Source organism: Syngnathus scovelli, chromosome 16 (genome assembly GCF_024217435.2).
Source record: "Syngnathus scovelli strain Florida chromosome 16, RoL_Ssco_1.2, whole genome shotgun sequence".
NCBI lineage: Eukaryota > Metazoa > Chordata > Actinopteri > Syngnathiformes > Syngnathidae > Syngnathus > Syngnathus scovelli.
Genome location: NC_090862.1, coordinates 7,696,315 through 8,585,000, shown reverse-complemented (window position 1 = coordinate 8,585,000; position 888,686 = coordinate 7,696,315). Strand labels below are relative to the sequence as shown.

At 47.3% G+C, this 888,686-nt stretch overlaps 86 protein-coding genes, 6 long non-coding RNA genes, 6 other non-coding genes and 1 pseudogene across 154 annotated transcripts in view; 54 read left to right on the top strand and 45 right to left on the bottom strand.

The window, feature by feature from the left end:
- LOC125984241 (retinoic acid-induced protein 1) overlaps positions 1-10,162 on the bottom strand; it is a 33,238-nt gene extending 23,076 nt beyond the window's left edge. For both annotated transcript variants that reach the window (XM_049746230.2, XM_049746232.2), the window contains exon 1: positions 9,990-10,162. The gene's annotated coding sequence lies outside the window, so the exon portion shown is untranslated. The remainder of the gene's footprint in view (positions 1-9,989) is intronic.
- Positions 10,163-18,753: 8,591 nt separating this feature from the next.
- Positions 18,754-28,745, bottom strand: fam20ca (FAM20C golgi associated secretory pathway kinase a). The gene is made up of 10 exons (XM_049744962.2): positions 27,593-28,745; positions 26,632-26,816; positions 25,432-25,510; positions 21,410-21,502; positions 21,082-21,197; positions 20,610-20,790; positions 20,429-20,538; positions 20,243-20,324; positions 20,000-20,059; positions 18,754-19,910 (listed from the first exon to the last, which is right to left on the bottom strand). The coding sequence occupies exons 1-10, from the start codon at positions 28,189-28,191 to the stop codon at positions 19,658-19,660; spliced, it is 1,758 nt and encodes a 585-aa protein (XP_049600919.1). The 5' UTR covers positions 28,192-28,745; the 3' UTR covers positions 18,754-19,657.
- Positions 28,746-30,065: 1,320 nt separating this feature from the next.
- Positions 30,066-35,470, top strand: LOC125983582 (uncharacterized). Its single transcript, XM_049744953.1, has 9 exons — positions 30,066-30,226; positions 32,351-32,530; positions 32,652-33,740; positions 33,816-33,910; positions 33,994-34,038; positions 34,470-34,694; positions 34,756-34,933; positions 34,993-35,166; positions 35,238-35,470. The coding sequence occupies exons 2-9, from the start codon at positions 32,476-32,478 to the stop codon at positions 35,327-35,329; spliced, it is 1,953 nt and encodes a 650-aa protein (XP_049600910.1). The 5' UTR covers positions 30,066-30,226; positions 32,351-32,475; the 3' UTR covers positions 35,330-35,470.
- Positions 35,471-35,556: 86 nt separating this feature from the next.
- LOC125983584 (uncharacterized) lies at positions 35,557-37,068 on the bottom strand. The gene is made up of 3 exons (XR_011088410.1): positions 36,909-37,068; positions 36,218-36,273; positions 35,557-35,995 (listed from the first exon to the last, which is right to left on the bottom strand). It is a non-coding gene; the product is annotated as an uncharacterized lncRNA (long non-coding RNA).
- Positions 37,069-73,105: 36,037 nt separating this feature from the next.
- nptx2a (neuronal pentraxin 2a) lies at positions 73,106-81,260 on the top strand. Of its 2 annotated transcripts, none has more exons than XM_049744955.2 (5): positions 73,106-73,898; positions 75,795-76,038; positions 76,187-76,431; positions 77,663-77,842; positions 78,362-81,260. In XM_049744955.2, the coding sequence occupies exons 1-5, from the start codon at positions 73,428-73,430 to the stop codon at positions 78,587-78,589; spliced, it is 1,368 nt and encodes a 455-aa protein (XP_049600912.1). In that variant the 5' UTR covers positions 73,106-73,427; the 3' UTR covers positions 78,590-81,260. The 2 variants fall into 2 exon arrangements, with proteins under 2 accessions (XP_049600912.1, XP_049600911.1); XM_049744954.2 differs by having other exon boundaries at positions 73,107-73,898; positions 75,792-76,038.
- Positions 81,261-89,006: 7,746 nt separating this feature from the next.
- On the top strand, positions 89,007-99,864 carry baiap2l1b (BAR/IMD domain containing adaptor protein 2 like 1b). Of its 2 annotated transcripts, XM_049744927.2 has the most exons (15): positions 89,007-89,236; positions 89,305-89,365; positions 90,510-90,585; positions 90,658-90,744; positions 92,265-92,326; positions 93,167-93,238; positions 93,867-94,001; positions 94,971-95,123; positions 95,200-95,355; positions 95,440-95,557; positions 95,635-95,854; positions 97,024-97,086; positions 97,418-97,637; positions 99,396-99,442; positions 99,644-99,864. In XM_049744927.2, exons 2-15 carry the CDS (start codon positions 89,315-89,317, stop codon positions 99,714-99,716), a joined length of 1,533 nt encoding a protein of 510 aa, XP_049600884.1. In that variant the 5' UTR covers positions 89,007-89,236; positions 89,305-89,314; the 3' UTR covers positions 99,717-99,864. The 2 variants fall into 2 exon arrangements, with proteins under 2 accessions (XP_049600884.1, XP_049600883.1); XM_049744926.2 differs by having other exon boundaries at positions 89,007-89,365.
- A 5,899-nt stretch (positions 99,865-105,763) lies between these two features.
- On the bottom strand, positions 105,764-115,067 carry si:dkey-119f1.1 (Structural maintenance of chromosomes protein 6-like). The gene is made up of 27 exons (XM_049743816.1): positions 114,921-115,067; positions 114,537-114,726; positions 114,158-114,293; positions 113,896-114,001; positions 113,576-113,712; positions 113,304-113,365; positions 113,150-113,230; positions 112,977-113,078; positions 110,775-110,894; positions 110,592-110,690; positions 110,378-110,524; positions 110,217-110,305; positions 109,981-110,145; positions 108,887-109,065; positions 108,603-108,810; positions 108,409-108,523; positions 108,182-108,342; positions 107,971-108,106; positions 107,779-107,859; positions 107,532-107,702; positions 107,271-107,408; positions 107,065-107,210; positions 106,800-106,925; positions 106,616-106,721; positions 106,389-106,540; positions 106,221-106,319; positions 105,764-106,072 (listed from the first exon to the last, which is right to left on the bottom strand). Exons 2-27 carry the CDS (start codon positions 114,660-114,662, stop codon positions 105,988-105,990), a joined length of 3,273 nt encoding a protein of 1,090 aa, XP_049599773.1. The 5' UTR covers positions 114,663-114,726; positions 114,921-115,067; the 3' UTR covers positions 105,764-105,987.
- Positions 115,068-115,524: 457 nt separating this feature from the next.
- On the bottom strand, positions 115,525-118,936 carry bri3 (brain protein I3). Its single transcript, XM_049743818.2, has 3 exons — positions 118,377-118,936; positions 117,071-117,167; positions 115,525-116,585 (listed from the first exon to the last, which is right to left on the bottom strand). The coding sequence occupies exons 1-3, from the start codon at positions 118,540-118,542 to the stop codon at positions 116,453-116,455; spliced, it is 396 nt and encodes a 131-aa protein (XP_049599775.1). The 5' UTR covers positions 118,543-118,936; the 3' UTR covers positions 115,525-116,452.
- Positions 118,937-119,675: 739 nt separating this feature from the next.
- tecpr1b (tectonin beta-propeller repeat containing 1b) lies at positions 119,676-128,077 on the top strand. The gene is made up of 26 exons (XM_049743815.2): positions 119,676-119,826; positions 119,923-120,011; positions 120,811-121,061; positions 121,135-121,317; positions 121,414-121,536; positions 121,605-121,727; positions 122,140-122,314; positions 122,395-122,495; positions 122,574-122,675; positions 122,904-123,031; positions 123,205-123,764; positions 124,267-124,370; positions 124,453-124,608; positions 124,681-124,830; positions 124,898-125,055; positions 125,158-125,285; positions 125,379-125,472; positions 125,551-125,647; positions 125,745-125,824; positions 126,148-126,204; positions 126,288-126,462; positions 126,686-126,821; positions 126,912-127,004; positions 127,080-127,186; positions 127,263-127,382; positions 127,465-128,077. The coding sequence occupies exons 3-26, from the start codon at positions 120,837-120,839 to the stop codon at positions 127,597-127,599; spliced, it is 3,510 nt and encodes a 1,169-aa protein (XP_049599772.1). The 5' UTR covers positions 119,676-119,826; positions 119,923-120,011; positions 120,811-120,836; the 3' UTR covers positions 127,600-128,077.
- Positions 128,078-129,175: 1,098 nt separating this feature from the next.
- Positions 129,176-140,552, bottom strand: lmtk2 (lemur tyrosine kinase 2). The gene is made up of 14 exons (XM_049743814.2): positions 140,076-140,552; positions 138,906-139,027; positions 138,677-138,830; positions 138,491-138,567; positions 138,294-138,412; positions 138,093-138,180; positions 136,679-136,809; positions 135,050-135,134; positions 134,586-134,707; positions 133,803-133,952; positions 130,864-133,723; positions 130,635-130,767; positions 130,342-130,572; positions 129,176-130,125 (listed from the first exon to the last, which is right to left on the bottom strand). The coding sequence occupies exons 1-14, from the start codon at positions 140,176-140,178 to the stop codon at positions 130,097-130,099; spliced, it is 4,404 nt and encodes a 1,467-aa protein (XP_049599771.1). The 5' UTR covers positions 140,179-140,552; the 3' UTR covers positions 129,176-130,096.
- A 482-nt stretch (positions 140,553-141,034) lies between these two features.
- Positions 141,035-144,154, bottom strand: LOC125983008 (uncharacterized). Its single transcript, XR_007486609.2, has 2 exons — positions 143,575-144,154; positions 141,035-141,309 (listed from the first exon to the last, which is right to left on the bottom strand). It is a non-coding gene; the product is annotated as an uncharacterized lncRNA (long non-coding RNA).
- On the top strand, positions 141,388-143,397 carry LOC125983007 (parvalbumin beta-like). Its single transcript, XM_049743820.1, has 5 exons — positions 141,388-141,489; positions 141,903-141,973; positions 142,426-142,558; positions 142,842-142,951; positions 143,146-143,397. Exons 2-5 carry the CDS (start codon positions 141,913-141,915, stop codon positions 143,169-143,171), a joined length of 330 nt encoding a protein of 109 aa, XP_049599777.1. The 5' UTR covers positions 141,388-141,489; positions 141,903-141,912; the 3' UTR covers positions 143,172-143,397.
- A 22-nt stretch (positions 144,155-144,176) lies between the features above and the next one.
- On the top strand, positions 144,177-146,080 carry LOC125983586 (parvalbumin beta). 2 transcript variants are annotated; one of them, XM_049744958.2, is made up of 5 exons: positions 144,177-144,335; positions 144,897-144,966; positions 145,117-145,249; positions 145,399-145,508; positions 145,587-146,080. In XM_049744958.2, exons 2-5 carry the CDS (start codon positions 144,906-144,908, stop codon positions 145,610-145,612), a joined length of 330 nt encoding a protein of 109 aa, XP_049600915.1. In that variant the 5' UTR covers positions 144,177-144,335; positions 144,897-144,905; the 3' UTR covers positions 145,613-146,080. The 2 variants fall into 2 exon arrangements, with proteins under 2 accessions (XP_049600915.1, XP_049600916.1); XM_049744959.2 differs by having other exon boundaries at positions 144,201-144,335; positions 144,900-144,966.
- Positions 146,081-146,230: 150 nt separating this feature from the next.
- On the top strand, positions 146,231-149,557 carry pvalb8 (parvalbumin 8). 2 transcript variants are annotated; one of them, XM_049744960.1, is made up of 6 exons: positions 146,231-146,760; positions 148,056-148,177; positions 148,326-148,395; positions 148,919-149,051; positions 149,128-149,237; positions 149,355-149,557. In XM_049744960.1, the coding sequence occupies exons 3-6, from the start codon at positions 148,335-148,337 to the stop codon at positions 149,378-149,380; spliced, it is 330 nt and encodes a 109-aa protein (XP_049600917.1). In that variant the 5' UTR covers positions 146,231-146,760; positions 148,056-148,177; positions 148,326-148,334; the 3' UTR covers positions 149,381-149,557. The 2 variants fall into 2 exon arrangements, with proteins under 2 accessions (XP_049600917.1, XP_049600918.1); XM_049744961.2 differs by lacking the exon at positions 146,231-146,760 and having other exon boundaries at positions 147,968-148,177.
- Positions 149,558-151,497: 1,940 nt separating this feature from the next.
- On the top strand, positions 151,498-154,236 carry aimp2 (aminoacyl tRNA synthetase complex interacting multifunctional protein 2). 2 transcript variants are annotated; one of them, XM_049744198.1, is made up of 4 exons: positions 151,498-151,633; positions 152,437-152,655; positions 153,295-153,529; positions 153,637-154,236. In XM_049744198.1, exons 1-4 carry the CDS (start codon positions 151,625-151,627, stop codon positions 154,023-154,025), a joined length of 852 nt encoding a protein of 283 aa, XP_049600155.1. In that variant the 5' UTR covers positions 151,498-151,624; the 3' UTR covers positions 154,026-154,236. The 2 variants fall into 2 exon arrangements, with proteins under 2 accessions (XP_049600155.1, XP_049600154.1); XM_049744197.1 differs by having other exon boundaries at positions 151,498-151,747.
- Positions 154,237-154,424: 188 nt separating this feature from the next.
- On the bottom strand, positions 154,425-157,637 carry zbedx (zinc finger BED-type containing X). 2 transcript variants are annotated; one of them, XM_049744189.1, is made up of 2 exons: positions 157,446-157,637; positions 154,425-156,614 (listed from the first exon to the last, which is right to left on the bottom strand). In XM_049744189.1, exons 1-2 carry the CDS (start codon positions 157,635-157,637, stop codon positions 154,902-154,904), a joined length of 1,905 nt encoding a protein of 634 aa, XP_049600146.1. In that variant the 3' UTR covers positions 154,425-154,901. The 2 variants fall into 2 exon arrangements, with proteins under 2 accessions (XP_049600146.1, XP_049600147.1); XM_049744190.2 differs by lacking the exon at positions 157,446-157,637 and adding an exon at positions 157,186-157,306.
- A 202-nt stretch (positions 157,638-157,839) lies between these two features.
- Positions 157,840-163,320, top strand: cacng4b (calcium channel, voltage-dependent, gamma subunit 4b). Its single transcript, XM_049744196.1, has 4 exons — positions 157,840-158,984; positions 161,188-161,271; positions 161,549-161,689; positions 161,807-163,320. Exons 1-4 carry the CDS (start codon positions 158,756-158,758, stop codon positions 162,337-162,339), a joined length of 987 nt encoding a protein of 328 aa, XP_049600153.1. The 5' UTR covers positions 157,840-158,755; the 3' UTR covers positions 162,340-163,320.
- A 1,290-nt stretch (positions 163,321-164,610) lies between these two features.
- On the top strand, positions 164,611-168,584 carry cacng1b (calcium channel, voltage-dependent, gamma subunit 1b). Of its 2 annotated transcripts, none has more exons than XM_049744200.2 (4): positions 164,611-165,181; positions 167,084-167,158; positions 167,499-167,654; positions 167,766-168,584. In XM_049744200.2, the coding sequence occupies exons 1-4, from the start codon at positions 164,941-164,943 to the stop codon at positions 167,996-167,998; spliced, it is 705 nt and encodes a 234-aa protein (XP_049600157.1). In that variant the 5' UTR covers positions 164,611-164,940; the 3' UTR covers positions 167,999-168,584. The 2 variants fall into 2 exon arrangements, with proteins under 2 accessions (XP_049600157.1, XP_049600158.1); XM_049744201.2 differs by having other exon boundaries at positions 164,615-165,181; positions 167,517-167,654.
- Positions 168,585-176,620: 8,036 nt separating this feature from the next.
- On the top strand, positions 176,621-198,997 carry pitpnc1a (phosphatidylinositol transfer protein cytoplasmic 1a). Its single transcript, XM_049744192.2, has 9 exons — positions 176,621-177,027; positions 192,078-192,226; positions 192,720-192,808; positions 193,239-193,246; positions 194,539-194,610; positions 195,977-196,072; positions 196,791-196,946; positions 197,117-197,180; positions 197,249-198,997. Exons 1-9 carry the CDS (start codon positions 176,980-176,982, stop codon positions 197,560-197,562), a joined length of 996 nt encoding a protein of 331 aa, XP_049600149.1. The 5' UTR covers positions 176,621-176,979; the 3' UTR covers positions 197,563-198,997.
- LOC125983203 (uncharacterized) lies at positions 193,252-196,021 on the bottom strand. Of its 2 annotated transcripts, none has more exons than XR_007486655.1 (3): positions 195,652-196,021; positions 195,507-195,571; positions 193,252-193,950 (listed from the first exon to the last, which is right to left on the bottom strand). It is a non-coding gene; the product is annotated as an uncharacterized lncRNA (long non-coding RNA). The 2 variants fall into 2 exon arrangements; XR_007486656.1 differs by having other exon boundaries at positions 193,252-193,466.
- A 199-nt stretch (positions 198,998-199,196) lies between the features above and the next one.
- On the bottom strand, positions 199,197-202,085 carry slc25a19 (solute carrier family 25 member 19). Of its 2 annotated transcripts, none has more exons than XM_049744194.2 (7): positions 201,937-202,085; positions 201,351-201,502; positions 201,129-201,284; positions 200,661-200,831; positions 200,409-200,589; positions 200,142-200,272; positions 199,197-199,916 (listed from the first exon to the last, which is right to left on the bottom strand). In XM_049744194.2, exons 2-7 carry the CDS (start codon positions 201,480-201,482, stop codon positions 199,701-199,703), a joined length of 987 nt encoding a protein of 328 aa, XP_049600151.1. In that variant the 5' UTR covers positions 201,483-201,502; positions 201,937-202,085; the 3' UTR covers positions 199,197-199,700. The 2 variants fall into 2 exon arrangements, with proteins under 2 accessions (XP_049600151.1, XP_049600152.1); XM_049744195.2 differs by having other exon boundaries at positions 201,917-202,065.
- Positions 202,086-202,287: 202 nt separating this feature from the next.
- Positions 202,288-204,829, top strand: mif4gdb (MIF4G domain containing b). 2 transcript variants are annotated; one of them, XM_049745839.2, is made up of 7 exons: positions 202,289-202,511; positions 202,794-202,858; positions 202,997-203,077; positions 203,138-203,247; positions 203,480-203,635; positions 203,831-203,923; positions 204,166-204,829. In XM_049745839.2, exons 3-7 carry the CDS (start codon positions 202,999-203,001, stop codon positions 204,391-204,393), a joined length of 666 nt encoding a protein of 221 aa, XP_049601796.1. In that variant the 5' UTR covers positions 202,289-202,511; positions 202,794-202,858; positions 202,997-202,998; the 3' UTR covers positions 204,394-204,829. The 2 variants fall into 2 exon arrangements, with proteins under 2 accessions (XP_049601797.1, XP_049601796.1); XM_049745840.2 differs by lacking the exon at positions 202,794-202,858 and having other exon boundaries at positions 202,288-202,511.
- Positions 204,501-206,633, bottom strand: mrps7 (mitochondrial ribosomal protein S7). 2 transcript variants are annotated; one of them, XM_049745838.1, is made up of 5 exons: positions 206,477-206,633; positions 205,897-206,088; positions 205,635-205,698; positions 205,376-205,543; positions 204,501-205,297 (listed from the first exon to the last, which is right to left on the bottom strand). In XM_049745838.1, exons 1-5 carry the CDS (start codon positions 206,518-206,520, stop codon positions 205,076-205,078), a joined length of 690 nt encoding a protein of 229 aa, XP_049601795.1. In that variant the 5' UTR covers positions 206,521-206,633; the 3' UTR covers positions 204,501-205,075. The 2 variants fall into 2 exon arrangements, with proteins under 2 accessions (XP_049601795.1, XP_049601794.1); XM_049745837.2 differs by lacking the exon at positions 206,477-206,633 and adding an exon at positions 206,312-206,468.
- A 112-nt stretch (positions 206,634-206,745) lies between these two features.
- gga3b (golgi associated, gamma adaptin ear containing, ARF binding protein 3b) lies at positions 206,746-213,399 on the top strand. The gene is made up of 17 exons (XM_049745825.1): positions 206,746-206,824; positions 207,110-207,194; positions 207,274-207,349; positions 207,420-207,518; positions 207,623-207,746; positions 207,822-207,925; positions 208,114-208,194; positions 208,348-208,485; positions 208,556-208,637; positions 208,717-208,827; positions 210,295-210,552; positions 211,055-211,140; positions 211,240-211,373; positions 211,470-211,744; positions 211,852-212,021; positions 212,223-212,333; positions 212,445-213,399. The coding sequence occupies exons 1-17, from the start codon at positions 206,785-206,787 to the stop codon at positions 212,553-212,555; spliced, it is 2,085 nt and encodes a 694-aa protein (XP_049601782.1). The 5' UTR covers positions 206,746-206,784; the 3' UTR covers positions 212,556-213,399.
- A 31-nt stretch (positions 213,400-213,430) lies between these two features.
- On the bottom strand, positions 213,431-218,057 carry nup85 (nucleoporin 85). 3 transcript variants are annotated; one of them, XM_049745826.2, is made up of 19 exons: positions 217,621-218,057; positions 217,349-217,439; positions 217,005-217,161; positions 216,863-216,933; positions 216,730-216,773; positions 216,518-216,581; positions 216,309-216,430; positions 216,110-216,244; positions 215,849-215,971; positions 215,614-215,745; positions 215,424-215,530; positions 215,255-215,338; positions 215,112-215,177; positions 214,876-215,027; positions 214,661-214,778; positions 214,440-214,579; positions 214,209-214,360; positions 213,914-214,018; positions 213,431-213,591 (listed from the first exon to the last, which is right to left on the bottom strand). In XM_049745826.2, exons 1-19 carry the CDS (start codon positions 217,651-217,653, stop codon positions 213,493-213,495), a joined length of 1,995 nt encoding a protein of 664 aa, XP_049601783.1. In that variant the 5' UTR covers positions 217,654-218,057; the 3' UTR covers positions 213,431-213,492. The 3 variants fall into 3 exon arrangements, with proteins under 3 accessions (XP_049601783.1, XP_049601786.1, XP_049601784.1); XM_049745829.2 differs by having other exon boundaries at positions 214,479-214,579; XM_049745827.2 differs by having other exon boundaries at positions 216,309-216,427.
- A 142-nt stretch (positions 218,058-218,199) lies between these two features.
- Positions 218,200-221,277, top strand: LOC125984051 (small ubiquitin-related modifier 2). Its single transcript, XM_049745849.1, has 4 exons — positions 218,200-218,367; positions 219,372-219,503; positions 219,760-219,831; positions 220,552-221,277. Exons 1-4 carry the CDS (start codon positions 218,347-218,349, stop codon positions 220,612-220,614), a joined length of 288 nt encoding a protein of 95 aa, XP_049601806.1. The 5' UTR covers positions 218,200-218,346; the 3' UTR covers positions 220,615-221,277.
- A 421-nt stretch (positions 221,278-221,698) lies between these two features.
- Positions 221,699-226,676, top strand: jpt1b (Jupiter microtubule associated homolog 1b). The gene is made up of 5 exons (XM_049745846.2): positions 221,699-221,906; positions 223,676-223,818; positions 225,240-225,394; positions 225,891-225,921; positions 226,173-226,676. The coding sequence occupies exons 1-5, from the start codon at positions 221,851-221,853 to the stop codon at positions 226,307-226,309; spliced, it is 522 nt and encodes a 173-aa protein (XP_049601803.1). The 5' UTR covers positions 221,699-221,850; the 3' UTR covers positions 226,310-226,676.
- A 1,786-nt stretch (positions 226,677-228,462) lies between these two features.
- On the bottom strand, positions 228,463-229,970 carry si:dkey-66i24.7 (uncharacterized). 2 transcript variants are annotated; one of them, XM_049745845.1, is made up of 2 exons: positions 229,832-229,970; positions 228,463-229,127 (listed from the first exon to the last, which is right to left on the bottom strand). In XM_049745845.1, exon 2 carries the CDS (start codon positions 229,072-229,074, stop codon positions 228,553-228,555), a length of 522 nt encoding a protein of 173 aa, XP_049601802.1. In that variant the 5' UTR covers positions 229,075-229,127; positions 229,832-229,970; the 3' UTR covers positions 228,463-228,552. The 2 variants fall into 2 exon arrangements, with proteins under 2 accessions (XP_049601802.1, XP_049601801.1); XM_049745844.2 differs by lacking the exon at positions 229,832-229,970 and adding an exon at positions 229,522-229,737.
- A 15-nt stretch (positions 229,971-229,985) lies between these two features.
- On the top strand, positions 229,986-235,454 carry armc5 (armadillo repeat containing 5). The gene is made up of 7 exons (XM_049745824.2): positions 229,986-230,854; positions 231,045-231,075; positions 231,188-231,298; positions 231,448-232,324; positions 232,452-233,131; positions 233,315-233,447; positions 233,623-235,454. Exons 1-7 carry the CDS (start codon positions 230,495-230,497, stop codon positions 234,881-234,883), a joined length of 3,453 nt encoding a protein of 1,150 aa, XP_049601781.1. The 5' UTR covers positions 229,986-230,494; the 3' UTR covers positions 234,884-235,454.
- Positions 235,455-236,811: 1,357 nt separating this feature from the next.
- cox6a2 (cytochrome c oxidase subunit 6A2) lies at positions 236,812-238,050 on the bottom strand. 2 transcript variants are annotated; one of them, XM_049745848.2, is made up of 4 exons: positions 237,894-238,050; positions 237,630-237,693; positions 237,071-237,213; positions 236,812-236,961 (listed from the first exon to the last, which is right to left on the bottom strand). In XM_049745848.2, exons 2-4 carry the CDS (start codon positions 237,691-237,693, stop codon positions 236,872-236,874), a joined length of 297 nt encoding a protein of 98 aa, XP_049601805.1. In that variant the 5' UTR covers positions 237,894-238,050; the 3' UTR covers positions 236,812-236,871. The 2 variants fall into 2 exon arrangements, with proteins under 2 accessions (XP_049601805.1, XP_049601804.1); XM_049745847.1 differs by having other exon boundaries at positions 237,838-238,003.
- On the top strand, positions 237,386-249,970 carry LOC125984040 (spidroin-2). Of its 3 annotated transcripts, XR_011088390.1 has the most exons (25): positions 237,386-237,722; positions 239,269-239,487; positions 240,021-240,068; positions 240,331-240,354; positions 240,428-240,487; positions 240,603-240,638; positions 240,818-240,889; positions 240,954-241,031; positions 241,136-241,159; positions 241,238-241,282; positions 241,504-242,235; positions 242,798-242,860; positions 242,945-242,983; positions 243,054-243,110; positions 243,195-243,248; positions 243,319-243,354; positions 243,418-243,462; positions 243,542-243,583; positions 243,662-243,733; positions 243,808-243,882; positions 243,956-243,982; positions 244,109-244,150; positions 244,444-244,500; positions 244,973-246,869; positions 248,249-249,970. XR_011088390.1 is itself a non-coding variant. In XM_049745832.1 (23 exons), exons 1-23 carry the CDS (start codon positions 239,421-239,423, stop codon positions 244,720-244,722), a joined length of 1,800 nt encoding a protein of 599 aa, XP_049601789.1. In that variant the 5' UTR covers positions 238,112-239,420; the 3' UTR covers positions 244,723-244,901. The 3 variants fall into 3 exon arrangements, 1 of the variants encoding a protein (XP_049601789.1); XR_011088391.1 differs by lacking the exons at positions 237,386-237,722; positions 241,504-242,235 and having other exon boundaries at positions 238,112-239,487; XM_049745832.1 differs by lacking the exons at positions 237,386-237,722; positions 244,973-246,869; positions 248,249-249,970 and adding an exon at positions 244,718-244,901 and having other exon boundaries at positions 238,112-239,487.
- On the bottom strand, positions 245,065-248,267 carry LOC125984041 (perforin-1-like). Its single transcript, XM_049745834.2, has 4 exons — positions 247,126-248,267; positions 246,916-247,054; positions 246,640-246,851; positions 245,065-246,360 (listed from the first exon to the last, which is right to left on the bottom strand). The coding sequence occupies exons 1-4, from the start codon at positions 247,650-247,652 to the stop codon at positions 245,466-245,468; spliced, it is 1,773 nt and encodes a 590-aa protein (XP_049601791.1). The 5' UTR covers positions 247,653-248,267; the 3' UTR covers positions 245,065-245,465.
- A 144-nt stretch (positions 249,971-250,114) lies between the features above and the next one.
- Positions 250,115-253,485, top strand: paqr4a (progestin and adipoQ receptor family member IVa). Its single transcript, XM_049745836.2, has 3 exons — positions 250,115-250,634; positions 250,961-251,179; positions 251,302-253,485. Exons 1-3 carry the CDS (start codon positions 250,361-250,363, stop codon positions 251,733-251,735), a joined length of 927 nt encoding a protein of 308 aa, XP_049601793.1. The 5' UTR covers positions 250,115-250,360; the 3' UTR covers positions 251,736-253,485.
- A 280-nt stretch (positions 253,486-253,765) lies between these two features.
- On the top strand, positions 253,766-258,779 carry coro1a (coronin, actin binding protein, 1A). The gene is made up of 11 exons (XM_049745835.1): positions 253,766-253,932; positions 254,596-254,802; positions 256,116-256,238; positions 256,348-256,477; positions 256,725-256,906; positions 256,972-257,091; positions 257,361-257,465; positions 257,802-257,947; positions 258,021-258,078; positions 258,177-258,407; positions 258,532-258,779. Exons 2-11 carry the CDS (start codon positions 254,605-254,607, stop codon positions 258,622-258,624), a joined length of 1,386 nt encoding a protein of 461 aa, XP_049601792.1. The 5' UTR covers positions 253,766-253,932; positions 254,596-254,604; the 3' UTR covers positions 258,625-258,779.
- Positions 258,712-260,990, bottom strand: cldni (claudin i). The gene is made up of 3 exons (XM_049745843.2): positions 260,833-260,990; positions 259,619-259,751; positions 258,712-259,499 (listed from the first exon to the last, which is right to left on the bottom strand). The coding sequence occupies exons 2-3, from the start codon at positions 259,748-259,750 to the stop codon at positions 258,996-258,998; spliced, it is 636 nt and encodes a 211-aa protein (XP_049601800.1). The 5' UTR covers position 259,751; positions 260,833-260,990; the 3' UTR covers positions 258,712-258,995.
- A 1,501-nt stretch (positions 260,991-262,491) lies between these two features.
- On the top strand, positions 262,492-268,770 carry ppp1caa (protein phosphatase 1, catalytic subunit, alpha isozyme a). 3 transcript variants are annotated; one of them, XM_049745361.2, is made up of 8 exons: positions 262,492-262,690; positions 262,934-263,032; positions 265,301-265,432; positions 265,534-265,764; positions 265,836-265,940; positions 266,125-266,348; positions 266,528-266,662; positions 266,739-268,770. In XM_049745361.2, exons 2-8 carry the CDS (start codon positions 262,978-262,980, stop codon positions 266,853-266,855), a joined length of 999 nt encoding a protein of 332 aa, XP_049601318.1. In that variant the 5' UTR covers positions 262,492-262,690; positions 262,934-262,977; the 3' UTR covers positions 266,856-268,770. The 3 variants fall into 3 exon arrangements, with proteins under 3 accessions (XP_049601318.1, XP_049601319.1, XP_049601320.1); XM_049745362.2 differs by lacking the exon at positions 262,492-262,690 and adding an exon at positions 262,776-262,795; XM_049745363.2 differs by lacking the exon at positions 262,492-262,690 and adding an exon at positions 262,810-262,832.
- Positions 268,771-269,373: 603 nt separating this feature from the next.
- kmt5c (lysine methyltransferase 5C) lies at positions 269,374-280,004 on the top strand. Its single transcript, XM_049745349.2, has 9 exons — positions 269,374-269,736; positions 270,737-270,869; positions 271,159-271,324; positions 271,648-271,757; positions 271,848-272,011; positions 272,341-272,360; positions 272,522-272,658; positions 272,735-272,895; positions 274,225-280,004. The coding sequence occupies exons 2-9, from the start codon at positions 270,757-270,759 to the stop codon at positions 278,871-278,873; spliced, it is 5,520 nt and encodes a 1,839-aa protein (XP_049601306.1). The 5' UTR covers positions 269,374-269,736; positions 270,737-270,756; the 3' UTR covers positions 278,874-280,004.
- An 832-nt stretch (positions 280,005-280,836) lies between these two features.
- shank1 (SH3 and multiple ankyrin repeat domains 1) lies at positions 280,837-308,127 on the top strand. Of its 4 annotated transcripts, none has more exons than XM_049745346.2 (27): positions 280,837-281,189; positions 287,754-288,230; positions 291,484-291,687; positions 291,808-291,879; positions 291,957-292,065; positions 292,401-292,555; positions 292,958-293,125; positions 293,374-293,490; positions 293,585-293,662; positions 293,741-293,807; positions 293,902-294,071; positions 294,143-294,267; positions 294,366-294,529; positions 294,649-294,762; positions 294,848-294,923; positions 298,581-298,663; positions 298,750-298,874; positions 298,975-299,110; positions 299,191-299,271; positions 299,511-299,519; positions 299,738-299,764; positions 299,845-299,901; positions 300,076-300,191; positions 300,360-300,453; positions 301,021-304,429; positions 304,745-305,623; positions 305,947-308,127. In XM_049745346.2, the coding sequence occupies exons 2-27, from the start codon at positions 287,799-287,801 to the stop codon at positions 306,023-306,025; spliced, it is 7,146 nt and encodes a 2,381-aa protein (XP_049601303.1). In that variant the 5' UTR covers positions 280,837-281,189; positions 287,754-287,798; the 3' UTR covers positions 306,026-308,127. The 4 variants fall into 4 exon arrangements, with proteins under 4 accessions (XP_049601303.1, XP_049601301.1, XP_049601304.1 ...); XM_049745344.2 differs by having other exon boundaries at positions 280,838-281,189; positions 300,360-300,477; XM_049745347.2 differs by lacking the exon at positions 299,511-299,519 and having other exon boundaries at positions 280,839-281,189; positions 300,100-300,191; positions 300,360-300,477.
- Positions 308,128-309,116: 989 nt separating this feature from the next.
- On the bottom strand, positions 309,117-310,544 carry LOC137841067 (uncharacterized). Its single transcript, XR_011088415.1, has 3 exons — positions 310,410-310,544; positions 309,763-309,872; positions 309,117-309,569 (listed from the first exon to the last, which is right to left on the bottom strand). It is a non-coding gene; the product is annotated as an uncharacterized lncRNA (long non-coding RNA).
- Positions 309,638-309,726, bottom strand: LOC125984276 (small nucleolar RNA SNORD88). Its single transcript, XR_007486900.1, has one exon. It is a non-coding gene; the product is annotated as a small nucleolar RNA SNORD88 (small nucleolar RNA).
- LOC125984275 (small nucleolar RNA SNORD88) lies at positions 309,942-310,032 on the bottom strand. The gene has a single exon (XR_007486899.1). It is a non-coding gene; the product is annotated as a small nucleolar RNA SNORD88 (small nucleolar RNA).
- Positions 310,545-311,438: 894 nt separating the features above from the next.
- si:ch211-51c14.1 (protein kinase C and casein kinase II substrate protein 3) lies at positions 311,439-318,358 on the top strand. The gene is made up of 10 exons (XM_049745358.2): positions 311,439-312,117; positions 313,555-313,619; positions 315,151-315,307; positions 315,487-315,722; positions 315,826-315,981; positions 316,202-316,377; positions 316,830-316,950; positions 317,202-317,272; positions 317,349-317,428; positions 317,501-318,358. The coding sequence occupies exons 2-10, from the start codon at positions 313,563-313,565 to the stop codon at positions 317,608-317,610; spliced, it is 1,164 nt and encodes a 387-aa protein (XP_049601315.1). The 5' UTR covers positions 311,439-312,117; positions 313,555-313,562; the 3' UTR covers positions 317,611-318,358.
- Positions 318,359-319,505: 1,147 nt separating this feature from the next.
- On the top strand, positions 319,506-342,294 carry syt3 (synaptotagmin III). 3 transcript variants are annotated; one of them, XM_049745355.2, is made up of 13 exons: positions 319,506-321,215; positions 331,428-331,552; positions 331,715-332,017; positions 333,486-333,881; positions 334,292-334,400; positions 334,725-334,901; positions 336,596-336,722; positions 337,863-338,081; positions 338,938-339,058; positions 339,413-339,584; positions 339,667-339,796; positions 339,880-339,976; positions 340,335-342,294. In XM_049745355.2, exons 3-12 carry the CDS (start codon positions 331,867-331,869, stop codon positions 339,970-339,972), a joined length of 1,695 nt encoding a protein of 564 aa, XP_049601312.1. In that variant the 5' UTR covers positions 319,506-321,215; positions 331,428-331,552; positions 331,715-331,866; the 3' UTR covers positions 339,973-339,976; positions 340,335-342,294. The 3 variants fall into 3 exon arrangements, with proteins under 3 accessions (XP_049601312.1, XP_049601313.1, XP_049601311.1); XM_049745356.2 differs by lacking the exon at positions 319,506-321,215 and adding an exon at positions 327,462-327,773 and having other exon boundaries at positions 341,911-342,294; XM_049745354.2 differs by lacking the exon at positions 319,506-321,215 and adding an exon at positions 327,463-327,773.
- A 1,975-nt stretch (positions 342,295-344,269) lies between these two features.
- On the top strand, positions 344,270-351,517 carry med25 (mediator complex subunit 25). Of its 2 annotated transcripts, XM_049745351.1 has the most exons (20): positions 344,270-344,467; positions 344,779-344,919; positions 344,999-345,044; positions 345,157-345,281; positions 345,359-345,457; positions 345,577-345,697; positions 345,766-345,913; positions 346,022-346,146; positions 346,255-346,330; positions 346,439-346,698; positions 346,783-346,884; positions 347,199-347,284; positions 347,351-347,408; positions 347,484-347,591; positions 347,740-347,916; positions 349,850-349,960; positions 350,164-350,235; positions 350,746-350,916; positions 350,987-351,107; positions 351,199-351,517. In XM_049745351.1, the coding sequence occupies exons 2-20, from the start codon at positions 344,783-344,785 to the stop codon at positions 351,300-351,302; spliced, it is 2,247 nt and encodes a 748-aa protein (XP_049601308.1). In that variant the 5' UTR covers positions 344,270-344,467; positions 344,779-344,782; the 3' UTR covers positions 351,303-351,517. The 2 variants fall into 2 exon arrangements, with proteins under 2 accessions (XP_049601308.1, XP_049601309.1); XM_049745352.1 differs by lacking the exon at positions 350,164-350,235.
- A 1,312-nt stretch (positions 351,518-352,829) lies between these two features.
- Positions 352,830-368,230, top strand: lrrc4ba (leucine rich repeat containing 4Ba). The gene is made up of 4 exons (XM_049745350.2): positions 352,830-353,104; positions 353,694-353,946; positions 362,948-363,435; positions 365,171-368,230. Exons 1-4 carry the CDS (start codon positions 353,099-353,101, stop codon positions 367,085-367,087), a joined length of 2,664 nt encoding a protein of 887 aa, XP_049601307.1. The 5' UTR covers positions 352,830-353,098; the 3' UTR covers positions 367,088-368,230.
- An 8,684-nt stretch (positions 368,231-376,914) lies between these two features.
- Positions 376,915-395,132, bottom strand: mybpc2a (myosin binding protein Ca). The gene is made up of 28 exons (XM_068653495.1): positions 393,495-395,132; positions 388,750-388,788; positions 386,227-386,310; positions 385,974-386,122; positions 385,795-385,912; positions 385,664-385,712; positions 384,116-384,172; positions 383,888-384,060; positions 383,695-383,827; positions 383,415-383,539; positions 382,747-382,852; positions 382,513-382,682; positions 381,618-381,783; positions 381,127-381,233; positions 381,027-381,056; positions 380,567-380,706; positions 380,336-380,495; positions 380,125-380,229; positions 379,870-380,058; positions 379,624-379,758; positions 379,222-379,389; positions 379,062-379,150; positions 378,405-378,600; positions 377,985-378,124; positions 377,710-377,869; positions 377,500-377,636; positions 377,230-377,416; positions 376,915-377,033 (listed from the first exon to the last, which is right to left on the bottom strand). Exons 1-28 carry the CDS (start codon positions 393,580-393,582, stop codon positions 377,002-377,004), a joined length of 3,432 nt encoding a protein of 1,143 aa, XP_068509596.1. The 5' UTR covers positions 393,583-395,132; the 3' UTR covers positions 376,915-377,001.
- A 93-nt stretch (positions 395,133-395,225) lies between these two features.
- Positions 395,226-398,356, top strand: emc10 (ER membrane protein complex subunit 10). 2 transcript variants are annotated; one of them, XM_049745365.1, is made up of 8 exons: positions 395,226-395,393; positions 395,509-395,572; positions 395,914-396,026; positions 396,187-396,300; positions 396,879-397,063; positions 397,181-397,274; positions 397,525-397,639; positions 398,140-398,356. In XM_049745365.1, exons 1-7 carry the CDS (start codon positions 395,304-395,306, stop codon positions 397,609-397,611), a joined length of 747 nt encoding a protein of 248 aa, XP_049601322.1. In that variant the 5' UTR covers positions 395,226-395,303; the 3' UTR covers positions 397,612-397,639; positions 398,140-398,356. The 2 variants fall into 2 exon arrangements, with proteins under 2 accessions (XP_049601322.1, XP_049601321.1); XM_049745364.1 differs by lacking the exon at positions 397,525-397,639.
- A 5,893-nt stretch (positions 398,357-404,249) lies between these two features.
- Positions 404,250-408,045, top strand: zgc:195001 (uncharacterized protein LOC567531 homolog). Its single transcript, XM_049745367.2, has 5 exons — positions 404,250-404,388; positions 406,084-406,110; positions 406,192-406,254; positions 406,429-406,568; positions 406,649-408,045. Exons 1-5 carry the CDS (start codon positions 404,367-404,369, stop codon positions 407,045-407,047), a joined length of 651 nt encoding a protein of 216 aa, XP_049601324.1. The 5' UTR covers positions 404,250-404,366; the 3' UTR covers positions 407,048-408,045.
- akt1s1 (AKT1 substrate 1 (proline-rich)) lies at positions 407,353-410,809 on the bottom strand. Of its 2 annotated transcripts, none has more exons than XM_049745360.2 (6): positions 410,588-410,809; positions 409,511-410,108; positions 409,190-409,451; positions 408,969-409,052; positions 408,720-408,898; positions 407,353-408,557 (listed from the first exon to the last, which is right to left on the bottom strand). In XM_049745360.2, the coding sequence occupies exons 2-6, from the start codon at positions 409,883-409,885 to the stop codon at positions 408,420-408,422; spliced, it is 1,038 nt and encodes a 345-aa protein (XP_049601317.1). In that variant the 5' UTR covers positions 409,886-410,108; positions 410,588-410,809; the 3' UTR covers positions 407,353-408,419. The 2 variants fall into 2 exon arrangements, with proteins under 2 accessions (XP_049601317.1, XP_049601316.1); XM_049745359.2 differs by having other exon boundaries at positions 410,592-410,802.
- A 394-nt stretch (positions 410,810-411,203) lies between these two features.
- Positions 411,204-415,747, top strand: tbc1d17 (TBC1 domain family, member 17). The gene is made up of 17 exons (XM_049745353.1): positions 411,204-411,360; positions 411,947-412,042; positions 412,112-412,189; positions 412,257-412,371; positions 412,563-412,746; positions 412,817-412,928; positions 413,066-413,224; positions 413,320-413,445; positions 413,533-413,636; positions 413,744-413,838; positions 413,932-414,048; positions 414,149-414,249; positions 414,373-414,472; positions 414,553-414,650; positions 414,844-414,960; positions 415,024-415,110; positions 415,234-415,747. Exons 1-17 carry the CDS (start codon positions 411,319-411,321, stop codon positions 415,384-415,386), a joined length of 1,884 nt encoding a protein of 627 aa, XP_049601310.1. The 5' UTR covers positions 411,204-411,318; the 3' UTR covers positions 415,387-415,747.
- A 2,345-nt stretch (positions 415,748-418,092) lies between these two features.
- Positions 418,093-419,936, top strand: ccndx (cyclin Dx). The gene is made up of 4 exons (XM_068653433.1): positions 418,093-418,485; positions 418,638-418,853; positions 419,038-419,340; positions 419,449-419,936. The coding sequence occupies exons 1-4, from the start codon at positions 418,234-418,236 to the stop codon at positions 419,584-419,586; spliced, it is 909 nt and encodes a 302-aa protein (XP_068509534.1). The 5' UTR covers positions 418,093-418,233; the 3' UTR covers positions 419,587-419,936.
- Positions 419,937-420,118: 182 nt separating this feature from the next.
- Positions 420,119-424,309, top strand: nucb1 (nucleobindin 1). 2 transcript variants are annotated; one of them, XM_049744969.1, is made up of 12 exons: positions 420,119-420,266; positions 420,902-421,025; positions 421,085-421,325; positions 421,483-421,586; positions 421,721-421,906; positions 421,983-422,073; positions 422,140-422,198; positions 422,438-422,530; positions 422,609-422,698; positions 422,764-422,934; positions 423,010-423,121; positions 423,589-424,309. In XM_049744969.1, exons 1-12 carry the CDS (start codon positions 420,166-420,168, stop codon positions 423,678-423,680), a joined length of 1,464 nt encoding a protein of 487 aa, XP_049600926.1. In that variant the 5' UTR covers positions 420,119-420,165; the 3' UTR covers positions 423,681-424,309. The 2 variants fall into 2 exon arrangements, with proteins under 2 accessions (XP_049600926.1, XP_049600924.1); XM_049744967.1 differs by having other exon boundaries at positions 423,586-424,309.
- Positions 424,310-425,540: 1,231 nt separating this feature from the next.
- ppfia3 (PTPRF interacting protein alpha 3) lies at positions 425,541-438,646 on the top strand. The gene is made up of 31 exons (XM_049743980.2): positions 425,541-425,720; positions 426,558-427,030; positions 427,615-427,716; positions 427,846-428,085; positions 428,158-428,211; positions 428,309-428,437; positions 428,518-428,610; positions 428,737-428,789; positions 428,857-428,950; positions 429,019-429,153; positions 429,536-429,619; positions 429,798-429,929; positions 430,238-430,300; positions 430,388-430,467; positions 430,643-430,805; positions 430,917-431,110; positions 431,185-431,425; positions 431,504-431,637; positions 431,714-431,868; positions 431,955-432,054; positions 432,130-432,211; positions 432,289-432,489; positions 432,831-432,896; positions 433,388-433,414; positions 433,573-433,748; positions 433,925-434,022; positions 435,131-435,306; positions 435,485-435,553; positions 435,714-435,876; positions 436,418-436,483; positions 437,061-438,646. The coding sequence occupies exons 2-30, from the start codon at positions 426,695-426,697 to the stop codon at positions 436,468-436,470; spliced, it is 3,693 nt and encodes a 1,230-aa protein (XP_049599937.1). The 5' UTR covers positions 425,541-425,720; positions 426,558-426,694; the 3' UTR covers positions 436,471-436,483; positions 437,061-438,646.
- A 256-nt stretch (positions 438,647-438,902) lies between these two features.
- LOC125983101 (uncharacterized) lies at positions 438,903-445,386 on the bottom strand. 2 transcript variants are annotated; one of them, XM_049743990.2, is made up of 2 exons: positions 444,817-445,386; positions 438,903-440,765 (listed from the first exon to the last, which is right to left on the bottom strand). In XM_049743990.2, the coding sequence occupies exon 2, from the start codon at positions 440,744-440,746 to the stop codon at positions 439,562-439,564; it is 1,185 nt and encodes a 394-aa protein (XP_049599947.1). In that variant the 5' UTR covers positions 440,747-440,765; positions 444,817-445,386; the 3' UTR covers positions 438,903-439,561. The 2 variants fall into 2 exon arrangements, with proteins under 2 accessions (XP_049599947.1, XP_049599948.1); XM_049743991.2 differs by lacking the exon at positions 444,817-445,386 and adding an exon at positions 441,437-441,590.
- On the top strand, positions 442,074-468,120 carry LOC125983098 (excitatory amino acid transporter 2). 6 transcript variants are annotated; one of them, XM_049743982.2, is made up of 18 exons: positions 442,074-442,215; positions 442,298-442,395; positions 450,344-450,443; positions 450,524-450,559; positions 450,699-450,803; positions 454,781-454,939; positions 455,064-455,216; positions 455,291-455,731; positions 455,798-455,924; positions 457,149-457,382; positions 458,884-459,078; positions 460,370-460,504; positions 460,710-461,145; positions 461,454-464,468; positions 464,544-465,102; positions 466,577-466,856; positions 467,434-467,594; positions 467,713-468,120. In XM_049743982.2, exons 3-14 carry the CDS (start codon positions 450,419-450,421, stop codon positions 461,622-461,624), a joined length of 2,217 nt encoding a protein of 738 aa, XP_049599939.1. In that variant the 5' UTR covers positions 442,074-442,215; positions 442,298-442,395; positions 450,344-450,418; the 3' UTR covers positions 461,625-464,468; positions 464,544-465,102; positions 466,577-466,856; positions 467,434-467,594; positions 467,713-468,120. The 6 variants fall into 6 exon arrangements, with proteins under 6 accessions (XP_049599939.1, XP_049599938.1, XP_068509428.1 ...); XM_049743981.2 differs by lacking the exons at positions 442,074-442,215; positions 442,298-442,395 and adding exons at positions 445,502-445,669; positions 445,823-445,908; XM_049743983.2 differs by lacking the exons at positions 442,074-442,215; positions 442,298-442,395 and adding an exon at positions 445,555-445,908 and having other exon boundaries at positions 455,291-455,547; positions 455,626-455,731.
- Positions 463,808-467,588, bottom strand: kcna7 (potassium voltage-gated channel, shaker-related subfamily, member 7). 2 transcript variants are annotated; one of them, XM_049743988.2, is made up of 3 exons: positions 467,448-467,588; positions 466,545-467,331; positions 463,808-465,076 (listed from the first exon to the last, which is right to left on the bottom strand). In XM_049743988.2, exons 2-3 carry the CDS (start codon positions 467,220-467,222, stop codon positions 464,216-464,218), a joined length of 1,539 nt encoding a protein of 512 aa, XP_049599945.1. In that variant the 5' UTR covers positions 467,223-467,331; positions 467,448-467,588; the 3' UTR covers positions 463,808-464,215. The 2 variants fall into 2 exon arrangements, with proteins under 2 accessions (XP_049599945.1, XP_049599946.1); XM_049743989.2 differs by having other exon boundaries at positions 466,545-467,230; positions 467,448-467,586.
- A 586-nt stretch (positions 468,121-468,706) lies between the features above and the next one.
- On the top strand, positions 468,707-473,280 carry bcat2 (branched chain amino-acid transaminase 2, mitochondrial). The gene is made up of 11 exons (XM_049743992.2): positions 468,707-468,930; positions 470,093-470,164; positions 470,610-470,810; positions 471,140-471,250; positions 471,331-471,450; positions 471,527-471,690; positions 471,832-471,974; positions 472,081-472,166; positions 472,234-472,374; positions 472,460-472,534; positions 472,652-473,280. Exons 1-11 carry the CDS (start codon positions 468,913-468,915, stop codon positions 472,691-472,693), a joined length of 1,173 nt encoding a protein of 390 aa, XP_049599949.1. The 5' UTR covers positions 468,707-468,912; the 3' UTR covers positions 472,694-473,280.
- Positions 473,281-473,674: 394 nt separating this feature from the next.
- Positions 473,675-475,356, bottom strand: rpl27 (ribosomal protein L27). The gene is made up of 5 exons (XM_049743993.2): positions 475,197-475,356; positions 474,634-474,716; positions 474,038-474,207; positions 473,844-473,954; positions 473,675-473,762 (listed from the first exon to the last, which is right to left on the bottom strand). The coding sequence occupies exons 2-5, from the start codon at positions 474,712-474,714 to the stop codon at positions 473,714-473,716; spliced, it is 411 nt and encodes a 136-aa protein (XP_049599950.1). The 5' UTR covers positions 474,715-474,716; positions 475,197-475,356; the 3' UTR covers positions 473,675-473,713.
- Positions 475,357-478,145: 2,789 nt separating this feature from the next.
- Positions 478,146-482,416, bottom strand: LOC125983251 (uncharacterized). Its single transcript, XR_007486662.1, has 2 exons — positions 482,309-482,416; positions 478,146-478,499 (listed from the first exon to the last, which is right to left on the bottom strand). It is a non-coding gene; the product is annotated as an uncharacterized lncRNA (long non-coding RNA).
- Positions 482,417-484,916: 2,500 nt separating this feature from the next.
- Positions 484,917-489,450, bottom strand: rundc1 (RUN domain containing 1). Its single transcript, XM_049744966.2, has 5 exons — positions 488,861-489,450; positions 487,790-487,948; positions 487,344-487,542; positions 487,170-487,271; positions 484,917-487,087 (listed from the first exon to the last, which is right to left on the bottom strand). Exons 1-5 carry the CDS (start codon positions 489,251-489,253, stop codon positions 486,222-486,224), a joined length of 1,719 nt encoding a protein of 572 aa, XP_049600923.1. The 5' UTR covers positions 489,254-489,450; the 3' UTR covers positions 484,917-486,221.
- Positions 489,451-491,092: 1,642 nt separating this feature from the next.
- Positions 491,093-494,463, bottom strand: grna (granulin a). The gene is made up of 9 exons (XM_049744578.1): positions 494,318-494,463; positions 494,087-494,206; positions 493,541-493,622; positions 493,357-493,457; positions 493,140-493,293; positions 492,566-492,663; positions 492,251-492,481; positions 491,707-491,970; positions 491,093-491,373 (listed from the first exon to the last, which is right to left on the bottom strand). The coding sequence occupies exons 2-9, from the start codon at positions 494,204-494,206 to the stop codon at positions 491,230-491,232; spliced, it is 1,194 nt and encodes a 397-aa protein (XP_049600535.1). The 5' UTR covers positions 494,318-494,463; the 3' UTR covers positions 491,093-491,229.
- Positions 494,464-495,096: 633 nt separating this feature from the next.
- On the top strand, positions 495,097-500,505 carry slc25a39 (solute carrier family 25 member 39). 2 transcript variants are annotated; one of them, XM_049744580.2, is made up of 12 exons: positions 495,099-495,329; positions 496,761-496,874; positions 497,208-497,267; positions 497,401-497,451; positions 497,742-497,851; positions 497,995-498,062; positions 498,129-498,253; positions 498,712-498,885; positions 499,002-499,111; positions 499,256-499,337; positions 499,420-499,500; positions 499,572-500,505. In XM_049744580.2, exons 2-12 carry the CDS (start codon positions 496,778-496,780, stop codon positions 499,688-499,690), a joined length of 1,077 nt encoding a protein of 358 aa, XP_049600537.1. In that variant the 5' UTR covers positions 495,099-495,329; positions 496,761-496,777; the 3' UTR covers positions 499,691-500,505. The 2 variants fall into 2 exon arrangements, with proteins under 2 accessions (XP_049600538.1, XP_049600537.1); XM_049744581.2 differs by lacking the exon at positions 497,401-497,451 and having other exon boundaries at positions 495,097-495,329.
- Positions 500,506-501,402: 897 nt separating this feature from the next.
- On the top strand, positions 501,403-505,464 carry rpl3 (ribosomal protein L3). Its single transcript, XM_049743841.1, has 10 exons — positions 501,403-501,560; positions 501,974-502,166; positions 502,343-502,511; positions 503,094-503,229; positions 503,568-503,754; positions 504,323-504,483; positions 504,549-504,650; positions 504,732-504,827; positions 504,974-505,093; positions 505,351-505,464. Exons 1-10 carry the CDS (start codon positions 501,558-501,560, stop codon positions 505,393-505,395), a joined length of 1,212 nt encoding a protein of 403 aa, XP_049599798.1. The 5' UTR covers positions 501,403-501,557; the 3' UTR covers positions 505,396-505,464.
- LOC125984272 (small nucleolar RNA U83B) lies at positions 503,395-503,490 on the top strand. The gene has a single exon (XR_007486896.1). It is a non-coding gene; the product is annotated as a small nucleolar RNA U83B (small nucleolar RNA).
- On the top strand, positions 505,138-505,269 carry LOC125984271 (small nucleolar RNA SNORA54). Its single transcript, XR_007486895.1, has one exon. It is a non-coding gene; the product is annotated as a small nucleolar RNA SNORA54 (small nucleolar RNA).
- Positions 505,465-507,223: 1,759 nt separating the features above from the next.
- Positions 507,224-524,456, bottom strand: cacng2a (calcium channel, voltage-dependent, gamma subunit 2a). The gene is made up of 4 exons (XM_049743843.2): positions 523,127-524,456; positions 516,021-516,104; positions 511,215-511,355; positions 507,224-508,342 (listed from the first exon to the last, which is right to left on the bottom strand). The coding sequence occupies exons 1-4, from the start codon at positions 523,350-523,352 to the stop codon at positions 507,798-507,800; spliced, it is 996 nt and encodes a 331-aa protein (XP_049599800.1). The 5' UTR covers positions 523,353-524,456; the 3' UTR covers positions 507,224-507,797.
- A 42-nt stretch (positions 524,457-524,498) lies between these two features.
- apol (apolipoprotein L) lies at positions 524,499-527,804 on the top strand. The gene is made up of 4 exons (XM_049743838.2): positions 524,499-525,467; positions 525,753-526,298; positions 526,369-526,491; positions 526,579-527,804. The coding sequence occupies exons 1-4, from the start codon at positions 525,403-525,405 to the stop codon at positions 527,519-527,521; spliced, it is 1,677 nt and encodes a 558-aa protein (XP_049599795.1). The 5' UTR covers positions 524,499-525,402; the 3' UTR covers positions 527,522-527,804.
- Positions 527,805-527,988: 184 nt separating this feature from the next.
- Positions 527,989-532,139, bottom strand: eif3d (eukaryotic translation initiation factor 3, subunit D). 2 transcript variants are annotated; one of them, XM_049743839.2, is made up of 15 exons: positions 531,985-532,139; positions 531,180-531,305; positions 531,051-531,096; positions 530,811-530,947; positions 530,649-530,734; positions 530,495-530,567; positions 529,831-529,952; positions 529,634-529,766; positions 529,380-529,527; positions 529,175-529,305; positions 528,885-529,100; positions 528,679-528,821; positions 528,345-528,537; positions 528,179-528,272; positions 527,989-528,096 (listed from the first exon to the last, which is right to left on the bottom strand). In XM_049743839.2, the coding sequence occupies exons 2-15, from the start codon at positions 531,300-531,302 to the stop codon at positions 528,083-528,085; spliced, it is 1,659 nt and encodes a 552-aa protein (XP_049599796.1). In that variant the 5' UTR covers positions 531,303-531,305; positions 531,985-532,139; the 3' UTR covers positions 527,989-528,082. The 2 variants fall into 2 exon arrangements, with proteins under 2 accessions (XP_049599796.1, XP_049599797.1); XM_049743840.2 differs by having other exon boundaries at positions 529,831-529,946.
- Positions 532,140-532,479: 340 nt separating this feature from the next.
- On the bottom strand, positions 532,480-538,813 carry rab40c (RAB40c, member RAS oncogene family). Its single transcript, XM_049743844.2, has 7 exons — positions 538,501-538,813; positions 537,511-537,672; positions 536,324-536,384; positions 536,121-536,181; positions 535,980-536,057; positions 535,581-535,803; positions 532,480-535,452 (listed from the first exon to the last, which is right to left on the bottom strand). The coding sequence occupies exons 2-7, from the start codon at positions 537,650-537,652 to the stop codon at positions 535,178-535,180; spliced, it is 840 nt and encodes a 279-aa protein (XP_049599801.1). The 5' UTR covers positions 537,653-537,672; positions 538,501-538,813; the 3' UTR covers positions 532,480-535,177.
- A 788-nt stretch (positions 538,814-539,601) lies between these two features.
- Positions 539,602-545,196, bottom strand: pigq (phosphatidylinositol glycan anchor biosynthesis, class Q). Of its 2 annotated transcripts, none has more exons than XM_049744430.2 (13): positions 544,942-545,196; positions 543,892-544,083; positions 542,963-543,322; positions 542,568-542,764; positions 542,352-542,483; positions 542,142-542,262; positions 541,813-541,939; positions 541,571-541,724; positions 541,183-541,294; positions 541,013-541,093; positions 540,830-540,944; positions 540,666-540,727; positions 539,602-540,558 (listed from the first exon to the last, which is right to left on the bottom strand). In XM_049744430.2, the coding sequence occupies exons 2-13, from the start codon at positions 544,042-544,044 to the stop codon at positions 540,391-540,393; spliced, it is 1,782 nt and encodes a 593-aa protein (XP_049600387.1). In that variant the 5' UTR covers positions 544,045-544,083; positions 544,942-545,196; the 3' UTR covers positions 539,602-540,390. The 2 variants fall into 2 exon arrangements, with proteins under 2 accessions (XP_049600387.1, XP_049600388.1); XM_049744431.2 differs by lacking the exon at positions 544,942-545,196 and adding an exon at positions 544,573-544,663.
- Positions 545,197-545,259: 63 nt separating this feature from the next.
- On the top strand, positions 545,260-546,914 carry eef2kmt (eukaryotic elongation factor 2 lysine methyltransferase). Its single transcript, XM_049744434.2, has 8 exons — positions 545,260-545,440; positions 545,556-545,618; positions 545,688-545,768; positions 545,844-545,945; positions 546,035-546,168; positions 546,230-546,480; positions 546,571-546,720; positions 546,787-546,914. Exons 1-8 carry the CDS (start codon positions 545,318-545,320, stop codon positions 546,891-546,893), a joined length of 1,011 nt encoding a protein of 336 aa, XP_049600391.1. The 5' UTR covers positions 545,260-545,317; the 3' UTR covers positions 546,894-546,914.
- On the bottom strand, positions 546,868-549,906 carry alg1 (ALG1 chitobiosyldiphosphodolichol beta-mannosyltransferase). Its single transcript, XM_049744432.1, has 13 exons — positions 549,490-549,906; positions 549,344-549,421; positions 548,971-549,074; positions 548,746-548,894; positions 548,582-548,671; positions 548,397-548,510; positions 548,157-548,281; positions 547,976-548,014; positions 547,847-547,906; positions 547,669-547,779; positions 547,407-547,521; positions 547,198-547,273; positions 546,868-547,112 (listed from the first exon to the last, which is right to left on the bottom strand). The coding sequence occupies exons 1-13, from the start codon at positions 549,782-549,784 to the stop codon at positions 546,963-546,965; spliced, it is 1,506 nt and encodes a 501-aa protein (XP_049600389.1). The 5' UTR covers positions 549,785-549,906; the 3' UTR covers positions 546,868-546,962.
- A 132-nt stretch (positions 549,907-550,038) lies between these two features.
- On the top strand, positions 550,039-553,021 carry c16h16orf89 (chromosome 16 C16orf89 homolog). The gene is made up of 8 exons (XM_049744433.2): positions 550,039-550,304; positions 550,633-550,785; positions 551,192-551,342; positions 551,510-551,627; positions 551,689-551,851; positions 551,935-552,039; positions 552,147-552,236; positions 552,542-553,021. Exons 1-8 carry the CDS (start codon positions 550,115-550,117, stop codon positions 552,643-552,645), a joined length of 1,074 nt encoding a protein of 357 aa, XP_049600390.1. The 5' UTR covers positions 550,039-550,114; the 3' UTR covers positions 552,646-553,021.
- ift70 (intraflagellar transport 70) lies at positions 552,364-558,998 on the bottom strand. Its single transcript, XM_049744428.1, has 19 exons — positions 558,816-558,998; positions 558,450-558,515; positions 558,084-558,293; positions 557,912-557,968; positions 557,690-557,825; positions 557,504-557,608; positions 555,553-555,681; positions 555,400-555,449; positions 555,188-555,340; positions 555,054-555,119; positions 554,927-554,980; positions 554,779-554,844; positions 554,554-554,630; positions 554,259-554,466; positions 553,874-553,945; positions 553,699-553,802; positions 553,546-553,624; positions 553,350-553,479; positions 552,364-553,189 (listed from the first exon to the last, which is right to left on the bottom strand). Exons 1-19 carry the CDS (start codon positions 558,861-558,863, stop codon positions 553,053-553,055), a joined length of 1,947 nt encoding a protein of 648 aa, XP_049600385.1. The 5' UTR covers positions 558,864-558,998; the 3' UTR covers positions 552,364-553,052.
- Positions 558,999-559,615: 617 nt separating this feature from the next.
- si:ch211-76l23.4 (uncharacterized) lies at positions 559,616-562,264 on the top strand. Of its 2 annotated transcripts, none has more exons than XM_049745020.1 (4): positions 559,616-559,774; positions 560,406-560,562; positions 560,792-560,921; positions 561,685-562,264. In XM_049745020.1, the coding sequence occupies exons 2-4, from the start codon at positions 560,421-560,423 to the stop codon at positions 561,929-561,931; spliced, it is 519 nt and encodes a 172-aa protein (XP_049600977.1). In that variant the 5' UTR covers positions 559,616-559,774; positions 560,406-560,420; the 3' UTR covers positions 561,932-562,264. The 2 variants fall into 2 exon arrangements, with proteins under 2 accessions (XP_049600977.1, XP_049600978.1); XM_049745021.1 differs by having other exon boundaries at positions 559,627-559,774; positions 560,353-560,562.
- Positions 562,265-565,547: 3,283 nt separating this feature from the next.
- On the top strand, positions 565,548-570,207 carry gsg1l (gsg1-like). Of its 2 annotated transcripts, XM_049745022.2 has the most exons (5): positions 565,550-566,092; positions 567,439-567,486; positions 568,202-568,354; positions 569,347-569,458; positions 569,672-570,207. In XM_049745022.2, exons 1-5 carry the CDS (start codon positions 565,804-565,806, stop codon positions 570,006-570,008), a joined length of 939 nt encoding a protein of 312 aa, XP_049600979.1. In that variant the 5' UTR covers positions 565,550-565,803; the 3' UTR covers positions 570,009-570,207. The 2 variants fall into 2 exon arrangements, with proteins under 2 accessions (XP_049600980.1, XP_049600979.1); XM_049745023.2 differs by lacking the exon at positions 568,202-568,354 and having other exon boundaries at positions 565,548-566,092.
- trnar-ccg (transfer RNA arginine (anticodon CCG)) lies at positions 569,490-569,562 on the bottom strand. Its single transcript has one exon. It is a non-coding gene; the product is annotated as a tRNA-Arg (tRNA).
- A 3,079-nt stretch (positions 570,208-573,286) lies between the features above and the next one.
- Positions 573,287-574,012, bottom strand: hoatz (HOATZ cilia and flagella associated protein). Its single transcript, XM_049744483.1, has one exon. It carries the CDS (start codon positions 573,966-573,968, stop codon positions 573,519-573,521), a length of 450 nt encoding a protein of 149 aa, XP_049600440.1. The 5' UTR covers positions 573,969-574,012; the 3' UTR covers positions 573,287-573,518.
- Positions 574,013-577,336: 3,324 nt separating this feature from the next.
- On the top strand, positions 577,337-588,439 carry LOC125983580 (myosin-11-like). Its single transcript, XM_049744948.2, has 41 exons — positions 577,337-577,577; positions 577,815-577,985; positions 578,119-578,275; positions 578,414-578,441; positions 578,561-578,681; positions 578,885-578,977; positions 579,077-579,140; positions 579,234-579,332; positions 579,430-579,573; positions 579,767-579,862; positions 579,929-580,047; positions 580,141-580,293; positions 580,477-580,650; positions 580,731-580,904; positions 581,039-581,153; positions 581,245-581,438; positions 581,500-581,621; positions 581,710-581,779; positions 581,855-582,015; positions 582,105-582,213; positions 582,320-582,451; positions 582,518-582,724; positions 582,805-582,942; positions 583,006-583,129; positions 583,198-583,369; positions 583,488-583,700; positions 583,782-583,926; positions 584,007-584,213; positions 584,305-584,409; positions 584,530-584,682; positions 584,778-585,026; positions 585,182-585,394; positions 585,469-585,681; positions 585,914-586,075; positions 586,156-586,284; positions 586,501-586,589; positions 586,706-586,829; positions 586,927-587,135; positions 587,205-587,313; positions 587,377-587,549; positions 587,673-588,439. The coding sequence occupies exons 1-41, from the start codon at positions 577,410-577,412 to the stop codon at positions 587,935-587,937; spliced, it is 6,063 nt and encodes a 2,020-aa protein (XP_049600905.1). The 5' UTR covers positions 577,337-577,409; the 3' UTR covers positions 587,938-588,439.
- A 68-nt stretch (positions 588,440-588,507) lies between these two features.
- Positions 588,508-594,457, bottom strand: LOC125983579 (nuclear distribution protein nudE homolog 1-B). 2 transcript variants are annotated; one of them, XM_049744947.2, is made up of 9 exons: positions 594,193-594,457; positions 593,083-593,234; positions 592,510-592,663; positions 590,982-591,130; positions 590,758-590,894; positions 590,323-590,538; positions 590,071-590,159; positions 589,732-589,844; positions 588,508-589,662 (listed from the first exon to the last, which is right to left on the bottom strand). In XM_049744947.2, exons 2-9 carry the CDS (start codon positions 593,172-593,174, stop codon positions 589,614-589,616), a joined length of 999 nt encoding a protein of 332 aa, XP_049600904.1. In that variant the 5' UTR covers positions 593,175-593,234; positions 594,193-594,457; the 3' UTR covers positions 588,508-589,613. The 2 variants fall into 2 exon arrangements, with proteins under 2 accessions (XP_049600904.1, XP_049600903.1); XM_049744946.2 differs by having other exon boundaries at positions 593,942-594,456.
- A 451-nt stretch (positions 594,458-594,908) lies between these two features.
- On the bottom strand, positions 594,909-598,774 carry LOC125983108 (mpv17-like protein). Of its 2 annotated transcripts, none has more exons than XM_049744000.2 (4): positions 597,370-598,774; positions 596,906-596,976; positions 596,250-596,279; positions 594,909-595,903 (listed from the first exon to the last, which is right to left on the bottom strand). In XM_049744000.2, the coding sequence occupies exons 1-4, from the start codon at positions 597,674-597,676 to the stop codon at positions 595,781-595,783; spliced, it is 531 nt and encodes a 176-aa protein (XP_049599957.1). In that variant the 5' UTR covers positions 597,677-598,774; the 3' UTR covers positions 594,909-595,780. The 2 variants fall into 2 exon arrangements, with proteins under 2 accessions (XP_049599957.1, XP_049599956.1); XM_049743999.2 differs by having other exon boundaries at positions 594,909-595,999; positions 597,370-598,770.
- A 67-nt stretch (positions 598,775-598,841) lies between these two features.
- On the top strand, positions 598,842-604,585 carry crlf3 (cytokine receptor-like factor 3). 2 transcript variants are annotated; one of them, XM_049743998.2, is made up of 9 exons: positions 598,842-599,007; positions 600,801-600,941; positions 601,732-601,939; positions 602,012-602,099; positions 602,170-602,347; positions 602,476-602,704; positions 602,793-602,931; positions 602,996-603,108; positions 603,256-604,585. In XM_049743998.2, the coding sequence occupies exons 2-9, from the start codon at positions 600,825-600,827 to the stop codon at positions 603,525-603,527; spliced, it is 1,344 nt and encodes a 447-aa protein (XP_049599955.1). In that variant the 5' UTR covers positions 598,842-599,007; positions 600,801-600,824; the 3' UTR covers positions 603,528-604,585. The 2 variants fall into 2 exon arrangements, with proteins under 2 accessions (XP_049599955.1, XP_049599954.1); XM_049743997.2 differs by having other exon boundaries at positions 598,851-599,007; positions 600,797-600,941.
- LOC125983105 (polycomb protein suz12-B) lies at positions 604,580-609,733 on the bottom strand. The gene is made up of 16 exons (XM_049743995.2): positions 609,562-609,733; positions 609,120-609,166; positions 608,963-609,027; positions 608,499-608,567; positions 608,339-608,388; positions 608,177-608,262; positions 607,783-608,035; positions 607,520-607,622; positions 607,329-607,437; positions 607,085-607,268; positions 606,917-607,011; positions 606,711-606,854; positions 606,476-606,633; positions 606,162-606,360; positions 605,951-606,030; positions 604,580-605,879 (listed from the first exon to the last, which is right to left on the bottom strand). Exons 1-16 carry the CDS (start codon positions 609,731-609,733, stop codon positions 605,555-605,557), a joined length of 2,139 nt encoding a protein of 712 aa, XP_049599952.1. The 3' UTR covers positions 604,580-605,554.
- A 2,338-nt stretch (positions 609,734-612,071) lies between these two features.
- On the top strand, positions 612,072-621,720 carry tsen54 (TSEN54 tRNA splicing endonuclease subunit). Of its 3 annotated transcripts, XM_049743996.1 has the most exons (13): positions 612,072-612,178; positions 614,632-614,798; positions 618,686-618,844; positions 618,920-618,983; positions 619,062-619,145; positions 619,212-619,310; positions 619,562-619,614; positions 619,686-619,772; positions 619,942-620,365; positions 620,450-620,585; positions 620,672-620,732; positions 620,835-620,948; positions 621,154-621,720. In XM_049743996.1, exons 2-13 carry the CDS (start codon positions 614,743-614,745, stop codon positions 621,302-621,304), a joined length of 1,488 nt encoding a protein of 495 aa, XP_049599953.1. In that variant the 5' UTR covers positions 612,072-612,178; positions 614,632-614,742; the 3' UTR covers positions 621,305-621,720. The 3 variants fall into 3 exon arrangements, with proteins under 3 accessions (XP_049599953.1, XP_068509432.1, XP_068509433.1); XM_068653331.1 differs by lacking the exons at positions 612,072-612,178; positions 614,632-614,798 and adding an exon at positions 615,409-615,533; XM_068653332.1 differs by lacking the exons at positions 612,072-612,178; positions 614,632-614,798 and adding an exon at positions 615,477-615,498.
- trnat-cgu (transfer RNA threonine (anticodon CGU)) lies at positions 612,405-612,476 on the top strand. Its single transcript has one exon. It is a non-coding gene; the product is annotated as a tRNA-Thr (tRNA).
- A 2,573-nt stretch (positions 621,721-624,293) lies between the features above and the next one.
- Positions 624,294-627,263, top strand: LOC125984204 (5-hydroxytryptamine receptor 3A). The gene is made up of 9 exons (XM_049746161.1): positions 624,294-624,439; positions 624,504-624,664; positions 625,154-625,198; positions 625,276-625,385; positions 625,845-626,017; positions 626,090-626,249; positions 626,347-626,552; positions 626,620-626,772; positions 626,843-627,263. The coding sequence occupies exons 1-9, from the start codon at positions 624,400-624,402 to the stop codon at positions 627,100-627,102; spliced, it is 1,308 nt and encodes a 435-aa protein (XP_049602118.1). The 5' UTR covers positions 624,294-624,399; the 3' UTR covers positions 627,103-627,263.
- On the bottom strand, positions 625,107-626,972 carry LOC125984206 (uncharacterized). The gene is made up of 2 exons (XR_007486862.1): positions 626,829-626,972; positions 625,107-626,751 (listed from the first exon to the last, which is right to left on the bottom strand). It is a non-coding gene; the product is annotated as an uncharacterized lncRNA (long non-coding RNA).
- A 250-nt stretch (positions 627,264-627,513) lies between the features above and the next one.
- On the top strand, positions 627,514-640,292 carry tmem104 (transmembrane protein 104). Of its 4 annotated transcripts, none has more exons than XM_049746158.2 (11): positions 627,514-627,765; positions 628,511-628,710; positions 628,795-628,861; positions 629,140-629,261; positions 629,361-629,442; positions 629,513-629,606; positions 629,725-629,808; positions 632,645-632,744; positions 633,305-633,401; positions 636,713-636,806; positions 638,832-640,292. In XM_049746158.2, exons 3-11 carry the CDS (start codon positions 628,817-628,819, stop codon positions 639,593-639,595), a joined length of 1,482 nt encoding a protein of 493 aa, XP_049602115.1. In that variant the 5' UTR covers positions 627,514-627,765; positions 628,511-628,710; positions 628,795-628,816; the 3' UTR covers positions 639,596-640,292. The 4 variants fall into 4 exon arrangements, with proteins under 4 accessions (XP_049602115.1, XP_049602114.1, XP_049602113.1 ...); XM_049746157.2 differs by having other exon boundaries at positions 628,505-628,710; XM_049746156.2 differs by lacking the exon at positions 628,511-628,710 and having other exon boundaries at positions 627,515-627,765.
- Positions 640,293-643,428: 3,136 nt separating this feature from the next.
- grin2ca (glutamate receptor, ionotropic, N-methyl D-aspartate 2Ca) lies at positions 643,429-665,342 on the bottom strand. The gene is made up of 13 exons (XM_049746155.2): positions 664,340-665,342; positions 656,625-657,072; positions 651,460-652,061; positions 649,898-650,012; positions 649,049-649,260; positions 647,998-648,166; positions 647,592-647,745; positions 647,395-647,520; positions 646,923-647,152; positions 646,686-646,846; positions 646,420-646,607; positions 646,128-646,360; positions 643,429-645,578 (listed from the first exon to the last, which is right to left on the bottom strand). The coding sequence occupies exons 2-13, from the start codon at positions 657,054-657,056 to the stop codon at positions 644,031-644,033; spliced, it is 4,170 nt and encodes a 1,389-aa protein (XP_049602112.1). The 5' UTR covers positions 657,057-657,072; positions 664,340-665,342; the 3' UTR covers positions 643,429-644,030.
- A 5,437-nt stretch (positions 665,343-670,779) lies between these two features.
- On the bottom strand, positions 670,780-787,235 carry LOC125984205 (RNA binding protein fox-1 homolog 3). Of its 2 annotated transcripts, XM_049746163.1 has the most exons (15): positions 787,088-787,235; positions 762,768-762,870; positions 740,577-740,686; positions 697,078-697,332; positions 690,382-690,510; positions 689,203-689,256; positions 687,249-687,341; positions 686,771-686,831; positions 686,569-686,622; positions 682,440-682,572; positions 681,792-681,831; positions 679,958-680,016; positions 678,436-678,514; positions 675,384-676,789; positions 670,780-675,071 (listed from the first exon to the last, which is right to left on the bottom strand). In XM_049746163.1, the coding sequence occupies exons 1-14, from the start codon at positions 787,106-787,108 to the stop codon at positions 676,745-676,747; spliced, it is 1,236 nt and encodes a 411-aa protein (XP_049602120.1). In that variant the 5' UTR covers positions 787,109-787,235; the 3' UTR covers positions 670,780-675,071; positions 675,384-676,744. The 2 variants fall into 2 exon arrangements, with proteins under 2 accessions (XP_049602120.1, XP_049602119.1); XM_049746162.1 differs by lacking the exon at positions 675,384-676,789 and having other exon boundaries at positions 697,027-697,332.
- A 50,541-nt stretch (positions 787,236-837,776) lies between these two features.
- On the top strand, positions 837,777-841,133 carry LOC125983611 (ectonucleotide pyrophosphatase/phosphodiesterase family member 7-like). Its single transcript, XM_049744990.2, has 6 exons — positions 837,777-838,956; positions 839,026-839,171; positions 839,278-839,907; positions 840,278-840,515; positions 840,780-840,906; positions 840,992-841,133. The coding sequence occupies exons 1-6, from the start codon at positions 838,590-838,592 to the stop codon at positions 841,041-841,043; spliced, it is 1,560 nt and encodes a 519-aa protein (XP_049600947.1). The 5' UTR covers positions 837,777-838,589; the 3' UTR covers positions 841,044-841,133.
- Positions 841,134-843,038: 1,905 nt separating this feature from the next.
- cbx2 (chromobox homolog 2 (Drosophila Pc class)) lies at positions 843,039-847,792 on the top strand. Of its 2 annotated transcripts, none has more exons than XM_049744992.2 (5): positions 843,039-843,182; positions 843,282-843,325; positions 845,005-845,070; positions 845,135-845,204; positions 845,277-847,792. In XM_049744992.2, the coding sequence occupies exons 1-5, from the start codon at positions 843,111-843,113 to the stop codon at positions 846,417-846,419; spliced, it is 1,395 nt and encodes a 464-aa protein (XP_049600949.1). In that variant the 5' UTR covers positions 843,039-843,110; the 3' UTR covers positions 846,420-847,792. The 2 variants fall into 2 exon arrangements, with proteins under 2 accessions (XP_049600949.1, XP_049600948.1); XM_049744991.2 differs by having other exon boundaries at positions 845,274-847,792.
- Positions 847,793-848,036: 244 nt separating this feature from the next.
- LOC125983615 (dehydrogenase/reductase SDR family member 7C-B) lies at positions 848,037-851,514 on the top strand. 5 transcript variants are annotated; one of them, XM_049744997.2, is made up of 9 exons: positions 848,038-848,179; positions 848,773-848,968; positions 849,148-849,213; positions 849,818-850,007; positions 850,110-850,222; positions 850,404-850,614; positions 850,666-850,773; positions 850,847-851,005; positions 851,049-851,514. In XM_049744997.2, exons 3-9 carry the CDS (start codon positions 849,178-849,180, stop codon positions 851,267-851,269), a joined length of 1,038 nt encoding a protein of 345 aa, XP_049600954.1. In that variant the 5' UTR covers positions 848,038-848,179; positions 848,773-848,968; positions 849,148-849,177; the 3' UTR covers positions 851,270-851,514. The 5 variants fall into 5 exon arrangements, with proteins under 5 accessions (XP_049600958.1, XP_049600954.1, XP_049600955.1 ...); XM_049744998.2 differs by having other exon boundaries at positions 848,039-848,179; positions 850,681-850,773; XM_049744999.2 differs by having other exon boundaries at positions 848,040-848,179; positions 851,067-851,514.
- Positions 851,515-851,532: 18 nt separating this feature from the next.
- LOC125983626 (protein NATD1) lies at positions 851,533-852,660 on the top strand. The gene is made up of 3 exons (XM_049745014.1): positions 851,533-851,761; positions 852,126-852,244; positions 852,334-852,660. The coding sequence occupies exons 1-3, from the start codon at positions 851,620-851,622 to the stop codon at positions 852,448-852,450; spliced, it is 378 nt and encodes a 125-aa protein (XP_049600971.1). The 5' UTR covers positions 851,533-851,619; the 3' UTR covers positions 852,451-852,660.
- Positions 852,661-852,893: 233 nt separating this feature from the next.
- LOC125983618 (germ cell-specific gene 1-like protein) lies at positions 852,894-856,124 on the bottom strand. The gene is made up of 5 exons (XM_049745005.2): positions 855,394-856,124; positions 854,726-854,773; positions 854,467-854,619; positions 853,632-853,743; positions 852,894-853,246 (listed from the first exon to the last, which is right to left on the bottom strand). Exons 1-5 carry the CDS (start codon positions 855,695-855,697, stop codon positions 852,946-852,948), a joined length of 918 nt encoding a protein of 305 aa, XP_049600962.1. The 5' UTR covers positions 855,698-856,124; the 3' UTR covers positions 852,894-852,945.
- Positions 856,125-856,787: 663 nt separating this feature from the next.
- On the top strand, positions 856,788-857,634 carry rcvrna (recoverin a). The gene is made up of 3 exons (XM_049745013.2): positions 856,788-857,168; positions 857,306-857,417; positions 857,486-857,634. Exons 1-3 carry the CDS (start codon positions 856,788-856,790, stop codon positions 857,602-857,604), a joined length of 612 nt encoding a protein of 203 aa, XP_049600970.1. The 3' UTR covers positions 857,605-857,634.
- A 901-nt stretch (positions 857,635-858,535) lies between these two features.
- Positions 858,536-864,134, bottom strand: gas7a (growth arrest-specific 7a). 2 transcript variants are annotated; one of them, XM_049745004.2, is made up of 11 exons: positions 864,000-864,134; positions 863,161-863,223; positions 861,142-861,231; positions 860,920-861,035; positions 860,769-860,843; positions 860,528-860,606; positions 860,207-860,338; positions 860,012-860,135; positions 859,813-859,892; positions 859,610-859,708; positions 858,536-859,436 (listed from the first exon to the last, which is right to left on the bottom strand). In XM_049745004.2, exons 1-11 carry the CDS (start codon positions 864,015-864,017, stop codon positions 859,323-859,325), a joined length of 990 nt encoding a protein of 329 aa, XP_049600961.1. In that variant the 5' UTR covers positions 864,018-864,134; the 3' UTR covers positions 858,536-859,322. The 2 variants fall into 2 exon arrangements, with proteins under 2 accessions (XP_049600961.1, XP_049600960.1); XM_049745003.2 differs by lacking the exon at positions 864,000-864,134 and having other exon boundaries at positions 863,161-863,426.
- Positions 864,135-864,964: 830 nt separating this feature from the next.
- On the bottom strand, positions 864,965-875,421 carry LOC125983605 (myosin heavy chain, fast skeletal muscle-like). The gene is made up of 40 exons (XM_049744980.2): positions 875,347-875,421; positions 875,023-875,234; positions 874,689-874,832; positions 874,451-874,607; positions 874,348-874,375; positions 874,160-874,274; positions 874,002-874,094; positions 873,870-873,933; positions 873,695-873,793; positions 873,516-873,619; positions 873,300-873,438; positions 873,103-873,221; positions 872,871-873,020; positions 872,630-872,800; positions 872,255-872,564; positions 872,104-872,183; positions 871,939-872,026; positions 871,757-871,874; positions 871,560-871,683; positions 871,356-871,492; positions 871,019-871,274; positions 870,690-870,932; positions 870,437-870,613; positions 870,224-870,369; positions 870,066-870,156; positions 869,608-869,997; positions 869,419-869,545; positions 869,234-869,352; positions 868,939-869,135; positions 868,687-868,870; positions 868,440-868,605; positions 868,247-868,371; positions 867,866-868,174; positions 867,600-867,803; positions 867,390-867,515; positions 867,101-867,271; positions 866,906-867,010; positions 866,733-866,828; positions 866,445-866,579; positions 864,965-865,927 (listed from the first exon to the last, which is right to left on the bottom strand). The coding sequence occupies exons 2-40, from the start codon at positions 875,224-875,226 to the stop codon at positions 865,904-865,906; spliced, it is 5,835 nt and encodes a 1,944-aa protein (XP_049600937.1). The 5' UTR covers positions 875,227-875,234; positions 875,347-875,421; the 3' UTR covers positions 864,965-865,903.
- Positions 875,422-876,727: 1,306 nt separating this feature from the next.
- On the bottom strand, positions 876,728-888,271 carry LOC125983604 (myosin-2-like; annotated as a pseudogene).
- Between the last annotated feature and the right edge of the window lie 415 nt (positions 888,272-888,686).

Here is an 888,686-nt window from a genome sequence, read left to right as displayed (position 1 = left end):
CGAGTCTAAGGAAATCCTACTATTTAGCAAACATGGTGAAGCGGGATTTAGCTGTTATGCTGTGCCAGAGGTAACTCTGAACCGATGACATCATCAGTGTCACGCCACTCCCGTTGGCTCGAGTGGAAGTAAGATGGGATTTGTTTAGGTTTGTTTACAAAGAAAGCGGTCAGAGGCATCACTTTATGAGCTCTGCTGTTTTGGTGCATGAAGTCATCAAAACACACACACGCACACTCGCACGCACGCACACACACACGCACACGCACGTGCACGCATGCACACACATCTGCTCAGCAAGAAGGCCTGCCACGCACACGCTCGCTCCCTCGGCCAAGAGATAAACAAGAGCGCACGCATCTCCCGGGAAGTAACCATGGAAACCATCTCGCCCTCTCTCTGTCATGCTCTCGCGCTCACCGGCTCTCTGACGGAGCCGCAGCCTGGCAGTCCTGGAGGCAAGACAATAGCAGGTTTCAAGGCCAATGTCACTTCTTCCCACAGCCCCTCCCCTCTTCCCCTCCATCACTACCTCCCCCCCCCCCCCTCCACACACACACCTCTCCTCCAATTCGTAAACAAGGAGGGAGAGAGAAGCTTGCTGTGTTGATCAACGGTGATGTCACATCTCGGGCGGCATTCACGCAGAGCACCGTCCGAAATTAGAATAGAGTGCAAGGAGATTTGGCTCACGCACACGGACACACACACGCACGCACACACACACACACACACGGACACACACACGCACACACACACACACACACACACACACACACACGCACGCACACACACACACACACACACACACACACACACACGCACACACACACACACACACACACACACACACACATACACATACTGATTGGCACATCTCCACACAGTGTGTCCACACAGTGTCTCCACACACGCACACATTTGCCTCTTTGTATAATGTGGCCAATTGCTGTCTTTGCTTTATAGGGCGCTCGAGGGAGGGAAGGGATTTCATGCAGACGAAGGCAGCCTCTAATCCCCCGCTTCGTGCCGCTCTTGCTGGCTTTCTCTTTGTAGATAGAGCTCTGCATCTATGCCTCTCCCTCGTGCTATTTACGTGTCTTCGTACCTGGCTGCGGTGACGGATAATCATAGAATTAAGTAATATAATTAAGTGCCTAACTGCCCCACTGCTACCCCCACACACCGCAAAGGGTAACTACAGGTACAAAGATGCCATCACGTGCAGAAATTAGCACATTATAATTGCTAGGCATGTTTCTTAAGCCCAAAACGAAAGTGCCTGGTGTTTATTCAAAGCAGAGATTTTTATTTTTGGGACGTTGGTGTGACGGTTGAGCAGACTGCTGATTGGTGTCTTTTTGCACCCTTAAATGGGTGGCGACCAGTCCGGGGTGTACCTCACCTCTAGCTCAGAGGCAGCTGGGCCAGACTCCAGCATCCTGCGTGTTTTTATTTCCCGAGGGAGAGGCATTTATTCCTTCAAGTGGACAATACGGCGACTAATTGAGAGCAGAGACCTCGATTTGGAGGATTTACCGTAAGCCAGCCTGTGCTAAAGCAAGGCCCGGCGTGATAAATGTGAGATGGCATCAAGCTTCTCAATGGTGAGAGAGTCCTTTGCTTCGTCAGTGTCTGTGTCACTCTCTTTTTTTTTTTTTTTGTAAAATACCTGTTCTGAATGACTGCAGAAGCTTCAGCCAATCTGTCTGTCTCTGCCGAGAGAGAGAAGGAGGGAGAGGTGGGGGAGCTGTCAGCTGCTCAGGCTAAGCGTCTAATAGCTTGCCATGCTGAAGTGACATTTCTAGTATATGGATGCATTAGTCCTGAAATGGAAAAGAGGGATGAGTGTGAAAGAGAGAGAACGAGGTGAATAGATATGCAGCAAGAATGCTGTGGAGTCGACAGAGCTTATCAATGCATCTGTCCAGAACACTCCTTCCTCCCTCTCAAGAAGAAAAGTCAAGGTGGAGGAGGGTGTGAGTGAGCATCACGGAAGACGACGTGGAGGCGGAAAACAAGGACAAGAGCCGAGCTTGGAGAACAGCCGTGGAATTTTTGGCCCTCTTTCCAGGCCACGTGTGATGGAACGACCAAGTGCTCCAACTTCTGCAACGGCAATCAGCGGAGGTCACCTCCGCATCGTCAAATGGTGAGCTGCACCTGCAAGCCACCAATCTGATGGATTTCTTTTTTTTTTAAAGCTCACTGTTTGCTCTGATGAGAGCCAACCTGAATTTGTGTTTGAGTGTGTGTGTGTGTTGTGTGAGTGGGTGCATCTGGCGCTGTGGCAAACTTTGTGTTGACAGAGCAGAGTCGGCGCACGTGCGTGCGAGCGTGCAAAGGCGATAAGCACCTGTGCCTGGAGGCGGCCTTGTGATTTCCCCTCACGTCCTTGGCAAAATCAGCCCAATCATCTGGCCGCCACCAGAAAGAGGCCTGCCGCCGTGCCATGCGTACTGACAAGCTCTGACTATTGCTCTTATGCGCTAACATTTCTGCACGAGTTCACGCACCGAGGCCTTCAAAGACAGCGAGGGAGAATCCCACCTCAATTGCACACAAGTGGCATTGTTGATGGTGGCAATGGCGCCCCCTGGCGTATGAAGTCTCTTGACTGGCTAGCTAGCTAAAAGCACATTGCCATGAAATGTAAAAACACACTTTCAAGTTACTTGGCCGTCCTACATCCGGCTTGTCAACAATTAGTACCAAACATGCATCATTAATTTTCAAATCAGTTTTCACTTCATTGGGTATTTCATAAATTCATGAGTGGAAATTGGACAGTTTAGAAGCCTTCTGAAGGTCAAAATGCTTCTACAAACCCAAAAACTGGCATCACAAATAACAAACGCGCGCGCGCGCGCGCGCGCACACACACACACACGCACACACGCACACACACGCACGCACACACACACGCACTCACACACACACACACACACACACACACACACACACACACACACACACACACACACACACACACGGTGTGACATCCCCCTGACCTAAAAATGTCCCCTAAGTAGCATCCGGCGAGAGAGTGGTGATGCTCGTGTTGATGAGCCACAGTAAAGTGGAGGGAAGATGTGTGTGCGGGCGAGTGCCAAAGAAGGAAGAAAACTTGCAGAGCGTATGAATTCTGCATGTGCTTGTATTCTGTGTGCGTTTGCGTGCACGCATGGTGGCAGAGTGCTGTTCTCCTGTCAGTGTGATTAGAGGGCGGCAGAAACATGGACGGAGGGGGGACGAGAGAGAGAGAGAGAGAGAGAGAGAGAGAGAGAGAGAGAGAGAGAGAGAGAGAGAGAGAGAGAGCGAGAGAGAGAGAGAGAGAGAGAGAGAGAGCGGGGAGAAGAGGTAGAGACTGTGTGTGTGTGTGTGTGTGTGTGTGTGTGTGTGTGTGTGTGTGTGTGTGTGTGTGTGTGTGTGTGTGTGTGTGCGTGTGCGTGTTTGCGTGTGCGTGTGTGCGTGTGCGTGTGTGCGTGTGTGTGTGTGTGTGTGTGCATGTGTGTGTGTGTGTGCATGTGTGTGTGTGAGTGTCTGTGCGTTTGTGTGTGTGCACCTGTATGTGTGTGTGCGATGAGGGAGTCTTTGAAGGCGGTGGACGCATAGTGTATTTTCTCCCCCTCCACACACACATTCACCCAAGGGCACTGCGAGGTCATTTCAGTCCTTGCCTCTTTCAGTCAGTTTTACACACACACACACACACACACACACACACACACACACACACACACACACACACACACGCACACGCACACGCACACACACACACACACACACATGCGCACACATGCGCACACACTCGCACACACACGCACACCAAAGAGACGCTGACGTGTGTGAAAGAGCAAGTGAGTGAGCACGTCCTCCCTATGTGTGTATGTTTGCTGAAAGGTTTCCATGGCAACAGCGACACCGGAACTGCCCCCTTCATTTGCATATTCAAGTGCAACAGCGGCGTACAGTTAAATTACAGGCTTACACTGAATGGCTTAATCAATAGAGTGGTTGGAAAGGGAGGGGGTGAGGTTCAGGGGGGGGTGGCGGTAGGATGCGTAATGCACAGAAGCAAGTGGAGCGGGCGGGTGGGGGAGTGACAAAGACGATTGCAGGTGATGTAATGGGAATGAGGTAATGGTTTTTGGGGCAGTCAGTGATTGAGACGTTCATGGTTTACTTCCCGACAATTGTGGTGGATTTTCTCAGGAATGTGTTCATTTCTTATTCTGGCAGAATTTGGCCTGTTTGAATGCTACTTGTCTTCTCAGCATGGCTCTCAGTCCACTTGAGATGCCATCTTGAGCTGCTCTTACTTTTAGCTCAGCACCTTCCTATTGTGATTGACCTTAGGTAGCTTCCATCCTGAATCACAAGATTATTCTTTTGGTGAAGAGCTCGATGGGTTCTTGGGCATTCTCTGCATGGGCTCCTCTAGCAGGATCTGAGATGTTTTAGGATTTCATGCACTCACATTTGATCTCACACCCTGCCTGACATCCTGACTGACTGAGCCACATTTTGGCATTTTTGACAAGAAGAACAACAACAAGTAGCTCAGGCAGACTTTGTGCTACGCATACTCACACGCTGGTGCTCTTGCCTCTCAGTGCCCGCCCGTGAAGGTAAAAAAAAAAAGTCTTCCTGCTTTGCATCAACATGCCACCGGGAAGAAGAACCAATCGCGCTTTTATTATGATGAGTGACTCTGTGGAAGGTGCGTGTCGCACGGCGCAAATTGCTTTTGCATAATGAGAGCAAGCTGCAAAAGGCTTACGGTGCAGGAGGAGGTCGGCCGCAGCAAGACCGAGGAGAGGCTCAGCTTGCTGACTGGGCTTTCTGCTCTTTTGGGATTAACAGCATGTTGCGATACAAACACTTGGCGTGCGTAGACGTGAGTGTGTGCGTGCGCGTGTGCTTGTCTCCGCCACGAGTGTCGGCGTTTGGTGCAGTGGCGTGACAGAACGGCGAACCCGAAACTGTTTTGCTGTGACAATGAAGGCCCAGTGGTCACAGGAGGGATGGAGGAGGATGTGTGAGGAGGGAGGAGTCTGCCGGAGAAATCGGTGATGGGGAAAATGGATGTAAGGAGGAAGGGGGGTGGGGGGTCACTAATGGCCCGAAGACACAGCTGGCTGCAGACACCCAAGGACAGACAGACAGACAGAATGTGTGTGTGTGTGTGTGTGTGTGTGTGTGTGTGTGTGTTGCATGAATGCGAAGACGATAAAAATAGAGGGAGAGGACGCAAAAGAGGCGTCTCGCCAAGGCGAGTGACAAGACGAGGGAGGGAGGGAAGGTGATTTTCTTGTTATACCTTTCACGCCGTGCCAGGACAGACAGACAGACAGACAGACAGACAGACAGACAGACAGACAGACAGACAGACAGACAGACAGACAGACAGACAGACACAAACAGGCATGGCTGCCCGGCACATCAATCAAATATCGCATTATTCAACACAATGCTAAAAACATTCATTCATGACTTGTGTACTAAAAGTGCGAAAAGTGAGGATAAAGAATATATGCTTGTTCACTGTCTTTCATCGTGTGTTCAAAGCTTCATAACACCATCACATAAATGTAATTCATTACATTTACATTTACATTACATGCCCATCTATGGCATTTTGCGAACTGGTTAAGTTGTTCCTAAGCTTCACACTAACAAGAAAAAAGAACCTCACAGCATTACCCACAAGCCGAAGCATTCTTGCACCATTAGCGCCTCACTCAGCTGTTAACCTTGCCGATGACATCATGCATGTTGAATATTGGAGGAGCGGAGGAAGTGTGTGTGTGTGTGTTTGTGTGTGTGTGTGTGTGTGTGTGTGTGTGTTTGTGAGCGCACGCATGTGAATCAATGCATGAGGATAGGAGCGTTTGAATGAGACGGGAATTCGCCATCGTGTGTCATCCTTCATGCGAGCCAGAGCGGGGAGATACGCCATTAAAAAAAAGAAGACCAGAGCCACTAATGAAGTGCAAGGGATGCAAAAACGGGGGAAACGAACAGATGTGGGTTGAAGATGGGGCAAGTGGGGGAGGGACGCAGCATGGGATGGATGCCGGGATGAGGTGCCCAAGACAAAAAGAAGAGGAGCAAAGTGGAGATGATAGGTGGGCACGGACTAGCTCACACAGGGTTTGATGACTGCTCGGCTGTTTCAAAGCTGGTGACTCATGCGCATACACAAGCTAACATGCTAACAGCTGCACTGGGTCAACATCGATGGCTTTGCGTTTTGCTGCTGAGTGCTCCAAGTAAAAAACAAAAAGAAGCCATGAATTGGTGATCGTTTAGAGGCGCTAGATGAGGTGAGGTATGAAAGATCCCAGTGTTCTGGAAGGCAGCGCTAACCCGAGGCCGAGCTTGGAATTTTCTTTCACATGATGCTTGACTCGCAGAGATCTCATTACTGATCTTCCTGACGTTCCAAAACCTCGTCAGCCCCACCTACTCCTCCTCCCCCTCCTCTCTCCATCCATCCATCCATCCATCCATCCATCCATCCATCCATCCATCCATCCATCCATCCATCCATCCATCCATCCATCCATCCATCCATCCATCCATCCATCCATCCATCCATCCATCCATCCATCCATCCATCCATCCATCCATCCATCCATCTCTCCCTTCCTCAGCCATCTAGTTGGTATGCATTGCCGCGTAGCTCCTGGCTGCAGGTGAGACCCGATGATTATGCATGAGTCGCCTCCGAGTGGATGCGCGCACGCGCACGTGTGCATGCACTTTAGTTGTCACGGATTAGCAAACATACGTGGGCGAAGAGTGCGTCCGCATGGAAAATGGAGATTGCACGGTAAGGAGGAATTGCTACAACTTGACCTGCAATGCGCAAGCGGGAACAAATTGGAAAGCGTCAACATGCAGGTTGCAAGAATCCGCTCCTTCTGCTGTGCACGCTTTGGCCACGAGGAGCAGTATAACGTCAGCATATAGACACAAATGAAGACGAGTTTCACAACTAATCTGCGTTCATATCAGTAAATATCTTTCTGCTTAAGCGCTGCAAGCTGTGAAGTGAATCGAGTTCAAATCTCAAATCCCTAAAAAAAGTCTGGCTACTTGTCGGTCTGGGTGTGAGGGACACCAAGTGAAAGGCAGTCGGCAGACGGCAGCGACTTCACAGGGAAGTCAAATGACAGCCGATCCAAAAAGCAAAATGTGAGCCGACGCTTCGAAGTTGAGCAAGTCAATGCCCCGGGCCACAGTTTGCACAACCGCGCCTTGCAGAAAAGGAAAAAAAAAAGTTTGCTTTCTGCCGTCAACGCTTACGCACCCCCCGCCCTCCCCAACCCACAAACATGAAAGCATCGACTCGCCCTGCAGCTCCGTAATTGACGAGATCAAATTGGAATTGGATTAAGAAATAATGCTTCTCCTTTCTGAGCCTCAGGTGAGCACTTGCGTGTGTTCCCATGCTGGCAGGACACTCTGAGGAGCTCGGTAGGCCGATAGACATCAGACAGGTCATTAGCACCTCCGCCTTGTTTTCCAGGCACGAGAAGAGTAGCAATTAGCCGCGTCGCGACAGCTGTGTGAAAGTGGCGCACGCTCCAGAGCGCCAGCCAACACGGAGGCCCTCTCCAACGCCTTTGCCGCCGCTGCTTGTTTGTGTTTTTGCTTCCTGCGCCGCAAAGGCTTTGCTTAATTCAGAACCCACTCAGCATGAGATGCACGCCTGGCTTTGTACTCTGTGTGTGTGTGTTGGGGGGGGCATGCTAATATAGGTCAGCCAAGCAAAAATAAAGCAAAAGTCAGAAATGCAGGCACAAAACTGAAGGACTGGGGGCCAGATGAGGCCTGCCACATCAATTTAAAATGTCTAAATTCAAATGCTCCATTCGGCTTTTTGACCTTGTCTGGCAACACCCAGACCACCTGACGTGACCAGCACGCTGACCCATTGTTGAAGCACGTCGGAATGTCGGCGTGCCCACGCTGGCACAAGTTGGCATCTGGCCCGCGCCCACTTTGCTTCCCGTCCCTTCCCTCGGCTGCGCGGCGCGGTTGCTATGAAAGCTAATTTGCAGGCGGCGGCGAGCTGACTTTGCGTCGCTTGCACGGAGGCAGTGGAGCGCAACGTTTGCGCGCACGCACGCTTCCGCGCGGGCGGGCACACACACGTGCTGCAAGCACACAGCCTAGTAACAGCGTCGCCGAATATGGGATGGCGCTCATATGCTTCAAAAGGAAGCGCGACATTTGGCACATCCGAGCAAACAACACGGAGGGAGGGGGGCGATCGGCCTGTCAAGCTTTGGTAGGCGTCCGTTACTGTCCCTCAAGGTCAGTTAACATGAAAAGACCTCAGCCGAGTCATTTTTGGTCTCCAAAGTCCAGTGTCAAGGGTACAGCAAGAAATCTACTATTTTGAGAGCATCTTTTTGGAGATGCGACATGTTTTTCTTTTTTTGATGCAAGAAGAGTAAGGCCCGTTTTGCAACAACGTTTTTCTTGTCTCAGACTGTTTGTTGCTGTCGTGTTCCTTCGTTCTGTCTGCTCCTCATGTTACCGCTTGTGTTGCGTCACGTCAGCAGGTGTTTGAAGACGCGGGCGGACGGGCAGACGGCGAGGAGCTTGGTGGCTACAAAACTTTTTTTTCTTTTAATAGTGCCCCGATTAGAAGACAGGCGAAGCTGCTCTGGGCTGATATTTGTGTAAATGAACAAACTGCAGGGATCTATAGTTAGAAAAAAAAAAAAAGTCAAGACGACACTTAATTGAGAGCAATCACGGATAGCGGGTGAAAAAGGAAGATGGATGATGGCGAGGCTTTGGTAATTATTCAGCGCCTCTCCTTTCTGTGACGGGAAGGTGAGGAAAGTTAAACAAGGGAAGCGCGGCCGGCAAATGCCAATTTTGGGTGCCCTTTACTGATCATTACACACACACGCATGCGCACACACGCGGCAATGGGAAAAGCTGTCCCGTGCTGAAAACATTTTTTGCCCCCACCCTCGCGGCGCAAGATGTGACTGAAATCATCAAGTGGCAAAAAGCAGAGCTGCTCCCCTCGTCCGAGCATTTCCATGCTAATCATGCAGCTCGCTTTCATCGCGTTGCATCATGCGGGAAAGCCACTTTTAGACACAAGAGGGACCAAAAGAAAAACTTCGGAGAGAATCTTCACGCGTGCACAAAAGAAAGAAGCGTCGAGTCAGCACTAAAAATGGAAAAACATCAGCAGCACAAGTGCCATTGAGATGCTTGACGGCAATGTTTGTCTCATCTGCCATTCATATATTCGTCTCCCCTTCACCTCTTCCTCAGCCTCTCGTGCGCCATCACACTTGAAGCCTCGCATTGTCATCAAGCGTGCGCACACACACGCGCGCGCACACACACGCGCACGCACACACACGCAGCCCTCCCTCTCTCAATGTCCTCAGGGTGAGCGAGGATGTCGGTAGCATCCGTTTAAGTCAGCGGTGACACTGCAGTCTTCCATTTAACGGCACAACTGAAGCCACGCGCGCGCGCGCCACACACACACGTACACACACTACAGAACTAATGGGCATCCATAACACAGCATGACCCCAAAAAATGCAGTTGACAGAAAATATGCGTTTCCAGAGATGTTGAACCTCAAAAACAAAAAATTCTGGTCACAGGAACAGACAAGTCACAGGGGCAACTTCATCTTCCTCGCATTCAGATGTGTGTGTTTGCATTCGTGCGCGTGCGTGCGAGCGTGTCCTCTTACGCAATAGGAAACGTAAACAGCGTGCTCCGAGAAATTTGTTATTTTGGCTCGGAGGGGTCTGAAAGGCAAAAGTTGAAGGAAGGAGTGAAGGCAGCAGTGACGTGTCGTGACGTGACGGAGCCCGGCTGTCCTCGAATACGCACGCACGCACGCACGAACGGACACGAGATTCCTTCCACCTGTGTGGTCCACAAGCTGACGATGAGGAACAAGAAGAAGGAGGAAGAAGAGTGTGCAGTACCTGTTAGCGGCGAGCCGTTCTCGCGGGTGCAGGGAGGCGGTGCGCGTCCTTCCGTGTCCGCTCGTCCTCTAGCGAGGCTGCGGTTAGCTGAGCCGAGCGTTGAGCGGCCGAGCGAGGCTCCCTTCGCCTTCCACTGCCGAGGCTGCAAATGGCAACTGCGCTCGCAAGCGGCGACAGCAGCCTCACTCGCCAACGCCAGCTCTCTCTCTCTCTCTCTCTCTCTCTCTCTCTCTCTCTCTCTCTCTCTCTCTCTCTCTCTCTCTCTCTCTCTCTCTCTCTCTCTCTCTCTCGCCCTCTCTCTCCCTCTCGCTCTCGCTCTCGCTCTCAGGGCGTGAGGGCGGGCTGAACGGAAGGAGTGGGAGAGGGGCTGGGGGTGCAAACTGTGGTGGTCGGGGAGAGTGATGGGGACTCAGGGGGATAAGAAAGCAATTAGAAGACAGCTCCTCTTCCTTCCAGTCGGGAATGTATAATGGAATTAGCTCGGAGGAGGTATGAGGGGTGAGAGTGGTGGGAGGGAGATTGGGGGGGGGGGGGGGGGGGCACTCTAGGTGTTCAGGGAGGAGGAGGCAGCGGCGGCCGGGGGGAGCTTGTCAGCTGGGACCCTTTTGGACACTTGCCTGCATGCAGAGAGAGCGAAAGATGAGCAATGTCATTTTGATTTTCAAATCAACTTTATTAGTAAGTTTTCCAAATTAACTTGCCAAATAAATTACCTTTAAGAAGGTCAATTAAGCATCAAATAAAGCATTACATGTGACGCAACACCGAAGATTTCTATAAACGAGCCCTGCACGTCACCTGCATCTTTATTCGAGTAGTAATCTGGATTTTATCTGTCTTTTTCTTCGAGCGAGACGCTGGAGGGAGGAGTTGTGAGACCACCTGCAACATTCTACTTATATTGCTTTGGCCTGAGCACAAAAAAGAGTGACAGCAAATTCCAATCAATATCTTCCCAGAAAAAGTGTCTTCACGCTATTTTAAAAACAGACGCCACGCAGGCCACATTTTGCATAGCGCCGCTCGATATGATGTGAGCGACTGAGGCGGCTTTTGCATGAAGGCGATAGGCGATTGTGCTGTGAATGAAAATAAACGAGGAGGAGGAAGAGGAGGAGGCATTGATTCTCCTCCCATTCAACCTGCTCCTGCTTGACTGACAGCTGAACAGCCAGGCTTTTATAATAATGAAAATAATGATGGCATGAACGCATGCGCACTGACGGCCAGTACGTACACCTGCTTTCAGTCGCTTCGCAAGTGCGCATTTGGCAGCCAAGATGACGCGCATGCGCACGGGTTGGGGGGGGGGGGGCAATTGATTTGGCGTTTAATTTCCCTCCCAGGCGCTCTTGACAGAGGCGCCCTCGTCCGACCTTGAAGACGCGCGCCAGAGGTCATGTCTCGCGCAATCACATCACCCCCCACCCCCCATGCGCTTCTCTTCCTCAAACGACCGCTTTCCATCTGCCTGCTAATTATAGACAAAATGCGGCGCTTCCTAATTTTAGCTGCGGCTGCGAAATAGTGCGCCGTCCGTGAATAATTCATGAGCTGAGACACGGAGCCCGCCCGTTCCCGCCCGCTCCCGCTGGCACGTTTATTGCCGCCGTGTTGCACGGCGCACTCACATCAGGCCTAGTACAAGAGATTCAAAATAAAAGAAAGGAGCAATAAATAGTGAGTTTATGCCAAATCTGAAATCACCAACATGGAGATGAGATGCGTGACGTGAGCGCTCGGTTTGCCTCAGTGGGACGCGTTTGTTTTGATGCAAAAATTGCCGGCAGGCAGCTCTGACACGAACCAAGCGAGGTTGATGCGGTCGGGCCGCGAGGGAAGGCAGTATGCCTTTGAACGCTCCTCATCTCATCTCATCTTGCCTCTGGACGGGCCCACGACGTAAGACAACATGACTGGTGACGTCACGCTGATTGACTTTCAAACTGGTCTCATTTCAAAACGTTTTCTTCTCCTTAAAGAAATATTGTCAAGGGAATTCTCATAAAACGCTTGGAACCTGCACGGGCCATGTTTTCTCCAATTTTGACCTTCTCAACTGTCGTGCAAGTTTGGAAATACACAAACGTCTTGAGATACCAGAGACCATGCTGACATTTTACTAGCTGTTGATGTTTTTGTCAGTTTGCTTGCTTGAGAACAAGTGTTCTACTATCACAATTTTCATGCATGCTACTTTTTCACGTGGCTGCTAATTGGCGCGTTCTGTATTCAGCGCAGGTATACTGACTGATGTGCGTCGGCGTCGTCCAAGTTCACCGAAGGGCCACGTAGCCTTTGAGATGGCCGGGGACATGCACGCTTGCGTGCGTGCGTGGGTAAGGGTCGTGGAGAAACTAAACTCACACGCGCACGCACTCTACCTCGGATCAATGGAAGGCAAGGGAGGGGTCTATGTGTGGGTGGGAGGGATGGGGTGCTGTTGCCATAGCGACGAGGGGGACAGTGATGTTACCAGGCAGGAAAGGCTCTCTTTTATTAACGCGGATGGTCAAAAGTGCAATAGGCTACTTCCTTCTCATTATCATTGCAATATAACGATTAGCCTGAGATTACCATCGTTAAAGGACGTGTATGACGTCACAGGAAACGAAATAAAGTCATGCTGAGAAACATGAGGAAATCAGCACAACGCACAAATAAATAATCAACGTCAGTTGTGGGTTGTACTTGGAAAAGCTTGAAGCAGGACAATACGTACTCTCACTTAGCGACGTTTTTTAGCTAAGAATTTTTTAATGCCCCGTTTCCATAAGGAACAATGATGTACAAGCGCTCTCTGCTGGTGAATATTGACAGTACACGCAGCTGCTTTGGTTCAGGACCACGGACAGCAGCAGTCAAGCTCTTCAGCGGGCAGCGCCCACCTAAATATCAACATTTTAAATGACTTCTTGCAAGTTGGGAGTTTGTGTGACATAACGTTTAATAAAATACATATCAGAAATTTTAAAGCATGTAGTAAAAGACATTTTGATATAATGGGTGGGGGGGGGGGGAAAGAAAAAAAACACATTTGGGAAAGAATTGGACAACAAAGACCGCATTCTGTCACGGAACAGAGACAGGGCGACAAAGTGCAGCACGATCCTTGATTGAAAAAAAAGGGGAAAAGCGGAAGTGGAACGCTGGACTTGCGGTCTGGCTGGCGTGGCTGAGCAGCAGAGCACAGCGCGTAGTCGTAGTCAGGCAGGTGGCAATCAAAGTGTGGTCGGTCAGTTTGCGGAAGCAGTTGGCAACAGCGATCGTTCAGGGGACAAAAAGGCAGTGGTGACACGGGCAGGGTAAGCAGACGAACTGACAACCACTGGCAGAATACACAGAGGCTAAGTAGGGGACCTAACAAGCTGTAGCAGGTGCTGGCAATTCCTTGATTGGGGCTTGGCTGGAAGTCAGGTGACGCAGGCAACCGCTCCCAAACGGATCCCTGCTAGGCGGGTGCTCTTAGCACTCATTTGGCAAGAGGCCACCCAGTGACCCTCACCCCCGCAGTATAGGCAAAGCCTATCTCTGAGGCGTCTACTACGCTCCTTTGCCGGGAGAGAGGTGCGTCCCATCTCCATCGGTTCTGGCCAGCTGGGCTGGGTGGGAGGAGTAGTAAAGGCATGGTGGCTTACGCGGACGGGGTCCCTGGCGGACGACAGGTCAGACGGGGTAACAGGTGCCCTCCCTGACACCCGAGGTGTCGGGCTGGTGTCACGGCGAGGGGGGGGGGGGGGGCGGAGTTGCCTTCCTCTTCTCGCGTCGTCTTGACTGGATCCGCCGATCTACCCGTGCAGCCAGGTCCATGGCATCTTAAAGGGTCTGAGGGCGCTCGTAGGTCACCATCTCATCCTTAATATACTCCGCGAGTCCGTGGAGGAAGGTGCCGACGAGAGCCCGGGTGTTCCAGTCGCTCCGACGCGCCACCGTCTGGAACTTGATGGAATACTGGGCGACGGATCTGCTGCCTTGGTGCAGCGTGATGAGTTCCTCGGAGGCGTCTTTCGAGGCTGAGCCCAAGTCCAACACGCACAGGATCTCAGCTGCGAAGGCGTCGAACGACGAGCAGGCGGGTCCCTGCCGCTCATATTCTGCCGTTCCCCACAGCCATGCCTCGCCCGTAAGGTGAGAGTACAAAACCCACCTTGGCTGGTTCTATGGCGAACGTGACGAGCTGGAGGTCAAACAAGACGCAGCAGTTTGTCAAATAGGCTCGGACGTACTTGGGATCACCGTCGAATCTCTCGAGGTTGCTGAGTCTGGGCTCTGGGATGTCCATGAGCTGCCTGGGCTCCGGGGCAGAACGGGGTGTGGGCGTAATGGTGGGCTGATCGGTGGGGCTGAGTGGAACAGTCGTGGACAGGGCTCGTGCAGATCAAGTCAAGTCAAGTCAAGTTTATTTGTATAGCCCTAAATCACAAACAGTCTCAAAGGGCTTCACATAGCCAAAATTGACAATTATTCTCAAAGCATCCCCTGATCTTAAGCTCCCAAAAGGGCAAGGAAAAACTCAAAAGACCACTGCCAGGGGAAAATGAGAAACCTTGAGAAGGGACCACAGATGGAAGGATCCCCCTTTCAGGATCACCAGGTTGTAATGGATGCAGAGAGGACACAAGTAATACATAATAAGAAAATCAAATGAAAAAATGGATGTCGGAGGTGCCCTCGATTGTCCTGGCAGTGTCTTCAAGGAGGTTGAGCTGCAGTTTCTTCATCTTGAATTGGTCCCCGAGAATCCAGCTAGCCGCTATCAGCTTTTGAGCCACCTAACCCCCTCCCCCAGCCAGGGAGGGGGTGGGCAGAGAGAACAAAACAAACTCTGGCCAAATCGGCCACTACAAGTTAGTTAAAGGCCATCTCATAGAAATGTGTCTTTAAACGTGTCTTAAATGTTTCTACTGAGGTAGTAGTTCTAATATCCATTGGTAGGGTATTCCAAAACTCTGGAGCCCGAATAGAGAATGACCCTGCAGACATTTTTTTGGCCCTCGGTGTAACTAAAAGACTAGCGTTTTGCGAACAAAGGTTACGAGACGGAACATAAGGAACGACTAGGTCGACGAGATATGAAGGCGCTAAGCCATGCAGTGATTTATAGGTAAGTAGATGTACCTTGAAGTCACATCTTAAATGGACCGGGAGCCAATGTAATTTGGCTAATATTGGGGTAATGTGATCAAATTTTTTTGACCGTGAGAGCAGCCTCGCAGCGGCATTTTGCACTAACTGTAGACTTTTGATACTGGACTTAGGAAGACCAGAGAATAATACATTACAGTAGTCCAGGCGCGACGTGACGAACGCATGTATAATAGTTTCCGCATCCCCGGTCGAGAGGATAGGACGAATCTTAGCAATATTACGAAGGTGAAAAAACGCAATCCTGGTTATATTCTTAATGTGTTTTTGAAAGGAGAGCGTTTGGTCAAATATTACCCTGAGATTAGTTACCGTATCACTCTGAGTGATAGTACGGTTATCTATAGTTATAGTGGTTTCCTTAAATAAGTGTTGATAACGAGTAGGACCAATTATCAACATCTCAGTTTTATCTGGGTTAAGGAAGTTGAGAGACACCCATTGCTTGATCTCCGCAAGACACGCCTCGAGATTACAACAGTCCCGCGGATCTGTCATCGATAACGGCATATATAATTGGATGTCATCCGCGTAGCATTGAAAACTAATATTATATTTACGTATTATGTCCCCAAGCGGAATCATATAAATATTAAATAAAATTGGTCCGAGTACCGTAACATTATAGAGCTCAGAGGACGTATTGCGATGGACCACTCGGTGCGTCCTGTCTGATAGATAGGATTTGAACCAGCTGAGTGCTGACCCTGAGATACCAACACAACTTTTAAGACGCCCTAATAAAATATCGAAGTCTACAGTGTCAAAGGCAGCACTAAGATCGAGTAGTAACAATACAGTCGACGTATTTCAATCCATAGCTACGAGGAGATCATTAGTCACTTTAGCAAGTGCTGTCTCTGTGGAATGATTAGCTCTAAAACCAGACTGAAAAAAGTCATATCGATTATTAGCGACCATGTAATCAATAAGCTGCTGCGCTACTACTTTTTCAAGAAGTTTTGCTATGAATGGGAGGTTTGAAACTGGCCTATAATTACTGAGACAGTCCGGGTCAAGATTTGCTCACTTAAGTAGCGGTTTAATAATAGCGGTTTTAAAGGCTGTTGGCACTATCCCAGAGGAAACAGACAGATTGATTATATTTAAGACGGACGGTCCTAAAATTGGAAGTAATTCTTTAAGTAGTTTGGCTGGAAGCGGGTCGAGTAAACATGTTGTTTGTTTAGCCGCACTAACCAATTTTGTAAGCATTTCAAGGGACACGCTTTTAAAATTTGAGAGGGTTATTGCATGATCCCCAGCGCTAGTAACCGGCGGAGCGATTGGAATGGTATTCTTGATCTCGTCCCTAATGGACTCAATCTTTTGAGCAAAAAATTTCATAAACTCGTCAGCTGAGTGGAAGGAGCTATCGGGGATTGGCTGGCGCAGAGTTAGCTTTGCCACTGTATCAAATAGGTATTTAGGATTGTTTTTATTGAGATTAATGACTTGCGAAAAATAACGAGTTTTTGCTAAAATAAACGCATCTTTATATTTCAGGAGGCTGTCCTTCCATGCCTGATGGAAACCTCAAGTTTGGTTAAACGCCATCTGCGCTCATGCTTTCTACATAATTGCTTAAGCGTACGTGTTTCATCTGTGAACCACGGAGTTGGCCATCTACGGCGAGTTTTCAGACGTAGCGGTGCCACAGAGTCGATGGGTTTTAATAATGTCGCATTGAATTCATTTGTAAGATTATCAATAGAGCCGCTGTATGCGGGAAACATGGCGGTTGCCGGCGACAGTAACTCAGATAGCGCAGTTGCAGTCATGGAGTTAAAATTACGGCTGCTATAATTCTGATTGCTCTCTTGTCTTTGACAAGGAACTAAAATTTCAAATTTTATTAGGAAATGATCAGACAGAACAGTAGTGTATGGCAGTACTGCTATATTTGAGGTTGCTGATCCCCGGGATAATACCAGATCTAAGGTATTTCCTTTCTTATGCGTTGCTGCCTGTACGGCTTGCGTAAAACCAAACGTATCGATTAAAGTTTGAAATGCCGAAGTCAGTGGTTCTGACGGTGAATTCATGTGGATGTTGAAATCACCCATGATAACTATATTATCTGCAATTGTCACTAGATCAGCCACAAATTCTGAAAATTCATCCAGGAAGCCAGAGTAAGCCCCGGGTGGACGGTAAATAACAGCAAGATAGAATGACGGTAAAGCAGTGGATCGCACAATGAGAACTTCAAATGTTTTAAATACGTGAATTGAGCGAGGCCTAAATCTAAGCTCAGAATTTGAGATGAGGGCGACACCCTCACCCTTTTTTCGAGGACGTGCCACATGTGAGCTCACAAAATTTGGGGGCGAGGCCTCGTTAAGTGGCAGCAGTTCATTAGGTTTTAACCAGGTCTCGCAAAGACCAAAAACGTTTAGATTATGTTCCGTGATAAGGTCATTAACGAGAACTGCTTTCGTATGAAGCGATCTAATATTCATAAAACCGAGTTTAAGTGTAATCGGTCGATCAGGGTGCGTATCTATCGAAGGATTTTTAAACGGGATGCAAGTAAAATTGTGTTCTCTAGGCCTAACATCACCTCTCAAAAGTTTATTAGCGCGGTGGGATGAAACGACCGTGGGAATTTGATGATGAATATTTGTTACACATGTTACAGATTGGGTGGCATCAGCCAGAGGAGCCAGGTCTTTAAGGGCCTTGAGAGCTTCCACAAGTTCTTGGTGGAGCTGATGGTGCTGCAGGAGCTGCTGCCAGACGATCTTCGTTAATGTCACCATCTCCTCTGCGATCTTGCTAATGTCCCACTCTGCGTGGGTCAGGCGGTCCAAGGCTTAGGGACCGTGCGCTGGTCATATTGGTCAGTTCGTTCTGTCACGGAACAGAGACAGGGCGGCCAAGTGCAGCACGATCCTTTATTGAAAAAGGGGAAAAGGAGAAGTGGAACGCTGGACTTGCGGTCTGGCTGGCGTGGCTGAGCAGCAGAGCACAGCGCGTAGTCGTAGTCAGAGGCAGGTAGGTGGTCGAGGCAGGCGGCGATCAACGCATGGTCGGTCAATTTACGGAAGCAGTTGGCAACAGCGCTCGTTCAGGGGACAAAAAGGTAGTGGTGTCACGGGCAGGGTAAGCAGACGAACTGACAACCACTGGCAGAATACACAGAGGTTAAGTAGGGGACCTAACGAGCTGTAGCAGGTGCTGGCAATTCCTTGATTGGGGCTTGGCTGGAAGTCAGGTGACGCAGGAACGTGACACATTCACCTCCTGGAGAAGACATTTTGAAAGCGGGATCTTGGAAAAGTTCTGCATTTGCTCGCAACAGTTTAATTTTGTCATTTTTGGGTCTCTGTGATTTTCTAATGTTCAAATACACACATTTGAAATAGGTTTTGGGGCGGCATTTTGAATATAATACAGTACGCTTCAGCCTGATTAACAATGTAGATTTCTAATAATTCATAGTTGTACATTTAAATCACTGTTTTCGACGTTTGAGGAAATTTCAGGATTAATTTAAAGTGTATTCTCTACAAGTCAACTTAATTTGAACTAACAATAAATTTATGACGTGATTGCGCACTTCCATGAACTTACCTGCAAACCCCCCCCCCCCCCCCCCCCCCCAAATGCCACTGGGTGGTTTCTCTTTTTTATTTGGATTGCACACTTGAGTAAACAGATCGTCACAGTAACAATGCAATTGCAGAAAACAAGCCAATGACTGCGCAGCGATGCTTGTTAGCGCAACAAAGAAAGTTTTTGTATATACAATGGGGGGTGTTGTGGATTAAACCCTCAAAAGCGCAGCCCCCCATTATCATCACCCTTTTAGCATTATGACGCTAACACGGCTAAGCGATGACCTCACCAAGAAATACTCCTTTGCACTCTTCACGTAACTGGCACACAAACTGCAACTTTTTTTGGTATCAAATAATTTCATGAGGAAGTCTCAGTTTTGCATGTGAAAATCGGATTTGAAGTGCAAATTAAAAAAATAATTGGAATTCTTACTGCACAAGTGGTTGAAGGTGAATCAATGTTACATTTGATTGTAATCCTGCAAAATAAGACAGCAAATACAATCTTGTTCACTCGAGACTTTCTGGGCCACCATCGTTGTCAGCATATACACTTGAATCTTTCTCAAATATCTTTTTTCCCCTTACGTGTTAATTATACACATGTTTGGCTACTTGTGGGTGGGGCCGACCCCCTGCGAATAGTGGTGATGGACAACACGGTAAATAAGCAAGCAGTTTAAATAGATTGATCCTTCTTGTGATCGGAATGGCAATCGGTTATTGTGTTTTGTTCTCCAAATTCACCGATTGGTGATCGTCTCCAAAATCTTGATCGTAAAACATAACAGATACGGGCCGAGGGATCTCGGGCGTGATCAAAACAAATGTTTGTCAAGTCTGTTGGCGTATCCGTAAGCTCCGTCTCTTGCACAAACAACAAAGGCATCGAGGAATTCACTGAATTCAGCCTGCTACGAAAAGTGTAATTGGTCCCGCATCTGGCGCCGATGGCCCTCACTACCTGTGAGCGGCGTGCGCGCCCGACCGGACGTCCACGTCTTCCTCCACCACATTGCCGTAGCCTTCCTTTTCCACGCAGTCCGCCAGCGCCCGCAGCACCAGGCCCAGCCGACGGTCGAGGGCCTCCAGGTGAGGCCGGATGAGGAGCGGGGACAGGCGGTCTCGGAGGAGGGACTCCTCCATCACTGCGCTCAGCCGGTACTCTTCCTTGGCCAGCAGCTGGAGACGGAGGAAGGTGGACTTTTTCACCCTGCAAAGAAAGGAGCACTTGTTTGCAAGTTTCCCTTCATTCTTCCCATTTTCCCCATCAGCAGAGAAATAAAGCTCTTGTCTTCTGACCTGCAGCATTGACTGAGAGGGACCAGGATGGACATCTCATCATGGTAGTGCTTCCCAAACCTGAAAGGTCAAATTTTAAAAGACAACATGACAACTGCTTGCAAATCTATTGGAACTCAGCCAATCCAGAATTCAGAAACTGAGCGTAAATGTTGAGAAAGCAACAAATGAGCACAAATGGAAAGAAATTTGAAGGAAGTGTCTGAAAATGCAGCAAAGAACTTTTGCAAGTGTCCACGTTACCCTCTTCCATTGTCCAGGTGAATAATGAAAGTGTCGTTTCCAAACTTCTCAAAGGTTTCGTAATGATGGCGATCCATGTTACCTGCAGAGCAAAAGCGACATGAAACTTGGGGAATGCTGCCCTCGTGTGGTCGCCGTAGACAACTTGCGTTTGAAATGAGATCTATTTTGTTGGCGTTGTCTTACCCATCAGGAAGTCAAAGATAGTCATGTCCATGACATCCAGGAGTCGAGTGCCGCGGTCGTATGGAGGCGTCTGCTTCACCTCGTCACAGTAATCGGGATCCACCTCCCACCTGAGCACGTCAAGGAAGAATTAAAGGAAGAAAAATAAAATAGTGGCCAAAGCGAGGAGGTGGCGACTGACTCAGCCTTCTTGCGTTTGTGGTACGAGCGTCGCCAGGGGTTCCGCCAGGTCTTACGCTTGGCCAGGCTGAGGTCGGGCAGGAAGGCAGCCAGGGAGCCTTCCATCTCATCCGGTTTGCCACACAGCGCATGCTCCGTCGAGCAGTAGTATGAGCACTCGCCGTAGAAGCACACGTTGTTGGCTGCCACAAAACACACGCCTTTACAAAAACAGCCAGCCGTCCGTCCGTCCGTCTATCTTCCTATCAGTACTTTTTAATTTGACCTCTTTCCCTTTTTGAATATCAGCACTTCTACAGAAAATGCCACTTGTGGCTATTTATTTATTTAAAGTTGTCACAACCTGTCTCAAGGTCTATTAAAAAATTGGAGTCCTCTTTTCAAAATAGTCTATGCGAGACTAATAGCTTCAGCGCCACCCTGTGGTTAAATGACTCCCTCTCCCTTCTACTGCTGCTTTGCAATGTTTCTACCTGGCGAGATGAAGAAAGTCTTCCAAAGCTTTTTGTCCCGGGTGACGTCCCGGATCTCTCGTGTCATGTTGACCAGCCGCCCGGCCACTGGGGGGACTCTCCGGAAGTCCAGGATCCTGAAAGCAAATGGAAAGATCGGGAGCGGCTCAACTTGATGATTGCCGGTCTGGAGTGGACATTTGAGTCAAATTCAATCATTTAAGTCCAAGAAGGCCAAGAAGTCACGCTAGCTCGGTTTTACGCTGCCTGCTTGACAACACACGCTGGAAATAGTCCTTATTTATACTTGTCACTCCAGAAGTACCGGCAAGCGAAGCAACGTGCTGACCTGTCCAAGTGGAAGGCGGCCACCTCGGCATTGTGCCTCTCAAAGTCGGAGAAGTAAAAGAAGTCCGGAGGGGTTTGCTGCTCACGTGTCTGCCTGAGGGCGAAACACAAAGGCGACGTCAACATGAGCACCATAAAAAAATAATTCTGTAATGTGATTTGTCAAAGAAATTGTCAGTTGCAGTTCTCGGCCGTCTGGAGTTGGCAAGGTAACAGCACCGGAGCCCCTTCACATATGACTAATAAATGGAGAGCTGGAGTCCTGATCGAGAGTCAGCGAGAGAAAGCGGGGGCGTCATCCGGCCAGATGGCTCGGAGTCGCCGTCGAGCATTGGCCGTGGCTTCAAAGCCTCGCCGCTGTCGAGCCGCACACAAAACGAGATTGGCGATCGACGTGATAGAGGGTGTCGACTTGCATCTCGGTGATGGAACACCCCGGTGAGGATTAGCGCATAACCGGTGATGAACGGGCGGCTCAAAGGGATTGCGCAAGACGAGCATTTTGGATCGAGCCCTTGAATCGAATCTTGTCGGTTTGCCGTCCTCTGAAAGGAGGACTTGGATTTTATTGGAGCCTGGAAGCAAAATTGGAGTTCCAGCTCCAATTTGTTTTTTGGAGTGTGCTAAGCGTTTTGGAGTTCCATCATGAAGCTCGACTTCAAGGCCCGAAAACACACTTAGGTGCCGACATTGCCAATTTTTCCAATGTCTGTGAACCGCTCGTCAGTTTCGTTATTGTTTAGCAATCAACAAATTGTGAACTTGCAAAGTAAGACTGAGGCAAGAGAACGCATTCGATGAGTCGAAGCGTTAGCGGCATTGCTAATCGCCAAAGAGGATTAGCTGCTTTTGAAATGCGAGAATAACAAGACGCGTTTTGAGGTTCCTCGCTGACTTTTGACAACAAGCAAAAGGAATATTGCTTCCTCGCCAACGAGCGTGAGCGTTGCATCTCCATCCCCGGAGGATTATGCCTTTTCAATAGCAGCCAGGAAAGCCTTGGCATTTTCTCCGGCGGGCGGCTTTGGTTGCCGCAACACGGAAGCTGTTCTTGGGTCAGCATGTCAAAAAGCAGCCGTGGGGGTAGGGGGGCTTTTGCAACAAGCAAGCCCAGCGCGCTTATATCTTAGCTTTTTGCACACAGCAAATCAAAGTCAACTCAAAGTCCATATGCTGCTTTTCGTAATCTAACGTGAGACAAAGTGAGAAAGCCCGACTTGGCAAAATGAGCCAAGTTTCCACTGGGGAAAAACAACAACACAAGTGGAGTTTCCCGGACTAAAAAAGTTGCATGATTCATCCTGCGTTTGTCGTGGGGTAGCCCCGTGCATTCAAAGATTTGCCGCAATTTCCTCTTGGCTCAAGGTTGAGCCGTTTCACGCACAATGACGATTGCCAGCCTGTTAGCACATCGTACGTGCAATCCATCCGGTCGGTGTTGTGGCTGCCGACGGAGGCCAAGGCGTTTTGGAGCTGTCAAGCCTCCTCGCTGGCCATTTGGAAATAGAAACCATCTATCAGCGGCTTAGTGGCGGTTGAGAGATGGAATGAGGAAGTGGTAAAAACCCAGCAAAGGGGGGGAAAAAAAGCTTCCATTTATGTTGAAGATAAATTCAATTCATTTGACAGGCGAGTCACTTTGCGGGCGATCTCCGCCGAGGCTCAACACAATAAATGCCGAGTCGTGCATGAAACCAACAACAGGGAAAACAACAATGCTGCTTTGTCAAATACAAAGTTGACATCCTGCAGTCAGCGAGCCACAAACAAAAGTCGGTTGTTTGAAAAGGCGAGGCGACGATGAGTCACGCCCGTTTCAATGTGATCATTCTTTTTCTGCCTTCAATTCTTTCGCTAGCCTTTAACTGATCCCGCAAGCAGCACAAAAGAAGCTCTTGCGTTAGTCTCACCCCGTCCCATAAATCACAGAAAGCCCGCCTTGCTTTGCTTTTGCTCCCGTCTAAAAAAAGAGACGGTCAATTTGGACGTTTCAACTTCACCTCCCAGAGGCGCGCATTTGCGGCATTCCAGAGCAATACATTCCTTGTGGCGAGCCCGGGAATGCACCCGCCGCGCATTTTGGGCTATTTTAATGACACGGCGGGATGGAACGGGCACGCTCAGGCACCTCAAGCAGAAAAGCCCACCGGCATGACAAAAACATGAACATTAAAGACGCACTAAGCATAAACTCACTCAAAATAGAAAGCAAAATATGATGATGTACCTTTTCTATATGACCAAAAGTGACAGCGACTCAACGTTTGTGTTTGACTCTACTTTGATGCTCGTGGTTGACGGAATTTTCCAAGCCTCCAGAAAATAAAACAAATTTGCATGGTTGAGTGATTTCAAGGAACGGTCTTGCTTACGATGGGGGACGAGTCCATTTCATGACAAGATTTAAAACGCTGAAGCACCAAAGTTGACTTTTTGGCCCCAGCTAGAAAAATCTTGCAAGCTGCAGCGTAAAGAACGATGGCAGCAATTAAAAGCACAACCGGGGGCAAGTCCGAGTCGATGGCCAGCTAATGAACGGACAGACGGATGGACGCTTCGCTGGACATGCTCTCGCCTGCAGCCGCCGGAGGCTTTTTGACGTCGCCGTTAAAGGACGGCTCATTTGAATCAAAGTCACGGCAGCCCGAGCCCACTCACCGCCTTGAACTGTGATTTGAACGGCGATCCAAAGGCGATCGTGGCTGACAATAAAAATGGTCACGCTCGAGTCATACAGCTTCCAGTATTTTGAGCGGAGCCATATGAAGCCGACGTGGTGGAAGGAAAACTGGACATAAAGCGAGAGAGCGATAAAAAAGGGAAGGACGGGAAAAAAAAAGCCTCAACATCCTGACCTAGTAAAACATTCATGAGCGATGTCGCCAAGTACGGAAGAGGACTTGAAAGCGGATGATTCTAAAATAAGAACGGCGCTCAGTGCGTGTCGTTCTCTCTCCCCCCCCCCCCCCCCCCCCCCACCGCCCCACCCTTTCTTTCTTGTCTGAGTTGGCAGTTTGCCTGTCAGAAAGGAATCATCAGAGAGTTGAGATGACGGACGGACAGACGCCTTCGTTAAACTGTCGACCCTCCCGAATGGAGGACACGCTTGGAGCCAAGCAAACGATGAAGCAGAGACAACGGCTGCACTGATTTTGACAGACGGCAAATTTTGGAGAACAGAAGGATAGATGGGAGGAAGAAACAGAAGAAAAATGGCAAAAGCAACTATGAAAATAGCATGTTCAAACTTGTGCCCCTCACAGCAATCCAATCTCAAGATTCTTCACAAAGTAGCTGCGGTCGAAGAACGGCAAACCATATTGCGCAATTCTTCCCAATTTATCATCCCTGGAAAGAAGGAAGAACCCATTGAGATGGCAAGTACTGCGAAAAACACAAACAATGACAGGACCTTTGACAAAAAGCTATGGCCGGCGTCCTTTGCAAACAAAGAAGTAGAAATCCAACGGCCTACATCCCAGCGCGCCAGAAATAAAGCAGCACTTACGGCTTTGCTGCCGGGCCATTGCGGACACGCCACACAAGTTCTCCGAATGCTTGCGGGACAGCCACGCGCGGCCCGGCACCAAAACAACAAGCCCTGTGTGATGACATCACGCATCACAACAGAGACTTCTTCTGTTTTATTCTTAAATCAATGTTGTATGGGTTATTCTGCTCCCTGGTGGCTAAGGCGTGCACACCAGAGTGGGCAACCTGATGCCCATTGAAGTATCAAGGCACAAAAATGGTTTCATTCATTACATTCGTTTAAATTACGATCAGTTCAATCCTGCAGAGACATCAAAGCGGGATTGTGAGCAATTACTTCTGAGCACAGCCCAGTCGGCCCGGACGCTGTTCAGCCGCAGCGGCAGGGGAATTCAACAAAGAGAGAGCGAGGACAGCGATTTCTTTTTCATTTCGGCACGACAGCCCCGCGCTCGTGGTAATTAACGCGTGAGCCTGTTGATGTTTGTTAAAAGCGTAATGATTTTGACGCTGTCTTTGCGATTGACTTACTTCATGGGCTTGAAGAGAGCTTGGCCGTAGTTGTGGAAGGTCATGATCAGTTTGAGCTGGGTGCCTCCGGATTTCATGGCTGCAAGGGAGACAAAAAGGGAAAACTCAGCCGTGCCCATGCGCGCATGTTTTTGGTGGCTGTCAAATTGGAAAAGCAATTTGGCATGAAAGCAATCATGTCCGCTGGCCACAATGAGCAATCAGAGTGGAATCGTGTGAACAAGTGGCAGAAAAATAATCCATAGCCGCAAGTGGACTGAATGATTGAAGGGGAGGGGGGGGGGGGGGGCGATTTTGAAAAGAACCATAATTCACAGGTAGGCAGGGGAAAAACTTTTTTGTTTTTAGAAGGCCCAACGTCAAATAGATGCCACTTGGTTGTCCTCCTGCTCTGTTGTTTTGACACAACATAAGAATAAACAAATCCCAAAAGCACAAAAGCGACCAATCCCAAACGCACCTCCTGAAAAACATTTGCAAAATGTCTTTTTGTTTCTATTTCCATTCCATTTCAGTCTGAAGATAAAACAACGCTACAATTTAACGATGGCACCTTGAGTCGCAATTGGAAGCCAAAATAATCGTCAAATTGACCTCAATTCTTCGTGCGGCGCTGCTTGCTTTTTGTTGTTTCATTGAAAGCTACACACAAAAAAAAAAACGTAATCCCCTCCAAAGATGAGCTTATGCGACTGTATTGTTTGTGGGCTGACATGCGACGTCCTGTCCTGTCACGTCATGTCCTGTCCTGTCACGACAACATCCACAACCGCGTGCTCCTGCCGAGCCGCGTGCGTCTAAACATGAATCATCTTGTGCAACACGTCGCCGTTGTCTGGCCTTTCGCAAAGCTGCCGGCGTGGCCCCTCCGCCACAATCACATTCGCATCGCAATGATAAATCCGCTGTGCTTCCACCTGCGTCTGATTAATGAGCCAGAATACGAGGATGACGGCGAAGGGGGGACAGATAAAGCAACATCAGCCATTGTGCTCTCTTTGCTTTGCGGCGTCGCCCGGACAGAAAAGTCTAGCTCTGTCTGGGGGTAAAATTTTCAGTTGTAGCACACGGGGTGCTTTTCCCCAAAATGCGGGTTTCTGACCAGAAAGCAGAGCAAAAGCGAGCTTTGCTAACAAACACTTCACTGGCGTTGACGGGAACATTGATTGCTTTTCTGACAATGGCTTGCGTCAGACTCACCCACACTGGTGACCTTCTGGGTCAGCAGGTCCTGCAGCAGAGCCTCCAGAACTGGGTTGTGTCGGGCGTACAGCTCGTAGCGGTTGATGCCCACGTGGAAGCGCAGCCAGTTGGGGTACAACTCGGACGTCGCCTCCACCTCGCGGGCGCTCACCTCGTCGCGCGTGTTGCCGTCCTTGCCGTGCCTGGACCAAAAAAAAAAAAGAAAAAAAAGAATCAGGTGATGAGAATGGTGACACAATGGCAACAGAAAAAAAAATGAACATACACAAGCAAGTTACAAAACTGGTCACACTTTCCTATTGTGACAACATCATACTTGTGAAGTCTTGAAAGGAGATGACAATTATTGCCACGTGACCTGGCTAAAGGAGGTGAATCCAAGAAAAACTTCGGAAAGTAATTGGAAGTTGGTCACGTTGGCTCATTTAGAGAACGCAAAACGACAACTGCATCAAAATGTCAAGTTGAGTGGTGTGCATTCTTCGTAAAGGCGACAATTTGATGTTTTTATATCAATATTCGTTGGGTTCTGCCTCAAACAAAACAATGTCTCAGAAAAAAGGTTCTTGCCACGTACATTCTACATCCGCCATCGCTTTTGTGTCAGTTCAAAACTGAGCAAAATTAAGCAGGAAGACATCACTCAGTCAGGGATGGATGATTTAAAGGAAGACAAGGAAGAAAGGCTGACATCTACAAGGATAATGTAGGATGAATGGATGGATGATTAGAGAAATAAATGGATGAATGATGAATAGACATGGATAGATGAGTGCATGGATATGTGGCTAAAGAAAGAAAGAAAGAACGATGAATGGATGAACAAAGATACACAAATTGATGAATGGATGGATGGTTAAGTGGACAAACCCAGAGAGAGAGACAGTCAGAGGAAGGAAGGCAGGCAGTCAGAGAGAGACAGAGACACAGAGCCATTCCAATCATTCAAGTAAATTACCATCCTTGTTCCTCAGTGGCTTTGGGATAAAATCTGATATCCGTGTTGACGTTAAACAAAGTGTCCTGCTCCGTGAGGGACGGAGGTGCAACCTTGTACAAAGGATGCTCAAAGAGCGCCGCGAGTCGCGATGCGCTGGCACCACGACCAGGACCGGCTCTGGGTCGTGTCGCCGTCCGACCCCCGCTCGCCTCGCCCGCCGCGCCGATGAGCGGCTTGTGCTCGTTCGCCTTTCGCCGGTCGGCCCCTGCGCTCTTCTCCCGGGACTGCAAGGTGCTGTGGTTGGAGTTGGGCTCGCTGCTGAAATCCTGCAGGATTCGCAGCGCGTGCTTGTCGGGCCAGGCGCCGGCAGCGGCCGCCGACCCGACACGCTGCTGCTGCTGCTGCTGCTGCTGCTGCTGCAGCTGCAGCTCCTCCTGCTTGGCCCAGCTCGGTGACTCGGCGCCGCCGTGGTGGGTGCACTGGCAGCCGCCGTCGCCGCCGTCGTCCGCTCCCGACGTCTTCTCCAGTTTGGGCAGCAAGTCGATCATAATGTGCACCGTGCACGCCACGAGGAACACGGTGAGCAGCAGGACTCGGAATTTACGAAACATGATCATCTTTTGTTGCTTGGCTCCACTCTACGCAAGTCGAGCTTCACGCGCACCTGCCACTGGCGTTCCTTGCTCGGATTAAAAAGAAAAGTCCATCATGTTTTTCGATATAGAGCAGTCCAAGTAGTTTGGGCGAATGGTCCGAGACATCATGACGCCTGCGCGGCCACATCTGTGATCTTAATCCACGGCACGAGTAAAGTCTTCATGTGCCATCACACAAACGTAGATACAGTCCACGAAACAAAGTAATCCCGTGAAAAAAAAAAAAAAAAAAAGGAGGGTGATATTCCGAGTAAGTGAGAGCCAATCCGCACGGAATGCTGAGCTTCGCTGAATTCAGCGAGGCGTCGAGCGGCCGACAGGTGCGAGCAGAAGCATCCCCGCCAGCGTTGGAGGTCCTCCCACTGCCTTGTCTCTCTTCCAAGTGTGCATCCTCCCTGGATGTGTGCAAAAACGCGACCGGAACCCCGCGGAGGAGTCCAGCCTCGGTGGCGTCATGAGGAAGCGATTGGCTGCACATGCAAGCGGCGCCTGCGTGTGACACGCACGTCTTGCTCCCACAAAGGCCGCAAGACCGTCAGCTGCCACTAGAGGACGCTGAAACGCCCCATCCACGACATTGATTTATTGATTACAGTACACACACATTCTTTATTTATAGTATAGCAAAGTGCACGCACTTAAACGAATGCCACCGTATCTCTGTGTAATGACCACAAACAGGTTTTAAAGTAACTTGGGAGAGAAACTCGGCCAATGTCTGCCATGCCCTAACTGCTGTGAAAATACGAGTGAGACTCAAAAGAATCTTGGGTGATTTAATTTGGCCTGTCTAATAATAGCTCTATCAATTTCCATCGATCCATCCATCTTCTTCCGCTTATCCGAGGTCGGGTCGCGGGGGCAGCAGCTTTAGGAGGGACTCCCAGACTTCCCTCTCCCCAGCCACTTCATCCAGCTCATCCCGGGGGATCCCAAGGCGTTCCCAGGCCAGCCGAGAGACATAGTCTCTCCAGCGCGTCCTGGGTCGTCCCCGGGGTCTTCTACCAGTGGGACATGCCCGGAACACCTCCCCAGGGAGGCGTCCAGGAGGCATCCTGATTAGATGCCCGAGCCACCTCATCTGGCTCCTCTCAACGTGGAGGAGTAGCGACTCTACTTCGCGTCTCTCAAGATACTTGAACTCCTCCACTCTATCAATTTTAATTTTTCAATTATCCAGTCCTCGTGTCGCAATGGTTCGGATTTTTATTCAAATATGGACACAGACTGACTTGCAAGTAACGACACCAGACCGCTTACGGCAGAGTAAAATAAAATAAAACAAAAATGAAATTAAATTGTGACTTAATTTGATTTAATTCAGTGATTATTTCACGCACCACTAGAGGGAGCCTTTGTACCCCGAGTGGTATTGCTACCACACTTTGAGAATCAGCCCGGGCGCACGCTGCGAATTAAATTTAAAAGTAAAATAGACTTGATTACATTTTTTAGTTTCAATTACTGGCTGGCGGGATTTGAAATTGTAACGTGCCCACTACATTAACATTGCAGCCCAAAGTCTTCTTCACACACGAGATGAATTTTCAATAGCAAAGCGTCAGACAAGGTGTCTCGGTGTTTGACTTTGCCAATTGCAGCGAGACGCAGTTTTGGAATAATGAGACGGGTTAGTTGCGATGCGGTGCGACAGCCCCGCTGCGTTGATCGCATTATCTCAAAGGCGAAATTGAGCTTTTCAATGAGGTGCAAGCGGAGGGTGACCTTCAAAGCTGAGACCGCCCAGACATCCCGCAAGCGCACTTTTTGGCACCACTTCAGTTGGTTTTAATGACCTGCAAGACACGGAAGTTGTCCGCAATTGGGGGCGATCACATCCAAGGGCGAATGACCGCGTTGTGCAAATGTGCAACAACAAGCTCCGAGCAGCGAGAGGGGCGACATGCAATAAACACGGTTGTCGGTGAGCCGGCCCGGCCGCGCTACTCTACTGTCACATTAGCGGCGTAGATGTCCGAGAGGGAAGCCTCGGGAGGTGAGATGCGGCTCGAGACCCCGAAAGTAACGCGCACGAGGGAATGAGCCAAAAGTCTCCCACGAGTCACTTTCAATATCGCGTCGTTTGGATATTCCTAAAAACAGTTGCCGCATTGGTCTTGTTTTTCAAATCCAACGAGGACACGCAGAAGCGAGCTTTCTCTTCACATTGATGACAAAACCTTTGCCAAAAGCTGACCTCAATCTGGCGTGGCAAATTTTCGTACTATAAAAACAAAATTGAATCTAGTTAAGGGTTAGCATCGTCAGCTGTAAATGACAACATATAATGAAATTCACATTTCATTGAATGTTTAGAGGTCAAACTTTATAGCAAAATAGGCAAATAACTCCAAAAGTCGATTTGCTAGAGAAATGAAAACATTAAAAAAAAACATGAGGCCAGCTCACATAAGAAAATGACTGTTGTGATCTTGCCGTGATGGCCTGTGGCCACATTGCTTTGCTGTTGTGGCTTCAGTCCACCATTTTGAAAGTGAGCCTTGCCAACAGTCAGCAAATACGTCTTCAGCCATCCCACACTGCGGCAACACAGAGGTGACAATGTCCCTGCTTGGTTGTGATGACCCGGCGGCCTCGCGTGGCAGGTTAGCGTGACACATGAAAGCAAACGGCACAATCATGCCGTGGAAACTACAAAAAAAAAAGCTGACCAGCCTTCAAAATTGGGGAGAGCAAAGGTTTAATTATAGCCGCCACTTCCCCCGCTGAAACATTTCCTCTGCTGAGACAAAATGATCATTATTGATTATAGCGGCAAAAGAGTCCCGTTTATTTGAAGTGGAATCGCTGGCAAAGCCGCTTGCTTCTTCTCACAATGCGGCTTCGGTAGTCACGGCTGCCATCGACAAGCTTGTGTTGTGCAAAATGTTTAGCACTTGAAATGACGGCTCATCGTCAAATTTCAAAGAGCGAGTGACCCGCTCAGCTCAGCTCAGCTCGCGTAAGCATCACTTGAAGTCGACTTTGCTCTCCACCCGGGAGAAACAACAAGCAACCTCTTGCTCCTGCAATATGTACACTTTGCTGACTGGGCTCTTTCTTTCAAATTTCACATTCAACACTTCACTTCAACAATTCCTATATCATAACGCCAGGATGAAAAATATAAAGACTAAAGAAAACAAAAACAAAATGTGAATCTGATGTAACAGTCAAGGTTGCATTTGTTTTAGTTTGGTTTTGAGTGAGTGACCCCGCACAGCCTTCAAGTTATGCAACGGCCGGCGGTCACAGGGCAGACGAGGCTACAGAAAGTTATGCTGCCCTCATGTCACTGGGGTCATCATTTTGTCAACATTCCTTTTTTTTTTTTTTTTTTTTTTTTTTTTTTTGGTCAGAGGGTAACTCAGGACAACAGTCACAAGGGAATGTGTTTCCACCACCGCTGTATTGTTTGTTTTGCTGCTGTGCAGACTTCAACGCTTGAATGAGGTCGTCTCCTACTCTCAGCTGGGAGGGAAATCACACATGAGTTTTGAGCTACACTTTTGTAGATTAGGTGCATTAAAAAATATTTTGCAAATATTTTGCATTAACGGTTGTATTAACATAAAACATAACATAAAGCTAAACATAAAACAAACATGTTTTAATTTAAGACGGCCATGTTATATTGACTTCAGCTAACTTCATGCTAACAGACAATGCAAAACATCATAGTCAGCAGGTAATTGAACACAAAAGGTGCGTCAACACATGTGGACAGACAATCTCCTAATAATATTTACAGGCATATATTCTTTATCCTCTGCAACAAAGACAATGATTGAAGATATTGAGTCGTTGTGAGACTCATTTGTATCCACACGACTGCATTGTAGTGCATAGTGCATTTTTTGGGTAAATCACAAAATCCACCCACCCTGTTTAGAAATGATGTAACCCCTTATTAATATTTTTATTTGTTCAAACCATTGTGCAGGTGTCAGTGATAACGGGTTCCAAATACGGCTTCTGACTGAATCTCATGTAACTGGCTCATCATTCTTTATGTTGTCATCATCGGGTTTAAGCCAGGGCAATTAGCACATGACTTTATTTGCCTTTGATGACATCACCCTGGACTTGGCGTGACACTGATGCCATTGTTTTGACGCAGAAGAATGGAAGCCGTCGACTTCTACCATTACTGCACCTTCTTCTTATTGGACACAACATTTTGCAAACTGATGACATTGCTGCCACTTCAACGTTATCCTCTCCTTGCCTGTGCCATGAAACAACATGGATGATGACAGTCTACAACATTTCGAGGCTGCATCCTCCGACGGCCGTTCGGGTGAGTTGTTACATCTTGTGAGTCTTCAGGAAAACCTCTTCTAAAAGTTGTTTATCTTCCACTGACAATTGTGCACAGGAAATTTCCATGAATCAAATCCATGATTTTGTGTCCATTCTAGAAAAGGGAGAAAAGATCTCCTTTGCGGAAGATTGTGCTGTGTCAACTCTAAAAAGAAAGGCCAGCAATGATGGCGCCCAAGCCCCAAAGAGGCGCCGTGACATGAGGCCAAGCACCAGTGAACAGAAAGAGCTCGCATGGCACAGCCTTCACGTGTCCGTCGATGGTGCTTCAACGAGTGGCACCGGGACAAAGTTGAACCCCGAAGGAGAGGTCGAACAACCCGATGCGTCTGCGATGGGTAGACCGACCAAGGTGAGCACCAGAAAGTCCAACACGAGATCAGTGACTCTCAAGAACAAGTCTGAGAGCTCCAAGAAGGCCAACGTGAAAAGGCAAAACGTTGAAGTAGATTCCAGTCAGAAGAATCAGAGCAGCAAACCATCTGAAGGAAGCTTGAAGAGCAGAGCAAAGTCCGCCAAAGAAACGGACACACTGATAATGAAGCAGAAAGGAAAACCGATCCAGGCCAGGCTGACTAAAGGGAGCAGGAGAACCAGGTTCAGCAGAAAAACTGAGACTTCCACAAAGAAAGTGAGGGCCAAACCAACTGGAGAGTCATTAAAACCGGCACCGTCCAAAGGGAACGGGAGAAAGTCAAACACAAAACCACAGAAGAAGAAGGATAAATATGACGAGAGCTTCGAGAAGGCTGTGCCACGAAGGACAAGGAGGAAATCGGAACCGAAAGCCTTTGGAAAAAAGCCAAGGAAACCGAGTGAAGGCCAAGTGAGAAGTACCTCGCCCAAAGCCACCAAGAGAAAGCCCAGCACAAAACCCAAGAAAACCGAAGAAGGCGCACTGGTTAAAAGGACAAAAAAAAGATCGGGTCAACCGAGACACACCTTGGCAAAAAAGTCGAGGCATAAACCAACTGCGAAAAACACACCGGCCGTGGAAACCGATGGAAAGTCCGACTCAGTGCTAGCGAGCCTCTCCAAGCAGGTGAGTAAAATCCCCAGTCAACTGTCTGTGGTCTTTTTCGGAGAGCCCAAGAAGGAGGCCAGTCCAGAGCCCGTGACCTCCATGGAGAGCAGCGGCGACGTACCACCGGGCTCCACCGCCTCCCAACAGGCTGCGACCAATCGAGGTAACCTCCCATTTGCATTTTGCCGATCCACGTTCAAAGCGAAGCTATGTCAGCCCTCGTGTCTCATCTCGGCAGCCTCGTTTGCACGCAAATATCAGCAAGTCAACAAACTCGGCGAAGGAGGCTTCGGATCCGTTTATGCTGGTTACAGGAAAAGCGACTGCTTGCCGGTGAGTCTCGATAACTCACCCAAAAAAAAAAAAAAAAGCAGCACTTGGCGCGATCACCCACTAACGACGCTCCGATCCCTCAGGTGGCGATCAAATACATCCCCAAAGAGGTCAAACGGGTCCCGTTGGTGAGTACTTTGCCTGACTCCACCAACACGGACATTCATTTGAACTTGGACACAAAAACTGAGGTCCACAGGAATCTAATCTGGAAAAAGAAATGATTTGTAGATTAGAAAAAATAAAAGGACAGTTGGCTGTGTGGGATTGTCTGGGATTAGAATCCGGTCAAAGACTGGCAGTGTCACTAATCTAATCTTGCAAGAAAGACAATCTGACTTGTTTGGACATCTGGCCAGGGACCAGTTGGGTGGGGCAGGTTTAGATTCTTACAGAGAGGAATTACACAGTTGAGTGGATTGAGGTCAAAGAAGTCAAGACGTTCCTGAAAGTTGCCTTCCAGATTGAGTTAAAGTCCTACAGGTTGTCACGGCCATCATAAAAAAATGGATAGAACCGAATTCTAACAGAAACCTTTTTTTCTTTTTTAATCGGCCAGAACATCAACGGGTTGAAGAAGGACATCCCCATCGAAGCGTTGCTCATGCTGCAAGCATCAATCAAGAAGAACTCGGATGGGACGTCCGCCGTCGTGTCGCTGTTGAACAAATATGATTTGGAGCACCAGATTGTCCTGGTCATGGAGAGGCCCGTCCCGTCCGTAGACCTATTCACTTACATCACCAGATGTCGGATCGGAGCTCTGCCCGAGTGCGAGGCAAAGGTACGCAAGAGACGCGCAATGCGGTTGCCGTCACGACTCCATATTCGTGTCCGCCGGACAGAACATCATGAAGCAGCTGGTGGCGGCGGCCATCGACATGCACGCGGTGGACGTGTTCCATCGAGACCTGAAGCAAGAAAATATCCTCCTGGAGGCCACGTCCGGCGTCCCTCGTGTGCGAATCATTGATTTCGGCTGCAGCTGCTTCGCCAGCAACGAGCCTTACCGGGACTACAATGGTAGGACGCCCCACTCTTGCGTCTCCTTGGCTTCAGAAGTTCATCTGGGTTCCTCACAGGCACCTTGTGCTACGCTCCTCCGGAGTATGTTCTGAGACGGACGTACAGCGCCGGTCCGACCACCGTGTGGCATCTGGGCGCGCTTCTCTTTGAGCTGATGGCCGGAACCAAGCGCTTTGACACCGTCATGTTCCTTTCCCAGATGCTGAGGCTGAATCGGGTTCTGTCTGAAGGTAGGATCCCGCCATTCTCGTTTCTTCCTCGCAAACAACCGTCGCTTGAATTTTGGTGGGTCTTTGAACAGAATGTGAAGATTTCTTGTGGAAATGCTTGAATTTGGATCCGGAGAAGCGGGCCACCCTGGAGCAGATGCAGCAGCACCCGTGGCTCGTATGAGAGCGACACCCGCTCCCGTTTACATGACCCGGTTGGGTCATTCGGCAGGGAAAAAAGTTGATCCGATGGAAAAGCTGCAGAATAGCAAAGTAGAAAGCGCCAGCTGGCTCTGCCCATCCTGAATAAATCCAGTTTAATCGCTTTGCTCGCAGGTTTGTTCACAACTGGAGCCACGAGGAAGCGGAGTAAAAAAAAGGGTTTTGATGGTGAGAGCCTCTCGTGACAAAGCTTCTTGTAAGCGACACTTCAGGCCTGTAGTTACATAAAGATGTCTTCTTAATTTGGGCCTCATTTGGGCTTTGATGGCAGCTACAAAATTTTACCAAAATAAAATTCCATCCATCCATCCATCCATCCATCCATCCATCCATCCATCCATCCATCCATCCATCCATCCATCCATCCATCCATCCATCCATCCATCCATCCATCCATCCATCCATCCATCCATCCATCCATCCATCCATCCATCCATCCATCCATCCATCCATCCATCCATCTTCTTCCACTTATCTGGGGTTGGGTCGCGGGGGCAGCAGCTTTAGGAGGGACTCCCAGACTTCCCTCTCCATCCACTTCATCCAGTTCATCCCAAGGCATTCCCAGGCCAGCTGAGAGACTATGACGTAGTCTCTCCAGCGTGTCCTGGGTCGTCCCCAGGGTCTCCTAAATTATTTTTGAAAATTATATTTTGAAAGATTTATATAGCTACGCTGTTTAAAATGTGTTTACTGTATTTATATTTTATTTTGTGCCGTAAATGCAATGATTGATTAAAACAATTTAATAAGGGCCCATCCGTCTTTCTGTGGTCACGTGTGCCCTCGTTTCCGACCTCGCTTCCCACCCCTCCCACCGCAGATAATGACCACATTAATATGTACATACCTGCTTGGGTTTCCCAATCCTGTCCGACTTGAGCCAGCAAAGGCGGTGGTTTCTCTCTGTTGGACGACAAAGGAAAAATAGAGTTGTGAATTATTGAGCAGAGACGCGAGTGACAGGCCACCTGATGAAAGTGAAAGAGAAGAAAAATTGAGCAAGTGACGTTGACAGATGATGATGGCAACTTTAGGCAAGTGGCTGATGCTGAAGAACTCTGACACAAATGTACACGAGAACGCACATGAGGACATACACGAGCGTTGGACTCAATTGGTCAAATTGCTCTGGTGTTGTCTGTAGTGAGAAGATAAGACGTCGATTGAGGATGGATTTTCTCACCACGTATCGTAAGGTCCTTAGTAACGTTTTCCGAATGTGGACAAAAGTAACGAGACACCGCTTTCAGTTCTTCAAACAAGCCGCAATAGCAGTCCGGAGCTGGCACGGCGCCTCGGGTCAGAACGTTTTCAGTTGCATATCGAACAAATTACGATTTACTGTTTCACGCACGACGCTCGTTTCATGTTTGTGAAAGTCAGACAAAGTTCTTGTTTAAGAAGTATCAGCTTTGTTGGCTTGCCGCTGACATGCCGCGAGCCGGTTTCAAGCCGAGTCGTCTTTCAACGAAGCAAGAATCAAAAGAAGCGTGGGAACAAAGCGGTGGCGTTTAGTGAAACGGGTATGCGGCTCTGACCTTTGCACAAGGCTCCAATCCTGCAGACCCTTTTTACACTTCAAAGTCAGCAGTTGAATTATTCCAATTAGTCCTGCGGCGCCGCCCAGGCCAGAGCCACCTGCTGATGATAGAAGCCACCTCAAAACAATTCCACATCCGTGTCACATTTGGAAATGATGGATTGCAAAGCAGGCCGCTTCCGCATAATTGGATGCTGGAAGGGCTTTCTTTTTATTTTAATTTTCTTATATTAACTCTCCACTGAGAGACGTCATATGACTCCACCTCTTTTTCAAGTTCAAACATGTCCGAGACCAGCACGTGACCTGCCACCTTCCAATATGAGGGCGTGAGCACGACTCTGCCCTCTCAAGCGAGCGGCGAGTGAGCACTCCCGTCTCAAAGGAAAAGTCAGACCGGCTTCAAGGCAGCCCACGCCGCTTGCGCTAACGACAGAGGGGAACTCCAGCACGTAGCACAGCTCAACTTAACGCACACCCACACGTCTGAATTCCTCCCTCCTCCATTTCTGCTCCGCACGCAGACTAACATAAACATTCAGTGCGGCGAGCGGTCTCTCACACGAGCCAAAACACGGGCAAAACAGGTTGAGTGCCTACAAAGCCACACTTTTGAGTTCCCGCTTGGCTGAGGCTGAACCAGCATGTGGATGAGCCAACATTGATTCTGATGGAGGAGAACTAACACAGATTCTTTTATGGTTATTGTCGAATTGTTTGCTCTTCAAGTCTTGAAGCGCGTGAAGGCCTCGAACGATACGGTGACAAGGGCAGAAAAGTCTCAGTTGTCAAACTACTGGGGTGGCCAGAAAAATCACAAGGGCAGGCCACCGTGTAGCTCCGCCCCTGGATGAAGGTTGAAAGCTTCTGTCAAATACAAAACATTGCTTTCACTCACAATGCAACTTGAACGGCTTTTTGTTCCTAAGCTTGTGAGCACATTGACTTCCGAGTACCCTCACACAGAAGAACAAGCGTCCACTTTGGATTGCTTTGCGTCCTCACTTGCAGCGACTAATGATCGGCACGAGATGAGCACGCTTGACGGCCTTGGCTCTGCGCCTTAGATGATTTCATGTGCATGAGTCAACCTTTTCAGGATCTTCAGGTGATTGACAGCGTGGGTGCGGCTCTGACAAAAAACAATGGCAGCTGCTGTGAGCAGAGCCGCCACGCTGCTATCTGTCCTTTGTCATCACCCCTCTACCCCCCATGTCCCCCTTGAGGGCCCCTCAAGAGGCATGGTAATTGGTTCTATTTGTGCAACACAAGCTAATTTTCAATCAACTCAAGCTTGGCTCCAAGTGGTATGGCAAGCGTGCAGAGGCGTGTTGGTTTTCTGGCAGCCACGCAAATTGGACTCACTAGCAAAATTGGCTAGATGGGCTCAAAAACGAAAATACATTTGGGTTCTTTTCTAGATAATTACTTCCTTAAAAACAAAAACTGGCATGGTTGCTGCCACTTGAGCCATGTTGAGCGCTTCTGGCATGGCAGTAAAAGCACTTTTACTGTCGTGCTAAACTAGGGTGACCTGATTTGGGTTTCTGACAAAGAGGACACTTTTTTGGGAGGGGGGCGTGGTCGTATTTGTTTTTTTTTAATTTTGAGGGGGGAGGGGGTGGGCATTTGTGTCATATGTGGCATAACACAAATGACATGGTGTCTGTATAGCAATTGCATTTATTGGCCCGAATAACACAAAACAACATATATACAATAGCAAAAACATATTTACGCTAACAAAATCATGTGTACACTGACATCTTTTAGTTTTATAGCCGTACACTAAGTAAAAATAGACATAAGATATACGGCCATCAGTGCAGCATTTGAAGAAAAAAAAGGGCTCCTCTTCAGTCCTCCTCTTGCGGGGTGCGTTGGCACCTTTATTTGCCACGGACACTCGCATGTCAAGCACTCAGCTTCGTAAGGATCACGACCCTGGCGGAAGCACGGGAATTTTTTTATTCAACTCCTCCGTGAACGTGCATTTTCGTTTCTGCATTACTTGTAAACACTGGAACTGAGTGAAATGCAATGGAGTGGCAATTCAATTAAGTTTCTGGCAGTTCGACAAAATCCCGGACAATTTTTTAAATTCCCCACGGACATTTTTTTAGGGCTCAAAAGTAGGACATGTCTGGGAAAAAGAGGATGTCTGGTCACCCCAGCTAAACGTTAGCAAGCAGCGGATTTTTGTGATGTCAGACATCGGTTCTCCGCTTTCAACTTTTCAACGCGAGCCATTTTGTGAGCGACGGTGCTTGGCCAAGCATTATCACAGCTTTGATGTGCGATCAAGCCATGCGTCTATTCGGGCGAGAGCGACTTCATGGAGCAGGCACACATCTGAGGAGCCAATTGTTTGAGGATCATCGGTTCAGGGCTCGGACGTCGACTCCAGCCTCCGGGCGAGCTTTTAAACACATCTCCTGCTGGTCCCCGGCAACGTGTAATGGCAAGTCAGCATATCGTCCCATAAAATACAAATCTTGATGGCGTGGGTGAGCGTTATCGCCCTCCGGTGGCCACTAAACGTGTTGTCTTCCCTTTATGCCTCGCTGCGGGGGTTTATGGAACATTTCGCTTGGGGGCACAAAGCACACGTTTGCGGTCTGGGTGTGTTTTTTGAGCTTAAAAAACCCTTTGTAGCAAAATGGAATAGGGGCGCGCACCCATAATTGGGGGTCACAAGCACTTCCCAACAGTTTGACGACGTGCTGCGCTCATCTTTCCGTGTGGGATGACGTTACCCTGATCTCGAGAAACGAAGTCTGAGCAATGAGCAGGCGTAACGTGCTAAGCTTCGGTGGAAGCCGCCGACTTTCCGAGCCGTGAATCTGTGAACTGTGAATGGAGCTCAACAAAGAAGCGCACTGACTGACAAACGAGAAAATCAAACAAAATGCATCCAACAGCTCCAAAACAACACCTGGTCGTGCTCGGTTGTCATGGCGACAGTAGCAATGGGGCATGCGTGTCGACGATGTGCGAGTCCTGAGAAAAAAAAAACATGTGACTCATGGTCTCTGGTTTTGATTGTCCATCCATCCATCCATCCATCCATTTTCTGAACCGCTTAGTCCCCACGGGGGTCGCGGGCGTGCTGGAGCCTATCCCAGCCGTCATCGGGCAGTAGGCGGGGGACACCCTGAACTGGTTGCCAGCCAATCGCAGTCCACACAGAGACAGACAACCAATCACACTCACACTCACACCTAGGGACAATTTGGAGTCTTCAATCGGCCTACCAAGCATGTTTTTGGAATGTGGGAGGAAACCGGAGTGCCCGGAGAAAACCCACGCGGGCCCGGGGAGAACATGCAAACTCCACACAGGGAGGGCCGGAGGTGGACTCGAACCCGTACCCTCCTAACTGTGAGGCGGACGTGCTACCCAGTGCTCCACCGAGCCGTCAGTGGTTTTGATTGTGTTAAAAAAAAAAAAAGTGCCACAATTGTGTGAGAAGCACAAGTCCAATAGAACACGCTTGAAGCGTCGGTCCAAACCTCGTCCGTCAAATGGTCCACCCGCGTGCACTCAAGGCCAAATGCAAAAAAAAAAAAAAAAAAAGGTATTTTCAGTTCAATGCGTGAGTGACAAACAACAGAGTGCTGGTGAATGTTGAACTCCCAGTACGTTCATCTCAACTCCAGATTTTTTTTTCTGGCCTGCTCTCAAAGCCACGAAGCCTTTTTCGAAAGATTCATTCGAAATTGCGTTTGCACGCTCGTCCTTTGAGGCACAAGGGAGAATCGTTGCTTTTTTTGTTTTCCTCGATGCATTAAGCACTTTAGCCTGAGAAGCCGGCAGCCATGTTGGGCTTCTGTTTCATTTTCATAAGTGCATGCCGGAGGTTTACGCCACCTGCGCATGCACTCTCGGCCTTTTCTTCATTCAATCACCTTAACAGCCTGGCCTGCAATATTGATGGTGACTCATCCATCAAATCAGATGAATTCCAAAACAACATTTGCATACAACGGATTTTCCTTGTCCTATTTTATATTAAAATGAAAAACATATTTGATGTGAGAATGCACAGTTATTCTTCAAGTAATAATGATGCTCTCCCATGAGGCATTTCTAAATAAAGTGTGAAATGTGCCCTGAAACTGCAAAGGCATTCCTCCCCAGTCAAGATTTCAGAATTCCCCGGCTGAAATGAGGAACAATGGAAATAATTGGCGCTTGGCATAGCGCCGCCCTCTCCGCGGGAGCAAACTTGAGGCTCCCTCCGTCCAGCCGCTGTCAAAAGATTTAAAGATGCTGTGGAAGCTTACGATCATAAAAGTTTGCTCGACAAGCAAGTGCAGAGTTGCAAACTTCAATCCTGCTCGACTTTTCGCGTCTGTCAAGCTCGAGCGCTCAGACTGAGTTGACAGAGGCAGGATTCGCTTAGGTGGCCCGAGATTGCTTCTTTAGAAAGTCCAGAAGAATCCAACAAACGCTGCTCAGTCTGCTTGTCGGGACTTTGACAAACATTTCAAAGAGGAGCAAATTGGGCCACTGCGAGGATAAAGGAGTCATCAGGGAGCACGGCCGGGTGGCCAGCGGAAACACGCTAGCGGACAACACCACGAGCCTTTAGAAGCGGCTCCAAACCTCAAAGGAAAATCTATTAAGAGCGCAAGTTAGTGGGCGCCCATGTTCCTTTGGGCCCTTGCATTCAACGCTCGCCATTGCCCTTGATGATGCAACGCTTGCCCGTGTGCGTGATGGTGTGGAAATATTGCGCAACATTGCGCGTCCTCTGATTTTGAACCTGCGTTGGATGTGCCGTGTTTTTGTTTTGTTTTTTCTTTGAGAATGCTCCGGAGCATCCCAGATAAAGTTTCTCATTTCGCGAGTGGCTGCACTTTGTGTGGCCCACTAATGGCTAATGGAGTAAATAATTATAAAGTTAGCCTGCGATGAATCTGATCGTTTTCTCCGAAGGGAGTCGGCGGCCGCTTTACGAGCGAGCGAGCGCCGCGTCAACTCCCGCTTAATGCTAATCCATAGGCTGCTTTCCATTTATTCTCGCAGCAAGAGTAAACACAGAGGCTGGAGGTCATCCTCAAAGTCGGTCGGCAAAGTGCCACATTAAAGGCTTGCTGTGATCAAGTTAGCCACTTCAATACAAACACTCAAATACGCAAAAAATGCAATTAATCAATGACAAAACTGTTCAGCTAAAATAAGTATGCTACTGAAATGGTTCCATCCATCTGTCCTCCTTTGCCATGAAAGACGCAAACGGCACTGACGGCATCGACTTAGCAAAGTAAATCGGCGCCCATCTTTCAAAGGCTAACAAGGCCTTTCTCCTCCCCAAAGATCTGCCAGCCATCCGTCAGCACTTTTTTGGAGAAGCGGCGCTCGACTTGCCTGTCTGATGTAGCCCAAGTTTGTCTGCTTGCCTGAGGGTGGTCGGGAAAGAAGGCCGTGTTTGAGAAGGGATCACAACGCATGAAAGCATCAGAGAAGTTTGCGAGAAACAACAAAAGCAGGCCGAGAAGACTGCGGCCTAACTTTGCTCGCCCTCTGGCAAAAGAATAAAGCAAAGCGGCGGGGGAGCCATTTTGAAAGGGTTTATCACCTTCCGAGCGAGGGTGGCCGTCTGTAAAGTGGCCTAAAGTCGTCACTAGTTGACTTGCGACACAGAAAAGAAAATGCTCACTTGAAACAAGTCTTTTTGAGCACGGCTCAAACATAAATGGCACGTTACGTAAGGATTGGAGACCAAAATACCACCCCAAGATGAAACAAGTTCCAAGTGTGCTCGTATTGATACAAAATGAGCTCAATAGGAGCCATTCTTAACATTTTTAAACCATTCAAGCACTTTGACCAGATGGGAAATGGATTTAAGCACAGTAATTTAAAGAGAGGCTTAAAAAAGACAAAAAATTGGAACCAAGTAGGGGGCTCCAAAGGCAAAAGCCGCACGAGAGCTTATTGGAATCATCCATCACCAGAAAGTAGACGCCTCGCTAATAACGAATCGAATGAGCCACTCAAGTGGCAAAGCAAGTCCACAGCCAAAAATCGATCGGTACCCATCGTCACTTTGCTTGGGAAATGAACGCCCGCGTTATTTGATGAGCGGGGTGCCACGGAGGGACATGACGGCCACGAGTGGGACAGCATAAAAATGTGCGAGACTCAAAGCAAGCAAATTGGCTCGATTCGGACTCAAAATGTGTCAGCACAAACATCTTTTGCAGTTCAGTGTCTGACAAAAAAAATATGATGACAGACCTAAAATTGGGTAATAAAAAAATGTGGAGACGCAATTGTCTAAGGTGTAATAAAAGTTGCTAAAAATGACTAGTGTGATGACACGCGGACTCCCGATGGGGAGAAAAGCGGAGGCATCAATCGTGTTCTATTCCCACAGCAACTTTTAGCCTGTTCAGCACAAAGCGTAGATCGATGGCGCCTCATAGCCTAATCCCCGGCCCGCACCAAGCGCTTCGCATAGGATCAAAGTATCGTGGATTTGCTACGAATCGCTAATTAGCCACGCACGTTCGCAACCTTGGCCAATTAGTACACCTGAAAAGTTTACATCTCCCCAAATTGAACGTGAACCAATATTTCAACAAGAGTTCAGTTCATAGTCATAAATGAAGCAAAGCAATACAGTTTTGTTTACAGAGTGAAACAATCTAATGACGTGTAAACAAAATTTTGCAGAACTGTTTCCAAAAACTGAGAACAAGAAAAACAAAACACATTCTAAAAGAAACAATAAGCTGCTATAGCTAGCTGGCTAGCAGCTGAATAAATCTCATGTCCGCATCGATAGCTAATGCTAGCAGTATAATTTTGATGGTCAAAATGGTTCAGTACCACAAAGGCAGGCCGACATGCGAATTCTCATTTCTTTTGTCAGACGCACAAAGAAATCCTCCAATAATAAAAGAAAACAATATATCGATAGATTTAATCGGACGAAAGCAAGTCCAATTGAGACAGCTAGGCGACAGCGAAAGCCCTCAGAATTGAAAGTAAACACCGCTCGGCCAATTGTGTAAACACGACCACGTTTTCTCAGTCGTCTCTACTCATGACATCAATGTCCCAATTTGCAGCTTTTCAAAGAACGAGCGGCCCATTTTGAAGTCCAAATGATCCACGACGCAAACGCTCATCACCCTGTTTGCTTTCATCGGATTACATTTTGCTGGCTCAGAACAAGCAAAGCGGTGCCGCAATTCCCTCGTCATATTTCTCAATCCAAACAATCAATGGCTTCTTCTCAGACGGCAAATTTGTTGCAGACACGTGCGCAACTCTCAAGGGGCGGGGGGGTTGGGCGGGTGCAATCGGGAAAAAAACAGCAAAATGATTACCTATGCCGCATCATTTCCTCAACGCAAACCTTGGACCTGCAGTCAAATGGGAAAAAAGCGAAAAATAAATTAAACTACATTTTATCTAATTTTCTAACCCAAAAAATTCTTCCTACAACATTGAAAAAGATTCATTTCAGCTGCAGTGAGGTAGTGTTGGCAAAGTTGGGGAACATCCATGGAACATTTTCAAAGCTGTAGAGCATGCTTACTCATTCCTACATTCAGAAAGATTTTCTTCCAACAAAACTCCATAAATAGGCCAAGCAAGGTGGTAGACGCTTTATGTGACATTTTGTCCCTCTGTCTTTCATTCCAACTCTTTCCCTGCCCGATGTTCACAATTGTGCAGTCTGCTCCAAATGATTTTGAATCTCAGCCTGACTTCCTTTTTTGCTTTCATCAATTCCTGCTTGGGGCCAATTTGAAACTTTTGAGCTAAACTCCTGTCATGCAACTTTTGTGTGGAGCACATTGAAAGTGCGCATCAAGTCACAGCGGCCGACAATTAATATTTTGGGATTAAAACCCTTTTTTAATGAACGATTGGGCTCACTTAGTTGTTGTATTTGAATGTTGGCCGTGACGGTGCAACTGGAGAGCTTTTTTTTCTTTTTTACAACTTGAGATCGCAGTTACCTCTGTGAATCATTTTTTTCAGCCGTGTCTTGTTAGCGTGGAGAGCAAAGTGGTTAAAATTCCACGCGCACACTTCACCAAAGCGCTGATGCCTGCAGGTGACTCGTTTTTTTTTTTAATCGCAAATTTCTCCTTCTTATCATTCTATGAAGTAAATGAAGGCGAGCGAGGTGAGCGCGCTTTGACGTTGGAATACAAACGAGGCCGGCCGTTCGTTCATTCCAACGCAAATTTGAATAAAGAAGTGCAGCTGTCAAAGGTCTGGTGAAGACATTGCGCTGTGGACGATCATAAGAATGAGAGCAAGATTTGAATGTCTGTGAACGCATAAAACAGCTTTCGGGATTAGCGCACGATGCCTACAGCGCGAGAATCTTTGTTGAGTAGAGGCATACGCAAGTTAGACGGAATCGGCGAGGCGTGCTGTTGTCACATGAGCTTGAGCAATCCTACATGGCATTTGAATAGCGTCGTTTGTCACCCGATTCCATCGCAATCAAAGATCAAATTGTGACTCATCCACGATGGCTTTTTCACATCAGAAAGCCGTTTTATGAAGGCGTGGGGCATAAATGCGGCCGGATGAGCTGATGTCCAAGTACGGAGCCTTGTTCTTTATGAAAATGTACCTGTGCAAGTTGAGAAGATAACGCAAATGTCAGCCACGCACGGCTTGCGCTGCGCTCGCGATGTCGACAGCGAGCGTGCGTGACTCACGTCGCTGGGTCACGCTGTGGACGGGAGGAGGGCCTTTAGCCGGTAACGAGATCGCCAGCTGAGGTGCAGCCGAGGACGGAAAAAAAAAGGAGGCATGGCATGGCGACACGAAAATAAACAGTGCTGTCACTCAGTGCTCCCGAGTGTTCCTTGAAGATGGAGCGACGTTGTTTTAAAAATGTACTTTTCTCTTCGGCTGTCTACATGTATCCTCTTGTGACGTGCGCCTCGCAAAATCAATGGTGAAGGGCCGTCATGAACATTGTGTACTCACAAGCTGGCGATCCAGAAGCAGCACCGATTTGACGCGACGGCGGAATTGAGAGCAAGGTGTCATGGCCGCTTAAGTGGACAGCGGTGGGCAGTTGGAGAGCACAAGCCAAGCGGACTCACTCGACAGACACTTTACGAGTTGGGTGTGGCCTCAATGGATTCTTACCTTTCATTTGCGACTCTGGCAAAAGGTGAAGCGACCCGTGTGTCCAAAGTGGCCCATCAAAAACGATGAGCAGGATCGTTCTGATCTGAAATGAATAGTTCATGACATAAAAAGTCGACTTCTGCTTTGGTGTGCAGAGCGAAGATGTTGAAAGGAGCCAGAACCGGCCCGAGTGCTCGTGGCTTTAATCAGTGTTCGGAGTTTTTTTTCAATGAGTGGCAGCGCTTCTTGCCCACTGAGTGATGGATATTCAAAGGACTAAATGAGGTGTGCTGGAGCCGGTACCACGCGTTGTCTGCACAGAATTCTGCCGGAGCCATCTTAACGGTCCAACCCAAAAGCAGACTGTTAACATTTCTTTGTTTTGGTCTTCCATTTCTGTCCGTGTTGTGTTTTGTCATTTCAAACAGAGTCGTAAAGCTGAATCTGGTTTCACAGAAGGGTTTGGATGTGTGAGCAGGCTTCCCACACGAAGCCGGGGAGGAATAAGACGCCGCTCGGTATCGTCCCGTGTGTGTGAAAGACGCAGCGAGATGATGGCAGGCCGGTGCTGGTGAGGAGAAGGTCTCGTGACTGGCGCTTGGCCCGGTGGCGCCTTAATGATGTGCGCTCAGTTGACTCCGTCTCAACTCATCACTTTGCCTAGTTTTGTTTGTCCTTCTCCCTCTGGCTTGAATTCCTCCTTCGCTCCTCCACTGTGGGCAGGGAGACCGCGCCCACTTTTTGATTTTATTCTTCTTTCCCTTCTCGGTCTCTTCCAATACCATTTTTTCTATTTGACAGCACTTCCGATTTTGTTTCTTTGATCTTATTATGATTAATGGGCAAATAATCAGAACAAAAGTATGCGCTATCCCGAAAAGGCTTTTGTTCCCATTGCGCCGTCAAAAGAAATTTCTCGACACGACGTGATGGCGGACGAGGACTCACATTGCTTGCGTGTGACGGTGAGCCATGTCGACAAGGGTTGCTCCTCAGTCGTGGCAACACAAGTTGCGAGGTCGCCCAACTCGTGTGCGAGAGGACGTGCGCGAGTGCCAAGCGGGCTCTCTCGTGTCGCTTGCGATCTGCTTTCCCCGCAAGGGGTCTCGTTGCCCTCTGACATTTGGAGGACGGCGCCACCGTGGCCCGTAGGCTTGCTCCATGAGTCCTTCAACGGGTCCCTCCTCTTGTTTTGGTCTCCGCAGATTTGGATCGTGGACGTCGCCGTTGTCTCTTCGGTTCCATTTGAACTTTCCGCCTCCGTTGCCCCTTCCATGAGTAAACGTCATCCGTCTTGCGCTCACATTAGGGCCTCCCTCCAATCTCTCATCTTATTTTTGTTCTTTTCCGCTGGCTGACTCTCTGCCCGCAGCGGCCGGCCGACAAAGGGAGAGAAGGAAAAGGGAGGGAAAGACAAGACACGTCCGTGGGAGCCAAACTGACCCCCTTTCGTCTCCCTTCTGGGCGACTGTGCAGTCGGTGGCACAGAGGGAGCAGCGAGGGGTCAAACGCTCCGAGCCGCTGACGCAAACGGCCGTGATGCGAGGTGACGGATGTTGGGACATCCATTTTGTGTTCATTGGAGCTTTTGTACATCATCGTGAGAATGTCGGACCTCGGCAAGTGCTTGTACTAAAGATTACTTGCACACTGGGATTTGACCTGCCAGTTGAATTTCTTCTATGGCCAAAATTACTAGTGCACAGTTTGTGCTTGCTTTGTTACATGAAATATTTTCTAAATTAAAAATTCAGTAGCTATGTTCATTGTTTGATGAAAAGAAACACAGCACGCTCGCCCTTTTAGCGCCTCCCGCAAGGGCGGTGGAAAGTTTCAAGCGGCATTTCCCCCCAATTAGCTTGTCAGGCTTGGCACCGAATCTCGGTGACTGTGTTTGCCAATTTGCTGCAGCCTCAATTAGATTTTCTCCCAGGTAAGTAATAGGGGGGGGGGGGGGGGGGGGCGAGGAGGAGCAAAAGTAATTACAGCTTTTGGGGAGGCGTGCAGCTGTTGCACGCCACCACCCTGCCACCCCTGTCAGATTTCATCATGTGGATTGGATTTCATCGAGAGCCCGCCACCGTACCCGCTAAGAAAGCCCATTAGACACCAATGGAGGTAAGTGACAAATACTTGGGGACGCGTATTATTGGGCGCTTTCTCCTGAGCATGCAGTGAGAGGACGGAGAGTGAGACTAGGGATGACGGTACTCGAGCAGGAGTCAGTCTTAGTGTGTGAACGCTCCGAAAAAAGACCAAGGAAAAAAAAGACGGGTTGACAAACTATGAGGACACGCATATTTCAACACCAAAAATGCAGCAACACATGCAGATAGACAATATCACAAAAGCGGGTATGAGTGTGTGTGCATGTGTGTGTTTGTGTATTGGGGGTTACGTAGATGTATAAAAGTGGCAAAAAATACATATTTTTAATATAAATTTCCTTGTTCTGTCCAGAGGCAACACGTAAAAGTAACATAATGAAGTGCAACATGCAAGTTTTGATGATGTGGTAAATGTGGCTCCATTTTAATTGCTGTATAAATCAGAAATACACCCAAAGCATCATAAGCTTTTCATTATAAGAGATTCCCGTGCGTCTATTTATTTATTATAATTGGATGATTGGATGATACTTTTTAGTTGGCCTCAAGCAGGCTGGCGAGGCCCTGGAGGAGGACACTGAATATTCATGAGCGACGTATCTGTGGCTGCAGAAAGCGGCTCGCAAGTCTGGAGCCACCTCGCTTGCCCACAAGAGGTTCCTGCAACTCCCATCTTGGGTCAAAGGTCACCCAGCCCGGCAGGTGGGAGCCAAAGCACAATTCAATTCATTCCGCATGGCCAGGGAAGGGTTTAAAGGTTATTTTTCCTCCAGGTTAAGTTAGGTTGTCCTCAGAGTAGAAGCTATACATTGCTAGTAATGACTGTGGGGTGCAGCTCCTCACAGCATCCCCAAACCAACCCTTAATGCTGAGTGTCAAGCAGGGAGGCATCGGGTTCCATTTTAGAGTCTTTTGGTATGACTCGGTCGTCACCTTATCGTGGTGGAGGGGTTTGCGTGCCCCTATGATCCTAGGAGCCATGTTGTCGGGGGCTTCATGCCCCTGGTAGGGTCACCCATGGCAAACGGGTCCTAGGTGAGGGGCCAGACAAAGCACGGCTCACAAGCCCCTTATGATGAGTAATATAAATGGACTTAGTTTTCCCTCGCCCGGACGCGGGTCACCGGGGCCTCCCTCTGGAGCCAGGCCTGGAGGCGGGGCTCGAAGGCGAGCGTCTGGTGGCCGGGCCTTCGCCCATGGGGCCCGGCCGGGCATAGCCCGAAATGGAAACGTGGGTCCCCCTTCCCATGGGCTCACCACCTGTGGGAGGGGCCGAAGGGGTCGGGTGCAATGTGAGCTGGGCGGCAGCCAAAGGCGGGGACCTTGGCGGTCTGATCCCCGGCTGCAGAAGCTGGCTCTTGGGACATGGAATGTCACCTCTCTGGCTGGAAAGGAGCCCGAGCTGGTGTGCGAGGCAGAAAGATTCCGACTAGATATAGTCGGACTAGCCTCCACACACAGTTTGGGTTCCGGTACAAGCCCTCTCGAGAGGGGCTGGACTCTCTTCCACTCTGGAGTTGCCCACGGTGAGAGGCGTCGAGCAGGTGTGGGTATACTTATTGCCCCCCGGCTGGGCGCCTGCACATTGGGGTTCACCCCGGTGAACGAGAGGGTAGCCTCCCTCCGCCTTCGGGTGGGGGGACGGGTCCTGACTGTTGTTTGTGTCTATGCACCAAACAGCAGCTCAGAGTACCCACCCTTCTTGGGGTCCCTGGAGGAAGTGCTGGAGAGCGCTCCTTCTGGGGACTCTATCGTTCTACTGGGTGACTTCAATGCTCACGTGGGCAATGACAGTGAGACCTGGAAGGGCGTGATTGGGAGGAACGGCCCCCCTGATCTGAACCCGAGCGGTGTTCTATTGTTGGACTTCTGTGCTCGACACGGATTTTCAATAATGAACACCATGTTCAAGCATAAGGGTGTCCATGTGTGCACTTGGCACCAGGACACCCTAGGCCGCAGTTCGATGATCGACTTTGTAGTCGTGTCATCGGATTTGCGGCCGCATGTTTTGGACACTCGGGTGAAGAGAGGGGCGGAGCTGTCAACTGATCACCACCTGGTGGTGGGTTGGCTCCGATGGTGGGGGAAGATGCCGGTCCGACCTGGCAGACCCAAACGCTCTGTGAGGGTCTGCTGGGAACGTCTGGCAGAATCTCCTGTCAGGAAGAGCTTCAACTCCCACCTCCGGCAGAGCTTTTCCCACGTCCCGGGGGAGGCGGGGTACATTGAGTCTGAGTGGACCATGTTCCGCGCCTCCATTGTTGAGGCGGCCGACCGGAGCTGTGGCCGTAAGGTCGTTGGTGCCTGTCGTGGCGGCAACCCCCGAACCCGCTGGTGGACACCGGCGGTAAGGGATGCCGTCAAGCTGAAGAAGGAGTCCTATCGGGCCGTTTTGGCCTGCGGGACTCCGGAGGCAGCTGACAGGTACCGGATGGCCAAGCGGAACGCGGCTTCGGCGGTTGCTGAGGCAAAAACCCGGGCGTGGGAGGAGTTCGGTGAGGCCATGGAGAATGACTTTCGGACGGCTTCGAGGAAATTCTGGTCCACCATCCGGCGTCTCAGGAGGGGGAAGCAGTGCAACGTCAACACTGTTTACAGTGGGGATGGCGTGCTGCTGACCTCGACTCGGGACGTCGTGAGTCGGTGGGGGGAATACTTCGAAGACCTCCTCAATTCCACCTACACGCCTTCCATTGAGGAAGCAGGGCCTAGAGACTCTGAGGCGGATTCTCCAATCTCTGGGGTCGAAGTCACTGAGGTAGTTATAAAACTCCTCGGTGGCAAGGCCCCGGGGGTGGATGAGATCCGCCCAGAGTTCTTAAAGGCTCTGGATGTTGTGGGGCTGTCATGGCTGACACGCCTCTACAACGTTGCGTGGACATCGGGGACAGTGCCTCTGGATTGGCAGACTGGGGTGGTGGTTCCCCTCTTTAAGAAGGGGGACCGGAGGGTGTGTTCCAATTACAGGGGAATCACACTCCTCAGCCTCCCTGGTAAGGTCTATTCAGGGGTGCTGGAGAGGAGGGTCCGTCGGGAGGTCGAACCTCGGATTCAGGAGGAGCAGTGTGGCTTTCGTCCTGGCCGTGGAACAGTGGACCAGCTCTACACCCTCGGCAGGATCCTCGAGGGTGCATGGGAGTTTGCCCAACCAGTCCACATGTGTTTTGTGGACTTGGAGAAGGCGTTCGACCGTGTCCCTCGGGAGGTTCTGTGGAGGGTGCTTCGGGAGTACGGGGTGCCGAGCCAACTGATAAGGGCGGTTCGGTCCCTGTATCACCGATGCCAGAGTCTGGTCCGCATTTCCGGCAGTAAGTCGGATTCGTTCCCAGTGAGGGTTGGACTCCGCCAAGGCTGCCCTTTGTCACCGATTCTGTTCATAATTTTTATGGACAGAATTTCTAGGCGCAGCCGAGGCGTTGAGGGGGTCCGGTTTGGGGACCTCAGCATCGCGTCTCTGCTTTTTGCAGATGACGTGGTGCTGTTGGCTTCTTCAGGCCGTGATCTCCAGCTCTCGCTGGAACGGTTCGCAGCCGAGTGCGAAGCGGTCGGGATGAGGGTCAGCACCTCCAAATCCGAGTCCATGGTCCTCGATCGGAAAAGGGTGGAATGCCCTCTCCGGATCGGGGATGAGATCCTGCCCCAAGTGGAGGAGTTCAAGTATCTTGGAGTCTTGTTCACGAGTGAGGGGAGGATGGAGCGTGAGATCGACAGGCGGATCGGTGCAGCGTCGGCAGTAATGCGGACCCTGTACCGGTCCGTTGTGGTTGAGCTCTCAATTTACCGGTCGATTTACGCTCCTACCCTCACCTATGGTCACGAGCTATGGGTCGTGACCGAAAGAACGAGATCTCGGATACAAGCGGCCGAAATGAGTTTTCTCCGCAGGATGTCCGGGCTCTCCCTTAGAGATAGGGTGAGAAGCTCGGTCATCCGGGAGAGACTCGGAGTAGAGTCGCTACTCCTCCACGTTGAGAGGAGCCAGATGAGGTGGCTCGGGCATCTTATCAGGATGCCTCCTGGACGCCTCCCTGGGGAGGTGTTCCGGGCATGTCCCACCGGTAGGAGACCCCGGGGACGACCCAGGACGCGCTGGAGAGACTATGTCTCTCAGCTGGCCTGGGAACGCCTTGGGATCCCCCGGGATGAGCTGGATGAAGTGGCTGGGGAGAGGGAAGTCTGGGAGTCCCTCCTGAAGCTGTTGCCCCCGCGACCCGACCCCGGATAAGCGGAAGAAGATGGATGGATGGATGGATGGATGGTATGACTCGGCCGGGGATCGAACCCACGACCACCCAGTCTCAGGGCGGACAATCATACCACAAGGCCACTGAGCTGGTATTCATTAAGTCAGTCCTCACTTGCGCCATATCTTGATTTATGAGAAAAAAAAAAGTATCCAATGTGGTCAATTTTTTTGCTTGTAATGATGAGCAAGCCTCCGCTCCTCCCCTCCAAAATCTTTTAAAACGGCTGGCAATGTAATTTGCGGATTCCTATCATGCCGCTACTTTTGAGCCACGGACTTTGGAGCTCCAAGCGTGTTTTGCTACACAGATGGACACCATTTGAGGCTTCTGGAGACAGACTGAGCCGAGCCTGGGAGCTGTCTTAATATGCTTTGATCCCTTGAGAAGCCGAGCGACTGCTGAGCGTTTGCTTGTCGAAAATGAGTTTGAGCCAACAGAAGCTTCCCTAATCTGCGCTTTCTATTCCGTCAACGTCAAGACAACAGACCAATTGGTGCATTAAAGGAGCGTGGAACTTGAAAACAGAAAAGTCGGGGAGCTTGCATCTGGATTAGAAGCCCGATTAGACAAGAGGGAGACTGATCATGGGGTGTGTGTGTGTGTGTGTGTGTGTGTGTGGGGGGGGGGGGGGGGGGGATGTCAACAAGACGCAGCTTGTCAGCAGGCTTGGAAACGTATTTCATGTTGTTCAAGTCTGAGGCGGGATGAAGCGGTCGGAAATGCGCTCACATCAGACCCGACACCATGAAAGATTACACCAAGCTTCGTTACACTCGAGTCCACTTGGCACCTCAGTCCAGCTGGCAAACGCCATTACAAAGCCCAGCCTAGTTTCTCCTCTCAGCATCCTCGTTGTCGCCTCGAGGCCTATATATAAATGTTCCGTTCCTTCCATTTTGGATTCCTGCTGTGTCATGTTAACTTGATGCTAACAGGCAATGAAAAACACCATTCGGCTGAATCTCTGGCTTACTTGTGTGGACAAAGCATGACCTGACCTGGGTGAGCTAGGTTCGCCAAGAACGCCGGTTTCACAACTTGGCCAGTTTGAGGACTTTGTGGCAGCTGCGAGGCTCTTTCCTCGCCCGCAACAGCTGGGAAGCACGCCGACAGTCCGCACTCGGAAAGATGAAAGAGAAATCGACATGGAGGGTAGGAAGGAGTCCATCTGTCAACTATCTGCGCAGAGCCACGACGCTGGCTAACCCCGACGCTGGCTACCCCCAACGCTGGCTCCAGTTGTATTCATCTAAGCTGATCAGTCAGAGGAGCCGGAGATTTCATGAGCTGCTTTGACTTTGCAAGAGTTTCCCTAATAATAGGTTCACACCCAGGTGAAAGCGGAAGAGAGAAATCATGTAAATTGGAGAACCAAACTTTGGGCAACCTAAGCATTATGAAAGCAACTGTCAGACAAAAAAAAAAAAAGTTTCTCCAGCATCACCTCCCACCAGAGTGCTCATTAGGCAGAAAGCAAACACGGAGCCACTTGCAATGTATAGCCTGGCTGACTTTGTACTTTGGCTACACAAGGAATTGCAAATGCTCGAGATTTAATCAGCACATTCGCTGCAATGTCAAAAATACCAATGAGCGACAGCACTCCAGTTTGTGATTGCATGGGAGTGGATGGCTGTGGGCAGAGTAAATGAATGAATGAATGAATGAATGAATGAATGAATGAATGAATGAATGAATGAATGAAGTTAATTAATAATGGCTTTTAGGCTGTATGGGCTCAGTGTCTAATGTCGTGATTCTCTAAAGAAGAAAGAAGGTCAGCACCATTCGGTTATATTTAACTTTGATATTCTATTTGCATTTCAACTGTTTTACCCAGTATCGGATGGGAAAGGAAATTGAGGACCAGTAATTAGCACAGGCTCATTAAGCTTCATTGTGGAAGCCTCGCTTTTTAAAATAATGTCTTTTTTTTTTTTTTTTTAGCAAGGACGCATGACGCGTGGCATTAATACGAGGCAGCAATGCCGACTCATTCGGTTTCATTTGGAGCCACAACGCATAAGCGCGTCTAATCAATCAATGGAAAAATACACAGGCGGCTATCTGCATGTCTACTCACAGCCTAGCAACAAATTAAACCATTGATTGCGCTCCATGTTCCTCCACTGCTACTGATCCGTCTCAGACGTCTGAATAACCTCCAGCCTGCGTACGCACAATATAAAAAAAAAGAAAAAAAAAAGAAAAAAAAAGACACAAGGCAACAATGGGATCTGTCAGTCAGTCTGTCAGTCAGTGAGTCAGTCAGTCCCACGCGGCTGTACGTGCCATCGATCTGCCTGCAAGCAACGCCGCACGCTCGGAAAAGAACGGCAGTGGAATCTAATTGAGAGACTAAATGAAAACGGAGAGGTAATTTAGGGAGCCAATGGAACATCAGCTTTTTTAGGAAACGGAGTCCTTCGTGTGCGGGGATGCTTGTGGTGTGTTCTCCTTCCGAGCAAAAGGACAAGGGGATCGCACTTCCCAACCTTTCAGCCCTTCACTTTACACAGAAGCATGAGCAAAACAATCGCCACAATATGCTAGGACCACAAATACATATATTTTTTAAAATATAGTTTTATAAGAAGACATGGGCATGGTTCTTCAAAGAAGTGGCACATTTTAACTCCAGATACAATTGCCACCTACATTTTGACCATCAAATTGACCTTTTTGTTTGTAAGTCTTCGCACATCCAACCACAGATAAAAATCACCTTTCTACGCTGCAATTGTATAGCTGTAATTAGTATAAATGACACTCACTAGTTATTTGTTTAGTTAATTGCTTGATTTAAAAGCAGACCTTTATTATTTTTGGTTTATTTTCAACGTTTTTTTGTTGTGGACACTTGGGGGCAGTATTGGGGGAACGGGGGGAATAAATATTTAGGTTCTGATTGCTTATGTGGAATAAAAACAAGTAATGTCATTTTGTACAGCCTGTAAGAAAAACCAAATGTACCAATGTAAAATGTAATGTCCAACAATTTACTTGATTGCTTAGAGCAGGGGTGTCAAACTCAATTTTTTCGCGTGCCGCATTGTAGTCATAGCTTCTTTCGGAGGGCCATTATGACTGTCAACCCAAATAAATGTATGAGCACCTCATATTATACACAGTAAATCAGACGAGTAAAAACTGGTCAAATATTTTAAAAAAACATATATTATTAAAAGTGAAGACAATTTGCAATTCTAGTAATGACACACGAATTTGATGCACAGTTTGTCTTCGCGGGCCACATAAAATGATGTGGCGGGCCATATCTGGCCCCCAGGCCTTGAGTTTGACACCGGTGGCTTAGAGTGTGGTGGCTGGTGTGTGCTTTGCTTGTGCTTCTGCTGCTTGCTGCTCTTTGTTGGGTTTGATTTTGATGTTTTTTAGACTTGGCGTCTAATGCAGTATTACCTTCATATTTGAGGAGAATCTTTACTGGGCACAGGGAGCAGCTAGCATAAAATGGATTGCCTGGGCATGGTCTTAGCCACATAGGGCATTTCTCCTGTTTTCATTGTTAAAACATGTCGAGCGTTTATATTTTTTCTTTACTAGCCTGTCATCACCTCCTGTAGCACCATCGTCATCAGTTTCTCCACCCATTTTTACGATATAATTTCACTCTTTTTAGTCACTGGATCCTTTCCTTTCTGTCTCTCCTTATCCTCCACACTCTCCGTTTCCACCTCACCATTCCGAATACGACGCCACTACCCACCACAAATGAGTATGCCACGTCATTTTTCTAGAGCCAATAAGGACGTGCGTAAGTTTATGGATGTAGGCAGGCTACAATTAAACTGAAATACAGATTTTGCATAACGTGTCCGGGACATCTCAGTGTCACGGACTTTTTATTTTTTTATACCTGGACAGACCATGAAAATGTGGGACAATCAGGACAATCCGAGACAGGTGGCAACACTAACTCCAGATGAAGTTCACAGGAAAACTGAAAAGGTGGAGAAATGTGAAAAGAGTTTGAGATTGAAAAAGCTCACATAATTCTTGTGAGCATTTTTGTGTTTCCCTGTGTCTGCTCACAAAGTGACATTTGCCAGTAAATGCTTTTGTCAATGAATCAAATGTCAGCGCAAGAGAAGTAAATGGCAAATGTTTAGCTGATTAAAAAGAGTTTGGTGGGAACAAAAAGGGCTTTGACAATTCGTGTGTCCATCACAAAAAAAAAATGAAACAAGATCCCATCAACAACTTGAGCTTTAATCAAAACAAAAGCATTGTTTGTTTGTTTTTGCTACTAGATCGCATTATAGTGTGTACCTAATCGTTTGGCCAGTTTGTGAATACAAATTGATCTAAAAAGTCTACACACCTTTCACATGTAGTTGACCCCCCGAAACCCAAATTGAGTTTCATGCAAAAGGTCACAATGACTAGGTCACAAAAAATACGCAACTCACAACCTTGCTCTCATTTCTTTATCATTCACGTGGCATTTGAAATGGGGTGTGTAAACTTTTTATATCCACTGCATAATGTACTATAACGAAACCAGCACGTGCAGCTCCTGCATTTTCTGCTCATGGAAAATCTATCAGCGCCCTCTAATGTTTGAAACAGCAACACCAAAAAGAATCGGCATAAATTTGAAAAAAGGCTGAGCGCAGCGAGGTGTCATCTGCAGAAAGACACACACGCACGCGCACGCACACACACGCACACACACGCACACACGCGTACCCCGTACACACAGTCACCACGTAAGCGCACGCGCCAACTAATTGCTCTGATTTAATGAACGATGAAATGATCTTTTGGCTGACCTCAGCAATTTGGCCTCAGCACGCCCTTCCACTTTACACATCATTACATCAATTAATTAAGCACGTTGGGGTCAGGCCTGTCGAGCTCCCCGTGCACCTTGAGCGCCAAAGGAGACTGACTCTGTCAGTTTCTTCCATTTGGACATCCTGCAGTTTTTTTTTTTTTTTTTTTTTTTTTTGCAGGTGTACCTAATATTGTGGCGAAAGCCTGCTCACACGACGTCCAGTCAAGTGTCGTCCAGAGTTCTAAACAACAGGGCCATGCCTGCAAATGCTGCAATTCCAACAATCTGCCAAAAGGAGTCGCTGTAAGATAACAATACATCCGCCTCAGACGCCTTCATTTACCGAACCCTTTCTTAGTGAACTATACGATTTGAAGATTTCAAATGTATTTGAATGAATGAGCTGCTTCACATAAAAGGCAAGAAAAGAAAATGAAAAGAAAAGAAGATTTCTAAAGTCCACATCCTTGAGTTGCTGAAGCAAAGGCATGTCCTTCTGTTTTGTTCCTATGAATGGCAAATCAACGTGATGAATAATTGTGGAGGGAAAAACAGCCCTGTCAACATGTGAGCAACACGCAAGCATGAACTGAACCTAAAATTTTCATCATGTGTTGCCCCACCCACGCCAACTGACTTCTAATCTCTTAATCTCTCCAGTCAGTCAGGAGCGTTGTCCTAACGTTGGTGTGTGTGTGCGTGTGCGTGTGCGTGTGTGTATGTTTCTGCAATGTCCTTTTCAACAAAAAAGCTCTTTTTTTCCCATCATGAATGTGTACCTTCTGTACAGAAAATAAGACAGAACGAATGAATGGTTGCACGTCTCTATGTCTCCTTTGATTGACAGGTGACCAGTCCTCAAAGAAGATTTGAAAACAAAACATATGTAGACAGCAGTCTGGCATATATTCTTTATCCTCGACTGATACTTCATCTTATCGAGTTGTTTCACACACGCAAAAAAAAAGCAGAAAATGCTCCACTTGACAAAGAGATGTTTGATTTCGTGAGAATTGTCGGTAGCGATAAACCCGGATTTCAAGTAGGACTGCTGCTTCGCCTCATTCTCTTTCATCATTTGGCTTTTTTCACTTTCAAGATTCTCTTCAAAGATCTTTTTTTTTTTTACTATTTCTTTTTGCTATCAGCTGTCTTAGCCGTTCATTTTAGTGGTGAGAAAAATTGTGTCACGAGTGGATGTATAAAAGCAAGGGGGGCTACTTTCCTTAACAAAAAGGAGAAACTTATTCGGGGAGGCTGGAACGGATTAATGGCATCTCCATTCATTTCAGTAGGGAAAGATGATTTGCGATGAGTGTCAAGCGTGTGGATACGGATGCTACTATAATTGGGCTGCTTTTATTGTTATGCTCTTTCAGTCATCGGGAGCAGCTACAATTAGAGGCAGCTCTTAATGAAGCAAATGTTGTGCCGTTAAGCAGACAAATCAAGTGTCATGCCTTCTCTCCTTGTTGTTAAAGCCGAGCGTCACAGATGCAAACATTTTCACCACCTCATGTAACATGCAAATCTGATTCAACTGATTCCCACGTGTCAATGAACGGACAGAGTTATTGTGCAGCCAGTCGAGCATGTCTTGCAAAATATCCGCGAGATCATAAACAAGAAGTGAGCGGGGGAAAATGTGTTGTAATTTGCTTTTCAAAAACAAACAAATGTAACAACAAATGAAGCGACGCCAGCGAGAGTTTGCACTCCGAGCAAACAGAAATCAAAAAGGTCCTTGAGGCGCTGCGATGAGACCTTGGGTTCTTTTAGCCAGAGACGACAGTGTTGCCATGGAAACGCCTGTTGAACAGAGCTTTTATGAATCTTTCAGCCCAGCCCTTTTTTGGAAAATGATAAATGATTATTTTTCATTATACGATCCTTCCCCAATCTTCGTCACGTACGGGACCTACTTTCCATGACGGGCGCCGTGTCCCGTACTCGCCAAACGGGTCAGCGTGCCGCACCGACTTAGATCTAAGTGCCTCAGTCTCTTCAGCACCGTCATGCATGTAAACACACACACAATGAAAACTAGCTCAGTGGCCTAGTAGTCGAGTGTCTGCCCTGAGACTGGAAGGTTGTGGGTTCAAACCCCGGCCGGGTCATACCAAAGACTATAAAAATGGGACCCATTGCCTCCCTGCTTGGCACTCAGCATTAAGGGTTGGAATTGGGGGGTTAGATCACCAAATGATTCCCAAGCGCGGCACCGCTGCTGCTCACTGCTCCCCTCTCCCCCAGGGGATGAATCAAAATCACATGGGGATGGGTTAAATGCAGAGGACAAATTTCACCACACCCAGATGTGTGTGTGACGATGATCATTGGGACTTTAACTTTAACACACACACATATACACACACATATATATACATATATATATATACATATAAATACACACACGCACGCACATGCACACAAATGCACGCATACGCAGGCACGTTAGGCATTTGAGCAAACACGGCGCATGCGACAAAGATGTTTGAGACACAAGAATGTAACTCAGCCTGGCTTTGTTTTTACGATCGCAGGCAAACGTGCATCGAGTTCATGGTGACACAATAAACAACATTCAGTAGCTTCGATTTGATGTTGTCACGGATCGGATTGGAGTAGGGCGACCAAATGCAGCTTGGACCAGGGTTTATTGGAGAAAACAAAGTAACAGACTCAGCAAACTGACATGACTTAACAAAACAATAACTAGACTGACTGACTGGAACGTGAGACAAGAAAACAACAGGACATGAAGACATCAAGACACGGCCACGGCCACGGCCACGGCGACGACGACGGCGACGGCGACGGCGACGGCGACGGCGACGGCGACGACGACGACGACGACACAATGATCCGACGGGGCGTGAGGGGCAGACAGGACTTACCGTATTTGCCGGTGTATTGGTCGACCTTTTTCGATCCAAAATCGACCGAAAAAAATCGACCTCGACTTATACACCGAGTCATAAAATTTAACTTCGTATTCATCGCTTCAAATGTGATGGTAACCAAGGCCGTTTCTCATGCATCTCATTGTGCGTTGCACTTAGAAAATTTGAACCGGGCGGCGTGCGCGAGTGCGCGGCCCGCTGGAAGTCCAATGAGGCGCCGCGATCTCCTGCCCGGTGCTTATAAAGTGCCGATCCGCTCGGCTTGGAGCTATTTCCGACCTCCCGTTGGTGCCGGGCGGCGTGCGCGAGCTCGCCGGCCGCGATCTCCTGCGCGGTGCTTATAAAGTGCCGATCCGCTCGGCTTGGAGCTATTTCCGACCTCCCGTTGGTGCCGGGCGGCGTGCGCGAGCTCGCCGGCCGCGATCTCCTGCGCGGTGCTTATAAAGTGCCGATCCGCTCGGCTTGGAGCTATTTCCGACCTCCCGTTGGTGCCGGGCGGCGTGCGCGAGCTCGCCGGCCGCGATCTCCTGCGCGGTGCTTATAAAGTGCCGATCCGCTCGGCTTGGAGCTATTTCCGACCTCCCGTTGGTGCCGGGCGGCGTGCGCGAGCTCGCCGGCCGCGATCTCCTGCGCGGTGCTTATAAAGTGCCGATCCGCTCGGCTTGGAGCTATTTCCGGCCTCCCGTTGGTGCCGGGCGGCGTGCGCGAGCTCGCCGGCCGCGATCTCCTGCGCGGTGCTTATAAAGTGCCGATCCGCTCGGCTTGGAGCTATTTCCGGCCTCCCGTTGGTGCCGGGCGGCGTGCGCGAGCTCGCCGGCCGCAATCTCCTCCGCGGTGCTTATAAACAGCCGCATGCGCACGGCCTCCCGGAATTTGAACACATTTCGTCAATAAATTTCGCATATTGAATTTTGAAGTTTAATATAATGCAACAATTGAGCTCGACTTATACAAAGGATATATCATAAAATCGTAAATTTCCGTCGAATTTTAGGGGGTCGACTTATACACCGAGACGACCTGTACACCGGCAAATACGGTATATATATGACAGGTAACAAGAGGCAGGTGAGAATAATCAAACTAATCATGGGCACACAGGAAGGGAGGGGCGACGCGAACAGAGACTATGGCAACCTAGACACATAGCAAAACTGGGGACGAGACGTGACAGGTGTCCTTGTGCCTGCCACAAAATTAAGCGAGACCAAAGAGTTGAGCTACAAACTGCAATTTGAGAGCGAGTCGGAAAAGCCAGGGGAAAAAAAGGAAAAAGCAATCATGAGCCGCACCTAGCCGCATCTACTTGGACTAAGTTTGAGTGCGCGAGGCTTCAGTCCTGGACGATTCCAAACGTTTTGACGGCGTTTGGGGCCACACCGATGCCTTTCAACTTAGGATTCTTGTTTATTTGCAGCTTGTCTCTGCTTGTCTCCCAAACACAAGGGAGAAGGTCGATAAGTTATTATTGTCGCCATGACACATATGAGTGCTCCTGACATCACCCACAGTAGTTCAAGTGCCACAAAATAAAGGTTAGGTGCACTGTGAGGAACAGTTGTCATGGTTACTATGTGGAGAAGAACTAAAAACAAAAAGCAATAACCTGCTTGAGGTAGGTTCAACACTTGGGTTAACACTCCGCGGACTGTTTTTTTTTATGTTCCTTATAGATTCAGAAAAGTCCTAATTGAGAAGCAATGATGCTAAAACTGAATAAACAAAATAATGCAATATCTTTAATACATTGGGTTATAGTACAAGAGAGATGTTCTTGTCTTTTGAGTCCAAATTGGTTCATTTGAAAATATTGATTTACTGGCTTGGATTAAAAAAACATTTAATTATGTCAACAGCGTGTGCTTTTATAAGGTATATATTTTTGAGTGCCATTTTCCTTATAAAATAGATGACAAAGGTTTGGGGGTCTTTTAGGGGGGGAAGCTGGAACACAATGGCATTTCTTCTCATGTCAATGGGCAAAGACGATTCCAGGTACGTTTTGCGTTTCCAACTACAACAACGAGGGTGTGGTTTGTCTTCAAGAGGCAAACTCCTTATCAAATGAAAAGATTCCTCCAAAGTGAAGCTCTCCTCTTATGTGGTCTTAAGGCAGAGAGAGGGAAAAAAGCAGGCTGGACGGATGGACGCATGGAGTCGGAGTCTCCTGAGTAGAAGTTGAGCCTAAGCGGCAATCAGCGTGGGTGATGAACGCATTTGCCTAATTGAAGCCAACGTGAGCATGACGAGCCGCCGCTCGGGAGAACGTGAGGAGCTATTATCCCCACCTCAGCGGACAGGTGAGAATGTGAAAAAGGCCAATTCCGAGAGTCACTTGAGGATGTGACTCTATAGGCCTGTAGAAGCTCCTTTCATGCAAATTAAAATGAATGCTTTATGTCGGCATATTGAAGGAGACATATGGCTTTAAAAGTTTGTTTGCTCGGCTAATTAACGTCTTCTTGTTTCCTCTCTCAGCATCAAACGTGTGCGCTTATGTTTGGAGACAAGTTGACAACAAAGCTTGAGTCTGCTTTCATGACTTTTGAGGCAGTGTGAAAGCACAACAGGAGCGAGCTGCCTTCAATGCAAGCACTCGCACCAAACATGCAAAACAAATGGAAGTTTTGCACATTCAAACCAATGGCATGCAATGAGCTGAACATAGCTATCGGATTTCGTGGCCGTTACTGCATCATGCGAGCTTATTTGAAAAAATACGAGGTGGGGTTTGTTGATGATTTATTCAAGCAGAGTTGTCACTACACTGCAGAAAGTAATTCTCACTAGTGTATGTTCCATTCTCAACGGCACGTATGCAATGTTTCTCATTTATTAATGTTCATCACGCGTGCTGTGCACAGTTGAGCATTTATTTATTCATGTACGGACACCACATACTCTGCCGGCGCAGTTGATTAGCACTCGCCTAACCAACAGATATGAAAAGTAGCTGTTTATAGAAGTGAGAACATCTGAAAATAATTGATAAAATTAGTACAGTATAGTCATGCGCTCAAAGAAGAGTTTCACCGCTACTGTGAGTGTCTCAATTTGTTGCTTTTCGTAGATGATATTTGTTAGCCTGTTCGTGGCATTTTGCATTGTTAGCATTAAGCTAGCGGACAAAATGATTCCATGCAGGGGGGAAGCACCTGGGTTATACAAGGCGTTCTACACGCAACCCCTCCAGTTTGTTTGTCATCAGCTGCGCCGCGGACTCGACAAGCTCTTCAGATCAAGAGAGTGAAAAGCCACAAATTGAAATTGAGCCTCAAGGGTCCAAACCTGAAGAGTCGTGCGCAGCGAGAAGGCAAAGACCGCAGGCGATGCCGAGGCGGAGCAAAGCTGCAGGGATTCCACCGCTGGCATTGACTTTTAATGCGGCTTCGGGCTTTTTTGGGGGGGGTTACGTGCTGCTTTTCATCAATTTAGGACACACTCCCGACCACTGCGCCGAGAGACCAGAGCACTGCAGTCTGGAAAGCCTGCAAGGGTCTGCTATCAGCGGCCATGACATTAGGTACACTCCAAATCAAACTAATGTTGAGACAAAGGCATTTACACATTGTGGATTTACACCGGGAAACAAGTTCTAATTAAAGGGCCCGCTAGCTTAATGCTAGTCAATGACATGCTAAGTATTAGCAACATCTCTTTGGGTGAGACTTGATTTGGAAAATACATGAGACGCACCTTTAGAACGCACTTTTATACAAAACGCAACATCATGTTTGTATTTACAATCGTTTCTTAGCTGTGTCTACCTTTCTCAAATTGCAGCATTTGGACAAAATGATGCTCACCGACGCCCCATCACAATACCAGCACTTTAGGGTCTCCTTTGAGTGCTTCTCCATTTCGACTCTGGCGTGAGGTATAACGCTGCACTCGCCATGCGATCGGCAGCAATAAAACTTGCCCGGCCCGCCGAGCATCTCCACGCGCAGAGGCGTTAAGAGGGATTGAGGAAACGTTATTTTTATCATGATTGAAAATGCAACTCGATACTGCCCCCGTGGGAAATAAAGGCGAATGGGCTTTGACGGTTATTGTTTGCGCCCGACGTGGATAAAGATGGGGAGGTAAGCGCCGAGGTGGGACGCAAAGTGGGTCAGAGAACAAAAGCTCAGGTGCAAATGGGCCTCATTAGCTCCACAGCAGCCACGCTCGCTTGCTCGCTCATAGACAATGATCACGCACGTGCACCCTGAAAATAATCAACAAAAACATCTCCAGCATTTTCCTTTCCGTCCGCACAACGTTTCTTGCAAGTGTGCCAGAAGAAGACAAACTTCTAACGCGGGCATGGAAGAGCCGATGTGAAAAGTTCAGGTGGAAGCTGCGAGACAGTTTGTTGAGCAAAGCGCTCGAGGTTTGTGAATAATTTAACTCTGAGCGAGAGCGTTGTGCACAAAATTGACGACTCGCGCGCAACGCAATTTTTTTTCACCCGCTCTCTCTTTGCTTCTCATTTATTTTTCTTGGGTTTTGTTGTTGTTATTTTTTTCATTTTGATTACGGTCCAGTTCTGATGCACGTCTTAATGATCCTACCCTTACTTTTCAAAAGTCATTTTTTGTTGGGTAGTTGTGTTTGCAGCATCTGTTGAGTTGCGAACGTGCGCACTCGAGTGGGCGGAATACATTTCATTCGCTGTGTGGGCACTTTTCCACTCCTTTTTCTTTTCCATTCCGCATGCAGGTATCAGGAAGCGTCGGCTCCGAGATCTCATTATGAGCCACAGACGTATGGCAAGCTCGTTATGCATTTTCTTCCGACGCTTCCAAACGTCAACCTGTGCCCGAGTGGTGTCGCCAGGGTTTTGGGCCCCGCAACCGCTCTTCTCATTCATTCGTTCATTCGTTCGTTCGTTCGTTCGTTTGTTCATTCATTCATTCGAGGGCCCCATTCAGTCATTACTAAATCCATCTGACAAGTGGTCTTTTTTTTCATTGGTCAGTTATGAATGGCTAATGAATTCTGAATGGCAACTGATGGCTGATGATTTATGATTGAGCCATCTAATCAGTGCCTGGGGACAAAATACGCAACTTTGTCAGTGGCTAATGTAACAGTTAGGGTATAATTGAGGCCAATGAAACAGCAAACGGTGATTAGCCCCATTGACCTACAGTTCGGATCTGAACCCGTGCCCGGGAACAAGCAGTCAATTTGTTTGCAGCGCCCACAGGGCAATTACGATTGAGTCGTTTAGTCTCCGTCTATTAGCAAAGCGCGCCCGTGCAAACAAGTGCGGCACATTGGGCTGAATTTACGTATTTATTTTTTAGCTCAAAATGATGCATTGTTGCTCGTCTCTCTATGCTGCTGACATAGTATATTGATAGGCAGAACAGTTAAATGCCCTTCCACTAGATGGCAGTAGGCACAATAATGCGCTGGCTGGATGAAGGTTTGGAAGGACCATACGAGTTGATTCAAATGTTACTTCTGTTGAAAAGTTTCATAATTGGTTACAAGGTTGTACCAGTGTGCTTCATATCACTTTAGTTAGAAATGAAATTAGAATTGCAAAAACGCAGTACGAGAAAGGAGAGTTGTTACCCGGCCGAGGATGTAGCCAGCCATTTTTCCGTTCATATAAAAACGCCAGCGAGTGTGACAGCGGCTGTTATTTTGCCAGCCAAAAAAACACTACACTGAAATGACCACATATTGGCAATTGAAAAAATCTTGATAAATATTCAGTTACTGTCATCTATTTTAATTGCCTGCATGCAACTTTAATCTTTTCAATTTCATGTATAATTTGGCGGCGTGCTGCAAATCCCTTTAAAGAATGGCTTTTATCTGCCGCCTCTCCTTTGCCGGGGAAGGAACCACTTCTAAATTCATCCTCAACATTAATGCCTTGTCAAAACACACTGCGAGGCTCAGCCCCCCGCCCCACCTCCACACACTTACCCCCGCCCCCTCCCTGGCTTGTCGGCACACAAACCAAGGCTTTGACAATGACAGCTGTCCGTCCGGTGTTCCACACACTGAGCCCAAACATCCATCACGCGTGTGACCACCACGCGGCAACTTGTGGCTCAAATTAGCAATGAGAGCAAGCCAGTGTGGGTCAACGTTGTCTTGGCAGCTCTCTCTGGCTCCCGCATACGCTCAGGGAGGGGCGGGAGGGCGGAGGGCGGGGATAATAAAGAATCCGTGATGAGGATGTGTGAGGCCGAGAGGCCCAAAAGAATCCAATAGCAGTGGGGGGGAGCAGCAAGTAGCGCACGCTCCATTTGCAAACACAAACATTTGGTTCTTCTACGTGTGAAAAAGGTGAAGCAGCTTGCGGTTCATGAAACCAATCGTTCCTTTTTGTTATTGTTCAATAAAAGCCTTGCTTCGGGTTCCGTCGGGTTAACCCGTACAAAAATTGCTCCTGGATGAATGTAACGATCGCCGTACTGGAAAGTAGCTGCGGTTTCCTTATTTGTCTGCTCTGATTTATTGAGACTTGCCGATGCCCGTCCGCCGATCACGAAAGGCAAACATGTCTTGCGGAGTGAAACGCAAACAAAGCCAGTGTGAAAATCTCTCTGAGTCGCCTGGATTAGGTGGGATTAAATGTTCATAACGCACGTGGGCGCAAGAGTTAGGTGACCTTCAGTAGTCAATACGAAAAACTGAAATCTCTTTCAGAAGTTTAGCAAGTGAGAAGCACTCTCAGCATTGTTTCCCATTGACAAAAATCTTTCATCCTTCAAGCCTCAAACGTCACAAAGTAAAACGAGTCGACTTTGTGCGACACAATCACACAGGCCTTGGGCTGCACCTTCACTTTTAGTAAAAAGAAAAAAAAGATGGCAGGATGGAAGACGTTTCTATTCCTTCAAGCAAGTTCCCCATTGACGCCAGCTGTTATGACGCCGCCCGCCGTCATGGCCACCGGCAAACATTTCCAGAGTGGCGGGAGGCCGATTTGCTGTCGTCGTGAGAAGTCAAAGCGATGGGCAATAAGAGCGAGGCGGAGGATGGCCGCGGACGGAGCGGCGGACCGGCGCGCATTTCTCAGTGGGTCACCTTCTGGCACCGGCGGGCATTAGCTACGGCACGTCACACAGAGCGCGGAAGTTTTTGTTTTGATTGATCAATTTTATTTTGAGCTTAAAAATAGAAAAAGATAGCAGTAAAATACAAAAGGAAAAAGAAAAGGAAAAAGAAAACGGGACAATATCAAAATGTCCCAAGCAAGTCGTAAATAACTTAAACAACAACAATTAGGACAGCTCAAAAAGGAGTAGGAAGAAGTTAAAGAACTAAAGCAGTGGTTCCCAAACTTTTTCAGGCTAGCGCCCCCTTGGCTCCCCAGTGAATTCCTAGCGCCCTTCGCGGTACCGCCCACTTTGGGAATCACTGAACTAAACAAATCCTACTCCCTATCTCTTTTATCTGTTCATAACACAGATTTTTCTATACCTATGTACTTATATACCATAATTATATACCACACGCATTACTACACTTATGTAATAATGCACAATAATCAGAACAATAATACCATCTGCTAATATGCAATAATCAGTATTTTATATACGGTAATCAATAATAATCAATGATATAATCATCAATACATTATGATCAATACCATAGTTTTTGGAAACCATAAAAAACCATAGAGGTTTGGAAAAGATGGATTTGGCAACCATGGAAACTGTCATCGGAAAGACACGCTTCCATCAGTCAGAAGAAGAAGAAGAAGGGGAGACGACGAGCAGGACAGCTTGACGCGGCCGAGACTTCAACAAGGGCTTGAGGAGCCAAACGGGCGTCACGTGCGTCACTGCATGATGACCTTGGCGTTCCATTTAACTCAATGAGGCTTTTCAGCACAAAGATGGATTCAAGTGATGAAATGTTGACTCATGTTCTCCTCAATTACTGCAAGAGATGATTTTGCTGTCATCAACCTCAATAAAACTCTGAAGGGCTTTATCGGAGAAGTTACACTTTTTGAAAATCTTTGCAGTTCCCAGATGGGAACGGGGTTTGCTTGGGGCTCAAAATATGCCAGACATGGTTTTCAATTTGAATTTTGAGTGCGACTCCAGACTTCCCAGAATGAGCAATTTAGCCTCCCATTGGTCATGTTATATTAGGAATTGAGTCACGTAACGTTCAATGCTATACAATTATTAGTGTGGCCTTAAATCTTCTTTTCCGAGGCTTAATTCCAAATACCGTGCATCGCCGTGTGCACGTTTTCTTTCAATGCAAGTCTGAATGGGAGACAAGTCTCAAAAATGCGTCTCGCCAGAATAATCTCCTGCAGGATTGAACAAAAACTTGCAAACACTATTTATTATTCTCAACTCGCAAATGCGAAGGTTATTTTTTCTGCGAGTGGCTCCGACTTGAAGTTTTTGTACGAAGCTTATTTTGAGAGTAGAGCGAGGTCATGCCCACAGTGCTTGCTTGCTGACTGACGCAAGTGTACTCTTTCTTTTTTTTTACTCAAGGGTTGCGAGGCTGCTGACGCCAAAAACGTGTGCAAATTTCGGCCCGGCCCATCTGCCTGAAACCTCGGCAGGTGTTGTTTGCGTTCATCCGAGCAACGCGGCTGCGCACGCACACTCAAGCCGGGGGCGGCACGGCCAGCATATGTGCGACGGGCGACGCTTAATTCAGAGGGGCGCCAAAATGCCCCCATGTGCTTGCTTGAGCTGCCTGCCATGCATATGCACGGACAAGAAGAAAAAACGGCATCTTTTCCACCAGAATTGTTTGAAGTCCAGTCACAGTTAGCTTAGCGGCGGCGGCGGCAGCGGCAGCCTGGCTGCTGCGTGAGGAGAAAACTAACGCGCGCTGCACTCCGGTGAAGACATCTTGCTTTCATTTTGAGACACAATTCACTGATGACGAGCATCCTGCGTACGTGGCCGGACTTGAGCGCTTGTTTTTCTCCCGAACATTGTTTTGACGGTCGCTTGGGAGGGGCAGATTACGACACCAGCAATTTGATGTCAAATGTATCAAGCTCCGCAATTGACAGGCCCTTGTCGCACAAGTCTTGAAAAAGACAAACGTGCCGCCCCGTCTCTGGCCCTCGACAAGGCTGCTGCTTTGCAACAGGTCCGGATGACATTTGGCTTTTTTATTTTTTTTCAATCCGCAGGTGTGGACGCTACCAAGGCAGTAGCGCCGCCCCCTGTCTCACCTCGGGGTCGGGCCAACCGTTGCTGAGCGCAGCTGGCCTACTTTTAGTCAAAAATCGGCTCCTTTGCTGACTTTGGTGTGCTTTCAAAGGACTTCTTCTACTCGAATTGATGTGCTTTTAAAAAGCAACAATTTGTTTGCTCACAAGGAAGCACTCCTAATGAAGAAGGCGCAAAACAGTGATTCACTCACACGGCCGAGCGCGGATGGCGCAAGTGGGCGGCGCGTCCCTGCGGCAGCATGCAAATTACGTAACGTCAACCTCGTTTGTTGTCCGTTGCAGACGAGTCATTAGGAGCTGTGCGGCACCGCAGCCAAAGGAAAATTTCGACCAGCCAGCTCAAAGATCTTGTTCAGCTTTGAGGAGAGGCGGTACCGGGACCTTCAGTGGCGATTTAGGAACAGGGGTGTGTAAGACTTTGGATATCTAATGCAGTGCAGATATTGGCAACGCATAACTTGACATACTTGGCTGTTTGATGGTAGCTAAAACCAAACTTCAACACATTTATCAAGTAAGCATCTGTGTCACTCTAAACATGACAAAATGCATCGTAGCTTCTTTTTTTTCCCATTCCTTCAATGCTAAGTTACAGGCAGACATGACCTTGAAACAGAATTAGATCCGCATTCACTCGCCAACGATAATGCAACTCACTGGCCACTACATTAGGAACACCTATACAAAATCTCAAGCTTGAATAAAAGGACCCATTTCAAAAATTGGCCCTTTATAAGGCTCGTTTTTAATCCAACGCTTTCATACTTTCAGTAATATTTTGATTTTCTAACCAGATGAGGAGCGGCGTGCGAACCAAATGGCCACTCCAAACGGGCAAGCCAGGACGACAATCGCACGGCGCTAATGACTTCTCACGCAAATTTGTGAGAAACATGTTCCAGCAAGCAGGAGGACATCAAAAGCCATACGTTGCCAATGAAAGCTGAAGCAGTTTGATACCAAGGCGGGAGAGGAGTGCATTTCAAACACGATTGCTCGGTGGTCCTGGACAAACGTTGGCAGCAAAGCCTTCACGTCAAACGCGTTCAAGCGCGTCAGTGGCGGAGCCAAAGTCTATTGATTCCAAATGCTAATTTTCTTCGACCGCCTTAAGGTAGCCAAAGTCAAGGTTCAATTTGTTCAAACTGATGTTTTCAGCTACCTTCAAATTTGATTTCATTCAAGTCTAACAAGGAACGGAGATGTAATCGTCTGGTTTAGAGACGGGCTGACATCAGCCAAAGTGCTTCACAATATTGAAAACATTCAGTGGAGCAAAAGAAGAAGTACGTCAATAATAAATGAATCACATGCTTCACTGAAAAATCAATTTCTAATAATAAAGTGTCTCAGCACTTTTGGCTCTTTGTCCTTTTTTTTTTTTACACGTTTCCATACTCTCCTTTTTTTGATGCCATTCAGCAGTCACACACGTGTGACTGCAGCTCATCATGCAACGGCACCGTATGAGTCAGCAGCAGGATTTCATATGCCGGTCACGTTTTGTGGACGATGTGTATTGGCGCAATCTTCCAAATGCCCCCTGACATGAACGAAGTAAGCGAAATGAATGTAATACGCATCTTCATAACAGCCTGAAATGATCTTGTTGACTCAATCAGTTCTGCCCATCTGCACCAAATAATATACACCAGCGGATGAATATTAAGGATCCATTTAGGCTTTCCAGGAAATATCACACCTAACTAAAAAAACGGACTTGCATGGTGTTACTTCTACAAGTGCAGAAAACAGGAGATCTTTGCCTTAAAGGGATATTTGATTAGAACAGTAGATAAAATTCAAAGCCTGGGGGCAGATACGATTCTAATTCAACAGCCGCCTTGCTTAATTAAAAAGATTCACCGTTGAGCTGTAGGGAGATGGAAATCAAAAATGCTCATTTACGTCAGGGACATTTGATATAACCGACAAATAAGAAGGGGCCCAAAGCAGAAGCTTGTGGCACTCCTTTATGTAAATTGAACGGGTACTGAAGCTAATCCTGGGGTCATTTGAAAACATGTGCTCTGACGCATTGACAAATGCGTTTGACAAACCGACAAAAGGAGAAGCACGGTGTGGAAGAGTGCCACAAGAAACCATCGATGCTCCTTTTGTAATTTGCACAAGCCGAGTAAATCTCCCTCTCGCTAAAGCAGTCCTGGGCTGAAGTGTTTTACGTTTGCCGGCAAAGTCAAGCGAGGAGAAGCTTTGGATGGTGGCCTATTTGCTAACCCCTCCGCGATTCAAGAGGATTAGAGAGGGAGCAGGAACTCGGCCGACGCTCACCAGTCGCCAGCATAAAAGGGAAATAACTCCGCCCCGTCAACTTTCAAGTCAGCCATGTCATCTCTCCTCTCAGGGGTCCTCAAGTTGAAGACGGTGAGAGAAAAGGTTGCCATGGAGATATATCTCGTCCGTCCTGGTCTCTCGGGGGACTTTCCATTCTGTTCCTTCGACGGGTTTTTCTTGGCCTTTTGAACCCTGGCGACATCCGGCAATTCTTTGTGCCTGACATTTAGCCTGCGCTTTCTTGCCGGGAGATACGAGACGGCGACCGCAAAGTTTTTCCGACCAAATCTTTAGGAAGCCGAGACCACATTTGACGATCTGCGTCCTGATGTGATATTCTTCACAGCAAGACAAACGAGTGAAACGAGTCCCCCAACCAGTACCACACGAGTGCAAAATGCTGTTCTCATGCTCCAAGTCGGATTAAAACAAACGCCAAAGATTACGTTTACCACTACAAGTGCTCTGGTGGCCTCGAAACGATCCTTCTTCTCAATCCAATTTATTTTATAAAGCACATTTAAAGAAAGTTGTTCCGTACGCCAATAAAAAGGTAAAATAGAGCATAACATGAAACCGCCAGCAGGAAATAAAGGCTGTTTATGAGAAGGCAACAGAATTTGTAGAAACATAGAAGCAGAAAGTGCCAACGCTAAGAAAAACAAATTGTTTTCTAAAAGAGATTCAAACGCAATGTTAGATAGGTTCTTAAAAGCAATGCAAAACAAGCCAACGTTCTCGGGCCCGTATCAGATTGTCGCAAATTCACGGAATTGCCGTAGCACATTTCAAGCTGTAAAACAAATTATTTTTGGTTTTGAATTTCTTTCTTTTTTTTTTTTTTTTTTTTACAGTATAAGGTTTCCCATTAAGGTTGACATTCAGTCAACCCTCCTAAGTCCAACACAATCTGTGATGCTGTTTGAGTGCCAAAACAATTTATCCCATCGGAAATCATATTTAGCAAATTAATTAGTTCCAGACTCAAAGTGTCACAAATTTGTTAATTAAAAGTAGGATTTTCTTCCTTAATTATCATAGGTCACCACTTTGTATAAAATATATAATATATATATATATGTATATAATATATAAAACAGAATCAGGTGAAACAACTCACCTTTATAAAATGATGCGAGAGCATGTCGCTGTGGTGACATTTGATAGCAAAGTGGTGCCTTGCATACTGACAACACATTTTAGGCTATCGCTGCCGCTCGTGCCTGCAGAAAAAACAAAACACAAAGAAAACACGCAGTTGTCAAAAAACCCATGTCTTGTCATAATTGCGCACATTTGTTTGAATTTTTGGATGGATTTTGCTGATTGATTAGATTGAGAATTCCTGTTAGAGAGATGAGTGTGCTTCATTCGTGGTACTTAACATTAAAAAGTGAATGAAAGCAACCCTGAGCATGCGGATGCATTCCACTAAGAGACTCGACGATGGCGCACAGGCTGCCGCGTGGAGCTCGTGCGCTCACTCACGCACCTCGCCATCATCCTCATCGTCATCCTCGTCATCATAATCCTCCTGCCTGCCTGCCTGCCTGCCTGCCTGCCTGCGCAGTTCAGTTGCGTGTCGGGGAGCACTCGCTGGGTGATGCCGGAGCGAGCAGGCACGCTGGCAACTTCTCTGCAACCATTTCTGGATCTTTTGGGTTTTTTCCCCCCAGTGAAGGAAATATCAGCTGAGATGGTCATATTTAACCAAGCACGCGGATGTGTGATTTGTCATCGCTGCACTTTTGTTTTGAGCTCAGCAAACACTTGAATGGGCAAGGGTAAAAGTTGTTTGTAGCAGGAGTACACCACCCCCCACCCCACCCGCAGCCCGCCCGCCCCGATCCAGCCAACTTTCACGCGGCAGAATGCTGTCCGAAGCGGTGGTGCTGCTCTGCCTGCTTGGCGTGGTGGCGGCAGCGAGCGCGCAGGACACGGCAGCCGCAGCCACAGGTGGCCGCTTCGTGTGCAACGCCATCCCCCCGGGTGCTGAGCCCGGCTGCGGCTACGCGGCGATGGGCAACCGCCTGCAGGTGAGCGGCCCCGTGGAGGACGAGCTGCGCAACACCATCATCCGGCTGCGCGAGACCATCCTGCAGCAGAAGGAGACCATTGTCAGCCAGCAGGGAACCATCAAGGAGCTCAACTCCAAGCTGGCGCGCTGTGAGGCAGCAGCCGACGATTCGGTGCCGCCGGCGGGCAAGTCGCGAGGTCACGGCTCCAGGAGGAAAGAGCTGGGCAAGAATACCATGGGGGACCTGCCGCGTGACCCCGGCGAGACCATAAACCAGCTTGGGAAGACTATGCAAAGCCTGAAAGGGCGCTTGGAGAGCTTGGAGGTAAGACACGTGTGGCTGCATAAATGTGATTGAGCAGCCAAAGACAGGGCAATGTGTCCCCCACCACACCATTTTTGCTCATGCCCCTAAACAGGACATCAGCATTTGGCGGAGAGACAGCATACACCTGGGACTGGTCGCCAGCCAATCACGCAAAAACAAACAACCATTCATTCTTCATCTTTCTTTGGATGAAGCTAACATGCTTGTTGTTGCAATATTGGCAGCTAGCACTTGAACGTATATTGAGTCACTGTAAGGTTTTCTGCGGGAATAAAGCATGCAGAGATTGGCGAGCGTACATCACGTGAGCCAATTCACTCTCGTGAGAGTGAAAGGACCTTAAAATGGCGGCCCCCATACGCAAGTAGATGCAATGTCTTAAACACATTTGTTAGATAAATGGCTCACAGATTTAAGGAAGTGATGTCAAAAGGTAAATGGTTTATCGAAGGTTGTCGTTTGTCAAATTATTGTTTATCAAATTATTGTTCAGCCGCACGTGCCTGGACCTTTGCCGGCCAATTGCTTTGTCATTAATATGGTCCAGCATTTGCCATCTCCCGGGTCCTGAGGCAATTACTGGCGTTGACTGCTGCGCCTGCGATGGTCACACCTGCAATTCATTTTACAGCATCACACTCGCACGCACGTCGGCTAACAAGCGGGCAATGACGTCAAAGAGGGCCCCACTGGATTCGAGCTCGGAAACAAAGCCAGCTTCGTGTGATTCAGAAGGTTGTCACGCATTCAGGCATAAGACCAGACGGGCCTTGGATCACACGAGTATCAAAAAGTGTTTCCAATCAATGTCAGGAAGCGACTTTGGAGGTCCCACGGTCGTCTTTTTGCGCTCGATTCAAGTCTGTCGCTCGACAGGTCACTGAAAAGTCAAGCGCTGGCCAAGGTAGAAATATAACTCGGCTTTATGGGCGAGTGAAAAGGCATCTTTCACCATCTGCTACACACTCGCCATCCTGCTTGATTCAGTTCCGTGTTGAAAATGCTGCAACGACTAAAACGTCACTTTTTTTCCCCCTCCCTTATCGTTGCCTCTTCATCTTTGCTCGATTGGAAGCTTTATTGCCCAGATCGACCGCCGATCCAATTGAAGAGGCGGACCGTATTTCATTACGGTTACGCATCTATCGATTCATATCTGCTAGATTTCATGACGGATGAGAGCACGAGGCTCCTGTCGCCAATCGAAGCTCATCGATGAAAATGCAAAATTGGATGCGAAGCTTCAAGACAGGACTTTCGACAATCTTGCGGGAATCGAATTAATCTCGTAAGATTCCAGCAAATTTTGTTTAATGTCAGCATGTCATGTTTCTCCTAACAATTGTGTGAGCATGAAGAATATTGAAATGTTCCTTCATAATCCTCTTTGCTGTGAATGGAAGCTTTGTGTGGAAATTTGGAGTCTGCAATGGATTACGGGGAAGCTTTTAATTGAACAAACTGGAGGCCGTCCAGCACTGGAGCGTCCGCCATGTTGATTGACACAAAATAATCAACAATTGTGCGGATGATGATGATGCTCACATGCGGCTCACTCTCTCGGTGCATTTAATTTTTAATGCTTTACTTTCAGGAAAATCAGATTTGTCAGGAAAGATTAATCAAACTCGGTGAACGGGAAGGATCCAGATGGGCGGGGTCAACCAAAATATGACACATTTGTATCAGAGCTCGGGCATGGGCAGTTTTTGTCCTATTTTCAAAAATCCGTCTGTTATTAGGCCTGGTGTGAAGTCTGGGTCAGGTCACACACAGCTTTTTTTTTTAAACTCATTCCAGCCGTGGGTGTTTGCTGGGTCAGCAAGCAAACACAGGTGCACGCCGACTCTCGACATGCATTAATTGTTTTTTTCCTATTCTGCCCTCCAGCAGCAGAGTTTGCAACTCCCCGGCGCGAACGCGTCAGCCGGAGGTGTTCCGGCACTGAGCCCTTTGCCGCCGCACCTGCGGGAGCTCCTCGGCCAACGTCTGGGCCTCCTGGAGATGCAGTTGCTACGAAAGGTGGCCGAGCTGGAGGAGGAGAAGAGCCGGCTCTACAACGAGACGGCGGCTCATCGCCAACGCACCGACAATGCGCTCAATTCGCTTCTGGAAAGGATCGCTGAGCTAGAGAAAAGTAAGCGCTGCAGACGGAGCTGTAAATTCTTGTATTTGTTTTCCTGGATAACAACTCAAAATACATTTGGAAAACAAGTGTTGCACTGAGCAGTTGGGAATGAAAGAATTGAAGTTGTATTTTGTAATTGGATCCAATTTGTGGTCAGACAACAACGCCTTCAAGTCACCTGAGGACTTCAAGGTGTCCCTGTCGCTGCGCACCAACTACCTGTACGGTCGCATCAAGAAGAGCCTCCCTGAGATGTACGCCTTCACCGTCTGCATGTGGCTCAAGTCCGGCGCCAGCCCCGGCATCGGAACGCCCTTCTCGTATGGCGTGCCGGGCCAGGCCAATGAGATCGTGCTGATCGAGTGGGGGAACAACCCCATCGAACTGCTGGTCAACGACAAGGTAACTTTGTTGTCTATTCTTCTGTCCTTATTCTTTGAAGCCCTCCGGCACGAGCGGCATCACGGCTCATTAAAAGTGCCTCGGTGCGCTTGTCCTATAGCGCCATGCGTACCTTTGAGCGTCTCTGACCTTCAGCGGTAATTATTTAATGAGCATCTTCAGAACGTTTCATCCAAGTGACCCACATTCCACATTGGCTCGGCAATAACAGCAATTCATTAGAGATTTGCTGTGCTGATTTGAGGCCATCTTGTTTTTTCCTCCCGCTTCCTGTAAATGCTAAAATGGCAGCTGCAGTCATGTAAGCGTCCCAGTAATCGTTGAGAGTTGCTTACGCACAGGTGACACGAATGCTCAGAAGTTCTCTGCTCCCTGATTGGCTGATGCTGCAGGTGTACAATTTGCTGTTTTGATTTTGTTTTGTGATCTGGCACATCTCCGAAAGCAAACTTAATTTGGCTGTTTGGCTTTCTTTTGCATTTTATGGAAGGTTCCCTATACCGGCGAGAAAGAAAAGTGTTCTTCCCCCACTGGTTTACTTACATTGGAGGAGTGGGGGGCAAAGCTGAGGCGCAGTCAGTCAGCTCTCCTCACTGCTTTTCCTCTGTCATGCATTATACATGCGCTCAAGTCAAACAGATGAGAGGAAGACGGTGCGAGGAAGGCTGGTGAATACGAGACCCCCTAAAAAGGAAAACTACATTCCAGGTCTGCAGAGACTTGGAGAGGGGAAGAGCATGTAGAGAAGATGAGGAAACTATGACAGAAACTATGACAGATCAGACGGATAGATGAAGGCCAGCGAATATGACGACGGCGGTCATGTGTCCGTTCCACGAGGTCAGGTTGGTTATGAAATTGTGCTATCGAAAAAAGCACCTCAAAAGTCCAGACAGCTGTCTGGTTGTTTTCGTTCTGCAACTCTGGAGCACAGCAAAGATCTCAAACAAAGAAAAATACTTTCTCGTATGGATTTAAAAATGAAGAACCGACTGCAACACGCATTACATAGATGGACTAATGGATGGCCGTAGCGCTTGTGATGCTGGGAAAGCTCCTCAGCCTCTTTGCTGCGAGCGTCGCATCACCTGGGTCATGTATATTTTACTCGGCCGGAAAATTTGTCGTTTGAAGCCGCCCTAGCCGCTGCTTTTAATTGGCGTCCTCGTTAGCAGCAGTGCAGCACTTTCGGGCACGTCTCATCTCGACTCTGGTTCTCTCCTGCGTCCAGGTGGCGCAGCTTCCTCTTTCAGTGAGTGACGGGCGTTGGCACCACATCTGCATCACCTGGACGACCAGAGACGGCTTCTGGGAGGCTTACCAGGACGGCGAGCGGCTCGGCACCGGGGACAACCTGGCCCCGTGGCACCCAATTAAATCTGGTGGGGTGATCGTGCTGGGTCAGGAGCAGGTGAGCGCTTGAGATGGCCCGGGGGGGTGTTGTTGATGTATTAGTGCAAGGAATTTTCCAGCCCCCGAGGCAGAGTGCAGAGGGGTGAAGTGACTCTTCTCACGCTATGATGTTCCTTTTAAGTATGACCTAATTCATCTGCTGCAAGGACAAAGCATGATGTCATTTCATTAGCCGGTAAACTGGATGACTAATTTGCTTTCATAATCTTCAGCGAGACCTTCATTCATATTGGATGATGTTTGGCTTTAAAGCGCATTCAAAGGGAGATGGCTGCAAAGATTGTGCTCAATGATATCAAAGACAAGAAGAGTCATAGTCAACTGAGCTCCTTATTTATTTAACTAATTCTCGAAACGTGTTAATACGCTACAAAATCACATCTTCAAGCCAACAAATAAAACAAACGAGGGTGTGATATTTTCCCAGGAATATCGCAAACTTAAAATTTGGTTCATTACTAAGAATTGAAGTCAGACGATGTTTTCTAAAGCTTGCATCATCTGATTGTGTGCCAAGGACATCGTCGGAGGTCGCTTTGATGCCACGCAGGCCTTCGTGGGCGAGTTGAGCCAGTTCAACATGTGGGACCGAGTTCTGCGGCCAGCCGACATCGCAGGCCTGGCCAACTGCTCGGCATACATGCCCGGCAACGTGGTCCCTTGGATAGACGCCAACGTGGAGGTCTTTGGCGGGGCCACCAAAGCGCCACTGGAGATCTGCGAGGACCGCGCCTTTGAGTCCTAGTGCCAGGAGAGCTCGCAATTGAAAAAAAAAAAAAATAAAACCCAAAAAATAAAAAGCCAAGTATTCAAGATCATCGCAACGACACTGATGTCAAATACAAACCCATGTTGGCTTCAGTGTGTGTCATTCCACGCTTAACCAGACCATGGAGGAAAACTTGAGGAAAAGATGGCATGTTGACATTCTGGGCTGCTCACCAAACAGATGAGAGTGCAAGCTGAGAATCGGCTATGCCAAGCTTCCATGTTTGAAAAGTTAGAAGGAAAAGGATCACGACATTCTATCCGTGCATTCCAATTGTGGACCTTCTGAATGCCGACTCGGAGCGAGAAGGAGTCAGCGAGAAGATCGTTGCAATCTGTTTCCATGAACAAGTTTAGGATTGTCGTCAATCAGGCCAAGTGTCTTTTCTCTTCTTTCATTTGAGTCAACATGCTGTGCGTTTGTGCTGCGTTCGGGCCGCCTTTCATGTTGTGTGGAAACATTCTTCCTGTGTCGAGCAAAAGGTTGCACGTCCGCGCTTTGAAGAACGCACCATCGAGGGGAAGGCGTTCAAGAGTCGGCGGCATTATTGTTGTCAAGCAGCGGCCATATTTAATGCATGAGCCCCGGCCGACGGTGTTTGGCAAAGACAGCGCATGCCTTCTTTTAGTGCGCACGCACGTGTACGTTCCAAACAAGCAAGCGTGTGGACATTACGTAAGACAATGTCTTGCGTGTTTAAAAAAAAACAGATTAGCAGGGAGGGAGGACATTTTGATTCTTGTCAATCTCCGCTTAATACCTCTCTGGCCCTTGAGCGGCTGCCATTTCCCAAACAGCTTTACATGAATGCCGGCGACAAGCCCACAGCTGCCCAGAACCAGCTGAAAGCTGGCACCCGACGCCCGCCGTCATGCCAGAGGGATTGAGTGGGAAGGACAAGCCGTAATTCCGCCATCATCAAGTGCGCTTGCGAGTTTAGGTCCTGGTGTTTAGTTCCACGCTCACAACGATTCCAAATAAACGCTTCCCATTGAAATGGATGGAAATGGCGTTAATCCATTCCAGACCCCCCCAAAAATCTTTCAATGACTACTCAAAGTGGAATGTAACGCATTAAAAACAATTTGCAATATGAGTTCATACTTGAACAGACAAAGATTTCGGTTCTTTGAGAGTTTCTAATCGCCTGTCAATGATGTTTAATATGCGTTGAACTAGCAAACTGTCATAAGATGTGTTTTGGTGAAATACACCAGGTGTCATTATTAGTATTGTTTTGTGTTTTGTTTTAAAGTAAATGTAAACAGCAAGTGGCAAGCGACACAACGGTTAATTGTACCGGCTCAAAGTCAAACTTTTGCTTACAAGACAAAGCAAAAATTGGCTTGTAAGTCAATGTACCACTGAGTGCTTGTGGATGTTTTTTCTTGTTCAATGTTGGAACGAATCATCATCAATTCAATCTGTGTTTGAATATGAGCAGCAGTCTGGACATTATGAATGTTGAATAACAATCATGCTATTATTTGGGGGGGATACAGAGATTTTAGCACCAGTTTGTGCATAAATGAAGTACAGTGGCAGCCCGCATATTTGTATTTCTGTTTTTGTGCTCCAGCCAAAGCCATGTCTAACACAGTATAAAATGTTGCTTTGGAGCTCTCGTGGCATTACAAATCTTTGCGAGACGATTCTTGCTGCTTGCCAATAATGGCTGCCCACTGTCCTTGTGCAGCTTCATTTGTGTTTGTAATTTTGTTTTTGCTCAAACTTGGCTCACAAAATCTTCAAGGTTGATCTGAGGCAAGAACAAGATAAAAAGCAAGAAGCTTTCATAAAATAGAAATGTCAGCAATGGGCTTTTTAATCCCTGTGTGCAATTCATTCATGCTTGTATCCACATTTGTGTGGTTGAGTATTACACGTTGAAAAGGAAAATAATTAAAAATAAAATTATAGAATAAAATTGTAATTGAAATATCAAATACAGAATAGTAATTGAATTACATTACATTTGAAGAAAAAAAAAAGAAAATAATTCATGCTAGAGACTTTTACTAGAAATATCCTGCAGGATTGCGAGGGTAAAGGCTTTTTTTCATGAATATTAGCAATTCCCGACCAGAACTGAAAATTATATTTTGCATGACGTTCTTCTCATGAAATTACAACTTGATTGTCGGTGCACATCCATTTTTCTTTTAAGTGCAGGATTTGATGCAGTAACCTTCAAGACAGCGCAGAATGTCATTGTCGTGCTTTGGAAATCATGAAAGATTGTTTTGGTTTTTGTTGTCTTGTTTACAGAGCAAATTGTCCTGCTCATTTCTGCTTGATTTTTGCTCATTAGCAGGACAAAAATGACAAATGGCCTCTTTTGAAACAGCTTTTGTTTTTGCAAGAGGAAAACAAAAGAAGACATTTGATGTTGTTTGATTAGGTGTATTGTTGAGGTATTCAACCAAGCATTTGCAATCATTAAAAAAAGATATCTTAAAAAAAATATTTCAGTGAAGAACATTTTTCAATTTTTTTTTTTTTAATCTGTACATTAATCTGTAATTCCGATGAACAAAGACCAAAGTGCTCAGTCAGTTTTCATCACACAACCTCATCGTGTATGCGTGTGTCATGCACCTCACCGGTGAGAGCAACCACAAGAATAAACCAAACCAAAAAAATTGTCCATGGTTTGTTGTTAGCCTTGTTTAAAAAAAAAAGAACAAGAAAAAAAACTGACGCAACTCTCTGTGGCCTCTCATACCCCAACCCTGATACAAGAAGTGTGTGTGCGTGTGCGTGTGCGTGTGCGTGTGCGCGTGCGTGCGTGCGTGTGTGCGTGTGCGTGTGCGTGTGTGTGTGTGTGTGCGTGTGCGTGCGTGCGTGCGTGCGTGCGTGTGTGTGTGTGTGCATGCATGTGCGTGTGTGTGCGTGTGTGTGCGTGTGTAGGTGTGCGTGTGGGTGTGTGGGTGTGTTTGTGTGTGCGTTTGATTGGATTTTCCGCACATGCTGATGTTTGCAAATGTCAGCTGTAGGACAACCAATAAACAAAACATTCCAAACCTGCACCTGAGATTCATGCAGTGTCTTTTTTTTAAAATTATTTTTAGATTTACAAATGTGATGCAGACAAGTTGCGTCAAACTTGGATTTGGCAAACTGTAATATTCTCTTTGCAAGCCAAAGTGTTTTTTGTGGTGTCATAACAAGATTGATTGGTGTTGTCATTGCAGACAAGATGGCCGCCGTGTGGTTGTGCCGGATACACTTTTGTGCCATACATGCTTTTGTGCTTTGCTTTCAGGTGTCGTTTGAAACATTGCAGCCACAAAACAAAAGTTAACAGAGATCAATCCAATTTATAGTTTCATTCTTGCACTTTACTTGAGATGTCTTGGTTTTTACACCACTCCATTTTTTCCTACACTTGCCGGTTTTTCACAGCTAGATAAAAGAAGCAAGAAAAGGGGATTTTTTTTTTTTTTCCATCTTGACAGCCAGTGTGCAGAGCAGCACTTGGCTCTGGCGCTGCCACTTTGGAGTACCTCGTTGTCACAGCAGGAAAAAGCCCAGTGAGAGACATTGTGGCTACACGAGGCTTTTTCAAGATATTTTTTTCATGGCTCAACATCAAACACCTTTCCAATTCATGGCAGTGATATTTGATTGACAGTTGAGCGGGGCCTCATTTCAGTCCAATCACCACAGGGACTTTAGTTACTTATTTTATTTTAAACACCAACCAAGGTTTTTGTTTTAATAACGTGGCTCAGGAATAAGCTCTAAGAGAGATGTTACTCAATTTGTTGTTTTCTTGCGCCATGGCGCATGTTTTAAACATTGTTTACCAAGTGAAATATTCAACGGAGGCCCTTTGGCAGCGCATTTCCATCCAAGCACATGTCGGGAGAGCGAATATGCTAGAACATTCTGCAGTGTTGCCCAAGGCGAGGCAGGGTCAGAAAGTGCGAGCGGCCCAAATTCAAACGAGAATGCAGGTGCCGCCGAACCAAAGCGACATCACCGAGAAGGAACCACAAGTTGAGCGACTCTGTTCTCCAAGCTGCTAATTAAAGCCCATCAAGAAGTCACTTCCAGGCATTGGATTATTTTTATTTTTTTTTGTTCAGGATGTTACATACGAAGCCTTCAGCCTGTATCGCTTCTCTCGGGAAAAGAATATTCTGTTCCTATCGTCATTTTTGTCTCGCAGCTACTTTTAAATGAGTCACACGCGTGCCTTCACGTGTTGGCGGGCAAAACTTTGTTGCCAAGCAGCTCCCGCAACACAATTATGAAGAACAATCCTGTTCGAAAGAGTCGTACTTTTTGAAGGCAAGCCAGCAAGCGCACATTTGCTCCACCAAGCAAATTGCTCACAGGCGGCAGATGCCGCCGACACAATCAAAAAACTCACACCGAGACGAGCGACCGATGCGTCGTTTGAATGATGAAACCTCGCCAACGTGCTCATGTGTTGACAGAAAAATCACTGGCCATTCACGAGCGGAATATCAAATGCCGTTGGATCAATTTGTATTGATTGGCAGCTGAGGAGTGCAAGATATTAGTCGGAAGCCATGAAATGAGTTTGAAAATTGCAACCAGCTAAATAAAAGTGCCAAACAAATCAGAATCTCTGTTTATGATGTGGGATTGCCCGTCTAAATATATATATTAAAAAAACAACAATCATGAGTTGATTGAGCTCATTTGAGTATCGAGTGCAAGAAAAGAGTGGGCCGCCATTTTGTGAGTCCAGCGGGGGATAATGTGGCACTTGCTCCACTCCCACCAGCGCCGCAAGCAAAGAAAAAGTTGTTATGAAAGTGGACCAAGTGAGTCAGACGAGAGAACTTAAGTTTACCGCAAATCGGCGCCACATTCAAACGTGGTTTATTATCAGGTGTCAATTCAGGAGGACCCCCCCCCCCTACACACACACACACACGCACACACACACACACACACACACACACACACACACACACACACACACACACACACACACACACACACACACACACGTGTGATTGGCTGTGGTGCTTTTATCTGTGCAATCTAATGTGATGATATAGTAGCCCCCCTCCCCCACAGGGGCTGCGCCAAGTCTATTATCTAGTTCATCCAGCGCTGCTAACAAAATCATCAACAGCCCGAGAGAGGAAGCCGCCCTCCCATCGACCCACTCTCCGGCAAACACGCACACGCCACTGTGATTAAGTCCTGCTTCTCTGCTGCCACCAGCAGATCACGTGACCCCCATCCGGAAACGGACCTCGAGATATAAAGCTGTTTTGTTTAATCCCTTCCCTGTCTATTTATAGCACCTCTGTGGCCGCTTACTATTTACGCTTCTGGACTTCCTGTTGCCGCTGAGTCCATCCGTCTTTAGTTCAGGCAACAAAACATGTCGTTTATGACTTCTGCTGAAGATGCACAGCAGGTGGCCTGGTTGGAGTCGGTGATTGGTCCAAACTCAAATGAGCATTTGTTGCAAAGGGAGCACAAGAGGAAGTGACAGATGGGCAAATAAGCATCTGTCCTTTTGAGCGAGGGGGGGGCGTACGAGAGGAGCGCTTTGGATACGAGCAGAGCAAAATGAGCCCGGATCGACAGCGCCGCCGCTCATGCAAAATACCCAGCAAATGTCTCATTTTGCTAAAGGCTTTCGACTTTGAATGATAATTGTCACAGACATTGTTAAGAGCATGATGAAAATCTCCTATCTCATCGCTCCATTCAAAAGTAGGCAAAGTTCTACCTGTGTCCAATTTTGTAATCCTTTCGTCCCTTGAAGCAGGGAAGACATCAAAGTGCAACAGGAAAACGAGGCCCGCCGAGCGGTAGATAATTTATTCCACAAAGCGGCAGAACAATTTCCCCAGCGTCTCCTATAAGAGTTTGCGTTAGGGCGCTCAAAACACGGCACAAGTTTGGTGCGAGCCTGATTGTGGGATGTACTCATCTTGAAGATCCTAATTATTTTGCTTCCCCCTGATTTATCTACCAAAGTTTCTTTTTATAAACGCCCGCCCTTTGATGCCTCCTGCTCAGACTCTGGGAACGTTTTCTGACTGTGACTGTTCACAAGATGACCACAGAATGGGAAATGAAAAGTGCCTTTTAACTCATTCAGTGCCAGCATAGTTAAAAAAAGATGTCTGACGTCTAGAGTCGTCAATGGCAGTGAATGAAAACCTTGGCCACAAATCTGTTCTACCCACCCATCGAGAAGAAGACAGTCATTCCATCCGAATCCTACCGTTTGCCTCACGAGATCTTCTGAATGTCTGAATTTGGGCAAAGCACCTGAGCTATGGTTGCCACGATTGAGTACCGACAGCATTTGAAGCAGGGCCACCGCCGTCGCCGGCTTCGCGAGACTTTCAAGGCTGCTCACATAAGAAGCTGTAAATTTGTGCGGTGTGAGGGAGCCGTAGCTCAGCCGAGAGCTACGACGAGCTTGCAAACAGTCTTGTCAGCTTGTTGAGGGTGTGAACTTGACTTGTTTGTGCAACAAACTTTTTATTTTATTTATTTATTTGTTTATTTTACACGCATGCTGCTTGAGATGTAAGCACTGTTCAGCGAGGCCAAGTTCAAAAGTCTTTCTCTGCAACACTCGTCACTTATGAAGCGTACTAAACGGTCGCTCATTGCGTTTGCATTTAGCGCCGGTACAAACAGAACGCATCGGATGACGGAGGCGTCATTGTCACAAACATACACGTGGAATATCGAGACAGCTCGCGAATTTGTACGCGCATGTTTGCGAGGCCTTTTCACGCAGGCGTCAAGGTTCTTGGGCTGCTTCAAAATGACAGCTGGCGGGCACAAAGGAACGCGGCGACGTGGCGTGTTTATGGCGAGCGACGTTCACGCTAGGAACACTCAACTGAACACTTTGCGTAAATAAAGAATTTGAATGGAACAACAAGGCCACCAGAAGCGCTCACAGGACGAATATTCGTGCTTTTAAACACTCTCCATAAATACAGTGACACCGTTTTATTGAAATAGAGGAGAAAAAAAAGGAACCAAAAAAAAAAATCTAACTTGTTTACCATTCACTTTACTTTTGGAATGAGAAGAAGAACGTTTGTCATTTTGTCTTCATACATCCACGAAGGCATTCAGAGCCAAACAACCAGCTGCTGTTTCATTTTTGTTTTACTATTCCTAATTTCTCAAATGATCTGCTTTGGGCCCACGCGGTATGATGCAAAGACCAGCTGTGGCCCTTTTAATTGGGGAAATTTTTTACAAAACACATTAGGTAAAGTAGAACAAACGGCATTCAATCAACAAACAAAAATGTTCCCTAATTAAATTAAAAGTTCTTCGCACAGCTGTTTACATTTCATTAAATAGCAGACAACGTCAGTACAGTAATCCCTCATTTATCGAGGATAATTGGTTCCAAAACCCATCCACGATAAGTGAAATCCGCGAAGTACGGTCACCAACAAGAAGTACTAGGCAGGCTAACGAGTTAGCGGAAAGATCCTAATTCACAATCTTGCTAACACGCGAAAACGGACTTATAAAGGAATGTAAACGAACATTTGGAGCAATACTACATTTTCCTAAAGGTTAGACACGTTTCCTCAATTTAGAAGTTTTATGTTGACTTTTAAAATTTTTTTTTATTTGGAAAAAAATCTGCGATGTAGTGAAGCCGCGATAAACGAAATGCGAAGTAGCGAGGGATCACTGTGTATGTGTATATATATATATATATATATATATATCCATCCATCCATCCATTTTCTGAACCGCTTAGTCCCCACGGGGGTCGCGGGCGTGCTGGAGCCTATCCCAGCCGTCATCGGGCAGTAGGCGGGGGACACCCTGAACTGGTTGCCAGCCAATCGCAGGGCACACAGAGACAGACAACCAATCGCACTCACACTCACACCTAGGGACAATTTGGAGTCTTCAATCGGCCTACCAAGCATGTTTTTGGAATGTGGGAGGAAACCGGAGTGCCCGGAGAAAACCCACGCGGGCCCGGGGAGAACATGCAAACTCCACACAGGGAGGGCCGGAGGTGGAATCGAACCCGCACCCTCCTAACTGTGAGGCGGACGTGCTACCCAGTGCGCCACCGAGCCGCCCATATATATATATATATATATATATATATATATATATATATATATATATATATATATATATATATATATATATATATATATATATATATATATATAATTTATTTATTTATTTTTTATTGCCACTCTTGCAAAACACAGTCTGAATGTTGGATAAAAAGAATGCGTGAAAAACTTTTTGAATAGGAAGCATTTGCCAAATGTCCTTGCACCCGGCTCAACGAGATGCCACAACAAACTTTTCCAGGCTGAAGAGAAACATTCTCGAGTGAGCTTTGTTGCCTGAGAATATGCCGAAAAGCAGAGCGGCCTTTGCTTGTCCTCTCGCTCGTTGTGATGCAACATGCAAGGGCTCACAAATAGCACATCTCGCTCGCCACAAAACGAAATGTTTCAAGCTTGACATTGTTGTATCACTTCAAAATCAAAAAGAGCTAATAAATGTACCTGGTGAACATAAGTGTTGCTAATTGCTGACGTCTTTGTCAAGTCAAGTTTATTTGTATAGCCCTGAATCACAAGCAGTCTCAAAGGGCTTTACATGTACAAATTTTTTTTGACAATTATTCTCAAAGCATCCCCTGGTCTTAAGCTTTGCTCGGCTTCTGAAAAGAACACATGAGCAGGACATAAGACCTCCTCATCTTCCTTTTATTTCAACTTTCAAACAGATCCCACGTGTCTTCTGTCCAAATATCCTGATCATTGGCAATTGTAGGACGTTACACCCTAGATTTTGTCTATCGAGGAAAATGCACTCTCTTTCTCTTTAGTTGCAAATTCGACTAGTAGGTAGCGTTAAGTGTAAGCAAAGGTTCCCATAAATATGCATGCCTTTGCAGATGAGGCACACTTTGCTCATATCTCATGTGCGCGGGCTTTCACTTTTTTTTGTAGTGTCGCTTCTCAGCAGGGAGCGCTCCTAAAGGTGGAAAACATCAAATGGCGCTTACGAGGCTGACTGGATGATATTTGCAGAACGGCTCTCTCATCCACATTCGACAGTAAACATTCTAAAGAGGCGAGCTTGTATTCAATATTCAAAACACACGAGTCACGTTTATAAAACAGGACTTATTAAAAAATGGGTCGGACTTGATCCTCTCAGTCTCTGTGAAAAACCAGTTGACTCTTGTGACACCTAGCGGTCGGTTAGGCTCAAGCGCAATACTGCGGTGCTGCTCAAACTTTGAATGAGCAATGCTCAAATTAATATTACAAACGCAAAATTTAATGAACTAATGCCACAATTGTACCTCTAATCTCCAGCACTTGATAAGCGTTTTATTTATGGAGGTTGTGTACTATTTCTATTCCCAGAGGGCTGATGAGTATCTTCTCTTGGCTGCCGCATTGCATCACATCATCCGTATTCATGCCTGCCTGGTGCGTTCCAACTTCGCAAATAACATGTTTTTCTGGACTTTAAACTCCCCTTTTAGTGTGAGTGTGGTAATGATTGGTTGCCTCCAGGGAGCGCGACTTTCCATTTTTACCCTCGTTGTTCGCTTTCCAGGTTGTACACCTGCGTTGCAGTTTGTGTCAAGTTACATAAGGATCCACTACAGACGACAAAAGTAGTGCTTTCAAAATAAAACAGGCCGCTGGTGATCCATTTCAATGTTTTTTTTTTTGTTGTTTTTTTTTTTTGTTGTTGTTGTTTTTTTAATTTAATGGGAACCCCCCACTTACTTGAATAAAGAGAAAAATATTCAAAATATATACTTCGGTGAGGATGGCACGGTAGAACACTGTTTAGCACGTCGGCCTCACAGTTCAGAGGGTGCGGGTTTGATTCCATCTCCGGCCCTCCCTGTGTTTATAGTTTTCTTCCCGTGTCTGTATGAGTTTTCCTCGGGAAGTCTGGTTTCCACCCACATCTCAAAAACATGCTTGATAGGCTGATTGAGCACTCCAAATTGCCCATAGGTGTGAGTGCGAGCGCGGATGGTTGTCCGTCTCTGTGTTCCCTGCGATTGGTTGGCAACCAGTTCACAGTACTTAAGTGCAAGTACAGATATGTGACGAGAAAAACTCGGGTAAAAGCAAAGATATTGATTTAATTGGAAATACTCTGCAATAAAATGAAGCATTTTTTTTAAATCATTTTATACAGAACATGGAACAATGAAAGGCACCAAGACATGACAGATATTTCCAAAATAATTATCAAAGTAAAATAGAGAATTGGTAAAAATGAACTTAAATATGCAGGACCAAAGTATTTTTACTTAGTTCGTATTTGTTTTAATTTGAAACCGATAAGCGGAAAAGGTTGGGTGCACTAAAAGAGCTTCATCTGAGCCTGCCCCCTTCCCTCGCGCGAACTTGCCAACCCGCAACAAGTTTGACAGCAGTTTAGTTTACCTGCTTGGCAACCTAACGCAGCCGGGACTTCCCTCATCTTTTTAAAAAAACAAAACAAAAACATTTTAATCGATGTTGCTTTATGAGCCCGTTTCGCTTCTCTTCTCGGCAATGACGACTTTTCTGCGACCGTAGTTTTTTGGGCCACCCTCCCAATTCTCTTTGTTGTCGACCGAAGGTGGACATCTTCAACCGTCGCGTTGGAGTTGTATTTTTGTATCTCAATTTTTTTTTTTTTTCCGAAAGGGATTTAAACATGTCGAGGAGCGCGGAGGAGGTGAACAAGCTGACTGAAAGTACATACAAGGTGGGTCGATCGGATCCTGTGGGAACACAACAGGTGTGCCCACAGAAGCGCGCAAAGGAGGAACACAAGCCGGAAAGCGCTCGCGTCTTCTAAAGCGTAGATAGACACGTTGCAGTTTTGCGTCAGTTATCATCATGCTTAACACCTTGCTTTTAATTACCTTTATCCTATTAGTACATTTTTCAGCAAACAAAAACAAAGCAAGAATCCTGAGCATAGCTTGTTTGTGGACTTCCATATGACTGTCAAGAAATTGCAGTTTTTGACGGTTGCTATTTTTTGACGTAATAGTGCTGCTATAACAACACAATTTCAATCACGGGATGAATAGACTACCAATACTAGAAATCATGTACTGAACAGTATTTGCTTTCTGACAACTTTTTTAATTTTATTCCTCCAATAATTGAAAAACAGATTTCTGTACGATAAGGCTTTCTTTGTTATAACAGACTTGTTGCTTTTTTCAATCTCATCAGATGACAATATGATGCAACAACAATCAAAAATGTGCAACAGGTGACATCAAAATAATAATAATCATCATCAATCATAATAAGGGAAAAATGAAACAGCAATAATTCGTAAAACTGTCCGCTATTATCAGTAATAGTAATAATAATAATAGTAATACTAATAATAGTTTCAACCACAAATTGTTTTCTATCTTGCTGTCACAGCATCTTGGTGGGAACACAGAAACGGCTGCTGATTTAATTATTCATGGCTGTTGTTTGAGAAGCTTATACAGCAAGAGCACCTAATCATTTCCATCCAACGAGCGCTATCTATAGTGTCTCCACTTCACACGTCATTCATTGGCAAAAGTTGCTAAAGGCGGCGGAAATGTTTGGCTTTCATCATTTCCTGCATTCTGAGTTTGGGTGTGAGTGAGCCGGACATGGATATGCACACAAAAGGAAAGGATAAGCACAGCTCAACGTAAGCAACACAATTCTTCCTGCAACTGGATCACACATTGGTGATTTTAAAAAAAAAAGGAAAATCAGCTTGGGCATTTGACAACATTCCAAGTTCCTGAGATGTAGACTTAGTGATGCGCTAAGTTTGGGAAAGCTCACGCTATCCCCAACAGCGTGCGATTGTCATTCCGTTTAACCAAAGTCTCTTTCTTTGCACGTAGAATGTGATGGACCAGTTCAACCCGGGTCTGAGGAACCTGGTCAACCTGGGAAAGAACTATGAGAAATCTGTGGCGGGTGAGCATTTTGCCGCCGCCCCCGTCTGGGAGCACTTTGAAGACTTTATGTCTTTTCTAATTTTCTCCCCAGCAATGACCTTGGCAGGAAGGTTGTACTTTGACGCCATGGCTAAAATTGGCGAGAGTGCCGTTGTGTCTCCCGTCTCCAGAGAATTAGGTGAGTGCATTAGATGACTTTGTAAGCAGTCGCTGGATGTTTGCCAACGGCCTTGTGGCTGCTAATTAAATGAAGCGGCCCAATGGGAGCTGGCGCCCGGTTGCTCTCCCGTCACACGTTGTTGTCGTTGAGCGCTCAACATGAATGCAGCCGCGACGTCAAAGACCGCCAAACTCCAAAGGGGTGTCGCTCACGAGGCCGCTCAAGACCTGAAACCCGAGCTTCAGTGACGCGTCGCAGGCCAGAAACGGGACACCCTTGAGAGATATCGGAGGACCGCTGCGCCTTGTCCTCTTGCTGCCTTCCTTGAATTCCTTCGGCCTTCCTTTTGCTCCTGGTCATCCTCCTCGACCGCAAGAGGTCAAAGGTTGCCACTTCTTTCCTTCCAACACTCGCGCAATCCCTAAGTGTTGACGCAGCTGAAATGCCAAGGGGAAAGCCGCCGATGTGCTTTGGCTCGCCGACTTCCTTTCCTGTTTGCATGCTGCGTCACGTGGTGCTCACCTTGCCAGCATTATTTGGACCACAAAAGACAAAGTGTGGAAGGACTGTGGGCTGCTTTGCATGGTGCCAGCAAAATGCTGCTTGGAAGGGCAGCACTCGGAGAGCTCTCCTCCCGAACAACGATGGACCCTGAGATTGTGACAACTCTATCACAAATTTACCTTTATCATCCGAGTTTAGGTCCTTTGCTATGACCTCGGTTGCTATGGCAACGGCCAATGAAACGAGGCTGTCCGCTCACAGTGGCACAAGCGACAGAAAATGAAATAATGCGTCTTTCCTTTAGTCTTCTATTTGTCGCCACCTTTTGGGACACTTCTGTGCTTTCCATGAGAAACACTAAGTCATGTGTGATGCGTTGTCAAGTGCGCAAGTCGCCAAATGTAGTGGCGGCGCCGTACACATGCAGCATGTTCGAAAGCAGACGGAAGTGAGCCGGTACGCTCGAGCCGCATATTGATTTTTGGTCCTCTTCAATGTCAACCTGTTTCATTGTTTCCAAAGGTTTCCTTACATGTTGCTTTTATGTTTCAATCTCAACTATGGCGCTTTCAACATCAAACGCCGCCCTCCTGAAAGTAGGCCAAGCGCACCAGTGGTCAAAGGGAGGTTTTTTCTTTTTTAAGCTCAGTTTTGGGTTTGCACACGTCCTAATCCTGAATTGATGATTTTGGCGAGGTGCACACAGAGACATCAAATGGCCTGCCCGCCCGCCTGCCATCTAATCTCTTTCTGATTAGCCCAACACTTGCCGGTCCAGTTTTTCTGGTTGCGACGCACGCCTTTTCATTTCCTTTTTCTTTCTTTGAGCAAAATCTTTTGTAAAATCATCCAAAACCGATGACGGTTGACGGGTCCGAGCTTGAGGGTCAAAGAATCATTTTGTGATATGTGATGTCGCAGTTGGCTCGCTTAGCAAAAAAGAGCAAGCAAACGTGCTGGCTTCTTGCTTATCTGCAGTTCATCAAGCATTGCATTCCATTCATACTTGAACTTTTTTCTTCTTTCCTGGGCAGGAATGGTGCTAATGGGAATCTCTGAAGTCCACAGGAAAGTTTTTTTTGAGTGGGAGGACAATGTGAGTACACGTTATGTTGTTGGCTGAGTTGACTGTCTGGTTAGTCATTGCCCCAACGGGGCTCTGCCCCCTCCCCCCCCAAGCAAAAGTTGACTAGCCGGGTGAGGAGGGGAAACTAAACATTTACAATACAAGAGGACCTGACTGTCTGTAAAAGTCACGTCGTTTTTGTTTTTTTACAGTGAGCCAAATTTAACCTGCACAAGCTACTACTTGTCTGTCATTGAAGGGCAAAAACAAAACAGGGCATAGCCCAGTTTGATACTGTGGAAAAAAACGTGCGCGGAAGCACAAGTGGCGACAAAGTTGCGACAAAGTTGCGAGCCGCTCCTCCGAAATGGTTTTTCTCAGAGTATGAGCACAGTATGAGTGGGCGGGCTTGGGCTGGCTTGTGGATGGACAGTGAGTCACGGCATGAATCCACGTCAGAGGAATTGATGGGAGGGGCACAAGCGGCGGTCATTAATAGCGGCACGGCGTGTGGTTAATAGAAGGGTGATTTGGGCTTGCTCTATAGTGCTCCGTGCGGACGCCGCATGCAAGCCGGGCCGCAGGCTTGGCCGCAGGCTTGGCCACCCTCGCACCAATGAGCCAGAGTCACAGCTGAAGAGGAAGCGGGATGAGTCTGTGGGCATTCCCACGCTTGCTTTCTGACTCACTCACAAGGGCAACCTTGAATCCAGCCAGCCAGCCAGCCAGCCAGCTAGCGCCCGCCCGCACACATGCACCAAAACCAATGCACCAATCTCAATGCTCTTTCTCTTATTTAACACGCTTTTCCTCATCCACGTTTCTAATTGTCTTCTCTCCTCTTTTATCAACCCTGGTGGCTACCTGAAGTTCAAGAGGTTCCACAGGGAAATCATAAGTGAGCTGGAGCGAAAGACCGACATGGATGTGAAATACATGACTGTGAGTAAATGTAATTTAAAAAAAAAAAGGTTTTGTGGAGGGGTTGGAAATCCTTCACCGAGATGAAAAATTATGACATCACAGGTCAATGTAAAGCAAGAGACAAAGTAAAGTTTGTCAGAACAGATTTGACAGTTTGACTCGACTGCAAGCGGATTGATTTGGAGAAATGTCCCTACATGCTGCCCATCCTGAACTTGTCTAAGGGGGCCTACCCAAAACACAAGCAGAACTGTGGGGCAGGTGCAACAACATTTGCTCAGCAAACAACTTACGTTCGGGTCATTTTTGTGCCACTTGCGAGCAGACACCACAACGCCACTGAAGCCAATTAGGCTCATTTGTATTTCGAGCGACTCACCCCGAGTGTCTTTGTTCTGACTATTTGGCAGCGCCAGTTGACATTGGAGTCATTATGTCATTACTTCTTTTAATTGCGGTTCTTAATGTAAGCTGGCTGTAACTGCTTTGGCGTCAAACAAATTGAGGAGTTGAAGTTGTGGTTGCCGCCAGCTGATGTGTTTAAATCCAAAAAGACACGTGCTGCAGAAGTCGCAATAAAGCAACACTGTCCAGAATGTAAAAAAAAAAAAAAGAGCTGTGCATGACGACATTGTGCCGTTTGCAGGCCACGTTTAAGCGGTACCAGATGGAGCACAAGATGAAGCAGGACTCGGTGGAGAAATCGCAGGCCGACCTGAAGAAGCTCAGGAGAAAGAGCCAAGGCAAAAATGCCAACAAGTACGAGAACAAGGAGAGCGAGGTGAGACGGATGCCGACGCACCGCCAGACACCTTGCACACACGCAAAGGGCCGATATTAGCCAAGATGTAATTACGCCGCGTCGGTGGTTTTGAGGGAGACCCCGGTTGGGCAAACGATCTCTCGTTGAGGAGCGCCAACATTACGGATCACCGAGTTGACTTCTCCGAGGATAGTAGACAGCGCTCGGCTTCCGTAAAATACAGGTTGCCCGTAGCAACAGGCATGGTCGGGCGCCCACGGGTGAAAAGTGAAAAGCTTTGTTTGTCTTTGTCGATGTCCACCGGAGCCATCTCGAAACATTTGCATGCCTCGTTTTGGTTTTCTTGCCTCTTTGAATTGTTAGTGGGAAAGATGCCAGCTGGCCACCTTCCACGCTTGCTTTGTTTTCCGAGCTCTGCCCGAGCACTTGCTTTCAAAATGTCAGTCTTGGCAAAAAATGACTCGCTTCTACAAAACCTTTTCTAACGATTAGATTATTTTCATTCATTACACAGTCCCAGTCACGACATTGTTTTCTTTATTTTAATTGCCTCTCCTTTTAATTGACAAACAATAGCCCAAAGCTTGCAAGTGAATGACACCTGATTTATGACACAAAACAATGATTTGGTGCATAATGAAGAATATCCGCCAGTGGGTGAGCGATTCCCGAAGGGGGTGAAGCAAAGCTCTCAAGGAATCATCAATCGATGCAGCCTGCAGACACGCACGCCTCTGCTTTTTGGAGATAACGCACTGGACGCGTCCTGCCCCCTGTTTTTTGTCCATCCTTTTACGAGACCTTTTTGTCCAAACCCACGACCCGCTGCCCGGGTGCGATTACAAAGTGGAAAAATGGAATCGCTTCATCTTGAGAAGCGAGTCTTTAGCGGTCTAGCATATGGACGGCAAGATAACGCCACGTAAGGTTGCCTTCCCGCAAGCTTGAGACAGACCGGAAAGCGATTTTGTGTGCGTGTGTGGTCAGTGCGTGGAGACGCTGACGAGCCGCCAAATGGACATGCAGCTGTTTATCGCCGACGGCTGCAAAGAGGCTCTGCTGGAGGAGAAGAGGCGCTTCTGCTTCCTGGTGGACAAACACTGCATGTTCTCCTATCAGATCGCATCGTTTCATGACAAGGTGACACACGCGACACGACACAGCTGACAGTTTGCACGGCAGCCCTCTGCAAACATTGTTTTGTTTTTCTGGCCAGGCAAGAGAGATCCTGATGTCCAAGCTGAGCAGTTGGCAGGACCAGTGCAACGACGCCACGGACATGCCCGAAAGTGTCACGAGCATGATCGAGGGACTGCGTACGCCCATCTCAATAACGCCGCTGCCCTCCCCCACCCCCTCGCGACACAGTCTGGTACGTGGATCTACCCCCCCCAAAAAAAGTCAACAGGCATCGCAAGTGCTCCTTTGCAAGCTAACATGCTCACAACGCTGACAGAACATCTCAGCTCCGCCCGCTCCATCTCAGAAGGCGCACGTCAGCCCTCTCGTCAACATGTTCTCTCCAGACAGCAAACAAAGTTCCGGTGTCACGAGCAGCACCACCACCACCACAGGTAGCGCGCTGGCTTTCTCAGGTGACCCCCCAGCACCCCACTCCAGCCGCGCCCTTCCAATTTTTTTCCGCCGGCAGATCACGAGAGCAACGGCGAGAGCAATCTGGCCAGGTCGGTGTCGGTGGCCACGGGTCTCAACAATGTGGCGAGCAAAAGGCCGCGAGTGCGCACCATCTTCCCCCACACGGCTGGCAACAACAACACCCTGCTCAGCTTCGACGAGGGCGACGTCATTATCCTGCTCATACCCGAAGAGAAGGACGGCTGGATGTACGGCGAAATGGAGAAGAACGGAAAGTAAGTGTCGTGTCGGTTGCTCCTTTTGCTCGATGTGACGAGAAAGTCCGAGTGGCCAAGCGCAAAAACTATCCTAGTTCTCTTAACCAAGTCTCACAAGCGACTCACGAAATACGGTGTAAAGAATTTGACTGGTTTTCGCCACCGCCACATTCTTACCTCCATCTACGGAACCTTGTGCTGCTCCTTCTGGTTTCCTACTTAGCCACTACATGCATCCGGACTTTGTACAAACATCGAAAGGAGCTTGTCAAAACTCCTCAGAAAGCATGACAAAACATGACACGACATTGGTCGTTCTTTGCAGAGGCGAAAGAAGATATGCCTTAGGTCTTGTGATCATCTACATGTTTTCCTTCACCGGTTGTGGTCAAGCAAGTGCTGTTTGTTAGCCCATCAGAGGCGCTTTGCCTTTGTTAGCGTTAAGATGACCAGACTTTTATTCATTAAAGACAACATTTATATTTGCAAATTCTGGTAAACAGGATCCCTCATCTTTCAAGGCAGCTTTTTACTTGCGAGAGAATATGACAAAAATATGCATCTCTAAATAGCCAAATCATAGAAACAGAAAAGTCTGATCTGTTGGTGGGGGAGGATCAAGGTCTGAGATAAATCACGGCTCAAAAATTCAAAAAAAGTTGACAAAAAAGAGAAAGAGGAAGGTCTCATGGTGCTTATCAGCGTTGGACCTTGTGAGCAGGCTACATTGTGATTGCTTGCTTGCTTGCTTTTTGTCTCCAGCTCTGATAATGTAACTGGGCAACTCACCCACGCAAACACAAGTGAGGAAAAGAAAAAAACATCTTCACACTCACGCTGAATTTGAAACAGATGGAGCGTTAATTTTTTTTTTTTTTCTGGCAACTGTTTTATGGCGGCGCCGCTCAGGTCCCAATTGTGCCGGACGCTACGAGTCGGCTGTCGAGGAGTCAGCACGGGCGACCGTGTATTTTTATCTTGTGTGCAAATATTGACACGCACGGAGAGAGGGGTGCGGTGGCATTCACTGTCAATGCCTCGATAGAAACAAAAGCGGAAGCGCAGCAAAATATGAATCTGCTCAAGCAAAATAAAAGTTGCCGAGTGCCATCTGACACGCTCCCAATTTGAAATATTTCCCAGAAAATGTTAAGCTGATTCATCGTGTGTCTTTTTCTTACTTGCAGGAGGGGCTGGTTCCCCTCATCATACTGCCGTGCGTTCTCGGAGCCGCTCGTGAACAACAACAGGTAAGGAGACTCCAACCAACACACACACACGCACACACACACACATGCACAGGTCTCACATTGCAAGCAGCCGCATTGTCAGCCCCGCTTCCTTTAGTTTCCCCTCTTGGAGCGATAAGCTATGGAACCCTTACGGGGTCACCCCTCGCTCAACATTTGCTTCTCATTGTCACCCCAAGCCCCCTCCCACAGGTCAACCCTTCTTTTCCATTGAGTGTGCTGTGAACAAAGCAAACTTTTTCAGCTTCCTAAAGTGACTGTGGGGGGGGGGGAAGCTATTTAATGTCCATTTTGCTCATCATGACCACATGTGCTTTCAAATGTGCTGCAGTGCGTCGGCAACGACGCCATTCCGCAGCCGCAGTGTGGTCAACCTGCACCACCAGGACACGGAAACAGACGAGGCCACCATGATCCTCCCACCGGAGGACTACGGCGACGGCCCCCGCCGCGCCGCCATCAAGACTCGCCAGCCCTTCGCCGCCAACAATCACGGGCACCACTCGCCCACACCCTCCGCCGTCTCCTCCTCCTCATTTGATCATCACACGGTCAGTCGCGAGCTCACGTGGTGCTCATTCTTTTGTTCTCAAGTCGGTAGACAAACCGTGACTGTATGATACTTCACCTGACACTCTCTAAACGCTACCCGCCCCTCCGCAACTTGAGGAAATCAAAACAGTTGATACACGAGGAATTAACTCCCTTGCAACAATACCAACGGAGGCCGCTCCCAATTGTTGTACAATAAATGTGCAAAATGACACTTTGAGCCCATAGAGGGTCTTTGTTGCCATTCTAAAATACAGTTCCACCATTAAGTGTGACATCAAACTTCAGACTTGAACCGTTCACAATTGCCTCCACCCCTTTTCCAAATTCCGGAATGTTGCGCTCCAGTTTTATCTCGTGCTATTCGAGGTCATCGTGTTTCTTTTTCTTTGACGCATTTGTACTTTAAATTAGTCTGGTTGGATGAACACACTCGCACAAGGCAGTCATCGTTTAGTGTCGTGTGCGCAACGGCCGCCGGCGATATTATGTCCTCCGTTGCCCAGTTACAGAGAAAAACACCTGCGACTCCTTGACAAAGATTTTCTGCTTTCGCGCTTGCACACCAACTGCCACACAGACGCAACCTCCATTTGGCCAAATAAAAAAACTGCTCGTCTTAATGTAGCGGCAACCAGGTTTTGACTTAGGTCGGTTTCAGTCAAGTGGGGAACCTTTCCAACAAGGGGCATTTGAATTTTTCCAAAACCCTACCGAAGGCCACAATGAATTTAGTATTTCAAGAATTCCACAATAGATGAAAGAAATGCTAATATTTGCAGGCTGTGGACATTTGACGATTAGATGTATGGGAGAGTATTTAGAAAATCCTTAACGGAAATTTTTTTAGTGTCCAACGGATTTTGTCCAATCGCTATGATCAAAGCCTCAAATTTGACAATTTCACCTACAGCAGAACAGCGAGCGAAGCCTTCACAATCAGTAGCCCGCAAAGTACGCCCGAAGGCTTTGTTGAAAATTGAAGAGAATCGAATCAAACTAACAGAATAGGAGAAAGGCGGGCTGGGAGAGGGGTGTGGTTTCTCTGGAATGCATTGACACCAGGACCCAAAAAAATGCAACCTCACTGGTTTGCTGTTGAAAACGACTTGCACCAAACGGAAAGAAATAGGTCAATAAAGTGTGCCCCCCCCCCCCCGGGGGGCGGGGGGTTCATCACCTCACATTGTTGGACGGGAAATGTGTTATATTTTTAATGACACGTATGACGGTAGGAAAATAATTGAGTGGGACGTGCAAGTCTACCGAAATGGTTTCTATTTTTGTTTGAGGCATAAACCAAAATGCTGACGTTTTTCTGTGCTCGCCTGCTCTCTTGTGGCCACTGCGGAAAACTGCAGGTTGCATTGAAAGAGACAATGTCCAAACAACCTCATGCAAATTCAGACTTCCCAATAAGAATACCACACGAAGTAACGCAAAAGGAACTATTTTTAAAAGTTACTTTTTATTTTGTGACGAGATTTTTTAAACCCTTTAAACTGTGGCTGTTGAGTAGATTGTGCAATGCGTATATAAATTCAGCTCAATTAACAGTATCATAACGAGAATATAGTAAAGACGACTTGTGGTCCCGACTGGCACTTCCAGACAATCAAGATTTCGCACGCTGCCTTGTGTTGTCTTTCGCTCCACAGAAACATGTTCAGTGTTTTTTTTATGAATGTTCCACGAAAGGTATTTGCTAACATGTCATGTGACTAAAGAGAATTTCTTTTTTTTTATTTCCAACACAGACGAACCAGATCAACGGCACTTCCAGACCTCCACCGGCTTACCTGGCGTAAGTCGGTCACTGTTGTTCAAAATCATTTACTTTTTTCCTAATCACTGTCAAGACAGTTCTATAAAGAGGACCCATATGTCCAAAAAAAGAGAAAAACTAACGTTATCGATTGACCGGCGCTGGTCCTCATTTTGTCTTCTGCTATGATCTATTGCTCGACCCATCTGTTAACGCACTGCTCCTTCCTGTGTTCTCCAGGGGTGGCAACCCGTTTTCCACCGTGCGACTACGTCCGACAGTCACCAACGACCGCTCGGCCCCGGTCATTTGACCTCGGGTCAACTTTTACTTCTACAGGACTGATTTCAGGATTTCAACACAAAATGTCTCTTTGGGGTGGTGATACTCGGAAACAGACACACGCCGACCGTGCACGAGGAGCCAGGAGAAATAAATGTACACATACTTTCACATCTACAGTTGTCAGGATGATTGTTGTTTTGTTGTTGCCATTGGGAATGGAGGAGCAGCTCACCCATCCATGTAGGCGCTAGGCCCAGCTAGTTACGCACTACTTGTCTTCAAGTCTGGAAAGTTTATTCAAGTTGTAGTTTTACAAGAAAGTCATTTTCCCAGCATAAAGTTTCAGTTTTACTAGATCACCCCAGTTCTTAAAGAATAAAGACTAACCAGTGTAAAAATGTGCATAATACAAGAAAGAGTTGTTTTTTTCTGGAGTAAATAAGAAGCATGTCTCCCAGCTGCTATTCAGCCATACAATCGTTCATACTGAACACAGAACCAACTGAAAATACTACTACATTTTCAAACCAAGTGTATGTACAGAATCTAGCCATGCCAACGACATAACCCGAACCACTAGATTGCACAAGACAAATACAGTAATCCCTCGTTTATCGCGGATAATTGGTTCTAAAAAGCACCCGCGATAAGTGAAATCCGCGAAGTACGGTCACCAACAAGAAGTACCGGGCAGGCTAACAAGTTAGCAGAAAGATACTAATTCGCGAAAACGGAATGTAAACGAACATTTGGAGCAATACTACATTGTCCTAAAGGATGGACATCCATCCATCCATCCATCCATCCATCCATCCATCTTCTTCCGCTTATCCGGGGTCGGGTCACGGGGGCAGCAGCTTTAGGAGGGACTCCCAGACTTCCCTCTCCCCAGCCACTTCATCCAGCTCATCCCGGGGGATCCCAAGGCGTTCCCAGGCCAGCTGAGAGACATACTCTCTCCAGCGCATCCTGGGTCGTCCCCGGGGTCTCCTACCGGTGGGACATGCCTGGAACACCTCCCCAGGGAGGCGTCCAGGAGGCATCCTGATAAGATGCCCGAGCCACCTCATCTGGCTCCTCTCAACGTGGAGGAGTAGCGACTCTACTCCAAGTCTCTCCCGGATGACCGAGCTTCTCACCCTATCTCTAAGGGAGAGCCCGGACATCCTGCGGAGAAAACTCATTTCGGCCGCTTGTATCCGGTATCTCGTTCTTTTGGTCACGACCCATAGCTCGTGACCATAGGTGAGGGTAGTAGCGTAAATCGACCGGTAAATTGAGAGCTTTGCCTTTTGGCTCAGCTCTCTCTTCACCACGACGGACCGGTACAGAGTCTGCATTACTGCCGACGCTGCATCGATCCGCCTGTCGATCTCGCGCTCCATCCTCCCCTCACTCATGAACAAGACTCCAAAATACTTGAACTCCTCCACTTGGGGCAGGATCTCATCCCCGATCCGGAGAGGGCATTCCACCCTTTTCCGATCGAGGACCATGGACTCGGATTTGGAGGTGCTGACCCTCATCCCGACCGCTTTACACTCGGCTGCGAACCGTTCCAGAGAGCTGGAGATCACGGCCTGAAGAAGCCAACAGCACCACGTCATCTGCAAAAAGCAGAGACGCGATGCTGAGGTCCCCAAACCGGACCCCCTCAATGCCTTGGCTGCGCCTAGAAATTCTGTCCATAGAAATTATGAACAGAATCGGTGACAAAGGGCAGCCTTGACGGAGTCCAACCCTCACTGGGAACGAATCCGACTTACTGCTGGAAATGCGGACCAGACTCTGGCATCGGTGATACAGGGACCGAACCGCCCTTATCAGTTGGCTCGGCACCCCGTACTCCCGAAGCACCCTCCACCGAACCTCCCGAGTGACACGGTCGAACGCCTTCTCCAAATCCACAAAACACATGTGGACTGGTTGGGCGAACTCCCATGCACCCTCGAGGATCCTGCCGAGGGTGTAGAGCTGGTCCACTGTTCCACGGCCAGGACGAAAGCCACACTGCTCCTCCTGAATCCGAGGTTCGACCTCCCGACGGACCCTCCTCTCCAGCACCCCTGAATAGACCTTACCAGGGAGGCTGAGGAGTGTGATTCCCCTGTAATTGGAACACACCCTCCGGTCCCCCTTCTTAAAGAGGGGAACCACCACCCCAGTCTGCCAATCCAGAGGCACTGTCCCCGATGTCCACGCAACGTTATAGAAGCGTGTCAGCCATGACAGCCCCACAACATCCAGAGCCTTTAAGAACTCGGGGCGGATCTCATCCACCCCCAGGGCCTTGCCACCGAGGAGTTTTTTAACTACCTCAGTGACTTTGACCCCAGAGATTGGAGAATCCGCCTCAGAGTCTCCAGGCCCTGCTTCCTCAATGGAAGGCGTGAAGGTGGAATTGAGGAGGTCTTTGAAGTATTCTCCCCACCGACTCACGACGTCCCGAGTCGAGGTCAGCAGCACGCCATCCCCACTGTAAACAGTGTTGACGTTGCACTGCTTCCCCCTCCTGAGACGCCGGATGGTGGACCAGAATTTCCTCGAAGCCGTCCGAAAGTCATTCTCCATGGCCTCACCAAACTCCTCCCACGCCCGGGTATTTGCCTCAGCAACCGCCGAAGCCGCGTTCCGCTTGGCCATCTGGTACCTGTTAGAGATTTGCTCACTCCAACGTATTTTGCAAGAACCACACGGGAGACAGGCAAGTTCTTTTAGACACCTGCAGGTGGAGAGTTCACTCGCTACAGGAATGAAGTCTGCCCTCCTTCCTGCAAGTGGATATTTATTAAGAGAAACAGAGTGGGGGTAAGAGTAGACTGAATAGGAAGCCCTTGTGCTCTAGTCAAAACATATCAGGGGATGTTTTACGACCTTGTGTAGGATGAGACAAGGTAGGTTATTTATTACCGGTTGCATTCCAACATAATCATACGATAAGGATAATTTGAAAAACCCTAACAGTACCTGTCAGCTGCCTCCGGAGTCCCGCAGGCCAAAACGGCCCGATAGGACTCCTTCTTCAGCTTGACGGCATCCCTTACCGCCGGTGTCCACCAGCGGGTTCGGGGATTGCCGCCACGACAGGCACCAACGACCTTACGGCCACAGCTCCGGTCGGCCGCCTCAACAAAGAGGCGCGGAACATGGTCCACTCAGACTCAATGTCCGCCGCCTCCCCCGGGACATGGGAAAAGCTCTGCCGGAGGTGGGAGTTGAAGCTCTTCCTGACAGGAGATTCTGCCAGACGTTCCCAGCAGACCCTCACAGAGCGTTTGGGTCTGCCAGGTCGGACCGGCATCTTCCCCCACCATCGGAGCCAACCCACCACCAGGTGGTGATCAGTTGACAGCTCTGCCCCTCTTTTCACCCGAGTGTCCAAAACATGCGGCCGCAAAGCCGATGACACGACTACAAAGTCGATCATCGAACTGCGGCCTAGGGTGTCCTGGTGCCAAGTGCACACATGGACACCCTTATGCTTGAACATGGTGTTCATTATTGAAAATCCGTGTCGAGCACAGAAGTCCAACAATAGAACACCGCTCGGGTTCAGATATGGGGGGCCGTTCCTCCCAATCACGCCCTTCCAGGTCTCACTGTCATTGCCCACGTGAGCATTGAAGTCACCCAGAACGATGGAGTCCCCAGAAGGAGCGCTCTCCAGCACTTCCTCCAGGGACCCCAAGAAGGGTGGGTACTCTGAGCTGCCATTTGGTGCATAGACACAAACAACAGTCAGGACCCGTCCCCCCACCCGAAGGCGGAGGGAGGCTACCCTCTCGTTCACCGAGGTGAACCCCAATGTGCAGGCGCCCAGCCGGGGGGCAATAAGTATACCCACACCTGCTTGACGCCTCTCACCGTGGGCAACTCCAGAGTGGAAGAGAGTCCAGCCCCTCTCAAGAGGGCTTGTACCGGAGCCCAAACTGTGCGTGGAGGCTAGTCCGACTATATCTAGTCGGAATTTTTCTGCCTCGCACACCAGCTCGGGCTCCTTTCCAGCCAGAGAGGTGACATTCCATGTCCCAAGAGCCAGCTTCTGCAGCCGGGGATCAGACCGCCAAGGTCCCTGCCTTTGGCTGCCGCCCAGCTCACCCGACCCCTTCGGCCCCTCCCACAGGTGGTGAGCCCATGGGAAGGGGGACCCACGTTTCCTTTTCGGGCTATGCCCGGCCGGGCCCCATGGGCGAAGGCCCGGCCACCAGATGCTCGCCTTCGAGCCCCGCCTCCAGGCCTGGCTCCAGAGGGAGGCCCCGGTGACCCGCGTCCGGGCGAGGGAAAACTAAGTCCATTTATATCACTCATCATAAGGGGCTTCTGTGAGCCGTGGTTTGTCTGGCCCCTCACCTAGGACCCGTTTGCCATGGGTGACCCTACCAGGGGCATGAAGCTCTCGACAACATGGCTCCTAGGATCATAGGGGCACACAAACCCCTCCACCACGATAAGGTGACGACTCACTCATGGACACGTTTCCTCAATTTGGAAGTTTTATTTTGACTTTTAATTTTTTTTTAATTTGAAAAAAAAAAATCCACAATGTAGTGAAGCCACGATAAACGAAATGCGAGGAATCACTGTATATCCAATTTGTTTTCACTTTTCGAAAATATCGTCGTAAACTTCCAAAACTAGTGTCCTAAGTCAAGTAAAAAAAACACGAACAACGGAACCAAATGTTGATTATATGCATTCACAAACCCGCCTTCGAGGTGAGACATGTAACAACTGTTGAGGAAAAAAAACAACACGACTGACATAAAAACGAGTGTACCGTTAATGAGAAATACAACTCACGATAAGGGCGAATCAGTCGGACGAACTTTGACGATCTCGCTTTACTTTGTTGTGGTGACCCTAATTGCGTCCCTCTTTCATGATCACGTCTTTTCTCTAAAAACAACGAAAGATTTAAAGTCCATCTTTTAATCAGGGGTGCTTGTTGTCCAAGTGCCGAAGCAGTTTTGCAGGCTTCATTTGCTCGTTTGCAGCCTTAATTGGTTGAGTCACCTGTTGCTGCATTCAAGCAGCGTTTCAAGTCTAAGGACTTCTATTATTATTTGTTAAAAGAAATACTTGTTCTTGGAGGTAGTAGGCTTCTCAGTTGGCATTTTCCCGTTGAGAAAAAGTATCGAAGACTGATTCTCACTAGTTTGCGTGCTTTTTTTTGGGGGGGTACTCAGCTTCCCGAGACTAGCGTCAATACATAATCAAGGCGCACCGGTAACCTTACGTCGGAAAAAATCCGGTTGTTTTTCCAAAATAATACATCTTTTCAATTCATGCACTACAACAGAAATTTAAAAATGTCTATTTTGGTGTGGCCCAATTAACAAAGATGAAGATGGTAAGGTCATTCGAAATCTGCTTACTTAATATGACGTTTGTTTTTTTGTTGCTTGGGACTAGAAGGCGTTTAAGATTAAGCCCAATGAATTTTTCCTCGCAACTGAAAATTGTGGTTAGTATACGACACATTCCATTGGTGAACGGAGCACTTCTGATTGAAATAAACTTTTGGTTTTGACTTTATGGGGCATTGATGAAAATGAAACATGTCATGTATCCTTGCTAAGCTACGCGGCGTTGTACCGTGACTCGAAGAAAGAGTGCGTTGGAGACAAATACTTATTTTGGGCTCTTAGCCACCTTATTTGGAACTATGTACACATGCACTTGTTGCTTCATCGGTTAGAATGGAGAGAAAAGAAAAGACTTAACCGCTCGACATATCCCTTTTCAGGTGGACATGACCTTAAGACCATAAATGAAAGTTCCTCAACTTCTATTATGTACACTTGCGCCCCCTCGTGTCATAACTGCATTAGAACACTGCATTAGAACATCAGTATTATATCGGTCTCAGCGTCCGAGTACACAAACACAATTAGGCTTTATCTTAACAACCTTGTGACAAAAATGCCAAGAGATATGTTAAGAACTACAGTGGCCCTCCGAGACCAAATTGAATCACTCTGAACTCTTGTCAAGGCACACTCCCATTACATTCTGGAAAATACTTTGTGTTCTAATAAAGACGTTTATGAGCAACTGAGACAAGCATCACTTCAATTCAAGGTGCAAAATAGTTTATTGTGTTCAAAAACAAATAAAAAATATATATTTTTGTGCTCAACATACTTAGAAAACAAATACTTGAGGGCGGGGGGGGGGGGGGGGGGTGAATGGAGACAAACAACCACAAACGCCCCTCCACAATGTGAAAAATGCAAACCTTTCAAATCTATGCAGGAACATTTTTTTGTTCAACATAAGATGCAAATCTCACATGCGCATTAGGATTGCTCATCTTGGTTTTCTTGGCCTCGTTGCGGATCCTTAAGACGGAGGATGTTGATGAGATCGGTTTCCGGGAGAGAACTTAAAAGAGAAGGAAGATGTAAAAAAATGTTTTATAAGAATCAATTAAAACAAAGTCACGGTAGGTGACTGGTTATTTTGGGATGCGCTTTGTTGGTCTGATTGTTACTTTGTGAGACGAAAGAAGAAAATATTTGACATTCTTTACCTCATGCTCTGTGGCGTGAGGAAGATAAACTGCCGGTAGCGCTGGCTCTCAGCTACCTGCAAGATCATGTCCATGGAGATCCTGCGGTTCACCATGTCCTAAAGTCGACATCAAAGTACACGTCAAGACGCGCACGTTTGCGAGCGTTGCCATCAAACTCGACTTTCCATGTAAACGTCAAATTCGTCCAGGCAGCGGAAGGGCGCCTCCGTGATGGCCCAGAGCGAGAGAACGAAGCAGACGGTGGAGAAGGAGCGCTCGCCCCCCGAAAGTGAGCGCATGTTCACCAAGTCGCCTTCGCTTCCTCTTCCGGGCTGCACCTGCAGGGACCAGATAAGACCACCTTGAAGATGCGGTCGCTGCAAAACTATCCGGGTAGGGGGGGGTCTCCTCACCGAGATGACGAGGGTCTCGTTCTTGTGGTCGAAGTTCATGGTTCCCGTGTAGCCCCTCTGCGACAGCATGACACTGAAGTAATATATACAGCGCGCCGACAGAAAACTGAAAACAACGTGTGGAGACTTTTCAAGTTCGGACGCACTGCACAGGGAAAGAAGCTTGGCGGCTTTCCCGGCCTACCTCCTCAGGTCACCAAAAACTTTAAGTCTTTGATTCATCACCCTGTCCAGGCTTTTGATGAACATGTTGAGGTTCTTCATCTGCCGCGCCGTGTTCTTGTACTTTTCCAGAGCGTCACGGTATTCTCTGCGTGTTGTGAGGGAAAAAGAAACACATTGCAGGGTCCGCCATTGACTGTGGCCACCATGAGTTCCACCCCCCCCCCCCCCCCACCACCACCACACCCCCCCCTTTTTTTTTTACAATTCTACGTGTGTGTGTGTACCTGATGATCTCGTGGCGGTCGCCCTCCTGCTCCTGCTGGGTGGCAAGCTTCACCTTGAGTCGGCTGATCTCCGTGTCCAAGCTCTTGGCGGTGCGCTTCACTTGGAGGCGCTCAGGCCAAATCTGCGTGGCTTTGAGCACGTTGACCTGGCACAGAAGGAGCGTCCTGGTAAATCCTTGCCCAACGTGCACAGCGGACGCTCCTACCTGTACTTCCTGCTCTTTGTTGCGCAAGGTGTCCTCTAGCTCCTGGATGCTTTGGAGATGGCCACCGCGTTTGTCGTCGTAGTACTTCTTGTGATGTTTGCACTTCATCACCTCCTGGTCCACTTTGATCAGCTCCTCCTTGGTGCGCACAAGTGTGGTGCGGTGAACACGTTTACGGAGGTTCTCCAATAGCAGGCTTCAAGCTTGATGGAATTACTGCTACGCTGATGCTAAGTGAGTGACAACACGAGAGCCGCCTACCTTGATGGCGTCGGCCTTCTCAACGATGGTGTTGATGCGCTCCTTGTGCAGGTTGTATTCCTGCTCCGCTTTCTGGTAGTTCTCCTTGAGCTCAGACCTCTGGGCTCTCGCCTCGTCGCACTTTTGGTTCTCTTCCGCTATCTTGGTGACAATCTCCTGAAGATCCTCCTCCTGTAAAGTTTACAGTTGAGCCGACCGGAGGAAGCGTGCTCCGACTCATGCATGGCGCGCTTGGCGACCAACCAACCAGCGGCTTGAGGTCCTCCAGCTGAGGCTCTTCCAAGTTCTGCAGGTCCGACAGCTCCAGTCGATACTTTGTGGCTTTGTCCTGCAATAAATGCGCACCTCTGAGGAGTTCCGCACTCAGGTCATACAATGTGGTTACAAACAATTTGTTCAACAACATTTGACAACAAACTCAACGAAAGTGAAGCAATACAATGGCAGTCTTCATTTCTGCTTGGGCTTCCATCTCCAGTCTCTCATTTTGTTTGATGTCCTCTTCCAGCTTGCTCATTTGGCGCTGCAGGGTCGACGCCTGAGATTTTTGAGTCTCTACCTCTCTTTGCAGGTGTCTGCCAAACAGGAAAGAGCAGCACCGGTTATGACTCCCGTCTGGCGGCGCCAACACCTGGCCTGCAACCTTTTACCTGATCTCCTCCTCCACGTCTCCTGACAGGTAGTTGGCTCGCGTCTGCTCGGCAGCGTAGCAGCGGTCGGCAAAAACCTGGTCGCCGTCTTTGGAGAAAGCCTGGTAGCAGTTGGGGGGCGGCTTTCTGGAAATCATCACGTCACAAGCCTCGGCCCGATTCTGCGGGGAAGCGCGCGTGAAGTCAACCGAGCCCGAGTGGCATTTTTTTGTTTTTTGATATCACACCTTGATGAGTAAAATGCTCTCAATGCCCCTTTGATCGATCAGACAATTGGTCACCACCGGGTCATCAATTTCTAGAGTCTGAAGCACTGATGGGTAGTCCGGATGGTTCACAGCCCTAAATGAGACAAAGCAGGCCAAGTTCAACCCTGGATATGCGTGTGAACGTGTTCAGTTCCAGCCGGAGCCTCCCTGACCTCCTCCTGGTGTCGTGGACGTTTGGGAGAAACTTGCAGGTGATGATGGGAGGCCGGCGGCCCGACTGCGGCCCAAAGACTCTGCCCATGAGTCCCTTCAGCACTTTCTCGTCGTCGTAGTTGTCGCAAGTGAAGGCCTGCAGTAGACTTTGCAAGCAAACCTCGATGGCGAGAGCCTGCTCCGGGTCCTTCAGTCTGATCAGGTAACCTGCGGCGCACAAGTTGACGCACGTCCACACCACAGACTTGTTGGAGCTGCGCGGAATTCTCGGGCCGAATATTACCCAGGGGTCCTCGTGGCTTGTGCTTGAAGAACCCCTGCTTGTGCGCATCCTGGATGGCGTAGAGCAGCGCTGGCATGTGTTCGCCAAAGCGCCGCAGCCGATTGGATCGACTGCCTTCCATCGCCCGCAAGTTCCTCGCGTGGGCTTCAGTGGACTTCTTCAGTGCATCGTGCTCTCGTCTGAGGGCACGTCAAATCAAAAAAGAAAAAGAAAAAAAAAGACAGAGCGAGAGCACGTGTGAGAGAGAGAGAGAGAGAGAGAGAGAGAGAGAGAGAGAGAGAGAGAGAGAGAGAGAGAGAGATTTTGGCCAAGTCTTTGGTGAACTCAAACACAATTTTGTCTATACAGCGGAGCCTCGGTTTTCGAACACAATCCGTTCCAGAAGGCTGTTCGAGAAGTGAAATGTTCGAATTCTGAATCATATTTTCCCATTATAAATAATGGAAAAAAAACAATCCGTTCCAAGCAAAAAAAAAAAAACACCTTTTTTTAAGCATTTTTTCATTTCCGCATTTTTGTCCAATTGCGCAACCGTAGCGCGTCGTCGACCACGCAGCTGCACCGCGCTGGTCGCATTATTGTGACAGAGCCGTCGCTGAAATTTAGAAAATATTTTTGAAGTCCTGTTGTACTTTCCAAAATTTAAGTGGACATCAGTGGGCAGGGAGCTTAATTTTGTCCGATCGCGCAACTGCAGCGCACCGCCGAATGCGCAACCGTTGCGCACCGCCGACCTTGCAACTGCACCGTGCTGGTCGCATTATTGTGACTGAGCGGTCGCTAAAATTTGGACCTCAGTGCGCAGGGAGCTTAATTTGGTCCGATCGCGCAACCGCAGCGCGCCGGGCGCTCAGTGTCGCATTGCTTTAGGAGCGTCTTTGTGTTTTAGGATGGCTTTACTGCCACTACTTAGAGTTGATGCAATCCTCAGAGTAACGAGAACGTAATAACGAACGGAGTCAGTTGGCATGCGGGTCCTCTCAGCTCATCTCGCGAGGTTCGACAACCGAATTTCGTCCGACATCCGAAGCAAAAAAATCTCGAATTTTTTGTTTGAATACCAATTTGTTCGAGAACCGGGGCGTTTTTTTTACCGTATCTTGGCATGTTCCTCCTTGGCCCGGGCGCAGGCGTGCTGATACTGGCTAATCTGCTGGCCCAGCGTTTCCGTCTGGTGATGGAGATCCTCCAGGTGGCGGTTGATGCGCTGCATGCTCTCAACCCTGGCCTGCCTGGCACAGCCCGTCGCCCGGTTGATGCTGGAATGATGTGCCGAGTGAGAACGCGTGAGAGGGCGAGCACGCTGCACGTGAGCGTTTGCATGTGGCACCTGAGCTGCAGATCGTTGATCTTGGAAGACAGGTGAGCCTTGTCCCGCTCCAGGTCCCTCAGGCTGACCTGGCATCTGTGGACCGCGACCTGGAGACGAGCGAGCCATTGCTATGGATGCATCCGATTTTTGTTGGAACGGAAGATGCTAACAAGGCAAACCTCGCTGGACTTGAAAAGGGCGTCGCGGTTCTGCGCCTCTGCCTTGAGCTCGGCACATTTGGGCTGCAGTTCCTGCACCTGCTGTGTGATGCTCTCCAGCTGTTCTTGGATCAGTTTGTACTTCTGTTCGGCCTCCTTAACCTTGTTCTGGAAGCAGAGGCGGGCATGCTCTTCATGTGGACGAAAACACTCGAGGCCGCTGCGGCGTTATTACCTTCCATTCGTTCACTTTCTCATCGTATTTCTCCGTAGATTGTTTATTGGCCTGCAGTTTCTCTTTCAAAGGCTCCAGTCCCTTCTCTATCTCCATCACCTGCCAAAATTTGCCAGGTCCAGCCCAAAATCATTTCATATAAAGTCTCTTTGACCTGCTTCATGATTCAAGCAAAGATCGAACCAGAGCCCAGGCCATTTGCTTCTGTAACTCCTCCAGCTTGGTCTGCATCTCATCCACGGACGACAGGCTCTTGTAGCGATCCTCTTTCTCCAGGTACTTTCGCCTCAGCTCCTTCAAGTACTGCGACACATTCAAACAAAAGTCCAAGATGAACTCAAACCGTTCTCAGACCTCAGATGGCTGGCAAGAGGACATCGTGTTTAATAAGTTCACCACCATAAGAAGAAAATAAGAAAATAGTTTTGTTGTTGCGTTACCTCGCCACGACACCCTAGGCCGCAGTTCGATGATCGCGTCTCAGGAGGGGGAAGCAGTGCAATGTCAACACTGTTTACAGTGGAGATGGCGTGCTGTTGACCTCGACTCGGGACGTCGTGAATCGGTGGGTAGAATACTTCGAAGACCTCCTCAATTCCACCTACACGCCTTCCATTGTGGAAGCAAGGCCTGGAGACTCTGAGGCGGACTCTCCAATCTCTGGGGTCGAAGTCACTGAGGTAGTTAAAAAACTCCTCGGTGGCAAGGCCCCGAGGGTGGATGAGATCCGCCCGGAGTTCTTAAAGGCTCTGGATTTTGTGGGGCTGTCATGGCTGACACGCCTCTACAACATTGCGTGGACATCGGAGACAGTGCCTCTGGATTGGCAGACTGGGGTAGTGGTTCCCCTCTTTAAGAAGGGGGACCAGAGGGTGTGTTCCAATTACAGGGGACTCACACTCCTCAGCCTCCCTGGTAAGGTCTATTCATGGGTGCTGGAGAGGAGCGTCCGTCGGGAGGTCGAACCTCGGATTCAGGAGGAGCAGTGTGGCTTTCGTCCTGGCCGTGGAACAGTGGAACAGCTCTACACCCTCGGCAGGATCCTCGAGGGTGCATGGGAGTTCGCCCAACCAGTCCACATATGTTTTGTGGACTTGGAGAAGGCGTTCGACCGTGTCCCTCGGGAGGTTCTGTGGAGGGTGCTTCGGGAGTAGGGGTGCTGAGCCAACTGATAAGGGCAGTTCGGTCCCTGTATCACCGATGCCAGAGTTTGGTCCTTATTTCCGGCAGTAATTCGGATTCGTTCCCAGTGAGGGTTGGACTCCGCCAAGGCTGCCCTTTGTCACTGATTCTGTTCATAATTTTTATGGACAGAATTTCTAGGCGCAGCCGAGGCGTTGAGGGGGTCCGGTTTGGGGACTTCAGCATCGTGTCTCTGCTTTTTGCAGACGACGTGGTGCTGTTGGCTTCTTCAGGCCGTGATCTCCAGCTGTCACTGGAGCGGTTCACAGCCGAGTGTGAAGCGGTCGGGATGAGGGTCAGCACCTCCAAATCCGAGTCCATGGTCCTCGGTCGGAAAAAGGTGGAATGCCCTCTCCGGATCGGGGATGAGATCCTGCCCCAAGTGGAGGAGTTCAAGTATCTTGGGGTCTTGTTCACGAATGAGGGGAGGTTGGAGCGCGAGATCGACAGGCGGATCGATGCAGTGTCGGCAGTAATGCAGACTCTGTACCGGTCCGTCGTGGTGAAGAGAGAGCTGAGCCAAAAGGCAAAGCTCTCAATTTACCGGTCGATTTACGCTACTACCCTCACCTATGGTCACGAGCTATGGGTCGTGACCAAAAGAACGAGATACCGGATACAAGCGGCCGAAATGAGTTTTCTCCGCAGGATTTCCGGGCTCTCCCTTAGAGATAGGGTGAGAAGCTCGGTCATCGGGGAGAGACTCGGAGTAGAGTCGCTGCTCCTCCACGTTGAGAGGAGCCAGATGAGGTTGCTCGGGCATTTCATCAGGATGCCTTCTGGACGCCTCCCTGGGGAGGCGTTCCGGCCATGTCCCACCGGTAGGAGACACCGGGGACGACCCAGGACGCGCTGGAGAGACTGTCTCTCAGCTGGCCTGGAAACGCCCTAGGATCCCCCGGGATGAACTGGATGAAGTGGCCGGGGAGAGGGAAGTCTGGGAGGCCCTCCTAAAGCTGCTGCCCCCGCGACCCGACCCCGGATAAGCGGAAGAAGATGGATGGATGGATGGATGGATGGATGGATGGATGGATGGATGGATGGATGGATGGATGGATGGATGGATGGATGGATGGATGGATGGATGGATGGATGGATGGATGGATGGATGGATGGATGGATGGATGGATGGATGGATGGATGGATGGATGGATGGATGGATGGACGGACGGACGGACGGACGGACAGACGGACCGATGTTACCTCGCCATGTTGCGCCACTTTATCTTCGGTCATATTCTTGGTGGCTTTAATGTGGATAAAGTCCTCTTTCATCTGTTCCAGTTGCGTGGCCTTCATGAAAAACTGAGCAAAAAGAGCGAGACGAAAATCTGTTTTGAGCGCAGAAAACACAACCGTCGAGTCAATCAACAAACCTTGTACTTGTCTGCCTCTCCTTTGGAATGCAGGAAGTTCTTACTCATCTCTTGGTTGAGAACTGACACAGGATTGTGGACCTAGGCAAGCAAAAGGACACTTGATCGTTCGGCGCTCTCATCAGCAACACAAAGAATCTCCATCCTCTCCAACCTGAATATTAAAATTGTCCAGAATCGACGCAAGCTCCTCCTTTTTGGTCGAGATTGTTTGCCCTACAAAGAAAAAGAAAGAATTACACTTTTGTTTGGACAGTAGAAGACATACAAGAGGGCGTAAGAGCTGCTGTCGAGCCCAGCTCACGCTCACACGTGCTCTCGCTGACGTCACCCGCCACCCAGCGGGCCCCGCTTTTACATCGTGTTCATTTTAGTACAATCTTCAACATCCCTTCGTGTTGCGTTTGAGTATTGAGCCAGGTTTACCGTTTTGACTCTTTAGCTTGTAGGTTCTCACGCCATCGTGGCTGAGCCTCACGTCAATGATGATGGAAGCGCCGTACAGCTCAGGTTTGTAGGCGTCCTTGCCTCGGTTGCGCAAGGTGACGGACACGTCGGCCGAGCTGTGACAACAGAGAGGCAAAAATGAGCATCATGAATTGAGATGATGGCACTGTGGGGAGTCGACAGAAATGCACCACTTGCAAAAATACATGAAAGGAGCTGAAAAATGGCACAAAGGCATAACATCAAAATTTGAGCCTTCGGTCATCTGATGCAGGACAACTTTGGGGTAAAAGCTTTACCTTTCACCTTCCTTGACAAAACTCTTGAGGGACGACCCCCTGCTTGTGGCCTGCGCGTTCCCACCTAAAGAGACAATGAGCGCTGTCAGGATGGCGCTCTTTCCACCTGCACATAAAAAGAGCACATGTGAAGCTTAATTACTAAACAGAAGCAGCATGCCGTCACAATTAGGGCTGGGCGACTTCAAATGAAGTTATTTTTATCATCCTGACAAGAATCGATTAATTGCCCAGCCAGGGTACAACTGACACAATAACTGACTTCCATTACGGCCGACGACAATGTTAACGTTGGATCCAAAGTTGATGGGGCCAAGGAAAGAGTGGCACATGAAGTTCTTCAGCGTGATGCTCTCCACAATGCCGGCGTCACTCGCCACCTCAGCCACAATTTGCTCCTGAACAAGACAGGTAGTTACTTAATACATTTATATTTCATAAAAGAACGTTTTGTTCTTTAACTTCCCTTTTTGTGAAATTAGCGTTCCTGGAAAATGAAAGTTACCAGAAAATCCCTCTTGATATTCAAGTACAGATACTTATTACTTTGCAGAGTGACTTTTAAGCTCCACCAGGGTTTCTGTTATGATTCTTGCAGTTACACTCTTTGTACAAACTTCCACTGATCAGCCCATGTTTACCTGTGTGCAAAGTTGGTCTTGGTCTTCAGCTTGGTCTTGATCTTCTTCTTCGTTGTCGTCATGCTGCACCGATGTCAGTCGTTTGTGGGGAGTTGATTTCACAGGACTGCCTTTCCTTTTGGACATTTTGCGCTCTTTCTTCTAAGCAAGATGAAGGAGAAGGGCACGCTGCCGGCCGCTCACTGCCAGGCTGTGAAATGAACATTGTCATTCGTTCTATTCTGAACCGTACATCACAAAGTAACCCAACAACACCGCAGCGACGAAGCGTTAGCATTAGCTTGCTATCGAACGATGACAGCAAAATGCGAGCAGTCGTTTTGATAGCCGCTGAGACTTTTCACTAGGTCTTGAGGACTTTGAAACTTTATGGAGGCAGAATACCTTGCGTTCGAACGACGGGATAGACGAAGATGTGCCAGAAAGCGGTGCAGAAGTAACAACCTGCTAGATTTGGAAATCGAAATTCCGCCGCCAAGCAGTCCAATGAACATCTCGCGAGAACACACGAGATCGCGTTCAACATACACCGCTTTAAAAATTACATCATGATCGTCTATTCTCTTTGCGATCAAAGTACTTGAAAATGTTTTTAGAACCCGCTCCAAAATAGTATTGCATTTTTTTTTTGCATTATTGCATTTGTATTGCATATTCTCCCACAAGCCTTGACTGTGTTCTTATCAGCCCACACTGACATTTTGTTTATATTTGTGTTGCATTTCTCTATGCCCTCGCTCGCGCTGCAGACACTTAGTAGCATTAACGATTGCAAAATTCCACTGACACTCGAACAGGAATCAAGAAAATTGGTCCATGGCAGGGATGGGCAACTGGCGGTCAGTTTGAAGTTGGAATAACAGTGTTCACCACTAATTGACAGACATTGCTTACTAGCTCCCTCTATCAAGTGATGAAGCAAAGAACAAAAGCATACCAGAGAAAGGTGTCATGCAAACAAGTGTCCAGAAAACAATGGGTCCACAACTTGGGTAGCATGTTTTTAATATCATAAACTAGCATAACAGTATATAAAAAAAAAAAAGCACAATAATAGGAACGAGCATGCGTAGTGTTTGTTTCCAAAAGCAAATACGTTTTTTTCCAAAAGACATTTTTCTTTTTCTTTAGAAGATGACACCTTTGCTGGGATGGAAGACAACGACGACATGTTTTGATTGTCTTGCCGAAGAAGGGGCCACTGAGACAAATCCAGCTGTTTCATTTTTCTGAATAATTTCTGCACTCTCAACATGAAGAGTCCACTTTTCAAACAGTGATGAAGGTGAAAGTACCTGAGGTCGGTGTTTTTGGCCCTGAAGAAGATGCAACAGGGAAACAAAAGCAAAAGCGAGCAGAATCATCAACCATCAGTGCAAATATGGCCCCCAGAAACAAATTTAGGAAAAAATACTCTGTGGGCAGCTGTCCATTTTCTTTACATCCTTCCTTCCTGGTTGTCCTTACAAAAATATGGGCTTGGTCAGCAGCACTGAGCTCAACCTGAACTAAAAAAAAAAGTATTGCGTCAGTTCATGATTGATAAAGAAATTACTGGTTCTAAAATATAATGATCCAAGTCTACATTTTTGCATGTTTTGTGTCAGCAATAGCATTGTGTGTTGGGGGGGAAAGGTAGAAAACAAAAAAGGCAGAAAAATACTGAATTTTTGTCATGTACACTGGTCACAAAAAGTTAAGGATGTTGAGCTTTGGGCTGAAATGAAAGAATGGACCTAAAATGCGATTGTAGGCAGAACCTCGGCCCTGGCGTGGGCTTTTTAGAGCGCCTCGTTGTTGCGAGGGTGAAAAGGTCACGTCGCATTTTAGCTTCCTCCTAAAATTTCACCTCAAAGCCTAAGTGGCACTCTTTTAGTGCCTTGTGCTTGAGTGCCTGACACATTTGTTGGCTTGATCTATCCAAAGGTGGCGCCACAGTTGGGACATCGCCTCTGCCGCAGGGCGAAGCAGAAGAGGATGCCCAGTGGAAAGAAGAAGATGGCACACAGTATTCCCAGGCAGGTGAAATCGTCTTCCAGAACGCCAACTCTGTCAAATCAAGTGGGGAGAGAGGAAAGAAAAAGCAATTATTAAGCTACCTGTAGAGGAGTGTTGAGGCTGAAATTACAGGATTTGGACAGGTGAAACAATGGCTGTTTTGAAAATTCAAGCGGCGATCTGCCGTTCTGCTCGTGAATTAGCAATTCACCTTTCGCCACGTATGGCTCGACATGTGACTAACAGGATGCTGGCTGACGCGCACTTAAAAAAAACAAATGTGTGAAAGTCATATCCGCTCACAAGACCCAAGATATGCAAGTGTGTGCATCATTGCTCAACCTTACATTAACCAATGACAACGGTGGTTGCGGCAGTAAAAGAATACAAGAAGGCTTAAAGGCTTCGTCACGCCGGCCAAGTGACACTCACATTGCTCAATTTGTCCATAAAGTTTTTTTTTTTTTTTTTTTTTTTATTACATGTGGCGACATCATCTTAACGTGCCAGTTTAAATGAGATTTGTGTGTCTTTACCTGCAGGCTGGGCATCCTCCTACCACCACGACGGAGGGTTGAATAACCGTATAGGTTCCGGCGTAGGGCTGATGGGACACGGCCGCTCCCAACTGGCCTGTGTTTGACAAGAAACATGCACATGATTGCACACTGAGCTGAAAAAACAGGAAGTTTCACATTTTCCCAAAGCAATCTATCAACGTCAACCTGATTAAATGCTCTGAAATGTGGCCTCTTAATTGTGACACAATGGAAATGACTGAGGTGTTAAAATATTCCCGTGACCATACTAACATTATGGGGAAAAAAAATCTATCATTTAAAGATAGGTGAGTAGCTCTCAGACAATATTGACAAACTTGAGAGCCGCTTATCTGAACTTTGATACAAAGATAGCACGTGAGAGCAGAAACACGTGTTTGGGGGAATGTGAATCAGCCTTTAATTCACTGTACATGCTGTAACCATTAACAAGTCGAACAAGGTTATGTTTCTTGTCACATTGGATAGCTCCAACAGGTGCAGACCATGCTGGGACTCCCCCTTAGCACCCTATTGTAGCCTACAAAGTTGCGTTTTTTTGTGCTGTTCGAAAATGTAGTGTAATGATTCTCAAAGTACAATATTAGAACCACTTGTGTGGTATGTGGCCTGACTTTAGCATTTCTTTAGGAACAGCTTCTCAGCTTTTAATACTACCCGGTTCAACAGTTGTCATGGTATTTGGAAACTTGAATACGCAGTGTTTTAAATACAGATTGTGATTTTAGTAAGGTTTAACGGGAGTACAAAAAAATAGTTTGTTTGGCTGATGCATATAACTAAAATAGTCCATGATACAAAAATTCCTTTAAACTTTATAATATAAAGTGATTTCGGACGAAAGAATAAGTAACTGAGCAGGCAATGGTTAATGTGTTTATCCTGGGTATTACCAAAACCGCCAGTCTAAAAAAATAAAATAAACCCACAATTTTACTTCCGTGATATAATCACGACTTCCGCCTATAAAATCACCCGAAAATTAACAAGTTGGACCTCCATAAACGAGCATACTACTCGTTAACGCCCAAATAAGTGTGCTCCGTGTAGTATATACATGACAACAGGTATACATATGTATGATAACAAGTATAAATATCGTGGACGCTTAAGTTTTCGGCACATTTTAGTCCCTTTTAAGTGACGCTAGAAGCAAAAGAAAAGATGCAGTAACGACTGCGGAAATGCGTGCCGGTGACTCATCTTCTAATAAAGTCGAGTTTCGTTTAATGTGAAATGCACAATGCGACACAACACACAGAAAATCCTTGCGCGTACCCACCATGGCCGCCGGGTGGGTACTGGTAGGGCGGCGGCGCTACGGCGGGGATAGCCCCGTAGCCGTGCGGCGGCTGTTGCTGCTGCTGCTGCGGGCCATACTCGTAAGCCCCAGGGACAGTGTTGTAGGCGGGAGGTCTGTCCTGAAGAATGGGTTTGTTGTCCACCATGTCAGCCAGAGTTGTCCGGCGTGCCACCTAACTTTAAGGGAAGGACGCCGAGACGCGTTCACGACTTCACCAGTTTGCTGTCGGCCTCCGCAAAAAACCCCCAAAAAAGTAAAGAAAAAACGACACGACACTGGTTTACAAAAAACGACGTTGCGTCAAAAACGAAAGTTGGTCGCGCTCCATGCCCCAACTTTGTCTCTCGCGACACATCAAAGCCCAGTTTACAACATTAACGTCGACACAGGAATGCTCAGACAGCTAACTGAGTTCCATCGTTGCTTCTTGGGCGATACAACAACAATCAGCTGTCACCAAAGCGCATTGTAACTCTGCTCAACTCAGGCAGGCTTCCCCCCTCATCTGTCGATTGTCACAAGAGAGGAATCATGTGATGAGCGGTTAGTGCTCCCCTGCAAGCGCCCAGGCCTCTTTAAAGAGACAGTGCAGCAAAACAAACGTCCCGCTTCCATTTTTGTCACCATTTGCACGTCTTTTGGAGTAGTCGATGTGTTATACTGTACTTCTTGGGCAACAAAGCGTGTGTAAAACAGAAAAGTTTGTTTTAAATAATAAATTGTATACATGTTTTATTTTTATTGTTTTGAAAACATCTGGGACAGGCTAATAAGCAAGGTTGCTGTTTATAACAGACAAGAATACGTAATAGTAATAAGGACAATACTCATGGCTTGCTGATTTCATTCCGTATACAAACGTAGTGTCACCGTGAAAAACTCTTGTACAACACATGATAGTGACGCCTCGATGTGGATGGGGCTACTTGACCCCCCTAATTGTAGTTATTTACGTTTTTATTCTTATTATCCATTGATACAAGTTGAAATATTCAGTTGCTTCGTTTTAAGATCAGCAAACAAGTTTACACTGTACTGAATTGCGTTTTTAAAGACAAAGTGTATTCAAATATTAAGTCTCGATGATAATAATTGTGGACACGTAAGAGGCGTCAAGCTGTTATATGACGAGAAGAAACCTTAGTCTTAAATAATTAAAAACGCTCACTCTTGGTATAAATTATTGAAATATTGCACGTCAATCAGACACGCGCTTCCGGATTGGACCAATGAGTAAGGCCACAAGCCCCGCCCTCTTTGCGCTCTCTTAACCAATCGGAGCGCAGCTACCTCCATTTCCTGAGTTGTAAAACCAGCATTCCGCTACTCTCTAATTTAAAACGCCGTTGTGGGAAAATGTTGGCGTGACTTCACTGGCTGGGACTCTGAGTGGGTCGCTTAATGGAATTGCGGAGCCACATGTAACTAAGTAAGTGTTGTGGGTTAAATGAAAAATGTTCAGATATGCAGTGAATATGCAAACAGCTTATAGACTACTTTGCGGTAAACGGGTCCACTGGCGTAGGTGTCCACCTTCCGCAATGTTCCAAAGGTATGCTTTGACACCTTCCTCCACATTCCCATGACAACCGCGTATCGGATACCAACATTCAGGTAGGCTACCTGCCACTGCACGCTCCCAAAACAATTAATTAATGTTATCAGTGAATTCTGCATAGCTCCGCGTAGTCTAACGCATGCTTTTAAAACTGTTCTTCTTTCAATAGCAATAGACAAAAAAAAAAAAACAATGACAACACGAAAAAAGAGCTGAAGGGCCTGTTTGGAATCAGGCGTCAGCTTTGGTATCAGGCAACATAGCGGATTAGTATCCGTCTACAAGTCAAAGTTCCGGTCTGGTGTTTCAAAGTAAAACTAATGAGCAGGGCTGTTCGAAATCACCTTTTTAAATATACTGTCAACCTAACGAGCAAGAATAGCAGCTCCTTCCGCAGCAGACTATTACACCCACGGTGTAGGAAGGAGAGGTTCCACAGGTGCTTCATTCCCACTGCTGTCAGACTCTACAACATGGCACCTGATCATGTGTTGGTTTCCTTCCGTTTCGTCTCTACCGCTACTAGTGGCATTTGTCTTTGTCCTTGTTTGTCTCTTATTATTCAATTTTTACATTTGGTACTTATTTCGTGTATTCTTGCGCTCTTGTACGCTGTTGTGACAAGAAAATGTCCCCACTGTGAGATAAAGTTCAATCAATCAATCAATCAATCAATCAATCAATCAATCAATCAATCAATCAATTTCCATGAATAACTACCGTTTAACAAGAACTGATCTCAAAGAAGTGCTTTTGGACATGAGAAAAGCTCACTATGAGGGTTAATATTAGCATCATCATAAATCATCATAGTCTTATGGTCATGTATGATGCAGTCACCTCTCTTTCTGCCAGTCCGCCCTGTTTGGTTTAGAACCACCATGTCGATCACGCTGCTGTGGGCCGTAGACGTGTACGGGCGGGTGTACAGCGTCTCCACCGCCGGCCGGCGCTGGGTCCGTGCCGACGACGCACTACTGGAGCTCAAGCGCGTCAGTGCCGGGAAAGATCGCTGCTGGGGCATCGGCTGTGACCACCACGTGTACCTCAACATGATCCCTCATGAAACACCCATCCGCTACAAAGAGGAGACCTATGAAAACCAGGTCAGGATTAGACGGGACACTCAGGGGTCCCATCCATCTATTTCTTATTCTGAGTTGTTGATGTTGATTTCAGAGGTGGAATCCCGTGGACGGGTTCACGGACACGCTACTGCCCACCGACCGCTGGCCATGGAGCGACGTGACTGGGATGAATCCTCAACCATTTGACAGCTTTCGGTTGCCGTCCCGCAGCTGGGAGTGGGAGGGGGACTGGTATGTGGACCACAGCTGTGGGGGCGAACCCAGTCAGAGCGGGGTGAGAACACGCGTGCGCCCGATTTTGACTGGCTCACGAGAACGTGCGATGAGTAGTGAACCAATCGAGGAGCTTCAAAGCCTCTTTATGCTGCAGGGTTGGGAATATGCTGTCGACTTCCCTGCGAACTTCTCCCCCGACAAGAAATGGAACTCTTGCGTGCGTCGTCGGCGTTGGATCCGCTACAGAAGATACACGGCGCAAGGCACCTGGGCCAAGGTTTGGACTCCGGCTTGTCTTTAATCTCTAGTCGCGTGCTACAATTGGATGGAAAATTCTGCTCGCAGATCCCCTCGGCGCATCCCGGGAAGCCTCCGCTACCTCTCTGTGACATCAGTTGCGGCGGCTGGGAGATGAGTGACGAGTCTGGGAGGTACCCTCACCTTTGGGCTGTGTCCCAACAAGGACAGGTCAGAAGGGTTTCCCATTTCTTGTCAATAGATCACCTTCATTCGAATTGTCTTCCAAATCAAAGCTTATTCTGTGGAATAGGATTCACTTTAGCTAATCATTTGAAATAAATTCATGTATTGTGCATAAGTCTTCAATTTTTTTGTTCACTACTTTAAAATAAATACAGCATGTCTTCACTTTACATGTAAACGGTTACAAATCTGCTTATAATAGAGCAAAATCTTATTATTTTTGGTGATGATTGGTATAAAATTTATTAGAGTCGTCAATTGGGTGAAACTCTGCAAAAGAGCATCACGGGCTGCTGCGGCATTTGGCCTCAAGGGGGCAGCATGACTTCAAATATTTGTCAGGCAGTTTCTGTAGGTGGCCTTTGGAGAGCTGCAATAGTCACCTGATGTCTTGCAGGTGTGGTTCAGGGACGGCATCCACCCTCGAGTCCCTGAGGGCACCGGCTGGGAAGAAGTGGAGGTGCCCAAGGAGGTGTCCCAGCTGGCGTTGGGTCCCAGAGACCTGCTGTGGGCTGCGCTATGGGATGGCAACCTGCTGGTCCGCGCAGGCCTCAGCCTGGACAGTCCCACCGGTCGGCGCAAGCTCACTTCCTGACCACGACAGTCAAACTTCCATGATGGTATTGAAAGACTCGTTTTGGTGCTCCTCCAGGCACGTCGTGGCTGGAGGTGGAGTCACCCCAGAAGGAGGTGGAGACTCTCCATGTGTCTGTAGGGGTCAGCGTTGTGTGGGTGATCACTAAAGACTACAAGGTGAGCCGCATTGATGGCGATGATGATGATGTCGTCAGTTCTACACGTGCTCATACGGCTCAATGATGTCCGCGGCAGGTGTGGTTCAGGCGGGGCGTCAATTCCCACAATCCCTGCGGCTCGGGATGGATCGGCATTGTCGGCGAGATGATGATGCTCGATGTGGGGCTCAACGACCAGGTCACGCGCTCGTCTGTTCCTTTAAGTCCATGTTAATCACGCTTTACAAACTCGCACTCACTGCTAACAATTTCATCTGCACGATTTAAAAAGTTGAGACGATCCCAAAACAGCTTTGACGTGTTGCAAAATATTTGCGTGTGGCTTTTTGTCTCGATGTCAAGATGACTGCCGCGAGGCAGGTCATTAAAAGTAGCGGTGAGCCAAAACATTTTTTTTCGCTGCCAGGTTTGGGCGGTTGGTGAGGACCGCGGTCTGTATTTCCGAATTGGGGTGACCCCATCCGAACCGAGCGGCAACGGCTGGATCCCCGTATCCGCCGAGTGGGGCAGCGCTCGAGACACCGTCCCACTCAGGTCTGTGCGCATTTTTAACCGAGACAGTGAACACGGTCCGATAAGTACTACTTTGACTAACATCAAATAATAAGTGGATAGGTGGAAGAAAATGGATGGATGGAGCAAAAACTCCACCTAGCAATGTAGCCTAGTGGTCGTTTCCCTCTCTAACTTTAATTATGTTCTCAAAGGGACGGCTGTGAGCTGAGTAGGCAGCCGGCAGAAGCCTTCCAAGGCTCAGCGCTGAACTGCACCAACTCGGACTCCGAGTTAGGCCCGACGGAGCCGGTGAACAGCACAAGTAACACTCCAGTCCTGGAAGCGGCAGACCCTTCAGTGGTCCCCTTAGGAGGAGTCCCCGTCGCCTCTCAAGAGACAAACGATGCACCTGCAGCACCTCAAACTTTAATCCCCGCAAGCGATAGCTTCATTAACAGCCTGGTTTCGGACCGCGACAAAAGCTCCTCAAACCAACAGTCAAGCATCCCACTTGAGGAGGAAGGGCAGTTCTCCCCGGCACAAATCGCCCTGAGCCCAAACGCCTTCGGGCCCGGCGCCCCTTGGAGCAATGTGGACTTGGAAGGCGCCGAGGCGGCTCGAAGCACGCTAGCAGGAGGACGCTTGAGCGACGGACTGAGTCTGGACGGTGCACAAGGTGTTGGGGAGGAGGAGGGTCCCGTGTGGGCTTGGATTTCGGGAGGGGGCTGCAATGTGGACGCCGCTTCCCAAGTCAGCTGGCTCAGCGCTACAGGTACAAGGACAACTGCGATGGCTTGATGTACAAGAGCCCTGACGTAAATTTTGTTAGGCAGTCTACATTTTTCTGTGACTGTTTGTATGCCTTTACTACACTGCCTCCAAGTGGCCATAGTGTGCACACCCAAAGGAGCTGCACAATGTCCATTCAAATGGTCCAAAAATCATCAGTCATTTCTTTAAACAGGTCATTTTATATGATTTAATGAAGTTAAGTTAAATAATTTAATAACACTACATTGAAATCAACAATTAATAATTGTCCAGTCCTGCTAAGAGCGTAGTCATAGTGTAGAATGAACGGAACCCGAATCTCAAGGCACCACTGACGTAACTTTTCAGACATCCCACACATACAATGATCAAAACACATTTCATGTGTGTTCATGTCCATTTTGTGGGTTGTGTGTCTGTTGTGCAGCTTGTGCTCACATGTGCTGTGCCCTATTTGTGGTTGTCTGCATGTTTGTCTGACTTTCCGTGTGTGTGTGTCTTAGGCCCACTTGTTAGCTCTTGGTCACTGACCCCCGTGCAGTCTTCAGCCTGGAGCAATCAGGAGCCCAGGGAGGAGATCAGCAAGAAACCTCTGGAAAGAAGCAATGTAGGACTCGTCTTGTGGGTGGGTGGGGTTGAGGTGGGGGTCATTACTCATTTGTTACTATGCGTGTGTATACCTCGCATAGTCCGTCTGGGTGCGTAAAGGCACGCTACGTTGGTGGAGAGACTGGAAGCCACAGCGCTGGCTGGACGTAGCTGCGGCTCTGGAACAGTCTACCAAGTCGGACGGGAGGAAGGACAGCATCTTCTTCATTTACTACACGCAATATGATGAGAAAAAGGTACGGAGGTCAAGTCCCGCCCCCGTATCGAGTCCTCGACTGACTCCAGTGTTGACTTGCTGAATCTTGCAGTACATTCACATCTTCATCAATGAGATAACCGCGCTGGTTCCAGTGGCACGGGACTGCCACTACGCGTTTGCCGTCTACACAGGCTACAGGACCAGACAGAGGAGTCCCCTGGTCCTAGCGGCCCAAACAGAAAAGGATATGAATGACTGGGTAAGTCTTCAGATGATGGGGGGCGGAGACCTCGGCATCATCCCGATGTGTCATTGCTGTCCTCCAGCTGAGCTTGTTGTCAGACGTTTGCTGCGAGTGCCGGGGAATCGTCACTCCACCGTCCAGGCAGGCCCTGTGGTCCACAACCTCCAAAGGGGACATTTTTGCCCACGAGCCCTCCTTTTCCCTGGAGGCGGCCATGCACACGCAGTCTTGTGACCTCATGTGAGAGCAACACCGGCACGGCAGTGCATTCTGCATTCATTCATGCCAACGGATTTTTATGTTTCTGTCTTCCGGTCTCGCTGCTCCAACGCGGTGCTGCAGGTTCTGGCGCCAGGTCCCCGGACACATGCGCTGTGTCGAGGCCAACAGTCTGGGGCTGGTGTGGGGCATTGGGTGGGATGGCACGGCCTGGGTGTACAGCGGGCACCCCGGGCGGCAGGCCAACCTGGGTAAAAATCTTCACTGCGATTAGCATTGCGCTTTAAAGAGCAGCCAAGCTCTGGCCCGGTCAAAAAAAAAATTTCTGTCTGCTTTGGTGGTAGATGATGCAGGTCACGTGCACCAACAGATTGACATCAGGAGCATGCACGTGTATGAGAATCAAAGATGGAACCCCATGACTGGCTACACTGACAGGTAGCGCCATGACCGGCCCAGCAACTGTGGGACAATTGTGGTTTTGGCCTGACTGTTGTTTTGGTGTCTTTGTGCCAGAGGACTTCCCACCGACCGCCCCATGTGGAGCGACGAGAGTGGACTGCGGGAGTGCACCAAAGGAAACACCCAGCCACCCTCCCCCCAGTGGGCATGGGTGGGTGGCCATTCCGTCTGGTTTCAATTTAATATGGCACAGTCATTCACTCCGAGTTGTTTCGATCTGGGCCGCAGCACTTTGTTCTGCGTTCCAGGTGTCTGAGTGGGCCGTGGACCACAATGTTCCCGGTGGGACGGACAAGGAAGGATGGCAGTATGCTGCCGACTTTCCCGTGTACGTATCATCGATTGCATCAATTTCCAGAAGTGCTTCCCGTTAGTCAGATAATCAGCCAGGTTACTCGCCAAATTTTGCCACCGATCTGGATTGAGACGTAGATCCAGGCACTTTTGTGCTGTTACAGTCTGCTTACAATGGGCTGCAAGTGAGGCGGTGACCCACTCACCATGTCTGGTCGATGGAAGTGAAAGACAGAAAGGTCATGTTGCAGTCAGCAGCCACTTTGTGATGTGAATCCCGCCACCTACGGGACTGGAATGGAACAGTCACACTATAATTTCTCAAATGGATTGAAAGGTTTTGCATGTTTCTTGTAGAACATTTCATGGCCACAAAACGCTGAAGGATTTTGTCAGGCGAAGACGTTGGACAAGGTAAGCGTGCTCAGCTTCACATTCACAAACACATTGGCGCTTTCCAAATTCGCAATGACGACTTTTGTGTGCCGTGTGTCCAGGAAGTGCCAGATCACTCTGAGCGGCCCGTGGCGGCCGGTCCTGCCCATCCCCCTGAGCGACGTCTCCCTGATGCCCTGCCTTGCCCACAGCAGCATGGAGCAGGTCCCCCTGTGGGCCCTCAGCGACAAGGGGGACGTGCTGTGCCGGCTGGGCGTCACCCCACAAAACCCGGCAGTAAGGTCATCGTTTGTTGTCTCAGGGGAGAAGGACAGAGCCCTGCCTAGAATAATTGATGTTTCCCCTCAAAAGGGTTCCAATTGCTAAGCGAGAGCAACAAAACATGGCACGAAGCTTCTCAACTAGCTTCAATATAGGTGCTTAGCACCGAAATGGTGTCCAGAGATTGAGTGATTTTCTTCTTCTTTTTAAATTTATTGGTGCATTTGACCTATTCCAGGGAAGCTCCTGGCTTCATGTTGGCACAGACCAGCCCTTCAAGTCCATCGCCATTGGTGGCGCCAATCAGGTGTGGGCCATCGCCAAGGACGGAGCAGTCTTCTACAGAGGCTCTGTCTCCCCGCAAAACCCTGCAGGTAAACCTCCAAAAATGACAAAAGCTAATGCTAATTAAAAAAAACAAAAAATCACACAAAAAAATCCAATTTGTTGGGGTGCCCCCACAGGAGAATGCTGGTATCACATTCCCTCTCCATCCCGCCAGACCTTGAGACAATTGTCTGTGGGGCGGACGTCCGTCTTTGCCGTGGATGAAAACGGTGCGTCCCAACTTGAATAATAATTGTGCTTTCAAGCCTCCAAATAACAACCTCCCTTCCCCGCCTCTCCCTCAGGCAACCTGTGGTACAGACAAGGCCTGACCCCGAGCTACCCTCAAGGTTCGGCTTGGGAGCTCATTTCCAACAACGTCACCAAAGTCTCGGTGGGGCCGCTGGACCAGGCCAGTACCACCCCACTGCCCATTCTTACTGTGCGTGTGTGCGCACCACGCCCTGAACTGAATGTTTTGTTTTTAGGTGTGGATGATCGCAGATGCAATGGCGGGCTTCCCCGCAGAGGCACCGGGAGCTGTTTGCCACAGGCTGGGTGTCGGACCCATGCAGCCCAAAGGTCAACGGTGGGACTACGGCATAGGGGTGAGTCTTAGAGAACAGTCACTGTGTCCCAACACTTTTATCCCTCCGATTCATGACCTGGTTTTTGCCTCTGGCTCCCAAGGGAGGATGGGAGCACATCAGCGTGCGGGCCAACTCGGTGGAGGCCCCCCGCACGCAGCAGGCGCTTGCCGCCGGACCTCCGTCGCCCCGCAGCCCGCTCCCCTCGCGAGTCAACGGGGCCGCCGCGAGCGTGTAACGTGAGCACCGCAATTGGAAATGCGCAATCATCATCACGCGGGTTGTGTGGGGAATCGCTCAGTGAGTGAAGAATTCCAAACACAGGCCCAATGACATTTTCTGTACTTGGACAACCAGCTGACAAAAAAGGGAATATTATGAAATCTTGTGCATGTGTGCATCCTTTTCTGCTATTCAAATGCAAAATATCCGATCAACACTGATTAAGGGCTAAAAGTCTCAAATCATCCTAAATGGTCTTCGATTGATTGTTTTGGGGTCTTGTTGTTTATTGTGCATGTTATTTATGTCATTATTTATGTCTTGTGCTTGTCTGATGTACTTTTTGGGCCTGTTTGCACCCCGCCCCCAAAGACACAAACGAGATATAACAAAACTGTACATACAGAGAAAAAATGGGATGGACACTTCCTGGACTCTGCAATAATAATTCTAATAATAAAAATAAAGAGATCTTCCTGTTAGCATCAAATGCATCAATGATGTCAATGTGACTTGTGTGGGGCATTTTCACGTTAACAATAATTCGGGGTACCCATCCGTCACCTCTAGCCAAATGTTCCACACACAAATTTCCCATATCCTACACTTGTTTGCTACTAAACTGTTAACTACGCTACCTTCCGCCGTTTTAATTTCCAAGACGCCAAAAAGTTCTGTTTTGCTGACCAAACTCCCATATTGCATCATTGCCCAAGGTACAATCGTGAAGTTGCAAAACACCATATGCACTTAAAGAACGAAAATGTGTATATTGCATCTGTGTCATATTGACACGTTTATATGTATTTACACTTTTAAATATTAGCCTTGCATAGTGCTCAAATATAAATTGACATTTCAGAGTCACACTTTGTAGTTCATTTGTATTTATTTTCATATTAAACAGTGTAATTATAAACATCTCATTCAATGACATTAACACATGATCAATGTGACGTAAAAATATCACCACTTTTAAAATGGACACGTCTAAACAAAAGCATGATTCCATCTCCATCATCATCTTGATTGGCTTGGACTGCGACTAAGATATGTTCACACAACCAAACCTCGTCCCCGCAATGATCAACATTTATATACATCAGTACAGTTTTTTTTGTCAGTTACATTTTGTGTCAAATGTGCAAGTTGAAGCAAACGTCGTCGACGACGTTTGTCCACTCAAAGTCCTTAAATAAACCTTCAAGTTTGGATGAGGAGGTGCACGAACCGCAACTTTAAAAATAAAAAGGTCAGGGGATGCGGACGAGGGGAGTGGTGTCAGCTACGCAAAACTCCCATCTGAGGTTCTTTGGGTACGACCATAAAAATAAACACAAATTTGAATGGCGAAAAACAAAATCAAACAAAACAACAAAAGGAATAACAACTAAGACAAATCAAGGCAAAGCAGTAATAAAATAATCTCTATGGAATCATAATAAAAAGGAAATCAAATGTCCGAAAAATAAAGGCAAGGAAGAGCAGAGTGTCGTGTCGATTGCGGTTCTGCTCCTTCCCCCTCAATTGAGCTCACCCATTTCACACCAGTCAGTAGAAAGTCATTGCACGTTGTTTTTTGTTCGCATTAGTTTTTCCTTTTCTTTTTTTTTTTTTTTTTTTTTTTTTAAACAAACATCTGCATTGGCTCATTCAAAAATCAAATTTGGTAGCGCTGCAAACCGACGTGAGCGGTCTTCTTTATTTTCCTCAATTACAAAACTTAGTGTTTGTCACAAGTGACTTCAAGTGAGTCGACGTCAGCAATTGCAAAGGGCATTATTTAAAAAAAATATATACTTAGTGTTAAGCGACGGCTCAAGTGGTCCTACGAGTGCACCGTAGCGTGTAGGCGCGCTTGAGGTGAAGGATAGCAAATACATTGTGCAGTTTGGCCCGGCTTGGAGCATCCTACTGCTGTGCCAAAGCTTTCTTGCTAGTGAGAACAAAGTGCATCCTTTTCTTTAAAGTCGCTTAAGCCTTCATCCGTTTTCTCGATATTAACGCTAACACTGGTTGCTTCTATGTGGCCTTGAAACATACACATATTCTCCTGCAAAGAGATGTGGTGACTCGTGAACATGAATGCAAAAGCACCAAAAAGCAAGATCACAAATGGAGAATGACCAATGGCAGTGACGATGGAAGAACAACACTTGAAAGAACCAGGTCCAGGTGGATTCCAAGAGAAGATTCCTACTTGGCTCTTGTGCCACATTTCATCCCCCCAATTTTTTCTTGTACAGTTTTTGGAAGGGGTGGAAGGGGGGGCAGTGGAGTTGTGGAAGAAAGCAGGAAGCCACCAGACGTTCATTAGGAGCACCTGCCATGACGTCCCTGCTTCGGCCCGTTCGTCACCCCCCCCAAGCGGATTTGTACATCCGTGGAGGGCTTGCTCATCAACCGGGTGGGTTCTTGTCTTGACCCCTCCGCTGCGTTCTCCAGGCCCCGCAAAAAAAGTGCAAGTGGTTGTTAGTGTGATGACAACTAGTGGAGTGCCTTGAACTCGAAGGCTAGTCTTTTTCGCCATCCTCACTGCTTCCTAAAAAGGCACAACAAATTAAAAAAATCAGTGTGAACACCATGCAAAGGCACTCTATTGAAGAGGGACAAAAAAGAACAAACAGAAGAACTGGTCTGCCGTCTCGAGTCTGGTGGATAAAGAATAAGTCGGAATGCATGCAATGTTAGCTACTTTAAGGTGATACTACACTGGCTTGCTATAATAAAAAGCAAAGTAAGAAAAGAGAAGCACAACCTCCTTGTTCGATGTCAGAATCGGTGAGGTGCGTCAGGGAAAAGCTGGCGATGCTGGCCGGCGAGATGGAGAAGCGCGAGTAGTTGGAGGAGTTTCCCCAGCTGGCAACGGCTGGGGATGAGATGCGGGTTGCCGCTGCCGCTAAGCTCTTTGCCGGCGCTGCGTCTTTGTGTGTCTTGGAGGGGAAGGCGGGCGCCGACGGGAAGTCGTCGTCCCACTCGAAGCCGCCACCTGAAAGAGGAGCAAAAGGCTGCTGAGCGCACGGAGTGTCACGCTTACGCGCAAACATTTACCTTCTTCGTCCGTGGAGCTCTCAGAGTTGGTGAAGCGGTTCAGGTAGCCGGTGCTTGGCGCCGGGTCACTAAACTGCGGCGTGTGCAAATTGGAGCCCGCTGAGTGGTCGCCCAGCTCCTTGGTTGGGGTGTCCTGAATCACAATGCAGAAGTTAGGACGAGGTCCAAAAGTAGCATTTTGGTTGATCTAAACCCATCCACATCTAAGAACGAAAGAGACTAAGCGGACCTGGTCAAAGAGGTAGACGGTGACATCGTCAAAGAAGGACACGGCTCTCCTGGTGGTCGTCGATGGAGCGCCGGTGTTGAAGGTCGCCGACTTCAACAAGCTCCTCAGGTTCTTGGCGCCACTGTCGTCCGAGACGATGAGCGGCGCCACGCGTGTGCCTTCTTCCTCGCTGTCCGAGCTAGAGCTGCGCAGCTGGTAGGCGTGAATGTCCTCGTCCGAGTCGTCGCTGTTTTCATTCTCCTCGTCAGCGTCCATGTCGTCCTCCGGGCCGTCCAGTCGGGCCAGGTAGCGGCCCTCCACTTCGGGCTCTTTCATCTTGTGGGCCTCTCCAGCGTAGGTCCTAGTCAGCTTAGCATGAATGGCGTCCTCCCCTGAAGGGAGCGGACTCATGAGGGAGGACTGCTCTGGCTCGGGAGACTCGGGTAGGTCGCTGAAAAAGTCCGCTCTGTCTCCGTCATGATTGGGCCAAGTTTGAGGTTCTGTTTCTTTCCTTTTTGAGTCTAAATGCATCTCTGGAGCTCGATCTGGTTCTCTTCTGACATCGCCCTGAGCTTCTGGGGCAGAGGCACCTTCTTTCTCTGGTATTAAAGACTCCACAGGACTTTCCCGTACTGAGACTGGAATGTCTGTCGAGTTCTGCAATGACGTGATTTCAAAAGTACCTGCCACTTTTGTTTCTTCACATTTCTTCTCTGGCTCGGATTCATTGTCTGAGAAGTAGGCGGAGTCTCTATAATTACCGCAGATTGGCGCTTCTTCGAGAGGAACGATGTCAAGGCAATCCCCGGCAAGAGCGTCTGGCGAGGCCTCAGGTTCAGAGATGACAATTTCCGGAGGAACCAGATTGGTTGGAGCTCTCATTTCTTCGGGATGGTTTTCCTTTTGAGCTCCGCACCCAGGCGAGAGGTCTTTGTCATCGGGCTGAGAGTTCCACTCGGGAGACTCCAGGTTCTCTGTCTCATAGCCACTGTCAGCTATCTTGTACGGCGGCTGCAACTTGTGCTGGTCTCCGAGCCGCTGAATGTCCAGCGAGTCCAAAGAGTCGGGCGTTTCGGCCGAGTGCTCTGCGGTAGGGAGAGTGGTGGACGTGCTGTCCTCCAACAAGCTGTCTTGGCTGAGCTGATCCAACGAAGGCCCGGTGACCAATAGAGAGGATCTCTCAAGAGGTTGGCCGTTGGCATCCAGAACGAATTCGTCGTGAGCGAACAGATTTGTTTCCATTTCCAAATCTGCATCGTCATTGAGTTCACTCAACAGATCGGCACTCGTCATATCATCAACATGTCCGCTGTTGAAAGCCGAGGCTCCGATAGGCGCTTTCTCAGAGATTTGCCTTTCTACGACTTCTTGAGCACTGCTCTTTGAGATATTGATGTCAAGCTCAAGGCTGGAGAGATTGGCAGCGGTGCAGGACACCTCTGTTGTGGCACTTTGAGAGAAGACGGGAATCTGATCATCACTCTGACTCAGGAGGATGTCCAACCTGTCCGAGGTAGAATGGAAATCAGAGTCTTGGCCTCCGTCTGATGGTTGGAGCAGAGTGAGGTCCTCAGTAGAAGAACGGTTACTGTCTGGCAGCCGGTTGCTTATTTCGTCTTCTGAGAAAACAGCAATGGAAGGCACCAGTGTTTCATTTTGTCGCCGAAAAGGATTATGTTCCCCAAAGTTGGTGTGCGACGAGTCCAAAATTTCCTGACTTGAGGATGCGCTACTCCATACAGGTCTTGAATCAAAATCTGTTGTCTTTAAGATGCCGGAAGGGTCCAGGTTGTCCCAGGAAGCCATTTTGAAGTTTTCTTCAGGTTCATGGACAACGCCAGGTGAGAGAAAATTTTGCTGTGGATTGTGTTGAAACATTGTGTCTTCTTTCAACAGGTTCTGCTCTTTAAGAAATCGGAAGTTCTCTGCTAGTTTGTCACTGTTGAGCAGCCTCATTCTCTCAGCGTTGGCTTCCTCCAGAGTCTGGCGAGCGGCTTCGGAACAATCGCCTAAAAAAGAATCCTGTGCATTCACCTCTTGTCCATGCAAAGGAGTATTTGCACAAAAAGGGTTCCCGCTGCGATCGGGAAGCTCCATAAAATCTCGTCTCCAAGATACAGAGTCCTCCTGCGTGGACTCTCCCTCAGTGAAAATGTTGGTGTGGCATGGACTGTCATTTTCCAGAGATGACCAGATGTGACTGTCTGGTAAATACGAATCCTTGGAGTCGATACTATGGTGGAAGAAGTCGCCCTCCGTGCTCGATTCATCCAAGCGAACATCTTGAAGAACCACAAAGTCCTGCCGGCCGGAATCCAAGCCTGTTCTTTGAGCGCCGTCTTGTCCCTCAAGTTGTACGTAACAGCCAGCTGCCCCATTAGCTGGCTTCTGGGCGTGGAACACAGGCAACATTCCGGGCATTCCGGACGGAGCATTCCCACCACCGGTGGTTGCCGATCTGGTGACGGGATTCGGGAAATGAGCCTGGATGTCTTCCGTGGAAACGGGAAAGAACATGCTGTGGTAGTTGACCGTCGCATCCGAGCTCCGGTGCGCGTGGCCGCCGTCATAGTGGTCCTGCTTGGCCGCCTCCCAAACGTATTCGAAACTCAGACCTTTGCTGGTTTCGGTGACGGTCAGCACCTCATCCATGTCCTGCTGCAGGCCATCGTCGGCAAATTGCTCCAGGATGGGGAAGGAGGAGGGGCCGATGGTCGTCTGTCGCACCGAGACACTCGGCTTGAGAGCGTCCCAGCGCTGCTCAAAGTCTTCTTCGATGTCTCTTTGGCCTTGCATGCGCAGGTAGATGAGCAAACGATGGACTTCCTCGGCTGTGGCGCGCTTGTCGGGGGAGAGCCAGCAGAACTGCAAAACCTCGTACCTGAAAGTAAAAACAAAAGAATAAAGGTGAAGGCTCTTTTGCATTTGTGAAGAAACAAACAAAGATGAAAAGAACTCACCATCTGTCCGAATAAGGAAGCTCGAGTTGCGGCTTGAAGAGTTTGACTTGTTGCTCCTTGATCACGTGATTGAGAACCTCCCGGTCAGACAGATGAGGATACGGTTGAGCGGCATTCTCAAAAAGCTCCCACAGAGTCACCCCCAAGGACCTAGCGGCAATCAAGGAAAAAAACAAAAGGAGAGCAACCGATTAGCATTTGCTTTTTGTGACGTCATCCACAACATGAATCGCGTTTGGACGGGGCACAGTTGGCACAGAGCAAACAGTCTCCCGTCAAAGTGGGAAACCGATCCTTGATTCCAGCTGGCAAACATCGACATGAAACACGATGCTTCACCAAGTTGGCTAAAAGGCGCTGCGTGATTGACATGGCAAGTCCGATAGCAGGTGGCAAACTTAAACCATTACCTAATGAAGAGCAAAGTAGCTCTTAACAGGGGAGGACATTTTGACTTTCAACGCGTCTTTATTCAGAAGGTCACCCGGTTCTTGAAATTGCGTAACGGAGTTTACGAGCGGCAAACATTTGGCCAAGCGACGGCGCAGCCGGTCGACTCATTCGAGCAACTCGCACGCGGTCGTGCCTCGTTAGCAGCAGACGGCACAGGCGGACTCGACTGGGATTTGCAGGCTCGCGTCGCCCATCCCATTACAAGCAGATGTGAGCGTCTGCTAACTGGCACGCGATAGCCCTGCCGCTATTCAGTCTGCAACTTTGGTTCTGCTCGTCAACTCTGTTACGTCAAAGTTCCTGAAGTGAGAGTTTCTTTTCGATACGTACCAAACATTGCTGGATTTGGTATGCTCCAGAGTGATCACACCCCCATGGCGCTCGCCGACCAATTCGGGAGCCAACCAGCGAAGGGGCGCGAATACATCGTCCTCTGTGATGATGTAATCCTCCTGATGACAAAAAAAGATCAGAGGACAATCTTACTAACTAGGTTGCACTCGAAAGGGGAAGAGGGGTGGGGGAGGGGAACAAGTGTGACAACAAAAGCTTTTATTGTTTGGGGTCTGCAAAAGTGATTGATGCTCTGATGCAGGCAGGCGGGCAGCGCACGCTCACTTGGACTCACCAAGCGCTCCAGAAATAGCACCAGTGGGTGACCTTATCTTATGAGTATTAAATTCAAAGTGACAGATCAGCAGAATTTGAAGACGGCCGCAGACAGGAGGACCTCGGCGCGCTCCGTTAGCGCGACTTGGCACCTCGGAAGACAATTATGCAGTATACGTGCTCACTTTATATGCATAGGGCCCAATTCCGTAGTCTCCGACTTTGACCGTAAGATCCGCTGTCAGGTAGCAGTTCCTCAGAGCTAAGTCACTGGAAAGCAAATATCACATGAGTGAGTTTCACAATTTGTCATCATTGCTGAGTCAGGTGATCAAACTAAACAAAACTCGCTGCCACCATTGCTGCCATTTTATTTGGAACTTTCTTTACTCTCAAAAGATACTGTGGCAAAACACAACGTGCTTTTTGTTCCGGAATGTCTGTTTAGTTTGCACATTTGCTTTTCAGGCCCCAGAGCAGGAGAGGCTTAAAGCTCCAAAGGCTCAGTCAGTGGTTCGCCCTGCAACAAGACCTGCGCAACTTCTATTCCTGACTGCATACAGAAGCCGGATATTCTTTCTTGAGGGAAATGCAGCCCGCGCAAACGGTTATTTGTGTAGTTGCCAGGAGATGGCGCTTGGTGAACGGGCTTCTCCAAATTCAAATTAAATCACATTAACTAACAGTCAGACATTCACGTTAGTCGCTTTCCGCTTTACTATTTTCTTTCGCAGAGATGAAAACAGGGCAGCCGCTGCTGACACAAGCGCTTTGGCGCGACCGTGGCCGGGCTCGCCCGTGTCAAAGCCAGCAAAACCTCTGGAAGACAAATGGTGATTTATTTTAAAACTTTTTGTCCGCGCCGGTCTCCAGTTGGCTACATGCCCGAAAGCGGGAAACGCAGCAGGAAAAGAGGAGGGGGGGGGGGGGGGGGTCCTACGACGCGACCCTACAAGGCTTACCGTCACGCTCGGATCGCATATCGGCTCGCCTTTGCGCATATTAACGCCACATGGGTGTTCCATGTATACGATTTTAGCGCCGTCTTTTGGATGGCCAATCTCAAAACTGGCTAAAGTCTTGAGAAGAGCACACGAGGACGCTAAACGCTCGCCGATGTGTCAACGTTTTCAGGATTGCCGAGCGGAATCGCCGGGGATCCTCCGAGTTGTAACTAGGATTGAAAAGACGTCTTCCCAAGCAGGGCTCTCCTTTTACACGCAAAGAGCAGACTCATCATATGCCGCGGACAGCTGACACTGCAGCAACGCCTGGGAGCCGTGTAATCAGAGGCCCGGCAGCTTATTCCGAGCATGCAAATAGAGCTGACGAGCCGGGTGGCCGACATTCGCCTCAGCCGCACTTTGACGGCAACCCTCCCAACCTATGGGGGGAGAACGGAAATGAAACGCCGCCTCTCCTGCTTGCAAACCTTTTTTGGAAAACGCCTGGGAGTGGGTTAACATGGGGCAGTCCAGCGGTTTAATGTTAAGCTCCTTAACGCAGTCGTATCGGTTACCTCATGGAGTCACAATCATGAAGCGCTACCAGAATGCTGTAAGCAGAAATTCAGATGTCTGTACAAGCGTAAATATGAAGACTCCAAAGAATATATTATGGAGCTCTCCAGATTCATCATTAAAAGGCAAAGCCATTGTGGGAAATGTAAAGTTTGGCTTCTTTTGTGGTCGAAATGTTGAAGGATAGAAAGGAAGCGTGCCTCGAGGCCGCAATCAAAATGTTGTTTGAAATAGAGGCTGCACGGCAAGGTGGGCTGAGGCAGGCACAAAGCAGACTCATTTGGCAAGTGCTACCTGTGCACAAAGTTGTATTTGTGAAGGTGAGTGAGGCCGGCAGCGATTTCGCAGGCCATCCTTTGCAGCTGCAGCATCTCTGCGCTTCTGAACGTCCAGTCCTGCTGAGACAGATAGCCTCGCAAGTCCCCCTGCAAACACACACAGTCAACACACAAAGCAAAGCCTTCCAAAAATTAAAGCCAGAGAGTTCATACTCCCAGTGAGTTGGACAAGTCACATGGAGACGTTTTCAAAATGGGTTGTAAACGTCGTCTCTTTTGGATCCCCACGTGGGGACATTCCAAGCACGCAAACATTTAGAAAGCAAACGGCCACGACTATCGTCTCACGCATACTTGTAAGTGATATTACTTAAAACGTTGTAAATGGATTGCATGCTTTGCATGCCTCTTTTGTTATTTTTAACACTCTGTTCGACAGTAAATTGGTTCTGCTATTTATGTAACTGTCAGCCTGCCGTTTGCAAAGTGTACGTTGAATCCTCAAGAAAATAATCTCAATATGATTTCCACGCAACTATATGACCAAAAACAAAAGTATGGATTTTGCTTGTATAGGAAAAGTTACAAATGTGTCTTGTAAATCTTTGGGTGGGAATGGTAGTGTATTAAAAAAAAAAAAAGCTTGCAGGAGGAAAAACAAACAAACATTAACCTGATGTATATGAAGTGAAACCAAACTAAGGGCAGGTGTTAGTACATGCAGCGGGAGTACATGCGGACATGCAGTGTGCCGAAACCGTCACATGGGGCGGTCATTTACGCAATTGCTGTCTTCTCGCGTTTCTCACGAGTGTCCTGAACTATTTATTCAGTGCGGTCCGCTGGTTTTAAGGGCTTAAGTGTGAGAAAGAAGATAATGAGGTAGCCCCAGCCCGCACAACAAACACACACTAGATAATAAGCGGCTCTTGTGTTGCATTTGTCTTGTGCTGCTCAGCAGATGGCCCCTCACCAGAGTTTTTGAAAAGTTGATCCGCACCAGGCACTCCGCGTACACTACCTCCGTTGAGATCAAAGGATTACGCGGGTCTTTGTGCTTGGACCAGTTCCGGGGGGACTTGGTGTGCACTGACAGCTTACAAAGCGCGGCTTGCGAATGTCGCCGGCACCTGTGCCGATCATTCAGCAATGTGGAATTGATGGTTTTCACTTTCTTTCTTGACTTTGGAAAGATCTATTATGGCTCCCAATCAGCCCACCCAAAATAAATCACGAGAAAGAGGAACGCAATCAGATGCCGTGACGTCGCCTCAACTTGTCGCAATAGAAAGCCGAATTGAAGCTTGAGCCGGTGGGCCTCGAATACTAAACGTCAATCAGTAACTGAGAAAAGCAGCGGAATCCACTGTGCGTGTCGTTGCGGATGGTGTCGAAGCTTTCAATCGCAAAAAAACGTTATGGCTACTTACCATTTGACAGTACTCGAAAACAAGCAGGAAAGGAATGGCTTCCACACACTGGCCAAGGCACTGAAGGATGTTTGGGTGCTGCAAGACTCTGGCAGGATGAAAGGATAAGACAGAAGGCAAAGCGTTTGCGTTTAGACTCGTGTGCGTGTGGCGAGAGACAGCAAGTCAGCCCGGCTCGCCCTGGGCAGGCCGTCCGTTCACCTGTAAGGGTCGCCCTGCTGCAGGAAGTCATTCTGCTCGTTGGCATTTGCGTTGGCTTTCAACTCCTTGACGATGACTCTGGTGCCGCCGGCGTCAGTGAAGATTTCGCTCAGGATCGCCTGTCAGCCAACATTCAGCCAGTTGAGAACAGATCCCAACAAGACTTCGGGCTACTCTCAACGGGAAAAAAATCTTACCTGGCCAAACCATCCGTTGCCGATCTCCTGAATGTAACTCAGACTATGGCGGGCGATCTGCGAGCCTGCCGAGCCCTCTGGGAATCCCAAAACACAGACAACACGTTTGCCATTTGACATGTCATAAAATGAAATCCAATGCATGTCGCCGAATAACAGCCCAAGGAGGGCGTGCCTGTTTCCGACCTGCGCTCGGTGCAGGTGGTTGGAGATGCAAGGGTCCAGGCAAGGCCACGGGGGAGACGGCCAACGTGTACACCTCGGCCGACGAGCGCATAGACGGCGTGTCCTCGGCCGGCGGTGTGAAGTCAATCTCGTGGTCAAAGTGGTCTTCAAATTCCTGCGTCGACAAACATCCAGAATGTCAGCCGCTAAGAATACATAAAGACGACATCAGTCGGCTTAAGCGTCTCACCTTGAAGTTGATCTCCCTTTCCTTGCAGCAGGTCACACAGTTCCCCAGCAGCACCAGTAGGGCCGCCAGGGCCGCCAGCGCCAAGGAGGCAGACACATAGGATGGGTGGCCCGGGCCGTCGTCTACAACAGAGCACAAGGCCAAGTCGGGTGTTCACCACTTGACACGTCCCCGTTATGTCGGAATTCGAAACACAAATATGATGGCTTCTCTGTATCCAAAGACAAGTGAAAATCAATTTTCCCCGTTGCAACGCCATTAAACCATTTCAGTTGCACAGAAAACAGATGTTTGGGTTATGTGTTTTGAATTCCTTAATTGGCAACAGGCCTTTTTCAAAGTTGCTACATATTTTGTCTGCCCGGCTTCCTTCCGATTCGGTTCGTGTTTTAGTAAGGCGGTCACACAGAGGCGCAATTAACCCACATTGGTGAATTCCTCCCACCGATAGTAACAGCAGTACAATGTTGAAGAAAAACTAGCCCTTGCATTGCATTCCAATACGTCCATGTGATTGGGATTTTAAGACGGGGCAAAGGACAGGTCATCGCTGCAATGTCTTAAAAATCATTACAACATGGCATCAACATTTCGTTTCTGTGTGCTGTCTTATGATTGAGGACACAACACCAATGATTGACCAGAGATAATAAACTTGGAATGTGTGACGCGGTTATAAATTAGCAGCTTCACAACAAAATCTTCACTGAATCTTGGCAAGGGACCATGACAAACCTACACATCTGATACCTTTTTAATACCAATGACCTAAGATTGAAATGAGTGAGTCATAAGATCTGACCGTGTTGTGCGACACATGTCAACAACCAACTGAACCCTGTATAAAGGTGACTGACCTCTCTGTGCAATGCCACTGAAGCTTCAAAAGAAATAAAAAATGAAATTTGGCTGGTTGGTGCAACAGTATTGATTCTGAAGGCCCTGGGCAGATTAGAGTGGCATGGCAACGCGGAAGCTGAAAGGTTTTTAAATCAGTTATTATCAGATATTTAAATCAGTGCAGCAGAAAAAGGCTACGAGATTAAAAGAGGAGATTCGTTCTTTTATTTTTCCCCAAGTGTTAGCTCTCGGCGAGGAAATCATTACGAGGTTGTTTAAAATTTTGAAGTGGAAGGGTTAAAGCAACCAGCAATTCCTCCAAAGCTTTACCTGCGCTGTGGTGGGACTGAAGAGGAGCACCTTGAACCGACCAGCATGCCCACAGCAAGATCGCGTAGAGCAGCAGCAAAACATATCCATGACAGCTCCTCATCCTCCACGCTTAGCTCCAAAACAAGCTGCTCGATGGTCGCAATTGTCGTCGTCAGCAACGGAGAAGTCGTTTTTCAGTCATTAGTTAACGATGGAACGTTGATGGCGGTGGCACACACAAGCATTCTGTCGCTCTTTAGCCACTTAGCTTCGGCTAGCATGCCAATTGGAACAGTCCTAGCTAGCAAGTACAAAACGCCCGTTACCGGTGTCCATTCGGACAAAAGGGGCTAACAAGCTCGTTGCCGAGTCATATTTGGTAAGTGCCGCTTGGCGTTACTCAAGAAAACGCTAACTGGGCGGAATAAATCAAACCGGACTGTAATGAAACTCATAACAGCCGAAGCGCCATATTCCTCATATAACGTCACGAAATGGGGCGGGCGATGTCACGTGATCGAGGCCTCATCCTAGCCAATCCTGGCTTGGAATACTGTGGCACAACAAACAGCCAATCGGCAACACTTGTTATTTGTCATGGAAACAAAACGCATTTCATAAAGGTTGTGGAAAGTTTAAAACAACGTAGCCAGAGGTGGAAAAAGCAACCCCCCCCCCGTATTTTCTTAAGAACATTTCAAAAGAAAAAAGGCATCTAAAAACTGAAATGTTTTCCTTGTACTTCCAAAATCAAAATCTAACCTTGTTTAATATTCAACCCTGTTTTTATGTGACCAAACAGAAGTGGGAAAACGTGTAGGCCCCCCACCTCTGGCAAAATGTTTGAGGAAAACAAGTTAACGCTTGATTGAATTTTGCAACATTGTTGCAAGGGGAAGGTCAGAATTGTACTCTTCATTATTATGTTTCAGTTACAGTTAATATTGTGAAGAAAAAATAAAGAAGGCTAAACAGACTTCATAAATCCAAGACATTTATTATATTTTAATTTGACTATAATGGCAGCTGCAATAATTCGACCAAAAGTGAATTATTTACTCTTGCTCTGAGCATTCTCATACACTTGCAAAAAAAAAAAACAAAAAAAAAAACAATATGAGTAAGAGAATTATGTGTTCCGGTTAACTGATGAAGGAGGAGGAGGATCCCTGCTATGATGAGGTGATGAAACTCTTTCTCGGGCCCTCTCGGCTGGCTGACGCACACATGGAAGCATCCCTCATTTGTAGCCCTAAAAATAGATGGGACTAGTTGACACATTTTTTTTGCATCTTGGCATCCGATACCATGCAGAGCCCAAAGCTCTGTAAATGGTGTTGCTGGAGAATATATAAGAGGCGAGCTTGGCGCCCTTGGGACATTCGCTCAGAATCCACCTTGGTCTTTTCACTCGCCTCAACGCAGCGCAAAGGTGAGTGTGCACCCCCCCACCCCTCCACAGCACCCCAAAACTGAGGATTCTGCACACAATCTTGAGATTTGTTACGCCCCGGCCTGGACTATAATGACGATAATGAGGAGGCGACGGTGCCACCAGATCAGAGGACTCTGCAGGACTTGTGGATGATGAACATTTGTGCAAAGGGATGTGTCATCCAATGCTATGTGCCACTATTTTGGGGTTGGGGGGGCAGTGACAACATGTTTGTCGTCGATCTTATCGGGAAGACTTGCCAACATAGCAGCGTAAACATGTTTGGCTCAAACTCAGTCATGCTCATTAGCAATCTGTCAACTTGAAGCCACACTGATATTTTCAATCTTACCAAATATGGCCATTTTTAAAAAATATATTTCTGATGGTCGTTGTTTCTCCCTTTGTAGCTAAGCAAAAATGGCCTTTGCTGGTGTTCTCAATGATGCCGACGTGAAAGCAGCTCTGGATGGCTGTGCAGGTACCCGAAATTTAGCGCCTCAAACATGTCCATCTTGTCATTTCATTTAATGATTGCAACAAAGCGAGTTTGGAAGCATAGAATTAGCAACAAGGTGAAATGTAGCAACACAGCCTATATAAAAGCACATTGCCATGATTCACTAAAGGTTGGATTTAAAAAATTAATTCAGAGAGTGATTTTGGGAGCAGGACTGAGCCAAGATTGTTGGATAGTTGTGACGAAGAGAATCACAAATTTGTGGAAAATAGATCATTTCTTCAGATTACTACTTACTGTTCAGCCTACAGCTATCCATCACTAAGCTAGCTGGTTAAGCTAGTTAAGTTATCTAGATGGCGAGTTTACCTCGATAGTTTAACAAATGATTCTAGTTCCTCTTATCTAATCTTTTTTATCTACTTTGCTTGTATTGTACATATTTCGATCATATTTGAATGTTTGCTTTGCAGGTGCCAACACGTTTGACTTCAAAGCTTTCTTCGCGGCGTGCGGTCTGGCCAGCAAGTCTGCCGCCGATGTGAAGAAAGCCTTCAGTATCATCGACCAGGACAACAGCGGCTTCATTGAGGAGGATGAGCTCAAGTATGGCGTCCAACTCAAGCAAAACGTACATTTCAGTCGCCCAATAGCGAACTTGCCTTAGGTCACACTAGCAGAAAACAACACAACAAAGCAGTCCAGCTTTAGCAACCTTTTTACAAATTTGAAATAAATGCAAATGGATGCAACAAGCATACAAAGGCATTTAAATTTGTATGTGTCATTTTATAAATGACGTTTCGAATCATTTAGTTTTTTTGCATTAAAAGTGAACACATTTTTGTTCCTGAATAATGCTGACTCATCGTGTTTTTCCACTTTGTAGGCTGTTCCTGCAGAACTTCTCAGCCTCTGCCAGGGAGCTCACCGACAAGGAGACCAAAGTCTTCCTCGCCGCCGGTGACACCGATGGGGATGGCAAGATCGGAATTGAGGGTGAGACGTCTTTTGATGCTTAACAAAGGTCAAAGGTCGAGGCCAAATAAAGAATAATAAAAATTGGAATCAGCATTAACATTCATGTCATTTGGAAATCTAAAAAAATATCAACAATATCAAAAAGTGATGTCATTTATCGTCCAAAATTCAAGAGCCAAAAACAAACCATCATTTGCTTTCTCCTCCTATAGAATTTACAGTCCTCGTCAAGGCCTAAATTCCCCCTGACCAAGATCGTCTTGATGTCTTCGCCGGATCCGGTAATCATCAGCTGAAAGAATATTTTTTATAGCTTATTTATAAGTTGCCTGCGGACTATTTCTCAACAACTTTCACCGCTATGCGTGAATGTTCGGAAACTTGTGCAAGTTGAAACTCATCTGTACTTTTGAGGCGGAGTGAAAAAAAAACGGGAATAAAAACTCCTTTGGTGTAAAATTCAACTCTCTTGCAGCCCGCTTGTTTGCGCATCGTCTGACAATCCACGCTCACACGCACGCACACACGCAGACAGTGATGATGTCACCGCAAGGGGCTCGGGAATTTGGGGGGTGGGGGGAACGGCAACCGCGCCTGCCAGGCTTTTTGAATACGAGAGCTTAATCGCACAAGTGACCTACCTGCACTTAATTGCTTTGTGCCGGCACACATTCTAGACACAGTTGCAATGGCATACGAAGATTTCTGCTGGGGCTCGCTGGGGACCTTTCCAATTCGAATGGTTTGACTCCAATCGTGTGATTGCAGGGTTGCAACCTTGCACAAAAACAATCTTGGACAGCCGAGACGCTCTCCAATTGAGACTCTCTTCGTGGCTTGGTAGCGTGAAAGGTGACTGCTGACCCCCAACATCATGGGATTGTAGTGCCACCTAGATGCGAAAAATCATCTGCAATGTCAAGTCCGGTCTGACTTTCCGTTTATTTTAGCTGTGGTGCAAAAAACAGTCCAGTTGACATTCGGCTCAAATCTTTCGAGTTGTTGCCATTTCCAATTTATCGCTGGACTTTCATTCAAATTGAAATCTGTACTGGCACCCAGCGCCACTTGCAATTTGTCCCCCCGCTGGTCGCACTATTCTTAGCAAGGGGGGTGGGGGCGGGGGGGAGAGCACAGACGTCTTCAAACGCACCTTTTTAAGCGTCTTCGTTTGTGAAACTTTAAAAATAGAGCGCTCCCTGGCTATGGCACAAAATGTTCGCCCCCCACCTCTTCTACACCCCCCCCTCCCCCATTTGAGCGGTGTCAATTATCCAGTGCCTCAGATTTCGATGGGGTGAACCTATAAAAGGTCAGCGGTGACACGGGGGCGAGCACTGCAGTCGACTTCCCGACCTGTCCCGCATCATCCGTAGCGTCCAAACAGCGAGCCCCCTCAGAGGTGAGTTCCATTCAACGTTATATATCAAAGGACATAAAAAGGAGAAATATATAAACTTTTTGATAGCATAAGATGACGTTTGGGAGAGGCAGCAGCTGCTTGAAGAAGACATGTGGCTCTTGAAACCTATTGAATTACAAACTCACATGGGACCTGTCATTCACAACTGTATCCAATTGACGAAAATAGATTTTTTTTTTAAATGACTGCATGGATAGAATTGGAGAATTCTAATTTGGCTTTTTAAGAAGTCCCGCGATCTGTTTCTTTTATATCACTCCTACTGGAAAATTGCATGGCGGGCTGAGTACATTGATGCAGTAGTCTGCTGTTGGGGATCTGACTCGAATCAATCCGACTATTCAGACTATTAACCCTTGGACATTCCACGTAACTGTTTATTTTCTTCATTTATTCACTGCTATGGTTATATAAAGTGTCCGATATGCTTTTGTTTAACAGAACATCCATGTCAATTTGCTTAAAGTGGAACACTGATGACTTAACTATGTCTAATTTGCTATACATGTTCCTGTTGACACATTTTCTCTGTGAAAACAGCAGATCACAATGGCCCTGCACAAAATGCTGAATGATGCTGCGATCACTGCAGCCCTGGATGGATGCAAAGGTGGCTAGCAAATTCATCTTTGCACACATACACCCCCCCCCCCCCCCCCCACACACACACACACACACACACACACACACACAAACACACTGCTTGCACACTGAGGGTTTTTAATTTTCTTAATGGTGACATCCCCGCTTGAAAATTCAGACGCCGGAACGTTTGAGCACAAGAAGTTCTTCCATGCATGCGGCCTGGCCAGCAAGTCCGTGGCCGACTTGAAGGAGGCTTTTAACATCATTGACCAGGACAAGAGTGGTTACATTGAGGAGGAAGAGCTCAAGTAAGAGAAGGGCCACAAAATACACATTTCATTTTATTGCTCTCTTCTGCTGTTTACTTGACTCACCAAAGGCTGAAATAATGTATTTCAAATCCTCATTTGCAACCAATAATGTATGATAAAATACTCAACAATAAGATCCTTGGCAGGCTGTTCCTGACGAACTTCAAGCAGGGTGCGCGCTCCCTGAACGACGCCGAGACCAAGGCCTTCCTCAAAGCCGGTGACACCGACGCCGACGGCAAGATTGGCGTTGATGGTACGAGCACCACCGGTAAAAAGTGTGTGCACAATCAAAGCAAATGATGCTGACTCTGCCTTGTGCCCCACCCCGCAGAGTTCACCACCTTGGTTCACGCGTAAAGAGTCACATGACCAACAGCACCCGCTCTCATGGAACAACAATGCCCACCTCCCCCCTTTCATCTGAAAAATCATTTTTATACATCTGCTTAAGAGACGTTTCCTCCTACGCAACACAAACACACACACACACACACACACACACACACACACACACACACACACACACACACACACACACACACACATTCATGCAAACACACACGCACACAAGCACACGCACACACACACTCTGTCCAACAAAGATGATGATTATCGTGATTATCGTTCGGCTGTGTTCATGTCTTAAATATGAAGTTTGCATCGTGTCAAGTCTATGCACTTTCCAGGAATCGACGGTAGGAAAGAAGAAATGTTCTTTTGCTGCGGTCGCTCGGTCTTATCGGAGGTTCATCAAGTGTCTTTTCAAGTATGTGACAATGTGACTGAAAATAAAGCACCGAATAAACTTGTGGACAGGAAAACCGATGTATGTTAAGTGCCATTTCATCACGTGACAGGAGAACAATGTTGCGCTGTGTCCTTTACGTCAACGCAGACGACTTTACACTTAGCCACTAGATGGCGCCATCCATGGTGAATTGAAAGGGATGTGCTCGAAACCGGGCATTCTGGCCGGCATTTAGTCTTTTTTTTTTTACATGAACCTCTTTATGATAATAACTAAATAAACAAATTAGGGCAATTTATATATATTTTTTTTAGGATTGACAAAGTTGTAATATACAAACATTATGCACATTGTGCATGAAAACAATTCTTAAAATGAAATATCGATTGGGATACAAGCTCAATTTCTAAAGGCATTATGCACAAACCATTAACACTCAACGTTTGTATTATTAGTAGTGATTAATTGATGACTGAGCCTGGTTTTAAGTCTTGACATATTAGCAGAAAATAGCGAGCTGACAGTCCCAAAAGCCAGGAAGCAGGGGGTCATGGGGGGACATTAGTGAACGAAAATGAATAAATGATCATCAGTAACAGAATAGTGTGCAAAGGTATCGCCTTGGCACATGACATCATGCAACGACTGCGTTGTGGTAGCTTGAGTCCCGCTGTCTATCCGATGTCCGACCTGCTGTCCAGCCCGCTGTCCGGCCCTTTTCTGGCAGCCACAAGAATGAAGACTGTGTGTTAGAGCGGTATGCCCTTTTAAACACTTGCAAGTGGAGAGTTATTCGCTGCTGTGCATACAGCGATGATCGAATGAGGTCTTTAGATTCTTGCAAGAGAGTATTTTATCATAAAAAAAAAAAAAAAGTATTTATTGAGAAAGAGTATTTATTGAGAGAAGGCAGGGTGGGGGTGACATTGGACATGTTTGGTGGTCACCTCAGCAACTGGTTAATCAGTGCAGAGGGTCCCAGCTCATTGTTTTACAAGGTCGTGGAAACAGAAACAAACGGAGCATTTTAGATGACTAACTAAGCAAGAATGTTTCCACACCATTTGAAAAGTTTCAACAACTGAATGGTTAAACTTTTCAGAGTCAAGGAAAGGTAAAAGGTTTAAACAAAGTTAATAATTCTAGTCTACATTCCAACATAATCATACGATCAAGATAATCTGTAAACCCTAACACTGTGTGCTTATTTTTAGAAATACACTTCCCCTTATGTTTTCCAATTAGAATGAAGTTAGATGGTGACAATCCTCCAATAAGGCCCCCCCCCCCCCCCCCCCCAAAAACAGCAAAAATGCTTTTTGAGGCTCACAGGCCTTTAATTAACATTTAGTGCAATGTAATGACAGCTCAGGTTGCTGATGTCCCCGGCTACTGGCCAGCCGCTATCAGCATGACGGGCGTCCGTGCAAAAGAGTCAAGTAGTCAAGCATCTTTAAATTCTTTCTGCAACGCCACAATAAACTGTAACTGTATCTCTTTCTCATTATATACAAACAGGGATGTGTTGACTTAAATCTACGAGAGCTCTCCTACACCTACTTGGTAAATGCTGAAGTTGCATTATTGACTGTCAGTCGGGTTCACAGAAATGAATACATAAGTGAAACAAGCTCTTGTTTTTGTTATATGGATAATTTAGTTGAGTTTGAAGCACCTGCCAATCAAAGTGAATTTTGAAGCACAGTTACACTTAGCATGGTCATTCTGTGTTTAATTCATTCTTGTAATGCGTTCGGTAAAAGGATACATCCATGAAGTGATAGGTGGGGGTGAGATAAAAGAATGCCAAAAAAGCTCATTTCTCACGTTGTGTACAAGCAAGAAGGTTGGGAGTGTCGCAGCGGTAGTGGAGGATCCTTTGGAAGTGAATTTGCTTTTGACAAGGGCGTTCCACGGGTCCCAGCTCTTTGGCCGTGGGCGTTTATAAATAGTAAAGGTTAATTAGGTAGCTGGGAAACTGGATCGGGGCGGCCAGTTTGAATTTGATCCCCGGACAGGTAACTCAAGTGAAGCCCATTGTCGGTGCTGCAGGGCCTATATAAGCCACCTGGGCGGACGGCAGCCACCACTCGGCCCAACCTCCTCGCCCTGCTGCTCTGCTGCTGCTGCTGCTGCTGCTGCATTGACAACCGGCCCGCCCGACTCCTCACCAGGTGAGTTTATCTTGCATCACACATGAAAGGCAAGAAGAGCTTCTTGATTTGATTGTCATCCATGAGGAAATTCTCCAAAGCTGTCGGAGTTTTTGTCCCGGCCTTCGGCAAAATCCCATAACCGTTGGACGTTTGCGTGCACCCGTAGGTAAAGAACATGTCGCTGTCATCGATCCTTTCTGCCGACGCCATCGCCAGTGCGATCAAGGACTGTCAAGGTATTGTCTTGCACTTCTTTGTCATTTGCGTGCATCTGTGTCACTCGCTGTTTGTGTCGCTTTCTTTGGGACGGTCATCAGGCCTGATTCCAAAAGGAAAAAGAGAGGAAAATCTTAAAGCATGTTTCTCCTCCTGGCGTGTCAAAATGTACATTTCCCATTTTTGCTGTTGCACACATCATGTAAATTTGACAGGATGGAAGAAGGCAGTCAGAGTACATATCCTGGAGGAAGGCAAACACACAAGGCACGCTGTTAGCTGATCAGCTCGCTCGACCATATGAAGCAGCACTGTGCACGAACGTGTTGGGGGTTCCCGTCATAAAAACATGCTCATTGGCAGCAGGGATCGTCTAAAAACTAAAGGATTGGGGATTTCCTATTAGATGTTGGTCCAGGACTCCCACAATGCTCCTTGATTGACTTGGTACCAAGATGACGCCAAAGATCCCAAATGACAAAACGATGCAGACTCCGCAGATGATGTCGCTAACGCGTCCCGCTCTGTCGTTGATCTGCTTAGCGCCAGAGTCCTTCTGCCCAAAGAAGTTCTTTCAGGTGTGCGGCCTGGCCAAGAAGAGCCCCCAAGATGTGAAGAAGGTCTTCGGCATCCTGGACAATGACGGGAGCGGCTACATCGAGGAAGAGGAGCTCAAGTGTGTGCGGCCGACGGCTAGCGAAATTCAGCCCGTCCGGCTGCCATTTGCTTTTCTGGACTTGTGCTCTTTGCAGGTTTTTCCTCCAGAGGTTTTCTCCCGCCGCCCGGGTCTTGACGGAGAAGGAGACCAAGTCTTTCCTGAGCGCCGCCGATGACGACAACGACGGCCGTATTGGAGTCGATGGTACCAGAGTGTCCATTTTTCAGAATTCTTTCCAGAACAATGGAAGATCTCGTTGGCTTTCTATTGTCAATAAGAATCCCGACAGAATCCTGACAACTATTTTGTTTTTCTCCACAGAGTTCCAAGCGATGGTCCTGTCCTAAACACGAGGAGCCCTTTTCTCAGCTATCCTTCATTTTACACGGCGTCAAGAATTTCCTTCATTTAGCACCATCATCGTTTTTTTCCTTCGCTTTTGCCGTCATGATATAAATAATGCCCAAATAAATGTCAAGGTCATCTCATACGCCCATAAAAATAAACATGTGAAAAACACATAAGTTGGCTTATTCTTATTTATCCCAGTGTGCATTTTGTTTTGTAAAATTCATGAGCTCATACTGTAAGCATGAGCAGAGGAGGTGACCTTGGTCAGAGTGGGAGTCCTGCTTTGGCAAGATCAAATGTCGCCAGAGCTCAGCTTTGTCAAAGAAACCCCATCCAACCTGCGGCGCACGTGCAAGGCCACGAAAGCAGCGGCGGCGACGTAAACACGCGACAAACAAACACCTCAAAGCGGGATCTGGAGGAACCCCAGGTGGGAGAGACAGCTCCCCTCAAGGATTGCGTGCGTATCAGAGTGAGAAGGTCCGAATAGGACGCATGAGGGGAGGCCTGATTATCTGCCAAGGTTGTCAATTATTCATTCTCTCATTGCATTGTCTTTGAAAAAAAAGTCTTATCAAGAAAGGTGTGTGGGGCTCATCTTACTCATTGAGGCCACTTAAAAGTTTAATGTGTGTCCCATCTTCAAGTCAGATCAAACAAAGCGCGCTTGCCCAACTTGGACAATAAGCAACAACATCAACATCATGACTAGCATATCCCCCTCGTCTTGCCTTTCTGTGACTCTTTTAGTCTTTCCGGCGCAACCAAACAATCAAAATTACGGTGTTCTTGTAACATGTACATCAAACAATTTTGTATCGAGTGACGCAAAACTATTGACCTCATTCCGCAAATAAATTTAACAGTTACGTAATCAAACAAATGAATAGTTCAGGTAGTTATCTACTTATTGCACTGTTCTTTCATCAATATTTATTTTCAACAATTCCATCTGCTCTTGGCCACTATCAACAGGAGTTGACTGTATTTACAAGTGTTTCTCCTTGTCTGCCCACACTAAACATTTACGATTGTTGTAAGAGTTTGACGAGCTTCGGGCTCCGGTGGCATACGTACCAGTACCAGTTCAACCAGTCTTGTGTTTTATTCATCAATAATCGCACATGCTCGTTTTTGCGACGGCAAAACAAATACACATTTACCAGAATCGACATGACATCACATGGCGCATGACATCGGCGACTTTACAAGGCTATCGTCGCCTCAATCGTGTGACCTGGCCAGCGGCCTTCAAAAAGTCTGTATCCCTTCTTCGTGCATCATTTAAAGCTCCGGCCCGTCACTGTCGGGTTTCAGCAATCGTCAGGTTTCATGTGCAAGCATTATGTGGCGGAGAGCGGATGTGGCTCAGGTGTAAAGCGGTGACAGGAGCCCACCGCGGGGGGACACGTCAATGTAGACGATTCGGCCAAGTCCAGACCTCTTGAGTTGCTTCCTGCTGCGGGATTGTGTTGCCGTGTCCGATCGGGTCAAAAGACCACTCGTGATTGAAAGGCTTGGCTGGCGCAGACTTGCTTTTTGATTCTGAAACTGCTTTTTGCAACTTATAGTTTAATATTTGTTCTTTGAAATTAGAGTATTCATTCCCAATTGTCTACTGTATTCATTTGGTTGCATTTCTCTCAGCTGAACTGCTTGGAGTATAAGAATGCAATAAAGGATTAATTTTACCCAATCAGATTTTGCCATCATGCGTTGCCACGTCAATCTAATCTGTCCAGGACCTTCGCACTCAGTAGTTCTGGCGCATGTGCCTCCAACTATATTAGCAAAGAATATATTTCAAATTTATTGAGTTCAAGTTCAGAATTGCGGGTACTTTTGCCACCTCTGGAAATTCATCAGCTCATCAGCATCAGACTTTATCTTTACGTGAACGGCTGCTCGAGTAAATCAGACAAAATGCTCGTGCGCCCTCTGGCGTATCTATACCAGATCCGGTAGTTTCTTATTATTATTTTTTAAATTCTCTCACTGTAAATCAAAATAAACCGATATGAAAAAAGGACCTTTTTGAAGACGTACTAAGTTGAAATCATTTAATTTAAAAATAAAAATAAAATAAAGGTTTTGTGGATGGCAGACTGACGTCAGGTGGTGTTTCCTGTCTCTTCTGTTGACTGCTGACTTTCACTTTGCTTCCATTCCCGAATCACTTTTTTTCCATTTGCTTATTTGCTTGTTTTTTAGCCGAGTGAAAAACACTTGCGCCCTCCAGCATGTACCAGGTAAAGCCGATCTGCGGGGGGGACATCAAGGTTGATTTGCCCACCTGCATGTACAAGCTCGCAAATATCCACGCGCAGCCGGCGAACAGCTGCACCCACGAGCACGCGCTGCAGGTAAACGACAAGCCATTTATTTGGCAACGAGATGATTTCCACTTTCGCCTTGCTCTCCTACACGTCGCCTCGTGTGTTATACGTACGTAGTAAACGTATAGCCCGCGACTTAGTAGCGGTGTCATTTCTTTTTGGAAACTGGTGAGCTAGCTAGCTAGCCCGGTGGAGCTAAAATAGCTTTCAGGCTGCTGATGCAACTCAAACGCAGTATACGCTTGCCGCAACCTTGAAATGGTTTTGATACTGTTATAACATGTAATAATGATTAAAAGGAAACTTCTCACTTTGTTGCAACCGTCTGAAATAGACACACAAAAAAAAAGATGTTAATGGTAACGTCTCGACTCAGATTTATCTTGAAATATTTGATCTACAGGTTTAATTCATCCCGTGACCTATTTCAATTCAATTCGTATTGAAAATAATTTAAAGTCCATAATTTCCATAAAACATTGCTTTTAATTATAAAAACGTAATTGAAGAGAATGGAAAGGAATTAACCGTTGTCACTGCGCATACTGTAGAATTGGCGTGTTGGACGTTTGTCTTTAAGGGGCGTGGCTTATTGAGTGACAACTAAAGCTGGGGCTGGTGACCCCTGCTACACATCTGAGATTGGATGGTGACCAGTCCAGGGTTTACCCTACCTCTGCCAAATTTAGCTTGCTGGAATTATTTCCTGTACGCAGAATGGCGAGGTGGACCCGTCCGTCAGAGCCCTGGAGGCTCGTCAGGACGAGATCATGCGCAAATTGTACGAGCTGAAGGCGGCCGTGGAGGGCCTGGCCAAAACGGTGAACACGCCCGACGCCGACATGGACCTAACGGTCAGCGGCAGCCTCTCGTCCCAGAGCTCCAGCTCTGCCGCCTTCCGGGGCGCGGCTGACCTGGACACACTACTAGGGAAGGTAGGACGCAATTGGAATTATCGTCAGTGCTATACATTTAAAGGGCCGTTTGATGTCATTGCATAAAGTTCAGATGTTCTAGTAGGTAACCACACTCCAAAAGTGGTACAAGTCAAAGGAGGTCAATCACCAATTTTGTTTAAGGGGGGCTGATATGGACAACAACTATACTCTGGGCACCCCACTACTGTATCTAAACACTATCTGGGTGAAATGTTGCACGTACAGGAAGTTCTACTGTTGGCGGAGCATTGAATGAGTGCATTTTGGGTGCGCGGGGCCAAGGCTCGCCTATTCCACATGCTTCGATTTACATTGAGTCTTTGACCTCCGCATCTTAAGAAAATTTGACACACGCACTCCACCACTGGAGTTCCGCTCCTCTAATGATTTTGTAAGTGAAAAAAAAAAGGTCAACTGTTGAACTTCTCATATTTAGCATTACTGCCATCTGGAGGTACAGCACAGCACTCATCAAGACTACAATAGTCTTTAAACATTTTATGTTTGTAATTTTTTCTTGTTCAAATATGTTGAAATATTTTCAGTGTGCAGAGGAGTTAGAAAATGTTCTCTATATTGATGAAGAATGTTGAAACAAAAATCGTGTCTTGACGTCCCTTCCTCCGGTATCCCAAGGACCTCGGTGCTCTCCGCGACATCGTCATCAACGCTAACCCGGCGCGGCCACCCATCACTCTCCTAGTTCTTCACAAGATGCTGTGCCAGCGCTACCGGGTGCTGTCTACCGTCCATGTCCACTCTTCGGTCAGCAGCGTGCCACCTCAGCTCCTCTCCTGCCTCGGCCCACGCCATCCCGACAGTTACGCCCGACATCTCTTCCAGCTCGGCTTCACCCTCATATGGAAAGATGGTAAGGCGCCGTTGGAACGTCTCAGGTCTATTTTAGCTAAACATGCACCTTGTGATGGATGACAACTGAATTTGACAGTAAGCAGCAGTTGGCTTTTGCCTCCTCAGTACCCAAACTGCAGATGAAGTTCAGCGTTCAGAACATGTGCCCCGTGGAAGGTGAGGCCAACGCGGCACGCTTCCTCTTTAAGCTGCTGGCGCGGTACCCGTCCGATGCTGCGTTGGCTACCCTGGTGGACAGCTGGGTGGACGCGGCCTTCTTCCAACTGGCCGAGGGCGGCGCCAAGGAGCGGGCCGCCGTTCTGCGTGCTCTCAACACAGCCCTGGGCCGCGGGCCTTGGCTGGCTGGCCGCGACGTCTCCCTGGCTGATGTGGCGTGCTACTGCTGCCTGCTGCCGGCCGGCTCCGCCTCCTCGATCCCCGCCAATGTCCAACGCTGGCTGGAGTCCTGCGAGAACCTGGGCCACTTTGGCCCCGCCAAGGTGCTCCTACAGTGACCTCTGAGGTCAAAGTGAGAGGAAGACGGGCTGACCGTGGGGGAAACGCCTTCTCGCGATTTCCGCACACGTGGGCTCGCTTTCTGCCTTGCTGCTTTTTTAGAAGTTTTGAAAGAGGGAGGAAGCACGAAAGGAGTGTGAGGACAACGGTGCGCTGACATCTTTCACCCACTTTGTGCCTACCAAAATAAATGACACTTGGCAAAAGGTCTGTGCTCGTGTGTTCTTAGCAGTTGGTCTTCAAAGAGTCACATGAGATGGAGCAAAATCATTTTGGGATGAACAAGAGGCAGGCAAGCGAACGGGCATTGTTTTCTCACAAAGACTCAAGCAATAATGATTGAAACGTCTTAGTTCTAAAATCAAATGAGCAAAGAAATAGAAATCCCACTACACTGCTTTTTCATCTCATAGTACAGTATTTTATAAAACATACATGATGTTCTCATTCAACAGCTGTAGAAAAAACATGAATGACCAACATTGCACCGGAAACCGACCTTGTGAAATCATAATTCTATTGCAGCGTGGTCACTGTTCGGGCGATTGTCAATCGAATCGTTCCGTACACATGAAGCGAAGGGCTGATGATTAAAAAAGGCCTCGTTTACGTTTGGACATTTTCGGCACTAACTCCATTTGAAGAAAATAAAATGTCGCGTTTTTAAATAAAGGGATGGAAATTATGTTTGTTGATTAATAGAACAAATAATTGCCAGACAAATTCATTATTGACACAATAATGAACCGCAGCCCCCAAAACGGCGCAAAGGCCTCCCAAGAGCGACAACATTGGAGGAGATCAACGGACACCACGTGAGGAATTGTGCCATGCGTGGAGACGCAGCTCGGTCTGGAACGCGGCCCGAGGCGAGCTCAGCTGTTGAGCACGGAGCACACGTTGATGTTGTATCGCAGCAGCTGAATGCGTTCAAAGTATTCGTCGGTCAGGAAGTTTCTGTGCGAGGCAGCCAAGTTCCCTTTCTGGCTGAAGAGCCTCTGGATGGGCGCCGTGGACGGCAAGGTGGTGTTGTACTTGAGGAACAGCTGCCTGACCCTGGGGAAGTCCTGCAAGGACTCCAGGCTCTTGCCCGTGCCCTCCACGTACTTGCGGATCTCCTCGGCGACGCCGCGCTCCTGGATGTGAGCTGTCAGCTTGGGCGAGCCGTAGCTGAAGAAGTCGTCCTCGGATTTGATGGTGGAGACGTTGCGGGTAGCGCCCACCTCGATCACGTCGCACGGGTCCACTTGGGAGGCCTCGCCGGCCAGCAGGGAGCACATCTCCTCCCGTTCGGAGTCGGGCAGCCACCATAAGCGGAACTGGGGCGTGGTGGCCGTGGCCAACTTGGCCTCGTCGCTGGCAAACAACTCACGGAAGCGCGTGTCGATGCCACTTGCCACCGAGACAATGACGTCGCCAAAGTACTTGGCGGAATCCTTGTGCTCGTTCAACTTGTTCTTCAGACTGAGGACCGTGGGGATGACCAGGCCCAGGTAGCACTTCTGCTCGGCCTGGAAAAGCTCCAGCGCGAACGCCAGCGGGTGGAAGACGGCCACGTATTCTCGGAGGAAGTCCATCTCCTCGGGCTGCAGGCGCGCCACGTCCAGGCGGGCCGAGAGCTCTGTCAGCTCCCGTTCCGTGAGCGAGACGATCTTCTGCAGCGCGCAGTACTCCACGTTCCAGCGAATGACGGCCGGGACCAGCAGGGCCATTTTGCGGATAGCCTCGGCCGCTTCCATGCCCACCTGCAGGTGGTGGCACTTGCTCCAAATGGAGAAGACCTTGGACATGGTGCTATAATACAGCTGGCACATGGGTCCCTGCGACACAGCCCGCCAGAAGTCCTCGGCGACGATCAGCTCCAAGGTGTGCGAGGCACACCGCTGGATGGTGGGCAGGAACAGGAGCATGTCCTGTTCCGGCTCGCCCTCCAGCACGGCACCCACGTTCTCGTGAATGCCGACGTCGTCATTGACATCGGTGCCATCCGGGGCAAACTCTTTGAATACGGCGACAAAGGGGCTGGCGTTGTCTGTGACGGTGGTCTGGACTTTGCTCTCGATGCCGTACGCTGCGTGCACGTCGCGGATCCTACCGGCCACCGAGTCGTACGTGAGCCGGCTCTGCATCCTGGCGAAACCCAGAGCCGCTGACTTGCGCTCCAGCGAGTCACCGTCAATCCAGTGGCAAGTCACGCCGAAGAAGCTGCCACCACCGGCGCTCCACACGTCGGCCGTGGTGCACACGTACTGCACACTGGCCAGCTTGGTCGTTAGCTCCTCGCGCATCCTCAAAAAACTGTGGTCCACCTTAGCAAAGAGGGTCACCCTGTCCATGGGGTGGAGACCCTTGGTCAAGCCTGCAATCAGCTTGTTGAAGCCGGGCTGTTCCAGTACATGAAAGGGCTGACAGTCCTCCACGATAAATCGGAAGACGAGGTCGTCGATCTTTTCTTGCGTCGTGCATTTGGAGAGGATCTCCGCTTTGATCTTCTTCAGTTGACAGTAGCTGCTTTCCTCACCGTTGTAGTCCTCCTTCTTCCTCCCGCGCTTGGCATCGGGCCTGGCATCGCATCCGAGATGTGTTCTCTGAAAGATATGACGTTCGAATACTCCTCATTAACAGTATTTGCTACAGACGATCAAGGTTCACTTCAGAGCTGATCTGATACATGTTTGTAGGCTTGACGATATCAAAACATGTTCTGTTTGCTGCAAATGTGATTGTTTAAGATTTCTCTCTTTGCTGTTGAGGGAATCCGAGTTGTCATTCATTCGATCAATCGTCTTCTCTAGCTAAAGAGTTTTATGAACAAATTGAGTTAAAATAATACATAATTAGTATTCACTTCATGTATTATGAGGAAAAATACTTGACATGCATGTCGTTATCAAGATATAAAATAAGATACATTGAAACTGAAAATTCTGTCGATACTGCAGAGCGCTAATTGGCTGTAACACTGCGAACTAATCAGATGTGGAAAAACGATGACTTCATTGTCGGATTGGTTAGACAAACAGTCTCCTTGCTAATTTAGTTGAAAGGTTTTCGGCCAGCACTTCTGATTGTGAAGGCCATAGAAATAATGTGCATTTACATGCCAACATTTACAGGCAGCAATGTAAAAGGACAAGAAAATTGAACCTGAACACTCACGTCCAGGAAGTCAGGCAATGGAAGGCGTTAACATAATTGCATGAGCCAAAGATTAGAAATGTCATTGCTAATGTCGGTGCTAATGCTCAGGCCAGTCGAGCAGCCAGGCCCGGTTGAACCTGACCGCCCACCGCCGGTCTTAGCGTGCAACAACACTGACGTGATGACTAAAATGAACAATCACTGTTTATTTTCCAACATTGACCTGGCGACGACTGACAGCGACGGCTCAAAAAGTTCATGAGGGACTCGCAACTTACGTCCAAGTGCTTCTTTAGATTGGACGTGGATGTCTTGGACGTGGACAGCAGGTTTACCCTGGGAAGGCACAGATTACATTGCACGATGATATTTTTTCCTTGATCTGCCTTGTAGGTGAAATGGTGGCGATAACGCCAAGAATGGATGGCCGACTTGGTCTCGCCGCAGCCTTCATTGAACTCCGCGTCCATTTGGGAACCCGCGTGTGAGTGCCAAAAGCACTTGAAACGCAATCGAAGTGTCGTAATCCGATTTAGTAATCGTGATTACACGTAAAAGTAACGATGGGCGGCGGAGAAATCCTCATAGAGGAAAAAAAGGGGGCAGGTCTTTGTTTAGACGGAACCAGGCAGGAGTGGACAACGAGATAGTTCCACCAATGGCGGCTCGGTGAGGTCACGTGCATGCGCGGAGCGAGTCGAGTGACGCTTGCCACCAAGTAGGAAATGCGCTTGCGCAACTTTCCCCCACCACACGGCAAGCTAGCGCCACTGTGTGGAAATCAAATCTATGGCAATTTTATTTATTGTACACAATGGCTGTTTCCGTGATGCCTTGTGGCAACAACAACAAAAATGTTATGCCTGTATGTTTTAGATATGTCATTCCGAGCCGACAGGGAAAGAGGACAACGACTTTGTTAATTTGTTTTCAAGATTCAAGAGTTTTTATTCGCCATGTTTGAGCGTGCCAAACAAGGAATTTGATTTCGGTAAATCACAGCCTCTGTTCAACATTTAGGCGACTAACAACACTCAGGACATGTGGAAAATGGCAAATATTCTCAAACAACCCCTGATCTTCCGTTGATCCAAAGTGGGTAAAAGTTGACAGTGGCAATTCATTTTGATTTTAATACTTGGGTACATTTCAGTTTATTTTTTTAATCAAGCAATTAAATCAGCGCTACTACTTCTACAAGAGAATTTTTAATGGCAAGCATCCATAGATCTACTTACTTCGAGCATGTCAATACTAGAACCACCTCTGACGATCACCGATTGCTTACCGCGTTCCCCCTTCAGTCGCGCTCCTCCATTGGTTGCATTTACATGAGGGTGGGCTCTCTTTTCAAAGATTTTGACGTACACACTGGAGCCGAGAGATGACTGGAAAGTTTTTTTCAGCACGACTTTCTGCGTTGTTTTCCCGAGCTTTGGCCACTATTGTTGCAAAAGTGAGCGCTCGCCTCAACAAGTAGGCGCATGGCCCCCGCGCACTGACGCACTCTGGTGCGCGCGCGCTCGCCTCGGTGCCCGGACCGTGGCGTATCCCGACGTATACCGTCGCGTGTCTAGCATGAGGAAGCATGGCTTGGTGTGAGCGCGGGGTTCAGACGCTGTTGGCCACGGTGGGGGCTTTCGCCGCCTTCAGCCTCATGAGCATCGCCATCGGCACGGACTACTGGCTTTACTCGCGGGCGTACATCTGTAACGGAACCAATGCCACCGCCGACGAGACCCAGCCGCCGCCGCCGCCCAGGAGCAGGAAGGGGGACCTCACGCACTCGGGACTCTGGAGGATCTGCTGCATTGAGGGTGAGTCTGGAATACTGGCATTTGTAACAACTCATTTTACGCACGCAAAATGGTTTTGTTGTACTTTAAGGGGCGTCGTTGCTTAGGTGGGAAAAGTGGTCGTCTCCCTTTCGAGATATTCTGGGTTCGATCCTCAGCACTTGTGACCATGCTGAAGTCTCTTTGAGCAACGTGTTTAACCGCCAGTTGCTCCTGACACCGAGTAGAAACCGTTAAAGCAGCGTCTTGAATGTATGAGCGCGTTTTGGAGCTAGTTTTAACGTGTCACAATGGGAGGTGAAATAATAATTTATGGTTGGCATATGTGCCTCAGTGTTCTACGACTGGAGGTTTGAATCCCAGTTCCACCTTTGCTGTGTGGAGATTACGAGTTCTCTGCGTGCTTGCATTGGTTTCTCTAGTTTCCTCCCACATTCCCAATTCATGCATGTTCGATTCACTGAAGACTCAAAATGTCCCATATTGAGAGTTTTGTTGTCAGCTGGGGTGCCAATGACGAAAAGGACAAGTATAAAGACACAAAAGAAAAAAAGCATGCATGGCATGACATGACATACATGACACTTGAGCCCAATGGAGAGACCTGTGGTGAATTCTACCTGGGCTGACCATAATGGTCTCCTCCTCTCACAGCACAGTGTAGCCTAAAAGTTGCTTGCAGTTGTCTTTGAGACATTTTTGAAACAGCATGACTTGCAAATGGAGGCAAAACAGCAGACGGCGTGAATGGGAGACGTGCTGCTGTGAAAAGTTCAATTGGCCATCGAGGAACAGATGAAAGAGAAAGAAACACATTGCTTCCAAGCTGCTCTGTCTCCCCGTGCAAAACTTGGTGCGCACAATAGCAGTTAAAGGATTCTCGTCAACACTGCGAGGGGGGGCGGGGGGTAGGGGGGCGATAACGAAAGTAGCGAGTCCATTCACTGCGAGCAAAGTGCTGTTATCGTCGACTTTCATTCACGTCTTTCGTGATGCTGTTGCTTGGCAACTTCCCTGGAATCGCTATGGAAACATGCCCGCTGATTTAAAAATAGATGACTGGGAGGCTTGTCATGTCCGAGCACAGAGGTGAAAGTAAATATATTTTTTAAAATGTGTCAAGCTACTGCTACACACGCTAGTGCGCTGGAGGTGACGTCTCATTTTAGATGCAGGCAGACGCTCATTCATTGACCGGTCTGAGCTTTCCTCTCTCCCGACACATAGGTTCATTTGTAGCCGCTGCCGCCGTGGCTGCCTCGATCAACATAATGACAACGTTGCTGGCGACGGCATCTCGTTGTTAACGGGAACACAGCCGCTTCCAACACGGATGTGTCCATGTGGGTTTTCGTCCCTCACCGTAGTAAAACGTGTCACGTCCACGTGTCTAAAAAACAGTAACACACAAAAGATGATGTCAGGAGCATCTCGTTGTCATGTAATTAACTAAGGGGCGTCGCCATGGCAAAGGAGGCGCGGATGCTGGGTCAGGAGGCTTTAATAATCTCTTTGCCTTTTTGCTCATGTTCAACGTTAAAGCTAAAACAAAACACTGATTATTTGGCGTCCTGCAGCAAAAAGACAAAAACACACTTCTTTATCATTGTCCACTTGTTGCTAGGCAGAGTTTATAGATTGCTATTCGGCGGAGCCCACTATTTGAAGAAGTATCATAATTGTTGGCTTTTAAAATATTGACGGGAAGATCTCTGAATGTTCTGAACTCCCTTTTCCATTTTAGCTTAGTATCAATGACGGACAAAAGTATTTGGACACTTTTTTTTTTTTAAATATTTTTCACACCACATCTTAAACTAGAGCACAGCCCCATTTTCCATCTGCGACCAGACACAGAAACTTGTGCTCCATTTCTGCTATGGCACTAATTAATTTGCATGTCCCCCATTTGACAGCGGACCTATTTCATTGCCGCTGAACCATTTCAACAGTGACAAGGTGGCTCAGCATCTCGTACTTTGTACGGATGCACTTTGCGTTTGCTGTGTCGACCCACTGTTAGCATTTGAAGCTTCTGACACGTGAGCCTTTATATTGTATGTTCCTTCAGCCACGACGCAGTCATGGTCACGGCATTGCATAGATTGAGAGTGCGACATTAAAATAAAAAAGCTTGCTAGCTTTGATGTCATTTTAAGATTATTAAACCGTCATATCTTCTCACAGAATGCTGAAAGTCTTTGTTTACGTCTTTGCCATGCAGGCATAAATCAAGGCAGCTGTTACCGAATCAACCACTTCCCTGATGACAACGACTACGACACGGACAGCTCGGAGTACCTGCTACGTACGTACCATGATTATAACACCTTATTGCATTTTTTATTTTATTTTATTTTTTTCAGATTTTGTGGGGGTCACAAACAGATATTCAGCCTCATGCAACCTGATTCAGCCAGGGAGCCATTTAATTTCATGTTGTTAATATTTTAATTGCAAAACAATGCAACTTGTCTTTTAATGGAAAAACAGAAATGTAAAAAAAAAAAATCTTTGTGAAAATTAGCACGATCAAACGCTTTGTTGTTTGACTGGACTATATGACTATTGTGTGTGCGTGGTAGGCATCGTGCGAGCCTCCAGTGTGTTCCCCATCCTCAGCACAGTGCTGCTCATGCTGGGCGGCCTGTGTGTCGGCGTTGGCCGAGTCTACGGCAAGACCAACAACATCCTCCTCGGCGCGGGGATTCTCTTTGTGGCCGCAGGTGAGGCAGAGGTCCAAAAATGTTTCCCTGTCATCGATCAGCCATCCTCCCCCTACGAGTAGTGTCACATCTAATGTGCTTCGTGCCCCCTCTCGTTGTTTGTGCTCCGTCGAGCAGGTCTGAGCAACATCATCGGCATCATCGTTTACATCTCGAGCAACGCGGGCGACCCCAATGACAAACGGGACGACGACAAGAAGTACACGTACTCCTATGGTTGGTCCTTCTACTTTGGTGCCCTGTCCTTCATCGTGGCCGAAACGGTGGCCGTCCTGGCTGTCAACATCTACATCGAGACGAACAAGGAGGTGCGCTGGCGGGCGCGGCGGGAATTCATCCGCTCCCTTTCGTCCTCGTCGCCGTACTCCCGCATCCCCAGCTTCCGCTACCGCCGGCGGACGTCTCGGGCCAGCTCCCGCTCCACCGAGGCGTCGCGGGAGAACTCGCCTGTGGCGGGCCCCAAGGGGGCCGGGGGGACGTCCCCCGGTGGGCCCCTGGATGAGCTGTCCATGTACACCCTGGCGCGGGACAGCGTGACGGACAACGCGTACAGCCCCGAGCACGAGGTGGCTGCCGACTTCCTGCAGGTGCACAACTGTTTCCCCAACGATTTGAAGGACAGCGTGAATCGCAGGACCACGCCCGTGTGAGACGCGCAAAATGAGGACAAGCCGGCAGGACCGAATGACTTGCGTGCTCAACAAGTGAAAAAAGTACTCACACTCTGTGCTCTGGTAGAACTCATAATAGTACTGAAGAATATTGATCCAACTCCTGGACTTGAGTACAAGTACAGACTGAAATGTCCCCAAGTGATTGTTTCCTGTCTAGTTTGGCAATTTACACAATGAAACAACGTCCGACAGCAAATTTTAATCCACGACGGCTTTATGTGTCCCTTGAAGTACTTTTGATCCTGACTTCAAAATAGCAGATCGAGTCGGTGAGCTATCTTCATAATTCTGTTTTTCAGTTCGACCTGTAAAAACTTGCAGCAGTTGCTGAACCTGAGCCTTAATTCATTCAATTCAATTCAACTTACTAAGTGGGGACTGCTACGTGGAGCCTAACAGGACGTGGACTCAATGCTCCAAAGGAGCGCAACTTGTGTAATCTTCATCATCATCATCATCATCCAAGTGCATTCAGACTACTAAAGGCCTCCCCTCAACCAAGCACCTTAGCCTTCATTATCGAGGAGCGCCTCATCGTCTGTCCACTGGAGCCTTGCGAGGTTGACACACAGCATACAAAATGGCCGCCTCACTATGAAGCCATACAGCCACATTAGCCACATTAGACATTTCATATCATTCCAAATGTATTATACAAATAGCGGATTTAAATATAAGGAGACAGATAAATGACAACGAAATGTGTGTTTCTGAGTTTGTATGTATTTTAGCGCCCTACAAAGACTTTCAAAAATATGAACAGGGCATCATTTGATTTCCTAATTTTATTTTATTTTATAGCTATATGATTGTAATGAATATGTTTAATAGAGATTCAACTTTGTCTGAAAGCCATGTGTACGTATTTCCTTGACAATTCAAATGTGTGGGAGGGAATGTAAAGTTCTGGCTTACAATTACAATCAAAGTTGCAGAAATAAATGTTGGGGGGAAAGAGTTGTGAGCATCATTGAAAAGAGAAAAAAATAACACTTTCGTTTAGTAGAAGTCAGGGGTTGGGTTTCCCGACTCGCAGCGCTCGGCACTCCAACGCAGATTAATGGAGCAAAACGGGTCAAAGGCGTGAGGACGGCACTGGCAAAACAAACAAGCAGCGTGCCGACGAGTGTTGCCTGTCACTGGTCAACAAAATTCTTCTCAAGGCAGAGCAATCTATTTTGCTACGCAGAAAATTAGCCACCAATTAAAAGTGTTTTTCACGCCCACTACAGAAAAAAAAATCTTCACAGGGCGGCTGGCAGCTGTAATTGAAGTTAATCACAGCGACGCTTCGTGGCGTTAGTCACGGATGCTCATTTTTGTCACTTCAGTCATAATAAAAAAAATAAAAAAAAACCTCAGGAAATCAGGGATGGTGGTGATGCGTCGCCATGGCGGCCTTGTTGCCTGGAGACCAGGCTAATGTCGACTTTGCCTCCCAGCCTTGCTCAGAAAGAAAAGGAAGGAAGAAAGAAAGAGTTCAAAAGGGTCACGAGGCCAAAGGCAGTGGCAAAACACTTTTGAATGAGGGTTTCTGTGATTGCAACTTGATAGTGGTTCTTTCAAAAAGGTGGAATAAATCTGTTTGTTGACGGGGTCACGGGGCCAAACGGTGCCATGATGACACACTCGGCAGCCTCAGGCTCTGAGTCACTGTTGGGCTGCAAAGGCGTCCAGGTGGAATGCGATAATGAAACAAGCGCCTTTCCTCTGCCTGCTTCCTCCTCCTTAAAAGCCAGCCGACCATCAATTTCCTGCTCGGCTAAGCTGGCGATGGTGTTTAGAGAGAGCGCTGGCTCTTTTAAATAGCGTGACACGTCAGAATCGAAAAGCGCAGCTGGGGAAACGCGGCCAGTGGCCGCTTGTGCGTTACACCCGCAAAGTGTAAATGGAAGAAAACAGACGCGGTCCCACAGCGGCCACTCGGACGGGAAAACTGCCCACCAAAATGTGGAAGAAAGTTGTTGCTCTTCCCAGTTAAACAGATTTTCCCCTGGACCGCAACGGCATGGCTGGTCAATATTTTTTATTCAATATTTTAAAAAATATATTTTTATTGTGCCACGCAGCATTCTATGAAAAATGTTTTTTTTTTAGCGTGTCTCTAAATGTGGATCATCTGCATGCCTTCAGGTGGGACCCACTTGTGAATCCTGATTGGTTGAGGAAGTGGATCAGCTCATCTGACAACTAATAAAGGAAATCTCCCCCTGGGAGTCCCATGACACGCAAAAGATTTTCAAAGCTACTCAGAAGATGACACCGTTCCACATCAACTGCAATTTTGTTTTGGAGGCCCGAGATGTGCTAAAATGCGAGTGGGGGAGCAGCGAGGGAAACACAATAAGTGACCGAAAGTTTACTTTAGTAGGTCTTTGTCATTTAGCGTGAGGCCTCCACTCGCCAAATAGAAAGCGGTGAGGGAGAGCAAGAGCGGAGGGCTAGAAAGTAGGGCGCCGTTTTCAGGTCCCCCTTTTATTTTCAGCAGGCGTAAGGCAGAGCGCAAGAAAGACCAGAAAGGAAGAGTCACTCGTGCCGACGGGACCAGAGGACAGCGAGCGACAAGAACCACAGAGCATGTTGGAGGAGCAGGCCACCAAGGTGAAGATGACATGGGTGGTGATCGTTGCGGGCATGTCAGCCATGCTGGCCGCCGTGGCCACGGACCACTGGGCCGTGCTCAGCCCCCGAGTGGAAAAGCTCAACGCCACCTGCCAGGCCGTTCACTTTGGCCTCTGGAGGCTGTGCAAGAAAAACATCTTCATGGTGGAGGAGGACCCGCAGGGCAAAGGCTGCGGCCCCATCGGCCTGCCCGGAGGTACGATCACTGACGCTAACATAACAAAGGGGAGAGAAGCGAGCAAGTAGCGTCCGTTTGGCAGGTCGGCACTAAGCGTCTGAAAAATTGCTACTTTACTTTGAAGTTCCCAACTTGACCGAGTCATTTTTTTAAATCCCTCTATCTGTGCTTAAGTCGAGAGTGTGAGGACTTTCCCACTTCTGACTCTTTGAATGTAGCCAGCAGCGCTGGGACGAGTCGTTTTTTTTAGCCGCCGGCATTGCGCGCGGGCTTGGACGCTTCAGGCTTGGACACTTCAGGCTTGGACGCTTCAGGCTCGGACGCTTCAGGCTTGCGATTTCTTTCATTGACTTTTAGCCCGGCAACTCCTCATCGGGACCGACCTTAATATAGTGAGTCTCCGCGCTCCATCCCAGAGCTTAAAAGCACAGCTGGGAGACTTGAGTTGAGGGGGGCGGGGTTGACGGGGTGAATAAGGCAATAAGGTTGAATGTTAACGCTGAATGTCGAATTTGCTGTCAAAGCACCTACACGCCCAACCAGTTTGGTCCAATTTTGCCTGAGAAAAACATCCACATTAAGCAAACGCATCTGTCCAGCTCTGATAAAAACTGCCACCACGGCAAAATCTTTTTTAACAGTCTCTTTCGCATAAAGTTCAGCAAAGAACAGCTGAGACTTTTTGGAAGGCCACACAACTCTCCGAAGGCTTTTGTTGCGTCCGGCTGTAGCTGAGCTCCTCGTGCCATCCCCCAGAATGAAGCGGTCAAAGAAGGCCGACGACACCGAGACACAAAGCAGATTGATTGGCGAGCGGCGAGTGAAGTGAATTTTAAAAATCTCTTTGAATGACAGCTGGGGAGGAAGGAAGGACAAGCACGTACCCGGAACAAAAACATTTCAATGCCTTTGTCCGCAAGGTCGATGATGTGGCCCGGTGTGCTCCGATCGGTTCCGCCCTCGTTCGGGTAATGAACGCCACATTTCATAAGAGACGCGCTCGACGGCGACCGCCAAGATAACATGCCGAAGCAATCTTGCGACTTTTATTGCATTATCGGTAAGTCGGCTAGCGCGCTCGTAACGGACATTCTTGCCAAATGCTTTGCTAACACAAAATAAATCAGTAACCCTGCGAAGACGAACCTCAGACGCGATTGCCTCTTGGGCGCCTATTTAAAAAAGAATCAGAAGGGCCGTTGCTATTAGCAACGAATCAAGGCAGTCGTGTTCACGCCCACAACGACGCTCACCACCCATTTCAAACCGCTGCGAAGATACCAAAACAAAGTCAAGTCTACCCCAGGGCGTGGTTCCACAACTTGCGCGTGTCATGAAAACGGAACCCTCAAGAGGCAGGGAAAATAACTTTGCATCCCGGACTGGAAGCAACGCAGCTCAATCAAAAGTAGCGCTAGCAGCCTCTAATGGATGATTTGGTTTGCTTTGTATCAAACACGCACATACCCATGGTCCCCTTGCTATGCCTTAACATGTGGATGAATTGGACTGGCCAGCACTGGCAGCAGCCTGTTGCTAGGTAACCTCTTTAGTCATTCGTTCTCATCCCGGGTAACAAACGGCTCCTTTGTTGCCTGCTGTACACATATACACACAAAGATAGATGGGAGGGATTATTATTTTTTTATTTTTTTTGCTTCTTTGATTTGTCGTGAACATGAAAAGGAGTTGTGCCAGCCTCGGAATTGTGACATTTGCATCCCTGTGCTGTGCTCGAATCAACTTGGATTATTACGACCGCTTTTTGCAAAGTGGTGCATACTACAGATGCACTCAAAAGAAAAAACACAGTTCAAATAACACTAAATGAATTCGGGGTGCTGACTTTTTTCTAGCAGATGAGGTTTGTGAAATGTTGCGCAATACCGATTTGTGTTTTTCCTGTGTGTTCCGCCGCAGCCAAGAACTGCTCCTACTTCAAACACTTCACATCAGGAGAAGAGGCAGAAGTTTTTGAAGTCAAGACCCAGAAAGGTAAAAGTTGCAACGGCGTTTGCGTTTATGAAACAAATTTTGTGCCCATGAGGAGGAACAGGAAAAAGCCTTGCTGTACATCGCAGTGGTAATATACTCATCGCCTCTGGCTAGACTTTTATTCCCACCTTAATTTATCGCAAGACTCACGGGATCTGAAACAATTTTTTATCATGATGCGATTTAATATATAGAGCAACGTGTTTATTCGTGTGCTTTTGAGCTTGGCACAACAATATTTGGATGCCGTTTGCCTTGATTCAGCGACTAAATGGAAACAATCGACACGTCATCAAGTCGTAATTAATGACAGTGGCCACGCTGAGTGGCTCAGCTGCAGACCACATTTTGTTGGCAGAGTACAACATCTCGGCGGCGGCCATCGCCATTTTCAGCCTATTCTTCATGATCCTGGGGACCTTGTGCGTCATCTGCTCCTTCGGGAAGGCCCGTGACTACCTGCTGAGGCCTGCCGGCATGTTCTTCGCCTTTGCAGGTGCATTTTCATGTTTTATCTGTTTCCAAATGTAAAGTCATCAGAACGGTGGTGGCAGACGACCGGACACGAGTAGGGTGACAAGGTATAGGTGACGTTACCTGCCCGCAGGCCTGTGCATCGTCATCTCGGTGGAAGTCATGCGTCAGTCGGTCAAGCGGATGATCGCCAGTGACGAGACCATCTGGATCGAGTACTACTACTCGTGGTCATTTGTGTGCGCTTGCGCCTCCTTCACCCTCCTCATCCTTAGTGGCGTGGCCCTGCTCCTCATCTCCATGCCCCAAATGCCCCGAAACCCCTGGGAGACCTGCATGGACGCTGAGCCCGACACCTTGGATTAGCTTCACGCCCGCTCGCACGCACTGCAAGCTACAGTAGAGCTTCGAGAGAAAGATCTATTTATTTAGTTTTATTTTATTTTGTTATTGGGTCTGGAACATATTGAGCGCTAGTTTCAGTCCCTATCCATGTGGCTTAAAAATGTCTTTAGACAAAAAAAAGTGTCCTTGCTCGCAAGCTAAAAATACTTTGTAAATGAGACAGTTGTTTTTGTGTGATTGGTTGTCACGGCCCACCAGTCTTTTCTCTTCTCAAGACTTTTTCCAATAAATGGGAGGCCAAAGAAAGAAGCAACACTGAGCTGGTTGTCGCGGCCGAACAAAGAGGTGACGTGACGCGATGTGACGCTCGTCCTATTGTGCGCTTCTAAAAAGGCTAAAAATCAATTTGTTCAAATCTTCTGACTTGTAATGTTTTTACTGCCAGTGAAGCATTTGCACCTATGAGACAACAGCAGCCATTTGCTTTTGTGACGGACTGAAGGCTTGTCTTATTCTGGTTGCTGACCGATTCTACCATTTTAATTGATGCCAGCATAGCAAATTGGTAGCTTTTTGGTGTGTCTATTAAACTGGCAATTGAACAAAATTTTGTGGTGTCTTTTTTTGTGTTGATATTGATGTGTAGCTATATGGAAGCAATCCAAGGTATAGTTCCAAGCGATATTCCGATTGATTATATTCACACATACAGTCACCTAAAGCCCCCACCCTCCGGTTTCTTTGATGAACCCGTGCCAAACACTCTCTGTGTCATTGTCCACACACTTGTCAAGAAAGAAAATCCTTGTTGAAGGAAAAAGAAACAAGACAAATTCTCCAGAGACAAGAGAGTCTGCTGGAGCGAAAGCGTGCAAGAAGCCGCCCGCATTAATCTTTCATGAGACCTTTACCTTCAGCCTGTGTCTTCTTTACTCACTGTCATGTTTCATTTCTGGGATTCGCGCACGCAGTGGCATTCCCGCCGCTCGTGTTCAATAATCAACTTTGCATGCATGAGTATTAGCGTGTCAGTTTCAAAAGTCCCGCGCAGCTGCGTAAACAATCGGAATGATCTGCACTACACGTTTGTTGATTATTCTGCTGTAGAGTGCCAAAGGTCAAGATTGCTTTGCTGAGGAAAGCTCTTTCCCACCTGGGTCTTTCTTTTTTGGTTGTTCAAGCAGCCACTCGACCGTTGGGCTGAGACAGACATGTAATGAGGCAATCCAAGCGTGTGCTGCGCCGGGACTTGATGTGGACGTACGTCGCAAAATGCACTCTAGCCCGGAAGATGACAAGCCTCGAGGACACATGCCAAGATAACACGAGTGTGCTTGACTAAATCTGCCATGACCGCTGACAGATAAAGAGAGGGGCTGTGATTTTTATTTTTCGAGAGAGGTAAGCGTGTCTAACTTACAGGTGAAGCACTTGTTGATGATAGAAGACAATGTCAAGTACGGATTCAGTTTCCACAAGGGGCAGATATAAAAGTGGTTAGATATTGAAAGCCTCAACTGAAAAAGCAAGTGCAATCTGCCAAGTTTTAGGATGGCAGAAAATCCATACAAATACTACTCACAAAAAAAAATAAGGATCAACAGTAAAAGTTAACATAACCAAAACCTTAAGTCAGTGATTTCATTTTGTTGAAACGGCTTCAAAAGCAAAACGCAAAGGTTGACTCACGCCGCTGCCAGGGGCAACCAGACAAGTGCAAATGTCGTAAATTACAAACGCGAGACTGTTTTCAAAAGGTCAGGAAATCATTGCAAATAAACACACAGACACAAGAGAAACGATTGTTTAGAATGACGGGCGCCAAGGTGTTCAGTTGCTCCACTCTTGTGGAAAATGGCTTTTAGCTGCACCATTACAGGTTTGTAAATGAACAACATATTTCATAACGGCAAAGAACGGATGACGGAATGTAGAAGAACAGGAGAGGGCCAAGAATGGATCTCTGGGGAGCACCACACGGAAAGATCGCGTGAAATGAGTTACAGAAAAACATTATTTTGCCATAGGGACCTATGTGTTTCTAATTTGTTTTCCTTTCTTTGTGGGTACAAATGAGATCAGACGAGCTGAAAAAGCACAAAAAGTGTTTTTGCAGTCAGCTTGGACGAGCAAATAGAAAACGAAAACTGATTCTAATTACACTTTTAACGTGACGCCATTGAAATGTTTTCTCACTTGCCAGCTGACTAAAATGCGGGCCTTTTGTGACTCATTCACGGGCAAAACGTGGGAGGAAAGAACATCATAAAAGTGCAGACAAAGTTTGCACAATCTTCACTTAAAAACATCATCTCGAAACACGGAAAAGGAGCTTATTCTTTTTCAGTCGCCATGGTGACGGCGCAGGAGCGAGACCCGATGATAGCCGAAGAAGAGCCAGGGTGAGAAGGTCACACTGGCTGGGTGACTTCTGGCGTACGATTCTCCGCTCTGCATTTTGAAGATTTACTTGCCGCTGTGGTGTCAAATTGAACGATTCAAAATTGTTTGCAAAGTACCAGTGGTGCAACATTCCAAACATGAACGAATGAATTTATTGAATTGCGAGCAAAGCAAGCGTGGATCTAGGCAGCCCATTTTCCTCGAGAGGCTTCAAGGTGGACAAGTGATGTCAGAGTCCAAATAGTGGCAGACATCTCATCAGAAGGAGACAAATTTGATTAACTCTCTATCACAATTCCATTCTGCTCTTTTAATTTACTTGGTCCCCGAGTCACAGGCGTGAGCGGAATAGCCGCTCTCCGCCAAGATTTCATTAATTGAGTTTGGGAGAGGCCACTTCATCACACATTCACTACAAACGTGATATTTTGCACGTAAACTTTGGGAATGGAAGATCATAAATGTTTGTTTGACATTTTCAAAGAACGAATGACAACTTTCCAAACCAGACGAGACTTCCTGCATGAAACGAGACGGTGCCTGCTGCAGGTGAACGAGTTTGCCTGTGGAATGCCGAGACGGAAGCGATCGGCACGCACACGCACGCAGTATCGCCGCCGCAGCCCACCTGCCGACATTCTGCATGACAACTCGGCACATGCAAATGTAATTTGAATTGCAATGCGGAAAGTCAGCGGCTCGCGTCGCTACACACACAATATTTCCTGCCGCTGTTATTTGGGAGAACGTCGATGACTACTTTACGGGATCACAATTGGTCACTGTACAAAAAGATTTAATTGAATCAGAATTTTTATTTGTTATGACTTTCTCTTCCTTTTTTTTTGCTTTACGCCCCAATTAGCACATTGCAAAGTTCATCCATTTCTCTCGTTCAACTCGAAAGGTCAGACTTGCAAAAGCACAAGCGGTGACGAGCAATTGGAACTTTTTCACTTCTGCAGAACAAAAAAAAAGGTCCGTTTCAGCCTGCTGGGCTTTCTCTGCATTTGCACTCAGCTCGACTAACATTAGAAGAAAGGAAATTTCCCTTTTGTCAAAGCAAAATCCAAGTGCAGTCCATTAGCAGCGAATGCAGAATATATGTGCACAAGTATTGTTATATTGCCTGTTTACATGTGTTGCTCCACTGTTTGTGCTCAATTAAACACTCCTTGGAGGGTCCTAAGAGTGCTACCGCTGCTTTTGATAGCTCATCTATAGCCAGGGGTCTCAAACTCCAGTCCTCGGGGGCCGCATTCCTACATGTTTTCCAAGTTTCCCTCGTTAAACACACCTGATTCAAATGATCAGTTCATCCTCACGTTCTGCAGGAACCTGATAATTGAATCAGGTGTGTTTAATGAGGGAAACTTGGAAAACATGTAGGCATGCGGCCCCCAAGGACTGGAGTTTGAGACCCCTGTCTATAGCTTTTCCCTTAGCATTAGCATTCAACTAGCAGACTTGAAGGCTATGCTAAGTGGTTGCTTTCAATACACAAGGCAGCAAATTTCACCTCTTTTGGAAGAATTGCTCACAAATTCGATGCTGCTCGTCATGAAGCGTATAGCAACCGCTGTCGCCATAGTGACGGGAAGGCGGCAGTTTAGAGGGGCGTGGAACGTGGGGAGATGAGAAGTGCACCCAAAATGTGTTATGACCACTGTGATGCTCTGTGTTAGACACACACACACATTCCCCTCTCTTCCGTGCAACAAATATCACACCCTCACACACTGGTGTTGCTGAGTGGTTGTCATTTAATCTGCAAGTGGAAATGCAAGCTGAGTTGAAAAAAACAAAACAATCACTCTGTACTGATAAAATCCATTATGCAAGAGACAATCTTGCTTGGTCCGATACCTAGCCGGACGGCCAAACGAGGCGCTTCCAAACTCATCTGTTCAACTTGACTTCCTGCATGTTAGATTGTAAGCAAATCAGAGAGGTGGCTCACATCGCCATGGCAACGGCGCGGGTGGCTAGGCGTCACTTTGCTGAAGGAGAAGGATGCAAAACTCACATCAGAGCTTGCTGCTTGAATTTCTTGGCTAGCTGTTTATAAAATATTGATCTTGCAGATTTAGGCCGGAAAGCGCAATTTGCAAAGTGAGCTTGTGAGAAGGAGCGCTGGCTGGCAGCTTAGTGATGCCCGTTGGTGGCCTCGTGTTTTGCCAGCGCTTCATCATCTACTTCAACACGGTGTTTTTTTTTTTTTTTTTTTGGTGAGTGTGAAAGTTTCTTGGTATGAGTGAGAAATATTGCGAGAAGTTTTATGGCGCTGATTTTTGGTGTGAGTTATTTTTTAGGGTGAGTGTGTGAGGTTTTGTGATGTGTAAATTGAGAGTGTTTTTTTTTTTGTAAGATGCGTACAAGTGTTTTTGGGGTGTGAGTTTTCTTAAATATAGATTTCAAAGTGGAACAATTCGCTTTGCTTTGATGCAAATGATTTTTTGTTTTTTGCTACAGCCTTAATGATACCCCCCCCCCACACACACACACACACACGCACGCGCGCGCACACCCGCGCGCACGCACGCACTTCACACGCCTGGACGCCATCATTCAGATGCTCGGCCACAGCTCACCCCCCTCTCCCCGCCACCCCTTGCGACCGATGCTTCCGATAAGGTCGCTTATTAATTTTGTCCCCGCTGCTATGGAACGTGCTGAGAAAAGAGGCGCTTCCCGCGCGGCCGTGGGGAACGGACGGACGCTAAAGGCCAGCTAAATGATGTGGAGAGGCAAGGCGGAAAGCAGGTCTCTTAGCAACCGCTTCTCCTCGCCGCCGCCAACTCTGACAAACGCGTTGTTTGTTTGATTGTTTGGGTGTGTGTGTGCGCGAGCGCGGCTGCGTGACAGCAGATCAGAAGGCGCCGGCCAAACCGTAACAAGTACCATCGAAGCGCCGGGGGCAGGAATCAGCAATTGGAGATATTGCCTCGTACCAACTGAGTGAGGAAATCTTGCAACATTTCTATTTGCTGTGTGTGGGAGAGCGATGATCAAAAGTATCAATTACATGTGCTGAAGCGATTAGCTTAATTGCGTTTTTCGCAACATGCTCACACACCTGCATAATCATCAGAAGCGCTAAATACAGCACTTTGATTTTTTTTTTAATTCAGACAGTGTGTGTCTGATTCAATTTCACCCCCCCCCCTCATTATAAATATAAAAATTAATGAGTGCAAATATCGTGGGGGTTTGCTGTCCAACTACACATAGAACAAATTTTGTGTCTTGAAAACAAACACAAGATTGCCTTGCGCGAGCCTAATGCTAACACATTAAGGTCCCGGTGGTATAGGAGGTTTAAAGAGAAGCAGCATTTGAACACAAACACTACACAGTTGTATATTTTTTATCCTGTGCAAAAAACGACCAACGTTACTTTACTGCAGGGGTCTCAAACTCCAGTCCTCGGGGGCTGCATTCCTACATGTTTTCCAAGTTTCCCTCGTTAAACACACCTGATTCAGATGATCAGTTCATCCTCACGTTCTGCAGGAGCCTGATAATTGAATCAGGTGTGTTTAACGAGGGAAACTTGGAAAACATGTAGGAATACGGCCCCCGAGGACTGGAGTTTGAGACCCCTGCTTTACTGGCTTGCTTACAATAATTGGCGAGTGAGACACTTTTTCATTTGTTTTAACGTCTCATACTGCTCTCTGGTGGCCAAGTGAGATACCAGAGGGCAGTTGTCAATCCAGCCATCCATTTTCTGTAATGCTTGTCCCCACGGGGGTCGCGGGCGTGCTGCAGCCTTTCCCAGCAGTCTTCGGACAGTAGGCAGGGGACACAATTGGCTGGCAACCGGAGCCAATTGCAGACTCGCACTCACACCTACGAGTAATTTGGAGTGCTCAATCAGCCTACCATTCATGTTTTTGGGAAGTGGGGGGAAACCGGAGTGCCCGGAGGAAACCCACGCAGGCGAGGAGAACATGTAAACTCCACGCAAGGAACCCGCACCCTCTGAACTGTGAGGCGGACGTGCTAACCAGTGCTCCACCGTGCCACATACCTCAACATGTCTCAGTGAATTAATCATAATGCACTCTGTAATAATAGTGTGTAGTGTATAATGCAATCTGTTTCATCTTAACACTATATTTGTCACTGTTTTTATAAACTTTATAAACATATATATTTATAAACATATTTTACAAACATATTTCCATTCATTTCAATAGGGAAAGATCAAATAACAATTAAACTTGGATCTCAAGGTACCATAGTAGAAGGAGTCACAGAAAATGAGTTGAGCAATTATTACTCTTATTTCTAATAGTTTTATTTAAAAAAAAAAAAAAAAAATACAAAGCAGTTGCACATTTGAGAGCATGGCGCCCTCATGTGTTCAAATCGCCAAAATGTCATTTACATCCCCCATTCGCATGCTTGTGTTTACTGGACTGCATGTACAGAACGCAGTCGTGTGTATAGAAGAGAATCAAACTCCCCCTAATAAGGATGGTTGAATTCTTCTAATCAAAGTGCAAATTTAATCATCTGGATTCGCATTTACGAGGCGACCGAAGCGTTCTGTTGGCTGCACGGGTAACCTTAGCAACGGATCGTTTTGGACAAGCTGCAGCTTGAATTCTGTCCAAAGGCCAACAAAGCAGAACACAAAGTCCAAAGCTGGAATGGATCGATTGACGATAACAAAAAGAGCCAGCCGGCCATAATGTGTCGTTTGTTTGAGGAAAACTGAAAGATCACAACATCCACCTACTCTGAGAGTGATAAACACCAGAAGCATATTTATCACATTGTCAGCTTAATAGCGTGATTGGCTTAACTACTTTTCAACATTTTCCAGTTGCATCAATCCACGCTTGATGGGTTACCATGACCTGGATGGCTGACAAGGGGGTGGGCTGTTTTTAGCAAGCGTATTGATTCTTATATTTTATTGACACTGTGACATGTGTTAAAAGGGAACTACTAGTCTGATAATGGTAATGATATTTACACAATTCAACAACACAACTTACTCTTACTTTCTTCACCGCCAAACTCAACCATTAGTCTCACTTCAATTTATCGTCTGTTTTTTTTTTTTTTTTTTTTTTAATCTGATGCTACGCATGTCATTTTATCTCGTGCTTAATAGCAAACAAACAAAATAAGGGGACACACGTTTTGAAAGTGTCCATTCAATTGAAGAACAGTTCTGGAGTGACATCTGCGATTGTAAAGGAGAAGTACAAACAATATTTTAAAAGGGCTAATGTGAATTTCGATGTTTACATTTAGAGGGCAATGTCAGAATTAATATTTAATCATATTTAATCATAACAAGCATATGCAGTAGTTGTTTCCAGAATTGTGCGTAATTGCACATAGATTGAGTTTGTTTTAAATTCCCCCCTGTTGTGTTGGGCTATTATGGAAAAACAACCCTGGCGTCCAACCTTCCATTTAGTACAAATGAGATTTTCGACCTTCAGTATAAGAGCGAAGGAACATGTGGAATTTGATTAATATTTAGATTGATGTGAACTCTTGAAGGTTAGTGCGTTCTGTCATTTCAGATGAGTTCTTACTTTAATGGTTAACACACAGTATATACTAGCAATTTATTTGAAAATGCATTACGTCTTTCCTTTTTTTATAAATGTAAATCTAATTGGTAATTATGGCTACATTTCAGGACCAAGGTCAGCTCCCATTAGTTACGTTTCACACAAACGATGTCACAGCTGTTGAGAAGAATCATTGTTGTCATGTACATTCATTTAATCATTATTAGCAATGCGTGTTTTGAAGAACAGTACCGAGAAAAACAAAATTATGTAACATTATTTCTTTTATTTTTTTAAGGATTAAGGTTCAGGTAGCGTGTGATGTGATTTAATCCTCCTCAGAATGTATTGAATTTGTTTAAGTTGTGTTTTCAATTCAGAATCGTTTTTGTGGCTTTTAAATCAGAGGTCATAAAGCCTTATCTGCGCTACTGTTTGGTGAAAAATAAACACTATCCAATTTTCCTGTCTCCAATTCCAAAATGAAACCTCATTGACTGTCACATACACCCTCCACTAAGATATAGCCACAAATTTAGACGTGTGTGGCTTAAACCACCATATGAAGGAAACCGCTACTCTAAAACGAGTTAAAATGTCTTAGCTGGCGTTTAAAAGCGCTAGGAAATTTTTATTTGTAAATGCCCACTTTCCTACTTCCTGTTCCGCCTCCTCACTATCTCCAACTTGACTGCGTCGCTTCAATTCAGACCGCCGTGTTCTTTGACTGCACGGAGCTGCGCGGACCCAACGGACTAGCGGAGTTCTTGCGAGTCGCCGTTGGCTTCTGCGATTGCTCGCTTCTTCTTCGCTGCTTACTGGCCTCACTTTGAAACTTGCCAATTCCACTCCGACGGATCCCAAGCGAGAGAACCACAAAAGTGATTAAATAATCAAGGTGGCATCGGTGAACTTTGCAGCATCTTTGGAGGAGGGCAAGCAAACGGCTGTCATGTCTCTCGATTAATGATTTGAACGCAAAGACTAGCTGGAAGCTCCACGCGTGACACGCAAGTGTGCTTTTAAACGAGAGAAAGAGCATTTGGGGTCGTCAAGACTATGCTGATGAAGGAGTACCGCATCTGCATGCCCCTCACCATGGAGGAGGTAAGGCACATTTATTTGGAATTAGCCACAAACCAGTCACCTTGACTTTTTTCATTCTATTCATATAAACTAATCCTATCCAGCACTACCAAACAACAAAAAATGTCATGGGTTTTTTCCCATTAGAAAAATGGCACTGAAAAGGCTGATTTTATTTACTTCATAGAAACGTACTGTAATGACACAATTAAACTCCAATATGAAGAATTAAACAGTTTGTGTATAGTGATTTACTGCTTCATTTCATCGTGGTGGTTCTGGTGATGTTGCCAGTCTTGGCCATCAGGGGGCAGTATTATAAAGTATCCCATAGGATAAAGAATATATGAATCCTATTTCAGCTCAAATATGCATCACCTAAAGCAGTGGTTCTTAACCTTTTTGGAGGTACCGAACCCCATCAGGTTCATATGTGCATTCACCGAACCCGTCTTGGGGGGGGGGGGGGGGGGGGGGGGGGGGGCGGGAGGGATGTTCGGCCATCCGCTGACGGAGGGGGGGTGGGGGGGTAGGGTGCTACCGGTGTGTTCGGCCATCCGCGGACGGAGGGGGGGGGGCGGTGCTACCGGTGTGTTCGGCCATCCGCGGACAGGGGGCGGGGCGGGGGGCGGGGTAATGACATACCAGCTCTGCCGAACCCCTGAAGCCGACTCACCGAACCCCTAGGGTTAAGAACCACTGACCTAAAGGTTGAGAACACTGCAACTGTCGATGCCGGCTTTTTCCATTATGTGTTAGCATTTAAGCTAGTGGGGGCGTTTCCATGGCATATTCGTTTGAAATACACAAAGTTGTATTTTTTTAATTTTTAGTTTAGCAGTGTTGGAATCATTCGGTTTGATATTAGCTTGAAAAGCATCTGGGCTGACTGCACCGTGCTTATGTGACTTTTCCTCAGCTGGGTTGCACTTGTTTTACTTCGGATCTAAGGACTTTTTTTACTGCACAATCTAAAAATCTTCAATGTCGTGGTTAGCTAGTGTCGAATGGGAGAACGACAGCTGCTTTGGGAATCAATCAGTTGTTCCCTATTCCCTAACAATCACCATGACCACAATGATGACAAATTTCACTGTCACCTAAAAGTCAGCCTATGGTTTCCTCTACCAGGACATAAATATGGCCGCCATGTGACCGGACCACCAGTAGAAATTTCCTAAACAAATATGATGTGCCGCGATTTATCATTGTGAATTTCCCTAAGTATTGTTTAAAATGTGGTCCAGTGCCAGTTGTGGCAGAACCGCCCCAACTTGGCTCATCGGGCCACCAGCCCAAAAGGCTTGACGAGCGCAGCGCTGGCCAAAGGTTTGAACAGTTTATGGCGCGAGCTAACCTTCCACCTTATGGAATCATTGCAACTATAAATAAGCGTGTTGCCATAGCGGCTCGCGGAATAGCTTGAAAGTGCGCCGTTAGCGGGCCTGTTTACTTTGCTTGATTGTCTTTGCATTGGCTGCAGTTTGAAATTTAACATCCATACGTCCTGGCCTCTCCCTGAAGTCTATTGATCCTAATCTTGCTTGATGGCGACATTTTAAAGCTTTAAGTGGTTTCTCAGAGTCCGGCTGTAGATTTGTAATTAACGGCGTGCTACTTTATCACAGCTCGACTTGAAGCAAGAACGGCCAGATAGATAACAGCTGTGCTCGGAGCAGCTGAAGGCAGCCAAGATTAAAGAAGACAGTTTTTCATTTACAGTTTTGATGGCAACACAGAGAGTGAAATATGATTGGATGGGGAAAAAAATAGAAATCACATTCACATATTGGAAGAAATCTAACAGAGAGAAATGCTTCTAAATGAAGAAAACATGTTGAGAATAAATTAATATAATTTCCAGGAACAAATACTAGCTTTTGGCTTGTAAATGTACAGTGGATATAAAAAGTCTACACACACCCTGTTCAAATGGCAGTTTATAGTCAAAATAAAATGGTACAAAGACCATTAATATGCCTTGGCACTGGCTGCTAATTTGAATGTTTTTTTTCTGACTTTAAAGTGTATTTGCTGTTTATTTTTGTGGCCGCGATGACATTATTCATTTTGCAATGTTGTGCAACAGCAGGTGACATTATCTTGTCGTGTTAGATCAGTTTTGTTTTTCGCTCGCGTGTGCACAAATGTAGATGCTCCGTGTCTGGGCCGCGACCCAAAAGGTTGCGTTACCGTCTCCCGCTGTCTTTTGGCTCTACAGCCTGACTAATGTGACTTCTGCTCCCTTATTGTTCTCACAGGAGGTCACGTAGCTCGTGACTTTGCTCTCTCGCGCACACGCACGCACACACACACACACACACACACACACACACACACACACACACACACACACACACACACACACACACACACACACAAACCAGATGGTTTCAATGTTGATAGGCCAGATGTCAGCGGATGAGGCATTGGGGAGTCCACACGTGTACGATGCTGGCTGACTTAGTCAGCAAAATTTGCCTGCCTTTTGGTAGAAGAGCATTTCCAAACAGCCGCTCGTCAAAGAGCATTTGTTGAGAGTTTTCTATCACTGCTACCAGGCGAGGAAAGGAGCTGTGAGTTAAGAGCAAAAGATGCTGAGGTCAGCATCATGCTTTATTATTGGAAGCACGACGGGAGCAAAAAGGAAGTTTGCAGATGAATGGCTTTAGTTTATCTCAAGGTACCACTTCTTAGCGACAGAGCGCGAGTGCTCAAGTTCGGCAGCGGGGCAGACATGTCGGCGCTACTACAGCAACACAAAGGGTCAAAGCGGCTTCTATTAATATCACGGAGCTGACTAAAGTTAAAGCCGGGACATTTCTGCTCAGGTGACTGAATCAAAAGTTTTAACGAGGACGCAGAATAAGCTCAGTTTTTCGTCAGCGAGTCATAGAAGAAATGAGAATGGCAGTCTGAAGGAAATGAACGTTCCCTGCCGCCATTTACTTGAAAGAATGGCTTTAATAAACATAAATTGAGTTGTGACAATCTGTCCGAGCACAATGTTTGTCTCTCTTGAATTAAAATCATGAATCAATAAGGCCACAGGGCTGGTCATCACAAATGAAGGCGACCGTCCTGAGCCTTCAGGCCTCGAAAGTTGCCACTACTTGTTATTGCTCTGCCCTGCTTTTTATCAGCTTCCCGATGTTGCAACATTCACAGCAGATACTTTCACCTTAGTTGTGCAGGCATGATAGAAAGGGGGCAATGGGTTGGGGGGGGCAATTCACTCACGGAATTTGTGCCCATGCAGCCGTGAAGACAACGCTGCGCACGCACGCACGCACGCACACACGAAGCCGGAATAAATAATTCCTGCTGTGATCTCAAAGATCTCAGGATTCACTTGAAATCTGCCATCTGCTGCCCGGCCCACAAACTGCATTTCCCTTGACAAGGCTTTGTGTAACATTTGCTATCAATGTTGCAGTGTTCTGTTATCTTGCTCTCATTTCCCATTTTTTCTGTCCGAGCAGCGCAAAAGCAAGGAATAAAGACGAGATTCCTTTGGAGGCTGTGCAACAGCATGTCATGATTCGCTAAAGCTCACCTCCATCATCTCATCACATCCACGCCTGAGGAAACAAGCAATTTGACGCATTGCTTCGGTGTAGGGTTAACCCTGTCACTAGATTTCGCATCGGGTGGCTAGCAGCTAGCCGTTAAGCAAAACAACTTTTTATAGGCACTTTCATACCCCAAAAACCTGCCTGGCACGGTTGCTGTTCATAACAATGATTTTTTTTAACCGACCCGCCTGACTCAAATCTCGCTCGGGTGGCTTTGACATCACAAGACACGACGGAGGAGACGCAGGTGGCGCGGCAGTCAGCAACAGGAAGTCAAAGCGACAACATGCGACAGGAAACTCTTGGTGATCCATCGTCACATCAAGCCGCACTTTGCGCCGCCTAAACAAGACGCCGCTGAGAATAGAAGCGGGGCGGCCAGACTTAACGGGACAGCTGGTGGGGGGCGTGGGAGGGGAGCAGCTGGCCGCGTCGCAGAGAGCGCTCAACACAATGTATCAGCACGCATTGTGCGCTCGCTCTGACTAGGCACAAGTCAACACGCTCATAAACGTGTTCCCAAGTGGCCGTCATCACGTCTCATCTCTTTGGATGCGTCTTATTTTTGTCGCCCGCAACTGCACTAATCGGCTTTTGTGCCGCTTATGTGAATACAAATCAACAACGGTATCAAATGGCTGGCAACAGTAAAAAGCAAGTCAAGCAAATAGTTTCATGCACTAAACATGAACAATACTTGTCCGCTTTAAATTCTGAATTACAAAGAAGCCATTATGGATGTGTTCCAAAGTTTTGTCAGAAAGAAATAATGTTGATCTAATTCTTTACTTCGAGCTTCCTACTGTGGAAAAGTATTTGGAATATTTGACTATGATGCCATCCTGGCGATGCTTTTAATTTGTTGCGGATCAAAGCACCCATCTAAATGTTACCTGTAGAAAATCAAAGCACGAGATTTGACTTAAGCGACAGCGGTGCGTGCGCCGGTGAAACTCTGCCATTGAAATTGTAATGAAGCCCCTTCCATGTGCCGATGACGCACCAGCGAGGAGGGACTATTTTGGGCCCCCAGCGTTAAATTAAAAATACAAATTTCTAGAGTCATTATAAATAATTATAATGACTGTTAGCGGTGTGGCCGCAGAATCAATGTACAGTACGTTTCCCCGTCTACTGCAGTTTCCAGGTTGCTATGGTAACATCCCACAACTGATGAAGAGACCTCCTTGAAGATGAAGTGTTCTTGCGTGTGCCGCACACCTTGTATGCAAAACGGAAGGTCAATGACCCACGCGTGAGTGTCGCTCCAGTTAGTTAGCCTGCCTTACACATTTAAATGAAGATTTAAAAGAAGAGCAGTACGTGAATGCGTGGATGTATGTAACCTTGACTTGGGTAATGTTGCTGACAACATTGCTGTGCTTGTAAATGTGCGTCAGATCTATTTTCATCAGCTGAAAATATTCACGATAGCTAATTAGTGAGACTGAACGACAACTTGGATTGATAATGAACAAAAGTTTTGCGCTCTGGTTATTGAGACTTGGACAGACTACTTGACTAGTTGACTTTTACAACTCGCAAATGAATGCGTCACCTTAAGTGATTGAAATTGTGTTTGTGATATAATAATAATAATGTGCGAGAAAATCTGCCAAGTTGCCTTTGGCTCTTCCAATCGCTGTCCAACACGTTACACTCGACACCGGCTCGAGCGAGTGCTTGCATCAATTTTTCATGCGTCTCTGAAAGTAAAATGCAAACACTTTGACCGCTTGACTAAGTCTGTTCAAAGGCACAGATGGATTCACGTCATCTTCATTTCAATTTGTCAAATCTTGTCAATGGTACTGCTGGACTTGTGTACGTGTGAAAGTTGTTTCCATGGCCAGCGCCAGACTGATCTATAAAATGTTGTGTAATACCATATGTGTGGCTTTTACGAGTCCTCACACGCCTCCGACTGATATGAAAGCTAGCTAGCACGCTTGCGTTTGCGCCTTCTCCCCTCTGTTCTTCTGCATCTCTCGGCTTTGCCTCATCGCTTTTCGTCCGAGCAGGAGACGCGAGATGTTGGCCGTGCGCTCCAAATGCATAATCAATGAGATGGACTCCCTCGAGCAAGTGGGTTGAAATTCAACTTTAAGCAAAACAGCCTCGAGTGGGACCGAGGCTTATGTAACCAGTTGCGAGTCTTGTTTATCAAGACGCTGTAAGGGAACGGACAGTACAGCCAAGTGCGTAGCGACGGACTTTATTGGAGAAGGGGATGATGGGAACAGCGGGCGCTGGAGCGGCGATCGGGCTGGAGAGGACAAACGATTCTGCGGGGGTTCCAAGTAGTCAAGCGGGTCCGTAGCTTCGGGACTGATGAGCAAGGCAGCATCAAGGGACAGACTGACACTCAGGTCTGCGCTGGCGGCGCTGATATAGTGCTGTCCATGAGCCCGTGGCAGGTGACGGCGATTCCATTGACAGGGGGGCGTGGTCCTGTCGCCGGTGGCACCAGCACGTGACAGAACCCCCCCCACAAGGGACGGCTCCCGACGTCCCCAGGAACCAAAAACAAAACAAAAAAAAAAAACAAAAAAAGGAAGGCAATTCCCCGGGCGACCAGGTGGGGGGGTCAGCACACCGCCGAAACGTCCGACACCTCGCCAGACGCAGGATCGACGGACGCGGGAGCAGAAGACCCCGGTACCGGCGGGCAAGACCTCCCCTCATCCCTCCTCGGGCGCCCGCGCCGAGGACCCGGTTGGTCCGGATGGCAGCGATGGAACTCCGTGATGAGCGAACGGTCGAGTATCCAGCGGCTCGGAACCCAGGAGCGGTGCGCGTCGTCATAACCCTCCCAGTCCACGAGGTATTGGAGACCACGACCGCGCCGCCGCGATCGGAGCAGGGAGCGGACAGCGTAAGTCGGGCCCCCCTCAACGAGCTGGGGCGGCGGCGGCGGAACGGGCGCCGGCGCCAACGCGCTCTCATGGATGGGCCGCACACGGGACACGTGGAACGTGGGGTGAACCTTCATGGACTCTGGAAGGAGAAGACGGACTGCGGCCGGGCCAATCACCTTCTGAATAGGGAACGGTCCAACAAAGCGGGGCGCCAGTTTGCGGGATCCTGCTCGCAGCGGCAAATCCCGCGTCGAGAGCCACACACGCTGCCCCACTCTGTACTCCGGAGCCGGTGTCCGGTGCTTGTTCGCCTGGCGGGCGTAGCCTGAAACAGAGCGGAGAAGAGTGACCCGGGCCCTCGCCCAGGCGCGATGACAACGGCGGACACAAGCCTGGGCCGACGGGCACGCCGCACCACGCTCCTGGTGGGCGAACAAGGGTGGCTGGTACCCGAAGACGCAGTGGAAAGGCGAAAGTCCAGTAGCCGAGCTGGGGAGGGAATTGTGAGCGTACTCTACCCAGGGAAGCTGTTGGACCCACCCGCGCTGGTCCCCGGCGGCCATGCATCGGAGAGACCTGCCCAGTTCCTGGTTCAGGCGCTCCGCTTGACCGTTGGACTGAGGGTGAAACCCCGAGGAGAGGCTGGCCGTGGCGCCGAGGAGTCGGCAGAACTCCGTCCAGAAGGTGGAAGGGAATTGAGGTCCTCGGTCTGACACGATGTCCTGTGGGAGACCGTGGTGGCGAAACACCTCCCGCACCATGATGGACGCCGTCTGCTTCGCAGATGGGAGCTTAGGCAGAGGGATGAAATGCGTCATTTTGCTAAAACGGTCCACCACCGTGAGGACCACCGTGTTTCCCTCAGAGGGGGGGAGGCCCGTGACAAAGTCGATCGACAGGTGAGACCAGGGACGCTGGGGAACCGGCAAGGGTTGAAGCAGCCCGGCCGGAGGACGAGTAGACGTCTTGTAGCGGTTACAAATTGAGCAGGCTCTGACGTAATCGCTGGTGTCCACTTGCCAGGTGGGCCACCAGAAACGCTCTGCCACCACGTACCTCGTGCGTGCCGCGCCGGGATGACAGGCCAGGCGTGAGTCGTGCGCCCATTGCAGCACGGACGACCGCAGACCCTCAGGGACGAACAGGCGACCCTCCGGGCAGTTGCTGGGGCCGGGTTGATCGCGTGATGCGGCTTCCACTTGGCGTTCGATCTCCCATGTAAGAGCCGCCACCCGAACTGAGCTCGGGAGGATAGTGGGAGGCGGACCCTGTCCCTCCTCCCCCCCAGGAAACAAACGCGACAGGGCGTCCGCCTTCGCGTTACGGGAACCCGGTCTATAGGAAAGAGAGAACTCAAACCGGTCAAAGAACAGAGCCCACCGTGCTTGTCTTGCGTTCAGCCTCTTGGCCGATCGCAGATACTCCAAGTTGCGGTGGTCGGTCCAGACGATGAACGGAGTGGTGGCGCCCTCCAGCCAATGCCGCCACTCCTCCAAGGCCAACTTGACGGCGAGGAGCTCCCGATTCCCGATGTCATAGTTTCGTTCCGAGGCCGACAGACGGCGAGAAAAGAAGGCGCACGGGTGGAGGCGATCGTCTTGGTGGCTACGTTGAGACAGCACCGCCCCGACACCCACGTTCGAGGCGTCCACCTCTACCACGAACTGTCTGTCGGGATCGGGAACCCTGAGGATGGGAGCGGATGTGAACCTCCTCTTAAGCTCCTGAAATGCCCGTTATGCCCGTTCCGTCCATTTGTACGGGGAGGCGGGGCTGGTAAGGGAGGTGAGGGGCGCGGCCACTGTGCTGTATCCACGGATAAAACGGCGATAAAAGTTCGCGAACCCTAAGAACTGTTGCAGTCGCTTGCGTGTTTCGGGAACAGGCCATGACGTGACCGCTTGCACCTTCCCAGGGTCCATCTCGATGGATCCCTCACGCACCACATAGCCGAGGAATTTGACAGAGGAGGCGTGGAACTCGCACTTCTCCGCCTTCACGTAGAGCGAATTCTCAAGGAGACGGCGCAGCACCGCCCGTACATGCTTGATGTGCTCAGGGAGCGAGCGTGAGAAAATGAGGATGTCGTCTAAATAAACGAACACAAATTTGTCCAGCATGTCTCGTAGCACGTCATTAATCAGTGACTGGAAAACCGCTGGGGCGTAGTGTCCGCTCGGGGGTGTTGAAAGCCGTCTTCCACTCGTCTCCCTCCCGGATGCGGATTAGGTGGTAGGCGTTGCGAAGATCCAGCTTGGTGAAAATGGTGGCTCCCTGAAGGCTCTCGAAGGCGGAAGACAGAAGAGGCAGAGGGTATCGGTTCTTCACAGTGATCTCGTTTAGTCCCCGGTAGTCGATACACGGGCGTAGCGTGCCCTCCTTCTTCTTCACGAAGAAGAACCCCGCTCCCGCAGGTGAAGAGGACGGTCGTATGATACCGGCTGCCAGGGACTCCCGGATGTATTCCTCCATAGCCCGGCGCTCAGGAGCGGACAGGGAGTAGACGCGTCCTTTGGGAGGGAAGGTGCCGGGTAACAGCTCGATAGCGCAGTCGTAGGACCGGTGTGGAGGAAGAGAAGTGGCCCTGGCTTTACTAAAAACCTCCTTGAGCTCGTGATAAAACGCTGGGACATTGGGGATGTCGGGACTGTACCTCGGCGGGGCTCTGCTGAGTGGGCTGGTGGCCGCCTTCAGGCACGCCTGATGGCAGCGTTCGCTCCACTGCCGAACAACCCCCACCTCCCAGTCCAGCACCGGGTTGTGCTGCCGCAACCAAGGGTGCCCCAGTATGAGCTGCTGTCCTGGGAGGGAGAGAAGAAAAAACTGGATGGTCTCGTGGTGATTGCCCGAGAGCAGTAACTTAATTGGTTCCGTCACGAAAGCCACCTCGCCGATCAGACGGCCATCAATGGCACGTGCGGGAATAGACGGGCTCAGAGGGAGGAAGCCGACACCCCACTTGCGTGCCAGGCTAATGTCCATGATGTTCCCCTCCGCGCCGGAATCCACCAAGGCCGCCACGTTCTGGTCGCCCGCCGCGAGCTGGACGCGTGCCTGTAGCGTGAGCGTGCTGGGGCTGGGAGAGCCGGTGCTGGTCGAGCTCACGCGGATCCCCCGACGCCGCGTGAGCTCCGGCCTCTTTAACGGGCACCCCGCTACCCGATGGCCCCCCTCCCCACAGTAAAAACACAAGCCCAGTGAGGGGCGTCGACGGTGCTCCTCCGAGGGAACCCGAGCCCCTCCCAGATCCATGGGCTCGGCGGGTGGTGTGGTTGGCGGGTCCCCAGCAGACGGAGGAATGTGACCACACGGGTCTCGCGGGGACCTCCTCTCCCGATCGCGCCGCCGCGTCTGGATCCGCCGGTCTACTCGGGCCGCCAAGTCCATCGCGCCCCTCAGGGTTCGCGGGCGATCGTACGCAACCAGTCCATCTTTCATGTACTCAGCGAGTCCGTTTAGGAAGGTGCTAACGAGCGCCGGCGTGTTCCATCCGCTGCTGCCGGCCAACGTCTGGAACTTAAGGGCGTACCCTGCGACCGATCGGCTACCTTGACGCAGCGTCGCCAGTTCTTCGGCGGCGTCCTCGGCGGCGGATCCCAGGTCGAACAGGCGGAGCAATTCCTCCGCGAAGGCGTCGAAGGAATCGCAAGCCGGGGCCATCCTTTCATATTCGGCCAGGCCCCACAGCCGCGCCTCGCCCGTGAGGTGGGTTAGGACGAACCCGACCTTGGCTGATTCCGACGAAAACGTGATTGGCTGGAGGCTGAACATTATGCGGCAGTTCGTCACGAATGCCCTCACGTGCTTGGGATCGCCGTTAAACTTCTCGATGTTGCCAAGGCGGGGCTCCGGGACGTCCACGAGCGTCCTGGCCTCGGCAGACGAGCGGTGCGGGGGTACCGTGACAGCCGGGGACGCAGCCACCGACAGTCTCTGGAGGGCTTGGGCCATCTCCTGCTGCTGTAGCGGTTGCTGCTGACCAACCTTGATCAGGTGCCGGATGTCGGCAGACAGGCTGCTGACGGCGGTCTCGGCTCGCTCCAGTCGACTCAATGCCGTCTCGTCGTTCGCTGGCTGCATAGCGTTGGTCAGTCTGTACTGTAAGGGAACGGACAGTACAGCCAAGTGCGTAGCGACGGACTTTATTGGAGAAGGGGATGATGGGAACAGCGGGCGCTGGAGCGGCGATCGGGCTGGAGAGGACAAACGATTCTGCGGGGGTTCCAAGTAGTCAAGCGGGTCCGTAGCTTCGGGACTGATGAGCAAGGCAGCATCAAGGGACAGACTGACACTCAGGTCTGCGCTGGCGGCGCTGATATAGTGCTGTCCATGAGCCCGTGGCAGGTGACGGCGATTCCATTGACAGGGGGGCGTGGTCCTGTCGCCGGTGGCACCAGCACGTGACAGACGCTCAATGAGCCTCACGAAGACGAACGGAGTCACCTGCTTGGTGGCCGCAGGAAGTGAAAATGAGAAATGAGACACACAACAGAAATATGCAGTCTCACCATCGCTTACACCAACACGTCTTTGTACTAACAAAGTACGTGCCATCTTTCTCAGCGTGCTACTGGAAGACAAAAAAAAAGAAGATTGTGAGAAATTGGTGGGAAGTGTGGATGTGAGCAAGGACACGGAAAATCGTTCTTCCCTTTTTGATGGATTGCGCAATTCTACCCCTCCACCATTCGTAAAGAAATGAGCCAAGGCAGGTAAGGAAGACTGACGACGTGTCTTTTGCCATACTGGAAGAGACGGAGAAAGTCATATCACCTTATGTAATAGCTCCCCAATCTGCCTGTTCCCTCCGCAGCGCTTTACCTTTTGCTACGCTTCTCACAGTCCTTCTGATCTTCTCAACCTCAACCCCCTCCCGTTCCGCCTTTCAAGCGAGCCACCCAGTGTGCCGCGAGGCGGGGAATTAAAAAAAAAAAAAAAAAAAAAGAGGGATGTGAGGATCCGTAGTGAGTGATTTTGACGTTATGCAATGGGCGGTTGAGTGACCTCAGACACTGCAGAGATGCAGGGTGAAAACACGAGAGGAAGGACGAAGAGTACAAAGATCTACGTACCTTGTGGGGTGAAAAAAAATAAGACATCGTATTGTACCCCATAAACACCTAGAATCTCAATAAATAGAATAAAAAAAAAACAACTGGATACCATTGAGACATCTCAACTCCTCTCAGCTCATCAATACGGCACTAATATGAGTCATTCTCGGCAGAGGATAACAAATATATGATTGTGAATACATGGTGTGAATCTCTCTTCTCTGAAAATAATTTTCTTTCCATCAATCATCTTCTGCTTTGCCACCAGAATGACTTCGTTGAGATGCTTTTGAGAAGTGTTTTAATTCAAGTGATCATCCACGAGTCAGAGCTTCCTGTTTGCGCACGACTAAAACGGCCTTGCGTATGTTTTGACAGCTTCGTTCCTCTTGGATTGAGCTTCTAATTGAGTGCTTGAACGAAAAAGAGAAAAGGCAGCTTGTCTCCTTGCTGCCAGAGCACCACCGCCCCCTCCCGACATCCCCCTCCCTCTCCAATGCGCATGCGGCCCAATCCGATAGGATCAAACTATTCCAGGGAGCTCTGCTTTTTTGCTGAATGGTACAAACTCAGTCGGCCGTGCCCTGGCTCTCAACAGCGGCGACATTTGGGCTTGTGCTGATCCAGCAAAGGAGACACACGGAAGCTCCTTGGGGAGAGAAGGTCCCGCGCTTCGGAGTGATGTGTAATGAAGCTGCCTCACCGAGTCTTACGACGGTCCACAAATAGCCAAGGGCATGTTCTTGTTGTGCTTGATGCTAGCAGGCTAATGTGGTGCTTTACTTGGCCTGGCCTGCCAAGCAAGTTTTGTTTCCCTCAGGGAGGGAACCATGTGGAAAATTATTTCATTTTTGTCAATAACAAACAGAAAGGTCACAAGTCCACTTTCATGTGTTTGGGACTGCGCAACAACAACAACAAACTGGTTAACCAATTTGCGCTTTTGGCCTCGACTGTGCTCTCTTAACGCTCTTGCTGTTGTATTTCAAAGCTTCTCTCCAAAGATTTTCCTCAATGAAGCCCAGAATATCTTTCGTGTCACTCACAAGGTTGCACACTTGACTTGGTTCCTGTTATGAGCCCAGCTCAGATATTTTTTTTTTTGGGGATGCATCCTCCTGTTTACACATTTATTTATGGCAGCGGCGCCCCGTTGGAACCTCGAATCTCTCAAGCCGCCTGGAGCACAATGTCGTTTATTACAGAGTGAACCGACTCGGCTCTGCATGATGGCTGATAGGGAACATTATTTAAGCGAGGACTGTTTTCATGTTTGCAGTTCTTCGTGATGCTAGCTGCTTTCGTTACACACAACAAAAGGGACGTGCGTTGGTCTGTTTTTTTTTTGGTGCCGAGTCAAGCGGTGATTCAAGAGCAGCCATTTGATATCTGACGAAGTTACAGACGATTGAACTCGCCTACCTGCAACATGACCCAAAGGGGAATAACCAAGCATTTTGTACGAGACACCTCTACAATTTGCACATAACGTTACGCATCTCTCACTTCTCGAAGAGTACGACCTGCTCAAACCAGCAATTACGCTGAATTTTAATTCCATTTTAGCACGGTGCCCACGACTGCCTTTGTACAGGAGGTGTGTGTGCGCTGACACTAACGCACTCCTTGGCTGCGGCACAATGACCAGCACGTCGTCCCCATCTCCTCAGCCTGCCTCAGTGGCAGAAAAGACGAGGCTTTGATCCCATAAATAGGCTCGGCGTCTTTGTCTTGCCATCGTCTTTGAGTGCGTTTTGCCACGGCAGCGGCGCCGCAACACGCCAGCCGATCCGTTTGATGTTCCCACGACGGTTCACCTTGCATTTGAATTGAAAAATACATGGCTTCCCACAGAGTGCCACATTTGACCGTTACCATAGCGACCATCACACAGGCCAATCATTTTAATTATCACATTGTCACCGGGGTTGTTTACGGACCTCATCTGCATTTTCGCTCACCATTTCTGCGAGGTGAGGCCTATCGATCATGGCGCGCGCACAACAAAAATTCAGCCAAGCGTAACGGTCCGCTTGGTGCTGAGACACTAAAAACTCGGCTGCATTTCCTCTCACAACGGCGCAAACGCCCCATCTACATACATCAAGCATTATGTACAAAGAGAAGTACGTCTTGCGACAAGAAAGCCGAAATGACGCGAGTGTATTTTGCTTTAGTGTGTCAGAGCAACATCTTGACTCGTTTGCGTCATATTGAAATCCTGCCAAAGGGCCTCTTGTATCTTCCCAGAGAAGGTGAGAGTGATGATAACAACATGTTGTGTGCTCCAAACACAGCCACTTCTTCATCCAATTATGTAGAGAGAGGAAGGAGCCCAGATAACAAATGTGCACATTAATTCTGTACAACAAATGAAACCAAAGGGAAAACGATCTGAAAATGTTTCTTCATGTCGTCACCTACATGGATGCTTTCCACTGCTTGTCTTGCCATTGCGGCTATGCTAATGCTAACGCGTACTAGAGTGACTGCAAACAAGCTTTTTTTAATCACGCCTTCTATGTCATCCCCAGTGAAAAATGACGCGGCGCACCAACAGCTGCTCGGTGAGAAACGAAGCCCCTTCCAAATTCCCGCTTCCCTTTCCTCACCTGACAGTCAGACGGAAAATTGCGACGGCATTGTGACATACAAACTTGCGCCCCAGGGCTCCTTGGCCGGATTGATTTTCCGTCACGCAATAACACGTTCCCGGCTTGTTGTCGTTGTGCAGTCACAAGCTAACTTCACAGCCACCCTCCTCGCGGGGAGGGGGTCCCGTACTTTACTGCAAGTCTTTTTTCCATGAGCTTAACAAAGCAATTCCTCCGTTGGCGCTCGAAATGTGCCTGCATATAAGCCCCTGCACATTCCCGCTGAGTGTCAGAAGTCAACGCAAGCACCGTATCCATTTCTCAGACCTGGAAATAGGCGTACGACAAATCCGAATTCTCCCTCTCGCCGCAACACTCGCGCCAAATGTATGGAAAATAGTTGTTGCCTGCCTCGGTGTTCCGACCTGCCGAGAGTTCCCGTACGAATCTGTCACGGGGCCAAGTGGGTCGGTTGAGTGATGAATGAAAGGCGAGAGGGCTCGTCCAAATCAATCTTACAATTGAGGAGTCTGGTCCTAATTCGGGATTGGCCACTTTGTCATCACGCTGCAGACAGCTGCTAATCTGCACGGCTTTGCTTTGCTTTGCTCCGCTGTGTTGGCCCCGGTGGCAGCAGGTTCAAATGGTTCCACCACTGTCGCTTCACGACTGCTCTAAAATTACTGCCATACCTCGACAAACAACTTTTGGGGGGCACATTTGCTCATCACTTTCACGAGTTGAATGAACAGGACAAAAAGTCAAACACAAAAATGAGAATCCTCTCAAGGAACAGCTGTAGGCCACAGCTCACATCCAGATGCTCACGCGGAACTAGCCGGCCCATCCGACTCCAGTCTAAGCCTGGCTACTAAGCTAACACTGTATTGGACAAGAACTTTTTGCTTCGTTTCAGTTTGAATCAGACGTAATTCGCTCATATCACAAGGAAGACCTTCATTGCGTAACTGTGATTATCCTGTCTTGCAGTACCGCATCGGGCAACTGTACATGATCAGTAAGCACAGCCACGAACAGAGCGAACGCGGCGAAGGGGTGGAGGTGGTGCAGAATGAGCCCTTCGAGGACCCCGAGCATGGCTCTGGCCAGTTCACCGAGAAACGCATCTACCTCAACAAGTGAGGCCCCTTCCTCTCCTATTGATTTTGTTTGTTGTATGTATTTGCCAACGACCGCACAATCGCACACTTACCTTCATATTCGCTTCCACTTGTGCTATCCTCGAGACTTTAAAGTGCCAGGTGTATTGTTAACCCACAAACAACACGCTGCGGTCATTTCCTCGCTGAACAGCCAACCAATCAGAGGACAGTCAGCGTACGTCATCGAGGGAAGGCACTTTGGCTCTGTCAAGGCAAATTTGAAAGCTGATTGGTCAAAGAAAAAACGTCCTTTTGCTAATGTAGTGGAAGTTGTTGGGCCATCAAAAGGGATTCTGAAGGCTCAGGGCAGAGTCGGTTGGCATGGCAACACATGGAGGCCCAAAAACATACAACAGCCACGTCGCCTTACTAGAAGCAGTGCAGCCAAGATTCATTTTGTTCCAACAGAAAAATAAAATGGACACCTGCTGAAATGTTTCCTTCCCCGTTGACGTTTTGTGTCTTGCAGCAAGCTGCCGAGCTGGGCCCGAGCAGTGGTGCCCAAGATTTTCTACGTGACAGAGAAGGCTTGGAACTACTACCCGTACACCATCACCGGTAAGCTCTGGTGATTTGCCATCAAAACAAAAAGAAAAAAAATTGCACTCGTGTCTTTTTCGGCCCTGCATAGTATGAATAAAATGGTGCAATCAGTCCAATCCCAAATCCCATCAAAGTAGTCTTGTATGCTTCAAGGATTGAAATGTCAGCCTGCAAAAATACAGTTGACTTGGCACACCGTAAAAGGTGAACTTTGATTAGCCGCACGCGGATGCGAGTGTGGCCTCGCGTGCGGCTGCCATAAAATTGCTTCCGTGCGCTCCGCACACCAAATCCACGTTTTTTTTAATTAATTTTGACCAAATGCTGTTTTTCTCTATCATCCACGCTGATTTTATTTATTCCTTTGTTCTCTTCCTCCTGCCTGACCCCCCACTTCGCACATTCTGTCCATTACACCGACGACCACTGCTGGGAATTTGATCAGAGTACACAGTGAGTACTTTTACACATAACTGCACACATAGAAATGTCCGTGTTGCTTTTAATGACGCTTCTAGTGCATGACATCAAACAGCAACAGTGGTGGCAAGTCAACAAGTACACATACATATTCCAGATTCCGATGATGGCACATGATGTGCAGACGTCGCATTTCTCAATGCATCTGAATTAAAGATGGCTGAAGAGCCAACTCAACACCAAGTGCAAAAACCTTGGGAGCAAAAATAAATTCATTCTTCATGTTTTCGGGGGCCCAAATCTGCACTCAGCACCAATGAAGTGCATTTCACAGTCAAGACATTCCAGCCGTCAGCCCCTCTCAGCGAACTTGTTAATTGATTGGAGCTGAGATGAAGCGCTAATGACTTCAGATGGCCCATTGAAGGCAGTCCAAACACATCAATAGGGAGAAAAAAAAATCACAAGTTGAGCTTTTTACTGATTGGTTTACACCAGAATCCATGGGAATTATATCCAGGAGACTCGTGAATGGTGGAAGTGGAGACATACGCTCACTGTTTACACTTTGCTACAAAGACTCAATGCAAAAAAAAAAAAACCTAAATGTTGTAATTAAAGTTGGTGTTGGCAGAGGTCTGCCGTGTCCGCCGAGGGCTCCTGATGGATTAGTCAAGTGTTTTAGGGCTGCTCATTAAAGCTTGAGTGGCTTGGGTTGATGTGAAGAATGCTTGAGTCTGTATCATCAAATACAAGTTGTCATGCAATTATTTGTTTTCCATTGGACGGGTTTATGAAAAAGCTTTTCAGCAAGAAACCGAGAAATACATGCAAATTTGCTCTTTGTCACGTTTTTGATGAGTTCTTAGGCCAACTATACCTTATGCCACATGTGTCAAACTCAAGGCCCGGGGGCCAGATACGGCCCGCCACATCATTTTATGTGGCCCGCGAAGACAAATTGCGCATCAAATTCGTGTGTCATTAATAGAATTGCAAATTGTCTTCACTTTTAATAATACATATATTTTTTTAAATATCTGACCAGTTTTTACTCGTCTGATTTGAAAACGAGTTATTTGTCAGTTTGTTTTGTAGCTTTTACTGTTTATAATATGAGGTGCTCATTCATTTATTTGGGTTGACAGTCATATTGGCCCTCCGAAAGAAGCTATGACTACAATGCGGCCCGCGAAAAAAATGAGTTTGACACCCCTGCCTTATGCATTTGAATGTAGGTCGTGATGGCGTTACTTGAGGAGCTACTTGATTTTTTTAGGTGTGACTTGGTGGCGTTCAAATTTTAATTGTTTGTGTGTGGCTAGTGCTCCTTCCTGCCCAAGTTCTCCATCCACATAGTGAGCAAATACGAGGACAACAAGGGGAACAACGATAACGTGAGTAGAAAGCTGCGCAACGCTTGCGTGATCTTGCTCATTGTTCCACCATTGTGCCTTTTCTCCTCATATTGGCTGCTATCTTATTCCGTAAAAGCAGCTTCGTGAGGACTTTATTCGGTGCGAAGTGCATTAGCGAGAGCAGGCAGTGATGGCCTGGCAGAACAAGTGGGGGAGAGCGGCTTGAAATTGGAGTGCCAACTTGAGCTGGTTGAGTGTCTGAAGGTGAACGTGAAATGGACCATGATGTGAACGGCAGGACGGGAACACTAATTTAATCATAAATGGGGATTGGAAAAGTGGAGAAAATGAGTGGCAGCTCTCGCATGTGCCAACCTTTCATTTCTGTCGGGATTTGACAAGTACACCATTGTGTTTTAATCATTTACGCACCCGGCAAAAAAATAAAAAATAAAATAAAATAAATAATCAGTTTTCGTTTTTCATAGTCTTGTAAGTAACTAAGTACAAATACTTCATTCACAGTACATTTTATAAGTACAATATTTCTACGTGTTCTGGAGTCTAGCAAGTATCTGCACTTCAACTTAAGTAATGAGTACGTGAGTACTTTAGTCACTTTTCACTCGATTACGAAGTATAAGATGCTTTTGTTGTGTCTAGTGTTATTTTAAGGGCACATTATTACGGAATTCTGAGCCTAAGTTGTAATAAGAGGCTACAGCACCACCCAGTGGGCAACACTGGGCATTGCAGTCTCACCAATCAGTCGACAGTTCACTTGAGCGTGAGCGAGAGTTCTAGTTTGAGCACCTCAGCCCAATTCTCAAGTTTGGCAGTCTGAATTCAAACGGTTTCACGTGACAATGTAATTTAACAAGCACTGTGTGAAACCACTATGTCAAAAGTGAGAGAGAAAAAAATGTCTTACTTACCGCACTATATTGGCTGCTCCATTTGTCTACTACGTTGCTAGCATGGCTTCTTTCTGCAAGGAGTACTGGTGGCAAAAACGAAAGTTGGTTGTTGCATTAGTTTGTAATGTACGTTCAATTAAAACACGAGAGGAAAACAACTTACCCGGCCGATAAGCCGACGCTGTCAACCTGGCTGGCGCCACGTGAATGCAGATGTGCAGAATGCAGCTGTGCAGAATGTAGCCGTGCATGTTCAAACAACAACTTAGACAAGTCGAGCACTTTCCAATTCTTGTTTTTTCACTCGCATTATTGACCGGGATTCAATAACCGCCCAAGAAACTCAAAAAGTCGCCTTTACGACAGCTCCTCTGAGCTGCAATGAGCAAATTATTGAGGATTCCACGGCCCCGCCTTCTTTGTCTGCCGTCTGATTGCTTCCGTCATGATCAATTAAGAACTTGTTTGAGTTGTGCCTTCCTATGCAGATATTTTGCAGCGAGCCCCGGGATGAGGAAACGGAGGTGTGTTTCCTGGACATCGCCTATGATGAGGTTCCGGAACGTCACTACAAGGATTCAGAGGTGATCATGCTACCTTTTGTCGCCTAACGTTCTGTCCAAAATAAAAAAGAGCGAATTGTGAGGTCTTGGGGGAAATGAAGTAACTAAAATAAAAATAAATATATGGGGAAAAGGTGACGAGGTAAAGTTGCATTATTTACTGTTTGTGCTCGTTCTGAAGCACCCACAAGATGGCGCCAAAGCACAACTTCTCTATTAGTGACACGAGATTTGTGTCAAGCCAACAATTTTCTTGAATTTAGTCAGTATCCGACGCTGTGCTCTATCTTTACAACCCCTGGGAGTGGTTAAGCAACTATCAGACTTCTCAAGATTGGCGAAGTCAAAACTGCCGTGTTTTTCAGAGGACAGGGCAGCTTTAACCAACGTAGCCAATATCACTTGGCCTTCAGCAAATCGGCACTTAGCGTCCGCGGCAGGCCTGACATGCGCTACATGCCACAGCTGGCGTTCCCCGTGGGGACGGAGCAGAGCCCGAGACAAATGAGCGCAACAACATAATCAGTCCAGAGGGAACGCTCATTAATGCACGTCAACTTCGTAATGAGGGCCCGCCCGTCGAGCATGTTGGCCTTTTACACGCACAGGTAGTCCTGCTTTCCAGAGATACTATATTACGAACCAGGGCTTTGGCGCCATCTTGTGGCACTTTAGAGAATGTTGCTATTTAATGAAGAATGAATGGATGTGTGCTTTTTTTTGTCCGCGTCTCACGTAGGATTTGCGCTATTTCAAGTCCAAGAAGACGGAGCGTGGCCTCCTGCAGAATGGCTGGATGGACACGCAGGAGCCCATCATGTGCTCCTACAAGCTGGTCAGCGTCAAATTTGAAGTGTGGGGCCTGCAGACACGTGTGGAGCAATTTGTACATAAGGTCGGCCTGACAACATTTTCAAGAAAAAAAAAATACTCTCCCCACAAAAGCTTCCAGATATTGGACTCATGAATCATCGTACCTCTCGAAATGTTTTGGATGTCAAGTACTTTGAAAGTGTAATGAGTCATACATAGGAAGGGCCGCTTAACTGTCTTGTTTGTGCTCAGGTCATACGAGACGTTCTGCTGTTGGGACACAAGCAGGCCTTTGCCTGGGTGGACGAGTGGATCGGTGAGTGGCAAAGCTTTCACTCGAGAAATGACACAACGTGCCCAATTGTTACGTGTCCCCGCCGGCAGACATGAGCATGGAGGAGGTGCGTGAGTACGAGCGCGCCACGCAGGAAGCCACGAACCTGAAGCTGGGCACCTTCCCGCCGGCCATCGCCATTAGCGAGACGCCGCTGCCGTCCAGTGCCCGCGGTGGGCCCAACAGCGCCCCATCCACACCTCTGTCCACCGAGGCACCTGAGTTTCTCGCTGTGCCCAAGGACCGCCCCCGCAAGAAGTCAGCTCCAGAGACCCTGACCCTGCCCGACCCGCACAGCCGGCGCGATTCCCTTTTCAAACTTCCCAGCTTCTTCTCTTGGAACTCAAGCCCGCAGCCCGAATGAAGAACCGCCGCCCAGCGGACCCCGCCAGAGCCCCTCGACGGGCTGAAGGTGGGCTGAAGGCGTGTTTTGGCGTGACGGCGGTCTTAGCTCCCGCACCCGCCGCAAAACCTGACGGCACAACCCGGAGGTTCCCGAGACAGAGACACAAAAGCCAGAATGCACCGCTCGGCACACTTGGCCCTGTTAAGTGTAGCATACATTCCTTACACACACACACACACACGCACACAAAATTAAATTACAGATAAAAAGGCTCACAGAGACAAGCTCAGGGTATGGATGCTCACGTATGTTGTGATGGAGTCACATGATGCATATACTATGGTGGAGACTTGTGTTGCTGATGAAGTGGCGTCATCTGTGTCACTTGACTTTGGAGGGTAAAAAAAATAGTTGTAAATACCGAGAACGACTCGCTATTCACAAAGAAGTCGGGACCGAACAGAAGTGTGCAAAACCTCCTAAAAAACTTATAGAACCTTTCAAATCACTATAGCTAGCTAGCAAGGTTTCTCTGCACCAAGATGTTACCAGATGCCTGCAAAGCACTACTTCTTTCAAGCCTCTCATCTCACCTCAACGTAGTTTCTCAACACCAAGCAAAGCGCCACACTTTTGTAGAAATAAAGCTCACTTGAACATATTTGTTCGGAATCAAGCATTACCTTTGTCTAAATGAACCTTTGCAACTCACATTAGCGTAGTTCCTCAGCAACCAGGTACCACAAGACAAAGCACTACTTTTATTGCCAGGGATATGTGCCGGACAGACCTCACAAATTCTGTGATAAATTTAAAAAAAAATAATAATAATAAAAAAGAATGATGGTACTACTTCCGTACACTTGAACATTTTAAACACATTGTAAATATAACACACACTCATGCACACACACAAATGACTGCTGGTCTAAAATTCATAAAAAAAATACTGTACATATTGTAGCGTCTGTGTCCATGCACGTGCCTTTAAGAGGTGGGGCCGTCTGGGGTCACGCATAACATCAGCGAGTCAGTGTGAGCATCTGACCGTGAGCTGTGGTCACCAGCAGATTGTGTACGGGAGTGCTCACTACATTTTAATGGACTGCTGACATTCGATCAACAGCTGAAAAGCTCACGACTGAGCGCGGTTCACCTTTCCGACACGCGAGGGCATCGCAGTCTAAACAAGACACGATGTCACCCGGTGCCGTCACCCTAACCGACTGTTGTGCACGAGCTGCCTGTTTAGTGCGCGTGCTCATAACGTTAAGCCACAGTGTGCTTCGCTTGCATGACTTTCGAATTTGGGCAAATTGTTAGATGTTTTTCCCCACGTGATGTGATGCCAACTTTTCGGTGTACTTTTACTACTTTAATCCTTTTGAATCACGTTCGACTCGTTCTGTTCTATTGTGTAAAGTCAAAGAAATAAAATCGTGTTGCATTCAAATGAATGACTTGTTATTCGTAATACATTTTTGATGCGCTAATACAACAAAAACAATAAATCAGTGTTGGGAATAAATGAAGACTAGTTCACTGAATAGATTATAGAATTTTAGTTGTAAATTGCAAGTCGGTGATTTGCTCATGACTCGCTTCCCTCCTGCGCAAAATATTTTTTTGAGAAACTGGCCCTTTTCACATGCTAAATAAAACAATGTAGCTTTTTTATTTTGCATTTGAGTACAGTACACAGCATATAACAGGACAGAGGTCCCTTGACTCCAAGTTTGATCCGTTCTGCATATAAGAAACCAACTTTTGGAAACAGAGGACATCATCTGCTTCTCTGGCTTTCTTAGAACCCGTGTTGACAAAAAAAGCAACAAACACCTGTACGGTCAGTGTGAGCACGCCAAGAAATGGTCGCCAGGTGAACTTCAATGCTGCCGTCGAGAGCGTCCGAAGCTCACTCGGGAGTAAACACAAACCCAAAAAGACAACAACACATGAACGAAGGCGTAACAAAATGGTTAAAAATGTGCAAAGCTGGGTATCATATTTAGAAAAAAATAAAACTTTTGGAGACATGATAATAGATAATAATAATAGAATACTTTCATAAATAAATGTTTTCAGTGTACAAAAGTAGCGTACTGTACATTGTGCCAAGTCAACGGCAAGTGGCCGTGATTCCATTTCCGCTTTGGCTATCTTGCCGCTGCACGACTGTCGAGGTGGCCGTTATTTGCCGGCACTTTGAGGTCTCGGAGCACCTTGAGGAACAATTCGTAGCAGAAGAAGGTGAAGCCGGTAGACAGGGCCGCCTTGAGCAAGCTGGGAGAGAGGCCTTTGAAGAAGCCTGGCATGCCCTCCTCTTTGGCAATCTGCGCCACGCAGTCTGCTAAACCTCGGTAGCGGCGCACCTATTTTGAGAGGGGGGGTGTCACTTGTGTGCTTTGACTCAATCTCAAATCATCCATATCTCCCCTGAACTGAATGGAACTGACAATGCGTTCCAGCCACCCAAATTACGTTTTTTTAATAGGAGACAAAATGACACTTTGTAGTATTATATATGACAGAAACAGAGTAATGATCGAATATTTGCCAGAGAGTATTGTTGTATGCTAAGTGAGGGCTCAGCTGACCTGTCCAAAGTGAACTCTGGCCTCCTCAAAGCCTGCAACTTGTAGTCTCTTCTTGAACAGGTCTAACGGATAGGTGACAGTTTTGCTAATCATTCCAGCTCCACTGCCACACAGCAGAGTTCTGAGATTTTCTTCAACGCACACAAAAATAAAACACACACACAAACACGTGAATAATCAAGAGACGAAAAGAAGAAAAAAACCCTGAAAAAACCCCCCACAGTAACTGATATTAAAAGCATGACAACATGACCTAAGTGCACTGACCTCCGGATTTGCCAGCAGAAGGTGGCGGGGCCAGCAGCCTTTTGAAGACGTTGTAGAAGAAGAACTGCAGGCCGGCATACGGAAACACGCCAATGAGCATCGGTGAGAGGCCACGGTAGAACGTCAGCGCGCCCCCAGAGTGCCACATGGTGCGCACGCCATCCGTCAGGTTCCTGTACAACTGCAAATGCACAAAACAATTCAGCCCAAAGTATCACTCCGGTTGGCCTGGTTTGAGTGGCCTCTTCCCACCTTGGGCTCGCCCTGTGCGGCAAAGCGTGTCCTGAGCGTGTCCAGAGGCTGACACGCCACCGTGGCCGAGCAAGCAGCAAAGCCTCCGCAAAAGAAATGCACCCCGGACGTCTGGCTGTTGAACGGCGTCGTGTCGTGGACCGCCTTGGTCAGAAACTCAAAAGCGGCAAACTGCAACAGAAATCCTACATATTTTAATATCAGCTTTTACACACACAGAGGCCTTCATTAACTTCATCGCACCACTGCTGTTTTTTTATCGTTTTTTACAGTATACAGAGTTTGTTTGACGGGTACTAAAATACTTGAATCACAGTTTTGAACTCTATTTTGCTTTAAGTGTCATTTTTATTGTCTTTAAAGTGCGTGGGAGGGTCATTGTATGGTCTCTCTCGATCAGCTTCACCAATCACGAGTGACTCTTTAAAGTATTCTACGTCGATAGTCGGCGGGTCGATTGTACAGCACCTGCACTGCTCCATAGCAGATGGAGAGCAGCTGTGCGGGGACGTGCCCCTTCCAAAAAGCAGGAAGGCCCTCTTCTCTGCGAATGCAACGTGCCGCCTGAAACAATCCCCAGTACTTCCCTCCTGCTCTTCGAGAGGAAAGACTCTCAATCTGAAGCTGGAAGGAAAAGAGATAATAATATCAAGAACGCAATACTCGTGTCCACCAGCTTTGTCACGCTACCTGAAATCGAATTTTAATGACATCCAAAGGGCTGATGAGGGCTCGGGTGACCATGCCAGCGGCCGACCCCGCCAGAGCGGCCTCCCAGGCACCGAGCAGTGACCCCTGCGCCGCAGGGTCATAGCCCACCATGTCACTTAGGGCTCTGCTACCTTTTCAAACAGACAAATAAGGATTCATTGTGACTTTTGTGCTCCCGTTGTCATCAAACAATGACAGATGTGGATAAATTGATTTTGGTCTTCCAGAAAATAACTACAATTTTAGAATATACAGGCGTAAACTTGCGCTTGGTAATTCATCTAAAATCAAGCAGCAGTCGATTCCTTCCATTTTCCAAGCACACTTAAACGCGAGAGGAAAATGGAAAATTTGAAGATTCAACCTCTCTTTTGTATTCATAAAATGGAGCGATAAATTAAGACAAAATGGTGAAACCACTTAAAGATGAGTAGTAATGTGAGAATCATTGTAAACAAACCCAGTAGAGGGCATGTTATAGGACTTGGTAAAAAGCTAAGCAAACAACGACATTTCGTGAAGAGGAATACAAAGGTCATAATAACCTGTGCAATCAATAACCTACTTGGATAACTTTTTCGGCCTTGATGAAAAAATATGCCCTATATCCTTCACGAAGACTTGGAAAATCTAACATGAGCAAGTCAAACGACTGCAGCTTCCACCATTGACTGTTACTACTTCCAGGTGATGAGCCAACGCGGTTGAAAAATATAAAAGTACAATACCGCCACCCATTGATGGCGTAGACAACTACATTAAATGATTAAACCACTTCTTGGACCATTCATTATAAATGTGCTTAGTAAAGTACAATTCAACACTCTAGTAGATTTTTTTTTAACAATTAACATGTGATACTTACAAAATATATCTCGAATTTTAAATAATTTGAAGGCAGGGGGCTCTCACCGCAAGGCGGCAACCGAGAGTTTGTCTCGTTGCAACGACCTAGCTTTGGTAAACGATCTTGTGCTAATATTGTATCTTTGAAATACTAAATTTACCTACGCGTGTGGATACAAGATTTATCTTGTAATGATATTTCATCTTTGAACGCATCCAGTACGCCATACCTATGCGAGTGAAGACGCGAAAAATCTTCAATTAACTTTCCATTTTGCGTAAGATTTTGCAAACGTAAGTAATAAAATCTAAACCAGATGTTTTTGTAACTCGACATTAAACTCTTCTTACGTTAAACTTAACTCCTACTTGTTGATTACGAGTAAACAAGCTAGCTTGGTAGCATCACGTTCGATTTAAAAACAACCAAAACAAAACATTTTTTACACAACTGCTCGTAACTGATATCATGAATAACCAAAAGTGTTTGGGGGTGTTGTTAGTAACTTGCTCATTTATCGCACTGCGACTTGAATGTGACCCGAGTTTGCTCATGTTAATCCTTGCTCTCTTTAGTCTGCAGCCAACTTGATGACACCACAGGATTTCGGAGCTATTGTTGTCGCTGCTAAATAGTTTAGGTGGGAGTTAAAATTCTAAGTTTTTTTATGGACTGCTCATTTCAAGTGATTTCTATTGTGAAATATAAAACAAAAATCCCAATACGCTATGCATTTCGAAATAATGTTTGTCATTGCATTCGTTGGTGTTCTCTGCAGCTATGGAAAACTCTCCTGAGGACTACAGAATCCAATCGTTTGACCTAGAAACGCAAATGTTGCTCAAAACAGCCTTGAAAGGTGCGTTCAACATACGAATAATCCCCAAAGGTGTCAGCGTACTCTAACATCATCTTCCAGATCCAGGGTCAGTGAATCTGGAGAAGGTGTCCAACATCATCGTGGATCAGTCGCTGAAGGACCAAGTGTTCAGCAAGGAGGCAGGACGTATCTGCTACACAATTGCACAGGTGCTTGCAATGTCAAGAGATGCCCTACATGTAATGGAGTGCAGTTCCGCATAAGTGGCCAGGGGTGCGTTTATTTACGCAATTGCAGCAAGTATCTATATTTGAATTTATACCAGGAGTAAGACTTTAAGTGCAAAAACAGAGGCCATTATTGTTAAAAATGAAGTTTTATGGTAAAATCGGTGAAAGGTTTTCACAAAATGATGTTGTGAAAATCTACTGTGCGGAACAGGCGGAGGCCAAGCAGAACAACGGCAGCGTGTTCAGGAGGAACTTACTGAACAGGCTCCAGCAGGAGTTCAAGGAACGCGAGGGGATCCGAGCTCGTTCCCTGCAGGAGTGGATCTGCTTCGTCACCTTCATCTGCAACATCTACGACTACCTCAAAGTGAGTGTGCAACCACCGACACCATCTGATTTTCACTGTTCATTGCATTGAATGAGAACGCCTCACATAACTGAGATTATGCAGTTGCACACGTGTGCACACCCTCGTATGGGATGTGACTGTTCTCAGAATCAACCAATCACATGCATGTTTAAAATGATTCGGTTTGGTTCTAACTTTTGCGATGTCCACCAGGTGAACAACATGCCCATGGTGGCACTGGTCAACCCCGTTTACGACTGTCTGACGAGGCTGGCGCAACCCGACGCTTTGACGAATGAAGAAGAGGTGAGAAAGAGTGCACACTTTTTTTTTTTTCAATGAGGTCTCTTATGAATGTGGTTTTTGTGTCTACTGAATCGTCATTTATGTTATATTGCTTCACAATTGCGTATGGACTAGATGTATAGTGTTGACACGTTACAATCCTGTTTTAGTTGCTTTTCTGCCTTCTTGTGGCATCACAAGGACAAACCAGGAGAATTATTCGTAGCACTGTACTCACCTCCAGCTTTGGTGCATCCTCTCAGGTGGACTGTCTGGTGCTGCAGCTCCATCGCATCGGGGAGCAGCTGGAAAAGGCCAATAGCCAGCGCATGGACGAACTTTTCTACCTGCTGCGCGACGGCTTCCTGCTCCAGGAGGGCCTCGCCTCCATGGCCCGCTTGCTGTTGCTGGAGATCCTGGAATTTAGGGCGGGGGGCTGGGTGCTCAGTGGCACGGCGCACAGATACTACTACAGCGAAATTGCAGACTGAAGGTGGCACAGAGGGACATTGGGGATGGAATGCAGCAGCAATTTTCATGATGGATATCAAGACTGTGCAATAGAGCCTCGGAGTTCAATTCCTGCGGTTCAGTCACATTAGTTATTCTTGTATTTATTCATTGTAGTTTTATACATTTTCAAAGAATTCCTTTCCATGAGAAAACATTTAAAGGTTAAAGTTGTGGTATTCCTGATAAGATATAAGCTGGTTTGACACTTTTTCTGATGTGTGACAATAGGCAAAGAAGTAGGAATATCAGGTGAAGTTTTGAGAAATATTTTCTTTCTAAAGATTTGCATTGCAGTTCCGCATTCAAGGTTTACAAGGTGTGAATGTTGTGGTTTTATTTTGGCAGACTGGTTTGTCAATGCTATTTTGTATTTGTTCCAATACATTTTAGATTGAAATAAAAATACAGCCTGAATTGTGCCCTTTTATTCAGCCGCATCAACTAATTTGTATATTGTATAAAATGTAATTTATGTTTGTTATACCTGTAAAAGAAGTTCCTCCACTACTCACACAAACACGAGTGAAATGAATTCCGACGTTACAATTCTGATGTCTTGAGCCATCCCTGTCGCTCCAAATTCTTCAGCCCTCCAGTCCATTATTTACATGACACCATTCAATGTCAAGAAGACGACTGCCCCCCCAGTCCAGTGCACTTCTACCACCAACGGTAATGCGCGTACGCTCTGTTGGCTTCGGCCATCTTATGCAGTTCAATCTTCTTCTTGAAGACATTTCCTTCCTTCACAGAGGCCGCCATCAGCTCCTGGGAGAGTTTTTCGTACATGTGTGTGCGCCGGTGCTTGTTCTCCCTGCACTCTGTGATCATCCATTTCATGGCAAGGAAGCGTCGCCTGTTCTCAGTTAGCGGAACTGGCACCTGAGTGACGAAAGGGTGTTGTGTTTTAAAATTTTATTTGTTACTTGCAATATTAAGTTTTATGAAATCAAAACTGACCTGGTAATATTTTCCACCTTTCTGGATGTTGGAAAGACCAACAACAGGCTTACAGTTGTCTAACGCTTGATGGAAGATGGCATAAGGGTTGCACTCAATCTCTTCTCTCTTTCCTTCTGGAGCTTTGTGGTACTTCTCCACCTGTTTCCTTTTAATTTGTTCCAATGTCTGAGAAAGGAGCACACACATTTTGAACTGACGATATCACACTCTTTAATTCACTCTCTGAAGATGTGAGGACATACAAGTGTGTTTGTACCTCTGTCATGATCTCCCTTGCCAAAACTTTGTTTCCATGCTTCATCATCATGTTGATGAACTTACTGGAAAACCCAAAATAAAACGATCAGCAATCAAATCAAATCTTCAGGTATCTGTACTCCAGTGTTTACTTTTGTGACAGCTCTAAACTTTTACTCTCCAACAACTCAACCAAAAAACACATTATCTGTATTTCTACTTAAGCACAGGGTGAGTAAAAGTTTTGCTATTTTGGCTCATTAAAGATGTATGAGAGGTACCTGATGACAGGATCATGGTAAACAGAGCTGGTGACGCTGTTTTCAGCTGCCTTGATGGGCCTGAGAGTCTTCAGTGCCTGCTCTTCCTTCTCCTCTTCGGTGAGTTCTGTCTCTGGTTTGTCATAGACCTCCTTCCTCACCTCTGGCTCCAGGTAGTATGGATTGTATCTGCTCCATCGCATCGCCAACACCCTCCATACACAAAACATTCAGCATATCAGGCCATCATAATAATTTGTAACACATTTCAGTTAGAAGAATGCTGTTGGCACCATAATCAGTATAACAATGCTGTACATTCCTATGTGCAATGATGGGAGGGGATGAATCTATCAACACAAGCCTCATTGAACCAACAAAACAAGATATTATTGAAATTAATATCTAGTGATGATATTCAAACATATATGCAAACCTATGTGCATGCATAAAGTCCAGTCGGACTGTACTGATCATCATGAAACATGGCAGCAACATTTCTCGACTGTCTATTTAACTTTCCTTGAAAAAAATGCGATAGAGTAAAATTACATTAAATTTAATGCTAGAGTAACATTACAGATTTGCAACGCAACATTACCTGGGCGTCCAAGGTTTTAAAAACCCACTAATGGAAGTGGCCATGTTGAAAATGTCAGTTCGTCTATTAGGACCCAGACACACAGTTTAGTAGCCCGTAACGATGCCTTCCAAAAATACAAATATTGTATGAATGTATTATGTTGTTTGAAATACAAACAACAATAAAATTCTAATTGTACTGTGGTTGAATTTATGTTTTACTATATGCAATTTTTTGTTCCTACAATGTATTATATTTAGCCAAGAATGCCATTATACGCAACTCTCGTTTATACGCTCGTAACATCTCGCGATGCCTTGATTGCTATGGCGTATCAGGAAGGGGAGTCGCTTGAATCCTGGCTCAGTGAGTGATTATTGCTATTTTATCAATCAAAACATACCTGCTATCATGCAGATTCCAATGCCAGGGTCACAATACAGTAAATTATTTTATACAGTAGATGTCAGCACTGCTTTCAAGCACTTTCGGCGCCATTATGGTCGTCACTGGTCTATGTGTGCATCATGTCAGTCATCAGGGTGGAGATCTGTTTTTAAATATGTCTGTTGACTTGACACGAGTTATGAATTGTATGATTGGACTAATAATCAAATCATATGGACGCGCGCGCGCGTGTGTGTGTCTCAGATAAAGCCACCCATCCAACTAACAGACAAGAGGACTGGGAGTACATCATTGGCTTCTGTGACCAAGTCAACAAAGAACTTGAAGGGTTTGTTTTATATTCACAAAACGTTTGTCATTTTCCTCCCCTGGGAAAAATATATATTATTTGAACTTTCTTCCTGCAGCCCCCAAATTGCAATACCATTACTAGTCCACAAAATCCACTCACCACAAGAATGGGAAGCTCTTCAGGCTCTTACAGTAAGAAGAACAATCTTCTGTGCAGCATAAGCAAGCTTGATTGATTTAAATATCTTGATTGTGTGCGCAGGTGTTAGAGGCGTGCATGAAAAACTGCGGGAGGAGGTTTCATAATGAAGTTGGAAAATATCGATTTTTAAACGAGTTGATTAAAGTCGTGTCTCCAAAGGTGAGTTCTCTTATTTGCTGTACAACGGACCCCCATCTATCTCAGGGGATCCACCCCGGTCCTCAAAATGTTTGGCCAAACCTGATAATTTCACTGATTTCCAGTACATGGGCGACAGCGCACCCGAGAAGGCAAAGACAAAGATTGTAGAAATGCTGTACAGCTGGACCGTGGCATTCCCTAATGAGCCCAAGATAAACGAAGCCTACCAAACACTGAGAAGACAAGGTATGCTTTGACACAATTTGGAGCAGCCTTCTTTTCCTCTCCCTTTCTCTGTTCATGACAACTCTCTTCCCAAAGGGCTGGTGACCCGGGACCCAGAATTGCCGCTGGACCGGACTTTGATTCCCTCTCCGCCCACACGGCCCAAACACCCTGTGTTTGACAACGAAGACATGGGGAAGGTCTGCAAGCTTTTGTTATGATATTTGATAAACAGATTGCAAACTGCTCCAGATGATTACTCAGTTACTTGCGCTTGTTTTGTCGGCAATGTTTCTATGTTGGTGTGTGTGTGTGTGTGTGTGTGTGTGTGCGCGCGTGCGTGTGTGCGTGCGTGCGTGCGTGCGTGTGTGTGTGTGTGTGTCCACAGCTCCTTACTGAGCTTCTCCGGAGCAAAAATCCTGAAGACCTCCAGGAGGCCAACAGGTTAATCAAAAATATGGTTAAGGAGGTGAGACACTTCAACAATCATGTCGTGTTTTAAAATCTAAACGAAATTATCTTCAAATATTTCATACAATTATTTTGTTTAGTATTTACGAACTTTGTCGTCATGGTAACCGCCAGAGCTGATTTTGCGATTACATCGTCTGTCATTCCCCAGGATGAGGTGCGGGTGCAGAAGGCATCAAAACGCTGCAACACGCTGGAGGAGGTAAACATCAACGTCAAGCTCTTGTCCGAGATGCTGTCCCACTACGACAAAGATTCCTCGTCAGAGTCTGACAAGGAGATTATGAAGGTTTGCCTTTTAAAAAAAGGTCACGTCACATCAAAGCCTTACTTGACAACCTTGCTCTTTGCTGCCTTAGGAACTGTATGACCGCTGTGATAAGCTGAGGCGGGCCGCTTTCAAAATGGCCACAGAGGCTGAGGACAACGACACCAGTTTAGGTTTGCCAAGTTCTTCCACCCGATCAGTTAAGGAAAATTGATGAACTCTTAACGAGGGATGAATGGTTACTCTGCTCAGGTGACATCCTGCAGGCCAGCGATGACCTCTCCAGAGTCATCAACGCCTACAAGAAAATTGTTGAGGGCTTGCCCATCAATGGAGACAGCCTGGAGCCTCGTGGACATAATGGTTAGACGATTATATGAGCCCACACATTGACACACAAGAGAAAATGCACACACACACACACGCACACACACACACACACACACACACACACACACACACACACACACACACGCACACACACACACACACACACACACACACACACACAGTCAAACCTCGGTTTTCAACCATAATCCGTTCCAGAAGGCAGTACGAGAAGTGAATCGATCAAATTCCGAGTCTGTTTTTCCCATTACAAATTAAGAGAAAAAATGTAATCCATTCCAAGACTAAAAAAAACGCCTTATTTAAGCATTTTTTCATTTGTGCATTTTTGTCCATCACGCAACTGTAGCGCACTGCCGACCGCGCAACTGCACCGCGCTGGTCGCATTATTGTGACAGAGCCGTCGCTGAAATTTAGAAAATATTTTTAAAGTCCTGATGTACTTTCCAAAATTTAAGTAGACCTCAGTGCGCAGGGAGCTTCATTTGGTCCGATCATGCAACCGCAGCGTGCCGGGCGCTCACTGTCGCATTGCTTTAATAGCGTCTTTGTGTTTTCAAAGTCAAAGTCTGCTTTATTGTCAATTTCTTCACATGCCAAGACACACAAAGAAATCGAAATTACGTTCCCACTATCCCACAGTGACAAGACATAGTACACAATATACATACAAGTAAACAACACACAAAAAAAACAAGAAGGCACAAACAATGAATAAATAAGAGTGATGAATAAATAATAAATAAATAACACAATAAATAATAAGAGCAAAAATGGAGCAAGTGTGCATACAGCAGACGGTCAGAAGATAGCGCAAAAGTACAGGATGCTATGCAGAAGGGGGAAGAGAGTTCAGGATCCTAACAGCCCAGAGAATGAAGCTGTTTGTGAGTCTGGTGGTGCGGGAGCGCAGGCTCCTGTACCTCTTCCCAGAGGGCAGAAGATCAAACAAAGAGTGAGCGGGGTGACTCACATCACTCACAATCGTGGCAACCTTGCGGGTGAGATGGGAGGTGTAAATGTCCTTCAGGGAGGGGAGTGACGCACCAATAATCTTACCAGCCGTGTTCACTATGTGCTGCAGGGCCTTCATGTCGTATTCAGTGCAGCTACCACCCCAGACAGCGATACAACTGGAGAGGACGCTCTCAATGGTCCCACGGCAGAATGTAGTCATTACGGCCGGAGGAGCACTCGCTCGCCTGAGTTTCCGCAGGAAGTACAGGCGGCGCTGAGCTTTCTTTGCCAGGAGAGGTCCTCACCGATGTGCACCCCCAGAAATCTGGTGCTGCTCACTCTCTCCACCACAGCACCGTCGACAACCGAAACAAAGAAATCTCGAATTTTCCGTTCGAATTCCGATTTGTTTGAGAACCGGGACATTTGAAAAGCGAGGTTTGACAGTATATAGAAATGACACACGCACTCATGAGCCATCTTTTCATCCGGCGCGTCACAATCTTGCCGCGTTTACCTTCCAGACTCACCAGAGACGACGGACACACTCGTGGACCTGGCCGGCGGCGCTGACCCGCCGAGCCCTCCTCAACCCGCAGTCCCCGCGCTGCTCTCCGGCGATCTGTCAGACATCTTGGGAGACTCATCCTTCCCCGCCCTGCCGCCGCCTCCTAAACAGCCGACGGGCTCTCCGGCCCGTCAGGGCAGCGGTCCGGCTCACCCTCCGCCTGACTTCGCCTCCGACGCGCTCTCGCTTCTTGATCAGGAGCTGCTGTCGTTAGGTGCTCGCACAACTCCTTGACTTATAAGCAAAAACAGTTGAAAAGTCTAAGTGTGTATTCAGACCAGGGTTCGATTTTAACACTGGTCCGGACGCTTTATGCAGGTGTGAATACACACAAATGAATCCTGGTGCGGATTAAAGAACCAGACTGAGACCCACTTTTTAAAGTGGTCTCGGTTCGCTTCAGGTGTGAATACAAACAGTGTACATCCGAACCAACAGCACAAATATGCAGAGCAGGAACGCAGCACGTAGGACTTGCATTTTTCCTCTATTTCCGGGTCTGTGCTCTGTGAGCCACCCTGGTCATTGCTCTCCAATGGGAGCACAGATCGTCACAAGCGTGGATGTGTTGACAAAATATATTTCACTTGCAAAATAGGAATAGGAACCGCACCAAACGAAAACAATTAAGTCTGATTTTGGCCCGGACCACACAAGCGAACTAAAGGACTTTTCTGATCTGAATACACCCTAAATGAATTTTGTATCTCTTGCAGGACTAAAAGATGAGGACCCCGCATTAGCAGGCAACCAACCCAAACCAAAGGTGAACGAAGCGACCAATCAATGGAGTTCTTTGCAGGTATTTTCCACTGCGAGTTCCACGTTGTCCCTTCTAGTACACACATAAAAAGGAAAAGGTACACAGAACAAATGCTCAAAAGGCTTTCCGTGCCTTCAGGCCCCTGCATCGTGTACAGATTTGTTTGGGAGCGCTCTATGCCCGGCTCCACTCTTACCCCCGGCAGAACCTGACTTGACCTCACTCAAGAATCTTCAAGACTTGGCTATGATGGGCTTCCCCGATCACAAAAGGTATGTTTTTTTTCTACTTTGTTATATTAGTCACAATTTGTATGTTATCTCTAATAGCTGTGATGAATAAAACATGTGACTTTGCACATTTCCCAGTCATATGATGATGGGAAGCAATTTCAGGGCGCCGCCAGTCGTTCCTCCCCCTGCGGGCGTGTCGAACTCCCCCTCTCCAGCATCTCTCCTTCAAACCGTTCTGCCCAGCTCGCCTGCTCTGACCCACACCAAGGTCCAGAACCTAGCCTCCGTCCCGGGCAGCCCGCTGTTCCACCCGGTCTCCCCAGCCCACGCCGCCGCTCAGGGAAGCCCTGCCAGAGCGGCGCAGATATCCCTGAGCAATGTTCACGTTCCTCTGGAGGCCATCAGACCCAGTAAGACCGACTAACGGATTACACTCAAATAGATTTGGCTAATTGGCTGGGTGTCATGTCTGCTGGCTTCCGATCGACTAGCCGCTAACCCGTTCTTCCCGCTGTAGGTAAAGTGCTGCCGGTCACCGCCTACGACAAGGACGGCGTTCGAGTTCTGTTCAACTTTGCCTCCGACTCTCCCCCCGGCAGGCTCGACGTGTTAGTCATGGTGGTGTCCATGCTCAACACGGCACCACTCCCTGTGCACGGGGTGGTACTGCAAGCTGCTGTACCAAAGGTAAGAAGTTGTGCTTTTTCTGAAACATCCAAAGAAGCCACAAGATGGCGCCAAAGCCCCTTCTAACAAAAGCAATGCTTTGGCACCATCTTGTGGTATCTTGGCACTAGCTTTAATTTTTAACAAAGCCAAGCCTGACTAATGTAAAAGTAGTGATTTGTCATCATCTAATGTCATCACTATACAATTATCCTATTCTAGTCAATGAAGGTGAAGCTGCAGCCTCCTTCGGGAACAGAACTGGCCGCGTTCAACCCCATCCTGCCCCCGGCCTCCATCACACAGATCATGCTGCTGGCCAATCCAATGAAGGTGAGTCACACCCACACACGCAAATGTCACATTACTCTCAATACGGATCAGCTGACGTCACCTCACGTTTTGCTAACTCGCAGTCATTGTTTGTTGTTTGCATGTTTTCAGGAGAAGGTTCGCCTGCGTTACAAACTGGCATTCACACTTGGGGGTGTAATGTGCAACGAGGTGGGGGAAGTGGACCAGTTCCCCCCGCCCGAGGCATGGGGACACCTATAAACACAAAACTCCAGACAACTATCATCACTCCGTTAATACAGTTGAAACGACTTAACATTTTAGTTTTTTTTCTTCTTACTAAAACAAAAATGTCATATGTTTCCTCTGACAGGAATAGCTAATGTTTACACCCGTAATGACAAAAATCATGATAAATTAAATCTTAATGGGGATAAACCTATGCGTACATTTTCAGAATTTGTAACTAGAAAATCCATCTGGCAAATGTGTCAGATCCCCAGTATTTTAGCATTTATTTGTATTTATTCACTGTTCATACAGTGTCACCATTATAGTACTTTTTTTTTTAACAAAGATTTTGCGATGTCACTGTAGAAGGATTACTTTCTAATAACCAAAAGACTTGAGTGTAGCGCAGCTTCTATTTCATTTGACGTTATTCATTGATTATCATTTTTCTTCAACTAGTATCGGGGAGGACAAAACCAGCCGCAACATATTCAGATCGACATTATCATTTGAAAGGAGTTGATGAGCTTGGTCTGGCAAAAGTTGTGCTTTGTTGCCATCTATGAGCAATTCTAAGCCTTCACTTTAGCAGGCGTCCACGATATTTGCTGTATGTTTATCTGTCAGTTAACATCGAACCTTGACAATGTGAAATAAGATATATGGACATAAACGAAAGTAAATATTCGGCAGTGGAATTGCGTCATGGTGACGACTCCGCAAAGCCTCGTTTGCATCTGAGATGTGCAGAAGCGTGTGTTAAATGTACATAAATCAAATCTACTGTATTGTCATTTGTGAATATGTGACATGTTTTACATTTGTACATTCAGTTTGTTTGCAGCATGAAATAAATATTTGTGTGTGAGTGGAAGCTGGTGTGTTATGAAAGAAGCCTCACCGGGTTGGTTATCAAACAGGATTTTAATTGGAAATGAATAGAAACGGTAGAAAAAGAGCCGAGTGTTCACATTTGCACTGTGCCTTCGTTGATGATGGCCCTGGCCAAGTTGCGGGCCAGGGCCAGTCTGAGGAGCTCCACTTTGGTCACCTCTAAGTCTTCCTCCTGGAACAGCAAAGACACCCACATGAAGAATAAATGTCCAAATATGGTCAATTTCATTTTTCCCCCACAACTCAATACTATTGGTCTGTCCCCACTTTGGCAGTTATTTGTAAACATGAATAAATTTGAAAAGAATTGGAAATAGCTCAAGAACTCTATTGCATCTTCCTCACAATGTGGAGCCATGCTGCATTATGTCCATTTTAGTCCAAATCTGGGTGCTTTTTAGTCAATAACAATTGAAAATAAGATACATTCGAGTGAGCGTGTTTTGTAAAAGATGAATTTGTGTCGCGCTTTGACACACCGAGGAGACGTGTACCTGCATGGGGGCGTCGGTCGTGGAAGCAGCGGTGGTGGAGTTTGAGGAGGTGAGTTCCTCCAAACAGAAGATAAGCTCATAGGTTTGCTCTGCAGTGAAAATGACCTGAAATTCAGCAGCACAAACCAATGGCATCAATGGATTGAGTTCCCTTTGTGCACATTTTCATAGCCCGAGCGATACGTGAGATGCTGGGGCACAGTTGGTGCCGGCATCTAGCATCTTCGATAGCGGTGAGGTTTCTGAAGACAGCGGTGATATGTTGTAAGCCAGCTAAACGTTTTGCCTTACTGACCTCTTTTTGCTCAAGCAGCGGCAGGGCGTCTGTCAGTAGAGTCATCCAGAAGCTTCTGGGGGCGATCTTGGCAGTCATCAAGGAAAGGAGAAGCTTGGCCGCCTCCCTGAAGTGCTTCTCGCCGTAAAACTTGTGGAACTCACGGTACTTCCCTAAAACAAAGTAAAAAGAAAGGAAAAAACATGTAAAGAAAATTCAAGCGCATACCAGAGCAACATGACACACTCTTACTGGGGTTCGGCCTCCCAGAATGCTTGAGGAAAATCATACCAAGGAATGTAAGCCTGTCACTGAGCAGCATTGCCGAACCTAAATTGTCGATGAGGTCCAGATCGGAAAAGGTCCCTCTGGCAGAGTAATCCTGTAAAAACCTGAGGACGCATGCAGAGGTTCATTAGATGGGTTGAGGTTTTCTGAGAGTGGGGTGGGGTCATCCTGGGGCACAAACAAACCTTTCTGAAATCAAGGTGGCGAAGGCGGCGTCTTTGGCTCTGATGCTCCAGGAGAGAGCGGAACCGAGTCTGTTGTTTCTCAGAGCACGCATGGCCATGATCTTACAAATACTGCGCACTGGGTAAAATAGACACACAAAAATCAGTTCATACTCCAAAGTAATGTTGACATAAGCCACAGTTTGAACATTTCATTCAGTGATTAGCTGCGCTACCTTGCTCCGACATTTGCCGTTGCTCACAGATCCTGAGCACCTTGAGGGCTTTGCGCTCCGTGTCTAAGGGTATGCGCTCCATCTGCAGCTCCAGGTAAACGCGGCCAAACTCGGGGCAGTGGTCAAAGTAGTCCACGGCCAACTGCCACAGACTGAACACAAGAATGACATGTTGAAGAATTCGCTCACTCTGCTAGGATGGCCGACGATGTGGTTGATCATGACGGAGCCTCTACCTATGGTGAGTGAAGAGACCAGATGCGTACTCCAACAGCAGAAACTCTCTCAAATTGGAGCCAAAGCTAAAAAGACAACCAAAAAAAGATTTGATGCAGCTCTGTGATGTGACAACGCCTCTGGTCACTCGTACGGTCCTTACTGCAGATTGTGGGACTGGAGGAGCTGGCAGTGATCAAGTAGATCTGTCAGGTGGGCTACGAACCACCAATTGTTCAGGGCAATGCTGAGGGGACACACAAGGGAGGATTTAATAAAAACATTGAGGCAACAATTTAAAAAAAAAAAGGCACAGTAAATTGAATCACTACCTGCAGTCCTTGATGACCTGATGGATGTCAAACTCAAAAGCAGCTAATAAAATGCTGTCCAAGGCTTCTGGCACGCTCCTGGGGTCTAGAAACATGGTCATGCAGGACTGCAAAGAGCGCACAAACATGTTAGACAGCTGAGATTAAGAAGCGCCATGAATGGCAAATGGTGCCGCTGTCGCGACCGTACCTGTGCGTAGAAATGCAGCTCTGTGGATTTGACTGTGGGGTGGCAGTAGAGCAACCTTGTGACCAGAAAGTGGTACCAGGTGCCAACAAGTTCTTTATGTTCCAGGAAAGTGTCTTTATCTCCTACTAAAATCTGGAATAAAAACATTACAGGGAATTAAATGCCTTTAAGGCACACAGTCAAGACACGAATACTATAGTAGTTACACTTTGTGAAAGGCTGAGGGTGCTCTGACCTTGCATACGAGTTCCAGGTGTGGGTTGCTGGCAAAAGAGTTGTCCTGGAGGCAGCGGTCTACTTCCTCGTGCCAGTGTCGCCACTTGATGTCAAACTCTGTTGACGTCTGGGTGCCACCGGGCTGAAGGAACGTTCAACAAGAGTGGGGATTCTTTCAGTGGTGTTTGAGCATTACAGCCTGGTGGCCAGAAGTGGCCTTCCACAAAACAACGTCCATATAGCCTAAATAAATCAAAAATGAATTTGAGCAAGGTCTTACATGATAGAAGGGCATCTTGCTGAGCAGGTTGTCCATAAGCTTGAACATGCTCCTGGCAGCGGGCTGGAGGTTGGCCTGCTTCAGCAGCAACTGTCTGACTTCCTCCAAACGGCCCTGCAGCACGTAGCCCACCACCTGTGCCACAAAATGCCGTCATAAATCTTTGTGAATTCACAGGCGCATTGCGCACATCACCTACCACGTCCCAGTAGTCACGGTGTTCAGCGGGACTCTCGCTTCGCAGCACGTGCATGGCCTTCTCGTCCACATCGGCCTTGTGCAGCCTCACCCAGTTTAGCAGGTGAAGCAACAGAGGGCCTGCTAAGGAAACAGGCAGAATCGAGAGAAAGGTTGGCTGTAAACATAGAAAAAAGGAGGGGAAAAAAACCTGTTCATAGTGACACTGACCAGCGTCAATGAAGAGCACTTCACAGAGATTCCAGATCAGTTCAATGGCCAACAGGATTGACACCTAATTAAACAGAACAAAAGATTGGGTGGGATTAAAATGCAGTACAAACAGAAATTATATTTTAGAAATCCACTTTATTCATTCTGGGCTTTTTTTTCCAATTATAAAAGAATATTCAGAATGATGCTTGATGAAAAAAAGCACACACCTGATTTCCATATTGTTTGCACACCGCTGAGTCACTGGTATTAACTAATAAAAGGAAGACATTAAAAGAAACCATATATTATCATTGAATAGTTGGTGCTAACAATCCATAACTGTAGTAAGAAAATGCAAACCTGCAACTTGTTGAAGCTCTTCTATACATGCTCGGATTACAGATCTATAATTTTTACTAATGCTGACAAATCTAAGGAGGAAAAAAACATGTTTGACACCATGATTGCAGATGAACAGGATAAGTCACGAGTTGGGACTTACTGGGACTTCTTGTTCTTGCTGGGGATCTCCTCTCGAATTGTTTGGAGGCCAACAAAGATGTGGTGTGACTCATTGAAGAGTTTGCGTAAAATGGGAGAGTAAATGTCTTCGTCCTTCCTGACGTCGTGGATGGAGGAGCTGCATGACCCCAAACCGCCTGCCAACGGAGGTCAGAAGCAAGTAGGCATTGGATAGGATACAACTGACAGAGGCAAAGTATGGCAACGCTGAGCATTTATATTATCAAGAGTCCCAGAATATTTGTTAAATTAATGTATCAGTAATTACCAAATGCCACTCAACATGGGTTTGAATGTAGGTGTGGAGGCTTTTGATATACACACCCGGTTGTTTGTAAAGGGTCTCATACACAAGGATATTTCCGGGACCCCAAGTAAAACCCAAATGTTTCCCATGTCTGGATGTTGGAATATTCTGCAAGGGAAAATAACAGACATGGCATGAACACAACAGAAACAGACATTTGTCATATCTTAACTTGAACTTGTACTCAAGAAACCACATTTTGAGCTGTGTGTAGTTTAAATGGTTTTGCTGGACGTTTACGTCTGACATATCTGAGAGAAGATAAAATGAGAAAAATTAGGTTTCTTACTGTAATTATCGGGTCAACGTCGACCTCCTCCATCCGGGAATAATTTCACCAGTACAATACAATGTGAAATAGTATAGAGAGAGTGAGAAATACACAGATCAAGTACAAATGGAATGGTTTAGCGCGCGCCTGCCATACATCGAAAGGGCCCCGTGATGTCGCCTGATGACGTCAGGACATGGCTGCCCATTCCCATGCCTGATTTTCCATACCCTTTCTGTTCGTAAGCAATCCGAATTTATAAAGCACCGAAATTACACTACGAAACTATTGTCTAGCAAGAACCACACCCGCAGTCTTCAGTTTTATATGAAAGGAAAGGATTTAGGAACACAAAAGTGACGAACATACAATGGCCGTTTTTACGTAGGCGGTAAACAAAGACTGCATTTCATGGAGACACCCGTTGGAATATAGTCGGTCTTGTGTAGTTGGTGCTTTGATTCGGTACATTTACCGCAATCTAAACGCCAACAAAGGAAAAAAACGACATGCGCGTTCACGCGGGGCCAAGAATCTCTGTAACGAGCATCTTGCCTCTCCCGCCCACGCCCGGGCTGGCGTTCACCCTTGTGACTGCCGGTGGCCAATCGGGGCTCACTGTGTCGTGCGCGCACCGTCTCGGGGCCGCGCACGCAGGGTTTGGAAACTTTTAGCGGGAACGAGCACGTGCGCGCACCCGTGTTCTTTGTGTGGCAGCAAAGCGAAAGCGCCAAAAGAGCGACCATGGCTGATGAGAAACCGAAGGTGAGTGCAACTACATCACGCCGCTATCAAATCCGACTTGAATCCACAACGTGGGAGGCGTAGCGGCTCATTTGAAGCGGGAATTTCCACGTGAATTGGTCTCATCTTGTCTAAGTTTTCAAGCGACAACTGAAGTCGTTGAACCGACTTGGATAGACCGGAAGGCTTGTGCACGCGCATCGAGGGGCGCGCGTCCGGCATTTTGTGCTTGAGCACACGGTTTAGCCAACCAGCTGGTGGCACCCGCAGTTCGTGTCTCCATATAACGTTTGCATCCTTTGAGTTGTCGGATCATTGGAAAGGGGAGAAATACTCCCGTGATGGCTACTGGTGTGAAGTAACAAGTACAAATACTCTATTACTGTTTAGGGATTTTTCAGTATTCTGTATTTGTGCAACGAAGTACGAATTCTCCGTAACGGAAAAATACTCCCGTGATGTCCACCGGTGGGAACAAGAACAAATACTCTTATTACTGTATTTAGATTTTTCAGTTTTCTGTATTTGAGCAACGAAGTACTAATTCTCCATTACTGTACTTAACTATATTTTTAATCCATCTCCTTGCATAATGTAGAATGAATATTTTGTTCCTGTTTGTACTTGGGTATATCTTTCAGGTGTATGTACTCTGAATAATGCTAATACTTTGTTACTGTGCTTGGGTATATTTTTCAGGTTTGCTACTGCACTGTGATATTGCAGGCTGTAATTTAGTTGAGTATTTATTTTCTGGTTGAGTTTTTATTTTTCCTTTCTCCATTGAGATCTGTACTTCCTGTACCTTATGTTGGTGGATATTCTTGTTCATCTGGCATGTTTAGGACTGACCAGCCTACTTCTTACTTTGTCAATATGGGCTTGCCACATTGTGACGTAGGAGATTTGGCCGGCCAGACGCCAGCGATGTGCAGGCCAACGGAGAAAGCCTTGCTGGCTGTGAACGCCCACCACTGCAACATAAAAACATCAGTTTTGTGTTTTTTCATGTTTGTGTTCCATAGGAAGGTGTGAAGACAGAAGGTAGTGAACACATCAACCTGAAGGTGGCGGGCCAGGATGGATCCGTCGTGCAGTTCAAGATCAAAAGACACACGGCCCTCAACAAGCTCATGAGGGCCTACTGCGAGAGACAGGTGAGCAGTAATTTATCTGTTAAACGGTTATGATTGTAGGACAATTGGACATCTTTGCATTTTATAATGAGCATAATCTTTTTATACCATTTATTTATATGATCACCCTCCACCGTATGTGAATAAGAAGAATATTTCTGGACACTTCAATAATGTTCCACTTTATACATATATGAGTAATTGCGACATCATTCATCATTTGCTACCATCTAACAACCGTATAAGATTGAAGGTTGACAATGTGTGTGTTTTCCAGGGACTTGCTATGAGGCAAATCCGGTTCAGATTTGATGGACAGCCAATAAACGAGAATGACACCCCATCACAAGTAAGTTTAAGATATTTTAAAAACCAATATGTCATTCAAAGAGGATCTGATGAAGTTCACCCTTGTGCTCCTGGAATCGACTCCACGTGATTTGTTGTTGATGCGTTTGAAGCTTTCATGTCAAGTCTTGGATGAGGGTTGTCCAAAATTTCATGCATTCTTTGCCCGGTTCCCTCAGAGCGGGGAGGGAGGGTCAACTGAGTGTCTCTCCAAGACTCATAATTTGCAAACATGCAGAATCCAAGATATTCTTAAATGGACAAAAGCATTTCTGTGGGCAAGTAGGCCATGTGACAAGAGGAAGGCTTGTAATTATAGTGCAGATCAAGACTTTAGCTTGACCTTTTTCTTCAAACAGCATGTTTGCTCAACATCTTGGTGAATAATGAAAATATACCATATCTGCTTCCGATCACACAACTACATTTCGGATCATTGCGGTTATTACCTTGGCTTATTGGGAGTAATGCACTTAAGGCCTTTATATTTGCATTTGTTTCTAGATTGTCTTTCGTGCAGTGATGGATGATTGTTGTGCCATGCTTGTTTACAGTATATAGAAATGTGTTTCAAGTGTGTGGGAGGGGGTAAACGTGTTTTTTTTTTTTTATGGTCTTATCTTTTATTTTCAAACTTTAGACACCAAACTGAAGCGTTTTTGCAGGTTTCTGCCAAGTTAAAACAAATTAAATTAATGGTTTTATTTGTTCTCGTTCACAGTTGGAAATGGAAGATGAAGACACGATTGACGTGTTCCAACAACAGACAGGAGGAGTGATTTAATCAACCGCCCCCATGTGTCATCTTTCCTCATTTAAAAGAACCGCAGCCTGGCATAAACATCATTCACATCTTGTCCTATCAAAGTTTCAATGACTGCTGTACAGTATTTTCAGTCTTGGCCCTCTTACTTCTGTACTTTTTGTACATAAACCAATCCACTTCGATCTTTAGGATTCAGCCTGTTAAATTGGACTCATTCTCGAATAATAAATATTCCAATCGCCAGGCTCGGTTTGGAGTTTTGCTAGTAAATTGGTTCTAAAGGTGAGTTAAATTGATACTCTCTGCGGTTTTCACATTACTTAAAGAATGTGGTCACAAGGGGCCAAACCACCTGCAAAATTGATTTGTGTTATCAGGTCACCGTGCGTGTTGCCCACTTGAGAGCTGGCCACTCAGAACACGTCAATAAGCGTCTGGGCTTTATCACGCTGTGCAAACAGGCCCAAAATCTCATTTGGTGACCATATGAAAACTAATTGGATTTTTAACTTTATATGGTGGTGAATATGTGGACAATTGCTTTGATTAATCCGTTAACCAGACCAAACGTCATTTTTTTGGGGGGGTAGGGGGAGGAGGATATTTTTTGCTGTCATGCAAACAATCTGTATTGTCTGTTAAGATACCTGTTGAAATAAAGCTATTGTTGTTTTTCCAAAACTCTTATTTTATGATGATCTTTGGTATGAGTAGAAAACTATAACTCAGAGGATATTAGGATATTAATCATATTTGTGAGTTTCCGGTGCCCCGTTGATGATGTGTTATGTTAAATAAACCCTTAAATTATGGGTAATTCTCAGGAAAAGGCTAAAAAAGTGAACTGTGTGTTTGTTTGTTTTTATAAATAAAGATATGCAAACTCGAGAACTCAACTCAACCCCTCTAACCTTAGAACTGTGAGACAATTTTAGAGCTTAAGTTTTGTAACAATGAAATTGCTATAAGAAAATGGCCCTTATCGCTCATGCTGCCATCAAGAGAGGTGAGTTCCGTGTTTTTCATCCAATGACAGATGAGTGACACGAAGTTCCGTCCAATCAGAGCCAGCAGAATAACAGTGGGAGAGGCTATGCTTTGCCGTTACCGAAGCAGCTCTTCTCATCGCACGGGCGGCGTCAGGCTTTCCACATCGTCGGGTGGAGACCACCGCATTTGATCCCCCCTGGCCGTTGCCTCCCCCCAACCCCTTCGCTATTTGTCGCTTCGAATTCACTGAAATAGCCAACGAAGATGACCACCACCACCAACTTCCAAGGAATGGAGCCCGGTGCCAAAAGCAGTTCCAGGTAAATGGCAGCTTTGAATCTATTCGGTAACGGCAAACAAAAGGAGCGGATGCGGCTAACAAAACCGCCTCCTTTTTCTTCCCGAGAAGCTAAGACGCTAACCGCCGCTAGCCTGCTGCTGCTGGGAGATTCTTGTGCCTTGAGCTCATCTGTCACACAATCTTGCTAATTAAGTTAATCTGATGCGCCGTTTGGACTTTAGCTGCACCGCATGGGGGTCATTCTGTCTGGGCTTTGTTCGATGATTAGGTGGCTGAGTTTAAGAGAGGCAATAAGTTGAGAAAAAAAATGAAAATATTCACGTTTTCTTATATAAGTGACGCTTAAGTGAAGAGGCCTAGTAACTTTGTAACCCCTCTCATGTGACTGCAACAGTTACTTCCCAATATAATTGTAGCTTTAATAGTGCTGAGAAAACGGGATTATTCTTCTGGATCTGTAAATGTTGATAATGTAGAAGTAATTCATTGACCATTTCAAGTGAAAGACAAGTGAGTGCGTTTAAAAGTTCAATTTGTGAGTAAGCCCCACTGCAGTCTGCTGCGCTATTCATCGGAAAGGTATGCAGTCCTATCATAGCTGGAAGTCATGAATCTCGCCTTCTCGCCTCCCACTTGGCCCACAAAACAATGTAAAGAAAATGTGCTGTCTCGGTGCATGGACAAGGCGGGGCTGGGGGGCTATGAATCGGACATTTTAATCAGATTTTGGGAGAGGTGAGCAAATGTGTGTCAGTCATCAAGCGTTTTTGATCAGGCATGTGTCGAAGGGTGTGTGTGTGTGGGGGGGGGGGGTGCTTAGGCGGGGAAGGATGTGGGCGGCGGGTTAACTAAGCCTCCTAAATCTCCCCTTCAAATCTTTGCTCTCGCTCCTCGAAAGTTTAATTATTCACTGCTCATCTTTGCAACTGATGGGTCTGAAGGGTCTCCTTCCAGACGCAATCAGGCAACCTGAGCGAGGCTCACGTCTCACCCGGACCCCAAAATCAAGCAGCCAGCCGCCTTATCGAGCTAGCCGTCCATGGCCCCGCAAACGTCCTTTTAGCCCTCACTTGTTAAAGCCGCTTCACATCTGTGTCATTTGCGACGTGATTCTAGGGTGGGGTCGGCTGCCAGGCCGCTTAAAGCCTCCCCCTCGCTCTCGCTCGCTTGCTCTGTGTGTGTGCGTGGAAAGCATGAGCTCATCCCCTGGCCGGCTAGGTGAGTTCCACTTTAGCTTTTCCCACACAAGCCAAGCGGGACAGACGCTTGATCGACAACGCACATTTGCCCTCGTTCCATATTGGCCGGCGGAGCCTTGGACAGCTGCTCAGTGTGTCAGCTGGTGGAGGAGAGAGCAAAGAAAAAAAAAAAAAAAAGAGGGAGGGGTCCAGTCGGCCTTTTTGTCCTTTGCCACAACTAGAAAAAAGCCTTCTTCCTTATTATCGTCTTCCTTTTGTTCAACTTGTGGTGCAAAGATACTTTGCTTACCAAGTCTATTCATCCGGTGACATACATAACGTCGACTTTTGACCTGAGTTGAGTCACGTTAACCCACAAGAGAACATTGCATTCAATGCAGCCATTCAATAATGAAGATAACCGCCCTCGCGTGTCTCAGAGAAAAAAAAAAAATCTGTGTGTGTGGGGGGAGTGTCACATCCACATGTACTTGAAGCATTTGCTACAAAGTAAAGAGAATTATTTGACTGTTGGGAATTAAATTGATACAATTTGACCTAAAAAGTCAGATGGCTGCATTAAAAGTGAGATGGTCCGGCTCTTTCCTAGGGTGCTCCGACCGCCAGGCGGCGCCTCCAACTTCTCCTTTGGCACGGACGAAAACACCACTCCGCAGCGCAAGAACAAGATGGCCTCCAGCATCTTTGCAGAACCTGACGACCCGCATGCCCACCGGAGGAACAACCCACCCAGTCAGTTCCTTTTTGGTGTCCTCTTTTCACGTTTCGATGTGCTGCGCTTTCAGTGTTGGAAAAATGACAAAAGGATTTTCCATCCAAGTAGTCAGAACATTCCACTGCTCTAATAGCAGAAGTGCAATTCTGCAATTTTTGAGTAATTTGACCCGTGGCTTTGTTATTGGGGGATTAGATCAGGCCCGAATGGAAAGAAACGGTTCTGTTCAAGTTTGGGCCTTGTCGAGACCTGAGCCAGACTTCAACGACAAAAGGCCACGTCAGCTCGTGGTGGTCTGTTTGCTTCCAAGAAAGCAGGTAAAATGTTTTGCGTGACCTTTTGGTGGCACGCTGTTGTTTTTCCAGTTTTGCCGTGTTTATCTGTCAGCTAGAGTCACATGTTTTCACTCCCAACTTATTTGCAGACGTCGCGTCTGCTCGTTTGCTGTGGCGTTACCTTGACTTCGGATGCAAACACGTTTGGGCTTTTTTTTTTTTTTTTTTTTTTTTTTTTTTTTTTTTTAACTGTCCAGATTTTCAGTCATGAGCTGACATCGTGCGACACAACTCCTGCAGAGAGAGGGAATATTTATATTGAAGACGTTTGCAGCACTTGACATCGCTTGGTCATGCGTAAAAATAAGAGACGAGGTGGGGTCAGACCAAGAGTATCAATTTGTAGAATATCTTAAATTGACTATATTTGGCCGACATGCTGGCCCCTTCTTGGGAACGGAACGGACCTTCCTCCTGCTGGCTTTGTTGGACGAGGGTGAAGGCCAAGTGGAGGCCAGCCTTCCTGTGTTACTTCCGATCGACCGGCGCAAGTGCTAGATGTTTATTTGTATGAATGCATTTGCGTTGACTTTCCCCCGTTTGTCAAACGGTTGGACAAACGTTGCTTGTCGTGAGCCCGCCGTGTGCCGAACAGCTTGACTCGGTCCACGCGGCTTACATTTTGCCAGACTTGGAGACACTTTTTTGTTTTTCCTGAATAACACTGAGCGATTGTAGTCAGCCTCTTAATTTCCAGCACAGTGTGTACGATGTGACGCGTTACCAAAATAAACGCTCGAGAGGCGCCCCCGGCTCCCGAGCACTTGAACGCTGATGCCGATGCACGACGTGTTCAGCCGCTGCTGAGTTGTGCGTGACGGTTGCTAACTTTAGAGCAGCTGTTGGACCAGCTGCTCAACTGAAGCAAATATCTTCAGGACGAAACATTCTCACAACCTTCATCAGACTCCATCGACAGTATTTGTCGAGTCACAGCTCACGATGGGCTGAAACGGATCACTGTCCTTTCACAGGGTCAATTTCAACGCTGTAATTTGTTTGTCTTCCACTAACACTTTCAAGTCCATCGCTCGCAACATGCTTTTGTGCTTCCCCAAATACTCCGGCTTTTTGTCTGATGACTTTTCGGTTCCCTCGGCCAGGTGCCGCCGACGCTGCGGCAGGCACCCTGTGCGGGGAGCACTCGGCCCCACTGAGACGGTGCCAGCAGCCTATTCTGTTCCCCAAGAACCCTCAGCCGGAGCTCACCACCATCCACAACTCTGGAGCCGCTTTGGTGTGGAACCAAAGACAAGAGGTTAGTTAATGCGCCACCGATAGTTAATGTGCCACGAGACCAACGCTGTTAAAAATTAGTTTCACGACAGGCCACATTGTCACCAAGCCCTTACGTCATGTTTACAAAAGGTTTAGAATTGTCAAACGATGGCACAAAGTGTTTGCAAAGCACTACTTGTGTCCAAATGATGCTTGCTTGGACATAGTTGCAGATCTGCCAACCGTTGAACAATTGGCCCCATTTTGCACTGACGAGATGACGAGAAGCCGCTGAAATGCAAGTTGACAGTCAGAGGCGACTTGTGTGTACATGTCGAGTTTTGCCTCAAGGCGGTTGAGCCTCTCTTTTTTTTTTCCCCTTTCCCGTGCTGAAAGGCCAGCGCTTCAGCTGTCCTGCTAATTATGTCACATGATGACAGGGTGTTGTCCCGAGTCTGGATCAACAGGCCGCAGTTAAACGGGTCGCTTTGCTTTATGTTTGCCGCCGTTCATGTTTTCTCGTGTTTTTGTGACAGGAGGAGGACGGCCAAGAAGCAGCAAACAATGGTGAGTGAGCATCTTGACGTTGGCAACACGTCTACGCATGAAAATGTATCTGCCGGCATGTCAGCATTTTGTGCACTTCCGTTTTATGGTTGCTTTGTTCTTGTTTTTCTGTTTTTAAAAGGCAAGCATAGGCTCAAATCAAACAGCTCGATGTTGATGATGATGATGATATAGAGAAGGGCTTCAGATGATCAAAGAAGTGGCATGGCAAGTGTTTGGTTGTGAGCGCATTGCCGTCCGTCTCTTGACAGAGTGTCCCGACAACGAGGAGGCGGAGCAGGAGCAACAGCGGGCGCCACAACCGGCCGCCCCATCGGGAAGTGCCAACTCCTCTGCGGGCAGCCGAAGAAACCCACCCGGTGGCAAGTCCAGCCTCATCCTGGGTTGAGAGACCCCCATCCTCTTCTTTCATTATTTTTTTTTTATTTTTGAAAGATGAATCCCCCCTGTCACTCTCTTCCTCGCCATCGAGCTGTCCCTTCTGTGCCGCTCATGTCCACCTCGGCTCTAACTTCAACTTGTCCTTTTCCTCCTTTTTTCTATTAAAGAACTGTCGATAAAAGCACTTTACGTATCTCTGTGCCCTCCTTCCTGTCCGTTGGAGCCCGTCCCATAGAGGGCATTGCGCCTGACGGGGAAGGGAAGACATTTAGCTCGTACCCCGTCCCGTTTGTCCATGTTGTAAATGCTAAAAAAAAAGAAAACAAAACTGAAATGTTACGTGAATTTCTAAATACAATAAAGATTGATATGAATTTGCTCTTATTTACTTCTTTATTCCTACTAAATTTGAAAAAAATTCCATTCAAATACACTTATCTTGCAGTCGCGTCTCGTGTCCGAAGACATGCGACAGACTTGTGGCCCTCCTTGTGGCCCTCCTTGACATGATTGCTGTTCTGGGAGTGTGTGTTTTATTGCGGCACTGCTGCGGTTTGTACGACATGCAAGGAAAACGCAGCTCTCTTGGAGGCTTTGCTTTATTTGGAAGCCAAGCACTCGCTCGCCTTGGCCTCGATCCTTTGGCTTCTTTAGCACCGTTAGCATCCACAACAGTGGTGACGATTTTTGTGACATTACATCTCATCCAGCTTACTCTACTTTTGTTTGTTTTGTTCTTTACACTCGAGATTTACATTCAACAGTGTTCATTATAGATTCAAAATTGACCTTTAATCTTTGCACAACAGCCATCTTAAAGATTTTAACGGGCATTTTTCCACCAAATGTCTGAGCTCGCTCAGGTAAAAGGTCTGATTGTGTGACTGCTCTAGTCCGTGACTAAAAATGGTGATTTACTGGATTGTTAATTTGAAGTTGGGTAATCTCCTTTTAGGGATAAAAAGAAGGAATCATCACAGTGGGATGATATCTTTGAAGATAAGACGGTAAGCTTTCCATCATGGAATTAGACATTTGGCCAAGTTAGATGGATCTTCCCTCCCAACCTGGAATTACAATTACAATGGTTGGAGGCTGAGCTGGCTGCGCTTACAGCCTGAGAGGCACGCGGGGGTCACTCGGGATCAACAAAAGCACTTCCTGTCCTGGAGACGTGCCGGCATAACTCCGAGCCGAGGCAATGGATGAGTTTCAGTCAGTCGGAACCCACATGGGAAAGTCTGACTTTTTTAAAAATATATTTTTATCGTACAAAGATTGCTGTTTTTCTTCTGGAGGCTTACACATTATAGTAACAAAATGAGATTTATACTTGATTACTTTCCATCAATGCCAATCAATATCCTCCCCGAGTCATAACGGCACTGACTCAGCAAACTGACCTCTCACTGGGCGGAAGCTGAAAACAGGATGTGATGATGGCTAAATGGACGGGCAGCTGCGGTTCTTTTGCGAGACGGCCAGGGGAAAGGCACCAGTCTGCTCCCACAGGAAGCAGGAAGTAATGCCGCTTTAATTGCTCTCAAAAGAGTCGTAACTCAAAGAGGAAATGTGTTTATGCCAGTGGCAGGCCTCGCATTTGGTGCCTGGGCCCGCAAGGCCTTTCTATTTGTAGTCACTTTGGTGACAAACAGAACTCGAATCATCACTGTTGCCACACTCATCTTGAAAAAGTAAGTGTTACCTCCTTAATTGAAACTAGTGACTCAACGCTTTGTCATGTTTTTGTCATTGTTGTAGTGTAATATTGTGAGCTGCGATTTTCTGTGTCATTTGCTCTGTCGTCTATAGAAGGCGCTGTTGCTTCGAATTGTATTTTACGATTGCACAATATGTATATATATGTGTGTGTGTGTGTATGTATGTATGTATATGTATGTATATATATATATATACATATATAAGTATGTATGCGTGTATATATATATATATATATATGTATTATTGCATGTATTTCATACAAAGAGTACAACACTATAATTTACATAATAGTAGGAAGCACCTACGACTGATAGTTTTGTATCAAAACTCACAGGAAACATTCCTAAATGTTTGAACAGAATCTGAAGAGGATTAAGTTGCATGATTAATAGAGTTCAGAGGGGAAAAAGTTGTATTTTTGAGTAAAAGTCTTAACAGTTGCGATAAAATCCTACTTTTTATTCAAGGAAAAATAAAGTATAGTAATTTTGTGTGCAGTGTCATCTCCACATGAGTCGATCTGTTTCTTTATGAGCTTTCTTTGTCTTTCTGGGCCAGGCTGGCGATGGCGTGGGCCAGGTTGTTGATGGCTTCAATCTTCCTCTCTTCGAGTGCTTTCTGCTGGGCCCACATCCTCAACTTCCTCTCCTGCAGCTCCATGTACAGCTGCAGGACGTCCTGCGGCGGCCTCGGACCACATGGTGTTGAGGAAATCGCAGTGGGAGGCAACGGCAGAATGGGCGTGAATCTCTTGCTGCTTGCCTTGGTCTTGTCCATCTTGGAACCCCGTCCAGCCGGTGCGTCTTTCCCCAGGACTCGGTGCATGGGCCCAAAAAACTCCCAATGGACGGCAGCCTGCCCCAGCCTCTTGGCCCGCTCGGCATTCTTTCTGTAGGTGGTCAGCATGTTCCTCCATTTCAGGTCGCACTCGTGGGCCTTGACATCCACGTTGGCTGCTCCCTTCTCCCTCAGGCGGGCATTGACACCCTCGGCCACCGTCTCCCAAAGTTTCTTCTTCTTGCACACGGGCTGTTCAAAAGCCTGGTCCATTTCCAGACGGGTGTTGACCAGATGCCACGTCGCCTGGAGGGTCCATATGAACTCTAAAAGGGGCAAGAAAATTTGAAATTATTTTGACTTCCCTCGCCCCTGCCACTTCATCTAGCTGTTCCAGTGGGGTCCCAAAGCATTCTCAGGCCCCAGGAGAAATGTTAAAAACCTTTTCTTTGTATTATATTTGGGTATCCTGAACATAACTTATTTTGAATAATGTAGTGAATTTTTAAATGAGTTTTTTAATTAGAATAAATCAATCAATCAGCCCTAATATTTAATTTTTAGAAAGTTTTAATAGTTTCATAATTTGTTTAATAGTTTCATAATTTGTACTGTTGTGAAATCTAATATCAGTCATATCCAGTGATTTTGTTTTTCGCTTGCCCACTCCTCCTCCTCATCGATGCTTCGATGAAATAAAAACTTCAACAAGATACCAACCCGCTTTGGTTTCTTCGGCGTCCACCATGGACACTGCCGCTTCCTTCTCCTCCATTGTCTACCTTTGAATAACAATTGTTTCGGTTGTCTCCGTATTGTTGCAAAATCACAAGCATTTCGGTGAATGCGATGTCTCCATCGTGGAGATTAACAACCCCTTGGTTATAATGTCCTTCTTGCATTGGACAATCCGGGTTTACGACAAAACACTTGGCAGCTCAGGGAAATGTAGTCTATTTTATTCCACACACAGTCGAACTGAATGGTGTTATTGACATGAATAAAACTACAATCCCGAGAGGCCACGTACCGTATAATGTTAGCGTTGCAACTCGGTTTGTAGTTTCGTCAAGCTGTAAACGTACAATAGAAAGCGACTCGGCGTGATGGTTGGACTACAACTCCCAGCATTTATTAAACCGAGTCCTCCTCCGCGCTCCCTGCTTCTTTCCCAGAGCGCCCCTGTTTTCTTGTTTGGCTAAAGATGGCGTTAGCGGCTAACACAGGCGATTGCATTTTGTGTCACACAAACTATTTGGACAGTTGCGGCACAGCAGCTAGTAATCATAGCTTTGCCTCGTCACTCGGTGTGTGAAAATATGTTACATTGGACAGACACGCGTCAGGGTGCCTGGAAAACGATTGGCTGGCCTTCGACACGACATAGGCCTGTTTTGCGGGGAGCGGAGGGGAAGCGATCGGAACTCTATTTCCCATCAGCAACCGCGGCATCAGGTGGTACAAGTTTTTTTTCCTCTACAGCAATATGTAGTTTTCCAGGCATGTGAGCGTCTTTTATTTTGTTTTTTGTTTTTTAAAATAATCTATGACCTCAGTCGAAGCATCAATGGACCTAAAAATGTAATGAAATGCTCTTAAAAGCCTCCAAACGGTGGTATGTGTCGTATAAATGAAATCTTAAACAAAAGTGACGCACAAAATTAAGCCGAGAGGCTACCTGGTAAAAAGAACCATGACTGCTTTACCTATGCAATGTGGCCGTAAGGCTTCTCGAGCACCTTCCAGCAGGGAAGGTTCTCTGTCAGCGCCAGAGTCCTCCTTGACCTGGTGCTTGACCCACCTGAGCAAGCCCCCACCTGACTTTCAAAGTGAACTGGAAAAAAGGTTCAGATTCTCCCAGTGGCGAGCTTTGGTGGCCATCCGAACACAGCACATAAAGGGGGACAAGGCCGGCATCACCCGCTTTCGGACTCAGGGGGGACTGCGGCCCTTGCTGGACCTACTCGGCCACCCGGGGTGCTCCAGGAAGACTTTGGACCTGACCCTCAGCATCCTGGCCAACTGCTGCACTGAGCTGGAAACACGCATTGAGGTGAGAGAAAGGAACCACTCACACTGCAATTATTTGTACAGTTGCAAGAAAATGTTTTTGAACCCTCTGGTGTCACAGAGGAAGATGCTAATTTGTGCAGGAATTCAAGTCATCCCAAAGGGTTCCCATACATTTTCTTTTAACTGTATCTTTCTTTCAAACAATGAATCTTTATGAATTTCCAATGTAGGTTCGCAAGCTTGACGGAATAAATATTATTGGTGAGTTTCCTTTTTAGATATTTTAATGAAATGTTTTTGTGGCGTAAATCAGCACCTGTGCGTGTACTGTACACACTTCACGGCATCTTGACAAATGTCCTTGTTGCCTCAGTGGACGTGATGAAGAAGAACGTGGCCCAGGAGACCATCCAGAACCGAGCCGCACGGGCTTTGGGGAACCTGGCCATGGATTCTGAGAGTTCGGCGCTCATTCACTCAGCCAGTGAGTCCCCGAGTCTGCACGTTAGATATTGATGTCACATTAAGATGAAATCAGACATGTCAGGTATTGCGATGCAATTGCCACATTGATGCTAGTGTCAGTAGCCTGTCTATGGCGTTTTACATAATGTTGTCCTTTTTGGCGCTCAGGTGGCGTTCCTCTCCTCCTCATGTGCTTGTCTCTGTCATCCGCCCCATCGTCGCCCACCGCTGCGCCGCCCAAAGAGGCCTGCCCCAAACTGGAGTGCGCCCAGTCGGCCTCGCGGGCGCTCCTCTACCTCTCGGACACGCCCGCCAACCGCCTGTCTCTGCTCACTCAGGGCGCCCTCTCGGCCCTTGCCCCTCTCATCGCTCCGGAGTACCCTCAAAACCTGCGCCGAGCAGCCCTCAGGACCCTCCACGAGCTCACCCGAGGCTGCGGCCCCGAATGCGCCAGGGAGGTGTCCCGCTCGGGAGTCTTGGCGCAGCTGGGCGTCATTGTGTCCGGAGAAGCCGGGAAGCCCTTGGAGGAGCTGGCTCTGAAGACTTTGGCCAACTTGTGCTCCCAAGGATGCCTTCGTCCCTTGGTGGGCTCCCTGGGGGTAATCCCCAAGTTCACGGCGGAGGCGAAGAAGGACCCCCTCAAGTCGGGAGTCTTCCTCAAGGCGCTGTGCCTCTGCTGCAAGGAGGCGGTCAATCGCGTCAAGGTGAAAGAGAGTGGCGGGCTGGAAGCGCTGGTGGGCTTTCTGGCGGCACACCCGGGTCACCCCCTAGCCCGGCTCGCCATTCTGGCCTGTGTGGACTTTGTCTTCGACGAGTCGGCCGTGGAACAGCTGCAGGAGTTGGGGCTGGTCCCCCTGCTGGTGGCCCGGCTGGAGGAGCTCAACACGGGTGAGGAGACGGACTCAGCCGGCGCCTCGTCGTGTTCGTCTCATGGCGAGCTCCTGTCGTCATCGTGTTTGGACTCATTCGACTTTGCGCCTTTCGAGGACTGCAAGAAGGAGGAGGTCAACAGGGAACAAGGCTCCTCAAGCTTTTTGAGTCTCAGGTGCGACACATCCCAGCACAGCATGTTTTTACACCAACACGGGTCCTCTAACATTTTTTTTTTACATTCATTACGCAATTTACACAAATTGGTCCATACTTTTTTTACACATTGTTTTTGCATCCAGGTCGTGGCTGCTATCCGAGGGTATGATCTCCTCCGAAGAAGACTTGCTGGATTCTTCGAGCAGCGCAGATGGCGACTGGGCGGCATCGCCCCCCCAAAGCTCACCAAACCCCGAGAGCCCCGCCCCGCTTAAAACCTGCTCCTCTTTCAACGCCGCTACCTCAAAGAACGATGCTCCTAACTCCTCGTCGTCGCCGATGAAAGCCAGTGATCCGCCCCCCCGGACCCCCCCTGTCGTCTCGCCCTCCTCAAAAGCCGCCCACCCAGCCTCCCCTCCCAAGTTCTCTTCACCCCACAGAAGGCGGCAGCGGGCGTGCTTGACACTTTCCCCCACGGCGAAGCTCGCCATCGACACGCCGCCATCGGTGCCTCGGCGCTTCGCTTACCAGCACCCGTACCACCCTGAACCCTGGACACCCGAGTCGCCCGTGCTTCTGCTGCTGTCGCGTTTCTCCCATGGCGCCGACCCCAGCCCCGCCCTGGTCACCTCTGGCGCCGTGCGGGGCCTGCTGCGATACCTCGGTCAGCACCGGGACCGCAGCAGCCGCTGCTTCCGCCTACTGTGTCGCCTCACCTGCAACCCCAGCTGCCTCCAGGCGCTCCTCCGCACCGGAGCGGTGGCGCTCATCCACCACCACCTCTGCCAGAGGGACAGCGTGAAAGCCAAGGTTAAACAGCTCGGTAAGATATAGGTTGTGGAGCCAGCCATGTTGGATGTTATGTCAAACTTTGTGGGCACGGTCCATACAACGTTGGGTAGTCCCCTGGAACACAACATTACTGGCTGACCCTATGCCAATCTTGTCGGGAACACCGGGTTTGGTTGAACACAAGCAGTTTGCAACGTTGTGCTCTTTTGCGCAGGCGGGACTCTCCTCAACAATCTGCACATCCAATGCGAGTCGGCGTTTGGCGCAGGGGTTCTCGCACACGTCATGCTATCGGGCTCCGAGTCAGACCGAGTCAACTGCGCGCTGTCTCTGCCTTTAATTAGCAGGTGAGTCGGTCCTCTTTGAACTGCCAAAATGGCCGCTCCCAGGTTTGGCTTTCAGACATAAAATTTCAAAATTAAATCAGTCAATTATTCGGTTAGCATGACTTTTTATTTTTTACGTTCGGCCTTGGAATAAATTAAGACCCCCACAGTAATGGTAATTTCCTTTTTCTGTTAGCAACAAGCCCCTGTTGCGGAAACTCCTCCTGGACTCCGGCAGCCTTCTCTTGGCCCTGCAGCCTCTCAGTTGCTGCGACGATACGGACACCCACACCGCCGATTGTAGACGTCTGCTTTCCACCTGGCCGGACGCCTCGCTCCACTCGCTCTACTCCTCCCTCCTGATTGGCTGCCTGTCTTCCCTGGTGTCCAGCGTCCAACTGCTCCCTGATGCCGGACGCTTGATGAAACTCCGTCAAAGTGAATCAGCGGCACCCCCTCCCTCTAAGAAGCGCCGTCACGTTCGCGTCTGCCCGTACATCACTTCCGACTTTGACCTCCTGCTGATTCTGGATGACGGGGCCGAGGTCCCGGCCAACAGGGAGGCTGTGGCCGGGTCTGGCTCTGAGTACTTCAGGGCTCTGCTGAAAGGCGGTTTCGGCGAAGCCAATTCCAGACAAGCCATCCGCATTAAAGACGTGACCGAAGGCATGCTGGTACCGGTGCTGCACCACCTGCATGGGTGCCGGACGGCGGCATCGAGCCAGGCGGAGGAGTGCCAGTTTTTGGACTCGTTGATACTCGAGGGGCTGGCTCGCTGCCAGTCGGAGGATTTGTCCTTCCAGAAATCTCCATTAGGTGAGACCTTGATGGGAGCGTGTCGATTCATGGCCACGGAGCTTCAAAGAGAAATGGAGGAGCTCTGTGTGGTTTGTCTTCTGTTGACCATGGTCGAGGATCATGCGGCAGGAGGAGAACAGGACAGCACTGAGGAGCACCTAGCCACCAGGACGTCGGAGTTGGACCTGACTTGCGTTCAACTGCAAATCGAGACTCTTTTAGAAAAGAACATGAAGACAACGACTTTCTTGAACAAAAAAGAGAGCAAAAACATCCCAGCAAGGAAAGTTGAGGCTATTTGTCAAATTCAAAGTTTGAAAACCTGCTCAGAAAAAGAGAAGTCAGAGTTGGAAAGCTCAGCTCGGAAAGCAGAACTTACGGACTCCCTTCAACCGACGGAGAAAGAACCAGAAAGGGGTACGCGAGGGGTCCCGTCTGCACTTTTGCCGCAGGTGTACTGCTTGGCGCAGCGCTACAATTACCCGACGCTGCGTCGAGCCTGCCTGGCGTTGCTGCTGGGCTGTCGGGACGTGGGTCGGCAACCACACTTCTCAGCAGACGAGGCTGCCGACTGCCTGCGAGAGACCGCCAGGCAGGCCGACTGCGTTGACACGCTCAAGCAGGATCTTCGCGGTCTGGCCGCAGATGCGCTAAGCTGAGAACCCAAGAAAGATTGTATGCGTGTTTTTGTTTTCTTTTGGAGGGGACTGCATTCTTTTTTTTCTTCCACTTTCTTCTGCCACCTCATCAAGGGTCACTGAAGATTCTTTGGGATATTGTGTGAAGTTTGGAAATCTGTAAGGATTTTAATGCTACCTCTTCACTCAATTCTTGGACATAATTTTGTGAGACATTAATAATTTCATACGTCATACTTCAGGACAGATTTTCTTTCATCAAAGGATAATTGTGTATTTATATTATTTAGGATTAGTTATACCTTAAAATACGAGTAATGGGCAGTTAAAATTGTAAGTAAATTTTATGGGGACACCTTGATGAATTGGCGATGACATACAGTACTTCCGTTAGTTTTGGGATTTTCTTTTAATGAGGTAAAGGTCTGTCTATGTTGCTTTTGTTTCAACTTGTTTTGCTGGAAGTACGAGGACAATCAACCTCATGTCTTCTTTATTTTGTACATAGTGATCAAACGGAGATGGAGGTGCAGATTTCACCTGCACGATATCAACTCCGTGCCACTGAAATATAAAGATTTACGACACTTGCTATGCTGTGTTCTGTGTTTTATTTACTAAATATAACCTTTTGTTGTTTGTCTTTCTTATCGATAAAACTGATAATACTTAAATTATTTTTTTTTAAATCCTGTTTTGAGGAAGCAATTTTAACACGTCAATGTAAATCAGAACATTTGCGCTCGATTTGTTTGACTTGATCAGGTTGATCTCATCTCTGCACCACCTACAGTAGCTCAGTAACAAAATGAATGCCACTCTATATTATCAACAAGACGAACTAATTGGCATTTTAAGAGTGTGTGGCGTATGTTTATGATTTAAGAATCCGTAGGCAATGTTCTGAAATAAGGTAATTTCATAAGCGGGCAACACGGCGGCATCTTGGTAGAGGAATTCAACGTCATCTTCGGCGCCATCCTCCTCACCTGTCTGAATGGGAAGGCGTTCGTTCTTAAAAAGCTCATTAATAAAAAAATATAAAATAAAAAAAGCTTATTATTCGTCCCGTTAGCTCAGTGTCAGTAATTTGAGTAGTTCCAAACTTTTGACAACGTTCAATGACGTGTCGTCGGGACGACCGAGGCAACTTTCAGGCCTGTAGCTAACCAGCTTTAGCCGAGTTGATAATGTTAGCATAATGTTGTGAACATGACCCCAATATTATTTTTTAAACCTTAATCCTGCTTTAAAAAAGCTGATTTACATATCGTTTTTATTTCTTGAAGTCACAATATAGTTGGTAACTTGGTAGGATAAGTAATTATGCTGAGCAGCAGGTTACTTGGTGTACAACACAAGTGTCAAACTCAAGGCCCGGGGGCCAGATACGGCCCGCCACATCATTTTATGTGGCCCGTGAAGACAAATTGTGCATCAAATTCGTGTGTCATTACTAGAATTTCAAATTGTGTTCACTTTTAATCATATCTGTTTTTTTAAATATTTGACAAGTTTTTACTCGCCTGATATGAAAACGAGTTGTCAGTTTGTTTTGTAGCTTTTACTGTATATAATATGAGCTGCTCATACATTTATTTGGGTTGACAGTCATAATGGCCCTCCGAAAGAAGCTATGACTACAATGCAGCCTGTGAAAAAAATGAGTTTGACACCCCTGGTGTACAATGTTCAAGGAGTGTGTGCAGTGTTTAAAACAAATCATTTCCTCAAGAAAAATCTGAGAAATTTGAAATTAAACACATTTAAGCTGTGTTGTATGTTTATTTTTGCACCAGCATGGTAATTTTTAGTAAGTCTCAAAAATGTTTGATATGATTGCCTAAGATAGTGTTAAAAATACACCAACTATAGGTGTTTTTTTTCAGTCTTTGTTAGAGTGCTCTATCTTGGTACTGCTGCCATGAAGAAATGATCTGACGCTTGAATTGGTGCATAAGATGATGTTTATTTCAGAGCAAGACATCACTGCATGGCTGGAAGGCCCCTCAGTGATGGGAGCTCTCATAACCGTCGGGCAGAGGGTTGGCATGAGAATTGTGAAACAGCGAGTGGTTGCCATCGCCCCATGGGAATTTCTGTCGGGAGACAACGGTGAGTGATGTCTGAGTATTGCCATAAATCTCGACCCGGGCGCACAGCGATGCAATACAAATAATGCCGAGGGAGTGTCAAGGGGCCACTCACCTTGGTGCGGATGCGGAGGTGTTGGTAGGGCACAAATTCTGGCTGCTCGTGCGAGTGGGCCTGCATCTTCATGTAGGCGTTGGCCATGCACACGGCCACGCCGGGCAAGGCCAGCACGAAGGTCAGGATCTTCCAGGTCCTCGCTGTGGAAAGGTCGGCAGCATGAATGAAATCTTTTTACAGTGGTCCATGATGAATTCCATTTGAATGCCTGCCAGGGAGCAAGGACGTGTGTGCTGGCTGCCAGCTTTAAAGTTCCTTATTAGCTACAAGCTGCATTTCAGCATGAATGTGACTGTAAGTGGGGCTATCTATTGCTAGCGGCAGGTGAGTCACAATTCAAATGTGCCACAGATATTTTTTAACATTCTTTGACAGCAAGTGTCAACGTGCATAAATACTGAACTTCCTGTATTTATGCTTCCCATTGTTGAAGGTGCGTCGGATATTGGGAAAAAAAACAAAGCCAAGGAACCCGCTGAGGCTTTGGTGAGGACATGGTTGTGTTCAAATTCTGATTTGGCGGCCTTTGTTTTTGTGAGTGTAAAGACGTTCTGACCTCCTCCCTCATGACTCGAATGCGACGCGGCGGCAAGCACCCGCCGAGCAGCCGACAACGACATCTGTGGACAGACAGACCGCAGTTTGCAGGGTAGGACATGACAACAGCTTTGTTTACTTCTGGGTCATGCAGACTCAGGAACAACAATATTGTTCTCATTTCAAATATGCAGATGAGTAAGAGTTTTTTTTTTTGCTAAACTTACTGCTGATGTGTCAATAGTCTTTATTTGCCTCACAGCGCGCCTGTTGCTGGCTTTACCTTTCGTCTCCTTCCTGCTTGTTTCGTCCTTCAGTCTGTCCTGAGCTGAACTCACTGCGGCAGGCTCCTCCCTACTCTCACTCTGTCGCCGTGCCAGGGAACTTTGAGTTTATATTAAACCCAGTGCAGCGGGCCCACCGCTCCAGTATGTGCCCGAGAAGCAATGCAGGAGGCGTGTCTCTGCCTCAGGCCGCTTCATAAAAAGATCCACACGGGTTTTTTAAATCTCACATGACTGCAAATCCTCGGCGAGATGCAAAGTCAGGCGTGTAGGTGAGAAAGTAAGTTTGTGGAAAAACGTTTAGTTACACTTGTGACACCTTCACTAGAATTTCATCACCTGGCCAAGTGCCCAATTGTCATTGCCAATCCAAGAAAAAGAAAATCAGCAGCATACAAGTCCACAGATCCAAGTTGAAACTGCTTCATGTGTGACATGTGCCCGTTCGCTTGAGGACAGTATAAAGACAGATGGCAGGAGTTTCCTGTCTGCATTTCAGTGTTGACGCTTTGCTTTTGTTGCCTGCACCTGGTCGCTTGCAAGAGCGCCTGATGTCATGCAAACAGTCAGTCCGCGGTGTTATTGTGGGAAGCAACGTAGCGGCCATCTCGGCACAGGCCCACCTTTCCGTGCGCTCCGACCGAAGGCAGCCGGCCTTTTATTGCCAAGCAAAGGTGGACAGACAGACAAATGTTTAGAGTGGAACCGGCGGACGGTGAGTCAGACGGGGGTGATGTTTGGATCTCGTGTTCGCTACCTCCAAGGAAGACGATGCGGTGGTCCAAAGTCAGCTGGCCCCAAAAAAAAACTAGGGTGCGCTCTTTTTTTGGCAGAACCGGCCTATACGATGTAAATGCTAGATAAAGAATGAAATAAATGCCATCACGGGCCTATGCTTCGTGTTCCTAGTCTCAACACTTGATCGCCACAACCTCCTGTTGCTATGGAAACTCTTACTATATGCTTTTTGGATAGATTTTCTTGGCATGGTCCTGCTCCCATCTTGTACACTGATGTGAGCCCACTGCCAAAACTTTTGCAACTCACTTTTCATGCACTTCTGTGGAAGCAGGTTGAAGGTCGGGTTCGTTTTGGGGCTATCTTTTGTCGCCGTTTACTACCTCGCGTATGAATCGAGCCAGATGTACAACTTCAGAAAGTCAGCTGTCTTAATGCTAACACACGACGCAAAAGCTAACAAAGCCAGCATCGATGGTTTAGCCCTTTACTGTCCATGTAGTGGTATGGCCTTTATCCTCAGCGTGTAGATGACAACCGGTGGACAGTGACGGTCAACCCATACGCAACATATCCAACCTGCAGTACCTTTGTTGTGAAATATAAAGCCAAAGACTCAATGTATTTCAATGTAAGCGTTGCCATGGAGACGGTGCTCGCCCAGCCAGGATGTGGCCTGACCGTGCCAGCGCCGAGGGCGGGTAGCACTCGGAGGGAGGAGAAGGAGCGCAAATATAAAAGACGGCAGGAGATGCTCCATCCAGTCATCGATTCAACCCTCCTCCGTCATGTGGTGGCCGACTCTTCTTCACGCTTCGCTGCTCGCCTGCCTCGCCAGGCAAACTCTGCAAAGGGGTAAGCAAAAACTCATGAAATCTCACTGAAACTTTTGCAAAAATATTCATACGTCTATATTTGATATTTTTTCATGGCCCTTGATATGGCTCCTCTTGATATTGTTAATAGATTTTTTTTTTTTTATCTCACTGGGTCTTTTTCCTAGATGAATAAAGCTTAACAATATTTAAAAAAAAAATACTAAGATTCAACTGCACTTAACAATTCTCTATTACCCAAGTAAATAGTGGGATGATTTAGCTTCCAAAGCTGCCATGAATCGGCGCCTTCAGTGGCTGCTTCTCACCCACCTGTTAAAAGTCGCTCCACCCTACTGCACTTTGAATCATTTAATATTGCTGCGATCAAAGCGTTGAGGAATAAAATTTGACGGCCGCATGTGAGAAGGGGCTGCGGGCGCACACAGTCGCCTCTTGTAGTATTTTTTTTTTTTTAATAGTGATCGTCAATGAAGGCATCTTTGGTTGTGATGATTCAGTATTTAAGGTTGAGTGTAAAGTGTTTGATGTGGTAATGTCTTCCCATTTCAGGGCTTAAAGCTCAGGGCATGTCTTGGAGGAGGATCATGCCAGCCAGAGGTGCGGGCAATCTTTAATTCTGTCTTTCTGTGTCTGTTTACTCAGAAAGAAGAAGAAGGGAGCAGTGTTTTTTTTTTATTTGAGACCTGACGCTTTATTTGGTGCTGCTCTTTTATTCGGAGCAGAGTTCAGCAATTGTTTATCAAGCGGGATAAATAGTTAGGCATCTACCTCTGTTTAATGGATGAAGCAACATCTGGGGACTAAATACAAAAATCTTGTTTAAATGGCACTGTGTTAAACACTCGCATCTGCTCTTCAGGTGTTGGCATCGGAACCAAAGGCGGTGAGTGCTTTCTTGTGAGCAAACAATCATCCGTACACAATACGAATTGTCATATTTTGATATTTTGTTGTAGTGAATGGGCCCCACGGAGCACTGGGGGGCAGATATGTCAACAAACCATTGAAAGCTGGAAGTAGGTCTTGTTGTCTTTGTGATTGAAGATGCTTTCTCCTTTAAGAATGTGCTTATCTGAGTGTTGGGCTTGCAAAAATGGTCAAACTCATGTTTGAATGCTCTTCTCTATTCAGTTGGGCATTATCCCGTTCACAGTTCACTGGGTGTTGGTAAGTTGTTGTTTTATGTTGAACTAAAGTTCAAATAGAATGTCAATATTTTTTTCTGTTTTCCAGGTTGAAGAATGACATTTAGTTGTAATGAAATTGTTTTGGGGAAAAATGGTTCACAATCCTTTGACACGTCATCATCTACCTTGTATGGCTCAAACAAGTTCTTCTTTTCTTAGGGGGCTACCAACCTCTTGGACGAGGGCTTGCACCTGGCCGAGTTCCTGCCTACGGAAACCACGGACTCTATGGTATGAAAGCAGATCATTAGCAGAGCTCCTCGCCTCTCCTGCTGACGGCAGATCTTTCTCGCAGGTGGCAATCATGGTGCGGGCTTGCCAATGGGGCTGGCACCCTCGAACGGCCTGGGCTTGGGTCACGGAGGCAAACACGGTAAGACGAGCCTTGGTGGAGGTCTCGCAGCGATCTCCCGAGCGTCATCTATGGGCAAATGATGCGAAATGTAAAACATAAACAATGTTTGTGTGTTTTTACAGCTTATGGTGTCGGTCCTGTTCCGGGTAAGCCGTTTTGATCACTTTTTTTTTTTCCTTTTTAAAATTCATGCCCAACTGTTAATATTTTAACATTATTTCCAGGATTTGCTCCTTACGCCGGTATGGGCTACCCCGCCGTCCGACCAGGTACTAGAACCTCTTTGTTCAAACTCTGCTATGTTTTGTAAGATTTCTTGAGGTTTGGTGCAGAGTGATGGTTTAACATAGCAACATGGAACATAAACATAGTTTCTCCAAAAGCTCTTTGGCAACGTGGATGCCGGCGGCTGCAAGGTGCATGTGATGCCCGGTGTTGTTTTGACGCCGTGGGATGAACACGTGTTGCATGATGGTATGTCCCCTGTCAGGTGTTTCTGCGCCACAATTGGGAGGGTTGGAGGAGGCCACCCATGGCCGAGCCGCCCAGGATCACAAGAGAGCAAAAACTGGAGAACTTGCCGTCTTGTTTGGAGGACCGGAAGAAGCTGCCAGGGCTAACATGGGGACTGGAAGTGCCAAGAGTTTTGGACCTGAAGTGGTTTCAACTGGAAGTGGAGTCCAAATCCTAGACCCCAATACAAAGGTGTCGAACCTCGGACCCACCACAAGGGATTTTAGTCAGGCCGCCGGAGGCGCTCTTGATCCTCCGGTCCTCAATCACGGAGCCAGCCACCCACAGGCTGTTGGTAAAGACAAACTCCAAAAAGCAGCTTCTGCGGCTTCTCCGGCACAGAACGCCAGAGGCCACGGTTCTTCTCGTCCACAACGTCGGAAAAACAAAAACTGTGGCTCCCCATTTTTACCAAGCAATCACCGTGAGCCATCCGGTTCTGGCATGACGCAGAGATTAGCGCCTAATCTTGCTCCTCAAGTTCCAAGACCCGATCAGTATCAGCTTCTATCGTCCCGAGACGGTCGCTTGCAAGCTCCCACATCCAGACTTGTTGTAACTCCCCAACAGAAGAGTCCAGATGGGGCAAATGGACAAATCAATGGCACTTTGGGCCAGCCAGTGTCAAATCCTCAAGCACAGGAAGTGCAGACAAATATACCTTTGTCTCCAGAGACACGTTTAAGTCTTGCCCGGCCAGAGGAAGAAGGTAAAAAAAAAAACTTTCCATAATTCGGCGTGTCAGAAGGATTGATCTCCCCAGGCCCTCGACTTAATTGTCCTGCTTTCAAAGGTCTTCACAATTCTAGTCAGCAAGCAATATTAAAGTATATTTTCTTTTGGGAAACGTCTGAAGTATTTCAAAAGTATTACTGCCATGTTACTTCAAATTTAGTGTTTCAGGCACCACATGAAGCTTGTCACCTCAATCCAGCACAGTCCCTGGGCAATGGGCTGCCACAAGGGGGCGCCAAAGTGACACTTGAGGGTGTGCTTATTGAATTTGTACTTGGTTGCTACAAGGGAGCGCCAAAGTGACACTTGCTGCTGTGCTTAAAGTTCATACAGTTTTTAATCCAATTCCAAATTAACTGACTTGACGTCCATGTGCAATATAAGGTTGAGATTGTGTCATCTACTTCTTTTGCTCTGATTTAGTTCATGGGAGGCCTTCATTTCTCTCAAAGTTGATGTGTTATTTCCACACATGCTTTGTCCATCTTTTGTGGTGTGCTCTTGTGTTCAGCTCGTTTTGTTCTATTCTTGCGCAGGTTATATTGGTGGTGCGGGCAACTATCATGGAGGAAACCTGGCCCCGGGGGCTTACGGACCCGGTAATGCTGACCTACTAACACGGACAGGAACGTTAATTCCTTCTAAAGCAGCGAGAAGTAAGTGATGTCATGTTTATGCTTTAGGACAGGGAGGATACGTGGGAGCAGCTGGGAAACTTGGAGGTAAACCCGTCATCCTAAACCTGATGAGCCGTCATCAAATAACCCCAAATTTGTCTTCCATTTGTGTCAGTTCCGGCTGCTCTTGGCCAGGGAGGATACACAAAAGGCCCTGCGGGTGTATCGACAGGTCAGGATTTGCTTTGTTGTGAATGTATTTTGTGATTTATTTCTCTCTGCATAGCAAATGTCGTGAGATTATGTTGAATCGCAGGTTATGCCAATGGTGCAGGAAGATACGCGGGTACTCCGGCCGGCAACGGCTTGGGTAAGAAACCAACAAATCATGGATGGACGTGCAAATGTGTGCTGCTATTATTTGCCACATCTTTTGACAGGTTATGGAAACGGTTACGCCAACCCGTATGGTGATGGTGAGTACAGAACAAGTTTTGGTCAGCTGATGGGGGGGAATTTCAATATGCTCAATGTTGCAGCTCTGGGCACTGGAAGCTATGCCGGCCAGCCGCAGGTACCGTATGGTAAGACATGAAGCGGTCTGTCCCGCTGTGCAAGTATGAAGGCATGGACAGTACGTTAAAACCTTCTGTGCGTTTCCAGGAGGACTAGACGCCGGACTGGACCCAGCTGCCGGCAAATATGGTGAGAGTACTCCACTTGTTACTGTCACTGCGCCTCGTAATGAAAATGCCAACGCAAGTTTTTTTTCTTGTCCTGCAGGGGGCGCACCACCGGCAGCAGCATCTCAGGGCGCTTACGGCGGTGCTCCGGTTTCCCCCAGCAGACATGAAGGTCTGTTCGTTTTACTTTTGAACTCTTTTGTTACTTTGACACAATTATTACCACGAACACGTCGACCCCTTTAGGAGATGGCGGCTACCCGTACGCCGCCCAGCCCATCGGCCTCAGCGGCGATGGCAGCAAAAGTGCCGGCAAACACGGTGAGAACGAGTGATGGTCTCCTGGTGTGAAAAAAGAAAATTTTGACCAGGGTGATGTTTTGTGCGCTTTCAGGTTCCGCATTTGGAGCTCCACAAGCAGGTGACTTTTCTCACTTTTCTCTCACCCCAGCACACCAGGCCACTTGTTCTACATCTTGAACGCTGTAGTTTATATCAACGATATCACCAAGTGCTCTTCTTTTTTTTTTTTTTTTTTTTTATCAAGGTTACCTCCCACAGCAGCTAGGCCCGAGTCAAGATGCGCTGGGTAAGTGAGACACCAGTCCGACTTCCTCCTTCACAAGGAACTTCCTGCTTTTCTTGCAAAATGCCACAAGGCGCTCCTCAATGCGCCGTTAGTGTTGAAACTTTGTGAAGAGTAACCGATACGAAATATCATTCAAATGTTGATGATTTATATGCTTTTTCTTTTTTAAACGCATCATTGTGGGCTTATTGAGTTGTTGTGAAGCGCCCCCAATACTTTTGTTTTTGTTTTATATTTTTAATTTTTTTTTTTTTTTTACCTTTTCCAAACAATGTAAATTGGCCTTTTCACAGGTGCAAAAGCAGCCAAGTACGGTGCAGGAACTGGACCACTTGGAGGTGGATACAAAGGTGAGAATGAAGGTCCTTTGAAAATAAGACTAAAACCTCAATACAGGCGGCAAAAGTAAAAAATTAAGGGGGCCCACAATTTTTCATTAGACCTACTGGGTGGCTACATAGAGCGCAAAATCTCAAAAGGATATTTAAAGAAGAAAGCCCCCCCCCCAAAAAAAAGTCAAAATCTGCTCTCATAGTATAATTAATTGTCCTATTTGTGTCTTTTTAGGTTAACTGATGAAATGACCTGATGGCTTTCAAGTTGATTGTTTCTCATTCACTGATTTGTATTTTTTTTTTTTTATGTTCCTTATATTTTTGTAATCTTTATATCTAACAGACCTTAAGGCTTGAAAGTGAAAACGCTGCAATGAGTGGGATGATGTATTTTAAAATAAATATGGAAAACAGAACACATTGACTTTGTATTGATTCCAGCCGAGAGTGAATAAGGTTTCACAGTACGCCGCTCATTTGTTCACAGGAAATATCACCACTTCCTCTCTCATGATGGAAGATGTTAGAGTTTCGCTCATTCCAACTTATTTTGCAAGAACCACACGGGAGACAAGTAAGTCCGTTTAGACAGCTGCAGGTGGAGAGTCCATTCATGTGTACAGCGATGATCGAATGGAGGTCTGACTTTCGCCTCCTGCAAGAGCATTTTTATTAAGAGAAACAGGGTGGGGGTAAGAGTGGACTGGATAGGGTTGAACCCCTTGACCTCTAGTCAAAGCATATCAGGGGGTGTTTTACGACGTTGTGTAGGATGGGACAAGCTAGATTATTTATTACAGGTTGCATTCCAACATAAGCATAAAACTAATCTAGCTAGGTTATTTATCACAGGTTGCATTCCAACATAATCATACGATAAAGATAATCTGGAAAACCCTGACAGAAGACATGAAGATGTCTTTTCCAAAGAACTCACTGCAGTCAATTAGCCAGTGACAAGTTGGGCAAATCGGTGAAACTCACTTTGACTTTCTTGGTTTCTCTAACTTGGTTGTAGGAAGCACATCAGCCTGACTCCGGTTTGTGGTTGGGCTCTGACTGTTCACGTAGACGCCCATCTTTTGCAGGATGGCTCGTGGAAGAGGGTGAGCGTGGCGGGATACATACGAGCTCATCAAACTTTGGCTTATGGGTGTGGCCTTGTAGTCGGTGCACCGGGTGCCACCCAGGCTGGGTGCACATTCCACTTCCCACTTGTAGAAAAAGCGTCCATGGTACATGGCGCACACGTCCGTCTTCAAGCCCGGCGTCAGTACTTGCTCACATTTTCCCAGAAGGTCGTCGTCCCAGCCGCTATCTTCATCCCAAACCTCAAATTGGACTTTTGGGGCCGCCGACAAGTCCTGAGTGCCCAGGTCCACGACGCTGTCCCAATGGGGGTTGTTGTTGTTGTAAATGACGCGCGAACGCTGCTCCTGCTTGTTGAAAATCACCTTGACGAAGCCGTCAGTGGCCGTGGTGTGATCGCCCCAAAGACCCTCGGCCCGTTGGACAGTGATGATGACCCGGGCCGTGCCCCTTTGGGTCGGGCAGCAGTCTGGGTTGACACCGCGTTCGTTATGGCACTGGCAGACGCAGGGGTCCTGCGAATTGCTTTTGACGCCGACCTGGCAGCTCCCGCTGCAGTTCCTCAGCAGAGCCCGCTCCAGGATGTAGTGGCTTATGGCCAAGCGCAGGTTCTTCCGAACGTCAGTGTTAGTCGGCAGCAGCTCGTGCAGAGACTCCAGCGAATACGATATAATGTCCGGATAGCGAGGCAGCGTCTCGAGCCATTGCTTGTAGGCGGATGGATCTTTGTCGGCAGAAAAGAGAAGGTCCATCTCCGTGGTGTGACCCCCCGTTATGTGTGTCATCCTGTCGGGAGAATCAATGTATCACATGAGCGGGGTCGGGCTTTTCTTAGGGCTGCATATACATGCAAAGTCGACGTCTGTTTAGGAAAATAAAGGTTACGTGACGAGACTTCATTGGGCAGCCAAGATCGCACCTGTCATTAGTTTTACTGTCTTTCCAGCACCCAAACGTGCTTTTCGTACAAATATTGATTTTACTCCTGCAGTCAGTAATCAGTTGTGATGCGTCAAGACTTGTGTAAGGAGCTACAGAATCTCTTTGTGGAGGAAAAACTCTGACCTGTCGTTAAAGAGGCTGGAGAAGGCTGCCTTGCTCTCCGTATTGCGCATGTCATTCTTGCAGTGTTTGTTTTGAGTGTTTAAGGTGGCTTTAACGGTGACCGAAGCTTCGGCCTCCAGGCACATGTTGACCTCGTCCACGTCGAGGCCCTGCAGGCTGGCCTGGCACTGCTTGATGCTGGTCACAGACTGGACCGAGCCTCCCAGTTTCACCTGGATTCAAAGAAAAAGGTTTGACTCTTCTGTTTTTAGCCATCACGTTCCACTGAGTTGCTACCTTTGTGATGTAATGGGTGCCAAATTTGTCGATCAGTCTGTAAAAACGTTGCTTGTATTGAGGGCTGAAGGTCTTTGGCAGTGCCTTCAACGCTTTTCGAAAGTCACTGTGCAGTCGAGGCTTACTGGACACCCGGTAGCTTTGAATGCAAAGAAAGAATCGTCTCAAAATATTGATTTAGGAAAACATCTGAACGAGTCTTGACTTTACCTGTAGTACTCGCAGGAGACTTGTTGGCTGGTGAAGCTGTACCTGTCACTCTTTGATTTCTCCATTGAATGCTTGGCCAGTTTGGACTCGGTGCCGGCCAGCATGAATTTTGCCCCGTGCTCCTTAACACTCAAGTCCAGACCGAACTGCCAGTTGTTTTCCACGAGAGAGCTGACGGAGTTGACGAGAGCCTCGCTGGAGCGGTAAACGGTGCTGGCCACCTTGATGTTGCAGGACTGCTTTGACCTCCAGTCCACCACAGACAGCGGAAGTTTCTGCTTTACCTTTTCCAAGAACAGGTTGCTACACAGGGTGCAGCTTTTGTCTTTGCGTTTCCACGAATTCATGTCCAGAACAAAGGCTCCCTTGCGCCTCAACTCGGTTATATCGAAGCCTTCCCCGGCCAGATTGGTACCTGGAGCCATGTCCGCCTGCAGACACTCCTTTGGGGAGCCCGCTGTGCAGAACTGGTGTGTGCGCTGAGGCAGGAACAGCGCGATGACAGTGCAAATATACAACAGAATCATGTTGAGCTTGCCTCACCTTTGTTGTTTTGTGCTGCTACAACTTCGAGCTGTATAGAAAATGAATGATGCATCAAACTGTGTAATAGCGGGGGGTGTGATAGTGGTCTAGAAACAGGTTTTTGGTTTGACACCTTTTGATGGTGTGCAGGGGGCTGGCGTTCCCGTCAACACAGTAAAAAAAAATGTTGATCATTGTTTTACAAAGTAAATGTCAATCTTGTCAAATGGATTTCTTTTAATGAAACAAATAAAATACAAATTACACAATATTTACTTTCAAAAGGATGAAATCAGTACTTGGACCATATCAAGTTAAACAACCCTAATCAATTAATTGATCATCAAAATAGTTGATTAATTTGTCAATGACTTTCGCTTTATGCTCGTCAAAGATATTCCCCAGGTTTCTGTCTTTAGTCCCCAGGTACTTCTGTCTTCATCATCTCGTCATGGTTTGAATAGATGCAAAATTCATTTTGATGTCTTTTTCAGACCATCAGCATTCCGCGGCACCCTTCTGTGGTCATGTGGTCTTGTTACTCAGAATGAGAATGTTCTTTTAATCTTGTTTCATTTTTATTTTTTTCCGACCGCAGCCTGTGGGTAACTCAGATGACACCCCTTCATTCTCACACAAGCAAACGTCCTTCATCCGGCTCAGGTCGGTTATGTGTGATGAGAAAACAGCAGAGTGGGGTGAGAGGTGGAGTGATACATCCGCAACCTCAGAGCTGCTCTACCATTAGAGGATTACACTGCGTCACCCGCCCGTGCTGCCTCAGAGGCCCTCTCACTTTGCAAGCATCAATATAAATCATGCAGTATTATATTTGGATAATAAATATAATGCAATCATTGGGAAAGTGGGTTTCCCTATTGGCTAATTACAGTGGTACCTCTACTTACGAACTAAATTGGATAGAAGCAAAGTTTTCCCTAGGAATCAGTGTAAGAGCAAATAATGTGTGCTGGACTATCCCAAAGGTCACACTTTTTCCCCCCTATTACTTTGTGTAAAACACACAGAAAACCAAAACAACAGTTTTATTTTTGCTTTTTCAAACCTTTATAACGAAAACTAAATGCCACTTTATTCTTGACCTCCTGACTTTGCTTAGGGAAGTTGAAATATGTTCTTATTTTCTACACTTGCTAAAATAATACCCCCGAGAAGACAGAAAAAGTCAGACTAATAAATTATTGTATGCTTCCACGCACTCCCTGCAATATGCACGCTCACGTACTCTACATTTTGGTGAAATTAGTGTTTTCCGACTGTGTGAGTGGTCATTGAACGCACCTCACGCAAAACGCAGGTGAAAACTTAAAAAAAAAGCAACCGAGCTTCTAAAGATGAAAATTGACAAATACAAAAGTGTATACTTAATGTTTTTTTTTTAATCAAAGACAAGCGAGTACAGTCTGCCGCACGGCAACAGTTTCCGCCTTTCACTGAGCGCGTGCCGCGCTCCTGCAGCAGGGGATACCAACTTTGGCACGAGACTGGCCATACTCGTCGTGAGCTCGACAATACACATGCGTTCGCCATGCTCCTTTATGATTTCGCGTTTCATATCAATCGTCTTAGGAGACATACTCAACTACACTTCCTGTTTTTACAGTACTGTACTGATTCCAATTAGTTTTTTTTTAAGTCGGAAGGTTACTTCAAGGCAGAGCTCATTTTCATCCTTGGAATGTCCTTTGTTGTGTTTGCGTGCATTTGTTGATGTTTTGTGTCATTCACAAGCGCCGCTGTTACAAAGGGGCAACAAGGACTCTTCAATAATGAGGTAATGTAGAGTAGGAGGCGAACGGAATTGTCAAGACGGTTGTATTAATCCACGATAGACCGGAATGTGTGAAACGCGGCCTCCAAAGTAAAGTTTATGTTATTGCTTTGCTTAACGTATCCTGGTCAGATTTATACGCAGTCGTTTTCGCAGATTATATGACATTCTATCGTAGAATTTCTGTGCGTTTTGAAGTGATTGATTCACGATTGTGTTGCCTTTACTTCAACGGGTATGTTTTTATTTTGGAATATAAGACACAAGTCGTTTGAGCTCGACGGCGTTTGACCTTTTATGCCGAAACGTTGCAGCGGATTCAAGGCCGCTTTGCGGGACACTCCACAGCCTCCCCATTCAAATAAAAAAAGAAAGAGAAGAAATAAAAAGGCAAGAAAAGCTTCTATCAACATGATGGATATCTTCCGAGTAGAGAACGGGAGATGCAGCGTCAGGACGGCGGCAGCCCGCCCGCCGGCATAGCCCGGCCGGCCGGCGTTGCTAGCTCTAATTTCAGCTACCAGATTCGCTCGTATTTCCCGGTCAGATTTTCGAGGCAGCACCGGGGCGGAGCAGCCAAGCGTCTCCATACAGTCGGCATGCTAACGCCGTGAGCGGGGCTGCGGATCGAGCCCAGACGGCATCACACCCCGGAGCCGCATGGACGTGCGCCCGCAGCATCTGTGCCCGTGACGCGGCCGGGATGCTAGCAACGAGGAAGTGTCTGTGACATGAAGGCTGTTGACTAATGTCATATGGGTGCGACGCTGACTTTGTCCCCATGACTGGCTGTGCGGCGCCCCAGTCCGGCGGATGACACTCAGCCAGGTAGCGGCGGGCCCGGCTCGGGGCTGCCTTCCCCGGCTGCGCGAGTAGACAGACTGAAAGTGGAGCAGAAGCCAGCGAGCACGTTTGGAAATGGTGTCCCACAAGGTTCTCGTGGCCGTCCTCTTGCTCAACGTCTACATCGGCGTGCAGTCCGTCCCGTGCTTGTTCGGTGGCGCGCTGCTGTTGGTGGTCTTCGCCTTGGCCTTCTTAAATGGACCGCGGCTGCTGGACTGGGCGAGCTCGCCCCCGCACCTGCAGTTCAACAAGTATGTTCTGACCGGGTACCGGCCCGTCTCCTCGGTGCAAGACTGCATCAGGAGTCTCTTCTACCTGCACAACGAGCTAGGAAACATCTACACTCATGGTGAGCGCACAAGCACACACGCACTCATTGACAGACTTTCGGTTTGCAAAGAGGTACAGTACTGTACAGTACTTTCCCGGTAAATTCCCATGGCAAGATAAGAGAAGTGGGGGTGGAAGTTTTCCAAATTAGAAACTTTAATTTTGGTAAAACTACAAACTATTTTTGCACAATTGTTGTATCTGATTTGCTGACTTCTGTTCGTGAACGCGTAAAAGACCGCAAGATGGTGCTGTTTGTAATACTCTTTACATTTGGGAACTTGAGCTGGTGGAAGGTTTCGCGCCTAACCGATTTGTTTGCATGTTCCTCCCCGGTGACTTCAGGCATTCCTCTGGTGTGCTTCCTGGTGCTGCTCCCACTCAACATCCCCTGGTCGCAGATCAGCGTGACGTGGCTGGGCGTGGTGCACTTCCTGGCCTGCCTGTCACCCCAACTGGGTTCGGTGCTCTACCACCTCTTTATGAACCACGAAGGCGGCGAGCCCGTCTACCACACTCTCCTCAAACTGGACGTGTGCGGCATTTGCATGATCAACACGCTGGGTAGGCAACGCTGCACACAAGCCAAACCGCACCCAAAACAAATCTTCAAATGGCAGCCCTGTCCTGGCAAGTTTAATCGATGCGTCAGCTCGAAATTTAACTGTGCGCGGTTGCCGTTTCAGGGGCGCTGCCGATCCTGTACAGCACCCTGCTGTGCTACCCGCTGATCCGCACGGCGGCGTTGTCTGTCTACATCTTGCTCTCCAGCTACAGCATCTACTGCGCGGTGACGGCGCGCAGCAGCGTGCGGCGCCTGCGCTCCTTCGCCTGGCAGGCACTCTTCCGCTTCTCCTTCTTCGTGCTTCGCTGGGCGGGCGTGGGTGGTGGCAGCCCTACCTCGCTGCGCCACTTCCTCACCATGGACGCACTGGCCGTGCTGGGCGGTGTCATCAACATTGCCCGCATCCCCGAGCGCTTCCGCCCGGGCCTCTTTGACTACTGGTGTAACAGCCACCAGATCATGCATGTGCTGGTGGTGGGCTCCATCCTCTACCTGCACTGGGGTGTCTTGGACGACCTGCTGTGGATCAACAGCTACAACTGTCCCTCTGACTGAGGCCAACGTCACAAATGTTGTCGCCCCTTTTACATAAGCGTGCATATCAGTGACATCACTGCACGCACTTTGATTTTAACGTTAGCGCGTTGAAAGAATACACACAGCACAGTGACGTCACATCGTTGCGTTTACAACGACTACAGTACTTGACGTCTCCAAATGGGACAAAATGCAACTTCCCATCTTCCCCACTAAGTGGCGCCACTACAGCGGCACTGGTGCAAAGTCCAGTTCGGGCGCTGCGTCTGACTTTCCTGAGTGGAGTTGAAGTTTACCACTGTTAAATAGTGACAAAAAAAAAAAAATAGTACCAATTTGCAAATGCGATTGGTGGCGTTGCTTAAAGCAGCAGATTAGGATTTTCATCCTTTTCTATATCTTTTTTTTTAACGTTCTTGACTGTCAAGTGTAAAAAAATTATTAAGTGTACCGCTGTTAAATAGTTCAAAAGAAGAAAACACTCCCAATTTGGAGGATTCCTGTCACCAATGCAATTGAAGCTGTTAAAAGTAACTTAGAAAAACGGCAAATAAGGGTTTTCATACTTTTCAGTATTTTAGCTTTTTTTTATTTAAACACTTTTGATTGTCAGATAAGTGTTAAAAATCAGCTCCAACTTGGGGAATATTTGGGAATATATGCCTGATTTTTAAAGTCACTTTTACAAGTTTAGAAATGCGTCAACTGGAGAAATTTGTCAAAATGCGGATCAGGTTGCTCCTTTAGGAATGATTGTGACCAAAATTAAAAGAAAAAGGCAAAATAAGTGTCTCAAATAAAACATTCCGCGCTTTAGTCCGGATAAAGATCCACAACCTCGCTGAAAAATGCAGCATAGAGCAGAATGTTTTTTTTTTTTTTGTACTGGTCTTGCTAGTGTTGCATGTTGTTTGGGTTGTAGTGACATCGGCAAAACCAGTACCAAAACACAACAAAACCTTGTTGCCCTGTGCTGTTTTATATAGGGATGGAAGATACAAAATGATTTTAATGTTGTTTGGTTTTAGTGCACTGTTTGTTACACTGGAGCCACTTCCCTGCACTTTTGTTTTGGGATGTACGTAGAGTACATACTCGCCAAAAAAAGCCACCTTTCGTTTTTGTATGACACGTCTCACTTTGCCAAATTAGCACGCAAACGTTAACGTTTGATTTGGCGCCACTGCATGAGAGTCGTAGCAAGTTAGCTAGCGGTTAGCCTCGACATTCATTTCTTTGCTCTCAAAGGGCTCAGAGTCCATAGACCTAAAGGAAGTATATCATGTATCTAGATTATGTATACATCTGAGCGAGCAGTCCCACTTTTAGAGAGAAAATGGACGCTTGTGCGAGTAAATCTATGCATAAGTCAATAACAGGGAACATGGACGCACGCTCTGTTCTGTCCCACCTCTCAGGGTGCCGTAACGGTAGCGGAAGGCCATGCCGAGGCATCTGTCTGGTGAAATCATTGACTCTTGTGCCATGTTGTTTGGCAAAGCGGAACCCGTCCACGAAATGCCCTTCGGACGGCACCGCGGCCCAACTGAGTTGTGCTTTTTAAAGATATAATCGGAATATATCACAGGTGTCGACTAGCCTGTTAGTTTCTCAAAGGAAATGCTCTGTAGTGATCCGAGTCTGGACATGATGGACTACAGAGGAGCTCAAGGTTGTGCCGTTTCGTGGTCTGAGGGGAGCGTCACACCTACAAACTGTCTCTGCTCCAGTCTCGATTGTGCAATAAACGGAAGTTTATATTTGTAAATATTTGCTGATGTCTTCTATTCAGAGACTCCTGTTTCTTTCATCAGTGTGAAATGTCCAGGTGGCAAGAAAACAAACCCCGCTCTAGCTTTTGAATCCAGGATGGCGGAGATAAAGCTCAGGTCCTGAAGGACCAGCATCCTGCATGTTTTAGATGTGTCCTTCCTCCAAAACACCTTATTCAAATCATCAGCTCATCATGATTTCTTCTTCTTCTTCGTGTTAGTTTTGACACCCTCTCTTTACTGACATCCTGGTCGGGGGGGCCGCGTGATCCCGCCTACTTCCTGCCGCACTTCTGACTATGGCTGGCCTTTTTTGGCGGCGTCCTTCAACGTCCTTCTTCTCTTCTTCTTCCTCTCGCTGCTCATTCTAGTGACTGCTCCGCGGCAACAGCCAACAGCAGCCAACAGCAGCCACCCCCCTCGCCACCAGCACTGACCATCAGGTAGGCTTTCATCATCATCACTGTCATGCACCTGCCATTTCAATGTGCATACACTTTCATGTAATGTTTTCAATATGAGTGAGTGCAGGGTTCATTTTAAGACTTAGAATGACCGTATGGAATCTGTAAAAATATTTGAAGAAATTTTAGGGCTATGAGTGTTTGTGTGGAGGAGGAAGTGGGCCGGTTAACTGAGAGCACCTCGCATATCAGCAACACAAACAATAGTCTGCAAAAGAAGAAAAATCTGATGTCTTAGAATGAGATGGTGCACGCTCTCCCAAGGTTGCCCGACTCTCGTTTAAAGCAATTGAGCTGCCGTTTTGTGAGGGTGTGCGTGGACATTTTTTAACCTTTGTGTGGGAATTTGGCAATACATGTGCATGAGGAAGTGTTGTGGTTAAACTGACAACACAGTTGCAACTTGCGAGGCCTTCACACGTCATCATTTGCATCGTTTTTGTGTCGTTTAACCTCTCAGAGCGTCCATTTTCCCCTGTGTGTGCATTTTAATTGCATTTTTTAAACAGACTCACAGGCGGAAAAAAAGAAGCGGAAGTAGTTGTGAAAGCTCGCCCCACTTCCTCTTTCACGTCCCTCATAAATGGCTTCATCGCTGCTGAAAAAAGTCACAGTAAAGACGCTTTTGTTGTTTGCCGCTAGGCCACCACCATGTCCCGGCAGGTGGTGCGTAGCAGCAAGTTCCGCCACGTCTTCGGCCAGGCGGCCAAGGCCGATCGCTGCTACGATGACATCCGCATCTCACAGATGACCTGGGACAGCAACTTCTGCTCCGTCAACCCCAAATTTGTGGCCATGATCGTCGACGCCAGTGGCGGCGGGTCCTTCATGGTGCTGCCCCTCAGCAAGGTGCCGCCAAACTCTTATTTGACCAATTAATGGCCACCGTAGTTCCTGCCACATCAAATGAGCCAACTAACTTGAATGTCATCGTATCGAACCATTAAAACTTTAGTTATAACAACTATTTTTTAATTTATTCTTCATTAATATATGATTGCTAATCCACAAACTTTTTGTTTAGCATTTACTACATTTGTCGCTTTTTGGCCATGATAGTTTCTGCAGTATTGAGGTACCAAACAAGCTTGCTTCCATGACTATTTGTACTAACACAATTTAGAGAACATATATTTCAAGGGAAAAAAACGAAAACGTCAACTTCAGCAGAATTAGTTACACTATTGTTTTTCATTCAGGGTTTTTCAGTATTTAAAACATGTTCACACTTTGAGGTGAATGAGGAAGTTTGGTGTCAACTTGGAGTTTTTTTTTTTTCTCTTGTAAAGATGTTTTTGCCATATTTGGAGGTCGACTCTGTTCAGTCTGGGCCGGATGTGGCCTCCCCATGCCTCGCTTTTCTTGAAAACGACATGCACGTGGTGAAACCCTTAGTGCACTTTCTGAAAGTAGCTCATGCTCTTTGGTGCTACAAAGCCAATCATTTGCCATCCATCCATCCATCCATCCATCCATCCATCCATCCATCCATCCATCCATCCATCCATCCATCCATCCATCCATCCATCCATCCATCCATCCATCCATCCATCCATCCATCCATCCATCCATCCATCCATCCATCCATCCATCCATCCATCCATCCATCCATCCATCCATCCATCCATCCATCCATCCATCCATCCATCCATCCATCCATCCATCCATCCATCTTCTATACCACTTGTCCCCACGGGGGTCGCAGGCGTGCTGGAGCCTATCCCAGCAGTCATCGAGCAGTTGGCGAGGGACACCCTGAACCAGTTGCCAGCCAATCGCAGGGCACACAGAGACGAACAACCATCCACACTCACACCTAGAGGCAATTTAGAGTGCTCAATCGGCCTACCATGCATGCTTTTGCGATGGGGGAAACTGGAGTGCCCGGAGAAAACCCACGCAGGCATGGGGAGAACATGCAAACTCTGCACAGGGAGGCCCGGAGGTGGAAACAAACCCACACCCTCTGAACTGTGAGGCGGACGTGCTAATTAGTGCACCACCGTGCCGTCATTTAACAATCAAAGCAAAATACAACAAAAGGGACCATTTGTTGCTAGGCAGAGTTCTTCTGGCCCAAATATATTTGGTTCATATTTCAAAGTGGAACGTGAAGCAAAAAACAATGTGCGGGCTCCTCTAACCATCTTGCGTGTGTGCAGACTGGCCGCATCGACATGTCCTACCCTACAGTATGCGGCCACACGGGTCCCGTGCTGGACATCGAGTTTTGCCCCCACAATGACAACATCATCGCCAGCAGCTCTGAGGACTGCAGCGTCATGGTGAGTCCGGCAGTGGTGGTTTGTGGTTGTCCTCCACCCATGACAGCAAATCTCCATCTGCTCACGCCAAAAAAATCTCCTTTGAGCTTCTTGTCGTCTTGCTGGGCAGATTTGGGAGATCCCGGACTCTGGGCTGAGTTTGCCGCTCACGCAGCCGGTGGTGAAGCTGGAGGGCCACTCCAAGCGTGTGGGCATCCTCAGTTGGCATCCCACCGCCCACAACGTCCTCATGAGTGCAGGTGAGCACAAGCACGGATATACTGGAGTCCTTTAAGGGCTCGATCAAGTGCTTGTGTAAAAGCTTTAAATCCACCACAAAAATACAATGAACAAGAGCCCATGGGCTACCAGTTACCCATTCATAGATGATAAAGAGCCAGAGCCCCAAAAAAATCATCAAGTAAGAAAAACAACCCTCGTCAGCTGAAAGTAGAGGGGCACTGCCCTATCAGGGAGTAACGCCAAGCTCTCCTGCTACTCGATCAGGCTGCGACAACGTGGTGATCCTGTGGAACGTTGCCCGCGGCCAGGCGGCCGTCAGGATTGATGACGTTCACTCGGACCTGATCTACAGCGCCTGCTGGAACCGCGACGGCTCCAAGATCCTGACCTCCTGCAAGGACAAGATGTTGCGGGTTCTGGACCCTCGCAAGGGCACCGTCCTCATCGTACGTTCGCTCGCCATTGCCAACGCGACCGCCTCCACCGAGGTCCGACTGTTCCTTTTTCACAGGAGAAGGAGAAACCTCATGAGGGCTCCAGGCCAGTCCGGGCTGTGTGGGTGTCAGACAGGAGGATCCTCACAACCGGCTTCAGTCGCATGAGCGAGAGGCAGGTGGCACTGTGGGACCCGGTGAGTCCATGTGGACCTCCTTTTAAAGGCGTAGTCAGACTTGCCACTCTTTTTAATTCAGTGGTGCCTTGACGTCTGAGTGAAGTCACTCGAACTTTTCCCACTAATGAATGGAATCATAATTAGCTGGTTCGATCCCACGCAAAAAACTACGTAAAAATGTTCTAATGTATTTTTTTTTAAAGCGAAATACGATATTCTTGAGTACAGTATAAAAATATGCAGAGTAGGTCTCTGGCTGTTTTTAATCCCTCAAGTTCTTATTTCAGGAGGACTTTGGCTCACCACTGACCCTACAGGAACTGGATACCAGCAGCGGCGTCCTCCTGCCCTTCTATGATCCGGACACCGGCGTGGTCTACCTCTGCGGCAAGGTCACAATCCCACCCTCTGCAGTTGGACATGTTTCAAAATTGTCTTTGCTCCGTGCCTGGGCTCGGAACCCAGTTGGATCAATATTTTCTAATCTACGTTACAGCCCCCCCTCCAAATAAAAAAACCCCTATTTTTGTGAAGAATTTGTGAACATTTTATAAGGTGCCTTTGTCTAAATGCCAGGCCCCAACTAAGATCAATTTAGTTCCTTGGCACCGAGATGCCACAAGATGGCGCCAAGTAATGCTTCAGCCTGGGCACGAAAGCAACAACAGCTGAATTTTTCTGAAGTTCGCTCATAATGAAAATTTTGACTTGCAACACAACACCTCCAGGGCGACAGCAGCATCCGCTACTTTGAGGTGACGGAGGAGGCGCCCTATGTGCACTACCTGTCCATGTACAGTAGCAAGGAGAGCCAGAAGGGCATGGGCTACATGCCCAAAAGGGGCCTAGAGGTCAACAAGTGTGAGATTGCCAGGTAGCCTCATTTTAGCATGTTAGCATCACAATCCAGGAAATCTTCTCCCAACATCACTCTTTGCCGCCGGCAGGTTCTACAAACTCCACGAGAGGAAATGCGAGCCCATTGTCATGACGGTACCTAGAAAGGTGAACATAAAATATTATCGTGTGTTGCATCATTGGGTGGGTCTACTCTAGGTATTACTATCATGATGGCTTGATATGATTTTCTTCCTCCCGCGTAGTCGGACCTGTTCCAGGAGGACCTGTACCCCGACACCATCGGTCCGGAACCTTCCGCAGAAGCCGACGAATGGTTTGGGGGCAAAGATGCGCTGCCCGTGCTTATCTCACTCAAAGATGGCTTTGTGGCCACCACCAAGGCCAAAGAGTTCAAAGTTCACAAGAGCCTCCTCAAGACCACCGTGTCCTCGGCTGGTGCCACTCAAGTTGACGGCGGCGCAGGGGTGAAAGAAGTAGGCCTTATTTTTCACAATCTTCTCTGATGTCATTTTCCAAATATTTGCATTGTTTGTTTGATTTCAATATATGCTTTATTTGTGTTTACTTTATGCTCTATTTATTCACTTTTATTTTCAGGACGTGTCGGCTTTGTTGCAGGAGTTGAAGGCTTTGAAAGCATCACTGGAGGAGCTCAGCAATCGTGTGAGCATGCTGGAGAGCAAACATTAAACCACCTTTGTTTACGCAATATAAAAATGGAAAGAAAAGAGAAGATATATTTTCCCTTAGAAAGATAAAGAGAAACCCACTCCAGGCTTAATTTGTTGCTCCAATTTTTTTAATATATGCCACTTGTTTGAAATAAAATCAATATTTTCCAAGCATTTGTGTTTTTTGAACTCTTTCATTGTTGAATACAAAATCATAACAGTATTGTTTATAAAAAACAACTTGATTGCAACAAAATGGAAGCTAAATGTACATTTTCATCCCCGCACCACACAAAGAAACATTACATGTCAGTTGTTGACTATTTACAGAGGATCTAAGCTAACGTGGTTAACAGACCTCCGGCCAGAATAGGGTTGATTGTTTCCGGCTCACACGTAGTTCTTGTTGGGTGCGGAGGCGCTGTTGCTGTAGTACTTGGCCGTGCCCCCGGAGCCGCCCGACTTGGGCCTACTGAAGCAGCACAGGAGCCCCCCGCCCAGGAGGAGCAGGACCCCGGCCCCCCAGCCCACGTAGATGCAGGCTCCCAGCTCGCGTTTCTGCGAGCCGGCCACCAGGGGGTTGTTGAAGTCCTGGACCACCTGGTGGGCCGACCAGCTGACGGGTATGATGAGGACGATGCCGGCCAGTAGCAAGCCTACGCCGGCCACCAAGCTGATCTTGGGCTTGGTGTCCTCGTTGTCCACACAGGTGGTGAAGTCGGCCCCGCAGAACAAGATCAGGAGACTGATGCCGGCCAGCATGCAGCTGATGATGGTCATGGCGCGGGCCGCCTGCAGGTCCGCGGCCAGGACCAGCAGAGAGTCGTAGTTCTTGCACTGCTGCTGGCCCGTACTCTGCACGGCGCACGACTTCCACAGGCCCTCCTCGTGGCTCTGAACGTACACAAAAATCAAACGTCTCCAGTCAGTCTGTTATTCGGAGCTACTATGCATGCTGTCGCTCACTGTCTTGTAACACTATTGAAAGTAAGCATGAGTGAAAAAGCGCTCACCTGGGCAGTGACGATGTTGGAGCCGGTGAAGGAGGAAACCTTCCAGCGGGGTACGGCGCAGCACACAATAGCACCGATCAGGCCCAGGATCCCCAGGGCCACGCACGTGATCTGAACGCCCACCGATGCCATCCTGAAAAAGAGGTCAAAGGTCAGCTTCTGCAAGCTCAAACGCGCGCACACACACACACACACACACACACACACACAGCCACAGACGCGCGCGCACACATTCTGTAAATCTCGAGCCTAATGGTAAAAGTCTGTTCTGATGCTGGAAGCTCATTCTAATGTTTTTCATCCCTGGATTAAAATGGAATGTAAATGGTGGCGCCACTCGTAGAGAGAAAGACAAGAACACATACACACACGCACACACGCACGCACGCACACGCACGTTGTGTGTCTTGTATCTTTGGGCTAACATTTAAAATAAGCGCAAGTCTGAACAGGTCCGCTACTTGTTGCTTCTCCACCCAGTAGAAGGGCCAAAAACGTTCCCCAGCACCGAAAAGTCCAAAAACAAAAGAGACACAAAATGTTTCCAACAGATTCCTGATACGGTTATGCCTCACATCCTTTTTTGACAAAAACATTCTGAAATCATTGTGAAAATGTGACGATAGAAGATGAAGCCAGCATGTTTGTGCTTCACTTGGATTTAGAGCTCAACTAACTCCAAGAACTTCTTCGTTTTTTTTTTTAGTTCCTTTGTGTGTTTTGTATTCACTACCTTCAATGGAATTTTTTTCATCCTTTTTATTTTTTCAATAGTTTTGTTTTATCATTTGATTTAAAAACAAATTTTTGAAAATTATTATTCATTAATTTGGTTTCTTTTCCTGTTTGTCTAGTTTTAGTTTTCACGCCCCAGTTTATTTCATCTTCGATAACTGAGTCTTTTTTTGTCCATTTTTAGTTTAATTTTGTAATCAAATTTCTCGAGTTTTTTTACATATTTTATAGTTTTTATTTAGTAGTTTTAATTACAAATGTTATGTTGTTGTTGTTTTTCATTTTTATGGGCCAAAGGAAACGAAATATGATACCCGCCTGGGGTGCAAACAATTTTCCTAAAACGCAAGCCAAAAAAAGTCCACACTTGATCTACTTCGTAGCAAACAAGCATATGCAGTTAGCCCAAAATAAATACTAGTAAAACATCCTCCTAAAATAAATTTACATTCATTATAGGGGCAAAGAAATTGATTTACCTTGGTTGTGAATGTGAGTCAAAAGATTTATTTCTTGGCTTTTTCTTTGGTGTTGTTGGTCGGCGTCCTGCAGGGGTTGTGTGCAGATGCTGGGACAAGATGGTGTATTTGTAGAGGAATGTAATGCATAGGGTGGGGCTAGGCCCACCACGTATCTACAGACCAGAATGGACTTGTCCTCCTCTTGTCTTTTTCTTCGTCTTTTCTTTTTGACTCCACAAAAAAAAAAAAAAAAAAAAAGAAAACACTCTTGGCTCCTGACAAATTTGAATGTCCAAAAACGTCACAGTTTTTCTTCTTCAATGTGCATTTGTGGTGTCAACTAACCAGCATAAAATATTTGGGTCTCATGATGCTCATGATTTTGTTTGACTCATCTTGTTTTTCATACAGAAAAACGACAAATGTGACCCAAGATGCTGGTTGTGTATCTGAACAAAATAAGTTATCACATACACATTCACACACACACACACACACACACACACACACACACACACACACACACACACACACACACACACACACACACACACACACACACACACACACACACACACACACACACACACACACGCACGCACACACACACACACACACACACACACACACACGCACGCACGCACGCACGCACGCACACACACACACACACACACACACACACACACACCCACACACTCACACATACACACGTACCACCGCCCTCAGTCGAAACCGATGACAAATAAAAGATTGTGATGTCATAGTTTAGTGGTGATTGTGGGAAAGACAGTGTGGGTTAGTGGAAGAGTCGAGATTGTGAAAGCTCACATTAGATACGCCAGCTCATGTAATCCAATTATTAAGGCGTCATAGAGAGTATTAATTCATAAGTTTTCATGTCATTGCTTAATTTTTTTCATGATGACATTACATGACAGACAATACAAACATACACAAGTAGGTGAATACAAATGTAAAATACATGGGGTAATTCTTACCAAGGCCCACCCAAAAAAAACAAACAACCGAAAAAAAAAACCTGGCGCTCCATTTAAACCAATAGCATACATAGTTAGCTTATTCATGAAAAACTAGGCATTAAATAAAAACGACATAAATGTTTAAAAGTGAATAGTTGACTAAATGTAAATGTATTACACGTAAAAGTAAAACTGATCTGAACAAATGTACTTTAAAGGTGCAATGTTACAATGTTGTAATGTTTAATTGTTTAAAAAAAAAACACTATTTATTTCAATAATATGCCAAAAAATCAACATCAACGTAGATTTTATATACAATCGTGAGTCCAGATGGGTCACGCCTCACTGTACAGATAGGATACAGATCTTCACTTGATGTTGTCACAATGTCTCATTTCTAAACCATTTACGTTGCCTTCAGCAGTGGCCTTTTGCGTCACTTTAGCGTCATCCTACGTCACAAGTGTCTACTTTGAAGTCAAACGCAAATTTGATCCTTGTGCAATTCGGTTTGTACGCGCAAGATGGCGCCCTTCGAGTTTCACATCCGGCTCCACTACGTTGACGTTCTCTCTAGGGGGCGGGCATTTTCTGACACCAACACGCGCTGACACCAATCATATTCCAGGTGTAAATGCCTTTGACCAATCAGCTTTTAAAGCATGTGACGTTATCAAGTTTGACTCCGGCCCTCTACGACAACAGCCAGCCGACCGGAGACACTCCGAGTCCGAGCGGCAGCTAGCCCGTAACGGCCTGCTGTTAAAGTTCCCACAGGAAGAGGCAAGGGGGAACCAGAGCCGCGGCCGAGCTCAGGGCTTTTTTTTTTTTTTTTTTTTTAACAAGTTTTTGTATTTTTACTAACACACTGGGAGACCTGTTATTCCGATAAGGTACGACAATGCAAGCTAAGTTGACTGTCGCTTGTTTGGCTATGTGACCAGCCTGGCTAAAGTGCTAACTAGTTAGCATGAGCTCAGAGTGAATGGAATGAGGCTGTGAGTAATGTGAGACACTCCTTATCTATTCTTAACGGTGTGTAATGTCACGATTCCAAGTGCTTTGGATTAATGCATAACCATGTAACTTCCAACTAATACTGTGTTTTGTGTTTTGGTGGGTAAATGGAATTGAAGGTGCCAAACGGGAATCGGGAAGCTCGTGTGAGAATCAACAGAAAATGGCGGAACCGGAAAAATTAAACATCGACTCGATCATTCAGCGTCTTTTGGAAGGTGAGACGACCAATAACGACAGCAAATTGTTTCGTGCGAATAAGATATGTGTTTTATGCAGTCGGTGCGGAGATAGATGTGTATCACAGCGGAGCGAATGACACCATCACTACATAATAATAAGCACTAACACTAAATAGGTGCTTCAATTATCCCTATTTTAAAATTGTTCTTTACTTGATTAGGTACTAAACAGAAGTCATGTGTTTTTGTTTGTTAGTACTTTGGTAGTCGACCACTTGATTGTGTAACAGAGACAAGAAAAAGCCCGAGGACACTAAACACAAGTGAAAATCTTATCAAGTGTTGAGTTCATCCGAAGAACACAAATACACACTTGTGTTCAAGTTCATCCGAAGAACACCAATACACACTTGTGTGTGCAAAGCAGTTTTTGCATTTTGTTTTCCTGCTTAAATTCCTTCTGTTGTATGTGCCTTGAGCACGAGGAGGCACCATCATTTTGACACTTAGATTTGATGGCGTAACACAAAACTGCACTCGTGTTTTTATAGTCATTTTTATGCAGAGGATAAAGAATATATGCCAGTGAGCATTATAATTGTCTATGTATTTATTTTTGAAGATGCATTGCTTAGAGACTTAACTACTGCAGTATTGATGCTAGTTTGTTTGCTAGCACATATTTATGGTGAGTTTTACAATCACTCTAAAATGAGAGCGTGACTGAGCAAGTCATTTTCTTTCAACTTGTTCATTGTCTGCCAAATTGCTGCTTGTTGGGAAGTTCTCTGTCTACATCTCGTTACTCAATTTTTTAACTCAAATTTTCTGGCCTGTTGTATGGTCCTCTTTAGGTTAAATGAATGTAGGTGGTATGTTGGCTTCATGGAGTTGATCTGCAGGAGGTGACTTGGATTATTTACCACAAAAAAACGCAAGCACAGCAGCCATATTAGCTGCTGTTGACTTTGACTGCGGACCAGCTGCTGCTTGTGTGTGTGTGTGTGTGTGCACGCAAACAAGGCAGATACTGGCAGTATTTATATACGCTTATGTAACCCTGCTGACCTTCCATGTGTCGCTCTCTTTTTTTATGGTCGACCATAACAAGCAATCACCTGTTTCTGTTGTGCTGTGCTAAAGTGTAACGGCACTTTCTTGCCCTTGTGTTTTGCAAACGTTCAATGAATGAATGATTGATTGTGCTCTGCCGTGTGTCTATCCACTTTCTCCGGTGTGTGTGTGTGTCAACAACAAGCCAATTAAACGTGTTGGGCGAACTACCAACTCAAGTCAATTAACACCCTCAAATAACTCAAGTTGCACTGTGTGACTGCGTGTGTCTGTTAGTGTGATTTTTTTTTTTTTATTTTATTTTGTGTGTGTGCAAGAGGGTGATGTTAAACTGATGTAACACAGTGCATGAAGTTGACTTTTTCCCAGTGCAGACATCCAGACGCTGCTATGTGTGTGTTTTTTGGTCCAAGTCTTTGTTTAGACTCGGCACATTCAGTGCAGTGTGTGTGTGTCTACTGATAAGCTCGCCTTTTCCTGCTAGCGGCACGGTCAATTCCGAAGTTAGCTGTGTTGCGGTTAAGCTGGCTTTAATCCTGCTTTAGGGGGCACTAGCAGTAGCACCGCTCGTATTTAGGCCCTCTTTCACTATTTCGGGCAGGCCTCCATTTTAAGTAGCTGCTCCACTCTACTCTGACCTCCATTGACTAGTCTCATTTATAGCAGCAGCTTCACGTCCTCGGACAGATTGAAGACGATGTGGTGGCATCATTGATCAGTGTATTGTTCAACATTTTAGCAGTTACTTCTCAAAAGACAGAAAGCAGAGTGGTAGTATGTCCAACACACACGACATGACGGATATGCAGTACAAGTGTGGTGTGCATGTGGGAGGAGTGTGATGTCAGACAGTGCATCACGGCGGCCCTCTGCTGTACCATCAAGCGCCATGTATGCCTGTGTGGGTGTGTGATTGAGGCAAGCCTTCTTACAAAAAAAAAAAAAAAAAAAACGTCCCTAAAACCTTCATTCTGTTTTGTCCTCGTCCAAAAATGCATTCATTGTTGTGTGTTCCTCTAAGGTAGCACGTTTGTTGTTATTTGTTCCTCATGATGCCTGTGAGCGCGTGTGCTTGTCGGGCTGACACACCTGTCAACGGAACTGCGAGCTTGACTGATGAGCGGTCGTCGTCATTTCATTTGGGTTTCATTCTGTAGCGCTTCTTGCGTGGGAAGCCTTCTGGCCTCATACGTGTTGATTATTCATCCGGGCTTCCTTCTTGCCTTGCAGTCAAGGGCTCTCGGCCTGGCAAGAACGTGCAGCTGACGGAGAGCGAGATCCGTGGGCTGTGCCTGAAATCTCGTGAGATCTTCCTGAGCCAGCCCATCCTGCTGGAGCTGGAGGCTCCCCTTAAAATCTGTGGTGAGCTCAACACACATGCACAAGCAACTGTTTCCCAAAAGCGCTTTGCCGTATAGTCGTGAAAATTATTTACCCGAACTGCTCTCCGGCTCCCCTCGCAGGTGACGTCCACGGCCAGTACTATGACCTCCTGCGGCTGTTTGAGTACGGCGGATTCCCACCGGAAAGCAACTATCTGTTCCTGGGCGACTACGTGGACCGAGGCAAGCAGTCCCTGGAGACCATCTGCCTGCTGCTGGCCTACAAAATCAAGTACCCGGAGAACTTCTTCCTGCTGCGCGGCAACCACGAGTGTGCCTCCATCAACCGAATCTACGGCTTCTACGATGAGTGTGAGCGGCATGGAACGCAAATTGATCGAGTCACTGAGTTTTTTTTCTGAAGAATGTTTTGTGTGTTTCAGGCAAGCGGAGGTATAACATCAAACTGTGGAAAACCTTCACGGACTGCTTCAACTGTTTACCGGTGGCTGCCATTGTCGATGAGAAGATCTTCTGCTGCCATGGAGGTAGGGACACCTTCCACAGACAGGCAGCTTGCCATAATTTTTCAATTTCTTCTACTACTACCGCTATTATTCCTGGTAGTCTGGATGCCTTGCTCCATGCTGCCCCCCTCGTACCTTGGGATTGTATAGCGCATTCCTAACAAAGTGACCTGGGCGTGTTTATTGACTGACATGACCTCGCCAGGCCTGTCGCCCGACCTGCAATCCATGGAGCAGATCCGCAGAGTCATGCGGCCCACCGACGTGCCCGACCAGGGTCTGCTGTGCGACCTGCTGTGGGCTGACCCTGACAAGGACGTGCTGGGCTGGGGGGAGAACGATCGTGGCGTCTCCTTCACGTTTGGCGCCGATGTGGTAGCGAAGTTTCTACACAAGCACGACATGGACCTCATATGCAGGGCGCATCAGGTGAGCCCGCCGACATTTGCCCCAACTCGTACGCATGTTTAAAATCTCCTCGTTGAACTGTTGGGCCCTTCTGTCAAGTCCTGTGTGCACCTCAAAATGTACATGTGAATGCTTGTGATGACTCGTAATGATCTGCGTGTCTCATATTTAATGATTTGTTCCTCATTCCTCTGGTGCAGGTGGTGGAGGACGGCTACGAGTTCTTTGCCAAGAGGCAGCTGGTCACTCTCTTCTCAGCCCCCAATTACTGTGGAGAGTTTGACAACGCCGGCGCCATGATGAGCGTCGATGAAACGCTCATGTGCTCCTTCCAGGTACGTTTTACCGAAGCTGTCATCACCAGGAAACTGTCCAAAGTTTTTCGCCAAACGTCCCGTTTGTGTGTCTCAGATCCTGAAGCCGGCGGATAAGAAGTTGTATCCTTATGGCGGCGGCGCCGGGATGGGTTCGGGGAGGCCTGTCACCCCGCCACGGAATTCCGCCAAAGCCGCCAAGGCTAAGAAATAACACCCACTGCTGGCTCCTCTCCCTCCTTTTCTCCACACTCAAGTCCGCCTGATGCTCTCATTGTTCATTTTCTCCTTTCTACCTCCCAATTGTCTTTTTCTCCCAGAGACATTGCATTCATTCATTTTCCCATCTGTGTGTGTGTAATCACACAGTTTGTTTTCCTCTCATTATATTTCGCTGCTCAAAAAGTAAGCTCTTTCCATCTTTGAGGTGTACCCACTGCATTTTGTACACCATCTTTTCCTAATGGTGGTTATCCGGTTAAGCTGGGGGGTGGGGGGGCTTGCAGAGCCCATGCTGGCTGTATGGGTGCACAGGCGGCACTCATTCAAAAAGATGCGATTTAAGATGTGAAATACTTTTTTGTTTTGTAGATATTTGAAAGTGATGTGTCCTTTGGAAGCTGAATCAAGAATAAGCTTGAACTGGCACGTTTCCCACATTGCAAAAACCACCTTGTGATTGTGGCACTTAGCTTGTTGCGAAATGAGGTGCAGGTGCGGCTGGTAATAAAAATAATAATGTTCAACTGCCACGTCACTCGGTGGTGTTCAGGCCACGTTCATGCTTGAGGCTTAACTTATGGACCGCTGTACAAATGGCAGCAAAAAGCTGACTTCTAAGCTTTTTGCTGGTCAAAACGGTCAAGATCAGCATCCCTGTATGGGAGTGCTCTCTAAAATGCAACTCAGTATAATTTCCTGACATTTCAGCTGGTTTAAAAAAAAAAAAAAAAAACTGCAAAAATTTAAAACCAACTGATGTATGTAAGAGAACAAATACCATTTTTTTGTATAAAAAGATCTTTGGGCACAGGACCTCAGATGTGGTCCAGTCGGGTTGGGACTCCATATTCTTTTCATTCCTTAAAATGGGTTAGTGTAAATGCGATGCAAAGTGGACCTTTTTGTTTTTTAAAATTTATCATAAAGGTGTTGCTAACTTATGGCATTCTTGGCTGGCAAGTCAACTATCACGTGGTTCAGGCTTTGCTGCAGTACTGACCCACAAGTGTGAACGTGGCCTAAAATGGGGAATACTACTGGGGTGGGTGGTTACCGTGACAACTAACCAAAAGAGATGAGAAAAATAAGCGGCTGGGTTTTAATTGACACGTCTTTTGCCTCTGCTTGTTTTTTTTGATGGGATAACAAGAGCCATAGAAATTGTTAACATCACGTGTATAATAAGTGTAGTACATGCAAACAGTAGAAATCTTAAACATTTGGCAAACAGGGTGTCACCACAAGCAAACATCGCTTCTGTAGTCTTTCAGGGTTTCTTACACTTTTTTGGCCCTCTCTTCTCCGGTCTCTGTTGCCACGTTAGTCCTCATCCTCCATTTGAGTCTCGTTTTTGTTAGCGCCCATCCACTGAGATCAACTCAGGAAGTGATCAGAAAAATCCAAATCATATGTATGCAGACACGACACCAAAACCTTCCAGGATAAAAAGTGTCACTGAGTAGACTAGAGAAAGTCTAGGAAGAACTCCAATTAACTGATTAATCTCATTTAAAAAAAAAAAATGAAAAAAGGTCCAAGATGGCCACATAAGGCTCCTTCCATACTTTTCACAATAGCTGTACAGACATGTGCTTTTTTTTTTTTTTTTTTTAAACGATACAAAACATTAATCACCTTTTTGGTTCATTATTTTTACTGACAAATGTGTATCTCTGATGTAGGAGTTTTTGTTTTTCAAGGAACGGATCAGGGATGTTTTGCATCATGTCCTTTCACTGGATGTGTTAGCGCAGCATCAGATCATTCCCATGGTAAAAATAAATAGAAATAAGTGAAACTAATAACATGGAAATTTTATTTGTTTATTAATTTCACCAGTAATTCTCATCCCATTGCAATTTGTCTGTTAAAGGCATAGAAATTAAAATATATACCGAGAATTTGTATATTGGCGTCTTGTGGCTTTTTGTGGGTTTGCGGATTTTTACAGGACTACAATGCAAAAATATATATATTTATAATCTTTTAAATAAAATGTTATTGTATTTAAAAAAGAGGCCCGCCGTCATTACAATACATCACAACGGCATAAGTAAAACATTCTTTTACAATTTTGTATATTTTTATTTGACTCTTTATTTGACGCTCATGTTATGTGTCTGTAAGCGCTGCACTACAACTGAAATGGAAGCGAGGAGGAGGAGATTGACTGTTAAAAATATTTTTGTGTTTTCAATGAGATTACTGTACTCCTTTTCACCATGAATCGACTCACCAGTAACCCCGCCTTCACGCAAACGTCGTCAAATCACGAGCCTTAAATCCAACCGGGCGCGAGTGATTCGCCAAAGAGACGCCGAACCGGACCAATGGCATTGATGAAACTCCGTCCAGTTGTGCTCTGCTTCCGTGGAAGACCAACTCATAATAACACCCGCCCCCCTCTCCAAACCGACCAATCACACGAGACTACTTCCAGAGGAGCGCGTTTTATTTGCCTAATTGACCTTGAACCCAACAAATGGGAGCTTCGGGTAGGCGTGTCTTCAAGGTGCAGAGGTTTGGTTGCACTCCAACGTACCAACTTTTACTACCTTAAATGAAGCTTTTAAAATTATTTATATTAATATAATTTGACGAAGCTTTTTTTTTTTTTTACAGACACGAAACTAAGCAAATTACACACAATTAACTGCGTGCATTTGCAGCATGCATTGCGGAAGTTTGCACACCGGGTTTTAATTACATTACAAAAGTGTTCTCGTAATCTGGGGTGGAAAGCTAGCCAGCTAGCCAGCTAGCCCACTAGCTAGCATGTTGCTAGGCTAGCTTTCCCGGCGAAGAGCTGCTTTTTGGGATCTTACTTCTCCATTCTCACGCTCCTACTTTCGCTGACCAGAAAAGACTCCCAGGTGGGTTTTGCGCGGCAGTGTCTAGGCTATGCTTTGAATCTATGGCCGATGTATATATATATGTATAAGTATATATATAAATGTGTGTGATGCGGGGATGTTAGCTCGCCGACCCTCTACACACTACACACTTCTCTCCAGCAGTTGATGACTGCTACATGATAAGCTAAGGCGCTAAGTCCATTCAATAATGAACTCGTCGACACTTGCTAGCTCCGAGTTGAAGGAACGTTGTGACACGATTTTGACGAGAGACCCCATTGTAGCTTGATATCAATAACAGGCCGGTGTGTGTATTACTATACTGAACATTGAGGGGATGTCAAAGTTGTTTTTCTCGCGGTTCACATCATGGTTCGCGTTAAAACGGTGAAAACGCATTAATGTGCAGGGTAGGCGTACACAGTTTGAATTAACTTTAATTAACTTTCAGGAACCGTGAATAATGAGAAATCATTTGACTCCAGAATAAAGGAAGTGTAACGAAGGCAGTAAAGCAGAAGGAGAGATGCAAAATAAAAAAGCGGGTCTGAAAGAAAGCAGAAAGGAAGGAAAGAAGAAAAGTGGATCTGAGGAGGAAAGCAGAAAAACAGGTTTAGGTATAGGGAAGAAAGCATGAAATTAAGATGAAGCAAATGAAGGATCATGTGATGCATAAATAAAAAGCAGGTCTCAAGAAAGGAAGCCAAGAAGGAAGGGATGAGGGCAGAACGAAAAAGAATCCCCAAATCCAGGTTGGGTACGTACCTTGGTTTTAAGGTGCATTGAGTGATGCTTATCTTCTGTGGAAAGCATTCACTGACATTAAAACTGAAACATCAGCAGTCTGATTCTTATTCGTAAATTGCAACGTCAATACTTTAAGTTGTCTTCTGTGAAGTAAACGAAGAACGCAGACAAATAGAACAGTAACACTCTACACTATGAGTTATCATGCTATAAAAAGATTAATGTTCTTTTTTTTTTTTACTCTGATGGTACATATGCAACCTTTTTCCAGCATGCTGATGGTGGGAGGCGATGGACTGCGGCACTAGAATGAGTGTGAAGGAGCTGTGTGAGACGGATGACCTGGCCACCAGCCTGGTGCTGGACCCGCTCCTGGGCTTTACCACCCATAAAATGAAGATCAGGTAATTAATTAGCTTGTCGTGACCCTGCATGCTTAATTGACATGAGTAGAAATAGTCCAAAATAATCTTTGAGCCACTCAGTCATGCACAAGCATACATGACGTTTGGTCACAGAACACGTTCAATGGCAGATTTTAATCACAGGTGGCTTTATGCGTCTAAACCTACTTTTGACGATGACCAGCCATTATTACTGATTAAAAATGACAATAAATGCAGAAGCGTCCAAATTTTCAGTTTGCACTTTCTTGCACACATTTTGGCATATCATTAAAAGCATTCTTTTCAGCCCAGCACCAGAGGTTCGTCGCTGGGGCAACTTGAAAGAGACGCTGCTGCGGTTCCAACGCACACACGACTTTAACGCCACCTTTGAGGCGCTGACGGTGGGCGGGCTGGCGGGTGACTGCTTCAACGCTTTGGGAAGCCACCGGCAGGAGCTCCTGAGGCAGCACGTGTGTACTCGTACATTTTCATCGACATCAGTTTCATTAGCATGCTCTTGGAGTGTTGCCTCCTCTGGGATGTCCCCCACAGCAGTGACTTGAAATGAGGTGTAAAGGTTCCAAGAAGACAGACAGAAAACCTTGAATGTACAAAATGATCCCTTAGCTTACTGTATATTTTTTTGTCTCTGAATACTTCTCAAACACATCAGTGATCATAAGATAAAAGACATGACTTGTGGAAAAACAATCCGCCGTGCAAAAAAGTCCGCGACACGTTCTTTCTCATGCGTGTGCGCACAGTGGTCTGAAGTCGCCCATCTTATCCACAGGTGAACCGCTACCTCAATGCCTTTCTTTTGGATAGCGGCATCCAGATCGAGTCATGTGACCGCTACTCCTCGGAGACCAACGGAGCCAAGATTTCCTCCACCAGACACTGGTGCGTCCGTACACCACTCCGTGGCGCTTACAAACACGAAAAGGTCACTTGACAAGAGATTATGGTGTAACGTTTGTCACTGGCGGACAGGTTTGCGGGCGAGCGCGTGGAGGTCCTTCTGGGTTGCATCGCCGAGCTGAGTCCAACCGACAGCGCCGTGCTGCGGGCCGGCGTAAACGACTTCAGTGTCATGTACTCCACACGCAAACGCTGCGCCCAACTCTGGCTCGGACCGGCTGCCTTCATTAACCATGGTCAGTTTGGCAAGTTCAGTTTTAGAGTTGTGAATGTCGCCCTCTGCTGCCATTCGGCCTGCATTGCGTCAAGATATTGATTTACGATTGTGGCAGAAGATGAGTTCCAACAGTGTTATGCAGTATATGCATTGGAAACACAACTTAAAGTGATCATTGAAAAACTTCTCATTCACATCTAGAAATATATTGAGATACTTTTTAATGTCCGCTGTTGCACAATACAGAACATTTTAAGTGTTTAGGAATTTAGTGCTATGAAGATGCTTTCAGTGGTTTACACCATTTGACTTGAGTGTTTCCTTTCTTTCTTTTCCTTATGCTGGAAGACTGCAAACCAAACTGCAAGGTGAGCAAACATCCATTTGTCAGACAAAACAAAGTGATCCCTAACCTGGACAATTATTCTTATTAGCATCAGATTTTATTTTGACAGCCATCTGTTTATTTGTGCGTCTCTCGGGGACTCGAGTCGAGCAACCTTTTGTCTTTCTGCAACCCCACGCCCAGTTTGTCCCCGGTGAGAAGAATGGTGCTTGCGTGGAGGTGATTCGACCCATCTCACCTGGGGAGGAGATCACGTGTTACTACGGCGCCAGCTTCTTCGGCGAGGGCAACGAGATGTGCGAGTGCTGCACCTGTGAGAAGTGCGTGGATACTCTTTGCCATTTCTGACCTGTTGTGACTCGTGTGTGTGACACACTCACGTGGACTCTCCTTTAGGAAAGGGGAAGGTCACTTTAAACACAGAGGGAAGCAGCCGCAATGCGAGGAAACAAAAGACTCCGGTGACCAGAAGTACCGCCTCCGAGAGCGCTACCGTCGCCACCAGCGAGAGAAGGGACGCTTAAGCCCCAAGCCCATCCTTCCGGGATTACATTCAGGTATTCTTCCAGGGTTTTTCTCTTCACTTTGGCTTGTAACAACTGCAGGAATATCCAATCTCGCTGTACCTCGATTCACGAGTACCGTAATTTTCAGACTAAAAGTCGCTCCGGAATATAGGTCGCATTAGCCATAAAATGCACAATAACGTGAAAAAAAAATAAGTCGCATTTTGGGGGAAATTTATTTGACAAAATCCAGCACCAAGAACAGACATGTACGAGCAACAACAGGCTAAACGATAGGTATGCTAACGTGACAAACACAAACAAAGAGCTGAGAACGGGCCTGACGTAACATTCAGAGTTATTCAAATAACTATTACATAAATAACACGTTTATAAAACCATCTGTGTCACTCCAATTCATTAAATCCATCGATCGTCCTTTATGGAAACGATGCTCCGTATGTGCCGCGCCGCTGACGTCTAAATATTCTAAATATTCCACAGACCCATATAACGATATATAAAGTATATATCAAAGAACTATCACATAAACAACAATATAATCAAACCATCTGTGTCACTCCAAACAATTAAATCCATCGATCAAATTCCTCGTCCTTTGTCAACAACGTTGCGCGTGCACCCTGATGTCAGCCTCGTCGTTATTCCACAGATCTAGTATTTAACTATATTATAGCGTTAACAAAGTACAAGGAAAGACGTGGGTTTGGCAAACGTCTCTTTATTTAACAAAACAAGAGTTCAATGAGCCAACAAGTACTGAACTGTAACGATAAAAACATGTACAAGTTGCTATACGAAATAAAATATATCAAATAACTATAACATAAATAGTTCACCGCAACATGGCCACAAGCACCGGCATTGACTTCCAGGCGTGTGGTGGCGTGGACTTCCAGGTGGCACTTCCAGCCACGGAGGTGGAAGAGAGCTCCATAGAATAGGACCGGGTGTGCATAAAAAGCCATGTCCGAGCCCCATCCACCGTCCCCGGACAGCCACCCGGCTGAGCGCCGGCCCACAACTTCCATCCACGGAGGTGAAAGAGAGCTTTCATCCCCCCCACCTAAACTATGAAAAAAACGCGACTTATAGTCCAAAAATTACGGTGCTCTGTATTTTTGGTTGGTAGTACTTTGTGTTGCACGTCAAATTCAAGTGAGCCTCAGATACACTGTATCAAAAATATTCATTCTTTTTTTTAATGGTTTTATACAATGCAGTGCTATTTTTTTTCTTAATTAAAAAAAAAGATTTTACAGGGGCTGTAATTTGTGGTATTTCAATTGGTCAATGTAACGACTTTACTTTTCTATCTGGAAGCTTCCATTGTGACTTGACCTTGTCTTTCCCTTCTAGCAATCCCCTCGAGGAATTCCTTCACCCATCAGATGCGGAAGAATGCCCTTAAAAACCGAAAGTGGAAGCAGACAAATAAGTGGAGGCGACAGAACCACAGGCTCACAAGACCGGGTGAATTGGCTGAGCCCAGGAAAGAGCAACGAACGCTGCCGCTCCTGTCACAGTGCCTGATCCGGGACCTGAGGATTAGGGTGCGGCGCCACTCGCTGGACTTTCTGCTGATCTGCAAGGATCCCAAAAGCAAAGAGAGGGCCCTCCTGCAGCAGCTGGAGCTGGTGAAGCCGAGGACAACCCCCAACGTGAAGCGTATCTCACGAGGTCTGCTTCAGAAGAACAAAGAGCGGGTTGGTGTTCCCTTGAGGAGCTCATCCAGATCCAAAAGCACGGCCAGGCTCGCCTCAGACAAAACCTCAAGCACGATAAAACAGGACAAGACGGAGCAAAAAAACTTGAAGTCCAGGGTTGGTCAGAATCTTCCGGAACCTTGTAAGAAAGATTCAGAGAAGCCGCTACTATCGTCACTCAAGCAATACCTGACGGTCCGACTCACAAGAATCTCAGCGCCTTGCAGGGAGGCACAGGAAACAAGTCTTGACGACCGGCACGTAAGGGAGGAGCTGAGAGGGAAGATGAGGCAGATTCAGGGCCTCAGACCACTGACTGCACATAAATCCCAACAGAAGCAGGGACCACCCGCCCCAGTTGCCCCAGCCCCAATTGCCCCGGCCCCAATTGCTCCAGGCCCTTGCACCGCTGAAGCTTCGAAAGGAGCGGGGGAAATGTTCTCCAAGGCTATAGATGAGCGACCATTACGGAAGCGACATGCCTCAAAGAGGGCTGGGGGGGACTCTTCCCATCTAGTGGAAGGTGGAAAAAACAAGATTATCGAAATCCAGACAGTCGTGGAAGAAAAAACGCCAACAGAAAAGGACAAACCCGAAGAGCACAAAGAGAAGCGAAAGCTTCGTACAAATACATCGAGGACAGTGACAACCAGACAGAATAACTCGCATGGGGTTAAATCTCCAAATCCAGGTGCTGTTGACAGTTTGGAACAGGTAACGCCAAGCAAACCAGTACCCAACCTAAGCAATGACATCGTCCTAAAACAGGCCAGGGTCCTCCTTTGTGATTTTTTGAAGAAAAGTAAAGCCTCAGCCGACAAGCAACCGGAGGGCGATGGTTGTTCCTCGGATCAGAGAGAAGTCCAAGAGGGCAACGTTGTGGCGACGAAACGAAATGTCAGTCGGCTGCAGAAAAGCCACAGACGAGTGAAGACGAAAGCCGAGCTGAAGTCCAACAGCAGAGAAAGCAGTTTACTTCCCTCAGCTCAGAATCCCGACCAGCTCGACACACCGGCAGCTGCCGACCTCAACCCGCTACCTCTCCAGCTGCATGTTTCGGCCAACACCAGCCAGACCGCTCAGAACCTTGATGCCGTGCAGTCGAACATACCTCTGAAGAAGCGAACGTTTCGCAGTGCTGCCGAATCGGAACAAAGTGCAACGGCTGCTTCTGTCACGACGCCCAAAGAGGTTCCCGGCACGTCCTCAAGGCGGGAATCGAGTCGTCGGCCCAAAAAGATGATCAAACGTGCCAGAAAACGCAAAGTGACGCGAGCAAAAGTGCGGAGGGTGAGCTCTGCAAGGGTCTCGAGGCAAAACTACACGGGGAGGGAGCTTCGGCATCGAGTTACCGAAGCTCCTCACGGTTGCCTTAGTAAAGTTCACAAGTTAAAATCCGAGAGGGGAGATGAAGACGACAACCACAACTCTGTTGAGCAGGATGGGAACAATCAGAGGAAGAATGAACAGGAGAAAGACTCACAGGTGGAGATATCAGCCTTGGAACAAAGTGACGCTGAGGAGACGAAGCCAGAACTTAACTTCAGGATCCGATTCAAGAGGAGAAGAGGCAAACTGTGGGAGATGCAGAGCAACGATTTGGACGGTCCAATCAAAACAGAAAACAGGAAGGAAGTGGACAGTGATCCCTTTAAAGCCATCATGCATTCCGTGTCTGCGTTGAGCATGGAAATGCAGGCCGCTCAGGCCCATGTGCAAGCCTGTAAGAAGTCCAAGAGCAGACTCCTTCGCTTGAAAAAACGGGGCGAGAGGAAGAATGCGTTCACAATGTTGAAGCTGCCCAGAGAAGATTTAGGGCCAAGCCGGCAATTGGACGAAACTCAAAGCGATACGTCGTCTGCTGTCCAAGGAACAAAAACTGAAGATAGGTTCACGAGAAGCTGTTGCCTTTTTGAAAGTGAGTCAAAGCAGAAACTGGAGTCCAACTTAGATTTGAATGGTGTTCTTCTGCCGGTTCTGAAATTGCGCAGAAAGGTGGAGGACATCTGGGAGGTGGATGACATGGATGAGATGCAGAACCAGCTCCAAGATAAAATGGAGACATCGGTCAAGAGAGAACTTCGAGGTCCCGTGTTAGCCAAGCAAATCCCGGGACTGCTGGACTTGAGCAAGGTCAGAGAGGAGCCGTTGACTCCCAAGTTGAACAATAACGCGTCACTCCTGAAAACGGACGAGACGGACAAGCCGGAGTTGTCTTTGTCGCTGTCACCGCTTTCCCTGTATTGCCCTCATGACGAGGACGCAGAGAGTGCGGTCGTGGCCAACTTGATCGCTGAGAGACCGGAAGCCAGCAGCATTAATGGCCGGAAGCAGCGTCACAAAATGGCGTCCGAGTGTGACACGCCCACCAACTGCCTCAGTCAGTCCCTCCAACAGATCGACAACAGCCTCTCCAAACTCTCCGAGGGTCTTTGCTCATCACAAATTTTGGAAAAGACAGCCGTTTTGTCCGGAATTCCCAGTTCCATCATTCAGCCCCCGTCATCCCAGTCTCCGCCCTTCCCAACTGCGGATAACATTCTCCCGGGCGAGCCCAATTTTGCGAACTGCTGTGATGATATCCTGGACTTCCAGTATCTCAACTTTGAAGGCTACGATCAGCCGCAGAACATCCTCAACTCATCGCCCTCCGATCTGTGTTCGCTGGACCCCCCTACGGATCCCTTTAGTAGCCCCCTCTCACACAGCCCCTCGGACACGTGGACCACTGAGACGCCCTACATTGGCGCCCCAAGTCCCGACAACAACTTCACCAGTGACGATCTCCAGTTCTTCCCCGCTCTGCTCCCGTCCAAGAATGATTCAGTCTCTCTGGACTGTGAGACAAAGAGTGCCTCTGGCAGAATCCCACCCCCAGCAGGTCTGAGTTTTTCAGCGCTCGCCAATCCCGAACTGGCGGGAAAGGATCGACTCCTCAGCAAGAATCCTGGAATGAGGCTGTCCAGAGAGGACTTAAAAGCTCCTTTGTCGTCGGCGGTGGTGAGCATACCTCGCCTATTTGGCACTCCTGCTGCAGTGTCTCAGAATGCTCCTCCTTTAGTACCGCCCGCCTCAAACGTCAAACCAAGCAGCAGCCAATCAAAAGTCACATCCAACCTGAAAACACACGGACCCTTCCACCGCATGAGCATTCCCAAACAGCCCCAGACATTTGCCAACTGCCAGCCGAGTGCGCACCGAGGCGCCCCCCAAACGAGGTCCGTCCTGCCGTCTGCAATGGCCAGCAAGTTCCTCCATCCTCAACTCTTGACGGGAAGTAATCCAAACCACCCAGATAATCTCTTCAACTCCCAGGAAAAGTCCTCCACTGTGATCCACAGGGTTATGAAGCTTCAGGGCGGGAACCCGAGCCAGAACTTGTACAGCGCTCCCCCCAGAGACCATGTGGCTGCTGGCGGCCACACCACGTCCAAAACATTTGCTAGCAAATTCAATGAAAACCTTCAGCACAAAGGCAATGTTCCTGTTCAAAACGCCAGCTACTTCGCACCCTCAGCCAACCCTAGCAGGTCCAGCGTCCATTTCAACAAACACAGCTCATCCTTCCACCAAACCTTCAGCCAAAGTAAAACGGCCTCTGAAAAGCAGGACGATGCTACTGCGACGTACAAAAACTTCTCCAACCTGCCAAGACCTTTCTTCTTCCCCACTAAAGACACTTATTCTTACCCACAGGAGACATCCAAACACGACAAGTCCACTCTGCCGGGCTCTGACAAGGACCAGACTTGTTATCCTCAGCAGGATCCATTTGATTTCAGCTTCGCTTCGTCGCTTTCTCCAATGTCGCATCACAGCGGTCCTCAAATGAACCACAGTACGCCACCCGAGACACTGGCCTCGGCAAGTCGGACCCACCCGGCAGCGTCCTTCTCGTACGGCCCACAGGGACCTCCTTACGTACTCAACTTCAGTGGCGACCACTCGTTGACGCTGGGCCTCAGGGACTCGCCCGAAGGTTACCCGGGTCTCGGACCCGCAAACTACACCTACCATTGCTTGATGGAACCTTCGGGCACTCAAGGGCGGCTGGTTCTGGAGCCCTGCGGTTCCCAGCCATCCAACCCGCCCTCGTTTTGCATGGGTAGCTTCTCAGGACATAAAGCGGGTCCGGACGAACACTTGAAGAAGGATGCGCACCACCAAAACCAGCCGGGCGACCACCAGGACATACCGCACTATGGGCCGACGTCTCACTCCATGGGTTCTACCAAACCCAAGCGGGTCAGGCTGGTGGTGACGGACGGAACTGTGGACCTGGACCTCCAATACTCTGACTGATCCACAATGTATGTTTTTGCAAAATTGCCCGTCAGACTTTGATTAGATGACCAAATAGCTGATGACCAGTCTTTGGAAGTCCGAGACTGTGACTTCTTAGCCGCTCTGTGGCGTCCGGGCCGTGCTCTTGGTGTGTGTGTTTTTTTATGGGCAGCTTTATGCCTCCGGTTTTCCTATCAGCCTTTTTGAACACTTCCTATTTTGATAGTCACAAGAATCTCCTTTCTCACAGTTTGTACGCGTGCAAGTGTGTTTTCAGTTGTTGAGCGATCGCCATTGCCTACTGGGTGTGGAACTTCAGAGCTTCTTTTTTTTTTTTTTTTTTTTTTTTTTTTTTTTTTTTTTGTCTGAATGCTACCTAAAATTTCATGTCTAATCCGGTCAAAAATTGCCAACTATGTAGTAGCCGCATCTGTATCAAGATATCTGAATTATTTCCATAACAGCATTCTGTCCTTGTCTAACTTGTCGTGACACTTAAATGATGATTAACTATGTGTCTAATCAGCATTTTTGGCAAAGGTATGAAATTGAATGAGCTTTTGAGGGTCCGCGGTCATCCATAGTAAAGCAAATAATTTATGTTGTGAGGAACCACCAGTGACAATCTTTCCACTGTTTTTGTGTCGACGTCATTGTTGCGTTTCCATGGCAGCCTTCCATGCCGCTGTACCGTTGTGTATTTATTTGAAACCTGTTGGCCTACTTGCGGTTTTGCTTTTAAAACAAAATGGTGCTTGAACCTAATTTATACTTCACCTTGATTGTTGATAGGAGTAAATGTTTTACGGTTATTTAATGGAACAAACCTTATTGAGCTGAATATGGAGATGACATATATATACATATATACAAATGTATATATATGTATGTGTGTATATATATATATATATATATATATATATATATACATATATATATATATTATATTATATATATGTGTGTGTGTATACATGTATATATATGACTTGTAACGAATTTCTCATCCGCTGTTGTAAAACTTTATTTTGGGTCCCCTCAAGCCGTGTCCCTGAAAGTGTTAGTCTTACTAAAAAGGAAAAAGTTTGCTGTAGAAATGTACAAAATGTTGCTTGTACACAATTAAAGACTCTCACTCCTTTTCAGATTTTACCTTCTGGTCATGTTCTTATTTGTTTCAAAATCCAGACATCGTGGCTGCTTCATCAATACACTCAGAGCCGTGACTTCAGTGCCTTCCCGCACGCACCGTTGCTCAACGCTGTGGATGCTCAGTATTTAAAGTCTCCCATTCTCTGTCCCGCCCTCTCCCCAATTCTGTCTTTGGTTAATTTGTATTCCTCTCCATTCCAGTCCATTTTTGCACCTTTCCAAAGGTTCCTCCACCTGCTCCCTGCTTTCATTGCAGATCGCCAGCAGTCTTGCTTGCTAAGAGGAAGGGGCTCAGAGCGGATCCCTGAGGCCATCCCACCACCACCTTGAACTCTCCTGTTTCATCCACAACACAGCATGTCTTGGTAAAAGGAAATCATTTTAACTAAATATTTTTCGTGTCAATTTTCTAATGTGACTCAATGTGTCATGATTTTAGGCGGGGCCCCGCCCCTTTCCACATGTGGACGTCCACAGTACTGATGTAAGGTAAACATCACGTTGCACCCAAAAGTGCCTATGAAGCTGGTAGCCCTTCATTCACATTTAGCAGCAGCTCTCACTTTCACAAAGGTTCATGACCAGGTAGCTGAATTCGATCATACAGAAATCAGGATAGACAGAGTCTTCATCGCGGTGGACTTTGATGTCTTCTTGCTCCCCCCCCCCCCCCCCCCCCCCCTTCACAAGAAGCATTGCGGCAATGGCTTCCCCCATTATTGGAAATTGCTCGCTCATGTCGAGAATTGCCGCTAATCTGCTCCACATCTCCCTTTCATTGCCTCATCGCTCTCGTTTTGGCTCTGTCCAAACATCAAAGACGGGGAGGGGACGAAAGCGAAAGCAAAGCAAAGGGGGTATGCCCAGGATGGAGCTGCAGAAGGGGAGGGAGGGAGTGGGAGGGATGGGGCGAGCGAGCTAGGGAGCAGCGAGTGAGTGTCACTCCGGGAGGAGGACAGGATAAACGTTCCTCCATCCCGTCGAGGAGGAGGAGGAGAGAAGAGAGGGGAGGCAACCTGGTTACCACGACGCCCGCTCTTCTCATTCTTCTGTCTTTCACTTTTTTTTCCTTTTTTTCGCACTCTGCTCTCTCTCCTCCCCAACAGCAGCATCTTGGCTCGTCGCCTCCTCCGGACTTCTCTTCTTCACATTCGCCATCATCATCAAGAGGAGCTCGACAAGACAGTAAGAACCTCTTCAATGTTGGTACTACTATGCGTGATTGTGTGTTGTGCGAGCGAGTGTCGGGGGTGCCCTGGAGCAAGGCAGCCCAGATGCTGCATAACAGCCGAATGCTAGCGTAGCGCTGAGTGGTGTGTGTGTGTGAGTGTGTATATAAGTGGAGCAGCTGCTGCTTCATGTCACATCTTTGAAGTCCCGCCCACATACAGTATGGATGTATGTTAAAGGGGGGGGGGTCGTGAAAAAAAGGCCAACTGGAAAAAAAGGCCAACTGGTGCATAAAATAACACCTAAGCAGTGTGGGAACAATGTGGTTGTTCGTTGTTCATTGTGTGTTGAATCTTAAAAGCTACAGTGGGAAGCCCCAAAATGTGCTGCACACATGAATGTCGATGCTTGAGACTTTGGCTGAGTGAGCATCTGCAAGGATCTGCTCTGACGCGATTTTGGAGTGCATCTGTAGAAAATGGCTTGTAAAATTGTACTTGTGGAAACAGTGTGGCAACAGTGTAGTTGTTTGCCGTCTTGCGTGTGATGTGTAGATTTGCATGTTTCACAAGATACTCACCAAAAGATGGAAAAATGAGCCTGAAAGATCAAGCGAAATTGTCGATAAAATCTCAAGAGACATCCGCAAATCTTGAGAGACTTTGGCTCATGATTAATGCTGAGCAATTTTTGTTTGGTTTAGGCCAACCGGTGCAGGAAAATTCCTCTTGATTACTGCATAGAACCAATTTGGTTCACAGTTGTGTAGTTGTGCGTTCTGTGTTTCTCGTGCTAAAGATATGCCTGGAAAAAATCAGTGGAGGCCCCAGGAGTTGTGTGCAAATCTCACGAGAGTCCCATGGAAGTGAACGTACACATATGAGATAGAGATACTTCCATACAGGACGAGCAGTATTAAAAAAAAAATAGATGGATGGTTAGAAAATCATCTGGCATAATTTTGAACCTTTGCCTGTAACGTTAATAAATCAATCAATCAATAAAATCAAAGCTTTGCAACGCCTCCATCCTGGCCGCATTGTCCCGAGTGACGTTCAAGAGCGTTTGTCACCTACGCTGGCTCGCTATTGTTCCACCACAGCCGGATGAGTCAGTCGCTCGCGCCAGTCAAAGTTCACATCGGCTGATGATGTCATTGCCAGGCCCGGCTGGCGAGAGCACCAGACTCCACCGTCCGCCTTGCAGATTGAGCAAAGTGACGACGCATTCATTAGCGTTCCTTGACAACTTTTTGGGAGCACAACAGCAATCTGGTGACAGACAAAAAGAAAACATCGAGTTGATCTTTTTTGCCTTCCGCAAGTCCCTTTTCACAGCTGTTTTTTCTTCTTCCCTGAATTCCATTTCACACCAATTTAGTTCTTCACAGAACTGGATTTTCCTGACCGGGGGGGGGGGGGGGAATCTTGTAACCCCCTTTCACACCGCTGCCATGTGCCCTCGTTCTGATACAACCTGGGGAAATTGGACAGCGTCCTGGCTGGAGATGAAAGCTGATTAATTAGCATAAATTGGCTGATTTGCTGAGGAATGCAATAGCGTCGGGGCATGGGAAGTACAAGAAACACAGGGACGGTTTTATCGACAGCTCGTCAATGAGCTCTCAGGCTTTCCTCTCGGCTTCTTCCGCTTTTATTTGTCGGAGTGCGTCTCGGCTTTCTTTGCAATATTTGCTTGGCTGCTCGGGGGGGGGGGGTGCTTCATAACTCCAGATTTAGCCAGCGCCTTCCCTCGTGCTCTCGCTCTTCCCTTTTCCCGCCGTCAGTTAACGACCGATCTGGGACAGGAAGCCTCCCCAGCGCTCTGTCCTACTTCGGTGCTGCTGCTCAGGCTCATTCGACTGATTTAGCGCCGTCCGCATGGCCTCGACGTTTGGCGTCGATCAGGTGATGGCCAGGGCTTATTTGGGACAGTTTCACTCTGGTGGTTGAATGCCGTTTCTTAAGGTTCCATTTCCCTTTCACACAGATACCATCCCGCCTCTGATATGACCTCTGAGCCCAGGTCACACACATTGTCCATGTTGCTACCATTCACACAGATTTGTGATGAGCGAGTCGTTGGTGTTAAACTTCACTGGTCTCGATTGCCCCCGTTCACGCAGCTGCCATCTGGCTTCTCTTATTATTCTGCTACTACGTCTGACACAAGTCGGGCAATTGCTTCCAACCCCCCCAGGTTGGTACAAGTGAGTGATGGTTGTAACACCTTTTATATCAAGTTCCTCTACCTCCTTTCACGCGGCTTCCACCGTCCTGCCTCTGATATCAGCTCATAAACTGGGAAATTCCCACTCCTTGCCGTGCCGGTGCACACACACACACACACACGCACGCACGCACGCACACACACACACACACACACACACGCGCGCAATGAAGTCACTCTCAGTTTATTGGGGCTAATGACTCTATTGAGCTGTGAGGGGGAGGTTGCCAAGGGTTAGGGGGGCCGCGGGGGTTGTATCCCACCACCGCGGCATCATCAAATTGGCGCTTCTATATTTAGCTGCAGCGGACGGGCCGGGAGAAGCACGTTTGCGTGTGTGTCATGGTTTTGGTTGCAGATTTTCTCGTTGCATTCAAGTCCAGCGGGTGACACACGCTCATTTCTCCGCCGTAATGCTGCGAACGGAGGAATTAGCTGCCATGCTGGGAGGAGTTTCTCGCACTCACTGCAGTGCTTCATCTTTGCTGCCGTATGCGTGTCAAACGCTGCATAAAGGATCAAAGAAAATCTCCGTATGGATTATTTCATTTTTTTCCACAAGGCTTTAAATATATCAGCAAACCAGCTGGAAAGCTTGTGTTGTGTAGTATGCCTGTGTAAAAGGTGGCGATAAAAAACACATTGAGAAAGGTTTACTTGCATCAGTGTATAATAATCACGATGCATTCACTTGACAACGTCTTTCAATGAACCTGTATCGCGTTTTTGAATCTTACAGTCTTTCCTCTGGGAAAAGCCGTCCGTTGAACTTCTGTTTGGAGGCTTTTTTTTCCCCCTTTGTCAGCAAAGTCCGCATAATGGGCCAAATCGATGGTCTCTCCTCCCAGCATTCACTGATCCGACATGGAGAGGAGTTATTTTTGCCTCCTCCTCCAGTGCGCTTGTCACGCGTTTGTCTTCTTGTGCCAGCAGCAGTGGGCACCTGTGGGTGTTTATTTATTTAGTCAGAACTTTATGATGACGAAGCAGCAGGAAAAGCGTTTGGCATTCTCGCTGCGGTGATAAACGACACTTTTAATGTGGTTAAATTGGTGAGCAGACTTGGAAATGTACAATTTAGAGCCCCAGCATGAATGATGAGCTTCTACTTCGATACAAGTATTTGTACCGATACATGAAACTTCAAATCAACTTCAATTCGGTCCTGCTAAGTTTCTCTCGGCAACTCTTTCCGACAGGAAACAAATATAGAAAACTTCCCGTTTGTCCTGTTTTCGTTAGCACCCGGTGTTAATATTTCACAGCGCTTCATATGTTCAGGCAGCCTCATGGCTCGCGGCTACACCCTCCGCCGTTCACTTATGGATGAGCTCGGCCCCCCCTGCGGGCCGCCGGCGGGTACGGCCGGCCGGCGAGTCTCAGTGAGCGTGCGTTCCGTGCGAGCAGCCAAGCGCTCCCGCGGAGACCGAGCGCAGCTAATGAATTACGAGGCTATTTGCGAGGGATCGCAGCTCTCGGCGGACCACAGCACCGTCGTGGCTTCTCCAGAGGATAGGAAGACTTTCACACACCGCTTGGAGGATGGCAGTCGAGCAAAAGCTGCCACGGGGGCTGCTAGTTTGTTTGACGAGGTCAAAGGTCCATTTTCGTGTCTTTCAGTGAAGCTGGCGTCAGGCACTTTTCAGGGACTCTCCTAACAAAATGCGCCCAAATTGGACAACTTCGTGTTCAATTCTGGGCTTGGTTTCTTCAATGCGTTCTGTTGTATAAATACACCAAATTTCAAGTCTGTAAATGAAATTGGGGTTTCTTTCAAAGATCATGACTGACTGAAGGAATTTGCCCAATATAACAACTTGAACTCAATATGCTCAACATACCGTTCAATTCCAAACGCGGACTTGAGACTTTTTCACGCATCCCGTTGAACGTATCTTCCCAGTTTCACTTTGAGAGCCACAAGATGACAAGATCCGATTGCAGTTGCCATCGTTCAGACAACTGAAGTCACGTCAAGAACAACTTTGTGTTCAATTACCTTATTTTCCAGACTGTACGTCGCAATTTTTTTCATAGTTTGGCTGGAGCTGCGATATACTCAGGAGCGACTTGTATGTGAAATTATCAACACATTATTACTTGATCATTAACACATTACTTCCTTACTAGTAAATCACTTCACGTGTTATTTTCACACTAAACCGCATGAGGGCGCTCTAGGCCTGTGTAATAATTGGAACTGCAACTGACGAGGAGTCTGACGTCAGCGACGTACAAGAGGACGCGCCGCATCTACTTCCGGAGTCAGGGGAGTTGTTTATACGTGACACAGAGGATGAAAATTTCGATGGATTTAATGATTTGGAGTGACACGGATGGTTCGAGAAACTTACTTATGTTGTAGTTATTTGAATAACTCTTAATATGTTACGTCAGGCACGTTCTCAGTTCCTCGTTTGTGCAACGTTAGCATACCGTACCATTCAGCCTATTGTTGGGTATTCATGTCTGATCTTGGTGTTGTATTTTGTCAAATAAATTTCCCCCCAAAAATGCGACTTATACTCCGGTGCGGCTTGTTTTTTTTCTTCTTTATTATCCATTTTATGGCTGGTGCAACTTGTACTCCGGAACAACTTATAGTCCGGAAAATAGGGTAAATGAGATTTCACGCTCAGGAAGTAAAAGTAAATTCATGCACCATCGTCATTATTTCAGTATATGTTGAAAATACCTTTTTATGACATTTCTGTTCGGAAGTGTGCCATGAGCTTTTTCTAATGTCTGATTATAGTATATTTAGTAGGTGTCCTGATAGCTGCATGTCTATATTTTAATGAATTGTCTTGATGAGACTGCGTCTTGGCTCACATACCTGCCATGGTTAATTGACAGGGAACCTTTTGTCCGCTGTCTTGTGATAATAAATGTTGCACCCGCCGAGTTCATTAATAACAACACTGTGCAGCTGACAGCTTCCGTTTATGACATCTATGAATTGAAAAAGTCCTCTGTGGCACCTTTGTGTGCTTTGCGTTTGTGCCGCCCTCTCAGAGACTCTCTGGTTTTGGCGTGGGGGGACTCCAGGCGACTCTGATGGGACGTGGCGACGCTCAGGCATCAGAGGCGCTGACGTCTTGTGGCTTTATTGTTGGGATGCTTCAGATGAGTCAGGGTCCGCCGAGAGGTGCTTGTGGGACGCCGGGCGGCACTGACTGACGCTGATGCTCACAATTTCAAATTTCCATATTGCCATTATAGTGAACAGAAGGATTGCGGTTATCAGCATGAGCGCCGTGTCAGAAAGTTACCCAGACTTGTTCCAGCGAAACCAGAGAGTCAAAGGCAATTATGCACATCCGAAATAAAACGTATTGAACAATACAAAAAGAAATGTGGAAATGTGCTGAAAAAATGCCTTCCGCTGCATTTGAGAGAAGTGTAGCGCAAGCGTCCGACCTCACCCTCTTTGAGGTCTTCTACGGTTTGTTCAGTAGAGGCCGTCGCCACTCGTCCCTCGAGTAGAACTGTTGCGTCACGAGCCGGGTAAAAGAAGGCCATGTGTGACTTTGTTGGTCCCTGCGGAACCAGGCGGATGATTATGTGATGTCCTTGGTGACCTGAAGGTCTCACGGGTGACAACTTAAGTATGTCCTGGATGTCACACGTGTACGCACCAGTGTAGCGCACACCCAATCACACAAACTGACCTTGTTTTTTTTTTTTGTTTTTTTTGTGCGACCGTGTCAAACAAGCAGTCAGGCAAATTGGCCGCTCCACTTTTTCACAGGCAGAAAGTGGGCCGATGTGTTCTTTGGAAGTTTGTCCTGGGGACCGAGAGAAGGAGAAGCTCTATCTATACAAGTGTCCTAGATAGACGTGAGGGCAGAGCGAGCATGACGAAGATGCCTTTGAGTGCCACGCAAAGAAAAAGTCAACCTCGCTCATCTACTCCCATTTTTTGGACACCCTCTTCTTGTACTAATCTACTATTACATATTAATGAGTGTTATTTTTTTTTGCATTTAAAAATTAGCGTACCTTATGCTGGCCCCCGCCTGGCACTATCACCGAAGGGTTAGCGGGGCTAATACGCTTTTTAAAATGCCGCTGAGATGAGTTTGACCCCGCAGTGGAAACGGGTCTCGGAGGAGCGTCGGTAGAAGGATGGATGGCTGACGGACAGATTATCACGCCCAGAAGTAGCATGGCTACTTTGATCTTGTCATTGCTTTATTTTTTCTTGTTGGAAAATGGCTATGAACTGATGCTAACCTGTTAGCATTAGGCATAGCATAAGTTGTACGGGTTTTCATTTGGGGGGGCGGGGCTGCTATAGTTTTATTGCCCATTCACGTAGTCCCTGGAAATGTTGTCCTTCCTGTGCAGGATCAGCCCAAGAATGATGGCGTCGGGGCCGCCTTTGCTGTCGCCATGACGATGCCCTTCAGCCCGCTGACCAGCGACGAGGAGCACCAGAGGATGCTGGGAAACAGCAGACACCCGTACCCGGGGGCGGAGGACGAAGAGGAAGAAGAGGAGGAGGAGGAAGAAGAGGAGATGGAGGAAGACGAGCGCGACGAGGATGGTGAGGAGGAGAACGGCGAACTGGAGGACGAGGTCGAGGTCCGGCGAGGTGGCGGCAGGGGCGAAGGGCCCAGGCAGTCGGGGAAAGGCGCCGGACGAGCTGGGAACCTGGGTCATGCATCCAATCCCTACTCAGCCAATCCCCCGCATCAGCAGCTGGCCAATCAGCAGCAGCGGAGGCAGAAGGAGCGCACGTCCGGCTCTGGGCCGCCGCCCCCCGAAGACGCCCACATTGCCATGATGGTCTTCCGCATCGGCATTCCGGACATCAAACAAACGGTGAGTGGACGCTGAGGAGCCTGAAAATAAGAAACGCCAACGCGGCCGCCACAACGCGTTTTGGCAAGCGCCAGCCTCTCTTTGTGTCACCATGGCAACAACACTACTTTTTTAGCCAACATTTTGCACGTTCATCAGTGTAGCTTCTACCGATCCTTTCTTCCATCTATTATATTGTTAGCCTAATCTACCTCTAGCTTCTTGTTGAATCATCTACCAAACAAAATTTCCATCTCGCTGACCTACAACCTATCTTATCTTCTACGTTTAATTTGGTTTGATTCATTAGCATGGTAGCTAGCTTTCGTTTGAGGAGAGGTTCACTCTATCAAGTGAAACTGTGCTTGAGCTCAAGAGCCAGACAGACGTTCAAGGTGACCTCAGACCAAAAAAAAGTGCTGAAGTGCCATCACAGTGGTTGTCACCAAGTGGAGTTCAAAAGCACTCTATGTTGGAAAAGCATTTGGAGAGGCAAAGTAGAAAGCAACAAGAGGTCCTAAATGGTGCCATACAACCAGAAAAGACTTTTTTTAAAGAGGGCTTGTCGTCAGTCTGAATGGATCGATGAGCTGTCACGTTCCATCCCTTTGAATGTGGCTTGTGGCAGTGTGAAGAGGCAATTGAGTCAAGTGGCAGGCATTTTTTTGGTTATTGTGTCAACATACAAGAACATACTGCCAAAATACATTGTTTTTTTGTTGCAAGTATATTTCCAAATTTACATGTCAATCATCTTAATGTTAATTTCAATCTCTGCGAAAATTGAATGGGCAAAGCAGCTGTTTTGGATTGTAGGAAGGCTTTAGAAAAAGAGAACTACTCGTAGACAAACATTTTTGTGCAAATTTTTACACGTGAAAAACAAACAGACATAAGCAATCACATCCAGAACTGAAAGTCTGTAGCTAACAGTGGCTATAAATGCCTGTACCTCCTCTCTCTCTTCCTCTCTGGCTGACGTGTGTGATGTATTATTGATCCACCGCATTTTTCTCCATTTTTAAATAAATTCCTGCATGAATAATTCACGTTGGCGCACTTGTTTATTCGGACAAATGGGAAGGATGGCTAACTGGAAGACAAAAAAGATGGCCATTTGGGAATTGAGAAAGAGAGAGAGAGTGAGAGAGAGTTACAGGCGCAATAAAAGAAAGCGGCAGTGGAGGTAAAATGGAGACGGACAGAGGTGAAGTGAGGTTGGCAGGCGCTAGCTGGCGTGATTAGAGAAGACGCACATGGAAGAGGATGTCGTAAAAGGCACCATAAAAGTGATTATTTCTCTTCAACTTGACCTCATTTTGAGTCAATTAAGCTTTATAAATATATTGTCATCATCAACGCTAATAATATCAGTCAGTCTTCAAGGCATCTAGCGAACTAGCTTGTCCCAAATGTAGCGTATCTATTCAAGCTAGCACATAGCCAAGCTTTAGATTGCTCCTTCCCCTAAACTTCCCCTGGTTTCATCTCTTTTTACGTTCCACTTAGCCTAGCTTCCTTCTAGCCTCGTATTCAACTCATCAATTGTCATCAAGTTTATTGCGTCAATATTGGCCACTTCTGCTGACACACGTGTTCTCACCTTCACCCCTTGGAAGGTCCTTGGTCGTGTGGCAGCTACGTTCAACGTGTCGGCTAATTCACCCTCAGTAAACCTGGATGGCTCATTAATTTGCACCGTAATGAGACCAGGGAGCGACCGCTTTGAGCCAGGAGTGAGTGCAAAAGTATTGGGACGCTTACAGGAACTGCAGAATGTCATTCTACTGGAGGAATAAGAATAAGAGTGACTCGGTTTGCCTCATGTTCTTCAGCAAGCCTTACTGCAGTGGCTGCATGTCGTGCGCAGTTTTGCTTTAGTTTTTTTGTGGGGACTTGTCATGTGGCTACAAAGTGAAACGAAACAAGTCATTTTTTTTTTTTTTTGGATGATGTGACATCATTGTTGTGCGCTCTGCTGGACATGACGTGCCAGCAGCATATCATCCACTGTCTTGCTTTGGTAATTGCTTTGCTACCTGTCTGTTTCTCAAGACGTCCTCAACACAAAGAGCAGATCAGTGCGGGGGAACTCTTTTGCTAAGAATGTTTACATAACCCGTCTGCAAACGGGCAGGCAGGCGTCCTTGTTGAGGAGGTGGAGGAGGAGCTGGCCTGGCGTCTTTGTGATGGGCCCTAATTGGCGGAACGGGTGGAGCCGTCTAATTCCTGGAGGGAGTGCCGCTCGATATGCCGGTCGAAACGTTTTCTGCAGCTTAACAATTAACATTTTCAAAGTTTTTGCCCCCCCCCCTTCAGACATCAGCACAATTTGTATATGGGTGGATGTCTGTGTGTTTTTTGCAGGTGCATGTACGTGAAACTAAGCCACACTGATCATCACCGTTTCTTCTCTCAATCGTTTGCCCTCCATTCTAACCCCCACCCCCTTTAGGCACACACACACACACACACACACACACACACACACACACACACACACACACACACACACACACACACACACACACACACACAAACTACCCCATCTCCACGGGAAGTCTCTATGGCAACAAGCAGCTTGCTCGGCTAATGAACCGGTTGCCTTGGAAACCGTGCTGGCTGTGCGAGACAGTGAATAAAACCGAGGGAGGACGAATGTGATGCATACACAAATTTGTGTGTGTGTGTGTGTGTGTGTGTGAGCGTGTGCGTGTGTGTGCGTACGTACGTACGTACGTGCGCGCGCGCCTATGTGTGTATACACGTGTATATATGTGTGTGTATATATGCGTGTGTATGTGTGTGTGTGTGTGCGCGACAGTGAGCAATAACGTGTGTATCCTGAGTGAGGGCCAATCACGGCGCGACTGTGCGGCGTCGCCGTGACAACGGTCCTCCTCCCTTTTTTGTGTTGCGACTTCTTCAGTTTGCTGACAGTGTCTCTTTGTGTGTGTGTGTGTGTGTGTGTGTGTGTGTGTTTGTGTTTGTGTGCGCGCGCGCGCGTGTGTTTGTGTGTGCGTGCGTGTGTGTGTACTGTACAGCCATTCATATTCTGTGCACCTTCCTCACTGGGATTGACCTAGTTTGCTGTGCCACTGTCTCCCCCTGCTGCACGGGAGGTCCACTGCGACTCCTGTTCTCTCATTCCTTCAAATATCTACTATAAAATACAGTTGACGAGTTGGTTTAGTATATATGCAAGAGACATGATTAGACTTTTTCTCCTGTATAATTATTCGCCAATTTGAACATGAAATGCGCCCCCTGGCAGAAATGCCTGCGCTTCAACCCAGACGCGACGGTGTGGAAGGCCAAGCAGCAGGTGCTGTGCTCGCTCACTGAGTCACTGCGAGACGTCCTCAACTACGGCCTCTTCCAGCCGGCCACCGACGGCCATGACGCCAAATTCCTAGAGGAGGAGCGACTGCTCAAGGAGTACCCGCAGTCCTTCGAGAAGGGTGTGCCCTATTTGGAGGTACGCATGTGCACCTTCTTGCTTTCTCATTTTCCTGACGATCCTGCACGATCATCAATTTAGTTTGGCCTAAAAGACAAAGAATGTGTCATGAGCTTTCTCTTAACTCTCGACTCTTAGTTCCGATACAAGACTCGAGTGTACAAGCAGACTAACTTGGATGAGAAGCAGCTGGCCAAACTGCACACCAAGGTGAACAACCTCGGGGGGAAAAAAGGAGGCGGAGGATGTCAGTGCAAGCTTCCACTTGTGCGTCTGTCGTCACGCAGGCCAGTCTGAAGAAATTCATGGACTACATCCAAACCAATGGTGTGGACAAGATGAGCAAGTTCTTGGACAAAGGCCTCGATCCCAACTACCAGGACACTGACACCGGCGGTAAGCGCAACATGAAAAAAAACATGTCAGAAAATGAAATCACACGACGATATATGACATTTGTGTCGCCAGTAAAGTGTGATTCATTTTCTTGAGCTTGTGATGTGGAAAGTGGCAGAGTGTGAGGAAGGCAAGCCTTGGATGCCCGCGTGTCACTTTGCTCTTGGCGCCTCCTGCCGGTGTCTACCGACTTGGGTGTGTTGACGCTCGCTTCGCAGGCTGAGTGTCGCCCAGGGAGCGAGTGGCAATGCGCTTAACGCCTCCTGTCAACAGCGGGGGACGGGAAGGGTATGTTTGTGTTCATTCGTGTGGCTGTGTTTGTGTCTACCCTGCAGAGACGCCGCTGTCGCTGGCGGTTCAGTGCGAGCCGGGCGGCGGCGAGCCCATCCGGGTGTTGGTGGACGGGGGCGCCCACATCGACTTCCGTGCCAAAGATGGCCTCACGCCGCTCCACAAGGCCGTCCGAGGCCACCGCCATATTGCCCTGCTGGTACAAACGCTGCCACGCGACTTTTGCAAAATGTTTTCTTTTTTCTTTTCTTTTCATCCTGGCAAGAGCGTTTCAAGTAAATTCACACTCACCCACGTTGTCCCCCACACACACGCACGACGTTACTTATTATATTCCAGCATTAAGCTCTACGATCTGCTTCTACGCAATAAGGCGGTTTGGTGGTATACTGTTTAACATGTCCGCCTCAGAGTTAGGAGGGTGCAAACTCCACACAGGGAGGGCCAGAGGTAGAATCAAACCCGCAGCCTCTGAACTGTGAGGAAGACGTGCTCACCAGTGTGCCACCGTGCTGCCTAGCACAATCTTTATCAAAAGTAAACTGATGGACCATACAAATCAATAAATACCTGTCCCCCTGTAATTTGTTATTGGGCGCAGGTCCTGCTATCTCTGGGCGCCTCCCCGGACTACAAGGACCGTCGAGGTCTGACGCCGCTATACCACACTGTGCTGACAGGGGGCGACACCTCGTGCTGTGAAACGCTGCTCTACCACCACGCCAAGTTGGGCATCAGGGACGAGAACGGCTGGGACGAAACGCACCAGGTCTGCTCGGCTGCCGCTACCGTCCTCTTCATCTTCATCCTCTGTGTGTATCTGTCCACCATGTCACCATCAGGTAGTTTCATCCTCATCATCATCAGGGAAGGAACAAATGAAGCCATTGTCATTGTACAAATGGTGCTGAGTGTGTGTGTGCCCTGTATGTGTGTGTGTGTGTGTGTGTGTGTGTGTGTGTGTGTGTGTGTGTGCTGTCCCCCCCCCCCCACACACACACACACACACACCCTCAGGCGTGTCAGAACGGCAATTCTCAACACCTGGAGCACCTCCTCTTCTACGGGGCAGACTCCACCTCCCAGAATGCATCTGGAAACACTGCCTTGCACTTATGTGCTTTATATAACAAGGTACAAAATTTGTGTGAAAATACTGAAGACATTTACCATGTCTTAAACACTACAGCTGATGAACATGTGTTCATTTATTTGTTATCTTTTTTAGGAAAGCTGTGCACGAATTCTGCTGTACCGAGGAGCCAACAAAGAAACCAAGAACAACAGCGGCCAAACACCCTTCCAGGTCATACTTGGCAACAAATGTTGCGAGAGAAACGACTTGCTTGCTTGCCTGCATACGACTTGTGATGTCATCAAACAGGTGGCCGTCATGTCGGGTCATTTCGAGTTGGGGGAGATCATCAAAAACCACCGGGACGCCGATGTAGGTCAGTCCTGGAATGTGCTCTTGAGCAGAAAACAACCTCAACCTTCCCACTGAAGGCCGACTGCCTTAACCTCCCACTAACCGTCACCCACCAGTTCCCTTCGTGGAGTCTCCAAAGTACGCCCCCCAAAGGCGCGAGAGCACACACACCCTGACGCTGCCTCACCCTCACCCGTTCCTGCGCGCCAACAGTGACAACAGCATGAACTTGCCCGAGTGGATGGCCGTGCCCAACTCGCTGAGCACCAACATCGTCTCTGTGCAGGTACCGATGCAAAAAGGTTTTGCTCCTCGGACCTCAAATGCAAGATGTCCCTTGCCATCTTCCCTTTTTAGGGATTCAAACACACAGGAACCATTCGCAGCTCCAGCAGTCCCCGCGGGGCCAGGACGCGGTCTCCGTCCCGAGGCAGGATGGGGGACAAGGACGACCGCAGCCGGCAGCAGAGTCGCAAACAAGGGTGAGCGGAGAACCACTGCTTTTCATTTCATTTCAATCGTAACCTCCAAGGGCTGTCACGAGTCAGCCCACTTTGCATTGTGTATCAAATTCCGTCAGGCCCGCCACTGCCCCAGCCGCCACCGGCACAGCCAGCACGCAGACGGCGGGCCAGCGTCGGCGCTTATACAGCGCTGTGCCAGGACGCGTCTTTGTGGCCACGCGGGCGCACTCGGCCCAGGGCGAGCGGGAAATCAGCTTTGGCAAGGGCGACAGGGTCAAAGGTGAGCAAAGAGGCCCGACCCGTCGGCACTGAGATGGTGTATGTGTGTGTGTGTGTGTGTGTGTGTGTGCGTGTGTGTGTGTGTGTGTGTGACGTGCGGCTCTTGTGTGTGTTGGCTAGTGTTGAGCGTGGGCGAAGGAGGCTACTGGGAGGGGACGGTCCGCGGTCGCACCGGCTGGTTCCCCTCCGACTGTGTGGAGGAAGTCTTGCTCCGAAGTCAAGAAGGCAAATCTGGTCAGTTTTTTTTTTTGTTTGAATAATTTTCTATAGCTTCACATGTAAAGTCCAGAAGCCTGATTTTTAATGATTGTGATTCCAGAGAGCCGCGGGGAGCGCGCCAAGCGTTTGTTCCGTCACTACACGGTGGGCTCCTACGACAGCTTTGACGCTCCCAGGTAAGAAAACGTCTCCACTGTGCCACCTACAGTTTCATTCACAGCTACGCTTTCTCGTCGAGCATGCGTGTTGGTGTGTTTGGACGTAGCACATGCTGAGTCACTCTGCCTCGGTCTTTGTTGTGACTGCGATGTGTTGTGACCGCGAGACACAGTTTCCCTGGAGGAGGACCAGTGTGATGGGGCGGGGGTTGTGTGTGAGGGGGCGGGGGGGTTACAGCATGCCAGCTGTTCACTTCATTTCAGGTGACTCATACATCTGCACACTCATTTTGAAGTGGAACACTTCAGGTGCTGCTTAATTGTCCCCTAAAATGACCCATTAGACGCTAACTGATGCTAAGCTACTGCAAATATTGTAGCATTTTTTTATTGATACTTTGACTGGAGGGCAAGATGTAAAATGTGCCAGCCTGCAATCCTGTCATATGTTAGCAGAAATCTCTATTTATGATCTCCAACTCTTCTTTCAATCTGTGACTCTTCCTCTTCTCTGGCCAAGCGTGTTCGTCTCTGGCGACATCATATTTTATGGATTTTAAAATGCTTTTCGTCACGGTGGCTAATTCAAGCGGTGGCTTTTAGTCGGGCACGCCACACGGGTCAAATCCCCCAGTGACGCTTCTGTCATCCGTGACCGTCGCAGCATCCCGCCGTTGTTTTTTAATTTAGCCGAGCAACCCCCCTTGCCCCCCTCACATTCGCTTTTTAATTGTCCAGCCATCAGTCGCTCTGTCTCCCCTGTGGTGTCTCCATCTGGAGGCCACACGCTGAAGGGCAACCAAGGGGATAGTAGATTTTTTTCAATGTAAATGTACCACGAAGCCCACTAGGAAAGACTAGTCTGATTCATTTTTTTCCCCAGTTTTTCTCTCATGTGAAGTTAAACCAATACTGACAGACAGGACGTATTGGACAACAGTCACGTCTTTGGCCTGCAGTTCAGGCTTTTATTGTTGGGAGTGGAAAGAAACCAAGAAAGCCTATTTTTCAAAATAGGTTATCTGCATTGTATTCTGCCAAATATCGGAGTCGGCATCGGGCTCAGAAAATCAAAATCCTACATCCAAGATCCAAATATATTCCCAGTTAATAATCACCAGTGAGCTGCAAATGAGCAATTCAATGTGTATTGTTGTTGACCATTCCCCGAAGAGTCCTTCGTGCCATCCCCCAACGAGCAAATGTTGTAAAGCAGCCGGAGCGCTGATGCGTCCTCGTCTGACCTGCCGCCGGGCCTCCAATGATGTCATGCGGAGGAGATGAACAGACGGCATGTCTTCATGCGTATAAGGGCTCGCTCTTCATCGCCAAACAGAATCACCGGCCACCATGTTTGTTTGCATGTTTTGGAGAAAGTCACGCACTCATGTTTTTGTTTTCAAAAGGTGAGCTTAAGTGCTAATGTTTGGACAAAACTGGGAATTTGCATCCTCCGACGAGGAAGGTTGTCTCCAGTTGGTCGGCTCACACCAAACAGCCGTCGGCCTTTACGACTTTGCTTTCTAGCGCTTGAAGACGATCTGGACGGACAGCTGTGTGAGGCCCAGGGGCGGGGTGAGGGTGGGGTGAGGGGGGAGGCCATCTGGCGAGCCGGGCACTTGCCCAACGTGCCCCACAGACCACTGGGCGTGTTTCAGTGCTCAACAACCGCCGAGTGAACCAATCTCACGATTGACCCTCTTGTCATCGCCACCGAGGTCGGACACTTTTTGGTTTTGACTTGCATGCGAAAATATGAAAAAAAATGAATGGAACAGTGGAGCTCCACTCATTTGCAGGGGGCAGGCGGGCGGGGGTTGGCCTAGCCAGCAAATCGTGAAAATCCACGCACAATCAAAGCATTTTTTTTTCAAATGCTTCAAAAGATGCTAATGAAGCGACAAGATGCCTTTCCCACTAAAAACGGAGGTTGGCCGGTAGCACAAGGCTCCAATATTGGTGCTGCATCCCAATTTATCCCGAGTGCCGGATTCGTTCCAAATTAGCCTTCAAAGATTTCCGCCGTCGTGCTGAGAGGGACGAAGAGACGTGTGCAGATGGAGCTTTGATATGACTTCATAGTCTAATTGTCATACCGCAGAGTCCTTGACGCTTGGAAGGAAACTGGCCAAGCACGTGTGTGTGCGTGTGTGTATGTGTGTGTGTGTGTGTTTTGTATGAAAACCTCGTTGAAAATGTGGTATGGGCCACAATACGGCCAGTGAACTGACCTCACTGTCTTTGAGCCAATCACGTCTCCGGATTTGGTGGTGTTGCATCATTGATGACTGACAGCTGTCACTCACTTGGCCTGCGTGGTGCAAAGTATTTTATGAATGGGACTTGATGAGAGAAGTGATTTTGGATGCATGTGCGCCTTTGCCAGTAGGCCCCGCCCCTTTACTTGAAGAAAGCCACTCAGCTCTCTCCAAACATCTCCCTCCCCGTCCTTCCTTCCGCCGCCTCCCTCCATCCCTGTCGCATCCAACGCAGCTCCCGCTCGCCTCCCGTCTTTTTAAGCATGAAGGGGCTGGGGGAGTGCGGCCCTCTCCCACTCCCGTCCTCCTCCTCCTCTTCTTCCTCCTTTCCTCCTCCTCCTCCTCCTTGCCGTTCGCCTCTCGCCACTGTCGAGAAGGAGAGGGAGGGGAGGAAATGGCGGCGGGGGCATGCGGCGAGGAGGATCTCTCCCGCTCCCTCTCCCTCTCCTCCTCCTGGCCGATGCTGGGCCCGATGAATCGGAGCATCTGGTTCATTTACAGGTATCTGGCCAGCCTTTTCCTTTTTTTTTTTCTTTGCGAGCACCACCTGCAGCCGCCTCCTCCCCATCCTTCCATCGCCATGGTAGCCGGAGGCGGGAGTCGTATGCCTCGGCGTTATGGCAGGCAGGATCGATTGGAACAGATGTTGCGCCGCCCGCATGTGTTTTGCTTGCGTGTGTGTGTGTGGGGGCATGTGTGCTCGCGTTTCACAGAGTGAACGTGTGTGTGAGCAGCACGTGCGCTCTGGCGGTGTGTGGATTGATGGCATGTTGTGTGCGGCGGCGTTGTTGTCAGCGATGCGGTCAAAAGCGATCTGTCGGAGCTCCGCCTTCCGTTTGTGCCCGTGTTCGTCGGCTTCAATCCAGCGATTTTTGTAAGCTTGAACGTAAAAAGTCACATTTTGGGAGGTCATCTTATCTTAAAATTGATATTTTGACTTCTGAGCTTTGTACAGTCACTCGGCATCAATTTCCTTTGCTTCTGGATAATGTGTATGAAAAGTTAGCGCTGGTGTGTAATAATAACTCCTGCTTTGAGGTGTTTCTTGGAAAAAAAAAGCAGCAAATCGGATGAAAATCCGCAGAGAGTAGACTTTGTGTAACTCAACCGCGCTGATAAAAGAAAGCAAAGCCTTCAAACGTGTTTGACAAGGCACGCATTTCGCTCCCTGGTTACTCGTGATTTCGGGGTTTTTTTTTGGGGTGACATAAAAAGCCCATTTTTGCAAGCCCAAAGATGACAGCACCATCAAAGGGTCTCATCAGATGCTTTGACGAGATTTTTTTACCAGCTCACTGTGGTGCTGTGAGTCCGGCAACCGAGCCGTTTGAAGTCTCGCCTGGCCCCTTTCTGTTTACTTGCTATTGTGACCCCAAAAGTTGTAGCTTCCATTGCAACTAAACATCTCACCTGCCAGCGACTACATCATCAAGGAGAAGACGGTGCTTCTGCAGAAGAAAGACAGCGAGGGCTTCGGCTTTGTGCTGAGAGGTGCCAAAGGTGAGAGAGAGAGAGAGAGAGAGAGAGAGATGAGCGCAAGGCGACGTCAACAAGCGGGACCGCGTTGATTTCTTGTCATCTTCCAGCTCAGACCCCCATCGAGGAGTTCACCCCGACGCCCGCCTTCCCCGCCCTGCAGTACCTGGAGTCAGTGGATGAGGGCGGTGTCGCCTGGCGGGCCGGCCTTAGAATGGGCGACTTCCTCATCGAGGTAACCTCCTCGTCGCGCCTTTTTTCAGTTTTTTTCATTCAGCCCAGGGCTTTTTAAGTCATCCATACAGGAGCGTTATAGGAATGTTCTTGTGTTGCAGGTCAATGGTCAGAACGTGGTGAAGGTGGGTCACCGGCAGGTGGTCAACATGATCCGGCAGGGCGGGAACAGCCTGATGGTCAAGGTGGTCATGGTGACCCGCAACCCCGACATGGAGGAGGGCGCCCGCAAGAAAAGTAAGGAAGGGAATGTGAGTGCGAGATGACAGGAGCCTCGTGAGTGACCTCTTGTGGCCGCCGGCGTGCTTGCCTTGCAGTCCCGCAGCAAAGCAAGAGGCTGAGCACACCCGCCATCGCGCTGCGATCCAAGTCCATGACGTCCGAGCTGGAGGAGATGGGTGAGGCTAGGCAAATTTTACTTTGTCATGTTGTGCTACATTCTGCATCATAAAAAACATTCTGGGCTCAAATCAAAGTCAAAATATTGAAAATTTCAAAAGCAAGAATGTTGTAGATGTTTTGCCCTTCCAGTCCTACATGGGGCAGTAATATTTATTGCGTAACAGTTTTCAAACGAATTAAAGAAGTTTGACAATTTCTTTTTCTTTTTATGTACCCTCACGGTGCCATCGGAAAGTGGAAAGAGGTGCAAGTTTTTATTTGATTGTTCTGACTTTGTGATTTTGTTTCTTTTGAAGTTTTGCATGCAAACTGAAAAGTGTCTCGGGATAACTTTTGTTGTCCTGTGCAAGATATCTTTGCACCCAAGTGCATGTCCCGCTGCAGGGAACGTTATTAGTATTCTGCATAACAATGCTGTCATGCTCCCGCCAAAGACGAGTGTCCTTTTTGTCCTCCTCGCAGCTGCCACCCCGTGGAAGAAAAAGTCAGGTAATCTCTGCCATCCACTCTTTGGTTGCTTTCATCCTGCGCTTGTGTGCGCTCACTGCTCGCCTTTTTACTCCTTTCAGAACTGGAATCGTCCCAAGTGACTGAGAAGAAGCGGACCGTCTATCAGATGGCTCTGAGTAAGGACGCCTCGTCATGGCCATCTTCTTCCGTCTTCCTCGTCCCGTCCTTTTTCCCCGTTTTGCCATTTTGTGTGGCTGTTGTCCCCTTTTTTCCTGTTTCATTATGGTGTGTGTTGCCTCCTCTTCCATCCTTCCTTTCTTTCCCTCCTCTTTCCCCGCTCTTACTCTCAGATAAATTAGATGAAATTCTTGCAGCGGCTCAGCAGACAATCAGCACCAACGAGGCGGCGGGGACGCGGGGACAGGGGCCCAAACGGGACAGAGGGCGGACTTTCTATAGCAACGAGGTGCGTGTGTATGTCCTTCCTTCTTTGGTACCGGTCCAACACTGCTTTAGATTTCACTTTTTTGTTCTTCAATCAAGGTACCTGTCATTTTCAAAACCTACGTTTGACCCTGTGTGTTTAAGCTACATACGCTACTTTGTGTAATGAAATGACTGTCTACTGTTTCAGCCAAACTACGCGGACCAGGCCAGCCCCGCATCATCCGGCCTGGTCCTGGCCTACGAGCGAGGCCACTACGCCTCGCCTCACGGCCCCCCGCATGGTATGCTGCGGCAGAAATCCATTGGTGAGGTGGTTTGTTTCTTCTACCCGTCCGTCCGTCCGTCCTTTAAGTGCGTCCGCCTATCTGTCTGTCCTCCAGACCCGCTGCGCTGTGCTGGTCTGTGTGTCCGTGGCCCTTCCGTGTGTGTGTGTGGAGGCCACTGTTGTGTCGCTCTCATGTGCCTGTGCTGTAAACATTCTAATTGTGATTATGAAGGTGTGCCTACTCTCACTTGAGCAATAACAACAAATGTTGTTGAGTTGCCGGGTGTAATTTATTCTTGCAAATATAAATTAGTCATTAGAATGAGTAACATTACAATTTCAAGATAGGTATGTGGTCACTTGTTCAATGATTTATTTCCACTAAAGGAGTCACAAAGTTTCAGTCTTTTTATTTTTGCTACATTTCTCCCTCTACCGGTGACTCGTTAACTAACTGGCTTGAGGACAGACTTGGCGGCGGGTAGACGGGCAGGTAGCTAGAGACAGACATCCTCAGCTTTCCTGTGCTTTCTTGTCACCAGTCAAATTCAACTTTTGGTTGTGTCCTCCTTTGTGCTTCCAGGAGTGCCCGAGGAGGAGAAGCAGTTCCTGCATCCCCCGGCTATGAAGTTTGCCCGAAGTCTGTCAGTGCCTGGCCCGGATGAAATCCCGCCACCCCCAACCACTGCACCACCGGACCCTCCCTATTCCTCCGCGCCGCCCTTTGGTTGGAGAGGCAAGGCCTCCCAGCAGCCCTCGGTCTCCGTGTCGCAGTCCATGGTGGCTTCCTCGTACTACCAGCCCTACTCGCAGGCAGTACACTTAACCCAACTGGGCAGGGAGAGGACAGGCGGCACAGCAGTGGACTACTCAACTTTCTATTCCCATGTGGGCACACACACTGCCCAAAGCAGGACTGCTACACGTAAGGTTGCTAATACGGGAGAGCCTCTCGGTGGTGGTGGTGGCGTCAAAGCGGCTGGTCTTCGGAGGGGCTACAGCAGCGCCATCCCCCCATCCAGCATTGCGACTGTCATGCCGCAGCAACAGCAGACGGGTCAACCGCAACGGCTAGAGCGTAGCGCAACAGGAGCAGGGGGTCCTAAAGGCGGCGCTCGGAGAGGCAAGGGTCCCCTGGTGAAACAATCCAAGGTGGAGGACCTGCGCGCAGCCCAGGGCACACTCGCGGGCAAAGTCGAAAAGAGCTCCATCCCCATCCCCACTATCATCGTCAAGGCCCCGTCCACCAGCAGCAGCGGGCGTAGCAGCCAGGGCAGCAGCGTGGAGGCCGACACACCCGCTCCTGGGGAGGCGGATGAATCCAAAGCTCATCATGGTCCTCCTTCTCGTACCCCTGCCTCACAGCCCCCTGCGCCGCCCTCCATTCCAGCGCCGCCACCGCCATCGCCGCCGTCCATGCGAGCCCAGGATGGGCTGGACTTTACCAGCCAGTTTGGGGCAGCCGTCGTTGGTGCGGCTCGTCGGGACCGTGAGCGCTTTCACGAAGCCCGCAGGAAGAGCGCCTCCCTATTCATGTCCGCAGACGAAGACATGAGTCTGGGTAGTGACAGCATGGGAGGACTAACGCGGGCTCACCTGTCGCAGCAGCAGCTCAACACACAAACTGAAAGTTCAAACTCCAAGCTTCGGCCTTCAAAGTCCATCGACGAGGGCATGTTCTCTGGGGACACCTTCATCCACCACACCCGCAGCATGCCTCCAGCCTTTGGACTACCGGAATACTCTTCGCCCGCCCTGGACTATCAGCCCAAGTCTGTTCCTGCCGACCTGTACACCGCTGCAGGCAGACAGCCCACCCCGTCTTCCACTTTCATTCACCCGCTGACAGGAAAAGCTCTGGATCCCACGTCGCCTCTCGGGCTCGCCCTGGCAGCCAGAGAGCGCGCCCTACGAGACGACAGTCGGTTGAGAAGGGGCCCGGAGCGCCCCTTCATCCGCCAGATGTCCAGCGTAGTCTTCCCTTCGTCTACTGTCACCTCGCAGCCAGTCTCGTCCTCCGCCCAGTCCTCCAGCTCCTACTTGGTTACTTCCTCTTCGCTGGCTGCCACCACCCCTTCCGTTGGACGTCCACCCTCACCGAGAATCCTCAGAGGGGGCGTGTGGGCCGAGGAGGGGGGCGGAGGGGTTGAAAGAGAACGGGAAGGGGGCGGCACTCGCGAGGGGCTCAGAGTTCGCTTCTCGGAGGACAAAACGGTCCACACACACCCGTACCAGTCCCAAGGGTATCAGCCCAGCTTCAAGGAGAGAGAGCGGGAGCGGTCGAGGGAGCGAGAGAGGGAGGCCTCTCGGGAACAACAGCGGGAGAAAGAGCAGGAAGTCTACATGAGGAGGGCGGAACAGGCCGCTAATGAGCAGGCATCCCAGCAGCCTCGGCGGCCCTCATTCCTCAGGATGGAGAGTCAAGCCGACGCTTACATCTTGTCCCGCACCACGACCTCCACTTTACCAACCAGTACTCCGCAGATGACCGGTTCTTCTGGGAACACCGGGTCTGGCCTGATGGTTCTTCCGCCGCCCGCCCCTTCGGTGGATGCGGATGATGAATTTGTCTACGCAGACCCCCTCCCACCGCCATTAGAGTTTGCCAACAGCTTCGATAGGGGATACTCGCAACGCCGGCTTCTCCCCAACATAAGCCAACAGAAGGCACCGCCTCCTCCACCTCCCCCACCACCGCCACCACCTCCACCTGTCCAAAAAGAACTATTTGGAAGTGCATTTCCCACTCACACGCCCCTGCCGTCGCCCCAGGCGGGCGACTCCACCGCCTCTAGCCTCACGTCTTATGACAGCGAGGTAGCTAATCTGACCCAATCGGCTCACTCCCCCTCTCAGACATCGCCCAACCCACCACCTCGCCACTCACCTTCGATCCTGCAGCCCACGTCAACCAGCGGACCGCCACCTCCGCCCGCCGTGTCGCCACCCCCGCCCCCAGGCGCCTATCACAGACCCTTATCCGTGTCCCATCCTCACCACCTATACAACAGCACCCATGCTCCGGGACGCTCCTCGCCCACTCCCCCGCTCACCGTAACGCCGCCCCCCGCCTACCGGGGCCCCCCAGCCCTTTCCTCCACAGCTGCCACCTCCGCCCCTCTGCGGGGCACCACTTCATTTGCCACGACCACAAGCTGTGCCACCACAACTGCCGCTGCTGCCACCACAACAAGCACCTCCACACAGCTCTACCATGAGCGAACGCATGCCACATACACCACCCCCATTCAGAGCACTCACCACAGGACAGGGGAGTGCCACCGTCCGCCCCCTGCCGCCAAAAAGGGAGAATCCCAGGAAACAGTGGTCGACTCTGGGATAGAAGAGCTGGACAGCCGCAGTAGTAGCGACCACCACTTGGACAGCATCCTGGCTAACGTTCGGGCTGACAGGTTGGAGCGAGGGGAAAGGGTGGGCAGTCGGTTATCAGGCGGGACAGCAGAATCGGGGGAACGTGGAGATTTTCTCGAGTCATACATGAGCTACTTGGATGGCCAAACTTTTGAGATGCAGAATGCCACAGCAGCAGCGTCAACCTACCCGAAAAGCAGCCGGTTCAGAGAGGGAAGTCGAGGGGGTGAGCTCCACAGACAGACCAGCACCGCCCCTGCATCCTTCCACTCCCGAAGGCGAAGAGACGAACATGAACGGGAAGAGCAGGAGGGTGAGGAGGGCGCCACGATGGAAGATGAAAGCGGCCAGGATGGCTACGCCATGAGGGACATGCAGAACTTAGGGCGTCCCAGCTCACCTTACTTTGAACGCCCGCGCACTCCCGAAATGAAGCCTCTCTGGGGTGAAGGACAGATGGGCGGTGAGACCGGGGGGCAGTTCGGGGCACTCTTGGAGGGGAAGAAGATTTACCCTCCGGCATCAAGTATGAAGCCAAACATGATCAATGAGCTGAACAGCAAACTGCAGCAGAGAACTAAGGACAATTGGAGCAACCAGAGACCCCTGAGCAGACACAGGTACACATGCCTTCAAGGTTGTCAACTTAAAAGTAAAACACAGAACAACGATGACACCTCACGTCTTTATAAAACCCACAAATAACGGGAAGCTACAGTATGTTATTTGCTCATTGGTAGCATAGCAGGTCAAACTTGGATTTAGCAGGGACTTGACTTGACTCAAGATATCCAAAGTAACCTGTGATTTGCTTGAAGGTTAAAAGTTAAAACTTGAGACTTATGCAGTTTGACTTTCATGCACAGTAGGTGCCTTACTCCCTTCAAAAACTCAGTCCAAACCTCTTGACTTGACTTTCTCTTTTTCTTCCTCAGATTCTCAGAAGATTCGGTCTCAGCTCTGAGTCCTCCGTCGGCTCGCTCGCAGTCCCCGTCGCCAATCTCTTTATCGCAACCTTCCCTTTGCCAGTCCCCGACCCCCACCTCCCAGTACCCCGACTGGGGGCGATCGCCATCCCCTCAGCCCCCCGCCCCCTCGCAGCCTCCCCGCTCACATTCCCCGCTGTCCCCGACGTCATATTCCCCTTATCCGACTTCCCCCAAGCACAGACCCGTCTACCGGACCAAAGCGCTTGAGTTCCAGTTCATTCCAAACCGTGAGTCCCGCAAGGACCCTCACATGCTCCAGCGCAGGCGGGCACCCAGTCCTCTAATCTCCCCATCAGAGAGGCCCAAATTGGGGCCGCCCCGTCCCTCGTCCCTCCCTCTGCTCCCGACTTCTCCCCTGTACAGTGCCATGTATGATCTACGGGGCTCAATCACCCCACCCTCGCCCGGCAACACTCTCGGAGACCCCTACTTCTCTCCCTCACCACTCCTTTTTGCACCTTCCGGGGCCCCTCCTCCTCCAAACTCTACCTTGGTTGTTTCCCGCTCTCTTTCTCCCACTCACTTCCTGTCTGGGACATCCTCTCCTCCCCTGCACCCGCCCACCTGTCTGAGCTACCCCCACCTGCCTCCCCCGTCCCCGACCAAGCCCTTCGCCTCCAAGCCGCTGCCCTACTGGACCAAGTACGACGTGGCCGACTGGCTGGGCTACCTGAATCTGGCCGAGCACCGTGAGCGCTTCCTGGACAATGAGATCGACGGCACCCACCTGCCCTCGCTCACCAAGGACGACTACCTGGATTTGGGTGTTACCCGCGTGGGCCATCGTATGAACATTGAACGGGCCCTGAGATCGGTGATAGACAGGTATGACAATAGTATCTATGGTATTGTCAGTTTGTGTCCTTATGTTCTTTCAGACAATATTTAGTGTATTGGTAACTGGTCTGCACTTACTACCTTAGCATGTTTTTTTGCATGTGGGAGTAGCAGAGATTCAAACCCAGATGCTCTGGCTGTGAGGCATGCACGCTTATCACATTCCAATTCTTGTGATCAAATTTGTCTGTGCTAAACAAAGCAAAAAATTCGGACTTTTGTGTGTGTGTGTGTGTGTGTGTGTGTGTGTGCGTGTGTGTGTGTGTGTGTGTGTGCATGTGTGCGTGTGTCTGTCTGTCTGTGTACTCCAGGCTTTCCAGCAGCCACTTCCCCATGTCAGTCCTCTCTCCTCGGGATGAGGGAAGAATGGATGATGGGAATCACAGTTGAGGTGGCGGTTGGTGGATTGCCCCAAAAATGATCATGTGGTGTCCCAAAATGGAATCATCGGGATATGTCGGGACTAACCAAGGGCTCCCCTCCCCGTATGCGACCCGCTCATCTCGAAAGGACATCACAATACCAGGACTGACCAATGCAACGGTAGGAATTCCAAATCGGGAGCTGGAAAAGCTTTTTGGTTGACGCTGGAGAATATATCCAGGCTTACCTCAGCGCTGTGATCCGACGTCACTTTTAATGACAAATGTACAGACTGATGGTCACTGTATTACGTTGTTGTAGCATAAACAAGTGCCCAGACCCACAATATCAAAAATGTTGCACACACTAAGGAAAGCCCTTTGAGTGTTGAGTCCATATCATACTAGTGCAATGGTCCTCGCTATTAAGACAATTCAGCACACTAGCAGAACAATTGTCTAACTAGTGATGTGTCTTCCACTCGCGACTTCTACTCCTGTGACATTTTTTGCGCACGAGTAGAACAAGTACAAGGTCACTAGCGTTCTACCAGTGCAAAGATATGTCACACAATACTGGAAGGCAGAGATAGAAAAATGTCATTCTGAAGACAGCCATTCTACTTTTGCACCGTTATTGTTTTACTAGTGTGCTGAATTGCACTATTAGAGGGTGCAAATAGGGTAGTAGTGCACAGACCATTCAGGGCACTAGTAGGATACCTAACTAAACCCAAACGGTTTACACATATAAACAGACTTAAATGCAAACACAGAAAAAAAACACTTTACGGGACACATACAGGTATATAGAGTATATATATATAGAGCTATATCATAAGTATTTGGATAATAAATAGAGAAGATTGAGGACTTTCTGTGAGGCAAAACAACTTCCTGGATACAAACTGCCATGTTCCTCTCTTTCTTCCCATCCAAGAGGACTCCTTTTACTACTCGGATTCTTCGTACAGGTTTTTACCAGGCCGGCCGACGGACGTCGTTAGCGGGGAGATTTTATTTCGCCGTTGTCGTCCTTACTGTTATTCCCACGTACGCTTTGAGTACTAGACAAAGTATTTTTGCATTCAAGCACATTTCAAAGTCCTTTTTTGTTTGTTCCTCTCCCACTTTCACGCTTGAATCCTATTTTGGAAGTAAAGCACTGAGACGTTGAAATTCTAACGACATAGCGCAAGTTGAAATGGAGTTAAACGTTTTAAAAAAAAAAAAAGGGCTCTCTCTATCTCGCACTCTTTTGCATCCGTGTTAAATTTTGCGTTTTTGCGGTGATATTGGCGTAATTTGCTGTGATTGGTCACCGAGGGATGTTTGCGAATAACAATAAGGACGCGTGAAACTAATGTGGTTTTAAGCTCTATACAGAATCTCTTGTCTTCCAAATGAAAACATATATTATTTGTTTTGTTTTTTTAAAGGATTATCATTAACGCCTCTGCTTTCTATCCAAGTTGAGCCCCCGTATTTTATTTTTTGTTGATCAGCATGTTTTGGAGCAAAAACACCCTGCTTCCGTCAGTGGAGAAGAGTTGCGGGAACATTATACTCGCTTCGGACATTCTTCCTCTGACAAATCACAAAGACTCCGTTTGTAAACATTTGGCTCAACTGCATAGAAAGCAACATTTATTTTGCTTTGTTCTGTTAAGAGATCTTTAAAAAGAAAAAAAGAGAGATTGTGAACTGTGGAAAGGTAATTTACTACATATAAATATATATGTATGTATATATATATATATATATATATATATATATATATATATATATACATCATAATATACATATAAATATATATATATATATATATACGTATAGTATGTATATATACGTATAGTATGTATATGTGACATGCATATACACATTCCTATAAATATATGAATATAAAGTGTTTTAAGAGACAAATTGTTAGGAATATAATAAAGATGAAAAGGTTTTAATACATGGGCTTGGATTTCAGTCATGAAAGCAATTTTTCTTGCACATGCACACTGTTACCTATAAATTGAATTTTTGAAAAATGTATATTTAGGGAAATATCAATAGTGAGTGCTTGGAAAAGAAAGTTAATCTTCATAAAGTGTATTATAATACACTGTTAATTGTTCTAAATTTGCATTTGCAGGTTTCTCTTGTTTAAAAACACAGCAGGGTCCATTGAGTCTTGACCATTTTAGATGTCAACAAAAATGGGAGGTCAAGTTTATTTGTATAGCCCTAAATCACAAACAGTCTCAAAGGGCTTCACATAGACAAAAATTGACAATTATTCTCAAAGCATCCCCTGATCTTAAGCTCAGGCTGAATATTTAAAGTCTCACCCGTTGTATTAATGACCAATTGACTTTCAAATACAAATTAAGCCCTATCATTCATTCATACACTGGCACGTTTTTGCTGTAAACTTCTGCGTTACATTTTAAGCCAAACAGGGTTTAAGAATTTGGAACTGAATTATAGCCTCAAGTACTTCCTTTTATTGCCTTGCGTGCCCCATCAAAATTATTTTCAAATGTGTATAGAGGCAAATTTTAATTTGAAATAGTACTAGAGCAAATGTTTCACTTGAAACCCCTCCCCAAAAATGCATTTACAATAAGATTCTAAAATAGTTGAATTGAAATGATTCAAAATGGTAACAATTATTGCATTTGCTTAATTTTCATTTATTCCGCTACACAGTTCATTTAGGACGTGTCAAACTCAAGGCCCGGGGGCGAGATACGGCCCACCACACCATTTTATGTGGCCCGCGAAGACAAATTGTGCATCAAATTCATATGTCAATATTAAAATTACTAATTGATTTCACTTTTAAAAAAATAGCTCTATTGCTGGAAATTTTTATTACCATTCATATTTTTTAAATATGTTAACAGTTTTTCTTAGTCTCTGTTTTGAAAACTAGTCATTCATATAGTCATTCACTAGTTTGTTGAGTACTGTACACTATATATAATTTGAGACATTCAGACATTTGGGTTGGCCATTCAAAGGAAACCATGACTATGATGTGGCCCGCGACAAAAATAAGTTTAACACCCCTGATTTAGGACATATGTAGATGAATTTATGTGCAGAGAAAAGGAAAGGAGATTCCATTTAGACAGTGAATTAATTTTATTACCAACTTAAATAGGAAGTATAAAAAAACATTTAATTCAATAACTTAAATGTCAAAACTAACATTAAAATAATTTAATTAATTAAAAAAAATAATTAAAAAAATTAACTACAATAAAATCATGCCCATCCTACACAAGATGAGGGGGACTGCGTCCATTTCCACTAGTGGGAAGGTGTTGGCTAATCATTTGTGCTGCTTGCATCCGCCATCTTATCCTCGCAATGTCCAGCACCCAGCCCATGTAGTACCCATCACGTGGGCCTGACCACTAGCAACTTGTCCGACCACCAGACCTGCATCTGCAGTAGGGGGGGGCGGGACGTGTGCACCGCAGTAGGGGGGTCGTGGCGTGTGCACGCCAGTGGGCAGGTTCTGGTCCACAAGAATGTTCCAAAATCATTCTTAGTCTGACCAATCACCTGTGAACCTGTGAACAAAATAAAATATCTTTCAGGGAGATCACCCACTTAAAATAAAAATTAAAAATAATTTCACGTATCCTCAGACTCTGCCATGTCAAGAGCAGAGCAGCACTTTAATCAACAGGAAATTTCTGAGCCCAGTGCAATCCATCACAGAAGTAATGTATTAAAAAAACATAAATCATTATTTTATATCACCTCCATTTCTTGACGACCAACTTTGGGAAGCCCCGAGAGGCCACCGAGATGCCCAACTCTGGTGGGTCCACACATGGATGATGCCATAAGGATCTCAAGTGGTGATCTATCTACATAGACAAGAAAGAACAAAAGTTAAAATGAGGTTGTGGTCATAAAATAGCTAACTTTAGCCATTTAATCTCCTCAGAAACTCTGGCTTGTCAGGGCCAAAGTTGCACAGAATCTCCATGTGGTCTCAGAGCCCAGTGCATGTCATCCCAGGAGCATTTTTAATGTGCAAAATCAAAGAAAACTACCGACATTTGCGGAACAGTTGAGTTAGCTCGTAGCTACTTAGGCATCTGGAAGGCTAACCACGTGTTCAGGAGGCCTACTGGAACGAGACTAAATTGAACAAATGCGCCAATTTAACATTTTCTCGCCGATTAATCCATGACGGGCATTGGCATTGGAGTGCTTTAGCTGTAAAAGAGTAGTAACGCAAGTGTAATTGTAATTTGGCTGAAATGGTAGCACAGAGCGTGAAAGTAGTGCAGGAAAAAATGGCACTTAAAATTTAAAACGACGCGCAAAATCACTGCAGCCATGCATAAAATATATCAGACAGTTCAGTTTATAATTTGAGATTAAAAAATGAGTACTACCTCGTACGTCCGTGAGTCGAATGAAAATGGACGCATCATCTTCGGCAAGTCGGTTTTATGTTCGTTTACTGGCTTCCGGTCACATTCTTATTTTGCACTGCCATCGCGTGGACGGAGAGCATACTGCAACTGCAAAGCGGTTGAACAAAACCCCATTTCACTAATTTGCCAGTTCATTTCAGCACTGCCTCGTCGATTAGCTGATGACATGAGACGCTCACTACTATTATTACAATGTTAATGAATAGTGGCAACTTGGTTTTGATTAACTGACAACACGAGTAATTAATATAATGAATATAAAGAATATGTTTCAAGTACTGCCAGCCGGCGCGGTTCTTTTTCATTCTGCATTATGTTTGATGCAATGATCAACTTTTCCCTCATTTAACAGTCCACTTGAAAGGCGGCGTCTCCTGTCTTCATGTCTGCTAACATGCTAACCACAGGACATCCCAGTGTGTCCTGTCTTGTTGGAGGCTTTTGATGGCAGGATGACTAACGGCTGCATTAGTGTCTGTTGACTGTTGCTTCCAGCCGGCGGCATTACAACGCAACAGCTGCATCAGCCGGCTTACTACAAGGCAAGTTGGAACACGGTCAGACTGCACGAGCGCTACATAACATGAGGTAATACCAGACACAAACATGAGTTCCAGGAACTATCAGTCTCTTACTCGTACTTCCCTGAACTAAAAGTTGCCAATCAGATATGTTTCTATGCTGACCCTAACACCCAAAGGGTCAGGTTCTGGAACCCCTAAAAAGTACTGCCCATTGTGTCCAAAGTACTATCCCTCTAGCATGATCTTCTTTTAGCCGTGGACAATCAGATACTCAGGCTCCCACAGAAAAGTTCCTGGACCTCTTAAAAGTACGCCAATTCAAATAGTCTTCTTTTGACCCTGACCTTTGACACACAATGAATCATTTTGCTCCTTTAAAAGTTTGTCGTAAAGTTTCTGTTGCCAAAAAGTGCCTGTACTTGTTCTGGAGGGGGTCCTGACGCGCAATCACACATACATACACACACACACACACACACACACACACACACACACACACACACACACACACACACACACACACACACACACACACACACACACACACACACACACGCACACACACACACACACACACACACACACACATGCACGCACACACGTACACACACACACGCCGGATGTGTCTTCCAGCTGTGCTTGCAGGGGAATGCTGAGGGGGTAAAGAGGAAAATGTGCTGCTTTTAGATTTTTTTTTGTGAGGCAATAAAGTTAGTAATGACACACGCATCCATGCACACACGCACACATGCGCACACACAGTGTAACTAAAGACTGTGGATGAAGTTGAATACGGCGAGCTCACAGGCGGCATGAATCGAGATACAAAGAACAAGAGAGTCCTGCAGCTGTTTAGGGAGGTAAAAGAGAGAAGCAGGGTCTAAGTGAAGAAAGAAAAAAGGAGGTAGAGGACAGAGGGAGGAGGAGCGAGGCGGCTTGTGGGGGGAGCAGGAAAAGGAGGCCAACTCATCTGACACAAGCGCAAAAGAGCCAAAGGGAAGGGAGACGATCGGGAGCGGCACCGTGCAACCGCCGCTTGGAAAAATCCAGAAGACAAGAGCAGGATTTAAAAAAAAAAAAAAAAGGTCAAAGATTGCATGGGAAGTGACCACGTTGACAAATAGAAGAAGAAAACTTGCAAAGTAAGTATCAGTTTTTTTCCATGTGTGTGCGTGTGCTGAGTTATGTCTGACAGATGAAAACGGGGGCAGAGGGGGGAGGGTGGGGGGTGTTAACGTGACGCCCGCTTGGCTGCGGGATTCAAGCTCGCTCGGTTGCCGGGAAGCAACACAGGAACTTTTTTTCAAGTACTCCAAAAGTTCAGAATTCAATTCAGGAATCTTACCCTACTTTTGTCTCATTTGGGGCCTCTGTAATCATCTGCAAAAAATGAACTTGGCATGGATTGAGAAAAAAAAGTTCAAGTTGAGGCCTCTGGACGTGAAAACCAAAGCTGATTAGTGCCGCTTTGCTTTGTGTGTCGAAGCCTATTTGAACTGCAACAAGACCGCTTTTAAAAATTCAACAATTTAGCCTTGGATGTCTGATGACAAGCTGGCGATATAAGGACGATGACATTCATGAGCCGTTTCATGCAGCTTGGTGTCTAACGCATGAATGCCAAATCAGATTCCAATTTGGGACTTTTTACATACTAGTTCACTTCCAAAACGAGTCAACTGAAAAGAGTCAAGTGATGACACGTTGCAGAAATGTTACAATGTTTCCAGGTAAGTAGCAAAACACTTCGCTGGTTAATTTTCATAATTTTGTTAACTGTTGGTCTGTAAATCAAGTTGAACCAACTCTAACAAGAGTCCATTTTAAAAAACCACAGTTTGCTGTTGGATTGCTGACAGTGATGACACAAATAATTTGTATAAAGATGATGCTACGAGCTGTAACAACCCACTTTTGTGTTTAATCCGGCCTGATACAGTATCCCATCGACTTAATATATACAGGTGACTTAAAACCTGCAACAGTGACATCTAAAAGTTGTACTCCATTCCCGCCTTGTCGATACAACACAGGAAGTGGAGGTCAGGGTTCAGATGCACAACAATTCATGACCTCCGTTGGGGTTATCTCTCTCTCTCACCAGAGAACGTGAGCGAGACAAACGGGGCGAGGCGCAGAGCATGTGATGATGCGGGGAAAGAGCCTTGGTCCTCTGTCTGGGAAGATGGACGCTATGTTAGCATTAGCAAGCGTGGGAATCAAGTTGAATTTGGACAGGAAGTCGCTACTCGCATGTTCCCACCGGTTCTATTTTCAGCCTCACTGAGTTGAAAATTGCTAGATTTGAATACAACAAAACCTGATTTATCTACGTGGCCATGACAGGCTGCTTAGCGGCTAGCAAAGTTAACGTCATGGGATGATTGTGCTTGGGGTCACTGGAGTGATGTGATTTGGTGATTTTTTTTTTTTTACTTGTTTGTTTGTTCAAATTAAGCTTGTTAAAAGCAGTTGACACATTGAGCAATGTATCTTTAGTGGCATTTATAGACATCAGATTTGATTAGCTAGCTAGCTATAGGTGACATGACACTAATGAAACACTGCTTCCTCTACAGGCACCAAAATGTCGACGCTGCCAGCCAACAACCGTGAGGATGTGAACAATCGCAGCTTCTGGATGGTAAGATGATGTTGAGTACTGTTTTCCAAAGTAAAATCAGATGTGTGTAAATGTGTGTGCGTGTGTGTTTATAATGGAGTTTAAACACATGACAAGTGTCGTCTGCCTCAGAGGCTGCAGCACTCTTTTAGCTAACAAGGTGTTCTTTGTTGAAACGTAAGTGGAAGTCCGCCATTATGACTCAGAAGCTTGAACCAGGATTTGCTCCTGATTGTGTTTCATGTGACACAAATGTTGAATCAAAATCATATTAGAATCAAACTACTTCCTGCTCTTTCAGTTTTCATGTGGGATGAGAAAATAGTTTGGCTTTTGGCAACGTGACATTCATTAGAGAGGCCACCCCCCTCCCCCTTCTTTGTTTCCAGTTAGCATGCTACGCTACACTAATTGGATGCAGCTCACAGTTGAGACACAAGAAGCACTGTGCCTCTAAGTCATCGCCTGTTCCCTGAGTGTGCAGCCATTCCCTTAATGCACACTCCATTTCATTTTAGATACCAACTGTTACCAAGTTAGCATTTTATTAATCCTCATTCTTAGTTATTGATTATTGTTTATTTTTATTTATTATTAGTAATATATATTTCAAAATATTTTTGTATTTTTTTTAAGTGCAACATAATTCTGCTATATGTTAGCATTCTTACCACTAGCATGTTATCATTTGTTAATCACTACAGTCATGCAAATCATGTATAGCTTGTATTAGTGATGTTGCCAAGCATTATTGTGGAGCACAAAGAGAGCCCAAAACACGCACACAAACACACACACACACCATAATATGTCTATTAGCATTGGACTAGTCAGGGTAGCCTTCCAGACTTCCCAGAATCCCTTGCAAGCACAATGTAGAACCTCTGCTGCTGCTAGCTTGCTAGCATCTGCCAACTGGGCTGTGTTGTTTCCGTTGGCCCGTCGGCAGATTCCTCAGCTGGTTCTGTTTAGGGAAGACACATTCGCATGCACACGCACTCGCGTGCGCACACACACACACACACACACACACACACACGCACACACGCACACACGCACACACACACACACACACACACACACACACACACACACACACACACACACACACACACACGTACACTGTGAAGCCCTTACTAAAACAGACTACGAGAAGAAAATCTAGCATTCAAATAGACAAACCGATGGCAATGACACTGGGATTGCCACATTGTATCTTACATTTGAAAGACTCTGAAGGACTTTCTCAATCCTATGAGAATTTCCTGTCATGTCATGAAAAGGTGACTGAAGGAAGAGTCGAAGTATGCCAGGAAACTTTGGACTGTGACGTCCAAGCTCCACATCCACAATCTGGCCTCACTTGCTCTCTTCTTGAGCTTTGTGACTTTTGGCGTCCTCTGGTGGCTGCACTAGTAACGGCAGACCCAGACACCACATGAAAGAAATGTCTTAACATTGAATGGCATCCCACAGAACTCTGACCTTTTCATTCGCAGCCAAGATGAGGAGCGCTATTGATTTTAAAGGTCTGGTCTCTTTGTCTTTGTAGCCTGGCAACTACCAGCGCACGGTGCGACGCACGGAGGACACCTTCCAGGCGTGCGGTGACCTGGCAACATGCATCCAGGAGCGAGCCCGAGTGGAGCGTCAGTACGCGATGCAGCTAAGCGAGTGGAGCAACAAGTGGAAGCCTCACGTGGACTCCAGTGAGTCTCTCACCACTCAAACTGTCTCTTGTCACTAAAACTTGCTCTCAAGACCAGCACCTTCACTTTGAATGAGAACCTACCCTCTGGCTAAAATCTTTCCTTAGGCCTAGGATATTTTCTTGAAACCTAAACTTTGTAAAGACTAAAATTTAGGATTTGACCTTCTTCTTCCTCAGGTCCCCTGTATGGGTCCCTGCTGAAGGCCTGGCAGTGTTTTCTGTCTTCAACTGACCGTCTGGCGTCTCTGCACGCATCCATCTGCCGCTCCCTGGTGACCGAGGATGCCGAGAGGCTGAGGACCTGGCAGAAGGATGCTTTCACCAAGAAGATCTTTGGGGGTTTCAAGGAGGCCCAGGACGCCGAGACCGGCTATGCCAGAACACAGAAGCCTTGGACCAAACGCCTCAAAAAGGTTTAGCAGAAGTCACAATATTCAAAGTTAAAAAAAAAAATAAAAAGAGTGGAAAATTACAAAGGTTAAGAAAAGCTTTTGATTTAGATTTTTGTTTTATCAGTTGGACAAAGCCAGGCGGGCGTACCACAAGGCGAGCCGCAAGGAACACGTCGCACGGGAGCGCGAGTCGCAGGCACGAGTCAATCAGAACATGGCGGCGGACAAGCAGAAGAAGATTCAGGAAGACCGAGAGATGGTGCAGCAGGAGACACACAAGGTAAGGCCATAAAATAATTGTCCGTTGTCATTTTTTAATTTTGCTGGTTGTTAATCAAATTGATCTGATGAAATAATTGCTTAATTGATTTATCGTAAATAATTAAAAATGGTTAAACGATAGAACAGAGCATTTTGGATGTAGACCATGGTGTCCCCACCCCTGCTATGGTGCACCCCAAGTCCTTTTTAAGGGCGTGGCACTTCCATGTGTATGTCAGGTGCGAGCCCGCTATGAGAAAGTACTGGAGGAGACCAATCGCTACGCCCCTCGCTACATGGAGGAGATGGAGGCCATCTTTGAGCAGTCACAGGAGGAGGAGCGCAAGAGGATCGTCTTCCTCAAGCAAGCCCTCCTCTCTTTCGACAAGCACCTCGACGTCACCGCCAACGACAGGTAGCCCGCCACACCCGGTCCGTTCAAATCAACTTCCTGAGTGTTGTTCATTCAAAAGACCTTCGCGCAACTTCAGAAGACAGCACTGTATTCCAAGGCAACTACCCCAAATTCAAAAGTAGCTGACATTAAATGTCATTCATTTAAATGAACTTCCAAGGTACTGCTGTATATCTTAAATGAATCTCTGCACTGCTTATTCAAATGAACTTCAAGGGTACCACTACATATCTTCAAGATCTTCACTCAAAAGCACCACTGTGTATGTAAATAAATGCAGCATTTATAACCGGCTTGCTCTCCCAACTTCGCACCTGTGTCGAGCTAACAGGAAAATAAAATTCCTCCCTGCTCATAAATACATGCCAGTCAGCACTTAATGAAATTAATAATTCATCATCTCCACGTTGATCAACAACATCAATCACTCTCGTGTTTTTGTCATTGCGCAGCGCAAAGGAAGTTTACAGCCAGCTACGCGAGACGGTGGCAGCCATCGACGAGCACGAGGACCTCCGCTGGTGGAAGAACACGCATGGGCCCGGCATGCCCACCGATTGGCCGCACTTCCAGGTGCTTCTCGAGGCTAAATGCTAAGCCTTTAAATGCTAAGCTAATTAGCTCAGCATTTAAAAAGGAACCACGCGCACTAAACTATTGACAGGCATGAGCTGGTTAATTAGCCTCCACGAGCAATTAAACACTTAGCCATAAAGTCAATGCATGTTCTAGGGTTTGGCAGAACATGCTAGTTGTGAGCTAACATTTACTTATGCTAACATGCTAATCATGTTGTTGTTTTTTGTTATTGAATTGATGTTCAGGAATGGATTCCTGAGAAAAAAAACAAAAAAGGGAAGGAGGTGGTTGGAGAGAAAGCAACATTAGAGAAGAGGTAAAGAAATTGAACGCAAAAGTCGTAGACATTAAGATGATGATTAAGAAATGTTCAATAACAAATTTTTCTTTAGCGCAAAGATTATCGGTGTGAGAGTGAGAGCCTTGTACGACTACGTCGGCCAGGAAACGGATGAACTCTCCTTCAAAGCTGGTAAACATCATTGCCAACTTAGTTTTTTGCATTTGTGCTTGACAAACAAAAACGTGACAATCATTTTTGTAGGCGAAGAGTTCTTGAAGACAGAGGAAGAGGACGACCAAGGATGGTGTAGGGGGGTGAAGGACGGTGGCGTGGAGGGACTTTATCCCGCTAATTACGTGGAGGTGGTTTAGTGGGAAAAATCATATTTAATTGAGTTGACAATTTGTCTCCTGTGGATGTTTGGTTTGTAAAAACAAATGCTGTACAAAAAAGTAGCTGTTAGCCAAAGATCTGTGAACATTGTAACATGCAGAGATTAAGATGTGTTTTCTAGAAGATTAACCATAGCGATCGCAAATTTTTCCTTTCAAGAGGAAATTCCTTTCCAAAGTTCTATTCCGAAGTTAGGTTTTGTTACAAATGTTGAGTGTGTGTTATGAAGTTACATTACAAAGTTTCACCACAAAATCACGTCAAAAACGGTGCGTGACGAAGGTATGTTGCAAATATGTTACGAATCTATATTTTGGGCGCATGTTACAAAGGTACATTATGAAGTAACGTTTTGAAGCTGCAGTAGAAAATTGTTTCGAATGGACGCTTCAAATGTACATCATTGAATTCACATTACTACAGTACGTTATGAAGGTACATTATTTCAAGCACATTTGTGATGCTCACGAGACGCATGCCGAGTGCCAAGCTGTAAGTAATTGTCGCTTTAAACAAGTCACTTCCTTGGAGCTATGTTTCAATTAGCAAGGAATACCACTTTTGGAAAAACGTGTTCCTTTAAATATATATCTATAAATCGTATCTGTTACTTTATGAATGTCTATGTATAAGAAAGTTGCATTCCGTTTTGGTCTTAACCACTAGGCTATGTGTGTGTAAACCCCAAACTATTTGTTTTTTAAGGAAATAAACGTTTGAAACGCTCGTGTGTGAGTCATGGCGCCGTCACAATTGGGAGTCTCCACTCGTGCATGCAAACGCACCCAGAGACACTCAGGGAGACCACGCGGGTGACAGCAGGTCAAACGTTGCTCTTTATCCGGGCATCACTAGTCGACTCACGAGTGCCTCTGACGTCCACATTTGGCCGCCAGCCTTGCATCAGCGATGACGAATCGGCTTGCTCCAACACACACACACACACACACACACACACACACACACACACACACACACACACACACACACACACACACACACACACACACACACACACACACACACGCACGCACGCACGCACGCACGCACACACACGCACGCACGCACGCACACACACGCACACGCACACAACTGTAGATGCTTTTACTGCCTCACAGCAAAAAACGTCCACTCAAGGTTGCAAATGTGATTTGTTTCCCCTTTCTAAATGCGGATTTAATTTATGCTAATGATCATCCCGAAATAGTCTTCCGTGATCTTATGTACAGCATTTTGCAACAATTGCACTTGTGTTTTTAAAGTGCCCTATAAATAAAGTTGAGTCTTTGAGTCGCCTCACTCTTGATAATAAAGCCTCCGTGCCTGTCAGGTTGAGTGCTTCCTGGATGCGAGCTGCACTCAAGGAGCTGTGATGATGAAGCGTCCTAGTGAACAAAATGAATAAAAGGTCTTGTGACACCTTGAAAACAATTGTTTAAGTGCACCGTTTCATGGCAGCCAAGTGGCGAGTGGATGAAGACGTCACCTCAATTATTTTGTTTGCGGGAACGTTCACGAGGCCTGACAAGCATAGTTGACGACCGGAGTGCGTGTTTTTCTTTTTGTCTGCCAGCAACGACTTTGCTGGCCTCTTGGCCTCCGTCCACTGAAGCCTTTATATTGTATTAATGTCAATGTCTTTACTTTTTGTCTATGCTATACTCTTTTAGAAAGACCTACGGACAGGTTGCTTCTCTAATGGAGGGGCACAGTATAGCATTGGGGGGAAAAAAAGGCTGTGTTTTGTTGCGTTGCTTACTACGACAGAAATTACCGTATGGTGGTCCTGATGGGACAAACTCAAGTAAGCATCATCCAGCAGAGGGCGCTATGAGATCAACAGCCTCAGTGAGGCGGCGAGCCGGCATCTTGCCGACGGGGCGGCAGGCTGCCTGACGGCCTAATGGGAAAATGTCTTTATTCCCTCATCTCTCACGCACCGACTGCACGGAACTTTGCGTCGTCATGGCGACGGTGAGCTACCGAGGCGGCGCCGTAATTAAGAGAGCAGCAGAGCTCGCTGGGGTGACTCCTTACATTCGCAGTAAGTCAATGAAGGTGTGTGTGTGTGTTTTGTGTGTGTGCGTGTGTGTGAATGCTGCATGTAACATATATGATGATGCGCCTATAATGTGTGTGTGTGTGTAGGGGATATTAGTCCTCTTTTGAGTTATGAAAGACTGCAACTTTTATACTGCTACATGTCACATGTAGGTAATTACACACACTGAGACACAAACCTGCATAAACACAAAAACACACACGTGCACACTATCATACTGTGACGATCCAACACACACACACACGCGCACACACACACACACACACACACACACACACGCACGCACGCACGCATGCACATACCATTGTTAGTGTAAGCCTGCTGCCCTTTTGTTAATATGACTAATTAACTTACAATTTGGCATTTGTGGCACCCACCCACACACCTTGGTCCTCTGGGGTGGGTTGTGCTGCACCCTTGTGACACTCGCTCTTTGTGCCTTATTTGTGGTCGTCCGCAGGGATCTGTCCCTGGTTGCGGTGCATTCAAGTGAAGGAAATTTGTGTGGGATATTTTTGTGTTCAGCAGGTGGACATGTGGTAGCAATCTTTTTTTTTTTTCTGGACAGCTTTCTTGTTCCTGGTTGTTGATGTTGTTCTCATTGCAGTTTGCCGCTTTTCTTGTTCTTGTCAACCTGACTCGTGCCCTCGCTGCTCCTCTGGGGTTCACATTGGTGATGGTAGTGTTGTTCTCCGGCCCGCTGGACTTTTTCTTGCCTCGGGTGTGAATTTCCACAGAGATGACGTTCAAGAGTCCCATTCTGGAGCCAGGCAATGTGCCCATACCTCAGCAAGGTGGCGGGATGTTGGGGAACTCTTTAGTGTGACAAGTCTGTGTGTGCGCGTGTTTGTGTGTGTGTGTATATGTATACTGTATATTGTTGGAGAATCTGTTTGTGTCTGTTAGCGTTAGAGTGTGAACGTGTTTGTGTGGGTGTTTGCGTAGGAGTCTGTGTATGCGTGTATGGTGTGTAGGTTTGTGTGCCTGTAGAAATGTGTGTGTGTGTTGAGGTAAAAGAGTGCAAGTGTGTGTGTTAAAATGTTAGTGTGTGTGTGTGTGTGTGTGTGTGTGTGCGCGTGTGTGTGTGTGTGTGTGTGTGTAGGATAGGTAGCTAGATGTCTGCACGCGTGTGTGTTTGCATTCTCCAATACAGCTCTCAAGGGGTTCAGCAGTCAAGCAGGACAAATTAACCCTTTGTTGTTGTTTTCACTGCCACAGCCTGAGGTGCACATACAAGCACGCTCACACACACACACACACACACACACGCACACACACACACACACACACACACACACACACACACACACACACACACACGCGTTGTGGCCAGGTTGGGACCCGGCGGGCCGCTGAAGCGCACCGGGATGCGTGATGACTGCGGCGTTCCAGGTGAGGGAACGTGTTTGCTGCTCTGCTGTCAAGCACAGGAAACATCACAGCTCAAGAAAACAAACAGGCACAATGCAAGTGGTGCGCAAAGCTCCAGCAAGGCCAAGCGGATACGATTACTTCGTGCAGGTAACGCACCAACTGCACACGTCTCATTTTAAAAGTCCTCTGTTAGTGTCTTCAATCATGAAAAACGAATTTAGCATTGTGAACAAGTCAAAATGTAGAAATTAGAATATTATGATGATGGGGAAAGGGAGGGGAGGTGGCTACTGGCAGCGAGAAGGTTAACCGACACTTGAGCATCCGGCAGCCAGATGGTCGTGCAGCGCGCCTATTAGAGCAACACACACACACACACTCACACACTTACACACACACACACACACACACAACACTTACACACACACACACACAAAGCGTTGCTACATCAGCATGGCGTCGTGTTAACAACGCTGAGCACCATTCCCAAGTCGTTTACATCCTTTTCATTTCCTGGTCTCAGTCTGATGCTCACAGCTAACTGGCTGCCATTGTATGGCGCCTCGTTAGCCGCACCCAACCAATCGTGTGACACCTTGCCGTCATGTTTGCGGCAGGGACATATGTCCAAAAAGCGTTCAAGATGTACAATAACACAGCCCCCTCCCCCCCCATCCGTTTTTTCATGAGCCGGGCCTTCTTGGAGCCCCCCAATACCCCCTGAAACTTCCCCACAACCTCCCATCTCAATTTAATGTGTTTGGGAAAACCTTAAATGCTCCCTCAAGGCAAAGTGCTTTGCTGGCGTGGCCCAATGATTCAAACGCCAGAAAAGTGCAGCCGGCTTTTCCAAAGCGCTCGTTTGACCGTGTCACTGCATGATGACAACAACAAGCAGATGAATTACAGCAATAACACCAAGCAGTAACAAGCGCACCAGGAAAAAGAACAGGAACAAGAAGATGAGAGACAGAAGTAGGTAAATCAGCAGCAGCAATAACAACATCAGAAAAAGGAAAAAGAACATCAGACACCAGAACCCCAGGAACACGAACAACAGGAAGACAACAGTCACAAACAAGAACGTCACCAACAAAGAGTAGAAGAACAATAACGGGAAGTTGGACAGTAGTGAATGCAACAAGCACAAGAACAGCAGCAAAAGCTACTTAAACAAGAGAAACACATGCAACTGGAACAAGAACACTGAAAGCAACAGCAAGAACATGAGCACCGACGTCAAGAAAGGCAGCCAAAAGGAGTAGCAGGCGGCAGCTACCGGAAGAACAATAACACAGAAGCAGTCACAGGCACGTGATTTACACATGAGGAACAGGCCCCGCGGGATGAGATTGGTCTCCCGGCTCGCACAGAGACAAACGATGACACGAGGCCAACGCGTGAAAAATATTGCGTCACGGAAGGCAAACGTGTGCGTATAAAGTAGCCGCTAACTCGCTAACGCTAAATCTTTCACGACCCCTTCTAAGCCCAAAAAAAGGTCTTCCGACCTCGCGTTATAAAACAAAGCATTTGGATGGCAGATGCTGGTGAAGTTGTCTTGGTGAAGCAGCATGTGGCTCAACAAACAAAAGTGTTTGTTGTCATGTTGGATAAATATTTTCCCTTGACTGTTTTACCGTCCAAAAATATTGCATTCTGTAGATCTGCGTTCTGCTTTCTTTCAAGGAATACATTCGAAAGACCCCCCCACTCCCCCGGCAGACATAAGTGGGGAGTAAAAAGAAATAAAAAGTGAGTGACGGGTGACGGGGGAGTCGCGACAGACGCGCTGAAGCGAACGGAAGCAGTGGGCGATCAGAGAGAGGGATGGTTGTCACGGCAACGGGCGATCACGAGCAAAAAAAGACGTACGGGAGAGGCGGCGGCAGACATGACGTGCTGACGCCAGAAAAGGGGATCGTGTCAGGTGGGAGGGTGGAGGTTGCGGTGGGGGAGAGGCGGGGCCGGGCCGGGGGGGGGGCTCTTAAGAGACGAGAGACCTCGGCCAGCCAAGTGTACTTAAAGCCTTTTGCTGGCTCAGGAGTTCTTCACTGTCAGGGATCCATAAAAGTGGAAGGCAGGCAGCAAGGGGTTAGTCAAGGTCAAAACCAGTTCAAAAGATGAACAAGACAAACAAAAGGATTGGTCGCAGTCACAGTGCTACTTGCCAGACTGTGAGACGAGACATTCGGTTTATTGATATCATGGTATTGTTGTGCTGATATGTGTGTCATAATATGAGCGGTATCGTGATGCTAAGCATTTTGTGATATTCATGGTAACATGCATGAAGTTGCGAACTATGTTGTAATATCAGAATGTAGTTGATTTGCTAAATGATTGAGGGTTTGACTCTGAACCGTGCGTGATGAACTTGTTTTTACACTTGTCTGTCTGTTTGTTTATTTGGTAAAAGCGTCACGATGGAACGGATTATTTCGACAAGGCTGGTTAGCCATGGTGGCTATTAATCATTTGGAGACCTTTAGCGTGCTGACGCTACCTAAGCGCTAACAGTTGTTATAAAGGTCAACAGTCTTTTACTTTTAACTGGTGTTGCCATGGTGACAGATGGTCTACAGTTGCTGTCCAATATGTTTACCTGCGACTAACTTCCCTGTTTGAGTGACACTTGCGGCATCATATGACTGTACTCGTCATTGTGCAATATTACCGGTATCGTGATACAAGGTGGGCCGCACGCTAGCTATGTTGTAATACTAGCTGTGTAATTGCTAGCCATTAGCATTATCCTAACATATACTGACAAGAGCAGGCGGAGCAGACGGATGGACATGGTTATTGATGATGATGATGATGTTGTCATCCATCTGTCTGGGAGTGACAGACCGACGGCACGCTATTATGTCAATGCTGGCTGCTAATTGACTTTCGGAACGACTCCTGAAGTTGATGTACTTCCATTATCTCACATGAACAGCAGCGGCTTCCACTTCTTACAGCATTGTTTTTTTGCATTTTTGGTGGGGGGGTGTGGGGCGTATAATTACCCACCGGTGGAAAGTTTGCAGAGAGAAGATGAAGTAGACCTAATAACAGACTTAATAACTTTCTATGCATGCCTCCTCTTCCTGCATCTTGTATTACCATGTTGGCATGAATATAAGACGACCCTGATTATAAGACGACCCCCTCTTTTTCAAGACTCAAGTTTGAAAAAAGACTTTTTGAACACCAAATTTAATTTTTATTCAGAAAATAATTACAGTACATCTGAAACAAATGATTATAACAATATTTTTTTGAGAAAAAGCATGTTATTTTGCCTCATTCAAATCATGCAAAAACTGTCTATCACATCTTAATATCTGAACATTTAAATATGTAAACTAAAGTGAAATCACATTTGTAAATGAATGGCTTCTGGTTTTTGAAATGTAAATAAACCAATCTACTGTGATAAAATGACAAAATTGCAATAACTGCATTAACCATCAAAGTGAAGTCTAACTGTAACTGCAGTCTTGAAACAAATCTGAATAAGGAAGAACATTGCAATAAAATAATGCCAACTGGTTTAAACTTGAGAGTAGCTGAGCTGTCTCTCTTTTTTCCTCGTGACATGGGTTGTCTTTGGCCTGGGGAGTTAAGTTCAGCATTCACTTTAAAGATATCTGGTGCCATCTATTGTTGTGAATGGGTATAATGTCTAGACCCCGAATGTATGACGACTCACACTTTTTCAGTCTTATTTCAGCGCAAAAAACACCATCTTATATTCGGACCAATACGGTAATAGTAAAGTTTTCCCAAAAGAGTGGAGCCTGTTAAAGCAACAAATGTAACCATTCTCTGATACGAGCTGCTCTGTAATATTAGCGCTATCACGATACTTGGTGTTTCGTGATACTCACAATATGACATGGGATTGCAAGACTATTGTTATTTAGCTTTACTTTTTTAGAGCAGATTAGTTTTTCTTGAAGTGCTGGTACCCCGGCAGTTGTTTGCAAAAGAGTACAAACGAGGCTCCTAGGTTGGTTGTTGCCTCTTCCCCCCCCCCCCCTCTTTCTATGCTCACAATTCCATTATCTGACTCCCCGTGGTCTTCATCATCAGCAGTCTCCTCTTCCTCTCCTGCTGTCTCTGTTGAGTTTCTCAGTGTGTGTTGTGACAAGTGGTGTAGGTCACCGTTTAGCCACAATTAGCACACAATCATGGCCCTACACTTCAGTGGTGCAAAAACAGCATAAGGCAAAAAAAAAAAAATACGAACATGATTGATAAATTCCTATGTCTTTTTTGAGACATTTTGCGGCTCTGCAGGATGCTACCGAGTCAAATCGGTTGCCAGCGCCGCCGGTGCTCACTGGCAACCCACGCTCTGGTACTGCTGGGCTGGCTGCAACCACCACTTCCTCTTTATGTCGTGACTGACGGGTCGCCGAGTCTACCTGACAGCTCGTTAGCGAGGAGGTGGACGTCAGTCATCAGGCCCAAAAAAATGAAAGGCGATGCTGAGACGATAGCCATTCTCAGTGGTTGCTTTATTAGCCTGCACGTGTTACGATAGTTTTCCCTTTTGCTTGTCAGAAACAGAGCAGGTGTACCTAATCCAGTGTCCATCGCGTGCAGTGAGGAGTTGTCCGTGTTCAACACGCATTGTCGCCATCATGGCATGTCGCATGCATGCAAGGATGGCGGCAGAGGGGCGTCTTGAGGGGGCAAACGTGCCACTTTTCTGCCGCTTACATAACCACAGAGCAGGCTGGCGCCGGGCCCAAACCCTTCGGGTAGACTTCGGGTCCCCTCTCTGCAGGGACGCTGCCCCCTCCCCCCAACCGTCTAATCACTTTGTCTGATAACTCTGATGAGATTTCTCCTGATGGATGCCGTATGTTACGGAGACGGACATCTCGCTGACATTCCAATTACATTTTCCTCACAGCCTGATCAACAAATCAAATCAGATTCTCTCCAGGAAAACAGACGCAACGGCGCCGTGCGAGGGCAACGCCGTTTTGGAAAACAAACGCGCTGGCCGAGCCTCGTTAGCCTCGGTGAGATGTTAGCAGCTTCAATGAAATAAGCAACGACAACCTGTGCAGCTTTTTCATTTTGGCTTCACTTTTTCGTGATCAACATGTGTGCTGGATTCGGAAACATTTGGTGAGGTTTCCAGTCTAAACAGTATCGTGATACCAGTTGTATCGTGAAACTCCCAATATATCAATGTCATAGTGCGTGCATATTGGTTCCAATTGTATTGTGATACTGGCTATATCATGATAGTAGCTGTGTCGTAATACTTGGCATAACGTTGTTCTATACAGGCTAGGAATATTCATATTGATTGCATCAGGGTACGAGCAGCATCGTCACCCTACTTGTATCGTAATACTCGTCGTATTGTGTCACTAGCACGTAGCATTGACGAATGAAGTGTACCTTTATATAGCTGTATCATGAATCTGGCTGTATTATAGTACTGGCGGTATCATAATACTTGGTATTTCATGCTACCAGCTATACAGTGAACTTGTATCATGATACTTGTTGTATTGTGATATTAGTAAGTATAGTTGTATACTGGGGTATCATAGTCTTAATTGTATTGTGATGCCATAGGTTTCCCGAGACCAGCTGTATCCTGTTACCCGTGTATCATGGTACTAGTTGTATTGTCATACTAGCTATATCGTGCTACAAAAAGCTTGAAAGTGGGCAGTTTATCGAGCAATTTACCGGCACAACTGCATTATGATGATACAGCTGTATCGACCTAACAGTGTCGTGACACCAGCTGCATAGTGGCACTTGTAATTCCAGTAACTATACTGGAACCACACACACACGCGCGCGCACACACACACACACACACAAACACACACACACACACATACGCACACACACACACACACACACACACACACACACACACACACACAGCCCTCCACATCGCCGCCGCCACCACCATCAGCACATCTCCAGGGACCCATCCAGCAGCAGCAGCAGTAGCAGCAGCACTATTGTTACTATAATTATGACCTAATCACAGCTGTAATAGCACAGATATCATGCTATACGTAGGTAACGCATACACACACACGCGCACACACACACACGCGCGCGCGCACACACACACACGCACACACACGCACGCACACACACACACACACACACACACGCTCACACGTCCCCTCTGGGCTGCAAGGGGCCATTACCCTCCATACACACGCACACACAGGCGCACACACACATGCACACACAGTAACACCTCTCATACATCAGTGTGTCTTTAGTAGAGAGAGTGAGAGAGAGAGAGAGAGAGAGAGAGAGAGAGAGAGAGAGAGAGTATGAGAGAGAAAGAGAGAGAGAGAGAGAGAGAGAGAGAGAGAGAGAGAGAGAGAGAGAGAGAGAGAGAGAGAGAGAGGCAGGGAATTAGTATTCCGAGCACAGGGCGGGAAGCTGGGAGCGAGCATCCAGCAAGGAAGGAGGAGGACGAGGAGGAGGAGGGTTAGGAATATTAGAGCGAACAGGAGGGTTGCCATCATTTGCTCCATTTCTCTCCGACGTCGTCAGCGCATCCCGGCGCGTCCGCGAGAGGAAGAGGAAGAAAGGGAAAGAGGTGGGAGGGGGAAAAAACACGCTGGGAATGCTTGCATTTGTCGCTGTCCCCCTCCACTTGCGTTTTTACCTGACGTGACGGCAGCAAGTGGCGAGATTCGTGCACGTTCCACGGTAGGCAAGCGCGCACTCTCACACGCCTATATCCCGTGACGTGCGCGCGCACATCAATGTCTTATGTGTAGCGCGCACGGCGTTCATGTTGCTTTTTTTAGCGGGGGTGCGGGGGTGGGGCATGTACTGTAGACGCTATAACTTTGTATTTGAAAAAAAGGGCCGGCAGCAGCAGACGTTCTCGGATGACGCGCGCGCACGATAACCTGGTGTGTGTGTGTGCGCCCGCGCGTCCGTCAAGCATCTCCTCTCCCTTGCTTGCAGTTCTCGCGGGGCCACGCCCCTTTACCTTGACCACCGAATGTGATTCATGCAAATTGCAGGCGTGGTGCATGCGTGAGCGCGTCCACCGAGGCTGCAAAAAAAAGGGTTTCTGTTCCAGCAGAACATGGCAGCGTGTGTGTGTAGCATCTACCCTCAACGTGTTTACTGTACGTACAAAGAGATACAGGACCTAGAGCAGGCTGCTAGGTCTCAGCTAATCTCACCGTAAATCCCGCCCATCATGGCACAAAAACGGCGTCCAGACCGTAAGACGGCAGGTGATGTCAAAGTCGTGACCTCTAGTTCTGATTGTGAAATCGGCCCATTTGTGAACCAGGAAAAAAAAAGCACAGAAGGAAGGCGGAGCAGACAGGAGCAATCGAAAGCAGAAACATCTCATTAGGCATAACCGATGGATTAGCGGGGGAGATAAATGAGCCAAAGTGTGCTCGTTAAGTCGCCTGAGTCCTTAAAAATAAATAATTGAAGTGGTCCGCGCTTTGTCAATAAAGTCGTGTGGTGAAGCTTTGTAAACAAGAAGCTGTACGTATGGCGTATCGTTGTCAACAAAGAGGCCGCGAAGGTGATTGAAGGCAGACGCTATTGATCCATATCATTCCTCGCTGGAACAACATGGTTTTTTTCAGTGTGCATGCCATCGCCGCTTTGTTTGGCTCTAATGTCTCGCACTGTCCCAATGTCAGCATTCCCAAACCAAACCGTCTCCATTCCGCTCAGCTGTGGGATATGTTTGAAATGTGTGGCGCTCAGAGTTCAAAGCAAACATGGCGCGTCGTCATTTTGCTGTTCTGCTGCCAACGGAACTGAAGTGAAATGCTTTTTGAATCCAGGTTGTTTTGTGAAGCACATTGAGTTACCTTGTGTATAAAATGCACTACGTAAATAAAGCCGCTGAGGCTTTGCTTTATCTTCACTCTGAAAAATAATCCCTGCTAAATGTTTTGCTTGCCTTAAATTTTGTATTCATCTTGATCGGAATCGACAAGTAAGGGAATGCTGTCGTCCCTTTTGTCACCCTCACTCCTAATTCTTCAATTGTACTGCTTATCTGAAAAGGGGATTCCAAAATCCCTCATAAACATGCTTGGATTGGGATTTTTGGTAAATCTGAAACTGACTACCCAAGTAAGGATTAAGCAAGAATTCCATGACCTTTATTTTCCCTCTCGCCCTTTTCCCACCATTCAAAGTCAAAGTCAAAGTCAGCTTTATTGTCAATTTCTTCACATGCCAAAGACACACAAAGAAACCGAAATTTCGTTCCCCCCTATCCCACGGTGACAAGACATGGCTCACAACAGACAAACAAGTAACAAGTATAACAAAAGCGTGCTGAATAAATAATGAATAAATAACACAACAATAAATAAATAAATAAGATTTATTCCCACATTCCCAAATGTGATTCAATGACTCCGTCACTCTCAAAATAATCCCTATCTAAATTTGCTGCTAGGGTTGGGATTTCTTATTTGTCATCACTCTCAAAAGAAATCCCGGAGTCAGGAATTCCAGCATACTTGTCTTTTCTCCTGTCAGACGTGCTCTTAATCCAGTCATTTTCAAATCCAGTCAAGGTGTAAAGAAAGACACAGTAGCAATAATCCCACATCTCAAAGCGAGGGGATTCCGTCGTTTTCCCTTTTCCCAAATAATGCCAAGGTGCGTTATTCACACCGGATTAAAATATTTGACATGGCCACCGTTTTGCAAATAATCCCTCACAAACCTTCGACGTGGGTCGAGATTTGTTTTTGGTCTTTCTCTGAGTCTCTGTGCAAGGGAAACCTACCTTTCCCAGCCCTTTTCAAATCCACCCAACAGCGATTCTAAAATCCCGTTGCTCGGTTAATAATCCCTCTTCAACCTCGCAATGTGTTGTTTATCGGGATCTCCGAGCAACGGAATCCCCTCGTCTACATCATCAATCCCAACAGCTGTACTCTTAATCCAGTTATTCCAAAACACAGTCAGGCTATACAAAGGAATATTATATATTGGTGTTTTTGTTGTTGTTTCACTTGTTTGCTTGTTTGCAATTTACAGCTCAAGTAGTTTGGGAAATTTTACTTAGCAAAGAGAAGTGAAGCGAGCCGGAGCGTAATCTGAAATTTAGGTCGTTCTCTCTGCACTTTGCGCTCCATTGATGTCAAAGTAGCTTTTATGGACTTCTCCGCCCAGCTGTGTTGTGGGAATTCCAGTCCACTGCTGGGAATGGTGCAACATAAACAGCTCATCGCTTTTACGGCCTCTCGAATTGACAAAGTAATGGCAGACGTTCAAAAAAAAAACCGAGCCGCAGCTCGTTAATGATTAATTGGAAGTTGTCGGTTGAATTTTTAGCTCGGCCGCCTTCCTTTCCGTCCGTTGTCTTTTAATCTGACCGCCTATCATCCCCCGCCACTTTCCTGTCGTGCTCCATAATGAGAAGCCGACCTTGTCTGGTGGCACAGCGGCGACAGGGCGGCCCGCTGAGAATATCGATCCTGAGCGGCTCGCCAGTCACTGGAGCGTCTGCGGGAGGTTTTGTGTTGCCGCGAGTACTCAAAAGGCTCCGTTATCGCACAGTCAGGGAAACGTTGCGCTTTCATGACTTAGTTGCCTAGCCCTTTTAGCGATAACTGGACCTTTACAAACTCAGAGCGTACCAAACTTGCAAGATGACATCTTTGGATGTCAACAATGTCTTTGGCCGCTTGCCGTCCACCCCCAGGCCGTCGGCCTCTTGGCTGCCAGACAGCCATTGCTCATCGTGAGACGTCCTCGTTTAAAAGTCACTCAGACAGATTTACTGGAGCGGGGCTGCATGTTAGCAATATTGGATCTGCTTGTTGTTCCCCCAATTTTGGATTCCAGCGCACGCTGTCACGGCCAGATAAATAGACTTAAGTGCTTCTCCCTGAAATGGACAGACTATCGTGACGCGACAGTCTGCGACCATTCGAAGCTGGCGAGACCGGGTTCATCCGCTTCATTCTCGCCAAGTGCGGCTGATTGATAGATTGACTGGCGCATTGATGAGGACTCTGGCCGCCAGCTGCCGCTCAAAATGATAAACTACCCCCCCAAAACGGCATCTGGCAACGCAGGGATCGATAATCCCGGTTCGCTCGAATGCGCTTGGAGAAGTCGCTCCTCAAGATGACCTCCCGCCGCTTTTTGCCTTTGATTCATTCGTGTGCCTAGTAACGAGTCTTCGGTTATCCCCGGAGGCCTTCAGACTGTGAGAGTTTTATGCTCTGACCTGCTTTTTTGACAGAACAAGTTCAAAAACCAAAGTTTTCCAGGAGCTAATTAGCATGCTTCTTAATGTGCTGGCATTGGAAACTTTGAGACTTTGATTGGTTTCTTTTATTGGTGCGCTTTCAGGTGATGTCAGGCAGCTTGGAGAGTACTTCCAGGAAGTCGGTGCTGATTGGCTGATTGGTTTCAGCCCAAGGACTAAGAAGCAAGCCGCTTGTTTCGCTCTTTAGCAACGTGACAACATGCTAAAGGTTACACGCACGCACGCACACACAAACACACACACACACACACACACACACACACACACACACACACACACACACACACACACACACACACGCACACACACACACCATTAACACACATAACCAGACATTCCGGTGCCTTTGCTGTCAAATTGTTTTTTCCAGTCCAAGTGAGTCGGCGGGCTCGGTCACTCCTTGATGGGTCCGTCATTCTGGTCCGCGTGATCCGGCCCCGACGTTCTTGGGCCGAGCCTCGTCTCTCGGGTGCTGCGCTGTGACTGGCCGAGTGCGGGCCGGAGTGCAATGCGGATTGGAGGATGTCGGGCGACTGGGATGAAGACTTGTGCAAGAAAGCGCTGATGCTGGTGGAGGAGCTTTGCTTCAACTCGCCTCATGGGCACAGCCAGAGCGAACTTTGCCAGGAGTTCAGCTACCTGATCAGTGGACGCAACAGACAGCAGGACGCAGGTAACGAATCTGGACCCAAACATACTATTTGAAATATTCATGGGTTTTACGGGCCCCCGAAGAGTCTCACTACGAGAGCTCTGACTGTTAGTGCCGATGGACTCGTCGCCAAACGCTCTGATGTTGATTAGCGCTGCCGCTGCTGTGTAGATTAGCCCGGATCGGTCTCCGCCTCGGGAGATTTGCAGAGAAAATGTCACAGCGCGACCTGAGGCCGTTTTGTGTCTGTGAGGTGGCAAAAAGGATTTGTAAGCAGAGCGGCAAGCTTGGTTTTTGACTTTTTGTCATGGCTAATTATTTTTGTCTTGTGACTGGCTGATTGTGAGACAATTTAAAGCGCTTCAGCTTGGTTTTTGACTTTTTGTTATCGCTAATTGTTTTTGTCTTGTGAGTGCTTATTGTGAGACAATTTAAAGCGCTTCGGTGCATCCATTTACCATTTGATTTGTTTGTTACTTTTGTCTTTGGTTTTGTTTGTTATTTTCTTGTCATATTTGTCTTGAATGATATTTTGCCTTCTTTTTAAGGCAAATGCCTTTGAATTTTTTAAATTATGTTTTTGTTATTTTGGACTTTGATTTTTTTTCTCTTTGGTGAATCCTCTCAATATTTTTGTTCGTGGCCATTGATTTTATGATTGCTTTTGTCTGAGATTTCATTCTAGATTCTTGTTTTGGTTCTCACTATGTTGCCATTTCCATACAGGTTATTTGTGCTGGTGTCTTTTTTTTCTCCTTAAATGTAGCATCAAAGCGTTACCAACACTTCTCGGCTTCTACTTCCCTTTTGCTTTTTTTTTTTTTTAATACCCGCTCTCTTCTTCCTCTCTTTTTCCCTCCCCCAATCAATACTTGAACCTTTCTCATCGTCCTCGCCGGGCTCGGCCGTAAATCACCGCCGGCTTGTTTTCTCCCGCCTCTCCTTCACACGTGCTCGTTTTCATCGACTTCCTCGGGACAAATAAAAAGCAGGAGCAGGAGCGGACGCGTTGGGGTGAAACCGTCTCCGTCCGTCTATTATTGTCCCCAGAGGCTTTCTGAATATTTCCCCCGATCTAAACAAGGCTAGTCCAATATGAAAAAGCCTCCCCCCCCCCCCCCCCCCCGTCTTCTCAGTAATATTGCTGAGGAACAAGTGCTGATTAATGACATACACAGACTGATGAATAATTCACACGAGGCAGGCAGGCAGGCAGAGGGCATCATGGGAAAAGCGCCAGCAAGCAGCCAGTGTTTTCCAGATGCTTTTCACAATTCCGCTGCTGAGTGATTGAACGTCTTGGCCCAAGAAACGATGACCTTGAGAAAGGAACACTTTTTATTTGATAACTTCAGGCCAGAATTGTGTGGTATTGTTTTTTTTGCGACGGGGGCCTCAGTAAATGTGGAGGGAATTATAAAGCCTGCCAAAGCTACATGTTGTTTGTTTTCTAGCTAGCTATCAGTTTGTCAATGGTTTGCGTTTGCAGAGATTTCGGTGAGCCTGCTGTCGGTGATTGTGACGTTCTGCGGCATCGTGCTGCTGTCGGTGTCGCTCTTTGTGTCGTGGAAGCTGTGCTGGCTGCCATGGCGGGACAAGGAGGGCGGCGGCCTGAGCCTGACCTCGGGGCTTCTGCCGGGGAGCGCCGGGGTGGGCGGCGCCCCCGGTTCCTCTTTCCTGCCGCCGCTGCTGCAGCGCAAGGAGGGCCAGTCGTCGTCGTCGCTCTACCCCTCGCTCGGCCAGCAGGGGCAGCACCACCCGCACTTCTCTGACCTAGTGGGGCTGGAGAGAGGCGATGGTGGCGGCGGCGGCGGCCTGGTGGGCGGCCCTCATGAGACACAGGAGCACTCCTACCTGGACATGGACTCCTACCCCAACAACGCCGGTGAGACCTGCTTTTAATTACACAAACGGTATTCACATTCATCCGTCGATCATCTGAGAAAATATATTTTTTAGGGTTTCTATATTTTTGCAAAAAAATGCAAAGAAAAAGCAAAACAGCCTTGTATGTTGAGTGAGCAGTTCCTAATGAATTGCCCTGCGAGTGTATGGTACACTGCTATATAAAGTGCGTGTGCGTATGTGCTATAAATAGCCTGCACTGCACTTCCGTCTCCAGTCTTGCAAGGGGGGGCGGGCGATGCCTGCTTGGGCTGGCCCCCCATAGAATATGACCGATTGGAACATTTTGGTGTCTCCATGGCGACGGCTCCTGTTTATCATTTTGTGTCCTTTACAAAATCTGCATGTAAAGCAGCTTTTCTTCTTGTTTTGTTTTATTATTGGGTTCAGGGACGCTGAAGCTGAGCCAAACGTCTCCGGACGTGCCCAACTCGGAAGGTGGTGCACACCCCCATAAAGATCTGCCCAACGCCGTCTCCCAGCAGCAGGTCAACGCCCGGTCAGTTCGCCTCCACTTTCCCCCCATAACCCGAAAAAAATGACCAACTCTGTTTTAATGAAATATGTTTTTGTTGTTGGAAATAAATATGACTTTATTCTTGCAGAATTACAAAGTTCCTCTTGGGGGGGAAAATATGAAGGTGTTGAGTTGAATCATCAAATTAATTTGCTCGCCTTTTAAAAGCCTGACGGCACTTAAACACATATTTAGTTTTTATTAGAGCAGGCTTGAGAAATACTTTACAATTAGGCCGAATTGTTAAAAAAGGTCACACTAATCATCACTTGATACTCAGTTGTGTGCGTGTGTGCGTGCGTTCAGGCCCAAGCCAATGACTCACCAGCTGTCCAGTCCCGACTTCCACGGCGAGGAGAAGGAGCAGGTGACCAGCATCGGCCAGATCAAACCCGAGCTGTACCGGCCCAAAGGTGACCAGGGTGACGGCAAGCAGGGCGAAGCCTGCGGCAAGATCAGCTTCCTGCTGCGTTACGCCTTCAAGTGAGTTCGCACACACACACACCATCGAAGTTGGTGGGAAGCTGCTGAGTCAGCGTCTGCACTGAGCCTTATTGACTTCGCTGGCCGCCACCTTCAAAACTGCCTGAAATCCTCCCAAAACGTCTCCAATGTTATTTTCACCTCCAGCAACCTTTTTGCAGCTCACAATGCTGCTGTACTCTCACTGGAAGTGACATTAGGGACACTTAACCTGTACAATCTAAGTGCTGTCTAATTTTCTTGTTAGAACTGAATTCAATGAAAGGGTGAGGGTCTGTGATTCTTCAGTGACTGATCAGCTTTCTTGACAATATTTTTAAAGCTTGAAAAACAAATACATTGCTCCAGTGGCGAGGGCACCACTTGGCGTTCCTCCCTGACAAGCTATCGGCTTTTCCCGCATGGCCCATGTGTCGGGTTTTAATGGGCTTGCCGATTGAATCTTTGTTCCCGTAGGAACACGAGGAAGATTGACTCTGTTGTTGTGATGCCGACAGGGTCTGTCGGTGTTATCGCGCGTTAGCAACATGCTATCACACAAACGCACGCGCGTGCCGCTTTGGCTGCTGTAATGAGCCTCCAGAGTGTGGAGCATTATATCATAAATCATCCTGCACTGGCCCTCCTAAATGGGCCATATGAATGCTTTTCATCATGTGGCCATCCCGCTGCCTGGCTAATTCCCGCCATGCGTGTTTGCGTTGCTATGTGTGTGCGTGTGTTGTTGCGCTTTCATGCGTCTCAGCATTTATAATTCATGTGCCGCCTTTTAGTTTTCTGACCATCAGCAGTTTGCAGCGCCGTCGCAATGCTTCAACGTGTCGCCGTCGCCGCCAGCTAGCTAGCGCTGCGAAAAAAAACAAAACGTCAAGAATGCGAGCTCGTTTTTAAAAAACGCCCACTTTGTCAGTGGCAGTGCATTACGCTGAGAAGACTTTTCAGTAGCTTGCGGGCTCTCCTCCAGTGTGGAAGTTCTCCAAAATATGAGTCACGGCTTTGTCACAGTGTGCTATAAAACTATAATAAATATTTATTTATAGGTCTTGGCTTGTTTTCCTAACCCACTCAGCGGATACCTGTGGTTTTCGAGATGATTGGCTTTCTCTACCCAAGGTTGGGTTAATTATGTTGACCCAGGAGAAGATTGGATTTGGCTGTGCGGAAAAACCGAAACCAGACGCCATTTTGGACAGCCATCTCCTGTCGATTCAATAAAATGAAATGAAACTGCAACAATGATGTGGAGCCTGGAGGTAGACAATCAAATGTGTCCAGGCTTTATTGACGCCATGGCCGTCATCTCCCTCTACGTTCGCGTGTAATTGCCTTAATGGAGGTGAACACGTGCGCATAACCCATTGGCCACTCGGTCGCCTTGTCGACCAGCTCGTGCAGCGCATTTGCGCCCGAAAGTTCACGTCGAGCGACTAATGAAGTGGCGACACGCCGACTAATAAGCGGAGGCGTCATTTAACGAGGTCTGATTAGTGTCCGCCTGCTAATTAAATACACCTCGTAGTGACACACATGCACGCATATGCGAGTTGTTGTGCTATTCTGGTCCAGCATTGCTCCAGAGACATCCGACCTCCCACCTTGTTTTTTGTGTACGCTGCCAGTCCAGGTGTGTGTGGGCCGAGCATGTCTGGCGCGTTGGCTTAAACAGGCACGTTTGTGTTCTGCATGTGTGTCAGCACTGAGCAGCTGGTGGTGAAGATCCTCAAGGCCTTGGATTTGCCCGCCAAGGATGCCAACGGCTTTTCCGACCCTTACGTCAAGATCTACCTGCTGCCTGACCGCAAGAAGAAGTTCCAGACTAAGGTAGGCTCACCCCGCCAAGGTTTGCTGCCTCAATGAGTGAAACAGGAGTGTTATGTCAACAAAGGTTGTCTCGTGTTGTCGCCCACTTGAGGTGAGGGAGGGTAATGGATTCAAAACAGGCAACTTTGTGATTTGAAATGTCGGTTATGTGTTGAAGCAACAGCGGAATGTGGGCCTCATTCAGCTCGCTGTCTCATTGCCGTCCGCTCCATCCGCTTCCTGTTAGCTCGCGCCACTAACAGGAGATGATGGGGCGTTAATAATAAGCGGGAGTGACAGATCCTCTCAGGTTGGATTTGAACGACTGAGCGAACATCGGAAACCGACGCATCCTTGTCGTCTGCGTTCATTCCGTCAATCGCTTCAATTCCCGCGCCGAATCCGAACACTGCACAAAAGGAGCGAGTCGATCCACTCGTTTTAGCAAACAGGAAATATGGCATTTTTAACCAAGGTTAATTGGATTCTCTGTCTCTGTCGGAAAACGGTAGAAAGTTAATTTGGTGCTTAAAGGTTACTCATCATTCTCAAGGACGTGCCAGTGAGAACGATTCCGCTATTAATCACGGGGCGCGCTGATCGTGTGAGGCCCTTTTTGTTCTCGACGCCTCCTGAAAAGTGCCCGTTGGTGGTCCGGAAATGGGGGAATGAAACGTGCGAAGCGTTAAGCGACCATGACGGGATAACAGCGGGAGAGGCGGCCAGATAAGAAACGAGAATCACTGAAGGTGTCACAGGAATTAATAGCTTCTCTAGAAACCAGGCAATTGTGCCAGTCCCCTGTGTGCGTGTGTGTGCGTGTGTGTGCTTGTGTGTGCGCGTGTGTACATGTGTTTGTGCGCGCGTGTGTGTGCGTGCTTGCATGCATGCGTGCGCACGTGTATACTATTTTTCATGCCTGAGGAGAGATAGTACACGGTTTAAGAGGGAGCAGACAGAGATGAAAGAGAGAACAATATGAGCAAAGACAACAACAACAGCATCAGCGACAGCTGCTGGTACCCGGTTGCGGGGAGAAACGAGAGCAGAAAAAAAGGACAAGAACACTTGTTGGAAAATGGTTGAGCAGCCAGGTGATAACGAACCTGAATAAGCGACGACAATAAACGAGTCTGTCGTGATTTACGTCTCTGGCTGCAGGTGCACCGAAAGACGCTGAACCCCGTCTTCAACGAGACGTTCCAGTTCGGTGTGCCTTTGAACGAGCTCCACTCCCGCAAGCTTCACTTCTCCGTCTACGACTTTGACCGCTTCTCCCGCCACGACCTGATTGGGCAGGTGGTGGTGGACAACCTGCTGGACTTCAGCGAGGGCAGCGGGGACAAACCCGTGTGGAGGGACATTGTGGAAGGCACGGCGGTGAGTTGCCACCACGAGTTACGTTTGAATCAACTCGGATCAAAAGGCAAGCAGACGAAACCCGATTCAATTGCTTTACGTAAACCTCATAATGTGGATCCGACTGGTCTTATTGACTGAACATAATCCTAAAAGAACTAACAAAGCCCTTAAAAACGTCCAAGATTTAAAAGGCCCTGCCTGACCACTTTGCGTTCACATTGAAACTAGAGTGAGACCGGATCCAACAACCAGTTCAGGTCCAAGCGCTGCTGACTCAAAGCGGCCTGATCAATAAAATCCCTTCATCAACAGCTCATCTTTTACATTCCGTCTTCTTGCTTCTTTTAAAAAGGCACATTTCACGTTCATGTATTGAGTATTGATCCGCGGTTGACGTGAAGTCGTTGAGCCCTCCGCCGTTCCCTGTAAAGTTATTTTGTATGAGCGGCGCGCATGCCGTCGTGCATCTGATTGGTCGACTGATCAACGACAGAAACGCGCAGCCTGCAAATGAAGAAAAGGACGGCCGAAGTCCATTACAAATGAAATATTCATCCGAGACGAATCACGGGCGTCTGATTTATGAAATAAGCGAAGTCTGGCGGAGGAAGTATCGATCCGAAAGGGATGCGAAGCGTGAAAAACACAAAAGAGCCGTCGCCTCTGGTTGGCAGCAACAGATTGGCATATGATTTATTTAGAGTGACACATCAGCCGCCTTCCTCCCAGCCTGGCAATCGTCGAGGAAAAAGTCTTTGGCGGAATGGCCGTCCCCACCAGACCCAATGGCTGGTACTGCATCGGACCTGGCTTGCCAGGCCACCTTGTCCACTGCTGCGGTCCTTTTGAGCTCCATTTTTCTCTGACTCCACAGGAGAAGGCTGACCTCGGGGAGCTCAACTTCTCGCTATGCTACCTGCCCACGGCCGGCCGACTCACGGCCACCGTCATCAAGGCCACCAACCTGAAGGCCATGGACCTGACTGGTTTCTCGGGTAAAAGAACTCATGTGAACCTGAACAAACGTGTTTTTGTCAAGCTAAAGGCCACTGTCGTTGATTGACAGCTGCTTTATTGTTGGTCACTCTGGGAGCAGCGACAGTGGCGGCGGCAGTAGTGTTAATATTATCAGCGTCGCCCTCCCGGAAGATGGCAACTGTTAGTGTCGGCGCGATTCCGAAACAGACGCTCGGGAAACATAGTGTGAAAAAATAGATGGCCGCGTGTGCGTTTCCCAGGATGCATAACAAAGCGCATCAACCTGCTGCTATTTATTCGCCGCTGCTCCCAGGGTGAGCTGGCATCAAGCGGTAATCTGGACTTATTCAAGGAATTGCTCTTCTCGCTAGACCCTTACGTGAAGGCATCCCTGATCTGCGACGGTCGTCGGTTGAAAAAGAGGAAGACGTCCATCAAGAAGAACACACTGAATCCGACCTACAATGAGGCGCTGGTCTTTGACATTCCCAACGAGAACATCGAGAGCGTGTCCATCGTCATCGCCGTGATGGACTACGACTGGTGAGCTCAGCTCGAAGCTGCCGGATATGCTCGGCACGAATATTCGTGACGGCTGTTTTTTGTTTGTTTGTGGTCTCGTCAGCATCGGTCACAATGAGGTGATCGGAATGTGCCGTGTCGGCAGCGATGCCGATGGCCCGGGGAGAGAGCATTGGACCGCCATGTTGGCCAATCCACGCAAGCCAATAGAGCACTGGCATCAGCTTGTGGAGGTAACATGCACATGTTTGGAGCTAAATGCTTCGCATGAACCCTCGCTGACTTTGGAATATTTTTTTTTTCCACATCTGGGCAGGAAAAAGCAATCGGTACGTTTGTGTCGACGAAGGGCGAAGCGTCCCCCTCCTCCAAGCCGCACATTGTGGTGGACAGTCCTCACTCCGATTAAGCAGGTCAGTTGTTTATTCATCTCTATTCTGTCTTTGTTTAAAGACTCGCCTCCTTTGTTGGCTTATTAGTTACGCAAGTCTGTACGACAAGTTTTCCTCAGGCTGCCTGTCGTCAGGCGGAATGCAAGAAGAAAAATGGGTCAAGTGTGTTAAAGCTGGAGTGTCGGTGAGGAGGTTGTCATGTTTGGGCTGTTTCAGGCGGAGGCATCTTGGGTGATAGAGTCCAAGTTTGTGTTGGGTTTTGGATCAGGACATTGACTCGAGTTCTCATTGAGCGCCTCAAAGCTTTTCCTCTCCACCACCCGAAACAACTGCCTGCTATCGGCGGCCTAATCCCTCTTCATTTCCTCTTTTTTCTCAGGCCACCGCCGTGTCTCCACCTCCAGACTTTTCCTTTTTCTCTCCTCTCATCTGTGAATACATCTTTTTCCATCAAAGAGAGACTCACAGATACACTCGACGTTTTGGCGCTTCCGCTCAATCTGTCGACGGGAAAAAGAAACACGATAACCACGCAGCAGCGGAGACAAACACACCAACTCACTGTCGGTTTGCCGTAGTTGATGTATCGTATTTGATCTCGGGAGGCGTGTGATGTGAAAAACTCTTGAAAAAAAATCATGAAAAATTCAAGCCATCTTCAAGGTCCTTGGAGCGGGACCAAAGCTCGTGTACAGACTCTGAGAGAAGAAGATTGACTGTCTCCCACAAGGTAGCGGCACCTGCCGGATTTACCGACGCTGACCCCTAGAAGAAGGAGGACCAAACACGGTCTTCAGTGATGTCAGAGGAGCCAGGACAGGACGGAGCGTAGCCTGAGCATGTTACCTTGTGTTCGTTGTCTTCACGCTTCCAGTCGTCCTTGTGGCTTGTTCTTTGACCATTCCCGGGACGGAGCGTCGTAATGTTTTGTACCAGGGATGTAAGGGACGTCCCCCCCCAAAAAACGCTCAGACTTTTCCTTGGCGGATGCATCCCAGAGAGAAAAGGACTTTTCTTTTGAGCTTTGGAATCATCTAGTCACACGTGGGACATGTCCATGTTGCGTTTATCCGTGTGTGTTTCCGTGTTTGTGGGTTTTGCATCTGTGTGTGAGTGTGTGTACGTATGCTTGTGTGTCCTAGTGACCTTCTGTGATCATTACCTCGTCCTCCTCCGACTCGGCCGCCTAAAAGTCCCGTCTTACATCATCATACGGAGCCATGTGGTTGTGCGAACACTCGCCGGAGGGCAAGACGCGGACGTTTACTCGGACATGACCAAAATCGGCTTTGAGTGTAGGTTAAAGCCAGAATTGGCCTCGGCTTTAGGTTGGGTTTGAAATAGGTCTGGCGGGGTGACATTTTCCCACATCAATTTTTGATAGGTTTGGGTGAGGGCTTCTGTGGACACTCAGAGTTTAGCTCTGTGTCCATCTGTCAGGAAAGGAGTCCTCCAAGGGGACGACGGGCACAGAGTGCTGGAGTGTTTTTCAGCAACAGGTCTTGAGGGATACTGTCAGAGTAAAAAGAAAGTATTGGGACACAGCTGTTAATGAAGTAGACCAGCCTGAAACTAAAATTCTTCTGCGTATTGGCGCTCTTTTCTCACCACATTGTCAAAGCCATGTGGCCTCGCACCCTCTTGCTCCTCCCGGTGTCGTGTAACGCTGTCGTGCTTCGCTGTTTAGTGTGCTGTGCGAAAACCCGGCTGACGGAAAAAAAAAAAAGTTTGGTTTTTGATTCATCTGGGACATGGAATGGATGTGAGTGTGAGTCATGAGTCGTTACGGATCATCGATCTGGCGGTCCCAAGGCTCCATGACGCGCCCCCTCTCGTTTCCTCTCGTCAGCTCATTTTGAGTCCACCTAACCGCCATGCTGCCACCTGATTTTTAACCGCCACCGCCTTCCTTGTCTGTCTTTTTCATGACTCATGTTTCCCTGTCCTCCATCTAGGTCCCCACCCTGGCTGTCTTGTGGTGATGTGAATGGTCGCGATGGAGGTCTGCATGCTTCTCAATTAACACAAATGATGTCAACTCGATGCAAAATGACATAAGCAACGCTCGGAGCTACAAAAAAAAAAAAAATTCAAATAAAATGATGAACTCATTACTAATACAACTAACGACCACGATGATGATACGCGGGGCAAATGTGTTTTTTCTCTGTGTCGGAATTAAGATGCGTATTTATTAATTGGGGTTATTTTTTAAATAAAAAAGGGTTTATTCATAATTATGTTTTTTTTGTTTGTTTTGTTTTTAAGCCGGGGCGCGATTGTTTCAGTCCGGGAAGAGTGAAGCGATGCTGTTGGAAATAAAAGCTATGTATCATGTAGACCGCTGGCGTCTATGGCTTCTTTCAACGCACATGTGCAATGTGATAACAAAGATTAAGAAACTATCAAACATGTCAAAAAGTGAAGAACATATTTTTATTGCATTTTTCCTCTTTGTTTTATGGTATTTTTATCTTATTTTCTGTAATTTCTGTGACTTTTAAAAAATATTTTTGTATGTTATATAAAATGCTTTTGTATAATGTTTAGACAGACTTTTTCTCAGTATTTATTTTTTTGTAGTTGTGTCTTCTCACATATTCGAGTTTTTTTTTTTAATCAAGTACATTTTGCATCTTGCAATGATATTGCGATATTTTTGTTCTTCACTAATTGCACCTTTTTTGCATAATGTTTGAGGATTTCCTTTTCCCAGCGTCGCCGTGCACGTCTCAGGATTTTTTCAACACACATCGAGTATACGATGTGTAGGATGCTGAAGAGGAACTCTGACGCATCTATATTTGTCCACCTGGACTGACCTACTGTGCTCCGCATTAAGTCAGTGGTCTGGAATTATTCAGCCACTTTGCCATGAATTCTTTATCGTAGCCGTTTTCATTTTGGCCAAATGCAAAATGGAGCACAACTTGGGATCTTCCCCTCCATCTCAACCTCTCATAAGATCCAATCAAGTGGTCGTTTTTCCTCGAGCTGGAGATGCCCATGCGGAAGAAAAACAATCTGGGATGAGGGAAGAAGACGACGATTCAAGAGGGGATGGGTGTTGTGTGTGTGAGTGTGTGGGACAGCGCTACAGACAGGCTCACAAACACACATACGTACACACACATAATGATGCACCAGTCCAAGAAGAAATATGAGGGGAGGGGTGAGAGGGTTAGCGTCTCCATGGCAACGTTCTCACCGTCAAGGACAAGGAAAAAATATAATTTCTTCAGACATTTGAGTATGTGCATTTTAAAAAAATATATTTTTGATTATTTCTGCCAATATTTTTTTCTTAAATATTTTTGACAATTTCCCTCAATATTTATTTTTTAACAACAATGTCAACCGGTGGTCCGCGGTCTTCTTGTGATCCGTGGCAGTATTGCAGGTGGTCCGCGAAATTGGAAATGGAAAAGAATTGCAATTTTTTTTTAATAAAACGGATTCATTATTTGGACTTCATTTATTTGCCAGCTAATTTTGTGAATCATTTACCCATCCAAATTATGTCAAATATGGCTAAGATTCCCAAAACAGACATACAGATGCAAATAAATAGCCTGTATAAAATAATATTCCAAAGCAGTGGTCCACGAGTTGCTTCTTGGTTATAATCGTGGTCCCTTGGACAAAACCAGTTGAAAGCCCCTGAACTACAGTAATGCGCATTTTTGCATATAGTTGTCGTATGGTTCGTGTGGGACAGCTGTGTAAGTAGACCCATTTATCTCTCAAATACGACGACAACGCACTAGCACCAGAAAGGTGTGTGTGTGGGGAGGGGGAGTGGAGTTAGCATCTCCATGGCAACGTTCCCACCGTGCAGAAGAGGAAAAAAAATATCATTTAGTGGGAAAGACATTTGGCTCAGTTCAGTGAGCTGAGAGAAGACAGCGCGCGAGGGTATGGAGGAGGAGAGCGTGTGTGTGTGTGTGTGTGGGGGGGGGGGATTGAGGTGTTTCTACAACACACTGCATAGAGCCTCTTGACAAGCCTGGGATTAGCCGCCAATGCTCATGTGCTACTACCGTACTGATATATAGCAGCCTTATGCGAGCTTCATGTCTGTTTGTTCCTATTTACGGACTTTTAACTCTCTGGTGGAGGTAAAAAAGAGTAGCTGAACTTAAAGCCTCTTGTTCCATTGTGGATCTACTGCAGATATTTGCTGACATCTATTGGAAGACGCGGCTCACTGTAAAAGAGAGAAAAGGGTGCGGAAACTAAAATGTCCGCTAGATAGCAGCAGAGTTAGAATACCGCATCTTAATAGTGGATGAAGAAGACGGCTCCATACGTCACTTCACGTTTGTCCTCCGCCACTTCCGGTGAAAATACAACAAAACGCTCATACTAGCCATGCTGTGACAAGTCCGATTCACACGTTTGGAATATTTACTTCACTTTTTAGCTCACCAGAAGCTTCATCTGAAACTGGGTGTATGTGGCGGAACGTTGCCATGTTGTGACGGGACGGACGGACATTTTGGTTCGACTCGCGTGAGTTTATAAACAACGGCGCCTGGCTAATGATGGCTGCTGTCAGTCAAGAAATTTCATTGTGGTTCTTGCTGTAGTTTCGCTTTCTATTTGTCCTTCTTTGTCACTGTTTTATAGAAAAAAAGTAATATTAAAGAACAGCTTATGAGCCCCTTCGCCTGCCATAACAGTTGACAGCGAGAGCTAACGTTGCCAAAGTTTTTGTTGACGTGACGTCACTGTTGATTCCCAGCGTTTCCTTCAGATTTTTAAAGTACAATCATTACTGTGAATGGAATTGTAATGTATAATGTGGTGTGTCTTGTGTGTAGGTCCATGGTGTCCCTCATGGAGGCTTCCACCAAGCCAGGCAGCAACCAGGTGGCTGATGTGGTCTTTGTTATTGAGGGCACAGCCAATTTGGGGCCTTACTTTGAATCCCTCAGGAAGAATTACGTACTTCCAGCTATTGAGTAAGGCCAGCGTTAATGTCATTTTCCAGAGCCTCGTGTATAGAAGCGGATAGTTCATGTGATGCATGCGTTACTGCAGGTATTTCAATGGAGGACCCCCAGCGGAAACAGACTTTGGAGGCGATGTGAGAACGACTGTATTATCTGTTCACATTTAGCAGCTTGCTTTGCAACATTACCACGACAGTGTTGATTCCTCTGCTTTTTTTTTTCTTCATCATCTGCGACCTCCTCTAGTATGGGGGGACTCAGTACGGCCTGGTGGTGTTCAACACGGTGGACTGTGCCCCCGAATCGTACGTCCAGTGTCACGCTCCCACCAGTTCGGCTTTCGAGTTTGTCTCCTGGATCGACAGCATCCAGTGAGTGCACCTTTTGGTTACGCACGTGCTGTGTTTCAAGTGGGGAATCTCAAGTGTTCACCTACTTTTCCACCCAGATTCATGGGGGGCGGAGCAGAGAGTTGTAGTCTTATTGCGGAAGGGCTCTCAGTAGCCTTGCAGCTCTTTGACGACTTCAAGAAGATGCGGGAACAAATGTGAGATTCTTCACACACAGTCCGGTTACATATAGGCGGCCACATGAAATTAATGCAATGTATAAATGAAACAGAAACACTTCCCTGCTGCCATGTCACTTTTCTCCTCCCATCACCAGAGGTCAGACACACAAAGTGTGCGTCCTGCTGTGTAACTCTCCACCGTATCTGCTTCCGGCCGTGGAGAGCGTCAGCTACACAGGCTGCACTGCCGACAACCTGGTCAAGATCATCAGAGACGTGAGTTCTCCCGAGCCCTTGTGATGTTTGCGAGCCAGATGATGTTCTCATCGATGTCTTCTTTCCAGAGAGGAATCCACTTCTCGGTGGTGGCCCCCAGGAAGCTGCCTGCCCTGAGAGCTCTGTTTGAACGGGCGTCTCCAGTAGGGGGCGTTGTGGAGCCTCATCCAGACTATAGCCCAGACATGGTGTTGGTCAGGGGCATTTCACTGCCTGGTAAGTCACACTCGTGACTGGGATCCTTCTTTTTTCCTCATCACCACTACACTTTCGCCAAAAAAGTGATGTGATCAACATGCAAAAACATTTTTCCATGTTGCGCAGTGTCATCGGCCGGAGGTCCCGGGCCTATGAAGCCTGTCTTGCCGCCTCAGCCGCTGACTGTCAATCAGCCTATGGTCGGGGGCCCACAAGCTCCTCCCCCCATGAGCGCTGCACATCCTTACCAGGTGCCTGGCCAGCGTCGACCGTCTTAACTCACGCCGATTTGCGTCTGGCTGCCGTGGCTAAAATATTTGACGTTGCTTTGTCTTCCATTTGAATTTGCCTGCCGATAGAATCCGCCAACCATGACTGCTGCTCAGGTGGCTGCACAGATGGTTGTGGAGGCAGCTAAAGGCCAGAAGAACCGATGTGAGTTGCCCACTGACTGTGTCTGCGTGTGTGCGTATGTGCACAAGGGAAAAAGTAACTGCACGGCAAACATGATTACCGCCGACGTATCCCACCTCTCTCCTCCAGTCGTAGAGATGGTCAACGCGGGGCCGCCGTTCGCCGGCCAGCCGTCCATTCCGTCGCTATCGGGGGTGAAGCTCAACCAGCCCAACATCTCCACCGTCACCACAGCCGCTCAGTCCATGATGCCGCAGCCGCCAGGCGCCCCCAACCAGCAGCAAGCGGCGGTGCCGCCCGGCCAGCCACCGCCAAATCAGCCACCTCAGCCCACTCAGCAGCAGCAGGCACCTAACCAGCCTGTGCCACCTGCAGGACAGCCCAACATGGTTCGACCTTTAAGCAGCTGTGCCGAGCCCCGTGTACTCAGTGATGGAGTTATATTTAGATCTGTGTTGTTGTTTTTTTTTAAGTCGGGTGTGCAGGCACCACAAGGGAATCCCAATCCGATGGGCCAGCAACAGGGCATGGCCAACAAGATTGTGGCATGGAGTGGCGTGCTTGAGTGGCAGGAGGTAATTCATTCTAACGACGACACCGCCATCACAGTTAGGATGCAAATTATGTCTTTCTCTGAGTTTTATAAATAGTGGAAGTCATCTTCAAGTCATCAACGACTTAGAGAATAATTATTGTGTATTGACTCGTCCTAAAAATGAGCAGACTTCTCACCTTGACTCAAAATAGAAGGTGTCGGCAATGCACCTCGTCGAATTATCTCGTGAAATCTTTCACCTCGAGACTTGGCAGATTCCGATCTGCGGGTGTTGGAAGAAAAAACTGTGTTGGAGTTGTACTGCGGGCTGATCACGTTTGCGTCCTCTTGCAGAAGCCCAAAGCCGCCTCCTTGGATCCCACCACCAATCTGACACGCTCCCTACCGTGTCAAGTGCAAGTTAACCAGGGCGAGAACCTGTGAGTGGTCTTAGCCGTGGGTCTTTTGCCACTTTTGCTTTGTCGCTGATGCCTTTGTCTCCACAGCAACACGGACCAGTGGCCACAGAAGCTCATCATGCAGCTGATCCCACAGCAGCTTTTGGTCAGCCACTTTCAGCTACTTCTCATTGTCACGCCAGCGCCGCCTTTGTGCTCACACTTGGCTTTCTCTCTGCAGACGACGTTGGGGCCGCTCTTCAGGAACTCTCGAATGGTTCAATTTCTCTTCACCAATAAAGACATGGAGTCGCTCAAAGGCCTTTACCGCATTATGGCCAATGGTTTTGTAAGTCTCAAGCTGTGCTGCCAAATATATTTTCGGGTGTAGAGAAGACAACAATCTTTTTTCTGGTTTAGCATCATAAAATAGAATCAAATAACTTTTTTCTCCCCCAGACATCCAAGCTGCTAAGCTTTTCTTCTTGTGCTTTCAGGCCGGCTGCGTCCATTTCCCGCACACCACATCGCCATGCGAGGTGCGGGTCCTCATGTTGCTCTACTCGTCCAAAAAGCGCATCTTCATGGGCCTCATCCCCAATGACCAGAGTGGATTTGTCAACGGCATCCGTCAGGTCATCACCAACCACAAGCAGATCCAGAGTCATCGCGCGGTGAGTGCTCACGGGGGGCGTGGGGGCGGCATGTTCGTCCGCTGGAGCAGAAAGACAAAGGTGATGAGGAGTTGACGTCAAGGAGCACCGGGGGAGTTGACTGGTGTTTAAGCTGCATGGCTATTGGCGTTTCCTTCGACGCGGGCACTCCGCTGAATCCCCGCAAGAGGCTAATGGCACTCGTGTTAGCGCAGCCACACAAGCTCCCAACATCAACCTCTCCGGCTATTTGTGCGCACTTTTGGTTTTCACAGTTCAAATGGAGGCAAAAGAAAGATACATAATAAAGTGGCATCAATCTATCTGTATCATATTAACACTTTTTGATTGACAGTTGAGAGGGTCTGGCTTCGGCACATTCAGGGGACTCATCTCGGTTACGTTCTGTTTTTAGGAGCCCTGGACTGAACCAAAATGGTCAACGTCTTCCTTTTCAGGCAAGGTCTGAGGGCCTAATAAACGGTCACGTGTGAAGCCCAATCCTGGAGTTGAGCAATGTTGAAAATGATAAGATTAGACAAAGCTAAAGTTGGACTGCCATGAATAATAGAGCGCGGCTAGCGGAGATGTCACATATATTACATGAGACCTGCCGCGCACACAGTGTGCCAATCTGCAGGGACGCGAGCAGAGCCGCCTTCATCAGCCACCCCCACAGCTCACTGATGGAGGCAAAAACACTTTTTCTGCTGCCTCTCTTTGGATGCAGTCGTCTCGCCGGAAAGTCAAGCCAGTTTTGCTTGGCAACTTGAAGTCTGGCAGGCATCCCTATCGTGGGTAGATAGATCCACAACAAAGTGTGAAGAGACTATGCCTGAAAAGGCAAAGGAAGTCTGCCATTTTGCTTTTGCACAATGAGCCTCTGAGAATTGTTATTGTGTTGCTCCACCATTTGTGTTTGCTAGAAGGGTGAAAACACCACCAAAATGGGCCGTGCGACGGCTCGTATCTTGAAAAAGTTGGATCGCTCGTGTCTCTAGGCACAAATGTAATCTTACCTTGGCCTGTTTACTGCTCTATGCTGTACGGCAAAATAACTCCCCCTATAATATTACCCTAATTCTATTTGCATTGCTTGTTGGCGATGCTTGTTGTTTAGTCATCCTGCTAATTTTACATCCGGACAAAGTGCGTGTGCGTCTTGAGCATTTAGAGGCAGCAGAATGCATGAAACAATAATGATGATTTTTTTTCCCTCCCACCCTCTCTCTCCCGCCACCTCTTGTGTATCATCACATATTCAGTGTTGCATCGCTAATAAAGGGCGCCACAGCAGCAGCAATCTTGAGGCGTAATTAAAATTTCAATTTACACCAAGTCGCCGGGATGAGCTTGACGGGGCCACGTGCCCCTCTTAATGCGCGATGCTTTTGCCTAGAAAGTGCGTCTGATGTCCCGGGGCCGCCACTTGAAGGATTGCTATGTCTGCTCACATGTTTGCGTCATACCGCCGTGATTTGTGACGCTCGAGCGATTTCAGTTAGTTGAAACGATGACACTTTTAGGACTACTAACTGATAGATTGTGGAATAACTTGCATAAATGTGCTACTTCCTCCCACATTACCTTTTAATGTCAGAATGTAAAAGGTTTAATTACGAATTCAGACTGGTTGAATTTTGCCTTGGAAACTGCAGCTAAAGGCTTCGACTTCCACACCAGCAGGTGGCAGTGTGTCATGCTATTGTCATGAAAAAAAAAACATGCTTGACAACCACAGACGTAAAAAAAAAAACCCAACTAATTTTTAAATGTTTTCATGCATTTGTCATTTTCCTGAGCCCATTTTAGTCAAATTCCTCATTTTCAGTCGTCCGTGTCATTAAAACATTGTTTTTGTGTGTTAAAAGTGTAAACAGTCATCAGTATGTGATGAAGTGTCTTGAAGACAATGACTTTACTCATACTTTTGCTGCTGTTGTTCTTCTGGCAGTTGGGCGGCGGTGGTGGTCCGATGCAGCCCGGTCAAGTTCCGCCCAACCAGAACTTCCTCAATCGACCCCCTGGCCCCATCCCTGTTTCCCATGGCAACGTGCAGCAGCAGGTCCATTACAACAACAACAACACGCACTCACACATGCGCACAGACAGACACACACACGCTATGCCTGGTGCTTCTGACTTGTGTGCATGTATCCCTACTCGCTTCTCATAATGAACTCTGGTTCTTCTCCAAAACACCACCAACACCCTCCTCCTCCTTCTGCCACTTCTTCTCCTCTTCCTCCTCCTCTTGCTCCTTTCCAGTCGGTGGTGGTGGGCATGCCCCCTGTTAGTCAGGTTAATATGATGGAGGAGCAGCAGAGACAGAACAACATGGTGAGAGAATCTTACATGGACTCCATGTATGATGTTGCACAAACCAGAAGAACACAATTTCATTCTTTACATTCCAATTAATTATCTCATTACTTCATTTAAGCTCATGGCATTTTTTATGGGTTTGGCTGGAACAGATAGAAAGCATTTCCATTTGTTCAATGGGTAATTAAGATTTGAGATACGATTTGAGATACAATCATGATCATACATTTTCACATAATTATCACACATAGGTATTCATACATTCACGCTGAAATGAACATACTCACACAATCGTACCATAACATGTCTAACGTGTACATATTAGCATGTTTTATGCATGTTAACAGTGGTTGAGCCTTTGAGTTCCATTCTTATTTTGCTCTGCAGCTGCATGCCAACACGCTATAACCACATGAATGTATTCCTAGCAAACGTTTTCATGGCACGCGTGACGTATTCATAGTGCGCGCGAGGGTGAAAACCTAGCCGGCGGGCGAAACTAACGGATGTGAACTTTGACCTCAGATGAGCATGAGAGCCGCCGGGCCCAACAGCCAGCAGCCGCCAGTCAGCGGGGCGCCGCCCAACCAGGTGACGCAAGGCGGCCAGGCTCCGCCCCAGGGCCCCATCCTGCGCTTGGCCAACCCAGGGGCCAACCCGCAACTGCGCAGCCTCCTCCTCAGCCAGCAGCAGCCGGTAAGAACGCAGCCCGACGTACAGCGCCTTCGCCTGGTGGAGGTTCAACTGTGTCACCTCGCCATGACAGCAGGGGGCCGTGTCCCACATGCCCGGGATGATGTCGCACCAGGGACTCGGCCAGCAGATGGTTCACTCGACGCCAGGGGCGGGCCCTCAAATGCAGGCGCAGTGGAGGCAGCCCATGCCAGGTTAGCCTCGTTCAGTAATTCGCTGCTTAGATTCTTTTTATGCTTGTGAGATGTCAGCTTGCCTCATGCGTGTCCTTGTGTGTGCGCACAGGTCAAATGCTGATGTCCGGAGCTCAGCGGGGGGCCGTACCCCAACCCGGGATGCCCCAAGTCTCCAGCGTTATGGAGGACGAAATCCTCATGGATCTCGTTTGAGGGTCAAATCTTGGACTTACTTTGGCGCTTTTGGGACTCTTTTGTATTTGTATTTTGCTTTTTTTTGCAAACCTTGGACATAATTACAACATGGGTGATGAGCGGGACAGTGTGTGTGAAGCTAACATGGGTTTGGTTTGCTCTCACACACAGGTAGTAGCGAGGCTTCAGTAATCATGTCGAGGTGTTGAACAATTAAAATTTCATAAAATAAACGCAGTCGGCTGTGTGCTTTTTTGTCTTTGCAGCCAAACAGTGTCAGCATGTTAATTTTAACCGCTCCAATATGTTGCCCCCTCCCGCCACGCATAGCCGAGCCAAGTAGTCCTACCAGATGGTGTCGCTCGGCCGCCAATCGGGCCGATCAGGAAGTGACGTCGCTGCCCGTCACCCTGGAGATGGTTACTAGGATACGGCGACAGTGGGCTCTTGTTTTGCTGACCATGGTGCCCCCCCTCACCCTCTTTTCTTCTTTTAGATGGACACCAGCCCCCCTCACTGGGCTCCCTCACTTCGGACCCATTTACTAGAACCCCCTCACAAGTTCCCCTTACTGAGGTTCCATCACTCGGGTCCTCTCGCTCGTTCCCCGTTTTAGAGCCCTCTCACAACACCACTTTCACTTGGCTCACCTCACTAAGTACCCCTAACTAGGCCCCCCTCACAAGGTGTCCTCATTGGTCTGTTGCTCATGCCTTAAACAGTCCCTCGGAGTCCGACACGGCATCACCCCCCCCCCCCCCCCCCATCTTCCTGCCCCCATCGCTATTAGCGGCCGCGCGTGCACTCCTACGCTTTGCAGCGGCACCAGACATTGTTATCTGAGGCCCCTTTTGTGCAGCACAAACAGTGAAAAACAGGTACAGTGCGCTTTCCAGTTTCAGGTTCCCAGCCAAGTTTGAATGGGGCTGAATGCTGTATGGATGCGTGAAAGGTAAAGCTGGGATGGGGGTGTGACACTTAGCCCCGGGGACTCTCTTCTCCTGCCCTGTAATTTCTACGTCACAGAAACTTTTTTGTCCAACCTAATGATCTGCTTTCCAGATATTGCTGTGTGAAAACCGCCCCTCCTTGACCGCCGTCTGTGTGAAAGGCAAAGGCTTTAAAATGCGCCCCGAGGCGCTTCCAGCTAAACACCGGCGGCCATCTTTATCCAGTCCCATGCGTTGTGTGTGAGTGCGTGTTTGTGCGTTAAAAGGGCTCTGCAGCACAAACAGCAAGAGGAGGAGATGTGGGTGAAGGTGTGTGTGTGTGCTTATTTAAATAATGAGGCATGAAGGGAGGGGTGTCGAGCCAGGGTTGGAGGAAGAGTGACAAGAGAGGAGGGAGACATCCGGAATGACCATAATACACACAGTGAAGTAGGGAGAGGAGAGTGTGTGTGAAAGGCAGGGGGTGGGGGCGACGGAGAGGGGAGGGATCTCCACTGCACTGTTGTGTGACTGGAAATTTAATAGCAGCCACACTGAGGGAGCCACTAAACAAGCTGCAGCTGTGTGTGAGGCGTCATAACGACGGAGCTTCACTGCAGACGGCGTGTAAGGGGAGTGGCGGTGTCGTCGTGGTGGGGCGGGGGGCTCGACTAATGAGCAATTACATTGTGCTCGTTAAGTGCACAAGGGACTTGTGCGGCAGCGGTCACGTGTTCCAACGGGAGAACAGGTTGCTCGTCCTGTTGCTCGTACTGGGCGAATTCCGAGACACTTCGGAAGCTCGGTGAACTGCGGAACCGGTCGGCCGCTTTCCCACCACGCGATCAGGAACTTGCACTTGGTGGACGTAGCAACACAGATGTGATGCAGGTGCACAGCAGAGCAAAGTCCTAAAGCTTCTTTTGTCGTCGATATTCAATCACTGTTTTTAGTTGCTGGAAGGTTCTGACCTATCTCAAAGCTTACCTATCTCAAGGCACACGTGCAATACACAGTTGAGCTGTTTTGAACTGCTTCACATCTGTGTTGCGCAACAGTCCACCAATCTATGACACCCGTCAACTGCTATTTATCAACTTTGGGCACCGGTGAGCTCTAGCCCCGTCGGACATAATAAATGGGCGGTAGTTTCAAGGTCCCGGCCTGGAATCGCAGTTCGCAGGTTCATTCCATATGCAACACAGATGTGAAGTCCATCAAGCCGCCACCTGTGTGAAGGTGTGAGCGCGTCCGCGTGAGCGTGCGTGAGCGCGTCCGTGTGAGCCCGAGTGTGCGTGCGCGGCGCGACGAGTGCGCGTGGGCGTTGCCACGGCAACCGCTCCGGTAAGCGACGTGACGCAACCCGCAGAACGCGTGCGTGGGAATCGCGCACGCGCCGCCCGGAACACTTTCACGCCGTCATTAATCACCGTCATCGTTCCTAACCACCACTTGCTCGTCTTGTCTTTGAGGTGCTCAGGGAGCTCACGTGCATTCCAGAGTCCTCATCCGCGAGAGAGAGAGAGAGAGAGAGAGAGAGAGCGAGAGAGAGAGAGCGAGAGAGAGAGAGAGAGCGAGAGAGAGAGAGAGCGAAGGAGGTGGAGGAAGACGGCGGGCACTCTGCAGAGAAGCACGTCCCCGCTGCCGCTGCTGCCGTGAGAGCGCTGCATGGGTGCAGGATGCGTCTTTCCCCGCCGGCGCCGTCATCATCGTTCGCCTCTTTTCCCGCCAAGGTGAGACGCTTTTGTCTGTCCGTCCTGTCCTCAAAGTCCATCATTCCTTGCGAGGATGGATGGCGTCCGCGCAGAAATACTTGTCAATGCAATTATCCGCATCCCGCGCCGTCCCGGCTCGGAAATCCAGGAATGATGTTGCGTGCGTTCGCGTGTGTATTGGTATGTGTGTGTATGTGAGAATGAGTGGGTGTGTGTGACAGGGAGAATGAGTGTGTGTATGCTGGTGTGTTGTTCTGTGTGCGTGCGTGTGTGTTTTTTGAAGTGTTTGTATCATGCGTGTGTGTATTTGTCAGTGAGAGCATGTGTGTGTTTGTTGATGAGTGTGTTGTTTTGTGTGAGAATATATGTCAGTGTGTGAGTGCATTTGTTAGGGTGTTTGTATCATGCGTGTGTGTGTTTGTGTGCATGTGAACATGTGTTTATTAGTTTTTGGTTTGTCTAGTTAGCGGATGTGTGTGAGCGCGTGTTTTTTATTAGTGTTTGGTTGGCGTAGTTATTGTGTGTGTGTTGTACAGTTCCTAGGTGTACGTGTGAGGAGTCATTTGATTTGCATACTCGGAATTCAACAGATTCCCCCCCCTTCAATGTAGTTGTGATGGGCGCACCTTGAGCCTCCAGGAGCCCCCCCCACACACACACACACACACACACACACACACACTTTCCCCTTTCCTCGCTCCTACCTACCCCTCCTCTTTCTGCCGTCGTTCATTAATCGCACTTGTTTGCGCAGATAATCAGTTTCCCGGCTCGCCTCCGCCGTGATGATCGCAGGAAATTGCGCAGGCACCTTGCGGGGCCGCTGCGTGTGTGCCGGCTTAAGCATGTGAGTCAGTCGGAGACCCCCCACCTCCCCCGCCTCCGCCGGTCTTGAAGACCCCCCCCCAGTGGGGAACAAGGAGCAGATAGATGAGGGCTTACGAAGGAATACTGTGTCTTAATGGGGGGCGTCAGGGAGGTTGTAACAGGGCACTGGGGCAATATTAGAGGGGGGGGTATGCCAGGTGGGGGGTGCAGAGGTGAGGTGTGTAGAGGTGACTTGTTTGTAGGTGAAGGTGTTTGATTTGCATTGATGGCAACGTGTTGCATCACGTGCAGATGTCGTGCAATCGTACACGAGTTGTTCTGTTGGAAGAGCAGCAACACGAAATGGTGGAGTTAAAGTTGCCCGCTTACCAGAGAGCCCCTTCACATGGCAATTCAGTTCCCCTTTTTTCTTGTGACTGTGTGAAAGGCATAGAATGGCGGAGGTGTTCAATTCCGCCCGCTTCAGAGGTTCTGCATGAAAGGTACTGACGGGAACTGGGGAGTTGTCAAAGTCGACGCCTGAATTTTCACATTTGCCCTTTCCCGCTATGGATGTGTTGCTTCTTGGAGTGGAGTTGGAGGTAGGCCACATGACGTGCAAGGGACATCGCCGCTGCTGTATTAAGATGCAAACCGAGTGACACTTGCCCTAAATTTGTTATGTGGGAAAGTGCGTGCGTTTGTGCGCATATACAATGTGTGCTGCTCCAGACAGCAGCAAAGGAGCCAACATTATGGATGGCAGAAAAAGTAGCTGCCGTAATCAGGGCGGCCGAGTGAACCAGAGAGAGGCGCTGACGTCTTCGTCGCTTTGACTGATGCCGCTGACGGATGACAAGACTTTGTCTTTCTAGATTATTTCTTACAAAATGAAAACTGCTTTTGATTTTAAAAGGCCTCCAATTGAGTCAGAACTTGAGTGGGCCATTTTTGGTCATTTTGCAGGAGAGTCATTTTACGTCACTTCTTCTGCATCGTTGTCTTAGCACACATTGTGCACACAATTTTTGAACCATATTTAATATCGTGTTATTTTTGGGGGGGGGTTTCTTTCCCCAAATAAAAAATTTGTTATCAGGCTGGCCCTCAAACACCAGCATCCATTGCAGCTCTGCTTTGGCCCACCAGACCACCTTTGGCGCTCATTGTTTTCAGGGTCAGTGACGCCATAAGAGCCCCAGCGGCCCCGGCGACCCCGGCGGTCCCGACGGTCCCGCTACCAGCGCTTAGCATGTAAACACTGACGCCTTGATGGCAAGAAGCCGAGCGCTCTTGCGTTACTTGTGAGTCAACCTGCTCGCTTTCCTAGGCGCCCCAGGCGCAGCACGGGGGCACTGTCGCACCAGATAAGGCCTAATCTGGGTGCTGATGTCACGAGGGGGGGGGGGGGGGGGATGTTGGGGGGGCACACTTTAGACCATTTGTTGCTCGAGACCTAAGATGCGTCCTCATAGCGTCGACTCATTTTATTTACACGGTTTTGCCCCATTTGCACATTTTCCCGGTTGCGGAAGTTGAAGCCACTTTCATGTGCGCGGCCATCTTGGGAATGGGCCCAGTGTTGCTTTGACAAATCAGCAGAACTGCTGCCCCTCACATGTCAAAATTGGAACTTAACCTTGGCTAGCAAAAAAAAATAAAATAATAATCTGTGCCTCATTTTAGAGCAGGAATGATGGCGCCGCAAGATGGCGAGTCGTTACCGTGGCAACCCCGAGAGCTTCCATGTTGCACATGGTGTGTGTAGCGAGGAGATACAAAAGCGGCCTCCACGCCTCCGCCTCGAGGAAGGGAGGAGCGTCTCTCCCGACGTCTCCCTTATCTCGCCTTTTGATGTGTGTGCCGCGTCGCCGTGGCGACGTCCATCATCTGGTGGCCCCGGGGGCTGCGTCCTCGTACAGGGTCGCTGTTGATCCGGTCGCACATTAGTCAGCCCATCAATCATCTTGGGAGAGGTCGCTGAAGAGTGACATGTTGGCGACCGGACGCCATTTGTTGCTCGTTGGGGGGGGGGGAGGTATTTACCTTTCTACTTTTTTTTTTTTTTTACTTTTTCAAAGTGCTTTCCGCCGATCTTGTTTCTTTCAACCGCTGCGTCTTTTATGGTAATGCAGGCAATGTATGTGGTGTGTGTGAATATTGATGTGGTGGTGTGTCCTGCATTCTAAATGCGGGCACGTGTAAACTGCTGCTTGCTTCTCAAATTACTTCTCATCTGTACATTTGCATACTCTCTTCTTCTCGCAATATCAAAGTGTTTTTGTTTGCACTTGACCTTGACGCGGACTTTGACATTGAGCCACTTGCAACCGGCGCGGTTTGTTTGAGTGTCTTTTTTTTTCCCCGCACGTGCTCGCCGTAGGCCTGCGTGCATCTTTTCAGCAACTTTTGAATATTTCATGTGTGGAAAACAACAAAGATTGCACACGCATATTTTCATGAGCGTTTGTGTGAATGGTTTTGATGTTTGGCTCGTTTTCCTTGTTTTGGTCATCTTTAACCTCTTCATCATCTTTATCTTTCATTTTCTGCCTTCCGCATCGTTATCTTCTTTGTCCTCAACTTTTTCACCATCTCAGTCTTGTCCCTCATCACCTCTGTCCTCATCTTTTCCCGCCACCTCTTCATTTAATTCGTCATCTTTATTAGTTTTTTCGTCCTCTTCTCCGTCTGTGCTCATTCTTGCCTAAAGTCAGAGCGCCTGCGAGTTGCCCCCATTTTCATCTTTCAACCCCCCCCCAAGTCAATTCTGCCTAGCGGTTAGTGAAAGGTTTGAAATGTTTATAAGCAACCACGACCAGCATGAACTGCGATAGACTAGCCCCACGAGGAGGCCCGCCAATGTTCTGCCGTGTACCATTTTGCACATCCAAAGCTAAAAGATGGCGGTGAAATTGTAGCTTCAAGAGATCTGGCACGACACACCGCTGCGTAATCAATCTCGTCATTGGATTGAACTGTAGCCTGCTTAAGAAAATCGCATCGTATTGTAATTGGAGTGCACCGCAATAACTTTGGAGTGAGCGGAATTATCACACTGAATGTGTGTATTGGAATCTTATTGGAATCGGAGTGAATCGTGTCAACGGAGGGTAGCATAATTGAAGTGTATTGAGTCGGAATCGGAATCCAGCTCAGAATTGGTGTGGACTCTGCCGAACGATGTTGGGATTGGAGTAAATTGTATCATATCGTATCATTATTTGGAATCAAAATGGATCACTTTATAAATATTCTAATATTAAGTGTATCATATTTCATTGGAACACATCCTATTCTATTTGGAGCGTGACGTATCATAATTGGAGTGCATGGTCTTTAATTTCAACAAGTCACTTCACGTTTCCATGAAGCTAGTTTGCACCACATGAAATCAATCAAAATGATTAACAACGTATCATCGATTAGTTATTTTCCAGTTCACGGACAAAGGCAACTCCCCGAGGGCCGCCTCGTTTCCACGTTTCAGCCTGTCAATAACGTCCTGGCGAGCCTGAGAAAAGACGGCGCGGTGCAGATGGCGTGCAACGCGAAGCGAGGCGAGTCCCGACCGCCGCCCCACGGGGACGGCGAGACGGAATCGGACTTGAGCGGACGACGTTTCCCTCGATATATGTCACAATCTTTTGCATTATGTCAAAACATGTGTCAGTACGGTGAGACTCATTCCGATTATGATGAATACGATTCGATTTACTTCTCTGACGCTACAACTCTTACGCCGATGGAAAAAATATTCATACCACTTTGATTATAATGGGATGTGATACCCTTCACTCCAATTTTATGTGGCATAATTCATTCCAATCAGGATAATCCTCTCCTCAATATCGATGATAGGATTCTCTTTAATTACGATTCGATGATTACAGAATTATTCTTGCCAACTTTACTTTTGATTCACTTCAAATTCTGGTGGTGTTCCAACAGAATTCACTTCAATTACAATATGATTCTCTCCAATTACGAGATGATTCTCTTCCATTCAGAGCCAAGCCACAAAGTGCGGCAGTCCATCACAATCGGAGGCAATGTGTCACAAGATATGACATGATGTCACATCACGTGGCACATTGTAGCATAGCTGCCAGCCGCTGATTGAATCCATCCACTCCATCCATTAACGTTTTATTAAAATGCGTTTAGCGGCGCACTCGCTCTGACATGATGGATTCCATCACGTCGTTTTAATCAATACCACCATTGATTCACCACACACACAACACACACACGCACGCACGCACACACACACGCACGCACGCACGCACGCACGCACGCACGCACGCACGCACACACACACACACACACACACACACACACAGGAAGTGGCTTTCAACTCGCACTTAATGGAGACTTTTAGTACGTCACAGATTATAACTGCTAATGCGTGGAAGACACAAGGCTACGGCAGCTAACGGGCCTAGCCAAACATTGCCTTTTGGTGCACGCTTGAGTCTGTGTGGCAAAGGGCTGGTGTTGGGGTGAAGTCGATTCTGTCTAATCTATCACCTCTGCCTCCACGTAGCGCCTCGCTGCACGATGGTTCCCGGGGGATCATCCAGGTATTCCCGCCTTATCCGAGCGCGGCTGACGGATTTGGGTCCTCATTCACGCTCGACTGGACGCAGCAAAGAAAGGGGGGAGGGGGGGGGCAAACGTTTAACCCGCAAAGCGGTCTGACAAGCGGAGTGTCTCGCTTGCCGTGTTTCTGGTGATTCACACGTCCGGTAGACAAAGCGGTAACACTGCAACGTTTATCATCATTTGGCCAACGTGACGATAACGCTTTTCACATTTCACATCCACGCACGCACTAAAAATCTAGAAATATGACCCATTCCAATTTTTATATGATTCATTCCAAATGTGATTTGATACAACACAATTCATTCCAATTCTGGTGTGAAGCACTTCATTGATAACACAATATGATTACGATTCTCTCCGATTGTGATGTAGTATCATACACTTCAATATAATTTGATTCATTCCGATTTTGATGCAACACCATGTGATTCACTCCAATTGATACAATTCAATTCTCTTCACTTATGATGCAATGTGACACAAGTGACTGCCATTACAAGGCGACTGCAAGTAGAATACGACCGATTCCAATTACAATGCAAGTGGTAATGTGTAATCTTGTCTACTTTAGCGGCGCATTTGCTCTTTAGGAAGTCAAATCCCGGAGCCGGGACGTGGCCCGGGATCAAACACGTGCAGACATCTTTTAACCTCCTCCAGCCGACACATCGGCCATTAAACATTTAGCTTGTGTGCGATTAGGAATTCCTGTCATGCATCCAAAGATATGAAATATGTCAGCGTGCATTACGGCCCGCATGCTAAACGCACTAAAGCATGAGCACAACGTCTGGAATATTTCACTGAGATTTAAAGAGGGGGGGGGAGTGCGAGCAAGAGAGAAAGAGAGGCCAAAAAGGCGAGTGAGCGAGCGGAATGTCTGCAGGCCAGGGGGTGTGTTGGGAATAACGGGAAGTGAAGTGCCTACATTTCTCCGCTCACAACACACAAACATCAAATCCGCTGTGTCATCCACGCGCTTGCTGGATGCTATGCTAAATGTCACATTTTTACATGTTGTCCTCAAACGCACCGTAAGCACTAAATATGATGTTAGCTGCAGCATGACATCGATGCCACCCACAATTTGGGCCCTCGTAAAAACATTGACCGCAATCTCTTGTAATGAGCTTGCAATGTTGTCTGCGTAGCGTCCACTTGTCGCGCTAGCAAACGGCAACGTTGTCATCTGCGGTCGCGGCGGCAGTGTGACGATGTTCAGGCCGTGTCGTTTGTACAAGCATGTGTTTGGGCTGCTAATGAGCTGGCTGGTGGGGGGGGGGGGGGCAGTGGATACAGCTGGATGGAGGCTGAATAGGGTTACCATGGTAACTGTTGGCGAACATTTGAATGCTCAGTGAGCCGGAGGAAAGCTGGGAGAGGAAGCTGGGCTGCGCCGTGCGTGCGTGTGTGTGTGTCAAAGGGTTAATGTGTGACATGTTAGCGGGTTAAAGTCTCATCAAAATGCGAGGTCACTGTAATGTCTACTCGCCAGCCACTGGAGATCGCCTGGGGGGTTGCTCTGGCTTATGGTGGTCTCAGATGCAGTGTATCAATACCCAAAAATGTGCATCGATACCTAAAAACATGAATCGATACTATTAACATATAGGTTGATATGGATGTTTTACTGTTGATGATCAAACTTGTCATAGTATCGATATCTGACGTGATTGCACCGATACCGAACAAAGGGGCAGCATCGATATTGATGCGTTGTCAGAACAACGAGAAAAATACTGATCTTAAAATTTCATTAAAAATTATTATCGATCACATCGAAGCTCCCTCGAACCGCCTTCGCCTCTCAACCATTTCTCACTTTCTCGTTGTCCCCCCTTCTGCTTATTAATATCCCAAAATGTTCCCTTTCCTTTTTTTGAATTTCTCTCTCTATTTATACCACCTCTTCATCCCCGATCATCCTTTCACTCCCGCTTCATGTTCGCCCCCCTCTTCGTCTTCCTCCTCTGCAGCTGCTCAGTATTCATCCATTACGCCGTTGATAATTCCCTCTTTTTCCACCTCCTTCTTTTCCTCCATCCATCAGATTAATCATCCTTCGCTCTTTCCTCACCTGGCAATGTCCAAGTGGCATCATTAAAGTCGTCGTTTATAACAAATGTCAAATAAAACGCGTCAGCGCCTGTTGTGCAGTGTGGCGGGGCGGGCCAGGCGAGGCGAGGCAGGCCACCTGCCTGCATTTCCATCCAGGGTGCTAACGCTGTTAGCTTAGCTATCAAGCAGACTGCGGCAGGCAAGCAGGCAGGCTAGCGTCTTCCCTTAGGCTAACAATTAGCATTTGAGCTTTCTTTTGTGCTTGTGTTTTTTTTGCCAGTGTCATCGCTTCGGGCTGGGAAGGATGACATGATTAAGAAAGGGGAGAAGGTGTTTTTATTGGAAATGTGTTTGTTTAGAAGAAATGTGCTTTATTTGGTTCTCTTTTTTGCTTCACAGTCCACTTCTTGTTGTGTTCAGTTAATGGCCATCTGTAAAACTGTGATCTGCGTGGTGATCTGCACTTGAGTTGAATTCAATTTTGCACATTGCCATTCCATTTGTATGTTTCAGCATTTCCAGGAAAAAGTGTATGAGCCTTCCCCATTCAATCAAACCAGTCCAACTTTGGGATTGTTAGTCTGCCAAGAACAATTACGTCTGTTTGACACAATAGCTCCGAAAGATCTTTGTCTTTGATACGCTCTAAATGTCTGCATTGTTGATGGTGAGAAAGGAAAGGCCTTTGATTCGCTCTCTTCTTCCTCATTCTTTTCATCTTTGTTGTTCCTCCTCGCCGACTCCTCGCCGGGCTTTATGTTCCCAAACAAGCGTTGGGAAGAAAGGGAATCGCGTCTGCTTATTTGCGTCGCTGTGTGCTACCCTGGAAAATCCTTGCAATTTAACATCAGGGCCTGACGAGTATAACGTCTTCCGACAGGGTCTCGCTTGGACGCATTCCCTCGTTGAATTTTGTCCAAAATGGCAACGGGACATTGGTCATTGAGACTTTTTTGTCTGTCTTGTTGTGATAGAAATGGCAGATGAATTCCTTGCCATGAGACTTTTTGGTGTATTCTGTCATTTTTGATTGGTCCAGTCGATCTCATGTCCATCCCCGAATTTGGTGTCAGGTGCAATTTCTTTTGAGCATTTGTCTGAAATGGCTGCAACATCAGACTTGCTGCACGGGTCCTTAAGACGTTTACTTCTTGTGTACGTTGTGTCTTGACAAACTAGCATAACCAACCTCATGTTGATCTGTTAAGCTTTCCAGAGGCATCGCACGAACATGTCGCTTCAAATCACAATGGCTGGCTGACTTGTTCAGTTTCGGTCACGGGTCTTTGAGACTTTTTTGTGCATCTTGGCATGACGGACATGTCCGCCCAATTTCACGTCCGCTGATGAAACTGGTGTCGGCAGCTCATTGTCATTTTTTGCTTTACAGGAAGCACATCTGAAAGAATTCAAAATGGCTGACTTCCTGTACGTTTTCTTGAATGGGTCAGAGAAGAGACTCGCGTGCGTCGGTGAAACAATATTTTTTTTTTCCCCAAATACGTATGTCAATTTTCCTCTTCTTGTCTTTGTTGTTTATCCTCAGTGACACCCGGCTTTGCGTCCTCCCCAAACGAGCGTGGGCAGAAAGGGAATAACATCTGCTTATCTGCGTCGCTCTATGTTCCCACGGCACACCAGAGCAGAAGCGCAGAGATCGGCAGCGGCGCCAAAGCGGCAGAGGCGCCATGCGGGATTAAACGGTGGCGCATTGGGATTAAGGATCCCCCGAGGCTTTTCCGGACACGTGGGCCGCACCTTTGGATCGCAGCGCCGGGTCATGACCCAGTTGCCATGCGCATCGCCACGCTGACCTGCCTTCCCGGCCCTTCCTCCCCCTTCCTCTTTGCGCTGCTCTACTTCCTGTCGGCGCTGGCGGCGGTGGTGCTCGCCTCGTCGTCCTCGTGCCCGGACCGCTGCTCCTGCTCCAACCAAGCCAGCCGAGTCATCTGCACCCGCCAGAGCCTGGACGACGTGCCGGACAGCATCTCCGTCAACACCAGATACCTCAACCTGCAGGAGAACGCCATCCAGGTGAGGTGGTGCTCTCAGGGACATGCCCAAATCATAGCGCCCTTGACGCCGCTGTGTATCTTCAGGGACAGTCGGAAACGCAGAATTCCTGGCATGAATGTTCTCAACTCTACTGTCTGTCTATTTAATCAATGATCTCATTCAGTCAGATGTTTTCTTCAGGGACAATCTTAAATCCTGAACTTTCTCACTGAACTGATTGTGTGATTGGTCCAAATTTCGTGGCAGCCCGCTGTCACATAAATGCGACACACTCTGAGTTTATGAAAGATTCTTTTAGTTCTCCGGCAGGCTTAAAGAGCTTTCATCCATTATTCCAGCTTTACTTTTCCGTTTGTTCGCCCGTCTCTAGTGCAGTTGGAAGAAGTGAACATTGACAAGTTAATCCAAAAATCCCAAACAGGCGTTTAAAAGGCTTTTTTATTATTTATTTTTTTATTTTTTATTGTGGTGTATCGCCGTGTGTTATGTTTACGGTCGCGCACATAAAAATGCTCCCCGGGAGAAATATGCGTGCCACTTATTGACTGGCGACGATAAACAACAACGTCAGACATGTTCCAATTAAGAGTTTATATATTACATATCGACTCACAAACGGCTCACTTTTGCCCGCGTGCTTGATTGCAAAACACGCAGATGATTTCAATTAAAAACCAACTCGGCTTTACGAGAGAAGTAATTACAAACACGTCGGTGGGGAGGAAAAAAAAAAGATTGTGATTTATGACGATAGCTGGTCGCTTGGCATTGTAATACCACCTTCTTCCTCGGGAGGCAGCAGTGAGCGCTGACATTCTTACTCGCTCACCAAAATGTGGGAGAATATGTCCAAAATTTTATGTAAGTGTAACAAAAAAGCTGTATGATGCTGGCCAAAATGAAATCCAGTGAGTTTGATTTGATTCTGTTTCAACTTTAAGGCAAATGTAACAAAATTTCCATCAAAATCCACACGATTAGACTTTTTGGGGGTTCTGACATAGATGTCCCTTTTCCATACGTTAAAATCTCTTCTGGGACTTGAAACAAGCTGCCGCACACAAGAAACAAAATTTCCAATATTAGTTTTCCTTTGGAGCGGATACATTCCGATTTGCTCGCACGTATCCCGGAGCGCCTCTTGAAATGATTAAAAAATCTAAAAATGTTTTAACACCTGAAGGCATCCTAGATTCTCCGGCTTATTTTTTCCTTTGCTCGGCTAAGGACCCTTGCGGTGAAGCCTTGACAGCTCCCACCAGCCCCCAACACCTCCCTCCCACTTCCTGCTCTACATTTGGAGGCGGAGGTGGCTCAATTCCAGGAGTGTGTGTGTGTGTGTGTGTTTCACAGAAAGATTAGGCAAGACACACACACACACACACACACACTGCAACCCCCAAAGTGGAACACAATCCGTTCTGTAACGCTGGTTTATGGCAAATCCTTGAAATGATCATCCAACTTTGATGCCTCGTTGTGCCTACATAAGGTAGCAGGGCCAAAAAAAACCTTGAAAATTTCAGTCACAGTCTTGAAATTCACCTACGATGGCTGCTTAAAAGCCAAACGGCCCACTTCCTGCGCCGTTTTGGCCAGTATGTCAGCATCAATGGCAATTTCAACGGGCCGGCCTTTATTCCGCCGCCTGTTGTTTTTTTAACTAAATGTTCAAAGTATAAAGCAAAACTCAGTCGCAGAGTTCCACTGCCAAAGATCGTCAGTGTTGTAACTTTGCGTGGTCACCCCGCAGGTCATCAAGTCGGACACCTTCAAGCACCTGCGGCACCTGGAGATCCTGCAGCTCTCCAAGAACCAGATCCGTCAGATCGAAGTGGGCGCCTTCAATGGCCTCCCCAACCTCAACACGCTGGAGCTGTTTGACAACCGCCTCACGCTGGTGCCCTCGCACGCCTTCGAGTACCTCAGCAAGCTGCGTGAGCTGTGGCTGCGTAACAACCCCATCGAGACACTGCCGGGCTACGCCTTCCACCGCGTGCCCTCGCTGCGCCGGCTGGACCTGGGCGAACTCAAGAAGCTGGACTTTATCTCTGATGCCGCCTTTGTGGGTCTGGTCAACCTGCGGTACCTGAACTTGGGCATGTGCGGACTCAAGGACATACCCAAGTTGACGGCCCTGGTGCGGCTGGAGGAGCTGGAGCTATCGGGGAACCGGTTGGAGATCATCCGCCCCGGGTCCTTCCAGGGTTTGGCTTCGCTGCGGAAGCTGTGGCTGATGCACTCGCAGGTGTCGGTGATTGAACGCAACGCCTTTGATGACTTGAAGAACCTGGAGGAGCTCAACCTGTCCCACAATTCCTTACACTCGCTGCCGCATGATCTCTTCACGCCGCTGCACCAGCTGGAACGGGTGCACCTGAACCACAACCCTTGGGTGTGCACCTGCGACGTGCTTTGGCTCAGCTGGTGGCTAAAGGAGACGGTGCCCAGCAACACAACCTGCTGCGCCCGCTGCCACGCGCCGCCCTTCCTCAAGGGTAAATACATTGGCGAGCTGGACCAGAGTCACTTCACCTGCTACGCACCCGTCATCGTGGAACCGCCCACCGACCTCAACGTCACCGAAGGCATGGCGGCCGAGCTCAAGTGCCGCACCAGCACCTCCACCACCTCGGTCAACTGGATCACTCCCAACGGGACGCTGATGACCCATGGCTCGTACCGGGTGCGGATCTCAGTGCTGCACGACGGCACACTCAACTTCACCAATGTCACCCTGCGCGATACAGGCCAGTACACCTGCATGGTCACCAACGCAGCCGGGAACACCACAGCCACCGCCGTGCTCAACGTCACTGCCGCCGACGTCAGCGTCAACTACACCTACTTCACCACGGTGACGGTGGAAAGTGTGGAAACGACAGGAGAAGAGGAGTCCGCTCTGGTGGCGATCAACGAGACCTTCATCCGAGTCCTCCCGGTACCAACGCCCTCGGGGAATCTGTGGCCAGACAGCATCCCGACTACAGCCTCCTCACTGTCTGTCGACTGGTCCTCGCCCCGCGCCACCCGGCCCACCTTCACCGTACCCATCACCGAGCCGGGTTTCTCCGGCCTTGACGACGTGATGAAGACCACCAAGATTATCATTGGCTGCTTTGTGGCCATCACCTTCATGGCAGCGGTGATGTTGGTGGTCTTCTACAAGCTGAGGAAGCAGCACCAGCTCCACAAGCACCATGGCCCCGCCCGGGCCATTGAGATCATCAATGTGGAAGACGAGTTGGGCGGTGGGGCCGGTGGCCGGGGTGCCGGCGGCGGCATCGCAGGGGGCTGCGCCTTGACGCAAAGCAGCGGAATCGGGGGCGGCCAGAGCCTGAGGCGGCACCACTCAGACGCCGTCACCCTGCCGCACCTGACTCGCTCGGAGCACCTCAACTACTACAAGACACACCACTTGGGCAACAACATGGTGGGACTTGGCGTCAACAACAACAACAACCCACTGCCTTGCTCCCAGAACATGAGCATGTCCTGCTCCCAAGTACCCAGCTCCTTGACCGGCGGCCTGGGGACCCTGCCCACCCCGGTCCCGCTGCCCCAGCTGAGCCTGCACAGCTCCCTCAAGGGCCTCATGGCCAAAGGGCAGAACGAGCCTCTGCTCTTTAAGAGCGGTTCCAAGGAGAATGTACAAGAGACTCAGATCTGAGGGAACCCATGAAGCCCCCCTGTAGCCCCACGTCGCCCCGTCGAGCACACGCTCCTACCCGCATTCAGGTGACAAGCAGCTCTAGTTTTTGCCAAAGTCCCAAGTCAAGCCAACTAAATGGATGTCGCATCTTTTGTGGATTATTTCTACGGACCGGCTGGGTGGACGGAATAACAGGATGCGTCTCCACGTGGCTTTGTGGACAAACCAGAGCTATAAAAAAAGATAAGAAAAAAGAACATAAAGTACTTGATATTATTATATATGAACGGTAAATATATTTTCACTGGGAGAAATAAATTATAAAGAATCTTTATGAAGCCGCCGACGTAGAAAGTGTGAAGAATATATTTAAACAATCTTGGAAAAAAAATCGTTGTCCTTGTGGTCCGCCTTTCAAAATGGCCGCTGGATGAATCTATTTTCTTTTTTCTAGTCAGGCCCGTGTTTTTTTTGTTTGTTTTTTAGGGGTGGGGGGCAGTGCTCACACCAACAGGGTCAGCGGCGGCGTGCTGTGTAGCATCAACAACAACAATAATAATAATAATGACAACGACAATGACAATAATAAGAAGTGGCATAAGCTCACGGTGTACATAGTCCCAAAAGGCTGCTCGCTAATCACCATCTTTGGATTCACATGTTAGCGTTAGCATTAGCATTGTTATTATCACGCCGTTCGCTCTTCTTTTTTTGTACACTTGAGGGTCTTTTTCTAACGGACACAAAATGGCGGCTGGAGAAAAACGTCAGGATTTGAAGATTATGGAAGGATGACTTCACTCGATGACGGAGGTTTTCGAAGGTAAGCGCCATTTGTCGGTGGGACAGAAAAAAAAAAAAAGACTTTTTTATTCACCCCCAAAAAAGGACAAATCAATGAAAAAATATATAAACATATAGATCTCTTTTAAAAGAAAAAATATGATGATGATTGATTGAGTGTTTTTATTTTTGCATTTTGCTTTTCTTGTTTTTTTTTCTTGTTTTTTTAAAGTGTTCTCTTTCTTCTTGTACTCTTCTTGTTCTTGTTCTTCTAATTAGATGATTCCACGGGTTCTAATTATGCCGACAATATTCTGTTATAGCCCAGGTCACTTTGGAAATTAAAAAAAACTGGCACACAAAATGGCAGCAGCTGGATTCTCGTGGCTGTTTTCTTGATTGTTTTGGTTTTACTTTTGTGTGAGCTATTTTTTTTATTGTCAAGCGGCCGATGGCTGAATCCAAAAAGCTTGACTATTTAGCTCAGCTCGAGCATACCTGCTTCCGATCCAGTTTTGTTAAATGTCGGGCATGAATGTCCACTACTTCTTTATGGCAAACTTGGGCTGTGGTTTCCTTGATTTTTGAATGTCAGCATCTCGTTGCCATGATGACACCCTAATAAATGCCACTGTATCAACTTCAACAGTCGCCCATCCCCCCTCCCGAATCCTCCTCTTCCACCCCATTATCATCATCATCAGGTCTCCATGGCAACAGTTGCCGCTGCGACAGTCCTCATCAAGGTGTCGCCGTTCGCTCCATAAACTCTGCAAATGACTCGTAAGCCCCGACCCCCAACCACTTGTGTGTGTCTCTGAGAAAGACAATTTGTACCTTCAATGCGTCAGGATGGCCCGTGTGTTCGTAATTGATATTTTTATTTGATAGTCAATGTAAGTCAAAATAATTCAACTCAATTTTATTAAAATTTAGTTTAGTGTATTCACTTTAATTTGTAAATTAACAGAAAAACAAAAGAAAAAAAATTGAATGTTTTTTTTATTCAAAACATGAACCAAAAAATCTGGGTTTGTTTTTCTGACAGCAAATAAGTTTGATTATGTGCTCCATGACATAATGACACCTGTTGTGAATTATTGTGTGCCAGTGGGTCAATGAGCATCGTCGTCATGGTCACATTTGATGCTTCTGGATGTTTCTTTTCAATAATGACGCTCAGCTGACTGACACTAGTCTTCATCATTGCACACAAAGCTCCTGCTTGATTGAATCATGACGATGTGGGGGCGCGCCTACGAGAGGGCGTGCCAAGGTGTCCTCCATTCGGGAACGGCCAACACCTTGGCACCAGGCTTAGCTAGCCGTCGTCTTGGTTACTGGGCGCCCCTGGCAACCACATGTCTGTGCCGGTCGTCTTGCCAGCTAGGAGGTGGCTGGTGTGTGTGTGTGTGTGTGTGTGTGTGTGTGCGTGTGTGTGTGCGTGTGCGCGCGCGTGTGTGTGTGCGCGTGCGTGCGGGCGTGTGTGTGGTCAATTGTTGCTTAGCAGATTAGGTTGATATAAATGGGCATATGTCAATCATACTCAGCAAAGGCAAAACCCTGAAAATGTTGCTCCAAACGTCTGCTTTTAACCAAAATGGGCGACACTTCCAAGCATGGGTCCTTGAGACGTTATCATGCGTGTTATGATAGACATATCCTCCCAATTTTGTGTTCATTAGCCAAAGCGGTGTTTGGAGCTAATTTTTGTTTTTCAAACTTTTCAGGCAGCATGACTTCAGAAATTCGTGGCTGCTTCGAAACCAAAGCGGCTGACTTCCATTTCCATTCTGGGCACGAGTGGTACACTAGTAAAAAAAGACAAAAGAAATACGGCCATCGGTGCAGCATTTAAAAAAAAAAAAAAAAAAAAATTCAGCTGCTAAACTATTCAGTCCTCCTCTTGCGGGCTGCGTTGGCACCTCTATTTGCCACAGACAAGTAAGTGCCTGCCTTACATGTCAAGCACTCCGCTTCTTAATGGGAGCTTAAGATCAGGGGATGCTTTGAGAATAATTGTCAATTTTTGTCTATGTGAAGCCCTTTGAGACTGTTTGTGATTTAGGGCTATACAAATAAACTTGACTTGACTTGACTTAAGGATCACGACCCTAGCGAAAGCATGGGAATTTTTTTTTATTCAACTCCTCCATGAAGGTGCATTTTCGTTTCGGCATTGCTTATAAACACTAGCTGTAGACTGGCCAGCCCACCCAACTTCGTAGCAAAGTGACTAGATTTGAGGAGAAGGGCGTGACTTATTTGCGAATGATACAGAAAAACCTGGAATTGAGTGAAATGGAACGGAGTGGCAATTCTATTGACAATGTACTGTACATGTCTTATGTTTGAGGCAGTCCAACAAAATCCCGGACGATTTTGAAATTCCCCCGAAAAAAGTAGGACATGTCCGGGAAAAAGAGGACGTCTGATCACCCTAGCTAACGCTATGAAAATGAGTGCATGGACACACAATAATATGAAAGGAAAATACGGTTTATTTTTTTTGTGTCATTTCAAGCTTGCCGCTTTACTGTGTCCATCGTTTCCATAGATTGAAGGAACTGAACCATCAACAAAATGAAGTCTTTCAGTGAATCCTTCTCTATACTGACAAAAGATTTCTGAAACACTCGTCCTTGAACAAGCAGGACTTTGCCCACAAACATGGGAACACTGCTTGAAAAATTTAATTTGACCAGGCACTTCTTTGAGGTTCTGATGCTGGGGGACGGTGCAATGAATTGCGCGGATTGATGCATCCAACAATGGAACATTTTGATCTCTCCACTTCGGCATCCTTGAGTTGTTTGGACTACAAAAGTCTCACCGAGTAATAAAGATGGCGGATTTGCGAAACCGTTTGGGCCACACACATTACCTTGTTTGGTAGTCCTGCCCCAACGGATGTGATGTAATAGATAGAAATATGTCATAAAAATGGAAAAAACTGAACGGAGTGAAAAAATATCCCCCAAACAGATCATAAAAGTATCTCTGCACCACCTGGAAGGATTTTTACAATCTTGGAGACTCAGAGTACGCAATATGTCAATATGAAAGCAAAAAAAGTGTATTTTCCATGATACGACTTTTTCATGCAGTTATGTCCAGCCAATTTGATATTGTTCGGTGAAACCGGGGTCAGAGGCTAAGTTTTTGAAAACGTCCCAGGAAATTAGCCCGCAGCACCTGCCGTGCGTTTGCTAATTCTGAAGTTATCAGGAAGCGGTGTGGCCACGAAGCTCTCGGGGCCTTCTACAGAAGTCCGACGTGGGCGATGAAAGGTTTTCCCTGGAAATGGCTGCCGCCCCCGCCGCCGTTGCCGCTTTGGGACGTCACGCTCAAATGTGGAAAAGTGGAGCTTTTGTGGGCGGGAATGTGGGGAAGACTCCGTGACTGCTTTGGAATGTGCTGAGCCAGCCGCTCCAGAAAAGCCGTTTTGGTCTTTTCCGCTTTATGCTCTCGGCGGCCACCTCGGCTTGGCTTCCCGTCGGGATGAAGCCGGGCAGGAACGCCGGCGCCGCCTTTTCGGCCTTTGAAGTGTAAATGGTGATGCAGCGGAAGCCTGGATGTAAGCCGCCGTTGTGATAATTGAGCCGTCTGCTGAGGCTGAGGTCGCGCGTGCTCAAAAAGGCCAAAAGGATCCTTTCAAGCCCGCCGCACGCACGTTCACTCCTGGCTGTTGAACTTTTGCTTTTTTAAGAAAGAAAGCATTTGTAAAGCGTCATCAAGATGAAATCAACTTTGACAGCCCGTATTGATTTTTTTTTTTTTTTAAACGCTTTATGTGTACACCCCCGCGTCAGTCACTGCAGAAAAATGAACTGAAAACACCAAGAACAAATGTCATGAAATGAGGAATATGTTGACTTGTTTACTTCAAACAAGTCTACATAGTGAGCTGTATATGTATGTCAAGTGTATGTATTTTACCAACACCTTAATTTCTATAAAAACAAGAGCAAATTTCTGTTCTCGATTTGACACAAAGAATAAACCATGACAGAGAAGGACCTGTGGTGAGATATCTCGTCTTTGCACCCTGTAGCCTACTACTCATGTATGCACAGACCAGATTGGGCCCTTTGTTTGTGTGTGTGTGTGTGAATGTGAGATCTTTGTGTGTGACTCAAATGTGTGTGTGTGTGTGTGTGTGTGTGTGTGTGTGTGTGTGTGTGTGTGTGTGTGTGTGTACGTGTGTGTGTGTGTGTGTCTGTGCGTGTGTGTGTGTGCATGCGTGCGCACGTGCGTGTGTGTGTGTGTGTGTGTGTGCGCGCGAAGGAGAAAGTCCGCCGCCTCGCTTATATGTCACCCAGCGCCGCAGGACCAATGACTCTTCTCCATGCCCCCACCGAGGGGGCGGGGCGAAAGGGCGGCAGGGGGTGAGGCAGGGTAATGGCGGAAAAGGGGGGCAACTTTTCTCACCCACTCCCTCTTTCCTTGAATCACACGTCCGCATGCTCGTTGGCCTTCTCCCTCTTTCTTGTTTGCCATTTTCCGGCCACCTGCAGCATCGCGTAAGATCTCGATCGTGTTCTCATGCAAAACATGCTTCATAGCTCACTTCCTGTTGTCTTTGCTGTTCCACTCCAGTGCTGTATGTGGTAGTCATGAGCATCAAAGTCTCTTTCTGGTCCCCCATTGCAAGCAGAATTAACAGCCAACCTTCACAGAAATCTTGTTGTAGCAGACGTCTCCACCCAATGATGACCTCGAGGAGTGATCATCATTACTTCAAAACAATTCCACCAATGCCCTTCTGGCTCCTTTGTCAATCTCCTCCCTCCTTGATGGACTTTCTGGTGGGAGGTGTTAGCATGTAAAGTGAGGAGCGAGAACCATGCAAGTAGAAGAATGAGATGAGGCCAGTAAAGTTCTGAGCTGGGTGGGGCACTGGTCTCAATGCAAATTAACCAGTGAGGCTGAGTGTTCCATTCAAAGTGAGTTCAATGGTGATGTCGGTTGTCCCACAGCTGCATTTAACTTGACCACGCGTGATTGGCCAGCAGCGGTGATGGAAATGTCAGTCGTCGCACATGGTTGGAATCAAAGTGATATCTCACATTGTGGAGGAGGTAGAGGACGAGCAAGAGGCGGTGGCCAGCGTCGTCTGGAGGTCAAGGTTGCCGTCGAGAGTATTTGACGGCCATCAAGGGTGGCCCCCATCTTGCCCCACATGCACGCACACATCCATCCATTCATGCATCCATCCTCATCTTCTTCTTGTCCTTTTAGTGTAGCTGCTCAATGATCTTTCCCGGTCGTCTTTGCACGACCGCTGGAAGGACGCTTGTTTTCCTGCGGGGAATGTGCGGGGGGACGTTGAGAGATGAGTTATTGATTCGACAGCAGGACGACGACGTGGAATGGCATTCAAGACATTTCATTAGGCACACTTGCGCACAAAAAACAACATGCTAGGACAAAAAACTGACATGAGCCATGGAGACTGCATCCCTTATAATCTTAAATAAAAACTGTTTTCAGAATAATTTGTCTTGAAAATGTATGTTTATGATTAGTATAGTATGGATATAGTTTCAAATTAAGGTTTTAATCTCAATTTAGGATTTCAAACTAGGGTTAGTGTTTCAAATTAAGGTTACTGCTTGAAACTGGAGTCAAAAACGAGGGTTAGGGTTTCAAATTAGGGTTAGCGCTTCAAACTGGTGTCAAAAACTGGAGTTAGTGTTTCAAATTAGTGTTAGTGCTACAAACTGGGGTCAAAAACTAGGCTTAGATAGATGGATGGATGGATGGATGGATGGATGGATGGATGGATGGATGGATGGATGGATGGATGGATGGATGGATGGATGGATGGATGGATGGATGGATGGATGGATGGATTAGATAGATAGATAGATAGATAGATAGATAGATAGATAGATAGATAGATAGATAGATAGATAGATAGATAGATAGATAGATAGATAGATAGATAGATAGATAGATAGATAGATAGATAGATAGATAGATAGATAGATAGATAGATAGATAGATAGATAGATAGATAGATAGATAGATAGATAGATAGATAGATTATGTACAATGATTAGTTCAACTAAGTAAGTATTAAGTATTCCGAAGTATGTATATACTATACTCGGCACATGTGTAATCCTTAGACACCAGAAAATACATGTTGCTCAATAGGTCTGTTCAATAGGCAAGATGTTTTGAAAGTGAATTGTGTGTTTCTGAAGCATGCATGAAAAGTGTTATTCTGAAGCATGGAGAATGGAAAATGTGGTAAAGAACTTTGGCATGGTAAATGATGACGACATTAGCAACAAAACATTAGCAAGGGTTAATATTGTATATAGTTCATCGTTGGACAAGAGAGTTCACCAAGACCAAGGAGATGAAGAAATGAGACTGTTTTAACGAACTGCAAAAATTCAAGAGCTGCAAAAGATTGGACGACATGTAGCAGGCCATCTGTGTGTGTGTTGTTTTATGGGGCACGGTTCTTCTATGTCTTGGGGGAGAACGCCCGGCGCCGTAGTTTCCTGAACGCAGACTTAAGATAATCGGCTGAAATTGAACTAACCTGGTGTGAGTTTGATTTATCTGAATATTTTTGTCATTAGAAGAAAACGAACACGCGTTGAATAGGTTGGACACAGGTGATGGTTGATATGAGGCGGATGGCAATTGGGGTGCCCTTGCCTCCCATATGATAAAATTTTCCAACAATACTTTAGTGATTCCAGGGGGAAAATTCAGTTTTCCAGCAGCATTCATACCGCAGGGTGGATATGTAAAAGATATACCGATGACATGAGCACTAGCTTAATAACTGAGAAAAGAACAAAAAGAAAGAGAAAGAAGGAAATGAAGAGAAAAAGGGAGAATAGAGAGAACACTGCTGTGAGGCTGCCACTCACGATGGCGCTATCAGAAAAAAATATGGGGTTAGTGTTTCAAACTAGGGTTAGAGTTAACAGCAAGGTTCATGGGGGGTGCTTTGATGAGTGAAGTGGCATTAGTATTGTTCACACGGGCCCAGACTACCCCCCACCCCAGCCCTTGCATCTCCTGCAGCAATTGCTCACTGCAGTGTTGCCGTGGTGACGCAGAAATGCGGGAACATTTCCGTCCTTCAGAGACGACAGGCCACGGATGGAAGGAGTGGGACCGAGGGAAGAAAGGATAGAAGGCTGCAACGCCGAGAAAATCTTCTGAGAGGTTGATTAACAGGCTCCTATGGATTGACCTGCTGCATTGCCATGGTGACCATCTCACTTGTTTACTCCCATTTACTGCCCACCCCCCATCTCACCATCCTGCCAACCTGCCGCAAAGATCCGCCGCCGCCACTTGCTTGCTCTCTCTCTCTCTCTCTCTCTCTCTCTCTCGCATTCATTTTATTGGCAGGCAGCATTTCCATGGAAACATCCGGAAACCATAGCAACCATTTGAATCAAGCCAAAGGCTCTCGCACAAGTGCCACACTCCACTTGAAGCCTCGCTCGCCGTCTCCACCCTCGTTGGCGGAGGCCGCCGACACGTGACAACATCATCAAGTTGCTGCAACACCGACGGAACGTTGCGGACGCATGGGTGCACTCAAAGGAAAAAAATACAATTACACTAGAAAGAGGGAAGGGGAGAAATATTTGAAGAACATCAACACACGCTACATACATGCAAGGTGGACGAAACGTGTGTGCGTGTGTGTGCGTGTGTGTGCGTGTGCGTGTGCGTGTGTGTGTGTGTGTGTGTGAGAAGCTCAGGTGGTAACATGCTGTTCTTCTCCTGAAGCCCCACATGGTGCGTGTATACACACACACTTTGATGTGTCAATCATCCCAAGAACATGCCTCCCGCTGGCTTTCAGGTGAACGGGAAAAAAACAAACACAAACCCATTTGCGGCGTTGTGCTGCACTGCAAGTCTCCTGTGACCGTTCAACAACATTTAGTTTGCTCTTTGTCATTTCAGCATCATACAAATGGCCGACATACATACAATGTACCTGAGCAAATTTTGTGTAATTTTTTTTTCTTTTTCATAGAAATAACACAATTCATGTAAATAATGTTGATATTTTATCCTGAAAAGTTTGAATTTAAAAATAAAAACTTAGTTTGGAAAGTGCAATGTACGAAATATTTGTTCAAAAATAAATCATTTGAATTGAAAATGTACTAAATTTGAGATAAAAAAAACATTTGAATAATATTTAGAAGTAAAATTTGGGAACCATCATGTTCATTTTAAGATGAATGCAATGCAGTTGACATCTCAAATGATCGGAAATTTCAGTTTATTGTTGTTTTGTTTTTGTTTTTTGCTAGCGATGATTCAACATGGTCTGGCTGTTTTGGTTGGCGCGGTCACGTCTGCGAGGGTTTCGCCGTCCTCCCTCATGGCTGCGTCGTGTTTGTTTTGCGGCCGCACGAATTAGCGCTAATTGGTTTGCTTAGCAGTGACGCGGGAAAGCGCGGCAAAGAGAGAGAACCCGAGCCAGCGAGCCGAAGAACGAGAGAGAGCTAATTAGGCCGCTGTTGTCGGGGTGCCTTAATGAGCCACTCGTGTTCCGTGCTAATGAGACCCTGAAACCTGCTGCTTGCACCAATGGGTCAACACTCAACAAACGTGTGTGCGTGTGTGAGCGTGTGTGAGTGTGAGTGAGAGAGAGTGAGAGAGAGAGAGAGAGAGAGAGAGAGAGAGAGAGAGAGAGAGAGAGAGAGAGAGAGAGAGAGAGAGAGAGAGAGAACGAACGAACGAACGAACAAACGAGAGAGCGAGAGAACAACTCCAGTGCTCCCTTGACTTCAAAATCAGAGCATGGAGGATCAATGTTGCATATTTAAGCAAACTACATAACCGTCTTGCAAAAGTCCACTAGCTTAATGCTAACACACAGTGCAAAAGGGCATAGGAAACTAAGGAAACTAGCATCAATGTTTTGGTGTCGCAGCCCTAAGTAAGCGGTATTTGTACATAATCAGTGACTTGCTGTCAATCAATCCTGGCTGAATCGTGATCGCATCGGAAGCGCCGGCGGTTTTGGAAATGACGACAGACTCAGTGAAGACGTCAGCAGATGTACTTGAAGGACTTTATACGCACACAAATATGTGACAGCACATGAAATTATATTTACTCATCTGGTCATCCAATCGGGTCCCTTCTCATTTCTTTATTTCTTCTTTCTCCTTGACCACTGCAGGAGAAAACCGATAACCGTGATGATGATGTCATGGCAAAGGTACAACTAACACTCAAGATATCATTAGCATCATTACTAAAACGATGACAACACATTTGAAGGCAATACCCCATAAGGTTGAGTCTAAGTCTATATAAATGACTGATAAAATTCTCAAAAGTAGCAGACGGGCACTTGGAGTCCTACGTACCTCGGACCTCCAACTTGCACTCCACCTCATCCTCGCCGAGCGCGTTGACGGCCTTGCAAGTGTAGCGCCCGCCGTCGTACAGGCTGGGCTTGCGGATGTTCAGTGTCAGCACGCCTTGGTTGTTCTGCATCAGGAACTTGGGGTCCTCACCAATGATCATCTTGTTCTTCATCCAGATGATCTTGGGCTAGGGTGGGAAGACAAGCGAGTCTCCCTCGCGACTAGAGCGGATGCTAACGTGCGGCGCGAACAGGGCGCGCGCGAGCACACCTTTGGGTGGCCACGGACGGCGCAGCTGATGGCCGCACTGTAGCCCGCCACCACAGTCCGGTCCACCAGGGGCGCCGTGAATTTGGGGGAAGCGCTCTGGTCCATCTCTTTGAAGGGCGGAGGCTTGTAGTCCAAACCTGGAGGAAGTCAAATACTTCATTTGTGTTGCCTTTTTATTTGGAGCCTTTTTCAATGCGGCCTTGGACGTACCCGTCTTGCAGATGAGTGCCGTGTTGCCACTGATGCCGGGCTGCTCGCTCAGGCCACAGACGTTCTCACTGAAGACTCGGAAGGAGTACTCATTGCCCATGACCAGGTCGGACACGGTGCAGTTAGGCCGCCGGTTGTGCTCGTACACGGTGAACCAATCCTGAACCAGATCAGTCGAGGGTTGAGCTTCGAGTTAGGTTGCTGTTAGTTAGCTTAGGCTGAAAAATACAAACACAAAACATTGAAGCCTGTTCAAGATAGAGGCCGCGGCCCACCTTGGTCTTCATGTCGGCCTTCTGAATGGTGTAACCGATGATCTCGGCATTGCCGTCATCTTTGGGCGGCTTCCACTCCAGTGAAGCGTTGAAGCCCCAAATGTCAATGACGCGTACCTCCAAGGGGGGGCCCGGCTTTTCTACCTCGAGAAACACATCACAGCCATGTACTTTCTGGAAGACGAGTTCATCCTCTCATTAGCTCAACCTTCTCAAGCATCAAGTATGAATTTAATCCCGCTCGACACACAAATAATCCCGTGGCGTAATCCCGCTGACCTGTGAAGAGATGAGCGATGAGCCGGCGCTCAGGATTAGCACGCAGCTTTGATGACTTTGGCAAGTCGCGAATGAGGACTCGCGATGGCGCCTTTGAAGAGATTTGCGTTCGCCCGCAACGTTTCCAAAGCGACGACTCACCCACCACCTGGATGCAGATGTCGGCGCGGTCCTCCATGTTCTCGATCTGCACGGCCAGCGTGTACGTGCCCGAGTGGAGCCTCTCAGCCGAGCGGATGAAGAGGATGGAGTCCACCTCGCTGGAGCGCGTACCCACGCTTCGGTCCTCTAGGACTTTGCCGTCTTTGAGCCAGGTGGCCACTGGGCGAGGTTTACCCTGCAAACATACAAGACCCCAAAGAATTGACAAAATTCTCCACTTTTGTTTTGCATTCCTGCAATGTCAACATTTCTTAACCCAAAAGCCAAAAGCATCACCTGGGCTGAAACCTGAAGGGTCCTGAGTGCATTTAGCACATTCACACACACAAAAAAAAACAGGGAATCAAATATTAAAATGGGCAAGTCAGCGGTTCTAAATGTGCCAGTCGTTCCTTCGCCGCCACTTGACCTACTTTGTGCCGATGCACTAATTTATTTTTTTAGGGATATTTTTGGCTATTTGAGTCTACAGCTAACATTGTTTGGGGGTGTCAACTACAAAAGATTACTAGAAAAGACCACATTTTTTATTTATTTACGTATTTATTTATTTATTTATTTATTTATTTATTTATTTATTTATTTATTTATTTAATGCTTATTTATATATATTTATTTGCGATTTGCAACACTAACCTGGAAGGGGATGACCAAGTTGACTTTCTCTCCGACCACTTTCACCAGTCGGGTTCTAAGGTGGCGCGGCAAGCGGATCTTAGGATGTTCTGTAGAAAAGAGAGAACTTTCTTATTTCCATCTGACTTGAGTGCACCAGCTGGCCGGTCTCTGGTCTGACCCATGATCTCTCTGATAGTGACGGCCTGGGAGAGCGTGGCGGGGGGGCTGCGCCCGGCAATGTTGATGGCCACCACCCTGAACAGCATCTTCTCACCCACTGGCAGATCTTTCACCCGGTACTGGTTCTTCTGCACCGGTTCCTTGTTGGCCTCCACCCACTCGTCACCTGAAGGCGATCGAGAGGCTGCTTCGTGCCTTATTCAACTTGAGGAACTCATCATGACCATTAATTATTATCGAAGTACATTTCCTCACTTTATTAGGACAGTTTTCATTTTTTATTCCCCTCAGTAAAGCTTCATGTTGAGAATTACGGCTTCATTTAGCATTAAATGGCTGTCTTGTGCTTTTTTTTTTTTTCCTTTCAGGGTCAGCAATGGCCAGCTTGCATGCAACTTACTTCCTTCTTTGCAGTACTCGATGATGTAACCGTCAATGCCGCCCGGTCCCACTTTCTCAGGAGGAAGCCACCGGAGAGCGCAGGTGGAGTCAGTCACATCCTCCACTGAGAGGCGAGTGGGCTCGCTGGTGGGGGCTGGTGGGAGACGAGAGATGCTTCAATACCTCGTGGAGACATGTTAGGGATGAGTTGTCTCTGCAGTGTGATCGTGACATGAAGGAACGAAGGAAAGGAGTGTGTGCGCACCAATGGGCATGAAGGGCTTGGAGTTGAAGCTGGGCTGCGAGATGCCAATACCGTTGACGGCAAAGACCCTCATCTCGTAAAGCACACCCTCGATCATCTTCTTGGCCTCATATGTGGTGGATTCGTACACGTCAAAGTTGAGTTTGGTCCACCTGGAAGAGCCGATCTTCTTCCTCTCCATCAGGTAACCTAGAGACAAGACGTTATTCAGTGTTGGAAGTGAAGATTTTTTTTGAGGGGGGGGGCGCAGGTCACCTTTAATGGGCACGCCGCCATCAAAGGCGGGAGGGTCCCAGATGATGGTGGCGCAGTTCTCGCCCACCCATGTGCATTTCACGTTCTCAGGAGGGTTGGGCACGTCTGGCGTGCACACGCAGAAGGCGGGTTCACGTGAAAAAGCAAATCCCAAAGATAGCCAAATGCTAATCAGTGTAGCGACATAGGAAACAGGCTACGCCCAACTGACCCACGACCTTGACGAAGAGCTCGGCCTTGTCCTCTCCGGCGGGGTTGGTGACGGTGAGCGAGTAGAATCCTTCGTCTTCCTTCTCCGCCCCCTGGATGACGAAGCTGCTCAGGGTCTTCCTGGTCTCCACGCGGACCCTCCCTTCCGCCTCGCTCACCGTCTACGTCACCGTCCGGAAAACAGCCGGTGAGTCATGTGAAAGTGGACAACACTCATTGCCTCCTCGCTCACCTTGTCGCCTTTCATCCAGCACACGATTGGAGGCGGATCGCCCGAGATCTCCACGTCAAAGCGAAGTTTGTTCCCGGCCACCACCGTGATGGTGTTCTTGCTCCCCGTCCCGCTGGTGTCCAAGTGGATCTTGGGCGGGTCTGTCACATGACATGAAGTACTGCAGCAGTATCTACCGAATACTACTCCAATAATCCTGCTTGATTACTGATTGCTTGGTTTAGGATGCAATTCCATCCAGACAATGTATCAAGGAATGAAAACCATAATTATTTGATGTATAAAGGTAGCGATGTATAAATGCTTCATAATTCTGTAATTGTACCTTTCCGCATACTACTATAAACATAAGAGTACAAATTAAGTTAAGAACAACAATCTCATTATTACTGATTAACAGATGTGTAAATAATATAGTAATAACAACCGGATGCTCAAGGAATAAGAGCTTGGGACTTACCTTGCCTGGGAACATAGTCAATCTTGATTTCTGCAAGAAAAGAACGGATGAGTCAGCGCAAGTTTGTCCCAAATAACAAGATGCTAATTTCGCGGCTCACCCAGGAAGTTGAGCTTGGCCGACAGGGAGAGCGCGTAGCCATCGGGCACGAAGGTATAATCTCCCACGTCGGAGGGCTTCACGTCGTTGATCGTCAGCTTGTGTGTCCTGGAGACATGGCGGGGTTGCCATGGAGACCACAGTCACTGCTCCAGCGGCAATTAAGTGACAGAGGAGTCGTTCTTGCGCTTCTTTTCCCCGGCAACAAAATTGTCCCAAATGGCTTTCACCTTGTGTGACCGCTGTCGCCTTGCCGTGTTTGTGATGGAGGGATTACGCAGAGAAGTCGACAACCCTCGGGGGGGTGCATGTGTGCTTATCTGTGTGTGTTAAGAGGCTGCCCTTTTGCAAATTGTTGCCTATTCCAAAAAAATGGGTCAAATGAATCATGTGGTCTTGATTGGATGTTGTTTGCGTCAATGATTGGCGTGGCCACCAGACTGACATTGTCACAAGTTCACTTAGCTCGGATTATTCCCAGTGTGACGCTACCTTCCGATGTGAGTCATCTTGATGCGCTCGCTGGGCTGCACCTCCACGCCGTCCTTGAACCACTTGCCCGTCACATGCTCGTCGGACACCTCGCACTTGAACACGGCTTGTTCACTGGCCTTCACCGTCAGGTCGGCAATGCTCTGCAGGACTTGCAGTTCTTTATCTGTACACGAGAAAAAATTGCTGTTAGCTTAGCTGTTAGCAGCCGCTTCCGAGCCAAATAGCAGATTTTTTCTGTTTCCTCTCAAACTTTGGTCCACATTCTTGGCATTTTTGAAGCAACGTTGAAGGAACAAACACTCCAGAGATTTGACAGTGTAGCGAGGAAGTGGAAGCCGCGACCCCGTCATCAGTTTCGGACGTGTAGAGCAAATTAGCCTGACTGATAGCGTCACGATAGACACGCTCGCAGAAAAATTGAGCAATATTAATTACGGCACAAGCTAATTGATGAGTTTCCACGCTTGTCCGAATGGAAAACATCAACACGTAGCGATGGCTAAGCTAATTGAAATACCTGTCAGCACCCCACCAACACTGACGACCAATTAGTTTGCGTCTCGGCCCCCTGTCGGCTTTCACATTGGTTTCACGGACGATTTGATGCGTTATCTTCGTTTAATGTTGAGTACCGCCACACGTTGTCAGCCTGATTTCCACATTTGGTGTGAGTAAGTCACAAAGTGAGAGTTATAAATAAGACCCAAGCGTTAAACTTCAAAGTCCAAGGTGAGTTGAGCAATCGAACTGGACAACTGCAGAAAAGAAAGATAACTATTTATCTTCTGGTGAGCTGCAAATGAAAAATTGTGACTCTGCATCGGGCTTTGAGTCTCTACATACACAATAGTTTACTCGGTCATACAAATAAGGCAACCAGCCACGCGGGTACCTTCTACTTCTAGCTCAGCCTTGGACTCTCCGCCGTTGGTCATGGCAAAATAGGTGCCGATGTCCTCCTTGGTTACGTCGTTGATGATCAAAAGGTGCTTCTTGCCATCCTTCTTGAATCTGTACTTGGAAGCTGCGCTCTCTTTGGTCAGCTCCACGCCGTCTTTCATCCTAAAGACCGACGAGCACTTGTTCACCTCCGTCGCCATACAAAACGGCAAAAGGTGTCGCTGACCATTTGACGTGTGCCCCTTCCTCTGAGACCTCCACCTCAAACTCCACCTTCTCGCCCACCACCGTGTGGACGTCATCCAGAAGCTTGGTGATGGTCACTGGGGGCTCTAAAGGACAACAGAATCAATTTTAAATTCGTGGCCGTTGGTGGATTTAAGAATAAAAAAAAAAAAAAATTCCATGTATTTTTGAATGTCATACTTGAGTTGTTCAGTCCTTAATGTGGCCTTCAGAGGCCACCTTCAAACGATGACGCATTCACACACTCAAAACCATCAATGGGCTTTAGAGTTTAGGCATAAAAACACAAACTTTTTTTTGTGTACACAAACTTCTTATAGTGCTTTTTGTTTATATTATGTCATTGTGTATTTCATATCGATGACATTTGTATCTTGTATTTATTTAAATTGCATTTAATTCTATTTTATTATATAACTAATTGAAATGAATACATACCATTTATAAAGCATTCGTAACCGCATCATGTTATTTCTAGTTCATATTTATATTGTTTTAAGTTGACTAATTGTATTTCATTTCATTCCATTCCATTTGTATTTGAAATCATATGACTGTATTGTCGATTGTATTTTTTTTGTACTGGCCTTGAGTTGTTTTCATTGCAGATGAGGAAGTGTTTGAGAAGACAACAGGTGAGTCAGCTACCTTTGACGAAGACCTCGGTGAAGCATTTGTCTTCGCCCACCACGCACTCGTAGGCGGCGTCATCCGACAGGTTGCACTTGTTGATGGTAAGCGTGCGCCGGTTGCCCACACACTCAAACACGTACCTGAAGCACAAAGAGACGTCACGGGGAATACAGTCGCGCGGTGACGCAAGCTCAACAATTGTTTGGGACTTCCAGCCTCCGCGCAGCAAGGGAAAGGGAAAATAAAATGTGATTCAATTTTGATTGCACGACATCGATCACATATATGCACTCACTTGGCCGAGGGTTTGATCTCCTGCCCATTTTTGAGCCACTTGATGGGGGCGTTGGGGTCGGCCACTTCCACGCTCAGCTGGATCCTGCGGCCCTTGTCCACCGAGTAGGCAGACTCCAGCTTCTTGAGGAAGGCTGCGAGCGCAACGTGGACTTAGGCCGCCGCCCACCTGGCCTCCACCCATCCCACCTCACCGTCGCTCTTCTTGGGCTCCACCGTCTTCATCTTCTTCAGCCTCTTGAGCATGCCGCGTAGGTCGGTGATGCCGTACTCGAAGGCGATCTTCTCGTAGTCGCAGGGCTTGGCCGCCTTCAGGATCTCCCACACGTCCACCTCCTCGCGGGGGGCCTGCTGCTGCTTCTTCTCCCTGACGGTGGAGCATCATGGCGAGCGGGCACAAAAAAGGGAATCGCTGGCCATACCTTTTTTTGAGCAGAGCGCTGAAGTCCAGGTCGCCGGCGTCTTCGCCTGCATCGCCCCTATGCGGGAAGAACATTCATGATGAACTTCTACACTCGCTCATCCGTACCGCACAGCTTTACTATTTGTGCTTAACTTTTTTCTTTTTTTACAGCCACCCACTTGCTCCACTTGCAACGCGATTGACGAGCTGATTACGAGTCACCTTCTTGTACGGTTACAAGTGCATACAGTTGAATGTTTTGTTTCGTTAAACGGTGTTTGTTTTACTGCCGTCAGAGCCCCCCCCCCCCTCAACGCCGATATAAATTCTGAGTGTCTCTTGTGCCTGCACGGCTGAGCGCTCCACTCAAGGATAACGTGCGCGCTTGATAGTGGTGGTATAATCCCGGAAGGAGGGCAAACCCTCCCCGGGGAGCGATAATAACCTCGTCGACGGGACGCGGCAGCTCGGCGCTCGGCTGAGCGTGAAAACGTCGGCGTGGCCTCTTACTGTACATGAAGGCCTGTGGGAGCCTCGGATGACCTTCGTGCCAAGATGAGGGCAGAGCGAGCGGGCGGGCGCTTGACTAAGCTGAGGATGGCAAGCAATTAAAAGTATTTCGTCAACTTATTAGCCACATTACTGGACGCCAGGGTGATATTTTGGGCATTGTGCTTACTAACCCATGAGCCTTTGCTCTTTTTAAGCCTGCGGCAATGTACAGACTGACCCTCGTGCCTGGATCAAGACTCTCATAAAAGCTCCTCAGTTTGTTTTTGTGGGGGGCCTTTACTTTCACTTACTTTGTGACAAGTATTGCAAAATTGGAGCATCTATAAGCTATTATAATTAATACTACGGAGGCTAAAATCGTTAACTATAAAAAGAGTTTCACTTCTTGAATTGATCTACTTGATTTATTTAATTTTTACCAAAATTCACCATTTTTTAAAGATGCACCTGTTTTTCTATTTGAAAGTTGTGTCTGGAAAAGACTTCAACGGTGGTCAGAAAGATTCTTTGAGCATCATCACTCACGTTTAACCTTGCAGCCTAAGAAATCTGACTTCCAAGCAACCTTTTGCTTTCCATTTCCTCCTCCTCCTTCTCCTCCTGGCGTTTGCAATATCAGCCCTGTACAAATAACCTCTCCGCGGCAGCTCAATATCGCGCTGTCGCATCGTATGCTGCGCTGCTCGTCTTCACTGGGGCACGCTAACGAGGACGGGAAATGATGCTTTCACGTGAAGATTACTGATACCGGGACGCCTGCTGAAGGTGGACGCTGATTTTGCATTGAGTCACAAACGCAACCATAGAGTAATTCACAAACACAGTGGTGCCTTGACAAGTCATAGTTAATTAATAGTAAATCAAATATCGCCGTCCGGATCTTGTTCCCGAGCCCCGAATTTGACACCTGTGCATTAATATAATCATGTGACATGTCTACGATTGCACGTGTGCCTCAGCAATCCTGCTGGGATGTAGCCTCCCTCATCCGAGAGGACTGAAAGGTTACCCAACATGAGACAGACAGACAAACAGAATGACATTGGACACTCACGATCGCTTAAAGGCCTCCAAAATGTTGTCATCCTGTCGCTCTTCTAAAGCTGAAAGCAAAGTAGAATAGCGCTGAGGTTCCTTCATCTTCATGCCAATAAGAGCCGATTATAACGCGATTAAACGACGCACCCTGCACGGAGACTTCAAAGGTGCAGCTGTCACACTTATCCTTGGAGGTCACCTCGCAACGGTAGCCGCCCGCATCGCCGTCCACCACTTTGACAATACGCATCTCGTACGTGTAGATCTGCAATAAGAAACAAGTTCCGAGTCAGCACTCTGATCCCGGTCAAAGCCAAGAAGCCTACCTTGGTGTTCCTGTCGTAGGTCTCCTTGAATTGCAGGTGCTTGCCGGCTTTGCTGCCCAGGTCGAGCCACTTGCCCTTAAGCCACTTCATGGTGGGCTTCCTCATCAGGGTGGACGAGTCCACTTTGGCCAAAAACGTCACATCTTGACCTGCTCACACAAACACACACAAGTTGCTTTTTTAAAGCTGCCATTCCTTTTCTTTCACTCTTGTGCAAGCAAGACGAGAGCAGAGGAGCTTGTGTGGTGGTGACCTTTAACGGCGGTGGCGCTCTCCGGCTTGAGCACAAACAGGCCGGTCAGCTGGGACAGCTGAGGGTCCTCACCCGGGACGACCTCTGCCAGGGTGACACGTGTTACGTCACCATCAACACAAACACACATTGACTTTTGCTTACTTCCTGCAGCTATGCATCTTTAAAACTTTTTGGGGTACTTTCAAACCAACAGTGCACTTGACTCTGGTTTGCCCTGCTTTGCAAACCTTGGTTAAGTTTGTGCTGACACAGTAACAATCCAAGCGCACCAAAACCGCAGTCACTCTCTTCTCTCACGAAAAGGAAGGCAGGTGTGTTCACACTCACATAAAGAAAAAACCAGCATTGTACATTTCAGGGTACAATGTCTTGTAAGTGATACCCCTCGAACGTTTTTCCTTTCTACCCTGACACCCAAAGATTAGTCCTATGGGCTACATTCAGTCGGTGGAGAATGTGTCATAAAAACTCAGCGACCTCAAATTTGTGCTACATGCAGTCAATATGATTAATTAAAACGGTCCTTTGAGGAGGACCAGAGTGAGGGACGACACAAATCAGAAAAAGGTACACCAATGAATCAATCAAGCCATGTCTATTTCCCGATTCCAGTAGATAGACAGATCCTCGGCAAGTCTTACCATCAGGAGGCAACTCTGCGTGTTGGTGGGAGAGAGAAAGTATGTCAGTCTGGATAAAAGCATATTTCTGTTTTGGGGTCAGAAGGCAAGCAACACTCGTTCAGAACTACGCAGTTATGGAAAAGGTTTCCAAAAGAATCCCATGTGGAAATGCAGAAAGCTATGCGGCAGTTGCATAGTTTTTTTCGAGTCAGTCAAAATCAACTATATGTCCAGCTGCATGGTCATAATAATAAATAACACAAAATTCACCACTAGGTTTCTACTTGCTTTCTCTGTAATATAAAAATATGATTTTGTTAGCGCCAAACGCTACCTTCATGCTGCTAACGTACCTGAGTTAACATCCATTGCTGAATGTTGCTAAAAGGTTCCTTTCTGATTTTTCACACACACACACACACACACACACACACACACACACACACACACACACACACACACACACACACACACACACACACACTCATGTTGACTGCCACACAACAAACATAAGCAGACCAACAGCAAGCGGGGGTGTTGGGTGAGGGTGTTTCATGGTTGGCAGGCACCTTCTTACCATCGCTTGGCTCAGAGTTTGCTGAGTGAGAGGAAACATGGATGCCAGGAAAGCGTGGAGGCAGCAAAGCGGCAGCGGGAGGAAGACATTTGGTGACAAACATAAACACGCTGAAGCAAGCAAGCAAGCTCACCTGAGGTAGACTGGACATCTTCTGATGGACGACAAGCAAAAGCGAAAGCTGCATCACATTTTGTCGGCCCCTTTTTGATACGAGCGTCACAATATTAATAAAAAAAGCAAGACGCTTTGCTCAAATTTTACCAACAGGTAAAAAGGTAACGACCCTTAACGATCCTTGATCCTTTTCGTTCAGCATGTGACACATAAACACATTCACACGCCATTTCATCACAAGTGACTCAAGTTTTACTATGATCCAAAGTCAAACAATTCTCATGCAGAACACATTTGCAAGGAAAATACACACACACAAAAATCACACAAAATGAAACACAGTAATGTGTCACAAATGCAAATGATATATAAAAAAAAGAACATTTATGGAGTGTGTGTGTGTGCGTGTGTGTTTTCCTAATGGTGCAGGCCAAGCAGATGAATGTTTCATGCGTCCTTCAGCTACCTTTGTGCAAGTTTGCAGTCCCGGCCTTTGATCACTTTGGTACTGAACTTAAAAAGATCTGGAGGGGAATTTTGGTTTAAAGGAAAGTATTTCTGGAAATATTTGTTTCATTCCCCTTCTCACCCTTTCGCCACCGAAATGTTTTATTCCTGGCGTCTGACAGTAGCAGTTGGGTGCGTGTGAGAGATGCTGGAGGTAGAAGGAAGGCTCCTCAAAGATCTTTGGAGATGTTTGCCTCTCCGGGCAGGAAGCAGCTAATCGCTAACGAGCCCCGCGAGAGTCACAAACACCTTTTGTGTGCTCACCTTGTCGGATTAAGCAACGCTCGTGTTCGCCAGGCAAAGTCTGATGGAGGATGAGTGTGTGTGTGCGTGTGCGTGTGCGTGTGCGTGTGCGTGCGTGTGTGTGTGTGTGTGTGTGTGTGTGTGTGTGTGTGTGTGTGTGTGTGTGTGTGTGTGTGTCAAGCCAGATGAATTAGTGCATGAGCAGCTGCAACGATAAGGAAGAATGGTGACTTAGATGAGTGCTCACAACCAGATTTGTCTCTTGAAAGACTCACTCTGTGCGTGTGTGTGCAAATGATTGCCGGGATTTTGCAAGAGTGTATGCCCACATCAGGTTGGGCGCTCACATTCTCACCTTTGGTGTCTGAAACAGAAACACAGAAAAGAACATTTCAGAATTGAATGAATAAACATTTATTGTGACGCAATGACCATGATATTCTCTTCACTTACCAGCAGGGGACGCTGCTGCAGCTTGATCACCGTCACCGGCTACAATTTTACAACAGAGAAGAGTTTAAAACAAGTCTTTACATTATTGGCTTGATGCAAAATATATAAAACAAACATGAACCATGAAATGTGACCCTAAGCAATTATTGAATTAAAGCAATAATTAAACCGTGAAGAACACAAAATGGAGGCTCGGGGACTTTGATGAAAGATATTTGCAAGCATACAAAACAACTAAAGCAGTGGTTCTTAACCTGGGTTCGATCGAACCCTAGGGGTTCGATGAGTCGGTCTCAGGGGTTCGACAGAGCCTCCACTGAGGAGGTCCGAACAAACCTGATTTAATGTGTAAATTCTGATTTACCAGTTAAGTTAAAGTCCCAATGATCATCACACACACATCTGGGTGTGGTGAAAATTGTTCTCTGCATTTAACCCATCCCCATGTGATTTTGATACATACCCTGGGGGAGAGGGGAGCAGTGAGCAGCAGCGGTGCCGCCCTCGGGAATCATTTGGTGATCTAACCCCCCAATTCCAACCCTTAATGCTGAGTGCCAAGCAGGGAGGCAATGGGTCCCATTTTTATAGTCTTTGGTATGACCCAGCCGGGGTTTGAACCCATAACCTTTCAGTCTCAGGGCGGACACTCTACCACTAGGCCACTGAGCTTTGTAATGTGTTGTGAATTCATGCATTGTGTTGGTTTTGTTCTTTGAACAAGGTGATGTTCATGCATGGTTCATTTTGTGCACCAGTAAAAAACATCTATGTCTAGAATTAAAAAATAAAAAAATAATTCGGTGAATGGGCATATAAAACTGGTGGGGTTCGGTACCTCCAACAAGGTTAAGAACCACTGATCTAAAGGAATCCAGTGGCTAAAATGAGGATTAGAACTTGTTTAGTTCAACACCCAAATCACGCTACCAATTTCACGGCTTTCGAATGGCTGTCCATTGTAGAGACGGATGCACAAAGTGCACACACAAAAAAACATTTCTGGATCTCACCATGGTGGAACAACTAAGACAGGCATGAGAAGAAAAAAAAAACGTCCTGCTTGGCCATCTCTCCGGAATGTTAGTCCCTAATCTCTGCTGACATTTGGCGTCTCATCCAAGTCCAACATTTGATCATGCATGTGCAGTATGTCACGAAACTGCAGCCAGAGAAACACACACCTGTTTCCTGTGTGCACGTACATGATGTCACCTGAGCCGTCCAAATCTCCGCTAACCAGAAGCAGTCGGCGGTGGCCGAGCTCCAGAGCATTTGGTGCTATCGCATGGCCTCCGCCTGCACTCCTAAAGCAGCCTAGTGGCCTTTTGCGTTCATTACTGAGCCGAAACAAAAGTTTAAAGACAATTCGTCAGAAGCTCTGCAATTTCTAAAACTTGTAATGAGTGAAAATTTGAAAATTCAGTGCCCAAATTAAGTTTCGCAAGCAACATGGAATTTGGTAGGCATGTCCATAAATAACACTCTAATTGTGCCATTTCATTTTAAAGCGGACTTTTTGGGGTCTTGGTGGCTGCCTCAAAAGTCATCCCGAAACTAGTTTCACCTCAAAACATGCCATTCAATAGCTATGTCTTTGGAGAGAGAGTTTATCTCCACTAAACGTCATCTTCTCTCCTTCCATACGCTCATTGTTGTGGCCTGGCAGATGGACACTTCCATTTTGGCGCAGGCTCACTTCCTGTCATTGCGGTATAGCGTTACCACATTCCGAGCCGTCATCTCGTTCCCGTGAGTATGCGGCGGCCACTTGATGGATGGAGGGGCAGATGTAGAATCATAAGACGGACAAAAAGAGATGACAAGAAAACTGATGGATGGAGAGTCCTCAAAGGTTCCTCAGGGATTGGAGACAATCCAAAGGAGCTTTTTGGTTTCCAGCATTCATTTGTTTTAGAGGAACTCCAATTATCAGTTTACAGTCTGGCCGTAAAATATAATCTTCACTTCACAACCTTTTTATCCCACAAGCCTTACAACCACGTCCCCTTGATTCTCTCATAAATCCTCACAGGAAGCCGTCCCAGCCGAAATCCAAACAAGCCATAATTCCTGTCGTTGCAGCCAAACATCCCGTCCTTGGCGCTCCAAAATGGATCGCATACCTGACCGAGATGGAATGTCAAACTTAGCGAGCGCTTCCAAGACCGTTAGCGCCTGCTAGCTTGGCAGGAACAACATTTGTAGCAAGACAAACAACAACTTTGGAGCTTTACAGAATCGGCAGTTGTGATTGGGAAACTCCACGCAGGATTTTTAGCTCTCGGTGGGAAGTTGCTGCTCATTAGTGAATTCAACTTTCATCTTCCGATCCAATTGTCACATTTCAGAGTTCACAGAAAATAAATGTCTCAATTGATTAGTCTGACTTCCTTTTCTCATTCCTTCTCTTATAAAACAACATTATATAATCATGAATGACTTTAAAAACTTTTTGGGCCTCAGGGAACAAAATTTGAAAAGTAGGTCATTCTTTTTGTTCCATGCTGGTCAACATTGCCTAAAAATGTTGAAGTTTTCTTGAAATGAAAGCAATCTTGCTTGAATCTGCTACGGTTTTTATCAACAGCGACTGCTGACAGGACAGGTGTCCTCATCCGTGACTCGGAGTCCCAGGATCTCTTTGGTGACCATTTGCACTGATGGGGAGAATGTCAAGCTAACTCGTGTGTCAAGCGACGTGATAATAATGGCGCTCACCCTCCCGTCACCAAATGATGGCCACCATCCAAGCGCCCTTAATGCCAATGAAACCAGCCGTCATTCGCAGATTTAAAAATAGATCCTTCTCAAAGCAAATCATGTTTTTTTTACCGCCCTATCAGGCCAGGAATAAAAAGCACCATGGTGCGACAAGCGAGGTACAAGACACGCTTCCGAAGTGATTGCGTGGCTAAATGAGGTTGGTTTGGAATTTTAGCCACTTAAAAGCAGAGGCCGCCTTAAATCTCAGCGGACTCGCAGCTCTGCAAGCAGAGGCTAAAAATAGACTCCAATTAGCCTACTGCGCTAACATCCTTCATTTGACAACAACTGTATTATTGTCGTACTCGTTCGCAGCTGTGTAGATTTGGAACAGTTGCATTTTTGGTGCAGCGTACATCTACAGTGCATTATTACTTTTGGGTGGATACTCTGATGATGGATGTAATTTTTAAATTTTAAACTTCAAAGTAGAACATTCTATATAGCTGATTCACACCAAAACAGCAGACGTCGTGTGTCATTCTGGGCGGGGCATCTTGAGAAATTTTTTGCGGGTCTCCCTCATGATGCATAAAAACTGGTTCTGGGGGCCATATTTTGAAAATATTACAGCGATTGTGACAGAATCTTTAGACATATGTTGAGGGGTTTTTTTGAGTTTGCAAACATCCTCAAATTGTCATCTTATTTGGTTTGGGCGGGGTCACTGCAACTAAAGGTCTTCGCCTCGCACCCCCGCAAGCATCAACAGGCCCCCATACTGGGCAAATGACTCCATCCTCGAGGCCCTTGGCACCTGTCGCGAGGCAGGATGATGATGGCCTGCCTGATTGGAGAGGTGACGCCATTGAACAAGCACAGCCTCCAGCCATCTCCTCACACAACCCTCAACTATTCTGGTGGCTGTTTATTGGGCTTCCAGAGGTGCTAAGAAATACTTTCAAGGAGGTATTTTAACACATTTAAATGTGCTCAAATGACTCACAGGTAGGTCTGGACTGCATCCATGCAATAAATGAGATTTGTTTGAGTTACTGTAGCTCAGAGGACTGCTCGGTGGAATGAACAGCCAAATTACATAAGACTGGGGGAGAAAGGACGAGGTGGTGGCACCTGCCTTGGCAGAGGCCTCCCCATCCATCCTCTCTCCTCCTGCACTGGCGTCTCGGGTTTCGAGCTGTGATTTACCCGCCAGCTGACAAAAGGCGGCGACAGCGCATATTTTTGTCTCCATGACAGCGCCAACATACGTTACAGCCCCCGCGGCATGATATCACGACACGCCAGGTTATTCTTGAAAGCGGCACCTTGCGCTTTATGACCGCAAAGACGAACAAACTCGACAGATTTAATTTACTGCAACACGACACGTCTGGGACTTGCCATTGGGAGCGGGACAAGTCAAAACATTTGGTACGACAGCACAAGCCAACCACAAGCAAAGGAGTAATGCGTCAACTATGACAAAATAGAGACGAATACGCCACTGTATTGGACTAATAAATGTAGATTATGATATTGGGTGGGAAAAAAAAACACTAAAATAGCAGACGACAAACACGGGGAAATAATAAAAATATAGAATAGAGTTTTTAAAAAAATACAATATTAAAATGGAGGACAAAAATACAGGCAAAAAATAACACTATTTGAAACATAATATAAAAAAGACAAAATTCTAAAATTAAAAAATCATTTTAACAAATGATGAATAATTCTTAATTCAAGAAATGCTAAACACCTTTGATGTTTGGTCTCCAAAACTCAAGAGTTCAACCACGGGTGAGAGCAGTCATCATCTGCTTTCATTCAAATACATTTAACGTCAACTTTTCAAAGCCATCGGAATCCGTGTTTTAAAGTATCGAATACAACATACAATTTCAATCCTCTCTCAAGCTGAGCGCTTCCCGGTAGGCCTGTCGGGAGTCGAGTGGTGGAAGGTGATTGACAGGCTACGTTAGCGGTTAGCTGTTCCTTTGTGTCGACATGCCGGCAGCTTTGGTGCGACATCTTACCAGGCTCCTGGAGCTCAGGCATGTCTGTCACAGTCACTTCCAAAGCGTCTTCGTCGTCTCGGGGATCTGCCTTCGCTTCCTGCTCCATCCCTTTTTATCACCTCACCTCGCCGCCTCCTCCTTCCTCCTCCTCCTGCTAACGCTGCCAGTCATCTCATCTTCTTGGATTGACAGAGCACTTGTCACCTAAAACCTTGGCAGCAGCACGGAGACCAGAAGATCAGGGCCGCCGGGAGACGCCGAGCGCCCCCGAGGAACTCCTCATTCCTGGTGTTAACGACCGCCACGCTAATCAATCAACGGGCTGACGGAGCCCTCGGGGCCTTGCGTGCATTTCTGTGGTCTAAAATGAAAAGAGAGAAATGCAGAAAAGGAGATCACAGACCTGCGCTCAGACAATGACATTTGTCCGAGCTGTCAGCAGTAAAGAGATCCATAAGGTCAAGGATCTCATGTGTTCTTTAGGAGGTGCCCTGTACAGTCCCCGTGACCCCGACAAAGACATGCCTGCGGATACTTTTAGAGCTGATGTAAATATAAGCTCAGCAGACACAATATTGGTCACACCCAACGCAGAAGCAATCTGATGGCACAACTGACCCGTAAAGGGCCACTTCATACCAAAATAGCGGACTACTTACTATGTCCTTTGAAGCATGGCTTCTTGAGACTTTTTTGTGGGTCAACATTTCATAGACATGTCTACCAAATTCCAAGTTGCTGAGTGAAATTACCTCTAGGGGCTGAATTTTCTAAATATCTTTGAATATCTTTGCATCACCTTATGAAATGGCCCTAAAATGTCCACTTTAAACCATGTCTCTTTACAGATATTCAGACATTTCACACAGCCTTCTACGGTCTCCTTTTTCACAACACGTTATTTGAACATGTGACAAAGTGAGAGGATTTATATAAAATCTACATTTACATTCAGACTAAGAATAGCACAGCTGTTCAAGGTGTTAAAGAGAGGCATAACAGCTCATCGGTGACCAGATACTTCGTCTCAAGTTCTAGATAACTGAGTCAGCTACTTATATATAATCTCTTTCCTTATTAGACTCTTTATTGCACTTTAAGACATGACATCATCCTGCTTCCCAGCTGTTTTACACCCAATAAAGTGGTTTTAGAGCTCTATAGCAACAAGATTTGCTTATGGGATGAACATAAATACATGTTTTTCATCCATTTATTTTTAATTTTCTTCTGTGATATTAAATCTGTTTCTTTTACCAATACTTTACGACATTTATTTCAGTGCTATTTTGGAAAATGTAGGAACAAAGTGTTGTTTACATTGTTTTTGGACATTTAGCGCCCTCTGTCGTCCAATAAGGAGAGGTACAGCATGTAATATGATCACAAAAGAGTTAAGCGTGTAGTTAGTTCGCACTAAAACATGAATTAAAGACTTTAAAACAATTTACTATTATCTCAGTTATTTGATGAATGAAAATACAAAAACGCATACGTCGTCGTTGATTAGGGAGAGTTCTTATAATAGCATACCGGAAGCGCTCAACGTTGTGCTGCTTTCTGTTTTTCCCAATCGGCAGCTTGCATTCCTTCAACGTTTAATATTATACGCCAGTATATGTTAATTACTCGACGTAAAATACATGGGTTTGGAATAATTCCTCAATTGCAATGACCACTGAATTTAATAATTCACCGGGAGAAAATACGGGTCGTCGTTTATGCGGTATACTCTTATTGCGAAAGAGACTTGCGGAAGCACTAAACGGCGTTCTGTGAACACTACGTCGCCTTTACTTGCTTGAACCTTTACGGTCAAATACAAATATGAAGCCTTTATCATCACTCAGAAAGGCATTTGTTTCTTTTGTGTCACTTCTATGCATTCAGGTCGCCTGGTGCAATAATGGCAGGAGGGTACGTGTGAGTCGTCTTAAAATCGTTGCACTGCATTTAGTCTTGGATGAAGGCGTTTAGCGATGTATGCTAGAAGGCTAACGGTAGCTTGGGTGGCTTTTTTCTCCATTTCCAGGTTGACGTCCAAGATGCGGAATTCAGTGATTTCTCAGTGCCTATAGAACATTCCTTTGAAGTTGGTGAGGAAGTTTTACTGTCGTAGTGCAAATTTGTTGTGTTTGTTAGTATTCTAACGAAGCAACTTTAGTGCTACTTTGAGGGGGGGTACTTCGCGACCAGATGCCGTTCGAAAGTATTAAACATTACAATGAAGTCGTCTGAAATTAATTTACTGGGTTTGCCAGACTATTCTTGGCGTTATATTCTGAAACTCTACAGTCTGATCTTCAATTCGGCGTATGTCAGTTGTTAATCCACGTCACTGTGGGTATCTCAAATCGCTCCCACAGGATTGAACTGTCGCTGCCATTTGAAACTGCAGGTGCATTTAACCGGGAATTGTCGCGCTATCTCTGTCCAGATGACGTAGTAAAGTTCCGGGTGCGTGGAGCGCTGCTCCTCAAAGGAGGCAGGGATCCGGGAGTGACCCTGAGTCAGAACCATCTAACGCAGGACGACAGAGTCAAGCTCAAAGTGAGTAAAAGCAGTTATAAACCACACCAGTAATAATAAAAAAAAAAAAAAAAAGTGCAAAAATTCTACCTTTTTTATAACCTCATCTACAATTGACCTAGCCCATGGGCACAAAAATGTACTGTTGAAAGCAATATATTAATTTATTAAAACCTGACAGGAAGTGGCAGCAGTGGACGGTCTGTACCGGATCCGGGTGCCTCGGGTTTCTCTGCAGGCTGACAGACAGACGGAGCGACAAATGGACGGATACCTCACTGCCTTTGTCAGAGCTGTAAGTCCTTTCAACAAAAATATCTATAAAACTGTGACCAAACAAGCAAACATTATTTTTTTAATTTTCATTATCCTATTGTTTTGTTATGTAATTCATACTAAATTGGATGATAAACAAGGGCGTCTCGGTGTAGCACTGGTTAGCACGACCGCCTCACAGTTAGGAGGGTGCGGATTTGATTCCACCTCCGGCCCTCCCTGTGTGGAGATTGCATGTTCTCCCCGGGCCCGCGTGGATTTTCTAGGTGTGAGTGCGAGTGCGATTGGCTGGCAACCATTTCAGGGTGTCCCCCGCCTACTGCCCGATGACTGCTGGTATAGACTCCAGCACGCCCGCGACCCCCGTGGGGACAAGCAGTACAGATAATGGATGGATGGATGATAAACAAAAGTTATTTGCGCAACCCCAAAATTCCACCAGTTAGCGCCAAAGTAATACTAAAACATAATTTTTCAGGTTCAACTTGGAGGGTGAGTGTTTTTAGATGGTACTTTTGACTAGCATTACTCTTATATATGATTAACATGAATTACAACAATAATAATCCTCATGATCGCCACGTTCCATCTGTTCAGTGTGCCATGGTGGAGTCTCACCTGAGCGACGTGATCACACTGCACACGGACGTGTCGGGAACGCTGATCGGCATCTCCATCGTCACGCTGCCAGGCGCTTGCGTGGGGATGGACGTGGAGGACGAGGTGGACCTGGAGCTCTTCAACACCACGCTCAGCGTCATGGCCCCCGTCAACGCGCCCGGGTCCGTTACACCAAACGCTGATTACTTCTCGTCCTTTCTACTTGTTGGCGAGAGGAGCGATGGCAGCGATGGTTTTTATTCTCTTTGATGTCTAATTGCCACAAAATGCCCTCGCAGGCCTGAGACGGCTCTGTTCCTGGAGCGCATGGAGCAGGAGTTGGAGAAGAAAGGCAAAAATCCCCAGGAGCAAAAGTCTTTCTTCGCTAAATACGTAAGTGGACTGGACTTCCCCCTCCCCTTCCACGGCTCCCCACTTCACCCATAGTGTTGCCCTCATACCTGCTCACCACACTTGCATCTTTTTTGCTTGCGCGAACTCGCCAAGGTGGATGTTTACCAAAGGGCTTCTGAAATTATGTCAGTTTTAATGCCACACCTTCGCCTGAAGGTGACGCCGTGTGTCTGCCCACGCAGCTCCTCCCTGACTGTTGTGTGCTGCTTGCTGTGCTGTTGTGTTGCAGTGGTATTTGATACTGGGAGGCGCAATCTTCCTCATGGCCTCCAATTCGGCACAGCCCCCAGCAGGGGGAGGCAGAGAGCAGAGCTGAAAAGCCCCCCCAGACTCACTCGCTGGAAGTAAACATGAGAATGCTTCATTGTGGCTCTTCCTCCTCATCTTCATCTGCTCATTTCCTCACACAGCGGCCACCAATGTTGCTGTTGTACTCAGCTGCCGAGAGATGAGGCGACTTTAGCGCATAAGAAGGAAATTGTTAAACACTGAGCAACCGCATGTCAAGTCGTGCCTTTGTAAGTGTTGCTGTTTTGGTTAGCGACAGAGACAATGACACTTGGTGGGATCACTGGCCATCAGTCAATGCATCCCTGTCACGGTCATTTGGGGCCAGTTGATTCATTAATGGAGACGCGGCGTCTACCAGAGCAGGGGCCGTTATCTGAGGAAATACAGCACTTTTTAACGATACGAAGATAGTCAATTTCTAACTGGGAATAATTGCGTGAAGGACTTGCGTTAATCGTGTTCCACTTAACCACTAACAACATTCTTTTCCTATTCTTGTCTTGAAGCCAATCTGGAATAAATCAACAAATAGATTTTATAATTTGTGTTGCAGTGGATGTACATCGTGCCCCTGGTTCTCTTCCTGATGATGTCAGGCGCTCAGGACCAATCAGGGGGCGGGGCTGGGGGCGGCGGAGCAGCTAATGGCGGCGGACGATGATCTTTTTTTGTTTTCAAATTCTCTTGTCAGCTGCTGTACATGAGCGTAAATGTGATGGTTTAAATTTTTTAATACCACTGTGAAGATAATAAACGTATTTATGACCCCATCGGATTAAAGCGGTTTGAGCCGAAGCAGCAACGCTGTTAATTTTAGATTTCGACAACAACAACTAAATATAGTTTGTAACTGCATCTGCGTCATATAGAGCGCCATAGCATACTTGCAGAGGTATGACATCATGTGATATGACTCAAGTTAGGACAGGTTGTAACATAAGTACAATAGCTCACAAACAGCACATTTGCATTTCTGAAATGCAAAAGATCATACATAAGAGCATACAAGCACATGAAGGAATATTAAGTCTAGAAATGAGAATTTTGCATGGAAAGCTGACGATGTGTATTCATTGTGATGTTTATAAGATTGTCTGAAAAGCTCAACATATGCGCTCCATCCCTCCGGACGGCCTTTTTTTAGTTTGGCCACTTATTTCGAGCGCCACTTCAACGCCTTGCTGACCTGTTGCCCCGCCGACCGATCGCATCAGGCCCCAACTTGCAGTGGCCTGTTGCATCATGGGAGGACCTCTCAGCGTGGCCACTGATGGATGTGCTTGTACCGGGAAGCGCGGGGACACTGCAACATGTCATCTGTGTGCGTAGATACAAAAACTTCTCACACGCACATGTACAACGTTGCATGACAAACATTATGCTTGCGTAAAACCATCAAGAACCGTTTCATGAATATTGTTTACAGCGAGTATTATAAGGAGTCCCAAATAAAGTGTATCAGAAAAGTTCCAGGACGGGTGTCTTACGAACTTCATGTTTAGGCAGTAGCATGCAGGGAGCACCCAGGATTTGGCAGCCCAGCCAGGAAAACATGGCGGGGCGGCTTTAAGGGGGGTTACGTCCATGACAGGCCCCTAAATCATCGGGGCCATACGGTCGTGCCAGCGCTATGATTGAAGATCCAACGGCAAGGTTTGTGTTGCGCAAAAAGGTGTGGGGGTTGTTGGTTTTAGCCAGTCACTAAATCTGAGCACCTTAAGCTTGGAGGCTTTTCTTCCAGGAATATGTTCCCATTTTGGATTTGTTAGATGGCATCGAGTATTTGTCAGACGGCATCGAGTATTTGTCTCTGGCCCCCTGCCTGGAAGAGGCACTGATGAGAGGTTTAGTAGATTAGTCGCCCTTAATCGATGGATGGCTGGGTTCTGTAAAAAGCAGGGACTATATTTTATAGATAACTGGTCCTCCTTCTGGGGCCGCCCCGACCTGCTGAGGAAGGACGGCCTTCACCCTAACCGTGAAGGCGCCTTCACTCTTTCTAGGAATATAGATTCCTGTTTGAGCCACTCATGACAGGTCACTTTAGAGCAGGCCAGGGCACAGGTGATAGACCACCTGTGAGGATGGGTTTGGAGTCTGTTAAGTTAAAGTTAACTAGCGCTAGGCTAGACTTTCAACATGCACATAGCTCCTTGTGTAGACTAGAGCGCGACAGTTTGAATAGTGCTACAGTACACATAAACGCACTTTCTACTGGGGTAGTAGACAAATCCAATCACTCCACCCCGACCGGTCTTGCTGATGAAACGGTGCCTGTTTCAGATAACTTCACATGTGTAACAAATATTCACCATCAAATTCCCACGGTCGTTTCGTCCCACCGCGCTAATAAACTTTTGAGAGGTGACTTCAGGCCTAGAGAACACAATCTTACTCGCATCCCGTTTAAAAATCCTTAGATAGATACGCACCCTAATCGACCGATTACACTTAAACTTGGTTTTATGAATATTAGATCGCTTCATACGAAAGCAGTTCTCGTTAATGACCTTATCACGGAACATAATCTAAACGTTTTTGGTCTTTGCGGGACCTGGTTAAAACCTAATGAACTGCTGCCGCTTAACGAGGCCTCGCCTCCAAATTTTGTGAGCGCGCATGTGGCGCGTCCTCGAAAAAAGGGTGGGGGTGTCGCCCTCATCTCAAATTCTGACCTTAGATTTAGCCCTCGTTTAATTAACGTATTTAAAACATTTGAAGTTCTCATTGTCCGATCCACCGCTTTATTGTCATTTTATCTTGCTGTTATTTACCGTCCACCCGGGGCTTACTCTGGCTTCCTGGATGAATTTTCAGAATTTGTGGCTGATCTAGTGACAAATGCAGATAATATAATTATCATGGGTGATTTCAACATCCACATGAATTTACCGTCAGAACCACTGACTTCGGCGTTTCAGACTTTAATCGATAAATTTGGTTTTACGCAAGCCGTACAGGCAGCAACGCATAAGAATGGAAATACCTTAGATCTGGTATTATCCCGGGGACTAGCAACCTAAAAATAATTAAATAATTTTAGTTCCTTGTCAAAGACAAGAGAGCAATCAGAATTATAGCAGCCGTAATTTTAACTCCATGACTGCAACCGCGCTATCTGAGTTACTGTCGCCGGCAACCACCATATTTCCCGCATACATTGGCTCTATTGATAATCTTACAAATGAATTCAATGCGACATTATTAAAAGCCATCGACTCTGTGGCGCCGCTACGTCTGAAAACTCGCCGTAGATGGCCAACTCCGTGGTTCACAGATGAAACACGTACGCTTAAGCAATTATGTAGAAAGCATGAGCGCAGATGGCGTTTAACCAAACTTGAGGTTTTCCATCATGCATGGAAGGACAGCCTCCTGAAATATAAAGATGCGCTTATCTTAGCAAAAACTCGTTATGTTTCGCAAGTCATTAATCTCAATAAAAACAATCCTGAATACCTATTTGATACAGTGGCAAAGCTAACTCTACACCAGCCGACCCCCGATCGCTCCTTCCACTCAGCTGACGAGTTTATGAAATTTTTTGCTCAAAAGATTGAGTCCATTAGGGACGAGATCAAGAATACCATTCCAATCGCTCCGCCGGTTACTAGCGCTGGGTATCATGCAATAACCTTCTCAAATTTTAAAAGCGTGTCCCTTGAAATGCTTACACAATTGGTTAGTGCGGCTAAACAAACAACATGTTTACTCGACCCGCTTCCAGCCAAACTACTTAAAGAATTATTTCCAATTTTAGGACCATCCGTCTTAAATATAATCAATCTGTCTGTCTCCTCTGGGATAGTGCCAACAGCCTTTAAAACGGCTATTATTAAACAGTTACTTAAGTGAGCAAATCTTGACCCCGACTGTCTCAGTAATTATAGGCCAGTTTCAAACCTCCCATTCATAGCAAAACGTCTTGAAAAAGTAGTAGCGCAGCAGCTTATTGATTACATGGTCGCTAATAATCGATATGACTCTTTTCAGTCTGGTTTTAGAACTAATCATTCCACAGAGACAGCACTTGCTAAAGTGACTAATGATCTCCTCATAGCTATGGATTCAAATACATCGTCTGTATTGTTACTACTCGATCTTAGTGCTGCCTTTGACACTGTAGACTTCGATATTTTATTAGGGCGTCTTAAAAGTTGTGTTGGTATTTCAGGGTCAGCACTAGGCTGGTTCTATTCCTATCTGTCAGACAGGACGCGCCGAGTGGTGCATGGTAATACGTCCTCTGAGCTCTATAATGTTACGTGTGGTGTCCCACAGGGATCGGTACTCGGACCGATTCTATTTAATATTTATATGATTACGCTTGGGGATATAATACGTAAATATAATATTAGTTTTCAATGCTACGCGGATGACACCCAATTATATATGCCGTTATCGATGACAGATCCGCGGGACTGTTGTAATCTTGAGGCGTGCCTTGCGGAGATCAAGCAATGGATGTCTCCCAACTTCCTTCATCTTAACCCAGATAAAACTGAGATGTTGATAATTGGTCCTGTTTGTTATCAACACTTATTTAAGGAAACCACTATAACTATAGATAACCGTACTATCACTCAGAGTGATACTGTAACTAATCTCGGGGTAATATTTGACCAAACGCTCTCCTTTCAAAAACACATTAAGAATATAACCAGAATTGCATTTTTTCACCTTCGTAATATTGCTAAGATTCGTCCGATCCTATCGACCGGGGATGCGGAAACTATTATACATGCGTTCGTCACGTCGCGCCTGGACTACTGTAATGTATTATTCTCTGGTCTTCCTAAGTCCTTCATCAAAAGTCTACAGTTAGTACAAAATGCTGTGGCGAGGCTGCTCTCACGGTCAAGAAAATTTGATCACATCACCCCAATATTAGCCAACTTAGATTGGCTCCCGGTCCATTTAAGATGTGACATCAAGGTTCTTCTACTAACCTATAAATCACTGCATGGCTTAGCGCCTTCATATCTCGTCGACCTAGTCGTTCCTTATGTTCCGTCTCGTAACCTTCGTTCGCAAAACGCTAGTCTTTTAGTTACACCGAGGGCCAAGAAAATGTCTGCAGGTTCTAGAGCATTCTCTATTCGGGCTCCAGAGCTTTGGAATGCACTACCAATGGATATTAGAACTGCTACCTCAGTAGAAACATTTAAGACACGTTTAAAAACACATTTCTATGAGATGGCCTTTAACTAACTTGTAGTGGCCGATTCGGCCGGAGTTTGTTTTTGTTCTCTCTCCCCACCCCCCTCCCTGGCTGGGGAGGGGGTTAGGTGGCGCAAAAGCTGATAGCAGCTAGCTGGGTTCTCGGGGACCAATTCAAGATGAGGAAACTGCAGCTCAACCTCCTTGAAGACACTTCCAGGACAATCGTGGGCACCTCCGACATCCATTTTTTCATTGATTTTCATATTATGTATTACTTGTGCCCTCTCTGCATCCATTACAACCTGGTGATCTTGAAAGGGGGATCCTTCCATCTGTGATCCCTTCTCAAGGTTTCTCATTTTCCCCTGGTAGGGGTTTTTGAGTTTTTCCTTGCCCTTTTGGGAGCTTAAGATCAGGGGATGCTTTGAGAATAATTGTCAATTTTTGTCTATGTGAAGCCCTTTGAGACTGTGATTTAGGGCTATACAAATAAACTTGACTTGACTTGACTAATGCTAGCGCTAATGAGGCAAATTTTTTTAAAGCTTTTTTTGTTCAGAAATAAAATCTTCATCTTAGGAGAAAGTCGATATTTCTCTTCCAAAAATCCCAGTCTAATATTAACAATATTTCCAGAAGAGTCTTACTTTAACAAGGAAGATCAATTAAGCTAATGGTGAGGCCTGTGTTTAATCTTAAACTACACTCCAAACATTAGCAATTGTTGGGAGACACTGAAAGCAGTCCAGGATAAACGCGGCCGAGCGCACGTGGCCAGGCCGATCGAGAAGTGAGCCGCAGGCCCGCCAGCTGCTGGCCGCCATCAATCAAGCGCGAAACATCCGCGCCGATTATCACGCTCTCTATTTCCCCCATAGCGCCGCTGTGTAAGCATGTAATCGGACATCACGAGAGGGATGCTAACACTGGCCGCTGCTTGTAAACAGAGGTCAAAGGTCAGCGGCGGGATCTCGCGCGCCGCTCTCGTGTAGCGCGCCGCACCTCATTAAGATGTCTCGGCTCCCCTAAAGAGCTAAAGAGCGACGAGGTATTTGTATTAACTCAACAGAACATATTTTAAAACAAGCATGATGAGATGCTTGCAGGACACACTTGAGTTTTGCAATTACAGCGCCAGAAGGGTTAGGGTTTTAAATGTGTGTTAGGGTTTCAAGTCAGGGTTACAGAAGGGTTTCAAGACAGGGTTTTGAATTCACTAAATTTCAAATTAGGATTGTAAATGTAAGTCAAGGTTTTAAGCAAGGGTTGGGCTTTGAAGGCAGTGTGATGTCAGGTTGCATCATCTCGCGTCATGCTCTATTTGGAACTAACAACTTTTTGATTGGGTTTTCCAGCACATGCAGCCTCCACGTGTGTGAAAATGAGCTAAGAATGAGCTGACCCCCCCACCACACACGCACTCACACACACGCACGCACACACACACACCTCCGCCTACCCACACAGCGGTATGTCATCATCTGACACCTCAACATGTGTTCAGTGTGCCCCCTCCCATCCCAACCATCTGGTAGGTAATAAGAGGGCTCCCCCAAAGGACAGTGTCACTACACCGACCGGCGCTCCACCTAAAACCACAAAAGCCAAGCAAGCAAGATGCCCGTACCCAAGAAAGCAGGTAGGACGAAAAAGGACTATAAAGGAGGTTTGTTTCATCAACGTAATTAGTTTTTTTTTTTTTTTTGCCTCAGAAAAGAAAAATAAATCTATCTACCAGAATGTTTTTCAAAAGCCATACTGAATTCTAACAATTTCAACCAAGAATTTGGCAATAACCTTTTACAATGGCAAGAAAAACAGTCAAATTTTACTGACAAAATTTAACAACACACCGGCAAAATTGAGCAGTGTAATACTAACAATACCATAACACTATGCTCAGCACTAACTTAAACGTTGCTAAACGTGCGCTGCACTGTCACTGGTCTCTAGGTGTATTTTAGCCATATTTTGCGGACTAAAAAAACATATATCAATCTTCAGATAAGAAAGTTGTTCTATCTATTATATATTACAATAAAAACTATTTTTGATTACAAAAACGTAATAGTGTAAAAAAAAAAAAAAAAGTATTTAGACATACCGCTGGCTGGGCAAGGTCACGCAGTGGACAGGCTTGCCGATTATTTGTGTTTTAGCCGTGTCGTATTGCCTAGCTGATCCCTCGAGCTGGAGGCGATAAGTTATTCTGTCAAGGCTCTCCTTTCATCTTGGGAGGAGAAAGACGGAAGAGGCCCACATTCACCGGAGCTGACCTCTGTTGTCAAATGTCTTCATCACACGTGTGGAAGGCGCCCAAACCGTCATGGCGATCCCATAATCCTCGCTGGTCTTTCACGCGTTCTTCTGCTCCTTTCATCAAAGGTTGCGACTCTTAATAGTAGTCATCATGAATTAATTTATATATTTATATAGACCCAACAAGAATTCAGATTGTTTTGAAAAAATGGCGAAATCATTTAATTCAAAGGTCATAATTTCATACTAAAAGAATAGTCATATTACTTCATGAAAAACATTGAAGTCTAAATTTCCTTGAGAGAAAAAAAAATTGTAAAGTCTTAACAGCAAACAGCAAGAATTAAGTTGTGATTTCACATGTTTTTTTTACAGAAATTTATTCTACGGTATCTGAAGCTGGCTCAAAACTCAAATTATGGCTTGCAAAAATTGACCAAGTGGGCGAAACTCCCAAATTGGGCCACTCGTAGTTGAAGTACTGGCATTGCAGTAATAACTTTGACTTATGTAATGCGAGCGAGGTGTCCTGCTTTAAACGTTTAATCGCTGTGATAAATGACGAGATTATCCGTGGGTCTTGGATCTTGGCCGGAATGCCAGGATCTTGCCAAGGGGTCCTGGAATCAAAAGACCGCTCATTAAACGCTCTCACGCTATTTCGAGGAAAGACACCATGATCCTTACAGCCTCCCCCCCGCACATTTACTGATTGTAGATCTTAAAGCGGTTTGACAGGTTAAGGTTTCAACAGTCACTTTAGGAATTGCTCGCTAGGATCATTTAGTGCACTTTAGCAGCTCGGATTACAGTCAACTTTAACTTGGTCATAAAGATCTTTTAATACAACGAAAAAAATGTTTTTGTTGTATTTTGAATGTGGGGAACTACAAGTGAGCTCAGAGTGTAAAAATATTCTGCTGTGAAAAAGGATTTAAAGATGGAACTTGCAAATTCAAGTTTGGGAAAGGTTTTATTTTTTTACCATTCAGACACTGACATAATTTTTGAAGGAGTTTTTCAAGAGAATTAATTTGTGTTGGTTGTTCTGACTAATTTCTTTGTCCTTTTACAGGAAGAAAGAACAACGGGGCAGCAGAAGGTAATCAATATATAAATGTATATGTAAATGTAAAATAACAGTCCATGACAATAATAACCAAACGTTTTTGTGTCCTTTCAGAGAAGCTGCCGCTGTATGAACCCAACATCCCCGAACCAACCACCAGGGCAGACTTTCTCAAATGTCAGTCAGCAAATACAAAAAAGGCAAAGTAGCTCTAAGGTTGATTGCCAAACCAATATTGCGCAAACTTGGTCTACGCTAAAACGCAAAAGTCCGAGCAATGACTGTTTAATCCACCTGCACTTGACTCCTTTTAGGTGACTCGGCTAATTGTATTTTTGCCTTCCTATCCAGACTGGATGCCATTGACTTTGGATGACAAAACAGCACAGAAGCTGCTGTGGATCTCGGAAAATGGAACTAAGGTGGCGCGCACATCCGATGCCGTCTGTCCTTATCCCAACAGACCGGAGAGATACGAGCACTCCCCACAGGTGAGCGAGTCAGACATTTTGCTTTCCAGGGGACGTTTGCTTTTTATAATAAGTGTATCTGACCTGCTGCTGGCGTTCAGGTGCTGTGCAAGGAGGGCCTCTTGGGCTCGCGCGGCTACTGGGAGGTTGACTTTGAGGGCTGGGTGGTGATCGGTGCGGTGGCGGAGAGCGCCCCCCGCAAGGATGGTCCCTGTGGCCTGGGCGAGAACGCCGGCTCCTGGGGCGCGGGCTGGGCGGGCTCCTGCTACCAGGTGTGGCACAACGGCGAGAACGTGGACGTGGACTTGCCCCTGTGCAAAACGCTGGGCGTGTACGTGGACCAGCCGGCCGGCATCATCAAGTTCCTGCTGGTGGAAGGCGAGGGCGACAAGGAGGTGCGGTTGGTGCACAAGTTCAAGATCAGCATGCAGGAGAAGCTTCTGCCTGCCATGTGGGTGGGCACAAACTCCTCCTGCCTCATTCAGAAAAAGGAGCAGTGAATCATGAGGCTGGAGGCTGAAATGAGTGGACCTTTACGGTGGAACAAGCGCTTGAGGAGTCCAAGGCGGAAGGAGCGAGCGGGCCTGTTTTGATGCCTAATTCTTTTATTATACTGTGTATTTTCCTTTTCTTTTTTAGAGTTAGACAAAGGTTTCTTTGCATCTTTCCATGTGTGCTCCACAGCTTGCATATTTTAGTGTGCCAAATAAAATGAACTTCTGGGTATAAAAAAAATAAAACTCGCTAATTTAATTGTAAGCTTGGCTTGAGGTGTCGCAGCGCAGTGCAATATGACGAGCCCGCGTTCTCTCACTTGGTGTTGCTCCTTTATTTGAAACACAAAAGAAGAACATCCCGCCAACTGTCGCTTGGACATTTCACGTTAACTTCAGTCCAAACCTTTTGCATTTCACTCACTTCTGTCATTCTCAGTCATTCGTTCACTTCAAGAAATAACAAAAAACATTTGAAGTACAATCATTGGACGAGTCAGTCACCGGTTTGCAAAGTACAAAGAGGCAAATATGAATGAATTACGGGAGGTGCTGCTGGTGTGCCAACATTTTCAACATTAGCATTTCACATTTTTATCTTCAAGGAGAACAAATGCTTTCGAAGCGAGGGCCTGATGACGCACCGGGAACTATTATTGTAGTTGTTACCATGCGATGTCATCCGTCCTAACATGCTAGCACACGCTAACCGCAGCAACAATGACAGATGCACTTGTGTGTTACAAAAGATGAATATTTTAAATCATTTTTGTGTGCGTGCACGGTACAATTGTAAAAAAAAAATAATAATAAAAAAAACACTAACATGGCTAAAGCGAAAATTTGGCTACGTTCACCCTGCAGCACTTAATGATCAATTTGGATTTTCAGATGAAATCTGATTTTTTTTTCTGTGTAAACATTCAGATTACTTATTAAAGTGACCCAGACTTGTGCATTCAGACGTGCCCCTCCAAAAAAATCAAATCAAATCAAATGCAGGGCACATAAGGGAAAAAAGAATTGGAATTTAGCTGTGGTGTGAACATAGCCTTAGTGTTTTCATTGTAATTATTTAAAACTTGAAACAGTTCTACTCACTTGTGTGCACTCCCAAAAACCTTTAGCATGTAGCATTAACGCGGTACACACGTGTGACGAATCAAGACCAAAAACGAACACAAGCAGTCATTGCGCCCCTCATTGTGGCTACGGCCCATGAGCATAGCATTTCCAAACTCTCCAGGTGCGACGTCAGCTATTTTTTTTTTATTTTAGTGTTGCATTACCTCCTTGAATTAGCGAGCGATGAATGGAGGTGCATTTTTTTCACGCAGTTTTCACACAGCATATGACTCTCGCTCCTCCGCGCTCGCATTCAGTGCTTGAGCGAGAAGTCACCCGTGTTGACGCGAGGTCGTGGCAGGGCCCCAAACATTTCTGTCCCGTCGGTGGCCCCGGGGGCCAGAAGGGCCTTCATGCTGGCGGCGATGTGCTCCAAGTCAGCGCACCCCACCTGAAGGAACACATACGGAAAGGTTGTTCGGGGGGAGGCGTTGTTTCAACAGGAGGAATTTTAAAAATTTGAAAGACTTAAGACACGCCAAAGAAATTTCTCAAGAAGCCATGCCTAAAATGACTGCCAGTTTTTTACTTGAAATGAAAAGTTGACGTTTACCCGTTCTCCGCTATTGCCTTCCCCGGGTGCCGCCCGACCCCCCTTACACCCCCACACGGGTACAGAGACAGGCAGTGAGCGGGCCAGCGCCATGGGGTGGGCGTTGCGCGAGGCGTGCATGCCGCGATGGCCTACGGCCATGCCGCGCGAAGGCGGCGGAGCCTCCTCACTCAACGAGCCTGCGGGACAAATGCAAACACATGAGTGATCAATGATGAGTGGTGAGTGAGAGGGTACAGGCGAACTGACCATCTGTGCTCTCCTCTTCGCCGTCAGACTCAAAGAAGGGCTCGCAGTCACGGGATAGCGAGTCCTCGTCCATGGAGAACACGCCTGAGGCACAACGTGGATGTCAGTGTTTACTTTATGGATCATGTCTCGTCTTTCTTGCTATTGTGCACGGTGCCGTGGACTTTTTTTTACACTCTGTGGGTTACATCCATGGTCTTTTTTGTATGTGCATTATTTACCTGCGCTCTCGCTACCAAAGGGTCTCTTTCCTTCCATGTCCTCCTCTTCCTCGTCGTCCTCGTCTTCTTCGCACTCTTCCTCAAGGTCAACGATGCCCGAGCGTTGCCCGCCCTGTTGGGTGGCCTCTGGGGCGTTCTTGTCACGCTCGCCGTTGTTGGCCTGGCCCGGGACGCCTTCTGAGCTGTAGATGGATGGGTAGTTCTGCGAGTAGAGTCTGCCGTTGGGGCTGACGCTGCCCGGCACGCCGTCACCGCTCAGATGCTACAAACGGTAACAAGAATGAGGCCGGGCGAGAAGAAGCATGTACGCGGCTGACTCACCACCCTGGGCTCAGCCTCTGACGTGAGTTGGGCGGCAGCGTGGCGTGTGTGCCTCTGTGCCGTCAGCAGGGTGGTGGAGTGCAGCACGCCAATGTCGTCCACGTAGCGCCGCGCCGACTCGGCCAGGAAGCCCTGACCCCAAACACTGTACGAGAACTGGCAGTCCCTGGGAAAGCCGCCGCCGCTTTCCCACTTCTTCTTCTTGGCGGCGTCCGTTTCCGGCACCGAGGAGCGGAACTTCTTGCAGGCCGTGAGGATGGCCAGCTCGCAGCCCGATTTTTGGCAGTACGCGTCGGCGGCAGCCAGGAGCGCAACCCAGCTGTCCCTGTGGTTGTCCGCGATCTCCGGCTCGGACAACTTGGTGATGGAGGCCATGGTGGTGTCAGGTAGAGTGTGTGTGCGAGCGTGCGGAGTGGCCTAATGAATGGGGAAGCTGCTTACTTGCTGGTGTGTTTTGGTTGTTTTTGCCCTGGTGATGATGGAAAGGGAGTTTTTGTATGAGGCACTGGGTGATTTAATGATATGATGACTGGAATTATATTTTAGCACAAAGGCGAGCCAGGGGAGAGAATAGATGATGCCAAGTTGCTGGTGATATCTGCAGAATGGATAAAAACAACACGTAAGTCAACTAACAAGCTGATAAGACAGTGCTAGATCATGTTTATCCTACATTACTTTGACAGATGAATATTAGATATCTTTACAAAGGACAGCCGTGAGCTGTTTTAAAAATTAACCATTGCGCACTTACTCCTTCGGGGCCACTATGACAACACTCGATGCTAACTGGCAACTGGAGCTAAACTAGCTTTGAAATCGCTGCCAGTCCGATGTAATGCCACGCTGTGCTTTGTTTTCACACGTTTGTACTCTTTTGCATTTCAACTAGGCTTGCGGTGGCTGCTGCAGCTGTCGTTGTTGCTGCTTATTTGTGAGCCACTGTTGTTTTTGTTGTTGTTGTTGTTGTTTTTGTGCAGACTCCTCATGATGGACGCCCCATGCACCATTTTTTCAGACTCTTGCACGCAGCCAAGACGCATATTGCTAACGAGCAAAAACATGTCAAATGCTCACCTACCCGTTCGCTTTCCTTCCTTCGAGTTGCCACTTAATCGTCGAGGTTAAACTTGACTTTGCTGCGTCAAACGTGCTGTGCCTTCTTCAAGCGATCCTCTCCCCTAGCTAGGCTCGTCACCAGCGGGAAGTGTGCGAAGACGAATGTTGGAGGTTCCTGTCAAAAGCTTCAAAGTAAAACAAATGACGTTTAATCTCTTAATCACTTTGCGTCTCTTGCGAATCTGGAGGTTCCAGGGAAAGGAGGCGTGCCAATTTTGGAGGCTCACCTTTGACCTCACATGCAAATTGAGAACGTTTGTTTTGTGGCAGAAGAAGCACATCTTTAATCTCTAAGTAAATGCAGACGTACGTGAATAACGAGCAAAGACAATACTACGCAACAAAGTCGTATTGTATTGTTGTTTTTAAAAGTTCGAGCAAAGTCACCTGCGCTATGACGAACATGAAAGCGAATAATAAAGAAAAAACTGTCAGGAAATAAAATAACGTACTCATAAGATAAAATAATAATAACAAATAAAAGTGAACTTCATAAAATAAGATATAAACAATAATAATGAATACAATGAACACGTTGGATTGTTTTGAGGTAGCGGTGACGAGTCACAAGGCTCGGATTGGCTCATGTTGATGATGCTATTACGAGTGGGCGGGCTTGGTGGAAACAGGAAGCGTGACGCAACATTTGTTTTGGGAAAACCGTCGCAGAAGTCTAGACTAGTAACACGATGAGCGATTCAAGAATGGAGCAAAACGGTGATGATTACAAGGTAGTAGCACGACTTTTTCTCGTCTTTTTCTAACGCTCCGAAGGTTGGGAAAAAAGTCGTTGTTAAGCGTGGGCGCTAGTTGCGTGTTAGCTCATTTTGTAGATCTGTAGCTAGCAAACGCTGGTAATTTAATTTTAGAAAAGAAAATAGGCGCTGTTTAAAACGTAACCCCCCACACAATTGACTCGACTTGGCGGCTGTCTTTGAGATTCACTTTGACACATAAAGCTAATTCGTCACGAGACATACTGTGACGTAACTTGTCAGACCTGCCGCGAGCCGATCACGTGATACGTTTACGTGACCAAACCCTTGTCGTAAATGATGGCCCCCGCCCATTGTTATTTACCTTTTGGAAATTGTACAAAATGTCATTAGAAACAGCTCTCAATAAATAGTAGAATATGTCAACATTAGAAACCACTCTCAATTTGATTCACTTGCAACATTATTGCCTACAACCACAATAATCAGTCCAAACTCAGCTTTATTGGTGTTTGGTACTGCTCTGTATGGGATCTTATTTAGTGTACCTAATGTAGTGAGTGGTGCGTATATACTTGAAGCGTTTGTCTTGTTTCCTCAGCTGATATTTGAGAAGGAGGGTGTCTACCTACATACTAACGCCAAGAGGAGCAACCAGGACACCAGTATCCCGGGTTTCATACGCATTGTGGAGCGGGTAAGGAAATCTGTTGTTGCCCTGACAAGATGCAGTAGAAGATCTGAAGTATTATTCTATTTTTTTCAGGCTGGCTTGCCAGCCTTAGAGTGGAGTCCTCTGGAGGATGCGGGCCGCAGCGCTCCGGCTGTGCTTTACTCCAAAAAGGTGGGTTTCTTAGGAACATGACAACATCCAAATGATATGATTGAACAGCATGAATCTTGCCAATCAGGATGGCGAAGGAGGAGGCGAGGAGGACACCAAGTTTGATCCCGGCTACGAGCCAGACTGGGCTGTTATCAGCACGGTGAAAAAAGATCGGGAGCATGTCCCCGTCCGAGAGACAGGTGCTGCTTCAAGAGCTTACAGGCCACTTTTTTGTTTTGTTTTAACTGCATTCAGAAATTTCTGTGCCACGTGTATATTACTGTAATCACTTGAAAGTGGCTCTGGATCTTCCCCCGCCTAGCTATCGAGTCATGAGAAACTCGCCATAGTTGCGGAACTATGTTTTTGAGATGACCCATTTCTGGTGCAGGTCAGTGGTCATTCTCGCTGCCTCTGTCGGAGCTCTACTCACTGCGCAGGGCCCGCTTCTCTCTGGGCCGCAACTTCCTGGTGCTAACCAGCAGGGGGGGGCACCCGCTGCCTCCCTTGCACTTCCACCGAGGGGGCAGTCGTGAGCTGCTGCGCGCCCTCTGCCACTATGTCGTCCTAGACCAGTAAGCGTGATGAACTCGCTCACTACATATACGTACGATCACGTTTTTTTTCTTTGGGTGATATCATCAGGTCCCCGGTGGACGGACGTCTTTTTCTGGCGTACCCACAAGACCCAGGCGCGCTTTCGCAGTCCTTTGACAAGCTGCACCTCTTTGATGACGGAGGCGCTGATCTCGTGTCGGTAAGATATGATTTCTTTTGCTGAACTTTTTGCGTTATATCAAATAGCTAACTGACTAAAAAGTGGCTATACTTATTACTTATCTGCAGAGTATGTCATTCATTATTGGTTGTAAATAAATGATTTATCTTCCCCAGCGATTCATCCATGACCCCTATGCAACGACCTTTGGCGGCTTCTCCAAGGTCACCAACTTCTTCAGGGATGCCCTGCGGCCGCCTGAGCCACGTGACGCCCGCAGTCCAAGATTGGCCCCGCAGCTGGACGAGGAGCCCGGCTTTGAGCTCATCACATGTGTAAGACGCACAGCTTCTATCCAAGCCGCCATCTCGCGAACGGGAAACAAATCGCGATCCTTTCGGAATGCCGATGTTGGGTTTGCCCACCGCAGGGGGTGGAACTCGGGCCCAAGCCGGTGGTCAGCAGGGGGCGCCCTCTGGATGAGTGGGAGGTCTTTCTGGATCATGAGGGGCGCGTCAAGGACCCCGAGCGTGTCAAAGAACTGGTCTTCAGGGGGGTGAGCGAACGCGATGATCACCACAATAAAATAATTCAGCATTATTTTTCTTCTTTCATAACATGAGCTGAGCTTTTTTTGTTATAGGGTATCACACCGACGCTCAGGAAAGAAGTGTGGAAGTTCCTGCTGGGCTTTTACCCATGGAGCAGCACCCACAGCCAACGGGAGGAGATCCTACGTCTCAAGACGTCAGTTCTTGAAGAGTCTTTGGATTTTTTTTTTTGCCTTGGCGAAGGTCCAGTTTGTACCACTTTTCAGATCATATAGGTGGTCAACTTGTGTTGTGTGTACGCAGGGACGAGTACTTTCGGATGAAGATGCAGTGGAAGTCGGTCAGCGAGGAACAGGAGATGAGGAATTCGCTTCTCAGGGGCTACCGCAACCTGATTGGTTAGTAGACTTGGTGGAGCAGCATGTGGCTCACCAGTCAAGGTTATTTTCAACAGGTGTTGTAAATGAAAAGTGCTTATTGATTGTCGGCAGAGCGCGATGTGAACAGGACAGACCGACACAACACGTTTTTCTCTGGCAACGACAACCCCGGCCTGGCGCTGCTCCACGACGTGCTGATGACCTACTGCATGTACAACTTTGACCTTGGTGACTAAACAGAACAAGCACCGTCGTTAGCCGTTGGCTTTCAAATTGATGATGATGATATATGATTCTAATGATCGTGTTGTTGCTTTTTTGTGCGCAGGCTACGTGCAGGGGATGAGCGACCTGCTGTCTCCTCTGCTGTTTGTCACGCAGAACGAAGTGGAGTCCTTCTGGTGCCTAACTGGATTCATGGAGATGGTGGTCAGGATGCTTAAATGACACCTTCTCATCCTTCCACTCCTCTCTTTGCTCCTCTTTCTTCACCTTCCGCTCCCTCTTTAAACATTGCAAAAGTAATTGTGAGTTTTGCTGTGTGCTCCTCAGCACCACAACTTCGAGGAGTCGCAGGAGGCCATGAAGCAGCAGCTCCTTCAGCTCAGCGTCCTGCTGAAAGCTCTAGACCCGGAGCTCTGCGACTTCCTGGGTGAGACCAACTAGATCAGGGCTGGAACCACCAAAACATAAAACCAACAGGTTTTTTTTTTCCCCCCCTTTGTCGGTCAGACTCCCAGGACAGCGGCTCGCTTTGCTTCTGTTTCCGGTGGCTGCTCATCTGGTTCAAGAGGGAGTTCTCCTTTGAGGACATTCTCATATTGTGGGAGGTGAGCGTTCAATATTGTGGGAGGTGAGCGTTCAAGTCGCTACACAAGATTGTTTTGGCTCATGAGTGCACGTCAGCTAAATTTGCCAGTCGCCACACAAAATTTATTGAAAGAGTTCATCTTAGAAGGAACCCTGAAAATGTCTGAATCGACTCCCCAAAATGCCAACAATTTGCGGTGTGTTGTTCCTCAGGTCCTGTGGACTCGCCTTCCCTGCCCAAACTTCCACCTTCTGATTGCTTGCGCCATCCTGCAGTCGCAGAGAGGCGAGCTGATTGGCTCAGATCACGACTTCAACACTATTCTCAAGGTGGGTGCGTTTGTGTGTGATGGTGAATGGCTGTATCCTGATCCTTGTCTTCGTAACGCACAGCACATTAATGAGCTGACAATGAGGTTGGACCTGCAGAGCACTCTGCGAGATGCAGAGGCCATCTACCTACAGCTGCTCCAGTGCAAGGTGAGTATTTTCGTACATTTCACAAACTCACACACACTCACACGTGTTCTTGAATGGAACCTGAGTCCAGCTCCTTTGTAATCCATCTCCTTGGCATTTGCGCCCCCCGCCACTGGATTCCAGGATTTGCCCCTGAAGGTCCAGGAGGTTTTAGGTGCATACGTGCCATCCAGCTCCTCGTCCGACGACGACAGCCCAGACTTTGAGTGCGGCGATACACGGCATTCCCCCGGCCAGTCACAAGCCGGCGCGGCGTCACGTGACACCACCCCCTAAGAAAGCCCAACCAGCTGACATGAAGATATTTATATGAGTTGTGTATTAACTGTAAGCGCGAGAGGACGCTGTAATACAATGTGTTGGCAGCAAGGGGCGACGTGAAGGCCGTCACTGCGCCCATCTTCCTCCTCTTCTTCCTCCTTTTGTTTGATGCTGCTCTCTTTTTACATTTTACACTAAATTGTTTTTCACCTGCTGCAGCCACCCGACTAAAAAAAGGGAAGAAAATGAAGGGTGTTTTTTGTCGAGTGTGTTAGGTCGCCCTCCCTGACAGGCAGCCCTATGCAACATGGTCTCCTTTTAACCTTTGTACTGGTTCCATCTGCTCATTAGTACCAAATAAAAGGATAATGAAGAACTATGTTGATTTTTTTAATATGTCAACAAACGTCAGTTTAGGAAATAATACATTATTAGCAAAAATATGATATATACAATATTCCTAAAATAACTCACAATTTAAGATGCCAAGTGCGCATGATTGTGTTTTAACGTCTCTTACTTGATGGATTATGATGTGCGACAGGCAAGGACTTAAATTGTACGTAATAAAACGTAAATTGTGAACAAAGTGAAAGACAAAATGAATTGAGCGTGTAATCCCATCAGTGTCATCAGAACAAAATTGAGGCTTACTGTGGACAAGGCTGCGGCCTTTAAAGCACTTTCAAAGCAGATTGAGTTTGAATGAGGCGGCTGCTCAGCACCAGTCAAGTGGGGTCACGCCGGAGGGGTGGTGGGGGGGGGGGGGGGTCGCCCAGGGGAAACCCAGTAACAGATCGCCAACCTGTTTAAGCGAGCTCCTAAATTCATACGTGGCAGCTGTATTCAAAACGGGCTGAGGGCCCAAAGGGGAGCGGCGATGGGTCCTGAGAAGGGGGCGCGGCACCCCGCCCCTCATTTTCCAGCTCATTTCCCGCGACACCAGAGAACAGACATCCCTTTTTCACTGCCGCCATTCATCTCGCACACAGACACCTGCTGCTACTGCTGGTGTGTGTGTACGTGTGTGTGCGTTTCTGTGTGTGTGCGTGCGTGTGTGTGTGTCAAGAGGGGAAGGTCAAAGTTTAACCAGTCCCCAAGTTAAGACAACACAAACCGTAACGTCCAGCACAAAAGTTTCTGGGTTGTTTTACCGAGCAGGTTCCATTAGGTTTTCATGTGTCCTGCCAGGACAGACATGTCCACCAAATTTCATGTCCATCAGAGGAACTGTGCAGAACTGTTTTCTGGTTTTCTAGGGGGCACAGCTAAAGTAATTTGCCCAATGTGGCTGCTTCAAATCAAAATGGCTGACTTCCAGTTCAAATACAGGCATGGGACCTTTTGATTTTTTTCGTCGAGTTTTAAACATGACTAACTTGCCCATTGCTCTTGTTTTGTTGTTTGAGCACACTTGAGTACGATTCCAGTCAAAGCGGCGGCGGCGGCGGCCTCGCAGACTGATGGGAATCATCGACGAGGACGACTGAATTATTGATGAGCATCTCCAATCAAGTCAGGCTGGTCCCGTTTAAAAGGTGAGCATGGCCGCTGTGTGCCACCTGTAGCCAGGGTGTCAAATACAAGCTGCACACCTCCATTGTGTGAGCGAGCCCCTCTGGGATCTCGGGGGAACGTGTGACGGGCGCACGACAAGCACGTGTCCATGCGCTGCGAGCGTGTGAGGTAGAAGGCAGAAGGCCAAGCCTGGTGTCTGACACTGATTTGTAAACGTAGACAATACGGCTCATCGACCCCAGGCTCCACTGTCTGTTGCACATACCTCCAATCGCGGCTCTTTAAACAGCAGCAGATTGCCACAAGCCTCCATCGGAGAGGGGGCATATGGTGGGGGTCTATGGGTTGGGGGGGTGGGTCGGAGAGACGCTGCTTTGACAATGAGGCCAACTTTGATGGAAATGTCCCTTTAAATGTCATCCAAGGGCTTTTATTAGACCCAATGGGACGTAGCATTTTCAATTATGATCAGTATCAGTTCTTTTCTAAATCTTGTTTATTTTCACATGTGCTTAGGCAAGCGTTCGTGCCATTAATTCATTCATGGGTTAAATGGAGCTAATTGTGGCAACCACCCCTCAACCCTTTTGAACTGTATGCATTGATCTGTGTGCTTTTATCAAAAATCAATTCAGATAACACATTACTTTATTTAGGAAGAGAAAATGTGAAATGCATATATATGAAATATACAAATTAAATTTATTGAGAATAAAACTACCTGCACTTTTCTGTAACAATAACATAATAATAACAGGAAATCGACTAATATCTTTCAAAAAAGTTGAGTTGAGTAGACTTTCATTGTGAGTCAAACGTGAGCATGACCTCTCCTCATCTTACCTAATGACGTGGCCCAGAGCTTTGCTTCCCATTTGGTGAAGTTAAAACCGAAATGTGTCATATTCTAAGTTGTGGGGGTCTTTAACTAGTAAAATGCCATGTGGGTGACCCCCTCCCTGGTCCACGTTGGCGTTGTAAACAAACACCGTCCTGCTATTATCATCCATTCCCATTGTCAGAGTGTGGAGATGACCTTTCTCTTCTCCCTTTTCACCGTCGATCCCAAGCTGTCACCCCGCCACTCCTTCTCTTGTCTGCGCCGTCGGCCGTGCTCCGCCCCACCTCGCTCCGCCCCCCTTCGCCGCCGCCCCCAACTCGCCGGCCCACCTGTTGAAGCGATTGTCCTCTTCACAGTTTATGTCACCGGCCAGGGGTGCCGCCCTCTTTCAGACTCTCTTTCTTTCTCGTGCGTATAAAAGCGAGCCAAGAGTTTTCTCCCGCTTCACTCATACTACGACCCATACACTCGTATAAGCCAGCGCTTTGTTTGGTCTCGCCATCATGCAGACGGACGACAGAGGTGTGTCGCTGTGGTGCGAGGAAACAGATGAGGACTACCGAGATCAGGCCGCCCTGGGGACGGGTGCCCCCGGGGGTCAGCTGCGAGCTGCCTGGGACCCGTCAGTGTCGGGGAGGCGTGTGATCCAGAGGCTGCTTCACGTGGAGGAACGATACGCGCCCTCACCGCTCTATGTGGGCCTCATTCAGCAGGAGCCCCAAAGACGGGAGGAGCTGGCCAAGTGGACGCTGGAGGTACGCAGACACGCTATTAGTCTGTCCACAACAGGTCATCTGTGATGTTGACACTTTATTGACGGTCTCCTCCCTTACACACGGGAGCCGTCCAGCATTATGTCGCCTCATGCCTCGCGTCGCTCATCTCACACGCTTTTCACCACGATCAGGTGTGTTGCGATTGCGGTTGTGATGAGGCCGTGTTCCCGCTGTCCGTCTCCCTGATGGACAGATTCCTGTCGGTCACGTTGTCCACGCCCGTGTTGCCGTATTGCCTGGCGGCAGCCTGTGTGCTCATCGCCTCCAAGCTGAGCGAGTGTGACAACATCACCTCGAATGCGCTCTGCGCTGCCGCAGAGTACAACTTCCTGCCCGCCAACCTGCGGGTGAGGCACCTCACTTCCCTCTAATTAACTTTGACCAGTCATGCTAGTATTGCAGCGCTATTTACAGTATTGCCAATTTAAATTTCATAATTTAAGCAATGTAATGTTTTAAGTCTGAAATAAAATACACCTCAAATGGACCCAAACACCCAAATACTCTTGTCCCGCCCCCCATGCCTAACAGGAAATGGAGCGCGTGGTATTGGCCACCCTGCGCTGGGATACGGCGGCCGTGACACCTCAGGACTTCCTGCCACACTTCCTGGCCTCCCTTGGGGAGAGGAACGAAGAGGACAGCACCACCTTGAGGCGACACAGCGACACTCTGGCAACCTTGTGCGCATGCGACTCGCGCTTCCTGGGGGCTTCGCCCTCCCTAGTGGCCGCCGCCTCACTCAACTGCGCTTTTCGGGGCCTGGGCAACAGGGAGCACTCTCGGCTCCACCCGCTCAGCTCGACGCTGGCTGACCTGTGCCAGGCTGACCCGGTAAGTGGCGTCCGGGCCTATGATTGGCTCACAAGACTTTCGAAGCTTGGGGTTAAAGGCCTCCAACCTCAGTTTGAGAACCTCTGTTCTGATGTACTACAATGCCAGGTGGTGCTGCAGTACTACAGCGAGATGATTGAGCACGCCCTCCGGCAGCGCCTCAGCAACAGGCCGGCAGACAAAGGCGATGAATTTGAGGACGAAAGAGCCGGCACGCCCACTGACATGAGAGAAATCGATTTCTAAAGCCCTGTCAACAGCCAAACTGCAACTGCAGACCAATCAAATTTGTCATTATCAGTCAAACTGATATAAATTATGACCTCCACAAAGAATACTTTTATATACTGAAGAGATGAAGTAATTATGCAGTTAATTTATTTTTTTCCATTATTTATTTACCAGACATTTTTAATGTGTTCTTTGTGCCATAGTGTGTCTACGTATCTCTGTTATTTTATTGCAGGCTAGTTATGCATATTTTGCATATCTATATCTTTAATTTATTTATCTTGTGCAATTCTTGATTTTGAATGTTAATTTATTCAATATGCCATACTTATAAGTTGTTTTTAGTGTACTACATGAACTAATTGAATGAGAAATCTATTTTTGGAAACGATTAAACATTTGAACGCACTTTGCATCCATAATTTACTGTGGGGCTTATGTTGTCTTGCTTTGTTACTAGTAGGTGGGTAGATACTTTATTGTTCTCGTTGGAATTATGCACCTTGAGTTAACGTGAGTTGTTGTCAAAGCACCGATCGTAAAAGTTCCTACTTTTTCAGTGGGTCATTGATTATACCACACGATCTCGGTCGCATGTTTATGACGTTTCGCATCTGCCACCAACCGGACGCTGGTTTTTGCTTCCTGGAGCTCGGCCAAAAGGCTATAAATGCACCTGCGATAAGGAAAAAAAGGTATCTACACCATTTTAATCTTTATGTGCTCACGATTTTGTGATTTAAATGATAAGGTATAGACATATAAGTAACAGTAGAGCGCGTATGTAGCCCTTCGCATGGCTTCTCGCTTGTTCACAAGAGCTAGCTGGCTACTTAGTTGCTTCTGTTCGGTACACTATATGAAAAGATACGACAGTCACACTTTTAGCTGTCTTTTAAATTAGATAGCGCACTACATACAAACACTGCTACTTGTGCTTCGCAATTTGGTCTACTCTACGCTGTTCTTATCTGAGAGGAAGCACGACGTGTTCTGAAAATAAACAAACGACGTTGCGCCAAACTCCAATGGTGAAATCCGATATAAGCAGTGTGTTTCGTTCCTAAATTGCCATACTTAAGAAATACAGAGATTTTTTGACTCATTGATACTAAACATTCCCTTTTTTGGAATTCGTCGTTTAATATGATCACCAGCCACCAAGCATTTGGTTAATTCCTGTGTACGCTTGTTTAGGGACCATAGAGTGACTGGAGTGCGTTTATTTGAATGTGCGCTTATGCACTACAACTCAACCGTTTGGACATAATTCCTCATTCAAAACTACTGAAAATTACCTTTAATTGAACATCTTTCCCCACGATTGAAGCAGGAGGATGAAGTTGGAAGGTGCCTGGACGCTGCTGCTTTTTGCCGTCTCTGCGTGGTCAGTGCCAATTGACCGTAAAGAGGTCCACCAGGAAGTCAAAGATGAAGAACAAGTGGAGAGCATGGTATGGATTTTTTAGATCTAAGATTTGCCTCTTGTTTGACACACTTTTTTTTTTAACAGGACACGGGTCTGTACTACGACCGATACCTCCGAGAGGTGATTGAGGTCTTGGAGACGGACCCTCACTTCCGGGAGAAGCTGCAAACAGCCAACACGGAGGACATCAAGAATGGCCGCTTGAGCAAAGAGTTGGACTTGGTCAGCCACAACGTTAGGACGCGTCTGGACGAGCTGAAGCGGCAGGAGGTGTCGCGGCTCAGAATGCTGCTCAAGGCCAAGCTAGATAGCACCAACACGCAGAGTGAGTCCAACCATGTCAGGGCAGCAGCAAAGATATTCAAATAAATTGAAATGCATCAAAAACGTTCGATACCTTAGAGATGTAAAAGAACAATTTATCTTTCTATACGTTTTATGGTGTGTGAAACACACTGAAGTGCTGCTTTTCTGCTTTTCAGGTCTGCAGATGGACCACACCTCCCTGCTCAAGCAGTTTGAACATCTGGACCCGCACAACCAGAATGCCTTTGAGGCCAAAGACCTGGAGCTGCTCATCTCCACGGTGAGAGTGGTGACAGCCATGTTTGTAGTGGATAAGCCCAACAGCAAATTGTTAATTTTAGTAAATGTTGAGCCGTTGCTGATTTCAGTGGTTCTGATTCTGTGTTCAGTCAGTTCTTATGATTTTTGCCTTAGGCCACCAAAGACCTGGAGAACTACGACGCAGAGCGGCATGAGGAGTTCAAGCGCTACGAGATGCTGAAGGAGCATGAGAGGCGCGAGTACCTGAAGGGTCTGGACCAGGAGAAGCGGGAGAAGGAGGAGCAGCGCTTGCAGGAGCTCAAGGACAAACATCGACAGCACCCCAAAGTCAACGCTCCCGTAGGCGATGGCTTCACCCATTTGTTCCTTTTCAAGCAGGAAGCTCTTCATCTCTCTGTTTCCTGTTCCTCCTCAGGGCAGCGTAGCTCAGCTGAGGGAAGTTTGGGAGGAGACTGACAGACTGGACCCCAAAGAGTTCAACCCCAAGACCTTCTTCAAGCTGCACGGTGAGTGAGAACTGGGCGTCTCTCTGCCTGACTTCACCGCGTCATTCTTGCTTTTGAGTTTGTTAGACACAAACGAGGACGGCGTACTAGACGAACAGGAGCTGGAGGCGCTTTTCACTAAAGAGGTAGGACAGCCTGTACCTATTCACGCGGAACTCAGAAAAGCCGGATATTGCCGAGCCTTGATATATTTTCCTATGGCCACCTTTTTTCACCCGTACAACTCTACGTGAGATAGATAGATAGATAGATAGATAGATAGATAGATAGATAGATAGATAGATAGATAGATAGATAGATAGATAGATAGATAGATAGATAGATAGATAGATAGATAGATAAAAATAAGACTTGTTTCTCCCAGCTGGAGAAAGTGTACGACCCCAAGAACGAGGAGGACGACATGATGGAGATGGAGGAGGAGCGGCTGAGGATGAGGGAGCACGTCATGAAGAACGTGAGTCTCCTCTGTAGGCAGGCTATCAAATGCCACTGCGTCGTTCTATCATCCCTCTGCTGTTGTGTTTCCCTCAAGGTGGACACCAACAAAGATCGACTGGTCAGCCTGGCCGAGTTCCTCAAGTCAACTGAGAAGAAAGATTTCAACTCCCCCAAAGAATGGGAGGTAAATGCAGCAGCGAGGCATAAGAAGGTACATTGTCCAATATGTCTCCCTTTTTCCATCTCCAGACTCTGGACGCCAAGCCGGCGTACACCGAGGAGGAACTGCAGCGCTTTGAGGCGGAGCTCCGTGACAAGGAGGAGGAGCTAAAAAGGAGGGCAGACATGCTACAGCAGGAGCAAGAGCTGCTGAAGGAGCGAGGAAAAGCCCTGGAGGCCCAGAGGAGGGAGTACCAGCAGGTACCTTCTCTGCCGCGACGTCCACCAGCTTTCCCTTAAATCCTCCCCGGCGTGACTGGCATGTTGCCGTTGCAGGCCGTACTGGAGATGTCACAAAGGCACAAGGAGCAGCCGGGGGATGATGGACAGCCGCCGACCAGCCCTCGGGGAGAACTTCAGTTCCAGCCTCCGCAACATGAAGATCAAGGTGAGTACACTGCATGACATTGATACATAGTACGTACATATAGATAAGAATTATATTAAAATAAATGTAATGCAAATAAATGATAAATGCAGTGGTGATGCGTCTGTTCGGAAGTTGAAAATTGGTTCGTAGGAGGATGCAAAAAGATCGTTCCTATCACGAAAAGTTTGTAATTATAGGCGTTGTACTAAATAAAGAATGCACAAAAGGTACCTGAATATATCACTCATAATATAAAAATAAAATAGTATTGGAACTATTGTTTTCAGAATTCTCTTCTCAAAAATAACGAGAAAGTGATATAAAAAAAAAGAAAATCAATACTGTATACAAATATTAAGATATTTTTTTCCACCCCACAATTTCACCTCAGTAATTATGATTCTTATTGACATTGTGAAAAAGTCTTAGGGATTTTTTTTAATGTCCCACTAAAGTTGTTGAGTAAGTCTCTTTTGGCTCAGCAGGAAAAGTTGCTGTCGTGGAAAACCTTGAAGATGCCCTAGTGCGGAATAATCTGCCCGCTGAACCGCCGCAGAACCTGCCCGCACACACTTGAGCAGCACACACACATACACACACACACACACACACACACGCACACGCACACACACACACACACACACACACACACACACACACACACACACACACACTCTTTGACTTGCACTGACATCAGGGGTTGCACAGACAAGTCGAAGTGACTTCTCCACAATGACGTTTCGAGCGTGTTGTCAACTAATCACGTGTGTTTGGCTTGAGGAGGCGTGGATTCGCTCGCTGCAACAGGTGAGTGCATTGTGTCTGATGTCACTTATGCAGAGTGCCCCAAAAGTTACTGTACACTTTTATTTCGATTGAGGCATTACATTTTGTAAACTTATCCCCTCACTAATTAACCTGAGCCGGATCCTCTTTTCAGAAATTTGACATGGTGAAAATAGATTATTACAAAGTGTTCCCATCTCTTGGCTTTAAAAAAATAATAATACTGTACAGAACCTATCAACAGCATCTGCGACTTTCGACTCGACTTTTATCATGTTGGTGTCTACAGTCGTGCAACCCCTGCAACATGAAGAATTGAACTGAAACTATCGTTAAGTGTTCTTTTGCTGTGGTGAGATTCAAAACTGTTTTATTCTTGGGTCCTGTGATATCAAATAAACTCGTAATTTATGTCCAGAATCTGCTTACTTGGTTTTATTGAAGCATTTTTTTTAAACCCCAATTGAGTGTAGAGGTTAGAATCTGAGCCATTCGAAACATAATGATTGTTGTTGTCTAGTAACACCCACTGCCACTCCACCCGGTGTCCACGTAGCTGCCTGCCTCCTGTCTGTCAAATAAAAATGTCACCGCGATATCAGAAGTGCGTGTCCGTGTAAAATGTTATGTATAAAAATAAACATTCAAATGTCACAGAGCAAGGACGTGGGGTCACGTAAAGTATAAAAAAAATGATGCAGCTACTAAATGTTTATTTTTTGAAGGCTTTCTCTTTGTGAGTAATATATAACATTACAATTTATTTTAATCCATCCTCAATGCTGCATTTTGCTTAAACATAATACAAATTTATGATGCTTTGTCAGTTTAAATTTTCTTGTATCTTAAAACGTATAAGATCGTTAGCCGTTTTCATTGTTTAACACCAATAATGTAAATTTAAATCGTTGGGAAGGTTTTGCTATAAGAGAACATGACGTAAATCCCTACTTTCCTCATGGAGAAAAGTCCCGCCTTCGCTCGACTCTAATTGGCTGACGGCTCATGCTTGTCAATATGTGTTACTTTGAAATACAGGGCAAATGCATTAATTTATGTGTGTATTAGGGTATTTTTTAAAAGTAAATTGAAAGTAAAAGTTGAAAAGAAGCATTAGCTTGTTGACTTCATCTTCTAGGACCTAGAATCTAGGTGATGGAGCTGCGAGAAGGAACGTGACAGGAAGTGGTCAGGTGCACGGGGACGTCGGGCTGACTGGCGGAAAATGTTGAGCTCAGGCTTCAAAACAAGAGTTAACCCTTTTAGTTGTAGACTAATTTAGGATAGAGAATCATTCTAATTCTTAAAGCTCTTTTCATTGATATGTAAAATATGTTAAAAATAAAGTTACGCCATTAAAAAGTAATTTATTCATCATTTAAGAATTTATAAAGTTTAAAATAGCTGCATGAGAACTCAAAAGTAGTAAAGAATTGAATTTCAAAGTGCTGCACTTTATAATAATACTTAGAACTTAAAATACAATTGCTAGTGATTGTTCAATACCTTCTGCATGACTTCAGAATGTAAAACGCGGATTTGTAGCCATAAAACAAAATTATTGGACAACCGAAGTTTGTCATTTATCCCAAGTATCGGAAGCTCTTATTGTGACAATCCCCGGATGTTGCTTGTTCGCAGAGCGTTCTGCTTGACACCTCCCGGGGTACTGTCGCTCCCATCTCGGAGGGAGGAGATGTGGATGTGGTGCGGGCTGCTAAGTAACCCCACCGGCCTGGAACCGAGGGCCGCCGGCTGCTACTCTGCCACCTGCCGAGACTGAGGCGGGAGGGCCTCCTTTTCTCCCCGTCCTCGTTGGACCATGACACGGGTAAGAACGAAAAGCCACCGCGGCGGCTCCAGCGGGCCCCGGAAATCCTCCATCATTTCACCACCATCATCAGCATCATCGGCGGCGCCCGTTCCACCACCAGCTGTTTTTATGGGAGGGAGGGGCGGGCGAGGGGCGAAACAGACGTCGGCATATTTAGCCCAAACAACCATTTCCCACCATCTTGTAATGTCACCCGTGTCTTAATTAGGCCTCGTCTTGGCGACAGGATGATTGACACCTCCCAGGGTTTTTACGCCACGTCTGGGACCGTTCAACGAGCCGCCCCCCTTCACTCCCCCCTTACTCCCTGACAACAAGAACACTCTCACAGCTGCATTTTCTTACAAAATGTCGTCTCTTGGGGGCTTACGAAGGCCGCCGTACGAGACATTTTTCGCGCGCACGCACAAGCCCCATCATGACAGCGCAAGCCCCCCCCCACCCCACCCCCCATCACATCCTCCATTTCGCGCTCTCGGAAGACTTATCGCGAGATTTCACGTTCAGTGAGGACTTTTGCTTGAGTTTAAAAAAAACACGTTAAACACGGGTGAGCTCTAATTAAAATTCTGCTCGGTGGACTTCCTGTATGTGTTCAGTGAAACCCTGCATAGAACCTGTTAGGAATACACTCATTTGCAAAATTTTTTGGAAGCCTCTCTTCTGCTTTTGACAAACTCACCTATTTGTTGTTGTGTTCAAGTCAAAGCAAGAGAAGTACTACTTTGGCGCCATCTGGTGTACAATTTTTTTCTCCATAATTTTCAATGCAATTCTTTACAACATAAAACAGCATAGGGAACATTGTGTATGCGTGTGTTCCTGTCCTTGCAGGTTTCTCTGTGGTCCTGCTGAAGAACCTGGACTGGGGGTACGAGGTCCTCCTCCTACCCAACCTTACCCCTTACCCTCCTGGACCGCCTCTCCCCTTCCGCCCCCCCTCCTCAAGAAAACTCTAGACTGGCCTCAAGATGATGTGCGAGGTGATGCCCACCATCTCGGAGGACGGGCGCGGCGGGGGCGGCGGTGGCTCGTCCTCGCCGGCGGGATCCGGCAGCGGCCTCGGTGGAGGTATTGGAGGTGGCATGGGCGGCTATGGCAGCCGGGACCCCCGTGGCGGTGGGGATGAAGGGGGCAGTACGGGCAACCTGGAGTCGTTGATGGTCAACATGCTGACGGAGCGAGAGAGGCTGTTGGAGAGTCTGAGGGAGACCCAGGACAGCCTGGGAACGGCCCACCTGCGACTACGAGAGCTCGGGCATGAGAAGGAGTCGCTACAAAGGCAGCTGTCCATCGCGTTGCCGCAGGTGGGAACAAACGTCAGGTCGATTCAAGTGATGCGTGTGTGCGTGGCATATCGCGCTTGTTCTTCTTTGTTGACACATCGCCATGGTTACCAGCCAGTCACACCAAATGCAATTACACATAATTGCACAATTAGACAACAATTCAGTCAGTCAGTCAGGGTGCTGGCCCCTTTCCTGTCACCTCCGGGCACTTCATTTTCATGCTGAACACACACACAGATCCTGGATTATTGTGCAATGAAAAGAATTTCATGCTCAACAGGTTGCTTCCTGTTGACAAATAGTTTCATATTTCAAATTGTAATTTTTATAATTTATAATCACATCACATTTTTATTTGACATTTGTTTTTAACAGAACAAAATGTCAAAATGTGAAGTCATCTCACTTTGTGTTATTATTTAATATAAATATTTTTGTGGTTCGTGTGATTATTTTATGATACAGATAAAAATAAATAAAAGGAAGGTACCTGTTTTTGCTAATTCTACTGAATCGCTAAATCCAGTGCATTAAAAAAAAAAAAAATATATATATATATATATATATACTTGTAAATACTACCCTCTTGTGGCCCCCTGTAGGAATTTGCGGTGCTGACCAAAGAGCTGAACCTGTGTCGCGAGCAGCTTCTGGAACGGGAAGAGGAGATCGCAGAGCTCAAAGCCGAGCGCAACAACACACGAGTTTGTACAACTCTTATTGTATATGGTGTGCACATTAAATACGTCATTCAATAGGGTGACTTGGCTCATTTTCACATAGTTTCATTTGACTTCATTTGGTGTAACGGAGGCATTGTGTGCTTGTGCTAGTTGCTTCTGGAGCACCTGGAGTGTTTGGTGTCACGTCACGAGCGCAGCTTGAGGATGACGGTCGTGAAGCGTCAGGCGCAGTCGCCTGCGGGGGTCTCCAGCGAGGTGGAGGTGCTCAAGGCCCTCAAGTCCCTGTTCGAGCACCACAAGGCCCTGGACGAGAAGGTCCGCGAGAGGCTGCGCGTGGCCCTGGAGCGGGTGGCCACGCTGGAGGACGAGCTGCAGTCGTCCTCGCAGGAAGTCGGTCCCGCCTCGTGCCTGCTGTACTCTAACCGGACTCTTGCAGGCGCTCATGACATGTTGTTGTTGTAGGTGGTCTCTCTACGCGAGCAAATCAAACGACGACAGCAGGGACTCGATAAAGAGGTTCGTTCAGTAACACAGGAAAAAAAGCTTGAAACCCAAACTTTGAGTTGAAACCTCTCTTTGTGGCGAACATGTGAACTATTTCCTGTGATGCCAGCGGCTTCCCAACGGGCCGTCGTCCATCTTGGATGACAGCGAGGTGGACCGGCAGCGCGAAAGTGAGATCGAAAGACAGCGATCTGAGTTGGGGCAGCTCAAGGAGAGGCTGGCGCTCATGTGCAGACAGGTGCCGCACACGCCATACTCCAACTAATACTGAATGTACGATCATACTGTAGTGATGTAATCTTTGTGTCTTTTTGGCAGGTTGGCGAGATCGAGGAGCAGCTGACGTCTGCCAGGAGAGAACTGACGCGATCGGAGGAAGCCAACCACAAACTGCAACGAGACGTTAAGGAGGTCACGTCACACTTTGCCAAATCCTTCCAGATGCACTTTGGTCGAACAACAAATACTGGACCGCTTTTTGAAATGCTGACTTTTCTGTAATGTGGCATGACATTGTTTGTCTTTTGAACCTCTCAGGCCCTGTGTCAGCGAGAAGACATGGAGGAGCGAATCACCACACTGGAGCGCAGGTACATTATCTGTATTTGAAGCGCCTCGTCGTCTCTATCCTCGATGACGTCCTCCTGCTGCCTGCAGGTACCTGAGTGCCCAGCGGGAGGCGACATCTCTCCACGATATCAAAGACAAGCTGGAGAACGAGCTGGCCAGCAAAGAGTCTCTCCACCGTCAGGTAGGCAAAGACAAAGCAAGGCTGCACGCCTGTTCTACACGCTCATGCTACACGCTAATGCTGTGTAGAGCGAGGAGAAGAACCGTCAGCTTCAGGAGCGGCTGGACGACGCCAAGCAGAAGCTGCAGCAAACCTTGCAGAGGGCCGAGACACTGCCCGAGATCGAAGCGCAGCTGGCGCAGAGGGTGGCCGCCCTCAACAAGGTACCAAAGCAACAACATCACAAATACAGCCATCAAATTAAACGTCAGGGATGATGTCAGAGAAACACAAGAAAACCATATTTCTTTTTTAAAGAGGCGTTAACACGGGGCCCGGCATGAACAGTTTATTTACGAGTGATGCCATTGGACACATCATCAAAGAAGCTCCAGCGGTTCCTGTAAACTTTTCTTGTCTCTTAGAGGGCTGCTGGAAAGAAACGAGCCACGCTGCCAAACAGCTTCAGCGCAAACAATTAACCTGATGCGTGTCCTGGCAAAATGGACGCCGCATGGCAGCGTGCTCATGTCTTCCCTTTTCTACCTCTTCCCTCCTTCTCCTGTTCCTTCTCGTCCTCCTCATCTTCCTCCTCCTCCTCTCCAGGCCGAGGAGCGCCACGGCAACTTTGAGGAGCGACTACGGCAGATGGAGGCGCAACTGGAGGAGAAGAACCAAGAGCTGCAGAGGGTGAGTCACGCTTGGCTCACGGCCGCCATCTTGACCGTCTTGCCACACAAAGGTGCTCTAATTTTCTAAAGCCAAAGATGGCAATCTCATGTGGAACGCAAGGCTTGTTGTGAATGCTTTTGCTCCCAACGCGTGTATTACACACCTTTTTCTTCGTTTCCTTTCCCGCGCCCTGAAGGCCAGGCAGCGTGAGAGGATGAACGACGAGCACAACAAACGTCTCTCGGACACAGTTGATAAGCTGCTGTCCGAGTCCAACGAGAGGCTACAGCTGCACCTCAAAGAGAGGATGGCCGCGCTGGAGGAGAAGGTCAAACTTGACGATACCGATTCCATTCTAGATACTGCTCATCGATTCGATTCCCTCACCAATTTTAATTGGGCGGAGGAACAATACCGCTCATCAAAATAATGACATAAACAGCCTCCGTCAAAGCCCAGACAAAGTGAAACTGTGCTAGCCTTTCGCCTTTTTAATTTCTGCATTTTCTCAGTTGTTTTTACTTCCCCTCTCCAATATTTCAATTTTTTGAATGTATTTGTGTTTTTGTGACGATAACATGCAGCGTGTTGTCCATGTTTGGCAATCAAATCTGTGCTCTCCCCTTCTTCTCGCAGAACGCTCTTTCTGAGGAGCTGTCCAACATGAAGAAGATTCAGGATGATCTTCTGGCAAACAAGGTGAGGGTTCGTCTGTCTTCAGAATTCGCCTTCAGACTTTTACGCTGACTCTATTTACTGCCCGGCTGTGTGTCTTCTGTCTATCAGGACCAGCTCATTGCAGAGCTGGAACGCCTTCAGCTTGAACTCGATCAACTGAGAGCCAGGCCCGGAGGCTCTTATTCCAGGTGGGAAAAAAATATCCAAATGTTTCCTACCAGTTTGTCATGCTATACGACTTATATTCTTTTGTTGACATATGTTGTCTTTACATCGCATGACTTCATTCCTGGCTGCGGTCCAATATAACGAAACCTTTCATCCGCTCTCTTATCTGGGATCTCATCTTTCCGTCGCTCTCAGTCGTTCTTTGCCTGGCAGCGCTCTGGAGCTGAGGTACTCCCACGGGGGTGGCTCCCTCCCCATGGGCTCCACCACTCACCTGGATACCTTCGGAAACACATCCTTGGTCGGCAGGCGAAGCCTCCGAGCCCGATGGAGCTCCGCCAGGGAGGACTCCACCAAGGTGGGGTGGGAAAATGGAATCTGGCTTTGATTTACACATACATTTATAAAACAACAATATGAGTGAATGCCGGTGTAATGGTACCATATTTGTATACGCGTGCATTCTTAGTACACAGACTGGGAGACGGGGGCGCTGCTGGGGTCCGGCTACGACCACGGTGTGGACGTGGTGTGCTCAGACGATGAGGACGACGGAGACCATCGCTTCGGGTCCGAGCTGCTGTCACCCAGCGGACAGACAGATGTACAGACGCTGGCCATCATGTTGCAGGAACAGCTAGAGGCTATCAATAAGGAGATCAAGTAAGATGGAAGCCTTGTTGGATTGCAGATTCCAGGCTGCATGCTAAGCAACGCTAATGAAACTTGTTCCACAGACTGATCCAGGAGGAGAAGGAGAACACGGAGCTGCGGGCCGAGGAGATCGAGAGCCGCGTCAGCAGCGTGGCCTTGGACAGTCCACCTATCCCGCCCTCCTCACTGGGCAGGGACGGTGCCGGGCGAGGCTTCATCCCGTCCTCCATCACCTCTTCCACCCTGGCCTCGCCATCGCCACCCAGTTCGGGGCACTCTACCCCACGCCTTCCCCACTCGCCGGCCCGCGAGAACGACAGACAGGTGAGCTGCTAGTCTAAGCGTTAAATTGCATTGATTATGTCGAGTGGGCTGCTATTGTGGTACTGTTTATCATTTCAGAACAACAAAGACGACGAGCGCACTCTGGCCCTCCTCGACTCCACGCCGCCACCCACGCCGCGGGCCCTACGCCTGGACAGGATGACCCTCACCCACCCGGGGGCCCTGCTGGATGACCCTCGTGAGTTCCGCAGGTGAGACACAGCGATGGCCGTTTCCGCTTTTCCATTTGGGTTTAAATGTCTACTGACCTGGTCACGCTGCCTCCAGCCTGTCAGCAGATGGCAGTAGCTCCAACAGTAGCCAGGACTCCCTGCACAAGGCCAGCAAGAAGAAGAGCATCAAGTCTTCCATTGGACGACTTTTTGGCAAGAAGGAAAAGGGCAGGATGGGACAGCCTGGAAGAGACGGCTCAGCCTCACTCGGTAACTTGATGTAGTTGAACGTTCAGCAGTGACTCATGAAAAAATGTTACATCAACAAGCCGCTTTGAACGCTTTGCCTCCGGTAGCCTCGACGCCTTCTGAAGACCTGGCTGCCGGAGACCCCATGGGCATGAACAAGACCGGGACTTTGGGACCGGCGGACAAAGACCGGCGCAGCAAGAAAAAGTGAGTGAGCAAAGTGAGCAAGAGAAACAGAGTGTTCTACTTCTCATACTTTATATTTCATATACATATGCTTAGGCACGAGCTTTTAGAAGAAGCGTGTCGCCAAGGTTTGCCTTTCGCATCCTGGGACGGTCCCACCGTGGTGTCATGGCTGGAGGTAACGCGTTTTTATTTGAGTCCATCTTCCTAAGTCCTCTTTGTCCTCAACCTGCTGCCAACATTGATTCTTTCCAGCTGTGGGTGGGCATGCCTGCCTGGTACGTGGCAGCCTGCCGGGCCAACGTGAAGAGCGGCGCCATCATGGCCAACCTGTCGGACACGGAGATCCAGCGTGAGATCGGCATCAGCAACCCGCTGCACCGCCTCAAGCTGAGGCTCGCCATCCAGGAGATGGTGTCTCTCACCAGCCCCTCGGCCCCCGCCAGCACACGCTCGGTGAGCCTCCGTAACTGCTATGCATACTTTCTTACATTCTGTGGGTAATTACATACCTTGTCCACATTTAGGTTAGTTCGAAGCTGTGTGCACGTACCTTCGTGGCTTGCCAGCTTCTCAAAGAATTGGAGTGATCCATTTAAATGTACCCCACCTAACTACTTTTAATCTTGAGGCCACGTAATACTGCGAAGGTCCCTCGAGTCAGGGAAGAGGCAAAGTCTTCCACGCTAGTCTTACTGTCCCTGAAGGCAACATGTGATGGCATGCAGTCAGCAGATGGCTCGACCGTTTTGTGTTGTCATCTGACCGCGTCGCTTTTGTCTCCCCTCGAACCGCAGTCGACCAGTAACGTCTGGATGACCCATGCCGAGATGGAGTCCTTGAACGCAGCAATCAAGCCGCCGGTTAGTTCATGTCAACCTTTATTTGTTCATAGTAAATATCTACCACGTATTGTTTACATCGATTTTTTAAGTATTACTACTACAATACTATTATACTGAATTGTTTGTGTTTATTAGTATGTATAGTTGTTTATGTAGTGTTTATACTTCTAGCAGATTAGTTTGGAATATTTTTTGTTGATTTAAAAAAAAAAAAAAAAATTCGATCCATGTTGATGAGTCTCCTTCCTCCTCCTCCTTTTCTTCTTCTTCTGTGGTTGTGTCTCGTAGTGTCGAGCTTCTTCTTCTTGTCCCTCTGGTTGCTGTTTCACTGTGAAGCGCTTCCAGCTAATTGCCCGATCACTAACACACTCTTCCTCCCTTTGTCCTCCTCTTCCCTCGGCTGCTCCTCTGCTTTGCTTTCACCCGTTCCTCCTCCTCGCCACCTCCTTCACCGCCACCTCCTCGCTCTCTCTCTATTCGCCCCCTCTCTTCTCCTTCTGGCCTTTTAGGAGCTGAAGGAGTTCAGCTGGGATCAGGTGAGGAAAAACTCACTTTCGTTCATGAATATCATACTTACCGTTCATCCATACTGGAACAGATGCTGGTTTCTTCCATTGTAAATGCTCATTGGGCAAACTTTGCCCAGGTGTGATCCAGCGAGACAATGGTTCAAGGTCTTTTTGTCCCCGTTTAGATCCTTGCTTATGGCGATATGAATCACGAGTGGGTGGGCAATGACTGGCTGCCCAGTCTGGGCCTGCCGCAGTACCGCAGCTACTTTATGGAGTCGCTGGTGGACGCCCGTATGCTGGACCACCTCACCAAGAAGGAGCTGAGAGGGCAGCTCAAGATGGTGGACAGCTTCCACAGGTGAGACCCGCAGACCGCTACTGATCGAACAGGGAATTGGGGTGGCGGGGGCATCCGTTGAATCGCTCTCCCACAAAAATTGGGCGGCAGAAGTTAATTGCCACCGCCCCCCCTCCCCCTGCACACACACACACACACACACACACCCCTCTCAACTTTTCCCTCTTTTCCGGCAGGGTGAGTTTGCATTACGGCATCATGTGCCTCAAGCGCCTCAACTACGACCGCAAGGAGCTGGAGAGGCGGCGGGAAGACAGTGCGCACCACAACAAAGGTAAGACCATCTCCCCCAATTCCAAGCCTTACACCCATCAGTCAGCCTCCATGCAGACCTCGTTTTTTTTCTTCATGCTGCGTCATTGTCTCGTTGGAGCAAATTAGCGACCCCCTTTCGCACGCGGTGTGATGGAAAGTCAGCGAAGCAAGCTGCTACATGTCTGTGGTGAAGCAGCGTGTGGCTCATTAGCCAAGCTTATTTTCAACGTCCTGTTCCGAGTAAACATTTGTGATTACCAGATGGCTCCAGTTAGTAAAAGCGCTAGTCAGAAGCTCTTGTTCAGGTGTGTCTTGAGGTATGAGTAACTCCACATAAAGCCATTCAGTTGATTTTTTTTTTTTTCTTCAGTTCAAGGTACGGGCGCTTTATGGGGGCAGTGAACTTGACTAACAAGCAGCATCGTGAACAAATCCTCCAAAAACTTTCAGTCAAACTCAACATAACAAAGAAATGTTGTGTATTTAAAACAACAAACTACTTTGTATGCTAGTTTAATGCTAACACATAACTGGAAACGCCCCAGACGGGCATAACATGTACCATCTTTGCTTCCCAAACATACTGAGAGGATCTTCAGAGAAGACTCCCCAGTCAACTTCACAAGTTCTCCCATGGAATCTGATAATTTCCGTGCACGTCGAGGCAGGACCTCAATTATGTCAGAGGATGTCAATGTATGCATGCGTTGCCCGCAGAGGATTGCGCATATCGTCGTCGTTGAACTCCAACCAACTTATTAATGTCGCTACTTCGAAAATGGCTTCCAGGCATTCTGGAATAATCGCAAGTCTTTGGTTTGTCGCTGCTTTTACTGCCTTTAATTGCTGTCATCATTTTACAATCAAACCAATTATCAAGTAAGACCAGGGCATTGGAAAAAAAGCACACACGCACACCACACACACACACACACACACACACACACACACGCACACACACACACACACACACACGCACGCACACACAGACAAAAGATACATGTCTGATTATTTGCTGAGTTCATTTCACTCTTACCCCTTTCATACAAAATCCAGAAACAGGATTTCACACAGAGTCCCGGCTTAGCCTTACCTTTCCTTTTTGGCAATTTCCCCCTTTTTTGCAGATGTGATGGTTTGGTCAAACGAGCGCGTGATGTGCTGGGTGCAGACGTTGGGCCTGAAGGAATACGCCGACAACCTTCGCGAGAGCGGCGTCCACGGCGCCCTGCTGGCCCTCGACGACACCTTCGACTACACCGATCTGGCGCTGCTGCTGCAGATACCCAATCAGAACACACAGGTAGATGCAGGCCTTGGTTAATAGGATTGATTCATTATAATTTGCTTACTGTATATTTGGACTATGTGTTGATTTTGTTTTTCATTTAGAATTCATATGTAGGCTATTTGTTATGGAGTCTTTGTAACATACAACACTTTTGACTCATCTTGCTGCTGCCATTGCTAATGTTCTGCAGGCCCGCCAACTCTTGGAGCAAGAGTACAACTCGCTCATCTCCATGGGAACCGAGAGACGGCCTGATGAAGTCAGTCAAACACACACACAAGACGACACATACACAACCAAAGACATGCACACAGTAGCCTCAAAGAAACAAACAAACAAACAGACATGCATAACTCTCAAACACACAATAACCACACAAGGACGCACACACACACACTGAGCGTGTATTTTGTTTGAAGGACGGCACCAAGACGTTCACGCGCTCTCCATCGTGGCGCAAAATGTTCCGCGAGAAGGACCTGCGGGGCGTCACCTCGGACTCGGCCGAGACCCTGCCTGCTAATTTCCGTGCCTCCGCCATTGCCACGCCCTCCGTCACCCTCAGGAAGGTCCAGAGCGACGGTGAGCGGCTGTCACCCGCCCGTCTCGCGGACCTCGCCCCCAATTTGCAGAGCTTTGAGCCGCCGCCGTGTGGGATGTCACTCATCAACACGGAATGACAGGAATCAAGCCTCGGGACCCTCCGGGAGCTCCCTGCAAACTGTGATTAGGAATTATTTGGATTAGCATGATTTTCTTTCAACAACGACAAAGTCCATGAGCTAAAAATCTGTTGAGGCATCAAATGTGAAGTGGCTGGTTTTGCACACTGATGAAAATAATGTCATTTAGTGTGCAATTCCCCTGAAAGAGCGGATTTCATGTCACTTTTTTGGGCACAATTTTTTTTAAGGACACCCTACGTGTCAGTGCTTTCTATGCTAGTGTGCCATTGTCTCAGCTGTAGAATTCCCGTTTCCTTTCTTAGAGGAAGCGATGATGACAAGGAGCTGGCAGTCTATAAAATACACAGGAGGACTTTTTATCTGTCATTCCGGGTCTTAATGGGAATGCCTGTGGCTGGATCAGTGGTGTTTAAATGTAATGTGTGTGTTGTCCACAGCCAGCTCCAGTGCCCGGGGTGAATCTGCCTCCGTGAGGACGTACTCGTGTTGAAGGGACTACTTAGGTGAGGCCCGTACGCCTGTTAAAGCACAGAGAGCCCGTTCGTTAGCGTGGCGAGACGAGAGATGGTTTGCACATGTGTTTGTGTTGTTGTTGTGGTTTCAAGTTTTGCCCACTACTACTTGCAGACCTATAAAAAATTCTGAAGAACCCATGCCTGAAAACACACAAAAAAACAGACATTTTACTTTCATCATTTTGGGACCACTTCTAAGGGTTCTTTAAACATAAAGTTCCCCTACTGGAACCTTTTTAAAATTCAGCCTTCAAAGCCAGTTTGACTAAGCAATGTGGAATTTGGTGGGCATGTCTATTATGAGTAGAACCATAAAAAAAACATCAAGAAGACATGCCTGAAAAGACACAGGAAGTCTGTGATTGTGCTTAGAAGTGAACATTTTAGGTTCAATTTGGCTCTTTTTCCAGATAGCCTTCAAAGGTCTTGTCTTAGAGATTTAATTGGATGACGACCATATTTGTATACCAAAAAAGAGGGGGCAATGTAGTGCAAATAATCCCAAATACATCAAACCATTACAGCCAAATCTTGACCAAACAACTCATGCTGTTTGTGTCCTCAGGAGGCATCGATCACACTGGGTACCTCTGACTCACTGAAGAATGACTCTAAGGAAGACAAAGAAGAAGAAAGACTCCCACACAAACCACTCAACTTCAGGACAGTTGTGCTCCGAGCATTCTGCAATAACTTGAACGGGACGAAGGTGACCCGATGATTTCCGCAATGTTTTTCTCAGCACAGGAAGTCCAAATTCTCTCTCTGTGGCCGCTCTTTGTTTGAATATTTGTTACACAAAGCGACTTGCGATGCCTTTGTTGCCGGGGGAGGGGGGGCTCTGAGCATCCCCAATTGATGTGGGTAGTAAAACATGTCCAGCATTGAGCGGCAGACCACATCACAGCCACGCCGCTCTTCTGCGTCCTTTTGTCTCGAGCACCTTGAAAGCCGATCCGACTTCCAAGGCATCCCATAATAATAGAGTTGAAAGGCTCTGAGTGAGTGAGGGGGGCCAGTCACACAGGCATCGGGTTCGACTGTTTCCTGACAATTTCATGCAGAGCCCCCAATGTAGAGCCGGAATTTATCAACCTGTGCCTTTAACACAAAACCTAGCGTAGTGCAATACAGTCGCCAGCTTTTGCAGGGCGTGGCCTTGTCAGACTGGGTTTTTCAGAATTTGGTTCAAAGAGGGACTCTTTAGCTGTGGGACGAATTCGAACAGACACTATGTGGACAATCGGTCAATTAATCCATAAACTGGTCTTAATTGTTCTTGTAATTGAGACATTTTGGACAATTGGAAGTGTGCAAATTTATGGGCTATTCAATGAAAAGTGTTTGGGATTTTGGGCAAGTTGTTGAAAGCGCACTCCTTCGTTGGGATCTTTTGGTGAAAGATGAATGACGGGAGGGGCCACAGAGACAAAACAGATTAAAAGAAAATGGACTGACAAAAAGAAAGGGACAGACTCAAGCCGCTCATTTTACACACACTCAGACAAGCCATAAGAGAACTCTCTGGAAGGGGGTGAGTAAAGGGGTGAGTAGGAAGCCCAGGATACAAAACCTTTAGCCTCCGTGTTTACGATGCATGTCTTAAAACAGAAAAAACAACAAGGGGAAAAAAATCCAAGACGATGAGATATTTTGGTTTTTGCCCTCAATAGCGAAGACAACATGTTGTGGTTCAAAATAACAAACAAAAGATTTTAAAAAACAACAACATATATGTATGATACATCTACAATGGGGGGGGGGGGTCAATTTGTAAAATGTGTGTAATTTTTTTCAGTTGTATTTTTTATTTTTTACGACGACTATTTATTTTTCTTTGAGGTATGTATTGGATAAATGTAAGTACATGTATGTCCTTGTTCCCACTCTCTCATGAACACTCATTCATTTTGGAGCTAGGCCGAACGGTTGCACTTCCCATCGGAAGGCGGCCGTTCCGCTCGCTAGCGCTGCCGTTAACGTGTCCATTCTGACGACAGGTCGTGCAGTGATTGCAGATTTCCATGATTAAAAAGTGATCGTAATACAAAACTCAAGTTATCCTATATGGAAAATGAAAAAATGATGAAAATGGTGATGTAAAAAACAAACAAATAAAGCAATCCCTATGGATCTGCTCATCATACAAAAGTGGCTCTCGGTTCTTGCGTTATTAAGTATGAAAAAAAAAATAGCAGCCCCCTACATTGATGACGGTGCGACCGTTTATTGAAAAGATGCTCCCCCATCTGGTACAACATTCATACAAAGCCTCGGTAGGGGGCGCTGCTTCCTCCGTGGAAAAGCCAGCATACTGCCGCCCCTCCTCTATCAGCTCCATCCTTACATACAAACGCACGGCAGACATATGTACAGTGCTTAACAAATGGATGCAAACAAATGGAGGTTCAAGCCGAGCTGCCTGAAATCAAGTGCATTTTATTTCTTGATCATGTGAAATCATTTATCTCTTCAACTCCTGGACAAAAAGCGATGTAACATGACTTGATTGTCATAGAATTTTGACTTTTCTTTTTCTAATATAGCTTATAGAATTGCAACCTTGCTCCTGGCCATCTTACATCATCTCATCCTAGTAGAAAAACATATTTAGTATGTGTAAAAAAAAAAAGTTTTCAGAAAAAGTTCTGTTTTACACTAATTTACGTTTAGTCTGTTAAATTCCAACAATGACTTTAAAGAGATTGAATTCAACAGAAATATTTTTTGCTCTTGCTTATTCTGCGCAAAATGATGACATTTTGACCTTTTTTCTTCTAAATTTTCCAAAAGATTGCAATATCCTTCTATTCTGGAACGTGAAAAATATGCTTACATTTCTGACTCTGGAACGTGAAAAATATGCTTACATTTCTGACTGACAGCTATTCTAATCGTGCGTTTGTTAAGCACTGTACGTACGCTTAGACTGGTGAAGGAATATATTAATATCAAAGTCATACACATGCTTACGTACTAATAACTTAGGATATGAAAGATGAATCGTAGAAAATCGTCTTTCTATACTATGTTTCGGTTGTGAGGTCTTTGAGTTGTGTGGTACGGTTATCCCCGCCCCCGTCGGGCCAGCACCTCTCGAGCCAGGACTTGATTGGCTCTGGAGAGCAGCACGCAAACGCAGGACGAATCGATGCGGATCCACCTCCACCCCATCCGGTTGTTGGCATCCTTGGTGAGGGCGCGCACGTACGACTTTTTGGCCTTGCACTCACTCACCCACTGCTTCTTATCTACGCCCAGGCAGCCGGCGCCCGCCACTCCGGTGGGCTGCGACTGCGGCACCCCCCTGCCGGCCGGCCCTTGGCCCTTCTGTAGCTCGGCCTGGCGGCAGCGAGTCTCGTAAAAGTACTGCTTGAGCGGTCCCGTCTGGGTCTGAATGTCCTGCAAGACGGTGACCTCCTGGCCCCGCGAGTCCACGGCCGTCTTCTTGTCTGTCACCCAGACGCTCTCGGCCTCACATACTGACTTCTCGCCCCGCCGGCGGTCCATCAAATGCGAGCGCTTGTCCCTCTTGAGGGGGCGGCCAACATCGGACGCGAATCCTGACGTGTTGCCCCAACCGAGGCCCCGATCGCCGTGACCCTCCACGTAGGCGTCGTCGAGTTCCACCGCGTCGTCCTCCATGAGCCCGCCCTCGAGCATGAGCAGGAGGGGCGGGTGCTCAGGGGGCGACGGCGACGAAGAGAACAGGACCCGCGGGTGGGCGTCGAGAAACATCTCGTCCCCTTTTAGGAGGCCCTCCAGGATCCCCAACCCCACCTCCCGGGTGGCGTTGACTGCGCCGCTCGCAGGGGTGGGTGCCGCACCCCTTGGCATGGCCCCCCTCCTTGACACGTTCCTGAGCTGCTCCGCGGAAACGGTCGTCGCGAATCCTCTTGGAGTTCTTGGCCCGGCGGATGCAGGACTTTGGATGATCTGAGTTTCCACCTCCGAGACTTGCGTGGGTCCATTTGCAGAGTCCAGAAAACCGCCTTCCAGCCTGCTGTGGTCTGGTCGACTGCGGTTCTCTCCCCTATGAACGGCACTCCTTTCCGCCGAGGTCTGGGTGTGGTTCCCCAGGGTGTCGGCGTTGTAGTCCATTTGCGAGGCATTTCCCTGGGAGTTGTAGTCCACGGTGAGGCGACGCCGCTCGTCGTCCACGCTAGCGGCGGAGGCGATCCTGGACATGGGCTTGTGAGGGAAGGGCAGGGCCGAGGCGATCACCATGGCAACCAGGGGAAGCCAGTGCATCACTCCCAAGACGTATCAGCTGGGCGGGCAGGCGAGAGAGAGAGCGAGAGAGAGAGTTACTTGAGGAATGTGCTTGATGCCATTACGCTAAGTGGCTCAATTAAGACGTAAACCGGGCAGATTTTACGGGGGGCACGCAACTTTATGAGCTCAAGCAAGCAGAAGTCTTCCAATCTTGGCACAACCTGTGGAAAAAAGAATTCACATAATAGTCCCGCCTGGTCGTCCTCCGCTTCCTTCACATAGTCATCCTACACACGCTTGTGCACACAAACGCACGCACTCACTATGACACGTACGTTCTCACATAGACACACACACACACTCAGAGAGGTTGACCTTGGAAGGCGAGCCAGTTTGGAATGTGCGCAGGTTCAAAACTTTCCACATGAAAGCCACCAAGGAAGCACACACGCACCTCCATTCTAAAGCTTTGAACGTCACTCATTCATAAAACCTTTTAAAAGTCATTGACACTCAAGATCACTTTTTAAGCACAGAACATTATTGTTCCTATTTTCTTCTTTTTTTTATGTAAGCACTTGTACTAAAAAGTAAGACGTATAGATTAGAGCTGAGAATGCTTGTTCAAACACTAAACAAATGTAATTATTGTAATCAAATGTAGTGTCACCATAAATCCGTAGCTCAATCTGCACCACCTGAAAAGCAGAGGTGGCATCTACAAACCTGATGTGGTTTGAGTGCCGCTGCTATCTGGCCAAGTGTCGATCTCGCCAACTCCAGCTCACTTTTACAATATTCCAAACGGGTTGCTGATACAACCTGGACACGATTAGTCCAGTGATGAGCAGGACAAGTCAAATAAGACACTCCCTCCCTTCAAGTACCTTTGACACGTGACATCACAAAGATAAGTCATGAGTCAAGATGACAGCGTGAGCGCGCGTGTGTGACTCAGCGAGAAAGCACGACTGGGATGCCACCGCTGCTTGCTAGCGAGGGGAGGCCAGCTTATGGAAAAGTTAAAAAAAAAAAAGGCGGAATGACGGGAATGCCAGTGATGCAGAGCTGTTGACGAGGCTCCATTTAGGTCACATTAAGGTCAAGACGTGTATCTTGAGGAGAAGCACACAAATGTTTTGTCAGTCGGCAAACGCGTGACAGAACAAAAGTCGGTGTGTTGACAGGCCTTCTAAAGTCATGCGTCAACCCCGCCCTGCTGATGAAAAGCTGCATCAACTTCCCGTGTTGAGGCCAGGCGTGGGCACGCCAGGAAAGCTCCGTCTTTGCTGATGACTATCAGCGTTTTGTTCCTTCTTCATCTGACATCATTGCTAGCATGCAGTTTACGGAAATCTAGTTAGGGTAGCCTGGATACCTCCCTGCTGGAGCAGAACGGGCAGGGACTATGTCTCTCGGCTGGGCTCTTGATTCACCGGGATGAAGTGGTTGGAGGGAGAGGGAAGTCTGGGCCACCCTGCTGAAGCTGCTTCCCCCTGACTCCGGTAGGTAAAGTTTGCAATAATAATAAACACTTGTTGGTATACATAGATGTTCAAAGTAACCTGACAGTGCTCTTCTCCAAAGGATCTTTTGGAAAAATCATCCCTCTCTGGTTCAATCGGCTGCATACAAACGGCTTCAACCGCAGGCGCAGACGTGAGCGTTTGCCATCTTGTCATCAGGTAAGCGGATCGCCTCCCTTTTGTTTGGAATTAATTGTACATTCCAAAAAATACGACACCCAATCGATAACATTTCGTTTTTGGCAATTTTCCATCACTAACTGTGTGCGTGTTGTCATCAGGTGCGTTCAGTGCAATGACGCCATCGTCAAAGGCAAATCCCGGCAGTTAACACGCCCCTCACACACACGGGGCAATTATACCTCTGACACAATGTGTATTAGTGTGCGTGTGTGTCACACTAAGTGTTTTTGTGTCTCTTGCTCAACACTTGATGATCAGTGCGCTCCATTTGCTCCCGTCACACGCTTGGCTGGTGCACGCCTCAACAAAGACCCTCCACCGTGTGTGTGTGCTAATGCTAACAAATGGAAGGGAAACAAACACGGGGCGTAGCAGCAAACGCCCCCAGCCCACAAGTCATGTAAAAAAACATCATGCTTGAGTGAAGGACCCGGTTGAAACAAAAGCATCCTCACAGAAGCCCGGTCACTTTTTACTGCGGAACCACTGGCACCCAGTAAAAAGTAGCCAGCGGAAACGTCAATGCGGCCTTCAAAGGCTTGCAATTTTGCGCTCTGAATGTGACAGGAAAAGGTTCCCACCTTCCGACGCAGGAAGGCCCGAAGCTGATCCACACCTGGCAACTCATCGTGTACTATTAGCCTGTTAGCCCGCTAATCCAAAATGACGGCTGTTGAGCTCCATTGTCCAACAGTAGTCCGCACACTTTCATCTTAAAAAAATAAATAAATAGCAGGCACAGGGAAAACATGCAAGTAATGGAAATATCCACTGGCGTTTTCTGCCATGCGTAATAATTGAGGCCACACACAGCAGGATTTTGAATCGTGAAACAGTTTTCACTCAGTATCATGAATTACGTCGATCGGCGTTAATTTGAGGAATTTGCGCTTTCTTGTGGAGTCGTCGAAGAGATCCGGGAGGAAAATTTAAACCGTGGGCCGTCACGGTGGCCATGTTTTAAGGCCTGCGTTGATGTCAAATTAGCTAAATGAAACATTTGCGCTTTATGTTGCCTGTTCAAGCGTGCGTGACATTTATGAAATATAGTGGCAAAAACTCTATAGGAAACCTATGACACATTTCAAATTACGCCATAATACAGTCATGTACTTCATGAACTGAAATACAAGTTGTGAAAAAAAGTAGACGAAGTAAAAAAACAAAAAACAGTCAAAGCTTAACTTTGCCAACAAGTGACGACACGGCTGGCAATGGACGCTAAACCACAAAAAGCCAACGAAAGAGCAAAACATCATTCTCTCATTGTTTCACTGTCGGATGTCAGGCAGAGTTCCGCTTTCAGCTCTTCACAGCAGCTCCTTTTGCAGTAATTGGCACCAAAAAGTTTCAAGTGACTTTAGAGGCGGATTACTCCTGACAATCTGGCTCAAACTCGCACATTTCAGACTTCACTTGACATAACTTGTGTCACCAAAGAAGAAGAGAATCATTTGACGTCATACAAACGTTTGAGACTTTAGAGTCGGACTTTCCAATGGCTATCTCTCAAAAACTGGAACTTGAACTTTTCCGGCCGTACTTAGGGCAGTTCAAGCAAATTCTAAATATGTACTCCTGACAGTTATCAATGTGAAATTGAGTGCATTGACATGTTCAATAAATAAGACACAAGAAAAGGTTTCAAATAACCAATGCTTGAAAATGAACAGGAAGTCAGCCATTTTTATCCGAAGTTGCCATTTTTAAGACGATTTGGCGATTCAAGCGAAAAAAAATCCCACCTTTGCAACGACAGATGACAGGCGATGACGTCACAGCATCATCAGCACACTCACTAACCGTAATTAAGCAATGCAATAAAGTTTAATAAAAAGGTCCAAACACGTGACACCTCGCCAGAAATAAGTCATCTGCCATGTAATTAAGTACTTGAATACACATTTGCGTGCGGCAACACCGAAAAACACGCCAGGAATTTGAGTGTTGAACCCAAAATGTCACCACCTTCTCCTACAAACAAAAACAACCCAAATTTCACCCAAGCACAGTCGGAAACAGAGTGTACCAGAAATAACACAATAAAAGTGTAATGACATGTCATTTCTCGCACTTTGCCACATACAGTAGTTGGGCTTTTACAGAACGTTTTGGCTTTTTTTTTTTTTTTTAACCACAAATGCTTTTGATCTGTGGTCAAAGTTTCACAATAAACTTACTCTTGGCATTGAAACTTTAGCAATAATTAAATAAAAGTTCCCTAAAGCGGCTATATATTAACATATTTTACCATTTTATTTACATTTTCTATGCTTGCCAAGGTAGTCGTTCAAATAAGACTTTGATTCCATGATGTCGAACGTTCATTTTCTTTGCAGAGCACGCGCATTAACTTTTAATCTCCAAAGAAAAGCTTAGACGTTTAACCATCCATACCGTTGAGGTGAGATCCGGACCCCGCGTCCTTCCAGCTGACACCGCATTGATTCCCAAGTCCTGTCCTCGGTCAGGCGCTCAACTAATTTCAGGAGGAAAAAAAGTCAAAAGACATTCGCTAAACACGCGCGCACATGTCTGTGTTCTTTTAGAAAGCCCATGACATATGATGAGAATCCCCACAACAAAAATGAGTCACGAAGAAAAAAAACAATCCAATGTGGTGTAGGGGGAAAAAAGAGTTATTAAAAAAAAAAAAAAAAATCCGCCTGTCGTCCTTGGGAGCGCACCCTGACAAAGTGTCAAAGACAAAGTGCTCAATTAGCCCTGAAAAGCAGGCGAAGCCAACGCGGCGTGAAAGATTTCCGGCGCCTTGATGCCTCTCCAAAGAAGGCCAAAGATGAAAACATTCCTCGCTTCAAAGTATGCGCGGTGGCGAGCTGAACAAGTTCGCCAAAATGTTGGAAGAAGCTCCGCAACTCCGCCTGGCTGCAAGCGACGCGCAAAAAGTCAAGTCGTGTTTCAGCAAGCTCGCGCTTGCCGAACATCCATCATCCGGCTATTGCTTTCAACGTAAAAGTACGTTCACGACTAGGGTTTAAGGTTACTCCGTTAAATTGTATTTTGCGTCAATCCTGATTTTTGAGTCGAACAGTTTAACGTAAAACAACACAATATAATCCACTATATAATAATTTGATGTCTTTTATTTTACTCTTTTCTGTCGTGCACTGAGCAGCTTCTCTAACTTGACGTCACATAACTACCGACTGCTTGGTTTAGTGCTGTTTATTAAAAGTTGTTCTTTTCAAGACGTTACCTGTTGAAAAACGCACGGGACGAAGCTCAACAGGTGAAATATAGCGTGTAGACTTTTGTTTTCGGACGTATTTCCCTTTAATTAATAGGAAGCTAGTCGCCCGCCATTTTGTTTGCAGTGAAGTTTTGACAAGCACACAATTGCGTGACTCAAAATAGTTTACCCTTTTTTTCAACTCCCCCTTAGGCCGCGGAGTAGATTTCCTCTCCGCCCACATTTTTATTAGAAAACAATTAACTTAAATAGCAGCAGCAACGTTGGCCTAGGTCCAGGTGAGTTTCTTTTTACCTTTTTTTTTTTTTTTCTACAACTGGGTAGTAAGGCAAATTGTTCCAAACAAGGTGTTGAGTTTTGGATTTGCAACGCTAAGTCATAAAGTTTTCAAATAACTTGGACGTCTGAGTGACTAATCTCCTCCGACTGGAGGCCAGACAGCCGGCCGGCCGTCACAAAGCAACTTGTTGGTTTTTGAGGAATGTAGCGTCGTCGGGAAGACAAATGCGTTTCCAAGAAGGAAGATTTACATTCTGCGTGTGCGTGTGACGATGGCGTTAGATTTTGGTCGTTGTCGTAGCAATGATGCTGGCTTGACTCCATGCCGCCACAGGCGCAGCGCAAAACAAGGCATTGATCTCCTTCCTGGGCTGCTTCTTGTCATGTTGCATCATTGCATCGGGATATTCAATTTGATACCATGGAAATGATTTTGTGGCGTGTTAGTTGTGCACACAAACATTCATAAACGTCTTGTAGTGTTCAAGATTTTGCAGTGATCCAAGAAGCCAAGGCATGTGTTGTCTTCCCAACGTAAGGTCAACCTTGTCTTGACTTGCCCTGCTTGCGCACGTGTGCCATGGAATCTTTACCTTCATAAAGCATTTTACTTTTCTGCCACAAAAATCTGTGTGTGTGTGGGGGGGGGGGGGGGTGCGCGTGACTTTGCATGTGTGTGTGCGTGTGTGTGCGTGCGTGTGTGCGTGTGCGTGTGTGTGTGTGTGTGTGTGTATCATTTATCTGAGGTGAGGACCCCGAGAACAGTCTGGGCGTTGAACATCGTGTCACACACACACACACGCACACACACACACACACACACACACACACACACACACACACACACACATATGGGAGAGGGACTGGGCGGGGGAACGTAAGGTTCAGCACTTTTGACTACTGGGCCTCCCCAACCTTGAATGGCCTTGTTGAAAGGCACAGCCATAAATTGCGGGATGAGCCTCAAACCTTCCCCACCATCACAGACTCCAACACCCCCCACGCCCATCCCCTTCTCTCGTCCGCCGATACCCCCCCCCTCCCGTACAGCGAGCGGTGGTTTCCATCTCGGCTAGTCTCTCGCTCTTGAAAGAGATGAAAGGATAAGCAGAAGAATGGGCACAAAAGGCGGCCGGGCTCGCGTTACCGGGACGGCCCTCGGAGAGCGCCCATGAAAGGCTTTCGGGGATGGGAGAAGACACGGACACCGACAGCGAGACGTTCCGTCCTCAAAAGACGTTTGTCACGACCGGCCCGCTGACGCTAAAACAGATCACTTGCCTCTGCCCTCAAAATCAAAACGTGCTCTTAAAGCTGCCGCGCGAAATGTCACAATAATGTCAGGAGCCTCCGATTGCCACCTGTGAGTTGTCATGCGGTGGATATAAAAAGTCCACCCACCCCTGTTCAAAATGGCTACATGTCAGCGAGGCAAAAATTGCGTGTCTAATTGTGTTGTCACTAATTTGACTTGGTTGGGGATAATCTGGCCAAAGCACGTTCCAGACATGTCATTAAGATAGCTCGGAAGAGGTTTGACATTGCCAAAGAAAATGTCTCAGATTTATCCGATTTGCAGGTTGCAACCTTGTTCTGACAGCTTCAATCTTTCATCTGTCATAACCAACCGGCAAGCGAAACGATTATTAACAACCGTCTTGATGTTATTTGCCTTCTTTAATTGTCTGGGAGGAATTTGGGACTTTTCGTTGACTTTGTAACACAGTGTAGCTTTTCTTGCGTTGCTCGTTCTCTAAAATGGCGGCCCAATATCAACAGCGTGACGGAAGATTCCCTGGTGGTAAACATGCCATAATACATACATAAGATTATTTGCACCGTTTTGGCATTTACGTGGAACGGGGGCTGGTTTCCTTGCAAAGAGCGCCAGTTCACAGCACTTGAGGCCCGCTTGAAGGATGCACAGTAGCACCACTAAAATTAGAGTTTGCAGATTCCTGAGTGGGATCTTCGCCATCAACACGCGCACTCCCACTCTGGTCAGTGTCTCCCTTGCGGCATTCCTCTTGCTCCCTGCCGTTTACTGTCACTCACTCCAAATCCTCCAGAAGTCTTCCGCCGCTTTGCCCGGACTCGCCCTGCGTGCTGGCAGATATTTGCTGCCCGGGGGGCTCATGTCAGCGAGAGTTTGCAGAGCGAAAGTTGTGAGCGCAGACGAACAAAGGTGCCGAGCCAAAATCCCCCCCGCCGCTACTCGCCCCGGTGTCGTCACCTCGGGACGTTTACCCGGTTTACTGTCAACGCCCACGCCACTATTTTTAAAAACATTTTTGTTCTCGGCACCGGGGTCAATTACTGCATTCAGGGAACAAAGTCAAAGATGTTTGCAAATTATTCATTTGCAGGAGGAACAAAATTAAAAGCAATTGAAAAAATAAAGCAATGCTAAATTGGAAAATATAAAATTGTTTTCATTTTCATTCTTTCACCCTCAAACCTGATCTGATTCACGCTGCCACGCTCCTCCCCCCTTCTACGTGAATGTTACGTAAGCTTTGACACCGGCTGGCAGGCCCGCCCAGCAATGCGCCATTCGGGACCGCGGTCCCCCGGCCTGAGTCCCTCTCATGTTCAGATGTCACTCAAACACGCCTGTATCATGACATAATTACACTTGTCCACTGTTACTTGTGCGATGTCCTCCTTGGGTGGAAACAAGCTATTATGGCAATTATGGCAAATGACCGAGCTGTCAGGACGCCCAAAGCGTGTCAGACGCGTTCCTCCATCGTGCTCTGTACAGCACCCCCCACACACCCCCATAATGGAGCCTGGATATTGCGGGGTCGGAAAGAATACCCCCCTCCCCCATCATGCCATCCTCGTCCAGTCTGAGTTGTTGGCCGTTTTTCCACTTCTGACATCCTTTCTTCAATCAATGGACCTTGCCAATGAACCCTTACCTCACACACACGCACGCACGCACACACACACACACACACGGAAAGTGATGTCAAGCCCCACATGGTTCCAATTTCAGGGGTAAATGCGGCGCTCCTTGCAATCTGACCCAATTTGCCCGAGTCGGCTGGAAATGTCCCAGCTCGACGCGGTGGCAAAGAGGTAAAGGTTCAAAGGTGAGGCCCAAGTTCTCAGGTGGGGGGGTGCCCGACGTCTGGCAGCAATCCGCAAACCTGCTTGTGACGCTCTGGGCACTAGTGCAATAGCGACACGGAAGTGTCCGCTATTGAGATTAGCTTCGTGTGTTTATCATAATCAATATGTAATACCCTTGATTCCCATATTGAACGGTTTTATAACAAGATTTCACTTACAATGCTGTATGGATATACATAGCTCAATTATTTCCATCATACCTTTGCTATGTCTTGGTAAATGATAGTGTTTTGTATCACACTTGGTTGTCTGCCAAAACATTAACGCATTTAGCTGTATCGTTGGCAGCGGTGTGCTGCTAATGTCTGTGAGCTTGACAGCTTTGTAAAAGGTCAATGAGAAGAACAATACACACACACACACACACACACACACACACACACACACAAACACACACAGACTCTGACAAACAAACACCACATGCGGCTACAAGTCTGTCCTATGGAAAACTGAAATTAGCGCCTGGAATGTTCTTGCGGCCCGACCCAGCGGAGGCCTCTTTAGGCGCGACTCAGGCTTTGCTAATTGGCTTAATGAGAAGCAGGCGTTGCTCGGAAGCAAACTGGCAAGGGCCACCGGGCGCCATCGAAGGCCGCCACGGGCCACACGCCGGTGGTGCTTTGAGGCCATCTCGCCTTACAGGCCACCTCGCCAGCGCCGCCAGTCCGGGTGTCTCATTGCAGGACACCGTCCATCCATGACGCCTTTCACTGCGACATGTCCGTACTTAATCATCTCGTTGCAAGCTTCACACCTCCATGCGGTGTGACACGACGCCCCCTCCCCTTGCCCGCCGCTTCGGCCTCTCGTCTCGCCAGAGGCAAAATGTTACAGGTTGTCCGCTTTACTCACCATACATCGCACGGACGGATCGCATTTCGCTCGCAGACTTTGTGTTAGGAGGGCTCGGGCAATTAGCCGCAGATTGATTTTCAGAGCGACAATGGACTCGCTGCAGCCCGCTTATTCGTGTTCCCGCCGTCTCCATCTGTCACTCCGGTGGGACTCCGGCCCCCTTTTGCGCATTTGGCATTATGTCGCTTTTTAAATGGACCTAAATGGCACAGACACTCAGATAAATGCCTGTCCTGTGATGTCATGCACGAGAGATGTGGGTGGAGCTCACCAACGAATAACTTTGAATGTCTTATTAATTCCTAAGGATAGAGCCAAGATGGGGAACCGCCTTTGACTATTAACTGTTCTTAACTTCTATTTCCACTAGTGAGATGTTACTTTTACAAGTAAGAATGTTACAATGAGATTATTTCCACTGGGGACAAATGTCTCTGGCAGAACCCGGGATGAAAAACTATCAAGGCCATCGTGAAAGAAGCTGACAAAACGAAGCCGTCGCTACTTTGCAGAGTCATGATGCCCCCCAGTGGACGGGAGGGTGAGTCTGCTTGTCATGTCCTAAAATGTCTTTTGTTTTCTGCACGCACGAATCCTAAATGAAATTTTTTTCTTCATCAGCATCCAGGACAGGAAGTGACCTGTGGTGGCGAGGAGGTGAGTGACGCTTGAGGGGGGGGGGGGGGGGGGGGGGGGGGGGGTTGCAGTGGCGCGCCATGAGGCAGGCGGGAGGGGATTGGTGCTCGCTGATGGGCTTTACAAGCTGTCGTCGCGTATAATCTGCAAATTTCCTCAGATGACGCAAAGACTTTGACTTTGCCTCTCCCGTCATCGTCGCATCCGACCTCTTCATCTCCCGATGCCTCGTACTTGTCGGTCGGGAGACAGCGACGCTCAGCAGGTAAGCTAACAGGCTCCGCCTCCGCCTCACCTGCTCGCCACACCTCCTCCTATTTTCAACCGTTTTTTTTCTTTTCATTTTATTCATGAATGAGTCAGTCTTTGAATGTAAATTGCTGTTTTTTTTCCTGATGAAACGTTTTGAAGTGGTTAGAAAGTTTACTAGTTGTGAACCTGGAAGAATGGTTGCATATACTAACATCTTACCTGGTAGAAAAGATGGTTCCAAGTGTTTGAAGGTGGAGTTTGATTGCCTTACAAAGTACAAGGTGAAGTTTACTTGTTTACCCAGCAGATGGGAACTTGCCCGAAGAGCCGCTTTGTAAATAGCCGATGTAGCCAGGGTGACGAGCAGATGTGATTGTCGGACTGTGCTTAAGGAGTTCAAACAACAGATTAATACACACAGATTATCATCTCCGAGAGGCAAGCCCACACACACACGTCAAGAAGGCGTGTCACGATACTCAGGATGCCAACATTTGCTGTGTGTTGTATTTTCATGATTTTGTGTAGCTTTCTAGTCAGGTAATGGGTTGACTTGTCGCCATAATCTCCTCACCCAGGCAACCGCAGGAATGTGCAGAAACTACAAGTTAAAATTCCATAAATAAGAAAAGTAGAAAAAGTTCTCTTTTTCTATAAAGAATATATATTTATCGATATTTTGATTTGCATGATGTTGTGATGTTTTTGGATGTTTAAAGGAACCGGGTGGCATTGACCCATGAACTTGAGTGCTTTGCTCGCTATGCTTAATGTTGTGGCCCGTCATTGTGAAAACGTGTGACACACAGTTCTGCTTTTTGTGGAGCGATGGGTTTAATATCGACTGGGACGTCCAAGCGGTGTTTAGTGTTACATCTTCCTCTGGCTGGTGTGTGTGTGTGCGTGTGTGTGTGTGTGTGTGTGTGTGTGTGTTTGGGGGGGGGGATTGGATTATATATCCTTCCCTTTGCAAAGCTCACACCAAACAATCAACTGTTGCAAGTAATCCCCTGGGACACACACACACACACACACACACACACACACACACACACACACACACACAAACATACACGCACACACACACAAGCGTAGTCCAATATGTATTTACACAATCCTCATTTGTTGTTCCATTCAGGTGTGGCGCAGTCCCCTGACATGAACTTCTGACTTCTGACATGAACTTCTGACATGAACTTCTGACTTTCGCATAGCAGTGTTCCATTGATGATTATCGTGTGACATCATCAGCCTGTCACCTAAATGCAAATGAGAATATATTTGGAAAAAAAGATACAATAATATACAATGAAGTCAATTGTTTGCATTAAGAGTTACATACAACCCATTCTGAGAAACGTTCATTTACCAGCGGGTTGCCCCACAGAAGTCGAAATTCACTACAATAGTATTTGACCTAGCAGTAGGCAAACTTTTGAAGCTGAAGTTTGCTGATGGTCAACCCACTACAAGGTTAAGTTGACCATTTGCGTCGCCAGTGGCGTCACTCTCTGACGTCATCGGCGGCTCGAGCTCGATTACAGTAATCAAAGGGCGCTGCGGAGCGGGATTATCCTGCGCTGTCATGGCCCGTTGTCGTGGAAACGTTGGCGATTAATAAGTTGTGTCCTAAGTACAACGCCCGCCACTACAGATTGGGATTGTGACCGTTGTCACGCGTGTTCGTCCCACTTGTCGCCTCTCTCGCCGTGGTCACGCACATTAAAAAAAATTGTACATAGAAGGTTGCGATCTTAGGGGAAGTTTCCTACAACTTTTTGGGTCTACCTCGTTATCCAGGTGCGTTAGCTCGACCCCGACCACTCGGATTTGCTCCGATCCGCCAGACGCTGTTTACATCTTAAAAGTTCACTTCCAGTCGAAGCCGTTTAATAATGCCACGTACAAGTTGGGGTTCTTACGTCTTCACTCTGCTATGATCTCGTTTCACATTTCATTGTCCCGGAGCTCTCACCGCCAACGTCTCTTAAGGGATTTCCCGGCGGGCCACCTGGCAGCTGAGGACGACCACCTGCGCCATCTCGGCAGCGTTGTTATCCATCTGAGCATTGCAGCTCCTGTTTTTTACTAGCCGTGCTAGGCGGTGGCGTGACGCACCGAGCCCAGAGCTCTGGCGGGTCAGGCCTGGTTCTTCGGTTACGCTCATCCTCTGATCAGCATCTGTTTCCCGTGCTCCCATAAAGTGTAATGAAGTACTTTTCAGGCAAAAAAGAAAAATAGGGGGAGGCTGGAGGCTTTCAGGGTTCCTTGGAGGCCGGTGAAGCTTCACCTTAAAACTGCTCTGACATTTCCTGGAGCAGCAAATAATCTGCCATAAAAGTTAGCATTTTATGTTGGGACCCACCCAAAATGTGTTTTATGTTGACGATGATGAAAATGACATTATGGCGCTATCAGGCGGAACCCACACATTCCGTCCACGTCAAATCCTGCTCATTTAAATACTCAACAATATTCAATACTTTCTTTAGTTCCCACACGCAGTTTTGTCTGGAAAGCCGACAGCAGGTCCGATCAAATCTGATCTTCCTCCCGCGCCACCTCTTTGTAACCCTGCCGCTGTCCGCCAAACAATATCGCAGCAAAGAATGACATAAGGACTGAAAAGAGGATTTATGAGGACGACAACAGCCAGAGGACCCCCCCCCCCCCCACAACCCCCCCGTACACACGCACACACTCACACTCTTGGAGGATTACAAGCTCGCCGTCCGAGGTAGCCGGGATGTTGTCCATCTCTGGACATCTCGTCGAGGGGTGTCGGAGGATGAGCGTTTGAGGCCGACAGGTAACAAACAGTATTTTCGTGTCTGTGGGATTATAATCCGTTTGCAAGGAGGGACAGTCGGCAGTCTGACGTGGACTTGGCCGGCGGCGGCGCTCTCCAGATGTGTTTACATGAACTGGTGGGAGTCTGAAATACAGACAGAGGATGCGTTCAAAATCAAAGCTTTTGTTGCGTTGGAGGCCGTGAGAATGTCGGCAGGGAAACGTCTTGTGTAACAATCCTGTGTTGAACCACGGGAATTCAAATAGAAATGCTTGCAGATGACAAATTCAATTGTCTACCATGCCGTATTGGGAGGCGTGGCATTTGGAGAGGAACACGCAATGCGAGATTCCCATATTTACCAATGACAAAACATATTGGCATAAAAACACATTGTGTGTTTATTGCACAAGCATTGAGGCAGATGCTTGCACAAGTTACTTCCTTTTTTATTATTGATACTGCCCCGGGATATTTACCCAGTTTGTTGGGTTTTTGTCGTTTTTTTAATTTTTTTTTTATTGTGCTTCTTTTGCCTAAAAACATAACTGAATAGGTGGCTTGCTGGGTAGGTTCTCGTTGAGTTCGACTGGTTCACTCAGTCTGTCTGTGATTGCTTTTCCAAGGAGGAGACAGCCAAATGGTTTTTGTGCAGTTTTAGTGAACCCCGCCAGTGTCGAGTAAGATGTTTTTTTGCATGTCTGCCTTTCCTTTTTTTTTTTTTTTGGTGGTGGGTTTTGAGGATCGAAAGGTTGCGTCACAATGGAGTGGCTTGGATGCTATGTGCTTGTGTGTACAAGAGGGTACTTGTCACGGATACCTGCGGGGTGAGCTAGGCGGTCGCTGAGGTCGCCTGGTGGCAGGTGGAGGGCGAGGGCCTGAGCGAACTTGAAATACAGAATTGCGATTTATTGATTGATTGCTCTCTCTAATTATTTAGCAGGATGGTCTTCATTTACAAGAACAATATTGACATCTTATGTTGACTTACAGTGCTGTGTCGCAGAATATGCACAAGGGCTCGGGAGTAAATTGAGATGTAACAAAAGTTAGTCAAGTCAGAAAAAAAATCCTAATGTGAAATATCACAAGTGTCTGTCTACAAGGTGGCAAGCATTTTGATGCATGCCCCACCCACTGATGCCAAGGTACGCTATAAATGGCCGCACTCTTCAGCTGAAATGCCTTTGTGTTGACAGGTAGGATGACCAACCAGGCCGCAGTCAACCAGTCCAACGCCAACAAGGCCAAGGCAGGAGATGAAAGTCAGCAGAATGACGGCGCGGAGGTGGGCTACAAAGACGCCGGCCACTGCAGCCGCAACACTCACAGCCTCCTACTGGGCCTCACCGTCATGGGTACGCGCCGACTGCAGGGCGTCAAGCAACAAAGCTGCGATCTGCCACAGTGGCATTGACGTGTGACGTGCATGAGATCATGATAAAAATGATAATGAAGGGTGTTGTTGTGACACTGTGTCAGGTGTGGTGATGGGAGCCGTTCTGGGCATGTTGCTGCGCTACATGAAGGTGACGGACAGCTCGGCCCTCACCATGGTCTCCTTCCCCGGCGAGATCCTCATGAGGATGCTCAAGATGCTCATCCTGCCCCTCATCATCTCCAGCCTCATCACAGGTCAGCTCACCTTCTGCTCAAAATTAGCATTTAAAAAGACAAATAGTCTTGAAATGTCCGCCGGTGCCTTTCAGGTCTGGCCGGACTGGACGCTCGCTCCAGTGGCAGAATGGGCAGCAGAGCCATGGTGTACTACATGAGCACCACCATCATCGCTGCCATCCTGGGCGTCATTCTGGTGATCAGCATCCACCCCGGCAACCCCAAGCTCAGGGGGGGCTCCGCCGTCTCAGCCCCTCCGAAGAACCAGGAAGTCAGCAGTCTGGATGCCTTCCTGGACCTCATCCGCAACCTCTTCCCAGAGAACTTGGTGCAGGCGTGCTTCCAGCAGGTGATTTGGCAGACTCCGTCTGTTTGCTCACATTCTGCCGATGACGCTTGTAACCGATGTCAAACTTTGCGACCGAAGGTCCAGACGGTGTTGAAACAGGCGGCGGTGACGGCCGCAAACCAAACGGAACCAATTGTCGTCAGCAGAAAAAAACTGGAGTATAAATGGGGCATGAACGTCCTCGGTGAGACCGCTGCTAACGCTAACGCAATAAACCTCTATAACGACGACTACTGATGTATTGCTTCAGGCTTGATCGGCTTCTTCATCACCTTCGGCATCTGCATGGGCCGGATGGGCGAGCGGGGCAAAGTCATGTGCGACTTCTTCAACGTCCTCAATGAGATCATCATGACCATGGTGTCCATGATCATGTGGTGAGTGGCGTGTCTTGCGTTCACTCTCTCTCAGGTCGAACCATGGCTTGCATTTGCGATATTTTTGGTCTGAGAGGTCACCTCGGAAGCCAACTTTGAAATCCAATGTTAGAAGCTACCGGTAGAGGCTAATGCTAAAGCTAAGTTTAAATTAATGTCGGATGGTAACTGGTCTTTCTGAGCTATAAATCAGCAAATTGCACTTAAGCAGCTTCACTAATCTCACTGTTTCATCAAAACCCCAGTAAAATATTCTTTTGGGGGGGACTCACATAGCCAAGATTAGGTTTGTGTTTCAGCAAATAGTTTGTATTCCATTCTACAGTAAAAATGTCAAGTTTTGGGAAGATCAAAATCTCAATGAGAATCTTTTCCCACATTCTTCCTCTTGACGCCACTTTAGCAAAACATTTCTGCTTTTGCTCACTTGGGTCGGCGTCTGCGTTATTTTGACATGCCGGAGATAGCGTGCATGATGGCTGCTGACACTGACGGAGAAGGCAAGGGAAGAACTCGCACCCTGAATGCACTGTGGAAACCCGGCATCGGGGTGTGTGTGTGTGGGGGGGGTCGAGCAAAAGCGTGTCGGTGTGAAGGACGTGGACAGATGGGATCCTGGACTCTGTGGTATGCACACATGCTCGGGGAGAAGGAAAAATGTTGACTTCTCCCACGGGGGACGACGTGGAACATCTCTGCAATGTAATGAACCAGCAGAGGTGGCAAAAGTACTCACACCCTGTACTTAAGTACGATTACTGATAGACCAATGTCTTTAAGCAAAAAAAAAAGTACAGGCATTTCTATGAAAAGTCTACTGCTTTGTATTCAAATACCAGGTAAAAAAAAAAAACAAGGCGACATCCAAGCAACAAAAAGAAGACGACGAACGCGGAAAGATGGAGCGGCTCAACTGCGGTGGGCGCAGAAAGACAAAAAAAAAAAATGTCTATGTGCAGCTGCTCGGCAGAGGAAGTGTGCGCGTTCGCATCACTCGCGCTGTGTAAACACATTAGCCGGCAGCTAAACACAGAGGCCAGTGTATACAAGAAGGCGCATCGGACGAGGAAGACATCCATCAGCGTGCACGCGGCACGCTTCGCAAAGGCAAACTGATCTGGCAACTGGACGGCAATGGGAGATCCACGTGGCAAATCTGCTGGGAAATTGGCCCACTTGGTCACAAAGCACGTCAAAAGTCAAAGTGGCAAATCTTTTTTGCAGGTATTCCCCGGTGGGCATCGCCTCGCTGATTGCGGGTAAGATTGCAGCCATCGGCAACCTGGAGGTGGTGGCACGGCAGTTAGGCATGTACATGGTGACCGTCGTGGTGGGCCTGCTCATACACGGTGGCCTTATCCTGCCCGCCATCTTCTTCGCCATCACCCGCAAGAGTCCCTTCACCTTCTACTCAGGCATCTTCCAGGCCTGGATCACTGCACTGGGCACGGCCAGCAGGTAACACAGCTGCAATAATGAGCTAAAAAAAAAAAAAAAAAACTTTTTTAGTTCCAGCTATTTTCATTATCAGAAATGAAATGCCTATTTAACAAAAGACAGTACCCCACATACAAATTGGTGGTAAAGACCCAGTAAGTCCAATTGCTTGTTTTTCATTTACAAAATGAAATAAATATATGCAAATTAAAGTACAGAGTACTATTAAAATGCATTTATTTTAATGATAAAAGAATAATTCATTCCCATTTTTCCCACCCAAAAAAAAACTCTTGAATTTTTTTGTACAATCATCAATCTATATAGAACTAAAAAATACAATTCCTGGAGAAATTTCGTGTGAAGGCGAAGAAGCTGAAAAAATCTTGGAGAATGATTTTTGCGTTAAGCAGGAAAAATGAAAAACGCGAAAGATGGTAAGTGTGAAATACGGTAAGCGTGAAAATGATAAGCGCAAAAAATGTTAAGCGAGAAAACAAGAAGCGTAAAACGGTTAGCACGAAAAACGGTAAGCGCGAAAAACGGTAAGTGAGAACACGGTAAGTGAGAAAAACGATAAGCGGGAAAGCAATAAGCGCAAAAAAGGATAAGTGTGAAAAACGATAAGCGGGAAAGCAGTTAGCACGAAAAAGGTTAAGCGCGAAAAACGGTAAGCGCAAAAAACGGTAAGTGCGAAAAACTGTAAGCAAGAAAGTGGTTGGTGCGAGGAACGGTAAGCGGGAAAATCGGTACACGAGAAAACAGTAAGCGCGAGAAAAGGTAAGCGTGGAAAACGGTAAGCGCAAAAAAACGGTAAGCGAGAAAACGATAAGCGCGGAAAACGGTAAGCGCGAAAAACTAAGCGGGAAAAATGTTTCGCATGAAAACGGTAAGCGCGAAAAACGGTAAGCGAGAAAACGGTTAGTGCACAAAATGGTGAGCGCAAAGAACGATAAGCGAGTAAACGGTAAGCGCGAAAAACATTAAGCGAAAAAACGGTAAGCGCAGCAAACGGTAAGCGGGAAAGCAATAAGCGCGAAAAAGGATAAGCGCAAAAAACGCTAAGCGGGAAAACAATGAGCTAGAAAATGGATAACCGTGTAAAACGGTATGTGAGAAAACGATATGCGCAAAAACGGTAAGCATGACAAATGGTAAGCACAAAAAACGGTAAGCGTAAAACGATAAGCGAGAAAACAAAAAGTGCGGAAAAACGGTAAATGTTTAATGTGCCATTAAGAATGAATGAGGAGATTTTCGCTGCAAATATACGAATTTTGCGAAAACGGTAAATTTTTTGAACGAAAAAAATATACGCAAACGTCGTGTGAATATTGCGTGAAAGTTGGAACTATGTGGAAGTAGTTATCGCCTTCACACAATAAATACATTATTTGATCAAATAACTAAAATCTTGATAATTTGTAAAATTTTATATTTTACTGTTTATTTTATTTATCAAATTTTGTCAATTTATTACTCTGGCACGTCACTACCTAATTTATGTCATGTGGACATTCAGCGCCGGGACCTTGCCGGTCACGTTTCGCTGCCTGGAGGAGAACCTGAAGATCGATAAGCGCGTGACCCGATTCGTGCTGCCCATCGGTGCCACCATCAACATGGATGGCACGGCGCTCTACGAGGCCGTGGCGGCCATCTTCATCGCACAGATGAACGACATCACGCTGGACGGCGGCCAGATCATCACAGTCAGGTTAGCCTCAAAAACACTCACTTGGCGTTATTTTAATGAGTGATTCATCTGTCATTGATTTTGTTTTTTATTAATCAATGAATACGATTTAAAAATACATATAATTTCTTTATTATATAAAAGGACATTATTTCAAATTGACAGTGTAGAAAATGTAGAAAGATTTGCTTAATGGCTTTTTAAAAGATTTGTAATACGTTAAATTGTAACGCAATTAAAATAAATAAAATATTTAATTTAAGTAACATGAATTCAGTTGATGACTTTTATAATTCTCTTCTGGTTAAAAACATAAGGGCACATTTTTGATGAGAGGGTTTGACTATGATGTTATATTACAATATATGATAACAAAAGGCCACAAGAGTATACAAGGGTTTGATCATTTATGTGTTGTGTGGCACATCAATCAATGCTGTCACGTAAAATCTAATTTCTATTCAAAATGTTTTCTAAAACAAGGTTATGGCAGTCACGATATACCGTCACCTCCTTGGCACATTTCAAGCACTGTCGAAATGTGGCAAATTCAATTAGCCAAAGTTGCTCTTGTTGTTTTCCTTGGGATCGGAGCAGCACAGTTTGGATGCCGTGCGCTTGTGTGTGTGTGTGTGTTTCTCATTTGCATATAATCGATTCCCGGCGGAGGGTTTTGGTCGTTCCAGCAGACTTGCACTCACAGCCGAGCATTTCTTCTCTATGCGCGCTTTGTTGTCTGTGGTTCGTCGGCCTCGCGTGGTGTAATAAGACCAACATTTTGCCGCATCTGTCTGCAGTTAAGTGGATTTCTCAAAGCGGCCCGCTTTCATGTCGCTCGAGTTCAAATCCCCATCGTGGCGGTAGGTCACAAACATTCTGAGTTCTCTAGGAAAAGCACAAAGAGCTTTGCCTTGTTCATTCCTCGTTGGGGCAGCAAACATTCGTCGAGGGGCGGCGCACTCGCGGTCGTCCCGACAAACCATTCCCAGTGTGTGTTCAAGTATTTAATCAATGTCAGCTTGACCGCCAACCTCTAAATACTGTATTGTCTGTCATGACACATTGCTGACTATTGTCTTCACACATGTGGCATGCCGTTGTCTGCAAATGTGTCAGCAAACAGACAAGAAAGAAAAACAGAGCCTTCAAAATGGTGAAAATCAAGCCGCTCGCTCTGCTTTTGAATGACCAGGTAGCTTCAACTTGAAGATGCTTCCTAAACTTGGCTCAAAGACAACAAAATGACCCAAAGACTAGTCGCTGGTGGTGCTCTGTGTCCTGGCGTTGATGTGCTTGTCCTCCCTCACGCCAGCATGACGGCCACCCTGGCCAGCGTGGGAGCGGCCAGCATTCCGAGTGCCGGATTGGTCACCATGCTGCTGATCCTGACGGCTGTGGGCCTCCCCACGCAGGACATCAGTCTGCTCATCGCCGTCGACTGGCTGCTGTGAGTCAAAAGGGATTTGGCGGCTTGCCGGCATTCGTGCGGGGGAAACAGTTTGTCCGCTCAGCAGCGGCGGGGGCACTCGAGTGGACTTGACTTCTAACCCAGCCATAACTTGAGTGTAAAAATGTCATTTTTTGCCGCAGTAAATTGGGACTAGCCTGTCCCAGTTAAGACTCAAATATGACTCACTCCCTCTGCCGCTCAGCGACCGGATGCGCACCTCCATCAACGTTGTGGGCGACTCGTTTGGGGCCGGCATCGTGGACTACTTGTCCAAAGCTGAGCTTCAGGAAATAGACGCGGCCGAAATGCAAATTCTCGCGGTGGAGGAGGAACTGGATTTCATCCCGCCGCCGCCCATCCTGACCGAGATGGACCCACTCAAGCCGCCTGAGCTGCCCCCCCGCTCGCCCCGCCCTCCCAAGCAGAACCACCACAGCCACGTCCTGTCCCAGTCCCACTCGCTCACCTACTCGCCGTCCCGTTCTATCCGCTCCCCGTCGCCACGTTCTATCCGTTCGCCCTCCCCGCGTTCCGTGTGCTCCCACTCCCACTCCCCTCGGCCTTTCCGCGCCCACTCGCCTCGCCTTCTCTGCAGGACGGAGCCGGGCTACTGTGCCCTGCCCAGCCACGACACCCAGGTACGATCATGCTCTGGTGCAGTGGTTTGGTTTACCTTCCTTGGAACTTGTCAGTTCAAAGTAAATTAGGCCTGATAAGATATTAGGTCAGTACTGGGATTGTTGGCTTGATATGTCAATAGATGGTCAACTCGACAGGTGGATGGGGATGTTGGTAGGTATTTTAGTTGATGAAGAGGTAGAGAGGTGCCAGTTATGGAGGCAGATTAAGTACGGCGCTAGCTAGCAAGAAAACATGATCTAAAAGTGTGATGTTAGCATCGGACAGTTAGCATTGTCATTGGCCTGGCGTGTTTGTGGTCCCTTAGCTACCCACCTTGCCCCGGTGCTACCGCGACCGACTGCACAGAGAGAGCGAGACGGAGGAGGAGGAAGAGCGAGAACGGGAACGCGTCCTGGGCGAGCCCAGCGACGGTGAAGAGAGCGACGACACCGCCTACGACCGGCGACACGCCATCCTACCGTGTGACCTACCGTGACAACAGCCAACGTCCACGTGTTTCAATTTGTGTTACAGTCAAAGCAATTGTCATTTGATGTTCAAATTATTAAATTCATTCATCTCTCACTGTCTTGGATTCATTATTTTCTAACCCAAACGCTACCTCGTGAAAGCCATGTTTCCACCAGGCGGCGGTTTTTGGTCCCGTTTGGGGCAAGGTTGTGTCGCGTTACGTATTCTGTGGCAAAAGGTTATCCATCTATGCTCTACCAGTTTGTGTTGCCTTAAGTTGACATAGTGACCTGGCGGAGCCAGACCGTGTCCCCCATTTTGCGTCACCTTCAATTGATCTTGAATGCTAGGCGCGTCCTCCTTCCATTTTGTCAGCTCTTTGCTATTTCTCTTTATGTTTTTCTTAAATTTCATGACTCATTGTTGCTGAAAAGCGTACAAGCGTTGCTGTGCTTTGTTGTTGTTTTGTGTTTTGACTTTTTCGTCTGATTTTATCTTGTGGATCAGGAACGTAACCTCCCACGTCACGACTCCGCTTGAATGCCTTTTTTTTTTCAACGTGGCAGGTCTTTTGCGTGCGCGTGCATGCGCAATAAAAGCCCCTCCAAGAGTTCCTTTAAGAGCAGTGTTTTCTTTTTACCTTCTGTGGGAGGATTTTGCGTCGTGCAAAAGGGGGTCACACGTCACAGTTTAAGATGCACAAAAAAAAAAAAAACACAAAGACATTACTGGACACACACTGGCACACACACACCATTGATGAGACAAAGATGTACATATCGACACACTTAATCCTCTCAAAGAAGATGGAGGGATGGTAGATAGGGAGCAGCAGATGGCCAGAAAGAAGTCAATCCTTCTCATTCTTCCCAGACGGCATACGAGCGCTGGATGATTGCATTGCAGGCCTGATGTTTGCTTGTGTTTGTTTGCGTGTGTCCTCAAGTGAGGCCTAAGGGGAAGTTTGATGATGTTCTGATGCACTAATCTGGCAGGTAGCACGTCACCGTTGATGAGATGCAACCGAAAATGACACAAAGTGGGGGTTGTGTGTGTTTACAGGATGTAAAAAAGACGGTAGAGGGAGAAACAAGGTGGAAATATTTGTACGGGTACAGATGGAAACAGATGGGAGTGTCATTAGATGGTAGACAGCTGCTATGGGAATGGTACTTTTTAGGTCGGTTAGATACATGTAGATGGATAGGTCGGATGGTTAGGGTCAAATATGACATATATTAAGCATATACGTCATGTATAACTTCATTCTCTTTTTACTCGTCAGTACTGTACATTGTTGATGCTGCGCAACAGCGACCTCTGCTGCCGCTCATGCTAATTACGCCACTTCACACCATGAAAACGATTTCATTTATCTATAGAGCTGTTTTCTGTCAGTGCCTTGCAGTTGGTCTAGTTCAACGTAGGCAAACATATTTGATTTATACGACAACTAAAACATTATAAATAGTACTTGAATCTGTTTGACACAATTGTATACACCCCAATTTTTGGTTTTTGAGAACATCAAAGCCAATTTGAGTCCCCGCAAATGTTGGCAGCGTTTCATACTCTGTGACATTCCAGAACTAAACGCTCTCTTCTGGTTGCAATTGACTTAAAACAACACACATGTACGGAGAGATGAATTATTCAACAATTATAAACGTGTGTGGGGATATGAAATACAGGATTAATTTAAGGAAATCCAATATTCATATTTGTGCCTCTCCAGCTGCTAATTAAGGTTACCAGAAGATGACACACAGCTGGTGTTTTACAATCACAAGAAGAAAGCGATTTTTAAATGAGCGTCAATCAAAAGTGAGCAATTCATCGTGTGTACCTAATGAGTTTTCTTTAATGGAAGTTTTGGCCCAGAAACGCCAATCGTGACTTTCGGCGTCAAAACAAAGCAAATCAAAGAAGCATGTGGCGCCCATTAGCATGATGATCATTTCAAGAAGGATTTTTGATGTTTGTTGATGTCACTGCCTTGTAAATGAAAAGCAGCAGCCGGACCAGCCTGGTCCACTGCATGTGAGCCCTCGAGGTGGAATGGCAGCACTTGAGCTTCAAGTAGTGATGTCTCTTTTTATTTGAACCTCTGTAAAACGTAACCTTCAAAATTCTGCTATAAAAGTATTCATATGTACGCAAATACGTGGTGTGGCACATTCTGTTCAACTCGCAAAGTCATCAGGCATATTTGAGCCAAAGATATTTATTGACACTGAGGATTATGCAAATGTTTGCACTTGTTTGTTTGTTCATTTAAATGCCGCCAATTACTTTTGTGGTTCTAGCTAGACAGGCTGGCCGGCCAACAGATTTTACCTTTGAGCAGATGAGAATTTTAACGGATTCTAATGTTCATATAGCTTTAGCCAGGGCCTACATTTATTTGGGTTGAATTTTGCTGAATAGCACGTGCCACACATGCAGCTAGCCCAAGAATGTCGCTTGACTGCAATGACTATTTCAAACAGCATAAATTTGTTGCAAACTTAAAAATTGTAAAATATGTCAGTCTTTATGTGGTTGTTTGCAGGTGCCCACTATCCGTGTTTCCCTTTGATTTTCCATCCTGCTGCTATTGCTGCTTCTGTGGTTCCTTCACACCTGCGTGACCAGAGGTTCTCTGAAAAGAATGTTCGCCCCGCCAACATCTCCATCTGACTTGCTGTTCCTTCCGTAAAGTGGTACACTCTCCCATGTGTCCTCAGGCGCCTCGTCCATCTCGTCGTCGTCGTCGCCCTCCCAGAGAGAGGTGGACACGTGTTGGTACTCCGTGGTGTCGTCCCGCTCCATCTCGCGGTGATAGAAATAGCTGAAGTTGGACACGATGACGGGCACAGGCAGGGAAATGGTGAGCACGCCGGCGATGGCGCACATGGAGCCCACCAGTTTACCGCCCACCGTCTCTGGGTACATGTCGCCGTAGCCCACCGTCGTCATGGACACCACGGCCCACCAGAAAGCCTCGGGGATACTGGTGAAGGACGTGTCCGGGCGGTCCACCTCGGCAAAGTAGACGGCGCTAGAGAAGAGGATGACGCCGATGAAGAGGAAGAAGATGAGCAGGGCCAGTTCTCGCAGGCTGGCCTTCAGCGTCTGGCCCAGGATCTGAAGACCTTTGGAGTGTCGAGACAACTTGAAGATCCTGAAGACCCTCACAAGCCGGATGACCCGGATGAGGGCTAGTGACACCGAGGGCTGCGCCCCCTTGTCCCTGGCCAGCTCCGTGCCCAGCGTGACAAAGTAGGGAATGATGGCGAAGAAGTCGATGGTGTTCATGACGTCCTTGAAGAAGTGCATCTTGCTGGGTGAGCAGCTGAAGCGCATAACCAGCTCGAAAGAGAACCAGCAGATGCAAATGGTCTCCACGATGAAGAAGGGGTCCTGGAAGGGGGTGAAGACCGCCGAGGTGGAGAGCGTCTCGTTGCCGACGGCCGTGTGAAGAACACTGCTGAACCTCTGAAAGACAACGACCGGTTTCAGAGGTAGGGTCGAGTCCTAAGCGAGTCTCAATCTGTAACCGTCCGAGTTTCAAGCAATTCGCAAATTATCGAAGCGATCGCATAAGACAAACCAAAAGTGGACGTGTTTACTTTGCACTTTAGGCCAATTCGACGTTGACGTGTAGCGCTCCTCCGCTTTCACTTGTTGCGGGTTCATTTTTAATTTCTAGGTCTATATTTAAAAAGTTGGACTTGAGTTTCGCACCAACACTAGCTCATTTTCTGGGAAGTGGGCGACTTGACTGGGCTTGGCTCTAACGAGATGAATCAAGTTACCTTTGCAGTTTTGTGGTTAGCGTCACAGTGCTCAATTTGTGGCTTAGCCGGTCCTGACTGTCTGGCCTTCATTTTCTTTTTATCCACATGCATCTTCACGTTTGACACTGGGATAATGTCAACATTCCGGCTTGGCCTGGCCTGGCCTTTTACACGTGCGATTTAATCAGACTTGGCTGTACCACGACATGCCGTGCGGTTGCTCGTTGCTCATCGTCATCTCACCGAAACCATAGACAGAGTAGAGAGAGTCCAATCCTGCCCCCTTGTGACTGTGAGCTATTTCATATGGTTTAAGTGCAAGCTGGTTGAACATTAATGGCACGGAGTTCATCTCTATCTTGCAAACTCCAGACCTGATTTAAACCCTAACCAAAACCCAAATCCTAGTCAAATCCTGAATTCTTAAATTTATGATCCAAAAACCTAATCCGAACCAAATTATGACCCTAAAACCAAGCCCTAACCCTGAACACCAATCTTATTTATCTAACTCAAATTCTTCACCCATAGCCCAAATATGACCCTAATCCAAATCAAAATCCCCTTTGCCCTAGCCTGGTTTGCTTTGGTGACCATCATGTCATCGTCATGCTGTTTTCAAGTTTATTAATAAACAGAATCATATCTGGATGGCTTATCCTTCATCTATATTTGGAGCTCTATATCTCTGAGAGGTAACCCGAGAGCACCTCATCTGCTTTCCTCGACTCGATGCACTTGGCTCTACCTCAACTTCTGGAATATCGTCTCCATCTAAATGTGCTCTCCCATCCTGACTGCTATCAGGGCTTGTTTAGTCTGCTTCTTGGATACTCAAGGGAAGATCTTTCCCTCATTTTCCTTTCCCTCTCTCTCTTCTCGGAATCGAGTTCAACAATGTTACCAACAATGCCGAGTCTTTCACATGAACCAAACTTAGACAATTTTGGACAATGGGTCAAAGGCTACCACAACAAGAAGCAATATTAGGAGATCCAAAGATGAATGTATTCATGATGAATGATGATGTATTGAGGGATAATGTTACTCGATACAATCGGGACATCTACCTTTTGCATTTTAGTTAACAAAGCATGAGCTGAGCAAGTTCATCCGAGAACAGTTTGGGAGAATTGAGGAACTTGAATTGTGAATGCCACGCGTACCTCCCTCTGCTCTCTCTCGTTCTTGAACTCAGGCAGCGTTTCCAGACAGAAGATGAGGATGGAGATGATGATGACCAGGACGCTAACGATGGCGATGATGCGGGCCGCGCTGGATGACTCGGGGTACTCGAAGAGCATCCAAAGGCGGCGGCGCAGATCCCCGCTGGGCAGAGCTCGCTCCTCCTCCTTGGGGAAGCCCTCATCCTCCTTAAAACGGTCCAGGATGTCTTCGCCCAGCTGGTAGAAGCGCAGCTCCTCGAGGAACACGTCCAGTGGCACGTTGGCCGGCCGCCGCAGTCTGCCGCCCGACTGGTAAAAGTACAGTATGGCCTCAAAGCACACCCGACTGCGGTCGAGGAAGAGCTCGTTTCGCACAGGGTCAAAGTAGCGCAGCCGCTTACGGGGGTCACCCAGTAGGGACTTGGGGAACTGGGCCACAGTGCGCAGCTGGGTCTCATAACGCATGCCCGACACGTTGATGGCCAAACGCTCGGTTAGGCCCCAGCCGCTCCTGCACGCTGGACGCCGCTTGTCCCGCTTGGTGTCACCACCAGGGGACACCACCACTGCCTTTCCGCTCGCCTTCTCCTGCTGGTTGTGCTCATCTTTGACCCGCTTGTCCTCACCCTCAGAGGAAGGGCTGTCTTTGCTTCTGTCGTCTTTGTCTGGGCTCGCCATGTCTCAACCTTGAACCATGACAAGGGTACTTTGAAAGACTCAAAATCCAACTATTTGATCCTCTAAGACAAGGGTGTCGCATGTCAGACTCATTCTTGTCACCAGGCCACTGTAAAATGACACGACATCATTTATGGCTAATTATTTTGTGGATCCAAACTGTGACTCACCCTGGAAACCCTCGTTTGAGAATTGTTTCTCTAAATTTCAGGAAATGAGTCTTACCTTGGTGATTCCTGTGGGTTCAATCAGCGAGCGTCGCCCCTATGAGCGTCGCCGCCCACTCAGGCTCACCCGTCCGTCTTCGGGGGGGTCCAGCATCCCCTCAAATATGCTGATGGTGTCCACTCTGCTCCTCTTTGTAGTCCTCTGGTGAGTATGGTGGCGCGAGGTCGGAGGTGCCACAATCTTTCGGTGTATGTGTGGGCCACTTGACGGGGACGCCCTCACTCACCCGCTCACTTTCTCTCCCCCCCCCCGCGCTTGTCAGGAAATGCTGTAAGGCCGAAATTTAATCTTCCAGCTTCTCCAAAGGCCACCACCGCCGCTGGCCCTTCGCCTCTTTTGCCCCTGGAGACCCCCTCACCCCCAAAATTAACCCCTAAAACATGACCTTAAACACACTGCAAATGATAACACACAAAGTGATTCAAATATGACTAATGATTCAGAATGCAACATAATTATTTTAAATAACTTTCATTATTGTCTTTTCTGTATAAATTCTGTTAATTGAGACCCCCCAAATTACCAGCTTGTTCAACCATCAACATTGCATCGTGAAAGACACCAGGACGTTTTCAATTACCACACTTGGTAAAAATAACACCCACACACTGATGTGAGCGTGAAAAGTAACATTTATATTAAAGTTTTGTCAGCTCTTCCTGTTTGCAAATTTTGAAAACATGATGTGTATCAGTTTGTCAGTTGAAACCTGTTTCACTTCTTTCAACAAATTTGTGTTTGAGTGCAAGTGTCCCGCCCAATATTGTTTGAGCTTGCTAATGCTAATGTTGTCGCTTTTGCATGCAAGCAGAAATGTTGCCGGTGTCTGCGCCATAATTCTGAACTGCTTAGTCCCCAAGCGGTTCAGAAAATGGATGGATGGATGGACAATAATACACGATTTCACTTGACAAACCACCTTACACATTTGAAGCTTAAACTTTACACTCGATGGGATTGAGCACATTTTAACATAAAAAATAAAAAAAACACGGTTTCAAACTTTTTGCAGCAGTTAACAATAGATGAAATTTCAACTTTACAAATTATCAATAAAATGCTTTCAGTCAGTAATATTTTTAAATAAAACGTTAAATTTTGGAGGGGGACACAAATGGAGGTCTTTTTATGTGGCACTCAGCACCCCGCCCCTCCATTAGCCAATCAGCTACCAGTTCTCAGGCAGGCTACAGCCAATCAAAAGTGACACTCGAGTCACTCCTTCGCGGTTCAGCAATGGAATTTGTGTCGTTGGCCCAAAACATACACCGCAAATCTAATTTCACCCTACAAGTGTTTCGTTTCGTTTCGTAGCCAAGCTTGAGAGGATAATAATCGAATTATATTATAAAGTGTTTGTTTAGTGAAATAATGTCCCTGAAGGTGTGACACTGAAAAACGGAACTTATAGGCGTTTGTTTCCACACGAGTAAATAATCAGTGAGCACACAGCAGAGCAGCAATGGCAGCTTTCCGATCGGTGAGTCCAAAGGCGAGCAATGTCGTTATCTGTTGACCTTCTTGGGTTAATGCTTTACTCCAAGCGCACCGATAGCGAGCAAATGAAGATAACCAAGATGAAAGGCGATAAAAAGGCGTTCCAATTGCCTCACTGGAGCTACTGTGTCCGCCGACCTATAAAACAAAAAGGGACATCGGACGGAATCCCACTTGTAAACATGGGAATTTTCGCGTTTCTGTCCAAAAGCTCAAAAAAGAAGACTCGATGACATTAACAAAAGATCGTGCACGAATAGTCACGGTTCATTGTTTGATTCGGCGTGCCATGACGTCATTGCCCACAGTAATAGGCAACGCTAATAAAAAGTTGCATCATACACCGACAGACTGCGGTTGGGAACAAGTCTGACACATTTATAGATTACATAAAATGCTCTATTGCGCGTATTAATATTGCATATAAATTTTATGTATGAACCGTAGATGTGATTAATTCAAATTGTTGATAAACGCAATTGTTATGTTTTGATTTTGAAGCGTGAATAAAATTGACGGCCAACTTCCAAAATAGAAACATATAACACTTTGGTCACTGAAAAAACTTGCACATTTGTATTTTTTTAATCGATATTGTAGTACAATTGTGCTACAATTAAACTATTTAAATTTCTTTTTATCTGGGAAAACTACAATTTTTTTTCTCGCAAAATTACATATTATAGCCACAAAATTCCTCTTTGTTGTAAAAATTCATTTTTTTTTCCTTTAAAAATTGCTCTATTCTTATAACAGTACAACTCTTTTTCTCCAAAGAAATGTGAATTTGTAGAGGAAATGTTGTGTTGGAGTAAAATGTAGTCTGTGCTATTAAAAAATAGTTTTACAATATTTCACAAAAACAAACACGTTTTCATCAAAATTGTAATGCAGAAATTCATGAGCAAGTATCAAGACTCAAAATACTTAAATGCAAGTAATTGGGCTCATACTCTTTATTTCTATTCAAGCAAACAAGTCAAGTCAGGTGATCACTCACTCCATCCACTGGGAAGTGTGCCAGGTTTCTATTTATAGCGCGGTGGCACGCCGCGATCGGATTGGTCAAGAGCAGCGCACACCTACCAGTTAGATGAGCACGCAACAAGCTGCCTCACCTCTGCTGACCTTTATGTGTCGCTCAGGTGGTCCACGGGAGATTGTGTCTGACGCTTCCTGTGGCCTTGACGTCGCGCCGCCTCGCCAGCTCCTTTAAGGTAACGGGCCGCAAAGCATCATTGGAACCTTTCACGTGTCTCCCCTTTTAATCCGATGTTCTGCTTTTCTTTATGCCCTCTCCTCTCTTGTTTAATTCGTGCTAATTGATGCTCGTCTTTGAAATGGCTAAAATGGTAGAAGGGCCACATGGGGGGGGGGGGGGGGAGAAACAAACGTAAAGGTGGAATCAGTGATCATAAAGTTGGATGTTTTAAGGAAAAAAAAATCTTTCCAGATTTGTTTTAATTCTTGGACAAAAGCAACCTTTTATGTAAAAGAAAGTATTGCATTTTTTTGCTACTTGGATGTGGTTGCATTTGGAGCGTGTCCCTTCTACTTGTCTCGCTCATGCAACGTAATTGTGGCAAATCAAATGAAGCGAGCATGGCCATGTCGCAATCAATCACTGTGCTTGTGGTCTGGGCCACGGCGGTGCCGCCGCAGGCCGCTGACCTGATCGTGGAGCGCAACACCAAAGGCGCGGCCAAGCCCGACCCGTCCACGTTGGTGTTCGGGAAGCAGTTCTCGGACCACATGCTGACCGTCTCATGGTCGGCTAACAGCGGCTGGGATGCGCCTCGCATCAAGCCCTTCCAGAACCTTTCGCTGCATCCAGCCAGCTCCGCTCTGCACTACTCCATTGAGGTCAGTTGTGTTATTACATGTAGCTAAAGCATTTTTTTTTCATCCATCCATCAATCCATTTTCTGAACCGCTTAGTCCCCACGGGGGTCGCGGGCGTGCTGGAGCCTATCCCAGCCGTCATCGGGCAGTAGGCGGGGGACACCCTGAATTGGTTGCCAGCCAATCGCAGGCATTTTTTTTAATACAATTAAAAAGACCACCTCAAGAGTACGCTTGAAAAAAAGGTTACATTATCAAAACAATGTACAAATAGATATGAAATTGACCCTAAATGTAATGTGTTGCATTTATTTACATTCTTGTGTCGTTGTGGTGGCGCTGCTTGTCAGCTGTTCGAAGGCATGAAGGCGTTTCGTGGCGTGGACAACCGCGTGCGCCTCTTCCGACCGATGCTCAACATGGAGCGCATGCACCGCAGCGCCCAGCGCAGCTGCCTGCCCGTGAGTTCCGAGCCGGCGCCAAAGCGCTCCTTTGGTCGTCGCCATCGATATTTTTTGATGCCGCTTGTTTTGTTTTGCAGACGTTTGACAAAGGTGAACTGCTGGAGTGCATCAAGAAGCTGGTGGAGTTGGACCAGGAGTGGGTTCCCTACTCTCAGGATGCCAGCCTCTACATCCGGCCCACCTTCATTGGCACAGAGGTGAGGCACATCTCATCTCGCGTCTATTTTTGCATGTGTCGGGATCTAACATTTTCACTGCCGGTCCATCTGTCAGCCGTCGTTGGGCGTGACTCGAGCCAGCCAGGCGCTGCTGTTTGTGATCGTGGGCCCGGTGGGGCCGTACTTCGCCACGGGTTCCTTCAACCCCGTCTCGCTGCTGGCTGACCCGTCCTTCGTGCGCGCCTGGCAGGGCGGAGTCGGCGCCTACAAGATGGGAGGGTGAGTCGCCTCGACGGAAAAGCTCTAAACGACAGTATAGTGGGACCCCACTTCATCCGGAGTGGGTTCCAGAATCTTAATAATAAGTCGACATCCAACCATGATGGGGTTTTTTTCATGCCACCGACGCGTCTCTCGCAGAAACTACGGCCCGACCATCGCGGTCCAGAATGAGGCAGTTGAGCGCGGCTGCCAGCAAGTTTTGTGGCTGTACGGCGACAACGAGGAGATCACCGAGGTCGGGACCATGAACCTTTTCATCTACTGGAATGATCACAATGGAGGTACAATGAGCCAATGGCAATATTTCAAAGCGTTGACACAAGCCATGTCACATAAACTCGATTCAGTTCCTTCTGGACCGATCCGTCGAGATTTTCTGTATTGTAGAGAAAGAGTTAGTGACTCCGCCCCTGGACGGCATCATCCTTCCTGGAGTCACCAGGCAGTCTCTGCTGGACCTGGCCAGAAACTGGGTCAGTTTTTCCTCATATTGCTTCCTTCAAATGTTTTGGTTGGAAAAATTGTTGAGTTTGTGCGTAGGGTGAGTTCAAAGTGACGGAGCGCACAATGGGCATGAAGGAGCTGCTGGACGCGCTGGACGCTGGCCGTGTCCTGGAGGTGTTTGGCGCCGGCACCGCCTGCGTAGTGTGTCCAGTCGGCAGCCTCCTCTACAAGGGCCAGGTGTGCTTGTTTGATTTTTGGTGGTGGTTGTGAGCTCCCCCTTGTGTCCAAAACAAATCCATGACTCTCCTTCCTCTCTTCTCAGACATACCAGATCCCAACCATGCAGAACGGACCCGACCTGGCTCAGAGGTTCTACAAAGAGCTCACCGATATTCAGGTGAGTGCCACGGTACAAGCGTGACCTCGCTGGTGTGCTTACATGAACAATATGGCTGCCAAGTCTAAGTTGTTTTAATGACAATTATGAGATGAAATCCTTTGCTTTTTTTCACAGTACGGACGCAAGTGCAGCGACTGGGCACCTTTGGTCTCTTAAATGGTTTGCACAAGGTCGTAGCATCAGCAGTTTGGACCACTCCCCCCCCCCCCTTCTCTCTTTCCTCCCATCTCTCAAACCACTAATGCACTCCCGCCACTCAGTAGAGATGAGACTTAGGAGCAATAAGAACAAGATGCAACACCACGGTTCCACTTTCTAAATAGACTAATACAACCATAGCACAAAGTTGCAGCTCTTCTGGACGCGAGTGCTGGGCTGCATTGCTTTGAAACGGTTGCTGTGGACGAAAGTGGCCACTTTGCACTCCCAGTCGGCTGGGACGACGAGCCGCTGTGCACAAAAAGGCCCAAAATGGAGATTGGTGTGAACAGATGTTGGCCGTCTGCACTGTTTTGTGTTGTTTGTTTTTTTTTTTAGATGTTTTTAAATGATCAATTTTCTGTCCGCACAATTCAGTGTCATTAGTTTAGTCTGTCTTCCACGTACTCTCGTCAAGTGCCTGCTGACTGCCGTTTGGCAGGTCAGCGCGTCTTCCGCTCAGTAATCAGCCCTTTCGCTGTTCTTTTGATGTGCTCTTTATGTTTAGTCTGCGTTATTTTTACATTAAAGCGCATTCAAGTCCAGCCAGTCTGCTCTTACTTTGAAAATGGACCAACAAGCCATTATTTGTGTAATGCAAGTTATTTGCAAAACAACCAGCCAGTCTGCTCTTACTTTGAAAATGGACCAACAAGCCATTATTTGTGTAATGCAAGTTATTTGCAAAACAACTTATTACTGTAAAACAAAATGTTAAACATGTAAAATGATTGACCTTTTAATATACTTGAGAGTTTTTTTTTAATTATTCAGTACAATTACCAGTTTAAAATTTTACAATTGTGGCTTAAATATCAAACAAAATCAAATTGTGATGGAATTGAAATGACTTAAAACTAAAAGTATAATAAAAAAAAAATACTTCTACTGAAGTTGTGGAAAATATTACTCTTGGTTGATCACAAAAGGCTTAGCACATACTTTTTTTAACAGTTTTATTAGTGAATTGACAGAATTTTAGAACCTGAGCTTCTGGAAAAACCACTTGTTCTTGCCTGTCTTGTACCTGCAAAAGAGCAGTGGACCCAATCAAGATGACACCAAGGTGAACTTAACAGGTTAGAACTTTTCGGAAAAGGAAGCTCACCTCTCTTCAAACTTCATTTTTGCTTCTCGTCTGGCTTTGCGCTTTAGCCCAGGATCCCTGAAGACGTCCTTATTGACGACAGTTTTGTCCAGGGGGATGTCCACGGAGTATCTATGCAACAAAAACATTTTAAACCTCCAAATGCAAAGTGTTTTCCCAAGTAGGCTGACCAAAGGTGCAGCCAGAGCACCAACCTGGTGGGCATGAGGTGGTTATAATTGAAGACTTTAACGAAAGCCTTGATCTTGGACCTCTTAGCCAGCTTCTTCTTGCCCATAGTGGCAGTCACCTTGCGGGGATAGCGGTCAATGCCGGCCACCAGGGCATGGCTGTAAGGCCGGTCGGCCGTGCCGTCGTCGATATTCTGATTCACACAAGATGGAGACGCGCTTCATGTAAGAAACTTTTCAAATTTCAAATTACATTTTGTGCCTTGCGATAAAAGTTTGTTATGGTGTGCACCTCTGCCACATGGCGGCAATACGAGACAAATGCTCACAGAGAAGAGTTCCACAACTTTGTAAGATGCAGTGCTGCAAGTCATTATATACAAAGCAAAAAGAATATGCCTATTTGAATTTTAAAACCAATGTACGTCAGCACAATGCCGAAACATTTCTGCAATGTTGTGGCTCAATTAACATCTTTCTGCTACTAATTCAAATGGTAAGTTGTCTTTATTTCAGTTGTTTTACGGCAGCTACGTTGAGCAATCTACAACGAGCTTCTTCCTTGACATAAATCTAATGCTTAAGTTGGTGGTCGTTTTAGAACTTGTGTGTGTGTTTACCTTAACAATGACAGCTTTGCGGCCGGCGTAGCGTCCAGCCAGGACCATGACCACCTTCCCAGGTTTCATGAACTTGCCCATTTCTGTACGGTGGACAATAAGCCATCAGCGAGGCATCGCCGCATCATTATAACACGTAATCGAGTAGAAGGAAGGAAGAAGGAACTGCGCGTAAAATATACGTCGCTTATGGCTAAATTGGTGCTAGCTATCGTGTGGCTAACAAGTACAAACATGAGACCCGTGCGACGTTAACTTCATAGAAATGAGAATAACACGTTTTCGATCTGGTACAAGTCAAAAGATATATATTTATTGGCAAGCAAGCAGTGTCAAGTAGCATAAATGTGGTAACAGGAAGGCTGCCATGATGGAATCAACGCCGCTGAATCTAAGCGCAGTCGTAAACGCTCATTGGAACGAAAAAACAGACGTGTATTTGCGAACATATCAATCGTGTTAGGTGCAGTAGAGTGTCTACTTAATGTCCAGTACGATGAAATATTTTAATGTGCCAAACGGGATGCGATGTTTAAAGATTGTCCCCAAGAAAACAGACTCACTGAAAGCGTTTCGACGGCCTCCGCTGGTAGGAAAGGAAGTGGTGGAGTTTTTTACGAACCTTGACCCGCACGTGGAAACGTCACTTCCGGAAATAAATTAGTTGCTTTTTCCGTGGCCAGTTGTAAGACGTTTTAGCTGTATTTTATTAAATTGATCCGATTGTATGTTATGCGATTATGTATCGTTCTATTTATATATGTAACTGTCGTATGTGACCTTCGGTCCCGGTACGAGGGGTGACGTCACTGCCGTAAAGCAGTTGGTTTGTCGGAAAACAGTGTGCTGACAGTTAACAGTTGTGTTTTCCAAGTTCAAACTTTTATTCAAGCACAAACACATTAGGTATAATAACATCAACAACCACAAGCAGAAAAAAAATGAGACATCCACAATACCAGAAAACAACAACAACAAACAAAAAAACACATTACAGGGCGACTCCATCTTATATCCAAAGAATATACAACCAGAGCAAACATCTTACAGAAACAGCATTTCAATAAATGAGGTCAGTTTTACAGTATTGTTGGTGTTAATGAGTTTTAAGGAATTGACGTAGGATTTCAGATCACTCTCCCAATGAAGAATGTTTGTTTTTATTTTAAAGAAGTGACATTTATGTATACAGTGGAGCCTCGGGTTTTTACCACAATCCGTTCCAGAAGGCGGTTTAAGAAGCAAATTGGTCGAATTCCAAACCATTTTTTCTCATTAGAAATAATGGAAAAGTGTTTAATCCGTTCCAGGACAAAAAAAAAAAAAAAAACGCCTTTTTTAAGCATTTTTTCATTTGCGCATTTTTGTCCGATCGCGCAACTGCAGCGCGCCGCCGAACGCGCAACCGTAGCGCGTTGCCGACTGTGCGACTGTACTGCGCTGGTCGCATTATTGTGACAGAGCCGTCGCTGAAATTTAGAAAATATTTTTAAAGTCCTGATGTACTTTTCAAAATTTAAGTGGACCTAAGTGCGCAGGGAGCTTAATTTTGTCCGATTGCGCAACTGCAGCGCACCGCCGAACGCGCAACCATAGCGCGCCGCCGACCGCAGAACTGCACCACGCTGGTCGCATTATTGTGACAGATCCGTCGCTGTAATTTAGAAAATATTTTTAAAGTCCTGATGTACTTTCCAAAATTTAAGTGGACCTAAGTGCGCAGGGAGCTCAAGTTGGTCCGATTGCGCAACAGCGGCGCGCCGGGCGCTCATTGTCGCATTGTTTCAAGAGCGTCTTTGTGTTTTAGGATGGCTTTACTGCACTCACTTGCTTTCTTTGGAGGCAGGATTAGGGCTTAATACAATCCTCAAAGTAACGAAAATACAATAACAACGGAGTCAGTCGGCATCCGTGTGTGTGTGTGCCTGTGTGTGTGTGTGTGTTCATACAGTTATGTGTGTTGTATTCGTATTCTGATTGAGCAGTTATGTTTATATAAACTAATAAAAAGAATTGTACAGATATGAGCATCAAAACGTACATGAGATGTCTAACCCTAACAGAACATGTACACATTGCTGTTGCTCTCTCTTCACATGTAATTGCACACCCCCATATTTATGTTAAAAAAGACATGTAATTGCACACCCCCATATTGCATAGTTAAAATGTGCCGTTTTATAATATAGCCATGTAAAAGTAACATGTAGATGACAGCGGTTCTTCTGCTCACCGCTGTGTTTCAGCTCGTTAAAGCAGATGATCTTTTTTTTTAGCAGCATTTAGTGTGACAACTGCAGTACGGTAAAAGCTGTTAGCAAATCTGCTGGTCCTTGATTTAATTGATCTGCAGCGTCTGCCAGATGGCAACAGTTTGAAAAGGGAGTGGCCAGGGTGGGAAGTGTCCTTTATAATGTTCTGTTTTTTTGAGACAGCGGGTTTTGTGTAGCCAACGATCTTCTGTGCTGTGTTGATGACCCCTTGGAGCTTTTTCCTCTGAGCTGCAGTGCAGCTGGTGTACCAAACACATATACAGTATGTGAAAATGCTCTCTATGGAGCACCGATAGAAGGACACCAGCAGTCTCTGTGTGATGCTGTGTAAAAGAAAAGATGGTCTAAATCTTCAATTTCACCTTCACAAAAAACAGTTCCATTTTAAATTTTGTCTTCAAACGTGTCTTAGTTGGGTCAATATCATTGATCATTTTAAATTGAAGTTCCTTTCTTTTTGATGGGACCGGAAATTTCAAACACTTGCATCTGATGATCACTTTTATATCGCCTATGCTTAAGCCTTTCAAAATATGACCACGTTTCAAAGAACCAGAAAAACAGTTTTCTAAAAAAAAAAAATAGCCTCCAATAAACTTACATTTGTCATCACAAAACTAAACTTGAGTTATCATTGAATGAATTTGGTCTTGTTTAACCATGTTAATCAGGGATCTTGGGAATGTTTTCACCATGTATTTGAATTTATTTTGAGTACAAGAAATTTGACACCATCACACAAATCCGCATATTGCAAATTTCCTCTCAACTGGTCTGGAAGTTGGAGAAGACGGCGGAGTGGATGGCTTTGGACACGGGGACTAGAGGCATTACTTGGATAAGTAGGAACACTGTGGCTTCCTTTTTGTTTCACACTGCAGTCAGTTTGCACTCAAGGCGCGTGTTCTATCGTGTCCGTTTGGCGGTGGGCTCGGATGGTTGAATCTACGAAGGCCGGCCGGGCTTGGCTCGGCAACGTGACTTTGGCGAAATTGCTCAACAGCCAGGTTGTGCGACGTCCGGTCGTCAGAGGTCGGCCATCCATCCGGGGTCAGCTTCAGCTCGCCTGCGGCGCTGCGCGTGAGGGAAAAGCGCTCGGGAAGGGGTGGGGGAAGATTCAAAAAATTTTATTCACCATGTTTGAGCGTGCCAAACAAGGAATTTGGACCAAGACCATGCACGTGGCGGTTTGATTATTTTATTCGACTGCGTAGGAAAAAAAAAAAAAAAACATGCACGTGGTGGTTTGAGTATTTTATTAGACTGAAGTGCAAAAAGAAGCACACCCAATGACAGCTAGCCAATCGAGTTCAATCAAAAGAGCAATTCACAAAGGAAGTTGCAAATGTTATATTAGTTTTACATGTCTACTTCATGTAGTAATGTGTCACGAGGCCGGCTATGCTTTTTGTGGGCTCACCCGCTCGCCGCGCCTGCTCGCTGTCTTCTAGTTGGCCAGCTGAAGCAGCAGTTGGTCCAAGGTGACAGTCACCAGCAGAGCAGGTGAGTATGACAGGGCCCTGCCGCCGCTTCTCTCGTCTTTCTTGTCTTTGCCGATGGAGGCTGTGGGGTTCTTGTCAGCGCCGGTGGTCACTTGGGAGAAGCAAACCAAACACGTCAGCTTTGAACTTGCCGCACACTTTTGCACCTGGTCAAGTGCTCATGTTACGCCAATTTTGTGGGGAATAGAGTAGAGGCGGCCGCCAAAGAAGGCCCTAACATGCAGTGCTTAAGCAGACGTGAGCCTGAGTGCAGTTCCTAAAAAATAAGTGCTCAACGGGCCAATTCATGCCCCCACCCACACTGCCAATTAAATCAACACAGATGAACGAAAAAAACAAATTTTGTTGCACGACAAAAGTCACGAGTGAGTTAATTTTCCTGCAACATCAGAGTGTCACGTCTCGTCCCCAACTGCTCCACTATGTGTCTGTTGCCATGGGCTTGCAGCCGCCATCGGACTTCGCTCCCGCGACGCCGGACCCGCGGCCGCCATCGGAGTTCCTCCCGGCACCATCGCCTCTGCGACTGTCATCGGACTTCGCTGCCGCGACGCCGGACCCGCGGCCGCTATCGGAGTGCCCCCCGGTGCCATCGGACTCGCGGCCACCACCGGGCTCCATCCCAGCGTTGCAGGACCTGCGGGCGTCACCAGATTTCTTGCCAGCAACGCCGGACCCGCGGTTGTCGCCGGACTTTGAGCCAGCTGCACCTGGCTCCACTCCCACTGCTGCGCGCGTGATGGCTCCTGCCGCTACGCACAGCCACGCCTTCTGAAATGCCGCCAATCGCGGTACGGACTGTCAGAGTTGCTGCCGATCGAGGTACAGACTTCCAGAGTCGCCGCCAATTGCTGTACGGACTTCCAGAGTCGCCATCCGAGTGCATTTTATGTTTGGGTTGCCGCCCGAGTGCGGTTCAGGTTAGGGTTGCTGCCACAGTGCGGTTCAGGTTAGGGTTGCCGCCAGAGTGCGGTTCAGGTTAGGGTTGCCGCCAGAGTGCGGTTCAGGTTAGGGTTGCCGCCAGAGTGCGGTTCATGTTAGGGTTGCCGCCAGAGTGCGGTTCATGTTAGGGTTGCCGCCAGAGTGCGGTTCATGTTAGGGTTGCCGCCAGAGTGCGGTTCATGTTAGGGTTGCCGCCAGAGTGCGGTTCAGGTTCCCCAAGTACCCGCCAGAATGCGGTTCGCCGCCCGAGTGCGGTTCGGTTCCCCAAGTCGCCGCCCGAGTGCGGTTGGGTTCCCCAAGTCGCCGCCCGAGTGCGGTTGGGTTCCCCAAGTCGCCGCCCGAGTGCGGTTCTGTCCCCGAAGTCGCCGCCCGAGTGCGGTTCTGTCCCCGAAGTCGCCGCCCGAGCGCGGTTCGGTTCCCCAAGTCGCCGCCCGAGCGCGGTTCGGTTCCCCAAGTCGCCGCCCGAGCGCGGTTCGGTTCCCCAAGTCGCCGCCCGAGCGCGTTTCGGTTCCCCAAGTCGCCGCCCGAGCGCGGTTCGGTTCCCCAAGTCGCCGCCCGAGCGCGGTTCGGTTCCCCAAGTCGCCGCCCGAGCGCGGTTCGGTTCCCCAAGTCGCCGCCCGAGCGCGGTTCGGTTCCCCAAGTCGCCGCCCGAGCGCGCTTCGGTTCCCCAAGTCGCCGCCCGAGCGCGCTTCGGTTCCCCAAGTCGCCGCCCGAGCGCGCTTCGGTTCCCCAAGTCGCCGCCCGAGCGCGCTTCGGTTCCCCAAGTCGCCGCCCGAGCGCGGTTCGGTTCCCCAAGTCGCCGCCCGAGTGCGGTTCTGTCTCCCCAAGTCGCCGCCCGAGTGCGGTTCTGTCTCCCCAAGTCGCCGCCCGAGTGCGGTTCTGTCTCCTCAAGTCGCCGCCCGAGTGCGGTTCTGTCTCCCCAAGTCGCCGCCCGAGTGCGGTTCTGTCTCCCAGGTCGCCGCCCGAGTGCGGTTTTGTCTCCCAGGTCGCTCGCCCCTCCCCTCCTGTGTGCCCATGATCAGTGTGATTATTCCCACCTGCCTCTCGTTACCTGTCATGTATATAAGTCCTGTCTGCCCCTCACTTCCTGTCGGATCATTGGTTGCTGTCGTTCGGTGTTGTCGTACTGTCTTGATGCCGTCATGTCCTGCTGTCTTCTTGTTTCACGTCCCGGTCAGTCAAGTTATTGTTTAAGTCATGTCAGTTTGCCTTTTGAGTTGCTTCAATAAACCCTGGTCCAAGCTGCACTTGGTCGTCCTGCTCCATGATACACCAGACCGTGACACAGAGGTTAATATTCGCTCGAGTGTTTTGGATGCCGACTGAATTGGTATTTGGGAATGCTTTAGGGTCATATCTTGCCAACCTTTCTCTGGAATGCATTAGTTGACATTTGATTGGCTTGCGTGATTGTGCCTTCTGTCTGCATGTGCCCTGTGGGAGAGAAATGGTGCGCACAAAGGTTTTATGTGGCCAGCGGCCTTTCGGACAACATCACACCTTGGACTTTGAACACTTGTGGTGTTGCTATGCCAGTGGCCTTGGCCTTGTACGTTCCCTTGGAGTCCTCCTTCAGGATCAGGATCTTCAGGTTGTCCTTGTTACTTCGTTTTCTTGTACTCATTGTTGTCGTCAATTAGGCCATCATCCTTCGTCCAGGTGACAGTTTCGGTCGCGCCGCTGGCTTTCAGCTTGAGCGCTCCTCCCAGAGGGCCCTCGCACGTCGCAGCTGTTGTGCCGCCAAAGCAGTCTGCCACTGCCAGCACAAGAAAAGCAGGATTGGCCAAAGTCTCACACACTTTCCGTGCAAAGTACAAGGACACATACTAGGAAAGACACTAAGTAGCAACTCATAGATGCTGAGATTTTGCTATTTTGGACAAAAGCCAAGTCAATGTTTGCTCAAGTGTTTTTGGAAGCCAACTGAATTGGAGTTTTTGGAGCGCTTTTGGGGCATAACTTGCCAACTTTTCACCCGAACTGCATTTGTTGACATTTAATTGGTGTGCGTGATTGTGCGTTCTGTCTGCCTGTGGGAAAGAAATGGTGCACACAAAGGTTTCTTTCATGTGGCCAGCGGCTTTTCCGCAAACATCAAACCTCGGACTTTGAAGTCTTGCTTTGTCATGCCAGTGGCCTCAGCCGTATGTTCCCTCGGAGCCGTCCTTCAGGTTCAGGATCTTCAGAGTGTCCTCGTTACTTCCACTTTTCAGGTACTCGCCAGGGGTGTTTTGGATAGCTGGGCCACCATCCTTCTTCCAGGTGACAGTGCTGCTAGCGCCAGTGGCTTTTAACACGAGTTCTCCTGCCGGCTTGCCTTTGCACGTCACCTCCTGGCCATTAGCTTGGCCTGTGCACGGTGAAGCTTCTTCTGCCAGTACAAAAACAGCAATAGTGGCCATCACTCACTCACTCACTGAAAGAAAATTATTCATCTCCACTTGTTCCTATCTTATTTTTTCTCGTTTTGTTTGAGCTAAACATCCCTCCATGTCTTCTCTTGTTTCGAACGAGAAGTGTACGTACATTGTAATGCTTAGCAAAAAATTTTGATGTGACCCTCGATCAAATTGATTTTGAATCAGTTTTGGGGTTGCCCGCCCCCTCCCTTTCTCTGAAAAAAAAACCCCAACCCACTTAAACTTTCATTATTTTCACCCCTGCAACGTCATGTTTCCTTTGTAAACGCAAAAATGTCATTCGCTTTACTATTTTAGTATGTTCAAAAAATCGGAATGTATTCTCTTTGTTCAGCTAAATGTATCAGAAATGAGGCAGGAAATTGATTACGCGGAAAGAGCACATAATAGAATAGATAAGGTACGCGACTGACAAAATCATGACATAAAACCGTTTACAAAACCATTAAAATATATCAATAAAAAAAAAAAAAAACATTCCACTTGTGCACATGGTGGGTGGTTTACAACACGTTGAGTCCACAGTTAGCGGCCGTACCTTGCACACTTTGCTTAAGGCAGAGGACGAGGGCCAAGCACAGGAGCTTGAGGTCCAGTTTCATTGTCGCTCTCGAAGACGGATCGGAAGTCAGCTGTCTGTCTGTCTTGTCTTGTCTTGTCTTGTCTTGTCTTGTCTTGTCTTGTCTTGTCTTCTCCTGTCTTGTCTTGTCTTCTCCTGTCTTGTCTTGTCTTCTCCTGTCTTGTCTTGTCTTCTCCTGTCTTGTCTTGTCTTCTCCTGTCTTGTCTTGTCTTCTCCTGTCTTGTCTTGTCTTGTCTTCTCCTGTCTTGTCTTGTCTTGTCTTCTCCTGTCTTGTCTTGTCTTGTCTTCTCCTGTCTTGTCTTGTCTTCTCCTGTCTTGTCTTGTCTTCTCCTGTCTTGTCTTGTCTTCTCCTGTCTTGTCTTGTCTTCTCCTGTCTTGTCTTGTCTTCTCCTGTCTTGTCTTGTCTTCTCCTGTCTTGTCTTGTCTTCTCCTGTCTTGTCTTGTCTTCTCCTGTCTTGTCTTGTCTTCTCCTGTCTTGTCTTGTCTTCTCCTGTCTTGTCTTGTCTTCTCCTGTCTTGTCTTGTCTTCTCCTGTCTTGTCCTGTCTTCTCCTGTCTTGTCCTGTCTTGTCCTGTCCGTCGGGGAGCTGGACGTGTGAAGAGATGCGAGCGCGCCAGCTAAACAACGTAAATAAAGACAATCCGCCAGTCAGCCCGAGAACAGCACAAGGGTAGCAAAGGAACGTCATCGGCCTCGTCGTAGTCAACAAAGTCGTGCTTTGAAAGTCTACATATTTGTCGCTTGTTGCTTGGCTGGATTCGGGCTCTTTATTTCGATCACGTAAGAAGCTTCGAAAAATACACAAAAGCGGCCGTCAAAGTTAAAGAATCCCTATGATCTTATTCAATATACTTATAAACAAGACCAACGCGGTGTTGCGCACAATTTATTGATCCAGTAACGGAAATGCGTGCTAGTTCAACAAAAAGGACACACACGCACACAAAAAAATGGTGCAGATGTAATGAATATGATTAAATTATGCTTTTAATTGTATGTAAATACAATGTGAATATGCTTAAATTATGCTTTTAATTGTATGTGAAGGGTGTACAGTTTATTGTTGGAAGTATTTTGGGTTTAGGAAGTAAAAGACACAGAAAAGAAGCAAGAAAACCCAGAAGCTGTCACGTCTTGTCCCCAACTGCTCCACTATGTGTCGTCTTGGTTTCTGTCTGTGTGCTCGCCCCTCCCCTCCTGTGTGCCCATGATCAGTGTGATTATTCCCACTTGCCTCTCGTTACCTGTCGTGTATATAACTCCTGTCTGCCCCTCACTCCCTGTTGGATCATTGGTTGTGGTTGTTCGGTGTTGGCTTTATGTTGTGTGTTCATGTCATGATGTCTTTTTGGTTCCTGTCATTGGTAATGTCACCCTGTCTTTTTGTTTCACGTCTTTTTGGTCAGTCACGTTGTTAATAAAGGGAAATGTGCTTTCGGCAGTTTGCAAACATATTTTTAAGTGTTAAACTTATAATTATATCATATTAATATCTAGTATTGGAGTGCTCGTGTGGATTGGTGGGTGGCGAAGAATGTGCAGGCAAACTGCATGAACTTGTTTTCGTTGAAGTGTTGTGGATAGGCCCACGTCTGTCACGTCTTGTCCCCAACTGCTCCACTATGTGTCTGTCTTGGTTTCTGTCTGTGTGCTCGCCCCTCCCCTCCTGTGTGCCCATGATCGGTGTGATTATTCCCACCTGCCTCTCGTTACCTGTCGTGTATATAAGTCCTGTCTGCCCCTCACTCCCTGTCGGATCATTGGTTGTGGTTGTTCGGTGTTGGATTTATGTTGTGTGTTCATGTTATGATATCTTTTTGGTTCCTGTTCCTGTCATTGGTAATGTCACCCTGTCTTTTTGTTTCACGTCTTTTTGGTCAGTCACGTTGTTAGGTTTTGTTAAGTCATGTCAGTTGCCGAGTCTGTTAGTTTGCGTTCTTCAATAAACCCTGGTCCAAGCTGCACTTGGTCGTCCTGCTCCATTTCCACTTCGATCCTGACAGAAGCAGCTGAGGAGTTGATCACATTTCATCTGTTTACATGTCAATGTATTTGTGTTTAGAATTTTTATTTTATTTTTTTTAAAATGAAAAGAACACAAGGGCAGCTCGGTGACGCACTGGGTAGCTCGCCCGCCTCACAGTTAGGAGGATCTGGGTTCGATTCCACCTCCGGCCCTCCCTGTGTGGAGTTTGTATGTTCTCCCCGGGCCCGCGTGGGTTTTCTCCGGGCACTCCTGTTTCCTCCCACATCCCAAAAACATGCTTGGTAGGCCGATTGAAGACTCCACATTGTCCCTAGGTGTGAGTGCAAGTGCAAATGGTTGTTTGTCTCTGTGTGCCCTGCGATTGGCTGGCAACCGGTTCAGGGTGTCCCCCGCCTACTGCCCGATGACGGCTGGGATAGGCTCCAGCACACCCGCGACCCCCGTGGGGACTAGGCGGTTCAGAAAATGGATGGATGGATGGATGGAAAAGAACATAAATAGCTAAATTTTCACAATTCAGGCCTGGCAGCAGTTGAGTGTTGTTTGAGATGTCCTTTGTTGAGGAAGGAAAACAAAGATGTGGAGTAACAGTTGGTTCTTTATTGGCAAGATTTTGGGTTGTTTAATGGCGGCCAGTACGCGAGGCACGGCAGCAGATGATACAACAACTCCCATTCTCCAGGTCAGAAGGTTTTATACTGTCCGCCGGAAAAGCGTCACCGGACCATTTGGTATCAATGTGCATTTGGGAAGTAACCCCCCTGTGTGTGTGTGTGTGTGTGTGTGTATGCGCGCGTGTGTGCGTTTGCACGTGTTGTGTCCGCGCTTTTGATTGAGCAGTCATGTTTATATAAAATAAGAAGAGGATTTACACATTTGAACATGAAAATGTATACAAGTTTGTCTAAACCACAGGTGTCAAACTCAAGGCCCGAGGGCCAGATACGGCCTGCCACATCATTTTATGTGGCCCGTGAAGACAAATTGTGCATCAAATTCATGTCATTACTAGAATTGCAAATTGTCTTCACTTTTAATATGTTTTTTTTAAATATTTGACCAGTTTTTACTCATCTGATTTGAAAATTATTTGTCAGTTTATTTTGTAGCTTTTACTCTATATTATATGAGCTGCTCATACATTTATTTGGGTTAACAGTCATAATGGCCCTCCAAAAGAAGCTATGACTACAATGCAGCGCGTGAAAAAAATGAGTTTGACACCCCTGCTCTAAACTAACAGAATATGTACACATTTCTGTTTCTCCCATTTCACAGCTGCTTTTACAAGTATGCTGATATGGTCCAATAAACGAATACATCTCTATGCATAAGTAACAATATAGAATATATAATAACAATAATATAACACAACATTTTCTACTTTTCTGGTCTGACTTGTTGCTCGTGTCCTTGTTAGCACTTTAAAACATACGACACGTGTGTAGGTAGCACTTTAATAGCAACGACGGTGTTTACATTCAAGGAGAAGATAGACTTGACACAACCAATATGGTATACCTACAGTCATATCACATCAAATATTTTTCAATGAAACAAGAAAAGCAGCAAAGTCAGTCACTGTGCAAGTGCCTCCTCATTTGTGGATTGTCAGCCATGAGGGTCGAGATACTTTTGTACTCTGTCAGTAGCAGAATGTTGAGGATAATCAGAAAGCTGTCACTGGGTGGGTGCTCGAGGGCCGCGTTTGATTTTCAGACAGGAAAGATTGACTGGCTCAATTAGAGATACGTTTCAAAACGAGTTAATGTAAGTACAGAACCTAAGATCCCTCATTTTAATCCCTCATTTTAATCACATAATACTTGATAATTGTTTGAATTGTGATTTGGCCTTCTCCATTGATAGCGGCGGTCAGGCGTGCTCAGAAAGCATCCTTGATGTTCTTGAGCTGCCGCACGGCCAGGTCGACGGGCAGGTCAAACTTGAGGTGGCTGATGCGGCCCAGGATGCGCAGGGCGCCCTCGAAGCCGGTCTGCGCCATGTAGCTCCAGGCCAGGTAGTGTGGGTGCACCAGCGTGCCCGCCTTGCACAGCAGGTTGAGCCACGAAACCAGCCGCTGCTCGTTGAGCGCCATGCACACCAGTGCCTTGAACTCCGTGTCGGGGCCTCGCTTGTAGCGCCCGTGCTCCTTCAGAACTGTGTGGATGGCCCACAGCAGGGACTGTTTGGGGGTGACGGTCACCGGACCATCCCCTACCGGCAGGCTGAAGGACTGCGAGAGCTGGCGGGCAGGCGACTCTGCGAAGGCCTTGCCGTTTTTGGCGTGGTAGTACTTGACAAAGAGCTCCCAGGGGTGTATGGTTTGGGGGCCGGCAGTCCGGTGGGGCAGAAAGCAGGAGATGGGCGCCAGGACGAGGCTGACGGTCTGCGACGGCGACACCAGACCGTGAGCCAGCAAGTCTTTGAGAACCAAGGCCAGGTCCTTGCGTACGCACGTGGTCAGCTCGTCGCGTGGTCCCAGAGCGGAGTTCCCGGTGTAGTTGACCACGTGGTCCGTGCCGGGCTGGTGGCGCGAGCCCAGCACACGGACCTTGTCCACAGCGGCCTCCAGACGGCGGAGCAGAGGACCGTAGTCACGTTGCGCAGAGTCCTGCGGCCACACGCCCGATGGAGCCTGGCCGGCGGAGCAGCCGAATTGGCTGACGGCGAAGATCTGGAGCACTGCCAGAGCCTTCTGGATCAGCTGCAGGCCCGTCTCACGCATCCTCCGTGCCTGCTCCGGGTCCGCTGGTGAAGACAAGCGGACAATATCAATCCGTTAATGGAAAATAACAGAACCAGAAAAGCCTGGAGTACCAGTCAGACTCACCAGTCCTCTTTCCTCTGGGGGTTCTGGACTTGGCCGAGGCAGCTAGAGGCTGCTGACCGCATGTGTTATCGTCGCCGCCCAGTAGAGGGTTGCCCACCTCATCTGGGAAGAGAGCAACGCGCTTAGTCCCTCAAACCTCCACAATGTTGTGCGGAATACGAGGCTGCTGCTTACCCTGAATGAAGTTGATGAACATCTCCAAGTCTCTAATCTGCGTCTTGAGCTGCTCCACCAGCTGCTCCTTCACCCGCGCTGGGTTAACGATCTGCGCGATGGCGGTGTCCACTCTCCGCCGCAGCTCCTCGGGCGACAGGTTGCCGATGTCCTCATTCAGGTTGACGTCCAATTTCTTGATCAGCTCGTCGATGATGACCTAACCATCATAGCGGCGGGTTACAAACAATTAGGAGAGTAATAGTGTACATTGTGATAGGTGAACGCAGGTTCGATGATCGCAAAATTGCCTCGTCTGAGGTTACCATTTCGATACTAAAATACTTCAGCTCCAATAGGGTGTCGTCAATATACTTGTTTTTTTTCCCCCGACCATTCTCGGCAGGGCTCGTCATTCTCCCCGCAGGACTACTGCAGGAAGCGAAAGTGGCCATCGGCGTTCTTACCTTCTGCCGCTCCATGACAACCGATTGCGGCAGCGAGTCGTAGCTGCCCTCCTGGTAGGCAAAGCGCTCCAGGTCATCCAGCTGCGTCTTGAGCTGGACGATGAGATCTTTTTGCTTCTCCCGTTGAGCCTCCAGACGCTCTCGCTTCTCCCGTTCGCTCTGGAACGCAAACCACAGGCATTTAAACACAAATAGTGCCGCAGCGCATATAGACAGACAATGACAACAGTCACAGGCAGATCAGTCGGGTGTGAAACTCTTCTTTGTGTGGGTCCATTTATTGGTAGTATACTGCCCCCTGGTAGTCAGTCAAGTTAAGGTTCCTATGGGAACAGCTCTCAGTATGTATGATGCAGTGCAGTTACTTCTGGCACCATGCTTAATAAATTAATACAGAGTCAAAAATGAGCATTACTACCTTTGAAAAGGGAGATTTTTAAAAAAAAGCAGCAACAACCTTGTTGCAAGCGTGAAAATATTTTGAGCGTATTTGTACATAGAAAATATACAAAAATGAATGACGGGAAATTTCAAATGAAAATGGAGACAAACGTGTAGTACAACTCACCAGGTCCTCCTGCTGGTGAAGCATGTGTGAAGGTAGCAAAGACATGAAGTACAGGAAGTAAACACTGGCTGAGTACACAACAGCCTTCATCAAATAAGAAACCATCTGCATATTTTCTTTTACTGACATTCAGACTTCCTGATGGTGCTCTCAGGCAAGGTAAGACTGAAAACCACAAGATGAGATACAGTGATAGAAGAAGAGAAAAAGAAGGCATGCGACGCAGAAAGCCGCTTAAGTCTGACGTTATTTATTGCCATGTGACGTCATGCTGACACGGACATGGACGCCCTTCGCTCAAAAGTCTCATTTATTCATTTATCCGTTTTTTGATTGTATTGCCAGCATTGGTTTATCTTAGGAGACGAAATCGAACATGTTTTGTATGTATAAATTAATTGTAGTACATGACTTAAAGGCGTGTCTAAAGCCGAAGAAAGTAAACACAAGAAGCTAAAGTCTCGCATGACAACAAATGAAATGTTGCGTTTTCCCCCGCTCACCGTGTTGTGGAGGTGCTGGGGGTCCCGGGGCCCGCAGCCGAGCACATGTGGGCATCCCCGGAAGGCGAACTCCTCCAACTCCGTGAGCATCTTTTCCTTCTCGTCGCTCTGCGCGTGGACGATCTGCTTGAGTCGGAACTGCACCTGGGCAAAGTGCGACGTGAGCGCAAGCAGCGACGAATTGAGTAACTCCTGCTCCTCCTCCAGCTTCCTCAGCCGCCCTGCCATTTCGTCGTCGACGTCGCCTCCGCCGACCGAGGTTGTCCGCCGAGGCTGACCGCCACTCGCGCGCTCCTCTTCGGGGTTGGCCACCGCGCCCACCGGCGCCCAGCGCTCGCCGGCGCCGGCCAGCGCGGCCTCGCTATCCGACGCTGAAAGCTCCTCCGTAGACATGGTGAACGGAGGCGCCCTCTAATAATAATTCTCTCTCGGTTTAGAACGTGATAATGAACTAAATCACGAAAAAATAGAGCCGATCACCGTTATAGAGACAGGTGTATCGCCATTTTGATGCAGACTGACTCATACGTCAGTGTGAGACGCGTTGGCCAATCACAGGTTATCCGAAAGTAACAAATAACCTACGTCACAGCAGAAGCGTTTTATCCAATCACAGAATACCCGGAAATCTAGCGGTTTATGTGCGTAGGATGTGCATTCCAGTTCTTTTAGGTGAAATGAATCTTTAGAATCAGTTCACTCAAAAGATTTGTTAAAACGAATCGTTCAATGAATCCCCCCTAAAACACACACACACGCACTCACACACACACTTATACGTTTTTTTGTTTTTTTTGTTTTTTTTTACATCCAGTGGAAACAACCCATACACATCAAACAATACAACTACACAACCCCCCCCCCACCCCTCCAAATTATTATATATTATAATAATTGGCTCGGGTAACACATTTCTTTCTATAATACAACACTTACACACTGATCCGTTGACAACAGTCTCTCACCCGGTCGTGAACTGATTCGTTCATGAACGGAAAATTACGTCACTAACTCGTAAAGTCCCTCCTCCATCTAACGCTCGCTGGCGCTGCTGATTGGTCTTCAGGAGTGAGTGAGTGAGTGACAGACAGCATTGCTATGCTATTGCCAGCCGACACACGTTATGCCGACATTGATATTTTAATTTTGTATTTGTTGGCCAGTAGTTGATGGTGTTATTATACCGAATGTGTTTCTGTTTATGTTTGAATAAAAGGTTGAAAAAAAAAAACGTTATGCATAATTTTGGGGACACCAACTCATATAACAACGTAAAACACATACATATTGTCATATAAAACAGTTAACCAAATGTCTGGTTTTTATGTTTTGAATGGCGAATATAAAAACAAGGAATAAAACACCAGACAAGTTATAACAAATGTTTATAATAATAATAATAATAATAATAATAATAATAATAATAATAATAATAATAATAATAATAATGAAAGTACATTTCAAACCAGCAATCAAATGTGGAACTGCAGTCGATATCGTGGATAACAACATTTAAGCATATATAGGCATACACGTTATTTAAAACCTACCATAAGTAAATCTACATTCTGGCTTCCATAGTTCACGCTATGAGACGCAACATATTCACTGACTGATCCGTTGATGCACAAGAAGGCATTTCACTCATTGACTCGTTCGCGAACGGGAAAGCCAGGATTCGTTCCCTCACTGATCGGTTCTCATGGTGAACTGGAAATGCGAATCACTCAGTGAGTGATTCACTCACTGAGTGATTCGTTCACTCACAGATTCGTTCGTTGGTGAACGGGAAATGCAATTCCCGACTCGTTCGTGAACGGGAAGTTACGTCACTGACTCGTAAAGTCCCTCCTCCATCTAACGCTCGCTGGCGCTGCTGATTGGCTGATTTTCTTCTTCGTTTTGTTTTACGGCGAGGTAGCACCAGCTTCAATGGGCATTACTGACATTTACTGGTTGAAGTTATATATGAAAGGAAAAAAAAGAACGAATCACTTTAGGAAGTGATTGGTTCACTCTCGTTCACTGAAAAGATTCGCTCTTTTTGAACGGATCGTTCACTCACGAGCCAACACTAATCCTGCGTCCTCCGAACGTGGGAAATGAAAACGATCCCACTCGGATTATTGCATTTCCGACCTCAAAAGAAGACAGTATCTTCAACAAAGATGCTTGAGTCCGATGAATTGTTTGTTCTTAACACATTTAAAGCCAATTCAAACAGTAGGCCAGTTTGAGCTTCAAATCACGTTAAATCTTTAATGTATTGTTGAGACTACAATCAGAACATCTACCACAATATATCAGTGAACAGGATTTTTACATTGGTATGTTTTATGTAGTACAAAAGGAAACAAAAGGGCAGCGTTTCACACCTCATCAAACCGTTGCTTTTTGTTGGTGTTAGAGGGCAACATGAGCCAGGGAAGGTCGCCGTTCAAGATGCACTGGCCTCTCGCCGTGCACCTGTAGCCGGCCTTACAGCAGTGCTTCATGTCACTGCAACACACCGCCTGCATGTGAGGAAAAAGAGAAAGTTATTTCCAAATTTGCTCTCATGAAAGCTTCAACCAGGGCTGGTTATCATATTTTAATATTACTTGTACTTATAATCAACCATTGGTTGATTTACAGGTAGAAATATGCATTTTACTCCTTTTTTACATTATTATATTCACATTAATTATTATATATTATTTATATTCACCAATTATTTAATGTACTAATATTTAAGCTGTAGTTTTTTAATGTAATGTATTTTAAAATAAAATACGTTGAATCATATGTAGACTAAAATGTATTATATTTTAACCCCACCCACGGTTCTGGAAAGCTAAGGACCGTACATTAGCAAAAGGGCAGCATCCCCATTCCGTGGGCGAAATCTTGCAGCAGGTCTGCCCGTCGTTGCACAGGCTCCCATCGTCGCACTTTACAAATCCCAGCTTTACGGCGGTGACGAGGGTCCGGAGCGGGACCATAGAAGGGATGCTTGCCGGAAGTTGAGGGTACCACGGGAGCGCCACGTTCCCTTTGACGCATTTGCTGCGCATCTCGTCGCACGTGTAGTCAGTGGGACAGCAGTGGTGGCCGTCAGGACAGCACACGGCCTGTCATAGAGGTAGTGAAACTGAAGTTGAGCGTAACTCTCGCTTCTGCTTTCACAAGCAGTCATGCTTAGTTCCTCATTGCTTTGTTATTACTGATAGCTGGTGGGTCACTTAGTTGGTGTATATATTTGTTGTTTGAGGGGGTACCTAAATGGTGGCGGAAGAGAGAAACAATGTAGTGATTGGTTGCGAGAATAAACTTTTAAACAAACTGGACATTTGGTTAATAACGTGACTTGAGTCAAGCGCAAGTAAGAGATGTGTACTGTCAATTATTCACCTGAGGGAGAGGGCAGCATCCCCATGCTCCAGTTTGGGTCTTGCAGCAGGTGGAGCTCTCAGCGCAAGTGTATGTGGCGTCGCATCTCACTTCCATTTCCTGCTGCCTGGGCGTGGCAGGCTCTTTCTCCAACCAGGGCACCGAGCGCCATTCCAGATCGCACGTCTGAGCGGCTATGTTGCACCTGTGACCTTTAGGGCAGCAGTGGAGGTAATCACTGCAGCAAACCGCCTGGGAAGAGAATCCACAAAGCAGAGAAAAAAAAAGTCATCATGCAACAGTTAAAAAAATTTCAATTTGCAGACACCATGTTACCTCTGGTAGAGGACAGCAGGACCATTGACCTTGTGTGTTTTTACAACAAGTGGTGCCATCTCTGCAGTGGATTTTGTCGTCACAGGGGACGACATTGGCTGCAAAAAGAGCACAAAGGATTGAATTGAAAAACACGTTCACCAAAAAAAACCTATGACCCGTAAGACCAGAATGACAACAAGCAATGTGTGGCAACATGCCTTGACACACCCGCCTCAATGGGACGCATCTTTTTGTTTTGACATTAAGTCTGGATGTGGTTCACTGCATTAGAATGCGCACCAAATCAACATAAACATTTCATATTCACCACAGAGGATCTTCAGAGGTTTCAGAGCTTTTTGCGGGTCAAAGCACAAAACATGCCTCGACTTTCAATTAAACTCCCTAATCTGCACGCGACGACAAAACTTGGCACTACGTGCGCGATGCTATCACTTCAACGTCTCATCACCACACTTCCCCTTTAAGCTTTTAATCACACGCGAGCATTGTCAACGGTTGCTCCACGCTGACACAATTGCTCTTCTGAATGTGGAAGTCCCCTCGGGGTGTGTGTGAAGGGGTTACTGACCTCGCCGGTTCTCCCAGTCGGCTCTCCTCCTGGCAGGAAGCTTGTCCCACATTGGCGTATCCTCGCCGTCCTCAGGGGAGACGCAGACGGAGCGTTGCACGTCACACAAGCTGCCCGCCGGGCAACAGTGCACTTTGTCTTCACAGCACACGGCCTGTTTGGACAGCATGAACGCACACTCAGGACACGGACAACCCCCCCCTTCAACTTTTTGTACCTTTGACAGGGGGCAGCATCCCCAAGTGCCTTGCAGGTTCTCGCAACAAGTGCTGCCGTTGGGGCACTCGGAAGCCTTGTCGCTGCACAGCACCACCGACTCTGTGCAAGAAACAACATCAAGATGAAGTAAACTTTCAGCAATGTTTGTGTGTTAAAAGTCAAGAGGAGTAATAAAAAAGAACCCGGTATGAAGCACCACAGGCTGTCGGCACTGCAGCGGTGACCCTCCCGACAACAATGCTTCCCATCAGCGCAGGCCAGTTCCTGTTGGAAGAATCCGGTTTACTCAGATCCTTGATCAAAATGGGACTATACTGCAATTGGATTTGAGTAATTCCACGCTTATACAATTTAACTGTATTGAATGTATTATAATTCATCATCTTACTGTATATGATCAGGATTGAGCAGTTTCATGCTAAATTGAAGTTTTCTTTGACAAATGTGAGAAGTGAGAAATGTTTCAAACATAACATTTCAACAACTGAAACTTTCAACCACTACCATAAGTGTATTTCACTTTATCTTTGGAGCAGAAGCCTTGTTCACATTTCCAACCTTCAACTTTCAGTCTCCATTTCTCCTAATGTCAGCATGTCCTCACTCCGACATGAAGAAACTTTGCAGGTTATTTAACATTAGTGACACTCAACCTTTGAGCACATTTGGTTTCTTTTGACTGCGGGCGGGCTTTGCTTTGCGTGGTAACTGGTAACGTGTGCTATCACCTGGACAGAGGGGCTGCACTGAAAGCTGCTGGTGGGTTGGTGACCATCCTGACACATCCCACCAAGCGGACCCTCAAGCAGAAGCAGCATGGCCCAGCACAACACAGCCAGGCTCGGCATCTGAAATCGTGTTACATAATCACAGTAATCACATATCAATAAAATCATATTCACTCCAGGCAAGTGCTCAGGCCTGGGGTTTGAAAAAAAGTCAATGAATGCAGCTCTCACCTTGACGTTGAACTATAAATGGCTTGCGAGTGAAGCAGCGTAGCGTCAGAGTGCTTCTGACTGTACAAAGTGCTGATTTAAACACGCCCATTGACTGTAATAGCACATGCCCATGTGGTTTCCTTTTTTCTTTAGCTGCGAAACAGAAACTTCAACTGTATCAGGCTGCTTTTTTCTTTAAATTACAGATTTTTGAGTGGGAGGCATGCTTGCATGTGGTTACAAGTATTGTGTATTTAAAAAAATTAATAAATCAAAACTATTTATAGAAACATAACTCATAAAAAATACAAATATAATTGTGTTTAAACTGTTTAAACATTTGCAATCCATCCATTTTCTAAACCGATTGTTTTGGAAAATTTGATAAAAATTATATACAACAAATGCTGCTATACTTGACTTTTATTTGTACATTGTATGTCTACATGCTTTCGACATTAAAGGTGAAAAGGCGTATAAATAATGTGCTGTAGTTTCCTCTGTAAAACAAAATGTACACATGCACTACATGTCTTTGTTATTCAGTATTTTTAAACAATTTGGTAGCGTGACATTGTTATATTTGACTAACTCTTCCAATAGGTCAGTCAGTGAAATTCCAGTAGCTTCAAATGTTTTGGTTTCAACGCTCCAACATTTGTTTTTCTGGTCTCGACAATGAGCTTCACCTTGACTTGTTTACATGCTGCAACTTGCAGTGCGTCCTTCCTCCTTTCAGAGGCGACAGAGCAACGTGGAGAATGCGGCCATTTTAGCGCTGACGTTTATATTACATGGACCGACCGGCTTCCTCCTCACGTAAACCGACTACTCGCGCACGTCACTTTGTATATCTGCGAAGCTGACATTCACTGCATTGATGAACGCCCCTCGCCAAATACACGTTTGAATGTCTTAACACTATGGACGAAGACAGTTAACGATAGTCGTGCGGGACTGCTGAAAACATCTTCAGGAGCATGGGGGAAGCTGTTTGGCGAAGTGTCATAAATCTAAATTTACAGTAAAGGTGAGTAGAAACAACGTGGATGCTAACTGGCTAGCTGGCTAGCTTACAACGCATGAGAGTTGCTGAGTGACATGCTAGCTCGAAATGCTGTTCATTCAGAATATTCGGTTGCCTGTGTTTATCGTAAGACTATGCAGTTACACCTACCTACTTGTAATAACATTTTTAAAAGAAACCTAGGGTTTCACGTGATAATGAGCAAGCCACGATGACAGCACACTGAAGAGTACATAATGTTCGCTTTGCAACCTCATCCAAACGCCTATGTTGCCCTCTTTGGACTTCCATCCAAGTAATCTCCCATGCCACACTTTTCCCTTTAAAATTAAATGTGATCTAAATGACGTCAGTATTGTCATGGAGTTTAATATGAGACGCGGTGCATTGTGTCATAATGGGTGAAAGTGACCATGCATTCGACTTCTACCAATGGGAGCCTTTTGCGTTTTTTAATAACATTAACGTTTTGCAAGAAAGGTATTTATTTACTTCGTACTTTGTTCCCCCTAACGCAGATGCCTGATCAACCAAGACTAGACAATATGGTATTAAAATAAATATTACTTTTTGGTCTGCTGTCCCATTTGCTTGTCTGGTTAACAAATAATAATGGCATCATTGAAAACAATGTTTACTTTTTTGCATTAAGTTGCATCGGCGTTTAAAGACATGATATGGGTAAGTGACCAAAAAAAAAAAAAAAAAAAAACTCTTGAAATATCTTCTTGGGAACATGTACCCGGTCCTCCTGTTTTTCGCGACCTCGAATGCTACTTTTTCACGTTAGTTTTATCTGTGAGTCAACGCAACCAAAGAAAAACAATCCTGGCTTGAAAGGACATAATTTGGGTCCTATATTTGTTACAAAAATAGATGTTTGCTATTGCAAAAAGAAAGAAAAAAAAGAGTAGCAGATAAATGAATGCATTTAGAATAATTGATAAATTTGATTAACCCCCCTTGTTTTTACCCCCCCAAAAAAGAGTAGCATCTAAATGAATGAATTTAGGATAATTGATACATTTGATTAATGACCCCTGACTCGCCTGCTCTAATGTGACGCCAGTTGAAATGGTGTGCCCTTTGCAAGCCTGGCTGTGGCTGCGTAACGATATTTGACTTATGCAACGCATTGATAAGCTATCGCCAGAGGCCCAATTAGCAACTCCGCCTATCAACACGCTTTTGTGTGTGCTTGACTCACATTTTCTTGCATTAACGTGAAACATAACTACCATGTCTTTAGCCTAATAAGCCAATATTTGATGGGACGTTATTAACGTAACAATAATATTTAAAAAAACAACAACAACACAAGCCACTGCACGGCTTCACTCGCACAACTAGCAGGCGTGGAGGCACGCGGTCACGCCGGCGCCTGGCGGAGAGGGTCAGTAAACGCCTCCGTGGCGTTCACTGTTCTGTGTTTAGGGCAACAGGTGGGCACGATGGCGGAACGGGCCACCGGTGGCGCGTCGGCCGCCATCTCTCCAGTGCAGCAGATGCTGGCCTCTGGCACTGGAGCCCTCCTCACGTCCGTTTTGGGTGAGAGATTTGAGAGAGAGAGAGAAACTTGGAGATTTTTACCTTGACTTACGAGTGCCCCCAAACTTCGGTTTATATCTTTTTGTAGTTACAAACAAATACTTTTAGGCTTTGACCACAACAACAGTGATTATAAGAGTTTTTCACCAAGTAATAGAGCATGGGTCGCCCCCAAAATCTAATGAATCGATCAAGCCGAATCTCACATTATAAATTGCGTCACGAGCTTGGTATTGGAATGACCAAAACTCGTAAGTCAAGGTAACACTGGCCGAATTTGGGTGACGGATGACCATTGGAGGTTCGTTGCTCATTCTTTCAAACCGTTTGCAGTCACGCCTCTGGATGTGGTGAAGATCAGGCTGCAGGCCCAGCAGAGTCCCCTCCATCAAGGTAGCCCACTTCCCGACTTCTTCCGTGGTGTTGATGTGGTCACGCTCACATAACAAGCTGCCGGCCAGGCGGATGACGTTTGAGCAATTTTTAACATCCAGACGCTTCTTTTGCTTCTGCTTTCTTTCCAAAGCTTTAACTCGCGATGCTGCTTCCTGGGCTGCTGTCACCCACCCCTCCAAGTGTGAGTACTGGACCCTCACCCGCTGCACGCATACACCTCTCTACATTTGTACTCTTCTCAGTGTGGCCTTGCTCCCATCATAACACGTGCGTGTGTGTGTGTTTAAACAACCCCCCTCACCCCCCGTTGTTGGCACGCGAGTGTTTGTGCGGTGGTTGCTCTGGTCACAATCACGTCTGACCTGTGAAAAGTGCTCCATAACAAATGATGAGCTTCAGGCTATTTTTTTCTAGACGTCCTTCCAAGGTCAAAGGTCATGACGCTCTGTTTTTCTCTCTCTCTTGGCCCAGGGAGATGCTTCCTCTATTGCAACGGCTTGATGGACCACATCTACGTGTGTCAGAACAGAAGCAACTGCACCAGCTGGTACAAGCCGCAAACGCATTTCAGCGGAACCCTGGTGAGTTCATGGCAGATAGGAAAACGGTGACAAATGGCCGCTGAGCCCCGCCGCAAAAAAGCTGCAGCCTTTCCCAAAAGCGGTGTATAAGAACCGAAAGCAAAACGTTTGTGAGTAACTCATCCTGTGTCTTTGCGGGGCAGGATGCTTTTGTGAAAATCTCCCGACATGAAGGACTCAAATCGTTGTGGAGCGGCCTCCCACCCACACTGTCAGTAATTTGCCTCGCAGTCTTGCCAAAACAACACAAACGTGTCTAAAAGGCGTATGATTGTAGCATCATGGCCGTGCCTGCCACCGTCATCTACTTCACCTGCTACGATCAGCTGCGGGACTTCCTGCGTGTTCGCATGGGTTTCCACGGCGAACACATTCCACTCCTGGCTGGGGGTCTTGCCCGATGTAAGACTGCAAAAACACATATGGATAAAAATTAGATGCAGCGTGACTAAGTCTGTTGTGTTTGAAGCATAAGCAATCTTATCTTTAGTTTTATTAGTGGGGGTTATATATTGGACGTAGTCGCGACAGGAAAAAGTCTGTGATATAAATTTAATTTTTTTAGTTAAAAGGTATAGTTGAGTCTCTAGTTTCTCAAAGTGTCCGGTCGGCTAGCGCCCTCCTGTGGCCTGGCAAAGAATCACTGCTTCAGCGATTCAGTTGTGCAGTGGTACCTTGAGATGAAGCGACCTGACTTTTCTTAAAACGTCCACGTAGCTTTGCTCCTGATTATCTCTAGCTAACAAACAGTCCAAAAAGCCATAGACGGGCTAATGAATAGCATCTATGCTGGATCAACACAAGTAGGGAGTGGGGGCACCTCTCCATCGGAGGCCTAAATCTCTCCATGTGTCTTACAGTGGGTGCCGTGACGGTCATCAGTCCTCTGGAGTTGATCCGCACCAAGATGCAGTCCCGCCGCCTGACGTACAGCGAGCTGTGCGTTTGCATGCGCAGCTCTGTGGCGCAGGGGGGCCTCATGTCACTGTGGCGCGGCTGGGGGCCCACTGTTCTCAGAGACGTCCCCTTCTCTGGTGTGAACCACTACCATGTTTGTTCCGACTCAGCGGTGGTTTGATATCATCGTAATGTCGTTTTGACATGTTTGTGTGTCTGCTGTGTCCAATTTCTCCTCTTTGTGGATGCGCAGCAATTTACTGGTTCAACTACGAGCTGATGAAAGCGCGTCTGTGTCAACGATCGCAAATCGCTCAGGCCAACTTCACCATCAGCTTCACCGCCGGCGCCGCCTCGGGAACGGTTTGTATCAAACTCACACAAACTCACCTTCTGTTTGGAAAACAAAGTTATGTTCAACTTGGGCCCAGTTAGACAAGGAAGGCTGCTGCTACAACACTGCTGTCAATGACATCCAACTGCTGTATCTCTTGTCCCAAATGTCAGATCGCCGCCATCTTGACGCTGCCTTTTGATGTAGTGAAGACTCGCAGACAGATCCAACTAGGAGAGATGGACACACTCGCAGGTGCGTAGACCGCCGCGGGAATTTACGAGAAACGACAAAGTCGTCATTGCTGTCGTCTCATTACTCTCGCTGGTCCTCGTAGCCCCGTCCAATAAAACGGTGTCCACGTGGCGCATCATGAGGGACATCTGGAGCGAGGTGGGCTATCGGGGGCTCTTTGCAGGTACACATCGTCGTCTCGCTCACACATAATGTGTAAAATAAATAAAAAAAACATGGACACTTTGTTTTCAGGTTTCTTGCCCAGAGTGATCAAAGTGGCGCCGGCCTGCGCTGTCATGATCAGCACCTACGAGTTTGGGAAGGCCTTTTTTCAGAATGTCAACCAGGATCAACAGCCCCTGCCGTCATAAAGTGACGGAGCGACTCTCGAATAGTTTTTTACCTTTGTAATTTCCTCACTAGGTTTAGGATCAAACTTTAGCCGGCACCAATTCAAGTTTTTAGCATGTCCTAATCGAGTTCAATGTCGGGGTGAGTTCCAAACCACATTCCGCTAATTAGGATCCATTTTTGCATTTCCGAACAAGGGTTAGGCTGATGTACCGAATCGACAATATCCACAATTCATTTTAATAACGGTCAAGAAGCTGCTGTCACAATGCCTCATGGGAAATCCATGAAGAGAGGACTGCATGAGCACAGACGCATGATCAAGCTGCTGAAGCTGCATGGACGCTCATTCAGTCAGTCAGTTATTAATCATTCATTCTTTCAGTCAGTCAGTGAGGGCTTCACAGAAACACTTTGGACTTGTATTTTGAATTTCGGCATTGACCCAGAACAGCAATTGTATTTTGAATTTCGGCATTGACCCAGAACAGCACTTATATATGAATGCCCTCATACGTAAACGGCTCCACTTCAACTCAGTAAGCTGTCAACTACTTCTCCTTCCTCACATGTGGAACAAAGCCATAGGACAAGATGGGATCCAAACAAATAAGAAAATGGAAATTTGCTGTACATTCTGACGCAAGCATGACACATCCTCACAGCTTGAAAGACAACTTTCAAATAATGAAGTCCCGATGATGGCTGTTGAATCAATGGGAATTTACATAGAAGATATGAAGAATTTCTTACAGCACTGTCATGAAATATAATTGTTGCCTTAAGGTGAAATGTTTCTGTTTTTTCAGTTAAATAAATGGTATTTTGAGTTTCATTTTATTTTTGAGAAATTACGCACATTGTTGTTAGGCTTTTTTCACGGGATAGGGGCCGGCTACTATCGGGAATAGCCTCCATAGCAGACCTAGGCAAATTACGGCCTGCGGGCCACATCCGGTCCTGTGTGCGTCCCTGTCCGGCCCGCATGAGGCCAATCGTAAATTATATTTGATTACTACTTAATTAAAAATATATATATATAGTGTCGTGCGTGCAATACAACTGTTTTGCTTTTATTTTGAAAGGCGTCGCACTTCCGTGTAGCGTACGTGTAAGTGAGCTGTGAGCGAAGGTGAACAGTGCGAAGTAATGCTGCCCGAGAAATGTGTGCTGACACAGAAAAGAAAAGTTGACAAGGAGCGCTGTGTTTTCAATAAGACATGGACTGCCAAGTATTTCTTTACAGAAATAAAAGGTAAAGCCGTGTGCCTGATTTGTGGTGCACAGGTCGCTGTGTTTAAAGAATATAATTTGAGTCGCCACTACACGACCAAGCATGAAAAAAAATACATGATAAACAGGGCGCATCAGAGGCTGATGCATTGCTAGTAAAACTACAAGCCCAACAAGGAGGTTTTTATCAAACTTAACACCCAGAGATGCAGCGGCTTTGTCATTTGAGGAAAAGTTAAAGAAGTTAAGAATAAATTGTACTGATTAATGATTGGTTTTTTTATTTGACCTATACACCACAATTTCACATAGCCTAATATAAATATAAACAGAATAATTATATTCTTCTAATTAGCAGTGCCAACTATTTAAAATAAATAATTTAGTGCACTTCACAATGTAAGAAAATTGAGCAGGTTTAAGTTATCGTAGGTGTGGCCCTCTGACACAACTCAGGTTTTTCATGTGGCCCCTTGTAAAAACTAGTTGCCCACCCCTGCTCCATAGTGACTCGACGTGGCCACTGTATGTAAATACACTGCCGAAGGCGGGACTTGTGACGCCAACGACGCGTCGTGTCTCGCGATAGTTGCGCCGCCTTATAACTGATCGTAAGCGCCAGGCTAGGTCTCTTTCAATCGGATCGGACACAGAATGGTGAGTAAGCCACTCTGACTGTCTTCACGAAGGCTGGGCAATCCGTCCGCTATCGTTGCCATCCGAGCCTTTAGTTTCTTTCCAGAGCTTAGAACAAATCGTAATCCATTTGAACTGTTATGCTAGGATGAATTTCCTGGCCCTTCGAGAATTATAACTTAGAAAAGAAAAAACTCATGCGAAACGCAAATCATCGTGGCCTAAAATGGCCGCCTTCACTCCATGCTTTACGTTTATAAGAATCACATGTTTGTTAATGAATATAGCTGCAAAATACTTTTATATTTTGCTGTTGTCATTTTGTCAATTGAATGTAGTTACATCCTCACATGCTTACATCGTGGTCCGCCGGTAGCCTGTTAGCCACTCTTGCTTACTGTACAAATAAAGTGACGGTATCTGCTATCTCGTAGTCCCATCGCAAGTTTTCGGCTCCGCGCCATGGCTCCTTGGGCTTCTTACCTCGTAAGAGGAGTCGCCGTCACCGGGGTAAGGCCAAGAGCTTCCCCAAGGACGACCCGAGTAAACCCGTCCATTTGACTGCCTTCCTGGGCTATAAGGCCGGCATGACTCACATCGTCCGTGAGGTGGACAGACCAGGATCAAGTGAGTTCTCTATCATTTTATATAGAATTTTCTTTTGTCAATGATGAAACCAACGACGGGCGGACAGAATGGGCTCAAAGTCCCTTGCTGATTGTCGAGTACTGAGCACATTGTTTAGATGAACTGATTAAATAGTTATATTTTGTGGTGTTTAACTCATGTCAATTTCTTTGCAGAGGTGAACAAGAAAGAAGTGGTAGAAGCGGTCACCATTGTGGAGACTCCTCCCATGATTGTAGTCGGCGTGGTGGGCTATGTGAGCACCCCCCGCGGCCTGCGCTCCTTCAAGACCGTCTTTGCCGAGCACATGAGTGACGAGTGCAAGAGGCGCTTTTACAAAAACTGGTGAGATGTGGCGGTGTGACTTCAGAGCAGTGCTTCTCAATCTTTCTATTGTTTGCTAAGCAGTACAAAACACTTTTATAGGTTTTTTTTTTGCCAGAATTTTATTTGCAATAGCCTATTTTAGCATAAAATTAAGATAATGCTCATGCAAGTAGTTGTCGTCCAGCCGACAAAATGGCCTTTCCCCCAAATTGTAACTTATAATAATCATTTCAACTGCTGTTGTACAACTCACTTTTGGTCCTGCTTTAATACTTGAGAAGCACTGCCTGTGAAATATCAAAGCAGACGTTAGTAGCCCAGTGGAAACCATTTTTTTTTTCCCGTTTTCACTGAGCGATTCTAACAGTTACGGTGCCCCCTGGTGGCAGCTCCGCTCAGGTGCCCCGCGCCCTGATGAGCTCCGGGCTCCTCTGGCCGGTGGAAACTTCTGCTTAGAAGCCGTGCCATGAGCCGAAATCCCCTACTCGGCTGGTTCCGCCCAACTCCTCGATCAGGGCGACCAGTCCGGCGCTGTGTTCTTCCTCTGTCCCGCTGCGGTCATGAAGGGCCAGTCGCCAACCTTGTTGTGCCCGCTGGCAGGTACAAGTCCAAAAAGAAGGCCTTCACCAAGTACAGCAAGAAGTGGCAAGATGAGGAAGGCAAGAAGCAGCTGGAGAAGGACTTTGCCTCCATGAAGAAGTACTGCCAGATCATTCGCATTATCGCTCACACGCAGGTGAGTTTGGAAATGGGCTGAACGACGGCTCGCCTGTTTTTTTTTTTTTAAAGAGATGCTGCCTTGCTTGCCAACAAGCTTGTGATTATATCAAAAAAGGCCACTTGAGTGAGAAACATGGTTACCTGCCACGTTTGAACAAGTGTTGGCAAGTAAGCCAGCGTCTGCAGTCTGTGACGAGACCATAGAACTCCTGCGTCAGGCATGGCGCCTGATGATTCCAGTGAGGATATTTTCTACTGCCTTCCTTCTGAGACTCCGCCTCTCACAAGCAGCTGCTGCTTGCGCTCTCAGGCGGCCAACCTCGCTGATCAGCCTCCTTTTTTATTTGTGGCCAGATGCGTCTGCTGCCCCTGAAGCAGAAGAAGTCTCACCTGATGGAGGTGCAGCTTAACGGCGGTTCCATTGCAGACAAGGTGGACTGGGCCCGCGAGAAGCTGGAGCAGGCTGTTCCCATCGCCAACGTCTTTACCCAGGACGAGATGATCGATGTCATCGGTGTTACCAAGGGACACGGATACAAAGGTGTGTAATCTATCCCTCCAGGTGCTGCAGAGATACTTTAAAGATCTATTTGCAGGCTGTCTTTTACACCTTTCAGTGTTCTCCATTCTATATTGCGTATTTTTTTATCTATTAAATCACATCTGTTGGTGTGGGACAAACCAAACAAGGTAATGGGTGTTGACAAACGGTTTCGCAAATCCGCTGTCTTTATTACTCGGGAGAGACTTTTGTAATCCAAAAAACTCAAGGATGCCGAAGGAGAGAGATCACAATGTTCCGTCCACACAACTCATTGCATCATCCGCCAACATCAGAACCTCAAAGAAGAGCCTAGCAAAATTTCATTTTTCAAGCAGTGTTCCCACGTCTGTGGGCAAAGTCCTGCTTGTTCAAGGATGAGTGTTTCATAAATCTTTTTTTAGTATCGAGAAAGATTGTCCGAAAGACTTCATAGAATATAATGTTAATATAAAAGCAAAAAAGGGGAATTTTTGAATATATGTCTCTTGTAATTGTATGCGGAATGGTCCCCTCTCGCTTGTTGCTAGATGCTCTTTCAACTAACGTTACCTCTGTCTGCATCCAGGAGTGACTAGCCGCTGGCACACCAAGAAGCTGCCCCGCAAGACCCATCGTGGTTTGCGCAAGGTGGCCTGCATTGGTGCCTGGCATCCTGCTCGCGTGGCCTTCTCTGTGGCTCGTGCCGGTCAGAAGGGATACCACCATCGTACCGAGATCAACAAGAAGGTACGTCAGCCTCAAGCTGCACCATTACGATGTCGATGTGCGCTGACTGTTCTGTTGTTGTCAAGATCTACAAGATCGGTCAGGGCTACCACCAGAAGGATGGCAAGCTGGTGAAGAACAACGCCTCCACTGACTATGACCTGTCCAACAAGAGCATCAACCCTCTGGTAAGCACTGACACGTCTTGCAATTCGCGTACATGTCCACAGAAATGTCTCGTGAACATAATCTTGCTCTCCTTCAAACAGGGTGGTTTTGTTCACTATGGAGAAGTCACAAATGACTTTGTTATGATCAAAGGATGTGTGGTTGGAACCAAGAAGAGAGTTCTCACCCTTCGCAAGGTCAGAATGCCATCACTCGCTTTACACATGTAGTTGATGCGCATGTAGAAGTTTATTCTGGAATTTCACTCCAATGGATTTAACCTTTGGGGGATTAGTGAAGATAACATCTACAAACATTAAGGTGGTTTTATTTGTTCTTGTAGTCTCTGCTGGTCCAGACAAGCCGTCGTGCTTTGGAGAAGATCGACCTGAAGTTCATTGACACCACCTCCAAGTTTGGTCACGGCCGCTTCCAGACGGTGGAGGAGAAGAAGGCCTTTATGGTCAGTTGTCGTTTCATGTTTTTCTTGATTCATGTTTGTTGCCCTTGCACTGTTCGTTACCTGGTTCAGCTGTCAGTTTGAGCTCGGGCTCCATTACAGTGCTACATTAACCTCCAATTAGGCAGGGGAGTCGTGGCCTTCTATGCTCACTCCCTGTTCACTTTCTGGAAACACACCCACTGAAATTGTGGACATAATCTTCACTCCAAACTTGTCCTCCTTGACGTCAACCAAGCATGTTTGTCTCTTGTCTGCAGGGACCCCTCAAGAAGGATCGCCTCATCAAGGAGGAGACAGCCTAAAGTCTGCCAGATCTCTGTCTTTCAAGTCTGCAGAATTTAATAATAAAACCAGATGTACTCAAAAACTAACTTGTGGAATTGATTGAAAGGGTGATTAGGAAAAAGTGTCCAGCTTGAAAGAGTCAACTTGGAGTGATTAAATGGTCATTTAAAACTAGACAATTAATTTAGGTTCCAAGAACAAATATAAATAGTTGAAAGATTTAAGTTGAAAATGAATTGGTCACTAAAACAATTTAACAACTTGGAGTGATTAAATGGTCATTTAAAACTAGACAATTAATTTAGGTTCCAAGAACAAATATAAATAGTTGAAAGATTTAAGTTGAAAATGAATTGGTCACTAAAACAACTTAACACAGAGCATAGTGTCTAAAGATGCAAATGTCATTGTGGTGCATTGTGCGTCTCATTGTCACTGCAGATATTTGCAGGCCTGAACTGTGCCATCTGTATTCCAAGCCTGTGCGTGGACACTGCAACCTCCTGTGAGATACCACAAGCCCCCCCCATACACACACACACCATAACCTTCCCAACTAACTCGCACTATTTTTACACTTCGTACCAGCAGTGGGCAGTACTATGCACCAGCAGCTTCATAGCACATTTAGATGTATTACTGTATTGGATGTAATATTGGAAAATTGTCAATGTTTTCATTCACTTGTTGATAAAGGGACTTAGTCAAGTCTCACCAGATTGGAGGAGTCTCGCCCCAATTTTTGAATGCTAGAAAAAGGGCTTTATGTGTGCTGCACATGTAAAGTGTGCACCACTGACCTTTTCGTCGTTCAACTCCAGCTGACCCAACGATGACAAGAACCTGGGGTGAGAGAACAGACAGCAACTGCTTGATGGTCAGCATAAACATCCCACGTGCACACACACGCACGTTTAAATGTTCGAGCCTGCACAATAATGCAAAAACACAAATGCGGCGTAACCACCACCCGCCTGCATTTTATGTGACAATGGTCCTGTGGGGGTGACGTCGCCCTCCGCAAGCTCTCATGAGTCCTCAACCACATGTCCAACAAAGTCACAAAAAGGTCATTGGGCAGTTTCACACTAAGCACAAATGTTTTGATGTCTTTGTGTGCTTCATTGTAGACATCCCTACCCTACACAAGGAAGAGGTCGTCCTTGCGAGTCGCCCAACTCAAAAAGGTACCAACCCACCTGTCAGCATCCTGCTGTTTGTGTTACAAGTCTGCACTCCGCGCCGCTTGCTCCGTGAAGCTTTTAGCACAACCGGGTGGAAACTAAAAGGTGTTTCTTGTTCTTTCTCCTTTTGCCAGCGGCTGCTGCCATTTGTATCATCGCAAGCATGCAGGTCTACTCCACAGCGTTGTTGTTAAGGTGAGTGGTAGTACTACTTGTTGTCTTGGACACTGTCAAAAACTGCTCATTCATGAATCCTGTATGACTGTTTTATGATGTTATGCAAGCCAACCAATTGGCGGGACCCCACGTGGCACCTCACACTGTCACAGAATGGTTAACTTGTTATAGGCTTGTTTCATTTGCTGGAAAATTCTGCCATAGCGCACCCTAGACGAGGCCTGCAATGTGGTAGCATGTAGCATGTTAGCATGAAGGAACCAAAGCCAATAAGCATTCATCATGAGAAACACGCTGTTGATTGATTACCTCCCCCCCCCCCCACTGGGATTGGTGTTTATTCCAAGTTGAAGGATCGTTCGCTTTTGGCACCTTTTTAAAGAGTTTCCAGTTGAAGCTTACAAATCAAAAAGATAAACAAAACATGGCAAAGGCTGTGAGGTTTTTTTAGTTTTGTTTTTTTAAAGAAAGGACATTACGTGTGTATGTGTGCATATATTTATATAGTCATCAAACTAATGTTTAAAAAAAAAATCATTTTTTTGTTTGGTTTGGCTCACAAAAGCATAAAAGAAAAAAAATACAAAAAATACACACAAAATCATAAATAGCTTTTTCCCTTTTGGGATGATTAAAACTCAACTTTGCTGCAATTTTAATAGCATGCACTTTGTTTCGGACTCTCTGGTACGCGTTCACATTTTCAAGTTTTTTTTCTATTAAAAAAATCACAATAGTTTATTATTCTAAGCTTCTAAAAGAGTCACCAACAGCACTTAACTCCTAGTTGTCTTTTTTGCTTCAGTAAAGTAGTCGGTATCTCTTGATTATTCTTATGAATCTTTATAAAAGTAACGTATATTTATATTAATAGTAGCTTTACTAGAAGTTACAGGCCAGGCTGTAACAATTCACAGTTTGAATGCAAAACAATGAGTCCAAAAATAAAGGAGGCGTTTGTCTGGGTGGCTCTGACCTCTTCCGAGCTTCTGGAAGCTTCCGGAGTAGTCATGCAGAAAACATTATGTGTCCTATAGGCGGGGCGGGGTGGTACCCCCTCATACGGGGGTGGTGCGCCGGTTGGCGGCCGCGTTCCCGTGCGCTGAGTCTTTGGCGTCCTTCTGGATGCAGTTGTGCACCTGCAGGAAGTTGTGGTCCCGCTCCGAGTTGTAAGCGGCGTTAGCAGACGGTGCCCCTCCAGACTTGAGGGTGTCGCGCGGCAGCGTGTACATGGAGATCTCGGTGGAGGGCAGCGCGCCGAAGGCCTTGAGGCCCAACGGGGAGGCATCGCGCGAATGCGCCGGGTCCGTGGAGCGCGATGAGGAACGTGAGCGGCGCCGGTAGCGGTAGCGGTAGCTTGGGACCCGGGACACCGCCGAGCCCTGGAGGTAGTCGGTGCCGCGTGTCCCGATCCGGAGCTGCCGGTGGCGGTCGATGAACATGTGCACGGCCAGGACGCCCACCATCTCCGCCATGATGAAGGACAACGCCCCAAAGTAGAAAGACCAGCCGTATGAGTACGAATTCTTTTTGGAGTCGCTCTTGGACGGGTCGCCCGCGTTGGCTGATATGTACACGATGATTCCGATGATGTTGCTCAGGCCTGCGCAAAGCAGAGAACAGAATTCACCAAACAGACTCAGCATGTGGCTTGGAGGTTTTTCTCACAAAGTGATCTGCCCACGGTGAGAGGCGTCGAGCAGGTGTGGGTATACTTATTGCCCCCCGGCTGGGCGCCTGCACATTGGGGTTCACCCCGGTGAACGAGAGGGTAGCCTCCCTCCGCCTTCGGGTGGGGGGACGGGTCCTGACTGTTGTTTGTGTCTATGCACCAAACGGCAGCTCAGAGTACCCACCCTTCTTGGAGTCCCTGGAGGAAGTGCTGGAGAGCGCTCCTTCTGGGGACTCCATCGTTCTACTGGGTGACTTCAATGCTCACGTGGGCAATGACAGTGAGACCTGGAGGGGCGTGATTGGGAGGAACGGCCCCCCGATCTGAACCCGAGCGGTATTCTATTATTGGACTTCTGTGCTCGACACGGATTTTCAATGATGAACACCATGTTCAAACATAAGGGTGCACTTGGCACCAGGACACCCTAGGCCGCAGTTCGATGATCGACTTTGTAGTCGTGTCATCGGATTTGCGACCGCATGTTTTGGACACTCGGGTGAAGAGAGGGGCGGAGCTGTCAACTGATCACCACCTGGTGGTGGATTGGCTCCGATGGTGGGGGAAGATGCCGGTCCGACCTGGCCCACCCAAATGCTCTGCGAGGGTCTGCTGGGAACGTCTGGCAGAATCTCCTGACGCAAAACCCGGGCGTGGGAGGAGTTTGGTGAGGCCATGGAGAATGACTTCCTGACGGCTTCGAGGAAATTCTGGTCCACCATCCGGCGTCTCAGGAGGGGGAAGCAGTGCAACGTCAACACTGTTTACAGTGGGGATGGCGTGCTGCTGACCTCGACTCGGGACGTCGTGAGTCGGTGGGGAGAATACTTCGAAGACCTCCTCAATTCCACCTACACGCCTTCCATTGAGGAAGCAGGGCCTGGAGACTCTGAGGCGGATTCTCCAATCTCTGGGGTCGAAGTCACTGAGGTAGTTAAAAAACTCCTCGGTGGCAAGGCCCCGGGGGTGGATGAGATCCGCCCGGAGTTCTTAAAGGCTCTGGATGTTGTGGGGCTGTCATGGCTGACACGCCTCTACAACATTGCGTGGACATCGGGGACAGTGCCTCTGGATTGGCAGACTGGGGTGGTGGTTCCCCTCTTTAAGAAGGGGGACCGGAGGGTGTGTTCCAATTACAGGAGAATCACACTCCTCAGCCTCCCCGGTAAGGTCTATTCAGGGGTGCTGGAGAGGAGGGTCCGTCGGGAGGTCGAACCTCGGATTCAGGAGGAGCAGTGTGGCTTTCGTGCTGGCCGTGGAACAGTGGACCAGCTCTACACCCTCGGCAGGATCCTCGAGGGTGCATGGGAGTTCGCCCAACCAGTCCACATGTGTTTTGTGGATTTGGAGAAGGCGTTCGACCGTGTCCCTCGGGAGGTTCTGTGGAGGGTGCTTTGGGAGTACAGGGTGCCGAGCCAACTGATAAGGGTGGTTCGGTCCCTGTATCACCGATGCCAGAGTCTGGTCCGCATTTCCGGCAGTAAGTCGGATTCGTTCCCAGTGAGGGTTGGACTCCGCCAAGACTGCCCTTTGTCACCGATTCTGTTCATAATTTTTATGGACAGAATTTCTAGACGCAGCCGAGGCGTTGAGGGGGTCCGGTTTGGGGACCTCAGCATCACGTCTCTGCTTTTTGCAGATGACGTGGTGCTGTTGGCTTCTTCAGGCCGTGATCTCCAGCTCTCGCTGGAACAGTTCGCAGCCGAGTATGAAGCAGTCAGGATGAGGGTCAGCACCTCCAAATCCGAGTCCATGGTCCTCGATCGGAAAAGGGTGGAATGCCCTCTCCGGATCGGGGATGAGATCCTGCCCCAAGTGGAGGAGTTCAAGTATCTTGGAGTCTTGTTCACAAGTGAGGGGAGGATGGAGCGCGAGATCGACAGGCGGATCGGTGCAGCGTCGGCAGTAATGCGGACCCTGTACCGGTCCGTTGTGGTGAAGAGAGAGCTGAGCCAAAAGGCAAAGCTCTCAATTTACCGGTCGATTTACGCTCCTACCCTCACCTATGGTCACGAGCTATGGGTCGTGGCCAAAAGAACGAGATCCCGGATCCAAGCGGCCGAAATGAGTTTTCTCCGCAGGATGTCCGGGCTCTCCCTTAGAGATAGGGTGAGAAGCTCGGTCATCCGGGAGAGACTTGGAGTAGAGTCGCTACTCCTCCACGTTATCAGGATGCCTCCTGGACGCCTCCCTGGGGAGGTGTTCCGGGCATGTTCCACCGGTAGGAGACCCCAGGGACGACCCAGGACGTGCTGGAGAGACTATGTCTCTCAGCTGGCCTGGGAACGCCTTGGGATCCCCCGGGATGAGCTGGATGAAGTGGCAGGGGAGAGGGAAGTCTTGGAGTCCCTCCTAAAGCTACTGCCCCCGCGACCCAACCCCGGATAAGCGGAAAAAGATGGATGGATGGATGGATGATCTGTTCTACCTGTGAAGTTCAAATTGTTTGTAAAGGTTTTGGTCACAATTTAAGATCAAATCTGCCGAGCGATGGCTTTAAAAATGTCTATACCACCGTGAATAGCGCTGAGGCAAGATATTTCAAGATGTATCGTTATTGCTCATGTAATCAATAGTTGCGAGCAAGATGACCAGTTTATGTATTTCATGTTCCTGCAACCTCCGGCCAGTTGGTGGCGCCAATGCACCAATAAACCCAAAAGAAGAAGTATCTTTTAACTCAAGCAAATAGCTTGCGGTGCTTAAACTGCTTTTCCCAGCTGGCAACAGAAGCTGGAATATGATGAGGTTGAGCTTTAGAGTGCGATTGAGTGTGTTTTGGGCTCAAAGTTTGAGAACGGACCTGCAGACACAAAGAAGATCCCCGCGCTGAGGATGATGTTGTGTCTGGACTTGTAGAACTCACTGGCAGCTATGCACAGACCTCCCATAAAGAGCAGGATGACGCTGAGGATGGGGAAGATGCTAGACGCTCTCACTGCGCCTGCAAACAAATACAAGACACAAACAACTTGACCTCCTGAGACTAGGAACCACTCGTGTCTAAATTCAGTTCCAGCTGGTATCGCAGACCCTTTTGAAGGTGCTTCTGAGACTTTGTGCTCATGTTGATACTTATAATGGATTGGGTTGTTCAATAAAACTGATTTCTTAGAGTTCCTCGACACAGAAGGTCCAGGAAGAACTTCCTGGAACTTTTGGTGTAAATATACGTACTCAAGGTAGAAGGAGGAGGGAGAAGTAAAAAAACAAAAGCAGATTAGTATCCATCTCGGCATGTGTGTGCGCACACCCCAATCAACTCCCCGTCAGGGCTGTGAAATACTCCATCAACACAAGGACGTATACTTTGTGTATGAGGACATTATGTAATGGCACTTCTGGGTACGCAGCAGCGTTGATGGTGGGCGGGCGGGCTGGCGGCCGGACGCCGCGGGGCTCTGGCACGTATTGTATGCCCGGCGGGCCGCGGCGCAGGAGCCACCGCGTCCTTCAAACGTCATCCGACATCATCATTAGCGCAGCGGCTAATCGCTAACGCGAGTAAAATGGTGACGTTGGGGTCAAAAGAGTCGCTGAGCTAACTTGGCAGCCATAAAACGGAATCGAATATCAAGGGGCCTGTTTTGGGAGCCAAGCGCACGTGTGCTCGGTGTCACTTTGCCTTCATTTGATTCATAATTGCATCCCAGCGCCAAAAAGAGTTGGACACAGTACAGTGCTGCAAATTTATGTTTGATCCTTGCTTCTTTTTTAACACACATGGTGGAATAAGCCAAACGTAAGCTGACAGATAATTCCAAGTGATCTTAAAACAGCACAAAGTGGAATGAAGCCCGAATGTCATTCAAAAAGTTCTAAACCTTACCCAGAAAAAAAGACCTACATTGCTGACAGTGCTATCAGTTGTCTCACTTTTGCACTGTGTAAAGAAAACATTTCTGAGAAAATAAGAAAAATATTTGAAGATATTTAAAAATATAAGTCAGCAGCTGAAATTCAAGGAATGAGTCGAGCTACTGAAGAAAACTGCCCTTGCTTGATTGGCAGGTGGCTACTTAATTTCTTTCTCCTGCTGAGACAACGAAGCCCACCAGACGGGAGGATTTCCCGTGCCCGCCCCGCCGCAAAACAAACACGGCATCCCGTTCCCGTTTGCCTCTTCAGATGAGGTGCGTCGTTGACTCGGTGACCCACATTTCGTAAGACGATGATAGGGGAGATTCAGAGTGAGTCACTGACTAACGCATGCGTGCACATAGTAAGCCCCCCCCCCCCACACTGGACGGTTACCGCCAGCTGCGTATTGATCCACGCAACTAATGACAAACATGGCGACCCGTGGGCTCATATTGTGTGACACTGGCATGGTGCGACACCTGTGTTACTTATTGTTGACAGAAAAGGATACATTATGGTTTCAAACTAGGGTTTCAAACAAAGGTTAGCGTTTCGAATTAGTTAGTGCTTCAAACCTGGGTCAAACACTAGGGTTAGTGTTTCAAATTAGGGTTAGCGCTTCAAAGTGGGGTCAAAAACTAGGGTTAGTCTTTCAAATTAGGATTAGCGTTTCAAAATGGGGTAAAAAACTAAGGTTAGTGTTTCAAATAGGGTTAATGTTTGAAATTAGGGTAAAAAACTAAGGTAAGTGTATTAAATTAGGGTTAGCGCTTCAAACTGGGGTCAAAAACTAGGGTTTGCGTTCCAAATCAGGGTCAAGGGGTTTAAAAACTAGGGTTAGCTTTCCAAATTGGGGTCAACAGGTTCAAAAACTAGGGTTAGCGTTCCAAATCGGGGTCAAGGGGTTAAAAAACTAGGGTTAGAGTTCCAAATCAGGGTCAAAGGGTTTAAAAACTAGGGTTAGAGTTCAAAATCGGGGTGAAAGGGTTCAAAAATTAGGGTTAGTGTTTCAAATTAGGGTTAGTGCTTCAAAGTGGGGTCAAAAACTAGGGTTAGCGTTTCAAATTAGGGTTAGCGCTTCAAACCGGGGTAAAAAACTAGGGTTTTGGCAGTTAGAGTTTCAAACTCGGGTTAAGGTTTCAAAGTAGGGTTGGTGCTTGCAGTTGATCAGAGACTATCCGCCAGTATTGATGAGTTGTTGCATTGCCATCACCCTGCGGCCCCAAAGCAGACTGGACGCTGGCCTCAGCTGGCCTGATAAAATTGACGGGTCTGGGCCTGACACGCAGGAACTGCTCGGGTTGCCTGCGTGAAATCTATGATATGCTGATGCCACCTTGTCTCCTAGGCAACAGATGGCCCACAGTCACTGGGCAATAAATTAAAACACATTTTCTCTTCCTGTTTGACCTTAAAGTTGACATGCCTAAAACTTGCATGCCTTATAAAATGCATCTGAAGTTAAGTGGGAAATCATACGCTCTCTTGTTTTTAACATTGCTCTAAGTTCTACTGGGTTTTACTTTTACCAGTCTAGTTAAAATGAAAACATTTCATACAATTTCTGCAGAAAGTTTACATTTTCTAGTTTTTCAAATAAAAGACGAACACTTTTGCAAACTTTATTTTCTTAGCATGACCAAGTATTGCGCAAGACAGCAGCACTTCTCTCCCTATGATGGGCGTCTTCGCTTTTGTGAAGAGACTTCTTACATAACGGGGCGTTTCTTTTTGCCTCCTCCTTGTCTTTCTCATCTTCCTCTTCATCGTCGTCGTCGTCCTCGCCCGGCGGAGTAGTGCATGATGGGATCTCACACACGCCATCATCTAAAAAGCCACTGGCGCTTCGGTGCGCCTCAGCTGCCTTACATAAGCCCGGCTGGAGCGGCAAAGGGCCACGCGACAAGCACGCACGCAAAGACACACACGCGCACATGCGCCGACACACACCCGGGCTCTTTGTAGCGTGTGCATGAGTGTCAGACTCCTTTTATGAAATGTCGTATCCTGAGACATGTGACATCATTATTTTGCATATAGTGTGATTTCATTTTTTAAATGACATGATGTATGATGTGACACCATGTTTAGTGTGTGACATTGGTAGCAGGATTTATGTATAGTATGATTTGTTTTTCATGACATGATGGGCACCATGTGAGTGAAATTTTCCCCATTTTGATTCCATTTTCAAAAGCGAGACAGAGGAAAGCTGTAAGCGTGTGTCTTGTGTGTGTGTGTGTGTGTGTGTGTGTGTGTGTGTGTGTGTGTGTGTGTGTGTGTGTGTGTGTGTGTGTGTGTGTGTGTGTGTGTGTGTGTGTGTGTGTGTGTGTGTGTGTGTGTGTGTGTGTGGGCAGATCAGCGTTTGGTTGGTGCCTATTTTGACTCCTCGCCACGAAATGTGGCGACATCGGCGGTGCGCCCCCCCTCCATTTTTGGCCATGTGTGATGTCACTTCCGGGCGGGCCTTCACCTGGAGTGACATGCCGAGCGTTGCGTAATGGCAGAGGAGGAAAAAGAGGAGGAGGATAATGAAGAGGAGGAGGCCACCTTGCTGGTCATTGTGTAAATGATTATCATATGATTTTCTTCACAACATTGACACGTAGAACTAAAATGTCATTTTTTTGACATGATGTCATGACCTCCTTTTTAATTTGACATGATTGCATGAGTTTTAATGTGGCATGATGTTTAAGCTCGGCTGCACTGATGTTTAGCATAGCATGATTTGAATGACAAGATATATATGACTGCATTTTTAATGACGTTATGGATGGATGGACTCTGTGTGTGTTGTGCGATGACACTCGCCGGCGTCCTGACATGAAAGTGATGGCAGCCTGACCCACATAAAGAAGGAGGCTGAAATATTTATGGATGCCAGTGTCCTAATTGGCCAGCCACTGGGAGCTCTCTCGTCCAATCAGGGTGCGGTCGGAGGGGTTAAGGTCCGCTGTCATCGGCGCCGCTGCCGCCGCTGTTCTTAGCATCATTAGCGCCGCTGTTAGCCTACTCTGGCGTATCCAGATGGGCAGCCAGCGCTCAGAGCACAAAGTCAAACCGTCTAATTGGCGGCGCTTCAGCTAGCAAATTTGCACGCACAGCTACCAACCACAATTTGCAAGGACTGTCATTTTTTAAATGTTTTCAGACAACAAACAAACAAAATTGAGACCACTTCAAAGTTTGTTGCTAAACTATCAGGTCCCTATTTTCATGCCAAGCGCAAGTCTAGCACAGTGGTGCAAGCAAAGCACATTGATGCAACTGCCACTTGAAGATGACGGCCTTTGACCTCTGATCATGCGTGAAACAAACCCCTAATTAGCAGTGACGCAGCATTGGAAAGATGGGGAACGAGAAAAAAGCGGGGGACCAAGCACGGCAAAAGGCAGGCTACCGATCCTACACCTTTCAAAACAGACCCCGTCGCCATGGTAACAAACACCCGAGCCGCATGGGGACGGTAACCACGGTGACAAGCTCCTGAGTTGCGCAAAGCCGCCCGCCGCGAAGCCGTTAAGAAGTCTGCGCGAAAGGGGCCGCTGTCTTGTTTGCACACGGCGCAGTAATCAATGGACACAGTGTTGACTGACTGGAGTGTAACACACACGCCAGCGAGCGAGCAAGCGGCGGCCAAGCGCCAACCTGGCATCCAACGCCGGTCGCAAACACAGCCAACAAGCGCCGCACTTTCCGGTAAAAGTCAAGCTAAGTGTGTTCGCGCGTGCGCGTGCATACTCACGCAGGAAGTACTCGGACGGGTCGGCCTCGTAATCCGTGTCCTCGGGGAAGTGATCGATCTGTTTGCACATGCCCTTGAAGTTTCCTGGGAAGGCAAAAATGGGAAAGACGTCAACAACAACAAGTGCTGATGAGCTTTTTCTTGATACCACTTGTTCTTATCGTTTTATTTTCCTGATTGGCTGAAACGGCCTTATTGTGTACGGCACTTTTCGCACAACACACTTGTGGGCAGGAGGTGGCGACGTGTAAACAGTGGCGAGCTGGAGTGCCGCCAAACGGACGCTGATCTCGTTTGGCCGACACCTCCGCTAGTGGCATCCGATGCCGACTTTGTTCTGTACAAATCCCGATGAGGTCAGTGAAGGCAACACGCTACACGGTTTGTTCTCAGTTTCTGCCGATGAAATTTTGGAATTCACTTCACAGGCTTGTTACGAAAATAATTCAAATAAAACATAAGAAATATTGATTTTCGCAGTTTGTGCACGTACATCTTGGCCAAAGGGTGAACTCGTCCGCTGATTAAGAGGGCAGATTTTGATTGCCATGGCAACAGGATTGTGTGGGGAGGGGGACCCCCATGGTGATGAGCACATGGACATTAGAGGGGGAAATCCATGGCTGTGATGGCCACCTGGCAACCATCTCCTCCATGGTTGGAGACAGGATTTTTTTAAGCCAACTTCACACACACTATAAAAATCATTGTAGTGCAGCCCACAATTTAAAAAGGTTTCCATCCACAGGTAGTGTTGCGACCGAGAGAAGAGCGAGAGGAGAGGCCTGGATTCTTTTTGAAGGGCAGAGCTGGACAAGCCTGCAGCTTTGAAGCACATCCTCCAAAACGCTGCACTCTCACTTGCATGTTCAAGTGGACGCAATCTGAGCCATTTGCGACGCTTTGAGCACCAAAAAACACAATTTGGACTTTGTTTTTGGCTCCATTCGCTTTCATGGGGGGGAATCCGTGGCTGTGATTGCGATTTTTTTTGTCTACTAAAACAAATGGAAGAAATCATCCATCCATCCAAAGTCATAAGCATGTTCTGTGAGACGACTGAGTGGTCACACCACCTCATCCTCAGACATTCGCTTCCACTCAAGTGTGGGATAAATTCAAAGCCACCCCCCCTAAAACGTTGCGTGAATGAACTATGTGCTAACCCTATGCCCTCATGTCCACTCTTGTCCATGCAGCCATAAAACTCTCCACCAGCAGCACAGAAGTGGAGGGGGAGCAGTGGTGGTGAAGCATGTGGAGTTTGGCCAAAAGTATTGAAACACAGCACTGACACAAGCTGTGTCCCAATACTTTTGCCCATAGAACAAAAGTTCTCTTTCTTTCTACCGCCAACCAGTTACCTCCAAACACGACGGGTAACCTCTGGGACGTGGCTAAGCGTTATGCAAGTGAGCCACGGGAGACATGACCAATCTGTATTCGACCATCGCATCGTCAGAAGGAGCACATTGAAAAAGTCAAGTGAGAGTTGCAGGAGGCGGAGAAACGCTGCCTTCCTGTTTATCTCACAGCTTCCGAGCAGGTGGGATGAAAAACAAGTCCTGCGAGACAACCGGGCCTGCCGCTGTCATCAAACATCAGCCAGACAAAAAGCTTGATGAGACACCAACAGATGCATGATGGGAAAGGTAAATGGAGGGGGAGGGAGGTCACTGAGTGGGAGGAGAGGAAATGTCGGAGAGATTCAGGGCCACTTCACTTTAGTGATTCCGGTGGGTGGAATTCTCACAAACTTTCCAGGCGGACGCTGAATGCGTCACCGGCCAGATAGACCCCCACACCCACCACCACAACTACCCTGCGCTCCCTACGGCAGCTGTTGCCATGTGGACATCACTTTGGTTACCATGGTAACAGCTTGCGAGGAGGTGGGGATCACATGGTGCATCTGTACCCAGGGGTCTGATAACTAGCCACAACACACACACACGCACATATATTCACACGAACAAGACACACACGCACGTTCTAATGGCGTTCACGCGTGTCCCATGTTGCCCCCCTCCCGCCCCTTTTTATCGGGCAATGAAGCTCCCCTAATGGGCGTATTCATCTTGATAATCACAGCGTATTCATTGGTCTAATCACCGCATTCATCTTGATAACGTCCCGTCCAGGCAGCGAGGAATGACCCCCCCCCCGACGTACCACTATCAGTCTATGCGTAACGAGGCCACGCTTCAGCAGGGGGCCAGTGAAAACACGCCATTGCCATGGGTTTGCAGTCGAGGAAGCAAACAACGCAACGTTACCATTTGAGCTAACTGTTAGCATGTTTGTTAGCCACCGAAAGAGTCCACGGGCAAAAGTATGGGGATGTAATTCTGCCCAAGAGAATTGGAAGGTGATAAAAATTGGACTCTCTCTTTATCTTCCGCCCTCTTGCCGGGTCATAGGTCAATCATTTAATGAGTGACATGATGGGGTGACTTGTTCTTCATACACTAATATTTGGTGACTTTTTATTGGTGAGTGGACACATCAATGAGATCAGTACTTCCGAAGGTGGATTGTTGCCAGGTCACCTTGGCTCCCGCATTCTGTCAAAAGTGTCCGAAAAAAAAGGGGGGGGGGGATGCTTTGCTGTCAGCGTAAAAGGCGGCTTAGCGTGGCTTTCAAGCTGACGCAGCGTGACTGCAACACATTGAAGGTGTCTTTGCCGCACGCCGCTTGTGAATTAAACATTAGGGAGCTAACGACAAAGCAAGGCCCGGCGGCCGCCGGGTCAACCGTCCTTTCAAAGGGATGACCAGCAGACCACCTGTGTCCCCTCCCCCCCAATCAGCAGCAGAAGTCACTTTGAGCCAGAAGTCAATTAAGAAGTAATGTCAATGTAAATGAAGATGAGTTAAAGAGCCAGAGAGAACAAAATGGTGGCCTTTCACACTTGGCGGACACGCTCTGATCACATGACAAACAGATTCAGCCTGCCGTTATGCTTTCAAAAAAGTGTAGTAATTCCACTAACGAAGATTTTCATCGAGTGAGATGTGGAGCACCATTTTTGCCTGCGCTCACACTTTTCCTTATCTTTGAAAAAGGCCTCAAAGTAAAGTTTGAAAAGATTCCGCCGCCGTGCCCTACGCGCTTGTTCCTGAAAAGTGCCAAGCTCAGCACAGGCACAGGCGTGGCTGATAAGCTCATTGGCCGAGATAACAAAAGTCTTTGCACAAAGACGAATGCGGACCCCGCGAAAGGCAAACCGCCGATGGTTTAGCGTTAAAACTCCCAGCATGCACTTCTCGTCCTCCCATTGGCTGGTGCCCAACGCCACGTTGTCCGGAGAACGAACACACGAGCAACTTTGCAGCCTTGCTCAGAGGGTATCTCGTCTTTTTTTTTTCTGCCTCCCATTTAAAAAAGAGCAGATAAGAGCCATGCTGTCAAAGTCACCTTCCTCCATCTTTGCCAATTACCGCACCTTCGCTGAGGTGCAAAAAAACTGCAGCCAAAGCCCAAAGACAGTGGTGCAAAAAGTTGACGCTGCGGCTTCACCGCTGTGGATTACGAGTTGTGACATTGACTTGTACGCCGCGAGGCTCTTTTTACGCTTTCATGTGATGACCAGTCAAACCCTGGCAAAGACGTTAGCATTAGCGATTAGCACTCAACGCTGCACTATTTGGATCCACGCTTCAATTGCTTTCAGACACTCGCTACACAGCGGCAAGTGAGTGTTCACAGAAGCTAACCTTTAGCCAATTAACGGCCTGTCGCTAACGACCAACAGCTAACGCTACACTCGCATTCTGACCCAGCCTCTTAAAGCCACACACGCATTCAAAGTGGTGGCCCGCCACACACAAACACACATTTTAACAAACTCTACAAGCTCCTCATCCTTCCACGGAAGAACTAATTTGTGGTTATTGATCTCCGGTGAGCAGGAGAAGGAGGAGAAGTGGCGTGAGCGAGGGTCAAAAAGGTGTGCGAGTGTGTTAGGGGGACACATCCAGTATTCAGTGTGGCGCTTCGCTGCGGTTCTTTTTTTTTCTTCTTGCTAATCTTTAATGTAGGAAGAAAACGCCGATGGTTGCAGTGTGGCTGCGTCAAAGCGCAGTCCCCCCCCACCACCACCACCACTGTGGCAATTGTCAATTCAGTGAGTGTCCACATGTCATCTCCTCTTTGCTTATAAACAAAGACAAGAAGATACTAGGCATGGCACGATACTCGGGTTTGGTACAATGCGCCGTTATGGAGGACAGCTTTTCAAGTGCATTGGGTGTGTGATGGCATGCATGCCTGTTGTGTGTTCTACCACTCACCAAAAATGTCAACTCACTAAAAGTAGGCCATCAAGGCCACAATAAGAATAAAAGACAAGAACACACACGTTCTAATGGACTAGCCAAAATGTCCACACAAAAAGAAAAGAACATAAACACACACGTCTATAAAGTTAATGAGCAAAGTGGTGTGTGTGCGTGAGTGTGTGCGTGCGTGTAAGTGTGTGAGCGACCTTGCGGCATGTGACAGTTGAGTGAAGGCGTGCGCTGCGGCTCCTTCAAAATGTGTCGTCCCACTCAACTAACGACCGATGATCAATTATGGTGAGCCATAATGCCAGAAAACGAGACTTGCTGATGATGTCATCGCCACGGAATTATGAGGCAAACGCTCAAATGTGGAGAAGAGCGACACATTACAGTTAGCTTACATTCTAGAAAGCATTGGGACACCCACAGAAAGCTATAAGTGAAGAGGAGGGCAAATGTATTGGGGCAGAGTTTGGAATAAAAGCCAGTGCAATTAAAATAATAAAGGTATTAAGATACCTACAGACAGTGAAAAAGTATCGAGACATTTTCAGGCAGTGAAAGTGAGGAAAACAAGTTTTATAATTAAAAGAATTGGGACACCTTCAACAAGTATTGGAACACCAAATGGGATGGAAAGGGCTGTCCTGATACTTTTGACCGGGTACGTTGCTGCTTGTGTCATCCTCGTGGTGATGATGACGGTGATGATGTAACCCTATGACACATGAGAGGCGCACACGCTGACTCCACACCAGCGCCGGGCGGGAGAAAATGTCACAGCAACAATACAGTCACATCCAGTTACATGCACACACGCACACACCCGGTCATTTCCAGGTGAAAAATGCTCCCTGTTGCCGCCTCACACTGCTGTTTCTGCTGCGATCATGAGCGCCTTGTCGTCCTGGAAAGCGATCTGAGCCAGCCACGCTGCTACTCATTAAAAATTCATCCTCTACCCCAGCACCACTACGCTGGCATGGCGTGCCCACACACACACGCACGCACACACACACACACATGCACACTCACACACACATACACGGAGAGGGCGTGAACAGTCACACTGGACTGGAAATGACATCATCCAACAAATTCCCGGACTGGCCCACATTCCATCTCACGGTGAGCGCCAGTCTTTCCCAGAACTGCGCAACTTCCCGTACACATCCCGCTTATGAAACGCTCGCACTGTGACAGCGAAAACAATGACGCAAATCAGCGAGCTTAGTGCTAACCCACAATGCAAAACGGCATCGAGCCACTAAGGAGAGTAGCATCCATGTTGAACCATTAAACAGCAGAGGGAACAGCCAAACATTTGCTAATCTATTCTTTATCCTCAGCAGAGAACGACTAACGTTATGGCAGCTAACTGAGCAGAAGTGACCGCCTTCTTTGTGAATGTACAAACTGTCTAAGCAATTGTCTGTTTTTACATTTTGTGTTTTTTTTTAATGCTCTCATGTAATTATCGTGCCATGAAGACTTCTCTTGCTAGCAAATGTTGACGTGCTCAGAAAAGACGGCGAGTTGAAGTGCACTGGAGGGCCTCTACTCCGCGGTGATGCCACTCTGTGATTACATACAACCAAGTGGTCGCCACAATGGACACATAATTACCGGCGGGCTCGTCTCCGATCGTGGCGCGGCGGCGTTGCACTTCAGCCGAGGAAACCCGGCAATCACATGCAAACGCCGGAGATGCTTTGCACTGAGGGAAAGGAAAGTCATAATCGGGGGGCTGTTAACAGATGGAGGCCAGAGTGAGGTCGACTTATTCACTAACTCTGACGATGAGGGTGATACGCTCTAGTTGGCTCAGGAGTGTTTTTTGCACTGTGCTGTTATTTGACCGTCAAGTTAACTTTAGCATACACATGATTTAGCTCACAATACCGTCTCAACCATACTAATATCACCATACGCCCAAGATATGATAATCGCTATGTTAGTTGCTACACTGGAGACTATTCACTATGCTAATCACTAGTTGCTAAGCTACTTGCCAGTTACTTTACTAATTGGAACACTCGTTGTTAGTGTAGTCGCTACACTGATGGAAGCGTTTATGCGAGTCACTATGTTAGTCACTAGTTGTTACTGTAGTTGCCACACAAGTGCTTCACTATGCAAATGGGGTCCCGAGTGGCTATGCTAGTCACTGCAGTAGTTGCCACAGTGGCTAGTCCCTGTTGGTTTGTGGCCAGTGGCGTTTGGCTGCGCGCTCACACAAGGCAGCAGCATTGTGTCCCCATTGATTTGTTCTGTGCACACAACAACACAACTGGTGGGAATCAAACACGCAGCCTCGGGTCACAGGATTACACCACTCACACTTCTCACAAAAAGTCTGTCAAGAACAGAATTGATTTTGACTTGAGTCCAACACAAGCAGGTTTGTTTGACCCCAGAACTTTTAACAATCGGCCCTTTGGCCCAAAAGACAAAGGTCCTCTGCATCCAAATTCCTGCCGTTTAGATCGTTTTTCCCACCCCCAAAGTTTTCTACAAATGTTAGCAGTCCTTAGCAAGGCTGTTGTGAACGAGAGTGGGCCGATTCCACTTGGATCGTTTTCAAGTGGATCCGGTTTAGGAAACTGGAGATGATAAAAGTACCATTACTGCAGCCGTATCAAACTTTTAGCCACTCTCCTGCAAAACGAATAGACTTGGGGCTTTGATAAATGACCCCAAAAGTCAATTTCCCACCTAAAGTTCAGGAGGTTCTTTCAATAACACTCCCCTCCAAACGTTGCTCGTTGTGGTGCTTGGTTTTGACTTGGGGTCAGCCTATGGACGTGCCGGCCAGGGACTTACCTTCCAGGCAGCAGGTCCTCCAGAGCCCCGAGTGCGTCATGACCTCCTCGTTCTTCTTGCTGGTTTCGTTGTCGTTGCCGCTTTTGCTCCTGCAGACCCCTCGCGAGTAGAGCCAGTAGTCGGTGCCCACCGCAATGGTCATGAGGCTGAAGGCCGCGAAGGCGCCCACCGTGGTCAGCAGCATCTGCACTCCGCGGTCGAACAGGCCCATGTTTCCGCATTCCATGAAAGGGGGACCCCCTTTCCGCTTGATGTACAAGAAGTAAATATTTGACGGCGTGCGGGACTTCAGCCAGGCGGAAAACGAGGAGGACAGGGACGAGGGACGAGGACGAAGAGGAGGAGGAAGAGGACGACGATGAGGCGCCAGGAGCCTTATGGTTGCGTTTGGATGAGGACCAGCCAGCAGAGAAAAAAAACGACGAGCAGGATGGGGAAAAGATGGAAATCCTCTCTCTCTCTCTCTCCTCTTTATCGGCCTTTTCCAAAATAAGAATAAAAAAAGAAGCAGCGCAAACTGAGCTTGTGCAGCCAACCTGTTTGTCCGCTTACACGCACGTCAAAGCCGGCCAATAAATCACCGTTGAAATGCTGCACCTGTCAAGCCCTCGCGACGTATAAAGCAGGCCAATCGAAGCAAAAATGCATTCATTGCATAAGGAAAAAAACGCTTGATTCGTTTCCTCTTTTCCTCTCAAGTCCTCTCAGGCCCGAATTCAACGTAAAAAATGCATTCATTGCATTGGGCAAAAATAATCAGGAAGAAAACAAAAATCTAATTTCAATCAAACGATTGGCCTTTTTCCTAAAATTCTGGTCCTCCGTTTCCATATGGAGCCCTAGAGCCGGGTCGAGGCTTCTTTCCGCCGGGAGTGGGGGTCTGCGCTCACCACGCGGGGATCCGGGGGCAGCGGGGGGGCGTCCGGCCAGCCAAGCCGACCATCACTCGACATGCGGCGGGCGGGAGGTGGGCGACGAGTCGGCGATATGAGCGCGGCTTCTCCTTGATCCTGCTCCGGCCGGATGATGATCCGGTCGGCCACCCAGGACGAGCCGCTAGGCGTCAAAAGCCTCCTACTGCGTGTTGGGGAAGTGCATGCATGCCTCCTTTCCTCTCTTCCTCCTTCTCTTCCTCCTCCTCCTCTTCTTCTTCTTCTCCTTCTTGCTTGGAAGATGTCACGATGTTGAACACATGGAGCTCGTCGATGTGCAGCCTGAGCTCCTCCGCTGCTTTAAAGAGGCCCACGGTTGTGCGTGCGTGCGTGCGCGCTGCAGCAGCAATGGCTGGCTCGGCGAAGATGTTACGCCAACATTTTTAATTGGCATTGCGTGGGGGGGGGGGGGGGGGGGGTCGCTCGGTCTCGTGCGCGCTCTCTCTCCACTTCGCTCCTCCCACAGTTGAGATTGTGCATAATCTAACTGTGCTACTTTCGATTTAGCTTCAGGTTCGAAGAGACTACCGGGTCGATGTTTTCGACTATCCAATGGAAAGCGAGCTGGAAAAAAAAGAGCCAACAAATTTGGTCATGTTGGATGTGATTATGTCACAGAAAAAAAAAAGGTAACTACTGGAGAGGGGAAGAAAATTATTCAGTTTGGTGCTGAAAGGACAGTGACGTCTTTAGTTACGCTCTGGCGTCATCTGGTGGACAAAATACTCATAACAAGAGCGCTACTTTGCAGTTTGTGGTGGCGTCAGCGGGGATTTGTTTGTGCATTTGCTGCTGATGACGAGAGACGTGATCGTCATGGACGCGGTGCTGGCGCGCCTGCGGGCCACGAGTGTGCTGCTGACTGACTGTTAGTTTGTTCAGACGCAGCAGCAGCAGCAGCGGCGGCGGAAGCCAGTGTGTTTGCCTGTTACGTGAACACGCTTGCAAGAAAAAAGCGAGGCAGAGCGCTCGTGTTGTGCTGTCGTGTTTTGAAAAGTGCTTTCACTGTTCAAAAACTGCTTGTAACAACAATAAAGTGACGAGTGAAGTAAAGACACACACTTTTGATTGGTAGCGGAGGTTTTCGTTGTTTCCATGGAAACGAGCCATCCAGTTGATCTCCATTCAGTGTCTTCAGGTAAAAAGAGGACAACTGAGTAACAATGAATATGAATAAACATCTTTTAGATTCATTTGGGGGGGCTGCATGAGAAGAGACCACAACTTGGATTTGGATAGAAAACCGTTGCAAGCGGTTGTAAGTGGGCGTGGCCTCACCTGCCAGTCAGGCTCATCAAACAAAAGGTACATGTTTGCTAAACTTGTGTGAGCAGATGATCCAGAATGACTCCCCTAAAACATTCACACACTTTGGATCCACTTCATGACGGGAACATGCACGAGTCCAGGTATAGTTATTTTTGAACTCGTTAGAATGCTTTATTTCCCCTCAATACTTTCTCAAAACATCTTTAGTTTGGTTTTTATGGCTTGACTGTGGTCACTTCTGCACCATCACTTCCGCTATATTTGCCTGTGGTACTCCCCTGACAAACGAAAGCACACTTCATCTAGGGTAGTAACAGAAGCAAACCCAAGAGGATCCATTACACTACCGTTGTCCTCCCTGACAGCCCTGAAAAATGGAATACATATTCAAATTTTCCACTTTAAAAGTTGTGATATTTGTCCAGGGATGCCCTGAAGGAGATCTTGATCTGCTACGCCTCGGCCACCCAGCTTGACATGTCTACCGTGAGCCGCTTCTGCAAAGATATGTCCGAGTGGAGGACGCAACGCGAGAAGGAGATCGACACCATAAGAGACATCGGCAACAGAGCAGAGCTGAAGTTGGGCAAGAATCTCCTGGTGTACGTGAAGAGCAAGATGGCTGCGGAGAACAGGCGAACCGCGCTGGAAGCGGCGCTTGCCTGTGTGCTTAAGGACGTCTTGCTCGGCTTGGAGGAACTGGATGTCTTCGTGGAGGCGCTGGAGAGGCTGGCTACTACCTCACTGCTCGTTTTCCGTGGAGGGGTGGTGAAACTTGCACAAGGGGTTGGCTGCTGCGATGTGGCATTTGCCGTGGCTGCGGCACGCCGGGCCTGCCCCCTTGCTGCCGAGTTGAAGCAAGATGCTAAAGTCTTCTTCTTGCCCAGACTGGACAACACAGCCGTGCTGGCCTATCTTCTCGACAAATATGTGCAGACCGCGCAACAAATATGCCTTCTCCTAGACAAAAGGTAAACCACTGGAACGGACAACAAAACTGCCTTAGCCATTAATCATTCTGACTCCATGCTCTTCATCTAGCAAGTTCTGCCTCAACTTGGTCTCCAAAGCTGGCACAGAACTCCGTGTAGATCTCCCTGAGGAATTATCTTCAGACGACACGTACAGGATGTTTCGTCACATTCAAAAGTGTAGCCACATCAGGTGATGCCGGATTCAAACCCAGAATCTCTTGACTGTGAGGCAGATCTAGACCACCCTGAACTTTTTCCACATCGCTGTCTTCTCCAGGAATGACGCAGATTTCCGGTTGGTGTTCCGGCTACAGGAGCACGCGTGTCACCGCTTCCTTGCCGAGTTCAGCCAGCGTCGGGCCAGAATGCTGGAGCTTCTGGATCAGTTGGACCAGAACATAGAGGGGCTGGTCAGGAACAACAAAGGGGTGAAGCTCTCCAATGTGGCGAGCAGCACATTGGGCCTGGTGAGTGGTGCGCTGTCAATTGCTGGCCTGGCGCTCGTTCCCATCACAGCTGGCACCTCGCTGGTTCTTAGTATGACCGGACTGGGTCTCGGTCTTGCCAGTTGGGCTAACTGCGCAGTCACCTCCGTTGTGGACTACAAACTGAAACAGAAGTGCATGAAGAAAGTCTGCGAGGTGATAGAGAACTTCATTGAGGACGCTGAGTGTCTGGATGACATCAGCAGCGAGACTCGGCTACTCGACGCAGCAGTCACTGAAGTTCTCTGCGAGGAGACTACGAGGAGGAGCGTGGGCTTGGTCGCAGACGTCAGCTCTACTGTGAAGACACCACGCAACCAGGAGGTGGCCACAAAGGTGGGGAAGGTGGTCATCGTTGGTGGGAAAGCGCTACGAAATGTCCACCGGGCCGTGGCCGACGCCCGCAACGTGGGCAGCGCAGCCCTCAGAGGATCCGTGGCGGTGTCCCACGCGGCCAGAGCTGGACTCATTCCGCTTAACGGAATCTTCATTGGTATCGATATTGTTATCATCTGCGTGAGCGGCGTCGCTCTGGCCAAAGGATGCGAGACCCGAATGTCGCACTTTCTCCGAGCCAGGAGTGCTCTCTGGCGGGCGGAGATGGAATCCTGGCAAAGGATGTACGACTCACTGGTGCGGGGACTGGAAACTTTTGGCGAGAACCAGGCTGTCCTAGAGGCAGCGTTTTACCTTGATAACAAACGGGGACACAAGCAACGTTGCAGCATTCAGTAGCACCCAGAAAGTCCTGGCGAGCCACCACAGATGAAAGTCTTGATGACATTAGTTCAACTGAAATTGTACAAAACTTGTCAAAGCCAAGCAAACACACCTGGACGATGTGCTGTAAATATAAATAAAAAAACAATCATCCTGAGACATTTCACTCTGTAAAGTGACACTATCATGTTTTCATTCGTTGAACTGCAAGAATAAATTTTCAAAATGATAAATTCATATGTTCAATTCCTGCAGTATGTAATATTTCTAAAAATTAAAGTTGTGACTTGCTACTGGGTACTTTGTGATGCATGTCAACCTGCAAGGAGAATTTCCTGTTTCTTTGAATGTTTAAACATGAAGAAATAATGTTGACTCTTTTACACTTAGGCGATATTTAAATCGCACAGTTGATTTTCTCGTTATGGTGGTACACCTGCAAGCTCCCGGATGACATTTATTGAGGAGGGGGGGGGGAACAGTTTGAGCCAAATGGATTTTATTGTTTGGGAAGTTAAATGCGTGTGTGTGTGTGTGTGTGTTTGGCAGGTTGTTTTGGTCACCGGGCACCGTGTTTCAGTTCTCTTCGTCTGGAATTGTAAGAAAATATTTTACCGTTAGTCTCCACGGCAGTGGGTCAGCTGATTAACTTGAGCGTCTTCACCGTCTCACCTTCTTCCTCCTCATCTTCTTCCTCCTCCTCTTCATCCTCCTCTTCGTCGGAGCTGAATGTTCCGTCAGGCAGGCTGTAGACGCGGATGACTTGCTGCGGGGGCAAGCGGCGAGCCAATCAGAAGGCAGTGCCCTCGTCTGAGGGATGGTCGGGGGGTCTGCTTACCTTGTTGGGGTCCTTGAGAATCAGGTACTTGCCCTCGTCCAGCTTGCGGCAGATGTCGATGACGCAGCGTAGGATGCCCCAAGCGTTCTCCATGCTCAGGTTGATCTGGCTGGCAAACTCGTTGGGCTTGAACTGCTGGGTGCCCAGAACCACGTGACGGGCAGAATCCTTCACGTGGTAGCGGGACACGTAGCTGCACCCGGACATTATTACAAATTGCATTCAGAATAATTGCAACATGTTAGAAATGGGGAAAAAAACTTGTCAATGATTTTGAGCTTTTTGAAACACATTGCCATTTTTGTGAAGTAAAGTGTACTGGCTTCAAACTGACCCCAGCTTGAGGTACTCGGAGCCGGCCAGCATAGCGCAGCAGGTCCAGCGAGCCAACTTGTAGCTGTTGTTCTTGAGCTCGGTGGCCAAGACGGCACCTCGCTGAGAGTCCAGTTTCTGGCGCCAGTCAACGCCGTTGCAATGCTGCCAGGGAAAGACGCAACCGTCACGATCAGATCGTCTAAAAAGTCAACTATGTGATCTTACCCTCGAGTCCCACTCGTTGAGGGTCTTGATGTTTATGAAGGACACTTCCCCATTGGCGCCCGTCATCACTCCGTCGTGCTCGCAGCGGACAATCAGGTCAATGTCTTCGCCCAGCTTCCAGTGGCGGTACCTGTAGGCAACAGAGGCCACCTCGCTCTTGTCCATGTCCTCCTCCACAAAGGGGTTGTTGGCAGGAAACTTGTAGCGCTCTCCGCCCTGAAGTTCATACAAACCCTCGTATAAAATCTCGTCTTGGCAGACAACACTCACTCGCTTGTTCTCTCTCTCACCATGCGCAAGCACTGCTGGCTGAAGTTGTGGTTGATGTAGGTGGCCTCCATGGCCAGGTTCCGCGGGGAGTTGAAGGAGTTGCCCTCGTCCTGCGGCGGCTCGTTGGCCGTCTCGCTCACAGTCAGCAGATCTTGACGGGCGCCGCACACGTGTCAAGTCGCCGCACACGCAATAAAAAGGAGAGGCGGCGATGCGACTGCTCACCAAAGTCGGAGTTGTCGCGCTTGTCGAAGAACAGCTTGTTACCCACTCGTTGCACGATGATGTCCCAGGAGTTGACTGAACGCGTGCAGCACATCAGGGTGGCCAAGATGGCGTCCGTGGCAAACACATTGCCTTGGGTCTTGGCCAGCTTAATAGAGATAGAGCAATAACAATGCTTTTATTGTGCTCATATTTTTTTCTCTCTTTGTTTTGAAAAAAAAATCATACGGGAATATCAAACCTCAAGACCGTACCTTGCGGATGACGGGGTCGTCGGTGGTGGTGACGGTGTGGAAGATCCTCTTGATGCTCTTCAGCGACTTCTCGTTGCGAGTGGTGACGCGGTCGAAGGCTTTGTCGTAGTACTCCAAGGCGCCGCAGCACTCGCTGTGCAGGATGCCGGCGGCGTTAAGCGGGTAGATGCAAGACACGGCTTCCAAGGCGGCCTTACATGTCCACGGGGTCGGCCACCTCCATGTAGCGCATCTTCATGAGTCTCGGGAAGTCCATCTCCTCCTTCACCTCCCAGTCGCTGCGCACCTCCACCGAAGAATCTCTGGGCTTCAGCTGAGCCTTGGCACAAAAATTAAATTAACAATGGGTGCTCTTTTGTGGAGCAAGTAAATGGAGCCTATCTAAAAGCTTCAGAGACTAACAGAAGGGACAATGTGTTAACCAAGCATGTGACATCCATCCATTTTCTGAACCGCTTAGTCCCCACGGGGGTCGCGGGCGTGCTGGAGCCTATCCCAGCCGTCATCGGGCAGTAGGCGGGGGACACCCTGAACCGGTTGCCAGCCAATCGCAGGGCACACAGAGACAGACAACCATTCGCACTCACACTCACACTCACACCTTGGGACAATTTGGAGTCTTCAATCGGCCTACCAAGCATGTTTTTGGAATGTGGGAGGAAACCGGGGTGCCCGGAGAAAACCCACGCGGGCCCAGGGAGAACATGCAAACTCCACACAGGGAGGGCCGGAGGTGGAATCGAACCGGCACCCTCCTAACTGTGAGGCGGACGTGCTACCCAGTGCCCCACCGAGCCGCCCGCATGTGACATCCTCAAGCATAAAAAAAAAGTATGAAATCTAACTCAAATGTGGCTGTACCTGAGACCTCTGGTCCCACTTTTGACGAACGCCAAATTGCTTCTGGAACTTCTTCTGCAGCCGCATTCGATCCCTGCAAAGACAAAAAGTGGAGGGAATGAATACACACTGCTGACTGGCTACATTTTTTTTCTATGACTAATCATCATCGGACCTCTCCTTTTGCTTGGCGCTCTTGGGCAGTAACTGCATGTTGAACGGTGTCAGGTTCCTTCGGTCCTTGTCCCTGCGCAAGTTCCTCTGTCGGAGCAAAATGCAAAAATTCAACCGGATGACACGGTCGAGGGTTTTCTCACTGCGAGTGCTGAGTGGTTACCTGAGCAAACCTCATGCGGTTCCTCTGATAGGCCGTCTTTGGCATCTTGGCCGTGTCCACCAGTTGGAAGCTGGTCTCGTCCTCCTCGTGGAAGTAGGCGTACTGACTGCCGCCTCCAAACTGAGACGAGTACTTGTCTGTGCGTAGAAACACATGGAGATCCAAATGTTGGTTATTCCATCGATCATTCGAGTAATGTTCTCACATTTTGGAGGCTTCAAACTTCAAAGTCCAACTCACTGGTGTATCTTTTGTCCTGATAAGTTGCCCCGGTCCAGTCGGCGACCTGACAACAACAAGACAACGACAACATAGTGAGTGGAGGTAGCCCAAATGAGTGACAAACCGTCCCGAAAGATTGGAGCAGACCTTCCCTAGGCGGTCTCCTTTACTGAACGGCTGGTAAGGCATGTCCTTGAACTTCTCTGGCACGGCACAGGGACCCCATCCCGACGGGTTGTCCTGAATCACGGGTGCGTTGAACTTGGCCATGACCTGCCCATGGGATTTCATGAGTTCAAGTATTGCATTTTGGTAAGTTGGCAGCATTTAGGCCAGTTTAGCCATGTTCCATAGGGTCTCAGGGTTTAATCAGCACAGTTGTCTCCAGCAGGGCACTCCAAAAAGGGAGGCACTGCTCAGATTGCGCAGTGGGCTAGTCATCACGGACCCTTCGACATATTTCACTATTTACAGCAAGTAGGGACTCCTAGGTAAATTGTTAACAGAACTATAGGCATTTTTACACCAGAATTCCCTATCTGTGGGATTGATTGTCAGTTATCTACCCATTGAAGACAATCGAAGGTTATCTGGAAAAACGAGTAAAAGTGTCTGACGTCTGCACACACTTGTCTTATTGTTAACCAGGCGATAATATAACACCTCCACGGGAAAACTGCGAAGAAAAAAAATATAAACTTTGTAAGTGACGTATATTAGTCAAAGGTTATATCACAAGACAAATGTTCAAATTTGATCAGAGAGAAGCTCAATCCGCCACCGTGGGCTACTGCTGCTAACGCTACAAGGCCAGTCATCACGCTGGCTGCTTCGGCTAAGCTAACCAGCTAGCAAAGTAGTTACTCGCACGAACCTTAATTTGGTTCTTATACGACACAGCGCACAAGAAAGTCATTTGCGCTTATCTTTGCGCTGGTCATCGTGTTCTTACCGTATCCAACGTGACAGATTATAAGTGGCTTAAATGGGACCGGTGTTGTTTGGAGGAAAAGTCTCCGGAAAGGGAGCCGGCGTGAAAGGAAGTGGCTAACTGCCGTGAAGCTGAATAGTGCTGATGTCGTAAAGCGTCGCAAACTACACAATCATTTCGATTACGTAAACGCTAACTGTCGTACTGTATTTTCTTCAAGATGATTTGGCCGTACAAGACTGATGTTGAAAAAGTTCAAAATACAGACAAAGTTTATAAAAATATGTAATTATATTCATACTTTTTCTTTCCGTCGTACAAGAGTGTTGAAATGTTGAAAAAGTTCAAAATACTAGTTGCAAGGTTGATAAAAATATTTAATTATATACTTTTTCAGGGGTCACCACAGCAGATCAATTGTTTCCATCTCACTGTCCTCTGTATCTTCCACTGTGAAAACTATTTTGTTTACAGTTGCATGAAGATATTCAAACAACAAGAAATACTTAGTCCACATTTCAACTTTAACATTCAATTGTTTATTTGTGAAAAAGTCTCTTCAAACCCTCACAGCGTTGAAACTGTACAATCAATAATTTAAAAAAAGAAAATGTTTCAGTTTGTCACTCACACAACACACACGCGCGCGCACACACACACACACGCATTAATATCTCAGATTCAGCAGCTTTCAGCCCCAAAATAGTGTTTAAATCCATTTTACAACACTGTTTCTTGACACAAAGCCAATCAGAGGGCATCCCCTGAAGCGGTTCCATCGTGCACCCTTTTCTCAAGTCATTTAGAATCTCAGGGAAAGAGGTCGTGCATACACACAAAGATTTAAAAAAACAAAAATCCTTTTTAGTCCATTAGTCAGCAACAACAATGCTTCTTTCTTTTCCTGCATATAAACAGAGAGAAACACTCTTCTAGAATTCTTGGCAACGTCACTGAGCCCAATTCGAAAAACTCAAGTGGCACAAAAACATTTGTTCCATTTGCTGCTAGTCTATCTTACACTTCATCCAGAGTCGGGAACTCAGGGCATATAAAACAACACAACGCAAAAAAAAAAAAAAAAAAAAAAGAATAGTGGTTGTTTTATGTCACAGGTAGAAAATAAAGTCGTACATGAATTATCTGAAGATATGTTTTTTTTTTTCCCTCTCATTTTGTGCATGTTGTGCCGCCGGTGGAAAAGCGGTAGCAAGGGCTGGCAGGAAGGAAGGAAACACATTCCCAACATCAGGAGTGCCACTCCAAACACAAAAATCCACCACACACTTGTGCCTGGAACATTTTCAGTGTGGGATTACAACCTCAGGCTGCTTCACCAAAGCCGACTGATGTTACATTCATCCATCCAAATTTTCATTTTGTTGTACTAAAATTTGCATTTTCCATCAACATTTCCTACCAAAAGGAGAACAAATGAATTTAGCAAATGACATGCATTAGATACACTTGATTTGCTTTAGTGGGGCCCAAAAAAAAAACCAGATCTGGGCCTGGGATCTTGAATTTGATATGAGGCCTAAATGGACAAGAGCCACGCTGAAAAAAACCCTCAAAATACAAGTGATAAAACACTGACATGATCTGCTAACGCTGGAGGAGGAGGTGGCGTTGCTGTTGGATAAAATGGTGGCAAGACAGTGAGTGAATTGAGGAAGGAGGAAGATGAAAGCGTAGCGAGAAGCTGCAGCAAGAGCACCAACGACAACGGCGACGAAGACGCCCTCCTGAGATGCAAGCAAGGAGCATCCATTATTCAGCAGCAATGAATCACGGGATGGCGCCAGGCCGACATCAAAAGACTCGGGCTGCGTTTGGAATCATGTGCTCGTTTGCCTTCTTGCTAATCACTACGCAGCAAAAGGGTCACGCTTGCCAGTTTTCTCACCTGAATTATTCCCAGTGCTCCCGTCTTAAAATAGAACGCCACAAGCAACCAAATTGGTCGATCGGGCCTCACAAACTCTTGCTGAAAATAGTCCTAGTTCTGAACTTGTGCTTAGTGGAACTGTAACCGTTCCATATGAGCAGAGAGTCAATTGAATTATGGGGGACACTGTCGTATAATAATTTAAAATACACGTTATGACACATGGCAACACGCTTCTGAGTGAATCGCCTCCACGGTGAGATTTAAAAAGAAAAAGAAAAACTGCCATGATAAAAATTTAATGGGGGCTGAACGGCGCATTTGCGCAACGTACCTCAAATCCATCACACTAGGACGACTCCCTGTCTCTAAAAAAAACCTTTCCCAACCCCAACATGAGATAATTTTAGCCAGATTTGGAGGAAGGGAGGCAGGTGTAGTGGTCTAAAAAGGGGCGAAGCGCAAGTCGCAGCAGTCGCAGTAGGCAAGTCAAGTTAACAAAATAAAGGGGAAATCAACGGGAGTCCATCTCTTGTGTCACGTTCGAAACAACCGTGAGGGACCCGAAAAAGTCACAAGCTGCACAAGAGTAAGAAAATGGAAGCTTGGTGCAGCCAATTGTTCCCATTTCAGACGCGCTAACAAGCCTGCTCGTCACAGGTCGGGACCGGGAACAAGTCAGGACTCGTTTGCTCCAATCGCATTACATGCGAAGGCTGCTACGACGAGGCGCTCCAAGTGTCTGAGGCGACGACGCAAGTGTGTACAGGTTTGTGTGTGTGAAGGTGACTACATGTGAGTAAATGACTGTGTGTAAAGACAGTCTAAATGTGAGAGGAGAATATGACGTGTGAGTGCGAGCGAGAGAGTGTGTGACATGTACAGTATATGAAAATTGTTCTCAGGACGTGTACGCAAAAGAGTGTGTCACCAGTCTCAAGCGTGCGTGAAAGTGCTTGTGTGGAAGCGGGCGTGCGACACGCATGAGGCCAAAGAGCTTTTCCGCATGTGCTTGTGTGTGAGGCCGTTTCCCAAAGTGGAACGACTTGTAGCTTATTTCCAAAGCAGATAAGAAGACGTATGAAGAAAGGAGAAAAAACAAAACAAAACAGAGACACTCGATGAGCGCGCGTCTGTCTGTACAAGCGGAGAAAACTCCTTTTGTCTCTCACGTGACTGGCGGCGGGCCGGAGCAGCGGGACTCTCGGACACGTCTGACTCGTTCTCCCGTCAAAGCTTGGTGCCAAAGGCTTGGCGGCCCGGCCCGGCCCAGCCTGGCACTAGCCCACCGTCGCTGCCGTCAGGTTGGAGAAGGGATAGCGGCAGTTAGGAGATCTTGCAGTTGCTGCGCGTGCAGTTCTGCGGGGGACTTTGCGGGGGCCGGATGGACTTGGAGCGCTTGAGGCTGTTGCCCTTGGAGCCGCCGGCCGGGTTGGCCAGTGAGTAGGAGCGTCCGTGCATCATGACGGCGTTCATGCCGTTGGCCATGGAGAAGGACTTGAGGTGCGACTTGATGGCCACGGGCAACGGCAGCTTGTCAATGAGGTGGACCGGTGTGCACGACACGATGGCCCGGCAGCACAGGTCCTGCAGGCTGAAGACTACCGGAGACATGGAAAGGATTAAACTCATGCCTCAAGCCACCACTTTGCTTAGCATGGCAAGTATATTATTATTGTTGCAAGTGTGGCACGATGCAAGTCCCACGGCAAAGAAATTGGGGACCCACCTCGGTTAGGTTTCCAGAACTTCTCCATGCCGTGGCGCATGAGCACGATGCGCGACAGCTCAGTGAAGGACTCGATGACGTTGAAGTTGCACAGCGGGCTGACCTCGAAGAAGGTCATGCCGTTCTTCTCGGCATAGGCTCGCGCCTGCTCGGTGGGCACCTGCCGCTTGAAGGCCAGGTGCAGCCGGTTGCCCACCAGGATGCGCGGAACGCCCGGCGCATGCTGAAGAAACACAAAGAAATACATGCAGGGACATTACGGAAAATAGTATCAAGCAATCGAGATACATAAATTCCCCAAATAGATTTAATGGAATTCAATTGACTAAACGAAAGACGAACAGAGTCCGTGTGGTGCGTAATTTAAGCAGATGGCAGCGAGATCAATAACTCAGGAACCTCGTCAATCTCTCGGATCCACCTGTCGATGCCGTCGAAGGACCAGCGGTTGGTGATGTCATACACCAGTAGGATGCCCTGCACAAGAAGGAGAAATTAAACGCCATCCAGGAGAACGGCGCCAGAGGTGCGACGTCTCACCTGAGCGCCGCGCGAGTACGAGCGGAAAATGGTGCAGAATCGTCCTTGTCCTGACGTGTCCCTGAAAACCAGAAGGAAACAAGAATTCAGGACAAGTGGAAGGCACCAAAGTGCGATACTCCAAAGGTTGGAACTGCTCCATCGGCATGCAACATACCTTTGAAATACGTTTTATCTTAGTGAGGTTGCTTGGTCGTACTCACCAAAGCTCCAGCTTCACCCTCCTGCCATCCAGAAGAATAGTGGTGGTCTTGTAGTCGATGCCTGCAAGAAGAAACAGACGAAGATTGCAATTGTCACTTCTCCCACAATGCAGCACTGCAGCGAAGGTGAGGATGGACTTGCCGCGGTCATCAGTCAGTGCAGCATTGTAATTTTTCAAGTTTGTTTAACAGCCGGAAAGGAAAACCAGTCCGACTGCACCTGCCGCTTCATGTCCGGACATGCTCCCCTGTTGGATCTTCTCAACCGGTCCCTGCGGTTTTTCTTGCGTGAAAAGACCTGAGGCCAAACACCTGAATCACAGGCTGACGACTGTTTTCCCGCTTTTTGTTTTACTGTCAGCGGAAGCCAACAAAATGTGAGCTCGGTCCAACAATTTGATTGATGCCACTTAAGCATAGGAACGTAAGACACACTAGTAATTTGGACTCCACGTCAATTAGCGGCCACTTGCTAACATCACCACTATCAATATCCTGCGAGCTTGAGTGCAGAGCTAATTCCATTGCGCAGTTGCAGAGAGCGCATCCTGGGATGATCAATGGTTCTTGTGATGTGTACGCTCGATGCTTCTATTCTGGGAGATGAGAGAGGACGACTCCTTCAAAGAGACGACGATGGCGACCATGTGGAAGAAGACACCCGTGGCGTGTATGAAACTAGCCTCGCGGGTAGATGACGCATTGACGCATTGATTATGGGAAAAAGGTCTCAACCTCACGGCTCCTAACAAATGCTGCCTGTAGTTGAGCAAACAAATGCTTCCAGCCGCCATACGAGGAGGGACATCCTAGCAACTCTTTCATCACACAGATGAAGTAACTGTGACACTGGTCCATCTGACACACTAAGAACACCAACACAACACGCACGTGCGCACAACACAACCCCACTTGTGGGCTTCTTGCCTGAAAAACAACAACAAAAAAAGCCCAAAGGACATTTTGACCCAATCACAAGCTTCTGCTTCTTCTGTCCTGATTTCCTGCCGATTAAATATTTACTGCGGTTGCACAATGCTATTTCTTGCTTTTAGACAGATGGCGTCGGACTAACTGTTGACTTTTCCTCACATTTGGACTTCAGCTCTGAAATTGTATGTATCAAAAGCACAAGTGGTACCTATCCGTGAACCATTTCAGCTCTACGTCCAGAAAAAACGACTCACCGCTGCTGTAGGCGTAGGGCGACTCGGCTGAGCCGTCTTGCAGGCTGTCCAGGATCTCGCCCTTGCCCACGTCGCTGTCGCCCACCAGCAGGAACTTGAGCAGGTAGTCATAGCTTTTCACCGGGCTGCCCTGGCTGCCCATGACCTCCTCTCACATGAGCCCTGGTGAGCAAATCCATGATGAGAGCATCGTAACAAACATGTTCACGGTGGCCGGAACGTGCTGACTTCACACCTATGTGTCATCTGTAAATAAACGCGGCACTGGGCTGACAACAATTCACCAATGGGATGTGGGCTTGAGGCAAACAATAAATATAATTGTCTAACACTATCGAATGGCAAAAGACACCGTCTGTGATCCAGTGCAGACAGATGAAGGTGAATTTAGGAGGCTAATATCACATTCACTGTCTGAACTATATATACACCATAAAGTGTTTTTATGTTGTTTGTTTTTAGAAAGCTATTGTCTTATCCCTTGGAGAAACTTTACTTTCTGGCTTTTTTCAGGCTGATTGGTAACCTTTTGTAATAGTTTAATGAATGTGGGTTTTGTGACATTTGTTTTACATCTTCATTGAAGAGATAATGTCATAAATTGTGTGGTTCTTGAGAATGCATATTGCACGGCACAAGTACATTTGATTTAATTTATTCGAATTAACAAGTTCACTTTTATGAACCTTGAATTGAACTCGTATTATGCTGATTGGAGTGTTTCACCCTTAAAAACGGTTAGTGGGAAGCTATTTACAAATTATTAACGAGAACAACAAGCTACACCTCCGCCGCATAAGCTAACACGCTAACATCCTTCCCACATCTGACTGCCGCTAACGTCATCGAGTATGCGCCACAAAATATATATTTTTAAATTCTATTCCAGGACACCCACACCGGTCACATTCACGCCGACTTACGCGAGTGAGTCAACTGTTGCAAATAAACATACACACCGGTGTTAGCAGAGAGCTAGGTGATGCTAACCTGATGGGCTCCACTTCCAGCGACGTCTGCTTGACTTCAGGCCGCCTCGTCGTCTTCTGGTCCGGCTACGAAGATTACTGGAATGCCCCGCCGTCACATCCAGGGAACGGCGTTATACGTGAGGGCAAGAGAGAACAGCGCCGCGGCGGGGATTTTTATACTTCCACTCCGAATTTGTGGTCGTCCTTCGCGTCAATCCGTGGCGTCCATGTTTCTCCATTCTTCCGAGCCATGGGTAAAGACAAGCCGAATGACTGTGAGGGATCTGCGGATAGCTGACAGATTGCGGTTGGGCAACTCGCTCCAGCTTTGAGCGCCCACCTCCTCCTTAGCATGATTGGTTGCTTTCCTCATAGAGGTGGACACCATTGGTTGGAGGATGCTGCCATTCAAACACCCTTGTCAACAACACGCAAAATAATGTAAAAACAGCCAAATTTATCAAAATTTCACACACTAAATACAAACACAGAATCATGATACTTATTTAAAAAAATACATACATATATATATATATATATATATATATATATATATATATATATATATATATATATATATATATATATATATATATATTTTACATTCCGACAGCTGCAAGACTCCGCCCACCTTCCAGTAAGTCCCGCCTTTATGTTCGCATGATTGGTTGTTACGTTCCTACAACGTGGAAGGAGAGACCATCATTGGTCAAAGAGAGTTGTCAATCAAATTCAACAATAACAACAACACGCAGAGGTAAGAGGAAACCAGCAAATAGTTTCACTAAGGCTTAAACAGAGACAGACTCAGTAACTATGACAAGAATTATAAAATATCTTTTGTTTTTGTGATGATATAGAAATATATAACTGTTTTCAATTCCTCAGTGGTTGTACTATCAGGTTATATGTAAATCTCTTTGTTACAGCGGCACATTTTGTGAAATGCACAATACGAATAAAGTTCAAGCTCCAAATTTTCCTTAAAAAGCATCAGTTGTTTTGTGAGAGATACAGGCATAAAAATACACTAATGATTGATGAGATGGGAATATCACTCTTGTCAGTTTATGGCCAGACTGAAGACATTTGAAGGGAATAAAGTTTGGAAACTATCAGATTCTTGGGAGGAGTGTTTAATGGCAAAGGCTCGACATGAGAGCATTATGGAAAAGTCAATAAAAATGAGTACAAATCAGTCACAAATAAGACAACTCCTCCATTCCAGTACACTAAAAATAACATTAGAGGCACAATATGAATAACACTTAGAAATTATAATTATAATAGAATTATAAAAAAATTGCATAAAATCACAGCTTGTCTACTTCACATCATTTGGTCTAAATTAAGACTTCAATTAATTCGATTTAAAACATAAAAATCAAATTCTCACACAAAAATTAGAGCTTGACCTGGTGTGAGCATTTTTTGTGGTGGCTAAAATGACCATCCAATTCATATTTTTTACACACAAGTACATCTGCAAAAATTTTTATTTTTTTAGTATAATTGCTATTTTTTATTTTATTTTATACACAATAGTACTTCTGCAGCTCAATACACAGTAAGGAGTAAGTACCTGGATGACAATTTCAGCATTAAAAATATCAATAGTTAAATAAATAAGATAAGAAAAGGGTTTGAGAAATGGTACACCTGTAACTTCATCACAGGGTGGTAGACATTTTTAACATAAAATATTTGAGTGTTAGGAAGTCAGTGTGGGGTGTTTATGCCCTCATATCTCATTTGAAGTGAAATATCACAAAACTGGTGCCTTTCTAAGTCAGAACTGGTCGCTGTAGTGATCAGAGCAGCTACCACTTTAGTTTCCATTTCCTCTCTTGCCTGCGTCCATCTGTTTCCATTTCATGACTTATTCATTTTGTGCTGCTTAGTCAGTCAGTTAGTCAGTCTTGGCGGCGTGGCTCTTGGTGCTGGTGTGCCTCCATGGGTAGATGAGCTCCCCGACAAACAGCTTCTTGGCCAGGGCGCCCCATGAGTCCTTGGGGTAACAGCTGTAAGTGGGCGTGCGGTACGTGTCAACCACAGCGCTGCTCTTCAGCGGGTTAATCTGACAACAAAAAGCAACGAAATCAAAATTCACCGGAAATAATCGTGTGGAGGTTAAAAAAATGCTATATTTTATGCTCTAAAGAAATTAAAATAATAAAAACTGACCTCCATGAGCAGGTGAAGAGCAGTTCCGGGCTCCTCACTTAGCACCCTGAACCTCACACCCTCTGAATGGCAGGTGGGGCCCATCACACACGAGAAATAACAACAACAGAATTATTACGTTGTTCTTGTGTTCATTACGTGAACAATGTGGGACGACAGTATACCTGCGAGTCTGTACGGACGACACACGCGAAGGCCGATGGCAAAGAGCGGGAAGGAGTTGATGAAATCCACACTCAGGTGGATGACGCCCTGGAACAGTATAATCACCAGACGCAACTGGACAACACATGCACACTCATGATGCACAAGCCTGCCAAATATCATTTATTTATTTATTTTCTTACCAGTGCAAAGACCAAGTAGTAGAGGGCTGTGGTGGGCAGCAGGAAGAGTAGGATGGTAAACAGCAGCGTACCAAGGAATAGCTACAACGACACAAATAACGTTCATACTGTATTGTCCCTGTAAATTATTAGTAGGTAGTGTGTCCAAAGTAATATGCGTGCGCCACTACCTGATCCAGGTCGTAGGAGCAGGAGTCGACCCTTTGCCTCAGAACGTTCCACTTCTTGCCCCTGAAGAGCCGCCATAGCGAAGATAGGCCGTAGATCTTCAGGCAATACAGCCTGTCACATTCAGACAACATGTTACAACATTGAGACTTAAAGCTAATAAATATGCAATTATATTTCATCATGCAGCACTGCCCCGGGCTATCTTTGGCGCAGATGCATTATTCACTGCAGCCTCTTTTCGGCCTCACAATCCATTATTAGCAGCCGGACTCAAACTTAAACGAGGAGCCAGGCACTTGAATGAGAACCAGAACTATGACTGGAACTTTGAAGAGCAACAGAAGGTAGAAGTGAGAAAAGCCCGCCCCCTGCAGGTGAATTATTGACCTGGCTCCGTAGACGTAGAAGCAGTAGATGTGGAAGGTGAGCAGCGCCACCATGTCGGACAGCAGAGAGAGGGCAAAGGTCAAACCCAGGCACGCCGACAGGCCGCCGTACCACAGGATGGACTCCATGAACGGAGACAACAGTTGCACGTAATCTGAGACATCAGACAACAGTTTTGTTACAACAAAGACAAAAAACATGTATATGGTGTGTGTGTGTGTGTATGTGTGTTGTACACTCACTGATCCACAGGTGAATGTGATAGAGGAAGAAGCGGCCCAGCACCTGGTCCAGGGCCCGGTTCATCTTTAGCCCAGCCGGGGCGCCCATTAGCCACTGCAGCAGATCCTGTAGCTCCTTAGCAACATGCTAACCAGAGAGAAAAAGATGGTTTTACGTACCTGTGATAAAAAAGCAAAACTGGAACTACAACTAAAATTGGCATCCAAACTCCAAGTAGAAGTCCATGTGGAAAAAGTATTAGTGCAGTCACTCGTACAAGATCCGGAACCTTGACTGCCTATTAGTGTTGAGTGCATGTTCAAAAAAACAAGCCTGGAGTGTGTCTTACGTCTGCAGTGGGAACGAGCATGTTAGATATCATGCTAATATGGTCATCTCTGTAGAGCCAGGAGGCCAGCAACAGACCCAGACCCACATCCATCAGGATGGAAACAAACATGTTGGCCTTTCTGCACGCACACAGAGAAGTAGGACAAATTCAAAGTACAACTGGCTGGAATTAATTGGACAGGGAAACGAAGGGCAGCAGTGGTGAAACCTGATGAACTGTGTGTGATTCTCGGACGATTTTGGTGAGCTGAGAGTCTTGAGGTGTTGGGTCCTGTAGCTGAGCTGTACACAGGACGAAAACTTGGACCACAGAAAGGGTAGCGGGAAAACTTCAAAGACCCTGCAGAGGACCACAACGACACACAACACATATCACGCTAAGGCAAGTTAGTATAGCAAAGCTTAGCATGTCCCTTCTTCTGACCGCATGCTGCAGATCCAAGTCCACACGGCCAGTATTCGGCTGAGGAGCACGCAGAGCGGCACAGAGGCCTGTTTCAGAAGCTCCACAATGATGCTTCCCTCTCGACCGTCAGACTGCCAATGGGTGGACTTCAGTGGACCATCGTCATACTTGTCCAAGAAAAATAGGGGGCCACTGCTAGACACCGTGTAGAATACCTCAACATAGAACACAACAAACATTACTTATGGAAGTACTAGAAGTAAAGTACAAGAAATAAAATTGGAACTGGGAGAGCAACAAGAACAGCAACTACAACTGGGACTGCAACTAAGATTAGAACAATAGCTCAAAGTGGAACTTGAACATGAATTGGACTGAATTTAGTGTAACCTAGGGTCAAACCGTGTCTGTACCTGTCTCAACTCGGACGGCAAAGCAGCTTTGGATTCGGGGACACCATTCTGGACGGGATGAAGCTGTGACAACATCACCTTCCTCTGCTCGTAGTGGACAAAGATCACCTTCTCCTCCTCTTCTTCGCTCTCCTCTTCCGCTTCCTCCTCAGTCTTCTTCACCTTTTTTGGTGGTGGAGTGCGTCCGAGGAGGTGGCAGGTGAAGCCTTTCTGGCCCATGCGGCGGCTGATTTGGAGCCAGCGTTGCTGGGGGAACATGGTGCTCAGGTCCTTCAGGAAGCTATCCATGCCCTCCTCGCCTTCCTGAGGTAAACTCCACGAGCCCAACACAGACAGTTCCACGTGGCTCTCGGCTGCCATCTAGCACACAGAAAAACACGACAGGGATTAATACCAAAACTGTGATTCAAGATTCAAGATTCAAGATTCAAGAGTTTTTTATTCGCCATGTTTGAGCGTGCCAAACAAGGAATTTGACTTCGGTAAATCACAGCCTCTGTTCAACATTTAGGTGACTAACAACAACACTCAGGACATGTGAAGAACGAAAGATATTCTCAAACACCCCCTGATCTTAAACTCCCAAGAGGGCAAGGAAAAACTCAAAACTCCAGCTAGGGGAAATGAGAAACCTTGAGAAGAGACCACAGATGGGAGGGTCCCTCTTCTAGGATGACCAGGCTGCAATGGATGCAGAGAGGACACATAGTACAAACAGTGTAGACAAAAAAGGTGTGGCAAGCGGGATGTTATTGCACAGTAATGACTCTTAAAACTAGAACTAGTACACGTGGTAGACCTAGCCTTAAAGTAAAATCAGAACTAAGTATTGAAATTGGAACCAACAATTGCACTAGGATTGGGACTAAAATCATATTAGTTGTTGATGGTGCATTGTGTGTTTCGCCAGTAGGCTACTTGTAGCCTACCTGCTGTATGTAGCGTTTGACGTGGCTGGGAATGAACGGGTAGTGGATGACGGCCAGCACCACGGCAGAGTCGTGCTCCGGAATCCAGCGGCCCACCAGCAGACCGCTGGCTGCGCGGTTGCAGCATTGAGGGAAGAACACCTTCAGAACCATCACTGATTCACCTTCTTTCGTCTACACCTGCTGTTTTACCTGCAAAAGCAGCCAAGAAATTAAATGATATCATCATTGCCCACGTGGTGGTACCACAATCACCATCATAAACGATACAGAACCTATTTAACAGACCAAATGAAAATGGCAGTGTTTTTAGAATAATACTGGGGCGTGTGTATGTAATAACATCATCGACTGTCCTCGTTATTGTCCTTCGTGAAGGGCACAGGACCCGAGGCACACGTTTCATTGATTTCCTGCCCACTAAACAGTACTAAAGCTCAAAAACACTAATATGTGAAAAAATAAAGAACGAGGCGTGCCGTATAGATTTAGTTTCCATAACTGTAGCACTTCAACGGTACGGGATATAAAGTCAAGTTCATTATCATTGTGAGATTTTGCACCCGTAGATCAAAATGTGACAGTTAAACGGGAATTCGGTGTCACTATAAAATGGTTTAAATGTGTAGTGGAGTTACGATCACGCCAGTAAATATATTTGTCTTCTTTTTATTTTTTTACCTTATTGTCAAGCGTAAAAGTTTCGCCTTCCGTTCGAGGAACACAATTTGTTAGGCGGCCATTTTGTTTGTTGACAGTCCTACACGTTAAAAGTTCCGACGAGGAAAACACTCCGGAGTTTGGTGTTCATTTTTTTTTTTTCCACAAGAATTTTTTTCATACAGCACTCAAAAGAGAATGTAAATAGTCTCCGTATTAAAATTAAACCATTCAAATAAAATATTTTTGTTTTTAATATTTACCTTTTTTAAAAAAAATAATAATAATAATAATAATCCGTTGCTATGTAGTCTTTCTGGAACAATGAAATATCACAACGCTTCCGAGTCTTTAGTAGAAACTGATAGTAATTTATATATTCATACTCACAGTGAATGAGTGCAAGTGAGTGCTGCTGCTTCTGCTGTCAGCAAATAAGGAGTCACCCAACCGTTAAGTGACTTATCTCCTTTCGCAGTGACACAGCAACAAAAAGGCGGGATAACATTATCGCAACAATTTTGTTTTAAAATTATGCGCTTTAATTTATTTGTAATGTCTCAAACTATATGGCAAATAGTTTGTGAGTTGTGCAAGATTCAATCATGACAAGCCCGTTTCCCCAATCCCCCGATGGTTCTGACTTGTGGCTATAAAACACTAAGAACGCCAGAGAAAAGTTGTTAATCAAGAACGCATAAACTCTCGCGTAGAACTCTCGCGATACATTTTCCGATTGAAACGGAAGTAAACAAGGGACACGTGAATGATGGAGCGGGCTGAGTTAAATAAAGACGTTCCCTCAAGAAAACAAAACAGAGCTGACATTGTTAAACAATTCCAGTCGCGGTTTTTCGCCACCAATCGCCTCGTATTATTCCCCTGGATGGTGAGTGAAAGCTTTTATTATGTACATTATCGTGTTGTTTGCCAGCGTAGTCATGAGAAAGCCACGTGCCACTGTTTTTATCAAATATCTAAATGATAGTTCCTTTATTTTACAGTTTTTACAAAATGAATTGGAACGCAGCAAATCATCTGACCTCATTTTAGAGATTCTCAAACAGGTAAACGGTGTACACACCTATTTGACAAATATTTAGGTATGAAAAGTCACAAAATTGAGTTTGTGTCAGACATGTCTTCACGCACTGTGCCGGAAGTTCCCGCCGTCGCCACGATACAGGAAATGCTTTCTCTCCGAGCTCATAAGACGGGTGATTATTTTCTTCCCCTCGTCCCGCCCGTTACGGTAACGTGGATGCTATCGTCACGGTGATGGTCATCTTCAGGTGGAGACAGCAGGATGCGAACCTCTAGATGAGCTCTACGATGCTCTGGCGGAGATAGTGGCGGCCCAAGAGGTGGCCGAGGGATACCGGACCTACATATTGGTACCAAAGTGACCCCATCAAGGATACAGAAGCTTTTTAATGGTACCAAACTTACATCACACACTCAATTGGGTCCATGTTTTCTTTAGCCGTGCGGGGACCCTGTCAGCTTGTTGGAGAATGTGGCTTTAATCTCAGAGGGGACGACGGGTCTGGTTACATGGGAGGCGGCCCTTTACATGGCCGAGTGGGCCTTGGATCACCCGCAGATCTTTGCTGGAAGGTACCACAATCTACACGAAAATCACCTCTAAACTTGATGAACCAGAAATTCTCCGCTGCAGGAATGTTCTGGAGCTGGGCAGCGGTGTGGGTCTGACCGGCGTTGCCGTGTGTCGCTCGTGTGGTCCTTCCTCGTACGTCTTCACCGACTGTCACCAAAGTGTCCTCCAGAGACTCAGAGAAAACTTGAGCATCAACGGACTCAACAAAACTAGCACCAGCAGGACCCGAGTCAGCGTTCAAGAGCTGGACTGGACGAAGGTGACGGAGGAATGCTTGAATGACATCAGCGCAGACGTGGTCATAGCGGCAGGTCTGACCTTCAGCAATACTGCAAAATGTTCCAGGATGCTACAGAAAATGTCCTTTGCCAAGTGTGTTGTTTCCTTTATGCGTGTTGCAGATGTGGTGTACGATCCTGACGTGGTTGTGGTTCTGGTCCAGCTTCTGTCCAAGATTTTAAAGCACGGTGGTGGTCAGGTTCCCACTGAGGTTCTCATCTGCTCCACTGTGAGGAATCCGCAGACTTACGCCGGCTTCAAGCGCAGTCTAAGTAAGATGACGCAGTCTCTCACACTGATTGGCCAATTGTGTCCTGGACATGACATTTGATTGACAGGTGTTGCTGGGATCGGCCACCGGGTGATGAGCGGCGCTGTCAATCACATCTTTGAGTACAACAGAGAGTCTGAAATAGAGCTTGTTCAATTGTTTGCGTGTCAATAAAGTTTTTTATTATTTACAAAAGTGGAATGTTCAGTTACAATTCAACATGGCCTCAGCTGTACAGTACATTCACCTAGAAGAAGAAGATGACAATGAGGACAAGAGCGGAAGGACGTTTTGGTCCCAGTTGTCGTCCCAGCGCTGCCCCCTGCTGGCACGGAGGTTCCTTCTGAACGTGCCCAGTTTGCTGTCAGAGCTGGGAAAGTCTGACAGGAGACTCTGGAAATGCAAAGATAAGGATACTTGTAGATGATTTTATTTATTGTCTTTAATTGAGCAAGTCATCACTTCATTAAGATGTCACCTTGAGCTGCTGGGCTAACTGCGGGCTGTTGGAGAAGATCAGACCGTTCAACTCGTGCTTCACCAGCTCCTCTAGGCTGTGTGGGAACCAAGAGATGCTTTTTAAAGAAAATAATTGATTAAGAATAAACCAAATGAAAGTAGGAGCCTTCCTTTTTTTCTAATTACCTTACTTTTTGGTTGAACTGTACTTTACGGTGGCAAACTCACCACTGGAAGTGGATGGCACACACGGGCAGGCAGCATCCAAACATGTCCACCACCTTCATGGGCAGGTCCAGACCGCTGGAAGACTTGTGCAGACATACGCCAAGGTCAGCACAACCTAAAACCAAACAAACCATTTAACAAAAAAAAGCTTTGAGGTGCTCTTTTATTCAGTGGATTGGTAGAAAGCACACCAGCGGCTGCAGGCCATATTGATGCCACCAAACCCCAACGTTAAAAAGTGCTACGTGTATTTCAACCTCACCTAACAAGACAGGATAGTCTTCCGCCTCCAGCCAGGGCGTGCAGATCTTCACATGCTCCAAATGTAGACCGTCAATCATCTTCACATAGTGCTCCTTCTGAGGACCTTTTCCTTCACGCGCAAATAAAAACGGACAAGTCGATCACGGCTCACCATTAAACGTCAACGCCGATCGTACCCGTGATGACGCAGATGAGCGGCGGCAGAGTCTCCCCCGCTAATATGAACTCTTCGTATTCTGTCAGGAACAAGGAGGAGAAACTCAAACAATTAACTTGATTGTAGTGAAGAAGAGTTGTTACAGTACCTTGAAGAGCCTGCAGGAGGACGGAGAAGTCTTCATCCTCTGCGGAGGGACAACAACGTAATGAATGGACGAGTGTCCCAAACCACCCATAAAAAGCATTATTTTTATTTCTCTACTTGTGTATAATGCAGTAGCCCGATTTGCTCGTATCCTTTAAGATCAGTGAATATGTGTTTGGCACCTGTCCAGCTGGTACTGCTGATGAGCAACACGGGGCGATCTGGCTTCAAGGTTATCGTGTCCTTGTCAAGGTCTCGCACAGAGAAGACGGTCTTCTCTTTCTTCTCCCTAACATCATCATCATCACTGATGGAAAGAAAACACAAAACAAATATTAGTTTGTGGTGAAGTAGCATGCGGCTAATAGACAATAGACGTTCCAAAATAATGTGACAATGTTTGTTTGAACGGCAGCGCTTGCCTACTGTGCCGAAAGGCGGGATATGCGCGCGAAAGCCTCACAAAAAGTTGGTGCCGCTTCTCCAGCGGCGTTTCTCTGAAGATGTCTGCGGGTCTGTCGTAGAGAGTGGTCGCGCTGCAAAGACGAATCATAGTATATATTCAACGGTTAGCATGCGGCTAAGATTCATGAGTGCCAATTCCTACTTGATGCCCCAGTTCCTGTGCAGGTCTTCCTTCATGGCTTTGGTCACACACAAGTGCTGGGACGCCAGAGGACCAAACACATGCTCGTACCTGCGGGAAAACAACATCAACTTTGAGCTACGTTTTTGATTTATGTGACCATTTTACAGAAAACTGACACACACCACTTTGCGAGGCGCACAAGGGGGTGTGCGTGGCCGTGGCTGAGCGCCATGATGGTGTAGCCGTAGTTGTGCCAGTCGACCAGCAAGCGGCTGCCTCGGAGGACGCACGTTAGCCACGCCGAGGCCATGCCCGGCAAACCTGGAGGGTTCTGGGAAAAGAAAATGTAAATCAGCACTTGAGATCACCTCAAGTCGGGATTGGCTGTCGGGAGTCAGGTGACTCACCTGCATGAGTATGTGAGCATGTGGTTTCAGCATCAGTAGAACCACCAGAACTTGTGCAAACTGAATGGCCACTTTGGTCACGTAGGTCAAAATCTTTGGACCACCTGAAATATTTTGAATATTAAAAAACACGGCCCCTTCACACACCATTTACCAATTGCCTCTGTAACTCAAATTAGGGGGGGGGGGGGGGGGACAAAGTGCCTCTGATTCTTCTGATTAACGTGAAATAAAGTTCGAGTGTTCTAGGAGGCTTTTGTGATATTTTTGTCAGCCCATCTTACAGCACAGTTCATGGTTCCAGAGCATGACCTATTTGTGTGTTTTTTGTTTGTATATGCCTTGATAGGAATTAGGACAGGCAGTCGCTTACCTCTGATGCCTTTGACTTCTGCAATAGGGACGATTTGAATCCTGTCGTCCCTCAACACGTCTCGGTGAGGTAGGCTGTCTAAACGTAAAGCAATCATGAACATAAATCAGATGCACATCGAAGGTGTATAAATGCCCGTATTTTACCTAAATATCCCACAAGAGCGACTTGAAATCCATGTTTACTGAGCGACAGCGAGTGATACTGCATGCGGGGACTACGACCGATGTCCCCAAGCACCAGCACGCACACCCGCCGCTCGCTGTCACCGTCCCGCCGCCTCAATAGGCAGCAAAGCATAATCGTGAGGCCCATGACCGTCACCGACACCAGCGGCCAAAAGATGCCCGAACCGGTGAAGCAGAACACCGCCATCAGAAGTGAAAAAAGCGCAAAAATAATTAGAATGGGGAGAGGAATGCTGGAAGAGGGCCGCGCCATATTTGTTTGGGATTTGAGATGACGTGGAGTGTTGGAGGTGGAGCTACTGATTTAAAGGCACAGCAGAGGTTTGAGCGACATCGCGTTGGATTTTTTTTTTTTTGCAATTTAATTGCTCGGTTCGTCTCGATTATATCAAATTTTTGATCAACCTAATTTTAGCAGAAAGTGGCATTTATGTAGATATAGCTCTACATAACTCATTTGGGTTCGCAAACCAATGTGAATCAAAACAAGAGCACGCACGTCAGACATCATGACGTCACTGACCCGCCACGCTCTCTGCAGGCTTATACAGGCGTTTAAGTGTCCTGGGATCGAGTTCTAAGCATGCGGACGCCCAGGCTGCGGCTGGCCGCTTTGGCGGCGCTTTTTGCGGCCATGTGCTGCTGCTGCTGCCGCTCTCGGGCTGAGGTGATCGACGACGTGCTCGGGAGCCTCTCCAACGGCGCCGCCTTCCTGGAGCGCCAGCACCAGCACATCAACCTGGACGGCGTGGTGGGCTTCCTCATGCTGCAGGGTGGGCGGCCCGTCTTTCTGCTTTGTGGCGCAGTGTCCGTCCGCCTGGAGACAGGCAGACTGATAAAAAGAGAAATTGAATTACATTTGTTTGGAATTCATGAACCGAGGAGCAGTTTTCTGACAGTGTGTCCCAAATTTGATTCCTGTAAAATTACAACTTGTTTAGTTTTCTTGTAAAATTGCTTTTTCCTCCCCTACCACTGCCATCTTCTCTTGTATAAATACAACATAAAATGTTGACAGGTTTTTCCAGCATACTATCACAACTTCTTGAATTGTAAATTGCAACTTTTTCTTGGTGTGTGTTTTTCTTGCGTGTTTGTTAGCTGAGCTGAAGGAGGCTGTCCGGACGTGGCCTCACTCGGATCCGGTCAGCTGGGCTCAGAGGACGGTGGCCGTGGGTCTGGTCCAGCGTCTGGACCGCAGCTTTGACAACGCCGTCGCCGCTCTGCGTCAAAACGACCCCAAGTACTACCAAGGTAGCCGCGCTAAAATTTGAATTCAATGTGAATCACACGTGTATTGTAAAATGAGTTTCAAACCTATGGAGGTAGATTGGGGTCAAAAGTTTTGTACTTGAAAAAATAAAACTTGAAAGTGGAAATAAATGTGTTGAGCTTGAAACTTGAAAATTAAAAACATTCAAAATAAAAATACATGCATGGAAAGTTTTTTCGAGTTGACAATAGTTTTGCTTCGGTACATTTTTTGAATAAACTATTTATTTTGTTGTTCCATGTAGTCTTTTTCCCCTTTTCACGACTCTAGTGGTATGCCAATTAAACATTGAAGGTATGAGATGTTTGTAGGAATGAAGGGTAGCGCAGGTTCCCTGCTGTCCTGTCATAATACATAAATTGCACCTGCACGCGTTGCCATCCGCAGAGTTCGAGCCTCTTCTGTCGTGGAAGTTCTGGCAGGTTCCTCAGGAACGCAGTAACACTGACGCCAGCCTGGTGTACGCCGCCACCACCGCTAGCGAGTGCTACGACGAGCAGCTCAGCGACAAGTGCCTCACACTGCTCCTTGGAACCTGGTGGGTGCTGATTCTCAAGTCAACTCGAGTATTTCTGGGGGGAGAAAGTACAAATTCAATTAGTTCAGTTAGAGGACAAGAGCACTAACTGAAGACTTTCATCTGCTCTAACATTACAAAATTGACAAATGTGTTCTTGGAAAATTACTTTTTTTCTTCCCTGGTAGGAAACAGAAGGGGACGCCGTGCATCGTGACCAAGCCGTGCCGCGATACCATGACCCAGTTTGGTTGTCCGCATTACTCGCTGTCCCACCAGCTGCTCTACTTTATGATCGGGAAGATGGTGAGGAGCGCGGCGGCAAGCTCGCCGTCAACAAGGGGCTAACGTCCGCTTTGTGTGTCAGAAAGGGTGCTCCAACCTGCTGAAGGGCGATACGCGGGCGTCCCGTGCCAACATGACGGAACGCAGCTACCAGAAGATCTTCTGCTCCAACATGATGAAAACCAACCAGGACATTGTCGCCGAGGGCCTCAGCCAGCAGACGGCGGACATCTTCATCGAGAACAGTCAGTGAACGATTGTGTTATGTAAGCTGTTTTGGGACATCTGTGACTTCTGACCCTTAACCTCCTATGTTGGTGCCTCACAGTCCTCATTTGTGGCTTGGCCGGCTTCTCCGACTTCTACAAACCCGATTGGCTGCAGCACATCCTCCGGCTGCAGGATGTCGAGCTCGGCTGCTTCGGACGCGACCGTAAGTCTGTGACCGATCGCGTCGCTCATCAAGCGGCAATTGCGGAAGGGGCAGTGAGTGTATACGTACGGACGTGCACCTAAGCTGTCCTCTGCTGTCGCACTCAGCCAGCGTCATCTCGCAGATGATCGGAGACGAGCTGCTGGAGCAACTGCAGCCTCATCACCGTGTCAAGAGGAGGGAGAAGATCCTTCCCGGTGGGTTCACACCTCATGACCAATGATCCTTCGTCACTGGCAAACACATTGGCGGGGAGATGTTAGTCTCAGGTCCCAATGGGAGGTGTGGTGTGTGGGGGGGTCCTGGTCAAATCAAACAAAACTGTTTTTGACTGTCAACAGTTTTATTATAAAAAACAAACACCACCACAATGGATAACCACAACTGATCCAGAGTGACAGCTCGGCATTTCCAAGTGTTACTGTAAAGAAAAACAGCACACACACACACAGCAAGAAACAATGTCCTGTTAACATGCATCTTCTATCTTTGCTGTTTCAAGATGGCTGCTCCAGTCACATGACGGCGGTGGCGGTGGGCGCCCTGGGAGGATATTTAAACTTCTATCTAACGGAGCAGGACATAACCAAGAGGCCCCTTTGCTGATTGTCCAAATTCCCACCTGGCTGCTTTTTGGTGTTTTGAAAATGTTGGATATCAAATCCAAAAGGACAACAGCAGATTTCTTTGGGTACAACAACGTCTTGGGCTCGTCACTTGGGTCAAAGCAATAACAAATGACATTAGGAGTGTTTTTATAGCATACTTGTCTATCTACTTTCCAAAAAAGTAAAGATTGGAGCTGTTTCAGTTCGAATGTCATATAGCATGAGAAGCTGCCTGTATTATTTCCTTGTGAATTATTATGAAGTCTTCTTCAATATATTGAAGTATTTAAGACTTTTTTTTGTCTGCATGAAGTATTAAATGTACGTAGAAGAAAACAACTCCATCCCAAATAAAAGCAAGTGGGGCACTTCAAGAGTGTGTTGTTGTCTTTTCTTGCGTCACGGTCACTCATTCCAGCTTGTGACTTTGTAGAAGAGGGCCTTGAGGAGTCGGGCCTCATACGTCACAGTGTTCTTGCCCATTTGGACCCCGGACTCCTCCAGTGGCTGTTCGATGATGGCGGGCACCTCCCTTCCATACTCTGAAACAAAAACAAACATTGTGTAAAGTAATTGTGAAAATGATGCTTTGGTGTAATTTTAGAGCATCTTGGTGGGAATATCACTTGGTTCTTGATTTAATTTTTTTTTTTTTATTCTTGACTAAAGCTAAGAGTGGACTATGCTGCGATTGTGCGTCACCTTCACAGTTCTCCAAGAACTGAATGCACTCCTGGACCACCACCCCCTTCAGCGTGATGATGTGCTTTGACATGTTCTCCAGCAGGGACAGGAAACAGCGTTTGGCGTAGAACCACGTGTCCGTCCCCAACTACGCGACACGCACACACGTGGTACAAAGTTGCAAGTACAATATGTGCGACTCATGAGCAATCACCTTCTTGTTGTAAGGTTCCAAGCTCTTGATGACACGAGAGATGCCAAAATCGTAGTTGCCCTTGGCACAGTACAATGTGCTAAAGAAACACAAACATGTCCATAAACAACTAATTGCAATCTTGTAATCTTCCTTGTGAAGCGTCCAAGTCACCCGATGACCAGGTTGACGATGCATAGGTGGAAGACTTTCTTGTCGGGGTCGTCGTAGGAGATCTGCTCTTCCTCCTTTTCAATCTTCCTCATCAGCTCCTCAGCCTGGAAGTCATTTGGAGTCTGCATGAGGCGTCGCACCGTTGACACAATTCCACTATGCCGACTTGCGTTACCTCTTCATTCTGGCTGGTCATGATGTAGGACACGCACAAGTTGGCCAGGACCACAGCGCTCACATTCAAGATCTGCAGCAACGCAGGTTTGATCTTCATTTCAAAGCTTTTTGAACATGTTCAATCATAACTAATTTTAGCAATTTGATGTTGTCATTTTGGACGTTGCCCACAAAGCAACACTGCAAACAAAAACACACCAAAAACGAAAAGTTTCACGCATGGGGGAAAAAAAACAAAGTCACCGCAAAGTTCTATTTTTACCGGTGCTTTGACCGTGCACGGGCAATCCCGCACGCTACACTGTTCCACCTGTGCACAAAGGTCAATGGTCAGCTGACCCGGTCGGGCTTTCCCAAGGGCAAGGAAGCTAGGCGTCACTCACGTTGTTGTAGTGCTTCTTAACGATGGGCTCGTAGAAGCTGATGGCCTCCTTGTACTTGTTCTGCATGAAGAGCACGTGTGCCACGTTCAGCTTCCACGTGTCGTCCTCGTTGCACACCTCCATAGACTTGTGGAAGATCTTCTCCACCATGGCAAAGTTCTCGCGGTTCCAGTAGATTTTAGCCTGGGCCATCAGGACCACGATGTACCTGCGCACAGGAAGAACACGAGGAAGGGCACCTTTAGCGCAAGAGCGCCTCGATGTTATGGATGAGAATTTCTGAGTGTATTCTCACTTCTCCTGCATGGTGTCGTACTCCTGGAGGGCTTTCTTCTGCCCGTCGTCGTCTCGGACCGTCTTGGCCTCCTGCAGCTGCAAACACGATCGAGCAGACTTTGTAAGTGTTATGACTAAATTGCAGATGTTTTTACCCGACAACAGTGATGAAGACAAAACGGAGGCAGGGAAGGTGTTTGAATTGGATGGGATGGCATGAAAAACAAAAAAATTGGTGGAAAACCTGCTTGGCCAGTTTGCGCAGCTTCTCCGTCATTTTGCCGATCATGTCGTCAAACTTTCTGAAGGCCTAAAAGTGCACCGACACAGATACACCTTTTGATGATGTCACAATGTCAAGAAAGACAAAATATGCCTGACTGTCGTCATACCTCCTCCGGCGCCGTCTGGCAGGTCAGCAAGGCATCGAGAAACTCGTACTCGTACTGAGAAGGAGCAAAAAAAAGCACTGAGGGACAATCAAAGCAAAAAAGACCAAACAAGTCAAGTGCAACTCACCGGTGTGAGCAACTTGTAGGTGAGGTGTGCGTTTTCTGCTAGGACGTCGGCAGCCAGATCGAAATACTGCCGAGGAAGCGGGACAAAATTGTTGGTGGCGGGAATCGTGTGGCACGCCGCGTGACGGCCGGTACCTCGTGCTTGCAGTAGAGCAGTAGCAGGTTGCCGAATGTGACGGGTGGGAAGGAAGGCTGCTGCAGTAGGAAGGCCAACTTCTCGAAGCCTTGTGAGGGCTTGCTGTCCATGTTGAGCAGAGCCTGGTTGTGCAGAGTCACCGTGTCCAGCTCCTGCAGTGTGCCCACATTTGAGTTTGTGGTTTCCATCATCGTTACACACACCGGCTTACCTCCTCGGTTCTCGGCGGCATGTCCGTCAAAGCCTCCTGAGCTCCTTTCACTGCAAACAAATATTTCAAATATCAGTCCATCCATTGCAAGATGGAAGTGAATGGCTGTTGTGGATGCAAGATGGCATCCATCCGCGCTTAGTCGCGTCTTACGGTTCTTCAGCTGGTACTCGATGGCAGCCTTGAGGTTGAAGGCCTCCACCAGGGCGGTCTGATGCAGCACCAGCGTGTTGCCCACGCTGCGCACCTCGATGCCCTCCGTGGTCAGGCCCACGCTCAGCTCTGCGGCGGGGGGGGGGAGACAGTGAAGGAATGGGGTCGAAATACAAAAAGTCCTGCCTAGCTACAAAAACAAATATGCTCAAACCTCATTGAATAAAGCACATAAGCAGACAAGTATTTTCACATATTAAATCAATAAAAGAAACATTTTAAGCATATAATTATACCTACACACCAAATCAATAAAGGAGACATAACTAGATAATTTTTGCTATATGGTAAGGACAAAGGTTTTTATAACTTCATGATCTGATATGTATTTCTGTGCACTTTGAAATAACAAATATTTTTTGATATATTGAATAGCATAATGACCCGTAAGGAACTATTTAATGCATGCCTGATCTTATTTTAAATCACGGACACTACTCAAGGTGTCTAAGAATCTTCAGTACTTGATTAAAATCTTATGTTTTGATTAATGCTCGATGTGATGTCGTTTTTTGCCTAATGGTAGACGCCAGCCTTGGATTACTATTGAATGTTCTGGACAGAAGGAAAATGTTTTGAGTAACAATGAAAGGATATGGTCGGAAGCATGATTAAACTAAGAATGTGACGAAGTAAGCAAGTACATAGAGTGTCAAAAGAGCAAACAAACAAATGCATGGTAAGTGGTGAGTAAGAAGTTTGCATAGTCAGGGAACATTAACGAATTGATGATGTCAAACTCCAAAATTTCACATAATTACGTACAAAATGACAAAAGTTGAAGGATGATGAATGGACGAGGTGCGACAGTGTATGTGCAATAATGGAGGAAAATGTTTACACTTGGAGATAAAACCAGCAGAGGTGCCTGAGGGAGAACGCCAGGCGGAAAACAGCCAAGAACCCGGCCAAAGGTGATCGCCAAGGCCGAAGGATGGAAAAATACAGCCCCCACATACATCGCCCATAATCAGCCCCCAACCCCACGGAACCAGCTCTCACCGAACCAGCATCCACTCCCATGGAATCAAACTCTCCTGCGAACTTGCCCGACCCCCATAGACTCATCACCCATCAAACCCGGCCCACACCGGCATGTGCAATTGAATAAAAGTTGACCAAAGAACCTTGAACGTTGCCATATTCTGAATGGAGACTTTCTGCTCTTGAGCATGGTCGCACAAAAGGCCCAGCGCTGTATTGTATTTTTCCTGAAAACAGTGCTTTCTTAACAAGAATTGTGATTGAACTCAACCAACCTGTGTAAGTCTAATTTTGTTTTGGTGTCTTAGTCTTTTCTTAAAACTAATGAAAGAAAACTGGGCGGCTCGGTGGCGCACTGGGTAGCACGTCCGCCTCACAGTTAGGAGGGTGCGGGTTCGATTCCACCTCCGGCCCTCCCTGTGTGGAGTTTGCATGTTCTCCCCGGGCCCGCGTGGGTTTTCTCCGGGCACTCCGGTTTCCTCCCACATTCCAAAAACATGCTTGGTAGGCCGATTGAAGACTCCAAATTGTCCCTAGGTGTGAGTGTGAGTGCGATTGGTTGTCTGTCTCTGTGTGCCCTGCGATTGGCTGGCAACCAGTTCAGGGTGTCCCCCGCCTACTGCCCGATGACGGCTGGGATAGGCTCCAGCACGCCCGCGACCCCCGTGGGGACTAAGCGGTTCAGAAAATGGATGGATGGATAATGAAAGAAAACGAGCACGCAGTGAGTGAATTGGATAACAGGTGATTGGCTATGGCTTTTGCCGTGAAGCACGGATAGCGCACTTCCCAAATTGTGGACCAAATCCAACAACAGTTAGAATAGCGTTTTGGTTGATAAAAAAAAAAAAAAAAAAAAAAGAAAAAGGAAAGATTTGACGGTGCCGTTGGAATCAGATCTCCTTACCCGGATGTTCCCGTATGCCACGCTCGATGATCTCGCCGATGTATTTGAGGGCCTGCGCATAGTTGCTGAGCCTGTAGTAGCACAGAGCGATGTTGTACGACAGCGCTGGCACACGCAACGACATAGGTCCTATTAGAATCTGTGTCTTTTTGTTACATTTGCTTGGTGATGTGTTTGTGCACTTACCAGGAACATATCCCAGCACCTGCATGGCCGACGTGAACTTCTTGCAGGCGTCCTCGTATTTGGCATCCTGGTAGAGCAGGCAGCCCATGTTGTACACGTAATCGGCGTCCTCCGGGGGAAGTTGCTCCACCAGAGACTGCACACACCGCAGTTGGCAATGACATCTATCAGTCAGAAATACGATCAGACAGCAGGAATAACAATCACAGAGCTTCAGCTTACCTTAGCAGCTGAGTAATTCTCCTCAAAATATTTGATGGAGGCTTGCAGTTTGATCATCTGTTGAGAAGGAAGACCATTTGAAATGTCAGCTGTGTTGTTTTTTTTTTTTTTTTCAAATATTATGTGTTTATTCGACACCACGTTTTGAGGATTGTCGTGGAAATGAGCGAACCTTGGTGTGGCTGCTGGGCGTGTCCAGGGCGAAGGATGCCTTGGTGGCCTCGGCGTAGGCGCCTGCCTTGTACAGGCTCTGGGCGTAGTACACCCGGTACTCCTCCACCTCGGGGTGCAGCTGCGTGAGCTGCTCGTAGCACTCGGCCGCACCGCTGAAGTCCTGGACGTGGTAGTAGCAGAAGCCCAGCAGGGACAGTGCTGCCCGAGACTGAGGAAAAAATATAAACACAGAAACGATGACTAATTGTGTACACTCAGGACTACAGTACAAATGATGAACCTGACATGCATGTCTGTTTTTTTTGTTTTTTTTTTTATCAGTATTTGAAGCTGTGGGAAACAGGATGATGAGATATCCACTTACTCTCGTGTGCTTCTGAAGTTGGCTGTTAAGGATGTGAATGGCCTCAACATACTGGCTGTCTTTAATCTGCAAGACAAATCAACATTGTCACTCCTCGACGCTACACAGACGAAAACATTTTTATTATTATTTTTATTATTACCAAGTGGTCTTGAGGTGACCGACAAAGTTCACATTGTATATTAAACTGGTCTTTTCTTCATGTATTCATGAGCAAGGTTAGTAGTGTATTGATGATACAAATAAAGAAATAGCCACATAATTAATAAAAATTTTCAGTAGTTTTAACTAATGTCTTATGTCAAGTTAGCAAGCTAAGCTAAACACAGACCCGAGTACTCCGTCACAAAAGCTTCGCATTCTTACCAGTTTATAGATTGTAGCAGTGTACTCCCCGTCTTTTATTGTCATCATGATGCCAAACGTGTAATTTTCACAGCTCTAAATTTGAAAATATTCGGCTAAATTCAGGAAAAACAAGCAACGCAAACTACCAAGTTAGCTAGCAGCCGTACTCCGCAGAGCAAGCGGAGTTGTGTTGCCTGGCAACCTCCCATACCGGAAGTCAGCGTTTTGACAGACTTGTACGACTGCCAATCAATTTGCTGAATGCCGAAACTGCTGTTTTAATCATCTGTTCTTCAATATTTCTAGAGATCTATTCAAACGGGTTGTCAATAATGAAAACAATAAAAATACTAGGTTGAAATAAACCAACACAGGGGTGTGCATGCGTTCGCCTCACAGTTCAGAGGGTGCAGGTTTGATTCCACATCCGGCCCTCTCTGTGTAGAGTTTGCATGTTCTCCCTGTGCCTGTCTGCGATAGGTAAAATGGATGGATAAACAAACACAGCCACTAACTTTTTGTTTTTTGCTTTTTATTATCAGTTTGTTATAAGTGGAGGTTTACGCCGCATTTAGTTCTGATTAAATATGGTTATTAATAAAACACAGCTGAAAAGTGATAATTAAGTACCATTTTATTATTATTTGTTTTTTTAGACCAACAAATTTAGCACCCTTCAATGTCTGCTTAACACCCGTTAGCACAACTACATCCAAGATGAAAAAACAAAAAAGCAAGCCAGGCGTGCTGGAGCCTCCACTCTAAGCCAACCCACATTGTGGGCCTCAAAAATAGTGGCCAGAACGTGACCGCAGTATGCGTGCGTGCTTGTGTGTGTGTGTGTTTTACATTAAGTCTGCAGAAGGGTGTGTTCTTGCTTTCTTTTGCTGAGCGCTGCCTGGTGTCATTGTCAGACGTGTCAAGAAGACGACGACAAACCGACGGTCCTCAGGTTAAGTGACACGATTGTGCAGCAGGTAAGTGCGCGCGCACACATAAATGAGTGATTTAATTAATGAGGCTTTATTCAGCAGCAGACATTTAACTCGATCTTTGTATGGAAACATTGTGTGCTTGCATGCTGGCCCTTGCGCAACTAAAAAACAGCTTTTGCTTTTAATATATTGTCATCTCAAACAGTTAGCATCTTTTAATGCTCATTTTAAAACTCAAGATTACGAAATGTCTAAAAAATGGTGTCATTAGTACTAATGTCTTAAACAGAAGTGTGCCTCTTACACAGAAGCATTCCAGGCCAACTGGACCTGACCGACAGCAGTTGGGATTTAGATGTTAAACGGTGACAATCAATCAATCAATCAATCAATCAATCAATCAATCAATCGATCGATCGATCGATCGATCAATCAATCAATCAATCAATCAATCAATCAATCATCAATCAATCAATCAATCAATCAATCAATCAATCAATCAATCAATCAATCAATCAATCGATCAAATTTAATCAATCAATCAATCAATCAATCAATCAATCAATCAATCAATCAATCAATCAATCAATCAATCAATCAATCAATCCTCGCTTCTCAAGCGTGTGACGTCGCAGCATCCAGCAGAGGGCGTCCTTACAGAGTGTTTGTGCAGGTTGCGGTGTGGACGATGGCTCAAAAAGTGAGGTTGGCGGTGCTGGTGTTGCTGGCCGTCGCTGTGGCAACCGTGACGGCGCAGAGGCGACGCACGCAGACGGCCAACGCGCAAACGCAGACGGCCAACGCGGATGAGTGGAACTACAGGGATGGCTGTGAGCACACAGATTTGCCTCTCTTCTGTTTACTGCACATCAGAGGGATGACGGGGGAAAGGTAGAGGTGACGACAAACATTGACGAGAACACAAAATGTGTGCAAATGCAGAAGGGAATGTGAGCAGCAGCATTTCAGAACCGAATAAACAGTCTCGGTTGGACATCTCTATACTGATGCTAATGTGTAGTTTCCAGTCGTGATCATTTCTCATTGGTCCGGTCCCAGCCGACAGGGTCAGCATGAGGGGCGTGGCCAACCTGACTGAGATCCTGGACAACTGGCGTTTCGACATTGTCAGCCAGATGAAGGGACTCCTGCAAAACGACCACCAGTCCCTGCTGCCCGACTACGCCAGGTACCACCGCAACCCGACCCAACGGTATCAATGTCCAAGAGCCCACCCAATAAAGCGCAACACTGCCTACCAGCCAAAGAGTCCACGCAGGAATGCATGCAATTTGAAAATTGGAAATAAGAGGTTATGAAATAAATAAAAGGAAGTCTGGCGTTTCCTGCTTCCTGCCGCAGTTTGGTTTGGAAGGCAGTCCAGTAGTTAAAATTACATGTTGCTGTTTCCTCCTTTAATGTTTTTATTCAGCCAAATTGCTACTCCAGCTTCTTTTCTTCTTGCCCTCACGTAAAGCTCAACATTCATTTGGGTTGTCTTTCAAAACAAAATGTTCCATTGCGGTCAATCCTGTTTGGAAGGATAGTTAGCAGCTAGCGTGAGAATTTATTCAGCCAAATTGCGACTCCAGCTTAATTTCTTCTTTCCCTCACATAAAGCTCAACATTCATTTGGGTTGTCTTTCAAAACAAAATGTTCCATTGAGGTCAATCCTGTTTGGAAGGATAGTTAGCTGCTAGCGTGAGAATTTATTCAGCCAAATTGCTTCTCCAGCTTCTTTTCTTCTTGCCTACACATGAAGCTCAACATTCATTTGGGTTGTCTTTCAAAACAAAGTGTTCCATTGAGGTCAATCCTGTTTGGAAGGATAGTTAGCAGCTAGCGCGAGAAGCTAACATGACGACATTGTCACTCCTTTGAGTCAAGCAGAACGAGCACCAAAGTTGTTTGCTCACAAAATGTTAGTTTGACGTGTCTCACCTCCGTCCAGGATCCAACCTCTGTCGGAGGCTCTGGGTGATCTCTACAAGGAGTTCAACGCCCTCAAAGCTCACCTGGGCGAGCTAATGGAAAAGTTCACCGCCATGGAGACCTTCATGGATGAGGTGAAGGCCAGCAGGGGAAGCGGCCAGGCCCAGGCTCAGACCCAGACCCAGGCTTCTTCAGCCCCCGTGCCCAGGCAGACAGGCAGGCGGGTGATGAAGAAGAAGACCACCCCCGCGGCCACCACCTCCTAAGGATGACCGTGACCATGTATTTATGCTTTATCTGCTTTTTTGCATTTTTTCCCAGAGTGTTGAAAAGTTAATTTGTTCCTTCTACAAATATGTGCTAAGACGCTAAAGCTATCGAGTTACCGGGTGGCTTTGTTGCTCTCTGGAAACATTCGGGTCGGCACACTTTGAGGGATTTGGTATTGCCGCTGGAGTTCAGCCCAACACGTTGAACGGCATCCAAGTCAGATTGTTTGGATGGGCTTGCTTCCCCTTTGGGTTTTGTTCCCTGCTACATCACGTAGGCACAAACACACGCACACACGCAGTTAACCAATAAAGGCAATTTTTGCAGCACAGGCACGGCAACGTTGCTTCATTATAAACACGATCGATTTGAGATGATTGACGCAGATGTCAACGTTCAGTCGGACTGGCTCTACAAGTCCTTTGCGGACCCTCGCTGCTCATCTCCTGTACGGAGTGAGATTGAGAGCAAGTGCAGCTTACAAACTGTGACAGTGCGTTCTGAGTGTCAATAGGATTACTCATGTCCCCCACCTCCCATGACTCTGATGTCACACCAAGTGGGTCACAGCTCAAAACCAAAAATAGCTTCGATGAAAATATTTGGACCTTGAAAGGATGCAAAAAGTAGAGATAAACGGAACTTGGTGCACTGATCTGGACTTTGTCTCATGTCCTCAAACTTGAAGACGATTAGGACTTGAGACCAAGTTCCAAACAAGACCCATATTTTAATTTTGGAAAGCTGGACTTGTGTGTGAGTCGGGCTGAGCCAATCTGAGAATCTCTCACGTGAACAGAGGAGCGTGTCAGGTGTGCAAGTCAAGGCAAATGGCCTCCCGTGATTCACGGGCCTGCAGCGGCAGCGCCGACCGCTCACATCTCACACATTTCAGTGTCAACGGGGTCGCAGGATCGATAATGAATTTCATGCCTTCACGCCCCACCCCTGCTCACCAAATATCCTCGCCGTCTTTCTTCTTGATGTGGGACTTGACGCTGCTTCTGTCAGCTGTGGCCTGGTTTTCCTTAGAAATGAACGCAGGTGCTGGAGATCAAATGTGACCCGTCAGGGGTCTTGGACCCGCGTCACACTTTCAGCTAAGCGCCACTTTAATGAAACACCTCGGCCGAAGGAATGGTGACATACTCACACGTTATTTAGGAGCTCAGCACCAGAGGTAGCAAAAGTAGATTTCAAGCGAGACATTCGAGGCAGGTTTGGGATTACAAGACAAAAGTTTAAGAAAATAGGACTGGTTAGTGGTTTCAAACCTGGGTTAGGGTTTAAAACCAGGGTTTCAATTTGGAGTGAGGGTTTGTTTCAAAGTATGGTTTCAAGACAGGGTCAGATGATTCAAACCTGTGTTTACGTTTCAAAAGCTGATGAAATTTTGTTGCGTTTCCTAACGGAACTTTCCGGATCTCTGAGGACCTTTTTATCCTTGACATCTTGAGCTCCATCAGTTTGTCCTTCCTGTTGACAGACGGCTCGCGAGCCATCGTCGCCATCGCCGAGGCGTCTGTGAACGCGTCTGTTAAATGTCAGCGGGACAGGGAACACCGCCGGCGCCACACTAATGAGCCACCTTATTGTTTGTCTCGACTTCACGCTGACGTCCCGTCATCTTGTCCTTCGGCCATTTTAGCGCCGCCGCACGATTTTGCCGTTTTCCCCGCCGATCTATGAAGGGAGCGGCAGCGTAAGGTTGGAAGGTGACCTCAGTATGCTGTCGTTGACGATATATATTTTTGCCACGTTGAGGTGATTGCATCATTTCTCCCGGTTTCATTTTCTGCCTCGGGAACGAGTCAGCACGCTTCCATCAGACCCGTGGCCAGCCAACACTGGAAAAAAAAAAAGGTTGACACACGAGGGGACGGCCTTCAGCTTTGCGTATATCACAGTCAGCAAGAATCTAAAATAAAAATATGCTTGCTGTCCCGAAAGACGATGACAGCTCGGGTTGTTGGGGGACGGAAGACTGGCACCTTTGGGGAACTGTCCGTTTAGCCGTTTGAATGCAGCACACGTGGGATGATTTGGACGATTCGAATCAGTCTTAGAATCACAACTCGATTCACACAGCGTTTCAAATTGGATTCAGATACAGATAGAGTTGTGACAGTGCGAATAGGAAGCAGCTAAACAGAAGTTGCAACGGAGAGTCAGTCAAGTCTCGTTCGTGGGGAGCTCATCAATGTCGTCTTTTGGATTCTGTCAACACTTCATCAAGCAACTCGTGTGTCTGTGTGTTTGTTTAGTTGTGTGTGTGTGTGTGTGTGAGTGTGTGTGTCATTGATCTAAAGCACATCGCTGTCCTAATTTGATGAATTCTGCCCCCGCTGGCCTTGGGCGGACTAATTTGAAACAAGGTGAGTGGAGGAAGAGAAGAGGAAGAGGAGGAAGAGGAGGACATGCTTGCCCTCCTCAAGGACGCCAAAAGCGTGGCAACGTTCCCGCCTTCTTTTCTACACACACACACACACAAAAATCCCGTCCTCAAGAGATGACCAAAATGCCGGGAAAACGCAAACATTCATTTAGTTTGCATAAGTATTAAGACACCCTCTCGAAAGGAAACATGGTGAAAACATGGGCGTTTGGGGAAAAATATTGGGACACGTATACTGTGTGCAAAAACTAAATATGTTTCCGTGTGTGTGCGTGCGCTCGTGTGTGGGTCCACTCAGTGGTTCAACGTGAAGCTATTGACCAAATGTCACTGAAATAAAGTACACACCAATACAATCCACTAAAACTAAATTACTTTATTTACTTAATTATCCACCTATAGGCTGCTCATTAGGCCCTTTAATTAATATTTCAACATACTCGGAATAGCACAATGTATCACTTTAAGATGCGCTTCGAGCATTTTGGGAGGCATGGCATACAGCAGACTTCTTGCATCTGACTTATTTTTTTATGTGCTCTTCGGAGATGTGTCTACCAAATTTAATTTTGCGGAATGTTTTGTTATTTGACATGCTAGTAGTTAATATCATTTAGCATGTGTTTAGAATTATGTCTGTATGTCAACCGGTGGTCCGCGGCCCTCTAGTGGTCTGTGGATGTATTGCAGGTGGACGGCGAAATTGGAAACGGAAAATAATTGCAAGAGTTTTTAAAAATAAAATTGATTTATTATTTAGACTTGATTTATTTTCCAGCTAATTTTGCGAATCATTACCCATTCAAATTATGTCAAATGTAGCTGAGATTCGCAAAATAAACATACAGATGCAAATAAATAGCCATCCTCCTTTGGTGCAAAACAAAATAATATTCTGCTAAAGCAGTAGTCCCCGAGTTGCTTCGTGGTAATAATGATGGTCCATTGGACAAAACCAGTTGAAAACCCCTGGCGTATGTGAACTCACATGCACGCGCACGCACGCACACATTCAAGAGGCCTTGGATGGGCTATGGGGGGGAGCAGTAAAATGTCAGCTGATGGATTTTCATTTGGGAGGGGGTGTCAAGGCCTCGTCACCTGTGACTTCCACTCCCACCAGCCCACCTCTACGAGCTGATGATCGAGCACCAGCTTTTGCAGAGAGACAGGGTGAGAGAGGGAGGGGGGGTAGAGGGAGGAGGGGGGGGGGGGGGGAGAGAGAGAGACGCCAGTGCGCGTGACTGAGGCGCGCCAAAAAGTCCGCTCACAAGCTGCGGAGACGTGCATGGAGGAAACAAGTCCTATCTTCACTCCTCAGTCTTCACCTGCGCGGAGCGGAGCGGACACTGGGGGCCTAAAGAAGACAGGTGGCGTCAACTAAGCGAAGGAGCGCGCGGTTCCCTGCCCCGTGCGCCATGCCGCCTGCACTCCCCGCCGCCTGACGCGCCCTCAGCCGCCGCGGCCGCGACCATGAAGACGACGCGCAAGTGTCGCGCTCTTCTGTCGGTGGGCCTGAACCTGGTCGCGCTGCTGTTCTCCACCACGGCCTTCATCACCACGTACTGGTGCGAGGGCACACAGCGGGTACCCAAGCCCAACTGCAGCGCGCAGCGGCGCCACAACTGCATCGACTACGGCGTCAACGAGACGGACCAGAGCAAGGTGCATTACAGCTGGGAGACCGGTGACGACCGCTTCCTCTTCAGACGCTTCCACACCGGAATCTGGTACTCGTGCGAGGAGAACATCCACGAGGCAGGTGGGTAGGTGCGGGGCAGCGCATAAGAGTCGCGAAAGTTTGCGCGTGCGCGTTGTCAGCAATTACAAACTTTAGCGTGTGACGTCATCTCAGTTAAACTTATCACGACTCTGATGCGTTCAATGAGCCTGGGAGGTGCGGCAAAAAAAGTTCTATCTCGTATTCACCAGACTCTTTTCGACAGGAAAATCATAGTTAAGTGACTCAACGGCGCCTCTGCTGCAATAACTGCGCTGCCTTTCGTCTGGCCACCCTTTTCATTGAAATTCAACTGTTGTGCTTTTGTCAGTCGTAACGGAGCATCTGCGCGAGCCCTCGGCTATAACTCGTCTCAAAAGTGCTGACTGAAGAAAGATTTCCGCTTACATCCAATCAACTTTCCTTTTTTTCTTTATTTGAAAGCATTAAAATTGACATTTTGTCATCCGCTATAAAAAGCATGTGATTGTTTTTTTATTTTTATTTTTTATGTCCATTTGGGGCGCCCGCAGCTCACATTCAGTAAAGTGCAAACGATCAAAGTGGAGAGTCACTCACTGGGTTGGATGATAGGATGTCCACCAACGTGTCCACTTCATGCCTTGCCACCTCCTCCGTGCGCCGCCATGGACTCACCAATGATTCACTGCACGATTAAGAAGAAAAATGTCACAGGCTGAAAAAAACATTTAACTTGAAACTCATTTACCAATGATGAACGTTGCCGTTTTGCTAAATCACATGCATCAGCACATACTTTGAATCAGACCAAGATGGCCCCGGGGAGCTTCGCAAACGAGCTGCACGAGTTCAGTTAGGATGTGAGCATCGATCGGCCGGCTAATATTTCTTTCTAACGACGCTCTTCTCCAATTAGTCGCACGGCGTTCAACACTTATCACGTTTGCTCTTTGACACACTTGATTAGTTTAGTTATTCAATTTGGGGCGGTTCAAATAAACTGACCTCCTATAGGTGAAAGGTCAAAGGCTTGATTTTCACACTGATGGCTGAATAGCATTCCGGCAATTAGCCAAGCCACTGAGCACGACAATGGCGTTTTAATATTTCTCTTTTGGGCCCTGTTAGCGACGCGAGCGCATCAACTTGCGGATGAAGCTTGATTACATTTTAGATTCACGTCACTAATCAGCCGCCTTTCATTTGTATAGCGGCAACGACATCCAGCTCACCTGTTTGTTTTCTTTTCTGTCTCATGTTAACCTTGAGATGATGAAAGGCTGGGAAAACACAAACACGTCGGGGTACTTTTATCATACATGCTTCGATTCTCCCAGCAGCCGCTCTCACCTCGTCCTTCTTTGCCTTGATCCGCCTTGGCGATGTGTCTTTTTTGTGCATCGCAGGTGAGAAGTGCCGCAGCTTCATTGACCTGGCCCCTGCCTCGGAAAGAGGTGAGTAATGACGCCCATTACGCCGCCTCGCCTGCTCCGGGAAATCACAAAGCAGAAAATGGATGGAGAGTCGGAGGCCATGCGGAGGGACATCGTACAGACACAGATGTGCTCTTTGCGTCGTCTGTTTTACAGCGCAGCATCCTCACGCATGTGACCGCTTCAACTTTGACCTCAGCTAGCACGGTCACTTTTTTAACGTATGTCACATTCGACTTGGAGGAAATCAATGGAGTCGTTGCGCTTCGAGCAGCTGTCGCGCCGTAATCCTCCCGATGGTGGCGGGAGATCAATGAAGATTGGTCACAAGTCCCGAATGCTGTCATGGGAGGGGCGCTTAGGGGTTAACAGCATCTGCTACCTGCTGCCCATGTTCTTCTGTCTGAATCTAAATTGATTCATATTTGTCTTTCTCACACATGCACACAAAGTGTGAGCGTCAACGGCAAAAGGGAGCAGGCGGGATTGCGACTCGGCCTGATCTCGAAGGGAGCAGATAATCTTTTGAAATTGCATCGTGAGTGTCTTGATGGCACAGTTTGAGACTTGTCGTGCGTGGAGGAGGGAGGGGGAGGGAAAAAAAAAGACCAAGAGTATGACGGAGATTCCCTCTCAACTCAAAAGTTTTGAGATGTATCCCTCTTTTTTTGCATGAATTTCTTTTCCCGTACTCCTTTTGCCGTGCACGCGACGAGTTGTGCGTTTGTCAATTCAGGCGTGCTGTGGCTGTCGGTGGTGTCGGAGGTTCTGTACATCCTGTTGCTGGTGGTGGGCTTCAGCCTCATGTGCTTGGAGCTTTTCCACTCCAGCAACGTCATCGACGGACTCAAGCTCAACGCCTTTGCCGCCGTCTTCACCGTGCTGTCCGGTGAGCTCCAAAAGTTTCACTCGATGACATGATGACGCTTGCTAACCAACTAAGCAAGAGGTTATCGGAGGTTATCCTCCGTGTTGGTGCGGCAGGGATTGGAGATGTCTTAAAGCTCTTACACAACGGCGCGTGCGCGTGTGCGTGTTTGTACGACCTTACACAAGACGCTGTCGTCGCCAAGACGCCATGTTGCATTCCAAGTCCTTCCTCTTCTTTGCATCACCATGTCTTCCCTTGAGTCTGAGTTTCACATTGCACCGAGGAATCATCTCTTGCTTGGTCGGTCGCCATGGCTGAGCACATCGGTATCCGAATATCTCGCAAAGCATAACACAGACGCCATAAATAAATGTAGTTAGCGAACCACTAATTAGTCTCTTACGTTGAGCTGACGTCACAGGATGCCACCTGCGCCCGCGCATCATAATGTGACGCACGTTTCCTAGAAAGCCGAACGGCTGCGTTGTCAAGGTCGGAGAGGAATGATACTCTCTTTATGGCCTGCTGTAAATCTCACACACTTGTTATTTACCACACGTGCACACACATGCACGCACGCACGCACGCACGCACACACACACACACACACACACACACACACACACACAGACACACACGTGGCACGTGGTGGCGTTTGATGGAGTGTTAAGATGTTGACTGATGATTGGGTCCACACGTGAAATTGATCCGGCGGCCCCGACGGGCGGCTCGCATGGATCAATGGGCGCTGTATGATGACTAATTAGCATAGTTATAGCTGCGCTGATTGACGACAGCTGAGCCGAGCTGCTCAGTGATGCCGGACATTTTTCTTCACGCTCGGTGTGCCCCGTTATCGGCGTGTGCCTTTGCTACCTGACACTTACTTGACTAATTCTGCCACTATCAAAACGTAAGAAATTTGTTTAGCAGTGCCGTTAGCTAGGTTGACCAAAGATGATGCTTCAGAGTTTTCCAAGTGTAAGTCTTCACTTGTGTGTGTGAGTCAGGTCTTCTTGGAATGGTGGCCCACATGATGTACACACAAGTGTTCCAGATCACTGTCAGTCTGGGTCCTGAAGACTGGAGGCCTCACAGTTGGGATTACGGATGGTCTTTCTGGTGAGTTAAAGTAATGATGAAGGTGAACACACGACCCAGGTGGGACTCGAACCCACAATCGCCAGCTCCGGAGGCTGATGCCTTGTCCATTAGGCCACTGGGTCCACATAGAACAAGTGGAAAACATTCCAGAAAACAACTTTATAGAGCAGCTGAGTGGAGATTGTGAGTGGAAGCTTCCAGAACTTACTAGCTAACTTTGTGTTCCATTAGCATGGCGTGGGGCTCCTTCACATGCTGCATGGCTGCCTCGGTCACCACGCTCAACTCCTACACCAAGACAGTCATCGAATTCCGCCACAAGCGCAAACTCTTCGAGCAGGGTCTCCGCGAGGAGCAGAACTTCCTGGACCAGGAGGCCTTCCACTACTTTCGAGAGCGCTCCCTGCAGTCCATCTCGGGCACGCTGGACGTCTACCCGGGCCCCGGGGGCATCCCTGGGGGTATCTCCGGTCCCTCACCGGATCAGACGGCAGGTCGGACCAATATGAGGACCGCCTCCATTGACTTGGGCGAGAACACGGACTCGCTGGGGGAGGAGCAGTGCTGAAGGAGAGGCAGAACCTGGACCCGGTTCTGATACTACAATATGAATGTGTAGCCGCCTTGAGTAAGAAAAGACTTGACTAGACAAACGGCAATAGCAATGACTTGACAGACTTGAATTGTACATTGTTGATACAAAATATGACGTAGCATAATATACGTGTATATACTGCAAGCATCAATACACCGTGTGAGATCCTGAAGATTATGGACTTTGTTTCATTTTTTTCCCTGAGCACATTTTAACACGTTGTGGAGATAAAAGCAAACCAAAATCAACAATCTCTCGTCAATTAACATTCGGTTAGATTAGTTTTGAGGTTTCTACGTTTATTCTTCTGGGCACTTCATTTTTTGTTGTTGTTTTTTTTAAGCCGCAGAAAAACGTAGCTTGACACCTGACCACAAAATCCGCGCGTGGTGCAGAGGAAACGTTTACGGCTTCTGTCGTAAAGAACGAGCGGAGAGTGCCACTAAAAGCATAATTCAATTTCCCCTCAGACTTGTAAAAATCAAGCGAAAACAACGATGAGACAAATGAATGCAAATGAGCAGCACCGAGCACAAAAAGTGAACACTGTGTGTGCGTGCGTGTGTGAACTTGAGTGTGTTACGTAAAGCTGGCAGATTGTAAACAGCCTGGATTAAATTGCCTCTGACATTTCGGGAGGATTTAATAATCCCGAGATAACTGTAAAATCCTCCATGTGACTTTTCCTCCCCCTTCTTCGTTTATGACAGCTCATCAATACCTTAAAAGAATTTTGAATTTATCGAACATAACTTACATGTATCTTTGATGTGGTAAATTTTGTGATAAGCAGATGAAATTTAGGCCATTTCTGAAACCTGAATTTGGCACCCCAATCCTGCTTAAAACTGTAAACTGACACCTGAAACTTGATTTCTGTCTTGAAATGCAAACCGGATCTTCCAACCGTTATTTGTTCTGCGAATCGCTAACGCTGTCTTGAAACCCAAATTTGAAACTCTGCGCATGTAAGTCGTCTGCAATACATAACTCGTCTGCCAAAGTGAACTTTTTATTTCTCTTTAAATGAAAATTCTGTCACTCACTTTGGTGTGTGTGTGGAGGTCTCGAGTCATTCAGCTCACTTCTCATCTCCAAAGCAAACTTTGAGTGGACTCAACTTAATGGTCTTTTTTTTGGTTCTGCTTTCCGCTGCGGGGCTCTCAGCGCCGTCCCAGCGCTCTCGTTACCATGATGCAAGCGGAGGCAAGCGCTTTACGACTCTGATAAAAAGTGCAACAAACGGAAGAGTGAACAGAAGCCGAACCCCAGACAGCAGTTTCACCGGTCCGTGTGAAATTGGGTCGACAAGTCTTTTATTAAAGTCTCTAGCGCCCCCTGAAAAGTTGAGAAGAAGAAAGATTCCCAACGCCCGTTTTACAGCTCCACACTAAATTGGGTGGACGGGAAATGACACACAAAAAAGGGTGAAAATCGTATGACTCAAAAGTGAAAGGAAGTCAGCCATTTTGGAATATTTTCTTAAATAGGAAGGAAGACGGCCATTTTGGTTTAAAGTGGACATTTCTGGGCTAATTTTCATAAAAGGGTTAAAACAACAACAAAATGGCGACAACTTGGCGAGACTTGGACATTTCGCTAACAAAGGTCACGTCTAAGTCGTCTGTGTGCGCCACAACACTTGTTCTTGGAAAGCCGCTTTTTACAAGGCGGTCATCAAAGTGCTCAATATGTTGCTTTTACTGCAGCTGCTTATTTTTTGTTGTCTTGTGTCACCTTGATTTGTGGCGACAGTCTTTACAAGCGCTCAATGATTTTTTTTCCGTTATGACATTCAAGACCAATTCATTCATACGAGTGGAGGAAGTAGGAACCCAACCTTGCCTTCTAACTCTAAATTAAAACAATAATATGTATTTCAAATTCTAGAGATGCACTCGAATCCTAATTACAAAATATTAAATTGAGCTTTGGGAAAATTCAGAGCAAGATTCTTCCATCACATTAAAACTGTCCGAATATTCATAACACTCTATAATTTAGGGAGTTTGGGATTATTACTACCATGTTGCATCATTATAAAATATTCCCTTCATTTGATTGTATTAATTACCCTCATTTGAGCATGACTTCATCAATTAATGATCAATACTTGCAGATAAGATAAACTCAGCACTTAATTAAAATGAATAGAAGAGGTTCATTACGAGATTATCAGAAGGATTTCTTCGTAGCATTTATTTTCCCCAGAGTGCAGGCAGAAGAAGTTATGAACTTTATGAACTGTGGCTATCGTATTCAGTGGCGTTGGTGGCGCTATTTGAAATGAAAATGCTCCCCTCCTGTGGTCAACTCGCAACATTACAAAATCTTTGGCGGCTCTAGTCATACTCGCAATCAAATTTACATTTAACAGCTTAAGCCAGGCTTGAAACACCAACTTGAAAAAAACATCTCACCTCTGTCCCGACATTGTCGTCTTCCCGCCTTTGCTGGGAGGTTGCTGAGTCAACTTCAAGACATACTTTTGGAGACGGTGCCTTTCACACAACAAAAACATGGGAAAACGAGTTATTACTGAGGCTAACATCATGCATAGATGAAATTTTGCGTAAAATTACCTTAGCATGAAATCTATATCAGTTCGCTTCATTTTGGTAAGCCCAGCAGCGTTTTTTCTTACTTCCCACAAACAGTTTAAAGGTTCAACATTCTGAAATGAAAACTAAGAAACCACAGCATTCTGTATAAGCCAACTGGTCGTTTATACGTAACGTCACAAAAGCGTGTTGGAGGAATTCGGGGCTTATTTGGACTTTTTTTTCCCGCCCACTTGAGTGTCTCCTCATCTGTAGAATTAGCCAGCCCTTGGAAAACGGCTCAAATGCTTTGCTTCAGAACTTTCCTCATGCCAACTTTGGGTGGCAGATAAGTCAAGGCTTGAAAACGTTAAATCAGTCGGGAAGCCCGATGAGCTCGAATCAACAGTCAAGTCACTCGTGTCTTATCCTATTATGGCAACAAGTGAAAAGTCGTGCAGCCAGGCTCATGCCAGCAACACAAGCACTCCTCGAAAATGGACTACAAGTGGAATCTACTAATGACTATGAACACAATATTAAAGTTTTAAAACTACTTTGAACAAGCAAGAAATCACATTTAAATACCAACGTCATATGAACCATGGGCTTATGAAGAAAATGTTTATTAATGCCATAAATCAAGTATAAAGGTTCCTTCTCAAATTCAGTCTTTGCAGCCAGACAGGTTAGCGTGTGTTTTTTTTTTTTTTTGTTTTTTTTTTTTGTTAAACATTTCATTCAGACTTCAACTCAACTCAATGATTGTTGTATGGTGGGTCAACGACCTCCAGGTATTATGGACTAGGGATAAGTGGTGCATTCAGTATTCTGGCGCACACAGGGCCTCGAGTTCTTCCAATTAAATTGTGTTGGTGGTGCGTTCAGGATCTCATTGCTGTGTTTTTCTTGTAGACTTTATGGTGAGTTTAAGGTACGCGGTTCAATCCAGTTGCCTGACCATCTCCTCTTCCATGTTCAACTCGTTCGTCTTGTCTTTGGGCGCCTTGTCGCGGGGCGCTTTGGGTTTAAAGGCCGCAGAGAGTAGCTCCTTCCGGATCCTCTGCTCTCTCTGGCGCCGAAGTAGAGCAAGTGTCTCCTTCCTCTGGGCCGCCATGGCCATGTAGCGCTGCCGCTCATCCTCCCGTTGCTGCGCGGCGTCCTGGTTGGGCGGATCTGCGCGGCGTGGCTCCGTGTGACCACTTCGCTCCGGCCGAGACACGGGCAACCTCTGCGGGATGTCCGCCGCCACCAGTCGAGACTCGAGCGGCGTCGGCATGCACAGGGAGCTCCAGAGCTTCCGGGCGTGGGTCACGTCCTCCGGGGAGGAGCCCCTAAACACGGTCAGGATTTCGTTGGAAACGTCGTGGTCGGGCTCCGGAGTAGCCGACATGACAGTGGCAACTTTATCGCTGTCCGGGGTGCTGTTTGAGTTGGTCGTTGTAGCAACGACAAAGAACCCGGATGAAGACGACCCCGTCTTTTTTTTTTTTTTTTTTTTTTTTTTTTTTTTACGTCGCAAAGTTACTTTTTGTTCTCGAGTTAAAGTGCTAAATAGCAAATAGGCGACGTTGCTTGCTTGGGAGAAACATTTTGTATTTTAAAAGAAAAACCTCCAACAGCAACAATGTTGATTACAATGGTTGTCATAGGAACGACAAATTCGTGAAAAACTTTTGGCTTCACGGTTCAGGCAAAATTCTAAAACCTTTGGCCCACCTATTTCCTAAAATTGGTAAATTAAAAATTATTCAGTTTTTATCAAAGTCAAAAAAGCCAATGTCTGCTTTATTGTCAATTTCTTCACATGTCAAGACACACAAAGAGATCGAAATTACGTTTCCCACTATCCCACGGTGACAAGACATATCACACAATATACATACAAGTAAACAGCACAAAAAGTAAAAACAAGAAGGCACAAACAATGAACAAATAAGAGCGATGAATAAATAATAAATAGATAAATAGATAAATAGATAAATAGATAAATAGATAAATAGATAAGAGGAGCAAAAATGGAGCAAGTGTGCATACAGCAGACAGTCAGAATATAGCACAAAAGTACAGGACGTTATGCAGCCGAGGGTGGAGGGGGGAGAGAGTTCAGGATCCTAACAGCCTGGAGTATGAAGCTGTTGGTGAGTCTGGAGGTGCGGGAGCGCAGGCTTCTGTACCTCTTCCCAGAGGGCAGAAGATCAAACAAAGAGTGAGCGGGGTGACTCACATCACACACAATCGTGGTCGCCTTGCGGGTGAGATGGGAGGTGTAAATGTCCTTCAGGGAGGGGAGTGAAGCACCAATGAATCTTACCATCTGTGTTCACTATGCGCTGCAGGGCCTTCAAGTTCTGTTCAGTGCAGCTACTACCCCAGACAGCGATGCAACTGGAGAGGACGCTCTCAATGGTGCCACGGTAGAATGTGGTCATGATGGCCGTAGGAGCACTTGCTCGCCTGAGTTTCCGCAGGAAGTACAGGCGGCGCTGAGCTTTCTTTGCCAGTGATGCAGTGTTGGTGGTCCAGGAGAGGTCCTCACTAATGTGCACCCCAGGAATCTGGTGCTGCTCACTCTCTCCACCACAGCACCGTCGATGGTCAGTGGCAGGTGTTGGGTGTGACCCTTCCGGAAGTCAACAACAATCTCCTTGGTCTTGTTGACGTTCAGCAGGAGTGTTGATGTCCCTGCACCACGTGGCCAGAAGGTCGACCTCCGACCTGTATTGAGTAACTGCTGTAGGTTGCAGTGCAGTCATGCGTCAGCAGGGTGAAGAGCAGCGGACTGAGCACGCAGCCTTGGGGGGCCCCCGTGCTCAGCATGATGCTGCAGGAGATATTGTCGCCAACACGTACTACCTGAGGCCTCTGACAGAGGAAGTCCAGTAGTCAGTTGCAGAGGTAGGTACTGAGGCCCAGCTTGTCGAGTTTGCAGATGAGTCGCTGTGGTACAATGGTGTTGAATGCAGAACTGAAGTCCACAAACAGCAATCTCACATACGAGTCTCTATTCTCCAGGTGGGTGAGGGCTGAGTGGAGGGCAGAGCAGTTGGCATCCTCAGAGGACCGTTTGGCTCGGTACGCAAACTGGAAGGGGTCTATGGTGGGAGGGAGAATGGATCCGATGTGCTCCATGACAAGCCGCTCAAAGCACTTCATGATGATGGGTTTCAGTGCCACGGGGCGAGAGTAATTGTAGCAGGTTTCTTCGGCACAGGTATGATGGTGGCAGCCTTGAAACATGATGGGACGATGGCCTGCTGCAGGGAAATGTTAAAGATGTCCGTGAAGACACCCATCAGCTCCTCAGTGCAGTCCTTCAGCACTCGACCTGGGATGTCGTCTGGGCCTGCCGCCTTACGGGTGTTGATAGCGGCAAGCGTCCTCCTCACATTATGATCACATGATTATATTATTATCATCATTATCATTAATCATTATATTATAAGTCAATTAAACAACCACATAACCCCTCACCTACAAACGACCTAGCCCAGGGGTCTGTTGTAAGCCCTCTTGAGCACCAAAGTTTGCCTCCTTCCAGTCTTTCACTGATTGCTGAATGGAATTTTGTGGGCTTTTGCCTTCCTGCCAAATTTGGACTAAGTCACGGTGTCACGGTCAAATTTGGGGGGCAGGAGGAGGAGCGCCAAGTTCTGCACCATCTTGCCCATCGGCATCATCCTCCTCCTCAGTAGCATCCAGCTGCTGTGGGCTCTTAATTGTCTCGTTCCGAGTCGAGCTTTCATCCTGCGCCGAGAAGCCGACCTGACCTGACTACAGTGAGTGTCTTTTTTTTGTTCTTTGTTCATCTTTCTCCAAACCTTTCTTCCCAATCAACTGACTTCTGAGTATCTTAAAATTACAAGAGGCCAGTTAAAATGCAATTGTAGTCCCTTTAAGTCACTTGTGGAGGATTTCCTGGGATCTTATCCATTTTAATTCCTTATTGTGAAAATGTATTGTTATTTTTATGAAAATATATACAGTTTTTTCTATGAGGCATGCCGGCGTCAGGCACGACTGCTCACGCTGTGGTGCCCTTAAGTGTGGTGTCAGCCTTTTGGTGTAAACACCAAGCTTGGCTGGACACAGAGGCCAGCGCACCTTATAAGGTAGCGCAGCGGCTGCCAGTTGCCCATCGGCCCTCGGCAGGCCAGCGGGAGCCAAAGAGGGCCATCCAAACATGGGCATCCCGGCATGGCACATCTGCGTTATCCTCGCTGTAATTTTGCTGTTTTTGGGGCGACTTTGCAGCAGGAGGTCAAAGCCTAGAGTTTCTCATTGTTGTCCCCGCGCAGGAAGGTAGTGAGTAGCGCCATGCAGACAGAAATTTTAAAATGGGACTAATATTTTTGTTTCCTTTCAAAAATATAAATAAAATCTTTCTTAATAAAAGCATATTTTTCTAGAAAAGATGTGCCTTTTTTCTGCAAAGGTTTTTATAATTACTTTTTTTAGAAAAAGTTAACCATTTTGGCTTCTTATCTAATTTTTTCGTTTTTTTTCCTCCTGATTACTCATTTTCTTAAACGAGTATAACTTTAGTCTAGTAGGATTACTACTTTTTGTCTTTTTTTTTTTTACATCTGATCCTGAAAATTTTACTATTTCTCTGGAAAATGTTGACATTTTCTCTGGAAGAATACTACTTTTTCTCTATTAATATTACTAATATTACTGTTAGGGAAAAATACTGTCAAAAATTACAACTTTTTTCTATCCCAAAAATATTTTTTTCATTGTGTTCCCCAGGTCCAAGGGCAAGCGGACTTCATTCCAAGCGACAGAATCCAATCCAGCCTCCGACGGCCATTTTGACGCGCGTGTTGTGGACATGGCGGATCCGGCAGCGGCGGACGACAGCAAGTTCCTGTTCCTGCAGAACGATTTCCGCAACAGCGGTGTGGCGCAAGCCGACTGGGCGGCCAAGAAGATGGTGTGGGTGCCGTCTGAGAAGGAAGGCTTTGAGGCCGCCAGCATCAAGGAAGAGAAGGGCGATGAGGTCAGACCAAAGCCTTTTTAACTAGTAAAAATCTATCAATATTCCTGCAATATTGCTACATATTCTTATCAGGAAAAACTGTGACCTAATTTTGGTAAAGTACGATAAGTGGAGCGATAAGAATATTTTTTGTCTTTTTTTTCAGTAAAAAGCATTTGAGTACCTTAGTGGTGGTGCTTCTTTGAGTGCGGCAGCCGTCTGATTATCCTGCATTGTGTTGTGGCGGCTCGCTTGCAGGTGCTGGTGGAGTTGTCCAACGGGCGCAAGGCGACGGTGAACAAGGAGGACATCCAAAAGATGAACCCGCCCAAGTTTAACAAGGTAGAGGACATGGCCGCCCTCACCTTCCTCAACGAGGCCTCCGTCCTGCAGAACCTGCGAGAGAGATATTTCTCCAGCCTCATCTACGTAGGTCACACGCAAACTATTTTGTGCTATTGGATGTGTGCGGAGAGCCGAGGTCTCCTCGCTTCACTTGCATGGACAGCTTTGATTGAATTTTGGGGGGTGTTGACATGTCTTTGGCGGCTGTGCATGGCAGACGTACTCGGGCCTCTTCTGCGTGGTGGTCAACCCGTACAAGATGTTGCCCATATATTCGGAGAAGATCATCAACATGTATAAGGGCAAAAAGCGTCACGAGGTGCCACCGCACATCTACTCCATCACCGACAATGCCTACAGGAACATGATGCAAGGTCAGACACCTTTCCTTTCCTTCATGGCCTTACATGGAGCAGCGCCCGCCAGCGCGGCGTTGTTCTTCTTCCATATTTTTAGACCGCTAATCTCTGCTGGCTTATCTTTGGTCTGTTTCGCTTGATTCCCCTCCACAGAACGTGAGGATCAGTCCATCCTCTGCACGTGAGTCTCTCACACACACACATGCACGCAACAACCATAGAGGGAAAATACCCGAATCACTGTAGGCGCCCACGCAAACAAACGCAAATTGAAAGGATTGTCTTTTTGGTGACACCTAGCGGAGAGTCCGGAGCAGGCAAGACAGAAAACACCAAGAAGGTGATCCAGTACCTGGCCATCGTGGCCTCCTCACACAAAGTCAAAAAGGAAGCAAATCCTGTGAGTTCAATTAATAATAGGGTATGAAGAAAAGAGCCCTGGGGTGCTCCACCTTCATTTATAACGTCTGACATGATTGTGTTACTTTTCACAGCCGGCACAACAGCAAACACAACAACAAGCACAAGGATCGCTGGCTTACGTGAGTATCGAATCACTTTTACGATACCACCAAGTTCCTGTTTTCACTGAGACGCTTACGCAGTTCTTGCCTGTACCTGCAGGGGGAGCTGGAGAAGCAGCTGCTGCAGGCGAACCCCGTCCTGGAGGCCTTCGGCAACGCCAAGACCATCAAGAACGACAACTCGTCACGATTTGTAAATTGTCAATCAGTTCGTAAGTTGACACTCGCCACAATTATGACGGGGAGTTCCCTCAGTAATTAAAGGTGTCCTGTGACCCACTTGTGTCCGCAGGGAAAGTTCATCAAGCTCAACTTTGACGTGACCGGCTTTCTGGTCGGCGCAAACATTGACACATGTATCCTTACTGTTCACAAACATTTTTTCTCCCTATTATAACAAAGCAGGGCTTTCCCAACTTTAATAGCAAGGTTCTTCTTGACTTGATCAGACCTTCTGGAAAAGTCTCGTTGTATCCGTCAGGGCAACACAGAGCGAGCCTTCCACATCTTCTACTACATGGTGGCCGGAGCCAAAGACAAATTGAGAGGTGAGCAATCAAATGTATTTTCAGTCTGTAGAAGGTTGCCAATCGTTCAGTTCAACTTCAGAAATCAAGCTAGATCTGACTAGCATTTGTGTTTCAGAGGAGCTTCTTCTTGAGGGCTTCAGCAGTTATCGTTTCTTGGTGGCGGGACACGTGGAGGTTCCCGGCATCGAGGACGATGAGCTGTTTGTCGAGACTTTGGAGGCCATGGAGATCATGGGCTTCACAGAGGAAGAGAGAATAGGTACACCCCAGTATCTGACAGCAGTCTGTAGACTTTATTCTGTTGGGGGATCTAGTTCAGTCCAGCTATGCAGTTCCAAAGGTTCCACTGAGCAAGACACAGATCCCAACTGTTGCCTTAACCCTTGAAGCCAAGCGAACCTCCAGACTTGGGTCTGTATTTACGAGTGTATCTTTGCTGCCTACTTCTGCAGGGATGTTGAAAGTGGTCTCCACGGTTCTCCAGCTGGGCAACATCAAGTTTGAGAAGGAGCGAAACACGGAGCAGGCCACGATGCCGGACAACACAGGTACTTGAAACATACCACAGGCTCTCATTTAGATTCTCATCCAAACTCTTTCCATGCTGGCACCAGCTGCCCAGAAGGTGTGCCACTTGCAAGGCATCAATGTGACTGACTTCACAAGGGCCTTCCTAACACCCAGAATCAAAGTGGGGCGCGAAGTGGTTCAGAAGGCTCAGACCAAGCAGCAGGTTGAAAGTCCGGCGAGAACAGACACCAAGATAGACTACGTTGTCACCTGAACTCAAAGAAACAAACGGCCACCGTCTTCTCCGTCCCACCAGGCCGACTTTTCGGTGGAGGCGCTGGCCAAAGCCATGTACGAGCGTCTTTTTCGCTGGATCCTGGCCAGAGTCAACAAGACCCTGGACAAGAGCAAGAGGCAGTCTTCGTCCTTCCTGGGGATCTTGGACATTGCCGGATTTGAGATTTTCGAGGTGATGGTCACAGTAATGGAAAATTCCCACCATAAACTGCTACGTGTCCTCAGATAATCTTGTCTATGTCTTGAGACTTGGTGAAGCAGCATGCGGTTCAGTACCGAAGACTCTTCTTGGAAGCTCTGTTTCAAATAACTGTGAATAATGATGTTCTTTGTAATGTTCTTTGGTGCATCCCAGGACAACTCCTATGAGCAGCTGTGCATCAATTATACCAACGAGCGTCTGCAGCAGCTCTTCAACCACACCATGTTCGTTTTGGAGCAGGAGGAGTACAAGCGGGAGGGCATCGATTGGAACTTCATCGATTTCGGCTTGGACCTGCAGCCCTGCATCGAGCTCATCGAGAGGGGGGTCAGGACTAGCTTTCGTTTGTTTTTGTTTTTTGTAGAAATGTGAGATTCTGTCCTTGAAAGCATACATTGGAGTTGCAGAACAACCCACCGGGCATCTTGGCTCTGCTGGATGAAGAGTGCTGGTTCCCCAAAGCCACGGACGTCTCTTTTGTGGATAAGTTGATGAACACGCACGCCAACCATGTGAAGTTCGCCAAACCCAAACAGCACAAAGACAAGCTGATGTTCACCGTTGTGCACTACGCTGGGAAGGTGAGCATCAGCTCCTCTGACAGAAGGTGACAATAGGCCAACTGGACAGGGTTCCTTCGCAGGTTCATGGGTGCAACTCTGGGTATAGGTTGTCTCAGGGCCACATTGAGTATGTGATGTTGTTTGCTTCCCAGGTGGACTACAATGCAGCCAGCTGGCTGACCAAAAACATGGACCCCCTGAACGACAACGTGACCACCCTTCTCAGCAACTCCTCCAGCAACTTCATCCAGGAGCTGTGGAAGGACGGTCGGTCGTCTACGGTTCTTCCCCCATTTTGGCTTCCAGATCCTGGATCTCGCAACTGACACCATCTCCTGTGTCGCTTTGCCCTCATCAGCGGATCGAGTGGTGGGCCTGGAGACCATAACCAAGATGTCGGAGAGCGCCGCGCCCAGCTCCACTAAGTCCAAAAAGGGAATGTTTCGTACGGTGGGCCAGCTGTATAAGGAGTCCCTGGGGAAGCTGATGACTACACTGCACAACACACAACCGAATTTCGTCCGCTGCATCATCCCCAACCACGAGAAGAGGGTACACCAGTGCACCCTTTCAACAGTGCGCCCGAACGCCGAATACTGATTGTGTGCCACAGGCAGGAAAGATGGATGCCAACCTGGTTCTGGAGCAGCTGAGGTGCAACGGTGTGCTGGAGGGGATCAGAATCTGCAGGCAGGGATTCCCAAACCGCATCATATTCCAGGAGTTCAGGCAAAGGTACGTCGCCATCTTTTTTTGTTCATGTTATCTTCTACGTCTTGTTGCTTGTTGTTGAAGTGTGAGTTTTTCCTGTGGATCCGTGCAGGTACGAGATCCTGGCGGCCAACGCCATCCCGAAGGGCTTCATGGATGGCAAGCAGGCATGCAGCTTGATGGTAAGATGACAAGTAAAAGGTCCACCAAGTGTCTTGTGTGGGCCTGCCATTTAGATGCCGATTGTCGTTTTCCAGATCAAGCATTTGGACCTGGACCCTAACCTGTATCGCATCGGCCAGAGTAAGATGTTCTTCAGGACGGGGGTGTTGGCTCAGCTGGAGGAAGAGCGAGACCTCAAGCTCACCGTGATCATCATCTCCTTCCAGGCACAAGCCCGAGGCTTCCTGGCCCGCAAGTATGACACACACAAAGACTTGTACTTCTCAACAGCTGGTTTGTGCTTGTACCAAATCAAGCATTTCTGTTTATATTTTCGTCTTGCAGGGCATTCAGCAAACGTCAGCAACAGCTTACTGCCATGAAGGTGATCCAGAGGAACTGTGCTTGCTACCTCAAACTCAAGAATTGGCAGTGGTGGAGGCTCTTCACTAAGGTTTGAGGCTCAGATGCATTTTACTCCAAAATAAAAATAAAGATGCTAAGACTTGACTTATGCTGAGCTTGAGGGTTGATATTTAGCTCTTAGTGCTCTCCTCCAGGTGAAGCCCCTGCTGCAGGTCACCCGCCAAGAGGAAGAAATGGGCCAGAAGGACGAGGAACTCAAGGCGGCGAAGGAAGTGGCAACCAAAAAGGAGGCGGAACTCAAGGAGATCACCCAGAAACATACGCAGGTTTGAACCTTTGTAAATCTTCTTCCAAATCCTCATGTGAAGCGCGAGTCCGTTTTTGGTGCTCAGCTGATGGAGGAACGAGCTCAGTTGGAGAGCAAACTCCACACCGAGATCGAGCTGTACGCTGAGGCCGAGGAGATGCGGGTGCGGCTGGAGGCCAAGAAGCAGGAGCTGGAGGAGGTCCTCCACGAGATGGAGTCCAGGCTGGAAGAGGAGGAGGAGCGCTCCACCTCCCTGCAGCAGGAGAAGAAGGACATGGAACAGCAGCTGCAGGTTGGTTGTGCTAAGTTTGACAAAATTCTTATCGCAATGTTTTGCTACTTATTTTTGAAACGTTTTACTTTTTTTTCCAGACAATGGAGGCCCATTTGGTAGAGGAAGAAGACGCTCGTCAGAAGCTGCAGCTGGAGAAAGTTGCTGTGGAAGGAAAGGTGAAGAAACTGGAAGAGGATGTTCTGCTCATGGAGGACCAGAATAACAAACTGCAAAAGGTATGAGGTCTTTTGTTTACCCTGGTTAGGTGCGTTTTTTTTTTTTAAACAGAATCTGTCTAGGAGCGAAAGCTTCTGGAGGAGAGGATGGCAGACTTAAACTCCAACCTGGCCGAGGAGGAAGAGAAGTCAAAGAACTTAACCAAGCTGAAGGCCAAGCATGAGTCGATGATCTCCGACTTGGAAGGTCAGTCACCAGAACAGAAGCTTATTCTCCAACTGTGTTCGAATGTGTCCTTCCTCTACGGCGTCCAGTACGTTATAAAAAGGAGGAGAAGGGTCGCCTGGACATGGAGAAGGCCAAAAGGAAGTTGGAAGCTGAACTGGCCGAGCTCCACGAGCAGCTGGCTGACCTCCAGGCGCAACTGGCTGAGCTCCGAGCGCAACTGGCCGCCAAGGAAGATGAGCTGCAGGCAACGCAGGCGCGGTAAGACAGTTCTTCTCAAACTGAGGTCCGTTAACCAGAAATCAGGACTTCACAAAAATACCTACTGGTTGGACTCCTAAGTAAGTCCAGTTGAGACAAATGTTCTGGTCTTGCACAGTTTGGATGAGGAGACCAACCAGCGGGGCTTGGCTGTCAAGAAAATTCGGGAACTGGAGACCCTACTGTCCGAGCTCCAGGAGGACCTGGAGGCCGAGAGGGGGGCCCGAGCCAAGGTGGAGGTGGCCAGACGGGACCTCGGAGAGGAGCTCAACGCACTGCGCTCGGAACTGGAGGACAGCCTGGACACCACTGCAGCACAGCAGGAGCTACGGTTAGTCTCTGGTCCATGGTGTAGAAGATAATCCAGGTTATACCCCAGCTCAGTTATCTAGCTCCCGTTTGTATTTGTCAGGGCAAAGCGTGAGCAGGAAGTGGCTATGCTGAAGAAGGCCATGGAAGAGGAGGGCCGCAGTCACGAGGCCCAAATCCAGGACCTGAGGCAGAAGCACAGCCAGGTGGTGGAGGAACTCTCTGAGCAGCTGGAACAAGCCAAGAGGGTAAACACCTGCCGCCATAGCTGTATCTCACAAACCAGTCAAGGTATTTGTGCAAATGGTATGAAATGGCCTCCCTTCAGGTTCGAGCAGGTCTGGAGAAATCCAAGCAGGCCCTGGAGAAGGAGTCTGCGGATCTGAGTGCCGACTTGCGCGCTTTGGCTGCCGCCAAGCAGGACGTAGAGCACAAGAAGAAAAAAGTGGATGCTCAGCTGAACGACGTCAACGCTCGCTTCAACGAGAGCGAGAGGCAGAGGAACGAACTTGGGGAGAAAGTTTCCAAGATGACCGTACGTCAAAATAGACGGCCATGCAGTCTTCATGGGGGTTTGGGGCCAGACCACAACGGTTTGGACATCTTCTTGCGTTGTGTTCTTCAAGGTGGAGGTGGAAAACATGAGCAGTCTTCTCAATGAAGCAGAGGGAAAGAGCATCAAGCTGAGTAAAGATATTTCCGGGCTGTCCTCGCAGCTCCAGGACACTCAGGTGAACAACATTCGTGTCAGAAGTAGTGCAGTGTGGGATAATTGAAAATACATCAAAAGGAATCAAAGTCCATTTAGCTAGATTGGAACCGACCTGTGTTTGCTGGTGATGACCTTGCAGGAGCTACTGGCCGAGGAGACGCGCCAGAAGCTGAACGTGGCGGGACGTCTGCGGCAGATGGAAGATGACCGCATCAATTTGACGGAAATGCTGGAGGAGGAAAGCGAGGCCAAGCGGGTCTTAGAGAGGCAGGTGTCCAGCCTCAACATGCAGGTCAGGAACCTCAGGCAGAAAAGTCTTACCAAAGACGGAAATAGTGCAAAGAGACTAACGAGACCGCATGACTCGACTCTGCTGTCCACCATCAGCTGTCTGACTGCAAAAAGAAGCTAGACGAGTCCCTGGGCACAGTGGAGCTGCTGGAGGAAGGTAAGAAGCGTCTACTGCGAGACATGGAGGCGGCCAACAATGATTACGAAGAGAAGGCCTCGGCCTACGACAAGCTGGACAAGAGCCGCAGCAGAGTGCAGCAGGAGCTGGAGGACGTCCTCATGGACCTGGACAGCCAGAGGCAGCTTGTCTCCAACCTGGAGAAGAAGCAGAAGAAGTTTGACCAGGTGAGCTTGTGGTGATATGTATTTCTCCGGTTCATCTCAATTTGCTTACATTCGAGCGCTTGACAGTAAAATTTCAGTACCTTTACCCACCTTGGAACAATAACTCTCATTCTCAAAAACCCGCACTGGCTCTCCTCTTTGACAATGTTCTTTAGATGCTGGCCGAGGAGCGAGCGGTGTCCTCCAAGTTTGCAGAGGAGCGAGATCGAGCCGAGGCAGAGGCCAGAGAGAAGGAGACCAAAGTATTGGCTCTGTCCAGAGCCCTGGAGGAGAGCCAGGACGCTCTGGAGGATGCGGAAAAGACCAATAAAAGCCTTCGAGCCGAGATGGAGGACCTCATCAGCTCCAAGGATGATGTGGGACGAAGCGTAAGTCACTACAAGGCCACATCTTCCCGAGCGACAATTTCGGGAATATAGACGGAGATCGACTTTGCTTTCAGGTGCACGACTTGGAGAAGGCCAAGCGTGGCCTTGAGGCCGTGGTGGAGGAGATGAAAGCCCACATGGAAGAACTGGAAGACGAGCTGCAGGTGGCCGAGGATGCCAAGCTTCGTCTGGAGGTCAACGGTCAAGCCCTCAAAACCCAGCACGAGAGGGACCTGCAGGCCCGCGAGGAGGCCGGAGAGGAAAAGAGGAAGCAGCTCCTCAAGCAGGTGGAACCAAGATATAGTTGTGGAAAGAACAGATCAAGTTCAGAACGTAGAATTTTGGAATATAATTTTTTTGGGGTGTGATGGGGGATGACTAAAATGGGGATTTGGATTTTTATGGAATCACCCCCCCCCTCCCCTCCCCTCCCCTCCCCTCCCCTCCCCTCCCCTCCCCTCCCCTCCCCTCCCCTCCCCTCCCCTCCCCTCCCCTCCCCTCCCTCCGCTCTTTGGCCAGGTACGCGAGCTGGAGTCAGAGCTGGAGGAGGAAAAGAAGCAGCGCGCTCAGGTGTCGGCCGGCAAGAAGAAGCTGGAAGGCGAACTGAAAGACACTGAGGACCAGCTGGAGACCTCCAACCGGGCGCGCGACGAGGCGATCAAGCAGCTGCGCAAGATCCAGGCCAGTTGCCCCAACATTCCCATCAGGTTCTCCACCATTGTTTCTACCTCTGAACGCATCGATATCCTCCGCAACCTCAGGGCCAGGTGAAAGATCTCCAACGGGAGCTAGAGGACTCTCGCGCCGCCCAGAAGGAAGTCCTCACCTCGGCCAGGGAGGCCGAGCGCAAGACCAAAGTCATGGAGGCTGACGTGGTGCAGCTCCATGAGGTACAGCGGGTGTTAGGGTGGCCAATTCCACAATACAGTCCCATTACGACGTGATATGATTCATTCTAATTTCGATACAATTCAATGTTTCTTTCAATAATGATTCAATTCTAGTTGTGATATGATTCATTCTAATTTCGATACAATTCAATGATTTCTTTCAATAATGATTCAATTCTAGTTGTGATACATCTCAATCGGACTCGTGTGCTTTAGATGCTGGCGGCGGCTGAGCGAGCTCGAAAGCAGGCGGAGGCGGAGCGAGACGAGCTGGCCGAGGAGCTTGCCACCAATTCCTCCGGAAAGTGAGCGCACATTCCTGTCATTTCGCTTTCATTACTTCATGACCAGCACTTTTTAGTGTCTGTCACCCGTATCAGCTATGCAAATGATCCGTTCTTGAACACAATGTCCATTTCAGGACCATGTTGTCTGATGAGAAACGCCGCCTAGACGCTAAGATCAGCCATCTGGAGGAAGAACTGGAGGAGGAGCAGACCAACATGATCAACCTCAACGAGCGTCTGAGGAAGAGCCAGCAGCAGGTAACGGCTGCGTGCTTCTGTCCAGGGCTTGACAAAGTCATCCTTTTTTTTTTGGTTGAAACAATTTTGCTTTTTGAGTCATACCTTGTGCGTGCAGGTGGAGCAGCTGAGCACCGAGCTGACAACGGAGCGAGCGTCTTCGCAGGCCAAGGAAGCGGCTAGGCAGCAGCTGGACAAGCAGAACCGGGAGCTCAAGGCCAAAGTTCAGGAGATGGAAGGCCAGGGACGATCCAAGCTTAAATCGTCCGTCACCACCCTGGAGAACAAAGTCAGGGAGCTGGAGGAGAAGATGGAGGTGGAAAGCAGGTGACAATTCATTCTGATAACATTTTGATAGTGATTTGTTAGCAGTGATAGAAATGATAATAACTGTAGGGAGCGTCAAGCCACCGTCAAGAACTTACGTCAGAAGGAGAAGAAGCTGAAGGACTTAAGCACCCAGATGGAGGACGAGAGGAAGCAGGCGCAGCAGTTCAAAGATCAGGTGACGCTCCACAAGCCACCGACGTGACACACACGGTTGGCGTGACGAGGTCATCGTTTGCAGGCCGAGAAAGGCAACGTGCGTGTCAAGCAGCTGAAGCTTCAGCTGGAGGAGGCGGAGGAGGAAGCGCAGCGCATGGCCGCCGCCCGCAGGAAGCTGCAGAGGGAGCTGGATGAGGCGGCCGAGGCCAATGATGCCCTCAACAGGGAGGTCGCCGCACTCAAAAGCAAACTCAGGTGACACGCGGAAAAAAAAAAAAATGCATGCTAGGATATATTGTATACTGCATAGGAAAGATTAAAGTTTGTGGTAAATATTTAAATTTTTCTTATCTTCGTTTCCTGGTTTGTCTGCTGCAGGCGTGGCGGCGAGGCCAGTTTCAGCAGCTCCAGCCCCCGCGCTAGCGGCAGCAGCAGCGGCCTGAGTGGAAACTCTATGAGGAGCTTGGGGGTGCTGACGGGAGGAAATGTCGGCCGCAGGAGGAGCAGCATCCTGGAGAACTCGGCGGAGATCCCCGAGGAAGATGAGGAGGAAGAGAAAGCTCGCTCGTCATCTCCCGCCGCACAAAGCTCCCCGCCCGAGGATTCCCACGAGGAGCTCGGCCAATGCGACCCCAATGCGTAATCGCCACGAGTGGGAGCGCCACCTGTTGCTTTGCCACGCACTTCACCTGTCACACTCAAAACAAAGAGCAGCAGATCGTGCAACATTTTCCACAACTAGACTCTATACATTACTTTGCCACCAAAAAAAAATCTAATGCAATGTTTGGCTTAAAAAAAATAAATTAAAAAAATTGGATTTTTGCACACAAATATTCTATCCAAAAATCTGTCTAGACAAATTAAATTGGGCCTTGAAAAATGTAAGGTTTGTACCAAATGCAATATTTTTTTAAAATAGGTAGCACTAGTATATTTAGCCACAAAAATGCAATGTTTATCCAAGAGTTATATTTTGACAAAGTATTATAGTTTGCCACGAGTGCACTCAAGTTTTGCCATGTCAACACCAGCTTTGCGTTTGAATTATTTTTCTTGACATGTCACGTGTTATTGCAAACACATTCTGGCACATTTGGAACCAAACACTGAAGGCCATTAAAGTGCATTTGCCTCCTCCGTGTGTACCCTCTCGTCTCACTTCGTTTTCTGAAAGGATTTCATAAAAAAAAGGCCAAATCAGAAAGCAAAGTAGAAAAACAAAAGAATTCTTTATTGAAAATATAAAGAGCCAGTGCTGTCTGGACAAGCAAAGCTACAAATCTCAGAGAGCATCAACAATTCCTTCAACAGTTCAGTCAGGTTTCCATAAAAAAAACAGAACTATTCAATAGTATAACGGAAGGCAGTTGTAAGCGCAGTACCACAAACGGCCACGGGGTGTTGGAGGCAATAGGACTGGGGGAGAAAGTGCTTCTTTGTGCTTTGTTGTTTAACTAGTTTGAATGTTGAAAATTATGAAGGTGTATTCGGACCACACGGAAAAGGAAAAAACAATAAAAACCCAAGTTGTCGTTTTCCAAAGTGTAGTAATTGATCAAGAGCAACTTTCAGAACGTTCTTGCGATGCTTTTTGTCTGAAAGGAATATAACAAATCCTGAAGAAAGAAATACTTGTAATATTGCACCTTTTGTCTTAAACAAACAAAAAAAAAAGTTGTTTCTTTGTAATCAGGATATTACAATCTAGAAAAACCTGTATTTTTTCTGGAAAAATACCCAATTTAGTCTTTAAAAAATAGACTTAATTCTTGTCATTGTGCCACCCCGCCAAGAAAACAATTGCCTTGTTTATGTGAATGCATTTTTTTTTTAACAAATATGTGTGTGTGTGCGCGCACGCGCATATATATATATATTTTTTTCCTTTTCTGGAAAATATATGAAATTGCCCAAAAAAAAAACCTATGCCTTTATTTTTATATTCTGCCTGTTTTAATTCAATTTAATCCCAAAAAAAGGGAATTTTTCAAGAAAGTGCAATTTTCTTGAAAAAATTATGTTATTTATTGGTTGAAAATTATTTTATTTTAGTTTTTATCTATAAAAATATGTAATCCCCCCCAAAAAAAAGACTGGGGCTGGGGGGACAAAAAACCCTTAATCTTAAGGTAGTTTCAAATAATGAAGCAATCGTTTCTCGAAAAACAATACCACCAGAACAGTGTCACACCCAAAAAAAAAAAAAAAAAAAAAAAGTGAGTGAATGAATGAAGTGCGAGTGGCGCCGGACGTTTTGTTGTGTCTCACACACGGCAAAAAAGACACGAGCGAGTGTTCTGAAGTCTCTCTGGGGTCTCACAGCAGCAGTTTGGCTCCCGCTCCGAAGTCCAACCTTTTGACCAGCCTGCCCAAACGTAAACCAAAACTTACAAGCGGGTCAAAAGCGTCACGCCGATGGAAGTGGCCAACTTACTCAGCTTTGCGGTAGAGTCCGTTGGATGGCGGCGTCTCGGGAATCTTGTTGACGGCGAGCCCGTGGCTGGTCGGTTGCTCGTGGACGTACGACGCCAGCTTGGACTCCAGATTCTAGCCAGACACCACAACAAGATTCTAATACATACATACATTCTAATAAATACAGATTGAAGTTGTAAGGTGTAAGAAGTGGGTCTTGAGTTCTCTCGCTGAAGGTGGCAGCCTTTCCATGGACGTTTGCGAGCCAAGATTCAAACCCAGAATCTTTTTAATGCGATGCAGCCGCGCTTGCTGAAGTGCCGATGGAATGCAATCGTCAGAGTGCAAAAGCTCTTACCCCAACTTTCCTGAGCAGCTCGCCGACGATGTTGAGGGCTGAAATCCTTGCGGATGTCGTCAGCAAACTCGCTGACACGCCAACGTCACCTGAAAACAAACAACACTCACAAGTCATCTTTAAGTAAGCAGCACATCACTATTATTTTTAAATAAGCTTCTGATCCATTTTAAACGTTAAACGTGAAATCATTTGGAATCAATGTTGAACTGGTTTGTCGTGACCATTCGCAACTTGTGTGTTCAGACTGACCCGTGTTGACGGACGGCATTTGGGCTTTGGCGGCGGGCGCTCTGACGGCTGTGCTGGCGGACGTTTTGTCTGGAGGCGTGAGGGGCGGTGTGGGGAGTGGGGTTAGGGCCATGGCGGGGGCCAAAGATGTTGACAATGACGATGATGAAGACGTAGGCTCCGTGGGAGCATTGGTTGTGTGCTGCTTCTGCCGCACTGCCAGCTCCTGCCGCAGGTCTGCAACATTTTTTTTATTTCTTTACACACACAAAATTGCTATTTTATGCAAAAGGTAAACAAACTATGTCATTGCCATTTGATTCATGTTTCAATCATGAGGCTTTCATGATTGTCTGAGGTGGCAATGACAGCATTGATGCCTCCTCCAAATGCCTTCTGTCAGTGTATGAATGGATGAGGAACAAGTAAGGCCGTTCAGTGGGCGCGTGCGGTGACCTCTGGCCTCGTCCTTGAGCCTCTGCACAGACTCCAGAAGGTTCTCCTTTTCGTCGAGCTCGCTCTCCAGGAAGGCGTTCCTCTCGATGGCCTGGTTCATGCGCAGCTCAAAATCTTCCAGCGACATGATGGTAGCCCTGAACCACAAAGACAAAAACCAAGAGTGCCTTCTCGACAAATCCGCCCCAGAGTCAGGGTGCCACTTTGAAGCCGCCCCGGCTCACCTTTTGGCTCGCTCCAGGTCGTCGTTAGCCTGTTCCAGCTCCCTGATGTACTTGTGCAAGTGGTCTCGGATGGAGGTGGCCTCGGCCAGCTCGCCCTCCAACGTCGACATCTGGCGATACGCCTCCGAGTGCTGCGTGCCGTACTTCTCCTGGAGGGACGATAAGTAAGGACAAGTCCAGACATTTTCTTAGACTCCACAAAACGACAAATCAAGTTGACATTAAAGTCACCAGTGCAAGTTGTCTTTGTCCCTGCCATTCTGCGTCGGTACCTTTTACGCAGTCCGGTGATGCGATGGATTAGGTGACAACAACACACAAAAAAAAAGTTGTGGACATATTTGCATGAGACCAGCAGGCCCACCAAAAGCATCCGACTTGAAGCGAGCGGCGGACAAGCGTTCATTAATCCTTTGTCCTCGGGCTGTTTGGATCACGCTGATGTAAGCACACAAGGAAGCCAAGATGAAAAGCACGCCGTTATTCGGGATATAACGAGTCATATGGAAGAACGGACATGGCCGACGGCGTCATCAGCTGATTGCTTCCTGCTAATTCTCAATCACCCTGTGAGAATGTGTGTGCGATTCTGTGAGCGTGTGTGTGCGGGCGTGAAGGCCAACAGATATCAGCTGATCAATAGGAATGAGCCACACTTGCTATGTACAAAAATGGACATTTCAATAATTTTTCCTGAGGAGGCCCTAAAAATATTCAACCTCAGCTGTCCTTGAACACAAAATAAAATTCTTGTAAACCCATTTCAGCCCAAAGCACATGTTACATTTAAAAATAGTAACACACAAACACCAACGTTATGCAACAATCCGAGATGACTTTTTTTCCGCCTGCTTTGAATGGGATGGTCAAAAAATTGAAAGAGAAACAATGTGGGTAAATAATTATATCAAAGTAGTAAGCTCCCTTGATTGCAGACGTCAGCTTTTGGCTGAATTCAGTTTGTTCATCCATAAACACAGCTGACCACAAACTGTACTCGAGTAAGAGTATTGTTGCTTGAGAATAATTTGGCTCAGGTAAAAAGTTGTTCTCTGAATAATTATCAGTGTGCCTAACGTTTTGGCCAGCGAGCGCTTTTCCCTCGGTTATATATCAGAAGAACAAAAGAGTCATTGACGCCCGCTTTGTGCTCTTTACTCATAGTCGACAAATCACAGAACGTTCCGCTTGGGTCTCGTGGCGCTATCGCCTGGAGGGTGCAGCTAACTTTAAAATCTCGTCATGCGTGGGAAGGAACATGCTCTGTTGTAGTATCGTGTTGTGCCACAACATGCCGGGGCAGCGCTGAGCTTGCTTCAGTGTAATTAAGCAATACGAGGCAGTGAAAGTTTCACAGTAAATTTCAAATATACAGCTGGAAGCAAGCATGCTTTGCATCTTAGAGAACTGCGAACACGAGTCAACTTTTGTATTTGGGCTCTCCATATCACAATTTTTCAATCGCTGGAATGTTACTAAAGGGACAATTTCGCTTTGGTTTTTCAAAAGCACCGAACGTCCTGGTTACCTTATAGTTCTCCAGGTCCATTCGCAAGCGGTTGTTGGCGGCCAGCAGCTCGCGATTGCGCTTCTCGTAAGCTTTGAGCTCCGCTTCCAGTTCGGCCTCGTAGTCGTGACTCATTTGCTGGAACTCCTGAAGTTCCTCACGAGCCTCCTCCGCACTGAAACACACAAAACAGGAGATTGCACTTGACTCATTCACCTGAGCCAGATGTCTTAGGAATAGTTTCAGTTGGGTGTCGGAAGTTTGTTTCTATCTACTGACTGGAAAAGATGTTGCTTATTTTCCCTGAATTCCACAAAATCTCACTCAATCCTGAAGCAACAAGCATTAAATGTTGACGTGAGCACAAGATTTAATTTGTTTTTATCCAGTGTGACCAGCAAAAACAAATAAATGCCCTCTATCGGGCGTGATCATCTAAAAAATGCGTGCAATGCTTGACTAGACCATGTGAGAAATGCGCTTCCATAAACCTGAGAGTAAAACCAACTGATATTTGCGATTGGAGATTACACCGCGAGAAATTTCCTTGCCGCAGTGTCAACATCTTTGTAGCTTTTGACATGAAAAACAAACTTCTGCTGGTGCTTGGCAGCCTGCTCCTTCCAGTAGTGCACTTCCTCCTTCAAGGAGCCGAAGACGGCCGAGTCGGGATCCTCCTTCTCCATCCCCAGCCTCACACGGCCTAACTTGCCCGGATCGTCCTGGTGCAGTCAAGCTGTCTGGACCTGAAAGGAAGTCCAATTTGAGAGCATGAGTTTTTTCTTCTGATGACTAAATCTACTTGTGTCAAATTGACATTTTGCTAGATGGGTTTGTTACACTTTCAGCTTCAGACTTCTTGGTTTTACAGTTGTCTATAGTCTGCAACAAAGTCCTTACGGGGAAAGGCCAGTTTTAGACCTTTGAATGAGAATTAATGGTGTTTCGACTATACAAAGCACATAACTTGCTCTTTAGGACTTTCTCTCACATTCAACAATATAAATTATCAATCCTAGTTGGGCGCATGCAAGCAAGCAACAAAGTCCGTTTGGAAAATTGCCAATTTTAGTCTCATTTACATCTTTTAATGGAAAAAGCTTGTGAATCATGTGTAAAACACAAATAAATGACTCTTTGGGGCTCTCCCTCACATTCGGCAATATATTTATTGAAGTAACATATTTTGATTTTAAGGTTGAAGCTAATTTATCACCTTGGTTTGCTGAGCAATCGCGATAACAACAACGTCATATGACGAGAAGAGACCAAATTAGGTGTATCATATGGTATGGATGTATCCAACGTTCACATTTAAAATTATTGTTAAAAATGTATTTTTTATACAAAGTTTTAACAAGTTAAACCACGCTAAAACTTTCCAGACAACAAACACATATATGCCCAACAGTTATTTTAATCCCTTGTGACAAATAATATTGAAATGACTTACTTGTTGGGGGGCTAGACAGCTCAAATTTGGAATCCAGAGAACAAGAGAGTCGATGGAATCTCCCCTCTCGGCTTTTAAATGCAAATATGCTAGCTGGCCGTGCTAAAGGAAATTAACCGTTTAAATCCCAGCTGTTAACGACAACACACCGCAGCTCGGCCGTCGGGGAGAAAACGTCCTTGAAAAGCGACGAAAAACTCCAAACTACACACTCGCCGTTGTGTGACTTTCTTGAAAAAGATTACTCTTACCGGCCTGGTGTTACTCTGAGAACTTTAAAACACACTTTGTCTTGAGTTGTGACTCCCAAAGTTACTGCCACCGTAGAGCGTGAACGCCGAACAATAAACGCTGCCATTCATATTCACCGGAACCGTCCACCAATCATAAGTTACGTGTCTGGTCTCGTTTTCGCTTTCTATTAGCCGTTACAACTGCCTGTCAAGTTAAAAGGGCGTAACTTTGGTCTAGCTATCCAATTGGATTAGCTATACCGGAAGCGTCATGTCTGCATAATCTTCCCAGTCTAGACGTTTTGATGGATTAGTGGGAGTCCGCGATGCCTTCAGGTTTTATCGGAAATCCAAATATCATCAACTCTTTGAAGAATAAGATTAATTGGAAGCGGTAAATGTAAAATAGCGTCCCTTGATATTCTGTAACTATCTAGAAGTTAACAAATACATATAAAAAAAGAAAATGTAAAGGTTTGCCCTGCTTTCATTTGGTGCATTAAAAGTGTGAAAGAAAACATTTAAAATTGCTGGTAAATCAGATTTGGTGAGTTAGAAGAGCCTGGTTGGTTCCTGGCCTCTGACTGAACGATTCTGCTCCCAGTTAACGCCAGTGTCAGAGGTCAACAAGGGTCAACAGTGTCCTTTTGAGAGGGATTAAGGCGACCGATCTGATCCTAGTTAATCCACACGAATGCACTATCGCTTTACAAAAAACTGGTTCACACTCTGAATCTGTCCTTCATGCATAGCTGACTCATTTTATTCAAACTCCTTTCAATGTTGATTTCAATTCCTGGGTGGCATCCTGCAACTGTTTCAATCAATTTATCTGTCAGTTTTGTTGATTGATGAATCGGACATATTTCAAGTCCTATCCCTTTATTTAAAAAACAGACATGACTTCTAATTGAGAGTGCACAATTCAATTTTGATATAGTCGCTGGTTTGGTCTGTAACGTGTCAGAAATTAGGCATAAATGTTCATCAGTTTTCCATGGTAAAATCACCATTTTGACTCACTTATTAAAAATACCGCAACAGACATATAGTATTAATAGTCTTGCTCTTTTTACAGTACATAATGAGGTACTTCGGCTGATGGCAACAGTCCCAGTTGCCTCTGTTGAACCTTTGTGGATTTCAAGTGTAGTTTGTTGTCAAAACACATTCTGCATACCTGTCTTGTCTATACGGCTAAATTTAGATGACTGGTCCGTTTGTCATTGAGGTAGGAAACACAAAGTCAAAACAAACGCTGTGCGTCGACACGACAAGGCACAAAATGGTGTCAAGTAGAATGACCAAGCCCTCGAGTTGGGTTTTAGGAGCTGCACTGTCCACTACACTCATGTGGGACCCCTGTGAAACCTGTTACTGTCCAATGAAACTAAACTCAAGTACATATTGATTAAACATTGTCAGCCTCTGACAATTTACTGACTTGCTTATCTTTTGTTTCTGGGGCTATATCGCCACCTGCTGTCTTGGCATGTATTTAAAAAATACACGCATATATATGGCCTTAATGTGCAAGGTCATGGACCCGGCAGGTGCCCCGGGTTGATGACGTCTTAAGTTGTTGGTATTCAACAGCGGCACGTGACTAGTCGTCCGTTTTGGTCTGTCGGTCTCGCTTCCTGGCCAGGCGGGCCTGTCGCATCTCCTCCAGGGTCTTACGGGGATCCATGACGAAGGCCAGCGCCACGCCGGCCGTGCCGTCGCCGTCCTGGCGGGAGAAGCAGAGGAAGGTGGCCCATAGGAAGGCGCAGCAACCCATGAAGGCCGTGCGCATGTGCAGAGGCAGCAGCGCAAAGTTCAGCAACTGACGTCACACAAAAACACATACACTTTTCAATTAGCTTAGCATATTGCGGCACGCAATTATTATTAAATAGCAACGTTTGTCATTTAACAAAAAGTGCCTGCTTGACTTCAGTTGTGCTCACACGAGCAGCTGTCGGTCATGCACTGTACATGTGACCTTTACTAAGGCCATTTCGAAATGAACATTCCCATCAATACAAATAGAAAACAGGAAGTGAGTTGTTGAACACATACAATATAATGGTTACCTGCATGAAAGGCCAGTACATGAGTCCAGTCTGGAGGAGGAAACACAACAAGGCAAATATTTCTTCATTATCAAGCACATACATGGAGTCTCAACATATACGGTACGTAAATTAGGTTCTGAAATGATTTGCATCTGCAAGCAAATGTTGTCAAGCCACTACATTTCCGCAGATACCACACGGAAGCGAACTTAATCTGGGTTAATCCCACTGGCGACAAGTGAAGAAGGTGATTTCCCCCACCATCACCAATGTTAGAGATTTGCTCACTCCAACTTATTTTGCAAGAACCACACAGGAGACAGGCAAGTTCTTTTAGACACCTGCAGGTGGAGAGTTCACTCGCTACAGGAATGAAGTCTAAAAGTCTCCTCCCTGCAAGGGCATATTTATTAGGAGGAACAGAGTGGGGGTGGGAGTGGACAGGTTTGGTGAACCCTCGGCCTCTGATAAGATGAGCAGGGGGTGTTTTACACTGTTGTGGGAAACAGAACAACTTTGATTGCTTCCCCTGCAGCTGGTCAATCAAGCAGAGGAAGCAACCACTTCATCTTACTCTGCATTGTGAGGGCAAGACAAGATTGATTTAATCATTATAGTTTACATTCCAACATAATCCTACGATAAAGATAACCTGGAAAACCCTAACAACCAACCTTCCACGTGTTGAAGAACTTCTCCCGCCAGTCTTCAAAGATGTCGTCCTTGCCCTCTAGGATGCTCACCCCTCAAGGACATAAGAGCAACAAGACGTTTTTGTGTGTCTACTCGTGTTGGACATTTCAACAAAATTTCATGTAGTGAGTCAAAAAAAGCTTAGCTTTGGGGGCAGTTGTTCAAATTTGGTGGCAATCGGATAAAATATCTTGGAGTGATGTCATCCAGTTTGAAAGAGCCATGGAAATGCCCCCCCATTGAAACTATTTGGGTGGGTCAACCCATGATAGGCATGTCTACAAATTTTCATGTTGCAAAATGTAAGTAGCATCAGGAGGTGAATTTTCAGAAGGTTTCAGGGTGGCCCCACTTGGCCAACAGTTTTAAAGTAAAAATCACAGCAACCAAAAGTACCCCCCTTCTCCCCCCCCCCCCCCCCCCCCACACACACACACACACTCACCCGTGTAGAAGACGCTCGTGGCCAGCGGAGAGGCGAAGCTCTGGTCCAGGAGCAGCTTTCGGAAGAGCATCCCGGCCGACTTTCCAGGGAAACGTCGCTCCAGCGCCCTCATCCAGAAGTAGTTGAAGTTGCCGTGGAAGGTGACCGCCACCACGGCTACGTTGCGCGTGTGCGTCCAGTCCAGGCGCTCCTTTTGCGCCAGCAGCTGGTGCACCAAGTCACCTCCAGCGAACAGGCCGCCGTACAGCGTCACGTTGGCCAGCCAGGGGAAGCGCTTGATGGCCTCGCGCAGCAGCAACCTCCGCATGCCCAGGCTGGAAGTTTCTTTCCTGGCTACAGTTCGCTGCGCTCAGGATGGTCGCATGGTCCGGCCCCAGTTATGATTACGTCACAGGTAGAAGTTTCGTATACACTCTGGAAATCACGCTCATAAGGAGTGACGCCATCAGTCATCTGACAGTAGCAACTGCTATGTGGAGGCTTGTGGAAGATTTCCCCGGAGTCTGCGCACAACGAACCTCCTCCTCGGTCAGGTGGCCAATCCTGCGTTAATCTGATAGTGTGTGTGTTGTGTGTGTGTTTAATTTGAGTGGAGCAGCTGCGTCCTTTCTTCCGGACACGCTCACATACTTGGTACCAAAAGCAAGGTCGACGTCCTTGCATGACCACGATTAACGCAAAAGATGACAAACTGTGTTGCAGCTCCTACACAGGTTTCCCATATACATCGGTCCATCTATTTTGAATGCATGTTTAGTTTTCTTTACTCTCCGACTACAGATCGCTCGTTGCCATCATTACTTTCGTGAAGCCTCCCTGCCCGTCTGCCTGAGGCCCGCACCTGTGGACCGCTTGCCACCCCGCCTAGATTCGACTCCACTCCCCGTCGTATTGGGCATTCAAATAAACAATTCTGAACGGTAACGTTTTCCTCATTTCTGCACCATTTGGGTCCTCTTCTTACATTGCGCTTATCTAAAACTACCGTTTGAACGTGTACCCAATGAAACATTAAAGTGTAATAGCCATTGACAACCATTAGATGGCAATATACGGCCACACTGTTTTTATTAAATTAGGATTATGATCGTTTTAAGAAAAATATTGACATTCACATTCTGTCAGTGCTTGAGTAAAATACTTAATAGGTTTACAGGAAATAATAGTAACGTCCCAAACACAGAGGAAGAAACAAACGATTTCTCAAATACGCAAACGTGACGTTAATCGTGATGTTAGCTACCAAGCTCGCATTAGAGGTTTACACGTAGATTTACGCATTCATCATCCCTTTTTAATGAGTCCAAACAACAACTTTTTTTTAGTTCACTCAATGTAGGTCATATTGAAAGGCTGTGAAAATCTCACTCGCATTGGCTGACTCACACGCACGCAACCGATACACAGAGTCGGACGATCAGGAATCGCGCACACGCTAGGGTGGATCTGCCATTGGTTGGGTTGTCTGTCAGTCAACATGAACCGGCGCGCGATTGGCCCACCGTGGTTAAAGGCCCAGACAAGTGTCGTTTCTGGACTTGAGAGTTCAAGTTGAAGTCGAAACTGAACAGAGCGAACAGTTGGCGACGACATGGAGGCCAGAAAACATTAAAAGAGAAAAGAAAAGGGACGAAAACGGTAAACGAGGAACGCGTTTGACGATATGTGTGCTGTCGCTTCATTGTAAAGGCGAGCGAGGCTTGTCGCTGTTTGAGTAACGTCATTGATGTTTTGGCCACAAGCTAACTTAGCTGCAACTTTTCAGCCGTCGAGTTGGCGTTTGTCAATGAAAGGCTCTTCAAAAATGTAATTCACGTTCCGCAGTCATTGACAGCTTCGTAACCGCAACCAGAGCTGAGCGTCTCACAAGTCTGCATTGTTCCTAGTTGGGGATACAGCTGCAACTTTTTGGCTAGCTTCCCTCTCACTTTTCGTTCGATTCTCTCTAAATATGCGACTTTCATTGTTAGCGACAGTTCTTGTCGGCGTAGCACCGAAGCCGATTTCAGCAGAACCTCCGGTGGATTTGGAAAAGCATAATTACTTCATTCTATTACATCTTGTAGTGTTTTGACTTTAGGGTAAATATTTAAAAATACGGAATTGTGCAACAAGTGCTTGGCTTCTCGGCGTGAGAGAGCAGCGTTAACTTTTAATCAATAGTACCGCTGTTAGCAGAACCTGTGATTATATTTAGAAAATCATTCTCACTTTTCTGAATTGTGTATGGGCAGTTGGGCAAATGTGAACTGTGCAACAAAGATTGGCTCGTTGACATCAAGATCTGCCAGCTATAAATAAGCTATTAAGTGTATTACGAGAGGGTGGTGTAATTAGATGACAACAAGCACAAGAAATACGGAAGATGTAGCAACAAGTGACAACATGTCTTTTGGGCGACGATCGTTATGTGGTTTTGCTGCTCGAGTGCTTTCCATAACTTTGCTCTTTGTCAGAGCGTGTGTGGCCTTCAACATTGAAACATAAAAATACCCCATCACTAAGTATAATGTCTATTTCAATAGTACATTCTATCTTGTGGGGTTTGCTGTCGCTGAATCTGTCTTGTTATCACTTCACATTCACTGCAGTTGATTATTGAGGCCTGGACCAGTAAGACTTGTTTACATGCATACTGACCTAAATACTCCCTCCTCAAAAGAGAAGCACTTTATGCTAAAAAATTCAAGCCGAGATGCAGTTCCACACCCGTGCAGCAAGATCAGACTTTTATTCATCCTGCAGCTGTGTGTTTTCTTCCCCAAAACAGGAATTACACCCATGAGAATTAATGGCTTCAGGCTTTTGATTTGCTGGGTGAAAAAGAGAAAAAAAAAAGTCATAATAAGAGGCTGGACAGTTGGCGGAACATGAGAGGCGTGAGAGAGAGTATGGGCCTATTGTTTGGCCCGTGCATGCTTGCATAATTAAAATGGGCGACAGTGTGTAAACAACACACATGCACAATTGTTTGCTGCCATTGTTGATTCATTTGCTTTTTGCATTTTTTTTTTTTTTTTTGCACTGCAAGTGAAGAGACATTTGCAGTTCCGCGTAAAGCGCTCTGGTTTTTTTTGAGAGACTTCCTCTTTCGACGAGGCCGAGGAAACGCGCTTGACCGCAACCAGAAGACGCGAGAGTCGCAATCATACACCAGGAGATAAACGAGAATGACGGGCCAATAGGTTTTGAGTCCTGTTTGAACCTTCTGAACTCTTGAGTTAGCTGCTGTCAATGGTAACATGTAAAAAAAAAAAAAACGCACGCAAATTGACGGCCATTGTCATCGTTTCTATCTGTCAACTGGAATCTGACAGACAAGAATTCTTCAAGTCGGTTTTTCAATGGTCTGGTGCGCGACTCGGCAAAGCTTTTTTGAGACACAGTCGCACAATGCTAACTTCCTGCCTGTGTGCATGTTTGTCAGCAAGGGTGCGAGTGAGCGGGCGGCGAGGATGTCGGCGGAGGTAGACGTTCTGCTGCAGGAGGCCAAAGAGAGCATCGAGGCGGCGCAGAATTTTCGCGCCGAGTTGCAGCTGAGACTCGGTGGACTCAACCAAGCGCGGAAACAGGTCAGCAGCAGCACTGTAACATCATAATCGTCATCACCTAGCATACAAGGCAAGACGCACAATTCTCGGAAGACCCTTCGAGAAATTTGGAAGACGACCCTATTTAGAACTTACCCCCCCCCTTTGGAAGCATTAACTTGAGCTCAAAACCTTACTTTACAACTCTGAATCTGATTCGAAACCTTACTTTAGAACAGTTCTTGAAATGGAACTAAAGCTGCGATCCAAACCCAGACTTGAAACCATCTTGACTTCACACCTTACTTTTTGAAGCTTGTTTTGAAATGTTTTGAGGTTCCCAGGGGAATGTCCCGTCCTCCCCACTCCTAGTCAGTGCTATCTCTTCCTTTCAAGCAGCGACAGCGCTCGGTAAACAATGCATCCACTTCCTGTTAGCGTGCACGTCTCTTGGGCCCACAAACATTCTCGCTGTCGACAAATATTTTTTTAACTTAGTGGAATTTTAAAGGTTAAAAGAAAAATCCATTAGACAAGCAAAACGTCAATAGATAAATCTATTAAATAAACAAATGAACATGGAGTCAAATAAATAGTACAGCAATATTAAGATAATTAAATAAAACGGCAAATTTGTTCCTGTGTAGAGAAAGAAGCAGGATCTCTGTCAGAACATAATGCTCATTGCGGGTGGAAATTTTGTTGCTTCTGTCCTAAAAAAAAATTGGCATCAGAAGTGGTCGGAGAACAGAACCCTGTGGGATTCCCAACTGAGCAGAGAATGAAAACTCAAGCTGATTCTTCCATCCTGGTCCTTGTCTTCCTCTGCCAGGTGCGGGGCAGCTCGAGCCAGGCCCGCGAGGCCCTCCGCAGGCACTTTGCTGAATTGCAGACGGCGGCAACACGGCTGCTGTCGGAGCGACTGAGCACACTCCTCGCCGAGGTGGACACCATCGAGGCGGACAGCGTCAAGCCTCTGGACGACTGCCAGAGCCTGGTAGAGTATGGTGTGGGCCAGGCCGATGAGCTCCTCAGAGAGGGTAATTTAAAAACAAAAAAAAGGGTGTCTGATGCTCATTTTGCCACGTTAAATGACGGTGTTGTCTCTGCAGGTGAAGCGGCTCTGCGCTGCGGGCTCGGCGAGAAAGAAGACAAACTGGGAAGCTTTACCAAGAAGGCCATGCACATCCAGTTGGACAGGTACGCTGGCCCTAACTTGTTGAAAGGCAGTTGTTGTTGAAGGGCACTTAAGTGAGGATTTTTCCAACAGCCTTCCGGAGGTTCCAGCTCTGGTGGATGTCCCGTGCGTGTCGGCCCAGTTTGATGACTCACTGCTGGGTCTGCTGCGGGAGCGCGTCTGCCGTCACGGCTCAGTGGCCTCGCACCCGCCCGTCCTCCTCGAGGAACTGCAGGAGAGACCCGGGAGCATCCTGGTGCGCTGGTGTAAGGTGAGCCTCCTGCGCTCTTCCAGGAGTTTGAATCATTCTAATGTCATTATGGTGAGCTCATCTTTGATAACAGCTGGGTGGTCTTCACGCATTCTAATTGAAAAGTTTTGGTCACGTGGCGGTTTCAGGTGGACGAGGACTTTGCCGCCGCTGACTACCGACTGCAGTACCGGCGCTCAGGCAACGGGGGGAGCCAGTATGAGGACGCCTACGTGGGGCGTGAGACTGACTTCCTGGCGCTGGGCCTGGACCCCAACACCCACTATACGTTCAGGGTGTGCGCTCGCGGCGAGGGCCGCACCGAGTGGAGCCCCTGGAGTGTCGCCCAGACCGGATACACCACCATGGAGCCGCACGGTACGCGGACTGGACCGTCTCTTGGTGGAGCGCGTTGTCGCTGCGTGTTCTTTGTTCCTGCTTTTTGATGTGTGTGTCATGCATGCAGAGTGGCGTCCAGGTACGGAGGGTTACATCGTGAGCAGCAGACGTAACATCGCCTTGAGGAACGACGCTGTTCCGTCCAGCTGCCCTGTGCTCTACTCCAACGCACCCACTTACTTCTGTGGCCTCACCCTTACCTTCAAGTAAAGCATGCGCGCGCACATACACGCACGCATACACATTTCTAAGAGATTTTGTCACCTGAAGGATTTCGGCAATGGGTCAGCCAGACCACCGGGACAGTTTGGGCGTGTGCGTGGACGGAGAAAGCACCCACCGCTCGCTTCAGAGAGATCAGGCCGTCTGCATCTCCACCAATGGTAATAAATTCAATGCTTTGAATTCGTTACCATTGCTATCATAGCATCGTCTAAAAGTAGCTTGAATGACACATAGCTATTCTCATAGCGTTCAGATGATTGGAAAGACATTTTGAATGATACTACCTCTTTGTTTTCACTTGTCAGGAGCTGTGTTCGTGAATGGTAAGGAGATGACCAATCAACTCCCGACGATCACTCTTGGCTCGGCGGTGACGTTCGACATGGAGGTGGTGGCTGTGGTCCCGCTCAACAACAACAACCTCGTTAGCGACGACATCGGCGGCCTGAAGCTGCGCGTCACCATCGGCTCGGGCAGCCGTGAGGTGGTTTTTGATTGGCTACTGGACACGGCCGTGGATGGGCTCTTCTTCGGGTGCGCCTTTGCGCATGCCGGCTGGAAGGTGCTTGTCTTTTAAAGGACAATACTGGACTCGCGAGTCAAAGTTCCAGGAACCTATAGTCCGTGTGACTTCCTGGAATGGAGAGTTTCCAATCAGGTAAGGTTCTTGGACATCTCAGAAGTACTGCCACCCCTAGCAGGGTCTTCTTTTGGACCCCAAACTTTCCTCAGGACTTAATAGCTCCTGCAGTCCAAACACACTTGGTTTTTTTTTGTTCACCTGAAGTTCTTGGCGCTTTGGTGCTTGGTATAAATTAATCCCAATGTTCCTGGATGTCTCAAAAGCGCTGACTCAAAGGGCAGGGTCCAATAAATTGTCCTGGAACTCAATTCAGACTGGTTTCAGGGTAGTAGAAATGAATGACCTCATCAACCTCCAGAAGCCATTTTGTAGGACTAGCGTGCATTAATTTTGTTTACAATCACTCAAAACGGTGTCTTCGTGACTTTTTTTTTTTTTTTTTATGAATGACAATCCTCCTTTCGCGGTTCCAGGATTTGAGTGAATCATGAAAGACTGAGAACATGACAGAATTTTGTTTTATATTTTCAAGATCTGTGACACTGAACCTTTCTAGTTTGTTTTAGTGGCAAGCGTGTTGTCATCTCGTATGACATCACAGTGTGTAAGGTGCCAATCAATGGAGGAGAAACGGTACTTAAACTTTAGGGTGGCAAAAAAAGTGATTGCAAATTCTGTAGAAATGTCACGTATTCAAGGAGGCCGTCCTTCTGCCATCTTTAAAAAAAAAGATTTAAAAAAAATCATTCCTGCATTTCACTTTCAGTGGCGGGCTGGTGAATAAAAGAGGAGGCCTGCTTCAGGTACAAAGTTCTCAAAAGAAGCTTGCCTTGTGTGATCGGAACTGTTTCAAAAATAATTACTAATATTCAAATTGGAGATGTTACCATTAGGAGCGTTTAATATTTGCTGTTTTACACAAGCTGATAATCACACGTTTTTGTTTTGCTTTGTGTCCATCATGGTGTCAATCCCTGAGGAGCCACGTTTTTTTATGCTAGAGATTTGAGTCTTTAAATAAACCCTTTACAAAGACAAGACAAATGTAAAAATGTGCTCTTTTTTAATAGAAAACCAAAAGTTGATTGCAGGCCACTGCCACATTTTGTTTTGTTGCCGCTTGGTTGCTTCCCATGCTAAGCTAACACATGCCTGGTGTCAAAGGAGTCCGGTTTTGGTTGTTTAATCGGAACGTGGACAACCCTGTTTTTTTTTGTTTTTTGCTCCGTGGGAAAAAAAAAAAAAAAGCTAATTGTAACCCGTGTTCTATTTAATAGTACGTATGGGGTATTTCCCCCCTGCTGGGTTCTGGAAGAATGCAACGTTAAGGCACGTCTGCTCTGTGCTGGCTTCACTTTTGATTTTGGACTTTCATTTTTCTGCTGATCATTCAAACCAACCAAAGATTGTTAATGTTTGGCAAAAGGCAACATCGGCTCAGAGGTAACAAAGCAAATTCTTGATCGTTACTTGTCAATCAAACATGAAATAATGATGGTCTGATCTCTTCTAGATTCAGACTCGATCTTTGAGTGCTAAAAGTTGATTTACCCCTTGAAACAAAAAAAATCTAGTTTGAGGTTTCTGGTCACCCCACACTTTACATTTACACCCAACATCAGGAACACGGAAAGGTTCCATGTTTTGGGGTAGCAAAAAGGGAAAAACATGATATTCTGTGGTCTCTGTAATTCCCAATTTTTTGGACACCAACTGAAAGTCCCCAAATATTGATTAAAGATTTAAAACCGGAACCTTCATTTTGGGGTTTCTGCTAACATGGACAAAGTCCTCAATATTTCAGATAAACTGGAAAACAAGGCTGTTTTGGTGTCTCTGTGATCCATAATTAAAAAATTCTGCTTCGGATTTCTACTAAGTCGAGACAGTCCTCAAATCCAAGGATCCGAGACACGCTGTTCCGGTGTGTCTGTCATCCAGAATTCCAAAGTCTTGATGGCCAAACTCACCAAGCCGGCTCCAAACACAAAGTTCTATTGGGGTTCCGTCATTGGTCAGTTTCAAACTGCGGTCTGACTATCCTGCCACCTGTTCGCGTCTTCAGACTCTGATGGCTCCTGGTCTGTCTCCACCTGAGACTCCTGGGCCGTCTCCCATTCATCTTCCTCCTCTGCCTCGTCTTGCTCCTTATGTTTGTCCCCACGGGCGGTGGTCTGGAGTCGGCCCATGGCCTGGTCGATGGTTCTGGTGGTGACCAGGTTGAAGTCGTGCATGCTGACCAGGTGCAGCAGGAAGTTGCGACGCAGGTTTTGCTGGACGAGGTGAGCGCAGTGCAGCTCGGTGAAGAGGAGGCACGCCTCGTTCATCTGGTGGTCGGCGATGAACCTGCGGACAAAATAAAAGACGTGAAAAGACTGCGGCTGGCGTAGCTGCTTGGTGACAAATTGGTGACCAACCCGTGTTTCATGACGTGGAGGTTCCACAGCTTCATGATCTCCTTCTCGCCCTCGTTCACGTCCGTGAAGTCTTCGATTTGCTGTGGCACAATTAATTTGGTCGGCACAATTGACCGAAAGCAATTCATACATGCCCAAATTGATGTCAATGTGAAAGTAAAAAAAACAAAATATAATTAATCATTCATTTTCCAGTTGCTTGTGTAGTGACCTTGACCGTCTTCTCCTTGAGCCAGTCGGGGTCCCGCTCATCCTCGCTGTCTACGTCCATCTCCTGCGGCGCTCTGGGCACGCAGCTGTCACTCCTGAAGTAGAGTCTGTTGTGGCCGCTCACGTGGGAGCCCAGACGCCGGCGCTCGCCATCCTCGCACTCCAAGAACTCTGACAGACTCGGCTTGCTGCGCTTGGGCCTGAATGTGAACGAACGCATTCACAAGTTGCAAGATGGCGTCAAAACGCTACTTTAGTCGAAATGAAGCTCCAGACTGACTTCAAGGGTTTTGTCAGATCATTCAAGTGGAGTACCTGCAGACCAGGACGTGGGTGACGGCCGCCCTTTTGACGGGTCCGTTGCGGCTGAAGGCGAAACCCGGCTGGCCGTGGACGTCCTGCGGGTTCCCCGCGTAGGAGCCGTCGTAGCTCTCGTTGATGGACACCTCGATCTTGGCTCCCTTGGGGTGAGGCTGCGCGACAACAACATTGACGGCCGGTTAGCCCCGTGACCTTTATTAATTGCCGGCGCTGCGCGGCGTCCACCTACCACGTAGTTGAAGACAAAGCGTGAGTGGGACAGTTTGAGGTGTTTGAGCAAACTGTAGAGCTTCCTGCAGTTGAGGGTGCACCAGGGACAGTGGAGGTCATCTCTGGCCTCCGTCTGCTGCCGACTGTTGTTGTTGTACTGGAACTACGCACAAATGGTGGAAGGCGATTTGCTTTACCAGGCAGGATGTTTTCTCCCTCGTTTACCTGGTAGAAGATGCGTAGTTTGGGGCGAGCTTCTGCTGGGACATGTTCCCTGGTCCTGGTGTGGACTTTGTCCGAGTTGACCGTTTCTTTCACGGCTGCGTGCAAACGCATGCGCTCCGTCAGCAGTCCAGAACCTTCCGCAATTTGCTCATCTTGTTAGCGTCTCACCGTGTGTGGCGTGCGGCGCGTTCCTCAGCGCGTGTGCCGCTTTGCTCTCCTGGTTGGCATCTGAGTTGCGCGTGGCCAGAGGTTTGGCCACGGGAGCCGTGGAACCGTCGCGGATGTCGTTAGTCCAACGCAGAGTGAAGTGAAGAGTCGGGCCGTCACAGAACGCTTCCAATGGAGGCATGTGCTACACACCCGCAGATTTTACTGACAATCACACACAACACACACACACGCGGCTCCTCACCTTTGTGTCTAGTATGGTCTCCCATGTTGCTGTCATGTTGTTTAGCGGACACTGCTGTGTGAATTCTTGCATTGAAACTTCGTAGTCGCCGTCCAGCAGCTGCAGGCGTCTGACACACACAGACACACACACACAAATGATATTTCCATTTTTATCCACAATATACAGAAACATGCTCAACGCTACTTCACCTGTTTTTATCAAAGACCATCATCTGCGCCACCAGCATGCTCTCGCCGTCATTTCTGAGGGGGGAGCTCCGCCTCGTCTTGTCCATTGCTTCCTCTGATAACTCTGCGTGATGACAATAATCGGTAAAATCTTCCTTCTCTCGTATCTCTGACTTGAATATTATACTTGTGAAAAAAAAAAGTTTCAAATGGTGATTCAGATTTTTGTGATATTTTTTATTTGGAGGCGCAGCCCTACTTGGAGCAGATATTTTGACACTGACCTGAGTGGCGCCGCGCCTCCCCGTTTGCGAGTCCATTGAGGGGCGGCCCGTGATCATATCCGGGCTGCGACACTCTAAAAAGCAGCGAGTAGGACTTGATCATGTGCGAGTTGCTGGCTTCAAACTCGCCACTCGGGACCAGCAGGGACGGAAAGTTTCCGGAATGTCCCGGCGCGCTGGCAGAACTCAAGTCCGGGTTGAGAGGAACCTGCTTCTTCCCAGCCGGGACCTGCTTGACCGGACAGCTCACATCCTGGGCGGGAAGGACCATGCTCTTGTCAATCAAACTCGACCCATTTAAGGTTTGTGAAACGCCGTTTGTTTTAGTGTCTCACAAAATTGATCAATCGGTAAAACACGATCACAAATTTTGGTCGGCATCATCCCGCCTCACCTTCCTCTTCTTGTGACAGACTTTGACCAGAAGGACTTCCAGAGACACAGAGGTCTGCTCGTTCTCGCAGTCTTGAGACTGTTGCCCTGACGACAACGAAAAGGGAGAAGTCAACCGATGAGCTGGCGGGAATGAGAAAAAACGAGACACGGGCAAACTTACCTGATTTATGGAAGAAGCCAGTGAAGGTGAGCTGCAGGTTGGACGCTAAGCTGGTGAGAAAAGTGCATTGAGTTGAGTTTATTTGTACTAAAAAAACCTAATTATTCAGCATTGCAACCACATAAAGTCCCGTTGTGCCTTGGCGGAGGTCTCGGCTTACCCGCGTGTCTCCTGGTCTCCTTGCATCTTTTCCACTCGGAAGAGCAGGTTGTCCACCTTGGAGCTTTTCCTGGCCAAACAAACGACACGCATTAGCAACCACACTTGGCCAAAAGGCCGTCAGTGTGTCTTATAATGTGCCGCTGCTTCCTGAGGCTCACATAGTTGAAGTATTATTTTCAAACACCTTGAACTGGTTGATTTGTGCGCAAGGCAAAAGCGGCCTGTGGAGTTAAGTGAAAACATCTGTGAAGTCCCAATGCGGTTTTAGGACATGAGAATTTGAACCACTTGTACAGCAGAAAGCATAAAAAAAAAAACTGGTCGGCGTTTGCATCGATATGCGTGCGACAGGAAATGAGACTGGACCGCTGCCGTCTGATCAACATGATACGATTATAAAAATGATCAACTGGGCTCACTAAATCTGTGAGGTGGAATAATCAGCCAAGGTGAACATGTTACCTCTTGGCATTCTTTCTGGAGTTTCTGTGTGACATGTAAGTGAGAGTCCTGTGCAGGAAGTTGGGCTAAATTTAGGAAAGCAAAAGGGAGATTGTTACAGTCACGTCAACAAGCTTGGAAATGAAGGTGAGAAAAAAAATGTGTCAAGAAAACTCACAGCGATCAAGTTCCTGGTGCGGAGGAACCTGTAGATTTGGGTTGGTTCTGCAACCCGCAAAATAAAAAATATTAGAAAAAAAAAAAAAAACATTCGTCCATAATCATCAACAGTTTCTTGCAGTTTAGTACTTCTGAGGGAATAAAACTGTTCATCCATGTCAACTACGCAGAAATACGATGCAGTACTTCACACTTCTTTTGGACTTTGGGTGCATGTTTCTAACCATGAAACATATTAATTATGTTGTAATATCAATACTAACAACCCAGCTTGATGAAATGTCCCCAAAAGAAAGAGCGATCTAGTTCAAAGCAGAGCTTAGTGAGTGAACATTGTATCAATAACTCCTCCGTTTATGTAATTAGCACTTCAACAATAGCAAAACAAACGGGTTGAACAAATGCAAATATGTTGTTGCATTTAGGCGGCGGAAACTCACTCTCGAAGGCCTGCAGGAACAACTCGTGGTCGGCTTGGACGAGCTGCATGTTGGGCTTCTTGGCGTCGGAGGACGAAGACGAGCACGGCGGGTAGAGCCCGTTCGCCCTCGCCCCGCCGCCAGAAGTCATCGGGTGGCCTCCAGCCGAGGGGCCGTGCCTGTGTGGAGCCATCCGCCGGAACCAGGGAAGCTTTTTCGGCTTTTGCGTGCCAGGGGAGAGCAAAACTTGCCTGGGGTTTCTTTGTCAAAAAAGAAAGAGCGGCGTCTCATACAAAAAAAAAAAAAAAAAAAAAAAAGCGGCAGAGGAGACGCGGGCAATTCAGCGAAGATGGGAAGGGGGCTTTTGATTTATTTGATTATTATTCACATATCCAAGCGAGGCTCCGGTAGGGCCCTTCGGCGTGGTGGAGTTAAAAAAGCCGGCCGAGAGGCTCCAAATGAGGGTGACGACAGCAACCAGACGCCGCCGCCGCTCGGCAGCTAATTTCCTTAGCCGGGCTAGCCGACTAGCACGAAGCGGCTCTCCGCCCTTGTCATAGCAAAATACGAAAACGACCATTAAATAAAACAACACAAACAAGCATGTTTAATGCATTTTAAATTATATATAATTCCACAATTTCCAACAAATTCCTTTAAATCGCGATTGAGTGCTTTTTGCCAACTTAATGCATCGCGAGTATAGAACAAAACACGTTATGCTGTTTGTATCTTCAAAACGGTTATGATTGCTATCAGCACGCTATCTTGTGTGTTTATTTACTTCCAAAAATCTCACGAAAACGACTAAAATTTGCAGCTATGTAGCCAACTCTTTTTGGTTTTATTTTGACAGCCGGCAAATTCCTGGCCCTTATCCGGGTGAAATAACACAACCTTTATCAAAGTTGTCAAGGACGCGCTCACTTTTTATACGCATTGAAAGATCCCGCCTTCCGAGTGCTCAGGCCAATCACCGCGCTTGTGTGTGTAACGCTGTCGTTTGATTGGTGGAGGTGTTTGCCTTTTGAATAATGTCATTTAAACGAATTAAACCAGTGATTGCTGGTTACATACAAGGTAATCATTTGGTTTAAATATTACAAAAAGAAAACAACCTAATTCATAATTAATTCGTTTTTATTTTTCAAACGTATTCCCTTTCAAAGTGGCCATCCATATTAGTGGTTTGTCAGAACATAACTATTGCACTCGACACACAGAGAAAAAAAAAGAAAACACTAGACAATAATTTGCATCTTCACTCACTTGTTATATGTGTCAAATGTGTGGCAAGCTGCATTTCTAAACCATAACAAACCTTTCAAAAATAACCGGACATTACTTTTCTATCTTGCCTGGAATGTGGCCAGATAGACGATTATTGGTTAAAGCAGCCAGAAAAACAATCAGTGCACTTTCTGTCTCAGTATTAGTTTGTACGGCTTGAGAATAGCTCATCGGAGCCTCGGACGGCAAGTAGTTAGTTACACAAGTGAAAATTAGCAAAACTCAACACACAAAATAACTTTGGTCCGTTCCACTGCCTTTTGGTGGCGGCGAGCGTGGGCACACCATCTTCTACAATCTCGTCAGTGCTTCCTCCACAGAATGTACGTCATGAGCAGGATGAGACTCGCTGACAGGGCCACGATGACAAACTGGTGTATGGAGAGCACGTTTTCCAGTGTGTGGATCCTCTCCTCCATGGCACTGGTGTGGAAGTAGTCATAGATCCCTGCTGTGATGCTCCACAGCGCCCACACCGCGTCCAACACCAGCGGCATTGTGGAAAGGCACGGCGGTTACACGGGTCGTCTGCAGGAGACATGTTGTCAAACAGAGTTGAATAAGAAAACAAAAAAAAAAAGATAAATATTGTACTTTACTAAAAAAATAAATAAATACAGGAATAAGACAAATAATGTACTATGTCAAGAATGAAAACTTTCTGCCACGTTTTACTTCAATTCAATGAATATTGAACCACTCCTTCTGGTATGTGCACCTTACAGACATACACAAATATGAAGCCACGCAGTCCTCAGGAAGTGCAAGTTATATTAGTCTTTCTTTGCAGAGGATAAAGAATATGCCTGAGTACAGTTATCTGTCTGTTTTGCTTTGTGTTTAACCATGCGTTGCTTGGACCTCTGTTAAAGATCAAGTGCAGCAATATAAAAGAGGAAGGCCCTGCTAGGTTGCATTATTTGCATGCCAAGGCTTGTTATAATCAATCATCTCCTCGCCTTCCAACATGTCAAAAAGCTAACTCGTTAGCTTATTAGAAGCTACCACGGCTCAAAAGGAACAACAACAAATATTACTCACCGCATCCGCCGACCTGATTTTCCCGAGAGTGTAACGCAGCCTGCCCACCATCGACGGGATGAGCAAGGAGCGTTCAAGACATCACAACTCGTCCAGGGAAGAGAACACTTGTCGTGTTAGACATCGGCTCACTTCCCGGTCCCGAGCCGCTACCTCCGCGTCACGCTACTTCCGGTATGTCATATGACCTCATTCCTTCCCTCCAATGGCGACAAGCTAGCGAGGGATCAAGTTGACGTGGTTGCTACGATCGAAGCTTTTAGGGCCTTTTACTTAAAGGCAACTAAAAAGCTTCAATTATCATCCGGTGAGACTTTACGGTGGCCATTTTTCCCGATTTATAGTCTTTCATGTCTCTTGTTTGAGTCATACTTTGAATCGTTGATGGCGTAATATTCGGGGAAGATGACTCCAATACCAGAAATGTTCGCCACGTGTTCGCACTTAAGTTACAAAGTGTCATTTCATTGTCGACCTGAAATCAGGAAATATTATTTATAAAACATGATCTTCACGCGAGATTCACACTACCAGGCGCGGTGGCCAAGTGGTAAGGCGTCGGTCTCGTAAACCGAAGATCGCGGGTTCGAACCCCGTCCGTGCCTAGGTGTGTGTGGGACACTCTATGCTTTTTGACGAGAAAATGTGTCAGTTCTGGCTTGAATGAATTCATGGCTAAAATATATAGATATTGCTAGCAAAATGTAGACTTAAATATATAGGGGTATTGCTAGTAAATTTTACCATTCATCTTTTTAAAATATCGAACCGTTTTTACTCGTCTCATTTGAATACCAGGTATTGATCCACAGGTTGTGCCGCCAATACTGAATAAAATATGAGGTGTTGACAGTCATCATGGCCCTCCGAAGGAAACTATGACTACGATGCGGCCCGCGACAAAAATGAGTTTGACACTCAAACTAGCTTGCATTCAAGGTTCTTCCGTTTTTCCAATAAAGTTATTAAAGCGGAATGTTTTATTTAGTTGATAGGGTATGGAAAAGCAACTACTCCTACTGTTGCAGCGGCTTTGATACAAGCACAACTAAAGTTAAGGTACATCCAAAGTGCGGCCCGCGGGCCAAATCCGCCCCCCCCCCCCCCCCCCCCGGTCAAATTTCATGCGGCCCGCATCTTCGGTCTTATAATGTATTATTTATGGCCCGCCTGCACTGTTAAACTGAATAAAAAAAAAATGAAACTTGAAACTATAATTCCTCATTTTACCAAAAGGTGGCAGCACCACTTTAATAATCTGCATCCGTGCCGCGCACCCCCCTCCGCTCATTTCTGCCATGCCAAATTGATATTGAGGGCCGTCCCTTTCAAGAGAGATGGGAATTACAATACTTCACTGAAAATCAAGGCAATTGTGTTTGTTTAATTTGTAAAGAGACGGTTGCCTTGTTTAAGGATTTCAACCTAAAGAGACACTACCAGACTAAACATGCTAACAGGGAGTGACCGCGCTGATAAAGTGAAGCAGCTCCAAGCTGAACTGGCATCACAACAGCGATTCTTCACGCGGGGCTGAGTCAAAAGTAAATATTACTAAAGCAAGCTAACGAAGTGGCCATGTTAATACTGTTGATGTTATGAACCTGTAGACGTGACACAAACAATTACTTTCTGAAAGATATTGTAAAATTAACTTGTTTTAAGTTTTAATAACAGACAACTTTGCATTACTTATAACTCGTTTAAAATGTTCACGAGGCAAAAATCATTTTAAACTCATGTAAATTTAAGGTATTTCATACAGTTTGTTCAATGTTATCTGACTTCAGATATGAATGAAAGGCAGAATTTGTGTTTTTAGCGTTGTTCACATCTGCCTGAGTGGCTTATATTTGGTTATGTTAGGTTACGGATTCTAGTTATTGATCTGACTCCAAATTGCGATCAACACTTAACACATAAATTGCTATGTCCTAATCCACACACTGGCGCACCTAACAATTTTGCGAGTTCGTTCTGTCAAAGAGAAGACCAGTAGATCAATCAGACCAAATTTACCAATTATTTATTCCTGACAAAGCGCACTAATACAGGCCTGGGTCCCGGGTCCCTCACACTAAAACTCGTGCGTTTTTGTGACCACCAAAAGACGACACATTCTTCCGGGTTGCCCAGTTTTAAAGAAACACAATATGAATATTAAAGCATGCAAAATATTGTGAGATGATTGGTCGATGGCCATCTCCTCCCCGGTCCAGGTGTCGCTGAGGTCAGACAGTTGGGTTCTTCCCTCGAAGGCCGGTCTCATAGACGTGCTGTTGTTCTTGTTCCTAACCGACCTTGAGATGGTCTCCTCCGGTACTCCCTATCCGGGCCTATTCCACAACACTTTGAAGAAAACAAGTTCATGCAGTTTGTCTGCACATTCCTCGCCCCCCACCAATCCACACGTGCACTCTGATACTAGATATTAATATGATTATAAGTTTAACACAACCTTAAAAAATATGTTTGCAAACTCCCAAAAGCACATTTCCCTTTAGTTATTATGTCATTTGAGAAATAAAGACAATTGTGACAATGAAAATTGTTTTATAACAGTGTGTTTGCATGAATTTTTTAGAGTTAAAAAATGTCCGAAAAAACGATTGGACCCCGGGCCCCTTCACTTTATCAAATCTGTCCCTCCTTGCAAAGGGTTTGGACACCCCTGAATCTTACAGGACTGTCCTATCGTTGTCACGGTTGAATAAATAAAATTGTAATTTTTGCTTATAGTTCGGATTTTTTCTCTTATAGCTTGTTTTGTGAAAATGACATTTGGCTGTCAATCCGAATGAGAGTTGGTTGAACGAGACTGGCACTAGGACCCAGAGCGGAAGGAAGTGCGTGAAGCTTGACGTCACCAAGATGGCAGACCAAAACAAGCATGATGTCCAGCCAAACGTTCATAGCGAAATATTAAGGTGAACTTTCGTTTTCCTTGTCACTTTTGAATGAATTGAGTCGTAATTGTATATATCAGGGATGAGAATCTTCCGCGGATCCGTGGATTTCCGTGTTTTTTTTCCGTCGGGAGTATCATTTTCGTGAATCGTGTAGATCCAATGAGAAAATTGTTTTCATAGGGGGGGCGTTTGGCAGCAGTATTGCGACAACAGCCGCCTTATTTTCGGCAGCATTTTGGCGCTACTTTCGTCACATCATTTGCCTACTTAATTGCACGAGGACCGTGCCAGGGAAATAGACAAGTCGAACGGGATCAGGATCTGGTTCAGATGGCCATGGCTCGAGAGCAGCGTCATCTTACAACTCGGAACACAAAGACGCTCTTAAAGGGCTAGAGACACCGGTATATGTATAAATCGGTTTTAGTTAGCTTATGGGCTTATAAATATAAATTGACGCTCGAAACAACGAAAGGAAGCTGTTGCTCTGAAAAATATTTAAATTTGCTGCACAGACGAGTTTGACTGCACCGAGCCGCCAGCCGGAAGTGACGTCTCATGACGTCTCAAGTTGTACGCGTTTAGCTTCAGTGAATGTAAACAAAAAGAGAAGAGGGGCCAGCGCGGAGACATCGGGCCAGGTTTGCGGCCAACCCAGCTCGCCTAGCCGTGCCTTCCATTATCCTGTTGTACGTTCGTTCGCGGGACGACAAGATGGGTTGAGTTCGCCTGATAGGATCCACGAACCGGACAGTGCGTGCCTGCTGTGTGCTCGTGTTCACAGTGGCCTGGTTGACTGTCATCTTTCCGGACTCTGCTGTGCATCGGGAGCGGCTAGTGTGCTATCACTCTTATTGTTCATCTTCTTGTTTTATTTTTCCTGTGTTGTTTACTTGTATCTGCGTTGTGAACTCTGTCTTATCTTTCCGGACTCTGCTGTGCATCGGGAGCGGCTAGCGGGCTATCACTCTTATTGTTCATCTTCTTGTTTTATTTTTCCTGTGTTGTTTACTTGTATGTGCGTTGTGAACGCTGTCTTGTCACCCAGGGATAGTGAGAAACGTAATTTCGATCTCTTTGTGTGTCTTTACATGCGGAAGAATTGACAATAAAGGAGACTTTGACTTTGAAAAGTATGTCGAAGCGTGACGGGAGGGGCACAATTCAGAAAACGTGCTCAGCTCGTCGAAAAAATGCGATTTAAGAAATAAAATTAAAAATGCGCCTAAAACCTAAACCAAACGCTGCAGATGTTCATTTCTTCATTCGCAGTGGTCAACTCGGCACTCTACTCTTTTTACTATGCCAACCTAACCACAGTGACGGGAGAGGCACAATTCAGAAAACGTGCTCAGCTCGTCGAGAAAATGCGATTTAAGCAATAAAATTAAAAATGCTTATAAAACCTAAACCAAACGTTGCAGGTGGTCATGTCTTCATGTGCCGAGATCAACTCGGCACTCTAAAGCCCCCAAGAGCACTTTTTACTATGCCAACCTAACCAGAGTGACGGGAGGGGCACAATTCAGAAAATGTGCTCAGCTCAGCCCAAGTGAACTGCTAGATTCATCATATTCTGCGTCAAAAGAGGTTTCTGAATCGGATAAAATGATGCTAATATTGCCGCTAGAAACGGAGCTGTCGCTATCATCTGCCATGTTGTTTGGGTTTGTTGACATCCAGATGTACAACTTGTGACGTCACAGTAATGGCGCTGCCAGTTTGGCTTCGTGCGGGACCCGATCGATAAACTGGCATTTCATTTCAGCTTTATTCTTAGTAATCGGTGTCCATTTTTAATTTCCAATGCGGCAAATGTGTTCACTTTATACATTCTATCAAATTCCGTTCTAATTGAAAAAAAAAAAGGGATGTCTCTAGCACTTTAAAGCAATGCGACAGTGAGCGCACGGCGCGCTGCGGTTGTGCGATCAGACTAAATTAAGCTGTCTGCGCACTGAGGTCCACTTAAATTTTGGAAAGTGCATCAGGACCGTCAGGTTTATTTTACTGACATGTGTACTACAAAGTAAAGAGAAAAGACTCAGCAAACAGAAATCACAATGAGACAAGAATATTCATTCGAATACTTACTACACAAAATATCTGTATGCACTCCTACTCTTTTTATTTGGATTTGTCCTACCCACAATGTGAGACAAAAGCCCCTAAGGGAGGGGGGAAAGCATGTGGGCTTTGTCTCGTAAGCAACAATAAACACAAGGTGTTGCATACTTATATGGCAATGTCTGCAAAACAATTTAAGCAATCAGCATCTCTCTTTGTCTCTATGACAAAAACAGGAAACTTGACGTTTTCTTGCCACTCCATCTGAGAGTGTAAAATGCGGTCAGGCATGTTGTTTCTACGAATTGTCTCGGTAGACGTTCTCTTTTTGCAGAGTTGCTAGCTGGTAGCTGCGTCCTGCCTGACCCAGCCATCACCTCTCTCGTGACCCAGCTGTAACCTTTCTTTTCTGTAGCACAACATAAAAAACAGCAAAGCCAAACAGCAAGCATATATTGCAGTAATATTGCAGTAAAGTATTGATTAGAGAACGCATGATAACATATATATACATTTTTCTAACAAGGACTTTAAAAATATTTTCTAAATTTCACCGACGGCTCTGTCACAATAATGCGATCAGCGCAGTGCAGTTGCGCGGTCGGCGACGCGCTACGTTTGCGCGTTCAGCGATGCGCAGCAGTTGCGCGATCGGACAAAATTAAGCTCCCTGTGCACTTAGGTCCACTTGAATTTTGGAAAGTAGTTTACAATAATGCAACCAGCGGTCGGCGACGCCCTACGGTTGCGCGTTCGGCGGTGCGCTGCAGTTGCGCGATCGGACAAAAATGCGCAAATGAAAAACTGCTTAAAGTCTTGGAACGGATTAAAAATGTTCCATTATTTGTAATGAGAAAATAGATTCGGAATTCGACCGATTCGCTTCTCGAACCGCTTTCTGGAACGGATTGTGGTCGAAAACCAAGGCTTGACTGTATTATATTCATCTTGGTAGCCCACCAAGCAGGAATTTTTTTTTTAACAAAACTGTTGAAATTGAGTGATGAAATTAATGGTTTTGGGTTTGCTATACTGCCAAATTCCAGGAGTTTGCAGGGAGCTTTTCCCCCTGAGCCCCCTCCGGGGCGTTGCCCCAGGCACCCTGCGGTCCTCAGTGGGGGCCTGTGGGCCCTGTGGCCCCCAATAGGGGCCTGTGGCCCCTGCAGCCACCAATAGGGGCCAGTGTCCCCCGGCCCACTGCGGCCCCCATTGGTCTTCGGCCCCCCCAGTGGGGCATGCAGCCCCCAGATCCCGGCTACTTTTCAGTGTTTTTTTGTCATTTGCCGTTCTCATCCCTGATATATTTATCACCCCTTGGTTATTTTATTTGAAAATTTGAGCAATTTGTGTTTTATAAAATCCACGGTTTACACGTGGGTCCTATTTAATTCTATGCTAGCGAAACATTTAGGATACATAATGATGATGCACAGAACAACCAGTGAAAATATAGGTTTATAATAATGATCGATTCATATTAATCGTGTATGTTCCTCCTCCCCACACGTCACTGTCACTCGTGTAAACTTAGAATTGATTTCACAGAAACGTTCCTGCAGTTGTAATACGTGGCTCTCTGTCGCCCTCCACTGAGTGTTTTGATGAAAATAAATATCAGGTGGTTTAGCTTCATATGAAGGCTGGGTGATTAATTCTAGTTGAGTAGCAGTTGAGGCCTGATGAGCGGAAACATTTTCTATTGTGTTTTTTCAGGAAAGTTCTAAAACCTTTCCCCCACGATTTGCCCATCTTAGACTATTTTTAAATCTGTATCAAGACAGCCGTACTTCAAATACTATATGTCACTTCTATTATATGATTCCGTTCTCTCTCTTCAGCCCATCTGAGCTGTTTTCAGCACGAACCCGGAGCCACAAGATCCCGGTCCGTGGTCAAAAAGACTTCTATCCGGATGACACTGAGGAGCAGCGTGCGCGTCTGGAACAAAGCCTGAGTGAACACTGGAGCCTGGTGTCGGAGGAGCGGGTGGAGAGGCTGTGAGCGGACATGTGATCATGATGCCTTCATCATGTCTGATTTGTTTTTAATGTTTCTAATTTTTTTCTTTGCAGAGGTAACCTGGTGAAGGCCATTTGGATTCCCAGTGAGCAAATTGTGGAGCTTCTGTCTCCAGCAGTAAGTGTCTGAGCTTCATTTTCTCCACCCCTTCTCATAAAAGGGGTTCTCATCTTATCTTTGACTTTTGGTCCTCAGGGCAAGTTCTGGCAGACGATGGGATTCTCAGCCAGCGGCAAGCAGTACCTCCTCCCCGAAGAGGCACTCTACCTGATGGAGTGTGTAAGTGGCAGCTGAAGCCTCGTGCACCCCTTTTGGGTCGTGGTTTACCTTCCTGTTCTATGCCAGGGCAACGTGCAGGTGTTCTACCAGGACCTCCCACTCTCCATCCAGGATGGCTTTGAATGTTTTTTGTCTTCCAGGACTGTGACCCTGCAGCAGTATCAGGTATGTACATTATTTTATTATCTTAAGTTCTTAGCATTTTCCTCCAGATTTCATGAAACTCAAGTCATGAAATTTTCGGATTTTATGGAAATTATCTCATTAAGCAGTCAAACATTTTCTCATTGAAGCCTGACTCAAGAACAGGCGTTCAAAATTCCTCAAGGAAAATAATGGATTTTAAAAAAATGTACTATAATTAACATTCCCTCCCAAAATGAATCTTTTGAACTTCTCCTTTTACCTCACGACAGGTGTTTGGGCATCTGAAGAGGCTGGGCTACGTGGTGCACAGGTTCGATGCCAGGTAACGGGGACGCGGCAGCTGGGTGAGGTGGTGAAAGCCGTGACATCAGCTTATTCTTCTGTCGGTCATAGCTCGGAACCGTCGTCTTACGCCAGACAACTCAACTTGCCGCGGACGCTGAAAAGGAAGCGCAGCGACAGTCCTGTCGCAACTTGCAGGTGGCACTCATGTAACAAAAACATTGTGTTGAGTTGAGATTTATTTATTACAACTGCCCGTTTTGGCAGCAAACTATTTGGTGTCAATTAAAATAAAAAGAAACTTCATCTGCCTATTTAGGCAGCAAGCCAGTAGGGTCTGAATTATATTTTGTGTTTTTCTATCCAGCCACAGCGAAGCTCACAACGTACCCAATGTGAAGCGAAAGGAAGAAGATTCAACACTTCCTGAATCTCAGCCCCCATCCTCACCAGGCACCTCGGGGGTCCAAAGCCACTCGTCAGATTTAAGCATGGGCCGTCCCTGGTGGATAACAACGGAACCTTGTGCCGGCCACAAGGCCGATGAACATACCCATCGCCGCTCTTCCCGCTGGGACGACTCCATCGTGTTCCCAGACGTGGCCGGACACGCCGGTTGCTTGGCGTCTCCAGACCCGTGTCTGCTGCCTGGTGGTCTAACAGTGGGGGAGTGTGACGTCATACCGTGGACGCGGAGGCTCAACCAGCGGGAGGTCAAGATGTCTGCCAAGGACAGAGAGCGGGAGAGAACAGATTACAGGAGAAACTGGGATGTCAACAAAAACAAAGAGGTGTGCAAGGGGGCTTGAAAAGCCGGCTTGAAACCAAACTCTGAAATTCTTTTCATAGTTTAAAACCCGAACGTTGATGTGAAGGTGAGGCAGTGCCAAAACTGGGCTGATTACCACCAGCTTCTGGCTCGCCAGCAAGAGAGACGCAGCGAACGGCCGGATCACTTGTGGAAGAGGGAAGTCACTCCGTTACACGACCACACCCAACCCATCCCCATGGGTAGACCACCACTCAGTGTTCTTCTCTTCCGCTGCCTGTTTAGGCAGTAGGCTAGTTGAATTTAACATCACTTTTTTTACTTCCAGGTGAACTGCTAGAGAAAATCAGTGTGGTCAAGTCTTCACATTTGCTTGAGGGCGCGTCGAGGTATCAGCAGTCCTTTCACTAAATGCCCTGTGCAAAAACAACCTCCGTCCAATGGTTCATTAGATGGGACACAAACGGTCCATCTGCTTCGCACGCTTTCAGTTTGAAGGCCTCGGAAGAGTGGAGGATTTGTTTCAATGTTTACCAACCCGACACGGTGGCTTCCTTCAAGAAGAGCAACCCGGGGAAACCTTTTGCCCGCATGTGCGTGTGCAGGTGAGTTGACTTTGATTGAGTTTGACATAAATGCATCCTTTGTGTCCTCTTTGTCCACTCTTTGAATGGACTCGGTCAACACGCGTCAATAACTGCTTTCACCATCATGTCGGACTTTGACGCTCCTTCAGCTGTCCCAGTACCTTTGTCCCTGTTTTGTCCCATCTTATATTGGTATTTGAGCCGTTCTGGTACTTGGTTTCAGCTTCAGCGGGCCCGTCCCGGACTTGGCGGTCGTCAAGCAGCTGAGCTTCCAGAGCGGTGACGTCCAGGTGGTCTTTGCTGTGGTGGACGCCGGGGACATCTCTTTTTACACCTTCAAAGACTTCCAGCTGCCGACAGATGTGTACCAATAACCACCCCGCCACATTCAATTGACATTTTTTAAGGGAAAAAAAACTAAAACCGCCGTTTGAAACTCAATTTCAGGCATGGCTTCTGGTTTGATGTCGACCAAATGTCAAACTGGCTTTGTGTCACGTCTCGTCCCCAACTGCTCCACTACGTCTCTGTTTTGGTTTCTGTCTGTGTGCTCGCCCCTCCCCTCCTGTGTGCCCATGATCAGTGTGATTATTCCCACCTGCCTCTCGTTACCTGTCATGTATATAAGTCCTGTCTGCCCCTCACTCCCTGTCGGATCATTGGTTGCTGTCGTGTCGTCTTCATGTCCTTTTGGTTCCTGTCGGTTTCAAGAATGTTTTGGTTGGGAAGTCATGTCAGTTTACCGAGTCTGTATTTTGAGTTCCGCCAATAAACCTTGGTCCAAGCTGCACTTGGTCGTCCTGCTCCATGCTCCACCCCTGACCGTGACACTTTGGGGACAGAATGTTGTGGGGCCATGATTCCTTATTTTCAAGTTCAGGGATTCTTTTTATGGAGCAATTTAGTAATATTTTTTTTTTTTTTAATTTTAGTTTAGTAATATTGTTAACATGCGTTAGATCAGGGGTCACCGACCTTTCTTAAAACGAGAGCTACTTCCTGGGTACTAATTAAGGCAAAGGGCTACCAGTTTGACACACACTTCTGAAATAGCCAATTTGCTCAATTTGGCTTTCGCTATGTGTTATTATTATCATTTCCAGTTCACATGCAAGTGTGATTTTAACAAGAATAGCAAAAATACAGTCCAACCTTGGTTTTTGATTACAATCCGTTCCAGAAGGCGTTTCGAGAAGCGAATAAGTCGACCACCGAATCCATTTTTGCCATTACATTTAAGCATTTTTTCATTTGCGCATATTTGTCCGATCGCGCAACTGCAGCGCACCGCCAAACGCGCAACCGTAACGTGTCGCCCACCGCGCAACTGCACCGCGCTGGTCGCATTATTGTGACAGAGCCGTCGCTGAAATTTAGAAAATGTTTTTAAAGTCCTGATGTACTTTCCAAAATTTAAGTGGATCTAAGTGGGCAGGGAGGTTAAGTTTGTCCGATTGCGCAACTGCAGCGCACCGCCGAACGCGCAACAGTAGCGCGTCACCGACCGCGCAACTACACCGCGCTGGTCGCATTATTGTGACAGAGCCGTCCCTAAAATTTTGAAAATATTTTTAAAGTCCTGATGTACTTTCTAAAATTTAAGTGGACCTCAGTGCGCAGGGAGCTTAATTTGGTCCGATCGCGGAACCGCAGCGCGCCGGGCGCTCACTGTCGCATTGCTTTAAGAGCGTCTTTGTGATTTCGGATGGCTTTACTGCTCCCACTTGCTTTCTTTGGAGGCATGATTAGGAGTTAATACAGGGGTGGGCAAACTTTTTGACTGGTGTGCCGAATTTGGTTCTAAATTTTGATCGGGGGGGCCGAACCAGGAGCAGATGGATGTAGTGTTTGTGTGAAGTAATAGAAATGACATGTATAGGTCATTGCATAAAATGTTTGTACTTTTAGTAGGTAGTAAAGCATGGATATTCCAAAAAAGCTTTTTGAAAACAAATGCATTTATTAACAGCATTAAAAAATATTTCACCCAAAAACTATCAGTGATTCTCATTAAATACGACACTGTTATTATGAACAATAGTTTCCATCACTTCAGCGCCTGCAGGTCAAATTTATGAAATATGTTTATCTAATGAGCCGTAATCACATCAAACGGCAAACACCAAATACATCATCTTGAAGAATCAGTGAAAGAATACTTCTAAATAAAGTAATAAAGAAATCAATAGTATTGTTGGTCTCCCTTTTTGCTAGTGCATCATGGTCTGGAGTAAAATTTGTTGTGGTAATTCTTAGGATAGAGCCGAGGTGTCGGTCGTTAACCTAGAGCTGTGACGGGCTTTGTTGACGTTCATGTGGCGGAACGTCTGCTCACACACGTAGGTCGAGCCAAATTGTCCTCTCTTTTTTTTTAAACACTCGGCACTTCAGTGTCCACCTTTATTTTCCTCGGGCCACTCATTTTAGTGGAAGGATTCCAGGTTTGTGGGTGGCATTAACGTAAAACTGTATCTGAAAACTCAGCGCGCGAATTACGAGAATGCTGACGTCACAGCCCACACTCGAAATTCGGCACTGATGGAAATAGAGCGCGGCGTGCGCCGGGTCCGTACTACTTAGTACGTACACGCACTTGTGAGTGTGCGCCGAGCTTTCTGACACGGCTTCCGGGAGTAAATGCGCGGGCGGGCGCTTCCCCATCTATTGGGGAAACATACTAATTGCAGGGAAAATGACCCTAACAAAAATTCAATAATACAATTTATTCAGGTTTGGCAGGCCGGATTAAACAGCCCCGTGGGCCGGATGTGGCCCGCGGGCCGTAGTTTGCCCATGTCTGCGTTAATACAATCCTCAAAGTAACGAGAATACAATAACAACGGAGTCAGTCGGCATCCGGGCCGCGCGGTCGGGTTTTCTCTGGTCCTCCCGACTGATCTCGCGAGGTTCGACCTCCGAATTTTGTTCGACAACCGAAGCAAAAAATTCTCGAATTGTTTTGTTCGAATTCCGATTTGTTCGAGAACCAGGACGTTCGAAACCCGAGCTTTGACTGTAAAATAAATAGTTGCAGCTCACTGACAAGTGCCGCTATTTGAGCTAATTTTAGAACAGTTCTGCGGGCGACTCATGCGGTCCTCACGGGCGACCTAGTGCCCGCGGGCATCGTGTTGGTGACACCTGCGTTAGATCATATGTGCTCATATTTCTATTTACAATAAATCATCTAATAAGGGAACACAAGAAAGAATAAAACCATGTGAATTTTCCAGTATATAAGTTTTTAATTTGACTGCGCGAGGAGGTGCCTGAATTGTCCTGAATTGTGATGTCACATTTTACTTGTGTAAACGTTTTCCACATCTGTTGACTCAATTGGTCACGTTGGGTATAATAGGCTGAAGGAGCTCCGCGATGCGTTCAGCTTTCCATTATTGTGCTGTTGACACAAGCTTCCCACCGCGCGCACTTTATCAACCCACTGTTATAGCGGCTGAGGCAAACGAGCATGTCGGCCTGGAGAGCTGTTGTCCTTTTGAGCCTGGCCGGTGAGTCCATGCAGTTCGATCTCATTCAAAGTTATTTTGATGAGTCAGCAACTTGTCTTTGTAGCCTCGTGCAACCAGGCGAACGAGTGTTCCTACTCGGATCTCCTGGAGCACTTAAAGCTGAGCTCCTACAACGAATACCTGGCCAACGTCAGGCCCGTCAAGGACTGGAGGCAGGTCACTGACGTGAAGATAAACATGGTGCTATATGGCATCTTTCAGGTGGTAAGTCACAAAAAAAGTGTACTTGTTATCTTCTGTATTTCATGTATCAGATGTCAGTTAATGTCGGCTCTCATTTTGAGTGTTTTATGCTGAGAGTTTAGAATTTTTTTGTCGTTTTGTGTGTTTCTCTTTTGTGGCGCACTGGTTAGCACGGCGTCTTATAATTTGGGGCGTGCGGGTTCGACTCCACTTCCGGCCCTCCCTGTAGAGTTTGTATGTTCTCCCCGTGCCTGCGTGGGTTCCCCGGTTTCCTCCCACATCCCAAAAACATCCAGGGTAGGCCGATTGAGCACTCCAAATTGCCCCTAGGTGTGAGTGCGAGTGCGGATGGTTGTTCGTATCTGTGTGCCCTGCGATTGGCTGGCAACAGGTTGATGTCAATTTTTGACGTCATACACATTTTTGCATCAGCCTGCAAACATTTTAGAACACAAAATGAAAATATTTTATGTCTACTTCTTTTTAATTTTCTTTGTTGTCAATGCGCAGGATGAGAAGCTTCAAACCTTCACGAGCCACGTGTCCATTAACACGGTGAGAAGCCGCTCAGTCGACGCGTATCAAAATAACAATTTCTATGTGGTGCTCGTTTTATCTTTTCTGTTTGGCAGGTCTGGGAGAACGATTTCCTCAGGTGGAAACCGTCCGATTTCTGCAACATCACCGAATTCACCTTTCCCAGCTCCAAACTGTGGACGCCTGACATAAACATCCAAGAGGAGTGAGTTGACTTAGCTCATCTTTCCATCGTTGTTGCTGACGTATGACCAGGTGGCACTCTCGAGTCCGCTGCACTGTGCCTTTTGTGTCTCACACATGTTCAGTGTAACACAAGACATGACTATTATATAATCATTGTGAGCGATTTGAATAGCAGCTTCCGTGCGTTTGCACAACGTCACGTGTAATCAAACAGCATAATAAGAACGAGACTGTCATTGTTTGCATTGCCCTTTGTGCGTGCGTTTGCACAACTAATGGACGCACACAGCGGCAATATCTGACGTAAAAGTCGCAGAAGTCTGAAATTTTGGTTTGGCGCAGCCATTTTAGAGTCACAGCGTCATTTCATTGAACATGAGATGTGGTTGGCATGGCTATCTTTGAGGTCAAGTCCTACGAAGTCATGCCTGGAAAGACACACAAAGTTTGTCTTTTTTTTTTCTCTGACCAATCGCAGTGCCTCGGATACCGGGAGCATCCATAAGAGTGAGCATGTGAGTGTGTTCGCCACCGGAATGATTCACAAGACCGCCCATCAGCGGCTGACATCCACGTGCACGCTGAACCTTTGGAATTTCCCCTTCGACCAGCAGAGCTGCAACATCACCTTCTCCTCCATGATCAGTGACGGTAAGAGTGGATGCCGGGCTAAGAGTCTGAAAGGAAGCATCTTCAACGCCTGTCGTCCCAATCCCAAATCAGGTCGGGCCATACGAGTCAGGGCCTTGGCCGGCGACGAATTGGTCACAAACATCTCGGAGCAGTTTATGGTGACTCGTGGGGAGTGGAGCCTGAAGCACTTGGAAATCACTCACAAGACCGAGGAAAGGTTCAATTGGAGTTCGCTGGTTTACCAGGTGAGGTTCGCGTCAAGTCCACTTCTGCTGCATTCCCACAATTCACAGTTGAGCTCCTCAGATTATGTTTTTCATCATAATTGGCCATTGCGCACAGGTGAGAATCGTGCGGAAGCCGATGCTGTATGTCATCAACTTCATCATTCCGCTCTTCTACCTGCTGATGTTGGACGTGGCGTCCTTCTTCATCGGCGAAGCCCGCGGCGAGAAGTTGAGCTTCAAGATCACTGTCCTGCTGTCCATCTCCGTCTTGCTGCTCATCCTCAAGGACCTGCTGCCCTCCACCGAGGACAGACTACCCATCATAGGTGAGCGAGCGGTCGGTCGCATCCGTCCTGTCGCGCTCTCGCTGATGACGCCTCTGTTGCCTTTCAGCAAACTTCTGCGTGGGGGTGTTCGGCCTGGTGGGCCTCAGCGTGCTGGAGGCCATGCTGGTCAGTTTCCTCATCGACCTGGATGACAAGTTCCCCAAGAAGTCGACAAGAGTGTCCAACAGGGAAGTTCCCTCTGAGAAACAGGAGAAGAAAGGTGGGTGGCAGACACATGACGCTTGCGCAAATTGTGCAAGTCCATTTAGAACTCACCTCTGTCCTTGCAGATCCTGTGAAGGAGAAGGCAGAAGGTTTGCCCATTCAGCCCGGACCTCCGTCACAGCGCGAGCAGCTGAGGCTGGTCTTGCAGGAGGTTCTCGTGGCTCAGCGGGAAGTGGCGAGTGCAGCCAACGCGCCTCGGCCCAAACGTTTCCGACGGGTTGCGGAAATCATCGACCTCATCTTCTTTATTTTTTATTTTGTCACTGTTGTGATTTTCCTGGCGGTGTCGTATCACATTTGGATTCCACCAGACTTTTACAGCTAAATTCAAGCTCACACAATCAAAACACATGAAAATTCATGATTTGTTTGGAAATGTAGCCAGAGATCATATTTAGCAATTTTCTGTGATTACAAGACGCTAATTAAGTTGGCATGATAACAAGATGATTCAACAATTAAACTTGTATTCAAGTGTTCATTCAATTAATGTGACATTGTTTGTAAACGTTATTCCATTCATCCGTTCACTTCATATTGCACTTCTCATCAACACATATAAACAATGGTCCGGTTACATCGTGAAATATTTTCATGTCATTTCTTCAGACACTTAAGTCGCCAACACATCGTGCAAAGTCCACGTGTCAGATGATCTCTTGGAAATCCTTCAAAGTAAAATCCACGTTCTCGAAAACAGCATGATGCTCTCTTATTTTGGAAATTCAAAGCAGAAACGCTTGAGAACCCCCTTGAACGCTTCATTGGCGGCTTCTGAGGTACACTAATGGGGAGAGTGTCACGTTGTGCGACTTTTCGCTTATGGTGGACCAAATGAACAGCTTATGTTGCAACTTGGGAGAAGGGTTCTGCTTTCGCGTGGAGCTCGCGGGCTAGTCGGTGTGGATTTAATCCGGCTGACGCCTCGGAGCGTACTGCTAGCCCTGTTAGCGGCTACCTACAGCTAGCAAAACATACAGCAAGACAGGTGAGCTAATGTTTACATTTTACAGAAAGGGAAGCCCCATTGACAGATGTAAGGATTACTACAATGCAGGGTGTACCCAATGTGGGTATACTATACTTTTTTTTTTCTCCACAGGTACAATAAGTGCATTCTAAAAAAAAAAAAAAAAAGACATATGACCTAAGGAAGGAAGACAGCAAAGAACTGCTGGACGCGTCAATTGACGCGCATCACAACTTCATGAATACTTAATACGCGTTTGTCGGAAAAATCTGGAATAAAATTGACTTTTATTTATTTAGCATGCTTAGTCGAAAAATAAAGACACAAACTTATTTACATTAGTTGTGTGCAAGATACAGCAGTTTATACCTAGAACCTTATCCATGAAACAAAGTGTAACAATATCAGACAGCCTTACCTTTGCAGGCGATGCAAATTTTAGCCATACATTTTCCACATACAGGACGTTTGCAAACATCACAGACGGTTACAGTTCTGTTGCGGCCACATCCTACTTTTATCTAACAAGTCACTAATTGTCAATTGTCCCATTGCTGTTGACGTTGCCATCGCTATGGGATTCCTGTCTGATAGATTATCCACTAATTGACTCCAGCCATATCTAGAATGTTTGAAGAACAACACTGCATCCTGCCTTTGTAGAAATCTGTCGGCACATTGCGTCAAGCATGTCGACTCCGCATTTGTTGCTGTTGTAATACAGGATTGATTCTGTCTTCTTTTTGCCATCTATCAGGCACAGAGAACCTTTTTGCAGAGTTGACAGCAGCACAACAGATTTAGAGGGCTTTGATTGGTATCAGACCAACTGAATGGAGCCAGACCTGTAAAATACTGACTCACGAGTGGCCATCTTTGAAGAGCTTGGAATCTCTCTCCTGTTCCATCCCATTGTTGTCTGCTTTTCCATAAGCTTCAGTGCTAGGCTTTGCTTGTGAAAAGGTTGTCAGTGATGACGTCGGACCTCAACGCTGTCCTCTCAATTGTGTTTATCAAAACCTCTTTCCCCCCCCCCCCCCCCATCAGGTGAGGATAAATCCGGACAACCATGGCAGGTGGAATCACAGAGACGGGGGAGCCCTACTCTGCCTTTGTGAGTATGCCTCCTAGAAGCATTCGTTTCGTCTCCTTTTAGAATTCTATAAAAGCATTTCATGACGTCGAAGCACGTGCTTTGTTGGAGACGGGATTGCTCAATGAGGAAGCGAAAGTGCTGAAGCGCATCCTCTCGCTGGGCCCACACTTTTAATGATTAAAGCTCTTTGACAGCTGATCGGCTCCTTCCTAAGTGGGCAAGAACATGAGCGTGAATAAATAATGTATAGCCTAGACAAGCATTAAGAGAAGTAACAAAATGGCCGTCTGTTGCAGGTGGGTCTGGTGTACATGTTCAACCTGATTGTGGGAACAGGGGCCCTCACCATGCCCAGAGCTTTCGCCACGGCCGGCTGGGTAGTCAGCTTGACGCTCATCTCCTTCCTGGCGTTCATGAGGTGAGTGTCGTGCTTCAGAACTTAACGCCACATTTTCAAATTTGTTATTGTTGTTATTTGTTTGTCTGTACCTAATAACATGACCTCCCCGCTCATCAGTTACATGACCACCACCTTTGTGATCGAGGCGATGGCGGCGGCCAACGCTCATCTGCGATGGAAGAGGAGAGAGCAGGACGAGGTTATCTTATCATATACTAATTTATAGATTATGAATTGATTTTTTAACAACGACTGCGTTGCCTAACCAGCAGATTAATGACGACTCTGCCTCAGACATCTCAGACGATGACAGCACAGCAAGGGGGCGGGCCGAACCGGAGACCAAGCCCATCTTGTCAGTTCGTAAGTGGTCACATCATTGGAACCCCAAAAAAATGCATTCATTTCAAGTGATAGTAGGAATAAATATATAATATAAATAACATTTCCTGAATAATTCACATCACTGCGCCTTCCTCAGAACGTTCCGGCAGTACCGTGGACCACTTTGACATTGCCGAGCGCGTAGAGATGGGCCAGATGGCGTCCATGTTCTTCAACAAAGGTAAACACTCTCGCCGCTAGGCGTCCGTCTGTCCCGTCGTTCACCTTTTTCGCCCTAATGATCATGCCGATGGAATTCCATAAATGAATCTTGCCTTCACAATTACAAAGAAGAACACAATGTCATTAGGAAAAGATTGCACGCCTCAGGTGGTAATTACCTCTGCAGACCCTCATGCACCCTCATCGCCACCCATATGTGGGACTCAGTGTGCGGCCAGCAGGGGGAGCTCTCAGCACACATGCTAGGGAATTGGTGAATATATTGGAAAAGGTAGAATATTTTTCTATTATATAGAAATAAACACGCTCAGAGTTTTGATACATGAAATTGTCAAAATAATCTTTCATTTTCGTGTTTTAATTGTAATTTTCATTTGAATTAATAACAAATTGTTTTTAAAAAGTAAAATAGAGTATTTTAAAAATATTTTCATGCTTTAGCTTTTTCTTCTTTTATGAAATTAAATGATCAAAATGGCATGTAAAAATAAAAATATTTAAAAATATAATTATTCATACTCCTGTTATATTTTTTAATGAAGCATTTTCTTGTTATCTTTCCTGATTAATTTAGTTAAGTACTTAATTTTTTTAATAATGTGTTAAACGTGTATAAAGTTGCTCATTTTATGTAATGATTGATGATGTAATTTTTTTTACTAGACACAATAAATCAATTGTCGAATTGTTTCATGAGAAAGGAATTTTCAAAAATTAATCACCAATTTTAGGGAAAAACAACAAAATACACATCACAAATTGTTGGCAGTTATTTGGGTAAGGTGAGTGCGAAGATAAACCACATGCTGCTTCACTAATCTGAATACATTGGCAAAATGTTAATAGCCTAAATGTCAGCTTTCAGATCAATTTTAGTGTGCAACCGTCGAGTCGCAAGTCACGTGTCAAGTGACGATTTAATCCAGAAGGACTCGGACAAAAGACGAAATTGCAAAGGATTACGGGAGTGTGTGTGCGCGTGTGTGCGTAGGGACAGATGCTATCCTGTGATAACAAGTGTGTACTTCCTCTTTCTTGGCAAGAGCGTCAGCAGAAAAGAGCCGAGCACTTGTCATTTTGCGATTGCCAATGAAACAACCAGAAAGTCTCCTGGTGATTTTTGTGAATAACAATTAACATGATTGGCAGAGAGAGGAACTATCTTGCAAAAACAACTTATTAAAATGTGAGTCGCATTGGGGCCAAATGGTGCAGTGACCTCGTGGAATACATGGAATACTTGTAAAATTAAGCCACTTGTTTGTATCTGCTCATTACTGCCTCCAGCAGGACTGGAATAGAACAGCAACAAAAGTGTACTGGAAGTGTAGAAAAAAAATCTAGCACAAAAGTATTCAACCTCATTTTAGAAGTAAAAAATTGTGGCGTCCGGACGTTGTGTTGTTATTGTGACAATTCTCTCTTCTGCATCAGTTTGCGTGTTGACAAGGTCAACTGCCGTCATGTTTCCTTGCTGCAGTGTCCTACTTGTGGATATTTAAGAACAAAGTGTGTATGTGTTTGCGTGTGCGGCCGGGTCGCTGCCTTAGGGCCGGGCTCCATTTAGATTTAATTTGTAAATCTTCCTTCATCAAACTTTCCCTGGGATCTTCTCCCCTCCCAGCAGACTCATCAGACTATAAACTTGAAGGCGAAGGTTAATGAGGGCAAACTGTACAACGAATGGTTTGAGACCAAGCACAAGGGCTCAACCATTTTAGGAAAATATTGAACAAACTGAGACCTTGAACGTGATCATATTTAGAGAGCATGTTTCAAAAGTCCTACTTGTGACATTGTTGCATCGTGTACCTGATTTTGTGCCTCCCCACGTGTTGAGAACTTAATTAAAAAACAGCCTGTGCCGTTGTGAGGCCGTCATGGCGGCTGTCAGTCAAGCTGGCGTTCCGCTGACAGACGACGGCGACCACTCGCGGCTCCGACACGTGCGGCGTGCGGCGCCTGCTAATTGGAAAATGTTACTGACATTGAACGGGGGGGGTCTGCATTTAATGCACAGTGAGAAAGGGGCTCAAGCAAGGATTTATGACCTTTGCATTTCACACAGAACCCAGCAAAGCACGGCGTCCCACAAAATGCTAATTAGCTTCTGGATTGCAGACGACTTTCATTCTAAAGCTTTTCTTGCAAATCATCAATCCCCCAGAAAAAAAAAGTACGATTACATCTTTGACGGCAGCGTGCGAGGGCTATTGACTGGATTTCCAGCCCGTTAACTTGATGGATGTTTGTTTATGTGCTCGTTTCATTTTTTACTGTTTAATTCCTCAACTCGGTCTTTTAATGGAAGAGCCCATTCAAGGTTTGATGCCATAAAGCTGACATTTCTTATTCCTCCTCACTGGACCCGCCTTGACTTTCCTCGGCGCTAATCAATTATCTGACCGTTGATCCCCCGCCCCTCCCTCTTTGCCTCAACCACAAAAGGGTGATGGATGGGGGGGGGGGTCACTCGGATGATCATCGCTGCGTGATGATAACGAGGAAGTAACGTGAGGGCAGATGGCGAGGAATCAAAGTTTGCCCTTGTGTGGCTGAGTTAATTTCATATTTGCAGCCATGCGTCGGAGCGATGAGCGTGCATATTAATGAGGCAAACGTGCACGTTGGCCTTATTTGTCCACCAACGTTTGCCGACGAGCTGTTTGCTCCGATGATGAAGATGAGCGCGCCGCTGCTTGATTAAGAATGTCCACAAACGCTTCGCATTGTACACAACGACTCTTGATGGGATTTATTCACATGTCGTTTTCAATATGCGGCCTACGGCGAGTCTCGCACATTTGACTTTTTCTCCTTGTGTTGTCTTGCAGTGGGCGTCAACATGTTCTACATCTGCATCATCGTATACCTGTACGGCGACATGGCCATCTATGCTGCTGCCGTACCCATTTCGCTGATGGAGGTGGCCTGGTGAGTGGACGTTTGTCGACTTTTACCGCTGGATAAAACTAAATATATTTTGTAGCCGGAGCCCCCCCCCACCTCCATCTTGGAAGGCTCGCTTGTGCATGTTTTGGCAGGGCTGAGCGGCTGGTGCGCCGTCTTCTAGTTGTTGCTGGTGTTTGTGAAGACAATAACAGCGAGCTGACTCCGCCTGACCTCCCTCGGCTGCCGGCGCTCCCGGGAATCTCGCTGCCTTCCAGACCCATTTTTATTGCCACTGTGCTTTATTATAACCGCCTCAGTGCACAATGTGTTGTTTGAGAGGCGTGATGGGAGCCCGTCATGCTCCTGCTTTCTCCTTCAAAAAAAGAACCCCGCCCCCCAAAAAGAAACCAGACACTTCATTAGGTACCCCCACCAAAGTGAATAAACTCAAAACAATCCTGCCGCTCAATTTTGATTGACAGGTATCAGAAAAGTATTGTTGACAGGACAATGTGAGTTTCCAGAACCTTTCAACCGTGCTAACATTTTGGATATATTCACAAATATTTGCCGCTGAAATGCGAATGTGTTTATTTCTTTAGCGGGAACCATTCGTGCAGCGCAGGAGCTGTGAAGTACAACGACACAGATGCGTGCTGGGGCTCGGTGACCAGGAAAGACGCCTACAGAGTCTTCCTGGTAAGTCCTCACTTCTCCTTCTCCTTTTCCCGGCACTCTTCCTTTCACATTCCATTCTGGGCGCCACCATGCGATATATTTCAGGATCAGCACGACACGTAAAAGTGTCCGTAATTCCTGCTAATCTGTGCTGGCCTGAATGAGTCTGTGTCTGATTTATAGCATATTAGATGAGAAATATGGCGGCGGCGTTGAAGGGGACACAAAACGTCGGGAATAAATCATAAGTGAAACGACGGGCGTCGGCGGAATGTAAATGAGCCTTCTGCCGCTGCCGTTAATGTTTAACAATCAGAGCGTGAACGCGGGCCGACGATGATTGCGGCGAACATAAAAGCATCGTGCTTTATTAAGGAGCCGAGTAAAACCGGACCACTACACCGGTGTCGGGGCCATAAATCTTCAGCTTTTTAAAGGATGCTTCTTGTTGTCGCTCATCATTTCGCTGCTTTGTTAAGTTCCCCCTCTCTGCCAGGTGGGATAGTGTTCGACAAGTGCGTCTGTTGTTCCGCTTTGTTCTCGGCCGGCCGTGATGATTTGTCCTCTCGCCGTTGATTAAAAAGTCACTTTCCTAAAGGTTGACTTGAGAAATTGGCTGTCATTTTTCAACCAGATTATTCATTTTCAAACCACTTAATAGACACTCGAATGTCTTTGGTCTTTTTTTTGGATGATGCTGCCCTCTGGCTGAACTTGGTACGTTCCGTTGCCAATGTCTCGCAGTCTCATTCGGCACGGTTGTATTTTTCTCGGACCTCATTTGCGTCTGATTCAGATGTGCACAGCAAATCGACACGATCGACGACTAATTAGCGCGCGTGCTGGCAGCTAGCCGTCGCTGCTTGATGTGACACAACAGAAAGCGCCCCGGTCGGGCAGAAGCTGCTAAGCGGATCAATTGGCTGTGATTTTCTGCACTGATTGATTCCACGGAGGCAGCGTGGCGCCAATGTGGTGGCAATGTGCCGGGAGGGAGGCACTTGCGTAACTACGCCGGCCGCCGTTGATCTCGGCCGGCCTCTTTAGCGCCGCTATGATTGAAAAGATTAAGAAGCGGGTGGCGGTGGCGCGTTTCGAGGGGGGCGGGGATGTTGCTCGTCCTAAGACTCCAATTAAAACCGCGCCACGTCCTTGATTGTCCCCCCTGCCTTTGGCGCATTTAGCTCGCCAAGTGGCGGGCGGCGTGCTCCACCTCGCACCGTTTTAACGCCTGATTTATGGCCCCTTTGCAGGGGAGAGAAAAAAAAAATCAATGCGCTATATGCACTTTATGCTTACGCCGCATTGTTGGCAGCTTATATCCATGTAGATATTTCCATTACGTTGTGTGGCCGCTGTCCCGTGTGTTGGGCTAAAGTTAATTTAAAGCTACCCCCCTCCCCCTGCCCCTCCCCCTGTACATTGCTGATTGATGAACACACTGCTAAATGTTTTCTTCCGAGGAGCCTCATTGACCTTCGTTCCCTGCGGGGGCCGCCATTTTGGATCTTAGCCACACACTTGCTGCCTTTGTCCTGTTGCAATAGTGTGTGCGCACACGTGTTACAGTCGTGTTCCACTCTAGCATATTGAAATTATAATTTATGTATACACCCCTGTAATTGAACACATTGCGATGAAAGTTTATGGCTTACACACCTCCAATATTCCATTTTAGTATCCTGATACCGTTGTACATTTTATGCATGTACACCTCTAAAACGGCTCGTGTTTAATGACAAAACCCTCCATGATCCCATACTTGGGTCTATTTAATGTTCCATACACTTATAATCCAGCACGATTCCATCCTGTGCACTTGACCTTGACAAGCCGCGCAACATCTGCGGCAGGTATAAGCAACAGAAAGCGATGATTGAACGCAAGACGTCGTTTGACGTGGAGGTGCTAGGAGACGTCCGGGGTACAGATGGCTTGATGGAGAGGATCGCAGTAGGTGCCAAATTTGGAGGGGGAGGGCAGGGGATTGCTGAAGGGGAACTCAAGGTCAATCACGGATGAGTGACAGAAAAAAAAAGAAGACATTGTTGGGCTCCATCCGCTCCTGCAAAACCGGCTTCCCTTAGGAAATGATCTCAGTTCCCGGTCAAGCTTGTTTTTTTTAAGGACGTCAGCGTCGGCACAATGTTGAAATTCCGATCGGTGCTCTTCATTAATGAAGCGGCAGAATTATTCATCGTTCTCGTCTGGCGGCGCCGCGCTGACCTCGTTGCCGCGACCCGAGCTCATCTCTGACCAGATTTCCATCATGCCACTTAAACAGACTGCGAAGCGCCACCCTTGATGATTTGATTGATTTTTTTTTTTTCTTCCAAAAAAAATTCACACACAAAAACGGTCAGTGCGAGATGTGGTCGTGGACGTGCGCGTCCAATTTTCTTCTGTCAAAAGCACAAACAGGACGGCGAACAGACAGAAGGGAAACGCGTGAGCCGCGTCGACGTCAGCCCGACTTTGGCCGAGCAACATGTGGCAAATTTATTGCGACGGCTGACAGGGCGAGAAAGATCTATGACATTGTTTTTTTTTTCACCCTCATTGGAATTCATGGACATTGTCCTTCTCCAAGCGTCAGCAGTGTTTTCACTAACATATAAGTAGATAAAAAACAGTTAGCGGCTAATGCTAACACCCCCCGCCCCCTTCCTTGAACCTCCTCTTATGCTAACTTGACTTTGTGCTTTTTCTTTGCTTTGCCGTCTCGCCCGGGGGCGGGCAGGTGGCCTTCTGATGAGGAGCTAATAGGTTGAATCCCGGAGCTTGTATCCATCAGCGCCTTAGTCACCTTTGCAATTTCTCATCCCTGACTCAGCGCTTATTGCTTCCCGGCCCAGTGCACCTTTATGCGACGACTGGGTGGAAGCCGGGTTTGATAAGCGGCGAAACAAATTGACACGTTCCGATGAGCCGAGGTGAATTTCTGCAACATGGAGCTGATGGGCCAAAACGCACCAAAGCATCATGGCGGTCATTTAGTGTAATGATGTTGATTCCCCCCCCCCCCCCCCCCCCCCCCGTCTTAGGTGGTTAGTTAATCAGCCACTGTGAATCTTGCCCATCATCATGGTGATTCTCAATGATGCTTGCTCGGTCCGGTAATCAAGTTCCTCCTTTTGACTCGTGTCCCTTTCCAGTTCATTTGGAAAAACAGAAGTTAGAAATGCAAAATGACGTTTTTCTTAAGTAGCCTTAGATGGTTTTATTGCTTTTTTGCCGAGGTGCAGTCAGTCGTGCGGCAAAACTGCCTTACAAGATCATCTGGCATTTATTAGCCTTTGAATAAAAATGACAATTTGATGTTTTTTTTTCAGAGCATTTTCACCGTTCTATTGGGACCATTCACGTTCTTCAACGCGCAGAAGACGAAATACCTTCAGATCCTCACTTCGCTCATGCGCTGGATTGGTAAGGCTTCATATCTTTCTACAATACAACACGAAAGACAAAATAATGTCCGTTTTCTTCCTGGTTGATAAAGTTGAGAAGTTACGAACGGACAGACAACGTGATTGTCCCATTCACACTCAAGACCAAAATCCACCTCATGAAGCCAGCTTTGTGAAATTTAGGAGACATTTCTGTCATGAGTAGACCCACAAAAAAAAAATCTGGAAGTCGTGTCCAAAATAACACATAACGCCTGACCTTTTGGTTTGAAGTGGCCATTTTAGGGTCAAAGCACTTCCTCAGGTTGCGAACCAAAAATTCACCCCTCTAAGACACTTGGACTTAGCAACATGAAATTTGGTAGGCGTGCGCACCAAAAATTCTCAAAAAGCCTGGAAAACACGGGAAGTCCACAGACATTTAACACATACTAAATTTGAGTTTGTCCGTTAGATGTGTCCGGCCACGTTTGTTCCGATGATATGAAATCCTCCGGTGGTACTTTTTTGACCCTACTCCGGGGATTTCATCCTTGGTGTGTGTGGTGTTGAGGTGCGTCTGTCAAAGTTGCAGTGCCGCTTGGCGTCCCAACTTCCCATCTCCTCATTCTGACAAGCTTGACGGGCCGTCCCACCCTTGATTGGACTGTCACTCACCGCCACCTCGAAGTAAAATAGAGTGTCCGCACTTAAAGGCACGTTGGGCAATGATGAAAGTGAGGGCTCTACCTTTCACGCCAGTGTTAGCGTTTTAAGTCTTGTCCTTTTCTTCATCATTCTTTCCTTTGAGACTTTTGTTCCTTCTTTTCATGCTTGCTTCCTTGGTTTTGTAACATTCTTGTTTTCGTTTGTCCCGCCAGCCTGTCCGTCACGTTTTTTGTCGGTGTCGTGGTTGCGACGTAGCGTGCGACACGGTGTTGACTTCATCCTCTGTCACCTTTCGTGATGTCAGGGTTAGCGGGCAGCTAGCGTGCCGCGGGCTCCGCCTCCCGGCCTCGCCCCAAGGCCTCGTCACGCCGCTCGCCGCCCGGCTATCCTCAGTCAACTCTCGGACAGCACGAGCACGCTCGTGTGGAGATTTTCAATCGGCAACTTGTGACTTGTTGGTGTCACCTTGACAAACTTCCCATCATTTCTTCTTTTTGAACAACTAGCTTGCTCATTGCGATGCTCACAAACTTGCTAATCAGCTGGCTCATTAACTAAAATTGACTCACTAACAAACTAACTGACAAACTTGCTTGTTTATCAACATTTTCTTACTCTCATTAAGTAAGCTAAGTCACTAATTAGCTCAATAATTAACACACTCATTAGCTCACTCACTAACTAATGTCAGCTACTAACTAGGCGCCAACCCCCAACCCCCCCAAAGCTCCAATTGAGATTGACGACCTTTCAGCGTCACCTGATTATTCGAGCACGTCAATGCCATGTCCTGTGAAGCGAACCTCCTCCAATGATGTCTCCTTGGAGCGTCCGGTGTGTGTGTACGTGTGTGTGTTTGTCTGTGAGATGATCCTCAGAGGGCTGTTAAGTTGAAGCATCAAGGTCATTGGCAGGCCTGCAAAGCAAAGATAAATCACACTGGCTGCTGCTAACATAGCTAGCACGCTCAATTGTCCACACGTGGGCGTGTGCGGCGTGTGCGGCGTGTGCGTGTGACGACTTTATCCTGACGGGTATCCGACTGCTGTTGTCAGAATGAGAGCGCTTGATGGACGAGGGAGTCATGTGGACATCGCAGGTGGTTGGAGACATTCTTCCTCTTGTCTCATCATTAAGAATGTAGCAAGCTTGAAATAATAACCTTTGGATTGAAACGTCATGTGCTGTGGGCAAGTGGTTGGCCATTACTCATTCATAAAGTAACCTAATGACTGACTTGCTAACAGGGTATCTGACAACTTTCAATATGTTTGTCATTATTATATTATTTCACATTCAAAATAAGGCCTCCTTAACGTAACCTAAAGCCAACTACCAACCGGTTGACCTGCCCAATGTAACGTTTGTGCGTGCGTCCTTGTCTTGTCCCTTCCAGCGTTCACCATGATGATCATCCTGGCGCTCCTGCGCATCGGCAAAGGCGAAGGCGAGGGCCGCCCCTCTGCCGCCTCCCTGGCGGGCGTGCCCAATCTCTTTGGCGTGTGCGTCTACTCCTTCATGTGCCAGCACTCCCTGCCCTCGGTGGTGACGCCCATCTCTGAGAAGAAGCGGGTGGGCGTACTGGCGCTGGCCAACTACGTGCTGATCCTGGGCTTCTACGCGCTGCTCTCCTTCACCGCCATCTTCTGCTTCGACAGCGCGCTCCTCCATGACATGTACACGCTCAACTTCACGGACAACTGCCACGTCCTGGACGTGGCGGCGCTGCGCTACTTCCTGGGCCTTTTCCCCGTCTTCACCATCAGCACCAACTTCCCCATCATCGCCGTCACCTTGCGCAACAACTGGAAGACGCTCTTCCACCGTGAAGGCGGCACCTACCCGTGGGTGGTGGACCGGGTGGTTTTCCCGCTCATCACGCTGGTTCCGCCCATCCTGGTGGCCTTTTGCACGCACAATCTGGAGTCGCTGGTGGGCATCACGGGCGCCTACGCCGGCACGGGTATCCAGTACGTGGTGCCCGCCCTGCTGGTCTATCACGCCCGCCGCCATGTGGAACCCATCACGGCCCGGCGCGCCGTCAACACGCACCGCTCGCCCTTCCGCCACGCTGCCTGGGTGTGGTTCGTGCTGCTGTGGGCTGTCTTCTGCCTCATGTTCGTCACCGCCAACATCATTCTGACTGACGTCAAGAAGTGACGTGCTCGCTAGGTGCCTTTTTGGTTTTCACAGACGTCTACCTAATTTTTCAAGAAGGGCAAAAGCTTTTGTGTTGTTTGACAGACTAAACCTGAAGCGTGGCGGTTTTTTTCCAAGGAGTGATGTCAACCAACAGTTTCGGAGATCCACATGCATCACAGTTGAATCTTGTTTGTAGCGCCTCCTGATTGGCTGAATTGTTTCAATTTATCACCCCGATGTCTCAATGACAAACTGTTTGTACTTTTGGTTTCCTTTCCTTTTTTTTGTGTGTGTGCGAGTGAGTGAGTGAGTGAGTGAGTGAGTGAGTGAGTGAGTGAGTGAGTGAGTGAGTGAGTGAGTGAGTGAGTGAGTGAGTGAGTGAGTGAGTGAGTGAGTGAGTGAGTGAGTGAGTGAGTGAGTGAGTGAGTGAGTGAGTGAGTGACGAAAGAAAACCATCAGGCAGAGAGGTCTCCGTGTAGTTAATAGGATATGCTGACGTTTCCAAATAAGGCCAGGCGGGAGAAAGTGAGTGCCTGGGAAATGGTTGCTGTGGCAACAGTGGTGCCTTTTGATTGGATGTTTGTGCTCGTTGTTTTCATCCAAAATGGACCAAAGTGTTTGTGTCATAACATCTATACCTTTGTCTTGAGAGTTTGATGCTTTTAATATAATTTGAATAAATTACAAAGAGATTAAAATTGATATTTGTTATTAATCCAATGCCTTTGTTTTTATTTATTTATTTCTAAAAAAAAGAAAAGCCTTACATGGTCAATTTTTTTGTACAAAAAAAGCCTTATGATCATTCTTTAAAAAAAAAAAAAAAGCCTTGATTTGGAGCGCTAACCCTAGTTTTTGACCCCGGTTTGAAGCGCTGACCCTGATTTGGAACACTAACCCTAATTTTTGACCACATTAACCCCGATTTGGAACGCTAACCCTAGTTTTTGAACCAGTTGCCCCTGATTTGGAACACTAACCCTAGTGTTTGATCCCAGTTTGAAGCACTAACCCTAATTTGAAACACTAACCCTAGTGTTTGACCCCAGTTTGAAGCACTAACCCTAATTTGAAACACTAACCCTAGTTTTTGAACCCTTTGACTCAGTAGTGATTTTTGGCACGGGCAACACAGGCGGCTGCCCGGGGCGGCATTTTTTTTATGTCACATGGGGGCTGTCTGGAAGCAGGTGATCGAACTTGGAGGTGGTGTTGATGAACTTCAGGTCTATCTTCTCCAAAGCGCGACGGCTTGTCTGGACCAGCACAGACTACAAGAACAAATATAACCACCGCGCGCACGCACGCACACACGCACACACACATGCCGTGAAATCCTTGAAGAGTTCACATTTGTAGCCTCCGCCAAGGTTCATCGTGCACATCAGTCAGCGTGAGCCGGCGTTAGTGACTCACATGCCACTTGTGGATGTTCATGGTAGAAGAAAAAAAAAGGCTCTTTCCAACAGTGTCGCATGAACACTTTGTTATTGTCCGTGATGTCCTGATAACCTTTTTCATTTTCCACTACAGCCGCAGGACTTTCACAGGCGCATGCAGGATGCTTTAAAATGAAATCTTAATCAAACATACACTGGGGAATCTGATGCAAACATGCTGACGGCGATGATGAAACACAGAGTAAAAATTGTCCACGTTGGGAGTGTGTGTGTGCGTGTGTGCAGACGAGCATGCTGGACTAATCAATGTGCGCAAAAGTCAATTCTCGTTTCCGTTGCGAAGCCAGCAAGTAAATTAGCCGGTGGACGTGGACGCCTGAGATTCTTCTTATCTGTTCTGCAGGATACGATTGTGTGCTCGGAACGAAAAGAAGAAACATGGGTTATTTCCTTTCATTATGTCCAGACAGCTGTGAATAAAGTTACACTCGTCGACATGAACATTTGGAAAAAAGTTACCATCTCCCGTTGTGCTTTGCGTCATTGTCGTACTCACGAATGTATCAGGACGATCATCGTCATGAACACGATCATTGTTCATTAGCAACAACATCGTTGACATCGAAGCCATCAGCGTCATGATTGACATCGTCATTAACGTCATCATCGTCGACATTGTCATGATTACGACTGACTTTCTAGCCACCTGTTATTCTCAGTTATCATCAATGGCGTGTCTGTGCGGCCTCCCTAACTTGGCAAAGGCAGCTCAGCAGGGTGCACCTCGAGCACACGTTGCAACAGCTGGCCTACCTGTGTGTGTGCGTGTGTGTGTCCAGGCAGTGAAGTAAGTCACCGAAGTGATGGATGTTCACGTAGCAGTCCCGTAGCATGAATGTGTTTTAGATGAATGATTGAACTTGTGTTCCATTCCTATTTCTAAACAACACATAGCTAGAATTTGTGAAATGCGTATTTTTGCCGATGGGCCAGCAGTGGACGCATCCTGACAGATGGCCACCGCCTTGGCAATCGCTCAACAAAAGACGTGATGAAGAGTAATGGGGGAAGAAGAACAAGTTCATCATCGAAGAGTCAAACGGGAGCAAAATGCGAGGCCATTAGACGCCTTCAACGCTGGACGAGCCCTCGCAACATCCATCACCGCAAAACAGCAACGAGATTACATGATCTGCTTTGGAACGTTATAAGCCCGCTTTTTCAATTCACTTAATAATGGCTCACTTAATAAACTCCTCAGTTTGTCCCTTAAGTAGAAATGGAAATGGAGATAATAAAACAAAACAGACAGCTTTAAATCAAAATGGCAGATCTCTTGTGTGTTTTGTCTCTTTTTTTTTGTGGGTCTACTCTTGATGTACATGCCCACCAAATTTCAATTAGCAAAGTTAGTCACTTTCGGGGATGAATGTTCAAAGTTATGGTTTCAAAGTAAGATTAACCCTAACCAGAGTTCAAAATCCTAATTTGAATCCTTTTTTTGTGGGTCCACTCGCAATAGACACACCCACCAAATTGTATGTATCCAAGTCAAACTGTCTTGTGGAGTTGAGTTCTCAAATCAGCGATTAATTTGGCCTGGAACTAATGACGCAAAAATGAAGCAATTTACCAAAAGACGTGAGCGCTTGAGTCTCCCTTCATCCTGGCCGGTCCGGCGTCACATCAGCTGGAGAGCAGCAATTTGTGAGCATAATGACTCCACTGGTGGCGTGGAGGTGATGAGAGGAGCTCACGCTGCCCTTGTGGATGCTCGCAAAGAAAAGGGAGATCAGGACATGATGATGGAAGAAGACACGTGAAGGTCAACAAGGAGCCACGCTGGAGCTTCACCATTCTAAACAGCAAAGACCAAAATAATCCGCTAATGATCTCATGATAGGTAACCACAGATCAAAAAGAGCGTTCCTCACAATTTGCTCGCCATCCTCTGTGGTTTTGTTGTCAATTCTGCAGGCCAGCAAGAGTTCAAGGATCCATCAAAGCACCGGCGGGTCTGCACATCACCGCTGCCCAGCTAATGAGGGTCACACTCGGTGTGTGTGTGTGTGTGTGCGTAAATGTGGACGTGAGCCAACATGGAGCCAAGCGGGCGTTTTGATGAAACACTTGACTAACACCTTGTCTGCGGGAAGCGTGTCTGCCGAGAACACAAAGTTAAAGGCAAACTATTTTATCCACTTTTATAGCGTTTATCCTCCAGGCGTCATTATAGACATGTCCACCAAATTACGTACTGTTAACGGTCTTTGAGTGCTCAATTCTGCAAAACGTTAAAGAATCATGAAAAAGAGCAAAACTGCCCCAAAGCGGCTGCTGTGAAGAAAACTACTTTTTGTGCAGTTTTGGGCATGGCCTCCTGAGACTTTATTTTGTGGGTCAGGTAGATGTGTTCCGAGTGTGTGAAAAGAGTCCAAACAAAATGGCCGCTTGAGTGAATGTCTGTTGACCTTGTTGTTTATTAAAGGGAAGTGTAACTTCGGAAATACACATTACACGTTTTCATATACGTTTCCCTTGTGAGCGGAAGATTGGTCGCTATAATAGTGATGGCAAAAAAAAAAAAAAATTCAACTTGGAAACATTTTAGAAAAGTAAAACAAATGTGAAGTTATATACTGTATATATCTATACACATATAGCTACAGTGGCGCCTTGACTTAAGAGTGGAAATTTAATGTGCTCAGTTTTCTCAATTATGACGACGGAAATTCTGATGAATCTGTTCCAGGTCCCCAAAAAGCTGAATCTAGTTCTTGAGTGAAAACAGCACTGTCTTGTATAAAACCATAAAAAGCAGAACGGAGACTCCATCCAGACACTGCTTGTTACCTGAAAAACTCGTAAGTCAAGGTACCAGTGTAGGAGCATTTTAAAATGACAGAGGTTAACTTGTTAAATGCTTCTAAAGACTTTGTTCCTGGTTCATCCCAGTCTGCAGTCAGTGTCTTGTGATTTTATTGCACGGAGAACCGAGAGGCGAGCTCTCAAAATACACTGGTGGTGCTCACGTTCATTTTTTTTTTGCTTTGTCACACCTCTGACTCCAGGCTGGAGACCCTCCCCCAGGGTTTTGGCACAAACGGACTGTTGACCCGGCGCGCCACCAACACCTGCCGACGTGCCCTGCCAGCCGAGAGGGGCTCGTCCCGCTCGGCCCCGAACACACTGTTCTGGTAGGCCACGGGCCGGGCGGGGCCGTGGTCCGGACAGTGGGTGGCGCACGGCAACAGGTGGCACAGGTCTTTGGGGCTGTTGTAGAACTGGCTCGGCGGCGTGACGTACACCGGCAGGTCCGAGTAAGAGTTCAGGTAGGTGGAGTAGTGTCTGTGCACCAATGTGGATGAGGAGCGGCGCAGGGCGGCAGGGTTCTGCAAGACGGCCTCCCGGTACGACGGTAGCCGAGTGGGGTCGGCGTACTTGAGTTTCTGCTTGTAAGGGTATGAGCCCATGTGGGCCGGGTCCAAGTAGGCAGGCTCGGCGGCCAGCGGGTAGCAGGACAGATTGTGTCCCAGGCTGCCGTACAACTTGTGGGGCTTGGCGCCGGCCGGCACCACCACCCGCGGGAATAGGTCGGGCACGTCGGCGGGGCGGGGCGAGGCGGAGGTGGACGGCTTAGTTTCGTCCACCTGCCGGATGCGCTCGTTGCCCCAGGTAGCTTTAAGGAAAGAGGCTCTGCGGTTGAGTTTGTCCTTGCCCAGCAGGGGGACGTCGTCCATCTCGGCTTCCAGGTACGACTTCATGCAGGAGTTGCAGCTGGCGGCTGTACTCGGGTAGTGTCCCGGGGTGGTGCAAGGGGTGTGGCTTTTCATCAGCTGGTTGGCTCTGAGCTCGGCCAGGCAGGATCGCGGCTCGTCGTAGTCGGCCCTCGACCTCAGGTCGGGGGACTCGAGCACGTAGCTGCGTCTCCTGCGGCCCCCGCAGTCAGGCGGGTAGCTCAGCTTCCTCCTCAGGGGGGCTCGATGCTCCACATAGATGCCGGGAACCTGCATTTCCCGGTAGGTGACGAAAGGTGATGCTGGGTGGCGCACCGGGTTCTCCACATAGAGCCGGCCGGCGTGATGGGGCTGGGCGCTGGGCGACACGTCGGGCATGGCGAGGTGGGGGCTGCTGAGGCTGGAGATGGGCAGCGTCCTCTCCAGGAGGTTGTTGCGGGCAGGGAGCGTGTAGCGCAGTGGTGTGGGTCGCGTGATCACCCTCGCTTTGTCCAGGAGGGGCTGGGCGGCGCCATCCCCGTAGTGGATGGGGAAGGTTGGGGTGCGGCTCCTCACCGGGTAGGGCATGTGGTTGTCAGCGATGCTGGTCACATAGGGCAGGCGGCAGTGTGCCACGTCGGCGGCCACGCGGGGCGGGAGGCCGGCCCGGGCGTTGTCTGCCGCCGCCCCTCGCCGGCTCCAGCTCTCCAGGGTCTTGGTGGCGCTGTCCAGGGAGTTCTCCACCCGGGCGGACGACACCATGTCCTTCGCCGTCTTTAGCATCTTTAGCATGTTAGCCTGCGAGTAGTTGCTGGTGACATCAGGGCTCTGGATGCTGCCGTTGCGATCCGTCTGCTCCACGCCATTGAAGCAGCTGTAAATGCCCTGCACGCACACATACACAAAAGTTTTACGACAGTCAGAACTATCCCGCCCAGTCCGATCCTTTTGACATAATTGACCCGGGATGCCGATAGTTCCATGAGACATTTGAAGTAACCAGCTTGAGTAGGACATTGTAAGTTCTTTGATTTTCCCCGATGTGATATAAAAAGTAGTCAGAGTGAGCCATCAAAACCATTGAAACACTCGCGTGCAAGTGAGACAGATGATAAGAAAAAGTGCTGATGCTCGCACTTCCTCACACGAGCTGCTCGCCGCTTGGCCAACGCACACACGTCTGTTAATCGGGCAATTTAAATGCAGGTGCTGGCGGATCACAAGCGCCCGCAATATTTCAGTCGGACTTATTTTATTGCTTTCATCTGGCTTTACTCCACTTTGTTTTGTTTTTTTAGAGGCTTGTTTGGCCCGCTATCAACTGCACTGCGACGCTTTACTGAGCTTAGCCAAGACTTGATCACACATTTCATTCTGGAGACCAAAATGAATTTTGAATTCCTCCAGTAAAAAGTGGGGGTGCCTCAAACATACCCTGCTGATCGCCAGGAGGAAGTCGAGGCGCTGGGACTTTGGTAGCGAGTGGCGCAGCTTCCAGTAGAGCAGATGCTCCCAGGCGAAGACCAGCAGACTGAGGCCCATGGCCACCAGCAGCATGTAGAAGACACCCGCCATGTTGTCGATGTCCAGCTTGCTGCTCATCACCTCCTTCTTCTCGTTGCGGCAGATGCCCGTCAGCCACACCGTCTGCAGCTTCTGGGTGTCACCTGCCACGCAAGATCACACACCTCTGGATCGGGCCGAAGGAGTCATGGGTGGAGCTTACCATCGGCCAAGAACTGCAACAGGGCCAGGTCGATGGGCCTCTTCCAGCGGGAGTCCTTCTGCAGAGCGATGCCGTAGCCTGTGGTGGCGAAGACTTTGCCGCTGCCGATGGTGACCAGTTTGCAGCCCTCGTCTTTTCCCGCCATGTAGTTGAGCACAGCGGCGTCGTAGATGAAGGCGTCCAGTTTCCTGGCGGCGGCCATCGCAAAGAGCACGTAAGTTGGTGGCGGCGCTCCAGTCAGGAAGTTCCTCGAGGCCGACACCTACCCGGTCTTGAGGCTGTTGAGGGCATCCTCCACCCCCTTCTGGTTGTACTTGACCATGTGCGAGTGCATCTCAGGGTAGTTGCTGCGGATGTTGCGCTCCGTGCTGCCGTTGGGTACCGTACCGAAGCGAAACGGAGGGTACTGCTCCTGAGGCTTCTGGAACTGCAAGAGGCCCCGCCCCGTTCAGCAAACTCCGCCCAACCCGCTTGGAAGTCCACCTTAGAGCCACGCTCTTTACCTTCTTGTCGCTGAGCCCGGACACAGTGTCGATGTACTGCTCCTGGATCATGAAGGCGGCCAGGTTGGCCGTGTAGGACGCCAGGAAGATGACGGCGAAGAAAGCCCACACCAGCACCATGATCTTGCTGGTGGTGCCTTTGGGGTTCTCGATGGGCACCGAGTTGTTGAAGACGATTCCCCAAAGAAGCCACACTGACTTGCCGATGGTGAAGGTGGGACCGCCGGGATCTGCGCATGGGTGACAAACGCTTCGGTCAAAGTGTGGCTCGCCGGCTCCCTCTAGTGCTACGTAAAGGAATATCTCCACTGAACACTTAGGTCTACTATGCTACTGTATTTTAATGTCAGTCATGTTGATGGGACTTAAGTATTTCTGTAGGCAGTACTTGGGGTAAAATTCAGAACCAATATAAAACTTTTATCTATTGATTTTGTAAGTGATCAAGTGAGGAGGGAGGCGGCTAGCTGACCTTTGGCCGTCACCAGGCTGCGGTTGTAGCCCACAGGACTGCAGTATTCAAAGACGAAGACGGTAATGGCGACCACGGTGAGGCACATGACGAACATCATCACCCACACGGCTGGACTGTACGGCTCTGCGAGTGCAACCAAAATATAAACAAAAAACTCAAAATATACTCTATCAAATCCAATTTCTTTGTCTGACCTAAAAAGGCAGATGGCGAGACGGTGCCGTTACTCCTGGCCACCATGACACTGATGCCCGTCTCCACGAACGGCACAGAGAAGTCGATAATCTCCGAGCGTTCTTCGTTGATGGTCAGCGAGCCGATGGCCATGTCTGCACGCTTGTAGAATACCTGTTAGGGGGACAAGAAGTAGTGCTTTGCCGTCATCTTGTGGCACATTGGGTCCCGAAATCTATCTTGAAGTAAATTGAAGAGCTTCATTTAGACAAAAGTAGTGCTGTGCCACCATGTTGTCCCATGGTTGTGCTAAGGAGCTATGTTGAAATAAACTTAGGAGTTTGATAAAAGGAGTTCTTTGACGCCAACATAAATTAGTTTGATAGAATATTTGAACATTTTGACTTTTCTTTCAAAAACAATTACCTCTCCGATCATGCCGTTCCAGATGCCGCGCACCAGCTTGCCGTGCTTGCCGTTGGTGACGAGGTAGAGGTCGTAGGAGAACTTGATGTTGCGCGACAGCTTCTTGAGGATGTCGATGCAGAAGCCTTTGCAGCACAGTTTGGTGTACGGCTCTGTGTGGCCCACGATGCTGGGGCGAGAAACCAAACGTCGAACGTGATGAACGAGGCTCGTTACCAGCACGGGAAGTCTTTTACTTGGCCGTCGATTGATTGCGGCACGTGCGAGCGCGCCCGAGTATTGACCTCGCCTGCTGTCTTTTATCACCTTCAAGTCAGCGCCATTAGCTGACAAATAAACGTGTTGATACTCGACAACTGCGTACCGACCCACACCCAGGCCCGAAACCCGAACCCTGCCACTTTTTTTGCGGCTTGTTTGTATGAGCACCACGTCCGCGGAAGCCACACTTCAAACATGAGTGCTTGGCCAGCGGCCCGAAAACTGCAGGCGCCCTCCTGTATTCCGCTGGAAAGTCATTTCAGCCTTTCCTCCTTTTCAAACATGCAGATTGCTCCACTGACTCACATCGGCCGCCGACTTGTCTGACACCACGTTGGCGGGCGGCTTCCGTACCCGTCAAGCGGCGGATAACAACAAAGGGTCCATCACAGGATCTGTCCGACGGGCCTCACGCCTCCACGTGAGTGATATGACGCAAACGGCGGGAGACGAGGCTCTCCATCTTGCGCGCTGATGCGTGTGATAAGAAATCAATTAAGCGGGCCACGTTAGCGCGCCGGAATGCTGGCGGAGATTCCAAGTGGCGGTCTCATCGGGTCGCTAATTAGCTGACTGTGAAAAGGCTTGTTGATCAGATTCCCGACTTGGGATTCGCTCATCCGTTTGAGGATGTTTATCAGCAACTCCCCAAATTGTTCATCATGAAGAAATATTTTCCCCCATGGTTCCGCTTTTGAGCGGCGCGATCCGGTTACAGGAAGGAACTGAAGCTCCTTTTTGTTAGTTTGATTCTTTTACTCTGGTGACGATTGTTTTGGTGTCCGCTTACGTTTCGGTCTTGTTGGACTGTCGTCTGCACGGCACAGTGTTGCTGACGCAGGTTCCGGTCAGCGGGTCCACGGCCTCCACGATGACAAAGGGACGCTCCTCCAGCGTGGCCACCGTGAGGTGCCTGTAGTCAGACACGGGCTCCAGGTAGGAGCCGTAGCGGGGCCACACTGGGTACCTCATCTGGAGGATGTTCATCTCGTACGTTCCCACCTGGAATTTGAGATCAATAAATCAGCTTCACTTTTAAAGTAGCGACACATGTGAGCAATGAGCGCGAGATGAAAGTGCTGAGCATGCGCCGGCCGAACATTCTTTTATCACAATCTGCCATCTTAATGCAGCCGTCCCCAATTTTTTGCCGCCGCCGTTATCGCTCATCCAGGACCTGGCTGCCGTTTGCGGACACTTGAGAGGAAATTGATTTGATTTCTTCCTTTCGCAAGGAGGGGACGAACTGAGCCGGCAACTTTAGGCCGGCAACTCTCGCTCGATGAAGAGGAATCGGGAGGAAGAGATGGGAAAAGGGCGAGCAAACATGTCATCCTCTGCGAATGTTTGCCATCGGTCACGCCGATCTGCTTCGCTATTTACCTCGTTGTCTCTCAATCGAGTCCGGTGGAATTTCAAACGGCTGCAAAATACACCGAGATGAGAAGCGACGCGTTCCTACGTTTTTTTCCGTAGGCACGCATCACGCTTGCTGAGGCTTCCTCGAAAGTGAGCTGCCAAAATGCGGCAGAATTTAAATGCCACTAAAAGCTGCTCGTAAAACGCCGGCTAATTGGTGCGGCAATTAACACTGTAAATCAAGCGCTAAGGAGGGAGCCCGGTTCTAACGTCATGTGACCTTGTCCCACTGCCTCTCCCGGTCCAGAGTGATGATGTTCATTGCCGGGTTGACCAGGTAACCGTTGGCATTGAAGGAGAAGTCGTTCTGCTCCCAGCTCACGTTCAGCATGTGTCTGACAAAAACAAAAAAGTCATTTTAGCCGCTTCCTTTACATTAAATTTGAAGATTAAATATTAAAATAAACAAGAAAGTTTGGGTTCTGAAAGAGGTCTTGGGTTCTTTTTTGATTGCTTGTTTTCACCAATTGCCGTTAAATCGTACCCACGGCGTCGCTCTCGTACTCCGGCGGAGGTGATGAAAGTCCGCCTCAGTCGGCTAATCTGCCTTAATCCAATTGGCAGGTTAACTGATTCGTTCTCCCGACAGCAAGGCGGCCAGAAGAGTAAGAAGGCTTGTTCGTGTTTGATGTGCAAGAAGGGAAGACAGCAAAGAGCTTTGTTCTGTCCGATCCACCTTCAAATTGTGCCCGCTGGGTTATTTTGAGAGCCATCATCGTGGAATCAAAGTCCGGGATAATGTTCTATCGTTTCCACTTTTTTTTTTTTTCACGGACAGTTTGGCCTCACACGAGTTGTCTCGCCTCCGCTGATGACACCAGACGAGTGTTCCATTAGCAACCCGACCGCTGCCAGTGTCCCCAAATAACCTTGTTTGAATACTAAAATCAGATTTTCTGACTTTGCCTCTTCGGAAAGCATTTTTTTCCATCTTTCCAAAATTCTTGATCAGTCTAACGATCTGCTTTCAACAGACACTTGCCGCACCTGTATGTCAGCAGCGACTCGCCCTAACACTCCATCGTGCGGTCGTCTCGGAGGCGCGACGAGATGGATGGTGGCGGGTGAAGACGCAGTTTAGCCGACTGACAGTGGCCATAAATCTGTCACGGCGCACCAAATAGTCCCGGATAAATAAATGAACGTGGCGTCTCCAGATGTCAAATGCTCTTTCAGGAAGTCTTGAGTCCCAAACTCCCCCAAATCTCAGGCAAATAAAAGATCGACCACCAAAAATAATTAAAGTTCATCTGCCAAAATGTATTAGCAGGAAATATCACCCGAGTGGAGCCAGTTATGTTTCCACGGTGGAGTCAATCAATTCACTCAGCCCCTCCTTGATCCTTTCCCCGCTCAAAATCTCATTGGGTGTCACGCTAGCAGAGACTCCATCCAAAACACGCATATGAATGAGGCCTTCCCCGAGAAGAGGTGGCCCTACCTCTCTGATCCCTGAATGACTTGGTACATAAATAAACACCTCGCCACACTTTCATTGCAAATTTATGACTTGGTGTTGGCGCCCATTCGCAGAGATTCGCTCAGTTTACCGCAATTTGATGCGGACGAGTGTCTCGGTTTCCCAAAAGGCCTTCGCCGATTTGATCGAGGCTCTCGTCGGTGAGTAAAGTGTGACAGTGGAATTTTGAATTATGGTCAGGGGGTCAAGAAAGACGAAGCCGTGTCCACTTCGGAAGTATTCCAAGAAGGAGTCAGTAACAAGAAGCTAAATGTTTTTGTGCTAATGCCTTGATTGTATCGCTTCAGGTCTCCGGCGCTTACCTGAAGAGCGTGTCGTTGGTGGCGGAGGTCTTGACGGGATTGTGGCAGTCGTTGTGGGCCTCGGGCAAAAAACCCCTCTGCTTGCGGTAGCTCTGCACGCCCTTGACCACGATGGCCACGCCATCGCGTACCCGCTTCCTCAGGCTCAGCCTCCAGCGGTCGCTGATGATGCTGATGAGTCCCACCGGGAAGCTGTCGGGCGGCGGCACGTCGGGGTTGCCCACTGCCAGGCTAGGGAGAATCCAGATGTAGCCCGGCCCCACCAGCCCGGCCTCGGCCGCCATGCTGAAGAGGTAGCGGGCCTCCTCGTGGGAACAGTAAAGCAGCAGCACCTGGGCGTCGATTTGCTGCAGCAGCCGCCGCGCCCGCACGTCGTTGGAGGAGTCGGCCGACATGTCGAAGTTCAGCACGTCCTGCAGCTCCCATATGAAGTAGCTGCTGTCGATGTAGGCCTTGACGTAGTCCACGTAGGCCTCGTAGCCCGGGTACAGGCTGGTGACCACCACAAAGCTGTCCCAGTTGTACTCCTCCATCACCTTGAACACGCCGTTGATCTGCTGCTCGATAGACGAGCCCAGCTGCAGGAAGTTGGAACCCTCGCCCTGCGGGGAGGACATCACACGAGGGTCACCAAGATGGCAGAGATGCAAAGATGGTGACGCCCCACAACTGGGATATTCATTCGGTGGTTAATGCAGTCCCTGTTCATCAAATAAACACTCAGTTTGTGTTGCGTAACATCGAGCGAGCGGGAAGCTCTCCGTCATCTTCTAAGTGACTCTCGGCCGGCCGTTCAGACGTGCCCAAGTGTTTCTGGACGCTCCAGACTCATTCATCACCTCAAGCACGTGTCTCACTTGGCTGGGCAGCCTCCGCATATTTTCAAATGCAGAAGAGGAAACGCTGCTATCTGTGCGGAAGGCAGGCAGGCAGGTCTTCTGTTTTTTTTTTTTCATCTGTGACCTTGGTGGGGGACTCTCCACTGAAAAGTAATATGACTGAAACGAAACCTCTATGACAGAATTTCAGATCCGACACGGTGGTGCTGTGGTGGAATCACTTTCAAAGTTGGTGCCAGAAATTGTGTAATTGTCAAGATTTAACCTTCAGGCCAACGTCAGAACCTTGTGGGGGGGATCAAGCAAGCCGAGCCCCTGCGATGCTATATTTCGAGTGAAGTCATCCAATCTTGCTCAGTCACAAGTTACACTTTACACAAAACTTTTTGTTTAAAAACAGTGCAAATGGAAGACGACCTTTGAGCCAAGCAAGTTCTGAGTTCTATATTAGCTGATTTAAGCGGGCCGTTCCCCGTCGCTGCTAATTTCTACGAACAAATCCACCAGCGCCTCGTTAAGACGGCGGCACACACCGGTGACCGGCCTAAACGAAACTGACAGGCCTGATGAATTTTCTACCAAGTCCAGAGTTAGACTGCGAATATGTGGCTGACTCAGAGAAATTGTCTCAGCGTTTACTGAAATATGCTTTTTTAGTTTTATTCATTGATTTATTTTTTTAGGTTGTTGTTTTTTTTATTTATTTTATTTTATTAATTATTTTTTTACCGTTTGGATATCATGAAACTTAATTTTTAGGTTGTTGTTTTTTTATTTATTTTATTTTATTAATTTTTCTTTTTTTACTGTTTGGATATCATGAAACCGCCTTTGTGACCTGATCTGGTTTGAACACAATGTTTTTTGTTTTTTTTTTTGGTCCATTGTCTCAAGGCCGAGATGAGCGTTTGCTTGAACCGAGCCGCTATTGCGCAACGATGCAATTTGATTCTGAATCATGGGCAGATCGCAAAAGCCCGTTTGTGCCTCTTTAGTGTCGGACTTTCCCAGTCGGGTTCTCAAAGCTGTGGGATGATCTTGACCTTCTCCTCTCCGGGGGAATTAAAGCACTCTTGTGAGCGGGGGGGGTCCTCACAAGTGGAGTGGGGTCAAGTACCCCGAGACTGGCGGCAGGTCTGTGATCTTGTTCCGCCTGACTCCTCGGCGTCCTTGAAAGGCCGCCCGATGATGTATGAGCATCTTATGAGTCCCGACGTCACAACTAAATCCACCCACTTGCTCCACTCTGCTGGGCTGTGGGAAAAACCGCTTAGTTCTCTCTCGCTCCCTTTCAAGTGCCACCGAAGAGAAATACAATCATCGATGCTGTGCGAGTGTGCTAGCTTAGCTTGCAACTCTGACTGCTGTGTGTTTAAAATTGTTCCTATGCTGAAATATTTTATTTGAAGAATGTCAGGGGACACTTTCCCAAAGTCACTTTATCGTTCTACTCGATTGCGCCTTTATGTCTTAAAAGTGAGAGCATACTGGAAAATAGGAACATTATCTTGGCTCTTCATTCATCTTTGCTTAATTAAAAGCGCTGTATTTATATCTTCCCAGCGTGCCAGTCTAGTAAATGAATTTCAGTTATCGGAGAAACGCTTGAGTGAGACGACAGCGCCGCGCGGGGTGTCACTATATTCCCCTGGCGGGTCAGAACGTGACTCTTTGTCAGAGTTTAAAGTGCTAGCACGTCCGCTACGCTTTGCTTTTCAGCGGGGGATTCCCAGATTCTGACGTCTACCGGTTGAATTCAAGTGGTACCGAGTTCTGCGAGACCTTTTATCAAAACCATCACGATTATGAACATAATTCCATAGTCCGGTAGCAGAGTAATAGTCGGCAGTCCTAAAGACGATTAAAACCGTTGAGTGGAGAGCTTAGCGTCTCGGCGCTCAGATTACATTTACAGTGGCAAAGAAAAAAAAAAAAGTTCATTAAAGTTCTTTTCATCCTCTGGATCGATCTTAGCCGGTGCTCGGCGGGAGACTTCTTGGGCGCCCACCTCCCGAGGTTTCGCGCGAAGGCTCTCTTTGGAAACATCGCCTAGCATGCGAAGGAGCTCGGCGGGCCGCGAGATTAGCAGCTGTCGGACCTGATGAGGGTTCGACAAGAGCGGCGAAGCGGCGATTATCTGCAAACAGCTGTTGACGGGAGAGGGCCAAACGGCGCTCTTAGCAAACAGCGCTATGTGCAAACGGCGCTCTGACAAGTCTTAACAGGAGCCATATGGAGTCGCTACCTGCACTGAAACACTCCAATTTGGCTGAAGGTGACACGGGTCTATTAATAGTCTCGGGATTGCGTCCAAAACAAGCCAAAGGAAAGTGGAGCTTGGTATCAGTCGGCTTGGAGAAGATTCAAAGCAGAGCAACGAATCAACATGGCTGAAGCCGCCTGTTTTTCTGTCATGTGACTTCCGGCTGCCGCGACATATGGACCCACTCCGGCGTCCTGCTTGGCCTACGTCACCTGGATCCCGCCCGGCAACTAGAAGCGGACGCACGATTGCCTGCTTGTTTGGCAAACTGGAATTAGCAACTGTAGGCACGCATCGAATTGGAGCACAATAAACATAACGACAGCAAAAATGATCAAAATTGAACGTTTCCTCCCTTGACCCTTGAAAGCGCAGGGCAAAGTAAAATCACAGTATGGGTGAAGCCACTTTAAACGCAACACCACATGATGTATCCGCCCGGCCGTCCGCAGTTAGCGTCGCTCTCCAGCTAATGAGCGCCGAGCGCTCCTATTTCATCTTAACAGCCAGCGCGCCCGGGTCTTAATACGCCGGTTTGCGTGCTAATGTATTCCGAGCGGGTCGCACCTGGAAAAGAGACGTTAAGAACGGAGGTGAGGGATGGGAAGCATTAGCGGCTCAGAGGCATGGCACCCCAGAGGCCGGCGCCAGGACAAGGTCAAGTTAATGTCAAACGATTCACTCATCCGTTCTGCACAAGAGAGCGGCCTGCAGTGATAATATTATTTTTTTCTCAAGAAAGTGGAAATGCGGCTTTCTTGTACGCAAAATGGGGTCCTGCAGGGGTGAAGCAAATGGGAGCAAATCCAATCGGGAGCGTTTGATTCAAGCGAAACGAGCTGAAGTCGACAGCCACGTTTTGCTCTAAATTATTCATGACATCATGTGCTGCCGGTATCGTAAATACGACAAGCTGAGACGACGCAACAAATTGCCACTCTGGAGCCACGGACAGCTCGTTAGATTGAGGGAACACAAAACATTTCACGGACAAAGAAATGGAAGGAGAGGAAATGTTGGTGACACGGAAGCCATTTTGAAAGGATTACATGTGGACTCCGGCGCTTAACCGCCTTACTTTTCCACTTAGACTTCAATTATTGGCGTGCAAACAGGTTTGTAGCCCCGCTTAGAAACCAACAGGAATTGTTTGGTGTTTTTCAAGGCTGAAGGCAGCTTCCAAAGCTAACTGTATTCGCAGAAGATTACACTTGGTTGATGATGGCTAAATTTAAAACACCCTGTGTTTTTTAACTTGAGCACAAGTGAATCCACCAAATATTTTGACCCTGTAAAGTTGTCCGGCGGCACGCAAAGTCATGTAAAGATGACAGATTGGAACGCTCTGATGTCCATTTTGGATCTGCTAATTAGCACTCAGAGGACCGGACGCGAGGTAATTAGCTATTATTTCATCCTGTCTTAAGGCTGCTAATTCACCTTGACCGAGTCTTTGGGTGCACTCACATCAAGAGAATTTGAGTTTTGGTTCCTTTGCGATAAGAGGGTTGACTTGAGAGCCATTTGAAAAAGTTTGCCTCGGCAAATTGCCGGCGTAAATGCGACTCGACGGCAAGATTGATCGGTGGTCGGGTCTTTCCTGACAAAAACAAAGGTCAGAAAAACCTCGGCAGGTTCAGAGCAAATAAACAGAGCTGCAATCCACTCATGTGTGTCATGACGTGTCATTCAAGTTCTGTTTGACTTTTAGAAAGGTCCGGTTGTGGAGATTGGCTTCGTGTCGAGCCCTGAACCAAGCGAGGGCTCGTTGTGACCTGGACTTTCTACTTGCCCTCACATAGACCTTCTACTTTTTGCTTGCGGTTATCAATGGGCCGCGGTGGGATTTGGGTTCAATTTGGACTGTGGACTGAACCGGATAGAATGAGCCGTCTTGGCCTTATTTTGTTATTTTGAGCCAAAAATTCCCTGAGGTGGACTCTCGACCTCCTGTTGACATTTTTGGTCATGTGATGGAAGGATGATGTTGGGTTCATAAAAAGAATTCAAGTCTGAGTTGTACTTCTTGAGTTCTGACATGGACGCAACATGGCGGCTCTGACCTTGTATGGCAAGACGACGGCGGAGCCTCCGCTGATCCCCACGATGGGCACGCCGGTCTGAGCGGAGATGAAGTCCAGGATCTGGGCCACAGCCTCGGAGCCTACGTTGTCCTCAAAGACCACGCCGTGGACGCGGTTAGCGGCCAGCGTGTCGCAGATGCGGGTGAGCAGCGCTCGGGGGTTGGTGTTGTTCACCAGCACAGTGATGGGGTTGACCTCCAGAGGCAGGTCCATGAAGTTCTCACGGCTCAGCCGCCCCTTGATCTCTGACTGGTAAGCCGAGCCACTGAAGACCACCGCCACGTTCACGGCGGGCGTCGGGAGCCCGAAGGGCCGGGCGGAGCAGCGGGGGGCGGCGCTAGCGAGCAACAGCAGCAGCAGCGGCAGCGACGGCGGAGGCCACCACAAGGAGGCGCTCAAGCGAACGCCCATCTCAGTCACCTACTGCCTGCAGGAAGGAGTCGACAGACACATTTTTTACTTTATTGGTTCTCAACACTGCGGGATTGTTTTTCTTTTGGTCCCGCCCACTCCAAAGTCAGTTAAAGCATAAAGTGGACCCTTCTGTGTTATGTTGCGCAAATACGCAGTAATCCACACCGCAGCTCGTTGTCTTATTTTAGAGGTCCACTGCCGCTCGTTGTGGCCATTAACGGCGGCTCAGCGCCGTATTTTTAGAGCGTGGGGCGGCGTGCGGCGGCGTGGGGCAGATGACCGGGGCTCTTAGGGTGGCATCTGCCGCCTCGCTGCTGTTGTGCTGTGCGCTCCAACACAACAGATGGTGGCCAGTGTTTAATGCAACAAATGGAGAACAAGAGGATTTGTGCCCCCCCCATGCCAGCCCACTCTCTCTCGTGACATTACGCTTGAGGCTGTTGCTTAATTTTTCAAACTTAATCTGCCAACGGTCTGCTTGTCATGAACTGACATCGTTACCACAAGTCCTCAAACTTTTTGGCTTTCAAAGGAAACTTTCTTCCAAATGATCAAAACGCCAATTAAATCTAATGGCCATGTGTTACCCTAAACACCCCATGAAATTGAAAAGTCATTATAGTATAATAAATTCATTATTTTGGAAGAACAAAGTTGAAATTTTTCCGGAAAAAGTTTACAAGGAAAGACATTTTTTGCCAGAATCATAAACTCGTAATTTTATGTAAATAAAATGTTTATAAGTTTGTATTATTATTATTTGTATTGTATGTATTACATGTTTTTATCAAAATCAAGTTCGTATAGTGGTTCAGAAAATGAAGCGATATTCCTGGCAGACCCCCAGTGTGCCCCGGGAGCTCGAGAAACACAAATGTCTACAATCGCTGGCAGCAAACATTTGTTTTGATTCCCCGTCGGTGGCTCCTCATCGAAATGACTCTCCTGAAAGGGCCAACCAAGTTGGCCTTCACACTAATCCCAGCTCTTTGTGCGACCTTGCTAATGGACTGGATTTTCCAGCGCTAGCTAACGTAATTTACTGCTTTGAAAACTCAGATTGCAGCGTTGTCGGGGACGTCGGCAGAACGCCCGCAATGTCAACGTGGCGTCGGGCGGCGTCAGGCGGCCCTGGGGGTGCGCGGCACGCCGGTTCCCCCATTAGAGATGCGACCCGGCATGTAATGGCGTCCCGGTGGGGGGGGACCATATTGTAATCCCTCGGTAATCCCCGTCAAGCGTCACAGCCCCGCGGCTTGATTGTAGCGCAGGAGATTTGGCGAGCGCTGTACGGAAGGTAATTGAGTGCAAGAAGACGTGGCAGAGAAGGTCCCCAACTAAACTCCAACAACACCAAAGAGAGTATATTGTTAATACTTTTTGGAGTCATGAGCAAAAAAACTGGAGTTCACCGTTGTGACAATCTGGGCCTCATGTCTCACCGCTCAAAAAAAAAAAAAAAAAAAAAAAATTGCCCCGTCAAAGTCAACTGTAATTATTGGCCGGCGATGCACGCTTGGCGACGATGAGCTCTTGTCAGCGAGTTATTGATGACTCATTCTCTGTTTGGTTTAATTCCGCATCCGTGTTCGACCTTGCCGCGTCCGCCTCAGCCGTTTGGCTGTCTTGATTGAGCGCGTGCAAGGTCAGGAGCCTTTTAAGCATTTGGACCACGTCGCACACTCGCCCGTCAAAGGCATTAACCCGCAAACGATTGCCGTGCTGTCGCAGCTGAAACGTGGATCATGTCATTGCGCAGAACCTTCGACTTTCCCGCTCTGTCAATCAGAACTTCACAAGCTAAACAAAATTTAAAAAAAATATTTAATAATTGATCTAAAATGATGTAAAGTGCACTGTATGCAAAATTAAGGTATTGCTTGTCGGTATCAGTTTGGAGAAGCAGCAAATTATCGGAAAAGAAATCGTTTCTCGCGCATCACAGGTTTTTACCATGGGCTTGTTGTGTTTCAGCCGTTTCATGGCTGCGTGCTTTTAAGCAGGTTGACCCCCCCCTTCTCCCCCCTCCAAAGGCATTCCGGTACCGTCGCAGGTAAAACACGAGCTAATATCATTGTGTTCACTCACTCCCCCGCGGTGGCGGCTAATCAGGTTAGCAGATGATTTACGGAGGATCACGTGTAAGGCGTCGCGTGGACACCGTCCCATGCATGTTGGACGTCTTTTAGGAGCGTGCCGGCATGTGACGTGACCGCAAAGAGAATGATGGCAATACTTTGCTAAACAACATGCTCCTGCTATATCGAGTTTTACGCTCGAGCTTTTAAATGCAGAAATGTTTGATTATGTTTACGCGCATCCCTGCAAAATCATTGATATCAAATTCCAAACTGTGGCTGAGAAGCACTGCCCTAAAAAATTAAATAAAAAACACGTTCATGAAGCCTGACGGGGGATCAAAAGTCAGCCGGGACATCCCTTTTGGAAAGTCGAGATGCATGACCGGCGCCGGTGCCGCCATTTTGTCCGGCACGAACCCGGGACTGAAATAGATGGAAGTGGTCGCTTGGTTGTGCTTTCATCTCGCCGGCCCGCCGCACAAATTTCACGCTTTGACAGCGAGCGACACTTCATGAAAGTCAGCGTTGGCAAATGGACAAATTGAAATAAAAAAAAAATAAAAAATGGAGGGTGTGCTGTTAGGCTGAGGAAACATCTTTGCCATTTATTTGTGATGAGTGAAAACCAACAAGCGTGTGTCTCTTTAGTCACGATAAAAATAGGAAGGACAAAAGGTTGTTTCCTTGAAGAGATGAAATCGTTTCCTGACACGAATGCTAATATTTCCTTTTATTTTCTCTCTCTTTTTTTTTAGAATGATCTAATCCTTCTTGGTTGTAATTATATTTGGCTTATTTGATGTTGATCCAATCTGTCCTGCAGGCAAAGTTAAATTGAGCGACAAGGAGACAGACAACATTTTTAAAATAATCTCAAGTATATTTGGATGTGGCACCACAGCTCAACCTTTTTTTTTTTTTTTTTTTTTAGTCAAGTCCGAATCAAAATCAAATTAAAACTCAAGTCTTCCTTAATTTCGGGGTCGAATTTGATAGCAATCAGAGATAATTGCAAGGACAACGCTCGTTTGTTTCGGTCTGTCTGTGCTTCTTGAGCCGTTCTTTTGTACAAATACCGCCAACACGCATTATGTCGCTGAGCGATTGGACGTTTCCCTCTGCGGAAATGTGACACAGCTTCACCACGTATCAGATGGAGCGCTCTCCCGCATCATTGCCTGTGGATAAAAAATGAGTCGGGAAAATGTAATCAGAGGACATATTTCCTCACAATGCTTGGAAGGAGCGACGATATTGTCTCGTCCACGTCGATAAAGACCGAAGGGAAAATGACTGCCGAGGCCTTTGACTGTTACGTACATTTATGGAGCTGGACTGATAGCTGGACGTGGAAATGGAAGATTTTGGATAAGCAAAATATGGACAACCGTTCCCGCTGGAAATGTGAATTGGACAATTGAGGAGAAAATCACAAGGTGACCTTGGGAAGCCATTACGCGGCTAATTTTAGCGCTTGAAGGTTTTGGCTGAGACCAAACATTGCTGGGCGTGAAAGTGTCACAATTAGACGAGTGTTTCATTTGAATGTTCCAGATGATTATTTTCAGCAGTGAGACAAAACTCGATGAACGAGTCGATGGTGCTGCAGGAAACGCAACAGGGCGTCAGCCATTTTGTTTTTTTTGTTATGCTAATTCCAACACGTATGAGGATATTCAAAGAAACGAGCCCCAGTCGGAAGCAATTTTTCTCGACAGACGAGCGACAGGAAGCTTTCTCGACATGGCCTCCGATTGGCCGAGAACGCGAGAGCCGTTCAGCGCTTTGCTTCGCTTGCTCCATTCGGCGCACGCGAGCGCTGCTACTTGGTATTCTGTCGTTTGTTTCCCCGCAAAGCTCAGCCATCTATTATGGTGACCCTCTCCTTTCAACTTGTCTATTTCTTTATCTGATGTCGGCGACAAAACACCAGCGCCATCGGTCGATGAGTCGCGGCGGCGCTGTCAAGTCCCGATCCAGATCGTTAATGTGAAGCTGCGGCGGGAAAAAGGCTTTCTGGCGTGTCATCGCCGCTGCGCCTTGTCTTTAATGGCGTCTTTTATATTCCGGGCATCGGGCCCGCGCCGCAGTCATTTTAACAATGCACACCTGTCGCCCCTTCTGCTACCTGATTGATCGCGGATCGGCGGCTGTCCGGGTCCTTCGTCATCGATATCTTGTTGCTCTTTAACGCAAACAGCCTAAAACCAAAAGTACCTTTGCGACGCCGTTTGCTCCTATTCCGCTTTGAGGATGACGACGACATTGTTCAACCTCCGGATTGTTTAGATTTACAATCGGAATGAAGGGAAATTAATCGCGTTTGAAAGTTCTATATTTCAGTCGGTTTGTTTTATAGCAGGTCGTGAAAAAAGTGGCAATTTAGCCTCACTCACTCGTCTTGTAAACGTAATTCAAATCGAGGAGCAATCAGACGCCATCGCTACAAGGATTTGATCTTTGAAGGGGGAAACTGGAAATGGCCCAAAAACAATCATGGCAGACTTCCTGGGTCTTTTAACAGACATTTTCCAGACATATTTACCAAATTTTATGACAGTAGAGCATAAATTGCGCCATTTCCCCCCCCATCTGTGACATCGCACGCCGTCTGATCAGAGTCAACTCGCTTTATAATCCGAAGAACGCAAAAGTCCCTCTGGGTTCATCGCCGGCATATCTCGCGGCCATCTTATCGTTTGTGTTCTTAATTCATTAGAAGACCTCCTAACACCGGCGAGAGGCCGCTTTGCGCTTTTAATCAAAGCCATTAAGACGTCGGCTGGGGGCGCCTCGGCCACGACGCACAAAGCGCAACGTGCCTCTTCATTAAGCGGACAAGATGCGATTTAGTGTTATTGGATCTAAGCCGGTTGGCCCGGGCTGAAATCAAGCAAAATTTGATCTTTACGAGTGCCAATAAAGGCCGGTGATGTGCGCGCGTGCGGCGCTGGGGGCTTTGCTCCCGTAAATATTCATTTTGATTCCTTTGGAGGCTGCTTGGGCCGTGTAGGGCTTTCGCGAATCTCCGAGAAAGACGAGCCAAAGACAAAGAAAGACGAGCCGCCTCTTTTGTGGCCGATTGAACAGATTGCGCGCCGACATGTTTGTTGGCTGCGGATTATCGCGCTCAGCGTAATCCATTTCCCTGCTAACACGTTGCTTTGATGTTTACCTGAAGCTTAGCGACCCGAACCTGGCGCTTGCCCATGACGATACGAATACTCCCACTTTGACCTGCCACCGGCCATGTTGTGTTTACGTAGCGGAGATAAGTGTAAGGCCAGTGTTAATCGGATAGGGTGGCTGCCCGTCCAGAAGCGGAGAGCCGGCCCACCCTGCCGTCCCTCCGCCCCCCCCGTCGTCGGTGCAGCTGTCACCGCCGACTGGACGGCTGCTTGCACACATGCAAGTGACCCCGGACACGCACACGCGCGCACACACGGCCAGTAATCCACATATGAGCAGACCACTTTTGTCCTAATCTGTGTCAGAGCGAGCGAGTAGTTCTGTATTTTGAATTATTTATTTATTTATTTATTTTCAAACGGCCGCCGGTGAAATGGAATCTCATGCGTTTCTCCCGTCTGAGGGATTTCCTCTCAAAATTCCAAAGCCGATTTTCACCTGACTTGGTGTAGTCAAATTTATTTTGGGACAAATTGAGTTGACGTCAGAGCTCTTCTTAACTATAATGAGACTTCTTCTTGTGACTGTCACGTCTACCAAGTTTCAAACCGGGTCTGAATTTGTTGACTCTGTTGGCTGCCATTACAAAGCTGGCAGGGAGCGAGCCGTGACGCTCGGCTACCAGAACAATGATGGAGATGCCTGTTAACATTCCCTCCCCTCCCTCCTCAGCCTGCGGCGTGTCGGCTTTGGTTCTCAGCGGGGGCACTGCGTTGGAGGAGGTGCGAGCGATGCCACGCTCTGAATTTCAATGGGCCGGGAACTCGAGCGTGCCCGTGAGCGCGGCCATAAACTCCGGCGAGGCCAGAAAGCTCGACCTGACACTTGACAACATGTCCCCCCCGTCGGTGGTATCACACCGCCCCACCTCCAAACCTGCTACACGATCAGCATTGAAGGTGTGTTTACACACATTGGCATATTTTGCCGGACATGCTCGAAGAGGCGTAATGAGGAGCCATTCGTCAGCTGCCGGAGTGCCCCGCCTCTGTTTACACGCCCCCTTCATACTCAGGTGAAACAAGTCATATTTTATCCCCGTTTCATTAGCACCTTATCATTTGAGTTAGTGCTTCGGCAGCATCCTTCTCGACTTTCACTCTGATTTTCACCACAGAGGATTTGACGAATAATCTGTGTGGATTTCACAGGTCTTCCATGTCGGGATTGATGGGAGGACACCAAATTATTTTATGAACGGAAAAAAAATATTTTTCATGTCGGGATTGAATGGAGGACACCAAATTGTTTTATGAACGGAAAAAAAATATTTTCCTCCTCACGTTTCTCAACGCTTTAGGGGCACTGCCCCACCCACGACGTCCTCCCTGCAAGGCCTTTCAAAACGTGTCTGTGTTAAATTAAAATGTTACACTTGCAAACGTGACATTAAATTCTGCAACGACACCCGAAATCCTCAAATTAGCAAAAATCCGCGAACAAGTTTGCCGAGAGACAATTTTTAGTGTCAGTGCCTTCTTCTTTAGTCATTGGCGAGTGTTTGAAACGCACACTACTGGCACCTACAGGATTTAAGCAGTACTGCAACAACTCAAACCGGGTCAACAGTCAACTTGTGTCTCTGAGTTGCTTTGCATTCTGCAAACACTCATCAGTCATATTGCGCCACCTTAACAAAGCTTTCAGTGTTCGGATCAATTAGTCTGGTGACCAACGGCGGCGCTTTGCTATCGATTGCTGCTCCTGCTGCTGCTGAGAGCTTGTCAGGAGCCACAAGTGGCGGTGCGGAGCCTTCAAGCTTCACGGGATGCTCTCACATGGTGACAAAGTGCCTCTTGGCACTCAATGAACTGCTCCGACTGTTTACGGTGGGTGACTCATCGATCTACTTCTGACCACCGGCCCCGCCGGCCACCCGCTAAGTTACAGCAACAGTTTGCGCACAGACTCTGTGGGATGTCCGATTCCCTGCAGAGGACCCGAATTCCTCCACAACTTAAATTTCCACGCGACTTTCTGAAGTGCATCTCTTCGAGAGAAGGTTCTTACCTGTGTCGGCGATCCTCATCCAGCCCGGAACTGTCAGCGCTCATTCCTCTCCTTGAGCCTCCGCTTAATTTGCCTGTCTGGCTGTCTCTCTCTCTCTCTCTCTCTCTCTCTCTCCTTCGCCCTTTCCGGCGTCTTCGTTTTCCTCCTCCTTCACTTGTTTGAGTCTATTTGAGTAGCAGCAACAGAGGAGCCCGCTGTGACGGTGGCGGCATGGTTTCCAGCATTTTGGCAGAAGGTCACGTTATCTCTGGCTGCTGAGGAGGAGAGAAAGGGGAGGTGGGGGTCGGGGGGTGGGGGGGGGGGGGATGCGGCGTGATGGAGCGATATCACAGCGTGCAAATTAACACATGGTGGCTCTTCACACTCACTTTTGGCTAAATAGTCCGCTTGGGAAGGTGAGACATGTGGCTCAAGTAAGGGATTGCAGGTAAAAAGGTCCCTGGGTGCTCTGAGCGCGCAAAGGCTTTTTTTTGAAAGCTGTTCGGCCACCTCCAGGGGAAAAACAATTCCAGTCTTGGCTCGGATGCTTGGAAGGGAAACAGACCTGCAAAGAGCTGCCAGGAACTTAGCAAAACAAATCCTCCTATGAGCGGTACTCCATCTTGGTGTGGGGACACCTGTCCTTCTCAGGCTGATGCTTCAGGGTGACCCCCACTCCCCGTCGTCCAGCCTCCCCCCCTCGCCCTCCCCCGTCGCTCCAGCTCCATCAAAGCGAGCCGGACAGATGGCGACGGTGCGGGGGACAGATGTGAGCAAGACCGCCGTCTGACTTGGGAAGATTCCTTTCAACTGTTTTTTGGTGGGGGGGGTCTTGATGCCTTACTTCCTGTCCCGTCTTTGGTTTCTCTCTCGGCCCCCCGTCCCACCTGTGCCCCGCTGTCCAGCATCAGCAGGGCTCTCGCAATCCTGACAGCAACACGGCGGCGGCGTGTCACAGGAAGGGCTTGTGAGCTCTAATGATTACGGAGTACGGATTTATTCTTCGCCCTCCCTCCTCTACGCTCGCCTCCCTCCTCTCCGTGTATTCCCCCCTCCCTCCCGGACGCTCTGCAACTCCACGGACACTTTTCTTTCTCCCCTCCCGTCGCCGTCGAATGCGTCATGACTATCGCTTGGAGGCGTTCTGCTACAGGTCCGACTGTAGCTCTGATCAACAGGTTTGCCCTTGACTCTGCTCTCTCTAGGAATCGTCCTCTTGGGGTGGGTGACCCATCAAGGACTAATTCTGTCAGGTCGATTCCAACTGGCCTGGTTAAAAATGTTCCCACTCAAGGCAGGTGTCGTCACTGGCGGGCCAGGATTAATGACTGCGAACAAAAGTCTGGTTAGAGATCACGTGAATCAAGACATGAGTCAACAAACCCCTTACACAATGGCATTTGTTTGCCCCGCCCCCCCTCCCAACATTTAATCACAGCTAGCATTAAGTATCGGGTCTTAAAACTTCAGACCCTGGTCTCGCCATTCATTTACATGTGTACTTTGTCTGGCTTTAGCTCAAATTTGGAGGTCCACTTTAACACCCAGAAATCAAATTTAAAAACTGACAACTTTGATGGTGAAAGGCTTATAACACAGGTGTCAAACTCAAGGCCCGGGGGCCAGATACGGCCCGCCACATCATTTTATGTGGCCCGCAAAGACAAATTGTGCATCAAATTCGTGTTTGCAAATTGCAAATTGTCTTCACTTTTAATAATATCTTCTTTTTTAATATTTGACCAGTTTTTACTCATCTGATTTGAAAATGAGCTATTTATCAGTTTGTTTTGTAGCTTTTACTGTATATAATATGAGGTGCTCATACATTTATTTGGGTTGACGGTCATAATGGCCCTCTGAAAGAAGCTATGACTACAACGCGGCCCGCGAAAAAAAAGAGTTTGACACCCCTGGCTTACAAGGACCAGAAGGCCGAAGGGTTAAAAAAAAGAAAGTGAACACCCAAAGTGATGCCTACGGATTGAAATACGGACATTTGGGACTGGTTTGCAAACTCGTCTTCCCGCTCTCAGCCAAGATGCCAAGTTGGGCTTCTCCATTTAATACGGGAAAACAAACGGTGACTAAGTGATTCTCACGTCGTTTCCACAAGGACTCGTTCAGTCTCCAAATGTCGTTAAGCCGCTTGTCTTCATAAGTGCAGGCAGCTGGCAGCGCTCCAACACTTGGCCATCTTGGACAAAAATGATGACTAAAGGGAAATTTCATCAAGCTTCAAACAGGAGAGGACAACTTGTTCTCTCCTGGATTGTTCTGGTTAACGCTGAGGATGTTGCATGTTTTGAAACGTGAGTGGGAAAAAACTTGAAAAAGTTTGCTCTCACTCTCTTTGCCTTGGCTGCATTCCGCGCTCGGTGCAATTTCTCCCCTCGCCTGCACGGGATAAACAGAAAGTGCCAAGAGCTGACTGAAAAATGTGATGCTAATCCCCCTGACATTTGCAACCTGGTAATTGTCATTGCGCCATTCTCTCGCGCTCACCTGCCACATCAATCCTCATTACTCAAACTCACCTTGAGCGACCTTGCGGCACTTGTAGCTTTGACTCAGCAATTTATGTCAGGCGTAAGTGTGGCGAAAGGTCGCGCAGGTATTTTCAGACATTCTGCCGGAACCGCTTTCTTGCCCCCCCCCCCCCTCTGATCGACCAGCCCATCGGGTCTGTCGCTTCAGGTAGGTCATGACTTGAGCACCTCCTACAGTTTGTCAGGAGAAATGCACTTGGTGCTCTCTAAAGTGAGCAGAGGTGACTCAAGTGTTCATACTCAGTACCTAGGGATGAGTAGTTTTGTTTTTCTTTAAAAAAAACAGAAAAGCAATTCACGAGGAGCACAAGTGGGTAGCAGTGATCGGGCATTGAACCTAACCTGTGAGTCTTGGATCAGCACAGGTGGGCGAGTGGGGGAGGAAGTAACACGTGAGTGAGTAGCGATAGCAGAAGGGAAGGCAAAAGGCGGGCATATGCTCTCCCCTCTGTGGCCTGGCCTTCCTGTCGCCTTGTAGGACAATACGGCAGGGGCGCGAGGGGAAAAAAACAGCCTAAGAATGAAACCTTCTGCTCTGTGATGGTTTTTACAAACACCATCTCTGCTTTTTATCAGGGTTTGCCCGGGAGCTATTTTTAGAAACAGTCGATCTCTGGTGACTGGGGTAGAGAGGAAAAAAGATGAGGTCAATGGGCAAAATACTTCCCGTGAGGATGGCTGAATTTATCCCAATGGTCTCGCGGCGTTGAGTGGTTAGGATTGTAAATTAGGAGTTAGTTTTAGATGTAAAATTATGTTTTGGATTAAGGCACGATTAGGTTACGTTATGGGGACTTTAATGTTATGTATGTTTCAACGGAATACATTCACAGAGATGGACGTTCTTCATGAGCATGTAGACGGCGCCCTCTACAGGCCACACGCACCTTTCACTGGGAGCTCTGGATTGAAGAAGACAAGCGCAAATAGAAACGAGGTGTCACCAAATATGCACTCTCGTCTCGTCACACTCATTTCTTTTGGCTCCATTCGCACCGCGGCAGCCTGACCGGCTTTCCGTTGGGGGGGGGGGGGGGGGGGAATAAAAAATGGATTTGCTCAGAATAAACAACACTTGGTAAGCTGCCTTAAACTCAACATGTGGGATTGTCCACAGCACAGCTTCACAGGCCAGCATGCAATTGGAAACTCGCCGTCTAAATCTCTCGTCGTGCAAACAAAAGGCAACAGAAGCTCGAGAAAAGAACACTTTGTCGCGTCATCTGGCTCGAAAAACTCAACATTCGTCTGTCGAGTGCACATCAGTCACATTTGGTAGCGAGCAAATTTACACAATCTCAAGTATGCTTTTGGAGGAACCTCTCACAAACGACGCCTTCAAATGAAACAGCCAACTTCCTGTATCGGGTGGACAAGGTGAAATTTTGATCCTGCCCACAATTTCAGAGAAATATTTCCTGGCACGGGCCTCTACATCCACCCCCACCCCCCCGTGGCGTCTCCAGAGGCTCCGGACAACAGACGGGTCGCAGCGAAGCCACATTTCAAATCCGGTGTGCAGATGGACACAAGTGGCGGTGCTGCTAAATCCTGCGCCACTTGGCAACACGGCGCCAGCAGGCCGAGGGCAGCCATGCATCATCATCATTACATTTAGGGCTGCATGGCTTAGATTAGGGCGTTTAAATTTGGGGTTAAAGGGAGGGTTAAGGGACAGTTATTGTTTGTGTTTGATAAGGTTTTAGTGTTCATGGGTTAGTGTGTCGGGGTGATGGTCAGGCTCTTGAATGACTCGTCAATTAAGCTGAACTAATTTCCCCCCTCTCCACGGATCGCGGGTTTCCCCACCTGCCCGATGCCGCAGGAGGCCCCATGTGTGCGCCCCTGCCCTTGCACTACCCTCGGAGTGACGGCCATAAACGGGAGCTCATCTCATTGCACAAATGGCGGCGTCACCATTTTGCCCGCTCAGCACTTAAGCGTCTATTCTTAGCTCCTCTCGGGGCTCCTTATCATTATTTTACCTGACGGCTTGGTGACGGCGGGGAGGTGAGCTCGGGGCTAGCTGGCTGTGAACTTTCGTCACGTCAGTCCGACATATGACGCGCTTTGGACTTTGGGAGGTCCTGCTGGCATACAATTGGAGAGAAGAGTTCGGTAAAGATCCGAAACCACGAGGTAAAACAATTGAACTCGATGTTCGGCTCCCCTTCTGTTTGGGCAACGCACCAGTTTGTCTTTTGTTGGTATTTGTCACCCTCTGTTGCTCAGTTTGGATATTGCAGCCTCTCATCCGGTAGGGAATCATGTCCACTGGACTGTAAATGCCAACACAGTAATTAATCCACACAGTCTGAGCCTATTGATTAACATATCAAATCCTTGCCACGACAACCTTTTATACTTGTTACCTGCCTTTTTTTTTGCACAGGCGATAAAATCAGGAGTGTTTTAACGACTGTTGTAGGCTATTAAAAAAAGAGGCTCGTTTCAAGTCGAAGTTGTGCGTGCTGTGCTGTCGGGAGGGAAGCGGGCTGCAGATGGCGCTGAGCGCGGCCGAGCCGGGCGGGCGGCTGCCGCAGTGGAGCGGCAGATGGCGGAGCGGCGCGCTGATGGATGTTCTGTCGAAAGCAGTCGACGAGGAACCTGCTGCTTTCACGCACACGCGCGCGCACGCACCATGATGGATACCGTGTAGGATGATTTATCAGGCATGTTTTTTTCCTCCATATTTTTCCGTTTGTACCGGGGAAAAATCTAATCGCTGTTTCATCAATCACGGGAATGTTCATCAATTAAAAAGTCGTCTTAATCAAACTACAAATGCTGACTCCCGCACTAAAATCCTGCCTTATTCATCAAGTTTCTTCGAAAACTTTTGCAGAGTCATGGTGCAGATAAGAGCGTACAGAAAAGTGATAGTTCAATTGAAACCTAACAAACTTTCGGGAACGTCTGGGTTGCAATTGATGTTTTTCCCAGTTCTTCGTGACTATTGCCAGTATACGCAATAAAGTTTAACACGATTCAAAAAGTAATCGAAGGTAATGTAAATTTATGACCCAGTGCGAGCAGCAGCGCTTACGTGAAGCTGTTCGCATTTGTGCCACCAGAGGCCGCTGTCTCTCTTAGACCAAAACTGGAAATCAATCATTTTGCTTTCATCACATTCATCCCCATCTTCTCAGAGACTCTCATTTCGCCACAATTAATCCAATTAAGTGTAATTTCAACGAGTTGTCAAAGCAGACAAATGGATAATAAGCATTAGCGGCCTCACATTCAGATTTTTCTTCTTCTCGTGACTGCTATGCTTGGCCTTTGAGAACGCCCGCTCGGCATTTTTTTTCTCTTCTCCGGCAGTGGTGTCTGAGATTAATTACGGTCATATAAATACTTGAGTGAACTGACAAGCAAACTGGGTTGTAACCGGGTCGGATCCGCTCGTAATTTGCCTCATGAATCATCCGCGTTCATTTCATTTGCTGCCAAAAAAGGACACCGGGGAGTCCAGAATATTTGCGCCACCGCCGCCGCTGCGCTTCCTCGCCTGTCGTGGCGCTTTTTGTTGGCTCGTGATGTGATGATATACGGCGTGGCGTGTTGTTGGTGAAAGTTCGCTAACTTTTGAAGGGACCCTGTTAGGGGGGATTTTAGTAAAAATGGCCACTTCAAATTAAAATGGCTGATTCACTTTCAGGCATGGGTCCTTGAGAGTTTTTGGTGCGCCCTGTTACGAAAGACACGCCCACCTAATTTCCCGCCCATTGCTGAACTGGAGTCATTTGTTTAGGGGTGCTGAAAGTAAAGACATTTTCATCAGGATACACAGGCTTGCTAAGTTTTCAGGGATGTTAACGACTATATGCTAACTGCTAACATGATAAAGCAAAGATGTACCACAGATGCTACCGCTAAAGCACTACATGACAGATAGCAGCAGACGCCGCCTTGAAATAGACAAGTTTATTCATGGTCATAATGAATGATGATGATATTAATAATTACTCATAATTATAATAATAACGTTAATGTCATAATAAATAGAACTCTTCATCTGAAGCACGGAAAGAGAAGCATACAGAAAGAGAAAGAAACAAAACACAAGTAGAAGTACGGGGTAAGAGAGGAAAGGGGGAGACATTTTTTTCAACCTTTCAATATAGCCATTTAACATTTTTAAAACATTTTTTTTACCTTGAACATTTACAAAACGCAGAAAGCGATAAAGTCTTTAAAAAATCCTTATAAATAAATTTGCTGTTTTTTGAACAAAATACACATTTTTTGGAGGAGGATTTTTTTTTTCTTGTGTTAGGATGAGGTGGGGAATGGGGGTTAATATGTACAGAACAGGAAGAGTACAAAAGGTCGGGGGGCACACATACTGGGTGGCGGTCACTTTGGGAAGGGGGCCCCGGTTGTGTTGGGGAGCGGCTACCTGGTGGGGTGCCACCTGGTGGAGCGGAGAGGAACAACCGCCGCTTTGGCGTCACACGCGTCAAGCGTCGCAAGCTCGCTCGTGTGGCTACAAAAGGAGTGGAAGACCAGTCGTCGGAGTCGCGGTTCTTTACAAGCGTGTAAACAAACAGCAAGTTTGCCGCAAAGCATCAGTGAAAGTGGCGAGCCGCGGACGCTGGATAAAACTGCAGACGTGAAAATATACAGCGACGATATGCTAATGGTTAAGATTTGCATTTCAGAGAGCTACGGAATTGGTAAAATACAAAACAAAAAAAGATTTCGAGGTGCTTAACAATATTCAACAGTAAGAAGCCAACACAATTTCACTTTTATATCGAGCAAAAGCTTTACAATGAAAACGGACTGGCGTTTTTTGTCATAAGAATGAACATCTAGACGCTTTTAGTGAATAGTACATTAATAATGACTAGATGTGAAAATATGAATCTATACTATGCTAATGGATAACATTTGGATTAATGATTAAAGCTGCTTGACCACCTTTAATTCAATTTATATACAACAGTAAGAAAGCTAACATCAGTTCACGTCTTCGTTTATGTACAGTACATTCGTAAAAGCCTCGACAATGGAAACAGACGATCACAAAGAGATTTCCAGCCATAAACTGGCACATCTCGCCTCTTTTAGTGGCTAATGTGGAATTTGCGGTTTAAGAGGCTACGGAAGTGGTAAAAAAAAAAAAAAAAAAAGCTACTTTTACACTTTAAAACGTACCCGTTAAAAACTGAGATGACAGATGAAAATACTTTCTGCTATTAAACTATACATTTATTTTGATGCATTGACTGATGATGCAGCAGCACATGTGAAAATATACATCTATGCTATACTATGCTATGCTAATGGCTAAGATTTGGATTTCAGGTGTCATTGAAACATATTCTTTAAAGCTGCTTTACCGCTTTTAATGGAAAAACGATCCAACAGTGTGAAGCCATGCATCGGTTACGTGCCTTGACTTAGAAATCTTTCCTTCTCGATCAGAGAAAGGCTGATCAATAAAAGCAGACTCGAAGACTTGCGATTTGCGGACCTAAAATGGTACGTTTATAGGCTAATGCTGTACAATAATAATGGTCGTCTCTGTAGAAGCACTGACATTACACACTAAAGTATTTTTTTGTTTTGTTTTTGTATTTAATACAGCTGCTACATGAACCACCAGGCTAGCCTCGCAAATGCAAAATTTGGTCTTTTTTCCAAATTTGAATTCATCGCCATTTGGTCTTCCGGAAAACAAAATCAACGACAAAGGTACATGTTGTCTCATTTGCTAACAGTCTTGCTAACGTGTGCGCGTGAGTGACATCGTGTGGTGGTTGCGGGTAGTGCATAGATCATCGGCGGAGGACACGCGCGATGCGGGCGGTTGTTCATCTCCGCCTGCCCAGTCAGACACTCGATTGGACGCTGCACAGGAAGTCGTCCTACTGGACAGGAAGTGTCAACGGGGAGGGGTTGGGGGAGGGGGTCTCATTGTTTTTGTTTTTTTTGACCAAAACAAATCAATTGTGTGGAATAAGGGGCGGTTTTCCTGAAGGGGAATTTGAGCATGCGGCCGCAAGCCCTTTAAAGGTATCGCAACGGTATACTCACACTAGGACAATCATTCATTCACTTTGTGGATTAATTATCAAAGTAGGTTTGGGGCTTTGGCCTTCGAGTGGCCCGGAAGCGTAGTTGGAAAAGCCTAGTGTGAGTTCACCCATAGCTGGTTATCTCTACTCTGCCCCCCACCCCCCCAAACGCCCATGGGCTAGCATTAGCATTAACGGGCGCTCCCGCCCGCTGGCTCGTGATCAAAGAGCTCAGGCCGCGCGTTCAAACCCCCACAAAGGACAGACGGAAGAAGCCGGAAATTGGGTGGAATTCACTCCAAAAGGAGGTGAAGTCCTCCATTGTGGTCAGAGAGGAGGGGGTCGAGGTTGGGCGGGGCCACACAATCACCTTCAATCATAGAACACATGATCACATGTTACAGTAAATATCAGGAGCATATTTAGTGGGGGGGGGACTGAAATCTAAAGGGGGGCGCTTGTGTGGCCGCCCCATATACTCCCTGACATCAGCACAGCCCATAGAATAGATATGTCTATATATTTATGTACAGCAACGTAAAGAATCCACGCAGAGAAGAAAGAGTACATTCAAAGAACGCAACCGACATTCTCCGGTTTCCACACCTTGGACAGCCACTCCTCGTACAAATTGACAAAGGTTTGGCCACCGCAAAAAAACTGACAAAAAAATCAAAGACCCCCCCTCCGAGAAACACACAACACAAGCACGCAAATCGGTACTGGCGGAGGCCACGTCCTCATGTACGCGTCCCATTGTTTCACAAGAGACATCTTTACAGCAAAAAAAAAAGTGAAAATAACAGCAAAACGTCAAAATACTCACAAGGGCCGCACTGAAAAGTAATATACACTTGGAAGATAAAAATCTGATATTTTTTGTTGAAAAAATGTTTGGGAAACTTGCATATTATTAAGAAATTATGTCATTTTTTTGTTTGTTTGTTTTTTGTAAGAAAGAAATTCCAAGAAAAAACGGTGTGGTCTTTACGAGAGAAATTTCCATGGAATAAATCAAAATATTTTTTTAATGATAATATATTTTCAAAGACAGAAATAATGGTTTTAAATTTGAATTTTTTTTGCAAAAAAACTTCAAGAAAATTTCAGAAGTCTAATTTTCTTGACAAAATAATTTTTCAAGAAAGAAAATAGTTCTTTCACAATGGCCCCCAAGACTAAATCAGTATTTTTTTCAGGAAAAGCTGTTTCTTGAAAGAAAATCCCATTTCTTCCAAGAAAAAAAATCAATATATTTCTTTCAATATGTTTTTCATCTTCCATCATTTTTTGCATGTTGTGTTCATGAAAATGTTTATGTTTCTTAAAAAAATGAGATTGCACAAAAAAATTATGAAAAAAACTCAATGAAAATTACGTTAAATTTACGTTGTGAAAAATTCTGTTTTTTCTAGAATAAAGGCCTATTTTTGGAGGGAAAAAAATAACTTCAAGGCGAATGAAAAGTTCAAGTTTAAGGCAAAAAAATCCCGCCGTTTGCGTGTGTAGGAGGGTACTTTATGTAAAAATGAACAATTGTTTTTGGCAAACTTGCGTGCATACGTGCGGACGTGGCCTCGGCCTCTGCGAAACCTCGTCAGGCGGACGCCGCCAGTCAACATGTCCTCTGGGAAGTCCCGACGTCGGCCAACCTCCCCCGACTCGCCGACGACCGACTGTCCAGTCCTCGGCCGTGGGCGGAACCTCTGCCACCGGGGGGCGCCGTAAAACAAAGGGGATTTCGTGGAGTGCTGCCGGCAGGAAGTGACATCACGACAGCGTCCACGGGGAGGAAAAAAGTAAAGGAGGAGGAGGAAGAGAAGGAGGTGCAGGTTCTCCCTCCTCCGCCACATCTGGCCGCCTGTTCTAGACTCCCCCGTAAAACATAAAAAGACATTTGTACATATATATATTTATACGCCTTTATACACACACGTGACAAAAGTATAGAAAAATAAAATGTTTTATAATAACGGGACGCCTCTCATCTGAACTCTTTTCTCTCTGTCCCTTTTCTTGGCCGGCCGGCCGCCCCTAAAAAGACGGTCGGCCCGCGGTGGTTGGGGGAGGCGGCCGTCGATGCTCCTGCCGCCGGTTTGTATGCCTCCCTCCCGTCGTTACGTCTGCGATGTCCAACCGTGATGAGCGTTGCTTCCTCTTCCCGGCGTTTCCTATTTACTGCACGTCACACACACACAGAACACACACACACACACACAAAATTAGACAAAGATTTGACAAGAAAAAAAAAAAAAAGATTTTAACATTATTTTTCAATTTGTAAATATTAAATTCGAGAAACATTTTAATACTTGTTTTAGATTTAAAAGTGCTTTTGAGGAAAAGAGATTTTATTTTGAGGATTTTATAAATATTTCAGAGACTAAGGTTTCAGATTTTTTGAAAAAGGTCTTGCATGCAGCGACGTCGATGAGTTGCAAATGTTTTTGGCGGTTTTGCGCGGTGAGGAGCCCATTTGCCCCACCCCACCTCCGCTTGCGAGAGTACCCATCACAGCTTTTTTTTTTATGCCGGCCCACTTTGCAACTTTTTGTGCTCGCAAAGTGAAAAGTCTGGCACGTGGCGCCCCGGGACTGCCGTCAGCGTAGACGGCGGCTAATCGGCGGCGACGGCGAGCCGTCCCCGTGTGCCTCCCGTCGGTAAATAAATCAAGGCCGGAAGTTCGCTGCCGCTTTGTAGTGCCGACGTTCCGCCCCCACTTCCCGAAGTGTCCACCAGGAGACGAAGTGACGCCTTCAATCAGCGTCCGCCATCGCCAACATCTGCCGCCGAGCCTCCCCGAGCCTGCTATGCTAATTCGCAGCAATTCCAAGCAACTCAAACGGCCGAGATTGGCTCAGCAGAAATCGCTACATTAGCCGGCCAAGCTTTGTAGCGCTAGCTTTTTGAGCTGAAAACAAAACAAATTGTATTGAATGTCACAGATTTGGAAGAGTGAAAAAAAAAATGTACAAGAAGAAACATTGATGCGAATCCTACTGATGAGCAGCATACTCATTTACAAGTCATTTGGAGAACCAACAAACACAACTTTTCTAACAAGCAGCTCTTCTAACGGCTTTATTCGAACACACATCAAGTTACTTTAGCTCACACATTGACAACATTATAAGGTAACAAAATATTTGGTGAACTGTTAAAATAAATCTACCTTTGCCTCAAACGTACCGTTACATATAGACTAATACAGATAGAAAACACGTACTATGTGTGAGTACATTTAAACATGTTTATGTACAATTTCTGCTACATTGCAGTACATTGTAGCTTTTTTCCCATTTTATTTTGGAATAAGTATAAATCTTGTCGGCGGGTCGATAAATATTCTCAGCTTGTGGATTTGAGCTACTGACAACTAGAATGGGCAAACTGCATAAAGAATCATTGCAATAACAGTTCCAATTTTGACCTACAGGGAGAGTCGTTCGCCCTGTTCCAGAGATAGCTCATTCGACATTGTGATTTCCTAGGAAGTGATTAGCCCACTCTACTTCTCATACTTGCATAATCATGTACAAAATGACGACCAAAATTTTGTTTCAACATCCATTATTTGCAAGCATAAAAATGTCTGGCATTTATATACACGCGCGAGGTTGCGAACAATTCCTCGTTGAAAATAAACATCACAACAACAAAAAACAGACCCCGAAAAAAAGCGGAGGCAAAAAAAGGATGAAGGCGACAGAGTGTTTGGAAAAGGCGGCGGTAGAAAAGTCAGTTGGGGGAGGAGCCTTGTTTCCTCACTGGGGGTGGGGGTTGTTTTTTTTTTTTTCAAGAGTTCTTTTTTGTTGGTTTTAGTGTGTGTGTTTGTGTGTTGTTTGTTGGTTTTAGTAGGGCGTGAAGCGACTGTAGCCTCCTCTGTAAATGCTAGCCTGCAACATCAAAGATGAAAAAGGACCAATCAGCATCCACGTCAGCACTCGTTTGGACGGACGGACGGGCGGACGGATTTTGTCCTCAAATTTCCTTCCAGTCATCACACTTGACAAAGATGGTGACGGGGACAAAAGCAAAAACTGGGATTTTTGTTTTTTTGTTTCTAGTTAAATGTTTAGTCAACTCCATCTTTTATCTTTTTTTTTTTTTTTTTTTTTTTGTAAATTTAGCAAATTTTATTCTCGGAAAATTATGATTATTCAAGTAAGATTATGTTTTTTTTTCTTTCTTTTCTTGAGGTTCTTTCTGTCTTTTTTGTTACTGTCTCATTCTTCCCTTTCTTTTTGTCATTAATTTTTTCTTTCCCTTTCTTGATATTCCTGTCTTTCTCTTTCTGTTCTTTTCAGAGCAGGAAGAAGCGAGATGTCGACAGAGTTTTAACAGCGGATGCCTTTCATGTGGGGGTGGGGGGGGAGGGGGGGCAGGCGGAATGTTCCAGGAGCGCTGCGGGACCTCAGCCTCGAGTCAGGCTCACATTATCTAGGACACGCACACACTTGCACAAAGACTAGTCCTACCGCAATTAGGAATCCAAAGCCAATGTCTTCAAAGGCTCCTTTTACTGTCTGAAACTTCCACACAAAAAGATTTCCAACCTCAGACGAAATCATTATTATTATTATTTTGTTGTAGAAGATTTTCTAAATGAAAACTAATACGGATATTTTTAGTGGGGATTCCAATATCATGGAAGGAAATTTGGAGGAAATCGCCGAAAAAAATAAATAAAAGCAGCACATTTTTTAAAAAAAGGCAATAAGATGGCGTAATTAATGAAAGCTTTTAGCTAGCAGCTGCACCGGAGGGGAACCCTGCGCTTTTTCAACTTGGGAGGAATGCATGCACGCATGCCAGCCGGATGTCGCTGATCACTCTCAAAAAAAGCCCCCCCCCCAGCTGCCCCACCCTTTTTGGGCTCCGCCCCCGTTTGATGAACTCGCCATCCAGCTCATAAGCAAAAAGAGAAAGCCGCCATTTTGTTTCAAATGAAAGCAACATTTCCGTTTGTTGTTGTAACTTTTCATCTTTGATGTTTCAGGATAGCTGCAAACGCTAGCTAAAAACAGACATTAACGCTCCAGCTTGGCTCGATGCACTGCTGTCAAAGTTTGGTACCGCTCACACGAATAAACACCGCTTGGGTCTTTATTGGTGTGTGCGTCTGTCCCTCGATAGGAGGGTGTGTTTGTGTGCGTGTGTGTGTGTGTGTGTGTGTGTGAGTGAATTGTTTGTGTGTGTGTCTTTCTGTTCCCATAGTTTGAGTTTCTGCAAGTATGCATGTGAATGTCTATGTATTATGTATGTGTGTGTGCGTGTATGTGTGTGTGTGTAGAATTATAATAAAGTGAAAAAGAAGTGGACACAAAATTGAAAAGCCTATTTTAATCTGGATCAATGTTATTCACACCTGGTGCCTACCAATTGAACTAACCAACAAAATCAGAACAAACCTCCTTCAAATGTTTTTTTCTTGTAATGTTACATCCACTTCTTTAACACTATGCACACTCTGTGAGTGTGTGGCACAGAGACACAAGGCGATGAGTTTGAAGGCGATGAGTTTGGGTTACGGGGGCCTTACCATGGTTCCCACGCTGTACGTGGCGGCGGGGCCGATCGTGTGGTGGTAGGGGTCAGCCGTTGCATAGACTCTGCCGTAGCTGCAAGAGAGCGCGTAGCAATTGTGTGTTAGTGACACGATGCTTCATGTGATCAGACAAAGTCTAGATGAAGCAGCATGTGGCTCCAGGTTCATTTGTGGGAGGCCACCAACCAGTTTTTCCCTGTCAGGCCGCACAAACCAAATGTGCCATCATTGACGTTAGACAAAAAGCAAAAATGAGAGAACCCGGTCACGCTTGGAGGTGCCCCCCCCTTCCCCTACCAGCTTTTCATCATGGCCGGTTTGGAACTAATCCTCGCGATTTTCTCTCGCAAGCGGGACAAGACGCATATTTATTTACTTTCCATGTTTCCTCCACTCGGTCTGTGGCGAGCAGATAAGACCGGCCGAGGAGCGAGGGCGGCAAAAAAGAAATTATTAATAAAAGGGCGGAAGTCATCCTCAAGGAGACGACTTCCAACGGCAAGCCGGTCGGCCCTTTAGGAGCGTCGTGAGTGAAGGTCAGAGAGGCTATCTGGAAGAGCGGCACATGCTCTTCTTGGCAGCTGCTCTTATCTTCAATTTAGAAAGCCAGAATGAATCTCACAGGAGTGAGTGACACCCAATCGGGGGTCAGTGGACCCCCGCTGGGAGGAAACGTCCTCAGCATGTCCTCACATGGGTTCTGCTGGACCAAAATGAAAGATGCTGATGGAAGAGAAGGAAGCCCAAGAGAAGGAAGAGCAGAAAAAGATGCAGGAGTCAGCCCACCAATGTGGCGAGAAAGCGAAGCGTTGAGAGCGTCCGTCATGCAAACGCGATCAATGGCTGGGACGCAAAATTTGATCCTCACTCTTTGCGACAATCAACGTTTCCATGATAGGCTCTGTCGTTTAGTTTTCCTACACCGCAGACAAATTTATTTATTTTTTGTTCTTGTCTACTAAGCGGAGTCGCACGCAGGTTGTATCCTTTGCGCTCTTTTGCATTTTCTGGCTGCTTTCCCAACGGGACGCAAATCAAACAAACTGAAACAAACAAAGCGAGTTCTCCGTAACAATTACACGAAAAGTCTCCAGAAAATTGAATGAGGGAAAAAAAAGCAGCGGTTGCACTCTGGTCCAATTTGTGATTTCTGCTTCCCCGACTGATAAATGTTGACAGTGCGGATATGATCTTCATCCTCTCAGGTGCAAACGTGCACGCACACGCACGCTCCTTATCAGCAAACACGCTCAGGCAATCGTTCACACGGCACATTCCCAACATGAACATCAGCTCAAGTCCTGCAAGGTTACTTTTTGCTCTTCTTGTTCTTCTTGCCTTATTTTCTACTCGGATGTCAGAGAAGTCCAGAGAGCAAGACATTTGTGACATTCGCCTGCTGGAGTCGTCAAAGTCTCGCACAGACCTGTTTTGTCTGAGCTTCCAAACAAAAAACTTTTGACTGGACTGCTCCGTTAGCTTGGCTAGTGGCTAGCAAGAAGACGGTGACGCTCACCTGTCGCTGTAGGCGGCGGTGGTGGTGGGCTGGGCGAATCGGTACGCTGCGTAGCCACCCTGGAAAACACAGACCAAGAAACGTTTTCAAACAGCAGAGGGCACCGATCCACACGTGGCTCCTACGTGCTGGCTGATTTCACTCGCAACTGTGGTGGATTGATCATAAACGAAAAGGTCATGGCATCATACCATATTGAATCGACTCGTAATCTGGCTGAGTCAAACCGAATCGAATCGTTACACTTTTCATTCATTTGCAAAGTGAGGCTGCTAATTAATTAAACATTTGACCGAGCAGCCAAATTTGTGGCATTTTGAGAGCCAGGAGTTGCCCGCTGCATTATTAAACATCCTTTTTCTTTCCTCGACACGCCGCCGGCCGACCAATCGAGTAAGACGGCGGCGGGAGTGGCGGGGGTGGCTGGGGCGGCTGGGGCGTTGTGACGGAGGGTGTTCATTTGCCAGAGTGCGGAAGGAATTAAGGAGCTCATTGTTGGGGCGCCGCACTAACTCTGTGAAAAATGAAGCTGCCTAACTTTTTTCTATTAGCGGCCGCCCATCTGGGTCCTGCGCGCCGCCGTTCAGGTGCAGTTTAATAATGCAGCGCCCGTTCATTTTCAAACTCCCAGAGAATTCAGGCCAGAGGTTCATGCTGAGCCCTATGGGCCTCAGCCCTCCCGCTTTTCCCTTTGGGTTTGTTTTCCCGCAGGGGACAGGAAGTGGCGGGCGTACGACTTCCTGCGGGACGGCCACGCCTCGGGACTGATTACAACTGCAGCCGCAAACGCGGGGCCATAAATCATCACCGCCGGCGTTGTCAAACCGCGCACACGACAGCGCAGCACATTTGTTATTGTGTCGCGGCGGGCGTGCACGAGACGCGCACGTGTGCACGCATTAGCATACGTGACATCTGCGGGGGAGATTTGTGCTCATTTGTTAGCAGGTCAGCAAAGGGAGACGCTCACCGGCACAGCGGCTGCGAGCCCATCACCACGACGCTGGCTCGGCTCGCCCGCCTCGGCATTGAGGTGAAGGCGGCCATTTTGCCTTGCAAGGTGATGCGTCTCAAATTCAGCGCATATTCGCCACCTTAAATTTCTGATCATAAAACAAATTGTGTGATCTTGTAGTATTGTTGTGGAATGGCGGCGTGAGTGAGCGTGTGCGTCGACAGGCCTCGCCGGAGCGACAGCTTTGCTCTCGTTATCAGAACAAGCTGGACAAACACAAATCGGTCACGCGCGGTGGGTGTCTGCGATAAACAGCGGCGACATCGCACCCTCATCGCGGTTGGCAGCCTGTGAGTGTGTGTGAGGGTCATATAGTATCTCTGGCTGTTCACTATCAGATGCTTCCAGCCTGAAAGTGAGAAGCAAGTGTCATCTTCCTCTCGCAACAACGGTGCTGTGGGGTACGCTCAGAACCATCGGCCCCACCCTTGCTGGAGAGAGGCAACAGTGCTAATTTGGCTATTATCTCCCCCTACCTCCCCCCCCATCAGGGGCCGTGCTCACCCCTGAAGCAACAATCGCCTGCACAAACATCTCCACGGCCTCTTATCTTTGGCCGCCCTCGCTTATCTCCAGTACGGCTCTGCCTCGGCCCGCGTGAGTCCCGCACCCTCCTTGGGGGTGAACTAGGATACCCGGGCCGGGGCCCTGCAAAGCGCAAAACGGGAAAGTCGAGGCCGCTTGAGCTGAGGGGGTCTTAAATGTTCTTGGCAGATTTCTTGGCACAGGCGACGCCGACTTAATCGCTGCCCAATGCTTGAGGGGGATCGGGTTATTCCCTAAGGGTCCCTCCAGCCCCCCCACCCAGAGTGTACTCACGTAGATCTCGGCGCCATAGAAGCCGTCTTGGTACACCACCCTGCGAGGGACAAAACGGGACCGCATTAGAAAGCACTTCTTCGACTTGAATTGAAATGCCAAAATCATCGAGTAATTGCATCTTTCTTTCATATGGATAATAATAAAAAAGTAAAGGAAAAAAAAATCCATCAAAATACATTTGTTGTTCAGTTGTGCATTCAGTTTGATTCCATCCACTCACATACTTTGAATCAAAACAGATTTCTGATTCAAATACATACATATTTACATACACACACATGCGCACACACACAGACAGTGCGAGATAAGAGGCAAAAGCGAGTGTCCGTGAGGTCTCTCAAAGCCGAGAGATCAGCTATGCAGTGGGCGCTAATGCTATCTTGGCTCCCTGAAGCTTTGGAGTTTGCACACACAAACGCACAGGCACACACGGTAGCGGCAAGGACACGGCGCCCACACGGAGACCCTACAGCACTCACCAAACACACCAAAGTGAACACGAGTACCGGGGACACGTTTGCTAGGACACCGAGTTAACCACCGATTTAGGCACATAATGTCTCGTGGATCACCTCGACTTTGCCAAGGAAGCCATTTAAAAAACAACAACAAACAAACAAACCCAAATCAGTAAGTGCTACTCACGCTCCGTATGCTGGGATGGGTGGTGGCGGCGGGGCCGTGCGGAAGGTATTGTAGACGGCTCGCCCCCGACCTCGCAAATGGCTCCCTCTGTAGGCCACGGCCGTGCCCGTGGCGGGGTACGGGAAGCCCGTTACTATGGAAACACACAAAAGACAGATTGTTGTGGTGCTGCGCAAAGTAAGTTTGATATATCCATGCATTGACATTTGACTGACTTAATGCCCATTTTCTTTTTGTACTTTTGAGGCCAAGCGCAGCAGCGATTAGCGTCATTATCGGTAACGGACGTGAGATTGCCACTGAGCTGGAAAAAGGTGAAGGTGACGAGATGTTCACAAGCTCCCCGCGGGGGAAATGAAGCAGATGGGCCGGGACGGCCCGAGCCCCCCGCTCCCCGTCCCCCGACTCGGCCGACCTCACGGTGACCCCCATCTCCCAGCCATCTGGGAGCGGCTCGGGCCAATGGCGGTGGATGGCCGAGCTCGGGGGTGAAGGACGAGGGAGGGTCGCGGGCCAAGTGGGGCTCAACGTTGCTGGTTAACCTTCAGCCGGGTTACCATTTGAATGGAACGCCACCAAAAATCAAACATAGCGTACCGTAGCAACATTTACAGACACATTTCGAATATTTGTTCGATAAAATTTGAAATCAGCCATTCTCTGTGCTGATTGGTCACAGCCAAATTTGTTCCTGCCCAATTCCACAAGCAAAACAAAACTGTAACGATTTGAAGACATTTTCCAAATCAATATTTCTGATGAATGAAGTATGATGAGTTTCATTGAAGTGTTGAATGTTTTGCTCACGTATGAGACAAATATTGATTGTGAAGGTACACCGCACGGCAGCCCGCCACTGGCGCCTCGTCCTTTCTCATCCTGCCACTCTCTCGCTGTCGTTCCGCCACGCTCGCTTTCCAAGTGAATTCTCCGCGGGCCACTTGAGCCACGGTGCTCCAGCGCGGCCAGCGACATCTGCACGGGCTGAGTTAATAGCGTGTGTCTGAAGCGTTTGGGATGAACCGTCCGCTTGCTGTCCGAGCTAAACTCCAGCGCGTCACTCCACCTCCAAGTAGTTCCACATCACTTTTAAAAACAAAAGAGAGGTTTCACAATCCCTAGCATTCGCCCAACGCTCCATTAGCCGGCGTTAGCTTCCTCAGTGTAGCCACACAACGCTAGCAGTCTTTTATCATTATCACTGACAATGGCATCAAATTAAAGCTGAGAAATTCCTCGTTCATCAACTCAAACTATTCATTTCATCTATCCGGCACACCAGTGGCACTAGGGAACACATTTCCATCTCTCTCAATCACCCTAACCTGTTGCACAATCCAACAATGTTGCTAGCAAAAATGTTTTTGGTTGGTTTTGTGTGAGTGCCAAATTAGCTCATCTTTATCTCATTATTTGAGTCTCATTTTCACTCAGGCAACAACCACACGGTTACATCTTGGCTAATAAGACGGTGACCGTTCAGCTCAACATCGTGTAAGTTCAGAAAGATTGCATCAGATGTGCGCTAACGCCAATGCTAACACCGACTCAGCTGTGTGAGGGGTTGTTAGTGCGCTATGTTGGTCGCTGGTGTGTCAGCCGGATTGGGCCCAAACTGCTTCATTGCATGAATATTCGTATCTCATTTGTCTCAGGCGCTGGCCACATGTTAGCACTAACAAACCACAAGCAGCCCGTGTTAATTTATCCAACCCGGCAAGATGTTCATCTCGTTAGCATTTGTCGACGTGGCCCGAAACGGGCTGTTGTTCTTTTATGTGTTTGTTTACATTGGTATGGGACACGCGTGCTCTGATGTATGCAAAGGTAAACTCATAACGAGCCGGCGATAGGCTACGCTGCCTCAATAATAAGCCATAAATCACGCCGCTGTCACAACGCAAAAGTCAAACATTCTCCAGGCACAAAAGCGAGGGGGGAAAAACTGCATTGTGAAGAGGAAATAAATAAAAAAATTAAAAAAAGGTCAGAACATTTTTTAAAAATTAGCAATTAAAATTAGTATCCAATTTAATTTTAATTATAAAAATTTTGCTTTTGGGTCTCTGTGTTTCACTACAAAAGTAATTTTCATTTATTTTTTGTTCCTGGGTTAGGGTACATTTTTGACAGTTTTTGCTACCAGTTTCATTCTCTCTCCCCCCCCCCCCCCCCAAAAAAAAAGTCGGTGAGAGTTGACTGTGAGTTTTACAAGGTGCTAAGCGGCAGCTGGCGATGTTTTACGGGGTAGATACGACTAACGCAGGCATTTAATCTGCGCCGGGGACCTCCGAACAGCTTCATCTCATCAAGGGTTGGACGTTTAATTAGCCCCCAAACGTACACTCCGACAACGAGAGGATCCGTCCACGTTTATGAAGACGCCAATTAGCCTTCTTTTCTTTTCACAAGTCCTCCCAATCTGAGGGGGAAAAAAAGGGGAACTCCTCTCGCTGCCTCCTTTGTTAGTGAGCCTGTGGATTTGCGCGGGAGCTGTCCATGGTCCCAAAACACAACCAGCGGTTGCTTGAAAGCAAAATCTCGGACTTTCTGGTCATATTTGGTGACTGGCCCATGAGACCCTTTTTTTTTTTTTTTTTTTTGTCTTATCGGTACGAACATCTCGACATTGTTTCGTGTTGATGGGTGAAAATTTTCCGTGCGCCACGTTATACACATCCAGCCAATTTTGCTGATTGCTAAAACTGGTGTCAGCGGTGGATTTTTTTTTTTTTTGGGGCGGAGGCGACTTTTCAGGGGGCGCTAGCTAGGGCTACCAGGAGCGCTGCACTGTCATCCGTCATTGCGGCGAATGCTTTTGAGGACAATAAACCTGTAGCGGCTGCGTGGCCCGCCAATGGAGACGAAGTGCGCTGTCAGCCGGCCGCGATTTATGGCCCCCAATTTGGGCGATCTCCCGCACAGAAATGAGCGCTGATAAAGCGTGATTAATCGCCATCGCCGCCCCGCAGACGCGCCCCAAAACCACATCCATTTTTTTGGGGGGTTGTTCTTTTCGGGAGGTGGATTCCAGCAGCGCGACGCTTTCACTTGCTCCTTGTAAAAAGCAGCCTCGTCTTTTTTTCCGCCCTGGCCAGAGTAGTCGAGACCACTTGAAAAATGATGCGGCCATAAATCAGACGGCCCCGCCTGGCCGCGGCGGAGGAGCACACTCTCGCTGATTTATGACAGTCTTTGCGTTTGTGTGCAAGTGTGTGCGTATATGCGTGCGGGAACGTGCGTGTAATGCTGTGTCAACGGCCGATTCATTAGGTACATTGTCCAATCACGTCTGTTAGAGGAGCTTCATCTTTAATAGTTTTAAAGGCCACGCTAACGATTTAAGAGCTCTCGTCCGGTAAATATGAGCGCCAGGAGCTTAATATCGAGTCACCATATTTTGCATTTTATCACCAGTTATGATGCAGTTTGACAAAAGGCAGACAAAAGACTGTGACTAGTTGGTGAACCTAATGAATTGTCCGACGTACGCGTATAATGATGAGGGCGGAGCGGGGGCGGGGTCACTCGGTCGCGGCAGGGCCATAACAATGAGGGACGAGCGCTTGTTCCCGTCACGCCGGCTTATTTAGCGTGCGAGCGTAACGCTGCGGAGGGAACAGACACATTTTAGTCTAATGAGCAGGAAGGAAAGACGCTCGTTAAAGAGCAGCGCCGTCACTGCCGCCGCGCACTCAGCACTTCCTGCAAATGAAGGCGGCGTTCGGCCTTCATTAAAATGCAAAAGGCTTCATCGCTCGCAAAGATGGCGGCCACGGAAAAGCTCATCATGCGCAAACGCTAGCGCCTTCTGCCATCGGCTTTGGGTCTTGAACAGGGTCAAGCCTTGGAATTCCTGAGTTAGGGATTAAAATCAAAGAAAGGGTTGTTGCCCCCCAACCTTTTATTGGTCTTACAACCGGTCCAAAGCAAATCTTGATGTGGATCTCTCGCTTGTAAAAGTCAATCTTTGGCGGCGGGCAAATCCGTCAGTATGCGCTCGTCGTCTTGTCTGATAACGCCAGCATACGCTCTTCAAATCTTTTTTTTTTTTTCGCACAGTCGGCGAGTCAGAGAGAATCGGTGCTCATTGGCTGCTGCTTATCGGGTCCTGGGAGGCGAAACTTACCGGCATACAGCTCGGGACCGTAGACGGCGCCCACCACCGGATTCAACTTCCAACCTGTGCACAAAAACACAAAAACACCAGTGACACATGAAAGGGACTTTCCATTCTCATTGTCACCACCAAAACCTGACTCAAATTAGGTTTAGTTTCTAAGAAGAGTTGGCGTCTTGTGTTCGCGCTTGAGGTGTGTGTGCGCACTGACCGTTGGTGTAGGGGTTGGCCACTTTTTTGTTGGTCATCACTCGCGCTGTGGCGTTGTTCACCTGAACCACAAAAACAACAAGAACCACATCACCGGCAGGGAAACACAACAAAAATTTAGGCCACATGCAAAGACGACGTCAGAGCGTGCAGGCGAGAAAATGCCACAAGAACATAATTTGGATCAGGCCGGGCAAAACCACCAGCATTTTTGAGATTTGCAATTGAAGGATTATTATTATTTTTTTTATATTTGCCCAACCCCGATCCAGATTCACAAACACCACAAAAAAAAAAAAACCCCGACAGCAACTACAAACGTGCGTTGACTGACGACGGCTTTTCCTGCCAACGAGCTGGCGTCTGACGGCTGCTAGCATGCACTCATCATGCACGCCGCCATCGTCATCATCCTCATCATCATCAGGATGCTGTCGTGCTGCGAGGAACAAGACGCGTGAAGGAAAAAGAGAAAGCACCTCGATCTTCCGTCCCTCTACGATTGTACCGTTTAGTTTCTCCCGTGCGCGGTCGGCGTCTGTGCTCGTTTCGAAAGTTACAAAGCCGAAGCCCTGAAGACGGCAACGGCGGCGCCGGCGGGAGGAAGAAAAAGAAGAAGACACAGAAAAAGGGGAGAAGGTGAGCAGCCACGGTGGCAAGTTGGCAGATTAATTAGCAGCAGTTAGCAGAGAGCAAAACACAGCAAAGAGGACCCGGCTGACAAAGCGGGTCCGGCTCGGCCCAATTAAAGAGGCGGAATGTCAGGAAAACAGGCGCCACGCTCTGCTAATTAACAACATGGTGAGAAAAGACGACGACGACCAAGAAGAAGAAGACATCTCTCAGCGTTAGCTGTAAACACACGGTGCGCTAATTAACGTTGTCGGGTGAGAGGCAGCAAGGTGATGTTTGCGTCGGGCCTTTGCGACTCACTGAGGTTTGGACTTTTGGCTTTGACGTCCAATCGCAAAACTTTGGCCACGCACAAGGATGAAAAGTGGAAATGGTAAAACTTCCCTGTCAAAAACAAAACACTTTACACGCATAATTGCAATTCATTTTGGGTCTCTGTTTTGCTTCAAAGTTCTTTTGTTTTTTTCAAACGCAATCTCACACAAGCTTTACAAGTTCATCTTTCAAGGGAATATCTGAAACTAGCCTACGATGTCTGTTTCAAATACTTGCTGTGTCTTTCTAGGGATGGATTCTTGAGACTTTTTTTTTGTGGGGCTGCTCAGGATGTCTAACAGACGAGGCTGATTTTGTATAAAAACTAAATAAAAAAAAAAATCTAATTTTGTACCAGGTTTCACAGCCATGGTTCAAACGTCCGCTCATGCTAAATGCTAACGCTAAAAGGAAGCAAACAATTCTAATTGATTGGGCATTGGCAGGAAGCTCATTAAGGAGTCTAACAACGTCGTGAGCGGTGGGACGAAGGGAGGTGGTGAAAAATAGCATATTGACTTGAAAAGGCAAATGCAACGTTGCCGCCCCCTCCCTTCCGACCAGCAACGGCGGCCAGCTTTTCCCCGGGGGAGGGGTGAGGGCAAAGCTATCACTTGGGTGACTTATGTTGCGGCCAACGCAGAGCCGACTTGCCCGCCTGCACCTGGGCCACCTTTCAAATATCATGCTGGACTAACAAAGCCTTCCTTCCTGACCTCAAAGTGGCTTTCTTAAAACAAACAAACAAACAAACAAACAAGGAAAAAAACAAAACAAACAAACACATTTTTTGACTTCCTTCCTTCTCGTTTGAATGTTTTGCCAATGTCGGCACCTCACTTGCAGCTATTTTTGTCCCGCCCAGCACCCGCCGACCAATCTCAATTTGCGGCGAAGGTAACACAAGTGGGAAACGGCACAACGGGCTAGCGCTTGACCGGCCCGGCCATTGGCGGCATCCGGCGTAAATCCGGCCGGCCCGTCCTTGACGGAGATAAAGCAACGCATTGAAAAAAGTAATTGAGGGCAGAATGAATCCTTTGGACATCCACCTGAGCGCCGTTATCCCCTCCATCTCATTTTCCCTTTCGTCACACACGCGCGCACGCACAGAAAGGAATAATTAGCTTGCAACGGGTCCCGGCCGAGCAGCCATTTTTCAAAGCGGACAAACATATTGAATGCAAATGGCTTCATAGGAAATAGATTGTTTATGAATGTCCCGCTAGCTTCATTATAGAAACGAGCGAGGCATGCTGGGAAATGTGCTTTGTAAGGCACGAACAGGTTGATGTTAGCACATTTCCACAGCAAAGTGCTGTTTGTGTGACGGTTGCGCTTTGGGGGCCAAAAGGCAACTTTTTATGCTCAACCATTGTCTTTTTTTAGTCCATCATGGCGAAGTCATCGAGCGAGCGAGTTCGGAGAAACAAGACGAGAGCGCGTAACGAGGCCATGAAGCAGCTGGCGGTGCGGCCGACTCACCTTGGATCCTCGCTCGTTAAAGATAATCTCCACGTCTAAGATCTTTCCAAATTGCTGCGGAACACAAAAGGGGAGGGGTAGGAAATTAGCAACACGCCGCTCAGTCTTGACACACACAACAAAAAGTCAGGAAAAGCAGACTTGAACTTTATTTTCAATATTCTTTATTTTTGACAGTTGCACTGCTTTGTATGTCGCGCGCCCAGATTGGAAACGGCTGATTGGATGTTTTTTTTTTTGAGCTGCTATTTTATCAAAGCTGGACAGCATTCTGTCTATTTCTCACAATTACGTGTTTTCATAACGGTTCTAACACTGCATATGTCCTCTTTATGCCTAAGTTGAGTCCATTTGTTTGTTTGTGTGTGTGTGTGTGTGTGTGTTTGTGTGTGGGTCTGCACTGCAGCATTTCTGCTTGTTGACTAGTGAATGCAAGTGTTCTTTTTATTCTCCTGAGCCTGCGGCGGAGTTCGGACTTGTGAAGCGGCCGCTACCTTTGCTCAGCTATCATGTAGCCGCCCCCCCCACGCCTCCCTCCCCTCCTTTTTCATCATCTTTGTTTGGACGCTGGCACAGTCAACAGGAGCCGGGGCGGCCCCCACGGGAGGCCCGAATGAAAGCAAGAAAATAAGCGCCACTTTTAATTGCCGTCTGCGTTTATTTGCTTTCAAGTCTTGACGTACGTCAGCAGACAATTTTTGTATTTTCAGACTTTTTTTTCCTAAACGCATTAGACAGCATTCCCATAACTAAACATAGTGCTATGGTGAAATACATGCTGTGAAGGTGAAATTATTTTTTTTGTGGCCTGTTAGAACCGTTTGGTGACCATTTGTGAGCGAATGAGCAATTTTTGGAGATGGCGAGCCATCAATTTGCCCGCAGACGGGGCCCGACTCCGTCTACGCATCTGGCGGCAAAAAGTCCAATTAGCTGCGGACGCTTAAACGTCCATTTTTGGCTCCATTTGGAGCCGTCAGATGTTGGCCTTCTATTCTTATGACGGACGGCGTTTATTCAGGCGTAAGACGCTTTGCCTCATTAGTAGCGCGCTCGCACCTCGCAAACCAGCTTCGGTAGACAGGTGAGCTCTTCTTCACTTTCTCTCACAATCAAGTTCTACTTTTTTTGTACTCAATTAGCCGGAGAGCAGGTAGACGTTTGCCGGCTGGCACTCACCCCAAACATTTGCCTCAGGTCAGGGTCCCGGAAGCGGAAGGGAATGTTGGACACGTGTAATCGTTTGGGCTGCTGCTTCTCCGACGAATCTGAGTGCTGCGAGGCGTCCGTTTGCGTCACGTCGTCCGACTGTCGGGGAACACACATGGACATACGATTGGTATTTACAAACATAAGTTGTAACTTTGACAAAAAAGTCATAAAGAGTCCTAAAGGTTTTTTTTTCAAACAAGAACAAAATACAAACATAAACAGATAAAGTTGTGAAAATAGACATTTATAATAGACACGAAAACAACAAAGATGTGATTTGAGAAATAAAAGCTACCAATAAGAAATCCATTTTTTTTAGAAAAACAATTGAATTGCTATAAGAAAAAAAAGGTTTTTTCAAGTAAGACAACAACAAATTTGGTCATACTAAAATATGTTTATGTCTTTTTTTATGATTATAAATTGATGTTTGAACAAGTGAATTAAAAAACAAATATTTCTTCTTTTGATATTCTGCTTTTTCTTCTGCAAAAGAGGTCTTGATTTCAAAATCTATGGAAACAGTCATCCGTTTGTTTGAGCGGTGCCCAGATGTCACTTTTATTAGCCTCAATGATTTTCTGGAAGCCCCAAAATGCATCCGGCAGCGGCCATCTTGAGAAGCGCGGTGTTCCCGCGTCACTCATTTCTCAATCCCGTCCGGATGAGTTAGAATGTCAACGTGGATCTTGCGCGTCACAAATCGGCGTCTTAATCTCTGGCATTTAGCTCTTGAGCTCGGCGCAAGATTGAAGGCGCTGCCAAAAAAAGCAGCGGATAAAGATTCCATGGCGGCCCGGCCCAGCGAGAGCGTAGACATTAGCGGCGGCGACGGCGCTCGGGGTCCCCTCACGTAGTTGTTTCCATCATTATGCCAACGCCGTGCTGACATTTCGATATAAACGACGACGTCGGCTGACAAATCCCGCTCTATCGCCGCAGCGACACTGCTGATGGATGTCGGTCGGCGTTCCGGTGGACGTGTGTTTTTGCTTTTTGTGGGAACAAACTCGCTGGGGAAATCTTTGCAGCGGGACCTCGACTTGCTAAACCGTCAACGAACGGCGCTAATTGGGAAGCAACTGGAGGAATCGGGAAACCTTATGGGAGATCCTCGCGCGAAACGGAAGCAACACGCTGTGGCCTCGCCGTGATCTTTTCCCGAGCACGGCGCAAATGAGCTCAGCGATACATCGGCTCCAATTCATCAAGGCGAGATCGTCGTTATGGCGCCGATGGTGATGATGATCTCCTTTCTTATTGCCATTATCATAATCACAATCTCCACGGCGACGGCTGTCATTTATTTGCCATTTATGGCCCATTTCCAGTCGTGGCCGACATCCATTGTGAGCATTGACAGCGCTTTGATTCAAGGTCCCGCTCTGTCAGGTCCTCGCTGGCCGGTAGGACACCCCACCACTCCCCCCACTCTCCCCCTCCCCTCCAGGCTATCTTGAGTGTGCTGAACAAAAAAGATGTCCAAGGGGCTGGAGTGGATTTGTGTGCCAGCCATTCGGCCGGTGGGGCTCTCAACTCCGCCGTGGAGGTTAATAGCCCGAATGGCCGTGTTGGGCTCGGGGGTGACACGTCGCAGACAGATGTCGGAGGGTGGCGAGGAACCGGAGGCCCCCTCCCTCCCCTAATCCCAGCACGCCGCGGGTCAATCGGCTTCATCGCTCACACAAGACACCCTCGACCTTTAGCGGAGTGCCGCTCGAACGCCGTTGGAGCGTGTCTGTTTGATCACGCCGAAGCGTTTGCAAACATCCAGATGAACTTCCAGGATCTGTCGTAGGACTGCGTTAGAGGACTACCATGTCTTCAGATTTCTACTTCGGATTCTGGTTAGACTGACTTGTTGCCATCTTCTTCCCATGTCACGTGCATTCGCATCTTCAGCCCGCCTCTTTGGCTGGCTGGTCTGCTTCCCCGTCTACCGAGCAGATGGCCTTCCTGATGTCCTACCTGTCTGACTTCCTCAACCTTTTGCTCACCATACTCGACACGAGCCCGCCTGTTGACCGGACATTCGCCTCCTTGCTTGCTCGCTCGCTTCCTGACTTTGCTCCCCGTTTGTTTGCTGACTACCTAGCTAGCCGCCTCTGTGCCGTCACTGCCAACCTGGTTGAGAAATGGCGGCATGGCAGCGGAAACTAATGACCCGCGCGGCTCCGCCAGGGGAGGCCACCATCAGCGCCACTTTGCTGTCCCGACAGCTGCTGTCAGAGGGAGGAAGAGGGAGGAGGTGGCGGCGGGATGCGCGAGGCGGCGTCCGTGCCAACGCGAGCTGTCATCTCCGGCGGCTCGCTGGCTTCCTGTTCCGCTGCCGCCGCTCCCAAAAGACTCCCGCTTGTTATTTGCTGTTATTTGCAAATCGGGCGCAAAGTGCCGGCCTCAGCACTTTTGGCTCCTCCGTGCAGAGTGGCATTACGAGAGCATAATTGAAACCATCTGATTGGAACGCGGCCAGGCAGGTACAGTAGATTACATCTGATTCAAGCGAGAGAGCGAGCATTCATTTATTCTTTGTAGCTCTCACCGCTTCACTTTGCTTGTTTGTTTGCTTCTTCTAAAGAAGTTGTACTTCCCAAATGTGTCAGGTGAAACCGCAACACTGACGCAGATGCTAATGTGCGCTAGGAGCTGCAAGGTGGTGAAATGTGACTGAGACTGCAGTAGGAATTTTCCCAAAGGGCAGCAATTTGGACCCTACTGGCCAATTGCGGTAATTGTATACTTTAAAAGGAATTTCATTGCTCTTTGATGGAGCAAAGTCTGAGAAAGTAAAAATTTTTTTTTATGTCCCCTTGTTGCAATTTCAAATTTGTACTCCATCTTTGCTCCTCATCCATCTCCTCCTCCACATCCTGCGTATCGCTTGCTCATTATTTTTGTCATCCAGTGACTCAGGCGGGCGGCCTTGCTGTTCCGTCACGCCACAACAAGAAGGTCAGATCAGAGGCTAAACGGTCCTTTTCAGCGGCTTTTCTTCAGACTTTCAAGGATTTTTCCGTCCGTTTCATAACGACATTAGACTTGATGAACTATTAGCACTTCTTTACAAATGTCCACACGGCGCGTCCTTGGCGGTGCAGACGGCGAGTGTGACTTTAGCGTCAGCACAAACAAAGAGGCGAGGGAGCGTGTCGGCTTGGGCGTTGCTGCATTTTTTTTGGTGTTATCGCAGTCACCCAGAATCTCCTTTGGAGAGTCTTCTCACTGCAGAAAAATGTGGAATTGAGTGCTGCCCTCACGCTGGCCTCCTTAATTTGTTATCTGAACGCAGAGTGATTACTCATGAAATTCACGCCGACCTCGGACGATTTGAAGCTGGCCAGATAACGAGTCGGCCGCCGCTCGGCCGCCACTCCCCCCTCCCCCCTGCAACATCTTCCGGGATTGCCGCACAAGTCAACCCCCCCAGAGCAGTGCTTCTCAACCTTTAGAGAGGCAAGGCACTTAACGTTTCAAAGAGAAAACTGCACAGCGCTCCAGCAAACAAAAGGGGCACAAAACTACTTTGTGTCACGTCTCGTCCCCAGTTTTGCTATGTGTCTAGGTTGCCATGGTTTCTGTTCACGTCACCCTTCCCCTCCTGTGTCACCTCAATCAATGTAACCGCGGTCACCTGCCTTGTGTTTCGTGTTTTGCATTTAAGTCCTGTCTGCCCCTCACTCCCCGTCGGATCATTGTGTTGTTGTCGTCGTAATGTCTTGTTCTCGTCATGTCCTGTTGTCTTCTTGTCTCACGTCCCGGTCAGTCATTCGAGTTATTGTTTTGTTAAGTCATGTCAGTTTGCCGAGTCCGTTAGTTTTGTTTTCTCCAATAAACCCTGGCCCAAGCTGCATTTGGTCGCCCTGCTCCATCCGTTCCATGACACTTTGACTTACAAGTTCATTTTCTACTGTGAGCAAGCTCATTACTCAAATTATAGCATTGAAATCAGAGGCTCTGAACTCATCCCATTTTGTTTCATGTTTGTACTAAAGAAAAGTACTGCAGTATTCGTGTGTTTAATCTTTTTTAAGGGGCGTGGCCTAGTGAGTGCCATCAGAAGGTGCAATCCTATTGGCCAATTGTGTCACAATTGCTCAGTCTGCCACAGTGATAGTCATTTTTCCAAAAGAATATAATACATGTGAGTTTGGTTCTGTTGCCTGTCTACATGGGTTGCTGCACTGCTCACGTAGCATCCATTGTTGATTTGTTAATCAATTTGTACGGGCAAAATGTTGAAATGCTCGTTCACTCGACGACAGAAGGTACCAGACAATTAAGCTGTGGATCTAAGTGTTACTATGTCCACAGTGTATCTACTGGCAGCGAGGGGGAGGAAAAACGATCCTGTAATATTTTCCTTGGCACAGTGGTTGAAAATGGCTGCCCTCGAGGTCCGGCTCTGGAGGGCAGACGAGGATACACTGACGGATGGCGAGCCAGCCAGCGAAGGAAGGAGGGAGCGCTCGTTAAAACGTACGTCACACAGCCCTCTCGCTTCTTTTTAAGTCTTTAAGTCCAAGAGCTGTGCAGAGTAAAGTGGCATCAAGGGAGACGTGCGAAGGGGATGTGGTGGTGGTGGGAGGGAGGGTCGCCGAAGAGAATCTGCTCCTTCAATCTGTGCTTCGGCAATCAAAAGGCGTTCGGGCCCATGTGGTGGGGGCACCCGAAGCTGCTCGTGCCATTAAAGTTGGCGCAATTCAGCGGTGGATGACACCGTGCCACCAGCCCAGAAGGATTAGACTCTCTGTTTAAACCCTGATAATCCCCTCTCGAACCCCCCCCCCCATGTGTGTATGGAAGAGGAGGAGGAGGGGGGGGGAGGCCACCACCTCGAGGCTCTTTTCCCGGCAGGGGCACACATGAATCGCTGCGAGATGGCGAAGGCGAGAGAAGAAACGGACGGTGAGGGATGCGAGAGGCGTTCGGAAGAAGGGAGATGAAAATGGAGGGGGGCAAAGTCGCTTCTGCCGCCTTTCAACTGGCTGGCAGAACAGAGCACTCACTGTAAATCAAAACCAGATGACAAGGCGCAGTGGCTCAACAAAGATGCGACAAGTTTTGTTGGTATTGCTAACATGGAGTCAGATTTAGATTTTTGCAGCGTGAATGAAAAAGTGAAGATCTGCTTTAGCGCGCCGCGCAGCTCACGCTAATTGCGATCCCAAATGACGGCTAGCAGCTAACAGTTCATAGCGTTAGCGTGACCCAGATAAAGCGGCAGCCGATCGTCGACCCCTCCCTGCAGGTGTTTTCCTACCAGGAGAGAGACGAGAGCGCGGCCCTGAGGTCTTAAGGTTCTCATCTCCATCGGCGTTACTCGAATTTGCGGACGCGTTGCTGAGCTTGAGCGGCGCCAAACGGCTCCGCTTTTATCTCCATCTTTTCCTTCTTCCTGCCGCCGGGGGTGAGCCGCAGGTCAAAAGTATTTCAAGAAGCGAGAATGCAAATGCAGAATTGAAACTAATTTGCAAAGCCGCACAGGAGGACTGCTTTGTGGAAAGCATCAGCTTTGCCCGCCGATTTATAGGGTGGCTAAAGTTTGACGTGGGGCTACATACGGTCCCTGCTACATTCTTTTATCCAGCCCGCTGAGCTTTCACGTGATCAAGAGTTTTGGTATACGGTGGTGGCTTCAGATATGAGGGACACAACTTAGAAATTTGTCAAGATACGAGCCACAGCTCACATGTACATCAGTTTCTATTCAAATTTATTAGCTGAATGCTAACGCAATCTGATGAAAGATAAGATTTATTTGTTTGTTAAGCAATGACTATAAGACAATGACAAGCATAGTTTTTACCTTCTGAAAAAAATAAACTGACTACAGTAACTTATAGTAGTTGTGTAACTCTTCTTTTGTTAGTATGACTGTATTCTACTGCAAACTGCTGGCAAGGTTGTGAACAGCAGAAGGAGCTGAATTCAATTAAACATGACGCTAAAACTATCTAAGACCAAGTTATTTATTTCTTATTCACAATACGTTATTTGACATCTCCGATGTTCATTTTCAAAATCTCGATTTTGCACCGCTAACGAGTCCGAGATTCCGTTAACGTCAGCTCTCTGGATGTTTGATGAATGTTTGCCCCCACTCGCAGGAAGGAGAACCCCTCCCTCACAAGTACAGAGATCAGGAGGCCCCTAAATCATTCATGTGGACTGCAACAACCCCGATAACGGCGCTCGTCTCGCATTAATGCACATTTCTGCTTCTCATGCAAAAATAAGCAGAAAATTACACACTTGGAGTCATGTGAGCGCTGCAAGTACTGCAAGTATGAATGCAGAAAAGCGTGTTGCTCTTGCATATATTGAGCACTAGAAGGCTTCAGAGCCGATGCACTGATATACGTATATATAAATATAAATCTTTAGTTTATTTATTTATTACTGTTTTCGGTTCAAATTTTGATGAGCCCAAGGTTAGAACGTGTATATTCCATAAGACCCCTACATCACAAAATGGTTAGGAGTCACGACACATATTTGCAAACGTCTTTGCAACCAAAAACCAACGTTGGCTACGTTCACCAGCTTGAGGAGAAAACAAGTGTTAAGAAAGACTCAGTTGACGTTTGAGAAAGAAGAGCCAAAGGTGTTTACTTGCTGGCGGCCTGCGAGGAAGAGTGTTTGCAGGTGCCGAGCGACACTGACCGGTGCGGAGGCGGGGGCGGCGATACTGGGCGTGCTGCTGTCGGCGCCCGGCGCCGGCTCGCCGTGCGTGGGTGTGGGCGTGTACAGCGTCAGCGCGTGCTCGGCCACGCGGCTCTGCCCGCTATAGTCGGGCGTGGGGAGCGGGTGTGGGGCCGCAAACTCGGCGGGGATGCCGTTCTGTGGGGGCGGGGGGTACTGGGCCGCGGTGTAGGGCTGGCTCATGGCGTCCGCGGGGTTGGGGGCCTCTTGGTTGCCCTGGGAGACAGACACAGAAACACAATTACATAAATAAATGAATAAATAAATAAATACAGAGGTGCAATCAAAAGAAAAAAGCAGCCCCAGCTTTCATTGCTCAACTTTTAAGTCATCACATAGGAGGTGAAGCAAGTCGAGTCTTCCATCTTGCTCCGAAACAAAGACCCATCATTTGTTGTGAATGAATAAACATTTCTGAGCAATTAAATGAATCTGGATCATTCCCTGCGGCGGTTGGAAATCACCGAGTTAGAAGAGATCAAAGTGGTCGCCATTAGGGACGCACCGACGTGACCGCGGGGCACGGCGGGGGCGGTGCCCCGCACACCGACGCAGCGCCGGCCGTCACGGCGCATCAGGCCTGCTGCTAGAGAGTGCCTTGATCAGCGCTAATGAACACGGAGGATGTTGTTGCGCATCACACAGCCCCCAAAGACCCCGCTGGCCCGCCCCTCCCTCCTCCCAGTCCGCGCGATCAAGTATCCAAAGAAGAGGACGATCAATTCATCGATCGACGTCTTCTGATAATTACAAGCTTTGACCTCGACGCCTCAGATGATTCTTCTGCCGACGACACTTGACTACCTACAGAATGTGTCACTCGTTGACTGAATGTCAACAAGCAGTTTGAATACATGACGTTCCCAATATGAACACATCGAGATTACAGCAGATGGACCGAAGTCGACTTTTGCTTTAAGAGCCGACAAACAAGCGGACTCCAGACGAACATCATCTGCAAACACGCGGCTCGGCTCCCCGGTGCAACGCCATGATGAGCCGCGCCGCTAATGCGCTTATCTGTTAGCGGGTGCACCTGCGTTGCCTAGCGCGCGTGCTAACGAGCTGCCGGAGCGGACGTCCAACTGCGCGAAGGTGGAACAATAACGGCGGATTTCAATAACAAGCAGACGCAATTTCAAGAAAGGAGCGCCGGACGTAACTCTTTGTGCTAAGCGAGGGAATGGCGGGCGGGCGGGCAGCTTTATGACGGCGGCGGGGAAACAATAACGGCAAAACTTGGCCTGCTTTACAAGGCGAGCGGGGACGGCGAGGCGGGAGATAAACGTGTTTTATTCCTCGCCGCAAGCCGGCCGGTCGGGAAGGTGCGTTAGTTTTAATGAGCGCGTGGAGTAACGCCGCGCTGTAAATGTAGCGGAAATAATTTCACGCAGACGTGTCGGCAAACAAAAGGCAGTCGGAAAAAAGCACACATTCGGCCAATTAAGGCGCTGCTCCATTATGGAAATGAAAGGAGGGAAGCCTTGAGAGGTTCAAGCTCCCGAGCAGCCTGGCCTCTTCCTAGCGCTCTCGTAATGCGGGAACTTTTTTTTTTTTTTTTTTTTTTATCTACCCCTGCGCTCTACTTTGCCGCTCCCTCCAGCTCCGGCCTTATATAACACGCCTTCCTCATTTAAAGGAAGTTCTTGATGTCGGCAAATTCGTTCTTTTCTCAAGCGCAAAAGTGGTCCGAAAAAAAAGGCGATCCGGCTCGGCTGTTCTGACAGCTGCCGGATTTGAAAGCAGCCTCATCATCATCCTCATCAACAACAATAACGAGGGCCAAGGTACAAAAAAAGCTCAGCGGCACAAAAACAAAGCGCAAAAACTGGCAAGTGCTGTGGTCTACAAACGGATTTAAAGAGAGACACGAATGCCCCCCCCCCCCCCCCCCCCCCCAAAAAAAAAAAAAAAACACCCACCAAAAGGCTCGACTGAATCATTGGAGGCCTCTGTAAAGGACCACTTCTCACAGTTCGTCGTGGAGGAAGCCCACTTGAACGTTGAGACTTGCACGACTCCCACAACTGGCCTTCACTCCTTCACCGTTTATGGTCGTGAGTTCTACCAAAGCGGCGACTGGTGTGAGGCGGAGACTGAAAATAAACATGAGTGCCTGGGATGGCCTTGGGCGGCAGCTTTCTTTTCAATTGGACCCGCAGAGTGAAAACACAAGACCAAGTGGAGGAGGAACGCCACTCGAGCGGCTCGGCATCGACTCTTAAAGAGGGCAGCCAGGCGAAAGTGGCGAGGAGGAAAAAAGGGGGGGTGGAGCAGGGCTTGTTAGCTAAACACAAAGTAGGCGCAGGCGCTCGTGTGATCTCGGCTGTCCTCTGATGTACGTGACAAACGAGTTGTCCGACTGGAAGAAGAAGTAGGAGGAGGAGGAGGCCGGTGGAATCGGACGTGGGGGAATTGCGCTCATCCTTGCGCTTGTCGAGATAATCGAGTGTGTGGAAAACGATAGCGGCCAATCTTATTCTTCCTGCTTGTAAAGCCGCAACCAGGCACAAATGGACGGCGGCAACACCTGCCTGCCGGTTGCAAGAAAACAAACCAAAAGAACAGCATCCGATATGAAAGGACTTTTGCACCTCAAAAAGAGTTGAAGGAACACCGAATGGTGCTTGAACACCCCCCCCACACCACCCCCCCTCCCCGTGGCCTCCAATATGAGCAAGTGTAGCTTTTATTGATCTCAGACGACGAGCGGCACCGGCCGGCGTCTCACTCGGTGTCAAATTGGATTGGGAAGTGTCACTTAAGGAGATCGCTTCCCGAGTGGACTTTTTGTTCAGGGCGAGAGCCGCCACGCAGGTCGGGCGGGCCGCGAGTCCAAGTTCCGCCGGTCGCTAGGTGTTTGCGCTAAAGGCTCGTCTATCTCAGCAGGTGTGAGCGTTTGGCTGCCTGCCAAGCCATCGTGATCCTCTTTAGCGGCGTCGGGAGGCCAAGAGGAGACGGGCGGTGCAAATAGAGAAGCTCTTAGGAGGAACTCATATCGGCAGAGTGGCGCTCTGACTCATGCGCGCGGCTGCAGCGGCGGCGGGTCAGCGGCAAGGCGAAATTCAGCGGGCGACTAATTGCGCCGCTTTGGATCCGGAGGGAAATCACTCAAATGGGAGCGCGCTGATCAATCTGCGCTGCTGCAGCAGGCAGGAGGGAGGGAGGAGGAGGGGGGGGGGGGGGGGGGGGGGGGGGGGGGGGGGGGGGGGGGGGGCTGCTGATGGAGTGGGCAGCTTTATGGCTCCGGCTCGGCATTTCTCAGCAGAGCTTCTTTTGCCTGCTGTGCAGATCGCATCGAGTTCTCGTAGCTCTACGCCAAGGCAGCAAAGAACTTGAGAACTTGCAGATCTGCACACGCTTTGACATTGGGGCGACGTGCTTGATTGTTGGATGCAAAGTATCTAATCCCTTTAAAGGGTCTTGGGTGTGGTCCGTAGGGGCTCCTTCTGGCTCCAAGGTAATCTGACCCCTTGGTTATTTCCTGTGTGAGTCCATTCCTGCCAGGCCGATAATCGCGGCTTGATGGAGTGGACTGCTTTGCACCTATTTCAAATTGGGCCGACACGTCGTTACCAGAACTTTTTTTTTAAAACTGATGCGGTGTCAGAATGTGTTGAGGTGGAAGAAAGTCTGATCAATCGTTCAACATTTAGCGGCGGGCCACGGTGGACAGACGATTGATTGCTCGGCGCAAAGTTTTTGACAGGGCGGATATCCAATCTGATAATGGGGGCTCGGGTGTGGTCCGTGGGGGCTCCCGCTGGCTCCCGCGTAACCCGAAGCCCGCCATGCCAGTCGGCCTCCGAGGTGTTGTTTCCGAACCGGCCGGGCCAAGAAGCGCAAACGGACAGTTTTGCCGCCCTGCTGTGCAGCCGGCAAATGGCGAGCTTTGCTGTCATTGGATGCGGTCAGAATTTGTGGATGCAATCGATTCTGTGATTTGTTTCCACGGGTCAGTCGACCAGAACATAACGGGGCCCCGTGTATGGGACATTTCAAGACGGGCATCCGTCGGTCGCATCATTCCTGGCGCCTGAATCTGGCAACCGAGGAGCCAAGGATGTCAGAAAATGTGACGAGGGGGCTCGGGCACCTTTTGTGATGGCTCCGCATTGGCTCCTCATTCAGTTGTTTTCCTTCAAAGTGTGGTTTCTTTTCCAAGACTGAACCTGCCCGTTGACGCAACCCGAGCGCAACTCCAACAGCCAGAAAAAATAATTTAGTTTTACGCGGTTAATTGTTGCGGGAAGGAGGCGGTGGCCGATTTCCACAGGCGAGCGGCGACGCTCCGGTCCGTTGTAATTAGGCGGGCCGCGTGATCCAAGCGCAACTCGCCCCCTGATAGACACCAGAGGCGGTGGCTAATTACTAACACCGCCGTTCCAAGGTGAGCCGGGACTTGAGTGCTAGTAAACAACAACAAAACACCTCAGGCGGGCTCTCCCTCCTTCCCCAATTACCGCCTGGCGGGAAAAGGGAGACGCGCAGAAAAAAAAGCCAATTTGATGCAAATTCACAGCAGCGATGAAGGCGTGCGCGAGGCTTCCGGCTAACGTTCACGCTCAGAAGAGCAGCCCGTTATTGTTTGGTCTCACATTTCCCGCCTTCAAAAAAAAGTCCCGTCTTTCCATTTTCCACCTCATTTGTGTAGAAATCAATTCACGAGTCGAAACGCCGCCTGTCTTTGCAGTCAATTTCAGCGGCGGCTGCCTGCCCCGCCACCGCCGCCGCCCTCCTCCGCGGGGCTTAATCGTTTTGGTGTGTCACACGCGCTCCATTCCCTCTAACCTGATTTGTCCTCGTTATGGCGGGCGCTTATTTGTGCGCCGGCCTCGGACCGAGAGGTATTAGAAAGAGTTCATTTTCTCCCGTCCCTTGCTGATTTCTTCATTACATGGCTCACACGGAGACGCGAGAGGCACTCTTAGCGACGGGGCCCTCGCCGCTTAATAAAGACGGGATCACTTTGAACCCGCGTGACACACGTAATGAAGGCCCCGCCGCATCACGGGGATGCATAATGAAATGAAACAAATACGCAAATAAGGCTGCCGACCTTGTGAGGAAGCCATCAGTTCCACGCCATCGGACCGCCTCAGCCCCAACAGCCGATAATTGTCTCTTTTGTTGCGTGCAGTATATTTACATCTGGGACTAATTAGCGCAGAGCCGGTGTCAACGTCTCAGCCGACGTGCGGCTTGTTGTTTTTATTATTATTATTATTAGACACAATGCAGCTTGCATTCACGCTGGGAATCTTTTATTTACTTAAAAAATATATATTTAATTAACTGGCTTGTGGGAAAACGGCCCATGATAAAGACCACGCTGAGAATTTCTTGTCTTTTAGCAAGACACGTTATCCTTGAAAGGAACATCAAAACGCCAAATGTAAAATATGGTTCTGATTGTCAAAGTGAAATCTTTGGCGTGTGGGATTCCTGACGCGACATTCCGTGGCCGCCAAATGAGGGTGACGCCCCTAACACGGCCGCCGAACAGGTGCGACGATTCGTCATTCCTAACTGTGGCGAGACGGGCGGTATTTTTTTCTGAAGCGCATCTAATCAGATCTTAATTCCACTTATGAAGATCGGGGAGATAACTTTTGATTCATCACGATGGTTTAATCACCGTCAGCACGCTCTCTCCCGCCCGCCCGCCCTCCTCTTGTTTCCACATCCAGCCGAGAGATGGACGGGAAAGACGGGGAGAAGATATTAACAATATTAATGACCCGTGGTCCTCGTCTCCTTAATGAGAAGGGTTATTAACCGTGATTATCCGTGATGGAGCGCCGGTAATTCCCTGAAAGCTCGAGGAAAACTAGCCCGTAAATCGCCTCGTCTTGAAGATTTGACGGCGCGGGAAGAGGCGGGCGGGAGAGCCAGAGGAGACGCCGGAAGGATGCGAAGGATGAGGAAGTGAGCGCGGCAACCAAACACTGGCGGCTAACGAGCGAGCTAACTCAGTGATACTGGCGGAATGCTGAGGCGGCACTCCTACACGCCCACTCCCCGACGCTGCAATTAGAGGAAGGAGGAGCGGGATGGCGGAGTCCGTGGAGTGGAGAGGGACGGACGGGCCTTCCGTTGGTGCTGTCCTGTCCCATCTGCTATTTATCATGGCCGTATCACAAACCGTTTGCTCGACAGTCCAGTCCCTTTTGCTACTCTGCATTCTCACCACACACTTCCCGGAAACTGGAGCCACTGTCTGGCACACTATCCCACTCCTATCTAGCACTGTCCTGTGCCCATCCCTACAACACACTGTGTTACTTCCGACTTTTGTCCTGTCCTAACCTGTCTCAATTGGCATGTGTCCCACCCCACTCACTGCCCTGTCCTATGCAAAACTTGGAAATGGTTTCTGATGACTCATACATGTGTCATGTCTTGCCGTATCTTCTTGCCTGACTCTTTACCATCATCCTGTCCTCATGTCCTGTCCCATCCTCTGTTATCATTTTCACACAGCATTGCTGTTCCTGAGGAAAAGGAAAATGGGAAACTGGTGCGTAAAAGTCAGGCGCAGCAAGACGAACGACTCCCGACCGCAAGTTACGGCGGCGATGATGCTAACGGGCCCATTTGCTCGTTAGACGCTGGCCTTAAAAGCATCTTTGGGAGTTTGGGCACCTCCCGCCTCCTCTTCTTCCTGCCTCTTCTGCCTTTTTTCAAATGGCACTGTATCACGGCAACACCTGCCGGGCCCATTCCAGATAATAATCCCGTTCCGACATGCCGCCGCAGCGCTCGCAGCGGCCAAATTGGATTGTTTGCATTAGCGGCCCGCTGAGCGCAGCTCGCTTGCTCTCTCTCTCTCTCTCTCTCTCTCTCTCTCTCTCTCTCTCTCTCTCTCTCGCTCTCTCTCTCTCTCTCACTGCTTTCTGGCTCTCCCACCTCGGGGGCTTTATTAGATTCAAGCACTCCTTCATAAACAAGCGCTCCTTGTGGCAAAAAGGGTAAACAAGAAAAGAGGAATCAGCTAAATGCGGACAGGCCGGCGCTTTGTGGACACACTCCATTTATTTCCTCCAATCAAAGACCTTTAATTGGATTGAGGGCCGGCACCTGCTTTACACACCGTCGAGCACGCCATTGATGTGTGCGCGCGTGTGTGTGTGTGTGTAATGGGAGGGGGAGGGGCTAAGAGCATGTCTCGCTGCCTCCATTTTTTTTTTTTTTTTACTGTGATCAATTTCAGATCAATAACAGGATTCGTCACCCCCCCGTGGAGCTTCAAATGAATATTTTACACGCTAAGATGTTTTTCCTTGAGTTTGCTGTTCAAAAGGTTTAAAAAAACAAAACAAAAAAAAAACAGAGGCAATAAACAACCTTGTTAGACTTTCTTTGGGAAACTGCAATCACTATAAAATGTGGTAATACGTATTTTATAGAGTGCAGTCTACATAAAATATGGCAACATTTAGTGGTGGCATTCAGTGAAGCAGAGGTCTTAAATTTCGACTTAAAAAGTCTGCAATGTGGCGTCTTGAAATCTGCGCACACTGCAATCGTTGTGCCGCATTTCATTTAGTTTTCTGCTCGCTTTACTGATTCAAATTAGACGACGCAACTGCAGATGCCTTGTCGTATATTTCATGTATATTTGATGAATAAATGTGGTCATTTGAAAATAGTAAAAGAAAAATATATTTATTTATTTATATTTTGACTGTGGCTACATTAATATTTTGCACAAACGTTCACTGACAGATGATTGTTCTTTTTTTACATTCATTGGCGAGACGCCATCTCACAGTAAGAAAATGAGGCCCCAGCTAGCTTCAATATAAACATCACGAACGCTTCTACGGTAAAGTTCTCACGCCGCTTCAGTTTTCTATCACTTGTGAGATGAGCATAAATCCACAGCAAGTCCGGAATACAAATGCCCATGCAGCAGATGAAAAAAAAAAATACAAAGAAAAAAGGAGCGCAGCCACTGCACACAGTAGCACGCCGCCATACGAAAGCGCCCAATGCATCACGCCGCCTCTTGACAGCGCCTTTAGCGCGATGCCGAGGCGGGAGGGGGGAGGGGCCAGGGAGGCCCGACACAGTAAATAAAAATACAATTTCCCCCAGTGACACGGCCATTCTGCTGCAAGCCGTGCTCTAATTATTGCCAGCACTTTGAGCGATGGGTCCGCAACGGCTTCACGTGACCCCTCGTGTGCTTTTAAACAGCTGGCTGGGCCCCTCAGCGAGCCCTGCCCAAAGGTCGCCACAGCGGCCCGACTCGTGACAACGATGTCTGAGATTCAGAACCGGTCAAGCTCAAGCTCAAGAACCCAAGTTAAAAATCAAGTCGACAACAAACAGGCACAAACAAACAAAACAGGCAAAAAATAATAATTTTAAAAAATCAGCTAAAATTCTTCTTTTCTTTAATGAAAATGTATTTGTGATTTCTTGTCTTATTTTGTACGATCTTTGTCAACCCAACACACAAAAACAGGTCAAAGGTCAAATTCTGTGAAAAACTGGTTCATAACTCATGATGTCCAAATCATGTCAGGAAGTCAAAAACCAAGTCAAGAACCATCTCAGCAACTGTCAAGATCAAGGTCAAAACCTCATAAGAACCAAAAACTGAGACAAGAAGTCCAAAAAAAGTCAAGCGTCGTGTCAACAAAGCACAGTGAAAGCAAGCAATCTAAACATGCTTTTGAGCTGGTGCTTTTCATGTCGACAGAAGTTTTTCTCTCGCTGCACAGCGGGGACGCTGTTTACGTCAACATCGACGTTCAGCGTCTCACATGTAAGAACCAAATTCCAAACCAGATTAAAACGCCTTTGAAAGGCCAACATAAATGTGCCCCTCCTCCTTGCTCGCTAACTTGTTTACTTCTCGTCTCCCTCTTCCCTCCTTCCTCGCTTGCTGTCTGTCTTCCTCGCTGCCTTCCTAACTTCCTTGCGCACCTAACGAGCGACGGCGACGTGTGAGTGGTCCAAAATGAGCGTCAGTGAAGCAACTGAGTGACCGCCATCATTTGTCACACGAGCGCTGACCTGTGAATATTGCATTACGGCAAAGGCGCAGGAGGGTGAGGGGGGACGGGGTTGTTGATGTGTCAAGTCTGAGAGGGAAGCCGGCGGCCGACCTTGCCGTCACAGACATATTCGACAAAAGGGATTCCCAAAGTCAAAAATTACAGCACGTGGAAAAAAAAAATACTTTTTTTTTTCCTACTACTTTTTTTTTCATCAAATCAAAATATTAAATATTGACCACAAAGAACAGAATGTACAAAAATTGGTCTTTGTTCCTGTCAGCCGTTGTCCTGTGCTTTTCATTTTTTTTCCAAATGGATGTATTCTTTTTAGCGTCGTAATAAAATGAGGCGGTTTGGTTGGGAGCAATTCCCTTTCCAGCCCGCCGTGACATCGGTGCGACGCAGCAGAGCGGGAGAAAGAGAAGACGAGCAAAGTGAGAGAAAATCAATCCCGGGGCAAGTCTGATTGATGGGCGGAGTTTTGGACAATTTCACGCGGAGAGCGAGCTAAGCGGAGATGACAGCGGCCATATTGCCCGCCGCAGATTGATACCTGCATTAGAGGCATCAAGCCGAATCACTTAATGCCGCGCAAATCCCGGCCCGACGCACTTTTTATCCAACTGGATGGGATAATTGAGTCAATTAGAAGCGGCGTAATCCGCCGCAGGGATCTTCAAGCAAGGTTTGGGCCAAAGTCTTCATGATGGAAAAAAAAGAAGCTGGAGATTACCGGTCTTTGCCCTCAGCGGCTGGAAAAAAAAAGAAAAGCGGGTATATGACGCACGTTACAGCGGAGCAACATAAACTTGCCGCTCAACTTTGTGTTACTTTCACAAAAAAGTTGCAACTTCATCAAATAAGTGTAAAAAATCACAGCAACAAGTCAAACAAGTAACAAGACAGCAACGATTGGTCGCTTCAGTCCGCGATAGGACAGACAGCCGTATCACATGACTCGGACCGGATGCCGAGGCGCTGACCCGAGCGGGTTCGTTCCGCCTCCGCTTTTGCGGATCCTTTTGCTCTTTGTTGTCGTGGCAACCAGGCAGTCTATCAGAGGTCACGCGTGTTCACTGCAGATATAAAAAAAAAAAAAGAGGACGGCGCCGCGTTATCGAGTCACGCCAGGCGGCGGGCCGGAGGACGTTAATGGAGCCGAGCCCGGCGCCCGCGCTCGCCTTCCTCGTCTTCGTCTTTAATCAAAAACACAAACGGCTAAATGGGATTCGGCACCTTAAGGTGCACACAAACACATGAATATTAAAGATTCGGCGGAAGAAGACCTCAAAAGAAAATGTTTGAAAGACTTGTGAAGGGTTAAGACGGAATTTTTCAAAAAGGTACAAAATGCAAATCTGACAAATTGGCAGCACAAAAGAAGTCGTGCAAGCAAGTATGCATGTTGCGTCCTCGTGCTCGGCCACACAACGCAACGTCGACACGGCTTGTTTGAGGGGCTGTTTTGTCATGCTGCCGCTCGGCTCGGCTCGCCGCCGTGGTGTTTTTCCGCTTGGCCTTAATCGCTGCGTTAATGGAAAGGAAAAGAAGGAAGGCCGAGCCGCCGACTTATTTGCGCTACCCCAAATAGCCAGCGGCCGCTTGAGTGCGTTGTTGTCGGTGTGCTGCGGTGGCAACAAAACACTTGTTTTGAGTGGTCTGATTCCACAGCCACACTCCCGCAACGGCGCAAACGCCCTTTTCTAACTTTGCCTGATTACCAAAATGCTAAATATATGAGTGTATTTTTCAGAGTGGTGGGGGGAGTTGCAATAGCATCAGAGTTAATTTCTGGGGGAAAAGTTAGAAGTGGTAAGAAAAGCAGTGCTTAAACGTGAAGCGTTTGTGTCTTGCGGGTCTTTGCGGCACATCAGCCTCATCAGCAAATGTGCTCCTTTGCCTCCTGCTCAGCAGCCATTGAGGAAAAAACAAAAAAAAATGTTGGAAACTAACTTGAGCGTCCATGGTATTTAAGGAAAGATTTGGATTGAGAGTGACTCGCTCCGACATTGCCACACGGCACACACGGGCAAAGATAACAAGGAGTCGGCCATGTTGATTGTTTACACAAGCGCGGATGCCGTTTGACATGGTGGCCGCACAAATGAGCTGAAAGTTGCACATCGCGTGCTCGCCCCCTCTACACCCCACTTTCATCCTCTAATTGCTCCGGCAGGACGAGCACACATGAGCCAATTAGACACGCGTGGGCGCATGAACAGCAAAATAAGACGCACAGTGGATTGAGAAAGTCTACACACCCCTGCTGAAATGGCACGTTTTTATTAAGAACCATCATGTCTAAACTATTTCCACCATTGAAGGCGAACTTTGTAACGACAACTAAATATGAGCTCTTGCCATGAGATTGCAAAAGTGCACACACCCTACCAACTTAAGCAGTTACCAGTCACATTACAGCTCCAATTTTAAGTGCCTTTGAGAACACGACCCGTCCCGCAAACGGCGCCTGCTCTTGTTTTGTGGTAACCACAATGTGGACATCAACAGGAAGAGCAAACCAAAGTCGGTTGCACGCCGTATGATTATGCGCCGGCAAGCGGGACATGTTTTTTAAATCAATGTCTCAAGACGGACACATGCTGACGTGTCCCGCAGGTTTTCTCCCGCCTATCGGGAATCATTCCCGCTGCGTAAACAAGACGCAGAGACGAGCTGGACTCGCTCCAGCCTCGCCTCCACTGCATTTTCACTGACCAAAGCTTTTTTTCCCCTCCTCCCCTCCCCACCTTTTAGCCGATTCAGCCACAAGTATTGATCAGGCGCGAGAAGATTGACAGGGGGAAGGAGACGGACAAAAGTATTGGGACGCAAACCAGAAATGAAAGAGGACTTTCAACAGAAGTACTGGGTTGTCAAAAGTAAGTAAAACAAAAAATGGAAGGCCAATTGTCCACCTTCCTGTCTGTCGGCTCCATGCTAATGCTAATGCTAGGGGACATGTGAAAGCAAAGTGGCCGCTGCGTCATAATCAGATCATTAGCCAAAAGTTCAGTGACCTCAGCAGGAAGCTCGATGATCCCTGAGCCAAAGGCGGCGCATTAAGGAAACTTCCGGATGAGCGGCTCGGAAGCACGCGATTACGAGACACGTCACTTTCGTAATACTTGCCAAGCCACGACGTAGCGCAATTAGGTCGATGACTGGAAGGGAGATGAACTCTGACCGAGCGGGACAAAGCATCGCTAACAATATCTGAAAAACCGCAATAACATTGAAGTGAAGAAATAATAAAAAACAAAGATGTAAAAACTTGTTTATGTTTTATTTGTCGAAATTCAATCAAGCCCATTCCAAAAACCTTTTCATGCGAATAACGGCAACAGCTGTTGATGGTGACGTAAATGCTCGGCGGGCCGAATTAAAGGCCGCGGGTCAGACTTTGCCCACCGCTGGTTTACACTCTATCAAATATTCATCTGCTAAGTGCTGCAGCCGTTTGCCTTTTGAGAGCTTCATGCATTGTTTAGGCAGGAGCAGCACATCGACGAGGAGGAAAGAGGATTAGGAGAAAGGAGGAGATGGAGGAGGAAGAATAACAGAGCAGACAAGGAAGAGGAGGAACGCCGAGAAGACCGACGGAGGAGGAGGAAACAGAAGAGGAGCAGAAAGAAAACAATGAGGAGGAGGATGAGAAAGAGGGGATTAGTGAGATGGAAGCGGGAGGATGTGTAGAATGAGGAAGAGAAGGATCAGCGAGAGGATTAGCAAGAAGATGTAAGAGGAGGAGAAGGAGCTGGAAGCAGAAAGAACTAAGAGAGAAAAAGATAAGGAGAAGGAGGAAGAGCAGAAGATGGGGAAGCGCAAGATGAAGGCGAAGTGAGGAAGTAGAGGAAAATGGAGGAAGAGGAGGGAGCAGAATGAGGGAAGAGGAGCAGAAATGGAGGAAGGCGAGGGTGGTGCTTTGACGAATTCTAAAAAGGCAAAAAGAGGCCAAGCGGGCAGCCAAAGTTCGTACGCCAACAGGGCGGTTCCGCGTTACCTGCTTGCTTTTTTTTTTTTTAATTGCAAGCTGTCAAGGAAGCACTTGCGCAAGGCACCTCTGCGCCGTCCTGGGGGAGCCGGCGCCGCTTTTAGCCCAGGCGGCAGATGGCGAGCGGAACGCCATCCCTCCTTTGGGGGACTCGCTGGCGACAAGTCGACTCTTTAAAGAGCCACGTTAGGGAGGAAGCGTTTTGCCGTGCTAGCGTCCGACCGCCCGACGCGCCTCAAAGTGACGAATGGCTCGCCCCCACCGTGCTTTCATTTCACGTTTGCTGCAGGGGGTTCGGCAAAATGCTCGCAGCTGGCAAACTACAACTTTACAACCGCATCTATTTAGCGCAGTCCAAGACAAAAAAAATCGATGGTGAAAGACACCTACGGTAGTTTCTTTGCTAGTACAAAATGCGAACATTGCTCACATCCAAACTAACACGTGTAGGCCATTCTATTTGAAGTAAGTTTACAATAGAACAAATAAAATAAAAATACTGTAGACTGATTTGTGGGTTCTCGACTCCACCTTTCAAATTCTGCTTCTTTCAAATTCACAAAATGGAGTCTTGAAAACTGTTTATACATAGTTCAGTAAGATGCGCCGTCTGGAACATCACTTGCGGATATTCTCCATTTTTTTCTTTTATTTTACTTTGACCTCTTTAGCGTATCCATTATATCATTTTGCGAGGGTGGGGGGCGTGGCCTGTCCGCATGCATAATGAATGACACCTATAGTACTGCGGCCATTATCAATGTATGAGTATGAACGCAAGCTCTGCCCTCCTCGTCTTCCTTCTCCTTAGTGGCCACTTTCCATGGCCACGCCCGAGCTCGTCTGCCCGGCTCTCGTCGTGTTCTTCAGCCGAACCCACTGAAACTTTCATGAGGCCCGTCGAACGTATGGATCTAATTGCTCACGTCGCACATGAAGCTCAACATAACAGCCGCGTCGTGTAAAATCCACGGCGGCCCAACACTTGTGGTTCGGAAGCTATTCAAGCCGCCGAGTGCTTCATCCGCCTCCCGGAAGCGTCCACCATGGGGGACGGCGTGGGGGGCGATTGTAAGAGGAGCCAAAAATCAATGGCGGGCCGATCGTAACGCGGCTCGGCTCGGCGGGGAATTAGCGGCCCCCGTCGCCGTATCGGGTTCGCGGCCGGAGAGGAAAAGGAGCCTTGAAAAGCTGAAACGTGAGGCAACTCGTTGCGCTTGATGAGGAAATTGGCCAAATGCGTTTTTGTTTACGGCCGCTCAAAAGCTCACAGGCGTCGGAAGGCGGGAGGCGAGAGGCTGTGGGCTCCATTATCCCGCCGTCTTCTCTCCTGCATCCGAGATGAAAAGAACGCCCTGAGCGCACTCGTGTTTCACTCTCACATCGCGCTAATGAACATCAAGTTCACCTAGCCTAGTGCTTCTCAAACCTTTTTATCACCTCCAAAAAGCTTTAAGTGCCGCTGTCACAACCAACAACAAAATACACTCGCTCAACACCTACGAGACGTCCCTCAAAATCATTTTTCATATCATCATTAAGCACACTTTGAACATGAAGTCAGTGCTTCAATATGGGGAAACAAATTACGATTGAACCAAAATTGATTATATTATGATCAATGGAAGTTCTGAGTCTGATGAAATGTGGGGTCCCACAAGGGTCATTCCTTGGACCACTTTTATTCCATCTGTACATGTTACTCAAATGCTTCAGAACTTCAATGTTGGCGATAAATTAAAATAAAAAACTGCATGAACACAAACTTCCGCTACACCTAAACAAAATGGAGGTAACTTCAACAATAGATGTTCGGCTTTTGTTTTCTTTTTTCACTTGTAACAAATCAGAATTAGTTCATTTGAAGAAAATGCTCAAACTAGAAGGGTAGGTTAAATTATTTGGGATTTATTGCATGCTAATTCAATAACAAAGTCTGAGACATGAACTGAAAAATCCGCTAAATTTGAACATTTTGCCCATGAAGCATTTACTTGTACATTATTCCCTCACACACTGAGACATCTCTCTCAAGATTGTTAAACTTAGTACACCTAGACACACACGCGCTCCCAGCATGTACAAAAAAAAAAAAAAAAAAAAAAGCCCGGTGCTCGGGCCTGAACACGCTGCCGCCGAGCACGCAGCTGCGTACGGCAACTTCCATTCGAATTAAACGGGAACAGAAGAGCCCATTAAAGTCATTTACATACATGGCGGGTGCGCGGCGGGGGTGCGCACGCGCTGCACACATTAGCACTTGAAAGTGCACATCCCGCTGCAGCGCGGCTATATAGAACCATGTATTATTTATCAGACGCAGATCAAAAAAGGAGAGTTTGCGTGACGATGGACGCTGGAAGCAGGAAGTCTGACAACTTTGCCAAGAATCCTCCCCAGTGACCACGTTGCCGCCCCGCTTAAGACGTGCAAAAACAACAAATTGCCCGTTTCAAAAACACCATCGACACTTTTGCGGGTCGTCATGAGCATGTCAAAGCAGCAGGGAGTGCTATGGATTTTAGTGAGGAATGCAAGTGATGAAGTGGTGCCTGGATGAGTGAAAATACATCTTTGTGGAATTACGTACGTACATGAGAAACCAAAATAGGTTAATTTTATCCAGACTAAAGCAAAGCTCGAAACACCTGCAAACGATCTTGAAATGTTGGAGGAAAAAAATGCTCAACGTCTTCTTTAACATTCCAAACGAGAGCCAGAGAGAAAATGTGAAAGCAAAACGCTTGTGGGGGGGATATGAGATGAAGACGTTGCCTCTTCATCCTCGCCTCCCGAGAGCGAGCGCTCGGGAGCTGCGGGAGTCGGCGTGTCAGTCGGAAAGCGAGACGTGATATTCCCCCGCGAGGCGTTCGGGTCGCACTCCCTGCTGTGTGCTTCCAAGTGAGCGCGTGTGAGTGTGTGTGTGTCTGTGTGTGTGTGTGTGTGATGAGGTTTTGTCCCCACGGATTCCCGCGGACATTTTGGGTGTTTGATAAATCCCAAATGTTTTAATCGTGCTCTGACCTTGATGAAACAAGCCGGCGTCGTTTATCAATTAGGTGGGCACCGAAAGGGGGACGACGGGGGGAGGAAGAGCCTCTGAGGACGAGAGGATTCCCCCCCCCAAGCCCTCGCTGCCTTTTTTTCCCTCCGCGTTCCAGAACATTTTATTCCATCTCTTAGAAAATAATCTTGACTCACATTGCAGACGGTTGCTCCGTAATATGCAAGTGTACGATTTTTTTAGCTTTCCGTTTTTTTTTATTTATGGAAAACTAATTTAAAGTTGTGCGCTGGAGTTGTGTACCAGGTTGGGCCACAACATGCCAAACTCTAGTGGCATGATTAAGAGCAAGAAGAAGAGGCAGAGAAGGTCACATACAAGACTAGTTGACTGTTTCCGGGCACCTTTTTTTTCTGAGAACTTCATCTGCCAATTTTCATGTCGTTGAGTGGAGTCAGGTTTGGAAGCTGGATTTTCAAATCATTCAAAGAGACCTTGAAAATGGCCTAAAATGGCCGCTTCAAAGCAAAACGTCAAACGTCTGGTGGAGGTGCATGACTCTAAATTCAGACTACAAATGGATAATTGGTTAAAAATACACGAATGATGACCTGCCCAGCGCTATAACGGGGCGATGACGTGGGTGGAAGAGGATGTGAGGACGAAGGTGGATTTTCCCATTTTTTTCCACCATGCGGAATGTTTCCCCCCAGTGATTCCGTATAGAAAATAATCCTTCTCGTGCGCCGCTTGCCAAGTCAAACATTCCAAAGGGAGCGTAAACAAGCGTCTGACCGCTAATCTGCACGTGGGCGTCGCGTGTTTTGCTGTTCGGCGCCGCATCCCGAGAGAATGCGGTCTCCGCGACGGGCTGTTGCGGCAGGGGATTTGTTGCCGGGCGGAAGAGATTTACTGACGGCCTATTGTCAGCCGGGCGGGGATCTTAAAGGCGTTTGTTCGTGTTTTACACGGTGCGTTGCGATCTTAAAAGGCTGCCGCCGAGCGGGAGGCGATACGCCATACAAAACCCGCGCTAGCCCAAAAAAAATCTCGCTGGATCTTAGCCTTGTGTGAAAACATGAAGGCAAATATTAAAAGGGCAAATCAACTGTCAAGTCAACATAGATTCGTAAACAGGAAGTAAATGTTTTTCTGGATGATGTTATTAATAATATTTGGCGAAAGTGTTTTGCTCCTTAAGCAGGCCGACACCGACACCGCAAACACCAGGCCGCAGATTGACTTGGCCGTCAGCGACCGCTCGTGAGCGACCGCTCATGTGTGAACGGCGCCCACCCCCTCCATTGTGAGTGTGGGGGAAGGGGGGCTCACTATGCACTGCCCCCCAAGTCCCTGCAGCATTTTACAGTCTGTTTAACTTCAGAAATCACCATGTCCCACTTTTGCAACCCCGGCGCCGTTTGCTGATCTTGTCCGGTCTTTCTCGTGGGCCTGCTCCGGCTAACAACTTTGCTGGCAAAAAGTAAAAGTATTCAAGTATTTGGGTAAAAAGTAAAATGGAGGGGAGGAGCGATGGTGTGTGAAGTGCTACTGGCTGGTCCCACTTTGAGAATCGGATCAAGCGTTTCATTCCGCCGACGTGAGGCTAATCTTTGATCTGTGGTGCTCCGGCGCGGGCCCGATTATTTACGGCGCCGTTTCAAAAGGTTCTGCTGATCTCACTCGGGTCTTATCGTTGCACGCCGACAAGAAAATGTGACTTTGGGAGCACCCACAGCCAAAAAGATCCGCAGATTAGATGCCGTTCGAGTCAGAGGTGGACCGGCCCGAAGGATTTGAGGAGTCAGGAAAGCCGCGGCGCCCCCCAGGGCCCCCCCTCACTGCTTGGTACCGCAAATGTGACTGGCCTCAAAGTGCTGACTGGCTCACAGTCCATTGAGTTTGTGCTCCTTATCAAATTACAGCCACCTCAATAACCCACGAGCTGCAGCACGCCGCCAGAAATGAGGTTTTCTTCATAGCCGCCATGCTGCTTCTTTCTTTCCACGCTCACATTTTTCTCATCCATCCATCCATCCATCCATCCATCCATCCATCCATCCATCCATCCATCCATCCATCCATCCATCCATCCATCCATCCATCCATCCATCCATCCATCCATCCATCCATCCATCCATCCATCCATCCATCCATCCATCCATCCATCCATCCATCCATCATCTGTACCGCTTCCCCGGCATGCTGGAGCCTATCCCAGCAGTCATCGGGCAGTAGGTGGGGGACACCCTGAACCGGTTGCCAGCCAATCGTAGGGCACACAGAGACGAACAACTATTCGCACTCGCACTCACACCTAGGGGCATATTTGGAGTGCTCAATCGGCCTACCAAGCATGTTTTTGGGATGAGGAAACCAGAGTGCCTGGAAAAAAACCCACATGGGCACGGGGAGAACATGTAAACTCCACACAGGGAGGGCCGGAGGTGTAGAACCCGCACCCTCCTAACTGTGTGGCGGTCATGCTAAGCAGTGCGCCACTGTGCCTCAAAACAAAATAAAAAAAATAAAAAAAAGAAACAAGGAAGAGTATGCGGATGCGACGGTTTTGTAATTTGGAGCACTGGAAAGGCCGGAGGAAGGGGGGGGAGGGTGTTGAACAACGAATTTGCGAGCTCTCGACATAGTAAGAAAGTCACAAAACGTCCAGATGGCCATCGCCTTCCGGGAGTGTTGACATTTTTTTTTCTTTAACTTCCAGTCCAACAACTGCTCAGCCACCCGAGTCCACCTGGACCCGAGTCCTGAGCCGCTGTCATCTTCCTTTGCCACGGAAAATCCCCAGTCACCTGCAAACACCCCCCCTCCCCACTTCGCCACAACCCCCTCGTCACACTTTGAGGCGTCCACACCGGGTCATCCGTCTCATTTTGCCGGCGTTATTACAGAGTCCGAACGAGAAGGCTCATCGCGAGTCATCCGGCCAGACAGCTGATGGATGTCACCTCGCCTTCCCGGCAGACGAGCGACGACCGAGGCTCCCGAGTAAATAAGACCCCCCCCACCTCCACATACAAGTAATCCATCTCCTCCCGGAAGGTGAGTTTACCTCCCTTTTGACGACTAATTGATTCATTTTCAAGCTCACTGTTGAGTCCCGGGATACGCTGCCGGGTGAACCAACTTCAAGTCAATAACGCAGAATTGTTGACAGTAACAAAACATTTTTCACTCAAGATTGCCATAAAAATTCAAACCTAAAAACATTGGAATTTTGCTGATAGTTAGCATTGGCAAACATCACATTAGCATGATGAACAAACCGTCATCGGTTTAAAGCAAATTTGAAAACTTAAATTAGCACTCAGGTCATTAGCTACCTGTTAGCAGTGTTAGCATTTAACCCCAGGATAGGTTTAAAACTAAATAAAGCCCACCCTCTAATTCCTCCTGCCGTGACTTTGCACCCTTTGACAAGAAAGTGATTCATTTCTGTGCTTGTAATTGCATCGCTGTTAATGCATGCAAATGGCGGCTCATGATGCGTTTATGGGAATTTGTGCAACCGCCCCCCCCACTGTCACCCCACCTCCACTATTGCACCTCGCGTGAATTAACATCAATATTTATCTTACTTCTATTACTCAATTCTTGCTTCATTCAGATGCTAATTGCTGCTATTAGTTTGAAATGTGCAAAATGAGGGGCGGGGGTGAGTAGTTCTGGAACGTGTGGCGTGTCGCCCCGGTGCCCACGCGGGGCACGGTGAATGGCGGGGGGAGTAGGGGGGATAAAGTAATAGAAGCAAAGCAGTCGACACGAGTGCGTAAAACAAGAAAAACAAAACAATACGGCCGTTGATCGGAAAAATAAAAATAACGTAAAACTATTTCTATAACATCAATACTAACTAACTAACTAACTAACTAACTAACTAACTAACTAACTAACTAACTAACTAACTAAATAAATAAATAAATAAAGCAAAAATGACTTCCAAATCTACTCAAATAAATATTTAGTTGATTTTAAATACATTGAACTGATTGCATTGCAAAGGGGACTAAGCGGTTCAGAAAATAGATGGATGGATGGATGGATGGATGCATTGCAAAAGGTTTAAATCACAAAGTAAACAAACTTTCTGTCAGGAATCAATTCACTTAGTTTAACATCGAATTGAATCACATCCATTTAAAAGTGTCAATAATTTCAGATATTTTCTCAAGGAAGTAACCAAAGTGTTGTCACAGGACACTTGGCCCGTCAATCAAAGCTCAAACTGCCTCTGAATAACACGATCACATTCATTTCTTTGTGAGAGTGTTTGTGTGTGTTTATTAATTAGCGGACGTTAATCAGTGTGCCGTAATTAGCGGGAACGTGTGTTAATTAATGAACGATGTGTGTTCATTAAAGCGTGTGTACTAAATGTGTGTGAGCGTGCGGTGATTAATGAAAAGTGTGTGACAGTGTGTGTGCAGGTGTGCTCTCGTTGTCCATGTTGAAATGTTGACGTGTTTTTAAAGGCTTAGTTTGTGGAGAAATGTGCATTTCCTTCTTTTCCCGCATTCCACGCTCATACAAAACACTCACATCAGCTTACGCGACTAAAATGAAAGCAAATTGAAAAAAAAATTGAAGCTGTTTTACGACAAGTTTAGATGTGGTATTGAGCTAATAGGAATGGCCCAACCACTAATGAAAGTTATTTGAAAAAAAAGGTAGCGGAGTCATTGGTGTGGTTTAAGTGAGGCCGTTGCCGCTACCCGCCAAGCGCCAGGGCGAGCTCTTGAAGGACGACGACGCAGCTTTCGCAGCATAATCTTCACAGCTGCGGCGCCAAGCAATAATTGGTCTCACGCTGTTCACGCCACGCGTTAGCCCGAGATTACGCAAAATACAAAACCTCAGGACGCATCGTAGCAAAAAAAAGCGAGGGAAGGGGGGAAAGGTTTGACTGTGTTGTAGTTGCGGTGTCACCAATCTCGCCCGCGGCCCGCGAGGGCCATTGGAGCGTGGCGAGGAAGAGGAGGATGAGGAAGACGAGGACGTCCCCTGAGCCATGTGAAATGAGCCGTAGGAGGGAAACAAATAAAAGGAAAAGCTGCAAGCGGCCATTGACAGGCCCTCCGCGTCACCTTTTTCATGGCCAATCATCAAACTTTGACGACGAGAAAGAAAAACTTTCAGAATTTTGTCGAGGTCGCTGGCTCAATTCGCCAGTGCCAATTAGCCAACGTTCTCGCGCTGGAATTCGCTTCTAAACAAAATGGCTGACTTCCTGTTCAATTTTGGGCATGGCTCCCTGAGATTGATCTACTTTTTTTTTTTCTTTTCGGTGTCGACAATCGGATGACAAGACGCCTTTTGCTGTCCGAAAAATTCGTTAAAGACGTGGGATAAACAAAGCTGGACTTTGGCGCGAATTGCCACACGATGTGCACCAGTTTAGCACGCGTGCTAATTAAAACCTGCGCCATGTGGAGGGGGGGGCGTCATTATGGGCGGAGGTGAGGACATTTGCACAAGTGGAAGTGTATTAGCGCGGCGCATGCTAATTGAGACGACGGCAGGCAGTTGGCGCGGCGCTCCGGGGGGCTCGCAGGGCGCTGAGATGTTTAGCATTATCGGCTAAGTGGAGATATGCACGCGTCGATGCGCCGAGTTGAGTCGCAACGCCGACGGAATGAAAAGCGTGCTGGACTCAATTCACATCGCATGTCTTCAAAGACTGCATGGCTTCTATTGGCCAACGTATATATTTTGAATGAAACTAAGCTCCCGCCAGGCGCTGTTTTCGTTTTATAATTCAAAATGTAAGAAAAGATTAGATATCCCATTTCAAGTCATAAAATGTAAAAATAAGCAAATATATCATGCATCGTTTTAATGAGAATTATCGATGAATGCAAATGCCATATCATTGAGGTTAAATGTTACAAGATAGACTTAATTTTTTTAGGCATCAAAAAGATTAATCACTTAAATGTAAAAAAAAAAAAAAAAAAGAATTTTTTTATTGGATTTCTCAATTCAATTTGTAAATTTTTATGTTGCAAGAAATACTTTTGGAATATTTTTGGTTTTTCTTTTTTAAATTAAAAATTGGTAAAAAACGGTAAAATGTTTTCTTGCCACTGAAAGTTCAAGCTCCCACTTTATGTTTTCCTGAGTATGTTGAGCTGCTTAGCATATGAAAACCTACAGCATGTGAATTGGGTGTAGCATGTTTCCGAAACACAAGCTCTGGTGCGCGGCCCTTTTTCTTTTGGGAGCTTCGACACCTACCATCCTAAACACACACACACACACACACACACACACACACACACACACACACACACGCACACACACACACACACACACACACACACACACATACAAATGTGTTTGTGGCATTGTCGCGCGCAGGCAACAAATGTAATTCTGTTCAATTTGTAAAGGTCTGCGATGTAAGACGGTGGTGGCGGAGGTGGCGGTAGCCTTCAGGGTGGGGGTGGAGGGGGGGTTGGTAGAAAAAGGAACTCCAGTCGCTTGCTCACACAGCAAATTAAATTTCCAAATCCAAACGACTTAGCTGTGATTTACAATTCTCCCTCCGGGGCGGCGACAAGCGAGAAAACATTTCAATCAGGCGCGCCGCCACAGCCGCAGCCCTATTTTTTTTTTCTAGCTCCGTGAAACAGCTGTTTAAGAGGACAAACCTAGTCGACCTGGACAAAAAAAACGCAAAGACAGTGGTGTGATTGGGTACAAGCTATTCAAACAAGATTAAATGTGGGAGAAAACAGGTGGAAAAGCGCTTTTCTATTTGGATACTGTTTTTAAAAAGGAAAAAATTGTCATGATTCTTCAAAAGCCCTCCTCAAAATAGCTTTGCTTTTATTGGACATGCTAACCTTTTGCATACGATGCATTTCATTGTAACAAAATCATTTAGCTAGGTGCTAGCTTAGCTTTTAAAGATAAAGTGACACACCGGTGAACTGCTATTTTCGGAGACGGGAGTGAAGTGCGGGGAGCTGGGGGCTTGATTTGAAACATGGGCCTTTTGTTCAATAAGTAAAGTGTGCCACGTCTTGGCCGAGAATTGGACTCTTTGGCAGTAGATTGAAACAGAATCAGCTGCAATGCGTTAACCCTTTTCCCAGCGGGATCCCGCGACGGGCTCGCTGGGGGGTGGAGGGGGGTTAGCGAGTCCTATTTGGAGGGCCGACGAGGCTCGGGCTCATTCCTCAAACTCATCTCCAGCGCAGCCGGGCGGCGCTAACGAGAACCCGCGTAGCGACAAAAAGCCATTAGGCCTCCCCCGGATGCCGCCACCATTTACAGCTGTCAATAGCGCGGCTCCGTCTGTCGTAATTGCCCCCCAGGAAAGAAGGGACGGCGTGCTTAGCGGGGCCTCGCGAGACCGCCGGCCCCTTCACTATCCAAAGTCGTTTCGGTTCTCCGGTGGGGGTGCGGGATCAAGGCCAGCGTTGTGTCTTGCTTCTAACCATCAGGAAAAAATAAGAGGGAGGTGTTAGAAGTGGGGTGGAAAATTACAGAAGGGACGAACGACAGACTATTCCTCAATCTAAAAAAGGACATTCCATTCCAAGTTGTGGTTTGTTCAAGAACCAAAACTTAGGCTTTGCAGATTCCGGAAGTTACGGATTCCAGACGTTAGGAATTCCGGACATTATGGATTATGGTGGCGGTAAACATTAAGCGCTTCTTCAAGGAATACGTAACCCCCCCTCCCTCCACTTGCCACCGGGAGAGAATAGCTTTACGAGCGCCACCATATGCGGGCCCCGCGCCGGCTAAACGGTCAACGCCATAGACGCCATCTTTTTACGGCCCTGCAGACGGCGACTAACTAGCATCTGCGCAACCCCCGCGCTGCCCCGCCACCGCTTGGCTTGTAAAATTATGCCCACGTTGCAAATCCTGCAAGTGGCTCACCGTGGCAGAATCCAGAGCATCGGTAATCTGTAACACACCCCACCAAACATCTGGTAACCGGCATTAGCTACCTTGAAGACATTTCTCGGCCCACCATTTTGTGTCGATACCTTTCACACAGTCAGCTACATTTATGCTAATCATGTGATCATGCCCAATGTGGCTACACTCAGCGTAATAATAAGAGCAAGAAGAAGCGACTTGACACAAGGCGTCATTAGGAATACAAACAAAGTGCCACGCAGATAACGACACCCGCCTCCCCGCTTGTACTGTACGTTCTCCACGCCGTCGCATCGCGCAAGTGAGGGAGGGAATGAGGGAGCAGGAGACGCTGGGGGGCTCGCAGCAGACGGCATCCCAGGAATGAAAAGCGGCGAGCGTGGGGAGCGGTCGGGGAACGCCGAGTGTGACTCACAGGGATGTTTCCCGTTTTGCGGCGCAGCAAGGATTCTCTGCCAAAAGGAGAGGAAGAAAAAATACTGCCAGACGCCGCCGGAGACGATGACGCATAGGAAGTTGCGGCTTGCTTTCTTTGAAAAGGAAAGAAGGAAGGAAGGACGATGTAAGCAACTTCCTTGCTTCCTTCAATGTTTGGATTTCATCAACGGAGATACCTCAAGTGTGGTGGCGAGGCGGGAAATTCCCTGCTACGCTACGCCACCCTTCGGAATCTCCTTCTTATGCAAAATGATCAGGTAGGTTGGACGGAGAATTCTAAATGAGGAAGCAGCAGCCGACCAGATTCGTAAAGCAGGTGGAATAACGCAAAGCGTCCTCAAGACAACACCCAACTCCTCATTATGCCACCTGTGGGAGTCTTCAAGTTAGGAAAAAAAAGAAACGAGTACATGGAAAATCAAAACAAAATTGAACAGTCTACAAAGCAACAAGTAAAATGCACCAAACTCCTCATGATGCCACCTTTGGGAAGCTCCAGGTTATGTAAAACACAAATCTTGGATGGAAAACACCAATGGTAGAGTTGAACAGGGAGAAATTCTTATTACCAATCAAACATAGCAAACTCCTCGTTAGGCCGCCTTTGGGAATCTCCAGCGTATGCAAAACTAAATTAATCTTGACAAAGGAGAATTCCGAAATGACGTAATAGCAACATCCACCCACCAATGAAACACAACCAAACTCCTTGTTATGCCACCTTGAGGAATCTCCAGGTCATGCAAAGGTCAAAGATTAGCCAAGAAGTGAAAGAGGGCTTGAGGGCCGTAACTCAGGAGTTAGAGTTTCGGAATGTCACACCAAACTCAACGACAAGAAGGCAACTTAATTATGCAACCTTCAACTCAGAATTCCACATGCCCAAGCAGCAACGCACCAAATACCTTCATATGCCACCTTTCAGAATCTCTACCATACAAAACTAACAGAATACGTATGAAACTAATACACAAAATCAAATGTGAATATTTTTTGGCCCTAAGATGTAAATAAAATAATTTGGCTGCGAGAAAGCCGTTTTGAATGACCGTCGCGCCTCCGACGGGATCAGGCGAGAGCCCAGGCGGGAGTTTTATCACCGCTGCGCTGCGGCGTCCACTTGTAATTTAGCACAAGTGACGGGACCCCCGCTCGTAAATCCCTTGGAGGAGGTGGGTCGCCCGAGGTAACACCGTCGCTGAAAAAAAGAAGAAAAAAAAAAAAAAACGACCTGGCAAGTTGGGGGAAAGTCGCCCGGTCAAGATAGATGAGACCTGATGAGTCTCGCTGTTCGGCAGCGCGGTTACGCGTCAGGACGGGACACGGGCGGAAGCTGAGCGGAGTCTTACCTCGGGCAGGTAGAGGAAGGCGGGGGGACACTGGAGCGAGTGCGGTAGCATCCCGGCGCCGGAGAGCAGCAGACAGCCGGAGTTGGCCATGGAGCTCAGCGTGGGGTAACGGGACGCTTTGCGCATTTACACGGGAGGTCCGTCCGCTCGGCTTCGTTCTCGCTGTGCTCCGATCGCTCGCTTGCGCGTGCCTTTTTTTTCCCGACTCAACGTCCCTCGTCTGTCTCGCGTGCGTCTAGCGGAACGGGACCACCGAGTGCGCTCACGCCTTTCTCGCCGGCTCTTGCTCGCTAGATTCCGCGGCACCACTCTGTTTACTTTGAGTGGGAGAAAAGGCAACAAAAGCATCCAGACACAGAAGGGGAGGTTCCGGTCGAGGAGGAGGGCTTGCCGCGCCGACAGGGGGTTGGCTCGTTTGGGGAGGGGGGAGGGTGGGGTGGGGGGTCTCACTGATGAAGTCCCCTCTGGATTCCGACATCAAACGCTCCGGGAATGGGAATGACATTAGAACAGCTGATCCGAGGCATTAGCGGCTCGCGGGACGTCGCGCGTTGCTTTTTAATTGCAGCCACCACCGAGCCGAGCGAGCGCTTGTGGCACTCCCGACCGACGCGGGGCACCCCCAAAACAACAAACGCCTCTCAGCGGAGGCGAGGAGCGCTCAAGGACACACTGCTGCTTACGACACGTGTGGCAAAACGGGAAGCGCTGCCCCAGCGCGAATGGCGTGCCAGTGCTTCATGCTAATGATGTGGACACGGAATTTATTAGTCCGTATTAATATTCGCTTTGAATCTTTAAATGCACTGTTTTTGAAAACCACATTAGTGAGTCCAAAGGTTAGGTTGATTTTTGGGAAGAATTTGAAGCTTGATTCATTTATGACTTCTCTCATCAAATACATTTTTTCAAAAATGTTTAATTGATATTGAAGCTTTAGTGGTATAATTTTTCAAAACATTATAATTTTCAAATTGTTATTTGACTGGATTTATTTGGGTAAGGTTCCGTTTGAAAAAAAAAGTTTTGATGGAAAAGATACATGATTTTGGCTTGAATCTTTTCTGATTTTGACAAAATTTCCAGAAAATTATAATGTTAAAATTATGAATTTTTTTGGTTTGCGTCTGAAAAATGTGGGCTTTTTTTTATTAGACCCTCCCATCACTAAATTTTTTTATCACATTGAGTTCAAATATTGCATTTTTAGAATTTTTTTTCTTGCTCTAATTCAAACTTTTTGACTGACTGACTCTTCCGGGAAGCGTACTGACCCTTCTCAAAATCGGGCACGAGATGAATTCCCTTTGAATTTCAAAACTGATGAAATTGAAATGGTACAAGGTGGTGAACATGCGCATTCAACCCTTCACCGTTGCTGGATCGTCTCCACCTTAATGAGATTTGCTTTAATAAACGTGCTCATCAGTGAACATTCAGGCCACACACACATCAGCAGGAAGCCATCGCAGGAACAAAACATGAAAAAAAAAAAAAAAAAAGCGCCCGCGCTCACGCTGAGCGGCACGCGCGGCACCGCCAAAACCCGCCGGCAGCTTTCTTTTCAGAGCGTCTCTTTCCTCATCCATTCCGTTTGATAGCGTTTTAAGAGGCGGCGCACAGACAAAGAGAATGCACAAAGAGACGCGCTTACATCACACTTTGATGACCGCCAACGTTGCAAGTTGGTCTCGATGACGTCCACGCAATTTTCCTGAAGCAATTGTAGCTTCGAAGGTCACTTTATTTCTTGGCATTCTCCTTAATTGGTTTTGCTGGCTTGAACCGTTAACTCTTTCAGTGGCAGCTCAGTTAAATTCTGTTTGACATCTATAGTCGCCACTGGTAGCGAACGAGTTAAGAACTTTCCAAACTGCATTCCTTGCACGGCCGCATGCATTTTCGACGACAATATGAGATTTGCGTTTGCCGCCACAACACGGTAGGCCTCTTCTCTTCTCCGGCAGCCATCTTCTCCCTCGGCACCGCCTCTCCCATCTCGCCACCTCCGCCGCCCTTTTTCCCGCTCTTTTGCGTCTCATCGGTGCAGTTAATAATTCAAATGAGCACAGCGAGATTGCGCGCTTCAAAGAGGGCTGCCGGCGTGTTCTCCACGCTGGATCTTTTTTTTTTTTTTTTTTTGTCATGTGAAATCAAAGCCCTCACGCACACACACACACGCCGCTGCGTCGCCAATTAAAAAAAGCGATCAACGACCAGCACAACAAGTCCTCGCGGCGATCGCCATGGCAACATAGCAATAATGGGCATCCCCGTTGTTTGCGTACAACCGGTGCGCTGCCGATTGCATGACGACAGCACGCGCGCAATGTGGTGCGCCGCCAATTATTAATTGGCTTTGTTGGCACAACAAATTGTCATCTTTATTATTTCCCACGATTGCCATGGTGACCTGGCAATAATCGTCATTGCTGGTTTTGACATGTGGCTTGAACTGCACTGATTGCGTTACAAGTGGCAGCAATTAAAAAAGTGAAACGAATGAGCACTGTTGGTTTTAATCGACACACCAAATCCTCATCGCCACTTGTGTTCCGATTACAACGATTTGTAATCCCGGCCGGATTTGCTGCTTTTGGGGTTCCCCAGTTTTGCTGCTTGTGTGGCCAGAACGGATTTTTCCAATCACTGCGCCCGGTCAACGATAATCCAAACAAGTCCAACGAGTAAGTGAGGACATCGACTCCCTTTGGACTCGGTAAAATCACAGAGAAAAGATGCTGGCTACATTTGCGCCTTAATTGCTGCGGCGGCCTTGGGTTCAATGTTTAAACTCTCGCGTTGCGCTCAAAAGACGCAAATTCCAAACCATGCAATGTATTTTTAATAAAAACCACATTGTATAAATGAGCCCAAAGAGACTACTTGCACATTCAATTTGCCTAAAAAAAAATTATAATAATAATAACCAAGCATGGCTGAGCACAACAACAACAAAAAAACCAAAGTTCAGCAGTTTAATTTTTTTCGTCTCTCTAAAGCATTGAAGTTTGTTGTTAATGTTGTTTAATTTTCTTCTCTCTTATTGACTTGTGCGTATATGCTGTGAGATGCAATAAGATCAGATATTCACCGAGCCGAGCACACAATTAGACACGCTGGATAATGAGATCCGAAACACGATGCAATCAAAGCGCCTTCCTTTACGACAACAACCGTCTTTTTATTCGTCACACTGAGATCTGCTTTTTAATATTTTCAACCTCGGACCAGACAGCTCATCTCATTGCAACATTTTAATGGTACTGTCAAATGGTGCAGAGCTGAAGCAAATTTGCAGCTCTGCTTACCTTGCAGCTATGACAAGATTGACTGGCATTTAACCCCGGCTTTACAATAGCTCTGGATCTCTTTCCGAGCAGAATTTTGACGCAGGTGAGATTATCACATTTGACAATTAGTTCACAGTCCGATTATCAAAGATCGACTTAATTGTTTAGTGTCATACTTAAAGCTTTGGTGGGAACCCCAGACTGACAGATTCCATAATATTTGCTCCTGAAAGACACTTTCTCACCATGTTGTCTTTTAGTTGATGCGTCCATGGAGTTCTGGAGAAGAAGAAGAAAAAAAAAAAAAAGACGGCGAGCTAGCAGAGGAGCGGCGTTCAAGTGCCCCCCCCACCCCTCCCCCATCTGACAAGCTTGCTCATTATCTGGCATTTCAGCAGTGCCAAGCACGGGCACAAAGATGCCCATGGGTGGGTTGTTGAGGGTTGAGGGAGGGGCTGGGGGGGTGAGTTTGAAAAGGGGAGGTTACGTTCTCTTTAAAGGTCCACTGATGAGGTGTCATTGTAGGCGGCTAATTAAAGCTTGTGTCGTATATCTTACAGATAATGAAGCTACAAACGCGGGGAGTGGGGTGTAGGGGGGCCAGAGTGCTCAGGATTTTTTCCATGTAGCTTGACACGTTGCAGAATGGAGGCCCGCGACCCTGAGGAGGACGTGAGTTACCGGGGATGTTGGTCTGAACGAATAATAATTTAAGACCTCCATGATTTCTTCACTTGGAGCTCACGGAGGGAATAAGGAGGCAGCGCTGTGGTGGGGGGGGGGGGGGGGGGGGGCATCGGCTATCATGGAATAACGAAGGAAAGCAAAGTGCGGACATGTTTGGATGCTACATTTTAAAAAATAAAAACGATTACATTGTGCAATCGCTTTGTTCGAGGGGCCAAGCGCCTCTCAAGTTGTCAACGATGTTAGCGCAAAATAGGCGACGTCGCGCTACGAGGTGCGTTCATCTGCTCCGTCCGACAGGAGGCGGCGAGCGCCGCTATCGTCCGCGCCATTGATTAAAAATGTTGATTAAATGGAGAGCGCGGGCAGGAAGTGCCGGGATCCATTCCTCAATTGGGCCGGGCCTCACTCACTCTCTCTCCACTCCGGTACGTGTCGGCGTCTCTCGCCCCGCCGCTAATGGCTTTGGAAACAGAGCGTGGCTTTTATGTGGCGTCATTCATCCTCATACGCTTGGCCCCGCCCCTGTCCCGGAATGGCGGCAGCTTTTATGGCCGACTAATGCTCCGGCTGCTGGGATCAGCAGCTCGGCCGTGGCTATCGCTCAACGCCGGCTCACCGACGTTTTCAAACGCCTACAATCTGCCGTCGTACGTCAACGTGCGGCCAAGCACATGTAGCGCTGCTAGCATTAGCCGCTTGATGCTCAGTCAACACCCTAAGTGGAGCCACCAGAATGTTCTGGAACGCTGTCACAATATTTTCGGGTGATGATATCACCAAAGTTTAAATCCACCTGATATTTGTCCGTCCTCCACCGCATCGGGCGGGGCTATAACGTTCTGACACCTGACAGAATGTTTCGGTTAACGAGCACATGTCATGCCCGCCGTCCTTCCCAGCCAAACTGCCCCACAATTCAATTCTATTGGCAGCAATCAGCCCTCCGTTCTGGCCACAGCGTGCATTTTAGATTTGGGTGACATTCTGCGGGCAGGAAAAAAAAAAATAAAAATCAAGCTTAATCACAATGGCTGCGGCAGACGCCGCGAGCAAAGTCTGTCGCCCGTGATGGTCGCCGCCGACATAAAGTATATTCCATCTGGGAGCAGATTGGTCCGAGCCAGTAATGTTCCCTCACAGCAGCCCCCGCGTTCCACCATTACTCCAAATAGCGGTAGGGAGGAGGCGGGAGGGCGGGGAGGCTTCGCCTCGCACCCGTCCCCAGAGAGGTCGCGAGTTCAAGCGGCGGACTTCAGGTAAGGAACGGATCGTCGATTACGGGTGAGCAAGGCCGGCAGGTGTCAGCCGATGAGTGAGCAAAAGCGATGGCGGAGTTGTTTCAACAAGCGTCTCGGGACTCAGCGTGAGAACGTGAGAGGATGGAGCCGAGTCTCGGGAGGGAAACGCTTAGCGGCGAAGCGGACAAACGAGCTCTGTATGCCAGGATGTGGTCGATGGCATTGCACACAAGAAGGCCGGATAAACAGAAGGAAATTCAAATTCGAAGTGTCATCCCGAGGGCAATTTTTAGACCGTTTCATCAACAAAATGCGAAGAATGTTCCATTTGTGATGCTGATACTTGATATTATTTGCATGCCAGTCAGGCTGTCAATCATCCGAAGAGCCCACTCACAATAAAGTGTCTTTTTCTCCTGCTCCTTCTCAACATAAAGTTTGTTTGGCTGGCGGCTTGTTTTGGTGTTAGCCAAGCTACGACGGTGCCCTCGCCCTCCCCCCCGACCCCCGCAGCAAGTAACAGCCACCTCGCGCCACCGCTTCCCATTCTATGCGCGCCATCAAAACGTAGCCGGGGGGGGCCGGCAGCGCTCCGATACACCGCTGCACATTTTCCACGGACATCTGCCCCCGGAACGACGACAACGGCGGCTTTGAGCGATTCCGCCCCAAAGGTGGCGGAAGAAATGTGAGAGCAATATCACAGTCGGAGTCATGAATGGAAAATGATGCGCTCAATATTTTAGAGGACGTCTGCTTTTAACGCCGGCGTGTGCTTAAGGGAGGCGACAGAGGGGCTTGGCTGAGTTCCACAAAGATATGTAACGGCGTGTTGTGTAACGGCGAGACTTGCGCAATGTTGTGTAATTGTAAATTACACTAAGTAAAATCTTTTATGTAACAGAGTCGGTAATTAAGTTCCAGGTAGACACAGAGGCGTCGCGGAGGAAAACGAGCATGGCCGAGCACATAGGCTGTCATCCGTCACGCAAGCGTCGCCGTGTTACTTCCCGTGACGTTCCGCTGCCGTCGCCACCGCCTTAATGCATCTGCTCGCCGTGGCCCGTAAACGCGGCATGAAGGCTCATCTGTTGACTTCCTCATTAAAGCCGAAACCCCGGCGAGAGCAGTCACCTTTCACGGAGAGAGGTGAGGGGGATTGAGGCTGGATGGGGAGGGGGGCAGGTGGAGGGGGGTGGTTTATTCACCCGAAGCCAGCACCTTCGTCTACTTGACACCGGCCCATTACCGCCTCCTTAATTTGTTGCGGCAGCGTGACAAGTCGCAGTCAAAGAAGCGCTTACAAGAAGGAGTGAACAAAAGCTGCATTGCATTATGGGGGAGGGAGGGGGAAGGTGGGCCGCAGAGCCGTATTGGATCATCAGCACGGATCATCCGAAGGCGCGCCGTCGCACTTGTTTTTCTCTCCCCGTGATTGACAGCCAATGGAGGAGGCGGGCAAGCCAACGGCGGGGTGGTGGGGGGGATGGCGTCCACCCGTCCATCGTCCACCCATCCGTCCCGCCATGAGCGACCGCGGGGCATTTCTTACAAATTTGACACCCACGTCCACGAGGAGCAGCTCATGATTTGACGTGATTGCGTCGGACAAAAAAGATTCGAGTCACTCTGACCGCACGTCATTCTCGAGCCAATATCACCGGAACGCTGGGACCTGCGGGAATTTGTTCATTTCCATCACGCTCGGCTCGACTTGGGGACCTGAAGGTTCGTCGTGGCCCAAGACTTAATAAGCAATTGCGTGCGTCACGTTTTGTTTTCTTACTTGATCATCTTCAGCTCCTTCCAAAATCCAAAACGAGAGTTACTTAACGTTAATAAGTCAGCGATGATGTCATCACAGTCTCAGAGTTGATTAGCTCACCACGGAAGAAAATCTAATTTATTCCCCATTTAGTTTTTGTGCCTGCTTTAATATGCACAAAGAGAGCAGAGGTTTGTTCTTCTTCTTCTTCTTAGTTTGATCAAAGCGTCGCCGGCGGAGAGAGTAAATGGCGGCAGGCGCGTTGAGCGACGCAGTCAAAATGGCTGATAATGAGCGTAGTCGATGTGCCAGCTGACTTGACGACCGACCTGACACTAAATCCGCTTGAGTCAACCCGCAGCGACTGGTGGAAAAGAAAAAGAAAAAGAAAAGCTTTTGTGCTGGAATTCCTTTGTTGGTTTTGTTTTGATGTCGCGTTTCAAATTGTTGTTTTTGTGGGTCCATGCAAACAACGGATTTGCGCAGCTTCACCAAATGCAGCGAATGTTTGAAGACCAGACGGAATCAGGATTCAGATCGGACTCGAACATGAATCAAAAATGAAATAGATCTATCGATTGGATATACCATGTCATCAAAAATTTGGCAAATCAAAGTGGCGGGATTTATACCACATGCTACAAGTGACAATTCCTATGACGACACTTTTTCAGAGGGGTGTCCGTTATTGTCACATTTTTGCGCTCCGCGACATTTTGATTACGATTTAAAAGGCCTCTCAGACAGCCTCATGAACATGCATGAGCGCCGTTCGATCGATACGGACGCTTTAATCCATCCGCGGCTCCCACACTTCGGCCTCCGTCATCGGGGTCGGGCGCGATAGCTCGGCCGCCGGGGTCATCGACCCACCCGCCCGAGGGTGTCGACTGCGGGAGACGCCGACGCTTTCCGGCTCTGACGGATCGCCGTCAGCGCCTTGACCACAATGACTTGAAAAAAACTAGCAAAATAGCATGGGGTCAACTGAAATCAGTTTTTTTTTTTTTTTTTTTTTTTTTTAGCAGGGATCCGTCAAGTCTGTCTCCATGTTGGCGGCAAGGTGCTGACGGTGAACTGGAAATGTGCAAAAACAAGAAGAAGGCGGGAGAATGCCTAATGGCGGCGGCAGTGGGAGAATTCCCAAGCACCGTGTGAATTATTTAGCGCGTGCGGTGAGAGTGCACAGCACCAAGCCGCTCACCGAGCGCCGAGACCGGATGAGGAGAGGATCGCTCGCGCAATAAACATTCAAAGTGTGTCAAAGGGCGAGCCCGGCCGGCCGGCACTACGCCCTCAGCGCGAACTTTGCCTCCGGGCGAGAATTCAAATTCCTGACGTCAATCTTTAAGTGGATGACCAATCGTATGTCGGAACCACAAATTACTACTACAGTACTACAATTTCTGTAACATCAAGCTAACGGTAACAAAAAGAAATTCAAGCAAGAAAGTTGACGACAAACGCACGTTTAAGCGTTTTGGTACACTTATTGATATGCGAGTCGCCGTGTGAAGAACAAAGCGCCATCACGCCAGCATGGCCATTGCGAGGAAGAAAACAGCATTTAAGTCTTCCTGTACACAAGCTTGATCTCGTTAATCTCCAAATGGCTTCCAGTTATTAAAGCGCTTATTCAGCGGATTAAAGGATCCATGAGAACACAATCCCCTTTTTCCTTCCTCTGCCGGACACGCTGAAGGTGGCCAAAATATTAATTAAGCACGTGCGGCGCGTATAGATAGACGCGCCTATACGTGGCCCCGCCCTCAATCTTCCGACGTTGCCCTCGGCGAAATCCGCGTCGCTAGCAGCGACTCATTCTGCACTGTGCGTGTAAACAAACTCGGGAAAACAGGACGTTTCCATCCTTGCTGGGGAATAACGACGCACGTCTCGCTTCACGACGTGTCTTTTTTATCGTCCGATGGCGTCCTTTCATTTCCATACAACATTAAGCCCGCCTGCCGCTGCTAATAACACCGGAGGCCGCGCAAACTGCTGATGGCGGGAATTTGTCGCCGCGTCCCCGCGCTCAATGAAAAGTTAAACGACAAAGCCGTCTATTCTCCATTTTAATAACATCCGGCCGGATTTTAAGCGTTTAAAAAAAAAGGAAGGCGCCATTAGGAAAATGAAAGGCCCTTGATGGCAAACAGGAGATTGACTTTGAAATCTCACCAGAAAACGCAGGCACATACACGTCTAATCCGTACAGCAATTATAAAAAATAAAAAAAATATATAAAATAAATTATTTTTGTCTCAGACGTCCAAGTGTCGCAGGATTACAATTTAATTCCCGATATCTTCTCGCTTTAATTCACTACCTGCGCTGCATCGCTCGCATTCTAATCTCATTACAGCGGGATGCTGGATGCCGTCCTCTAATTGAGCAATACCTCGCATTCATTATTGTGCCCATTATTAAATTAATGAACTTAATGGACTTCTTTCGCAAATTGCAAAAGACCCCCGGCAACCACCTTTTTACAGATGAAGGAGGGAAAAAAAATGAAGAAGCGTACGTGCGGCCAATTAAGACGACCACTGAGATGCTTCATTACCTTCTTGTCGTTTTCCTCGGAAAATCTCGGGCAGGGATGCGTGTCAACACTCACTCACAAAAAGTGAGTAAAGTTAAGACATACATGTTTAATTTTTTTAAAATGTTAAATTATTTATTATCCATCCATCCATCCATCCATCCATCCATCCATCCATCCATCCATCCATCCATCCATCCATCCATCCATCCATCCATCCATCCATCCATCCATCCATCCATCCATCCATCCATCCATCCATCCATCCATCCATCCATCCATCCATCCATCCATCCATCCATCCATCCATCCATCCATCCATCCATCCATCCATCCATGTAAGGCAGTTGCAAATTGCATTGGCAATTATGTCACATGAAAACATTTTTTGGGCGGGTTATGTAATTGTCACATACTTCCTGTAGGTAAAAAGTCATGAGTAAGTTTTCCATTTGCCAGCGGAAGAAAGCGACGCGCGATGACGGCCAGCTCGCGGCGGCGGAGGCAGCGGCCTTCCTCCGACAAGCAGCTAAAGATTCGCATTTGAATGTTGAAGTGAGCCCAGGTTGAATAATATATGACATAGATTTGGTGAAAGCAGATCTTGGCCGGCAGATGAAAGCGCGGCATCTGCATAAGCGAGCGAGCGGGCGGGCGGGCGGCCAATCGATACGTCTCCCGGCTCAAATGGCCGCTCCTGATAAGGCTATTGAGTTTTCTTTTAATTAAAAAGCACGCCAGAGCGCGCGCTGTCAAATAGTGTGAGCTCACCGACGACCCAGACGAGGAAGACGAGGCCCCGACGACGAGTTTTTTTTTTCTTCCTTTTTTTTTTTTGCATGGCGGTGGCAGAAAACGCTCGGCATCAATCAGTGGCGCGGCGACATTTATTTTCTTGTTGGGAGGCTTTTCTCTTTTTTTCTTGGGCGTATAAAACCTGTAATTACGCGTCGTTAATCAGCTATAAAACTATCAGAAGCGCCCGAGCAAGCGCATGAATATTTGATGGTCATCAATAAACAATGAGTTTGTTTTGCAAACTAACTTTCATCCTGACGTTTAGCCACTGCGCATCCAGCCGCCCTGCCTGGGAAACGGCGGCAAAAAGAAAAAAAAAAAAAAACGCAAGCGAAGTCAGTCCCTTGGGAAAGAAAGCTGAGCTGAGCTTCCTTAACATGGTTTTGCTGACCACCCCGCGTTCTGACCCTCTAGAAACCCCTCTCGGGAATCCGGGGCCAAACCCAAATTCGAAACCCTGCCTCTGGCTTGCGAGCACAACTTGAAAGCCAATTTTGAAACCTTAAGCCGGACTTCGAAGCTGAATTTGACCCTTGTTTGAAAGCCTAAGCCAGATCTTAGAACCTCATTTACAACTAAAAACATGAAATTAAGATTTTAACAAGCCAGGTTTTGGTTTCAAATTGGACTTTCAAGCCTTGCTTATGGAGGATGTAAAGTTTTTGGAGCTGTAATGAATCAGAACCCCCCTTCTGCACTACATGTGCCCCGGCCCCTCCCTCACTGGGGTCAATCCAAGGCGGACGAGTATCGGTGGCGTGCGAGCATTTGTTATTGGGGGCGCGGTGTTTGCTCTCATGCATGTTTCATGCTCAACCTGCCGCGTGTTTGCCGGCGACGGACCGACCGACCGCTCGCTCGCTCCGTCGGTCGGAGGGTCCGCCCGCTGGAAGGGCGACTAGAAAGAGAAATATTCATCACAAGACCACTGAGGTCTGCTGTTAAATAATTCCCAGTGAAAAGGACGGCCAATGTCACACGCTTGTCATTTCAGAGAACAAGTCCAGAAATACCAAAAAGCTTTTGCCTCTTCAACAAATACACACTTTGTGCTTTTTTTGTCATTTTGAAAAACAAAAAAATCATTCATTCATCATTCTTTACAATTACAGTGTGCAACAAAGGATGACTATCCATCCGTCAATACATCACAAAATGGCCGTCAGTCTGTCCGTGCATAGATGAAATATATGGACCGTCTGTCAGTCTGTCCGTCTTTATGTCCATCCATGAATGAATTGCATGGAGAGACAGTCCGTCCACCTGTCCATCCATCTATCCGTCTGTCTGTCGTTCCATGGGTGACTCACATGAACCGTCCGTCCATCCATCCATTCATGCAGGAATCAGATGGACTGTCCAGCAGTCCATCCATCCACAGATGAATCACTTGGATTGACCAACCGGCCGTCCATCCATCCCACCCATGGAGGGGTCACATTGGTTGACCATCAGTCTGTCCGTCCGTGTCCGTCCATCCATCCAAACAGTCATTGAATCAAACGGTCCATCTGCGATTCAAGCTAACGTTGACAACTCATCTGTAGCTTCACTTTGAAGTCATACGGGAAATAGCAGTCAGGAATGTTCCATGCAGATGTTGCAGCGCTTCACAAAGGAAGCAGAGAAGAAGCAATATAACCAACCGCAGCGCGCAAAGCTCTGCTCTCCCGTTGGCTCCATCTGATGCCCGCCCCCGTTTGGGTCATCTGATCTGAGGCGAAGCTATCAAACGCCAGCGTCCCGTTCGGTCTATCTGATCTTGGCGGTGCCGCGCGGGAGCGCTCCGCTCGCGTTGTGTCAGGATGGCGAGTGTGCGAGATGAGTGAGAGCTGAGGCCAGGCGCGCCTCGTCTTTCGTCAGCTCAGCGAGACGAAGACGGCCCAGACGTTTTCAGGCCAGCGCCGCTAAATTACAAACAAAACGTGTTTTCCTGCATCGCAACACGCGCACACAAAAAAAGAGCCCCGGCTTGTTTTTAGCTCTCAGATGGGCTATTTTTAGATGCCACACATCAGGAATTCTGGGACAAAAAAAAAAAAGATCGTGGTGCTCCACTTGATGAGGAGAAATCCGTCACAACGCTGACGAGACAAAACAAGCGAAACCAACTTCAATCGCATCAAAAAATGGCCTGATTTGCAAGGAGGCGCTAACGCTAGCACGCTAACAGTTCAAGCTTGAGACATTCACTTTGTACACTTGGATTCAAAGCATAATTTTCGAGCTTTAATATTTTACAAATGTGTTTTTTGTTTGCGTGAACTTTATACAACTGTGTCAATGAAACTAATTGAAAATGTCGCCAAAAATAAAAAAAGATGAAAAAAATAGCGAGTTGACTCAAATCGAGTCTATAGCAAAGCGGCTTGCAAGGGGTGCTTAGCGATGGTTGCCGTGGCAACAAGGGCCCACAGTGAGCCCAAGGGAAGTCGGGGAGCCGCCGTTAATGGGCCGTCCTTTCCATTTTCTTACCCAACGCCACAAAAGCTCGAAACTGTCTTGACACCCTAATTTCGAACCCTCAACTTAGTTTGGAACCCTAACTTGAAACCCACATTTTGAAACCCTACCCCTCGCTTGAATATGTAAATTGACTCACAACGCTTTTAAAATTGACCATAACCCGCTGATTAAAATTGAAACCCTAAAATGTTGTTTTATATTGAGATCCAAAGCCCTAATTTAAAACCCTAACCCTGTCTTGAAACTCACATCCTAGTTTTGAAAGCTTATCCAGAATTGAAACACTGATTTAAAGAGAACCAAATGAAGCCGCTAGCTTGATGGCGCGTCAGCCCAAAGTGATGTCCGTTAACGAGCGCTGCCGCCGCCACCCTGGAAGCCGCCACCACCCTGGAAGCCGCCACCCTCCTGCTGGCCGTTTACATTCTTCCAGCAACGCAACATTAACACAAGTCCAAAGCGCTCCACGCCGGCCACCCCGGCCATAAAAAGAGGCACTCGTTGCCACGCCACGCCGCGTGCATCCCTGCTCTCCATTACCCACACCACCGTCGCAGCGTCTGCACCCGGCGCTTTTCAATTATTCATGACGGCGAGGACAGAAGCGGCCACTCCACTCGGAGCCTCTTATTCTTCTTCCGTGGCAGCCATGATATACAAGGACACGCCACCTGCACTTCCGACAATTACCGCAAGGCCGGCGGGGCCCCGGGGGGAGGGCGGCGGCCCGGGTGAGTAACCTGGACGACTTTGAACGCGCATCCGTCTCCATCAGCCGGCGACCGGGGCTTGTAAGCTAAAGCTAATGGCCCCGCCGAAGAACATCTGTCCGCTGAATAAATATTCTAATGAGGTACAGGTGATGCTCGCCACCTGCAGGAGGCGCTCAAAAACTCCATTTAGCTTGCGAACTGAACTTCCTGTAATTTTGTATCTGGTCTATTTTTAAGCACATCGGTGTCTTAGCTTAGTCGAAGAATCGACAAACCGCCTGTTTGTTTGTTTTTTAGCCGAGTGGCGCTAACTAGCTTCTTAACTTAGCCCAAATTGTTCTTCAGGAATGAACAAGAGTGCTGGGCCTTGGTGGGAGGCCTCAAAGCACAGCCATCAGCTCAATTCTTGAGGGACCCAAAACCAAAGCTGCATTCTGAATCCCGCCTGTAGAAACCCTGACACTGACACTGTTTCGATTCAAAGAGTTGAGCCAAGAAAGAGACCTAAAGGCTCAGCCAATTTTTCAGGCACACCAAATAACAGAGCAGAGATTCAAAATTCCGTCTCGAGAAACCTTTACACTACAGTAACTTGGGAGATTGGATGACCAGGTAACCAAATCGGTAAACTTCTTCTAAGCAAATGATTTGACTTAAGTCCCCCCCTTCCTCCGACCAAAACGGTGCATCCACACCTCTACGTCAACAACTGCCGCAGTCGGAAAACGTTTCGGCTCAGCGGCGGCACCAACATGACAATGATTCAGAAACAATTAAAAGCAAATTAGAGACGAGAAACCAGCGAACGAAAATGACCAAGGGAATTCGCTCTCCTCCTCATCAGCATCTTCATCCTACGCCAAAATAGGTGACACGGCATGCCGGGGAAGTTTCCGCTGTGGTCACGAGGCCTCATCACTCACCCAAAAGTACATCATCATGGCGAGTGGGACGGTAGACGCGGGCAAACGTGGGCCAAGCGGAGGGACCGGTCGGTGCGGCCGGCGCGGCGCCTGGTTTTCGACTGGCGCTGATCCGCTGAGGCAGCCCTCCCTCTCCCCGGCTCAGGGGGGGCTCGACTCGGGCTGCCCCCCACCTCCTCGCCCCCACCCACCAACACCACCACCTCACTCTTCTTCTAATGTCTCTCTCACCGCTTCTTCTCCACTTTTTAAGCCCCCCCTCCTTCCTCTGAGGAGAAGACGTTAGAACCCCTTTCTTCTTTTGACACCCCCCCACCAGCCCCGCTCGGCTACCACCCCCTCCTGGGCCGTCTCTTATTGAGGCTCAATTGGAGTACCCGCCTGACAGCTGCCTGCAAGCGTTCCTCCGCCACCGCCGCCGCCGGGAAATTTAACGTCCCGGGAAGGATTGAGAGCGGTGGGGTTAGCGGCCGGGTGGGGGTGGGGGGGGGGTCTCTAAGCAGGGTGAGCTATGTGTTGATGTTGGAGGATTAAGTTGAAGGAAGAAGAGTGCGATGAAGAAAGAACGCCTCGGGGTCCCGCCAGGTTGCCGCAATCAGAACCCGACAAAGTGTTTGGGTACGCCGCGATACCACCGCAGCGCGCTTTGCCGTCTTTTCCATCTGCTAAGGAACCAAGGAGGAGGAGGGGAGGAGGGGGAGAGGGGGCTCCTCCTCCTCTTCTTCTTCTTGGCTGTAACAATACGCCTGCCTCAGCGATTCTCCAAACGTATCATCAATACACCACTGCGAGGGGGGGGCAGGGGCGGCGGAGCATTAACCCCGCGGCGAGCTCCGGTGGTTTCTGTGGTGCCCCCCTCCCCTTCCCACGTTCTTCCCCTCTCCTCCAATCAGAGGCCTCCTGCGGGATGAGCTCATTTTATTCCGGGAGGACACCCCGACAACATTTGGCTGCCTTGGGAGCAAATGAGATGCCAGCGCCAGGCTAATTTCCACGTCAGATGCAAAGTGTCGTGAAAAGGCAAGGGAAGGGGGGGGGGGGGGGGGGGTGTCATGGGGGACGTTTAAGCCCAAGGGTAGGCAAAGTATGACGGGCGGGCTGTATAAGGGCAGCTGTGCTCGTCCAGAAGCCCGCACTATTTCAATTCCCTGTAGAATATACTCATTAAAATGTATTTTTTATTCATTGATCTCATTAAAAAATATTGAATGCAATGTAAATAGGTCAAACCAAATAATTTGACGCCCACTCAAACAAGTTTAAATCTAAAACTGTATGACATAACTCCGGCCGGCGGACATATCGTGATGTGGCGGTCTCAATCTCATGCACAAAAAAAATAATAAAAAATAAAAAGTATGGCACGCAAACGCACGCATTGTCTGCGGGTCCGGCCCGGATTTACATGAGCAATCAGCCGGTGGGAAGCGGCGGCGCTCCGCCATCAATCTCTGATGGGGAATAAAAATGAAATGCACTTCTCGGGCACGCCAGATTAAGGTTGGCGCTTTTATCAAACACTGAAGTCTATTTCAAGTCGCGCTCATAAATAAGTGAGGCCGCCGAGGAGCGGGTGTTGGAAGAGAGGCTTGGAAAAAAAACAACGAGGTCTCGACATGGAGAGCGTTCTCTGCCGCGGTGGGATTAGGGGAAAAAAATCATGGGAGCACGGCAGAATAATCCCGCAGTCTCGGGGAATCTCGCTCAAATAGCATTGGCGGACCATTTGGATTCGTGAGTGTGGTCTCGACTTCCCCTGGAGAGCAGCGCATCCATTATGAAGATAAAGCTTTCACACAGGAAGTGAGCTCTTCCTGCCTAAAATGTCTGACGGTCCCGTGAGGGGTGACCACGCCGGATTGTTTTTTTTTTTCCCTCGACATTTCACCACAATCTCACCTCTACTTGGAATTCCGTCTGATGTTTGGGAACTGGCTTTTGGTTCTCGAGGTCTTGATAGCAATTCAGCTAGCTACACTAACCACTAACTGTAAACTGGAGGGATTGTAACATAAAACAAACAGAGCAATAAAGGGGGTAGCATGTACGCTACATGACAAAAAGAAAACAACATGCTGCATTTTACGCGCTGGCCCCGCAAAACATGATTAAGCGTCATTTGTAAGCGTATCGCTATAGGCAGCAAATCGCCCATCTGCCGATTTTGGGGGAGGGGCGGCGTATAAACGTAGCGTATGGCCGTGCCGCCAAATGCCGGCCCGTGCGTGCGCCACGCTTGATCACGCAGGGTTCACATCTGGGTGATCTGAGCAGTCGACATGTGGGGCGACGCCCCCCTCGGGGACTCTCGGCGGGGTTGCGGCGTAATTAGCGGGCCGGACGACGGCTACCGGGCCACCGGAGGGCGCACCCGGCACGCTGACACGAGGACGCGGCAGGGCGCAATCCCTCCAAGGTTTGGATGGGCAACTTCATGAAACGTCGGCACTGATCAGAGCAACATCAGAAGCTTTTAGGGTGGCAACTGAACTTTCGAGTTTGACTTCAAGTTGGAACACGTTTGGGATTCGGTTATCTAGTCCACTGCCGTTGCCTCCTGACTTCATTTCAGATAGCAACGTTGGTTTCTTTGAGGTACACAATCTGAAATGACTATCAACAGCCCACAAATGTTGAACAAAGTTTTGGCGGTGCAGACTCAGACTTCATTCCAGCCAGTAACATTCTTTTTTTTCTTGGTTTTGTGTATTTTTTCTGAGAAGCATGGCAAAAGCATAAAAAAGGATCCGCTTTCACCCTTTCTGAGACATATCCTGAAAGGATCACTGAAACAATCATCAACATTTTTTTCAACCAGCATCAAACAATTGCTCTGTGACGCACTTCCACAGACAAGACGACGAGGCGCTCATCAAGCGAGGCTTCACACTGGACATTTATGCCATCGCGGGAATGATCTCGTTTCACGTAACCCATTTAGGTGCGACCCCGGCGCACCAATCAGCACTAATTCCCGCCTCGTAAATGTTCAAATCGATCGTAAATATTGATGCAAACTAGGTGGTGGTGGGAGAGGGGGGCAATTAACAGCCTTGGAAGCTGTCCTGATCCGGAACTCTCTCTGCCACCAAAGCCTTATTTCTTCCACTGCTCCCGTTTTTAATTAGAACCTTGTCTTTCTTTTTTGGTCGGCGCTAAGCAACATTTAAATGTCAGCAATTATTAAGTCCCGGCCAGCGTGACGGCATAGCATGAGATCCCGAAAGCTCAGATTTGCCTTGGCCTAAAACACAGCAGTTTGACTTCCAAGCCTACAGAGGGTGCCGGTGCAGTCAGAGAAACAAGGAAGAAGACTCACCAGTCTCGTGAAGAGCGGTACTCCCAGATGCCACAAGTGCTCGTTGAGCAGTCCGCTGTACACCACGTTCCCGAAGACGCCGATGCTTCCCGACTTGCACAACGCGTTACCTGCACACAAACAAAATGGCGTCACGGCGGTGCAACTCCAGCTATCCGCCGTGTGCAATATTTGTAGCTCGCTTTGTTGTCGGGACGAGGCCAGTATGCCCATCATGGACTTAGTGTGACTTCTTTTTACATTCGCCGGCTTGATGCCAATTCTCACAATCGGATAATTCGATATCACAACAGTGGAAATTGCTTTCAACGCCACATAAGTCAGTGTTGGGCGGTAAACTTGACTCTACTGTCATGGCTTTTCTGCTAAACACACACACACACACACACACAGAGCGAGGCCGTGGTGTGATATAGCGAGCGGTGCAGCAGGAGAGACAAGGCGTTGTAATTTGTGCACAAAAGCACTGGATGGGGGGAGGGAGGGGGAGGAGCCAACCAGTAGCACATGCATTATTTACCAAGAAAAGAAAAAAGAAGACATAGAAAAAAATAGAAAGGCACCATTAAAATGTCAGCACTGCTCGGGGCAGAGCAGCCGAGGAGGCGGGTCGGCCGGCCGGGGTGGAGCGCCGCCCCCGCCTCTGCCGCCGGCCGCCGTTATTAATGGGCCGCCAGAGCGCGCGTCAAAGCGGGAGCCGGCGCCCCCTACTGGGACGAATCAAGGTTTCAAAGCAGTGCGTCAAGACGTGGATGGGGCTTGGGTATGAAAGTAGGGCGTCAAGGATTAGTTGTGGCAAGTCCGAAAGGTTTTGATGCAATTTCTGGCTAAAGCAGGAGGCGCAATGCTGCAACGCAATAAGGAAAACAACACTTTTAATAATTCAGCTGCTCTGAGAGTGCGGCGTGTGTGCGTGTGTGTGCGTGTGTACGTGTGTGTGCATGTGTGTGTGTGTGTCTAAAAGTAGCAGCGAACACCTCATTTAGCTGCTGCTGCTCCGCATTATTAAAGTTGTATTGAACCCCCTCCTGGGTCTTTCCCAACTTATTTTTTTCCACCCTTCCTTATGTCTGGCTTTTCAACACATCTCAAGATGGAGCGGGTTCAGACTTCGAAACGAGGGTTACTTTTTTGAATGAGGCTGAATTTGGGTGGGGGGGTTGGCAATCTCTCTGAGGTGAGAGTGTTAGTACACAACGGATTGTTTTACATTCTCGGCGGTCTTTGTGTTCTAATAACGCAGCGGCGCCTTAATGGATCGCTCGCCAGACGTAAGGTGAAGACCAAATATTTGTCTGCACTAACAATATGAAAGGATAAAAATAGAGGACGGGGAGAGATAATGACACTCGTGCGCGAATGTGCAATCATTTTTTAACTTTTAGACTTTTTTTAATAATAAAAGCTCATAAAAGAAATACAAGCAGGTTGGGGCCTGCAAGGTAAGGTGTCAAGGTGATGAATAATGACTTCAAAATACTGGTGATTTTTTTTTTTTGGGTGGGGGCTGCAATGTATTAATGGCATTTCAATTATTTTCAATGGGCAACATTGATTTGCTATGCAAGTAAATTGCATTGGAACAAGTTGAACGCAAAAGTCAAGGTACCACTTCGTGTCACTTTTCTGTTTGTGTCAAGAAATGTTTCCAATAAAGGTTTGAAACACGTCCAGGCTCGACTCGGCTCATCCGCGCCATGTTTGCTAATGAGTCGTCCAAGTGGGTGTGGCCGGCCTGCCCAGATTGCATCTGAGAGGAAGCTGAAGCGGCCCAGTCGACTTGACATCCCATTAAAGTGTGCGTGTGTGTGTGCGTGTGTGTGTGTGTGTGTGTGTGTGTGTAGGCATCTGTCGCCGAGCATGTTTGTTGTGCATCAGTCAGCGGGCGAGCGATCGATATCCAACACAAAAGCTCATTGATGACGGACAGCTCTTGACAAACATACAGCATTTTTTTCTGTCGAGCTTAGCAATAATCTCCAAGGTCAGCGCCGGTCGCAACACCGCCTCCTCATTCCTCAACAGTCTGCTGGATTTTTTTTTTTTTTTTTACCCCGTGCACAAAAGGCCCCATGCATTTTAAAGCTGCGCGGGGATTGTTAGCAGCGCAAGTACGTAAGGAGAAAGGAGTAAAATGTTGACAAGAGGCCGCAGACGGGTTTGACGGGATGTTGATTGGCAGATGGAACCCTCCTGTCCACCCCCCCCCCCCCCCCATACACACATACACACCTGTCCTGGCTGTCGTGCTGCTAATAAACTTCATCTGCAGCAATTTATCTTTTCAAAGCTGAATCACAATAATCGCATCATTTCTCGCAAGTTGCTTGAATAGTACGAATAAACTACAAATAATCCACAAAGTGGGAAAAAAAACACCATACACATGCTGAGTGTTTCAGTCTAATTATATTGATGCCGCTTGGATTTTGACAATTAGGGAAATATTTTTTGCCTTGCACAAGAAAAATTTATAGGATGAACAGAAATAATCCGCAAAGTTAGAAATGTAATGGCTCCTCTAACCTGATATTTGAATAGGAAAAATACAATTGATAAAAATAATCCACGGTCAAAAACAAACATTCAACATTTGGTCACAAATAGGACTAGAAATAATTTACAGAGTCAAAAACAAAGTAAAAAAAAAAGCCACTTTTGCATTTGACAAGCTGCATGTCAATTATGCAATGATTTCTTGCATGGGTCAGTCATCATCATTGCCGCCTTTCAGAATAGAAATTAGCTCACTGACTGGAAATAATCCACAAAGTCAAAAGCCAATCCACGCGGCAAGTAAATTCTCATACAGTCGGAAGTCTCTAATTATTGCCATGACTCATCTTAACGATAACTGCCACAAATCCGTAATGCAAAGACTCCAAATAATCCACAAATCAATAAAGGTGCACTAATCCGGTGTTGTAAAACAAATGCCTAATGGCCTTGTGTGAGATGAAGACTATATACGTAAGTGAGTTATAACTGAGAGTTCCAGTGCACCACCCCACACCCCCCCTCCGCCCCTTACTGGGTCCCCAGCCGCCCTTCCCCACCCGGTAGGGGGCCGCGCTGCCAGCTGGCAGCGCGAGTGATGCTCCATTAGGGAAGTGCTGCCGGTGAGCGCCGGATCGCTCAGGTAATTAAAGGCAAAGCAAAGCAGGCAGACGAATCGGGTGGGACGGCGGACGGTGGCTGGCGTTGGGGGTGTCGTCCGAGAGGGGCTGCGCCCAGATTTATGGGGCTGAGTAATGCACGCGCCAAAGCCGTTTTGCCATCCAGAGGGCTCACTGGCTTCCAAATAGTCTCGGGAGGCCACGGCTTCCTCTCCAGTCAGATGCATCCTATTACCTGCCCTCCCTCGCTTTCACTTCTTCTTCCTCCGTTTTGTTTTGTTTTTTTACTTCCCACAGTGCAGCAGCACACATAAATCAAGCATATTAGCATATTAGCATATGGATGAAAAGCTGCGCTCCGATTGGTCCTCCAGGCTCCATGAGAGATTCTTCGAGGAATACTCGAGCAGGAAAAAATACATCAGTCAACCATTTTCCAACACTCTACTTGTTGACGGCCATGGGGCCGAAGGGTAGGGGTATAGCTAAAGTGGACCCGGCTGACTTTTGGCAAGAGAGGCAGGTTTCAACTGAAGCCCCAACCCAATAACAAGGTATCTCTTCATGAATTTTAATAAATACAAAAACAATCAATTTTGTAACAATATTGAAAACAGTCCAACAAAAAACTCAATGTATCTTTAAATGCTTGCCCCTTACGTAACAGTGGTTGCCGGTGACACGTTAGCATTGCTTCCATACTGTAACAGAGCTGTTACATTTTGCTGAAGGTGTCACAAAGTTGAGCATATCCTTGCTCCTCATAGCCAAATTTTTTTATTTAACTTGAAGGGAAAATATAATAAGGCGATGGCCAACTTTGATCATTTTTGCTTAATTATGACAGAAAAGCGTCTGATGCTTAACTTTTAAACGAAGCAAAATGTAACAATGTGTGACAGCCCTCAGGCCGCCTCTTTAATTAAAACACTGATGGGCTCTCGTGTTAGTATTTAAATATTATGAGCTCTGTCGCCCTACAGTGACGCAACACAGAAGATTCGACGCAGCAATTTTGGAATAAATAATCCCGGCCCTTCGCAAGCCGTGCTAACCTCGTTTGTTTTGCTAATGGCTGTTTTTTTTCCCTTCAGTCCCGCTTAGTGGGGAACACCGGCTAATGAGCCGCCCACCCGGAGTGGTCGGAGAGGATGGATAGCGGGCTTGGCGGTCCGGAGGAACTCAACTACTCAAAAGCAGATGATATTCAACGTGAATTCATCTGGAAATATTGATCACCCACATTTACATTAGCCGTAGCACAGGTTAGCTAAGGCGGGCTAAGGTGATGCGTAGCAGCAAGTTAAAGCTAGCTTAGCATGCCAAATCAGAGTAAAAATGCAAAAGCCAAGTTTGGAATGCTGCGCTTCGTTTACATTAGCGCAACATGCTATAAAATAATTTTTTATTTGCTAACCATCTGGAGCAGGCGGGAGCAGGTGTTCCGCCGCCGTCGGGGTAAAACATCACTGGCCGACAGTCAAGTGAATTTAACAGAATACAACATTTTTAAAAACGACTCTGATTTCAAGAGTCGGGGGATAATTGTCCCGAGTTTTGAAAGCAGAAATAAGAAGGCCGGTGTAGTAGTGGTAAAATGTCAACACAGTGAAAGGTTAATAAAAAGTCATCAAGTCTGCCGAGTATCCTCTTGGCAGGCTTCACCACCTCGATGCTCAACCTAAATCGAACGTCCACCAACAAACATTCTCCATGATTAATAGATACCCTAAATTGTTTGTCCTCCGACCTCCGGACATCCAAATACTCCGCCTCCAATCAGCCTATCAAACTATCAAACGACCCTACATCGCAAGTACATTAGCATCCAAGCTACCTCCCATAAAATTAAAAGTAAAGGTCAGGCGTCTTCATTATAACTTCATTGTGATTAAATGAACACACACACACATGCACGCACACACACGCACACGCACGCGCACACACACACACACACACACACACACACACACACACACACACACACGCACACGCATTCACACACGCTCACACACCTTCTACATTTGTAAGACAGGTAGACTCCAAGAGGCGCTCCCGCACCAGCACTTTTGCCCCGCAAGACTTCTGACCAGGGGTGTGTAGACTTTTTTTTCAAATCGTAACTTCATTTTTTTCAAACATGCATGGCAGGCACATTTATTGTAGTTTTTATTCTGCTTTCCTACGGAGAGGAAAAAGGCTTGTGAAGCCATCTATTGTTCAGCTGTTGCACTAATGATGAATTCAAGCGCTTATTTCCTACTTCCTGTTTGATAAAGCATGAGCAGAAGCAGCGACGCGGTCATCGCTATCAAGATGCGCCTGCGGTCCGGCCCGACCTGGCCCAGCTCGCCTAGCTTATGTTTGGCTGAGATAAATGTGCGAGGGAAATTGGAGAAGCCATGGAGCAAAAAAAAAAAAAAAAAAGAAAAAAAAAAAGGAAGATGATCAAGGTCGGCGGCCGCCTTATCGCTCGCCTCATTACGAGAAAGCGCCGTCGTCAGCATGGAAGGATCTTCCAGCGGAGAGGAAATGAGTGAACGAGGAAGAGGAGGCAGAGTCAAATAGCTGCTGGTCATTGAGCTCAATTAGCGATAAGAAGTGACGAGTGTAGTGCGGCGAAGGCGACGCCGGCGTGTACGATGGCGAGCCCCGCGACCACCTCGGATTTCACCTTTGGGCACATTTACAAATGTTCGCATCGGACGGCGCGCAAAATTGAATCAAAGTGCCACCATCAGAAAAGCTTTAACTGCTCTGACAATGTTTTAAGTGTACGTTTACCACTGTTAGCAGTGAAAGGTCAAAAAAGAGTCATGGACCTTGAATTGGTGCTCCTTTCATAATTGGTTATCATCACATTTTCAATGATTGCCAAAACGTCTCAATGTATTTTTTTTCTATATTTATGAAAGAATTTTCATTTGCAGGTTACTATTATCGATTCAATATCATATGCTAATTTCTAATAAATTAATAAATAATTAGAATAAATTAGAAATAAATTAATAAATAATTAGAATAAATTAGAAATTAGCATATGATATTGAATCGATAATAGTAACCTGCAAATGAAGACACTGAATAGAATTCAAATTTCTATTCAACTTGACTTGGGGGATGAAAGGAGACAGAAGTGCCGTCTCAAACGGCTGCAGTGTCAAAACCTACAAGCCTGTCCACTTACCCAAGACGCTCAGTGACGACCCCGAGGGCGGCGGGAGGTTTAAAAAAAAAAAAAAAAAAAACTGGACGCCATCGGTCACGGTGAGAGTCAGGAGAGTCATAATGGCGGCACGTTTCACAGCAAAAGCGCCACTGTCGTTAAATCAATAAGTCATTAGCTTTAATGGGATAAGCACTCGCAAAACTAATTGAAAACAGCTCCATTGACTCTCACCACGCGCCCCAATAAAAAGCCAACACCACTCAGGTTTGGGTGCTGCTGCTGGTGGAGCAACAACAACAACAACAACAACAACAACAGCGCAGCAAAAGTCAACAGTTGCCAAGGAAACATAAGCATTCATTGCAAGTCTTTTCACTTGATGAAGCAGCATGTGGCTTATCAGCCAAAATTATCCGTGTGCACCCTGTTATATAAATATAGCAAATATAGCCCTTTAAACACTATGTTAAAAAAAAAAGTCTGTCTGGGGGGATTTCAGCTTGTTGACACAATGACGAGCGTCACATTTACGACGTATTGATTTATATTAGCCTAAAGATGAAAGAAAAAAAAAGCCGTCTGGCCCGGCACCAGCGTCTGTGTTAGCGGGTGAAGGAGTCGCTATTAACCACCAAGCAAATTGAATGTGCAAAAGCCAAATATAAACCTTGGCATAGCAAGCCCTTAATCAGAGATGGATTCTTATCGGCAAGCGAGCGAGCGCTGCAGAAGTGGACATGTCGCTCACCCCCTTGCTCCTTCTTATCATGTTCCAAAGGCAACGAGGCAAAGGCACAATTTCTTCTTACTTGGTGGAGAACGCCCGGCAGATATGATCTGGACTTTACTTTCAACAGCTTCAAAACGGAGATAACTTGAAAAGTGCTTCAACGAGAGCACATTTAGTGCACTCGTATCAGTGTGAGCATGTTAATAATGCTAAGCTACAACTACCGCTAGCTGCTAGCCAGAGAAAAAGCTGAAACATTTTTCTATAATTAAAGAATATCAAAGTCGTAGCTGAGGTTGGGTCAACATTGAAGGGATATGTTTGCTGTGATAAAAGAAGACATTCATAGTTCAGCAAGTTTGTTTGACGTCTTTGCGTAGAGGAGAGGCTTACTTGAGGCCTTGAATGCTAAGCTACAGCTAATGTGAGCCAGATAAAGTGAAATGTTTTACTTGTTAAAGAAAAAATACATTAAAAGTTACTGAGGTTTGGTTGACACCTTAACTCATTCACTTCCATCGATGAGAATAGACGTCAAATATCACATTGTACGTTATAAGTTACGAGGTTTGGTTGACACCCTAACTCATTCACTGCCATTGACGAGAATAGACGTCAAATATTACGTTGTACTGGTAATGAAGGAGTTCAATAATACGGAGGGGGGAAAAGTGTACCGTACTGCTTTTGGGGTTGCATTCAGTCCGGGAAAACCTCAGATGGTCTTGATGGTAAATGTTTGTCCCTCGAGTACTTTTCTATCCATCACTGCAGAAGCTTTTTCGTCTAATTACCTGAAAGTGATATTCCGTATACAGTCAGAGAAATATTGCGTCTGCCCTCCGAGTTGTGCGTGAAAGGCACAGGCTGATCAACGATGGGTAAAAGTTGACATTTTTCAAGGCGACGTCTCTGAGGGGAGCCTGGCGCAGGTGAGGCGGCAAGGTGCTTTGCGTAAAGCGCGCCACTTCCCGGCCGTCTGTCTGCGGCGCTAATTTGATTAGCGACTGATTAAAGCCTCCCTAATGCAGTCAGCGCCGCGCCACGCTAATGTAATAGAATCACTTACGGCTAAAACAGGTTAGCTTAATTGGCGGGAGGCGCGATGTGGGATTTGCATTAAATTATTTATTTGCGACGCGGGGCGACTCGCAATTCCATTACGCGCATTAGACGCTTGCGCAGACAATTTAGCCGCCGTGCATCGTTCAAGGATACCAAAACAAGTCGGAAGTAACTGCCGGTTTTTAGGTATTTATTTTAACAGCAGAAAAGGGAGCTGATCGCCGCGTGCCCTTCCAGATACTGGCAAAAGTTTACTTATCTCCCGACACATCGGAAATAGTGAAGTGTCGCGGGAGAGGCTCGACATTAGCATTTTTCTCATGGACGTTATCGGAGTTGGGGATCAGGCAACGCTATGCTACAAATGCGCTACGTATCACAAAACCAACAACGCTGTCAAGTGCTGGCCACGGCGGATCTTGAGGGAACCTACTCGGAAAAATTACACCAATGTAAGAAGGGGAAAGTAATACGAAAAGGGAGGAAAAAAGAAAAGAAAATATGAAAAAAAAATTGGGGGAAATAAAAAAATAATAATTAAGGAAAAGTGAAAGAAATATTAAAAAACATTTCAAACAATCAAAAGAAATGACACAACTAAAACAAATTAAATAGGGGAAACGATTGTGTGTTGCCATTCTTCCCTTCATGTGTTCATCCTTGCATAGTACATTCATTCATTCATTCATTCATTCATTCATTCATTCATTCATTCATTCATTCATTCATTCACTCGTGGGTCGGTGCCGGAGGCCCGCCCCCTGTCGGCTAATCTTGGGCGGCGTCCTGTCAGCACGCGTCTTGGCCGCTTAAGCTAACGGCTAACCTCGTTATCAGATGCCTCTGACGCGTGTCTACACTTAACTTAATGAATCGGTGTCGGGATAACGTCGGTTTCGATATTTCAACGGCCCGACGTCACGTCCCTTCCACTTACTTTGCAACTGTGATCTTTTGAGAGATCGCTATTGTTTTTATTGTTTTAAGTTTTTGATGACGGGGTGAGAGTTCGACCTTCTCAAGTGGAGAATTCTCTCTGTTTCAGTTTTTTCTGTTTCTACAGTTTCAGTTATTTGTCTTTTTACTTTTTGCTTGCTGCCTTTTTGACAGTTTGTGTCTTCTGTTTGTGACCTTCTCAAGTGGAGAATTGTCTCTCTGTTTGTTTCTGTTTTTCTACAGTTTTAGTTATTCCTCTTTCTACTTCTTCTTTCCTGCTGCCTTTTTGACAGTTTCTGTCTACTGTTTGAGTTTTCTACTTTTCTGTTTCTATCTATTTCTTGTAAAACACTTTGGAGGATTTGTGTTCTATCCAGTTCTCTTGCTACTTTTCATCCGCTTACTGCGCTTGTACGGTTTGTGTTTGCAGGCTTCTAATGGCCGTCAGCTTATTGAAGTCCCAAAATGGATGGCGGCCGTGATTGCGTTTTCCCGAGCACAGCTCGGCGAATCAAAAATTCCCAACAACGTAATGGAATGAAGGAGGCAAGGAAATATCGATGAGAGAGACGGAACAGAATTTCCGCACCGCTCTGATGTCGCCGCCAATCATCCGTTTATTTGCGTACGCCGTGTAAAGATTAACCTTCATTTTCATCAGTTCAGGAAATAAATTCATCAGTCAAGCTCAAGCACATCATCACATATCAAAAATGTATTTCATCATCTTACATGTATATCATCAATGTACATTCTGCAGCAGCTCTCCAGTTCGGCTAATAAATATTTACACTTTTTTTTCTCTGTTTATCTGAATGATCAAACAACATTTGCATTCATGTGACTTTGAGACTGAATTATTAATGACATCATTGATTGCATCCATAAACACGCTACTGCAATGCCATTAAAAAAAAAAAAAAAAATTGCTATGACAAGAAATCACACATAAGTTAGCCCAAAATATTTGGCAAAAAATACATATAAATCACTAAAGTATTTATCAGGAAATACATAAATGCTAGAAAAACCTAAAAACATTTGAGCCAATATGGCAGTAGATGTTTTGTCTGCTTGAAAGGCACAGACGAATGAACAGCAGATTTTCTGCAAGGTCCTGCCAACTATTTGTAAACTCCACATGAAAAAGCAAAAGCGACTCCTCTGACTTCCATCTTCCCTGCCGTCACCTGACCCCCCTCACCCCCCTCTCAGTAATCACCCCCGCCCCCGTCCCCTCCGTCCCTGCTTCCTCGCGTGGCTGGCTGCGTCTCACCCAGCCAGAGTGCATAAATCCGCCCCTCTTGACACTTGCAATCAACAAGGGCCGAAGTGAAGCGTGCGTAATGGCCGCTTAAGACGGGTGCGCGGGGGTGCGCCACGATTTACGGCAACAATTATAGCCCCCGCACCGGGAGAAACCCGAAGGCGGCCGGGGGTTGATCAGGAAGAAGGCTGAGACGGCGAGAAGGGGGGGGTTGCGTCCCGGGTATTTTCCGGAGTCCGTACGATGAAATGCGAGGGAATCCGTGAGAAAGGGGGGTTACACAAGGGGAATCATCAACGCGTTACTCAAATGTCCCTCGCATCAGAATAACGTCGCTGTATTTCACACGTTTGGCTGACCCCCGACATGGATCCCGCCGCCGGACGCCCCAGACGTGGTTTTAATCAACGCGACCTTTTAAAAGCCGTTAATTCTCCAGCCATTAATTCTCCTGCCAGGAGTTTGCCGTTCTTGCAAATTCCATCTTGCGCTGACAGAATTTTTTACCAAAGGTGTGTTCAAATGCTCACAGTCGCTAGCAAATGATATCAATTTAGTGAGACCCAAAAATGGCACCGTAGTAGCTATTAGAATGAGCTAGCTAACCAATCAAATGCTAGCAACTACCAACAACAGCTACCAACAACAAAAAATTATCAAAAAACAACAGTGTGATGTCACAACTTTGTCCACTCCTCCGATTTTAGCGAACGTGTCTTTGCTTTGGCAATAAATAATCCCATTTTCTCATCCGTTGATTCAAATGAAGCAACAGAATTTACATCCCTGACACTTGGAGGCCGACTTGTTAATGACATCATCGACTGCTAACTTGCAACCGAGCTTGACTGCCATTAAGACGCCATCCGAGCAAATTTTCCGTACATCTGAAGTTTGCTAACGAGAGCGGCGGCTGTCAAAACATTAGCTACACTTCACACACTAACTTGAGTCAAATCCAGAATGCTCAAAATACTTGACAAAAATATAGAAAATGACAAAACTAGACAGTCTAAAAATTAGCCTAAAACAATAAAACATTTCATGTCATGTCTAGCCAATCAAATGCGTCCACGTCAGCGATTCGACCAATCAAGTTGTATCAAATACTAACGCCTCGTCCTCAGCCACAACAATCAGCCATGAACTTCCCTCCGCTGCCGTTCCGATTTGCAATTTGCAGCCGAGTGAAATCAAATTGCTGCCAATTAGCATTCCAATGAGCAAATTCATTTAGCGTCGGCGCAAACAATATCGCACCGCACACTTTCAAACCTCACCTATTTTTTGTTGTTGTTTTTTAATCTCCCTAACGTCCCAAATTGAATTACTGCACTGAGAGGTGCGCGTGCAAGGAGTCGCTCGACCATTAGTTCTTTCATCAGGATTTGCCGAAAACAAAGTTAAGAAAACTTTAAGGCGGCGAAGGGAACGAGTAATTAGACATGAAAAATATTCCCGATAATCAAATCACATTTTGTACGCCGGGCTTTGAAATGATATTAATTCAGTTCATATTCTCTCGCTCGCTCTCTCGTGCGTGTGCGTGAAATGCGTCGCCGTGACGCGAGTCCCCGGAGAGCGGATAGGAATCTAATTAAGTAAGATCAATACCAGTGTGAATTTTCCCTGTCTTTTGCAGCAGTGCGGCGACTCGCCGTCTCATTTGTCTGACTCGCCAAATCTGTGCAAATGTTTCTCTTAGAAGGTCGCTCGCTCTCTCGCTAGATGGGCTACATACGCGCTAAAAAAGAAAAATATACACGCCGGCTTCGACGGGCCCCCGACGAGCCCGCTCGAAGGCTTAGCGGCTAATTAACGCAAACATGCTCAGGCTGTTGGTGTTTAACGCGCTGTGAACTCGCCACCACTCTTAATGTGTTTGGAAATGTGGAACATTACCATCAAAATATTAACATTTGAATCGTATGGACGGTGTTCAACTTTGAAATGACTGCTAGCTAACTGTTTTCCCCCTACATTACCGTAGGGGGAAAAAAGTGCATGGCTATGAATAGCGTTTGTACAAACTTTCCGTTTCTTTGCTGGTCCCTTTTTTAGGATGAATCATCAGCATGGATGATGTTATCCAATCAGAGCAAAGCAGCCTCTCAGAGACAGGAAGTAAGAACGCTTCTACTAATCGACGACATTCCAGCTCGACTCACTGCCAGGAAACGCTGACTCGGCACCTAAAATGAAGATGAGCCAAATGTCCCACGTTTTTCCCGCCACCGAGCGTTACGTTAATTAGCGGCGTCGTGGCTCGTAAATCCGACCGGCTTTAAAATAATGTAGTGAAATCATATTTGGCATGTGCGTTAAAAGGATTCCTTTGATGAAGTGACCTGTCGTGTGAGGGGAGAGTGAAACGGGGACAACGCTCATAAATCCCACCGTACCTGAAGCCGGCGCCACCGTCCGTCAGCCGCCGCATTCGGGTCCCCGGACGCACATTCTGGCCGTCATAAATTTGCGGCGGGTGAGACGGCGGGCCGGCCCCTCCGTCAAGTGTCAGCGAGCGCCATCCCCTCGGGTCGGGCTTCATATTAGCCGCCACCCTCCTCCGGGTTCTGACCGATTTGGTTGGGGGATTCCGACGCTGACACTTTATTGACGGGAGGCGCTGCTCCGACCAAATTACAGCCGCCTCAAAGTCCCACAACATATATGTTTTAATTCCGTATGTGCGTGTGCGCCTCATTATGGGATTGCAAGGGGCACGTCGCCCACTCATTTCGCACGGCTCCCACCAGACAGCAAACTGCTAAAACGTTTGGCTACCTTAATAGCTAGCAACAATTTATTAATTGACATCCAGGCACCTCAATTTTCCTCAAATTCGGACCGGTTGAGGTGTATGTAAAAGCGTTAAAATAAAATGATGGGATTATTTACTCAGTGACAAAATGCAACCAAAATCCGATCACCCAAACGCATCCATCAAGTGAGGACCAACAATAATTAGAAGCACCTTTACAATAGACCCCCCACCCAACACACACACACACACAACTGTCCCCACCCGCCCGTCGCCGCTGTTAAGAGCCTCTTGAGCGAGCGCTTGTGTGCATTCAGCACATTTGGGCCCGGCTGGATATTGGAAATGTCAGGACATTTACTCTTGCTTATGCGCGCCACCACTGAGCTGCCGTAGCGTCGTCGCTGGCGTAACCCCGCATGTATTATTCATGGTGGACGTGCCCTACTCGACACGCTCGGTGTTCCGTAAACGCGTTAAATTATGAAGGCGCTACCCCAAACTTTTCCGCATTGTTGCCCAAACAATGCCAATTTCGTTTTGCCAAGAATGTCTAAAATTTCTTGCTAAAGACGGCTGGCTCGCCTCGTCCTAGTACATGAAGCAAGGGTTAAATCATGGACGTGTGTTGCAGTGACAGGCCACAAGGGGCAGCAGGTGGTGGGCGGCACCGGTAAGGATTGCACAAAACCACAACCCCACAACGTCACCTGTCTGACACAAAACTGTGTCGCGGTCCCGATTGTTCATGAGGTAACAAACCCGTGTGAGTGATATTGGAGTCAACTTCATCTTATTTTTTTTATTTATTTATTTTTTTATTTAAGATGTGGTAAGGTTAAGGTGAAGACCAAGGACGTGTACTTCAGGTTCGAGACGCTTAACAGCAGTTAGCATTTTGTGAAAAATGATGAACATCCTGTTGATGTCAAGTGCCGTGAGCTGCGGTCTTCAAGGACGACGCCCCCTTTCGCACTCTTAATGGGCCACGGCGGCGGCCTTGCCTGAAGCGCGAGAGCGACGACAACAATGAAGAAAGCATCCTTTCACCTCCGCAACCGTCTCGCTAAAGAAAAGTCTGAGGTGCTGAAAGGCAGCACACTTTCCATCACGGCAGCCATATGTTAATCCGTTATTTCAGCCAGCGCCGTTGTTTGACTCTTCAACCAAAAGGACCAGGATGGAGGACCTAAAGGTTGGCGACTCCATTTGGAAACTGAATACCTAAGAACCCTAATATATATATATATATATACATACACATATACGCATTTATGCAATGATGTGTATGCATCTACAATATATACCCGGTACGTCATGTGATCGGAATACGCCGGGCTCAACCTTTAATAAGTCTCGCATACATTAGCTAACGTGCCAGCCCAGACTTGAATATGCTGCAGTCGGCCTTGACACGTCACAGATAACCTTAATAGGGTGGCCGTAATCTGGGGCCATCTGCTGAGCGTGTGGTGCCGCGGCGCCAGCGTTTCCTAATCGCGGCCATGCTCGTCACGTTGATGGAGAAATGTGATGAACGCCGCCCATTTGGGCGGAATTCCGTCGAGTCAGGGCTCCCAGATGAGGAACGGGGGCGGGGATGGGAGATGTTGGAGGTCACGGCGTTAACAAATGTCGTCTCATCACAATTAAAATACCTCGCAGATGATTTCATTAGCGGCGAATGGAGACGTTGTTAGACTTTTGATTGATTTTTGGGGAGGTGGGACAGGATGATTGTTGGATTTTTCTGTTGTGAACGTTCGCTCTTTTGACTCTTAATGAGTGGCGCAACTTCACGGCAAGAAATTCATCGACGTGCCGTCAACTTGCCGGTTGATGAAAATCTTGTTGGCCGCACATTCCGACTGACGTTATTAATGTGTCTCATTCCTGTGTGACCTCTATCAAGGTAAAAGTAATTTAGTACAAAAGTGCTAAATTTTGCATAGGGCTCCAAACCAAAACCTTAGCTTGAAAACCAAATTTTAATTCTGACTTGGAACCCAAAGCTAGGCTTCAAACCCCCAAACTTGAAACCCTACCTTGACAATAAATAGCAGCTCTTTCCGCCTACTCGTAGCTTGTTTTCTCTTTGACGACGTTGCCCTCAGGTCTTGATTAAGTCATTTTTTTGCCCCGCCCTCCAACTCGTCCTGCGGGCGACCCCGGCGGACTTTGAAGCGTGTCGCTGCTAAGCGAGGTCGACAGGCCGCCAGATGAAAGTCTTGTCATTCATTTGCCTCTGACAATCTGCGTATGCTAATCCTCCAGCGCCTTTTGCTCAATTTAGAGGACCGGCCCGCCGAGTGCGTACTCCAAGACTCCCGAAGGGCCGTTTAGTGAGGGGGAGGGGGAGTCGGTGTCCCGAATCAGGCGAGGTCCTGGCTGGGCTTCAATGCAAATGTCTGACATTGAGCGCAAATGGAAAGTGGCAAACTATAGCGGAACCTTGAACCTTAATATGCCGGGCCCCCAAAGTGGTACCGTTTGGCATTTAAACCTTAATAAGCCACACGTGACTTTAATATGTAAGCTTCATATACTGTAGCACATCATGCATTGTTAATATGTCTCCTAATTATGCCACATGCGGCATTAGTATGCCACACGTAACCTTAACATGTCGCCTTAATATGCCACGCCCCCAAAAGCGGTGCCATTTAAACATTAATAAGAGACACGCAAGCGCAATATGCCATATGTGGTGTCGTTTAAGCCTTAATAAGCCGACTAGAACCCGAGGAAATATTGAACGTATTATCGTCGTACCTTTGAGAGGCGGAGCTTGATGAGATTGGGTGTGCCCATTTTGGTTGCAATTTACTGTTTGATAAACGGCTACGACTGCGGCTCTCCTTTAGCCACCTGTTCACGGAAAGTGCAGTTCGACTGTGTTCAAGTTTTACAATGCCGTGTTTGAAGTCTTCCTCCAAAAGTGCTTTGAGATGACGAATCAACTCCGGATGGCAGCGAGCATTGAATGGCGCCGCCAAGGTCGAGTGTCCGTCACCTGGCAACCGAGCGGCACGTGGGAAAGGCGCGTCGATGGAATCTGCCCGCCTTTGAGCGGCACAGACGCGCAGTTAGCTTGGCGAGTATTCAGCCGGGCTATTTAGAGAGCAATAATTGCGCCGTATTGGATTCGCCTTGGATGGATTTCACCCAGGCCACCGATACGTTCAATAGTGGACGCCCGCGTAGATCAATGCCAAATCCATCCGGCTCCGCATCTGGCTTATTGCTTGCTGCTGTTGTTTTCCAGCAAGAAGGGGCACAAAAGATGGAGAACATCTGCTCGGCCGCAACCGATCCCGACAGCAGTAACCTCAAAAATAATCATAAAAATGGAACAAAACAAGGTCGGCAAACGGCGAAGAAATGTGAGATCACCATAGGCTGCAGCTGCTCCTTGCTGGTTGCCAAAAAAGAAATAAACGGATTTATGTGGAGCGATGGTCCAAGGACCTCTTTCAAGATCAAAGAAGAACTGTCGATTTACACCAATTGGGAAACAAGTCCAAAATGGATGAGCAAGGACGCATGGCAAAAAGACACCGTTCCATGTTGGCGTTCCGACGTAGGGACACCATTTTACGGCGTCGACGTTCGATCCCCGCTGCCCTTTAAAACATTGAGCCTCTCCGCACCACTGCCACCACGCCTGATGAATACCGGCGGACGCTTATTGGCACACAAGACACTTTCACCGATAGGTCACCTGCTTGACCCCCGCCGTTTGTTCATACGCTGCAACCCGACGGTCACACATTGATAGAAGACTAAAAGAGTGATACATCACCTTTTGTGAAAATTTAAGGGATTTGGCAGACTTAGACCACCATTGCACAGTTTCTGTATCCAGAAATCCTCATTGCCATCTGAACCACTAAGATACACCCCTCTCTCCCCCATATTTTATTGCGGTCATAAAACTTGAAATCACTCTCCGACAATCTGACAAAAATGGAGTTCGCCTTCTCTACTTCTCGCAGTGCTGCAAAAAACACCATGACATCATCAGCCACTGGTTGACCTCAACATGACTTTCATTGCATTAGTTTTGACTTTGAAGAAAAATCCGAAGTGGTAGCGGCGCACACGCAAATGCACACGGTGTGGCTCACATTTAGCAAGCGCCACCCACACAACACACATCGCCCAGGGCACCAAAGGCCACAACACAAACAAACTCATTTGTAACCTGCCTTGACATACACACACACACACACACACACATACACATGCTCGCACACACACGCGCACAAGCAAAGCTAACACAACCCCCGCGTGTTTATCACGGTCTCTCCGGGAGAAGGATCATAATGTCAGGCGTGTAGCCCAGGGCGATCTATACGTGTCGCCGTTGCCATATCTATTGATGCCATTTAGCCGGCGTGTTAGCCGCAGCGGCGGCACAGGTAAATGTCAAGAGTAGCGCCCGCTCGGCTCTTCCCAGCGCGTAATTGGACTTCCAGGTGTTGCCGGACTCTCAAGCGCGTCTGCGCGCCGGGGCTCAACTTCATTACTGGACATATTTGATTAAATACAACAAATAGAAGTACACAAGTTTATTTCCTGGAAATGTCCAACTTTTCATGAGAAATGTATTTTCATAAATATGATAAACTTTTTTTTTTTAAACTTTTTAATCCGTCAATAAAGGATTGTGTGCACTTTTGCTTGGTCTCTAACCCCAAACAAATATGGAGGGCTCGTGTAACAACAAATGACAAGCTTCACTTTGTCACAATAGCCAAGAACCCCCCCCCCCCCCCCTACACACACACACACAAACACACACACTTCTTTGCGTACTTTGTGAGCCGAGGAAGAGCTGACTCTGCCATTTTTCTACCTCTTGAAAAAAAACAGTAGCCGCTGTCAGGATGACAAATGAGGGGGAAGCGCGCATGGCGGTGCGGGCCCGGGCGGGCGATGGCGTTGTAGCAACCCGAACGCGCATTCGGCCGCTTCCTACTCCCCCCCCCCCCCGTCAACAATTAGCAAAACGCTAGTGATTAGTGACGAAAATATATATTCAACTTTTTTGTCGGAAGCGTAAAACGTTTTTCCCCAGAATTACACTTTTTTTCAGGAATATGTCATTTTACATAAATATTTCATTTGTTTTCTGAAACTACTTGTTTTTGTCTAAATGTTTGAAGTTGTTAATTTGACATACGGGTCACAAATTTATGGTTCGCATTTTTTGTTTCAAACTAACAGTTGGATATGTCTCAGTTAAGAGCGTAAAAACCTGACAAGCGAGTTTGCCGTTTCTGTTCCGTCCTTGACGCGCTCACTCTCTCATCCTCCTTTTGTTGCTGTTGAAGCTTTTGTTGGCTTTTGCTTACGGCGACAAAGTCCCGCAGGCATCTTGCAGATAAGAGTCGCAAAAGGCGGCCGTGGAGGAGCTCGGCAAACTTACTGCGCCGGATCAATTACAACGCAATTACAATGGGACAGAAATACAAGCCGGGCCGAGCTTCTGTCGGCACTGATCCCAAAAGATAAGACGTTGAGGGATGGTCCCCGAGAACGTCGCCCTGATGTCAATAAACTTTCCCTTGTCTTCGTCGGGGAGGCCAGGGGGACGGCATCGGACATTGCCGGGCGGGAAAGACAAATTGGTTGGGGGTCAGCAGTTTCAAAAACTTTTTTTTTTAAAATCAGTCAACAGGAGATGAAAGACTGATGTGACTTAGCAGGATGCTAACCCTGCTTAACTCTGTGAATTGAAGAAAGAGCTACTTGGCGTTAGCGCTACGGCAGCTTCGTCTGCTGTCATTTAGCGACATGCTAACTCAGACATCAAAATAGCCTAACACCTGTTTGGAACCTGAATTTGAAACCTTGTACAAAATCCCAACTGAGGCTTGAAAGGCAGGCGACGTTCCTGAGATGTGCGGTAGAAGCACAGCGACAGCATCGACCGCTGTCAGTTAGCAGCATGCTAAAGAGTGTATTAGGGATTAGAGGGGATTAGCGCTATCAGATCACTGGAGGGTTATCAGCGGTGGCGGCAACATAGAGCTGGCGCACCCCCACCGCCTCTCGCGCACCACGGCAGCCGCCCGGTAACCGACCGCAGGCTCCCCGACGTCCTCGCCACGTCCGCTTATTAACCCATTAAAGTGGGGCAATTTACGAGTTTGGAGAAACAATTAAAGGCTGTGATTTTTATTAGCGGCGTGGCGGTGCGCCTCCCCGCTCAACACCGGCAAAGTTAAAACCCCTGCCGGCCGACCCCGCTCGGAATATTACCGTGATTTAGGATGCAAACGCAGCGTGCGTTAAGAGCTCGCAGATTTTATTCCGAGCGCGCCCCGACACAAAACCAATTTAGCAGTCATTGATCGCTTTTCACGCAATTAGATTTCCATTGATGGGAAAAAGTACAAGCCCGCTTGGATGAGGGTCCCCGGGGTGGATAGGGGTGGGGGTGCAGGGCTGCGTTGCCTTTGTGATTTGCGCGTTTATTCGAGACGTCTGAGCGACCCCGACCGCGGACATCATGCAGCCGGCATGGCAAAGCGACAAAGCGTCACGTAAAATATCCGTCACTACCGCTTTGTTTCTGCCAAGTCGGCTCATTTTCTACATTGCGGAATATTGAGCATTTGTCAGGGCCGGTCGGGCCCGTTGGCGGCATCCCACCAATGGGGGTTTTGAACGAGCACCCTTGGTGTAGCTCAATTGCACAAGGGTCAGCAAACATATTGTGGACCAACAGCCAAAAGTACCGGAACTCGGGTAGCAAGCAAATGAGGGCAAAAGCGGGCCTGAGCCGGCTGGCAGTTTTCGGGCCCACTTTGATTCCCCTGCGCTCCCCGAGCGGCTACTTCATTATTCAGAGTATGCGGCGAGGGTGAAAGGGCGGCGAGTGGATTCAAGACATAAAAGGGGAACACGGAATGCCATTAATGCCAAAGTAGGGAGTAATTCCCGCCGCGCTCCCAAAGGAAATCCGGCGCACGACCAAAGCCGGAGGATTTTGACAAATGCCTTCCTCGACAGCGGCAAAGGAGACAAATGTTACATTTAAAGAGAAATACTTAATTTCCGCTTTTGGTGACTCGCAGCAGATATCATTAATCAGCCGGAGGGGGGCGTTTTGTAGGGTGTGGGGGAGTTGCGTGATGGGGGGGGGGGCAAGTATGCTCAGTGAGCCCGCTAAGCGCCAGATGATCGCCTCCTTCCACTCAATCCATCAAGTGTGATTGGAGAAAGAAAAGGTTGGGAAAAAAAGAGTAATTACTCGGGCGGCAGCGGTGGCGGCTCGTCGAGGTGTTCCCGCAACAAGTTGAAGCCCGTTTATCACACGTGACTTGACGGCCGACAAATAAGACATGCGAGTCAAGCGGAGGCAAAGTTGACTCTCAAATTAACGACTTTGAATGTGTTGGGCCGGGAGGGGGGGGGGTATTATTAATAGCGACCCCTCCCCCCCTCAAAAAGTGAAAGTGGGGGGCGGGGCCGCCATTCAAGTTGATGTATGATCCCCGTTGGCCGAAGCGTGGCGGGTGATTGCAAAGTGACGCCTCTTTAAATGGTGTAATGAGCCGGAGAGGACGCCACCCCGTGGGAAAAAAATGCTATCCGTCGCACCGCCACCTCGAGACTCGATTTTGTTATTTTATAGAACAATTCAACTGGAAAGTCCTCAAAGTGACGAAGACGGTCGATATAATTACGTAGCACCCGAACGATATGGATTGTTTTTTTTAGACCGATGCCAATTCCGATATTTGGCAGAATAAAATTATCTAATTGATAAATTGAATACATAATCAAAGAATAACTTTTGTTTGGTCCCTTGAAGTCAAGTGTAAAATGGTTCCCTCGCCAAACGTCAACAGGCTAACAACGGACGGCGACTTGATATCGGAAATTGTCACAAAACGGATGGCGGTGCCACTCGGAGCTACTTCAGTAGCGAAGAAGAAAGACGGCGCACTTCTTTGATATTTGTACAGTTAAATCAAAGGTGAGGAGGGGTCGCCGAGGGATGGCCGCCATGTCGGTGACACGTTGGAGTGCGGCAACGACGAGCGCGTGCGGGCTTCCGGCAAGGAGAGCGAGACAATTAAATAGTGGCCGGCCGGCCGGTCTGCTGGCACTTTCTTCTCGGTGGCGTTTAAAATCAATTCATTCAGTGGACTGCTGACACAGCCTGGCCCGGAGAGCCCAGGATTTATGGCTCCCTCTAATGGGCATGCTCCGAAGCAAAGTCCTGCCGTCAGCACTTTCCCACCAGCGCCGCCAGCCAGCAAGCGGGCGACCCATCGTCCGCCGCGCTCCTTCGCCTCCCTCTGCGCCGACGGCTGCTCTTAAAGGCGCAGGAACGCCATTACGTCTGGTTGGCTGACATCGTAGCAAGACGAGATTATCAAAGTCCGCACGGGGCGACAGACAAGACCTCAGCAAACCTTCAGGATATAAATGTTAGTGCTGACCCAAACGCACTCACAATTTGAGATCCACTCAAATTTTGAGTCATCGAGCATGATAAGTAAGTCGTCGAAAGTCTTCCTCCCAAACGTGAGGATTGTCGTCGGGGGCGGCCAAAACGCAGCCTCCCAGCAACATGCGCTGGCGCCGCTCCGTCATTACGGAGGCAGGGCGGCAATAAGAGATAATTAGACCACTTCCAAATGGTCGTTGCGACCCGCTCCCTATGAGAAGGCGAGCAAATGGAGGCGGAACCTCGACGCCACCTGTTCCATGGCGCCGCCGAGGCCGGGCAGCAGCGGGGGAACCGTGACGGCGAAGCGGCGCCCGCGGGCGCGTGGCGCACATTAGCGACAATATGGCCACACACGGGGGGGGGGGGGGCGTCGAAGCGCAGCCGTTGCGAAAGCGCGGCCACCCGAGTGGGACTGTCGACGGGCGCTGGCAGACAAAATACTGCAGCAACATGACAATATGATCTGTCACACGTTTACATTTAGCTATGTATTAAAATGAATTATTATCAACTAACAATTTTAGTTTTATCACTGGCCAAAATCCAGTCACAAGTTCACTGGAAATATTTTAATTCATTACGGACCAAAATCCAGTCACACCCTGGAAATTTTCATCATACACAGTTTGTTTTTCAACACTTTGCGACACAAGGGCGGGGTTTTGGGGGGTTCCTACCTGCCCAGCTGGGGGTCTCCATGTACAGGTAAAGATGGTCGGGCTGAGGCTGTGTCACTGAACTCTCTGCTGGTGCGTCGACCTCACGATGGGATGAAGAAGCCTGAAAACAGCCTAAGTTTAGTTGACTTCATAACAACACGTTAGCTCACTAGCTAAGCAATTGAAAGAATCGGATGCTAGCTGTCCATTAATTGAAATGATCATAAAGCGAGTCTGACTTTATTTTATTGGGCTGGGCAATATAGCCTTCATTAAAATCAGACATTTTTCCACCTATGAATTTGAAAAAAAAGAAAAACATTGCATTTGAGAGGGAGAGAGCTTGTTGCTGAACATAGCGCACGTGTCAGCATTCACGTGCACACTGCTGGTGGTTTGGTTTTATTCTGCTGACTCGGGATGTCGGCGGTCCGCAGCCTGGCTCCGGCCCAGAAGTCCTGCCGCTGAACCGCGACTAAGAGCGCCAACGAAACATCGATTTCATCTCGGCAAAACTCTACGTTATACAAACACACACGCAAAAACGCCCAGCATGCACCAAAGTAATTTGTCATTTATCAAAAGTAATTAAAAGCAATTCCGTGCCCACCGCTTGATTGGGGATTGACTAATTGTCGAGCAAGGGGTATAAATAAAAGAGGGCCGAGATGAATTTTGCAGGAGGAACGGCTAAAAAAAGGAGGGGCCAGACATCTGCCTCGACATGATTAGCAAACACGTGCGCGTACACCGTCAACCCACAGGCGCTAAATAATATATTAGTGCTAGCATATTGACCGGCAAGCTTAAAAGGCTGCGCGGAAGCCAAAGTGGTGACGCGAGGTGATGCTTGCCACCGCGTGCGCTAAAAAGTCACATCGCTGCGCTCGGATAGCAACAAAGCCAACAAAGTCCGCTTCGGGGCCGCTAACAACCTTCGGAAGGCCCCATCGGCTTCCGTCAGTCGGGAATTAAAATGTCAGGATTGATTCCAAGCGAGGCAGCTTGAGGAGCGCGTGGTGTGACTTCTCTTCATTTGGTCCCATTCGATCGTTAGCAGACGGGGGAAAAAAAAGTCAAACGGAGGCAGCTGACATACGATGACCACTAGGGGACCGAGTCTCGTTTTCAAACAGGTAAAAATAAAATCTTCCAACGGAATTTGGTGCGCCGCTTCCGAAGGACGAACGGCTTAACTTTGGATCCAAATCAGCAAACAGCAAATGTAATGGACTTCTTCTCTAAACATGTTCCAAAATGTCCTTGCAAGTCAGATGAGCGGCGCAAGGATGAACGGATTAACTTTTGATCAAGATCAGCTAACAAGAAATTTCAGCGACATTCCTCCGAGACTTATTCAATGATAGCCGTCGTACAAAAATGATCAGATTTTAAAACGTGACAGATATTGAACTGAATCTGCTGAAATGTATGTGCCGCTTTTGGGAACAAGTCAAGGACGCACAAATTCACTTTTCATTACAAGAAATTTCTTTGACATTGTTTCCATCATTTTTTTAAAGCGAACTCCAGATTTGTTTCTTAAAACATACGAAAAAAGATTATCCACACTCCAACCGATGACTTGCGACGGCGATGAAAAGCTAATCGATATTCCAGAAAATCAATTCTGAGCCCGCCGTTAAATGTCGACATTTTTAGACCATTTTTTTTAAGGCCGCTCCATCAAATTGAAGAACAATAAAACCATCCAGAGGAGCACCGGGAGCAAATGCTTTTATCGCGACCGTCGACTCGTTACGTTCTCCAAGAAAATGGAAACCTGTTTATTGTGCGTGCGGCATTGTATGAATACTTGAATTGACTCGTTTGTCTTCATCTTCTTACTGCTTTACCATGTGCTTATTGATGCTTTAATTCTGCTCATTGATCCTTCCATGCCGCCAATTAGCACTTTATTTCTGCCGATTAATTAGTATCGATGGTGTACACCGAGCTTATTCTTGCGTTCGCTTTATCTGCGCTTGGCTTGGTCTGATTATTGCGTATTGGTTCTGCTTTTGGATGCTTTAAGTGAGCCACGGCTCGCTCACGTCGCCTCGTCTTCAGGGACGAGAGCCTCGAGGAGGCCCCGCAGAGCACTTCAAGTACGAAGTACGCGACCGAACAGCGGAACGAGGGGAGGCCCCTTCCCCAAACGTTTACGAGGCCTCAAATATCTGACGACAGCCCTCGTCGCGTTTCGACTTGAATGCCAGAAATTCATCGTCCCATTCATTATTTTAATAGCAGTCATTTTTGGCGGCGTCCTCCCCCAAAGCGCTGATTTATGGCGGCGGCAGCGAGTGACAGGCAAACGGGATTTATCGGAATGTTTGCACCAGGTAGCCCGCCGCCGTATTTCAGCCTTTCACTGACATGCCATTAAAAAGCGCCGCTGATTAAACAACCACTCTGCTCTCCCCACCCCCACCCAAAAAAAACCTGACAGCATTCATGTGGGCAGGTTGGGGGGCGGGGGGAATTGGACACACATTTTTTTTCATTAACCCAAATCTAGTTTGACCCCTGGTTTAAATAAATAAGTGAGTAAATAAATGAATAAATCTTTTTTTTTTTTTTTTTGCACTGTTCAAAATTATTTTGCCCATTTGTTTTGAGTGTAATTCCACAATCAACCACCAGACGGCAGCCCACTATTTGGCTTGACACTAAAGAGTGAAAATAGAAAGTGTTTCAAGATTGGTCTCCTTTTGAATGCTAAATTCTCTTCAATCCTGCTTTTTATACCCTCAGAAGGCAACAGCTTTGGGTTGATGTACATTTTGGTTTTATGGTTCATGTACATCTGCCGCAGTTTTGAGAGCTTTAAAAAGTTGATTATAGACTCAAGTAAAAAGTCTTGAGTTTCTTGGCAGCCGACGTTTAACATCCAGCTGCACGTCTGGATGTTAAACTCCGCTGCGTCTAATTCACACTTTGGATTTTTTTTTTTTTTTTTTTTTTTGCAATTTGGCAAGTTTTCACTTCCACGGCACGCCGGCGCATTAAATCCCAGCTGGTTGTTGGGCACCCGCCCGACGCTCGCCTGTAGACGTGAAATTAAACGACCCACTTTGGACATTTGTGTACAAACGTATTTGTGACTATTCACCATTCACCAATGTACATATGAAGAAAAGCATTTTCCTTTCCACAATAAGACTGAATTGTCAAAGCAGTTGGCAAAATGAAGAACGCTGCTACTAAAATCCCAAATGATCCTTCATCTGTGTAACGTCATCACAAACGTGATGTACTGTAAAAAGTCAAATCTAGCACAGGAGCGCCGTCGAGCCCGCTTTACAAATATGAACCAAATGTCGCAGTACCGCCGCCAAAAATCCGCCGGCGCGCTTCAGCGAGTTAGCGCGAAGCCCTCCGAGACTCGGCGTGTTACAAAACTGCGCTGGAACCGACGCCGGCTCGCCAGATGACTAATTGCAATATTTTGTAACAAAGTCTCTGGCAGCACAGTGGATCGCTCGCCTCGCTTAGCGGGGACCCGTAGGCTCCGTCTTTTGCCGCACGGCCATTGGCCACCGACTACGCCGGCTTCTAATTGAGATGTTTTATGCGATTGGACCAGATCGCGTCAGTCAGCCTTGCACTTAATTGCGAGTGCTGCCAAGGGCTGGCGGCCGCGAAGCTGGCGGCCGCGAAACTGACGGCATCTGCCGCGCGGCTCGTCGAGGAAGAAAACGACTCTGCTTTCCACGTCTTGAACTGCCGGAACGCGCATACCCTCGCTCTGCTTGTAGGGGGTGTCAAGGAGCCCCTTTTTTTTTCCTGACGAATGATCACCCACACTTACCTACATACAGACGATGAAAACTCAAATGTGGCTAGCATACAAAATGGTTGCATCAAAACAAAATGGCCGACTCAGACAGCTTTCTTGAGATTTTTGGGCGGCTCAATCAAATTTTATTTGGATGAGTCAAACCGAACTGTTCGACCTCTACCAAATTTCATGTGGCTGAGAGAACGTGCCATCAAACTATTCCCCAAATGTGTCATCATGTCATTGTTAGATTGGGCAGGTGCGGGTTAGCTGTGATTGGAAATCAATAGCCTTCCTGCTTCGCTTCTCAAAAGTTGAATCATAACTTGAAGATACGAAAGCGCCGGATGAGCACGCTGACATCAACATGTTCGTCTGCCACCAGAAGCTTCGTGCGGACACTCGAGCATGTACGATGTTGTAAATATGCAGTAAATAAAAATTATGGCGCGCTGAAGCCTCCGTGCATCAACATGAAATATTTTCATGTCATCTGCCGGCTGAGGAAGGGGGCGGCGGCAACGTAGGGAGAAAAAAAAAAAAGAACATCGAGAGCGGCATCCGGCGAGCCACGGTCGGCAAGAGCGATGGCGTCGCGACGGCCGTCGATACAGAAAGTCGGGCGTGAAAAAGTCGTCCATCAATGCGAATCATATTAACATGATAAAGGGCAGCTTGGAACGCCGGTCGAGCATTGATCCCGACGCCGGCGCCTTCCGCACGGTAAGGAATCGCGCGGCGCCTTCACCCAATGCAACGAGTTTATTCATTGAAGAATCCATCAAAAAATAGTGTGGTTTTAATCTCATAGTATTATAAATAATTTTGTAAATGTTATGTTATGTAATGGCTTTCAAAAATTCATCTCAAATTTTTATTCCAGCAGGTTTTTTCTCTCTCTTCACCGAAAATTAAGATTGTTCTGGAAAAACTTTTTTTTTTTAACTTAAAACAATGAAATTATTAACCTAAAAGAGTAATAATTTCCTCTTAAAAAAAAAAGACTATTTACAAATGTGAATGGTCCTCTAAAAAATTGCATTTGTCAGCCTGCAGTACAAAGAAAAAAGTTGTAGGAGGCCAGCTGGAGTGTGCACGCAAAGACAACCCGGCAAGCAAGGTGATCCTCATTAGCAACGTGCGGTTGTTGTTCTCGTGAAACCGAAACTAACACAAAAGTAGAAAAGTTGAAATATTGCAAATTATCTCAGTAAGATTCCAACGAGTTATACTATGTCAAATATCGAGCATTTGAGGTAACGCGCGGAACATTTTTATTTAAAAAAAAGAAAAAGGAGAAAAATAACTAGCATGGCGAGCGTGGCGCGGCACACCTTGCTTAAATATGAACTAATTAAGTGTCAAAATGAAAGCGTTTCATCTTCATTAGCGTCCGACAAGCGGCCGACGAGGGAACATAATTGAGAGGCGCTGCGAGCTAATCGAAGGAACACGCGTCGCTCGCTATTCAAACGTGAAAACACCGTTTAGCCCCAAGAAAGTGCCTGATTAGATTTCATGGAAGAGCCGAGCGAGCCGAGCGAGCGAGCCATGCCGGCGGTCAAAAGCACTCTGACCGCAGCGTCGCTGACATAAACGTGCTGCCGCAAAATCAATTTGAACGGGACAAAATCACTTTTCACGTTTATGTGTAAGAGCAGCACCGTAGCTTAGATAGTCACGATAATCGTTTTCCACGGATTCCCGGTTGGAGTAACTGTAAAACAAATGCGCACTGCCGCATGCTAGCAACAAGCAAAAAATGCGCACATGCATTTTATTATCATTTCTGCCGGCAAGTGAAACACTTGCTCATTTGCAACTGGACATTTTTCCCTTTTTGTCACAGGAGCAATTTGAAAAAGAGCTGATAAGGTGGTGCAAGCAGCGACAGCGTGCCACTCAGCAGCCATCTTGCGGGAGCGCCTCAGGGCGCCTTATTAGGGCCCAACAACATCAAGTAAAAACATCAGCATTTATACCATTTCAGAATCTGTTCACAAATTGACTCCAGTTAGACATTATAAGATAAACAACAACTTCCACTTTAGCGAGTGACTAAGCCGTCAAATGAGTTTAGCAGCTCAACTCGGCTTTCAGCTGCACGCGCACAATCAGCAGCCGGGACTTGACAAAGCGTCGGCGCTCACCTTTTCAATGCGACTCGCTAAAAAACACGCAGGAAAAAACATTCCTTTTGGCCTGTCGTTTACATCTCATGAATGCTGGAAGCCAAAAGAATTTCAAGCACAAAAGCAACAACACAAAGACATTTTTTTTTTTTGAAAGGCACTTTTCAAGCTTCAAAGGCCGACAGGCCCAGAGGCCACTCGGCAAAAACCCGGCCCGACGAGTCTACGGCGAGGAAAAAAAACAACCTCAACATTATCACTCGGCACCCGAGCGCAACACACGTATACGCTATTTTACATATTTACCGCTTGACTTTTTGGGGGTTGCGCTACATTATGCAGCCTGGGCACACTTTGGACGAATCCTCCATCCTCAGCTCAGGAAATGACATCTAAGACATCAAAAACGTGGCGGGCTCTTAGTGTTTGTTTGCCTCCTGCTATACATTCTACATAAACATTTTATGCGGAATTTCACCTCAATATTGAAAGTGTGTGTGTGTGTGGGGGGGGGGGGGGGGCAGCTGTTAGATAAAAGTGAACGAGCCTATTTGATTAAAAAAATGGTTTAGTCTAGAAGGAACTGGTCAGCCACAAAAGGAAGTGTTGAAGAAAAAGCCAAATATGGTAAAGTGCAATCTAGAATCATTCGAAAAACTAAAGGTACCAAAAGTTGACACCAAGATGAAAAATGAAAGAAAGATATGGAAGGAATGAAATGAAGCAGACTTTCACTTCAGGAACAAAGAATCCACGCATTTTGAAGTAGACTAAAATGTTCCTCCAGTAGGAGGCGCACTTAAGAGCATCTCTGTCATCCGCCTCGCTCGCGCCTGCGAGCCCCTCCGGCCCCCGCCGGGCTAACTTCTTGCAGCCGCTAATGACGCGTATGATGGGCCAGCCCGGCGTCGTTTGGGCCGCATTAGCGGGACAAACAATCGTTGGAGGTGTCACTTGATAATGGCCCCCCCGACAAAATAAAAAAAGGTGGCGCTCGCAGACCCTTCGCTCTCGGCCGTAATTAATTGGGGGCGCTCTGCCCCAAAGATTTCCAATGGCGGCGCGAGGCGGAAGCCCTACGACATCATCGATCGCTAGCAAAGTGAGAAATGCGTCCGTGTCCGGCTCCACATCTTAATGGCGGCGCTATTGATGCTACCTGCCAAAACGGCCGCATATCGATGCCCGCGCACATCCACAATGAGCTCCGCGGGGGATAGCGGCCGCCCCGCGCCGTAAATAACGGGAGCCGCCGGCCGAGGGGTCATTCCAGGATGACGGAGACGGTCTGGGTCGGATCCATATTCTTCAGGGTCGGAGCGGGTGGCAATTACGCCGGACGATTAGCTAAACGGGCCCGATTGGAGGAATTGGATTCGGCGCTGATGAAAAGCGGAACCGGCAAGGATGCCGACCAGCCCTGCGTTGCCGCTCGTTAAAGCGATGAATCCCCCGACCCTCACTTTCACGCCGCGACGAACCGGGAATTAGTTGTGGGTCCACCTGGCCAAGCTGACCTCGTCGGAAACGCCAAACTCCTAAACTAAAATAGGCAAAAGTATGACAAATATTTCTGTCCAGTTAGTTTTTGGCGTGGAAGAGGAGTCAACTGCAAAATTCAGTCATGTAAATGACTGTAATGATGAAGAGAAGCCAGTGGATGGCAACATTGTATCACTAATTTTAGATCTTTTGGGTTGAAGAAAAAGATCAGAGGAAGAATCTCAGCTTGTCACCTCGATCATGACGAGAAATGCCACTGTGTTGAAAGTCAGACGAGATCTAACACGTGAACAGAGCAATTATGTGTGAAAGTATGTCTGGTGATATTAAGAAATGTTAAAAAAGAAAAGTCAGATACTCAAAGTTGATATAAAAAAATGTCTGGATTGGCGCTCATTAAACTGATCAATTCTGCAACTCTCACTTAGCTGTAGCAAAAATTGCATTAGTTGCAGATCAACCTGGCCAGGTTCGCCCCTCCTAGTGTGAAGCCCCCCAACCCCCCACCCCAGGCATTCACCCACCCCCGCCGCGACGTTAGCAATAAACGAACGATCTCCAGGCCGGCCCCAGACAAGACAAATGCTCCAATGCGAGAGGAGCCGAGCGCACCAATAAAGCAATCGATGCTAACCCCATCCCAGCGGCCTCGCAGGCGCTGGCTCTCTCTCTCTTGGGTCCGCAATGAAGAGGAGAAGAAGAAGAGGAGGAGGAGAAGGCTGCCAGGCGTAAATAAATAAACCTCAAAGCCGCCGGGGTGGACGCCACGCGCCGCAAAAGCGCAAATTTGGTTACGAGAGAGCAGGATGACTCATCTCTGGAGAGACGCTACCTGACATGCGGCGAGCAAGTTGGCCAAGAAAGGTAGTTGCACTGAGAAGTGGGCGCTCAAAAGCCCCCCAGTGCAAAAACTGGCAGATGATATCCAAATCGACAAAAATGTTCATTGAAGCCATTTTGTCTACTAGCTTAATGCTAACATTTAACCCAAAGTGGCATTGACAGGCTAAGGGAAATTAGCATAGCAGTAGCATCCATTTTGTGGATTTGACAGTTGTGATGTGAAAACTTCAGTTTATATAATTTATACTCCAAAACAAGACTAAAAGCTTGTGCCAATAATCCAATTCCATTCATACCATCTCTCAAATGTCAACGATGGCGACATCTTAATCTCTCGTTTGAATTTTGGTGCGTTAGGGGGCGGGCACATGTCGAGGAATACATTACTCTTGAGGAACTTTGCCGTATCGTGCTGAACTTTACATCCTCCTTTAACGCGTCACGTGCTGCCATTTTGACACCCCCCTCCACCCGCCCTACCGCCTAGCCCTCCCATCAGCCAAAATGGCTTACGGGAACCTGACTGGGGGGGTGAAATAAATAAAGAACACCCCCTTTCTCCCTGGAGGGAACCCAAATTCCACTCAGCGGTCCAACCTCGCCGGCGGGAAGAAAGAGCGGCGGGAAAAGTGCTTGCATTTGGACTTTTTTTTTGTGTGCGGGTCCCGTTGAAAGTTGATGACACGATGGGCCGACTCTGGCTGCTCACCGGTCGTCACTGTCAAGAACTTTTGGGTCGAACACAACTGCAACGCTCAGCGGGACCGAAAAGTTCTTGAAACTAGTGTCTGGGGCTGAATTGTTATTTCACTTTCTCCCAAACTGAAGGTAAATTTGCCCGTTAAATGGCGGTTTCAAACCAAAATGGCCGACTTCCTCTCGTGGTGGGTCTTATTGGTGCACGCTGTCATGTATGGCACGTCCTGGCAATTTCGTGACGACCGGTATGGTTCTGTAAGGGTGCATGTGCTCCGAAACAGAGCCGCCCTCTTTGAACTGCCAATCAAGCTGACGATGACTTTTGAAAGCGAGACTTTTGTTCCCGAATGAAAGGAGCGACTTGCTGAGGTCATCGAGGCTCATTGTCCCACTCTCGTCGTCGACTCCGGTCTTAATAAGGACCACTTCACAAGTCCATTTTGTGGCTTTGATGAGGGAACAAACTGAGTGATTGCCCGGTCAAATCAAATTAGCCTCCGCCGAGTCCTTACTTATTTCTTTTTTTTTCCCCATCGTCTAGCGGAACACTTTGCACTCCCGATGAGGCTAATGCGACGGAAAGAGCGCCGGACAACCGCCGCTGCACTTGGATGCTCATTTGTGCAGAATCTCTTTGAGTTCTCGCATCATAAAATCAAAAGTGACACAAGCGAAAGATGCCTCAAATATCCAATTTAAAGAACATTGCCACTGATTAGAAATTAATTGATTAAAAAAATTATTGAGAATTTCAAATTTTAGTTTTTTTATTATCTCACCAAACCGAACAAAACAACTTCAATGGTTTTAATTTAAAACACTTTTAAGAATATGCAAAAATATTATACTACCGCACATACAAACAGTTTTCATTAAAAATGCATATTTTGGAGTAAAATAAATTAACTAAATCACAAAGTTTGGACAAAAATGACAAAATAGTTGTGTTCTTCATCTCTGCACACAAACACACACACACACACACACTGCATATATACATATACATTATATTCAAATATTTCTTTAATACGGAAGAATGCCAGGGGCCTAAATGCATCACTCTTGAAAATAATAATATAAAGAAAAGCTGGTGTGAAAAAAGTGCTTCCCGCTGAGTGTTTAACTCGAGTGCTTCCTGTTTTTGTCCCACTCCAATCTCGTTGTGCCTTCGACACAAAAACACAAACGCGGCTGGCTGGGCTCGGCAATTTGCATTCAAATCAGATTTTGTCGCTCGTCGAGAAGCAAAAGGTTTTGTGAGTAAAAATGTCTAGCGAGGAGTAAATAAGCGCTCATTGAAAAGAGGCGGGAAAAAATACAAACGCTGTTGGAAGGGAGGGAAGAGTGTTAATGGCAAAATGAAAAATAAAAAGCGTCCATTGTCGTGTTTGCAGCAAGCAAGCAGTGTGAAAAGCGATAATTAACCGGTAATTAATTTGCTGCTCTTTATCTGAGAGAAATGTGTGCTCCGCAAAAGATTAGCGTAGCTTTTTAATAAGCGCACTGGTTTGAGTTTTCTTCTTTCCACCCGCCCGCCACAAACAACATGGTTTGTTTATGCCATCAAGGCAGCAAGTCATCCCAATTAGAAGGCAAATCAATATTTGGAGGGAACTAACAAATTTAGGGCTGACATTTGGGTTGCGAGCTTCGATTCAAAATTATCTCAGTAGCAGCCACTTTCAAAAATTATAATTCAGTTCCACTTTGTAGCATAAAATTTGGTTCACCTAGCTCTGATTAGTAGACCCACAAAAAAATATCTCAAACACCCATGCCTATTTTGGTTCAAAATGGACATTGTCGACTGTTTTTTGTCACCTCTGAGTGTTGTTTAAAATTCAGCAATATTTGCCTTGGTAGTATCATTTACCAATATGAGATTTGGTAGACATTTCTAAATTCTAACATTAACAGCGTCACAGATAACGTCAACAATTGCTGCCAGAAAAGAAATTTGAAGTCTGACATTTTGGTTTGATGTCATTTGGGACATTTTTTGTTATTCCGGCGTTTACTTTATGAATTCAGCCCTTGAAGCGAGTATCATTAAACATGAAGTTTGATGGACAGACATGAGAAGACCCACAAAACACTCTCAAGAAGCCTTACCCAAAAAGACATCAGAATTCTGTCATTTTGTTTTGAGGTACGGTATTTCGGGGTCGTATTGGTCCATCAAAGAAACACTCAGCTTTGATATTTTTAGGTATTTTTTTTGTCTTTGTGCATGCAAGGAATGTCTCATCACTATAAAACATTCAACTAATAGCTCTCACTGTTAGTCCCATTTTATTCAATATTAATACAGAAGACGGGATAATAAAAGGCACCTTATAATCACAGACAAAAAAAAAAAAAAAAATCTGTGCATGTTTGGTCGTCACTTTCAAAAGGAGAAAAATCCGAAAGACTTCTGCGGGCGACCTTCACTTGAGTTCTGCTGCTGTTCGTTGACGAAAACGCCTTTTTCACCATCAAATGAGAAAGTTGCTCAATAAATACTGTAAAAATGCTGACTTGTGAGTGAGAATCATTTCCTGGCCGCAAATCCTTTCGGCCGTCCACTCTGATTAATAAGATGTCATCCTCTCATTAAGAACAAGACTTCCTTCCGCAGATGATCTCACTAATTTTCAGGACAAAATAAAATGGATGCTGTTTTACAGCCTTGGCTTCTTGAGTCTTTTTGTGTGTGTGTGTGTATGTGCATCGAATCAAGATGAGTATGCGTGCCGGATTTGGTGGTAATCGGACGTACGGGTTGGCGGGGGATGAATTTTTTTTTGTTACTCCCCAGGGGGATGCTATTAAAGGTGTTGTGGAGGTAAAATGCATAAATGTTAAAGCCTGTAAGAAGAGGCAATTCATTCCCACACTTCCTCAGGAAAGCTAATCCAGATCACTGCTTCCATCTTGTGGCCACTGATGAAAACACAGCAGGAAGAGGAGGCCAGAAATTTCCCTCGTTTGCCATAGGCCATTTTGAACACTTGTGATAGGCAGAATTTTTTTATTTGTTTGTTTTTAATATAGTGAGCAAATTACCTTGAAACATTCATCAAATTAAATGACTGGCTGATTTAAAAAAAAATAAAAAAGAATACCAAAATAAACAATTTACACATGAATTTATTAATTTGTTTGAATTAAATGGTTAATTTAAAAAATATGGATTTAAAAACAATTCATTTCTTTATTTTGTTTAAATCAAATAATTGGCCAGCCGCAGGGTTATTAATCATGGCTTGAAAAATTTAATAGTTGGAATCAATCATTAAATGGCTAAAAGCAAATATTTGATCGAACAGATTTTTTTCTTTCATTGATCCAGAAATGATTTGCTACAAATAAAGAATTTTTATAATAATTAACCTGCTGCGTGCTTCTTATACCTGTTTCTTATACCATTGAATCATGATTGCGTTCAGTTCAACTTTCGCCCTGAGGAACTGAATCGAGATGATTATTATTTCAACATCTCAACTTTTTGTGACATTTTTGTTTGGCAGTGTGCCGTGGGATTTTTTCCCCCTATGTAGGTTCAGCCAAGGTCAGAAAAAGACTGGCCGGACTGAACAATGTAGCTCTATTAAATTCCACTGATGTTGTAGTTGCGCATGAGCCCACTGGATGTCGCTGTACAGAAAGAAATACCACGGGCCTTCCGCTTGTCCTCGACTGACCCTCTTTTTAGACAGGCAACCGCCTACACGCTCCCAAAAAACACACGCGCACGCACACAAATTCGCAAATGCGTGCGTGCACACACACGGCCTTCAGGATCCGCATTTCCGCGTCATCGTCTTCAGAGTACAGGAGCGTCCTCTGGCGGCTGAAAGTGAACTGCAGGGGATTACCTGCACACCTTGTCAGGTGAGCTACGTTTCCGATATTTTATGACTTAAGTAACATTTAATAACATTAAGCAATATTTATCAACTTAATGGCTAAATGTTTGACACTTAACTATATTTAACAACTCTGAGTGAAGTTTAGTAACTTTTTGACGTTTATCGGCGTTTAGCGACCTTAAGTGACATTTGACAACACTCAGCGCTGTTAGTAAATGTTTATCCAGATGTGGCGACACAAAGCAGCGTTAATTGCCGGTTAGTTATGCTACTGACATTTATCGACCTTTCGAGACTGCTATACAATATTTAGTAACCCATAGCAACATGTATTGCCATTTTGTGACATTGCAATGATTAGGAGTAATTTTTACATATCCAGCAACAACCCTGAAGCTCCCTCTAGCTGCGTGAAATGGAACGCCACGGTGGGTGAAGGCTAAATGTCACGCTGCGTCCTTCAGCCACTGACCTACATCCACTGTCAGGCCTCACCATGGGGGTGACAGCGCCCCCTGCTGGAGCCTGACCTTAACACAAATGTTAAAAAAAAAAAAAAAAAAAAGGAAAAATACAGCCACATGCAAGCTGAATAATGAATTGATGTGTTCAACAATAAGGGCCCCCGAGGCCCCTGTGCAGCTGTTCACACTGCTCCCAGCAAGCAACTCGCTCCTCCCGGGCAAGCGCCACTCGCCATTTTATACGAGCGCATGCACACACACACACTCGCACACACACACCTGCTGTCCCATGGATACATCGCCACACACACGGCCAATAAAAGAAATATGAGCAGGATGGAGTGGGAGGGCACACACACACACACGCACGCACAGACACACACACACACACACACACAATGGCACATACGTACAGCTCCCACTTGTGCTGTGAAGAAGAATGAGGATGTCCACGCGCAAAAGATCCAACTCTGTCTCCAGCAGGCCTACCACACGTACAAACTGCTGTGGTACACAACAATAGAAAGAAAAGCGTGCCAGAGAACACATTCGTGCATGTTTTCCATTAGAAGGTGCAGCCATAATGTCTCAGTGAGATGTATAGAAAGACAAGCGCACACAACACGCAAACCCCTCAAAGTCATTTCGAGGCCAACTGAGAAGTTTAAAGGTTGCTGCTTGACACAAATGAGCCACTAGGGGGTGCCACAATGCATGAAGATTTTTTTGGAGGGGGGGGACGCTTTAATCATACTTGTTCGATGGAAGATCCCCCGCAAGACAAAAAGTGTTAGCAGCAAGATGTTCACTTTGCGACTTTGTGTCGAGTCGGCTGCGAAAAGGAACAGAAGGTCCGCAGGCGTCACGCTGATCCTGCTCGCCGCAGGCCCCGGCTTCAAATTCTCTCGCTCTCTCGCTTTTTTTTTATTCTTTATCCGATTCTATAGGAAGCCCTTGGAGCATTCATTCAATATCCTTGACATCGAGCTTATGGTCCGTGTACTAGTACACGCTTTGTCCTCGCGAGTGAGACAACTTAAGACAATTTAAACTTAGCGTGCCATGCTAATGAAGCGCACTAGCCCTCTAGGACGATGAAATATTCCTACGGTGAGGCTAAGCGAGACTGAAAGGTCTTCCTATCAAATTTCTCGAAGTCAACTCGGCGACCTTGTCCCGGTTAAGGTGAGCAAGGCCGTCCTGGCCGGCGGGCGTTTGGCGTGGGCGAGCGAGGGAGCGTGGGAGGGGGGAAGCTGTGAGGAGGACGAGGAAAAGCAGAGGACATTCCTTTGGCCTCGGGTGAAAGCTGCGCAGCCGGCGCGCACGCTAAAAACGGGAATGTTGGCGCACGCTGAGACGCAAGCTGCGCCTGTTGGCGCACGCATGCGAGCAAGCAAGACATACGCACACACACACCCTCATGTTTATGTTCATTGTAGGAGTCGAGAGATGCCTAAAAAATATATATGTATTTATATTATTATTAAACTCATTCTGCGTCGGGGGAAAGGTGAAAAGTAATCCTTTATTGTTTTTTTTAACTTGTTTGTTGCTTTTTTTTTTTTACTCGCAACACTGTGACAAAACAAGCATGTGGGTGTTTGTAAACATTTAGCCACAATGCAGGTCAAACCAAATTTTGCTCACAGTTTTGTTTTTTAATAGCTACCGACGTCTCGCCGCAGAAGAATACGATTGTTGTGATATCACATAACAGCAACTTTCACAGAAACACAAAAAGAGGAAGTGGTGTGAAGATTTTTCATGAAACAAATAAAAAATGAAGACTTTTTTTCCCCTCTCTCTCCCTGGATGAGCTGTTGTTGACGAAACGGAGTGAATTCTTCAGTGTCGGGGCAGAGACGTGCTGTACATTTGCTTCGGGGCTCAGAGAAGTTTGGCGAGGAAACTTGAACACAAACTTATATCGGATTGATTCTTTGAACGCCAACACCACTGCCGAAAGCATTTTTTTTTTCTTTTTTTTTTTTTCCATTTTTGCCGCACAACCGGCACAATAATAAACATGGCATTACACAATTGCGTTGGAAGTCGAGTGGGCTAACTTTTGGTCATTTTGAGTGATTTCATCTTTTACGGATGCAATGAAATCTAGGGAATTTAGTTTTTGGGGGGATTAGCATTAGTGGTCTAATGCCAAAGTTCTCCTATTTCTGGTCTTTAGTGTCACCAAACACAACCAATTGTGACCAAAAGAGCATTTGATGTGACAAGCAGAAAATTATTTTTAATGCTAATATTTTTGCTAGGTCTCAAAATTATAAAACAGTGCAAACAAGGCCGAAAATGGGATTTTGGTGGCAAAATAGTCAATGATTGAAATAAAAATATTCTGATGTCATCTATAAATGTGAAAGTAAGGCCAACCTGTAACGCTAATAATGTCTGGCACTGACTTAATGAGACAACCTCTGCTCAGAGAGCTACCATAATATAAACTTTGAAAAAATATATATCTTTGTTACACATGCACACGCCAGTCAGTCTCACAAAAGGGTAACCTAGCCGTGACCTATTACCGCCAAAAAATTGCATCTGTGCTCATAGAGTCACATCAGGCGTAGACTCCGCTTTGATGCTCGGCGGCCTCGGGCGAGTGGGAAGACAGCGTTGGCGTCGACGTGCACGTGCATAAAGATTGCAGCGACGGAGATAAAGATCGCGGCACTCAGGAATGAAAAGACACTTTAAAACCCAAACTGTCATCGGTTTAAATTAAATTTCCGCCACTGTGATCAGCTTCCACAGGTCAGATAATGCCTTTGATTTGGAGAAACAGCATGTGGATCCAATCTAGAATTGTTTACATAATGTTCATATATTTTATGAACAACAATGCTGGTGTCTGTGTAAAAAATAGAATCTTGCATCATTGTTTTCATTCAAAAACTGTGTGCAGAAAAGGGCTGTTTATTTCCAGAGTTGGTTAAGGTAACCATGGCAACTGGTGGCCTTGCCACTTGTTTTGTTCATGATCTAAGTGTGAAAATACTGCATGTCAAACATGTTGATGAGTGGGGAAAAAAAAAGAACGAAAGCAAAAAAGAATCGTTCTCAAAGTGGTTGCAGGTCATCGTGCGCAAATACACACACACACACACACACACACACATTCACTCGCAGTCCAGCTGCCTTGATTGGACGATAACTTGGAGAAATATTGGATTTTCCTGGCGGTCAGGTTAAATCCTTCGGGCAGGCCGCCAGGTCAATTGAAGAAAAAAAAAAAAAAAAAAAGAAGTCCTGATAGCAAATCTGCTTAAATTCACAAAGACGTGCTTCAACTCTCTTGGAGGGAGTTTGAGCGTCGGCCTCACAAATCCGCACGGGCACACTTTTTTAAAACATTGGCCATCGGACTCACCGACTGACTGAAAAGTGTTTGGCTGAAGCAATTAAAAAATGGGCTCATAATAAGGCCGAGCAGGTCGTCGCGTGCTACTTTGTCCTCAGCGTGTGCGCACAGACTTGAATGCTTTCATTAAAATGAGGAGAATTGGGCTCTTCAATTTTTTTGTTCTTATTGGCGGATCCCTCTAAATGGACAAAATGACCTGAAAACGCTGAAAGTCAAATAGCAGATTTCCTAGATTTTCTTAGAATCTAAAATCTTTTTTCTAGAATGTCTGCTGTACGCTCACTTGCTCCTTTTTGCTCCTCTTATTTATTTATTTGTTGTGTTATTTATTCATTATTTATTCAGCATGCTGTTGTTTACTTGTTTTACTTGATTGTCTATTGTGGGCCATGTCTTGTCACCGTGGGATTGGGGGGAACGAAGTTTCGGTTTCTTTGTGTGTCTTTGGCATGTGGAGAAATTGACAATAAAGCTGACTTTGACTTTTTTGACTTTAGGTTTTGTTTAGTTTACATTGACCAATTTTTTTATTTTTTTGTCAATCAGAGACTTCGTCCGTTACACTGCTGATTCCCAGTGACCAATCAAACAGAGCCGGGCAGTCACATGACCATGCCCACAGAGAAGCAAATTTTTCAGTGACTCTAAATTTACACAAAACATTCAAGAATTTCAAAAGTTGTTGGTGTCTTCTGATGAATCAACAAAATTCTGTGCCATGATCTGTATACGTGCAATGACAGAAAGTTTTTACCGCTCACGGTAGTCTTCAAAGTAATCAAACAGACAAACTGACCCACTTTTTGGAAAAATGTTCAGCACCAAACTAACTGAGTGAAAAAGTGTGATTTTTGGCGTATTTCGTAGATAATTAGAGAGGAGTCAGAATGAGCTTTAGCATGTCATTGTGCGCTACTTTGTCGCGGGATAAAGCCTCAGCACGCTCCTGCAGACCTTAAAGCTTTAATTAAAATGTGCGGATTTGTGCTATTTAATTTCCTTCTCTTTTTTTTTTCTGCGTGTGTGAGTCTGTGTTTCTTTTTTTGTGGAATTCCTTTTCCTTGCTCACAATCTGTCCGCTCGCACACAGACGTGAATTCAAACGGAAACAAAGCGCAGCACGGTCGAGTTAATCGTCTGAAGACGCTTTTGCGAGGTTCATTGACGCCGTCGCTTTCCAGCTGTTGGCCTGGAACTTTCTCATCCACTTTTTGTTTTTGCCCGCTCATGTCTGACCACAAAAAAAGAAAAAAAAATCGAGCTGTGACAGTCATGGTGTTGATGAGTATGTTTATTTAAAAGCTGCCAATGCTAGCGTGGAAGCTAGCTTGAAAGATAGCATGAGTGGCGTACTTGTGTACTTGTTCCATTCCACGGGTGTAAAGTTTAACAGCTGCCACTCACATCTCTGCGGCACCCCCATCCTCCTCCTTCCTCATGTTTAACACTCCCACTAATAAAAAGCTTCCACATGCCCCCCCCCCCCCCCCCCCCCCCGACCCCCACCCCCACCCCGCCTTTCTATGCTCTCCCCCCTAATGAGGTAAATTAGCGGCTTGCAACAGATGCATGGAATATACACTAATGGCCGCCATCTGTCACTCAACATTGAAAGCGAACCCCCAACAGCGGCCGGGAAGACAAACAACAACAGCGCAGAGGTGCGAGCCATGCTATCAGATGCACAGAGCTCTCGCTGACGATGCCGAAGACGCAGGGCTTCGAGTCCTGATTGGTTCTGGTGTGCAGGAAATTCTGATTGATACGTCCAATCTGATCCGTGCGTACCAAATTGCAGCGACACCACGCTCTTGTCTTTCAATCATATCTCAATGGCGTTGATATGAAAAGGTCTTTAAACGTGACAGGTTGGATTGAAGACGGAATAAAAAGCAACATAGCCTTCCATTGCTTCTTGTCAAGTGAGAAAAAGCCGTCACAAAATAACGTTAAAGCTGCTCGGTAGAAACGAACTTAATGTCAAGTTCATCTTTGAAGGATCCCAAAATGGTGGCTTCAAAGCAAAATGGCAGACTTGCCGTGTCTTCTCAGCCGTGAGTTTGCAAGACGTTTATGGGTCGCCTCATGACCGGCGCTGCCATTTTGTGCACCCACTGGCTCCAAATTGCGACAAGTGGGCGGAGCCGGACGAGACCCGGCGCGTCGGCGGCATGAAGCAGCCGGGCAGAACTTCCATTAGAACAAATGGAGCGCGGCCGGCCGCAATTCATCACTATTTGCATCCAGATGAGCAATAATTCTTCTTAACGGCTTCGGCTAATGACAAGCAGCGCAAATTAATCACTTCGGGAGAGCCGCGACCGGCCCGCCGCCGACAACAATAACTCACAACACAACAGCCCGGGCCCAGGAAGGCGCCCGCCAAAATATAACACACCTCGCACATGATAAATATAGCATAGTATCAAACACAACGCATGAAGTCGTAAAAACAATGGAGCCGCGTGTAATAAAGCCAGAAGTCCGAGTAGTCCCTCACTAGCTTACTCGCGGCTCGTTGGCGAGCTTCCCTACTCATTTCCATGCTAATTGTTGGCTATAATGCTCTCAGCTACATGCTATTTATGTTAGCATCTGCTTGGAACAAACCATTAGTGAAGTGAATTAATTGAAACACTTATGTTGCTGTCACGCAGCCAGAAGGTCGTCCCATGTTAAAGCAGCGATTCCAAGTCAAGTTCCACGAGTTTTGAATTTGCTCATATTTTCTGGAACTTCAAGAACCCAATTAGGTTTTTGATGTTCAGAATTGCGAGACTGCACCTCAGAGGTTCTTGGACGTGACATTAAAGTGGGTGCAGTGCGCCTGGAAATGTAACTGCAGACGCGAAGGATCGTTGTACTTGCATGCATTTCAGGCGTCCGCCGTGTTAGCATGCAGACGGCAACGCCACCGCCCTCGCCACACTCTGCCTCCACCTCGGGCGACCGTCGGAGCAGCGAAATTTCAGCCACCGTCCACCGTGTCAGCCGCTAACTCAGAGGCCATCTGTCCGAGCACAAGCGTGGGCCCCGAGGACGCCGGCGCTGCCTTAACTGAGAGGTGACGCCGCCTTCGCACGCGCGCTAACACGCCGTCGATCGGCACCAGCATGTCCGAAAAAAAAAAAAAAATAGATTCATGAAGGCTGAGAAGAAAAGCCATCGGTGGGAAACTTTCTCACAGGGGAAGATCTTGTTTCACTCACTTTCAACAATGAAGGAAATGACGACCGACCGACAACGGCATGGGACATGTTTTTCTATTTTTGACGTTTGACTTTCTACTTCCTAAGTGCACTCAAGTGGTGCCAACTCTTAACTAATTCCAACGTGTGACAGTGAGACTTTGCTCTTTCAGTCTGTTTTTATTTCCCGCAAACCGCGGAAGGGAAACAAAAGGCCACCAAGTGCAAAGAGCCGCGCGGCCGGCGTGGGTGGACGAATGCGAAGCGGCGGCGTAGCATCGGCCCGTTGTCACGGCAACACTCTGCCGGGGCAGCCATGTTGTCCTACCGTCATCTCATCGACACCTCGGCCGCGTACTGAAACACCAAACATTTTGTCTATTGGACTTTTTTGCGCACACTAATGAACGACGGGGCTCATCAGCATGTTGGCCACGTCAGCATAATCGCAAGCCGCTGTCAGACTCAATCAGTCGATCAATAGCGTGTTTGCCTTGAAATCTTCATCAGCGATGAGCCGTAAGGCGTCCTGACAGCGACCAAGCACTTTGCTGGAATGTTGATGCACAATCAACAGTGGTTTTGCCTCGGCGGACGGACAGCTGATGAATTGGCAGCAGGTTAGCGAGCGCTACAACAACATCATACAAATATGATGAGAAGATTGCAGGCCGCGCCAGATGAAAATGGCGTCGTGTGTTTTGTGGCATGACCTTTTTTGCGGGTCTACACATGATAGACATTGCTACCAAATTTCAAGATGCCAAGTGATCCTGATGGTGCGGCAGATGCCAGTGCCCAAAACAGACAGGGTCCTTATGACAATTAGCATGTGTGAAGTAGCGCTAATAAAAGGAGGAAAAATCATCCGTTAGTAAAAATGGGGAGGGAAAGGATTCAACGTCTCAAGGACACTTATCTGGAAAATGAGGACAACATCTGCCTCCGTCACTTGTTTCACACAGATCATGCAAAAGCTGAGGCATTCGATCTAGCATTTGTTCGGCTGCGTCCTTCACACAGAACCCAGCCAAGCGGGACAGTTCACTTCCTTCACACAGAACCCAGCCAAGCAAGACAGTTCTGACCTCTCTTTCACGCAGAGATCCAGGAAAATTGGCACATCAGACATATCGAACTAGTGGGTATTAGCAAGTGTTTCACACAAAACACAGCAAAAAGCTTTGTCAACTTTTTCAGACAAACATCCTGCAAAATTGGCGCATCAGATGTTAAGGTTACCATTCACGAGAGACAGATATTTCATTGATCCGTTTTATATATTTAAAATAATCAAGGATGAATCTCAACTATAGTAGAGGTTGGATAGGGCAGCGATAAAACATCTGCGTGATTTAAGCAAAATGCAAACAACAAAAATTATTCCTCAAGTCAACTTAATCTTTTTGTTACACTTGCAGATATTTTGCATTAATCCCATAAATTCCTGCCAATTGCCGTTAATTCCTGCTGGCAGGTTTCCATGGAAATGTGCCAACATTTCCCGAAAACAAAACAGCCTGCCAATTTGTGCCAGCACCGCTTCAACACGCAACAGCTTGCCGGAACCGTTGCCCATAAATGGAGCCCAAAAAAATGACTGGGAAGCTTTTTTGGAGATGAAAATATAGAAAGTTCATCAAAAGGACTGTTAATCCGACGGCTAATCCCGCTTTTAGGAAAACCGAACAGGGTGGCTCAGTGGCAGTCTGTTTGGAAAGAAACTGGAAGGAACCATTATCATGATCAGGCAGGGGTGCTACACCATTCCAAATACACTCAGACAAACTGACAGATAGAATAGAGGGGCGTCCCAATACTTTCGGGGTGGGGAGAGTCCAGCGAGCCAGCTTGCCGCTTCCTCCGCTCGAGCGGCGAAGGACGCGGCGTCCTTCAGGGGGATTTGCTTCCATCAAGTGAAGAATGACGCCGGCAACTTTTGACATTCCGTTTTCAGCCGAGCGTGGCCGAGGTCACCGACAGAACATCATTCTAGTTTTTTTTTATGCTCCTCCCTCAATCGCCCCCGCAACCATCTTGGGAAATATTCGCCCAATCTTCCTAATTTGAAACCTGGATATTGTTAGAACCTAAGTCTAAATTGAAAGTCTACTTTCCATGCTGATGCAACCACTCTTAGCGTGTGTCAGCACTGAGTCAGAAGAAGTCGGAGCAGTCGCCGCCGCCGCCAGCGGGCCGGGCGCTCCCCCGGCTGTCAATCAAGAACGGCGACCTTTGCCCCGCTGTTGAAAGCGGCGCTCCACAACAGGTGACCTCCAGTTTAAATATAGCAGGCGCTGACAGCGGGGGGGGGGGCGCCGTTCGGCTGGGCACCCAACACCTGACGCAGCCCCCCGGGGTGGCGAGGCCTGACTCGACAGTCCAAAAAATTGGATCGAAGGACTTGTTTGGTGCTTTCTGCCGAGTCAGCAAATGTTTTTGTCACACTTGGGCCACAATATGCCTAGTGGTTGGTATACAGGCTCCCTCTAGTGGCATGTCCAAGTATCACCAAATTCCAATTTCAAACCTTGCCTAAAGTTGCGGCAAAAACACCGCCCCCTCATTGTGCGCATGCGAAATTACTTCTCTTTCAAATTTCCCAGCGGTGCGGCGGATTGCGGCCAAACGTGGCGAACGTCGCGGCTGCTAACGGTCGCTTATTGTTGCGCTTTCATGCAGCCGCTCTGACTCCTACACCTTCTCTTCTTTTCTCCCGCTCCCTCCCTCTCTTCTTCCTCAACACAAGCTCACCTTGTAAAAAATGCATCACCTCCTCGCCTGCATTAGCCAGGGTGAAATTTAATTTGTAGCTTGTTTCAAACCTTAACCCTGCCTTAAAAGCCCACTTGGAAACTAAGTCTGGCTGAATCCCGACTTCAAACCCTTGACCCGATCTTGAAAGCTTAATCACTAACTCTTGTTTGAAAGCCAAATTCAAGCTTGAAAGCATACTTGAAAATCCAGGTAGTTTCAAACAAGACAGATTTCTTGGAGTAGGGTTTTTAGATAGGGTTCAGGTTTGAAAGCAGGGGTTCAGCTCAAGTTTGGGATTCAAACTAAGATCTACACTTTTAGATTCAAACAGAAGTGTACTGTATTTATAAACATTGTCGATTCTTTAATGATGATACTTTAATGACTTTGTACTGAAGGCAAAATAAGCAGTCCAGGCAACAACTTGGAAAGGCGTTCTATAAATAGCTAAACGCCTGATTTTTTTTCTTCTCTGCGCTCGCCCCAGAAAGACGCTCCTTCGTCTTCTTCTTCTTGAAGTGCGTTAAAGGAACCTTACATGCACAGCCTTCATAGCAGCCCCACTAATTAGTGCGCAGCCTCTCTTGGATTTTATTTTTCTCCTCCAGCCCGGAGCGCATTGAACGCCTCATGTCAGCGGCTAATCACTAATTGCCGGCTAATTGGCCACTGCTCGTCGTGGACGATGCGACCCTTCAGAAAGTAAATGACGCTGACAACGAGAGTGGGCTAACTCCATCTTTGTCATTTTCTTTTCCTTTTCTCGAATAAAGAGGGCCGTTCTCCGATAGTCTGCGGGGACGATAATTGCTAATTGTTCGCTAATTGGCGAGAAGCTGAGCCATTGATAACTCCTACTACCTTTTCATAGTGATCATTTTGAGTGTATTCACGAGTAGAGGAATATTCAACACAAGTGTGGACAATCTGGGAAACTTTCAGCACACACCATAGCACTTGCTAATTGCTAAACTCACACAGTTCAGTTTGCCTGCTGCCACTAGCATGCCACGAGCACACTCCCTGACGGGTGAGGATTCATGTTTTGGCAAGTGAGGTCGCGAAGAGCCAGAGAGGTTGTGGTCAGGGCGGCAGATCAGCATCTTGCTGTGCCCACACAAACACGTGGTGGGCCGGATAATCGAGGGTCACCGTGTGGGGCCGCCGTGACTGCTGTGTGACGGCGCGCACACATATGAGCTTCTGCTATGTTCCAAAAGAAACAAAGGGGCGGTCCATATTCACCAACTGTGAGATCACAATAGTAGAGGCAAAATGTGAACTCAATGTTTCAGGACAAGTTCTTTTCCCCGTGAACAGAAAGTGATGTCATGACTGGTGACAGGTAAATCAAAGCCGGCCCTCTTATATGACACAATAAAAATTACTGTTTCAAAATTTACGTTTGCAGATAAAACTGATGTGGGGGAGGGATTATGCAAATTGATCCCACAGTGACGTCACAGCAGGACCACAACAGTTCATTGACAATCATCATCTCCACACTCGCAACAGACAATTGTGCATGAAAAAGTCACTTTTTCCACTAAATCCAGCTCAGAGTGCAAATGCCCGCGCGGGATTCCGCTCCCATGTGAACAGGAAGTGATGTCACGGCAGGGGAAAAGCCTCGCGAGTGGGAAAAGTGGCGGATGAATGAACGGCAAGTTGCTCGACGCACACACGCAGCACTTGTCAAAAGAAGGGCGCTAGTCACGGTCGCGCAACTACTCACACAACGCCCCCTTCGCTTCATCCAGAACGGCGACGAGCGAAATTCCCGCGCATCCTCCTCCGGTTATCCGTCCCGCTTTGTCTTGAGAATCGGCCGGCCAACGGAGAACGCTGCGGCAGCGTTAGCATGAGAATACTCACGGTGTCGGAGGGTCGCCGAGCCAACGCGCAGATGAGTTGCCGCACGCTCGATGGGAAGACGGGAGGGGGGAATGGAAAGTCGACTCGGAGAGAGAGCGAGAGAGAGACAGAGAGGAGGAGGAAGAGGAGGAGGGAGCATCCAAAGCAGCACAAATAAAGAAATGAAGGAATCCTCCAGGAATGTGCGTCTGCGTAAGAACGTGTGCGCGTGTGTCAGAAGGGAGGGTGTTAAGAGAACTGCGTGTGTCTGCGCGCGCACACACATATACGCACATACACACACGCAGGGTTGCACTTAGAATCACTGCTGACAGCTCTGCTGCGCAGTCCACCTGCCTCATCATCAGCACCACACACACAGACACAAACACACACGCATTCTTTCGACGCACACGAACACACACACCCCGATTACATAGAATCGTTCACACACAATGATCACACAGACACGCATTACTTGCACATGCACACAAAGGCACGACTTCACTAACAATCACCCACACACTTTTTGCTTTCACAGTAACACACACGGTGTCATTTAATCTCACGCACACACACTCTTAGTATCTGCATCAATGTCCCGACAAAGTACACGTATGCTGTTGCGTGAGTTTCACGCCGCTGACAGATTCCGACGCTGCGGGGTAGCGATCGCCCTACGAGTAACATGGAGGAAGGTGTGTTCACACGTCTACGCGCGTGCGTGTGTGTTTGTGTGTGTTCACTGACGGATCTCCCTTCCGCCCACACCGCCGCACCCTTCCCGCTCCCTCCTCACGCACCCTCACCCTCTGTCCGTTCCTGCGTTCACTCCAGTGTGGCTGAATGAAATGAAAAAAGTCCCAAGCGTTCCGACAATTATACAAGCTGCTCAAACTCTTTCCTTTCATTAGTTTTTTTTTCACCCGTCTTGCACTACCGCAACAACCCCGACTTCCCACCCCAGCCCACCTCAGCTTACATCGCAATTCGTGCAGTATTCATTCACACCATGCCTTTAATCACGCTCAAAACCTGAAAATGGACAGACTGGTGCAAATGTACACTTAGTTGTCATAAAAGAAAAAAAAGTTCCTCTCATCCCTGCGTAACGTCTGTCTGACTTCACAAACTCGGGTGTAAAAGGAGGACGCCGCTGAGGTTCCTGCCTCAACTTTCCAATGTCAAAGTGACTTTCAGAGTTTTCCCCCCAAAAAGTCTTAAAATCTTAACGTGCTTCATCTTCATCTCCTCACCAGTCACATCTGACGCGTCGCCTTACGCTACCTTCCCTATGTCAAGCCCGATGACAGATTGATCGGCTGTCATGATCCCGAGATGGAGGCCAAACATCAGCACCTCCAGTCAGGTAGGCCACGCCCCCACAGGGTCCGCCACACCACCCAGACTGACTGAATTGATGCGCCATTGTCCAGGTTCCTCGCTCCACTTTTTCATGTCAAAGCACGCAAGTGACTTTGGAAAAACTTTTCCTCATCCGCGGTGTTTGACATTACATGGCGGCCGGCTGGCCGTCATGGAAGCCAAACAGCGCCTCTAATCAGGTAGTCCGCCCTCCGCCCCCCTTCCAACCACCGCCGCCCTTTATCTCCCCTCAATTAACACTGCGCTCGGCAGCTTCTATTATCTTAAGCGCGCAGAGAGCGCGGGGTCCTGCGAGGGGCGGCGGATCTGCGGACCGCCCGCGCGCAGCCCCCTTCAATCCGCCACCCTAATTAAAGCCCACGCCTGACGTGACAAACGCGGCGGCGGCGGCGGCAGCGTCCACCGACGTGCAGGGCGGGCGCCCTGAAGGATCGTCTTTGTGCGGGATTATCTGGCGGCGAGCAGCCGCCCCGCCGTCACCTGACGTCGTCTAAATCTCTCGCGCCCGCCGGTTTATCTGCTGACGCGTCCGCGACGACGGCGGAGGAGGGGCGGCCAAACAACCTCGGCACGGCGATAAACTATCTGCGCCCGGATGCTTATTTATAGATTATTGGTGCGTTTAATGCCTCCCGCGCCGGGTTTCATCTGTTTGCTTGCCCCCGCCGGCGTGGTGCTCGCCCAGAGAAGCCATCAAAGCGGCCATTAAGTCATCCACACGCCCTCTTTGTCCTTGCTTCCTGTTTGCTAGCAAGCCACGCGCTCGCTCGCAGGTAATCATTTCCATGTCGCAAAGCTTTTTCAATGACAAGGCGCGAGCAAGTAGCTGCACGGCGCGAGGCTTTATTGGCAAACCGCTTTTAAGACGATGTGACAATGTGGAGAAATCTTCGCGGAAATTTGCAAAGTGGAGCGAGCTCACAAGCGCTGAATCTTGACAATCTCCAAGGACGAGCAAAGCGACAGAAGGAAGAAAAAAATCGGAACTCTTGAGCGTTGAAATTTCTATTTAAAAAAAAAATAAATAAAAGCGGCGAGTCATGCCTACTTTATGGACACTTTAGAAGACATATAACTATTTCAATTGAAAGATCATTTTGCTCATTTGTTTGTGTCTACTTGAAGCTCAGTTTCTGCTTAGCGCCGTGCCTCGGACGTTTGTATTGATTATATTTTCGTTAATTGATCGCAGTGTAAAAGCGACTCATGTACCCCCCACCCCACCACCACCAGCAAACAGGAGATCCGTCAAGGGAGGAGCGCAATTAAGTGCCTAATTTGATTAGGAGATAACGTGAGTGGCACTTAATGGGAAGGACAAGGACTTCACAACGCCGACAGATTAGTGTGCCGGACGCCTGATAATTAATTAAGACATTCTCCGCCGCGCTCGCAGCAAGTCACGCACGCTTTAGGCGGTAAAAATGATCTTCATGCGCTTCGATGATTCAGAGTCATCATCTCGAGAAAATGTTCCTTTGGAAGCCAGTTTCACTTAGCCACGTGAAATTTAGTAGGGACATCAACAAAAACATTTTTTTTTCTTTTTCCCTGGGGTTCTTTGAGTCCCCCACCTGGTCGGCTTGCCAAATTTCACGGAAGTGTGAGGGACCGCTTCTCCCAGCAAGCATTTTTTTTTTGTGTGTGTTTACTGGCCAACGGAGAAGCAATCAAATTTTACTGGCCATCTCTGAATTCTGGCTGGCATTGTCATCCCACCTTAATCTCCCAGCGGCATTCCGGGTGGTGCATACCAATGGCAACCTCACCTCGAGCGGAGTTGTGATCTTTAAAAGAGGGGGAGGGAGGGGGGGAGGCAGCGGCGGGTAATCCGCCAAGAGGTTGGCTGGAAAAGCCCCTCAGAAGAAAGACGTGACGATATCCACAGTGCACGCCTGCCAAATTTTGCGGGGCGGCGCCGCTCAGATGGCGGCAGCTTAATCGCAAGCATGTGCTCGGACCAACTCGGCCATCAGATGCTCGCCCGAGATGTCGCCTTGATGTGGATTTGCCGCGTTGACATTCCCCTCAGACGCCACTTTGCACCTTTGAAAGGCATACCGGATGATGCGGCTTACATAGACGCGCCCTGGTCGGGAGAGATTATCTGCGCTCGATTCTCTCGGCAAAGAGTCGACACGATGAGGACGCAAACTAACTTTTCTTCATTTTTGCCCCCCCCTTGCCAAAAGCATGTCATTGGTACGTGCCATTGGACCGGCACATTAGCGATTCCGTGCAGCTAACGCCGCAAGGAAGCAACTGAAGGGGGAGGGGGCAGGTTCTGCTAGCAGGGGGCCTCCCAGATCATTTAGCGCCTCATGCAGATCAGTGCTAGTAGCAAGTCGGCCCCCGCGGGGCCCGGCGGAATTAATGTAGCGAGCCCGGGAGGGAGTGATTTATGGGAACAGCGGCGGCCGATGAGCGGCGCCGTGCCGATGCGGCGGACGGAGGCCAAGCGGACTGCTGTGACACTTTTGGTGTCAGCGCTTATTTATTTTGGCCGCCCTCCGCGCCGGGCCGGCTATTAAAGCCATCCCGCCCGCCTCCGCACTCGGCCTTGTCCAACAAGCGCGAAAGCCCGTTAAGCGTGTGTGAAAGGCGGCTGATTGTGTTTGCCACCCGCCTGCCTCTATCTTTCTCGGACAGGCGGGATTAGACGAGGGCAGAGTGGGCGCAACGACCCTCCGGAGGCGACGAAGGGACATGAGAAAAAAAAAAAACTCGACAAATGCCGGAACATCACAAGCTGCAGCTGCTGTAGCCCCGAGACTGATGCTCGCGTACTAGCGAATGTGGGCTCGCTTTCATCCACTGCTTGTTCCATAGCTTGGCGGTTTAGTTGATTTGCAGAAAGCGACACGGTAAGCTATAGCCCAATTAAAAGGCATCTTTGACGTCTATAGTCGTCAATGGCAGTGAACGAGTTAAAATCATAAGCAGTAAGGTGCGAAGTCGATTGACAAGGAATTAGCTAGAGTGTTTTGCTTGCCTTGCGTGAAGCCGGGGTGCTCTGTTAAACACAACAAGGCGGCACATTAGGGTAATTTTTATTTATTTGTTTATTTATTTCTAATCGTTTGAGTGGTTAAGCGGGCTAAATGGAAGCTCGTCACCGGAGATAATGCGCTGCCAGACGGGAGTGATTGACCATTTCCATACATTTCCATCTTAGACGTTTAGCTAATGCTCTTATGCAGATTGGCTTACGTGACATTACAAGTGGGTCGGCTTTTTCTCAGCCTTCCCAAATACGTTTTTGGAAAAAAAGAAAAGAGAGTCAGACGGCACATCTCTGCTCGTTTCCCAGCATGTGGCCGACAAATCAAACTGGCGACACAGGCGAGGATTACGCCGGCGATCCGCTCGGATGGGACGATTAAGAGCACCTGGCTGGTTGCGACAATAAGAGGCCGGCCGCGCCCGATCGCACGTCGACACTTTTTGGCCATTTTCCAAAGTTGGGCAAATGGAAAGCGTAGGTTGGGCTTTGAATATTAGGTTGGGGTTTCAAGACCGGGGTAGGGTTTCAAATGATGCACTGTTGCCATGCTCACTATTTTAACGCGCTCTTTATTGGCCGGCGCTTAGCATCACGAGGCGTCTCCGTTGCCTTCAGTTTGAACTCGGCCGACACAGTTAAAAAATGAGATAACAACGGGTTGCCATGGCGATAACATAACTATGTAGTAGGAGAAATGGGTAACATCTCACGGGGGATGGAGGGATCAGCGAAGGGAGGGGCGGGATGCCAGCACGGGATTGTGTCTTTTTATATGTCAGCCGCCGTCCTCCATCATCAAAGCGCTTCTCCGCTTTGGGTGTGGTGGTAAAAAAAAAAAAGCACATCATTAGTCTCCAGCCAGGAAGTTGTTTATACGCACACCATTTGGTTTTGTACCTTTTTGTGCCGGATAGTCTGCTTTCTGAATTCAAGAAGAAACGAGAAGCTCTAATGCCATCCATTTGAAATTGCTGCCATTTTGACAGCAAATAAAAAATGACGTCAAAGCGCCTTCTGGCTGGCATTGCAATCATTGCCTCTCACTTGCTTTTCGCTTTTTAAACCCTGAACCTGTTTTGTTTTTTTAGCCGTCGCTTTTTCCATCAAACGACAAATCCATCCATATTGGCTACTTTTCCCCGACCCAACGTTGGGCTCGTAAAGACTCCAGACTTGCTTTGGCCTTCACGGAGGCGACACTCCAGCACACCTCAGCTGCCGTGATGTACGACCGTGTGTCTTTGTGTGTGTGTTTACAACGCTGTGTGTGTCTGTGTGTCTGTGTGTTGTGTGTGGAGTAAACAGGCCATCCATCATGCAGTGAGAGCATCACACAGGGAGCAGGAGGCGGGTTATGGGGGGGGGGGCGTCTGAGGGGGCATCATTTAGCCTTCCAGAGTCCGCTGCCGCCGCAGGCTGGAACGTTTGACTGGTGAGCGGTAATCAAGCTGAGAGAGCGCCACCTGTCTGTGTGATGGATAACTAGCCACGGGCGCAACAACTTGGTATGATCGCCAACATTTCAGGTGGCGCAACGTCGTTGGGGGCTTTTACTTCACCGCCATGGAAAGATTTTGTTTTAGGTTTTCAAAACAGGGTTCAGGGATCAAATTTGGGTTCGAAATTTCAACTTTCAAGATCGGTTTTTGGGTCGACTTTTATGAAATCTTGCTGGATGTAATAATGTAGCAGCCGGTGGATTTATTTGACATTCCGGCTGATTTCTTATGATTTGATTTAACGCACAAGCTCTTGTTTGAATGAAATGTTTTTTTTTTCTTGGCTTGTTTTACCACGGCCATCAACAAGATGAGAAAATGTAATTTTTACATCAGCTTCAAGATGGGCTTTTACACCAATTATCCTTCACGAGCTCTCATCTTTAAAAAAAGTGATTGGAGTGTACGTGCGCGTACACACACACGTACACGTACACACACACATACACACTTGTTAGCGGGATGGAGTGAGTGTTGACTGTGGGATCAGTGGGGGATTTATTTACGAGGCATGATCCTTTAAAGCTGCGGTGTGTGTGTGTGTGTGTGTGTGCGTGTGTGTGCGTGTGTGTGTGTGTGTGCGCGCGCACGTGTGCGTGCGCAGTCACCTCATTAATTCCAAAGCGGGAAATGAGGCAGAAACAAAAAGCCGCCCGTCTCCTAATTGCAAGTCGACCAGCGAGAGCCCAAACAAGCGGCTTATGATGCCGTCTCAGACTACTTCCAGGTGTGGGAATTTTCAACTTCATGGCTGAGATGTCGAGCGACAAAAACAACTTTGAGGCTTAACACGCAAGCAGTTTGCTTGACACTTAAAGTAAGTCAACCTTCGTACTCGGGCAAAGGAAACACTAAAAAGGGAGTTCAAGAACCAAATTTTCGAAATTTCGAAAACTACTGCACCTGCCTTGATCCATCTCAGGTGGCGGCCATTTTGCTGAAAATGACATCACAGTTGCCAGGGTTCAGCTCACAACCAATCACGGCTCACCAGTTTCCTGAAGCTGAGCCGTGATTGGTAATTTACAGCTCGCCACTCAAAATAAAGGCACGCAAAGAAAGCGTAAACCTCGCAGCTTATTCGAAGTTATCGTGAAACGACGACAAATCTTTTCGAGGAACGTAAAGCGACTGGAAACCTCCTCGCTACGACCCAACGTGAATTTACAACTTACTGCTTGTTGTGACAACATAGACAGATGGCCGAGACGGAAATAGAGAAGCACCGATGAAGAAGGCGAGGATGAAGATGAGGAGGTGTGGGGGGGCGAAGGGACGCTGAAGGATGAGGCGATGTTGCAAGTAGACGCCAGGCTTTAATGAGCGTTCCCCTCAAACCCTGGAGACTCTTCGCACTCCTCACCGACAATATGGGCATCGCACACACACACACACAGACACACACTTCCGCACAATATAACGCAACAACAGTTGACTGCCTCTAACAACCACAGCCGGAACACAAAGCAACTACGCCGCTTCGGAAATTCAAGCGAAGCAACACCGGGACACACGTGACCGCTTGTTGTGTCTTATTGAATGACTTCTAAAGCTTCTTGCAAATTGTGAAGCAACTGCACTTAACGTGACTTAAAATATGGCAGCGATATCGTGATTCGGTTTCTGTGGGCCTCCCACCCCCGGCGATAACGACCCGCTACTGTAGGTCACTTTCCCCGCTCGGTGCCCTTGATTCCCACCCGCTTATCGCCCACCGCCGACGGGCCGCGAGGGTGGGGGTGCCTTTGTGCGCCTCAGGTTTTATACCCCTCCCCCTTTAGACGACCCCCTCGAGAAAAAACAGCCCCTTTATTCGTCATCCCCGAGGGGGGGCGGCCACACGACAAGGTGTCCTGAGTTATGGCCGCCGGTGTGCGGGAGTGAAAAATTGAAAAATGATGAACAACGGGACGAAAAAGAATCAAATCCAGGGGAAGCGAGACTCGGCTGTAAATCTGCCGGCGGGATGGCGCGTGCGGGAGGATTGTTTGCACAGCTTGCGTCTGCCGCCACTGGAGGTTGGATACCTTGAAACTCGGCGGCAGGATGGACAATTTGATGGCCAAGCCTTCAGTGGGGACTTGAAGGCGGGCCCTTTAGCATGTCGCTAGCGGACTCCGCGAGTGGCTTTTCTTTTGGGGTTTTCCGCCCATCGAAATTTTGGATGGGAGGAGGGCAGTTGCGGCGCCATGGCGACATTAGCATGGCGGAGCCGAGAGCAACGGGACGACAATTATTCAGCGAATGTTGGCGTCACTCGGCAAGCGATCGAAACGGGCAGCTGGCATCCTAAAGCTTTTGGGCGGGAATGAAAATGTTCCGCAGCTGTTTGGCCCAGCTTCCTACCTTGACTAATGAGTTGCGGAGCGGGCCGACATCCCGACACTCGGCGCGACCGCGCGTCCGTCGTTTTAAAATGTTCTCCCGCTCGGCGAGCAGCTGCGGCGCTCAGCTGTCGCTACGCGCGCTAGCCACATGTGGAGCCAACGCGCTGAGCAATTATTCCTTGCATACCTGCCAGCCCGCCTGACCTCAGCACATTTTTTACAGCCTTTGTTTCAAATGCGCAAATTTAACTCGGCAAGCGACAAACTACTTTTTCTTTGTTTGCACGTGACGGATTTTAATGCTTTTTTCCCCATTTGACATGACACAGCACTCCAAGTGGACACGTTTGGTATTGCAGACAAGAGCGACACCATCTGAGTGTTTTTAAGATTGTCTTTAGGTTAGTTCGAACATTTCTGTGAGAAAATAGCAAACTAGAAAATACAATAAAATGAAAACAACTTTGAAGTCAAGCAATTTGTTTCAACAGAATGAATCGCTGCTTGTCAAGGCCGTTTTCTTTTCATTTTCTCCTACCTCAATGACAAAATGGGTTTTGTTTGACCTTGGCAAATCTCTGCTCTCTTCTTTAATCATTCATTAGCGATGATGGACAGCGTGAACGAACTTGGGAAACAAACAAAGCGGGAAAAAAAAGACAGAACGTTGAGTGTCAGCACCTGTCCAATTAAAGGCCAGCGTCCAGGCCAGACGCAAGACCTTTTTGCCTGACAGTCGGCGCCAGACGACATCTTCACGCCACTTTGGCTGTCTTGGCTGACACAGACGTTTCGCGTGCCTCAACGCCTGTGCAGGTACGTCGTCTCATCTATACGTGTGTCTTAAGAAAACTTTTTGTTTATTACCATCGCCTATACAACAAGCATACGGTACATGTTAGCATATTTGCTAGCAGGTCTTAGTGTGTTTTCATTCCTACCGCAATATGGTATGGCGTGTACGTTTGTCTCATGAAGACGATTGATGCATTGTGGGTGGATAAGTAATGGAAGCGCACCAGTGATGGATTGTCTTAATATTGCCTTTGAACCCACACACACACACATACAAATACACACACATGTGAGCGGCTTTGGTAGCTCGCATCCATCACAGCGTTTGTCAAAGGAAGATATATTTTTACCTCCCTGCTCTCCTATGAGGTAATCTGATTACCGAGAGATTTCTTTTATAACTTTCATATTTCTTCAAATTGTCATGCCGTGATGCCTGTCACCCAAGTTAAGGCGTTGTCATGACGACCAGCACGGATTGTTTATCATTTAACAGGTCGACGACCAGGCTACTGACAAACACGGTGAAGACAATTTACAGTTTTTAACAAGCAATTTGGAAACAAAGAAAATACTGCAATCTTTTGACCTAAACCAGAAGTGTCTGAGCCAGGATTTATATTTAATTTATGGCTTGAAATTATATTTAAGCCAAATATGAGACAAAGCTGGTGATGTTTTTTTAATTCCGTTCTTGAAGTGTTGAGCCCCAATTTTGGCATTCCGGGGATGGTTGCGGTTTTGAATAATCACCGGGGCTAATTAAGCAGTTTGTTTTGGCTGCCCTTCCGTCTTTTGTCCATTTGCGTAGGGCGCGATCCGGGCAAATTACGACGGGCTAAAGCTCGCATGAACTTGGAAAGTAATCACGCCTGGCGCGCCGGCGTTCGGGGGTGTCACTCTCGCCCTAATGAGGCCCCGGCCTGAGCGGCGGCCATTAGCGGGGCTCAGCGGTGCCGCGATCTGAGCCGGGAGCTGCCTCCGCGCAACCTAATCCCCGGGCGCTCCCTGAGGACTCGCTGCCACGAAGCCGCTTGTAAAAGCTCCAGCTGTGCCGAACACGAAGAACATTTGAAAACAGACAGAGTGCGGATGAAAATGTGCGCTTTAAACGAGCAGCAGGTGCGACGATGACATTTTTATGCATGTAACATCGCATCAGAAATTTATGGAACCCCAGACATCGCGTAGACAGGGAATCTTTAATTGAAGCCACCTAGATATAAAGTGTGCAGAAAATATTTATTCATAGCCACAAAATACTTGGTTTCAACATTTTGTGGTCACAAATTCGTAAACAACAACACAGATAATTTGTAGCCGCACAAAAACTAATACAAATGCGTGTTTATGGACAATTTTGAGTTTTCAATTAAGCTAACATGCTAACACGCTAACCACTTTCACACCGTGCTGCCCACTCGGCACTTCCTCTTATTTTAAAATTCCGAGGGGATTCAGTGCCCTTTTTTTTCCCCCTTCTTTTCCAGTTTCCAGTGCTTTGAATTCCGCTCACTGTGTCATCAGCCCACTCTGTGCCTGAATAATTCATAACAATATTTATTAGCACTCTGAGGTACAATTAGATGAATTGGGATTAAAAATTGGCTCGTCTGCGAGGAGGAAGCGCAGCAAACAAAAAAAGAAAAAAAACACAACATTATCAAAATAAAGAAGCCAAGCGGATTAATTCCCTTTTTGCTGCGCTTTCCCCCTCCTTTTAAAAAGAATGTACTTAATATTCCATCTGCACGGCTAAATTGTCGATGACAAGTTAAAATGGGGGCTGAGCACGGGCCTCACGCTTTAGCACACAAATCGCCTTCTTTTTCCTTTTCTTTTTTTTGGCTGGCTCCCCAAAGTACAAATGGATCTTTTCATTCCCAACAGAACCTTCACTTTTGTTGACCCGATGCCCCGCGCAAAACTGATGAATAACAACCTCGCTTCTTTTTGCTTCACATTTCAACTCAGGTTTGCTTAAAAGAAATAAAAAAATCTTTCCGGCAACTGAAAGAGTCAAAAGTGCACACTTTGGTGACAAAGGTTAAAAAAAAGTGTAAAAAAAATAAAAAATAAAATCAGAAAAACCAAGTGAAAGCCATAATTGTAAATATTGATGAGGATTATTTCGGGCAGCAAGTAGCTAACCACTTGGTTTACCTATTTGTTCCTAGTTGTGATCTGCTTGAGTCAAAGTATCAAGGGCAACATTTAATTTGCTACAAACTATGTTAAGTCATATCTCAAATTAAAGGTCCGGAAAATGTGATTGCCTCGCTATGATGACAGTGTAAGCCAAAGCAAGCGTTGCTTTTTGAGCTCTCGCTCTCATTATGAGGCAGAATGCAGAAAGCATCGCATTTGTTCAGCCAACGGCAAAAGTAATTAGAACAAAGTATTTGTACTTCATTACTTCCAACACAGGCAGCTCGGGGGGTGGGGTGCTCATACGTCGGCTGAGGCCCCGCGAGAGGCAAAAACAATCACGGGTGCTTGTTACAGACGACACAATGAAGTCCTTTTGATTGCTTTGTGCGGCCGCTGTTGCCGGCCGCCCTTTGCAACACGGGAGATATTTGACTCAATGAAAGCCATCGCTGGGGACGCGCGTTTTGTCCGCCTGCACAATCGGCGCTTCCGAGCCCAATCGGCCTACGCGCCGTCGCCACAAAGAACACAAAAGAGTTGCGTTGGTTCGCTGGAAGCGCCGAGCGCCGCGGAGCGTTCTTTCCCGCTGTAAAGTTTTGATATTGCGAAGCACCACGGTGACCTTGGCGGAGGTCGGAGAGCGGACGGGTTGAAGTGACTCATCGTTTATGGAGCGATATAATAGAGGACTCGATGTTAGCGCCGCATTGAAATGATTGCAAGCTGTAAATCGTCCTTCATAAGGCACGGAACATTTGATCCGTTCTCGTGAGCAGCGCTGCCACCTACAGGTTTGGAGGGGTCTCATTGAGCTTCCCCAAGACAAAGAAAGCCTGCCATATTGGCATACAGGCGCCTTCAAAGACAATCACATCCCCGATATTTATATTAGCCAATTTGAAGTTGGCGTCTGTGACAGCTGGCGTATGCCAAGTTGCCAGAACGTTCCCTCGCCGCCATTGTGCCTTGCGTGGGTGGAGCACGGCAGTGAAGTTTGATAGCAGGTACGAGATTCGGTGCTCGTCGCTGTTGCCACGGAGACACGTCCCCTCCCCGCCTGTCTCCCATGACGCTACGCTACGCGGCGCTTTCCAGCACAAATCTATCTCCGCGCTGTGACGAATGAAAAGAATGACAAACATGGACTTTTAATCGGCCAAACAATCGGGGATAGGTCACCTCTCGGATTCAGGACGCCTTTGCTGACTTTTTCAATCCGCCCTGTGAGCGGCTGCCACCCGGGGGTGGGGTGTAATTCCCTTCCTGCATTGGATGCGGAGCTTCCCTATTGGTAGAGGGTAAGAAAGGCCATATTGATCACAGAGGCGTGGCGCGAGTAACCAAAGATGCAAGCGTCTTTGCCATGTGTGATGGAGAAGGCGGGTTAAGGAAGAGGAAGCCCCGGCTGTCCATGACTCACACACATCCCGGTGTTTCCAATCGTCCCTCGCCATGGGGAGTGGCCGGGATCACACACCGCAACAGTCGTGATTATAGCGCACCGCTGAGGGGGGGGATGGACGGGTAGCGGGGGGCCGCGCAGCAACCCGGCAACCTTTCACTGCGCTGCGTCATGTTGTGAGATGAAAATACGACGTGAGTTCTGAGCTGGAGCACAAAAGCTTTCATTGGTAGAAATTCCATCAATGGAGCATCATACGGGAAGGGCGGTTGATAAGGAGCCACATGCTGCTTCACCACAAAGGTTATTTGGCCGGTCTGACCAGACTCGCCGTCGACCAGGAAGCTGATTGAATCCCGCGTCCCTTGTCCAGCAGGACGTGGCGACTACATGGCGTCACGTCCCGATTGGACGACAAGCTCGATTCAGGCCCGACGAGGTAATCGGCGCACAAGCGAGAATAACGAGCGTCTGTCCTCGGAACCTCGGCGCATTAGCTGGCGCGATCGGTGAATGATGGAGAAAGCCATTAAAGCGCTCATAAAATTGCAAATGCCTCCCTCCAATGTTTTCCCGCTGCTCGCGATGATCCCCCGACACGCGTTCCTCCGTCTAATTCCCCGCCCGCCCGCCGCGTCGGCGCAACACTCGGCCAGATCCATCTTTTTCAATTACGCCACGAGAGGAGAAGAGCCGCCTTCTCTCGGTGCCCGCGGGGAGGGAAGCACTTTTTAGCCAGCATTAAAATGTATCGCCGCCATTCCGTATTAAAGCGCAATCTGTTGGATTAATCGGCCGGGGGGGCCCTCCCGGGAATCCCGCTCGCCTCTTGCGGGTGACATTGTGCACGAGACGTCGGAGTCGCGTTCGGAAATTGACGTCTCATCCGAAATGATCTGCATGTGCAGCTGCAGTGTTGTTGGATGCGCAGATTTGCATTTGTGCTAACATAGCATAGCCGATATTTGGACAAATTACGAGAAGTGTATATGCAACTGGTTGCCCTTCGCATTCATCAGTAAGCAGGAAGTAGCGCTCCATTTCCAAAAGGTTCCTGACCTGTCTGCTAATGTTTCAGATGCAGACCGACGACCGAACGCCGCCTGAATAATTAATCGCGGACTATGTCGCCTGATTAGCATATCCCGTGTCGCTAACACGCGGCCGCAGATGAAAGAGTTAAAGAAGCAAACGACTTCATTTCAAAACGAAATTTTATGCGGCGGCGCTACGACTCCACTTGGAGTCATTCAAAGCGTCATCCATCTTTTATGGAGCCCGCACTGAGATTTGTTTTGTTGACGGGCTGTCCGTCCTCGCATCCTCTTGCGCTCCCGTCCCACCAAGAAGCTGATCTTTTTCATCCGCACTTGATCTTTTTCCCTTTTATCGGCACATCCCCGCTGTTTTTTCCCCCGCTAGCCTCCCGACATCCCTCATGCTTACGACCGGCTTCTTGTCGAGCCGCTCCTCCTTTTTCTTCTCCATCTGACGAAGAAATGCTTCGAACTAGAAAGGCCGACGTGTTGTTTGGTCATTTTTTTCCCACCGGCAGCAAGTGAGCAACACTCCTGAGAAGTTGGAGAGCCACGCCGGCAATACAACGTCACCAATTGCTGACTTATTGGCAGCCGCTGACCCGGCTGTGACCGGCCATAATCTGACTCCAGCGGGCCAACAATCTGAACACGCCGACAACGGGAATCAGGTAGTTATTGTCCGTAGGTTACTTCCTGTCCATCCATCTTATCAGATCGTCCTCTAAAATGATCTTTATGCCTGACGGCCGTTAAGTGTGCATTTGTACCCAAACGGGCCGACAATCTGAAATATTAAACGTGTTCAATATTTATGACCAGAAATCTTCATGCGTGTGGGGAATGAGGAACGCCGACGACTTTGGAGCCATTTGACTCCGGGGACTGTGGCGTGAACGGAATGTAGCCAAACAAAGAAAATCTCTCCAAACTAATTGTGTAGCAGGCCTCGGAGCAGTTATCATGAGATTCCCTCAAAATGTTCACCGCGTTATTGCTCGCTAACATTCCGGTCAGGCTCCGTCTCGGGAGGCCCCGAGTCGGACAACGGCGCTTTGCGGTCGGCTGGCTGTTTTCTCAGGCTGGCTGGTCAAATAAGATGATTATATAAATACGATTATTGACACAGACAGCCGTGGTGGTCTCGCGCCGCCTTTGTTGGCTTTGGCTATCGGCTACTTTCCACCAAAAGTGAAGAAAAGAAAGATTTGCTCGATTTATTTCTACCTACGCCGCCTTGTTGCCATAGAAACGATGCAATTGAAAAGTTGGACAGGACTTTTGAGTGGAAAATGACAAAAAGATTAGAGTTGAATTTGTTCCATGATTTTTAACAGATAGGCGTGAAAGAGCTTATTTAGGTCCGAAAGCCGCGTTTTTGTTGAAACCGTCCCAAGAGTACGTAAAACTAAATGGCGGAGTTGCTCTAATGAGACATCAAGTCGTTGGAAGATGGCATGAAGTTGTAAGCGCGGTTCTCTGACAGCGGCGTTGGAGCGCGACCACGTTGGCAGCGTGTCAGCGTTGATACGCCAAGTCACAATCTGTCTGAGCACGGCGGGAGATCATTACGCCGCACGCCTCGGCACTTTTAAACGTGTTTAGTATCTTGTAAGGCAATTTGAAACCGGGAGACGTGGGATAATATCCGCCGGGGGTTCGAGTCACCGCAAAGTGCCGCCTTGAGATCGATCTCATATCGACTTTGCCCATTGAAATGTATAAAAACATAATTCATTCATTAAAAAAAAAAAAAAAAGACTTTATATCTTACAAACTAACCATGATTAGCAAAACGGTGTCTTCGAATTTGTAGTTAGTTCTTTCTTGGAGCAAACAAATCAATGGATAATTACCTGTGGGCAGTTTTTCTTAAGATTAGCCACAAGTAATCATATTTCCGATGCTATCCAAAGACACTTAAGACAAACGGAAATAAACCTGTTGGATCAATAATGTCTCATACTTGGCGAAGCGTTGTGTAATTGAACAATTGCTAAGGATAGCGACACGGCCGCTATTTGTGAAATATTCCACTAATTAGCAGTGGTGGCATGCGCACGGTAACAAAGATGATTCGATTTAATGCGGTCCAGTTGGCTCGCACTTTTTGTCATGGTGCTATTTAGTTGGAGGCAAAAATGCATCAACGGAGTAAATAAAATGATGGAGAATAATATTAATAGTGTCATGCTCGCATGCAACCAAACGGGATTAATGTCAAGGAAGAAAAAGAAAAGCACAAACACTTTAGCCAACAGAAAAATAGTGGCCGGGTTGCCACGGTAACAGCGTAACAGGAAGAGGACACGATCAGAAGAATCAGCGACCGCTCCCCGCATCGTGAGGAGTCGGCGATTGATCATTGGTGGCAGCGTCACGCGACCACGTCCCGCTCGTTTCGGAACCGAACGGGGCATATTTGGGGGAGGGCATCATCATTCACGCTGTTTACGGCGTAAATATTTTAGCGGGGCGCGGTGACCCAGCCGCGCGCTAAATAGCCATTAATAATCATAAAGAACGGGACGCCGCCCAGGCTAAGATTAATTGCGGGCCTTTCGCATGATGTTTTTGCTTTCGGGGCTGAACAGCGGGCAACCGAACATGACGGATTTTTTTTGTTTTTTTGTTTTGCAACATGTACATGTGATTTCAGGAGACAAAATGTGAGGAAAGACTTCCAAAAAGCTCTTGGCATGGAAGCGAGTATGTGCATATGTTCGCTGCGACCATCCAAAAATGATAAAAAAGAAACCAAACAAGATGTTTGTTTTTTTTTTTTTTGAAAATGGAAACCATTCCTGCCGTGTTCTTCCTTGTTTGTTTGTTTTCTTTTTTTGGGACTGTGGGGTGAATAAATGTTGCTGTTCTGTCTCCCGCAATGGTGAGACAAGCATGGGGATGAAAAAAAAAGAACGGTCCGTTGCCGCCGCCTGTTTGGCCTCCTTGCCAAGAGCGTCTTGGACACACCATGCAGGCGCCGTGCGGGTGAGCAGGCCGGCCGGAAAAGACGGCTTTCTTGGACGAGCCGGGTCTGGCCGGAGCCAAGCGGCGGGTGGTGGACTTTGGGGGCAGCGGGGAGGACCGGTAGTGTCAACTGGTCCTTTCCTGCCCAGCTGGACCAGCGTGGCAAGATTCTCATTTCAGTTTTCTCTAGTTCCACTCAGTCGGGAAAGCGAGAAGCGAGAGACACCCCGGACTGGTCGCCGGACAGATAAATATTCACATTGGCAATAAGACAAAAAGTCGTCGTGTTTACGGCGCCGTCGAAGGGGCGCGAGTGACTCGGCACGACGCCGGCATCTGTTGATAAAAGCGCGGCACGACGCTGCTGTGCCGGTGTGGGCGTGCGGCAATTAGTTTAACGGCAGAAAGGAGATGCGCCGGCCAACTGCTGTCTGGACGTTTTAGCGAGCAGGTGCGAGCGGCCCCCTTACACGCACGCACTTTTGTTTGTTTGTGAAAAGGCGTCGGGAGCAGGTGGGATACGGCGCCGGGGCGCCTGCCAAGTCAAACGTCGTTTACGAGCGCATCTGCAGCTGCAATCGCCGTATTTAAATGTCTCGTGACGTCGCGAGATGCTTCACCGAAGACAGCTGTGCATTTTTATGCCTTGTTTGTGCTTCAGCCACTTTTGTCCAATTATTCAAGAGCAAGAACAAAACTGAAAGGTAGAGGGATAAAACTTTCCGTTCTTAATGTCCCACCTGCTGGGTTCTGTGTGAAAGACACGTCATACGGAAACTCTGTGTGAAACGCTGTTGAGTCTTTCCAGGAACGAGCTAATGGGCGGCTTTGCTTGAGCGTGAAGAGATAATTAGCACGGCCAGCCGCACGGAGGGAAGCCTAATGACTTCCGATAAGAGCGCCTCAACGTGGAGGACGACCATCACGTGGACAAACGCGCACATTAGCAAACACCCCCGGGGGCTACATGTCCCGATCGGGACACACTAAAGTGTGCTAGTGACTGAGTCACAACATTTTGCAATTGCTGTTTACCTTAGTGACTAGAAGAAAAAAAAACATCACAAATTTTGAGTAAGTGCCTACTGTTACAATTTTGACTCTCGTGACTGAAGCATAACGTGAATTTGCTTGACACTGGATGAGAAACGTGCAAAATGAGCCTTTTTTCCTCCCCCAACAGATAAATGCCCCCCCCCCCCCCCTTAAAGGCAATCGGGTATTAGCATTAGCCCCTCCCTCCGGAGCTGCAAAGCTAATACCGACATTCATTAGCATGCACAGTCAACAACAACAACACGGCGCCGATATTTACAGTCGCACGCCGGGGGAGCGAATAAACGGTGTGATTAACAAGTTTTCCTGACGCCCGGCGCGCGCCGAACACCAGGCGCCACCTCGCCGACTTAATGGCTCTTAATGGCTTCTTAACGACTTCTTAACGACTTCATCAGGAAGATCCTACAACAGCACGTACCGACGCAAGGGGGGCGGACCCCGGCCGGGCGGGGGGAGGGGCCAACGCGCTGCAAAACAGACAAGGAACCCGACACGGAAAACCACGTGAAAAAAAGTGGACAGCTGTCGGTTATGGTGACTGAGGGGCAACTTTTTGAGAGTTTTTGAAAACCTGCCCACTACACTGTGTGCGAAAGGCTGTCGTGCGACGACACATTGTGACATGCGGGGGCCGCCCCACTCGGGGGTCGCCGTCACGCTGCACAAATCAGCTCGTCTGACGCGGAAATCCATGGCGGGGGTACAACAAAAAAAAAAACGGCAACCGGAGCGGTAAAAATGTGGAGCGGTGGCGGTCGACGTCGGGCCAACGCGGCGGCGTCACGCTCCGGTGGGAACATCGAAGTGACACGGCGGTGGCGTTGCGTAACCGGAATGAGCAAGCGAGCTGGGAGGAAAACCCACTCGGAGCTGATGCAAGCAGGGAAGTGCGCCGAGTTCAGCAGCTCATTACGGACCTTTCCGCACGACGCAAAGCGAGCAGAACCTTCCGGGTCATCCTTGTGTCATCGACGGTGTCAGCCGGGTTCAGACGATCGCAAACGATCTCCCCGTCCGCGCCGGTCCAAAAGCTTTTTTCATCCCGGCCTCGCTCGGATTACCGCGAGGCGCTTTGAAGACGTTTGGATGGGGCGGGGGGATGTTGATTAGGCAGACAGAGCGGCGGCGTCACTGGACTAAAAATAATTCTGGAGAGAAAAGGGAGCAAAGTAGGAAGAGTTTGTTTATCAGCCAAGAGACAACTGCGGATCCGAGACTCGTTCAAGGCCCGTGAAAGCAGCCTACGAGATTTACTGGAACCGTAAAAAGAAACTCTTGCACACTGAGTCGAAACTCCCAAAGCGAACTAACCCAACCCTAATCCTGACCCTCATCTCCTTAAACTGAAGTCTCGCCCTAATCCCATCCGTGCATTTGTCTTATTGATATCTGTGTCAGGGGAAGAATCCAAACCACTTGGGCAGGAAAAGATATTGGGGGTATGATTGATGGTCCAAAATAACCCAAACAAAAAACAAAATCAAACCACAAATAAATCCAGATTGGGGGACAACAGATTGCGACTGTAGTTGTGCCGCAATTGCCGCAGTCCCGACTTTCCTTGAAGTGCAAATGAAATCTCCCCAAGCGGGACAATTATGGGATTTGTGACCCAAACACTTGTGCTAAATTTAGCTCCCCCGGGCGGCCGTGTTTGACTTGCTATGTTGCGGCCGGCTTTGCTTGGCTTGCCTTTGTGAGTGTCGCTTGTGTGTGCTTACATAATGGCGAGGCTTCCAGGCTTCCGCTGCGAGCGTGGGCTTGCGGGGAAAAGTGCCGGTGGGAGAGAACGGAAGAACTACAGAGGAAGACAAAGACCCCCCCCCCTCCCCCGACCTCCCCACAACTCCCGCTCATTAGCTTAAGCGTGGTGTGCATGCTGCATGATAACATTTGAAGTTAAAAAAAAAAAAAAAGCAAAGCTCCACTCTTACTTTCCTGCCATCTGTTCCACTTGGAGAAGAGCTCGCCATTTCAACAACCGTCCCCCCCCATTCCACCCCCCCTCCCGAAGCGGCACATTTCCCGCCTCCTCGTTCCGGAGTGCACCTTCTCCGTGATGCGGGCGCTTAGCATATCTAAATCCGGCGTGCCAAACACAATGTGACACGCTACAATTTGAGGTCGGCGTGCATAGAGGAAAAAAAAAAAATAAAGAAAAAAAAACGGGATTACGGCGGCGATGATTGTCGGGGCGGCGTGGCGGTAATCACTTCCCCGCAGGAACACCGACAGTACGCGCTCTCGCGACTTGACCGCCGTCATTATCTCGTCTCTGGCTAAACAATGCCAAGTAGGAATGAAATAACAGCCTGAAGATGATTGCAACAAGTTAATCTGAGCTTGACAAAATCGTCTTTATTGACGCCAACAAAAGGTGCAGCAGGTGGAAAACTGACTCGGCTTCACTGCCTGACTGCTAGCTTGTATTACGATGACAAGCTTCAAATGTAGCATAACGCCGCTAATCGTACGTAACCTGACAACTAACAGCTTGAACCTAAAACTATGACTACCTCTAAACTCTACTGCCCTAAAAACCCAAAACATAATCCTAAACCCTAGCCCTGGACTTTGGTCCAAAAACACGAACCCTCTTGCACTGGCACATTCATACAACAACTGTACTATGTCGATCCACTGAGGCATACGTCCTTCCAAAGCCGATGTCCTTACAAAGCGAGCTCTTAACTCTCCGCGTTGTTTACTGCCGACCCTCGAGCTCCCCCAATGGAGGCGCGGCCCAGCTGACCCACGTGTGCGCGACCAGCGAGCGTCACAAATGGAAGTGTCTCCCGGAGTCATTATTTATGCGGGAACGCCCTTGGGGAGTCTTTGCACTTGTTTGCCGAGTCTGCGAGTAAATGAGCCGCTTGCTTCCAATTTGTCCTGGACCGGCAAGCCACACCGCCACCTTGGGCGTGCACGCGTGTTTGTGTGTCTGTGCGGGCGTACGCATTTGTTGAGAGAAGTGCCGGGAACCGACCTGGAACCGAAGGCGCCGAGGGTCCTCGGAGGCCGAGACACAACATCAAGGACGAGGACAAAGTTACTGAGTGGCAACGACATGACAGATGACGAATAGAAGCAATGGCTGCAGGTAAATATTCAGAAATTACGTTTACAGAACAAAACGTATCTTAAAGATTGTAACAGACTCTCTACTGGACCTCACCCAGGGCACCAGAAACTACAAGTAGCGAGAATCAAACATTCCATCAGCTTCATGCAGGTTTAGATCATCTTCAGCACAAAACAAAATCTGACTTTATTTGATCATGATTGGAGTTCTATGGGCCAAGACAAAGATCATCGTCTAGTAGCAACATGCTAACAGGTGCCTGCAGCCTTGCAATGAACCACAATGCATTGTGGGAGAATCCAAAGCAGAACATGGCAGCTGAGTGTGACATGGATTAGCACTAGCATCCGCATTAGCATTGTGTTCCGACTGAATTTAGATAGAAGACTTTTGTAGGGCAAGCAAGTGATGAGATGGCGGGGGAAAAAAACGGAGCCATGCGATTAGGACAGAAACAAGTGCCGGAATCCTCTAACGAGCTCTCCCGCTAAAGCACTCCAACACCTCCTGGGCTTAATTGCCGGGAGGGAACATTATCCCGTCTGGCTCTGTGCCGGGATTGGCCGAACACACCTGCCGGATGCGCTCCCTCGCTCTCCTTCCACATTGATCCGTGTAATCCCCTCAGGCCCGCCTCCTGCCGAGAACCCGGTCCTTCATCTTCTCTGGGAACATCTCCCGCTCTTCAGGGGTGCGCCCCGCAAATCCAGCAACCGGAGACTCTGGTCCAATCAGAACGCGGCAGTGCCGGGGAGGGTTGAGTGAAAAGATTTGATGGCCTACTTTCGGAATGGGCTACCCCAGAGAAAACCTTTTGTTTCTCAAGCGCTGAGTCATCACAACACAAGTTTCCTACTTGAGATGCACTCAAGAGCCAAATTACATCCTTGTTATCGTCACAGCTGCCACCGTCATAATCAGCAACGTCACAATCGGCATCGTGATGATTGATATGGTCACGATCGGAATCATCATGATCAGCATTGGCATCATTCACGTCACAATCATGATCATTCTCATCAGCGTGCTCATTATCGGCTACACACTTATCGGAGTTCTAACTGTCAAGGCCATCGCCATTGTTATCGTCACTGGCATGGTCACCCGCACCATCCCGAACATCATTCCCATCATTATCATCCTTACCATCATCATTATCGCATCTTTGACCACATGATTTAACGTCCTACCTGTCTGAAGGTCTTCCGATTAACGGCGTAGGTCAGCAGACAGGTGGTGGGAAGTCCAGCGGTGATCCGTCTGTAAAGCACAAGAAGATATAACATGGCAGCATCCAATGTGGGGGAAATCGGGATTCGGGTTCAGAACTGCAACAGTTCCTCAACGTACGTAATTTCAAGCCTCTCAAAGAATGATCAAAATCAATCGGCGATAACAACGTGACAGTTGATCGAGCACATGCTAGTGACACAGTTGACACTCTACAGTTGATCGCATTTCATGTGCAACATTTCAAATCCTTATTTTCATTCATTATCCTTGCCATGAGGTTCTCTCAAGGTCACGTCCGAGCATTGCGACCGCCCCCTTTGTGCTAGACAACAACACGCACTCCACTTGAGCTTCCGAAGATTGTCAATAACGTGTGCATGAGACACAAAGGTTGAGTGCAAACATGGCACGCAGACGCCTCGTAAAACTCATTCCGAGTGCGACTTAACAACCTCAACGTGAGCAGGGACACGGCGAGAGGGCGGTGAGGTTAGGCGCACAAACACACTCGTAGCAACATACAAATTGTGCAAGCAGGAGGATCAACAAGAAATGGATGTAAACACTCATTGTTCCTGCTGGAGGACTGGAAACATGCTAATGTACAAAACCACGCTGCCTGCAGTCTCCTTGTGAGGAACACGTCTAGGAGAGCTTCTCTGTCCTTCACTTTTGGTTGGCTTCTTGCACAAGACGTGTTTTTGGCAGCGTCCTCCCTCTTCCTACTTTGTCACCTGCTCAGGTGTGCAGTTAAAAAAAAAAAAAAACACTTTGCTCGCATCCATGGCGACCGGGCCGCTAATGTAACACGGCGTGATTAGCATATCATTTGCGACTCATCTTGGAGGCGGGCCTTTTATGTAAATGAGCACTTTGAACACGCTAAGATATATGCAGGCGTGTTACGTTTGCATGAAGGCGACGCAAATGCGGGCTGAAGGTTGTGGATGGAAAAATGTCAACACAAGTCGGGCTTACCAATTCTATCAGCTTCATTAGCATATTGAATGGCGCCAGTAATTAGCAACCGACACCTTGGTGTCATGTGACTGTCACTCGGTGATTCCCTGTCTAATGATGGGCGGTCATCACCTCAAATGTTCCGACAACCGCCGTGGATGTGCGTCAACAGCACGTAGCAGCGCAAACGGCAGCAAAGTTACATGCTAAGCTAACTAGCATGATAATAGAATATGTCCCTGGTCTCTGCGTGGGCAGTCTTTATGTGTCCTGATATTGACCGGCGACCAGTCCTTTGTTGGTCTATACATACTCTATGATTGATTGGCGACCAGTCGGTGTCTAGCGACCAGTTATTTGCCTATGCGCACCCAACTTGGATGAATATGGTGGGCATCAACAACTGCTAGTTAGCAAGCGTTAGCAGTAGCGTTTGATGACTGGCGCTCAGCCGGCTTCCGTCTGTCAGCTGTCAATCTGCATGACGCATCGCCGAAGGCAACGTACGCTTGATTGACAGCCGTCTCGACAGGTATCAACGGAATCTGCGACCAACATTATGCCGCCTGAGCTGCCACACCGTCTCCTTTTCGCTCGGCTCTCGCATTTTCTCACTGCCTTGTCTCATGTTAGCTCATTAGCTATGAGCTTGTTTGAAATGTTTTTCAAGTTTTCTGTTAACGTGTGTAAATATGATCAATGTACGTTCTTGGACATTTTTGTCAATTTGATCTCTCGAACATATTGGAAGAGGTTCGGACATTGGCGTATCAGGGACATGGCAGGCAAAAGACGCTTGTCCACGAATGCCCAACAGCGTCCCCTCCCCTCGGATTGACGCCACGAATAGCGCGGGGGAGCTCCTCTCTGATCCGGGCAGGGGAAATCTCGGCGAGGCACCGGCAGACGGGAAGCCGAGCGCTCCGCGAGGACCCGCAGGGTGCTCTCTCTGTGCGGTTACCATGGAAACAGAAGCGTGAGCCACAGTATGGGTAACTTTAATTCCTTAACTGCCCTGATGCGCAAGGTGGATCATATCAAATATGAACTCCACTGGAGCCCTTTTCACGCTCCGGGCATGACACTATTCTTCACCAGCAGATTTCAATTACACACAAAAGAGTCACCAGAGCGAGACAATGTCATGTCTATAACGTGTTAGGACTTATTTTGTGTTCTATTACATACAAATCGTGACAAAAACAGTCCGATGGTCTCGGTGTGTTCCTGGCCTTATACTCTGTAAAAGTTGCCAGCGTCTGCCATATTTGGAAGCGTTTGCCGGTTCTGGATGGGATGAAGACATCTGCACGAGTCCCTCAGAAAGGCTTGACGGATCCGTAGCGTACGAGCGCTCTTGCTTACCATGATGCAAAACTTACTGGCGTGTGAGGAGCGTGTCATCAGTGACAGCGGATCACAAGACCGGCGGTGCCTCAGGTACCTGTCGGAATTTCGACACCCCTTCACCGCCGCCCGCCCGCCCGCCTCCTTCCGTCGACGGCTTGGCTCATTCCCAAGCAGCAGATTGGCGCCGTCGCCGGAGTAACGGCTCACAGATGGAGCGGCGCGGCTCGCCGAGGACGCCTGACAGGATCAATCCCGGGGCTCGTTCGCTCGCAGTCAATTAAGCCGTGTTAGTTTTGACAGGAGCCACGGGCCAAATAACAGCCGTCAGCCTCGACGAGTGAAAATATTGGGACCAAACACGGCGAAGAGACGGAGGGAAAAAATAGAAACAGATGCTCCACTGTAGCATTTGTTAGGAGGAGGAGGAGGCTGAGGAGGGAGCTCGATGCCGACTGACGGGCCGACCCGAGCGAGGCTTTCATTAGTTAAACTCGATGTGCCCTCAGGCCGTTTGCCGCGAGAACATATCGGCTCCAATCACCGCGTCCGTCGACTGCCAAAGTCAAATTTAGTACATCTGCAGCGAGATCTTTCGGGGTCAAGGATCATGTATGCTCATTTTCTCCGCACTTTGGTCAGAAAGTGGAGTTTTTGTTTAAATGTTCTACTGCTGATTTCTAGAATGGAAAGAAAAGAAACTGTCTGGTCTGAAACAATATTTTGTACATTTACATCGACTTGCATCTCATTTACATGACAATCTCGAACTTCCCCCCACCCGCTGACTCTTGTGAAGGTAAAGCGGCTGTATGAAGACGTTCACAGCAATAAATGCTAACTTATTTTTTCGAACAAAAGCATCAAAGCCAGTCTGGGTAGTAAGCAAAAGAAACAAGGTTAACGTGCTGTAAGCAGGCCATGCGTGTTTCTCCTAATAAGACAAATGACTGTGAAGTGAAGACAATAGAAGCGCGGCGCCACCTACTGAGAGACGAGGTGGAGACGAGCGCTTTTGAAGCCTTCGGAAAGACAGTGCAACTCTTTGATTAGGACGCGGAGGTAGGATGCCGTGGGCGATGGGCTGAAAACGCTTGGCATCTGCTCGCAACACACACACACACACGTGTAAATGTCTTCCCCACACTACACAACCCGCTTTGAAGGGTTATCAAGGCCGCTGGTTAATGATGTCCCTGGCTTTCTTAGCGACGAGCGCCTCCACGGGGCGGAATAGAGCCCTTTAATTAGTTTGCAAACAGGCCAATTAAATGTTCTTCCTTCCCAGTCGTTCACAGTGGGACAAAAGCGGCCCAGAGGCTAGTCCAGAGATGGCGGGAACCTTCGCTGTCATCAACGCAAAAAAAAAAAATTACCATCAACATTTGATGCTGTACTTCATTTGATCTGCATCCACAAAAGATGATGTCATCGCTGTTTGGCAGGTTTGCCAGATGAACAAAGGCAATCCGCAAAATTGGGTCAGGAGCGCCGCTGCTTTTTTGGGAGGGGGGCAGAGCAAAGTCTGAAGAAAGCCATTTGAAGGCCTCATAAATTACCATGGCAACACCCCATGAATTATCCTTTGAAGTCTTAAATCTAAAGCCTAAAGTCTTAAATACATGAAATTTGGTAGACTGGTCTAATGTGTAGATGCAAAAAAAAAAAGTCTCAAGAAGCCATGCCTGAAAAGACACCTAAAGTTGGCTACGCTTGTTTGAAGCCGCCATGTTGCAGTCACGGCACCCCCAGATTTTGCAGAAAATTCAGCCCCCAACATGTGTCACTTAGCAACATGAAATTTGGTGGGCACATCCACAATGAGTCCACCTCCCAAAAAGTCTCAAGAAACCATGCACAAAAAGACAGAGGAAGGCTGCCATTTTGCTTTGTATCTTCCGGTGTTTTTAATTCTTGTGTGTGCTTTTAAAGCGCATTATCATTCTCATCATGGTTGGAGCATTATTTGTATTCTTTTCAATCCATTCCAGCGCTTAGCTCCAGGCTAGCCGCCCGTTAGCGAGGCGCCGGCAGGACTTTACGCGTTGCGGCACTTTCCCCAAGCACAAAGAAGTCAATTTGTCATCCAGTGAAGAGGTTGAACCTTTAATTAAAGTGGAGAGCCGCCACCCGCGCCGCCGCCCTCGCTCCCCCAACCGCCGCCATCGGGGCCCCGGCTAAATGTCAGCTGATAAATAACGGCAGCGGATGTGAAGAGGAGCTCCCTCCACTCGGGGTATAAAGGTCACGCACATTAGCGGCGTAAGTGCATATCAATATGTTAAATAGGTTCAATTGTGTACATTGATGAAATGAGCTGATTGCGCGCTGGACCGTTGACTCTCGCAAGAATGTGACATCATTAAGGTGCCGCGCGATCGGCCCGATCGATGCAAGTGACACTTTGCGAGAGATGCCACGGAAGCGGCTATTAGCAGCCGTTGGCTAATGAGCCGGCCCGCGCGCCGCGCGTTCCAGTAGTTTCCCGACCTGCCGCTTTTATGACCCACCTTGACTCAACACAAACAAAGGCGAGAAAACTCGTTTTTCTGCTGAGTCGGAAAAGCAGTTTTGTACTTTCAAACAGGAGGAGCTAGGTTGCCCAATTAGAGGTTGGGTTTCGTGTCAAAGGGTTTCAAAACTGATACCCTAATTTGAACAATAGCTGGGATAGGTACAACAGCAAAAAATAATATTGTATATGGATGCAGAATTTATGCACATTTATTTTTTTAACGTGTTTTTGTTTTGGATAAAAGGTTCAGTAAATTCTTGTAAGGTTTCCAGTTTTTATGCCCCCTGCTGTTTTGGCATGCACCTTTTCTCATTCCATCCGTGCCTTCATGCTAATGCGGCTCGTAGGCATGGGCGCTACATCAAAGCCACCTGTGTAGCATGCACACATTAGCAGCTTGCTGTCAGCCTTAATGAGGCTGCATCCCCTTGACCCTCCCCCTCCCCCCTACAATTAATTGACTCTGGGAGGGGGGGTGCGTGGGGGTCAACGATGCTATTCATCTTCAGTAGATTCAATTTGGTCCTCATTGATTGGCTGCTCGTGTTTGCTCTGGTCAAGCATGGCATGTATGCTAGTAGCGTTTCATTGAAAGCCTAATTCAGATTTTACACACAACTTCCAAACATTAACCCTCGTTTGAAATGCCAATCGCGTCTCGCAAGTTCGACTCATGTTGTTGGACACGTTTGCTTGATAGTTTGGAGATATTTTTAATTGAATGACGCACATTTGATTCAGGTCGGCCTCCTCCTTGTTGCCTTTGCCCGAGGCACGCGGCTGAACTCGCCAGCGGCGTCGCGTCGGCTCCATGTGAATCTTGGATTGGCAGCCGTTCGCGTGCGACTCACGCAAAGTCAAGTCTTTGGTTTATGTTTTTCTTCAAGTCATGTTTGTTCAATTCGGCACATTTTATTTTATATATTTTCTTTTGTACATTTTTGTATTTATTTGACTGGCGTGCGTTTTAATCCTGTTTGTTGTGGGATGCCGTCTCCGTATTCGGCACATATGCCGGCGGAGTTTCCCGGAGATGAAGCCAGCGGGGCGTCACTTTGTCAGCCGAGCGTTTAATCAGTGAGAGCAAACACACAAAGTGGCGAAAAGGAACGTGTTGCCATGGAGACTAATATGCTCACAACTAAAGACGTGGCGAGTGGCATTTAGGAACAAGCCGGGCCCATTGTGGCGGCGCCCGACATAACGAGCCGGCGTGGGAACGGATTTCCGTTTCAACGACAAACATTTGACGACTGGTGGGGATTCCGCCGCCATCAGAGGCAGGAACTTTCTAGAAGCAGCAAAACATCAATTAAAAAATCTTTTGTGGTTCGACTCACAATAGCGAATTGGCTTCAAGGTCTGAAAGTTTCTCGTTTAGGTAGGAAGAGCGAGGCGCTTTTAATGAACTTTTTATGTTGTCGTCAAAGACGAGCGTTGGCCGCACTTGAACGGCCTTCCTTCGATGGCGCCGGTTGAAGGTGCTGAACTTTATGTGACGAGGTTGTTCCGCCATCTGATAACGTGTGGCACTCAATCTGCAGCGTAGGCCGTAAAAGCGAAATAAAGCCGCCAAGCGCCGCTCAGAGGTGACCTTTTATTTTTGCGACGCCGCAAATTAACCAACATCAACACTCGGCCGCCGGCGTCGGCACCGCGTTCCGCGATCGGAGGTCAAACGGTTGCCCGTTGGATTCGATGCATATCGGGGAGCTCGGCCGCCACCGTCATCGAACGGCGGGCGGGTGACGCTCCCGTCGCGCACCCGAGGAGGCGTCGATGGGATCGAGTGAGTGTCCGTGCTTATCGCCACAACATCGAGTCACCTTGTTCTTCTACTTTTGTTCTCAGCCAAAGAGCTCTGAGCCTGATGCGCAGCCAATGAAAGCGTCCGTCTGCGGCGGTGTGGCCAGCGTGCTAATTAGCGTCTCAACATGATTGACTGCGGTGACCAAATTTTGTGAAATCAGATTGTATTGGAAATTGTTATGATTGAGTGAATTGGAATGAATCATCTTGATTCTGAGGAGAGAGCTGCAACTCATAGCAGCGTACAGTTTCCTGATTCAATTGAATCTTATATCAGGATTGGAATCAGATTGAAGTGAATCATATCGCTAGTTAGTATTAACACATCATTGAAGTGCATCGTATTGAGTTGTAATTCGTTTGACTAAAATAAATTGTATTGTTTTGAATCATATCCAGACTGAATGATTCCAACTGGGTCATGATGTCATGGGAGTCAATTATAGATGAGTCATATTACATTCCGAGTGGAAATCAGAGTGCGTATCGTTTTCCTTGCACCGCATCTCTGCTTGCTGTTTGGTCAGAGAGGACCAATGACGGATGTGGATGGAAGGTAAGAACACAAGCCGGTGTGTGTGTGTGTTTATGCGTGTTATCAGTTTGGAGTGAAAAGGTGACGCTATTGACACCGGACTAAGCCACTTGACGCCGCGATCGATGGGAGCTGCGCTCGGGCTGAGAGCGCCGTGGTCCCGCCTGTGCTTCCGCTTCTGCTTACTTTCAGCTTCCAGACGCCCGAATGGACTTTACTGCTTCACTCCAAACGGCTCAATAATACAATAAAAAGACACCAATGCTAACTCAGCAAACAGCGGGGGGAAAAAAATACAAGCACAACTCACTGACCTTTGAAAGCCACCATAGCCAAACGCAGTTTCAGTTTCACCGTTTGAAGTTCAAACTAGCCAGGCAAGCTGAGAGGAGCATTTTTGTTTAGCTTTGGACTTAAATTACAACCAAACGTCAAGCGCATCACAAATGAGACGTCATTAGTTAACTGACAATATTGGCAGTAAATCCACTATTGACGTTCCGTGTGGCTTAACAATTCCGCATTGAGAATTCCCCCGGCGCCAGATTGCAGAGTCACCGGGAATGATGCCACGGCGACGTCGCCGTGTGAGCAATGGCGGCCTTTTACACGCCAACGCTCCCCCTAAAAGCCTTCAGCATCCATCTCGGGATCCATCTCGAAGGCGACCGTGCAAGCTGTCATCAACGCGGGTTCAAGGGCGGAATCAATCAGGGCGAGATCCCGAAGACATCCCCGTTGGGGGTGATCACACCAACAGCCTGACTCATTACATTAACAGCTGCCTGACAACATGAATCATCACCTGGTCACATATCAATTCCTTAACAGGACCTAGCGTTAGCATTCCAAGTTAGTATTGGCTAATTTCGCCAGTCAGGGTTTGCTAGATTAATGAATGGCGAGAAAGTGTCGGCGTGATGGCGGCAAGACAGGAGGAAATAATCTATACAAAACAGAGTGTCCGACGTCCGACCATTTCACACTTGCGAAATATCAAGAGAAGCTAACGCATATAGCGGATGTTAGCTAAGTTAATATAGCCAGCCATCACTGATTCGTAAGTTCTGCAAACCCCCGGCAAGTGATTAAAAATAGGCTGAGACAGAGGTCGATCATTCGAGTGAACAAAGAAACGAGTAATGAGCTCATTCATTTCAGACCCAAAGACGTCACACCAATCAACTCAACGCGCAGACATAGCAAGCCGACTCGATACTCAATGGACACTTCACGCATATTACACAGCTGGACATTGCTTGTGTTTGAGATTAATATACTAAAAAATATGTTAGTCTACAAGGCTAATGGCGGCTAATATTGATGAACATTCTAGAAAATGTTAGCGCACAGAGCTAGCGACTGCTAATATTTGAAGTTGGAGTAGGAATTTGATTGAATGTTCCATTCCGCGGAGATTTTTTTTGAGGCATCGCCACACACCCAAACGATGTTCTGAATCTCAATCTGTCCGCTGACCCTGTGACTCGTCTTCTCTTGTCAAATAAAGCAAAAATATAACCGTTTCCCCCCTCCTCAGCCACTCTCGCCAGCTCCCCAAAAAGCGTCGAAGCTGCAAATGCGTCATGGCTGCGTGTCCTCCATTCTTATGAGTCGCTGTGGCAGCTGCCACTGGATCAGCACAATTTGGAGAGTTCTCCAAAAGCTAAATATTCTCCAAGCTTCGTTCCCAAGACCCGTCGGGGATAACCCCCCTCCTCCAACCAATCAAGTGAACCAAAGTTCCTTCGTGTACCGACGGACTATTTGTGTAGATCCGCTCAGACCTCAGAAACACTGATTTTCCAACCGGTCGACTGGTTGCGGTGTGTCTCACCGGAATGTAGAGACTTTAATCTTCATCTCGCGACCTTCACCTTCCTCCAACTAAACTCCCGTGCCCCACCCCTCGGGCACCTTCCCTCAAACAGCCCCCACCGCGCTGGCGCCCAGGGACTCTCTGCCAATCAAGCACGGGAAGGTCAATCAAAGCAAAGCAGGCTTCATTCTCTGACTGATACGTCCAACGTTCCCTTGGCGGCCATTTTAGCAATTTAGACAAGTCTGAGGGGAGCGAGCTCTGGCGCCCCCTAATCCTGACACCAGAGAGCGCTTGATGAAGCTCTGATTAGCAGGGATGGAGTGCGGCCTCATCTCCAATCACCGCATTTGATGTCCCACCTGAAACATTGGTTCCCGGCGACTTGTTTCTTTTTTTTTCTGCCTTTGTCTTTGTGAGGCTTTTGTTTTTGTGAGCAGGGTCCCGTGGGCGTCCCGGAATGAATTAAACATTATGAACTCACAAGGAAAGAAGGAAAGAAGGGAGGGATAGAGGGAGCTAGGAAGCGAGGGAGGAAAGGAAGGAAGGAAGGAAGGAAGATAGTAAGAAAGACAGGAAGGAAGGAAGGAAGGAAGGAAGGAAGGAAGGAAGGAAGGAAGGAAGGAAGGAAGGAAGGAAGGAAGGAAGGAAGGAAGGAAGGAAGGGCACAGTGGCTCCTGTAAGCTTTGATCGCTCCAAAGGAGACTTTGGGAAGGGGGTGGGCTCTTTTGGAGGAAGATCAGATCCATACAGACTTGTTTCTACGCAATTCAATTTTGAACCGACCAATCAGAGACCAGAATAGGTGACGTGCGAAAAAGAAACCAAACGTGAGAACCAAATTGAACCTTGGTCAGGATGGCAAATGCGGCGTATGGAAAACAATCTGGCGGGTCTCGGTCAGGAGACAATTTATTAGGGACCCTGACGACGCGCCTCATCTCCGGATGCCCTTTGGCTCAGCCAATCAGGATGAAGGTTACGACCGGGCTTACTTTGTCAAAAGTAGACGAGCCGTTACAAACGGACTCCATCCATCCTGGGGCCACCGCATGGTGCACGAGGGGGGGCTTGTTATCCCGCTTTGTTATCCCAGCCTCGCTCCATCACGGCTGCCGTTATCTGCCACTTTGATCCATGGAGGAAAAAGCTGCAAAGGCGGCCCAGAAGGAAGCAAAGCGCGCTCTCCGTCACGCCGGCGTCAAGGCCGCTATCGACTGCAGATCACTCTCATTCCGCCTCGGTGGACCTCCGCAAATCACTGATCCCCAACTCAATGAACTCCCAGCAACCTCCATGGCCGTAGTTCTCAAACTGGGCCCCTAGCTGCACATGTGGTCACGTGGACCAGATCCAGAAAAAAGGGCAAAGAAACCAGATTGTAAATTTTCATTTCGATCATGCGTAGCCAAACTTTGCCCCTTCTCGGAATGCGCAAACAGTAAATTACACACAAGGCAAATCAATAAAAATAAAGCATTCCTCAGTGGAGGGAAGATTAATGATCTCCCAAGTTATTAGCACGCTTGCACTGCGGGTTGACTGACTCAACAAGGTCATGTCATTTCAACGTTTTTTTTTTTGGCTGTCAAATTTCAAAACTGGACAAATATCATGTTAAGAGTTCAATTGTGCAAATGCCTCCTCAAAAAAAATAATATTAAATCCGCCTAGCAACGCAAGAGCAGATAAGGGCGGATATCAGCGGGGCGAGCCATTCCCCGGAGATGAAAGCGGGCAACCGGGAGGGAGCGTCCAAAAGTCTCGCTGTGTTTCTTGGGGATGACGGCGGTGGGATTTGGAAGGCTTGCCTTGGCAATTCCATTCTTTTATGCCGCGTCCTTTATCCGCCGTGATTTAGCGTGGCTTGGGCAGCGCACGTGTGATGAATGAGCGCTCCTGGCGAGGTGTCAGGGCCAGGGCGGTGACGGAAGAATGGGGGGGGGGGGGGCGACCATACCTCCGCTAGCATTCCCCCCCCCCCCCATTGCATTCTGTAGCTTCCTGTCGCTGCATCATTCGCGCTACCTCGACAAAGGAAAATGGCTTCTCGCACTTTACCGAGCATTCCTCACATTTGGCATCTTTGTCCCCCAACCAAAGGAATCTTTCTAATTCCTCGCTACCAATGTTCGAAAAATTGTACAGCTTGAATCATATTTGTGGCGCAAATACCGCCCAACTTGATTTTCTGAAACAGCAGAAACCGGCTGCAAATTTTGACATCAGTCTAACTTTACTTTTCCCCCCCCCAAGTTGATAAAGTATCATTAAATATAAAGCAAAAAAAAACAGCAGGAAACTTAGTTATGTCATGTTTTTTTTCTATCCTAAACTCTTCCGATCAGACATTTGAAATATGAATATTTGATCAGAATTGTGCCTGTGGGGCCGCCAACAGAACGTCGCACTGTTCAACAGCACCAAACTTTATTTGGGTTATGAAAAACAGAATTAGCATTTTGTCTGACGCCAGTGAGCGGGACTGAGGGCAGCTGTCAAGCAGACTGAAAATCGTGTAGCGCTTTTGCGGCAACGCTGCCACGAGGCCTCTGGGGGGCACGGAAATCCCACTTTGGCTTTTTTTGGCAAAATCAAATACTGAAATGGCTTTCCGTTCGTTTGCCAGTCGAATCCAGAGTGGGATTTCCATAGACGGGCCTTGGGTTGGATGTGAAGGATGCAGACTAAATGCTGGAAGCGTTTTCCGTCCAAACACGAAGGACTCGTGAGAAGCAGCGCCGCCGCGCCAAGTTTGTCCATTAAGACCAGATCAGTCGTGCGCCAAGGACAAGCGCGGCAAGGTCGCCTCGGCTTCACGTTTGCTCGTTTTCAATTAGGTTTTTCTTTTTTTTTCTTTTTCTTGACACTGACAAGCCATCCATTTCAAGTATAGACGCCAAAATCGGCACACGTCGACATCACAGCCAATCACACGCTCGGCGACCAATCAATCAGGTACAACCGCGAAGAGTGGAAATTTCCGTTTGTCATGCGCGTGTTAACAGACAAGTGTATGAATGTTTCGGATCGACGGCGTTTCCATGTGACCGGACAGACCTGTCATCATGTCTGTGAAATACCAAACAAATGATTTGCCTCACGAGATGACATGAACAGGAAGACACGCGAGCAGCCAGGTGCAGCACATCCATGAATCCAATTTCTCATTCAAAGTGGATTCAGAATGGATTCAAAATTGGATGCAAACTTGATCCACTGTTGGAAAGGTGGAGAGCGTACATGCTGATTGCTTTCTAACTGACACGTCAGCCACAGTGTGATGCGTCCGCTAACTAAAGACGGCCGTCAAGTGTCCAAACCAGGAGATGCTATTTTCCCTCCCTCACACGAACGGCTCGCGTCTGATTAGAGAAGCAGACACGCGGCGAGTGATTCGGATTGCTTCATAACCACAAAGCGGCGGCCGGCGCTGACGTCCGCGCCGGGTCTTGCCGGGATTGACGGTAATGTGCAAGTAATCAGCCTGTTCTGACCCACCTTGTCCTCTGCCGGGATTTATAGCAGCCAATTACTGATCTCTATTACCCGCCGCGCCCCGGGGGATGGAAATCAGACACGCGCGCTGTCTGTCCGTCTGTCTGTCAGGCAGTCTGTCTTTTTGACCCCCCACCCCTCCCACCCTCCCTGCAGCCCGACGGACGACCCATAAGAATCTGCAGTCGGGAAGTCAGTCTGTCAAAACATTGCCTATAGCGACTGAAGCTTGACAAAATACCAAACATAGAAAAATAATGTGTTAAGAACATACATTATTTATTTCATGTTAAATGTCACGTACGCTAACAAATGCTCCTCGATCTTTTCTGCTGGAAAACTAAGCATTCCCTAACAGCAAGCAATTTTTTTTTTTCTACGTCGCTGCCAATTTGCCTCCATCTTGAAAGGAAGCGGCGAGGGGGAGTAAACAAGCGGGCCGCTGCGCGGCCTCACTCAGGTTGCGGGCGGCCAGGTCGCACGGGTTCAGCGGCGCAATCACAACAGACGGCGGCATCTCATCGCGACGACATCCCATTCCGACGGCGTTCCGTCTGGACGGGAGCGATCCCGCCGTGCATATTAGTTCCGAGAGGACGCGTTTGGCCCCGATGGAGGCGCCGAAGCACACCGACGAACAAAACATTCCCACCCCCGCACACGCCGAGACTCATATTTGTGATTGGCATGCAGGACACGATTCACAATCAACTTCTGTGCTCCCAAAGTGGATTGAAACGGATTCACATTGGACCAGAACATCCCAAAGTGGATTGAAATGCCCTTCAAATTTGATTAAATAAAAAAAATAGAATGTTGTCTTGGTGACACAATGTTCCCAGAGTCGACAAAAATGTTCTAAAGCTAGAAAACAAAATTCTCAAAAGAAAGGTCCTAAAGTGGACTGAAATGCCCAACATAGGCACAACAATGTTCCCAACGACCAAAAAGCAAAATAAATGGAGCAAAGTGTTCTAAATTGGTTCACAATGTCCCTATAGATGGGCTTTTAAGAATATAGTAATCCATAAATTAACATATCAAAGGCCATAATGATACTCACCTTTGAAAGGTAAGGACGATGCCGAATGTGGCGCACAACAGGAAGACTCCGAGACATCGGAGCTGTGCCTTTATATTCCTTCGATATTTTTTTTTTAATTGACTGGAACTGGAAGATTGATTTATGCCAACAACTGCGTAGCTTCTCCGTTCTTGCATGCGTGCGTCTTGCTCAACATGCAGGCGACGCCAGGACGGCATCGTCGGGCTGGAAACGAAGTCCCAGAACCATCCATCCATCCATTGTCTGAACCGCTTAGTCCCCACGGGGGTCGCGGGCGTGCTGGAGCCTATCCCAGCCGTCATCGGGCAGTAGGCGGGGGACACCCCGAACCGGTTGCCAGCCAATCGCAGGGCACATAGAGACAAACAACCATTTGCACTCACACTCTCACCTAGGGACAATTTGGAGTCTTCAATCGGCCTACCAAGCATGTTTTTGGGATGCGGGAGGAAACCGGAGTGCCCGGAGAAAACCCACGCGGGCCCGGGGAGAACATGCAAACTCTACACTGGGTGGGCCGGAGGTGGAATCGAACCCGCAACCTCCTAACTGTGAGGGGGACGTGCTACCCAGTGCCGCCGTCCCAGAACCAGTTGACAACAATAACATGAAAAGTCTGATTTGAAAGTTGCAAAGTACAGACTAGCAGGAGAGGCTTCGGTCATGGCTGCTTGCTCATTTGAAGCACCTGTGCGCTCAGGTGAGCAGCGTGAGGGCTGAGCCAATCACAGACTAGGATGGAACTGAGAATTTCCTTCTTGTAATATATGTTTCAATTATTTTTTTTTCTGTTTTTAATGCTTTAGTCTTGAAAATCTTCACTTTACCACAACAATACCAATCTGTCACTACATTACAACCTATAAAATGTCTCCAAACACTGCTTTGCATTTGAATTAAAACTACGTTTTTTTAATTACTAAAAAAGTGTCGTACACACAGACGTATAAGGGTGACTAAATGAGAGCACATGCACCGTAACGACAAGTAATGCGATGCATCGTGTCCTGACCTCCATTAGGAGGCGCTGCGTGTGGACCAGCCAATCGATGGGAGACCGCCGCCACCGCGCGCCTCCTCCGCCGGCAGCTCATAAAAGACCATTTGCGATGCACGTGCACACATTGAGTGGAACAGAGAGCGAGAGAGTGGGAGAGAGAGAGAGAGCGAGAGAGCGGGAGAGAGAGAGAGAGAGAGAGAGAGAGAGAGAGAGAGAGAGAGAGAGACGCCGCCAAATCTAAATGCTAATGGCTTCCTTCCAGAGCCTCAACAACCTGAACACTCAGCTGGCTGGCCGGCATCCATTTCAACTTAACACAACATTTTATACTCTACGATGAGGAATAGGACCTGGAATAATCCTGTGTAATAAAACTATTTATTGTTGTTTTTTTTATTGCTTAATAAAGTAGAATGACTTTAATAAGGTCTAGCAGACCCATAATAGAGAAGGAACATGAATAAAGTAGTTTAGTGGACCAAGATGCTGACAAAGTGGAATTGAATCTTCCCAAAGTGGACTAGAATGCACTCAATGCGATCCAGAATGTTCACACGTGGTCAAGAACATTTCCAAAGTGGAGCAAAATAACCTCCAATTGGACTCTAACAATTAGACTCGTTTGTGCTAAAGTGGCTCAAAATGTACTTCAAGTGGACCACGACGTTCCAAAAGTGAAGCAAAATGTTCTCACGGTGGACCAGAATTCCGCTGTAGTGGACTATAATGTTCTCAAAGCAGACCTGAATGTTCCGGCTTAGTGTTTCCACGGCAACAGCGATGCAAAGGCAAAGGTCGTACCAGGCAGGGAATCAATAAAAAGTCTGCCAAGAAGGTGAATAAGGTCGCAAAGAAAGATTTTATGCAAAGCAGCTGGAACGTCCATTGTTCAGTCGTCCGCCACTTTACCGCTTGGCTGACGAGTCGACTCGACGGCGTCATGAGCTGCCACGTTCGCTGAATGAATAAGGTTGATTCATTAATAACACGCTCGGTGACCGCTGCTTCGGCAAACTTTGATTGACTCACGCCAGCAAATTCCGACATTGCCGGTACATACTTGAAATCGAGACAATGCGCACTACACGAACACAAGCACCACTTAATGATGCCTGCATCCACAAATTTGATTATAACCGCCAACACGTCAACAAAAATGGACAAAAAAGTGGACTACAACGTGCCAAAGTGGGACAAATGTTTTCTGAGCGAAGCAGAATGTCTAATAAGCGGACATGAGCATTTCCAAAGCACACCACAAAAATTGCAAAAGAGGATCACAATGCTCTTAAAATGGATTTGAATGATCCCAAAGAATGAATTCAAAAAGAATGTTCAAAAGTAGATCAGGATGAACCAGAATACGGTGATCCCTCGCTACTTCGTGGTTCGTTTATCAAGTGATTCAATTTCATGTCCTCAAGTGAATAAATTGTTCCTAGCATGGGCCGGAAAGTGTACAAAATCATTCCATAGTGGACCACAATCTTCAAATGTGGACTGGAATGTCCCTAAAGGCACCAAACTCTTTCCATATAGTGGATCGAAATGTTCCAAAAGCGCACGAAAAGGTTCCAAAGTGAACTGAAATATCCTGAACGTAAACTGGAATCTTCCCAAAGAAATGTCCAAAGAGTGGACTCATGTCCCTAAAGTGGAGTGAAATGTTTTGAAAATGGAGTGGAATGTCCTGAAAGTTGATGAAGGACTTCCTTCAAGTTGTAAAAATGTGTGTGGTAAGCTGCAGCAGCTATTAATTAGCACAAATATCAACTGGTGGAAAGGCTCAACGTAATGAGAGACCATAAAATCGAAAGTCATTTGACTAAAATGACATAAAAAGTCAAATTACGAGAAGGGAATCGTTGAAAATGGCGGAATTTCCACTTTTATTGAGAAGGTGAAATGAAACGCATCGACACTTTCAAGCAGTTCGCCAGGATGCGAGAAAAACAACCATCAGCTTGTTTTAGGAGCTAGAAAGAACCGAACGTCGTTGTTCCATCGCCTTCTTGGTTTTGAATTAACTTGTGAATTTTTTGTTTTGCACTGTGGAAATTCCAAAAGTCAAAACTGGAAACGGACCTCCGTGCAGGTGGCCGGCATGTTACCATTAGGCCCGTCCAATCATTCTTTGGGATCAAACAAAGGACTTTCCAAGGAGACTGAAATGCCCCCATTGATTGGTCACCCCGCTTTGAAGCCCGCCACCCCCCACCCCAACACACATACGCGCCACCCGATCGATAGCGGCGAGATAAGCAGCCGTCGTGATGACGGCATGCTCTCACCTGAGCGGCTCGCTCAGGCCCAATCCGTCGAGGAAGAGACAGGGGGATGGCCAAAATGATTGACGGGCAAATATCCCCTAAGTGGAGAACAATGTCCCTAAAATGGAGGAGAAATTTCAAAAAAGGGACTAATATGACTTAGAAGTGGATTTGAATTGAAACTTCTCAAAATGTCCTCTAATTGGACCAGAATGTTCCTGCAATGGTTCGGTGACCGACTGAATTTCCGCTCTGTCTTTTGTTGCCTGCAAAGTGCAAAAGTAAGAAAAATAGTAAGTGTTGCGAGAGGAAATGAGTGTTCTCGCCTCTTCAATTACTTCCCGTGTGAGGTGTAATGGCCGCCAATGAGATAGGCCGCCCGGTCGTTCACTTCACATCTCAGTCGTCCTCATAGAATTTTTTTTCTATTTAGTGAAAGCGAGCCGTCTTCGTGGACGTGTTAAATGGAGCAAAAAAAAAATGGAAAATAAAGTTAAGCGGGCAGCGGCGCTGATCTAATAGGGAGACGAAAGCGCTCACTCCGTTTTATTGGCGAGCTAAAAGCGGCAGACAGGCTAAGGTGCTAATGGACTTTAGGGACAAAATGGTGCGGCAAATGAGGCACAAATGTGAGCCATTCTGCGCTAACGGATAGTTTGAAGCTAAAAGGAAGCGCCCGGCTCCTTCAATCAGCTCCAAACGTCTGAATGATTATTTCAAAGACAGACAAAAGTGAGCATTGGATCAGCAAGCTTACTAGCTTAGGTTCTAAGATTCAGGCTAACATCCTCAAGCTAACTTTAACCAACATCTACTAGCGATCATCTATAATCTTCAGGCTAAGAACTTCCTGCTAACAATGTCTCTCTTTAAAGCCTGGTACACATACATTTTTCAAACTTTTTGAAAACTTTTTTAATCTGTTACAAGATAATAATGGGTATTGAACCGTTTTGGTCATACTTTTTGTCTTTATGCGTGTATCGGATTTAACGTAATCTTCAGCCTAATGTAAACTTGTAGCAAACATTGACTTCTCTCTGATATTGAGCTACCATCACCTTCAATCTCCCAAATCTGTAAACTAACAAAATTCTCAGTGAATATCTCAGATCCAAAGCCTTCCGACTCCAGCCAACCCTTCCCTTCAGAAGACCCACGAGAGCATTTTCTCCTTCATGAACTGAGTGGTTATCGACGAGCTCCGCCATTAAACATTTAGCAGCCACGCTAGCTGGCGGGGGAAAAAAAACTGAAAATGATGTGAAGCCGACACCGCGGTTGACCTTGCGGAGGTCGTATGAAAGGAACGCGGCAGCTGTAATTGAGCCAGAGGGGACGGCGGCAGCGGCACGGCCTGGCCTCCTAAGCCAGCGTATTGATGATCAGCGCCGGTTACCCGCCGCCACCCGATCGATCGTGGCCGACAAGTAACCGGGGCTCGCTTCTGCGCTGACATGAAAAAAAACACCCGGCGAGAAACCATCGACTTTCCTCCAATTACGGCGCACCACGGTCAACAAACACGAGGACAAGTCGACATGTTTGATTCATGAAACTTGAGTCGGTGTTGCCAATGTCGTTTGCTTGCTTTGCTACATGATGCTGCTATTGCACCACGAGCTAATAGAATCGTGGTTCTCCACACTTGTGGTCCAAGAACCAGCTAAAAAGATATTTTGCTGGCAGAGTACAACCAAAATGACCAACATTCAAATAGAGTAGTGTAGAAGAAGTCTTATTCTTAAAAAGTATTTTCGTGATTCAGCATTCGAGAATTTGTAAAGGATTTTTTAGTCATCCATTATTTGCAAAAGAATTACCTATTTGCTGTTTCTGTGCTCAGGCCAATGCTAAAATAGTCAAATCAATCTACCTAAATGATTTTAAAAATACAATTTAATATTATTTTTTATTAAAACTAATTTCAAACTTAAAAGATATTAAAATATGACAATTTATTCACTTATTAATTTATTAGCTATTTTAATATTATTTTAGAGCATTTAAATGATCAAAACATTCTAATATTTGAAAATTAAAGACCGCAAACATTAACAATTTAAAAAGTGCAGAATTCAAATAAATGAATAAATACATCACTGAATATATTTTATCAACACAATAAAACCCTGCCCACGCAAAATCATTGCCAGAGTCTCCTTCCAAAACACTCTTGCGCTCCCAGAACAACCAAAACAAAACCCGAAAACGACTCCTGAGGTCCATCCCAACTGTCTACTTTCGTCCAAGCATGACATCACGTGGTCACTCCAAGCGCACCTTCATCTTCAACCGCATCTCAGGAACGACACTATAAATGTGACGTTCCAAAACAAAAATGACCAAAGAGCCGAGCTCTTGCTTCACTCGTGTTTGTAAACAACTTTGACTTCAACATTCAGCCAAGTGTGACAGAGACAACTTGGCAACAACCGCATCCTCTAACGCAGTGCGCGCGCACGCGTGTGTGTTATACTTACAGTTGATGCTCGGCACTCGTCAGCACTTCTACTTCTTCTTCTGTCCTGTCCACGTTGCTCCGGCAAGACAAAAAGTCCTCTTCGGACCGCACGGTGTGAGAAGGAAGAGGCCAAAAAAGAAAAAAGAGGATGAGGATGAGAAGATGCTCTGGTGGAAGGCGAGAGAGAGAGAAAGAGGGAGAGATGATGAGGGAGGAAGAGGAGAGCGAGCACTGTCCTGCGATTGGTCAGTCAATGGCGTTGTAGAGGTTGAGGGGACGTCTGTCTTGGCCAAGTCATTCCTTCATATACCAGTCAGATGGTGACCGCATAAATGGAGCCACCCGAGGAGCTCGCATTCCGATGCTCCTTTCGCGATCGGGAAGCGAGAGAGAGAGAGAGAGAGAGAGAGAGAGAGAGAGAGAGAGAGAGAGAGAGAGAGAGAGAGAGAGAGAGAGAGAGAGAGAGAGAGAGAGAGAGAGAGAGGGGGGGGGGCGGAATAGAGCGTAGACTATAGGAAGAAAAACCAGATAGAGATTGAAAGAAAAAGGACTTAGAGCGAGAAAATTTCAATTCAAAACGGCAGAGTTGATCTGTCTTTTCGGGTGTGGATTCTTCTTTGTGGCTCTCCCCAAGTCGAGCATATGTCAAGGCAAACTGGCTTCACAAGCTGAATGTTGTTCACAATTTCCCAAAGTACCGATTCTAAAATATTTATTGAAATATAATCATAAATTACTTGCCATTTGTTATTTCCACAATTGCGGCACAGAAATGATGGTCAGCTAAATCCAGATTGCCGCCCTCAAAATGCCCTGAGAGGAAGTGTACTGACTTGCTGCGTGGAGGGTGTGAAGACTCTGCAGACAACACCCAGTGTCATAGTTTCCCCTCATTAAGGTCCTGCCCGCTCAAAACACACACACACACGCACACGCATACACACACACACACACACACACATACACACACAATGGCAGGAATCCCATCTTCGTCCTCTTCACTCCAGCAAATTCAATTAAAAAGAGAAATTGGCAATTAGATGAGTGTTATGATGGTGTAACAATCATCTCATCGCTCATTCATTGGCTCGCTTTGCCCTCGGGGCAGTGGGGGGGTGTTCTTCAGGCTGGCGGGTGGGGGCGTGTTGGTCATGACATTGGTCATCAAGTCATGTGACACACGTTAAATATGACAAACACTTCCCCTCTTGATTGAATGAAGTCGATGCCATTTGGTTAATGAAGTGTTGGGCGGGGGGCGGGGCTAAGCCAAGAGCGACACGTGTCGTCTGACGAGAGGGCCGAGGGTCACGTTGTCCTCAGAATGTTTGTCAATCGTTAACTGTATTTACATCTGCGTTGTGCTAGGGGGCGCTCGAGTGAAGAATAGACCAAAACAAAGAAGGTATCAATAAAACATAAACCTGTGCTATTGCAGTGATGATGTCATCAATGTGGGGTCCTAGAAGTATGACATCATCGAGCACTGTGAGGGTACGTATAATGTCCTCGATTGCCACATCCACACAGACACACACACACACACACACACACACACACACACACACACACACACACACACACACACACACACGCACACACACACACACACACACACACACACGCACACGCATGCACACACTTGCACACACACTCGTTTAGCACTTTTGCAGGCAGATGTCCCCCAGAGGGCAGACATCACTTCTTGTTGCCATGACGGGAGGACACGAGGGGCCCACAACTCAAAAAGCGGCAGTTTGACAAAAATATTGGGACACCTGAAAGGGGAAGAAAATGGGGAGTCTGTTCGTCTAGAGGACAAAGAAACCAACAGGAAGTGAAAAAATGAGGTTGTGGGTTTGGGGCGCACAGGGAGTAAAAATGGAGCACTTGGACAAATGTTTTGGGACAGTAGATTTTTCATCTTTGGCAGAATTCTCACTCTCACGCTCCAAATGTCTTCCTCCTCATCACCTCAGCAGCACTTTCCCCTCATCTTCACCGGCCACACATCAAAGTGTCTCTGCACTTTTCTTACATTCCACGTCAGCCAAGTGTGTTTTTTTTGTTGTCATCATGAGCCTCTTTTTTCCACATAATTGATTTGCACATTGACTTTGGTGTGAGCGTCGAGTGGCTTGAAAGCGTCCTAGTGGGCCATCAGGTGTGATTTTCCACTTCAGACATCTTTTGGGGGGGGGGGCAGGAATGGCCTCAAATTGGCCAGCATGGCAGCTGGCGGCTCAGCTCCACTCCTCAACTGCCCAAAAGTGAACAAAATGGAGACACTCGTTCCCACGGCCAAAAGTATTGGGACACACAGGATGCGACCGTGTGGAGTTTGGCCTTAAGAAATGTGGGGAGTAAGTAAAGTTATTGGGACAAAAGTATTGGGACAGATACAGACTGATTGATGGAGTACATGCTGAAGATCTACAATACGACGTTCACGTACGATTTGTCGGCGTTGAGAAATCCAAAGCCACTGGTTGAAGAAGTCCAGGGTTAAAGCGGCAGCCGGTGTAAATGAGCGAAAAGTCTCCCTGTGTGTGTGTGTTTTCTTTTAATCATCCGGCACGTTCATTATGCCGCAAAGCGCTCAACATTCTTTTGATATTCAAACATTTGGAAGCGACAGCGCGTCGCCACGGCAACGCCGCCGCCAAAGCGCGGAGCCTTGACATCGCGCCGAGCAAAGAAGGCGCCACGACACATGAAAAGCAGCTTTTGTTGCTTCTGCTTCTCGGAACGACTTCAATTATTGCCGCTTTTCGCACGAAGCCACTTGGGTGCAAAGTCGCACCAACTTTTGATTACGGAAGCGTAGAGTCATTTGTTGCAATTGCGTGAACTGCGTTTTGGTTGATCGCACGTGGCCTTCAACTGTTTTGTTTTTTCCTCATTGTTCATTTCAGGCCAAAATAAATGGAAAATATTTCAAATAAAATTGGACTTCTCGCATTGCCAGATGTGTTTTGGGCTCCATTTTGACAAGACCCACCAAAAAAAGTCTCCGCAAGTTCTCACAAAAAAGACATAGGAATTCAGCCACAATGGTTTGAAGCGGCCGTTTCAGGTTCGTTTTGTCCATCTTTTGAAAGTTCAGCCCCCTACTCGATACCCCTTTGGCGACATGACATTTAGTAGATATCACTCTGATGAGTAGACCCACAAAAAACGTTCTGGTCAAAGAGACCCCAGAGGTCTGCCCTTCTGATTTAAAGAGGATTTCCCCCCCCACCATTTTCAGGTGTCCTTCAAATTTTTGGTCTGTTTACTGAAAAAATTATTATTGCATGTTTAATTTTTCTTTCTGTTTTGTTTGTTGCGCCAAAGCGAGCGAGGCATCAAAACATTTGCTCTTCTTTTTTTTTCACCCCAACCACAAATGGACCATAAAAAGATTTAGTGCTGGGTTCAATTAGATTTCTAATCCATTTTTATGCTTCTTTCAGCTCATAACAAACCCTGAGCGCCACCGTTCCGCCATTTCGCACGCGTTACCCGCCAGTGAATTATTGATTAGGCTGCGACGGACCCTAAAAAATGACGCGCACGCCCGGCGCATGTAAAAGACGCACGAGAGTGTTTGGGGGCATTTGGATGGCAAGTGGGGGGGAAGGCGCCGCAAAGACCATCAATCACTGTCGAGGGAGCGCAAACCTCCACGCGGGAGCCGCTGTCAACGTCGGACGCCAGAAAAATGGACTTCCCGCAACCGGTGTATAAATACAGACGGAGATGTAGATGTAGACATACAATGCGGTTACTCCCTTTTAACGTTTGTTGCCTGTTTTTCCGCTCGCTGATGACGCTTCCCAATGCTCCTCACCAAGAAGGAGAAGAGGGGGAGCGCGGGGAGGGCAAAGAGACGACAGCCAGGAAGAGAAAGCTCTCATTATTTTTCTCTAATTGCCCACAAGTGACCCTTGTGATGCAGCCCTCGGCAAGCAGGTACGCCGCCTCATTACGCGGAAGCCTCCTCTTCCTTCTCGCCCATCCTTGGCTCTCCTTCCTCCTCTTCCCACGGGAACGCCATGAAAAGGCCATGAAAGGCCTCGGCTGACAGCGGCCGGCCAGACCGCACCAATTAACCGATGCTTCCCGGGCTGCCGCTCGCCAGACGGCCACGCCAAACGCATAACTTCGCCAAGGTTCAGACAGAATTTAAGCGATTGTTTAAAAAATGAAATGTGCTTTGTTTGGATGTGTTGTTGCTCTGTGTTAACACTCACGTTTTAGAAAAAATATTTTTATTTGTACTGATAAATATTAAAAGCTACGTTTCAAAAGAGGCGTTCCACAAGGCTCCACTTTAGGACCGCTGTTATTTACCAGTTAATCTCATGCCATGCAGTGAGGCGTGACGCTTTGAAATGGAGTGCGATATTTCGACTGAACAAATGCGCACAAATGTGAAAGACGATGCGTTCAAAGGCTTCTCTCACCATATTGAGTGATGATATAACAAACATGGAGGATGAAGAGTCGGCCGCCCGCAAGAGCCGTGGGGCCACTCAGCTTCACACTTTGTTACTTGGGCAACCTTTCGCAGTCGGGAGACTGTGAACCCCTCGAGAGGAGCGGCCGATCGGCTCACTTTCTCACGTCGCAGACTTCGCGGCCGAGTAACTTCGTCTTTATCGTCGTCCTCGGCTCCCTCAGCGAGCGCATTTGTGACATTCAGGCTTTATTCTGCTGAAATCAAGGATGCGACCTTGAACGCATCATTTGCACATGAGAAAGAGTGCAAAATCTTAAATCCTCATCTTTCTTGATTCTTTTTCAAAAAGTAGGTGTTTTGCTCACTAAGACTTCCGCTAATGATGATTTGATTCAAAGTCACGCACGTTGGCAAAAGAATTCAAATTTCTGCCGGTGCTTAAAAAAGCATTTGGCGCCGCAGGACACGTTTGCCCTCGGACACCGGCCTTTGTGTCCACATTTTTGCGAGCTGCACATTTGAGGAATTAGACCGAACCCCAGAGAGGCGCTGCGTTTTCCCCATGCCAATATTGACCTCAAGGGGGCGCAGCGGGATGCCCGGGAGTCAGAGGAGAACCGGGGAATATTTGATATGTGTCCTTTGTCTTCAAAGTCACACAAATCCCAGCGTGACTCAAGGAGCTCTTTGGTCACGCTCTCTCCTGTTATCTGGACTGATTACGGGGATATTATTAAGGCAAATTCAAACATTTTAGGACATTATTAAGACCAGCTGAGATTTTTGGGGGACATGATTAAGACAATTTAAGACTTCTTAGAAGATTACGAAGGTCATTTTAGGACACCATTCAGGCCAATCAAGAGTTTGGAGGAAAATATTAGGAAGTTAGGAATTTTTTAGGACATTGAAGTTTCTAAGGTTTTGAAAGTCATTCAACATTTCCAGACGAAAAATGTCCAAAGGTGCACTGATTTGTAGTTTTCCACTTTGGCCGCTATTTGCCCGCTACAAAGTTGACAAGTCTCAGGCGCAACGACAAATAGAAAGTGTAACTATGGAAACAGTAACCGGGATGTTAGTAAGATCATGACTGCCGTGAGCTCAAGGTAGGCCAAGTTTACGTGGACAAACTCTGGATGGAAAATCAGACGCACATGCACACATTTGCGGCACGCTAACCTTGACTGATCCCACCCGGCGCTCGCTCAACAAAACATGGAAATATTCGCCTATTTATTCAGCATAATTACAATTTTTTCTCGACCTTCACTGAGATGTTTCAACCGTAATTATTCCGGAAATGAAACTTTTGTGTGAGAGGTTTCCTTCGTGTAAGATTTATTTATTAATTATTTATTTTTAAAATAATCATTTGGCGATTAAAGCTTCCCCGGGATTTGTGTGAAGCGAGCGCTAACGCTTTCAGGCTGCAATTTTCAATCCATTCAAACCAGTCCGACGCTAATTAAAGACAAATTGACTTGGCTTGCGGCTTAGCCAACAAAAACAATACTCATCATTTCCTCAAGGGGGCGTTTTGAATTTGGGTTTTAAGACAGGGTGAGGCTTTCAAGACTGTCAAGGTTTTCCTGCCATCAACGGCCCAATTCATTGTTTAGCAAGATTGTGAAGAGGACGCTACTGACCTTGAGCGAGGCCGCGGGTGCCGAGGAGGGATAGAGACAGTTCAGAGGAGGTCCGTGGGGGGTGCGGCAATGTGCCGGGCGGCCACCCGGGGGCGATGACCCCGACAGCGTGCTGGAGGTGAGGCAAAGTCGCCATTAATATGGAGCAGCTGACTCTGGAGGGAAGCAGAAAAACACGGAGGGGTGGTCAGGTTGTCGCCAAAGCCTCATTTGGTACCATGATTCTTATTTGAAATCCAAACTCAGCCCCTTATTGGAGACCCTAACCCAGGTTTTAAACAGGAATCTGAAACGCTTCATTTGAAACCATTGCCTCAAATGTTATCTTGAGCCCCGCCCCCCCATCCGACCCCCGAGGACCCGGGGGACCGTTTGACTTCCTGTATCGAGCACAAACATATTGATCACCTCCTCTGTCCTCACCGTCCTTCTAAGAAGAACCCAAATTAAGGTTTCAAGCCCAGCTTTACCTTTCAAATGACGGCTTCAATCAAACAAGGGTTACACTTATGGTTGGTACACTTCAGAACATTGTGATCTCCCCATTCTTGTCATTTGGTTTGCACTAACGTCATCCAAACCAAAGCAAAGTCTCGCGAAGACGGCGCTCCGGCATGGACCGTGCGCCTCCGTCGCGATGTCATGGACAATGAGCGAGGGAGCCGCACTTCATAATAAGCATGGACGGCGCCTCCTTATGGCGCATTGATTTCCGATAGGTGCACTGATAGAGAGGCGCGGGGTAATTACGCTGTGCAAGCAGAGGTCGTCCTGGACAAATATCATCAGCGTCAGATTAGAATGAAAGGCCGTGTCGGGGGCTGGAGGGGGGGCCGCCTTTAGATGAAGATGAGGAAGATGAGGAGCTCTCAATGTCGCCACCTTGCTCAGGCATGTGATAACTTGACATGACCAAAGACCATCCAAAAAAACAGGAAGGGCAAAGGTGTTGAGATATAACAATAGAAGCTCATTCAAATTAGCTGGAAGAATGCCAATATTGTGTCCGTTCGAAAGGTAAGGAATCTCACCAAGGTGATCTCGAATATTCCCAAGAGGTGCAGGATGACCTGAGATGGAACCAGAATGTTAGAAAAAGTGGACTTGGATGTTCTTCAACTGAATCACAAAGAGGACAAGAACACGCTTAAGCAGAGCAGAAGATTCCAAAGTGGATTGGAATGAGCTCAGAGTGTACTAGAATACACCCAAAGTGGACCAGAACACTCTTAAGTGGAGCAAAATGTTCGCAAGGAGACCACCACTGGCAGAGCTAGAAGGGGGTCACGGGGGTACTGACCCCCCCTGAAATATGCCTGGCCAGAAAACTGACTCATGCATGTGGACTCCAGTGTTGGAATGTGGACCGGGCAGCGGGAGTCGAGTGCTACCCGGGGCGGCAGCTCATTTAACTCGCACTAGCCACCCCAAATGAGCCGCCTCCACACTCCATTTAGTATAATGGCTGCAAATGAGGTAAATAGACCCCCGCACCCCTCCCCCACCTCCCACACCGCTCAGTATTTGTTACTCATCCAAGGCCCGTTATCACTCGCCACTTAATTTCCCAACAAAGGCGGCAAAGGTGTTTCCATGGAGAGGGAAACCGTGAGTCCCGGCTCTCTTCATTTCACCGCAATTAACAAACTCCGGGAGGGGGAAGGGCGGCGTTTCAGCTGATTGCTTTCACATGAGAATCGAAATGAAAATTCTCGCCGTGTCCGAACGTTAAAGACTGAAGCGCCTGAAAGTTTCCAAACCAGTTGACACGCCACAATATTGCTCTCCCTCGTTTAGGATCAAGTTGAGTTCTTCCTTTCCCACCTGGCGCTTCTCAAGATCACTGTCAAGCTGAACACCAGCGCCCCCTGCAGGCGCAAATCCTCCTAGCTTCCTTCTCATCTTCCTCCTCCAAACTCATCACTAGCACCAGATTTTGTGAGAATCAATAGGAGGAGTCAGGTGGAGGCACAAAAAGGCGGGAAGCCAAAGGGGAAAGCAGGTGAGATTCGGGAGGTGGCACAAAGCAGGAGGCGGTGGATGATGTTGACATGGAAAAGAAGAGGAAGATCTCCGAGAGAAGAGGAGGACGAGGAGGAGGAGGAGAGTGAGTCAGCAGCAAGAGGAGGCGGGAGGCTATTATTAGGGCCACGCGCCTGACGCCCTGCTGTTATTAATACCAGTCAACATCCAAGCTGACACGCCGCAGCTTTAAAAACAAACAAAAACAGACAAACTGAGCAACAGAACGGGAGGCCGGAATTTCTACTATTCCTTTTTTTTTTAATTAGTCACATGGAAGGATCATGCCATGACACATGCAGGCATGATGAGAAGAAAGTCTCCAACTTCTCTAATTTCATTCCGAAGGGACAAAAAAGCAGGTGTATATTAACATTCATTTCAGGAGGCGGGGCTTTCCTTGGACCACCGTTTGCATCAATGGCCGTTACCCGACCAGAAAGCGTAAAAAGAAAGACGAGCGAAGAAGCTGGAAAAAGTGCCGTTGTTTGTCATTGTGCCGCTGACGGGAGCTCCGCAGGCGAGCTATTATCTCAAGTGAAGCAGCCCGTGCACGGTGCACTTCACGAGCGCTTTCAACGCTCTTCAAGACAAGCGAAATGTCAGCGCAGAGCCACAAAATAAAAAAGGCAAATGGTAATGAATTGTCAGAGGAGGAGAAGATCAGAGAAGCCAAACGAATTTCATATCACACCTAAAGACCCAACGTTTAATTAACAGTGGCCTGGAAAAAAAATAACGCCCGCCGTGCGTCTTTCTCAAGTAAATGAAAGAAATCAATTAGCTGAGCCCCACGGCGCCGAGAAAGAAGGGAATATGGACAGACAGGCTAAAAAAGCGCGCGAGAGGGAACGCCATGGCCGAAGGGCCCACGCGCTCTGGAAGCCGTCCCCGAGCGGACCTCCTCGACCGAGCTGCTGGCGCCTACTCACGCCCTCAACCTCTGCTGCGCCTCCGCGCAAGCTCGCTCACTCGCTCGCTGGCTCGCGCGCGCTCGCCAACGCCAATGAAGTCGTGTGCACAGCACCCAACACGAAAAGCCGCCATCAATAGTTAGTTTGGACTCATTATTAAAAGGAGGGAGCGCCAAAAAGCGGGCAACATCATTTTCTAATTTGCTAATGAGCCACAAAAGTTTTGGAACAAAAGTTTGACGATGGATTTGCTGATTCTCTGTTTTTTTTCAAATGTTCTCACAGGCAACCAGCAGGGGGCGCTTGAGGCAAACCCCAGGCGGGTGCTTTCTGCGAGTTCAGATCAAGTTTACTCTGGCCACTCCAATTGAGCACTTGAAGTTCTCAAGGCGGAGAAGTGAGAGTCAGCAGTCCACCCTCGAGGAAAAAAAAAAAAAAAAAGGGAGTCTTGCTGAGTGCGTGCGTCCGAGGCAAGTTGGTAAGCGAGCGTTCATACGAGCGCGCCGGAATGAATATGAATGAGGCAAATGAAAGCTGATGAATGTTTGCCCTTATCTCCATAAAGATTAGACAATTCCCTTGAAGCGCAGCCAAGGACGCGCACAATAAAAGGACACTTTTTCAACAGCTCATAACATCACATCGCCATGAGATGATGGATCATGTCGCGGCCCCTTCACACGCCCCTTCAGGTTTTTTTTCCTTTTTTTTTTTTATCTCTCATGCCCATCGTCCCATCCAGGCAAAATGATCTTTTAACAAGAACCCCGGGACAAGGTACACATTAGACTTATTGAAATTAATTCCGATATTAGGTTCTCACGGCGACTTCCCGCTGGCCTGTCGGGATAGCCAGATGAATCGTGTTTGGCCACTCAAGGTGAATAGTATGGTTTCAAGTCAGGATAGGGCTCCACGTGGAGTTGGTTTTGTCATGAAAGCGTGAAGGCTTTCAAATTAAGACGTTCAGGATGCAAGTTTCAAAACACTTTCAAAGTGGGGATTTGAGTGAGGTTTCAAAGAAGTCTTAAGTTTCAAAGTATTGTTTAGGGTTTCAAGCTACAAGATAAAAACTGCGCACGTCAGTGGAGATTAACGGCCTTCAACGAGCGGGACTCAAGAGGCCATGAACCTCAGCATAAAAATTGCGATAAAGGCTACTGATAAGATAAAACCACAAACTTTGTCCGCAAACAGAAGGTCTGACACTTTGCAAAAGCCTGCCCGAGCCGCAACAGCGCAAACTTTCGGAAGCATGCTGTGGACAGTCGCCGTGTGGTTCCTGTGGGGGGCCTCGTGTAGTCTGGGAGCCCCAGCCGGACCCCCCAGGCAGAAGGTCCTGCTGGTGTCCTTCGACGGATTCCGCTGGGATTACGACCGCGACGTGGACACGCCAAACTTGGACCGCATGGCCCGTGACGGCATCAAGGCCGAATACGTGACGCCGCCGTATCTCACCATCACCAGTCCGACGCACTTCACGCTCCTCACCGGTAAGCCGCTGCTCAACCAAACACTTAGGCCACCATGAAACTCTAATCTGCGATTTTCCCGGCGGCCAGGTCGCTACATCGAGAACCATGGTGTGATCCACAACATGTGGTTCAACACCAGCAGCACGGAGAAGAAGCCGTACTACCAGACGCAGTTTGTCAACGAGTGGTGGGACAACGGCACGCTGCCCATCTGGATCACGGCGCAGAACCAGGTCCGTTTCATCCGCTAAATTGTTTTGGCAAGACCAGAGCTGGGACGCAGCTGGAAAGCTTCTGCTGTGGCTTCGCGTGTCCAAACTTGTCTCCGTGCTTTGGCAGGGCCTCAAGTCGGGTTCTCTTCACTTCCCCGGCACGGCGTCCAGCTACCGGGGCCAGACGGCTATGGTGCGTGAGGTCGAACCACTCCTCTACAACTACAAGAACGAGACGGCTTGGCGCCAGAATGCCGACAAGGTGATGGGCTGGTTCCGTGACCAAGATCTGGACTTTGTGTCGCTGTACTTTGGCGAGCCGGACGGCACCGGTCACCGCTACGGCCCGGACTCGCCTCAGCGACGGGTCATGGTCCGGCAGGTGGACCGGACCGTGGGCTACATCCGGCAATCGGCGGAGAACCACGGACTGGGCCACGTATTGAACATCATCATCACCTCCGACCACGGAATGACCACCGTGTACCGGAACGGACTGGTGGAGGAAATCACGCTTTCCAAGATTCCGGGGTTCTCCTTCCGGGATGTGTCCTTCCACCTGGTGGACTTTGGGCCTTCGGGGATGCTGCTGCCCAAGCCGGGTAAGCTGGAGAAGGTGTACCAGGCCCTGAAGGGGGCGCACCCGCACCTCCACGTCTACAAGAAGGAGGAGATGCCCGAACGGCTCCATTTCGCCAACAACGACAGAATCCTCCCCATAATTCTGCTGGCCGATGCGGGTTATGTCATCAATGGGGTGCGTACAAAAATATCACAAACATCTTCCACATGAGCATCAACATCATTTTACGGCCACTCACAAATGTACTTTGCGATACTAGTACCCACAGGACACAGATAGCGAAACAGCTCCGATAAGATGTGACGAGATCAACAAAGACACGAGGCAAACCTAAAGTCGAGTTTCAACCGTTTATGTTTTGAAAATGTGAGTGCTCAGTCTGCACGTGTTGACTTATCCAGTAGCTTCCTCTGCTGGCAAGGAATGAGCACTACATAAACACTGTCTCTGGGTGCCACCGTTTGTGAAATTTAGCAGATGAAGAGCGTCTTCTTTTGTTGTATCATTTCACACATTGATGTTTACGACGTTTTGGGGCGCTCAGTACTTCCCGGTGCAGTTCAACAAGGGCGAGCACGGCTTCGACAACCACGAGATGGACATGAAGGCTTTCTTCAGGGCGGCGGGGCCAGCGTTCCGCAAGGGCCTGAAAGTGGGCCCCTTCGAGACAGTCCACATCTACCCGCTCATGTGCCACATTTTGGGCATCCGACCCGAGGTCAACGACGGCCACCTGGATGCCACCAAGGAAATGCTGCTCAACCACACCGGCCCGGACATAGGTCAGAGGCCAACCGCCGCCATCGCTACACGTCCGGGTTGCTTTGCATTGCGCTTCGAGGGTTTTAAGCACAAGTTGGGGTTTCAAATTAGTATTTTAAAGGCGAGGGCAACGATTTCAAACAAGGGTTGGGATTTCTAAATAGGGTTTCAAGGTGTGGTTATAGTTTCAAAGCTATTATATGAAATTTATTGAAACAATAAAACAATTGCAGAATTGTTTATTATTTCATTTTCACTCATTATCTGTTTTTTGTTTTTTTTAGAAGGTGGCAAACGTGTAAACATGGTTGGGAAGGTGTTCACCGGTTTGGCTGCGATGGCTGGATTTCTTCTCATCGTTTTTGTCTCGGTTGTGGCACACAGAATGTTCATTGACAGACGACACAAAAGGTGCGAAGGAAAATATTAAGGTCAATGGTTTGTTTTATTTTTGAAAGTTGTAGAAAATGAGTCAATGACTTTTTATTTGTTTCAGATCTGCAGAACTGACCAATCCTGCAGAAATGACTGAACAAACTTCATTTTGAGAAAAAACGTCATTAATTGAGTGTTTTGTTGTATATGTGGGAGTGTATATATGTGCTGAACGAATGAGTAATTTAATAAATTGTGTTAAACGGAACGAGAAACTTTTTGTTGCTCCACTCTCACTTGCTCCCGAGGATGGTGGCTGCAGGCTGGCTGCTTCAGTTCGCCCGCCTCTCGAGCCATCTGCTAGCAGCAAGCTAAAGTAATAGCGTGGTGCTTCCGGTGGACATTTTCAAAACAAATGAGAATGCCAATTATTTGAAATTTGTTGTTTAAAGCAAGTGTCAATTTCAAGCCAAACAGTTTCCAGAAAAGGTAAGGTTTGAAAGCTGGGTTTCAAATGAGGTCTAGGGTTTCGAGGTTATGGTTAGGGTTTCAACAAAATAGGTTTGGTTGAAAAGTATGATTTAAAGCAAGGTTTAGGAATTCGAAGTAGGGTTTAAAGAGATCGGTGGGGTTTTAAGAGTTAGGGTTCCAAAATGCTTTTAAATGTGGGTATAAATTTTAACTGAAGTGCAAAAAAGAAATTTAATTGATGACAAAAAAATATTTGTGAACGGTGTTTATATTGTGCAATTATATAATATGTACAGTTTGCAATAATGAATATGTAAAATGTGACATAATATACAGGACTGTCTCAGAAAATTAGAATATTGTGATAAAGTTCTTTATTTTTTGTAATGCAATTAAAAAAACAAAAATGTCATACATTCTGGATTCATTACAAATCAACTGAAATATTAAAAGCCTTTTATTATTTTAATATTGCTGATTATTGCATATAGCTTAAGAATATAATATTAAAATATCATGAAAAAGTATACTAGTAAGGTATTCAACTAATCACTTGAATCGTCTAATTAACTCAGAACACCTGCAAGGGTTTCCTGAGCCTTGAAAAACACTCAGCTTGGTTCAGTAAACTAAATCACAGGCATGGGCAAGACTGCTGATCTGACTGCTGTCCAGAGGACTATCATTGACACCCTCCATCAGGAGGGTAAGACACAAAGAGAAATTTCTCAAAGAGCAAGCTGTTCACAGAGTGCAGTTTCAAAGCACATCCACAAAAAGTCTGTTGGAAGGGGGAAATGTGGCAGGAAACGTTGCACAACCAAGAGAGATGACCACACCCTTAACAGCATTGTGAAGAAGAGTCGCTTCCAGAATTTGGGGGAGCTTTAAAGACAGTGGACTGAAGCTGGTGGCCAGGTATCAAAAGCTACTGTTCACAGGCGTGTCCGGGAAATGGGCTACAATAGCCGTATTCCCATGGTCAAGCCACTTCTGAACTCAAGACAACGGAAGAAGCATCTGACTTGGACTGTGGAAAAGAAGCACTGGACAGTTGCAGAGTGGTCCAAAGTTTTGAATTTCATTTGGAAGTCAAGGCGCCAGAGTCTGGAGAAAGGCTGGAGAGGAGCAAAGTCCAAGTTGCTTGAAATCAAGTGTGAAGTTACCACACTAAGCAATGGTTTGGGGAGCCATGTCAGCTGCTGGTGTTGGTCCACTGTGTTTCATCAAGTCCAGAGTAAATTGTAGCGCACTACATGCTTCCGTCTGCTGAAGAGCTCTATGGAAATGATGATTTTCATTTTCCAGCATGATCTGGCACCTGCCCACAGTGCCAGAACCACCAGTAAATGGTGTCCTGATTATGGCATTATTGTCCTCGAATGGCCTGCCAATTCTCCTGACCTGAACCCCATAGAGAGTTTGTGGGGTATTGTGAAGAAGAAGCTGAAAGACACCAGACCCAACAATGCAAATGAGCTAAAGGCCACTATTGAAGCATCCTGGGCATCCATAACACCTCACCAAAATGACTTTTTTTTTTAATTGCATTACTGAAAATAAAGAACTTTATCACAATATTCAAATTTTCTGAGACAGTCCTGTAGATCTTTGTTTGTAACGTGAAAGCCAGTTCATGATACGTCAGGAAAAGCTTTTATTGTGAAGTGCGCCATAGCAATTTCCTTTGGTTGGGCGTTTTATTTCCTGCGTCGGACTCAGCGGTGTTGCTTTTGCAGGGATTGTTATTGTGATCGTACGGGTCCACCATGGAGGAGCTGAGCGCCGTCGGCGAGCAGGTTTTCGACGCCGAATGCATCCTCAACAAAAGACTGCGAAAGGTTAGCCAAGGCGCAAAGGCTTCCTAAAATCGAATTCTGTTGATTTTGCCTTCACTTGGGCTCCACACTCAGAATCTCTTGGCACTTCTTTGTGTGCAGGGAAAGTTGGAGTTTCTGGTCAAGTGGCGAGGGTGGTCGTCCAAGTAAGTCAGGAAGACCCAAAACAATGGACAGGAAAACAAAAACCTTTACATTTCGGCCATTTTTTCCCCTCTATCAAATACTTGTAATTGGGACACTCGTGCGTTTTTGTCTTGGATGCTAGTTCTGCTTTTTGCCCACTTGCGTCTTTTGTTCGCCTGTCAATCATCAGGTTTGCCTTTACTCAATATTCGTGTTTAATTCCGTTTAAAACACGCACGGGGGGTATAAAAAGTGAAGCAATTGTGTTATTTTATACTATAATTTTTGTCTTTTTTAACCTCATGAACTATAAAGCGCGTGTTTACATTTAATTCATCAGGTTGAACAAGCTACTGTACAGTGGATGTTTTGTTCCACTTTGGTTAAACACGCTGATGTTTATAAATGTAAAGTGTAATAAACTACCTACGTTAATGGAATTAACGGCAAACTTAAAAAATAACAAAAATGCCATCAGTTCCTAAAAAGGTTGTACTCCTCTTCTCCCAAATTAAAACGTTACTAAGTGGAATAAAACAAGACAAACTTGACTTCTACTTGGAAAAAAAGATATCTTCCTCCAGTAGCCATATTAATCATGTTATATAATTAATCACGCTACTGTAAAATCGCCTTGAATCAAGTTACTTGTTTCATTCCACATCACATTTTTAATCGTTATTACTGTGTAATGAAACCAGTGTAATGTAATTTTTTACCATAACAGCTATCACGGGAAAGTAATTTTTTTGTATGTATAAACTAAGTCTGCATTTAAAAAGAAATTACATTTTGACTTTAATCAAGCTCCTCGTTTTATTCTACTTCAATAACACACTGAAAAATTCAGTTTGTTTTCTTGAATTATTATTATTATTATTTTTTTTTATAACACACAAGGTATTTTTCCCACATGAATTTTAAATTTAAACAATTGCAACCATTGGGATTTTTATTTCTAATGTTTTTTTTGGGCCATTTACGTTGCTCTCCGCCTTTTTTGGGTGCAAACTGCTGCCTGCCTGCCTGCCTTCTGTTAGGCCCACACGTCCTTTGTGTGTGTGCGTGTGTGTGTGTGGAAAGGGTGGGGGGTGGGCTGACTGCTGGTCTGGGGGTCTTTTTCTCTTTCTTCAACAGGCTTCTACCACATGTTGTACTTGTTTGTGTGCCACATCCATTTTCTGGCAACTTAAAAAAGTCACAATAGGATGGATTCAACTTTGCAAAATGACCGCTGGCTTTAAAAAAACAAACCTACCTCACTCAGATTTGGGTTTTTTTTGCATTTCAGCCACTTTGACATGAGCCTTCCAAGGCAGGTTTTCCTCCATCTGCTCACTGTGCTGTGTGTAAGGGAGCGATGCGTGATCGGGGGTGTTGAAGTTGACTTGAGAATCTCACAAGCCACCTTCAACCCACCCCACCCCCCAATTCTGCATTGGAGCCTTTCACACACAACAACAAGAGGAAATGGTGGAAAGTTCCGGCGGTGTCAAAGAGGCGTGTCGTTATTGTTATTTATTCTGGTTTGATAAACAGAAACGTTTTTTTTTTTCTTTTATCCTGTTTTGCAAAGTTCCTCAGAGTAACCCAACCGCTCTTAGTTAATCCTCGTCATGTTTTCCTAAATTTTATTGGGTGGATTAAATTTTTCGCACAAAGCTGTTGTAAATCCGACATTAACTGGTGTTTGTTGCAGACACAACAGCTGGGAGCCCCAAGAGAACATTCTTGATCCCAGACTTCTGGCGGCCTTCAACAAAAAGTGAGTTTCTTTGGTTCGTGGAAAGTCTGGATGATGGTTAGATGTTGACATTTGTGTATCGCAGAGAACAAGAGAAGGAGCTTCTCATACGGAATCGCGGTAAAAGGCCGAGAGGACGACCGCGAAAAATTCCCGTAGGTTCAACATAAATGACTTTTCTTGATGGTGTTGAGCCACATTTGAAATGTTATGCTGTTTCTCAGAAGAATGTTACGGAGGCCGGAAAGTCCAACAGCTCTTCCTCGGGTTCCTCATCCTCATCGTCCGATTCCTCGTCTTCATGCTCCTCCTCATCCTCCTCCTCCTCGGACGACGAGGACGAAGAACGGCGAGCGCGCGCCGGCATCCCGACCCGAGAGCTCCACCCCAATCCCGTCCCCCAGAAGAAAGCGCAAATCGTGGTGGCCAAGCAGGAACCGCCCAAAAAACGCGGTCGCAAATCTCTGAGCAAAGGCTTTCGGAAAAGCCTCAAGAAGGATTCCGAGCTTCCTGGCGCCATCAAGAAGCCGGTTCACCTGGCCAGCTTTGCCTTCATGGGCTTCAACCGGGGTTCCCCGGCCCACGGGGGGACCTCCAGAAACTCCTTGAGCTCACCCGGATCCGGCAGACCTATCCCACCTTCTCCCGTCCCGCTGATGAAATCCAGCCCGGGCAGGAGCGTCACAGAAGGGAAAATGCCCACCCCTAGGCTGGATCCGTTCAAACCCAGAGGGGTGGAGTCCTTCACCTTGAACGCGTCCAAACATCACGTACCGGGATCACCCCAGCGTAGCACCAACTCCCCCAGTCTCCAAAAGGCTCACGTGCTCCAGAGAATTAGCAATGCCAAAGCCATGGCGGCCCAAGCAGCAAAGAACATCACCACCACCAATCAGCCTCTCAACCTTCTCAACAAAGTCACGCAAGGCAACAAATCACCAGGTTCTGGCCCAGGTTCCGCTTTGAGAAACAGCCCACACCCTGCCCGCAAAAGCAACCAAAACCCGGAGTACAAAACCCCGCAGGGTCCCGCTTCCCCGGGAGGAACCCGCAAGTCTGACTTGACGGAGATCCAGACCTACAGGGGGAAGCTGGACAAAAATGAGCATAAATCGGAGAACCACCTGGAAAGAGCGGCCTCCAAAGACGGCAAGATGAGCACGGGCGAGGACGAGAGCAGCTCCGACTCCGACCGAGACTCGTCGGATGCCGGCCGGGAGCGCCTGGCGGCGGTCCACAACCAAGACTGGAAACCCACCCGCAGTCTGATAGAACACGTGTTTGTCACGGACGTCACCGCCAACCTGGTCACCGTCACGGTGAAGGAGTCGCCCACCAGCGTGGGATTCTTCAGCATCCGCAACTACTGACTGGACCGCAAACACTTCACCTGATCATGATTGTTGTAATTTATTGACTTTTTTTTTTATACTACAAAAGTGCTTTTCATCAGAATACACAGTAGCTCAGTTCAAAATCCAAGGACCAAGGCTATCAAAAGCCACAACCACAGAAAGTTGTCTTGAAACCACTGGGAGGTTGGAAATGTCTCACTCAGAGCTTACAGGGTCCCACCTCCAAACTACAAAAAACATTTTTGGATTTTTGGATTTGCAGCATTAAGCATCGGAAATATCTCGCTCTGAGTTTACAGGGTCACACCTTAAAAAGTTTCCAGCCAAATAATAATTAAAAAAACAAAAAACACTTAGATCAAATTTGATTATCTTCAGTCTGGATACACACTAGCTCGCGCCAAATTTTGAGGACCAACGTTCGTGGATGTTCTGAGCGACTGCGTCGCTCTGTTTTTGGTTGCTCTCAATCAATAGTTGACATTGTGGAATTATTTAGTAAGACGCCATCTAGAGTGTATTTTTATATTAGCTACCTCGGTTTTAACTAATTGCTGCATACGATTTTTCATTCCAGGGTGAACTCGCCTTTTTGTTTTCCGTTGGTTGTCAGTTGATTAGGGCAAGGTGAAGCATGCTGAGAGACAGACAGCGTGTCTGTCCTTTCTCTGATAACACTTATTCAGCAGAAATTGCAGCAGCCAGGTCCCGGCCCCCGGGGGAGTGGGGGGGTTCGGTTTGGAGCCGGCGGACAATAAAGCACCAGATGTCTCTGGAGCCACTTGGGTTGTTTCTCTTTGTTTTGTGGCAGCTGCTGACGTCTCTTTGGGATTTTTCTTTTTTTTTTTCTTGGTGTGACGTAAGAGCAAACAATGCCAGGCCGCCCCAAGAGAGGTTCTGGCGGCCAGTGCGCGTTTTCACTCAAGTCTTCACACTAATCCGGCAACCGAGCTGGGGCAAGATGAGTCCGACCAGTCCGGACATGATTGAACGGACAAATACAGAAAGTTCATCTCAGAGTTGCGGCAAAAACAATGGTGCCCGTGGGAACAAATTTCTTTTTTCGTTGTTTCGAAGATGCTGGAGAAAAGTTTTATGTGCATTTAGAGCAACTAAACAAATGTGAATTTCAAAGGAGTATCAGGGCCACCCTTTTTTTTTTTTTTCAGATAGAATTAAATTTGAATCTTGCGCTTTAAAAACACATTCTCATAATGTTCCAAACTTTTTGGGATAAAATTTGATTTGAATCTTTAAATAAGTGGCCTTAATAGTCCTTTGTAAGGTATGACTTCTCATTATTTAGGAAAGTGTATTTATTGGAGGCCGACCTTTAATACCTGTATTGTTCAATAAACGCTGTAGCCTCATTGACAGCATTCACTTTCGCTCGACTACTTTGACTCATCCATTTTCCACCTAAACCAATCTTTGGAATATTAGAGAATATTTAAGAGAATAACGTTAGCCTAAATCTTGAGATAGCCTCTGTTCTGCATTAGCCTAATTAATTAATTCAACATAAGGTTGAATGAAAACATTTATTCTAGGAGATGAAAGTTTGACCCCACCAGTACTTAAAAATGAAACCTCCAACACACTGTAATGTTTTTTTTCCCGGTTTACCTTGATGGTTCCCGCTGCTTCTCGAATTCTTCAAAGTCCGACATTTCACCACGCCATCAGGTGTTTGGCTCGCGGGGCTGGTCGGAGGAGAAGGAGGGGGGGCCGCAGCAAATACATCAACTCTTCCACATCCATCAGCTCTCCACCAGGTAAGCACAGGGGACTGACTTCGGGTCCACGACTTCAAAATAAAAGCTATTCAACGCAACCAAGCTAAAGGCAGATTTGCTTGATTATACAATGATCCCTCGCTACTTCACGTTTCGTTTATCGCGGCTTCACTACATCGCGTTTTTTTTTTCCAAATTAAAAAACATTTAAAAGTCAAAATAAAACTTCTAAATTGAGGAAACATGTCTAACCTTTAGGACAATGTAGTATTGCTCCAAATGTTCGTTTACATTAGCTTTTCGTTTTTGCGTGTTAGCACTATTGCAAATTAGCATCTTTCTGCTCAGTCGTTAGCCTGCCCAGTACTTCTTGTTGGTGACCGTACTTCGCAGATTTCACTTATCGCGGGTGGTTTTTGGAACCAATTATCCGTGATAAACTAGGGATTACTGTTTTTGTGCGTGATAACATATGAGATGGACGTGGCAGCACATAAAAACCAAAACTACATCGCGGAGGAAAAATTATTTTAAGACACGTACCAGATAAATAATTTCATGTTGTTCAGATTGTTTAGGACTGGGTAAAACACTAAATATCGGTAAATTGTGTGTTGAAAATGATTGAGCAGCCACTGTGGAGACGCTGACTGGTCCCTGAACATAACACGTCTGGAAATAAAGCGTCAGCTGCTGTGCTGCTATTAAAAGAGCGAGACAACAACAGCGTCGGGAGGTTTGCAGCGGGCGAGCGGATTGCAGATCGTCACGGAGGAGCTCAAGTGAGCGCGCCGGCCGGGTTTCCACGCTCACGCACTCACACGCAAGGTGAGCCATCGTTTTTTGTTCTTTTTGGATGAAAGTCGAGTTGATGCGCTTCCGGTTCTACCTTCCAAACAGCTGATCTGTTTCTTCTACTATAAGTGACTTCTTGTTTCAAGGACACGTGATGCTTAAAAGGTCAAAGGTTGTTGGATTTTTTTTTTTGTGTGTTTTTTGTTTTCCAGCCCTGTCAGAATATAACTTATTAGGGGAAAATGGATGCCAATGTAACAGAGGTGGACGAAGATTGGGTAGGAAAGCTCTGGAGTGCTTCACCTACGTAGCTACCCAATTTGCACACCCAAACAAATCTGCTTTTCTAAACCAGTGCTAAGATGCTAAGATTGGCCATTGTTAGCCCTGCCTTGTGTTTGTGGTGTTCAAACACGGATATTATTTGGAAAATGTTATTTTGGATAAATTGTCAAAATTTTTCCATGCAGCAGATTTGGTTGCACGTGCACTTTGGGTAACATCAGCCATCTAATCTCCATCACCACAAACATGACATCCCTGTGGAAAGGATGTGGAGACGTGATTTCACTTTCCATGTCATGACAAGCTCAGAAGAAGATTCATTGCCAGAAGCTAACAGTTAGCGTGTAGCTTCCATATCAATACGTGATTCCCAATGTATGCCTGTGATAAAAAAAAAAACAACAACCAACAATTCAACAATCTTCCACTAGAATTAACCAGTTTAACCAGAATTAAAATGAATCTTTTATAAGTTATATAAATCCAGGTTGTGCTAAAATAAAGGCTGGGAACCACTGCTCCATATCATTCTTTCATTCCAAGTTGTCACCCAGAATAGTTTAATGAATTCAAAACAGCACTTTTCCTATTTTTAAGACATTCCTGAAGAGGATGGGGATAGAGCCCGGGTGGAACGCCACAGCCCTGCTGCTTCCGTGCGTGGTGGTGGTGGTGCTGGTAGCCGGATTGTTGCACATCTACTCTCTGGTTTCAGGCCTTCTGTCCCAAAGCCCTGTGCGCAACAAGGTGGTGCTGCTCAGCGACGCTTTGTCTGCACTCGGGAAAGGTAATAACCCACTCGGGACTTGATTTAGTTTTACACGGTAAATTGAAAGATGAAGGTTAAGAGTCTTCTACTACAACTTATTCCTCTTTTGTTGGTCCAAAGAATGCGCCAGCATCTTCCACAAGGACGGCGCCAGGTTGATTCTATGTGGCAAAAACTGGGAGAAACTCCAGGAGCTGTCGGATGACTTACTCAAAGTCTCCGACCCAAGCGCGGTGAGGAGTAGAGGGCAGTGTTGTTGTTTTTTGCACTATACCGATGACATGGAATAAATGCTCAAAGCATTTCATAAAGCATTTATTGGATTTCCCTCGGTAGTCCCAGGTTAGGTGTTTTTTTTTTCTCCATCTTCTCTGGTGGTCAGGTCACACATTTGACCACCACGTTGGTCGGCAGACATTCCCTCCTAAATTGGTGCTTCTGGACTTTGGGGACACGACATCGCTTCCCGAGGCTATAACGGAGATCCTGGAATGCTACGGCTGCCTGGACGCGCTCATCCTCAACAGCAGCATGAAGATCAAAGCTCCGGCACACACTTTGTCTCTGGAGGTGGACAAGCTACTCATGGACAACAATTACTTCGGCCCGGTCACACTGGCTAAAGGTATCCATGGAAACACATCTTACAGAAACATTTTAGAAATGTGATTGTGAGGTTTGTGTGTTCCAGGCGTGCTGCCCTCCATGATGTCCCGGCGCTGCGGTCACCTGCTGCTGGTCAACAGCATTCAGGCAAAACTGGCCGTGCCCTTCCGCACCTCCTGTGAGTTGATGTTGAGGTTTCCACTTTCTTGATATCCACTTTCTTATCCGCCCGATCTAATCACGCCTGGCAGATGCCGCCTCCAAGCATGCGGTCCAGGCATTCTTCGACTGCCTTCGTTCCGAGGTGGAGGAGTCGGGCGTCTCCGTCAGCACCATCAACTTCACCTTCATCAGCTCACAAGCGTCGTCTGGGAAGCAGAAGAATGCGGTGGCCAAGTTTTTCTGGTCATGTAAGCCCCCCGACCCCTCAGAGTTTTTATCAGTTTTTATCAGTCTTGCTGTTCTGCACAGATTTGTACACAAAGAAGCCGCTGGGCGTTTCTCCACGTGAGGCAGCCAGTGAGGTGGCCAAGACTTTGTCCAACAAGAGGAAGGAGGTCCTTATGGCCCCCTCGCTGCCGAAAGCAGCGGTCTACGCTCGCTCCTTCTTCCCCAACTTGTTCTTTGCTGTCATGGCAGCAGGAGTGAAGGACACCACCAACACCAAAATGTAGTCATTTGCCGTTCTGGAAAGGCTTTCTTGTGCTTAGCAGGTCTGCCTCACAGTTCTGAAGTTCTGGATTTGAATTTTCCTGTGTGGAGTTTGCAAATGTTTCTCCCATATTCTCAAAACATGGTGGCTTCATTTAATTTCTTATTAGTGTTAATGTGAGTGATATTAACTGAAAGGTTAATTTTTCTCTGGATGGACTTAGTTTTAGACTACAGAGTAAATAAAGTAGAAGTGGATACAGGGCAATGTTTTATCGTGTTTGTTTGCTGGCATTTGGCGCCCTCTAGCGGCGACTCGAAATGTAAATACACGTTTACAGTATACCAGCCGGTGGCCACTTTTGACCACAAAATGTGGCTTAAAATTATATCCACACTCACCGAAGTCGTACCTCTAAGGCTGACAGCCAACAGGCTGGCTTCCAGCGGCGGACTGACGGTGGAACACGACCGACAGAACCAGCGCTTCACCGCTTCCATGTGCAGCAGAACCGGTAAGTGCTGATGCCGCTTTCGAGGCTGCATTGAGCGGTTAGGTCGAGTACGCGCGCCCGGCGTCAGTCACAACCAAGCGGTCGTTTGGAATCCTGTCATTTAATGTGCCTTTGCGTGAAACAAATACAGAGGGTCACATATGAATACATTTTATAAAACATAATCTTGTCGTATTATTTAATAGTTCGGCAAGGACTTCATCCGTCAAAATTTCGGATTTTCATGAACGAATTGATGTTTACTTTCTTGAATAAGTCCATGTCGGGTAATATTAAAATGCTTGCATGGAAAGCAGCATTCATTCAAACAAGTTATTGCATTTTGTTCATGGCCCTTTTGTTGTCATGTAAACTTTGACCTCAGGAGTCAACGAGAGTGCGACACTTATCTACAGATTCACAGCGCCAGATGAGGTGGATCTCGTGTCCACCTTTGTCCCGGAGTCTTGCAGGGGTCAAGGTGTGGCCGCGCTGCTGTCAAAGGTCACCCAGCAGCACTGACAAACTGTTTCCCGTTTCAAATAATGGAGAAATATGAAGGGATGAATGACGTAACGCATCTTTGTTGACAGGCCGCCATTGACTTTGTTCTGAAAGAGAAGCTGAAGGCTCGCGTGTCCTGCTGGTACATCAAGAAGTACATGGAGCAACACCCTCATCACAATTATAATGAAATTCAAATCAGATGATGGTGTGGTAAAGTATTCTTGGTCTGAGTAATAAAATTCAAGTTTTATGCGAATAGAGTAATTTAAGAGTAATTGTACAAATGTTAATTGTTTTGTTTAATTAATTTCTTTCTTGATTGTAGAACAACGTTTCTCTTGTGTAGGTTTCCACAAAATCCCAGAGCAGTATTTTTTAATAGAGTATTATTTTAATAAATGTGATGTGCTTTATTTTGTATTTATTTCTTTATTTTAGCTACAGAGTGAACTGAAAATCATCTTCATGTTGCCTCCTCATAAAAACATGTTGAGTCCCAACATCTGCAGCTGAGCATAAAGACACCGCTAGCATTTCCTCCTGCCTGCTGCCTCTTAGGCGATCACATGGGCAAGATTTGATGAGACGCATGTTGTCTCAAAGCCGAGCGGGTTACATTATTTCCGCGAGGATATACACACACACGCGCAAATATATCCCTGTATTAGATTTTTCAATCCAACAATCAACTGGGGCCTCTAGCAGTAGGCTTCATTTTGCGGCTCAACCATGTGGTCTGCTTCCAAGGCGTATGTGTCCCCAGTGGGCGGCTTGTGTCCATTGAGCGGCAGTTCCGGCGGCAGTTCTGGCGGCGCCTCAGCGTCGGCCGTCAGGTACCACATCTGGTCGGGGAGGTCAAGGTCCAGCAGCTTCTGCTTGACGAGAAGACTCTTCTCGATGTTTCTCCGCTTGAACTTGAATTCGATGATGGTCTTGGTGTAGCGGTTGAGCGCCGTCACCGCCGAGCCCATGCAGGTGCCAAACGACCCCCAAGCTAGGCTGAAGAGAGAGGTTAGCCATAATGAAGCAAATAATTTGGGTTGTCAAACCAAATAAATTCACCAAAGTCCAAAATAACAAGGCACACATTATTCGGAAACAAACACTAGCAAAACATGACTAGATTTCAACTTGGACAGAAACCACCGACACAAAACGGACTGACAAGGTCAGAACGCAACTAGAAAACTTAAATACAAGCAACTGAGGAGACAACGAGGAACACCTGGACGAGACTCAAGTGGCTGACGTAGCTGATTGGAAAACACAAACGACCGTGACGTTTTACAGTAAACGTTACCGATCATATTTGTAGCTGATGATAATGTTATCTTGGTATTATATGTTAATCTGAAGCTACACAAAAGGACTTGAGTTGTCTTACACATAAGACCAGCTGTAGTCCCAGGTTTTGGGCCTCCAGTCTTCTGGACCCATGGCCACGGCCAGCTGGAAAATGGTGGTGAACATCATGTGGGCCACCATCCCACAAAGGCCTGAAAGCAGATTTTCATACAGCTAAAATGGCTGGTGACCAATATGTTGTTCGCCGATATGTGTCTTGTCGTTGACCGGCAACTAGTCACTAATCCAAACAAAAACTGGGATAGACTAAGCGGTAAATAAAATGGATGGATGGCTGACTGTATCTCAAATATGATGATGACATTATATTTAGTTTCAAACAAAGCCATCTCTAAACAAGAGAACACACCAGAGAATAAAATAACGTTGGAATGAGTGCCAATGAGCTTCGGGGTGGTCCGGTGGTGCCGGTCTCCCAGTGGAACCTTGCTGGCCCTTCCTCCCAGTGGTTTGCCTCACAGCAGCTTTACTCGAGGATTAACTGCTAACAACAGTGCAGTGGAGGGAGGGAGGAGGAGGGGGGGTGGGGGACGGTCAGCGTGGGGGGGTGGGGACGCTCCTCTGGGCAGGTCTTGGTCACATCCCAAAAAGAGCCGCCCGCCTCCAATCGGATTATTGCACAAACCAGCAAGCAAATCCTCAGTCAGCAAGTCAGCCGGTGTCTTCATCCAGTTTCTAGTCCAAAAGTCATACTCGAGTAACAAGTCTGGAAGTCATAATTAACCAGTCTGAAAGTCACTCAATAACTAGTCCTCAATACATACTCCTGTGAGCCCCAAAAGTCATGTCGTGTTGCTTGGTGTTCAGTGAGCCTCAGATTTTGTTACCTCCCCCAAGGAGCATCCGTTCCTCACCTGACAATGCGGTGCACAAGGCGGCAAAGGCACTCAGTTTGAGTTTGTTCATGATGCTGAAGCAAGGACACTGCTCCAAGGTCATCAGGGCGCCGCCCGCAAACAGCAGCATCAGGTACAAGGTCTCGGCTACGATGCACAGCCACAGCACCCCTGAGCGCACACAGCGCTTGTTAAAAAGTTACTCCACACAGTTATTTAAGAGTACAGTGGTACTATTATGTAACTTAAACCCCCCCAAAAAAGGGGGGATACCGACCTCGTTCGTGTTCCGGTGCGATCTCCGAGAAGTCCCGACAGTCAAAGCCTGTGATCATAAGACAAGAATGAAAACAGTAGTGTACTAACTAGAGGCGCCTTCTTGTTCCACTTGACCACAAACTGCATTCTTACGCCGGCCAGCAAATGAATTCATTGAGCACATTCGCAACCTCAAAGTACATCAATCAAAAACTAGTTAAACACTAGTCTAGTAACTAGTCTTATGGTCTAGCAACTTGTAGTAAAGTCATAGTTTACTGAGTAGTCCTTAAGTTGTAGTCTAGTAACTAGTCCTAATGTCATTAGCTCTAAAGACAGTCCTAAAAACAACTAGTCCTAATGTTATACTCCAATGACTTGTCCAAAAGTCAGTCTAGTTACTAATCCTAAACTCATAGTAACATAGTACTAGTCGCAAATAGCCCTAAAGTCATAATCAAGTATCAAGTCCTAACATCATGCTAACAATGTTTGAAAACCAGACTGCAGTCTTCACCTATTACCATTAGCATGAAGCTAACATCCAGAATCCAGACCGGATGCCAAAAGAGTGATGAAGGAGACAAGAGTTTAGATCACAAACAATTCCTTGTCATCTCTCTGATGAGTTTTGGCTTGTTTCCGGTGCGGAAAATGCTCCTGCTCCCTCAGATTGGCCTTTCTTACCGTTCATGTCAGCAGCCTGCTCACAGGAAAAGAAGATCCCAGTATGGAACTTCTTGAGCAGGAACTTCTCCTCCCCCGTCTCAAAGATGTACTGCACCAGCCGACTGTCGTTGATGTTGGAGCTGTTGAAGCGGATGCAAAAGAACTGCTTGACCTTGACGGGCGGCCCGGTGCAGAAGGGCTTGGCTACCTTGCGAGTACCCTCGCACCAGTAGCTGGTGGTGATGGCAGACAGGGCGAAGACGAATGCCACAAAGTTGAGGGTCAGCGCCAGAGAAGCTCGCCGTCCGCGCTCCAGCCTCATGGTCCAGGCCGAAAGCGACCAGGGGGACTAATCCCGGCTTTTAACGCGTGGCCGCCGTCTTTCGCCTCCCGGGCAGATGCGTCAAATCTTCATAATCTCGTTGGCGCGGAGGCTCTGTGGCCATCAAGAAATATGAGCCGCCACTGATTTCCAGCTTCCTTTGCCGTCGTCCTGTCCTCGACGTCGCTCCTCCCCTCGCCCGCCGTATCGTCCGTCACAAATGGCAAATTATTTGCCTGACTTCCTTTCATCATATTTACAAAAGACAGATTACAGCCATCTGACACTCTAATCCACAGCGAGGTTCTTACACACTGCCTGCCAGCAGCCACGAGATCAACCAATGGCTTTCGACCTAAACATGGAAAACACCCACATCATCAACGCAGACGTGCATTTTTACATAGACTGATCATTTGTTCAATATCGATCTGTTTCTATGACGACATGACTAGACCGAAGTTTGGTGAAACAAGTACAGGTGCTTAAACCGACTGTCATGTCCGCTTTCATCAAAATACAGATTTGTCAGCAAGCGGCGTCCACCTGTCACTGGACTTTGAATTTCCGATGAAAGAATCGAAGCGTAATGTGATTACGTAAAAAGGACATGATGGCATTTGGACGTCTAAAGATTAAATTAATCTGTTTTGGTGAAAGTAGGCAGGATGAACAAGAAGGATTACATTGTACAAAAAAAACAATTTCAAAGAAGAAATTATCCTTTTTTTTAAAAATACGCCTACTTTGATGAACTGTCTCATTGTCAACAAAGTGACCGTGATTCACCATTGTGCTGTCCCAAATAAAACTTAAGTCCCAGAAATGAAATGTGAAACCTGATGTATCTTCCTAAATCAAGAGGTGGTTTGGTTCTTTAGTTCCGCAGCGGTTCGTTGTTTCTGCAAAGAGCCTCCAAAGCCGAGCAGGTGTTTAGCACCTACTGTGATCTAATCCTCCACTAACACCCTTTACAGAGGTATCGTAGCCTGGTGACGTGTCTGGATTGAGGCTACCATGACCATAATCTGCCGTGCTAGACTAAAAGCAGGCCAGAGTGAGCTCAAGCCAAGAAGAAGAACACACGGGAATGGGGAACACCAAAAGCAGCACGTTGTCCAAGGAACTCCTGGAGGAGCTGAAATCCAACACCAAGTATTCAGAAGCTGAGCTGTGCACCTGGTATCAGTCCTTTCTTCGGGAATGTCCTGGCGGGAAGATCAGCAAGGAGCAGTTTGAAGGCATCTACGCTAGCTTCTTCCCGGATGCTGACTCTACCGCCTACGCCCGCCACGTCTTCCGTAGCTTTGACACCAACGCAGATGGTACTCTGGATTTTAAGGAGTACATCGTGGCGCTTCACCTGACCTCAGGTGGGAAGACCCGCCAGAAGCTGGAGTGGGCCTTCGCACTCTATGACGTGGATGGCAATGGGACCATCAGCAAGAACGAGATCCTGGAGATCGTCAGGGTATGAACCGACACTTGACAACTTGTTGGCAGAATAACTAAACAAACTTCTGAGGTTTAAATGGACAGTGTAGTATCTGCGTATTATGAACCTACCTGTAGATCTAGGTCAAGTCTTGACATGTGACTTTCACGCAGTCCATCTTCAACATGATCCCAACTGATGACCAAGAAAACCTTGCCGAAGACGAGAACACCCCGGAAAAGAGAGCAGAGAAGGTCTGGTGCTTCTTTGGGAAGAAGGACAATGGTAATTCATCAACAAGAAAAATGCTCTTTATGTTTTTTGTATTCATACGCCGTTTGCTGTTTTTCCAGACAAAATCTCGGAGGGCGAGTTCATCCAGGGCGTGATGGACAATAAAGACATCTTGCGTCTCATCCAGTATGACGAACCTCAGAAGATTAAAGACAAGCTGAAGGAGAAGAAACACTAATGGCAATGAGCAGACTTTATATTTATCCTTTTGTTGCCGTGGCAACACACAAGAACTAGTTTGAGATCAAAACAAATCAAGAACAACATTAAAATGCGGTTTTGCATTCACAGATTTTGAGGGAAACCCTCAGTGACTCGCTTTAGCACCATCTGGTGGTAGCTGGGTTGTCAAGGAAGAAACTATGTTTGAGTGAGTAGAGGAGTTTCATTCAGAGCCAGGTCTGGAGTGTCAAAGCAATGAGATGTGAATAATTAGCAGCATGCTAACACTAAGCTGTTTGAATGTGTTTACACACGATGCTGATTAAGTGGAGGGGCAGGCAGAGGCTCAAGTTAAGCGTGTTAATCCTATCACAAGCTGAAGGTCCATGCCAAACTGACCCAACTAACAATCCAATCAATTTAATGACAACTTTCAAACCTTTGTCTTTCACTCACTGTTGTAGATTTATTACAGCAGAAGAAATGTTTACAGGTATAATCTAATGGAAGTCTTAACTAGTGCTCGCTATGCTAGTAGTGCTACGCAGAGTAGTGAGGCTCACTTTAGGTGCAATACTTTTGCTGTAAGATTACTTTTTCAGCTTCGACGACTGTTTTTTTAGGAGCATCTAGTACAATTTATATTTTACATTTTAATAGTATCATGTAGTATTTTTTTCAAGTGTTAAATATTGTTAGTTATTCCACATGCCTGCTTTGCCTTGTGTTGTTTCCATTGTTTGCGACCGGAAGTGTAAATTGTGCACGATTAAAATTATATCAAATAAAGATGAGAGTTTCCATAGTATGTCTTCGTATTTATTTTCGACACCTATGAAATACTACCTGCCTCACTGTCCTTCCAACATGCTCTCTGGACAAAAAAAAAAAAAAAAGACAAAAAAAATCCCCCCATGGTTGTTCACTTACATAACCAAGAGCACAGGTTGACTTTTTCAAGAGGAGCTTTATTTTTCTTTTTATAATTATATATTACTAATATGACGGACAGGATGCATTCCATACTGTGCTCACCAAAAACATTCCCAAAAAGATGAGACGGACAGCGCACAAGGGCGGCAAACTCGGAACATCAAATACGCAACAATGAAACATCAACAAAACACGAGTGGTCATAAAGGACCACAAAATCCAAACAAAACACACAAACAAAATGTTTTGTAGACACACACACACAAGCACACTGCACATGCAATTACAGTTAACAGCCCACAGGGGGCGTCTCCGTCCTGTCATCTGTGTACACATAGCAAAAAATAAGACAGTGGAAATGGTGGCAAACAAGGAACCCAGAAGAGACAACATGAACGCGTTTCATTTAAGTATGTGGCGAGCGCAAACTAAAATTGCTCCATTTGTTCTCCCGGGTTCTTACCAAACACTCGAGGCACAAGAGGGTTTTTCAGTGTGACGCCATCCAACTTTTTCCCGCCTCCGATGCAGTTTTTTTTTTTGTGAGCGGAGAAGAAGCATGCGTGTCCAGCAGCCATCTTTGAAAATATGAAAATATTCCACCAACAGTTCCTCTTGATATCCAAAAATAAAAGGGAATCATATCAAGGCTTTTTTCTTTTCTTTTTCTTTTTAAACGAGACACCAAAACGTTGAACAGAACTTTAGTGACGTAACTACAGCAGAAGTCGAAGAAGAAGAAGCGAGCAGGGTTCATATGTACTCGGAACATGCTGGTTCTGGTTCTGGCTGTCCCTCGCTTTAGATGTCCAAGTCCACAGGCCTCACGTGGCCTGTCTTGTTGTCTTGGACCCAAAGCTCTCTGTCCTTGGCCGGGTCCACCTTCTGCAGCAGCTGGTCCACTGGCTCCACCGTCTGGACACAAGATGATAGTGCGGTCTCATTATTTCTCATCTGTGTCTCGTCTCGGTCGAGGAAAGCAAAAATGTTCTCCGACAAATGCTGACAGCCAACAAGTATTCAGAAAGTAAGACGACTTTCCTTCAGCTAAAAAAAATGTGTCTGAGCATAAACGAGGTTGAACTCACGCCCTGGTTGAACATGTCCGTCTCGTGCCTCAGTGTGGTGTACTGCCGCAGATGTTGCTGGATCCACTCAATGCGATCCACCTCCAGTTTTTCCAGCTCCTGATTGGACGCCGCCGCAACGACAACACACATATCATCATCTCCTCAGTTTTTATTTTTATGATAGTGGAACCTGTTGAGACAGAGGTGAAATGAAAACGTACCATGCTGGTGGTGACCATCTCCTCAAACCACTTGGACTGAGCCTGGTTGTAGAGGTCCACGCAGCGCATCAGGTCATCCCCTGAAAAACACGCACATGGAGAAACACCTGAATATTTTTTTTTCCTGTAATAGCCACCAGAAGACAATCAGGAGAACAATGGAGCAGTGGGCGTGGCCAGGCAGTTGATGCGGTGCTACCTGCTTGTGTGGATTTCCTGCGAGCCTTCTTGATGTCTTCTTCCGTCTTGTTGCTGAGTTTGATCTCCAGCTGCTGCGTCTTGACATCCAGATCCTTCTGACGCTCAGCCAGAGCTTTACGGGCCTGAACGCACCGTGCAGAGTGGCCTGAAGGGGGCACTGCTGCGGGAAAGGTGCTACGGCGTTTCCAAGTACCTTCTCGACACCGACGTAGCGACTGGCGAGCTGTTTCCTGAGGTCTGCGATGTGATGGTCGTACTTCTTCAGGTCCTTCTTGAAGTTGTCAGCTCGGAACGTCAGCAGAGGCTTCTCGACCTCGGAGTGAAGCTGAACACAACAACGTCATCCTACCGGGAGGTCAAGCTTTGAATTTGAAGACAAGATGCAAATGAATATCTTCTCAATTTCATTTCATTGTTTCCTTTTTCTCATTGTGTGAACACAAAGGAACAAAAATGTGGGGTCCTACTGAGTTAGCCCAATTACCGTAGCAGTCAATAAAAAAAAAAAAGTTACCTTGTTGGAGAACTTGAGGTGGACTTCTGCCTCATCATGTAGACTTTTCTTCAGCTGAGTCCAAGCTTCTCCCAAGGTCCTTCACACAACCAACAGACACTTGGTTAGCTATACCAGCTAATCACTAAATTAGGAACAACAGTCAGTAATCAACGCCTTTTAAATGGCAACATTTTTATTGTTCTGTGTGCGACTGTGCATGAATTTGAAATTCCACATACACACAAAATCCAAATGTTACCCTTCTTCCTGTGCCGCCAGAGTGCTGAGGGAAAGTTTAGACAAGTTCTTGGCATATTCCTCCTCAATCTTGATCCTGGAGTCCAAAGAGAATATCCTCCTCAGTTTTCAGAAATGAATTTTGAGATGTAAGTGTGAGACGGCATTTGAACCTCTCATGGACAAACTCGGCCATCTCCTTCTGCATCTGTTTGCCCTTCAGTTGCTTCTGCAGCAGAACCTCGAAGCCGCCCACCGACGTGGCCCCCTGGGGGTCCTTTTTGTCCGTCTGCAAGACAGGAAGTCTGGCTCATACACCTTCCGAATCTGCTCGAATGTCGCGGAAAATTCTACAGTGTGTACCATCCGTCAGTTTACAATAAACCACAACTGACCCAGAAGTAATCGCAGTAGCTCCATTCGTTGGGTTTGAGCAGTTGCTGCTCGGGTCCTTCGCCGGGAAGCGGGAACGTCACGCCGTTGATCTACGGAACCAAATAAACACGGAAATCAAGAGCGGGAACAAGGAAAGTGTAAAAGACGTTTGTGAGGTAAAGCGGTCGTGCGGAGGAGGAAAAAGGTCAGGAGAAAAGCTCTGTTGCCACGGCAACATGGAAGCCTTCAGGGAGGATGGGGGAAGGGGGGGTTGGGCTAACGCGGTCAGTGTGGTCCGTGTCAAGACTCCAGCGTGCGTCTCTAATTAGTTTCACGCTTAAAATTATGTAACACACACACACATATACACTTTATGTGCAATTATGTAACACACAAACACACACACAAAGTGGTGATTCCCTCTCAACTGTCACCACAGATAAGAGCATATGGACACACTCATAATCATGGCAAGTGACAGCGTGCTTGACATAGTGGACAGCGGTTTAGCACATCCGCTTCACTCTTTTGAGGTTCAGGGTTCGAATCCGGCAGTCCAACTGTCTTGTGGGAAAAATGTTTGGTCTGTGATGAATGCGAGCCTATGTAAGAAGCAACGTGACAATGTGAGGCTTAATCAGTATTGTTTCACTCTGACCAACATCAAGCCTCCATCCCATAATGTCCCAGTGGACCACAAGCAGATGACTAACACAACCCGCTTACATAATCGCACGCACGCACGTTCGCGTGCTCGTGCGCTCGCGTGCTCGTGCGCTCGCTCGCAATTGGCTTCGGGACACGTCGCAAAAAAGTGGCCGATTTAGCAGGCGTCACTTTGTTAATTTTCCGCCTGGTAGATCAAAGTGACAGTTTCCATGACAACGGTTTCCATGCAGACGCCCGCCATCCGACAGGTTTATCGCACCGCAACGCCGCTTGGCAACATGCGATGCTATTGTAGTACGGGACTGGCTGATGGCGATACGGGCATGTAGGAAGATATGATCTGCTGGCATGTTCAATTTGGCTGTTGCTAGGCAACACGTGACTTGCCCTCTCAACGCGCCCCCCACCCCTAGAAAACTATCTGTTGCCTCCGCTTCCCTATTTTGGTGCCAGGTCCAGACAAAATGGTTTCCAGAACCGGGGTCCAAGTGATTTCCCCCCCCCCCCCCACAGCCAAACAAGTCGCTGTGAAGGTGAAAGCAAGGTTAGGGCTCAATCTCGTATCTGAGGGTCAACCATGCGTGCGTGTGCGTGTGTATCTCCATGGCAACGAAGTGTGCGTGAGTGTAACGTGAGGCGCACAAAAACACCTGACGTCACAATGACGAATGACTTGCGTGTGTGTTTGTGTGTGTGTGTGTGTGTGTGTGTGTGTGTGTGTGTGTGTGTAAAGCTGTTTCTGCAGCGATTCTCTCGCTATCAGTATCTGGCTTTACAGATTTATTATTCGCTATCCAACTTTAGATCCATGTACTAGTCGATTCTGTTTTCTCACGAGTAGAACAATTTAAGGTCTGCTACTAGTTGGGTAAAACTGTGCACTTGTTGACATGTTACAACTAGTAGCTGCTACTATTGAACTAGTAAATTTTCTAAAAATCATTCGTAGCACGTAGTTGTCAACTAAAGCACACCTGTAAAAAAAATAAATAAAAAAAAAAAAGAATAAAATAAAAAAAAAAAAGATGTCAGCCTGTTGTCAGCCTGGGCTTCCGTTGCCATGGAAACTGCACCTGGCTGCATCTCGTCGTTCTCACGATGGCCGCGGGTCACAAAACCTGCGTTCCCACCCCCCTCATGGCTCCACGCATCATTAACAGACATAATGAAAACAGCTACGAACGTGACGGCTTTCGAGAACAGCATTACAACAACACCAAGACTGAGACAGAGCCCACGTCGTCTTCTGTGTGTGCAGCACGGTCACGATGACCGTAGAAAAGAAATCGATGGATGGATTGTTTTACACACGAGAAGTCAAACACACACAGATTGCACGGAGACTGTAGATGGATGAGGAAGTGGCTTACCGTGGTCTTGGTCTCCTTCACCTCGTGGACTCGCCTCCTGGCGGGTGACACGGATCCGGGCGGCTGAGGGGCGAGACACGATGGGTCGTCAAAACTCTCCTCGGTGTCAAAGCTGCCCTCCATGCTGCTCCCTCGCACCTACTCCCTTCAGTCGCCAGGCTGGGATGCGAGTGGAGAGGAAAGGGGTGGTGGGGTGGTGGGGGGGGTGCAGATGGCGTTGTGAAGGTAAGAGGGAGAGGGTCGGGGGAGGTGGCAGCAAGTGTAGCCTCAGGTTACTCGGCTGCCCTGTGAGGTTGAAGGCGGTGAGAAGAAGGGGGGCGGTGGGGGGGAGGCGCAGACTGTAAGAATCAGCGACAAGCCGCCTCACCTCGCCTCACGACGACGTGTGATAGGAAGGGAAAACGAGAAGCAGGAGGAGGAATGGGGGGGGGGGGGGATGAAGGGAGCAAGGGAGGGAGGAGGAGCGCTTATTTACACCCCCCTCCCTAGAGAGAGGCGGTGGGGGCTCTGATGCATGATGGTCTTTAAAAGCCTCATTACAACAACAGGCAGACGGGGGGCGCTGAGCAAGTGAGAGGAGGCAGCCAATGAGAGACTGCCTCCGCTGGGAAAGGTGACCAAGAAGAACTGAGGGCAAGCAAAATTCAGGGAAACACGAGCAATCCACTCCATATTGGTTTATATTGTGAGACGGACATTTTTGGAGCAATGTTGGAAGCCAAATATTATACAGTAGTACAGTTACTTTAGAATATAAGTAAAAAGTCATCACAACATGCTCGCCCGCCCTCACACCTCCCTCCCAGCAAGCACCTGACGGAGATCCCGCACAAGCTCACCTTGGCAGCACACATCATGGCAGCGCTCCAGGCGGCGGGTGAAGACCAAGACGTCCGGAAACTCTCAGACGTCAGGTGTCATGAAAAGTCGACGGCCCGTATGGGCCAACATGGGCGAATGTTGTCTGACCCATTTGGTTCACGTGGTTGGGCACGACAGCTGTCGCATTGGCATCGGCAGGCGGACGCCGGCCGTGCGGCCATGCTGCTGCTGGGCGGTGCCGCCATGTGTACTTGAGCTCGTTCTGCTGAGACTCTTGGTCCACCATGGTGAGAAAGGTGTAGTAATCACGGTCATCACGGCTACGATCAAGTTATGGTAACCCGTACCTGGGAAAAGTTCTTAAAATAACAGGAAAGTCATCAGTGTCAAAATTTTACTGAAACATTGTCAAGTATTCACCGCGCGTGGAGCGCAACCCTGACTTGACTGGAGCGGCATCATAACTCAAACGTTCCTTCCCTCCTTCTTCCTTGCCACCGTTGATTTATGAGCTGTCCGCTCACTACGAATCACATCAGCACATCTGCCGCCAACCACAAGAATTATAGAAGAAAATATCTGCTGCCCTGAGATAACATTGAAAAATTTACTGACCAGTGAAGCCGGCCCGGTTGAAACAAGATTAGCTGCCTTAATCACTTAATTGCTGCACCCCTGATTCAGCAAATTAAATAATTATTCATCACCATCAACTAGAAATGCTGCTGGGATGCCAGATTTCAGTGAGGTTATGTCACAATCATACAGGTGCTTAGTTTGATGCTAGTTTGAATGATTCCAATGCCTTGCACCGTGGGTTTAAACACAATTCTTTTATTCAGCAATGGATGTATGTTGCCCTAACTGCAATAAAGTCAACGTTGAAAATAACAATTTGCCTCTTGTTTCCCTGCAACTTAAACTGCAATCTGTTACAAATATTTATTATTAGTGTAGTTGTAGCAAGGGGGACAACAACAAATGTTTTTCAATGTTTATTTTTCTGAACATGTAATAAAAGCAACTACATGGAGGCGCAAATAGAGATGATAAATGTGAATCTGACGTGAACATTAAATGATTGCACGAAAACGAATGCTAAGGGAAGCCTAGCTTGTGTAGCAAGTTAGCATCGTCTATCAGCAATGTCCATGAAATCTGTGTGAAGTTTAGATTAGACATAGTAACTAACCTTGTTCATTTGGCAATTAAACACGGGTCAGTGTCAGGTCCAGTCGTCTGGGAATATTATAATTATTGTTATTATTTTAATATATATTTTGTGTTGAAATAGACACGATCGTTGCTTCCATGGGGAACGTGGAAACAATTAGCCAATCAGATGTCAGCACTTTGTTGCCAGGTGTTAAACAAAATTTCCCCCAACAAATTGATTATTTGACCAATCAGATTCGGAGTGAATGATATTGTTTCACGGGTCTGTGACGTATCCATTTATGCGTCCCCTGATTGGATAAATAAAGTGATGGACGGTCAGTGTTATTAAAATTCATTTTGGCTATTAGTTAGCTCCAATACAGTTTACTAGCTCATCATTAGCACCGCGGCTAATAAAAACTCATTGTTGAAACAGAGACACGGCGGGCTCTTGAAACAATAATAAAAGAGAACGATTCAAAGAAACAGCAGATTTAGTGAGTATTAAATGTAATGCCGTTTTTTTTTTTAGTTGATGCTGTTGCTTCGTGTGTGTGGGATGGGGGGGACTTCGTGTGTGTGCGCGCGTGTTAAATATGTGACATTTGTTTAATTTATTATATGTATTATTATATCTGTTTTGATTCATGTTTTTTTACTATTAAATATCTATTTTGAAGACACAATTAACTGACTAAGCATGCAATGATTAAGATGTGATGAAATGGCAGCGGCTGTAGTGAGCATCTGGGTCCACATTCTGCTACTCTCCTTGTCCCTCGGGTGCCTGAAACAACAAGCAGAACTGTTAATCAAGCTTACTGTGGTGGAAGGTAAGTAAGAAAGTCCTTCTCTGCTGCCCTAAAACACATCTAGAAGCTACAACCCACATTTGGAGCCAAGATTCTGAGATCTGTTCCACAAAATATTTGTACTTGATCATAGACAGTCAGATAACTTGCCTTTGTAACGTCTGTCTTGGCTTCGCTGCTTTCAGCGTGTGTATGTATATTTTGTGTATGTTTTTGTGGAACTATGTTGAAGTGAGGGCAGAGCTTCATTTAGCCAAGCCAAATGTCTATTAGAAGAAATTGTTACAGCCAATTAGAAATAATTAGAAGTAGAAAAACAAGCCTGCACCGACCGCTACGTATTTATTCCTTTTATAATCAGAATATGAATATGATTTTTAAATGTTTTTATTAGATATATATTTATTGTGAACTGACTTGAATGGTATACTGTACATTGCGCAGCTTTTGTAATGACCTTGATACTTAATACGCAGCAAACATGTCTGCTACCTTTGGCCCGATGTCACGGGTCTTGGCTCGCATCTTGTTGGCAAGCGATTCGGCCACGTCAGCTCGCTCTTCGGCCTCTTCCAGCTCATGCTGAGACTTCCTGAACCTGGCCATGTGCATGTTGGCCTGCTCCTCCTGGTGAATGAATATAAGACAAAAGAGTAGATGCACAGTAGTGAAGTAATAACTTGACGAATGAGAAGTACATAAAAATGCCATTAACCTGTTACCGCCCCCTTACAAATAGTTACATATGTGTGGATTTTTAAAAGTTGGTGGTGTACTCACAGCTTCTTCAGCGTGACGTTTGTAGGCTTTCATTTTGATTTGCAGCTTGTCCACCAGGTCCTGCAATCGGATGTTGGTTTTCTTGTCTTCATCAACCTAGTAGAGAAAAAAATATCATTCAGCAAAAAACCTTCCATGAGCAGAATATAGTCAAAGGATGATTCAGGGTTTACCTGGTAGCTTAGCTCTTTGACCTTCCTCTCGTATTTGCGGACTCCCTTGATGGACTCACTCGAGCGCTTTTGCTCAGCTTCCAGTTCGGTCTCCAGCTCGCGAACCTATTCAGGAACATTTAGTGCAGACAAGTAAGCTAAAGTTTGAGGTAAAAAAAACTCTTAGATGATATACTAGTATACACATGGTCGTACCCTGGCCTCCAGCTTCTGCATCTGTTTCTTTCCGCCCTTCATGGCTAGGTTCTCTGCCTCATCCAGGCGGTGCTGCAGGTCTTTGACCGTCACCTCCAGGTTCTTCTTCATCCTCTCCAGGTGAGCACTGGTGTCTTGTTCCTTCCTTAACTCCTCAGCCATCATGGCGGCCTGCAAGGACCACAGCAGCATGATTCCAATTTCAAGTATGAAGCCCAACAGCATCCTTGAGAGACCAACTTAGCCATGTGCTTGTTTTAGTTTGTGAATAAATCATTTGTTGACTTACATCAGTGATGGCTTTCTTGGCCTTCTCCTCTGCATTCCTGGCCTCCTGACTTGCTTCCTCTATTTCAACGTGAAGCTGGGTAACATCCGTCTCCAGCTTCTTCTTGGTGTTCAAGAGACTGGTGTTCTGTCAAAGCCAAACCAGACGCTGGTGGTTAAAATACACGTAGGAGACTACATTTGGGTGGTCAAACCTTGTGATGAAAAACACCTGGGAATGAAGAAGTACTGCACGCTCGCTGGCATCGATAAGTTCCTGTTCCGCCAATTTGCGACTCCGCTCTGTTTGCTCCACGACTGCTCGAAGCTCCTCGATCTCAGCCTGCAACAAGCCGGTCCTGCGCTCCATCATGGCCACTTGCTCCTTCATGTCGTCGTGACTTCGAAGGGAGTCGTCCAAGTGGATTTGGGCTTCCTGAGAACACAATGGAGTTTTTGGTTCCTCCGCCAAGATCTAGGCCAGGAAAATGATCAAACCTTCAGTTGCGCTTGCACGTTCCTCAACTGTTTCATCACTTCAGCGGCCTGTCTGTTCGCATGGCCCAGTTGGATCTCCATCTCATTCAGGTCTCCGTCCATTTTCTTCTTAACTCTCAGGGCATCATTTCTGCTACGGACCTCGGCGTCCAGAGTGGCCTGCATAGATTCTATCACTCGTTGGTTGTTCTTCCTCAGCTGGTCAATCTCTTCGTCTTTCTCCGCCACTTTCCGGTCTACATCGGCTTTGACTTGGTTGAGCTCCATTTGGATACAGAGTATCTTGGATTCCTCTTGTTCCAGGGAGGCCTGAACAAGTGAACATTGTCTGAATAGTTTGTCTTCTTTCAAACGTTTGATGGCATAGTGTATGATGCTCACCTCAGCTTCTTCCAGCGCAGTTTGCATGTCATATTTTTCGGTTTCAACATTCTTCCTGAATTTCTCCAATTCATGGATCGTCTTCCCGCTTTCTCCTAGCTGTTCGGTCAGATCCGTGATCTCCTCTGAGTTTAGACAGAAGACATGTTTTATTAAATGATCTCAGAAGTTGACTCGTAACTCTTGAACTTACGATGCAGGTTCTTGTTTTCCCTCTTCATTGTCTCCAGGTGATCAAGGGCCTCCTCGTACGAGTTCTTCAGTTTGAAGAGCTCCGTGCTCAATGATCGTGATTCCTTCTGAGCGCCTTCCAGCTCGGCCAGAGATTCTTCATACTTCTGCTTCCACTCTGCTAGAATCTGAACTCAACAAAACATGATTGTCCTCTTCATTCATGACAGGAAGTCTAGAAATTGACCTCCATTTTATGATCCACATACCTTGTCAAAGTTTCTCTGCTTCTTGTCCAGTGCTGCTGCTACGCTGTTGGACCTTTCCACGTCCACCATGAGATCCTCCATTTCATTGTGAAGTCGCTGTTTAGTTTTCTCCAGCGAGGCACACTTTGAGTTCACAGCCTCAATTTGTTCCTCTGCCTCTTGGAGACGTTGGGCCAGCTTTTTCCTGTGGCAGATAATAACAGTGCCAAAACTCAGTGAGGTGAATCATTCCAAGCTTGAGCCTGAGCTTACTTAGCCTCTTCCAGCTCTTCAGTGCGTTGGATGGCATCTGTCTCATATTTGTTTCTCCAAAGAGCAACCTCGGTGTTAGCTTTGGACAAAACACGCTGCAGCTCTGCCTTGGCTTCCTGCTCCTCTTCGTATTGTTCGCGAAGGAGATCGCAGTCATGACGAGATGATTGGAGGCTGTGTGCCAGAGCGTTCTTGGCCTGTGGGGGTATAGACATGTTCGTATCCTGGGATCGATCTTTTTAAAACAATCAATTGGTCAAATTATTAGTATATAAGTGTCAGCAGCTTTTATGACCTTTGTTTCCTCCTCCATGAGTCTTTTGAGCTCATCAATTTGCGAGGTGAAACCCTGCTTTGCTCTGGTCAGCTGGGATACGATGCTCTCTCGCTCTTCCAGTTGTCGGGATAACTCGGCTATAAGACGAAGATTTTGACTTAGTTTGACTTAGTCCATACGGCTGCTGAATGGAGTTCATTTACCATTCTCATTTTGAAAACGGGCCTTCTGATTGCTGAGATCTGCAATGTTCCGACTGTTTTCATCATTTTTGGTCTTAAACTCCACTAGCTGGTCCTCCAGAGAGCGGCAGGTCTTTTCGAGGTTGACCTGTTCAAGTGCAATTATCAACACATGAAGATGTGGATTCTGAAACCTCCTACGGCACTAACCTTAGTTTTTGCCACCGATTCCATGTTGGTGGCTACATCGTCTATCTCCATCTTAAGCTCACTTTTCTCCTTCTCAAGTTTCTGCTTGATTCTCTGCAGGTTGTCGATCTGCTCTCCAAGCTCAGCCATGCTGTCCGCATGCTTCTTGCGCAAGGCGGCAGAAGTGGCCTCGTGATGCAGTGTGGCCTCCTCCAGGTCACGCCTGATTTTCAGGAACTCAGCCTCACGCTTCTTATTCATCTCAATCTGAGAGGCAGTGGCTCCTCCAGCCTCCTCCAGCCTCTCGCTGACTTCCTCGATCTCCCGGGACAGGTCGGACCTCTGCTTCTCTACCTTGGCCCTCATGGATCGCTCAGCTTCCACTTCTTCCTCCAGTTCTTCAATTCGAGCCTTGAAACGGAAAGCGATGGATCAAGTCACTGTCAGTATGGTTCATGTGTTAATCAAAGCGTCTTTACATGAAGCTCCTTCAGCTTCTTCTGAAGCTGGTTGTTGATCGTTTGCTCATCTGCAATCTTGCTAACCAGCTGGTTGGTTTCAAACTCCTTCCTGTGAGAAAATAAATGTCATATTTCAGGTGCAACATCTCCCTTGACACCTGCCTATGTCTACCTACTTCTTCAGCCTCTCCTCCGACTGCTGTTTGTCATTTTCCGCATCCATCAGGGATTCTTGTGTAAGTTTCAAGTCTCCCTCCAGTTTACGCTTTGCCCTTTCCAGGTCCATGCGGGTCTTCTTTTCTTGCTCAAGGGTACCTTCAAGCTGAAGAGCAGTCAGATGGATTAGCCTGGCTTGTTTGAGAGCACTTGAACATTCAGTCGCAACTCACGTCATCCACTTGCTGCTCCAGCTTTGACTTGGCCTTTGTCAACGAGTTGACTTTGTCTTCCTCGGCCTGAAGGTCGTCCATGGTCTGCTGGTGGGCTTCTTGAAGGGCCTTCTTCTCTTTGCTCAGTTTGCTGATGCTTTCTTCCAGGCCCGCCAGCTCCTCTACCAGATTTTTAACCTTCAAAATGAATCACTTTCAAGTTTTGTTCTGAGCATAGTTGAAATAACCTCATCATGCAGTCGAATGCCCAAACCTTGTTTTCAGTGGCGTGTTTCTCTTTCTCCACTTTAGCCAAAGTGATCTCAAGGTCATCAATGTCCTTCTTAAGCTCGGAACATTCATCCTCAAGTTTTCTCTTCTTGGTGGTTAATTCTGAGTTTATTTCCTCCTCATCCTCCATCCTCTCTGTCACTTCTTTGAGTTTGGCTTCCAGCTGGATTTTGCTTTTGATCAAACCCTCGCATCGTTCTTCTGCGTCAGAGAGGGTCTCAGCGTCCTGAGGAGGGAAGTCAATAAATGGCAAAAACGTTCCTTTTTTTTTAATTTTTTTTTTTATCAGATTGGAGGTAAAGCAAAACTCACAGATTGCACTTGAAGTTGAAGGTCATTCTTCTCCTGCAGCAGAGAAACCATTTTCTCCTCCATCTCCTTCCTCTTGGACTCTGATTTAACCAGATCCTCCTTGCATTTGATGAAATCTTCTTTCATGGTAGCCATCTCCTTTTCTGTCTCTGCGCTCTTGAGCAGAGGCTTTATCTTGAAGAAAAGCTTCATCCATGGCCAGTGTTTGACATTCATGAAGGAGCGCAGGTTGTATTGTAGAATCCACACACAATCTCTGTCAGATATGCACATCACATAGGTTGGTCCGTGCAGAAATCATTTCATTGTCATATTGAAAAGGGATTGATCACCGTACTTTTGGGCAATTAAGTTGATATATTCCTTCCTCATGAGATAACCTCGACAGACAGCTTGCGTCTGCGTCACAAGAGATGCAAGTTTTTCATCTCGCAGCTCCTCCAGGGTTCCCAGTAGACCAGCTTTGAAAAAGACCTGGAAATATCATTGGTTAGAACCAGTTCATGTTAGAAAAGGTCAGCCCAACATGCGGGACTCTTACCTTGGTAGTGCCAAAGCGGTACTGAGTGTGATCAACGTCGATGGAACCCAGAAGCTTCTCAGAAGCTTTCTTGCCATCGATGAACTGTCCCTCAGGAATGGCGCTGGCGTTCAAGATGCGGTATCTGCTCGTTTTGGATGAAGACCATTACAATCTGCAGTGATTTAACATAACATGATTTTTAACACTTGAATGACCTCTGCTTGAAGTCAGCATAGAGAATCCTGCTGGGAAATCCCTTCGTGCAAATGCGGATCCCCTCTAGCACACCGTTGCAGCGTAGCTGATGGATTACCAATTGATTGTCCATGATACCTGCAGGAAATAATTGTTAAACTAATGATTTAATATTTTATTTTAATCTTAAATTCAATGGTACCTGGTGTTTTAACCTCATTGGGAATCAGACAACGCACAAAGTGAGGGTGGGTGCTCCTCAAGTTAGTCATCAGTTTTCCGAGATTTTCCTGAAAAATAATAGGGTGCACATGCTCTTGTGGGGGATGGTCCAAGTCATGTATATGCAAACATAAATTTTTGGTACCCTGAAAACTGCAGACACCGTCTGGAAAGAGCCTCCCTTTTTCTTTCCCCCTTTTTTCCCACCTTTGTCACCACCGGACTCTACGAGACAGAAACAAAGTATTTTAAGGACACTCAGCTGAAACACGGAGGTCGCTGAACACATTTTCTACCTGCTTCAGCCCCGCCAAAGCTGGCATAGAGGAAAGACAGCAGTTTCAAAGAGGACTTCTGGTAGAGCTGCACCACAGATTCATTCAGCGGGTCCTTGTTCTTCTCCAGCCAGCCGCTAATGTTGTAGTCCACAGTTCCGGCGTAGTGAACCAGGGAGAAGTGAGCCTCTGGCTTGCCTTTGACTACTTTGGGCTTTTGGAAAGCATTATTTTTCCCAAGATGTTGGTCATAGAGTTTGTTCTTGAAGGAAGTGTCTGATGCCTTGGGGAACATACACTCCTCTTCAAGGATGGAGAAGATACCCATTGGCTGGGGATTTAAGAAGGAATTGGAATGCTGCTTGATTGTAAACATTTTGTTGACGTGTTTCTAACCTTTTCAATGAGCTCAATGCAGGCGGCTAGGTCCATGCCAAAGTCGATGAACTCCCAGTCGATGCCTTCTTTCTTGTACTCTTCTTGCTCCAGCACAAACATGTGGTGGTTAAAGAACTGCTGCAACTTCTCGTTGGTGAAGTTGATGCACAGCTGCTCCATGCTGTTGTACTGTAGGAGAAGGTGAACTTGAGCATTCGAGTCCCAATATTAACAGACCAAAATGAGTGTCCCAACTCACGTCGAAGATTTCAAATCCCGCAATGTCCAACACGCCAATAAAGAACTGCCGTGGCTGCTTGGTGTCCAACATCTCATTGATGCGTATCACCATCCAGAAGAACATTTTCTCATAGACGGACTTGGCCAGGGCGCCAACTGAATTGGCCACCTTGAGTAAGAATAGTTTATTTCAGTACGATTTTTGTTCTCAATCAAACAAGTGCATTCGGATGACTTGGTTGTTGAGGTACCTGGGGCACGGTCTGGCCCTTGGTGACGTACTCGTTCCCCACTTTGACACGGGGGTAGCAGAGGCCTTTCAGCAGGTCGGCGGAATTCAGCCCCATGAGGAAGGCCACTTTGTCAGCCACTGAACGACAAAGCGACAAACAACAATTTATGTCTGTCTGTGTCTTTCAATGTCAACGCAAAGAATTTGCAGCCTCACCCTCAGTGCCATCGGGCTCCGCCTGTTCCTCTCGCTGCTTCTGCTTGAACTTCATGTTTCCATAATGCATCACAGCACCAGTCAATTTGTAGATGGACATTTTCTCTTCATTGGTGAAGCCCAGGATGTCAATGGCGGTCTATTGGATCAAAAGGGAGTTCAGAGTGGTTGGTTGAGAGGCATCTGTACATATACCATTGAATAAAGCTAGCTCACATCTGTCGCCATGAGCTCTTCTTTGTCATCAATGCTGGCCACAGTGATTTGCCCCTGACTGATCATGGGGAAGTCGTATGGGTTTGTACTTATGAGCATCATTTCTTCAGAGAGAAAAGAAGATTGTTACATTTCTTTAAATATCATTAATCTTCCTCATCACACTCATCATCATTTACCAATCAGCTCTGCTTTGTGTCCAGTCATTATCTGGTAGAAGATGTGGTAGCTTCTTTCGTCCGACAACTGGAACGTGACTCTCGACTTCTCCAGCAAATCTGGACCATAGAACAACATATGGTATCTGGTAACTCAGTATGGAATGGATGCTTCTCTTTGGAAAGATAACCTTACATGTTTCAATGTCAGCTGAAGCCAGTTTCCCTGTCGTTCCAAAGTGAATTCTGATGAATTTACCCTGAAAAATTGAAAAGATTCTCACATAGGAAAAAAGACTAACAAAATACCAATACATGTTGTACTTACAAAACGTGAAGAGTTGTCATTCCTCACAGTCTTGGCGTTCCCAAATGCCTCCAGCAAAGGGTTCGCTGAGATGATTTGATCCTCCAGAGTTCCCTAGTAAACACAAGAATGAAATCCTTAACGTTTCTACTTGGCAATGGAGAGTTTCAATCTCGTACCTGAATCTTTCCTGATGTCTGTTCCTTCTTATCGCTGCCGCCAGACACCGCGATTGTCGCAAAGTACTGGATGACACGCTTGGTGTTGACAGTCTTGCCTGCACCAGATTCTCCGCTGTGGAAACACAGTGACACTTGCACGCACAGATCCTCAAGAGCTCAAATTGGAGTTCGTGTAAGTGACTCACGTGATCAGCACAGACTGGTTTTCACGATCTGGCAGGACACGAGACAGTTTCATTTAGTACACAAAGCTTGTAGTTAGTGTGAAAAAGTATCCTAAACATTCACCTGTGAGCATGTTCTGATAAGCGTTATCAGACACCGAAAAGATGTGAGGAGGAGCCTCCATCCGCTTCTTGCCCCTGTAGGCCGACACCACTTGCGGGTCATACACCGGCAGCCACTTGTACGGATTCACAGTCACGCAGAAGAGTCCGGAATACGTCTGAGCAGGGTCACAAATGCGTCAATTTTAAGGCAAAAGCTGGAAATCCCACAAAGGCCTCAGACTTGGCTTCAAACTCACGTAGATCATCCACGCCGCATAACGATCTTTGAGGTTAAACAGCACAGACGGCTCATTGAGGTGCGTCATCATGGCCATGTCCTCGATCTTGTCGTACTTTGGCGGATTCATGGGGTGGCAATCTTCTTCTTTGACTGTTACAGTCTAGTGGGCAAAATACAATGACAGTACTGCAAAAAGTTCTGGATATTGGGCTTTGGACTGAAATTTCAGGCTAAACCCCAAATTGTTAAAGGGGAACCTTATGTTCAAAAGGTCACTTTTAAATTACTTTTGCAACTTTTAACTTCCAGAAGGAAACTTCTTAACACATACGTATGTCTCTTCTCATCACCTCATTTGCTTCCGTCTTCACTGTGGCTTTGCCACCTTCTTTGCTCTGGACCACACCTCGGATGTACAGTTCCTTGGGATCCGGTACAAAACAGGCGGTCCTGGCATCAAACGGCCGGTTCTGTGCCTCGATGCGCTCCTTCTCAGGTTTGCGCAGAAAGACGGAAGCCGGCCCATACTGGGCCATCTCGGCATCGCTGCTCATGGTGACCCCTGCAGAGAAGACATCAGAGTATCAAAGCACACCACAGCATGGAACACAAAAGATTTTGCATCGCTTTCATACCTGGCGGATTCCCCCCACTGAGGTTTCTAATCAACTCACCTACGTGTCGGAGAGACGCAGTCTGCTGTGCTTTAGGTCAACGGTCTGACTGAGAAGCTTCAGCGTGAGTCAACGAGTGGACAGCAGGAGCTTTCTTTTATCAGCATCATTTGCTTCACACGCAAAGCAGACATTCCAAACTTGGCAATGTGACTTTTCTAATGTCAATCCTGCCGCATTACCCATCTTAGCCATCTTAAAATGGCTCTTCCGGGATCTTAGCAGCAAGACATCTTTGGCGACAGGTGATGATCTTTCAGCTCTATTTTTATGTCCACTCATCGCTGCCGTGGGCTACTTCATTGACATCGTAGCTTAAACATACTGTGATATCAAATTATGTTCCCCATTGAAATACTTTCCAGCCACCCGATCAAAAACATTTTTGGGTTTACAAGTTTTATTTTGTGGCATTAGTTTTGGGAGAAGACATCAGTGTGGTGTGACCACTACTGGAAGCTTAAGCCTCTAAATCCAAGAAAGCTGTCTTGAAGGAGATGTAGCAGGTGGTTCTTGAGTCTGAGGTAAAAACCAAGGTCAGGGGCTTTTTGACACCCCAGGGGGCCCCAGGCAAAAAGACGATGGAGGCATCCCTACCACATAAAAAAAACTGGTCAATAGATAGGTAAAGATATCCTGTAATAAACATTGTCGCTGCTTTTAAGAATGAGCGAGCTTCAGTTGGGAAACCATCACCGATGCACTGTTAAACTGCAAAGTTTAGCTGTTTACTTGAAAAATTGACCCCCCTGTCATTATTAAAAAATAAACTAAAATAACAAAAGAACAACTCTGGCCCAAGGTTAGAGGCCCAACTTGTTTCCAAGTTAGAGGGCGACGGCAACACATGCGGGCTGCATTTAGCTGGGGAGAGTGTGGGAAACCTAAGGAGGTGCGGACTGCAAGTGGGAACACCAGCGATGGCCCCTGAATTTGGTTCCTGGTACTTCACTGAGAACTTCTTTGCATTAATCCAAGTCATAACCTCTCTACCGTCTGACCAACCAATCAAAACACAGCAAAACAACAATGACATTGAAGGCCAGCACTCTCACTCTATCCTACATGTACTGGTAGCAGTGCATCACAAGTGGACCAACATCTTTATGTCCATATGTCTGCTCATGGGATGACCAATCCAGTCAGCCTGCTCTTGATCTTGGCCAATGGACGCCAGCAAGCGTGCTGACAGGTTGGCGGATGGCGTCTGTCCTCTACTTGTCCATGTTGGACGTGTCCAACCTTCGTCAGCTCCCTGCTGACAGACACAGGTGCTCAGCCGTAACTTTAACTCTTCTGGCATTCTTCTCACGCTTTCACTTTGGCACATGAGACGTAGTATCAGTGTTGCTGTGATTGCACATGATATCAAGACTTTGGGTACAGCACTTGTAAAAGCTTTTATTGGAGAAATACGTACATTAGCAAATGTTGAAAGCACAAGGTTGGAGAACATGTTTGCGGTTGGAGCTTGAAATTCATTCAAGCAACTTTGACAAGATACGTAAATAAAATGTATGACGATTAGTACTATTATCATAAGCCTCTCCAAAGTAGGACCACACCTAGACTTAAAATTGTAATCTTTTATTTTGCAAAACAAAACAAAAAAGTTGACCAAACTGCATCTTGTAACTTAAAACACTTGTAAGTCTGTTTACCGCTGTATTCCACCGCTGGCTAACGTTGCACATCAGACATCTTTCTACTCCACTTTGCCGACAATGTCGCGGCTCTTGGCTCGTAGTTTATTCAACTGCGACTCTGCAACGTCTGCTCGTTCCTCAGCCGCCTCCAGCTCGTGCTGTACTTTCCGTAACTTGGCCTGCTGGGTGCTCGTTTGTTCCTCCTAAAGATCAGAGATAGCTAAAGTCCTCGGACACCTAACCCTGCCACAGGATGGTGCCAAAGTAATGCTTGCTTCTACATGCAGAATGAAAATATTGGTCAGGGCCACTCACCGCCTCCTCACTCTGCAGTTTGTATACTTTGACTTTCAGCTGCAGTTTGTCAACTAGATCCTGAAGTCTGGCCACGTTCTTCTTCTCCTCTTCTCCCTGGAACAAAGGAGAAAAATGATTAGGATTATTATGTTTCCTTGGACCTGCCGTTCGGCACCAGGATGACCCTCTGACCTGAAATGTCAGCTCTTTAATCTTCCGCTCATGTTTGCGTACGACTTTCATGGCCTCGCAGCCACGTTTCTGCTCCGCCTCCAGTTCCTTTTCCAACTCCCGAACCTGAAGAAATTCAAATCATTCATCTGTGTTGTTTGTAGACTGCAAATAATGAGGGAAAGGTCAGAATCAGAATCAGCAAATAGGACTAAACCGCGCGTGCCTAACAGAAAATATGCGGAGGTCTGCTGGACTTTGCTATTATGTTATCTTTGAAATGTTCTCACCCGCTTGTCCATTTTCTGGAGCTCCTTCTTCCCACCCTTCATGGCAAGGCTTTCAGCCTCATCCAGACGCTGCTGCAGGTCCTTCACCATCACCTCCAGGTTCTTCTTCATCCTCTCTAGATGAGCGCTGGTGTCCTGCTCCTTCTTCAGCTCCTCGACCATCATAGCCGCCTGGGTGAGGTATTTGTCAGCTGTAAATCAGATCGTGGCGTGAATGACAAAAGGATGGCGGCGTTTACATCTGCGATGGCTTTCTTGGCCTTCTCATCGGTGTTCTTTGCCTCCTGGACTGTGTCCTCCATCTCTGATTGCAGCTGAGCCAATTCGCTCTCCATCTTCTTTTTAGAGTTCAGGAGGCCGATATTCTGCATCATAACATTGGTAAGACTTTTCATTGCATAACTCAGAAAATGGATCAAACAGTCCTGAAACTAGGTGCTTGTCTTTCTAAGAGAAAGTTCTAGTCTTGAGAGACTGGTCAAATGCCAAGTGTAGGTTTTAGTCCCAGGATGAGGTTCTCAACCACAAGAAGCTAAATGTCTGATGTCCTCACCTGCGAGTGTAGCAGCTGAGTCCTCTCGCTAGTGTCCCTCAATTCGTGCTCAGCCAGCTTGCGACTTCGCTCCGCCTGCTCCAAAGCCGCCGTCACCTCTTCAATCTCGGTTGTCATCAGAATGTTACGGCGTTCTGTGATGGCTAGCTGTTCCTTGATGTCCTCCTGACTGTGGAGTGCTTCATCTAGGTGGACTTGTGTGTCCTTGAGCATTCACAACAATGTACTCACGTGATTGAAAACCGACAGATACACACACACGCATGAGACCACTCGCAAGTTGTGAGCTTGGACATGAAATTGATTAAACTCATAAGTCAAGGTGTCACTGTATTTTGGTTTCTCAGTGCAAAACTGGCATGCAAACCTTCAACTGGATTTGAAGGTTCCTCATTTGCTTTGTGGCCTCAGAAGCTTGGCGGTTAGCGTGGCTGAGCTGAATCTCCATCTCGTTTATGTCCCCTTCCATCTTCTTCTTCATCCGGAGGGCATCGTTACGGCTGCGTGTCTCGGCCTCCAGGGTGCTCTGCAGGGCGTCCACGGTCCTTTGGTGGTTCCTCTTCAACTGGTCTATCTCTTCATCTTTCTCTGCCACCTTTCTTTCAACCTCTAATTTGAGCTGGTTCAGCTCCAGTTCAAGGTGAAGAATTTTGGCCTCCTCGTGTTCCAGAGATGACTGCAGGAAAAACAGATAGTAAGTCAAATAGCTACTGTGTATAAAAAAAAAAATATTGATCCAACTTAAAAATAAAAACGTAGCCACAAACCTCAACTTCTTCGAGTGCCACCTGAGTGTCTTTCTTCTCCTGCTCAGATTGCTTTGCAGTTTTCTCTAGCTCGCGCATTATTTTAGCCGACTGTCCGATGTTCTCGCTGATGTCTGTGATCTCCTCTGAGTAAAAGAATAAGAGTAAACATCACTACGTCTCCACAAGATAAGATGACTCCACAATTGTGTTCCACTCTTACGTTGAAGGTTTTTATTCTCTCTCTTCATGCTCTCCAGGTGCTCCAAAGCTTCTTCGTATGAATTCTTGAGTTTAAAGACTTCGGTGCTAAGAGCTCTGGACTCTTTCTGAGACACTTCCAGATCTGAATGACTCTCCTCACACTTCTGCTTCCAGTCAGACAGGACCTACAACATCAAGAATCAATTATCAGCAAAGGTTGAATGGAGATGACTTCTTGTTTGGCGGAGATCTAAAAGTCAGCTCAAAACTTTAGGTCTTTTTGCAAAATCCGATTGTCTCATTCCAAATAACAAGAAGAGGAAATAAGAAGAAGCAGCCTAACAATCTGAAGGCCACATACCCTGTCAAAGTTTCTCTGTTTCTTATCCAAGGTAGCATTGGCTGCATTTGCCCTTTCAAGCTCTACCATCAGGTCCTCCACCTCAACCTGCAACCTCTGCTTGGTCTTCTCCAGGGACGCACTTTTCGCATTTGCCATCTCTGTCGACTCCTCGTATTCCTGCAGTCGTTGGACCAACCTCTTCCTGTGGATCACAGAGAAATAGTTGAAGTGGAAGGAGCGATTGACTGGTAAAATATATTGACTGATGAAACTGAGAGCTTGCATGCAGTATGCAAGCATTGTTTGAAACACAAACTTGGTCCTTACTTGGCTTCCTCCAATTCCTCGGTGCGCTGTATGGCATCTGTCTCATACTTGCTTCTCCACTGGGCCACGTCACAGTTAGCCTTGGAGAGGGAACGCTGCAGTTCAGCTTTTGCCTCCTGTTCCTCTTCATATTGTTCCCTTAGAAGATCGCAGTCGTGACGGGAAGACTGACAACTGTGTGCGAGGGCATTTTTTTCCTATAAAAAAACAATAATACAATGTGTGTGTTTGTATGTATATGGTACCGTATTTCCGGACTATAAGGCACACCTAAAAACCTCAAATTTTCTCAAAAGCCGACAGTGCGCCTTATAGTCCAGTGCGCCTTATATATGGACCAAATTCCGGTCTAAATTTAAACTGGCCCGAAGCATTGTGTCATAAAATCAATCATAAGTGGCCCGCTGAAGACTATGAATCATCAATCAAAAAGACTATGGATCATTATTTTATGATTATAAAGTAATTTGTTGCGTCTGAAGTTGAAATAAAAAAGATAAAATGGAGAATGATTTGATTTGGATTAAAAATCTGACCTGATGCACCCTGGCCTGTTTACTGCTGTCACAAACACCAATATCACCCTTCTTATTCATACAACAATAACAACAATAAAACAAACTTAATACATCTAATGAAAAATTCATTCAACTTTCATAAAATTGTTAATTTGTTATTATTTTAATCTTTAACTTTTCTGGTAGTGCAATTGACAACAGATTCTCATTTGCAATATCAACCTATCTGCAAAGGATATAGTAAAGGATATAGTTACATATTTACAAGTTCATTCACAATGGTAATGGTTCATGGAATGTCGGTGTCAATGGTCAGGCCCTATACAGGACTGTCTCAGAAAATTAATGCATTAATGGTGCGCCTTATAGTCCGATGCGCCTTATATATGGACAAAGTTTTAAAATGGGCCATTTATCGAAGGTGCGCCTTATAGTCCGGTGTTCCTTATAGTCCGGAAAATACGGTACCCTGAGGTCCAGCCCACCCAAAAACACAACCAACTATGACCGTAGAACGCAGACCTTAATTTCTTCATCCAGACGTCTCTTGAGTTCTTCAATCTGATGACTGATGGCTGCTTTGCTTCTGTTCATCTGGTTTAGTGCAGCTTCTTTCTCCTCCACCAGTCGAGAAAGTTCGCCTACTCAAACAACAAAAAACATAACTTGGCACTGGAGTATAAAAGATGAAAACTTGCTGGTGTCAAATCAGTACTTCTATTATTTTTTTTGTCCAACCCAAGTATCTCTACTTTCTGAATACTTCTGTCACCTGTGCCATGAACTGACCATTCTCCGTCTGCAGTCGTGCAGTGGTAGTGGCGTAGTCGCTGAGGGTTCTCTGGGCTTCATCCACCTTGGTCTTGTACTCGCTATTTTGTTCTTCAAGGTTGCGGCAGGTCCTCTCCATGTTGGACTGGAACGTTCCACTCTGTGAGCGCCTTCTAGCACAGGAAACCTCTCACGCAAATCCCATTTCTTACCTTGCTCTTCACAACAGTCTCCATATGGCTCGCCATGTCCTCGAGCTCCATCTTCAGTTCACTTTTGTCCTTCTCTAGCTTTTGCTTGATTCGCTGTAGATTGTCAATTTGTTCTCTGAGGTGTGCGACGCTGTCCGCCTGCTTCTTGCGTAGAGCCGCGGTGACGGCTTCGTGCTGTAGGGTGGCCTCTTCCAGGTCACGACGCAGCCTCTGTAACTCGGCCTCACGCTTCTTGTTCATCTCCAGCTGAGCGTTGGTGGCTCCTCCAGCCGCCTCCAGCCTCTCGTTGATCTCCTCCAGCTCCCTGCAGAGATCCGACCTTTGCTTCTCCGCTTTGGCCCTGATGGCACGCTCTGATTCTGTTTCTTCCTCCAGCTCACCTATGCGAGCCTATGGAAAACATTCGCTTCACTCTAGCGTCAATGATGAACACTTTTAAAAATGCACTACTCACAAAAAGTTGGCTATGTGGTGAAATTCAAATATTGATAAAAATTGTTTGACCTTCTCTTCTCTCAACAGTTGGTCAAATTAAGTCCACTTGTAAACGTTATAGCGCATTTTAAGATCATCCCAAAATATCACCCCTGAGATCTCCAAACTTTAGTGAGTAGTATATATGCATACTGTCTGCAAGCAAACCTGAAGTTCTTTAATCTGCTTTTGCAGCTGCGTGGTGAGGGCTTGCTCATCCTCCACTTTGTTGTGCAGGTTTCTGATTTCCAAATCTTTTCTGAAGAATGAATATAGTTGAGTTTCCTCAGATAGAACCGAAATCTAACATGTTATATGGAAGATACTCTCAAAAACAATATAAAACTGTATAAGACACGGTACTTATTGAGTCCGTCCTCCATCTGCATCTTCTCATTCTCAAAGTCCATAATGGTCTCCTGACTCAGCTTCAGGTCTCCCTCGAGCTTTCTTCTGGATCGCTCCAAGTCAGCTCTCACTTTCTTCTCCTGCTCCAGTAAGCCCTCCAGCTGATAGAGACAAACAAGTCTGCACCTCATCGAGACACTATTGAGGAGCAGACCTGTTGAATTTGTGGGAAACCTACATCGTCAACCTGTTGCTCCAACTTAATCTTTGTCTTCATTAGAACATTGGCTTTATCTTCTTCAGTCTGGAGGTCATCACGCGTCCGCTCGTGAACCTCCTGCAAGGCTTTATAGTCCTTGGAGGACTTCATCAGATTATCCTCCAACATGGTTACCTCCTCCATCAAGTTCTTGACCTACATAACAGAAGAAATAGAATAAAAATGCCCGAGTTGCAAATTCTTGGAAGATGTGTTGGTAACCTTGTTTTCTGTAGCATGTTTCTCCTTCTCGACTTTGGCAACGATCAGCTCCAGATCGTCGACGTCCCGTTTGAGCTCCGCACTTTCATCCTCCAGCTTTCGCCTCCTTGCCGTAATGTCTGCATTGATCTCCTCTTCTTCTTCCAACCTTTCTGAGAATTCTTTGACTTTAGCCTCCAGATGAATCTTACTCTTGATCAGACCTTCACACCTCTCCTCGGCATCGCACAGGTTCTCCCGTTCCTGCAGTACATCAAGTAAGTTTTAAGCAAGTCCTAAGTGACTGTCGCAACATTTTTGCAATTCAAGTGATGGTTAAACTAACTATCAAGCAATTTGAGTCAAGTCATTGTCCCCCAGCTCTGCTCTGGACCTCCTTCAGCTTCACATTAAATATTTCCCAAAATATGTGTTGACATACTGCTTGGATTTGAAAGTGAAGATCATTCTTTTCCTGGACGAGCCCCACTGTTTTCTCCTCCATGTCTTTCCTTCGAGCCTCAGACCTGGCCAGGTCCTCCTTGAGCCGTGCAAGTTCCTCTCTCAAACTCTGCATCTCCTTCTCTGCCTCGGCACACCGCAGTAGAGGTTTGATCTTGAAGAAGAGCCTCATCCAAGGCCAATTCTTCACGTTCATGAATGAGCGGATGTTGTACTGAATGATGAAAATGGACTCTCTGGAGAGCGCCCAACGTGGACAACATTTCAGTAGCCAATAACTCAAACCCTTTGGGCATGAACATTAGCTATTACAACAGTACTGTAGTTATGGATTGTAGACATTTGAAGGCAGCAGTCACACGGTAACACAAAATTGAGTCCGTTACAAGATAATGTGGTTCTGTTATTTGTGTAATTAGGGAAATGAGTCTGTGTCTCAAAGACCTTTTCTTTGCCATCTCCTTGAGCTTCAACCTGGTGACGTAACCTCTGGCCACAGCCTGGATACGAGTCAACAACACGGCCAGACGCTCATCCCTCATCTCTTCGAGAAGGCCCAGGAGGCCTGCCTTGAAGAAGACCTGTAGGGAGTTAAGAGCATCAGCAGCAGCGCAAAAGAGCAACCACCATCTAAGCTTTCTGATGAATACCTTTGTATATCCAAATCTGTACTGGGCGTGGTCCACGTCAATGGAAGACAGTAGTTTCTCTGATGCCTTCTTACTGTCCATGAACTGTCCCTCAGGGATGGCGCTGGCATTAAGAATCCTGTACCTAGTGTAAAAGTACAGTAAACCCCCCACTATAGCAGAGCTTTTAGTCTTTCGGAACGGGGGTTCACTGTATGATCGTAGCAGCAGATGTGCTACCTCTGTCTGAAGTCTCCATAGAGGATTCTACTGGGGAATCCCTTCCGACAGATCCGGATTCCTTCCAGTACCCCGTTACAGCGAAGCTGATGCAGAACCAGATGGTGGTCCATGGCCCCTGTGAGAACAATCCTGGTGTTAGCTTGTCTTCACACTGATTTGTATTTGTCCTTACCAGGAGTCTTTGTCTCATTAGGGATGATGCATCTGACAAAGTGTGGATGTGTGGACTTGAGGTTGGCCATCAGCTTGTTGAGGTTTTCCTGTAGGAAGTCAACAATGAAGGAAACAATTTTTTTTTTTAGTATTTTCAGGCACAGCAGATGGTTGAACTGGTTATCAAACTGGTTATCCACTTGATTCTTTCTCCTAAACTCTTGTTACCCTAAAAAGTGCAGAGACCGTCTGGAAAGATGAACCCTTTCTCTTGAAGCTTTTCTTGCTTCCATCAGCTACAATGACAAACCAACATGTGATGAAATAGTGTGTGTTTTGGTTGTGCTACTTTTGCGATTCGTGAGCAGAGAACTGACCGTCCGCTGAGGAGTATGTCGCAAAGAGCTGGGAGAGCAACTTGATGGATGATTTTTGGTATAATTGCACCACAGTGTCGTTCAATGGGTCCTTGTTCTTCTCCAACCAGCCGCTGAGGTTATAGTCCACCGTGCCAGCATAGTGCATTAGTGAGAAGTGAGCTTCGGACTTTCCTTTGGAAGGTTTGGGCTTCTGGAAGATGGTGTTCTTGCTCTGGTGTTGGTCGTAAAGTTTGTTCTTAAAGGACATGTCCGTGGCCTTTGGAAACATGCACTCCTCTTCCAGAATGGAGAAGATACCCATTGGCTGCATGATGGAAAGTTGACAAGATTCATTGAGTGTCGATAAGGAGTCAGGAATTCAACAATGCAAAAATGTGACAAGGGTTGCTTAAAAGACGGAATAACATGTGATGGACCTTCTCAATAAGCTCGATGCAGGCTGCCAGGTCCAGGCCAAAGTCAATGAACTCCCATTCGATGCCTTCCTTTGTGTATTCTTCTTGTTCTAGCACAAACATGTGGTGGTTGAAGAACTGCTGCAGCTTCTCGTTGGTGAAGTTGATGCACAGCTGCTCCAGACTGTTCATCTGTATTTAACACAGTATTTCATCAATAATGACAATTGGCCAATTATGAACGTTTGTAAATAATGGGCAGGGGGTTGCGCACTGAGGAACTGAAGACATCATGGTGAATTAGATGTAATACCAAGAGTGTTTGTAGTTACGTACCTCAAAAATTTCAAACCCTGCAATATCCAACACGCCAATAAAGTGTTGCCTCGGGAGTTTGGTATCAAGCTGCTGGTTGATCCTGGTGACCATCCACAGGAAGAGCTTCTCATACACAGCCTTGGACAGGGCACCCATAGCGTTGTTCACCTGGGAACCACAGCAGGGTATCAATTCAGGTGGGTTAGTAGTAGTTTGACATGGAAAGCATGTAGGAAGTGTACCTGTTGAGGCGTCTGGCCTTTAGTGACATACTCATTGCCGACCTTTACCCTGGGGTTGCACAGAGCCTTGAGCAGGTCAGCGGAATTCAGCCCCATGAGGTAGGCAACTTTGTCAGCCACTGTGAGATGAGATTAGAAGCTGTTGTCTCGTGGTCATTTGGCATTCTTCTGATGGAAAAACACCGTGGGACTTTACCTTCAGTGCCATCAGGTTCAGCTTGTTCTTCACGCTGCTTCTGCTTGAACTTCATGTTCCCGTTATGCATCACAGCTCCAGTAAGCTTGTAGATGCCAAGCTTTTCTTCTGCGTTGAAGCCCAGGATGTCGATGGCACTCTGGGGTACACGGCATCAAGTTTAGCCCTTGCAATTCTATTCGACTAAAAGTGCCTGTGACCGTTTCAAAACGTACATCTGTGGCCATTAACTCGTCCGCATCATTGATGCTCGGCACGCTGATCTCGCCTTGGCTTATGAAGGGATAGTCGAAAGGATTGGACGTGATCAGCAGCATGTCTGGAAGAGGAACAACAGCAACTTGATCGGTGCACCGTCACAGCTTGTCATCTAAAGTGAGGTTTTACCGATGAGATCAGGCTTCTTGTTGGACATGATCTGGTAGAAGATGTGGTAGCTCCTCTCTGCTGGCAGTTGGAAGGTCACCCGGGATTTCTCCAACAGATCTAAATCAAACATGCTCTTTATGTGTTAGGTGCTCCAGCCATGTTAAGGTAGCAGTTATTTGAAGGGTTAGCATCACCATAACATCGATGCTGATTTACCTTAACCCGAATTAAGGGTTTTGCATTATTGTTAGCATTGAGCTAGCAATAAAAGGGCATCCATTGTGTTGCATTTTATGGACAACGAAAGCAAACGTACACGTTTCGATATCAGCCGATGCCAACCTGCCCTTTGTCCCAAAGTGGATCCGGATAAATTTCCCCTGCAGAAAGATTTTGAATCATCATTTAGTTTTGTGCTAATCACTTGTGATGTTTGTGATTTATGAAAGCATATCTGTGCCACCTAAGTTTGAATTTCAATTCATATATTTTCAGACTTTTTATGTGTTGATTTTGTTTTAGTATTTTTTGGGTGGAAAGATTTGGATGGTGAAAATAATTGTGTGAAAAAAACCATTTCAAATTTTTAAGGTGCAGATAGATTTGCATAGTAATTGAAGATGTGCTGTGTAGATGAATAAAAGGTTCTCATTATTGAAGATTAGAGGCACATTGTGACATGATCCCAAGGAAACAGGTGGAGTCGGAGCTCACAAATCGAGATGAGTTGTCATTCCTCACAGTCTTGGCATTCCCAAAAGCTTCCAGCAGAGGGTTGGCTTGGATGATTTGATCCTCTAGCGTTCCCTGATAGTGAGGACATTGAACTCAGCTCAGATTTTTGAATATGCTTACTCCTATTTGTAAGGCTTCACCTGCACTTTGTCAGGAAGTTGCTCCTTCTTACTGGAGTCTCCCAACGATGCGATTGTCGCAAAGTATTGGATCACTCGCTTGGTGTTGACTGTCTTGCCCGCGCCGGACTCGCCTCTAACACCATAAAGGGACAATGAGCATGCCACTAGATGTGGTCAAGTGGGACATTTTTAGAAAAGTGTTTGATGAGGTTGCGCATAACTCACGTGATGAGGATAGATTGATTCTCTCGATCTGAAAATAGAAATTACATGCGAAGTAAGTTTGAGTTTGATTAGGTTGTGGGAGTTCCGTCTGTACAGTCTACAGTATTTGCGGGATTTGATGGAGTTCACCTGTGAGCATATACTGGTAGGCATTGTCAGAAATTGAGAAGATGTGCGGGGGGGCCTCCTGACGCTTCCTCCCGCGATAAGCCGCCACCACTTCGGGGTTGTAGACGGGCAACCACTTGTACGGATTAACGGTCACGCAGAAAAGACCAGAGTATGTCTAGGGGAAGCAGACAAAGTATTAGCACTCTGAATAAGTGTTCAAATGGCTTTCCCAAGGCGCTTGCCCTCACGTAAATCATCCAGGCAGCATATCGCTCTTTGAGGTTGAAGAGCACGGCCGGCTCGTGAAGATGCGTCAGACGAGCCATATCCTCGATTTTATCGAACTTTGGCGGGTTCATGGGCCGAAGGTCGTCCTGATGCACCGTCACCATCTGAACACAACAATGTACTGGAGTGGATTTTATGACAAGGGTATATTGACAAACACCTGACTGGTCGCCAGTCTGCCATGGCACATATAGTTAGTTAGGGAAGGGACAAAACGGGCCCCAAATAGTCCCACCTTGCCGCCTTCCGTCTCCACGCTGACGCTGGTGCCATTTTGGCTTGTTATCTTGCCCTTCACGTACTCGTGTTTGGGGTCGGGTACAAAGACGGCCACCTTGGCGTCGAACGGCATGTTCTGGGCCGCGATTCGTTCCCGCTCAGTTTTGCGCAGGTAGGGTGCGGCCAGCCCAAATACTTCCATCTCGGCATCACTCATCTTCTCTCTCGGGATTCTTGTGGCATCAGCAAGAGGGAAATAAAATTGTATGATTAAAAAATCCACAAATCCGTGAGACGACAGAAAGTCAACGGCAATTTGGCGAGGGACGACTATAGATCAAAACAGGTCATTTCTTCCACATGGTCAGGACACTTGATTTCATCTGAAACCAGTGATGTCATACTCACACGAGTGCTGTCTGAGGAAGTCCTTAAGAAGTGGTGAAGATTGTAACCACGCAATTTGCCGACAGTCTCCAGCGCATCAGACCGCAGTCCGCTTTTATACGGGACCCTCGCCTCTTTGTCCGCCTTCCTCTGCTATATTTGGGGCACAACTATTTCCATTTTCTCTATGTTTAGCCAGCGTGTGTCACTTTTAAGCATGTTAACTCTCTGCATCCCGCATTAAAAAGCAATGATCACTCCAGGGCCCCGGCTTACAGGCCTCATTTTGGGGGCTCATGGGAGATTAGGCCGTCGTTCGGGGCGTCACTGTGAAAGCCAGACGGAGAGGCTGGCCTGGTGGCCAGCAGTTATTCACTGATTGCACATACCGTTGGCTTCTGATTGGCGTAAGCCACCCAAAGACAAGCGTCTGAACATGTCTGTCGCTCATCTGTGTCGTGTCAAACGGACACACGACCAATCAGTGACCGGTCGTCCCACGAGAT

What these genes read in the sequence shown, in the direction of transcription:
- fam20ca (XM_049744962.2), bottom strand. Translation starts at nt 28,191, where the DNA reads ATGATCATGTTTCGTAAATTCCGAGTCCTGCTGCTCACCGTGTTCCTC. An exon ending in TATCTTTGACTTCCTGATGG is followed by an intron (nt 20,325 to 20,428) that starts GTAAGACAACGC and finishes TTTGCTCTGCAG; the next exon opens with GTAACATGGATCGCCATCAT. An exon ending in CACCTGGACAATGGAAGAGG is followed by an intron (nt 20,060 to 20,242) that starts GTAACGTGGACA and finishes TTGACCTTTCAG; the next exon opens with GTTTGGGAAGCACTACCATG.
- LOC125983582 (XM_049744953.1), top strand. Translation starts at nt 32,476, where the DNA reads ATGGATGATGACAGTCTACAACATTTCGAGGCTGCATCCTCCGACGGC. An exon ending in TGCCCGAGTGCGAGGCAAAG is followed by an intron (nt 34,695 to 34,755) that starts GTACGCAAGAGA and finishes TCCGCCGGACAG; the next exon opens with AACATCATGAAGCAGCTGGT. An exon ending in GAATCGGGTTCTGTCTGAAG is followed by an intron (nt 35,167 to 35,237) that starts GTAGGATCCCGC and finishes GTCTTTGAACAG; the next exon opens with AATGTGAAGATTTCTTGTGG.
- nptx2a (XM_049744954.2), top strand. Translation starts at nt 73,428, where the DNA reads ATGCTGTCCGAAGCGGTGGTGCTGCTCTGCCTGCTTGGCGTGGTGGCG. An exon ending in GGCGCTTGGAGAGCTTGGAG is followed by an intron (nt 73,899 to 75,791) that starts GTAAGACACGTG and finishes TCTGCCCTCCAG; the next exon opens with CAGCAGAGTTTGCAACTCCC. An exon ending in AACTGCTGGTCAACGACAAG is followed by an intron (nt 76,432 to 77,662) that starts GTAACTTTGTTG and finishes TCCTGCGTCCAG; the next exon opens with GTGGCGCAGCTTCCTCTTTC.
- baiap2l1b (XM_049744927.2), top strand. Translation starts at nt 89,315, where the DNA reads ATGTCGAGGAGCGCGGAGGAGGTGAACAAGCTGACTGAAAGTACATAC. An exon ending in ACGAGAACAAGGAGAGCGAG is followed by an intron (nt 94,002 to 94,970) that starts GTGAGACGGATG and finishes GTGTGTGGTCAG; the next exon opens with TGCGTGGAGACGCTGACGAG. An exon ending in TCGCATCGTTTCATGACAAG is followed by an intron (nt 95,124 to 95,199) that starts GTGACACACGCG and finishes TTTTCTGGCCAG; the next exon opens with GCAAGAGAGATCCTGATGTC.
- si:dkey-119f1.1 (XM_049743816.1), bottom strand. Translation starts at nt 114,662, where the DNA reads ATGTCCAAAAGGAAAGGCAGTCCTGTGAAATCAACTCCCCACAAACGA. An exon ending in GACGAATTTGACGTTTACAT is followed by an intron (nt 106,320 to 106,388) that starts GGAAAGTCGAGT and finishes ATGTCGACTTTA; the next exon opens with GGACATGGTGAACCGCAGGA. An exon ending in CTCACGCCACAGAGCATGAG is followed by an intron (nt 106,073 to 106,220) that starts GTAAAGAATGTC and finishes TTCTCTTTTAAG; the next exon opens with TTCTCTCCCGGAAACCGATC.
- bri3 (XM_049743818.2), bottom strand. Translation starts at nt 118,542, where the DNA reads ATGGTGGACAACAAACCCATTCTTCAGGACAGACCTCCCGCCTACAAC. An exon ending in GTACCCACCCGGCGGCCATG is followed by an intron (nt 117,168 to 118,376) that starts GTGGGTACGCGC and finishes TGTCAAACACAG; the next exon opens with GCCAGTTGGGAGCGGCCGTG. An exon ending in GGAGGATGCCCAGCCTGCAG is followed by an intron (nt 116,586 to 117,070) that starts GTAAAGACACAC and finishes TTGATTTGACAG; the next exon opens with AGTTGGCGTTCTGGAAGACG.
- tecpr1b (XM_049743815.2), top strand. Translation starts at nt 120,837, where the DNA reads ATGTCGATCACGCTGCTGTGGGCCGTAGACGTGTACGGGCGGGTGTAC. An exon ending in AAAAGGATATGAATGACTGG is followed by an intron (nt 124,831 to 124,897) that starts GTAAGTCTTCAG and finishes GCTGTCCTCCAG; the next exon opens with CTGAGCTTGTTGTCAGACGT. An exon ending in CGGGCGGCAGGCCAACCTGG is followed by an intron (nt 125,286 to 125,378) that starts GTAAAAATCTTC and finishes CTTTGGTGGTAG; the next exon opens with ATGATGCAGGTCACGTGCAC.
- lmtk2 (XM_049743814.2), bottom strand. Translation starts at nt 140,178, where the DNA reads ATGAGGAGCTGTCATGGATATGTTTTGCTGCTGCTCTACGCGATCTTG. An exon ending in GCAACGGATGGTTTGGCCAG is followed by an intron (nt 138,413 to 138,490) that starts GTAAGATTTTTT and finishes GTTGGCTGACAG; the next exon opens with GCGATCCTGAGCGAAATCTT. An exon ending in TTTTCGAGTACTGTCAAATG is followed by an intron (nt 136,810 to 138,092) that starts GTAAGTAGCCAT and finishes GTGTGTTTGCAG; the next exon opens with GGGGACTTGCGAGGCTATCT.
- LOC125983007 (XM_049743820.1), top strand. Translation starts at nt 141,913, where the DNA reads ATGGCCTTTGCTGGTGTTCTCAATGATGCCGACGTGAAAGCAGCTCTG. An exon ending in AGCTCTGGATGGCTGTGCAG is followed by an intron (nt 141,974 to 142,425) that starts GTACCCGAAATT and finishes TTTGCTTTGCAG; the next exon opens with GTGCCAACACGTTTGACTTC. An exon ending in TGGCAAGATCGGAATTGAGG is followed by an intron (nt 142,952 to 143,145) that starts GTGAGACGTCTT and finishes CTCCTCCTATAG; the next exon opens with AATTTACAGTCCTCGTCAAG.
- LOC125983586 (XM_049744958.2), top strand. Translation starts at nt 144,906, where the DNA reads ATGGCCCTGCACAAAATGCTGAATGATGCTGCGATCACTGCAGCCCTG. An exon ending in AGCCCTGGATGGATGCAAAG is followed by an intron (nt 144,967 to 145,116) that starts GTGGCTAGCAAA and finishes TTGAAAATTCAG; the next exon opens with ACGCCGGAACGTTTGAGCAC. An exon ending in ATTGAGGAGGAAGAGCTCAA is followed by an intron (nt 145,250 to 145,398) that starts GTAAGAGAAGGG and finishes GATCCTTGGCAG; the next exon opens with GCTGTTCCTGACGAACTTCA.
- pvalb8 (XM_049744960.1), top strand. Translation starts at nt 148,335, where the DNA reads ATGTCGCTGTCATCGATCCTTTCTGCCGACGCCATCGCCAGTGCGATC. An exon ending in TGCGATCAAGGACTGTCAAG is followed by an intron (nt 148,396 to 148,918) that starts GTATTGTCTTGC and finishes TGATCTGCTTAG; the next exon opens with CGCCAGAGTCCTTCTGCCCA. An exon ending in ATCGAGGAAGAGGAGCTCAA is followed by an intron (nt 149,052 to 149,127) that starts GTGTGTGCGGCC and finishes TGCTCTTTGCAG; the next exon opens with GTTTTTCCTCCAGAGGTTTT.
- aimp2 (XM_049744197.1), top strand. Translation starts at nt 151,625, where the DNA reads ATGTACCAGGTAAAGCCGATCTGCGGGGGGGACATCAAGGTTGATTTG. An exon ending in CCCACGAGCACGCGCTGCAG is followed by an intron (nt 151,748 to 152,436) that starts GTAAACGACAAG and finishes TCCTGTACGCAG; the next exon opens with AATGGCGAGGTGGACCCGTC. An exon ending in TGGACACACTACTAGGGAAG is followed by an intron (nt 152,656 to 153,294) that starts GTAGGACGCAAT and finishes CGGTATCCCAAG; the next exon opens with GACCTCGGTGCTCTCCGCGA.
- zbedx (XM_049744189.1), bottom strand. Translation starts at nt 157,637, where the DNA reads ATGGACGCGGAGTTCAATGAAGGCTGCGGCGAGACCAAGTCGGCCATC. An exon ending in ATCTAAAGAAGCACTTGGAC is followed by an intron (nt 156,615 to 157,445) that starts GTAAGTTGCGAG and finishes CATATCTTTCAG; the next exon opens with AGAACACATCTCGGATGCGA.
- cacng4b (XM_049744196.1), top strand. Translation starts at nt 158,756, where the DNA reads ATGGCTTGGTGTGAGCGCGGGGTTCAGACGCTGTTGGCCACGGTGGGG. An exon ending in CAGCTCGGAGTACCTGCTAC is followed by an intron (nt 161,272 to 161,548) that starts GTACGTACCATG and finishes TGTGCGTGGTAG; the next exon opens with GCATCGTGCGAGCCTCCAGT. An exon ending in GATTCTCTTTGTGGCCGCAG is followed by an intron (nt 161,690 to 161,806) that starts GTGAGGCAGAGG and finishes TCCGTCGAGCAG; the next exon opens with GTCTGAGCAACATCATCGGC.
- cacng1b (XM_049744200.2), top strand. Translation starts at nt 164,941, where the DNA reads ATGTTGGAGGAGCAGGCCACCAAGGTGAAGATGACATGGGTGGTGATC. An exon ending in CCCCATCGGCCTGCCCGGAG is followed by an intron (nt 165,182 to 167,083) that starts GTACGATCACTG and finishes GTTCCGCCGCAG; the next exon opens with CCAAGAACTGCTCCTACTTC. An exon ending in CATGTTCTTCGCCTTTGCAG is followed by an intron (nt 167,655 to 167,765) that starts GTGCATTTTCAT and finishes ACCTGCCCGCAG; the next exon opens with GCCTGTGCATCGTCATCTCG.
- pitpnc1a (XM_049744192.2), top strand. Translation starts at nt 176,980, where the DNA reads ATGCTGATGAAGGAGTACCGCATCTGCATGCCCCTCACCATGGAGGAG. An exon ending in ACAAGGGGAACAACGATAAC is followed by an intron (nt 194,611 to 195,976) that starts GTGAGTAGAAAG and finishes CTTCCTATGCAG; the next exon opens with ATATTTTGCAGCGAGCCCCG. An exon ending in GTCACTACAAGGATTCAGAG is followed by an intron (nt 196,073 to 196,790) that starts GTGATCATGCTA and finishes CGTCTCACGTAG; the next exon opens with GATTTGCGCTATTTCAAGTC.
- slc25a19 (XM_049744194.2), bottom strand. Translation starts at nt 201,482, where the DNA reads ATGGTGGGCTATGACCCTGCGGCGCAGGGGTCACTGCTCGGTGCCTGG. An exon ending in TCATTAAAATTCGATTTCAG is followed by an intron (nt 201,285 to 201,350) that starts GTAGCGTGACAA and finishes TTTTCCTTCCAG; the next exon opens with CTTCAGATTGAGAGTCTTTC. An exon ending in TCTGCTATGGAGCAGTGCAG is followed by an intron (nt 200,832 to 201,128) that starts GTGCTGTACAAT and finishes TTTCTGTTGCAG; the next exon opens with TTTGCCGCTTTTGAGTTTCT.
- mif4gdb (XM_049745840.2), top strand. Translation starts at nt 202,999, where the DNA reads ATGGAAAACTCTCCTGAGGACTACAGAATCCAATCGTTTGACCTAGAA. An exon ending in GCTCAAAACAGCCTTGAAAG is followed by an intron (nt 203,078 to 203,137) that starts GTGCGTTCAACA and finishes ATCATCTTCCAG; the next exon opens with ATCCAGGGTCAGTGAATCTG. An exon ending in CTTTGACGAATGAAGAAGAG is followed by an intron (nt 203,924 to 204,165) that starts GTGAGAAAGAGT and finishes GCATCCTCTCAG; the next exon opens with GTGGACTGTCTGGTGCTGCA.
- mrps7 (XM_049745837.2), bottom strand. Translation starts at nt 206,373, where the DNA reads ATGTTGCTGCCATGTTTCATGATGATCAGTACAGTCCGACTGGACTTT. An exon ending in GACTTTATGCATGCACATAG is followed by an intron (nt 206,089 to 206,311) that starts GTTTGCATATAT and finishes TTGTGTATGGAG; the next exon opens with GGTGTTGGCGATGCGATGGA. An exon ending in TACCATGATCCTGTCATCAG is followed by an intron (nt 205,699 to 205,896) that starts GTACCTCTCATA and finishes TGGGTTTTCCAG; the next exon opens with TAAGTTCATCAACATGATGA.
- gga3b (XM_049745825.1), top strand. Translation starts at nt 206,785, where the DNA reads ATGGCGTATCAGGAAGGGGAGTCGCTTGAATCCTGGCTCA. An exon ending in TCAAAAATATGGTTAAGGAG is followed by an intron (nt 208,195 to 208,347) that starts GTGAGACACTTC and finishes GTCATTCCCCAG; the next exon opens with GATGAGGTGCGGGTGCAGAA. An exon ending in GGCTTCCCCGATCACAAAAG is followed by an intron (nt 211,374 to 211,469) that starts GTATGTTTTTTT and finishes CACATTTCCCAG; the next exon opens with TCATATGATGATGGGAAGCA.
- nup85 (XM_049745826.2), bottom strand. Translation starts at nt 217,653, where the DNA reads ATGGAGGAGGTCGACGTTGACCCGATAATTACA. An exon ending in AGAGCTTCAACAAGTTGCAG is followed by an intron (nt 216,774 to 216,862) that starts GTTTGCATTTTC and finishes TCCTTTTATTAG; the next exon opens with TTAATACCAGTGACTCAGCG. An exon ending in CAGGTCATCAAGGACTGCAG is followed by an intron (nt 215,339 to 215,423) that starts GTAGTGATTCAA and finishes GTGTCCCCTCAG; the next exon opens with CATTGCCCTGAACAATTGGT.
- LOC125984051 (XM_049745849.1), top strand. Translation starts at nt 218,347, where the DNA reads ATGGCTGATGAGAAACCGAAG. An exon ending in TGGCTGATGAGAAACCGAAG is followed by an intron (nt 218,368 to 219,371) that starts GTGAGTGCAACT and finishes TGTGTTCCATAG; the next exon opens with GAAGGTGTGAAGACAGAAGG. An exon ending in AGAATGACACCCCATCACAA is followed by an intron (nt 219,832 to 220,551) that starts GTAAGTTTAAGA and finishes TCTCGTTCACAG; the next exon opens with TTGGAAATGGAAGATGAAGA.
- jpt1b (XM_049745846.2), top strand. Translation starts at nt 221,851, where the DNA reads ATGACCACCACCACCAACTTCCAAGGAATGGAGCCCGGTGCCAAAAGC. An exon ending in TGTGGAACCAAAGACAAGAG is followed by an intron (nt 225,395 to 225,890) that starts GTTAGTTAATGC and finishes TTTTTGTGACAG; the next exon opens with GAGGAGGACGGCCAAGAAGC. An exon ending in CCAAGAAGCAGCAAACAATG is followed by an intron (nt 225,922 to 226,172) that starts GTGAGTGAGCAT and finishes GTCTCTTGACAG; the next exon opens with AGTGTCCCGACAACGAGGAG.
- si:dkey-66i24.7 (XM_049745844.2), bottom strand. Translation starts at nt 229,576, where the DNA reads ATGGAGGAGAAGGAAGCGGCAGTGTCCATGGTGGACGCCGAAGAAACC. An exon ending in CGCCGAAGAAACCAAAGCGG is followed by an intron (nt 229,128 to 229,521) that starts GTTGGTATCTTG and finishes TGCCCCTTTTAG; the next exon opens with AGTTCATATGGACCCTCCAG.
- armc5 (XM_049745824.2), top strand. Translation starts at nt 230,495, where the DNA reads ATGACTGCTTTACCTATGCAATGTGGCCGTAAGGCTTCTCGAGCACCT. An exon ending in TCAAGCTTTTTGAGTCTCAG is followed by an intron (nt 232,325 to 232,451) that starts GTGCGACACATC and finishes TTTTGCATCCAG; the next exon opens with GTCGTGGCTGCTATCCGAGG. An exon ending in TCTCTGCCTTTAATTAGCAG is followed by an intron (nt 233,448 to 233,622) that starts GTGAGTCGGTCC and finishes TTTTTCTGTTAG; the next exon opens with CAACAAGCCCCTGTTGCGGA.
- cox6a2 (XM_049745848.2), bottom strand. Translation starts at nt 237,693, where the DNA reads ATGTCGTTGTCGGCTGCTCGGCGGGTGCTTGCCGCCGCGTCGCATTCG. An exon ending in TTCGAGTCATGAGGGAGGAG is followed by an intron (nt 237,214 to 237,629) that starts GTCAGAACGTCT and finishes ACCTTTCCACAG; the next exon opens with CGAGGACCTGGAAGATCCTG. An exon ending in ACCTCCGCATCCGCACCAAG is followed by an intron (nt 236,962 to 237,070) that starts GTGAGTGGCCCC and finishes GTCTCCCGACAG; the next exon opens with AAATTCCCATGGGGCGATGG.
- LOC125984040 (XM_049745832.1), top strand. Translation starts at nt 239,421, where the DNA reads ATGTGGTGGCCGACTCTTCTTCACGCTTCGCTGCTCGCCTGCCTCGCC. An exon ending in CGGAAACCACGGACTCTATG is followed by an intron (nt 240,890 to 240,953) that starts GTATGAAAGCAG and finishes TCTTTCTCGCAG; the next exon opens with GTGGCAATCATGGTGCGGGC. An exon ending in TTCCCCCAGCAGACATGAAG is followed by an intron (nt 243,734 to 243,807) that starts GTCTGTTCGTTT and finishes CGACCCCTTTAG; the next exon opens with GAGATGGCGGCTACCCGTAC.
- LOC125984041 (XM_049745834.2), bottom strand. Translation starts at nt 247,652, where the DNA reads ATGATTCTGTTGTATATTTGCACTGTCATCGCGCTGTTCCTGCCTCAG. An exon ending in GCACCCATTACATCACAAAG is followed by an intron (nt 246,852 to 246,915) that starts GTAGCAACTCAG and finishes CTTTGAATCCAG; the next exon opens with GTGAAACTGGGAGGCTCGGT. An exon ending in TCCAGCCTCTTTAACGACAG is followed by an intron (nt 246,361 to 246,639) that starts GTCAGAGTTTTT and finishes TTCTCCCGACAG; the next exon opens with GATGACACACATAACGGGGG.
- paqr4a (XM_049745836.2), top strand. Translation starts at nt 250,361, where the DNA reads ATGGTGTCCCACAAGGTTCTCGTGGCCGTCCTCTTGCTCAACGTCTAC. An exon ending in AGGAAACATCTACACTCATG is followed by an intron (nt 250,635 to 250,960) that starts GTGAGCGCACAA and finishes CGGTGACTTCAG; the next exon opens with GCATTCCTCTGGTGTGCTTC. An exon ending in TTGCATGATCAACACGCTGG is followed by an intron (nt 251,180 to 251,301) that starts GTAGGCAACGCT and finishes TTGCCGTTTCAG; the next exon opens with GGGCGCTGCCGATCCTGTAC.
- coro1a (XM_049745835.1), top strand. Translation starts at nt 254,605, where the DNA reads ATGTCCCGGCAGGTGGTGCGTAGCAGCAAGTTCCGCCACGTCTTCGGC. An exon ending in CAACGTCCTCATGAGTGCAG is followed by an intron (nt 256,478 to 256,724) that starts GTGAGCACAAGC and finishes CTACTCGATCAG; the next exon opens with GCTGCGACAACGTGGTGATC. An exon ending in AACAAGTGTGAGATTGCCAG is followed by an intron (nt 257,948 to 258,020) that starts GTAGCCTCATTT and finishes TGCCGCCGGCAG; the next exon opens with GTTCTACAAACTCCACGAGA.
- cldni (XM_049745843.2), bottom strand. Translation starts at nt 259,750, where the DNA reads ATGGCATCGGTGGGCGTTCAGATCACGTGCGTGGCCCTGGGGATCCTG. An exon ending in CCAACATCGTCACTGCCCAG is followed by an intron (nt 259,500 to 259,618) that starts GTGAGCGCTTTT and finishes GTGTACGTTCAG; the next exon opens with AGCCACGAGGAGGGCCTGTG.
- ppp1caa (XM_049745361.2), top strand. Translation starts at nt 262,978, where the DNA reads ATGGCGGAACCGGAAAAATTAAACATCGACTCGATCATTCAGCGTCTT. An exon ending in CATTCAGCGTCTTTTGGAAG is followed by an intron (nt 263,033 to 265,300) that starts GTGAGACGACCA and finishes CTTGCCTTGCAG; the next exon opens with TCAAGGGCTCTCGGCCTGGC. An exon ending in TCATATGCAGGGCGCATCAG is followed by an intron (nt 266,349 to 266,527) that starts GTGAGCCCGCCG and finishes CCTCTGGTGCAG; the next exon opens with GTGGTGGAGGACGGCTACGA.
- kmt5c (XM_049745349.2), top strand. Translation starts at nt 270,757, where the DNA reads ATGGACTGCGGCACTAGAATGAGTGTGAAGGAGCTGTGTGAGACGGAT. An exon ending in GGCTGCCTTCATTAACCATG is followed by an intron (nt 272,012 to 272,340) that starts GTCAGTTTGGCA and finishes TTATGCTGGAAG; the next exon opens with ACTGCAAACCAAACTGCAAG. An exon ending in CCTTCCGGGATTACATTCAG is followed by an intron (nt 272,896 to 274,224) that starts GTATTCTTCCAG and finishes TTTCCCTTCTAG; the next exon opens with CAATCCCCTCGAGGAATTCC.
- shank1 (XM_049745344.2), top strand. Translation starts at nt 287,799, where the DNA reads ATGACGATGCCCTTCAGCCCGCTGACCAGCGACGAGGAGCACCAGAGG. An exon ending in CCACCGGGACGCCGATGTAG is followed by an intron (nt 293,808 to 293,901) that starts GTCAGTCCTGGA and finishes GTCACCCACCAG; the next exon opens with TTCCCTTCGTGGAGTCTCCA. An exon ending in CCAACATCGTCTCTGTGCAG is followed by an intron (nt 294,072 to 294,142) that starts GTACCGATGCAA and finishes TTCCCTTTTTAG; the next exon opens with GGATTCAAACACACAGGAAC.
- si:ch211-51c14.1 (XM_049745358.2), top strand. Translation starts at nt 313,563, where the DNA reads ATGTCGACGCTGCCAGCCAACAACCGTGAGGATGTGAACAATCGCAGC. An exon ending in TGCAGCAGGAGACACACAAG is followed by an intron (nt 315,982 to 316,201) that starts GTAAGGCCATAA and finishes TGTGTATGTCAG; the next exon opens with GTGCGAGCCCGCTATGAGAA. An exon ending in CCGATTGGCCGCACTTCCAG is followed by an intron (nt 316,951 to 317,201) that starts GTGCTTCTCGAG and finishes ATTGATGTTCAG; the next exon opens with GAATGGATTCCTGAGAAAAA.
- syt3 (XM_049745355.2), top strand. Translation starts at nt 331,867, where the DNA reads ATGTCGGGCGACTGGGATGAAGACTTGTGCAAGAAAGCGCTGATGCTG. An exon ending in CTGCTGCGTTACGCCTTCAA is followed by an intron (nt 334,902 to 336,595) that starts GTGAGTTCGCAC and finishes CATGTGTGTCAG; the next exon opens with CACTGAGCAGCTGGTGGTGA. An exon ending in ACTGGCATCAGCTTGTGGAG is followed by an intron (nt 339,797 to 339,879) that starts GTAACATGCACA and finishes ACATCTGGGCAG; the next exon opens with GAAAAAGCAATCGGTACGTT.
- med25 (XM_049745351.1), top strand. Translation starts at nt 344,783, where the DNA reads ATGGTGTCCCTCATGGAGGCTTCCACCAAGCCAGGCAGCAACCAGGTG. An exon ending in GCGTGCTTGAGTGGCAGGAG is followed by an intron (nt 346,885 to 347,198) that starts GTAATTCATTCT and finishes GTCCTCTTGCAG; the next exon opens with AAGCCCAAAGCCGCCTCCTT. An exon ending in GTTAACCAGGGCGAGAACCT is followed by an intron (nt 347,285 to 347,350) that starts GTGAGTGGTCTT and finishes TTGTCTCCACAG; the next exon opens with CAACACGGACCAGTGGCCAC.
- lrrc4ba (XM_049745350.2), top strand. An exon ending in TCGCCTCTTTTCCCGCCAAG is followed by an intron (nt 353,947 to 362,947) that starts GTGAGACGCTTT and finishes GTTTATCCTCAG; the next exon opens with TGACACCCGGCTTTGCGTCC. An exon ending in TGCAGGAGAACGCCATCCAG is followed by an intron (nt 363,436 to 365,170) that starts GTGAGGTGGTGC and finishes GTCACCCCGCAG; the next exon opens with GTCATCAAGTCGGACACCTT.
- mybpc2a (XM_068653495.1), bottom strand. Translation starts at nt 393,582, where the DNA reads ATGGAGCAGGAAGCGAAGGCAGATCCCCGAGACGACGAAGACGCTTTG. An exon ending in CATCTGCATCCAGGTGGTGG is followed by an intron (nt 378,125 to 378,404) that starts GTGAGTCGTCGC and finishes TTCTCGAGGTAG; the next exon opens with AAAAGCCGGGCCCCCCCTTG. An exon ending in AGGCCGACATGAAGACCAAG is followed by an intron (nt 377,870 to 377,984) that starts GTGGGCCGCGGC and finishes GATCTGGTTCAG; the next exon opens with GATTGGTTCACCGTGTACGA.
- emc10 (XM_049745364.1), top strand. Translation starts at nt 395,304, where the DNA reads ATGAAGCCTTTATCATCACTCAGAAAGGCATTTGTTTCTTTTGTGTCA. An exon ending in AGAACATTCCTTTGAAGTTG is followed by an intron (nt 395,573 to 395,913) that starts GTGAGGAAGTTT and finishes ATCTCTGTCCAG; the next exon opens with ATGACGTAGTAAAGTTCCGG. An exon ending in ACGACAGAGTCAAGCTCAAA is followed by an intron (nt 396,027 to 396,186) that starts GTGAGTAAAAGC and finishes AAAACCTGACAG; the next exon opens with GAAGTGGCAGCAGTGGACGG.
- zgc:195001 (XM_049745367.2), top strand. Translation starts at nt 404,367, where the DNA reads ATGCCCGTACCCAAGAAAGCAG. An exon ending in GCCCGTACCCAAGAAAGCAG is followed by an intron (nt 404,389 to 406,083) that starts GTAGGACGAAAA and finishes GTCCTTTTACAG; the next exon opens with GAAGAAAGAACAACGGGGCA. An exon ending in GATACGAGCACTCCCCACAG is followed by an intron (nt 406,569 to 406,648) that starts GTGAGCGAGTCA and finishes GCTGGCGTTCAG; the next exon opens with GTGCTGTGCAAGGAGGGCCT.
- akt1s1 (XM_049745360.2), bottom strand. Translation starts at nt 409,885, where the DNA reads ATGGCCTCCATCACCAAGTTGTCCGAGCCGGAGATCGCGGACAACCAC. An exon ending in CTTTGGTAGCGAGAGCGCAG is followed by an intron (nt 409,053 to 409,189) that starts GTAAATAATGCA and finishes GTTGTGCCTCAG; the next exon opens with GCGTGTTCTCCATGGACGAG. An exon ending in CGAAGAGGAGAGCACAGATG is followed by an intron (nt 408,899 to 408,968) that starts GTCAGTTCGCCT and finishes TTTGTCCCGCAG; the next exon opens with GCTCGTTGAGTGAGGAGGCT.
- tbc1d17 (XM_049745353.1), top strand. Translation starts at nt 411,319, where the DNA reads ATGAGCGATTCAAGAATGGAGCAAAACGGTGATGATTACAAG. An exon ending in GAGATCCTACGTCTCAAGAC is followed by an intron (nt 413,637 to 413,743) that starts GTCAGTTCTTGA and finishes GTGTGTACGCAG; the next exon opens with GGACGAGTACTTTCGGATGA. An exon ending in CATGTACAACTTTGACCTTG is followed by an intron (nt 414,049 to 414,148) that starts GTGACTAAACAG and finishes TTTTGTGCGCAG; the next exon opens with GCTACGTGCAGGGGATGAGC.
- ccndx (XM_068653433.1), top strand. Translation starts at nt 418,234, where the DNA reads ATGCAGACGGACGACAGAGGTGTGTCGCTGTGGTGCGAGGAAACAGAT. An exon ending in TCCTGCCCGCCAACCTGCGG is followed by an intron (nt 418,854 to 419,037) that starts GTGAGGCACCTC and finishes CATGCCTAACAG; the next exon opens with GAAATGGAGCGCGTGGTATT. An exon ending in ACCTGTGCCAGGCTGACCCG is followed by an intron (nt 419,341 to 419,448) that starts GTAAGTGGCGTC and finishes CTACAATGCCAG; the next exon opens with GTGGTGCTGCAGTACTACAG.
- nucb1 (XM_049744967.1), top strand. Translation starts at nt 420,166, where the DNA reads ATGTTTATGACGTTTCGCATCTGCCACCAACCGGACGCTGGTTTTTGC. An exon ending in TGGAGCTGCTCATCTCCACG is followed by an intron (nt 421,587 to 421,720) that starts GTGAGAGTGGTG and finishes TTTTTGCCTTAG; the next exon opens with GCCACCAAAGACCTGGAGAA. An exon ending in GGGAGCACGTCATGAAGAAC is followed by an intron (nt 422,531 to 422,608) that starts GTGAGTCTCCTC and finishes GTTTCCCTCAAG; the next exon opens with GTGGACACCAACAAAGATCG.
- ppfia3 (XM_049743980.2), top strand. Translation starts at nt 426,695, where the DNA reads ATGATGTGCGAGGTGATGCCCACCATCTCGGAGGACGGGCGCGGCGGG. An exon ending in GGGTGGCCGCCCTCAACAAG is followed by an intron (nt 429,154 to 429,535) that starts GTACCAAAGCAA and finishes CCTCCTCTCCAG; the next exon opens with GCCGAGGAGCGCCACGGCAA. An exon ending in CCGAGAGACGGCCTGATGAA is followed by an intron (nt 435,554 to 435,713) that starts GTCAGTCAAACA and finishes TTTTGTTTGAAG; the next exon opens with GACGGCACCAAGACGTTCAC.
- LOC125983101 (XM_049743990.2), bottom strand. Translation starts at nt 440,746, where the DNA reads ATGCACTGGCTTCCCCTGGTTGCCATGGTGATCGCCTCGGCCCTGCCC.
- LOC125983098 (XM_049743982.2), top strand. Translation starts at nt 450,419, where the DNA reads ATGATGCCCCCCAGTGGACGGGAGG. An exon ending in ACTGGGCCTCACCGTCATGG is followed by an intron (nt 454,940 to 455,063) that starts GTACGCGCCGAC and finishes ACACTGTGTCAG; the next exon opens with GTGTGGTGATGGGAGCCGTT. An exon ending in ATCGCCGTCGACTGGCTGCT is followed by an intron (nt 460,505 to 460,709) that starts GTGAGTCAAAAG and finishes TCTGCCGCTCAG; the next exon opens with CGACCGGATGCGCACCTCCA.
- kcna7 (XM_049743988.2), bottom strand. Translation starts at nt 467,222, where the DNA reads ATGGCGAGCCCAGACAAAGACGACAGAAGCAAAGACAGCCCTTCCTCT. An exon ending in ACGAGAGAGAGCAGAGGGAG is followed by an intron (nt 465,077 to 466,544) that starts GTACGCGTGGCA and finishes GTTGTCTTTCAG; the next exon opens with AGGTTCAGCAGTGTTCTTCA.
- bcat2 (XM_049743992.2), top strand. An exon ending in CTCTGCACTACTCCATTGAG is followed by an intron (nt 470,811 to 471,139) that starts GTCAGTTGTGTT and finishes GCTGCTTGTCAG; the next exon opens with CTGTTCGAAGGCATGAAGGC. An exon ending in CCACCTTCATTGGCACAGAG is followed by an intron (nt 471,451 to 471,526) that starts GTGAGGCACATC and finishes TCCATCTGTCAG; the next exon opens with CCGTCGTTGGGCGTGACTCG.
- rpl27 (XM_049743993.2), bottom strand. Translation starts at nt 474,714, where the DNA reads ATGGGCAAGTTCATGAAACCTGGGAAGGTGGTCATGGTCCTGGCTGGA. An exon ending in AACCACCTCATGCCCACCAG is followed by an intron (nt 473,955 to 474,037) that starts GTTGGTGCTCTG and finishes TTTGTTGCATAG; the next exon opens with ATACTCCGTGGACATCCCCC. An exon ending in AAAATGAAGTTTGAAGAGAG is followed by an intron (nt 473,763 to 473,843) that starts GTGAGCTTCCTT and finishes GCTCTTTTGCAG; the next exon opens with GTACAAGACAGGCAAGAACA.
- rundc1 (XM_049744966.2), bottom strand. Translation starts at nt 489,253, where the DNA reads ATGTCTACGGAGGAGCTTTCAGCGTCGGATAGCGAGGCCGCGCTGGCC. An exon ending in TTGTCATGGAGCGGCAGAAG is followed by an intron (nt 487,543 to 487,789) that starts GTAAGAACGCCG and finishes TATGATGGTTAG; the next exon opens with GTCATCATCGACGAGCTGAT. An exon ending in CCCCAGAGGAAAGAGGACTG is followed by an intron (nt 487,088 to 487,169) that starts GTGAGTCTGACT and finishes TGTCTTCACCAG; the next exon opens with CGGACCCGGAGCAGGCACGG.
- grna (XM_049744578.1), bottom strand. Translation starts at nt 494,206, where the DNA reads ATGCCGAGCCTGGCTGTGTTGTGCTGGGCCATGCTGCTTCTGCTTGAG. An exon ending in CCTGTGGTGCTTCATACCGG is followed by an intron (nt 493,458 to 493,540) that starts GTTCTTTTTTAT and finishes TTTCTTGCACAG; the next exon opens with AGTCGGTGGTGCTGTGCAGC. An exon ending in GATGCTGCCCTCTCCCTCAG is followed by an intron (nt 491,971 to 492,250) that starts GTGAATAATTGA and finishes CCTCTATGACAG; the next exon opens with GCCGTGTGCTGTCCTGACGG.
- slc25a39 (XM_049744580.2), top strand. Translation starts at nt 496,778, where the DNA reads ATGGCGGAACGGGCCACCGGTGGCGCGTCGGCCGCCATCTCTCCAGTG. An exon ending in CCTCCTCACGTCCGTTTTGG is followed by an intron (nt 496,875 to 497,207) that starts GTGAGAGATTTG and finishes AACCGTTTGCAG; the next exon opens with TCACGCCTCTGGATGTGGTG. An exon ending in TGTCACCCACCCCTCCAAGT is followed by an intron (nt 497,452 to 497,741) that starts GTGAGTACTGGA and finishes CTCTTGGCCCAG; the next exon opens with GGAGATGCTTCCTCTATTGC.
- rpl3 (XM_049743841.1), top strand. An exon ending in GGTGGACAGACCAGGATCAA is followed by an intron (nt 502,167 to 502,342) that starts GTGAGTTCTCTA and finishes ATTTCTTTGCAG; the next exon opens with AGGTGAACAAGAAAGAAGTG. An exon ending in AGGAGAAGAAGGCCTTTATG is followed by an intron (nt 505,094 to 505,350) that starts GTCAGTTGTCGT and finishes TCTTGTCTGCAG; the next exon opens with GGACCCCTCAAGAAGGATCG.
- cacng2a (XM_049743843.2), bottom strand. Translation starts at nt 523,352, where the DNA reads ATGGAATGCGGAAACATGGGCCTGTTCGACCGCGGAGTGCAGATGCTG. An exon ending in CCCGTCCGAGTACTTCCTGC is followed by an intron (nt 511,356 to 516,020) that starts GTGAGTATGCAC and finishes ATTTGTTTGCAG; the next exon opens with GCGCAGTGAGAGCGTCTAGC. An exon ending in GATCTTCTTTGTGTCTGCAG is followed by an intron (nt 508,343 to 511,214) that starts GTCCGTTCTCAA and finishes TGCTTTGCGCAG; the next exon opens with GCCTGAGCAACATCATCGGA.
- apol (XM_049743838.2), top strand. Translation starts at nt 525,403, where the DNA reads ATGACTCCCCTAAAACATTCACACACTTTGGATCCACTTCATGACGGG. An exon ending in GGGAACATGCACGAGTCCAG is followed by an intron (nt 525,468 to 525,752) that starts GTATAGTTATTT and finishes ATATTTGTCCAG; the next exon opens with GGATGCCCTGAAGGAGATCT. An exon ending in TGCCTTCTCCTAGACAAAAG is followed by an intron (nt 526,299 to 526,368) that starts GTAAACCACTGG and finishes CTCTTCATCTAG; the next exon opens with CAAGTTCTGCCTCAACTTGG.
- eif3d (XM_049743839.2), bottom strand. Translation starts at nt 531,302, where the DNA reads ATGGCCAAGTTCAACGCACCCGTGATTCAGGACAACCCGTCGGGATGG. An exon ending in GCGCGACAACTCCGACTTTG is followed by an intron (nt 529,306 to 529,379) that starts GTGAGCAGTCGC and finishes GCGCCCGTCAAG; the next exon opens with ATCTGCTGACTGTGAGCGAG. An exon ending in TCAACGAGTGGGACTCGAGG is followed by an intron (nt 528,822 to 528,884) that starts GTAAGATCACAT and finishes TTTCCCTGGCAG; the next exon opens with CATTGCAACGGCGTTGACTG.
- rab40c (XM_049743844.2), bottom strand. Translation starts at nt 537,652, where the DNA reads ATGGGCAGCCAGGGCAGCCCGGTGAAAAGCTATGACTACCTGCTCAAG. An exon ending in GCCCTACGCCTACAGCAGCG is followed by an intron (nt 536,385 to 537,510) that starts GTGAGTCGTTTT and finishes TTCTTCTTGCAG; the next exon opens with GCATCGACTACAAGACCACC. An exon ending in GGATCCGAGAGATTGACGAG is followed by an intron (nt 535,804 to 535,979) that starts GTTCCTGAGTTA and finishes GTGTTTCTTCAG; the next exon opens with CATGCGCCGGGCGTTCCGCG.
- pigq (XM_049744430.2), bottom strand. Translation starts at nt 544,044, where the DNA reads ATGGTTCTGAAGGTGTTCTTCCCTCAATGCTGCAACCGCGCAGCCAGC. An exon ending in TGCCGTCCGAGTTGAGACAG is followed by an intron (nt 542,765 to 542,962) that starts GTACAGACACGG and finishes TTCTATGTTGAG; the next exon opens with GTATTCTACACGGTGTCTAG. An exon ending in TTCTACGTCTACGGAGCCAG is followed by an intron (nt 541,295 to 541,570) that starts GTCAATAATTCA and finishes TGAATGTGACAG; the next exon opens with GCTGTATTGCCTGAAGATCT.
- eef2kmt (XM_049744434.2), top strand. Translation starts at nt 545,318, where the DNA reads ATGATGGAGCGGGCTGAGTTAAATAAAGACGTTCCCTCAAGAAAACAA. An exon ending in CCGCAGATCTTTGCTGGAAG is followed by an intron (nt 546,169 to 546,229) that starts GTACCACAATCT and finishes TCTCCGCTGCAG; the next exon opens with GAATGTTCTGGAGCTGGGCA. An exon ending in CGGCTTCAAGCGCAGTCTAA is followed by an intron (nt 546,721 to 546,786) that starts GTAAGATGACGC and finishes TTTGATTGACAG; the next exon opens with GTGTTGCTGGGATCGGCCAC.
- alg1 (XM_049744432.1), bottom strand. Translation starts at nt 549,784, where the DNA reads ATGGCGCGGCCCTCTTCCAGCATTCCTCTCCCCATTCTAATTATTTTT. An exon ending in AGAAGTCAAAGGCATCAGAG is followed by an intron (nt 549,075 to 549,343) that starts GTAAGCGACTGC and finishes AAAATATTTCAG; the next exon opens with GTGGTCCAAAGATTTTGACC. An exon ending in AGTTAGCCCAGCAGCTCAAG is followed by an intron (nt 547,113 to 547,197) that starts GTGACATCTTAA and finishes TTGCATTTCCAG; the next exon opens with AGTCTCCTGTCAGACTTTCC.
- c16h16orf89 (XM_049744433.2), top strand. Translation starts at nt 550,115, where the DNA reads ATGCGGACGCCCAGGCTGCGGCTGGCCGCTTTGGCGGCGCTTTTTGCG. An exon ending in GGACATCTTCATCGAGAACA is followed by an intron (nt 551,852 to 551,934) that starts GTCAGTGAACGA and finishes GGTGCCTCACAG; the next exon opens with TCCTCATTTGTGGCTTGGCC. An exon ending in GAGGGAGAAGATCCTTCCCG is followed by an intron (nt 552,237 to 552,541) that starts GTGGGTTCACAC and finishes TGCTGTTTCAAG; the next exon opens with ATGGCTGCTCCAGTCACATG.
- ift70 (XM_049744428.1), bottom strand. Translation starts at nt 558,863, where the DNA reads ATGATGACAATAAAAGACGGGGAGTACACTGCTACAATCTATAAACTG. An exon ending in TGGAACCTTACAACAAGAAG is followed by an intron (nt 553,480 to 553,545) that starts GTGATTGCTCAT and finishes CGTGTCGCGTAG; the next exon opens with TTGGGGACGGACACGTGGTT. An exon ending in GTTCTTGGAGAACTGTGAAG is followed by an intron (nt 553,190 to 553,349) that starts GTGACGCACAAT and finishes TTTTTGTTTCAG; the next exon opens with AGTATGGAAGGGAGGTGCCC.
- si:ch211-76l23.4 (XM_049745020.1), top strand. Translation starts at nt 560,421, where the DNA reads ATGGCTCAAAAAGTGAGGTTGGCGGTGCTGGTGTTGCTGGCCGTCGCT. An exon ending in GTGGAACTACAGGGATGGCT is followed by an intron (nt 560,563 to 560,791) that starts GTGAGCACACAG and finishes GTCCGGTCCCAG; the next exon opens with CCGACAGGGTCAGCATGAGG. An exon ending in CTGCTGCCCGACTACGCCAG is followed by an intron (nt 560,922 to 561,684) that starts GTACCACCGCAA and finishes ACCTCCGTCCAG; the next exon opens with GATCCAACCTCTGTCGGAGG.
- gsg1l (XM_049745022.2), top strand. Translation starts at nt 565,804, where the DNA reads ATGAAGACGACGCGCAAGTGTCGCGCTCTTCTGTCGGTGGGCCTGAAC. An exon ending in GGAGAACATCCACGAGGCAG is followed by an intron (nt 566,093 to 567,438) that starts GTGGGTAGGTGC and finishes TGTGCATCGCAG; the next exon opens with GTGAGAAGTGCCGCAGCTTC. An exon ending in GGCCCCTGCCTCGGAAAGAG is followed by an intron (nt 567,487 to 568,201) that starts GTGAGTAATGAC and finishes TTGTCAATTCAG; the next exon opens with GCGTGCTGTGGCTGTCGGTG.
- hoatz (XM_049744483.1), bottom strand. Translation starts at nt 573,968, where the DNA reads ATGTCGGCTACTCCGGAGCCCGACCACGACGTTTCCAACGAAATCCTG.
- LOC125983580 (XM_049744948.2), top strand. Translation starts at nt 577,410, where the DNA reads ATGGCGGATCCGGCAGCGGCGGACGACAGCAAGTTCCTGTTCCTGCAG. An exon ending in TCGAGCTCATCGAGAGGGGG is followed by an intron (nt 580,651 to 580,730) that starts GTCAGGACTAGC and finishes TTGGAGTTGCAG; the next exon opens with AACAACCCACCGGGCATCTT. An exon ending in AGCTGGAACAAGCCAAGAGG is followed by an intron (nt 583,927 to 584,006) that starts GTAAACACCTGC and finishes GCCTCCCTTCAG; the next exon opens with GTTCGAGCAGGTCTGGAGAA.
- LOC125983579 (XM_049744947.2), bottom strand. Translation starts at nt 593,174, where the DNA reads ATGGAGAAGGAGGATCCCGACTCGGCCGTCTTCGGCTCCTTGAAGGAG. An exon ending in GCTCAAGGACGAGGCCAGAG is followed by an intron (nt 590,539 to 590,757) that starts GTCACCGCACGC and finishes AAAATGTTGCAG; the next exon opens with ACCTGCGGCAGGAGCTGGCA. An exon ending in AATGCCGTCCGTCAACACGG is followed by an intron (nt 590,160 to 590,322) that starts GTCAGTCTGAAC and finishes GTTTGTTTTCAG; the next exon opens with GTGACGTTGGCGTGTCAGCG.
- LOC125983108 (XM_049743999.2), bottom strand. Translation starts at nt 597,676, where the DNA reads ATGCGGAGGTTGCTGCTGCGCGAGGCCATCAAGCGCTTCCCCTGGCTG. An exon ending in CACGAGCGTCTTCTACACGG is followed by an intron (nt 596,977 to 597,369) that starts GTGAGTGTGTGT and finishes TATGTCCTTGAG; the next exon opens with GGGTGAGCATCCTAGAGGGC. An exon ending in TGTACTGGCCTTTCATGCAG is followed by an intron (nt 596,000 to 596,249) that starts GTAACCATTATA and finishes GTGTGACGTCAG; the next exon opens with TTGCTGAACTTTGCGCTGCT.
- crlf3 (XM_049743998.2), top strand. Translation starts at nt 600,825, where the DNA reads ATGTCGGCGGAGGTAGACGTTCTGCTGCAGGAGGCCAAAGAGAGCATC. An exon ending in TCAACCAAGCGCGGAAACAG is followed by an intron (nt 600,942 to 601,731) that starts GTCAGCAGCAGC and finishes TTCCTCTGCCAG; the next exon opens with GTGCGGGGCAGCTCGAGCCA. An exon ending in ATGCACATCCAGTTGGACAG is followed by an intron (nt 602,100 to 602,169) that starts GTACGCTGGCCC and finishes TTTTTCCAACAG; the next exon opens with CCTTCCGGAGGTTCCAGCTC.
- LOC125983105 (XM_049743995.2), bottom strand. Translation starts at nt 609,733, where the DNA reads ATGGCTCCACACAGGCACGGCCCCTCGGCTGGAGGCCACCCGATGACT. An exon ending in GCTTTGTCTTCAACTACGTG is followed by an intron (nt 606,634 to 606,710) that starts GTAGGTGGACGC and finishes GTTGTCGCGCAG; the next exon opens with CCTCACCCCAAGGGAGCCAA. An exon ending in ACCCACGTCCTGGTCTGCAG is followed by an intron (nt 606,361 to 606,475) that starts GTACTCCACTTG and finishes GTTCACATTCAG; the next exon opens with GCCCAAGCGCAGCAAGCCGA.
- tsen54 (XM_049743996.1), top strand. Translation starts at nt 614,743, where the DNA reads ATGGCAGACCAAAACAAGCATGATGTCCAGCCAAACGTTCATAGCGAA. An exon ending in CACTCTACCTGATGGAGTGT is followed by an intron (nt 619,146 to 619,211) that starts GTAAGTGGCAGC and finishes GTTCTATGCCAG; the next exon opens with GGCAACGTGCAGGTGTTCTA. An exon ending in AGTCCTGTCGCAACTTGCAG is followed by an intron (nt 619,773 to 619,941) that starts GTGGCACTCATG and finishes TTTTCTATCCAG; the next exon opens with CCACAGCGAAGCTCACAACG.
- LOC125984204 (XM_049746161.1), top strand. Translation starts at nt 624,400, where the DNA reads ATGTCGGCCTGGAGAGCTGTTGTCCTTTTGAGCCTGGCCG. An exon ending in GCCACGTGTCCATTAACACG is followed by an intron (nt 625,199 to 625,275) that starts GTGAGAAGCCGC and finishes TCTGTTTGGCAG; the next exon opens with GTCTGGGAGAACGATTTCCT. An exon ending in TCGCTGGTTTACCAGGTGAG is followed by an intron (nt 626,250 to 626,346) that starts GTTCGCGTCAAG and finishes CGCACAGGTGAG; the next exon opens with AATCGTGCGGAAGCCGATGC.
- tmem104 (XM_049746158.2), top strand. Translation starts at nt 628,817, where the DNA reads ATGGCAGGTGGAATCACAGAGACGGGGGAGCCCTACTCTGCCTTT. An exon ending in GGGAGCCCTACTCTGCCTTT is followed by an intron (nt 628,862 to 629,139) that starts GTGAGTATGCCT and finishes CGTCTGTTGCAG; the next exon opens with GTGGGTCTGGTGTACATGTT. An exon ending in TTCGCTCATGCGCTGGATTG is followed by an intron (nt 636,807 to 638,831) that starts GTAAGGCTTCAT and finishes TGTCCCTTCCAG; the next exon opens with CGTTCACCATGATGATCATC.
- grin2ca (XM_049746155.2), bottom strand. Translation starts at nt 657,056, where the DNA reads ATGGGCGTTCGCTTGAGCGCCTCCTTGTGGTGGCCTCCGCCGTCGCTG. An exon ending in ACCAACGACACGCTCTTCAG is followed by an intron (nt 650,013 to 651,459) that starts GTAAGCGCCGGA and finishes TGTTTTTGTCAG; the next exon opens with ACACATGCTGAACGTGAGCT. An exon ending in CTCAACAGCCTCAAGACCGG is followed by an intron (nt 646,608 to 646,685) that starts GTAGGTGTCGGC and finishes GGCCGCCGCCAG; the next exon opens with GAAACTGGACGCCTTCATCT.
- LOC125984205 (XM_049746162.1), bottom strand. Translation starts at nt 787,108, where the DNA reads ATGAAGCGAAGGGGGCGTTGT. An exon ending in ACCTGAGGCAAATGTTTGGG is followed by an intron (nt 689,257 to 690,381) that starts GTGAGTGCCAGC and finishes TGTGTTCCGCAG; the next exon opens with CAATTTGGAAAGATCTTAGA. An exon ending in ACCGCCGCCTACAGCGACAG is followed by an intron (nt 678,515 to 679,957) that starts GTGAGCGTCACC and finishes GCTCTCTTGCAG; the next exon opens with CTACGGCAGAGTCTATGCAA.
- LOC125983611 (XM_049744990.2), top strand. Translation starts at nt 838,590, where the DNA reads ATGAACCTCAGCATAAAAATTGCGATAAAGGCTACTGATAAGATAAAA. An exon ending in GGATCACGGCGCAGAACCAG is followed by an intron (nt 839,172 to 839,277) that starts GTCCGTTTCATC and finishes GTGCTTTGGCAG; the next exon opens with GGCCTCAAGTCGGGTTCTCT. An exon ending in ATTGACAGACGACACAAAAG is followed by an intron (nt 840,907 to 840,991) that starts GTGCGAAGGAAA and finishes TATTTGTTTCAG; the next exon opens with ATCTGCAGAACTGACCAATC.
- cbx2 (XM_049744991.2), top strand. Translation starts at nt 843,111, where the DNA reads ATGGAGGAGCTGAGCGCCGTCGGCGAGCAGGTTTTCGACGCCGAATGC. An exon ending in TGGCGAGGGTGGTCGTCCAA is followed by an intron (nt 843,326 to 845,004) that starts GTAAGTCAGGAA and finishes TGTTTGTTGCAG; the next exon opens with ACACAACAGCTGGGAGCCCC. An exon ending in GACGACCGCGAAAAATTCCC is followed by an intron (nt 845,205 to 845,273) that starts GTAGGTTCAACA and finishes GCTGTTTCTCAG; the next exon opens with AAGAATGTTACGGAGGCCGG.
- LOC125983615 (XM_049744997.2), top strand. Translation starts at nt 849,178, where the DNA reads ATGGATGCCAATGTAACAGAGGTGGACGAAGATTGG. An exon ending in CCCGGTCACACTGGCTAAAG is followed by an intron (nt 850,615 to 850,665) that starts GTATCCATGGAA and finishes TGTGATTGTGAG; the next exon opens with GTTTGTGTGTTCCAGGCGTG. An exon ending in GGCCAAGTTTTTCTGGTCAT is followed by an intron (nt 851,006 to 851,048) that starts GTAAGCCCCCCG and finishes AGTTTTTATCAG; the next exon opens with TCTTGCTGTTCTGCACAGAT.
- LOC125983626 (XM_049745014.1), top strand. Translation starts at nt 851,620, where the DNA reads ATGTGGCTTAAAATTATATCCACACTCACCGAAGTCGTACCTCTAAGG. An exon ending in TTCCATGTGCAGCAGAACCG is followed by an intron (nt 851,762 to 852,125) that starts GTAAGTGCTGAT and finishes CTTTGACCTCAG; the next exon opens with GAGTCAACGAGAGTGCGACA. An exon ending in TGGCCGCGCTGCTGTCAAAG is followed by an intron (nt 852,245 to 852,333) that starts GTCACCCAGCAG and finishes CTTTGTTGACAG; the next exon opens with GCCGCCATTGACTTTGTTCT.
- LOC125983618 (XM_049745005.2), bottom strand. Translation starts at nt 855,697, where the DNA reads ATGAGGCTGGAGCGCGGACGGCGAGCTTCTCTGGCGCTGACCCTCAAC. An exon ending in CGCACCGGAACACGAACGAG is followed by an intron (nt 854,620 to 854,725) that starts GTCGGTATCCCC and finishes GTGTGCGCTCAG; the next exon opens with GGGTGCTGTGGCTGTGCATC. An exon ending in CTTGTGCACCGCATTGTCAG is followed by an intron (nt 853,744 to 854,466) that starts GTGAGGAACGGA and finishes ATCTGCTTTCAG; the next exon opens with GCCTTTGTGGGATGGTGGCC.
- rcvrna (XM_049745013.2), top strand. Translation starts at nt 856,788, where the DNA reads ATGGGGAACACCAAAAGCAGCACGTTGTCCAAGGAACTCCTGGAGGAG. An exon ending in AGATCCTGGAGATCGTCAGG is followed by an intron (nt 857,169 to 857,305) that starts GTATGAACCGAC and finishes ACTTTCACGCAG; the next exon opens with TCCATCTTCAACATGATCCC. An exon ending in CTTTGGGAAGAAGGACAATG is followed by an intron (nt 857,418 to 857,485) that starts GTAATTCATCAA and finishes CTGTTTTTCCAG; the next exon opens with ACAAAATCTCGGAGGGCGAG.
- gas7a (XM_049745003.2), bottom strand. Translation starts at nt 863,283, where the DNA reads ATGGAGGGCAGCTTTGACACCGAGGAGAGTTTTGACGACCCATCGTGT. An exon ending in TGAAGGAGACCAAGACCACG is followed by an intron (nt 861,232 to 863,160) that starts GTAAGCCACTTC and finishes TTGGTTCCGTAG; the next exon opens with ATCAACGGCGTGACGTTCCC. An exon ending in CTGGCGGCACAGGAAGAAGG is followed by an intron (nt 860,607 to 860,768) that starts GTAACATTTGGA and finishes GGTTGTGTGAAG; the next exon opens with GACCTTGGGAGAAGCTTGGA.
- LOC125983605 (XM_049744980.2), bottom strand. Translation starts at nt 875,226, where the DNA reads ATGAGCAGCGATGCCGAGATGGCCCAGTATGGGCCGGCTTCCGTCTTT. An exon ending in TTCAACTTCAAGTGCAATCT is followed by an intron (nt 870,933 to 871,018) that starts GTGAGTTTTGCT and finishes TTCCCTCCTCAG; the next exon opens with GACGCTGAGACCCTCTCTGA. An exon ending in TGCAGAAGCTGGAGGCCAGG is followed by an intron (nt 867,011 to 867,100) that starts GTACGACCATGT and finishes GTTCCTGAATAG; the next exon opens with GTTCGCGAGCTGGAGACCGA.